We start from the raw sequence: 1,048,263 nt of genomic DNA on the forward strand, positions 1-1,048,263 counted from the left end.
GACAGTGCCTTACGTGCTCTAAAAGGTACCTGCAGGCGGGCGGAAAGAGAATGGCGGAAGTCCTACGAGGCCGTCAAGAAAGCCGCGTATCTTGCTTCCGTTAAGCTCTACCATCGAGCCATCTGTAGAGCTCGCGCGGTGTTCTATTCCTCGGAATTCCGCAACAGCCCGAACCCGTCTAAAACCATCTTTAAAGTCCTTAAAGACCTTTTGGCGAAAAGGATCTCCTCCCCGGAAGCCAGTTCCACCTCCCACTGCGAGGCCCTGGCATCCTTTTTCCTGGAGAAAGTCCAGGTTATCTATCAGGCTTTCCCTAGTATTGGACCATCTCCGGGAGCCCCAGACAGCACTCAAGGCCATACCACCCTGCACTCTCTCCCCCCGCTACTACCTGAGGGGTTCAACAAATTGGCCCAGCAAAACAAGTCCGGCTCTCCTTCGGATCCGTTAAGACCTGCCCTTTTTAGAGACCAGTCTTTTTTGGGACGCTCCACGGTGTGCTCCCTGATTAACCTTTCACTGGCCTCGGGCATGGTTCAAGCCAAATGGAAGCAGGCGGTGGTTTCTCCAATCCCGAAGAAGCCTTCGTTGGACCCACTAAAACCCGAGAACTACCGTCCTATCTCATTGCTCCCCTGACCGGCGAAAGTTGCGGAGGCCCACATTAATCTGGCCCTCTCGGACCACCTTACTCGGGCCAATATCCTGGACCCCACGCAGAACGGCTTCCGTGCTGGCCACAGCACGGAGACAGCCCTTCTCGCCATGGTGGAGCATCTGCGTGTGGTGTTGGATGCGGGTCAGACGGCGGCGCTTGTACTATTAGATCTTAGCGCCGCCTTTGACACTGTCTCACACCGCATTCTTTTGCATCGCCTGGAGGAGATTGGCATCGGTGGGCTTGCTCTGCAGTGGTTCCGCTCCTTTCTCGACAATCGCTCTTTTTGCGTGGCCATCCCACCTCACCAGTCCAAATGCCATCCTCTGGGCATGGGGGTTCCGCAGGGATCCTCGCTGAGTCCCACGTTATTCAATCTATACGTGAGACCGTTGGCTGATGTCGTCAAGCAGTGGGGCATGACTATGGTCTCATATGCCGACGACACTCAGCTAGCGGTCACTATCAGTGGGGATGCTGAGCAGGATGCCCCTAGGTTCCAGAGTGGACTGAGGGCGCTGGCCAGCTGGATGAATGCCAACTGTCTCCAGCTCAACGCAAAAAAGACGGAAATCATGATTGTCGGTAAGAGAGCGGAACTCTGGGGGGACAGGTAGTGGCCTCCGGAACTTGGGCCGTCTCCGACTCTGGTTACGGAATTAAGAAACCTGGGAGTCTGGCTGGGCCCCACCCTCAGCTTTGTCGGCCACACAAAGAGAACTGCGGACTGCTGCTTTGGTGTTCTTCGGGGCTTAAGACCTGTCCTTAAATTCTTTGATGCCCCGACCAGGCAGCTGGTGATTCAGGCGACGGTGATGTCCCGGCTTGACTATGCCAGCTCTCTGCTGGTGGGGGCCAACCAGGCAGAAATTACTCGCCTGCAGCGCGTTCAAAATGCTGCAGCCAGAGCGGTAGTTGGCCTGCCCAGGTTCTGCTCCATCTCTAAAACCCTACGATCCTTGCACTGGCTGCCGGTCAAGATGAGAATTCACTTCAAGGTCTTATGTCTGGCCTTCAAAATCTTGAAAGGTTCTGCTCCCCAGATCCTTACCAACCTCTTGTCTTTGTATGTCCCGACACGCTCTCTTAGATCCTTGGGCCAAGCTCTCGCTGTGGTCCCCCGGTTCAAGCTCAGCCGAGCTGGGGGCCGATCTTTTCGTGTGAGAGCTGCGGCTCTCTGGAACTCCCTTCCGGTAGAGATCCGTATGTTGGAGGACCTCCTGCTGTTCCGTAAGGCCATCAAAACCTTCTTATTTTAAATCTTGCCCCCGCAGCTGTACCCCTTTTCTGTCTTTGCATCTAGCGGTGTTGTGTTCTACCTTGTCGTGCGCCAGGACGCTCCTTTGCTGGAGCATCTGTGTGCATTATAAGTGCCCATAACATAAATAACATAACATAACATAACATAATCCCTCAGGCGGAAAGAGCCGCCCTCGGATTACAGGAGGCTTTCCAAATAGCAGACAGTCTCTCTGAGCCCATCGGAAGCCATTCAGAAATCCACTTTGTATTAATTCCCGACCAACTCCATCCAAATGGGCCGGTCGGAAATTAGTCTATTCAGCCTTATGTGTCAGCCTATGGTGGGCTCTCTGCCACTCCTTGTTACTCCATATAGTATTCACTCTGTGCTTAAGAATTGTTTCAGGGATTGGTTCTTCATCGCTTTTAAGTGAATCTGGATAGTATGTCACCACTGACCTATAGCTTTGTTTGCTTAATGGTGCTTCCAGGGATGGGATCTTTGATATACATATGCAGTTTTTACTGGTGGCAGTGATCTTGGCACTTGTGGTCTAAACAGAGAGCCTGTCTGCTATTTGGAAAGCTTCCTGGAATTCGAAGGGCGGCTCTTTCTGCCCGGGACACCTCCACTGGATGTAGCTACGTGCTTTATAAACTCCAATAATAATAATAATACTAATAATAATAATAAACAGTGCCTTTGATGGAACGATTGTGAACCGCTTATCGGCAGACTTAACGTTTGATGTGTATGTTTCTCCCTTGATTTTTTAGTGTGGTCCATTGGATTTGAAATAGTATCGCATGTTGATGACACTCAAATCATTATTTCTTTATCAAAAAATCTTCTCACAGATCAAATTGGGTTTAGCCAAATTATGTCAGTAATGGCAAGTTAGATGAAGGAAAATTACTGAAACCACCAAAACAGATTCTCATTTGCGGAACACTTTTTTACCTTAGTACTTAGCTTATGAGGCCTATGGAACTTGGCACTTGCCTGGCTCCTGTTGAGTCAAAACCCTGAGGTTCATTCCAGATAATAGCCTATCCTTCACTAAACATGTTACTACCATCTGTAAGGTTTGTTTTGTCATCTTAGGAACCCAAAGGATGATATTCCCTTTTCTATTTTCTGTCACAAAACTGTAGTCCAGGCTGTAGTTATCTCCAGATTGGACCATGGCATCCCTCTGTACTTATGCCTTCTAGATTTTGTACATCAGTGTCTGCAGAAAATATAAAATGCAGATACTCACCTTATTCTGCATCTTCCATCCAGAAGTTCTGAATCCTCTCATCTTAGAGAGTTACACTGGCTGCCGGTCTGACAATGCACCATTTTCAAATCCATGTGTCTTGTGCACAAATCCTTGCATAGTATGGGTTCTATTTCAGGCCATTTTGAACAGGTCGTCACCGAGGCCATGAATGAGCTAGCTCCTCTACAGGCCCGCCGCCGAGCAAGGAAGAGACCATCGGCCCCATGGTTTTCTGACTCCCTTAGGCTCCTCAGGCAGGAAGTGAGGAGAAAGGAGAGGCTCTGGCATTCTAGCTGGGACCTTAAGAATAAAGAAGCCCACAAACTCCTTGTCAGGAAATATAAGGCTGAGATTGTGCAGGCGAAACAAGATTACTTTGTAACCCTGACAACCTCGCTCTCCTCGCCGAAGGAGCTTTTTAAAATTGTCGACTCTCTAGTCGACCTACAAACCCCTGACCCCGTCACACCTTCGCAGGACCTATGTGATAGAATTGCCTCATTTTTCCACACTAAAATTCTGGATATCCATCTAGCTCCTGAGAAACAAAGAACTTGTATTAGTGTGCCTACTGATCGGGTTGAGACGAATACGTTCACCATTGATGTCTCCCCATCGGGAACCCTGGACTCCTTTCCACCCCTAGATCCGCAGGATCCTCAAGTCCTTAAGATCAAATCTGGTTCCCCCCTGGATACTTGCCCTTTGAAAATTATCAAGCAGTGCAGGGAGACCCTCCTGCCACCGCTGCTAGAAATAATGAATCTAGCTATAAGAGACGGTGTCTTCCCTTTGGAATGGAAGAAAGCAGTAGTAAAACCCCTGCTAAAGAAGGCCTCCCTTGATCCGGAAGTCCTAAAAAACTTCCGCCCAATCTCGCTGCTTCCTGCCCCGGCGAAGATGCTTGAGGGACATCTGAACAAGCATCTCGCTGCTTTTGTGGAAAGCTCGGGCTGCCTTGACTCTTCCCAGCACGGATTCAGGAGGGAACACAGCACCGAGTCGGCCCTCACCGTCGTGCTTGACAACATCCGCACGACAGTGGATATGGGCCAGACCACCCTCCTGGTCCTGTTAGACCTAACTGCGGCCTTCGACACCCTCTCCCCCTCAGTTCTTACATCTCGCCTGAGGGATGTGGGGGTGAAGGGCGCAGCTCTAGATCTCCTGGCCTCCTTCCTTATTGGGAGGGAACAAAGAGTCAAGATGGGTGAGTTTCTATCTCCATCCCGACCTGTGCTATGTGGGGTCCCACAAGGGTCGGCTCTTAGTCCGACCCTATTCAACATCTATGTGACCCCACTGGCAAGATTAATAAGAACTTTCGGGATGGAGGTAGTCTCCTATGCGGATGACACCCAAATACTCGTCTCTCTCTCCCATTCAGATGTGCAGACCGCCTCCAAGTTTAGATCCTGTATGGAGGCGGTTGGTCACTGGATGATTCAGAACTCCCTTAAACTGAATGGGGAGAAGACTGAGGTGATGGTGTTTGGTGGGAACGAAAACATCTGGTCATCTAGCTGGTGGCCTGATTCACTTGGAGTGTGCCCTTCCCCCACAACATCCGCAAAAAATCTTGGGGTGATGATAGATCCTGCCCTGGATATGGGCAGACAGGTGTGTAGAACCATCTCCACCTGTTGGGGCCTAATCCATACTCTGCGAAGGATCAGGAAATATCTCTCTGTGCAGTCCAGAAAGCAAATAGCCGTCACACTCATTGGTTCACGTCTGGACTACTGTAATGCGCTGTATGCGGGGCTAAACAAGAGCCTCCTGCAGCGCTTACAGGTAGTCCAGAATGCCACAGCCAGATTTGTTCTGGATGTTCCCAGACGCTCCTTGGCCACGTTGGCCAGAAAAACGTTGCACTGGCTTCCGGTAGAATACCGAGTACGGTTCAAGGTCCTGTGCATGACATACAGAGCCATTGCAAAAAACAGTGACTCTGGAGTGGGTTCTATCATCTCCCACTACACTTCCGGAAGGAATCTGCGTTCCTCCGGGAAATTGCTTCTGTCAGTCCCCCATATTCGAAGAGCCAAATGGGGTGGCAGGGCTTTTTCCACTCTAGCTCCCAAATGGTGGAATGATCTCCCTTTGGACCTTAGGTCCCTGCCTTCCTTACAGACATTTCGCAGTGCCCTAAAAACTCGCCTCTTCTTACAGGCCTATGTGTAAGGATGAATGGTTCAGACTTTTGATTTTATTGTTAGGCGCCTTGATACCTGCGGGTTATTGTTCTGCGCAATATAAATTTCTATCAATCAATCAATCAATCATTTTAAAAAAATCCTCCAATACTGTCTCCAAGTGCTCTCAGGTCTAATACCCTACCCTTAATCACCACACCTCTTTTCAAGAACGAGAGAAATTGTGGCCGCACTTTTTCATATCTAGCAACCAAGCATTTGAATAGCGGCACCCTCCCTACCCCCACCAGTTCACATTAGGTAACTGCCATTGACATACCCATTACAGTTCAGGAAAAAACTTAATACACATTTTTTTCATTAGTTTAGGTTAGGTTGTACTGCTGATTCTTAGTACCAGGTTGCCCTTACAGTTGCACTATACAAAAGCATACAACCTAACACAAACAAGATGTATCCCTCCCTTGGCTGTTTAACAAGGAGTCCAATAGGAGGGTCTTCCATCTCTCCTGGGCAGCCTTCCTGTAATACTGCCTTAGCGGTTAAAATATGTCTCCAGTGGAATGTCACCCTGCCGAACCCCTTGGAATGCTTCTAATAGTATGGTACTCTGTTGCTCCTGGGCGGCATCATACAATATTCCCTTGGTAGTTTGACCGTCGATCCAAAGGGATGGTACTGTTTTTTTCTTGTGAGATGTCACAAAATACTCCCTTTACTGTTTAACACTACCTCCTATACGATGGTCCTCAGTCGCTTCTCGAGGGCATGTCATACAATACTTCCTTTGGCTTACCAGTGCATCTGATTAGATGGTTCTCTGTTGGTCCTGTGGGAGAGGGTGTCAGGTGATACTTCATTACTGGGTTAACAGTGCCTCCAATGGGATGGTACTCTTTTGCTCATAGGGGATGTCATGCAACAATCCATTGTTGGTGTAACAGTACCTCTAATGGGAAGGTGCTCTGTCATTCCAGGGGGATGTCCCTTGGTGGCTTAACAGTGTCCCTAATGAGATCCTTTCTTGTTGCTGCTGGGTGGATGCCCTATGATACTCCTTGGGATGGAGTACTTCATACAGTGCCTCCTTGATGGTTTAACAGTACATGCAATGGTGTGGTACTCAGTGGCTCCTTGAGGGGGAGAGGGTGTCAAATGATACTCCTTTGGTGACTTAACAGTGCATCTGTTGGGATAGTCCAGGACATGCTCCACAGAGTACTCTTTTGGCAGTCTAACAGTGCATCAAATAAGAAGGTATTCTATCGACTCCTTGTAGTACTTCTTTGGCGGTCTAACAGTGCCTCCAACGGGATGGTACTCTCTCATTACCAGATGGAGGTCATAGAATACTCCCTTTGAGGTTAACGGTGCCTCATAAGTGTTGGTACTGTGTTGCTCCTAGGATGCTTTATATAATGCTCCTTTGATGCTTTAACAATGGCCCAATGGTTTGATTCTATGATGCTGAAGGGTGGACTTCATATAACTAGTGGCCCCCGTGATGCAAATTAAAGGCAGTTGCTGCATATGATATTATAGTGCCAGTACGAGACCTGCTGGCTTTGCCAGTGCTTGTTTTCAATCCCATTTTGTATCAGTCTGCACAGCTATTGGCCTAGCATCACCCATAAAGATGATGCATGCGCATGCATGCGTGGCTGATACTATTCACACACACTCCACAACACACCATGCGTCAGCGCAGCCACATTCTACACACTATACTTCCACCATATCATCAAACCACACACATAGACACATAGACTAAACTACATGCTTTCAACCATCCATTGTAACAGCACTCAGGGAACTGGATGCAAATCAAAGAAGTTTGCAACCTCTCAACGGTTAGGTAGCACAAATAAATAATACAATTGGAAAATCCAGTAGGCATTACGATATCCTTGCAAAGAGTAGTTAAGCACTATAGATACATATTAGCCCAACAAAAAACACGCACATCTAATTTTTTCAGGAAGGAGGGTGGTTTATATAGTTCGAAATCGACCAGCAGGTACCAGAGCGCTTTACATGAGCACCAGTTGCACTACAGAGGCACACATTCATTTTTAGACACTGGGAGAGTAAGTGATTTTTCCAGAATCACAGAATGTGTTGAGCCTCCCGCCGAGACTCGAATCCAGTTCTCCAGCTTCAAAGTCGGTCGCTCTATCCATTGCGGTCTGTGAATATAAAAGCACAGAAATTTTTGAGCAATACACAAATGTACGTTTAAAAAATACATCAAGGGGGCGTGGCCAAGATGGCGGGGTGAGCGGACGCTTCCTCCCGCAGCTCCTCCGGCCCGACTGAGCTCGAGCCCTTTTCTTACGCTTATCTCCCCCCGCTGATGCTCAGCGTGTGAGAGGAGAGTAGAGGAGCACCAGGCGCACACATTGATGTCACTTTGGCCCTGATCGCCTCGGGAAAAGTATCTCAAAAACCCGATCGAGATCGAAGAGCGACGGAGAGCCTGGGAGGCGGAGCGAAGTGGAGCGCTGTCCGGACGCCTTGGCTGGGCCTGGTGCTGAAAGCTGACGATCGGGAAGGAGCCGGACCCGTAGCTCGACGGAGCATAAAGGAGCCCTGCGGGCAGGGCCCCGGTGGCACGGAGGACTTTGGTCGTGTGCTTTGGCGCCTGGACTTGTGTCAGCGACGCCCCACGCTGTGTGGGCCCCGGCCCCCATAGGCGAAGCTCTGCGGATTCATTGCTAGGGACGGACCATTTGGCCCTTTTGTGTGACTGCATGAACACTGGCTGTGGTACTTCTCCGATTGCTGTGTTTCTGGGGGACCCCCGGTGGGGTCACCGGACTTGGCCGTTCTGCCCTGCCCCGCCCTGCCGCCATTTTGTCCCCGAGGGATCGGTGTTGTCGGCCTCCACTGCAACCCCTTGCTGCGGGAGTCTGTGCCCGCTGCTGGGCTCCCTCTCTGTGAGGCGTGTTGGTGGGGGACCCCCTACTTTAGCTCTCCGTTGCCGTCTCGGCTGGGCGCCGCGGCTGGCAGTGCCCGGACTGATCCGCCATTTTGTTGCTTGTGGCGCAGCGACTCTGCTTGCCAGGAGATACTCGCATTGGGCGCTTGCCGGCGGCTGGACATCCCCGAGGCGGCTGACCCTGTGCCCACTCATCGCTTGCTACGATTGCGATGACTGGAAGAGGCGGTTCGAGGAAGGGGGACCGCACCCTGCCGGACATGCTTGGCAGGGCTCAACAACTGCGAGACAGAACACAACCGTCGCCGGGGTCTTCCTGGGCCTCGGCGGATGCGAATGGAGGGGAGCCGCCGGTCACAAGGTCCTTTATGGAAGAACTGTTTAGCTCCCTCAAAGAGGACTTCCAAACGCTGAATCGGGAAGTGGCCAGTGAGGTCCGTGAAGTGCGTAGGGAGGTGGAGGGCCTCGGCGAGCGAGTTGAGATGGTGGAAACGGCGGCCCAGCGCCGGGACGAAGAGATAGTCCATCTTCAACAGGACGTTCTCCGCCTCCGGGAGCAGTGTGTTGAGCTCCAAGCCCACTCCGAGGACCTTGAGAACAGGTCAAGGAGGAATAACATTCGTGTGCGTGGTGTGCCGCCCGCGGACGAGGGGACCGACTTGGTGGGCTATCTGCAAGGCCTGTTCCGGGAGATCCTGGGGGAAGCTGCGGACTTCCCTATTCGCATCGATAGGGCACACAGGGTTGGCCGACAGCGCCAGTCATCGGCGCCCCCGCCGGACATTTTGGCTTTCCTGCCCGACTTCCCGCTGAAGGAACGCATCATGACTGAGGCCCGCAGGAAACAGCCCCTGACTTTCCGGGAACGGCCTGTAGCGCTTTATCAGGACCTATCCGCCATCACGCTGCAGAAACGCAAGTCCTTCAGGATTGCCACTGACTTTCTGCGCGAACACGAGACGCCATACTCTTGGGGACATCCCTTCCGCCTGATCTTCCGGTGGAATGGGGTGCTGCATCAGCTGCGCTCCTTGCAGGACATCTGTGGGGTCCTGGGGCTTACGGCGGCGGAGGAGGAAGGAGCTACACCGTCATGGAGGCGCTCAGAGTGACGGAGCCGACGACGGTCGGCGAGGAGACAATCGGCGGCCAGCGCAGGACGCCAGGACTCCCCTACTATCAGGGCGGACATGGCCGATGCTTTGAAGGCGGCTGCTGGGGGCTCGGCCGGCTCCCCCGAGGTGGCCATGACGGCCTAACACTCACTCCGGGGGGAGATACTCTCAGCTTCTTTGATGCTTGGTTCGGGTCGGGGGGGTCGGGGGGGTCGGGAGGGAGGGGATGGAGGTGAGTGGCTGAACGTCCACTTTGCTTTTTTTCTACGGACTTGCCCTTTTTGGGGCTAGACTGAGACAATGGGGTGTTTAAGTTTCCATTTTGCTAGTTGCCATGGTTGTGTTTGGGGTGGTTGTAAGGGTTGTTCTGCTGTTAAGGGGGTCCCGTCTGATGTTGCCCGTGCCCGCGCTGGGTCTGTCTTGGCTTCTCCTGCGCTGCTGCCCCACGCGCCCCTCCCGCTGATCCCTTGCCCTATGCATAGCGTCCCTGATCCCCGAGAAGAATGTCATCTCTAAATGTAGTGACCCTTAATGTTAAGGGCCTGAATAACCCTGTGAAGCGCAGAGCGATCTTATCTTTGCTGGAGGGGACGCAGGCGGACATCTGCCTCCTGCAGGAGACCCACTTATTGTCCCGGGATTGCCATAGGCTGCACTCTGCCAAGTTCCCCACCCAGTTCTTCTCCTCGGCTGCAAACAAGACTGCGGGGGTAGCCATTCTTCTAGCGAGCTCCTTTAGGGGGGAGGTTTTGTATAAGTACGCTGAACAGAAGGGGAGGCTTCTTGCCTATCGCATGCGCTTAGGAGGCACAGCGTTCACGGTTGGCTCCGTTTACAGCCCAAATGACCACCAAGAACGTTTCTTGGACTCCGTGTTGGTGGACGTCGATTCGGTGATGGACAGGTCGGCGCAGCGCTTTCCGCAGACAGGGGAATTGTCCCAGGCTGTGAAGGCCCGGATTGCGGAAATGGACTTGCACGACCTTTGGCGCTCCATGCACCCCTCTGATAAGGACTACTCCTACTTTTCCCACGCACACCGCACCTATGCACGGCTGGACTATCTCCTGGTGAGTGGTCCGATGCACGCTGCCGCTACAGCGGCGGACATTGGGGTCCTGTCCCTGTCTGACCATGCACCAGTCGCTGGCGTTTTCAAGTGGCCGGCGGCCTCTCCCTCTCGGGGGGTCTGGCGCCTTCGAGATACCCTTTTGCACAAAAAGTCTATAGTGAAACGCATTGGGGAGGTCATTCAGGACTATTTGATTCACAATAACAACACCGACACCTCCCAAGCGACACAGTGGGCGGCATTGAAGGCAGTCTTCCGAGGGGAATTTATCTCCATCTCCTCAGCCGAAAATAGGGAGCGACAACAGAAGAGGGACGAGCTGACCGTTCAGGTCCGGGAGCTCGAGCAGGTCCACCGCCGCACGGGGGCTCCAAGGGTGTGGAGACAGTTGAAGGCAGCGAGGAAACTCCTGTCGGCACTGGATCTTGATAGGGCGGAGTATGCCGCTTTGCGCTTGAAGCATGCCTTCTATACAGGGGGGGACAAGTGTGGTAAGCTCCTGGCGCATCGGCTCAGGGTCGCGCAACAGCGTAGCGTCGTGCGGGAAATGGTGGGTGCGGACGGGGTGGCCGTTTCCGGGGACGCAGAGGTGGCGGACTCTTTCCGCAGCTTCTACGAGGCGCTGTATGCTGAGGAGCCCTCCTCGCCGCGAGTCGCCGAAGACTATCTGGAGTCGGTGACCCTTCCGGTGCTGGATCCTGCTCAGGCGGACCATCTAGAGCGGGATATTCATGTGGAGGAGGTGATTTCCGCTATAGCGCGGCTGAAGCATGGTAAGGCCCCGGGCCCAGATGGGTACACGTCTCTGTTTTACAAGACCTTTTGCACGGCTGTAGCCCCTGTTCTTGCTCGGCTATTTAATTCCTTCTCCGAACCGGGAGCCATCCCACCGGATCTCCTGCGCGCGACGGTCTCAGTAATCCCGAAACCTGGGAAAGACCGGACCTTATGTGGTTCGTATCGACCCATCTCGCTTTTGAATGTCGACCTCAAGCTGTATACGGGGATTCTAGTGTCCAGGCTGGGCCAGCATCTCCCCGGACTGGTGGAGGCGGACCAGGCTGGCTTTGTACCCGGCAGACAGACGGTTGACAATACCAAGCGGGTGGCGCATGTTCTGGAGAAGGCCTCGCGGATCCCGGGGGAGCGGATGCTGCTGTCAGTTGATGCGGAGAAGGCCTTCGATAGAGTTCATTGGCCGTACCTCGAACTGGTTCTCAGGAAACTGGGAATCGGCGATAAGTTCCGCACCATGGTATTCAACTGTTATAAGCATCCTTCAGCATCGGTGCGGGTCAATGGGTGTAGCTCCAAGGGCTTTGCCATTAAACGCGGCACGAGGCAGGGCTGCCCCCTCTCGCCGCTTCTGTTTGCCCTCTATATGGAGCCGTTTGCTCAGAGGATTCGTAACAACCCTGACGCTATTGGGGTCAAAATGGGCCAGTATGTCCATATGGTTAGCCTCTATGCGGACGATGTCCTGTTGACCCTGGACGACCCTAGGAGGTTGTTACCTGCATGCATCCAGGAGCTGGACACCTTTGCATGTGTGGCCGGCTTCAAAATGAATATGGGCAAATCGGTGGCGCTGGATGTGTCCCTGGCTGCGGCTACCAGAAGGGACCTTCAGTGACTATTTCCCATGCAGTGATCCTCGTCTACGGTGCCATACCTGGGGATTCTGCTGGCGACCACATTATCAGAGATGGTTGCGGCTAATTACGCCTCCCTTAGCAGGAAGATCAAGGAGGAGCTTGGCCGCTGGAGCAGGGGCCTGCTGTCCTGGCTGGGTCGAATCGCGGCGGTTAAGATGACGGTGTTGCCTCAGATACTGTATCTTTTCCGCGCCCTGCCTCTCCAGCCCCCAGTGGGCTGGATACGACAAACGCAGGCTGACATCTCCCGCTTTGTCTGGCAGGGCCGCAAGCCGCGGATGAAGAGAGTACTCTCCACACTTGCCCCGGAGGCAGGGGGTCTTGGTATCCCCGACCTCCGTAAATACTTTCAGGCGGCGCAGCTGCGGTATCTGGTGGAGTGGAGCAGGTGGGAGTCCGACAAACACTGGCTTTTTCAAGACCAGGCGGTGGCGGGCCGCACCTTGCAGGAGGTTCCATTCTTGCGCCATGCGCATCGCCCTCCCAACCTTTACGCCTCTTTTATTACGCGGGTCCCCCTGAGGGTGTGGGATGCAGTATGCGAGGACCGGGGCCTTACCACCTTCCCTTCGCCGTTCACGCCTATAGTAGGTAACCCGGACTTCTCCCCCGGGATGGAGCCGGGAGCTTTTTCCCATTGGGTGACTGCGGGCTGCAGGGTGCTCTTCCAGATCTACGGGCCGGAGGGCGTGCTTCCTTTTCAGCAACTTCGTCAGGACTTCGGCCTGACAGAGCTGGACAGATTGCGTTACATGCAGGTTCGGCACTGGGCCCTCCAACCCCAGGTGCGCGACACTGCTGCCCGTCAAATTACGCCGTATGAGAGGTGGTTGGTGACCCGGACCTCCGATGCCAAGCTGATTACCGATTTGTACAAGTACCTACAACCCCCGCTGTTTCATTACTATAACCCGGGGAGGGAGCGCTGGCACAGGGAATTGGGCAGGACACTCAGCCACAAGGAATGGGACAAAATTGCATACCGGGCGCGGCACTCTGCTTATCATACGGGCCTCACGGAGACCTTTACTAAGGTGTCCACTTATTGGTACTACACTCCGGAGAGACTGTATGAGATGCATAGACATACTGACAAGGGGTGCTGGCGGGGCTGCGGGCAGGAGGGTACCCTCTCACACATTCTCTGGGATTGTCCCGTGCTGACCGCTTACTGGAAGGAGGTTTTGGACGAGGTGGATAAGCACTTTGAGATAGAGCTACCGCGCTTTCTGGCGTATGTATTACTGGGCCTCCCCAACGACCTAATGTACCCATTGAAGTCCCGCAGGGGTAGGCAGATCGCGATTGCGCTGAGGTCTGCGGTCCAGAATATCCTTATCCACTGGCGCACCACCACTGCCCCCTCCATTACGGGTTGGTTGCATAGGCTCTGGCACGTGTTGGGTATGGAGAAGTTGTCGCTTACGGTGGCGGGGGAGATAGACCAATTTGAAGAGCTGTGGCAACCCTTCCTAGCGCTGCTGTCCACCGAGTTCCGGGAACTCACATGCCCGAGGTACCTTAGACTGCTTAGGCTGACGCCACCGGTGACCCTGGCGGACTAGATTGATTGGGGGGCTGGGTCCTGGGGAGGGGGGTGCGGGCTTTTTGGGGCGGATAGTCCTAGTGCGGAGCCATTGGACGGGGGAGTTGGGGTGTTGTTTTTCTTTCCTTTTTCCTTCTTTAGTGGGGACGGGGGACGGGGGGGGACGGGTTGTGCTCTGTTGGACTGCTACTGGCTTTCATTGCTTAGATATGGAGTGTTGGATATGCGCACGGAGGTTACACTGATTGCATTCTTTTTTGTCTGCTTTTTATTTACTGTGTTTTTCCTCTGGACCAACGAACTGCTCTTCGCCATCGCGTTGAGTTGCATCTTCTTCTTTTACTGCGTTGTATGTAATCCTAACCTCCTATCCCCTTCCCCCATGTCTTTTTGTCTCAATAAAAATGCTTTAAACCTAAAAAATACATCAAGGGGCGTGGCCGGGCAAGATGGGCGAGCGGACGTAGCCTGCTCCGGCTCCCAGTCCGCGCGCTTTTGAGCGGGCGCTACTGGTGGTATTTGCAGTGGAATCATCCCCCAAACTCACTCACCGGCGCAGAGAGATGTGAGGCATTGGCGGCTGCGGTTTTGACGGCTTTTACCGCACAAGTGAGGTAGTTACGAGTTCGGCAGTGTTCCGAGGCTAAGCTGAGGACAAAATGGCGGCACCCGGCGTGCTGCAATCGGCAGCGAACAGAGGTCTCTCCACTGCAGATGCGGCACACTGATGGGCGGCGGAAGGGTCCGACACACTGGGAGTGCTGACGGTGAGCTCCCAGGTGCAGCTGGATGCGCTGTTACCCTTGCAGGCGATGTGCGGAGATATGAGTTCCCATGCCTGACCTCAAAATGGCGGCCGCCGGGACGCCGCGAGGTGCAGAGAGGCCCGGAGATCTACACGCCCAGAACTTGGAGCTGGCCTGGTCCTCCAGTGCAATGACCTGGTCCTAACCAAAACTCTCCTGATCTCCACCTATATATGCGCCACCCACGTAACTGGCACAGCGCTTCTGTTCTATGCTAGCGACGATCACACGATTGGCGAGGTTTTTCAGCTGCTGAATGGAACGGGCCCCTACTCCACAGTACCCTGGGCCCGAGAGATGGCTGGCCCGGTGATATAGCTCCTGCCCCGGAGACGTCGCCACGAACAGCTGCTGATGGTGTTACCTGCTCACTGCGAGGCGCGTTGCCCTTTACGGCAGGTCCTCGACGGAGGCGGAGGAACTATAGGCTACTAACCAGGTGTGAATTTTGGACCTTTTGCCGCCAGAGCTAACAACAAGACTCGGGATAGTGCCGCTGTGGGACGCCTTCAAGCGTTTTTTAGGGGACAATGTGTGGCCCTAACTGCTGCTCTCAACAAGCAACAGAGCAAAGAGAGGGAGCAACTAGAGGATGAGCTGTCTTTACTGGAGAAGGCTCATAAAGCAAATCCTACAAGGCAGACGCAGCGGAACCTGACAGCTGTTAGGGGTAAACTCTGGGCTCTCTACAACAATAGGGCGGAATTTAACCTGCTGAAACTGAGGCATTTATCCTACTCACAGGGCAATAAAGTGGGCAAACATCTGGCCAGGCAACTACGGGACAAAAGAGAACAGGAATATATAGGTGGGATTCGGGACCCCCTCGGGTGCAATTACTCACAAGGATGAAGAGAAGGCCGAGATCTACGGAGCGTTATACAGGGCCCTGTACTCTGGGGACTCTTTGGACCAGGCCCAGTAAGGGAAATATCTGAGGTCCCTGCCTCTGCCCCGGGTATCCGCTGAATGGAACGAAACACTCTCAGCTCCTATCACTAGGGAAGAAGTGGTCTTGGCTATTAAGGCGCTAAAGCCCCACAAAGCCCCGGGGACAGACGGTTATATGGCAATATTCTACAAGACGTTCTCCTCTGAACTTAGTCCACACCTCGTTCGCTTATTTAATCAAATAGCCGAGGAAGGTGAAACCTCTGGTTCTATGGTGGAGGCCTTGATCTCGGTTATACCCAAGTCGGGGAAGGACCCTAGTAGTTGCGCCTCCTACAGACCTATCGCACTCCTCAACCTGGATGCAAAACTGTACTCCTCCATAATTGCGAATAAGCTTAACGACCTGATGCCGGCCCTCATACATCCGGATCAGTCTGAATGCGTCAAGGTGTCCAGACCCACGACAACACTCGAGGTATAGTCCATCTGATCGAGAAGGCCAATAAATTCAAAATTCCGGCGGTGCTAGTGGGGCTCAACGCCGAAAAGGCATTTGATAGGGTACTCTGGCCCTTTCTGTTCCAGACGCTTACTGGGTTCGGCTTCTCCACCAAATTTCTATCCATGATTCGGGTTAACTATGTGTCCCCCAGGTCCAAGGTCGCGGTAAATGGGTGTCATTCCTCTCCTTTTAACCATTCGAGAGGTACTAGGCAGGGGTGCCCCCTTTCGCCCCTGCTCTTTGCCTTAAGCATCGAACCCCTGGAGCTAGCGATTAGAACTAACTCAGACGTCCGGGGTCTCCCTTTTACAGAGAATCGCACAAAATCACCCTCTTCGCAGACGACGTTCTCCTATCCCTCTCCGAACCGGCCCTCTCCCTCCCAGCTGTGCAATTAGAACTGGAGCACTTTGAATCGGTGGCAGGATTTAAAATTAACCTGAGCAAGTCGTATATACTCAATCTCACTCTTCCCCACTCTGACGTTCTTAGGCTTCGCGTGCTCACACCTCTCCCATGGGCAGAGGCCTCTATTCAATATCTGGGGATCCAATTGACGCCTACGCTGGAGAAACTGTACTCGTCCAACTTCCCTCCTCTCCTGACACGGATCCAAGCTGACCTGGCTCGATGAAAGCCTCTGTTCATATCCTGGTTGGGTAGGATTCATGTGATTAAGATGTCCCTTCTCCCTAAGCTGCTGTATCTGTTCCAGGCCCTTCCAATTGAGCTTGATGGGGATTCTTCGCTTTATTTGGCAGGGGGGTCGAGCGTGCTTTTCCTTCTCCATACTGCGCCGTCCGCGGAAGGAGGGAGGGGTAGGTCTCCCAGATGTACAGCTGTACTATAAGGCAGCACAGCTTCGAGTTTTGGTGGAATGAACGCGGCTAGAATCGGAAAAACATTGGTTGCATATGGATCGTAGTGTTTCGGGAAGGACCATCTGGGATCTAATTTGGAGACCCAAATGTGATAGACCTAACAACGTATATATCAGCACACCTACCCGTACGACTTTGAGAGTGTGGGACTCAGTGTACGGGGACGATAGGTGGACAACCTTTCCCTCTCCATTTACTCCTATTCATTTTAACCCTGCTTTTCCCCCAGCGCTACAGGAGCGCTCCTTTGCGGAGTGGAATGAGGGAGGCTGTCTTGCACTAACTCATCTTTTGCACAACTTTGATCCTCTCTCATTTGACAACTGCAAGCAAGATCATGGGGTGGGGGACACAGAGAGATACCATCATACACAACTGCTACATTGGGCACTCACTCCTCGGGTACGGGATGCTGCCACATGCCCCCTTACGAAATTTGAGGCCTACCTTGCCAAAACCTCCTCGATGAAGGGAGTTTTCTCCTTTATATATGGGTTCTTACTCTCCACATCACTTACACCCCGGCCAAGGTACATGTCCATGTGGGAAGGGATCTTACAACAGAACATCACTGATGAGGAATGGGCGCATTTATGGTCGGACATAGCGAAATTTAATCACTCTTTGGAACTTAGAGAGGCACATATGAAGACCATGATGGACTGGTACCTTCACCCGTCTAATCTCCGACAGATCTTCCCTGGTACTTCTGATAGATGCTGGAGCAGTTGTGGGTTACTAGGGGACTTTCAGCATATTTGGTGGGACTGCCCCACTATTCGGCCCTTTTGGGAAGAGATCTTAGCCCATATCAAGGAAATGTTAGGTTACCCTGTTCCCACTTCCATTGCTGCTATACATTTGGGCCTCCGTGACCCTGCTTTGGAACACCAGACTAAAGCAGATAAAAATATTATGTGGCTGTGCATCGGGCGGCCAATATCATTTTGGCAGCAGCATGGAAAAAGAGGGAAGCCCCGTCCAGCTCTATCTGGCACTCCCGCCTATGGAAATTGCTCAGTCTGGAGCGCATGGCCGATATTTTTAGGGATTGACTTTAAGAATTTTGAATTTTGTTGGGGACCCATGGTATCGGTCCTTTCAAAAGGCCTCCCATCCGCAGTCTGCCCTGCGAGTGTTAGACCTCTACACCTTTTCCAGCTCTGTAACCACGAGGTACAAACGGGTAGTCATTTGGACCTAGCCATTGCCGCCACCATGGGGATGGGGGTTAGGGGGGGTTGATTTAGGGTTTCTTCTTTTTCTTGTTCTTTCCTTTGCGACAATGCCTGTAGGTAGGACTATATAGGGAATCGTTCGTCTCTGAATTTTAGGCTGCGCCAGATGCTACTTTTTGCAGGTGTGATGCAGGACATTAAACGTGACAACCAGAGACTGGCCGCCATGCTGTATTCACAATCGCCCCTACTAGTCGACGACTACTATGCAAACCCCGCTTCCATTAGAAAATGTAACCTTTAGAGGGCGTCTCGATTAAGCTAGGGGTCTCTCTTCCTACGTACTTCTGAGCTGTCCTTCTCTATTATTCGTGGCTTGCTATGACTGCTCCCCCCTGCGTGGGATGATGTGCGTGATTGCCGCATATTTTCTTGTTAAACCAATAAACATATCTTTGACAAAAAAAATACATCAAATACATCAATTGTTAGCATATGAGGAAATAATGGGAAAACATAGATATTTGCCATCCAATTGAACAAAAAACAAACGAACGCAGAGATTGCTTAAAAATCTATACACTCTTTTTCAGTTGCATTTTGAACTCTTCAAATATATCCTCGAGATCACAAATAAGTAATTTTTTTGATATATTAGAAAATATGATATTCTAAAATAAGGTAATGTGACCATTTTTAACAGTATTCTCGATTGGCTTCCCCACTGCATTAATGTTTTACAAAAACAACAAAAAGGATGATCATACACAGAAAAGTGAAAAGAAGATATTTTTATTTTTATTTATGACAACTGTATATTTTTCAGATAAAAGGGTTCCTTAGATTGCAAAATTCTCAAAGTAATAAATTTTTTCTAACAAACTGGATTTACTCAGTGATTACAGTTAGAGTTCACAGTTTTATGGTATTTAGTTTTTTACATGTTTCATCTGTAGTTATCCATAATTATTTGTTGTTCTTTCTATCCCTATTCTCCATATGTATTTTGTTTTATGAAACAATAAACCTGAAACTAGCATAGTTTCTCTGTTATTAACCCGATAAAGGGACATGTGTAACTAACTGGATGCTTCATGGTTGCATGGATGCTACGATGTCATATATATTGAATTACTCATATGGCACACACCTTATATGTCATTAGCCTTTTATGCACATGCACAACTACAACCGTTTAAAGCTTCATTAAGAAAACCTGTTCCTTGTTAGGTCTGGTGTTAGCCAAGACCGTTTGATTTTGCTTAAATTCTATGTAACACACTTGCTCATAGGAACTTTCAGTCAGCCCTCTTCACCTGTTCCTCTGTTATTGTTTCATTCACATTTCTCTTTCACCCACTCCAGTATCCACTAAGAGTGACTTCATTCTTCGCTTTCACGAGTAGTACACCAACACACAAATTAGTTCCCTTAAGTTCTAGTGACTACTATAGCAATGTGTGCCTTCTCAGAAAAAAAACGTTTTTGCTTTTAGCCACTTTTTAAATAATGGCTTGGGAGTGGCAGCTATCCCAACACTGCAAAAACCATGGCAAAAAATATACGCGTTGACACATGCAAAAGGCTGGCAGCCAATGCGAGACGTACAGGCTTTGCCAGTGCTTGTTTTTAATCCGTTTGTGTATCAGTCTGCACAGCTATTGAACACAGCATCAAACATCTCTCAACAGCAGATATATTATCCATATTGTTACAAATTTAGAGATAAATGCAGACAGAGAAATGAAGGCTTATGGCTGTATTTATCTGTGAAAATCTGCAAAAACTGAAAACTGAGAGGCTTAATTATTTTTAAACACAATAGTTTTCACAGTAAATGAGAGGTGCATGGTATAGTTATGAAAGAGTTTTCTAATTTCTTACTAGTGTAATTTGACAGTAACATTTGCATATCATTAAGGGATGAAAGGGTGATCAACTCCCCTCCCCCTTACTGGCCCACTTCGGCCCTTTCTTAAGGTTAAGGAGGTTATTGCCTGGGGGTTAAACAATCACAGTAATGCCACTTTATAAGTGTATGCAATGATCTGAACAGTTGGGCTAGCGGCCAAGTGGCTTCAATAGTCTTTGACACTAAAAGGGACACTTCTCAACCTCTCTGCCTCACACTGGACCATTATGTTTCGCACCTGATAAGTGAAGATACACAGGTTAACTGATGACATCACTGATGACATTATCCAGCGATTGATAGTGTTTTCTAAACGTTTATGATTGTTAAACAAATATGCTAAGCTACCACAGAAGTTAAATTAGTATACTTTGTGTAGTTCTAATGAGTGAAAATATTTGTAAACCATATTATGTGAGTGGCTGTATAACTGTATTCATGTGTGAGTGGGTGTCTGAGTGGTTGTATAGGTGTCTGAATGGGTGTGTGAGTGGCTGTAGTGATGAATGTGTCAATAGCTGTATTGGTGAGTGAGTGGATCTGTGAGTGGCTGTATGGGTGACTGAGTGGCTTTGTGAGTGGTTTGTGGATGGTTGAGTGGCTGTGTAAGTGACTATATGGGGGTCACTGGGTGTGCAAGTAAGTGGCTGTTTCAGTGGATGTATGGGAGTGAGTGGGTGTGTGTTAGTGGCTGTATATGAGAGTGAGTGTCTGTGTGATTGGCTGTATGGGTGAGTAAGTGATTGTGTGTGTGTGTGAATGGGTATTTAAGTGGTTTTGTGGGTATGTGAGTGGGTATGTGAGTGGCTGTTTGGGTGAGTAAGTTAATGTGTGAGTGGCTGTATAGGTGAGTGAGTGGGAGTGTGAGTAGCTCTTTGGACTCAATGTAGAGACTCATCCAGGGCAACATGTTTCAACTGTGCTGGATATTAGTTGTGCACAGGTATTAAGCCCATACAGGGCGAAAAAACAGAGTAATGTATTTTTGCTGTGATACATTATACACTCAATAATTGATTTTAGCAGAGACATGAATTTGCACATGTATTGACGCTGATGCTGTATCATTCAAATGAGATATTTATAATTATAATGGGGGCAAGGCGGAACTGGTAGAATGGATACCACGCCAAGATGGCGCTGCTGTTTAATCATTTACGAATCCATTCTTTATGTTTGTAATTATGCTTGCAATACAATAAATAATGTCTGTTTCCGGTGCGCCTGGTGATACTGATGAAGGTGATGGAGCAAGGATTCGCACGAAAAGCGACTTGCTTGTATCATGCACATCGAATAACCCTGACTATATAATCAACCTGTTCGTCTTACTAATTCTTTTCTTTTTCCTTTGACATTTGGTATCCGAATGAAGCTTGCTTATGTGTTTTCTAATCCTAATACGTTTTGCAAATAAAATGGCTGCTGCTACGCTGGAATTTCTACTGCGCATGCGTCTGTCATACCCTCGTGACATGTCATACTCGCAGTTGTGGAGTGAAGTCTGTCGCATCTGCGCACTAGTGTTAATATGGCTGTTCTGTGTTCTCACATGCAAGAGGCTTGCACTGCTGCTTTTGCTAAGCTGTTCGTTCTGCTTAATCCTAATGCTATAGTTTATTATAAAGTAATGGGTAAAGTGTAGAAATTCATCGTATACAGTGTAATCATTTATTTCTGTGTTCTAAAAATGTTTCCTTTTACTTTTCATGTATCGTAATCCTTGGGCCTGGGAGGTGCTTATTACTCTATTTTGAAAGTCCTTCTGCGCATGACAACTTCCAGAGTGAAGTTGAAAACATTTGTCATTGAACAGGAGCCAAGAAAGTCACAGCCAAGATGCGCCTGGGAAGCTGAACCCTAACCCTGCTGGAAGAAGCTGAACTGTACTCAAATTATTACAATGTATTTAATATTAAATTCACCATTGTTAGGTGAAAGGAATATGTCATGAGAACTTAAATTTGATGGTCGTGAACATGAATTTGAAATAGGAGATGGCGAAATCCAGAATACTAGGTGGTGTGATGACCTGTCCTCCTCCTTTGTCCAATCAAAATTGGGGTTGCTTACACTTGCAACATTGGGGGGTGGTACACTGACCTGAATAAACAGTATAATTAGCGTAGGTTTAGCTAGAGAAATTGTCCGACTTATCCGAATAGCTGACCTGTCACTCACCCAACGCACTCAATAGGTGACTAAGAGCAGAGGGACGAGGAGCACTCTGACGGGAGGTTCGAGAACCCAATCGGGGTTTTGAGAAGTGAAAGTGCTGGCGGAGCACTTTGTTGGTGAAAGCTGTAACCCAATCAGGGTTTTGGCAGAATCCTTGCAGAGAGGGAGTAGCGCAGGCGTTGCAACCAAAACTGCGGGTGCTGGTCTTAACCTTTGGTGGTCCGGTAAAGATCCAAATTCTGGGGTTATCCTGTCCTGATTTTCCTGATCTGCACCTGCTCGCCTACTGGCACTGAAGTCTTGGGGTTTCTCCTGTCCTTTCCAACTGACCCGTGGCCAGGGTTGGTCTTCACACTATTCTAGGTAAATATAATCTGTGTGGGTAAATTGTCATTCTAATTTGCGTCCTTTTCTTTACCTTCCCTGAATGGCAAAACTTTGATTGCATATGTTCCTTTTCTTTCCCGTCCCATGGTGAATGACCTATTTAATGTTTGCTGTCTATTAGCGTGTTCCACATTTTCGACCCACATTTTAGTCAATGCTAAATGTTTACATAATAGTATATGTTCCTTTTCTTACCCTCCCTTTCTAGGAGTTAAGCTGAATTTATAGTCTGTCCCAATTCTTACCTTCCCTATAGTTATTCTGCTAAATCTGAATCTCGATTTGCATATTTGTGTTCTCTTTTTCCAAACTGCCAATAATTGCGAAAGTTCTTGGGTCTAGTATGTTCCCTTTCTTTACCCTCCTTTAATCAAGTTGCGAAAGTCTGTTTCTCGAAATAGCATGTTGCCTGTTCTTACCTTCCTTTATTACGAGTTTCATAAATGGTTAGCATAATCTATCTATTGCATAGCTATACACTGTTTCTGATCTTGGTTATTGATAGTTTAATTGCTTTCAATCTATGGCTTATGACTTTTAATGATGATTAGATAAAGAGTATGAACCTACCCTGAGTCTGTGGTTATTATATCAATGCAAATGTTATAGTATTTTTGAGTGCCTTTCTTTATTAAACTCCCTGATTCATCGTGGTCTTAGGTATCTAGTGACAAAGATTGGTAATTTACTGGTATAGGAATTAGTGAAAATTTAAATATACTGGTAGTAGAGCGTGGGTTACCTGAATGAATGTCAAATGTATATGATTTTGAATTATGGGCCCATGTGAGTATTGGTAAAATCCTAGTCGGGTGACCTACGCGCTCTATCAAAGGCAACAGCTGAAACACGTCTGTTCTCTGCAAAAGTTCAATAATAAATCTTACAAACTCAACCCCACGAGTGCTTTTTTTTCATAATTATTGCATACAGGAACACAGAACTAATATTTGAATTGCGGCTACAACCCTGCAAGATGAGCACCTGCCTGCGAAGGTGAATAGGAGCGTGAATATATATATATATATAGATATATATAGATATATCTATATATATATATATATATATATATATATTTATATTTTTAATTTTTTCATTTATTTAGTTATTTAAACAAATCTTACAGAGAGATTATAGTTAGGAAATTGAATAAAAACTTAGGAATTCTCTGAAAAAAAACCCAAAGGTTACAGGGACGTTATAGTTCGGCTTAGGTTTTACTCATACAAAACCAGTGAAATTCAGCTCACGACCCGCAATGCACTGTATTAAGATCTCACATGTTGCATCCATAGCCCCTGGTGCACTGCTGGTTGGAGGATGAAGTCCCTAAACAAACAATAAGTACCAAAGCAAATGTCATTAATCCATATAGTGATGCTAATCAAGGCAAAGACAAATACAGTCTGTAGTATCTCTTCTTGTTTTATGCATGGTGTTCATTTTCCAGTCTTGTTTCAATGCTAAAGCGTCCTTTCCAAGCAGTAAGAAAAAGCACTGTATTGCATTTTTAGCTGTTATATATCAAGAAAACTGGGCCCAGCTACGTCTGGCCTTACGCAAGAAGCCTTGCATATGGGAGAGGTACGTTCTGCATACTAATCTTCACTCCATGAAAATCGTAGTGCAAACAGAGTAAGCAAGCAAACAGTGAGTTGCCACAAAGTACTAGGCTGAGTCCCACCCACAACTTGCACTTAAGCTCAACATGATGGGGATGCCAGTAATCGTTCAATATTTGATGAGGTAAAGTAAATAGACTGCAACACTGCAAGTACATGGGTGGGGTTCTATTGTAGCAATTTATTTCTGGAAAATACTATAAATACTATTGCACTCCCATTTATACAAAGGAGCATGTCTACACCTTCGTTGTTCCTCTTCACCGTCTCTTTTTCTGCAATATTACTACTGTCTTTACTTCATAACAGCTGTATACACTAATTAATTCTCTTGTACGTAGCTTTCTTCATTAAAGTAGTAGATGTACGCGTCCATTCTCCTTTGAACATTTGGCAAAAGTTACCTTTATTAATTAGCCCTCTTAACCATAGACAACACTGTTTCATCCAGTGTTTTCATTCTGTTTAGTATCAAAATAAATAGTTTGTGCTTCAGAATTAACACATTATCAACCACACTCTCAATATATACATTTTTGTTTGAGTGTTTCTCTTCTCATCTTAGTGTCCCTCATTTTTCATACCAAATTCTGTATTACTCCATTTCTAAACATTCTTATTTGTATTTCTTTACATTGTTTCCGCCTCCCTGTCAAATTACTTGTTTTTAATTACAAAAAATTACATTTAATCTGACTTACTCCTGCTCCGTGAAAAATTTGGAGCGGCGAAGTAAGTAGACAGCAGCAGAGTAAGTATATGGGTGAGTTTGTACACTAGTTAATCAAAAGTTCAAGTTTCAATTTGTTTCTGTATTTGTTAATAGGTAAATAAGGTAGGCTGTACTGGTTTGCTAATTGTTTGGTTTATGTTAACAAAATGTACTTGTAAAGTTATACATATCTTCATAATGAATTTAAGTTAAGGGTAATAATCATCCCCATACAGGGAGTCATACATGTACTCATACACCTATACAGTCCTTCAAACACGTACTGACACAAGCACACACTGTTACACACCCACACAAAAACTCATACAGTCACTAACTGTCCTAATTCCACAAGCAAAGATCTACCTACATACAAAATGTTCTCAGAGCCGAGGAAGCTGCAGGCCTGGGCTTCCTGTTATTCAGCCAGATGTGGCCGCCTTCATGTGGTTTGGCGGCCCTGCGCTGCTGCCGTCCTCTGAAACCGATGCATGCCATTCGCGAGCAGATGACTTCTGCGAAGAGGAAAGGGGGGGCTCTTTTCATTGGCCTTCCTGCTCGGCTTTGCATGCTGCCCTCCAGCTGTGAAGCTTTAAAATGACACTAACAGTAAATGCCCGCGTTAAGGGCACACTGTTGTAAGGCATTCCCTTTCTCCCCTTTTCAGCAACAATGCAATTATTGGTGCTCAGTAAAACTCAAAACCTTCACGTCGACTATATAAATCCCCCCCCTCCAAAAAAAAAAGTTGATGCAACTCACTCTTTTCTTACCGACCACGACATAGCATTGCTGCCCCTGTATTAAGTGAGGACAAGGGTGACGCTATCAAACCAGGGCGCAACAGTTATTAACTCTGGATAAAAATGTGTTGCAGGTTGATTGATTACAGGGCTTGAGTGTTGGCCTACATGGCGATCCAGGTGTGACGGACCAACCCACTGACTCCTCATAAAGCCCCAATGGCCTTGCCAAGCCCCTGAGCCAGGAAAAGTCCTGTCTGTGTGTGTCTTCCATGACTTTTTTTTGTTTTAGGTCGAGACTGTCAATGCGCTTGCGCATTGAGCTTGCGAGAGATATTGGGGCTTAACCAGAGCTTAACCATCGGGCGATTTGATGCTGTGCCTGTGAAAAGCAAGCTCAATGCGCAAGCGCATTGACCTAAAAAGCGCGTGCACATCAAAGCCACCAGTATCCGTCCCACAGGCATCCCCAGCGTGCACTGTGCCTCAGGCATTTCTCCTCCCCTAATTTATTCACTGCCCACGGCTTTCACTTTGACGGCCGTCTCTCGCCTCACTCTTATCACACCCCCCCTTCTCTCTAGCAACACTCTTTCCAGCTGACTCGCATGCCTCGCGCTGATCACACCACCTTTCTCTCCAGCACGCTATCACGCATCCCAAGCACTTCATTCTTTAAGTCCCAGTTCTCAGCAAAGTTGCAAGTCTCAATATTTAAAGTTTTATTACAAAAGAAAAATATATATTATTATTACACTTTTGATATTAATTTGTTACCAAAAAACAAACCCATAATATTCACAAAATTAAATTACAAACGTTTAATCTAGTGCCATTATAATTTACAACAACTATTAGGTAAGTATTATTTACTTTTAACATTTATAAGCCATTGTGATTATAAAAAACAAAAAATTAACTACTTTCAAAACGTCAACATAAGTAAAAAAATTATTACATTTACAAAACAAATAGCTCCAACTTTTCTAATGCGAGACCTATTGCATTTCTAATGCTTGTTTTTTTTATTCCATTATTTATGGGTTTTTTTAGGTAAAGCTTCAGCATGCATGTGCTGTCTGCTAGACCTGCTGTAATTACTCTACTGAGGGAAATTCGCCTGCTGATTATCATTGGTTCTCTCCTACGTCGGTCTCCTTTGGCGGCTCCTTATTGGTGAGTGTTCCCGATACCTCCCTTCCAATTTTTCTTTCAGAAGCACAGGCCAACTATCGTTTCATTACACTGTGGGATTACTTCTTTAATTACCTGCTGCTGCTCACTCTTTAATGTCATTGACAGTAAATTGTAGCCTGCAACAGTTTGGATTGCTTCAGTAACAATGCCTTTGCTCACTTGTACCAACATTTAAACTAAGCCATTATGACCTAATATTCAGAAGTTTCCAGTTTGAGTAGGGTAGGTGTGCTTGAGGCAGTTTCGGTGTCCTCATGTCGGCCCGCCTGCCCGAAGTGTAAAGTCTTTTGTTGTTCTTCATATTGACAACCCCCTCAAACCACCGTCTGTGCCATTCTCCACACCTCACGTCCCTCTTCCAGGAAAGCAGGCACCTTTCTTCCCATCCATGCCTCTCCCTCAACTTGGCTCAGTGCCTCTTCCTTGCCCTGGCCATGCGCCCATCTCCCCGGTGCCAGTGTTTGTGGGCTGTTTCTTTTCCTAGAGTTTTATATAGCACAAACTTGACCCAAAGGTATTGGGTATCAGAGCTCTTTACATTAGCACCAGTTGCGTTACAAAAGAACCGATTCATTTTTGTTAGGCACGGGCGAGATTACGTGATTTACCCAGAATCACAGAATGTTGAGCGTCGTTGACAAAAACCGAACCTGGTTCCCCAGATTTGCGGTCGACCACCCTAGCCATTAGGCCACATTCACATCCTTAATAGCTGCTTGCAGATGCTGACCCCCGCAGGCAGTAAAAAGGCTGGTCTGACCAGAGGCTCAAGCAGCTTCGTGTTTCACAACTTCAAGTACATCGAGCCATGCAGTTGCTGTTCACCCTGGCTTGAGACACTTGTGTTGCAGGTACTTGACCATTGAAAGTGCAAGCCTCCTTTACCTTCATCCAAATAACCAATCCTTAGTATTTAGCAGTTAGACTCCAGAGCAGTGTGTACGTGTCAGATGGGGGCAGAATCCAGGAACTGCTGAAGTACTTTTGACACAACCTCCCTTGAAATTTTTGTCCTGGTCAGCTATTATAACTTTCATTTTCCAGCCTTAACCCATCCATATAGGTTTATCCGTACATTTGGTGCAGATATGTTTAATAAGTTACCCCATATGTGGGTGGACATCTTGTGGTTAGAAATAGCATTAGTCGCTATGCAGCGTTCACAGATCATGCCGTACTCTATTAGTCACGATGCTCATATATGACGCAGAACCCACACTGCGCTAACCATAGAGCCTCACACTTCAATTTAGCATTGGATCTCCTCACCTGCTCATCTGATTTTAGTCTCTTAACTCTCTTGCTTATGTTTTACTAGTACTTTTTAATCCAATTGACATGTCCAGATTTACTGCCTTTCAATGTGATTTCAACCCTTATAACCACAACTACCCTGCATGCTGCTAGTTGTCTTGCTGCTAGTAATCTCTAGTCTCAATCTTATCAGTAACCCTACTCTTCCTCACTTTGGACACATTAGCTTCCAACTCACGGACACCCACTGCCACTTACAATCACACCCATACCACTCCCACTCATTTCAATCATTGGTTCCTTTTGTCTTCCGTCCTTTGACAATAGTTCCCTTTATTCCAGTTAACTTGTACAGCCTTGTTTTTTGGTCTGAATATGTCTCCTGCTTGTAATAACTACCCTGTGCGTAGGTACATATTCAGTGGCGTGAAATCATAGCAGTTACAATACACCACTCAGTAACCGAGTTCTGACTACAATACTAGCTAACTACTGCTTCTACCAATGTGCCCTGGCTGCTCTCACCACAGAGCCACCCACACACATTCAAAATCTGCCATCTTAAACCACAGTGACTTGGCTGACATTCCTGTTCTGTAATTTCTATTCGTACTGCTGTGTTCACCACTGCACCAGCACGAAGTAATTTAGCAGTGTTTGTTCAGAAGTGTGTGTGTTTGTTTTATTGTGCAGGTTATTGTTTTTAAACATCTCATTAACTGTTAGTACTTGTTATTCTCATACTTGGAGTCTTTCCTTTTTCTCAGCACTGTAAAAAAATGGAATGCAAATTAAAAGAAAGAGGAAGCAGTGACCCGAATATTGCACCCCAGATATCAACAGAGAACTAAGCATGTCCTGTGTCATGTATGAGTAAATATGTCATGATAAACGCAGGCTTACGTACCCGTTCATCCTTCAGGAGTCATTCAGATGACTACTCTTGAAGAAACAATGGTGCATTTAATTCACAGTGCCTCGAAGATACGAGCTATTGGCAGTGCTTTATATGTGCAGGGTAAATTCCATCTATTATCTTCCTTTCCCATGCCTCCAGGTCCAAGCTACTCTTCCCTTGGTGTGCTGCAGCATCCTCTCTGGAAGGTACTCTTGTCATTGTTTTTGTCATTCTAAGTTCAAAATCTGCTTCTTTGGGAGGTTTCAGGGCACACTGAAAAAGCACCTATCACAGTGAATAATGTCAGACATATTTTGGCAGAGTAGAGAACAGTAGCAGCTCCTGGAGGGAGTGCTGCGGGCGGTGGGGCGGTATGGAGGAGGGGCAGGGTGGGGGGGGGGGGTAGTAACTTCTGGCATACAACCGATTGGAGTTAGGTAAATAAATAAATAAAACAAATGAAATTGTGCGTGCTGCAACGCCAAATACGGAGTATGTTAATCCTGTTATGTACGTCATGTGCAGGGGATTTTACTAAGAATCTCATGCATAATAAATGAGGCTAGTTTCAAGGAAACCAATCAACATATATTCAGCACATAACTGGGTAAAAGGTCAGTGCTAGAACAGTTATGCAGAGCATGGTAGGACAAATGTAGGTAAAAGGTCACTTATCTACTAAGGCCTAGGTTAGGAAACATAACACCCACTCCTCATCTGAAGGTAGACAAGGTCAACTAATGCTAAAATATGCATGCTAAAAAGCATAAAAACATTGACATAAAACCGGTGTCTGAAAACATCTAAAACCATGTTATATGAAAAAAAGATGCTACTAAAATTCAAACAATTCTACAAGTCCACTAAACAACCAATATATGATTAGACTGACTGAGCACATCGAAACCCATGGTGCTCAGTGAGAGCATAAGAAAAATAAAACAAAACGATGTTTTTCATTCCAATTAGGTTTTGTTTTGGAAAAAGGCAGAATTTTTCCCATCACACGGAGAGCCAAATGTTTGTGTCCTGCGTGGGAGAAACAACATCACTATAGCTCGCATTCGCAGATGACGGTCCCTGTAACACCTCTTGTATCAGGTCAATGGAGCAAAGGTGTTCTTCTACGGTTCCCTCAGCAGCTGCTGAGGAATCACTTGACACCTGTGAACCTGTTGTAGAACTGTTGTCCGTTCTGCCAGGAGCAGAAGCATCCTGTGTAGGCTCTAAGAATGCCATCATCATCACGGGAATACCCTGAGGACCTTGATATACATGGGCCTTTAAGGGGTCCAGTAGTACGTCTATGTCTGGTGGCACAACCAATGGAAGGGTCAGACACAAATTCAACATGCATTTGTAACAGAAAAACATGCAGCGGAACACAGGCAAGATGCTGTCAAACCAGACTGGTCTGAATGATAGGAACCAATGCTCGCTTAGATCCCGAAGCTGAGGTGTGCCCACACCAAGCACCATGCGTTCACAACAACGTCGCACCAGCAGTGCTTTTTCCATCTCTTGATGAACTGGGACCTCCATTGCGAAGCAGGAAAATTAAAACCAGGATACCCACTATAAGTAGTAGGACCAGCAGGAGCTCTCCAAAAATGCTTCACAATACGGAGTGTGTGCTGGAATGACTACGAACATTGTCTGAATGATGCTCAGAAGTCCAGAACCTATACTTTTAAATAGGTGCATGATCCCCTTTGTAACAGACATGTTAAAGATATGATAAACTATTGCCCCGAAATGGAGAGGGAAGTTCGTACGAACTAGTGCCCGTATCTCAGATGAAGACATTGCAACCTGGGGATCAAACGTCTCTCTGGCTGAGGTTAAGGCCACATCTTTCTGAAAAAACATGGCTTTAAGTCTGCTCAGAGAATCAAACCGTATAAAGGAAACATTCAATGAAGGACATAGCGTTGCCTTCCGAACTGGGTGGGTTGGTGAAAAAATACTTGCATACCACAAGTAAGCCTGGAACTTACTGTGACCAGCTATGCGATGCCTGGTACCATCCCACAACAACCTTGATTATTCAGCATCAAATAGCTCCCATTCGAGAGCAGCTCGAACACCGGATAAATTACGGCACCTGGGGACTCCTTCAAGTGACAGTACAAGTTAGCAACCAAAGCATCACAGGCCCCGTGAAGTGAAATGTCTTTGCAAACAAAGCACCCAATATAAGCACTCTTACAGTTTGAACCACTGAGAAAAACCTCAGTGTCCCCATTCCTGCATCTCAATCTATACGGGAATTCCCAGTACCCGTGTATGTACAATTCTCCTAGTGCTTCATATCTGCCTACCTGATGGTATTTGAGACCGTATTGAAATTGGAATGCCATGACTGGCAGTGTTGTGTAGTTCCTATAAAACTTATATAGGATCTGCGCGTTTAGACAACATACACTGTAGGATTGGTGTTAGACTGATTCTAGACACCCCCACCGGGTATGTTTGCCTGTGTACCAGCTAGCTCACAGTGCCACTAGAAACTCTTCTTATCAGGGAGAGAATAGTTCTTGGCAACTATCGAACATGATAACCCTGATCCCTCAGGACCGTGGGAACAGTGTACTTCTTTTCGCTCAGGCACTCACTTAGTCTCAGAGAGTTACACAGATTAAACGATACAGACGTTTATCAATAAGAATTTATTGAACAGTTGTTATTCTAATGTAAAATAGGTGCGCTGAAACAATCATGAGACAGTAAAAGATATAAATGCGTGTATGTAGGTGTTAACCCAAGAATCCCTCTAGGATAAACTCAATCCCATTTCCTGAAGTGAGAGACTGTGGGACCCCCATCTTGGTCTCGAGTTGAACTCCCTGCAAGGGATGTTTGGCCACTGCGAGTTGGAGTATCTGCATGCAGGAACCTAAGCGTCTCGCGTCAGTGGGTGTCAGCAAGGAAGTCCTGGTCTCCTCTACTTGTCTCAGCAAGATGTGATGTTTTTATACTCAAAGGTCTCCCCAGGGGTTCTACCTTGCTGTGCCACTTGTCGGACTTAGGATGATGTTGGGAATTAACTTTATACATAGATATTATACAGGAGATGGTAGTCCTGCTGAGTTTCCAAAAATCCTCATGCATAATGTATGAGGCCTTAACCAGGTAAAATCCTGCGTTCTTTGCAAGGTGTCGTATCTAGGTAAAAGGTCAGTCCCTAAGAACCGTTATGTATGTAATGTAGGGAAGAATATAGGTGAAAGGTTAGGATGTTACCTGAGCCAATATTGGGGTACCTATATGCAATATAACTCCCACTCCTCATCCAATTGGACGACATAATTAAATTCTAAAATACTACTAGGCTGTCTAGGCACTGGTACACAAAAAACTACAATAAAAATATTGTTTGTTAAAAAATGTTAAAGAAATTCTAAAAACATGGGAAAAGTGAAAAAAATTGCCACTCAAGCAATAGCTCTAATGTGTCCATATATATAGTTCGAACCACTACAAGCATCAGAAAGCCATGCAGGTCATAAAAAATGTCTATTGTTTTGGAGTTCTAATTTTGACTTTGTTTAAAAAAGGCAGAATTTTTCCCAGCACACAGCGAGGACCATCTTTATGTGTCCTGGCTGGTAGACCCAACATCGCTGTTGCCTGCCTTCTCAGATGATGACTCTTGTAGCACCTCGCAGATCACGTCAATTGAGCACAGATGATCTTCTGTAGTGCCTGTAGCCGATACTGGGGCAGTTTGTGTGCCATCCAAGGCCTGGGCGTCAGTGGAGAAGGTGGTATCGATTCCAACAGGAGCAGAGACTTCCTGTGGAGGCTCTAAGAATGCCGCCATCAACATAGGAATACGCTGGGAACAGTGCAAAACATGGGCCGTTATCGGGTCCAGTAAAGCACCAACTTCCGGTTGCACAACCAATGGTAATGTCAGACAGAGATCAACACGTATTCTTCTCCACAGAACATCAGAGAACATCAGAGAACAAGTAGGATGCAGTCCATCCAGACTGGTCCGAATGACAAGAACCAAGAGGCGCTCAGTTCTTGTAGGCGAGGTGTGCCCAGATGTTGTACCATGCGATCACAGTATTTATGTTCAAGGAGCGCTTTTTCCATCTCCTTGGTCATTGGGACGTCCATTGCGTAGCAGAAAAACTTACAATCAGGAAACCTGCCATTAGAAACAGGATCAGCGGAAGTCCCCCAATAATGCTTCCGAATACGGAGTGTATAAAGTTTGGTATAACTCTGAGGACCGTCTGAAAGGTGCTTAACAGTCCTAAACCTATGGTCTAAAATAGGTGGACTATACCTGTCGTATCAGACATGTTAAAGATATGATTTATCATAAGGGCAGTTCGTACAAATGAGTGCCTGTATCTCAGCCGAGCACCTTGCGATCTGGAGATCAAAAGTCTCCCGGGCAGGGGTTAAGGGCACGGTTTTCAGTAGAAACATTCAACGAAGGCCATATCGGTGCCTCCCAGACTGCGTGTGTTGGTGGAAACAATACTTGCAGCAAGTAACCCTGGAGTTTACAGTGACAATTTATGCAATGCCCGGAAGCATCCCACAACAACCTTGATCGTTCAGCATCAAGTAACTCATTTCATTTTCATTTCAAATCTTTATTTCGGCATTGCGCCATAAAAGAACAGTTTAAACATTACGTTTCATTAAAAATTACATGTCAATAACATAAGCACAATCACTTAAAAAAAAAATAAAGTGGAAAATACATTCTATTTAACTGTGCAACAAAAGTTGAATAATCATGGAGCATGACAATAAAAACATATGAGACGGGAGGACACCTCAATAATTCTGTAAGCAAATTCAATTGTCTAAAGCAGTTAGTGCTACTATAAACAAATCAATTCCATAGATAGGACAATGTGAATGGAGATTAGGAATTAAATTCATAACTGAAGGCCCATTTTTTTCCTACGGTAGCAAATGGCAAGTAAAAATCTACTCACACTAAATATGATCTGTTGTGAAGTATTAGTAGTCAAAATTCTCAGAGCCTGACCACAAAACCTCAAACCTAATAAAAGACATATCGGTTTGATCCATCTTTTCCTCTCATGGGCATAGATAGGACAAAAAAAGAGAATGTGCTGCACATTCTCAATTTGATTATGTTCACAAAGTGAACAAACTTTGTCCAATTCCTCGGCCAATGGGTCACGGTTCCTTGCCCAACATGACAAAGTTGCTTTCAATCGAAGATTTCCATATCTGAACTTTAGAAAAAGTGTCTTGGCAAGTGGAGGCTCTATCTCGTCCATAAAGGACTCATAAAGGGGTTCACCCTTAAAACTTAAAAATTTTGATACTAATGAACCGCTAGTACTGAGGTTTACAGCCATATTTGCTACATAGGACCAAAAAGCTTTTTTCAGGACTACTTTGGGATTTGGTGGAAGCTGCTCAGGATGCTCCCAAAAGTGTTTCAGGCCTATAAAATTTAGCCAAGTCCTAACGTGTGTTAGCCAAAGTATTTTTTTGTTACTATCCAACCCCATGATCTCCATCAGCCCTTCTCTATATACCTGAAGCTCAGGAACGTGCCACAATCTTACCCACAGCATAAGTGGTCTGATAAGAACATGATGGTCAGTTCTTTTAAAGTCGAGGTCCAATTGCAGGGGTACTAATGGGGTCCCTCTCGGAGCCCTAACCAAGCTACGCATAAAGTTGTTATCATGAATGCTAAAAGTCTCCTTGGAGCCTGGCCCCCACAGTTCAGCACCATATAACACTGAAGATTGAACCTTGAATTTAAAAAGTTCCATAACGGGACGTACCGCTTTGCTGGTGCTTAAGCTTTGCTCTCTAAGGATTGGTTTAACGTTCTGGGCAAATAACAATTTGCTTTTTTCCATTTGAGCTTTCCAGGTAAAGTTACAATCAAGCGTCACCCCTAAATATGAAAAGTGAGGCACTGATTCCAACTTTATCCCTTTCAAGGATAGACAACCCTTGTCTGGTTTGGTTGGATTAAGGGCCATGTATTTCGTTTTTTTTACATTTATCTCTAGCCCCTTTTGACAACAATAATCGTTAAAAGTATTCAATAAAATCTGCAAGCCATTTTTAGTTTGGGATATCAGAATAGTATCGTCAGCAAACAATAGAGATGCTACCCTTTCGCCATTCAATTTAGGTGCATCATTTTTACATTTGTCTAAGTAAGAGGGAATATCATTCACGAAGATAGAAAATAACGTGGGGGCCAGAACGCATCCCTGGCGAACTCCACGTTCGATTGGAATTTTCCGTGAAAGTTCGCCGTTTTGTCCCCATCTAATTCTCGCGAAGTTCCCATCATGTAATTTTATAATTTGAGCTACTATATTGTTTGGCATGCCCGCTGCACTCAGCGTCTTCCACAGAAGATCACGTGGCACCAAGTCGAAAGCTGCCCTTAAATCAACAAAGGCAACATACAAGTGGGCCTTCTTTATCATTACGTACTTCCAGTAGAGGCAGCAGAATCTAAAGCACTGATCTATTGTGCTGACTTTAGTTCTGAACCCGGCTTGAAATTTAGTTAAAAATGAATTTTCGTCCAACCAATTACTCACTCGTAATAAAATATGGCGTGAGTAAATTTTCTGAAGGATGTCCATTAAGCTTATTGGACGATAATTACAGGGGTCCTTCCTGTCTCCTTTTTTAAAAATTAAAACAATTTCAGCTCCTTTCCAACTTTCAGGAAATTCTAAACTTTGGGATAGTTTGTTGCATAGGTAGTTGATATATGGTGCCCATATTTTCAAGTCGTGCTTGTAAAGATCCCCAGGGATTTTATCCAAGCCTGGGGCTTTCCCATTTTTTACTTGGCTAATAGCCAACTCTGTTTCCCCCAAGGTAAAGACCAGCGGGTCCACTGGAAGTTCATGACTAACTACAGTAGATGCTGTATGGGGATCATCATATTTCGTATATAAATTGGTAAAGTGGGTTACCCAGGTTTGCTCGTCTAGGAATGTGTCTCTGATCACCCTTCCCACCTTGTTCCCATTTGCTATCAGCTTCCAGAATAATACAGTATCTCGCGATCTTGCAGCTGACAGTAATTCCGCCCACTTTGCTTCCTCCCACGCAATTTTTGAAGTCCTTTGGATAGTTTTGTAGTTGCTTCTAGCTATCTTAACATCCAGTTGCGATTTGGATTTAATAGCGATTAGCATTTCCCTCTTTGACTCTCTACACAGTCTGTCATACCAGGGCTTACTGTGAGACAAATTCTGAGTCTTCTGCTGGGGTTTTTTGGGCATTTTAGTTACCAATAATTTTAATTTTTTGAAAAACTCCAAATGTATGGACTGAAAGGAAGTTCTTGCTTCCTCCTCAGGAGTTAAGCTTAGATATGCAGCAAAGGTACCTGCAAAAAGTGAGTAAATTTCACTCAAAATATCACCATGATCCAAAATAAATGGCCATTTTAGCGATCTCCTGTTGTTACTGATGTGAATATCAATACCATCCCTAACACCCCCCTCAAAGCAGGTAGGAGAGGAGGGGTCGCTAAAAAGTGCAGCGTTTAGTGACAAGTTTAGTGGAAAGTGGTCACTTTCAGCCCTCTCCATTACTTCAAGATCTATGAGATACGACCAAAGAGGGATAGAAACTATTACAAAGTCCAAGATGCTTCTGTATGTATTCCTCCTAAAGGTTGGTTTTTTTGGGGTGTCGGACGGTAACCGGCCATTACAGGCCCTAAGGTGATGCTCTGTACATAATTTGATCAGTTGCAGAGCCAGAATGGAACATTTCACGGATTTGTTACTCCCGAGGAGGGGGATTTTGTTTGCCTGATCTTCCTCCTCAAAAATCTCACTTATGCCCGACACTGGTTCGTAGTCACAATTTAGATCCCCAGCCAAGATGATAAGATCCTCCCCAGGATTCAACCCCCTCAAAAAGTAATCCAGTTTAGAAACAATAAGGGATTCCTTTGATGACGGTGTTGGCCTATTATAAATGTTTATTAGGACTAATTTCTTCCCATTGGAGGTAGTTATTTTTAATGCTAGGATATCTACCGAATTTGTGTCTATCACCTCTATGTCAACCCTGAGATTGATCCTTGCCCAGATCAGAAGACCCCCGGACGGCCTACCACTCTTGGATGGGACTGCTCCAATACCAAAAGTCTTGTAGCCCACCCTGTGAGGAATATCGATTGCCCAGGTCTCCTGGAGTAGACAAAAATCAAAGGATTCCACAAAGGCAGCCCAGTCTTGATCCCTCAATTTGCTGGCAACCCCAGCTACATTCCAACTAACAAGCTTGACCGAAATCCCCATTGCAGAAGACATGATGGTGTTAACCCTTGACATCTCATCACCAGTATATGCTACTTGTTCAGTTCCCGGAGATATTTCCTCAAGAGGTAAGTGTCTTATGGTAGGGATTAGTCCTACCTGTTCTTCAGGAATATTATCATGACATGTAACATTCATACCCAAAGGTCGAAATACAACAGTTGGCAATAGTTTACGCTCTGTTCCAACCCTCATCTCAGTATGGTTCCTTGAGTCCCCTCCCTCGACCCCCCCGCCCAACAACCTTCAATCACAACCATCAAGGCCACTGAAGACGTCAAAACGATTGGACGTCTCAAGAGGCGTGAAAGGTTTCAGATGGTCCATCCTTCTATCCTGAAAACTGTGAAAGTTATGGTGACTAGTTGGGACGGAATGCCATCCCAGGGGGTCTTGAACCGTTGCAGGGCAAGGGGCACCAGGCATGTTTCTCATACCCTGGTAAATCAGGGGGTACTGAGAGCAATAACTGTTCCCAACATTCTGTACAATTGGACAATTAAGTGGCTGAGTTTGAATTGACCCCTGTGAGAGGGGAAAATGAGATGGAACAACCACTGACCTAGGGTAAAAATACGTTAGAGGTCTTGGGATTATAGTACTGTTAGAACTCCCCGTCTGCCAGTTCAATATGTAGTGGACAGCGTTTGGGTCCCTAAAATTAACAACCACTACATCACCCTCGATATCTTTGGTTCTTCCCCCCAACCATTCGAGGCGTCGAACATGAACTATGTCCCCGTTAACATAATTTGCAATAGGCCTATGTGCTCTCAACCAGTGCGTTGTCTTATTTTTTAGTTGAAAAAAACCCTCCCTCTTATTTTGTTCAAGGGCCGGCACACCTGTTAGGACTACCACATAGGGTACTGCCTCTGGTGGAAGTTCAGGCAGTGGAACCCTTTTAGGTTTCCCCCAGGTGCGTCTGGTTTCCCTCGCTTCCCTTGTTAGGTCTGTTAAAGCTAGATTGGTTATATTACCAGAATTTTTAGATGTATTAACGCTGGTCTTGCTAACAACAGACCCCAGCATTGAGTCACCAGTTGCCTCTTGGGATGGCCTAGAATTAACATGGTGGTGAGCAATAGCTGATGCTGGGTTCTCCGAAGATTTTGGTACGGGTAGAGTTGAGGGAGGTGTAAGAACAACATGAGCAGCAATAGGGGGAGGAGGTAGCATAACAGATGACGAAACTTGAGATACACCCTTAGATGCTTGATTATTTGCATAATTAACATCAGCATGGCCTACAAGATCTATTTTAGGCAGTGCAATCTCAATTTTTGACAGCCTACACTCCACCTCCGTTAGCCTCTCCAAGATAGATACAGAATATGATCTAATTAAGTTCTCGATATCCTGAAGGGACACGGGGCACCTGTTCTCAGTATGGACAATGACTGTCTCACTTGGCTCCCTATTGACCTCTTTATCTATAGGGGTATTAGATATGACTGGTGATGCAATAATACAGACCAACCCCTCAGAATCAGATTGAACAACACAGGGATTCTTAACAACAATAGGCAAATTTTTCCCAAAGTCACGGCAGCTCAGTTTGGGTTGCAATGGATCCCTCCTTTTCCGTCGCTTTTTGTTCGGCGGGGGGCCATAGATTTTCCCCGTAGTTGGTAATTTTTTTGCCTTAGCACGGGCTGCATGCTGTTGTAATAAGGCGTCTCCCTTTAGAGATGACAAGCCACTTCCAATGGATGATGACGACAAGTCGATCAAATCAACTCGAGATACGGTTTCAGATGGAAGAGCAACCGTATTTGCCTCCGGGAGCGAGCTGTCTAATGGAGGAGTCGATTTGTTTGTTAATGCCCCAGCAGTATTATCAGAGGGTCCAATCACGGGGGATATTAGTGGTAAAGCTGATCCATTCTTCATGCTTTCCACTGAACGACGACGGTCTGCCCGCCTCTCCGCTAGCACAATCTCCCTGGTGATATCAGGCGATGGTTTGGAAAAATAACTATCCAAAGTCCCATTAACTAACACACCCTGTTTATCCTGCGCATGCAGCTCAACATTAACAGTTGCCATGGCTAGTTTAAGGGGTCGTTTGGTGAGGAGATGACGATGGTTGGAGTTATAGTATAATGAACACAATCAGTACCTGAATGCAAGAGGGTATATCCAGTCCGGTCTCCTCGTGTCTCGGAGGGTCTCAGAGGGTCCGCCCTTAGTCCGGGCTTCGTCCCGGGATTAGTCCCGCACACGCGTTCCGCTCACGCGTCCCCGTGGCAGTTTTTATAGCAAAGGGAGGTGGTGAAAGGGAGGAGTCCCGGGAAGAGGCGGCAGGTGTGCTGGATGTTGGACGCACTGCCTGTCGGACCTCGCAGTCCCGTCTCCCTTTGGCCCGCACTTTCACACGGTACAGCGTCTCTTCACTCTGGCACGTCCCCGGGTTGCAGGCAAGGGCTCCTAAGAAACAACAGCAGCAAGCACTCCTCTGCGAGCGGCTCCCGCGAAGCGGGGGCCGCGAGGAGTAATAAAGGGCGGTGATAGAAGGGAGGAGTCCCGGGAAGAGGCGGCAGGTGTGCTGGATGTTGGACGCACAGCCTGTCGGACCTCGCAGTCCCGTCTCCCTTTGGCCCGCACTTTCACACGGTACAGCGTCTCTTCACTCCGGCACGTCCCCGGGTTGCAGGCAAGGGCTCCTAAGAAACAACAGCAGCAAGCACTCCTCTGCGAGCGGCACCCGCGAAGCGGGGGCCGCGAGGAGTAATAAAGGGCGGTGATAGAAGGGAGGAGTCCCGGGAAGAGGCGGCAGGTGTGCTGGATGTTGGACGCACAGCCTGTCGGACCTCGCAGTCCCGTCTCCCTTTGGCCCGCACTTTCACACGGTACAGCGTCTCTTCACTCCGGCACGTCCCCGGGTTGCAGGCAAGGGCTCCTAAGAAACAACAGCAGCAAGCACTCCCATTTGAAAGTAGCTTGAATACCAGGGTATTCACAGCTGCAGGGGTACCCTTCAAGTGGCAGGATAAGTTTGCTACTGAACCATTGCAGGCACCATGCAGCATAATATCCTGGCATATGAGAGAACCACTTAAAGCGTTTTCACAGTTTGTACCGTTTAGAAATACTTCTAGATCCCCACTCCTGCATCAAAATCTGTACGGTAATTCCCGAGATTCCTTGATGAATTCTCTACCCATTTCTTCATATCTGCCTGCCTGTTGTTGTTCTAAGCAATACAGAAAATGGAAAGGTGTGACCAGTAATTTTATATGGCCGTGGACTCATCCACAGTAAAAGGTAATCTGTCTAATTTTTCAATATGCAGCATTGCATATTTTGCTCCCCTCTGTGCCATTTTCCTCTGTTTTTCTGTAAAACTGTATGCAGAAAACAGCAATGTACTGTTGATCAAACGCCAAGGCACACAACCTGCGTGCAATGATGGCAGCGTCCAGCTCAATAACATAATAGAACGCAATTGTGATTGCCCGTGCTGTAGTATGGACAAATCCTGTTCTAGTACATTAATAGCAGAAGATACAATGTTGCTCAGTGAATAAATCCTGGATGTTAATGTAGCATACCTTTGTCAACTATAGCTAACGCCTTTTCTGAATTGATCCTATCTATTTCTCATAATCTCTCCGCTACTTCTTGTTGGGAGATTTTACAAATTTCAATATAGACAGTTTTAGACCTGGCATCATTGGCGTAGGTCTCCCTTCCCCTGTGACTCTTCCTGTCTTGTATGTTGGCTGGATATAGAAGTTCTGGGAGCCGTGCCACAGCTACTCAGTGCCACAGCGTGATTGCTCCATGTATATAAATGACTGTGTGAATTAGGATAACTCTGACGCTTACATTAGTATAGCCTGTTTTGTTAAGGATTACTTTATAAGCATCCTATCAGGGCCTAGGAACCCGCTAAGAACTACGAGTTTGATATGTTTATGATCAGGCCAGCGAGGGCCACCTTTAAGTGAGGACCGTTTAGGTATTATATGTTGTGAAATTCCTTTCCTGAAAATGCAGTAGTTTCTTGTTTAAAGCTTTACTGTGGGCTGTTGCGAGTATGCGTATTGGCCGTCTGGTTTTGGAGCAGCAGAGCCAGCTGGGTCAGCCCTGGTAGGAGAGAGGGATCGGTATTCCAAGCGTGTGGAGGGGTGACTCTTTGATCCAAGCAGGGTCATGCCTAGCAAGGTGAATGATGGCTCCAACTCCCACTGGGTGTCTGATAGCAGACCCCCCTCACTCTGAAAGGGCAGGATGTCGCCTCATGAACCAAGTGCTCCCCAACCCCACCAATCTGGTTCTGACTGGAGTCAGTGATTTGCAACTTTAGAGAACAAAGACTTTTTAGGTATAAAATGCTGCGCTGGAACTTTGTCCAAGGGTGTTCCTTCTGGAGGTCAAGTCGAGACTCTATCCGAGTGAACAGAGAAAAGGACTTTGCAACTTTAACCCATCTTGCTGAAGAAACTACCTGAGGGCCCGAATCGAGGGACCCTCCTGCCGAAGTCTCAGGGACATTAGACTTCACCCAGTCGGCCGTTGGAATTCCCATGCGTGGAGTTCTGCTTGCAGGTGAGGCCCCCATTGAGTAATCCAGAGCCTCTAGTTCCACTGTAAGGGCCACGGACTAGGCATCTTCTGAAACTTTTGCTGACCCTGTGCAGATCGCTGCAGCTCAGAGAGAACTGCTGCCGTTGAGCACCTTCCTAATTCTGAACCTTTGAATCTTGCCTTGCTGAACCTATGAGGGCTGCTGCAGCTCAGAGAGAACTGCCGCCGTTGAGCGCCCACCTAATTCTGCAGCTTTGAATCTTGCCTTGCTGAACCTGTGCGTGCCGCTGCAACTCAGAGAGAACTGCTGCCGCTGAGCACCCGCCTAATTCTGAACCTTTAAACCTTTCTTTGCTAAACCTGTGCAGGGCGCAGCATTTAAGATGAGAGCTGCCTCGGCTGAGAGCCTGCCTAAATCTGTACCCTCCAACCTTCAGTATGGGCCGCTGCAGCTGAGGGAGAGTTTCCGCCGCTGAGAGCCACAGGAAACTGCACCAAGGTGATTTGTCCTGTGGCCCAAAACAGCCGAGAGAGATCTGTAGCCGCTGAGGGCCCATACCCTTTGCTTCTGTGCACCATTGTAATGTGTCCAGTGGGCCGCCGCAGCCAAGAGAGAGCTGTAGCCGCTGAGTGCCCACATCCTGTGCTACTGTGCACCGTTGTTATTTGTCCCATGGGCCGCCGCAGCCAAGAGAGAGCTGTAGCCGCTGAGTGCCCCCACCCTGTGCTACTGTGAACCATCGTGGTTTGTCGCATGGGCCGCCGCAGCTAGGAGAGAGCTGTAGCTGCTGAGTGCCCATACCCTTCGCTACTGTGCACCATCCTGATTTGTCCAGTGGGTCGCCGCAGCTGAGGGAGAGCTGTAGCCGCTGAGTGCCCACAAACCTCGCTACTGTGCATCCCCGTGAGCTGTCCCGTGGGCCGCCACAGCCAGAGGAGAGCTGTGGCCACTAGGCACCCACCGCCCTTGGTTACTGTGCATCAACGAGCTTTGTTGTGTGGGCCACCACAGCTGAGAGAGAGCCGTAGCCACTGAGCGCCTACACCTTTGACTACTTAGCATCCCCCCTTTTTTGGAATTGTCCTGCGGGCCGCCGCTTGGAGAGAGCTGTAGCTGCTGAGCGCCCGCACCCTTGACAACTTTGCATCCCCCTATGGAATTGTCCCGCGGGCTGCCGCAGCTGAGAAAGAGCTGTAGCTGCTGAGTGCCCGCACCCTTGACAACTTTGCATCCCCCTTTGGAATTGTCCTGTGGGCCACCACAGCTGAGAGAGAGCTGTAACCGCTGAGCGCCCGCACCCTTGACAACTTTGCATCCCCTCAGGAATTGTTCTGTGGGCCGCCGCAGCTAAGAGAGTCCTTGCCTCCCCCAACACGGGTCCGCCTGTCCCCGAGTGCCTGGGTCAATGTGGATGCACGCTACGGACCTCTGCCGCCCTGTATTGTGGTTGCTGGGAGTCCGCCTGTCACCATCTCTGCTTCTTTGAGAAGTTGTGTGCTGTCCCCCGTTTCAATGACAGGTACCTGGTGCACAACGGGTCGAGTAGGCCCCGTCCCTGAACTCAGTCAGTGTTACGCTTTGATGGATATGTTGTTGTCGCTTTGAGTCCCTACGGGTTAAAGTGAATTGTCATTATTGAAGCACTTTAAAAGTTGAGTTAAACTGATATTATTTTTCTATACCTACCCGAGTTGTGTCCTTTTGTGGTGTCATGTGAGGGAGGGTGTGCAGCGGGCCGGAAAAGCAGGCGAGGAGGCCGTATATAGTGTGCTATAGTGGTTGTTTATTTCAGATAGTCACAGAGGTGGGACACAAGAAAAACAAGGAAGACTTCAGGGTACGGGATCCACTCCGGGTCTTCGTTGTAGCTCGCTGTCTTCGGGGGTTCCAACGGCGGCTCCGGTGACGTGGAGGGTCCACGGAGGGCAGGGAGCAAAAGAGAAAACAAGGAACCGTTAGTCCTATCCTAGTCTTAGGATCTCTGCAACGCTCACCGTCACCCGGGACGTGTTGGGGAAGGGACGGAAAAGAGACAGTGAGGGAAGGAAGGTATCGGGAGGAAGGAACACGGGGCGGTAAGAAGAAAGGGTGTTCGGTCGGGACGTGAAGGAAATGGCGGGGCACGCAGTGCGGTGCTATACGACTATAATACAGTGCAGGGGACGTGATTCTAAAGAGAAGGGGAATATTGTACAGGGACTTTACAGGGGACTCCTAGTGAGCAGAGAATAGTAAGGTTAAAGGCACTCACGCGGTCCGCCGTAACTCTCCCGTTGAGTTACGGCCGCTCTACAGCCACCTCCTGTGGACTCCACCACTCTTCGGTCCACACGTCTGCTTCACTCGTCTGCTCTCCGTCTCCAGCTTCTTCTCCTTCACGACCACCAGTCCGAGGTTCCTGCCACAAATCTCCGACGGCTTTCACTTCCTGGTTCTCTTTTTTATCCTGTGCTGTCGCTGCCACAGGGGCGGAGCTTCCGGGGTCCGCGAGATTTGAGTCCGTCAGACCCGGTGTTCTGGTTGGTCCCTGCGGGGAAAAGAAGGGCGTGACTCTCTGGGCTCTTGTTGGCGTTTCGAGTCTGGTCCTTATGGTGGCGTTACGAGGCCGGGGATACAGTCCCGGGGGTAGCGAAGGAGGTAGGTTCGGGGAAGGGCGGTGTTCAGGTTGGGGTTGCCGGGACGTCGTCTCACATGTCATTACTCCATTATTGTATGTGGTCATGAAACGCTTCACAAACTGCCTCTGAGATAGGCCTAATTGCTCGTACTACGTTACCACAGGGTTGAGCAGAGGTTATCAAAAGGGGTGACCCACTTGCCCCGACATAGGAAGAAGGGTGCCTATTTGGACAGTGGCGCCAGCCGGTGCCAACTAGCGACCCCCATTTCTAACAGACAGCATAATAGAAACGTTTTGACATGGCTTTCTGGGAACCAATAAAAAATTCTGTAGGTCCACATCCTCTGTAAGTAAGGGTAAGTGTTGTTTCACCTGTGTTAGTGTTGAGGTTTCTAGCAAATTGAGGCATAACTTCCCAACACTGTATGATGTCACCACCCCTAGATGTTCTCTTTGTACATAGCGTGGGTCTGGCCTATGGATACTGAACCCTTTGGTTGTACCCCTGAATATTTCCTGACATCTATTAGTGTCTGTGGGCCAAACCAACCATCCCTTCTGATTGGGGTCTGATCTATCATATTGTAAAATGTCATCTAGAGTAATCCCTTCTCGGTATGTGATGGTATTGGAATCCGAGGTGTGTTCAAATCCTTATGCTTGGCTATTTCAAGACAGGAAGTCTGTTGCACAGTATCATTTAGAAATATTATCTGCTGAGGATTGAGGCATGCTCTAAATAGCGTTTCTGATCCCTGGACTTGCCAGCCTCTAGAACCCCAGACTGGCTTTAAGTCTATAGTGTCTTTCTGTAAGTCAAAACCCTGTTCAGACAGTTGGGTAATAAAAGAAGCAGAGTAAATTTGTTTGGTGTTGGTCCGCATATTTTTCTGTGCGGATGTCGGTGCAGCCTGATAGTAATATGAGTCAGGTCAGAAATGTTAACCCCTGAAAAATATGAAAATTTCTGTGCAAAAGTTTTTGAACTACTTTTCGGTGGTGTAGGGCAATGTTACCATTGGTGATATGTGAAAACATTCCTGGGGGTACTAGATTTGTGAAGAAAATGATGACCATAATGTTAATAACAATATATTGTGTTAAAATCTGATGTGTCTTCTAACATTTAATTAATGAAATGAAATTAAATGAATTTTTTACTTGTATAGCGCACTTATACCCTGAGGCGTCTTGGCGCTGCACACATACCACTGTGGAACCCTTCCTGGCTTTTCCCTGTGAAATGCCCACTCCTGGGCACCCCCAAGGTGAAGCCAGGCATCCCAGCGCTGTTGTGGCCGTTGTGGAGATTAAGCAAGCTATTGCCCAGAGTTGCAGATTGGGACCCATGATTAGAATAGGCACTGAGGCGAGAATTATAAGGTCCGAGGAAATTGAGCCCAAGACACGCCGAGGCGGGAATTGAACCCTGGTCCCGGGCCAGACCTCTGTATCAGAGTCTGCCGCTCTAACCATTGAGCCACACTTCTAGAAAATGCGGCAGATTGTTCTAAATCAGACAACATATTATATACATGTTTCAAAATCCCAACCATCGGAAAATGTACTGGAGGTAATGATATAATTTTTTAGGAAATTTTAAATCAATGAGGTATTTTTAAAAGTTTGGTCGGACCAAATATATCATAGTCAACCATGTCCCATACTATACCATCAAGTATAGGAACTGCTGTAATGTTCACTGATGACAAGTCTCTTTGTTTACAATGTGACGAAACATGAGGTTTTAAAAATCAAATTCACTTTTGATGCTGCAGAGCTTTGGCGAAGATAAGTTCCATTAATAAGTAAGCAGGAAACAGTTACTAAGCCTATCCAGGAATGAAAGAAATGTATCCCTGTGCGTATTCAAAGTTCTAGCCAAGGTGACATCAGGTAAGTCTTTTTCAGAAAAATGAAGAAGTCTTTTATTTGTTTTTGATGAGATATTGGGGCTGGCGTTGTTTCAGGTTCACTTGGATCCAAGGAAAAGGTATCAAAGTCGATGAAATAACCAGATGCAGTGCAATCTATTTTAGGCAGCTCAGCAGATTGTGTTGAGCTTGTAGATGGCTCTTGTTGAGGCATATTTATGTAGACATCAGTGTTAGGTCAAATTAAAATTTGTTGTTTATTTTGGTTTTGAATATCAGTTTCAAGAGGAACGCGTTCCATGGCATTGTTACATAGTCCATTATTCCGTATAGGTGACTCTTCAAACATGATGAGCCTTTCTGTTTGTACTTCCTGTATGTTAGCGAGAGGAGGGTGTTGGCTACCGAGGAGCCCACTAGGTCTACTATTCAGTATCAGTCACATAGTGTGGTATTATCAGATCAATGGAGACAGATCTTTTCTCCTTCTTTCCGGCAAGAGGTGGCAGAAGTACAATTCTTGTTCCTCCGACTGCCAGGACAGGTACAGGCTTCCTATATGATGTTCCAAATTATTTTTTGTCCTTTATCTTTTCCTCGACCAGATCCCCTACTTTAGGAATCCAGACAGGTCTTGCCGTGACTAACTTGACTTTACCAGTGGTGAACCGTTTTACTTGAACATTGCTCTGTAGGGCTCTGGATTCATTCAGATCCTGTAAAACAGCCAAACGTTTATTGATGTAAAAATGTTTTTCATCCGCCACTGTGCCTTCACAATCGAGATCAGGTACCCACATTCTCGTCCCAAAAAGGACCTCATAAGGAGTGACACCCCCTATAGAACTTCTTGGCATGTTGTTCAATGCAATATGTACCCCATATAAGTGATTGACCAAACTACCACACGTGACTAATACTCCAGCTGTTAATGATGCCGTGAGAGAATTAGCCAAATGTATCCAACTCGGATGTAAGGCTTTAGCATTTGGTACACTTGCCTTTGTAGAAGCCTCTAAGGCTGGTATTGGAGTCACAACAATTATTGGTTTTCCCTGAGCCAGTGTTCTTTCTCTCACTACAGCAGTCTGCACTGAAGTTAGAATATTTTCTGTTGATGCAAAAAGCATCTCAACGTTTGTGTACAAATGTGATTTGTATGCTATGGTTACCATTTTGCCTTCATTATATGTTAGATGGGTGTGATTGATCCGCAACTATATGGATCACTAGATTGCAGACATTTACACATGTCTGTAAGTGTTCTGAAGCTATCATGTCAGCTTGTAGGGAACGAAGGGTGTCTGTGTGCCCGTGTCTATTGCCCAACTGAAAAATCAGGACTTATGAGGTTGTAGAAATGTTTAACCCTTTCTGCGTAATCCAAAATGTATGTTCTGCCAAAGTTCAGGAATCCCAGTATGGATTGTAAATTTTTCAATGATATTGGAGGTTGGAGCAGCGAGCACTTTTCTAAAAAGTTAGATGCCAAGCTTTTTTTTTTCACTTGAGAGCTCATATCCCAAAAATAGGAAATTGAGGTGGGCTATTTTTAATTTTATTAAGTTGAATTTGTAGCCCTCAGAAGCGAAACCCAAAATTATGGTGCTCACCCTGGTCAAGTGTTCCTCCAGGTCATCATCCGTCAGATAAATATCATCTACATAGGAAAATGCCTCTTCATCCATATTCTGGAGTAGCTCAGTTACTCTAGCTGAGAACAACCCCGGGCTGTTCTTATACGCCTGGAGGAGTCGACAAAATTGACGCTGCGACCCTAATGCTGAGAATGCTGTCAAATATCTGCTCTGAGGCACTATATTCTGGCAGAAGAATCCATTTGAGATATCTAGTGTTGTTTTGTATTTTTTCCACACAATGTTGTTCATTAATGTGGCACTATGTGCGTTTTGTACTGAAAATGTTTTTGTGCATGAGTTATCTACTATAATCTAAAACTAGATGATATGAGTTGTCAGGTTTCATTACGGGTAATAAAGGTTTCAATCACCCCCTGGTATTCAAGTTGATCTAAGATCTCCATGACCTGTTTTTTTAGCTTCTTGCTTAATTGGATCCTGCCTCTGTGAAGTTGGAGTAGATTTTAATGGTATCACATGGTGGGTTGAATCTTTGTCCCATCCAACATGGTTGCGATATAGTACCGGAGCAAGGGCTACCACTCACTGTCATGCGTATGTGTGTTTTAAATATGGGGGAACGAGGTTGGAAAAAGATGGCAAAATACCAGTTTCTCCCTTTGGGCAATCTATAACAATAGTAGGCGGCCAATCTCTTTCAGCTAAAAGAATGTTGTAGCCAAAAGTCAGGTTCTCCCAAAAGAAACCTTTAATTTTTCTGGGTTTGTCCCCCTCCATTTGGGCTGTTATTTCATGTAACCTTTGTGGGACACACACTAGTATCAGGTGTTTCCACTGTGGTATGTTCACTCAACTCCGCTGACACCAGAAATTCCATCAGGTTCTGGCGAGCTATTGTTACATCTGCTGCGCTGTCTAGCATCGTCAGAGCCCATTCCCCGCACAGTAGTTGAGTCCTCAAAATTTTGGGCATGTCTAACTTTGAGACCTGCTACTTTCTTCTTTTTGAATTGAGGTTTTGCTTTAGGTTTTTCTTCTTTGTTGGAAGCATAGTCTGAAGGGTGTTGTGCGTCTTTGGACTTTGTACGCTCTTCTTGTCTGTGTTCTGACCATTCTTCCCTGAAAGGCACGAGAGGAACGTGTATCAGTGTCCTGATACCTGCCAGATTTCCTAATGTTTTCCCTATTCCTAAGGTTATGCCTCCTTTTGGAGGGCTCCTGTTGAGGAGACCTACCTCTGGATTGAGGTCTATTGTCTTTATTCTTTTGTTGTTTGTTATTATCCCATTTCTTCTTCGAAGAAACAGGTGCTTGTTTAAAAGTATCCTTCTCGGACCACTCATTGGTTGAGGTTTTATTGCTCAACCCCTCAAACTGTCTCTGCCTAATTCCGGATAAGCAGTTTCAATTATTTTGGGTAATTCATGTTCCTGTTGTAGTGGATAGAAATCCCTTAGGCATTGGTGTATCACCACCGGTGCTGCTTCCCCTTTATTATTTGCTAATACTATAGCTGATCCCTGGGCAAAATAACTAGTAACTTCATCCCTAAGTTCAGAACGGGTTCGGCTCCATACTCGGTCTGTGTTTGTCTTAATACATCTTGTATTACTGCTAATGACGGGATACCATGAGTTCTGGTATATATGACAGCGGAAAATAGTACCCCAAGAGGTACAATCTTCTATCTGGGGTGTTATCCCCATGGGCAAGAAAATTGTTAGCATTCTGTGTTTTTCATGTGGGCTGGTGTTTGGAAATACCGCCTCTAGCTGTGTTATTTTTTGAGCCCCCACAATGGCAGCTGTTCACGTTTACTGGGCATTTTACTCATCACTGTGTGTAATGTTTGTGGTGTAATTTTAGTTGTTGATATATGAGTCGAACCTGTTGGTGTAGCCGTTGTTGGTTAAACTGTTAGTGTCCTCATCACAAACTGTATCATGTTTCGGTAAACTTTTGTTAGTTATTTGTGTTGTGTAAGTAAGTCTCCTGCTGGCATTGTTTCAATGTCAGGATGCGGTGCATAGGCTGTTAATACTGGCCATGTTGCTCCATCTCTTCCGAGCGGACCGAGTCTTACTTTATTTCTTGTATGAGGTAGGGCACCTTTAAACCAGTATAAATGCTCCTGGTAAGTGAGCGGAACTTCAATATCCTCGTATGGACAATATTCGTCCGATATTTCATTTTCTGTGTAGTAATGAATTGTTTTTGACAGTTCATTCGCCAGTGGGAATGTAACCCATAGCTAGAATATTTCTGTTCTAAATTATTTGTGTGCCTCAATCACGAAAGTTACTGGCCCACCCCTAGCTCTTAAACCATATGAAGCTAGTTTTAGGGTGATGACAGTCCTAAAATTTTCTGTAATTAATATTGCATCTGCATCTTCTTCTTCCTGGACTATTATATTCAGTTTGCGCACGGCGTCTCCCTGTTCAGTCATTTTGTTTAGAAAGAAGGGTTCTCCAAGGGAACTGAGATAAGGTGTTTTAGGCACAAATAGGAATAATGTGTTCTTCAAGCTTGATTAACCGGCAGCCAATAAATAGGATTTTGACTACTCAGCTGTGGTGGAGTTTGTACCCCCCCACTCCAGACATCTCTGGGACAATGTGAGAGGAGTTTCTGAGAATAGCACGACTGAAATACTCAGATTTGACTGTTAAATAAGTACCCAACCAACGTTGGCAGTGCCATGTTGTGAGTTCCTATAAAACCGATATAGGATCTGCGCATTTATACAACACACACTGTAGGATTGGTGTTAGACTGATTCTAGACACCCCCACCGGGTATGTTGGCCTGTGTTCCAGCTAGCTCACAGTGCCACTAGAAACTCCTCTTATCAGGGAGAGAATAGTTCTTGGCAACTATCGAACATGTCAACCCTGATCCTTTAGGACCGTGGAAACAGTGTACTACTTTTCGCTCAGTCACTCGTGCTCACATAGTCTTAGAGAGATACACAGAATAAAAGGTATGGAAGTTTTTCAATAACCATTTATCGAACAGTCGTTTTTCTAATGTAACATAGGTGCGCTGAAATAATCATTAGACAGTAAAAGATATAAATGATTAGAAGCACTAAGAAAGTAAAAGGATGGTAGATTTCTACCATTTTTGCATAACCATGAATACAGGGCAAGTATATAAAATACACAACGACAAAATGCGTACTCCTACAATGCTACCCTAACTAGATTAATTAATTGCAGGTTTATATAGCGCTAGGATCGACTCCCGGAGGAGTATCTCTGCGCTTCGACCGCTGCGAAACCCTTCCTGGCTTCCCTGAGAGATGGTCCCTTAATGGGTATCTCCAGGGTGAGACCAGGCATCCCCGGCGGTCTGGGGGGCCGTTAGTGAAGATGAGGCAAGCTAATGCCCAGAGTTGCCGAGTGTGATCGCTGATCAGAGTGGGCACCGAGGCGAGAGAATTATCGAGTCCGCTGACCCTGGTCCAGAAACCTGCCGCGTCGGGAATCGAACCCTGGTCCCGGGCCGTCCTCTGCTCTCGGGTCTGTTGCCTCTAACCAGTGAGCCACACTACTTCTGTGCCTAAGTGTACCTAGCATGTATGTAGGTGTTAAGCCAAGAACCCCTCTAGGATAAAGTCAACTCCATTACTTGAAGTGAGAGACTGTGGGACCCCCTCTTGGTCTTGAGTTGAACACCCCGCAAGGGATGTCAGGCCAATGCGAATTGGAGTATCTGCATGCAGGAAACTCAGCGTCTCGCTTCAGTGTGTGTCGGCAGGGAAGTCCTGATCTCCTCTACTTGTCTCAGTAATATGTGATGTTTTTATACCCAAAGGTCTCCCGGGGTTCTACCTTGCTGTGCCACTTGTCGGACTAAGGATGACGTAGGGAATGAACTTTATACACAGATATTATACAGGAGATGGTAGCCCTGCTGAGTTTCCAAGACCCTCATGCATAATGTATGAGGTCTTTACAAGGGAAAATCCCACATTCTGTGCACAGTGTCGCATCTAGGTAAAAGGTCAGTCCCTAAGAACCGTTATGTATGTAATGTAGGGAAGAATATAGGTGAAAGTTTAGGATGTTACCTGAGACTATATTGGGGTACCTGTATGGAATATAACAGCAGTGTAATATAGCCATGGATTAATCATTCTGTGGAAGGTCTCAGCCATGGTGAAAGGTAAATGTGCAACATGGTGCATTTTGATTTTCTGCTTGCCATAACTATCTGTCTTTTCGTTAGATTGTATACAGAGAACAGAATTGTGCTGTTTATCTAATGCCAGGGCACGTGGCCAGAACTCAATAAATGTAGCGCCCAGCTTAATAATATAATGAACTGCAATTGTGATTGTTTATGTTGTAGAATTAACAAATCCTGTTCTATTATATCTATTGCAGAAGACACAATGTTGCCCATTGAATAAATCCTGGATGATAGTGTGGTCATACCATTGTTGACCACAGCCAAGGTCTTTTCAAGGTCAACCCTATCTATTTCACGTAGTCTCTCAGCAGCCTCCTGTTGAGAGATTTTCCATATGTTGTTGTAAATAGCATACAAGAAGTGCTTTAAGTGCTTTTGGCTTCTGGGAACCTAACAGAAAACCCCTCAGATCCATGTCATCTGAGAGAAGGGATAAGTGTTGTTTCACTAGGGACAGTGTTGAAGTCTTTAGCCATTCTAGGCATAACTTCTCAACACTGTAAGGTGCCACTAATGCAGAGTGTTCTGATTGTACATAGAGCTGATCAGGCCCATGGAGACTACACCCTTTAGTTCTGCCCCTGAATCGTGACTAACACCTATTTGTGTTGATAGGCCAAAGTCAACCATCCTTTCCAATTGGGGTCACATGAATTGTAAGAACCATTGTGTAGCATGGCATCTAATGTTTCCTCACTGTGTTGTGTGTAAATGTGGTAACCCTCAAAGGTTGTAAGCGAGGGAATCTGAGGTGTGTTCAAGTCCTTGAACTTGGCTAGCCCAAGACAGGAAGTCTGTCACACTGTCTCGTTCAGGAAAATCACTTAATGTGGTATGAGGCATGCTCTAAATAAGGCCTCAGTTCCCTGAACTTGCCAATCTTTATTCCCTCAGACAGATTTTGTGTCTTTCCAAAAGTTGCAACCCTGTACAGACAGATGGGCAATAACGGAAGCAGAGTATATCATCTGAGTGTTAGTGAGCATATTTTTCTTTGCAGGTGTAGGTGAAAGCCTATAATAATAACAAGCAGGGTCTGAAGTGTTTAACCCAGATAAATAAGCACATTTTGGGCAAATCTTGTTGAACTACCTTTCAGCGGTGTTGGGCAATATTCCCATTAACGGTAAGTGAAAACATTACGTGGAATACTTGCTTTGAGCAAAAAATGGTGACCATGGTGTTGGTAACAGAATATGTCACCATAAAAGTTCAGTAGGACTATACACATCATAGGAAACTCTGTCCCACACCATTTCTTCAGGAACCTGAACAGCTATAATATTCACTAAAGACAGGTCCCTCTATTCATGGTGTGATGATGCATTCATTTTCATGACCAAGTTTACATGTTGACCTGCAGAGCGTTCATGGCAGGTTATGGCCATACAGGAGCAAGAAAAAGACAGTCACTATACCAATCCAAAGGACTAGGAACAGTAGACCGATTGCAATCCAGAGCTGTAGCCAGGGAAAAACAAAGTAACTCGAGTTTTCTTGGATCCAATTAGAAATCGTCATAATAGATGAAGTAGCCAGACGCAGTCCAATCTATTTTTTGTAGCTCAGCAGGTTTTGTGGAACTGGTAGATGCCTCAGTTCAAGACATATTCACATAGCCGTCGATAATAAGCCGAATTGAGATCTGTGTGTCATTTGTAGTTTGATGTTGTTCAGTTTCAACAGGTACAAATTGCATTCCATTGTTGGTAACTCCCTCACTTCACGGAGTGGAGTCTTAAAAAGTTATTAATCTTTCCATTTGAAATTCCTTTACAGTAGCGAGAGGAGATCGATAGCTACCAGGAGTCCATGCGGCTTACTGTTTAGCATTGGCACCATAATGTGGTTTGATCAGATCAATTAAGATGAATCTCTTGTCTTTGCAGCCGGCAAGGGGCAGAAGAAGTACTGTTCTTGTTCCTTCGACAGCCAGGAGAGGTACAGGTGCTCTGTAAGATGGCCCAAATTCTTTTTTATCCACTATCTTTTCCCTGACCAGGTCCCAAATCTTCGGGACCCAGGCAGGTCTTGCCAGAACAGTTTTCACTTCTCCAGTGGCGGTGCGTTTTACTTGGACGCTGCTTTGTAATGCCCAGAATTCATTGAATTCCTGTAACACAGCCAAATGATCATTAATGTCAAATTGTTTTTCATCTGCCACTGTGCTTCCACAGCTGAGGTCTGGTACCCACATTCTTATCCTGAACAGGACTTTATATGGAGTACAGCCCCCAGGGATTTTCTTGGCATGTTAAGTGCCCTCTGGACCCCATATAGTTGATTGACCCAACTGCCACCAGATCCTAATACCTTAGCAGTTTAGGATTGCTTTAAGTCTCGGTTTTTCTTCTCCATGATAGAATTTCCCTCAGGATGATATGGAGAGGAGTTCCACAATGCTACACTCAAACTTCCCATGGCTTCTTTGTAAGGACGTGAGCTAAATGCAGGGCCACAGTCGGCATGTAATGTGCCAATTGCGTATGTCCCTATGAAGACTCACAAATCCTTTATAACAGGTCGGGCGTCAGCCGAGCGCTGAGGCCAAACCCACAGGAATCTAGAGCATGAATCCACTGCCACCAAGATGTAATTGTAAGCTCCGCCAGATTGTAAGGGTCCGCAGTGGTCCAAATAGACACATACATGCGAGGGGTCTGTCTGATATCAGTAGCTGTGTTAGAGGTGGGCGTTTTACGGTAGAACCTTTCATCTGCTGACAGATGTCTGTTTAGCAAGACCTGGCCACCAATAAAGCTGATTTAGTAGGGAAGGAGTAGCAGTGATACCTGTGTGTGCTGAACCCAGACCCTCGTGTGCAGTTAGAATGAATCCTAATCCGTGATCCATGTTTGGTATTACTCTATCCCCCTCTCTTGGAATTTGAGCATACGGAATGTTTTGTGCATCTAACTTGTAGAAGTACTTGAGTGGAAAACCTTTTGGCAAGCTGAGTTGTCACGCTAGTGTTTACAGCTATTATTTGTCGGTCTATCCTTGTGCTGGAACGAGTGATTACAGCAATGGCAGCAGCTCAATGAATCCCCTTCAATGTGCACAGCAACACTCTGATGACTCAATATGTGAGTTACCTGAGCCTGTGGCAAGCATTCTTTCAGCTTTGCCACCTGTTCCCAAAGCAGCTTGTGCTTTATTGTGCAACCTTTAGAATCTCTAAACCCATTCTGGCCCCAATAGTGAAGATATTCATTGTATGACTGGACATGATAAAATGAATTGCACACAAATTCTCGATCCGTATTTCTTAGTGCCAGTATCAGGGCTTTCAGTTCTGCCAGCTGTGCAGTGCAATCTCCTAGAGACTGTGTCTGTGTATTGGCAGGACGGAACTTGTCTTCCTGCATATGTCCCTTCATAATTGTACATGCTGCGCTGTATTGTTCTTTGCTTCCTATAGCAGGCTGGACAGATCTGCCAGTATAAATTATGTATTCATACTGATTGAGACACAGGATGTCATTCGGGAGAGGATATTCTTGTTCATACTGCAGAAATGCTTGTGTTTTCAATGTAGGATCATATCTGCAATCAACATCTGTTGCAGTAAGGGAATTAGCCCATTGTATCCATTGTGGATGTAGTGCTTTTGAGTTTGGAATGCTTGCTTTTGTAACAGACTCTAAGGTAGGTATTGGAGTCCCGACAATTATGCGTTTCCCCTGTGCTAGTGCTCTTTCTCTCACTCAGCAGTTGGTACTGCTGTCAGTATCTTTGCTGTGGATGCAAATGCATTTCAGTGTTCATGTACAAATGTGATTTGTATGCTTTGGGTACTGTTTCGCCTTCATTATAGGTGAGGTAAGTGTACCCTGACTGACTTGCGACTTCATGGATCATCAAATTAGTGGTATTTACACATGTGTGTAAGTGTTTGGAAGCTATCATGTCAGCTTGTATGGAACAGAGAATTTCTGTGTGTTCCTGTACCCAATGTTGAACCAAAAAATCAAGTTTGACTAGGTTGTAGAAAGGTTTAACCCTTTCAGCATAATCCAAATTGTATGTTCGCCAAAATTTAGGAATCCTAAAATGGACTGTTAATTTTTCACGAGTCTTTGGAGGTTGGAGCAGTGCACATTGGTCTAAAAAAAAAAATTGCTGTCAGCCTTTTCTTGTCACTCGATAGCTCATATCCCAGAAATAGGACATTGAGGTGGGACATTTTTATTTTTTAAAGTTAAAACTTAAATTAGTAGCCCAAATTGGCAAACCCGAGAATTATGTTGTCCCCCCGGTTCAAGTGTTACAATAATTCATAGTCCGTCAGATAAATGTCATCTACGTAGGACAATGCCTCCTGATCTCAATTTTGAAGTAACTCTGTTACTCTTGCTAAGAACAACCCGTGGCTATTCTTATATCCTTGGGGCAGTCTACAGAATTGCCGCTAGGAGCAGAAGGATGAGAATGCTATCAAATATTTGCTTCCAGGCGTTATATTTTGGAAGAAGAAACCATTCGAGATATCTAGCTTTGTTTTGTATTTTTACTGCACAATGTTATTCATGAATGTGCCACTGTGTGTATTTTGTACTGCAAAAGTGTGTGCGCATGTGTTCAAATGCCTGTAGTCTAAAACTAGATGGTATGAAGTGTTGGGTATCATTACGGTAAACAAAGGATTATTCAAAGAAGTACAGTTTTCAATCACACCTTGGGAATCAAGTTGATCTAAGATCTCCCTGACTTGTTTCTTTGCGCCATGTTGTTTTGGGTACTTCCTCTGTGGAGTAGTAGATTTTAATGTGATTTCATAGTGGGGTGACTCAGCATCCCACCCTACATGACTGCCACAAGTTTGAGAGCTAGCGCTAACACCCACTCCTGCGTATATGAATTTTCAAGTGACTCTGGAACGAGGTCGGAGAAAGCTGGTAAAATTACATCTTCCCCCTTAGGGCACTCCATAACAAACTCAGGCTGCCAATCTCTTTCAGCCAAAAGGAAGTCGTATCCATGTCAGGTTTTCCCAAACAAGACCCTCAACTTTCCTGGGTCCCCTCGATTTGGAGCGTGATTTTGTATAAACAATGTGGGACACTTACCCGTGTATCCGGTGTCTTTACCGTGATATGTTCATTCAATGCTGCAGTCACCAGAAATTCCATCAGGTTCTGGCGAGCTATTGTTACTAATGCTGTGCAGTCTAGCATCGAGCCCGTTCCCCGGTCAGAAGCAGAGTCCTCAGTAGCTTGGGCATTTCCTATTTTAAGGCCAGCTACCTTCTTATTTTTAAATTGAGGTTTCGTTTTGAGTTTATCTTCTTGTTTGATAATGTAGTCTGAAGTGCGATGTGTCTCTTTTTTGAGCTTGACTCGCTGTTCTGATCTGTGTTCTGATCGTCCTTCCCTCTCCCAGTGTTTTGATGAACTGTGAAAGGAACGAGAGGAATGTGTATCAATATTCTGATACCTGTCAGGTTTCTTAATCAGGAATATCAGGAAAAATCAGGAATATCATTAATAAGAACTGGAGAATTTTAAATTGTGATGAAAATGTTCCCCCTTTACCACCACCATTGGTAGCCTATAGAAGAAATAGAAATCTTAGGGACATGCTAGTGCATACTAGACAAAACAAAAGCGTCCCTTCAGAAAATCTGCGTTCTATTATTGGCTTACCGGCTGTTCTAGGTAACCACAGATGTGGCTCATGCCACGCATGTGACTCAGCAATTACTTCTGAGACCATCAAATATAACGACAGAGAGATAAAACTACGACATCTGACCAACTGTCGCAGCAGCAACATTGTCTACATTCTCTTCTGCAGTTGTGGCTTGGCCTATGTGGGAGAAACGGGTCGTGAATTTTGCGTCCGTTACAGTGAACACAAGTCTGCCATCAAGACTAAAAAATTGTTAGCACCTTTAGTCCAACATTGTTTGGATAAAAACCACTCTGAGCAGGATATTAAATGGTCGATATTAGAAAAAGTAATCTCTAAAATAGGTCAGCCTAATGAAGTTACTTGCAAAAAACGAGAAACTTTTTGGATATACCATCTTGACAGTGTGAAACATGGACTGAATGAGGAAATTTCCTGGTATGTCACAAAATAAATATATGCAGACCTTATTTTCATCCAGTATCTATGCCTCTGGATTTAGTCCTGAGCTACCATCTCCTGATTACACCTTGCAACTTTGGTGCCTCCTTTTATCTCTCTGTATCTTGTTATTCTGTACCCATAATTATTCTGCTGAACCATGCCAGTATGTATACATAGGGTCTTTACCCTTACGACACTCAATTTATGTTACCCCACTGATTTAGCTGAATTTACCCATGGAATCCTTTGACCCCTGTTACTGATTATTAATTGTTCCTGTCGACTTTGCACATTGTTGGCCCATCTTACGTGATTTATTTTCCCTTCTTTATGTATAGCCTCGCTTTTCAGCCGCAACTGGCGTTATGTATATGCGCTTGGTCACTGAACCGCGCGTGCAATACGTTCCAGTAGAGCTTAGGCTACGGTGATACGTTACGAAATTGATTAACAAATTAGTGTCCACTTTTTGTGTTTTCTCGACTTCGATATGACTACACGCTAGTATATGCGAGTCCATCTTCTATGTTAATTGCGATTCGGCATCCGTCTTCTCGCGATAACATAACGTGTTAGTTCACACTCGAAAGGAGGAGTTATAAACCGGATCTTTGCTGTGGATGCAAATGCATTTCAGTGTTCATGTACAAATGTGATTTGTATGCTTTGGGTACTGTTTCGCCTTCATTATAGGTGAGGTAAGTGTACCCTGACTGACTTGCGACTTCATGGATCATCAAATTAGTGGTATTTACACATGTGTGTAAGTGTTTGGAAGCTATCATGTCAGCTTGTATGGAACAGAGAATTTCTGTGTGTTCCTGTACCCAATGTTGAACCAAAAAATCAAGTTTGACTAGGTTGTAGAAAGGTTTAACCCTTTCAGCATAATCCAAATTGTATGTTCGCCAAAATTTAGGAATCCTAAAATGGACTGTTAATTTTTCACGAGTCTTTGGAGGTTGGAGCAGTGCACATTGGTCTAAAAAAAAATTGCTGTCAGCCTTTTCTTGTCACTCGATAGCTCATATCCCAGAAATAGGACATTGAGGTGGGACATTTTTATTTTTTAAAGTTAAAACTTAAATTAGTAGCCCAAATTGGCAAACCCGAGAATTATGTTGTCTCCCCGGTTCAAGTGTTACAATAATTCATAGTCCGTCAGATAAATGTCATCTACGTAGGACAATGCCTCCTGATCTCAATTTTGAAGTAACTCTGTTACTCTTGCTAAGAACAACCCGTGGCTATTCTTATATCCTTGGGGCAGTCTACAGAATTGCCGCTAGGAGCAGAAGGATGAGAATGCTATCAAATATTTGCTTCCAGGCGTTATATTTTGGAAGAAGAAACCATTCGAGATATCTAGCTTTGTTTTGTATTTTTACTGCACAATGTTATTCATGAATGTGCCACTGTGTGTATTTTGTACTGCAAAAGTGTGTGCGCATGTGTTCAAATGCCTGTAGTCTAAAACTAGATGGTATGAAGTGTTGGGTATCATTACGGTAAACAAAGGATTATTCAAAGAAGTACAGTTTTCAATCACACCTTGGGAATCAAGTTGATCTAAGATCTCCCTGACTTGTTTCTTTGCGCCATGTTGTTTTGGGTACTTCCTCTGTGGAGTAGTAGATTTTAATGTGATTTCATAGTGGGGTGACTCAGCATCCCACCCTACATGACTGCCACAAGTTTGAGAGCTAGCGCTAACACCCACTCCTGCGTATATGAATTTTCAAGTGACTCTGGAACGAGGTCGGAGAAAGCTGGTAAAATTACATCTTCCCCCTTAGGGCACTCCATAACAAACTCAGGCTGCCAATCTCTTTCAGCCAAAAGGAAGTCGTATCCATGTCAGGTTTTCCCAAACAAGACCCTCAACTTTCCTGGGTCCCCTCGATTTGGAGCGTGATTTTGTATAAACAATGTGGGACACTTACCCGTGTATCCGGTGTCTTTACCGTGATATGTTCATTCAATGCTGCAGTCACCAGAAATTCCATCAGGTTCTGGCGAGCTATTGTTACTAATGCTGTGCAGTCTAGCATCGAGCCCGTTCCCCGGTCAGAAGCAGAGTCCTCAGTAGCTTGGGCATTTCCTATTTTAAGGCCAGCTACCTTCTTATTTTTAAATTGAGGTTTCGTTTTGAGTTTATCTTCTTGTTTGATAATGTAGTCTGAAGTGCGATGTGTCTCTTTTTTGAGCTTGACTCGCTGTTCTGATCTGTGTTCTGATCGTCCTTCCCTCTCCCAGTGTTTTGATGAACTGTGAAAGGAACGAGAGGAATGTGTATCAATATTCTGATACCTGTCAGGTTTCTTAATCAGGAATATCAGGAAAAATCAGGAATATCATTAATAAGAACTGGAGAATTTTAAATTGTGATGAAAATGTTCCCCCTTTACCACCACCATTGGTAGCCTATAGAAGAAATAGAAATCTTAGGGACATGCTAGTGCATACTAGACAAAACAAAAGCGTCCCTTCAGAAAATCTGCGTTCTATTATTGGCTTACCGGCTGTTCTAGGTAACCACAGATGTGGCTCATGCCACGCATGTGACTCAGCAATTACTTCTGAGACCATCAAATATAACGACAGAGAGATAAAACTACGACATCTGACCAACTGTCGCAGCAGCAACATTGTCTACATTCTCTTCTGCAGTTGTGGCTTGGCCTATGTGGGAGAAACGGGTCGTGAATTTTGCGTCCGTTACAGTGAACACAAGTCTGCCATCAAGACTAAAAAATTGTTAGCACCTTTAGTCCAACATTGTTTGGATAAAAACCACTCTGAGCAGGATATTAAATGGTCGATATTAGAAAAAGTAATCTCTAAAATAGGTCAGCCTAATGAAGTTACTTGCAAAAAACGAGAAACTTTTTGGATATACCATCTTGACAGTGTGAAACATGGACTGAATGAGGAAATTTCCTGGTATGTCACAAAATAAATATATGCAGACCTTATTTTCATCCAGTATCTATGCCTCTGGATTTAGTCCTGAGCTACCATCTCCTGATTACACCTTGCAACTTTGGTGCCTCCTTTTATCTCTCTGTATCTTGTTATTCTGTACCCATAATTATTCTGCTGAACCATGCCAGTATGTATACATAGGGTCTTTACCCTTACGACACTCAATTTATGTTACCCCACTGATTTAGCTGAATTTACCCATGGAATCCTTTGACCCCTGTTACTGATTATTAATTGTTCCTGTCGACTTTGCACATTGTTGGCCCATCTTACGTGATTTATTTTCCCTTCTTTATGTATAGCCTCGCTTTTCAGCCGCAACTGGCGTTATGTATATGCGCTTGGTCACTGAACCGCGCGTGCAATACGTTCCAGTAGAGCTTAGGCTACGGTGATACGTTACGAAATTGATTAACAAATTAGTGTCCACTTTTTGTGTTTTCTCGACTTCGATATGACTACACGCTAGTATATGCGAGTCCATCTTCTATGTTAATTGCGATTCGGCATCCGTCTTCTCGCGATAACATAACGTGTTAGTTCACACTCGAAAGGAGGAGTTATAAACCGGACCCGAGACGCAGTACACCGCCTATCGCCGATTGCCGAGGAAGATGTAAGCAGACTCCACGAATTTATATGTTCGGGTACGTAGCTATTTGAGACGCTGTTTGCCCATTGCACCGGCTTAATTTCCTGCCGCGATTATCTCATTATAATCATCATGAGATTAGAGGCTCTACGTAACCTTGCATTTACCGCTCTGTCTCTGCGTTTAAACTTTGCCTTGTTCGTCTTGCTACACGTGTGAAACTAGAGACGTTACAGAACTCTGCATTTACCCTTTTGTTCCCGTTTGTACAAACCTCTCAAACTTCCTTATACCTTAGATGGATGCAATATAAAGAACGGTGTCATTTACCTGACTAAAGAAAGAAATATTCTTAATTTTCGTCCGAAGTACGGCGTCATAAACCCGACTAAGGAAAGAAATATTTTCCATTTCCGTCTCAGTAATAAAATGTAAGATCATCCTACTAGTACTCATTCGAACAATCTTATGCGTCATAGTGAAAAACATCTGACAATATGGTATTTGCCTTCCTTTCTTACCCTTTCAGACCGCAGTTGTTGAGACCGTCTTTTATTGACCTGCATTGCACCATTGAGGGCATCATCAACCATTAAAAGGTATATTTTTGAGCACCATGCCATCTAGGAAGTTTGCATCTTGGTTAAAGATCGTGTTGGCAAACTATAGGAAGAAATTAAACATTAGATATGGGTATTTTTTATTTTGTAGTTTATTTGACGTCTTGGAGAACAGAATACCTTCTCTGAACACGCTGGAGTAATTGCACCCTGTCTTGCAACGTAAACTGGTAAGATTAACCATCGAGAGGTAATTTATGCTATGCCCGTTTAGTTGAGGAAAATGGAATAAGGGTCGTTGTATCTTTCATGCAGATGCCCTTTAACAAGTATCCGGTCCTAAAATCTATCAACTGATAGGAACTGAGCACCAAAGAAATATAAATCTGCTTGTCTTTCACCGTAAGTAGAACCATGTCCTGGTTTAAATGACAATGCCCCTCATGTCTTAAACTAGCATAAAGGGAACTCAGTTAAACAACATGGGTAATATTTGTCTTTCGCTCTTATACAACTTGAGTCGTATATCCATATTATTACCCATCTATATCAGAGTAAATGACCCAATTATGATTCATCTATTTCAGAGTAATTGGCTTTAATGCATATACCTTTCGTGCAATCATTGGTCATGTGAGGAACGGTCAAGTAAAATCTAAACAATGTTTTTTTTGTTGTTGTTGTGTTGGTATTTTCTGTTTGCAAATCACTATGAGAAGGGTTGGTGACAGATATATTTTCTTCTTTCTTTTGTAAATATATCTTTTTAGGTCCCCTGATATTTTTGATCCACAAGAGAAATAAGGTCCTGAGGAAGGTGGTTCACCCACCGAAACGCGCGTCGACCGATCATGTGCGGGGGTCTCGAATTTCTTCTGAGACCCTAGTATTTGACAACTTGTGAACCTGTCAATCAATACTTAGTTTCTCCCTTTTTCCCCTTTTGGTAGTGTGGGTTGTTTGTGGTATGCATGTGTGTATGTCAGTGAATCGAGTTGAGTTTTTTATATCAGGTGGTTTTCTTAAAAATTAACTGTGTATTATAACCTTGCATAATTTTCTAATCACTGGTGCGTTAATATTTGTGTTTGTTCTTAAAAGCAAAAAATACTAGTCTGAAAAATGTATTTATGACGAATTATGTCTTTTTTATATAAAAAAATGAAATGAAAAACTGCATTAAATGAAAATAAAAACTATGATAAAGTAAACATTGTTATAATTCTGTCACCTTTCTTAAATAATCCGATGTATACTGTTTAGTGATATCTATGACCATTGAAGGAACAATCTTCTAGAACAGGTTTCTTAATAATATCACGGTTTCTAAGATTATATCTTTTTTCAGAGGGCTCCTGTTGCGGAGACCCACCTCGTGATCATGATGTATTCTGCTTACCATTTTTTGATTGTTTGATTATCCCATTTCTTTTTAGAAGAAACGGTTGCATGATTCGAGCTATCCTTTTCAGAATTACTCGCCACTTGTGGTTTTCCAGGCCTGGCTCCTAAGTTATCCCTACCCAGCGAAGCATAGGTTTCTTTGATAATCTTAGGTAGTTCTCGTTCCTGTTGTTTATTAATGACTTCCCTCCGGCGTTGGCATATAGCCACAGCTGCTGCCTCCCCTTCTACGTTACCGTACATCATTGCTGATACCTGGGCAAAATTGCCCATCAGTTTCATCCCCAAGTCCAGGTCAGGTTCTGTCCCATACTCATTCTGTGTTTTTTTCAATACATCTGGTTAAAACTGCTATTAAGGGGTACAATAAGTTCTGGTCTAAACATCCGCGAAAACTGTACCTCAAGTGGTACAATCCTCTATAGTGGAGGTATCTCCATTGACAAGCAAATTGTTAACATTCTGTGTTTTTTCCTGCGGCCCCAGGTGGGGAAGTACTGCTTCAAGCTGCGCTATTTTCTGTGGTACCCAGAATAGCATTTGCTCTCATGATCTCATGGGCATGCTTCTCATGAACTTGTTCAGCGCTTGTAGGCTGATATTTGTCGTAGTCATTTGAGGTTGACCAGCTTGAGAAATCTGCGCAGGTTGAATTGTAAGTGCTCGCATTAAGAACTGTGTAAGGTTTCTGTATAGTTTTACTACGTCACTGTAAAGTGTACGTAATTTTGCTGCTGGCAATGTATCAATCTCTGGATGTGGTGTGTAAGCAACCAGGCCTGGCCAGGTTGCTCATTCTCTGCTAAGTGGATCGAGTCTCACATTTGTTGTGGTGTGCGGGAGAGCACCTTTAAACCAATTAATATGCTCTTGATATGTTAACAGGACTTTTACGTCCACGTATGGAAAATATTCTTCAGGTGTGTCATCTTCAATGTAAGTCTGAAACAATTTGTGCGTGCATCTGCAGGTGGAAATTTGACCCAAGAATAGAATACCTCTGTCCTGAATGCTTTGTGTGCCTCTATCACGAAGGTACCCACGATTATTCCCGGTGCTGCTAGGGGCTCAATTGTATTACAGTAGTCTGTGCTCTGTATTCCAGCCTGCCCGCCCCGGTCCGACTCGGTAGCCAATACTGTAGAGCGGAGGGCGGGATAGGAAGAGCCAGACACTCCCAGCATGTCGAGCGGTTAGCGCTCTAGATCTTCTGATCACAGGGCTATTTAGGCAGCGAGGAGGCACTGGCTAATTGCGGTAAGGGACGATGGTGGCAGTGTCTCCCGACCCCGCTTGGCGCCAGTAAGCACCCTCAGAGCGGAAGCTCGGCACGAAAATTGTTTTCCTAACTTAACTCATTTCCTATGTCACTTTTTAAAATTGATTACGAATTTTATAATCACGCACTGTATGTTATTTGCGATAAGTTAAAATTGAATATGAATTTTAAAACTTCACTTGCTTTGTGTACCCATGATTATTCCCGGTGCTGCTAGGGGCTCAATTGTATTACAGTAGTCTGTGCTCGTTATTCGAGCCTGCCCACCCCGGTCCGACTCTGTAGCCAATACCGTAGAGCGGAGGGCGGGACAGGAAGAGCCAGATACTCCCAGCAAGTCGAGCGGTTAGCGCTCTAGATCTTCTGATCACAGGGCTGTTTAGCCCCCTCGTCGGGCCAAGCGCGCAGCGGAGCGCCCAAGGACGCACCTAAGACGAGCCAAAGACCAGCCCGTCTGCGCCCGTCCGCGACCGGACGGGGCCTGGGGCAATGGCGCCTAGATCTTACAACTCAGAGGTATGGCCCATTACTCGTGCTATCTATACTCCTCAGGTTCTTCTGGGCTTACGTAATCATTCTCTACGGGTATGTTCAAAAGGGGTAGATACCAGCTTGGAGGGCCCCTTCTCTTGCCGTCATTGCAAGACCCAGTTCCAAACTTTATCAGAGGACAAAAAGGAGACAGACCCTGCGGGTGATCCGCTATATACTGACACCAAGGGCAGTGATCTTGCTGATTGCCACCCCACTCTGACTAAAAGGATGAGTACTAATGTCTTACTTGGGAGTAAGAACCTTTTATGCAACATCCGATCACTATCAAAACATGCAACTGAAGAATGGGAACTAATCTCATCTGAAGAGCCCGACCTATGTTTTCTGACGGAAACATGGCTGAAACCACATTTGGTTCCGGCCATAACCTTAGGAATTCCGATGGGGTATAAAATTGTCAGACTAGACCGCCCTACTAAGACAGGGGGAGGGATTGCAATAGTCCATAAAGAAGAAATAAACATTTCTATCTTGGACAAACTATGCACCCCAGAACTTGAACTGTTCATTTTTAAAACTAATATTGCACCCAAAGGTAGCCAAAAAGGGGCTTTGGTTTATCGCCCTCCTGGGCCTTGTGCCAAGTTCTCCATTACACTAGTAGAAGCATTGGCCCCCCATATAAGCAAAGACAGCGATTTTGTACTTGTGGGAGACTTCAACGTTCATAGCGAATTAAGAGTGCACTGAGGCACAATCCCTTCTGACGGATTTGTCCTTACTAGGCCTAAAACGGTACACAGACAAAATATCGAGTTTTAAATTTCGATATACAATTATATCGAAGTTTAAATATCGATGGGACAAAATATAGAAGGTAAGTAATATCGATAGTCTTAATATCGATATTAGTATGATATCAGTAATATCGAAGTTTTAAATATCGATGTCAATAATATCGAAATAAATAATTTCGATGTTACTAATATCAATTTTTAAATAAATTTAGTGTATATTATATTGTATTTATTATGTTTTATTATTTATTTTTAATGTAATTTAATTACATATTGTCTATTAGTACTGTAGCGGGTTGTGGGTTTATAGGGGAATAGGGTGGGAAGTAATTTAATTATGTTAAATTAATTATTAATTAGTAGGAATTATTAATTAATTGAGAATTAATTTTTAATTAATTTTAATTAATTGATTAATTGATAAATATGTTCTGTAGCGGGTTATGGGTTTATAGGGGAATAGGGTGGGAAGTAATTTAATAATAATTAATTAATATAGGTTTGTAAATATTTTAATTAATAATTAATTGGTAATTAATTTATAATAATTAGTTAATTAATTAATATAATTTTGTACATATTTTTTATTATTAATTAGTTGGTAATTAATTAATATTAATTAGTTAATTACATTAGAGTAATTTTTTTATATATAATTTTTTGTTATTCTTAATTAATTAATTGGGAAAAAATAATATTAATTATTAAATTAAATTAATTACAGCTAATGTGCTAATATATTTACTTTAGTGTTATTGTTAATTAATAATTAATTGGTAATTAAATAATATTAATTAATTTTGGGTAAAGGAGTATTTTTAGGGTTCAGGGTCAGTTTTCAGTTCTTGGGTAAAGGGGTATTTTTAGGGTTCAGGGTCAGTTTTCAGTTTTTGGGTAAAGGGGTATTTTTAGGGTTCAGGGTCAGTTTTCAGTTTTTGGGTAAAGGGGTATTTTTAGGGTTCAGGGTCAGTTTTCAGTTCTTGGGTAAAGGGGTATTTTTAGGGTTCAGGGTCAGTTTTCAGTTTTTGGGTAAAGGGGTATTTTTAGGGTTCAGGGTCAGTTTTGGGTTTTTGGGGTACAGGGATATTTTTAGGGTTCAGGGTCAGTTTTCAGTTCTTGGGTAAAGGGGTATTTTTTGGGTTCAGGGTCAGTTTTCAGTTTTTGGGTAAAGGGGTATTTTTAGGGTTCAGGGTCAGTTTTGGGTTTCTGGGGTACAGGCGTACAGGGTAAAAATAAAATAAATTTACATTAAATCAATTAAATGAAATTAAAAAAAATAAAATTACATTAAATTATTAAGTGTTTTATTTATTTTAAATCTATATGTATTAGTTTTAATATTTTTATTTAATATTTGTAAAATTATATGTATTTTAAAATTATTTTTACATTATTATTAATACATTTAAAAAACGATATTTTTAATTTCGATATTTTTGCACTACGATATTAATTTTTCGATATTTTTGTACTTACCTTTATGAAGATATGACTCCGATATTTTTGTGCCGATATTTTTGTATTTCGATATTCTGTCAGACATTCGCCTAAAACAAGCCAATAGCAGTCCTACACACCAGGCAGGACACACTCTGGATTTAATCCTGTCCAACTCCCCATCAATTAAATGCCTACCCCCAACACAAGTAAAATGGACCGATCATTTCATCGTAGAATTTTACACCCCCCGCATTAGCACTCCTCCCTCAGGCCCAATAACCTTGCCGAGTAAACGTAGGCAATGGCACAAAAAATAACCCAAAATTCCTTTAAAGAGAGGTTTGCAGAGCCTCCCCTTACCCCCACTGAAGACATCGAGGGGGCCCTGACTAAATTTGAAGGAGCGTTGGTGACTGCAGTGAATGATATTGCCCCCCTGAAACTGTTTAAACCACGCCCGGCTCATAAACAAGAAGTCTGGTTTTCTGACCATTTAAGATCCCTAAAAAAAACTGCCAGAAAACTTGAAAAGAAATGGAGATCGTCCCACTTGGCTGATGATAAGAGCCGCTATTGAGAATCCCTCTCCACATACCATAAAGCCAATCGTATGGCTCGCAAATCCCACATTGCGTCCCAACTCGAAGCTGCTGGAAATACTCCTAGTGTATTATATCAAATCCTGCAGTCCTTCGTTAAACCGGTGGCCTGCGAGAGCTCAGAGTTTGCATCTTAGCAACTGTGTGATGATATCTCACTGTTTTTCACCCAAAAAAATAGATAAGATCTATGAAAAAATCATTAGCTCCAACCTGCCCTTTTGTGGAGATAACTCTCATCCACAAAGCAAGGAAGACCCTACTCCCACCACGCACACCCTAGGCATATTCCCCCCTATCTCATTAGAGGAGGTCGTATCTTTAACCTCGCAAATTAAGAGCGGGTATCCAGATGACACTATTCCAGCAAGAATTATGCCTATGCTTGGTACTGAATTAGGTCCTGGGGTTCAGAGGTTGGTAAATCTTTCCCTGGGCACAGGTGAGGTCCACAGAGGGTGGAAAAAGGCTCTGGTCAGACCCATTAGAAAAAAAAACACAATTCCATGGACAGATCTGTCCAATCTTAGACCAATATCCTTGCTACCATTCCTAGGAAAACTCACGGAAAAACATGTATAATCGCCATCTATCCATGTATATTGAACAGGCAGGAGGGCTGGATTATTCTCAATCTGGCTTTAGGCCTAAACATAGCACGGAGTCAACCCTGATGTCAGTCACAGACGACCTACATATGTATCAGGATAGGGGCCATTCAGTCATCCTGGTAGTACTAGACTTGTCGGCGGCGTTCGACACGGTGTCACACAAAATCTTGACAAGTCGACTGGAAAACATCGGTCTAGAGGACAAGGCTTTGACCTGGCCAAGGAGCTTCTTATCCAACCGCACCCAATGTGTCACCATGGGTGCCTATCGCTCGGTGGAGGTAGAGATTTCTAAAGGAGTGCCACAGGGCTCTTGTCTGAGCCCAACCCTCTTTAACATCTATGTGGCACCCCTGGCTGGAATTATGCGAGCATATGGGCTCATCCCTGTGTCATACGCGGATGACACACAGCTACTCTTTCCATTTAAATCTCTCACCACCAAGGTTAAGAACTCCTTTTCTCGGGGCATGAGAGCTGTGGCTCTGTGGATGTCTGGAAAGAGGCTCTCCCGCCTAGGGAGAGGACATCCCTGCGCACAACTATTCAGTGAGACCGACAGGTCTGATACTGTAAACAGGTATTCAAAGAAGTTTGTTCATGTCCGAAATTGTTCACATTTCCAATTTTATTGAGGTTCAATACTGATGTATTAAAGTTATTTTGCATTTCACCATTTGTAATCCATATCAATGGGTAAACAATTCAGGCGTGTTATCTCATCACACAACCCAATGCATTTCGGGCATGGCCCATCATCAGGGGATTACTCTACGAACAAAAAACAGAGAAACCGGCTGTAATTATCTGATCTGTGGATAACCAAAAAAACACAATAGTCTACAGGCAGAATATGCTGTGACTGTTGGTGACCCTAAGGGATGATGTGTTCGACATGCTGTGGTGGTAAAGGAAAATTACACAAGTGGAGTGCTCCGGTGTTCATTAAAAAACATAATATGGAGTCTTAAACAATGTAGGAAAAACGAACGCTGTGAAAATAGAACGCTATGAAAGTAGAAACCATAGTCGCCAAGAGACGTGGTCAGTGCAACGTGAAGGTGAGAGGCACTGTGTAAGCGAAAATATCGGGAAATGTGACCACCCAGTTAGAAGAGTAAAGACGGGTCCCCGGATAGGGTACTTACTTCAGTGATGATTACGCGCGGACTCCGCGGAGTTCCGTGAGTGTAAACAGAGTAAGAACGGAGATAAGACACCAAATAGGCAAACTAAACATAAGCGTAGGACTAAACGACCCAGAACAAGTCAGTGTAAGCGCCATCTTGAAAGGTGCAAATATAGAAAAAGCGAACAACAGTGAAAAATAGGTATCACACAGTCAAGTAAAGTCATCATAAAGATAAACAGATCATAAATAACATAAAAATTCGATGCGATCATTTAGACCCGAGGGGGCCATCGTGGATAGGAAACGGATCCAAAAGTTCTCCCTTTTAAGTAAATTGTTCTTGTTATTCACTGTGATGGGAACTTGTTCCAGTACTTGAAATTTCAGTTGAGCCACTGAATTTCTATTTTCCATGAAGTGTGTAGCCACACTAGATTTCAGATTGCCAATACGGATGTTGCTCTTGTGTTCTAAGATCCTGGTGCGGATCTTCCTCTCCGTATGTCCCACATAACATTTGCCACAAGGGCATTTCAAGGCATATATCACGTTTTTGCTATTGCATGTAGCATTCACCTTCAATTTTATGGGGTTACCTCTCATGGGATGGTTAATCAAGTTGCCCTGGATGCTGTTATTGCAGTTGCTGCAATTATAGCAGGGTTTAAAGCCACTGTAAGAAATTTTGGTCTTAGGGCGACTGTTATCGCTTAGGATCTCCTTCAAATTCTTTCCTCGAGTGAATGCGAAGATGGGAGGTTCTCTGAACAACCCTTTGAAATCAGGTTCCAGTGTCAATATGGACCAGTGTCTACGTATGATCTTTTGAAATTGTGTGGATGCTCTGGAGAACTTAGAGACCACTACCATACGGTCGGAGGGTGTCTTCTGTTTGGGTTGTAGTAGGGAGGCTCTGGTGCATTTTTCACTCCTCTGCATCGCTATGTCCAGTATGGGGGTCGGGTATCCACGTGCTCGTAGACGTTCTAATGTGGTCTTGATCTGGGTTTTACTCTCATCTGCTTTGGATACTATTCTTTTTATCCTTAGTATCTGGGCATATGGTAGGTTGTTCTTGAGTCCCCTGCGGTGGAAACTCTGGTAGTGTAAAGTGGAGTTCCTGTCAGTGGGTTTTCGAAAGATCGTAGTAGACAATTCCCCAGACTCTCTTACGATCTTGACGTCCAAATAGTGGACGCATGTTGTGCTGTAATCCCATGTGAATTGTATTCTTTGAGTAACTTGATTCCAGGTGTTAAGGAAAGTGGTAAGTGTTTCACTGGATCCTGCCCATAGCAGGAAAATGTCATCAATGTATCGGAGGTATAACCGACCATATTCTTGCCATTTGTCTTGGGAGAGGATATGATTTTCTTCAAAGATTCGCATGAAGGTATTGGCGTAGCAAGGAGCAGCCGAATTTCCCATGGCCGTACCGTTAAGCTGTAAAAACCATTTGTCGAAAACAGTGAAGTAGCTATGGTATAGAGTGAATATAGTGAGTTCCATGAGGAATACTTTTAGATCATGATCAATGTCTGATTTGGCCAAGGTTCTTTCAATGGCGTCAATCCCTCCATCATGAGGGATTGATGTGTACAGTGAACTGACATCCACCGTACACATTATGAAGTTGGAGTCTTTCAGTTGATTCATGACTGGTTCCAATTTCAAAAGGAAATCAGTGGTATCTTTGACAAAGGAATCTGATGTAGTAACAAATGGTTGGAGGTATTTGTCCAAGAATTTTCCAACATTTTCGTGAATGCTGTTTCTCGTCGACACGATGGGTCGGAATGGAGGATTGGTTGGGTGTTTATGCAGTTTCGGTAGCATGTATAGTATCGGTGGTTTTGGATTGTTCGGTGTGAGATATCTTTTAGTTCTGTCGTTGATGGTGCCGTTGTCAAAGGCCCTATTAATGATGGTAATCAAGTCGTTGGTATACTCTCTGGTCGGGTCCCCGGAGAGGACGTCATAGGTGTTAGTGTCCCCAACATGAGCTGTGACCTTTTCTTCATAGAAGGTGGTGTCCATGATGACCAGGGCACCTCCTTTATCGGCATTTTGACAAGTGATCTTCGGATTATCAGCTATTTTTTGGAGAATATTCCTCTCTTTGCGAGTAAGATTCCCTCGCATGGCAGGTTGAATGAAAGGAAGTTTCAAAATTTCCTGTCTGACTAGGTTTTCATATGCATCAATGATTTTGTGGCTTTGAGGTGCCAACAACGTACTATGAGGTCGTAGACCTCTAAGCATATCTTCATCCTGGGTGGTAATAGGACAAATGTTTTGGAAGTAGTGTTTCAAGCGTATGCTACGCATCAGTTTGAAGGTACTCACTTCGAGTTCCAGATTGTAGGTACCAGTGGTAGGAACAAACGATTGCCCTTTCTGTAGAACATGAGTTTCTTCCTCAGACAAGGTGGTAGAGGAAATGTTGATAACCAGATTATCATCCGTATTTAACGTCTTCCTTTCGCCTTCTTGCTTTTTGCAGGTGGAGTTTTTTCTGGTTCCTCGGCGGGTTTTTCCCCCCCGGGGTCTTTTTGTTGGTTGGAACCTGGCTCTAAAAAAGGAACCGCAGTATCAGTTGAGGTGCTGGGAGTCTGGGCATCTGTATCTGATATTGTCTTTGTAGGTCTTGCTCTTTGGTCATCTTCAGAGGATGAGGTCTCATTGGCAGAGAACGGGTTGTACGGTTTGTTGGAACGTCGGCGGGCATATACCTCTGCCCAGGTATATACCTCGCCGAGTTTATAGTCGATGGTATCCCTTTTGAACTTTCTCAATTTTCTCTCCTGTGTTTCGCGTGTGTGCTTATCTAATTGTATATTGATGTCCTCCAACATTTTCTTAAGATCTTCTTCGGTCAGGGCATCGTCTAGTTCCTTTCTAACGTTGACTATTTCTTGCGAGAGTTCATCTAGAGTCTTGGCTAATTCCTCCACGATCAATAAAATAAGATCCAAGGAACATTTGTTTAAAATAGAGTACCAGCGTTCCACAAATTTAGTGTTGTTTTTGCATAAGAGTGGTTTTAAAGGGACCCGTAGGCCGCGAGGGATCCGTTGAACACGATGGTACCGGATCAGGGTACTGGCATGAAGCTTTTGGTTTGATTGTTTTTTAAGTAGGTAGAGTAATTGACGGAGATTGCTTTCTACACTGCGGGTGTTGCCTGTAGCAGTGATGTCGTCTTGTATCATGCCATAAATTTTATCAGCATCGTCAGTCGTGTAGGCAAAAGTGCTGGCTTTTTGATCGGTCATACCCGAGACCGATTCGAAATTCATGATGTGAGCGTGCCGAGGTCCGGTGGCAGATAATGACAAAATGTACAAAAGTGGTGGAGCTCGCACAGCTGTGGTGAACCAAATTTAGAAGTTGTAACAAATTTGAGTGTGCAGCGGGGAGAAGACACTGTCTAGCCAGGCAGTGTAAAGTGAGTAACTGGAAAGAGGCTCTCCCGCCTAGGGAGAGGACATCCCTGCGCACAACTATTCAGTGAGACCGACAGGTCTGATACTGTAAACAGGTATTCAAAGAAGTTTGTTCATGTCCGAAATTGTTCACATTTCCAATTTTATTGAGGTTCAATACTGATGTATTAAAGTTATTTTGCATTTCACCATTTGTAATCCATATCAATGGGTAAACAATTCAGGCGTGTTATCTCATCACACAACCCAATGCATTTCGGGCATGGCCCATCATCAGGGGATTACTCTACGAACAAAAAACAGAGAAACCGGCTGTAATTATCTGATCTGTGGATAACCAAAAAAACACAATAGTCTACAGGCAGAATATGCTGTGACTGTTGGTGACCCTAAGGGATGATGTGTTCGACATGCTGTGGTGGTAAAGGAAAATTACACAAGTGGAGTGCTCCGGTGTTCATTAAAAAACATAATATGGAGTCTTAAACAATGTAGGAAAAACGAACGCTGTGAAAATAGAACGCTATGAAAGTAGAAACCATAGTCGCCAAGAGACGTGGTCAGTGCAACGTGAAGGTGCGAGGCACCGTGTAAGCGAAAATATCGGGAAATGTGACCACCCAGTTAGGAGAGTAAAGACGGGTCCCCGGATAGGGTACTTACTTCAGTGATGATTACGCGCGGACTCCGCGGAGTTCCGTGAGTGTAAACAGAGTAAGAACGGAGATAAGACACCAAATAGGCAAACTAAACATAAGCGTAGGACTAAACGACCCAGAACAAGTCAGTGTAAGCGCCATCTTGAAAGGTGCAAATATAGAAAAAGCGAACAACAGTGAAAAATAGGTATCACACAGTCAAGTAAAGGCATCATAAAGATAAACAGATCATAAATAACATAACAATTCGATGCGATCATTTAGACCCGAGGGGGCCATCGTGGATAGGAAACGGATCCAAAAGTTCTCCCTTTTAAGTAAATTGTTCTTGTTATTCACTGTGATGGGAACTTGTTCCAGTACTTGAAATTTCAGTTGAGCCACTGAATGTCTATTTTCCATGAAGTGTGTAGCCACACTAGATTTCAGATTGCCAATACGGATGTTGCTCTTGTGTTCTAAGATCCTGGTGCGGATCTTCCTCTCCGTATGTCCCACATAACATTTGCCACAAGGGCATTTCAAGGCATATATCACGTTTTTGCTATTGCATGTAGCATTCACCTTCAATTTTATGGGGTTACCTCTCATGGGATGGTTAATCAAGTTGCCCTGGATGCTGTTATTGCTGCAATTATAGCAGGGTTTAAAGCCACTGTAAGAAATGTTGGTCTTAGGGCGACTGTTATCGCTCAGGATCTCCTTCAAATTCTTTCCTCGAGTGAATGCGAAGATGGGAGGTTCTCTGAACAACCCTTTGAAATCAGGTTCCAGTGTCAATATGGACCAGTGTCTACGTATGATCTTTTGAAATTGTGTGGATGCTCTGGAGAACTTAGAGACCACTACCATACGGTCGGAGGGTGTCTTCTGTTTGGGTTGTAGTAGGGAGGCTCTGGTGCATTTTTCACTCCTCTGCATCGCTATGTCCAGTATGGGGGTCGGGTATCCACGTGCTCGTAGACGTTCTAATGTGGTCTTGATCTGGGTTTTACTCTCATCTGCTTTGGATACTATTCTTTTTATCCTTAGTATCTGGGCATATGGTAGGTTGTTCTTGAGTCCCCTGCGGTGGAAACTCTGGTAGTGTAAAGTGGAGTTCCTGTCAGTGGGTTTTCGAAAGATCGTAGTAGACCATTCCCCAGACTCTCTTACGATCTTGACGTCCAAATAGTGGACGCACGTTGTGCTGTAATCCCATGTGAATTGTATTCTTTGAGTAACTTGATTCCAGGTGTTGAGGAAAGTGGTAAGTGTTTCACTGGATCCTGCCCATAGCAGGAAAATGTCATCAATGTATCGGAGGTATAACCGACCATATTCTTGCCATTTGTCTTGGGAGAGGATATGATTTTCTTCAAAGATTCGCATGAAGGTATTGGCGTAGCAAGGAGCAGCCGAATTTCCCATGGCCGTACCGTTAAGCTGTAAAAACCATTTGTCGAAAACAGTGAAGTAGCTATGGTATAGAGTGAATATAGTGAGTTCCATGAGGAATACCTTTAGATCATGATCAATGTCTGATTTGGCCAAGGTTCTTTCAATGGCGTCAATCCCTCCATCATGAGGGATTGATGTGTACAGTGAACTGACATCCACCGTACACATTATGAAGTTGGAGTCTTTCAGTTGATTCATGACTGGTTCCAATTTCAAAAGGAAATCAGTGGTATCTTTGACAAAGGAATCTGATGTAGTGACAAATGGTTGGAGGTATTTGTCCAAGAATTTTCCAACATTTTCGTGAATGCTGTTTCTCGTCGACACGATGGGTCGGAATGGAGGATTGGTTGGGTGTTTATGCAGTTTCGGTAGCATGTATAGTATCGGTGGTTTTGGATTGTTCGGTGTGAGATATCTTTTAGTTCTGTCGTTGATGGTGCCGTTGTCAAAGGCCCTATCAATGATGGTAATCAAGTCGTTGGTATACTCTCTGGTCGGGTCCCCGGAGAGGACGTCATAGGTGTTAGTGTCCCCAACATGAGCTGTGAACGTCTACGAGCACGTGGATACCCGACCCCCATACTGGACATAGCGATGCAGAGGAGTGAAAAATGCACCAGAGCCTCCCTACTACAACCCAAACAGAAGACACCCTCCGACCGTATGGTAGTGGTCTCTAAGTTCTCCAGAGCATCCACACAATTTCTAAAGATCATACGTAGACACTGGTCCATATTGACACTGGAACCTGATTTCAAAGGGTTGTTCAGAGAACCTCCCATCTTCGCATTCACTCGAGGAAAGAATTTGAAGGAGATCCTGAGCGATAACAGTCGCCCTAAGACCAACATTTCTTACAGTGGCTTTAAACCCTGCTATAATTGCAGCAACTGCAATAACAGCATCCAGGGCAACTTGATTAACCATCCCATGAGAGGTAACCCCATAAAATTGAAGGTGAATGCTACATGCAATAGCAAAAACGTGATATATGCCTTGAAATGCCCTTGTGGCAAATGTTATGTGGGACATACGGAGAGGAAGATCCGCACCAGGATCTTAGAACACAAGAGCAACATCCGTATTGGCAATCTGAAATCTAGTGTGGCTACACACTTCATGGAAAATAGACATTCAGTGGCTCAACTGAAATTTCAAGTACTGGAACAAGTTCCCATCACAGTGAATAACAAGAACAATTTACTTAAAAGGGAGAACTTTTGGATCCGTTTCCTATCCACGATGGCCCCCTCGGGTCTAAATGATCGCATCGAATTTTTATGTTATTTATGATCTGTTTATCTTTATGATGACTTTACTTGACTGTGTGATACCTATTTTTCACTGTTGTTCGCTTTTTCTATATTTGCACCTTTCAAGATGGCGCTTACACTGACATGTTCTGGGTCGTTTAGTCCTACGCTTATGTTTAGTTTGCCTATTTGGTGTCTTATCTCCGTTCTTACTCTGTTTACACTCACGGAACTCCGCGGAGTCCGCGCGTAATCATCACTGAAGTAAGTACCCTATCCGGGGACCCGTCTTTACTCTCCTAACTGGGTGGTCACATTTCCCGATATTTTCGCTTACACGGTGCCTCTCACCTTCACGTTGCACTGACCACGTCTCTTGGCGACTATGGTTTCTACTTTCATAGCGTTCTATTTTCACAGCGTTCGTTTTTCCTACATTGTTTAAGACTCCATATTATGTTTTTTTTTTTTTTTTTTTTTAAATTTTTGAAAACCTTTATTGGTGCATCCACAGAAATACAAATACGGGCCCACAACCCTGAGGCCGGCCACGAAAACTGATTGAGCACAGGTGCAAGCAATACGAAGGCGCAATAGGACGGCAATATCAGGAAACAATTAGTCATCAGTTACACTGGAGAATACTGGCCATCACGCCTAAGGAGCAATGAAGGTTAATTTTAAAATTTTTAAAGTCTAGAAATCAATGAAGGATAGGTGCAAAGGAGATCCGAGTCCATACTTTAGTTCCACATGAGTAGGCAGCAGGAATAGTAGCAGCAGTTACATGAAACACCCCTTCAGAGTGGCAATACAGTAGAAAAACAAAGCGGACAACAGGAACCACGCTCGTGCCACTCCCAGCGCCGCCCACTCCCAACCATCCTCTATCAAGACCCAGAAAGGAAAACAGTGTGAGAAAGTGCAGAAAGATAGGAAAAAGGCCCATAGAAATCAAAAAGAAAAATAAATCTACCCCCCCACCCTACACCAATGCGGAGGCTACGGCCTACCCCCCCCGACAATGTGCCTGTCGCCCCATAAAGAACCCGAAATGCAGTTCAAGGAAAAGAAGAGAAGAAAGAAAAAGAGGAGAAAGATAATAAGAGAAGCCAGAAGAGAGGAGAAGAGACAGCAAGAAATGCCGAAAGAAGGAAAAAGGAAAACAAAAAGGGAAAAACGTCACTCTTGAATATAGGGAGGGAGAAAAGATCAAGCTAATCTACCCCTCCCAAAAAGAAGGTGGCGAGGAGGAGCCCACCCAGTAGCAGTTCTCCCGGACTCTCAGCCCCCTGCCACCCTAGCGCCCCGTGTAATAAACAAGCAGCGTCATGTAGGAAAGGAGGAGCAATACTGAAGAAACAGACAAGGTAAACCGGAGCAGCCCCAACACAATCTCCGCCCGCCCCTGCAACCAACACCTTAATTAAAGCCTAGCCCTGGCCCGATTTAGGACGTCCCCCCGTGCCCGCCCACCCCGAGAAGCCTGATCCAGCAAGGAGAAGGGGAGAACCCTCCCCCACAAGGTCAAAGAAACAAAATGGCCACTCTCGGCAATAGAGAAGGGTCTCGAGACCAAAGAAAATACGCCAATCCCAAACCAGTGCATTATAAAAGTCCGGCGGCCGGATGTAACCCACAACATCACCCAGAGCGATAAACAGTGAGGCCCCCACAAAAGAAGGACAGGCCGACAGGATAGGCATACTTAACGACATCAGTCCCTGGGGCTCCGTGGGAAGGGTTTCGCTCCGGGCTGGAGAGGGAGACAAAGTATCAACACGCAAGCGAGAACATTGTAGCCCAGTCTCCTGAACATCACGAGGCTGTCGAGAAAGTCCACACATGTCCGGCAACAATGTCACACTGACCGGGATCAGGGGGGGCTGTGTCGCGGAGCAAGGGAGGAGGATGGGCAGAGTATTGTCCGAGCCAGCCAGGCAGCCTTCGATCTTCTCTTCCAACTTTAGCGCGGTCACACGCCATTCGCACCGTAGCTCATCCAACGCCAGAAGAACAGAGGCGAGGGTAATCCGTGTGGGGTCGTCCATTTCCTCCACAGTATCTGCCCCCTCAGACAAGACAGCCTCACTGCGTCGCCGTCGAAGAGAAGCCAGGGCGCCACCCTCCATCACCACAAAGGAGCCCCCACTTTCGAGCAGTTGGCGTCCCCAGACTGTACCTGGGTCGGAGAGCAGGAGCCGCTTCCCCGAGTCAGAATAGGACCACGCATGCAGATTGCAAACAATGGGGGGGGGGCTCCCTGCCGGCCGACACCGGGGAGGCGAGGAAACGAGGGGGCTACGACCACTGAGGCGCCCACGGCGTGCGCTAAACAAGGAGGGGGTGTCTCACCGCTGGTTCCGTGTAAAGCAGGACAGGAGCACCGTCGGCAGGCAGAGCCAGACACAAGAGCGCGCCAACACAAAGGCTGACCCTCCCGTCAGCCAGTCCAGGATAGCAGAGCCTCCGCTGCGTTATCGTCTCCTGCGGCCACAGCAGTCACTGGCGGCGCGTTGCGATGCAGGGCACAGGTCCGGGCCAGGGTCGCCTCCCACACCACTCTCGACGGTTCTCGGTCCGCCGAGCAGGCAGAGACACCGGAGGGGCCCCTCCGGAATCAGAATTCCTCCTTGTGCAATCCGCCGGTGCAAAGGTGCAGGATAGGGTTCAGGATCAGTGTGCGGGAAGCAGGGGCGCCGGGAGCCGGGAGATCAAACGTCCGTCTCCGCGGCCATCTTGGCTCCTCGTATCCATATTATGTTTTTTAATGAACACCGGAGCACTCCACTTGTGTAATTTTCCTTTACCACCACAGCATGTCGAACACATCATCCCTTAGGGTCACCAACAGTCACAGCATATTCTGCCTGTAGACTATTGTGTTTTTTAGGTTATCCACAGATCAGATAATTACAGCCGGTTTCTCTGTTTTTTGTTCGTAGAGTAATCCCCTGATGATGGGCCATGCCCGAAATGCATTGGGTTGTGTGATGAGATAACACGCCTGAATTGTTTACCCATTGATATGGATTACAAATGGTGAAATGCAAAATAACTTTAATACATCAGTATTGAACCTCAATAAAATTGGAAATGTGAACAATTTCGGACATGAACAAACTTCTTTGAATACCTGTTTACAGTATCAGACCTGTCGGTCTCACTGAATAGTTGTGCGCAGGGATGTCCTCTCCCTAGGCGGGAGAGCCTCTTTCCAGTTACTCACTTTACACTGCCTGGCTAGACAGTGTCTTCTCCCCGCTGCACACTCAAATTTGTTACAACTTCTAACTTTGGTTCACCACAGCTGTGCGAGCTCCACCACTTTTGTACATTTTGTCATTATCTGCCACCGGACCTCGGCACGCTCACATCATGAATTTCGAATCGGTCTCGGGTATGACCGATCAAAAAGCCAGCACTTTTGCCTACACGACTGACGATGCTGATAAAATTTATGGCATGATACAAGACGACATCACTGCTACAGGCAACACCCGCAGTGTAGAAAGCAATCTCCGTCAATTACTCTACCTACTTAAAAAACAATCAAACCAAAAGCTTCATGCCAGTACCCTGATCCGGTACCATCGTGTTCAACGGATCCCTCGCGGCCTACGGGTCCCTTTAAAACCACTCTTATGCAAAAACAACACTAAATTTGTGGAACGCTGGTACTCTATTTTAAACAAATGTTCCTTGGATCTTATCCGGTACCATCGTGTTCAACGGATCCCTCGCGGCCTACGGGTCCCTTTAAAACCACTCTTATGCAAAAACAACACTAAATTTGTGGAACGCTGGTACTCTATTTTAAACAAATGTTCCTTGGATCTTATTTTATTGATCGTGGAGGAATTAGCCAAGACTCTAGATGAACTCTCGCAAGAAATAGTCAACGTTAGAAAGGAACTAGACGATGCCCTGACCGAAGAAGATCTTAAGAAAATGTTGGAGGACATCAATATACAATTAGGTAAGCACACACGCGAAACACAGGAGAGAAAATTGAGAAAGTTCAAAAGGGATACCATCGACTATAAACTCGGCGAGGTATATACCTGGGCAGAGGTATATGCCCGCCGACGTTCCAACAAACCGTACAACCCGTTCTCTGCCAATGAGACCTCATCCTCTGAAAATGACCAAAGAGCAAGACCTACAAAGACAATATCAGATACAGATGCCCAGACTCCCAGCACCTCAACTGATACTGCGGTTCCTTTTTTAGAGCCAGGTTCCAACCAACAAAAAGACCCCGGGGGGGAAAAAACCCACCGAGGAACCAGAAAAAACTCCACTTGCAAAAAGCAAGAAGGTGAAAGGAAGACGTTAAATACGGATGATAATCTGGTTATCAACATTTCCTCTACCACCTTGTCTGAGGAAGAAACTCATGTTCTACAGAAAGGGCAATCGTTTGTTCCTACCACTGGTACCAACACTCTGGAACTCGAAGTGAGTACCTTCAAACTGATGCGTAACATACGCTTGAAACACTACTTCCAAAACATTTGTCCTATTACCACCCACGATGAAGATATGCTTAGAGGTCTACGACCTCATAGTACGTTTTTGGCACCTCAAAGCCACAAAATCATTGATGCATATGAAAACCTAGTCAGACAGGAAATTTTGAAACTTCCTTTCATTCAACCTGCCATGCGAGGGAATCTTACTCGCAAAGAGAGGAATATTCTCCAAAAAATAGCTGATAATCCGAAGATCACTTGTCAAAATGCCGATAAAGGAGGTGCCCTGGTCATCATGGACACCACCTTCTATGAAGAAAAGGTCACAGCTCATGTTGGGGACACTAACACCTATGACGTCCTCTCCGGAGACCCGACCAGAGAGTATACCAACGACTTGATTACCATCATTAATAGGGCCTTTGACAACGGCACCATCAACGACAGAACTAAAAGATATCTCACACCGAACAATCCAAAACCACCGATACTATACCTGCTACCGAAACTGCATAAACACCCAACCAATCCTCCATTCCGACCCATTGTGTCGACGAGAAACAGCATTCACGAAAATGTTGGAAAATTCTTGGTCAAATACCTCCAACCATTTGTCACTACATCAGATTCCTTTGTCAAAGATACCACTGATTTCCTTTTGAAATTGGAACCAGTCATGAATCAACTGAAAGACTCCAACTTCATAATGTGTACGGTGGATGTCAGTTCACTGTACACATCAATCCCTCATGATGGAGGGATTGACGCCATTGAAAGAACCTTGGCCAAATCAGACATTGATCATGATCTAAAAGTATTCCTCATGGAACTCACTATATTCACTCTATACCATAGCTACTTCACTGTTTTCGACAAATGGTTTTTACAGCTTAACAGTACGGCCATGGGAAATTCGGCTGCTCCTTGCTACGCCAATACCTTCATGCGAATCTTTGAAGAAAATCATATCCTCTCCCAAGACAAATGGCAAGAATATGGTCGGTTATACCTCCGATACATTGATGACATTTTCCTGCTATGGGCAGGATCCAGTGAAACACCTACCACTTTCCTTAACACCTGGAATCAAGTTACTCAAAGAATACAATTCACATGGGATTACAGCACAACATGCGTCCACTATTTGGACGTCAAGATCGTAAGAGAGTCTGGGGAATGGTCTACTACGATCTTTCGAAAACCCACTGACAGGAACTCCACTTTACACTACCAGAGTTTCCACCGCAGGGGACTCAAGAACAACCTACCATATGCCCAGATACTAAGGATAAAAAGAATAGTATCCAAAGCAGATGAGAGTAAAACCCAGATCAAGACCACATTAGAACGTCTACGAGCACGTGGATACCCGACCCCCATACTGGACATAGCGATGCAGAGGAGTGAAAAATGCACCAGAGCCTCCCTACTACAACCCAAACAGAAGACACCCTCCGACCGTATGGTAGTGGTCTCTAAGTTCTCCAGAGCATCCACACAATTTCAAAAGATCATACGTAGACACTGGTCCATATTGACACTGGAACCTGATTTCAAAGGGTTGTTCAGAGAACCTCCCATCTTCGCATTCACTCGAGGAAAGAATTTGAAGGAGATCCTGAGCGATAACAGACGCCCTAAGACCAAAATTTCTTACAGTGGCTTTAAACCCTGCTATAATTGCAGCAACTGCAATAACAGCATCCAGGGCAACTTGATTAACCATCCCATGAGAGGTAACCCCATAAAATTGAAGGTGAATGCTACATGCAATAGCAAAATCGTGATATATGCCTTGAAATGCCCTTGTGGCAAATGTTATGTGGGACATACGGAGAGGAAGATCCGCACCAGGATCTTAGAACACAAGAGCAACATCCGTATTGGCAATCTGAAATCTAGTGTGGCTACACACTTCATGGAAAATAGACATTCAGTGGCTCAACTGAAATTTCAAGTACTGGAACAAGTTCCCATCACAGTGAATAACAAGAACAATTTACTTAAAAGGGAGAACTTTTGGATCCGTTTCCTATCCACAATGGCCCCCTCGGGTCTAAATGATCGCATCGAATTTTTATGTTATTTATGATCTGTTTATCTTTATGATGACTTTACTTGACTGTGTGATACCTATTTTTCACTGTTGTTCGCTTTTTCTATATTTGCACCTTTCAAGATGGCGCTTACACTGACTTGTTCTGGGTCGTTTAGTCCTACGCTTATGTTTAGTTTGCCTATTTGGTGTCTTATCTCCGTTCTTACTCTGTTTACACTCACGGAACTCCGCGGAGTCCGCGCGTAATCATCACTGAAGTAAGTACCCTATCCGGGGACCCGTCTTTACTCTCCTAACTGGGTGGTCACATTTCCCGATATTTTCGCTTACACGGTGCCTCTCACCTTCACGTTGCACTGACCACGTCTCTTGGCGACTATGGTTTCTACTTTCATAGCGTTCTATTTTCACAGCGTTCGTTTTTCCTACATTGTTTAAGACTCCATATTATGTTTTTTAATGAACACCGGAGCACTCCACTTGTGTAATTTTCCTTTACCACCACAGCATGTCGAACACATCATCCCTTAGGGTCACCAACAGTCACAGCATATTCTGCCTGTAGACTATTGTGTTTTTTTGGTTATCCACAGATCAGATAATTACAGCCGGTTTCTCTGTTTTTTGTTCGTAGAGTAATCCCCTGATGATGGGCCATGCCCGAAATGCATTGGGTTGTGTGATGAGATAACACGCCTGAATTGTTTACCCATTGATATAGATTACAAATGGTGAAATGCAAAATAACTTTAATACATCAGTATTGAACCTCAATAAAATTGGAAATGTGAACAATTTCGGACATGAACAAACTTCTTTGAATACCTGTTTACAGTATCAGACCTGTCGGTCTCACTGAATAGTTGTGCGCAGGGATGTCCTCTCCCTAGGCGGGAGAGCCTCTTTCCAGTTACTCACTTTACACTGCTTGGCTAGACAGTGTCTTCTCCCCGCTGCACACTCAAATTTGTTACAACTTCTAACTTTGGTTCACCACAGCTGTGCGAGCTCCACCACTTTTGTACATTTTGTCATTATCTGCCACCGGACCTCGGCACGCTCACATCATGAATTTCGAATCGGTCTCGGGTATGACCGATCAAAAAGCCAGCACTTTTGCCTACACGACTGACGATGCTGATAAAATTTATGGCATGATACAAGACGACATCACTGCTACAGGCAACACCCGCAGTGTAGAAAGCAATCTCCGTCAATTACTCTACCTACTTAAAAAACAATCAAACCAAAAGCTTCGTGCCAGTACCCTGATCCGGTACCATCGTGTTCAACGGATCCCTCGCGGCCTACGGGTCCCTTTAAAACCACTCTTATGCAAAAACAACACTAAATTTGTGGAACGCTGGTACTCTATTTTAAACAAATGTTCCTTGGATCTTATTTTATTGATCGTGGAGGAATTAGCCAAGACTCTAGATGAACTCTCGCAAGAAATAGTCAACGTTAGAAAGGAACTAGACGATGCCCTGACCGAAGAAGATCTTAAGAAAATGTTGGAGGACATCAATATACAATTAGGTAAGCACACACGCGAAACACAGGAGAGAAAATTGAGAAAGTTCAAAAGGGATACCATCGACTATAAACTCGGCGAGGTATATACCTGGGCAGAGGTATATGCCCGCCGACGTTCCAACAAACCGTACAACCCGTTCTCTGCCAATGAGACCTCATCCTCTGAAGATGACCAAAGAGCAAGACCTACAAAGACAATATCAGATACAGATGCCCAGACTCCCAGCACCTCAACTGATACTGCGGTTCCTTTTTTAGAGCCAGGTTCCAACCAACAAAAAGACCCCGGGGGGGAAAAACCCGCCGAGGAACCAGAAAAAACTCCACTTGCAAAAAGCAAGAAGGTGAAAGGAAGACGTTAAATACGGATGATAATCTGGTTATCAACATTTCCTCTACCACCTTGTCTGAGGAAGAAACTCATGTTCTACAGAAAGGGCAATCGTTTGTTCCTACCACTGGTACCAACACTCTGGAACTCGAAGTGAGTACCTTCAAACTGATGCGTAACATACGCTTGAAACACTACTTCCAAAACATTTGTCCTATTACCACCCAGGATAAAGATATGCTTAGAGGTCTACGACCTCATAGTACGTTTTTGGCACCTCAAAGCCACAAAATCATTGATGCATATGAAAACCTAGTCAGACAGGAAATTTTGAAACTTCCTTTCATTCAACCTGCCATGCGAGGGAATCTTACTCGCAAAGAGAGGAATATTCTCCAAAAAATAGCTGATAATCCGAAGATCACTTGTCAAAATGCCGATAAAGGAGGTGCCCTGGTCATCATGGACACCACCTTCTATGAAGAAAAGGTCACAGCTCATGTTGGGGACACTAACACCTATGACGTCCTCTCCGGGGACCCGACCAGAGAGTATACCAACGACTTGATTACCATCATTAATAGGGCCTTTGACAACGGCACCATCAACGACAGAACTAAAAGATATCTCACACCGAACAATCCAAAACCACCGATACTATACATGCTACCGAAACTGCATAAACACCCAACCAATCCTCCATTCCGACCCATTGTGTCGACGAGAAACAGCATTCACGAAAATGTTGGAAAATTCTTGGACAAATACCTCCAACCATTTGTCACTACATCAGATTCCTTTGTCAAAGATACCACTGATTTCCTTTTGAAATTGGAACCAGTCATGAATCAACTGAAAGACTCCAACTTCAAAATGTGTACGGTGGATGTCAGTTCACTGTACACATCAATCCCTCATGATGGAGGGATTGACGCCATTGAAAGAACCTTGGCCAAATCAGACATTGATCATGATCTAAAAGTATTCCTCATGGAACTCACTATATTCACTCTATACCATAGCTACTTCACTGTTTTCGACAAATGGTTTTTACAGCTTAACAGTACGGCCATGGGAAATTCGGCTGCTCCTTGCTACGCCAATACCTTCATGCGAATCTTTGAAGAAAATCATATCCTCTCCCAAGACAAATGGCAAGAATATGGTCGGTTATACCTCCGATACATTGATGACATTTTCCTGCTATGGGCAGGATCCAGTGAAACACCTACCACTTTCCTTAACACCTGGAATCAAGTTACTCAAAGAATACAATTCACATGGGATTACAGCACAACATGCGTCCACTATTTGGACGTCAAGATCGTAAGAGAGTCTGGGGAATGGTCTACTACGATCTTTCGAAAACCCACTGACAGGAACTCCACTTTACACTACCAGAGTTTCCACCGCAGGGGACTCAAGAACAACCTACCATATGCCCAGATACTAAGGATAAAAAGAATAGTATCCAAAGCAGATGAGAGTAAAACCCAGATCAAGACCACATTAGAACGTCTACGAGCACGTGGATACCCGACCCCCATACTGGACATAGCGATGCAGAGGAGTGAAAAATGCACCAGAGCCTCCCTACTACAACCCAAACAGAAGACACCCTCCGACCGTATGGTAGTGGTCTCTAAGTTCTCCAGAGCATCCACACAATTTCAAAAGATCATACGTAGACACTGGTCCATATTGACACTGGAACCTGATTTCAAAGGGTTGTTCAGAGAACCTCCCATCTTCGCATTCACTCGAGGAAAGAATTTGAAGGAGATCCTGAGCGATAACAGTCGCCCTAAGACCAACATTTCTTACAGTGGCTTTAAACCCTGCTATAATTGCAGCAACTGCAATAACAGCATCCAGGGCAACTTGATTAACCATCCCATGAGAGGTAACCCCATAAAATTGAAGGTGAATGCTACATGCAATAGCAAAATCGTGATATATGCCTTGAAATGCCCTTGTGGCAAATGTTATGTGGGACATACGGAGAGGAAGATCCGCACCAGGATCTTAGAACACAAGAGCAACATCCGTATTGGCAATCTGAAATCTAGTGTGGCTACACACTTCATGGAAAATAGACATTCAGTGGCTCAACTGAAATTTCAAGTACTGGAACAAGTTCCCATCACAGTGAATAACAAGAACAATTTACTTAAAAGGGAGAACTTTTGGATCCGTTTCCTATCCACGATGGCCCCCTCGGGTCTAAATGATCGCATCGAATTTTTATGTTATTTATGATCTGTTTATCTTTATGATGACTTTACTTGACTGTGTGATACCTATTTTTCACTGTTGTTCGCTTTTTCTATATTTGCACCTTTCAAGATGGCGCTTACACTGACTTGTTCTGGGTCGTTTAGTCCTACGCTTATGTTTAGTTTGCCTATTTGGTGTCTTATCTCCGTTCTTACTCTGTTTACACTCACGGAACTCCGCGGAGTCCGCGAGTAATCATCACTGAAGTAAGTACCCTATCCGGGGACCCGTCTTTACTCTCCTAACTGGGTGGTCACATTTCCCGATATTTTCGCTTACACGGTGCCTCTCACCTTCACGTTGCACTGACCACGTCTCTTGGCGACTATGGTTTCTACTTTCATAGCGTTCTATTTTCACAGCGTTCGTTTTTCCTACATTGTTTAAGACTCCATATTATGTTTTTTAATGAACACCGGAGCACTCCACTTGTGTAATTTTCCTTTACCACCACAGCATGTCGAACACATCATCCCTTAGGGTCACCAACAGTCACAGCATATTCTGCCTGTAGACTATTGTGTTTTTTTGGTTATCCACAGATCAGATAATTACAGCCGGTTTCTCTGTTTTTTGTTCGTAGAGTAATCCCCTGATGATGGGCCATGCCCGAAATGCATTGGGTTGTGTGATGAGATAACACGCCTGAATTGTTTACCCATTGATATGGATTACAAATGGTGAAATGCAAAATAACTTTAATACATCAGTATTGAACCTCAATAAAATTGGAAATGTGAACAATTTCGGACATGAACAAACTTCTTTGAATACCTGTTTACAGTATCAGACCTGTCGGTCTCACTGAATAGTTGTGCGCAGGGATGTCCTCTCCCTAGGCGGGAGAGCCTCTTTCCAGTTACTCACTTTACACTGCCTGGCTAGACAGTGTCTTCTCCCCGCTGCACACTCAAATTTGTTACAACTTCTAACTTTGGTTCACCACAGCTGTGCGAGCTCCACCACTTTTGTACGCTCTGTGGATGTCATCAAACTGTCTGCAGTGTAATGTAAGCAAGACCGAAGTTAAGTTGTTCGGGGAGGCAAAGATCCTCTGGACCCCAGATTGGTGGCCACATGATCTGGGACCAGTCCCCGAACCCAAACAGATCGTAAAGAACTTAGGAGTCCGCCTAGATCAGGAGCTCTCACTGAAACATTACAATTACATTGTGGGCTCATGCTTCCACGTAATTAGCCTGTTACGTAAAATCTTCCCCATACTCCCAGACTCCGTCAGGAGAACGTTGGTACAGGCCCTGGTCCTTAGCCGGATTGCTTATTGCAACGGCCTGTTACTATCTGTAAACGAGGGAGTATTAGCCAAACTCCAGGTGATCCAGAATACTGCAGCCCGCCTGGTCTTTAACGCCCCCCGAACTGCGTCCAAACCTCTTTTGGACAAATTGCACTGGTTGTCGGTCCGGCAGAGGATGAAGTTTAAGACATGTTGTCTAATCCACAAAAGTTTAAACGGACTAGGTCCTGCATACCTGAAAAATAAATGTATACCCTACACCCCTGCACGGTCCCTTAGGTCAAGCAATCAATTCCTATTATGTGTGCCCCGCGCAAAGAAGGCCAGGCACGGAGGCAGAGCTCTTTCTGTGGTCGGTCCATCACTATGGAACAAGCTCCCTCTAGCTCTCAGACAGTGCTCAGAACATCTGCTGTTCAGAAAGCAACTCAAAACCTTTCTGTTCCAAAACAAAATTTTCTGTCTGGTATCCCCTCCGACTGTGCTTTGCTGTGTTTCCTTGGGCGCAGCGATACTCCTCCGGAAGCCGATTCAAGTGCGATACAAACCCGCAAATAAATAAATAAATAAACACCACCACCCATTGACAGGAGACAGTATTGCAATAATTTCATAGTAACTGCAAGTCTGCAATTTTCTGTAATGTTACAAGAAACTTTCTGCTTTTCTTCTCCTATACCTGCAGCGCCTTCTCCATTGACAGACATTGTGGTAGGAAATAGTAAGGAAAAAGAGATAAGGTTTTGCACAGTGTGGGCAACTATAATCCTTCAAGCTTGAAAAGCCTAGAGCCAATATATAGGATATACCTATTCAGCTGCGGCAGTTTTCCCTTCCCACTCCAGACATCTCAGGTTAAAAGTGAGCAGTGGTCTCTGAGAAAGCAAAACTGAATTACTCAGATTTGACGTTTAAATAAGAAGCAAACCAACGTTGGCGGCGCCATGTCGTGTAGTTCCAAAAAATACATAAGATCTGCACATTTGTTGGACAACATAGACTGAGGGATTGGTGTCTAGACTGATTCTGGACACCCCCACAAGATTTGTCAGCCTATAGAGCAGCTAGCTCACAGTGCCACTATAAGCCCCCGAACCTTAGCAAGGAGTGAATAGTTTCTGGCAACCACTGAACATGACATCTCTTGACCCTTCAGGGATTGTGAAAACAGTACCGTACTTTTTGCTTAGTCAATCGTGCTCACAACCTCAGAGAGATACACAGAATAAACGTTGGGGACGTTTTCAATAAGCCTTTCTTGAACCAGCGTCATCTTCGTACCAAACATGTTTGCTGCTACAATCAATAGGCAGAAGCTAATGTAAGAGAATACAAGCACCAACAGAATAAATAAAAGGTCGAATTCTACCATGGTGCTAAAACAGTGAATGTATAGTATTGTATTGTATTGTAACTGGGTTTTATATCGCGCCAGCTCACCGACAGGTCTCAAAGCGCTACTAACCAAGTACAGCAACAAGAAACATGATAGGTATATACAAGCGTCTGGGGCAAGTGACCGTCAACTAGGAAATGAATGCGTCTTTGAAGAGTAAGGTCTTCAAGGACTTCCTAAACTGGAGAAGGTTGGACTCTCTGCGAAGTGTCTTCGGTAGCTTATTCCAGGTAGTCGGGCCTGAACTGAAAAGGATCTGCCACCTTTAGTTGCCAGTTTAAAGCGTGGGCAGGATAGCAGAAAGGAACCGGACGATCGCAGGGCGCGCTTGGGTTCGTATATTTCAAGCCTCTCTTTTATATAGGCTGGCGCCTGTCCGTGGATTGCTTTGTGGCAAATACACATACTCTTGAATTCAGCTCTTTGTACTATAGGCAACCAATGAAGCCTATAGAGCAAAGGGGAGGCATGGGTCCGCCTTGGCACTCCAAATATCAGGCGTGCTGCGTCATTCAGAGTAACCTGGAGACGGTTGGATAAGTTTTTTGGGAGGCCAAGGTATAGAGCATTGCCATAGTCGATTCTCAACACTATAGTGGCTGAGACTATGGTTCGGAGCATGTTCCTTGAGAGTATGGGGACGAGCTTACGCAGTTGCCTGATTAGGTTGGTACAAGAACCAACTACAGCAGACACTTGGTTAGCCATCGAGAGTTCCTGGTCAATTTTCATCCCGAGGCTCTTGACGCTAGGGCACGGTTTTGGTGTAGGTCCAAGTTCTTGTGGCCAGAACAAATCATTCCAGGGGGAGGTCGAGGTTGAGACTACGAGAACCTCCGTTTTGTCTGGGTTGATTTTTAATAAATTGAACAACATCCAGTTTACTGTAAAACGTAAGATGTCTTGGGCCATGGACTGAGCCGATGGTGTGTTGTCGATACTCAGCAGCAGCTGAGTATCATCGGCGTAGTTAAAAACTTTACAGTTCATGTTTGCCAGGGACTTTATCAGTGGCTGTAAGTAAAGGTTAAATAGAAGTGGAGAGAGCGCAGAGCCCTGCGGGACCCCACATGTTAAGGCTCCCGTATCGGAGACCTGATCTGCTACCTGGATTCTCTGCGTCCTCCCGGATAAAAAGGCTGTCAGCCATTTGAGGGCTTGCTCTCCTATCCCGAACCCAGCCAGTCTGCCCAGGAGCAGTGCATGGCTGACAGTATCAAACGCCGCTGAAAGATCTAGTAATATCAGGGCGCTTGGCTTTTTACTGTCAGCCATACATCTAAGCTTGTCTAGGACAGACAGCATTACTAGTTCTGTGCTATGGTGGGCACGGAAACCAGCTTGCCGCTCCTGGAGAAGATGGTGAGATTCCAGGAGGGATGAGAGAGATTTTAGCACGTGCTGTTCTAGAACTTTTGACAGAAATGGCAACTGGGAGATAGGCCTATAGTTCTTCAGGCTAGATGGATCTGCCCCAGGCTTTTTTATCAGGGGTCTGACGCGTGCTTCTTTAAAGGAGCTTGGTAATGATCCAGTGACTAGAGAGATGTTTAGGAGGTCTAAGATCTGATCCTCTAGAATCGGCACAGCTAGTCGGAGGATATCGGGTGGGCACGGATCGGCAGGGGAGCCTGACTTGGTGGACGTTACCAGTTGTCTCAGGGTGATAGGGTCGATTTCGGGGAATCTGGTAAAGATGGGGGTTGAGGGATTTAAAGGAGGCAGTTGTTCAGTGCATGATACTGGATTGTTTTTCTTGATATCAGACAAGATGGTTGCTACTTTTTCAAGGAAGTATCCTTGAAAGGTATCACAGTCGATGGATATGACTATCTTTTCCTCCTTCTTACTTAGCTCCTTCAGAATTTGGAAGGTTTCTCTCTGGATGTTTGTGGCGTTGTTTATGCGCGTCTCGTAGTAATCCTTCTTAGTTGACACAATAAGTTTTTTATATATTTGAAACGATGTTCTATATGATTCCCTATCAGTATCCTTTTTGGATTTCCTCCAACATCTTTCGAGGTAGCGAAGCTTTCTTTTTAGTTCACGTAGACTTTGGGTGGGGGCTCCTTTCTCTGCACCCTTTACTTTCTGTACCTTTTCAGGGGCTAACTCATTGATTGATTGCCTAAGGATGGTTGTTATGGCATCATACTTTGAGTCAAGGTCAGTCTCATCTAGGGGGATTGTGGAGTTCTGTATATATTTGGGCAGAGTTTTAGCCAGGGTATCGGCATTCACTTTTTTCCATTGGCGCACTTTTTTGGATTTTAGAGGGAGTTTAGTCTGGGAATTGTTTAGCGGTATGTCGTACAGGATTAGGTGATGATCCGACCAGATACAGGGTGTAATGTTTGTAATGACTGTCTTTGGCATGGAGGACCAGATAAGATCTAAAGTGTGGCCTTTTATGTGGGTTGGGGCTTCCACAAATTGTACTAGTCCAAGAGCGGTCATAGTGGTCTGTAATTTCTGGACTAGCGGATCTTGATCGCTTTTATCCCAGTGAATATTGAAGTCGCCAGTTACCAAGATGTTTTTGTAACGTGTGCATATAAACATGACAGTAATCACGCGTACTCCTATGAAGTGGACCCTACCTAGCTGTACCTAGCATGCATGTGTGTATAAAGCCAAGAATCCCTTAGGAAAGAGCCAACCCAATTACCTGATGGGAGAGAATGAAGGACCTTGTCTTGGTCACGAGTTGGACACCATGTAAAGGATGTCAGACCATTGCATGTTGAAGTTTCAGCGTGCAGGTACCTTCGTGTCTTGTGTCAGCTTGGAAGCATCTCCTCTAGTTACCTAGGGAAGGTGTGGTTCTTTTATACCAAAAAGGTAGCCTCAGGATTCTACCACAATCAATATGTTGTTAGTAAAATTATGTAAATAAGCCTAAATCAATAAATTGTAACTATGCAACGCCCTAGGTTCAAGATAGCAATGACTTTTGTACAGAGTATGTTAATCCCAATATGCACGTCATGTACAGGGGCATAATAAATGAGGCTAATTTCAAGGAAACCAATTGACATTTATTCAGCACATAACTGGGTAAAAGGTCAGTGCTAGAACGGTAAGGCAGAGCAAGGTAGGACAAATGTAGATAACAAGTCACTTTGCTACTTATACCTAGGTTAGGAAACATAACACACTCAGTAAGGAGAGCGCATATCAGCACCATGTTGATATTTGTGCAGCAACTGTTATTACATGTACTGTATCCTGTTGTGTACTTAAGTGTTTATTTCTGACTGGTTTCGACTAAATGCTAGTATTGCCTTCATTCTATGTGAATGGCTTATAAATTGCCTCTACCCAACATTGCTGACTCGAAGGAGTCCGTAGAATGTTCTTTAAGACTTTTGAAAGGCGGTGGCCATCTTCAAGTGCCTAATTTGTCTCCTGTCATCCAAATTAAAGCTAGCTCTCTGTCTGTCACTGCAAAGGACCGAGACCTCATAGTCACACCCACGGATACCTGATCTGCAAGTTTAGGTGGTCTTTACTTCAGCCTTTCCCGACAAGTTTAATAACATATTTCTTAGCTCCCCCCACCCAAGTTCTCAACCTTTAGTGTGCAAAAAACAGCGCCCGTCTGCTCTCTTGGGCCCTCATTTGTTATTTTCATAATACGGTTGACCAAATGCTCTTTCTTTCTCTCGCTGTATCATTGGTGTGTGGAGGTCTCTTACCCTGTTTCCATTAATTTGGGCAAGGATGCGGGTACAGTATAGACAATGGGAAATTTGAGTTTTTATATTTTTTAAAAGAAGCTCTCTCTCTTTAATGTGCCTTGAATTTGTGTGGTTGAGACTCGCTATAGTACATTTCAGAACGGAAGCATTTTCAATATTCTATATAACAAAGCCAGTTATTACTTATTTATCACAACCATTGACTAAGGTAATAGTCCTGACTTGTTGTAGGTTTAATGTTACTTGTATCATATATCTGGATGCAATGACAGAAACAGCAAAATACCAGTCTGGAGGCACACTATGCGAAAAGATTTTTAGCGTATGTGTTTTTAAACCACACTCTTAATTACACCGGCCACGCCCCTTTGAGACCCTCTAGTTTTTTTCATCCCCCTTAAAGCCCTGCTCCAACTCAAGTACTCACTACAGCCCTCACTGAAACACACTCCTACTCCAGAACTCACCGCAACACTCACTAAAACCCTCACTACAACACCCTGCCACTCCCGCACTCACTAAAAACTCACTGAAACACACTCCTCCTCCTGCTCTCACTAAACAACTCACTACAACACACTCACTCCGGCACGCACAACCCTCACTGCAAACGAAAACACAAAGGTAACACACATGATCATTTATAACGACAATAGCTCTAACTCTCATGAATTGTAGCCTATTGGCATAGCCAATGCTTTTTCTGTTTTGAATAATGTCACGTCACCCTATACAACGTCAGCCTGTGCTGGCCGGCAAACCCCTGTGCACAACTTGAGACTCTTTGTCGTCCTGCCTCCTATACACTAGACCCATGAATCCCCAATCACGGATAATCAATGTTCGACCAGACACTTAAAAGATCCATACATTTCCTGGCGGTAACAACACCATTCTGTACTTCGTCAGCTAGCTTTGAAGATAAAGTTCTTTCCTCGCTTAAGTCCTAATTGTTTGTACTGATGACGGCGGACGTAGCCACACGCACGACGTGCATAGGACGGACGTGACGTATTGGTCACATGAATTACATCGTTGCTAAGGGTCTTTTCTCTAATTGGAACATGTCACTTTCGTGCCTCTAATGGAAAAGGGTGACCACTTTACCACAGTACTATCAATCCCTGCAGTGGCTGCTGTCGGGCCAGTGGATCACTGCTCCCCGCCCAAACAGAGCCCTCAGAAGTAGCAGACATGGGCACCGTTCATGCACGGGTAAGTGGGCGCTGCCTTCTGGTGCTACACGCTGTCAGTCCCGCGTGACCTTCCGGGGTTACCAGGTCGCAGCTCTAGAATATGGCCAAAAATCATTGATTGAATTTTATAACGGTAAAGGGGTAGCATCGTCAAGCGGGGCATTGTGCTTAAAGGTATTTCTTGTGAACATTAATGCACATCTTAGTGAATAAGGTGCACTGCCAAGCTTTTCTTTTTATACAAACATTTGCAAACAATGATGAGACTTTGGGTCTTGGGGACGACATTGTAAATTACTTTTAGCGTTTTTCCCTATCGAGGCTTCCTAGTTTCAGCAATGGTTGAACACTTCCCAGAGTATTTCTGACCACACTGATGATAATCACTTAATTTTAACAGCGTATTTGTAAAAAGAAAATAAACTTTTGACACAATATGCTTGTCTTGGATATTTCACACGTGTCTGACCTTCATCTTCTAAGTACCCTTGACAGTAAAGCAAATATAGCAGCAATTCTTATAAGAACTTATAATGACATGACACATTCTTATTCCAAATGAGTAGAATACTATCACAGTATCCGCACCAGCATACCTTCAGCGGGGATGTTTAGGACGTGACAATCCCCCAAATAAATACATTTTTGGCTTGGCAGTTGGGTTTGGGGTCCCTGAATCGTATCTGCTATGTCTGTTGGTTTTTATCATCATTTCGATTTTATTGAGAGCTTTAACTTGTTCATTTGTAGGTCAAAGATCTGCGCGCATGCGCTGTCTGCAAGACCTTTTGCCATCAATAGCACCACATTTTTCCCGCCTCCTACTTACCATTGGCTCACTCCGATGACGCTTTCCTTTGGTTCCTCTCACTTGTTCACTTTGGCCATGCATCTAGGGTGACCAGAATTTTGAAGCCAAAAACCGGGACATTTCCAGGAAATAGAAGAAGGACTACAATTTTACATCACGCGAGCGGACAGAATGACAGCGCTCCTCAGCAGATAATTACAGAACAGGCAGTTTCGAACATACATAAAAAGCAATTTTTTTAAAGCCAGTAGCTTGCCTGTTAGTTTAATTGTTTTCTTATAACGACTGATAACTATCCCTGCTTTGTAAAACATTAAAAAGCACTTCCTGCCCTTTTCAATCGACCCTCTCTAAAAAACAGGGAAAGGAGCCACATTTCCTAAAATCTGCCGGGACAACTGGTAAAAAACTGGGCCTGTCCGGGCAAATCCGGGACGTCTGGTCACCCTACATACGTCATGTCTGTTCAAGGCTCAGGTGCACCGGCCAATCACAGTTTCCTTACACATTCCATCATCAATTGCTGTGCGGGAGAACTCTTTTTACTTTCTACCACCACTCGTTGCCTAACAGGTGAGGAAAAACACATTTTCGTTTTAACCAGCACGGTAGCAGTGAGCCACGTCACAGATTATTCAGTTTGTCAGTGGAAATGCTTGTTTATTTCTGTTGCCAAACTAACCATTTACTACATCAGGGGACAATCCCATCATGTCAGTAGTCTTTCCATTCCACCCACCCTCTCGGAATGTCCCTCCCCCGGAACTCACACAAACACTTTCTGGTTGTTTCCACTTCTTTACACATTTTCTGTCAGCTTGTCTGCTTCTGTCACCGTCTCTGTGATTGCGTTCGCTGTCCACAACTTATTTTCTGTAACTGCCTCGGGCCGTCCCTGCCGCTCATCATTGCTTATTTGTTTGTTTAACAACACAGCCACCCTCAACAATGGTACCAACCGGACGCACCCCCCTCCGGCCCTAGGTACCATGCGTTAGGTTACAGCACGGCGCCCGCATTCCCAATAACATGGGATTACAATTAATAATAGCGCCTGCCGCCCACAGCTCCCTCCTTCCATGCTTTAATTGAAGTGCATTTTTACATTTACAGTGTTTAAGTGGCTGGCGGATGATGCAGTGTAAGTAAAATATACTTTTATTTTTCGTACAAAATGTGATTTAGCTTTAATACGGCGTACTCAGGCTTTTCTTTTGTTGAGCACTCTGCACCTGAACATTGTATTTTAAAATTGAAATCCACGTGACGTGCACACAACAATAGCGCCTGCCGGCCGCAGCCCCCTCCTACTCTCGGGCACAGTGCTTTACACCCTGATTTCACCTTCATATTGGACTGAAAACACTTCATAAAGCACTGCAGGAGTGGGGGGCACGGGGAATGGAATAATATTTAACTTGTTATTAACTACTTTCAGCCCATCGCTGTTTTGATTATTACTTCATTTCCACCTCTGCCCGTTTTTATTAATTGCTTTTTGCCTGACGCTGTTTTTATTAATTACTCACTGCCATCGCGTTATCAGCACCCACCCTCCCCCTCCTTGAGCACAAACAATTGTCGAAACATTACTACAGTCGTCCGACCATGCTTGGCACAGGCCTTCTGGAACTTTACTCCAGGCTTTGCCATCTTCCTCACCGGTCTGCAGTGGCCATCCCATCCCTCCCATTCTGTACAAAGTATTGGCATTTGTAATTGTTATTTTCACAACCAAAAACCTGTCAAACAGCTAAGTTTTATTGTCTTTAGTTTACTTTTATGTTGATTTATTGTGCAAAGTCTTTTTTTCGCACAGACTAGGCATATGGGTCCTCTCATATTGGGCTTAGTCAGGCATAATAAATGACTTTTCTTATCACCTTCCACGCTTGGCGGGACACACGGGCGCCAGCATCAGCACTTAAACATTTTATATTTTGCCACCCGCTTCCAAAACTCCATGTCTGATTTCGAGCACAAACCCCTAAGACCACCGAGAATGGACATGAGACAGCGGAAACCAAAGCTGCAGAGCAGCCGGTGGAAGATGTGGAGATGGAGCTGATGCTCCTCTAGACTGGCACCAGCAAGCTCCATGAAGACACAGGGTTTCTTCTCCTTTAATGAACGAAATGTTAAGTGGACTTTTTATGACATTTTCTTGGGTGCTTGTGAGGGTCCGGGTGGTGAGTTACATTGCTCTAGGTATGGGTTATTTGCTTCGTGTATACTGACTTTTTTAAACTTTGAGCCAATCGTCATTGAATTTCGAAAGGCAACCGTGTAATTGGTGGTGCTCTTTCAGGAAGGCTGACGTGCAGCGTGCACATAGTTGCTATCATGTTGGGGTTGTGGAAAACATTTTTGCAAACAAAAAACCTGCCTCGTCGGAATCTATTTGTTCATTATCTATGTTCTTAGCTTTAAAAAAAACAACCTGAACTAGGAACCCCCAAACAATTGATAAAGTAGATTTAAACACATACTTGTACTGTTTACATTTATTAGGGAAAAATCCACGAATAGGTCTGCATTATTTTACAACATTGTTGAAAATGCCTCCTATTTCTGGTAAAACAGCGTGAACAATGGCATTAGCTTTAAAAAAAAAGATTAACATTGATTGCGATTAAATGCTCCACACATTCTCTTTAATCGCTGGTTTAAATAAGTACAAATTAAAAAGCTTATTCTTTTTGCACTTCATAAACACACGCTTTGTTTTTGCGCAGCATGGTTGACTACTCTATACTGTATTTAGTTTGCACTTTTGGGCTTCTACTACATACCACATCCATACACTCCATAACACATAGGTAAAAGACATTGCCAGTTACAATTCCAATAGCTGGAACTCAAACAAATGCGAGACCAATTGCATTTCTAATGCTTGGTTGAATCAGTGAGAAATATATACTGTGAAGAGTTTACCATAAAAGCAGTAAATCTGCACCTACATAATTACTTCTTGAATGGATGCAAACTTGCTACTTTTTAGAATAAAAAAAAATGGTAGCTGCTCCAGTCGCCTGTTTCAAAGCATACTATTGGCAATCAATCACCCAAAAGGTAATGGGACAAATGCTTGTAAATTGTCTAACCACTGGCAATCGCTTGTTGTAGCATTCCAAACCATACTTTTCAGACAGAGGGCTTGATTTAGGGTTTTGTGGAGGGAGCAAAGGCAAGGAAAGGGGCGGAGGACTTTACATCAACCCACCTGCCTTTACCCCACCTGCAAAATTTAGATATTTGGACCGGCCCCACATATATCTCTATTTATTTACAGGAACATCTGTCATGGCGGTTCCTCTTAGTTTAGGAAAAGTTTGACGGACAGCTGTCAGACTTTTCCTGAATTTCTTATTTTTCAAAAACAATTCCCTAAAGTGGGAGTTTGTTGTTGAAAATTAAAAACGAATGACCCCAATCCAAGGGATTTATTTACCAAGGTGTGGGGGTAATTTTTCTTAATTTTCTTCTTCTTTTTTTTACTCTCCCTCACTACCATGATGTTGGCGGGGATAAAAGACAGTTAAAAAGCCTTCAAACCATCCACTCATTCAATGTAAATATGGCAGACAGTCATATAGAACTTTTTCACCGACAGAGTACATTTTACTCCATCAGCATAAAACGTGCAGTCTGCCCGACTCAAAATCAGAAGGGCGGGCCTTTTGATTGGCAGACAAGACACTCTGTTGCCATTGCAACGGAGTACCCTGTAAGAGAACCCGGTCTGCCAAGCTCTAAATCAACCCCAGAGGCCCACCTAATGCAGATCAGTACTGACTGCTACTCATTGAAACAGTCCCACTGCCACTTTATGTAAAGTACTTGGTCACCCGTATTGCTGGTAAACCAACAAAGTAATTTCTTTGGAAATATTTGTTCTCAAAAGTCGTTTTCTTCTGAGTGCTCAAAGCAGCAGTAGAATGAGGCTACCCCAATAGAATTGTTTGAAAAATGTCTTATCTGTTTCGTTTTACATTGAAAGTCTTCTTGTCGCCCTCCTGTTTCTGTGCATAGGAGTGAAGGCAGCAACCATATAATAATTTTAGAGCCAAGACCTCCTGCTTCTCACCTACAAGCTGTAGCTGTAAGTACTGCAGATTAGTTATGATGCTACCTGACCACCAGAGAAGGTTTGTCTTCACAATACTGTCCACGCTGGATGGAACAGACCTTCCTGGTGGTGTTCCTTTCTTGCTCTCATCAACTAAATGACAGTTTTGCTGAAAACCGTCAATACTACACTGGCTTAGTTAAGCTGTTTACTAGTGTGGTCTGATGTCACTGTTAATACAATTTCCTTTATTTCAGTAGGTCACACCCCCTAAGCCTAATGTTTTAATTCCAACCAAAAATACCAACTATACAAACATTTTACTTCTTTAAAACTGTAAATGACAAATTCTAAATTTACTTTTTACCATAAGAATGTTATCTAAAGGGATATACTGTGCAGAAAATAACATTAATAATCAGGGTATAGAGAATTACGTTTACCACAAAGCCATCTCTGGAGAAGCTCATGTACAACTCTTAAAAAATCATCAAAGCCTCCCTCACTAAATGCACCTCCCCATAAACCTTAAAAACTGCCCAGATCCTCCACCTTCTGAAGAAGCCCACCCTGGATCATGGTGACGTTGCCAGCTATAGTTCCATCATGCACCTATCTTTCATTGGCAAAATCCTTGTTAAAATAGTCAACATTCATCTGTAACCACAAATCCATGACAGCCAATCAGATTTCAGATCTCGGTGTAGCACTGAGACAGCCACCATAATTCTCCCTTCAGCACTGTCGGCTATCCAACCCTCATTATGACTGGGACTCTAAAGTGCTGCGCCATACTTGTTCTTCTCTTTCTTTACCAATTGACTCTAGACTGTCCGGTTAGATAGTACAAGGCCCCAGAAGCTTCCATCTCCTACGGAATGCCCCAGCACTCGAACTCATTCCCCCCCACATGCAATCTATGCACAGTACCCCACAAAATTGTACTCACTGATGGCAGGATCAAAATTCACCTATAAAGCGGCAGAACTCTGTGTTCGACACTCATTCGCATTCTCTGGCTCAATATTCGCAGACTCCAAATACTGCCTATAACTCATTCAATCCTGGGTATTCAGCATCTACCTGAAGCTCACTCCGCTCAAGACTGAATTTGTCTTCTCGGCCAGCAAAAACAAAGATTAAAAGAAAAGTATGCATTTGGAAGGCTGCAACCCCCAACTGACGAGCAAAGCAAAACGAGGTTTCACCCTCGAAGCTAACTTCTTCAAGTAATGCATTGCAGTGACAAACTAAACAGCATGGTATCCGTTTTCCCTACTGAACAAAAATAAACTTTTCCCCCTTAAAACAACGTCAAAACAGTCATTTAAGTGTTCCTACTCTCTCCTTTAGATGGAGGTAATGCCATCTCTCCATACTCCTGAACACCACTCTAGCAACCATGAAATGTGTTTCATGTTTAGCAAATTCCATCAGAGGATTGTAGAAATTCTAACACATCTCCTTAAAGAACCGGAATAACCTACTTACTGGGTCTCGGTGGCGGGGGAACCACCCAAGTCTTCCATACCCATCATACGTAGTAAAAGGAGACACAGGAGCCTTTGTCTGCAGGAGGAACCCAGATTTATTCAAATAGCCCGGGCTATGGAACAGAGTCCTAAGCTCATTAGAAACAAGACAGAGGAGGCTGCTGCTTTACTCCGCAGCTTACAAGCCTTTTATACTTTTTCATTCCAGTCTTTTGGCTGTTAGTCCATTGTTCAATCAGGGCAGTGTTTGCAGTTGATAACCAGATCCAGACGATGTTTGTAGTTGGTGACCTGGTCAAGGCTTGGTACTCAAATCATTGTTCTCTCAGCTTGATCAAAGCACGGTCATTCAGGTCATTGTTCGATCAGTTTGATCAAAGCTCAGTCATTCAAACCATTGTGCAATCACCCTGATCGAGGCCTAGCAGTCAGACCATTGTGCAAATAACCTGATCACGGTGTCAAGGATGTTTACCAGGCAGGGAGCAGGAGATGGAAAACAAATCATTTACACAGGGCGTGAGTGTTTCATGGCTTTCTGTCGATCTGCAAAGAACAGTGGGGTTTGGGTGTGCGACAGTTCCTGGGCAGAAATGCAGGCTGCAAGATAGTTTTTGTCGTGTCAGTTAGAATTTCCTCAGGCATCAGCAGAAACGACCAGATGGATCGTGTGGAAGTGTTTGACACGAAATGGCAATGAAAAAATAATGGAGTCCCGGTACAAATGATGCTGATCAGAAGAACACTTTTCCTCAGACCCTCCTTTTGCCATTGATTGGCAAATACTTTAAGAAATGTCAATGTTCATAAGGCCATTGATTTCTTGTTGGAGCATCATCATCATATTGGTGTTGTGAATGTTAGAGGGTGGAGGCTTGATGGACTGGACACACATTGTACACAGCACTGGCAGGCACTGAAAGCACAAACAGCAGGAGACCAGGACAGTTACTCCCAAGGCAAGGAAGATGAGGACCCTCCACCCCCACTGGGAAAGGAGGCCCCAGATCCAGCCTGTGAGGGACCAGTTGACTTCATCCAGATGAATTTCGGAAGAAAGGCGATGCAGACGTTGGATGGCATCGTACACTGTAGGTGCGTTGTCTGGGAAGTACACGCAGCAGCTGGAGCTGATCAATTCACACACACCACCACGATCAGCAAGGATGACGTCTAGGACCATGCGGTTCTGAAGCGTTAAAAGGCGGTCCGCCTGTAGCTCTGCAGTGATGTTGGAGAGGGCACCAGCTGTTACTGTGATGGTGGCTTCAAGGACCCTGGTCAGTCCTTGTACAGCCCAACTGTTTGCCATGGGGCCCCAGAATGGAAGGAAATCTTTAAAGAAGTCCCAAGTTTCCTGACCTGCTGTATCCTCAGCTGATATGACACCCCTACGTGAGCGACGCAGAGCGCCCTTCATCAACATGTGGTAACCCCCATTAGTAGAATACGTTGGTGGAAGGAGGAAGGCCAGATAGCAGGTACCAGACCAGTTACGGGGGAGCCAAGTGTAGGCGGCAGTGCCACAGATGAAATAGGTGTTGGGGAATGCCACCAGCTTCGGAGAAGATGTAGAGTTTAAAGCTTTTGTGATATCACAAGTACTGGTACCAACTTTCTTAGTCCCTAGTCCATGGATGCAGACAAGGCCTTGCACATTTTTGACATTCACAGTGTCTCGTACATCGGGCAGTATCCTTCTTGTGCGGAATCTGGAAAATGTTCGTCGAGTGGTTGAGTTGAATACTACCATCTCACCGAGTTCATTTGGTGATAGTAACGATGTGGATGAGCTGGTCGGGGGAAAAAAGGAGCATTGGCATGGCCAGATCTGTTCCACCAGAAGTCATCCGGAAATGTTCCAAGGGCAGAATTGGCAGTACCATTGACAGTGTAGGCCTCCTGTATCAAAATCCACCATGCAAGACAAGACCCAGAGATGGAAAAGGGGTAGGGAAAGAATGGGACAGGGTGTATCCTGGAATGCAGCATCATCCACAAACCCAGCAGTTGGAAGTGTTCATGATCAGCTGATGATGATGCAACATTTGGATGAAGGTGTTATTGAATAATTCTGCACGGCGTGGTAATTCGTAGGCTGGTAGCGTGTAATACTGGTGCTCTGCAGGAGTCGGGGTAGGAGTTGGTGAGGTAACAGGATGGTAGATTAGTAACAGCCAACCAAGGATAGACAGGATGAGGGAGACAAACAGCGTCACCACGGTGGCCATGAAGCATTTACTATGTTGGACACTGACATATTGTTTCTGGATTCGGGTTTTTGGACGGCAGCCATTGTGCTAAGCCAGGGACCTCTAGTGGCTGTCTGTGATTGTTAGTTGCTTCACTGGGCGCAGGTGCCAAGAGCCCTATGGCGTACCTTTAATCTGACACACCAGCACTACTCTCAGCTGGGAAGATCACAGCCCTACAGCCTATAGGCACTTGGCGAAGTCAAGGGTAAGCCTTCCCTTTGGGGCGCAAGTTTTATCGGTCGGAAGTAGGGACAGTATGGTCGGAAAACAATTGTTCTTGATGTTGAGCAGAGTTAAGGGAGGGTTCCTTTCAGTACGCTGTCACTCTCTGCTTCCGTAGATGTAAAATGCAGTCTGGCATCGCTGAATGGGACAAATGTCGGGACTGTTTCTGACACAAGTCTGACCTCCTGCTGCTGGGAGTCCTTCCAGCGAGGAAGGCTTAGACAATAGGTTTCCTGCCTTGGGAGGTGCTAGTACCACCCCAGACAGGACTTTGTGTATTGGGGCAGGGAGGGCTGAAAGGATTGAGACACTGCCTGGAGCACACAAGGTGTCCCATGCATAGGCCAGTTCAAACTGGTGCTGGGGCACTAGCCCCAGCTCTGGCGCGAAACTGGACAAAGGGAAAGGGGTGTAACCGTCCCCTTCCCTGGTCCCACCCATAGGAGGGACCTAGCAGGTAATCCAGCCCCTAAGATTGGCATATAGGTAGGAGCTGAGTAACATGACTTCAGATTATCCTGACTGAAACTTTGAAATGAAACTCTGGACCTTCATCACTCTACTTTGGAAGAATCTCCCTTGTGGTCAAGGAGTGACCACCCTGCACAAGCAGGCTCCATCCAGCGATCGACGACTTGCTTTGCCCCCGCCTCCCGCCGGAGCCCAGAGCCTGACAAGAACCGGATTCCCAGACTTCCAACAGCCCGATCCACAGTCCCAACAAAGCTGAGACCCATGGAGGCGACGAGAGACGTGGGACCGGCCATCTTGAAAAGTCTGCGACCTGCTAACTGTGCAGCCCCCGAGGCCTCCTCGAAGCTGTGCATTAGGGATTGAGAAGCCTCAGCCCAGAGCATCATCTGCACCAAAGATCAGCCCCTCACCCTCCACGAGTTCTGCGTGGGGCCCTTTTGCATTTTCCTGCTCGACGCGTCTGCTGGTCACTTGCCCGTTGGCTAGTGGCAATCTTGGCGACAATTCTTTGAAACTACACTGCTGGTCTGGTTGCTCCAGACTGGCCTTTGCTTCCCTCAAAAGAAGCAGCCCCTCGAACCTTGCTGGTCTGAGCAAGAAGCCTACATCGTATCCTGCGTGGGGTGCCTTTGCCAAGGCTTGTTGACTCCAATCCTGAAGCCGACACCGCCGACAACGAGAGCCTTCGTGGGACAGACGACGCCTCCTGGTCCACGTGGCTGCAGAGACAAGCTTCCCATCTGCACCTGATTGCTTCGCGACATCGCCTGGTACCTTCCTGGTTCCATCCTGGTTACTGGCTAGTGACCCAGACTCCGTCCCCTCTGCTTTCAGGTCCTCTACATCTTCGATCCACCCTTGGATCCACCCGGACTCTTCTCTTCTGGTCACCTGCAGCATCTTTTCTCCAAGGCTCCATAGATCTCCACAAAGAAACCCAACACACTTTGGGACCTATGCACCCGCTTCCTGTGGGTTAGGTAACGCGAGTACTGCGGTACTCCTGTAAAGAGTAACTCTCCTAGTGTCCTAGTTTAAAGTGGTTAAGTTCTAGTCCAATCGGAAGACTCCCAAACCTTTAACTTTCTATTTTTACGCACCCATTGACTTCTATGTGTGCACACGTGTGCCTTTAGACTCTGCACACGCATCCCGTGGGCCTCCTGCTCCCTAACCATTGTTAGTCCAGTGTAGCCCCAGCGATTCCCAAGGCCCTACGCCTTACCATTGTTCGTGACGTGGTACTTCTACAATTTTTTTAGTATAGGGTTTAGCGGGCCACCCGACCCTATCCATATTTGTGCAACTTTTGTATGTTATATTAAGTTACTTGTTATGCGCTTGTGCTTCTGTGCTCACAAAGAGTTCAGGGGATTTCTTTAGAAATAAATACATATATATTTTGAATATATATCCTGTGTGGTGTCCTTTCATTTGGTATTAAAGGGAATGCAGATGGTAAAACAGCTGGCTTCACATGCCCTCTTGAGTTTAGCCTAAGACTGCTTTGTCCATGCTACCTCTAGGATAGCTGGTCTATAAGGTTGACCTTACAACCATCACCATAAGGGTTGTTTGGACTGGTGCAAGGTGCTCACTAGAATAGTGAACATCATATACCAGGCCAACTCACGGTAAGCCATTAAAGCAGACATAGCGCCAAAAATCCCCTCTCCCTGAACATTGCCTCTTCTTATTTGTGACCTAAGGTCCATTAATCCGATGGGTATCTGCATAAACGCATTCTCGAATCTTTGCATGACCAGCGTACACATGTATTCAGCCCAGGTGGTCTGTTCCATAATCGTCCACTGGGAAAAGGTGGACCATATGTCTTTAAAGGCATAAAGATTCCTGTTATTTATCCAACATTCTCTCTGTTGTTTCTGTAGGTCATTTTCTCGAAGGGACGAAAAGCTGACTGCAGAGCGCAAGGAGGACAGTCGGGGGGGAATTCAACAATTTATATAAATCCTGCTTAACTGTAGACCACTGGGAAGTTGGAAAAGGGCGGGTAGGGGTAAAGCCGCATGGGTTGGGCGGATGGAGACTTGTTGTCATTCCCGCAGCGAGGACAGGGTTAGCGGGCGTGGTCGGTGTCATAGGAAAATCAGGAGGGTTTGTGTGATAGGGAGAACAGTAGGAGGGGCAGAAGTGGGCGGTGGCGGGGGTACATGCGGGGTGTGAGGCGTCAGGGGCATACATTGGGGCATATGCAGGAGAGCTTTCTAGCATGGTATCAAGCAAGGAATCGCCTTCTTCTCCCCCTTCCATATGGCCCTTTCCTTTCTCCTCACGAGCTGGATAATTTTTTTTTTACCCGGGCCCCATGCTCCCTATCGGCTATTTCTACCGATTTTGTCATTTGATTTTGTAAATTTTCTCTTGCGTGGTCGGCCATTGACATACGTTCCTGTTTTCTTTCTTGAGCCTTCTGCTTTCTAGCTCTCTGTTCTATCTCTTTCCTCAAAAATCGGACAGATTCAAACATAGACGGGCGCTTTTTTCTTTTCATTAATTGTTCCTCTAAGTTGGCGAGAACTTGGGAATTAAAGGAGCCATAAAGTGGCCACTGTAATTCCGCGTTACTTTGTTTCGTATATTTTTCCCAGAATGAGGAAAACATTATGGCAGAAGGGCCATATTTAACATACATCGTATGGCCAGGGGTCCCTTCTGGAGGAAGTAGACAAGCCGCCTCCAGCTAGGAGTCCTGTGTACACATACAACAACATAATTTCCTGAACTTACTACTGACTGGCATGCTTGTAAACAGATAACAGACACCAGCGGGTTTTAAAAACTCACCTCGCTTGCTTGGCTTTTGCAAAAGTCAATAACAGCAGAATCATACAGACTTGGTGGGTGATCAGTCCACCCTTACCTTACAGTGGCAGTTCTCTTCTGCAGACATAGGGCTGTGTCCTGCTCCAGAAATTATTTGCTAGGGGACTCCAGCGAGAACGCGTTCATGTGGCTCAGACCGGGTGGGGAGGAACAGCGGGCGAGTCATTCTGCTTACGGGATTGCAAGAATCCCTCGGGTAGGGCGCCTCCGTCGGAGTCTCTCCGTCTACCTCCTCACATCCACCGAGCCTGACCTTCGTACTCGTGGAGTACCTGTTCGGGTGCCATTTGAAGAACCGGAATAACCCACTTACTGGTTCTTGGAGGCGGGGGAACCGCCCAAGTCTTCCATACCCTTCATAGGTAGTAAAAGGAGACACCGGAACCTTCGTCTGCAGGAGGAACCCAGATTTATTCAAATAGCCCGGGCTATGGAACAGAGTCCCAAGCTCGTTAGAAACAAGAAAGAGGAGGCTTTACTCCACAGCTTACAAGCCTTTTATACTTTTTCATTGCAGTCTGTTGGCTGTTAGTCCATTGTTCAATCAGGGCAGTGTTTGCAGTTGATAACCAGATCCAGACGATGTTTGTAGTTGGTGACCTGGTTAAGGCTTGGTACTAAAATCATTGTTCACTCAGCTTGATCAAAGCACGGTCATTCAGGTCATTGTTCGATCAGCTTTATCAAAGCTCGGTCATTCAAACCATTGTACAATCGCCCTGATCAAGGCCCAGCAGTCAGACCATTGTCCAGATAACCTGATCACGGTGTCAAAGATGTTTACCAGGCAGGGAGCAGGAGATGGAAAACAAATCATTTACACAGGGCGTGAGTATCTCATGGCTTTCTGTCCAACTGCAAAGAACAGGGGGGGTTGGGTGTGCGACAGTTCCTGGGCAGAAATGCAGGCTGCAAGATGGTTTTTGTCGTGTCAGTTAGAATTTCCTCAGGCATCAGCAGAAACGACCAGGTGGGTCGTGTGGAAGTGTTTGACACAAAATGGCAATGAAAAAACAATGGAGTCCCGGTACAAATGATGCCGATCAGAAGAACCCTTTTCCTCATCCCCAACACTAATGAAATGTTATTGGCTCAGCCGTACATCATCAACTGAATTACCTACCAGGCCACCAGAGTGGACACCCAATCATATCTTGCTGCGATGGTATCCACCCGTGGTGTACTACTCTTCATCCAGAGCATGGACATTGCCAGACTGGAGATTAACTTTTAAAAAGCAGAACACCGACATTCTCTGTTTATGCTACCAGGAAGTTGAACTACATACCAATCCCCTTTAAACCCGCCCCAACTTTTCACCACTTCAGGATACAAGTCGAGATCCACCTCTTCCAAGAATATTGCTTCTCAGCACCTTAATCTTAATTACCATCCCCACTCTTCTGAGTATTAGAAGCAACCCTTCTTCACCTTGTCCATTCTTCTTAATCACTCGCCATTGCTCCAGGCTCGGTTTACGTTATCTAAATACATCTACAAACATACGTGCATTCCTGCATACATATATATGCAGTGATGATAGCGCTTTGAGAACATTATCACCTATATTCATCTATGTTTCAAGGGCACTACACTGTATATGCATTCACTGTCTTGAGAGTTAATGTTATAGAAACATTTCTACTGTGCAGATACCATGTGTATAAAGGAAAGGAGGCATAGTTTTTAGGTCAAGCCAGGGCAGTGCATGCACTGCTCTGTGAGGCATGCTGCATTTGAGTATACATTCAAAGCCCTGCCCACTGTCCGACCATATTTGTGATTGGCTTGTGTCATTGTGCTTTGTAAATGCTGGCTACTGATTTGTTAATAGGCTTGCTAGTCCCTCCTTCGTACTGCCTTGTCTTCATTTGTAACCTCCCATGAGGACTGGCACTTTTACTTCTGTTGTTACACAATATGTCTTATTTAGTCTTCAATGTTGTTGAAGCTTGGATATCTGTCCCTCTGTGTGGGTGGCAATAACAACCCACGGATAGAGGATGCCATCCTTCTGGGGAAATGCCCATATTGTGGTTGGTCTCTGGTTGAACCACAGCTAACTTCCTGCAGCATATAACATCCAACCAATAATAATCGATTATGTAAGGAGTAGTCTGTTAGGACAGAGAAGCAGACCAGGGGAGGAATATAAACAATGTTTAAAGGAAAGTATATATAGGCTATGAGGGAAACATTTAATATTGTTTAATTTGTAATTCCCCTCCTTTCCCTAGCCTTAAGTATCACGAGAGGGGGTCCCCCATTTCTTGCTTTAGCAGACCAGGGGACGGTAAGCAATTCCATTCCAGGGGCTGTATGTTAATGCTAGATCCATCCCGAAGCTTGTGGCTGAAATCTGGGACTTGTTAAATGACGCAAAACCGGATATGTGTCTCTTCACTGAGACCTGTTTGCACAATGATGCCATGCCAGCGTTGGCAATGGCATTCCCCGCAGAATACTCTATGGTCCGTTTGGATAGATTGGGAAAGAGGGGCGGAGGTTTACCTATTGCCACACGCCCTCCTTAAGACCTTGGTTACCGTTTCCTCCCCCAATTCAGAGCTGTTGATCTTCAGGGTGGAGCAAGCCCAAACGATTTTATGGGTGAGCCTTAGTTTATCATCCACCAGGCGGAAATAAGACCGGGTTTTGCACAACGCTATTAGAAAGGTTAGCCCGATATACAGTGCAAACGGACAAGTTCCTTCCAACACAAAGTCAGCCTGCTTAGTTGCAGCTCTGGAGTCACTTGATCTTTCTCCAAGAGTTGTTAGTCCTACACATGCCGCTGGTCATGTGTTGGACTCTATCTTTACGAACATCCCGGAATTAGTAGTTTAACCCCCTCAGATATTAGGCTGGAATGACCATTCGGCACTAAGTTTTTCATGGGAGCTCACGAAACCATCTGGCCATCCTCAAGCTCGTAAAGACCTCCGTAGTTCCTGGAGAAAGGTGACATCTTCTACCTTTAGCCGGGTGTACACCACCCCTTCATTTACGAACTGGGAAGATGGTGACACAGCTTTTGTGAGGTTTGAGGCGTCAATAACAGAAGCCCTCGACTCCATTTCACCATTTAAGAGGGTAAAAATTCAGGACAGGGCAGCACCAGCCCCTTGGTACTCAGATACTCTCAAGAGAGAAAAGGCCCTATGCAGGGTCAAGGAAAGAAAATGTAGAAATTCCAAACCTGAGCTAGATGATCGCTTTTTCGAACGTTGCATAGAGCTTACTTAAACAGCTGTAATTCAGCTAGAAGAGCACATCTAGGCTCCTGTATCACGAAAGCGAAGAACTCCTCCAAGGAGCTTTTTAAGATTCTGAAGTAGTTCTCGAATCCGAGGGCCAACAACCTGCTACCGCCTCCCACTCGGGTGTTATGCGATGACCTAGCCGGTCACTTTATTCACAAAATTGACACAATCTATTGCTCCTTTGGGCTTGAGGAGGCAGACCACGAAGAAGCCTCCTCTTTGGAAAATCCTTGCCTGTTTAGCCTAGCATCTTTTCCTGATATCACTGGAGAGCAAGTGGGCTCCTTACTAATTCACATAAAATTTGGATCCCCACTAGTCCCAGTGCAGCATGCCGTTATGTTAGAGCTTACACCGCTCTTAGCAGATGTTCTTGCTGAAGTTTGAAACATCTCATTAGCCATCTACGTTTCCTCTTAAGAAGAAATACACACGAATCAAGCATCTGCTTAAAAAGACGTTAGCTGATCCTACTGACCTACAAAACTATAGGCCGATCTCTCTCCTCCCCTGCTGCTTTAAGATCATGGAGACATTAATCAATCGGCATCTCTCTGGCTATTTGGAACAGAACTACCTACTAGACCCATCTCAGTCTGGTTTCCGTGCTTCTTATAGCACTGAGGCCGCATTGTTGGAAGTCACCGACACCATAAGGATGTCACTAGACAATGGGACCCCAGCAATGTTATTTCTCCTCGATCTGTCGGCAGCCTTTGACACCATCTCCCATCGTATCCTTCTGAACAGGCTTCGAGAGATTGATGTCAGTGGCATGGCTCTTAAATGGATTCAAAGCTACTTGGCTGACAGAACACCGTGCGTCCAGTTGGATTTCCCTGTGTCACAAACCACCCGGGTGGATAAAGGAGTCCCATAAGGATCTATCCTAAGGCCTATCGTGTTTAATGTATATGTAGCCCCTCTGGCTTCCATTATTAAAAGTGGTGGGTTTTAGACCATATTGTATGCAGGTGACATGCAGGTGATAGTCCCTATAGAAGATGACCCTGTAGCGACTACATTAAAATTAAAAAAACTGTATGTCTAAGATAGCTAAATGGATGAGGAAGAATTTCCTTCAGCTTAATTCTAGCAAAACAGAGATACAGCTGTTTGGTAAAGCTGAGGAATTGTGGACCCCAGATTGGTGGCCAACTAGGAGAGGCGCCCTCCCCAAAAGATATGGGCCAAGAATCAAGTCATTAGAATCGATAATCAACTGTCTATGGAGGAACAAGTAAAGATGTTGTCCGGCATCTGCTTTGGAATAATGTGTATGCTTAGAAAGATCTTCCCCTGGATCCCTTTCACAGCAAGAAAAACCCTTATTCAGTCGCTCCTGGTTAGTTGACTGTATTATGGCAACTCTTTGCTGGTTGGAATGTAGAAAGACCTATTATCAAAACTGCAGGTGGTTCAAAACACAGCAACCTACCTTGCCCTCAATAAACCGGCGCGCACCCCTTCTCTACCTCTCCTACGTCAATTACATTGGCTTCCTATCAGGAAAGGAGCTATCTTCAAACTTTTATGTATGGTCTTTAAGTCTCTCCATGGGACTGGTCCTGCGTATATTAAGAAGAAACTCGAACTGTATCAACCCGTGCTTCAGCTGAGATCTAGCAATCGCAATCTGCTTTGCACGCGAAGAATCAGGAATGCCAAAATCGACGGTCGGGCCTTCTCTCATCTAGCCCCCAGTCACTGGAACAGTCTCCCCGATGAGACCCGTGTCTGCGCCAACCTGTCTCGATTTAGAAAATGCTTAAGACCTGGCTGTTTTAAGATCTTACTGCTCATTGGGTATCCTCTTCTTTGGAGCCGAGAGATCCCCCTGGGGATGATTTGTTGCGCTTTACAAATGAGTAGATAAGATAAGATGAGCACTGTTTTCTTTAATGAGTTTCTCCTACTGCAAGCACGACATGCTTTCCTGCAACATTTAGCGCACCATGCATGCTTTCAGTTTCCAAACAACCCACAATGCAGTAGCTTCTCTGAAGGGGAAATAGGTCTCGCATTTACAAGAGTTTGAGCTATTGGCATTGTAAATGACAATGCCTTATATTTATGGGTTAATTATCAAAAGAGATAAATAAAAGACATTGTCATTTACAATGCCATTAACTTAAACTCTTGCAAATGCGAGATCTATTGCTTTGCAAATGCTTGTTGTTCGTATTGGCACCCTTTCTGTAGAATGTTTTCTTCTGTCCTTGGACCTCTCGACTAGTTACCATTTATCCTAAAAAACATAAACAATGTTTGACTTTTTTTCTCGCTATAATTCTTCCATCCTCCAGGGGCTCGATTTTGCGAACATTTTGAAACCAAAGTCAACTTCAAGTGTGTAAAACCATCATTTGCAAGAGTAAGTCCCATTCATGATTCACAGACCAAGTAATGATAGGCTTTTGCCATTGCACAGAGACCATTGTGAAACTGTGTCAGCAAATTTACTACCAGCAGTGTGTTTTTAGGTGCAGTCCTAAGTCAGTCTGCCAGATAAACACACAGGTTTATGTGTATTGATCATAATTTTCAATGAAGTCGTTCAACATGAAGGCGCTCTCAAATCTAGTCTTGACAATGGGAAAGGTAAATGCATTTTCAGAATGAGAATGGGGAGTAAAAGAAAATAGATGAGGGCATAATGAAAGGAGGGTCACTGAGGAAAGGAGGAAAACATTTTCTTTGTGGAGGAAAAAGAAAAAACAACTGCTGGAGCAAATGCCTTTTTTACTGCTTTTCTGCATGCAAAATATGCCCTGTATGTGATAATAGTTAGCATATGAATATTCTGGACAGTCTTTTACAGTCGTACACTTCCTTTTGACTGACTATTCCTAAAGATTCTGGCCTTTACTCCAAATATAGGTGTAGATATTGTGGTCATTGTTTTTTGTGCCTGGGACATTTGTAATTGGAGCCCTCAGTTTTTATTGTAGTAATACTTTAACACCAAGAAACCCTTGGTTATATGTACCAGCTCTATGTAAAGCAGTATGTAACCTTACTCATGAAATTTCCCCAGTCATTACTTGTCATCTGCTATACAAAAGAGTCCATGAACCATCTTGGTCCATGGATCTTGAGTCTGATTCCAATAGAGAAGCCCTGATCTGTGGCCTGGTGTTAATGTCCTTGGCCCATATTATGAAAGGCTTTCTACATTTGCGTTTCATTAGTTGAGTGATGTCACACTTTAAAACAAAATAGAGTGTGATCAGAATCTAATTGTTTAATGGCTGCTCTTAATGTTTACTGCTGTTTTGTAATGGTGAAAAATTCCAGAAAGAAATCCTCTCTCCTCTGTACTTGTGCAGAATGAAACGCTTTTAAGAGCAAGCACAGGGGATTAACTTGAAAGGATGAGGGAGCATAAGAGAGTTTGACCAATTTCTTTGAATTATTACAGAGTCTTGACCCTCTCCCGATGGGTGGGCCTGATTTTGGCTCCGATGATGATTCTGGACTGATTGAGGTGGAGCCTGAACAGAAACAAGAGGTTCTTGAAAACAAAGATGTGAGTACATTTGACTTTCTCTTAGCTATTTTTGATCTCTGGAATAAATTCAATATTTTATTTCTCATTTGGAGATTAGCATAATATGCTAGTTTAGATATGCAAGCACAATTGATACCGAGAGCCGTGTGAAAGTAATACACAAAACCGTTGCCATTGGCCCCTGGGGCATTGGAAATATACGGTAAACAAGGAGATATAAAGATGACATGTCATGGGCGTTTTGACCGGCGTGGAGTGAGGAATTGTGTGTGCTTATGTGCAGGTATAATAAACAGTTGCTAAAGAGAACTGATTCAACAATAATTCTTGGTACTCTAATGTAGTCGTGCGAAGTAGAATTTTCCTTACACTTCTATCATTTATTTGACAGCTAGGTATGTTGCAGTTAACATACATAATTTTAATTTCATCCAAGCGTTATTCTGTCTAGCTTGACAGTACACCTGTCTGCCATAGCTTTAGTCCCTTCAAGTAGTAAACATTGCTCATTGATATTAACTGTGTGGTGTATCATTCCAGGTCCTAGCCAGCCATCCTTTTGAAATGCACGAGAAGCATTGTTTTCAGCATGTTGTACAAATTATTTGGTAATGCAGAAGAAAACTAGAAAAATAACGATTTGCCTCTAAAAGTGTAGTTCTCAACAAGGACAAACACTTAAACCCATACACCACCAGAGTATTGGAAAAAATAATACATAGGTCCCGTGCTGCTCAGTTCTCTCTGGCTAACATTGTAATCATTGTGCCTATAGTCATTCAATTACATACGTTTCAATTAATATAATCAAATGAGCAAATAACTGTACACCGGACCACTCTTTAAAAGTTGCTTTTTATATTTGTATGGCATAATGCTGACAAGCAAAACAGTCAGATTGCAGAGCTCTTAATTGTGGATATATTTATAGATAGGCTTAACATCACTGGTACACTAAAGGTTGTTCATTAAATGCTTATTTGAGTAGGAATCCTCTAATTCTGTCATTTCCAAAGTGACTGGATCAAAGTACAACCTAAGATGTATCGTCAACATGTCAATCCTATATTTAGCCCTACACTTAGTCTGTGGGTATCACCAGCTCCAATGCCCTTAGTCTTAATGACCTGGAGCAAAGTTGGCCCTTATAACCACAACGGATTGTATTCGTATAATAAGAGAATGCGAATAGCCTCTGCCGCATGGGTTGAAGCGACTATTGTCTGATCTGAGTTCTAGTAGTCATCCATCTTTCAAAACACTTGTTCGTAATCCTCACTAATATGTGCGATTGAAAATAAATAGTACTGTATCATTTATACTTATTGCTTCTGCAATATATATTATGATATTATTAAATTGGGGTTCAGCATAGTTACCTACAGCACTTGTGTAAGTCTTCATTCAAAATAGTAAAAACCTGAGTGTAGTCCTACCATATGTGTAGGTGGGAGCTTACTCCAATCCTGGGAGACAGTTTTTTTTAAAGTTCCAGTTAGTTTCTTTAAACATTTTGTATCTGATCTCTCTGTAACATGCTTTTCCAGGGCAATTATAGATGCAAACGTATCAAAACTTTATTTGAAATAATTTCCTCTTCTGTATTAATCAACCACTTTCTAGGAGGAGGTATCACTTTGCATGCAAATAATGTATTCTTTGAATTCCAGAGGATCTGACCACTAGCATCTATCTCTGTAGTATCCCTAATCAGAATCCAGCCAGAGACCCCTTGTGGTGGTAAAATAATCTTTAGATTAAAAAATGAGTGACCACTAATGTATTCTTTGCTACCTGGTCTTCTGACTTCAGTAAAATCGAAGTATAATTAAAAATCATGTAAGTATTTCATGAAGATCCAGGGGGCGCCTACATGAGCTGGTTTAGTTGGAATTATAACTTCATAGTGGGCATTAATTATCAGCCCCTCCAACTCCCTCAATTGTGATAGCAGAGTAAAATCATGCTTTATATTGTTCCTGTAATGCTGCTGGAGGGATCGACCAGGCTTCCTAGAGGTCAGTATCTCTGTACGCATCTAGTTCATGTTAAGAGATAGTGCCATTAAACATTTCTCATCAATAAAAACCATTCTTCAGGCTTCTGTTTGAGTAAAGTTACAATAAAGTCAAAAGTTATTAGCAGATTTGTATTGTCTCAGGCCCAGAAGGGATATAGACATTAAATAATACTCGAGAAAATGTCAGTCTCGAAGAGTATCAATGAAAATTACATTTTACGCCCTATGTCTCTAGGATTAAAAAAAGTTATCATTCCATGAATAGATAATTCACTGATAGTAAAACAACTATACCCCACTTGCATGACCTTTCCTAAAAAGGATAACAATTATCTGAAGAGAATTTGCTGATAACCCAGGTTTCTTGATTGCAAATTATTCCTGTTAGAATTCATTAAAAATTGCAACTTAATGAGAAATTGATAGTAGCCCTCCCAAATTTCACGTTGAGATCACCAAATTATTGTTAAAACAATAGGGAATTGGACTTACATAATTTATCATTACATATACCTGCCAACCCAGACTACGAATTTGCTTCTTCGTGTACCTATCCTGGGGTTCATGCTCTAACTTAGGAAATATTTATAGACTAACTGCAGAGGATCATTACAGAGTGGGCCCCTTTGATTAGCTTGGGGAGGAAAGGGGAGAGGAAGGAATTCACAGCTAGATTCGTAGCAATGTGGAGCATTTGGGATTCATTTTAATATCATTGTATAAATACATCGTTGAAGCATGACTAGTTACAGTATTAATGTCAATTCCACCCCTCAAAAACAAGATAATATCGTTAGGATTATAAAAGAGACCAGCTTGGAACTGTACTCCATTATGGATTTTGGGTTGGAAAATGTCTCCTGTAGTTCATCCAATTTAATATCTGCTGAATTAACCATGCACAGGTAAGGATTCCTAAGGATGTGGCATAATATTCAGTATTCATTTAATGAGTATTTGGCTTTGCTGAAAAGATTGACAAATTCGACTACTGAAAGAAATAGCTTTCTCATCTTTTAGTAGTCCAGTTAACGGCTGATGTAGTTTATAACTGAAAAATGTGCACTCAGATACATGATTACTGGTTAGTAATGGGTCCTTGCGGCTCCTAAATTCTAATGTCAAGAGGCTTAATTTGAATTCAGCTGCATAGTCAATGGCTGATGGTGCTGGATTCTGCTGCTGAAGCGTGTCTCATGAGTGTTGGATGATCTGCAAATCTGATCATTTTGGGTTCTTTTTTTGATAATCTGCACTTATTCTCTTATTTGATTTCCCCCTCCTTGGGTCTTTCATCCTGTTCGGTAGAGGCAATTGACTTTTACTTAGCCTTTTTCCTACAAAGTGCATAACTAGGATGTGTTTCTAATTCGACAGAGGAAGAAAGGCCTTGTGTAATTTTTTCAGATTTTTTTTTTCTTCAAATTAATACAGATGATGCTGTGGATCCTGTTTTTTAGTTGCCAACCCCGTCTTTACTGATGATCTGGCCTGAGCTGCTGAATTTACTGTTCTCTTATCCCGTTTTTGGGCCAAGGCATAAACTATGTTTCTCATTGTCTCATTATGGCAGCCCGCATCAGAGCCCACAGTGAAACAGACAAAATAGATAGCACGTGGTCTGAATTTGAAGAAGTTTTTCTAACAAAGTTAAATATAGAGACTAAGATTATGCTTAGTGCTTATAACACCTCAGAGAGATGAAAATTTCTTGTGGTGGATTTAAAGAAACTTCTTCGGAGAGGTTTTGTGTGAAAGGCAGATTGTCACTGGGGGTACTGTTAAATAGATAAAGCGTTGCTTTGGGACACCCCAGCTTTTACACTTGGACGTGGGTGTTCTGTTTCGATATTTATGAGATTGAATCCCTGCAGCAGTAGGCTATATGATTTTTATGTCTCCATCCACTCATAATTAGCTGAGTGGGTTTAATATATCCTTACCTTCTGTTTTCAGAGTAGCAGCTTGCTCCTGTACTTGATATTTGGGTTCGAGCATCTGTGCTTTCCAAGTTATGTCTTGGCAGCCATTTGGGTTATCTTCATGAACCTCAAGCTTGGAAAAAAGCTGGGATTGATGGTAGCCACACTAGAGCAAGTTCATTCATGTATTGTTTTTCGATGCTTTTGGAAATGGGGTATCGCAGGTCTTTTAGAAACAATAGTTCGGGTGCACAGATTTTTACTGTTCCTCATTGAGTCTTTGCTGATCCTCCTACCCCTGTTTTGTGTTCTAGTGCCTTCTCAGGACTCTTGGGTAAAGAATGTGTAAGGGAGTTACTTCTTCTTACCAATTTTATAAAATGCAGTCTGCAAGTCTCTGGAGAGCTAATGGGTCAGTAAAGAAAGTGAGGGGTCAATGCTACAGTATGAAAGCAAGAAAAGCAGAAGTAAGGTATGGTGGCAAAAGTACATGGATTTTTTAAGCTTTTCCAGCACTGCTATGTGCTCCTCTGACCTGCTCGGGTGCCACTCCCCTGCTGCCGCTGCCCAGCTCCTCCTGACTGCAGCCTTGCTCCCCGCTGCGAGGCTATCAGTTCTATCCCACAGTCCACTAGACCCACGGCATTATTGCATTTATTTCGTGTGCTCCCTGTTACTACTTGTGCCCCTTATTCACAAGTTGCTGCCTTTTTCCCCGCCCTTGCCAATTCCTTCTCGCCGCCATCCTGCCAGCCCCTCCTACCTCCCAGGTCTACTTATGGAGGCTGCTGAGGGGCCATGCCATCAGCGCGCCAGAGGCAAGCACATCTGCACCCTTCCGTGCCTGGACCGTGCCCAACACCAGGAAGCCTGGCTCCCCGCATTCCGCAGATACTCCGCCACAGATCTCCGTGCCCTAGAGCCCGGACACAACAACAATTGCTGCCTGGATTCATCTTACACCACAGAGAGAACTTTCACCTGCGTCCGCTGCCGGTACCTCTACATCCACCCCAGCACCGCCCACCAGCGTAGCCGCCACACCAGCACAGTCAGCCGTGACCTCCCCGGAACAACTCAGCTGCCTCCTGATCAATGCCCGGACCCTTCCTGGCACTGCATCCAAAGTACTTTGGCCTTAATTGACTAATTGATTAATGACTCGCTTTCTCATTTTTTCACAGATACAATTAATGTTGTGGCCAATGACCCTATCAAACTATACTGAAATAGGATAGTAAACAAAATAAACATCCAATCAAGTATCGAAGCTAGAAGGGCACATTGTATTAATGACTATTTTTCGAGTAAAACACCTGTTTTGTACAAAATCTCAGTTTACTATATTTTGCCAGACTCTATAAGCCTGTTTTTCTTTACGTCTAGAGGAATTGGCCGCTGTGTAAATTTTGACTTTAGAAGAAGAGTAATTCTATAAATGTAAAATGTGCTCTTTGATTTTGTGCCCAGTATATGGAATGCCTTTCAACCTGAATGGAAAGCTCTATGTTGGTTCGATGTGTCTGTCATTCCGTTCTTGCGGGTTCTTTCTATCTAGGCAACACACCATCAGCGATTACAAGAGAACCGTCATACCAAAGGGCTAACTGCAGCATTCATTTATTTTGTTTCTCAAAGTGTTTTTATATCCTATCTATTTTTCATTGCTATGGTGGGTGGGATGGGCTGTTTGCTAGAAAGCTACTATTCAAACTGTGCTTCACCTCCATGTTTGTGTTACATTTTGTTAAATTTATATTTTTTTTGTGTTATGTGAAGGTGATAGTTCAGCACGTGCACTTCGATGGCATTGGAAGGACAAAAGATGACTATATAATATATGAAATTGGAGAGGTTTTCAAGGCTAAAAACCTCATTGATGTAAGTATTGCTACTTGTTTTATCATGTACATCTACCTAATGTATTTCTGATGTTTGTATGCTGAGCCTTGTACTGAATAACATGCATGCTGAGATACCACTGTAAATCGCAGTTCCAAGCTGTGCGTTAGCTATACTGTTTGAGATACTGCGTTCTGTAGCTCTACTATACTGTTTCTTAGACAAAGCTTGTAAGCTTGTACTGGTAGTATAGTATGCTGGTTATGTATGCTGGGCTAGTACCAGGGGGGGTGTGAATACATATATATATTCTGAGCACATCATACCACAGAATCCACAATGCTAATTATATCTCACACCCTAAAATGATTTCATGTGACGTTATCAATGATGCCATGTGGAAGGTCATGAGCTGTATATAATGCATGGGTTTTGAATTGCACAGATTACTATAAATGGCAAATTTCAGGGTTCTTTATGTTTTAAATGGTTACCACAGCAACACTTTAACTGACATAGGCAGAAAATTGTAGACTTTTTTTTTTCTGCGTATGTACCACGTTGCACTTTATATATGAATGTAGTTGTGTATCTGAGTGCACATTTTTCAGTTATAAATGCATGCTGCACTTTGTATTAATTGCACATATAACATTTGTTTTTATAATTTGATAGCAAAGCAGTTATACATATGTATTCATATGAATTATATTGTGTGATAGATTTGAGTTAAAGTTCAATGGGATTAATCTGTAAATCTTTGCATTTTACATCACACATCATGAGGCATACCCTTTTCAAAATGATCACAAACTATATTAAAGTCATGCGAGAGAGGAACCTTTAGCTTTCTTCCTGGGAGATTGGGTTGTGTGAGGTGAGCTACAAATTTCTGTAGCAAATATCATTGGCTTCTCATAGCCAGCACAGCTTTAGTAGCTCACTTTGGATCACCACAATTGAGCCAGAGACAAAGAGTGACAGTTTCAAAGAATGGAGCAGCAGGCTTGTTTTACCTGCACCAAAGTTGGGTTTTGATTTTAATAAAGTCTGAAAATATATAGTGTGGATTCTTGAGTGTATCCATCTATGGTGAAAGGAGTTTTTGGAATTCACGAAAAAAATCAAATAAACGTTTAGTCTCATAAGACACATTGTTGCACAGAATACACCGCCCTCATGTTTTACTCTAGTGGTTTATGGGTTACAGTCCTACAGGTTCCTTGTTTCAAGTTGATTATTTGGCTATGAGCCTCTGCTTAGCCAGAAAGTCTAGAGGGATCAATAACTGGGCCCTATTTTGTAGAAAACATAAAAACATGTAATAGCTGTGTTTTATTTCTGGCAAATTGAGGCTAAGGTATGAGGAAAGGCTACTTTAACTTGCTTTAAACAACCTTTATTCAGTGAATACACAAACGTTCACATCAAATGTGTGTGAATATCTTATATATATTCACTGACAAACCATGGGTTTCAGGCACGTTATAGTTAGAAATTAGCATTGAAAAAACCTTAGAAATTCACTGAAAAAACCATAGGTTTCGGGCACGTTATAGTTAGAAATTAGCATTGAAAAAACCTTAGAAATTCACTGAAAAAACCATAGGTTTCAGGCACGTTATAGTTAGTTGGACATTTCACTCGTACAAAACCATAGAAATTCCTCCTTTTAGTTAGTTCTGCTAACTATAAATCGTGCCCGCGCAATGCAGTGCTGATGACGTCACATATTACATCACTCATGACCTGGTCAGTGACATCACGGAGGACATCACTGATGACCTCTCAAAAGACATTACTGATGACATCAGTGATGTCCCTGGCCACTTCTGGCCTTGGGGACCCCATCCCCGGGGCCTGGCCAATTCATTGGGGACCGTGGGCAGGTCCCCAATTCCCCCAGGCCCCCCCCCCTGCAGGAGCCGGCATTGCTTTTCCACATGGGAACCTGCTAAGATGCAGCTCCCCGTGTGGAAAAGCAATCTGCTTTGGTTTCCCGGCTCTCTCTTCCAAAAACCAAGCCAAAGTTTGCTATGACAGGGAGGGAGTCGCACGGCTCCTGCCCTGCCATAGCAAACCGCAGTGTCCCGGGGTTGGGCACCCTGGGACACTGCAAGAGCCGGCCCAGGGGGGTGGCGGTCCCCAGGGCCATCATAGGGCTCTAGGACGGGCCCCCCTCCCAACATTGTTAAAGCCCCGGGGAGGTGGTGGTGCCCCCCCACATTTGCATAGTTAGTGCCCCGGGGAGGTGGCGGTCTCCGCGGCGTGTGGGGGGTTTGAGCCCCACTACCCAGGTATTATTTATTTTTTAAAACAATCCCGGGGGGGGGGGGGGTCAAATGCGGGGAGGCCATGTGCCCCTGAAAATATTTTAGAAAAGCCCCTGGGGTGGCGGTCCCCGGGGTTGGGAGGGGGGGGGGGCGTGAGCCCCGCAAGTATTTTTAAAAAGCCCCAGGATGTAGTGGTCCCCGGGGCTGGGGGCCCCATTTGGGCCCCCATTACAATATAAGCATTGCCCACCTGAGGACTAAAAAATAACGAAGCGCAGGAGCCCGCGCTTTGTTTTTTTTTTTCTTCTTCTTCGTGGCAGGATCCGCGGATCCACCTCGCATATCGCACGTTTCTTTTACAAGATGGCTGCCAACACTTCCTGGTTTGAAGTGTTGACAGCCGATTAGCAGGCAGCTCGTGATCGGCAGGGTGCGCGGATCCACTGCGCCTCTATATATCGATATTTTTATTTTTTTATTTTCTCAGCAACTACTGAATGGATTTACACCATTTAAGAAAAAGAGTTCTTTCTCAGGCAAGGGCTACCTTAATGCGAAATTTGTTGTAATTCCGTTCAGCAGTTTGCGGTTGTAGCACTGATGACATCACTGATGACTCTCAAATTACATCACTGATGACATCCAGTGAATGTGGTTTAGTTTAAAATGTAAATTACCTACTGGCGGTCGCCAGTAGTTACCTACTGTTGGTCGCCAGTAGGTAGTTATAGTTAGGATTGTTTTCTATAGGAAATCCACAACATTCTATTGGGAATAACTTTTGCGCCGGTTGAGGAATCTGCCTGTAATTTTCCTTAAATTTGCCTCGCTTTGCTCCGCTCCTTCCCTGAAAGTTTTGGGAGGGATTCGTCAAGCGGGGGCCGAGATAAAAGGGGGTTCCCAAAACGTGTTTTCCCCATGTTAACTTCCATAGGGCGGTTGGACTCCCTTTTAGCCCGAACGGCTGAATGGATTTCCACAAAACTTGGCAAAATTGTAGGGACTGGTAGCCCGATGTGCCTTTGCTATGTCTCAAGATATGTGCTCCAGTGGATTTTGAGTAATTTAGGTTAAAAAAAATATATATATCTGGGCGGAGCCTAACCACAGATCTGATCTGATTGGCTGTCAGCACTTCATCCAAGAAGTGTTGGCAGCCATCTTGGGACCAATATACATGATAGCACCTCATTAAAAAGCATTGTAGTTAATAGAGGGTTTTAGGACTTTAGTTACATTATAAATCATTTGTTGATGGTACCATACTCATTTTAGGAATTGTGGTGTGTTCTAAGGTGATTTTACCATGTGAAAAAGCTAAACTGAAAGCATATTTTCTGTAAATTCACATTATCTTTCTCAGTCATGTGAGAATGAAGTCTGACATTCTCAGTAAAACATGTACATCCAACAAGGACAGAGACTGTCAGTTGATTCCTCTGTGTTCTACTGCAGCCTCCTAGAGTGTTCTAAAGAACAACTAGAGCGCTAACAATCCTCCTTATTACAAAGGTATAGCACACCTGAAGCCATCGTGATGGGAATAAAGCTGTATATGCAAATAAATGGATGTTCAATAGTTTATTTGCATGTGTGATTATGTTTGTGAGTAACTTTTGGATGACTGTCGGTGTGTAACAAGATGTATAGGTGTTTCACTACATATGATGAGTGAATATATGTATGAGTGACTATATAGAACTGTTGGTGAATGAGTGGATGTGTATATAGATGGATGGTGGTATTACTGAATTGGTTGTTGTAACGGGTATCTCTATTTTTTTGAAAATTTTAGTTTCTATTTTTGAATATGTGTTTCAAGGGTTACATTACACTGAAAGGAGGTCTGTCACTGTCACAAGGATGGTGTCATCAGTGATGTCATGAGTGATGTCACTGACCATGTCATGAGTGATGTAATATGTGATGTCATCAGCAGTGCATTGCAGGCGCGCAAGTTATAGTGAGTCCAACTAACTATAATGTGGGAATTTCAATGGTTTTAGGTCAGTAAAATTTCCAGCTAACTATAATTGGTGTGAAACCTATTGTTTTTTCAGTGAATTTCAAAGCTTTTGTAAATGCTAATTTCTAACTATAACGTCTCTGAAACCTATGTTTTTTTAATAAATGTATTTATACTTAAAAAAAAAAAATACAACGCAGGCAGACAAGAGTACGGACAGAGTATCACTGCAGTTGTACCGGTGAAGCGGGGACAGTAGACCAACATAATTGACCTGAGGGCCGTTAAAACACGGTGAGCGAATGATCCATACAATGGGGCATTATAGATAACATCATGGGAGAGCCCACATAATGCACATAATAGCAGTATTCAATCGTTGGGCAAATTTAGAGGAGGGGTGGATTGAGGGGGGAACGTGTGTCAACCTGTCAAGGGTCTGGGGGGGGCGCAGGCAGTTGCCACAGTGTTAGGCTATGTGTCATCAACTTCAGAAATGGGGTTTGTTAGCAGATATGTTGTGAGGGGTCCCCAGTTGTCACGGGGCCGGTAGGAAAGTGGGAGCAGCTCAGCAAAGGCGTACATTTGGTCCTGCCGGAATACCATATCTCGGATCCATTCCTTAAACTTAGGCGCCCGGCCTCAGCCCCAACGGCATGCAATACGACGTTTGGTGAGGAGGAGGCTGAAGGAGACTAATTTTCTGTGTGTCACTGCTATGGTTGCAGTATAGCCAAGAAGGGCAAAAAGGGGAGTGTGAGGGAGGTCTAGCGATGTCATTTGTTCCAGGGCTTCCAATACCTGGATACAGTACCCCTGCACAACAGCGCAGTCCCATGCCAGAAGGAAGAAGTCAGCCCCTGCAGCCCCACATCGACCGCACCTACCATCATCACGCGACCAAAAGCGACAGAGCTTGGCAGGTGTTTAATATGTACGGTGTAGGTATTTATAGTGGAGTATCCGGAGGCGGCTACTAGAGGTGCTATGTTCCGTTTGCCCGCAGCTCTAAGTCCATTGCTCCTCCGTTATGGTGAGCTGCAATTCTGCGGACCATTTATCCTTTGAGGTGGTTGGGGAAGCAAACTGAGTGGTGTACAAAGAGTGATAGATGGAAGAAACAAGATGAGGTGCTGCATCTTCGGCCAATATAAGGCGAAGTGCAACAACCTTAGGTGGCTCATTGGGGAAGGAAGGAGTGTGTTCTTTGAACCTCTGCCGTAATCGAATGTATAAAAAAAGGCCCACGGGGTAGGAGGGGGGGGGGTAGCGCGGCGAAGAACTACTGCGAGGTTCGGAATTTGCATAGGGGCCCGGGTTCTTGTAACAATAACTTGCCAAGCCCTGGCAGTGGTAGTGATCAGGGTTGGAGTTTCTGCATAGTTAGCATCAGCAGCGAAGATGGCGCCGTCTAATGGGATGGGGTCTGAGAGCCAGTGCTCGGCAGCCACTTGAGGCATGTACCTAGGAGGGGTGGAACCAGAAGTGTGCATAATGAGCCTGTGTGCAAATATAATAAAGCTCAAAATTGGGGATATCGAAACCCCCCTTGGCCGTAGAGGCGAGTGAGGGAGTCCCACTGCACTCTGGGCTGCGTACCTCCCCAAGTCAGGCGAATATGCTCTGTGCGGAGCATTGAAAAAAAGCCCTGCCTGGGTTGTAGGGTACGTTTTTGAAAAGATAAAGGATTTTAGGAAGGATAACAATTTTAATTAAGGATATACGGCCTGCGATGGATAGCGGAAGGGGAGTCCAGCGAGTACCATTGTCCTGTATCCCATCCAGAGTACAGCCATAGTTAAGGCGCATCAATTAATCATGATTTGCGGAAATCCAGATACCAAGATATTTAACCTAGTCAGGGCACTGCTCAATTGGAAAGTTAGGGGCAAATTCCGTAACTGAGGAGGTAAGGGAGAAGAGTTGAGATTTGGATCAATTTATATGGATCCCAGACTGACCCCAAAATCGCACAAACTCACGGAGCAGCGGGTTGAGGTTCATCTGGGGCTCTCTAATGTATAACGTGATATCATCCGCTTACAGAGAAATCCGGATATGTCAGGATGGGCAGCGGAGGGCCTTGTCTTGATGGTATTGCCTGACTTTAGCTGCAAGGAACTCAATTGCTTAAGCAAATAGGAGTGGCGATAGCGGGCATCCCTGATGGGTACCTCAAGATATTGGGATGGGAGACGAGGAGTGACCATTAATAAGGACTATGGCAACGGGCTCAGTATAGAGGAGGCAAACCCAGGATATGAATCCCCGTGGGAAACCCATGATTGTCCCATTCCACCGAGTCGAACGCTTTTGTAGCGTTGAGGAATACCGCAGCAATGGGTATCTTTGGGTCTATCGTGTGCAGAGTGGAGAAAAGAGTGTGCAGATTATGCGAGGTCGCTCGCCCAGAAACAAAGCCAGCCTGGTCCGGGAGCATCAGCTTATCCATCAGAAGGCTAAGGCGGTTAGCTAAAAGGTTTGGAAGGATTTTAGTGTCCGTATTAAGTAAGGATAAGGGTCTATATGAGTCTCAGCAATCTGCCGCTTTGGCAGGCTTAAGAAGGGACAAAATTAGTGCTAGCCTCATGGAGGTGCGCAGGCAGCCATCTTCCAGCGCTTCATTAAAAACGATTTTAAGGATGGGAAGCAGCTGGGCTATGTAAGCTTTATAAAAATCGACAGAAAGGCCATCCGAGCCTGGGGCCTTACCAGGTTGCATTTGCATAATTCCTTTGCCTATCGTCCAACCAGCTCAAAGTGATATCTTGCAGGAAGGGGGCAAAGTCAGGGGGTTCGGTTCTACAAGTGCGGTATAATGTGGCATAGAAGTCAGTGAAGGTGCGCAGAATATCCTGACTGTTTTTGTGCTGTATTCCCTCGGAATCTGTAATCTCAAGGACATAATTGGCGAATCTAGGGCGTTGTATAATTTGCGCCAACTGCCTGCCTGGGCGTTCGCCCTCTCCATATTTGCGCGCAGTGTAGTACTTTCCGCAAAAGCTTGCTCCTGAAGCAGCTGTTTCCTTAAATTCTGTGAGCTTTTCTCTGAATGTAGAGAGCTTTTGACCTGAGTTCGGTCCCCAGAGTTCAACCTCTAACTGTTTGAGTTCATTCTCAAGTTTATGAAGGGTACGGCACAGATCATGCACCACCCCAAAGCTTTTGGCCATGCAGGCCACCCATATTGTGACCTTAAAAGCTTCCCACACTACACCCACCGGAGAAACAGAATCAATATTAGTCTGGAAGAAGGAGGTGATCTCACCTATTTCCGCTCTGAACACTGTATAAAGTAGAGCCTCCGGAGCAAGCCGCCAGAGCAAGCTGCCAGATTCGGGGCGCGGATCGCATATCCGGTGGAGCAATAATTATGAGAACTGGCGCGTGATCTGAATAAGTCCTATCGAGGTGGGTGGCACGCTCAGTCCAGGAAACTGCACCCCGGGAAACTACCCAGTAGTCCAATCTGGCCCATGAGGCATGGAGGGCAGTTTAATGGGTACCCTCTCTATCTCCAGGGAGGGGATGGCGCCAGACATCAGTGAGCCCATGGGCTGTGAGAATTCCCTGTATGGTTGCCTGTGTTTTGGCAACTGAGGCAACTGATAGGCTGCTGCAAGAAGCTAAAATAACCCATGCAGAACTCCAACAATGCCTTTGTATCATAGATTACAAGTCTTGCACCCAAAAGACACCTACAGATGCAGATAAACCAGATGCACTTCTGCCCCATCAAATACAGCCGGATCTCTCATCTACACCCATTCTCTCAATAAATAAGCCTACCCACAGGATTGCCACAATGCACCTAGACATTAACACAGCTTTCTGTGACTTTTACACACTACTAAACGCTGCCCCGTTGCCCCCGGATCTGGCGAAAGTCACGTTTTTTGCAACAAGCAGGACTGCCAAGAGTGCCAGCTGCTGATCAAGAGCCCCTTGCTGCCCCTATTTCAGCAGGCTAGATACGAGAAGAGATCAGAGAACTAGCCTGCAATTAAACGCCGGAGTCTGACGGCATCCCCGTTAAGTTTTACTCCATGTATGTAACGCGATTAGTTCCTCAATTAGAAAAATATGTAATGCCTTGCTTGAGAATGGCTCCTTCCTACGTACTACTTGGAAGGCATTTGTGACCTCACTGCTGAAGCATGGCAAGTCACCCACATATCTTACTTCATCTAGACCCCTGTCTCTGTTAAATACTGAATACCATTTTAAACAAAATACTTGCTTGTAGGCTACTCCCGCTGCTTAAGGGCTATTACCATGGATCAATGTGGCTTCGTAGCCCGATGTTGTATCTCCCTTAATATCTGTAGTTTTTTCCACATATTGGAAGCTGCTCATGAGCATTATCCATTTGCTGGCTGTGTGTCCCTGGATATTTGCCAGGCTTTTGACACACTAGATTGGGATTACATGATAGCACGGTTGACCAAATTCGGCATCCCCTCGGCACATATTAGATGGGTGAAATTATTATATACAACATCTTGTACAAGGCCTTTTATTTCTGATGTGTACCAAATCTCGTAAGGAATACGACAGGGCTGCCCCCTTTCGCTGCTCCTGTTCGTGCTCACCATTGAGCCTATTGCTCAATGAACAAGACAGAAGGCTGTTGACTGGGCCATTCCCATAGGCCGCACAATCCATTCCGTGTCCTTATATGCTGATGACATTATCCTATACCTTTAAAAACCTCCAAGTGAGCCTGGACGGGACAACCCAGCTACTGGCCAAATTAGGGGCATTATCAGGGTTGCAGGTGAATGCACATAAATCACGCTCAGACTCCTTGCTGCCACTTGGGTCCACCTCTGTACATGTGGTTCCACATGCGTTCCAGTATTGGGGATTCAAATCTATTGAGGGACGCAGGACCTGCTCAAGAGCAACCTTGTCTGCAAGATCAACTTGTTTCGCTTCCACATTGCATTCTTGACTACATTACCTCTATCAGTGTCCCGTGCTGGTAAAGATGGTCATGCTGATGCGCCTGCTGTATGATTTTGTTAACCTACCGACAGTGGTGCTGGCCTGAGTGTTCAGGCTGTTTAACACCATGTTAGTGGAGCTCGTGTGGGTAAAGGGTCGCCATAGGATAAACCGTGCAAAGTTACAGTTGCCAATTGGGTCTGGGAGCCCCTGATTTTAAAGCTTACTGCCTGGCCGGGCAACTTGAGTGCTTGTCTTACTGGTTGGCTGGCCAGAGTCTGATGGAGATCAGATATACAGCGGAAAGGATTGGACAGGGGCACTCCACTAGTGTGCGTGGATGCAGTGGTGACGCCGACAGACTCCCTCCTATTGCTCAAAGCCCTGACTTATTGGAAGATGGCAAGGAGGTACACAGGTTTCATGGTTCCATACGCACCAAATATTCCTCTGTGTTGCCTTCACTCGTCCTCGGGTACACTGGCAATGTGCAGGCTTGGCCCTTGGAGGCAGGAGGGGGTAGAGGGGATGAGCTCCTTATTCCAATATGGTGTATTGCTGTACCACTCAGAATTTGTGTAAACACATGGGCTGACTGAAGACCTCTTTCTTACACACACCAGTATTCTTCAGTATATACGATGATACTGAACCCCCAGCGGGAGAGAACCAGAGACGCATACAGCACTTCTGGCATTACACGCTATGGGGCATGGCAGACACCTAGTACGTTTGCTCTACCGTTCTATTCTATCCCATCTCCTGGTATCACTCTTTCTTAAAAGCTAAATGGGAAGACGCTCTATTCTGTAAGCTTTCAGGATTGGGCTACTCTAATAGCGTATCCTGCAAAAATCTCCAGTAACTCGAGATTTAAATTCATCCAATTCCACATAGAGTAAGCCATATGTTTCTGTCAGCCTCTACCACATGGCCTCACTGTCTTACAGCAGACACCAATCTCATGCACATGCTATGGTCCTGCCTATCGCTGTCTGCTTATTGGGCTGAGATCTCCACAGAGTCAACAGATCTGACTGGCATCACACCATGGGATACCCCAGCAGGCTGTTATTAAGGCTATATCCTAGACCAAAGAGTACTCAAGTGACATTTTCTTTATTGATTTTCCCCTTTTGCTGGCAATGCGTCTAACAACCAGACAATAGAAATCCCTGAGAGCTCCACAGCTGATTCTATGGCGGGAGGAGGTTATACTCTGGGAATAGGCAGAGAGTGGAGCAAGACGGCAGGAGGAATATAGAGGGTTGCGCCATCTCACTCGGATGGGAAGGCCTTTTATAAAGATTCAAGCTACAAGGTGAAGCCTCTGAAGAGGAGTAATATGCATGTTGCTCTAGCTATATATACAATAGATATCTTGCCCACACTAACGCCCTTGCTACGTCCTCACACAATATTGGTCTAGATGCGCACAGCACCCCTTTTCAGCACCAATGCCTGGTGCGCTTATCAACCTTTACCTACGGAGTACCAGCTATAACATGGTACTCCTCTATTACTATGCAGACATTGTGGCCACACACCAGCACCTCCACACATGTTTGATTTTGATCTATTGGTTATGGTTTTCCTGAACAGAAGCCTGTTGAATGCATATGTTATGTTTCACATGTGTAGTGACTTTTCTATAATACATTGTCTGTTGTGCAATTGTGATAGGGATGTCAGAGATGTGAATTCCTTAAATGTAGTAAGGTTTGTGTTAAAAAAAGAAAAAAAGGGACGTCTTAATCTCTTCGCACCAAAAAACACAAAAATTAACCTGACCTTGTGTAATGTAACTGGCGCTTTTGTAAAGCACTCCAATACCTTCGAGTCTGTTGAGTTCACGCTCTGTAAAAATACTACCAAAAATATTCTGATCTTGTGTAATGCACCTAGCGCTTACGTCAAGCGCTCCAGCACCTTCGGGTTGCTCAAGTGCACATTATGTGACAAAAAATGTCTCCCAGTCCCTGGGGAGCTGCCTTAAATGTGCTTTGGAATTAGTGCTCTGAAAGGTAGAGTACGACACGAAGAGGCAGCCGGACTGGCATGCTGCGACTGGGGATTGACAAATGTTTCTCCCATTTGTCAGGTAGAGGGAAAATAATGAATAAACTGGTGCGGTGTCTGTATCACTTAATCTCATTGCACCTAAAAATAAAAAATCTAAACTGACCTTGTGTAATGTAACTGTCGCGTTTGTAAAGCGCTTAAATAACTTTAAGTCAGTCAAGTTTGCGCTACATAATGATGCCCCCAAAATTTAATCTGACATTGTGTACTATAACTATCGCCCATGTAAAGTGCTACAACACCTTCGGGTCGCCTGAGTGCACATTATATAAACAAGCGTCAGAGAAATTGTGACGATAGTTGCCCAAGCCTTGCCCTTAAGTGTGCTGCAAGGTTGGACTGCTGAAGGTCCAGTGACCGAGGCTCGCTAAAGCAACTAGTAGGGAAGCAAGAGGGGTTCGGGAAAAACCCTCACACTTTGAAGTTAAAGAGAATTGAAGAAGCAATTTCAAAAATGTAGTCTAAAGCATCTAACATTTCATCTTATTATTTAAAAAATATACATATTTGTATTTTGTTGACCAAACATTGCAGTAATAACGAGTACAGACAGCATGCAGCAAATCTGGCTTCCAACTCCAGTAGATTCTTATCACGGATAACAGCCATAAAAAACCCACTGTCCCCTTCTGCCCCACCCCAGCCCCATCAAGACAGCCATTGACTCGGACCAGTATAATATCAGAAATGAAAACCACATTATAGACAGCATTACACCTGGCCGCAGCTCATTCACATTCTTCCGGATGTGCTCTGGCGGTGGCTCCCACTGTTTTCCAGTGTTTCCAAAGAGTAATATTGCATCCTTTTGCCCCACACCTTATGCAATTTTCGAGGACCGCTCCTACTGGCTGGTGTTGCTTTATCCGCCACCATATACATGTTCATGCCCCAACACCATTCCTGCATAGTTGGGCATTCCCGTGCCCCCAGTATTGGGCTATGTCTCGCTTAGACACAACCAGACCAAAGCCGGAGAACAAGATATGGACTCGTGGCATGTCCATATCATTGGAGATCCGCAGAAGGAGAAATTTAGGATCCAGTGGGATCAATGATTCAAGAATCCTACCGAGTTCTCTGGTTATTGCCAACCAATAATTGTGTATTTGAGGCAGCTTCAGATTGTGTGGAAGAAGGAGCCGTTCTCCCTCTGGTACCTCAGATAGTTTGGGAATTGCGCCCTTCCCATGGCATGCAGTTGATGCCTGTTATAGTATACTCTGTGGGGTATCTTGAATTGGACTGGACGTAGCACGGATTTGATTGCTACCTCCCTTGGATGCATCAAGGCCACCTCCCAATTTATATCCTCGATATCCCCCACCTCTGCCATCCATCTCTCCCGGAGCTTGTGTAAAGTTTCTGGCATGTTGTTGAGGTTTCTGTAAGTAAGGTAAATTGATCCTTTCCCCTGTTCTTCTGGTAGTAGCCTTCCCTCTGACGAGGCGTACTCTGGGATTCCTTCACCCTTCAGCCTGCTATGCATTCCTTATTTGTGCATATTTTAGGATTTGAGTTGTGTTCATTCCGTATACCTGTTAAAGGACTGAGAATGGTTTAACATCACCTCCCTTAATGAGGTCTCCCACCTTAGAAATCCCAATCCTGTCCCAGGCCACAATTTTTTTTTTTTTTTAAATAGTTTTTATTGCAGATACTCAGACATAAGACCAACATTAGCATAGTTATTCAAGTAAGACAGTGTTACATAGTAGATTTCAGATCATGGAACCCCAAGTGTCTCTCCGGTGCATAGCCCAAAGTCAATCTGACAGTATCTTCGAATCATTCTCCGAATCATTCTCCGTGTATCCTCACCGTATCATAGGGGGTATCCACGGTAGTCATCTAAGCATCTGCTTTTTAGTTTGCTACCCCCCCCCCCCCCCACAACAAGCATTTCTGTGAATGAAAAAAACAGCATAACATCCCCCTGTTCAAAACTTAGCTGTACAGTCATGGTAGTGGCATTATACAATTCCCGCAACCCCCACCTCTCCCTCCCGCCCTGGTAAACAAATGGTACAGGTATATTGCATGAAGCATGGTGTGACTGTCTCATCGAGTTTCACTCCGTATGTGCATCTCCGCCACCAGCTCGCCCTTCCTCCTACCCTGGGGCTCAGTCACAAGCCTCCCACCCCCAATCCACCGTCCAGCCCATGGTACTGTCTCCACTTCGACCAGACCCTTTTAAACTTTTTCGGGCCAGGCCACAAATTCTTGTATTTTTATATCTCTGTAAGCCACGTCCTATCTCACAATGGTGTCTTCCTCGTAGGCTTGTTGTGCCAGCCAGTAGTTTTCATGGCTCAATTCCAAGCCGCAAATGTAATCTGGCTGGCCGGGAGGAGGCACCGAGTCTCCTCGACTCCTTAGAGATAGTGTAGGTAGGACTGTGCTAACCCATTGTGCCAGTTTCAGCTTAAAAGTTGAGTGCTCTAGAGGGGCAAACAGCCAATTATTAATATCGATGAGTTGGCCATCCAGTAGTAGGCACTGAGGTCGGGCAGGGCTAATTTGACATTGTATTGGTTGTATTTGAGAGTTTTTAGGGCAATTCTGGCATGATTACCATCCCACAACAGAGTCCTCATATCTCCCCCGATTTTAGTTAAGATCTCTTGGGAGATCAGATAGTTACAGTTTCTGCAGCACATCTAACAGTTTGGGTAGTGAGATCTTTTTGAACAATGCAACTATACCCCTGAGTGAGAGGCAGTCCAAGCCACCTCTCCATTTCAGCTTGGCAGTCTCCTGTCGCTCATCCAATGTTTAGCTCAAAGCAGAGTTCCCACCCCAACTTCATGAATTTACCTAAGTACTTTAATCACCTTGTTGTATGCCTCAAGCGACAGGGGAACGGGGGCACCTCTGTCTCAGTCTGCAGGAGGTAGAGCACAGATTTATCCCAGTTGATCGTATAATTGGAATAACTTCCACAGACCTCGAACAGTTGGAAGATCTTAGGAAAGGACTCGGATGGATCTGTGATATAGAGAAGAATGCCATCCTCATAGAGTGAGATCTTTTTCTCTAGTACGGTGTCTCCCATAATTTTGAAGCTGTGAATCCCTGAATTACTGCGAATTGCACATGCCAGAGGTTCTATGGTGAGAGCGAACAGGAGAGGGACAGAGGGCAGCCCTACCTCTACCAATGGGGAACTCCGAGGACAGCACTCCATTCGCTCTCACTTCCGCCACTGGGGCCTGATATAGTAGTTTGACCCATTTCCTGTAACAGGGATCAAACCCAATCTTGACCAAGGTACGTTCAAGGAAGGGCCAATGCACAACATCAAACGCCTTTTCTGCATCTGGTAACTAAAAGGACATGGGGATCTGACTGTTTTTTTTTTCTCTCATTTTGCCAATTGTGCATCTGTTTAAGGTTGAAGTGTGTCGACCTACCAGGCATAAAGCTGGACTGGTCCCCATGGATCAGAGGCATGATAAACTACAGTAGCCTGGTGTCCAATATTGTTGCCAACATTTTCACCTTGGTGTTGCGTAACGAAATTGGGCAGTATGAGTCACTTCTCTCTTTAGGCCTGCCGTGCCACTACGACTGCACCCCTGTTTCCAGGAACATGTTTAGGAGATGAGGTTCCAATAGCCCTAGGTAGCATTTTAAAATTCTGCAGGGATGCCATTGGGTCCTGGAGTCTTATTAGAGTTGAGCTTTGCCTTGTCAGCTTGGACTTATGCCAATGTAATTTCGACTTTGAGGGAGGAACAATGGTCCTCTGCATCTAATTTGGGAGTGGTTATGTATTAGACCATTTTTGATTTGGGGCAGCTCCTTTGATGCCCGGGCTTTATAGAATTCCTCATAGCAGTGAGCAAAGGTCCTAGCTATGGTTACGTCGGAGTCAGCACATTCTGCCCCTGGTCCAACTATCTGATGCACCCATCTGAACTCCACTTCCCTCTTCCCCAACCATACAAGGAGCTGCCTGGCCTTTTCGCTGGTATTTTAGAGTCTGTGCAATGTAGCTAACATTAGAGTCTTACCACAGTCTTGTGCCAGAGTTCGGTGTTCCTCCCTCAGCAGATCCAGTTTCCTAAGGCTGTTGTGGGGGAGGTGTGTATGGTTCGGTTCCTAGGTTCCCCTCAAAGTCTATCAACTGGAGGAACGACTCACAGCCACGGAGCAACGCATTTCCGACGCAGACGATGTTGCCTCCACTCATACCACTCAGCTAGCCCGCATGGACAATCTTCTCCGGGTCATAGCAGCGAAGAACGAAGATTTGGAAGCCCGCAGCCGACGCAACAACATCCGCGTCACGGGCATTCCGGAATCGACCAACACGGGCAGGATGGAGCTCTACGTCGAGAAGATCCTCAAGGGGTCCATAGGCGAGGATGCTTTCTCTCCACAGTTCATTGTCGAGCGAGCACATCGGTCTTTGGCGCCTGTTCCTAAGCCTGGCCTACCACCCAGGCCAATCATCGCTAAACTGTTAAACTACCGTGATCGCGATGTGGCGCTGAGGGCTGCTCGCACTCAACGATCCCTCCAATATGATGGTGTAACCTTTTCTATCTATCCGGATTTCACCCCAATGGTGCAGGAGGAACGGCGTAAATTTCTCCCTGTGAAGAAGAAGCTACGTGAAGCGCAGCTGGACTATGCATTGCTCTACCCGGCGAAACTACGGATCACGCACCAGGGGAAGCAACGTTTCTTCACAAACCCACAAAAAGCCGAAGACTATTTGAAATCACTCCGTGGGGCCAGGGGAGGCGATCATGCTGCTGCTGCTGATTTAAGGGATGATGATCCTTCTGCTGCAGAGGACGAACACTGATCGTGAGCATGTACCTGTATTGCACCTTTGTCTGTATAGAGCGAGCACGGAGCCTCTACCTCCTGTGGGTTCCGAGATGGCAGTCTCTTCGACAGGACTCGGCGATGCCTGGACACTTCTGTGGTAATGTATGCCAGGATCCGCTTGCCTAGCCCTGGTCTCCACCGAGGGCGGTACAGTTTTGGAGGCCAGTGGCGGGTACAGCAGTTGTGCGCCCTTGATATCGTCATCCCATCGGGTGTACCCCACGTTGACTGTTAAAATGTTAGACTCTGCTGTTGGGGGAGGGGGAGAGGGAGGGGGGAGGGGACAGAGGGTGGGACTGGACGGCTGCAGGCAAGTTGGGGGCGCTGTAGTGGGTGGGGGGGGGGTATTGTTGGGATGGGGGAGGCCTACACACCGAAGATTTTTTTGGACTATGTCACTTCGTGTTGCTCACATAGACTCGACTCATTGGGGAATGGTTGCTCTGCTTTGCTGGAGAAGCAATGTTACATCACACTATGCTAAATGGCGGGTTTAGGGTCTGTGACACAACTTCACTGCATGTCGTGGAATGTCCGTGGGCTCAATAATGCTAGGAAATGTCGTGATGTTATCGCATACCTCACTAGGCATAATGTACATGTTGCCATGCTCCAAGAAACACACCTGTCACCACGAGGGCGGACCACCTTTGCATGTAAATGGGCTACCACCCGCATTTTCTCATCATATTCCACGTACGCCAGGGGGGTGGCCATCCTACTCCGGGGTGCTGTCCCGTTTCACAAATGTGGGGAGCTGTTGGATGGGGGAGGTCGTTACGCTCTACTCTGGGGGAGATTGGGCCATGACACTGTTACGTTTGTAAATTGCTATGCCCCTAATGTGGACACGCCCTCTTTCTTCACCACTCTTTGGGGTAAGATCCTCGACGTGGGCTCCCGCCATGTCATCTGGGGTGGGGACTTCAATCTGGCATTGGTACCCAGCATGGACAGGGCGGACGGGGCTGCCCACTACAAACCTAAGGCGAGGGAGGCTCTCGAGGGCATCATGACGGAGGGGGCCCTGGTGGATATATGGCGGTCCCTACGACCGGTCAGACAGGAGGGAACCCACTTCACCCCGCAGACTGGCACTTGGGCTCGACTGGACTACTTCCTTGTCACCCCCGGTCTCATACCTGGAGTCTCGACAGTCACGCATCTGCCGAGAACATACTCGGACCATAGCCCAGTCCTGATGCATACTAGACTCCCTGGGTGGGATTACCCTAGGCCTCCATGGCGCTTACAACCGGCGGCTTTGTTGGATGCCCTTTTCTGTTCTGAGCTGGGGGAGGAAATCGCGGACTTCTTTCCGAGGAATAAGGGGTCGGTCGACTCAGTAGAGCATATTTGGGAGGCCTTTAAGGTAACTGTCAGGGGATTTTGCATAGCTAAAAGTTTTGGGGTCCTCCGGGACATACAAGCCACTATCCGTCGACTGCACGGGGAACTGCGAGCGTTGGAGAATCGTATGGTCGAAGGGGATGACCCTGCCTTACACGCGGAATTCAGGGTCAAACTGACCAAGTATGAAGAGGAGGCTGACAGGGAGGCAAGATTCAAGGGGAAACACTGGCAGGCTCGGAAATATTGCGAAGGCGACCGCCCGGGTAAAGCTCTAGCGGTCTTGACTCGCGTTCCCCGTGACCGCAACGCCATACTGGAGCTTACTGACAATCAGGGACACACGATCAGGGACCCGGAAGTACTGCTTGCCACTTTCACCTCACATTACCACACTCTATATACCACCACTGCTACAGAGGAGATGCCCTACGCAGACTATCTGAGCGAAGTGGCACTCTGTTGGCTTAGTGACGGCGACAGGGCTTTCCTGGCGGCTCCGTTCGAACTGGACGAAATCCGCGAAGCCATCATGTCCCTCAAAAACGGTAAGGCGCCCGGCCTGGATGGCTTACCGGCTGAATTTTATAAAGCGTATATCGATGTCATGGCACCAGTCCTTCGTGAAGTCTATGAGGAATCCCTCGCGGATGGTATTCTCCCAGGCTCCATGCGTGAAGTAGTCATCACCTCCCTTCTTAAACCCGGTAAAGACCCCTGTTCCTGTGGATCTTACCGCCCCCTTTCCCTCCTAAATTGCGACGTGAAGATATTAGCCAAGGTCCTAGCTACCAGGCTGTCCTTGCTCATGACTAGGATCGTATTGCCAGACCAGTCGGGGTTTGTCCCCGGTCGCTCCACTTCTCATAACCTGCGCACCTTATTCTCGCTTCTCCGCACGGTACATCCTGATATCCCAGTCGCTGCTGTCTTCTTAGATGCTTCCAAAGCCTTCGATTCAGTTGAATGGCCCTACTTGTTTTCGGTGTTATCGGCTATGGGCTTCCCCAAGCTGTTCCTCTCCTGGATACAGCTCCTCTACACACGACCGACGGCGAGAGTTCTCGTCAATGGCCGTCTTTCTCACTCGATAGACATCACGAGGGGCACGCGTCAGGGCTGCCCTCTGTCTCCCCTCCTTTTTGCGATCGCAGTTGAACCTCTTGCTTGTCGGCTCCGTCAACTGCATCGAGAGGGTGCCGTGCAGTGCCTACAGCGCCAGATAGACGTTTCCCTCTACGCGGACGACGTCACCCTTTATGTCAAATATCCTCATCTTCATCTCAATCCTCTATTGAGGGAGTTTGTAGCTTTCGGGGGCATGTCGGGGATCCACATTAATTGGTCCAAATCGCAGCTCCTTCCCCTCACTAGCTCAGTGGTTGATTTCCCCCTCGACTACCCTCTTGAATGGTGTTGTTCGGACATTCGCTACTTAGGCATACAGATTTCGCGGGATCGGGAAGAGACCCTTCGCTCCAATTACGGAGTGGCGATCACGTCCCTCGCTACCACAATCGACCGTTGGATCACGCTGCCCCTCTCCATGGCTGGTAGGGCGTCCCTCATCAAGATGGTTGTGTTGCCCCGTTTCCTGTACCTTTTTCTCAATATCCCGTACTACCCGGGCGCTTTCTTTTTCAAGACCCTGAGATCGGAGCTCTGTCGCTTGTTCTGGGGGGGCAAAGCCCCACGGCTGAAATGGTCCACGCTGATACTACCTTACGAGGCCGGAGGATTCGACGTTCCCGACATGGAGGCTTACTACCTCTGTGCGCAGGCCCACTATGCTTTTCATTGGATGGTTCCCACGCCCTTCATGCCGCAACTCGCAGTGGAGGACTGGATCGTGCACCCTATACCGCTCAATGGCTTACTTCATTGCCCGGAGTCGATGATCCAGACTCCGAACACATCGGTTTCCTGCACCCTGGACGCATGGCGCCGCCTGGCCGGGAGGCTCTCCTGCTCCTTCCCCTACTCTCCCCTTCTCCCTCTGACATTTCATCCCTCGCTCGCTCTCTTGCAGGAGCGCGGCTTCCAGACACTCTGTGGTCGGTTACGTATTGTCACCTGGGGTGACCTCTTTGCTAATAAAGTTTTCAAATCCATTGACATCTTCTTTGCCACTCATGTCCGCTCCCCGCTCGACGTATTCTACTACCTTCGCCTCCGGCAGGGGATGAAAGACATCCTTCCTGATTATCCCCGTGAGCCAGACCTCCTGAGCCCTCTACATTTTTTGCTTGGTTCGCAGGATGGAGCACATTTGGTCTCTGGCCTGTATCGCCGACTTCGGTCGGACATTGACCCTCCTGAGTCGGGTGCTAGAGCGGCCTGGAATGCGGATTTGCATCCCGCTCTTACTGATGAGCAGTGGCAATACTGCTGCGCACTTACTGCCAGGATCTCAGCTAGCAGCAGGCTTAAGATAATACACTACAGGTTCCTCCAACGTCTATACTATACCCCAGTTAAGAAATTCAGGTTCCACCTTGCCGATACCGACAGCTGCGACCGCTGTCGAGCTGATCATGCAGGCTTCCTGCACCTCGCTTGGGAGTGCCCGGCCGTGCGGGCGTACTGGCAGGAGGTGACGGAGGCCCTCACCGAAATGACCAAGATTCCCGTAGCAGCAGACCCCCTTATCACCCTGCTGGGGCACACGCCACACATCCCGAAGTCCAGCAGGAAATTTGTTGACACTGCCTTGCTCATGGCTAAACGGCGTGTGGCATGTCGTTGGGGCCGTGGCAGGGCTCCAAAGTTTAAGGACTGGCTCTCAGATATGACTCACTGTCAGGTCCAACACGTCACTTATTCAGAACTTTTACCGCTTCCAAGCAGGCCCAAAGACATCTGGGAACCACTGGTTTCTTACCTGTCGAGACAGGATGACGACGACACGACCTCGGACTGACGGCTGGGGGTGACCAGAGGTGCTAGATACCTGGGCGACTGGGAGTCCTACGTTCCTAACGCTTACATCTCCTGCATCTTCGTTCACTCATACATCCCCCACCTACTACATGGATTATGCCGATGCGACACCTGGGGTGAATAGCGGATTCTCTACATCCTACTGCACGCCGCATCCCCACCCTTTCCTCACGACTTCCACTCCATTAGGACATGACGCATGACCCCTGCCTTGTTGTTGTATGTGCCCTGCGGAAGCACCTGCCATCACTACAGACTCGTGTTGTAATCTATGCATGATGCCCCATGTGCAACAATATTGACACGTCCTACTGTTTTTCTCTTTATTCAGACATGTGCGAAGCCTCCTTCCTTTTTCCTTTCTTTTTTCTCTTTTCTTTTCTCTGATTAACTGTTCCGGGTTGCTAAGAGTTGGGAAGAAAATGATAAAAAATCTGTTCTACTGCTGTAAATCCTGGGCTGTTCATACCCCTTCTCCCCCTCCCCCCTCCCCTCTACCCTCCCCCATCTTCCTCCTCCTATCTCTCTCGCCTCCCCTCTCCACCCTTTTTCCTTTCCCCCTCTTACCACCTGCCCACCCTCCCCTTCTCTCTTTATCTAGCATGGTTTATTGCCACCGGGCCTCCGGGATGCCGGTATCAAGGCTGTGTCTACCACTACCAATTCTTTTACCTTGCTACTGTGGCTCTGTCGCTGCCAGCCTCCGGGTTGTGGGCATACATAGCAGTGTAATTTTCTAACTATGCAATAAAGCAGTTTTGAACACCAAAAAAAAAAAAAAAAAAAAAAAGGTCTATCAACTGACCTTCGAGCGTTTCCAGGACACCTGCAGCCATCCTCTTCTTCTGGGCTATCAAATTCTGAGCTCTGTTCCGGAGGACCGTTTTATATGCCTCCCTAGCACTATCGTGGATGTGATCAGGTCTCTGAGTCCACCCTCAGCCTGACTGCTACCTCCCATGCATTGAGCTTCCAACCTGTCCCCCTGCCACATCACCTGCCCAGCTTCTCTAACAAAGAGGAGTGATCTGAAAGGCCTCTGGCCAGATCGTCCACCTAGTGTATAGTGCCCACCTCACTGGCGGGTGCAAAGACATAGTCGAAGTTGAAATACACTTTGTAGGCCCCAGAAAAGTAGGAGTATCTTCTGTTTAGGCGGTGCACGTGCCTCCAGAGGTCCGAGAGGCCGAAAGAGGCAGCAAAATGCGCAAGCAGGGTTGTTTGTGCATCTGTACCATGAGTCCCTATACTGTCCTGTTCTATAGCCATAACCTCTTTTAAGTCTCCTCCCACAATGTGCATTGAGGAGTCTGCCTTTAGCAAGATAGCCGCTGACTTCTCCAGTGTGTGGGCCTGTAGTCACGGAAGTGCGAACACAATTAGCAGTCTAACATCTGTACAATTCCAGAAACCCTTCACTCCCACATATCTACTTGATGGGTCTGTCTGATGGGTCTGTCAGATGGTTTGTCATACGAAAGGGTGGGTTTTTTCTAATCAGGATGACCACTCCCCTATACCCTATTGAGTATCCTGCGTTTGCTAATACAATGTATTGGAGCACCCATTGTGGCTCTGGCTCTGGATCTGGGGAGTGTTCAGTTTGAAACAGCCCCCGAGCTGTCTGGTGAGAAAAGTGTGGTGGATGTATCATCAGCCAGTCGTTGGCTGAGGTGTCTGTGTCTTCTCTCCCTGAACTATGCTCCCTGCGAACCCTTTAACCTGAATCTGACCCACCTTACACCCCCTAAAACCACTGCGAGTGTGTTACCCTATATCGTAACAACAAACTACTTATCTGGGGGAATCTGGGAGGTCTGTAGCCCACCACCCCCATCCACCCTTCAAACTCTTAAAAAAGTGTGTTGCAACTTGATCAGCCCACCCATGTAAGTGGTGGTTCTGTACTTGTGTTCAGAAAGGTGTCTGTTCCCACTCGCTGAGTCTTCCATCAAGGGTCAAGGAGAATCATTCTCCTGGGTCGCTGTTCTGATCATCAGCCAAAGGATTATTTAGCCGCTGTCAGTCCGGATGCTGTAACATCTGATGAGGGGATCTTGAGATCATGCTCTAGGTTGGCAATAGCAACCGCCAGTCGGTGGGTGAGGGCTGGGGGAAGTCTCAGATTCTGTCCCCTGGTCATCCCCATATAACCATGTGTGGATTCCGCTCTAGAACAACAGAAGAGGACTGAGCAGCTGCAACAAAACTGAGTTCGAAGAGGCTTCAAGTCTCTTCTGCTGATCTCTGCTGCACCAGGGTGTGCCCTCACTTTTCTTCTGTGAATGGCAAGTTCTCCTTCAGGCCGCTGCCCGTCTTTGGCTTGAGTCCCATCTTCTGTAGCTCAACATTGTCCCAGCTTTTTTCCCTAGTTCCCCGCAGCCTGGGACGTTCGGCCAACCACTCCGATGCCTCACCAGGTGTTTGAAAGAAATACGATTTTCCATGGAATACAACCATCAGAGTGGCTGGGAATAAAAGCCTGTATTGCAAATGGAGACTTTGCAGTATGACCTTGACAGAGTCGAACGTACACCTCTGCTGCTGAACTTCTCTGATGCAATCTGGGCAAACCAGGATCTTGGAATTTTCATGGTGCTCTTCCCCAATCTTGCATACTTCGGAAAGGATCATATCTCTGTCTTGTAAGTTCAGAATGTGCACTATTTTCGACCTTGGAGGGGCTCTTGGCAGCAGTCTGCCCCCCCCCCCCGCCCCCGAGCACAGTGCACCCGTTCGATAATAAAGCATGAGGAGAGTTGACCTGAGGTAAGATATGTAGCAGCCACTCATTTAGGAACTGGCACATTCAGGCCCTTAACTCCCTCTGGAAACCCCACAAATATGAGGTAACGGGCGTGGTTTTCCACATAGTCCAGTTTAAACACCACATCCATGGTAGCGACTTGAGCCTCTGCAAATCTTTGCGAAGGCTCTGGACTGTGTCTTCCAGTTCAGAAATCCTGGTTTCTGCGGATGTAAAGTCTTTCTGCCACATTTCGGAGGTCCTGACGCAGGAGGGATACCTTCAGGCACACCTCACCCACCCTCCCTTCTAAGGCCTCACAGGACAACTGGATAGCGAAGAGGAGGTCCACATTATCAGGCATCGTAGGTGAAGTGTCTTCCAATGGGGGGGCTGCCATCCTCGTGTAGTGGTCTATTCTGCCCTGACGGGGGTGTTTTAGGCTCCTTATCATGGGCCAAACTCTTGTCTCCAGATTTTCTCCACTTATACCTCTTTCAAAGCGTACCTGCTCGTAGTGGGATGAATTTCCAGATCAAGGCTTACAGTGCATCAGGAACAGCCCGGTGGCTTGGCGACTCACTGTGTCCCCGGATCCTCCTCAGGATGGGTGCAATACTTCACTCCAAGTCTTCACCTGGGATGCCACAGGCTGTCTTATTGCCATGCTTGTTTGGGCCTCCTTCTTGAGTCTAGGCCTCCGGCGCGACTCTGCCGGTGAGACAAGCCTTAATGAGAGCACAAGGATTTTGCAGGCATCCCAGGGAGCCTTTTCTTCCACCCCGACCAACCCACCCCACCCAGTGTCCTGTCCGGCGTGAGTCAAGGAGGTCAGCTCACATGGCCACACTCTCTATGCAACCAGTGTCCGAGCCAGGTCACAGTCTTTCAACAGGCGCAGTCTCGATAATCGTTGTAGGCCGCAGCATGTCCCGGGCTATGTCTCACCTCAGTTCCCGTCTGGTGCCGGCGGTGCCAGGTATCACCAACCACCTCCAGTTCCTTCGTTCATCAGGGATGATGTACTGGAAGGCGAGGAAGGGGCCAGGGATATGGAGGCCTAAGTGTTTGCAACTCCAGATGTCCCAGGCTGACCTGCCAGCCCCAGCATGCCCACCTGCTTCCTCCCACTGGCGGAACATGCCTCCATATGGCACCAGAGTTGCAGTGGCATGCTCATGGCATCCACTCAACAGGAGAGGAGAGGGGCGGTCGAGCCATGGATTTGCACTGCCGTCAGTCATTCCTGGGCCAGCGGGTGAGGAGATAGGCAGGTAGCCTCTTAGGTTTAGGCCGCAGCATAGCGCGGCCCGGGCACAGACTCACCCCTGCCTCTGCAGAGCGCCGTCAGCGCTGGGTGTCACAAGTCCGCTCCGGTACTACAGATCACCAAAAGTGGGGTACAAATAAGCAGGAAGGGGACCAGATGTTAGTAGGTCTGGGTGCTCCGGCGCCATCCACCGCCTCCAGCGCGATACCGCCGGAATACCTCGGCCCGCAGGTGAGCTGTCGTCCCTTGTCACTGGAGTCCTCTCACAACTCAGTCCCTGACCTGTCCGGGTGCAGGCAGCAGCTCCACTGACTCCAACCCGTGACTTTGGGGCAAGGAGTCACACCGTCAACAGCTTTCTCTGTATGTCCGGCTGAGCAACGTGTCCTCCATCTCGTGTCTCGCCCCCGGAAGCTAGAGCCTGGCTGCGATCCCCAGGCGCAATGGTAGCTCGCCGGCGCCTCATCAGCCAGTCTGTGACCCGAATTGACAACAACCCCCACAATCAGTAGGTAAAGGGAGGCTCTGAACAATATAGTAACGGCAGTGCTTATTAGGATGATGAAGGATTTAATGTGGTACCCACATGGAGCGCACTAAAGGAGCATCCGACTCCGGTGCCATCTTGGCCACACCCCATTTCATCTCAGTATTTGAACAGTACGAGGAGATTAAGTGATGAGCGACGAAGTTGAACCACTGAAGTTGGGCAAACAATGACATGAGCAGGAATAAAAAAAAATAGTCCCCCAAATAAACACATAAGCATAATGTTAACCGTATTTGGGTGGGAGGGAAACAAACACAACAAGCATTGGCATAGCCAATAGGTCTCGCCTTTGGGGCCTTATAAGTGTTTAGCCAGAGCTATTGACTTTGTCAATGTCTTTGAGCCTGACGGCGATGCTGAGGTGATGCTGAATGATACTCGGGTCTTGCTGAGTAATGATGATGTGGTGGTGTACTAGTGCAAAGGCGTTGCTGAGTGATGCTGTGGTGGTGCTGAGTAATGCTGTGGTGGCTTGGGGTGATGCTGTGGTGGCTTGGGGTGATGCTGTGGTGGCTTGGGGTGATGCTGTGGTGGCTTGGGGTGATGCTGTGGTGGCGCCGAGTGATGCTGTGATGGCGCCGAGTGATGCTGTGATGGCGCCGAGTGATGCTGTGATGGCGCCGAGTGATGCTGTGATGGCGCCGAGTGATGCTGTGGTGGCTCAGAGTGATGCTGTGGTGACGCCAAGTCATGCTGTGTTGGTGTTAAGTGATGCTGTGGTGGTGATGAGCGATGCTGTTGTGGCGCCGAGCGATGCTGTTGTGGCCCTGAGTGATGCTGTGGTGACCCTGAGTGATGCTGTGGTGGCCCTGAGTGATGCTGTGGTGGCGCTGAGTGATGCTGTGGTGGCGCTGAGTGAAGCTGTGGTGGCGCTGAGTGAAGCTGTGGTGGCGCTGAGTGAAGCTGTGGTGGCGCTGAGTGAAGCTGTGGTGGCGCTGAGTGACGCTGTGGTGGCGCTGAGTGACGCTGTGGTGGTGCTGACAATGCCAATGCAAATGACACAATGTTTTTAACTTACGTTTTTTTTGTATGCAGGTGAGTGGATGTATGTTGTTTTAGTGGAATTCAGTGGTTTGAATAGGAATTGTTAGTTGTGAATCAATGTGTTCCTAATTGCGCACAGGGAGGAGCACAGAGCTACAGAAGCGGGGTTATTTCAACCCAAAGCAGGCCTTTTGTAGCTTCTTATGAGTCCATTGCTCCATCTCCTCTAGTACATCAGAACATAACGAAGAACACCAAAAATAAGAGTAAGAACTAATGGCATCTTTGTGAATCCTGCACTAAGTGTTTGAATATATGGTGCATGCACGAGTGTGCACGTATGTTTATATATGGTACACAGCAATTTAATTCACCTGAAGATGCGTACTCAGCAAAAAAAACAATAGTGTCACAGAGTTTAACTAGCTTATATAAAGCGAGGCAGCTTGACAGTTTTCAGGAAGTGGTACGCTTATATCTGACACCACAATCTTAAGTCTACAAGACAAAACCTAAGTTGCACACACCAGCAGCCAAGAATCGAATGCAGACTCTTACTTTAAATGAAATGTCATTTACACATTGCACAGGAGTTCATACCAACTTTGCTAAATCCCCAGTGAGCAGAAGATTTATGACTGAGTGGGAACATTCTAGATTCCACTACCCTTGTGTTGGGTCTGCAAAGTGCATCTGGAAAGGTGCGTCTTTTTGTCTTTACAACTAAACAACGTGTTTCACTGAAGCAGCTGGTGTCACCGGCTGGTGTCTGAAGAAAGCACATGCATGCTGTGCTAACGCTGAAGTGCTGACAATCCCAAACAGATTCACATAGAGTAATTTCTGAGTTATATAGCATCACGTTCACCGGTACCACACTCAACGGTACCAAGAGTGCCTTCGGCCCTAATGCAACAAGGCAGCATGCCACCCCCCACCTTCATCCACATGTTGCATAGTGAGAAATAGCCGTAACTAAGGTGCAGTGGTCCCTCACACCCTGGTGCAACCACACTGCTGTATTAATGAGTTAAACCTCTGACCAAGCTCTTACTGTTCTCAACACATGCGTCTTCTGAAGACAGAACAATCCCACTATTTGTTCCAGGGGCATAGATGCCGGTGTGAATGCAATGACCTCAGTTCAAACCCACCCTGAAAGCCACATTGCCTTTAAATGCTCATGTGCAGATTAAGAATCCAACCACAGCTAAATTGTGTTATGTAGTATAGAACAGGCAGAACCAGCCTAAATTGTTATGTAACATGTTCCTAAGTAGGTTTTAGAAAGAAATGTCAAACTTAATCACACAACCATGTGCCATACATTTACTTAAACACACAACACTGCTACCAAAAGAAAGGACTGTTAATACACCGAAAGCCTTCACAAAAGTCTGCAGTCCGTTTCTTGCTACCAGTGGGCACAAACACACAGATCACTGCACCAAGGAATTAATGGGCACAGAGAAACAGTCACAGGACACTGATCTTGCACTAAGACAGCAAACATGTTTAAACATTGAAAGAAGAATCAAAGTCACCCACAGATCTAACATATACCCCTCACTAATTGCCAAGTCACCTATAATAAATGTCAAAAGGGAAAAAGGCTGGGTAGCCTGTCCCACCCACCCATTTAAATGACTTCCATCATCATCCACTGTGGCAGCAGTAGCTGCAACACTCAAGAATACGTGGCGCTTAAAAACAGCACTTGCTCCGGTTCAAACTTTCAATTAGAGCTGCATGCTTTTTTTTTCCCCTCAAGCCTGGTCGCTCAATATAGAATAAGCGGAGCAGGAGATCATTAGACCGTGTTCTCTTACTAAACAGAACAGTTTCCATTAAGTGGACTCCTGGGAAAGAGTTCTATCCTAAACAATGAAGTGGCTGGCTCTGTCTACTTCGATCAAGATGAACACATGCACACCCAAAGTCCAACGATCGGCCTCGCTCACGCCAAGTGCTGAAAATGTGAAACACTGCCATGGTGAGCAGGGCTGCCTCTGGGGCTACAGGTGGGGAGTGGACTTTTGCAGAGAGGTCACATGGGATGGAGAGCAGCAAAAACACTATACTGCTTATCCGTTGGCAACATAAAATGTGGGCGAGTCGCCAAGCCGGTGAAAAAGGCATGCAGCTGGCATTTTGAAAATAAAGCGCAGATTACCGCGCTGCATTAAAGAACTGTAATGTTTTTACTTTTTATTAAGTTTGGTGAGCTGCAAAGCAAAAGAAAGGCGCACCCCCGACATTGCTAAAGCGTGGGGGCTGGCTACTTTAAAGGAGGACCCTGGAAAGCCATAATGACGATTCCTGTAGTTTTTAATAACAAGCAATGGCCGTGCGGCAATACAAAAAAACAAGCATTGGAAGCATTGCCCGCAAAATTCAATAATAATTTCTTTTAAAAACCGCGAGTTGTGCGTGCGCGTGACAAAAAAAAGTGCTGTGCAAGTCACGCGCGCGCTTGGGCGCGTGATAGTACTCTGGTTGCCGCTTTGGAAGCACTTCCAAAAGCGGCTCACTAAATGTCTTGGCCAGACCAGTGCATGCGCTGGATCAGGCCGAGACCTAAAAAGGAGGAATAAAGAGGAAGGATTAACCCCTAGCAAGTAAGCATTTTCATACGACAATCGAGGGAACGAATAACAAGACTTTGGGTGGGCTGTAACCCCACAGAGTGAATAGAGCATGTCTCCAAGAGACTGCGCATGCACTACCTGGGCTTGACTTAAAAAGGGGAATATCCAACATAGCACCCAACAGTGACCAGAAGACCTAGCGACACCAGTGAGCTGTTGTTGAAGATTAAGTTTTGACTCCCATGTGGGTCTTTAAGTTCCTGACTTTATCCAATTGTCTGGCACGAAGACCCATAGTTGGGGACCAAAAGCAGCTTGCTTCTGGATAAGTAGCAGCTCCGTTTTGGATGGACAAAGCTTAAGAAAGCTTTTTTCCATTCAAAACCATTGCAAGCCTTAGACTTGACCTGTCTGTGATGATTCGTTACTCTATTGTTCCTGTAGATGAAACAAGATGTGTGTGTTGTAAACAGAAATGTAATTGTTTTAATTAAAGTCACATAGCAGGTATTGAAGTGGATGGATACACAGATAATATAAGATCAGAAATATGGCCAACTCCCTTTGTAACACTCTATTGAACTAATTCCTCAGCGGTAATAAAAAGTACCATTTGCATTGGACAAGTACAATTCAATAGGAAGCACATTATCCAAGCTAAGGTCCGACCTGATATTCAACAGTCACACATGTTCTCCATTAGTATATCATGATTCACCATGTCAAATGTGGCAGAAAGATATTGCTGCACCGACACTGCCATTGTCCACAATCATCTGAAGATTGTTGATATCTGTGACCACAACTGCCTCTGTTCGCATCCCTGATATCAAACCAGCTTGCTTTGCATAAATATTATTAAATTCAACAAAGTCTTGTAAGTGAGTCGGAACAGTTTTCTCCAATTATTCAGACAAGGGAAGCGAGAAATCTGCTCTCTGATCACAGTAATGGCACTTTAAGGAGAGTTCAGACAATATCTGATTTCCTCTCTCTAAGCTTTTAACGCATCAGTAAAGCTTGACAGTTCCTTCACTGCTGTAATGTCCTTAGCTTGGTGGGGAGAGCCTGCATTTTTTGTATTAGGCTAGAACCGATGGCAAGGGAAAATTGGGAAATGTCATATTAATTGATGGCTCTGATTCAAGAGAGATACTTTCTGATGAGATATCCTTTCTCATTGTACTTGTTTCTCATTAAAATAATCGGTCAGTTGTATCAACCAGGTCATTAAATGGTGCAACTGAATTCATAGTAACTAATGTGTTGACTAGGCATTCCTTGGTTCCAAAAATGTTCCTAGTCCTTATTTGCAGTAAATATTCACAGCCATAAGGTATTTCTTTTTAGGTATTCTTGCAATATTGTTTCACTTTCTCATCTGCTTGGTATAAATAGCGTTGCCAGATTGCTAGTTTTCTTTCATGCACTCTTCAATTTCTTCCGCTACAGTTTTATTCCGTAACCCAATTAAGTGGACTATGGATTCATAGACTGGGTGAGGTAGCGAGCACTTACTGCTTTTGTGAATATTAGCCAAAATCTCTTGCATTTGGGATTTTTCTAATGAACGTTCTGCAGATACTGTTAATTGTATTTCTTCAATGCAAACATTATTCTGTATTGCCTCATTATTAAAACAAATTGTTATTGCTGTTCATCATTACAGAAGTCATGATTGCTTTGAGCAGTAGAATACATTGCATAAAAACTGAGTTTTTCAGTTATATATTGATCTGGGAGAAAATGGTAAACTCGGTGTCTATTAGATAAACCAAACATTCTCGAAACAATTGTCTGCCTCTGTCTTTTAGGTAATGCGGAAATCTCATGAAGCACGGGAGAAGTTGCTGCGTCTTGGAATTTTTCGAAAAGTTGAGGTTTTAATTGATACAGCTGAAGGTGAAAAGCATTATTTTTTACTGTAGATTACAATTTATTTATTGCACGTTTTCTCTGTTGTGCAGTGTTTGACACTTTTGTGGGATTTAAGGGCTTTGGGCTCTTGGAGACAGATGGTAATCTGTGATTTGGGTGGGAATGGGTTAAATTAACTTCCACTAGTCCATGTGACTGTCCGTTTCTAGGATGAGGGTAGTTGGTGTTTCATAGCATGGGTGTATTTTGCATTGTTTAAATTTAACCTCTGTGTGTGAAATATCATGTGTTATACCTGTGTGCCCGGCCTCAAGGTTAAAAGGGGTTAGGATCTTGTGGTCCTTCACCGCTCTCGTGTCAACCATAATTCTGTTTGTCTCTTTGATGGATTCAGTGCATGGTCTTCCAGATGACAACGTCTTTGTTGTGTGGTGTTTGTTAATCCTGTCTGGGGTATTAGTTTGTGAGCTGCGGTCCTGAAAGGGTCGATGTCATTTTAAGCTCTTGATCATTGTCTCTTTGTAATTGGGAGTTAGGGGCTCATTTTGATTAATACAATTAGATCTTACTATAACTGGTTTTGTGTTTGCTGTTAGATTTGCTTTTGTACTCTACCTTCTTTTTACCTCTGAATTTGCATACCTGCATCTTCAGCTATACCTGCATCTTCAGCCTGGATTCTTGGGTAAAATGACTAAAAAGATGCATAAAGAGGTACTACCTGTTGTTAGTGTGTTTTTTCCCAAACATATGTCAGTCGTTCCGCTTACTATGGTTAGTACAAACTGGGACCAGTAATACTTTTTCTATTTAAAAGAAAGGAATAACATCCCATGTGTATATGTGTGTGTGCTTATATATATATAATATATATAACATATATATAATATATTTGTTTAACATGTGTAAGAAGCTGGTTTGTTGGTTGACTGGGGTGTGAGCACTGTTCAAGCAACAACAATGATCCTTGTTTGGGTGAAGCACAAGCTAGCCCTAAATTAACCTGTGCTCAACCCTCTGGTAGCTATGCACCGAGCAGCCAGGCTTAACTTAGAGGCAATGTGTAAAGTTTTTGTGCTACTCTTCAAACAGTAATAAAGTAAAAAACACCCCACAAAAAGGATCCCACACCAAGTTTAAAAAAAATAGAGTTTTGTTTAATAAATAAAACAAGACCAAAAATCCAATCAGCCAAATCAGAAACACGCAATTTTAAAGATTTCAGTAAAAATAGTGCCAAAAAGCACAAAGCGGCAACTGTGGATATGTCTTCTTACCGGACAGGGACAAGGTCGAAAGTTCAGACTAACTGCTATGGAGCGCTGACTGTCTAAAGGGTCCCAGTTAGGCCTGCTGAGCAAAGTACCTTAAATACTGGTTTGTGGAGCGTAATGAGGATCTGAGTCTCAGCTACTTCACTTCTGAGGTGGGGCGAGGCTACAATGTGAGGTCCTGCTTCGTCGTCAAGGATCTCGTCAGCAAGGGCTTGCGATGCGAAGTTCGGCATCAAGGTTGTTTGTGTACTTGTAGCTTATTAAATGTAATACGGTAACTCCAATGTTGTTCTGTGAGAGAGGTAGCCCTGGTAGTGAAAAAATGAATGTAATTAAGTGTTCTTCACTACCAGCACATATACAACTTAAAAGTACATGTTCTACTTTTTAAATACATTGCACTATATGCTGTCCTTGGACTACCATAGTGATGACTTGTATGTATTAAAAGGGAAGGTTTGGGCCTGTCCAGAAGTTTATTTTGCAATGTCGAAATGGCCGTTAAAAACTGCACGCACAGGCTGCAATGACAGACTTGAGACCTGTTTAAATTGCTACGGAAATGGGTGACACAATCAGTGCTGTAGGCCCCAAGTAGCATTTAATTTATAGTCACTGAGTACATGTAGTATCACTGTAATAGCCTATAGGGGATTAGCTGATGTTACCATTCTTTAAGGCGCGACCACATGCACTTTCATACTGATTGGCAGTGGCCTAAGACAGCAAATTCGAGATCTGCACAAATAAGGCGAGGAAGGCAAAACTTTTGAGGGAAGACAGTCCTAAGGCTGACCGGTCTAACAATATCCAGAATATTAAAAATCAATTAGAAAATAAAATGTGCTTTAAAACATGTAGCTGCCTTACTAACTAAATTCTTCTTCATGTTCCTGTTTTTTAGGTCGAGCTGGTGTAAGCAGTGCGAAGCACTGCGTCCAGCGAAGCATCTTTTGTTACTCACTTCCTGTATATGTGAGACAGGGGATGAGAAAGCGCAGGCGATTTCCCCATGTGAGCGCGCACGTTCACCCACACGCCGTGCACATCTCCTGTCCCACATTACGAGAAAGTGGATAACACACAGACACACACGAGCGCAAAGACGCACACACACACACACACGCCACGCCCCCCCATCCCCACCCCACAAACCGGGTCTGTCAGACTCCTCTCGTCCCGCAGTGGTGGCTGCTGCACGAGTTAGTAGCCCCCTCCATATGCCACATGAGTCTCGCAGCATTCCCTTAACTACGGCGGCAGATCCAGGGACAGCGCATGCGCGAGCAGCCCTCGCGCCCCCACCCCCGTCTCCTCCCCGGCCGGTTGTGGGCACGAGCCGCAGATCCAGGGACAGCGTCTATACTTGTTAGAAGTTTGTTTTGCATTGCACAAGAAGCCGTGTCTCGCGGGTCTTTTTGACCTCAGAGGCGCACAGGGATTGGCCCACAACTTTTTGACCTCAGAGGCGCACAGGGATTGGCCCACAACTCTCGGAGGAAGACCAATAACAAACGAGGCAAGACGACATTGGCAGTTAAAAGCGAGCCCCCAGGCGCACAGGACTGTGCTCGGCCAGGGGGCACGCGAGTGATTTCAGCAAAAGAAGGGGGCTATAAGCACACCCCCAGTCTCCAGCAGAAGAGAAATCGGTAAAACACACGTGAGCACAGGGGCTCACGTGTGTTTTACCGATTTCTCTTCTGCTGGAGACTGGGGGTGTGTTTATAGCCCCCTTCTTTTGCTGAAATCACTCGCGTGCCCCCTGGCCGAGCACAGTCCTGTGCGCCTGGGGGCTCGCTTTTTACTGCCAATGTCGTCTTGCCTCGATTGTTATTGGTCTTCCTCCGAGAGTTGTGGGCCAATCCCTGTGCGCCTCTGAGGTCTATGGGCCAATCCTTAAGCGTGCCCCCTGGCCGCGCACCGTCCGGTGCGCCTGGGGGCTCATGAACTTTTTCGCGGGGCTTGTCCGGCTCGTAGTATGAGCCAAAGGTCTGTCTCTGGGGTCTCTGGAGTCTCCCCAGACCGAGCACCTAGGAGGTGCGCTCGGGGTCTCTCCAGAGAGTGTGGTCTGCAAAGTGCGGGTTCATGCCAATTGCCACCCACCACCCACCTCCCTCTCAGTGTGATTAGGCTCACCTGTTTCCTGCCCGGGGCAGGGGTTCCTAATGGGATTTTCGGTGTTTCCTTCCAAGAGGGACCCCGGGCCGAGCACTCCGCTAGTGCGCCTGGGGTTCCTCAGCCAAAAAAATCCTCGAGTCACGCAGTTATGTGCGGCCTCAGATCAGTCGTGGGGGGGGGGTTTTCCCCACCACTCCTCGAGCTTGTTGCATATGCATCGGCTGTGAGGTACAACAGGAAGGGAGAGGAACCGAGGTACTGGCAGGCAAATACACATGAGAGCGTCTTTTCTGTCTGTTGTGTATGCCCCTCCCACTTCGCCCTTAGTCACGGCGACACCCCCCCCTGCCTCTTCCCACAGGGCTGGCTCTCATTGGACTAATGGTCAAAAACAAAATCACAGAAATACGTCAAACTGCGGTGTTTGGCACATGTTTTGTTCAGCATTCAGAATCCGTGCTGGCAGGTGCGTGGCTGATGGGGGGTTGGAATGGCACTGGCAGAGGAGATGCTCCACAGAAGGCTGGCAGGAGGGGATGCTGCTGTCTGTGTGGAGGGGCAGAGCAGCCCTGGTTTCCCAAATGGCATCTCTGCCTCTGCAGTGCTGCGATGGCTCTGTGCGTGCAGGCAGCGATTGTCTTTGCTCCTCTACTTCACCAATAGAAAATGGAATTACTAGACACATGTACAGGATGCACACACACACACGCTCACGCAGACCCACAACCTCCATCAGATTGCTCTTTAAAAAAAGCGCTTTTCATCCCCTCTCTTGGTTCAGGTTGACCCTCGCGCTGTATCCCTCTTATAAATGTGTATTTTGTATCGAGAGACAATCCCGCAGTATACCTGCACGTGAAATCGATATAAGCTTGCTGCAAAAATAAAAGCATACAGCCTGGAGGATTTTTTTATCCCATCTCCCCAAACAGACGTTTTATTTATTTCAGAGAACAGAGCATTTTTAAGCATTGTCTCCAGTACCAGAGAATGTAAAAGGCCCTGTGTTGTAGTATTTTTTTTTTCGATTTTCCTTTCATGTGCTGATCTTTTTTGATCTCGCATAGGCAGCACACGTCCACCACCTCACACCCCCACACCCCCTCACACCCTCACCCTCACACACCCTCACCCTCACACACCCTCACCCTCACACACCCTCACACACCCCCTCACCCTCACACACCCCCTCACCCTCACACACCCCCTCACCCTCACACTCACCCTCACACACACCCTCACACCCCCTCACCAGCATAGCATAACAAAACCTAGCATAACAAAAACGGCACAGCATAGCAAAACAAAAAAAGCATTGGATAGCAAAACATAGCATAGCATAACAAAACAAAGCATAGGATAGCAAAACAAAACATGGCATAACAGAACACAGCAAAACATAGCATACCATAACAAAACATAGCATAACAAAACAAAGCATAGCATAACATAACAAAGCATAGCAAAACAAAACATAGCATAGTATAACAAAACCTAGCATAGCATAACAAAACACAATGAAACATAGCTGAACAAAACATAGCATAACATAACAAAACATAGCATAACATAACAAAACATAGCATAACATAACAAAACATAGCATATCATAACAAAACATAGCATAACATAACAAAACATAGCATAACATAACAAAACATAGCATAACATAACAAAACATAGCATAACATAACAAAACATAGCATAACATAACAAAACAAAGCATAGCATGGCAAAACATAGCAAACCACAACAAAACATAGCATAGCATAACAAAACACAACAAAGCATAGCATAGTTCACAGCATCACTCGTTCGCCATCACAACATCCCTCATCGCCACCACAGCATCAATCTGTGCAACCATTCAACAACAACTGGTTCAAATATGTTCTCTCAATGTTTCAAGCTTTATTACAAATGTAACAAAAAGATGTTAATATTTCACTTCTGTTCTTGGATTTTCGTCACAATAAAATACACTGAACATAATCTTCACAAATGTTATTTATAAATGTTTAAGCTATTGCCATTATAAATTACAATAACTTTTAGTTAAGTATTAATTCATAAAAAAAATTAAAAGCCATTGTTATTTGCAATATCAATAAATGTAAGTCATGTAAATACAACACATATTGCATTACAAATGCTATAGGTGTCACATTTGCGAAAGTTATAACTTTTGGCATTGTTAATGACAAAGCTATTAATTTCGCTATTTTCAAAAACAAAACATAAATAAAAAAATTGTCATTTACAATACCAATAGCTTAAACTTTCCTATTGCGAGACCTATTGCATTGCAAATGCTTGTTAAATGAGAATGAAATAGTTTCCACATGCATACAGCCACCTACTGTCCCATTAAGGCAGCCAAGAGGGTCCACAGTCCCAGCATATAAAATAGTAACACTTAATTCCTCACCCCTGTTTTATGCATCAACCGTCTAATCTGACCTTGTGACTAAAGGAGCGTACGTACGTGTAACTATTTAACCATAATTTTAGTTGGTTTTCAATACATGTTTTGTGCCACGTTATCAGTCCTTACATTAACTGGCAGAAAATGTTTAATATGATTAGCAGCCCTCTGTGCTGCCTATGTGGGGCTGTTGGGCAAGAGAAAATGACTTCAGTATTGGCTTACCGAATAAAAGAGGAAGCCGAGGCAAGTTTTGTGACCAAAGGTGGGACATCAACTTTCTTCACAGTTTTCCTATGTCTGTATCTGTTCCGTCTTCAGTCTTATGTCTTATTTTCTTCCATCAAATCATTAGTCAGTACCTACCTTCAAATCAATACTTCTTTCTTAGCTGTAGATTAGAATACCAATGCAATTTTCAAACTATACCTACTAAAAAGCATGAGACTGCAAATTAGTCATGCAGGAGTATCTTTGTTATAGGCGAGTTAGGCTGTGCGGTTCAGTTAAGCCTGAATCCCTCCATACACAAGAGAGTTTCCTTTACTTATGCACAACACACAAGGATACTTCTACTGTGCTACCTGAAACTGATGTGCTATAGGATTTAGTGATAAATACATAAGGATGAGGTGCACAGCGTAACGGGTGCTATGATTGCACCGTTTCAGTAGTGTTCCTTTGCTGTTTGCAGGTGTTTACAGTTACCTGCATCCCTTGTACCTTTCAGTATCCCTTGACGGTTGCAGCAGCCCAGCCCAGGTATATATGCATTTCAGCACATGCAGTGCAGAGATCTTTTTTGTGGATTGTACAATACGTGATGCCATAGGTCTTGAAACTACTTTTGGGTTAGTGGTTCCACTCAAAGAAAATGGGGGAAACTTGAAGGCTTGAACTCAAGCATCCGCATTTGTTCCATAAGAGATTAAAAAAAGTGTTGATTTTTCATGATTTAGCAATGGTGCCTATAACATTTGCTGCTGTTATGGGGGACTTGGGAAAGAAGTCCAAGGCCAGTGTCCGCGTTTAGATTGCAGGAATAAACTGATTCTTGCTGAGCATTTGGTCTGTGGATTGATAACCATAGATTGAGAACATTTTCAATCCCTGAATTAGGACTGTCACTTTTAATGGTGTTAGAGCGTTAAGGCTTCCTATGCACTGAGATGTTTTTAAATAATTACTTAGTTTTTTAATAATAATTACTTACTTTTTTAATAATAATTACTTACTTTTTTTCTCTTAAGGAAATGATGCTCTTCCAAATGGCTTGGATGTTACTTTTGAAGTTTCTGAACTGCGAAGGATAACTGGAAGCTACAACACTATGGTTGGCAATAATGAAGGAAGCATGGTATGGGCTTTCAGGAAATTTACTTGTTTTAATCTATTTATTTCATTTTGTCTAGTTCATGAAATGCACAGCCAGGTTATGTAAATGTTGAGCTCTTGGAAATTAATGTTCATTGAACGAAGACATGTACAACCAGCTTTGGCCAGAATAGTCCTATTAAAGCTCCCTCCATGCTTGCATTTAGTTAGAAATATGTGTTTCTTTATCACATATTTTGGACAGTGCCTTTTTCCGTGATCTGTCTAGAGTACAGGTGATTGTAGTGTAAAGCCGCCTCATTGCTTGCAAAGCAATACAGGCACTGGAACTTGCATGTTCGTGAGATGGTATTTGAGGACAGGACCCTGTCAACTAACATCCCTTCACACTCTGGAGATGAACGAAGGGGAATTCTCCTTGTGGGTTTAAAGTTGTATTGTTCAATTTCAGTTTATTAATTATCTTTAGCCCCCCCCCCCCCCCCCCCAACAACCCCCCTCGCCCCCCCGCTTCAAAAAAGGACCTATATATACACCATATCCATTTTTGTCCTGGGCAAACATTAATTTGGAATTTGTGCACTGAGTAGATAATCACTTACTAGACTGCCCTCTGTCACACTTACAAGGACAATTTGGTAAATCAGCAATCTAAATCGATGACTAACATTTTATTTAACACTGGGTGCAAGCCCCAACCTTGAAACACAGCTTGCTGGCACGATTGTCTGGGTGACACATGTATGTAGTATCCGGTAAAAGAATTGAAAGGTGAGCCATATACATCTTCACCACTTTCAGAAACGCTTTGGAGTCTCAGCAGTTCTTGGTTCCATCTTGAGGTGTGCTGATCAAGTGGCATTTCTTTGGCCTCAAATTATTATGAATTTCGGCTGAATATTATATCACCATCCCTAAATCCTAAAGGTTTGTTGTTGTATAGTTTTCAATCTTGCAGTGTTCATTTGTGGAAATGCTGCATTTGGTATATTTTAGCGTCCGTCATATCACAAGGTCAACTAAACAAAAACGAAAATCAATGGGAATGCGTTGCTTTTTATTGTTTGCTTGGGATGAAAGGGTAGAAAATAATTGAATCAGTCACTATGAATGAGGTTTGAGTTGGTCAGCATTCATCATCAGTAAGGCCATTTAATAGGCAACTAGTATTTGGTTTGAGGTAAACATATCAACATACTCAAATCAGGTTATTTGTGGGAAACAGGTTCTTTGCCCTCATAAATGCAAATGTAACACCACAATGTAGTGACATTGTGCAGGAGTTAGGAGTTAAGAGTAACTGTTGTTGGTGATAACTGTGGATGAGGCTAAGACCTCTCATGAGCATGAGCTTGCTAGACCAGCCAGAGCAGTGTTTAGCAAGGGCCCTATGCTGTGTGACATATTTGAGCTAGAATGAAGGATCCAAACAAAGCAGATGAAAATGAAAACTGATCACATTGAGGAAAATAAATGATTGGTTGGCAATAAATGGAAGCTTGAAACGAAATGGATAGCTTATCTTTTGGCTGGTCTTGTATCATATTATGTTAAGTTACACCTTGCTTTTATGGACCCAAATGTTGTCATGAGTAGTTTAAGGAAGCGTAGGGGCCACAACGAAAAATAAATTATCAGGAAAATGCAATTCATGAAAGGAAATTGGGCAAGCATAACTGAAAATCATCTATCATAATTTGTTATCATTTCCTGAAACTAAAATGATCATTGGATTTTCTCAACTCTGTTAATATCATGGTATTGTAAATGAATCTGCAACCTAATAACTAGTGGTTTACGTGAGAACAGTATTGCAGTGTTTTAACTCTGGAAACAGTGTGCCATTTTAGTGGTTTACTTCTGGAATCCAGTGATCCACTCAGTTTTCCCTGTCCAAAATAGCGATGAGGTCAGGGTTTGTTGACATTCCACATTGTAAAGGCATACAGTGGGAGTGTCTCCCGACCCCGCTTGGCGCCAGGTAAACATTTGCAGAGCAGAATACTCTGCTGGCTTTGTAGATCTCTTCTGAAAAACTCTGTCACGCTTTTAAAAATTGATTACGAATTTTTATTTTCACTTCTGTGTTAGAATTGTTTAATAATTTTAATACACTCACCCTCACCCTCTGTGCATTCACGATCATTTTCGGAGCTGCCAGTGGCATTAAGGCTCATTTAGGAAGTCTCTGCTCAGTGTTGCAGCCTGCCCGCCCCGGTCCGACTCGGTATCCAATACCGTTGAGCGGAGGGCGGGCCAGGTAAGAGCCAGAGAGACACGCCCAGGCACTTCCTGAGAGTTGAGTCGAGCGGTTAGCGCTCTAGCCTTTAAGCACAAAGGGCTATTTAGGCTGCGAGGAGGCAAGGCGGATCGCGGTAAAGGCAGACAGTGGCAGTGTCTCCCGACCCCCGCTTGGCGCCAGGTAAACATTTGCAGAGCAGAATACTCTGCTGGCTTTGTGGATCTCTTCTGAAAAACTCACGCTTTTAAAAATTGATTACGAATTTTTAATTTCACTTATGTGTTAGAATTGATTAATAATTTGAATACACTCACCCTCTCCCTCTGTGCATTCACGATCATTTTCGGAGCTGCCAAGGGCATTAAGGCTCATTTAGGAAGTCTCTGCTCAGTGTTGCAGCCTGCCCGCCCTGGTGTGACTCGGAATCCAATACCGTTGAGCGGAGGGCGGGACAGGTAAGAGCCAGAGAGACACGCCCAGGCACTTCCTGAGAGTTGAGTCGAGCGGTTAGCGCTCTAGCCTTTAAGCACAAAGGGCTATTTAGCCACTCGTCAGCAATAGCGCGCAGCGGTTGCGCGCAGGGGGGGTGCCTAAGTACGCGCCGAAGATGAGCCAAAGACCAACCCGTCTGCGTCCGGACGAGGCCAAAGGCCATGGGGGCTATATATGCGAACCTGGATCTGCCCTACACTAGGCGGATAACCTACCCTTCACAGGTACTCCCTAAACTGAGGGATAAACCATTACAGGGATGCATAAGCTGGGAAAACGCTTATGTAGAGGGTCCGTTCTCCTGCTGTCATTGCCACACTCAGTTTAACATCCTTAAAGAGAACATTAGCCATTCTACCTACACAAATCAACACCTGATCACCCCTGTTAACAATGATGGCACTGAGCCTTGTATGATATACAAGAATCTCCTCTGTAATATTAGATCACTATCTAAGCACACAGCAGAGGTATGGGATCTAATCTCTTCCAGAGAACCCTACTTATGCTTTTTAACTGAGACATGGATAAAACCCCACTCGACCCCAGCCATAACTTTAAGTATCCCGATGGGCTACAAGATAATCAGATTAGATCGCCCCATAAAAACAGGTGGAGGGATTGCGATTGTTTATAAACAAGAAATTGGCATCAACATATTAGAAGAACTTAGCACTCCTGATTTAGAATTATTGATCTACAAAATAACACCTTCTCCCAAGGAAAGTCGACTGGGAGCGCTGGTGTACCGCCCTCCTGGACCATGCACTAACTTCTCTAACACACTGATTGAAATACTTGCCCCATTTGTAAATCACGACAGTGAATTTTTATTAGTAGGAGATTTTAATGTGCACAGCGAATTTACTGACTGACCTGTCCCTATTGGGATTAATACAACGAAATAACAGCCAACCCACCAAGCAGGCCACACCTTAGATCTGGTCCTGTCCAATTCCCCTTCGGTCCTCTGCCTGCCCCCTACAGAATTTAAGTGGACAGACCACTTTGTCATTGAATTCCACACCTCCCATTTTAAATCTCCCCCTCCCCCCCACCCCCAGGCCCCATCTCTCTGCCCAACAAACGAAGACAATGGCACAAAATCAACAAAATCTCATTTAAAGAGATGTTTGTGGAATCCTCCATCACTTCCTCTGAGTACGTTGACACCGCCCTCAAGAAATTTGAAAGGGCAACCAGGACAGCCATAGATCACATAGCCCCTGAAAAACTGTTTAAATCCCGACCAGCTTACAAACAAGAAGTTTGGTTCTCTGAAGAGCTGAGAACGCTAAAACAAGCTGCTAGAAAATTGGAAAAAAGATGGAGATCGTCCCACCAGCTTGACGACAAGAAACGTTATTGGAGCTCTCTATCTACTTATCATAAAGCCATCCGTACAGCACGTAAAACGCACATCACATCCCAAATTACTGCTGCAGGAAACTCTCCTAGGGTTCTGTACCAAATCCTACAAACATTCATAAACCTTCTGGCTAGTGAAAGCTCAGAATCATCATCACAACAGTTATGTGATGATATCTCCCAGTTCTTTACCAAGAAAATTGACATAATATACGAGAAAATAACCAACTCCAACAAGGCATATGGTACGATTCCGTCACTTCCTCTAATTGAAAATGTTTACACATACCCTAGACTGTTTCCCCCTCCTTACTATAGAGGAGGTATCATCGCTATCCACACACATCAAGAGTGGAAGCCCAGATAATACAATTCCAGCTAGAATTATGCCCATTCTAACTGAAGAACTATGCCCCGTAATTCAGAGACTCGTGAATATGTCACTAACCACAGGTAACGTCCTCAAGAATTGGAAACGAGCCTTGTTCAGACCAATTTGGAAAAATACTGCCACACCTTGGACCAAACTCACCTATCTTAGGCCCATTTCCCTACTGCCATTCTTAGGGAAATTGATTGAAAAATATGCTAACCATCATCTGTCCAAATACATTGAACTTGCTGGCGACCTGGACTATTCACAATCTGGGTTCAGACCAAAGCATAGTACTGAGTCCACCCTTCTATCTGTCACGGACGATCTGCACATGTACCAGGACAAAGGCTATGCCGTCATCCTGGTACTATTAGACCTGCCGGCAGCGTTCGACACCGTGTCACATACCATCTTAATTAACCGGTTAGCTAACATTGGCATAAAGAACAAAGACCTCGCCTGGCTAAAGAGCGTTTTAACTAATCGAACCCAGAGTGTCACCATGGGTGCCTACCGTTCAGAGGAGGTGGAGATTTCAAAAGGGATGCCACAGGGCTCATGTCTGAGCCCAACCCTTTTTAACATCTACGTGGCACCCCGGCAAGAGTGATGCGCACCTATGGCTTCATTCCAGTGTCATATGCGGATGACACACAGCTCCTCTTCCCTTTCAAAACCCTCTCCACTGAAGTAATCCGCTCCTTTTCATCTGGCATGAAGGCTATAGCACAATGGATGTCCATCAACTGCCTCCAATGCAATGTTAACAAAGCAGAAGTCATGTTATTCGGGGAGGCCAAAATGCTATGGTCCCCAGACTGGTAGCCACAAGACCTAGGAACGGCTCCAGAACCCAAACAGGTTGTTAAAAATCTAGGGATAAAGCTAGACCAAGATTTATCACTGAAGCAACACAGCAACTTTGTTATAAGCTCCTGTTTCCATACCATTAGCCTGTTGCGCAAAGTTTTTTCCCTGCTCCCAGATTCGTTTCGGAAAACTCTGGTACAGGCACTAGTGTTAAGTCGAATCGACTACTGCAATGGCCTACTACTTTCTGCTAACAAGGGTGTGTGGGATAAACTACAAGTTATCCAGAATACAGCGGCCCGCGTAGTCCTAAAAGTTCCCCCTAGAACAGCATCTCAACCTCTTCTGGACCAACTGCACTGGCTCTCAATCCGGCAGAGAACGAAGTTAAAAATATGCTGTCGAATACAGAGATGCCTCAACGGACATGGGCCCGCATACCTGGTAAAGAAATTTACCCCATACATTCCCACCCGCTCTCTCAGATCCAGCGACCAACGTCTTCTGGTGGTACCCCGTGCCAGAAAGGCAAGACATGGCGGTAAAGCTTTATCCATTACGGGTCCCTTACTATGGAACAAACTCCCCTTGTCCCTCAGACAATGCTCAGAGCATTTAAAATTCATAAAACAACTTAAAACCCTGCTGTTTAGTAATCAGATCTAGATCCCACCGCTAACACTCTGTTCTCTCATGTCCTTGGCTCCTAAGCGCAGAGATACTCCTCATGGAGTCGATTCAAGCGCTATACAAACCCGCAAATAAATACATAAATAAATTGTCAGTCTTTGAAAAGCAGTAAAAATTAAATGATGTTGCTTCAGGTAATTAAACATATACAAGATCTCTAATTCTGTTGATTTCTGTTCTGAGGTAAGAGTGTTATGATCTTAACTGAATTATTTTCATTAAGTCTGCATCATATGCAATGTTTACATTATTTTTAGAAAAAACATTGCATTTCATATACATAATTTAAAAGGGGGCTAGCGTTACGCACATTTTCAAATAGTAGGGTGTAAAAAACATTTCCGAAGGACCAGAAAGCATATTTAATCCTTAAAATGATGCACTTTTATGGTTTACATCTTTTTATTGAGTTTATACAGATAGAATAGCAATCTTCTTACCTACAACCACTGGCCTGTGAGGACTAATAAATGAACTAGAACAGGCAGAACAATCAAGGGACATTTCAGAGGGAAGGAGTCTTGAAAAAAAAAAGGGGAGAGGGTGCAGGTCTATAGAGGTAGGGAAGGGGGGTGACATTCATCGGAGAGCATAGCAACCCTCATCAAATGAGGAGGAGGGATATGAGGAGGCGAGGGGCATCCAGTCACATGGGAGGTCAGCCAGCTGAGTCATTGGGGTGTGTCAGGTGAAGGATAAGCAAATAAGTCGAGCAGGTCAATTCTCTGAATTCATCTGAAAGGTATTGTATGCAAGACCCCCATGTCTTATCAAACTGCATTAACATACTAGTCACGACCGCTGTCAGTTTTTCCATACCCATTAGTTCCCACAGTTTGTGCAACCAATCAAGTCTCAGGATTTTGTCTGAACCCCATCGAGAGACCAGGAGTTGCCTGGCGGCTTCAAGTACAAATGTGATGACGATGCATTGGTGAATCTTAGGGGGTATCTCAAGGGTTTTGAAAGGGCCCAGTAGGATATAGCTCAGAAATCGAGGGATATCAGTATCATATATTTCATTTTTCTGCCGCCTGGACCTTTATTATTTCAGGGCAATGCCAAAGGAGGTGCGTAAGATACCAAGTTGACTGCATTGATGCCAGCAGGCCTTGTTGCTTCCCCTCTTACACTGGGCAACCCTGGCTGGTGTATAGTACCAATAATGTGCAATTTTAAGAAGAAATTCTTTGCTGGAGGTGCTGCTCGCAGAGGCACGGTGGAGGATATCACTCCACTCTTTAGTATTAAATTTGTTTATTGAAACATTGGCTCGATCACAAAGCATAACATGCCCATCATATAAAGCATAGACAATGCTAACAAGGTCTCCAGCAAAATAATCAGGGTACATCCTTAGAATGAGCCCACCCGGCCCATAAGTCTCCTTATATACGCAGTACCGTTGCTGGGCCAGGCCCACTATTCAAAGAGTCCAAACAAGAAACAATCACCCCCCCCCCCAACCTCCCCATTCCCGAACCACCCCCCAGCCTACCCCCTCTCTTCCCCCCCGTTCCAGGTCCACGGTCCCACAATATTCATCCATCCAAACATACCAGCACAATTTAGGTGTCAGGCTGCGATAAGCGCAGCAACCGCAAGTATAGTGGGCATGTCACCTCCCTGAATTCAGTCGCCAACAGAGACAAGAAGGGCTGCCATAACTCCGCATACTTAGCTCCCTCCCCCGCCATAACCAGGGACAGTTTTTCCATACCCAAGTCTGACCAGAGACAGCCCAACCAACCCTGAAAAGTAGGGACATGTGAGGTGCGCCACAAAGCCAGTATGTTCTGAATGGCAGAGCCCAATGCTATCGCAATTAGCCGGCCCCTGCGCGCTCTCATAGGGTAAGTGATGGCGTTGGGGAGCCCCAGAAGAACATATGCCTGGAATCTCGGGATGTCCGTTTCAAAGTGCTCTGCTATCTCATCGAGGATCGACTTCCAATAACCCTGAATGTGTGTACAGTCCCACAGGAGATGTGTCAATGTGCCCCTCTCCCCGCAACCCCTCCAGCAGGACGCGTCCCTGGTGTGGTCCATCTCATGTAGCCTCTCAGGCGTATAGTACCAGTACGTCACCAGTTTAGTGAGAGTGTCCGTCAGTCCCATATGATAAGCGGAATGTCGGGCTCGGTAACAGATGTCCTCCCACTCCTTATTGCTCAGACCCCGTCCTAGTTCTCTCTCCCATTCGCGACCTTCCTGCGTTATAGACGTGGGAATACCAATCCAGTAACATGCGGTGCAGGTCCGGTATGAGTCGCTTGTCCGTCGTCCGTGTAATAAGCCAGTATTCATACCGGCTAAGCTTCCAATCCGCCCCTTCCCGGACCTGGGGATTAAGTGCCCAATGAGGCGCCTGTAAATACCGGAGTCTCTCCGTTTCCGGCAATCCATAGTCCCGCCGCAAGCCCTCGAAGGCTGTCACCCCCTTTCCGGAGTATAGGTGAAATAAGGATCTGCAGGGCACCAGCGAGCGAAGGCCCGAACATCCCTACCGGGTCCAAAGTACGGGTTGTCCAACAGTGGCGTGAGCGGGGATGGAAAGGTCGCTAAATCGTGCCGGACGTTAGTCTGATCCCAGACCTCTAGCGGGACTCTCGTTATATAAGAAGCATACAGGTTAGGAGGCTGGTGTTGTCTACGAAGGAAAGGGACTTCCTGTAGCGGGCAGCCCACTACCGCCTGATCTTGGAAAAGCCAGTGCCTTTCCAACTCCCATTTACTCCATTCCACCAGGGTTCGGAGTTGGGTCGCCTGGTAGTAGAGCAACAGGTCAGGCAGCCCCAGACCGCCTTTCTCAGGGGGAGCGTTGCTAACCGGAGCTTCATCCTGGGCCGCCTCCCGTTCCAGATAAACTGCACAAGTTCTGATTGAGTTTGGCGGATCCACCCCTCAGGAGGGCGAAGCGGAATGGCTTGGAATATATACAGAATCTGAGGGAGAAGGGTCATCTTTACCGCGGCCACCTGACCCAGCCAGGATAGCGGGAGATGTCGCCAGCGGCCCAGTTCTGTGCGAAGTGTTTGGCGAAGGTTGGCATAGTTGATGCACACCGTGTCATGCAAGGTTGCTGCCAGCTGTATCCCCAGATACGGGACTGCCTCTCGCGACCAGAGGAAGGGGAAGCGCTCCTCCAAGAAAGCACGAGTCTGCACCTCCAAGGAAAGGTCAAGAGCCACAGATTTTGTCATATTAACTTTGAAGCCCGATGCTGCCGCGAACGTGTCTAAGATCTCTACGCTGGCCGGCAAGGAGTCTACGGGGTTGGCAAGGGAGAGAAGGACGTCGTCAGCATATAAGCTGAGTGTACGAACATACGCCCCAATTTTGATCCCCTTAACTCTCGGGTCCGTCCATAGTGTCTGCGCCAGTGGTTCCATATAGAGCGCGAAGAGGAAAGGGGAAAGCGGGCACCCCTGTCTAGTCCCGCGCTCGATGGTAAAACGAGGCGAAGAGCATCCGTTAACAAGCACCGTCGCCATTGGGAAAGTGTAGCAATTCAGAACCCATGTGCGATATCTGACTCCCAAACCTGCTTTTATCAGCACTTGCTCTAGGTACGGCCAGTGGGCCCAATCGAACGCCTTCTCGGCATCGATCGCCAACATCATGAACTCTCCCGGCAATCTCGTGGCACGTTCGACCCAGTGTAGCGCTCTCTTAGTATTGTCGGCAGTTTGACGCTCGGGAATAAATCCCGCCTGGTCTGGGTCAATCAGTCCTTGCATGAGCGGTGCCAGACGCAAGAAGCAAGGTTGCTGGTATAATGAGTTTAAGGTCCACATTAAGGAGGGATATGGGCCGTTAGGCTCCACACTGTGCACGATCCTTTCCCGACTTGGGGATGACGGAAATAGTGGCGTCCATCAGGTCCCTCAGAATGGCTCCGGGGTCGGAGAACAAATTAAAAAGAGCGATCAGCAACGGGGCTATCTGCGGGCAGAAAGTTTTATAAAAAATGGCGGTAAAACCGTCCGGACCCGGTGCCTTAGCTAATTTGAGGCGCGAGATTGCCGAAATCACTTCCTCGGGTCGGATCTTACTGTCCAGCAGTTCCGACTGGTCTCTCGACAAGGTCGGGAGAGCAACGGACTCTAGGAAGGCCTCACTGTCCGCTGGGTCCAACCAGGCCCCGGCGTATAGGGAGGACATTTTCTGCTGCCGAAATGGTATTAAACTTGCCCGCAGTACTGCCTTAAGAGCCGCCCAACGCGTCGCCAGCGAAGTGTCTGTAGCCTGATTGTGTGCTAGGTAGTCAGTTATGGCCCCTCTGATTTTTCCTACCACGTCCTTCCGATGAAGTAGCGTGTCGCGCAGTCTCCAGCAACGCGTAGTGCGGGTGAGGGGTGGGAAGGAAAACACCACAGAGAGCGGCGCATGGTCTGAGAGTGCCGCTGCCCCTATTTATACCTTTGACGCCAGCGCCGTAGAAGTTAATAGGTAGTCTAGCCGCGCGTATGTCGTGTGGGCGTTAGAATAGTATGTGTAGTCACTGACTCCTGGGTTAAAGCTCCGCCAAAGGTCTACCATCCCCAACTCTTGCAGTCTACATCGCCCTCTCTCCGATAGGGTGCCCGATTGTGAGGAGCGCTGTCCTGACCTATCCAGAAGGTTATCAAAGACCAAGTTGAGGTCCCCCCCAATTAAAATGTGTCTATCAGATGACGCCACTGCCTCGCTGAGCGCTTGGTGAAAAAACTTCTCCTGCCCCTCATTAGGCGCAAAGACCGAGCAGACTGTGAAGGTGAAGGTGTCATCCCCCAGCGAGAACCTGTAAGAAAGCAGCCTCCCTTTGATTTCCGCTCCCTTCTGTAGTACCTTACCCCTGAAATGTTGGGCCACCAATATTGCAACCCCTGCTGTCTTCGTGGGAGCTGAGGAAAAAAATTGTATCGGGAAATGGCGTGATTTCAGCCTTTGACAATCTTTGGGCAAGAGATGCGTTTCCTGGAGAAGGCAGATATCCGCTTTCGAATTCTCCAGGTGCGACAAAACTGCCCTGCGCTTTACTGGATTGTTAGGACCCCACACATTCAGTGTGAGAAGGCGCAGTTCAGTCGCTGGCATATTTAACCACCAACCACCGAGCTCTACCACACCATGCACCTCCATGCCCTCGGAACGCCCCCTCCCCCCTTGAACTGATGGAGCCACCACCAGATGCCCCTGGCTTGAAGAGCCTCAGTTTTTGCAAAGTGATAGCGGACAATTCCTGATACAAGACTGGTGACTACCCCTTATAGGAAAGAAGATGCAGTTGTCGTGCTTTCTGTAAAATCTCTTCCTTAGTGCGAAAATCCTGCACACATGCCAAGATATCCGGAGGGGGAGCCGAGGGAGAGCGCGGCGGGCCCACTCTATGAAAGCGCTCTATACGTATTTCAGTTTCTGGAGAACGGGCCAGTATGGGGTTGAAGAGGCCATTGGTGATGTCCAAGAGGTCTTTGGTGTCGACAGCCATTTTCACTCCCCGGATTCGGACGTTATGGCGCCGGGAGCGATTCTCCAGGTCTTCCATGTGGGCCTGCAGGTCCATGTGCTGATCGTGAAGTCGAACGACCTCCTGGCGCAGCCCCTCTATCTCCAGGTCCCTGGAGTCACTCTTGGTTTCCAGGTCGGCAACTTGCTCCCCAATGCCGTCCATGTCTCTGCGGACCTCCTTGATCTCGTCCGCGAACTCTTTCTTTAAGGTGTGAATATCCTCACGTAAGGCGGTGAAGAGCGACTCCAAGAAGGCTTTAGTAATCAGGTCCTTGCCCTCCACGTGCTCCGTCGCCGATGGAGAAGACCTGGTCGCCATGTCCTTGGCCTGCTGGTTTGCCTGGGCTGACTTGAAGAGGTCCTTAACTGTCTTCTCCTTCCGTACCTTTGCTGCGGACATTGTCGGCCCCCCAACCGGGACAGTTGTACTGCTGAGCAGTCCCGCCGCGTCACGTCAGCCACCCCTTCGGTCTGCAACTCCTCTCCGCAGGTCACACTTAGCCCTCTCCGTAGCCGCTCCGCTGCCACCCCGGCCTCCTAGTCTACCCTAAAGGCCGTCCCTTCCGCTCCTCGCAACCACCGGGCACTCGGGCACTGCTTCTTTTTATTATTACCTCTCAGCCCCAGGCCGCCAAAGAGGCACCGTCCCCGCTCCCAGGAGGGCTATGCAGTCTCCCCAGCACCTCTCGCCGTTCTACCGCTGCTACTGCCTCACTACGCCCAGGAAGGAGCCCGCTGGATCACCCCAGGTGGTGGTAGTTATGTTATGTTATGTTATTTTATTTTATAAAGCGCTCTGTTACCCTGAGGTGTCGTGGCGCTGAGCACTACTAGACTGCAAGCAAAAGTGTCCAAAGCTGATCAGATCAGTGAGTGAGAGAATAACCAGGTTTTCAATTCCTTCCTGAATGGAAGTAATTCCGAAAATAAATTCAGGTGGAATGGTAAGCCGTTCCAGGCCCTGGCAGCACAGTAACTGAAACCTCTTCCGCCCCATCCTACTTGGTTATAGCGAGGAACAGTGAGAAGTTTGGATTGGGCAGAGCGCAGTTGTCTGCTGGGAATGTACTGATTGATGAGGGATTTTAGGAATTCTGAGCCTGCACCTTTGAGGGCTTTAAACACCGTACACATCGCCTTAAAGTGAATGAGTTCCCTCACAGGGAGCCAGTGGAGAATCCTGAGACAAATCTGGGTGCACCCGTGATCAATCGAACCATCGCATTTTGTACGGTCTGGAGTCTGCTCAACTGCCTCCTTTGAATATTTATGTAGAGGCAGTTGCAGTAGTCCAGCCGTGACAAAATAAGTGCGGTGACTACAGCTTTCAGACAATCTTCAGGGAGTAAATATTTAATTTTCCTTATGATTTTGAGCATGTGGAAGCAGGTGGAAACCACCCTGCTAACCTGGTCCTCATAAAGAAGTTTGGAATCTATGATCACTCCCAGGTTTTTCGCCTGAGCGACTGGAACTGGAAGAGATCCCATCAAATCTGGCCACCAGCCATGTGTCCATAAGTTAGTCAGATTACCAAACACAATGACTTCCGTTTTATTAGCATTGAGCTTTAAACAATTGGAATCCATCCATGCAGCTACTGCATGCAAGCAGTCCCTGCATCTGGTTCCGGTCTCAGTCTCAGCCCCCTTCTTAATTGGCAACACTATTTGTGTGTCGTCTGCATACAACGCTAGTTTGAAGCCAAAAGATCTAACAAGGCTGGCCAAAGGTGTAAGGTAGACATTAAAGAGCGTGGGGCTGAGCGAGGAACCCTGAGGGACACCACATGGAAGTGCAAATGATTTTGATTTGGCACCACCCGCATCCACGGTTTGTTCAGTCTCCGGGGTCTGGCCAGAGTGTTTTCATAGAGCGTCCCGGGGGTCTAGCTGGCTATTGGTGGGGGCGCTCACTGCCCCTAGTGTCTAAGCCCTGCTGGGAATCGCTCCAATCCCGCTAGGCTTGCAGCACCTCACTCCTCGTACCTTGCGCGGCCTCGGGCCCACGGAGCCAGGTCAAAATGGTGGCTACCCCTCAAGTTCCCGGGGGTCAGACCCAGCATACAGCCGTCCCCGTAGGCCACCCCCGATCTGCCGCTCCCTGCTCACAGCTGGGTATTGTGTCTTGGCCCCACTGCGAGGTCTGCTCCTGCTCACCCGGACTCAGGGCGCCCACCACTCCGGGTCTCCGATCACCTCTGCGGCTGCTCAAAATGGCGGTCGGACACGGCGCCTCCGTCATTCCACGCTCCGGCGGGGCCTGCCGCTAATCTGGCCGCACTACAGGCCCAGGCAGCCGGCACTGCGTCCGCTGCCTCCTTCACCTCCGGGCGCCGGATGGCGCTGATCTACACGCCGACCCGGCGCTCTCTTCTGGGTGTCAAACGCGACCCAGGCAGCCTCCGCTCTGGTCGCACTCTCCGCGGCAGACTTACCACCTCTCTCCGGCACCACTCACCAGGCGATCCGGCCACACACCGGTTCCCAGGAGGGGGGCACACAGATTCCGGCCTCCCACAGCTGCTATAGCGGGCTTGGGCCTGGGTTGATTATCGCTGCCGGCGGGAGCTCCGGGAAGGTGCGATCGATCTTGCCGCCATGTTGGCCACGCCCCCCACTCCACTCTTTAGAGGTAAATGTACACTAACACTGCATCTCCCATTGTTTCTGTGCAGTCAATTTAAAGGGCTCTTGGTATGTTTTAAAAAATGCGTGGGTATCAGAGAGTAGGTGTTTGTCAGATGAGTGGGTGAGAAGCCATTGCTCAAAGAGAGTAAGAAGGCTAGCAGCATGGGGGCGAACCTAAATGCGGAAAACCCAGTGTTGGATGGCAGTATGCAGTGAATGGAAGACCATACGCAGATTGGAGTTGTGTAATGTCCATGAGCCCATCCATGGCAAAGAAATCCTCACCCTCTTGCTGTTGCCTTCCTGCCAGTGTGTGAATGCGGAGCTGTGCAACTTGGGGGGGGGAAAGGGGAGAGAGAGAATCTGGGTTCTCTATAATAGGCATCTGTGGGGAAATGGGGTAGACCGCTTCTGTTGGATTTGTACCCTGTCCCAAACTCCCATCGTAGCTCGGAGTACTTGTTACACATAGACCCTCTACTGTTGTTTCAGAAGCCATGGCACCGTACAAATATGGATGCTGGTCTATGAAACACCAATGTTTTTCGGCCAATGTTTTTTGGTGCTAGGTCTAGACCATTCCACCATGTAGTGCAGCTGTGCTGCCTGATAATAGCACAGTATGTGTGGAACTCCCAGCCACCCCTCCTACTGAGGCAAATAGATCTTCTTCTTCATCTCCATACAAGCCTGCTTTCCTTCCCAAATGACGTCTTAAAGGACGAATTGTGTGTTTTCAAGTACATATGATGGGGGTTGGAGTGGCAACATCTGCATAACATAAAGGATCTTCAATAATGGTGTGATTTTAATGGCGGCTAGGCACCCTAGTCAGGAGAGGCCATGTCCCTTCCACTTGGGGAGGTCAGAGCGAGCAGTTGCCGTTAGTGCAGCGTAATTGCTGTCAGTAGTACGCCCAGGGGTTGTATGATGGAACAACGAGTTCCATAATCACGACTTCTCTAACAACGAGGTCGCAATTACGACCTAGTCTATCTAAACCACGATTTTTTTTAACACGAATTCCTTTACCATGTTTATTCGTGGTAAATGTACACTAACACTGCACCTCCCATTGTTTCTGTGCAGTCGATTTAAAGGGCTCTTGGTATGTTTTAAGAGATGTGTAGGTATCAGAAAGTAGGCGTTTGTCAGATGAGTGGGTGAGAAGCCATTGCTCAAAGAGAGTGGGATAAAGTTGTAAGCCCAGGTACCCTATTACTTGTGAGACCCTGACAAATGGAAAGCAACTTTTCAAGTAGTGCTCGTTCGGCCCTCAGGATTGTGAGGCTTAGTGCGGAGTCCTTCTGTAAATTTGTGTTAAAGCCAGAGGCGAACCCAAAAGTAGCCAATTCTCGCATCACAGCTGGGAGACAGACGTGCAGATTTGACAGGACCGGTAAAACGTCATCAGTGTATAGCTCTACCTTATGTTCCCTGTCGCCCATAGGTATGCCCTTGATGTCCTAGTTGCCACCTATTCTTTCAGCAAAGGGTTTCATATACAGGGCAATAGTAATGGGAATAAGGAGCAGCCTTGGCGGGTACCTCTGGAGATGTTAAAGGGCTGCAACAGGATCCCATGGACTCTCACCATTGCTCTAGGAAAGGTGAAACTAAATTGGGTCGACTGACGGAACTGTGGGCCTAGGCCAAACCTCTCTAACACCAGGTGCAGATATAGCCAGTGGACCCAGTCAGAGGCCTTCTACGCATCAATAGAAAAAAGGGCTGTAATACGGGAGTGCTGCACCTTATCCAAGATGTAACAAATATGTTTTGTGCTGTCACTGCAGCCCATTTTAGGTAGAAATCCGGCCATGTACAGGGTCCACTAGTCCTTGCAAATAGGGGGCTAGGCAGTGTGCCAAAACAGCAGTAAAGATCTTGGCTTCTACATTGAGTAAGGAAATTGGGCGGTAGGAGGATCACTGCACAGAGTCCTTGCTGGGCTTGGGAAGTACAGTTATGGTTACTAGTTGTATTGTATCTGTCAAGGTACCTGTAGTACTGAAGGAGTTATAAAAACGTGCCAGTATTGGAGATAATGCCCAAAAGTTTTATAGAAGTCTTCAGTGTAGCCATCATGCCCAGGAACTTTACTTGACTGTAGGTGCTGCATGGCCATGAGGACCTCAGTAGGGGAGATGTCTTCATCAAGTGCTTTGAAGACTGTCCGGTTTTACTTTGGCTGTTCATTTGCATTACACACTCTCCTGAGTAGAATTTTCTTACGCTACGACCCGTGGTGTCCGCCTTTAAGAGCGGGCCGTCTCCATTGGGTCAGCGCTCTAGTTGTTTACTGGCCAATCCATGTAAAAACCATGCTGGCGCGAACGCGCAGCGTGCGTAATGCTGAGGCTTGAGTGCTGTTCGAAGGCGGCTACTTGGGCTGCGAGTGTGCTCACTGTTTAAATTATTAAATGTAAAGTGCTGCTAAGAAATTGTTGGTTCTAATTTTTAGCTGTTTTTAACCCTACTTAATGTAAAGTGCTTTTAAGACTGTTTTTACTTGGGCTGTTCAATTGCTTGACACACTCTCCTGAGTAGAATTTTCTTAGGCTAAGACCGTCTATAAGAGCAGGCCCTCCTCCATTGGATAAGCGTTCTAGTTGTTTACTGGCAAATCCCTTTAAAACCACGCTGGCGCTCCAAAGGCAAGCCTGTCTGCGCCAGTCAGAGCCTGAAACGCGGCCAGCGCCAGCTCCAGGACCCCTGGCTGTCCGGGTCCCCTAGTCTATTCAAGAGAGGCACTGATGAAGTTGCGTGGGGAGTGGTGCAAGGACTGCGCTACATTTAGCATGGACAGTGAAGAGGGACCGTTTCTGTGCACCTACTGCCACTATCGAGTGGGCAGGGTTTTTGACAAGAGTACGAGGAGGAAGGGTGAGGAAGCTAGGAGTGTAAAGGGGGGAAACAGGGTGGGTTTCTTGCCACACTACAATATGTCCCCCACTCCCAAGGATCAAGCACCGGTCTGAAGACTGGTGGTTATACCAGCAAACAGTCTTCAGTGCATTCTTCTGAACACACGTTCGGTAGTTAAGCACAAACATAAGTTAGAAATGTTTCTGAACTCATGTAACCTCGACATGGTCTTTCTAACAGAAACCTGGACTGATGAAAGGTCAGTCCCTGACTGGAACGTGGCCCTGCAATTGGGCTATGCACTTTGGAATCAAGACAGACCAGTAACCAGTGGGGATGGCATAGCTATTATTTATAAAGATGACCTGAAGGTACAGGTTGAATAAGTGGCTGATCTCCACGCTGAAGCTATGCAATTTTGTGCTAGGCTAAAGGACTCCATTCTATTTCAGGGTTTGCTGGTCTATAGGCCGCCGGGCCCCAGAGCTGTTTTTCCACCGGCCCTCATGGACTACATGGAGCCTTGTATAGACTTTGAATCTTTCACAATATTAGGTGATTTTAACTACCATCTGGAATTGGGCTCCAACCCTGAGACTGGACTTTTGGACCTCATGGAGGCGTATGGCCTATCTCAGTTAGTGTCTGAATCTACATATCAAGGGGGTCATACTTTAGACGGACTCTTTTCCAACCACCCTGATATTTTATTGGGCCGGGTTGAGGCACTACCGTGGACCATAAGGCAGTATTTTTTTAGGTTAGGGGTAAGGCTACTGTGAGATGCCCCCTATAAAGCAACGAAGACTGCGTTTCGGCGATGGAACAAGATAATAAGTAAAGATTTAGAGGGTGCTCTTAACCACTCCCCTCCAATGCTAGACATTGACAATGAGACTTGAAATGTCTGCACCGCTCTTACTAAACCTCAGTCAAAATGCGCAGATATAAACTACGAGTTGATGATAAATGTGACTGGTGTGGGGTGGATGCGGCTGACTTTCTGCACTTGTCTGGGATCGTAGCACTGTTCAAATCTACTGGTGCCAAGTGATTACAGCATTGGAGCAGATGACTTCCCTGAAGCTCCAACCATCTCACAAGTTGACCCTACTAGGGTACACGGAAAACCCTGTCACGACACATCGGAAATTTGTATCATTTGGTCTCTTGCTGGCTAAAAGGAGAATAGCATGCAGATGGGGTCGAGGTAGCGCACCTGAATTTAAGGAGTGGATAAATTACATGTTGTTCTGGCAGGAACAAACATACACATATGCAGAACTCCTCCCCATCACTTCGCCCCCTCCAGATATCTGGGACCCCCTAAAGGTGTACCTCCTGGAACATCCTGTTGATGCCACAAGCACTACACACGTTACTGTCAGTTGAACAAAATATTTGGCTACTGTCCGTTTCTGCTTGATGTGTATATTTGGCAACAAAATTATGTATTAAGCTTACTCCGATACGTTCCCTTATGACAACTGTGAATTTGTTGCATACAAGCAATGTTAAGATGTGTCTATTGGTGTTTCTGGTGTTCCAGATAATGTGATAAATTTACTTGTCACCTAAATATCATTACTACTGTGTACTATATATGCTATGTTGGATATACGTTTCGGAAAACTTAAATAAAAAAACAATGATATCTGTGTCTGGGGTGGCAAGAACACGGGCTGTAGCATTCCTAATATAGGCTTTTTGGTGATCATTTGGAGCATAGAGGTTAGCCAGTGTAAAAGTGTGACCTTTGAGGTCGATTTGCAGTGAGAGAAGTCTACCAGGTAGATCTATATGGGGTTGTGTCACCCACCCTGGGAAATGTGTAGCTAGAAGAATCGCCACCCCTGTACTCTTTCCCAGCCTCGAAGAAAAGTATTGACAGTGAAATTATCGGGAATGAAGACCTCTCCAGTAAGCCTTAAGAAGGCAAGTTTCTTGGATAAGGTAAACGCCACACTTAGGATAGTAGTGCCAGGCTTTTCGCTGAGGCATTGAGACCCCAAACGTTCAAACTAAGTATACTAATCATAGGTCACCATGTATCGAGGGCCATAAAAATCATGTGGGAGCCTGACAGCAAACATGTATCCCCCAGTGCTTCGTCTGCATGATGGTGCTCAGGATGTATGTGTATTGATATAGGATGCCAGGGGGAGGGAAGAACAGTAAACAAATGAGTTCCCCCACCTGGGAGCATGGTATACAAAAAACCTGAGGGTCCAAATCATTGGGGAGAAACCGTGGCAGACATCCAATTCATTGTATCATGGGGGATCTGCCACCAGAAGGCTACAACAATAGAGATGTTATGTTATATATATATTTGTAGCGTGTACGGCTACTCAACAGAGTGTCCCGGCGTGTGCAGTGGACAAAGGAAACTAAAGCTAAGCAGTAACTAAAAAGGAAGGGTTTTAAATTTTTTCTAAAAGATCGCAGGATCCTGGATACCACGCAATGCCAGTGTCAGTGCGTTCCAGGCTAGGCCAGCTTTCTGACCAAAAGAGCTCCCGCCAAGCCTATGGCGGTTGAACCTAGTGGTCTGCATCAGTAATTGAGAGGGAGAACGCAACTGTCTCCCTGTGTTATAAAAGGCAAATCTCCTCTGTAGATAGGTCGGCCCTGAGCCATAGAGGGCCCTATGGACAATAGTCAGCATTTGAAATTTTATTCGAGACTCCACTGGGAGCCAGTGCCCGGTGTGTAAGTGAGCGCGCACACCTCATCTATTAGACAGACCCAGTAGGAGTCTAGCAGCTGAGTTTTTTATACTAGTTGCAATTTCTTTAGGAGGTAGCCAGGGATACCCACAAAGAGTGCATTAGCATAGTCCAGGTGGGACAGGATCAAGGCACGGACCACCGTTTCTTTGGCTGGTCTAGGAAGAAAAGGGAGAAACTTCCTCAACTCTTTCAAAGTGCCAAAGCAGGTCCTAGCCAGTTGCTTAATCTGTGTAGAAAAGTTCAAGTTTTTGTTGAACCATACACCCAGATTTTTTGCAGCATTTCTCCCTGCGCTGGGCAAGGGGAAGCTAAGTTGGCGGGAAAATAACCATATAAAAGAACCTCAGACTTCCCTTCAGTACACTTGAGCTTCGCCTGGGTATACCAGTGAAAATCAGAGGACAGGCAGTGTTGCGCGGCAAGGACTGAGTCATTATGCCGTCCCCAAGAGACCGGGGTGACGCCTGGGTGTCGTCGGCGTAAGCCATCACCTTAGCCCCTAATGATTCCGCTAGATAAACCAGCGGAGTGACATATATGTTAAAAAGAAGGGGGCTAAGGGATGCCCCTGCTGGACACCGGTGGCCACCTGCTGAGGCGCGGAGACAAATGGAGGAATCCAGACCTGCTGTGATCGGCCTTCCAGAAAAGACACGATCCAACGCAGCACTGACCCGGATATGCCTATCTCCGAGAGACGATCAAGGAGTGGGGCACTGTGTCGAACGCTGCTGAGAGATCTAGCATAACCAGAGCTGCTCTCCTGCCGGCATCCAGACATCCCGTATCGCCTCAGACACCTCTAGCAATGCTGACTCTGTGCTGTACTATGGCCGGAAACCAGATTGTGCCGGGTGCAACAGACCCGAAGCCTCCACATAATTGGTAAGTTGATTTGTAACCCCCTTCTTGCAGACCTTAGCCAAGCTTGGCAAAAGCGAGATAGGGTGGTAGTTACCGGGTAGAGCCTGCTTCCAGGACACCGGGACAGCGGCCTCTCGAAGAGACATGTTGACCATTAAATTGACTCCAGGATTGATGATGTCCGCAGCGGCAGCCAGGACTCTGGGCTCGACCCCAAGCCACTGCAGGCATCAAACAGTAGGAGCCACTGACTGCGGTCGCTTCTTCCCATATGTGTCTGATAAAGTCCCAGAAAGTCAATGTTCGCTTTTGGGATCCGATGCACTATCGCAGTGCTGTAGTTGGCATAGCAATTCTGTTCTTTCTTTTTGGCTTTATTTCTCAGTTGGTTTATGAACCTACTTCTTTGATGGGGGTAGGGGGTGCGGGGTGGACTTTGTCGCATCCCTGCCTGAGGGGATGCAGGGTGTTGCAAGGTCAATTGAGTGCTGCCATATCCAGTATGGAACAAATCTCATCTGAGGTCCAGATACTCTTAGTTTCATTGTCCCAGACAAATTGAGGCTGAAAGTGGTGCCCCCACATGACTTGTCTTCAAAGTCGATGACAATCCTGTCCCGTACAGCAAACATAATGTCTTTCTTCTGTTTGTAGTAGGACAGACAGGTGAGGATATCTTGGTGTTGTCCTGGGAAGCGAGCGGGCTGTTCCGCTCAATGGGTACGGTCAAGTATATTCGTCTGATCTACACGTTCTGGGGCCACATGACGAAACAGGTGAGGAACCAAGTCCTCCGGTTTTCCAGATTCAGCCTGCAATGAGACTCCTCCTATGCAGATGTTTGAGCGCCTGGATCTGTTTTCAACATAGTGGAGCTCCACGTTCTTCTCCCGCAGTTCAGTAAGTTCCTGGTGGTGGCCATACAATTCTTCCTCGCTAGAGTCGGTTGTTTGTTCCAAGGAGTCAACACATTGACCCAGTTCGTTTAAGCTCCGTCTGAGATCCTTCACATCCACCGCTATGTCTTTTATGAGTGCCACGATGTCGTCCCTGAGGGCCCTGAAGAGGGTCTCCAGGAACGCCCTTGTGACCGGTGCGTCTTTACTTTGGGAGCCCGCTGCAGGCGCCTCTGCAGGTGAGGGTGTGGCTGAGAGCGCTTCCCTGGTCATGTTTCTTTGACGGTGTTTGGCAAACATATCTTTAAGAATGGCATCCTTTTTGGTCTGGGTCGTGATTCAACTGCAGCCGTAACAGAGGGAAGGGCTCTGCAAAGTCCATAGCAGGTCTGCTAGATCAGAGTGATTGTTCAAATCCTCCAGTGGGTCTCATCCCCCCACAGAAGGTTTAAGTGACATGGCCCAGCTTTGTATCAGCGGGGCCCAAGGTGAGCACGTCCGTATGTGAGGCCTTCGCCCATTAGAGCAGTCTACCCTGTGTCGTCTGCTTCGGGAGGGGATGAGCGGGATTGTAGCAGTTTGTAGGATCTGATGATCTCCTCGGGATGCGTTAATGTGAAGGCACAAGTCTCCAAGGCACAGGTGCCTGTTGGGATTGTGGGCAATTACTTCCTTCAACAGGGTGAGGTATGCGCAGGGAGGCTGAAGAAACCAGAGTCAATGTGGCCTCAAGTAGTACAGGACAGGCAGCAGGGGGTGCGTGTGGGCAGGGAATAAGAGGCCCCTGCATGCTATAGTGCGTCCCCAGGTGGGCTAGCACAGCTTACCATGACCTTGAATTGGCCAGGCCTCTAGATCTGCTCTTGGGTCTCGTGAAGTGTCAGGTGGAGAAAGTCAGGCTTTACCTTTAGGGGGTAGGGTGCAGGTCACAGCAGTAGCACCCCTGCTCAGTGGGACCACAAAGGCATAGTGGCTTAGGCCGTCAGGGGGGCGCTTCGGGTCGAGCCACATCTGCCACACATCTCTGGCCTCACAAGCCTACCCTCAAAAGTCTGTGGAGTCTTGAAGTGATCCGCTGTTTCCTGCTGTCATGTAGAAGGGAGAGCGATGGAAGGCTGCAGGGGCCGCCCAGCGGCCCTCCCTTTGTCACACCAATCAGTGGCAGACACCGGGCTCAGGTGGGAGCACAACCACCTCACACCGCCCGACACATGACCCAGACTGTGGCCCCAATCCAGCGCTGACGCGGAGCCGACGAGCAGCTAAAGGGCCCCACCACCTGGGTAGCAGCGACCAGGTCTCACCCAGTCCCTTCTTGAGACGGCACACTTCGCAGGGCCGGGTAAGCAAGCACGCACCGGGAGCCAAACAAACACAGCTCGCAGCAGGGTCTCAGTTCAGAACTCCTTAGCAGCCGCCATCTTAGCCACACGGCTGTCCTGTCAGCTCTCCTCTCATCGGGCTCCAGTGCGGGCTCTCTGGGTGAAGCAGGGTTAGGCCCTGTTCTAAACGAGGGGCACCACTTGGCAAGATTGTAGCCACTTTGAGGCCCTGGGGAGACCTGTCAGCAGCCTCCTTACAATGCTCGTGCGACGGAGCTCCAAGGTATAGGTCTCACACTGGCGCCATCTTGGACATGCCTAACAAAGAAGCTCTCCTGTGACCAAGGTTATTTGTACACAAGACTTAATCACAGTAACCAAATGTGAGCGCCTAGGCAAATGGGAGAACCCACTAAGAAAATATTACCAACAACTTAAAAGATATACAATTTTTATTTTCATTTCATTTTGTAAAATAATTTTTCATAACTTATACAAATCCATAAATATTATTGCAGATATCAGATTCCAACATGATTAAATCACAAATCAGCAAAAATGAAAAACACAATACAGATAATCAAATCCTAAAGACCCGGGAAGAGACAACCAAAAGCATCACATCAACTCAATCAAACACACATATCCAGACACGCATTCACATACATAATATATCTGGGGAACACAATTACAGAATGACGAAGTAACTGGGGTGACCAAAGATAGAAACTGCACAATGGCAGGATGTTATAGTGTCCGTGGTCGACGCGTTTCGGTGTCTGCACGCTGGTAAAATGCCACCTTCATCAGGACCTGCCAGATATACAGCCCCAAGACAAGGGGGGCAATAAGTCACTCCACCCGGGAAGAATAAAATAAAACAATCCAACAATGAGTGTAGCTACCTTTCTAGTAGGTACCGATATCAGTCTTTTGAAAATAAATACAGGGTTTAGCAAAGTCGTCCTCCTACTCACTATGAGCATCAGTAACAGCATCTGCGGAGGTTAAACCCTATAGATCCTTCGTAGAGGAACAATTGACAAAATTCAAAAGCTTCAATTCCTTAGTCTTAAACAATTACTTTCTTTGCTTCTTTACGGCGTTCACGACACAGGAACAATCTGTTGAGAAAACAATATCGCATCGCCCAAAGGTGGGCCTCCAAATTTGCAGCCTCTATGATCTTAATCTTCCAAAAATGACTAATTTTCAATATGTAGAAGGCAGCGAACAGTACTGTATTCAAGCTTGCCTTTAAGTCATGATGCAATGTCTCCCAAAATAGCCGCAAACCGCCGTGTTCACAGTCACATCTTGGACATGCCCCATGATGTATTTTTAGAGCACATCTGAACCCTCAAATATATTTTGGGTGTTTCACCGCAAGGTATCCTCCATCATGAACTTTCTTGTACCAGAAAGAAGTCCAAATCAGAATTATTTTGTCCATAATCCTTGTGCTTCCAAGTAAGTTCTTGTGAGAATGACCATGTCCCTTTGTTCTTCAAACACACAAAAGGTGATGGGAGGAATGCTTGTAAATATTCTGAACCACTAGCTATCGCTCTGGTTAACATTTGAACCCAGCTTTCCCACCCATTGTGATTCTAAACATAGAGGCTTAACTTCTACTGACCCTACTCCTCATGGAAGTAGCCCATCCTGAACTGCATGGCAAGATCTCCCGCAGAAGGAAACACAAGCAACCCCAAACTTGTTAATGTCTTGTTATGCCTCATCCCAGATCTATAGCTTGGGTCCTATGTCATAGCAAGGAAGAGACCCACATCTGTGCTTCTATTTAGGGCATTACATAAAACACACAAGGTGATGGGTTAACGTTTGCAAATAGTCATGTGTGTTTCCTGTGGTTCTTCTACCAGTAGTTACCCCAAATGTAATACTGTTCTTGAGTCTATCCCTCCAGTACTGTCTGCTACTGTTTCTTACTCTTTTGTTGTCAATAGGAGCAACTCCAATGGGCCATTGAGATCAGTAGCTTAGAGATTTCGGGCCAGATGTAGGTAATCACAAATTACCTATTCTTAAATACCAAATTTTATCGATTCGGTATTTAAGAATAGGTAAATGGGATGTAGGTAATTTTTCGTTAAAAATTACCGAATCGGTAAGATTCGGTAATTACCGAATCGGTAATTGCCATTCATTCCTATGGGCCTGGTGGCCCATGGGAATGAATGGCAATTACAGAGGCCCATAGGAATGAATGGCAATTACCGAATTGGTAAATACCGATTCGGTAAAAGGGGGAAAACATTGAAGGGTGGCAGGGTGTCACTTTGACACCCTGTTGCACCCCTCAATTGGGTATGGGTGCACATTTGGCACACATACATGCCCTAGGGGCATGTATGTCTGCAACATGGCACCTTTGAAAATGCACTGATTTGCATTTTCAAAGGTATTCCTTATTTACCACCAACTTCTAGTTGGTGGTAAATAATGAATCCTAAAATGGGAAAAACACTCATTTGAGTGCTCCCTACATTGCAAATTCGGTAATTTACCGATTCGGTATTTTAAGGAATCCGTAATTTACCGATTCCTTAAAATACCGAATCAGTAAATTACCGAATTTGCAATTTAGGCCACCTACATCCCAAAAGCCCAATACCGGTCGGTAACGGCCGAAATTCGTTAATTTCGGCCGTTACCGACCGGTATTGGCCACCTACATCTGGCCCTTAGTCTCCTTCAGTTGGATTGCTGTAGAGTAGGAGGTAGGTGAGAGTTCTAAGATCAAGTGGTGCTGGCAGATACACTCCATAGTTAGCACTGCCCTTTTCCTCCGCTGGGCTCCTAGCCAAGATGATCTTGCTGGCTTGGTAGGCTCCTAAAAGTTGTTCTTGTGTGATGCCCAGCTTTCATGAATACCGATTTTAGAAATTGTGCATGATTTATGTTGATAATTAATGTGTATTGGTTTGTCTTTTTAAGGTACTCGGGCTTAAACTTCCAAATCTTTTTGGACGTGCAGAGAAGCTAACTTTCCAGTTCTCCTATGGTACAAAAGAAACCTCCTACGGTCTTTCATTTTTCAAACCACAACCTGGAAACTTTGAAAGAAAGTAAGAAAGAACGCGTTATTGCATTTTCTTTTTTTATTTAGGTACATCAGAGTTTTGGAGGTTAGGCAGCTGTTCTTTATGTTTTTCGTATGTTTTTGTAAATTCTGAAAGTAACAGTTCTAGATATTAAGCCAAAATAATTTCCAAATACTTGTGTTGTATATTTTTCCATTTGAATTACTTTTTTCTTGAAGCTTTCTTGGTTAAATGGCACCTCTTCTGCCATGTGTATTTTTCTGGGATAATGTTGCCTGCCACCACACAATGCATGGATTCAGAGAAGTAGCTAGCTGTAGGACCAGGTTTAAAGGGGTTATGCTTCTGATTACTTGAATGACTTGCATTATGATATGTCGTTGGTGAAGGGGACAATGGAAGATAATCGTAAAGATAGTCGATGGAAAGCTTTTACTAAAGTGACTGAAGACTCCAATGTGGTATGCTATCTATGTTCCTCAGATAGATGACTTTTTTTCCTTGAAATTATTTAGGCTAAGTTTTGTTTTCTGTGTGTATGGTCCCATGGGTGAGAAGACACACAATTGATGGACGGAATGAAAATCAAATCAAAACATTCACCCCAGTCAAAAGATCTTGGTTAAAACCATCATTCTTTTGCTCACCATGTTACCCCAGTTTAGACCTGGCCATATGCAAATCAGTCTTGACCCTGTGCCTCATGGGAACAGTCCAGCCCGAACTGCCAAGCCAGGTCCTCCCTGGACCTGAAACAAGCATCCGAGGACCGGTTTCGGGGTTTCACCCCATATCAGCCAGAATAGCTTGACTCGTGTGGCACAGTGAGCCCGGGACCCATGTCTGGGCATACCCGGCGTACTTAGGGAGAGGAAGCAAAAGACACACAATTGATGGACAGAATGCAGAACAAATCAAGACATTCACCCCCAGTCAAGAGATCTGGGTTAAATCCATCATTATTTTGCTTAACATGCCACCCCAGTTTAGAGCTGGCCATATGCAAATCAGTCTTGACCCTGTGCCTCATGGGAACAGTCCAGCCCGAACTGGCAAGCCATGTCCTCCCTGGACCGGAAACAAGCATCCTAGGACCGGTTTTATGGTTTCACCCCTCATCAGACAGAATAGCTTGACTCCAGTGGCACAGTGAGCCCAGACCTGGGTCCCGGGCTCACTGTGCCAGTGGAGTCGAACTATTCTGGCTGATGAGGGCTGAAAGTACCAAACCGGTTCTAGGATGCTTGTTTCCACTCCAAGGAGGGCTTGGCCTGGCAGTTCTGGCTGGGCTGTTCCCATTGGGATACTGGGGTACCCTTATCAGTCCCTAGAATATGGTACACCACGTACCCAGGGCATAGGTACCCAAGAGGTCTCCCAGGGGCTGCAGTATGCATTATGCCACCCCTGAGAGACAATTCAAACTGACACCACAGGTCTGCTAAGCAGCCTGTGTAAAGTGGGGCATGCACCCCTTACTTAGATATAAATGCACAATATCTATTCTAAATCACTGCACATATAAACCTATCAGTTACCCCTATGGCAGGCCTTATCAATACTGAAGGCAAGGTGTTGGGTTTTATGAGAGAGGGTGCTCATGCATGAGCAGAGCCCCTCTGCAGCCTTCGGAACCTATTTTCCGGGGTTTTTTGTGATGCAGCCAACCTTATATATTTAAGTGCATTATAACCTCGCAGTAAATCATAACTTTAAAACGGCTGCTTAGATACATGTTGTGTTTGGTGTCAAACACCTTGGAATCATACCTCCACATCAGTAACTGGTGTGAGAGGTAAGATTCCTCCCTTGTGGATCCACTACTGTGGGTCACCGGGCTACCCGGTACCAGCTTTCTTGACCTGGGCATCGCAAAATGGATCCCTCCAGCCACAGTCACGCCTGCTGCTGAGCTGAGCTCGAGCAGGGGAGGCTGGACAATAGGTTTCCTGTCACAGGGAGGTGTGACCACCTCCCATACAGGATTTAGTATATTGGGGCTGAGTGGGTGCACTCTGAGAGTGCCTGACCGTCTGCACTGGGGGCGCCTTTGGTGTTCCTGTGCATAGTCCAGTTCAAACCAATTGCAGGAGCCATTTGCTCCTGCTCTGGCACGAAACTGGACAAAGGACATGGGTGCAACCCCCCCTCTGTCCGGACCCTCCCATAGGTGGGTCCCCAAAGTTTGTCCCACCCCTTCCTTGGGTATAAAGTAGGAACCCTGACTACAGGACTTTAGATTTTCCCTGGACTAAACTCTGCAAGCAGAAACCAAGTACTTCGATGATCTACACTACCCTGGATGACTGAAGAATCTCTCTTGGAGTAAAGGAGTTACTCCCCTGCAAGTCAGGCACTTTTAACGCATCTGACCGGTTTGCATCTCCCGAGCTCCTGAGGACTACGAAGATTTCTGCAACACAGGAGGTGGGTTCCTGAGCGTCCCGGAGGTCGATCTGCCCTCTCAGCAATTCTGAGACCAGTATCCCTCGTGGGGACTGGCAACCCGAACTCCTGTGCACCGTGTACTTTTGCAGCAGCATATGCTTTTTGGTGATCCCTGAGGCTGGGCTTTGGGCTACGTGTGATCCCGACCCCGAGCAGTAATTGCACAGAAGATTTCAGCCCTACACTCCACGAGTGTTCCGTGGGCTGGTATTTTGTCATTCAGCTCGAGGTCCCTTTGCGATCCCTGGTCCGTTGGCTTGTGGGTTCCTGTGAAGGTAACTTTGGTTTTTCTTGGGCTTCCCTGGTTGCCCCAGACGTGCCCTGACTCCCCATAGCTTGGAGAGTCTCCTGGACCTTGCTGGTCCACACCGGGACTGGTTTCCTCTGCCCGCGTGGGTTGCATTTGCCAAGGCTTGTTGGTGTTCAATCCGGACACTGACCCCTCAGCACTCAACAGCCTTTGTGGGACAGCTCGCCTCCGGACTTTGGTCATCGTCGACGTCTTCTGGTCCCCGTGGCTGCAGAGGCCAGCATCCCGTCATCTCACCTGAAGCACCCGACATCGGTGGGCATTCGTCAGCCGATCCCCTGGTCACCCTGAAGTGACCCAGACCCTGTCCCCTCTGTTTTCAGGTTCTTCTCACCTCGGATCCAGGCTTGGATTCCACCGGACACTTCATCTTCCCGACAGCAGCACTTCTTTGAGTCACGCCATTGAAAACAACAAAGGTTTCCGGCATCACATGACACCTATGCACCCTGCTCTCCTGGGATAGGTGAAACGGGTACTTCGGTACTCACAAGGGTGCTGGTCTTAGAACCTTCTATGTTTCAAAAGGTTTGCTTGAACCCTTAAACTGTAGTTTTCCAACCGCTACTTTCCCATAGAGCTCGCGTCTGTGTTCTCACACTGCACCCGTAATCCGTGGGTCCCCCGTGTCACTACTTTGGGTGATTCCTTGGTGTCCCAGCTATTCTACATGCTCTAGGCATTGTCTAGTCAAGTCGTGGTTGTTATACCACTTTCTTAGTATATGGTTCGGTCTCCCCCTGGAGCCCACGGTGTATTGTGCTATTTACTGTAGTTCGATTGATTAATAATTGTATGCCTTGTGCTCTAATCTTGTATAGAGCTTAGTAGCGAGTGTTTAGTAATACATACATATATTTTATATATCTCTTGTGTGGTTCTCCTCTAATTTGGTTATTCAGTAGGTTCTATTCTGGTAAAAGAAACAGCTTTACATTCCTTCGAGACTTCGCCTGAAGGCTGCTCGCCACAGCTACCACTAGGATATCTTTCTTTAAAGGTTGTCTTCGACCTAATCATCAATAAGGGTCATTTGGACTTGTGCAAGGGGCCCACTTTAATTAGTGGACAGCATAATACAGGCCAACTTCTCACACAGATAGCCCCACATAACCAGCAAACTTCGAATAGTATCGACACACACTGCGGCTCAGTGGCCCTATCAACATGGTTAAACTCTGCTGCTGCCTACAAATTCATAGAAACTATGGTGTGGGGGACTGTGGGGGGTGGGATTTATAAGGTGGGGATGGTAAGCACTACCCCCTGTATAGTTGAAAGGTGGGATCACGCTACTCTGTTATGCAACTGCATGCAACTGCATCCCTGTTATGTGCTGATTGAAAAAAACGATAACAAGATCTTTAAAAATAAAATTATTCTGGTTCTGATAGTTTGCATTCTGTAACGGTTTTTGCTGGGTACGCTCATATTATTCTATTCTGAATTTATATTGTTTTTAAATTAGTTTTCGAATGGCTTCCAATGTTCAGCTTTTGCTTTTGTGTTGTGTGTATATTATTTGAATATATATCTTATATTCCATGTTACTGGACCCTCTGTATTTTTGTTTATTTGTTCTTGTGCCACAACTGGTAACTACTTGTAAAGTGCTTTGTTAGCCACTGAGTCTAGTCCATTTTATATAAAATAAATATTCTAAATATACTGTGATGCACACCTGCCTTAACATGCAAATGGACAGTTACTCTTTATCACAAATACGTCTTATTAGTAAGTTTATTATTTGTCTTTATAAGAAAAAATAACTGTTTTGATTTTATTTCATATATGATTCTATGTTTTCTTTGCAGCTTTTCTTTAAACCTTTATAAGGTAACGGGGCAGTTTCCTTGGAGCTCACTGCGTGAGACTGACAAAGGAATATCAGCAGAAATTGGGGTGAGAAACTATCTACATTTGTGATTTATAGTCCTTCCCTTCAACACATAATCTGTATTCATTGTTGAGTCTTAGCTCGACCACCAAAGCAGGCACCCTTGAAATGTTAGAAACGCATGAATCTTGCAACATAATGTGTACATATGCAGTGTGTTTATTCAGAGGGATCCAGGGGGTCTTGGATATTTGCCTGATAAGTCATGCTTACCTATTTTCTTTCCAGTTCCCAATTTGGAAGTCTAATCATATACTGAAGTGGGAAGGTGTTTGGCGGGAATTGGGCTGTCTTGCCAGGACTGCATCCTTTGCTATTCGGGAAGAAAGTGGACATTCGTTGAAGTCCTCTTTGGCCGTAAGACATCCATGCCTTTCTTTTATATGAGCTGTGAAATATTCATGTCATACTGTTCCACTGTATTTCAATTATAACATGGAAAGCTTTGCCAAATTCTTACAATCCTGATATTGGGTAATTGGTCCTTGATTGAAAAGTTGAATCTCCGGATTGTATCGATGGAGCAAAATCAGGGAGGTTGATCTGTCTCGCATTCTGGTAGATTCTAACTGTCGCATTACTAAAGCGCTTCACCCAGCAACTAAGACTTTATTTCCCAGAGAGATAATCAAAATGTCTTTTCACCAAGGACAGCAAAAGTTCCTGCACTACTGCTTGCACCCTGACAATGCATGCATGTGTAAAGGTGATAAGGCACCCTGCCTACAAAGATACTATTAAAGGACAAGAACATACAAGCTGACTACTTCCATCAAGATATTATTTAACATGCTCAGACAACTGGTCTACTGGCAATCATCAGCATGTTATTGATGAATTACCCGTTAAACACCTTAAAATGAGTGATTAAAGATGGATCCTCAACCACTGATGGTCTAGTCATTATGACTTTTCTTTACGCTTATTTGTATTGTAGGAATCTATAGAGCGCAGCATACAATCACAATAGGGTCTCTTGGCGCTAAAAAGACTAAGGGCCCGATTACGATGCAGTTAAGAAGCATTCCCAGCTAGGGTCTGATTACGATGCGGTTAGGAAGGCCTCCTAATGGTATTAGCTCCTTCCGAATCAGATCGGGAATGTGCCTTCCCGACCGAGGGCCCGATTACGATGTGGTAAGGAACATAGGCTCCCATTGAAGTCAATGGGAATCCAACCAAAGCCTATCTGGATGCATCATACTCAGTCAGTCGGACTCTCCGGATCCAAGTGGGTCGGAAACCATTTCCAAACAGATTCGGTCGGGAACATTTCCTAACCAGATCGTAATCAGGCCCTAAATTGTTAAAATGTGAAAATGTAAATTGTGAAATTTGAAAAGATTTTGTGCAGAACGTATAGGGAGAAGTAGCAAGTTCCAGTGCCCAGCTGTTGTCACTGAAAAGGCTCTTCCACCAATAATTTTGCAGTGAATCTTCATAACTGATAATAGTTTGTGATTGCCAAAACTTAACAAACGCCTAGAGGTATAACATCGAAATCTAATATGAAAGGGTTGGCCATGTGAAATATAGAGGGCCTTCTAAACAAAACACATTGATTTAGACAAAGGTCTCTCCTTCACAGGAAACCAGTGAGCTGTCTACAGGGCAGCAGTAACCTGATCTTTTGCTTTAAACCCACATAGGATTCTGACCACATGATTCTGGATAAACTGCGATCTATGATATAGAGGGAGTTCCAGATAGACAGAATTACAACAATCTAGTCCGAAAGATACAATGGCATTCAATATTGCAACTTTTCTAATATGAGGAACAGATATAAAATGCACTTTAGCTAGTGCAGTAGAAAAAGAGTAGACCTGAATGCATTAAAACAGTGCTCCCCAAACGTTTTAGAACCATGGCCTAATTTTTAGAACAAGAAACCTTCACATCTCGGGTAGCTTTAATGGACATGAGGTAGTCAATTTTTTAATGTAACTACAGCATGGATTGGTAGCGCACTGTCATTGACAGACATTGCATTTTCTATTGAAATGGCCACTTGGTTTCCAGAGGCATACATTTTTACTGAGGAAACTAAATCGCACACAAGTGATTATGGGTGAAAATCGGTGTTTTAGTGTATATTTATCATTTGTGCATCACCTAGATAAGTGTCTTGATTTGTTTTGATCGTATTAAATCGCATCCCAGCCCCTCAGGCAGGTCTGCACACTCCAGAGAGTGGCAGCGCACCAGGAGGCAGTACTCAGGCCTCCTCTGCCTTGAGCACTGGGCCATGTTTAGAGAGGGAGGAATCCTTGTTTAGCTTGGTCCTTACTAGACTGATGGCAAGCGACTGGGGCCTTGGGTATTGCCGATGGACCCACATCACTAACGGGTGGCCTCAAACGTAAACCACAATAAGGCCTTATGACACTCAGAGGTTACAGCCGTCACATGGGCTGATCAGAAACTTGGCAGTACATAACTTATGCAGTTTCAATCTAACATGGCAAATAACTTGGCAGATTGTGTTGTCTCAGATTTGTGTTTCATGCTTTGATCTGTCGGGAGAGTCTTTGAGACCCTTGGATGCCTGGTTCCTCCTGGAGCTCTCTCCAGCAGGCTGTTTTTCTGGACGCCCATAGCTATTGGGGGATACACTGCACCTCCTCCTATTTAGACAGTCTTCCCTCCTGCAAGGTAAGCAGGCTCCTTTCCTCTCTCAGCTGGAAGGCCGGCTTATAGGTATTTCTCCAGCGTGAGATCCTGACGAGGTGATGTCCCCTCATCTCTGGGAGAGTAGCTGTCAGGCAAACACCAGCACTAGTTACGCAGCACCTGTCTGCATACTCTGAAAATCATGCCCTTCCTTGGCCATAGAGAACTTTAAACTGGAACAAGTGAGGCCCCACATTATTTTTTATAAACAACTAGCAGTCATGGGTCATAAATCTACTGCTGACATAATAGGATGTTTTTGCTTTCAATTGTCCTTTCCAGGCTGTTCTCCTTATGCAGCCTTAGTGTAGAGTGGGCCTCTTACAACAGGGTATTCTCCAACGTGGATCACCAACAATCGACACACAAAGTGAGTGTGAGGTTTCTGCACCTGCCTTTTATTATCTATTCCAAATCAAGGAGAAATCAGGGAAAGACTAATGGACAGGCCTTACTTAAATGTTTCTCTCCTTCACACTAGAGTCTGCAGTTGCACGCCTCACCGCTACCATTCACCAACTGGAAGTATTCAGAAAGTCTACTCCTTGCAGCTCCTTGCTAACTGAAAGGCCTAATAGAACAACAAAAGGAGCCCTGTCGTCTCACCCCTACCTTCAATATCTAGGGCTCCACCTACATGACGGTGAGCAATATGCATTCATTGTCTAGGAACAGAGTCCTCTCTTTCATTTTGTGAAGGGTCTGGCCAAGGACACCCAAAACGGATCAAACTGGCCTTCATTACTCTGGCTCACTGACACACCATGCAGTATATTAGCGCAAAGGACTGGGTGCATAAAAGCAGAGTTTTACGAAAGTAGATGATCTGGTCACATATTTAACTATCAAACCAATAACCATGCCATGCTGTCACCACTGCTCTACATACTACGCTATTGCAGTGGCGTAACACAGGCCCCCGCAACCCCTGCGGTGCAGGGGTACACCTGAGCAGCAGGGGGCCCCCTCAGCACAGTACTCTGGCCTGAGAGTTCCATATTAAATCCGGAGCGGGCCCCTTCATGTACCTTGCAGGGGGGCCCCCTCAACTTTCGTTGCCCCACTGGCTGTAAGGCACCTCTGCACCCTGCCGCCCCATTGCTGGCCGAAGTCAACTGTCGGTGCAGCTTTGGACCTTGCCTCATACCCACCTTAAGTCCAGAAGATAGCTCCTATAAATCACTGTTGAGCGCCTGAAGGCAATACATGTTTTCTTCCTAAGTTAACATTGCCGCAAAGTGCTTCAATTAGGATTTAAAGTATCAAAAATCTGTTGTCTTCAAACCTACTATTTTAAATATTACTTACCTGATCGTGATGATCATGGGGCCTAAAGTTATATAAAGATGTTAGTTTTATAAATTGGTGCGGATCTCCTTGTTGAGTTATGTGCATTATTGATTGACTATTGTGTGAATGTGCAGTTGTCGAACACTCCTTTCTGATGGGCCTAAGGCTGCCCGACTGCACAACCCCCTAAAAGATCACCTTGGGATTGCTAGAGCAAGCTCCTGTCCACTAGTAGGGGAATGCCTAGACTCTTTGCACAGTATACCTCCTTTTGGCATACCATATAAGGAGCCAGTTTCCTACAAGCTTTATGATCATCGTAGATGTTTCTGTTTTTGGGTTTCAAGAAGAAGGGGGTCTAGCCACCTCGGGTCCTTCCACAGGTCACATAAGCCAAGGATAGCTGGTTTAATCCAACCGGTATCCTTTCACATGTTTAGCAGTTGTCTGAGAGAGGCTGTGTGAGGATACAGCTGTGTAGGTACTCCTGGTCCCTCTCTGATCAATTGAGTAAAGTTCCCAGGCTCTGGCCTCTCTACTTCTACAGTAGTTCTTGTTTGGTTTACTGCATTGGTTCTTAACCTGTAGTCCGGTGACACCTGGCAGTCCATGACACCTACTCAGATTGTTCTCGACTGTTTAGAAAGTTAGATACTATTAACAGGTCAATAATGTGTATATAAATAAGGAAGCAAAGTGTAAAAATGAACATTTTAAAACATTCTGTAAATGTGAATGAACTTGAAATTGGAGGCTAAAAATTAAGGTATCCTCAGATTGGTTCGTGGGGCAGGGCAAATACATCCAAACTGCTGCAGACCATTTAGAACTCGACTGGCAAAATCACTCTCAAGCTTCCACACCACACTTGCATCAAACCACACCTGAAAGAGCTCCACTAGCTCCACATACGCAGACTAGCACAATTCAAACTCCTCACCCACACTTTCACAGAACTACATAACGTTGGCCCAGCATACCTCAACAATCAAATCTGCTTTAACAAACCTTTCAGACACTTCTACTCATCCAGACTCCTACTTGCACACATTCCACGCATACAATAAACCAGCTCTGGTGGTCGATCCTTCTCCTACAAGTTTCCTAAAGCATGAAATGACCTTCCCCTACACATTAGAACCTCCTTCTCACTTCTTGAATTATATACGAAGATGCTGACTTGGCTTTTCGAGCTTTCCCACTAGGATATAAGTTTAGCTTGACCTGCTCAGCACCAGGAAACATCCTTGGTGTTAGTGCACTCTACAAATCGGCATAACAGAGTATAGGCTTATCATTGGGTGGCCTGAAGTGAATGAAAAATTTCCTAGTAACCATGACAGAAAATTTCAATTCTATTAAGGACACGGAGGCGAGGATTATGCTCTACTTTCTTTTATTTCCATGCTCAGCAAATTCAACTTCAATAACAAAAAGCTACAAGCTCCACCTCTGCTCAGGTTCATAGAGTATTCACGTCCTCCAATCAGATGGTGTTCCAGGTCCACGAGGATGTGCTGTTGCCAATACCCTTCCTCTTTTGTGACTGCAACCTTCTTGACATCAGAGATCCCTAATCTGTTTTGGACCCATCAGACCCTAGGAGAAGCTAAACAGGAGAGCTAATTGAAACTATTCTTCAAACTGCATAAATCAAACCAGTACACCATTCGTATGAATCAATGACCGTAAACAAGAGTCAAACCAAAAGGGATATACTCAACTCATACGTTGAATAGATAACCAACACCATACAAAACACCTGAAGTGTGGGAGGGAACAGGTCTCTTGAGCTGCGGGCAGGAATAATCCTTGCCTCCGCTTCCTTAATAGAATTGAAACTTTCTGTCATGGTTACTAGGACATTTTTTATTCTATGTCAGGACCGGAGGAGAGGATTGTGCTCGTTCAAAGCCTGTCCACCACCAACGGCGCCATGCTCACGACTGGTTTAAAATAAAATCTTTTAAACATAGAGTCCGAAGACCAGTCTGCTGCATTTAGAATATCTTCTAATCTGGCACCTAATGAAGAAGCCTTAGAGGCCATAGATCCTCGTACCGAGTGACCTCCAAATTGCAAGGTATTTATACCCGCTTCATACATCACCCATCTGATCTAACAAGCTATTGTTGATGGCAACATGGCCTTGAAGGGAAATCAGAGGCTGACACTCCCCTTTCGGCGAGTTTCTTCTGTCATGCTCTCGTACTCCTTGAGGCATCTAAAAACACACAGTTTTGGGGATTTATCAAAAGCTGGATAGGACACAATTCTAGAGTCTGATGTAGTTCTGCGCGATATGTGGAATGTAACTCTTTCCGGGGTAAAAACGCGACCAGTAATGTCGAGGGCCCCGACATCCGATACACGTCTGCAAGACACTGAACATAGCGGCATTGCCAACTTGGCAGAAAGTTCTTTTCGGGAAAGATACCTATTAGCTTGCCAGGATTGGAACAAATGTAGCACCTTATTAACATCCCACAAGGAGGAACACCTGGGTTCTGGGGGAAGAGAAAGACGGATACCGCGCAGCAACTTGCAGACCAGGGGTGTTCCCCCACCGGCGCTCCCAAGATCGGAGTTGTCCTGCAGAGATCGCAGACCTATAGGAATTGACAGTTCGATAGGCCAGGCCATGGGACGCAAAAGAAGCCAAAAAACGTATGACTGTTACCACTTCGCACCCCATGGGATTGTGGTCGTTCTGAACACACCAACGGACCCATCTAGTCCAGGCCGATTTATATTGTTTATTCGTGCTGTCGGTCCAAGCTGCTCCTAGTAACGTATAAGCTACCTCCGATAGGCCAGAGACTCACCAGTGATGCTGGAAATACGCCATGCCACCAAGGGCATCCGACCCTGCTGGACTCGTGGGTGTGGATTGCCCTGAGAATTATTCAGGAGCAAGAGATCCTGGGGTAGAAGGATTGGAGAATCCCAAGAAAGTTCCAGAAGAACTGGAAACCACACTTGAGACCTCCAATACAGGGTGACTAAGACTACCTGCGCTTGCTGCCTCCGGACTGGAGTCGTAAGTCGCATTATCATGGCAAACGGAGGGAAAGCATACTCCGCTTCTTTGGACCAATCCTGAAGGAACGCTTCCGTCGCTGTTGCTAGAGGGTCTGGTTTCCAACGGAAGAAACGTGGAAGCTGATGGTCCAACCTAGATGCAAAGAGGTCCACCGAGAAGGGTCCCCACAGGATGTGAAAACATTGAAAGGTCGGAGGATGTAGCTGTCAAAGGCTCATGTCCGACCAGCTCCTGGAACGGTCCGCTACCACATTGGATTTTCCTGGGAGATGCTCTGCCAGCACAGAGACATTGTGTGACAGGCAAAAGGTCCAGATGACCTTGGCCAGATCCGCCAATGCTTTGGACTTTGTTCCCCCTAAGTGGTTGATGTACCTGACAGCTGACCCGTCCATTTTCAGAAGCAAACTGCAGGAGACTTTTTCCTTCATCCAACACTGAAGGGCGAAGGACCCCACCATCAATTCCAGGCAGTTGATGTGGAGCTGACTTTCGTCTACTGATCACTTTCCTTCTGTAAAGGAGTCCCCGAAGTGGGCACCCCAGCCCGATTTGCTGGCATCTGATTCTATTATGAGGTCCGGCTCACACCCGAAGATGGCCCTTTCATTCCAGGCCTCCATGTGGTTTAACCACCAACTAATTTCCATGCGAACTTCGTCGGTCAGAGGGACCTGATCCGAGTACCTTGCAAAGATGTGAGGCTTTCAGGTGATGCAACGCTCTGTAATGGAGCGGTCCTGGAAAGATCGCCTGAATAGAGGAGCTCAAAAGCACCACCAACCGCACCACCTCTCGGAAAGAGGTCGAATATCTGGCCAACATTTGCCGCAACTCTCTGCGAATCTTGGAAATCTTCCGAAACGGGAGGCTCAAGGTGCAGGACACAGGGCCCACAATGAACCCCAGAGAAGTCATCTGTTTGAAAGGAGTCCGGACCGACTTCTTGGTATTGATTATAAACCCCAAACGTTGGAGCAGGTTCACCATCTCCTGCAACTGATATGAGAGTTTGACGGGGCACTGTTCCAAGAGGAGTATGTCGTCCAGGTTTATGATCAGACGGAAACCTCTGGCGTAAACTGTTTCCACCACCAGTTTGAGAACCTTGGTGAAGCACCATGGGGCCGACAACAGCCCGAAGGGGAGTGAGACAAGCTCGAACACTTGGTACTTCCACATGAACTGTAGGAAGCGGCGATGCGGGGCAAATATAGGCACCACCAAGTACGCATCTTTTAGGTCAAAGCGGACCATCCAGTTGAAGCAGGTCCTGCAACAGATGGATGCCCTCCATCTTGAGGTGTCGATACACCAACCATTGGTTGCAGTCTTTCAGATTGATAACGGGTCGCTGCCCACCGTCTGTCTTGTCGACTAGGAAGATGTTGCTTAGGAAGCCCCCGGTATGAAGGTGCATCGGGAGTACCGCTCCTTTTTGCAGAAGATCTGTCACCTCTTGATCTATGAGGGAAGCCTGATCGTGTGCAAAAACCAATGGTCAAGTACGAATTCCCTGCCTTGGGGAACCGTAGAATTCTATGTGGAACCCCTGGACGGTTTGTAATACCAAGCGTCAGAGTTAATAGCTTTCCAATTGTCTACGAAAGTTGCTAGCCTGCTGCCCACCAGGAGAGGGGTTGAAGGAGAAATTCTCACCTGCGTTAGGCACGTTGTGGCCTCTGCCTTGTTCTCTGAGTCTTGCTGCTTCTTGCCGGTGCCTCTTTGAGGGTCTTGTGTGAAGAAGCAGCCGGCTGAGCACCCTCTGCCATGGCCTGCCCCAACGAAAACCTTAGGGTAGAACACTCATTTTATAGAGGACTGCACTTTGTCAAACGAGGTAAAGGTGGACACAAACTTAGTCAATTCTTTGATAAATGTTTCTCCATAAAGACCACCTTGTTCCACCGCTCCCGCCTCCAACGTGGCGAGATTTCCCAACTTCGGATCGACCTTTATCAAAAAAGAGCGTCTCCTTTCTGTAGAAAGGGCGCAGTTAGCGTTGCCCAAAATAAAATGGCACGCTGAGCCGAGTTGGAGATGCGTTCTGCAGAGAGTGGGGTGTCCAATGCTTTGGCCTCCTCCGCCAGCTCTAGGACTTTGGTGAGGGGACCCACAATATCCAAAAGTTTGTCTTGACACGATCGCCAGTATCGGTCAATTCCTTTTTTTGGGTCCCGGATGCATTTTTGTAGGAAGGTGGCCATCCGTGCATCCACCAAAGCCACTTAGCCTGGTAGGGCAGGAAGATGACATTCAGCCTTAAGACAAGCCCTTACTTCTTTTTCAAGGGGTTTGCAGAAGCGCCCAGCAACAAACGCTGTAACTTTATCGGAGGGAGTCCATTCCGATGAACGGGGGTTGATGAGGTCTTCAGGGACTAACATATCCGAAGGTTCCTCACCCTCCGGGGCGTCAGTGGCTGGTGGCTCTGTGGGGCGCCATGGCCTGGATGGGCCGGCCTTGTCCGCGGACTCTTCTACAGAGTGGTTATCATAATCTTGTAAGGGAGGGATATCAGGAAGCACTGGGGGTGTTAGGATGTGGATTCCCCTGGGACCTGGCCTGAAATGCTTTTTTGAGGCGGTCAACGCACCCCAAATCTACGTGCAACGCGCTCTTGCGATTGGGTGGGGGGTGCTGCGGTTCAAAAGCGGTTGCGTATTGCATGAAGCGCCTTTCAAATGGTCCCATGGCCTCTGAAACAGACTGGTGGATAGAAGCATCCCCTGCATCGCAGAAATCAACGTCCAGGGCAATGACCTGGAGAGATTCTTCTTCCACATACTCCTCCATAGTGGGAGTGAAAATGCTAATTTTATATATGTATGTAATGGCAGCCCCGAACGCTCTAAGCACCAGTAGTAAACTACCTTGCATAGGGTGAAGTTTAACAGGCACTATTTGATACACACACAGAGTGTGAGCTGGGTATAACCCGCAGGGGGGACTCACCCGTGTCTGTTTAATAAAGGGTATCTCCGTGCTGGGCTTGCCCCGTGAATCTCCCAAGGAGCAAAAAAACCTGCTCAACACCAATAAATACAGAAGAACTCTCGCCTACCGGCTTTTATACTGACCGGCGTCACAGGCGTACGGGAGATTAAGACTTTGTAGTACAGTCCTGCTAGAAATGCAGGCGTAATGGTTCCCAGAGCCTGAGGCTGTGTACAACGGGCGGACGGTCGTCCCTCGCTGATCCTGACGCGTCTAGCGCGTCACTAATCAGCGAGACGCGGACACCCGCCCCTGCCAAAAAAGTGCAACACTGCACCGCGTCTCAGAGGGGCCACGTGTGGAGCTAAAGAGCAGCTCCCGCGGCACAAGCCTGAAAGGAAAAACAGTCTAGGAAAACAACTACACACAGCAACAAACTGTGAAGGGGAACAATCCCAATTATCAACAGGCGAATAGGCTCAAATAGAACCACCAACAAAAGTTGACAGAATTTAGCAGCGCACACGCGCATAAGCAGAATAAAGCCAGGAACAACTAACATGATATCAAAACAAGCCGTTTAGATTATATCAAACATAAAGTCTCTCTCCCCAAAGAGTGAGAGAAAAGAGTTTTTATCTTTGCTGACAGCAGGAAAGAAAGAGGAAGGGTATTGGCAACTGCACACCCTCGTGAACCTGGAGCACCATCTGATTGGAGGACGGGGAATACCCTATGGACTGCAACAGAGATCGACTTGTAGTTTTTTTGTTATTGAAGTTGAATTTGCTGAGCATGGAAATAAAAGAAAGTAGAGCATAATCCTTGCTTCCGCTCCTGACATTGAATTCGGAAAAACTTCAACCTTCCCATTACATTTTTTTAAATAGGTTTTGTGAATTAAATAAAATATTTCATTATTTGAGTGTTTGTTGGTGGAATTCTTGTTTCTATATAATTTTGTATTGTTTTGAGGTTTAAATCCATGAAATAGCATATGCCTGGGACCTTGGATTCCAATAATAACACATGGAGGTCCCCAGTTTCCAGTGATGATTCATTGTGGGTTTCCAGATTACAGTAATGACTACTTTTCTATATCTAACAGGTTCAAAATGCAATGTATCAGGAAAATCCTTTATGATAAAGGCTTTCGACCACAGTAAACGTGATTTTAAGGCATGGGGTGTGAGTGAGGAGTGTACCACATCTGAAACTAAAATCCAGTTTGAAGCAGACACTGTACCCACAACAAACCCAGATAAAGACGTCCGGTAGGGCAAAGGCAAAGTGCTTTAGCAACCAGACAGTAGATACATATGAATTGTCCTACCATCGTTTGGCTCTGTTTGAAGGGCCCAAAACCTTTACACGTGCTTCAAATAGGCCTATCATACAGGATACACCAGTGTTGTGTCAACAGGGGGGGGGCATACTCCTCCTCCCACCCTGCATGTTTTATTGAGCTCAGAGGAGTCATCTCTGTCCATTTAGATCAGCCAATTCTGTGCTCCTGTGAGGGTGGGAGAAGCTGGATAGTTAATGTTCTTTAGCATCCAGGAATTTCAAAACCGATAATGAGGTACCTTTATAAAAGTTACTTTTCCTTAAAAATAGTGGTTCAATTATTTTTCTAGCTGGACACATTTCCGAGATACATTATTTGTATTTTAATCGTCACTCTGGTTTTCTACATAGAAAAGCTAGCAGCTAGCCCTGCCAAATCGAAAGTAGCTGTAAGGGCCTTGTGACTATAGGCACACCTGTAAAATGTATTTTCCACTTTTAATCCTAAGCACTCTACCTTGGGTTCTACAAGGCTTACATAAGGGTAACTTACAAATGTGTAAAAGGGAGATTTTTCCTGTAAATTGTTTTTATTTTACCAGACCACACTGTTGGTTTTACACTGCAGCAGTAAGGCTACAGTGGTAGGCATGAAGCAATGTGGATAGCACTATAAATGCTGCAGTCCACATGTGAACTTTAACTTTCTATGCCCTAGAGGTATTTTCTGCAACATGTACTATGACCTTACAAGAAAGTTAAATAAGCTGGTCCTGGATTAGCCAGGTTATACATGTTTTAGGGGAACGTGTACATGCACCGGATACTGGACAATAATACCCCAGTGTGCAGAGTCTAAAATCCAGCTAAAGAAATTGGGGGTTAACCACGCAGAAAGGGGCATTTTCTCACAAATTCAAATTAATTCGTCATAAAATGCGATAGGGACCTTGAGCACACCCTCACGAGCATCAGTGAGAATATGGGTGTATATTCAGCAGAAAGAAAGGTTAAGTACCAGTCGGTTCCTAACCAAAAGGTGCAAATCAGTGTTTTTGTTGTACACTGAGAGGCAGTCCCTTGTTTGGGGTACAAGCAGTGTGTGAATTACTTGCTCCTACTGCCTCTCAATTTTAAGTACCACAGTATTGCAGGAACAATAAGGCTTGCTGTAAACATAGCTTTCAAGACCGAGTGTGGGAGGCTTAACAAACACCATTGACAGAGCTGGTTAAGATGAGAAGGAGGGACTGAATCCGGACGTTCTTGAGACCACACTAACACAGAAGCTGGATCTCCTCCATTTGTGCGTGGCGCACGCTGATACAGTAAAGAAAAGCCAGTAGTGTACAGCAGAAAAGAAGTAGAAGCCTCACCAAGCACGGAGGAGCCAGAGTCTGGACTTTTGTAAGTGACTCGGGTATGGGTCTGTCACTGGGCTAGAGGTCTTGAGCGGTTTCAGTTGGGTACTCTAGCAGGGTTGTATGGACCTGAGAGCAGAAACTGCAGAGACAACAAATCTATTGCCTGCCGGGTTGATGAACCATATCGCCGTTCATAGGCAGTTCAAGAGCAGCAGGAGAGACTGTGGTTTGAGGAAAGTGGCATGAGACAGTCCATTGGGGCTCAGCCTAATCTTCTTGGAAGGTATGGCTCGTATTGAACACATTCAGTGGTAGTGCAAAGAGCCACTTTAAACATATTTTATTGTGTTTTATTTTCAGAACATACCAAAAAAGGGATATAAGGAAACAGTAACTGTGAAATCCACCTCCCAACTTCCCCTCCCTCATACGGTCCAGCGAGTACCCTATATCACAGCGGAGTTGCAGTGTCATAGCCCCCCTGCCCTTAGTCGTTCTGAAGTACTTGAGTGATCTCGCCTTTTAGAGTATTATATCACTATCAACTGTGGTGATGCCCAACCTACTGGAATTGTGAAGTGTGGTCCAGTGGACAGTCACGCAGTCAGATGCGTCACCTGTTCTGACATCCTGAGGTTCCGAGCTTGACTCATGTGACCTACTTAGAGAGCTAGTCGCTGATATTGCTTCATCTGACTGTAGAATTTGCAATAGTTCTTCCCCCATGCTCGCCACCTCCATTGATCTGTCATACTGTAGCATCTCCAAGTAAATTTATGCTTTCATATGTTGCCCATTTGGCTAGATCTGCTGCCCATTTAGCCCCTGTTTGTTGCTTTCCAGTTCAGTGTAATGTGGTGCTTTGACAATATCCGTGCCAGGGCAATGAATTTGGATGTCATTTTATACTTAGCTGAGTGTGGGAACTTGACAAATAAGCAGGATTTTGGGGTTGTATTTATACTGTGGTCATTGACATCACTGATAATGTCCGCTATGCCCGCCCAGTAAGCTTGGAGAGGTGTACAGCTCCAAACCATGTGAAACATTACATTTCAGGCCCCCACTGCCCTGCATCTGGGGCAGCCAGGACACCCCTGTGGAAATAGTTTGTTAATTTTACCAGATATGCTCTGTGTAAATTATAAAAATTAATTAGTTGTTGGTCGATATAGCGCCGTTATAGCTTTGTTTTTACCTGTGGTTGTGCATAGTATGTGACATCTCTGGTTTTTGAGGGGTTCCGCCTCTTCTGCCCTCAGTGGTGCTACAGTTCCTAAAAAGAGGAAGTGATCTGCTTGGATGTCATATTCAGGTTGAATCTCCTCAAACAATCGTGTCCTTCTGCCTACAAAGAGATTGCCTAGTTTGTCCACTCCTAATCTTGACCACTCTGTTAGTCTCCCCTGTACCTTGGCCTTCAGGAGGACCCTCGTGAATTGAAGTAGAAGGACCAGGGAATAAAGCAGGTCTGTTCAGTTTTTTGTAGGCGGTAGGCATCGCAGCCAGCAGTGTTTGTTGTCTCTACCTGATAAGGCATTAAAAATCAAGTGTGCCAAACACTTGAAGGGTGGCATATTCCTTTCTGTGGGGCCTCACTGTGACTTCTAGCATGTACGTATCTTGCAACCCATTGCATTTGTGCTGCCACAAGTCTGGAGCTGCAAATGCCCCATGGTCACCTTTCATTGTAACTTGGTAAGCCCATCCTACGCCTCCCTTTACCCCACATCGAACTGAGCAGTAAGCTATCCAGCTCCCGAAATTTGCTCCTGGTCACTATCACCTGCAGAGTAGAGAAGTACTGCAGGCGTGGCAGGACTATTATTTTTGCAATCACTGCTTGACCTGCTACTGACAATGGAAGTGTATTCCAGAAGGGTATTCCTGCCCCAAAGGTTGGCGATATCCCTGGTCACGTTTTTGCACAGAAAATCTTACTCCTGCCTTTATAATCTGACCCTCAGGTATTTTAAAGATTTAGGTTCCCATGACGTTCCACATAGGTCGATGACTGAAGAGGGCCTTAGTGGGAAGAGGCTGTTTTTTTGCCAGTTAATTCCTCATCCCAAAAGCTGTTAAGCAGTTGTATGGCTTTCTAAGGTTCCATTCTTACATCGTTCAGGAAAAGTAGCATATCATCTGCAATCATCTGCACAGTATCCCTGCATAGTGTAGCCCAGCCTCCCCCTTCATGCCAGTAGTTTAACCGTAAGGGCGGATAATAAAGATGGAGACAGTGGGCAGCCCTGCCATGCTCTACTTTGTAGGACTCTGCTATTATCCCGCCCTTCTTGACTCTTGCACTCGGGTTTGATTACAGCAGATGGGTCCACCCAACAAAAACCTTTCCCAACACATCCTATGCATTACCTCATAGATGTAGTCACGGTGCAGGCTATCAAATGCTTTAGATGTCCACTGACATCACCATTGCATTCTGATTAATCGAGGATGGCTCAAGTACTAACTTCACCACCCTGCTGGTGTTTCATTGCGGTCAAATTGTATAAGTTGTTTCATGTATGGTAGTAGTTGGGAGTCCAGTACCCTTCTCAATATTTTATGGTCCACATGTAGCATTGATAAGGCCTGTGAGCCGTTACATCTTGTGCTGGGTGTCTGGGTTTGAGCAGCGGAATCACTAGTGCCTCCCTAGTGGTCATTGGCAAATCGCATGTTGTTTTAGTAGTGTTATATACTTGTGTCAAGCGTGACATCATTTGGTCAACGCATTTGAGCATACTATTGCACTGCCCCACTTTATCAGATGATTCGTGATTGTATGCACAGTGAAAATGCTTTTTTATTCTTGGAGTTTTACAAATGTACTCCACTAGAGAAGAAACAAGTTGTGTTAAAAGATTGCTCGAAAGCATTGACTTGATTACAAACCGTGGTTAAACCTTGGTTTGAAATCTCGAAGTAGTTTAATTTCTTGGCCACCATAATAGCATCAGCATGTGGAAATGGATATTCCTAAACACAACCAGAAAATATATACAGAATCACATGAACACAAGAATAGGAGCAATACTTGAGCAGCTGAATAAAGACCATCTGTAGGTAGGTAAATGGGCCCCAGGAAGGTTGGTGTGCAGCAGTGTTGTTAATCTCCTCCTTTCCAATGTTGGTGTTTGACATGTGGCACGGGAATAACAAATTTGTTCGTCGCTGAGAGAAAGAAGGGGGCAGACAGGTGGTTTGCTGTATTGTGAATTATACCATGCCTTCCAGCATGAGTGTTTGGTAGTACATCCCACACTAGCAATTTTACATGACAACATAAGAGCATATAACAATCTTTTCAAGTAAGCTCCTTTTTTGATATGGGTTGAAGCAGAAGTACACAAAATAATAATAAAAAACCTTCTGTATCCATAATAGTCCACATTCATGGGCCACATCAGACGTATATATTTGATATCCATGAATACCTTGATAGTTTTGTATAATGCCAAAATACATGCACCTTTGAGAGCAGCAAGCTCGGCTACGTGAGCAGAGCGGACCTGGGGCAAATGCTGGCTGCTGATCACCTTGTACAATGTACATACAGCATATCCAGCAACAAGGTTCCCAACATAATTTTTGAGGAATGATCCATTCACTAAATAAACTTGTTTACTAGTAGGTACATGGGCATCAGACAGATCCTTTCTGTTTTTATTCAAATGTTTGGTAGCAATCATGAGGTTCAGCATCTTGCGCGGTTAGCATCCGAGAAGCTGAGTTAAATGCTGGGCAATGGATTCGAGTATTGTGAGTGGTAAAGAGTAACAATGTCTCCGATTGGGATAGTCATGCAGTAGACAGATGTTGACTTTTTGTGGTAAGCAGTAGGCAGCTACAAAATTAGGACCTGCAACTTTGAGGAAGAATCCAGAACAATAGTTTTAGAAGTTGCTTCAAAAAGGGCTGCTACAGCAACAGACATAAAGCAGGGTGGGAAAGCAGCTGTTACGGGGTTGGGAATAGGAGAATAATATGCAGCAGATTTTTTGGGTCACCATGATCTTGCACCGAGATTCCATTTCATTGTCAATGCAGCCGCAAAAGGTTTGGAATAATCTTGCAAACCTGAAGCAAGGGCAGAGTAGAGACTAATTCTTTCTTCACCTACATGAATGCTCGCTCTGCCTCCTCAATCCATGTAAGGGTTCTGATGTATCTTTCTTAACATAATCCCAAAGGATCGCAAATTCCATTGTGTATAATATCACGCTGTCCCCAAGAAGGTATGCACCTGCCTGTAACTAGACATAGTATTTTACGGATTGCCTCTGTCCAGTCTGAATCCCCAGTGGAGATTTCATGACCAAAATATCGACAATATATGGTAGTCTCTTTTTCAAAGGCTTATGACCTTTCTTAGCCAATTTACTGAGCACATATATTGACTCAACCTTGCATTTATCCTGAGTGACAGAAGCGAGTAACCAACCACCAATCAACTGAACAAAAGTAGACCCTTTAGAAAGGACTTAAGCGCCAAGGTCCTTCTTTTGGGTTTGGGAAAAATGGAAAGGAATCGGTGAAGCCCGGTCTACCATGTTAGCTCATGATAGCTGGCGTCTGCTTAATTGGAATGAATGAGAATGGAGAAGAAAGCAGAGCATAAATCCACAAATATAAACCATTTACCAGAGGCGAAAGTAAATGAATGATAGGATAGGAGCAGGATGACAACAATCTTTCCTACTTGCCCTTTTCATAGGGAGAATTGGGGGTGTTGCACATGCTTACAACAGGCACTAGAACTACTTGTTTAATTAGAGCTGCAATGACATGTCAAATTCAGCTTTGGTGTCCATAAGTATAGAATACTGTGGGATTAGAGGTAATTTCTTCATGGGATTAACCTTAATTTTAACAGGGAGGGACAGCAGAAAGTACACATCCGACATCATTTGCTTGTTCAGACTGTAATAAGGCAGTTAGTTGAGCAATGCATCATGCAACTTTGTTTCATCCATTTTTAGCTTGTTATCCAAATTTTCGGATTTACACACAAGACAATGGTTACATTTTATTTGTTGTCGGCATGTCGAGGGACACTTCTTTAACCATGCAGTACACTGTACAATTTCTTTAACATAACATATCTTCCTAACAGATTGGCAGGTGAAGTTGCACTCAACATGTGTTCAGGGCTGGACATTTACCTGCGATCCAGATATGGGTCTTCCGTTTTCCAAGTAAAGGGCAATTGTTTTTGGAAGCGATGTTGTCACCACACACCGCAATATGTGGTAGGTGATTGCCCTCAAAAAGCTGCCACCTTCTCAGGAAAAAAAAGCCAAAGACCGAAAAAAACACAAAAGCTTAACAGGGTTGGAGAAAACCATCAGGAATCCAGGCGAAGAAGTCACAAAAGCAAAGAGTCTGGATTAGCAAGCTGAGGGAGCGAAGAAACAAGCTAAGGAACACAGCCTTGTTGTGATGCACCCTCCAACCTCACTGAGGCCTTTCATTAGTCAAAGAACAGGAAGAGGAAGTGGCATCAAATATCATGACAGGAAACATAAGGGATTGGAAAAGTCAGAAAGAAAGCAAGGGGGATCAACCATGATAGAAAGCGGAAAAAGAACGAAAACCAGAAGGTGGACTATGTGTGAAGTGACCTCAAAAAAGAGCTGCAAACCGTCATGCAATTTTCGAGTTGAAGATAGGAGCAGCAGCTAGGAGGCCCAGAGCACAAGAGTAGAGGCCCATGTCATAGACTGCCCCAGCCCTTAAATAGGTGCTTCGCATGGTTCTTCTGAGTCCCAGGACCCTGCTAAGTACAGTGCTTCTTGGGCACCCATACGGCAAAGAATCTGCAGACGCAACAGCAAGAAAGCATGTTAGTCAGTTATAGGTTTTATAGTGATAGAAATAAGGTCAATAATGTGATAGGGAACGCCTAGAGAGGCAATGAAGGGAATTCTAAGGTTACAAAAACTGACCTGATGGTACCGATATCAATAAGACAAGACTGTTTACTATTAACTACACATTTCTCTCACAGGCCATTTTAGATTTAAAGCCCGTTTTATTGATTTTTCTATTTGAAAAAATAAACAATACAAAATACCTCGCCTTCATCCAATGGCTGGTGAGGGAAGATGGGTTGAGACAGAAACAAAGGGAAAGAGCAAAGATAATGGAGTTAATAAAGTGATTATACAGTCAGGGTGGGGCTCAGGGTGTAGGGTCTGAAGTGGGCAAGTTGTGGAAACCTATTTGTGGGTCACGATGTTCCTTCTGATACATAGTAATGACTGGTTATGTAATAGAATACTTATAAAGTCAGAGGTGGGTCTCCCTGTGACAAGCGCAGTATGCGGGGCATGTTAGTTCCCTAAATTGTTTTCCTAGGTATCTAATCCAGGGTTTCCACGTCTTCTCAAACTGTGGTAGTTGGTTCTCTGTGACCACTGTAAGCTTTTCCATGCTCAGTAGGTCCCAGAGTTTGTGAAGCCAATCCGTGTGGTGCTGTGGTACCCTGTCAGTTCCCTATCTACTCAGGAGAGTGTGCTTGGCTGCACATAGGGCCAGCATTATCGCACGTCCCTCCCCGATCTGAGAGGTTAAGTTAGGGTGTTGGTAAGAACCAAAATCACATAGCTCGGGAACTTAGGGAGGGTAGTATTCATCATTTAATCCTCTATATCTAATACACCATGCCAGTACGTCTGTAACTGGGGGCAATGCCGCAAGAGGTGTGTTAATGTCCCCGGGTCTCCGCATCTCCTCCAAACAGGTGGGATCGCCCATGCTTCCAGTATGCAGTGCGCTCAGGAGTGTAATACCAGTAGTGCAATAGTGGAAGTTGTGTCCCATTTCCTGCCGCACTGCGTGCTGTAATATTGGCTCGTGTCTGGATATCCGACCATTCCTTTGGGGTGAATGGCCGTTCACATTCTTTCTCCCACCTTAATTGTGCAGATGATTTTGCATGAGTCAGCGTTGTGTTTTAAAAGGTCTATATGTCTGATAGAAGTCTTTTATCAGAATGTGACATGATAAGCCATTTTTCGAACGGCAGTAGAGGTCTGCTTGCATGTGGCCGCAGCGATGGCTGTGTGACCCAATGCCTTATGGTCAAATATTGCCAAAATGCCGAGGGGGGCACGCCACAACCTTCCCGGAGCTGTTGGAATCCCATTATTCCATTGGGGTAAAAAAAATGTGCCCACTCTTACAATTTGCATGCTGCCATGCCATATAAGCTTTGTCTGGGAATGCTAGGGGAAAATCAGGATTTCCCATTATAGGAGTCAGTGACGAAATCCGGGTAGACCGTTTCTTCAAGAGTTGGAGTGTGTCCCAAGTGCCTATTGTGGCGCGGAGCACCAGAGATACATACATCAACCGCCGGCAGTGAGGCCTGGGGAGCCAGGGAATTGTCCATATAAGGATCCCTGCGATTGCCTAATCTATGAAACACCAATGTTTCTCCATTGTGAGCCTATCCCACTCCACCATGTAGCTGCGCTGCGCTGCCTGGTAATAGTGTTTAAGGTGGGGGAGCCCCAGGCCGCCCTCTGTAGTTGACAGATATGTCAGGCATTTGACAATACGGGCCCTCTTGCCTGCCCATACATTCTGCTCTATCAGGTGTTGTATTTGTTGAGAACATGAGGGAGGCCATTTTGATGAAACAGATTCATGGTATTCACACAGATGTTGGCGATTCTCAGGCTTTCCTAATAGTTGGGGTAATAAGGTTGTTTTTTTGAGTAAATTCAGAGAACTCAGATTGTATTGAAAGATTAAACGTTAAATTTGGGCAATCTCATTTCCAGTATCCTAATTGGCTATATTAAAGAGCGAGCCACCCTAAAGTTCTGTCCCCTTCTTTTCTTTTCCTTGGTCTCGTCCCCCTCTTCCTCTCCCAAGGCTACACAGATCTCACCACACTTAAACATCATCACATTACAACATTTTAGAACATATCCTAGTTTCTAGATCTGTGAATGAAATCTAGATCCCTTTGCTTTTCATTGCTAATGTTCTGAAAGTAGCTCTAGTTTTAACTGTAACCAACAAAGATATACAAATGCACTAAAAGCAGGCAAAAAATATTGTTATGGTATCCCTTTATGTGAATAGTTGGTTTGTTTCCTGAATGCTATTCACCATGATGTGCAGGTTGTACATTTGTAATACCCAAACGCTTCGTTAAAGTCAGAAGGCTGTGAGATTTATTTTGATGTACAGATGACATAGAATTTTTGTTATTAAAATATAAGTGGAGAAGTGTGGCTCACTGGTTAGAGGAGGCAGACCTGGAAGCAGAGGTCAGCCCGGGACCAGGGTTCAATTCCCGGCTTAGCGGGGTCTTGAGTCCTAAAATGTCCATGGACTCGACAATTCTCGCTCCGGTGCCTACTCGATTCACGGGTTCACACTCTGCGACTCTGGGCAATAGCTTGCTTAATCTCCACAACGGCCCCTCGCGGCGGGATGCCTGGCTTTCACCTTGCGGATACCCTGCCGGGGTATCTCACAGGGGAATACCAGGACGGGTTCCCTAAGCAAGCGCCTTGATGCCTTCGGGTGATACGTGTGCTATATAAATCGCAATACATACATACATACATACATACATATGTGAATTTGCTCAGGCGACATAACCACAGTTTTCTTTGATGGGTACATAAACTGACCTAATGTCTAAAAAAGGTGATCTAATTTGAGGATCACATTGTTGGTGTATGTTCGTATTACACTTGGTTTGACCTCAACTGCTGTTCTAACTCAGTGCGTAAACTACATGGATGCTTTGTTGTTCACCTAATGTTTTCTAGCACTCTCATTCTGGCACTAGTGACACAATTATCCAGTAATACATGTTCTGTTCCATGTCATAATGCCTTGTTTTTGTCAAAGCCTTATGTTGTTTCATGTCTTTTGTTGCAGCATGCCATGGTCATTGATTCACGTAATTCTTCTATCCTGCCAAAACGAGGAGCATTACTGAAAATTAATCAGGTAATGTAGCATACCATCTTGTGTATTTCCATGACATCATTGCAGCTATTCTTCTTTAGCAATATATGACTAGCTTGACATGTTACTACTTGTATTTACCTAAGTAAGTTAGTTGTCAGTGTAACCATCTTTGCAGAACAACTTAATCTGAAGAAATCTCATGTTCGAAACTAGGTCTCTAGAGGTATGCACCCTGTCCAAGTAGGGACCACAATCCTTGTCAGGATAAGCTAGATACACACTAAAAGATAACCTGTGCTTACCCTCTGGTAGCTTGGCAAATAGCTTTCAGGCTCACCTAAAACGGCAATGTGCAAAGTATTTGTGCAATACACACACATCAACATAATCTAAACACCACGAAAATACTCCACTTAGGTTTAGGAAAATAGGGATTTTTTTAATGAAAAAATCCAGACCTAAACGACAAAAATCCAATAAGTAGAACCGTAGTTATGAATTGTTAAAGAATAAACTAGAAATCAATAGCGCTTAGGAGTTGCTTGAGGTCATGCTGGACTTGGGTAGATCCAAAGTTCAGGCCGGCCGCAATGGAGGGCAGGCCAGCTATAGGAATCACATAGGTCCCACTGATAAAGTTCTCTGGATGAAGTGTCAATATCGAAGACTCGATGGGAGGGGTCGAGGAGGCGCGTTGTCATCAACGATCTTGTGGATGGAGGCGAAGCATCAGTGCTGATCTGTGCTGTCGGTGAAGGCTTTGTCGATGAGCTCCTTTCCAATGGAGCTCTACGTCGTTGCCAAGCTTTGCTGTCTGCCGGCGTTAAGTCATGCAGTCTGTCGAAGCAATAACATTGAACAGTTCCTGTGTCGAACGGCAATGAATCGATTCCGATTGACAGAAAATCATCACTGCGTTGATTTTGATGGTTCTGGACAGCTAAAATCACCTTTCAAGGGCTCAGGACTGGATTGGCACCACTTGGCATGGTAGGACCCACAGATTGTAGAGTCCAGGTGTTGTTGCAGAGTTGCAGGAAGTCTTTGATGGCCCTGACACTTCAGAACAGGGGGCAAGCCCTTGGAGTCACTCTGGGTTAAATTGAGATCGGTCCAGTCTTTCTCCTCAGCAGGGCAGAGATCAGCAGGCAGCAGGGCAGCTCAGCAAAGCAGAAAGAACAGTTCCTTTAGAGCAGCAGTTAGGCAAAGTGGAATTGTTGTAGCACAACAGTCTTTACTGCTGGCAGAGTTCTTCACAGGCCCAGTAGTATACTGTCTTAGTACAAAGTACAGGTACTTATACCCAGTTGTGCCTTTGAAGTGGGATGACTTCAAAGAAGGGTCTTTGAAGTGTATCAAGTAACAACTAGAGAGAAAGGGCATGAGCAGGCACTCCTGTACCCCAGTCAATATATTAACTACAACTAAGGAGTGACTAAGTGCAAACGAATAAAGAATATTTAAACAAAAAATCTTTTTCTTTCCCTCTCCACAGGTTTTTTGTGCCCCTGCAAATCGCAGTGAGCTACCACGGCTACTAACCGTGAATAACACTATATGGTCTAAACTTCAAAAGAATTTTTCACATTTAGAGCCTCACGGGAGGGCGCGCCTTAGCGTGCGTACACCACCGGAGGACATAATTTAGGTCCTGACAAATGCTGAGCGAATTTGCAGTTGTAGCAGCAGAAACATGTTGACCAGTTGTTTGTTTTAAAGAACACAGGTTTCCTAAGACAGGACCTAGCTGTCCGCCCACTTTGTTTTTAACCTAATACAGGTAGGCCGGTATTAAAGATTTTTGTATAGGCAACAACCTTGTATTTTTTAATTTTGCACCCACAGTTACACTCACACCTTAATTTGGGCACTGTTGCACTCACCACATCCCGCTCCGCTGTAAATCAGGCGTTGTAGCACGCTGGGGGGGGCATTCGGCCACCCCAGCGGGGACCCAATGATGAAGCATGTCACCAACTAGTGGTGAGTGAGGGTCTTTTTACAAAAAAGATAAGATTTTCCTTTCCTTCTGGAAATCACACAGGGACATTGGTTCCCCTTAGGAATATTTTTCTTTAAGGGGTTTCTTTGTTCTTGAGGGGGATAGTAAGAGAGATATATATAAAGAAAAAGACACTAAAAAGATTTTTTTTTAAAATATTCTTTATTCGTTTGCACTTAGTCACTCCTTAGTTGTTGTTAATATAGGGTCTTTGAAGTGAACATATGCTCTTTCTTCCCAGCCCTGGCTCGAGACTATCAATAGGTGGTAATATAAACTTTGTGTGGTAAACATGGTACTGCCTAGTCAGGTGTAAACGTCAGCCCCCGCACTCCCCTCTCATTCTGCCCAGGAAGAGCTATCAGAATGCAGATTAATTCAGAGTTCTCTGTTACACATCCCCTTCCTGTGTTTGTGGCAGTCTAGAGGGAATGAACAAAGTGTAGCGGTCACCCAGCCCAGACATGTATTGAAGATAGGCTGAAGGCCCACAGAGCAGTAGGAGCAGAGAAATGCTCACTTTCTAAAAGTGGTATTTCTAAAATAGTAATGTTAAATCCAACTTTACCATTAATGATGATTTATCATTGGCATTCCAAAATATAAAATGTGATGCAGCTACTCTTTTCCAATCGGGAATTAGTCTAAATGTTTGTTTAAAGAATTCACAATACTAGCCAATGAGAGGAGTAGATCTCATAGTAGTGAAAAATTAATTTAGCTGTTTGTTACTACCAGTACATGTCCTACCTTTTAGTTACATAGCACCCTGTCCATAGGGATATCTAAGGCCTACCTTAGGGATGTGTTATGTGTAATAAAAGGGGAGTTTAAGGCTTGGCAATTGGTTTTAAATGCAAGTCGAAGTGGCAGTAAACCACACACACAGGCCTTCCAATGAGACTAGTTTGAAAGGCTACTTGTGTGGGTGGCACAACCAATGCTGCAGACCCACTAGTACCATTTAGATTATAGAGCCTGGATGCAGGGTATACATTCTTCTAGGGACTTAAAAGTAAATTACATATGGCAATCATGTATACACCAATTCCATCATGTTTAGGGGAGAAGCACATGCACATTAGAACTGGTTAGCAGTTCTAAGGCCAACAAAATGAATTCAGCAAAAAGAGGAGGAAGGCAAAAATTCTAGGGTGACCCTTCAGAAGGACAATTTTCCAAAACCTCACACTTGGGTTATGCATACATATCTGGTTGACATTCTTGAGCACTATTGTTTCTGTGACGCAGTTTAGTTCAATGGAATTGTCTTTGCCATAATAGAATAATCACCACTTTATGTTAGCAAGTGAGTTTGGGCAGACGGTAGTTACCATGGTTGTGGCTTCTCACTGTACAGAGTTAGAAACTAAAATTGGCAAAGCTAATATACCTGGCTCATGTCTGCAATTGTGACTACAATAACCATTGATCTTAGGTACACAGTAGCTCTTATTTAAAACAAAATTATTGTGCGGTGTCGAAGGGATAAATATTACATCCCAAAAATTGTTCAAAGGTAAAAGTGCAATCAGTAAAAACAGTGTTAAAGTGCAATCAGTAAAAACAGTTATACATAAAATTGATAGGGTTCAGATTATAAATATACTGCTTTATAAAATCAGATTACATACAAATCGATTTCAATAAAAATCTTATCACTAATATTTCTCAATATATTTATGATGATGATGATGATGATAGCAATTTGTAGCACACGCTGCTACTCCAAGGAATGTCCGGGTGCGAGACAGCATAGGTCAGAAAGTGTGCTACAGAGGAATAAGCCTGCACAAAAAGCCAGGTTTTCAGTTTTTTCTTAAACAATGCGACATCACTCACTGCCCACATCTCCGGAGGAAGCTGATTCCAGGCTGCCAATCACAGATACTTTAAGGACCTTCCTCCCTCTCTTGTGCACTGAATTCTGGGGATCTCTGCCAACAATTTGTTGACGAATCTCAACTGTCTAGAAGGATTGTAGAATACAAATGTGGCTCTGCTGTAAGAGGCCCCTGACTGATATAGGGCATTGTGCACTAGAACACAAGCCTCAAATGTGACTCTCCCTAGTGGGCAGCCGCTGTGGTGCCCATAAGTAAGGCAAAATCTGTGTTCTCAATGGCACATGTAACAGAAGACAGGATGCCACATTTGGATCACATGGAGTCTGTCCAACAGGCAGAAAAAATCATCAAAAATGTGCCAGATAGCATGAAATATGGCTAAACCATTATTATTATTATTATGACATGACATAAATATTTAGACATTCGCACCTGAATCATTTTGGTAACGAATGCTCTGTAGAAGTGCTATTTATCTTGACGTTCAATGCTGAAGAAGAGGTGATTGGTAATAGCAATAAATATGAAATACCATGCAAATTTGGCAACATGATATATCAAACATTGCTCCTGCACAGAGGGATATATCTTATGTAAGGCACTAGGAGTGTAGTACAATATCCATTTTGGGAAAAAAAACTCCTTTTAAAATTGGCTGCCCCAGTACTTGGTGATGCATGGTGGAAATCACCTGCCATTCGCTTGATGTTATATTTGAATCTGTGGCATTTCTGATTTAGTCTAAAAATTTGGGGATTTCAAGGGTGTTCACATTTTGATGCAGCACCTTATAACAATTTCTGACCGCCTCCCACCCAAGAAATTTCTTTATAAAAAAAATAGCTTACCAATCATATAGGCAAAATCATTCACCATGCATGAAAGTTTTATTTTTATTTTTTTGAAGCTACGTATTTGAGCAAAACTAAACCAGAGTGATGGACTTCTTTTATGAAAAATCTGATTGATTTCCGCTCAAGCTTTCCACAATTAATTTGACACCAACTTGATTAAACCCATTTCCGTTCCACCTCCCAATTGAGTTCTTTGATATCTCCCAAGTCCAAGTATAGATACTCTTGTAGGGAGATGGAAAAATGGCAGTCAGCAATCCTACAGATTCTTTAAACAGCTGCTCAAGCCGCAGTGGTATTGCCTGTAGTGACTTGAACCTAGCGTTTCTTTTTGAACGTTTTGCTGATTTTAGAAAGACTGGAAGATCAATTCCTGATTCTTTAGTTCTCTTGTCAAGAAAAAAATTATTATGAAACACCACATCATAATTAATACCCGTTAGGCTATTGAATATAGCGCTTGATAATACAATCTAAAAAAAGACAAATAAAGGAATATACCTCTTTGTCCCGCAGTCTTTCTTTCCGCATGGAATCACAACGTGGTCGTTATCACGACCGTGTTGTGATTCCGCATACCATTTCTCCGCAAGTCAGAACAACGACTTGCGGAGGGGGGGGGCGCTGGATGTTGGAATAGTATAGTTTACTATTCCAACTCCAGTCTGTGCGGACACTAGGGAAGGTGTTGGATTTTAAATCCAACACCTCCCCCCCCCCTCCGCAAGTCGTTGTTCCGACTTGCGGCGTAATGGTATGCGGAATCACAACACAGTCGTGGTAACCGCGTTGTGATTCCATGCGGGAAGAAAAACTTGTCATTAACGTTGTTTACCAAATATAGACCACATTGCTCTTTATTTAATTGTAGTGATTAAAGTTGAATCTGTGAATGTTTATCATTCCATATAAATCAACAAATTAATGCATAATTTTATTGAAATTAGGTATAATTCATCTTAATTTGGACAAACAAATAAAAATTATAGATTTGACATTTTAATAAGAGATACTTGACCATTTAGAGGTAAAGGTAACAAATCGATTGCTTTAGAAAGATACAAACCTTTTAAACCCATGGCTGCTAGGCGTTTTCCCGTCCTGTGCTGCAAATTATTGTTTTTCATTGTTTTATGACGAGCTGGCCTTGTCATCCGCGCACGGCAGGTAAGCGCCATGACGAGCCCAGCTCGTCATTAGCCTCGAAGGGGTTAAAGGGTAGTGATATATTTTAACTGATATAAATCTAAATAAAATTATGGAACAAATATCCCTAGATGACAAATTGGTCATGTAGGAGAGAATTGTTGTCTTAGTTTTTCTGGCACTCACATCAGCATTAGTAAGATCTTGGACTGTGAATGAGGGATTTTATACCCCTATCTCTGTAAACTCATGGATTCTATCAAATTTGTTTTGAATTATCTTCCTCTGCTTTTCAAATAAAAAATGTCACCTGTAAATAATTTTAGTTTAGATACTGCTGCTAATGGTGGATGAATTAAAGCGTCATTGCGTATGATCGACACCAAGGATTTGCAAAAAGATGTAACTATCCTAGATGACATCAGACACTGCTTCCAGTACCTCTATTTATTATTATTGACCATATTGCTTTTGAATTAATACTGATTCTGACTACTGCACCCTTAAACAGATTTGAAGAGTAGGTAAAAACTGTTTGGGAAATTTATATTTCGCAAGTGTCATAAATAAAGCCGTCCAATAACAAGATATAAAGCCATCTCGACAATTTGTGTTTATTGTAATTGACTTGAATGGAAATACCCAGTTTGAACCCTATGAATGATTTTTAGAGCAATGTGCATCATGCAGGACAATAGAATCTTAGTGAAAAGTTTGTAATTGGACTTTAAAAAAACATAACAGCCAGTAGAACTCAGGGTTATTAGGTGACTTATTTTCCCCCAAAGCTAATCACTATGGCTTTCTAAAAGGATGTATAATTTGATTAAAAACTTCTGTTTTCAGGTGCACTCACAGATTCCTCACCTTTAGAAAATCCCCAGTTGTCAGACTAGATCTGGAAAATCTTGGGCAGTATCTCTGCTATGTGGCATCGATTGGCTTAGTGTCACCGTCATCTGCGCTGGATGTGATGTTCCCTGTGCCTAAATAGATATTAGGGTTTCAGTCTGACATCAGTTTCTTTCTTTCTGCACCAACAGTGTGGATCCGGAAAGTACCTCAGTCAATTTTTGACATTTTTTGACTTTTTGTTGACCGTTTTTGAGTAATTTGTTCCCAGTGTGCTAGGACAATATCCCCTAACAAAGGTACAGGTTTGTAATCTTGTGATGAATGTCACAGACTGATGTTTGTGTGTGGTCCACATTTGGTCTCTCTCTGGTGCCTGGGCCACAACTCCAAGGGCTGCTCCGAGTGCTAGTCAATGCATCCGGAGGCGATCTGCGAACGAGCGATGAAGCTCCTGACATAGTGGTAGAAGAAGGCTCAACGTAGCTCCTTGTCCCACTCCAAAGGACGTTCTGCGCCACTGCTTGCGACTTTCCCACTCACGGTTGTCTTCCAATTCCAACACATCTTCCACGAAGTTAAGTAAGACCAAGAAGCACAAGAAGAAGTAGTCTAAGCATTCTTCAACCTCTGCATCCAAATGATGTGCTTTGAAGTACTGTACCTGTGGAGCCAGTGCCGGTCCCATTCTGCACTTACCCAATTTTCCACGGAACAACCCCCCCCCCCCCCCCCCCCCCCCCCCCACTCTGTTTTCAAGCCACACGGAGTTGAGAGGTTCTGCTATGTTACTGCCCCCTCCCATCTCCTCTGAGCGCTGCCGGGACCTCTGGATCTGCCACCGGATCTGGTATGATGCAGTTATAGGTGCCTCCACCCATCCTGACCCTGGTCCTTCTGATGCCACTGGACAACAAGCCTATTGTCATTTCCGACTGCCAAATTGTGCCACCTTGTTGCTTCTCACTCCGATAGTACCGTCCAGGCTGTATTCACCTCTGGACTTGCTACCTTTAGACAGGCCTTCCCACCTTAAGTCGTGGCGGTGAAGAAGAAGGGTATGGACCTTTTTAGGATTACTTCAACCAAGAAGACAACTGGTATGAGGAACTGGGTGATGCTAGTGGACTGGATACCTCTCCTTTACTTTTGCAACTGTGATGCGAAGGCAGTGGAGATCCTTGACCTACAACTGCCTGCCGCAGAGGTCAAGATCAAAGTCTTGCTATTGATGCGGCACCCGGGGCGAGCTCTGCCATACCATTCCTCTCCTTTAATGAGGCCCTCATAGCTGTTCTTTTGGGGACCTGGGCTAAACCTTGCATAGGGCTCCTTTGCACCGCATGATTGCCTGAACTGTTAAGGTCAACCCAAATGCATTTCCTTCCAACCCCAAATTACGCAGAGGGCTTATGTCCTTCCATTTGTGGAAATCCCTCCACCTTTACCAGCATCCACGGAACAGCTTACTGTGGACCATCCCTCCTTGCTTCGGAAGGAAGTGCCGGTTTTGTTGGCCAAAGCAGTGCCAGCACCATAAGTAGGATGTGTTTGTTATTTATGCTACTTTCTGTTGCCGAAAAGGGACTGAGGTCTCTGCCCCACACTAAATATGCGCCCTTGCAACCTCTTCCTGAAAAAAGTGGAATTAAAGATGTTCACCTTGGCTCAGGTTCTGTCTGCCCTGGAGACTGGATGGTAGCGTTGGACTTGCAGTATGCTTATTTTCACATTCCCGTCCTGCAAGCTAACGGGCGTATCCAGTTTTCTGTGCTCCCTTTTGGCCTCACTGGGTGTTCACTAAAGTAATTGTGATGGTTGCAGCACACCTTCGGAGGGCAGGAATCCCAGCGTTCCCTTACCTCAACTAATGGCTGCTGAAGGCAGGCTCTCTCCAGGCAGTGCCCTCCCCCTCCCCACTGATGATCTTGACATTTCAACCTCTGCCCTGGTGAGAATGATTGAGTCGCTCGCATCCTGTTGTGTAAAGCATGCAAAACAGCACATGCGGGCACTGCACTAGGACCTGAAATCCCAGTGGGTGCAGCACCAGGGGAATCTCTCAGATCTGGTCCAAATTTTAAAGGAGACTGCAAAAGATCTGCAGTGGTGACTAATGTACTGCGATTGGACCAGCAGCAGACTCCTCCCCCTTCCACGCCCGGAACTGACCGTGGTGACCAATGCATCGTTTCCGGGTTGGGTCGGCCACCTGGGAGAGGTGAAGATCAATAGACTCTGGCAAAGTCCCAACACCACATCAGTATTCTGGAGCTGACAGGAATTTGCTTGGTTTTGAAAGCCTTCCTCGTATCTATCAAAAGGAGGTTGGTTCAGTTGTTCACAGAAAATACCACTGCCAAGTGGTTTTGAAACAATGAAGGCAGAGTGGGGTCGTGTATCCTGTGCCAGGAGGCCCAGTGCCTCTGGGGCAACAGGACATCTTCCTGGTCATGCAGCACCTAAAAGTATATTTGAACGCCAGGGCATACAAACTCAGACGCCGATACCTTGCAGATCATGAACGTCGTCTACACCCGAAGTGGCGTAAGGTTTCTTCAGAGAATAGGAAGAACGTTGTCGAAGTTTCTTTGCCACCGCTGAGAATGCGCAATGCCACCTCTCCCGCTCATTGGTGTTTTCAGAGCGGCTCTTGCTCTGGGACTCATTCCACTTAGACTGGATTTTGGGACTCCTCTATGCCTTACTGTCATTACACCGCCTGCCCAAAGTTCTCACGAAGATTATGACCAATCAAAGTCAAGCCTTCTAGGGACTCTGGGCTGGGCAAGGCAAGTTTGGTATCCTGAATATGGGCCTCTGTCCTCTGATCAGGCTGCTTTCTTTAGAGTACCTACTGTTACTACAGCATGGCAGGGTCCTGAACCCGAACCTACACACAATTCATATTCGTGCATAGGTCTTAAGTATGATAATTGAATGCCTTTGATCTTCCTCTCGAGATTTGTGATGTCATCTTGGCAGCTAGGCGTCCCTCAACAAAAATTATATATGCCTGCAGTTGGAAAATAATTTGTGACTTGGTGCTCCTCCCATTATGCTGACCCACTTTCGGCCCCCTTGTTGGCAGTGTTACTGTTTGCACTGTCTTTACCTCCTCAAGGCCTTGCCTTTAGGCACTGTAAAAGATTAGCTGTCAGCCATGTCAGATTTCTTGCAGTTGCTAGATCAGCCCTCCCTGTTTAAGTCACCTGTTGTGACCCGTTTTCTTAAGGGCTTGCAACATGTGTTCCCTCCTATCCCTTTCAACCCATTCGAGGCCCTGCATAGCTGTCCGCTCCGACTCCTAGCTCTTAAGACTGCCTTCTTAGTGGTCTTCACATCAGCCAGGAGGGTCCATTAGCTTGTAGCTATTTTATTTAACCCCTCCGTACACCAGCTTCACCTGGACAAAATGGGTCTTTCGACTTGTGCCTCCATCCTTTCGAAGGAGGTGACCTCTTTCCATGTCCTAAAAAACATCAGATTGCCGATTTTTCTTCGTGCCTCCCCCTCCTTCTAAGGTGAGGAGAATCTCCACCGTTTTGGAGACAAAAGGAGCCCTGTCCTTTTACATTGTTCGCACCAAAGACCATAGAGAACCGAAAGGCACTGCAGAAGAGAACCCTCTCTCGATGAATAGTACTTTGCATTAAAAACTGCTGCACACCAGTTATGAAGCATCTGCATGAGGGCTTCCTCCAGGGTCAAGGCCGCTACTACTGCATTAGAACACGGTGTACCTGTCCTGGACATCTGCCGAGTTGCTATGTGGGCGTCCTACCACACATTCACAAAGCACTGCATTGTTTGGACAGTCAGGTCCTTAAAAATTGGCATTTGGCCCGTTCGGTCCTCCAGGATTTCCTGGTTTGAGCCAATTTGCAGACCCACCTGTAGGAAGGTATTGCTTGGGTATCTATTTTAAGTTGAGGAATCTGCAGTTAGAAGTCTCTATCAGAAAACCTTGGTAATACTTTTTCTGGATAAGACTGTATCTAACTGCAGATTTCTCACCTTTCTGCAAACCTGGCTCTTCACTCTAACATCCTGTTAAATTCTGCACATTGGTTGAATAATAATTCTGATCTTCTAGTTCTTTCTTACAAAGCCTCTGTGATGTCTCTATTGTGTGGACCATAAGGTCACGACTCCACTTAGTGTTAATATAGCTGAAGCCGGCTGGAAAGAGTGCTTTTTAACCAGGTACCCAACATTCTTTGTAGACTATTATTGAAAGTAAAGATTCAAGCCTGCACTGAATAATAGAAAGAGCTATGCACATGTTTTGCAGTGTCCAATTCGTTCGTAAAGAAATTACAGAACTTATTGCTGCAATTAAAGAGGTAGGCAAAATTGTTTAAAATCGCGATTGCGATTACAACCTCACATTAGGTTTATTGCTAAAAAGCCCTCGATGTTGTTTCTAGAAAACTGAGGGGCCTCTAAACCAAGAATACATCGGTTGAACAGCCAGCTGAAGTATGGGAGAGTGAAACTACATCACTCAGGTACAATGGCTTACAGACAAGTATTCGTAGTGAGGAAAGATGAATAGAGGGAGATTCTAATACATGTTTTGATGTCACAAAACATTTATTACAGATGAGAAAGAGAAAACCCTGATGAGAGTCCTGTGAATGAGATACCAGTACTCGAAACGCATCGGCACATCCTCAAAAAAATATTGAGGAATTTTAGTAAAATTCCACTTCACAACTAAGGACTAAATTCCCTTTTCAAACTTTATTGATTATTTGTAAAAATTGGACGGATATCAAGTGTAGATACTAAAGGATGGCATAAGACTATTGCCTTTCTTTTGCACACAACTAGTGAGACACGACATAAGTAACTGTTGTTTGTTGGTTTTTTTTTTGATGTTGTTTATTCACAATTGTCAGTCAAAGAGTTTTGTGATGTTTTTTGTAGTGCACGATTTATCACTTGTAAATTTTAAATGTTTTATGAAATATTTTGCTATGTGGTTATGATGAGACAATGTTTTCATTCTCCATGTGCTAATGTATGAAGTTCGAAAACTAAAGATATAAGTAAAAGGTAAAAATAAAAATACCAGGATAAACAAAATTACAAGGTTTTTGTCTACAAAGCAGAAATCACTTACACTTTTCATAAAACTCGAGGAATAGGCTTATCTCCAGTTGCTCTAGAATTTTGAGAATGGCATTTTCTTCCACGGTTTTGAAAGAGTTCCACGAGGCATTGTTTTTGAGGCTTTGCTCCGGTCGACATGATGGTATGACACACCGGGAAGGGGGAGGTTTAGAGTGGGGTGAGAGAGGGTGGTGCGTCAATGCAATCAGCAACTCTGTTCTACTATTTAACATCTTCTCAAGGAAGAAGGAGGCACATTCTTCACAGTTTGGTAGCTGACTGGATCAAGCAGTGGAAGGATATGGTAGGCCAATTGATTGAAGTTTAACAAGCTCAAAGCGTTTTTTGGTCCGTTTCTAGCTTGATCTAGTTGGTTTCTGACGAAATTTGCTTTCGAGGTTTTAATGCTTTTGTAATAGGAGTTCCTCAGTGATCTTAGATGCTTGAGGTGTTCGTGGGAAGGTGAGGATCTCTACTTTCGTTTGCTAGTCTTAGGTTTCGTCTTCCAATCTTAAGGCTTAGGTTGTACCATGGTTTAGAGTCTTTGGTGGATAGTCTTTTTAGCCTACGGTTGCAATTGTGTCTAGAACGTTTTCCATGGAGCTGGTGTAGTGGTTAGTGAGATCTTGGAGATTTGACATGACACCAGGAGGTAGAAGGATGTTATTACGAGGGATGTCAGTTCATTAAGGGTAATGTTATACATGCTCATTTTCCATACTTTGGGTTTCATTAAGTTAGCGGTATTTGTTTTCGCTGATATTGAACTGGGGAATGTGATGCGGTAGTGGTCAGACCAGTCACAGGGGAGGATGCATTCCAGTTGTATGGAGTTGTTCTTTCGCAATGATAATGTCTCTCCCTTGTTATGTGTGAGGCTGTTGCAGAATTGTGTTAGTTGAAGTCAAGAAGAAAGTATTTAAGGCTGTTAACTAACGGGTCCTTTGGGTCATTCTAGTGGAGGTTGAAGTCTCCAAGCAAGATTTGGGTGCCGTGTTGGCTCGCGTTTGTTGCGAAGATATCTATGATTTCTTCTGTGAAAGAAGGGTTATTTCCAGGAGGGTGATAGATTGTGTGTAATTTGCATAGTGGTCTGATGTTGCATGCAATATTCATAAATATCAATGGGGAATGAATCACTTGTATCTATAACCGGGATTTTGGTGTTCTAGCTGTCTCTGCTTAAAAAACCCTCAAACACGTAAACAGGTCGTGAGGCGGTATATCTTGGTTCTCCGCCTTATTTAAAAACGTGACAGCATCATCATAGGGTTTCTTTTGTATGCTTCCTCCACCTGAAGGGAAACCACTGGTTATTACAGTAGTGATCTGTGACAAAAAAGGGTGAGGGTGCTCAATTGAGGTGAATTTAAAAAATCCTCATGCTACTTGAACTGCAACGTTATTCAGTTCGGATCATGGGAAGAAATAAAAGCAGTGTTGTGCGCAGTTAGACATGTTACCAGTCCAGCACACCTATTCGTCCAGATAAATGGTCAACATGTTTCAGCCCCATAGAGTGCCCAGGTGGGTCGGGGGGACTTCTTCAGGACCTAGAGTAAGTAATGGCAGAGCTGAGTGGTATCCCAGTCCCAATGAGTGATTCTGAACTCATATGTTTGAGTCATAGGTCAATAAATACCTAGAGCTGTGTGAAGTAAAAGAAACAAAGAGAGAAAATATGTGATAATTCTAATGATATGTTCAAAAAATTGTTAAAATGCTCTCATGATGATATAAGCTGCATTTCCAATAAACATTTACAAAAAAGATTACAACAAATCTTCGTTACGAATTTGTTCAACTTGAACATGTCATCAGTAATAAGCAAATGAGAAAATGGCAATGCTTCAAACCCAATGCAGGAAAGATTGGTGACCCTGCATGGTTTCGAGTATAACTAGCTGCCCGACGACACCAGCCCTGGTTTTACAGGAGCTCTTCGAGTACTCTACAAGCACTACTCTCCTTAGATAAGAAGAACTTGAGACTGGAAGAAAGTGGGGTGGTTTAGGTCCCACTTCTATTCACATTTTCCAGGCAGAGGGTGGAGATCCACTATCTCTGGATTCAGAATCAGTTTGAGTTGTTTCTCTTCCAGGTGTCCTTCTCGCACTGTTCTCCAAATTCAGCCACTGTGTTAAGTGACCCCTGTCACAGCATGTACCACAAGGGTTTTTTCCAAGTGGGAGCCTCATCAACATAGGTGTAATGAAGAGTGAGTTTTCTGCATTTGGCAGACAGCAGACTTCCTGAAGCAGTAATTATAGAAGAAGTCCTCGCATTTAACAACAGAATCTACGTCTACCATATACCACATGTTGGTGTTTAGGAAGAACTAATCAGTGGTCCCTTGCTAACAAAGTCCACATGCAATTTCTAAATGTAGCCCGGTCTCCATCCTCCCTCCTTCAGTTTCAGGATTGCCACCCTCCAGCCACAGGAATGCAGGTAACACACTTCCACATGGCTGTGGAAGCTATCCTCGCCCTTCATTATGTGCCATCCTACTACCAGGGAAATACAAAATGAATCCCACTGACTTAAATACTGACACTTTCACAAAGAGTCCTACTTCCATGTGTGTGTCATGTTCACTGTATATTAACCCGCACTCAGCGTAATGTTCTGGGTTTCACATAACACCATAACTTTACACAAGAGTGTTCAGTAGGCCACTCTCACTTACGCAGATACAAATATTTGGTCACATTAATGATACACAAAAGATGATACACTGTCAACACCACTTTACGTACAAAGGCCAGGAGAGGGACAGCAGTCCAGTGTCTACTATAAGAGCACACTTGGTGAACCCTCCAGGCCCTAGGTCAGGTCCTGGACCTTGTGTTGAAGGGACAGGGCTAGGTAGAGTACTGCGCGTATGCTAGATTAATGTGATGCCAGATCAAAACTAACAATCAGTGTACCCATTTCACGTATAATTGAGCACTCCGGTACTTGAGTGAACAGGTTTACCATGCAAGGGATATTCCCATCCCAGCAGCTTTTTTTTTAGTTTCTACTCATTGTTGTCTTGTTGGTGCCAATTTGTGATAGATAAGAAACAATTTCCTTCTGGTATTTATTTTCATTAAGTCTACCAGTTACTCCACATCCAGACCAGAGACAAAGTGTGCTCATATCGACCTAAGCATACATAACTCACCAGTTTAGGAGTATTCTCCACAAAAATTGTAACTTGTACTGTTTGCCAACTTTATCAGTTTTAAAACTCTCCTTACCTACAGATTGATCATTTACCTCTCTGATTCTGACACAATCATTTAGAACGCCTGTTTATTCTTCAAGATAGCAATAAGTGCTATTCCCTATCCTAACCTCCATAATTATCTGATTTCAAATGGACTCAACAAATCCTGTAAATCCTGCTCCATGGACTTAATTTTCACTGTGGGAATTGTATGCCTCTTGGTATACAGAATCCAAAAGTGCATGACATTCTTAAGTCTGTCCAGAAAAATGTCCTGGAAAGTGTCACTTCTTAGAGATGGTGCATGAGATCTAGGTTTATTGTCCAAGTGATATTTAGTTCCCTTCTCCAATGTAAATATTCCTAACACCTAACTTTGCATTGTTGGTCCCTGGCAAGAAGATGTAGAACTTTGGCATGCTTTGAATTCTATAGAATAAGTCTTGGTGGAGTGTATTGTTTAACATTAGGTGAGTCCATTTTATAATGAGGAAGCATCCAGGGACATATCTTACCAAGTATTTAATCTTTACCTATGAGGTATCCTACTATAGGCAACTTGGTTCAATGACACAATAGTTACCTTAATTGACAGATGGTGTAGTGGATTTCCTGTTTCATCTGCTTAACATGACAATCTGTTTTCATTTTGTTTTGTAGGAATTAGCTGGTTTCACAGGTGGGGATGTCAGTTTTCTGAAAGAGGACTTCGAGCTCCAGCTGAACAAGCAACTTGTGTGGGATTCAGTAAGTTTTTGTTTTTCTCTTCTTCTATTATATTGGCTATTCAAAGATGTTTTCCTCGTAATCTTGGTTATAACCCAGCAGTATGTTGATTTTTGTACTAATGTTGCAGTCACAAATGTAAATAGTTTGCAGCATTTTATTGGGAAAGAATATAAAAAGAAAGGGATTTACACTGCTACACATTAGGCTAAAGCTCATTATTAACTTATGCCATATTTAACTATACTAACACATAATCTACAAGTAAGCCCCCAATAAGGCTCTTATTCAACAGGGAAACTTGTCAGTAGATATGATAGGAATGGGGATTGCGGAGGAGGGGAAAGTGAAACATCAAGAGTGACAAAACATTAACCTTAGGGCAGCTACACAATCTCTCAACACCATCATACAACCATTCCTCGACAATAACCATCAGCAAGTCCCTTTCCTTCCTGTTTGCCAAGAAGGTTCTCACCACCCGGGGGTCAGTTAAGGCATAGTTTAAAAAAAAAACTATGTACATGTATCTTTGATGGGTACCATAATGGTGCTTTAAAGCCAACCATCAACAGGTCTTAGTTAATTGCACACCTCTGTCCTACTACTTTGGATTTTTGAGCTCAAGACAGTGAACATGATACTGCCTTTTGTTTGATTTACTCCTAGATTTTGATTCGAAGGGCCGGGGGGGGACCGGAGATACGTTGAATTTGGCTCCTCCCTCCTCTTCCGGGAGTTGGGGAGTGGGATGTTCTTTCTCACTCTCTCTATTCTCTTTCCCATTTGGGGGTTCTCTTGGGGCGACAGGCATGCCTATTGGGGGGGGGTGGGCCGTGGCCTTCCGCTGGTATGCAGGGTGGGGGGATGGGTTGTGTTTTATGTTCTCTCTTTGTTTCTATGGCCCTCTTTCTCTTTTTCTTTTCTTCTTCCTCTTCTTCTTCCATGTTTCTTCTTCTCTTTGGGGGTCGGGGTTCAGTGTTCTTCGATTGATTATAGCTATCCTGGTCATTTAGTAGCCTCCACTCTCCTTGTAGTGTTATAATTCGTACTCGACAAAATCATAAAATTAAACCTTTCTCTATCCTCATACAATTGCTCGCTACTCCACAGTATACTCTTTGCTTATAGTTGGCTTTAACAGCGTCCTGTCCGAATTGCTTCCTTTGTGTCCTTTTTTGTATGTCATAGCGGCCGGCCCTGCGGGGTTGTAGGCAGACGCTGTGTACTGTGCATTTCATAAATAAAGGTTTTAAAAAAAAAAAAAAAAAAAAAAAAAAAGACAGTGAACACCAGTACTTTGTAGGCGAGTTCTCAGTTTTTAAAGGCCAGTTCAGTGAATCATCTCACTGCTATGATGTCCCCAACTTTACCTCTATTGTTTCAGCCTCGGATGTCTTCAAATTAGAGACTTGCTTTTGTAAATGGGAACGCCCTGTGGATTTCTAACTTCCTTTATGTCTGAGGCCCCAATATCTCTGCTTGGAGAAACAGGCTCTCAATTTCTCAGGATTTTACACCTGATAGAGATCCAGAAGTCGCAAGCATGTGCCCTCACTGTATTACCTTATTACCCTGTATCATATTCCAGATGAACCATGGCTGAGACAACCTATGTTAAAGTCCTCAAAGATTTTAATGCACTCCTTATTTCACAAGCTTGGCACGTCATATCTAAAACCTGCTGTTCTAAGCTTCCAAACTTTGTCTCATGTTACCCTCCCATCTGTACATCTCTGATTATCCCTCTAATACTGTGACTTTTTGATCAATATCTATTAGAATCCCCATTGTGTCCTTGTATAAGTCCATGATCAGTGCCTCATCTTGCATTCGAGTAGCAGCACAATGGCCCATCATCATGAGAAAGCAGTGTCTGCCGAGCGCGAGGCAAAGAAGTTCTTTGTATCTTTGGCACATCTCTGCACCTTGGGAAGCATATCAATCAGTAAACTATACTCCAATAGCTCTCCAAACAACCACAATTAAATTCACTTTTTTACATTTACAAGGGTAACTCCATCCAGTATTGATACACTGATAACCATTACGTTACAGGGCTGTTTATCAGGGTACCTCCATCGCCAGTCTGCGTTTTCTCAAGCACTGCTCTCTTTTCCTCAGCCTCACCACATTGCTATGCCAGATCTGGATACAAGGGCCTCCATATCCCTGGCCTGGCTCCCCAGGAACTTCTCCAGCGTGTACGGCATCCCCAGTCCTCCGCTCTCTCAGCTCATGCCCCATCATTGGGTACTATCATTATCCTCCCCAGTGTACCACTGTTCCTACATTCACCTTGGACGATGCCTGCAGGTGCCTTCTTGTCAGTGATGGAGGAAGAGAACTATCTTGCCACAGTATATGGGCTTGCTTCTGTTTTGTAGATGGCCTGGAGAATTACCGCTGGTCCTCCTTTGATTTGTTAATTCTGCTCGAAGGACCCTCTGGGTCCCAGAGTGAGAGCCAAACTGAAGTTCCACTTATTGCTATCCCTCCGGGAGCCCAGCAAACGTTGCACCCTACCTCCACCATGTAGATGTTAGCTTATGGAAAGGAGGCTAGCTGTACAGTACACCATTTGTTAATGTGAGTAGTACAGTACAGGAAGGATGTAGTGATTTGTAGTGCGTGCAGGTTTTAAAGCATGTGCTGAGTGTATCTGTACTGTGAGTGGTACAATACATGAAGAGTGTAGTGGGTGCATGTCAAACGCATATGCTGCATGCATGCATGCATGTTTGTTTATGAGCAGTACAGTACATGAAGGGTACAGTGATCTGCAGTCCGTGCACATTAAATGCATGTGCTGGATGTATGCATGCCTATGAGTGGTAGAGGAAGGTTATAGTGCTGTGCAGTGTGTATATGCTGTATGCATGCATTGGCTGTATGTGTTTCTTGTGAATGGTACAATACATGGAGAGCTTTGGGTTCCATTTTGGGAGTCCCAGACCTGCATGGTGAAACATGAAGCCGTAAAGCAATCCCCCAGACAGATTTGCATATTGCTTCATTACTGTAAGCTGGGTGGGGCACACACTGATGAGGGAGCGAGCCAGGCTTTCCCAGTGCACCTCAAAGGGTGCTCTTTCATTCAGTGGGAGATCACAAGGAAGGGACCTGGGCACATCTCAGGAAGGAGATGGGGCTGATAAGAGAATGGGCTAACCTTTTGAAACGCATATCACTATGGCTGGCATCCAGGTGTGAGCTCTGATCCCTCCCCGGGGCAGTGTTGTAGGGCTATCAGCTTTGGAGTCACTCCTGCTGTGACAGACTTCTTTCAAGAAGCGGAAGAGGGTAGAGGAGTGGACACTTCAAAAGATGCAGCCCACCAACATAATCTTCAAAGACCCAGACTCTAAATCACATTTGGTGTCTGGAACTTGACTATAAGAAGGGGAGTTTGAGAGCCTAAATATTGCAGTCTTCCAAGCAGCCAGACAGGCTGTGTGAGATGGGAAGCTCTGCAAGACTGCCTGTGGTCAGGACGGGGTGGGCAAGGCCTACTAGTCTCCTTTGTTGGTGAGGGGACATCGCCCATTGAATCCAAGACCACCTGGCCTGGAGCATTGTTGCCTGCCTGCTTGCCAAGACCAGTGTGGCCTTTGAGGAAGAGGAGACCATCGAAGGGAGCGAGGTCCAGTGGGGAATCCTTCTGAGTTCATTCTTTCTGAGTTTATTCCTGTTGCAAGGTGTGAGGAAACAGCTGCTGTACCAATCTAGTCACAGCCCAAATGCAGGATAAAGTCGATACCCCTGTATCCTAGGAGAGGGACACCGTGAAGTGAACCGTGTTGAATGCTTTGCTGATCGTACCAGAGCCCATGTGCAGCTAAGGATCAGCACATTAGGAGTTAAAGGCCTCAACTCCCACAGTTGGGGCCCGGTAACCCGTACTTGCCCTGTGGCCCTCTGAAACCGTTTCTGATCAAGCCCATGCAGATTTTTTCATTATGCTCATATAATTTGCACAATTTGGTGTTACACTTTACATGAAGTGTCATAAATATCAGCTTAGCAAAATTTCATATAATCTTTTGCTGTAGAGTACTGGGTCGAGCCTAAAATGTCTTATGGGAGGCAGGTAATGAGAGTAGATTTTTTTTTTTTACAGTGCACTAGTCTTATATCTCGAGTGACTTTTGAACATGAGATATGCCTTAGAGCACAGTTTTCAGTCGCGATACTTCAAACTGCATTTTGCATAATTTCCTGGCATTTCATGTAATTTTAAGGGGAGAAACATGATGCAGGTCCGCACACCCTAACATTGCATTCACCACCACCACCTCCCATATCTGCGGATTTTGGTTTTAAAGATTGTAGACGAAGCATCGATTTGAACTTATACTTTTAATGTCAAATTTTAAGAGCAGTAGTGGTGGTTTAGCGACTGCACATCTCAATCCACATAGTAAAGGGGTACAATATTCCAAAAATCTGGGTGTTTATCATGGCCATGCCAAGAGGGATTTTATTATTTTTCTCTTTAAAATTATTAAGCACCTGCCACAAGCTGGAAGATGGAGCAATATTAGGTAACACTGGGCCTGAGAAGTAGGCTTCTAGGTTTACGGGAGGCTTTGTTCTGCTCTTTCATGGTACTTTTATGTACCTAAATGGCCCTCCTATGTTCCAGTTGATCTACTAGCTGTTGGCGTTTTCTGCATTTGGTTTCTGGCTTGTCACTGGCTTGTTACATGGATTTAAGAGTGGCAGTGTATCATGGAACTTTTTTTTTCACAACAAATTTTATTGTTGACAGACACAGCCTTCCCAGGTGATACCGGGGCAGCATTTGTATACATCTCTGCAATGGTAAATATGTCAACATTTATGATACACAATAGTTGCAGTATGGAATATGCTATACAATTAATTAAACACAAAGAAACATTGCCAACTCAAAACATCAGTGTCACAAGGTCCATACACAACTTGTTGTACAGTCTCATCAATCGTAATGTAAAAATATATGTATTATCATTCACAGAAGAAATCCCCAACATTTGGTCATTATGGCAGATCTTCATTATGTATTGTAGAGGCAATTGGTTCAAGATATAGACCCCGATAATCAGCCCACCTCTTCCAAATCTTCACGTGTTTCTGGGGACATCCCCGGGATAGGAAAATCGGTAGCTCGAACCCCATATAAAAGTCAAGGCCCCGTTTCCAGGCCCCAACTGATGGCGGTGACGTGAACCATGGAACTTTGAAAGAATGAAATCTTGACGTTTTCATTTTGGTCATGGTTAAAAGTCAATTGAATCATAAACTGAGTCACACAATGTTTTGAAGACCTCTTCACAGGATTGCTGGTACTCCTCCAGCAAATCATCTAACCTAGGGAGATGTTTCAGTTTTATAGAAGTCCACTGAAACACGTCAGTGTATTTGATTTACCATACCTGTTGTAATATCTTGATATGATGGATGGTGACTCTAGAAGCACATCGTGTATCTTGCATTATGTTGTAAGCAGATTGGTACTACTGTAATAGACAATTGTTTGCTGTCTTATGTGTCTCTCCCTCTTTTTATCTACATATATTTATTTGCATATATATAATTTTCATTGACATTTTTGAAAACGTTTTATTTTGCGCTGATTTGTGAACGTGTTATTGTATAACAATGTTTTAACTAGTGCGATGATGATTTGATTACTAGACTATTATGCATACTGATATTGAAACTATCTGTAACTGTTAGTGGTGTTTGTAAAAGCTTGGAGCTTCTCTATATTGCTGTGGTACTAGTTTGATTGAAGGATTTTTTAAATATATCATTGGCCTATAGAGGATTTTGAATGTGTGCAAAGTATACACGTGGAACACAGTGCTTTCCCAAGGGGAGATTTGATCATATTGTTGATCAATTGTATAGAACCTGTGTTTTAGAGTACGTGGTAACTCTCAATTTGGTCCAGATGGGAAGGATATATTTTTTTACTATGTTAAGAATTTTATATCCTATAAATTCCTTCCATGGTTTACAGTCCTCATAAAGCTGGGTACTAAAATCACAATCTAGCAGTGAGCTATTCACTTCCTTACAGACCATTCTGACTTTCTGCACTTTTAACTTGAAAAGACTTGGGGACTTATTACGAGGACGGCGGTCCAGGGTCCGCCATACTCGAAGTGGCGGTCTGCTCACCGTGTTCAGAGGGTGGCGGTGAGACCGCCACCTCTGTTAGGATCCCGTGGCAGTGGCGGTGTGGAAAGGGGCAGGAGTATGCTGGCAGTTCTGATACTGGCGTCGTCAGTGACGCCACCATAAAAAGGGTGGCGCACATGCATGTAAGGAGGCCCGGACAGGGCCCCTTAGTGAATATGCCCATGGAGGTGTGTACATGTTGTGCCCCCCCCCCATATTTTGCCCCCTATATATGCACCTTTGTTCCTGCACTGTGTGACATGCACAACATGGTGCATGCCACGCCATTCCAGAACGTGCTGTAGGCGCAGTCACGGCGGCGATCTGCTTGTTAGGCTCTCCTATGAGCCTGACAGCCGCTGCTGTGACACTGCCTCCATACCACCTGCCTACCCTGGAATCAACTGGGAATCTGGTGGGTGGGTACACCATAGGATTGGCGGTCTTCCCGTAATGAGGCCCTACATCTATCAAATTGTAAAAGTCCTCTGAGAATCTGACAGTAGCAAATACATTTTCCCTCTCACCATAAGAGTATGTTTTGAACTTTGGTTAAAGTAGATACATGTGAGCCCTTCAGGCCTACTATTGAAGTATTATCGATTGTCATTTTCATTGAACTTCTTGATGATCTAAGAAACTAATTATGGGTAAAAACATTGTCTTTTTTTAAAGCATTGCTGAGAAGGAAAGGCATCAGTTAATCAGGTGCATATTGGAAGATGCCTGCCAGACTCTAATCCCAGCCCTAAGTCACACCTGTACTAGTTTATAATCAATTGTTTTTAATTTTTTTAGGTTCTCTCAGCCTCATTATGGGGTGGGATATTGATGCCTTTTGGGGGCAAGACATCTAGTATTGCTGACAGGTAAGTTGATAAAAAACAATTCCCACAACAGAAATAGTTTTAAGACTATGGTTCCTTTCTATCTAATAGCTTGCAAAAAGTGTTTATTTTAAATAACTAGAATTTGTTCCCCACTTTACTTGTCGATTCTTGGTGTTCTAATTACATGACCAGGATAAAACTGGTAGTTCAAAGATGGCTGTTTTAATTTAATTACAGCATACATTAAATAATGAATTTCAGGCTCGTTAATAGTGAATTAGGTATTGAGGATACAAATGTTTTGCTAATGCTTCACCTTCATATGCCCTATTTGAAGAAAAGATATCACAGCAGATAAAACAGCTCCATACACTAATGCACGCATTGTAGAGGTTTGTGTGTAAGTTTACTGTCACAGGTTTGAATCTCGCAAAGTTCACTCAGCTTTTCATGCTTTCAAAGTGAATAAAATGAGAATTGTTTAGTTGGGTATTAACACTTGTGAGCATTACATTACATTAGGAAAAAGACCCAGCACTACGTCCCGCAGAGGGCCCTGAGATCTTCTTCACAGCTTCTGTTGACTACCCCAAAGTTTTCCCACTCTCGTCTGGTAGGTCGCTCCATTTAAGTCCTGGCCTCCCGGCTATGGAAAGGACATCCATTTTACCTTAGGCAGGTGCAAGATCTTTTGAATTTTAGGAAACAGTTGAAACCCCGGCTTTTCCTGCAATTGCACGGTCGGCCGCCCTCTTACCTGGCAGGAATACTGATGTTTGTCTCGTGGTCTTGTAGCGCCCGGACACTCTGTGGAGCAGCTGTGTGCTTTATAAGTCCCTATTTACATTACATTACATTACTTAAGTACAAATGATAGAGTGCACTGTAGAAGTGTAGTTATTATTGATAGAATTGTGGTTATTATTATTTTATTTATTTATTATTACTGTTAAGAAAGTGTCTCTTTTGGTATGGTTATCCCCCAAAGTTTTGGACTGATGCTGCTGGTTTTTCAAATGTAGCAGTGTACTCAGGCCTGCTAACCAGACCTAAGTGCAAGTGCTCGTACCTTAAGATATGTATGTTTCATTGGCTAATACCCAATTGGCATAACCTTGTAGGCCCCTAGTATATGGTATCAGGGCCTGTACTTTAGAGGGTCACCCCAGGGATTCCATCACTGGGTGTGCAACCCATGATATTACAACCTTAAAACATGGCTCCCAGTCTGCCACTGCAGACTGGAAGAGTAGTTTTAAACTAATAGCTTGACTTTGCTATTTAAAGCAATCACAAAGCCCAGTCTTTCATTTTGTAATGTATATAATTCACCCCTAAGGTAGTTATGTCGAGCCCTAAGGCAGGGTGCTGCATATTAGAAAGTAGAACATGCACTTTTACATGTTCCAACAGTAAAAACCCTCAGTTGTTTTTACTGTGGAAAAGACTAGTAGCCCTATTGGCGAGTGCAGAGTTACAGGCTGACACCTCAGCTTTGCTAACTTCTGACTGGCACTACTAAAGTCTGTTCTGTAAGGTATCACATATCGTTACATTGAACACAACTTGATGCTCAAGTGGAAATAATGTAGCTTGTCGCGGTGTGCAACTTTTACAAAGTTGCCACTTTTTTGGCCCAAAGTCTCTTTCCCCATTGACTGTGGCACATGGGGTCTGTACCTGAGACCGATTTTCGCCCTCCTTGGGAGACATGTAAATAACTCCCAGAAAAGGACACAATAGAAGCCTATGTGGGAGGAGATGTTACCTCTCCCTGGGAGTAACCTACACAGGTGTGGGCCCAAAAGGTCAGCTCCCCCTTGAAGGGCAAATGCCATACACTGGGGAGAGGGGCTGCTCTATTGTTTAGGTATCATCTCACAAAGGATAACCGAATGGTACAAAACCTCATGTGTGTAGAATTCCTTTTAGTATTGTGAAAAAAGCATTTGCTTTTAAAGACGAGAACCCTCACTCACCACGCAAGTGACATGCTTCATCATTGGGTTCCCTCTTGCACACAGTGACCGCAAGGTTAACTGTGTAGGCTACAACTCTCCCGCAGGAGAGGAGCGTGAGGTGTTTTCTACTCCAATGTGATATGTGAGTAAGGGGCAGAGGGCAAAAATTATAACATAAAGTGAATTAAAATCACCTCAACTAGGGAAAATATCTTTAATCAGTATCCCTAATGGATGAAGTTAAAAGCCAGTGTAACAATAGGAATATAGATATAACCTATCTGACTAGGTCAACATGTTTCTGCCAGGTATATAATTTGCAAAAACAACAGTTGATGGACAGAATTTAGAAAAATGTCATACATTCACCCCAATACAGAGATCTGGGCCTAAATCCATCGTTTTTTTGCACTCCACACCACGGCAGATTAGACATGGCCATATGCAAATCAGCCTTGACCCCGTGCCTCATGGGAACAGTCCAGCCCGAACTGCCAAGCCATGTCTTTCCTGGACCGGAATAATAATAATAATAATAAGGGTAGCTTATAAAGCGCTTGGTTACGCAGAAGCGTGTCCCCGCGCTACAACTGAAGAACTCTATGCGAGGTTGGAGACCAGTGATCAGTTATCTGGAGAACAGGTATGTTTTTAGGTTCTTGCGGAAGCTGGATTCGGATGGATCAAGACGGAGATGGAGAGGGAGGGAATTCCAGCTTTTCGCTGCCAGATGACGGAAGGAGCGTCCGCCCATACGGGCCCTTTTGACCCTAGGAACCTGAAGTAGGCCCCCATATGAGGAACGCAGATCGCGTGCAGGTGTATACCTTGTCACTAGGTTCTGGAGTGGGATAGGTGATTTCTTAGCCAGGATGCGGTGACATGTACAGAGGGCTTTGAATTCCACTCTGCTTTTTACTGGCAACCAGTGGAGGGTTTTGAGAGCGGCTTTAGTGTCTGATCGTTTAGGGATTTTTAGGATGAGACGGGCTGCCGCATTCTGTATTACCTGAAGGCGATTCATAGCTTTGCAGGTGGTACCCAGGTAAAGTAGGTTGCCGTAGTCTAGGCGTGATGTCACAAGGGCGTGTACCAGTGTTTTCCGTGCTGACATAGGAAGGAGGTCAAGGACCTTCCTTATGGTTTTTAGGACGCTAAAACAAACACCTGCAACTCGGTCTATTTGGGGTCCAAAAGATAGGTCAGCGTCGAGCCATACGCCAAGGTTTTTGACTCCCTGGCGGGGTATGGGAGCTTCACCCAGGCATGGAGGCCACCACGCCGATGACCAAACAGATGGGTTCCTCCCCACAACGAGCACCTCGGTCTTGTTGCCGTTTAATTTAAGGCAGTTGGTGGCCATCCAGGTTGCAAGTTCTTGCATGCAATCCCTGAAACTGTCCATCGCAAGACCTGGTGCCCGCGATAGGGAGATAGCCAGCTGCGTGTCATCGGCGTATGACACGATGCTCAATCCGTGACTCACGGCAATTGAAGCCACTGGAGAGACATAGAGATTAAACAAGGTTGAGCTCAGGAACGAACCTTGGGGAACGCCCTGTCCCAAACCTATGTCTCGCGAGTAGTGGTCGCCCTGGCGAACCTGGAAGCTTCTCCCTGTCAGGAAGGATTGTAACCATTGGAGTGCAGCTTCGGATATTCCTCCGTTATTCAGACACTGTAGCAAGTTGTCGTGCGCCACAGTGTCGAATGCTGCACTCAGGTCCAATAGGATGAGGGCCATGGTGTGTCCCTCATCCACCCCCTGACGTAGGGTCTCAACTGCTGTTAGCAGTGCGGACTCTGTAGAATGGCGGGGGCGGAATCCGAATTGGGTGTCGTGCAATAGGGCAGCCCTTTCCATGAAGTCCATTAGTTGTATATTGACCGTTTTTTCAGCCACCTTGGCCAGGTAGGGCAGGAGTGAAATTGGGCGGAGGTTGTCAAGTTTCTCAAAACTGATGGTAGGTTTCTTCCTGAGGGGCAGAACGACCGCCTTTTTCCAATCCCTAGGTACTGTCTTGGTGCTAAAAGATACATCGAGTAGATGTCTGATGTATGGTTCTAGTACCCTTAGACTATCCGTCAGGCGTTTGGGTGTGGTTGGGTCTCGAGGAGAGCCCGACTTCACCGACCTACAGATTTTTAGAAGATCTTCCGTAGGAGGGGTAACGAAGTTGGTAAGTCTTGGTTTATCTCCCCACTTCCTTGGGCTTTCAGCAAAGTCTGCCCCGGTTTTGGGCTGCGTAGGGAATGCTGAATAGATATTTGTTATTTTTTCTGAAAAAAAGTCTGCAATTTTGTCACACAGTTCTGGCGAGCAGTCATCAGGGACAATAGCTGAGTTTCCGCTTGAAAGAGTTTTGTAGAGTGAAAACAGCTCTTTCGTCGAGTTACCAGCCTCACTGATCCTAGTCGTAAAGTATGCTGTTTTCGTCTTTCTGATTAGTCCATGGTAGGTTTGTCTCTCGGTTAGATAATTAGTTCTGGTTTCTTCAGAAAAGTCTTGCGCCATTCTCTTTCGGTTCTTTTCAGTACGGTTTTCTGAACTCCTAGTTCAGCGTTGAACCACGGGGCAGTTTTGTTTACGCGTCCCCCAGATTTGGTTTTTAGCAAAGGGGCTGTGCAGTCTAGTGCCTGATTAATGCGTGTGCAGAGGTTAGCATTGGCCGTGTCAGCATCCTCCCCTCCTGGGCTTCCTCCTTTCGTTAATTCTTCACAGAATTTAGACTGAGAGAAAGTAGCCCATTTCCGTTTGAGGTGGTACATGACTGATGGCTGTGGGGGTCTGCTTCCAGGGATTCGTATGGAAAAAGGGACCAAATAGTGGTCCGACAATGGAATGGGAATTGGGGTCATAGCTTCCGCTTCCCCCCAGTTGACAAATATGGGGTCCAGCAGATGACCCAGTTGATGGGTAGGGCCTCTTACAATTTGGGTTAGTTGGAGGGCTTTCAGTGCCTGACCAAAATTCTTACTGACGTTTTCTGAGGGGTTATCAAGATGTAGATTGAGATCCCAGAGTACCAGAAACCTGTCATTGTACAGTGCGGTTTCCATGATTCCTTCAACCAGACTCTCCTCGAACCTGGCTATGGGGCCTGGGGGTCTGTAAATTAGTATCCTAGGTATATAATGTGCAGCATTCATCAGGACCACTGTCATGTCACTCTGCTGTACTTGGTGATAAACAAAATATACTTATATAAACTCTATGCGGACCAGCTTCCATCTGGTCTGGTCTCTGTAAGAACAAAAACATATCTTCAGAAATACAGTAATAATATTATACACACATAACAATGGTGAGTGTTCCCCCAGTGTGCGTGTCAAGTGCCAACACACCAACATTGTGAAAAACGCACCTGTAGAGCTAAAAATCTCGCCTATAAGCAGAACAAATTCTGCCTTTACCTTACATAGGTCCTTTGTCTAAGTGCGGGTACCTACAGGGAAAATAAAATATTTACAAACACCAGAGATAAGTATAACAGCATATGTAAATGTTGTATACAAATGTCTAATGGAATTAAGGCAAAATGACCAATACTATATTTCATCTGTGCCTCTAATCTGATTCCATATATATCACCTACTCTCCTAAATTCGTAATATACTATATGCTTGGTATCCTACTTTATTTATCCTCTAAACAATGTCCACACTATATGTTGCATCTTATTCTTATCCGCTCTAAGTAGTAAAAATATACGAGCGGGACTCAAATTGTATTTCACCCTATATTTGCATAAAAGGACTATAGGCAAAACATATATTGTCAAAAGGTCTCAGATGTCTCTAACCGAAACCACAGTCACGTCCTTTCAGCTATTTGTCGGGCGCCACTCACCTCAGACACCGTCACTGCTACCCCGTATGCAGACAAGGGCCGAAAGGGAGAAACCTTCAACGATAGCCCGTGTCTAAATGCGGAGCTCGCGTATCATGCCCCTATTGTTTAGGTAGACAGGCTAGAACTAGTGGCAGAGAGGGAAAGCCAGTTCTCAAACCGTTTTTTCTGGGGCTTGTAATCCCTTGGTAGCCACACCTTTCAGTTGGGCTAGGAAGCTCTGCATGCGGATAGAGGGGTTCTGCCATGTTGAAGTGGTCAGAATGGAGCCTTCTGGGAGGAAGGATACCTGGTAGACTTTGGCAATGGACTACGACCTACCCTGAAGGCATTTTCTGTACATAAAAAGGACTTCCTGGTACCCAAAACTAATAATTTTAGCCACCATGGTATTCAATATAGTTTTGGGTGGGTACCATCAGTGTCTGGCAAATAGGGTGTATGATTATATTAGTTGTTACATACAGTTCAATAATGTGGTGGTGACTAATGTAATTTATTGGATGTATTTGTAATTGGTGTATTTGAAGTGGAATAGTTTATATAAATAATTATATGTATTTTAATTACGCTTGTCCCCAGTATCTTTAATTCAAATTTCATTTGGTTTAATGTTTTAATATATGTAGTTAATTCATCAAATTTAAATTAATTTTTGTTTATAGCCCAGCCCCCCAAGTAAATGATTTTATTTACTTAGGTTGCTGTAGTAGAACCTGGATGTAGTGGTTGGGCAATGTGGTTGTAGGGCAAAGTAACAGAGGGGCCATGTAATATGCGAGTCAGATGGAATGTTGCTCTGAAGAATAACATTCGCTCTCACTCATACTCCTTCCTTTAAGATTGTGTTAGGGTCAAGTGACTAAAACTGACACTACTGGCAGAGGCACTACAAAGGCTTTGTGGAAAAGATGTTGCTTCAGGATCTGCCTTTGACATTAGAGACAGCACCTACATTACACTCTGCTTGAAAAACATTTTCCATCTTTTGATCGCATCTTTCGGTCTACTCAGTCTGTCTTGAAAAACTAAACTTGCAGACTTGGCTGTATACAAGAAGTCTGTATAGCTGCCACTGTATGTGCTGCTCAGTGTGTCTGAGGCTGAGATGGTTTGTGGCTGAAGGTTTTTCAGGCTGAAACAAGATTGAGAAGATGAAAGTTCTGGGTCACTAAGGATCTGAGTGTGTTGCACCACATTTTACAGTGGCAACAGAATAGTTAAGTGAATCTTAGCATCTCCTTCCCACCCTTCATTGGTAGCACCCATAACACTGACTCGAACCGTAGCAGTACTCCTAACCCAGACTCTGAGTGAAATCTTAGCTATGCAATCTTTTATTGTGTCAGAAGTGTTAGCAGACTATTTTAACCTGCAAAGTAAATTACAATTTTGCAACTCTCCCCCCACCATCCTAGCCCTGGTGGTAATTGACATCGATTGAAACCTTTGCAAACTCCTCAAAAATCAGTGTAAAGTTTTACTTGTGCATCATCTTCAGTCTTACCTGCACGAGCCATAAGCAGCAGCCTAACTCTAACTTTGTGTGAAACTTTGGCAACACCATAGACCTTTGATGTAAACCATTAGTGGCACCACGACACTAGTTGTGAAACTAAGCAACAGTTAAAACCCCAACTGTGTGTGAAATCTTAGTAATAACCACTACCCTATTTGTGAGTAAAAGCATGGCCACGCCCCAAGTTTGAATGGCCTCAGAAGCAGGAGCCATATTCAGATAACAAATCTCATTCTGTAGGGAAATCTAATTATTTATTCTCTGTGTCAAATTTAAGTTGGTCTCCCTTTGCTCTCCTCTAGATTTTACCTTGGAGGACCAACCAGTGTGCGTGGATTCAGCATGTACAGCATAGGACCCCAAAGTGAAGGTCTGCTTTCTTTTCTCATCTTTTCTTAATTCTTTGGAAAATAGTTTGCTGTTTGTTTTCAGAATAACCATGTATTTATTTTATTTACTTAACTATGTTGTATCCTGTGGTTAACAACTTTTTGAAAAAACATGTGCTCTAATTTCATCTTGCCATATCAAGATTACTATTTTTCTTTTTTGCAAAATAGTGCCAGTAAAACATTTGGCTGTGATAACGACTAAATAAATGTTCATTCCAACTCTTAGAGTTGGCAACAGTCCTCACCTTTAAGTATGAATGAAGCTATAGTAGCACACGTTGAAACGGGAAGATAATGGATATGTGATCTTTTTTGGGGATCCTTACTTATTCTGATAGTGAAGTAGCAGAAAGCTTTCCTTTCACTTTTTCATTTTTTATCTTGATTTTCCCAAATAAGATTTGCTTTACTATATGTAAGTTGACTCAAGCAGGCAGGTTTGAAGTCTTGAAATCGTGATAGCAATAATGGCTTTTAGAAGAAAACCGTGAAGGTTGATTAGGATGAAAGCAATGTAATGTGTTTTGTTGCTCCTGAAGTATAGCTTTTACGAGTGACCAAGATTGAAACCATCCTATAATCAGAAGGCATCCAAATAGTATTTCAAGGAGGTCATGCCACCAGAGGTAAAGCTGTCTGGTAAAACGGGCTATGATCTGTCCATTGTCCAATGTAGGTCTGCCATGAGTTCTGTAGTTACCCGCAGTTTTATATAGTTGTTGAACAGAACAGAAACTGTGGGCCCTCAAAAGGAAAGTTGGGTTCTAAAGATCTGAAGGACTCAAATATTTCTAATTGTGTACTAAGAAGAAGGAAGAGAATAGACTCCAAACCACTCCACTGATCCCGATCTGTGTGTCAAAGTCAAAGTCAAAATGTATGTTTATTATGACCGTAGTCTTTAAACAAACAAGCAGTGAGCATAACGCAATAAGGGGGTGTATACAATAAATACCTATACTTATTTTTAAAATGTTATTCTTTAAAAGCAATTCTACATTTCATTTTCAAAAATACAAAGTCCACAACTATAAAATATTAATCACCAGTAAAAATTACAAATACCTTAAAGCATGTTATAAAAGTTAAAAACCTATTTACTTTTCTTACCATTGTCACAATTTCAGTCAGTAAAACTTCATACAGTACTACATTTTTCCCTTGGTTCTCAGTGCACTCTGGGTCACCTTTAAAAATTTCCCTAGGGCAATTACAATATCAATGAAGGGTATTTCTGTTAGGAGGCTGGCTGCGTGGATAAAGATAGCTAAGAGTTCTTATTAATATGCTGGGTGCTGCATATCTGGTAGAAATGGGGGTCTCTTGTTGGCAATGGTTTGCACCTTTGTCCAAGTAGGGACCCTTCTTCCTAGTCAGGGTAAGGGGGATACACTTCTAAAATAACATCTGTCCACCCCCTTGGTAGCTTGGCACGAGCAGACAAGCTTATCTCAGAGGCAGTATAAAGCATTTGTGCACACAGTTATTCAGTGAAAACACTACAAATGTACACCACACCAGTTTAGAAAAATAGGTAATCTTGTTTGGTTTACATAAAGATCAAAAACGATACAAATTCAACATACAGTTATCCAGATGTGACTTTTAAAAGGCCATAGCAAACTATAGATGCTACACTTTCAACTCAAAGTACCTTAGATGTGTCAAAATGATTAACAAAACAACCACAGGGATTGATGGATCGGTTCCTTATGCACCAGGAAGGTGATGTCGGTTTCTTGCTCCAGGAGAGGTCACGCGTGGGTTCCATAGGGCCACGCAGGGGAGGTGATGCGTCCGATACTTACTGAAGAGGAGGTGATGCATTGGTTTCCTACTGTGTGGCGAGGTGATGGTTTGGTATCTTACTGTGGCCCTGGCGTAGTTGTAGACTTGCTGCCCCGGTGTGATGCTTGGGGATTCAGGGATGCGTTGGTTCTCGATGCAACAGTGCTGCCACTGCGTTGATCTTTCCAGCCGCGGCCCCACGATGTGGTGGTTCTGGGAGTCGCACAGCAGGGCTTGTGATGGAATTGGTGCTGTGATCTTGGACTTCGGAGATTGGTGCACAAGATTTGAGGTGCAGCGATTTCTGCAGCTGCAGGCAGGTGCTGTTTCGGTTTCTTCTGCGGCACAGTGGTGTTGCATCGGAAGCGGGTGCATATGCGTCACGCTTCTTTAGTTGCGTCTCTTTTCCCAGCAGCAGGAACAACCCACAGAAGCCCAACACAGGAACAGGCACCTGTGACAGGAGAGAACTTCCAGCAAAGGAGTTCAGGGGAGCTGCTGGTGAAGTCTTTGTGTCCCTGAGACTTAAGAACAGGAGGCACTTTCTAAAAGTGGTATTTTCAAACTCACAATATAAAAATGCATGCTAACTCCATCTTTCTATCTTGTCCCAATGAGAAGTTCTATTTCTAAGTTGTTATGAATAACCTCCCATTCTATCCTTTGGGACAGATAGCCATTCAATAGTGAAACACAAAATACACTGTATTTCACTTTCAGGACATGTCGCACACATCAGTACATGTCCTTCCTTTCACATACACTGCACCCTACCCACAGGGGTACCTTGGGCCTTCCTTAGGGTTTACTTGCATGTAAGTAAACATTAGGGCCTGGCAAGTGGGTGCACTTGCTAGGTCAACATGGCAGTAGAGACTGTGCCCAGACACTGCAGAGGCAGGTCTGAGAACCTTTTTCAAGGCTGCTTGTGTGAGTGGCACAATCAGTGCTACAGGCACACTAGCAGCATTTGATTTTCAGGTCTTGGGCACACACAGTACACTGTACTAGGGACTTAATATCAAATAAGCCAATTATGGAAACACCAATCCATAATAACAATTTACACAGAGAGCATATGTACTTTAGCACTGAATAGCAGTGCTAAAGTCCCCAGAGTCCTTAAACCAACAACAAAAAGTGTAGAAAACAATAGACCAAAAAGCAACAAGTCTGGGGGTAAACCTGCTGGACAAGCCATGTCTAACAATATCTATTATTTATACTATCTACTAGGATCATCTGCAAACATCTCTATTGTCCCAGACTAGCAGAATACTATCCAGCCACAATATTGTCTCAGTCTCTGAAATACACCCCAGTACAGTAACTCAACCGAATTTAGATAACTGTAGCTAGTAATATAAAAGCTAGTTAAACAGCAACCAACAACTTATCCTAAAAAAAATGGAGGTCAAGTTTCAGAGATCCTAGGGATCCATAATGACCTTCCTCAGAAGAAATGCTTAAACACCAGCATTTAAAGTTGTGGTGAAGATGCATTAGAATAGAAATGCATTGAGGGTTTAGAGGATTAACAAAACGAAAGCACTAGAACTCTTCTTCACCAAATGTGATAGTTGCATCACCTGTGCATTAAATAGGTTTGAAGGATGAAAGCGTAATGTAGTTGGGACTCCAGAGACTGGAACATGGAACGTCATGAAGTTTTACAATGAGAGATGTCAGTCATTTCAAGCTCAATATATTTCATTTACATTTTAGGACAGATTCACACATTCAGAGGAGGCGAAGGCAATGTTGGCGGCCATTTCTGCTGAGCATGAGAGGATGTAAATAATTGAAGTTCTCTCCACAGTGGCGATATTTATCCACCAATTTAGCAGCATAAAGGGGTTTGATTACACTGATTAGTTACCTATACTCAGACACTTCCGTGTTGGGTGTTTTCGGTTATCTCCACATTTTTTCTGCCTTATTGTTTAGGGATTTTCTGAGTTTAGATTGCTTGAGGTCCAGATTGCTCCTTTTTTGTCATCAGACTTTCAGAAGGAGGAGCTAATGTTTAATAGTTCACTATTGCAGGTAAAAATCAGCGTTAGAAGGTCAGCACTCTCTAAATAACACTCAGTGAAGGTAGGGTAGCCAAATGTTTTAGATGACTAAGACAAATTTTGTTTTGAGTAGGATGACAAGTCTCAGCAGCCCAAATGCTGAAGGTTACTTGCAATTACCTGGGGCCAGGATCGAGCCTTGGATATTACCACGTTATGCAACAACGTAGGATGCTGAATTTTACTAAGCTGTTGGCAGAAGAGGTTAGGATTGTTACAGTGAATATTAAGATATTTCATCAGGATTTTCAAAGAAAAAATAGGGGTATTGAGCTGATACAGTATTTTAGATGTTCAATGAAAATGTAATTGCGGCCATGTGGGCCATAAATTAACTTTGATTCCTCAGAAAATGAAATAAATGTTAATCTCCAACAAGAGTGTCCCCAATTTGGGGGTCACTCGTGTATGAAGATTTGCTGACTCGTCCAAGTTCACCACCATGTTTCGAAATCTGCCTTTAAGTAATATTGTGAGGTCCTCTTGTTTGAATATAACACAAAGGGCGGAGAAGCAGGTTTGTCGTAAAGAGATTAACAGACGATAGCAATAGATTCATGATTAAAGGCATGCATTTAAGAGCATTCAATTCAGATTGACGTCTAGGTCGATTGGTGTGAAGAGGTGTAAGTAGAGATGTGAATTAACTCCTCAAGGTGAGCGATTTGCCATGTTTTTTAGAGTGCTGTGGAACTGCCTGTTTTGTTGAGAAGGTTATAGTGATAGCAAGTGATAGTCTGAAACTCAGTGCCCTAATGCATCAACTGCAGGCATCTGTGTTTGAGCTCATGGTCACAGATTCAGATCCCAGTGGGGGTGTGCCGTAAAATACTATTAGTGCAATTGAGTTGGGCAGCAAAAGACACAGTGTACATATTTACACACATCAACTAGAAAGTATATTTGCGTATTTATAGAAATAAACTGGACACTCTTATAGAAGAGCCCCATATAAATCAATTTGGTCTTTGTAATAAGATAAATGGGTTCGCCAGCTCCTGAATGAAATAAGGGGCATTAATGGGTTAAAATAACTCTTTTAATCAAGTGTTCTTGGTTCAACAGGGATGTTATTGCATATTCTTGGTGCTTCCCTAGAGTGTCTGAATCCATGTTTTCTGTTCACTGAGTTTGAGGATTTCAAGCACTAACTCTTATTTACTTATTTGGTTTCACTTCCTCCCTAGGGCTAACAGTTTGTATGATAGATAGGTCAGGCAGTTATGGTACACAGCTTTATACTATAAGCATGATGACCTAAAAATGCATCCCCTTTATGCTGCAAGATGGTTCAAAAGTGTTAGAATGGTATGCCATTGATGTTACATTATGGGGTTTTCGTAAAAGTTCCATATGTAAAACGAGTAGGTATGAGGGCTATCCTACATGTGTCTAGAATGCATAAGCACAATGGAAGAGAGACTCTGGCATGGGCACTCTGCAAAGGTCTTTTTAAGGGTATCTTAGACAGAACAATATGTAATGAAAACTTCCAGTTGAAATAATTAGGGTTTTGTGATCAAAGGAAGTCCAACACGAGGGCCCAAATTTATATCATATACAATAATTTGCTAGAAAAAACATGTAAGAAATATATTCTCCTCAAAATATTGGGTGGCTAAGCTCCAAACGATCCTGATTTATTTGGGATTTGTACACAGCGAAGGTTGATGCTTTCCAAGGATAAAGCATCAAGCGAGACCAATGGAGGTCAGACAACACTTCTGACCTGAACTGTTTGTTGTTATTATTTGCATTATATGTTTAAGTAAACTTGCTGCAGTTATAGTGGATTTTAAGGTGGCCCATCAGTTGTGGTTGTTGCTTGACTGCTTTTAATGAATTAAAATAGAGGTTCATTAGGCTGGTGTTTGTGATTGGTGGCTCCTGATTCTACTTTCAGCATTGGCAGTGAAATTTGTGCAATTGGTTTCAGTAGTTGAAGTGTTAATGAATATCTAGGTTTGGGGCAGCGATCAGCCAGTTAGATCTGTTTCTTAGTAAATGCTGCCAAACCCCACCATAGATCTGATCATGTAAACCAGAGGAAAGGCAGGCAGCCTGATAAAGTAGACAATCAGATATTTGAGCTTCATTTCTGTGCGAAGGCTGAAAATTTGATCTTGTGACTAAAAATCTAGACAGAGGAAACTGTTTAGTAAAAACGACTCTCCAGTTCATTTACTTTGAAATTTTATTTTGCAATTTAAATCAACTAAATTTACAGAAAGGGAACGTTTCCCACTGACGTACTGGATTGATATGGAAATACTTATAAGTAGGCACAGACAGCTCGCAGTTTCAGGGCAGGAGCTATCAATAGTACTGGGGGTACCATGGAACAGGTGCTGATGGGTGTGACGGGCCCTTTGGACCCCATGAGGCCGCATTTTATTACCAAACTGTGGTAAGGGGGCGGGGGCATTTATTTTGTTTTCACGTGGGTCCATGGCACCCTTGGTACGCTAATGCACAGTGGGTGTAACGTTTCTTTTGGCACAGTTAACAAAATAATTGATGTGAATATTCAGTAAATCAGTCAGGAGGAGGGTGGGTGCACACTGCCTCACATCCCAGCACTCCGTTTACCCCCATGCATCATATTAAATGCAGTGCATGATAACACTTCAGTTTGAGGCTTTCGTTTTTCATCCTTGTGAGTGCAGCCAGTGCCATGGGCAAGCCCCGGGGTTGGCAGGCCGGAGTTGCGCAAGACCCGGATGACGGTGCCCATGAATAATTGCAACCAGTTGCGGATTCCCCGATACAGCAGCAATTGGACAAGATATTGGAGGCCCTAGCAGACACGAAAGCTACTCTCTACCAAGACATCAGCATAGTGGCGGTAGGGTTGAGTCTTTTGCGAGAGGAGCATAAAAAGCTCTCTGAGAAAGTGAAGGATGTAGAAGTCCACGTTTCTGAGATGTCCCATGCGCAAGAAGTCCTGAACCAGCATGTGGAGACCCTCTCAGCAGGGTGGGTGTTTTGGAATGGAGAGCCGAGATGCGGAGGGGTGCAACCACCAGAACAATGTTCAGGTTTTGGGCATGCCGGAGGGAAACAAGAGCAATGACATGGTGGCATATTTGGAGCAATAGCTGTGTACTGTGGTGGCGCCTGAGGGCCTCTCACCTTTCTAATCTCTTGAGAGGGCCATCAGGGTCCCGGCTAGGCCCCCAGCACCTGGGCACCCACGAGACCGGTGGTGGCCCGCTTGCTTCACTTCCAGGATAAAGACCTACTGTTACAGAAGGTACGCACAGAGGATCCCTACACAGTGGATAACAGTGAGGTTTCCCTTTACGCTAGACTACACCCTGGAAGTGCAAAAGAGGTGGGCCTCCTTCCTGGAGGTTAAAAGGGCCCTGTGGGAGGAAGGTCTAAAATACTCCCTGATGTTCTTGGCTCGCTTGCGGATCATGTTGGAGGGCACCACCCACTTCTGTGGGAGCCCTGGGACTGGATTGAGCCCTATAAGCCCAGGGTCTCCTGGTCCGCAGGCCCTGGAGTCGAATCAAGGAAACCAGCAGAGCTTGGGAAGTGCTCCCGGAGATGCTGCCGGAAGGGAGTCCCCAAGAAACCGACATCATCCCAAACTGAGAGAGAGAGGGAGGGTGGAAGCCCTGCATGCAGTGGCAGCACTGACGCAGGGCAGGAGCCCTGTCCCTGAAGCAGTGGCTCATTCCTCAAAGGTTACAGGAGATGTTGACTCTGGACTTGTCCCGCAGCGATAGTGTGAAGATGCCGGTGGTGACACCTGGCAGGTTCTCAGAACGCCAGGGCGGATTAACTCAGTCGCAAGTGCATGGGGGATCACAAATGGCGTCTTCACTCAGAGGTGTTGCAAGGTCTCTTTCAGCAGTGGGCAGAGCCTTGGTTAGATCTATTTGCTACCGAAGAGAACGCACAATGTCAGCAATTCTGCACGTTGGAATTTCCAGGGTGCCACTCGCTCGGCGATGCTTTTCGCCGCAAGTGGAGTTGCTGTCTTCTATACGCCTTCCCGCCTATACCACTTCTGCCCAGAGTGCTAAAGAAGATCAAGCGCGACCAGGCCCAAGTCATTCTTGTGGCTCTGGATTGGGCACGAAGAGTCTGGTATCCCCAGCTGTTACACATGGTTATAGATCCTCCGATCAGACTGCCTCTTTGGGAGGATCTTCTATCGCAGCAGCAGGGGACGGTCCTCCACCGAACCTGTCCAGCCTCCATCTACTTGCATGGAGATTGAGCTGCAACAGTTGACAGCTTTTGACCTTCCTCCCAAAGTCTGTGATGTCATCTTGACAGCCAGGTGTCTCTTCACTAAGACGATACACGCCTTAAGATGGAACAAATGTGTGGCATGGTGCACAGCAAAGGCTGTGGATCCATGTTATGCCCCTCTTTCTGAGGTTCTCTTGTTCCTCCTTTCTTTGGTCCAGCAGGGCTCTGCTCTGGGCACTCTGAAGGGCTACATTTCAGCCTTTCTTAGGTTTCCTGATCAGCCTTCTTTTTAAAGTCCCCTGTTGTAAATCGCTTCCTTAAGGGCATTACTCCTCATTTTCCTCCCGTTCCCTTCGTAATGCCCCTGTGGGACTTGAACTTAGTTCTAACTTATCTTACGTGTGCTTCCTTTAAGCCTCAACATAACTGTCCTCTCAGACTTTTTTTTTTGTGTTGAAATTTTTTATTAACATTTTATAAATACAATACATATGTAAGTTGAAACAGTAGCTGACATTAGGTATAAGCAGATGTATAAATATATAAATAACCTAAATTCTCGAGACATAAAATATCAACATATCTTCATTGAAGCATAAGTTAATTGATACATGAATGAAAATATGGGTAGTAAATATAAATCTAAAGTCGAGAAAAAACAAAGAATATTTAAGATAAATAAACCTACAAAATTCAAAAGAAAGATTACAATATTAAATAGCTGAGTAATAAAAGCCAATTAGAATGATATATTACTGAGTAGGATTATTAAAATTGTTAAATGACATTTTAGCACATGTTAAGAAGATAAATAGAAGGATTAAATATATCTAAAATAATATTATAGCAGTATGATAAAATATTTTAAGATTTTCCTGCTCCTTAAGAAAATTATGTAGTAACAAGATATACATTGAAACCACCACATTTCCTAACTATATTATTCTTATCTTTATCAACAGAACTGAAAGAGGAAATGAGGTATAAAGATAGTATAATAATACAGGAGCAAAGAAAAGAGAAGAAAAGTTAGCACAAATAAATTAATTTGTTTGAGTATTCAGCATAGGATTGACAATGGCATTTCCAACATCGACATCATTTGTTTGCGAAAGAGGAGCCCATACTTGATTGAAGAGGTCAGTTTGGTCTTTTAAGTTATAAATGACTCTTTCATATGAGGCAGTTTGAATCATGGTTATCAACCAGGACTCTTGAGATGGTGGAGTTGGAGATTTCCATTGTCTTAATATACATATTTTAGCTGTGGCTAATGCAGTATGTAAAAGATGGCATTGTGGCTTAGAAAGATGTTGAGAATTTCGTGAGTCATGCAGAAGAATGGTAGATGGTGTTGAGGGTAATTTTAAAGGTATAGAGTTATGTAAACTTTGACCTATGTAGGACCAAATAATATGAACAATGTTGCAGCCAGAAGTATTACATCTCCAGCAATTAGTATGTGGAAGTAATCCTGCTTTGTGTAATTTAACCGGAGACCAATGCCAGTCATGTTAATTGTAAACAGGCAAAATTTCAATCTAGCCTCTCGAGCTCCTAAATTTTCAAACACATGTTGTACCACCATAACATTCCAAATAGTTATATGATAGACAATGTCATGTTTTGCATTCAATGATTACTGTGTACACTTGATCACAAAAAGCTAAGTATAAGTAAGTTGATCAGGGTTTGTTGTTTGTTCTCCTTGTGGGGCGACATTTGTTTTGTCTCATTATGAAAATCCAATTAAGAAATTTAAAAAATAAGTACTTTTTCCAACGAATCCATCCATTCCTGATCTTTGTAAAGGACTGACAAGCGTGTTTACCATTTGATACAGAGATCTCTTAATAATGGCTGTGAAAATAAGTGTGATTTAAATATTTTATATAAGCCAGATGTGACTCCATTATGTTTCCCCCAAGTATATAAAGAGGATACTATAGGTGAAGTTTGCAGTATCTGTGGGTGTGATCCTAAAATGTTATTAAGGCAGAAGTTGAGTTGTGTATAGTTTGCTGCTTGATGGGATGGGAGACTAAATTCATCTGTCAATTGAGCAAAAGACTTAAAAGCTCCATTATGCAAAAGCTGATCCAAAGTAAAAATACCTGCTGTTTTCCAATAGTGCCAGTATATCGTTTTTCATTTAATACATATTCCTGTGTTGTTTCAAATTGGTGCTTTATCATGAATATGTAAATTAAAACCCAGTATACGGTGTGCCCTCTGCCATGTCTTGCACATTGCAGCCAGTAAAGGGTTGTGGGGGTCAAGGCGACCTGTGTCTGTCTTAATAAAAGGCAGAGATACCCAATTCTGCAAACAAAAGATTTCTTTCTATATGCACCCATTGCGGCGTATTGGAATTTTCTGTTAACATGTGCGTGATTTGAGAGAGTTGTAAAGCTAAAGTATAGTGTTCAATGGATGGAAGACTCAACCCCCCATAAGAATGATGCACTTTTAATTTATTTAGAGCTAAACAAGGTTTTATAGAACCCCAAATAAAGGATTTGATCTTTGAATCTATGAGATGCAGCGTAGATAAAGGGATCTGAAGAAGAAGCATTTCAAGTATACATATAAAACGTGAGAATGTGACCATTTTCACAGCTTAAACTCTACCCCACAAAGATAATCCCAATATCTTCCATTTCTCAAAATCGTGTTGCATCCGAGCGATTAAAGGACCTATGTTGTCTGCAATCATTCCATTTGTTCCTTTATTTACTAAGATACCCAGGTATTTTAAACGTGAATATTGCCAATGAAAGGGAAAACCCTGTATAGCTGCCTTTGTGGTTCCATCTGATATAGGAAGCGCTTCACTCTTATCCCAAGTAATTTTGTATCTGGAGAAAGAGGAGAAATCTGCTATAATTTTAAGCACTGATGGGAGAGATCTGGATAAGACAGTGATGGTGAGTACAGGGATGTGGAATTTAATCAAATATCTACTTGTTAATGGGGCAAGTTGCTTCATAAATCTACTTGTCCTGTAACAAAATCCACTTGTCCCTTTTGTTTTATGTAATGTGGCGACAGATTATGGCAGCAATCTCATTATAAAAGAGCACTGATATAACCTCACTGATTATCACAGGGCTCATATAGTAGGATTTGAATACCAGCAATTATCTTATGTTGCCGTGTTTCTCCAGATCTACAAACTGGGGCTGAAGGTAGTGGTTAGCAATAGTGCCATTTTTGAGTCTATGCAAACCTACTAACCTGGGGGGCGTGGCTAAGCAAGCCACGATGGCGGCTGTGTCTTGCTGAGGCTCCGCGATCGGGCTAGCATCCTGCCCATTACCTGTGATCGCCGGGAGCCTCAGCCTCCACGCATATCACCTGTGCTGACCTGGAGCATCCCCCAAGCGACCTGCAGAAGCAGCAGGCGGACAGCGCGCCCTGGGGAGTCTTCTGCCGATGCCGAGCGCCGCTGTGAAAATGGCGGGCGCAGCCCCGTCTCTCGGACGCGGAACCCGCTGACAGCCGACACCTTCAGCGACGGCCACGGACGACACTGCCAGCTGGCGGCGGTGGGGAATCCCGGAGAAACTGTGGATCCGGCCCTCGAGGGTCCGCCTTGGACGGCGCTCAGTCCCACCTCTACACCCCCGGTGCGCAAGATGGCGGCCGCCTGCACCAAGGCTCCGCAACCCCGGCGCTTCCACTGATCAGGCCGTGACACCGACCGACCCGCCACAGCGGACCACGAGGGACCGGCGGCGGCGCCGACGGAGCGGGGCTGTTCCTCCGGGGACCCGCGACACTCCTCGAGGGCGGTGAGTGCTACTCGCTCCCCCCCCCCACCCCCCCCCCCCCGGAGCCCCGACGCCGATGCCTGGCGGGGGCCCTCCCCACCAATACGAGGCCCTGCAGGGGTGCGCAGCCCACACAACCACCGGACAGAGAGATCCGGAGAACTTTGCGCTGGGAGCTGGGTGGAGAGCCTGAGTGCCTGACCCTAACATGGCGCCCACGGAGGCCTAGGCGCCGGGAACAGCACGGACCTCGCCCCCCCCCTGGGCCGATACTACCTACCCCAGCCGGCCGGTCACTAACTCTGCAATCTACATCGGCGAGGGAGAGGGCGCTCCCACGACCCCCTGGCGCCGGGCGCTGCCGGCCCTGACGAGCCACCTCTGACACCCCCGGCCGGTGGGGAGCCCCACTTGAAGCCCAGGTGGACCTGGGGAGACCCACCAACAGTGGAATACCACTTACCCGGGCGCGCAGCGAGGTGAGGGCTGGACCACCGAACGGAGCCCTCTTTCGCCCCGGAGCCCTTGTTCCCAAGATGGCGGCCGCCACCCCGGAGCCCCGACGCCCCGAGGCTGTGTCCCTACCGGAAACCTGACCGGCCCGCAAGCCCGGACTGTTTGCCACCGCGGACTACAGGAGCGCTCTGGAGACCCCGCCGCTGCCATCGGTGAGTGCTGTCCTGCCAGTTCCCCTCCTGCTCCCTGAGGATCTCCGGTTGGCACCCCGGTGACCCCCTCTTCACATCCACCCACGAGGACAGCCGCAGAGCACGCTGCCTCCCAACCAGAGCACCCAAGTCTGTGCAGACCTGCCACCAGGAACAGCCACGAGTCCCACCTTGGGGACGAGAGCATCCCACTTGCACTGGAGACACTGTCAGCGCCTCCCCCGGCTCACGCCACCCGACCTGGCCCTGCCAGTCAGCGTGAGCACTGGACCCTGCCCGGTGAGGTGCAGAGACCCCCACACGATCGAATCCACCGGCCCGGTAACCGCATACCACCCTTGACGCCCCTGGTGGTGGCCCCCCCAGGGTGAAACGAACCTCGCCTTGGACCCGGAGGAACCAGAGTGGTGACCCACTCACCCGCCGATACCACGTGACATCGACCTACCACCCGCAGGACACAAGACGACCGAGGGGGGAAACCCCCCCGCCCCCCCCCCCCCTTCCTCCCCTCAGCAGCACCCATGGGGAAGCCGAGGAACACCCAGGGGACGGCAGTCCCAGAAACGGCTGTCGAGAAGATGCCCCAGACGAGGGCGTGGGCACAATCCAATGCGTCGCAAGCCGACCCTACGCTATCAACGAAGCTGGACCAGGTGCTGGCGGCAATAGAACTGTCTCGCCTATCGATGGAGGAGAGATTAGGCACCCTGGCAACAGACATTAGCCTGATCCGGGATGAGCACCGTAAACTGGCGGATAGAGTGAAGGAGGGCGAGCGGATCGTGACTGAATTACAACCAACGGTGCAATCGCAGGCAGCAGATGTGCAGGAGATCCTACGCCGCGTGGCGACCCTGGAGGAACGCACAGTGGACTTGGAAGGACGCTCGAGACGCTGCAACATTCGCGTCCTGGGCCTGCCGGAGGGGATAGAAAACTCAGACCCTCTGGCCTACATGGAATCCTGGACTAAATCATTCACCCCGGACTGTGACCGGTCACCTTACTTCTCCATCGAGAGGGCACACAGGGTCCCGGCCCGGGCACCCAAACCTGGTCTTCCCCCGCGGCCTATGCTGGCCAAGTTTCTGCACTTCCGGGACCGAGATGCGGTGCTTCGTGCGGCCCGGACGGCGGGCCCCCTGCAAGTGGAGGACCAACACGTTATGGTGTTCCCAGACTATGCCAGAGAGATCCAACAACGTCGATCCACGTTTCTAGAAGTCAAGAGGCGCCTCCGCGCAAACGAACTTCAATATTCCCTGCTGTTCCCTGCCCGCCTCAAGGTGATCCACAAGGGGACAGCCCTCTTCTTCGACACGGCAGCGGACGCACAGGACTGGACCGAATTTCACTGCCCGCTGCTCCCTAAACCCGGACCCCGGAAGGCACGCAATAATGACTCCGGACGATCCAGGAGACGTGGCGCTAACCATGAGCGATCTGGCCACCCCAAGAGCCAGGGGTCCTCCCCGGCGGGCTCGCCCGATCTCACCCAAATCATGCAGGAACGACGAGACGCCCTGCGGGCGGTCACTGAACTACATTCATCACCCCCTGCCTCGGACTTGGAAGGTCAGCCACACCTATTCACCCCGGAGAAAGATCGAGACAGCGATGGAACCATGTCGGGATTTGGCCCGATCTCCTCCCCCCTTGCTGTGGCACGAGCTCTGGACGCTGCCCTCACCAACCAACCTGTCACTTCCTCGTGAACAATTGAACTGTCACATGACATATCCTTTTCTTGATTGCCTGTGATGACGCGCGACGTCTAGAAGCCTAGACTGACCTGCTAGATAAGTGTAAGCGCCAGCGAGCGATAGATATTTCTCCTACTAGAGCCCGACCCGCGCACAGGCCCAGCGAAGACACATGCTGCCACCCCTGCAAATTACTGTTGACCTTCTCCCCTAGTGGGACACTAGTTTGGATATGCCACCCCCAGTGACGTATCCTCAGTATTGGGACAGTTACCCACCCGAAGTTCTAGTTCTTGTTCACCTCCCCGGTTCCCCCCCCACGTTTAAGGAAGCTTGGCGCGCAGGAGCATACACGACACACACACATAGGCGACACGCGGGAATTGTAGAGGGGCCCCTCCCCCAACCACGTCACCCTAGCAATGGCTGTCCCCCACTCTGACATTAGTATCCTTACACTAAATGTACGGGGTCTGCACACACCCAGCAAGCGCTATTCTGTATACTCCTACATACGGCGCATGTCGGCCAACATAGCGTTCTTACAAGAGACGCACATCAACGTTACTGAACTCATTCGCCTACAAGCCAAATGGCGAGGGACCATTTGCGCCACGCAATATTCAGCGTTCGCACGCGGCGCATTAATCTGGGTGAGGCCTGGCACTCCCTTCCGGGCGCTCCGACGAGTAGTAGATAGGGAGAGCAGATACGCGTTTCTGGAGGGAATTCTTGATGGGCAAGGGGTACTACTAGGCAGCATATACGCCCCCAATACAGATCAGGACCGGTTCTGGGATCACCTTACGGGCGTCCTGGCCCAGTTCACCACTGTCCCTTGGGTGCTGGGAGGCGACTTTAACTGCACACTAGACCCCTCACTGGACCGGTCACACCCTCCCCCCGCGCACTCCCCGGCCCCTCGGCAGGCGGCCTTCTTCAGGGCTTGGACCACACACTGGGCGCTCACTGATGCATGGCGACACCTACACCCACTGGCTCGCATTTACTCCTTCCACTCGATTCCGCACAATCTTCGGGTCCGCCTAGACCGTTTCCTCTGCTCTGCTCCGATCCTCCCTAAGGTTACATCTACAGATTATCTGGGACGGATCCTCTCAGATCATGATGCCCACATACTGCGGCTTACCTGGCGCCCCCCGCATCCACCGGTTCCCACTTGGCGCCTCCCCAGAGACTGCTTAACGGACCCGGTCTTCAGGGACGCGCACAAAACCAGCATAAGCGACTACTTTATGCACAACGAGAACACAGCGTCATCGGTACTAGTGGAGTGGGACGCGTACAAAGTGGTAGCGAGGGGAGAATGCATCAAACAGATAGTGGGGGTCCGCCGCACCTTAGAACGGTCGCTCTTACAGACGGAACAAACTCTAGCTGCTCTCACTAAACGGCCCGATGACTCGGAGGAACATGCCGTGCTCACGGCAGAGGCCAAAACGGAATACCAAACGGCCTGCGCTGACCTCCGTAAGTATAACTTCAGGGCATATGCCTCGCGGGTGCACAAAGACAGAGACAAAACCGGGGCTCTTTTGGCCTGGATGGCGAAGCAAGACACCGAAATCAAGCCGATCACGGACATTCTCAACCCAGAGGGTGTACTGGTGCAATCGCAAGCGGAGATTCTCCTAGCATTCCAACGCCATTATGCACGAGTGTACGAAGCCCCGACATGCTGTACCGCGTTTACCGTAGATCAGTTTCTGGACCCTCTGACGCTGCCCACGGTCTCGGACTCCGATAAGCGCACACTAGACGCCAAGATAATCCCCTCGGACATTACCCAAGCGATACGCGCCATGTCCCGAAATAAAGCACCGGGACTGGACGGCTTCCCACTAGAATACTACGCAACATTCTCTCCCCTGGTAGTTCCCCGTCTATCACGGGTGTTCGGGGCGTCACTCCACTTGGGGAAACTACCCCAGTCACTACGGGAATCCGTGATTGTCACCTTTCTTAAGCCCCACAGAGATCCGCTGCATATGGGGTCATACCGACCTATCACACTCCTGTCGGCTGATTGTAAGATTCTGGGGAAGATCCTAGCTGATCGTTATGCGCAGGTCATACGCCCGCTGGTCCACCCCGACCAATGCGGCTTCGTTCCCGGGAGGAATACCTCCCAGAACCTCCGCCGAGTCTTCCATATCCAAGATCAAGTACGCAACAGATTTCCCCGCGCTGCCTGCCTCATTATGGACCTAGAGAAGGCGTTTGACACCCTCACCTGGCCCTACCTATTTTCGGTCCTGCGGCGTCTTAATCTCGGCCCGACGCTCCTGGCATACACCCGCCTCCTATACACCGACCTCACTACTCGAGTTCGTATCGGGAAACGTATCTCACCGGCATTTGCAGTCCGACGAGGCACAAGACAAGGTTGCCCCCTATCGCCCCTCCTGTTCGCGCTAGCGGTCGAGCCGCTGGCGGTTCGACTGCGTCAGGAGGGGATGGACTGGGGAGTGCCGCTTGCAGACGGGACCCACTGCGTGTCCATGTACGCGGATGATCTCCTCATATATGTCCGAGACATTGAAATGGCCCTAACCCCCATAGGGGCCACGTTGACGGACTTTGCGACTGCCTCGGGTCTACAAGTCAACTGGGACAAGTCTACGGTTTACCCCCTACACCCGGACCTACCCCCCCGAGACATAGACCTTGGACCGCATAGGCTTTCATGGTCCACGGAGGCTCCCCGATACCTCGGCGTTCGCTTATACCATTCTCCGGCAGACATCTTTGAGGGCAATCACCGCAAGGTACTCGAGAGTCTGCGCCCGACGGTCGCCTTCTGGAATAAGCTGCCACTGGCCCCAATAGGACGGATAGCCCTTGCTAAAATGGTGATGCTCCCCCGGCTCCTCTACCATTTCACAAACCTGCCGGTGATACCACCCAGATCCTTCTTCCGCGACGTTGATTCCCTCTTAGGAACTCTCATCTGGGGAGCAGGCCGCCACAGAATCGCCCTGAAAACTCTTCAACTCCCCACAACACAGGGGGGACTCGGAGCTCCATCCTTCGAGGCATATTTCCTCGCAGCACAGCTCCAGTGGCTGTCCTACTGGACGGCGGACCGTTACCCTCAGGAGACGGTTACCCCTACCGGTAGAATCGTGACTCCGGAACTCACCCGCCTGCTCCTCCCGGGCACCAAGCCGCGGCGCACTTACCCCCTCCAGGTCACGATAGCGCGCCGTTGCATGTTACGGATTCACCGGCTGTCTCCCGCTAGACCCCCATACTCCCCGCTGCTGCCACTAATAGGCGGCCCCAAGCAGGATTCCTACTTTGCGGCCCCACTACTCGCCGACTGGTCCCGCTGTGGCATCACAGATCTAGAATCACTCTTCGAGGAGGGCCAGCTGAAACCGCTGGACCGCCTGGTCGCAGAATACGGGCTTCCCCCAGGCCAATTCCTCAGGTACAGGCAACTGCTCGACGGATACCGACCCCATTTCAATCTCCAAAATGGCGAGCCAGACACGCATCCAGTAATACATACTATCCTGCATATGGGGGTGGGTCGCCACCTGGTCACATGGCTATACAAATCCATCTGGGAACTCTCACACACCCCCCTGACGACCCTACGAGCCACTTGGGAGGAGGACATAGGCCGTGCGCTACACGACTCGGAGTGGACTAAAGCTCTTGAGGCCCCTAAGCGCGTTTCTAGAAATGCCCGCTTCAAAAATATTCAATATTATTTATTACACAGGGCATATCTCACCCCAGCGCGATTACAAAAGTACTACCCCTCCACGCCATTCCTGTGCCCCAGATGCTGTTCCCCAGTTGCGAACTTCCGTCACATGCTTTGGGACTGCCCCAATCTCCAACCTTTCTGGCAGGGGGTGCACAACACACTACTGGAACTCACGGGTCTCACTACGCTAGCCACCTGGGAATCCAGTACATTAGGCATCCTCCACATCTCTAAACGTGAGCCGGTGCATAGGCGCTTTGTATCCTTAGCGCTCCTACTAGCCAATAGATGTATAACCATGCGCTGGCAATCCCCAGAGGGTCCCCCCATAGCACACTGGCAGGGGGCGGTTAACAAATGGGCGGCAGCGGAGGAAGACGCTTTAAGGGAAGAAGAAGCCAAAGGCGCGCGCAAGCTTCCCATCTCCATGGAATGGGCCATGCTCCTCCACAGCTTCCGCCAGTCCACACAGGCTGGAGACCCGCCTGACCCTTCCCCTCCCCCCACCCGAGAAGACCGGTAGCCTTCACCTGCAGTGAGCCACCCCAGAATCGGACCCCGAAAAGCCCCCTCTATCCTAGGCGGACCTCTCGCAGGTCCGGCCATCCATGGGTTTCTCCCCCCCCAACCCCCCCCCCTCGACACCCGCCGCCATTATCTCCCGACTTAGACCCTGCTAGCGCCTACATGCTTCCCTCCCACAGTTTCGTTACCCCCCTGTTCACTGGTAACACTGCTGTGTGCACAATACAGATCTGGACCCGGCGCCGTAACGGCATGAAAGTACCCATCTGATCTTATTCATCGCCCCTATGGCGATACCGTCCCGTCACCTTTCAGCCTACGGGAGCCTTTCCGTGATTGTAATGCACTGATTCACCGAAGTCATGTATATGTATACCAGTTTTATATAGCAAGAAAACGTTGCACACATAGCTGTTCGTGGCCGAATGTTGAAGCCACGCCGGCGGTCTGATTATTCTGTACTGAAATACTTTACTGCAACAATAAAAACAAATTTAAATAAAAAAAAATGCAAACCTACTAACCTGTTTTTACCAACTCTTCTCTAATCTTTTCCTACACTGAGAAAGGTTGATAATTCACCCCGGACAATGACAGTCGTAAAACCTGTTCCAAGGTTGGGAAAAAAGTGGTTGGAGAGAAGGTAAACGGGCAAACACGCAGTTGACAAATAGTTTCGAGGAGTACGATTTCTTGGCCTACTCCAATAAATGATTGTGAATTCATGAAAGCGTATTATCTGAGCTTATTGCAAGGACATATACCATGGGCGCACTTTTGAGACTTTATTTAATAATTGGGTGCCTAATTAGGTCTGGCTTTAACCATGACCTTTTGTGTTTATTCAAATTCTGTCTCTCTTTCTCGGTCTATTGGCTGGTTTCACTGTGAGTGACAGCATTCTGCTCTTTCACAAGGAGCATATTGGCACATAAAGTAGTTTTGTTCAGTGCCAGGAAATACTGTGGCAATGTGTGGATTGTGAGACTAAAAACGCTTTTTGCTTTCACCAATGTTTGTTATAATGGTGAGGGCCCAGCAGCTCCCACACCAATAAGGCTTTACAAAAACCATGCCAAAACAAGTCACGCACTGACATAACCAAAAGTCTGACTACCAATTTCATAAGGATTTGCCAATGCTTGTTTATTGTTACGTTTCCTATAATCTTATTGAAACTGGTTACACTTATTTTCCATTTTGAATATTTTTGGGAAATACTAGCTTGCATCAACACAGGTTACTAAATGATGCTGCAAAGAAAAGATGCCTAAACTTTTACAGTACGTTAGCTAACAGTTTTTTTCCTAGTTGCATTTTTTTGTGAACATTTTATTTTGAAAGCAAAGAATCATGAATCTTGCTTTCAAGCTTCTGCTACTATTTGCATCTTATCAGAGAGCATTCTGGGAGCATTATGCATAGACTCATATTGCTAAACTTTGAAAATGTGTGTACACATTTGTACATCAGTACCACTGTCAGTAGTGCTGTCGGAGCTAACAACATTTACTCACAGCGCTCACCCTCATAATAAAGCCTTTCCATTAATGAACCATAAAAGCAAGTCTCAACAGCATTAACACATGGATACAAATATTACCTTAACAGCAGAGCAATACCCCTTCCCTGAACCATAATGTAGTACTGTAAACTGGCAGCCAAAGGATTTGTGCTGTTGGTTGGGCCTACTTGTCCCAAGGACAAAATGCACATTACAACTTGTTGCCCTTGACCCAAAACAGTATGTCCTGGGCGGCGGGCTATTAGAATTCCACATCCCTGTGAGTAGAATGTCGTCATCATAGAGGTAAATCTTCGAGTTATTTACTGGGAGAGGTACTCCTACTATATTTTCTGATTGACCAATTGCTGCTGCTAGAGGTTCTAAAGCTAATAGGAACAGCAGAGGAGAAAAGGGGCAACTCTGCCGAGTTCCTCTACAGATTGGAAATGAATCTGAAATGAAACCGCACTGTTAACTTGAGGTGTAGGATGCTGATATAATAATCTAATTTTATCTATAAATTGAGTTCCCAAACCAAATTTGTCCAAAACTGTGAAGAGATATTGCCATTCTTCTACTCGATGAAAAGCCTTTTTGGCATCAAATGACAAAGCCAAAGCATCTTCCTGGAGAGATCTGGCTGAGTGGAGTGTCTGTGCCAAAGTGCGTAGATGATTCCTCGATGATCGTCCGGTTACAAATCCCACCTGAGTGTGATGAATTAGGTAGGGCAAGACTTTGCGAAGACGGAAGGCTAAGATACTTGCTAACATTTTAATATTGCTGTTGAGGAGTGATGTGGGACGATAACTACTGCAAAGGAGCAGATCTTTTCCTGGTTTAAGAAGGATTGCTATTACTGCTTTGTTTGAAATACATCCTAAAGAAGCTTTGCTATCCGCTTTCTGCAAAGCGGCATGTAAAGTATCAATTATGTTTTTACCTGACCACTGTAAAATTGTGCTGGGAAGCCATCTTCCCCTGGGGCTTTATGGTATGGGAGTTTGGCTATGGCTTGGGATATCTCTTCCTAAGTAATGTGCCCTTCAAGAAGTGTTCTACCCTCTACAGAAAGACAAGGCAGTTCGACCTCTGAAAGAAAAGAGAGCATCTTGTTTTGGTCTAACTGGGTTCCTGGTATGTATAAGGATTGCAGTAAGAAGCAAATTTAATAACGATATCTTGAGGTCGAGTTAATAAATTCCCTTCAGATGATCTTATGGCTGGTATAGCCATGGTAGCCTCCCTTTGTCTCAACTGAGCCGCTAATAGCCTTCCCGCCTTTTTACCTTACTCATAATGTCTCCCCTTCATTTTTTGTAGAGCATATTCCGCTTTGGAGGTAAAGAGGCTGTTTAGCGCCATACGAGCTTGCTCTAATGATTTGCAATGTTGTGAAGTATGTTTTGTAGTATATAATTGTGTAAATGTCTCAATATCATGTTCCAAATCTTTCTGCTGAGTAGCATTTTGTTTAGTGGCCATTGCTGCATCCTTCAAATGTTGACCCCGGTTAGTAGTTTTGGCTGCAGCCCATAAGACTCTACCTGAGTCTACAGAGCCTTGATTAATAGAAAGGTAATTTGGAAGATGTTGCAGTTGCCATTTACCCTTAGGAGTTTTATGGTGTTGTATATGCATCCACCAAGGTTTATTCCCTGGCTTAGCCAATCCTGTTTCTAGGGATAAGAGAGCCAGGGAGTGGTCAGATATTGAGGCTTCTAATATGTGAGACTCTTGCACCAGCTGAACCATTTTTTGAGAAATTAAAAAATAATTAAATTGTGAAAGGGTTCCATGCGTGGGAAATGTAAATGTGTATTCAGAATCAGTTGGATGGGAAAGACGCCAATGATCTATCAGACCATTATCTTCCATAATGTCACTCAAAAGGGCTCTATCTGATGCGTCATTCTTATCAAAAGGACCTGTTCTATCCAAAACGGTGTCTCTCGTCCGTTTCAAATCTCCTCCTATGAGATATTGTGAAGCATTTATCTCTGATAATAAATGGTTCAAATGAAGATGAAATTATTTTTTTCGCTCCTGTCAGAGCTTAGACAGAACCTACACAAAAATGAGTTTCTACAATGCGGAGCTTGATAAACAAATACCTTCCATCTGGATCTTCCCATGTTTTTGATATCGTAAATGGCAAAGATTTACGATTAAGAATTGCAACGCCACATTTACGGATGGGACCTGTGGTTGAAGACTGTCCACTATGTACACTGCTGTGAAACACCTTTCAAACCATTTCTTTGCATAGTTTACCAGATTCTAGTGCATCAAGATGTGTTTCTTGCAGTAGAGCCACATCTACCTTTTTCGATTGTAAATAAGAAAGTACTTTTTTCCTTTTGATATAATGCTTTAGGCCATTAACATTCCATGTTATGACACGTAAAGGACGAGTATTAGCCATGCCTATATGTACATCAGTGTTTTTGTATGGAGTTGATGAGTAATAAACAACTATAGGCGAATGAATGCGTTCAATCAAAAATATGAAAGAAAATAAAGAAAAAGAAACAATTCAGTACTTTTGAAGGCAAGTAAAGGATATCTGAACTTGGCGTGAGCAAATATTATAAGAATATTCCTACAGAAAGGATATGTATTAAAGAAAAGTAAAACGATAAAATTCTGTTACCTCGAACTTTTTTTTTTTTTTTTAAGCATAGAATCAAAGAATGCATAAGTAAGAATTCAAGAAATTAGAACAAATTACTAAGAGTATTCAGCCATAAATATTATATTTCATATGATAACTCATTTGATAATATAGACTTAGAAGCGATTATAAATAGAAATGTTATCTGATATATAAAATTAGCAATACATAAATGAATAAGAATCTTATGTATAGAAGAGTAAAACAGCAAAACATTTAAAACTTTCTACATCAAATAAAACTGATAAGTATGATGTATAGCTGTAAGTAATACACAGTAAAACCTTCCTCTAATAAAAGGTTTTAAATAAAACATAAATGTAAATACATTTATAAGTTCAAATGCTATCTAATATATGATAATAAAAAACATAATGAATGTGGATAGTACTCATCTCTCCAAGTTATACAATCTAATTACCTGCAAAGCATAAGAACTATAGGTTAACTTGGCTTTAAGAAACTTCAAAATATCCGTAAAGACGATATTAATTGAGACCATATCGGTGATAAAAGTAGATATCAGCAATGTCTATTCGTCCTCCGAGGCAGAATTTAAGGGAGATTTAATCAATCAATCAGGAGTTTGTTAAAGCGCGACTACTCACCCGTAAGGGTCTCAAGGCGCTAGGGGTGGGGGGGTCTGGGGGGGTGCAGGGTCCATTCCATCAAGGAGGGGGGTCTGTCGAAGAGCCAGGTTTTGAGGTTTCTTGCGAAGATGGGGAGCGATGTTGTCTGTCTGAGGTGGATCGGAAGGGCGTTCCATGCTTTGGCCGCGAGGAAGGGGTCTTGTGTAAAGGGGGTTACTGTCAGCAAGGCAGATCTTTTTTCCTCATGTGTACAGATTATTTGTTCAATGTCCCTGCCACGATGATGAGCTTCACCAGTGTTGCGATGGCTACTATCTAGCAGCTGTTTAGCATGTTTAGAACTGTGGATAGACTGATCAAGAGGAGTATGCTGTATGTCCATGTCCTTTATTGACATGCTGTCTAGAAAGGGATGTATGACGTTACAACGCATACCATTACAACTACCTACCATTACAACGCGACCATTACAACGCATACCATTACAACGCATAGCGCTTTGAGGTGCTGGATAGTGGTAAGTATAATTTACTATTCTAACTCCAGTCCCCGTGGACCCTAGGGAAGGTGTTGGATAGTAAATTATACTTATTCCCTATCCTAGAGCGCCCCCCAGCGCAATGCGTTGTAATGGTATGCGTTGTAAAAGTCACGTTGTAATGGTAGTGCGGAGTAAAAAATGCGTTGTAACAGGTGTATACCCTAGAAAGGGATGTATGACGTTACAACGCATACCATTACAACTACCTACCATTACAACGCGACCATTGCAGGTCTTCAAGATTATAAAAGTCTTTTGATTCTCCTTTTCTGGTGATACAGAAACGAGCTAGGTCAAATAATCCATATTTGATATCCATCTTCCTTAGTTGTGGTCTCATAGATAAGAATGCTTTTCTTCTTTCATTGGTTTCTCTCGAAGTCAGCTGCCATGCGAATTTCATGACCATCATAAATGCACGAGCCTTGCGTACGCGCCATCATGAAGATCTGTCTTACTTGTTCATGTCTCAAGAAGCAGGCAATTAGAGGTCTTGGACGAGGGTCCGAGTCTCTTCGTGGACGACCAATACGATGAGCACGTTGGATTTCCAGTAATGGCCTTCAACTTTTTGTGGAAAACTGAAAAAAACAAATATTATCTCATTCATTGCGATCTTCTAAGTCAACAAGCTTGCTTCGAAGAAGGAAAAGGTCTTGTTCTCTGCTTTGTATTGAATCAAGTCTGCTTTATACTACTGGAAGTCATGGGTCGCACTCCAACTCCACCCACCAGCGGGTGAACCCCAGGAGCATCACGGTAGATGCAGTTTTATAGCGAGTGCGCTATTTTTGAAAGTTCGTGTGTTCAAGCAAGTTTGCAGCACCAACTCTGGACACCGGTGTTTCGGAATTGTTGTTCCTCGTCAGCAGAGTGTAGGCAGGTCAGGGGTTTGCTGTGCAGGCTGCCAAGTGTTCTCAGGTTGATACCTCTCAAGGCGCATGGGTGCGGGATCCGAGCTCGTCAGCTCTTAGCTCGAGGGAGCCATTTAACTGGAAGTCATGGGTCGCACTCCAACTCCACCCACCAGCGGGTGAACCCCAGGAGCATCACGGTAGATGCAGTTTTATAGCGAGTGCGCTATTTTTGAAAGTTCGTGTGTTCAAGCAAGTTTGCAGCACCAACTCTGGACACCGGTGTTTCGGAATTGTTGTTCCTCGTCAGCAGAGTGTAGGCAGGTCAGGGGTTTGCTGTGCAGGCTGCCAAGTGTTCTCAGGTTGATACCTCTCAAGGCGCATGGGTGCGGGATCCGAGCTCGTCAGCTCTTAGCTCGAGGGAGCCATTTAACTGGAAGTCATGGGTCGCACTCCAACTCCACCCACCAGCGGGTGAACCCCAGGAGCATCACGGTAGATGCAGTTTTATAGCGAGTGCGCTATTTTTGAAAGTTCGTGTGTTCAAGCAAGTTTGCAGCACCAACTCTGGACACCGGTGTTTCGGAATTGTTGTTCCTCGTCAGCAGAGTGTAGGCAGGTCAGGGGTTTGCTGTGCAGGCTGCCAAGTGTTCTCAGGTTGATACCTCTCAAGGCGCATGGGTGCGGGATCCGAGCTCGTCAGCTCTTAGCTCGAGGGAGCCATTTAACTGGAAGTCATGGGTCGCACTCCAACTCCACCCACCAGCGGGTGAACCCCAGGAGCATCACGGTAGATGCAGTTTTATAGCGAGTGCGCTATTTTTGAAAGTTCGTGTGTTCAAGCAAGTTTGCAGCACCAACTCTGGACACCGGTGTTTCGGAATTGTTGTTCCTCGTCAGCAGAGTGTAGGCAGGTCAGGGGTTTGCTGTGCAGGCTGCCAAGTGTTCTCAGGTTGATACCTCTCAAGGCGCATGGGTGCGGGATCCGAGCTCGTCAGCTCTTAGCTCGAGGGAGCCATTTAACTGGAAGTCATGGGTCGCACTCCAACTCCACCCACCAGCGGGTGAACCCCAGGAGCATCACGGTAGATGCAGTTTTATAGCGAGTGCGCTATTTTTGAAAGTTCGTGTGTTCAAGCAAGTTTGCAGCACCAACTCTGGACACCGGTGTTTCGGAATTGTTGTTCCTCGTCAGCAGAGTGTAGGCAGGTCAGGGGTTTGCTGTGCAGGCTGCCAAGTGTTCTCAGGTTGATACCTCTCAAGGCGCATGGGTGCGGGATCCGAGCTCGTCAGCTCTTAGCTCGAGGGAGCCATTTAACTGGAAGTCATGGGTCGCACTCCAACTCCACCCACCAGCGGGTGAACCCCAGGAGCATCACGGTAGATGCAGTTTTATAGCGAGTGCGCTATTTTTGAAAGTTCGTGTGTTCAAGCAAGTTTGCAGCACCAACTCTGGACACCGGTGTTTCGGAATTGTTGTTCCTCGTCAGCAGAGTGTAGGCAGGTCAGGGGTTTGCTGTGCAGGCTGCCAAGTGTTCTCAGGTTGATACCTCTCAAGGCGCATGGGTGCGGGATCCGAGCTCGTCAGCTCTTAGCTCGAGGGAGCCATTTAACTGGAAGTCATGGGTCGCACTCCAACTCCACCCACCAGCGGGTGAACCCCAGGAGCATCACGGTAGATGCAGTTTTATAGCGAGTGCGCTATTTTTGAAAGTTCGTGTGTTCAAGCAAGTTTGCAGCACCAACTCTGGACACCGGTGTTTCGGAATTGTTGTTCCTCGTCAGCAGAGTGTAGGCAGGTCAGGGGTTTGCTGTGCAGGCTGCCAAGTGTTCTCAGGTTGATACCTCTCAAGGCGCATGGGTGCGGGATCCGAGCTCGTCAGCTCTTAGCTCGAGGGAGCCATTTAACTGGAAGTCATGGGTCGCACTCCAACTCCACCCACCAGCGGGTGAACCCCAGGAGCATCACGGTAGATGCAGTTTTATAGCGAGTGCGCTATTTTTGAAAGTTCGTGTGTTCAAGCAAGTTTGCAGCACCAACTCTGGACACCGGTGTTTCGGAATTGTTGTTCCTCGTCAGCAGAGTGTAGGCAGGTCAGGGGTTTGCTGTGCAGGCTGCCAAGTGTTCTCATGTTGATACCTCTCAAGGCGCATGGGTGCGGGATCCGAGCTCGTCAGCTCTTAGCTCGAGGGAGCCATTTAACTGGAAGTCATGGGTCGCACTCCAACTCCACCCACCAGCGGGTGAACCCCAGGAGCATCACGGTAGATGCAGTTTTATAGCGAGTGCGCTATTTTTGAAAGTTCGTGTGTTCAAGCAAGTTTGCAGCACCAACTCTGGACACCGGTGTTTCGGAATTGTTGTTCCTCGTCAGCAGAGTGTAGGCAGGTCAGGGGTTTGCTGTGCAGGCTGCCAAGTGTTCTCAGGTTGATACCTCTCAAGGCGCATGGGTGCGGGATCCGAGCTCGTCAGCTCTTAGCTCGAGGGAGCCATTTAACTGGAAGTCATGGGTCGCACTCCAACTCCACCCACCAGCGGGTGAACCCCAGGAGCATCACGGTAGATGCAGTTTTATAGCGAGTGCGCTATTTTTGAAAGTTCGTGTGTTCAAGCAAGTTTGCAGCACCAACTCTGGACACCGGTGTTTCGGAATTGTTGTTCCTCGTCAGCAGAGTGTAGGCAGGTCAGGGGTTTGCTGTGCAGGCTGCCAAGTGTTCTCAGGTTGATACCTCTCCAGGCGCATGGGTGCGGGATCCGAGCTCGTCAGCTCTTAGCTCGAGCCGACGGGCTCCTGGATGCTGCCCTGCGTGCCGGTTCGGGCATCGAGGCCATTGACTGTTGTTTGGCGGCCTTCTCCTCCACCCCTAAACCATTTTCTCTACTGATGAGGGAAGTTATCCCGAAACCCGAGCCATGTCTCGGGCGATACCCAAAAACCCGGGACATGTATCGGGTCTAGAGATTCATCAGTCCAACAAGTACCAACTTGCACCCACCTGGGTGATCCACTACTGAACTACAAGTACCAGAATCCCGAGGGGCGATCCGGAGGAGGGGCTAGCGGTGTGCGCTCCATTGCGGTGGTTTTTACTAATTGGCTCCCTTGAGCTTTGAGCCGACGGGCTCCTGGATGCTGCCCTGCGTGCCGGTTCGGGCATCGAGGCCATTGACTGTTGTTTGGCGGCCTTCTCCTCCACCCCTAAACCATTTTCTCTACTGATGAGGGAAGTTATCCCGAAACCCGAGCCATGTCTCGGGCGATACCCAAAAACCCGGGACATGTATCGGGTCTAGAGATTCATCAGTCCAACAAGTACCGACTTGCACCCACCTGGGTGATCCACTACTGAACTACAAGTACCAGAATCCCGAGGGGCGATCCGGAGGAGGGGCTAGCGGTGTGCGCTCCATTGCGGTGGTTTTTACTAATTGGCTCCCTTGAGCTTTGAGCCGACGGGCTCCTGGATGCTGCCCTGCGTGCCGGTTCGGGCATCGAGGCCATTGACTGTTGTTTGGCGGCCTTCTCCTCCACCCCTAAACCATTTTCTCTACTGATGAGGGAAGTTATCCCGAAACCCGAGCCATGTCTCGGGCGATACCCAAAAACCCGGGACATGTATCGGGTCTAGAGATTCATCAGTCCAACAAGTACCGACTTGCACCCACCTGGGTGATCCACTACTGAACTACAAGTACCAGAATCCCGAGGGGCGATCCGGAGGAGGGGCTAGCGGTGTGCGCTCCATTGCGGTGGTTTTTACTAATTGGCTCCCTTGAGCTTTGAGCCGACGGGCTCCTGGATGCTGCCCTGCGTGCCGGTTCGGGCATCGAGGCCATTGACTGTTGTTTGGCGGCCTTCTCCTCCACCCCTAAACCATTTTCTCTACTGATGAGGGAAGTTATCCCGAAACCCGAGCCATGTCTCGGGCGATACCCAAAAACCCGGGACATGTATCGGGTCTAGAGATTCATCAGTCCAACAAGTACCGACTTGCACCCACCTGGGTGATCCACTACTGAACTACAAGTACCAGAATCCCGAGGGGCGATCCGGAGGAGGGGCTAGCGGTGTGCGCTCCATTGCGGTGGTTTTTGCTTTATACTACTGTTAATCTTTTTTCCAACCCTTCTCTTTTATTATGAAATTGTACAATACTGCTCTAATTAATTTAATTTCTGCCGTAGGAGAAGAAATGTTAGCGTCCATCTCTGTCAAACGGCAACTGATTGTCGAGATTTCTTGTAAGATGCACTCCATAGTTGCCCCTGATATTTCTGTTGAGGTAACCAGAGATGAATTAGATGATGGTCAAAGTGTACCTATCATAGACATAGTACGCAATTGCTTATGAACCTCCTTCAAGAGAAGTTGCTTGGAGTTTTTGGTCCCGTTCTAGTTTTTAGACATCCGTAAATTGACGTCTTATTCAGCGAACCAAAAAAGCACTTAAAACCAAGTTTACAAAAAATGTGGCGGGAACCAGTCACTTATGAGAGCGGTTGCCTCTCAGATGCAGTTAATTATAGCACTTAATGTTTGATAAAATATGACCTCCTTTAAACCAATACTCTTCTCAGAGTTATATGCAGAATTACCTGAATCAATTATAAGTAATATTGCAGCATTGAGGTTTAATCACAATTATGGTAGTAAATATTTTTAACCAGAACAACAACGGTAATGTAAAAATTATATATTGAATTTACCACACTTTATTTACGAGGTGCTTGAAAAATGAGTGTCGCAGGCCCTGGTTAATAGCAGCGACGAAAGTATCCAGTCATATATGACGTTGTACACAATATTAGGAAAAGACTCTTGAAAATATGGTGCAAGGCTGACTGGATATTCAAGGTATTTGATACTTGTCACGTAAAGTAGCGTAGAAATTTCTCCCTCATATTGTACGTCAAAAAGCTGTTAAAACAATATCAGCATATATGGGTAACAGTTCATAGCTATGAGGAAAGAGTTCTGTTTGTTTACTACATTGTATTCAGGATTATGGAAAGCCCCTTGAAGGTTCAGTGTAAGGCTGCCATAATGTGCAAGTCGTTGGGCACTTGGCGCATGATGCATCGTATATCCAAAGTCAGTAAAAACGGTATCACTATTGAATGTGAAGAAACGTGTAGTCACCTCATATGAAGATCAAAATAACCAAAGTCAGATTAAACTCCTCATAAAATTTCAGTAAAACATTACAAGCGAGCAGTGACTAAATGGCTTCAACTACAGACTTCGTAATGTTGAGATATCATGTATAATAACATCAAATCACTGTGCCAGTCTTACTTGTCACATTCTGAAAAACAGGGGGCTTCCGGAGATACTGAAGGTAGTAAGACACTTGAAAACGCTGGTCTCTGATTCTTTTCTTAACGAGGTTTCCAAATGACAATTGAAGAGATTTTGTGTTAAATTCTTTTATAAGGCATTGATATTTCTTACCAATTTAGTATTACTGGAGCCAAGGATGATTCGGTCTCATTTCCGCCATGCGCGATGCCAATAACCGCTCAGGAAGGCAGCAGATGAGGCGCACTAGCTACCCAAGAGCCAGGGCTTTGCTGCGTCAGGAGGCCCAATATGCACCTGCCGGGGTAGAATGTCTTTCAGTCAGAACAAACCCTAAAAAGGGTCATTCGGTCCCAAAATTCAGCCACAAAGGAGGCGCTGTGATGGGGTCTTCATATCCATCGATTTGGTGGTCCTGGCTCTGCAGTGGAGAGCGCCGCCTCCATCAGGAGTCTGTTCCGAAGCGGAGCTGCACGTTCAGGCGGCCATCTTCCTTCGTGGCCAGACAATGCCCATCCTCTCAGATGCTTAACTTTAAAGACTGCCTTTTTGGTTGCCATCACCTCTGCTCGTAGGATGAGTGAGCTCCAAGCTCTTTCTTCAAAACCTCCTTTTCTGGCTATTCATCCGGACAAGGTTGTCCTTCGTACTCGACTTTCTTTTCTTCCCAAAGTGGTTTCTTCTTTCCACATTGGTCAAACCATCACTTTGTCCACCTTCTTTCTGCCTCCACATCCTTCTAAGGAGGAAGAGAGGCTCCACCGTCTGGATCCAAAACATGTGCTTTCCTTTTATTTTGATCGCACAAAGCAATTCAGGGTGGATGACCAGCTCTTCGTTGGCTACGTGGCCGTCAAAAAAGTTTGGGCCGTGCACAAACGGACTATCTCTAGGTGGATCGTTTTGTGCATAAAAGCTTGCTATTCTTTGGCAAAGAAGGAACCTTCAGTGGCCTGCGGGCCCACTCCACCAGGGCAACGGCAGCTACCACTGCTTTGGGACATGTAGTCCCCCTCAATAACATCTGTCACGCAGCTACCTGGGCATCTCTGCACACGATCACTAAACATTAATGCCTGGACCGCCAAGTCCGGAGAGACAGCATCTTTGACCGTTCTGTTCCCCAAGACTTTCTGGTGTGAACTTAGTTCGCAGACCCACCAATTGGTGTTGCTGGGGTTTCTATTTTACAGGTAAGGAATCTATAACTAATTGTCTCCTTCAAATGAACAAGTTAATTACCTTCGGTAACGATATATCTGTAAGAGACATAGATTAGTTATAGGTTCCTTGCCGAACTGACTTCCAGGGTTGAGGACTTCCTTTCAGGGCCCTAGCTTTGTGCACCAGTGGTCAGTTTCTTGTATGGGTCTGTGCTTCTGGCGTGGAATGTTGTGTAAAAGAACTGACGTCAGCACGCGAGGGCGGCGTCTAAGTAGATACGGCAATATCCTTCCGGCGACCAGACACCAACGACGAACGTGGAGTTGACCAACGTAATCTTTCGATGCGCAGGGGTACTGCTGATGAAAAAATTCTCCAGATCCAGTCTGACGCCTGGGCGTAATTCTACAGGTAAGGAATCTATTACTAATCTAGGTCTCATGCAGATATATTGTTACCAAAGGTAAGTAACTTGTTCTTCCATGTTAGAAATAAAATGATTTTTCCAATATTTGTTGGATCCATCCCTATCATGCGTTGCTTGCCTCCATTTATTGCAATCTTCCTTATTTTGTAAGTATTGTGGTAATGACTCTCCCAACACAAGAAAATTCCCATCATCTAAAATGTCAATCATCTCTCTGCTTAAAATGCACCCGTGTGGCATCATCTGCCCATGTCAACACCCATGTCTTTTTCTACTATATCTATTGTAGTTCTCTTCCAATATATTATTACAATGTTGTCGTATTACAAAAATACAAATTATTTCCTTCTAACTACAGTTTCATTTGTTACAAAGTTAGCTCCCCTACACGAGGTAGCATCTTCACGTTACCTATGTACAAACTTCCCTATGTACATTAGCCAACAGGGGTGTTTCATGTTGTATGTACAGAATTTCGTATTGCCTGTCAGAATAATTTTAACAGTCTTTTTCCCTGTTATGTTAAGTTACGAAGCTTTATAGAGCGCATAGCTGCCCAATGGCTTCCCAGCGCTAGGAGACCAATACAGAGCAGAAGTTAGAGAAGGATTAGTGATGCTGATGGAACAGCTTGGTTTTAATCAATTTTCAGAAGGTGGCTTCTGTTTACAGAAGTCTAAATTTGTGTGGGAGAGAATTCCACAGCTTGGGTGCCAGATGCGCAAAGGATCTACCTCCCCATGTGGCTCTCCAAAGTCTGGCAGTTTTTAGTAGCCGTTCAGAGCAGGATCTGAGGCTTCTGTTTGGGACATGCAGGCTCATCGTGACTATGATTTTACTAGGGCCCCTGTAGGTGCGTAATGAAAGACATCTTATTGTATGGCAGTTGAGAAGATGCAAACCAGTAGGAGTGTGTGCCTACCTATCAGGGCCTCATGGCACAACAGCATGGCATTTTGTATGTGTGGATATATATTTCATTGTTTGGCTGAAAATTACATAACAGACTGAGGCAAGTATCAGAAGCTGGAAGCCTTTAAAAAATGTTCCTCCTTCTTGATTTGAGTGCATTGGGAACACTGTGCTCTGACTGCAATATTCATGTTGCAGTAAAGCTTGGTTGTTTGTCACTAGGGGATTACTAACTTCTACTGAGCTTTTTCATCTCTGATGTAATCATTTCACTGGCATAATATAGCTTATTTGTGAGCATTTATAATTTCACTTCAGGCCTCATCTTTTAAGATTGGTGTATTTTATCTGCTTCCATCCATGCACTGAATCATCCAGTATTCAACCGTACCCTCAGTGATTCACCCGTTTGTGCTCGCACTCCACCATCTGTTGAATCAATATAACTGTTACTTACTCACCCATTCACGCAATCACATCCGCAAACTCCTCAATCATGAAGAAGCATTTCACTTATAAAATACAACTATTGGTTTTTCATTGCATGTTTCTTGCTTTTCCTTTTGGTTTTGTTTCACTTTTCTTTTTTTTCCTTATTTGTTTTTCCATCACTATTCATTTTTCCTCTTAATGTTGTGAAACTCATTTAAAAGACTGCATTTACATAATTGTTATACTATGTATTAATATCTATGTTTTAGAGAATTGATGTGATATGCATTAATATATTGTATGTATGTATTTGTACAAAAAGAGCATTCTACAGTGCTCTTTAGATAAACAAAATAGTTATTGCTAAATAGTTTTAATTGTGTGGGTTATCATTAGTACTATAAGCTATTGACCAACACACACAAATGTAGCCCAAAATGCATTGTCTATGTCAGTGTTCAGTTTCTCTATGGACCAATATTCTGAATATGAAATGTTTTTTTCCTGTTAGGTGATTATCTTGGGGGAGAGGCATACTGGGCTGGCGGTCTGCATCTATATACACCCCTACCTTTTCGACCAGGCCGAGGTGGATTTGGCGATCTTTTCAGGACACACTTCTTTCTTAATGCAGGAAACCTTTGCAACCTGGAATATGGTAAAGTAAAAATATGTAATATCTGGTGTGACAAAACTGCTTTCCGTTTACAATAAGTGAATATACAATTGTGAGCAAAGTTAGTGATCAACCCTCTTCTTCCAAAGATTGTATTTGTTGTTTTTATCATACATTGAATTTTATATAGTGTATTAGACCCTCAATCACCTCCTTCAAGAATCCATTACAGTGGCATACCTGACCACATTAGAAGGTTCTAGGTTATCATTAGCTTGACAACGATTTGATGGTAATGAAAGACATGCAACCCCTCAGGCGTGGGCCCCCAATAGTGACCGACAGCATCGAATGGATTGAGTGTCTTTTTCTAGTTTCCCCCTTAAACCACTTTAGAAAGAAAAGTGCTGGAGTACAGTAGAGTTTACTTCTTCAAATATGTGTACTGTATCACAGAAACTGATAATCAATGTTCGTGCCTGACACTTTAATTGTTCCTCTATGCAAAATCAAAGACCACCCAAAGGAAGGATTCATAGTTTTTCCTGTAATTTCTTTCCTGACAGGGTGGTTTCGGTCATCTCTTACTCTGATGCATTGTAGCGTTTGTGGTTATGTATTAACATGTTTGAGAGTAGTTTTTTTCTTGTCTCAACTAAGGAATGCTACTCATGTTCTTATTAATATTTTAGACTTTTTTCTGCTGACTGCAATTCTTACAAGGTACTTTATTAGTGAAACTAATGTAGAGGGTTAGAGGCTACTGTTCTAATTTTGCTGTTTGCAGTCTAACTATTAGCTGTAGTAGATAAGACTTTGTGTTTGTAAGAACGTTTGAGACAGTGTTAGATATAAATACGACAGTGAACAAAAATCTAGTGAATGAATAAATAGATTTTATTTGTGTGATTTCTTAAAATCATTACAAAAAGGCGTTAGAAACAGGAAACATCAAATTTCAAAATCAATTATGAGTGCAAAAGTTCTTTATAACATTTTATTCACAACGTGCGTGATGTGTTGTTTCTTGTGGCCAAGTTAAAATGAGGCGCATTGGTTCTTGGCCTAGTTTCGTGTGACGAAGTTAAAACAGAGCAGTTAGCTGTTGTCGTTTGGAGATCTTCAATATACTGCCATTGCTTTTTATCCCACATGGCTCATATCTATTCGGTACTGCGTAGGATATATGGGCGCAGAAGAGCCCATAGTGGTTTTCGTTCCTGTTGGTGATGTGCCAATTGTGTAGGAGGAGAGTTCTCTTAATGGCATCGGCCTCGTCTGGCTACTGTTCGCTCCCTTCTGCAGCCATTCTGCCTTTTAGAAGGGAGTGCATGTGTTGTACAAATTTTCCAAAATTGGCCATGTCTTTGACAGTGTCCCGTATGGCTTCATTTTTTGTGCGAGTCCCCTGTTGGAGGAAAATGAGCCTAAGATGGATTCAGCTGGCCTGTCGCAGTGCTGGGCATCATAAGAGTTTGTGTACCAGTAATTCCCTTTTATATTTGCATAGTCTGCACTCTAAGAAGCATCCAAGTGGTTTCCAGGTTGGATACAGTTCTTTTAGGAGAAGCGGGTGCAGCCTTGCAGCGAAGATCGGAGTGAGGGCCCGTCTCCCCACGGCCTGGTTAAAGTGGTGTTTTTGCTGCAGATAATTTTTTTTGCTATTTAATGGATTCATGAAAGTCCTGTGGCTGTAAAGATTCAAGGTCTAGCAAACGAGACAAAAGACGCAGTTGTGTTTTTTGTTTTTGTTTTTACAGTTGTGTAGTCGATAAAGTTTGGGTCCCAGTTCATTGTGGCCAGTTGCAGGGATTCCCCTGCTGCCATAGGTTTTGCACACTAGGGGTTGTTTGAGATGCTAAATATTATGAGAAGCCTTCATGGAATTATCTGGAGCCGAGGTAGCCCGGTAGAAATATTTTGCCAAAGAGGCCAGCCCTTCCAGCTTTTGTTGAGTAAGGTCCAATTCTATGCGGATCAGAGTGCTCCTTGCGCAGGAGGGAAGATGGAATAGTTTCTTGTAAGCTGAGCATTGGATTTTTTCATGGTCCGCGGCTAGCATGCTGGGGATTGCCAGCTGCGCATAGTTGACTGATGGCAGTAGTTTGGCCCGTGACACCCTTCACATTGCCGTCGTTGTAGAATTATCGGGCCAGCATTTAGCTTGCAAAGGGCGTATGTCCCCATCTTCCCTTTCAGCCTCATTTTCTGTATATGGAGCGAGGGTTGGCCTGATTAGCACAGCCAAGTGCCATTTTAGTTGGGCTGAGTGTACCCCGCCGCAATTTTTTGGGTTGGCTGCCAAAGATCACTATTTTAGATTTGCTTGTGTTGGGGACTAACTCGTTGTTGAGATTGTATTTGGTGAGAGCATGAAGTGCTTTTTGAAGGCCTACTTTAGTGTGGTCTAGGAGGATTAGGTTGTCCGTGTATTGTAACAGATGGATTTTTTTTATTTCCAATTCTTGGTGTGGCAAGTTGAGGCTTCACTTAGCGCCAGGCCCAGATCTGCATTGGATAGATTGAGTATTAGTGAAGCCAGCACGCACCTCTGCTTTAGCCCTCAGTCTGAAGCGATTTTCTCAGTGGCAGACCCTGGTTAGTTTGTTCCTTACCCAAGTTCTGGAGAATAACGACCTAATGGCTTGCAGTAACTTTGGCAGATGTTGCACCCCTCCAATTTCAGCCAAAGGATGTTACAGACTACCCCATTGAAAGCTGCTGAGTAGTTGATGAAGCAGGCGAAGACTGCGGGCGAAGAGCGAGAGGCTACTTGTTGGTCAAGATACAAAGGAACAATGATGTTGTCAACTGTCAAGCCCCCTGTGCAGACCTGTCCTGTAGAATAGTAGGAGACCTTCGGTATGTGCCCAGTTCGCTAGTTCCAGCAAGAGGCATATAGGCTGTATAAAAGATCCTCTACATGAGTTTGCCACTACTTCTAGAAACCTGCATTCCTCTAGTCCTTCTTTATCCTATTCAATCTAACCAGTAGACTCACATGTCCACCACTCGAATTAACAACTATGATTGCCCTATACTAACTCACCATTAAGCCACTTTAAGTTCCGGAGTACCTTGCTACTCACCGAAAAGCACTTATTCGCCTTATCAGGGGTAGTAAGTGCTATATAAAGACAATGACAAATACTTTGACAAAATAAACTGATTTTCAACTGCCACAGTTTGTGTTAAGGAGCAGCAGAGCTCTGCCTGTTAGCATTTCCTGTTTCCTACTCGACCTCTGACTGTACCCATGCTTGTGTCCTCAAGAGGAGCATGAGTTCATGAATCTTGGCGGGAACTCCACAATGCTGCCGCCTTGCCATTTATGAGTTTGATTAGCCCCCCTTTAATCTGTTTTTAAAGTGGATATGTAAGGTGTTTACGTTTCCAGACATATTGCTGTCTTTTAAACAGACATATTTTCTTTGGATTGAAAATTAGAAGTAAATCATCTATTTTTCAATCACTGCCCCCTCCTTTACACAAAGTAGGATTCATTTAGCGGATATGTTACAGTTTGACATTTAAACATCAGGAGGCACTAAGATAAGAAAAACTGCCCAGTGCACATCGTGATGAATGTCCATTGTGTTTTGCACTGATTATGACCTAATAATTGGACGTAATAACACAAGCAAATGGTTTATGCATCAGTTATGCCTGTCATATATCCCCGTTGCATACTGTCTTAGAAGGGCAGTTACCACGAGTTCTAATTGTTAGTAACTGAGTGCAATGGAACTAGAACAAGTAAATGTGCTATATTTTTGTGGAGCCGGTGCAAAAATACGTGCAAATGCTATTTTCAGTGGCGTTAGCTATACGTAGCTTAATGACCCTGACGGTCCCTGTGGCCTTGTAAACAAAATTGAACCTGACAATACCTTGAAATTACCCAAGTAAAATATTTTTTGTCAGAATCTGGCAGAGGCTAATGTATTCCAATTGCATGGCGCAAACTATATTCAACTACTTTTATCAAATGCCTGTCCTTTGGCTTTCACATATTGTAGATATGATTGAGCCCTATTTTTTAAATTTGAAAGGAATCTCCCACAGGTGGAAGCAGTGTTCAACTGCATCCATCTACGGAATGTGCATGGGGCCAATGTACACACTCCCAAAGGTCCTCCTTCTGGTAATCTCTGTGTCTTACTCCCAAAGGCCTTTTTACCCCTGCATCAATATCTGTAAGGGCAGTGGTCCAGGGTTAAAGTCATTCCCTCATTTATATGGGGACACCCGTCCATAAAAATACATTTCACCAAAATCGAGATAATACATATTGTTGAAAATTGAATCTTTTTGTGGGTCAGTATATGCTGTTTTGCACATTGTCAGTGGAATTCCCTTCTAATTAAATTAATTGTTCATCCGCTGTGGCTGTGCTCAAGCTTAAACTGACCATAGAAGACACAGGGAATCATTGCAGTTTATTGGGGGGTAGAAGAGCTCTTTCATGGTAGAAGGGGCTGAGAAAACCTCATGCCATCCAGGCCCGAAGTCCGCCATGAGGAAGCAGCATGCAGTTTCTCTAAGGCTCTACCTGATTTTCTGCTGGGCAGTAATGTTGCTCCTGGGTTCTACTTCAGGCTCTGAACCTCTAAAAAATGTTAATATTTTGTGTATTTCTCACCTAATCCTCTGTAAAAGCTATGGCTTTTACGCCAATAGTTGGAAAAATGGTGCTGTGAAATGGGTAGATTCAGCTTCTAATTTATTTTTTGCAAGTTAGTACTCGATGCTCTCCGGTGAAACATTGAGTCGGTGAAATCAAATGCCTGAAGAATGATATGACGATTGTAAATTATGAGCTGAAGCTTTCTAAGAGCCAATGAGTCTCATAAAGGAGCTGCAGCCTCTAGCCACCTAATGAATTTAGTAGTCCGCAGTGAATTAGCGCTTTGTCGTAATCAAGCTTTTTATTTATCTTGCAGACAACATAATACCTTTACCCTTTATTCACATTTTAGGAGCAGGTCCCAAAGCCCATCTTCGTAAGCTCGCTGAATATATTCGTTGGTCTTATGGTGCAGGGATTGTTCTCCGCCTGGGCAATATTGCAAGACTGGAACTAAACTATTGTATCCCAATGGCAGTGCAAAGTGGAGACAGGTGGGTACATTCGTTAACATGTTGTGCTATTTGATTTAAATAATAGGGAAAGCTTTCAAACCTGGTTTATCAAACCTCTTTCATTATGTCTTTAAATTGTACATCTTCTGGTCTACAAATTTTTCTCACAATGAAACCGCATTGCTGTTCTAGAAATAAATTTAAAAAAATAGAAATATCAGTGTTTCTATATGAGTACAGGCTTCTGTGTACATTCCATATGCTTCCATAACAACCAAGTTAATTTACTCACTGTGAGCCTATACTGAATCTCACTAGGATACTCTTGTCTCTGCTTTTAGTAGTTCTGCTGCTGGGATGTTTAGGAAATGTACTGTGATATATTTTTAAGGTATATGAACACAGAGTATTAAAGAAGATTGAGAACATATTAGCTATCTGTCCTTAAAATACCAAGCGGGAAAAAAGGAACACTAAGGATCATATGAGCATGCCCAAATAGTGATCGGGTGTGGAATAAATGTGCGTGGTAGGAACATCAAATTTGCGTTGAGAGAAACCAGGCTCTTGGAGGAGTCTTCACCAGCTTATGTTAGTTCTATGAATGTTGAAGAAATGTACTTTTGTTTCTTGAAACTATTCTGATGGTCAGTCCAATCAAGCCTTAGCAAGTCTCAAGATGTGCCTGACAAAGTTCCAAGTTCTGGGATCGGCTGTGAAGGGGCATCTTTTGATAGATGTAAACATGTGGCTTAGTTCTTCCCATTCTGCAATAGCTTGAAGGAATTCTCTTCAGTGAAGAACCTTTGCAATGATGAAAATCAGTCCTTTTTGGGGTTGTGTAAAGATGCACAGTGGTTTGGTTCACAGTAGTACAAAAAAGCTGCAGAGTCACTGACTAGTTGCCACATTTAGAAGTAGGATAGTCCTTTAAGAGAACATGAATTTTGACTTTAGGTTTCTCTGGTCAGTGCCACAAAAAACAAAGTAATAATAGGGGCATGCCAGAGGTCACATTTTCATACAGCCCTTGGGACGAATGATTCATGCCTCCCTGCTTGCCTGCCTGTCTCTCTATCCATTGACACATGCCTTTTTCCTACGCACTACCGACCCCCCCCCCCAGATCTCGATTGCATCATCACAAACCAAGAAGTTTGGTCACATCAAGCAGATTTATTTTTTTATTTTTTTTAGCTCCAGTTAGTGAAGGTAAACCAACCGGCACTGCGGAGCGGAGAATGCTAGCATTTGTCCCATGAACCCTCTCCACAGCTTATCTGTAAACAGCCCTGCCACAAACAAGTTATAGATGAGTTGGTCTCACCATTTCCCCAAAGTCAACACACAAAAGACGTCTGCACTAGTATTATTATTAGAGGCAATTATTATAGGCCACCATACTATATAAATGTATTCTGTAGTGACTCCGGGATCTGGGGATCACGGTTCGATCCCCGGCACCAGTGGCAGATTAGCACCGCACCATGTGACTCTGGGCAATAGCTTGCTTAATCTTCCCGACGGCCCCAGCGCCTAGAGACCCTTACGGGTGATTGTGCGCTTTACAAATGTGGATTATTATTATGGTAGTCTATAATGCATGAAAAAACAACCAGAACTAGCCATTAGGGTAGTGTTTGCGTACGATGTGTTTAGTATGGGAAACCATTTGGTTTGTTAGGAAGGCCCTCACCCCCAGCCTAGTTGTTGGCATGCTTCATCATCGGGCCCTACTCGAGGCACCGAGTGCGCCTCAGGTGTGCTGCGACGCTATTGTCTCCCGACCCACTGAAACACCTGTCGTCCGGCTAAGGGATCCGTAGGAACTGAGCTCCAAGACCACACTGGACGTGGGAGACCATAAGTCTACACCTACACGTCCTTAGCCTTCGTTTTTATTTTCTGTCTGGGGCCCACCAATAAACTTACTGCTTTGGGACCCCAAGGACAGCATTTTAAACCTCACACAGCACATCAGCACAGCACACTCACGTTCCAAAAACCCGTTCTGCAGTAGCCTGGCGTCGCAGCACACCTGAGGTGCACTCAGTGCCTCGGGTGGGGCCTGATGATGAAGGTTGCCACCAACTAGGCTGGTGGGTGAGGGTCTTCCTAACAAACCAAATGGTTTCCCATACTAAACACATAGTACGCAAACACTACCCTAATAGCTAGTTCTTGTTTACTCTTTTAACCCCAGGGGGAAACGAAATAGCTGTTCTAGTTCCTCTCTCTCTTTTTGATTGCAAGAGGCCTATAATGCACAACAGTGGTAGCAAATGCCACACTTTTTGTGGCAATTAGCAAAACTAAAGATTTTGTACAGCATGAAGGAAATTAACATGATATTAGTTACTATTTCTTCCTCTTACAAAAGTCTAGTACTAACCAATAGTAACGAGAAAGCCAGCATTCTGAGAGGTGGAATGCAGACGTTGCATACAAGATGCCAAAGGAAAGCCACTCTGTTACCACAGCCCAGAGTCTGTTGTAGATCATGCCAGCCAGATATGATTGGAGGTTTTCTTCCTTGGAGAGAAGAAATCCTGTCTTCCTTATGCATTTCATGGCATCTTATAAATATTCTTTTTACATGAGCGAGAGAAGGTGCCCTCACTATACAGGCGTGGTGAGAACAGCAGCGTGAGAATGTGTTGTATCATGTATTCTTATAGGTAAGAGCTGATACAATGCCTAAGAAATACAGAATAATTTTACATTTGGCGTGTATGTAGCAAAGGTACCCTATCTATCAGGAGAGCTTGGTGACAAGAGGCTGAAGGTCATAAGTCATTCGCCATAAGTGGGAGGTCAGACAATATACAATAATATGTAGTCATCAACTGTACAAACCTGACAGCCATTTCAGGGAAGATACAGGGGCTTCCAGGTTGCTGCAGAGGTTGTTCCTGGGACCGGGTCAGAGGATACACATATATTGTCCTTAGCCCTTACACATATTATTTTTATCAAGAGAGCCATTGACAATCAGAAGACAGTTGATGTACTAGTAGCTGGGCAGCTAATTCGTTTTCTTTCAAGCCACAATACAAACTATTTTGGGATTGTCTTGAAATGGATCAACATAAGTGAGGGTATAATGGACTCTTATTTAAAGTATTAAAATGTGTTTTTCAAACTGATAGACAGTTGCAGCGTTCTTGTGCACAGAAGTTATCTGTGGTCAAAATGTGGTTCCTGATTATTAATAAATGTGTAAACAATGAAATCTGACAGGATTTCCTACAGTTGCTCTTTGTTTATCCATAACAGTTAGTCTTTTACCTCAGAGTTAAGAAGGTAGGGCCTGGCTTGAGAATGGGAGCAGTTGCACCCCTAATTATGCCTAATATACCATGTAAAAAATAAAAAGTTATGAATCTGCGGCGTACCTCAAGGATTCTCCCTCAGCCTGACACTGTTCAACATTTACATGGCCCCGCTCGCACACGTCATCCGACAGCACGACCTCAACATAATCTCCTACGCAGACGATACTCAACTGATCCTCTCCCTCACCAAGGACCCCATCACCGCCCAAGCCAAGCTACATGAAGGACTGAAGTCTGTTGCCGACTGGATGAAGATAAGCTGTCTGAAGCTGAACTCGGACAAGACGGAGGTCCTCATCCTCTGCTCCAACCCGGCTGCCTGGGATGACTCCTGGTGGCCAACGGCACTGGGGGCAGCCCCGACCCCCACCAACCATGCACGCAACCTGGGAATCATCCTCGACTCAACGCTCTCAATGACCAAGCAAGTCAACGCCATCTCCTCCTCCTGCTTCAATACCCTCCGCATGCTCCGCAAGATCTACAGATGGATCCCGACAAATACAAGAAAGACAGTCACCCAGGCCCTCGTCACCAGCAGACTCGACTACGGAAACGCCCTCTACGCGGTAGCCCCGACCAAGCTCATCAATCGACTACTACGCATCCAAAACGGCTCGGCACGACTGATCCTCGCTGTACCACGACACGGCCACATCACCCCCACCTGAGAAACCTACACTGGCTCCCCGTCAACAAGAGGATATCCTTCAAGCTCCTCATCCATGCACACAAGGCACTCCACAAGACGGGTCCAGCCTACCTCAATACACGGCTCTTTCTACACCCCCAACCGCCAGCTACGCTCCGCCTCCCTCTCACTCGCCACCGTCCCGCGCGTTCTAAGAACAACCACCGGCGGGAGATTCTTATCCCACCTCGCCGCCCATACATGGAACACCCTCCCAATGAGTCTACGACAGACCCAAGACCTGCTGACCTTCAGGAGGATATTAAGAGACCAGGCTGTTCGATCAGTAGCGCCCCCCGGCGCCTTGAGACCCTCGCGGGTATGTAGTGCGCTTAACAAATGACTGATTGATTGATTGAATGACCATATCCATGACTCCTCCGACTAGGAGAGGTGTGTTCCTCTGGCAGAGGTAACCTGGGTTTAGTAAAGTGGATGCATTTTTAGGAGAAGGGTGAGGCTGGTAAGGACTGGGGTGAGGCATTTGAGAGCAGCAATAGCAGCAATGTTTGGCCTAAAGAGGAGGATGAACTCTGAGGACAAGCAAGATACTACTATCCAACACTCATTCATAAGACATGTTGTGAGCCCAAGCAGACATTCCAAGCCAGTACCACAAAATACAGAAACCTAGCACAGGAAGCTTAGTAGGATGTAGGTGCGCTATAAAAGACTTGAGGCTAGCTTCTGATGAATTATCTTACCCATTCAAACAGGTGTACAATGTGATGAGGGTCACAAACGCAGTGGGTGAGGAAATATGAGATTTGGGACAGGTGGTGATATTACGGGGTGCCTTGGGAACTATGTGTTAACTGTTATAGATTATTGCCAGACTTCTGTGTAATTGTAGGAGAGGGTTTTAACAGCCTAGTGGAGTAGGCAGTATTGGCTAGTTATTGCTTAGCGTAAGCATAATCCAAGGTGATTAATGTATGGTGCTGTTGCTTCCTAAATTCCGGTTAGTACTTTTCGTACCATGTATTAATTATTGAACTCTTCACTCCAAGATACCCTAAGTTGGGTGTATGCCACTCTTTAGAGGTGCTAAAATACAAACACACAGATCCTGGCAGCAGTTTGCTGGTAATGAAGAACTCCTGGACCGACCAGATCAAACAATCTTTATGCCAGACAGAGCCATTAGACTAAATCTGGGCCAGCTGAATAAAGTGGTAGAGTTTTGGCTAACTATTTAGGCAAGTTTATCAAAAGGAGACTAGCTCAAGAGCAGGGGTTAATCTGACATTATTATTATTGTTTTCCTAGCGACTCAGTATGGTTTTGCCGATTGGCAGTGGCACCTGTTGGGTGTCTTTGGAAAGCCCTCACCCACCAACCTAGTTGGTGGCATGCTTCATCATCGGGCCCACCCAGTGACACCTAGCGTGTCCCGGGTGTGCTTCGACGCCTGATTACAGCGGAGCAGGTATGTCACTGTGTGTGCGGTGTGGGGAACACCGGTTCTGCGAAGGAGGCACAACGGGTCCCACGCTGCTGCTGGCCAGAAATCCTGGCCACACCTTGCCACTTCAATAACCTTGGAGCAAAAAACAAGCCTTGAAAGCGTGATCTTGAGAAGGGAAACCCCCCTCTCACAGTTAGATACACTTTAGGGCGTGTAGACACATAGACGACACTACACAACCCCTATTTTAACTCACACATATTTTACAGTCCTGATGAAAGCCAGATTAGTAATAAGGCACTGGCTGAAACATGTTGACACTCTAAGGACGCAGGAGGTCGTAACCCGCCTCTAACGTCCCACAGCCTTATTTTTAACCGCTGACGGAGGCCCTTTTAATAAAGTATCCTCACCTCAGGGACCATCCGCCAAGCCGTTTTAACTTCACATACCTGAACACCCCACACCGCACACACAGTGACATACCTGCTCTGCTGTAATCAGGCGTCGAAGCACACCCGGGACACGCTAGGTGTCACTGGGTGGGCCCGATGATGAAGCATGCCACCAACTAGGTTGGTGGGTGAGGGCTTTCCAAAGACACCCAACAGGTGCCACTGCCAATCGGCAAAACCATACTGAGTCGCTAGGAAAACAATAATAATAATGTCAGATTAACCCCTGCTCTTGAGCTAGTCTCCTTTTGATAAACTTACATATAACCGGGGATCTGGACTAGCTATCTGGTCCTCTCTCTCCCTCTTGATTTTCGTAACTATTTAGGCATTCATTACAATAACTGGATGCAGAAAAATAGACCTTCAAATCCATTTAGTGATTTTTCTGTTTACCATCTTGCAAAAGGATGCCCATCTGGGCTTTGGTCATCATTCTATGAATTGACATCCACCGTACTGGCGAATGGCTTTCTCTCAGAGAAATTTCATATGGGAAGCAAAGTGAATGCCCAATCCTGCCAATACAAGAATGAATGAGAGTTGACCCACTGTGGTTTAAATTGCCTCAGGACGAGGGAACTAAACATTGCTAAGATGTTTGTATTTGCTATTGTTTGGGAACCCTAGGCATTTTTAGGTAGAGTGCCAGACTGGAAACATATTGCAGATAAGCTGGCATAGATCAGTCCGGTGGCGCGGAAAGAGTGGCTATAATGTTACAATGCTCTTTTGAAGGTCGAAAGATAATCCAACAAGATTTACTAGGTTTGGCTTGAAAATACTGTAGAGTTTTGTGAATCACGTAATTATAGTTACTTCTCACAACTTATACACTTACTACAGAACGTTTCCTCTGTGGTCCATACATTTCAGCAGTATAAAGAGGTAGGTATGGGACTACATTCAGAGACAATTAAAGTGTTCCTGATTATCCTGACCCACAAGCGGTTGCCTATTCAAGTTGTGCACCCTCCCACTCCCCTTCCCCGTCGTTATTTGCGAACAAGTTACCTCAAGCCTTTCCACTGTACAATGTGGGTGCAGCATGCAAGCTCGCAACACCAATATTTGTTCTTTGGTGAGGGGTTATAATTATTTCTAACCCTTTTACTACTGCTGAGATGTAACCCAGTGATATGCTAGCAGTGTCTTATGATATTTGATAATGCCATTTTTTGCATATTTGCTTACTTCAGCTTCTTGGAACTGAAAACATCAAAGAAATAAATGTTCCAAAAAATGAAAGAGCGAGGAAAGGAAACTGCTTTGGGAGAGTGCGTCATCAAGGATGACTCTTATCTGGTTCTCTAGGTCCTTATGGGATGGTGGCCTTGGTATATAAAAGCTTATACTTTGGATGGAAACAAATAACTGTATCTGGCTTGATAGAAATAGATTCTAAGTGTTGCACAAGACTGCATGAATACCAAGGGACCCAAGCAGATTCTATACAGCCTGCAGGCCAGGCAACAAGTCCTGTTGAGTGACCCAGGTAGTAATTGTAGCTTGGAAGGAAAGAGGGGATTCACACCAAAGGCTTTGCGCAGCCTGAGGTTGTAAAACGAAAGCAATTTAAAGATGGGAACAAAAGTAGATCTGAGTGAACTGGGGAAGTGTGAGCTTGAAAGCACCCCCAAGAGCTTCCCGATGCATCTTCTTTAAGTTTAGAAATTGGGATGTAGGCTAAATGCACAACTAATGGGCAGCTGTGCCAATGCTGAATCTTATCCTGTTGTCCCACTACCCCTGGCCTACCTGCAATTACATTACTTCTACTTCTTTACAAAGTAATTTCAGGTTACAGATGAGAGGATTTGGAAAACCGAAGGGGTTCGTAGGAAAGAGATGTAAAGCGTCTGAATAAGGATGGCTGGAGACCATTAGCCCTGAATGCTAATTTGGCTTAAATATCACTACAGAATGTATTTTTTAAGGATACACTGTCCAAAATGGGTAGGATTGCAAGCTGCCGACACTGAAAATCATGCAGAAGAGACTTCTTCCACCCAAACGTTTACTGGGAGAAGTAGATAACCTCTGTCCAACTCTGGTCTTCTTCATATTAGGTGGCTTCAAAGAGCTACCGTTCCACTCTCTGATGTCTTTTTAAAGAGCAATATCAACATGTGTATCTAGCCTGTTCCTCTTATGTCATAAATTAGGCTGCAGTTTCTTTTCTAAGTTGTCCCCATGTTTCTTCAGTCTGTCATTAGGCTGCATTCCATGGGCGCCATTTTGCCCACCCATGTACTGTCATGACTATACTTGCCTTTTACCCAATCCAGGCCCTATAAAGGGCATGCTATCCTGAGAGCATGATGCTCAAGTACACTCGCACCCTCCAGTTGTCGTCACTTAGTGATGTGTGTCCCTGCTGCACTGGGCTATGCTAAACGCTATTTTATCATTGTTACAGTGTCCTGTAAAATGTCCCTTTAAGAAACCAGTCATTCCATAAGCACTGCTGGTGACTGACAGATTGCAGAACGATTAGTAAATAACTACGCTGAATATTTCTCTGTGTTATAACGTTTTGATCAAAATATTCTTACGATAAAAAAAGCCCCAAAATGTAATGGTGTGTAAAAGGTCAAGTCAAATTAATAATTTCTCCTCAGAGTAGCTCTTACAAATGCAATTTTTAACCAGCAAAATGCCTTTCTCAAACCCCAGTTTATCTAACATTTAAAATAGAAGGTTAAATGAATGAAAAGCATACAGGAATGTTGTTTTAATGACCCATGCCACGAGGTTTGTAATTAGATATTCGTGTCTTGGCTAAATCTACAAAAAAACTGGCTGAATGTTGGCAGCTTTGTTTGAATGACAGAAAAAGCCCCCATAGAAAAAGTATTGCCAAAGTCAAGAGATCTCACCTTTGAAAAGTGTTGGCCAATATCTTGGCTGAACAGCGTGGCAAAAACAAAATAAAACCCCACCCCCACTCTTACCCCACAAAAGACCAGCCCAAGCGTGATGATTTGTACGGGCACATGTGAAATGCACGGTAGCCACCATTTTCTTTTTGCTTTTAATTTACTGTTCTAAGATGATGGACAGCCTTCCAGAAGTAGTAATTTAAAAAAAATAAAAAGTGGATTAAAGTACATTACTGTGAAAGGAGTAGCTGGTAGTAAATTGCAGCTCTATGACTAGCTGAATAAATTTGAAAATGAAAAAAATAGCAACAGCACGAGGCAAGGCAATAGCAAAAGAGCTGGGTAAAAGGGCAGGAAAAATGTCAGCGATATGTGATGATGTGGGGAAGCAAGGAAGAGTGCAGGGCGGAGATGTGAAGGTAAAGCAGCGAATGGATTTTAAAAAAGTAGTTCCCTGACTGTAAGTAGTGGAAGGATACAACTCATCCATTCAGAAACACTGTAAAATGCCCAGGCTCAAAACACAAGAAGAGTAAAGAAAGCCATTGAGTAAGAAGCAAGCAAATAAGCAAGAATAAAAACCCAGCCAATCATGAGAAATCAGCAGACCCAAACCCCAATCTAAGTATTGGTATTGTACATAATAGATCCTTCAACAAAAATCTATTGGCAAGACCTAAAAACTAAATTAGCCTGTTTGCAGCATGCTGGGAAGAGAGTTTTTAACAGATTGTCGATCTCTATAATAAAAGTTACATATAGAGTATTGTTAAAGCAGGAACCGTCATGAAATGTTTTCTGGTGACTCAGTGGATTAATGCATCCTGTACAGGAATTTGTAACAGTCACAGTTTCCAGTCCCAACTGGCCCACCTAGTCTTTATCCTTTCAAGGTCATTACATTGAGTACCAGTGAGTTGTGTACCAGTCTACATGTTATTCAGTGGCAGGATGCTCCTGAGGTGAATGTGCACTTGACAAATACCCATTATGTTTCCTTGGTATTTAGTGTTTATTTTTTCAGGAAAACCGCATAGGTAGGTAGGTAGGGTGTGTGTGCGTGTGTGTGTGTGTGTGTGTGTGTGTTTGTGTCTGAGTCTGAGAGAGAGAGACTCTATTACACAGTTATTGTTCTGCAATTCCCATATAAAATGCAATCTTTTTAATATTTGCTGCACTTACTAGGTCAATTTTTAAAGATTTACCAGTGCTGGACGTCCTTCCCAACAATAGAATAATTCACAGTCCTTATTTGAAGTCAGAATTTAGTGCAATACATTTTACTCAAATCTTAGAATGTACTATAATGCACTAATTCCGATGTATTTGTTTCACTTTTAACCATTTTAATTCATTGGTTTATTTAATCTCATTTTTGAAAAATTGATGATCCTGCAAGTATGCAAGGTAGTACTAAAGCACTACTCCTTACTACAAATTAGATTTCACAAATCTACAAGTGTGAATCTCCACCATCACCTCTATTTTTTCTGGGGAAATCCTTACACGTGTAGGTTTAATGGTAACTTTGGGAGGGACCCGGGGAGAAACTGTAAAATGGACATGCTTACCACCAAATGGGACAGGCTTAGGTAGAGGTACAGAAGTGTTTAGGAAATGATAGGGTGAGTGGTAGGTTAAAGAGGGACATGAATCTACCCACAAAAGGGGAAGCCTATTTCCATTAATAATGTTATTCAGCAAAAAACAGGCAACATTACATGACATTAGGCTGACAAAACGGCCCCTTTCAAACTACTACGTTCAAAAAGGACCCAAAACTATAGTCTGGCTGTCCGATCGCCCTATTTTGATTTTAGAGGTCAGACCGCCACAGGTCCGCTGCAACTGTGAGGGAGCGGCTGTACGCCAGACGTGTGAGGCAGAAATATGCTGGCGGTTCCGTTGGGGCAACGCCAACCATATTACGAGTTTCCTCATTTCCAGCCTTTTCATGGCAGTCGGCCCGCGATGAAAAGGTTGGCTGTGAGGAAACTAAGGGGGCCTCATGCCATGGGGATGCATGCAGCTGGGGCACATATTGCATGGCAGGCACATGGACTGTAGAGTCCATGCCGTGCAGGAACAGGCTGTGGCACTCACATTGCAGTGTTTTTTTCAAAGGCAGCCCCTCCCCCACACCGCTAAAGTTCTAATCAGGCTCTAGATCATGGGTACTCACAAAATTTCTGTCGGGGCCAAAATTACAGTGTGGTTTATGGCCGAGGGCCGCACCAGTACGATCGGGGTCAGGGTCAGTGGGGGGGCGGGGCTGGAGTACAAAAAAATCAAACCTGTTTCAAAACATTAGACAATGTGACAATGCTATATATTTCAAAAGCAGATGTTACTACAAAGAGCACATTTTGACGATATATTCTTATATATTGACAATAGCAATCTTAAGAGGCATTGCATAGCTCCATACACACTTTTACCCCAATTCCATCAGTGTCTCTCTCTCTGTCAGTCTCTTGCTCAGTCAGTGTCTCTCTGTCAGTCAGTATCTCTCTCTGTCAATCTCTCTCTCTGTCAATCTCTCTCTCTGTCAATCTCTCTCTCTGTCAATCTCTCTCTCTGTCAATCTCTCTCTCTGTCAGTCTCTTTCTCTCTGTCAGTCTCTTTCTCTCTGTCAGTCTCTTTCTGTCAGTCTCTTTCTGTCAGTCTCTCTCTGTCAGTCTCTCTCTGTCAGTCTCTCTCTGTCAGTCTCTCTCTCAGTCAGTCTCTCTCTCAGTCAGTCTCTCTCTGTCAGTCTCTCTCTGTCAGTCTCTCTCTGTCAGTCTCTCTCTCTGTCAGTCTCTCTCTCTGTCAGTCTGTCTCTCTCTCTGTCAGTCTGTCTCTCTCTCTGTCAGTGTGTCTCTCTCTCTCTGTCAGTGTGTCTCTCTCTCTGTCAGTGTGTCTCTCTCTCTGTCAGTCTGTCTCTCTCTCTGTCAGTCTGTCTCTCTCTCTGTCAGTCTGTCTCTCTCTCTGTCAGACTCCCTCTCGGGGCAGACTCCCTCCCTCTCGGGGCAGACTCCCTCCCTCTCGGTCAGACTCCCTCCCTCTCGGGTCAGACTCCCTCCCTCTCGGGTCAGACTCCCTCCCTCTCGGGTCAGACTCCCTCCCTCTCGGGTCAGACTCCCTCCCTCTCGGGTCAGACTCCCTCCCTCTCGGGTCAGACTCCCTCCCTCTCGGGTCAGACTCCCTCCCTCTCGGGTCAGACTCCCTCCCTCTCGGGTCAGACTCCCTCCCTCTCGGGTCAGACTCCCTCCCTCTCGGGTCAGACTCCCTCCCTCTCGGGTCAGACTCCCGCCCTCTCGGGTGAGACTCCCGCCCTCTCGGGTGAGACTCCCGCCCTCTCGGGTGAGACTCCCGCCCTCTCGGGTGAGACTCCCGCCCTCTCGGGTGAGACTCCCGCCCTCTCGGGTCTCCCTCTCGGGTCAGACTCCCTCCCTCTCGGGTCAGACTCCCTCCCTCTCGGGTCAGACTCCCTCCCTCTCGGGTCAGACTCCCTCCCTCTCGGGTCAGACTCCCTCCCTCTCGGGTCAGACTCCCTCCCTCTCGGGTCAGACTCCCTCCCTCTCGGGTCAGACTCCCTCCCTCTCGGGTCAGACTCCCTCCCTCTCGGGTCAGACTCCCTCCCTCTCGGGTGAGACTCCCGCCCTCTCGGGTCAGACTCCCGCCCTCTCGGGTCAGACTCCCGCCCTCTCGGGTCAGACTCCCGCCCTCTCGGGTCAGACTCCCGCCCTCTCGGGTCAGACTCCCGCCCTCTCGGGTCAGACTCCCGCCCTCTCGGGTCAGACTCCCGCCCTCTCGGGTCAGACTCCCGCCCTCTCGGGTCAGACTCCCGCCCTCTCGGGTCAGACTCCCGCCCTCTCGGGTCAGACTCCCGCCCTCTCGGGTCAGACTCCCGCCCTCTCGGGTCAGACTCCCGCCCTCTCGGGTCAGACTCCCGCCCTCTCGGGTCAGACTCCCGCCCTCTCGGGTCAGACTCCCGCCCTCTCGGGTCAGACTCCCGCCCTCTCGGGTCAGACTCCCGCCCTCTCGGGTCAGACTCCCTCCCTCTCGGGTCAGACTCCCTCCCTCTCGGGTCAGACTCCCTCCCTCTCAGGTCAGACTACCTCCCGCTTTAAATAGCAGTATTTCTCTGCTATTAACAGACACGCAACAGAACCTAAAATAGATTTATAGATCGAACTACAGTGATATATACACATAACTGACATGGATTGCCTGGTTACAGGGCTTTTAGTGGGATGAAAAACCTGGTTGTTCTCTCAAAGGGCCATGACCAATAAAATTAAGGGGTTGGCTTAAAAGCATGTAAAGACAAATCTTTGTTTATCATAGTGTGCCATCCTTCTGGTATGTTGCTGTTTGTCATTGGATTCAGATATATGAGATACAACCAGTAACATAATACCTGCAACAAGTTAGGACTATTGGCTTTGCCAATAGTTTTTGGTTGCATAAGATAAATAAGCAACAACGATGGCTTTGTTGTATATAATATAAAACATTGAACATGCTTCCGGTCTGAAATGATGAAACTGTGAAAGAACTTAAATGAGCCTATTTGGAATTACATCAAAGACTTTGAGCTGCTGTTGAGTTGAGATTTATTTAAGGGCGAAAATGGAGACCCAAGACGTTGTTAGTTGAGTAAGATGAATAAGCAAAAACGATGGCTTTGTTGAATATAATATTGAAAATGCTTCAGGTCTGAAATGAGACTGAAAGAATGAAAGAAAACATGTCCATTTGAACTGACAAAGGCTTTCTGAGCAGTAGTGCTGCATCCCAGTGAATATGTATATATAGATATTGTTTTCCACCTTGAAGACAAAAATAGAACCGTCATCATCGCTACCAGTGTTTGCACCTGCTTTGAAGCACTTGGCCCACTAAAAGCCCTGCCTGTTAACTCCGGGAGAACAAACTCGCATAAAAAGTCAATTTAAGCTGATTAACTCACAATTGGTCGCATTCACTTAAATGAATAGATATGCAAAACCACTCGCAATAAATAAGGGTAGATTAAAGGCAGCAACTTGCATGTCCTCTTTTAAAATCCTCACCTGCCGTGACCCAAGCCTATGACCTCACAGTGGCAGATGAGGGCGAGGGCCACATGTGAGCATGCGAGACACTAATTGTCTGCGCATGCCCCTTTGACCTCTTCTCTGCAAATGCGGCCCGAGGAATTACAACAGCAGTAATGGCGCTATGTACCTGACTGCTGTTGTTTTTCATGGGGGCCGCAAGGGAAGGTCTGGGGGGCCGCAATTGGCCCGCGGGCCGTACTATGAGTACCGCCGCTCTAGATGTACCCCATCTAAGAGCTGGAGTAAGTCCAACATCACACATGGCGAACCACTAGTACTACAACACCCTCTCATTAAAAATAATAGAGGTAGGTACTTAGAATAAAAGCCCATGGGAAATAATATTAAATGAAAGTATTTAAATAGCTTAAAATATAAATTAATTTAATGTTTAAAAAGCTATCTAAGAATAAATCATACTTATTATTTTACTTAAAAATTGTTTAATAACCTTTGTTTCAATTACTCCTAATAAATATATTTTTTAGGTTGTTTTTTTTTTTACTTGGATAATTTGGAAAAATAATTGACATCTAATTTAATACACTAAAAATGATACAATTTGATATTGAAATTAGTTAATAGTGTTGCAGAGTTGTTTTAGTTTTGTTCTACATTTAAAATATATCAAATTAAGTAACAATACATTTTAACATGAAAACAATTGACCCTTTTTTTTCAAGGTCAATAAACTTTTTTTTTTTACTTTTCCCTATTCTATTAATTTTATTTTGCATTAAATGTGTAATAAATTTAAACATATTAAATTATATCAACAATATTTTATTCTGAAGATTTATCAAAATATCCATAATTTTTCAAATTAAAATTAAATTAATTTTTAATTAAAAGGGTGTGGAGTATTTATTCATAAAATATGTATTTCCCAATTATGCTTACATTTTTTTAACTTAAAATAATTGTATATATATCTGTATATACATTTATATATGTCAAAATAAGTTTTATTTACTTTATTTCCAATCGAGTTCAATTTTAAATCCTTGCCTCCACTCATTATCTTCTTTGGAAGGGTGTTGCAGTATCCGTGGTTGAACCTTTGAGGTTCTGGACGTACTAATGCTCCTTTTTAGGAGTATTAACATACACTCTTAATTTGGCTACACCCCCTGTTTCAAGGGTGGAGACATGTACATCTACACTCCTAAATGGTGAATAGCCAAAAGCAGTAAAGATACTCAAAAGTGAACTTCCTCAGAGGTATACGTTAAACTTTGTGAATAGCTACATCTGTGTCTATTGTAATAAGTTATATTATTTTCTTAAAGTTATGTTTAGGAATTAACTTCTAGAAGTCCACTGCTGACAGTGGAAATTAATATAACTGTATATTGTAAGTGGAAGTGTTAAACATTGCAGTTTTATTAACGCCTTTTTCTTTGAATACCCTACTTTTGTATTTCCAGAATTTGTGATGGTGTTCAGTTTGGAGCTGGAATAAGGTTCCTGTAACTCTCCTGGAAATGTTTTGCAGAACATTGCGGCTATTCAGCAAATTCACTGCTGCTTTCTCTTGTTCCAAATACTTCAAAATTCAATGAAGATGCCTTTTATGTAATTTCTATTTAAAATATCCACAAAAAGCCAGTATTTGTGAATAAATATGTAATACATTTTACCGTTGTTTGTTTCTTTAATGTGTTTGGGTTATCCTTTTTTACAGTGCAGAAAAGCAAAACGAGGTGGATCCGAACATTCAGTTATGAATTTACTCTTTTGTGTCACATTTAAGAAGAACACAAGATGATAATGGAGAGACTATTGAAATATTTCTGCATAGTTTTTAATATTTGTTTCTCTGTTAAAAGACATTGTGAGAAGCAATTCAGATATTTATTTCTAGGCTTGGGATTTTGCTTTTAAGCTACATTATGTGTCAGTGTGTCACTCTCTCCTCATTACTGTGGACAGTTCATGACTACTCTTCCCATAATTGATCTTTATCCCTGGTCCTCTAGCAAAGCAAGCTATAAAGGCGAATATTAGGATACAATTTCTGTTTTCACTACCTTTTTGACCCAAAAGGAAAAATAATTATTTTTGGGTCTTTGTAAATCCATAGGTAGAATTTGAAAGGTTCATCTAAACACAGGTGAAATTTGAGCCAACTGTTAAATAAAGTCAATTGTATAATATAGAAAAATAACTTGCAACACACGTCATAGAATGCGTACAGCCAGTAGTTCAACCAGGTAATGAAAAGTGGCCCCTTCTAGAACTATAGCCCACTCACTAACACAGTTCACTTGCAACCTGTGCATTACTTGTACATAGTCTTCTTAGCAATAACGCTAATGTCCAACATAGAAGAAAACTCTAAAGTACTGAACATGGGCTCTATACTATGCACTTTCCTTTCACTAAATAAATGTCATAGTATGCTACCATTGCATAATACAATGGCACATTGTCACAGTCTTCAACAAAACCCAAGTATTGTACTATCCTAATGTTAATACTTTCAATATGTTTTAAGTTATAAACCATTTCCAACTTAAGATGTGTGCATTTAACCTTCTCCACATAGTTTATTGCAGACAACAAACTTTATGATCATCTGCCTGACTTTTGATTATGCTTCTTCTTTTAGTTACCTTTTTCCTATCCCCATTTATCATCCACAGGGGAGGATGGGTATGGTTGGCTTCTACTTGGTATCAGTCTGCCCTTCCTTATATCTATGTTCAAAGAAGAGCAGTAGGTTCACACTAGAAATGTCAATTGACAAGTTTTATCTGGATCCAGTTGATAACTTGTAGCCTTTAGAAATGTATGTCAAGGGGTTTTTATTATGAGCTTTACCTTCCTCAAGGTTTCCGGACATCATAAAAGATCGGTTATAAGGCAATAAATCTGAAGTGTCAGCTCTCCTATACAGTGTGCCGTAACAGTGAGGGTTTGAGTTTTTGCCTACATTGAAGGTGTGAGGATGTTTCCCTTACTTCTTAAGGAAGGGGCCAAAATAAAATGGCCTAACTGCTGATTCACACATGCAGAATATGGAAATCCATATCAGAGATTGATCGAGAGAATGCAAAACATGACTAATACCATGCACCACAATATTCTAGGAGAGAATTGGGGAGTGACGCCAAAGGGTCCCGCATTAGGAACTAAATAATGGGACATTAAAATAGTTCCGACACAAATAGGGAGCCAATGCAAATGTTTCAAAATAAGTTTTTCACTACAGTAACATGAAGCAGAAATAAGCAGGAAGGCTAGTCTGGTCCTGAATCACTAGTAAACCTTGAAGGAGAGTTGAGTGCCTACATAGGTCGCACTACAGTAATCCAAGGGTGAGCCTATAAGTTCCAAAACTGTGGAGCTGCGGCTTTCAGTAGTCAAATACAAAAGCATCTAATATTCTTCCAAGCTAAAAAGTGCATACTGAGGCTACCATAACAGCCTGAGTGAGTGTTTGATTGATTCAGATGCTCCGTCCATCCCCACCCCCTTTTGTACCATCATAACAACCTATGCTGACAGTGGAGAGCAGAGTGAATTTTTGTTCTAAGACATTTGATGACAAGAGACAAGATAGGACTAGGGCAATATTCAAAGGGCATGAAAGTCAGTCGTTACTATGATGGGTGCTCCCGCAGACTTTGTCTTGCTGCAATAAAATTTAAATCTATGTTGGCCACCAACTCTCAGGCCTCCAACATCCTATCATACAGAGCTGTGTCACTTTATAACTGTCCATTAAGGCAGAGTAGAAGTTGAGTGCCATTTGCTAGTTGGAAAGTTGGAAGCCATAGGACTGGATTACCTCTGACCTAGGGTGGTGTGGAGTGCAAAAAAAACGATGGATTTAGGCCTAGATCTTAGTACTGGGGTGAATGTAATACATTGTTCTGCATTCTGTCCATCAACTGTGTTTTTTGCAATTTTCACCCCGAGTGGGCTGGGTATGCTCAGAAGGGAGTACCAGGCTCTCCACATCACTGGAGTCAAGCTATCCAGGCTGAAGAAGGCTGATAGCCAGAAACTGGTCCTTTGATGCTTGATTCCGGCCTAGGAAAGACATGGCTTGGTAGTTCGGGCTGGACTGTTCCCATGAGGCACAGGGTCAAGGCTGATTTTCATATAGCCAGTGTCTGACCTAGGGTGGTGTGGAGTGCAAAGAAACGATGGATTTAGGCCCAGATCTTTGTACTGGGGTGAATGTAAGACATTGTTCTGCATTCTGTCCATCAACTGTGTTTTTTGCAATTTTCACCCCGAGTGGGCTGGGTATGCTCAGAAGGGAGTACCAGGCTCGCCACATCACTGGAGTCAAGCTATCCAGGCTGAAGAAGGCTGATAGCCAGAAACTGGTCCTTTGATGCTTGATTCCGGCCTAGGAAAGACATGGCTTGGTAGTTCGGGCTGGACTGTTCCCATGAGGCACACGGTCAAGGCTGATTTTCATATAGGCAGTGTCTGATCTGGGGTGGTGTGGAGTGCAAAAAAACGATGGATTTAGGCCCAGATCTTTGTACTGGGGTGAATGTAAGACATTGTTCTGCATTCTGTCCATCAACTGTGTTTTTTGCAATTTTCACCCCGAGTGGGCTGGGTATGCTCAGACGTGAGTCCCAGGCTCTCCACATCACTGGAGTCAAGCTATCCAGGCTGAAGAAGGCTGATAGCCAGAAACCGGTCCTTGGATGCTTGATTCCGGTCTAGGAAAGACATGGCTTGGTAGTTCGGGCTGGACTGTTCCCATGAGGCACAGGGTCAAGGCTGATTTGCATATAGCCAGTGTCTGACCTAGGGTGGTGTGGAGTGCAAAAAAACGATGGATTTAGGCCCAGATCTTTGTACTGGGGTGAATGTAAGACATTGTTCTGCATTCTGTCCATCAACTGTGTTTTTTACAATGTTCGAGGCATGTGGGCTGCTGAATTCATCTGTGCATAGATCGCCGCCTAGTGTTGGGTCCGGATGATTGCACATTGTTGTCCTGGAAGAGTCTTCGAAGTATCACGAGATAGGTGGCTCCTCCCCTGGACTACAGTGCGCATGGGCATCGACTCCATCCCCAGATTGTTTTTTTCCGCCATTGGGTTCAGATGTGTTTCGGTTCCCTCTGTCGGAATCGATAGTTGTTTAACTTCTTTTACTTGAGACCAAAAGGTCTTTAGGACTCGCGTCGGTATTGTCTATCGTTCGGGTTCGTTTGTTTCATCGACTCCGAGCCAACTCCACCCTTCCGCGTGCTTTTGGCGCGGACGGGCCTACACGACGCTCCAAACTACTTCATCATGGAACGAAGTCCATTTAAGAGGTGCCCGGTGTGTGCCTCGAAATACCCACATATCGATGTGCACCCGGTGTGCAATAAGTGCTTGTCGCCGGACCACGACGAGGCCAAGTGTATGGCCTGATCCAAGTTCCGGTCGAAGAAGACGCTTAACCTCCACCGAGCTGCAAGACTGCAGGCCCAGTGATCGGCACCCCCTCCGACGGACATCTTCGACACAGAGGATGTCGGCGACGACACTATCCAAGATATCACGGAATCTAACCCGGCGTCGGAGGTCGAGGAAGACTACGACGCGGAAGACGAGGATTTCGATGAAGTCGTCGAGGAGGTAGGGGACGACGACGGGGCCATTGCCACCGTAGAGGATAGCTCGGAGGAGGAGCTTCCTCACACTGACTCCGGGCCAGCCAACATTATAAGGCCCAGGCTGAGGGATCGCCTTCGGGCCTTACCCAAAGTCTTGATTCCCGTCCCACGGCTCCGCCTTCCGGCCCGGCCACGGACATTGATACGGCGCCACTCCCGGTACAGAAACCGAAAGTGAAACCATCGGTCTCAACGCCAGACGTCTCGAAACCGAAAGCGCAAGTCGCACTAGTCGGATCGAAGACTTAGGAGGCCTCGGCGCCGAAGAAATCCAAAATGGCCGTCGAGCTCAAGGGACACGCCAAAATGGCAGACCCGAAGACTACAGTGTCGAAGCCGAAGGTGAAAACGGGCGACGCGTCGGCGCCGAAGTTGGTCGACGTACTTGAAAGTCGCATCGATGCCAAGAAGGTCGACGACCATAAAAAGACCACGAAGAAGCGGCAGGACGACCCCAAGTCTATCGCTGACCCGCTTCCACTCGACAAGGCCAAGGGGGCTGCTGCGTCGGCTCCGAAGACTGCGGCCTCGGTCGCCCGGCCAAAATCTGCTTCAGAAGACTCTCGAGTCGGTCCGTCCCTCCGCCTCGCTCACTAGAAAGGTCAACGAGTCCCTTCGGCGTATTAGGGAGGGGACCGCGGCAGTCGAGCCGCAGGACACTGTGCCCAAGCCTCTCCAGAAACCGGCGAAGGGGCCAACGCCGATTCTCTTCACGTTACCGCCAAAAACGGCGCCGAAGGCTTTCGCAGCCAAGCCTGGGGCCGGGGGGCCCTTGAAGTTATCCTTGACGCCGAAGGCATCGTTGGTGGTTCCGAGCCCGCGCCACCAACCACTGGCAGAAGAAGAGCGTCGGGAAGTAATCATCGACACCAACACAGGCAAGCTCTCTCTCTCCTTAAACGGAAGATCACCCCTGAACCAGCTTTGGAGCATTTCCAAATCCCACTGAAAAGAAAGATAAACCCTGCTGGTGCCTCTGCCCCTTTAGAGCCAGCATCACCTCAAGGCCATGAACTTTCACCCACTCATTCTAATGTTGAGGAGGGTGATGGTGACGACGAGGATGAGTATGCCTACCCAGTCTACTCGGACCCAGAGGATGTGACTGAGCCTTGGTCTGCTGGTGGCGACCCTGGGGACTCGCATTCAGGACAGGAGCCTCAGCTCTTTTCAGCAAAAACTTCTCCAACTGAGGACTCTGCAGCTTTCAATGCTCTTATTGAAAGGGCGGCAGCCAACCATGACGTCGATCTCCATGCTGACCCAGTAGACGTCGATTTTCTTTTTGACACCTTTTCAGTCGCTGAAAAAACTGTTAAGACTTTGCCAATGCTAAAAGGGGTGTTGAAACATGCGCCAGAGGTCTTCAAGGAGCCCACCCGAGCAAGAGTCGTCAATCCACGTATTGACAAAAAGTACAAGGCAGCGCCCACTGATCCAACATACATCAAAGGACAGTTGCCTCTGGATTCCTTGGTTGTCTCCAATGCTCGCAAAAGAGCCAACTCACAGACTACGGGTGATGCTCCTCCCCCAGACAAGGAATCTAAAGTATTTGAGGCTTCGGGGAAGCGTGCTGCTGCGCAGGCTGCAAACATATGGCGCATATCCAACACACAGGCGCTGCTTGCGCGTTACGACAGGGCACACTACGACACTCTAGAGACCCTGCTACAACACCTGCCAGAGCAGTATAAGGAAGCAGCTGAGATGCTGATACAGGAGGGGAAGCTTGTCACCAATGCTTCAATTAAGTGCGCTCTGGATGTGGCTGACACCGCCTCAAGAGCGATAAACACTAGCGTTCTACTGCGTAGGCACGCATGGCTCAGAATATCCGGTTTCAAAACAGACATTCAGACTACCATCCTCAACCAAACTGTCAACCCAGACCACCTGTTTGGCCCGGAAGTCGATACCACCCTCGAAAAGATGAAGGACACCGACACTGCTAAGTCTATAGGTGCCTTGCAGTCACAGCAGTTTCGGGGTGGTTCCTTTCGCCGCTCCAATAATAGAGGCACCTCAAGGGGTCAAGCGTCACAGTCAACGCAGTTCTATAAGAGTAACACCCAACCCTCCTATACCAACAAGGGTCGGGTGGATACCGTGGCAACAACGTCAAGGGCAGAGGACGTGGTAATAACAGCTCCAGGTCCTCCACCGCCAACAAACAGTGACGCCTTGTCACTGCCCCCCGACCACGCAACACCGGTCGGGGGGAGACTCCAGCAGTTCCTGCCCGTGTGGAAGTCCATCACCACGGACAGGTGGGTCAGATCTCTTATCCAATATGGTTATTGTCTGGAGCTCACATCCACTCCACCCAACATACCCCCAAAAAGCCGTCCTATGTCCAGCGAGCACTTGCACTTGTTGCAGCAAGAAGTCAACGTCATGCTGCAAAAAGGAGCAATAGAGCTCGTGCCCCTGCAAGAACAAGGTACAGGAGTTTACTCCCTGTACTTTCTGATTCCAAAGAAGGAAGGATCCCTCAGGCCCATCCTAGACCTCAGACCTCTGAACTTTTACATTCTGTCGGAACATTTCCTTATGCTCACGCTGCAGCAGGTTCTCCCACTGCTTCGGCAAGGGGACTTCCTGGCAACTCTGGACCTCAAGGATGCGTACTTTCACATTCCACTGCATCCTTCACACAGAAAGTACCTCAGGTTCACCATTCAAAACCAGCACTACCAGTTCAAGGTTTTGCATTTTGGGGTCACCACAGCGCCGAGGGTCTTCACAAAGTGCCTAGCGACGGTGGCGGCGCATCTGAGACGTCAAAACATCCACGTCTACCCCTATCTGGACGACTGGCTCATTCAAGCGAAGTCGGCCCAGCAGTGCGCCGACCACGTGTCCCACACCATTCACCTTCTGCACGATCTGGGTTTCTCACTGAATTATCCAAAATCACATCTCCAGCCCGCCCACATACGGCAGTATCTGGGTGCGACTATAAACACTCTGGCGGCCACTGCGCAGCCGAATTCAGTGAGAATCAACAGCATTCAGTCGCTGATCCAAAGATTCAGACCTCAACACTCGCTTCCAGCCAGAGTGTTCATGCAGTTGATAGGCATGATGGCCTCCTGCATCTCCATAGTCCCGCACGCGAGACTACATATGCGTCCACTTCAGGAGTGCTTAGCACGTCAGTGGACTCAGGCTCACGGGCAGTTAAAAGACCTAGTGTTGGTGAGCGGTCGGGCGTACAACTCTCTGCATTGGTGGAATCCACGAAACCTTTGCAAGGGCCGTCCGTTTCAAGAGCCTGTGCCGCAGATCATCCTGACAACGGACGCTTCTCTCCAGGGTTGGGGAGCGCATGTACTCCAATACACGGTGCAGGGACTATGGACACTACAGCAAAGGAAGATGCACATCAATGTACTGGAACTGATGGCAATCTTCATGGCCTTAAAGGCATTCAAAGTACATCTGTGCAACAAGGTCGTGTTGATCCGGACGGACAACATGACAGCCATGTACTACATTCAGAAACGGGGGCACACACTCTCCGCAGCTGTCTCATCTGGCTCAGAGCATGTGGAAGTGGGCCATTCAGAGGAACATTTTCCTCATGGCAGAACATCTCCCAGGCAAGGACAATCAAATGGCGGACCTGCTCAGCAGGCACAGCCATCAAATGCACGAGTGGGAGATACATCCATCAGTACTCCAACCGTACTGCCAAAGGTGGGGTCATCCAGAGATCGACCTGTTCGCCACAAGGGAGAACGCAAAATGCCAAAGCTTCGCCGCCAGGTTCCCACACCCGCAATCACAGGGCAATGCGATGTGGATGAACTGGTCAGGCAGATTTGCGTACGCTTTTCCCCCAGCACCCCTGATACCGCTGGTGGCGCGCAAGCTCAGGCAGCACTCAATGACTCTCATCCTAGTTGCTCCAACTTGGGCTCGCCAACCATGGTACACCACGTTTCTGGAGCTCTCCGTGGTACCGCATCAAAGGCTTCGTCTCACACCCAGCCTTCTGACGCAGAGCCATGGCGACATTCAGCACCCAGATCCGCAACAGCTCAACCTGGCGATCTGGCTCCTGAAGTCCTAGAGTTTGGCTACCTCAACCTTCCTCCCAATTGCATGGACATCATTCGGGAGGCTAGGAAGCCCACTACTCGAGCCTGTTATTCGGCGAAATGGAAGCGGTTTGTCATCTATTGCGCAACCCACAACATTGATCCACTAGATGCTTCTATTCAGAACATCATCTGTTACCTGTTCCATCTGTACAAGTGTAATCTGGCATATACTTCCATTCGCATTCACCTGTCTGCGATGGCCGCATACCTCCAAAATAGACAGCACCTTTCGCTTTTCAAGGTGCCTGCCATCAAAGCATTTCTGGAAGGCCTCAAAAGAGTCATTCCGCCACGGACTCCACCAGCTCCTGAATGGAACCTCAATGTGGTTCTTACAAGACTGATGGGTCCTCCCTTTGAGCCACTACATTCCTGCGAGGTTCAATTCTTGACATGGAAAGTGGCTTTCCTTGTAGCAATTACATCGCTACGAAGGGTTAGTGAACTGCAAGCCCTCATAATCCAAGAGCCTTTCTTCCAAGTTCATGCTAATAGGGTAGTGCTCCGCACAAACCCTAAATTTTTACCCAAGGTTGTGTCTCAGTTCCACATCAACCAAACCATTGAGTTGCCGGTTTTCTTTCAGAATCCAGAGTCACTGGCGGAGCGGATGCTCCACACCCTTCATGTTAAACGGGCCCTAATGTATTACATTGATAGGACCAATGATTTTAGGAAAACTAAACAGCTTTTTGTTGCCTTTGCGCCACATCACAAAGGTAACCCTATTTCCAAGGCTGGTATTGCTAGGTGGATCGTGAAATGTATTCAAATCTGCTGTGCAAAGGCAAAGCGCACTCTTAGCATTCCACCAAGAGCCCACTCCACCAGAAAGTTGGGGGCCTCTATGGCTTTCCTTGGAAACATTCCCTTAGAGGACATATGTAGAGCAGCCACATGGTCTACCACACATACATTTACTAAGCATTACTGTGTAGACGTGCACTCCAAACAGCAGGCAGCTGTAGGGCAGGCTGTTCTCAAAACACTTTTCCAAACTGCTGCAGCTGGCACGGGCGGCCGCCGCTAATGGAGGGACTGCTATGTATTCTATGCACAGATATGAATTCAGCAGCCCACATGCCTCGAACTGCAAATGCTACTTACCAGTATGCATCTGTTCTTGGCATGTAGGGCTGCTGACATTCATATCGCCCGCCCTCCTCCCCGGCGCCTGTAGCAGCTGCAGTATTCACATAACATTTCATGGCATGGTCATCTTTCACTGAGTTTCACTCCATCTTGGCCACAATGGCTAAAAACAATCTGGGGATGGAGTCGATGCCCATGCGCACTGTAGTCCAGGGGAGGAGCCACCTATCTCGTGATACTTCGAAGACTCTTCCAGGACAACAATGTGCAATCATCCGGACCCAACACTAGGCAGCGATCTATGCACAGATATGAATGTCAGCAGCCCTACATGCCAAGAACAGATGCATACTGGTAAGTAGCATTTGCATTTCACCCCGAGTGGGCTGGGTATGCTCAGACGTGAGTCCCAGGCTCTCCACATCACTGGAGTCAAGCTATCCAGGTTGAAGAAGGCTGATAGCCAGAAACCGGTCCTTGGATGCTTGATTCCGGTCTAGGAAAGACATGGCTTGGTAGTTCGGGCTGGACTGTTCCCATGAGGCACAGGGTCAAGGCTGATATGCATATAGCCAATGTCTGACCTAGGGTGGTGTGGAGTGCAAAAAAACGATGGATTTAGGCCCAGATCTTTGTACTTGGGTGAATGTAAGACATTGTTCTGCATTCTGTCCATCAACTGTTTTTTTTTGCAATTTTCACCCCAAGTGGGCTGGGTATGCTCAGACGTGAGTCCCAGGCTCTCCACATCACTGGAGTCAAGCTATCCAGGCTGAAGAAGGCTGATAGCCAGAAACCGGTCCTTGGATGCTTGATTCCGGTCTAGGAAAGACATGGCTTGGTAGTTCGGGCTGGACTGTTCCCATGAGGCACAGGGTCAAGGCTGATTTGCAAGTAGCCAGTGTCTGACCTAGGGTGGTGTGGAGTGCAAAAAAACGATGGATTTTATCAGTTATGTTATGATGACAAACACATCTCTGCAACTTTGGGGAGCTCATCTTCAAGACTTGGAGATTCAAGTGCAGCACATTCCGAGGGTGAACAACTCGAGAGCAGATGCTCTCAGCAGATCTCCAAGTGTCTCTCACGAATGGGAGTTACATCAGGGTCACCTTCCCCAGGTCTTTCGTCTATGGGGAACCCCATCGCTAGATCTTTTTGTGACAGTCCGCAACTCAAGATGCAAACACTTCGCAAGGAGATTCCATCAGAAGGGATTGTGGGGCAATGCTCTCCAAATGTGCTGGACGGGAATGTTTGCATATGCCATCATCATCATCATCATCATCATAAATAACTTTATTAGATTCAAAAGAATCATAAAAGTATACAGTTTGAGATACAAATTCACAAATGGTGTTTCATATCCAAAGGTTCAAAAACAGAAACACAAAACACAGTACATCAAAAGGACAATCTCATTAGACATATTATTTGAATAAAATTCTTAAAAACAATCCAATAAGGCTAAGCATAAAAGTTACATTAGGAAACAATTGATAATAATCTTTATTACCCCAGACTTTCTTTTATAGTCAAGATCGAATTTCCCTCAGGAAGAGTTTAATGGCTTCTTTTAAAGATAAGCAAAAAGATATAAAGTGTGCAGTGCTCTAACAAATTACATTACTACATGTACAAGTCGGTTAGCCCCTCACACCAACCCACTTGATTATGCCTGGAGACTGTTCGCATATGCATTTCCCCCATTCCCTCTAATTTAGAACGCGATCCGGAAAATGAAATCAGAGCCATGCCACTTGATTCTCATAGCTCCAGCTTGGCCGAGACAAGCGTGGATCTCCGATCTCCTCAAGCTTTCAGTGGCACCCAGGATTCAGTTCCCGCTCTCTCAGAATCTGATTTCCATGAACAAAGGCCAAATTCTTCATCCAAATTTGAAATCACTCAATTTATCAGCATGGAACCTCATGAACATGAGTTTCAATCTTTTAATATTTCTCAAGAATGCAGAGAGATTCTTTCCAAATCAGGGGCGATCTCTACGAACAAAACCTATACAGCAAAATGGAGGAGGTTTTGTCAATGGTGTGCTTCTCAAAATCTTCATCCTTTTAATATTTCTTCAGAACAAGTCCTGCCTTATCTTTTGCATCTGGCCAAAGCAAAACTCTCTCATGCTTCTATAAAGGTGCATCTGGCAGCTATATCAAGATATAGAAGACATCCTGACCGTCCATCTCTCTGGTCGCAGAGAGTAATAAAAGAATTTCTCAAGGGACTTTTCAGGTCATTTCCTCCAGTCCACCGTCCAACAGTCTCATGGCAGCCTAACGCGGTTCTAGCACAACTCATGAAGTCTCCTTTTGAACAGATACATAAAACAGATGTGCAATTTCTCTCATGGAAAACAGCCTTGCTTTTAGCCCTCACTTCAGCGAGGAGAGTAAGCGAAATTCAGGCTTTCACAATTTCTGAGCCTTTTCTCTAATTTCGTCCTGACAAGGTGGTCTTGAGGACAAATCCTAAATTCATCCCTAAAGTTCCGTCCATATTTCATCTCAACGAACCTGTGGTATTGCCTACATTTTTTAAGGATTCTTCGTCACCTGCGGAGCAATCTCTACACTCCCTAGATGTCAAAAGATGTCTAAAGTTTTACATTGACAGGACGAAGTCGTTCAGAAAAACAAACCAGCTGTTTGTAGCATTTTCTGGTCCAAGAAAAGGGTTGGCACTTTCAAGAGCCAGTATTTCTAGATGGATTTCTTCAGCTATCTCTCTGTGCCATGACAAAGCCGGTAATCCTCTTCGATCCAGAGTACATGCACATTCCACTAGAAAAATGGCAACTTCTACAGCCCTATTTGCCGAAGTTTCTCTGCCACACATCTGCCGAGCAGCAGCGTGGAAGAATGTGCACACTTTTACTAGACACTATTGTCTAGATACAGCACGGCGAAATGATGCAGCAGTGGGACAAGCGGTTCTTCGCCATCTATTTCATTGAGGTATTGACCAAAGTTTTATATTGATATATATATATATATATATATATATATATATATATATATACACATATACACATATATATACATACATATATATATACTTATATCTACCATTATATATCTATGTGTCGATAGTTGCTTTTCTTTCAAGGTTATGCTTTTGCTTTATTGGTATTCTGTTTGTTCAACAGATATGATATGCGTACAATTTTAAAGACTATTCTACAATTCTGTAAATTTATATGTAAAAAAGGAAAAAAAGGAGCAGAGCCCACAGTCTGTGAGGTTCTATCCTGAGCAACGCATCTTCTATAAGTACTGCTCGCTAGTCTGATACAAGCATGTGAATCTATGAAAGATTCAATACCGGAGAAAAAACTAGTTACCTGTACACTATGGTTCTTCAGTATTATCTTTCATAGATTCACATGCGACCCTCCCACCTCCCCGTTACTCAGGTAGACCTCTTATCTCTGTATATATCCTTGGCTCTCACTCGGGGTCGAAAATCTGAGGTATGATGGTTCTACTGGGGAGTGTGATGTCAGGGCTGGCAGCTGATTGGCCGAGTTTTGGTTCACATATGAGGAGGTTTGGCAACCAAATATAATGGTCCCCTATGGGAATTGCTATGCAGTGTTTTACTCTTATGATACTGCTATAGTCATTCTGTTACCGTGAGACTCCCACCATGATGACGGGGAAGATAAAAGCATGTGAATCTATGAAGGGTAATACTGGAGAACCATAGTGTACAGGTAAGTAACTAGTTTTTTCATTATAAGACACTCACTAACACACACAGAAATCTCCTTCCCAGAGATATACACAATGCACCCAATACTTTGCAAAGAAAACAGGTAAGTAGCATGATATACACAGTGGTCACCGAGGGGGGACCAAACCATATACTAAAATAGTGGTATGGGAACCACGACCCAGGTCAAGACTATACCCAGAAGTCGGAGAAGTGCTGAGTACCCAAGGAACCACATGAGGTATGTACCCAGGAACCCCATGGAGGCTGTGTGCAGAGCGGGAACACAATTGCATGCTCAATTCAAGTTAATGGGTCGCGTTTGCAATTTTAAAGAAGGACCCTTCCCAGTGGACCCTGAAGAAACCCTGTTGAAGACAGAAGGTTGGAGAGTCACCCCTCTTGTGGATACCCTAGGAACCAGGATACCTACACCAGGGAAGCCGGGTGCATAGTTGCATCAGAAACCACCCTTAAACTGAATGGAGGGCTTCCAGAAGATGCTGCTGGTCAATAAGGTAAGTGTCCGGTGGAACCCAAAGGTGGATTCAAGTTGAGAAGTACCTGCAAGCAGAGGGGACAGGGTCTTTGCCACTCAGGAGTGACCAGGAGGCACGGAAGACTAATGCCCACTGATGTCGGGTGTCGAAAGAGAGTTGACAGTGACCGTGGAGCTGCAGCTGTGTGGACCAGGCTATGCTGAGGAAGACCAGGAGCCATTCACAAGATGTCCCACGTTGAATGTCGAGAATTGAGGGGTCCGTGTCCGTCGGAAGCACCAACAAGCCTTAGCAACTTCAAACAACGTGGAAAGTGTAAAAGGTGCAGTGTCAGTACCAGCAAGGTCCAGGTGACTTACCACACAGAGCAGGCCCTGAGAAAACAGGGGAGCCAACTGGAGTCCAAGAAGACCCTCAAGAGGACCCATAGGCCAGAGGCAATGGAGTCGCAAGAGGACCTCAAGCAGCTCATCAAAGATGCAGGTCCACTGTGCAAGAGATGCGGTGAGGACGGAGATCTTGATCACAGGAGATGCTTGAGGTGGGGCTATTTGGAGCCCGAAGATCTTTCAGGAAGAAAGCCAACAAGCCTTTGCAACGACAAGTAAACACAGTGCTCAGGGCTTTTTGGTCCTGCTGTTCCAACAAGGGATACTGGCCTCAAACTTAGTATGAAGACAGTACTGGCTTTGAGGGAGTTGTTGAACTGCAACCTGAGTTGCTGAGCCTTTCAGAATCCGTAGGAGCCCAGGAGCAGCAAACCTGTTAGCTTGTTTGCAGTGCTTGAAGATGTAGGGAAGTGACTCCTTCACTTCAAGGGAGATTCCTTCAGGTGTCTTGGATGTTGACAGGTCTTGGAAGGTTCCTGTATGTAGCACAGGCAAGGACATTGCAGCAGACTAGCAGAGCGGCGAGACCAAGAGCAGCAGGAATCTTCCCAGTTGCAGCCTTTGTTCCCAGAGCGAAGTCCAGAGTCCCCATACGGTCGAAAATGAAGTGCTATCTTGATCTGAATCTTGTCCAATGAAGAATCTTGGGACTCACCCACAGGTAAGCCCTTACGTACCCTGAGGAAAGGGTTGAGACGATTCAGGGTTTCTTCTCAGAGAAGGGACTGGACAGTGGGAGAATGTTCCTATATTCTTTGCCCAGTTTCACGCCAGAGCGGTCCCTGAACTGGTTTGAACTGGACTATGCAATGAGGGCACCAAATGTGCCCTGCAGGGAGTCTCTGTGGCGCTGGCAAGCACCCCCACCATGTCCCAATACACTAAACCCTGAATGGGAGGTGGTCACACCAACCTGTGACAGGATATCTTTTTATCTGCCTTCCTCTGCTCGAGCTTTGCTCAGCATTTACAACAAGGGGTGGTGAGGGACAGAGTCTCTGAATTAAGCAGAAAGCTCTCACCCAGTCAAGAGATCAGGGCTAGATCCAACACCGTTTTTTAGCTCACTGCACCATCCCAGTTTCAGAACCTGGCTGTATGCAAATTAGTCTGTTCCTGTCCCAGTGCATGATGGGAACAGGGCAAACCAAACTACAAAAGCCAATTCTTACACTGGGACATGAGTCCCTTTCTCACTGCTCCATCAGGATTCAAGCAAGCCGGGCCGAAGAAGGCTGAAATGCCAGAAACCGGTCCCCGGTAGCTTGTCTCCTTTCTGGTGAAGAATTGGCTTGGTAGTTTAGTCTGCCCTGTTCCCATGATGCACTGGGCCAGGGACAGACTGATTTGCATATAGCCAGGTTCTGAGCTGGGATGGGGCAGTGAGATAAATAAAGGTGATGGATCAAGCCCTGATCTTTGGACTGGGTAAGAGTGGTCTGTTTAACTCAGACACTCTGTTCATCACCACCCCCTTTTTGTAAATCGTTTTTGGCCACTATAGGTGTGGCAGGGTATACTCAGACATGAGTCCCTTTCTCACTGCTCCATCAGGATTCAAGCAAGCCGGGCCGAAGAAGGCTGAAATGCCAGAAACCGGTCCCCGGTAGCTTGTCTCCTTTCTGGTGAAGAATTGGCTTGGTAGTTTAGTCTGCCCTGTTCCCATGATGCACTGGGCCAGGGACAGACTGATTTGCATATAGCCAGGTTCTGAGCTGGGATGGGGCAGTGAGATAAATAACGGTGATGGATCAAGCCCTGATCTTTGGACTGGGTAAGAGTGGTCTGTTTAACTCAGACACTCTGTTCATCACCACCCCCTTTTTGTAAATCGTTTTTGGCCACTATAGGTGTGGCAGGGTATACTCAGACATGAGTCCCTTTCTCACTGCTCCATCAGGATTCAAGCAAGCCGGGCCGAAGAAGGCTGAAATGCCAGAAACCGGTCCCCGGTAGCTTGTCTCCTTTCTGGTGAAGAATTGGCTTGGTAGTTTAGTCTGCCCTGTTCCCATGATGCACTGGGCCAGGGACAGACTGATTTGCATATAGCCAGGTTCTGAGCTGGGATGGGGCAGTGAGATAAATAACGGTGATGGATCAAGCCCTGATCTTTGGACTGGGTAAGAGTGGTCTGTTTAACTCAGACACTCTGTTCATCACCACCCCCTTTTTGTAAATCGAGCTTTGCTCAGCAGCAGGAGGACAGAAACATATCTCTGGTCGGCAGCAGCCCTAGCTTGCTGTCCATTTCTGGAAGACTGGTACTGGGAGCACTGAGGGCCTCCCAGAGCAGCTTTACAGTGCATGGAATCATAACCCCACACTGTTTACAGTGTGGGGTTATGATTCCAACATATTTGATACCAAACATGACAGGGTTCATTACAGACAGTTTTGAGATGTTCATCGCGTAAAGACACATGGCTCCTCTATATGTTATATGACTGATTCACTTATAACCCAGGAGAATGTACTCCGAAGGTTGTAGGGGTGTCCTGCTCATGCAGTGGCACCCTCACACGTAGAACTCAGCACATTGCCTTCAGGATTGAAAGGCCTGCCTTAGGGTTGACTTATATGTTTTAACGGTAGTGACCTCGGATATAGGGAAACCTATAACTGTCATAAGTGGTGCTAGCACCAGCTTACACAGGCTGCAGTTGCAGCCCTGTAGTTACAGTTGGAGTAGTCTCCCATGGCTGGCATAATACATGCTTCAGCACATTGGGGATCCCCAGTGTAACTATGTCCTAGGTACCTCAGTACCATATACTAGGGACGTATACGGGTACACCAGTAGCCAATCTGGGATGTACCTAAGTACTCATCATAACCAATTTAGGGGAGAAAGCACAGAGACTAGGGTCCTGATTAGCAGGATCCCAGTCAGACTAGTCAGAAACAGAATAACACCAGCCAAAAAGTGGGGACAACCATGACAGCAGATCCTATTTTCCTACGAGGGCCGATTACGATGCGGTCCGTAAAGGTTCCAACTGACTGTCAGAGCCTTCCAGTTCGCATTATTGTGTTTTTATCTAGGAACCGGAATCAATATTGCTATTTTATGCCCTTGTACGGCTATAATCAATAATATCCCTATAATGGCATAAGAATCAGATCCATATTTCAGTAAATCGCCCTTGCAGTCCAAGGCACGGCAAAAGCCACTTCATTAGATTACTAGAAAGCACAATGAGTTCTTTCAACACACCAAACCTCCAGCAACCTGGGAAATCCCCACTTGCTTTGTTTTGATTTGTAATAGAACTCCTGCGAGCACTGTAAGAACGGCCAGTTCTTAGTGACATCTTTATTGACGTCGTATGTCCAAACCTTACGTCAAACTCGGCACCTTTCAGGTATAAATATACCAACGTTGCCTTAAGCAAACACACGGTGGTGGTTTTGGAGCAGAGCGCTAATCTACTTGCCGAGAGCCCAGCTGATGCGAGAGCCCACGGACGCTGCCCCTCCTCTTTGACGCGCTGAGAAAGACGCTGTCTTTTCTCCTGCCGAGAAAATCCAGCTCCGGCGTTTCCAGCCTACCCTTGCGGGTGACTTGGATATCGAGTCCTGAGAGAGAGATACCAGACTTCCTACATTCTATTCCCAAGGTACAGTGCTGACTAAACACTTAGAGAGAATTCTTGTATCAGATTATTGGCAAAACCTACTTAACTTAAACTTACTTACTTACTCCTTTCCACGTATTAGGCTTAGGTCAGGTAGGCGTATTTTAGAAGCACCAGTTGAGCATGTTAGCCTATGTATATTTGTATGTATATATTTTATCCATTTTAAAGTGTCTTATGGCTAAGAAACCATATCAATGCTTTTACAGTATTATTTTATAATACTCCTTTTACTGTATGTACTTTACTTTATATTAAGTATTGCAATTGTGGCAATTCATTTCTCTTGCATGAGAAGGAAGACTGCTCAATAAATATTACCTTTTATTGAAAACGCCCGTCTCTCTCTTCTCTGCACTCTGGTGAAACTAAGAACGCACATCTGACTGAGTGAAATAGCTGTCTATTGTTTTCACACGACTCTAGAGAGTTACTCTTGTTCTGAGGGAGCAAAGTTGTCATGTTTATGCGGTTGTCGGAAGCTGAATCCCTTCTTGTCTGAGACAGGGAAGCTGATCCCTTCCTATTCATTCAAGAAAGTTTCCAGTGACCTCTGAGCTAGCTGGCACAAACCTTAATTAAGTCTAACATAGTCAGTAGAGACCTAGAAGACCTCAGTCCTACGTCTACACTGCTGTTTATGTTATTCCAATACGCAGAGCCTATAGGGAAAATAGGAACTACACTACAGCATCATAATCGGCCATTCCGTTTACTTTCTGACCACCGCATTATAATGCTGGTGGTCGGAAAGTAAACGGTTCTGGCTGGCTTCCGATGGGCACATGGAGCCCATCGGCCGGTCGGAGTCAGCTCGTAATCCCAAAGGGGCAGGCCTTTACACTCTTGGGATCACAATGCACCTTTTCCACATAATTCCATGCCGGCCTGTTTGACATGGAAACCATTTCGGAAAGCGTGTTTGGGGGACCCCAAAATGGCCCCCTTGTGCGTGCGGCCTCCAGTTGGGGGCCGAAGGGGCACTTGTTCCCTGCACCTTGTGGTTGGCACCTTGAGGTGCCTGCCACGGGGTGCAGGGATGAACAACATCTCCCATTTCTCAATGGGAGCTTGTGTTGCGTGCTCACATTAAGAAATGGGAGTATGCGACCAAACAGTGTTCGGTCGCATTGTAATTAGCCGGTCGGGACCGCAGACTGGAGGTCAGTTGGTCCTAGGAGTGAGACCATGTCGGGCGGATGTAAGTCCACCGGACATCATAATCAGGCTCTAATTCTTTAGTGTTAAGTATCAAGGTGCAATTGTTGGCTCTGTTTGGCATACCAGACATATGAAGGTTGACCTGATGGTTCCTGAGTCTCTGATCCCTCTCTGTAAGTCTTGGATCTTGAATTTTGTAGCCTTAATCACTTTCCTGGTTCCAGATCGGGTAATGCTTGAATCAGTTTCTGTCACTTTTTTGGTAAATTCTCTAAAGTTCTAGAATTTTTCTGACATTTCAGCTTTCCTAAAGAGAGTATTAGTTTTGTGTTTTGTGCTTATTGTGTAGCGTTCCAAGATTCTACATTATGAGTTCCACGCTCACTCCTGGTCTGCTCTCTTTGTGACAGGGGAACCCAGAATTGTAGGTTCTGCTCTAGTACTCTTCAGCTTTTGATTCTGTTCCTTTTCCCTTCTTCCACCATTATGGAGTATTTATCGCGTTCATCTTGCGAATTACTGTTTCATTGATGAATATCACGTTGAAGGCGCAGGCTTCAAATGCTGAAGCAAGCTTTGATGCTGCATAAAGGTCATTGTTGCAAACCGTGTTTTATGAGATGCATGTAAAGAGTGCTGCAACAAAGATGGGCTTGTTCATGTGGTGGCCTCAGGGGCTCACACTTGCTGCAGTGGATCAGCATGCAATGCAATGCTTCAGGTGCTGGATCAATTTTTTCATTAGGCAGTGCCATATCAGGAGTCCAAACGGTTAATGCACCTTTGCTGGATAATGTTATTATTGCTATGTCCAGGGTGCATCTGATTTCCAGAGAATCACTTCCAACTCCGTCTTGGGTGCCATCTCGTCGGGAATATGCCCCTCGATAGCAATAAAATGCAGAATTACCTGGGTTTCTTGTTTTGTACGTGATGATAACCCCCAGGATCAATGAAGGTTCCATTTCTCACATCCTAACATTAGCCAGCTCAACAGCACTTTTTTTTTGGATGTTAAATGTGATTGATTTATGCCATGTCTCCTGAAATAGGGGGATGGACTTTACAATCCTTATACAAATTAAAACGTTTAAAGTGGTGTTTTAATAGCGCATATATAGAAGAGACATTCATGTTTAATGTGCTATATTTTACCAGCGCTGAATTAGCCGGTAAGACTTTATAGAATAGATAAATTGGATTATTGGCTAACAAAATCCAGCACAATTCAAGAGTTATGTTTGATTCAGGACCTTCTTCCTGCAGTCTGGCAGCAGGGCACTGCAGTTTGGGTGTCATAGACACCAGACTATGCTGGAACAGAGCAGTGATGTACTGTTCTGGTTCAAGGGATATAAAGTTTCATTTTAACAACTGTGAAGGCCATTTCAGTCTCTGTTTCCAGAGGCTTCATGATCAGCCGATTGGTTTGGGCCAGACTTGAGCTACCATTTGGCTTGATAGTGTCGGGCAGGGGGGTGAATAGTACTCGGCAAGTCATGAAGGGGCAGAGAAGTGAGAAACCCCAAGTTAGGTCAGGATGCGGATCTGACACACCACGGCCAAGATATTCTTGAATTAAGACATTCTAAGTGCTCATTATTTAAGTTTGTGCGGGAGAACCTCAAGGGCCAAATTGAAGTTTTAGCCTCTGTTTCCAGGCTAAGTGCCAAATCCTCTTCCAGATATGGTCCTAATTAGACACTCTGTGCATCACATTGAAGAATCTAATGGTGGCAGAGCCATTAATTTAATTGCTTTTCCAGTCAGTGCCTCTTTTGATGGCAGATCCTAGAGAAATGTGGGGGTCACAACTCCTTATCCTCTCCTGGTTGAATGATACAGAGGATCAGGATTTTATAGGATGTGGGATTGTGGATCAAAGTCTTGTATAATATGATCCAATCATCATTACGTGGGTTGGGCTCAATGCTGGCCCTTGAACAGACAAGCCCGTAACATTTTTTCTTTCGTCTACTTTGGTAGACAAGTTGACCTTTGTTCTGCAAGAATGAATTGTGTGGGCTTACTTTGAAGTATTAGGAAAGCTGCATTGAGCATCCGTAACGAACAAGAAAAGTCAGAATTTAGGATTGAAAACCCAACTGATGATACTGAGTTTATCTTTCGACCCTGCATGATAGATGTCAGAAGGGTAAACAATGTCATAGCCTCCTTGACCACCCCTTTGGGAGAACGCCTTCGTTTCTAGACTGGAATATTTTCAATTTACAACTCTGCACCACGTCAGGGCAATGTGGATACCACCTTTACTGATGCTGTTCACCATCACTTGAAGGACATTCCTGATATCAAAGCAGCCCTGTCATTTAGGATGTGTAAGGAGTTCGATTAGGATGTGGATGATTCTTGTCAAACCTTTCTGTGCAATCTAAGTACTTTTCTCACCAATGTTGACACAGCCAGCACAGCCTGGCTTTAGGGCTCCATTAAGGGTACATGTTTAGTCATTACCTTCCATTGTAGGTGCAGGACAAGATCTCCTCTTTTGTTTAGCAGTACGGAGCCGTTTGTAGCCTCCATAAATGGCACAATCGACAAGTGGAAGTTCAGGGCTGTTCTGGTCCTTCCAGGGTAACAAGTAGAAAGCATGGAAGGAGACAGTAGAGATCTGCCCCCTGAGGAAGCAGCACTCTGGAGAGTCCTCATTCACCACTGATCAAAAGAAGCAGGAATCCCTCTCCCTGCTGTGTCATTGTTCAGCAGTTGAAGAGAGAGTCTTGTCGCACATGGGACACCCAAGTCACTCCACTAGCTATAATCTGGGTGTGGATGGTCGTTGAATCAGACTCCCGCTTCTATTCACCTCCAATTCTACACTTGGTTGTACAAGAGCTGTTGGGCAAGATTCATAAGTATGGGGCTTTGAACTACAAATCCTGTCCCATCCTCCGCAAAAAACAAAGGGTTCCATTCCCATTTATTCAAATTGAATATTTACCACGCTCTTCTTGACCTCCTGCACTTTAATTCTTTACTCTAGCAAAAACAAGTAATTGAAGATGATGTTTCTGGTTTGATCCTGTTGAAATTGGATTGGCCCAGTGACGTGGATTTTGAGGGTGCTTACTTACACATCGTATAACGACACCCCTTATTGGAGGTACTCGAGGTTACCATCCTGTTTCTCCCTTTGCTCCACCCGAACTGTCTTGATTTATTCAATGTAGTCTCAGATTTTTGTGGGATTTAAGAAGATTTTGAAAACAGTGTTTAAGTCCTAGCAGCACCGTCCATAGATTTGTTAGCCTTACAATATCCTGCATCTGAATCAGACTTGATATCGTCCTTATCATGGTACTGAAACAGCCAATTTTGCGGTTGTAGAAGAGACTAAAAGGTTGCTTGATCGAGGAGGTTTGGCAGTGATTATTTTCCTCGATCTCAGCTCCGCTTTTGATTTGAAAAGACTACAGAGTGCTGAGATTTCTAGGACCACTATGGCCTGACTCAAGTAATTTCTGGACGAAAGAGTGGTAAGTAATTTAATTATAATAAATTAATAATTAGTTTTTAAATAATATTATTTATTTAATTGGTAATTAATCATGTTAATTGTGCAGTTTTTTTTTAATTTAAATTTTAGGTGCAGATTGTGGGGTTTATAGGGGTACAGGATGGAAAGTAATTTTATTTTAATTAATATTCAGTTAATATTTTTTTATTGATAATCATGTTAATTGTGTAAATTTGTAATTTTAGGTGCAGGTTGTGTGGTTTATAGGGGTATAAGGTGGGAAGTAATTTGATTATAAGTAATTAATATTTAGTTTTTAATTAATAATTATTTAATTGATAATTTTGTTAATTGTGCAATTATTTTGTTTTCACTCACATTTTAGGTGTGGGTAGTGGGTTTTGTAGGATTATAGGGTGGGAAGTAATTTAAGTTTAATTATGTTATTAATTTTGTACTTGATATAAACTATTACATTGATATTATGTACGGTGTGTAAATAATATTTTCTTAAGTTGAATTCCAGGAGTGTGTTGTGTGTTTTGTGGGGGTATATTGTGGGAAGTAAATTAATTAAAATTCAGTAATAACGCATTGTTAATTGATGATAATTAGTTTATTGATAACTATTTATGTTAATAATGTAAATACATTTTTTTTTAATGTTAACTTTTAAGTGTGGGTTGTGAGTTTTGTAAGGGGATATCGGGTAGGAAGTAACTATAATAAAATTATTTAATACATTTTCTTCGTTAATAAATAATTTTTAAATAAATGTATTTAATGAAAAATATTTTTGTCTTTTAATCATAATAGTATGTTTAGTAATTCATTATATGTATTTAATATTGTAATATGTATTTATTTAATTTAATTTCTAATATAAAATATATTTCACAGTTCCAAAGATAGTAACGATGCACACTCAGAAGGGAATATAACAATCACCAAGGTTTATTCCTTAATACCGTTACGCGTTTCAACACTTACGAGTGTCTTGATCACACGAATGTTACAGTATACCAAGGACGTGCTTAAATAAATAATAAACATAGAAGAGGCACACAGTTCCAGCCTTCATCTGATGTCACAACTGTCCACCATCTTGGAACAGTAAGAGTTTATCTAAACACTTGAAACAATAAATCAAAAGTGATTCCCTCCAGCTTCCTAATGTCGGAAACCAGTTCTGAATACATCGCATTCAGCCAGATTGCAAATGTTCATTATCCCACACACAACTGTACATATGATATTAAATATACAATCATTTGCATTAAGGGACATTGCATAAATTATTTTCAAAGTTGAAAAATACCATGCAAGTGCAGCGTGTTACAAAGGTGCTGGTAATATGCAAAAAATATAACAGGAAACCGGCTGTAAGATAACGGACCGGGAGGGGAGCATTGAAAAGAGGGTCATGGAGAAAAAACTTGCAGAGAGCCTTGCTGCAGACATCTCGTGTTGGCGGACTAGTGCCTACTCCATGCAACCTTCTTGTGTCTTAATTTAAGGCGGACTAGTGCCAGTTAAATAACTCCCTGTTAGACATAAGATGTAGTGAAAAAATGAAAGTCCATAGTGGCTATATACGGAAGCCTCTATTACTAACCCACCAAATATAAACACAGATACTACAAAAATATCAACTAATAATAAAAAAAGTGCTCATCTCTAAATAGAGAGTCTCCTATCTTTAAAGAAGTGCAGTGTCAATACTGATGAAGAAAAGGGTAGGGAACCCATGTGGTTTCTGAAAAGTGAAGGTGAAGGGTCCCTTCCTTTTTTTTTTATAACATATTTATATTGGCATATTATAGTTTTACCATGACAATACATAATATAAGACATATATTCAAGTGACATACTTCATCTGTTCTAGTCAATTATACTGTTAATGATATGTGAAGCTGATTAGCAGGCATCGTGTCAACAGTGGTATTTGAAGCAGTGTGAATGCCGTATAGAACAGGGGTGTGAGAACTGGGGATAGGTGCATGGAAATACTAAGTATAGGTATCGGATGCTGGTCTGGGTGTTGTGAGTCTCACCAACCAGCACAGCAGTGTACTGTTGCTACGTGGGGATGGGTACTGTTGAACTGATATTGGAGCCAGATCGCCTAGCGTGATAAGGTGCGGGGTGCAGTTGGCAGCATTACGAACGCGCCAACGGTGAGAGTCTAATGTTTGAAGTTGTGACTTGCGTTAGTGGTTGGGGGTCTGTTGGCCTGGGCGTGCCGGTATCCGGCTCTTCGCTGTGTGATGATTGCTTGAAGTGGTGTAGCAGTAGGGCCCACTCCATGGAGATGGGGTGTTTACGTATCCCTTTGACCTCTTCCTTGCGCAATGCCTCCTCCTCTGCGGCCGCCCATTTGTGTACAGCTCCCATCCATGCCGCAAGCGGGGGGCCAGTGGGGGATCGCCAATGCATGGCTATGCTCCTTTTATCTAATAAAACAGGCAGTGAGATGAAGCGTATGTGCACTTTAAGATGTTTCGCGTTCTGGAAATGCCTAGCGCACTAGCCTCCCAAGTGTTTAAGAGTGTGAGCCCTGTGAAGTCTTTCAGAGTGTCATGAATATTTTGCCAAAAGGGCCGAATTGTAGGGCAACTCTAGAACATATGTTGAAAGTCTGATTCCGGGGAGCGGCATCTGGGGCATAGGAACTGCGTGTCAAGGTAGAATTTTTGCAAGCGCGTCGGTGTTAGATACGCTCTGTGGAGTACATAAAATTGTATCTTTTTAAAGCGGGCATTGCTGGACACCTTTTTCGGGAATTCAAGGGCTCTGACCCATTCCTTTTCATGCAGTGGACGCCCAATTTCATCCTCCCAGGTGGTGCGTAAAGTCGTTAAGGGCGTGTTTGCAAGTTCTCAAAGTGCTTTATAAAGCCACGTAACTAAGTGTCGCCCTACGCCCATGAGGAAGACGGCATGTATGACCGGATGTGTGTTCGGTTCCCCAGCTAGGAGATTGTGATGTGGGCGGAAGCACTCGAGGAGTTGGCGATACTGTAAGAACTGGCCCCAGGGGAGACCATATTCGTCCATAAGATGTTGGAATGATTTAATCTGCCCGTCTTCGAATAAGGACTCCATATCGGTAATCCCGCATTCCGTCCATGATGTTAGCATGTTAGCCGTATATTAGGTTTCGTGTCTAGGCCAGCCGACAAGTGGGAGCATTGGAGAGTATGGGGATGTCCCTGGCGACATGCGATGCTCTCGTAGCATACATTGGCATGCCACTGCTACTTGTAGGGGGTAGGCACGCCGTGGCTTGGTACCTGGTAGGAGAAAGCGTGTGAGTTCTGGGGCAGAGATACGACCTGTCATGGTGTGCGTCTTGTTGGTGTGTCTGCCTGCCGTCCAATAAGTTAACCATTGAAGTTGTGCAGCTAGGAAATAGGACTCAAACGAAGGGGCGCCTAGTCCTCCCTGGGTTGTAGGTAACTGCAGTGTCTTCAGTGCTATTCTATGCCTGCCCGACCCCCAGATTAATGTGCTAAGAAGTGAGTTTAGGTCACGGAAGAAGGTTCTGGGTGGAATCACTGGTAAGTTCGTGAAGTGGTATAACAACCGGGGGAGCATTATCATTTTAGCTAAAGCCACTCAACCAATCGGGGCCAACGGGAGTCTGCTCCAGAATCCGTTTGCGGATCTGATGCCAGCGAGTGCCTTACAGCGATTGCCCTCAAAGATATCAGCCGGGGAGTGGTATAGGCGGATCCCAAGGTTTCGGGGAGCTTCCGCACTCCAGGACACCCTCTAAGTGCCCATCCATATGTCGCGAGGGGGCAGATTCGGATGGAAGGGGTATACCGTGGATTTGTCCATTTTACCTGGAGCCCAGAGGCTTCCGCAAATTCTTTGAGTGTCGCTTAAATAGGTGTCAGGTCGTCTGTAATGTCCCGTACGTATATTAAAAGATTGACGGCGTACATGGAGACGCTATGTACGGTGTCCGCAAAAGGGATGCCCCAGTGTGTGCCCTCTTGTCGTAGTCGTATGGCTAGTGGTTCGACCGCGAGGGCGAAAAGGAGGGGCGAGAGGGGACAGCCTTGCCTTGTGCCCTTCTGTACCGTGAATCCCGTAGAAATGCGTCTCCCTATTCGGACACGTGTGGTGAGTTTGGCATATAGAAGTCGTGTATATGCTAAGAGGATGGGGCCGACATTTGTTCGTTGTAGGATGGAGAATAAATACTGCCAAGTGAGGGTATCGAAGGCCTTCTCAAGGTCTAGGATGAGACAGGCTGATCGGGGGTATGTGTCACTCACCTGATCCTGAACATGAAAAATGCTACGTATATTCTGGGACGTGTTTCTACCGGGGACGAACCCGCATTGATCCGGATGGATCAGGGGGCATATCATTTGTGTGTATCTGTCCGCCAATACCTTCCCGAGGATTTTACAGTCGGTGGAGAGGAGTGCGATGGGATGATAAGATGCCATAAGTTGCGGGTCTCGATGCAGTTTCAGGAAGGTAACAATTACAGATTCCCTAACGGATTTTGGTAGCTCCCCTTGTTCGAGCGCAGTCACAAACATCTGTACTAATCGAGGGACTAACAGGGGGGAAAAAGTTGTGTAATATTCCAGTGGGAGACCGTCTAGTCCTGGTGCCTTGTTACGAGCCAGTTGCAAAAACCACAGTTGATGGACAGAATGCAGAACAATGTCATACATTCACCCCAGTACAGAGATCTGGGCCTAAATCCATCCATCGAGGCACAGGGTCAGACTGATTTGCATATGGCCATGTCTGAACTGGGGTGGTGTGGAGTGCAAAAAAACGATGGAATTAGGCCCAGATCTCTGTATTGGGGTGAATGTATGACATTGTTCTGCATGCTGTCCATCAACTGTGTTTTTTCCATTTGTCACCCCGAGTGGGATGGGTATGCTGAGACGTGAGTCCCATGCACTCCACACCACTTGATTCAAGCAAGCCGGGCTGAAGACGACTGGAATGCCAGAAACCGGTCCTCGGAAGCTTGTTTCCGGTCCAGGGAAGGCATGGCTTCGCAGTTCGGGCTGGACTGTTCCCATGAGGCACAGGGTCAGACTGATTTGCATATGGCCATGTCTGAACTGGGGTGGTGTGGAGTGCAAATAAACGATGGATTTAGGCCCAGATCTCTGTACTGGGGTGAATGTATGACATTGTTCTGCATTCTGTCCATCAACTGTGGTTTTTTGCATTTGTTACAAGCCAGGGCATGCAAAGCCTGGGTGATGTCAGTGGATGTTATCGGTTTGCCTAGTGTCAACCTATCTGTCTTTGTGACTGTGGGGAGCGTTAGGGGATCTAGGAGATGATCAATTATGGCCTGTGCGGTTGGGGTCGGGTTGCTATATACCTCCTCATAATATTGTTGGAACGCCAGGAGGATCTCATTTTGGGATCGCACCAAAGTGCCCCGAGGGTCAATGATTTCAGTTATAGGCTTCATGTCTGTGTCCTGCTTGGCCAGCCATGCTAGCAGCGTTTTATCTCTCTCTTTGTGCATCCGGGTGGGATATGCTCTGAAATTATACCGGCGGAGACCAGCACAGGCCGCCTGATATTCTGTTTTGGCCTTGGCCGTGAGTACTACCCTTTCCTCGGACCAATCGTCTTGTTTAGTGGCTGTGGCAAGGTGCTGTTCAGCTTTAGTGAGTGCCTACTCTAACGTCCGTCTGATCCCTGTTATTTGCTTGATACACTCTCCCCGGGCCACTACTTTAAATGTGTCCTATTCCACTAATACCAATGAAGTCGTGCCTGCGTTGTGGGTAAAGAAGTCTTGGATGCTTTGCCCTTGGGCATGTTTAAAGACCTGATCTGTTAGACAGTCTCTGGGTAGGCGCCAGGTGGGGACTGGGGGTTGCGGGGGTCTCCAGCTTAACCGCAGTATATGATCATCATGGTCCGATACGATCCTACCCCTATAATCTTTGTATAAAATTTTGGGGAGAATCGCCGCGGAGCAGAGAAATCTGTCCAGACGAACCCGTAGGTTATGTGGGATGGAGTGAAATGAATATAGTCGGGTTTGTGGGTGGTTCAGTCGCCATGCATCTGTCAGTGCCCATTGTATGACCCAGGACCGAAATCTCTCAGTTTGCTTGTGGGCGGTTGAGTCTAAGGGTGGGGGGTGGGATCGGTCAGGGTCAGGTCCAGCGTACAATTGTAATCTCCACCTAGAATCCATGGGATGGCAGTGAATTGTGCTAGGATCCCCGTGAGACGGTCCCAGAATTTGTCCTGCTCTACGTTGGGGGCATAAATGCTACCTAAGTGAACTGCTTGGCCATCTAGGATCCCTTCTAGTGGGGCGTATCTGCCATCCTTGTCCACCACCCGTCTAAGTTCCTGGAATGGAGTCCCCGGCCTAACCCAGATCAGGGCACCACGTGCATACGCCGAATAAGTCGTGGCACAGATTGTGCCACGCCATTTAGTCTGTAGTTTGCCTGCTTCAGTGCCGGTGAGGTGCGACGCATAGCGCTTCCTCTGTGTGTGAAGGCCCCTGACATTGAGCGTGAGGATACTAATGTACATATGTTGTGCTGCCATTGCCATGTATCAAGGCCCACGAGGGGGATATATATCTATCGGGACCTCTGAGCCAGTAACCCTCAGCTTGGGGAGACGCCCATGTGACCATAATGTTGCTCTCTGATGTGTGCCAGGTACCCTGACTTATACCATGCCATGAGGGGAGTGGGACGGAACTGAACCAGGGCGTTAACTTGTGTAACTGGGGTCAGGAAACAGTCCCAATACCAATGACCCATCGTTGGAAACGATACGTCCAAACTAAATCCCCACGAGGGGGAAGGTGTGACAAGATACTATGGGGGTGGCAGTGTGTGTGCGCGAGGCAGCGCGCTGATCGGGCTTTTGTAGGATCAGTGGATGTTGCGCTAGAGCCATCATAATATGGCTGTGTTACATATGTAGTGCAAGGGAGTCCAGTTCGTGTTGGTGCCCATGATGATGTTCGTGAGATGCTCTCATGCCAAGGAGGTGCTCATTTGTCCATCTAGGATAGCATCAGCCGTCTGTGGGGTAACCCGGGGGGGCGTGATGGAATCCCTGCCAGACAATGTTCCATCGCTGTCGTTTTATCCCTCCGAAGGTAAATATGTGTGGCGGTCGATCTATGTCCTACGTTAGGGGGGATGTCTGCAGGTCAATCACTGCCTGTAGTGCCTCCCGGCGTTCCTTCACAATTTGTGTCAAGTCTGGAGAATCCTGGGAGAAGGACCCGGTCACTCTAGTGGTCCCGCCGCGGGGGTGCCTCAGGCCGCGTCTTCTGGATCGCGGTGATTTGGGGCTGGGGTTGCGTATGGTCTCAGCTCTGGATTGTAGTGGGCAGTGCTGAACCACCCAATCATGTGCTTCTTCGGTGGTGGCAAAGAAGATGGCGGAGCCCTTGTGTAGAACCTTGAGGCGAGCCGGGTAGAGCAGGGAATATTGGATATTGTTCGCTCGTATCCGCCTTTTCACATCCAATTAGGAGGACCTTTGTTGTTGTACTGCACGTGTGTAGTCTGGAAAAATATTATTTGCTTGTTTTCTACGTGCAAGGAGCTAGCCAGTCGTGGCCGCCCGCAACGCTGCGTCTCTGTCGTGGAAGTGCAGAAACTTTGCTAGTAGACCCCGGCGGCGGTTTGTGGGCTGGGACCCTTTGGGCGCGCTCAAGGGAGAAATTGCGGTCTGGTTCGTGGTAAACTATTTCACCCACGTCTCCATGTAATCCAGGGGGTTCGAGCCTTCAATTCCCTCTGGCAGACCCAGCACGCGGATGTTACAGCGTCTCGACCGCCCTTCCAAATAATCTGCACGTTATTCCATGACAGTTAGGTGGTGGAGGACATCCTGTAGTGTTTTTTGGTGTGTCTTGACAACGGGTTGTAGGTTGGCTAGCGTCTTCTCCCCGTCTTTCACTTTGTCTGCTAGCTTACGATGGTCGTCGCGGATTAGGCTGATATCGGTCGCCAGGGTGCCCAGCCGCTCCTCCATAGATAGCCTGGAGAGTACAATGGCTGCCAGCACTTGGTCCAGTTTGGCTGAAACTGTTGGGTCCGTCTGTGACGCATTAGCGTGTGTCCATGCCCGTGTATTTGGCATGTCTCTGGCACTGAGGTTTGCTGCATCGTCCTCGGTTTCCCCATGGTAATGATCACGGAGCCGCTTCAAAGTGCCGAGCTCAGCAAGGAGTGCGTCGTTGAGTAGGCCCCTCTCTGGACAATTGGATCGCGGGGCGAGTCGGTTCTCACCGGTCAGTCCTGTGTGCACCCAGTCAGAAGCGTGGGATGTCAGCGCTCTGGCCGAGGTATGTCCGTTGCCGTGCTCCGCCCTGCCAAAGTACCGTGCATCAAACAGGGAAGTAAATAGTGTGGAAATTGTGGGCAGTTCAGGGGGCCGGACCTTGTGGCCCTAGGATTGAATTGGACCCAGGTGGCCCTAAGATTGAATTGGACCCAGTCTGATGTAGGTATAGGTTAAGGGATTGCGCCTCCACGTTATGGTCAGGCGAGTTCCCTCCTCTATTAGTCCGGAATCACAGCGGCGGTGACCTGCCGGAGGCACCCAACCAAAGGAACTCTCCAGGGAAGGGTGGAAGAACGCTGCTTACCTCTGTTTAAAACAGCCAGTACCTCGTCGGATGTAGAGATAGCTAAGAAACCTGTGACTTTTTTAGACGAGTTCAGGGTGCTGAGGTCACGACGAGAAAAAGAGCAAACTCGATCAACATCAGCAACCCCGCAGAGGGCCATAGGGCGAGACCGAGGACGGGGAAGAACAAGAGGCAGGGGCGATCTAAAAAGAGACGTCTCAAATTCAGACAAAGAAGAAACAAACAAAAAGCCAGTGGGAACCAGACGTGGGGCTACAGAAAAGCCAAGTAACCAGGGATAGCGAAATGGTAAATAGAACGATTAACAACTTGTCGTCAAGATCCTTATCAGAAACTGAAAAAAAACTCTCTGTTTGGGACTAACGTTTTGTCCAACTGAACTTTTTAATTATTCCAACACTAGAGTGGTTATTTTCAAGTTTATTTGTAAGCTGAAGCTTAAAAAATGGCACACTTTGTACAAGAATAGACCCCGGATAGTGTGACATCAATAGAGGGGAGAGTAATGTACCAGGACTCACTGTGGGCGATATGGATATATTACAGACCGTGTACGATTTAGGTAACATGCAACCAATGTATGGTGGGTAAGTATTTACAAGACCAGGATGAGATCAATACTGAAAGTGCAGCATGTACCCCTTGCAAACCGAAATCCATTTTCTGTCCAGTTCTGCCCCATGACGCAATTGATACTTTTCACGAGGTAGTTACGAAGGAACTTACTAGACATAAACACAGAATGGCTAGGTGTAACAACATGAGTTTAAATTTGTCTAGATCACAAAGGGATTTCATGATCTCTCTAGCAGAAGAGAAGCATGTTATCATAAGACAGTCAGACAAAGGAGGGAATATTGTCTTGTGGGGAAGAGAAATGTACATTGAGGAATTACATAAACAACTTGATGATGGTGATTTTTACAAGAGGAGCAACACCACTGAGTACAATCAGAGTATAACAAATACATGGGAAAAGCTTGCTTACTGGCAGGAGGCAGGCTTACTTACGTGGCAGGAGTTTTGCTTCCTTAGGAAGGTTATCCCAAATTACCTATACTATACCTGCTACCTAAGGTACACAAAAACCCTACAAAACCTCCTGGTAGACCCATTACATCATCTCTGGGAAGCAATAATGAAAATATATCGAATACATTGACCATTTCTTGAGAGAATATGTAACCTTATTACCGTCTCATATAAAAGATACCATGGATATCCTCAACAAAATAGAAGGGACAGTATGGGAGGATGGGCTCTCTCTCATTACCATGGATGTGAGCTCATTGTATACCATCAATGACCATGACCAAGGCATGGAGGCTTGCTTCCACTTCCTTAAGGAAAGGGACATAGGTTACTTGGAGCACCCGCACATGCTTGTAGAGATGATGAGGATATGTCTTACTAACAACATCTTCATGTTTGATGGAGATCTCTACAAGCAGGCGCGTGGTACAGCGATGGGTTTGCTTTGCGCCGAGCTTCGCAAATCTTTTTCTTGGCAAATGGGAGGAGGAGATTCACAGGGATGACGAACTAAGGTTGGACTTTGAGTTGGTGAAAGTATAGATCAGGTATATTGATGACCTTTTCATTATATGGAAAGGTTCTGAATTGGAAGCAAAAAACTTTATTGAGAAACTTAACAACAACACGTACAATGTTAAATTAACATCTAGAATGAGTACATAAAGTATTGAATTTCTTGACACCTTGGTCTCAGTACAAGAAGGGAGACTAGTGACTAGCCTTAATAGTACGGAAACTGCAGGGAACAGTCTCCTTCATGCCCTCAGTGCCCACCCAGAGACACTCCAATGGAGCATACCTTATGGAGGGTTACTGAGTGCAAAAAGAAACTGCAGCACAGAGGAACTGTATGACCAGGAACAGGAGAGGATGTTGACTAGATTTAGAGAAAGGGGATACCCGGAGTGGGTACTGACTAAAGCAGTCAACAAGGTGAAGGAAATAACCAGAGCAAGTACCCTAGAAGACAAGCAACATGCACCAGATTCAGAGATTATAACTAGAGTTATCACAACATTTAATCATGATTCCAAAAAAATACAGAAGGTGCTAGCAGATGATTGGAAAATACTTAAAGCAGACAACATTATAGGTCGCAGTATCAGCTTTAGACCCCTCGTTACATATCGTAGAGGGAGAAGTCTCGGGGATATTCTGTTTAGAGGGGACATTCCAGAAACCTCAGGTGCTAATGTTCACAACTTGAAAGGGTTTTATCCATGTGGCCACTGTAGAGCATGTAAATCTACCCACATGGTTAAAGAGCTAGTGATACCAGGCTCAAGCAAAAATAAAACCATAAGAAGGTTTCTGACATGAAGTACTAACTTTCCTATATATGTCTTGGAATGTCCTTGCAAGCTGCACTAAGTGGGGAGCACTGTATGTAAAGTTAAGAAACGGGTTCAGGAACATCTGCGACCCATTACAAACATTGACCTACACTATCCCATTGCCCACCACGTCCAACAGAAACATCAGTCCAATAACTCCCTTCTCAGGTATTATGCAATCGAACAGGTGAATCTGGGAAAGAGAGGAGGCAATGGGGAACTAGCATTGAGAAAAAAGGAATCCAAATGGATCATGGAGCTGGAGACTATATTCCAGGGCGGACAGAACTTGGATGAGGAATTAGCTACCCATCTTCATGAGAATTAATCTCAGGCTTCTTTATCTTTATAGTTACAAACTGTATGTAGAAGATGTTATGTATTTAATGTTTAGTGGATCTTTTTAAATACACTGTTTTTAATTTGTCTTTTTTGTCTGATTGTCTTTGCAGGAGGAAAGGAAGGGACCCGTCCCCTTCACTTTTCAGAAACCACATGGGTTCCCTATACTTTTCTTCATCAGGATTGACACTGCACTTCTTTAAAGATGATAGACTCTCTATGTAGAGATGAGCACTTTTTTATTATTAGTTGATATTTTTGTAGTATCTGTGTTTATATTTGGTGGTTTAGTAATAGAGGCTTCCGTATATAGCCACTATGGACTTTCATTTCTTCACTACATCTTATGTCTAACAGGGAGTTATTTAACTGGCACTAGTCCACCGTAAATTAAGACACAATAAGGTCGCATGGAGTAGGCACTAGTCCGCCAACACGAGATGCCTGCAGAAAGGCTCTCTGCAAGTTTTTTCTCCATGACCCTCTTTCCACTGCTCCCCTCCCACTCCGTTACCTTACAGCCGGTTTCCTGTTATATTTTTTGCATATTACCAGCACCTTTGTAACACACTGCACTTGCATGGTATTTTTCAACTTTGAAAATAATTTATGCAATGTCCCTTAATGCAAATGATTGTATATTTAATATCATATGTACAGTTGTGTGTGGGATAATGAACATTTGCAATCTGGCTGAATGCGATGTATTCAGAACTGGTTTCCGACATTAGGAAGCTGGAGGGAATCACTTTTGATTTATTGTTTCAAGTGTTTAGATAAACTCTTACTGTTCCAAGATGGTGGACAGTTGTGACATCAGATGAAGGCTGGAACTGTGTGCCTCTTCTATGTTTATTATTTATTTAAGCACGTCCTTGGTATACTGTAACATTCGTGTGATCAAGACACTCGTAAGTGTTGAAACGTGTAATGGTATTAAGGAATAAACCTTGGTGATTGTTATATTCCCTTCTGAATGTGCATCATTACTATCTTTGGAACTGTGAAATTACGAACCGGCTTGGGGCTCCTGCCGGCTGATGCACCACCGGGCGATGGGATTGTTCCCAGAAGGACCCATACTGGATTTATATATAAAATATATTAGTATTGTTTTTGCATATTTATATTTTTAGTTGTTTACTATGTTTTTGCAATTATTGTATTGTGTGGAAGATAATTTGTTTGTTTCTAATGTTGCACTGACTGGAGTGGAAATGGTAAATTTCACCCCTCCACAATCCAGCACTTTCCCTACTGGTGCACTGATTGGAGAAGGAATAGTAAATTTGACTTCTCTGCAATCCAACACATTCCCTAGTGTTGCACTGACTGGAGTGGGAATAGTAAAGTTGACTTCTGTGTGATAAAACAGTTTTCCTACTGTTGCTTTGCGTGAAGTGGGAGTAGTACATTTTATACATCTTTAGTAGAACACTTTGACCCTGATTACAATGTTGGGTGGACTTGCGTCCGCACAACAACATTGCGAAGTGGGAACCGACCAACCTCAGGTCTGCGGTTCCGATCTGTGTATGGTTGGATGCAACCATACACTGTGTGGTTAGAAAAATACATTTTTCTATGTGAGCTTGTGCGTTGGGCGGAAAACGCACGCAGCGTAAGCTCCCATAGAAAAATGGATGTTTCCAAACATCCCTGTACAGTGTGGCAGGTAACATCCCTGTCATACAGTGCAGGGATGTTTAAGGGAGAACCATAGGTGCCCGCCAGGGCCAAATGCAGATGGCCAGAAGGAAAGGAGGCCCTGATAGAGGGGGCCCCCAAGTCGGTTTCTGACAGCCAATACATGTCGTAGAGGCTCACATGGATTGGCTGTTAAAAACCAACACCGTGATCCCTGTGGCCCACAAGCTCCTTGAGCTCGTTGGAACCGCAGAGTATTCCACGGCTGGTTTAAACTGCGACTGCCATCATCATAATACGGCGGTTGCACTTTAAACTTACAATGTCGGTCGGAAAGTGGTCGGAGGCTTTCCAACTGACATTGTAATTAGGCTCTTTGTATACTTTTGTATAAACTGTAGTGAAAATAGTATATGTCGGTGGTACTCCTAGGACGGCCCGCGGACCGCCAGCAGCCGGGCAGGCCTTCCTTGGCGGCCCGCGGACCTTGAAGGTAATGTACCCATAGACTGCCAGCTTTTCATGAGTTCATCACAAAATTAGGGCGGTCCACTTTTGAAACCGTCAAGCCTTCTCAAGACTGGATGTTTTCAAAATTGTGACAGAAGAGTGGAGTGAGAGAGTGGAGAGGTAAAGAGGTAGAGTGGTAGAGAGAGGGGTAGAGTGGTAGAGAGAGAGAGAGGTAGAGAGAGAGAGAGGTTGAGAGAGAGAGACTGTGAGAGAGAGACTGTGAGAGAGAGTGACACTGTGTGAGAGAGTGACACAGAGAGATACTGTGAGAGAGACAGTGTGTGTGAGAGAGAGACTGTGAGAGAGAGCGAGAGAGAGAATAAGAGAGAGACTGAAAAAGAGACTGTGAGAGAGAGAGAGAGACTGTGAGAGAGAGAGAGAGAGACTGACAGAGAGATAGAGACTGAGTATGTGAGAGAGAAACTGTGAGAGAGACTATGAGAGAGAGACTGTGAGAGAGAAACTGTGTGAGAGAGACGGGGAGATTGAGAGAGACTGCCAGAGAGACTGCCAGAGACTGAGAGAGAGAGACTGTGAGAGAGACTGAGAGAGAGAGACTGAGAGAGAGAGACTGTGAGAGACAGACCGAGAGACCAAGAGAGACTGAGGGTGAGACTGTGTGAGAGAGAGACTATGAGAGAGAGGGAGAGACTGAGAGAGAGGGAGAATATGAGAGAGTCTATGAGAGAGACTGAGAGAGATAGAGAATGTGAGAAAGAGAGAGACTGTGAGAGAGAGACTTAGAGAGAGACTGTGAGAGATAGCCTGAGAGAGAGACTGTGAGAGAGAGTGAGAGAGACGGTGAGAGTGGGAGAGACAGAAAGAGAGAATGAGAGAGAGAGAGAGGGAGAGAGACTGACGTCAGTACTTTGTGAAGTTAGTACTTTGTACCAGAGGTAGGAAACAATAAAAGATTACTGTAGGGGAGAAGCAAGGGAAAGAGCATAAGCTAGAAAAGGGCAAAGCTAAAAAAAAAGAGAAATATAGGGGAAAGAGAAGGACATGCACTTCCCTCGAGTGGTAAACACAAATGGTAAAGAAATAAAAGAAAATTTGTTCTCTGATATCAGCATTTCAAGGAAACAACTAGTTCAACCAAGGTAAAGCCACATTCCTCTAGGAGTGGGACCAGCACAAGAATAGAGAGAAAAGACATAAAATGAGGATCTGGCAATGGAATGGACAAAACGTCTTGCAATCATGAGCAGGGGCTTAATCAAAGCCCAATCTATGTAATATTGTATGCAAAGCTGTGAAAGACTTCTGAAGCCGTATATAGCGAGCCCACAAAAATGATCAGAATAGTCAGCTAAACTGATAGTGCCTATGGTTAGTAGATCATGGGTGTCTGATGGCAGTGTCGTAGCGTGGATATAAAGGTGTCCGCCTTGAAGGGTGCAATGCCACCGCAACTGCAGCCAACAAAAGTCACCTGTCATTTTGCTCATTTCTAAAAACCTTAAAGCTCAAAATACTTCAATGCATGGTAACAATGATTTGTTATGTATTTAAAGCTATTCTTATATTATAGCATATCACAGATGAAGATACATTAAGTAACAGTAATATTTGACATACAGCATTACTATTGACAAAAGGAAACCCTTACACATATCGGGGAGAAATAATGAAGTAAACAGTGAAAGAGGGATGATCTTCATCACCATGGCAGTTTGTAATATTTGTATTGCTTAAGCCCGGCTAGATCGCTATCCCCCGTCCTTCCAGCAATGACGTTTCTTAGAGTCTGCACTATAGGAGCATAAAGGGAGGAGGGCCTGGCGGAAGGGGAAGAAAATCTGGGGGGCCCTCTCAGACTGGCCTCAGTAGTCATGGAGTTTGCTCCAGGAATAAAAAGTAAACTCTTGGATTCCTCTTGACTTTCTTCAGTTTTTGGTCCTTGCCTTTCCGCCATTCCGTTAGCAAGGCATTGCAGGCTATTGCGGGATTAAGGGTGGGCCCAAAGTAACCCTGTGATGGAATTGGGGTCAAAGTGTGTTTGAAGCTATGCAATGCCTCTTAAGATTGTTATTGTCTGCTAATAAAAATGTATTATCAAAATGTACTCTTTGTAGTTCCGTCTGAATTTGAAATACAGCATTGTTGCACTGTCTAATAATGTTTTGAAACTGATTTGATTTTTTTAGTCTTGCCCCGCCCCATGACCAAGCCCCCACTGACCCCACCCCTACCAGTGCGGCCCTCGGCCACAAACCACACTGTAATTTTTGCTCCCGACAAAAAGTTTGTGAGTACCCATGGTATATGTATTCAATGTAAAATTATATAATATTTATAATTATTAATGTTTTTAATGTTTAAACTATTTGTATAAAAGTGTAAGACATTTATGTTGGTTACTTTTTCATTTTATATAATGGTTTGTTTCTTTAAATATTTTATGTTGGTATTTGTGTATATATATTTATTTTTTATAGTATTACATTATTGAAAAAATTCTGAAATTATATTATAGATTAAAAATGTTGATTTAATAATAGTTTTAAATTAGATATGTGTAAATATATATATATACATATGTTTCTTTAACTTTTTTTCAAAAAAGTTCATTTGTTATACGTGTTGGAATATAAAGTAAATCTATTTTATTTTTATTAAATTTACAATTTAATATATTTAGTATTTAAATGTATTATATATTTTAAAAACTATATTTAATACAACAATATTTTTGTACTTACCATTATAAGAATAGGATGACGATATTTTTGACATCAATACTTTGTTCACAATATTTTGGAATGGAAATATTTTCATAGGTGATACTTTGTCAGTAAACCCTCAAATAAATGGAGACAAACCGAGCTTATGGTCCTGGGTTGGCCAATTTGCTTGGGCCTCCATCCTGCCTCAAAATTTGTTATAAGGAGTTTGGGAATGTGGTTAGAAGATTCACTTAAATTTGACTCCCAAGTAGTAAAGCTTGCTGCTCTCTGTTTTGGTATGTTGATGATGCTTAGCAAAATTGTCCCTCTTCTCCTCCGCACCTCTTCCAAGAGCCTGGTAGTCCAGCCTTGCTTGGATTAACGCAACTCACTATATTTGGGAGCATCCAAAGTCACAATAAAGAAAATGCATGTAGGTCGAAACTCCAATGCCAGGATACTGCACAGTATTCCCAGACAGCTCCCTGTCGCAGAGAGAATTACATTCAAATTACTCTGCATGCTCATGGGCCCCCCCTAGAGAAAAGGCGCCTGATCTTCTGTGCACTGATGTCCTCCTACACTCCCGGGATATCTGTGTTCCTCCAATGCCCATCTTGCGATAGTACTTGTCATCATGAAGGCAACATACGGACGATGCTGCTTTGTAAAATATGCTGCTAAATTATGGAACAGCCCTCCACTCTCAATCCTCCTTGTTCAATTAAAAAGGAATTTCCTTCTCGGAAACATTAAAAATTTGGCTTTTTCGGATCTGGTCCCTTTCGTTCTCCGTAACGATTCTGTGCTGCAATTCAGTGCTGAGATGCCTACAGGTAGCTACGTGCTTTACAAGTGCTACATAGAATAGAATAGGAAGGCTAGCATTATCCCTCCAGCCTTGTCCTGTATTTACATGAAAAAAATTAAAAAGTTAAGGAACAGGGCCAACTAATATCTTTTAAACTTTTTTGCACAAGTGCCATTGAGGACAATGCAAGATGGTGGGTTATAGATGGAGGAAACAAGGAGGATAGAGCGGGAAGAGGAAGTTAAACAAGGACGACTAGGCAATGGGGAAGACAGAATGCAAAGTTGTTAAGGAGCAGGAGCATTCAAGTTCTAATGCTGCTCTGAAACCAGTTCAGTGTTCCTTAAAGTGCTGTCAGAAGTGACACTAAAGAGTAGTGCATAATAATCGCCTCCATGGCTGTAACAAAGTTGATATTATCCTGGCACTAAACTCTGGAAAATCTCTTCCGAACTCCAACTCAACCAAGAAAGACAAGGAACATGTACAGTAATCCTTGAGACAAGAGCTCAGTGCCAAAATGCCCTGCTATTAATAGGTAGAGCTTTCCTCTGGCAACCTAGCATCTTGAAGAACCCTGTTCAGAGTCTCGCTGTCATACGTTTTCACCATCAGGATACATACCCCCATTTTCTGCCTAATGAGTTAGTTTATATTTATTACAAAAAGGGGAACACAAGATTTGTGGGGCATGTAGATTTCTGGAAATCCTGGATGTAAATATGACCAGCCTTGTGGCCAAACCATTTTACTATCATGTTCTCATTAGTTTCCTATTATCAAATCCACATTGTTTATTCATCACTCTGAATCAAGTTCTAGCTTTTCATACCCCTGCTTCTTTTTCCCGCTCGACCTAACATTCCTTTTTACTTATCCATTGTCTCATATTAAACATTTATAGACATGGGCCCTAATTACGAGTGTAGGTGCTAATTAGCGCACCTGATAAATAATGATACCACAAGGAACATTATTTATCGGGTGTGGTAAATAGCACCTATTACGAGCTTATGGGGAATGACGTGGATTTTGGTGTTTAGAGCACCAAAATCTGCATTATACGGTAAAGACTGCGTGATTTCACCCTATTAAATTTTGGCAGGTTTGACCGCCAAAATATCACAAACCTTGAGATATTTGACGCATTCGATAATTATCAGGTATGTTAAATACCTTTTAACTTGAAATTCCAACCCGTGTGTTAACATGAGTTTATGCACGGGTCAGAATACATCAACCACATCATAATCAGGCCCTTTGTGTTCCTTTTCCTAGTACCAATCTACATAAGGTCCAATATTCCAAAAGCACACATTCCAACAAAATACATCTCCAAATCCAAACAACAATGCAACTTTGGAGGGCTAACACTGCAGCTGGTCCTATTTGTTTTATTCTTGTGTCCCTGTCCAACAGCATTTATCCATGTTTCACTCTCCCGTTGGTCTTTCCCTGACTTATTCAAACATGCATGTATCCTGCTTGTTCCTGAAAATGTTAAACGTGATCCACCCTAACCTGCAAACATTCAGGCTATTTTTCTCCTTCCCTATTTTTCTAAATCAGTGAAAAATCTTGTTGGCAAACATCTCTCTTCCAGATCTAAATTCTCTTCTCTCTTCACACATTAATCTGGTCCTCTGACCATCACTTCACACTATATGCTATCTTTTAGTTACACTCTCATATCTACTTCTTACTTTAAGTGCTCCTCTCGATGTCCTCTCAACTTATCAACTGTGTTCATTGTGTGTTGATTACATTATTCTTCTCTCAATGCTGTCTTTTTTTGCTGTCTCTGTGTTAGTATTATTCTGTTTTTCCTCTAACATCTAGAACCATACCTTCTCTGATCTTGGGCTGGGTCTTCCTCTAGAGAATTTTGCAAGGATCTGCTCTTGAACCACTCCTTTGGTTAATCGAATGCGTTTAAGCCATTTACAGAACAATTTAGTCATCTGAAATCATTTACATTATAGAACAGCTTAACCGGCTATACTCAGGCAGGTATTTAAGCTTCATTAGGAAATATTTTTTTTTACTCCCCTACCTGTCTGTCTGCACAGCTTATGGCGTAGCAGGCATGATTGACATTAATGAGAATTGTATTGAAAAAAAGCTCTTTTCTGTATATTTCCATATTTAAAAATACATACAGACATATAAATACATTTCTTTCTGTCTGTATTTATCTGTGAAAATGAGTAAATATTGAATACTAGGTGCCTTAATTATAATGTCATGCAGGGAGGTTTTTTTTTAAATAAATCTTTTTATTATTTTAAAAACAAGGAAAAAGGAATAGACATATCCGGTGCCATACATTCATACATAATAATAGGGTGCACAGGTACAATGACAGGATAGACGTGAAGCAACAGAAGAATCGCTGAAACGTCTGCGCTAGTGAGAACGAAGCAGGATTTGTGGCATTACAATCGACAAACAATTTAAGCGCAGGCTCTCAGAGCCCGCCCACCCATTAAATCAGAATAGTAGAAAAAGCATGGCAACCAGACACTGGAATTTAAACAAAATCAGGATATTTTGCTAATATTACTAATAAGGGAGAGACAAAAGAGAAGATTGAAGAAAAGAAAACCATATGAACGAGAACAGAAAGAAAACAATAAACCCATCCCCCCACCCTGCACCCCTGCATATGGCTATCGCCTAACCCCAACTAGCAGTGTGCCTGTCGCTCCGACTAACTAGGTTCTAAAAATAGAAAAGAGAAAACATGGGGGAGGGTATTTCCGTATGGGCTCCCGGTCCCCTTCCCCCCGCCAGAGACAAGCATCCCCTATGATGAAAATACAATTTTATCTGTGATCACAGAAAAAGTAAATTAGGGGGAGCCGTGATTCACTGCCCAGCCTCTCGTGAGACCAACAGTTACGAATCCCACATCTATTAAGGCCATAGTACCAACCCCGGTCAATCGATCTCAGCCTTGGCCCTTCCGAACCATCATGCAAACCCCTCCCGGTAAGACCACTACTTCTACAGGAGAATCAAAGTGCAAAAAGAATTTGAAAAAAGTCAGTCCTAAACAAATCAAAGTCAGTAATTCCTCAAGAACTCCATCAGCACAGAAACGCTCCCTCATGGATGGATAGTCGCAATGTTGTTTTCTCCATAATCGTTCGGTCACCAAAGAGAGAAAGGATGAGACAGAAGTCCAAGAACAATCACCAACAGGAGTCTCCGGGAAGGGAACGCCAATCAATTCTCCCAAAGTCAGCAATGATGGTAAGTGTAGTAATACGTTCGAAACACCGGGTTCATGATTCTCCAGAGTACCAACCGAGGGCTTCAGAGTCTCTTGTCGCAAGGGGTCCTCGTCCAGAATCAAAATGGTTGTCATGTAAATCGTAGCTGGCAGCAGTTCCGGCAGTGGAGCAGGGTCCGGTTCCACACGCTCCTTCTCAGATAAGCACGTAATCCTTTTGTGAATCAGGGCATCCATATGTGAATGAAATGCCCCGATGGCTGCCAATACTGTCTTCAGCGACGGCTCGCGCTCCATCCGGTCCATTTCCCCTCGCTCAGTACCGATCATATTCACCCCCCCAGAGAGCCCGGTTTCTCCCGGGGAACAGATAGGAGGGGAACGGACGGCGTCGGAGGGTGACTGATCGGTTTCTGCGGCAGCAAACTGCACTCCGCTGCCGCGAGCGAAGACCCCGACTCACCGAACCCCGGCAGCGGCAAACCGGGTCTGCGGGACAGGGACCTCCACCCACAGCCACTGTCGTGCCACATCACTCCTCCCTCGATGTTAGTCAATCAAAATGATAGCCGTCAAAATCGGGCAAAAAGACCTCCACTGCGGTAGACCGGACCTTGCTTGATTCTCACGGCCGATGTTGTTCAACTGCAACCCAGCTGGGTCAAAACTTGAGGCCCGGGCTCTCCTGCTGGACTAGGCCGCAAACTTCAACTCGACACAACTCTGTCAACCAAGCTGATTAAGTTTTCGGGGTTGCACCATCGGAGTGTGAATTGGTTCATCTAAACGGAGGTCGGGCGTAAAAACAGGATTATCGACAGGATCATCTGGCAGGATACGGAGGTCGGCGGAGCGGGGAGCCTAAGCAGCCATCTTGTTTGCTAGCGTAGCTCCTCCCCCGCAGGGAGGTTTTTAAAACATAAGGAATTTGAATCATTTCTGTCGGATCCTTAATCTGATAAGGAACTCTTTCCCAAACAACGCTGTTCAGAACAAGCAATGCAGTGATATTCACAGCATGATGATCCTGTTGTGCTCTGTGAGAAGATAAATGTGGTTGCACTTCTTGAATGACAGGAAACTGCACTATTTTTATCAGGAATGTAGTTCCCATGTACCAAAAGCAAATTTCCAATCAATATTAGAATGGATAGAACTCCAGTAGCAATTCTATGTATGACCATGGTGGAAAAAAAAGCATCAGTCATGGAGCCAATAGCAAGCAAGAAGCCATCTGTAGGACTGATAACTGGAGGAGGATAACTATTTATCTTCGATTAAACCCTGAATCGGAATCAATTTCATGTAACATAATTTCTTGCATTGGTATCATTTCAATTGGTTTGCGTTCTGTTGGTGGTTAATAATAAACCCCAGTTGTAGAGGTTGTAATTGTTGATATTTCAGCATCGGGTTTGATGGTTGGAACTGGTACTTGATGTAAAGCTGGAGACACAGCAATCTCATCAATCCCTGGAAAGGGGTTGAAGATGTCAATGTGGCTGGACTCTTTTTTGGTGTAGTTACTCCACAGTAAGAAATGGATGTGTTGATCTACTCCAAAGCGTCTTGTTGTTGATGGGTGTCTGCTGAACAGAATGCTTTTTAATGTGATTGATCAACACCCTGCTGTTCCTTTTTGCATCAGGAAGTGGCGGCAAATTACTGTCTGCATGCCTTCTACCCGAGAACTTGAACAGGTGGTCTGTATAATGGTTCTAAGACTTGTCCGTCAGCAAACTGTTCCTGAACCAGCTCTCTCACTGTGGGGAGCCACCCTCCAGCAGCTTTAGAAACTTTATCTTCGTTGGTGGGCACAACCAAAATTTGTTGCGCTGGATATTTTAGCTTTAGTTTCTTGAAGAGTCTGCAACATTTAAGCGGAAGACAGTGGTTTCAACTCTGCCACCTTTCCAAGGACATCATGATTAGAACATACATTGGTACTCCAAAGAGTAGGGTGTATGGGGTGTTGTCACCTAAGACGCCTCTAGCTAAATTATTTTTGTGATCTCTATGAAAGCTATAAGGCGAGGTAAATTGTATATTCAATATTCTAGCGGTCAAGGCCTGTTTAAGCATGCTGTTATCCTGTTCTACTAAAGGTGAGAACATAACGGTCATAGTCCCTGAGCAGATGTAGCATCCATAAACAACTTTGCAATTAATGCAGGACCATTGTCTGAATGAATTGCTGCTATTGCGGGGTAGGCACTGCAAGTCTTTTATGACTGATTGAGCATGAATCGACCTCAACCAATATGCATTTATATTGATTGACACTCTGGAGTGTTTTGATATGGTCGAGGGAAATTACCCCAAATGGTTTCTTGGGAGATAGTTAGGGAAGTCAGTGCTGATCTAACAATTGCTAAATGTTTTAGTTATTACCAAATTTTTCATTGCTCAACATATTTTTTATTAGATTTGATAAATATGTCCACCAGCATTGTTGCTGTAGCATTGATAAATTAGCACTGATGCCAGTGTGATCCAAAGCCATCCCATCATAAACTGCCCTAACTAAATTTAACCTAACTCACTCATTAGGAATAGGTCTATCCTTACCCCAGGTAAAAGAATTTATAGGAACATTATTTTTAGTGAGAGTGTAAGATAATTTGGAGGGGAGGCTTTTGTCCTTTCAGTGTTGCCTGTGTTGTCACTATAATGACTGCGCTGATCTTAGTTTGAGATCGAGTTACAGTAGGCATCCTAAAGATTTGCACCACTATCTTTGCAGCCAAATCTCCTGCACAGTTCCCTTTAGCATAGATTCCTTCAATGGTATGGCCAATGATGTGCCATGGACCAAGAGGTTATTTTGCTGCAGAATATCTACTTTCCCAAAAGTTGTTTAGTCATATTGATTTCTTCTTTGAATCTCTGAATCTGTTTAAGCTCCAATACAGTAAGTCCACATTATAGGCTTGTTCACAGAATGCTGAATGACACAAAAAGTGTGGAAACTGATGCAATAACCTTCTGAAGGACAACTAGTAGAGCATGTATTTCTGCTAGCTGAGTTGTAGTCACGCAAAACCTTAATGTGTGTACGCAATGCTTTGAAATCACCACCTTCAAACACACCCTGCACTGCAGCAAAATCTGCAGAATACTTCTGCTCAGTGCCACAGCGGAATGTTCAGAGCCAACCATATAGAAAGTATGGAGAAAATATTTAGGGAGTGTAGAATATTTTGTGTGTATGGCAAAAATTCCTGAGGTGTAGAGCATGTGTATTAGGAATACTGGATTTTGTTGTTTCTTCCTATGTAGATATGAGAGAAACTAGTGGAGTATTTAAAGCTACAATGGGTGCACACTCATTTAAATATCTTGCAGCCAAAACGTGGAACACACTACCGACGGACTTAAGAACAGATCCTTGTGAATCTAGATTTCGAAAACATGTGAAGACATGGTTATTTTCAACAGCATACCAGAGTCCATAATAGGGAGCAGGGGCTGCTAAATGAGAATTGTTCTTCGCTTCCTTTCAGAGTGTCTGCGTTTAGCGGGGGACACACCTGTGGTATAAACATGTGCTCTATAAATGGATAAATAAATAAATAATTTGTTTTCCCTGTATAGGAGAATGACTGACTGTACTGTATTAAAAATGTTCTCAATATCAGTAATTTGTTCCCCAGCCCAGAAATACAAGTGTGAGCTGTATACTATGGAAGTTGTCTGTCTCTCATTATAAACTATGTATATGAAGCCTGAAGTGCTGGGAACAACCCTAATTACTAGGTTTGACTTGTTGTCCCGTCTCTGTATAAATTAGGGCCCGATTACCATGTTGGTCATTGGAAAGTCTCCGACCAACAGTCTGATTCTCCTAGACTGTGTTAGGACCCATCCTCCCGACTCGGTCGGAAACATTTCTGACCAACCTATTACGATGCTTGCGGTCTGAAGGGGAACCGTTCGGTCATTCCGAATTGGTTCCGACCGGCATTCAGAGAATCTGAGTAGGTCTGAGCCGATTCGTACAGCTCATTGGACAGAGTTTCCTACCGACCGATTATCATGTCGGATTCCAACAGCCTTTCCAACTCGGTCTGTCCGACACAAAAAGGTTGTCGGAAACTGACTTTGGGGGCCCCTTGCTCGCCTCACTTCATCCTGAGTCTTCGGGTTTGGGGTCGAGGTGGTGCCCAAGGTGTGGAAATCCCAAATAATCCCTGTTAGCAAAGCTGAAACCATCTTGTTTGTGGCATCCATTTTGTCAGCTATGTAATTCTTCCATACTCTGCTGCTTGTCTTTTTCCCTGCCTGTGCTGTCTATTTTAGTTAACTTCCTGACTCAGCCAATAGCAATATGCATGCTAAAGAGTTTGTAGTTGCCAGAACACCTGGTCTCGGACTTAATTGTCTATCTCTTAGTGCTGCCAGAAGCACTCCTTCTCCCACTCCCACTTTGCTGACTAAGTGATTTCCACATTTGCCCATGTTTATCTGCAGTTATTCCTGTGTAGGCCTGTACCTTCTATTTGTAACTACATGCTTACCAGTGTAGAAAAACTAGTATAGAAGACCCATGGTCTGTGCATTCAAGTCACTACCGCCTGGAACACTTGAGGGTGTTGTATGGATGTGGTCTCACTCATGAGGGAATAAACTTGTTATTTTGAATTTCAGCTCCAGTGTCAATCTCTATTTTTTGGTCTAAGGACCCGTAGACAGAGATAAGGGTGTCCTATGCACCGGTGTGAGTCCCATGCACTCCACACCACTGGATTCAAGCAAGCCGGGTTGAAGACGGCTGGAATGCCAGAAACCGGTCCCCGGAAGCTTGTTTCCGATTCAGGGAAGGCATGGCTTGGCAGTTCGGGCTGGACTGTTCCCATGAGGCACAGGGTCAGACTGATTTGCATATGGCCATGTCTGAACTGGGGTGGGCTGGAGTGCAAAAAAACGATGGATTTAGGCCCAGATCTCTGTACTGGGGTGAATGTATGACATTGTTCTGCATTCTGTCCATCAACTGTGGTTTTTGCATTTGTCACCCCGAGTGGGATGGGTATGCTCGAACGTGAGTCCCATGCACTCCACACCACTGGATTCAAGCAAGCCGGGCTAAAGACGGCTGGAATGCCAGAAACCAGTCCTCGGAAGCTTGTTTCCGGTCCAGGGAAGGCATGGCTTGGCATTTCGGGCTGGACTGTTCCCATGAGGCACAGGGTCAGACTGATTTGCATATTGCCATGTCTGAACTGGGGTGGTGTGGTGTGCAAAACAAACGATGGATTAAGGCCCAGATCTCTGTACTGGGGTGAATGTATGACATTGTTCTGCATTCTGTACATCAACTGTGGTTTTTGCATTTGTCACCCCGAGTGGGATGGGTATGCTCAGACGTGAGTCCCATGCACTCCACACCACTGGATTCAAGCAAGCCGGGCTGAAGACGGCTGGAATGCCAGAAACCGGTCCTCAGAAGCTTGTTTCCGGTCCAGGGAAGGCATGGCTTGGCAGTTCGGGCTGGACTGTTCCCATGAGGCACAGGGTCAGACTGATTTGCATATGGCCATGTCTGAACTGGGGTGGTGTGGAGTGCAAAAAAACGGTGGATTTAGGCCCAGATCTCTGTACTGGGGTGAATGTATGACATTGTTCTGCATTCTGTCTATCAACTGTGGTTTTTGCTAATTGCCTGTACAGCAAGATGCAACTTTTGTGACGGAGCGGAAACAAATGCTCTCCGAGCAGTCAACTGTAAAACATACTATTAAGTTGCCTATAAATGGCTACTATCTGGTTCAGTAGGGTCTTCTGCAGCTGTGAAGTTTACTATATCAGGCTATGGTGTATACCAAGCCAGTACAGGCCAGGTAGCCCCTTCATTGCTCAAAAGACACAGCCTAACATTCTGACCTACATGGGGTAGTTGATCACCAATCCATGCTTAATGTTCTTGATATCTTAATATGTCTTCTAAGTTGTGATAGAGTTCATATTTAGCTAGGAACTGCAGCAGCTCGACATGTGAACTTTTCTGTGTTGGGCTCTACGTCATCAAAATTCACCAATGAGTAAAATATTTCAAAAGGGTGTGCATCATGTGTATTTACAATGTGTTTGGTAAACCCTTAGCCAAGAGGTGTTGTATAACTGGTTTTCTAACATTTACCCTGACGGAATAGAAAATACCATTAATAAACAGATTCAGGACATGAAACTCAAAACAGAAATCAAAATGAACAATAACTTTTTATAAATCAAGGGCCTGACAAACCTGCAGTAGGAAAGAAGCACCTATCTGAACCGAATGAAATAACCAATATTACAACAGATGTCTCACTATACAAAATAGTTGGCATTTTGAGTGTGTCATCCATAATTACTCAAAGATCTAGAAGATCGAGCCATGGGTTGCGTGCCATTGATACATTTCTGGATTTCTTTCTAGAACATAGGTCAGAAATTGTGTTTTCTAGACCTTCTGGCAGCAAGGACTTTGTCAATGTGCATGTGAGACAGAAAACTGAATGGACTTCAACCACCAGTCAACTACTTGAGCATTACTTGAATGAAATGTTTTTTTATCCTGTGAGATTTCACAGGGATACATGGTGAATCCAAAATCCACATTAGTCAATGAAATGTACACTCGAGAACACTAGAAAACCAGGTATATATTTTCAAGATTTATTTAAATTCAAAATTCTATACAAGTGCACATAATATGGATAGTAAATATAAAAACAACTAAAATAGTGGCAACGATACTTATCAGGAGGGTGAATATAAAACACTGTAACATCATGATGATGTATCATCATCTTTATATCATTGTTGCCAACCTCACCTTCTTCTTGGCTAACAAAGCTAACTTTAGCACAAAAAGTGGCCTACTTCAAGTTTCAGAACTGGCTCACACCTGCATATATTTCTGAACAATAGAACCAATGTTTAAGAGTGTCAGTTAACACTCTAGTAGTTGTGGGGTGGAGCTGTGGGAGGGAACCAGACAGGGAGGGGTCAAGAAAGGAAATGGGCAGTGTAGAGTAGGGACAGGGAAGATACAGAAGTACGAATAAAGAGCTGAAGTAGACCACGAAGTCCGAGTCCTATTTATGACTAGGGATCTGACAACTGGCGACGAGGGTGGGATGTGAGCGCATGGTCTGAACGCGCCATCCCCAAGAGCAGCTTTATTTACTGTCCCGCCACGTGTGTGATATTGCCGACGCGGTGAGCGTGGTGGCCGGGTCGCCCCCTCCGCTGAATTGACCGCGCCAAGAATTTGCCTAATCTGCTGCCCTGAAAACCGTCCACTCGCTGTGGAGAGCGGTGCCTGCAGGCACGAATACACGCCGAGGTCCGGGTGTCCACCCCAGCCTCATGCGCCAAGACGAGCAATTGATGCCTGATGACGGGAGCCCACCCCGGTCTTACCTGCCTCAGGAGTTGGCGTAGGACGCCGAGAGCCCACCTCGAGCCATCGCACCACGTTGCTGCAACTGCCTGCCGAGTGAGTGACTGTCTGTAGACACCGAGGCCTGGGGAGTGAGAGTTTGGGCCAAATCTCGTGAGAAACGAGATTTCGACGACGGCGGCCATTTTGAGGTCAGACACCGGCTCCCATTCCCCTGTCAAAGATAGAGAGTGGACATTTTGGAGTCAGGCTGCAGTGGTTTTGCAAACAAACCCTGGCAAATGTATATATCAATTTCGTGGTTGACCAGTCCATACCACCTGCTATCCCTCTGGAAGCCATTCCGGATACCACCATGCAAGACGCCATCCTACAACAGGTGAAGCATCACCTACTAACAAACATGTGGCGATACTCAGACGAGTGTGAAACCAGAGATCCGAGTGAGAGGCAAGAACTGAGTGCATTCAAACATGTCAAAGATGAATTGTCCGTCACGGAAGATGGCCTTGTACTCCGAGATCAGAGAATAGTTATTCCTTTGCAACTTCGCCAAGGCGTAATCAACTTGGCCCATGAAGGACATCGCGGAGTGGTAGCGACTAAGAGAACACTCAGAGAGAGGGTGTGGTTTCCGCTTTTGGATCAGATGGTAGAACTGACCCTCAAAGACTGCCCTCAGTGTCAGTTGGTGAGCCATGGTGAACCACCCGCTCCCTTTCAGATGTCCACACTACCTAATGGCGTCTGGCAAGATGTTGCCCTAGATTTCTTCGGTCCTCTCCAATCCGGAAAATACATCCTAGTTGTCATGGATGAGTATTCAAGATTCCCCATTGCACAGTTCGTCTCGTCCACAAAAGCTGCCACTACCATCGCTGTTCTGGATGAAACATTCGCTGCCTGGGGCATACCCAAGAAAATCAGAAGAGATAATGGACCACCTTTCAACGGTCAGGAATTTAGGGAGTTTGCCAAGCACCTTAACTTCAAACATCACAAGATTACCCCCTGTGACCGCAGGTCAATGGCATGGTTGAACGATTTATGGCCACTCTGAAGAAAACACTCCAGTAAGCAGCACTTGACAAGAAGGATCCCAAAGTTGCCTTGAACAAAGTTCTGCGAGCATACCGCACAACTCCACACGCGACCACGGGCAAGTGCCCGGCCACTTTAATGTTGACGATTGTTAGAACTGGGATTTCTGGTTGGCTAAGGCTGACGCCAAAACCAGGCAGAAACCACTATTCTAGTCAGGGCAAGGGAGTCACACGCCAAGATAACCCCTACTCACCCCCTTGGTAGCTTGCAGACGAGCAGACAGGCTTATCCCGGAGGCAATTTGTAAAGCATTTGCGCACGCACACAACAGCATCAACATCCTAGGCACACCACAAAAGGAACTCCACACAAGGTTATATAACAATAACTTTTGTATTGTCAAAACACATCAGATAGTAATCACACAATATACATTGTGCCAACTGGCACAGGCAATATTCACACAGGATTATTTACAGGACAGGGCCACATGGGCCACTGTCAGAATCAACACTTAGCAGAAATAGCACTTCTAGACATAAAATAAGTGTAGCACAAAATAACAATTATAGACCACAACCAGTAACCGCTGGTAACAGGTAGGCACACACTATGCAATACTAATAACCATAGGCCTAGATCACGCATGGACACATAACCTCTCTAGTATAAACTATACTAGGCAAAACACAACCACCTAAGAAAATACATTTAGGGGTATAGGTCAGAAGTAATACACATGATGCATAGAAACATTCAGAGGTGTAGGTAAGACACATAATGCATAAAAACACATTCAGAGGCGTCACAGGCATAATGGCATAGCACATTACGCATATCTCACATTTGGGTCTAACCAGTAAAAATACAGTAGGCTAACTACTCACTAGTCTAAACACATTAGACTCTGCCTCCTAGGAATAAATCATATTTAGGGGTGTAACTCACAGAGTGAAAACATCTCACTAGCATAAACCTACATAGGTAAAATAACCTCATAATCATATTGCGCAAACATCACCTTAGGCAATTACTATCATAAACACAGTAAAATCACATTACGCAATAATCACACACCAGCCCCCTGGCCAACGGGCCATCTCAAGAAAGGGGCTCAAATGCCCTGTGTCCAGAATGTCAGGGCGCCCTGCCAAAGCAGCGCCAGTCAGGGGTGCGCCACCGGCGCAAACCTAAGCGTTGCAGCTGCCCACTACTTGCTGGGCAGCTGGGACAAATCAACAGGGCCTAAACGTTGCAGCTGGCACTAAGTGTTGTGCAGCTGTAGCAGGCCTGGCACCACTGTGCCATCTCTGTCCCTCCCAGGGACTCTCTCCATTGCGCCTAAACGGTGCAGCTGCCCACTAATTGCTGGGCAGCTGGGACTCAGCAAACTGGGGCTCTGAAAACAACATCTCAATCGGTGGAGCAGCCCGCTGACATACGGGGCCGCTCTAACTCAGTGCTGTGCACCGGCACCACCAAACTCCATCTGCTCCCTCGGGTTGCGTAAATAGAAATGCCCCCAATTGTAGGAGCGGCCCACTCAACACCTGGGCCGCTCTTGGCTTGGTGCTCTCACTGGCACCGCATCCGTCGCTACCTCCCGCCTTGCGCCATACTCACCGGCTCTGGCGGGGGAGGCTCTCTATCGGTAGAGGCGGCACTCGTCCCTCGCAGCAGCACGCGGGGCTCCTCTGAGGAAATATAAATTTTATCGTCAAGTTATGTTCCCTAACGTGTACCTCACCGTCTCCATACATGTAACTTCCCTCCTGTGCCAGCTATGAAGACGCAAATACATTTGCGTCCAACGTTAACATGTCCTCTTTCAGACCCGCCATGAACGGGTTGAATATTCAGTTTCTAAATATGCTATGCCAACGTCTTTTTGTGGTATACTTTACACGTTTTCCAGCCCAGGCGAAGTAGGCCCTGAATTCTGCCATCAAGCCTTTTTCTGCCTTCTGACTCTGAGATGCCTCAGCCTGGGCCGGCCTCTGTACCCGTGACCTCTGCCTTACTCCCTGCGCGGCTCACCGCGCTTAGCTCAGCCTGCTGCCTGCCAAGACTGAATTCAACCTTCGAATTATCTGTTCCGCTCCTCGAAAATGCATTCCTACCTACTAGTTTAAGTAAACATCCCCCCCAGCTGCAGAGCAAAAGGCCCGGCCTCACTGTCTCCGTGCAAGTAATTCATAGCCTCTGTTACCATGTTACCATGGAAGGCCCATGCCCCCACGCTTCTCATACAGACACTTAGACGCTTATACACGCACAGTCAGTATAGAATAGCTTCTGCCCCAGAGACCTTTTCCATCCAGATAACTTAGTTCCTAAACATCAGATACCAGATATGATAGAAGCACAAGTTGATCTGACATGCCAGACTTCTGTCTCTTTCCGTCAGTGTAAATGTCAAGTCCCCTGCACCCTCCAGTTTCACGTCAATCACACGTCATGCAGCTGCGCGCGCATCCAGGCCTCAGATTTCTGCTGACATTGCAAGATTCTGCTTTTTGTTGCCACCCCTTTATGACACCTACCTGTGACGTTTCTAGCACACACCTCTATGTTCACGCCTAGTTCACGCCTTCTAATTACGTATCATTATCACGTGTGTGTTTTATCTTGTTTCTCTCAGCTGTTACGCCTACTGTATTGGTTTCTATAATCCGTTTTAAGTATATAAGCTATGTATTGTCAATAAAATATGGCTCTATCCCTTCCTACACCCCAGTGGTGGTAGGAACATGGTATCCGGTCAGAGCATTCCTTTTTAAGGAATAAAACCCCTAAGAACTCTAACACCACGGACTCTGCGTCTTTCTTTCCGATTGAGTTATTATTGATTAAGTACTTACCTGCATAGAAATTAAGACGGTAAATCAAATATTTACCACATTATTTTGGCGCCCGAATAGGGACCCCTCCCCCACCCCACGCGCCGGTTGGTGCGTTGCAAGCTCTGTCCCCTGCCTTCAGTTAGACGGAAACTACGCGTACCGGCAGGATTTCCTGTATCTCCCTCTGGCCCACGGAGGTGACGAAGACTGCAATCAGCACCCAGACGAGGCGGTGAGGAGTGCGGAGGATCCCGACCAGAGCCTAGCCGAAAGAAGCAAGGTCCGAGGTGTCAAGAGGCCCACCAGTTTCCGAAGTATCCACGTGTCGAGTTGAGTCGAGTCCGGTCCAGTCCAGTCGAGTTTTCCGAGGCCTTCTGTTTCCGTGCTTCCCGGTGAGTACCATTGCTGGGACGTATCTAGACGGGTGCATTATTATGTATCCGGTAAAGACGGGTTTGGGTACACAAATTCGGTCTGCACTGTTTTAGACAGTGTATCTGTACTGTTTAGCAGTATATCCGATTATTCAAGTTCCTGCACTGTTCTCAGCAGTGTATCTGTGCTGTTTAGCAGTACATCCAGTATAGGGGGTAGTCATATATGTTTCTAAATGTTTTTTTCATGTGATTAATGTCTTGGTATGAGTGACTGTTTTTAATGTGCATTATTGTGTTCTTGTGTAACTAGTTGTGTCTAGGTTAAGCAGCAAGGATTGAGCATTCAGTACCAAGTAAACAAGATGCCGTTTTTCAATAAATTAAAGCAGATAGGAACTAGGAAAGGGATACTAGAGGAAGAAATTCCTATCCCCCCTAGGGACACGCCTGGAAATTTCATGTATCATAAGCATGGCATAGATGCCATATTGTATCTAGATTTATGGGCCGATTATACTAAGCATCTAGACGAGAGACACAGATGGCCCGTTACCGGAACATGGGATGCCGAGTGCATCATGAAGGTAGAAGAAGCACTATGGAAAAAGAAAGCCAGACAATCGCAGAAAGACGCCATAGAATTTTGGCGTAAAGAATCGCATAAACGTGCTGAAAAAGCACTCCGTAGAGAAGACAGACATAGAGAAGAGTCAGATAAAACCCGAGAAAACGAATTAGTTACTGAAGGGATTCGAGTAAAATCAGAACAAGTAGACCGCGCACGAAACATCCTCGTAAATGGCATGTATCTTGTGGCCGAGGGTTCGCCTGAAGCCATTTCAAAAATGCCGAAAAATCTGCCGCCACCATTAGTTCCAACTAAAGTAACTCACAGGACCACTAAAGACATATTTCTGAATTCCTATCTAGAGGATGTAGCTCCCGCTTACACCAATCCACCTGCCCGCGTCCCGCCTACTGATGGTGACGGAGGTGGCAACCCGCCTCCAGACCATATCCCGCCATTACCGCAACAAGGTTCCCCCGTCCGACAGACTGTTCCTCCACCTCCACCACTTCCCACACCTAAAATTAATATACCAAATCCGTTTGCGCCTGATCCTACTAAAAGACAAGTTCAAGTACAGATACAGACTCCACAGAGAGATAATGCTCAAGCCTCAGCCTCAGGAGGTGCGACCGGGGGTTATCAGACCCCGCCAGCAACACACAGATTACACCTTAGGGACATGCAGAAGCACTTTTCACTCCAATCACCCCGTCTCGACCTACTCAAAGAACCGCTTCAAGTTTGCAGATACGATCCAGTACCCGGTAAAGACGATAGGATGTTTATAGCATCACTACACTTACGACAAGCTACAGATTACCTAATGTTTTTCTCAGGAATGAAAGAGCACCTAGATAGAATATATCATTTTGTCCAGACTGGGGAAGACCCTGAAAGTATTAAGGATGCCATGGCACATCAGAAAGTTGACACTCAAGCATATATACTACGTTTTTTTATAAACTGCTTAATAAGAGAACGAGACAGGCCTGAGACAGAACAGGATGAAATGGAAGCCCTAAACAAGTGGGATCAGAATATATCCGAAGGAAGACATGATAAAGGGGGTTGCATAGCTAGTATGTACAGGAAAATAAGAAAAGCAGTAATAGAAATACACGAAAAAGAGAAAGAAAAAGCTTCCTCTGAGGAGGAGGAAGAACCTGAAGAACCAGAAAAGACTACAGATACGATAGCGTATGTAGGTAAGGGAACTTATCTTAGGAAAGGCATTCGTCCAGAAAGCAAGAGAGTCTTCCTCTCTGGCATAACAAAACCGAATTCTCCTGAACATCAGTTCCAAGAAACTGATAAAATGCTTCGAGAACGAATGGGGTACCATGTACTCAATTCTATAGATGAACAAGAACTAGCCCGGTCAGCAGTACTATGGGCTGACAATCCAGATATATATACAATGATGATACAGTAGCACAGACATTTCTGAACCTTTCCCCAGACGAGCAGAAATTAGCAGGTGTATACATGATTCAGCACCTCCTCACGTTATACAGAAATCAACATTCTGATCCAGGCCCCTTACACGATACATTAGAAGCACTACTCATGGATAGATGGAGAGGCCTAAGTACCAAGTTAATTCAAATAATTCTAGAACAACGGCACAGATATAACACTTTCTTAAGTTCACAATATGTTCCCGCTCCGCCCCCAGAAAGAAAAATGTATCATATGGAGCGTCTGCATGGCATTGAAAGTCAGAACCCATTACGAGAAGTACACCCAGTCATGGGTACCGATAATACCCTGAAACGTGTGTATGTACACACACCTCTGACCAAGTTAGAACTATTAGAAATGAAAAAACTTGTACCCTGTCACGATAAAGACCCTGCAGGTTTCCACAGAGAACTTAAAGATATGTTACTGATGGGAGATTACACATATGCAGATATCATGAAAATGTTAAAGGTATTGCTGCCCACCGGCATCTACGAGAAACTGAAGGAAAGAGAATGGGAGGTGGGAGAGAAAAAGATTGTATGGGCAGAAATAGAAGATGAGGAGAAACTTCGTACCCCAGGGCTAGGCCTTGGGGAGAAAACTAAAGCATTACCAGGTTTAATAGTACAGGTCCTGCCAAGATTACTGACAACTAGAAAGGAAGACTGGGACGCAATCTCGGCCTGTAAACAGAAACACGATGAAGATACTAGTGACTTCTATTCAAGATTCGAGAAATGTTTCATTATTAATAGTGGCCTTAAACCAAGTAGCGAGTCGTACCCGCATCTTTTTGTATCAAAATTAGTCGAGAATTCCCTGCCATTAGTTAAGAACCGCGTATACAAAGTTGAAAGTACTTGGCAAGCAAATACGCCATCCCAGATGTTACAGATGTTACAATACCATCAGAACAGAATTAGAGAAGAACAGGATCATGAACAGAAACGCATGAAAGACACGAAAATGAAAATGTTAGTGGCCCAGTCGGTTCCAGCCGACGGCCAGAGAAAGGGTACGACCCAGACAGGTCACGCCGCAGCTCCCGTTAAAGGGACATGCAACTATTGCAAGCAGCCAGGTCACAACATACATGAATGCCCAGTCCTGAAACATAATATAGCAACAGGTAAAACTAAAGAAAGACCGCATCCGCCTAGACAAGACCAGGGTCAGCAACAGACTTCACAGAATATACAGCCCGTGCAGAATACACAGCCTATGCATGTTTCACCACATGCAGCACAGACAGTAGCGGTACCACAGAGACAGTCACAGCCACAGCCCATTGCCGCGACTCAGCAAGTCTCGCAACAGATGTACCAGTATGCCCAATCTGATTACCCCGATTATCCACGATACACATGAAACAGCCTAGAGAGGGAGGGTGGCTTGCCTCTTATTGAGATTCCTGTAGATCAAGAGGGTCCTTATGTACACAGTCAAGTATTGGGAAAAGACAGAAAGTTTTTATTTGACACAGGGGCAAGTCGCACAACAATCAGCCATGATGAAGTCCCAGGGGCACCCCTCTCAGGCTCACAGAATGTTTCCCTTGGTTTTTCAGGACAGCCTATTGTAAATGAAGTATCGAAACCCGTCCCCCTGGCTGTGGGTCCATTATCACGTGTTACAGACCTGTTACTCACGAAATCATGTCCAGAAAACTTGTTAGGAATAAAGACATTGAAGGCTCTAGGAGCTGTGATATGTTGTTCTCCGGAAGGAGTCAGACTTTTCTTGAGAGACTTTAAGGGTCATTATGTGTTACGAGAGTTTGATGTCAGATTGAAAAATGTACTGGATCACTTGTGGGCACAAGGCCCAACTGACGTAGGTTGTATGCACATTACACCATACCGTGTTACACTCAAACCAGGTGTTGTTCTACCCAGAATCAGACAATACAAGTTACCACCCGATGCTGTAGTGGCTTTACTGGAAATCATTGAAGAGCTCATTGCCCAAGGAGTGGTCGTAGAGACCGACTCCAATATCTGTAATTCCCCCATCATTCCGATTCTTAAACGTACTGATCCCCATGCACCGCCAGTATATCGGCTGGTGATTGATTTACGAGAACTGAATAAATGCATTGTACCACAGTATCCTGTGGTTCCCGACATCTCATCCCTATTGACTGCCATTGATTCAGAAGCAACGTTCTTTACTGTAATTGACCTCAAGAACGCCTTCTTCAGTGTACCTATTGACCCCGAGAGCCAATATCTCTTCGGATTCAGTTTAAATGGACGAAGTTTCAAATTTTCACGCGCACCTCAAGGATTCACAGAAAGCCCCAGCATCTATAGTCAAGCACTGAAAAGACAACTTGATTGTATCATAATGCCAGTTAACACTGCTTTACTGCAATACGTCGATGATCTGCTGATCACCGCACGAAGTGAACCCGAATGTGAGCAAGCATCACTGACAGTTTTACATTTTCTGGCCGACAAGGGACACAAGGTGTCTCCTTCGAAGCTACAATTCTGTGTTCAGCAAGTTGTGTACTTGGGTCACTTGCTGTCCAAAGTGGGGAGACAGCTCACTCCCGATCGCATTCAGTTAATTGTAAATATGCCACAACCCCAGACACAAAATGAAGTGCGGGCCTTTATAGGCCTCACCTCGTACTGCAGACAATGGATTCCCCAATATGCATTTCTAGCTAAACCACTCATTCAGTTAACAACACAGGAGGCAGCGACTTCGACTGTCCTTCCTTGGACTCAGGAACATACACAGGCTTTTGAAGAATTAAAGAAAGCTTTATGTCAAGCACCAGTTCTAGCGACACCATGTTACAGCAAACCTTTTACACTTTTTGTTACCGAACGTGATGGTACAGCATTGTCTGTCCTCACTCAAGACCAAGCAGGTTCACATAAGCCTTGCGCTTATTTTTCAAGTACATTGGATTCAGTAGCCCAGGCACTCCCTGCGTGTTTGAAGTCAGTTGCAGCGACAGCCTTAGCAATCAGACAGAGCGATTCAATTGTTTTAGGACATCCATTAACATTACAAGTTCCACATTCTGTAGAGGTTCTTTTAAACAGGACCCAGACTTAGCACTTGACTATAGCACGACTGACAGGTTATGAATTGACGCTATTCCAGCCACACATAGAAATCAGACGCTGTAGCATTCTAAACCCCGCAACATTGTTACCTACAATTATGACAGATCCAGCCCCGCATGATTGTATAGAGATCATTAATGCAGTAACAAAGCCTCGACGAGACTTAACAGATGTCCCACTGACAAATCCAGACCTGACACTTTACGTCGACGGTTCATGCATGAGAACAAGTACAGGAGAATTAGTGGCCGCGTATGCAGTGACCACTGAAACTGAAGTTAAAGAAACACATCGTATTGACACACTGTCTGCTCAAGCGGCGGAGCTCATCGCTCTGACCCGAGCTTGTATACTAGCCAAGAACAGAAATGTTAACATATACACTGATTCCCGTTATGCGTTCGGAGTTGTACACGACTTCGGAATGTTATGGCAAGAACGAGGTTTCTTGACCTCTCATGGTGCCAAGATCCAACACGGTCCCCTCATTCAAGCACTGTTAGAAGCAATACATCTGCCCTCAGGCATATCCGTCATGAAGTGTAAAGCACATACTAAAGTTACAGATTCTGTTTCCCAGGGTAACGACCTGGCAGACCAGACAGCAAAACATACAGCATTGACTTACACCCAGACTACTGATGTGACAAAGACAATAGTACCAACACAGTGTATGACAGTTAGAGATCCCACCCTAGATGTAATCGATATCCAGACGCATGCCACTTCAGATGAAATAAAGAAATGGACTGAACTAGGAGGGATTCAGACAGATCAAGGATGGGTCACGAAGGGAAAATCTACATGGTTTCTCCCTGACTCAATGGTTCAAATCATGATAAATACAGCACATAGTCCGGCACATCTAGGAGAGAAAGCTATGTTAGACAGTTTACAGAATCTCTGGTATAACAAACACTTACGAGCAGCAGCAAAACAGAAAGTGCGTACTTGCATGATCTGTTGTCAGTTCAATCCAGGTAAAAGCGTTTCTGTAGAGCAAGGTGGATTCCATCCTCCCGATCACCCTTTTGAAGTCCTCCAGATGGATTATATCCAGATGGACCGTTGTCGAGGATTCAAATATGTCCTCGTAGTTGTTTGTGCACTTTCCCGTTGGACCGAAGCATATCCAGTTTCAGATTACACTGCCCCGACCACTGCCAGGCAGCTGGTTCGAGAATTCTTCCCACGGTACGGCTTGCCTCGTGTTGTGTACTCAGATAACGGACAGACGTTCTCATCCGAACTCATGAAACATGTTTCCCTTCTGCTAGGATATCAGTGGAGATTCCATTGTGTCCGACATCCCGAAGCCGCTGGCCTTGTAGAAAGGCATAACCAGACACTGAAGACCCGCCTTGCCAAAGTTTGTAAAGAGAAAGGGGTCGACTGGATAGTCGCCCTGCCAGTTGCATTATTCTACATGAGAATGGTTGCCCATTCGAGATCAGGACTATCCCCGTACGAAGTGGTCTTTGGCAGACCACCGAATATGTGGGGGACGCCCATGCCTAAGAAAATTACTGATGTCGATTGTAATATGCTGACAGATTACCTTGCCTCCTTGATGTCTGCACTCCAATCATGTCGTTCACAGGTTGCTGCAGCCTTTCCTGACAACACTGATGTAAAGCCACACGATGTCCGCCCTGGGGATACCGTCCTAATTAGGAACTTCGACAGGAAAAGTCCGCTGGAGCCCCGCTGGAAAGAGCCGAAGACCGTCCTTCTTACCACGAGGACCGCGATCAAGGTGGAAGGCAGAAAGGGGTGGATCCACACGAGTCATATTAAAAAGTGTAACGAACTGAAACCAGAAACAGACTCGTCCACCCCCTCCAAAGACTGCATTGAACCTAGTGACTCTAAAGTTCCCGAACGAGAGAAAACTCCCCAAGAGGAGTACAGAACGAAACTTCGATCTAGCAAGTCAGACAGTTTAATTGTTTAAGTCCTCCCCTAGGTGAATCGGTTAAATAGTTTCTGACATGTATCCCCTAGATCGAGATAGAGAGAGAGAGAGACAATTCAAGAAACGTGCATATTGCAAATCACTCTGCAGTCACTGTATAGTGACATTATTGATTATGTTTTTTCTAAGTCTTCTGATTATTGTAGCGAGTATATTGCTTCCTATATATTACCCTATCTTCAAGCGTGAACAATCTGCTTACAATGTTTCTGCTGAACATTCTTTTAGTACATTACCGCCTCACGAACTGTCTTACAGACTTGCGCTGCGCAACAACACATTCATCAGTATATTACATCACTCCCATCAGACTAGCAATGCTACAAACTGTTGGATATGTGGCCGACTCTCTCCCTATCAGAAATACAAGGGAGTTCTGCCTCTCTTTCCGTACCCGTTCACTCACAATGGCTCCTGTGGTGCATGGAGTAGATTGATCAATTCTTTAGATTCTGATATTGCTGTTACCATCGAGGGGGGCTGGATTTGGGGAAACCTGAATTCAGTTCTGTTCGACGCCTGTTACCCTGACAGAAATGGACAATCCGTTAGAATAGGAACTGATCTAGAAAACGAAGTATATGGATTAGGTAATTACACAGTTAACCTTATGATTCTTACTATTCAGTCCGAAGCTGCACCCATTCTCCCGCTATGTCAGTATTACCAGTCACTGGTCATTTTTGTGTTAGAAAGAAGGGTTCAGTACACTTAGGTCATAGTAAATGTACTACTGTGGTCGAATTCACTGATGAGGGTAGGTCCTCATTTCGAGCTACACGTCATTCCTACTTTGTTTGTGGCCATACCGCATACATACGCTTACCTCCAGATTGGGATGGTACCTGTTACATTGCCTTCCTTCTGCCCCCTGTTTTCCTGGCTCCTCCTGATTATCATAGAAATATAAATCTAGCAAAGAATAGATTCCGAAGAGACCTCCCGATTGTCGACTATACTGAAACGGCATGGGAGCAATACACAGATTTCAATAAAGGATTCTTTTTCTTCACAGGTCCCGTCCAAAACAGTAAATTAATACGTAGATTAACTAGAACACTTGAAGCAGTAGTACATGAAACTGCCTCCGCCCTAGGTAACTTAACAGAGGAGCAGTCTGCTATGCGGATTGTTGTCCTTCAAAATCGTCTTGTTATTGACGTCATCTTGGCAGACCGAGGTGGAGCTTGTAAGGTCATCGGGTCAAGTTGCTGTGTTTTCATTCCAGAAAACGCGCCAACTGTATACAAAGCTATTACACGTCTTCATAAGATTGCAAGTTTGATACATCAGAATCCAGGCACCTGGACTTGGTCCGGTTGGTTCTGGACAACGTTGACCGCTTGGGGATGGAAGATCCTATCCTTCCTAGGCATTGCCCTTGTCATAGTATTCAGTTGCTGCCTGTGCCTACAGTGTGGGCCAGCGATTTGTGGACTGTGCGCCACATCGTGCATTGAACATTCCAGTTTTCTCTCAAACCGCCAAAGGAAGAAAGACGAGCAAATGATGTTACAAGAACAGACTGATCGATTCATGAGGATCGATATATCATGAAGGGTCCGTAGGGAACAAGGAGGGAATGAGGAAATATAAATTTTATGGTCAAGTTATGTTCCCTAACGTGTACCCCACCGTCTCCATGTACCAGCTTAAAGTACATGTAACTTCCCTCCTGTGCCAGCTATGAAGACGCAAATACATTTGCGTCCAACGTTAACATGTCCTCTTTCAGACCCGCCATGAACGGGTTGAATATTCAGTTTCTAAATATGCTATGCCAACGTCTTTTTGTGGTATACTTTACACGTTTTCCAGCCCAGGCGAAGTAGGCCCTGAATTCTGCCATCAAGCCTTTTTCTGCCTTCTGACTCTGAGATGCCTCAGCCTGGGCCGGCCTCTGTACCCGTGACCTCTGCCTTACTCCCTGCGCGGCTCACCGCGCTTAGCTCAGCCTGCTGCCTGCCAAGACTGAATTCAACCTTCGAATTATCTGTTCCGCTCCTCGAAAATGCATTCCTACCTACTAGTTTAAGTAAACATCCCCCCCAGCTGCAGAGCAAAAGGCCCGGCCTCACTGTCTCCGTGCAAGTAATTCATAGCCTCTGTTACCATGTTACCATGGAAGGCCCATGCCCCCACGCTTCTCATACAGACACTTAGACGCTTATACACGCACAGTCAGTATAGAATAGCTTCTGCCCCAGAGACCTTTTCCGTCCAGATAACTTAGTTCCTAAACATCAGATACCAGATATGATAGAAGCACAAGTTGATCTGACATGCCAGACTTCTGTCTCTTTCCGTCAGTGTAAATGTCAAGTCCCCTGCACCCTCCAGTTTCACGTCAATCACACGTCATGCAGCTGCGCGCGCATCCAGGCCTCAGATTTCTGCTGACATTGCAAGATTCTGCTTTTTGTTGCCACCCCTTTATGACACCTACCTGTGACGTTTCTAGCACACACCTCTATGTTCACGCCTAGTTCACGCCTTCTAATTACGTATCATTACCACGTGTGTGTTTTATCTTGTTTCTCTCAGCTGTTACGCCTACTGTATTGGTTTCTATAATCCGTTTTAAGTATATAAGCTATGTATTGTCAATAAAATATGGCTCTATCCCTTCCTACACCCCAGTGGTGGTAGGAACATGGTATCCGGTCAGACCATTCCTTTTTAAGGAATAAAACCCCTAAGAACTCTAACACCACGGACTCTGCGTCTTTCTTTCCGATTGAGTTATTATTGATTAAGTACTTACCTGCATAGAAATTAAGACGGTAAATCAAATATTTACCACACCTCCTCGCTCATGGGAGCCCCGCCCGACAGTGCCCACGTTCACCCGGTCCCCATCTCGGGACCGGGGCTTAGAGCCGAGCCCTCGAGGCTCGGGCGGCTTCTCTCCCGGTCTCCCTGAGCGCTGGGCCAATCACAGCGTGGCCCCTCAGTCGCACCTCCTACAGCGGGCCAACACAGCGCGGCCCCTCAAACGAGCCTCCTGTAGCGGCCCAATCACTGCGCGGCCCCTCAAACGAGCCTCCTGCAGCGGTCGAATCACTGCGCGGCCCCTTCGGTCTCGTTAGCGGACCCCGGGGCTGATGGCGGTGAGTTCTCTGGCATAACGAGGGGTGGGCACCCTCGATATATAAACAATAAAGGCCATAATGCAGGGTGGGCTCCTGCCCAAGCGATGGCAGCGCTTCCAAGCGCTAAAGTAAATAGAGCGCTGGTGCACTAGAAACAAATGAAGCGCTCCCAGGCGCTAGAGCGATATAAAGCGCTCCCAGGCACTTGGAATACAAATAAAGCACTCCTAAGCGCTAAAGACAGAATAAAGCGCTTCCTGCCCAAAATAAGGCGCTGGGGGGCTGCTCAAGGTCCTGGCATCATTAACAGCTAGCAAAAAGAAGTCCCAGCAGTCCTGGAAGAATAAAGATGGAGTAACACAGCTCCCCATAAGGAAAATCCTTCAGCATCCAGGGTTAGGACATCCAGGGGCTGGGCAGGGCCCAGGGAGGCAAGCCTTCCCCTGGGCCCAAGCAGCAGCACGCCCCTGGCAGGATTCAAGTTAAGAACAAGAACATTTTCTAAGGGGACACAGCCCCTTTTTATACAGTAAAAACCTTTGTCTTTAGGGGCAGGGTGGGGGGGAAAACCAGTCGCAGCTGGTTCTGGAGCACTCTTGATGTGCTCAGCCACCTTTTCTATTCACTAGGCAGGCTAGGGTCATTAGATGCACCACAGGGGGTGGAGCCAGCATTGCGGAGGGAAAACCCAGCCCTATTCAGGCCCCAAGTGCACCCCTCCCTCACACCAGCATGCTAATCTCTCCACCGGGCAGACCCATCCAGACTCTTGGAGCCAGGCTCACCAGCCAGCTCCAGCCAATCACGTGCCAGCACACTCACTACACACGCACACCCATGTTTAGAAGTGGCACTTCCACACTAGACACATTCATGCCACATACATTATTGCGCAGCATTCAATCTCACGAGTTCGCACATACCAAACTCGACCCTGCACTCCCCACACATCAGGAACTACCAGGGTCACACATATTCCCCATGCATTCCTATGGGAGGGCAGGTCACTCTCACCACACACACAGAGAGCTCACGCACTTTACACTGTACCACAGTGAAAAAGTGCGCAGAGGCCTAAAATCACCAACACCAGGTCACAGAAACAGGCTAGGAAAAAGCAAAACGTTTTGGGGTGAACCTGCCAAAAAGGGCCAGGTCCAACAGAGATCCATACGAACCAATCCGGACGAGGCCCTGCAGGCTGACAAGCATGGACGAGACCAGGCTGACATTGTTGTCGCAAATCGAAAGGGCAAAGAGAAAATGAAATCATACGCGGATGCACGGAGGAGAGCCAGAACCCCGTCTATTCATGAAGGAGACTGGGTGTTAGTCAAACAGGAACAACAGAGGAAAACGGACTGCCGATTTCGAGCTGAGCCGTTGGTGGTCACACAGCAAAAAGGGACTATGATAACTGCGGAGTCTGAAAATAAGAGTCACAAGGAATGTATCACACTTTCAAAAATTCTCTGCTGCAGTCAAAGGTGCCCTTGCTGATTCCACAAGAGCTGTGGATGGTGAAAGTGCGGTAGCTAGTAGCACTGTGCTAAGGCCTGAGCGTCACGCTGAGTCTGACAATGAGAACTCAGAAGTACATTTGAGACCCCGACGAACCATTCGGAGACCTGTGCGGCTAATCAAAGAGCTATGACATGTTCATACTATCATTGAAATAGTGAGTCACTGACAACTCAATTGACGTTCGTTTTGTTTAAGAAGAGGGGAGATGTAAGAGTGTCAGTTAACACTCTAGAAGTTGAGGGGTGGAGCTATGGGAGGGAACCGGACAGGGAGGGGTCAAGAAAGGAAATGGGCAGTGTAGAGTAGGGACAGGGAAGATACAGAAGTACGAATAAAGAGCTGAAGTAGACCACGAAGTCAGAGTCTTATTTATGACGGGATCTGACACAATGCTCAGCAAATCATCTACATCTGGTGTGCTCGTCTGCATCTGCAAGCAGGCAGAGAAGCTCGCAGAGTAAAGGCTAGATGTCCCTTTGCCGTTGCCTCCAGCAAAGGAAGTTGATTACATCTCTGTATGGCCATCAGTCCTGAATCTCTGTTAGGAAGTCCCTTTCGATCTCCTTACACTCTGTTCTTAGTTTACATTGTATCTGAACATTGTTGAGCATTTTCAGAATAAGTAATTAGCAGTAAAACCCTGGCAAACTTTCACTTACTTACATTCTGTATTTACAAACAATAAACGTGAAATAAAGATATCAGCTTCTATTAAATATTTTTCATTATTTAAAAGCAATCACTGAAAAAGAAAATAAAATTCACACAAAAAAATGAATATACTCTAGCATACTTAATAATCATATTGCAATGAATAAAGACATGAATAAATGTGTTGAATTTGAAACCATTCTGCAGTGTGAAACAGGGAAGAGCGTGGCTCTATGAGGCAAATTACCTGGTTTCAGTGATACAGTAGGAGCTTTAAAGATTACAGTCGGAATGCTGAACATTGTCAAACATTCACCCCAGCCACAAATCAGGGTAAAATCCTTCATTTTTTTAGAAATTCAAACAGCAGAACACAGCACAATCAATGGTTCCAACTGACTACCATTAGTCAGTAATAGATTTATTTCCAAAAGCTGAACAGTAGGTATAACACAATCTTGATCCTAGGTAGATCATTTTTCAAATTGTTGACACGTAGATGAAGCAAATAAACAGCTGACACGTGTTTCGTCATTATACGACTTTCTAAAGGCTCAACACCAAATCCATAAGTAAGATATCAACTAAACCACCCTTATCATATTCTGCGTAATAATTCAAAGATGCTAGTCCATTCCAATCAAAGTCCAAAGGCCATCCTTAGCAATCCAAAACAGCCTGGTTCCGCGCTCACATTAAAAAAGTACGTGGACTAAACGTCATGGCTATTATCAAGCCTAAAAATGGTCCTTTGGGGAACATAAATGTTATAGGATTGTGGGGATCGAGCCTCTGAATTGTCAAAAACAGTTTAGTCAAGTGGGTTAGCCTGAACCTTTTTATCACATTATCCTCATTGTAGACAGCAAGACACTTGTTCATTACTTCTATGAATATGCATAAATCTGTGTGGACCACTGTGCTACTGGTATAAATGCTAGCTATAAGCAGCATCAGCTCCACTATCATCATGTGTTGATTCATCTTCTTATGTCTTATAAACAGTCCAAGTAAACATACTATTGCTTGTTAGGCTAAGCCTACTAGACAGTGCATGTGCTGTCTTTCTGTCTTTTGCAAGACATATTTTGGGCTTACCAAGAACATACAGGGGCTAGGGTCCCACTTATAGCTTACCATTGGTTGGGTTTCTTGTACTCTCATTTGCATGCTTCCTATTTGATGGCTTGTCTTGTCCATCTTGAGCATCTCCCATCACTGCGGTTTAAATACCAAGGAAACCCCTATCTGCCAAAATGGACCCAGGGTAGGTATGTATTAAAATAACATTTAAATGTGATACCTTCTTATGTGTCTCAAAGGGAATCCAAAGTTACTTGTTTATCGGACCAAAATTAATTAGATAGAAGACAAAACACAGAATTGTTATAGTTTATATCTTGTAATGTGTTGACTTCAATCAAGTGTAAGATGCCCCACCCCTGGAGTATTGACAATTTACTGGTGTCCTTCCATTGCTCACATTTAGGGACCTACTTTAGTCTTAAGCACTAAACAAGAGTGCAGGTGTGTTCCAGGTGTCTCCCTAGTGTGCTACTCTAGCCCCTATTATGCATCATGTTGTGATCACTGACCCATGTACTTCTCCCTGCCTGCTTCATGAAGATCTTTCTGACCCGTTGCTACTCTTCATTACGTCCACTCTCCTTCTCTCACGCCCAGAACTAGCGATATTAGAGGTCGGTGTGAGTTTTAATGCACTGTTCCTCTCTCTCTTTTCTCCACCCCCCAATGGTCGGATGATGATGGCAGAAAGAACGTGTGATTTAAGCCACGCCTGTTTCCCACTACCCTTATCCGAGTGGACTCATTGTATATATAAGGTATGCTAGACTCATTTTTTCTAGTTAGCTTATGTAAGTGGATACTGATATGAGACTTTTCTCCCCCGGTCAGATTTGGGGTTGCGATTCATTGGCCTTCATATGTGTTTACTCCAGGTATCATTTCCTGTACTGGGCTTAGAAAGCGATTCCTGCCCCACCCACGTGTGGGTGGTTGCGTGTACTAGCCGCCGATATCGGTCCGAGGATTTGCCAGGGCCCGGAAGAATAGGTATATATTCTGTCCTTCGGGTTATAGTAATTGGTTTATAGACACTTGAATTCACTGTGGGAGATAAGGTGTAAATACTTTTGGTGTCCCTTGTTCTTCGTTACACGTGTGTATTGCTCACTCATAGAGGTGTGGTTGAGGGCCTGTCTGATAGCACGGTGTATGATTTATTTCACTTTAAGTATGTTTGATTTTTAAGTTGATCGCTGTTGGGCAGTTATCTTCTGCTTTCTTTTCTTTTCTTTCTTTTTCTTTGATGGATTCACCAGTAGACTCTGCATTTCCACGTGTGGGGGAGACTATGTCACTTTTGCAGCTGGTATGTTACTTTATTATATGTGCGCTTGTTTTGCAAGTAAGAAGGTAATATATATATATATATTTGTTATTATCAGAGTACCCATGTCCTGATGAAGCCTATATCATCTGGCTGAAACGCGACCGCGACTGCGTCAACACCTTTTGCTTCGAATGGAGGCCCCTGTCACAATTTAAGAAAAATGTGATTTTTGTCTGATGTGCACCAATACAAATATATTCTGGGTTGATGTTCTAACCCCCTGGTGCTTTGCTTTTGGGACTACCACTTTGTTGTGCACTCCATTGTAAATTAATAGGAGGCACTTACTTGAATTGGTGTATATATATTCTTATATATTTCTTGTGTTTAGGGTACAGATAAGCATTTGTTGATATTGTAAATGTTGTGTATATTTGTATATGATGTATATGTGATGTTTTGTATATAGACTGTTGGTTGTCGTGCCTCCCTTGATGTCCGCTCATATGTGTGTTGATGAATTAACATATATATTTTTTTAATGTTTGTTAGAACCGGCTATCTCTAGTTGGCAGAGGTATGCACTTCTGACAAATAGGGACACTCCTTTTCTAGTCAGGGCAAGGGGATCACACCCTTTGATAACCCCCGCTCACCCCCTCGGTAGCTTGGCAGAGCAGAACAGGCTTATCTCAGAGGCTGTGCGTTAAGCAATTATGACCACATACAGTAACACAGTGCACACGCTACAAATGGACACGACACCGTAGTATTATAAAAATAAGTATTTTTATATAAGGCTTAGCACAAGACCAAATCACGGCAAAACTGTACACAATCGGAATAAATACGTTCGGGAAGGAAAAAGGATAGTTCAAAGGTAGTTTCTTCTTTAGCACAAAAGTCTTTTAGTATCAAGCAAATCTTCTTCTTGGAAACACAGTTCTTAGCAACAGGGTAACTCACACGGGAGCTACACAACATCGAGGCAAAGATAATCCACAGGTGTGGCGTCGACCGCGAGGAGCGCTACGTCGGGCCTGGAGTCACACGGACCCCCCACAACACAGTACCTTTGGAAAATGAAGCACACGATGATCGGCGGCGTCGGGCAATCCGGCGTCGCGTCTTCGGTGTCGATCAGGCCTCAGCAGGCGTCGTCGATGATGCGGTTGCACAGAGTGAGCAGCGCTCACGGCGTCGAAGGGCACACGGTTGATGCGATCAGCAGCGGGGCAGACACGAGGTCCTCTGGAGTTAGAGCCGTACTCCCACTCACTGGCGTTGCTGCTGGCGTCGGTCGGGCCCAGCGTCCGGTCGTCGTGATGGCTGGTCCTTTCAGAGGTGCTGGATTCACACTTCCAGCAAATAGCACTTTTAGCAGGTGAAGTCCTTTAGCCCTGTGACTTCAGCAGGAGACTGGCACTCTTCCAGTCCTTGGAGATTTTCTTAGCAAGCGTGAGAGTACACACACAGTTCCTCTCTCCTGGTTCCTTGGCAAAAATAAAGAAGCACTGCAGGATTCCCCCCAACAACAGCACACTGGCAGAAGGGGTAGGCAGTCCTTTAGATCAGCAGGCCTCTTGTCCTTGGTTACAGGGTTCCTTGTCAGAAGTGATCTGATTTCCTAGTTCAGGGGTCCTTCTCTTATACCCCTTTTCGTCTTTGATCCCTTTGTCTATGCCGGGGGTTTCCCAACATCCTGGGTCTGCGGTGGGTGGAGCTAGGCAGTAGCACCTGGCCTATTCATTGAGCCGGGCCGGGTCCTCAGACGCCCCGCAGGAGGTGGAGCCAGCATTGATACTGGCAGGAGCAGAGCTATCGCCCTCCTGGCAGGAGGTGGGGCTAGGATCGTCCATGGCAGGCACAGAGCCATCAGTCGCTTGGCAGGAGGTGGAGCCAGCATTGTATCAGGCAAGGCAGGCTATCAACAACTACTCTCCCCCTACTCTCAACGTAAATGTCCCACTCATCCCACACTGACTCATCCAGACCTCTTGGAGCCACCCAGCTCCTGTCACACACACGCAAGACCAGCAGAGACCAGATATGGTTAGACAAGAAAATAGACACTTTCTAAAAGTACTATTTTCGAACCCAGAGTCCAAAAACCATCCACACCACCGGATGCGTAATTAAACCCCGAGTTCAGGGATACCAAACTCGACATTGCACCGTACTCTCCGAGCCAGCTAGGATCATAGCATTAATAATCCCGGCGGCCCATTCTAAGCAATGGAGAGCAGGCTACCTCGCAATAGTGAAGCACGAAGATGGCGGCACTTCACTATCAGGACATGCCAACTTGGTCAGGCGGGTCCTACCTTACACTTACAATGCACCCTGCCCACGGGCCTACCATAGGGGTGACTAACATGAAGTTAAGGGAAGGTTGGAGGGGCTGGCAAGTAGGTGTACCTGCGCAGCCGGCGTGACAGTACAAGACTGCACGTGGGTCTCGCAAGGACCGACCCGTAGACATTCTTTTACGAGGCCGCTCCTGTGGGTGGCACAACACGTGCTGCAAGCCCACGAGCGGCATTTGTATTTACAAGCCCCGGCACTCCTGGTGCACTAGACTAGGGACTGACAGTAAACCAAATAAGCCAAACATGGATACAATAGATACATCAATTTAACATAGGGAGCACTTGCGCTATGGCACTGATCAGCAGTGACATGGCGCCCAAAGCATATACCAGCAAAACATCGTAAAACAGTAGAGGCAAACAGAAAAAATGGAGGGGAGACTCAAGCCAATGATGTCAGGTCTAACACGTGTCCCCTCCAGCTGAAATGTGGGGAGAACTACCCTTAACCTAGGGAGTCCTCATCACTAAGGCGGAAAAATCTGGACAGACCATCAGCATTGGCGTGATCTGTACCAGGGCGGTGTTCCACCGTAAAGTCCATCCCCTGTAGAGAAATGGACCACCTCAACAGTTTCGGATTCTCACCCCTCATCTGCATCAACCATCTGAGGGGCCTGTGGTCTGTCTGAACCCGGAAGTGAGTCCCAAACAGGTAGGGTCTTAGCTTCTTCAGCGCCCAGACCACAGCAAATGCTTCTCTCTCTATCGCACTCGTTTCCCTGGGAAGTAACCTCCTACTGATGAAGGCTACAGGCAAGTCTCGGCCCTCTTCATTCACCTGAGCTAGAACAGCCCCCACGCCATGCTCTGAAGCGTCCGTCTGAACAATGAATTCTTTCGAAAAGTCGGGTGCTTGGAGTATAGGTGCCGTGCACATTGCAGTTTTCAGGGTGTCAAAGGCCGTTTGACAGGCATCAGTCCAGATCACGTTTCGTGGCTGCTTCCTGGAAGTCAGCGACGTCAAGGGGTGCACAATGTTGCCGTAATCCTTGACAAACCTCCTGTAATAACCCGTGAGTCCTAAGAAGGCTCTCACCTGCGTTTGGGTTTTGGGCGGTGCCCAAGCCAGGATGGTATCAATCTTGGGTTGCAGGGGGGCCACCTTACCGCTCCCTACTTGGTGCCCCAAGTACACCACAGAACCCTGCCCAATCTAGCACTTACTGGCTTTGATTGTGAGGCCTGCTCCGCGCAGGGCCAACAACACTTCCTGGAGGTGGCGCAAGTGTTCCTCCCAGCTGGCGCTGAACACTGCGATGTCGTCCAGGTAGGCGGCACTGAATTCCTCCAGTCCAGCCAAGACCTGGTTGACCAACCTCTGGAAGGTGGCAGGGGCATTCTTCATCCCAAAGGGCATTACCCGGAACTGGTATAGCCCATCTGGTGTGGAGAATGCTGACCTCTCCTTTGCCCCATCAGTCAAGGCGATCTGCCAGTACCCAGACGTTAAATCAAACGTACTAAGGTACCGGGCAGCCCCCAACCGATCGATGAGCTCATCAGCTCTGGGGATGGGGTGCGCGTCAGTCTTCGTGACTGAATTGAGCCCTCGGTAGTCCACGCAGAACCGGAGTTCCGGTGAAGCACCAGGCGCTGCAGCCTTCGGGACCAAGACCACTGGGCTGGCCCAAGGACTGCTAGAGGACTCAATCACCCCTAACGCGAACATTTTGGAGACCTCCTCCTTAATGTACGCTCGGACCTTGTCAGTCACCCTGTAAGCCTTGTGCTTCACAGGAGGGCTGTCTCTGGTGTCAACGTCATGGACACACCAATGCGTGACACCCGGAACCAAGGAAAACAGATCCGGGAATTGCCCCAACAGTTAGTGACAATCCTGTTTCTGCTCCAGGGTCAGTGTGTCAGAGAGGACCACACCATCCACCGACCCGTCTTGCTCTTTAGCACACAGGAGGTCAGGAAGAGGCTCACTCTCCTCCTCCATTCCATCATCTGTAGCTAGGAGCATGCCCACTTCGGACCTTTCTAAGTGGGGCTTCAAACGGTTGACATGCAGGACCCGCAAGGGGTTCCTGGGAGATTTCAAGTCCACCAAGTAGGTGACATCGCTCTTCTTCTCCACAACCTTAAACGGTCCAGTCCACCTGTCCTTGAGCGCACACGGTTCCACAGGGGACATGACCCACACTTCCTGACCAGGCTGAAGCTCTACCAGAGTGGCATTCCGGTCGTACCATCGCTTCATCTCCTCCTGGCTGGCCTCCAGATTTGCCTGAGCAAGTTCTCTGAAGCGCCGAGTCTGGTTCCGAAAGGCCAGCATGTGTCTGTATACATCCTGGGGAGGTTTCCTGGGAGATTGCTCCCAGCCTTCCTTGACCAGACTCAGAGGTCCTCTTACCGGGTGACCGTATAAGAGCTCAAAGGGGCTGAACCCTAGAGACTTCTGCGGCACCTCACGGTAAGCAAACAACAGGCATGGCAAGAGGACGTCCCATTTCCGCCTCATTTCATTGTTTCTTCAAGACCCATAATCATGCCTTTCAGGGTCCGGTTGAATCTCTCAACCAGCCCATTTCCTTGAGGGTGGTAAGGAGTGGTGAACTTGTAGGTTACCCCACACTCCTTCCACAGAGACTTCATATAGTTCGAAATGAAGTTGGTGCCTCGGTCGGACACCACCTCTCTGGGGAACCCCATCCGGGAGAAAACACCCATCAGTGCTCGTCCCACCACGGGGGCCGTCACTGTACGGAGAGGGATGGCCTCCGGGTACCTCGTGGCATGGTCCACCAAGACCAGGATGAACCTGTTGCCCAGGGCTGTCTTGGGGTCCAGGGGCCCAACAATGTCAATACCCACCCGGTCAAAGGGGGTGCTGACCACTGGAAAAGGTTGGAGGGGAGCCTTCTGCTTCCTTCCGCTTTTCCCACTTGCCTGGCAAGTGCGACAAGTCTTGCAATGGATGTCTACATCCCTACGCATCTGAGGCCAATAAAAATGGGTGACAAGCCTGTCATAGGTCTTGTCCTGCCCCAGATGTCCAGCTAACGGTATGTCATGAGCCAAACCCAGTAGGAAGGCTCTGAAGCGCTGGGGTACCACCAGCACACGGGCTGACCCAGGCTCAGCAGCCTTAGGCTCGCTATACAGGAGGTCGTTCTCCCAGTACACAAAATGTGACCCTGACTGATCACCTGAGGATTGGGCTGAGGCCTGCTGCCTCATGCCCACAAGAGAAGGGCACACCTTCTGTTCCGCACAGAATTCCTCCCTGGAGGGACCACCATCCTGCTGCCAGTGGGTCAGCTCGGGCAGATCTCCCAGTTCGGCAATTTGTTCCCCTGTGGGCTCCAGGGCATCCCCCTCAGGGTCTACCTCCTCCTGGACCACGGGAACTACGGGGGACGGTTTCCCGCGCCTCCTGCCTCTTCTCTTCACAGCTGGGTCCTGGGCCGTACTTTCAGGCTCCGGGACCCCATCAACACCCTTACTCGCTGTCATGGATCGAGTGGTTGCACACACCCACTCTGGCACACCCAACATTTTCAAGTGCGCCTCTCTCTCCACCTTAGCCCAAGGGGAGTCTTCTAAATCATTGCCCAGGAGACAATCGACAGGCATGGCGGGCCTCACAGCAACCTGAAGAGTACCTGAAACTCCCCCCCATTCAAAGGAAACCTGAGCCACCTCACACTCTTTCTGGGAGTTATCGGCAGCTATCACGGGGTAGAATGCGTGGGGAACCACCTGCTCTCTGGACACCAAGTGACACTTGACAGCTGTCACACTCGCTCCGGTGTCTCTGAGAGCTTCCACTCTATGGCCATTAATTGTCACCCACTGCCTATATTTACTAGTGTTACTAGGCAGAGGGGGTGGAGGGACCATTTGCATGTCTCCTAGCGAGACCAGGGACATCTCTGCGGGACCCCTCCCACCATGGACAACCATCTCCTCCCCTCCCAAGGCTACACTCGCCAACTGATGGGGGGGTGCACTCGACGGTGCATTCGATTTCTTCATGGGACACTGGGGATCGTAATACCGGTGTCCCACCTGCCCACAAGTGTAGCAGGTTAGGGGGCCCCTACGAACAGGTTTACCCGTCGGGGCCCCTGGCTTCTTCTCAGGGGGAGGCTGGGAACCTTTCTCTTGGTTCCCTTGGGGATTACTTTGGGGCCCTTTCTGGGACTCCTTCTGTTTACCCTTGTCCCCCCCACTCTTCTGCTGGGGACCCTGCCCACCTTTGGCTGAGTCTCCCACTGGACCCTTGTGGACCCTGGTACTGACCCAGCGGTCCGCCTCCTCAGCAAGTTTTCTAGGGTTAGATATCTTGCTATCAATCAGGTGCTGGCGCAGCTCTGGAAAACAGTTATTAGACAAGTGCTCCCAAGCAAACAAATCATAAAGAGCTTCATAACTTTCCACTTTGCTGCCCTTTACCCAACCATCCATGGCTCTGCAAAAATAAGACACATATTCAACCCACGTCGTACCAGGCAATTTCTTACATTCTCTAAAAGCTTGTCTGTACTGCTCGGGGGTTAAGCCATATCGCAACATTAAAGCAGCTTTCATATGAGTATACGACATCCTATCCGCAACAGGCATGTCTAACAGGGTATCTCTTCCCTCATTCACAAAGCGACCCCACAACCCCGCTCCCCAATTCTTCTCAGGGACCTGGTGGGCTAACAATGCTAACTCATACGCTTTAAACCATTGACCAATATCTTCATTCTTATTGTAATCCTTGATCACATCTTTCGGGAAGTAAAACTTACTTTCTGCAGGCTCGGATGGAATGCTGCCACCAGAGGGATTCAACTCTAACTTTTTAGCTTGGATATCCAGCTCCCTCAACCTGGCTTCACGCTCCAAAGCTAACTTCTCTCGTTCAAACTCCAACTTTTTGATCTCTAAATCAGCTTCCCTTCTACCTCTTGCATTTTCTAACTCCAACTGCCCATTTATTTTTAGCCTTGCCATCTCCATGTTGTAAGCTCGCTCTTTCGCCCTTTCTTCTCTTTCTTCAGGGGAAAGACCTTTGGAGGAAACACTGCTTCCGGGAGAGGGCACAGGTCCATTCACTGGCACCTCCTCATCCCCTTCCTCTGTGGGTACCACCACCACATCAGAGGGATTTCTGGACTCCCACCAGGCCTCCAATGCTTTATAAAAATCATCTTTTCTCGAGAGGCCGGCGGTAGGAACTTCAAACTGGACGCAAAAGTGTTTCAGCTCATCTTTCTTGTATCTCTTTAGCTTACTCCTCTCGAACTCCTCCACAACAACGATAGCAGGGGCAGTGACTCCGTTGTCACTCATGGTTAAAACTGGCAGTGTTCAGAAAATCAAGTTTCAGAAAAGCGGAGAACAAAAATAGGATCCTTCCGAATCAGATTGTGACTGCGCTATGGTCTGCTTTCACTATGTAGCGCACACTAATCACTGTACATGGGTCATAAATGCAAAGTCCAAATCCTCACCGCTGACCCACCAATGTTAGAACCGGCTATCTCCAGTTGGCAGAGGTATGCACTTCTGACAAATAGGGACACTCCTTTTCTAGTCAGGGCAAGGGGATCACACCCTTTGATAACCCCCGCTCACCCCCTCGGTAGCTTGGCAGAGCAGAACAGGCTTATCTCAGAGGCTGTGCGTTAAGCAATTATGACCACATACAGTAACACAGTGCACACGCTACAAATGGACACGACACCGTAGTATTATAAAAATAAGTATTTTTATATAAGGCTTAGCACAAGACCAAATCACGGCAAAACTGTACACAATCGGAATAAATACGTTCGGGAAGGAAAAAGGATAGTTCAACGGTAGTTTCTTCTTTAGCACAAAAGTCTTTTAGTATCAAGCAAATCTTCTTGGAAACACAGTTCTTAGCAACAGGGTAACTCACACGGGAGCTACACAACGTCGAGGCAAAGATAATCCACAGGTGTGGCGTCGACCGCGAGGAGCGCTACGTCGGGCCTGGAGTCACACGGACCCCCCACAACACAGTACCTTTGGAAAATGAAGCACACGATGATCGGCGGCGTCGGGCAATCCGGCGTCGCGTCTTCGGTGTCGATCAGGCCTCAGCAGGCGTCGTCGATGATGCGGTTGCACAGAGTGAGCAGCGCTCACGGCGTCGAAGGGCACACGGTTGATGCGATCAGCAGCGGGGCAGACACGAGGTCCTCTGGAGTTAGAGCCGTACTCCCACTCACTGGCGTTGCTGCTGGCGTCGGTCGGGCCCAGCGTCCGGTCGTCGTGATGGCTGGTCCTTTCAGAGGTGCTGGATTCACACTTCCAGCAAATAGCACTTTTAGCAGGTGAAGTCCTTTAGCCCTGTGACTTCAGCAGGAGACTGGCACTCTTCCAGTCCTTGGAGATTTTCTTAGCAAGCGTGAGAGTACACACACAGTTCCTCTCTCCTGGTTCCTTGGCAAAAATAAAGAAGCACTGCAGGATTCCCCCCAACAACAGCACACTGGCAGAAGGGGTAGGCAGTCCTTTAGATCAGCAGGCCTCTTGTCCTTGGTTACAGGGTTCCTTGTCAGAAGTGATCTGATTTCCTAGTTCAGGGGTCCTTCTCTTATACCCCTTTTCGTCTTTGATCCCTTTGTCTATGCCGGGGGTTTCCCAACATCCTGGGTCTGCGGTGGGTGGAGCTAGGCAGTAGCACCTGGCCTATTCATTGAGCCGGGCCGGGTCCTCAGACGCCCCGCAGGAGGTGGAGCCAGCATTGATACTGGCAGGAGCAGAGCTATCGCCCTCCTGGCAGGAGGTGGGGCTAGGATCGTCCATGGCAGGCACAGAGCCATCAGTCGCTTGGCAGGAGGTGGAGCCAGCATTGTATCAGGCAAGGCAGGCTATCAACAACTACTCTCCCCCTACTCTCAACGTAAATGTCCCACTCATCCCACACTGACTCATCCAGACCTCTTAGAGCCACCCAGCTCCTGTCACACACACGCAAGACCAGCAGAGACCAGATATGGTTAGACAAGAAAATAGACACTTTCTAAAAGTACTATTTTCGAACCCAGAGTCCAAAAACCATCCACACCACCGGATGCGTAATTAAACCCCGGGTTCAGGGATACCAAACTCGACATTGCACCGTACTCTCCGAGCCAGCTAGGATCATAGCATTAATAATCCCGGCGGCCCATTCTAAGCAATGGAGAGCAGGCTACCTCGCAATAGTGAAGCACGAAGATGGCGGCACTTCACTATCAGGACATGCCAACTTGGTCAGGCGTGTCCTACCTTACACTTACAATGCACCCTGCCCATGGGCCTACCATAGGGGTGACTAACATGAAGTTAAGGGAAGGTTGGAGGGGCTGGCAAGTAGGTGTACCTGCGCAGCCGGCGTGACAGTACAAGACTGCACGTGGGTCTCGCAATGACCCACCCGTAGACATTCTTTTACGAGGCCGCTCCTGTGGGTGGCACAACACGTTCTGCAAGCCCACGAGCGGCATTTGTATTTACAAGCCCCGGCACTCCTAGTGCACTAGACTAGGGACTGACAGTAAACCAAATAAGCCAAACATGGATACAATAGATACATCAATTTAACATAGGGAGCACTTGCGCTATGGCACTGATCAGCAGTGACACGGCGCCCAAAGCATATACCAGCAAAACATCGTAAAACAGTAGAGGCAAACAGAAAAAATGGAGGGGAGACTCAAGCCAATGATGTCAGGTCTAACAATGTTTAATTTGTGATTCACAAGATAATTAATTGTTTCCTGTTTGAAAATTAAAATTGGATTGATCCCTTGGGTACCCTTTGTTGCTACTTTCTCATCCTTGGATGTCTCCTGCTCAGGTACGGGAGGGTTAAGTGGGCAGAACCCCTAACCATTTTTTGCCAGTCGCTACTCTTCATTATGTCCACTCTCCTTCTCTCACGCCCATTGCTTCTCCTCTCCCCCTCCCCCTATATTTCCTGTGTACCTTGCTCACCTCACTCCACATTACTTTCTTGGCTGTTGCTTCGCCTACCCACCCTCACCCCATCCCTCCCGCATTGCACCTTCCCGCTCAGCCCTCTCCATGGGTTGCTTCCCTCCCTTATTCTGGACCTCCGTGTTGCTCGTGGTGCTAGATTAAATAAAAAATACTTGCTAGTGTCATTTGGAAGGCAAGCTGTACAAAATGACATGACTGCAGTCTCGTAGACCATTTTTTTATAAGTGTAATTCCTTTAGCCATGCTGTACAGCACTAGGGATGCTGTACATCATGGCTAAAAGCCATTGGCAACGCCAATAGGTCCCAAAGGCTGGACCTATTGACTTCTCATCCTCAGTTAGCTTTCATACAATCAATCAGTAAATTTGTAGAGTGCTTCTTGTAACCCATGAAGGTATCCAGGCGCTGGTATACCGTGTGTGGTACTCCTCTATTAAGTACAATGTTTAAAACATACTTTTATTTCAGGTCACCTGCAGAAGAAATTCGTGGTTATCATGAACAATAATGTAAATTGTGGAAAGTCCAATGCATAGATTTTTCTGTTTCAGCGTGACTAGAGGTTCCAGCAGAAGAGACTGCTTATCTGCTCTCGTGCGCTGCTCTGTGAGGGCGCGTGCGAGCCGAGCACCCGACTATCTGCAGATGACAAGGGCGCGCGCATCACATGCTGTCAGTGTGATTCGATTCATGTGCTGAATGAAGCCTTGCCCGCTGTTCTCTTCCGCCTCAGATGATTACATCGGTAACCACGGAAGAAAACTGACGTTTTGAGGCGTGTTGCCATTCATTTTTTGAGATAAAAAACACGAAGTCAGTTTTGCTTGAAGTGTTTTCATGCGGTAATGTGAATGTAAATTTCCCTCAAACATCCAGAGAAAGTAACGAAGGGTCTACTCTAAACTTAGAAAGTTGCCACTTATTCCAATAATAAACCTTCTGCAAAGTGCGCTGTGTTATGGCCACAAGAGAGAGGACGGAAGAGCCACAGCCAATGAGCATTTCTCCCCTGCTGAAAAAAATCAGACATAAAGTTATAACCAGAGTTATACGTCTGTACTCACAGGAGCCTAGACAAGCAAACAGAGGACTATTGTACACCACCCCCAGCATATGATCTGGGTTGGGAGCCCGAGATACAGTAGTAACTCAGCAGAAATCTGCGTCGCTCTCGAAACAATGGGTAACCTAAGGGCTTTAAGTGGGATGAAAAAACTGGGGGGTGTCTCAAAGGGGCGTGGCCAGTGTAATTAGGGGCGTCGCTTTATAACACGCAAAAAATCTGTGTTTAGCATAGTGTGCGCCTGACTTTTATTTTGCTGTTTCCGTCATTGCATCCAAATATGTGATACAAGTAACATCATACTTACAACAAGTACTATTGGCTTTGTCAATGGTTATTAGTTGCAGAAGATAAAATAAGCTGCAACTATGGCTTGTTACATATAACATTGAAAAAGCTTCCAATAAAAGCCCTGGTGACCCTACTACAATGTTGCTGCTCTTTCTGAAAGAGAAGGGAAATCCATAAAGAAAATTACGCTTTAAAGAATTTTCCTTCCCCCACAACGCTCACCTGGCATGACGTCATGCCGTAACTTCTCAGCTAGTGAGAAGTGAGGGCAGCCACATTAATGTGCCTGCTGTCTTGAAACGGGTCTCTACCGGGCTGCTTTGCACCCTGGCACTTTTTTCCGGACTGCAGTGACAGCAAACAGTCACTGCAGTCCGGAAAAAAAACGGACCACCTGTGCCAGGGCTCAAAACAGAGCCCGATAGAGACCCGTTTCGAGGCCCCATTAGAAAACTGCTGGTGCTCCGACCCCTTGAGACCCGGCCCATTTAAAGCCCTGGGTAACCTGTACCGATTTCAGTGGCATCCCCCGTTCACCCCCTTTGACTTCAGTTGGCGTCTCCCACACAACAGCGGTGCGCCCCCTCGGACTTCAATGCCAAGCACCCTCCAGGAAGCAAGCATAGCCCTCGCAGCCAAGGCCAATAGGATGAAACTCCTGGGTCACCCTTTTCACGATGGTACAAGTTCTTGTTCACTGCGCTGATAGAAACTTAATGTAGGTGTTTGTTCCCCTGAAACGGACTTGACAAGGTAAACTGCTGAACCAGACAGCTGCCAGGCAGAATTAAATACCCTTGCCACGCATGAGTAAAATATCCTTATGCTGCTATTTGCATTATTTGGCCTTTGCCTTATGAGGGCAGGGCGGCTCGGTTTTGTCAGCTGGGCAGAAGGCGTCTGCCTGCAACGCTATGTGACTGCACTCAATGCCTGGACCAATTCCCTGAGCAGCTATTGTGCATCTGAAGCAACTCAGGCAGGCAGACACCATGAAGCCCAGCGAAGTGATTACCCATCAATGTGTGCTGAGCCGGGCATTAATTCTGGTCAGTGGGTGGGGCTAATAAAGCTGGTTATCATGTGAAGCTATTAGTGCACACTGACTACCTGGGGTTACTGAAGCACATACTACAAGGGGCCGCTGAGACATATACCGCCTCTGGCAGGCCCGCCTCCACACACACTGTATGAGAATTTGGTGCATACCTTGCCCCTGATGCACGCTACTATCTGGAGGCACTGATACAACACTGTCAAGGAAATGTGATGCTAATGGCTGTCTGGGAGTAATAGGCACATGCTAGTCCTTCTCTCTCTCTATCAAATCTATCTAGATCAGGGGAACCACTTCCCTTCAGGTCACCATGGACGGTTTCCAAATCAGGACTTTTGTTGGGCAGTAGAATGTACTCTGGTGCTTCCACCGACTGATTAGACTGACATATCTGAAAGAAGGAGACGTGTCAGTAAATTCCGGAAGTGAGGTGGTCATATATCTAAGAGGAAGCCTTACAGACAGTGTATAAGTGACCAGTACAAGTGAACATAGGTAACATGTGCACCAGTGTACACTAGTGCACCTGCTTAACGAAACCTCTCTTTAAAACCTCTCTTTACTAATGCCAGGGTTTGGGAGGGCCAGGCATGGGCAGACACACATATTGCTTGTTTTGCACAAGGTATGTTCAGTGCTTCAAATGGGCAGGTGTATCAGGTACTCAGTACCCACACTTCTTTAATTTGGAAGTGAAAATATTGCCACTTCTCAGCACTGCTCTAATGCGTTTAATGAGTACCGGCACTTCTCAGCACCAAACAGGTCCTCTAGGCCCAGGAGAACCTGCACTTCTATATTTACGTTCAGTCACTGAGTGTGTTTGTTTGTTTGCATCCTCGCAGTTACATCCTAGGGTTGCACTGTTGGTCGAGCTCAGTTGAACCAACACAACTGTAAACAGTGATTTGTGGTTTAAAAAGCATAGCTTTGGACTCCAAAGCTGGGTCCCTGTGACTGTCATACTGGTCGTCTGTTAACCCTTTTTGTAAGAGACGGTTTTTATAGGATCAGGATTCTGGCCGAAGCAGCATTTTGTACAGTTCCTCACAGCCATCATGGAGACGCAGAGAAAAGATAAGGGATAGGAAAGACCGGTGGGGGTACCCGTGGGCTCCGGATCTGATGGATTGTATCAGGCCCCAGGGACCGCCAAGTAAGGGTTTTCAGCTGCGCGCGGGGCCGCGGCCTGCCCCCTGGATCCCGTTTCCTGCGCCGCGCGCTCGCCGCGTTCATTGGCGGCTGATAGCGCAGCCTGCGGCTCACCACATCCCCTTCCTGTGGCGGTGGGCGCGAGCCGGCCAGCCGGGGCCTCGGTCACTCTCCTCCCCTCACCCTGACCGCAGCCAGGGGCGCACCGGGCCAGGAGCCACCGCCGAGGCAGCGAGGGTGAATACACGCCGGGAAGATGTCCGTGCGCACCCCCACCGCGGGCCATGCCCTCAAGACAAAGAAGGACGAGTCCTCCTTCCTGGGCAAACTGGGCGGGACCCTGGCGAGGAAGAAGAAGGCGAAGGAGGGTGAGTAACAGCTGAGTGGAGACCGCGCGCTGCCTGCATCAATCTCAGCGGGCGCCGCCGCCCCTGCTGTGTCTCCATCCCACTGCCTACACATTGATCCTACTATCTGTGCAATATATGTTACTACCACATTTTAATGAAAATCATATCCTGGAGGAGTTTCAAAATTCACTTTTTTGTTTTTGATTGAACGGTTCATTTTTGCAGGGCTGAACACGTGCCTTTTCTGTTCGTCTTTATTTTGTCCAGGGATAAAGTGACGGAAACGTCTTGCTTCTAGTGTTTGTGTGCCGAACAATAATAATTCGGGTCTGCACAACGAAGTGCATTGTCATTAAAAACCTACAGTGCAATAATTACTGATTGGGCGTTTATTCCTTTGCCACTAATATGATTGTCAAATGTTGATCCTTTACCAAACGTTCCAAACTAGACACGTTAAATTGAAGATACCATATAGGGCTGTTTCTTGATTATTAATCTCTAATATTGTTAATGAATTATTAAAATATTTTACTATTATCAATATTATTACATACATGCGCTCTATTTCCCAACTATCCGCTTGAGTTCACATTTGGTCAGGTTTATTGGTAGTTAATTTTTGTGCAGTACATTACTTTTCATGACATTTGAGTTTGCTGGCTTCATCTATAGTACGCGTGCAACCCAATCAGACGAGGAGTCCCAACCAAACTTTTTTATGTTTTTGTTTCAGAATATGCTATTGCACATTAGAAGTATTGCATTTCACATTTTTGTTTTTCAACATACTCGTGATTCTGTGATTACAAGCAAGGGTTCTATAGTTCAAAGATATCTCACGAAAATCTGATTCTGATACAGAGGGACATATCATGCGTATTAATTGGTTTTAAGAGCGGGAGTTTCATCCTAAACGGCTTTTATTGCATCTCAACGCCGAATCCATTAAATTTTACATCAGGAGTGGAAGCTCGTGATTTATGGGCCTCCAGTTATTTGTTTTTCCACTGTACTCATGGGTTTTCTTACATGCAATGCTGCATTTCTGTTAGTGGCCCATAAATCAGTGCTGCTTGGGAGGTTTTCTCCAGTCTCTTTGGAAGTGGGTGTTGTTAACACGACAAACAATTGCATACCGTTGATGAGCGCCTGGCTGGCTCGATGCCAGGCGGGGGTATTCAGGAAATGCAGTAGTCGCTATATTTGGATTGTAGCGTCATGCCAAGAACTTTGAGTTGTTTTTGGAGTTTATATGTGAACTGAATTAGAAAGCTGTTTATGTACCCAAACAAACCAGGCTTTAGTGAAAAGTACTCAACAGGTCTTATTTAGATAGAACTTCTCTTTTACTCTGCACAGAAACAGTGCCATGCTTCTGGTTTACCCGATAGTGTTTCGATTATTTCATGTGGCACAAATAAAGGACTACAGCTCCCAGAAGTCATTTATTTTTTATAAAAGGAAACGCTCAACTAGATCACTGCATCCTTGTTGACAGGGAGTGATTAATGTGTCCAGGGATAAAGTGACCGAGTCGTCTTGCTTCTTTGTTGTGCTACGAACAATAATAATTAGGGCCTTCTTATTTTAGGGGTTCATCCTTCTGACTCGGCACATGTCTGTGAGGGGGCTCTTCCCTCTGACACATCTGCTATGTGTTCCGCTCTCAGACCGGTCACATCTCCAAATGGAGTGATCTGCCCCTCCCACCTTTGTTATTGGTTGCTTCCTTTTGACAACCGCAATTCCATCTGTAAGGGTATTATCTTCCACCGAGTCTGACTCAACAAAACCTGCATGCTAAGGAGAGTTATAAGCGACATGTTTACGACCTCTCTGAATGGGCACTCGTGAAATATTGTAATACTACAGCGTCTTCTGAGCAAGTGTGGCCTCTTATCCAGAACATATTATAAAAAAAAAAATACCACCAAGCTGACTATTTTATAGTGCGGTATTCTAAAGATAATTGCAAAAAAGCTTAAAGTTCATATAATCTGATCTCACGAATTTGTGTCTTGTACATCAGTGTGGTCCCTCAGTTTTGTCAGATGTTATAACCTCAAATGTCAGATTTTGATATTAAATGGCTATTTTTAATTTTAAGCAGAATTATTTGGTTCGCTACAACTCTTCATGCTCCGATTGGACAACAGGACAATCTGGCAGTGAACGGTCTGTGTGTGAGCCCGTTTTGTGAACGTCTTTATACAGGGGCGACTTTAGCGCTGGTGACCTCCTCATCTGATTACATCTCTGCCAGACGGCGAAAGTGTCCCTCCTCTCTCCATAGCCCTTCTCTCACATATATTTAATTTTTTTTAAAGCCCTGGTTAAGGCTACACTACTTTATGGCGAGTGAAAACTGCTACTAGACAGAAGTCTGATCTGAACATTAATCCCCAGTTATTTTAACATTTTTTATTGCTGCCTGAAGTTCAAGTTCAAGTTCGAGCATTTATATAGCGCGCTACTCACCCAGGGGGTCTCAAGGCGCTTGGGGAATGGGTGCAGAGAACGGCCCGGGACCAGGGTTTGATTCCCGACGCGGCAGGGTCTTGGACCAGGATCAGCGGACTGATAATTCTCGCATCGGTGCCTACTCCGACCAGGGAGCACACTCGGCAACTCTGGGCATTAGCTTGCCTCATCTCCACAACGGCCCCACACAAACGCCGGGGATGCCTGGTTTCACCTTGGAGACCCCCAGGAGGGACTATCTCACAGGGAAAGCCAGGACGGGTTCCCCAGCGGTCTATAGCGCTACGAGGCCTCCGGGTAGCAGTGCGCTTTACAAGACACAACAATTTACAATTCATTATTTGTCGAATAGCCAGGTTTTTAGTTCTTTTCTGAAGGAGATGTGGTTTTGAGTAAGGCGGAGGTGAGTGGGAAGTGAGTTCCAGGTCTTGGCAGCAAGGAAGGAGAAGGATCTGCCACCCATGGTGGATTTTCGGATGCGCCGGACTGCGGCGAGGGCTTGATTGGACGATCTTAGTTGGCGGGTGGGTTTGTAGAAGGACAGGCGTGTGTTGAGGCATTCGGGTCCTTGATTGTAGAGGGCCTTGTGTGCGTGGGTGAGAAGGCGGAATGTAATTCTTTTGTTGACGGGAAGCCAGTGGAGGTCTTTTAGGTGTCTGGTGATGTGATCTTGGCGAGGGATGTCTAATATGAGTCTCGCTGATGCGTTTTGGATGCGTTGGAGTTTTTTCTGTCATTTTGCTGTGATTCCAGCGTAAAGTGTGTTACCATAATCCAGTCGACTCGTGACCAGTGCGTGGGTGACAGTCTTTCTTGTCTTGAGGGGGATCCAGCGGAAGATCTTTTTGAGAATGCGGAGTGCGTTGAAGCAGGAGGATGAGACTGCGTTGACTTGTCTGGACATCGAGAGAGAGGAGTCTAGGATGAAGCCAAGGTTACGAGCATGGTCTGTGGGTGTGGGTGCTGTGCCCAGAGCGGAAGGCCACCAAGAGTCGTCCCAAGCAGCGGGGGAAGATCCTAGGATGAGCACCTCCGTTTTGTCTGAGTTGAGTTTTAGACGGCTATGTTTCATCCATTCGGCTACTTCTTTCATGCCTTCGTGAAGGTTGGTTTTGGCGGTGTTAGGGTCTTTGGTGAGGGAAAGGATTAACTGGGTGTCGTTGGCGTAAGAGATGATGTTAAGGTTGTGTTGACGCGCGATGGAGGCAAGTGGACTCATGTAAACATTGAAGAGGGTGGGACTGAGTGAAGATCCTTGTGGTACGCCACAGATGACTTCGGTGGCCTCTGAGTTGAATGGGGAAGTCGGACTCTTTGAGTTCTTCCAGCGAGGAATGAGGTGATCCAGTCCAAGGCTTTTCCATGTATGCCGATGTTGCTGAGGCGTTGTATGAGGGTGCTGTGGCAGACTGTGTCGAAAGCGGCGGAGAGGTCAAGTAGAATGAGGGCCACTGTTTCTCCGTTGTCTAGTAGTGTTCGGATGTCGTCACTCGCTGCAATGAGGGCGGTTTCGGTGCTGTGTTTGGCTCGAAACCCGGATTGAGATGGATCGAGGGAGTTGTTGGATTCAAGGAAGGCGGCGAGCTGGCTGTTGACGGCTTTCTCAATGACTTTGGCCGGGAATGGGAGGAGGGATATGGGTCGGTAGTTTTTAAGATCAGAGGGGTCTGCTGTGGGTTTCTTCAGAAGGGCGCTGAGTTCGGCGTGTTTCCAGCTTTCTGGAAAGGTGGAAGAGTTGAACGAGCAGTTGATGACATCACGGAGATGAGGTGCGATGATGGAGTCTGCTTTGTTGAAGATGTGGTGAGGGCAGGGGTCGGTTGGCGAGCCAGAGTGGATTGAGTTAATTAGGCGGGTGGTGTCTTCAGTGGTGATTGGGTTCCAAGCGCTAAGGTGGTTAGATGGTGGAGTAGGATCTGAGGGGGGTGGGGAGGGTTGGTCGCTGGGAGTATTCTCGAAGCTGTTGTGGATGTCGGCAATTTAGTTGTAGAAGAAGGAGGATAACGCATCACAGAGGTCTTGGGAGGGAGTGATGTCGTTAGATGCTGCTGTGGGGTTGGTGAATTCTTTGACGATGTTTAAAAGTTCCTTGCTGTTGTGAGTGTTGTTGTCGAGACGATCCTTGAATGCTGATTTCTTGGCGGATCGAATCAGTTGGTGGTGTTTGCGGGTGGCTGCCTTGAGGGTGGCCATGTTGTCGGTGGTTGGGTTTTTTCTCCATGTTTCTCCAGGGTGCGGCATATCTTCTTGGATGTTTTAAGGTCATCATTAAACCAGGGAGCCTTTTTGCTGGCTGATTTGATCTGGTGCTTTTTCAGGGGTGCTAATTCGTCAGCACTGTGGGTGATCCATTGTTTGAGGTTGGTGGCAGCTTGGTTTGGGTCCGATGAGAGGGCGGGTGGGTTTTGGTTGAGCGATGTGAGGAGTTGGTCGGTGGTGATCTTGTTCCAGTTTCTCCGAGGAATAGGTTAAGGGCGGCTGTGGGTCGGGATGGTTTTGTAGCTGAAGTGAACACAGCTGTGGTCCGTCCAGTGGAGAGCTGTGGTGCGATCGAAGGAGATGTGCTTGCTGGAGGTGAAGATAGAGTCGAGCGTGTGTCCGGTTTCATGGGTGGGGGTGTCGACAAGTTGTTTGAGTCCAAGATTGTCCAGGTTGTCCAGCAGGGTGGTGGTGTTGCTGTCTTGTTTGTTTTCAAGGTGGTAGTTGAGGTCTCCTAAAAGAATGTAGTTCTCGGAGGCGAGGGCATGTGGGCTGACTAAGTCTGTGATGTCATCGCTGAATTGAGTGCGGGTACCTGGAGGTCTGTAGATGAGGGTGCCTCTAAGTGTGGTCCTAGGGTCGGTGTGGATCTGAAAGTGGAGATGTTCCGCTGTTGCGAGATTATCGTCGGAGCTGGTCGTGATTTTGATGGTGTTCCTGTGGATGATGGCGATGCCTCCTGTTTGATTTGTGCGGTCTTTTCGGATGATCTTGTAAGCGTCAGGTATGGCTATTGCGATGTCGGGTGCTGATGATGTGTTCATCCACGTTTCTGTAAGAAAGGCGATGTCCGGTGACGCAGTGTCGAGTAGGTCCCAGATTTCAGTTGCGTGTCTGTGGACCGAGTGGGTGTTAAGCAGGATGCACTTCAGGCGGTTAGAGTCAGAGCTGTGTATGGAGGAAGTGGATTTGGTGAGGGTCCTGAAGCAGTTGAACTTGCAGGAAAGGCAGGCGAATGGGCCGTGGATACGTCCTGGGGTGGCATCGCAGCATTGTGGTGTGCGTCCGGGGTTGAGGGCGAGGAGAGTTGCAGCATCATATGTGATTTTGGAGGGTTGGGAGCGGCGGGGTCCAGGGGGACAGGCGCTGGGTGCGGTCCAGGCGCGGACGGGCGCAGACGGGCTTACCTTCGGCGCGCATGGGGCGCGACCGCTGCGTGGGAAAGCATCTGTCATATATGGATGGTGGAGGGGGCGGGGGCACCGGCAACTCTGCGGCATGTGTTTTTAAATCTTAAGTAATTGCTAATACAGCTCCCATCTCCCCCGGATCCCCCCCACCCCAGTTAGTGCTCCCATCCAAGTCGGCGCCAAGTGTGTTCGCACCAGTCGCACTGCCTCTCTCTCCCTTTGTTATTTTCATGCAAAATAAATTCCATAGTCAAGAAATCAGGATTATTATAAATCCCAATGAGCAGCAAATATCTTAAAAGGAGCGAACAAAATCCCTAGGTAATAAATGTTCCCGAAAGTCTTTTAAATAGCCAGTGCCCTTGGTAGAACAGGAAAGTCATCTAATGCTGGCTCACTCCCAGAATTAATGGATCCTCATACACAAATTCCACATATGAAATTGGCAAAACCACAGTTTCACCATGGTGTAATCCACTGTACAATTTCCTTTTAACAAATCAGAGAAATCCACATAATAACGCTACATGTTAACACTATCCCATTTTCTGCGAAAATATCGAGTGCTTCAGTGTAAGAAAGTGCTGTTTTTGTATGGTCACCCCAACACTTTTTCCTCCACTGCTGATGGTTTTGACTCTGAAAGTGCACTGTAGCCTGTTAACCAAGCTCCAGCTCTAATGCTCTCTCCTTAAAATAAGATGAATGTGAATTGGTGAATCCCAATTGGCATGGATTTTAACCATCTTATAAGTCCCTGTAAGTGGTACCAGTTGTACCTAGAGCATTGGAGTTAAAGGGGTCACTAGGGCCTGTAGCACGGACTGGGCCACCCTGAGTGAGTCTAGCAACGAGATGACAGCAGGCCTGCTACAGCAGACTGCAGGAGCAGTGCAAACTGCTCAAACTCGACTGTACCCTCACCATGTGTGACAAAGTCCATGCACTATTTTTAATATATGTCGGTCACCCCTAAGGTAGGCCTCCTGAGCCCAGGAGGCAGGGTTAATTATATTAAAGGTGTGCACATACAAGTGCAAGCTTATATGACACTATAGTAACCTCAGTGTTCAGGGGCCATAGGATACCATGGACTAGCAGCCGGGAACCCCCAGGTTGGCAGCTCCATTATAGTACCACTAAAAAAGTGTCGTGTTTGTTATCAAACAACTTGTCTCATCAAATCCAACCTTTTTTAAAGACAGATTTAATGTGACATGCACCCAGGTGGTTACCTTAGAGGTTGCCCACCTTGTTGCCCCAGCGTTTACTGTTCTGTGGCTGACAGCCTGAAGCTGCTGCTGCCAAGACAGGAATATGACCCCCTGCCAAAAGGCATGAACTCTCTCAGGAGGCAGAAACAAAGGCCTTCCTGGGCCGGAAGTGCCGCCTCCCTCCATGGCAGGATGGCTATTGGAAATGGCGCAACAAGGCAGTGAGCTTCAAAGCCTTAACTGCCTCTGATATGCATCCAGGGTTCCTCCCAGGGGAGGAAAACGCCGACCCACTGCCCCAGGCACATTGGCAACCAGGGTAGTCGGGCAAAATTAGGTGGTCAGGAGGCGTACACTCCCAGAAGGCTAGCAGCACCCGTAAGGTAGCCAATGGACCAGGTTGCCCACCAGCACCCACCCCAACACATCTAAACCAGAACCTCTGATCTACTTGCTACAAAGGGCAAAGAAGACGAGATTCTGCGACTTCAGAACTTGCACAAATCAAAAGCACTATACCCTTCACCTGTGGCAAATGCACTGCAACTCCTCAACTGCGACTCGTCCTGGACACAGAGAGTGGTTCCAAAGCAAAGATGAACTCCTCTGCAAGCCACAGGCAGCTCCAGAAGTCCCTTGGAATAGAGGCACTTGTCCCCTACAGCCCACAAGTAAAACATGCACCCAAACCAAAGAATCAGTGTCCCTCGGAACTGCAGAGGGATCACCCAAAAATAAATGGCATTGTGGGAAACTTAGTCCTGACCTCCAGCAAGTTTCAGGCAGCTACTGTTTTCCCCCAGACTCCAAGACATCAAAAGAATCCAAGGCTGGGTTTGTTGGTGGCCAGCCACAAACCACAAACTTTACTCAACACTGTGCCTCAAGGGAACTCTGCAACACCTTCAACTCAATGCCCCAGTGGCCCCGTTGTCTAACTTTTGCACCCCATTTCCTCACCAGTGCAGTTCACACAGCAAAACCAGCACTCGCGGCTCCAGCATTCAGCACCACTCTGCACCCAAGCTCTATGAGCCACGTAAAATTCAACTGACTGCCTGAGCCTAGTCCTAGCACCTGCATCCCCTCACCGACCAGTAGTTTCCACCGGACTCGAATTGCAAGTGACCAAGTGTCACTAGTTTTTTTTTTTCCATTGACAACGTTATCGTTTAAAAGAGTTAAATGCATTGATTTTATTTTTCTTTTAAAAATCCAGAACTCCAGTTATACTCTCCAGATTATCTTCATATTGGTGCCTACATTTATATAAAAATCTGCTTATTGTTGTCGGATATCTTTTGAGTTGTCAATTACTTACCGTCCAAGGTGGTACTCTGGAATGCTTAACACATGTTCCTCTAGTAAAGCCTGACTGCCCCATGCCACACTACCACGCTTGAGTTATGGATTTAATCCCTATTAACTAATATAGCCAATTTATGAAAATGTGATGCAATTTCCTCTGGTTGTAGACATGATCCTTGTTCCATCTACAATTCCATTTATATTTTCCTTTTCATTAACCTATTTTCACCTTTACCTTTCTATTTACATCTACTAAGCACTAATCATGCACTCAAATGTCGGCAAAACAAACACAAATTGCACAAGACTTTATAATTATTATAGGGGATAGTAGTGCCTGAAAATAGTTTCTCCCTAAATTACCTAGTCATTTGCCCAACTTACGAAAACTCTTCCTTAACTAACTAAACCATGGACCTGCAGTTTCCCATAAGCCATATTCTTCAAAACATTTAACCATGTGAAAGATTAGTTATCAAAGATTCAATATATCTTCTGTTAGTTGGTTTACACACACCTTAGTTTTTATCACCTTACAGACTGCACACACTTTCACTAAGTATATTGAACGCTAAACAAAACTTTGCATAACCCTAGCTTTATTAGCTATAACTTCTATATCTACTTGCTTTAACAATCCTACTGTATCTATTACAGACCTATCTACAGCTTTAGACAGATGTCTAATTTTCACATCATTCTTTGTTACACCTATAGAAGGAATTATAGCACCTAATATAGGTAAAACTATGGCTTCCTACTCTGGCCAAACTATGTTCATTGTCAAACCATGTTCATTATCCAATTCATTCATAAAATAAACTCTAGGAAACACTAAAGCTAAATAGCATGAACCAACCCTATTTCTTGGCAAATTGAAAATAAGCAGTCTTCCCACACACAAAAATAAATTCCCCTCAAAATAGGTTCCCCACCTTGCAAATAGTTACCACTGATTGATGAGTTCTATTACACACACTTTCTCCTAAAAATTCGAACTTACCTCCCTTTGAAGAACTACACTTTATCATACACAACTCATCTCCTCTCCTTTCCATCCTCAATCTATGATGCAAATGTAGGAAATTGGGTTACTGGCTGAGGGGGGTGAAGCCCTAATCAAGCAGCGATAGCAATTTTTGTCAGGGTGAAACACAAGCAAACCTTCAAATTAACATGTGCTTATCCTTCTAGTAGCTTGTCACACAAGCAGTCAGGCTTTACTTGGATGCAATGTGTACTGTATTTATCCAGCACTTCATAAAGTGGAAATATCGCACCCAGAAAAATGCCACACCAATTTAGAAAAATAGAGTAAAATGTAATAAATGATTTAAGACCAAAAGAGCAAAAATCCAATCATTAGAACCTGAGCTATCCCTTTTAAAAGATCTAAGTGAAAATAGTGTCTAAAAGCAGAAAGCGCCAACTTCGGTAATTTGGTCACACTGTACCGGGACAAGGTCACAAGTCCAGCCTGCCGCAATGGAGCGCGGGCTGAATACAGGGACCCAGTTAGGCCTGCTGGACAAAGTTCTTTAACTCCTGGTTGCAGAGTGCCAGATCCCGCACTGAGAATACATAAGGCAGCGGCACTTCTAATGAACTGAGGGCGTAGATGCCAGGTTCTGTGTTGTACAGCCAGTCTTCCAATGAAGCAGTCAATGGCGCTTGTGATGTGAGGTCCTGCATGTTCGTCGAGGATGCCTTTGCTGGAGGCTTGCGATGAGAAGTCTTATGTAGGAGATGCGTTGCACAGAGGTGGTTCCAAGCAGCTATGATTCAAGGTTCTCCCACTGGGATTTTATATATTTATTTTGGGTGTTTTATAAAGCACGAACATGACCCGAGGGTATCTGAGCACTGTATAAATGGTTGAAAAACATACATGATAACTTAAGGAACTAGACACCTTAACAAACATTAATCAAAACCTGAAGACTCAAGTAGGATATGGTATGTTGTAATTGAGATATTGTTAAATGTCTGTCCTTCATTTATGAAGGCCTGTGCTAGATTCTCCAAGATAGTTTCCTGAGTCTACTCTGAGGTCGATCCTTTCCAGGTACCTGGGGAAACACTGTTTTGGTGGCATTCTACTGGAAAGGATGTGCTTCTGCCCTGTATTGAAATGAATGTCATTGTGACGTCCACTGTGCCCAGGGGCACAAGCTCACTAAGACTTTATGAAAGGAATCTATTCATTAGGATCTCTTTCACCTCTTGTTAAAAAATGTGGGTCGATTGGGTTGGCCGAATCTTGGTTGGTAGGCAGTTCCAGATCCTTGTAGGCGATTCTGAAAAATAGAGTGTATACTTTATTTTCTGAGGGGGTTCTAGCCTGAGTGAGTTTGCGCTTCTGAGGGAGCGGCTGCCTCCTGAAATTTGAAATTTTTCTTCCAGGTACCTGGGTTTGTTAAAATGTAAGGCTTTATGTCTGAGGCAACCAATTTTTAGTGGAGTTCTGGCCTCAAGAGGTAGCCAGTTTGAGAGTCCTAAGACATGGTGTGTTAGTTAGTAATGGTATTTCTGGTTGGCTAGGGCATGCACCTAAGCCAGGCAGAAACCACCACTCTAATCAGGGCACGAGAGTTACACGTTGAAGATAACCCCTGCTCACCCCCTTTGTAGCTTGGCACGAGCAGTCAGGCTTATCCCGGAGGCACACTATAAAAGAGACTGCACACAAGGTTATATATAAAAAAGCCTTTGTATTATCCAAAACACATTAGAATCATAACCACACATATACAATGTGCCAACCGGCACTAGGTAGTATTCACAGGGGATTATATACACATGAGAGGGATAATCGGGCCACTGTCAGAACCTTTAGGAAGCACTAGTAGTAATTGCAAAACACAACCAGTCACTACTGGTACCATACTATACTTAGCATCATCACCTGCAACATAAACACATTATGTCTGCATCACATTAGGCATAAGACACATTATGCATAACCATCATCAGCATAAACACATTATGCCATAGGCATCACAAGCATAAACACATTATACAATAGTGTTGGTGCACAAATCACATTTAACAACAATCAGATTAGGCATAAACACATTACGCAATCCTTGCACCCTACCCATGTCACCAAAATGACCCCAGGCCATTTTTTTTCTTCTTTCTACTGGCTCCATTATGTTTGAAATTGTTTGGTTGCAGTGCTCTGTTAATTTGAGAACATTCTGGGTTACAGTTGGAGGAGTGAGGTTTTCTTTTTGCACAGTGCAGTCAGTGAATCCCTATCCATGTTTTTGATTTCTCTAACCCAGAATTTGTTTGGTATCTTGCCCTTTTGGTGCTATGCAAACAAATGATGGACGGAATGCTGTATAAATCATACATTCATCCACAGTCAAGAGATCTGGGTTAAATCCATCGTTCTTTTGCTCACAATGCCACCCCAGCTTAGATCCAGCCATATGCAAATCAGTCTTGACCCTGTGCGTCATGGGAACAGTCCAGACTGAACTGCCAAGCCCGGTCCTCCCTAGACCGGAAACAAGCATCCTGGGACCGGTTTCTGGGTATTACCCTTAATCAGCCAGGCTAGCTTGAATCCAGTGGCACAGTGAGCAAGGGACCCACATCTGGGCATACCCATCTCAATTAGGGTGAAAAGTGCTACGGATTCTGTCCATCAATTGTTCTTTTTGCATTTGTCACCCCATGTGGGACGGGTATGCCCAGATATGGGTTCCGTGCTTTCTATGCCACTGGAGTCAAGCTATCCTGGCTGATGAGGGCTGAAAGCCCGAAACCGGTCCTAGGATGCTTGTTTCCAGTCCAGGGAGGACCTGGCCTGGCAGTTCAGGCTGGATTGTTCCATTGGGCGCAGGATCAAGACTGATTTGCATATGGCTGGGTCCAAACTGGAATGGCATGGTGAGCAAAAAAACGATGGATTCAGGCCCAGATCTCTGTACTGAGGTAAATGTATGACATTGTTCTGCATTCTGTCCATCAATTGTTCTTTTTGCATCTTGCCCTTTTGGTTCTTTAACAGTGCATATTTAGGTGGAATAAGATTGGGTGGTGGTAAGACCAGTCTTTGGGTGTTATTGATATGATTGACTGTGCTCCTTCTCTGGATATGATTAGGTTGAGCGTTGATTCTTTGTTATGAGTTGGGCTTGTGTTTGATTGGGTCAGGTTATGGTCAGAGAGGAATAGTTTTAGAGTAGAGAGCTGCGTATCGTTCTTGTAGTTCCAGTGAAGATTGAAATCTCTGAGAAAAAGTGTGTTAGGGTGTAGCATGGAGTATTGTAATAGTTTCCATTATATTTTCCATGAACATTTGGTTGAATGAATGAAGGATTGAGCACATTTATAGAGTGCACAGTTACTCCGCAAAAGTGTCACAGCGCTAATAGTCTCCATCTATCTTGTCAAAAATACCCCTAGCTGCGGAATAACCGGATTTTAAGCAGTTTAAGACAGCAAGGTCAGTTACAGATCTGAGGGTCGCCGGGAGCAGGTTCCAAGCCTGGGCCCCCAAGAACCTAAAGGAACTACCTCCAGACCGTGCTCAGCTTATTCTAGGAACGGAGGCCAGGCCCAAAGAGGATGACCTCCCAGTTCTGGCAGGCATGTACTGCTTACTCTCTGAGATAGCTAGCGTCCCTACCACGAAGAGCTTTGAAAACAACACCATACCCTTAAATCAAATCCTCTTTTTCACAGGTAGCCAGTGTAATGGTTTCAGGTGCGGGGAAATATGCGCCCTGGGCTTAAGCATATGTACCATTCTTGCAGCTTCATTTTGGACCACCTGCAAGCGGTTGAATCCTACTGTTGTGGGTGTATTAGTCCCAGGCACTCACATGGAATACACCACTAAGTATCTATTGCCTTAATTAAGGCGGTGCTCTCGGGAAGGGGAGACACACCCTGCTTCCCTCGATTACCAATCAAAAGATTGGAACAAAACAATTCACCAAATTCAAGGCACACACCAATACAATCAAAACTGTAATTTGTAAGTATTGTTTTAGACACAAAATAATGTTGGTATTCTTGTTCTTCTGTATGTTCTTTTATTTATTTTTAGCCATACGTCAACCAGTTTTGCTGCAGTGGGAATATTACCCTTACGACTTCCTCAGAGCTGCTGAAATCGAGTTGATTTGAAAAGCCGTTGAGAAGACACTGAGGGAGGCCTAGGTACAACACATTAGCATAGTCCAGTCTGGAAGTAACCAATACCTTGACCACGGTTTTCCTCCTGGATGGTGGTAAATGAGGTGTATTTTGGCTAGTGACTTCTTTGCTGTGGAGATTTCTGCACAGCAAAGGATGTGAGACTCTCTACTGAGAAAGTCTTGACTCTTAGGGAATTCTAACGAACAATGAAAATTGTTCCTATCTCTAGTGTAGGAAAGTTTTCATTCTATTAAGGGCACGGAGGCGAGGATTATGCTTCAACTCTGTTCGCTTTATTAAACAGCAGCCTTTTTTTAAAACACATTTTCATTTAAACTTCATCTTAAAGCAAAGAACTAACAGTCCTAATAGTCCTGGGGAATGAAAGAGGAAAAAAAACAGCCAATGAGCATCCAACAGTAGTTGGAACCACATATCTGTTATAGTCCTCTCTCCGCTTTGATTCCCCCTCTTTCTTCGTACGAGTCATGCCACAGTCACTTTTGGTTTTGTCTGATTTAGAGCCATCCGAACCTGAGATCAAAGAGACTTATCAGGGAAATTAATTGTCCTAACATCTCAAACAGACCACAACTTGCAGGATAACTTCATTATGACTTTGCCAGATTAGACAGACCAAAAATCCTTTTAAAAGTATTACACACCACTTAGGGTTGGTCTTTCATTCGTAGAGAAAAATAACTTCTCGCCGGGTGGGATAATCCTCACCTCCGTGTCCTTAATAGAAATGAAATTTCCTACACAAGAATTAGGAACAATTTTCATTCTATGTCTGGGACGAAGGTGAGGATTATGCTGGTTCAAAGGTTGCTAACCACCACATGAGCGATATCCAGCACCGGCTTGAAGTAAAATCTCTTAAAAGTGAAGTCCGCCGACCAATCAGCGGCATTCATAATATCCTCCAACCTTGCCCCCAGGGAGAAAGCCTTAGATACCATTGCTCCCCTGGTAGAATGATTAAACAACAGGGGGTGGTGATGGACAGAGTTTCTGAATTAAGCAGAATACTCTCACCCAGTCAAGAGATCAGGGCTTAATCCAACACCGTTTTTTAGCTCACTGCACCATCCCAGCTCCGAACCCGGCTATATGCAAATTAGTCTGTCCCTGGCCCAGTGTATCATAGGAACAGGGCAAACCAAACTACCAAGCCAATTCTTTCACTGGGAAGGAAACAAGCTACCGGGGACCGGTTTCTGGCATTTCAGCCGTCTTCGGCCCGGCTTGCTTGAATCCTGATGGTGCAATGAGCTAGGGACTCACTTCTGAGTATACCCTTCCACGCTTATGGTGGACAAAATAATTAAACAACAGGGGGTGGTGATGGACAGAGTTTCTGAATTAAGCAGAATACTCTCACCCAGTCAAGAGATCAGGGCTTAATCCAACACCGTTTTTTAGCTCACTGCACCATCCCAGCTCAGAACCTGGCTATATGCAAATTAGTCTGTCCCTGGCCCAGTGTATCATGTGAACAGGGCAAACCAAACTACCAAGCCAATTCTTTCACTGGGAAGGAAACAAGCTACCGGGGACCGGTTTCTGGCATTTCAGCCGTCTTCGGCCCGGCTTGCTTGAATCCTGATGGTGCAATGAGCTAGGGACTCACGTCTGAGTATACCCTTCCACACTTATGGTGGACAAAATAATTAAACAACAGGGGGTGGTGATGGACAGAGTTTCTGAATTAAGCAGAATACGGTTTCGAGGTGTTACCTCGGAACCGGTCCGGTCCTCGGATGCTTGATTCCGTTCTGGGAAGGACATGGCTTTTGTAGTTCAGACTGTCCCATGGGACACTGGGTCAGAGCTGATTTGCATATCACCATTATCTAACCCAGGGTGGTGTGGAGTGCAAAAAAACGATGGAATTGGGCCCAGATCTTTGGACTGGGGTGAATGTGTGACATTGATCCACATTCTGTCCATCACCTGTTTTGTTTGCAATTGCCGCCATAAGTGCGCTGGGGATGCCCAGACGTGGGTCCCAGGCTCTCCACACCACTGGAGTCAAGCTAGCCGGGCTGATGAGGTGTTACCTCGAAACCGGTCCGGTCCTCGGATGCTTGATTCCGTTCTGGGAAGGACATGGCTTTTGTAGTTCAGACTGGACTGTTCCCATGGGACACAGGGTCAGAGCTGATTTGCATATCGCCATTGTCTAACCCAGGGTGGTGTGGAGTGCAAAAAAACGATGGATTTGGGCCCAGATCTTTGGACTGGGGTGAATGTGTGACATTGATCCACATTCAGTCCATCACCTGTTTTGTTTGCAATTGCCGCAATAAGTGCGCCGGGGTGCCCAGACGTGGGTCCCAGGCACTCCACACCACTGGAGTCAAGCTAGCCGGGCTGATGAGAGGTGTTACCTCGAAACCGGTCCGGTCCTGGGATGCTTGATTCCGTTCTGGGAAGGACATGGCTTTTGTAGTTCAGACTGGACTGTTCCCATGGGACACAGGGTCAGAGCTGATTTGCATATCGCCATTGTCTAACCCAGGGTGGTGTGGAGTGCAAAAAAACGATGAATTGGAGCCCAGATCTTTGGACTGGGGTGAATGTGTGACATTGATCCACATTCTGTCCATCACCTGTTTTGTTTGCAATTGCCGCCATAAGTGCGCTGGGGATGCCCAGACGTGGGTCCCAGGCACTCCACACCACTGGAGTCAAGCTAGCCGGGCTGATGAGAGGTGTTACCTCGAAACCGGTCCGGTCCTCGGATGCTTGATTCCGTTCTGGGAAGGACATGGCTTTTGTAGTTCAGACTTGACTGTTCCCATGGGACACAGGGTCAGAGCTGATTTGCATATCGCCATTGTCTAACCCAGGGTGGTGTGGAGTGCAAAAAAACGATGGAATTGGGCCCAGATCTTTGGACTGGGGTGAATGTGTGACATTGATCCACATTCTGTCCATCCCCTGTTTTGTTTGCAATTGCCGCCATAAGTGCGCTGGGGATGCCCAGACGTGGGTCCCAGGCACTCCACACCACTGGAGTCAAGCTAGCCGGGCTGATGAGAGGTGTTACCTCGAAACCGGTCCGGTCCTCGGATGCTTGATTCCGTTCTGGGAAGGACATGGCTTTTGTAGTTCAGACTGGACTGTTCCCATGGGACACAGGGTCAGAGCTGATTTGCATATCGCCATTGTCTAACCCAGGGTGGTGTGGAGTGCAAAAAAACGATGGAATTGGGCCCAGATCTTTGGACTGGGTGAATGTGTGACATTGATCCACATTCTGTCCATCACCTGTTTTGTTTGCCCCTGGTATTATGGGCTCCGAACATTGTCAGGTCAATGCCTGCCTACTGCATGACCCTTCTAACCTATTTTGCAATCGTGGTGAGGAAACTGTGTTTTTATAAATGCAATGAGTAATTGTCTTTCGCCCGGGGGGTTGAGGGCGGAACTCCTCAGCTCGTATTTTTTAAAACACTGGACTACGCAGAACTTTGGCGAGTCAGGGAAGGCTGGGTATTCTACAGCCCTCATATTAGAGTTTGTTCTTCTAGACACTGTGAAAGACAACCCAGAGGGGGAAAATATTCTGCCCATTATATCCAGGCTTCTGCAAGAGATTAAACACAGCAGCATTGCCAATTTGGCAGACAGTTCTTTGCGCAACAGGAATCTGTTTGGGACGTTAACAGGGTTCTCAACCTGTGTCTCTTGGCCATCAAAGCGCTGAATATCTTAGCGATGGCAGTAATGACAGCCTAATTCCACGAAGGAGCCTATATATAAGGACGTGCTCTCCCACTGGAACCCCGTCAACTGGGCTGTGTCCGGCGGATATTGCAGAATGGAAGGTGTTTATGGATCGATAGGCCAAGCCATCTGTTGCCAATTCCGCCAAGAAATTCACTATCTGTACTACCTCAGCGACCAAGGGATCAAAACCCCATCTCAAACACCAACGTGACCGTCGGGTCAGAACTGATCTGTACCTTTTGACCGTACTGTCCTCCCAAGCTTTGTCCAGGAGTTCTCCTAAGCCTGGTGCAAAAGTCCTGAGACCGACCATCGTCCCCCTGTAATCGCCCAAGCCATCAGAGTTAGGGCGCCCTCTAGGACAAACTGGAGGGGATCCATGTCCGGATTGAGAAGCAGGTGAGGAAGTCGGGGAGTTGGATTGGTGAATCCCACGAAAGTTCCAGTAGAATCAGAAACCACACTTGAGATCACCAAATCTGGGTGATCAAACCCACTTCTGCTCATTGGCGTCTGATCTGTACCGAGACTCGGGTGATCATTGCGAAGGGAGAAAGGTATCCGTTGTGGCCGCCAGCGGATCCAGTCTCCAGGTGAAGAACTGGGGAAGCTGGTGGTCCAAGCGTGACGCAAACAGATCCTCTAAGAATGGACCCCATCTGCTCTGTATGAAGTACATAGAACAAAATTGTGTATTGCGGGTCTTATGCGATTCAGATTATGATGACAATATCGTAATAAGCAGGTGCTGGAAAGTGGATTATTAATAGAGGTAAGTATGCATCTACCAATGAAAATAATACCAATAACACGAAATAGGGCTCAGAATAAGTCTTAGAAAATTATTCCCTTGGTCTAACCTTGGTAGCTTGGCTGTGCGCAGGCAGGCTTAATTTCAAAGACTGGTATACAAAGCATTTAAAAACACCAATTCAGTAAATAATTAAGACCGAATACACAATAAAAATCTAACACCAATTTATAAAAATAGTAATGAGATTTATCTTTAAATTGACACCAAAACGAAAAAAATCCAATGTAGGCAACCGGAGATATGATTTAAAAAAAGATTTAGCATTATATAGCACATAGAAACTTATAGCGCCTATTGGGACATCTGGTCGCTCTAGATTGGGACAAAGTCAAAGTTTCAGGCTGACCAAGATGGAGCCCTGCGCAGCTACCCCTTGTGGTAGGTTTCAGTTAAAGTTTTTACCTTCTGACTTAAAAACTTTCCTGGAGCTTTTCTACCCGGGGTCTTTCTTAGCTCTCAGCCAGTCCAGATTTGGTGCCGGTTTGACGGCTTGCCTTGTGACGAGCTCCCGGCTAAACTTATGGAAGTCAGACCTCCGGTTCTTTCCAGCTGGACAAACCAGAGATCCAGGCCGGCTCGCGTTTGAAGGTGGGCAGCTTGACACTTGTGGTTGGTCCCAGCTTGTTTCTGTATTCTGACTTAGAAACTTTTAAGGAATTTTTCTGTTGATGGTCCAGGTGAGCTCTGTTAACCTGTAGCTTTCAGGTGGTCCACTGTTTAGTCCTTTTGAAGCAGGTTTGATCAACAGGGCTGTAGTTCCAGATTGTGCAGAAGGCACAGTCAGTCAGAGTTCAGGGTCTGGTTGGTGTAAATCAAACTTCCAGCATGGACCCTTCTTCTACCCGGGGTCTTTTTTAGCTCTTCTGTAGTTTCAAGCAGTAGATCTGAGAGGCACTGCCGCTCTCAGATACTTAATCCGTGTTCTCTGGGGTCACACAGGAGTGCACTACTGTCCAATGAGGTGCAAAACGACACCTCAGAGCATGACTATTTCCTTCAAAGTGTGGCATATTGGTCTCGCAGAAAGCACTATTTCGCCAAAATTCAATATGGCTGAACTCCCAGCAGAGGCAAGAGCTGTCTCAACCAACCTCCAGGATGGCTCATCTCCATATTCTCCCTCCCCCTGGTATATGCACATTACTTCCTTAAGACTGCCATCTGGCTGAGTTCAAAGAGTAGTGGTGTAAATGGAACTGGTTTCTTCTACCTGTCTCCTCCTTCTATTGAAGATTATTGTTACAACCCCTCCCACTGGCATTAATATGTAACAGAACTTTCTCCTCCCAGAATGGCTCCTTCATTTTGGGGCCACTTATCACCTCACCAAAGCAGCCTCACTAATCCATTTAACTCTGAGAAATCAGGACAGAGCACTGGAAGGCTGAATGTCATCTTAAAAAGTCTTATAACTTCTTGTCTGTACATTTTAGGATACATTTAACAATAGGATATTGTTGGATTTAGCAATGCCATTCTAGTAAGTCCTTGAATGACTCTTTTATGATTCTCCTGGCCGGAATTAATTGTTAATAACTTATTGCCATGATAACCTATGTGGCTGGGGATCTGCCATGGGGAAAATGAACTGGGCAATTTCTCTCACACCTCAGCTTATAAAACATATTTTATAAGGACCTTACCTATATCTACAGAACCCCTCAAATCTGGAACACCTAGGGGAGACTTTGGATATGTAAAAATATTGCAGATCCTCACTCCAGTGCTCCTTGCACAAAAGTCGATTTTTGGGAAGCACTTTGGTACAAAGTGGGAAGTGAAATGTGCAATTTTACTAAACCAAAGGCATATAAAACCTATTTTATAATGGTCCTCCCTATAAATACCTGACCCCCCCTCACCCCCACCACTGAGACACCTAGGGGAGACCCTGGGGGTACATAATATGCCAAAACACTGTAGTTTGTTTATTTCTAAGTGCCCCAAACACCAGTTTGGGCACAATTTAAATGTTAAAAGCAGTCCTGCAACACAGGTGCTTTTAAACTGACCTCGGGCTTCAGCAGTGCACACATACAAGTGGAGATAGGGCTGCTGGCCTCTAAACTGCCCTTCCCTATTATATACTAGGAACAAACTAGTTTTGATCCTCCTGCCCTTTTATGCACTAGGGCCTTATTAGGGAGGTCATGCAGATCATAGGGGTACCAGAACCCATAGTGTACCCTAGTGTATGTAGGTGTTTTCATTGTATTATAAGTCGAGGAAGACTTGCTAGCCTGGGCGCATTTGGCTCCAGTGTTTTAACAATTATTTACTGAGCCCCGAGTGTCTCCAACAAAGGGGGACACATTTGTCCTGAGGGCCAGTGAGAGTCCATGCTGCAGTTTCACTTTCACAGCTGCCCAGAAAGTAGTGGGCAGCTGCACCATTTAGGGACTTCTTTATTTCAGGGGACATATCTTTTTACTCCAGGAGTGAGACACACTCTATTGCCCATCCCAAACTTGGCCTACACAGCTGCGCAGCACTTAGTGCCAGCTGCAACGTTTAGGCCCTTCATTGAAGATACCCAGCTGCCCAGCTAGTAGTGGGCAGCTGCCACGTATAGGTTTGCGCCAAGTGCGCCTCCCGTGACTGTAGCTGCATTGGCAGCGCGCCCTGACTTTTTGGACAGAGGGCATTTGAGCCCCTAATAGATGGCCAGTTGGCCCAAGGGACTATTAGGTTTGTAGGGCGCAAGGATCTATTGTACTTTTTATAGGCGCTAGGAAATGTAATGTTTGTAGTGTGATTTATGCACCTCGATTTATGCTTATAGATGTGCTTTTATGCTTACTAGGTTTTACCTACTGTCTTATGTTTTCTACTGTGGTCTATGTTTGATTTATTCCCTACTGCAGGTTATGTTACTACGTTTAAGTCTATTTCCTAATGCAAGTAATGTTTAGGAGTTGTGGTCTACTAGATTTAGGCTTATGAGGTTGGTGCAGAATAGAGTACTTGCCTTATGTGCTACTGTGCCTGTTCTTTGATGTAATTATGCACACGAGGAGCTTGTATGCTCGATGGGGCTGCAGAACGGGAGGGCTCCCTAAATTATTGCAGAATGACTCTGAAGACGCCACGTCAGACCTGCCACTCACCCGCTCTGAAGACATGCGGACACTGGCCCTGTCCTCCTGCCGCTTCACGGCATAAATTACCCCCCCTATGCTTTGGGAATTTTGGGGACCGACTGAACTTAACACCAAGGTCTCAACCCCCCTGCATGACCTCAAGTTGGCAGCCTCAGTCGGTCTCTCCACGATGCTCTAACGCTCCCGGACAGTAGAACTGGTCAGCGTCCTGAGCTTAACCACATCCCTCTCCTGACCTTGATCCTGCTCTCCCTCCTGGACATGTACTCTGAACCTTCCCTCGACCGTAGAGACCCTGCTATTTGTCTGATGTCCGGTGGAGCTACCTGTTAGCTGAAGAGGAGATGGGTTGTGGATTCCCCCTCGGCCGTCACCTCCCCAGCCGAATTCTGGGCAGACTTTCCTTCGTCTCTTTGTAGTTTCCCCCTCCTACCCTTTCACCCCACTCCCTTCCCTCTCTACGCTCCCTTCTTCTCGCCCTCTTCCCCTTTTAATTGTTTTTCTGTTAGACCTAGACATTTGACCGATGCCCAGTGGACCTACATGATAGCTGAAGAGGAGATGGACTGAGGATTCCCCCTCGGCCGTCACCTACCCAGCCGGACCTTGGACAAACTTTCTTCTCTCTCCGCTGTATCTATGCACTACCCCTTTTGCCCTCAACCCCTTTCCATTTCTCACCCCATTTTCCTTTTCTTCTATGCTCCTAAAAAGTTTTTTCTGGTATCGTTTGTAACTATTTTCCCCTTGTCTCTACGTCCTGTCTTCCTCCTACCCCTTTACCCTATCCCCTTACCCTATCCCCTTACCCATCCTGCTCCATTCACCTTGTTCCCCTATGTTCTTTAAATGCTTTTGTTGATACTTATGTAATTTTTAACTGATGTAATTAGTACCCTTTCTCCCTTTGTCTACCTCCCTAGCTCCTAGGTCCTCCTAGGTATTCTGCGGACAAGAAAGGAAAAGGTCAAGAACCTTGTTAATGTCCACGAGGCAGAATACCTGGGCTCATGGGGAACTGACCACCTCACACCTCATCAACTTTCTGACCAAGGGATGCTCCCCCACTGGAAAGTCTTCAATGGATAAATGGCCTTCCGAACAGGCAGAATAAAAGGTGCTGGCTGACCTGTAGTCCATCCCTTCAGAAAGCAAGGATGACTAGAAATTCAAAACATGAAAAATTCCTGAATCCTTGGGATTGGCAACCTTTTGCAAACAGGAACGCAACCAACACTACTCCTGTAATCCTGCACACCATGAGGCATAACTGCCCTTCACAACCATGCAATGGGAATTCCTGCCTCCGGGGCAGGCTGAATGGAAAATCCCCAAAAAGTTTTACACATTTCGCCTGTGTACCTGAGCAACCAACCGCATCAGTATTACAACCTGGGGAAACACATACCCTGTCTCCACACTCCAGTCTTGCAGGAACGCATCTGTTGCTGCTGATTGCATTCCAGCTGAAGGACCAAGCTAGGTGACCATCTAGACGAGAAGCTAACATGTGCACTAAAAAAGGCCACTGCATCCTCTGGACTGCATGGAACGAATCTGCAATGCACTGAGATCCTGAAGGTGCCTGAAATGGCAAATAGCCACCTTGTTGGATCTCTCTGGAAGGTACTCTGCTGTCACCAACATTTCTCAGTCCAGGCAATACTGCCTTTGCCAGATCCCCCAACGACTTGGATCAGGGGCCTCTCAAGCGGTTGATGTACCTCAACACTACGATGTTGTCCATTTTCAATAGAACCGAACATTTGACCCTGTCCTTCCTCCAACAGCGAATATCAAAGGTTCTGGCTAACTGCCCATGCAGTTTATGTCCAGAGACTGTTCGCCTGAAGACCACCTTCCTCCTGAACATAGACCCCCACAGTTGGCAGCAAAATCTGACTGGCGTCGGACTCGATAATCATGTCGGGACTGGAATCAAAGATGGCCCTCTCCTTTTAGACCTCCATGTGATCCAACCACCATATTATCACCTCTTTGACCACACCTGTGAGTGGAGGCAGAGCCATGCAAGAAACTCTAGTGCAGGTGCTGCGTCTTCAGCCTTTGCAGTGCCCTGTAGTGAAGTGTACCGGGGAAAATGGCGTGGATGGACGAGGCCAACAGACCCACCAGCCTGGCCAATTGCCTAAGGGTTGTGTGTGAGCAGGCCAGAATTTTGTATAGCTCGCGAAAAAATCTTGCCCTCTTCTTGGAGGGCAGACTCTGTGTAGATTCCAGAGAATCAATCACAAACCATAGGAAGGTCATCGTCTGAGGTGGGAGAAATAACTTCTTTTCGTTGATCACAAACCCTAGTCTTTCCAGCAAGTCCATCTCCATCTGAAGATGATACCCAGCGCCTGAGGACACTGGCCCAACAGAAAAATGTAGTCCAAATAGATGATCAAGCACATGTCTCTGCTGTGGAGGTATTCCATCACCGATTTGAGAAACTTGTGAATCACCATGGGGTGTAAGATAGACCAAAGGGAAAAGTGTGAAACTGAAATCCCAATTACTGCAATGGAACTGCAGAAACCTGCGATGAGGAGGGAAAACCGGGACTGCAAGATAGAAAACATTGTGGTCCAAATGAACTAAACAGTGCCCTTGCCCCAAAAGGTCGCTAAGGAGATGGATGCCCTCCATCTTCAAGTGTTGGTAAAGCAGCCACTCATCGAAGTCCTTGAGATTGATCACCGGCCAGTGACCACCATCTCTCTTCTGCACTGGTAACAGATTGCATAAAATAAAACATTTGAATGCATGACTGATTGCATAATCGCACCCTTCATTAGAAGTTCGGCGATATCTTGATTGATCTTGATCAAGGTGCCTCAGCTTGGGAAAAAATCAAAGGAAGTGGCCTGCCCTACTGGACAGGGTACCCACAAACTCCAGACGAAAGCCCTGCACAGTCTGAAGGCATCGACGTTTCCTCCCGCCAATTGTCCAGGAACAGCCGCCCTCCAACTCTTATTTGGGAAGAAAGGAGAGTCCCTAACTTGAGGAGATCCTTGGGAGTGGCGTTGACCGCCTCCTCTGCCTCCACAGGCTTGTTAAAAGCTACAAGAGGGCTAGCAGCCCCCACCCCTCCCGAATCATGCCTGGTCTTGGTACTGATTTTGACAGGAGCATTTGCCTCTCTGGAAAGAATTTGTGGTGCAGCAGCCAAACGAGCACCTCATACCACACCTGCAAAAACCTTGAAAATCTTTTTATGGAAGCCGTTGCCTTGTCCAGGGAACATTTGCATAATTTTTCTTAACTCCTTAATAACGGATCCCCTTGGGCAGGAGGACCCACATCTGAGGCAGCTAGATGCTCTAACTTTGGGTCCACTGTGATAAATGGGGACCTTCTCTGCTGACAGAGCGCAATCGGCATTCCCTAGGAGGATAACAGCCTGTTGGGCCAAGCCGAAAAAGATCTCTGGCAATATGAGGGACCTCAATTGCTTTGCTTCTTTGGCCATGTCAAGGATTTTGGTGATGTGTCCTGTCACGTCCAGGAGCAGCCTACGCCCTTCTTAGGGTCCCTAATATATGTAATGTAATGTAAGTGGTTCTTATATAGCGCATAGTGCTAAGGCATTTTTGTCCAGGGGCTTTTTCCGCAAACGACTTGCAACGTTGAAAACGTTTGGTGAAGCAAGTCATCTGGGTCCAACCTTTCCGCTACCAGGTTATCTTGCGGAACTGGTGCTGAGCGGGATCCCTCAGCCTCATCTGTAGAAAGGTACCATGGTCTTGAGGGGCCCGAATCGCTGGTTGAGTCGTGCTGAGTCGTCCCCCAACTGGGAAAGGAGATTGAGGGGTCAGATCAAAGGGGTCAGAATCGGGCAACTTTGGCTGTGATTGGAGGAAGGTTTTTTTGAGATGCTAAAAAACGTCCTTATTAACACCCTGTTCCATAGGGCGAATGACTGCCTGACAGGGGGCCACTGGGTGCTGAGGCATCATTAGGGAACCTTCTTTGTGCGCTTTTGTCGGTCTTTCTATTTTCTCCGCTAGGGGTGCCAGCGTCAAATGCACTGCGTACTGTATGGAGGCGTCCACCACGGTGGCCACTGCCATTGTCCCAAATTGTAAAATGACAGCGACTCTGTGGAGAGATTCTGACCCCCGCGGTGTGATGCTGTCTATGAAAATAACATGGCAGCCAATGGGACACGTAATCATGGCCACCACTTGCGGATTTGAAACTCGCAGTAGGTGTGCTCAGCCACGGTGGCCACTGCCATTGGCCCCAATTGTCAAATGCCAGCGACGCAGTGGAGAGATTCGCACCCCCACGGTCTGACACGCCTATGAGAATAACTTGGCAGCCAATAAGACATGTTATTGCGGCCACCACCTATGGATTTGAAACTTGCGGTAGGTGTGCTCAGTCACGGTGGCCACTGCCATTGGCCCCAAATGGAAAAATGCAACTGGCGCAGACCAATGGCAATGCCGGTCTAGCACTGACACCACCCTTGTGACCTATTTAGAGATGGCATTTAGGTGTACTTGTCACTTGCCTACAGACACTGCTGCTTGCCATACCTCACCATCATCTGCTGCTGTTTGTCGCCTCTGAAATCACTCATGGCCAGTACTGAGAAGGTAAGGGCCTGTCCCCTCACCCCAGAGGAGCTGGATCTCGTGGGGGACGAGGTCCTTGGCCAGTATGGGAGGGTATATGGTGCACCAGAGGTATGGTAAGTGAATATGTACAGAATTTGGAGTAATGTGAATGCTTAGCTTTTTTAACGGTACACTAGTATGTGCCTCCGAGTGCAAGCCAATGTAGATGCCTTGATTGTTGGAGCACTACATGGCCCATACATGACATTCCATATATTGCCCTTGGGTCAGTATTCATAATCCAGAGACATGAAAGAGACTGATTTCTCCTTAAAATATGCAGCCTTACAGTCCTCCCATGCTAGGATTTGATTTGGCGCAAGGGAACCTAGCAAATTAGGGAGAGTGACAGACTTTGACAACTGGGACCAACATCCTCTTCAGTTCTTAGGGATAGACTGCTTGGGCTGGTCCCTGCGGTGCCAAATAGCCTAGTGGCGGTGACAGGAGAAGGATTGAAAGCCCATCTGAACTATGGGCCCCAACACAAGGACATTGTGGTCTCAAATGGCACATGGGGGAATGGCAGGCTGCACAGGACCTGCTGTCAAAGTCTGGGGCCCAAGGGGTTGAATTTTACAGCTCCCTCCCCTTCCTCCCAGCGGGTATGGCGGTCTCTGCACCGTTAAGCTCCCCCCCGCACAGGCTAATTAGTACAGACCCATAAACGCGGGCGTTGAAGCTTCCAACCTGCTGGGGCACTCCTTGTCGGCCAAGGCTCTGCGATGCATTAGGTAGCTTCCTTGCAATTGTCTAACGAAGCGTGCAAATGCACCCGGAGCCGGAGGAGCATCTTGCTACCTGCAAGTGCCCTCTAGCAGCCGCAAGTCCGCACCGGTGCCACAAGGTCCTGTAATCGAGTAGACACGCCGCGTGAGGAGCACTGAAAGGTGCTCCTGCAGCCACCTGTGAACAAAAGCCAAGCACAATAGACACAATCACCACTACTATGTGAGCGCACAGTAAATGCCACTATAACTGTCAAACAAACATTCCAATAACATTCAGAATAATGCGGAAAGTTGAGACACTTAACTGCAGGCTGCTAGAGCAGCGAAGAATGAAGGGGCATGAACAGTGTTGATTGACTATATTACGAGGACTGTTCACTGATTGGTTGATATTTTGTTCTGCTTTCCCTTGAGGATCTGGGAAAGGTAGATTTGTTCTTTAGTAAGGCTGCTGGTAAAATAAAGTGAAGAAAGAAGAACATAATCCGAGCCAAAGTCTTGACATAGAATTGTGTAGCCTTGGGAAAATGGAACACTTGAAATGACCATTCTCATGTGCTATGGAGACATGGGCACACAGGACGCAAGGATAAGATGACTTGCACAGTGACATCGAGTGACAACAAGGACTTGCACAAGATAATAGGGCAGATCAGCCTCAAGTGCAAAAGCTAGGGAAACAAGAAGTTAGTCACATAAAGATAGAGCAACATTGGGTCCATTAGATTCAAAGCAAAAAGCAATACACCATAGTCAAGAATCAGAAGGGTCTAAATAGTAGTATGAAGACTTTGACAGACACCCACAAAAGGTATTATGAAAGGCACACATTTGCTTGCTGGATTTAGTTGTTTTAGGACTCTTGAAGAACAGTTTGGGGAGGGTCTAAGACCTCAGAACATCCTGTAAAACTCTCTGCAGTGATCACTCAAATTTTCTCATAGAGGTTAAGTTGGATGGTTCCAAGTCCTGCAAACCATCATTACACAGCATGCCAGTGAAACCCTTAATCTACAAAACATACCAGACCTTTAGGCAAACGAGGATAAGAATAGATTTCCTAACTCTCCTAGCCTTCATTGAGGCCCTCCTAGTAAGCCCATAATCTCAGTCCTCAAGAACCAAAAGTTTAAAAAGTCAGAGGAATTTGTGAACTCTGAACGTAAAATAGAGCAAAATTGCAGTTTGGAATATAACCATCTTCTGTTTAATTTTACATAATCAAACACAAGGAGATGGGTGTGAGTGTCTGAAAAGTTTCTGCGCCCCTCCATCATCTCCTTGCGTTTGCTCTGTTCACCCTAAGTTGGCAGGGTATGCCCAGACGTGGGTCCCTTGCTCTCTTTGCCCCTGGATTCAAGTCAGCCTGGCTGATGAGGGTTGTTACCCCAAAACCGTTCCCAGGATGCTTGTTTCAGGTCCAGGGAAGACCTGGCTTGGTAGTTCGGGCTGGACTGTTCCCATGAAGAACCGGGTCAAGACTGATTTACATATAGCTGGGTCTAAACTGTGATGGCGAAGTGAGCAAAATAACGATGATGGATTCAACCCAGGTCTGTGACTGGGGGTGAGTGTCTGAAAAGTTTCTGCGCTCTGTCCAACATCTCCTTGTGTTTGCTTAGTTTTACATAAGAATATTGTGGAAAAATGGGTTGTGGGGTCGGGGTGGGGTGGGGTTGGAGTGAGCCCTTCTCAAGGGGTGAACCACGAAAGTCACTAAATTAACCTTTGCGTAATCCTCTGGTAGCTTGGTACAACAACAGTCCTGCTTAACTTAGAGGCAATGTGTAAAGTATTTATGCAGCACACAAACAGTAACAAAGTAAAAAACATAATGCACAAAAAATCCCAAACCAATTTAACAAAAATAGAGTAAAATGGAATAAATAAAATGACAAAAATGTAATCCATAGAACCAGAGATCTGCAATGTTAAATATTTATGGCAAGTACAGCGTCTAAAAGCGGAAAGCATCACTTGTGGTTATCTGATTGTGCAAGACCAAGTGAAGGTTACAAGTTCAGGCCGACAGCACGGGAGCTTGGGTGGACATATAGGGGCCAGGTTAAGGGACCAGGTTAATCTCGCAAAAAAACCATACCTTGTAAAGGTCTCAAGAAGCACAGAGAGCATCGCAGGTTGGTGTATTGGACGCTCATCGCTGTAGTACAAACCTCTAGTCTGGAGCCTCAGAGGGTCATTGCTGGAGATTAACGTTCTTGTTCATCGCAGGCTGTTGATGGTGTAGTATGAAGTACAGATCCTGTGTTGCCGGTGGTCGATGTGGACGAAGAGTCTGGTACACATTGGTGGGCAGTGCGGTTGGCAAGATCTTGGCATGAACCTTCGCAGTTGCAAACAGCCCAAAATTTCAAGATTCTTCATTTTTGAGTCAGAGGAATGCACTCTGATGCTAGCCAAGGTTCCAGGACCTTGGAAGCACCTCTTGGATCAGAGGCCCACTCTTAGCAGAGGCCAGCAGTTCCAGCCAGCAGATCAGCTGGGCAGATGCAGGAAGGCCTGTGGAGCCTGTTATGTCCCTGTACCTCAGAACAGGAGGCAAGTCAGCTGTTCATTGGAGTTACTCAGCCTGGGATGAAAGGAGCAGGTCAGTCTTCCTTCTCAGTAAGCAGGACAGGCCTCCGGCAGCAGTGAGTCCTTCTTCTGTAGGATCCACAGGTCCAGGAGTCTACTGAAGAGTGGGTCTTTGGGTCCTCTTTTTTGGAACAAAATGTATTTTTTTAATACCTGGTGCCGACTACAATTTAGGAGAAGCTACTGTGGTTTTTCCCCCCTACAGATATGTATGGACTTTTCTGCCTCCCTGCCATAGGCCCAGTCTGCCTGTGGGCACAATAGGCTAGGTTGAAGTTCTTTGTGTGTGAGCTGGGCTAGTGACTTTGAAGTGCAAGTGTGGTGGGTGACACCCCCCTAGTCCCCCCTTCCCCATTAGAATTGCCCAATCTGTAGTGATGCCATCTGGGAGAAATGCACAAAGGTCACTAATCATGTGACCCAGGGACAGGCTTCAGGCACCAAATTGTGTGGACAAATTTTTTTCTCCTAAATATGGCACTTTTAGAATTGCGACTTAATATCCAACTTTACCATTAAAGAGGATTTTAAATTGCAATTCCTCAGACCCCAACAGGACATTCTTACTTGCTCTCAAACAAAAGTTATCACTTATTAAATGTAATAATGTAACCCAATCAGAGGTAGGCTTTGCAATAGCAAAAAGAAAAACGAGGGGTTTTCCCTACCAGGGCATGTGAAACTTAAACATACATGTCCAACCTTTTAACCCCTTCCGTGCTTCGAACGTCCAACGGTCGTCGCGCGCGCTACCTCGCTGGTGCTGCTCACGACCGTTGGACGTCCGAATCCCGTTAGCGCGCTCGAACGTCTGCACTGGGGCGGAATGTTCGACGCGCTAAAGGGGTTAAATACAATGCACCCTGCCCTGAGGGCTGTTTAGAGCCTAACTTGGGGGTGAAGTTATGTGCTAAAATGGAAAGTGTATGCCTTGTAAAAAGTTTATTTTGCTCAGTCGAAATGGAGGTTTAAAAATGCACACACAGGATGCAATGGCAGGCCTGTGACATGTTCAAAAGACTATTTTAGTGATTGCCACAATCAGTGCTGCAGGCCCACTAGTCTTATTTAATTTACAGGCCCTGGGTACAAGTAGTACCACTTTACTAGGCACTTACAAGTTGGGGAATACCACCCTAAGGCTGACTTGTCTAATGCTGTAATTCAGTGTTTTGTGCCTACCTTTACCACTGTTTGTCAAGAAGAGTGTTCAGACCCCTGTTCCTACAAATCTGTGCCAGCTTATGGCCAACTATAACTTAAGCCACCGCCCCACCTGAGGTGGTCCAGGTTTCTGTAGTTGATGGGTACAAAGTGTTTAATATGAGGAAAATTATGACTGTGTGGTTTTGTTGTGGTTGTTTTTTTAGCACACCCATCCTTATTCTGGAAAATAAATGACAAGGTAAATCATGACAATTTTCAAAAATGTTTGATTTAGCCCCAGCACCATGGATCATCATTGTCCTTCTGTAGGTCATTTATGCATTTGAGAGGCGTAAATGTGACCAGGTAAAATGTGCGTGTTACAACTGAGGAATATTTGTGGCTTTCCTATAAATGTGGCCACCAACTACAGATAAGGGGCAAAAAATGATCTATAACAGAGACATCACTTATCTGAGACTAGGTGGGGATCCATAAGAAATGCCTCCATTTGTACTCGTGTGAAACCGCTAAAATGACGTGCCCAGCAGGATTGTTCCCATAAGCATTCTATGCTATTTATTTTGGTAATCAACTAAATGTTGGTACCTTGGGTAATGACTGGGCAATGAGTGATAACTATCAGGAAAGTTAAGCCAGGCAAAGAGTATAACTGCCATAAAAAATCTATACCATCAGAAGTATTGTGCCAATAAGATATGCCATGACAACTGCTCTGCTTTAGAATAGGTAGTAAGAATGAGTAAGAACCACTTCAGAATGAATGTGCATTTTAGCTTTCAGAATAGGCCTGTTATGTAAGTGGATTTCGCTGAAATGGCGTGGTTCTGCTAACCTCCCTCTGCCCTCTCTTTTAGCTGTGGATGTTTGTGGCTAGAGTCATATCAGCAGTCCTGCATCAGCGCTTGAAGCCAGATAAAGTCACTGGTGGCTGGGTCTTGGCTGGGTCTTCTTGTCACTTATAAATGAAAGTAAATGTGTTAGTGGATTACTCTTTTTTTTTTTTTTTTTTTTTTTTTTCGTTGAACCTTTATTTGTAGTACAAGCAGTTACAAGTATGGGCCTACAACCATCCCGGCCGGCCGCTAAACAGAGCGAGAGTACAGCAAGCAATATGTGAAGTTATAGCAGTTCGAAATCCGGGGTCATAAATACCAGAACATATCTTGTTAACAGATTCAACAAATTGAAATCAGGATTGAAGAGGTTTATTTTTAAATAAGGAACTAAAGAGGGGTTGTCGCACAGTCGTACCCAGTCCTACAATACTGCGCTCGAATCAGGATATCTACAAACTGTGCTGGTACGAAGGAAATAATGGGGGGGGGGTAAGATGCACAAAACAGGAGAAATGCAGACACAACCCCAGTGTGTAGCGAGTCGAACTCCCGCCCCTCAACACCAAACATATTGCAGAGAGCATGAATGACGACGGCCCTAAAATGAGAAGAAAGACTAAAGGGCCATAGAAACAAATACCGATCAAACACCCATCCCCCAACCCCCCACCCTGCACACCCGCAGAAGGCCATGGCCTACCCCCCCAGCAGCGTGCCTGTCGCCCTAATAGAGACCCGAAATATAGAAAAAGAAAGAAAGAGAAAAGGAAGATAAGCGGAGGAGGGCCCTCAGTCGTGTCGCCCGGCCCCGCCCTTCACCCCTACACCTCAGAAAATCACAAAAATGAAGTAATACAGTAATGAGGAATAACCACTCCCGAGCACATCAATGATGAAATATCAGTCGAACATACCCACTGCACCGTCTGTCAACAATAAAGCCAATAGACTGTGAACCACGTCATCCCTGACCCTGTCTGGCAGTGGTACCGCCAGAAGTTCACTCGTCAATCAATTTAAAGAACAGTCATGAGGGTCCAAACAATATTGGCGGGTCCGGCCGGAGCGCAGCCATAGGAAAATATAACAATCCAAATCCGTCTAAATATCGATAGCAGAGATCAGGCAATATCGACGTTGACCCTGGGAACTTCCCAGAACTCACACACAGTAGCACCATCCAGGAGAGGAGAGTCATACAGTCCGGCAAGCGCCACGACATAGCTAGGACAGTCCAAAAGGGAGAACAGCGTTTTATCCCCAGCTGCCAGTTGAACATGTGCCCCAGAGGGACATCCATACGAGCAATCATGTCGGCCCGCGCAGTCACGGGAGCCCGGTCTTTCAGCAGCTCCTGGTGCCTCGGCGGAGCTGGGACTTCCTCCATGGACACAGCTGCAAGTTCATCGGCAGTCCCTTGGAACCGGACCGTAGCTGCCAAAGACGATGAGACCGCAATGGCGTCCATTCTTCTACCCAGATCCCAGGCATGACAAATCAGGGTCTTGTGCAAGATTGTTAGGGCAGCCAACACGTCCCTGGATGTGAGCTCCTGCGCAGGTTTCAAGCATCCCGGCCCCATCCTTGCGACAGCCGTCCGACGTGGACGAGGACCATAGAGGAGGGCACCAGCCGCCATCTTGTTCAAGTCGGCCCGTCCCTCTTCACCTCATTCTGGGACCGGGCCCTAATGTGGGGCGCAGCGGGATGCATCTCCGGGGCTCAAAGCTGTGAGGCGGGCCCCCGAAAGGAGAGTCACCAAAAGGCTAAAATCCCTGCCGAACCCCGGGAGTCGCCCGCCTATATCGGGGGCAATCCTTGATTATGCCCAGGCAAAATTTTTTGGGGAGGGGGCAGGAGTCATGCGCCCCCTCCGATCCTGCGCCACCACACTGCCCCTCAAGGGTCACCGCCAAGTGGACCGGGTCTTCACCGCCATCAGCGGCCCTTCATGTCAACGGCACCCACCGGCTGGCCCCTCACCGCCATCAACGGCCATCGTTGCTGCAGTCGCGGCCGGATGCACGTCCAGGTCAACGCCCCAGTCTCATCACTGCGTAGGCCGCGGAGTAGTCGGGGACAGTTCCCAGGGTCCGCCGCAAACAGGAGCTTCGGGAGCAAACTGTAGGTGCTCGTTTTCCTTCTCCTATTAAAGTACGCCTTCGTAGCTCAGGATAAAATCCAGGATATTCGTGTGGGGCGAAAGGGCTTGCGGAGCCGAGCGACTATGCGGCCATTTCGAATGCCTGCTTGGCTCCTCCCTCAGTGGATTACTCTTAGTGTGGCTAAAAGGCTTGTACTGTCATTGGCCCTCTTGCAAGTTTTTTCAACTACTTTTCCAGTCTGCCCTACTTTAATGATTGAGATGTTATTTTATGTGAATTTACACTCCATTGTCTGTCATCTGACTAGTTAAGAGGTAAGTTGAAATAAAGAGGGGTGGGATGATGATAATGTAAACAAGATGACATACCTACGAGCTGAGTGTTGTCTTTAGCCCAAATTGTGCTTACATATTAAGAATGCTGATCATACACTCCCCTGCATTATTGGCAACGCACTTACTGGTATATTTTCTTGGACACGTGACTGCAACTTTTGCAGTTGGCTTTACAAGTACTGCTGCTGTTCAAATAAACACTTCTGTCTGTCTTCAGTATTATGAGTTTTAAAGATTTTTAAATGTAGGGTTTACAACCTGGAGGAGAGTACCTGTGGGAGGGTGTTTCATAACTTGGGGCCTGATGCAGCAGGTGCAAACACTATTCACCCAATCAGGTTTTTAGAATACTTTTCTGGTGCTTTCTCTGCACATTGAACTGTATTGTAGGAGTTCACAAACCGTTGATGGATACTCCATCAAATTGTGGCGGACATCTAATCTGGCATAATATAAGTGATATTAGTCAGCTGCACTGTACATACGTAGCTAGGAGATCCTCTGCGTTTTGACGAGTACCCTGTCCGCCAAACTATAAAAAAGGTAGCAAGTCTTGCTGGAAATGCTTTTTAGGGAATTTAGGATAGTCTGCACAAGAATGTTTACTACATTTATCAAATGTATATGTGCTTACGCTGTATTAGTAAGGGGTCCAAAAGATGCTCTCGGATAACACCTCAACCACCCTGACCCCCCCCCCCCCCCCCCCCACCTCAGTTCACTACAGTGGTGGAAGGAGTCGGAGTTTTAACAAATAGCTGGAATTTTGGCAGTCCCATCGCTGGCCAGGGGCCACATATACCCTGCGAAGGGCTTCTGGCAAGCACAGTGCACTCGCTAAATGTGCAATAATGACAAGTCCTCCTGATTCCAACCAGCCTGCAATGGAGTGACTGGTTAGAAGAGCATGCCATTAGTGTTGTATATGTGAGGTCCTAAGCAGTGCATGGTGAGGGCGTGAGTTATAGTTTCTTGAAATACCTAGTACTGTTAAATGTCAGTGGTTTTCTGAGTTTAAAACATTGTTTTAACGTACCCTTTCACCTAACTTTAACGTCCCTTTAATCCTAGTTTTTTTGTAGTGAATTTCTAAATTAAAAAAAGTAATATTATGGTGCCATATGTAAGGCCCCCCCCCAATTGCACGCCCTTGGCTGTTTTCCGAAACCCACTACAGACACAGGACCCACCTCCTATTTGTTTTGTTTTTTTATTACTTTTTCTGATCCCGCTGGAGTCTCTCGGGTGGCGGGGGAGGCTCCCATGGGACCATAAACACCCCCTCAATTTTTTTTAAAATCTGACCTTGACCCCCCCCAGGTTCCTTTTCAACTGTATATGTAGGTGTGTGTGAATGTGTGTGTGAATGTGTGTGTGTATATGTATATATGAAATTCTCCTCAGCGAATCCGATTTCTTTATTATTGAAGTTGCTTGATTGTGAGACTCTTGCAGGCCTCTTAAGAAGGCAACCATCCAGATACACAAAGTTTTTTAACCTTAATATCTCCAAAACCAAGATCTAGCTTTCTGCCAAATTTAGTGTGAAGCCTTTCTCACAGTATTGCTGGATTAAGGAAAACATGTTTGGGACCCATATTTTTCTTAGCCACCTTATGGACGGATCTCCCTGAAACTTTCCAGGAAGGAACGGAGGTAGGTGAACTACATGTTTGGAAAATTTGTGAACATTTGTCATAAAACTCAAAATCTATTTGTACATTTGTCATAAAACCCAAAATCTATTTGTTATGGAAACCATGTCTTCCTATTACAACACAGTGGTGACTGCCACCGTGCAATGTATATGTAGGTGTTTTAAAACTCTAGCTTTAAATATAACATGCATTCCTTATGTGCAATTTGCACACTGCAATATCAGCACTAGAGTGTAATAGAACCCCTTCAAATTAAGCTGGCTGTGGGCAACAAACCAACACACTGTTGTGGTGTGGTATGTTTATTTTTAAGATGGAACGTTTATGTTTGATATATTTGGCCTGTAGGGCAGAACTGCATTACTTGTGTTATTAATACTAAATCACTTCCCTCTAGCAGTGACTTCAGCTGTGTGGTATGAAATTCGATCCCATGCTTCAGACAAAGCAACATTTGGAAATATTAAGCAACAGTGGCTGCTAAGCAACTAATCATGAGATAGTGGCTATGCTTTCCCTCGCTAAAAATAAATGACTGCGTCACTTCTTATCGAGGAACATGACAGGGCCTTCTCTTCACTGGCACAACAAAGGAATGAAAAATATGTATGTTCAGGAGCCCAAAGTTTTTATTCGGAGCCAGCCTCTGGTGCATTTTTTGGGAAGCTGTGTAATGAACCTGTTACGAGGTGAAATCGAGCTGCCCAAGTGGGAACAGGGATACTAACTGGTCTCTAAAAAGTGCAAAACACAAGTATTCAGAACCTCAAGGAAGCTAACAGGGTTACTGAAAACAATGTACTGCACAGGCATAATTGCAAAAGCGAGATCTAGTTTGGAGCCAATTAGCAAGATCTATGTTCCTGGTAGAAATAAAATTGCCTGAACCATGGGCTCCACTTGTATCCATCCATTAGTTGCTTAGTAAGTCTCAAACTAGAAACGTCTTGGCGATCACGATGCAATACTACTAGCATCTATCTTCCTCATTTCCATCTAGTTTGCACTGTTGTTTGAACACATGATGATTCAGGGAGGGAGGACATGATCTGCTTGATAGGTACTTATGTGGTGGCGACTACCATTGCACACAGACCAAAACTGCCTAACATTCGTGGTGGGAATGCTTTTTTTGTGGTCTCTCTAGAGAAAGCGTCAGCTGCCTGTCACAGAGTTCTGCATACAATACTACTCCGAGTGGCCTGTGGGTCAGCCCTTTGCTCATGATTAAATAGTTTCTTGTCCATCTCAGTTCTCTGATGTTCATTGGATGGCTTTCCTCCGTATGCTTGTGTCCACTCCACCCCTGAAGCACTTCTTTCTTTACCATCTTGTTTGATTAGCTGGGTTGCATGCTTCCACTGCTGTTGTCCTTAAAGACTTTTTTCGCCTTTCACTTCTCATTTAGTGCTCCCTGCTTTCAACTATTTGACCCCCTTGTGGTCTTGCCCTTAATCTCCAACATCCTCTCATCTGACTTTCCTCCAAGCGTCCTGCTCCTACCATTCACAATTATTTTTCCTTTTTTGAGAATGTGTGAGTGTGCTTTCCATTTTTCCTCGCCCCACAGTCATTTTTTTTTTGTTGACATTTGTTTTATTGTTGCATTAAAGTATACAAGTACAGTGTAAATGATCTACTGACGTGGCCTCAACATTCAGCCACGAACAGCCAAGCGCGCAACGTTTTCTTGTTTTTATACAACTGGTGCAAAATTACAATTTCCATGGGTAATCAGTGTAAATCGTACACACTTGTGCGCAGGTCGGGAAGCAGCGAGTCTGCACTCCTAATGGGGCAATGGGTAACTGCAGGTATGTAGGGTCCCGCCTCGAAAGCGTAGAATCGAGGTCTGTACTGTTCACACAGTGGAGGCACCTAAGAACAAGGGGGACAAAACTGTGGGAGAGAAGCGTGTGGGCGCTAGCAGGGTCCAAGCAGGGGGATACTGGCGACGGGCGTCGGGGGGGGGGGGGATTTTCACGGAGCCAGTCGGTCTACGCTCCGAGGGAGGGGGGAGGGGAAGGAGTGGGGCCGGGGGGTGAACACCCCACGTATATGCGGGCATCGAGGTGGGTGACATGTAATATGAGAGTTTGATCAAGAAGTAGGAGGTACCGGGGGACGGTCCCAGGAGGGTAGATACCATGTAGAGGCTACTGGTTCTCAGGGGTGGGAGGGGGGGGGGAGGAGTAGGTGGTTCTTCTACATGTGTGGACTGCCGGAAGCTGTGGAGGAGCATGGCCCATTCCATGGATATGGGAATTTTACGCGCACCCCTGGCTTCTTCCTCTCTAAGGGCATCTTCCTCTGCCGCCGCCCATTTACCAACCGCGCCCTTCCATGCCGCTACAGAGGGACCCTCCGGGGAACGCCAGCGCATGGTTATACATCGGTTGGCCAACAGGAGTGCTAGGGACACGAAGCGCCTGTGTACCGGGTCTCGCTTAGGACCATGAAAGATGCCTAGTGCGCTGGACTCCCAGGTGGCTAGGGTAGTGAGGCCCGTTAATCCCGTCAGAGTGTCGTGCACCGCCCGCCAAAAGGGGTGAAGGTTGGGGCAACTCCAGAACATGTGTCGGAAATCTGCCACAGGGGAGCAGCATCTGGGGCAGAGAAATGGTGTGGAGGGATAGAACTTCTGCAATCGCGCTGGGGTGAGGTATGCCCTGTGTAGGATATAGTATTGGATGTTCTTGAAGCGGGCGTTTCTAGAGACGCGTTTTGGGGCTTCAAGTGCTTTAGTCCATTCAGAGTCGTGCAGTGCGCGGCCTATGTCCTCCTCCCAAGTAGCCCGCAGAGTCGTAAGAGGAGCGAGTGAGAGTTCCCGGATGGATTTATATAACCAGGTGATTAAATGGCGTCCCACCCCCATATGTAGGATTGTATGTATTACTGGATGCGTGTCTGGCTCGCCAATGCAGAGATTAAAGTGGGGCCGGTATCCATCGAGGAGCTGTCTATATCTAAGGAATTGGCCTGGGGAGAGTCCGTATTCAGCGATCAGGCGGTCAAGCGATTTTAGCTGGCCTTCCTCGAAGAGCGATTCCAGATCCGTGATGCCACAGAGGGACCACTCAGCGAACAGCGGAGCGGTGAAGTAGGAGTCCTGCCTAGGGCTGCCTATCAGTGGTAGCAGCGGGGAGTATGGAGGTCTACCGGGGGACAACCGGTGGATCCGCATCATGCACCGGCGCGCTATCGCCACTTGAAGGGGGTATGTGCGCCGTGGCTTGGTGCCCGGGAGGAGAAGACGAGTGAGTTCTGGGGTTGTGATTCTGCCGGTCGGAGTGACCGTCTCCTGAGGGTAGCGATCCGCCGTCCAGTAAGATAGCCATTGGAGCTGTGCCACGAGGAAGTATGCCTCGAAGGATGGAGCTCCGAGCCCTCCCTGTGTTGTGGGGAGTTGGAGGGTTTTCAAGGCAACCCTGTGACGACCCTCGCCCCAGATAAAGGTCCCTAGGAGGGAGTCGACATCGCGGAAGAAGGACCTGGGTGGTATAACCGGCAAGTTTGTGAAATGGTAAAGGAGTCGGGGGAGCATCACCATTTTAGCCAGGGCTATCCGTCCTATCGGGGCCAACGGGAGTTTATTCCAGAAGGCGACCGTAGGGCGCAGACTGGCAAGTACTACGCGGTGGTTGCCCTCAAACATGGCTGCTGGAGAATGGTACAAGCGGACCCCGAGGTACCGGGGAGCCTCCGCGGACCACGAGAGCGTGTGTGGACCGAGCTCGACCTCTCGGGGGGGGTAGGCTCGGGTGTAGAGGGTAGACTGTGGACTTGTCCCAGTTCACTCGGAGACCCGAGGCATCTGCAAAGTCCGCCAGCGTCGCCCCTATGGGGGCCAGGTCCATTTCGATGTCTCGGACATATATGAGGAGATCATCCGCGTACATGGACACGCAATGTGTGTCATCCGCGAGAGGAATACCCCATTCCGCACCCTCCAGGCGCAGCCGAACCGCCAGCGGTTCGACCGCCAGCGCGAATAAGAGAGGCGACAGGGGGCACCCCTGCCTTGTGCCCCGCCAAACTCCGAATGCCGGTGATATGCGTTTCCCGATACGAACCCGAGAGGTGAGATCGGTGTACAGGAGGCGCGTGTACGCCATGAGTGTCGGGCCGATATTGAGTCGGCGCAGGACAGAAAAGAGATAGGGCCAGGTGAGGGTGTCGAACGCCTTCTCCAGGTCCATGATGAGACAGGCGGCGCGAGGAAATCGGTCACGCACCTGATCCTGAACATGAAAAACGCGGCGGAGATTCTGGGAGGTGTTCCTTCCCGGCACAAAGCCGCATTGGTCGGGGTGGACCAAGGGGCGAATGATCTGCGCATATCGATCCGCAAGGATTCTCCCCAGGAGTTTACAGTCGGCCGACAGGAGCGTGATGGGGCGATACAACCCCATGTGAAGTGGATCTCTGTGGGGTTTGGGGAAGGTGACGATCACGGATTCTCGCATTGACTGGGGTAGCCTACCAAGATGAAGAGATGCCCCGAACACCCGTGAGAGGCGGGGGACCAACAGGGGGGAAAAGGACGAGTAGTATTCTAGTGGGAAGCCGTCCAACCCCGGCGCTTTATTGCGGGACATGGCCCGTATCGCCTGGGTGATGTCGGACGGGACAATCTTGGCATCGAGGGAGCGCTTGTCGATGTCCGATATTGTGGGTAAAGTCAGGGGGTCCAGAAAATTGTCTACGGAGGACTGGGAGGGCTGGGTTGGGGCCTCGTACACCTGTGCATAATGACGTTGGAACGCCAGAAGGATCTCGGCCTGTGAGCGCACCAGCACACCGTCCGGGTTGATAATATCCGTGATGGGCTTGATTTCGGTGTCCTGTCTTGCCATCCAGGCTAGCAGCGCCCCTGCTTTGTCCCTGTCCTTATGCACTCTGGAGGCGTAAGCCCTAAAATTGTACTTCCGGAGGTCAGCGCAGGCGGCCTGGTATTCCGTCTTAGCCTCGGCCGTGAGTACAGCGTGTTCCTCCGAGTCGTCAGGTCGCTTAGTGAGTGCGGCCAGAGCCTGCTCCGAGGTTAGGAGTGTCCGCTCCAAGGTGCGGCGTACCCCCACCACCTGTTTGATGCATTCTCCCCTGGCCACCACCTTAAACGCGTCCCACTCCACTAGTACCGACGACGCCGTGTTTGCATTATGTGTGAAGTAGTCCTGTATGCTGGTTTTGTGTGTGTCTCTGAAGACTGGGTCGGTCAGGCAATCCTTAGGGAGGCGCCAGGTGGGGACCGGTGGGTGGGGGGGGCGCCAGGTTAGGCGTATAATGTGAGCGTCATGGTCCGAGAGGATCTGGCCTAGGTATTCTGTAGACGTGATCTTAGGGAGAATTGGTGTAGAACAGAGGAAGCGGTCTAGGCGGACCCGGAGGTTGTGTGGGATCGAGTGGAAGGAGTATATGCGAGCCAGTGGGTGTAGGTGTCGCCATGCGTCAGTGAGCGCCCAGTGTGTGACCCATGTCCTAAAGAGTTCTGCCTGCCGGGGGGCCGGGGAATGTGCGGGAGGGGGATGGGAGCGGTCTAGGGCGGGGTCCAGCGTGCAGTTAAAGTCGCCTCCTAGTACCCATGGGACCGAAGTGAATTGGGCCAGGACGCCCGTGAGGTGGTCCCAGAATTTATCCTGGTCCACGTTAGGGGCGTAAATGCTGCCAAGGAGTATTCCCTGCCCGTCCAGAATTCCCTCTAGTAGCGCATATCTGCCTTCTTTGTCCACCACCCGTCGAAGCACCCGGAAGGGGGTGCCCGGCCTGACCCAGATTAACGCGCCGCGTGCAAACGCCGAATATTGTGTGGCACAGAAGGTCCCTCGCCATTTAGACTGTAGGCGGGTGAGTTCAGTAGCGTTTATATGTGTCTCTTGTAGTAGTGCGATATTGGCTGACATGCGTCTAATGTAGGCGTAAACAGAGTAACGTTTGCTGGGTGTGTGTAGGCCCCGCACGTTCAATGTGAGGACGTTAACGTCTGAGCGTGGGACTGCCATTCTTGGGGTGTCGCGGTAAGGGTGAGGGCCCCCCTAGAATACCGGAAAGTCGCCAGCATGTCTGTGTCATGTGTGTTCCTGCGCGCCAAGCTTCCACAATCATAGGGGAGGGACTAAGGGGAAGAACAACAGATAAAACCTTGGGTGGGCAACAGTCCCAATACTGAGGATATATCACCGGAAGTGGCATATCCAAACTAGTGTCCCACTAGGGGAGAAATACAACAGGCAAATGCGGGGGTGGCAGCATGTGTCGCTGCTGGGCCTGTGCGCGGGTCGGGCTCTTGTAGGAGAAGAGTCTATCGCTCGGTAGCGCATACAATAATCAGACAAAGCAGTCTAGGCTCCTAGACGTCGCGCAATACAGCGGGCAACCATTGGAAGGATACGGCAATCAATAGTTCAATGTTCATGACGAGGTGTTAGGTTGGCTGGCCAGGGTAGCGTCCAGTGCAGGTGCCGCCAGGAGGGGGGAAGAGATTGGGCCAAATCCTGACATCGTTCCATCGCTGTCTCGGTCTTTCTCTGGAGTGAACAGGTGTGGTTGACCTTCCAGGTCCGATGCTGGGGGGTGACATGTGCAGTTCGGTCACCGCTCGTAGGGCGTCCCGTCGTTCTTGCATGATTTGCGCGAGGTCGGGTGACCCCGTGGGGGAGGACCCCTGGCTTTTGGGGCGGCCAGATCGGGCACGGCTCACGCCCCGTCGTCTAGATCTCCTGGAGTCGTTGTTGCGGGTCTTCTGGGGTCCGGGCTTAGGAAGCAGTGGGCAGTGGAATTCAGTCCAATCTTGTGCTTCCGCCGCCGTGGTGAAGAAAAGGGCTTTCCCGTTGTGTAGCACTTTAAGGCGGGCTGGGAACAGCAGGGAGTACTGTAGATCGTTGGCACGAAGGCGCCGTTTGATTTCCAGAAAGGTGGATCGCCGCTGCTGGACCTCCCGGGCGTAGTCTGGGAACACCATAACATGTTGATCCTCCACCTGCAGGGGACCCGCTGTCCGGGCCGCATGGAGCACCGCATCTCGGTCACGGAAGTGCAAGAATTTAGCCAGCATGGGTCGTGGGGGGAGGCCGGGTTTGGGTGCCCGGGCAGGGACTCTGTGGGCCCTTTCGATGGAGAAGTACGGTGATCGCTCGCTCTCTGGGGTGAACGATCTAGTCCAGGATTCCATATAGGTCAGAGGATCCGAATTTTCAATCCCTTCCGGCAGGCCCAGAAGGCGGATATTACATCTTCTCGAGCGTCCTTCCAAGTCCACCGTGCGTTCTTCCAGGGCTTCCACGCGGCGTAGGACCTCTCTCATGTCTTCCTCTTGCATCTTCACCACGGGTTGCAACTTGGTCACAGCTCGTTCTCCTTCCTTCACCCTGTCCGCCAGTTTACGATGATCATCGCGGATCAAACCAATGTCCGTCGTCAGGGCGCCCAATCTTTCTTCCATGGAAAGGCGAGACATTTCGATCGCCGCCAACACCTGGTCCAGTTTCGCCGTTAGCGTAGGGTCTGTTTGCGACGCATTGGCTTGCGTCCACACCCTCGTGTGCGGCATATTTTCGATGGCCGTTTCAGGGACAGCCGTCATCTGCGAGGCTTTTGTCTTCCCCATAGGTGCCGGTAAGTGGGCCACCGGGCCGCCGCGCACTCTGGGCACAGCAGGCCGACGCAGCTGGGCCACGGGCAAGTTCAATGGCAGCCGGTCACTCCTGTCTCCCCAGGCTCCGGGACGGCCCCTCCTCGTCTCAGGGAGCGTCTTCTGGTTCAGGGCGTCAGAGGCGGTCCGAGGCCATCGGGGCCGGTGGTTCCGGTGTCAAGAAGGCCCCGTGGGCCCCCCTGGTGTGTGGCACAGTGTCAGTGGCGGCCGGGAGGGCCAGAGGTCAGGTGGTGGGAGTTCAAAGGGGCTCCGGAGTAATGGGCGGCCGCTGGTAGTGTCTCGAGTTTGGGAGGGGCCACCCCTGCTCCCGTGGTGAGGCTCGCGCTACTCCTGGAGTCTAGGACTCTGTGGGCGCCATCTTAGGGTCAGGCACCCAGATCCGGCGATCGGCGCGGGGTAGTGGAGGCGCTCTGGGTCCTCTGGTCAGCCAGCGGCGTGTGCCCCGTCGCCTCACGGAGCCCCCGAGGTTGTAGGGGGGTGGCCACAGGCGCCGAGAACTCTGAGGGAGGGGGGGGAGGGACGGGCACTCACCGCCCTCGCTCGTGCGTTGTCGGCCACTGGATGGCACACCACCATGTCTACAGCGCGTCCGTCGACCTTCCGCGCCTGGTGGGTCGGCCGATGCCGGGGGGCGATCAGGCTCTCGGTGAGGCCACAGTGCCGATGTAGTGGAGCCCCGGTGCGGCGGCCGCCATCTTGCGCGCCGGGATGTTGGATCGCGGGAAGGCGCCGTCCGGCGCGCACTCCGGGGGGGCCGGTCTCGTTGTTACTCTGGGGCCCCTCGCAGGCGCCCGTCAGCTCTGTCTCTTGGGGCCTCTGATCACTGGGTCAGCTCCCGGCGGCGTGAGTGCCCGCCGGACAGGGTCGCGCCCGCCATCTTGGACCGAGGCGCTCGGCTCCGGGTTTGCAAAAGTCGGTCCGTGCTGTTCGTCCGCCGCCGCCGGAGGTCGTCCAAGCGGCGCCCCAGTGCACGGGGGGTCCTAGGTGCCTTTTCAGTGGGCTGAGGTTCCCGGCGATCTCGGGTACTGGGCTGGATGCTAGCCCGATCGCGGAGCCTCAGCAGGACACAGCCGCCATCGTGGCTTGCTAAGCCACGCCCCCCCTCGCCCCACAGTCATGTTGGTTTTCCCCATCTCCGCCACTGAGCAGGCTCGGTTGCTACGTTGCGCAATGGGGTATGGTGGCACACTTGAAAATATAATCTTTTTTTGTTTCTATTTTCAAGATTTTTCAGATGGCTGATCCCTGCTCTTGCCTTTTGCCACTGTTGATAAAATTGAAAAAACATCTGGCTTTTGCTAGGCCAATAGAGATGACCAACAAGCGTTGGCAAATCGAGATCTGTGGCTTTGCCATTTATTGCTTTTAAAGTTGAACCATTTTTTTGTCAATTTGAGCATGATTTCTCTCTTACATGTGCGAGCCCACTATGGATGCCATGCCCCCCGTCTGTTCCACTTCATCTAATTAGTTCTGCAAAATGACAAAGTTTGACTACATCATTTATTATGAGTGTGATTTTCGTTTTCTAAACTCTTATGTTGCAATTTTCTGCCTCTTGATAATTCATAGTAGTCATCGCCTTTTAAAATGAAGCAGTACTGTGCCCTTCACAACCATTTATATAGGGATGTGCTGCTGCCCCAATTTAGCCGGAAAAAAGTTAGTTGTAAAAAGCTAGAATTAATAATAATAATGGGGCTGGAACACCTTTCTCCTTTGCACCCCTAGACACCTTAACCTTGTCTAACAAGTCAAGTTAATGTCCCATCTATTACCGTTTAACCATGTGGCTGAACACACTAGAACCGGCACCATCGCACTCGGGTGAAAGCAGGCACCTAGCTGTTGTTATGGCTGATCTATATCTTGTATCACAAATCAAGTCTCTCATTGAGGCTTTTACACGAGGAAGTAGCTTTTGTCAATTTTCCCAAAATTTGGTTTTGAAAAAACATTCAAGCTGCCATCGCCATAGTACTCGCCTGCATCGACCAGGCCAACAAGACTTCCTTGAAGAGACCTTATTAACGTTCACAAAATTGTGGAAATTATAGACAACAGCTTTAAGACTACTACTTAACCTCAGAAGGCAGATTTGGTGGTGAACTGGTGGAAGCTTTTTCCACCCAGCTGGACAAGCTTTGGAACCTTTACCCTTTATGAATAAGAATAGACCATCACCTGGAGTTATGGTGAGCACTAAAAACCTGGATCTTCAAAGCAAGTTTACATGACTATTTCTATTCTCATACTGTCTAGCACATCATGCTTATACACTCCAAAAATCTTTGAAGCAGGTCTTTTGTCCTTCATAACCTTCATCCAATATATCTCATCTCTGACATTCGCCATCCAGCATTATTCCAGCCATTCCCTATGAACGTACGCCCAGGATTCCTGTGCAAATCAAAGTCCTTCTCTACCATGACAGGGTATCCAGCATTGTGCTAATACTGCAATCACACAAGTGGGTGATCACTGTATAGACTGTCAGTCACATGAAGCCTTTTGTGGTTTTCCTAATAAACTACTTCAGATAAAACAGTTGTTGTTTAGAGATCTAGTCGTATATACTTTGCTTGTGTTTTTACGGCAGTAGTCCCTATGGTGCTCATCCCATTAAGCGTCATGCTTTGTATGGGATCTATAAGGACAATTTTTCAGCTTTTTAATAATTGGCATCAGGAAAATGCAGTGATTCTCAGTGGCTTTCTTTTAATTCTGTAAACTCCTGAATCCTAGGATACTGCGTCTGGTCCTGTGGCGTACAAAGTGCAAGCATCATGAGATTCTTCAACAAGCCGTTTAGTTCAGCGGTTCCTAATCATATAATTTCTATGAACCCTCACTAAATAGTTATGGAACTGCTGTTTCCCGGCTCAGGCACTTGCCAGCATTTGAACCTCAAAAGACTAAGATACTGAAACGAGTATACATCTAACAAATACAGAAATTAAGAAGTATTTTATTCACACATACAAAAATATACGAAAATCAAATTTTTTATTTTGATGAGAAGGTTGGAGCGTTTCAAACTATGTTTTACTTTCTAAAAGATGATGCAATATGCTGGACTCTACCATTTCATTTTGTCTTGTTTGATCCTTTTCATTCGCATAGAACAGTGCTTCGGTTTTTAAATTTGACCTTTTTATGTGTATATCCTTTATTTTTTTTAACTAATATTTGGTTTCCCTAAGCAGGTGTCGTGGACCCCGAGTTAACTGCTGATCTAGTTGTTTTGCTTTTGCTTGGAAGCGCAGTTTTGCAGAGAAAATCTACTATAACAATGACACCATTAGGATTATAACACGCTACTGATGAGCAAATTCAATTTTTTGTTTTGTTTGTGCAAACCTAGCCCAAGGGCTTTAGAGCGCTTTACAAAGATCAAGCCATTTGTATTTCTTTTCGGTCACAGGCAGGCTGAACGAATTTACCAGAGTCGTAGGATGTTGAACTGAGACCAGGATTTTAACCTGGTTCCCATGTTCCAAGGTCTGCAGAGATACCCAATAGCCCACATTTCCTCCCCAGGAGGGGATGTGGTCTATTGGCATAAATCATAGTGCTGAGGTGCAGTTCTGCTTCCTTCTCTGTACATTGAAGTAAGTCATTTCCTCCGCTAGAATTCCTGGTCTGAAGTTCTTATTTGCCAAATTCAAAACTTTAAGTATGTGAGATTTAATTTACTGCCTGTGCCCGATTTCATTAATCTCGATTCAAGCAGATACACTTACATATGGTGCCTCAGAGAACGAGTTCTGGCTGAAGTTCCTTTAAAAACAAATTGGGATGCTAATTCAGAATTCTTCTGCTTAAATAGTAGAGGGCTTTAACTGTTATGGGCCCGAGTCACAGGCAGAGGGCTTTTATCAACCCGAGTACCCCAGGCCAGAAGGGATATAATACTTTCGGAACACTCCATCCACAAAAGGTAGGATGTTATAAAATAAATCAGGAGAAACAAAAAGACAAATATTGGAATGTTGGAGTAGGTGATCTATGCCAACTGTTATTGGCCATGAGACACTTTATTTCCTGAAGTGAAACTTGCAAAATTCCAATCTTCAAGTATTCCTAAGTGTATGCTCCACCAGTTGGTCATGAAATTTGCCTCCTTTTAATAACTTGCCGAATATACCTCACACGTTTTCAGGGCTGCTATTTTGAAGATTATGATATGGTAGCCAATAGTTTATTTAGATAAATGAGAATAGACGTCACAACCAATTTCAATTAAAGCTTCATTTGGACCTAGGAAGACTGTTTGCTTAGTGCAAAAAAAAATCTAAAAAAGTTGATTTTTAGTATATTTAATTGTTTTCCTTTTTGCCCCAAAGCATGTCTCTGTTTAGAAAAATAAATATCGCCCTAGAAATAAATAATTTTAGGAGTTAGAATTGGTACAGCGCTGTACTGTACGATAAAGCTTCTTGGAGCTTCAGTGCCCGTCTCCTGTCTAGTTTTCACGTGAGTCAAGTAGTCTAACAAATACACTGTGAGCAATAAGTATCTAACTGCTCACCTCCATAGAAACCATGAGCTTTTTATAATTTTACTGGGGGTTATCACCTTACCATAGTTTTACTATATTTACCACCATTTAGCCCAGCCAGCTGTCATTGAAGCCCGACCTTTGTCTTATTGAATATTAGTGTCCTTGATATACACTAAATAGGAGTGCCATTTACCCCACGTTCCCGGAAAACGCCTGTCCTCTCGGAATGAGAATCCTAAATGAGAGTTAGGAGGACTAAAAAGGAGGAAAGCCAAACAAGACTTTGCATTAGTCTAAGTGAGACTTTAACTGGACAGAGGGTCACAGGCTATCTCTAATCTACAGGTAGATAAAATAACTAATGCCCCACTGCTACAGGTTCTTCCATTATCTAGATGTGTTGTGCCTGGTGAAGGCTGAGGAACAGTCTATAAAGTCGTCATAAAAATTTAAGGTGCAGCACGTTTTGTACTGCTCGGCCACCACAACTGGGACAACAGCATTGTCCACTCTATTCAAGGTTATTTCTTCCGAATATCTCAGATACATAGATATGGTGAAAAGGTGATGTGGTACTGTGCACACCCATTTCAATACCCTTTCCCTATTAACTTGTGGGATGCTGTGTATTTGATAGGAGCTGTACCTGCAAAGGTCCAGTAGTGTATCCTCAGTGGGACTATGCCACCTGGCTGCCGTTGAGAGATAAAATACTGTTATATTCAGGGTTCAGTGGCCCCCTCAATCCTTTGGACCATGGTGCCACTGCACCTCTGGCACCAATGGAAGCAACACCAGTGCCAAGTTCGTGTAGGCTGTCTGTTATGTCGATGTGATGGAATAGAGGAAACCTTACCAGAGTTACCACTGTCACTAGGTCCGAAGCTCCTGATATGCACCAGCAGGGATGCACTTGTAGAAAAAAGAAACAAAGTTTAGTGGAAAAATAAAACCGATCCAGAGAAAAGGACATAAACTAAGAGGAAGGACTAAAACGAGGCAAAGTAGGAAAGAGAGTTGATACAGGAAGAATAAAGACTTGTTCATGCTTATCACGTTGAGAAGAGTAGATGGATAGGATGCAATGCTGCAAAGCAACAAAGAACCCAGGATGAAGGCCCTCCATCCTCAGAGATTCCATTTTACAATAAAAGAACAAAAATACCAGCCTTCGTAGAATCTTTCCAGGCCAGAAAGCTGAAACAACACCAAGGGGACAGTGGAACAGCGAGACGAGGATGCGCTAGGAACCAGTGTTGGAGAACCAGATATTGTGATAAGCCACAACCCTGATAGAAGAAGAGCCACAGAGCTTTTGTGAGCACTGGTGGTCACCTACCACCCTTCTGTAAAATCCATGCAACCTGACCTCCCACCGCGCCCAAGCAAGGTCTGTGGCAGGTGAAGCAGCATACTGGGGAGTGGAGGTGGGGGTGGGGGCTGTAAGAATGCTGGAGCTTCATAACCACTATTTTTTAAATGCTTTTCTTTCCTCTCCTTTACTTAAGTTTGAGGAAATGCTTGTTTAATCTCTTTGTGCAAGATCAAAGTCCTTAAAAAGTGATGAGCAGGTTGAGTGAGATTCTAAAAGAAATAAGGAGATTGTAAATGAGAGGAAAAAACAACAGCAAATCTAAGGTCAGAGTTAAATAACTCACCAAGATTGAATTGTAAAACTGTAGAACCATCGGAAAAGAAGAAAGAAAGAGACAAAGAGAAACAAACTCTATTTTTTCGGTCGCACAGGTCATTTTAGGAAGAAGAGAGTCGAAGCACTAAACAGTTTTTCTATGGGAACAAAAGGAACAGAGACTCGCAATGATTAGTTCACGATCAACCTATGGAGGGCAGAAATGACATGGTTTTATGAAAGTATCCACCTTTTGTTTGAGACTTAATAAAGTGTGACAAAGAAGTAAGTAAAAGTTAAAATAAACATCTTATTGTAACTTGTCTGTCCGTGAGCCCGGTTGAATAATGTGAGTTCCCATTTCGTCAATTAATCAATCATTCATTTGTAAAGTGCAGCACTGTCACCTTGGGGGTTTCTGGCCGCTGTTTCTCCTTCGAAGAGCCAGGTCTTGAGTCTCTTTCTGAAGTCTGCCAGCGAGAGGGCTGTACAGAGCTGGAGGGGAAGGTTATTCCATGTCTTGGCAGCGGTGTAGGAAAAGGAACGCCCATCGCTGCAGCTCTGATGGATGCTGGAAGTGTGTGCAAGGGCAAGTGAAGAGGAGCTAAGGTGTCTGAAGGGCTATTGCTAGTTCAATCCATGGATGATGTAGGCAAGGCCCCAGTTGCAGAGTGCTTTGTAGGCGTGCATGAGGATATTGAAAGCATCTCTCTTTCTTTGTAGAAGTTTGTTCTAAGTGATGTTATTTACACTTCCAATAACATTTGCTAGTCATGTGTTTCATTAACTTGTGTTGGAGATGGTTGATGAGTTTTTTTTTAATATCCCCCCCCCCTTTCATTTGTGTTACATGCCATCTCTGCGTTGTATTAGGTCATTCTGTTTCTAATCCTGTGAATAGAAAGGTCCTGTCTCTTTTAAGGTCTCGCCTAGGCAGTGCTTGCGCTGTCTCTTCAAGACATGCGGTATTCAGGATATATGAATAAAGCTACGCCTTCTTCCCGCCCATCTTTTAATTGGCTCCTGTCCCGTCCTTTGTAAATGGTGGCTTTTCTTTGGTTATTAGGCCTTGTAGTCCCTCCTTAGTAACTCACTGTCTCTTTTTGTAACCTCACACAAGGACAACCCCTATTACATGTGTTGTTACACCCTAAGTTTTAATTACAACCTCAAGGCACTATTTTCTTAAAGGCCTTTAGACAGGACACTCACTTGGTCCCAAACAAGGTTAGCAGTGATTAATTTACTCGCTAGCACATTTCACATTTATATTTGACCTTCTATAAATTTCCCTTCATCAGCTCCACATAGAGTACATCCTTATCTGAAATAATATAATAATTATTTTGTAACATTTCATAGCTACTAATTATATATATTGATGTACTGTGTTACTGTCTTCCATTCAATGCATTATGGGTAGGGTGGATTTACCATATCTTCAAAGTTTATGATGCTCATTAGGGACATCTAGGCACAGCTCGCGGTTCTGCTCCTACACTTCTCACGTTTATATTAGACCTTCAATAAATTTCCCTTCATCAGCTCCACATAGAGTACAACCTAAAACGAAATTAATATAATCATTTTTTAGTCCATTTAGAGCTTTTAATTGTGTATATATGTACACAGCTAGTTGAATGTACTCGTGGTACTGTCTTGCATGCAATGCATTAGGGGAGTATCACGTTAGCAAAAGTTTGATGCTCACTAGGGACCTCTACTGCTTCTACACAGCTATGTTAGACCTACTATAAATTTCTCTTCATCGGCTCCACACAGAGTACAACCTAACCCGGAATTATTATAATAATTCTTTGGTCACATTTCAAAGCTACTAATTGTTTATATTGAATGTACTGTGGTACTGTCTTCCATGCAATGCATTATGGGTTGAGTGCATTTACCATATCTTCAAAGTTTATCATGCTGTCTAGGGACATCTAGGCTCAGCTTGCGGTACTGAACCTACACATCTCCCATTTATATTAGACCTTCTAAAAAATTTCCCTTCAAAGCTCCGCATAGAGTACAACCTAACCCGGAATTAATATAATTGTTTTGTCACATTTCAAAGCTATTAATTGTATATATGGACATAGCTATTTGAATGTACTTGTGGTACTGCTTGCATGCAATGCATTATGGGAGTACCATATGTGACCAAAAGTTTGTGATGATCACTAGGGACCTCTAGGGGCAGCTTGCATTACTGGCAGTGCTGGTGCTTTGCTTTCTTTGGGCCCTCTAGGAGCAGCTTGCGGTACTGGCTGTGTTGGTGCCTTGCTCACTAGGGACCTCTTTGAGCAGCTTGCGGTACTGCACCTACCCCATCTCACATTTATATTAGACCTTCTATAAATTTCCCTTCACTAGCTCCACATAGAGTACAACCTAACCTAATCCGCAATTAATATAATTCTTTTGTCACAATTCAAAGCTACTAATTGTATATATGGACATAGCTATTTGAATGTACTCGTGGTACTGTCTTGAATGCAATGCATTACGGGTAGGGTGGATCTGGAGCTACCATATCTTCAAAGTTTATGATGATCACTAGTGACCACTAGGAGCAGCTTGCGGTGCTGCACCTACACAAGCAGTGCTGGTGTCTTGCTCACTAGGGACCTCTAGGAACAGCTTGTGGTACTGCACCTAGACATGCAGTGCTGGTGCCTTGCTCACTAGGGAGCTCTAGGAGCAGCTTGCATTACTGTGCAGAGCCCTACAATGCTGGTTCCTGGCTCACTATGCAATTATTTGCCATGCACTAGGTCTCGCATTACTGAAAGTATGAGCTATTGGAGTTGCATTTTATGCTACACCAATACCTCAAACTATCAGTAATGTGATGCCTATTGCATTGCAAATGCTTGTTTGTTTGCCTTGATATCATTAACGTCTGTATTACGTATTGTTATCAATTCTTAAAAATATTTATATTTTTATGCTACTTTTTTCCAGAATTGGGAAAGCTAATAAGGCTAATGTTGGTGCCTGTAAAAAACATTTGTAAATGCCTGTGCTTACATACGTTTGCACTTTAAGTTCAGAACTATTGGCTTTGCCAGTATTTTGTTTCTTCTTCCTAGTCTATGCTACATTAGTATCACTACCAGTAGTATTCAGTGATGGCTGTTAATACCAAGTACAGCGTAGGGGCCACATACATTTGCAAATGAGAAGATCCATTTATAATGTGGGAAAAACAGGTTCTGGTGTGATTGGGTCTAAACGCAATTGTGTTCCTGCTTATCATTTTGATGACTGCTATTAACAGAGATCCAAAAGCAGATGTCTGAAATAGGTTTTTGGGGGTACCTTTTTGAGAACTCTTGTATACTAAATTCCTGTCCTTCGTAATCCATGGATTTTAACATACAATGATTTTTTAATCCGTGATATCCTCCATCTCAGCTAATTTTGCTATGCCTTGAGTTGTTGATGGTGTGTCGAATTTGTGAATTCAGATTCGTTATACACTCTTGCAACAGTTAGATTTTTGGGGGGCGCCTTCAGGGATACATTATGCGCAGTGTTGCAGCGAGCATAATTCCACCACGACCTACCCACACACCGTGGCATGCCCGCCATTATTGGCCACTGTAACTTTTCTTTAGTTCATAGCCAGATGCCCCAGTAGTACTCTCATTCATTTATAAAATATGTTGCCACACCACTTAAGGGCGCGATTGCCAGGCCACATGGCTTGTATCCTTTCAGACATGCAATGGGACTTGTTTCTACAGAGAGAGAAAAAAAGGATTACAATTTAGATTTAGCAGGATCAGTTCGGGTTGTAGATTATAGCCTTTGTAGTGAGAAATTGAAAAAGTTCCAATCTCTGTCCATACAGGTAGGGTGGATCAAAATGTAGGATTATTTTTGGTCTTGACTTAGCTGGAGTATTAACTCTTGCATTACGATTGTGGCTCATTAACATTTGCACAGTGATAACATTTGTTGCATGTCCAATTGTGGCTCATGCATATAAATTTCAATGCATGAGGGGCTCTAGCCTCAACAATTGTAAGTCGCTTCTAAAAAGACTGCTTGCCTGTATTGCATTAAAGGATTGGGAACATGGTGTTTCGCAGTGTCCCTGGGTCCATACTCTTGGCACACTGGTGAAATAAATAAGGACTAATGCACTTGGTGCTCCTTGTCTTTAAAACTGATGCGCCACACGAGTGTCGGCCTTCAAATACTGGGAACATTGTATTAAGAGAAGAAGTGGAGAAGTGTGGCTCAATGGTTAGAGCAGGCAGACCCTGAAGCAGAGGTCAGACCCGGGACCAGGGTTCAATTCCCGACGCAGCAGGGTCTTGAGCTCAAATGTCCATGGACTCGATAATTCTCGCTTCGGTGCCTGACCTAATCATGGGTTCACACTCTACAACTCTGGGCATTAAGCTTGCTTAATCTCCACAACGGCCCCCCGCGGCGGGATGCCTGGCTTTCACCTTGGGGATGCCCTTTAGGGGTTATCTCACAGGGAAAAACCAGGACGGGTTCCCAAGGAAAGCGCGGAGATACCCCTTTGGGGGTCGATTCTGGCGCTATATAAGAATATTATAATAATAATAATAATAAGAGACTCCATGCCGGAAAGTAGTTTCTTTTCTGTTTATTACATTCACCAATACATAGCGCAGCCACTACTGGACAGCCCACCAACCAACTGATCACTGGTTGTCCAGGTACCCCAAAGTTTAGCGTGGCTGTCCCCAAGACTCTATTATGGTACATAAGAGTTAAAGGAGCAGAGACCAGTTACAACACATCCCCCATCTCCAACCATTAACTAACTAGCAAACTGTAATGAAAATTGAAAAAGTTTAAGCAACCAAAAAGAGAGGAATAGAACAGAAAGATAACCACAAAACTATATGGCGTTTGGAGTCCTTGGTTAAATGTCTAAAGAAAAAAATAAAACCATACCTATGTAAAAATGCACTACAGAAACATTTCAACTGTACACCATAAGGGATATAACTTACAAATGTACAATGTTAAGATGATTTTCCACCAATGCGCCCTCGCGCTTTTAGAAGGGCTCACCACGGCACTCTCCAGCCCTCCAGCTTGTATTATCGGCACCCGATGAACTTCCCAGCCTTTGTCCAAACAATTGATCAGTCCGACGCGTTTCGGGGCCAGAACGCCCCTTCCTCATGGACACTGGTACAAAGGCACATATCTCTCACTCTTGGATTCAAAAACACATTTATTTGAAACTACCGCCCTCAGTGGGTGTGGCTTGCAAGGTGAGGTCGCCAGGATACCTGGTAACTGTAGTCCTGTAGGCGAATTTTAAGTTCATTCCCTTTAGTAGGTTATATGCCTCTGTACAAAATTAAAGTCACATTGAAAACCTTTAGTAGGAAGTGGAGAGCCCTTCTAAAAGCGCGAGGGCGCATTGGTGGAAAATGTCTTGCACGGTCGGCTCGGGCCGTGGGAAGGAGCTCCGCTTCACTAGGCGGTGTTTGCAGCGCGTGTGAGGACTGAGGCAGGCGAACCTTCTCCTGTCTATCAGCGCGACACTCCATCACAAATTGCAACTTCTCAGCCCGCCTCCACTTCCTACTAAAGGTTTTCAATGTGACTTTAATTTTGTAGAGAGGCATATAACCTACTAAAGGGAATGAACTTAAAATTCGCCTACAGGACTACAGTTACCAGGTATCCTGGCGACCTCACCTTGCAAGCCACACCCACTGAGGGCGGTAGTTTCAAATAAATGTGTTTTTGAATCCAAGAGTGAGAGATATGTGCCTTTGTACCAGTGTCCATGAGGAAGGGGCGTTCTGGCCCCGAAACGCGTCGGACTGATCAATTGTTTGGACAAAGGCTGGGAAGTTCCTCGGGTGCCGATAATACAAGCTGGAGGGCTGGAGAGTGCCGTGGTGAGCCCTTCTAAAAGCGTGAGGGCGCATTGGTGGAAAATGTTAAGATGATATACATCATTTTACAAGTCAACATATAGTCTTAAGTTGGTTTAACTGTAATGAAATAATGGAACACTGACCACCACCTGGGCAAAAAGTGGACTTCAAACTTGAAAGCATAATCTTAGAGGTAAGAGAAGGTGAGGCAAACGCCACAACCTTCTCCGCGCCTTCAGCCTTTTGGGAAATGACGACACCCAACCTCTTAATGCAGGCATCGATGTTAAGCACCATTTTCTTAGTCACATCGAAATACCCTAGTGTTGACTTCAGAGTTATTTCATTCTTCACTTTAGCAACAGCCTCCTTACACTCTAGGGCCACACAAACTCCACTCCTTTCTTGAGCAATAACCTCAACTCTCAATGTTGTAAATTAACTTTAAATAATATTCTAACAGGGCGAAGAACCTAGTCTTTGTCTCTTGGTGTAGGAGTTAGTGATGTAGCATTTGCCAACTCGAAATTGGGGCTAATACCATTCCCTGAAATGGTATGTCCTAGGTAGGAGACTGATCCTGCACTCTTTTGATCCGGACAGTACCTTCTTCAGTAGAATGTTGTGACTTGATCTGTCTTTACGATATACCAAGAGCTTGTCCTGAAAATACATGACTAAGTTGATCCCTGACCAAATCTCCTTCACAAACCTTTGGAAGCAGGCAGCACCTGAGGCCAACCCAAATGGCATTCTCAGAAATCTAAATGCTCCCAGGGGTGTAACAAAGGAAGTAAATGTCTTGGAGTTCTCTTGCAGCAACACCTGATGGTAGGTGGCTGAAAGGTCAATTACGCTAAACATGTTTGCCCTGCCCAGCATTGCTAATGCTTCATGTCTGCTTGGTAAAAATTGGCGATCAACCAAATACATTGGTTGAGTTCTCAGAGATCCGCACACATCCTTATTTTGTTTTCATTGTCCTTGGTGGTTAAAAGTATGGAGGCTAGCCACTCCAAGGACTCTATTTCTTCAGTTACACCTATGTGTAGCATTCTATCTGGCTCATCTTGCACAGGTTTAAACATGATGTTAGGCCGTTTTCTCAACTTCTGCACCACAGGCTTGGCATTTGATTTCAGGATAATTTTATGTTTGAACCCTTTGAACAAAGCTAAGTTGTCTTTAAATACTTCTTGACATTCTTCAACTATGTCAGCTTTGACGCTGATGTGTAAATAATAAAAGAAATAGATTTGGTAAATTGTAGTTTAGAGTTGATCCTAAGGTCTCTCTAGTGCAGCCACCCTGGGAAGTTGTCCCCACATTTGACCGCATACATTTTCTCAATGGTTTCTCTACCCTTGAAATTTATGGTCATAATGGTATATCCAAACAAATCAGTCTTTTGCTCCCCCCAATTAATGTCAGCTGGGAGTAAGGTAATTGCTTCTTTGCCAAAAATGTAATTTGTATTTTTGTCACCTATCTGGGCGAATGGCGACACCAAATCAGCTTAAACAGACGCAAACTTACCTCCAATTACAACATTGCATTTGAGTATGATGACTATGCTATCACCATCTACAGTATCCTCCACTTGTTTAACTGGACAATCTGGAGTTGTCACTTGTAATAGTGCATGTTGTTTTAAATCAGGGCTTGTAATAACACAGTTCACTTTGGCATTCTTACAAACAAGTGTGAAATGTCCCCTTTTTCCACAGTTTCAGCAATTGGCATTCCAGGCATAACAAGTAGGATTGTTTGACGTGGTGGAATTATTACACTCCTTTGCCATTTCTGGATTCCATTTGGGTTTTTCGGTCACTGCCCCAGGATACGTATCAAAATAGTTACATTCACGCTCTACTTCTCCCCTCCTATCGCTATCAGGCAAGCGTCAGATAAGCGTTACCATTTTTTTACAAGGCAATAAAGGTTCAACTCGGTCTGACAAGAGTTGTGAAGGTTGAGACATGCTAGTTCCTATAAGTGAAACTCAAATTGACTTAATAAACTAATACAACAAATTAAAACAACCAATTGCGATTCTCCTATTAACATGACCAGAGAATATGGATTTCATTAAAGACACAGAGGCTAACATTATGCATTATCTTTTTAATGCAGTCACAAGCAGCCGCACTACATCATAAAGAAAATAGTTCTAGCATAGAGTGAACAGTTGGTATGAAAGGCATGAGCACCAAACAGACTGCCTCTTTTAAATGAGTAGAAGCAAAAAAAGTTCCGAAAGTGTAAGATCCCACTTGTTCTTGAGAGCGTAGAATCCAAGAGTCCAGAGGGGAAAAACTAAGTGAGGAGGAATCAAGGATGATGAGAATAATCCATTAAGCGGAATTGTCTGAAAATAAGAAGGAAGATGTTAGCAGAGCATAAACACGAGCAAATAAAGCAGTATATTAAAATGAACAGGACGAGACAATCGTCAGCAAAATGCATACAACAATAAATTGAGCAATAATTAGTCCATCCACGGGAGGGACGCGTGGGATAATGTTAGCCTCCCTGTCTTTAATGAAATCCAGATTCTTTGGTCATGTTAATAGGAGAATCGCAATTTTATTACAAGACCGGAGGCTACATTATGCATGTTGGTAGCCATGAAGGACAACATCAGACATATGCTCGATTGGTTTACAATAATGACAAACAAGTGTGGATGCATTGGACCAGTCAGCCGCTTTGAGGAGATCATCCAAATTACCACCAGACCAGAAGGATTTACTGGCCATAGCACCTCTAAGAGAGTGGGCTTGGAATTTAGATAAGTCAACGCCAACAAGGTTCATTGCCGACTTGATCCTCCTGGCTATGGAAGTAGAAGTAACTGGTTTAAAGGGTTTAACAAAAGAAATAACGAGTTGATTAGCACCCTGAGGGCGAAGGTCTTTCATTCTAGAGTCATACTGTTTCATAGAGTCTCCAACACAGAGCCTTTTGCACAAATCAAAACGAGGGTAAAAAATAGTCTGACATAGTTTTGGTTCTTCTAAGGATTTCAAATTCAATGCCAAACCTATCATATGATCTATTAGAAATATCAAGACATTTGATATCAGAAACTCTACAACATGAAATTAAAGATAAGAGAGTTGCAAGTTTAATGGAAAGACATTTTCTATTAAGTAAAGCGTGATCGGGCCAAGATGAAAAAAGGTCTAAGATAGCCTTAACATCCCACAAGGATTGGTATTTAGGTCTAGGAGGTCTCTTCAGTCTAACACTTTTCAAAACTCTACAAACTATAAAGTTTTTACCTACCATCCTATTATTGATAAGGGAGTGCCCAACAGAGATTGCTGACCTATAACAATTAATAGATCTATAGGAAAGGCCCTTCTCGAATTGTTCAACAAGAAAATTAACTATATGAATGATAGGAGCCTCCACGGAATCCAAGTTCCTCTCGATGCACCAACAAAATAATTTTCTCCAAATGTTATTGTACCTATAGTGTGTTCCTGGTGCCCAGGATTCTCCGAGGAGAGTGACAGCTGATGAGGAAAGGCCAGACAATTTGTTAGATTGCCTGACACTTTCCAGGCAAGAAGGTTCAAATTCCCTGAAAGAATTAGATGGTGATCTTTTCCGTCTGCGTTTGTGACCAGAATTTTGGCCGCTGGAATTAGGAAAGGGATGTCGCATGCTAATTCCAGGGTGGTCCGGAACCATGCCTGAGAAGGCCAAAAGGGAGTCATCAGGATCAAGGCGCATTGGTCTTGTCTCACCTTCTGCAGAACTCTTTGAATCATGGCAAAGGGAGGGAGCGCGTAACCCTGAAGGTCTGACCAGCACTGGAGAAATGCGTTCACCGTAAGAGCGCCCGGGACCGGCATCCAGCTGAAGTATTTCGGTAACTGTAAAGTTAGTCTGCTCGCAAACAAGTCCACATCCAGAGGAACCCAAATGCGATTTAGAGCGTTGAAAATGTTCACGTTGAGTTTCAAAATGCTGAAGTCTGAGAGGAATCTAGAGTTCCAATCTGCGGAAATATTCGATTTTCCAGGGAGATATTCTGCCTTCAGAGAGATCTTGTGCTCTAAGCTAAACATCCAGAGTCTCTTGGCTAAGTCGGAGTGGTCTGCTGATTTGGTCCCGCCTAGGCAGTTGATATAGGAGACTGCAGAGATGTTGTCGATCACGAGGATGATAGATCTGCCCTGAAGCGAGTGTTTGTAGCTCATTAGGGCGTATAGGCCTGCCGTAAGTTATAAAAAATGCATATGATGGGAGGTCTCCGCAAGAGACCATACACCACCAGTGTTTTGGTTGACCGCAACCATGAAGGCTCGCGCCTGATTCCAGAACTAATTCCGGAGTTGAGTCGAAGATAGCTTTGCCATTCCAGGCTTCAAAATTCTCCAGCCACCAAGACAGTTCCGACCTGGCTTCCTGTTCTAAAGTTACAAAATCTCCGTACCATAGACCAGACCTGAGAGCTGTCTCTTTTATTCTCTGAAGAGCTTGGTAGTTCAGAGGTCCCGGAAAGATAGCTTGAATGGAAGATGAAAGAAGGCCCAGAGTCTGGCTAACTCCTGCAGGGATAGAGAGTCTTGTTTTAGAACAGACCTGATCTCTTTGCAAATTTTTGCAATTTTCTTGGTGGGAAGAAGGCAGCATCTTGACGTGTCTACAGTAAAACCGAGGAACTCCAAGGATCTGGAGGGGGTAAGGATAGATTTTTCCCAGTTCATAATGAAGCCAATAATTATTATTATTATATTTATTTTTGTAGAGCGCAACAGCTACCCTAAGGTTTCCCGGCGCTAAAGTGAAACTGAAACAAGTAATAAGGAAAGATAGTGAGTTAATGAAAATCGAGTTATTGGTTGAACAACCATGTTTTCAGATTCTTACGGAATTGCAAATAGCATTCATTTGTGCGAAGATGAATTGGAAGGGAGTTCCACAATGTGGGGGGCCAGATAGGAGAAGGAGCGACCTCCCTGTCTGACTCGATTTATCCTAGGTACCTGGAACTTATGTCGGGTCGAGGAACGTAGGGTTCTAGGGGGGGTGTATTGCTGGACCAGAGAGCTCAAATAGGCAGGAGCCTTACCAGCCTTGATTCTATGCATAAAGCATAGAGCTTTAAATTTTGCTCGTTGTTCAATACGGAGCCAATGGAGACTCCGGAGACAAGATGACGTAGGGGATCTTTTTGGTAACATACATATCAGTCTCGCAGCTTCATTTTGTACTGTTTGCAGTTTCTTTGTAACATCCTTGCATGCTCCCAGGTATAATATATTGCCGTAGTCCAGCCTAGATGTAATTAGGGCTTGGACTACGGTTTTTAGTGTGTTTTGTGGGAGCATCCACCTGATTTTCTTAAGCCACTTGAGTATGGTAAAACACGTGGCGGCCACTCTAACAGCTTGTTGTTTCATGGACAGGTTTTCATCAAAAATTATGCCCAGATTGCGAGCGGATTTAGAAGGGGTGGGTGTGGGTCCCATCTTGGATGGCCAATGTTGTGGGCCCCACAAGGAGGTTTGTTTTCCAAACAGCAGTAGTTCCGTTTTTCCTCCGTTGAGTTTTAACTTATTCTCAAACATCAAGTTGGCAATGTTGTTAAGGCCAGAGTGGAGGGAGGACGGGTTGGAATTGGCATTTGCCGAGAGTGAATAAACAATCTGGGTGTCGTCAGCATAAGAGTAGATCGACAACCCAGATTGTTCGGCTAAGCAGGCAAGGGGACTGACATATAGATTGAATAGTAAGGGGCTGAGTATTGAGCCCTGGGGAACTCCATAAGGTTGGTGGTGGGGTTTGGAGGAGGATGTAGCAGAGAAGACTTGAAAAGTTCTCTCCGAGAGAAAACTTTTAAGCCATGCCAGGGCCGGTCCCGTGATGCCATAGGTCTGCAAGGTGTTGAGGAGAATGGTGTGGGAGACCGTGTCAAACGCGGCACTAAGGTCGAGTAATATAAGTGCCACGGTCTCCCCATCATCAACTTGCCGGCGTATGGTTTCAGAGACCCCGAGTAGGGTAGATTCAGTTGAAAAACCTGCCCTAAAACCAGATTGGGATGTGTGAAGGAGGTGATTTGAATCTGTGAAATGGGTGAGTTGGGAAACAATATGTTTCTCAAGGATTTTGGAAAATAAAGGTAACAGCGAGATTGGGCGGAAGTTGGAAGGGTCGTTTGGATCAGCATTGGCTTTTTTAAGAAGAGGTGAGACCATAGCATGTTTCCATGCTTTAGGGACTTCAGCCTATCTCAAGGAAGTGTTAAGAAGTTCTAAGATGAGTGTAAGGGAATGAGTGTCGAGTGAACGGAGGATTTGAGGGGGGAAAGGGTCGAGGGGTGAACCTGATTTAATAGTTGTTATAATTTCTTGTAGTGAAAGTAGGGTAAGGGGGACCCAATTTACTAGGTGCTGGGGGTGAACATCTAGAGAAGAGTGTGGCTCTTCAGATTTGGACAGGCTTACCGTGGGGTTTAAAACTGATGGAGAATTGGTTGGAATTTTGAATTCCTCATAGATTTTATCAATTTTATTCCTAAAGAATTCCGCCAGAGCGTTACACTGTGCAGTGTTCAGGGATGGAGCTTTGGGTTGGCAGGATGACCCGGAAAGTTCCTGAACTATTTTAAAAAGTGCTTTAGGCCGATTTTGAGAGTTTTCAATTTTTGTTTTAGTAAATTCAGCTCTAGCTGATGCACAGTTGGCATGATATTTCAAAAGGGCTGCTTTGTATAATGATTTTTGTGCAGGATCATAGTGGACGCACCATCTGCGCTCTAGATTTTTACAGGCCGTTTTTTCCAGTCTAAGTGCATCTGTAAACCAGGGAGCTGGGGAATTAAATGGAATTTGTTTTTTATTTTTCTGTGGAAGGCATATGTTGATGGCCGAACTAAGCCAGTTTTGGATAGCTGTAGCGTCTCCTATGTTTGTTATATTGTTGAATGGTCTGGTATCATTTAAATGAGTATTTAGTTTAGTAGTATCCAACTTTTTCCAGTTCCTTGTTACCCTGGGACCAGATGGAGCTTTACAAGAAAGGGTTTGTTGTGGTATTGCTATTATAAATTCCACTAGATAGTGGTCAGACCAGGGAATAGGTTTCGATGGTTTACAGACGATATTGTCTTGATTGAAAAAGATTGGATCAAGGAGATTGCCTGCCTTGTGGGTTGGGCCTTCATTATGAAGGGTGAGACTTAGGGCAGATAGATCTGATATGAAATTGGTGCTGGTGTGATTAGAGGTGTCATTTAAATGAATGTTTAGGTCACCGACTATCAAAAAATGTGTTGCCTCTAATATAAATGGTGCAATAAGTTCAGGAAGAGTGGTGGCCCAGGCGCTGGCAGTGCCAGGGGCACGGTATATTAAAGCACCAGAAAGTGTGAATTTTGGAGATAGCCTGAGCTTAGAGTCCAGATTCACAATTAGGGATGTCAAGATCTGTCCATTGACATGTATAGGAGTTTTGGAAAATAATGGCGATGCCGCCTCCCTCTTTATGTGCTCTGTTTTTGCTAATATAACTATAGTTAGCTGGTAGTGCAGTTGCTATGTCTGGACCAGAGCTATTAGTCAGCCAGGTCTCAGTAAGGAAAAGTGCAGTGGGCCAAGAAAGCCAAGACTTTCTGTAAGGTCAATGGCAGTATTGAGATCTTTTAGGATCTGTGAATGGAGTTGGGACATTATGAGAATGTCGTCCAGATATATAATAAAGCAAATACCCCTTTCCCTCAAAAGAGAGATGATAGTTCTCATAATCTTGGTGAAACACCAAGGGGCAGAGGAAAGACCGAATGGAAGAGCCTGAAATTGGAAAAGATGATTGTTCCAAATGAACTGAAGGAAAGGTTGGTGTTCCTTGGCCATAGGGATGGTAAAGTAAGCGCCTTTTAGGTCTAGCTTGGCCAACGAGTCTCCTTCTAGAAGGAGGTCCCTCAGGAGGTGAATGCCCTCCATTTTGAAGTGGCTGTAGACTAGATACTTGTTTACGTCTCGAAGGATTATGACAGGTCTCCAACCCTTTTCCTTATTTTGAACAAGACAAAGAGTGCTCACAAACCTCTTTAGAGACCACAGGACTTCTAAAATTGTACCCTTTTGAAGCATGGAAGAGATCTCCTCTTCCACAATTTTTTGCTGGTCCTCTGAAAGAATCAGAGGTTTGGGGGTATACGTTTGAGAAGGGATATAGAGAAAATCTATTCTGAAACTTCGAACGGTCTCCAAAACCCAGGGGTCTTGAGTTAAAGATTTCCATACGTGGTAAAAGTATTGACGTCTGCCCTCTACCTTTGGAGGTGAAGAAGGAGGAGGAAGAGGAAGACTTACTTTGAAAGTTGGTGTTGTTGGGTGCTCCACAAGATCTGTAACCTCTATTCAGTGAGCCTCTCCCTCTTTGAGGATAGAATTGAGGGTTGGAAGAGTAGAACCCTCTTCTTGTGCCTCTGAATGTTGAGAAGGGCCTTAGGGTACTACGGCCGGAAGAACTGCCCCTTCTTCCAGCCCGACCAAAAAGATTGGGATTAAAAACACGTCTCATATTGGCTTGGGCCTTGTCAAGGGCGGTTAAGGTGGAGACATATTTCCCAATTGATTTAATCATGTCTTCACCCAAGAGGAGGCCTCTGGGATTTTGAGAGGGCTCTTTTTCAGCCATGTCACCCAATTTGGGATTGATCTTGGTGAGGATGGCTCTCCTCCTCTCGATGTTAAGGATAATTGCGCACTTATATAGCGCACGACTACCCGTAGGCATCTCAGCGCTTGTACGAATACCGCCGAGGAACCCTTCCTGGCCTTTCCCTGTGAGGAGCCCACTCCTGGGCACCCCCAATGTGAAGTCGGGCATCCTCAGCGTTGTTGGGGCCGTTGTAGAGATTAAGCAAGCTATTGCCCAGAGGTGCAGAATGGGGCTCATGATCAGAATAGGCACCGAGGCGAGAATCATCAGGTCCGAGGAAATTGAGCCCGAGACCCGCTGAGGCGGGTATTGAACCCTGGTCCCGGCCAGACTACTGCATCCGGGTCTACCGCTCTAACCATTGAGCCACACTTCTCTACTAAGTCTCTAAGGACAAAGGCCCTTTGGCTCCAACCTCTAATGAGGTTGATTTTTAGAGGGGTGTCGGAGATATGACATTCTTTAGCCATATCTAAAATCCTGCTGAGGGGTCCCAGGATGTCCAGGAGGCGATCCTGGCATCACTTAAGGGATCTCTCTAGACCTTTTCTTGGGTCTCTGCCCAGTTTAAAAAGAAATTTAATTAAGTCTGGGTCAAGGTTGGGGGTCTGACAGACCTTAGCTTGTATTGAAGGTCTAGGGCACTCGGATCTAAGGGTGCTCCGAGTCTCTCTTTCGAGTAAATTCCTGACCATCTTTTAATGAATTGGGCAACGTGGTCTTGAGGAAACCCTTTTGAGCTATTGGGGTGGGAGATGTTGAGTGGGGAGAATATTTCCTCGCCCACAGGGTTGAGGATAGCGTTCTTAGAGGAGGAGGGGGAGTCAACGTCAGGATATTTTCCTCCTCTTTAGAATCAGTCTCTGGAAATGTAAATGTAAATGTAAATGTGTGTGTCTTGTAAAGTGCACTGCTACCCGGAGGCGTCCTGGCGCTATAAACCGCTGGGGAACCCGTCCTGGCTTTCCCTGTGAGATGTTCCTTCCTGGGTATCTCCAAGGTGAAACCAGGCATCCCCGGCGTTGATTGGGGGCAGTTGTGGAGATAAGGCAAGCTAATGCCCAGAGTTTCCGAGTGTGATCCCTGGTTAGAGTAGGCGGCGAGAATTATCGAGTCCGCTGACCCTCGTTTACGACCCTGCCGGGAATCGAACACTGGTCCTGGGCCGTCCTCTGCTTCCGGGTCTCCCGCCTCTAACCAGTGAGCCACACCACTCCACTTTGCAACGTTCTGAGCACAATGTAGTTTGTGCCGCAAGGGACACCCATCAAAACTTGTGTGCGAGGGACAGCCATCAAAGTTGTGCCGCGAGGGACACCAGTAATATTCAAGGTGCGAGGACCTCCCAGAATGTCTGAGGTGCTAAGACCACCCAAGTCGTGTGAGGTGCTAGGACCTCCCATAGTGCTTCTATTAAGAGGCTCAGAATGTTTCGATTTTTTTAGCCCTCTTGCCTAGGGTAACATGAGGATCACGAGAAGGGGGGTCACTAGGAAGCTCGCAGTGATCAAAGGCAAGGAGTCTCTTTGAGGAAATCACTTCTTTAAGAGTGTCGTGAAACCTGAGCGAGTACGTATAGTAAATGCATTTAAAATAAGTCAAAAAACGCGAGGGGTGGCCGCGGAAACAAAACCACAAAGTCCAGGGAAGGGGAAGGGGAAGGCGTGTTCAGCGAACGCGCGAAGCTGTGGAGATAGGAGTACGGGCCCGCCCGAGGCAGGAGAACACTTCGGTGAGGTAGGGGAGGGGAAGGGCGGGCATGAGCTTGATGACCATAAATTGGAAATCCAGGGGGGGGGAAGGATTGGAAGAAACCAGAGTTCCAGAACGCAAATATAAGCTGTATGTGAGTTGTAAGTTTAAGGTGAAATAGTATAACGGAGATAAGCTGTAATATCTGGTAATACAGTCTAATAGCATATAGAGTAAGATTAGAATATTTCAAAATCGGAGATAAAAAGCAATAGATACAATATAATTAATGAAAATGTAAGGAACTTATCTGCTTGAGAGCCGCATAAGAGGCAGCCTGTTTGGTGCTCATGTCTTTCATACCATCTGTTCACTCTATTCTAGAACTATTTTCTTTATGATGTAGTGTGGCTGCTTGTGACTGCATTAAAAAGAGAATGCATAATGTTAGCCTCCGGTCTTGTAATGAAATCAATACAAGGCAAAATAAGAAGTTAAAATAATAATTGTTCCCTGTTTCCTTATCTTCAATAGCACACTGGGAACACTGAACCAAAACATTGGGAGCAGTGAATAGGACAAGTGCTACCCCAACTTCAAAAACAAGCAGTGTGCCAGGTCGTCAGGAGAACCAATTTCTAAATTTCAATATTCCAAATCTCCGTAAACTCAAGAATGCAATAAACAAATTAATTTGTAAACTTCGGCACACTGGTCAAGATCCCATCTTACAATGGGAGTTATTGCAATTAAAAGCAAAAAAGAAATCTGGCAGGCAAAAAGGGAAAAGGATGATAACCTGTGGGCAAGGCTATTGCACGATTCTAAGACTAACAACAGCGCAAGATTTTGGCGAACAATAAATTGCTTAGCCATCCAGAAGGTGCAAAGAGTAAATTCCCACCTGTCAGAAGAAGCCTGGGCCTCGCATCTGCACCAGCACTTTAATGCTCCACGGAGGCTGACCTCCAGAAATATGCTGGAGGCATCCTATCCACATAAAAATCCTCCAACTGGAAGCGATTCTCTTTCATTTACATCTACACAGATCAAGAACAGAATAGCCAAGGGTAAGAGGGATGGCGCTCCGGGCCCCCACGGGATTCCACCAATTCTATTCAAAATGGACCTGGAATACTGGGCTTCGACTCTATTACTGCTGTATGGCCAAATAGCAGGACTCCTGGCGCCGTTCAATCAGATCTCTAATATATAAGAAAGGGGACAAGAATTTAGCAAAGAGTTATAGGCTAATGGCCCTAATTGACATTGAGGCGAAATATTACGCTGGCCTTCTCCTGGACGACCTCACTGCCTGGGCCGAAGATCAATCAATTATTCCAATCAACCAAACAGGCTTCTGCAAGGGTATGGGGACAACTACTAACATTCTTGCATTATCCCTATTGATTGATAAGGCTAGGTCAGCAAAACCTCCTCTATTCATGTGCTTCATTAACATTTCGTCAGCTTTCGACAGGATCAATAGAAATAAACTCTGGCACAAACTTAAGGAAATGAAAATACCATCTGCTCTCCTAAACCAGTTAATACTCCTTCATACAAATACGTGGGTCCAAGTAAAGTTAGGGGACGGAAAGTACTTGTCCAGGAAAATTCCAACACCCATGGGGCTTAAACAGGGGTGCCTACTGGCACCAACGCTCTTCAACTTATTTATGTCTGACCTTTAGTCAGAACTGGATATTTGCAATTCTCATCCGCCTTAGCTGGGTGGGCTTTCACTTTCCAACCTCTTGTACGCAGACGATTTTGTACTGGTCAGCCAGGCCCCCATCGGTCTCCAACGCTTATTAGACACAACTAGTCGTTATTCAATATCTAACGGATTATCCATTAACCATGACAAAACGAAGGTTATGAGGATACATCTAAAGAAGGAAACCTCAAAATACTGCTGGCATATGGCAGACACCCCAATCAAAGTAGTTGACCGATATAAGTATCTAGGTGTGATCATGGATATTAAGGGGACTTTCAATTTACAAAAAGAAGCAATCAAAGAAGAGGCAACTCGATCGTGGTTGCCATGAAATCGATCAAACAGAAAACGGTCGGCCCTAGCTTTATCCCATTGCTACAAGTCTGGCAAGCAAAACTCATCCCAGCAATCTCTTATGGGAGTGAGTTTCTGAAGGGAAGCGATGTACTGACTTTGGACAGAACTGTCTCAAGAGCTGCCAGAATAATATTCAATTTACCAAAGTACGTCTCGCCAGCCCAGCCCAGCCCAGATAAGGCTAGAATTTGGCATGCAAAGTCAAGAAATAGCCCGCAGAGGAGCCTATGTAATGACTCGGTATAGGATAAAAAAAAAATCAGAAGCAGGCACACTGAACTCACACTTATGGAGGGAAATACATCTGAAGAGGAAGTGTGCAGCAAGGACTTATTTGACAGCATCAATAGATCGTCTGGGACTCGAGGAACTCTGGGCCGCATCAGGGTCATATCATTGTTTTAAACAAATTGCTAATAAAACAGTGAAAAGCTATCACTACTAAAAGACAAGGCGACACTCACAGAAAGAGCCCACAGATGGTTTGTGGTACACAGCTATGATTAATCCTCTCCACAACCATACTTAGGCACGGGCTTTAATAGAAAGAAAAATATCTTCATTTTCGGTCTTTTACCATCTTTACCGCACCTTCCTCCGTGGCAGCGACTCCAGGGTCAGACATTATGCCGCCTATGTGAGGATGCTAATGAAAGTGTATTACACCTACTATGTATATGCAGAAGTTTACAGGCCGAACGGCGACAGCTACTAAAGCCACTCTTTGAAGTAAGCGGATAAGAACCTGCAGACAAGCTGTGAAGGCATGTTTCGAAGGTGGAGATGTTCAACTAGCGTGTCGCTTTGTTCAATTCATGGAAGCAGCAGGGACAAAAGCACTAGCGAGAAGAGACCAGACTGCTTAATCTTGGCATCACTTGGCCCGTCGTAACTAACAGTAAATACTCTCTCATTGCTGTTCACAACTAACAACGGATCAGTCCTTCTCTCTGTGAGAACTGAGCCTCGCTTTTCTTACCTTATGGCCTGTGTAAACATTTACTGACAACTGCTTTGTGCATGATAATATATTTTACGAATGTTTTTATATGTTTTAAAGGGTTTTAGAAAATTAATTTAGCTGCTATTACGTTTTTCATATGGAAATTGTAAAGGTTTTAATCAACCAAACAATAAAAATATTACTTACTTACTTATCTTCATTTCCTGATCCTCTTCATAGGAGGAAATTATAATTGGCTGCACTATACTTTAAAATTGTCCCAACATGAATTATTGCTGATAGGCAAACACGGTGTGCACCTTTCCCCAAATGTTCTGCAATTTGTTTGCTTTACACCACTATACGAGCGTGTGATTTCTCTCCTTCAACGCACCACTGTTTGGGCTTGTTGGTGCATGGTTGCTTTAATGAGGAGAATTGCCTATAATGGAAATTACTTTGTTTCTGGCGCTCCATAGCTACATAGGCGGCTGCGTTGCATAACAATGCTGGTCACATGAGGGCATTTTGCCGTAATGGTAATTACTTCCTGTTTCTGGCTCTCTGTACGCGTCTTGCTATATACGTGGCTGCATTGTATAAAAATACAGGCCACATTCCACAAATGCAGTCGCTGAGTATGTAATGCCATTGTTCACGTGAGGCGTGCAGTTGCTCCGCATGGCTGCGCACGCCTGGTATTCGCTCTGGCAGAAGGAATTCACCCTCATGATTGGGACTCCGCAACAGCAGTGCATGTCTCCTTAACGCGGCCAGGAGGCCAGGGTCGGCTACAATAGGAATGCTCACTCCTGGGCTCTGGCACTTTGAAACGGTCTGCATATGGAGTAAGGGCAATAAAAATGAAATTGACGACGGAAAACAAAAAAAATAAAAAGGAAATAAAATAAACTCCATCCTAGTCCTGTTGAGTACTTGTAAAATTCACTCACCACCAGTTGTGCTTTTGTTCAAAGTCGCAGATGAAGGCCAAAATCCAAACAATCTCTCAGTTCCCAACACAAATCTGAATACTGCTGAGGTTGCACGATGGGTTCATTGGTGGATGCGCCAACTCGTCACCAACGTTAAGAGACTCCATGCATGAAAGTCGTGTCTGTTCTGTTTATTATACCCACCAATATATTGCACTGTGTTGGGTCTTGAGTGTTGCCATTCACTCTTTCCTTAGTTACACCTTCCTTACTGCTCACCCAGGATGAGTCCTGGAGTGCTTGGTGATGTAGTGGATTGCTGAATGCTTGGCGAAGTCATGGAATTCCTGGGTAACTGGTGAGCTGCAGAGTGTCAGTTGGAGCGTGCAGGCTGAGCAGCAAGGAGGCTGCTCCTGGTGGATCTATCTTCCATAATATACTTACCTGAAACTTACCATCTTGACAGCCTGTAACCATAAGTCTTAATAAACCATATTCTAATCTACTCTATGGCTACATGGACTTCTTTTACCATTAAAAACGTGGAGATGATTAGAAGAAAGAACCTACGTGTGGAAAGATAGCTGGTATCTTAACCTGTTGAAGAAACTGGAACTAAGGAACCTAAAGCTTGAAGGAAAAGGAATGCCCTGGTTAACCCCACCAGTGTCCCTCATCAACATGGACACCCTGCAGTCTGGGGTGTTTGACCTTGTTGACATCAACAAACTCTATGAAGTTATATCAATAAACCTACTTGCCTGTGTTCCCTGATGTGCTGGAAGATATTTTAACAAGTGGTGGAAGCACTTGGAGTTGCTGTAAATGTACACTGAGCCCTCTTACTGAGTCAGCAAGAGCAACCAGTAGCATTCACGTTTAAGGAACTGGGTAGTGTTTCTTTGTCATTACCTCACAGCCTGGGAGTTTGTTCTGCCTCTTGCTTACTACATAGAAATTGGATAAGGCATCTGCGACATTTATTTTTGTTGCATTCATGTGATTCAACGGCCTCGAATTTGGAGTGAACTTTCATTATTTTTTTTATTCGGTCTATCAGTTGCAGAGAGAGATCTCTGTGATACAATGTGGTCATCCACAAGTCTGGGCCACAGTGAGACGTTGCGGCGTCTGTGCTTTCCGAGATCTACAGAGCGGTCTACCTACAAAACCTTCTATGTAATTTTAAGCGGTTTTTAGGTCTCGCCTGGTGATGCAGCGCGAAAGCGCTGTCACCAGCGAGATCTATTGTCGCTGACTTGCCTCTCAAGGGAGACTGGAGATGGGCACGCGCTGGCCGGACTGGAAATGTGAACGCTCGCGTTACTATGCACAGTCATGCGATGTGCCCATCTCCTGTCCCCCTTCCATCCTCGCTTCAACCCCACTCACCAGGGGACTCTACGCTGCTCCGTGGCTGCCTTTTCATGTCTTTCGCTGGACTTCCCTCTGCGGGGTGGGCTCCTTCATGCCGTTCACAGCACGTGGGACTCCCTCACCTCACGGGAGCCCCGGACACTTCTTGCGGGGCTCTCCATGCCCCACCCATGTCAAGGTCAGCTCGGGATGGCGCACTTTCACTTCCTATGGTGTGCTTTCGCTTTTCCTGTTCTGGATGCTGCGCTTGAACTTTTATTTATCCGGAGCACTGCAGCCGGCCGGCTGGTCATCCGTGGAACTTGCGGGGGATGAAACCGAGCCCGCTCATTTTAAGAAAGAAACTAAAGAGTGCGTAAAAGAGGCGCGGCGCACTGGACTTTCCAGAGGGGGTCATCGGCTGTGCGTAACAGGAGAGAAGGGGCGCAAGACTTCTTGACGTACCCCGGAGTGTGATTCCCGGGGCACTGACCATGCTCCACACTGAGGTGCGCTGTAGGGTCTGTGCACATTGCACTTGCCTCTTCCTGTGCTGTACTGTGGGGTCTGTGCAGACTGCACTGGCCACTCCCTAAGCTGAGGAGTGGTCTGTGTATACTGCACTGGCCTAATCCGCTCAGTACGATGTGCACGGTGGTAGTGTCCGGTATCATATAGCGGAGCCTTCTATGTGCTGTGTGCCTCCCCTTCGCTGCCCACAGCTTATGGTGCCTTATCACTGTGTATCACACATGATACAAACTTGACTTCCCCCGCCTCCTCTGTGCACAGCCTTGGATGCGCCGTGAGCTGTGATGTCTCGCAGCCCATTAATCACATACAATCTCCTGTGTGCACGGTCTGGCAGTGCTATACACACGGTTCAACCGGCTGCATGGTGTACGGCAGTCTAGGTCTCTCTAGGACTGGACTGTCGTGCTGTGCGCCCTTATTGCACACACCTTGGACTCTGGCAGCTGGTTCCTCTGCAGTGAGCCGTTGTATCCTGCACAAAGTACTCAGCTGTGGACCCAGGTCGCTGGCTGCAGTGTTTGGGCGCTGGGCGCTGTGTGTGCTGGGGTCACTTATCGACTGGAAAGTTTACTCAGCGTGGTCTGTGGCTTAACATGCTGCAGAGTTTAACGGGGGTGTGCTGTTGTTTCTCTTCGACTACTTGGTGCACTTAATGTGCGGCGTGCACTCGGTGCGTGGCGTGCACACTCAGCCGTGCACCGCGTGCTCTCGGGTTTAACAGGGTGCAGAATTTAGGGGCCGAAGCGCGCGCTGCTGGGGATTCCAGATGTCTGGATAAAGAGGGGGTGACCCGCCAAATAGACAGTTGCAGGTGCGCTGCTGCTGAAGCCGACAGATATCTCCTTGACGGGCAATCGCACAGGGAACATGCTGTGCGGACTGAAAAAAGACGTGCCGCCCGACTTTTGTTGAGTGAACCCATATTTACAATTTTCAACCAGAAAGAAACATGTTTTTTTTTAATAAAGCACGCTGTTTCCTCTAACTTGTCTGGTAAAATCTACTGTCCACACTAAAATTTCTCTTTCACCCCCTCCCCCCTCTTTTTAGATTTGTTGTGTCTTTACTCTTTCTTGTGCGCTCTATTGCTCCTCTTGGCGCTGTAAAGAAACAATAACACTGCTAATATTTCGAGTACAGGCTGACAGTCAGCGCTCAAAACTTCTTTTTAAAGCTACGGTTCTTCAGGTGGGAGTTTCCTAACATTCCAAAGCTGCGGTGACAGCACAGAAAACAACCTGCCACCCGGTATGCAAATTAGGACAGTGCACTGGCATCGCTGCCAACTGACCATAGGTGGACTGCTGAACAACGTTATTATTGTACTTTACTACACAACCCAGCGAGGGGAGGGTTATTCCTTGCTTCCACAAGGGCCCATGGCACCCTTCGCACGCCACACTATGTAAGCAAACAAGCATTTGTTGGGTGGACACCAGGGCTTTAAGTGGAATGAAACACCTGGGCCAATAGGTTTGGCATTTACAAGAGTTTGAGCTATTGGCATTTTAAATGACAATGCTTTTTATTTATGTGTTAATTATCAAAACAGATAAATAAAAAGCATTGTCAGTTACAATGCCAATAGCTTAAACTCTCGCAAATGCGAGACCTATTGCATTGCAAATGCTTGTTTTTTAAAGTCCGCGCTAGTGTTTTGAGTCCCAGCCAATGACTCACTGTTTGTTCATGGTTCGAGTGTGTAACTACGAGCTCAGGAGAGCACGAGCTGTAGCATCGGTCTGCGCTTGAAGGATTCTTGCTGATAAGGCTCCCCGGGCTACAGAAGATGTGTCCCGTCACACAAGAGTACTTTAACTGATGAGTGACTTTAAGCACGCGCAGCTCAAACGTCACAGCCATCCATCTTGTGACATGTGGCTGAAGTCTTCAACGCTGACCTGACCTGAGCGGAGCATGGGGGGTATTTTGTCGCACAGCGTTGAAGGAGATCTCGACAGAGCATTTGGAAATGTTATTGGATTTCCCTGTTCAGTTTTTCTGTCAGCTGTGTGGGGCTACCGGTGAGATCATGTCATTTCAGACATTCCAGTCTTGGTGGAAGTTGAAGCTGGTGTGCATTACAAGGAAAGTTTGAAAATAATTATCATTGTTTGCTGCAGTTCAAGTATGTATGTATTGAGGGTGAAGTGGATTTTTGTGCTTTTCTTGTCATATGATATAATATTATCTCCTGTTGCCGGGGATTTTAGAGGAATGTTAGCTGAATGTTAGCTGAAGGATTGCTCACCAGTGGGAATTAAGAATGTTTTTGTGACTGTAAATACTTGCCATCCCTAGTTTGCTGATGATTTTCCATTACGTTCTGTTGCCATGTTTGTTTTATGCTATATGCCGTTTGTGTGTATGTTTATTGGGGCAAGTCGATTATTTCGTTTGTGGATGTTTTTTTTTCTTTTTTATAAAGGGCACAATCACCCGCAAGGGTCTCTAGGCACTGGGGGCCGTCGGAAAGATTAAGCAAGCTATTGCCCAGAGTCACATGGTGCTGGGCTAATCTGCCGCTGGTGCCGGGGATCGAACTGTGACCCCCAGATTCCGGAGTCAGTCGCCCTAGCCACGAAAATATTAGGCAATGGGAGAGGTGATAATTTTGGGGTCCCCCTAACCTAGGGGAGTACCAAGCAGATGCCTTGAACACAAAGGGCATAAATAAAATTAGGACCACCCCAAGCACAGTTATTGGCAAAAAAACGATTCCAACCAAAGGCCCTGCAAAGCATTCTTGGACGAGATTAGCAGTGGGCAGTGAATATTATAGTATCCAATACCAAAATAATTCTTCAAAGAGCTGCAGTTCAACTAGTCGTTACTAAATGTCCCTCACGAGTCAAATGCAAAGCATTGAAATTATTCTTACATCAAGCTGCAGTTCCACTAGTCGTTACTAGATGTCCCTCACGAGTCAAATGCAAAACCATTGAAACCCTTTCAACAAGAATTTGCATTTGACTCGTGAGGGACATCTAGTAACCACCAGTTGAACTGCAGCTCTTTGTAGAATTATTTTGATATTGGATACTATATAATACTTACTGCCCACTGCTAATCTCATCCCATAATGCTTTGCAGGGCCTTTGGTTGGGAGTGTTTTTTTGCCAATAACTGTGCTTGGGGTGGTTCTAAGAGGATGGGACCACCACCGAATCATTCAATAAGATGTGCTTTTTGTTTTCAAGGCATCTGCTTGATACTCTCCCTAGGTTAGGGAGGATCCCAAAATCATCACCTCTCTCACTGCTTGCTAATGTTTCAGTTTCACTTTTGTGAACATGCTATATGCTCTTTAGCATATAAAGATAGGGAGACCTAATTTATCATAACTGTCACTGTGCAGGATGCTATTTGCAATTACTTCACAGTGTGGACAAGTTCACTGTGCCATCAGCTATGCTACGCAGTACTACATATAGTTCACAGTATACTACGTGAAGCTACGTGTAGTGCTGCTACGCAAACTACGCCCAGGGTTAGTCTTAATAAACCATATTTTATAATCTACTCTATGGCTACATGGACTTCTTTCACCCTTACAACACACAGCCACTACTCGACAAGCCACCAACCAACTGACCACTGGTTGTCCAGGGCACCCCAGAGTTCCATGTGATGCCCCCAAGGTTCTATATGGTACATAAGAGTTAAAGGGGCAGAGACATGTTACAACACATTGGTAACCTGTAAGTAGTGGCCTGCAGCCCTTCTTCACCACCCCCTCACAACTCCATCCCTCAAAATGCCATCCTCTGCAAATGTATTACAAGCAGGGTATGGAGTAGTCTGGTGAAAACTTTGCAGCAGTAGAGTGAAAAGTAATTGAAATATATGCACTTAACTAACTGTAACCATCAAACTGGCTCTTTAAGAACTCCCAAGCTAAGTCTGGCTGGTGCATAGATACAAAATCAGTATTGGTAGCTGGCTCTTAAGATTGACAGTCATTTTCCATGCTGGGGAGAGTAGCTGAGAGACCCCACGCACCTGCATCTGATAGCTATGTATAGACCCATCATATGTAATCTTCAATCCACAAACAGGAGCAAGGGATGCTAACAGCAAGGGGAATTCATGTGTATCATAGCCAAAACGTCATCATGTGCAGCAGTGATATTGTGTGCGATTGGTCCTTTAACCACTTACCATACCATGGGTTCTGGGGTCTGAGTCCAGTTATTTTTTGTGTATGCAGAGGTAAATAGAAATGGAATTTGTCAGTGTTAAATTCTTCAATCTGTCGGGCCCAATCTTCATGGGTGTACCAGATATCATCATTGACTTATACAATGCTGAACTGGGGAACTAAATGCAGCCCAGGCAAAAAAAATAAAAATACGCTCATACAAGCCCTGCTCCCAATGTAGCCCTGTGTTTTTTTGTTCATTCTTTCTGCTCTCCTTATCTTTCTCTCCTCATTCTCTCTTCTCCTTCCCATTTCTCCTTTTTCTCTTGGTCATTCTCTCCTCTTTTTCTTCCTCTTCCTTCTCCTCTTCGCTCTCCTCTCGCTGGCTCATTCTCTCATATTCTCCCTCCTCTTTCTCCTGCTTATTCTCTCCTCCCTTCTTATCATGTCTCCCAAAGCCTTCCTTTCTATGTTGCAATTAATATGGGGGAGGTGGGAAGAAGTGGCCCTGGCCTTTTCAAAATCTGCCTATTTGAATTAAAGACCTGCCATGCCTTGGTCTCATAATTGTTTCTTTCCCTCATCATATTTTTACTTGCCTAGTTTTGAAGACTTGTTGTGGACAGTACCTACAGTTTGTTTGTGTTTTCAAGGCGTCTTTGTGTACTTCTCTTTCCCCTTGTGCTGCTGCCTATCTCTTTGTGCTCCTACACACGCCTTGCCTCTTTTGCCCGCTCCTGTGCTGCTCCATTTTGCATCCTGCCCCCCATTTACCCTTGTGCTGTTTCCTAGCCCTTCTGCCATGCCAGTGTTGCTTCTGAATCTCCCACCCTCCCCTTGTTGCTTCCTGACCCTGTCTTCCCTGTGTTGCTTCTGTTCTACCCATATTCCCTTGTGTGGCTTCCAATCCCCTCCTGTTGCTTCTTTGCTGTTGCTTTTGCTCCCCCTGCCCACTTGAAAAAATATTTTTTAATTGTGCATTTTGTTTTTAGTTACTAATCTAAATTGACCAGCCAATCTGTGGGCATGGGCAGTAGAGACTGCAAAAACCTGGAAGATAGCCGAACCTTCTCTCCCACCATAAGGTTTGGGACTGGTCTTCTTAATCTATCAGTTCTAGACTTTATAGCAGTGTTAGAATTTGTAGAGACTCTCTACAAATTCTGCAGTATGCGGAATAAGGGGAGTGGAGAACTCCGAAGATGGAAAGTAACGAGGATGTAAACCCTGGATTCAATATGATAGAGAAACCTTGATAGAAGAGTGATCAGAGTTGGTATATGGGAACTCTGCTAAAGTTAAGAGTTGTGCGCAATTGTTTTTGAGTAGCAAGGAGAAGTCTGGTGAAACACCTCTGATACTGTTAAAGACTTTGGTTGAACCACTGTCTGTGCTTCAGATTGCAAAAGCTAGCCTGAGGGCAGAGGCTGAGGTATACCCAGGGTAGAACACATTGACTGCCAGAACCCAGAAATATACTGACAGCTCCTCTATGAGATTATAGTGCCCTGTGACGGTAGAATGTACCCACCAGAAGTTTCCTTGCCATCATGCTGGCAGATAGAGGCATCTGAAATTAAGAAAAGTGATCTATTTTAGAAGAGGGCTAATGTGACCATGATCAGTTTCCTGCCAAAGGGGGTACGCCCACAGTAAAGGCTGTTGTAATTAATTGTGTGCCATGGATGAGGAGGGACGGGAAAGTCTGGAGAAAGGCAAAACACATATTGTGGACTTCTTTTGATTATGCTCAAAAAGGACCGAATTTAACACAAAGATCTGCATTCCAGTGAACAGTAGGCCACGAGAAGGAACGTAGGACTAGTTTTTAATGTTGACCCCACAATTACCTGCTACTGCAGTGTTGATGAATTTTCAGAACCTCAGTTTGAAAGAACCTATTATGGCTCAGGAAGGGATGGGCAAAATACAGATTCTGGCAGTAGGCCACGCATACCTGACTCTGCAGAGCATCAAGGTCTTTTAGATAGATCTTAGCGTGAGCATATCATATGGTGTAAAAAGGACTTTTTAAGACAACAACTTTGCCAGGAAGCAAAAGGACATGTCCCCAAATCCTCAATCAAAATATCCTGTCTAGACAAGGCATCAAAGAGAATTTGCTGTGTACCAGGAATGTGAGTAACCGACCTCACATTGACAAAAGAAAGAGGCCAGCGAGCTTGTCCGCTATTTATACATTGCATGTTCTGCAGAAAGTGGAGGCTTTGATGATCCGTCTGAACCTTTAAATGTTTGACTGCTCCCATTTAAAGATGTTTCCACTCCTTGCAAGCATTCTTGAGGGCTAAGAGCTTGAACTTCAGAACCATTACTCACATGAATTCAGGACGTGGGAAATTCAAGGTTCTTTATTTGCTCCATTTTTTAAAAATCATTGCAAATCATCCCGAGATAACCAATGCGCATAACAAATTAGGAAGATAAAAATGAAGCTTACCATAAAATGTCTTAAATATGAAAATTTAAGAACAAGGACACTTTGATCAAATAAAAGAATAACAGCTAAACCAGTCAATACTAATTAATCCTCCAGATACTCTTTTGTACCTAAATAGAATAAATACTTAAAGGAGTCTGATAAGATGACGTGCGGACCCACCATACATCCTTAGCTTTGAATTTCATGTGTAAAAGTCAATCAAACACTTGAAACATGTCAATTGAGCCCATATGTATCTAGACAAACTACTTTGTCAGCTTAATGTCCAGTCGTACTGATTCATATGCAGTATCTTCATTTAAAGGGCACATGCTACTAAACCTCCACCCTCATTAGACCGGACCATAATAAATGCTAAGGGCGGCTGTCATCTGAAGCAAATGCGCAGCCCTACAGGGCAAAAGCAGAAGCCTTAAAAAAATTAATTAAAAAAAAAAAAAACTAGTGCTATTTAGCCACTGCATTTGGCATTGATAGTACAGCCTTCATGTATTTTATGAATCTTCCGTCAAATTGACCAGAATGACTCCCCTATTAAACGTTCCACCACTGCATCTCTAGAGGTTCTTCTATTTAGCTGCCTAAAAATTGGAGACCGGCAGTAGCATCTTGGAACCTTACATGTGGTGCATCTAAAATGATGTGCTGGAGAGTTTCCGGTGCTGCTCCATGGCCCCGGCATAGCTTTTCTTGAATGCCTGTCAGCTAACAATATTTCTTCGCTTTGAGAGGCATCAGCTCCAAACTGAAATGAACTAAACAGGTTTGGATGGAGGGAATGATATTTTTATCAGATGCCCATGCCTGGAGTTCCTTGTTCAAGATTTTCACAAAGCATTTGCCCTCCACATTGAGTAGAGTGATTAACCCCTTCCGTGCGGCCGCGATTTTCCCCGTGTGCGGCCGCCGGCAGAACACGGGCGGGCCATGACGAACCCCAGCCGTCATCAGCACACGAGCACCGTAGTGCATGACGGCTGGGGTTCGTCACCAGCATGGAAGGGGTTAAGCGAAAGTTCTCTGGCTCTGGAGTTCTCTGGAGGGATTAAGCGAAGGTTCTTTATGTTTTGCCTGCACAGCCCTTGAGGTGTGCTTGTGAAATCTATTGCATTTAGTATATCTTAACAGGGTGCTCTTATCAGCTCCTGGGTCGAAATAATGTGTCCATCCACTTTTGTGTGGAACTTTTTTTTTGCATTTGAAGAAATATTCTCATGGCACCTGTAATGTTGGTGGGTGTGCCCAATAACCACACTAGGCTGGTTGAGGAGTTTAAGAGGGTATTTATTAATTACATCAGGCTTAGAGAGCGCCGGGCGTGTATCTGCTCCGGTCGCTCTTGCTAAATCGTGCATGCGCAGTGTACACAAAATGGAGGTCATGCGCGCTACGTGGTGACGTAGCGAGCATCAGCTAGATCGCAACACTACATATCTCCTCTTTTTACAATAAAGAAAAACTTTTAGTCTTGGTCTGTAGGGAGTCATCCTGTGCCTCCCAGTTCATAGTCTCTGTACCGGGAGGGTCTCACCACAACTCTGCCCGCCCGGGTGCGCCTCACCGGGGTGGATGGTTCTCCCCGCCAGCTGCTCTCCGCAGGGCTCCCCACTCTATCCTCCAGGGCGCCAGTTCTTTCTCTTCCTGGTCTCACGCTCTCCTCTCCTGGCAGTTCTTCCCTTACCGGGTCCTCATCGCCTTCACTCCTTTCAAAGTTCTCATTAGATCTTGAGATCTCTCCCTCCTCTGGAGGAGATTTTTCTGCTTCCCTTGCCTCCTTCTCTTGTCGTGTTTCTTCAGTTTCTTCATTGGTCCATCGTAGTATTTTACTGCACTTGGACATGCGATCCTGGGACCACACATTCCCATCGCTGAGCAATGCGGCTCTATCATATACTTCTTTTACTTGCAGGGGTGAGGAGTATTTGCTGTCTCCTTTCCTTTTCAGTACTGACAATTTAACTCTCACCCACTCCCCTTTCTCCAATGCGGTTTCTTTAGTGTTTCTCCTGCGATTATACTGTTCAGTATAAATTCTTTGGGCATTCTCCAGGTTGTGTTTTACTACTGCCGGGGACCACTTACTGGTTATAGTCTTCTCCTTCCATACTATGTTGTCTTTGGTGAAAGGTTGTCTTTCTCTTAGGATCATGAAAGGGCTGTACCCGGTGCTTGTAGGGGTGATTCGATAGGACCATAACATGCTTTGGATTTCTTTTGGATTTCTTTTTCCCAATCCTTTCCCTGGCAATGGCGGCTTGGATGGTACCCATTATTGAATCTTTCTACTTGGCCGTTGCAGGCAGGGTGATAGATGGAAGTATGCTTGGTCTTGATGCCGTTCCTCTCAGCAAACTTGACTCACTTGTCTGAGGTGAATTGGGGGCCATTGTCACTGAGAATGGATCTGGGAATACCTTCCTGTAAGAAGGTGGATGTGAGGAATTTAAGCACTGTGTCGGTGTCCATTTCTTCTTGGATAGGTACCTCCGGCCGTTTCGAGTATCTATCCACTAAAACACATAAGTATTTGGGAACGCCTTGATGGTCCAATACTGGTCCTAGGATGTCCACAGACACCTCTTCCCACGGGTTGCTGGGATGATCGAACTTCCCCAGCTCCAGCCTCAGGGGTTTCAGGGTTTTGTCTGCTTTTTGGCATTGGTCACATTCTCTCACATGCCTTTCCACTTGGAGTTACACTCCTGGCAACCAATACATCTGTTTCGTCCTCAGTTTAGTCTTCACGATCCCCAGATATCCTTCATGCAGCAACACCAGCAGATGTGGTATCAGTTCCTTTGGTGGGACTACTCGGTCTCCTCTGTACACAAATACACCCTCATCTCCCAACGACAATTATTCTATAACCTCATAAAACTTCTTGAGTTCCGTCTTCAGCTGTCTCTTTTTGGGTCACCCTTGCACTATGTTCATCTTGACTTCTGCTATGTCTTGGTCAGCTTCATAGGCGTCCTTCCACTCTTGTCGGCTTATTACTCGCTGGGTCTTCTGTTAGGGCTACCATCTCTTTGCTCTCTTCACTTTCTCTCGGCGCTTCCTCCATAGCCGACGCCCTGCTGAGATAATCGGCTATCCTGTTCTTGTTCCCTGGTATGTGTTCTACATCATAACGGCAGTCTAGTAACTTCAAAGTCATTTTTGCTATCCTTGGCGTGGCACTCGCATGGCCACTGGACGTCAATACTTTCACCAAAGGTTCATGGTCTGTTCTGAGTCTGAATCTTGTCCCCCATAGGAATTGACGGAATTTGCTCATGGCCCACAACGCGGCCAACATCTTTCTCAATTACACTGAACTTTTGCTCAGTGGCAGATATTGAGCGGGATGCGAAGCTGAGGCTTTCCAGTGTCCCATCTCCTTTTTCTTGCACAAGGACTGCTCCCAGTCACTTCTCGCTGGCGTCGGTCATCAACACTGAGCGTCTCTGGGGGTCGTACCCTTGCAGGGGGACCGCTTGGCTGATGTCCTTCTTCAAGATGTCGAATTCTTTTTGTGCTTCATCCGTCCATGCGAAGGTAGTTTTGTTCCTTATGAGCTGCCTCAGGTGGTATGTCTTGGTGGCAAAGTGCTGCACAAACTTACTGTAATACTCCGCCATTCCTATAAAAGATCTTATTTCTTCTTTATTGGAGGGAGCAAGAGCATCACAGATGGCTTTCACATTCGCACGTTTGGGGGTTATACCATGTTCTCCTATCTCGTGCCCCAAGTAGGTGACTGAGGTCATCCCAAACCTACATTTTTCCCACTCTGCTGTCCGCCCGTTTTCCTCCAAGATCCGCAGAACTACACTCAGCTTCTTGTTGTGATCTTCCAGCTCCTTTCCCATCACAAGGATGTCATCTTGGAAGTATTGTATTCCATCTGTGTCTTGGAACAGGCGATGCATTCGTTTCTGGAAAACAGCTGCCGTAGAGGCGAGGCCAAACGGCATGTGACGGAACTGGTAACATCCGAAGGGGTGTTATGAATGACGTCCGATTCTGGCTCGCTGGATGTAGCACTACCTGATGGTATGCTGAAGATAGATCAATGGTGGAAAACCATCTTACTCCCTTTGTTCTTGCCAGCATTTCCTCTATGCGTGGTTCCGGGAATTTCTCTACGATGATGCATTTATTTAATTCTCGGAGGTCCACGCACAAGCGCACTTTGCCGTTCGGTTTCATCGCAACCACCAGTGGCGCAAGCCATTCCGACCTGTCGATTGGCTCGTTAATTCAATTTTTCTCCAGTTTCAGTAATTCTTGCTGCACCATCTCTCTCACCGCCAGGGGTATGTTCCTCACTTTATGCGATACCGGGACGGCGTTCTCTTTAAGCACTATTTTGTGAGTGAATTTTTCCAGTTTCCCGACTTTCGCTCCAAAAACCTTCGGGTACTTCTTCTTCATCTTCTCAGTGTCTGGCCCTTTTTCCGGGGCGGTCATTAGCACCTGTATGTCCCCTCCTGGGTCCAATTGTATCCCTAGATCTCCATGGTCCATCCAGCCTAGGACCGATGGTCCTTTCTCCGTCACATATAGTTTGCACTGGGCACTGCGTCCTTTGAATTTGAATGTTAGGGCACGGAACCCTACCATCGGGATGGGTTCTCTGGTGTATGTGACCGGTCTGATGTCGGGTGGTTCCAACCACGGGCCTAGACGGGGGCTGAATTTCTCTTTCCACACTGACCTTTGGACTATGGTGTAGGGTGATCCGGAGTCCACTACGATGGTGATTTCCACTCCTCCTATCCTCATTTCACACTGGGGTTTTCGGGAACGTTTCCAGTCGATGCCCAGCACCTGGCCTACGCACAACACGTTGTCCTCTTCATCTTGGTCTTCTCCCTCCAGTTGGTCCTGCGCGACGTACTTCACTGTGGTCTACTCTATTTTTTGGCGCACATGTTCTCCTAGTGGCCTACTATGCCGCAATAGATGCATTTCACTCTAAATGCAGGGCACCTTTTGTCGTGTGCCGCATGGGTCTGGCTTCCGCACCCGTAGCACACGGGTTTGCTTTCTTTGTTCGGTCGTTTCATCTGTCCTGGTTTCCCTGTCCATTTGTTTGGACCTCTGTTCTCCCACTGGGTTGTTTTGCTTCTTCCTGAAGGTTCAGCGACGTCTACCTTGTTTATCATGGGTCTCGTCGTAGGTTCCCTTTTGCCCGCTTCCGCACATCGCTTCAACATCTCAGCTTTCTTTACCATGGCTATCACCTCTTTAAGCGTGGCCTCGCCGTTCACCCACAGTTTGTCTTGCACCTCTTTGTTGGTAGTATGCATCACAATCTGGTCTTTTATGAACTCGTCATGCAGCACTCCAAACTTGCATGTAATCGCCAACTTCCTCAAAGCCGCGACATATTAATCTACCGATTCTCCCACCTCTTGCTTTCTCTGATGAAAGGTATATCGGTCTATCGACGTGCACACTGCAGGGCGGAAGTGATTGTTCAGTTTTTCTATGGCGTGCCTGAATAAGTCATCAACTGCGTTCGGTCGAGGTGTAGGCACCAAGTTCTTAAACACACTCTCATCCCTTCCGGGCCTAAGTTGTGTAAGAGCAGTCTTCTTTTCCTGGCGCTGGGGAACGCTTCGCCATTCTCGTCCTCTAAGGCTTCCAGATAATTCATGAAGTACTCTCTCCAGTCCTCCCACTTCATTTGCGGCTCTCCTGGTCTGGGCAGGAATGGGATCGGCGTCGTGAGGGAGGACGCTGGCGCACTCATCTCTGCGCGCCTTTCTGGCTCTTCACCTTGGTTTCTTGGACTACCCAGTGCTGTTGCTCCTTCCTCTAGGTCCTGGTTCCTTTGGGGACCTTCTGCGCCCCCTTCACCGCTTCTCACCGGCTCCGCCAGGGCCTTCGTGGGCACGTGGTGGGTTCTTGCTCCCTTTCAGAGTGGTCTTCTCGCTCTTCGGGCAGCTGATCACAGCCAACCCTACTTCTGCTTCCCTGCTGGTCACTCCCTTCTCAGGTGCGGAGGTTCCCGTGCACCCACGCCAGGGCTCTTCTCTGCTGCGCTCTCCAGCCCTCTTCCACGCGTCCAGCGTTCGTGTGAGTCCCTCTGTGGCGTCTGCTCGGCCTAACGTTCTCCTTACTGCACTTTCTCCAGCCTGTTGGGTCTTCATTCCTTCCTGCGTGAGGGTTGTGCACCTCTGTAGGGCCATCCCACCCTCGTCGCCACTGTAATGTTGGTGGGTGTGCCCAATAACCACTGTAATGTTGTTTTTTGCATGGATTGTTCCCATGGGGCACTGGTTTGTATATGGCTGGGTTCAAACTGGAATGGCATGGTGAGCAAAAAAAACGATGGATTTAGGCCCAGATCTCTGTACTGGGGTGAATGTATGACATTGTTCTGCATTCTGTCCATCACCTGTTGTTTTTTGCATTTGTCACCCCGAATGAGACGGGTATGCTCAGACTTGAGTCCCGTGCTCTCCATGCCACTGGAATCAAGCTATCCAGGCTGATGAGGGCTGAAAGCCCGAAACCGGTCCTTGGATGCTTGTTTCCAGTCCAGGGAGGACCTGGCTTGGCAGTTCGGGCTGGACTGTTCCCATGGGGCACAGGGTCAAGACTGATTTGCATATGGCTGGGTTCAAACTGGAATGACATGGTGAGCAAAAAAACGATGGATTTAGGCCCAGATCTCTGTACTGGGGTGATTGTATGACATTGTTCTGCATTCTGTCCATCACCTGTTGTTTTTGTGCAATAACCACACTAGGCTGGTTGAGGAGTTTAAGAGGGTATTTATTAATTACATCGGGCGCACAGAGCGCCGGGCGTGTATCTGCTCCAGTCGCTGAACTCGCTCTGAATCGTGCTAAATCGCGCATGCGCATTGTACACAAAATGGCGGTCACGCGCGCTACGTGGTGACTACAGCACCCGGCATGGAATTCTTATTTCATCACACATTACCCCCACCCTAAACCCCTCCCTCCAGCCTTTGATGACTTAGTCTCCCTTGGATTCAAGGCACGTATGTAATTTTTTTGCTCCCAGTGTTAGCAGTGTTCTGACGGCTCATTTGATCGGAGTAAATTTGAAGAGCTTTGTTATTCTACAGTGATCGCCGCATAATCACCTTGTCCACAAGATGGCAGTACATACAAGTGAATGGATATATCAGCGCATACTAACCACATTTTCACTTTTTTGTTTGCTCTTGGCAGACCCTCATTCAAAATGAAACTAAATTCCGCCTAGTGAGAGGACTGATGAAGCAAAACGAGATCAACACTCTAGTCTAATCGGAACAAAACGAGAAACTGACTTTTTTTTTGGATAACACAGGACAGTTTGTCTTAATGCATTTGTTAACAGAACGAATATCAATTGCCATGCAAAGGAGAACACGGCCACTCCTGCTTACTTTTGAATCTCTGCGGTTCAAAAATGATTTGCAGTCAGCGTTAGATGAGCCTACCATTCACCCTCCAGGACAGGAAACTCTCACTTCAGGAAGGCCCTTGTGCATGCGGGAGAGGGCTGGCGTCGGTGACCAATAATGGTCACCGACCAAAAATGACCGGGCGCTTCTTTAGCGAGTCGCTTACTTGAGGTCGCAGTGCGGCTGCTAGGTGGTGCTCTAATCACCTCCCCACTTCACGGGTTACAACCGCTCTCCTTTTGCCACGGGCCGCGTCACACCCTGCAGCTGCAGGGCTAGCACGGGTGAGGCTGCTTTCTCCGGCATGGGTGAGGTGCCACAAACTATAAGAACTCGGTATGGCAGCTACGCTTACGAGTGCACTACAACTTCACTACACACAACGCAGGGCCCTAGGAGATGTCGGCGCAGGGACGGCAACAACCCACAGCTGAGGCCTCTGTAACGTACGGCTCCTGCTTGCACACATGCAGCACAGCTTCCCTGGTGGGACGAGGGAAGAGGGCGCCCGAGGCCAGCAAGCAGGCAGCTGAAGCCGCAGCTCGGGAGGCATCGCCGTTCCCCTGAGGAAAGCAAAGTTTGTCGAGAGCCCGCGGATTCCCGAGTCTGAACTGGGCTCGCCAATACTAACCTCGGCACAGAAACTGGACGACGGCGATGATGCCTACTGCCCTGGTAAGCATGCAGGCTGCTGCAGTGACTGTTGTAGGAGAGGCCCCGTGAGGCGTTCGCAGTGGGCACGAGTCCTCTTTGCCTCGTTCTGTCACGCTCTGACGGGAACATGCGGTGTACTTCTCTGTTGCTGGACCAGAGTGATCGGCGCCGGGAGTCTGTATGTGTTGCCGGCGCTAGTCCCGGGGACTCGCCTAGACGTTGGTGCCGGGCGGGTGGGGGAGGCCGATATGGGTCGCCCCGCTCCATACCTGTGGGAGCCAGCGGCTCGAAACTAGGATGGATCTGCTAGGGATCGCCTCTTGAACACTCGACCCAGCAATTTAGAGGCACCGGAGATTGGGCGCGGGCCGCAGCAGCTCCGTAGGTGGCACTCGGCTTCAGCTTAAGCGGCGGCCGCCATCTTGGGCCGGTGGGCTCCGGCCGTCGGGACCTGTTCACGGCGATATCGGCTGGTCAGGAGGTGCCAGAGGTCAGCCGGGGGCCGTAGAAGTCTACTACTAGTAGGGATAAAATTCAGCCCTAGTTGTTATGCTGGCCACTCGTTGATTCCTATTGCCTGAAAGAAGCCCATATCCACTCATGAATGCCTGACCTTAAGATGGCGGAATTAGAGACTGCTCTCTACATTGCCATTATCAGTGCTCCTCGCCCGAGCTTTTGCCCTTGGAGCAGCTAATTGCACCCCTAATGTCATTTGCAGGGGCCCTTGGCACATTTTAATCACTGTCTCTGTCTGATCTTTCATGGACACGAGCTTGCCCTTCAACACGGTGGAGAGCTGGGAGCAGACCCGGGAGCAGGTTGAGCGCCTCGATGCCACGCACAGCGCGCACATGCACACCTATTTACTGAGCTGTATTAAGTGATTTCACAGCCTGTCTTCCAGATTACTTATTCCCTATTACTGAGCTGTATTAAGTGAGCTCACAGCCTGTCTTCCAGATGTGTCATCTTCACGGCCAGTGCTTCCTGCAGCAACCGGACAGCCCTGCGGGCATCTGCGAGAATTGCATTGTTCCATCATAATCGCCATCCGCTTAACTCTTCAACTGTGTGGTGTTTATTTCTAACACTGCACCGTTTAGGCCATCAATTAGATGTACAGCAAGTAATGCCAGCTGCATTGATTAGACCTTTTCACAGTGCACATCTAGTAGTGCCTGCTGCACCTATTAAGCAACTTTCTCCATGGGGACAGTTCAAATTGAGTCATGACTCCTTGCTGCATCAGAGGTGGGCTGAAGATGACAAGGTTGCTGTGCATTTTCTAGACATTGCTAATCAATTTGTGATCCACCATATGCTTAAGGTCATGTAGTAGTCTGTTGCGAACTTGGGCATATATGGCGGCTGGTACCGAATATGGTTCTATTAGCAGGCTGGTACTAAGTTCAGTGTTCTCCAATGGTCACTTGGTGGTCATTTTTATTCTGTTCTACTTTGTCTGTTTTTGCTCTGTGATGGGTCCCTACGATTTGCAAATATTTCCCTTGTAATTTTTATCTAGTGCTAGGTGGCACCTCATAATCCTAGATGAAGGGCCCAACAAATTCCCACCTCACTTCCCTGACGGCACATTAACTCTGTTATCTCGCCATAAACATTTGGATTATGCGCCCCCTTTTTGCCCTTTTATTTCTCCTCACCTTCGCTTTCCCAATAACACCCCTCTCATCCCTCCCCCGCCCTTCCTCGCCTCATCCTCCCAACATGGCCACCTCTCGAGTTAAGTCTGGAGCCAATTGCTACAAAATCATTTATACTCCCGACCAGGCTAAAGCTACAATAAAACGACTGAAGCATAACACTATTGAACGTTTCCCGGACTCCCTTTTTGTTGATCAATTTTACAATAGTTGTCTTGGGAGGCTCAAAAACGATTTCATTTTCTTCACTCACGACACCCCCTCTTGGTCCAACAGTTTTTACAATTCCCTCAACGTCACCTCCTCCTCCTCTATCCCTTATGGGAAACAACTAAAAATTTCCCCTTCTGAGTGCTTCAATGGCTACCTCACTATCTCACTCTATAACAACGGTACTGTCATGATACAAGGCAAAGACACCTGCCTCTCGCTCTTTGACCACCTCTTCCCCTCCTTACTCCCCTCCTCTGCAACCGGGTCTCCCCCTGTCTCTCCTTCCAGCTCCACCCATTACTCCCTTTCTCCTCCGCCGACCCCACCCCACTCCAATTGGCTGCACTCTCGGGAAGCACAGGTCGGCCCTCTTCCCTCCCCGCCCCAACTTACCTCATCTCCTATTCCTCCCCCTCACAGTATGTCCCCTCCCACATTACTTCAGCCTTACCACTAGCTAATACGCTCCTCATCCCATCTGCACTATCACGAAACTCCAATCTCTTCTCCTCCCCCATACTTCTCCCTATCACCCCCCTTCTTAGTCCACCTCTCCTCCAACCCTCTCCCCCAATTAACTTTCCCTATGCTCCCCTTATCCCTCCTTCCATCCCTCCTCTCCACCCCTTCATCCCCTCGCCATTCATCCCGTTTTCGCCACATTCCCACTGCATCTCTCTCCTCCCTCCTACTCCTCCAGTACTGCTGCACTACCCCCTCTCCCCTCCTAGTAACCCCTTCCATCTCCCTCCCTCAGGCCCAGCAGGACCACTTCCCTTCCTCAACTTCCCTTTCTCTCATCCCCCCTCACTCTGCCAGATGACCGCTCGCTCACTGCCACCTCTCCTAACTGACAGGACCTCCACAACCACTGCACCTCGTTTCCTCCCAAACCTCCTACATTCCCATGACGCCACTCAGGCCTCCCCCCTCCTACCTCCCTACCGCCGTGTTCCGCACCTTTCTCCCTCTAAACTTGTCCTTAACTCCTCTCCCTCTTGCAACACCAACAATGACAACTCTCCCCTAACGCCCAATTCACTTACTCCACCTGTGAACCCCACACCCCAACTTACCTCCTGTCCCCCCACCTCTCCCTGCCTTCCACCACCAATTCCACCCCCCCTTGTCTCAATCGAGCCACCCAACCACCCGTGCTCTGCCTCATTCTCACTGGAAAATACGCTAGGCTCTCTGATCACCTCCATCTCCCAGCTTACAGCTGCCATTTCACTTTTATGCTCTAAGATCTCCACCCATCCATGCACCTCTACTCCCTCCCAACTTCACATGAGATGCACCTCGCCCCTACACCCCAATACAGCCAAGCTCAACCTCTCGTCTGCAAACATCGTTAACTCACACAAGCCCTTGAACGCTTGAACAGACATACCCTAACAACCCCACTATCTACAATATTCCGACCATCTTATCCAACACTGCATTGAACCAACCCACTCTAAGGGCGCAATCCTGGACCTTGTTATTTCTAAAGCAGGCATGCTTTCTACCACTACCCCAATCCATGTAGATTGGTCTGACCACCACCTCATCCCTGTCAGAACAAAGCATCCACCTAAACCTTCCCGAGCACCCCCACATAAGTACAATATCCCGATCACCCTTCAGAGCCCAAGTGCCCCCATCACCAAAACAGTCTTGACAGAGCTGCACTGTATGCGTCACAACTGCAGATCTGCAGTAAAACACAAACTTGAAATCTCCGATACCATCACCCTTCACAAACTTGACATGCTCTTCCTCACAGAGACCTGGTTCAAAGATACCTCTCACTCTATGTTTGATCTCCTATTACCCACAGGTTATTCCATATTTAGGAATGACAGAACGGAAAACACGGCGGGAGGTGTTGCAGTCATCTTTAGAAACGCCCTCCAACTTAAGGCTTCTCCAATCAGTTCCTCCCTCACCTTTGAATGCCTTTCTCTTGAGCTTCAATTGAAACACCGTTCACCGCTCAGATTCCATATCATTTACCGCCCGCCTCGTAGTGGCCCCTCGTTTATAGAAGATCTCACTGACTTCATCAGCGACCAATACACACAAAGTGACAATCAGACCTTCATGGGTGACTTCAATCTCCACTGGGGCGTACCGCAAGACTCCTCTGCGAACTCTCTGGCCACCTTCCTCTCTACAAACGATCTTATCCAACACTGCATTGAACCAACCCACTCTAAGGGCGCAACCCTGGACCTTGTTATTTCTAAAGCAGGCATGCTTTCTACCACTACCCCAATCCATGTAGATTGGTCTGACCACCACCTCATCCCATTCTCTCTTCAACTCACACACTCTATAACTCTTGGCCAACCCAAGAGGGCCATCTCCTGGTTCCGGGATGCCAAAAATATTGATGTCGGTCCCCTCTGTGAATCAGCTTTGCTATCACTTCCAAGGCTAGACCCGAACATAGCTGTTGATGCCTCACAGTTCTTGCAGCTGAAATTAATAACGTCGCTCCACTCAAAAGCAAAAGGATAAGGCCCACTCCCTCAGCACCTTGGTTCAACAAATCCCTTTATGAGGAAAGGAAGCAGCTAAGATTCCTGGAGAAGCAATGGAGGCAAGTGCCCTCCACAGACCATTTAGCCATGCTTCGCACAGCAAGATCCAAGTACCACAAGCATATCTTCCTTGAGAAAGCGGCGCACTTCAAAACCCTCCTTGACTCCGCCAAAAATAGACCCAAAAAACTGTTCAATCTCATCAAGACTCCGAGCTGCTCTCCCCCATCCTCCGAGGTGGAGGATTCTACTAAGAGAGCAGCGGATTTCGCTATTTTCTTCGATGAAAAAGTGAAACCACTTGTGGATCAGGTCGCTCATCCTACACCTCCAGAGGAGCGCAAATCCTTAGCCATTTGGCAGAGCTTTGACCCCATATCTGAAGATGCCCTTCTCAAGTGCATACGCGAAACAAAGCCCTGCAACCATTCTCTTGACCCTATCCCCAGTGCCATTGCCTTTGACTTCTATACCCATTCCCTTTCCTATTGGACCACTCTGATCAACCTCTCCCTCTGGCAAGGCTCCCTTCCTGTCTCCTTCAAAACTGGCAGGTCACCCCTCTGCTTAAAAAGCCCACTGCTGATGCCAAGGAACTCAACAACTTCCGCCCCATCACTAACCTTCCCTTTCTTGCGAAGATCACAGAAAGATGTGTAGCAAAACAACTCTCTTGTCATATCAAGGACAATGATCTTCTTGATAATTGTCAGTCCGGCTTCATCCAAAACTGCAGCACTGAAACAGCCCTACTGCAAGTGGTTGATGACGCGCTGAGGATACTCGATTCGGGGGGGTCCTCTCTTCTAATCCTCCTTGACCTTTCTGCAGCCTTTGACACTGTCAATCACAACACCCTCCTCAATATCCTTCAACAGAGAATGGGCATGGAGGGCACTGTGCTTAAATGGTTTGCATCCTTCCTCTCTGACAGATCGCAAATGATCAAAATAGCGAACAGTCTTTCTTCTCCTGTGGCGGTAGGTCAGGGTGTTCCTCAAGGCTCTATACTTGCACCCACATTGTTCAATCTCTACTTAAAACCACTGGGAAACCTCCTAAACAAATCCGGGATTCACTATCATCTCTATGCAGACGACACTCAACTCTACCTCAAGGTTGCCTCCGCTCATGATCTCTCCATCCTAAGCTCTACTCTGGACTCCATCCAAAACTGGATGTCAACTCATCAACTGATTCTGAAACCCTCCAAAACTGAATTCCTCCTCTTCTCCTCCTCACTCTCTCCTCCCCCGGTTCAATCATGGATGGATCAGATGAATCTACTAAACAATAAACCCATCATTGTCGACAGCGCAAAATCCCTTGGTGTCATTCTAGACAAAAAACTCAATCTAACTCCTCACATCAATTCTATTGCAAAATCTGCTCGTTACCAACTGTGCCTTCTTTGGGGAATCCGACGCTTCTTCCCGGAGCAGGACCTTATAACCCTGGTGCAATCGCTGGTCCTCTCCAGACTAGACTACTGCAATTCTCTTCTTACTGGCCTCCCCAAATCCCACCTGTCCCCACTTAAGTCTGTTTTCCATTCAGCAGCTCGCTTCATTTATGGGGCCAAAAGAAGCGATCACATCACACTGATGTTATCCACCCTCCGCTGGCTTCCCTTCGAGGCTAGAGCTACAAGACAACTTGTATCACCCACAAAGCCTTGCACTCCTCCTCTCCTCGCTACCTGGCGAATAAACTGAAACTCTCTGGAGGCTCTAGACCTTCACGTAATGCGGAGAATCTACTGCTTGAACCTCCCACTTTCAAGAAGGAGAGAACAATGGCCCAATCCTTTTCAGGCAACGCAGTGAGAATCTGGAACTCCTTTCCGCCTCAGCTCCGGACCACCGCCAGTTCTCCTCCTCCAGAGACACCTCCAAAAGTAATTCACGTCCTCTTGTTATTTGGAGGAAGACTTCACACTACTGATAAATTCTACTTTCCATGACCATGGAAGTGCCTTCCCAGTGTATTCCTGGGGTTGGAGTGTCTGCCTTTTTCTAGTATTTTCCATGTACTTGTGTTTGGTGCCCTTTTGTAACATACACACACCACTTTGCCCTTGTAACACATGGTCTGCTACCTCTCACATGTTTTTACCTTTGACACATGCACAAGTGCCACCTTTGCCTACGTAACGCTTGTTCTAGTGCCTGAGTTATTATATACTTATTGCAGTATTATACCTCAAATTATACTTTGTTTTCTCTTGTAACTGCACACTTGACACTTTTTCCTCTTGTGCACTTTTTACTACCTCATGTATTTTTGGTTGCTCACAATTTTTACTACCTCATGTATAATGTTTGCTCACAATTGTCACTATTACCTTTACTAGTACAACAAGGAGAAGGGGTGAATGAGGGTAATTTGCGCTGAGAGGAAGAATAGTAATATAACACAATATCTGGTAAGCTCAAAGGATTAAATTCCGGTCACCCCACCAGAATCAAACAATGCGGTTTAGAAAAGCCACAACTGTAAAGCTATAAAGATAAACAGAAAATCCTGAGCTAAAAGAGTTCGTCAATATCCAAAAGAAGGACAAATGTTGAGTTCCAGATTTCAAATTTTCTCATTATTCTTCATTTATTGTCATTTTCAATCTAATCTTCATCAGTAGATAGAAAAGCAACCTCTGCCAACACGTGTTTCGTCTCGGTCGTAGAGACCCAAGACTTCGTCGGGGCTGTAAATATTACAATAGATGTAATCATCATTTCATTCCAATTGAGTTAAATCACATCAAAACAATGTAAAACGAGGGGGGCGTGGCTAGCAGCCGATGATGGCGGCAGCAACCTAGAGAGGCTCCCGTAGCAAGGCGGCTTCCCGCAACAATCCGCATGCCAATCCGCGCACTACTCAGTCCGAAGAGGGTGTACTGGGTGCGGTGACCGAGCGGCACCGGCGCAGAAAATTTGGGAGTGCCTGGACCCCGATTTCGGGGCGAAACTTCATCTCCGTCCCTTGGGCGAGACGGGCCTGGTGACACGAGGCGAGCATCGGTGTCAAGTGAATCCTGAGGCCGGGCGGAAGTTCATCCTCCCCGGCGCAACCATCCGGAAGTAGCCGACGACGCCATCGCCCGACACCTTTGGCTGGCGATCCTTCCCCGCCGGCTGCTCTACCCCTCCCGTGGACTACACAGTGACGCTGGGCATCTGTGCCCCTTGGCTGCGCTCGACGCGGACCGGAGGTCCTGCACGGCACCAGACGCCATTTTGCTGAACTGGCCGAGACCGCCAAAGCTCCGCGGCGGCCGGCGACACTTGCATGGTACCAGCGGACGTTGGCATCCCACCAGTGCTGAACCCCCCCCTGCATTCCCTTTTTCCCCCCCGTGGACAGCGACGGACCTCCGGCCCGTTCCAGCTTGGACTTTGTCTCACTGGACAGCAATGGCGGGGAAGGGACAGCGACAGAACGCTGCTCAAGCGAAACTCGGGAAATATGCCTATGAGGGCCAGTCGGCCACACAATCTGAGCAGCGCAAATCATTGGGGAAGGGTTCTGACAATGACGGTGCAAAAAAGGCCACGCTGGACGACGTGCTACGGACACTGGAGCAGGTGCAGGCCACGGTGGGCTCGACCGCGGCGGAGGTTACCCTGATCAGAGCCGACCTCCAGAAAATGAGCGAAAGGGTGAAGCAGGTGGAAGTAGTGACCAAATCTTTGATAGAAGACGTTTCGGACCTGCAGGTGGCAATGGAGAGGCTGCAGGCGGACAATAAACTTTTGAAAAGTAAGCTGGACGACCAGGAAGGGCGATCCAGACGCAACAACGTCCGTATTTTGGGGGTCCCGGAGTCTGAAACAAAGGGGGCCATGGACCTATATGTTGAAGACCTTATAAAGACCAAACTAGCCCCGAAGGGACTATCAAACTTCTTCACAGTAGAACGGGCCCATCGGGTCCCGGGCGGGACGCCCACCCCGGGTGCAACTCCGCGCCCCATCCTGGCGAGACTCTTCAACTTTCGAGACCGCGATGCAGTCCTCCAGGCCGCTAGGGTGGCGCCGCCCATTCAAATCCAGAATTCAAGGATTTCATTTTTCCCTGACTACACGGCGGAGGTCACCCGCAAGAGGAGGACTTTCCTCGAAGTTAAAAAGTCGCTTCGCGACCAAGAACTGCCGTACTCCATGCTGTTTCCGGCCCGGCTACGAGTGGTAGCGGATAAGAAGGTCTGGTTTTTCGATTCAGCAGAGAATGCCAGGGAATGGCTGGATGGCTGGCGCACAGTGGATCGCACCTCTAACCGTCGACGCAACAGATCGGGGGGGACGAGCCGGCGGGGCTCCCGCTCCCCATCCAGGACCAGCGAGAACGGATCACCACCACAAGACCAATTGGGAGCGGCTGGCGGCAAATGAAGATACCACAAGGGACTATCGAGTTACTCCTGAACTCTACTCCCACTGATTCTCTACTGAGCCGTTAATGGACACTGGCCCGGACGCCCGAGGGCTGCAAAGGGACCGCCTGCTTTGGGGGACACTCTCCCCCGACGTGCAAGTACTCTGTTTCAGCTATGGGTTAAGCGCTCTGCTAAGTTGGGGTGGCGGGCAGTTTTGAGTCCGTTTGGCAGGGAGGCAGGGTGGGGGGTGTTGGGGGGGGGACTTGTTTGGTTTTGCGGGAAATTCGTGCTATCGTATGAACAATGTAGAATGTACTGTGCTGTTTACTGGAAAGATGTTGGGAGGGTGGGCCATGTGCTGCGGGTTCAGGCCCCTGAGTTTCGATGGTGGTGGGTGAGCGGCGTAACGTGATGCAGGCGGGTGAGACGCGATTGGGCGGCTCCTCCCTCAAGCTTCTGGCATGGAACGTGCGTGGATTGGGTGATAAAGTGAAGCGAGGCCTTGTTCTGTCCGAGGTCAAGCGACATAAACCTGACCTCGTACTCCTTCAAGAGACCCATCTAATGGGTTCTGCCACCAAGGCCCTGGACAGGCGGGGGTACTCAATGTTGGCCCACTCCGAATTCTCCACTGGGTCCCGGGGCACAGGTATCCTGCTTAGAAAATCCTCAACTTTTATCACCATTTGCACAAAAACCGACTCACAGGGCTGTTTTGCGGCAGTGAGTGGTCAATGGGAGGGGCGCCCCCTGACAATAGTATCAGTGTACATCCCGCCGTCCTTACACTCTGTGATGCTGCCTGCCCTGGGCGATTTCCTACTGTCCCTCCCCGAGGGTGACACCTTGTTGGGCGGGGACTTTAATTCCCCTGCCGACCCACTACTCGACAGGTTCCCCGCACCCGCTCTCCCCGGGGGTCCCTCCAGATTCCAAAGGTTCCTTGAGGCGTTGGGGCTGGTAGACATGTGGCGGCACGTCCACCCTACATTACGACAGTACACCTTCCATTCCACCGTCCACAATAGCATGTCCCGCATTGACCACTTTCTGGCGCTCGGGGATGGTTTGCAGCGCGTAGAAGAGGTGCTCATTCACCCAAGGGGCATTTCGGATCATTCCCCACTGACCCTCACCATTACCTCACAAACACGCTTACGCCACCGTGTCTTCCCGATGCATGCCTCATATCTTAAGGTGCCGAAGGTCCGGAAAGCACTGCAGACCGCCACAACACATTATTTTATGGAGAACGAGCCTACCGCAGCCTCGGCTGAGGTGCTATGGGAGGCCTATAAGACGGTCCTGAGGGGGCAAGCCATTAGCTCCATAACCTCGTATAGGCGAGAACAGGCGGCGGACCTCTCGGCGCTCGAGATACGACTGCGCGACGCAACCGCAGCCCATGAAACGGGCCCCACTGACGACACACTGCATGCGCTCACGCTGGCCCAGCGTCTCTATACAGACCATGCTCGACACATTGCCCAAGGTCACATCACTGACACACAAAACCGAGTGTATGATCTGGGGGACAAAGCAGGGAAAATGCTGGCCTGGCTAGACAAAAGAGGCGGGAGTGCCAAGGGGATCCAACAGGTCAGGGATGTCCTGGGGAACATTCACACGGACCCAGCTCGGATAGTAGAAGAGCTGGCTGCCCACTTCGAGAAAGTCTACACCCCAGAGCGGGACGTCACGGCCATTGCGGCCCAAAGCGAACTGTATGATCTGCCCATCCCGGCGCTGTTGCCCGAGGCGGCGGCTGAGCTTGAGACGCCTTTCACTGCCGACGAACTGCGGATCGCCATTGGGGCCCTGCATACGGGCAAGGCGCTCGGACCAAACGGCATTCCAATTGAATGGTTCCAAGACCGCACTGCTGTTATTAGCCCATACCTGCTTCGAATGTATGAGGAGTGCCGTACGGCGGGGGTACTCCCGTTAGACCAACGAACGGCCACGATAGTGGCTATCCCTAAGCCTGGCAAACCTCCGGAGGACTGCTCCTCATACCGCCCTATATCCTTACTCAACGCAGAAAGTAAAATCCTGGCGAAACTGCTGGCAAATCGTCACCTGCCCCACCTCTCTGATCTAATTCACCCAGACCAGTCCGGGTTCATGCCCCACAGGAACACCTCACTCAATTTACGACGGGTGCATGGGGTGTTGGCCAAAACGGATGAACTCGACGAACCAGCGGCCATCTTGGCCCTAGATGCCAAGATGGCCTTTGACATGGTTGAATGGGCCTATCTATTCGAGGTTCTCCAGTACATGGGTTTCGGCCCTGTTTTCATATCCTGGATTAAACTGCTGTACACTAAGCCGGTATCGCATGTGGTGGCGAATGGCCACATTTCGCGCTCCTTTCCGCTCAAACGCAGCACTCGGCAGGGCTGCCCTCTTTCCCCCCTACTATTTGCGCTGTCGCTAGAGCCCTTGGCGATCCGCATTAGGACCACCCCCTTGCTCAAGGGGATTCCATGGAGGGAGGGCTGGGAGGACCGCATTTCGCTCTACGCGGATGATATGCTTGTATACCTGACGGATCCTGACCATGGCATCCCGGCTCTTTTAAGTATCTGCAATGCCCATGGGGAGGTGTCGGGCTACACAATTAATTGGACTAAATCTGAACTATACACCCTGGCGGGCGGCCCACCCACGGTTGGCTCTGACTGCCCCTTGCGGTTGGCCGGCACGTCCTTTAAATATCTTGGTGTTCATGTTACGAGTGACCCGACGGAATTTGAAAAGTTGAACTTGGAGCCGCCGCTGGACCGCCTCAGGCGAGATGCGAGCTTCTGGGCAGGATTACCGCTAACGATGCTGGGAAAAGCAGCCCTCTTTAAGATGAAATCCCTGCCCCGCTTTCTGTATATTCTGGACAACACCCCCTTTGCAGTGCCCCCCAGGTACTTCAAAAGGGTGGCGGCAGTGGTCACTAGTCTACTATGGCACAATCGCCCGGCACGGATAGCTCACGCCAAGCTCTGTAAAGGTTGGTACGAGGGTGGCATAGCACTCCCTAACCTTCAACTTTATTATTGGGCGGCTCAGCTTAGACCGATTAATCAATGGCTGCATGCATCACAATCGGACCCTGCATTCCAGGCGGATCGGGCCCAGCTAGGGGCAGGTACCCTGCTGGCCCCGCTCTATGACAAGCGTAAACTCAGGTTGTTGAGGGGGCCCACTAAGATCACAGTTTCCGTCTGGCACGCAGCCACCGCTGCGCTAGGCTGGAAAGATACTATCACTAAGCTCACCCCGCTTTGGGATTCATGTGCTCTGGGCAACCTTCGGACCAGCAAGGGGTTCTCCCGCTGGGATGACATAGGCATCTCAACAGTGGGAGACATGTGGGACCATGGGGCTGTCATCACGTTCGACCGCCTGAAGGAACTCTACGAAATGGGACCGCATGAAACCTATCGGTATGTTCAAGTGCGTCATGCTCTGCTGGCGGTTATTCCGGTGGGGTCAACTCTCCCAGAGTCGTCCCCGCTAGAGGATCGCCTCCTGACTGACTATATGGTGGAGAAGGCCACCTCCCTTACCTACCGGAAACTCCTGAATAATTCCCCAGACCCGCTGGTGCCTCTTAAGGGAAAATGGGAGCAGGACGTGGGGGAGATGGATGAACACGAATGGAACGAGGCACTGGCATCCCCTAAGGAGGCGGGCATATCCTCTAGAATGAGACTCATCCAACTCAAGGTTCTGCACAGGACATACTACACCAGGACATTGCTTCATCACATACAGCGAGCCCCTGACCCCTTCTGCTTGCGCGGCTGCGGGGAGGAGGGCACACTATTCCATACACTCTGGGACTGCTCCCTCATACAAACATATTGGTGTCAGGTCATGCGCACCGTCTCACAAGTCCTAGAGGTCTCCGTGCTACCTGAACCACGTCGCTGTCTTCTTAATGTGTGGGAACCAACTGACCTGTCCCGACATGGTCGCCCATGGGTGACGATTGGTATGATGATGGCGAAGAGGGACATCGCGCAGCGCTGGGGGGTGGCAGATCTCCCGAAGGCCTCCCAATGGTGTGTGAATATGGATAGGACCATGGTCACGGAGCGGGCGGTGTATTTATCCAGGGGGTGCCCGGCCAAGTGGAACAAAGTTTGGTCCCCGTGGAATGTTTACCGGGGTGAGATTTGTGAGCCTCTCCCTGAAGGGGACACACTGGAGTCGGATGAGGATGAGTGAATGAGAGGGGAGGGCATGATGGTGGGAGGAGGGGCTGCACTGGGTGGGGGCGATATAACGGAAGGGGGCAAATGCTACGGTATTTACCAAAATGTGAAAAGCGCAATTTGAATGGACTCAGAGGCACATTTCCACCTGAATGGCATTCAGTTTCCTGTGACGATGGCAACGTGATTTCCCGAAGTTTGAATGTTTTTCTTTTTTAGGTATTAAACAAAAAACGAAAACCTCATAATTTGGCAAGGACCATTCGCAACTCCTTCTTCACAAATTCCTTTTGATGCTTTATCCTCAAGTCCTCACGACAGCATGTACTGTGTTATTGCATATTTATTGCTTATACGCTATGTTAGCGGTCGGCCCGGTTGGGTTGTAGGCGACGTGCTGTGTACTAATCGGTGAAGACTCAATAAAGGTTTTCAAAAAAAAAACAATGTAAAACAAAGTGGCGACCCATTCACCGTTGGAATTTAAAATTAAGTCTGGTGGTGAGCCTCAGGAGAGGAGGGATTCTGCAAATTGAAAGTTCCAAACCACCACATTTAATATAACAGTTAGCAAAAAGACTGCGACAATATTCACTAGTTTGTCAGAATGAACTTTGCAAATTATTAAATCACTAACTTTTCAAATTTAGTTAAAAACCAAGAGTCAGTGAAATAAGATAAGATGAAATGAAGAGAAGTGGCAGAAAGCCAAAAGAGAGAAAGGTGCCATAGTCAATAGGGTGCACTCATGTGCACTGAAGGTATACGAATCTACCTAGGACACGAGCTAAATAGTGTGAAAATGTGGAAATAAATAGCCAGCAAAAACACCCAAGTCTAAGTGATAACACCTCAAAGGATAGTTGTGCGCCAGAAATAGAATAGTCTAATCGTCCAATGAATCAAAAAAGATCGCTCACCATAAATATCAAAAAGAGAGAGTCGCGTAGAAATAATGAAAGGCAAGTTCTTTTTCCGTATTCAGCATCAACTAGTACTGTGAAAGAAGAGGGGTGGGAGGGGAAGGGATGTTAAGACGGTCACTCATTAGAAATACGTGAATAACCCCCATATAACATTAAAGTCTGGAGATGTCACCGTAGCTAAACATAATAGTAAACCAACAATGAGATACCCCAGTATTCGTGACAAGAGAAGGTGTCTCACACTCACTTCGTTCCAAATGATCCAAGTTCATATGTATATATCTTAATCAGAAAACGTGAATCCTTATTATCAGAAGATCGTGTCCAAATTAATATGCTGAAAAAGTAACCGGTATACTCCTGTCCTAAAACCAAACCGAAACACAAGAAATAAGTATTCATTGTCAATAATAAAACAAAATTTAATTTTATAAGATACTCTCAGTTAGTAATAAACTAATCAGGTCAGGATATGCATCTAGGCCTCTTTATTAGAAGTCCGACAAAAGCGGAATCTCCATAATGGGTCCTTATTGCAATAGATACAGATTGGGCGTCATGAAAGTTAAGGTATCCTAGTCAGTGATATCATGTTAGAAGCGAGGACCATTGACCCCAATCTATACATCTTTACTAATAAAACGGTACAGTCAAAAGATCGAAAACATCGTTGTCATTTAAAATTAAACACCGCATATCTCCAGGTGTTAAGCCATATAAAAAAGGGAATTGCACACGTAATTCCGACAGAAACACAAGAGTTTGAGAGCGTACCTCTCGTGTATTTTTGGTTGCTCACAATTTTTACTACCTCATGTATTTTTCTGCTCACAATTGTCACTATTACCTTATGAAACGTAACGTATGCTTTTGTAATCTGTTCTTTTGTAATGTTTCTCATTATGTTTCATTTCTGTTCCTTTTGTGAAGCGCTCTGACACCTTCGGCTAAAGTCTGCGCTATATAAAAATGCATAAATAAATAAATAAATAAATAAATAAATACTTTCAGAGAGGCTAAGTGACCCCTTTAACCTGTGCAGTTTTTAAACTAACACGATGTGACGTTCTGGGGTTCTTAGCATGGATGTTTCTTTTCTATCTTCCAATTCTAGATTTGCTTTTCCCTCACAAAATCTAGACCATGAAATAGAACAGAAGCTAAACGCAATACATTCTACTTTAAAGCAGCATAGACTGTTATTTACTTTTAATCCGTTATATTTAATTTACAACAATATCAGCAATTCCTATTTGTCACAGGTTCCAAACAAAGAATAATAATTAGGAACTTGCATAAAACAGTGCTGACTGGGTATCTCCATCCTTCTGACCTTCCTTCACCTCTGGAGTAGTCACTTTGCAGCAAGGTCTTCCTGTGCCCAGGGGCCCAGCTTAGTCGGTCAGAGTCATAGGGGGTGGGGGCAAGTGAAATTTCACATTTCACAACTAAACAAGTGGAAAAAAAACAACAAAGGCGCAGCCGATCCGATTCTGAGCCCCAGACCCAACTATCAAGTCAAAAATGCATTTATTTGGGGGAAGGGTGTCACACCCCAATCGCCCCCCTTCAGCTATACCTCTGCCTGTGCCTAATCACACCCCTCCCCTTTTTAAAAAGTGTGATGCGTTATATGATACTTAATAGCAGTGCGGACACGTCCTCCAATTTAAGACTTCATTTGCCTAATGAGGGGGACAATATTTAGATCCCAAGCTCTTCCCGAAACGTCTGTCACCCACACCCCCAGGTAATCAAAGTGGACTCCGGCTACCTTTAGTGGGAGACAAGCAAAGTTCCTCTCTTTGCAGGACACAATGGGCTACATTCACAAAGGTAAATTTGGTTGTGAACATAAGTTTACAACCAAAATTCTTACTTATGCCTGTCAGGAATATACAAAGAGATTCATGGCAGTTCTTATCACAGCATTGTTACACAAATATACGTATTCACCCACTGTGTATTCCCTACTTTGCATTTTCTCTCTAATCTACTCTTTCCGTCACTGCTGCAGTTATTCAGTGCTTCCATCATCCACTCGCTTACGATTACACTAGCTTTCTGCTACCCACATGCACTTTTATACAGTCACTTATCCATTCATTCTACTACATATTTTCTGCTGCTCTCACTTACTCCTGCTCACTACTTCATGCAATAGCTGATTGAGATGCTCACTTTAAGCTGCACTCATTCACTTTCATACACCCACATATTCATCCTTGTACTTGCTCATTCACTTCTGCTCTCATTCATTCACACACTCACTTCACCACATCTATTAATTGCTGTATGCATTCTCTACACTTGCACCCTACACCCTTCATTCCCTGCCACTATCATTCACCCTTTGCACTCCTGCATTCCCTGCTGCCCTCATTAATGCCTGCACACTCCTTAATACCTGCATGTATTCACTCATGCAGACTAGCACATTCGTCCTTGTACTAACTCCGTGTTACATTCACTTCTGCATGGCTCTTGGGGACACTTAATCTCTTGTCACCCTGGGTGCAGGCCCCCACACTTTTCCAATTCCTGCCTGCCCTACAAAAGCTTCTTCCATTTCATGAAACCAAAAGTTGCTTCCTGTCCCCACCATGCCCCCTCCTAGGCAGAAGGTTACATTACTTTACAACCGCCAAACAGACCCAGGGAGGAGCACCCATCTGCACCAAGGCTTGGACTTTCCTCCTCACTGCTCCATTTTCAAGCTTTTCTTTCTTGCACCTGCTTTCTCTCCCTCCTCCTTGTCACCCTTCATGTACTCTGTTCTTTTCTCGTTAATTCCCCTTTACTTTTTTCCTCATTCTGTCCTTTCTCCCGCTTTCTTTCCTTAATTACTCCTTCAGTCATATCTCGAATTTCCTTCCTTCGCTTACAATATTTTCTCACGATTTTCTTCTTTCAGTTGCCATTTTGTCCTTTTCCCGCTTATTTCTACATTTTACTACTAAACAGGTCACAAATGCAGTTATCTTGCAGTCACTAAGGGCATGATTTGAATCGTGCCACAGGTACAGTGTCACCGGGCCAAAATACTAAACACATAGTATGGCCATTACATCAATTGATTACATTTCCCTCTTTCCTTTTTGAACATTTTGCTGTTACTTACCCACACGATACCACTAGTAAAAACACAATATATTGCCTTTTTGCACATAAAGTCATAATACTTAAACAGACTTTCTGTAATTTGGACCGGGAGCGCCTGCCACAGCAACTTGAAGCATGGGACCTTCACTATCTCCTCTGTAATCAACTCGAGAACTCGGGGGGAATTACCTGTATTGCCTGTGTTACCCTTTTGGAAAGAAGAGTCGACCTAAAGCATGGTGATATTAGATGTCCTTCCCAATGCCAAGATGTTGGTCAAGTTGGTGGGTGCGTTCCCAGTCAAGTTTGTGAACCATTCTTCAGATTTTTGGGGATCTTTAGTTCTGATGTCTTCGAACACAGCAGACCATTACTCATCTTTTGCAAGGTGGTTCTCTTTGTAACAGGCACAACAATATCGGCTTCGCGCATCCCTCAGTTCCTCCTTCAGAGCCAAATTTCTTTTGTCCTTGGACACCACCCTTATGCTCTTGTTTAAATGCTTTTTTATTAGCATGAGCTTGTGATTTTTTTCTAAAGCTCAAGCAAGGAGGGCGATGGTGCTCCCGCTGCCTTGAATCAGGGTAGGCTAAAGCTTTTATAAGTCCACTGGTGAAGCCAGTTAAAGTTTTATTGAAGCCTGGACTAGCTTTCACCGGGGAGGACAGGAGGGCTTTCAGTTTCATTAATTTAACATTGTTGATCTTCTTGTCCCAGTGGAGCCGTCTATTGGGTTCAATATCATCCTGGTGGCTATTCGAGACTTTATTTGCAGAGGAACAACCGCCAAAGGGAAAGAGCTTTTCAAGATCACTGATTAGGGTATGTTCAGTTTTGAAATTGTGAAACAGCTGAAAATGCTGGCCTGAGACCCACAAGTAGTCGAGCATGGCTAGCCTCTGGTGTGATGTAGGTGTATAGACGGCATCTTGGGTGCCTGTGTTTTTGTCATCCAATGCTCGAAGGCCAAAGTTGTTCACCATCAATGTAGGCCTTTGGCAGTCCTTTGAACCTTTATCAGGTACTTTTAGTGATATCTGGGGAATTCCTCTTAGTTGATTTCTTTGTGTCAAGCCCGTCTTCATCGTCTAAGGAGGTGAGCAAATTAGCACGGAAATCTCCTGCTAGTAGCCAAGTGGATTTTATATTGGCCAGAAACCCGCAATGTAGAGCATCTGTTAGACACGCTATTGCAGCTCTTTTATTCCTTGGATTTGGATATATATATATATATATATAACACCTAGGATCTTAAAGGGCTATACCTGCTAATCCAATCCTCAGTAAATGTAAAAATCTTTATAATTATGAGTTCTCCATTAGATTCTGACATGATGTTTACTAATAGCCCCTGTTGATTATGCATATAGATGGATACACCACCCAGAGGGCGACCACCTTTTTCAGACTGAAGTGCTGAGGATCGATACTCTGTGTAATCGGGCCAGGGATTTGGGATCATTTGCCAAGTTTCTTGTAGGCATACTATATTAAAAGATTGCATATGTAAATACTCAAATCAGGATGCCAGGTGAATATACCCCATGATTTTCCAAGAACACCTAGTTAGCAGAATGGTTTCCTTGCTTGGGCTCCCATCAGGATTGATGATGTATGGCGTCGGATAACCAGGCCCAGTTGTTGCGTGAAGTGTGTGGAAGAAAACATTCCCTTCTGCCTGACACAAGGTCTTTGCTCATAGTGATATTGTTTTGAGGGCTTAGGAGGGTGCTATCAAAGTGACCAATAGTCCCTTGCAAGATTGAGGATCTTGGTGCGGCTGTTCTAGCAGCATATCCACTGCCTTTTGGCTTTTTGTCTATAGCAACAATCGATGGATATTTAACCCCGGCTGGATATACAATTCTTATGTCCCATTCTTCCAGCTTGTTTTTTTCTGATACAATTGCAGGAATTGTTCTTTTTGTGTAGCAATTTTCTCTTCACCAGTTAGGCCAGGCATGAAAGCTATAGAGTCTATGTCCTTGAAGGATGTGGTGGAGATAAAAATGAGGATGCTCCAGGTTGTTGTTCTTCTGGAGCTGAAGTAGAACTGCACCAACAGCAACATTTGAAGCACCCTGAATCCAGCGACCAGATCTACACCAGTACCCATGCCGGGAAGCAGTCAAATATTTTGACGTTGCAACTTCAAACATCACACAGCAAGAAAGATAATAGACTGGGAAAACTGAAAACTAATTCAGATATGATGGAATGATTGGACAGTCTTGCATCATGTGATTTGGCTTGCACAATAGACACAAGCCTCCATTGTGTCTCCAGTCTTTCTGCGCTCGAGAATTGGCCTCTATGGATCCAAGGTGAAGGATCAGTAGGATTAGTAGTTGACTTAGTCTGCCTAAAAGCTCCTGGAAGAAGAGTAGAAGTGAACCTCTGGTTTCCCCTTATTTCTGTTCTCCTTTCTTTTTTAAATCTGTATTCAATCAGGAGAACTTTATGTATGAGTTTAATAAACAAGGAAGTTCTGAGAACTCTTGCTAACTCCTCCTTCAACTCCTCTTTTAACCCACTTTGGAATAACGGCATCCGAGGGCTTTCTATGCAGGTGGTTTCAGCAGCAAGCTAGAGAAATTGTGTACAAGGACAGTATATATGAATATCCATGGGATATCTGACAGAGAGCGTTCTTTGAGGATGTTTTACCGTCGGGCCTCTCCAATCTCTTCTGGAAGTTTAAGAAGTTGGCATAATTATTCACACAGGGTTCTTTGGTGACAGTTAAGGGAGTTGCCCAAGCTAGAGAAGCACCGTTCAAGGAACCAATGGGATACCCCACTTTGCATCTATCAGAGGAGAATTGGCCATGTTGAAAGTCAAAATAAACCCCAAGGCATCCAAAAACTAATTACATTTCAAAGGATCTTCAGAATACTTTAACATTTTAATGACTGATGCCACTAAGATTTCAAGACCAGAAACGGATTGCTTGGCTGAGGGCTGCATTTTCCGTTCTTAACTGGTTGAATTCTAAGGTTTGTAGTGGGAGAACAGCTGCCAGGTCTACACTCGAGCCCAGCTTGATTTCCCTTCGGAGGGGTGGTAGAAGAGTAACATGAGCCCTAGTGCAAGCAAAGATATAGCCTTTTCTCGTCACCGGTTGTGTAATAAAATACTGTTGGGGTTCAGAAGTGTAGAGATGAGATTCTTATCAAGTATCACTGGTGTAGGGACACCCTTCTGGTCTACAGGTTCAATAAATGAGGATCGACACTGGAGTGGAAATAAACACAAATGTATTATATCCCATGAGATGGCTCGGTCATACAGACACTACAAGTGTCTGATGGGGAACGAAGTATAACAGCTTGTGGTCTGACTTTTATACAATCTAGGCACGATACGAGTTCACCAGAAAACCCCTTAGTCATGGTTACATCACACTTTTACATGACCCTCTTATGACATTTTTGCATAACACTTACACAACCCCCTTCCACAACGCCTACTGTACAATCCTGATAAACCCCTACCCACGTCACTTTCATAGATAAGCAAGGGAGATTACAGGTGTTGGTGGACTAAAAGTTTAAACATCTGTCCACGTAGGCCCTTTGGCAGGGCAGCTTGCTCTGACACGCAAACGTTATCAGTGTGACCAGCTTTCAGTGAACACACAATTTCTAACTTAGAAAGTCCCGGTAGAAACTCAAAATGGGGCTGGTGGGCAAAATGGCTGGTAACAGAGGCCAAGTTAACAGAATACATTTTTTTTTTACCGTTTAACAGTCCTTCCTTTTAGTCTCTGCTAAATAAATTTTTCCCAATTAAGAGTATATTTCAAATATATATTTAAAATCGTTTCAATTACCGAATGCATGGAGTAAAAACCTAAATCAACATTATACTGCAACATTCAAAGTTGCTCTCACTACATTGTTCAAACTTTGCGTATCTATTTTCATAAATTCATCTATTTGAAGCAAAATAAACAGAGGGAAGGAGGAAAGATACATAACATATCCCTGACCATTCTGGAAGTAGATAGAAATAAACCTTATTCCCACAAATAAAATATGTATTATGGGATGCTAGAAAACTACTAAGAGCCGGACCTGTTATAGTCAATACAGTGTCACAATCACTATTACCTACAAAAAAGGGACCAAAACGTTTTACACCTAGGGAAGCATGTGTGTCTGTTACTGTTATAATGGGGAATCCTTTCTCTAATTTAGTCCTTGCAAAGACATATCTCGTGACAGAGGTACCTCTAGCATATTCCTCCATTTCCCATTCTGTTACTTTGCTTGCGTATCTCCTTCATCATTTGGATAACATACTTTATTCAGTTTCCTATTAAGACCCCCTACATCAGCACTGGAAACGCCCCTAATTGTTGACGCCCACAAAAGTGCAAACCAAGCACAACAAGAACCATTGTGGGAGAATGGGAGCGGGATAAGAAGTTTTCCCCCTGCGACCTGGTGTGCTGTCAACTATCCGCAAACCCAACAATTAGAAATGTTAGTAATGCTTTGGGTGTAATGTAACATTCAAATAAATGAATTATTCTTGTAGAAGAGTCTATGTTTTTCATCTAACAGTGACAGTGTAAAATGGTAATGTTCAGATGGTGTTGGGGTTGGAGATACAAACATGTGCACAGGATATGTTACATGTAAAAACCAAACTATGACACAAATTCCTATAACACTAATTGAACTTTCTGCTAAATAAATAGCCATCCATTTTAGTTTCTTCTTTCTTGATGTGAGGTGTTGAATATCCTGGTGTTCTTCTTCCATATTTAGCAACCAAAAATAAACAATGTTTTTACTTGTGTTGTCTCTTAAAAAACACTGCAAAAAATGTTCTTTTTCAAAAGAGTCTATAATTTGTGTCCAATGCATATATCAGTCAATGGGAGTTTTCAAAGAAAAAGCAAATATTTAAATCAAACACTTGTTCACCTCAACAAAGTTCAAACTAAAAAGGCAAAAATTGTTGAAGGCTTGTAGTTCAATGATGGCAATGAAATCAATATAACAGGTACTCGAGAAAAATCGTTCACTAATTCGTCCCCTATAGCTTCAAGGACCGTTGGATATACTGCCTCTTTCAAAGGATGCAATTCGGGTCCCCTATAAAATCCTGTCGGAGAAAAGTCAGGGAACTGAAGCTCTGGGCCAAGACAAACAAGTGCAATCTTGCTTCTAACCGGGTTCCTGGGCCAAAAAGTGGAAAGTTCTGTCTCTACTTCCAGTCCTGGGAAAAGTAAATTAATAAGCACTTGGATAGTGTCAGGGGTTCTCTGCACAAAAACCCCTCAAATTCTCCATTAAAAAACTGTATGCCGGATGTTTTTTACCACAAATCAAGTCGTAGTTAAAAAATTCGGGTTCTTCCACGGATTCAGGATATCCACGCCACAAACCGTACCAAACCTATTATGGCCACCTTTGCAGAACAGAGTCTCCTGCCAAGTAGGCCCTGACTCGCCGCACCATCTTTCAAAGTATTCGCTAAGTGGATGACATGAGGTCTCAGATTGTACCTCTCTCTTCCAGCTGTCGTTTGATCAGTAAAAAGCAATTCTTCAGGTGTAGTAAAATAATGATCCGTCTTTTCTTTATTGCTGAGAATATTGTGTGCAATTCCTGTGTTGCCAGGTTCTGTAATTTGAGTCAAATCGGCTGTCACTTTTTTACGGTGCGAGCCATGGACCCAATTCCTTCTGTGCACAACTCGGACTGCTGTTCGTGTCGCCAAAAGGACCTGTTCCAGCCTCTTCCAGCGAACCTCCTAGTTCTTCGAGCGCTGACATTCTTTGTTAGGACCCAGTCACCGGGTTGTAAAGTATGCCCAGGACCTTCAGAATTGTCAGGAAGTGAGTCTCGCACCTGTTGATGAATCAAAGAGAGATTGTCGGTAAATTCCTTCATGTAATCTAACAAAATAGGGTACTCAAGTTCTCTCATTGTCTTAGGCCGTGGGGTACCCCAAACATTCATTGACCTCCCAAATACCACTTCATATGGCGTAAGGCCAGAACTTGCTATGTGCCACTGCTCGTGTGGACATAAGGGCTAATGGCAAAGCATCAGGCCATTTAAGCCCTGTCTAGGCCTGCACCTTAGCTAGTTTAAGTTTCAAAGTCTCATTATAGTGTTCCACCAAACCAGCAGATTGTGGGTGATTAGCAGCAAGACATTTCTGACGTATACCCAAACTTTCAGAAATTAGTTTATAATGTGCAATAAAATGAGGTCCATTATCACTCCATAAAATTCGACAGATTCCGAACTGGGGCAAATACTCCTTCAAAAGGATGTTGGCTGTAGTAAGTGCAGTATTATCTTTCATTGGATATGCCTCCACCCACTTACTACAGGCACATATAAGGTTATTGCACCTTTCCAGTTCTATAAAATCCATATGCAGGACTTTAAATGGCGCACTGGCGGAGAGAACCCTCCGTTTGGGGTTGCCACTCCCTTCCAGGGATTGTGCTGCAAACATATAATACAGTGTTTAACAAGATGTTCAGCTGTTTTCCTTATATCTGAATGCTCCCATACTTGCTTTAACGGTGTGGCTATACTCTTTGCACTAACATGTGCTAGACCATGCACCATTGTGACAAACTGTAGTACATAGGAACTGGGCAATTTCCACCTGTCCCCGTCTGGCCCTCTTCTCCAAAAATTTACACTATCCAATATTCCTGTCTTTTCCCATTGTTCTTTTTCCTCTTTTCTTGCCATTTGTTGAAGCTCCCTGATGTCGTTATTGACAGGATACATTTTTTTCTGCAGAGTAGTACATTACGTACATTTTCTCTTGTTGTCTACATGCGGTTTCTTTTGCGGTACTGTCTGCAAAAGCATTGCCTCTTCCCACATCATCTACCACTTTCTGGTGTGCACTACACCTGCTTTGGTAGCGTTAATGCAGTTAATACATTCTGAAATCATTTTTCAAGTTGGATCCTTGTTCCGTGTGAAGTCCGAAACCCCCTTTCCTGCCACAAGCGTCCAAAGTTATGTGCAACTCCAAAGGCGTACTGGCTAGCTGTATAAATATTTACAGAAAGTCCTTGATTAAGCTCACAAGTTTATTTATTTATTTATTTATTTATGGGCTTATATAGCGCTATGAATAAACTCCCAAGGGAGTATCTCCGCGCTGTGACTGCCGGTGCAAAACTGAAAAAGGGAGCGCATAGTTAAAAGTGCTGTAAACAAGGAACACTTTAAAATGAACCAAACAGAAACGTTTTTAAATGTTTTCTAAATTGACAGTGGTCATTACATTGTCTTAATGACAACGGAAGTGAGTTCCACAATTTGGGACCCACAACAGATAATGCTCTTCCACCCAACCTGGTTTTCGTGATCTTGGGAACATTTAGTAGCAATTGGTCACTAGATCTAAGGGCACGGATGGGAACATAAGGAATAAATTTGTTCGCCAAATACTCAGGTCCCAATTGGTTGAGGCCCTTGTGTATAGTACAACATGTTTTAAACTTCACTCGTTGACGTATTGGCAACCAGTGAAGCTCATGAAGTAACGGTCTGGAGGGAGATCTAGGGGGTGCATTTAACACCAGCCTAGCTGCCGTGTTTTGCACCACCTGCAAACGGTCCAAAACCTCCTCGTTTGCACCTACCAGAAGGCCGTTACAATAGTCAAGCCGACTAATGATCAGAGCCTGGACCAGAGTTTTCCTATGAGAATCAGGGAGGAAAGGAAAGATTTTACGAAGGAGGCCAATCACATGAAAGCATGCTCCTACAGTGATGTTAACATTTTGCTTCATGGTTAGCTCTGGTTCAAGTCTGACACCCAGGTTCTTGACCATAGTTTTTGGCACAGGGACCGGCCCCAATTCAGAGGGCCACCATTCAGGGGACCATTGAATCCTGGCTTGACCAAAGAGCATCACCTCTGTCTTTCCAACATTGCATTGTAAAAAGTTGGATGACATCCACCTTGCAACTGCCTTCATCCCATCGGAAAAAGATTGTAAAATATCCGAGGTGAGAGTCTTAAAAGGGAAGAGCAGTTGCAAGTTCTCAAGAGTGCAATAATTTCAGCGGCCTGTACGGACTTAAAGGGGATTCGAGCCATCTCCACAATTGTGTGCAGCATAGTGATAGCCTAAGCTGCAGTTGTAGTGCCATCAGGCAGCTTGAAGCAGGTTCCTTCTACATATAACTCACCCTGGGCATCAGACAAAGGAGTATCAGTCAGGTACACTCGACCTATAGTCTGTTCTTCAGTGGTGAAAATACAATTGTGTATATCAGTAGACTGTTCAGAAGGTAAGGGCCACAAAGTGACTGGATTTAAAGTCCAACATCGTTTAAGAGTTATCTATGGTGCTAACAAAGTGAGTTTGTACCCAGGTAAGATGAGCACTCGTTAAATGTTGTGTCTTTGTTTGATTCAATAATACATCAACTGAATGTGGAACAAAAACCGTCAGTTTGTGGTCCAGTACAAGTCCTGCTGATTGTCTGATCGAAATGGCAGTTGCTGCCACAGCTTTCAGACAACCAGGGAGTGCCCTGGCCACAGGGTCCAGAACTGCAGAGAAGTATGCACATGGGCGTTTTGTCCCGGTGTGGCTGTGTTAGGACAGACAATGCGCAACCTTTTCGTTCATGTGCATAAAGAGAAAATGGTTTTGTGTAATCAGGTGTTCCCAATACAGTTACAGAGCGTGACACTGCTCGGAGTTGCTGATCTGCATCTTGACAATCAAAAGAGCAGGGCAAAGGAAATGGGGTAGCATTTGTTGTAAGGGCAAGGAGCAGTTTAAAAATAAGTGAAAAATTCGGGATCCAATGACAACAATAGAATGCCATGCCAATCAATGCCCTAACGTGCTTTTGTGTCTGAGGAATAGGTGTGTGTATGATAGCCTGAATTCTGTCTTTGGTCCGCGTTCTCCCTTCCTTCGACAAGAGGTGACCTAAATAGGTAACCTCTGGTTGACAAAACTGCAATTTGTTTCTCGATACTTTGTGTAGAGGCTACCTCGCTCTTATTGACTCCCTTTGCAACATTGGGACACACAGTTCAGTGGTGTCGGCTGCTATCAGCAGATCATTCACATATTGTAACAATGAAGTACCTGGGGGTAACTGCAAGTTTTCAAGTTGACGTTTAAGGGCGTGACTATAAATGCTCGGACTCTCTGTATACCCCTGAGGAGCACAACAAAATTGGAATAATCGCCCTTTAATTGAGATACCAAACAAATACCTACTAGAGGGTGCAATGGTAATGGAAAATAACGCATTTTTAAGAACTAATACTGAAACAACAGAAGCCATGGCTGGAGTCATTGTCAACAAAGTAGTAATATCTGGAACTACGGTAAACTGTGGCACAATTATTTTATTGACTTCACGCAAATCAATTACGAAGTGATAAACGTTCTCTTTATCTTCAGAAATGGAACGCTTTAAAACCGGTATGATAGGGCTTTTACAAGCATTGCGATCAGTTTCTTCCACTACTCCTTTTACAATAAGATCTTCAATAATCTGAACTAAGGCACTTTCACCTTCCTGAGATATTTTATACTGATGTATGCGGGGCAAGTCGGCATTCTGTTTAACCTGAATATGCATCGGTTCAATAGACAATAAGCCTATATCAGGATCACTCTCTGCCCACACAGAAGGCGGGACAGTGGATAATGCATGTGCGATGTCATCAATAACATACTGCCTATTACGTATCGGCTTACCAAACGTAACATATACACCATCCAGTGAACAATAGATGCATGCATGGAAATGTTTGAGTAAGTTGAGACCTAGCAGATCATGAGGACAATTTGGTGCAAGAAGGAACGGTGACTGGACAGTAAATGGTCCAATAGTAAGATCCAGGGGTTTTGACACGGGACTAAGAATAGGCTTCCCAGCAAAGAAACTGTTGTGAGGTCCCCAATATTTCAGCAGTAACGTAGGGGCCTGTCTGATCTATAGGTATGGAAACCAATCCCTCCCCCCGTTCTAAGCTGTCCTAGTTAAAGTGCATACCCGTAACATCGGATGCACTGAAATCATCTGCATAATAGGCTTTCGTTGGGACAGAAATTGTCAAAATAATTCTGACTATTACTAGGACCGGGGTGCTGTTGAGGTACCGTTTGCACTCTCCGTCCAGTACCTCAAACTTGTTCGTGAAGCAATAGGCATTCAGATCACCAATGTCAATCCTGTTTACAGTATGCACATTGATTCCGTCACAGTTGACCAAATGCCCGAGAGTCTTAAATGTTCCTCCTTGGGAGGTCAGCTCTAAATACTCCACGACCTCTACCTCTCTGTGGCCAATAAACCTGGTTCAATAACAATTTAGTTTTCAATTCTTTATTTATACCCTCTTATTTTCTCCTTCTTTTGATTTATTTGATTCTCATAATACTGGGCCATATCCAAAATCTTTGGCGGGGCAGAGGAGGCCCACGTACTTTCTGCTACTTTTAATTTCTGTGAAATTTCAGATGACAAGTTAGCTACACATTTCTCTACAAATAAATGTTGACCTGTATCAGAAGTTGTGTCTTGACCACTATAATCCTGAAATGTCATTTTAAACCTTGCAAAAAAGTCAGGGACCGACTCCTCATTCTTTTGTTGCAGGCTACCAATTTCGCTCATGATATTTTCTTTGGTGGGTTATCTCTTTCAAATAAGTAATGATGTGACCCGGTAAATCTAATATAAGTTGTGGTGGTTTCTGCCCCGCTTTCCTATCAATATCTGCTGCTTGTAATTGCGCCCAAGTACCACCAAAGGCCACATGATCCTGTTTGCAGACCAAATGCCAAGGTCGTGGGCATTATTAATCTGAAAAGCATGTCGATATCAACACAAGAAGTTATGGCAGCATTCAATTGATCACAAAGTGCACTCTGGTTTTTCCTAGGGTCAGGCAAAGACGTTTTAAGGGCCAATACGTCTGATCATTTCCAAGGGGAATAAATCCATTTGAACCGGATCCCAGCCGCATTAACACCCTGACCATCACCTACTGCTGCTTGAAACCAGGGGGTCGCTTCGCGCATAAGAAAAGCTTTAGTCGAGGCCGACATGAGCTTCTTAAGTTTTCTTTTCTGAGTAAATATATCTTCTACCGCTACTTTCAGAGTAGCAGCGGTCCATGCTCCTTGATTTGTCCTTTTACATATCCTAATTAATTCTCGAGGAGCTTTCTCATTCATATTAGTCCTCCAGTCCTCTATTAGTGCATTAGCCATTTCCCCTACAACATACTTATTGACATAGTCATTAGTGGTAATTGTGTCAGTTGTAAAAACCTTGTCCAATCGGATATCGTCATCCCGGACCCATTCACAAGCCCTAACCAGTTATACCACTTTGTCCTCTTTTGTAAGGATAGATATATGACGTCGTTTAGGAGTTGGGGGTGTACGAACTACAGTCTTTCTATCAAATACAGGGGTAACAGCAGAGGCAGTAGGTAACGGAGGATACATTTGAACTACTGGAGGTAACTGGGGAGGCGCAGTCGGGACGGGATTTGGCGCATAAGGAGGCAGGGCTGGTCTACAAAGCATTTCTTCTCATTCTGAATCCTCCACTTCTAAACCCTTAAGTCCAGTTTCTTCTTTAGTCACATATGCTTTCTGCAATTGAAGTTTACATCGTCTCTCATCCCTCTTTTCACTTCTTTCTTGCATTTTTAATTGGAGCTCTTTAATCTTCTGCACGATAGTCTGCTCTTCAGCATTCTTCCTATCTTTTGCTTCTTTAATTTTTTTCTGTTTAACATATTTTTTTCCATAATCCTAAAGCATCAAACATACTCTGCCTACTTTTCTTTTTAAAAAGTTGTTCCTCTATATATTGCAATTTATTTGAACCAAAGTTACCATGAAGTACCACTGTAAACTAGCATCTTCCTTTGTATATTTGTTCCACAATGCACTAAACCGTATGGAAGAAATACAATTTTTAATGTACATTTCATAATTCTGAGTGCTTTCTGAAGGTGTTGGCTGTCTTTCCTCTAAAACATATTTCCTGCTGCAGCAACACTATAATGCACGAAGTGTGCTCAAAACAGGCATGTTTACCAAATACTCTTAACAATAGCATTAAGAGACTCTTATACCAAAACCAAAAGAGGAGAAAAGATTCTCACATCACCTGTCATAGGCATTTGCAAATGACTTTTCCAAACAAAAACCCCAAAAGACAACCAATTCAATCCTACCTGATCGCAGTACTCCGACTCCCACCTGCCGATCCTCAGATCAATATATCACCTCCAAAATGCCAACCGAAGAGCCCCATTTGAGAAACACAGCCGCCACAAAGGTCAGGTCGATAAACTGTAAATCACCTTGGCTGCAAGAGCAAGTCTCAATCTGCGGGGCGCACCTTCAGTGTTTCTGTCCTGTTGAAACAACCTCCTTCCGGTCCAGTTGGGCCTCCAAATGGGCTCCACGTTGGTCGCCAATTGTAGAAATTAGATTCTTATTAATCTCACTGGTGCAGGGACACCCTTCTTGTCTACGGGTTCAATAAATGAGGATCGACACTGGAGTGGAAATAAACACAAATGTATTATATCTGATGAGATGGCTACGTCATACAGACACTAAAAGTACCTGGGAGGGAACAAACGACAACAGCTTGTGGTCTGCCTTTTATACAATCTAGGCACCATAGGAGCTCATCAGAAAACCCCTTAGTCATGGTTACATCACACTTTACATAACCCTCTTATGAATCTTTTGCAGAACACTTACACAAACCCATTACACAATGCCTACATGCTGCACTGTACAATCCTGATAAACCCCTACCCACGCCACTTTTATAGATAAGTAAGGGAGGTTACAGGTGTTGGTGGGCTAACAATTTAAACATCTATGCACGTAGGCCCTTTGGCAGGGCAGCTTGCTCTGACACGCAAAAGTTATCAGTGTGACCAGCTTACAGTGTACACGCAATTTCTAACTTAGAAAGTCCTTGTAGAAACTCAAAATGGGGCTAATGGGCAAAATGGTTGGTAGCAGAGGCTAAGTTATCAGAATACAATTTTTTTTTACCGTTTAACAGTGGGTCTCTCAAGAGTGGGGCTTGGTGCCACAGCAGTATTCAAAGCTACATCTATAGAAAGAGACCAAGTACTCATCTTTGGCACAAACTAAGTGGTCTTCTGTGTGCATGCCTAGGGAATAGTGTTTCCCGCCAGGTCATGCTCACAACTTCTCGTTGGTTGATAGATCTAGAGCACGCAGTATTCGATACACGTGCTTCTTTATACAGCTGGATTCCCTTAGTAGCAATCTTCTTTAAAGCGGGCCTTCTCCGTACACTTTCCAGTAATGTGGCATGTTAGCTTGTGTAAATCTTCACGAGCAAGCGCGATATGTTAATTATTATGAAGCCGCTATCTTCCGGCTTTCAGTAGCATTACGCATGCGCGTGGGACTAGTGACCTACATTGTGCGCGCTTGCCCCTCCTATGGCTCATGTCTCAATTAGAGGTCGCTATTTAAAGGCTGTAAGCCTACAGAACCAGTTCCTCCCCTTCCGCTCGGCCGAACATCGGGGACACCGACGGATAGGTGAGCCTCTTGACAGCATTTTTCTGTTTTTCTCCCTAAGGTCTTCTCGAGGGGTCATGTCAAGTAACAACCTAGAGTGTTCTTGTCCAGTTCTGAGGGGTTAGTAATATTAGTAGTCTAGAGTGCCCATTTTATGTATCAAGGAAACTGATGATTCATGTTCATTATACCCAAGGTACTATTTGAATATTGTATGAGGCATGTTCTCTAAGTGTTCTATGTGGACTTAGCTGTAGGAGAGTATGTAACTGTGGCGGATGGGTCTTCAGCACACGTGGGTTGGGTTATATGTGTAGAACAATTTGTTTGGGTACACTAGATCTATGTGTTGACTGTGTCCCTTTTTCTACACTATAGAGCGGGCCTCATACTCCCGAGCGGTTGCCGGGTGAGGTGAGGTCTTCACCCACAAAAAGCTGGGTGAGTATCACTGTGAGGAAATGCCTCAATGTGATTAAGCTAATATGCTTCTTTTATAATGCAGAATATAAATTGTTCATGCAGGTGTTTTTTCTATGCGGTTTCTGTGTATTCATGCGGCTGTATGTGTGCAACCTTCTGTACTTGATAGTAATTTCTCGTTTCTTAATAGAAAGAAGACGTACGTCTCTCCCTCCAGTGGACATACAATCCCTTAAGTTCCTGGTAGATATGTATATTTTTGAGATTTTTCACTTCACATACTTTGTAGTTGCAGTAGCTATTCCATGACTAAGGGTCCTGAAGAAAGCCGGGGAAGTCCCCCACTAGGCTGAAACATGTCGACCGTTCTGCAAAGCGCCAAAGAGTAGTCTTACTACTCGGCGTGTTTTTAACTCTTGACACTCAGACTTCTATTCAAACTCTCTGTTGAATCTGTGTAGTCATTTTTTACTCATCACAACCACTTGAGCACTGCACCTTATTTACATTACTCCACGATGAGTCACATCGCTAGAGTATTGACATTCTGTCCCGAACCGGCACTATATGGCCGGATGTGGTGATGAATAACCAGAAAACCCCCACATGACGTAAACTCCGACATAAAGGTTGGGCTGATGGGTCTGGTTCTAGCGTATGTTTCTCAATCGTTTTTTGCACACATCTATCCAACTGTTTTGCAGTGATTAGCATAGTCACACACCATTCCCAGACCTGATCTGCTCTTCTTTGTGTTTTACAAACTGAGACCCACCTTCCCCTGCTTGTGTAGAGAAACATGAAGAAAATAATATCGGTAGAGCCACAAATGCAAATATTGGTTGCTATCTACCGACTCTCCCCAAACTACACTATCCTGCGCAAATGTGTAATTGTGTAAAGGCTCAACGAATGGGAAGGGATCTGTCACCCCATTTCCCTTAAAATATTTGTGTGATGTTCCTATGCTTGTGATGGGGGAGGAGTTGCTTGCTTTTTTTTTCTAGTTCGATTTTTATATTTAATTTTTTCTGCTTTATGTGGCACAAACTCGTCCTAAAGCTATTGGAGTGCTTTACCCGAGCACCAGTTAGATTATGAAAGGTCACATACATTTTTTTAGGCACAGGGGGATTAAGTTATTTGCTCACAATCAGAGGAAGTTGTGCCAACACAAATACTTGGCAGCCCTAGCTGTAAGACCAATGTTTGATTTTGTGATCCCACAAGGAATGTGAGGCTTCTGTGTCTTCGCTATCCTGTTGAAATGTTTGATTGTGTTGTAATTCAACTCTGTATGCTACTTAAAAGATAGACTTGGTTTCCTGCTGCATTTGTTACCCCTCAGAGTGTAAGCTCCTCATTCTGTAAACCACCATCATATAAACTTTTGCTATTAGAAGCCCAGCTAGGTCTTTGTTGCAGGGATTCTGCACGTACACAGAACTATGCGCAGGAATGCGGGACCTTGGTGTATAGGGGCTAAGCCTTCCAACCGCCTCAGTACCCACAATCCCAGGACCAACTGGTTATAGTGTCTCACTCGCTCTCCTAAACAATCACAAAAATGCAAATGATTAGACAGCCCAGAACACCACACTCACCACTCTCTCAGGAATCGTGGTAAGAACCTTTCGCTCACTCACTCGTATTTGTCCACAGTAAGAATTGACAAAGACACTGTTATAGTTTAAAATGTTTATTTTAACTTTCGTGCTCTATAACGCAGTATAAGAGCCACTACCAGCACCAAAACGCAAAAAACCTAAAACAGTTGACATTGTAGCAAGTCCGTATATTATAAAGGGAGAGGTCATCTTATATAGACAGTGGATAAAGGACTATAAGGCCTAACCAACCTCTCCTTGGTAAGAAGATGTATTCTTATATAATAGAAGATATATGGGCTTTTTCATCAGACCCCAAACCTTAGTGCCTAGATGGTATATCTACATCATAGGAACTGCATGGCTTTTCTCCCTGGAAAGGTCCCTCTCCAAGTGTGTCTTAAAGCAACATGCATCCCCATAATATCAAAGAATACATTTCCCAGCAGCTGCAGCTGTGTTAGTATGTTTTAACTAGTTGCTAGGGACTGACCAGAACTGAATAACAAGGGGCATTGTTTATCAACCTTGTTCACGGTGTTCAGACTAAACTCCAGGAATGGACCAGGAACACACAAAGCAGACGGTTCTCATGTGAAAGGCATATTTATTTATTTTTATTTATTTATAAAGTTGTATATAGCGCGAACATGACCCACAGGGGTATCAGAGCTCTTTACAATATGCAGTTGTTGAACATTAGATGGTTGAGGTAGTATACATAGATTCGATATTCGTCATTTGTTACAAAATAGGTAGATAGGAATATATGGGTGGCGTAGGAGACTAGTAATTATTAAGGAATGATCCACGAGAAAATCAGAGCACATTACAATCATCGTATTGTTACATAGTAGGTGGTTGAGGTAGCATACAAACATTCAATATTCGTCATTCAGTACAAATGAGGTAGACAGTAGTATAAGGGTAGCATGGGAGACTGGTAGTCAACATGTAACATGGAGTTAAAGTCTTAGGATGTGAATTTGTTTATTAGGAGCAGCTTTACTTCTTTTTTAAGGAGGTAAAGGAAGTGATACTATGAACCACTGGAGGTATGGAGTTCCGAGTCTTGCAAAATAAAGTCATGTAGTAACGTGCGCAAAAGCAGCATCATGGCAGCAGAGCTCATGCTAACTTAGCGATGTCGACAATGACCCTATCAGCCGTATGGCAACTCCGTGACGCTTTGAAGACTCCCCCTTATCCAATCAGGTGTATGAGTGTTTGGTTTACACTACCTCACCAGCCCTACATATTTTGGGGTGTGAGGCTGGTTATGAGGGAGCAACCCCATATCAAGAATAAGGCTTTCAATCAATCCTGATATTCTTTGTTAACATCGCTTTGCACTTTGGGATTTTTATATTCCATAATTATAGTGTTAAAAGTTGAAACCCTGGGCCTGATAACGCAGTGCGCTGTATTGGATTGTGTTGCAACATTTATATAGCGCTAACTGCCCCCTATCTGAGGTAGTGAAGGGCTTGCCTACATTGGTAGCATGCTTTACCATGTGGGGGGGGGGGGTGTGGTTGTAAGTGTATTGTCTTTTTTGATCCTATGCAGGAATGGTTTCCATGTCCTGTGTGATGACCATTGAATTGCAGGATGCAGCATATAGCAGTGTGATGAATGAAGTGTGAGAGTTACGCATGCAGTTTATGGTTTTCAGTAAGCTACCACCTTTGAACTGCTCTGCAGGTCCCTTTATGGTATTTCTTCTGATCAGAGTTACTTAAGTAGTTACTGCACTGGGGTGTCCATTCTGACATTTTGTTTAATGTTTATGGTCCTGAGCAATCACATTTTGGATTGAGAAATGGCAGCGAGATCTACTGGGATGGACTTCGGTAATATCCCATATCTGACTGTCATTGTGAGATTTTCAAAAAGTGGTCATTTTATGTACCTGGTTGGGGCTTGCAATGATTAACCAAATTAAAGTCCTCTGTTGGTCAGTGGCACGTGGCAGATCTCTACAGTTATTTCAAGCCTGTTCAGTTGGCGATTGGTGGTCAATTGCTGTTCACTGGTACAATGCTGGGTGATGGACATGACCTGTTGCAGTTTTGTCTTATGTGAGTGTAGCTACAAAGCCAGAATAGACTGAAGGAAATTGAACATAGCATGGATCTACTTGGCTGATTGAGAGCTTTGTTGGGGCCTGACTGTCCTCCTTTGGATACTTGAGGCATGTGTCCTTTGGTTATGGACAGTCTTGGTGCACTTGAGTGAATAGGGTTCTGGTCCTTGGTGGACCTTTAAAGGGCTTTAGTGTTGGGGTTCTGGATTGTTGCATATCCAGTTTTTAAATGGAAACCGACTGAGGTGCTATGCTGGCGACAGGATGCCTAAAAAAAGAATTCATCCATACCATGTGCAGGATACCTAGGGTATAGCCTGCACAGGATTACCAAATGGTTATAGTTTTAGCTGCTGCATTGAAGCTGATGAGCGAAAATGAAAGTACTTGAGCCTCCAGCATGAAGTTTCCTAGCCAGAATCTGGGATTCTTATGTAGAGGATAGGACAGGTTTACTTCTGGAAAGATGTAGCAGTGCCTTTGGAGGGTAGGTTGAAAAGCCCCCACAAAGATACTTCTATTGTTTGCTGTCTGCTGGTGACACTAAAAAATGACCCAAATATGACACACAAGTGATGGCTCTGTTGTGCGAGGCTTGAGCATCTAGGTTTTGTGTGTCCTGAACTGTTCTCTGATGTGTGACACCTGATATTATATTTCTCCTGAGAGGTAGCTGTGCTGTTTAAAGTCAGTGCCTGTACTGTGTCGCCTCATAGCAGTAATCATTTGAAAATGTTACGGGAGTACCATGTGGCATTCATAAAGTTTGATAGTAACACTATGCCTTATTTTTCAGGACCTCTACCCTTTTAAAAATCCAAGGTGTTGGAAAATTGACGTAGGTCAATAGTTGTGTCTGGTGGCTCGGTGGACTAATGCGTCCTCTGTAGGGGCCTGTGTTCGACCTCATGCTCGTTTAAATCCCAGTGGGTCCACACGGCCTTACATCCTTTTGAGGTCAGTGAAATGATTAGCATTGAGTTTGGTAACAAACTTATGTTATTCAGTACCAAGATACACGTCTGTGTGAACGTGCACTTTACAAATACACATTGTTACTTTTTGTATAAACTACAACAGCCTATCAGGGACTGTATTACACAAAGTGCCGGGGGAATGCAAATGGCATTTGCACCTGCATTGTGTGCATCCAAGGGCTTTTTGATATTACAGAAGGGGCCACAGCTGTTTGTGCGGACGCTTCTGTAATACTGAGAGCTCTGATGCATGTGTAGTGCCAGCAATATATTGAGAGGGCATTCCCTCATTTGCATTCGGGCATGGCTTCATGCAAATGAGGAAATCTCTTTGCCTCTTCGCCGTCAAATTTTGGTTGTGGGTGCAAAGGCAAAGAAGCTATCGGGAGGTTCAGTGACAGTGTGCCAGAAAAAGTAGTAAAGTGCCAGTGTGCCCTCTGAGGGCAGCTTTCTGGAGGTGAGAAAGGGTCCCATAGACACCCCGCTGTCCCACAGACTCCCCAAAGCAAGTTGGTGCAGTCTGACAGCACCTGCCTGCAAGGGGAACTATGTCCCCTCACTAGAGTGCAGGCCGGGGGCCACCTTACCGGTGAAACTGGAGCGGCTGATTTAAGCTGCTGCTCTGTATTTCAGCTGAATACGCTGCCCCAGGTGTGTCGCTGCCCTAACAGGAGCGCACTCGTAATCAGGCCCACTGTTCATGTTTGCACTCAACGCACCTGTTTATAAGTGCGCCGTGGTTCAAACATGAACAGGGTGCCATCTGCATAATACATCCCCCGATGTTTCAGGGCTGTTCGTAGATCGTCTTATTGCATACGATTGGGATAATTCCAGATATGAGGATAGAACTGCTTTGTTCTACTCTTGAAACAGTCACTCCAAGTGTAAGCACACCCAAGCCATCGAAGTGCAAAACAAACTGAAAGCTTTGTAGCTGTTCTTCAACATGTGTGCTTACACTATACAATGCCAAACCTGTTTGGCTTTGTCAGTACTTTTGTCTGCGCATAACCACTAAATGAGAAACGTTTAACTATGTGGAGCATAATATTTAACAATAAAACAAACTGTGATGTTTTTCAAGATCGACTGCTAAGTATTTTGTGGTCAGCAGATGGCAGCAGAGGATAGCTCTAAAAATGTAAGGCCTCAGACTTTTAGATACGCTTGAGTGTCCTGCTACAGTTTCTGTGTTTATGATAAATGTTTGCACCCTTTACAAAACATTTAAGATGTGCACACTGTTTGTGAGTAAGTATATCAGACCAAAGAAAGACATTGCATTCCAACTGACGGAAAGAAGCTTTCTTTATAAAAGAAAATACTTAGAATCGTGATTATTGTAGCTATGATTTATTCACTGGGTGGGCCTGGTCCAAAACATTTTCCCTTTAGTTTAGGAAGGGAAAGCCCCAAAGTCACCCCCCCCCCCCCCACCCCCACCCCTGCCCGGTTCCCTCCATCCCTCTCCCCCACCCAAGTTCCCCTTGATTTCCTCTCATGCTGAGTAGATTTAGATGCGTAGTCCTCTAGACAATGATTGTTCGTCCTGGGGGTAGAAGATGATTTCTCGAACGCGGTGAGATGGAGGTAGGGGAAGGGGAAAGGTGGTCGCCAGGTGGGCTAAAGGCAAGTGTCGGGTTGGTGTCACAGTTAGGCTCGGGCACTCCACCAATAAGTGGTGATGTTCCAGAACATTTCATTTTTGTGTAGTTTGATACAGTGTGGACTTGGCCTCTGGCAGTAAAAGGGGGAGAACAACAGAGACTAATGTATGCTCCCCTCTACCATGAGGGGAGAGGGATACCAATAACCGGAGGAGCTCCCACTGTGGCCCTATCCAGCCTCCCCACCCCCACTCTAACTTTTCAATCCTCCCTACCCTAGTCCCCTGCAAAGCCAGTGCTAATAGCTTCCCTTCTGCAGCTCTTTGAGGCCTCTGTCGCACCTGGAGTGAGCCAGGGGGCAGAGACACCTCATGCTGTGACCGAAGGAGCAGCCCAGGACTTTAAGTGGGCCGGTGAGCACTGGCAGTTCTAACAAGCATTGGTAATGCATCGGTTTCGCCTATGTGATGAATAATAAATAAGCAGTTTTCCTCGATCACCATCTGGGACGAAGGAAAGAGTTCCCTGACAAGTATCTTGTGAGTGGAGAGGATGTGGGCAGCGGCCAGAGCTGCTGACTCTAGAGCTGGGTATCCCAGTTTGAGTCCTGGCTGCGCAACAGCTTGTGATTCTGGGAAAATCACTCAATCTCTGCCATTGATAAATTGCATATAAATCTGCTGCAAGATGTAAAATAAGAAAGAGGCAAAACTTGATGAAAAAATAGTTCCACTAAAGTGGATGTTAACATTGTTTCGGCTATAATTTTTAAAATGTCTCCTCACTATGCTATTGTAACAATTATGTGACTTATTGTTCTCTACATTTTGCCATAAGTGTAAAACCTCCATAATTTGCCTATATATTCCCTTGTTTGTTTTCCCTTGAGTGTGTTAGTTGGGCACCGGCTGGTGTCCCACTTGAATCACACTGAATTTTCTATGTACTCTACTCATTGAGAATTAAACTGTCCGGCTGGACACTTGATATAGAACTATTTAGTCTATACTTATTCTGGATTCATTGTCTCTTGTCTAGGGACCGCTGTCTTTATTGATAAGTGTAAACCGTACAACTGTCACTGAACATGGTGGTTTTGTAATAAAAACAAGGATTTAAAAAAAATTAAAAACAGTATTTCGACTACGGGAAACTAATAAGAGAAGCGGACCAGGAACAAGCATTGGTAAATGCAGCAAAATATGCTATTGCCTTTAGAAATGGAGGAAAACTAATGGACAAGCACAGGAAGCAATGAAAAGTTGGAAAGAGAATAGGTAGGATGTAAACCCGTTTTATGTTTATATTAAAAACAACGTATTTCCCAAGCACAGCGCAGGCAAAACCTAAAAATGAACCAGCACCGCAAAATGGTCAACAAAGTGCACCACCAAGTCCTTGCTAGCTATTGCAACTATCACATTGCAAAGTGGCTGTGTCCAAAACCTCCATGTGGTGCTGCTATTCATAAGAGCACCTGCTGCTGCCTTCTCACTCAGGCCCCAAAACAAACACAAAAGCAGCCAACATACTGATCTGGTTAACATTTCTGTCTCCCAGCACCCATGCACCAGACACCACCTTTACTCTAGATTCCTATGGCTAAAAAACACACTGTAAACCAGATGAGGTAGGAAAGATCTCTGAAAACAAGAGTCTTCATCCACCTCATCCACCATTAAAATTTCAAACGAGTCCCAGTCCTTTTTTTGCTTTTTAGAATCTGGTGACTGACCACTAGGCACATCAGATGTACAGTTGTGGTGATGAAAAGAGACACTAGGCATAAAAGTGACCTGAGTGCAGCCTTCTTCAGCCCTCACTTCATGTCCAACTTTGAAACTTTTTCCTCCCTCGGTACAGCAGTGGGATCAGGCTGAGAAACAGAATTAAGAGAGGGAGAGCCCTCGACCTTCAGAATCTGTTCCCAATCCCCCCTGCACCTTACAATGCAAGATGTGCCTGATTGTCCATGCCCTGCCCACTGCCCTACAGGACTGTTACTCTCCACTCCATATCCACTGTTCCTTGCGCTTGTGGTTGGAGGTACTTCTGCTCATATTTTACATGCCTGTGTGAACAAGGGAATGTTTTTTCATCAACTGTTCACTTTGCAACTGATGTCCAGTTCTTGTTTTATTAGTGCAACGTGTGCAATTGAAGACTGAACTACTGATGCGTAGTTTGCGTCTGTACTGAGCGAGGGAAACCATTCATGGCTGCTACTTGGACTATATGGGCTCCAAATGTGTGAGAAGCTTGCAAAGCTGGCACGGTACATGCCAAATATATCTGCAAGGGAGGCATGCATTGCAATAGTGGTGAGGGGATGCTTACATTGCTGCAGATGATTTTTGTTGGGTGTGATTATTTTTATTTTGTCAACTCTTTGTATTGGCATTTTTTATTTTCAACATTTCATTGAGTGCACCATTTACATCAAGATAATTCTTCCACTGTGTCTAGTCACCAGTGTGCTGGCAGTGCGATGAGCCATTAAGGCGCTACTACAGTTACACCTATATGGCATGTGACTAAGTCTTGGGCGACCAGACATGTCCGCAGCATACAAGTCATTGCATCCCATTTCTGCGTAGAGACAACTCTTACATGCGTAATTCAGTTGCAATCAAAACATTTGCAAGAAAACAATAACATCAAAATACGGCATTGTCACCAGGATTCAGTACAAAACACCCCATCATTCACATCCCGGAGGCCCGCCTCCCCCTCCCCTTTTAAAAAAATTGTTTGTCCCCTTTCTCTGTTTTACCGACTCTCTCCACCCCCTATCATGTGTGTGTATCTCCATTCCTATTACACCCTCGCCACAATCCCATGTTGGGCACCAGCCTGTGTGTCAGTGGTGTCGTTCGCCGCGCACCCCTCCCCTCTACTATTCACCATGTCTACTGAGTCCCCCTCCGCCGTGTCAGCCCCTGCCGCCTGCAGGGCGTTGAGCATGCCCTCCCAGCACTCCGTCATGGGCTCCCTGCGGAGCCCCACTGTTTCCTCTCTCCTAATGGCAGTCCACTCTGCTCAGGCCCACGACAGGAGGGACACAGTCCATGCCTGCACACTGGGCGAGTCACTTGCCTTCCATCTCCTTGTGAGGAGCCGCACCGCTGTTACCATCTCCAGATCCAGAAAGCGGGACAACGCCTTGTCTTTAGGCGACCGCTTGAAGTGATGCAAGAGAAATTCAGGCCAGTTACAAGGGATTGTGCGGCCAGTGCATTGTGTGAGCAGGGCACTGGTGTCTCTCCAGTAGGTGCCAAGCCCTGGGCAGTGCCACAGAAAGTGAAGGAGATCCGCATCCAGCTCGCCACACCGGGCGCAAGACGCATCCGCCCTTTGAAAGTATTTATTTATTAAGCCAGGGGTGAGAGAGGCCCTGTGAACTATATAAACTTGGATTTGTCAAAGCGCATGTTTCTGGGGATGCGCACCGGGCTTTTAAGTATCTTCCCCCCATTCTTTGTCCGCCAACGTGCACCCCATATCGCGCTCCCACTTTCCGCGGAGAGGGGTCAGATCCAGCTCCGTTTGTATCCGTAGGGATTGGCAAACCATTTAATTAGATGCCTGCCCATGACATGCAGGTATTGCATCGTCAAGTGCTGCGCTGGCTCTTCTGCAATTTCGCCCCATCCAGCCGCCATTCGGGCCGTGAGGGATCTGTGCATGAGGAACCCCCCGGGAGGGAGCCCAACCTCTGCGACCAGCATCTCGAAGGGGGTCAGGGCTCCTTCCTGGTATAAGTCGCCTAACGTCTGAACATCCGCTTCCTGCCACTGCTCTAGCATGTGGCATGTGAGGACACCCTCGCCACGCGTATGGGAGCACTTTAATTTGTGAGGTACAGTGCCCTGCAGAAGCATTTGTACGCCACCCCTAGCAGCAGCGGGGTGGGGCGTGCCCTGGCCGCTAACGGGTGAAATAGTGCGGTGATCCTCCCCAGGGTGTAGGGCAGCTCGCTCATGGCAGTGTCTTCTCTCCCCCTGTCCGCTAACCAGCGATCAATCCATTGGAGCTGCGCTGCCAGATAGTAGTGCTCAAAGCAGAGGGCGGCTGGGCCACTTTTGTCTGTAGGTAGGAACAGTTTCCCGAGGGCCAAGCGGTGTCTGGATGACCCCAGATAAAGTCGCGCAGGATCCTGTTAAGTTTGGAGAAGAAAGATGCAGGCACGAACAGAGGCAGATTAGCAAAATAGTATAGAAGGTGAGGGAGCATCACCATTTTGCCCAGGGCCACTCTGCCTGTGGGCGTCAGGGGGAGCGTGGACCAGAAGCCTATCTGTGCCTTGAGCGCCGTCACCGCACTTTTGTATTTGTATTTGTATTTGTTTTTGTATCGCACATAGCTCACCCGTTGGGTCTCATAGCGCTGACAGATGGATAAAACAGAACCGATAGGTATGGAAGGTGGTTGACTAAGGTTTGAAGAGCAGAGTTTTTAAGTTCTTACGGAAGATAGTCAAATTGGGTTCTGCTCTCAGATCTAGGGGAAGTGAATTCCAGATGGAAGGACCAATTTTTGAAAAGCATCTATCACCGTTCCTCACTGTGCGGACTCTAGGCGTCTTTAACAGTAGCTGGTTGGAGGAGCGAAGATTTCTCGTTGGGCTGTATCGGTGCAGTTTATCTGATATATGCTGGTCCTTGTCCGTTTAAAGATTTGTGGACTAGGCAGCAGACCTTGAACTTTATGCGTCTGTTAACTGGTAACCAGTGTAGTTGATTCAAACAGGGGGCAGACGGGGTTCTTGGTGGAAGGTCCAGTGCGAGCCTAGCCGCGCTGTTCTGAATGGTCTGTTGTTTGGCTATGTTAGAGGCATTTATATCAGCAAACAATGCATTGCCGTATTCCAGCCGGCTAGTTATTAAACCTTGGATTAGTGGTCTTCTGCTGGTTAAAGGAAGCCATTTGAATATTTTTCTAAGGCTTCTCATTAGGCCTATACAGGTGTGTACCACTTTATTAATGCGTGGTTGCATCGTGAGTTGGTCATCCATTGTGATTCCTAGGTTTTGGACTGTACCTTTATGGGGGGGGCATTGACCAAGTTCAATGGGCCACCAGTCCTGTTCCCATAATTGGTGTGCCTTTCCGAACAGCATTATTTCGGACTTTTCTGCATTAAGCATTAGAAAGTTCTCAGTCATCCATTTTTTTGATGGCCACCATGCAGGACCGAAATCTGATTTTGGTGTCGCCTGGGTCGGGGCCCATGGTGACCAGGATCTGTGTATCGTCAGCGTATGAGACAGTTTGGAAGCCATGATCCCTGATTATCTTGGCTAGGGGGGGGACATATAAACGTTGAATAACGTTGGGCTCAGGATTGAGCCCTGGGGGACGCCGATGTTGTTATCTGTAGTACCGGACAGGAAAGGACCAGTTTTTACTCTGGATTTCCTGTCTGCCAGGTAGCTTTGTAGCCAGCCCAGCGCCTTGCCCCCGACACCAACCCCCACCAGCCGCTCTATTAGTACTGTGTGGGAGATGGTGTCGAAAGCTGCAGAGAGATCCAACAGAATCAGGATTGCTGATTTCTTCGAATCAATGGCAAGGCACTACCTAGGTTCCCGCCCATCAGGTCTGCTGGCTGGCGGTAGATCTGCATCCCCGGTATTTAAACGTGCGCGCTCGCCACTGGACTCTCGTGCCCTGGAGGCTATACTCCGGATCGGCAACCTTGCCTTAAAGGCATAGAGGCATGACTTGCCTGCATTGACTCAGAGACCAGAGAGACCGGCAAAGCGACTCAGTAGTGGTGCCAGCTGCTCCGACATGTGGTCTACATCTCTGACAAAGACCAATAGGTCATCAGCGTATAAAGATACTTGATGAACGCCGTCACATAGTGGGATTCCATCCGCCAGGAGTTGTCTCATGGCCGCAGCAAAGGGTTCCATGGCTAGCGCGAAGAGCAGCGGTGACAGAGGACACCCCTGCCGGGTGCCCCTGCCCACCACCACTTCTTCCGAGATGTACGGCCCCAGTCGGACTCGGACCACAGGGATCCTATTCAGAAGTCCCACCATCTGCAGGAAGTTCCCTTCCAGTTCGTACGCCTCCAATACCGCCAGTAGATAGCCCCACTCAAGGCAATCAAAGGCTCTTTCTAAGTCCAGCACCAGGCACCACGCTCTGGGCCAGACCCCTGCTGCCTCTGTAGCTACTCTGAAATATCTCCTGAGGTTCAGAGATGTGGACCTTGCAGGTACGAAACTATTTTGTCAGGATGGTCTAAATGCGGAACCATCGGCGCCAGACGCTATGCAAGTATTTTGGCAAGTATCTTATAGTCGGTGTTAAGCATCGCCAACGGGCGATACGAGCTCAGGGACACAGGGTCTCTGTCGGGCTTAGGTAGGGTCACCAAGAACGCTTCTCGTAGAGAGGACGGAAGATGGCCCTCATCTATTGATGTCCTATACATCTGAAGAAGCTGAGGTGCTAGGATGTTCCTATTCGCTTTGTAGTATTCGGCCGGCAGGCCGTCAGGCCCCGGTGTTTTTCCCATCACCAACGCCTGGACTGCATCTCCCACCTCCTCTAACGTGAGCGGGGCATCCAGCTCTGCCCTCTGGGCTTCTGTGACAGTAGGCAGCGCAACAGACTCCAGAAATTCGGTCACCGCATATCCCAGACCAGTGTCCTGACCAGTGCCTCGAGCTCTAGACAGGTCCTGATAATGATCGGTGAGCGCCTGGTGAATTTCGCGCTGCGTATACACCACTGTCCCGTCCCCCAAGTGGATGGCACCAATCAGGACATTGCGCTCTGTGGCCTCTATCAGCCAGGCCAGCAAACGGCCAGCTCTATCCACCTTTGTGTGCGTCTTGGCCCTATGCGCTGCATAGTTGTGGCACCGCTCAAGTAGGACCGCATGCTCACCACGTAGCTCCCCAAGCCTAAGCGCATGCCTACCCGTTCCTTCCCCTTCTCGCTCGTACTGCAGAAGCTCGGACTCTATGCGGGTCAGGGTCGCGGACACCTGTGCGCAGATGTTCCATTTGGTCCCTATACAGTGCCCCTGGATGGTCGCCTTGTGGGCATCCCATTCCTCCATAGGATCGCTCGCTGAATCCTCATTCTCCTCAAAGTAGGATAGAATGGCAGTACCCAATGATGACCTAAACTCTGCATCCTCCAGCGCAGCTGGCTGAAGCCGCCAAGTGGGCACCGGAGGTCTGTCCGCCGCCCAGCTAATCTGGAACCACAGGGGTTTGTGATCTGAGTGCGTCCTACCTAGGTAATCCGACTTAGTCAAAAGCGGAAGCAGGGACTGGGAGCTTACTATTCTGTCCAGGCGGACATGGAGACCGTGCACCGCCGAGTAGTATGAGTATATTTTGTCAGTAGGGTGCTGCGCACGCCAAAGGTCGAGGATGTCCCAGTGCGCTAACCAGTCTCTGAGAGCTTGCGCCGCCGAGGTCGCTGCTACTGCACGTAGGAACGGAAAAGAGCGGTCTAACTGCGTGTTCAGCACCATATTGTAGTCACCGCCTAACAGCCAGGGGAGGCCCGCATACTGCTGAAGGATGTGGTTTAAGGACGCCAGGAAGGCAGGTTGCTCCATATTGGGGGCATAAATAGAACCCAATAGTATCTCCTGTCCATTGAGCCTCCCCCTCGCAAAGGAGTACCTTCCCTCCGGATCTACCTGTGAGTCAGTGCATGCAAAGGGAACACCTGCCCTCACCCATATCAGAGTGCCTTGCGCGTACGCTGAATAGGTCGTGCCGTGAAGCTGCCCCCTCCATCGCCTGCGAAGCCTCTCCAATTCCACTCGGGACATGTGCGTCTCCTGAAGAAGCGCGATCCCCACCTGGTGACGCTGCATGTATGCGAAAACAGAGTACCAACGCGACGGGGTGTGCATGCCGCGGATGTTCCAGGTCATGATGTTCGTGCACGCCATGGGTAGTGCTGTGGTGTAACCGCCCGGGGAGTCATGGGGCGTGTCTTGTGGGGCCAAGGGGCAGGCTCTCGGGCGGGGATTTCTAAGTGCCGCTTCTGAAACATGTAAACCAGATCTAACATTGTAACTTTATGGGCGTACTCCCAACGGGGAATGCGTCCGGACTAGGCAACGTGACTACTGCCTAACACCATCACTGCTGCAGCAATTCCCCTCCTGTTCTGAGAACCTTTGATTACCATTGTTCATGATGAGCTCAGCTCGTCATGAGCACACGACCAGTGTACTGCATGACGAGCTGAGCTCGTCATGAGCATCGAAGGGGTTTAAGTATCGTGACCGCAATGTACGTGCGTGTGGGGGAACGCGCAGTCAGTGATGTTATCAGGTTACTCCCTCATCTAGGGCCCTTAGCGCTACTGAGGTGTGGTTGGTATGTCACAGACAGTGGAGCGTACCGGGCTGGTGCGAGCCACCCATGTATACCACCCCGCACATTGGTGATTAAACTTGTGTCCCAGAGGAAGGCGCAGCTGTGTACCTGCGCTGCGCTAGCAGCTTCTAGTTCTAGGTTTGCGCAGGTGCGTGGCTCCAGGGCCAGCAGTGTGGTCTACCAGTGTGTTTACATCGGTCATATGAAGGATACAATGGGCCTTGCACTAAACACAGGCCATACAGCAGTCTATCCCAGGTCCGCCATCAGTCACATTATGTAGTCCGCTATATAATGTGGTCACCACAGGCAATATAGTGTCCTCCGATATTACAGTGGATGGTGAGGACAATCCGCTAGCTCCGGTTCCGCTCTGTGGTCTATGGTCTGGGCTTCCGTGCCCTGTCACCGCTCCCAGTCTTGCGACCGCCTCCAGCGCCTCCTGTTGCTCCTGCCGCATCTTCTCCGGGCTGGGCGCCATCTGCCCCAGGCCTGCTCCTAGTCTAGCCCCTCTCTTCCTCCTCCTCCTCCTGGAGCGCTTCTCTTGCCATCCGCCGTCTTCCGGACCCATCGGTCGTGTCCCCTTCCACTGCCCGGTCTCCTCTAGCCAGTCCCAGACTTCCGATGGGGCCTCAAAGAAGCGAGTGCCATCCTTGGACACCACGCGCAGACGAGAGGGGAACAGCAATGAATAGGGCAGTTCTAGGTCCCGTAGCTGTTTCTTCACTGCCATATAGGAGCCACGCCTCTTTTGTATTGCTGCTGTGTAGTCCGGGAAAAGCATCATGTGACTGTTGCCCACCTGTAGGTTACTCATCTTCCGAGTTTCTCTGAGCACCGTATCTCGGTCTCTGTAGTTGCGGAGCTTGAAGAGAAACGGGCGGGCCTAGCTCCCGGCCTCTGGGCTTGCGCCGGCACCCTGTGCGCCCTTTCCACCACGAATTGCGGGGACAGTACTCCAACCGGTAAAATTATTCGCAGCCAGGTCTCTGGGTATCTTTCAGGTTCTGTCCCTTCTTCTCCTTCTGGCAGGTCTACTACTCGGACATTGTTGCGCCGAGAGCGTCCTTCTGCGTCCTCAGCGCTGTCTTCTAGCGCATGGACTCTATCGATCAATTCTTGTAGGGCTGAGGAATGGCTGCGCACCACAGGCTGCAGTTCCTGGACCGCTTGGCGCTGCTTCGTGACTGACTCAGACTATTTGCGGTGGTCTGCATGTAACAGCATGAAGTCAGATGTGACTTTATCGATCCGCCCCTCTAAAGACGACTTGGTTTGCTCCAGGGTCGTCCCGATGCGTTCCACCGCCGCTAGAACAGTGTCCATTTTGGCCGCTAGAGTAGCCGCGGGTTCCGTGGCCATCCGCCTCTGCTCTTGCGGGAGGTCGGGCCGCTCGCGTCTTGTTGCCTCAACTGCGTTTTGTCTCGAAGTCTGCCCATTACAATTTGCTGCGCCGTGGGCATCAACATGACTGGCTGCGGGCCTCCGAGCGGTGCCAGGGGGTGAGGAGGGGCTCTTGTACCTATCGGACGACCTATGGACACTGCGAGCCAGCTAGAAGGACACCTACTGTGTTGAGATGGGCTCCTAGAGGCCGCCTAGGCATCCAAGGACAGTTCACCGTACAGCCCTACTCCCAGGCTCCTTTATGAGCCCTCTCCCGCCAGGGCGTTTAGGCAGCAACCATCCCCAAAGTGCTTCCTGGATAGTTCGGTTGTTAGCTATTACTGCAGGGGGGGGTCTGACTTGCTCAACCAGGTAGGGCCAGCAGATGTTGGCAGCAACCCTCTCTCAATTGTTCCTTGGCCTGCCTTATTCCTAGTGGCGGCTGTGCGGAGAGCAGTCTGTACTCTAGCAGGCAGGGATGTGCATTGGCAAAAGGTAAATGGGCCACAGTAGGCCTCCACTGGCGGATCTACGCTGGGGCAATCAGGAACTGCACTCCGCACAGGCTGGCTCCAGACCCTCAACACGCGTCCCTTTTCAGGTGGGTGCGGGGCGCAAACAGCAATGTCCTCCCAGATGCACCACCACGTCAGCCGCATCAGGAGGGTCAGGTGTTTCGGCCTAGGGACAGGGGCCTCTCATTACATGGGCGCCTTAAATGGCGTCCAAGTCAAAATTGCGTCCCAACAGCACAGTCTGAGGTCAGCCACACTACCTCTACCTTCCTCCTCCGCCCAGCCGTGTCTCTCAGCCTCTTCCACGTCTCCCAGTGCCCCGCAGCCAGGAAATATCCAGCGCGTTGAATCTCGGGCGCTCACCAGGGCCGAGCCTCCGTCCTGCTGCCTGCCTTCGGGGCTCCGCAACACACTGCAGGGGCTCCGCAATCTTCCGCTGCCGTCCAAACCACACAGAAATCTTCTGTTCCCCACTCGCGGCAGAGGTGTGTGCTTCTCCCCTCCGGTGCCAGCGTTCGGGAACCGCCAGCGGCAGAGTCCGCACTTCCGCGCTCACCCTCGCCTGCCGCGGTGCTGGCTAATGGCGGCGCACCTCCCGGCTCCGAGAGAGCCCGCCGCAGGGCCTCTCTTCCCGACCTTCCGGGGCTTTGCTTAGTGTCTGGCCGCTCACTCTGGGGCCGCCTCTGCTCACGCCCGGTGCACCCAGCAGCGCCAGTCAGGTTCCCTCCATGGTCTTCACGAGAGCAGAGCCGGAGGCCCTCCCGCGCGCCTTCGCAGCTCCTGTCAGCTCCTCCTGCTCGGCGGCCTGTTCCCCTCCGCTCCGGCCTCGCTTCCCAGCTTTGGGCACACCGGCAAGCTCCTCAGATGGTCTTGGCGCTGCTCCGCCCGGTATGGGAAAACTTAGATCACACTTTCAGGAGAATTGCAAGAGAAGTTAGGGCCTTGGAGACGGAGCTCTAGAGAGTTGCGTCCGCCATGTTGCATGGCTGGCCACGCCCCAGTTGGGTGTGAATATTAAGTACTGCTGCTAGGGCTGTGCTTATTTTGTGGGTGTGTGCAAGCAAAATACGTAAGTAGAAAAGCAGTGCAAGAAGCAGTTGGTGCAGGAAACGAGCATCCGCTGGCACTGGCTAGGAGCTATATCTTCTGTGCGCTACTCGAGTGGAGAACATTTTTTTAATGCAAAAAAGCCAAAGGGATTAAAATGACTAATCCTTATCTGATTTCTCTAAGCTCAGTTGACTGCCTGATAGAAGAAAAAAAATCCCTTTGCTGCTCTCCGGACCCTCCTGAGCCATGGAACATAACCTAAGAGCAGAAAATGGCACACATTTCAGGTTTTCCTCGTCTGACTGCAGGTTACCAGCCACTGCCTGGGGCTCAGCTAAGTGTGATGGATCTGAGGTAAGAGGATCCTCCTCACCTGCGTCTCCCCTCCCCAGCTGGGGATCCGGGTTTGAGTCCCGGATGAGCGATTCTGGGCAAATCACTCAGGGTGAGCTATATAAATCTGCGTCAAAATTAAAAAACGTCAAGAGGCAAAACTTCATGAAAAAATAGTACCACCACAGGGGATGTTAACAATATTTTGGCTACGGGAAACTGATAAGAGACGCAGACAAGGAACAAGTATTGGTAAATGCGGGAAAATATGCTACAACCAATAGAAATGGAGGAAAACTAAGTGGCAAGCACAGGAACCAATGAAAAGCCAGGAAAAAGCCCCTTTTAAGTTTATATTCAAAACAATAGTTTTCCCACGCACAGCGCAAGCGCCGTGCATGCAAAACCTAAAAAGCAGGTGCTAAGAGTAGTCTCCATTCGAGTGTCCATTTTTGCCCTCATCCTCGGGGTAAAAAAAAAACAAAATCCTAACTCGCCAGTAGTACTACCCTTCGCGGCCTTTGATGTAAATTTGAGGAAATTCCTTCTAGTTCTTTCACAGTCCCATCATTTTAGAACTGAAGCATTTTCAATATGCTATACAATGAAGCCATAGTTTTTGCTTATTTATCGTACACAACTAGCAACTATTGATCAAGGCAATAGTTCTGACTTGTCGTAGGTGTAATGTTAGTGGTTGCTTGATATATCTGGGGGCAATGATAGTGGTTGCTTTATATATCTGGGTGCAATGATAGAAGCAGCAAAATACCAGTTGGGCGGCGCTCTATGCTAAGCACACATTTTCAGCTTGGTTTTATGCTCGTGCATACACTCTTAGAACCAAGTAACCTTTGCTTTGCTCTGGCTCATTGCATCCTATTAATTTGCTGGCACGCCCACCTCAATTTTCAACTCTGGCTCAGTTCCTGGGGCAGTTAGTCAGTTGATAAACTGACCTGTAAAAGGCGAGGATGGATACATGGCGCCCTGCCTACATGCACTGATTTGGCTACAGCATCATCAAGACTTCTCGTAGTGGAGACCAAGAAGATTGCATGCAGTAGAAAAAATATTTAATATAATTGATTGCAGCGTAGAGACTGCAGGCCGTTGTTTTGTACGTGACCATAGTCATGAGTTCTAAAGCAGACCAAGGAGGAACGGGCAGGCACATAGCTTCAGGGTGGTGTTTGGGGTGTGACATTTACCAAAGTGTTTTCTTGGCTTGGTTGTTTGATCGGGGGATGGGGCTGATTCAAGTCTGTTATGTCTGTTGGTTTTTCCGGTCATTCTCATTTCACTAAGAACTTTTTAAGGTGTTCATTTTTTTGGGAGTGGAAACTTAAATGTATATATTGTGACTGGTTTACCAAATATTAGTAAATCTACACCCTTATAAGTACTCCTTGAATGGGTGCAAATTTCCTACTTCTTTTTGGAATTCACAAACATTTGCAGTAGTGGGCCTGGAAAAGCGGTGCCCCTCTCAGGTTTCCAGACATACTGATGGCAATCAAACACCCAAAAGGTGATGGGATGAGTGCTTACAAATAGTCTAACCAGTGGCAATCACCCGGAGTATCATTTCAACTCATTGCTTTTCCACCCACTGTGCCACTCAAGACAGAGGCCCACCTAATGTAAATCAGTACTAATCCTGTTCCTCATGGAAACAGTTGATTTCAAACCTTGGTCATCTCAACCCTCAACCCTACAGCCTATTCTGTTTTTAGATGGTAAATTTGAGATTCATATCCTGTCATGTGGTCACATTTTAGGCCCAGGTAGAAACACCACCATTTTACTTGCTCAGGTTTTAAGTTCCCTTCTTTTCTTAAAGACAATAACAGTTTAGACACATTTGCTTGTTTGCCTGTGCAGGATAATATTCTTTGAACTAGCTTTCCTTGCATTTCCACTTTGTAGGCATACTATCAAATACCTTTAACATTCTGTACAAGGGCCAATTTCACAGTGCAAAATGTTGTTGTTTGTTATTGTCCATTTGGTGACAGAGCTATCGCAATAGAATCAACAATAGCGGCCAGACTAGGACTTCGGCATGGAAACCTGGGTGATGTTTATTATATAGACATCACTTGCTTGTTTAAGTAGAAGAGCATTTTGCTGGCACTAAGAGGTCGGCCCATGCCAGAATCCCAGCTCCGCTGATTCCGGTTTACCTCTTGCGAGCGATGATGCCCAGCTCTCCACCACGATGGGCACCCTGATGACACCCACAGGTAACTGGGGAGTTAGATCACCCTACAGGGTTTTGGCAGATTCACCCACCCTTGGCACACTATGATTGGTATTGCTAGTTAGGTGCACAATATATTACAGTACTTGTATGAAAGCACATATTCTCTGCAACAGGAAAATGTTTGAACTGTTTTATCTTCCTCACCATTCTTGTAATACTAATCACGTTATTCTGTTTCCTTCAATTGATTATTGCAACGCACATATTTCACTCAAGAATCATAATGCTTCAATAAATATTGACATGTCATGTTGTGTTTTTCTTGTTTATCTTTTTGGGTATACTTGAAAGATTCTAGATATGTTACCAGAATTTCCTTGGGGATACAGGGTTGTCATGCTCTGAGGTTGCACAATCCATGTGTTACCTTGTTAGGGTTGAGGTACAGATGGTGCACTGTAAGCTAGCAGGACTGGCCAATATATCCTGATGTTGTGCGTGGAATCCGTGTCGCACAGTTCTGAACTTTGTTGTCCAACAAATGCACTGTTTTTACTGAGAAAGTATAAGCCATACAACATGGTGCCACCAACATTCTATCTTGTGGTCTTATTTAATGGAACACCCGATTCGTTTTTTTTTGTTTTCCCACAGACCCCTACTTGTCAACTTACTGGAGACATCCGTAGTGTTATGGAAAAATCCTCCTCAGTGGAGTAGGAAACCCCTATGTATTGGCTGTAAGTTGTTAAAGCCATAACCTCTCAAAGGATCACCCCATAGAGGTACCACTGAGTAGGGACCCCTATATATTGGCGGTAGGTTGTTCAAGCCTGAACCTGTCAAAGGATCACCCTATAAAAGTACCACTGAATAGGGCACCCCTATGTATTGGCTGTAGGTTGTTCAAGCCTGAACCGCTCAACGGATAACCACATAGAGGTACCCTCTCTGAATTCCACATATTCATATGGCTGGTGACGGCTCAGTAATTAACAGAATGGCCAACTGCAGATACGCAGTTACCCATATTCTGCCACAACGTTGACCCCCTCCCCACCACCCCCCTGCAGATGGAGATTGTACTTTCGTAGAAAGGTATTCTATTCATGGGTTCTATTACCACCACTAGATGCAATACAATACTTGTTCATGCTAACACTGTAGCTGCTACGACCATGTAACATACGAAGCACTAGAAATAACATTAACATACCAAGAGCACCAAAATGAGTTTGAAGGCACCTAACCACACATAACAAACCATGTTAGACTAGGTCCTCTCAGCAATGACGGAGCAACATTACCAGTCTTTTGCTGATTACACACCTTAATGAGACATTGCAAATCTGACAGCAGCATAGCGATGTACACTGATCTAGTCATAATATACAAATGTTTGACGCAATTTGTCATGAGAACAATGGCAATAAAAACTGCAAGGGCTGCTCAAGCTGCACATCCAGAATTGGCTAAACCTGGAATTAGTCCACTGACCATCAATGCAGTCATGGGTAAAGTTTCCATCAGACAGAGGAAATTCTGTGCTGTTTGAAGCAGTGTTTCCCCATTCGGGACCCCAAGAAAATATATAATTCTCACAATATGCTTGCCAATGGGGATGGATCCCCCAGTAAAAGACTACACCAATTGGGGTACGGTCTTTTCTCAGGGTTGTGGAATTTAATAAAATATCTACTTGTTAATGGGGCAGGTTGGTACATAAATGTACTTGTCCTGTAGCAAAATCCACTTGTCCCTTTTGTGCCCTGTAATGCAGCGACAAACCATGGCAGCAATCTCTTTATATCAGAGCTCTGAAATAGCCTATGTGATTATGCCAGGGCTCCTTCCATAGTAGGGTTTGAATACTAGCAATACCCTTATGTTGCCATGTTTTCGCAGATCTACATACTGGGGCTGAAGGTAATAGTACGCAACAGTTCCAGGGGTGGAATGCCCTTTTGAGTCTGTGCAAACCTACTAACTTGCATGTTATAAGGGTTTTCACCAACTCTTCTGTAATATTTTCCCATATTGAGAAAGGTTGGAAATTTACCCCTGACAATGGCAGACATAAAACTTCTTCCTGGGTTGGGAAAAAAGTGGTTGAAAGGAAAGTGAACTTGCAAACACTAAGATTTTTGCATGAGCAGATTTGCTCATGCTAAAATGCAGTTAAAAATATTTTCTAGGAGTACTGTTTCTTGGCCTACGTCCGTAAAGTCTTGTGAATTCACAAAAGTTGTATATCTGCACTTAATTCAAGGACATGGGTGCACTTTTGAAACTTTATTTAATAATTGGGCCCCTTATTAGGTCTGGCGTTAACCAAGACCTGTTGTGCTTATTAAAATTGTCTTTCACTGTCTATCGGCTAGCTGCTCTGTGAGTGACAGCATTCTGTTCTTTCACAAGGAGCTTATCAACGCACAGTCGTTTTGTTTAATACCAGGAACTACTGTGGCAATATGTGCTTTTTGAGAGCAAAGCAAGTTTTAGTTTTGCCAATGTTTTTTATAATGGTGAGGGCCCAGCAGCTCCCGCAGCAATAAGGTTTTACTAAATCCATGGCAAAACAAATTTAGTATTTACTAAACCAAAAAGAGGGAACAATTTCAGACCTATTGTCTTTACCAATTCTTGTTTATTTTTGTTTCCCATACTCTTATTAAAACTGGTTACACTGATTTTCCATTATGAATATTTATTGGGAAATAATAGCATATATCAACACATCATGCTGCAAAGAAATGGTACCTAAAATGTTACATTAGTTTAGCAAAATGTTTTTGCATTTTTTTGTGCACATTTTATTTTGAAAGCAAAGAATCATCCAACTTGCTTGTAGTTTCTGCAAATATTTGCATCTAATCATGGAGCATTTTGAGAGCATTGTACATAGCCTCATATTGCTAAACATTGAAAACGTGTGTACTCATTTTTATACTTGAACCATTGCCAGTAGTGCAGTCTGAGCTTACACCAGTTATTTAGAGCGCTCACCCTAATAATAAAGGCTTTACATTAATGAACCATAAATACAAGTTTGAACAGCATGGGCAAAAAGATTACCTTAACTGCAGGCAATGCCTTTCCCTGGTCCATAATGTGGTACTGTAAACTGGCAGCCAAAGGGTTTGTGTTGTAGGGGGTTGGGCCTACTTGTCCCAAGGACAAAATACACATGAAAACTACTTGCGCTAGACCCCAAACAATATGTCCCAGGTGTCGGGCTATAGGAATTCCACATCCCTGTTTTCTGCTGTATATACCAGAACACATGGTAAACCCTTATTAGCTGTTTTGCCCGGAGTGCTTAAAGCAATCCAAAATGGGTACCGGGCATCCTCTGCCCTGGCGTTAGGGATGAAACTGACGGGCAACTTTGCAGCAGTATCTGCCATAATGTTAAGTAACATTAAAGGGGAAGCAGCAGCGTTGACTATACACCAACAACTCATGAGACCAGAAACCCGAATTGCTTTAAACTATTGAGGGAAACATATGCATCCATAGGTAGAGGTAATTAGGCAGCCAGACTTAATCAACCACAAATTAAGGGTAATTCTGAAAAAGATAACTCAAAGCAGGCATCAGACTCTTGTATTAAAAAGAATTGGATAGTAAGAAAAATAAAGAAAAGACTAAAACTCACTGTGTATGTTCGCAACAGGAGTCCACTGAAAAATGCTATAATTTGTGTAACAGTGTTCATATATAAACATCTGAAAAGTATCAAGATACTGAGACACGTTCCCCTTGTTCCTTTTGGGATTCATCTGAAAAATGCTCAGATAGAGGGGGACAATCAGAGTGCAGATCAGAAGAGTATGTGAAACCAAAGAAGGACTCCCAATGCTCTTCTTACTTTATAAAACAGGAAGAACAAACCTAAACAGTCCAAGCCTCAATTCAAAAAGAAGATGGCTGGCAATAAAGTCAACCATGCCACGGATATTTACGACACTGCTTCTGAACGGCGAGTGGGTTATGACCATGCTGGACAGTGTGGCAGAAGTCACAATAGTTCAACGGAATCTACTGGAGTTTCTGGAGGCAGTAACAAAGAGTGCCCATATCTAGGTGGAAACACTGGATAGGAACTGAGTCTCCCACATCAATTATATGAATTGCAACTCCAAATGGAGGGGATCATGGATTGGATGCAGAGACCAGATTCCTCCTAGCCATAGGTTTTGCCTTCTGAATTAGTCTGTGAAATGGAAGTCAAAACTTCTAAGCAGGACAAGGTAGCAGACTGCGAACGTGAATGGCTCTATGAGGTCAGACTTCTTCGGACGAAGTCCCAGTAAAACTGTTGACTTTTGGCGGGAAAGTTCAGAGTGGGAGAATTTAAAAATTCATGCCCCAGGATGGTCCTTCGCTGGCCGGAAACTATTGGTGCCTTTATGTGGTGAATATTTTTACGTTTGCACTTAGTAACTTTTATGGAGCTTGGATTTCTTCAGCGGGGTAAGGCTGTAAGCCAGTGCTTAATTTGTGCTGGTCGTTTCTGGAGCTCGGCACAAGCACTTAATTGTCAGCACCTGCTCTAGTGACAGCCCACCACATGATGGTGCTGCCTTTTTTTATTTTGAGATGAGCACAACAACCCTGTTTCGTAAGTCAATATGTTGGAAATTAATCATACTAGCCTCACACTACTATTTTTATAGCTGTGTGTGACCTGAAAGAGTCTGAATGGTCACACTTGTAGGAGTGTGCTGGTTAAGTGTTATGTTGGTATTGCCATTTGCCGCGCTGATAGGGTATGGCATGCTGCAGTAGCCTTCCTAGAAGGGTCCTGGTACTTCACTTTTTTACAAATTAAGCACTGCTGTAAGCAGTACCCAAACAGGGCTCCACGAGGCAAATTACATTATCAGAGCCATCCTGCTCAAATGGATTTGCCACTGTAGAAAAGAGCCAAGCAGGAGCAACCTGAATCTTTTGACTAGCAGCAATGCTCCTTTATCGTATTGACTTGACAGGTTTGCTACTGTCTTCTGTCTGTTCTCCAGGCAAAACCACTTGAAAAAGTTTTGAAGGTTTTGGGATTAGGCAGGAGGAGTACACTTTGACATCAGCCAAGGGTTTCAGGGAGGAACAGCGCTTAGGGGTCAGGACTCTCCTCAATAGAAGCTAGCAGCAGGGTCCAGGGCAGGTCCAATTGGAACTTCCATTTAAATTGCAGGCCTTGGAAACACATTGTATCATATACTAGGGACTTCTAGATAAGCTAAATACACCAATTAGGAATATGCCATTCAACCATGTTTAAAGATGAAAGACCAACTCTTACTACTGGTTAGCAGGGGTAAAGTACTCAAAGTTCGAAAACCAACAAAAAATATAGGGTCCAGTAAAAGTTTAAAAATATGGGGTGACCACACAGAAAAGATTTCCTAGAGTGTTTGTTTAACACAAAACTAGCTAGGAAGCAACAAAGGACTGTATATTGAATGGGGGCTATAAGATGATCTACAAGAACATATACATCAAGTGAGATTTTATCAACACAGTAAGGCAGTGTGAAATCCTCAGAAGTGCACCAAGGAGCAAACTGATGCAAAATCCAAGCAGTTTATTTGGGTAAACCAAACAGGCAGCTGTAAATTTCTCAGTCTTCACTCCTTCGCCTGCCGACTCTGGCCCATCCCAACAAACTGTAGACTCTTTGAGCTTGTGAGCACCAAAGGTTCAACACCACAAAGAGTGAAGTGGCAGTAGAAGGATTTGAGACACAACACATCCCTACTTCAACAACATCATCAAATAAACTATGGGAACCTAAACACAAATAATATGATATAAGAACAGTATGAAGTAAATGTAATGCACTTCAGCTTAACTCGCAATACACATTATAATAAACATTCATATAAGAATAAAAAAATTATCCTTTTATATCGTTAAGATTTCATTCGAAATAAAATAAAGAAAGAAAACTCGCTCTATAACATAATCTTTGAACCTGACTGGTACGGCACACTCTCTTTTGCAATGAAAAGCATCCTCATCTACACCGTTATCCATCATACCTTCGATGGAACTATTCTCAACTCTGCGATAAAAGGCAATCATTTTTGATGCTGGCCTATTTAAACTCTTCACAGCCAGTGCACAATTCCACCACTGACCATTTACCAGTCTTGCGGTCCAACCAATTTGACTGATCTCTTCAATAGTGTAATGTATACTGTACTCAATGACTTATTTCATCATTTAGGATTTGGGTAATCTCAAACAAACCCAGTCTCCTTTTTGAAAATTAGAGTGTTTCTCAAGTTTAATCACACCATGTTTAACTTGTTTCTCTGCTGACTGAGCTTAATGGTATTGCACGCATTGTCAATCAAATCATTATGAGCATTATTGCCCATTGAACTTACTTTCCCTACTCTTCTTAACCAAGTAGGTCACAAAAAAAATGATAAACTCTTCCCCTCAAACCTTGCAATGGAGCTTACCAGTAACACTGTGGGGAGTGTTGCGATAAGACCACAGCATGGCACAAATGGCATGGCCTACATCTCATTTGATACCAACTGCAAGACTTCACACAAGACAAAGAAGGGATGAGCAGTTGGTTATCAGGGAGCATCCAGTGGTTGAAACAAGCAAAATACAGAAGCAGTTACAGTGGTGGAATAATGCATACATTTTGAAGGGAAAATTGTTCAAGACTCAGAAGCCACCATTAATACAAATGCTTCACAGGTAGATGGGGAGGACAACTTTTCAACTTGAAAATTAGTGGACAATAGTCAGAACAGGTGGCTTGCAAGCACATAAATCTACAAGAATTTAAAAACAATCTTTTTAGCACGAAAAGCTTTTGAGAGTCCGATTCAAGAAGAAATAGTTCAGATACAAGCAGACAACACAACAACGTTGTAACTCCACAAATAAGCAGGGACAATGTCTTATCCTCAATCAAATTTAGGGCATGAGATTTGGTATTTCTAATTTCCAGTCCTGTTCCAGGGCTAGAAAAGCCTAAGAATGGACATCCGGGGTGCTTTCATGAACAGTCAAAGGAGAATGCTCCTTTGATAAATTAATGCAGGGTGTTTGCTTAAGCTTTTTGCATCCATCCTCTGATTCCAATAGTAAGCAACAAATTCAAGATATCCAACATGAAACTAATTTTAATGACACCCATGTGGGCCTAAGAAATATGGTTTTCGCAGCTAATACAACTAGCCCAGCACAATGTTATAATAATAGCAGTGGTGGAAGATAGACATTTGTATGGAAAAGAAAAAGATGTACCATCCAGACCCTCAAGTCTACAACTGTCAGCATAGCTCCTGAATTCTTAGAATTTAAACACTTAAGTCTACCCCAGAAGTGTGTGGAAATCATTCTTGAAGCTAGCAAACAAATCAAAAATGTTATGAAGCAATATATTGTAGATGCCTAAATTGGTGTATCAAAGTTAGGCTAATTTACACACACACACACACACACACACACACACATATATATTCACACAAAAATTCACCCTTGTGGGACAGGTCGCTTCAGCGTAATCTAGCACATTTATTATTGGCAGCAGCTCAGAAAAGCAAAAGCGTGGGTAAGTTCATTGAAAGATGATCAGCATGGCCAGACGCGTTTCTGGAAACCTTGTTCCCTTCATCAATGGCAGCCGAGTCGCATGAAACACCTTCTTGCTGCACTTGCACTAATAAGTTCCTGGGAGTGCCCAGTGGGCGGAGCCTTTTTCCGGCATTCTGGTCCCCGTAGTGCAAATGAAATAGTAACTCCAGTGAGCACAATGCTGGTGAAATGCAATAAAAGTCAATGTTACCCCAGTGGGTTGATGAATTACCCGCTACCTTCTGCTGACTCGTTTGCAAGCTGCCGCCATGCTCGTTGACCCTGATGAAATGATGCCGCCTCGTAAGCTGCATCTCAGGCCCGCTCTGGCGGTGGACCACTCCCGCGACCGAGCACAGCCGCTCAAATGTTCACACAAAAATTCACCCTTGTGGGAGAGGTCGCTTCAGCGTAATCTAGCACATTTATTATTGGCAGCAGCTCAGAAAAGCAAAAGCGTGGGTAAGTTCATTGAAAGATGATCAGCATGCCCAGACGCGTTTCTGGAACCTTTGTTCCCTTCATCAATGGCAGCCGAGTCGCATGAAACACCTTCTTGCTGCACTTGCACTAATAAGTTCCTGGGAGTGCCCAGTGGGCGGAGCCTTTTTCCGGCATTCTGGTCCCCGTAGTGCAAATGAAATAGTAACTCCAGTGAGCACAATGCTGGTGAAATGCAATAAAAGTCAATGTTACCCCAGTGGGTTGATGAATTACCCGCTACCTTCTGCTGACTCGTTTGCAAGCTGCCGCCATGCTCGTTGACCCTGATGTAACGATGCCGCCTCGTAAGCTGCATCTCAGGCCCGCTCTGGCGGTGGACCACTCCCGCGACCGAGCACAGCCGCTCAAATGTTCACACAAAAATTCACCCTTGTGGGAGAGGTCGCTTCAGCGTAATCTAGCACATTTATTATTGGCAGCAGCTCAGAAAAGCAAAAGCGTGGGTAAGTTCATTGAAAGATGATCAGCATGGCCAGACGCGTTTCTGGAACCCTTGTTCCCTTCATCAATGGCAGCCGAGTCGTATGAAACCCCTTCTTGCTGCACTTGCACTAATAAGTTCCTGGGAGTGCCCAGTGGGCGGAGCATGGCGGCAGCTTGCAAACGAGTCAGCAGAAGGTAGCGGGTAATTCATCAGTATGGTAACATACAAAACAACGCGACATCAAGATGTGATATTTTAGATACAGCATGAGGATAAAATTACAGCTAGTTACACTTGAAGTATAGCTATTTCTTTGAAACAATACCATTTGCACAATCAATTTTTAGCATAATATTTATTTATGAATGTAATACAATTATGAATTGACCCTCTTTTTATACATGGTCTTTTATAAAAATTTTAACATATTTATATGTTATTTATTTGTTGCAATTGAGTCACATATTGAGATACTATATGAATGTGTGTATATATATAGATTTGCACTAGTTGTAGTGTATCCGATATAATGCTGCTAGTTCTAAATTGGCACAAACTAAAAACGCATTTATGCAGTTATAGATGTTTGTTGTAAATAGAACCAAATTGAAAGTTTTACTTCATCGTGCAATATGAAATATGCTGTCAACAATTTAAGGACATCCTTAGAGAGCTACCAATTGTTTTGTTTCTAACACCTTACACGAGTAGTGAATTTTCTATGTCTATTGTTAGAACACGTGGTGGTATCACGAAAGAAAGAAAAAAAAATAAATAAATAAATAAATAATTGAGTGTGTGCTCTACTTAAAGTGACCACAACTGCATTTCCGTTATGTGATCAAGGGCAGTCCCTGCCCGAAACGCGTCATGCCTGCTAAACTGCTAAAAATGGATAATAAAAGCTCGTTTTAACACTCAGGAAGTCGTGTGGTGGTCCTTACCTTCTGTGGTCTCGACTGGCAAACAGATATTGCTTTGTATCTAAATGCGGAAGTTTCTGGTTGCTTTCGCCCTTACGGACCCCGCCTTGACTGTTGGAAGCCGCCTTCAACCCGACAATCTTGCTGCTCCGGAAGGAAACCTACAGGCTGGCTGAACCCCTTGTGAGCTGTGATAGAACGAAAACCGGGAATCGAGGACGCCGGCGCTTGAGTCGGAGGACCCGCGGCGGCTTGACCTCTTCTCCGGTGAGTAATCTGAAAAGCATACGCAAGACGGGGCTACGACTAAATGTAATTTAGCGAGCATTTCCATTTTACACGCCTAGTTGCACTTAAACGTGCAGGCCGTTAATCATTGCAGTTAAAACCAACTGAAGGAAACAGGCACAATGTGGAGTCACGCAGTACGGGAGAGAGAGCAGGAAGCTGATGCGCTCTTCGACAATGTGGCTAAAAATAAAAGCAAAAATATCAACAAGAACGCTCAAAAAGACAATACTGAAGACGTTAACAAAGACGCCAATCTGATGTTAAAGAATTTGGAGAAAAAAATGCGAGCAGAGCTAACAAAATGGTGGGAAAGCAAGTCCCTGACAAAATACGTGGAAGTCAATCGGGTCCCTCGGGGACTGCGCATACTATTAGCTCCCAGCTTCGAGCACCCTAATCCACTACTCGAGTGGGGGGAAAGTAATTTACAGCAATCCATGAATCTTATAAGGATTTTAATTAAGTATGCTGACATAGATCGTTTAGCCCTCGCTAAGGAAATTGAGGAAATGGAACAGGATCTAAGTAAAATGGAAAACCAGGACTGGATTTCTAAAAAAATGAATGAAATTAAAGAGCGTTTGAAAAAACATGAATAAAAAATAAAAAATAGAAAAGTACACAAATTCGCCAGAGACCTGGAGGATTATGAAAGAGGCCAGATCTACACTTTTGCAAAGAAGTATGAAAATATCCGTAAAATGAAGGGTATAACGACAACCAAACCAAATATCTTGGAGGCTAAACAGGCTACAGTGGCCGGAGACTCACCTGAATTAGACTCAATATCTCTCACAAGCGAGTCCAGTTTAAGCTCAGCGGGCTCAAGTTCCAGCAGTATGGAACCCGTGGATACTATTCCTGGTTTGGGTGAGGAAGTTGATTTTTTAGTACAGGACCGGTTGAAAACCCTGAGACCAAGGAAGGAGAGAAAGCAAGCCGACGAAGGCGGAACACCATTAGAAAAACCGCCCGGAGAAAACGCAAAAGACAAGCCAAAAAAGAGGCAAAACTACTGGCGGAAAAAGAAACAATAAATGACAACACTGTAGTTAACCTCAGCACCATGACTCTCACAAAAGCTGAGGAACAATTGCTTTCTTTGGGTTTAAATTTTTGTCCTAATACTAATTTTGATTATGCTTCAACACGTGTAGACTTATTTTTATTCATCCGAAAATTAAAACTCAAAAAGTTTCATGCCCTAAAAAATCTGGGGGAGGACAAACAAAACAAGCAGGAAGCCTCGAATTCCTCTGGCTTGCAGGTCGGAGAAATACCAGCATTATGGGCATTACATAGCTTGAACAATGAGGATGAGTTGAATTCCCAAGCACCGACACAAGCAAGATTAAGAGAATTGAATCTATCACAAAAGGGTGCGGGGGAAAGCCCTTTCAAGCCTAAGTCCACCTTCATCCCACTGATGCCGAGAGACTCAATCGATGTCTTCCATGACCGCGTCGTGGAGGAAATAAAAGAATTAAACTGTTCCGTTAACCGCAATAGAAACTTCACTCCAAATCAGCGACAAGTTTCTTTAAACAAGCTAATTGATAAGCTAGCCAAGGATGCTTCTATTATCGTCAAAAAATCTGATAAAGGGGGCAATGTGGTCCTGTGGCCCAAGCAGCAATATGACTCAGAAGCCAATAGACAGTTAAACAACGATGAATGTTATGAGTCAACTACCTGGAGCAAATACAATAAAGCGAAGGACAATCGTAAAAAAGAATTATCTAAATGGAAATCTGAAGGTTTATTATCAAATGATGAGCACAAGTTTTTGTTCAAGACTCACCCAAGGTTACCCTTCCTTTATTTGTTACCGAAAATCCATAAGAACACTACTCCAGTCCCTGGACGCCCTATAATTTCGGCGATAGGGAGTATGACTGAAAATGTGGGCTCATACATTGACTTCTATTTACAGGACTTAATCAAAACCATGCTCTCTTACATAAAAGACACTGGTGATTTTTTACGGCACCTAAGTAACATAACTTGGTCAAAGGAATGGTCAAAGGAATGGATTTTACTAACTCTAGATATAGAGTCTCTCTATACTAGCATACGTCACGAATGTGGTTTACGTGGTGTTGAACATTTCCTAAATACACGTCCTGCTGAATATGCTATGCATAATAAGATGTTATTATCCCTCATCTCATGGTGCTTAAACAATAATTACTTTTCATTTGAAAAGAATATGTATAGACAGAAGCAAGGGGTAGCCATGGGGGCCTGCTTTTCTCCAAGCTACGCGTGTTTGCATGTGGGGTTTTGGGAAAAGCAGGTCCTCATGAAGGAACACAAGGCTATATTGGAAAACAATGTTATTTCATGGCTTCGTTTTATAGACGATGTTTTTGTTATTTGGAAGGGCAGTATGCAAAGTGCACAAGAGTTTGTTGAACTATTGAACGTGAATGATTTCAACTTACATTTTACTTCTAAAATGAGTGTCACTATGCTAGAATTTTTGGATGTCCAGGTACAAATAACTGATGAGACTTTGACTACCACAGCATATAGAAAACCATCAGCTGGAAATGCAATATTACATGCATCTAGTGCTCATCCACGTCATTTAATAGCTAGCATACCCTACGGGGAACTGTTACGTCTCAAACGGATTTGCAGTACAACAGAGCAATTTAATGTCTGCAGTCAATCATGTTTGGAACGTATGCGACAGAGAGGGTATAGCGAAGATATACTTGAAAGAGCCATGACTAAAACTAAGGAGAGACCTAGAGCGGCCTTGTTACCATGCACTAATGAGTCAGACACCAATACAGCAGAGGAAAATAGTTCTCCAAGACTTATCACCACCTATTGTAGACAGGAACGCAGAATACGCCACATCTTGAACAAAAATTGGCCCATAGTTCTTACGGACCCAATTTTGAAAACTACGTTACCTGAACGTCCAAATGTGACATTCAAAAAATCAAAGAACGTAGCCAATCTCCTATCCAGAGATTCCTGCTGGGTCCACTAGCATTCAAACTTGGATGCCCACAAGTAACGGCTTTCGTAAATGTGCAACTTGTAGGGCTTGTAACTTTGGAGCCAACACTGCCACATATAGCACCCCATTTAAAACCAAAGAACTACCAATCAGGGGTAAATATGACTGCCGCACTGAGTACGCTATATACGTTCTCACCTGTACATGCGGCTTACGCTATGTAGGCAGTACAAAAAATCCAGTGTACATGCGTATCCTGCAGCACATTCGTGCAATCATCAATAGTGACCCGGCTTACCCGGTCGCCAGACATTTTAAAATAAGTCACAAAAAAGATGTAAATTGTCTGACTTATTTTGTCATTGATCAGGCACCGGCATTGAAGCGAGGTGGGGACAGGGATAAAGCTTTAAGGCAGTTAGAGACCAGATACATCCTGAATCTCAACAGTAAGCATCCAAATGGCCTTAACGACAGGGAGGACATGCACACCTTCCTGTAAAACTGGAACGAATGCTACCTATCCTGTATTCCATCTCGGTATTTTGTCATATGTGGTACCTGGGTCCATTCCATCACCAATGAAGGTAATTTATCAGAATGTATGATTTAATATCTATTTAAGAAGTATCCACTATGCAACCATTATAAACCCTGCAATGTTATCTCTCTCCATCATTATCACTTTTTTTAAAATCTTTACATTTTTTGGTTGCACTTAAATCACTCAGCACAGTTACATTTGGGATTTATGCTTTCACTACACCTGGGTGTCCAACCTCTCTATAATCAGCATAGCACTAGCACTTTAATTAAAGTATGGTAACATACAAAACAACGCGACATCAAGATGTGATATTTTAGATACAGCAGGAGGATAAAATTACAGCTAGTTACACTAGAAGTATAGCTATTTCTTTGAAACATTGCCATTTGCACAATCAATTTTTAGCATAATATTTATTTATGAATGTAATACAATTATGAATTGACCCTCTTTTTATACATGGTCTTTTATAAAAATTTTAACATATTTATATGTTATTTATTTGTTGCAATTGAGTCACATATTGAGATACTATATGAATGTGTGTATATATATAGATTTGCACTAGTTGTAGTGTATCCGATATAATGCTGCTAGTTCTAAATTGGCACAAACTAAAAACGCATTTATGCAGTTATAGAGGTTTGTTGTAAATAGAACCAAATTGAAAGTTTTACTTCATCGTGCAATATGAAATATGCTGTCAACAATTTAAGGACATCCTTAGAGAGCTACCAATTGTTTTGTTTCTAACACCTTACACGAGTAGTGAATTTTCTATGTCTATTGTTAGAACACGTGGTGGTATCACGAAAGAAAGAAAAAAAAATAAAAAAAAAATAAATAAATAATTGAGTGTGTGCTCTACTTAAAGTGACCACAACTGCATTTCCGTTATGTGATCAAGGGCAGTCCCTGCCCGAAACGCGTCATGCCTGCTAAACTGCTAAAAATGGATGATAAAAGCTCGTTTTAACACTCAGGAAGTCGTGTGGTGGTCCTTACCTTCTGTGGTCTCGACTGGCAAACAGATATTGCTTTGTATATATATATATATATATATGTTCATTTGCCAACCATTATGGCATACATGAGAGAAAAAATCCTATTCTTGTAATAAAACATTATTATTAATTATTATTGATCGACCAATAGCATGTTCATAACCAACATTAAAATCTCAACTACACACATTATCACATGATACATTTAAGAACTTTTCTTAAAACCATTATGTAAAAATTAAATTAGCTGTCAATTAGACATAAAAAAGTTGCAGTTTTACAATTCTAAAAAATAGAGATACGGATATACAGAAACATACATTAAAAATGATCTAACCCCAGCACTTGTTACAATATAACTTTAGATCTCTGCCACATAATAGGTATCTAGTTATTACAAAGACAAGTCACTTTGTTGTCTCTGACCAGAATATGCTTAAACCTTCAGAGGAGCGTGAGAAGGAAAGCAGTCTGCTTTGAATGATCCATGTTTTCCTTATGCTTCCATACGCAGGGCACAAGAAAATAAAGTGCTCAATGGTCTCTTGCGCAGTATGACAGAATGGGCACAGGGGAGATATAATAGCATTTGCCAAACTGTTTTTCCATGCATTTAATGGAAGAGTCCCTAACCTGAACAGTATATAAAGGGTTCGTGCTTGGGGTGGTTCAATTTCATCCACTTAAATGTCTAAGTTAAAACCGCATTTAACAATTAAAAATTGGAGGGTTAAAGTGCCACGTGCTACAGTACCATTACAGGAAGAGTTTCTCTTCTTTAGAAAGGGGGTCATTTGTTTTGTAATATAATTTGGGGCCTCCACATCACATCCAGGCCCAGCCTATACAACCACTTCCTGACCCTATTAAACCAGGGCAATTGGTCTTTCTGACTTAGGAGAGTTAATAATTCCACCACTGCTTCTTTTACGGGGATCTCTGTGTTATTAGTCCAAATTCTAACCCAAAAATATCTGTGCTTTGAGAACAGCAAAATGTGAAATGGATTTGATCCCTAAATCGAGGCGTAGTGGCAATATTGGTGTATTGCTTGGGAGATTGAGGATTGCCCTTAAAGATGTATTTTCCGATACCTCTAACTGTATTGTATTCTCCAGACCCCACATTTCAGCCCCATAAAGGGCTGCACCTAGACCTTTGGCCCTGTGTATTTCAGGTGTGGGTGAAAGTGGGCGAAAGGTTGAGCATCTTACCCTCTTTGCTATTGTGCAGTCCACATGTTGTAATGCCAACTTGCTCTTGTGGATTTGGGGAGTCCATGCTAAGTTATCACTAATTCTGACTCCCAGGTAATCGAAAACCATAACCTGCTCTTGATGTTGGGTACCCAACATCAGTTTCCCCTTGGTGGACTTATAAGGATTAAAAACCATATATTTTGTTTTACAGCAATTAATCTTAAGGCCCGATCTTTGCAAGCTTCTGCAAAATTGTTTAAAATGCTCTGGATACCCATCGGGGTATTAGAGATGAGCAATGTGTCATCTGCGAATAGCAAGGAGGGCAAAGGGCTACCTACTAATCTGGGATGATCACCCCCACTGACATATACAAGGTAAAAAGGGTTGGGGCGAGCACACAACCCTGGTGTACACCTTTAGAATTGCTATACTATTGGAAAGACTGCCACCTGACTTCCACCTGGCTTTGGCATAATTATCATGGTGTAAACGAACCAGTAAGTCACTTAGGAGTTCTAGTTTCCTGAGTGTGGCCCAAAGCTTGTTACGATCAATGGAATCAAAGGCTGTTCTAAGGTCCACGAATAAACGTATAGGTGGCCCTTCTAGATTTCCACTTTCTTTCAAATAATCAGCAAAAATCTAGACACTTGATCTAGGGTACTTGTTGATGACCTAAAGCCTGCTTGCAGGTGGAAAATCATGTTATTCTCCTCCATCCAATGTTGAAGACGCAGCAGAATTTCTTTACAAAAACTTTTTCCGACATCTATAAGACTTATCGGTCTATAATTTGAGGGATCCCCTTTCTCTTCTTTTTTAAAAATGGGGATTATTTTGGCTCCTTTCCAGGTTGGGGATATCCCCACCACGTTGGATAGCATTAAAGACCTTTTGGAACAGTGGGCCCCAAATATTAGGCTCTGCTTTGTACAAATCTCCTGGAAGTTTATCTAAGCCAGGGGCGTTCCCAGTCTGGAGTTGGTAGATTGCTACTATAATATTCCTGTGTTCACATTAAGATGTCTTTCCCCCTGCAGTTCCCTTCTCAGGTTTAGGGACCAGTTTAGGGACCAATCCAGTGTAAAGCTTTTTAAAGTATTCTTCCCAAACCTGTGGTTGTAAATAATTGTCATCTTCACTGACCTGCTTAGTCAAGCCCTTAGAAAGTAGGTGCCAAAACAGTTGACTATCCTTCTGTCTAGAGGCCTCCGCCAATATACGCCAGTTATCAGCCTCCCAGCTTTTTTTAGCCCCAACCTGGGCCCTATTGTACATCATTTTCTATTCTTAATATCATCTCAAACTCTCTGCTTAACTGCCACTGTTAAATTAACGTTTGCTAATCTGCGGTCCTCATTGTACCACAGGGCAGTATTTCGTTTGGACGTATTAAAATTAGATAATTTACTAAAATATTGTTTAATGTTATTGGACAATTTCTGAAAGCTGGCTGAGATGGGATCATCCTCTATTTGTTCTAGATCACCAAAGACCGTAAGAGTCTGCTCCACTTCTTCATAAATCTTTGGGAGTGTTTTCCCGTTTGCTATAACATTGACCATTTAATTCTTCTGTTATTATTCGTAGTTCCAATCGGGATTGTTGTTTGATGAGTTTGATTATCAAAAATAAGAAGGCCAGTTAACCCCAAAAAGAGGGTATTGTGATCACTGTCATCGCGGTTTTGTGCCGTGATATCCTTAAAATATGGCCACAAATCAAGGCCCACCATGATGTAGTCTATCCTACTTTTAATGCTCCCCCTCTTGAATGTAAACTTGGCTTCCTCATCAGAGGGTGTCCGACCATTACAGGCTTGCACCCCGTGAGCTAAAGTAAGTGACAATACCTGATTGCTAACTTTAGTAACTCTTTTAATAGGAACAGTATGTAGCTTATTGACACCCCTAGCTTGCTCTTCTTCCTGCACTAGCTCTTGCACATAATCTTCTGGCTCATAGGTCGTATTGTAATCGCCAGCGAGGATAAGATAGAACCCTCCATTACAGTTCTCTAGGGAATTGACTAGCGTTGTTAGTTTCCGAGTGATTGTGATGGCTGCTGAACCTGTTATAAATGTTAAACAATCTAATATGGACATTCCTTTTGGACCATATCAAGTCAATGCCAAGAATCTCCTGGGAATATACCCCAAGTAGTTTAATTTCACAGTCCAATGTTGTCCTAGCCCATATTATAAACCTTACACCTGGCCTCAATTCTAAATGTGGTGAACCCCACCCTATGTACCCGCTCTGTCGCCCAGGTTTTCTGAAACAGGCATATATGATTACTGTCAACCATCCTACCCAATTCAGGGTCACTTAACTTAGATTTTATTCCAGCAATATTCCAGGAAACCATCTGTAGTACTTGTTCAGCACACACTCTTCCCTGTTGCCTGCAACTCAGTGTAGAATTTGCATATAATGGTGTCTGGACTATTTCATGGGAGGTTAATTGGGTAGGAAAGGTGTTCACTGTCTCATTGCAAAAGATATCAGTACTTGTTATTCCCTCTATTTGGATGTTTGTGGCTATATCCTATACCAATATTCCATTCCCTTGATTTAGTCAGGGCTATCTAAGTCAGTAAGGGCTTCATATCTAAGGGAAAATGGACTTTCCTGCGTAGTAGATTCTGGGTAAGGTGGACATTCAGTGGGGGAAATAACCCAGTTGGCTTAAGATGCCTATAGAAGAAGCTGAGTTGCACGAACTCGAGCCCTTGTCCTGGGCCACACCCAGGTAGTTTCTTCCTACTTTGGAGCTACTCCTCTGTATTACATTTTTTTTTTTAGAGGGAACAAAAGATAATATCCTTCACATTCAACAGCAGTTCCTCAGTGGAACTTAAACATAGTGCTAACAGCAATAATGGGACCATTCTATGAACTAATCCATAAGAAAGACTTCAGTTTCTAACATTAATGTAAGTAAATTACAGGTACTGCCTATTTACAGTAGCTGTGACAACACATTCCTAAGGTGGTGGTACTTTTTCCGATGAACCAATCTCTTAATCTTCCAGCATGTTTTCAAACACTCAATTGCGCTGAAAGGGCCCTATAAATGTTAGATGGAAGAAGATATATTAGGTACTGCTTGGGGTGGGGGGGAGGGAATCTAATATTTTGGGGAAACTAAACCGTTTTTCCTGGCACATGTAGGTATGCCTTTGACAAAAGGGACAATTGCTACATGTATTGTACAAAGAAAATGGTTGCTTATATATTGGCAAATAAAACATTAGGGAACAGGGCAATAGCACATTACAATGCCAATAGCTTTAACTTGCTTAACTGCGAGACCTATGGCATTGCAAATGATTGTTAAAGGAGACATGTCCGTAACACGGAGGGACTAAGAAAAAGACACGGGGAAGTATCACTACACCCCTTACCCTCCTGCCAACTATAAACAACAGATGCCCAGGATGTCTTGGTTATCACATTTTCTGAATAATTTACTTAATGCAACTATTGTTTGCAGAACATATATGAAAACGCTCCAGTTTCACGCAAAAATATTGGTTTATTTAAATCTTTTCATACTGCTTTATGTCTTTTTCCACTTTCGGAAATTATTTAGGCAATTTTGCTTGACTCTTTAAGATGTTTCTTAAAACCCGAGCACTTAAACTATTTTAAAAAAACGAAAAAAAACAGGTGGATCGAACTCTATTTTTTTCAATCAGAATTCAAGTGGTTTCGCATCCAGTAGGAATAAGTAACCAAGACCAATTTGCTCTGTGATAATTGTAATCTTAGGTTTTGAATAACAAAGTAAAACTACATGCACCGGATTGTCCTGAAACACCAATTGTTGTCTTCACAGCCCACATGGAACACGTCGAGAGCTGCCCTTCTCCTGGTCTTCTTTGATTCTATCCGCTTAAGAGAGTTGAAGCCCGTCCATTCCTCACCACAATTAGATAAATTCCTACCTAAGGATATCCCTGAGCTCCAAGGAGCAGTACATTAAAATAACTTTTTACCTTTTCCGACAGGTGGCGGTTCCCGAAATCAGGCTCACAGTGGGAAAGATCGACTCAGTGACCCCTTGTGATTGAGCCGTTCAAGGGTCACTGGGTGCCCAAGACTGGCTCTATCTACCCATGGTTGCACCGGCACATTGCCTCCCCGGGTAACTGAGCAGCAGCTAGGTCTGCGCGCAGCACCCCGGCAGCTGGTGGATGTGAAGCGCCTCATTTGTATCCCGGCACCTCCTCGCCCAGCCCCGTTCACAGGAGGCACTCCGAGGAAGCAGCAGCGCTTCAAGCATGCAACGTCTCGCAGGACATCTAAAGCTATGCACTCCTTACCTGCGCTCAGAAGCGACTATCCCGGGTCTGCATCAAAATGCTGTGGAGCCTGGCCGTCCTGCGAGAGCTTGTCCGAAAGAGCCGGGCGTTGCGCCCTGCACAGGATTAGAAAACCACTAGGCTGTGTGCATCAAGCAAAGAGGACGGTACCACTTCTGGGTAGCTTTTTTTCCCCCAAAAAATCCTGTATGTAAAAGGGAAAAAGCGCAGCCACGAAAGTGAAAGTGGCACTACTTGCTCCCGCAGGCAAAATTTGGTGAAATGGGAGGAATGCAGCTGCCCCTGCTCGCTCATGACCGCAAAACGCTGTGGGAGTGACCAGTAAATAAAGAGGTAGGACATGCATCCGCCTTTGGCCAATTGCGTGCTTTCATTTTTTGAAAGCCACACTCAAAGGCCAATAGAATGTGTGGAAGTTAAAAAACCACACGGACAAGTTTGGAGAAAGTCTGGAGTGAGTCCAAGAGGCCCCCGCCTAGAGCTGCGCTTGCGCGCTGCGCTAGGCTCGACCTAAAAAGTGACACTAGTGTTTTAAGCAAAATAATTTTTATAGGACGTATGTGCAGTAAGCGCATGCTCATCAACACCCACTTCCACCACATAATAAATAGTTATTTAGTCACAAAAAGCAGTGCTGTTAAGGCGAAATGTACTTAAGCAGCTATTTGGAAATATAATTGCTTCAATCCCTCTACCGTAGGGGAAGAATCCACTACAAGTTATTTGAAAGGCATGTGAATATAGAAAAGGATTCAGCCTGCACAAAAAAAAGTTACCTGTAACAATTGAATTGAAATTTGATAATCTTCTCGATTCACTTGTGACCTTCTCAACTTTCTAATGAAAGAAGAGCAAAAAGATGAAATAAAGAACAGAGAACATTTAGGTGCATTGTGGTATTATGCCTGACATCATACGGAGTCCTATAGCCGCGTCTTGGTCGATCCTCTCTCCAAAAACCTTTCCTTTTGAACACATATGGACCTAACCACTAGATGACAGAATAATGCACAAGCTGCAAAAAAGTTGCTATAGCCAAGTAAACCTTTTTTTCTGACTTCATTTGGATTGGATGTATGGATTCCATGGAGACAGAATCATCTTCACTTCTACGATCTGCTACCCAGCCCTAATCCACGAAATGTATTAACTCTAAAAACGGGCTTTTAGAGCTTCTTTTTCATCCACCTGGCCAATCATCTGCACTGAATAATCTAAGCTATTGGTTGGTGTAACTGACCAACCGTTTCATATTTGTCTAGTTTTTCCCTCCATCCCACAGCCAGTAGTATTAGGTGAGCGAGAAATACTCAACTTGGTTAAGCCAGGATGTGCTTGACAAAGTCTCAAGCCAGTGGCTGAAGGAGGATGGTCGAAGAAAGCCAATGTGTGAAAGGGGTGGACTTAAAGTCTATCCTAAATATATTGTCAGTAATACATCTGTTTGACAGGTGTGCTGTCACAGCACAGATCAAAAAAGTAAATTAATGGGTGAGTGGTTAGATATGTAACTAGGTAAACAAGCTGCTATATCTCTCTATTGGAGTGAATGTAAATAATGGTAAATCTTGAAATCGACCCACTACATACCAAGTAGACAGAGCTAAGTTGCCAGACTCTTTTTCTCTACTGTCTCATGTTGGTTACTATGCATTACTGATACAGTTATCTGAGTAATGCTTGATTAGATTAGCAAGTTTCTTTATCGCATCATATGATTAAAATGTGCTACTCAAGTCACTGAAACTCTTCCTTAACTTTTGTTAACCCCTTTAAAAGAGACCGTCAAAATTTGACCTCTGTCTACACCCTAAAGCCCACGTGAATGGGACATGAACCCCCGAGTTCGAGGACATAGTTACGAGACGCTGTCTTGTACCTTGCGAGGTTATTTTACTCCAAGCCAGGGGTCCTTGCCTCACTGAGAAGAGATGCACTGCCCAATGTACATGATTCTTTCAATAGCCATGGTCTGCGGTCCTCTCCTTGTTTCACTTGGAAGAATGTTGTCGCCCAAGGAGCTGGAGTTTGGATGAAACCTGCACCAGGATTCGAAGGACACACAATGTGCATAGTTTATGTAAACTAGGGAAGCGTTCCACATTGTTGATCACTGTAGTGCCAATAGCTTTAGTTAGTTTGTAAATGTGTTCATTTCACACTTACAACCTTTGTCTCTAAATGCAGTGCTAATCTTATTATGATTATTTGGTATTTAATCAGGGCTTTATGTGTGCCGGGTCTCACCGGGTCTGAGCACCAGCAGTTTTTTTTAAGGGGGCCTCGAAACGGGTCTCTATCGGGCTCTGTTTTGTGCCGTGGCACAGGCGGTCAGTTTTTTTCCGGACTGCAGTGGCAGCGGGCACATCATGTGCGCGTGCTCACACTGTCTCACTAGTGGAGAAGTTACGGCATGACGTCATGCCAGGTGAGCGCCGTAGGAGAAGAGAAATCCTTTAAAGAGAGTCATTTTCTCTCGGGAGTTCCCTTCTCTTTTTGAGACTCAGTAGCAGCAACATCGTTGTGGTGTCAGCAGGGCTTTAAGTGGAAGCTTTTTTAAATATTATATACAACAAGCCATAGTTGCTGCTTATTTATCTTATGCAACTAACAACCATTGACAAAGTCCATCGTCCTTCCATGTTGTAGGTATGATGTTACTTGTTGTATTATATATTTCTGGATGCAATGACAGAAACAGCAAAATACAAGTTGGGTGGCACACTATGCTAAGCACAGATTTTTACCATATGTGTTTTTAAGCCACGCCCTTAATTACATTGGCCACGTCCCTTTGAGAACCCCCCCCACACAGTTTCTTCATCCTCTTAAAGCCCTGAATTTAGTATTTTATTTCTTTCATGCTGTGGAGCATTTGGTTACCCTGCTGTATTTTAACATTTTTATAGTGCTTTATCTCCTATTGTGGAGTGCCGAAACTCATTCTCTGATTGACTGGGTCGGACGTGGTTGGAAGTACGTTGTATTTGTGGTGGGCCAGGCTATTTGCGAAGCATTTTGGTGTACTATAGCCCATTTTGGGGATGAGTGGAGGAGAGAAAGAAAGGACCTGACCAGGAGAGAAAAAAATTGTCGTCAAGCTGCAAAGAACTGGGGAGGAGCCTTGTATACAGTGATCTTCTCAAAATGCTTGTATCCCACCAGTGGGGGAGACAGTGTGTGGTCGGTAGTTGGTCTGAGGTATGTGGCTGGCAGGCAGGTGGGGGAGACCGGCGGGGTAAAAATGGAGTACCAGTCTATAGAAGTTGTAGGAGACGGGAAGAAACCTGGAAAGGAGAGAGATGGGGGGGGGAAAGCAGGTATTGAATATAGGTAAGATGCAAATATTTATGCTGCGCTGTTATTGGAACTCCCATCGCATCACGAATGGGCCTTGGAGAGGAAGGAAGGAATACAAGGGATTAATTCCTGGCTCCGTTTCTTGTACCTAATTTGGAAGAATGAAAGGCAGCAGACCACGCATAACCTCTGAGCTGTGATCTCATGGCCTTGGTGGTCTCTGCTGCAGGAGACAACCCACTGACCTGTCCCACTGATGGAGAGACCGAAGGAAGTTCCCCTGCCTCCACTTCCCCACAGTTGCCTTTGTCCTAATAATTTTGCAGGTTTTTTAATTGAAATTGAGTGGCATAGTGTGTACCTCTGCTTTGAAGGCCATGCAGATCAAACAAGAGCAATATTGAAATATTACTATTTTTTTACATGAATTTCTTTTTCCTATAGATAAGGGATGGCCACATATATTATGCACACCCTCTTGTTGGATATATTTGGACGGCTGTGGTTTGTGGTGCACTAGCCGCCTCATTCTTCAGGAACCCGCCTGTTTGTTGCACGTTATCATCACTGTCCACGCTGTTAAACTCATCTTCTTAAATTGCAAGTCACTGCCTCCATCCGAATAGGCTGGATTACTGGAGAATCAGACTTTGAGGTGTTTATTCCTCCTTTTTATTCCATACTGCTGGGTCAGCGAATCTTCATTTGCCACATCAGTGAGTTTCTTCTGCTTTTCACTTATTCAGAAGAATACATGTAACTGATTGAATGTAAAATTTCTTAATAACTTCTAAAATAAAGCAAGTCTGGCTAGAGTGGGTGTGTATATGAAACTATGGTAATGAATGCCTCTTACCGATTTAATTTTGTGAGTGGGCAAATTGTTATTTGATGTGTAACTCATCTAATGATTGTATTTCAAAATAAATTCTTATCCGCAGTAACGGTTCGTTAACATTGCAGTGCTTCCTGTAAGTTTGAATATTTTTTGGGTGATTTATAATATTAAAGGAGTTGAATATATTTGTATTCCGGTTGAAACAGGGTAATTTAATTCTTGTACTCTGATGCTTTCTGTTGTTGTGTTGGTGTAGGATGGACATATATACCTCAGAGTAGCAGAGTAATAGTCATGCTGAAAAAATACTTCTGAATGCACTGCTAAAATCTGTTTTACTAAGGTGAAACAAGTTCATTAAATGCATTTTTGAATTCTGAATATTTTTACGGGTTTGCGGTCTTAAAGTTAAGGGATGCAGTTCACCCTAGTTACTTCCTTTCTTTAACTGTAATTTACCTTTAAAGAAATGCTGCTGTTTATTTAACTTTTTAAAAATATTTGTGCTAAGTTGAGTAAAAAGCAGCCCAGTGCTGCTGTTGGCGCATGTAAAGGTCAGGAGGCCCTCCTGGGCCGCCGGGCCGTACTTTGAGTATCATTGGTCTGGATAGAAAGACCTCCTTCTGCATGGATGTGTGGAGACGAGACACAGAAGAACTAGAAGTAAGGTTCAGATGTATCCAGGGAGAGCAGGAATTACCGATTTTGGCTCCTACAGACCGCATCATGAAATAATACTCGCACACTATTGAAAGATTCTGCCCCAGTAGGTTTTGACACAGAATAAAGAAGATTGATTTGAATGCTCCCAAGGAGCATTTGATTTCATACTTTTGAAGTACAAGAAAGTAACACATAAAGATTTAAAAACAAATCCGTTCTCACAGCAGTGTTAATAGAAATCTGCAAATATTGGAAGATTGGAAATCTGCTACCCCACCCCCCCCTCCCTCCCCAGAGGAGAACAGAAATACAGTGATCCTTGGAGGAAAAAAAGCACTCCCACACAGTCCCTTGCTGAAAAACCATTCTAAGTATTTTCTTTAGATACCATCTTGTTAGTTAAATTCTTTATTGCTTGATTAATAAAAATCATTGCAATTAAAACAACTTTGCAATCACTCAATAAAAAAAACAGTTACACAGATATTAACATTTTACAAATACATTCATTTTTATATCATAAAACCAGTCCAGTTCACCATACATTTTACATGCAAGGAAAAACAATTTATAAAATCTATCAAACATGGGCCAAATCATGCAATAAATAGTAATTCTATTTTAAAAACATAGTATAAAATGCATCAATAATTACTTTAGCAGGAAATTGCACATATTGCATATTAAAGTGCCAACGTACAACAAGTAGTAACAATTATAAAGTGCATCCTTAATTACCATAACAGAGTACCTTCAGTTATTACAATTATAATTATTATCCTAACAGCCTGAACACTAAATACTACAACATACCAAACTGTGCCAGAGCCTCTTAAGTTCAAGGGATATAAATTATAATAAATTTCAAACATTTTTCGGCTACATGTAAAATTTGTAAAAATGTACATAATGGGATCGACTTGCTGGATAGCAACCTAATAAGTGCCTGGCGGATTGATATAACCCTGATACCATCTTGTTGATAGAGGCATCTACTGATGGATCGGTTTTTGATATGTAGTGTGGCACACATGGATTTTCTCTGTGGGCAGTCTTCTTCTGCAGGGATATCCACCACTCCCTTCTAGCAGCAGGGCGAGCAAACTGAAGCACTCAGAGCAAGCAGCTCCTTACACATTTTGCAGGTTATGTCTAATCACCTGTGGCAGACTGATTGTCTTTGAAACAAGCTCTGGATATTGAAAGTTGCCCTGGTACTCTGTGCAGTACAACCTCTTCCGTCAACGAGAAATGTGCAACTTCGTGGGGAAGGTTCAATCCTGTTGCGAGCAGGGAATGTTAATTCCACCTCTATGGTCCTGGAACCAGTCCAAAACTATCGCCTCTCTTATTATGCCTGTTCTTCAGAGCAGATGCTGTCTTTATTTCAAGCGTTTCCCTCAGCAGGTAGTGAGTGTCTGTAACTTGAGCACACAAAATGATCACAATCATGAGGGAAGACTTGCACCTAAAAGCCATTAGCCTTTGGGAGTAGCACCCCTGGGAGAACTAACAAATGTAGGAAATTAGGTTACGGTATGGGGGTAGAGGGGGCGGACCCTACTCAAGCAGCAACCACAATTCTTCTCCGGATGAAACACAAGCAAACCCTAAATTAACCTGTGATTAACCTTATTGTAGCTTGGCACGAAACAACCAGGCTTAATTTAGTGGCACTGTTTATGCAGCACTTGAAATGGTAATAAAGTGAAAACAAAACAACGTAAATTCCACATGTATCTAGTAAAATAGAGTAAAAAGTAATAAGTTATTTGACACCAAAATGACAAAAATCAAATTAGTAGAACTGGAGAGATGAAATCTTAAAGATTTAGGTAAAAATAGTGTCTTAAAGCCCAAAGCGGGTCATCCCTGTATGTTAGGACAGGTAGAAAATCGCAGTCGATACCCCCTCTACCCTTGCCAATCCACTTTCTACCTATGGTTGGTTGCCACCGATCCTGTATTTAGAATAACAGCAAAATTGTGCATATCACTTGTAAATATTTCATCTTAGTTTATTGCTGATTGCATCTTAATTAAAGCCTTCCTCTCTCCTTCCATTTGTCTGGCCCCATCTGGTACATTGACATTCACCGCTGTTAGCGTTCTAGCACTTTGTCACTGTCCCTGGTGAGACAGTGATGGTTTACGCTTCAAAGCATATGCCTACTCTCAGGTTCCACCGAGGGGAGGCCATACTTGAAGTGCGGTACTTGGCCTGCACTATACACACCACAAAAACACCTGCGAGTAATATTACTGCTGTTCTTCCCAGGCTGCGACGCATTCACCAGACTGTTCTCTATTCAGTATTCCTACACTGTGAGGGTGAGTTGTAAATCTCCATACCTCAATTGATTATTTGCAGTTTGATTGACTTCTAGTAACCTATTCTACCATTCCTGCTCAGGTACTCAATACCCTCACAGTGAGTAGGTACCATTCAATTACAGGGCTCCTATCATACCTATTCACCCGCGTGGACCATAATGAACTTCACTACTTGGCACGAATAATCCATGCTTAGTTTAGAATTGTACATCTTTTTTTTTTTTTTTTAATTCTTTATTTTGACAAGCAAGTCTGAAAATGCAGTATAATTCTTAACGATACAAAAGAAGAAATTATTTTTTCATTCGATACAGGGACAGATCGTTGTTTAGCAGATAAAAGAGAAACAAATCACTAACAAATCATAAACCACATTTCTTGTCCAGATCTGTAATGTCATATAAAGCAAGAAAAACAACAAAAATCCTTTATGAATTGCAAAAAATTAACCCAAATCTTTTCGAATTTAGCAACAGCTTTTAAGCTTCTACCCTTAGCAAGAGCCTTTTCCATAGTATGTATTTCATGTAACAGATTCCACCACTCAATCATATGAGGAGGGTTCTGCGAGATCCAAGCCCTAGCTACAACCAGTCTCGCACAGGACAACGCTATACTTAGCCAACTTATATTATTAACACCCATAGGGTGTAAAAATAGTAATACCAGAGGTGCAGTGATTGAAGTATTAATCAATTGCTTTTGGGGTAAGACATTTTTGATTTCTTGCCAGTATTTAGTAAGCATGGGGCATGAATAGATCATATGTGTGAGGTCTGCTGCCACCTGATCACATTTAGGGCATTTTGTACGATCACTGCTTAAATTATTTTTTGTGACCATTTAGATATTTTTAATGGAGTATGATATATTTGGCTAACCGTCCTATATAGGTGTAGTTTCAAGCTAGAGGAATGGACTCGTTTATTAATATTAACAAAAGCAATTGAGACATTCTGTGGTGTCACTTTAATTCCTAAGTCAACAGTCCATTTTGACGCCAATCTTGGGCAGTCATCCGATTTTGTTTTGGCTAAGACATTTATAACCCATACTAATTAGAGACTTCTTTTTCGTAGAGTATAAACAGCTCCAGATGTCTGAGCTGATTATTTTTTCCAACTTCATTTTCCGTATCAAATAATCCTTGATTTGAAGATATTTGTATATCATTACTTCGGGCAGGTTATATAAAATTTGTAAAGTTGCAAACTGTAAGAAGCCCTCTGAACCATATAGATCTCCTATCGTCTTAATTCCATAATTAGCCCAGTCCCTCCCAGTCTTATCACTAAAGATATCGGGAAGCCCTGGATTGTCCCAAAGTGGTAACTCAGTATGAAAAAAGGAAGTGTCACAATAAGTCAAAATCAAGTTCCAAATACGTACAGCATCTCTTGCGGTCTTAAATTTTACACGCTTAATATAGTTAGGATCCTGCAATCTTTCTAAAAACTGATTTTAGTAAGTGCCAAGCATGAACTGATAGAAAAAGAAATATTAATTTTTAGCGAACAGACTCCGAAGCCGGCCTAAAAATGATGCAAAAAAAAAAAAACTTTAAAGTCCGGAAAATCAAGACCCCCTCTTTCAAGTGGTAATTTTAGTATGGACATGGATCTTCTGGCCTTTTTATAACTCCAAATGAAACTGCTAAAAATTCCATCTAATTTTTTAGGTTTAAAGTATTTTATTAGAAAGGTACAGCTGCATTTTAAAATAAACATACAAATATGCGATGGTTACGGCGAGAGGCATTCCAGGATTAAAGTTCTAATGTCCCAGCCCTGAGGCTGCTTTGATATCCTGCGTCTCGCATAGGGACGTACACAAGGAAAGAAAAGAAAGAGCATTGCCCTATAGGCCTGTACCCCTCATTAAGTAAACAACACCCCCCAACAAACTTCCCCCCCTCCCACTGCCCTCCCTGTCCAGTGCCGCATACCATGGAAGTAAACTGTCATCCTTCATCCCACCAACCCCTTTCTCGCTTGTGGGGCCGTGCTCCCTCCCTCCTCAATGTAACAATGCCTCATAATTGGGGCGTAAGCCTCAGCAGTCTCAGGTACCTTGGGCATGTAATTTCCGTGAATTCCGAGGCTAGCAGCGAGTGAAAGGGTTGCCACAGCTCCTCAAAACAAGTCACATCCCCCGCTAATGTGAGGGATAGTTTTTCCATCCCCAGAACATGCCACAACCTGTGTAGCCAACCAGTGCGTGAAGGAATAGTAGGTGTGCACCAGTGTATCAGTATGTTCTGCACCGCCGAACCCAGCATAATGGCAATCTGCCTCCCCCTCTTAGATTTTAGTGGATACACCAAGTCATTTGGGAGACCCAGCAAGGTATAAGCTGGAAAGCGGGGCAGCTCAATCTCGAAGCATGTATCAATCTCATCTATCACCGTTGTCCAGTAGGCTTGCAATACGGGGCAGTCCCAGAGGATGTGGGTTAGTGTACCAATCTGCCCACACTCTCGCCAGCACCTGTCGCTAAGGAGTCTGTTCATTTCGTGTAGCTTTTCCGGGGTGTGATACCAGTAGGTGGAGATTTTGGTAAAAGTTTCTGTGAGGCCTACGTGATAGGCTGAGTGTCGTGCCCTGTACGAAATACGGTCCCATTCTTTAGGGCTAAGTGTTCTCCCCAGTTCTCTATTCCAGCGCTCTCGACCGGGAATGTAGAAGTGGGAAGACGGGAGCTGGAGCATCCTGTACAGGTCAGTTATAAGTTTGGCGTCCGAGGCGCGGGTGATTAGCCACCGTTCATACGGTAGGAGCTGCCTGTCCGCAGATTCTCTCACGCTCGGCTGTAAAGCCCAGTGTCTCACCTGCCAATATCTCATGCGGTCTGTTTCAGCCATCTGGTAATTATCTTTAAAGCTTTGGAAGGGGATAACTCCATCTGTTGTGTACATGTGGAAAAGTGCTCTACAGCCCCTGTCCCTCCAGTGTGAGAAGGCTCCCTGCTCCATCCCCGGTGTGAAGTCGGGATTATCTACAATCGGTGTGAAAGGCGAGGGGAATGTGGTGAGGTCGAATGCGCGACATGTAGCGTCCCATACTCTCAGCAGGACCCGTGTGATGTAAGAAGCATAGAGATTCGGGGGGCGGTGAGATCGGCGAAGAAAGGGAATTTCCTGCAACGGGCGCCCGGCTACTGCCTGATCCTGGAAGAGCCAATGTTTATCGGACTCCCACCTACTCCATTCCACCAAATATCGCAATTGGGATGCCTGGAAGTATTTGCGGAGGTCGGGGATTCCCAGTCCCCCTGATTCTGGCGCCAAAGTCGTGAGGGCGCGGCGCATTCGGGGTTTGCGGCCCTGCCACACGAAGCGGGACACGTCAGTTTGCATCTGTTGAATCCAGCCCTTGGGGGGTTGTAAAGGCAGCGCTCGGAATAAGTACAGAATTTGGGGTAAAACTGTCATTTTGATCGCTGCTACCCTGCCAAGCCAGGAAATTGTCCCTTTGTTCCATCTCCCAAGTTCGTCTCTCACCTTCTTGCCTACCGCCTCATAGTTAATGGAAACCATGGCCTGCAACGTCGGGGCTAACGCAATCCCCAGGTATTGTACCTGATCTTTCGACCATCTTAGGGGAAAGAGCTTCTGTAGGTCGGTCCTCGTTGTCGAGGCCAGGGAAAGGTCCAGAGCCGTGGATTTCTCCACATTCATCCGGAAGCCGGCCACACTCTCAAAAGCCTTAAGTTCTGCCATGCATGCGGGTAAAGCCTGCCCTGGGTCCTCCAACGCGAAAATGACATCGTCCGCGTAAAGGCTTATTGCATGGGTGAAACCCCCCATCCGCACCCCAGTCACGGCTATATTCTGCCGCACTCGTTGAGCGAAGGGCTCCATGTAGAGCGCGAAGAGGAGGGGGGAGAGGGGCATCCTTGTCTTGTTCCGCGTTCGATATCGAACCGTCGGGAGCCACAGCCATTCACTCGCACGGTGGCAGAGGGGGACTTATAGCAATTAAAGACCATGGTTTGGAACTTCTCCCCCATTCCCAACCTCGCCATAACTCGTTCGAGGTAAGGCCAATGCACCCGGTCGAACGCTTTTTCGGCGTCAACCGAGAGCAGCATCCGTTCCCCTGGAATACGCTAGGCTTTTTCCAGGACGTGAACTATCCGTTTAGTGTTGTCCACTGTCTGCCTTCCAGGCACGAAGCCGGCTTGATCCGGTTCAATCAGGCCGGGGAGATGCTGCGCCAATCTCGCCGCTAGAATCCCTGTGTAGAGTTTCAGATCTAAATTTAGTAAGGAGATCGGTCTATACGAGCCGCATTGCTTCCTGTCTTTCCCTGGTTTGGGAATGACGGACACCGTCGCCTGTAGAAGATCTGGAGGGATAGCCCCAGGATCAGAGAGAGTTAAACAGCTTGGTCAAGATAGGGGCTAGTGTCGCGCTGAACGTTCTATAGAAAAGGGCAGTGTAACCGTCCGGGCCTGGGGCCTTTCCTATTTTAAGCCGAGAAATCGCTATTATCACCTCCTCAGTCCTAATCTCAATCCCTAGGTAATCTGCTTGCTCTTGAGTCAGGGAGGATAAAGCCACTGAATCAAGGTAAACATCCGAGTCTTCCATTCTAGCGGCTTCCGCTCTATATAGGTCGGCATAAAAGCGACGGAAGGCCTCAGCAATTTCAGCGTCACCCGTGATCTCTTGTCTGGCATCCCCTGCCAACTCCTTCACCTGGCGACTCTGATGGGCTACTCTCAGTTTGGCCGCCAACAGGCGGCCACAACGGTCCCCTCCCGTGTAATATGCGTGTTTCAGGCGCAGTGCTGCATATTCAGCCCTGTCCAGGTCTAGCGAGGACAAGAGTTTCCTAGTTGCCTTCAACTGCTTCCAGACTCTCGGAACTCCAGTGCGACGGTGTACGTTCTCCAGTTCCCTGACTTTCTGAGGGAGTTCGTCCCTCTTAAGTTTCCTATCTTGATTGTCCGCGGCCGAGATCGCAATGAATTCTCCCCTTAGTACCGCCTTAAGAGCCCCCCATTGAGTCGACAGGGAAGTATCAGTGTTAGAATTGTGCAGCTGAAAGTCCCTGATCGAGTCCGTAATGCTCTGCACCACTGCTTTCCTGTGCAGAAGGGTGTCTCGGAGCCTCCAAACTCCTCTCCGGGCAGAGCCCGGCTGGAGAAGGAAGGTCCCCGAGACCGGTGCATGGTCCGAAAGAGAAATGACACCCATTTCCGAGGCGGTAGCCAGGCCACGGACCGGTCCGGAGACCAGTAGATGATCAAGTCTGGCGTATGTCTTATGTGCGTGTGAGTAATATGAAAAGTCCCTGTCGGTCGGGTGAAGTTCGCGCCAGAGATCGTGCAGATCGAAATCAACTAACTGCGCCTTAACTGCTTGCGAGAGTTCCCCGGTTTGCGGATTTCGCTGCGCCGACCTATCTATTGAGGAGTCAAAGACCAAATTAATGTCCCCTCCCAGTATTATGTGCTTGTCCGGCGAAGCCGTAACATCCTCCAGTGCTTTGCGTAAAAATCTATCTTGCTGTTCGTTCGGGCTGTAAACTGTGCCTACAGTGAATACCAGGGCTCCCATTTTAAGTCTGTAGGCGAGAAGTCTACCTTTTTGTTCTACAAATTTGTGCAGCACCTCCCCCCTAAATGATTTGGATAAAAGAATAGCCACCCCAGCCGTTTTGGTCGTATTAGAGGAAAAGAACTGTGTGGGGAAATGGCGGGATCTCATCCTGTGACAATCACTAGCTAACAGGTGGGTCTCCTGGAGCAGACAAATGTCCGCCTGAGAGTTTTCCAATAAGGACAGGATAGCCCTTCTCTTTGTGGGATTGTTCAGTCCCTTAACATTCAGGGTTATTATCTTCAACTCTGCCATGGGTGGTCCGGTCTACTCTGTCTATGCGTGCGAACCAGAGTGCGTAATAACAGGATGACTGCCAAGCAAACGTGTGTGTCTATACGAACACTCACAGATATCATAGAAGCACTGGACAGGGCAACCCCCAACTACCCCCCCCTCAACTATTCCCAACCCCAACATCCGACACAACCTCCCCCCCCATTCCTCCCAACTCACACCACAACTTCCCCAACCTACCCCTCTCTTCCTTCATCTTCCACCCCAGGGTCACACCCCACCCTCACCTCCCCAAATTACCCAAAACTTCTTGAAATAGTCCCAGACAGGCCCAAACGGACCAGTCCGTGGAATGTTACCTTGGTGGACGTCCTGCCACACGTGGTCAAACCTTGGCCCCCCCCCCATCCTCATTCCAAGCCAGCAATGGAGAAATTGCTACGATGAACTCCCCCCGGAGCACAGTTAAGCGGTCAGTGCAACCTCCTCTGGGCCTTCAAGCGCCGTAGACGCTGTCCGAACAGCGGCTTCTTGTCCTGCTCTGATTGTTGGAGACCCCGGCCTCCGCGACACCTCCGCCGTCCGTCTCCTTCGCGTAGCTCGTTGCCAACCGCCGTCAGCTGTGCGCCGCCGTCTAGGCGTGTGGGATTCTTCCTCCTCCGCGGTGATGCCCAAGATTTCGCAGGTGTCCTGAAGGTTACGCAAATGGTGTGTCTCACCCTGCCATTTAAAGATAATACGAAAGGGGTGTCCCCATGAATAGGGTATCTCGTGCTGTTTGAGGAAGTCCGTCACAATCTTAAAGGATTTGCGCTTCTGAAGCGTGAGTGCGGACAGGTCCTGGTATAGCGCTACTGGGTGATCCCGGAAAGTGAGAGAGCGTGCTTTTCGGGCCTCTGCCATGATCTTTTCCTTCAATGGGAAGTCTGGGAGGAACGCTAAGATGTCTGGAGGGGGGCCATTAGTCCTTCTAACGGGACCCACCCTGTGTGCTCTGTCGATTCTAATGGGGAAGTCTTCCCCTTCTCCCAGGACCATGCGGAAGAGTTCTTGCAAGTACTGAACTATGTCCGGGTTTTCCTCTGAAGATGGCACACCCCGGACCCTAATGTTGTTCCTTCGTGACCTATTCTCCAAATCTTCATTGTGCAATTGGAGGTCTAAGTGCTGTTCCCGAAGAGTCAGCACCTCCTGCTGCAGAAGAGTGAGCTCTTCATCTTGTCTGTGCGCGGAGTTCTCCACAGTGTCCACTCTCTCACCTAGACCTTCCACTTCCCTACGGACTTCCCGCACCTCACCCGCCACTTCCTGCTTCAGGGCCTGGAAATCTTCTCTCAACGTGCCAAAGAGAGATTCCAAGAAGGATCTGGTGACCGGAGGCTCCGCCGCTGCACCAGACTGCGAGCTCCCAGCTGCTCCAGGCGAAGAAGAGTTCTTGTCCCCCTTGGTCTGCTGTCTGTTGAGCATCTCCGGAAGTGTGCGATCGCCACGATCGTTGCATTTACCCCCTCTCTGACCGGCCATGATGCAGGCTCCCCCACCAGTCAGTGCCTTTCTTCACGCCGACTCCCGGGCCCCAAGGAGTCTGCCTCCAGGCGAGGGCGGGCGTTGGTTTGTGTCGACCCCAAAGACCACCACTGGCCCAGGTCAGTAGCCGCACCCCAGGCCGGAGCGGGGGAGGTTGCTCTCGTTGTCCCCACGGAGTTCCGGGAGTAGCTTCGCTGGGGCGGATACTGGTGTAGAGGTCCCAGCGCCAGCAGTGACGGCCAGCCGACACCGTGTGTTCCTGGATGCACCACACCGGTCAGGTGTCCCGCAGTGCTCTGAGCCTTCCCCCTCCACAGCCCCCAGTCGTGCCTGTATGCCCGTCTGGGTCAGGCGCCAGTCGCGGCGTCCATCGGTGAGGGCTGCCGCCCAGAACCTCGTCGCCACCCCGCTAGGCAGTCCTGGGTGCCCGTGCAGGGTGTGGCTCCCCCAGGGGTGCGCCCGCTGCTCCCCCACCGGTATCGTACCTCAGAGCGTGCAGCAGGAGTATTGTGGGCCTCACGGGCGTTCCGTCTACCACGCAGGTTGGTGCCAAAGATTCAGGGGCGACACAGGCTCGGGGGGTGCCCGTGTCCTGTCGGCTTCAGTCCACACCAGTTAGAGCAGCTTCTTCGCTGAACGCCGCACCCGGCCTCCCATGTAGCCCAGTAAGGCCTCTAAGCCGGGCACACGCGTAGCTCCTCCCCCGGCCCAGCCAGTACCTCGGGGTGCGGAGACCTCTAGGACCCGGTCGGCGAGGCCGCCGCCTCAGGCACTCCGCCGGCTTAGCTGTCGGGGGTTCTCGCTGGACAGCGGGGGTCGTTCGCCCCAGGCAGCGCACTCACTGTGCAGTCGGTAAACTTGCAGCGGGTTCGGGTGAGGATCCTCCGTATCGGCTCGCCGCCATCTTGGAGCGCAGGGGAGGTAGCGGACTCGTCCCGGACACCGCACTGCTCCACTCCACCACGCTCGGTTGTGCTGTCTGCCGCTGCCGGATAGCCCCGCACACTCCGGTAGGTCAACTCCTCGCCTCCCAGCCGTCCGGAGCCACACCGTCTCGTCGGGGCTAGGGCGCTGCGTCAGCCCTGGCCTGCGCTGGACCAGAACTCGGCGCCCGGGACTCGGTGAGTTTTCTCTCTGCTGGGCGCCGGCGGCAGCGGTCAAGCGGTCATCTTCTCCCAGTCAGCTGAGCCGGTCAGGTCAGCGTGGCTCCGGGGGGGAGATTCAGCCTAGGTCAGGGCATGGGGCCTCGGATGGGGTCGGGAGCTCCGGTAGACCCGTCCTTCTACCTCGCCATCTTGGCCACGCCCCCCCCCCATCTAATTTTTTAAAGAATAAGTTGTTAACTCGCAGCGGAATAGAACGAAAAAAATATAAAAATTTAGGCAAGATGTTCATTTTAATCAGATTAATTCGGCCAAGTAGATTAAGTGGAATTTTGTGCCATTTTTTAAGCAATGTGGTCACCTCCTTTAGTAAGGGGTCATAGTTTAACATATTTATTTCATTGATCTTAGAAGATATTTTTACCCCCAGATAAACTGCAGATTTGCAAAGTCCTGGGACTGCATAGTTAGCTTGATAATTCATAATAATTTGTGTTTTATTAAGGTTTAATTTGTAACCTGAAATAGCTCCAAAGTTTTTAGCTGCTTCCGTAATTCCGATTAATGCATCCGCCACATTAGTAGTATAAATAGCTAGATCGTCCGCGTATGCAGTTATTTTAAGGATTTTATGTTCATGTTGCATCGTGTGATCTTATCTTGGGTTTGCAAGGCGTTAATAAAGGGCTCCATAGAGAGAGCAAAAAGCAGGGGTGAAAGCGGACACCCCTGCCGAGTCCACTTAAGATTGCAAATGTTGATGAAAGTGACCCAGCATAACTAATTTTAGCATTAGGATCTCTGTATAAAGCCTGTATGCTTCTGAGAAACCGCACTTTAATGCCCAACTGCTTCAGAACCCTCCACAAGTAATCCCACCCCACTCGGTCGAACGCCTTTTCTGCGTCTAGTAGTATCATACCGAGTGGGGTGAGATTAGTTGCTGTCACATCAAATGCCGTAATGGCCATATTAACATGGGTAGTAGTATCCCTTCCTACTACAAAGCCATGTTGTTGATCATTTACTAAATATGGCATAAGGGGTGCCAATCGTATTGATAACAGCTTTGAGTAAGCCTTAGCGTCGGCATTTATTAAAGATATAGGTCTGTAAGACCCGCATTCTCTAGGTGTTTTTATTTTTTTCAAAAAGAATGATTTTAGCGGTTTTCCAAGAGTCCGGGGCCTTGCCTGTGACACTAATTGAATTAACTACTAAACAAAAAAGAGATAAAATTTCATCTGCACAAATTTTGTATAGTTCAATTGGAAGTGTATCTTCACCTGCCGCTTTGTTAGATGGAAGAGAAAACACTGCTAAGCGTAGTTCTTCTAAAGTATAGTTCTCTTCCAATTTATCCATGTTTTCCTGATCTAAGTACTGTTTTACTGGTAATTTATCATTTATGTAAGATTGAATCTGATCTTCTGTATTCCTGCTCTCTGGAGTGTATAAATTATCATAATAAGAGGCAAATTGTTCCATAATTTGTATAGGCTGTGAATATAAAATATCGTTAGGGCCCTTTATAGATTTAATTAAAGTCGATGCCCGATCGTCAGCAACTTTGTAAGCCAAAAACTTCCCTACTCTATCTCCACATTCATATTGAGAAAGTTTATATTTAAGTATCTTACAACTATTTTTTTCCCTAAGTGAGCTTTTTATAATTGAACGCAAAGTCATAAGTTTGTTTTCCAATTGAGCAATATCTAATCTACTCAGCATCTCGGCTCTGAGATTATCAGCTAGTTGATTCTCAATCTGTAAAATATTTGCTGTTGCTGCCTTAGTCTCTTTCCTTCGTAATGCATTTTGTTTGAATACATATTGTTGTGCTAGCCCCCTAATAGAGGCCTTGCAAGCATCCCAGACTGATAAAACAGTGGCAGTATTAATATTGTTTGTAATAAATTCCTTTATATGTTCCTTAAGAGCTGCTACAAAAACTATATCCAATAGTAAATATCTTGGAAACGTAAAGGGGCGTATTTCTTTTGGCCTTTGGGCTAAACAAAATGTAAAGATAATAGGATTGTTGTGATCAGAAGATATTTTTGGAATAATCTCCGTATGTCCTGAATCCATTAGTGCATCTGAAGCCCAAGCCAGGTCTATTCGAGAGCAAAGTTTATGGGGGGGGGATGAATAATAAGTATACCCTGGTATGCCTGGATAAAGGCTGCACCATATATCTTTCACGTTGTGTATCTTTGCTAGTTCCAGGATTGCAGCTCTTGTTTTACGCATGCGTGGAAATATCCCTCTCTTCGTCACATCTTGTTCGTAGTTTAATACACAATTAAAGTCCCCCATCAAAATAAGTTCGCCCTCCCAGGATAATAATTCTACATTCAACCAATCAAATATGCGTGGTTCATCTCTATTTGACCCATAAATGGCACAGACGACGTAATTACAGTTTTCTATCCGCATTTGCACTATTGCCCATCGACCCCCATTGTCTGCAGCAGTTCTAATCACTTCTCCCCGCATTTGTTTCTTCTTCAATATTGCAACTCCCCGTATTGGGGCATTTAAAGTAGTGCAATTGGGTCAGAAGTTTTTTGTCCTAAAACAAATGTGTTTCTGTTAACATAACCAGCTGTGCATCATACATTTTCAGTTCCTCGTAGACTAGGCTTCTTTTAGTCTTATTATTCAAGCCTGACACATTCCAAGCTAAACAACTACAGTACTTCATTTCGGATGTGAATAAAGTCATAGATCTCTATCCCTTTCTTAACGTTCCTATTAATTTCGCATCTTATAACGGCCAAATTATTCTCACTTAGACTTGTCATGTCATTTTTTAATTTCCCCCTCCATACCCCTCTCCCACTCTCTCCCCCCCCACTACTCTCTCCCCCCCGTACCATAGGGAAATCCCCCCCCCTTACGCACCTGCTGCCGTTGGGTGGGCAGCCTCTTGTGGGTGCAGCTATCCGTAAACCCCTCACCTTCACCTTTAAGTGTATCAATCTAGACCCCCCCAAGTGCAATATCAGTTTGTCATCACCTTATCAAACATTATTGAGATTCAAAGAATATCAACATCTAGTCCCTTTAAGTCTTATACATTAGTAATTTTTGCTAAAACCATCTCCTCTTCTTTAACCTGGTTTAGTAAATACGTATGACCATCTTTGATGACTTTTAAGCAGGCCGGTTCCTGAAGAAAGGCCTGTGCTCCTGCTGCTTTGAAAGAATCAATTAATTGACGTAGGTTCCATCGTCTCTCCATAGTAATCTTACAAAGATCTGACCTAACAAAAAAAGTTACATCTTCTTTGACAATTGGGGAATTAGGTCTTGCTTTCAGAGAAACCGCCTGCCTCAGTAAAAAATTTCCAAAAAAAATCATGAATGATGTAATATGTAACATCATCATCAGTGGATTGCGGGTGCGCGAAATATAGTTAGTACAACTAACTATAAAGGAGCAATTTCAATGGTTTTTTAAATGCTAATTCCTAACTATATATGACCTGAAACCTATGTTTTTTTTTTTTGTGAATTTGCAAAGTTTTTTAAATGCTAATACCTAACTATGTAAGGCTTGAAACCTATAGTTTTTTCAGTGAATATATATATTTAATGTAATATATATATAATTTTTATTTTCAAGTTTTTTTTTTATGATTGCATGGTCCGCGCACCGTGAACGCTCTGAGCTCTTACCCCGACAAATTTTTTAAGTTCAGAAAAACATAATATCTACGTTTTTAACGTAGATTTTAAAGGTAGACCATATCTGCTTTAATGTAGAAAATGGTTTTTTTAAACTTTTAACAGTATATTACTTTTTGAAGTAGTAACAAATCTCGCGAGGGTACGTAAGAGCTCCGTCCGCGCACCGTAAAAGCTTCGAGCTCTCACCCCCGAAAGTTTTATAAACTTTAAATCGTTATATCTACGTATTCATTTCACAATGTAAAGGTACACATTATCTGGGATAGTAAAGAACATGTTAATTTAAACTTTTAAAGACCATATATAACTTTATTTAAGCAATTCTAAATCTCGCGAGGGTGCGTACTACGTAAACGCATCGTAAGATGACGTGAGCTCTCCGTAAATAGAGCGTAAACGCAACGTAAGCTTACGTAGGCGCTCCGTAAACGCAACGTAAGCGCTGCGTAAGCTTACGTCCAACCATGTGACCTCAAAAGAAAAGATTTAATTGGTTTATTATACATCCTACTCCAATTGTTGAAAGACCCCTCCCATGGTCATCATTCTTCTTTGGCTTTCGAGGAAGAAACACCTTTTTTCATCAGCACTTTGCTCCTGAAAAATCTATTGAAATGTCTGAACAGCAGGAACCAGAGCATTCAGAACATGAGGAACCTGAGCATTTAGAACATGAGGAACCGGAGTTTGTTCCTGAAACCCCTAGATCACCAAAAGTGTCCATAGTTTGGAAATATTTTAAATTTCCAGAAGGACAGAAAAAGGTAAATGTGCCTTTTGTCACATGCAAAATCTGTGACACAGTACTTTCCAGAGGGGATCCAGAGAAGAAGTACAGCTTTGGAACTTTTATCATGGAACGCCATGTCAAGAATATACACCCAAACAATTGGAGTAAAGCTGTAATGAAAAGATCATCAGAGGAGCAGAGCTCTCCTGCCAGCACTTCTTCTCAACCAACAGCACCACCAATGCAAGCATCAATGGTTGCAAATATCCAACCAGAACTTAAGAATGTGATGATGAAATGCATTCGTTGCCAGAAACTAATAGCCTTTGGACAAGAGTCCATTCAAGTTGTCCTGCAAAAAAACAGGAAGCACAGGTGCACCCCATAATTTTTTTCTTTGTATTTCATAGTTTGTTCCGGTTGAACAATTATCTGCCTTAAAGTTTTTTTTTTTTTACTTCGTTTTTCAAGCAAAACAAACAAAAGAAAACCAGTTCTTTTTAGAACTACCTCTACTGGTTAAAGAAAGAACTACATTTCTATGTTTGTATGTAAAAGTTTGACATAGTGAATGTCAAAGTGCAAAACTATAAGGATGTGGTACAGCATAAACCTATAAGGTGTTTAACTATAGTATACTGTACTACTTCCAAAGCACTGAAATGTAACATATGTATATAAATATGTTACAACTCAATGGGCCAGATGTACGTAATCTCGATTTACCTACTCATAAATACCGAAGGCCCGGTGTAGGTAATCCCAGATTACCACTTTTTAAATACAGAATCATACCGATTCGGTATTTATGAACTGGCAATGGGGATGTAGGTATTTTTACTGAATTAATTACCGATTCGGTAAAATTCGGTAATTACCAAATCTGTATTTGCCATTGATTCCTATGAGTCTTGAAGCCCATAGGAATCAATGGCAAATACCGATTCGGTAATTACTGAATCGGTAAATATCGAATCCTGCCAGGGGGAACAGGGTATCACTTTGACACCCTGTTGCACCCCTGTTTTTGGCTTGTGTGCAATGTGACACACATACATGCCCTTAGGGCATGTATGTGTGCCACATGGCACAGGTGTACATGCACTGAAGTGCATGTACACAGGAATTCCTTATTTACCACCCAATTGTAATGGGTGGTAAATAACAAATTCTTAGACGCCTTTAGCACTGTCAACAGTGCTACCTACATTAGAATAAACATATTTGATATTTTTACTGAGTCTGTATTTACCGATTCAGTAATTTTACCGATTCTGTAAATACAGAATCGGTAAAAATACCAAATCATACCACTTCAATATTTAAGAATAGGTAAATGGGATGTATGTAATTTGTCTTTTGAAATTACCGAATCTGTATAATTCAGTCATTTTACCGAATCGGTATTTACCGATTCGGTAATTGCCATTGATTCCTATGGGCCTTGAGGCCGTATAGTATTCGGTGGTAACTAACGAATATTTAAGGGCCTGTGGCACTGTTTACAAAACAAAGAAGTGTAAACAAAAGTGAACACAAAAGGGAAGAGGTGTGAGAAACAGAGAGAAGGAAGTGCATTGGAGGAAGTGGAGTGCCAGTAAATGAAGGTTTACTAACAGGTAAGAAATGGATAACAGAGAGAAGGAAGGAGAATAAGATCAAACCTAACAAAATAAAAAAAGAGGGAAACTGACTGAGGTAAAGAGGAGGAGTGGTAGAAAGAGAGAGCAAAGAACATTAACTGTAAGGGAGAGACATGTAGAGAGAGAGAGAGGGAGCAAGGGACTGATAAAGAGTGAGGTAGTTATTCTGTCACAATAAGAGAGTGATAACAAACTTATTTTTGATTCTCATACTAACCTTATAAATAATGAAAACTTAGACACTGATGCGAAAAAAGTTTTTTATTTCTTATACTTACCTTCTAAGATATAAAAAAACTTAAAGAAATTATTTTTAAGTATAATATCTGTAAAACACAAGAAACAAATAATGATGCAGAGGTCTAGCCCGGGACCAGGGTTCAATTCCCCGCCTCGGCGGGTCTTGGGCTCAAAATTCCACGGACCGGATAATTCTCGCCTCGGTGCCTATTCTAATCATAGAGTCCCACTCTGCAACTCTGGGCAATAGCTTGCTTAATCTCCACAACGGCCCCCACAACGCTAAGGATCCTGGCCTCCACCCTGGGGGTGCCCAGGAGTGGACGCCTCACAGGGAAAGCCAGGACGGGTTCCACAGCGGTATTCGTACAAGCGCCTTGAGACCCTTGCGGGTGAGTAGTGCGCTATACAAGTATCAATTTACATTTACATTTTACATTTAAGGAAGGAGATTAAGAGTCAAGAAAGATAGATGGCACATGCAGAGAGACACATGCCACAGGTAGAGAGTAAGATGGTGCAGGCAGAGAGTGAGATACAACAAGTAGAGGATGAGAAGTGCAAGCAGAGGGTAAGATGACACGCGCACATGCATATATTGTGCAAACAGAGGGTAAGATGGCACACACACAGAGAAACATGGAACAGGCAAAGGAAGACCTATCACAGTCAAAAGAGAGATGGCGAATGAGCGTGAGACAAGGGGAGTGAGGACACAGAGGGAGTGAAGAAAAGAGTGAGAGAAGTGGACTGAGTGAAGGAGCAAAGAAAGACAAGTGATGGAGTGTGGGTGAGTTAAAGAGTGAGTGTAAGGGAAAGGCAGTGAGACAGTGAAGAGACAGAGGAAGTAAGGCTAACGGAGAGACAGTGAAGAAAGAGAAGTGAGGATGTCGGAGTTCAAAGGGAGTGACAGAAGGAGTAAGTGAAGTGGAGTAAGGTGAGTGAGGGAAGGTTAATGAGTAAGGGAGCAAAAGAAGGAAAGAGGTGAAGGGGAGTAAATGAGATGAACTGAGAAAAGGTAAATGAGGGAAACAAGAAAGGAGAAGGGGAGTGAAAAATAGGAATAAAGGGTACTGAGGGAAGCAGCCTAACGAAACAAGGGTGACGTGAGTGAGAGAAGGACAGTGAAGTTGAAGAAAAACAAATGATAGAGGGTGGATAAAGACGAGTGAGCGTGAGACAATGGGAGTGAGTGATTGACTACACACAGGGAGTGAAGGAAGGAGTAATAGAAGGAGACTCAGTGAGGGATCAAAGAACAGAAAATGAGGTAGAATAGGTGAGGGAAAAGAAGTGACAGAATGAGGTGATGGAGAGAGTCACGCTAAGAGACAGGGAGGGATGGAAGGATAGACAAAAAGAAAAATTAAGTTTTTTGGGTCAGTCGTACTTACCTTAAAAATGAAATCTGTGGAAACGAAAAAACAAATCAGTTATAATACATTATTCACAATACACGAGACACAGCAGGAGAAAAAGGAAATAGGAGTTACGGAAGGGAAAGGAGGGAGAGGGAAGGGGGAATTAGTGCAGGTGCGTTAACAACAGTGAGTCTAAGAGAGAGTGATGGAAGAGTACAGAGAAAGTAAGAGGACACAGGGAGTTTTGTAAAGGTGTGTTTGAAGTGCAGTTAGGTGAGTGACAGAAGGGGAATTAGTGAGTAAGCACAGGAATGAAAGAGGTGAAGGGGAGTGAAACAGAGGGACTGACAACATGAGTGGGTGAGAAGACTAAGAAGAAGGGGAGTGAAGTATAGGGAATGAGGATAAGTGAGGGAAGCACAATAAAGGGACAGGGGTGATGTAGGGTAAAAGAATGACAGTAAGTTTGACGAAACAGAGGTGATATAGGATGAATAAAAGCAAATGAGCATGAGACAAGAAGCGTAAAAGAGTGAGGAAATAGAGGGAGTGAAGGAAAGAGTGAGAGAAGGGGACTGAGTGAAGGAGCAAAAAAAAAGTCAGTGACAAAATGTGGATGAGTTAAAGGGAGTGAACATAAGAGAAAGGGAGTGAGAAACTGAAGGGATGAAAGCAGTGAAGTTAAGAAGGATAGAGAGAAACAGAAATAAAAAAGTAATGACAATTTATTTTTTATTAGTCGAACTTACCTTATAAATGTAATATCTGTGGAAGAGTAAACAAATCAGTTCTAATATATATATTTCACAATACAAAATGAAAATTAACTTGTACAACATGTTATATGGTTTATTTTTGCTGTTCTCAGAATATATTGATTTTCACTAAAAATAGTGAGTTCAATACTATTCATCATATCACAGCGGGCAAAAAAAACCACAATCAAAATGATTGTGTTTAAAAAACCCATAAAACTTAGATAAAACATATCTTAAATGTTTTCTTCCAAACAGCAATTTCTAAGATACAGTATCTCAATATTATACTCTCAAACTAAAGTGATATAGAAATATATATTAACCACATTTGCCCGAAATACATATTCTTCATTTATATACCTTTCCACATGGCCAAATGGTATACAGAAAGTCCTCTTTTTGGAAATTACTTAATAGTAGTTTTAAACTTCCATTTACCCAACTTTCTGAATGAAAAGTCCAACATCTATTTCATCATCTAATTATATTTGCACCTCTGACTTACTCTTGATTAACATTTCCTATAATACTGATATCACTCGCTATGTGATACACTTACACTACCTCTATGACAACTACCAGTTTCCTGATTAACATTTCCTATAATACTGATATCACTCACTATGTGATACACTTACACTACCTCTATGACAACTACCAGTTTACTAATTATCTTGATCACTTTCACTCACAAACTAATTTTGAACAACACATTTTTATTAACTGCTCCAATCTTCATTGTCCAATTACTTTCACTAAAATTTCGGTTCTATAAACACTAGGTAAGAATTTGTTAAGTTGGGGAAACATGGCGGCGGCCGGCTGAGCCGCGGCAGTACTCCGCCCACGGACCCCTGCAGTTACTCTGATCAGAGGGTAGAAACTATTGTAGGCTTGATCGCTTATGTCGTCACTTTAAACCGCAGAGAGCTGCATTGTAATTTGGATCTGCAAAAGTAGCTTTTCAAGTGGACAAGCATTTCCCTCGGTAGCGGCGTTTCTACGCCATACCGCCACACCTCCGCCTCTCATGTGCCTGGGGGAGGAGGCAAACTTGGAGCCCGCAGCAGCAGTGTGCACGGCGGCGGCGGCGTCCACGGAGGCAGCAGCCTTACAATTTACGAACTCATCTGGCAAGCGAGAGACGGAACCGCAGCGTTCCGAGACAGTAAGTCAGCCAGCACTCGTGCCCCTGCATTCCTTAGCGAGTGGCTGGATCTGGTCGCTGGCCGCCCTGGAGCTCCGGAGAGGACGCCGCACACAAGGTATTTTACTGGGTCATTATGGTGCGGCGCTAGCTTCAAAGGCACAGGTTAAGACACAGCTAGAGCAGCTCGAGGAGGGAGAGATACTGGAGAAACGGCCCCTAGCTCGGCAGAGATGTCAGCGCAGACATCAGAGCACGAAGCAAGCCGGTGACAATAGCAGTGATAGCACGGAAAGGAGTAGTGGGGAAGAGTCTGCCACTTCGAGTCCTGTGGGCATACCAATGTGTACCGAGGAGATTTTCCAGGAGGGCAGTGGAAAAGGGAAAGTGAGAGGGAAACGCACAGTTGTCAGCAAGAAAGAAACTAATAAGGCATTCTTCCACAAAACTGAACCTAAAAATAAAAATAAGTTTCCCTCCTTTGGCGTGGATGCATCAATAAATCACAGCGTTTTGAGTGGTGTAGCTTCTGTTGATATCGGGAAAGAGGGCCTGAATACAGAAGGCATAATTCCTCTCTCTACTTCTGAGTCTAATATCGCTGCTGCTGTAATTGCTGAGGGCACGGAGAAAATAAAGTTGTCGACCTATTTAACTGGTCAGGTAAAGGCAAAACGCTCCTATACGCCTAAGTCTGCAAAAAATACATCAAAGAATTCCGCTACCACTTCAAAAAAAATAACTCCTTCATTGCGCTCATACTTTAAAGTGGTTCCTCAAGTGGTGCTCTTGGCAAGTAATTCTTGCTCTCCCTTATTAAACCAGGAGGTAGGGGATACAATACCGGAGCTACAGATGGCCGCTAAACATGTGGAAGAGCATTCTATAGGCGAAATGGCAGGAACAAATGTCCCTACGCCTGATCCCTTTGTGAGAACCGTTGATGGTTTGAATGAAACCAGTACTTCCGCCACTGACAAATCCATAGATGACATGACCATTGTGAATAATGACAACATTGATAAACGTAAGAAAGATATGGACTATCATTTGGATCAATCACTCTCCTCTAAGCCAGGAGGATCAGGTCAATCGAACCCTGCAGATCACCAAACGGTTATCAATTTGGAGCAATCAGTGCCCTCGTTGGTACTGTTTACACCACTGGCGCCCCCATTTCCTCTAGCGCCACCGAGTGTAGCATCCGGCCTTAGCCTACAGTCAGTTCTCCAGGAAACAGGCTCAATATCTCCTATTGATAGCAGGGGAGATCACAGTTTACCCGGTGAAACCAGTCAGGTCCTGAACTCAGATCTGGTTTCCACACTGCAGGCCTCTTTCCAGGCTATGTTTGCGACCCTGGCCATAGACATTAAAAAGGGGTTTGAGACTTCTGCATCAAATCAAGCCGATCTTCTTCAATGCTATTGTCAGTCATTGGACAGCAAACTTGGTGCTCTCACGACTAGGACAGAAACTCTTGAAGATTCCGTCACAGAAGTTAATATTAACTTAAGTGCCACAGAACCTTAGACAAGAGAATCAGAGCTTGTCCGAAAGGCTGGAGACGTTGGAAAATCATGCTCGCAGGAATAATCTTCGAGTTTTGAATATACCAGAGGAGAAAGAGGGCTCGGACATCAAGCAATTTATTGTTTCTCTCTTGAAAGAGGCGCTACGGCTAGATATGTCAGAACAAGAAATAGCTACGGATATTCAGCGCATTCATAGAGAGCCATTTCGGAGAAACTCTCAGAGAACAAAGCCTAGGAAAATTCTGGTTAATTTTCTCACATACTCCCTAAAAGAAACTATTTTGAATATCGCATTGAAACAGAAAGTGGTAAACGCCAAGGGGTTCAATTTCCAGATCAGATCTGACCTCTCGAGAGTCACGCTTGATAGACAATGGGAGCTTGGAAAAAGGTTGGAAGCTTTCAGGAGTCAAGGGGCAGTTGCTCAATTAGTTTTTCCAGCGGCATTAAGAGTTATGAACAAGAACACTATGCATAACATAAGATCAGTACAGGCTGCTGATGATTTTCTGCTGAGTATGGGCAGGGGGTCAGAGTCTGCTAAGTAGTATTGGGTCCCTTTCCCTTTATCTGTTTTTTCTTTAGGTTGCCTCACTGCCTTCTAGTTCTTGATAAATTCACAACTAGCTCTAATATTTTTTTTGTTAGCCTAGGTTAAAAAATTGTTAGAAGGCTGGTATTTTGCATTTAAATAACTGGTGGTGGGCAGGTGTTTCAATAAAAAAAAAAAACATATATATATATATATATATATATTCTCTCCCACAGGTTGCCCTTGTAGAAATGCCTCACACAAGGGGGTTTCAGCACAAATGCTGCAGGTAGCAGCACAACAGCCTGTCACACATCCATCCTTTCAGGCCATACGCGTTTCGGGCGTCCTTTCGCCCTTGATCACTGGCAGCCCAATGAAAGACTGAGGCTTGTCTCTTGCCACGTGTTTTATTTTAAAATAACAAGTCACGCCCAAGTGAAGCTGGAGCATGCTGGTAGATGCAGTTCTTATTTGACTTGTACACGTGCCAACTTCCCCCAGTGGGTGCCTTTAGTCTTCCATTGTTCAAAATGTCAATCCCCAAGTGGGCGGAAAGAAGTGCAACATTGCCGCTGTGATGCCAATATTTTCCGGCAGCTCAGGCCCCCCCTCGTTCCATTCACGGCTCCGTTGTTTGAGCACAGCAGATCCGCCTTGTTCAGCGGCGGGGCATTTCTGCGACTGAGCCAGCCGCATAATAGTCTCTCCCACAGGTTGCCCTTGTAGAAATGCCTCACACGAGGGGGTTTCAGCACAAATGCTGCAGGTAGCAGCACAACAGCCTGTCACACATCCATCCTTTCAGGCCATACGCGTTTCGGGCGTCCTTTCGCCCTTGATCACTGGCAGCCCAATGAAAGACTGAGGCTTGTCTCTTGCCACGTGTTTTATTTTAAAATAACAAGTCACGCCCAAGTGAAGCTGGAGCATGCTGGTAGATGCAGTTCTTATTTGACTTGTACACGTGCCAACTTCCCCAGTGGGTGCCTTTTAGTCTTCCATTGTTCAAAATGTCAATCCCCAAGTGGGCGGAAAGAAGTGCAACATTGCCGCTGTGATGCCAATATTTGCCGGCAGCTCAGGCCCTCCTCGTTCCATTCACGGCTCCGTTGTTTGAGCACAGCAGATCCGCCTTGTTCAGCGGCGGGGCATTTCCGCGACTGAGCCAGCCGCATAATAGTCTCTCCCACAGGTTGCCCTTGTAGAAATGCCTCACACGAGGGGGTTTCAGCACAAATGCTGCAGGTAGCAGCACAACAGCCTGTCACACATCCATCCTTTCAGGCCATACGCGTTTCAAGCGTCCTTTCGCCCTTGATCACTGGCAGCCCAATGAAAGACTGAGGCTTGTCTCTTGCCACGTTGGAGCATGCTGGTAGATGCAGTTCTTATTTGACTTGTACACGTGCCAACTTCCCCCAGTGGGTGCCTTTAGTCTTCCATTGTTCAAAATGTCAATCCCCAAGTGGGCGGAAAGAAGTGCAACATTGCCGCTGTGATGCCAATATTTGCCGGCAGCTCAGGCCCCCCCTCGTTCCATTCACGGCTCCGTTGTTTGAGCACAGCAGATCCGCCTTGTTCAGCGGCGGGGCATTTCCGCGACTGAGCCAGCCGCATAATAGTCTCTCCCACAGGTTGCCCTTGTAGAAATGCCTCACACGAGGGGGTTTCAGCACAAATGCTGCAGGTAGCAGCACAACAGCCTGTCACACATCCATCCTTTCAGGCCATACGGGTTTCGGGCGTCCTTTCGCCCTTGATCACTGGCAGCCCAATGAAAGACTGAGGCCTGTCTCTTGCCACGTGTTTTATTTTAAAATAACAAGTCACGCCCAAGTGAAGCTGGAGCATGCTGGTAGATGCAGTTCTTATTTGACTTGTACACGTGCCAACTTCCCCCAGTGGGTGCCTTTAGTCTTCCATTGTTCAAAATGTCAATCCCCAAGTGGGCGGAAAGAAGTGCAACATTGCCGCTGTGATGCCAATATTTGCCGGCAGCTCAGGCCCCCCCTCGTTCCATTCACGGCTCCGTTGTTTGAGCACAGCAGATCCGCCTTGTTCAGCGGCGGGGCATTTCCGCGACTGAGCCAGCCGCATAATAGTCTCTCCCACAGGTTGCCCTTGTAGAAATGCCTCACACGAGGGGGTTTCAGCACAAATGCTGCAGGTAGCAGCACAACAGCCTGTCACACATCCATCCTTTCAGGCCATAAGCGTTTCGGGCGTCCTTTCGCCCTTGATCACTGGCAGCCCAATGAAAGACTGAGGCTTGTCTCTTGCCACGTGTTGGGGATTGACATTTTGAACAATGGAAGACTAAAGGCATCCACTGGGGGAAGTTGGCACGTGTACAAGTCAAATAAGAACTGCATCTACCAGCATGCTCCAGCTTCACTTGGGCGTGACTTGTTATTTTAAAATAAAACACGTGGCAAGAGACAAGCCTCAGTCTTTCATTGGGCTGCCAGTGATCAAGGGTGAAAGGACGCCCGAAACGCGTATGGCCTGAAAGGATGGATGTGTGACAGGCTGTTGTGCTGCTACCTGCAGCATTTGTGCTGAAACCCCCTCGTGTGAGGCATTTCTACAAGGGCAACCTGTGGGAGAGAATATAAAAATATATATATATATATATATATATATATATATATATATATATATATATATATATATATATATATATATATATATATATATATATATATATATATATATATATATATATAAATATATATATATATATATATATATATATATATATATAGGAAAAAGAAAGGGAAAAAAATATATATAAAAAAAAAGTATACATATATAAAATAACAAGGAATATATATATATTTTTCCTGTTTAATCCTGTTAAGCTAGGTGATATATATTCGCTTGTGGGCTTTAGTTTAGGAAATCATATTATCTTTTTAATCTCATTTAGGTCTTTTGTCTTCCCTGCCCTTGTTTTTTTTTCTGTGTTCTATCCCCTCCCATAATCGGTTGATGGTTGATACTGGCAGGGGTCCACAGCGGAGTGCTATCTTTCTGGGTTTCCAGATAGATTGTGTAGGGGGTTTCACGTGGGTGGGGGGCATGGGGTGGGTGGGGGGTCAGGGGTGCGGGGGGGGGGGGGGAAGCAAAAAAAAAGTCCTCTTAAACGTCCTTTACAGCACTTTCTAGAAAAAAATGACAGGAGTCGATCATTCTATAGTTTACTCTTTGGAGTTTGGCAGTATTGGTCTTTGAGCTTTTTAATATTTGTTTGCTGTAATACATAATCTACGCATTCTGTCCTGGAACACTAATGGCCTTCGCACTTCACAGAGAAGAAATAATATTATGCAATATCTACGAGATTCGGCTGCACAGGTATTAGTGCTCCAGGAGACACATCTTGCAGAAACGGAAATGCAAAACCTCTTGAGTAAGAATAGATGGATAGATTTTGGAGTTATAATAACTCAAACCTCGCATATTAGGGGGGTGGCCATTCTTTTCAAAAAATCAATCAAGGCTAGGCTAGTTGCTAAACAGGTAGACCCGTATAGTCGATGGGCAATAGCTTCTGTTATTATTTCGGGTTCACCCTTTACCATAGTAGGTTACTACGGTCCAAACCAAGACGACCCATCAGTTTTGGTATCTCTCTTCTCACAACTATATGCATTTTCAGAGCCTGTTATTCTAGCAGGCGACTTTAATATAGTTCTAGATCCATTACTAGATAAGTCATCCACTAACAGGGCTATATCTTTATCTAAGACAAGGACGTTTTTACTAAATAATATGGAAACATTGAACTATATCGATATATGGAGGACTCTACATGGGTCCCAAAAGGGGGTCACTTTTAAAAATTATAAATTTCATCACCAGTCTCGGATAGACTTCATTCTGATTAATCACACTTTAGTTAAATACGTAAAATCAGTTGCCCATTTACCTTTCCATCTCTCAGACCATACAGCCATCTTGCTTGAGCTTGAGGTTCCATCCAGGCCCTCGTTAAAATACTGGTCGTTTGATAGATCAATACTTTCTACTCCAGACATCTCAGAGGCATTAAATCAGGAAGTTAAACTCTTTTGGGAGTTTAACCAGGGGTCTGCGCCACCCGGAATAACATGGGACGCATTTAAAGCAACTCTAAGGGGCTATCTAACCAATACATCAGCATACAAAAATAAGACCTATAGGGAAGCAGTAGCCTCTCTTGAAATGGAGATAGCAAAACTTCAAGAAGAGATTATCACGAATTCAGTATTAACAGGGTCCCTACCAGTTGGGATGTAAGATAAATTAACAGTCCTAAAGGGAGATCTTTCCTCAGTCTTGAGTGCACAAGTTTTAGAGAGATGGGAGGCTAGTAGACTGGCCCACTTCGAATATGGGGAAGGTGCCGGTAAGCTCCTTGCCTGGAAGTCAAAGACTGATAGGGCCCGAAATAATATCAGTGCCATCAGCAAAGATGGTGTGCTATACTCTACAGATGAGGGAATCAGTGGCGTTTTTAGAAGTTTGTTTAGTGAGATATATCAAGAAGATAGTGACGTACAACCTATTCAAGCAAGGGACTGGTTATCCAGGATCGCTTTACCGGTTCTGGACCCTGAACAAATGGAAATTTTAGACGGCCCTATTACATCTGATGAAGTTAGCCTTGCCATCTCGAAAAGTAAAAAAGGCAAAGCAGCAGGACCAGATGGGTTACCATCGGAAATATACAAAGTAATTTGTCCATCTATTCTTCCCTACTTAACAAATCTGTTTAATAATATCTTATTAGAAGGTGCCCTACCTCCTGCTTCCTGGGATAGGGCCTCTATAACCCTGATTTTAAAGCCTGGCAAACCTGCATCCAATTGCGGGTCATATAGACCAATTTCAATTCTTAGTACGGATTATAAAATCTTTGCAGCCGTACTTGCGAATAGATTGGGTGGTGTAACAAATAACATCTTGCATATGGATCAGAAAGGTTTTGTAAAAGAGAGGCAACTGCACGAACTGACGTATGACCTCATTGGTGCAATAGATATGTCCACTTCAGCATCACTTCCTTTAGCAGTTTTCACTCTTGATGCCACAAAAGCCTTTGACAGGGTAAACTGGGTGTATTTAGAAGAAGTGTTAAAAAAGTTCAATCTGGGAGACCATTTTAGACGAGCAGTAAAACTACTATATAAAAACCCTTCTGCTTCATTATTGGTTAACGGGGAGCTTACGGAGCCATTCGATATTACACGAGGAACCCGTCTAGGGTGTCCCCTCTCACCACTTTTATTTGATTTATACATCGAGCCTTTTGCTCAAGTGATTCGGGAAAATACCAATATAAAAACCTTTATTTTTGAAGGTTGGGAGCGGAAAGTCGCACTATACGCGGACGATGTCCTTATCTTTTCATCTGAGTTAAGTTCAGCTTTCCCTACGGTCATATCTATTGCAGAAGAGTTTGGGGCAATATCCGGTTATGAAGTCAATGCATCCAAAACCGATATTATGGCTTGGAATCAACCTGCACCGGTTGTAGGAGTACAGCCAAGTGCCACCCTTGGGTATCTTGGGTTAAATATCTATACAGATATTAATAAGATCGCCCCCTTAAATTTTGCCCGTGTGGCTAAGGAAGTTCGAAGATTGTTGAGATCATGGTCAGCTCTCCCTATTTCCCTGATAGGTAGATCTAATTTGGTCAAAATGACCATTTTACCCAAGATTATGTTTTTGTTTAACACTATCCCTCTTTTTTTTGATCCATCTTTGACTGCCAAACTCCAAACGGAATTAAATAGATTCATTTGGAACAGCCGTACGCCCAGGTTATCCTGGAAGAAGATTAGACGGCGTCGAGAAAAAGGAGGCCTCGCAGCACCAGACCTCCAGATATACGGCTGGGCTTTCCAATTTTCCCATATTAGGATGCTTTTAAAGACACCTAATAACGTAGGGAGCGGAAAATTATTCGTAGCACTTCTGAAAGGGGAAAAAATTGGGCCAACAAACTTCTTGTTAAAATTTTTGGACCCCAAGTACTTTAAGAAGGTCAAGTTAAAGGTGTTGAGGGACTTAGCCAGAACATGGACAAATCTAAGACGCACACTCAATTTGGATTACTATCTAAGTCAGGCCCCGCTATGGGACTCGCCAGGTGCTCCATCTTGGCTTTTGGATAGTTTAGCCCTCCCAGTTAGAGAGGCTGGGATCTCAGCTTGGGGGGACCTGTTTGTTGATGGAGTATTACTTCCTTGGGAGACCTTGAGCTCAATAATAGGAATTCGGTTTTCACGATTTAAATACCTTCAAATTCAGAGTTAGTCCCAAGCTTACAGTCTAGGAAGGGGTAGGCATAAATTAGGTGCTGATAACAATCTTGTATCCTATCTGATGGACAAACCTCCTTTTAAAAAAGAGATAACATTCTGGTATAATCTTATACTAGACGAGATTGATGGCGAATTCCTGCTTCCCCACTCCCTTTGGGAAACATATATACCCAACACTGATGTAGAGGGCTTGTGGCTCAAATCATTTAAGACTCTGGGGGAGACGGTAAAACCATCTTGGCTTCGTCGAAACCATTTGTTCACCCTACATAGAGCGTACTATTCTCCACTACGTTTATCAAAGTTCACCAATAATGCTCAGGTCTCATGCCCTAGATGTGGTTTAGCAGCAGCCTCAGATACACATATGTTCTTTGAGTGTATGTATTGTATGTATTGGCATTTATATAGTGCACTACTTACCCGTAGGGTCCCAAGGCGCTTCGACCGCTGCGAAACCCTTCCTGGCTTCCCTGAGAGATGGTCTCTTAATGGGTATCTCCAGGGTGAGACCAGGCATCCCCGGCGGTCTGGTGGGGCCGTTAGTGAAGATGAGGCAAGCTAATGCCCAGAGTTGCCGAGTGTGATCGCTGATCAGAGTGGGCACCGAGGCGAGAGAATTATCGAGTCCGCTGACCCTGGTCCAGAAACCTGACGCGCCGGGAATCGAACCCTGGTCCCGGGCCGTCCTTTGCTCTCGGGTCTGCCGCCTCTAACCAGTGAGCCACACATCTTTTTGGAATGAAATCTGTGCTTCCCTCTCACTAGCAATTGATCTACAAGTCAGTCCTTGCCCCACGTTAGTTTTCTTTGGTATTATACCCGAGATTGAAGGTATAAGTAAAAAACTGGTCTTTTATAGTTGTTTATAAGCTAGAAGAGAAATTTGTAAACGCTGGAAAGACAAGACACCTCCTCTCTATACAGAGTGGCGAGCAGCGATGCTACAGATGTCCAAACTAGATATGGCTAGAGTAGGCAATCAACACAAAAGGAGATTTTGGCTACTTTTGAACTGGTAACTATAGGCCAGAACATTATGGTTCCCTCCCAAGTCCTATGATTGTGCTGCTTGGATGGATCATTTGTTCTTTTGATCCTTTTTTGCTTTACATACCCTATATATGTGACTCTGGCTATGAAATGGGTTGTATATAGCAGTTTACCAACCCTGTTGGTACTATTAGATGAGGATAAAGTTGGGATGCTGGCATTGTGGGATACGTTATCAGGTACCATCTAAATCCCCCCCAGTATACCTGGGCCAGTGCCTCAGTCATCTTCTATATTTCCTCGTCACTACATGGTTACCAAGGGCGAATATGAGGACACCAAAAAAAAAAAGAAAAAAAAAAAAGAATTTGTTAAGTCAAAAGGCAAACGTTGTTTGAAAATCAATTGAGTATCATTACACACTTATGTAAAAACATATATTATCAACATTTACCCGAGAAACTCATTTTTCACTGATATACTTTCCCACATGGCCAAATAGTACGTAAAAATTCCTTGGTTTGGAAAATACTTAATAATACTCTTGACCTTCCATTTCCCAACCTTCCGCATGAAAAGCTCCAACGTCTTTCGTAACACCTAACAATATTTATATCTCCACCCAAGGATGTGTATCATGTCCATAAAACCTTAAACAACCAGTAAACTATCAGAATCTGAACATCATATAGTATCCTGATGACTAACTTTTATTAATTGCTCCAATCTTTCTAGGCCAATTACTTTTCCTAAAATTTAGGTTGTAAAAACACTAGGTAAGAATTTTTTAAGTCAAAAGGCAAACGTTTTTTGAAAGTCAAAACAGTATTGTTACAATAAGTCCAGCCTTTTTGATATTTTAAATAAGCTGTATAATGTCCAGATATTGTTGAAGGACCATCATGGAAAATAATTGCTACTGTTACAAAGGTTCTTCCTGAAATTGATAATTGAGAAGCCACAACATTTTTAATTAAAGTTGTTAATTTAGTTCCATCAGGTCTACATCGTTGGAACATTAAAATTACGTACTGTCCATAACTTTCTATAAATAATGTTGATAGCATTGCAGAGTTACATTGGGTACAAACCATGTTTTGATCAGCTGCTCTAACTAGATTATTTAAAGACACTGCTTTGCAGTCTGGTAAAGTCAAATATATAAATCTTTCAGTATCTACTGTTGTACTACTTGAAAAGGAACAATTATCGCAGACATGTTGCCATTTATAAGAAAGGCCAAAAAGATTTTCAACATCTATACCTTCCTCTTGCAATACAACAAGCATGTACATTAGAAATTTCTGACAATCTTGCTGAATATCTTGAGAAAATTGAGTTATACCAGAACATATGTCTAAATCATTTCGAATATCAGAAACACATTCTATATTTGTTCTATCACTGCTACATTTCTCAAACACAGTATTCAACAAACAACAAACACTTTGATCCCGATTTTCAACAATCTGTTCTTGCAAACTTTGGAGACACAAAACATTAACCACTACATTAGCATAGCAGTTGACACCTGAACTGTTCTCAAACTGAAATCCAACAATATCTTCAACAGAATCCTCTTTGTTTCTGCTTACAATTACTGGTTCATCTACATTTTTTTTTTTGCTACAGCCTTGCTACAATATTTCTCACTTCTTCTTTTTTGGCCTACCACATGCTTTTCAAATAGAGGATATTGAGGTAAATTTGGAGCATACTCTCTTCTTAACCTATTATATTCCTTTACACAATTTAGATCTGCACTAATCTTTGTCTCATCAAAATCAATACAGTACAATCCAGATAAAGTTCTGACTCGAGATAAAGCAACATATGCCATATCCTCCTTGAAGACAGAACTTCCAATATTCATCAAAGCACTATCCACACTTAAACCTTGAGATTTATGAATAGTTACTGAATATGACAAATAAACAGGAAACTGTTTTCGGCGGACATATAAATCTTTCACAAGCAAAAATCGAACAGAACGACGACTAAACTGTTGTACTTCTTTAATTCCATCAAATTTAATTTTCAAAAATTCAATTCCATCTCTATTTCGGTAATTCACAAAATCAACAACATGACCCATTGCTCCATTTACTAAACCTCTTTCCACATTTAAATTCCGTCGTAAAATTATACGACAATTTAAACATACATATAGAGTCTTTTCAAAACCAGCAGTTTTAGAAATTATCTTCTCTAAAGAATCCAACTTTGAGTTCAACTTTTCTGACAAAAGAATAGTAACTCCTTCGTGCTCTATTTTATCAATAGCTTCCAGTTTCACAATCTCTTGATTTTCTAACTCTAGCATTTTGTTGTTGAATACTGAACATTCTCAAAGAGTTGGCATCAAGCATATTACAGTTTTTTTTCAGCAATTTTCTGATGAATAATTTCTGGGAGACTATTTTCCTTTGGAAACAAATTTGAAATTAATCGTGACTGTAAAGCTTTTTTGCCATGTTCAGTTACTTTTTCAATTCTTACATCTTGTAGAATATTTTTATAATCTTCATCCTTTGCCTGTCGTATGTTTTGAAGCAGTTCTGAATATTTAAAATATAACCAGATATTCACATTTCCAATGCTTCTTAGGCACTTTCTTGTATCTTCATGCGTAAGCATCTTAAACACTGGTTGTCCTTTCACTGGAGTTAGCTGCAGTAGATCTCCAAAGACGATGAGTTGTCCTCCAAACAACACATCATACTCTGTTTTAAGAATTTGTTGCATTCTTAAATGCACAAAAGCAAGCATCACATTTGAAACCATGCTTACCTCATCAATGATAAGATGTTTCATTTTCTTCAGGACTCTACCAACTTCACAACAAGCTTCTACAGATAGTTTGTGGTATTGTAATTTATTATCATGCTCTACTGGCAGCATCAATAAACGATGTAAAGTAATCCCTTTAATGTTGTGTGCTGCCAACCCAGTTGGAGCAGTAACAACACAAGACAGTGATGACTCTGTTCTTTTCTGCAGATAAGTTGCAATTGATTTATTCAGAAAACTTTTCCCAGTTCCGTCTTCTCCACTCACATACAGTCGGACAGGCTCAAATGACACTCTTTTTTACCATGACATAAACCATGCTCAATCTGTTCTGTGACTTCATCATATATTTTTTTCTGCTCCACGTTTAGTTGATTTTCCAAATCTTCTAAATTAACTACATCCTCCTGAGCTTGTTGCATGTCTCTTTCCACCTCTTCCATGGCAGTGGCAGCTTCATTTTGGATAATTGGTCCTCCTAGTGGATCCTGACTCAACGAAACAGAACTTTGACTGTCTTGAGAACTGTCTCTAGCAATCTCTGCTGCAATGGTAGCTTCTTGCTGTATTTCAACATTTGCAGATAATTTGAAAAAACAGGACATTCTATGGAATCCTTGGTTGCATTGAAAGAATCTTCAAAACTGAGAAAATCTCCGAGTAGTTCCTTTTCTGAACGCCATGGCTTAAAGAGTTGCAAAAGAGCTAAATAGTAAAATTCCCTTTTATCAGGAGATTCGCAACTCAATTTACGATGATTCATCAAATGTCCTTTTCTTTGTTTCACCAGACATCCTTCACAGGGCCTCGATTCAATCCTGTGTCCTTCTCAAGATGGACAACGTATCGGTGGTCCGCTACATAAACCATCTTGGCGGCACGAGGTCGAAAGCCCTCTCCGACCTAGAGGCGCACCTTTGGCAGTATTGCCGGGACCATCAGATCTCTCTCACAGCGGAGTATCTTCCTGGACAGGACAATCAGGTGATCCTTTCAACACAGGGGGGAGAAAGAGGATAGGATTGCCTACTTTTTAATGAAATACGCAGACCTAGCCAGGATGCAGGTTTGTGGCAGTGTTTATGGTAGCTGCGTCCCCAGCAAGGCTTTAAGGCAGTCTCGGCTGCCGTGGAGGAGAACGGCGTCCTAGTGTGTATTTTGAGGACTCCTCCTCAAGCTATGGGGAGGGGCCGGTCCCACCTCCCCTGCTTATGCCCGACAAGAATACAGAGTGGGGTGGGGAGGACTCTTAATGCAAAATGGAAGGGGGAAGAAAAAGAGCTTGAAGGAACACGCCGGGGTGTGCAAAACAAAAAGAATTTGGCACTGCGTCATACTCAGGTGAAACATCACGCATAATATGAAAGTCAGCAGAGAGTTGAAAAGTGACCCCATTGCAGGAAAGCATGTTGTGCCTCCAATAGGAGAAAGCTGTTTAATAAAATAGTGCTCACAGACTGTAAATAAAACATACCAAGTAACACAGTAAAAGGGCCAGTCCTCATAGGAGGTTACAGAAGGAGAAAAGACAATACTAAGGAGAGACTACTAAGCCTACTGACAAATCAAAAGCAACTATTTGGAAAGGACAGTAACAGGAACCAATTTAAAAGGATGGGAGGAAAGCTGGCTGAGCTTCTAGTCCATATCTGAATTCAGCATGGCTTGAAGAGACAGCACAAGCGCTGCCTAGGCGAGACTTAAAAAAAAGTGCGAGACCATAAGTGGGACCATAATTCAAAATTATGAGTGTGGCGAGCCTGCATTGCTCCTGACATTCTGGTACCATTCTTGACCACAGAAAGTCACACATTTCCCAATCTCCCAACCTCAGAATGTCCCATAGGATTTACCTCTTCATTTAACATATTTGAGTTGTATCTACTTTGTTTGAAACCATTCGCCCGCATTTCAGATTAGCTTGATTGCCCTTCCTGGCCATAACAATCCCAGAAAAAAACCATTTGAATATGTGATGGGAGATTGACCCATTTCCCATTCCTGACCAGTCCAACCTGTGTGTCTAGTGGTTGCAACATGCCCTGTGGGTCCCTCCGGCTACCAAACTCTTGAGTGCAATGGGCCTGTTGCAAGATATGGGTCCCTGAAGTCGAGTACCTACAAGTGAAATTGCTTTGGCTGTCCGATCTACAAGGTGCACAGTTCCCCGCAGTGATCAAAGAATACATGAAGCCCTAATTAGTTCCAATAGATGTGATATGGCCCAGGGCATTAGAACGCCAACCAATCTGATGCCCAAAGCAGCCCAGTTACCCAGACACAAATATTTTTGCATTTCGGACATTACAAACTTTATGGACATACTATATCCAACGTATGCGATGCTGCTCTGTTCCTGGAGAGTGTGCTTTGACTGGCAAAGCGAAAAGAACACTGTAAGCTAAGAAATCACGAATGCAGGAGAGACTCCAAAACATTTTTGTGTTAAGAGAACATTGGACCAGATTTGATTGAAAACTATGGCACAGCGGATAAATGCTTTACACATGTTCCGAGGTCATATCTACCATTGTCAAACAACGGCCCTACTTCACCATCCTGCAGCGAAAGACCGATTGATTTTAGAAGTAATATCTTCAACTCTAAATTAGGCTTATTGTTTTTCATTGTATCATCCTGCACCAGAGTTCCTAAACCACTTACAGGACCAGATGTATCAAAGGATTTTTACCCATTTGTGTCTATGGGTAAATGCTTTAGTACATATGGCCACGGTTCCTAAAATATACCCGGAGTCTCCTATTTACCAAAACTGGAGAGTCCAGTAACTAAAACGGAATACCTTGGTTAACTAATTGTGGTGCAACATTACTTGTTGCCTTTGAGCCCCGTACAGCAGTGCTGGTAAAACATACTGCAGAGTAACCATCAATTGTCTCATGATGCAATGAACAGCCAACACACTTATTACTGTTAATGAAGGACTCGAGAGAGGGACACCCTACAATGGCTGTTGGCAACAAATTCCGATCGTGGGAAGGAGTAGTCCCTACCACTCCAAAATAAGTACTGGTCACATTCACCCTCAAATCAGATAAGCTGGATGCTACCATGCAAACAGCCCACATAGAACGTAAATTAAATCAGGTTTTTTTTCCAATTAGAACTTGCACAGTGAAGCCCATATCTATGGTCACTGACATAGATCTGCAAATTCAAGGACTAGACAAGCAAATGGGCGATAACATCAACTATTTTTAAAAAAATTACAAAAAATAACTCCGTTCATCTTCCGATCAAAACTGGTTACAGGTAAACTGACCTTCTGTAAAAGGAGCACAAATTGGATTGTGAACTTGTAGGCACACTAATAACTGCTGATACAATGCATCTTTATGCATTTAACCCTGTTTTCTCCTCCCCACAAACCAATATAGTAATCTTAGGTGTACACCACCAACTGACAGGAATATTCATCTTCTGCCCCAGCTACATTAAACCAAAACAGGTATTGACAGTGATATAAATCCAGTTAGACTGTTGCAACATAATGCAAGCAGGATGTGCATTTAGGCACCAAGCCAAACATCCCTCAAACAATTCTGGTGTTTAACATGTGCAGGTAGACCCTGAAGGAGGTGGAGTAGCCACAGGAAATAACAATAATGCAAGCATGCAATCTCAGAGTATAGCAACAATCTATTCATTATCCCATTCTTTTCAGAATCCTGGTGTGGAAAACGACCATTGATCAATGGTGAAATGAATATACTTCACTTAGGGGAGAAGGATTTAGGGGCTAATTTCGACTTTGATAGTGCTGCACCGGCTCTCCGCTGATGCAGCATCTCCAAAGCAGAGCAAGGACTGCCGCCTTAGTACGAGTTGAACTTGTGGAAGGTTGACGTTGCTTTGCCTTTCCCATGGAAAACAGGCACTGCAATGGGAGTGGTAAAAAACATTCCAGCACGGCATGGACATTATCGTCCATGCCGTGCTAGAACTTTGGGGGAATACAGACAGTGGGCCATATGATGTGCCCCCCTGAATGTATCCCCATGGTGGGGGTGGGCATGGAGGCCCTGTAGGGCCCACTTTCTTTCTCCACTGCCAGCCTTTTGATAGTGGGGCTCCCGCCATGAAATGGCTGGAGGTGCAGGATCTCATAATATGCTTAGAGGGACTGGTGCAGTCCCACTGAGTATTTTAAAATGTGGCGCAGATCTGCCAGTTCCCTGGTGCAGACAGTGATCTACCGCCGGTACAATGACGAGAGTCGTAATACGGAAGATAATGGACTGCCACTGCTAAATCTCCATCTATGATATACTACCACTATCCAGGCATCCCGACAAAGGAGATTACCTACTAAACATTGAAGAAACATAGTAATTAGGAGAAACACATAATGGGCCAGCAGCAACACATAGCTCTGAACTTTCATCCATACCACTATCTTGGACTAAAAGTACTTTTGTACTCCTTACTCAAAGGTAACTTCTTTTTCCAGGTTGGATCGGAAAAGAAGAACTACCGAAAATAGCAATCCCGTATCCTACTAACCATTCCAGGTGAGTGCTGTCCACCGTAACGCAGAAGATAGCAGGCAAATCGGGACACAAGGAGCATTAACAATGATCCACGGTCTGTGACTGACAAAAAGTTTTGCCAGACAGTCAGGAAGGCTTCACCCTTCCATTTCTTGAAAAAAATATTAAATGGTAAGTGGTTACATTAGGGCAAGATTTAACGAAATGCAAAAATCTACAGGTGACCACTTCAGCAATTATCTAGGGAAGCCAAGGGGAGCATCCAGTGGGACGCCAATGGGCTAGGACTCCTTACTCAATGATCTGGCCCAAAACAAACACCCCCCCACCCCACACACACAACTGAAATACCAACACAGACTGCCAGCCCGAATAAAGCAGACATTTAAAATCGCATGCTGAAAACTCCATATTTAATTATAACAAAAAAAGGCTTTGCACATTCAGTTACTACCATCTAAGAATAAATATATGTTCAAGAACAAGCCTTGTCAAACCCACCAAACACCAAGAAACTATGTATAATAATAGAACAAACCAGAGGAACTCTTCTATGGAACACCTCGATAAGAGATTTCCCATCCCCATATTCGAAAGAAATACGATGTGATGCCCTTTTAAGTCTCCACCATCATTCCCGCACATCATTTGTTATGCCCTGTAGCCCAATGAACATTGCTACGCATAACTAGAATAAGGAATAAGGGGAAACCGTCACAAAGCATGCATGGCGCAATCCAACATTCTAGAAGAGGAAAGTAGGAGATTTTAACAAAATAATCAAGAGATTGTATTTCCCCCACTCACTTCTATTGAAACAAATGCAATTTCAGACAGGAAACAGTGAATATTATGCAATTTTTGGCTTCAAACATCGGGAGTCTCCCTTGTGGGTCGGGTCTATTGACATGCACTTTTGTTTATAGATAGGAGATAGAGCTGACGTAACAATGAAGAATAAAACGGGATACACGTTTCCTTGACATTGTCTTTGGGAGGTTGCCGGTTATTTTCCCTTGTGCTTAACATTCCCTTCAAGACAATAGTGCTCGTGCCGCTGTTGATACTATGAGGCACACTTAACGAAAGCCATGTGTAAACGGATAATGATGGGATCCTTCCGCTCCCTGCCCAGCGTGTGGCACAATAATGAATTCCCTGGTATCTCAGGATAACAAAAATCTTTTCACCCTCCGTTTTAGGCACTGGCGTCTTTCGCCCACAAAGCACAAAGGCAATGCCTGCTGAGCCCTCCTTTGCAAACTACAGCTCACAGAGCTCCGCTCGCTTCAGTAAAATCACACAACCCTTTTCTATTGCCCCCAAGACTCACCTGCTTTCGGTGCCCACTCGAATACTCAGCCCCAGTTTCCTCTTTCAAATGAGACCCGGCCTTGACAGCAAGGCACTTGCCGGGAAACCGAGTTCTGGTCGTTTGGGGTCATTTGATCGACGAAGAGGCAACCCAAGCCCAAATACTACAACTCCCGACACTCTACGCCTCCGACACGCCCCGTGGGGCACCTGTGTTGAGCTTCCCGCACACGCTACGTTTAGTCACACCCTGACTGAGGCTTTCGCAAAGGCTGATGGGATATGGCGTTTAATTTTATCATTTTATTCCAGGCAGTATAAGGAGACAGAAAGCTTACAAACTACGACTCCATTATGGCTTCTAGAGGAGATACGTAAGCACCCTCTGTACAGGCTTAGGACTAGCGGTTGCTAAGAAATTTTAACGCCTTGGTTGAACAAGTGAAGCGGCCTGCTGCTGCAGCCATTGCAACACACCGACATTAGCAGAGAACGGGACTCGTAAATAAAATAGTCAGCGAGCACCCTTCCAATCCCTAGTTACGCTGCTGCTCTCCTCTATAGCTAAAGAAAACACAGCCTCGATCACAGTTTCCGACGGGGAGAGGGAAACTGAAAGCGCGTGATGCACGCGCTGTCAGCCTCTGGGGACAGGACGCGCGCGACCCAATCCCAAGGCGCACATCGGAATCCGACTCTGCCATGCTTCTCAATGATGCGCGTGGCAATCTCTTGTCTCCACTCGTTGTCGGCTGAGCTGACAGCTTTAGACTCGCGGCGAGAGCGCGCGCTTTCGCCAGGGCGAGACCTAAAAAGGATCGCTTCTTGATAGGCAGCTAGTGTAGTTGTCTCAACAAAGGAGCGGAGGGAGACCTTGGGGGCAGTTTAGAATCACCCTAGCGGTATTTTGAATTACCTGCCATTTAGCAAGCAATACCTCTCCTACTTCCGCCAACATAGCATTACCATAATCTAGGGACTCCTCACCATGGCCTGCACCAAGGTTCTCCGGTGGTCGGTCGGTCGACAAATAGGGGTGAATTCTACGTAGGAGGCGTAGAATGTATTAGCAGGAGCTGGACGTAGTGCCACCTGATCCTTCATAGATAAGGTGGGATCCAGTTTAATTCCAAGATTTTTTTACCGCTTGGGTCGGGGTAGGTGCGGTACCCAGCTTATCTGGCCACCAATCAGGAGTCCAGATCATCGAAGCTTTGCCCATAAGCATAACTTCAGTTTTACTTGGGGTTTAATTGAAGGCAGTTCTCTGTCATCCAATTTGCTACTGCATAAATCTGAAAAACGCATTGGGGACATAAATAAACCATTTAATCAAAATACAAAGATGGATTTGTTTTGTGAAAATAAACACCGAAAACAAATACACACATATACATTCTCTCAAAGGAAAATGATATATGTGCACCAGCAAATTGCCAACACGCGACACACAGCCTTGCACAAAAAAATCAAAGGAGAAGAATCTACATGTAACACATTCCGAGCCCAATAACTAAGAAGTGAGAAGACTAGGCTTTTGTCAGGAGCCATAGCTCTCTGAGCCTCTGTTTTAATAAGTGATTGAAAAGGGTATTTAAGAAAGTAGCATAGATTATTTGTTCATGCTCTATGAGAATAACTTTGTATTGTTATTGTTTATAGATAACACAACTAGGGCTGTATTTTCACCTGTGTTTAAGACCGCAAATCTAGTACAGAAACTCCTGAAAACGAAAATACAAGAGCCCTCATAGAAGCCCCAAGAGAGAGACTACCCCAGAGATAATAGCCGATAAGTGAGGTGGAAGGAGGGCACAGTAGTCTAAAGAGATCCGAAACTAAGGTAGAAAGGAAGATCAGAGAACTTCTGAAAAGACAGTCTCATTGTCTTCATTTGTGTCTTCTAACGTACGACAGCACCATGAGCCACTGGCAGTCTTGGTTTGAGAACAAACCTCTTTCCTTAACCTTGACCTGTGTTTCTATGTCTGGGTATAGGTAAGTCACAAAAGAGTGAGTCAAACATGCGGAGGTTGGGTCATATCGTCTTTGCAAGGATAACTACACAGGCAGTACAGGGCTTGTGCCTGTGACTTTTGGGTCCAGACATATATACAGCTAACACATAAGGCCACAACAACCAAATAAATTATAAAAACAAAATCCATTGGAATTAACAAAATACAACAATAAAAAAAATGTGTAGCCTCTCCCCCATGCCAGCATTTTAAGCATACCAGTGAACAATTAAAAACATGGTGCAAGAGCAATTGTACAGAGGAGGAACAATTGCACACCAAACATAAAACCAGCCAATCTCAAGATAGCTATCAAGAGCAAAGCTATCAAATGGAAAAGAACATAGATGGTAAAGTATGCAATACAACACTGCCTAAAAAGGACTGCAAAAGCTATTCGTAGCAAGGCCACAAAAAGTTGTTCCTCGAATTGAGCAGTGGAAGAATACTAGTCATCCAATCAAAAGGATGGTAAAGAAACTATGCTCCACAGGAGGAACAACCACGAGAAGAGGAAGGAAAGACCTCAAATAATCAAGAGAGCTGGGCAATGGCTAGGTTTTTAGCATGGGCCACAAGAGGTCTTGGACAGCAGCCCACTAAAAGCTGTGTGCTACAGCTAAAAGAGAGGCGCCAAATGTACACACCCAACTGCGTCATGAAAGCCAAAAATTATTTTGAAAATATTTAATAAGAGCAGAAGAGAACTTCACCTTCTCTTTAGATACCTAAATAGGTCATCATTTTATAATGACGTTTATATACAAATGTATCCATTGGAAATGTATTTATATTTAGAATTTACAGGCCTAATCGTGTTTTGTGTGCGGTGAGATGGCAGATGCACTGCGGCGCTGCCTTAGGCTTCGCAGACATTGGCGCTGTGCGAGCAGATGACTTTAATGCCAGGTGCTAAGAGATGTCCTGTAATATAGCCTGAATACGTCGTCCCCTTAGCACTCTCTTTATTGCGGCTTGCTTTCCCACCTCCCACCCTCATGACAGAAATAACCCGGGGAGAGAGGCTGGTCGTGGAAGCCCCTGTGAGCTGGCAGCTGTCTTGGGCGGTCGCGCTGCTTTCAGGAATACCGCACAGACCTGACTCTCGGAGCGGAAATACCCAAGAGAGATCCTTGCAACATGTCAGGGCTGCTTTGTAGGAAGAAGAGGAAGGAAGGCGTAGGTATGAAACGACCCGCTGAAGCGTGGAATACGTGCATATAGGAGTTGACGTCCTTGCGTCCGCGGCAGCCGCGCGCTCCGGTTCCATCTTCCTCATAACGAGGGCAGTGGGCTCCGGTCCCATGGCCACATGCGGCTCCCTTTTATTGGGAGGGCGGGGAGGGAGGCGCGCAGGCAGCTGAGTTAACAAGTTGTGTGCACACTTGAGTGTTTTGTGCTGCTTGGTTTAGAGATTTAAACACGGAAGCAATAGATTTCTGGGGCATGAATTGCTTACATTTGTATTATTCGTGTGCAGCTTTGTGGGCTTAGTTTAAATATATTTTCGCAGAAAGGAGTTGACACTGGGCTTCTGCCTATATTTTGTTTTATTTTTTTTAAACCAGTCAAAATCCACGCTTATGACGGAATTAAGTGTTAAACTTCTAAGATGAGCAATGTTTTTTTAGTTTTGCATTTAACACGTGGTCTTGCTTATAAAATAAGTCGAGCGTTACTTATAAATTTGGTAAATGGGGACTAATAAGAGCTACTAAGTCTATGTAAGTCTAAGCCGCCTGTAAAGCTGCGACAATCCCAGCTTCATTTGAGTATCATCGGGAATAGACATTTGTCCATCCTGAAATGCAGTTATAATTCGAATGCATAATGGTAACGTATTCATACATTTGCTCTGAATTATTTATCTTGTCGGGCCAATAGGAATTTATTTCTCACACATTTTAGGATGTATAATACACTTTCCCACACTGGAAACGAATTGAGTAGGTGTGTAAACGTTTCCAGGGTGGAAAACGAGTCAAATGTCTGTGTACACTGACTGAAATGCGTGCGTGTTCACTCCGCTTTACAGTTTGGTCTCACATGTTGTATTGTTTTGTGTGAGTGCCTCTGTTTACAAGTGCAAGATCAATTTTTGGGAATGACACGTTTGACTTACACTTTTGATTGATATACTTTGCATATCTAAGCGTTGTTCGGGTGCTTAAACAGCTTTGTGGATCGAGTCGGCAATATTTATCCTTAATGCGCCATTTGAACTGTGCCACTGCTGCATTAAGGCGATTCATGCGAGCTGCGCAAAGGGCCACTATCCCTTAAGAGCATCAAATATTGGCTCATTTAATTGATAGTTGGCTTCAAAAAGTACTTTGCCTAGGGATCTAGTATCCGTCCTGGGCGGTGAACTCCACTCGCGGAGTTTGCGTACTCCGCCTTACACGGAGCTCGCGGAGATTCGGAAAGATTTTTTCCTCGCTCTAAAACAAAGATGCTGAGCGAGGGAAATCCACCTCCCGGCGAGATTTTTCAATGTTCTCGATCATCAAGTTAACGAGCACGAATAAGGAAAATCAGCCTCCCAGCAAGATTTCTGAAACTGCGGGCGGTTGAATTTCTAATTGTGAGTGGTTGCATATGCTCGTGACCGCTCTCGTTGAGAAACCACCCATTTGTGTTGAGAAAGCTGCCGCTCGATTAAAAAAATCTACTTGAGCGTCAATAAGGAAGCAGCGCTTCCTTGCTGTGCATGGTGCAGTCCGCGATGATTGCCCAGAACTGAAAATCACCCGAATGGCATTTATCCAACGCACTCCGCCCCTTGCGGAGCTCCCCGTAGCGCATGGAATTCCGCTCAGCCTTAGTCGTGGTCCTGATACCCAGATTTGTATAATCCTTTGTTTGAAAGCCCTACGGATGTATTGCACTGTGTTAGGGCTAGCTGTTTCACTGTAAAGTCACCCCCGTTGTAGATTCTATGAAGTTTTAGCTTGCAACCAACCACTCATGTCTGCTTTTCTGCACTTCCAAATGCTGGTGTCAGTACATGATTGTAATACATCTTAACCAATTACAGCCTTCCTTGTGCACCGTTTCACACATAGTCTACGATGCTGTGTCTGAATTTATTTACTGTGCACTCATCACCTAGTTAGTAGTATAGGCCTTTAAGATTTTCTAATTTTTTTTTCCTTCATCGGGTGTTTTTTTAAGTGATCTTTCTTTAATACCCATGCTAGTGATGTACAAATGTGTGTTGTTTCTTGATTTTTGCTTAATTTCATGTTTGCTATTGGTTTACACTTATGGGAGAACCTACTTCATGTTTGCCTCCGTCTGCTGTCATGTGTCACTACCCCTCATGCATTTATGGGCTCTCTGTTGTCAGATGTTCTGGTAGAACCTCCATTGTATTATCAATATTTGTGTCCTGACCCAGTGAACCATTAGGATGTGAGGCTTCTGTTACGTTAATGTGGCGGTTTAAAAGATTCTATACAATTGCAATCATGGTGGCACCTTGTTACTATAACTTCACCATCGCTCATACCTGGATAGGTTTTATCAGAGTAGAAAAGAATTTAGCACACATCTAAAGGTATAGTGATAGTCAATAGTCTTCATCTTGAAGAAGGTTGAATGAGACTGGACAGCATCTCTTTCCTGCATTGTTGGGAGTTCCATGGTCTCAGGGCTTAAACAGAGGGCTCAGTCAGTCCAACACTTTTTCCGGAGTAGTATGGCAATTTAGTGCTGGTTGGCAACAGTTTGAGCATGTGCAACTCCACCACAACTTTGTGTTTTCCTTGTCACCATTGGTTGTTAGTATGCCTTTAAGAGACATTTGATACATTAGTCATGGTCATCCTTTTTGACATGTGATTTGCTAAGCTTCTAAAGAACTGTACTCTGTCAATGCTAACATAACCTTTGATCTTTTGAAGTACCATACCATCTAACCGCATACATTCAACAGCATTCAATGTATTAGCAAATGGGTCACGTCAATCTGCCATTGACTCAAAAACAAAGATATGCGTCTATATTAATCGATCTACCTCATATATGGTCCTGTCACGCCATTGCAACATTCTGAATAGATCACCCAATTCTGTGACTGTATCAAAGAATATGCCTATATTTTTGACACACACCACAGAATGTAATAATTGATTTTAGCCAGCGTTTTTTTTGTACTAAATATCACTGCTCGTGGAGTCTCAGAAAGATTGCACAAAATGTTTACAAAGTTCTTCATCGGTAGTCCAAACAGCTCTCCCAGATCTTTAACTTGAAGACACCTCAATGTAAGTCTAGTATTTCCCAGTTGGCTTTAGTCCCACTAATACCTCTAAAGCACATTCCCCAAGCTTTCTGATTTTTGGCTGATGCTTGATAAATTGTGTATAGATTATCAAAAAATAACTTTTAGTTTATTAAAATTAGTGACTTCTCTACAACCATCACCCATTGCAAGCTCTAATTTGCAGTTAGCTCAGTGCCATACATGCAACTGTGAATATTTTAGTTTAAGAAGTGTTGCCACATCAGATTTATTTATTTATTTATAAAGTTTTATATAGTGCAAACTTGATCCCGAAGGGTATCGGAGCGCTTTACAATTTGAGGGAGAGGAGGGAAAAACAGCAAGACTAAAATGTGGAATCTTCCTACCCATAATGTCTGAAGCTCCATCTGTTACGTGCTGAATCAAATGCATTTTTAAATATTGGTCTGTAAAACCGCCTGTCTGTAAGCAGGTCTGAAAGTTATCTAAGAATATTTAAAAGGCTGTTTTTTTTTTTTGCAAGAAAAAGCAAATCCGCGTTGACCTCATTGTAGCAGCAATAGGGTTGATTGTGCCAGCATAACTGTGATCAGTGTGTAAGGAACTGCCCATATCTGGCCCATTCATTTTTTGAACACCTATATCCAAAGGCATATTAGAAAAAGGGTGTTCGTGTTTTGTTGTTTTATATATGTTCTGAATACACAGCAAGTCTTTTCCTGCAATTTGAAGCAGTTCTGTATATATATATACAGCAGGTCTATTCATGTTCTTCTATTACATTTTTACATTGTACCATGGAATGGTTTTACAATCCTGCTGTTGTAATAATCAGGGATTTCAAATGACAAGAGCTATTATTATTACAAAATATTTTCTGCACATTGCTGTGCTACTTTTCTTTTGAAGGAACACACGGGATGACAAAGCAACCCAACCATTCCATTAAAAAAACTGGACCTGCTTCTGTTTTAAGATTTTTTTTCACCTTCCTGCAAACTTTACTGCCAGGCTTGCCATTGGCAACTAAGAGCTGTAGCTACTCATTACATTTACTTTTGAATTGTTCCCAAGACCAGAAGTCTGGGTGATCAATCTGATCCAACACATTCGTAGGGAAGAGTACATGGCTGTCTTTGCTGCCACAGTCATGAACACAACATTTTATCTTCAAAATTGTTTTCTCCACTTCATGGGTACCATCAGGGGCGGCTAGTGACATTTGAAAGTGGTGGGGCGTAAACTAATTTGCATATTGCACCGCAGCGAGCGAGCGCAGCAAGCGAGCCGGAACCACCTTGCATCCATCCATACATCATTCATGCATCCACCCGCCCATCCACCCACCCACCCATCCTGCATCCATACATCATTCATTCATGCATCCACCCATCCATCCATCCATCCATCCACCCATCCATCATCCATCCATTCATGCATCCACCCATCCGTCCATCCATCCATCCTGCATCCATCATTCATTCATGCATCCACCCACCCATCCTGCATCCATCATTCATTCATGCATTCACCCATCCATCCATCCACCCATCCATCCTGCATCCATCATTCATGCATCCACCCATCCACCCACCCATCCTGCATCCATCCTGCATCCCCACCCATCCTGCATCCATCATTCAATCATGCATTCACCCATCCATCCACCCTGCATCCATCCTGCATCCATCCTTCATTCATGCATCCACCCATCCACCCCATGCATCCATCCTGCATCCCCACCCACCCATCCATCCTGCATCCATCATTCATTCATGCATTCACCCATCCATCCATCCTGCATCCATCATTCATTCATGCATCCATCCACCCATCCATCCTGCATCCATCATTCATGCACCCACCCATCCATCCACCCATCCATCCTGCATCCATCATTCATTCATGCACCCATCCATCCACCCACCCATCCATCCATCATTCATTCATGCATCCACCCATCCATCCATCGATCCATCCTGCATCCATCATTCATAAAGGGGTGGGGATCGTGGGGAATAAACATTGCATGTAACACTGACAAACACAAATGTTGCAGAAGGGCAGCAAAACGAGTGTAAATGAGGGCAGCAAAATGAGTCTAATTGACGGCAGAAGGGCAGCAGAACGAGTTGCAGAAGGGCAGCAAAACGAGTGTAAATGAGGGCAGAAGGGCAGAAAAACGAGTTGCAGAAGGGCAGCAAAACGAGTGTAAATGAGGGCAGAAGGGCAGCAAAACGAGTGTAAATGAGGGCAGAAGGGCAGCAAAACGAGTCTAAATAAGGGCAGCAAAACGAGTCATTCGCAGTTAGACGGCCGACAAAGCTACACTCATTTGTAGCAGCGCGCCAAAAACCGCCATTCCAAGTGCGTGCATAACGACGTTTCTTCCTATAGTGTTTCTTTAATGAGTTAATCAGGTATTTACTTTTCTATCACCACATTTCATAAGCAAACCTGTGCTGCCTAACTGGCGATTGCTACTGCGGCATAATTTAATAAATACAAATCACTCGGCATCTATATTTCTCAAGGTCGGATTTCACTTTCCGTGTACACTACACTACTACAGTGAACCCGTTTAGTAAACAATGTTCCTTCATAGCACTCTGATCATACCTGAGCTGGTGTGAACGCCGGGTCTCCCTGGCCGAGCGGTTCCTTCGGGACTTGACTGTCACAGTGTCGGCCTCTCAAGTATTCCTTCCTGGGTCCGGTCAGGTCAGGTCTGAGGTCAAGTCTTCCATCAAACGAAACCCCATAAACAAACAGAGGCCGCAGTACGAGGGAGGGAGAGAGCTCTGGCCCCCACAGACAGGGGGTTATGTACCCGTGCTAGTTCTTGACCAGCCAATGCTGGCGCTGTATGGTGATCCCCCAGCCAGGATTGGCTGGGGGGGGCACCATAACTGCTCGCCCAGTCGCCCTGTACAACCCCGGGGGCTGCCGCCCGCCCCCATGTCCTCTCTCTAAAGGGAAAATCAGGGGGGAAACAATCTGCGCATGCACGGGCATGTTTGTGCCCAAAAGTCGACATGCGCAGCTTTAGCAGGCCCATCAGGCCCCCACCCCCCTTGCGCACTCCGGGAAAGTCGGGTGTCTCCCGGATTCCCGGCTGGCAGGTAGCGCGATTTAAAAAAAAAAATTTGTATGTGGTTTAGTGGCGACGCGGTGGGTCCATGGGGCTTAGTGGGGCTACGCCCCAATGGACGCACCGCGCCTGGGTACCATGCCACGTTAACTTGTTTGACTTGCCGAGCTTGATTTGTGGTTGCCATTAGGCGAACGATCTGAAGCCTGTAGTCTTGTGTGCTATTTCCATGGCTGTTAGTTAGCGGTTGCAACTGTGATTCCTAGCTTTGCTTTTTTAGGGTTGACCCTACGAGTGCACGCGCTAGCGCATGTCTCTTGCTTGCAAGACATTCTTGTATACAGACTAGGGGTTGGAACTCACCCTTGCTTACCATTTGTTGTCTTCACCCATCTCTTCTTTACCAGCCATGCAATTGGCCAGTGCATGCAACACTTAATTTCAAGGTATTTTTGTGGAGCAGGGACCAAGCACTGACTGATTAAAGTTAATTCCTGCTCGTCCGCTGCTCCTGTTGTGATTGAGGTCCCACTTCTTTCACCCTCCTATGCTCCCTGCTCCCTCATAGCGATTACACTAATGTTTCTTGTTTCTCACAGGGTGTCTGATGTCTGACAGCCAGCACCTAGATAAATCTGATTACACGTCAGTGATGTGAAATAGGGTTGAGATGTGACAAACGCTTCTTTCACTAATTCAAATTCTGTAGCCATTTTACAATACACTGATTCCTGCCTAAAATATGTATTAGCTTTCATTCTACTGGAATAGTTTAAAAATATATAGTTTGAATAAAAAGAATAGATAATCTGTAATGTTACTCTTTTATGTAGAAATATCATAAACCATAACTTATTCGAAATTTGAAAAAGTAGTGCTTTTTCGTAAATCTAGCTTTAATGAATTTGCATTAACATTATTTGACGTGTTTTTCAATTTTGAATATCTGCTTCCAGCTGGAATGGATTTCCCAGACGGTTGCTGCCTATTAGATACTGGCTGTGATGGTCTTTCTTTTATGTCAGTGTTCTTATGTTTAAATTAGGATAGACGTTTCCCGCCTGTTTCATTCAATCCTTTCAGTGCTCTGCCAGGGTCTATGTGTCTCTGGTTTACGACAAGCTCCGAGTGTGAGGGAAAACGCTGTAGGAACAATAGAGGACATTTGCTAGCTCAGGTGTGTACATTGGCGTTTTCAATGGAGTTGTGTTGGGTGGATAACTGGCAAGACTAAAACAAGCATTGGCAAAGCCAAATAGTCTCGCCTATGCGAGCCTCTAATAGCTTTGTCAGTATTTTATTATAGGCATTTTGAACAGCTGCACGTCTAGAAGTAGAAAATAAAAACGCTATGATGCAACAGTGTCATACCGCTATTTCTTTCAATACTTTCAGGCATATTGCACAACAGATGCGCTGTGCAACATGTGTAATCAAACACTGACACAGACAATAGATCTGGCATAAGCGAGACCTATTGGCTTTGCCAATACTTGTTAAACCCCTATCATTGTCCTTGCAGCCTCCTGTGAAATCATGGAACAAAAGAGAAAGTTCCCAATTTGATGCTTTCTGTTAACATGCAAGCTTTATTTCAAGAACTGGGAGAGGCCCTTCAGAGAGTTGGACGAACCTCATTGTACGCAGGTTTCATGCTACGGAAGCTTGCAGTTACATGGAAAAGGCAACTGCTAGCCCTATACATGTTTTAAAAATCATACAGAAAAGCAGAGGGATTGAAATGAAGACTTTATTTTTCCAAGTATTGGCTGTACCTTTTAATTATCTGCCAAATACTTTGTCAGAGAATACATTTCTAAAAAAATAAATAATAAAGAAGCAATATAAATAGTGTTTTTGGGTCTGAAATATGGCGCTTTAGTGCATGCTGCCCAGTACTAAAAATCCATTGTGCAGTGTCAACATCATACCATCCTGTGCATGGGGAATTACAGTATGCCCGTTATAAAACTTGCAGTGTCTTGGGACTTTGAAGTATGTTTTACTGTTTCTAAAATAAGGTCAGCCCCTCCGAGCGAGGGTCACTTGAGACATAATGTAGTATGCGGGACATCATCAACACCTCCTTCGACACCGCTACCTTCCCGGAGAGCTGGAAGCACGCCGAACTCAGCGCTCTACTCAAGAAGCCATCGGCTGACCCCACCGACCTCAAGAACTACCGCCCCATCTCGCTGCTCCCGTTTCCTGCAAAAGTCATTGAGAAGACCGTCAACAAGCAGCTGGCTGCCTTCCTCGAGACGAACGGATCCCTCGACCCCTCGCAGTCTGGCTTCCGGGCCAACCACAGCACCGAGACCGCCCTGATCGCAGTCACCGATGACATCCGAGCGCTGCTCGACAACGGAGAAACAGCAGCCCTCATCCTCCTCGACCTCTCCGCGGCCTTCGACACTATTTGCCATCGTACCCTTGTACAACGCCTCAGCAACGTCGGAGTCCAGGATAAGGCACTGGAGTGGATCATCTCCTTCCTCGCCGGAAGAACACAGAGTCCGCCTCCCCCCGTTCAGATCTGAGGCCACCAAAGTCATCTGCGGCGTCCCTCAAGGCTCCTCGCTCAGTCCAACCCTCTTCAACTTCTACATGATCCCCCTCGCAGACATCGCACGCCAGCACAACCTCAACATCATCTCCTACGCCGACGACACCCAGCTGATCCTCTCCCTTACCAACGACCCAGCCACCGCCAGAGCCAACCTTCACGAAGGGATGAAAGAGGTAGCCGAATGGATGAAGAACAGCCGCCTGAAACTGAACTCGGACAAGACAGAAGTCCTCATCCTGGGATCCTCACTCTCCGCCTGGGACGACTCCTGGTGGCCCCCCGCCCTAGGCAGCGCACCCAAACCAACAGACCACGCACACAACCTAGGCTTCATCCTGGACTCCTCCCTCTCCATGACCAGACAAGTCAACGCCGTCTCCTCGTCGCGCTTCAATATCCTGCGCATGCTACGTAAGATCTTCCAGGGGATCCCCACCGAGACCAGGAAGACGGTGACCCAGGCCCTCGTCACCAGCTGTCTGGACTACGGCAACACCCTCTACGCCGGAACCACCGCCAAACTCCAGAAGAGACTCCAGCGGATCCAGAACGCCTCAGCACGACTCATCCTGGACATCCCCCGTCGCAGCCACATCTCCGGACACCTGAGAGATCTGCACTGGCTCCCGGTCAACAAGAGAATCACCTTCCGTCTCCTCACCCACGCACACAAAGCCCTACACAGCCAAGGCCCAGGATACCTCAACAGCCGCCTCAACTTCTACGCTCCCAAACGCCAGCTTCGTTCGACCAGCCACGCCCTCGCCGACGTCCCACGCATCCGCAGAGCCACCACAGGGGGATGGTCCTTCTCCTACCTCGCCGCCAAGACATGGAACTCCCTCCCCACCCACCTCCGCCGGACCCAGGACCACCTCGCCTTTAGGAAGCAACTCAAGACCTGGTTGTTCGAGCAGTAGCGGATCCCCCCCCTCCCCCCAGCGCCTTGAGACCCTCTGGGTAAGTAGTGCGCTATATAAATACGATGATTGATTGATTGATTATGTACTTGGAAATGTAATTGTACAATTATTTTAAATGAGTAACATTGCTTGTGTGCACTGGCCATTGCACTGTGTATTTCTTTTCAAAATGGTGTTTTAAGGCATACAGTAATTGATATCATAAGCATATAAAAGTGTACATTAATCACCATAATCTTTGTCTTTGTAACATTCATGCATTTTAACCAGGCGTTATGTTATGTTTAAGGTGGTCCATGATACCTTTCTTAACTGGACAAAATGACATATATTTGATCATTAAAGCAGTACAACCACAGTTTTAGGCCCAACATTACGCCCCAAGCATTTTGGCTTAAGATGAATTCTTCCATTTTACAATGTTTATAACCGAGCAAGATGTACAACTCTTAACATGTCTGTTTAAAAAAAGGCCTCTTTCAGTAATTGCCTTAGATTTAACTTGGAGGCACAGGACTGTATCAAGACTTTTTTAGATTGGCACAACAATAACAAACCACATCACATCAGACAATAAGGTGCATATATGACCTGCTTGGAGTGTTGCATTGTGCAACAATGTAACATGTACCAAGGCATTTCATTGTAGTATATAAGATAGGGCATTGTATTTTGCAATTTAAAAAAAAATCTGGGCAATATGTCTGGTTCTGCTGTCTTTTGCACCATAGAAATACCACATACCTACATAAAAACATATGTACATGTCAAGTACTTGGTGTGTTGGAATATGCAATTCTGTTACTGGCTAGTGTGCCATGATCTGTTGGTCAGCTTTATTAAGTATCACTCTGACCCTAAATTAAAATAAATTGTGTGTAAAACGATTGCCCTATCTCCCCACTAAGGGTAACCTGAGCGAGTATGTCATGAGAATGGGAGAGTGCACTACCTTTACAGTTGGCCATAATTAGCTGCATGTTAGAATATCATTGACAATAATATAATCAGACCTAACTATTGTGTTCCTGAATATTGTTTACAAAAATATCTCATTAGGTGTACATTTTGGGGTTGATTCCGATTCGGGAAACAAATCCGTACGACTATCTGTATTCGTAGCCATTTCCGTCCGAATCCGTCCGAATCGCGTAGTACGATCCGTTGCGAGAAAATACGCCCGAATCATTGCGAACTGTACGAAAATGAAGGATAAATCCGTACAACATTGACCCTCACAGTGAACCGTACGATTCGTAAAAATGCCGTATGACCTGCCAAGTACGATTCCGACTGGGGAATGAGTACGTGATTCGTAAGGTAAACGTTGCGTATGAGCAATTCGTACGGAGGGCAACACTATCACATATGCACCGTACCCCTAAAATCAAAGGGTGTACGTACTGGTTGTACGCACCGTACACCTACGACCTTGGGGTGTACAAACCGTACCCCTACGGTCCGTACACCTACGATCATGGGGTGTACGCATGGGGACATACGCACCGTACCCCTGAAATACAGGGGTGTACACACCGTACCACAATGCACAGTACCCCTACGATTATGGGGTGTACGCACCATACCCGGGGGGTCCGTCTCGTACGCATTTCGAGGCGAAATCTGCTTTTACGTACGTTTTAAGCTACCGTAGAAAAAGTCGTACGGAGTGTTGTCGATACGATTCGTACTTGCTGGGTCGGAAAAAGCAGCTTCGATCCGTATGGACATCGCGTACTGCACGTTCCGAATGAGATTCGTATGGATTAGTGAGTTGTACGGTCTTTGGTACGATTCGTACGGAGAACTGCTTTGGGTACACATCGTATTACATCGTGGGTACGGTTCTGCATACGATTCATATGGGGAAAAAAGCTCTGTACGGCTATTCGGAGGGTATTTTACCGAATTGGAATCGGCCCCTATGTGTTATTAACTCCAACAGTGTGGTATTTCAGTAAATGCTATTTACAACACAATATCTTTGCCAAAATAAGTTTAATCTGATATTCTGGTACCGTACAGCTAGACTGCATTAAAATGCAGTGGTCCTGGACACATTGTTCACATGTCAACGGTCATCTGATGTCATTGGGGCCAAGGTCGTTTATTGGCTCTACCTGTGATAATAAAGCGCATTTGAAGTCACTTCTGCTACCATTGGTTAAATGCATACATCTGAAAACAAATACTATACAAAAACTAGCAATTTACTTTAAATGCTGGCTGTGGATAAATTTAGCGATGTTCAACAACACACTTGAACCTTTTTAATGCCGCAATTTGCACTTTATTGGGTATTCGCTGTTAGATCATGATAATACAGGTATGGATAAAAGGGTGCAAGCCTAGACTTTGACATTAAGCTGATAAACATTAATTTTAAATGTAGTTAAGCAGTGGGAAAATGGTGAAATGAAATGCTTCACCGTTTGCATTAAAAGGCTTATATCAAATTTGAGGAAAGACGAGCCTCAGAATGTGTCCTATGACTCTTTACCTCTTTAGAACGTATTTCTTTAAAAACCCTTTTTTATGATTATCACATAAACACACATCAGATTGCCATGTTAATTACACATTGCATCAATACAAAAAGAAATCAGTTTTGCTTTGAGAATATTTGTGTACTTGTGCCTATCTCAGTGGAAGAAGTTTAACCCACTCCCTAGACACTATCCATGCTGGCCGTTGTGAATCAGAGGTAGAACCAATGTCCAGTAGTTATTACCTGAAAGGACTCCAAATATCTCGGGGTCTCGAAGCTACGGGCTGAGTTGTAGCGGACAACTCACAATTCATGTTACAATAAATTATCTCTTTAGAACTTGATGTAGCATTGAAGAAAATCAGACTACATTGCTTGTAATTTGGACTGGAGCAACCACTGTGGCAGACAAGAGGGTAGCTGGGAATTTTGGAAGCTCACCTATTTTCAGAGATCTTGTGGTAATGATGCTCTGTGGCCTATGCAGTGAGCCTGTTTAGACTCTTATCTATCAGTGAACCTGATCCTCCCTGGTTTATAACAGCAAGATCTGACATACCCTCTGTTAAAGAAGGGAATTTTAATAATGGCAAATATGAATTCGCTAGACAATACTGATCATTCTGCACTGCTATATGCAGAAACTGGAACTCCATAAATGTAAATTATTCTGTAAGCATGTAGTTACATTCAGGGTCACAGACAAAACGTCATAGCATCAACAAATGCTGGTTTAAAGACCACTATTCTAACCATTGAGCTTATAAGGCAGGCCCTGCACATTCTAATAAAGCAGGAACTATTTGAATGCAGCGGCGGCTTCCCCCACATACCGAGAGCCAGCTGAGGAAAACAGAAACAAAATTATAATAAAAAGCATTTATCATTTTATTTTTCTTTCCCCGCTAGAGCCAGCCAAGTCAGGTGGGGACGTAATGAAAGCAGGGGAGGAGTAGTGTACACTGTAAGTGAACATGACGGTATGACCGGCCAAACCAATATGCGCACTTAGGTTTCTCCAACCCAGCTGTATGCACAGCTGGGTTGGAGAAACTGCACAGACTCCCCGGCACTGTCTGACCGTCAACCAAACTGCTCAGACAAATCCTGGCGCTGCTTTCATGCTATAGAGGGCAGCACCAGGATTGGGTGGGGAGCCTGTGCGGGTGTCCCACGCACTGTTAGGACACCATCAGGAGAGAAGAGGAACAGCATGGCGGCCGGCAGCGTCAGCGGCAGAACAGGTACGTTTTCTTAATTTATGACAATTTACCTACTTGCCTGTCCCGTCCCCCTGTGTCCCCCCACTTAAGTTTTGGGTCAGTCGCCACTATCTTGTTCAGCGGCTACAGGTTGTGCAGAACTCTGCGGCTCGCGCCATCTTCGGCCTCCATAGGCGAGCGAGAGAATCCGGGTTGGTGCAGTCGCTTCATTGGCTGCCCATCCGGAAGCAGATTATGTTTAAAGCGTTGACCCTGGCTCACAAAGTGCTTTTTGGCTCTGGAGCAAGGTACTTACAGCGCAGGCTCGTCTTTTATCGCCCGGTTCGATCTCTGCGGTCGGAATCTCTGTTTTTGGCCGTGGTCCCCCGAGTGAGGAAGGCCCGTACCGTGGGTCGCTCCTTTAGTTTAAGGGCCCCTCAGTTGTGGAACACCTTGCCTCTGGCTTTGCCGCGCATACCCAATCTGCTCCTGTTTAGGAAGAGTCTCAAGACCTGGCTTTTTAACCTTTAGGATGTCTTTTTTCCCCGGTTTGTCTCTGTTTTTATGGTGTTATGTTTTTCACACTGAGCTGCCTAAATAAAGCGCCGGGACACTCTTATTGAGTAGCCGTGCGCTATAGAAATAAAATTTAACATAACATAACATTTGAATGGCCGTATAAACCCTATAGATATCGTAGCGCAGTACACATTTTACAGCAGCTGTGTTAACCAGACATGGATGTTAGCTCCTGGCAGAAAGCTTTTTACTTAGAACGAATGGTAGTTTACTCCACATAGTGTAATAGTTGCATATAATTAGCTCTTAGTGCCTCACTATTTGTGTTTTCTGTGTTGGGGAGTGCTATCAATTACATCATTGTTATCCCTTGTTTGATGCACAGTTAAAGTCCTACGATTGTATTTTTGACATTTCCTGATTATCCTATTGTGCTGCATTATTAATTTTACACAACACAAACAACTCCAACTCACCTGGCGGAGTGCTGAGTCTATGTGTGATGATAACATTTGAGAAATCACCACCCAATGTGCAGTACACTTTATCAGTAGGTGTAAATGTATGCACAACTGATGGAATGCAGATGTACCAATCATTCTGGGAAACAATGAACCCTCAACACGGATTCATCTGCGGTGATGGGGAGGCAGGACAATTCTTGTGAGCTACTAGAAAGATAATAAACGCCGCTTGACGTGTCACACCTGTAGCAACTTTGATAAGTTGTCTAGTACCGCAGTAACTGTAAAAGTTGTACTATGCATGGTTTTAAATGGGATGAAAAAGGTGGGAGTTGTTAAAAAGTGTAACTAGGAATGTAAAACTTTTTTTATGAGACATGATATTCAACTAAAGGCTTGGCTTAGTACATGCCGATTAGAATCATGCTTCACGCAGCATACCACATGGCCAGTGTTCTGAGGTGCCTCTGAGTTTTCTTTCATTGCATCTAGACATAGCACACAAAAATGCACACAAAGAACTAAAACAAGCCAGACCTGTTGGGTTTGCGGATGCTTGTTAGCAGTATCACATGTTAATAACTGCAATGATATTGTAGTGAGAATGCTTTAACTATTAGGCTTTGAATTGAATGGGTGGTGGTCCTCAGGGTATCTTTTGGTTCTGTTCTCCCCCTCGTACTACTGCAATCTCCCCCCTCATCTTTCGGGAATCCCTCTTATGCATCTCCCTCCTCGTCACCACTTTCTTTTCACTTTGAACTTCTGCATGTACACCTCTTTCGTTTGGTGCTGTCCAGAATTCACCACTATCTACCCCTTCATCACAATTTAAAATGTGTAAATGGAAAGTACAATTGCCACGTATGGGACAATTGCTCTGGGTGCTGTGCAGGGAAGTAAAAGACTGGATGAGCATATAGTCTGAACTTGTTTGTCTCACTAACAGGCACCCACACTGCCTTCAGCTTCATTCTTCTCCAGAGCGCTCAATCAGATGCAAAGATTTCACGAATCATTGTGCTCATATTGTGAGTACTCCTGCTTGGAGCCAGGCCCAGCTGCACGTGCTGTGAGAAGCATCACTATACATAAAGGCTGGGTGCCTGAAAACGCGCTTAAAAATAAACCAAACCAGTTATACAACTTCAGTTAAATAGCGCAGTAGGGGCAGCAGAAAGTTATGCATCATTTGACATTTGCACGTGGTAATCCCAACAATTCTGATTATTTCATCTGCCTTAATGAACATTGGAACGAAATTTCACCTATAAGCACTTATTCAGGACACACAAACTCTTCTTAGTTAGTGCCCCAAAGACAGCTGGCATGTCAGAAAATTCCATCCTTCCAACATCCTAGAATTTTCTGAACTAATCCTGGAATTGGCCAGAATTTTACATACTGGTATGACTGTCCCCAGACCTGTTCACAGTTCTTAAAATCCAACAGTGGAATTCAATTTAATGATAGAGCAAGTTTAGGTGCAGAATTAGAGCGTATACACGTCTCTCACAAGTTTGGCCGCGAAAAGCAGAAACGCCAATATATTGCAGTCCACCATACTTTGTTTATAGATCCATCCCCAGCTAGGTTTTTCAAATATCCCATATCTAGATGTGTGCGTCTGTTAAGCTAATACATCTTGCGATTCTACTTCCCTCAAGTGCTGCGATTATTTTTTTTGTTTGGACTTTCTTGGAAGGATAGGTCATCTTTTCTCGCACCAGTTGATAGAATGCACCTCCTGTAACCTTTCCACAGACCACATTGCTGCTATCGAGAAGTAAACACCTAACGCCTAATAATACCACCCAACAGCGGTACAAGAGCAGTTAAGATATCCCTTTGATGAATAGCCAAATCAAATATCATGATTTGCATATTACTACATCTTAAATTCAGAATGCGAATTTGCTGATGCCTTAGAAAAGCAATCATTTCATTTTGAAAACATTCTTGCACAAATGCAAAAACAAAACAATGGTTCACTTGCCCCTCCCCCGCAATGCCGAATGCACTTTAACAAAGATTTTTTTTTTCTTTTTTCTCTGCGTTTCGTAATGGTTCATCTTCAACATGACAAAACAAAGCAAAACATAAAGCTGCAGCATGGCATTACAGTATTAAACAGTGCACATGATAAGGATCTCCACAGCGGTCCACCAATCTATCCAAGGTTGGTATCATCGCAGCCCATCACATACATAAGCTTAGGGTATGCCAAGCACTCCTGCCTCCACCGTTCATTTACCATCAGCATTATATCTCATAAAAGTCCCCAGTGCACTACTCACAAGTCCATCAAGAATTTGTTCCTACCCCCTCTGCCTCTTAGCCAGCTGGAGAGCCACCGACGTGAAGCACCATCCCTTTTGTGTATCCTAACGGTGCTATTTTTGATGTCAGCTCGATATTGACTGCAATAATGTCTCATATGTAGAGAGCCACCCGGCCTCTCACCTACATTGTTGCACACACACACATGCACGCCCTCGCCCTCGGGACGGGTCCGCCCGAGGTATATATTAAAAGTGCGGAAGACCGCTCGGGGTCTTTCCGGCATACCCTACTACTCTGTGTGTGTGTCTCTTCCTTTGGTCAGCGCTGCGCGCGAGGCCCTGACCTCGCCCACCACACTGGCGACGAGGCCGGTTCCACTCCCACGCGTGTCTGGCCGCCCTGGCGGAGCTGTCCGCTCCTCACCTGTCGTCTGCTGCCGGCCGCCCCTGCTCAGCTGTTTCCTGGGCCGCGGAGCTCGTCCGCCGGCCTGCTGTACCTGCTCGAAGTCGGCTCCCCGCCCACGCGCCTCCCTGGTCGGAGCGCGTTCAGCTGGCGGGAGCCGCCTGGTGAGTGCCTCGCCCCGCAGCCTTTGCCCGGCCCCCGCGCTGTGCCTGCTGCCGTCCGCGGGTTTGCCCCGCTCTGCATCCAGCGCGAGTGCGCTTCCATTGCGTGCTGCCCCGGAGGGGGAGGGGTGAACAGGGGAGACGCCGCACGTCAGCCCCGAGGCACGATCACGTGGTGCCTCCAACGCGTGCCTGGCCCTCTGCGGCATCCTGCCATGTCCTGCGCGCCTGGGCTCTCATGAATGGAAATTAAATAACAAAAAATAAGGGAAAAGGCGAATTAAACAACATCACGGCGGACCATTGCACGTCAGCACACAGGGACCAACAGTGCCATCAAGCATTGGCAAGTGCAACTGGTCTATCATAGCTCACCGTCCCAACTCCGTTCCATGCTACACGGCCCGCGCAGGTGGGGCGTGATCCAAGGGAAGGGTCTACAGCATGAGCGACGCCGCCACAGGGGGTGCGCCCACGTGGACGGCCGCACATACCACTACGCCACGCCCACCTCCACGGCGCGGAGCAGACACTCGCATAGTCAGCCATGCCCACACCGGAGTGGCCCGCTTCCGCCATTCAGCGAGACTGCGGACCCAGCAACTGCGGCGCCGCGATGGAAGGCGTGGCTGGGGCGGTTGAACCTCTACTTCAGAGGCACCAGAGAGACAGATAACGCAGTGAAAAGATCACTTCTGATCCTGTATGGAGGCCCAGAAATCTATGACCTCTTCGAGTCTCTCCCGAACACCGGCGAGGACGATGACTACGATGCGGCCGTGACCGCGCTGAATACCCACTTTGACCCCCAGGTCAACACAGACTATGAGAAGTTCAAGTTTAAGCAGGCATGGCAAACTGAGGCCGAATCAGTGGACATGTATTATGCGAGGCTGCGCCGGCTGGCAAGCAGCTGCCCGTTTACAGAACCACGTGAAGAAATCAGGGACCAGATCATAGTAGGTTGCAAATCTAACCTTCTACGGAAGCTAATCCTCAGACAACCGGGCATCACGTTGGATGCCATTCTCGTCCTTGCCCGCTCCCATGAACTGTCGAATTCCAGAGCAGACGAAATGGAGCTGGCGCTCCGGTCCCCTATGGCCCCGCAAGCCGCGCCCAAAATGGCGCCCATTAAAGAAGAAACTGTTGACGCGATACAGAGGAGACCGGCGGGAGGTAGAGCTAGACAGTGGCAGACCCGGGACGCTCAGTGTGCCTACTGTGGGGGAGACCATGCAGCGACCGCTGTGTGCAACGCGAAAGGAAAAACGTGCTCGAAGTGCGGCAGGCTCAACCATTTTGCCGCGGTATGCCAAGGAGGACGATACAGGCCCAACGCCCAAAGGGCGCGAGGCGGACATGGATCTCGGTCGATAACATCCAGAGTGAGACAGCTGTCGCTGGAACAAGAACACCCGCCGCCCGACACGCAGGCCCAAGAACGGAAGCCGTACTATGAGGACGAAGAAGATGATGAAGTGTATGTAGTATCCTATGTCAGCAGGATATCCACCCGGAAGAGACCACCACCCATGTGCACGATCTCTGTGGAAGGATCTGAGATCAGAGCGCTGATTGACACCGGAGCCTCCGTGAATGTCATGGACTCGGACCAGTATGAACAGATGTCGCCTAAACCCACACTAGCCCCGACGAACGCTCGGATATACACGTATGGAGGCACCAAACCCATGCCACTACGCGGTGTCATCAGCACCACTATTCGTAATGGAGAGTACACAACGGAGGCCCGATTCCATGTAACTGAAGGAAAAAAAGGGACGCTACTCAGCTGCAACACAGCGGAAGACCTCGGGCTGGTCTTCTTCGCCAACCAAGTCCACCAATCACACGCTAATACCATACTAGGAGACTTCCCTGCGCTTTTCAGCGGCCTCGGAAAGCTCAAAGACAAGAAAATCAAACTACACATAGACACCACCATCCGTCCCGTTGCCTTGCATCATAGAAGAGTGCCGTTTAACCTCCGCGCTCAGGTCGAAGAGGAGCTGAAGAAGCTCGAAGACCTCGATGTCATCGAGAAGGTATCGGGACCGACTCCGTGGGTGTCTCCACTGGTGGTTGCCCCGAAGCCCAAGCAGCCTGGTGCCATAAGGCTGTGCGTCGACATGAGGCTGCCAAACACTGCCGTGAAAAGGGAGCGCCACATCACGCCCACTATGGACGACATCGTCGCCGACCTCAACGGGGCGAAGTGGTTCTCCAAACTGGATCTCAACGCGGGTTACCACCAGTTGGAACTTGATCAGACCAGCCGATACATCACGACTTTCTCCACACATGTCGGACTCCGGAGATACAAGAGGTTAAGTTTTGGAGTGTCATCGGCGGCCGAAGTATTTCAGAATGCGATAAGGGAAGTTCTGTCCGGGCTGAGTGGGGTCATCAACTTGAGCGACGACATTCTGATCTACTCAAACACGCTGGAGGAACACCATGCACATCTGAGGGCCGCCTTACAGAGGTTACAGGAACATGGACTAACCCTACACAAGGAAAAGTGTTCGTTCTACCAAGAAACAGTGGACTTCTTCGGCTACCGGTTCACGCGCGAAGGGCTCCGAGTTGACCCAAAGAAGGCGGAAGCTATCCGGAATGCCAGCACGCCCAGAAACCCCACCGAGGTGAGAAGCTTCCTCGGGATGGCCACGTACTGTGGCCGATTTATACCTAACTTAGCCGACCTGGCCGAGCCACTCCGCGCACTCACTAGACAGGACCATGAGTGGGAATGGACTGGCGCAGCAAACCAAGCCTTCCAGGAAATCAAAGCGAGCCTTCTGGACAAGGCCACGATGGCTTACTTCCAGCCACGCAGGAGGACCGAACTGGTCGTGGACGCCAGACCCGTAGGCCTCGGCGCCGTTCTACTGCAGGAATATGGCCAGAACGACTGGAAACCTGTCGCCTATGCGAGCAAGGCTCTCACGGACACTGAAACGCGATATGCTCAAATTGAGCGAGAGGCGCTAGCCATCAAGTGGGCCTGCCAACATTTCCATTTGTATCTCTGTGGCCAACCTTTCACCATCGTGACCGATCACAAGCCACTCCTGCCCCTGTTCGCCGGGTCCTCCAGGCTTGCTCCGCCGCAGATTGAACGATGGGCCGTACAGCTACAATGATACAATTTCACCCTAGTTTTCCGGCCCGGCGCCAGCAACCCAGCGGACTATCTGTCCAGGCATCCGGACGTCACCAGAAAAGCAATCCCACTGGCGGATAGCCTGCTGGTGGAAGAGTTCGTCCACATGGTGTCTGTGGCTGCCTGCCCGGAGACCCTCACCCTGCAGGAGATGGGAAGAGCCACCGCTGAAGATGAGACTCTGATCCGCGTCAAGACTGCCCTGGACACGGGAAGCTGGACGAGGTTTCTGGAAGGAGCTCAATGACTTCGTCCGGAGATTAGCCATGCCCGACAACAGCTCTGGCAAATCCGCCATGAATTGAGCGTCGGGGATGAAGGTGTTATACTGAGAGGGCATCTCATTGTGGTGCCAGCAAGCCTCCAACAACAGGCCCTCGTGATCGCCCACACGGGCCACCAAGGAACTGCCAAAACAAAGGCCAGACTACGCAGCAAAGTATGGTTCCCAGCCATGGATCGCATGGTGGACGAGATGGTGCGCTCGTGCCATGCCTGCACCATCACGGGGTCAGACCCGGCCCCAGCCCCAGTCATCACTGAAGAAGCGGCGACAGCACCCTGGACCCAGCTGAGCATAGACTTCGGGAGTTTCCCGGACGGCCGACACACGCTGGTCGTCGTGGACTCATTTTCAAAATTCCCCGTCGTGGAGCTGCTCTCCTCCACAGCATTTGGACCGGTCAAGAAAGCGTTGGACCACGTATTCGCCGCTATGGGACTTCCGGAGGAGGTGAAGTCGGACAACGGACCCCCTTTTCAAGGGCGAGAGTTCCAAACATACCTGGAGAGCCTAGGGATAAAACACCGCAAGATCACACCGCTGTGGCCGCAAGCAAACGGCGAAGTGGAGAGGCTCATGCGGACTCTCAACAGGGCGCTCCGCATCGCCGTCAACGATGGCAGAGATCCGGAAGCTGCGTTGGATCAATTTCTGAGCGCATACCGACAGACCCCGCATAGCACCACTCACTGCGCACCGGCGCATGTCCTGTTCAAAAGAGCTCCAAGAGGCAACATCCCTGCGTCCTCTACATGGACCCCGGAAGAGAGAGATGGTGATGCCATCCAGGCAAGGAGAACAGTCACGAACCAGAAAGCAAGCGAAAAAAGGCATGCCAGAAACCCAGGGTTGCAAGAAGGAGACCTGGTTGTGGTACAAGATCGGCACCCTGGGTGGAAATTTAGAACCCCGTTCGAACCGGAGAGATGAGTCGTGGAGAAGATCCAAGGAACAATGGTGACGGCCCGCCTCGGCCACCAGACTGTCACAAGGAATGTGTCTTGTTTCAAACGAATAGGAGTGCCGGCTGGCACCCCCCAGGAAGCCGACGAAGCCATCGATGTCGGCACAGGTGGTCCGGATGATGGAAGAACAGGGGCCCAAAACTCCGTGCCCCTCCCGAGCCGTGACCAGCCAGGAGAAGACAGGCGTCACCTTGGTGTGCCCCGCAGTGACGCAACTAGGGGGACTTCTCCTTCCCGAGATGAAACAACAACCCCGGCCGGGGCTGTTGAGTCTCCTGCCCGGACCAACCACAGATACCACCTGCGGCCCAATCCTGGGCCAAGCCAAAGACTCCGAGACTTTATATGCACTTCCCCTTACCCACAGTGTGGGGAACGTTTATTTGTGAACTAAATTGAAGGAGGGATGTAGAGAGCCACCCGGCCTCTCACCTACATTGATGCACACACACACATGCACGCCCTCGCCCTCGGGACGGGTCCGCCCCGAGGTATATATTAAAAGCGCGGAAGACCGCTCGGGGTCTTTCCGGCATACCCTACTACTCTGTGTGTGTGTGTCTCTTCCTTTGGTCAGCGCTGCGCGCGAGGCCCTGACCTCGCCCACCACATCATAGTGACTTGTCCACCTCGTCTCAGTATGTGGCCATCCTCCTGCGTCTCCACACAAGGTGCAGGAAAACCGCCTATGCCTCCCCACACCTAACACAGTGAGCGGTTTCTCTTAACTAGTGGAGAAACAGCTTGGGGGCGGGGGGGATGTGGTAAGTTCTGTGAATGTACTTGAAGTGGATGAGGTGCAATCTCCTATTGAGGGACAGTTCTATCTGGCCATAACCATTCGCCCATCCTATATCTCGGATGGCAACACCCAAATCAGTGTACCACTGGGCTCTAGTGCGGAGTTTGGAAATTTTGGGTCTCTGCGTGCCTAGAGTAGTAGAGTTGATCATCATATGCTTGACTTTCAGATATCCAGGACCATAGACAGTTTGGTGGACACAGGGATTCCTGGGGAAAGGGTGGGTGGTACTTCCTACACACTGCGCGGAGGGGGTAGTATGTAAAAATGTCCAGTGGGGAAGGTGTGGCTCCCTCCACTTCAGTCGGGCAGTCCAGGAATTTACCCCCTCGAAAGAGGTTGCTGAGCATGGTTATTAACTATTGTGCCATCCGTGGAAGTGCTTTATTACATGTGAACAATATTGCAGGGAATTGGGTTATCGATTGGTTGGGCAAATAGATGATTGGGGAGTTTAGTCGTTTCCAAATCTTCATCCGGGCTAGTTGTGTATTGGGCACTGTGTCAATCTCCACTTGTCTGCATTTCGGGGTTTGAACCAGTAGTGTCCCAAGATGTGTAGGATGCACACATGTATCACTATATGCATCATATATTGGGGGTATGCAAGAAATATGCAAAATGAGCATTGAGGGAAAGCCTTTTGGCCAGTACCTTGTCTTACATTTTATCATCAATGTATATTTATGATAGCGGCTGATCAGAGTTTGAGTCACACCCCTTCCCCAGGTGCCCTACACGCTATTGTTGCTTTAACCTCCTCTAGGGTGAGGGGCTTCTCTAAAATAAAATATGTGCATGGACACTCGATCCAAGCCAGAGTCACCCGATCATAGTATTGATTATATTCATCTCTTTTTCGATGCTCGTAAGGTGTACAGGGCGGAGTAGTTATCAACCATCTCTGATAATGTCATTTGCATCGAAAATCATGGTGCCGTAGACCCTGTAGTTGGTTAATAGCCTGAATGTGTCTATTGGGTCATATTGCACATGGGTGTGACTTGTTTACATTTGTGTGTGAGGTTATGACTCACTTCTGTGCAATATGACCTAAGACTCCAATAACGTACTCACTAAATCAGACATGCAGCGTCGGGCCTGACCACATATCACTGGATAGACTGAGGCTAGGCATCATGCTTTGTGTAACAATGTAGCACTCAAAATAGCATTATGGCCAGGCATTGTCCTTATTTGTAAAGCCAGAGACAGGAGGAGGCAATTCCTGTGAGCAGATTTCAGAATGGGTAACCAGAAAAACTGGACTATAGTCTTATCTTCTCCAATACACTTGCTCAACGTATGTGATCCTGGGGAAACAACTTCATGTCCTTTTACCTCACTGTCCTGAACAACAGAATTTGGCAACACAAACAAACAAGTCCGCTCGGAGGTGGCCTAGTATAAAAAGCCTAATTCATATGTTTAATATTGCTCTATAGATATATCATTGTGGACTACTTATAAAGTAAAAAATGTAACGCACTGGAGAAAAATCGCCCAGGCATTCTTTTTAAGACGTTCTAAATATATATACTTCTAAACTCTGCATTTGAATAAATATGAGTCAGTGTTGTTCACGAATATTGAGTATTATATTGAAACACAGGTGTCCAAATATACAAATTTTAAGCAGCCTTACGCAATATATTGTATGATTTTGCGTTATGGTTTCTCAATGTTTCCGCACGTAGTTTCAAATTCATCACCAAGATAGAGTCCTGGCTTGATTCTTTGTGCTTGCTGACTTTTGAAGTGAAAGTGGAATCAGGGATTCATAGATCTCAAATAGGTCTGTGCTAGCCCCGATAATTTATCCAAATGCAGTTTGGCATGCTCGGATTTTTATGCTAATATTTATAAAGAAAAGTACCACTACAAGTTTTAGAATCCAAAGATGTGTTAGATAAAAATCTAAAACTGGCCAAAGGTGTCCTACATGACTTGGGGTTTCTTGGCAGCTGTGGGGGTTTGTTTGGTTTTGCATTCAAAATAATAAGTCACAGTTTTGGCTAGACTACTTTGTAAAATGTAAATTGTAAAAAAAACGTTTTTTTGTGAACCCCTGCCACAGCTGTCTGGTTTGCTAAAGACATTTGGGTACATTAAGAAAGTTGACCTACAAATGCATTCCATCCTTTGATTGCCATTGGCTCTGTTATTCACACTTTCTGGCTTTCTATTTGCTGGATTTATTGCTTTAGGCTCTCCAGGTTCAGTTTGTCGCTCCCATTGCCTAAACCGTGTTTTCTGTATTCTTCCACAAACTCGCTTTCTGTAAACAGGCCTTTCAATTATGTTCTTATCTTGTCACATTTGCTTTGCATTCAAAGACTAAGGTCAAATGTCAAGCGCTGTCTTCTGAGGGTTCTTGTTTAGTTCTCCTTCTCTGATTACAAAGTGAGCGGATTTAGGTGACAATCTTGCTGGATACTGGGAGTGGGAAAGGGGATTTTTCTAGCACATGATAACATTTAAATGAACTGTGTAAGTATTTTGGAATATACCATAATTAGGAACACAAATGAAGCACATTTGTCATTTATGAAGTTAAACAAATACTTTTAATATGATCAAAACAAATCATTACACTAAGTGATGCAATTTCCACACTTTTTTGTTTGTGCAATGTCTAGTTTTATTACTGAAGCTGTATGTCTGGGCAAATGTAATGGTCATTTCAATTGAAAATGTGTTGTCTGTAATAGCAGTGTGCTACCATAACATGCATTCTCTGCTCTGCACCACTGCACTCTACCCAGCACCACTCCACTCCAGTGCACTCTGCTCCGCACCACTCCACTTTACACCACTGCACTCTGCACTACTCCAATCTACGTCCCAGCACTGTATGCCACTTAACACTACGCCTCTCTACTTTACTCTGTACCACACTACGCCAATGCACTCTTCGCCACTGCAGTCAACACCATTCCAGTCTAGGCCAGACCAATCTACTCTGCACAACTCCACTCTATGCCACTCTGCAACACTGCACTCTATGCCACTGCACTCTATGCCAATACACACTACTCCAATGCACTTTACTCTGTAACACTCAACTCCATGCCTGTGCGCTGTACACCAATCCACTGTATGTCACTCTAATTTACTCTGCCCCACTGCACTCTGCCTCTGCACAGCTTTACTGTCATTACACTCTATGCCACTCTACACAACCTCACTCCACCCTACAGCACTCTACGCCACTTCACTCTACTTTAAAACAGTCAACTCCATACCCCTGTACTCTACACCACTCTACACCAGTCTACAGCAGTCTACTCCACTCTGGGCCACTCTACATCACTCCAATATATGCCACTGTGCCCTGCGTCACGCAACTCTTAAACATTTTTCTCTAAGCCAATGCAATCGACACAGCTGCACTACATGCCTCTGCACTCTGCTCTAAATCACTGGGCTCTAGGCCGCTGCTCTCTACTCCACTGCACTCTACCCATTGCACTCTGACACTCTGCTCTGCAACACCTTACTCTCTGCCACTGAACTCTATGCTACTCTACTCTGCACTACTCTACTGAACTCTGTGCCACTGCTCTCTACGGCGCTTTAGTCTACACCACTGCCCTCTGCATCACTCAAATTTATGCCACTCCACTCTTCCCCACTCTAATCTTTGAAGCTGCATTGTACGCCACTGAATTCAATGCAACTAGTCTCTATGCCACTATACTCTGCAATGTACTCTACACCAGTCTACTCTACTCTATGCCACTTCAAGCGACTCCCCTCTATTCCACTCTAATACACAGCACTTTCTGCCATTCCACAATACTCTACTCCAGTCTTCAATATTCCTCTATACCCCACTACCTTCTATGCCATTAACTTTCAGCCATCCTGAACAGCAGCCATGCTGGTGAACAACATGGCTAAAACACATTGGCAAAGCCAAAAGCTCTTATATAGATGAGACCTATTGGCCTTGCCAATGCTTGTTTTCTAGGAGGCAATCAACATTGATTTCACAAGTGGGGGTTGGGGTGTGGAGGTGAGAGCATATAAGATATTGCATTTTCAAATGTAGATTTCTGAAATGTAATGGGTTTCTGTAGAGATCTCGCTTGAACCCTTTTCAAGAGTGGCATTTTACGAATTGCCTAGCACAATAATAAGCCTCCAGAAGTAGCTGAACAAATGGAGAAACCTAATAATTGGTCCCATAAAGCTTTGACCATAGTCCAATATCAATCAATCAATCAATCACGGCATTTGTAAAGCGCGCTACTCGGCGCTGGGGGAGAGGGGTAAGTTACTGCTCGAACAGCCAGGTCTTGAGCTGCTTCCTGAAGGAGAGATGGTCTTGGGTTCGCCGTAGATGGGTGGGGAGGGAGGTCCAAGTCTTGGCTGCCAGGTAGGAGAAGGATCTTCCTCCGGCGGTGGCTCTGCGGATGCGTGGCGAGGGCGTGGCTGGTCGATCGTAGCTGGCGGGTGGGAGTGTAGAAGGTCAGGCGGTCGTTGAGGTACTTGGGGCCCAGGTCGGGAGAGCCTTGTGTGCATGGGTGAGGAGTCTGAACGTGATTCTCTTGCTGACGGGGAGCCAGTGCAGGTCTCTCAGGTGTCCGGTGATGTGGCTGTGTCGGGGGATGTCCAGGATGAGTCGCGCGGAGGCGTTCTGGATGCGTTGGGAGTCTTTTTTGAAGTTTGGCTGTGGTTCCGGCGTAGAGGGTGTTCCTGTAGTCCAGTCGGCTGGTGACGAGTGCCTGGGTGACGGTCTTCCTGGTTTCAGTGGGGATCCATCTGAAGATCTTGCGGAGCATGATGAAGCATGAGGATGAGACGGCGTTGACTTGTCTGGTCATCGACAGGGAGGAGTCCAGGATGAAGCCTACGTTGCGTGCGTGGTCTGTTGGTTTGGGAGCGGTGCCCAGGGTCGGGGGCCACCAGGAGTCGTCCCAGGCGGAGGGTAATGATCCCAGGATGAGGACTTCCGTCTTGTCTGAGTTCAGTTTAAGGCGGCTGTTCTTCATCCAGTCGGCGACGTCTTTCATCCCTTCGTGTAGGTTGGCTCTGGCGGTGGTGGGGTCGTTGGTGAGGGAGAGGATCAGCTGGGTGTCGTCAGCGTAGGAGATGATGCAGTGGTAGGTCTGCAGGAATACAAGATTCCTGCAGACCTACCACTGCTGTGAAAACTTCCACAGCAGTAGAGGCTGAATGTTTAAAGAGAGAACTCTGTGTAGATGTTTGACGTGTTTTTAAATGTGAACCTTTAGCACTTTTGTGACTGGCACCTTGCTTTGAAAAGGAGCAGCACAGGGCGCTACAGCTGCACCACAAGACCATTAGATGGCTTCAAGACACTGAGCCCAGTGGCGTAGTTGACTTGTAAAGCTTGTAACTCCGTGCCTGTAGGTGGACTGTCAGTCAGTCAGTATAGCTTTATTCGATTTTGGTTTAAAAATCATAAAAGCGTACAGTTAAAATCAGTTATAGATAAAAACATACATACAATAACACATAATATCTGCAAGTTAAAAACTTTTGCCCAACCTGTGGGGATAAATATCTTAATTATAGCGTACTTTTCACAGGCTAAGATTAAATCAAAGAGCAATTAATAGGGGTTCCAATACTTAGGACTATGAAACAATGATTCCTGTCGGGTATAAGTGGGAAAGCTACGGCCGCTCAATACAAGGAGTCCTCTGCCCATTAACATGTTGCACCCTACCTTTAGACTAGATGCGGGGATGCACAGCATTCTAGGGTAAAAATCATGCAAATCCTAGACGGAGATTGGGCCGTTTCCCACTTGGGGTGCACAGGTACGCAGGTACGGGACAATGTGTCTCTGCCTAAATCTAACGAGTACTAGGTCACCAGCTATATCTTTTGGGAGGGAACCCAGCCAACCCACCCTTCTAACACTCATTATTGTACCCTCGAGGTGGACTGTATTACTGAACCCACCGTGTACATTGCAGACTGATTTAAATTGACCTCTATTACCAGCAACTAATGCAGCTAATCAATACTTCAACATGTGGTCTTCAAGTCAACCGGCACAAGGCATGGACCTCTGCATTTTGACCTGCTGTAGCCCGTGCAGGAGGGCCTAGACCAACTCCACATATGACTTTAACACAGTTCAGTCTGTACAGCACGAGTAATTCTGTTGCCTAAACTCTTTACGGTGCTCTGCTGATGTTAATACAAGTTGACCCACACGTTACAGAGGTTCTCTTCTGTTACTGTACACAAGGACCCAAACTCAAAGACCAATTATAAATGGAAATAATGAAATGATACAAACGTTGCACTATAAGCGTACAATAAAGCATGCCTGCATTAAAAAGACCACAACCTTCGGACTAACCCAGTTATTAAATTGACCTGGCTTTGGAAACAATATATGGAGAGAAATTCAAGAAATAACTCAGTAGATAATAACAAATCATATACAATTCTTCATTCACACACTTCTCCATATAGAAACAGTAACCTACTTGAGTGAGTGGGCCTATCATCCACAACAGGAAGGACCCCAAAATGCAACTTGGTGACAGCAAGATTTAGCCTTGTATTTGCAATCTTTCTGGGGATGCTGGTAGCGGCGTGTTTGGGCCCAAGATTGCCCAGTACCCACAGAAGCTTACCAGCCCCAGACTTCCAGGGTGGTGTGACTTGGCGTGGATCCCAGCTATTTTTCTTACTCGGAATGTCTTGCACAACTCAACGTTTGGTTAAAATACGTTTTTCTTCACATTTCTGAGGGGGAAAGTTGAAGTGAATCTGTAGGAATTAACAAAAGTCTTACCACTCCGCAAACTCACCCTTTCCCTGATATAAAAAAGGTCCCAAATTGTTTGTGGGGCTTGTCATTCTGGACACGAGGCAGTCAACACTTTGACCTTATGAAATCAATGTAGTATCAATGTGAACTTCGCATGGTTATTGTTTTGGTTCATTCATATCACTTGTATTGGGACAACACACACTTGGTTTTCTCAAGAGGCCTAGTTTCGTAGCCACTCTGCATGGCAAGTGAATGGAAGTTGGTATTATTTGGGCAATTAAGTCATGGGCTGGCAAATGGAAGTAAACTCACATTCTGTCTTCCCATTTTGGGCATACATTCTGTCTGGTGCCTGCGAGTGTCACTGAATGACAAAAAGGCTTGGCATCCCATTATTTTTCTTACTTTTTTTGCTTGGTTTTGTGGTGAAATTTCTGCTCCCCTGGGGAGGGCAGATTAGTGGTTAATTCCTCAATCTGCCCCTGATCGGGGAAGATGAGCTGATGTTTTAAAGGGATTGTCCCTATCCACTACATATTATATTTATCTTTCATGATTACGTTTTGTACTGATGATCTCATAGGTTTCCTGATGTTCTGACTGGGCAGGTTGGGGGTTTACTTCCTATCGGCCCACTCCAGGGAGGGCAGAGAACCCATCAGACTGCCAGGAAAAATAATGAGAAACTGAATGGGAAGCAGCGCTTGCCCTTCCTGCTACTGGTCTACACCCTACACTCCAAGGCAATCTTTGTGTCTTCTTAATGGGTGGGTGGGAGGTTTGGGGGGGGGGGGTCATAGGGCCCAACTTCAGTCTTCGTCTCATGTGGCAGAAAGACCACTAGACAGCAGGAATTGGTGTCTAAAAGAATAATGGGGTGGGGTATATACTTATTTGGGCATTTGTTTTGTACATCCTTGTAGCAGATTGTCTTTCTGTCACCAGGGGTGGCAGAATGGTGTGGGAGAAGTGGAAGGGCTGACCCTGACATTATGAGCTGAAGCAAAGATGAGTCTGCCCCACCCAGTTTTTTTTTTTTTAAACCTAAAAAAAACCCATCCCATTACTGGGTCGAAATTACACAATGGGTGCTGTGTCTCGATTTCTTTTTTGGCACATCCTTAATTAGGTGTGTCGTTGCAGAGTGGAACAGTACGACCATCTTTTTTTAAGTGGTTTTCAGCACAAATGCAAAATCGGACTGTTTGCACCTCTGCTGATGAGAGCACATTAGAAGAAGACAGGACGGTTGGTTGAAACCATGGTTCCACTTATCGCACTTAGTGGAGGCGGCCTGTCCTCTCTTTGAAGAAAGAGACTACCCTCTGGTCGTTCCTTTTTATCAATGCAGGTGGTTTCTAAAGGCCATTTAGTTCCAGGTCCGACAGTTGACTGTACCTTGCAGTCATCTTTGAGACTATATCTAAACATTTACCATAAACTGCTGTGACTTTTAGCATTAGCTATTTACTAGCAGAACTTTGGTGTAATCTAACCATGAATGGACAGGTTCTATTCACCTTGAGTTAATTTTGTAGTGTGTGTTATACATGTAATGCATTGCAGATAAAATACCATCAAATGTATGTTTAAACATCTTTGTCAAGTCACGTAGCAATTGAGCATGCAGAAGCAAATAATCACATGTAAAAAGTAAGTTATAGCAAAGTCAGTTGGTCTCACCTTCCCAGTGCTTGTTCGCCACAGATCTTGGCTTCGCAGTTGTTTGTAGAACTGTGGTGGACAGCCATCTTGGATTGTTACTTACAGGATAGCAGTCGCACTGAATTTTAATGCAACTCAATTGCCATTTTTGAAGTACACAAAATAACATTCCAAGATGGCTGCCCTCTGTTAGGGGCAGAAGTTAGTTACTCTGTCATAGAGAAGTAGTCCCCGGCTGTTTTATGGCTTTTGAGTAAGTTCAAGAGAATTAGTTGGGGTAACACATTTAAAGTACATATACACCACAAGCCGCTCAAATTAGTTGTGAAGATGTTTTTGGAAGTGGTGTCCACCAGAATTAGATGTTGGGTTATCAACCTTCTGTAACTCGGATTTAATGTTTATTATATACCTGGAATTCAGAACAGGACTGCTGGGTGTTTGCCTAGGTTGGTAAATGATTCTGTAGTTGAGGGAGAAACTGTGGAAATGAGAAGAAATAACGATTGGTCAACAGGGATGTATGTGCTGTAAGGGAGCGTAGTTTAAGGGAAGGAGTGAAGAGAAGGCTTACTTGAGGGTTGGGACCCTAAAGGAATGGATTGCGGGTAAAATAACTTTTTGGATGGTTAGAGTGGAGTTGGCTGAGGTAGATAGTTGTTTAATTAGAGGTGCCAAGTTGATTATCAATATCTCTCGTGAAATATTGGATGTGGAGATCGAGCATGAGGGGCATTTTGAGATCTCTGAAATGGAAGAAAGACTAAGGTAATACTTCCATTGACCTACTAAAGTATACAAAAAAGTGATGGATCGAATGCTTGAATTGATTACAGCCATTAGTAGTCACTTGGGCCGCACCCCAGTCCATTGTTGTTTTGCACACCATGCCACCTCAGTTTGGACCCAGCTATATACTGATCAGTCTCTACTCTGCTCAAACCCAGCCTGAGCTGCAAGGCCAGGGCCTTCCTAAACTGCAACAGAAGTCACCCAGGACCGGTTTTGACCTAGTTAGGGCTCTTGATCCAGGTATAACTTAGTTCCAGTATCGGTGTGCATGGGATATCCATCCCACTTAGGGCAACACACTAAACTGTGCAACAAAGTGATGGCTGGAAGGCTTGCTTTAATATCAGCCACTAGTAATCACTCTGGCCGCATCCCAGTCCAACCTTATTGTAATGGATGCACAATTAGAGAGGCTAGTTAGTGATAGAGAATGATGTGGTCACGAAGATAACATTTTCCTGGCTAGAAAACCATGCAGTACCAACAGTTTCCTGGGGGATCATGGATGGACATAGCAGTGGATATTAATAGTCTTTCCTTTGGTAAAGTCACCTTTAATATGTTTTGGTTCTAGTAGATTAAGACTCAAGATGGCCAGAGATTGTTTGTGTCTGGTATCTGCACCAGGAGTAGTGTAAACAAATTGGCTAATGGTCAACATAAATCAGGGAAGAAAAGTAAAAAAGACACCAAACCAATAATTAAAAAAGTATGAAATTTCATTTAATTAATCCACCAAAAATCCATGTTTAAAAACAATTAATAAAATACAAAAATAATACACAGTAAATTTGTTAAAAACAACTAACTAATGCAGTATTCAATATATCCCATACAAATTTTTTTGTAACATAACATCTATTTTGTGGCAAACAGGTAGTATTGTTCGACGCGCGTTTCGGCGTTGTTTAGAACGCCTTCTTCAGGAACCACAATGTTATCTGAAAGATATATTAATGCAAATAGAAAAACAGGAATCAAATTATTGTACATAGATATACAAAAGTTTTTTTCTACACAAATACAAATTTCTCAATTAATTAAGGTGTCTAGATTACTATAGCTCCCTGCTTGTACAGCAGAATATTACTGTACAAGGAACAAACTAACAAACTATTTTTTGAGCAGCAAAAAATTCCATCAAGAAGAGAACAGAAATAAAGGCAAGGTAAAAGTATGAAAAGCTAGATAGCTCTCAGAGATGTCACAAAAGTGCAATACATGGGCTCTGTAGATATATGTATAGATAACCCATGAGGCTAGGGGTTCCTTTAAGATGTTTAGACTATTGGTAGTAATTCCTCATATCAATCCTAAAGTTCACTTACCAACAAAATCGGGAGTAGTAAATGCAGTGGATATAGCCCATATCGATCAAAGTCTTGAGGAAACAGTATAAGTTTCTATTAAGAACATATAATGGTGAGAAAATATATTAGAATAAAATAACTGATATGGGTATCAACAAGTGAACAAAGGAGCGGTTTATAGTCACAGTGTCAAGGTGTATTTAACTGATATGTGGGGGTATCAGCCAATACTCTGTATTATACTGCAATGATCTTAATCAAACGCATGCATGTGCTGTCTGAAATGAGCGAGCCTGGCTGTCTAAGCTTCACAGTAATATGATATAGAGGAACAGATGAGAAAAAGCTTCACCTAGTATTTCATGTTTTATAATTCTATGTTCTGGAGGAGCACCATAATGGTAACTGAAAATATCTGTCTTAATATCGATTCCAATATAACTACAACAATGTGAAGGAAGGTAGATCAAAGAGCTTACCAGGACGGTCAGAAAATGAATTTTGTGATGTGGATGGCTTCTTACGCAACTAGCCTGGATAGATGATATGTCTATCTAGCATGTAATGCCTCCATTTTCAGTTTCTAGGAATAGATGAACAATACTGCAGTATTATTAATGGCACGGTATTAAGTAACAAAGACCTAAACATTTGGATGGATATACATAATGCACCTTATAGTCATTCCTAAGTAACATATTCGATGTTGTTAATAAAGACTCCTGAATAAAGAGCAAGGCAGATCATGTCTTGGGAATTCGCCAATTGATATCCCAAAATAGTGTCCTCTAATCTATTTTATAAAGTTATTTATTCTACCAAGTAGATAAAGATCCTATACGCAAAGCTTACCGGAAAAAACTGCTAGCTGTATTTTCGTAGCGAGAGTAATAAGGCCGGTAAATTAGGTGTTCGTAGATAAAATGGTATATCCGTCAGACTGTGAAACAAACACACAAAGAGAAGACGCCTTAATAGATACGATGTAACCATGTAGAAAGCTAGCCAGTTCTGAGTGAGTGGCAATCAGAGCGTTGTCTTACCGAGATTAAAAATGCAGGCTTCCTTCAGGGCGGTTCGTAATTCTCTCACTAAAAGAGGAATGCCGATTTCGATATGTCAGAGGTGCCGTTAGAAATCGGAATAGGAAGGGTAATTCCTGTTTTCTCTATGTGAGACAAAAGAATTATTTTAAATGAAAGTAAAGGAACCTCGGCACTAAAAGTGAACAGAATGAGTGAAGCAGCGAGCTTCTTACCTTAACGGTATTGATATATCCGTTAACTGCAACCTGCGGGACCCGTGCTGAAAAAGACTGCTGGCGTCCCGCAGCCGTTGTGTAAAATGGATAACTCGATGTGTGCGTTGGCGGGTGTATTTGAATACACCTGTGTGCGGTGAAATGGTGACGTTGGTGGAGGAAGGTGACGCCCCATTAAAGGTGTATTATTCTAAATGTTGGAAAAAACACACACCCATGAATACCACGTGGGTGTGGGGGAGTTTTATTTGGGCTGTCCCACGGGTGCGGCAAAGTGTGAATATTGTACCAACCGAGTATGTGGACGTGATACAAGAAGCTAGAAAAACTAACGGGCATACGGGGCAAGGAATGAGAAAACCGGACGGCAGGTGATGGAAGTCCGATTGTGCCGGGTTGCACTCCAATAACCCCGCCGGGTGATAAATGTTGCCCCACCCTCTTGAGGGCAAATTAGATAACAGGGCAAACAGCAAATAACATTAAAATTAATGATAATACTAATAATAATAGGAAGGGGGGGGGGCCTGAAGGTGCACAGCCGTCTATGCCGTGTTACACTACAGTAACCCCACCTAGTGGTGAATGAAGTCACACCTTCACGAGGGCATAGTAGGGGTCCAAACCCAATAATGTTCAAACTATTTTGATGCTGGACAAATTTGACGAGACAGCCGGGATAGAAGACGTGCCTTGTTAGATTACTCGAATCAAATATGTACAAAGGAAATTATAATTGTGTGGTCACAAGGACCAAAGGGATGATAGATGTAACATGACACCCAGGGGGTAAGGAATATTGCCTAATCTACATAAAATTAAAAGTAAACCCACAGTCAATAGATTACTATTGCTCATGTTGGTGTCAACAATTGGAATACTTGTGTGGGGGTTGGATAACCTAACATGTGATTCGACGTTGGCTACTTAGGGTCTACGGTAGTTTATTAAATCTTGATTTCACATGGATCCGACCTATTATGTATGTAGCTTTCAAAGCGAAAAGATCTCTAGTTTCTATGGTAACGACGTAAGTTGGCATGGGAGGTAAGTTACAGAGTTTCAACGACTGGAATGTTAAAATTATTGCAGAGCATTTTCCCAGGGTATTTCGCTATTAAGTCCTCTCTTGTAAGTGTCCAGAACAAAAATCCAAAACACTTCTCTTTTTTTACGGATGGCGCAACCTCCATTGTTGTCCGCGGTTTAAATTTTTTCCAGGACTCGCCAATTGAGGTCTTCTGGCTTATGACTGTTGTCAATGTAATGTTTGACCAAAGGGGCATTAGTTTTCTTTGTTTTTATAGCCGATCTGTGTTCGGTAAGTCGGGTTTGGATCGATCTACAGGTTTCGCCAACATAACCGAGGCCGCAGGGGCAGCTAATGAAGTAGACCACGTTGGTCGTTTTACAATTCCATAGATCCATGGCTTTTGTTGTGTAGCCATTGTGGGTCAATGTTTCCCCAACCAAGATTGTAGCACATGATTTACAAGAAGAGCACGGGACAGTGCCTCGAATAGGTAGGTTGGTCAGCAATGATCTTTGGGAGCAGGTGGTATTGATGCCATTGAACTTCGAGTGAATAATTTTATCTTTTAAATTTCTGTTCCTTTTGTAGGCATACAATGGTTTCGGCAGAGTTGATTCACAGGTGGGGTTACAGTTTAGGATATGCCAGTTGGCATTAATAATTTGTCTGACTCGGTCGTTCAAAGTCGAATGGGTGGTTATACATACTAGTTGGGCGTTTGTTGAACGTTCTTTGGGGTTCAACAAAGCATCTCGATCAAAGAAACGGGCACGTTTGTACGAGTTTCTTATGAGCCTGTGTGGATATCCACGTTCTAAGAATTTCTTGCGCATTATTGCTGCCTTCTTGCCGTAGTCCGTTAGGTTCGAACAATTTCTGCGCACTCTCAAGAATTGAGAGAACGGAATGCTCTCACGTTGACATTTAGGATGAAAACTACTAAAATGTAGTAGTGTATTTCGGGCCGTAGGTTTAACAAAGAGGTCAACTTCTAATTTTCTATTGTTGACTCTGATTAATAGGTCCAAGAATTCCACTTGATTTTCATCAAATTGAGCGGTAAACTTGAGGTTGCTATCAGTTAGGTTGATCCATTCTAAAAACTCCAAAAGGGAGTCTTTCCCATTGGTCCAGATAAAAAAGATGTCGTCTATGTATCTGGACCAATGGGAAATGGATTCGAAGAAAGGAGCTATCTCGTTGTCTATAAACTGCTCTTCGAAACGGGACATGTAAATATTAGCTACTGACGGAGCCACAGATGCCCCCATACTGACTCCCCTCTGTTGGCGGTATAAATCTTCACCAAATTGGAAAACATTTTCCGTGAGAACAATGAAAAGACAATCAATCAAGAATTTTTTAGGGCACGTAATATGGTGTTTGTCAATGAACCAATCTGTGGCTCTGATGGCCTCGTCTAGAGGGATGTTGCTATATAAGGATTCGATGTCAAGAGTGACTAATATATCTCTACCTGGCATGATATCAAGATCTTCCACTATGTTAATCATATGGCTAGTGTCTTTCACATATGATTTGATGTTAGGGATAAAGGGTCTAAGGAAATGGTCCACAAACTTGGAGAGGGGTTCAGTTGGAGTGCCTATAGTGGACACTATGGGTCTATACGGGGGATCCTCCGAGTTCTTGTGTATTTTGGGGAGACCGTAAATACAGGCTGTTTTATTTTTGTGATGGTTCAAGAAGTCAAAATCTTTTTGGTTGATATCCCCATTGGACAAGGCTTCATTGGTTAGAGTACTAATTTTCTTTTTTATATTGGTGATGGGGTTAAGATTAATCTTTGCATAAGTAGTGCTATCATTCAACATCTTATTCATGTTGCGCTCATAATCAGTGGAGTTCAAGACAACAATTCCTCCACCTTTGTCTGCTCCTTTAATAGTTAATTGCTTGTTGTCAGAGAGCTTCTTCAGTGCCAGGGATTCATTTTTACTCAAATTGTAAGGTGGTTTAGGAATAAATTTGAGTGATCTTTCAAGTTTTTTCATAACGACCAATTCAAATGTGGCCACCTCTGGCCCTAGTTGGTCCAGCCCAGGGGTAAAGGAAGAAGGGAGCGCAATCTCATTCTGTTTTTGTTTAGTTATGTCATAGGTGTTATCTTCTTTATCCTGAAAATATTTTCTCAATCTAATTTTTCTGAAAAAAGAGATAACATCTCTATAAAGCTCGAAGATGTTGACAAATGTGTGTGGTACGAATGAGAGGCCTTTAGATAGAAGAGCTTCACTAGATTTATGTAATTCGCTGGAGGACAAATTGAAAATGGGAATTATGTTCCCTGTCCCCAGTATTGCCTGTTTCGTGTCTCCCTTATGAACTGGGGTTCCTGTTGTTGATGTTGTTGCTGTTGGTGCTGCTGATGTTGGGCTTGATGTCTGAGTTGGTTCATCTGGAAATTCCCTCTGGATTGCCCCTGATTTTGGAATCTCACTCTCGGGCGTCCCCGTTGAGGCCCACGGTTCGATAAAAAAGGCCGCCTTTGAGGTCTGGAATTCGTGTACGAATTAAAACCTCCATCTGATTCATAGTAGGTTCCTGATGAACCTTCACCTTCAGAATCTGATGAGTCGGTAAAGTTATTAACTCTCTGTTGGGTATTCCTAGATTCGTCTGTGTAGTGGTTTTGTTGATAGAAATCCTTGTTTAAAAAGGGATAGGCTACTTCTTCTGTATAAAATCTTTTATCTTTGTTAAGTTTGTCTGTCTTGCGTTTATTTAAGTAGTTACTAAAAGATTCTAGTTCTCTATTATACTCTTCTATTTTCTTAATGGCTTCGTCTGTACCAGCTAGTTGTTTTAATTGTTCCTCTATATCATATTACTGTGAAGCTTAGACAGCCAGGCTCGCTCATTTCAGACAGCACATGCATGCCTTTGATTAAGATCATTGCAGTATAATACAGAGTATTGGCTGATACCCCCACATATCAGTTAAATACACCTTGACACTGTGACTATAAACCGCTCCTTTGTTCACTTGTTGATACCCATATCAGTTATTTTATTCTAATATATTTTCTCACCATTATATGTTCTTAATAGAAACTTATACTGTTTCCTCAAGACTTTGATCGATATGGGCTATATCCACTGCATTTACTACTCCCGATTTTGTTGGTAAGTGAACTTTAGGATTGATATGAGGAATTACTACCAATAGTCTAAACATCTTAAAGGAACCCCTAGCCTCATGGGTTATCTATACATATATCTACAGAGCCCATGTATTGCACTTTTGTGACATCTCTGAGAGCTATCTAGCTTTTCATACTTTTACCTTGCCTTTATTTCTGTTCTCTTCTTGATGGAATTTTTTGCTGCTCAAAAAATAGTTTGTTAGTTTGTTCCTTGTACAGTAATATTCTGCTGTACAAGCAGGGAGCTATAGTAATCTAGACACCTTAATTAATTGAGAAATTTGTATTTGTGTAGAAAAAAACTTTTGTATATCTATGTACAATAATTTGATTCCTGTTTTTCTATTTGCATTAATATATCTTTCAGATAACATTGTGGTTCCTGAAGAAGGCGTTCTAAACAACGCCGAAACGCGCGTCGAACAATACTACCTGTTTGCCACAAAATAGATGTTATGTTACAAAAAAATTTGTATGGGATATATTGAATACTGCATTAGTTAGTTGTTTTTAACAAATTTACTGTGTATTATTTTTGTATTTTATTAATTGTTTTTAAACATGGATTTTTGGTGGATTAATTAAATGAAATGTCATACTTTTTTAATTATTGGTTTGGTGTCTTTTTTACTTTTCTTCCCTGATTTATGTTGACCATTAGCCAATTTGTTTACACTGTTTATTTCCCTGTACTGTGAATTAAGTTTCTGAACAGGGGGTCCTTGTTATTTACATTATCTGCACCAGGAGTGTCATCAAGGTTATAGAAGAAGCATTTCTGAGAGGGCTATCTATGTCCGTTCTTACTGATAATGGAGTACTGTTTTGTTCACAGGAAATGCAAGTATTTTTGGAGAGCAATGGGATAAAACACCACTTTTGTGCTCTTTTTAATGGTATGCTGAAGAGCACAACACTAGGCCTTTGGAAATAAAGGCTGGGGAATTGGTGAAAGTTACATCCCCACTGGAAATGGCACTTGTCAAATTTTACCAGGTCTGTGAAAGTAGTACAAAAGTTCCACATGCAGTCAAAACCCAGGATGGGAGGGTTTGGAATCTAAGAAGAGTTTCAAAATGTGCTGGACTGTGTGTGGACATTACGGATGTTGATGTACCCAATGGTTCATGTTTGAAAAGCGAGAAGAAGGGTGTTGGAGGGGATACCAGTTATAATAGGTGTGATACTAGTCATAGTAACTCTGGTATTGAGGCACGAAGAGAAAGAAGTCACCGTTCTTGGCCTCTGAGATTTCTTAAAGATTGTTACGAAAGAGTTGATATAATTTATCAAGTATTCATAGCAGTGTCTGTTATCCTATTTTGTTCATTCTTTGCTTAGTTATGAGTTTTGTATTATTAGGTTTCCGTTTATTTAGTTCAGTAAAAAAGGAATCTGTGTGGTATCTCTCCCATGCTTCTTAACATTCTACATTCTAGAACCATCGGAGTGATGGTTCCATGAGAGGACATGGAAAGATGAATCTTTGTTTGTAGATATTTTAAATAGAAGCCTGTTGCTCATGCTGTGGCTGGTGTGTCTTTAATAAACACTACTTATTCTTCTTGACCTGCATGTACAATTCATTCGAGTGCACTTTTCACTGTTGGCCTTTTTTATAAAGCATGAAGTATTTATGCTGCACCCTGAAACAGTTGCAGCCTGGTTGAGGCATGCAATATGTTAGGTTTCAAGATGTAACCTGGTTCTAAAATAGACAACAGAAAACGAGTTTTGCACTGAAATAAAATTGTATTTTCTGTTGAAATTTCAGGCTTCTATTACATCCAGTTTCTTTGTTGTGCTAATTTTTGTCCCTTTGTGACCTGTGCAACTTGTAACAATTTCTAAGAAACCTTCAATGTTGAATGTTTTTTTCTTCACAGTGAGTGATCTACAGGAAGAAGGCAAGAATGCCATCAACTCTCCCATGTCTCCATCTCCCATTGACCTCCATCCTGAAGACACCTTACTCGGTAAAGTATCTACTTGGTAGATCCCTAAAATGGGTATATGGCTGCAGTTTATTAAAGTACTTTGATGCTCTCTTATTTCCACTATGTAGCATTCCTGTTTTCATTTGTGATGGACTTGGCTCACTCTAGAAGCAATACTAGACAATGACAAAGCGCTTGTCTGAGTAAAGTATTAAAAACTTCCATATAATCTAATGCCCAATATTTTACGTCACAAACTCTGCTTTATATCTAAATGGTACCTGAGCAACACAACATTCAAATGAAGGTACAAATAAGTGTTTGTGTTCTTTGGTTGTGATTCCTTATTTCTTTATTCTTCCATCGTCACAGTAAGTTATAATTCAGTTCTGGAGTTCTCTGAATAAACTTCAAACACAATTCGTAGCCAAAACATGTTTCGTCATCAGTACATGAGCCAAACTGCCTTCATCAGGGCTCTCAATCATAAAAAAAAAAGGGCTCAATATGTCGTCCACACTCAAGTCTATCTCAATGTCAGATCAGCAGAGTATATGGTAGAGTTCCAAGCTTCTATGCTGTGATAATAATATCCTTATTCCGAATTTTCCATACGCTCAGTGCTTGGATTGTCCGTGTCAGCCGGCATGTATGTGCTCTGCTTTAGCTCTGTTTCTAAAATTAACGGATTTGAATTGTTCCAACAGATGGGCCCACTCCATTGAAATGGGCTTTTACACAGCCCTCTGTATTCCTCCTGTTGAAGTGCTTCTCTTTCTGCCATGGCCCAACATATTACTTCGTCCCCCCAAGCTCCCTTTCTTGGTGCTGAGTGGGATTTCCAACGCTGCGTGAACAGTCTTTTAGTCAGTATTAGGGAAGGATCAGTGAAGCGGCGCAGCACTGCAGCTTTCCGTGGTAGAGGGGATAGCCCCAAGAGACACACATCTGTAGCAGACCATGAGGGTCTTTCGGATAGCTGCAACAACTCTTCCTGCCAATACCCCTGCAGGGAAGGACAGGACCATAGCTTGTGGCTCAATTCAGCCTCAGGCAGGTGGCAGTGGGGGCAGTCTGAGGAGGCCGATGGATACATTGCATGGACCCTATATGGTGTCAACTATTCCCTATGTAACAATGAAAACAACATTGTTTGTTTGCTATTTCCACTAGTGTGTATGTGATCACAAGCAAGTAGATGTCTCATCACATACACCCATATTGACATGCAAGCTTGCATGCATTATTGGGACCAATTGTTATAGACGCCTTTTCGGGTGTACTGCACCTTGGTTTTAAATGCGTGCCCCTTGCTTCTCTTGTCACAGGCTCCCAGAGTGCACTGCAGCTAATCCTGGCACTGCTTTAATGCTGCTAACAGCATCAGGATTAGCCTGAGCACCAATGCAGCTGGCGTTGGAGAGAGCTTCACTGTGCCTGATATGGCCAGCTAAACCCACATACGCAGTGGAGGCAGTGCCCAACACTCCCCTTCCAGCCTGTCTTCACCCTGTACCTTCAACCAAGCCTCGGTCCTGATAGAAAAATAAAACTATAATAAACAAGAGTTTATCATACTATTTTCAGTGTAAATCTTTGGTACCTCTGCTTTGGTAGCCTAATGTGTGAATTTCTGTACTCAACACTTGTAATCCTAATCATTTAAATATGCGTTAAATGTAAAATTCTACATTTATGATTTTCACACCACAAATGTAATGACTAGGCAATTGAAAGCATGTTACTCGTAGGCTACTTCTTATAGGGATGTGTATCTATCCCTTCAGATTTATTCAACATATAGGTGATTATAGCTGGGTACTTGTGCAGTGACTCAATGCTGCTTACATATATTTTGGTCCATTAGGCACAGTTGGCATGATGTAAGGTTGATGCCATGCACTAATGTCTTAATGAAGTTTATTTTATTATCATTTATTTATTTATTAAGGAGTTTTATATAGCGCTATCCTGACCCGAGGGTATTGGACTTTCCGAACCTATTTGTAGAATATTGATTTATTGCATTAATCTTGCTCAAAATACTGTTGTGAAGCGCTCCAAGTGTGCTGAGCAGCATTGAGGTAGTATGTGAGTCCTGAGATAACCTCATAGAGTGCACGTTGTCTTGGGGTTGAACCACTTAGGTGGGGGTGAGGAGCAGTTAGGGATCAAATAGGGAGGAGGTAAGTATTAGAGCTACAATATCTGGGAGAGACGACGAGCAGGGCTTTGTGTTTAGATGGTGGCTATCCATTCGGGAGGGAGCGGTTGAGGAAAAGGACTTTTTGGTGTTTTTTTTTAATTTTGGGAAGGATGAGAGAGTCCTGATAATGACTGGGATGGCATTCCAGATTTTGGGCGCGTTTCCGGCGAAGGACCGTGCAGCAGTTTTTTGTTGCGTGTTTTTTCATAGGGATGAGTAGTAGGGTGCTGGAGCTCCTGAGGTTCCTTGTCTGACAAACCCTCTTGAGTTCAGCAGCCAAGTACTCCGGTTTTTCAGGGCTTTGTGTGTGAGGCAGGCAGTTCTGAAACTGGTACGCAATTCGACTGGGAGCCATTTTATTTCTCTGAGTGCTGGTGAAATGTGGTCATATTTCCTGATTCCAGTGATCATTCTAGCTGCTGCGATGAGAGTAGGTTTGAGGGGAGCTACGTGAAATTTTGTTATACCGTGAGGGTGGCATTCTCTTAGTCGAGTCTGGATAGCACCAGTGATTGGGTGGCTTGTTTGAGGTCGTTGCTTGGCATGAATGGTTTTATTTTGTTAAGTAGCTTCAGGTTGACGAAGGCACTCTTTGCGGAGTTCTTGATGTGTTTGGCCATGTCGAGTTTTGAGTCTGGGGTGATTCCTAATGATTTAAGGGAGTGGGTCAGAGTGTGATTGCAGTTAAGAGCATCGAAAGCTTTTAGCCATTTTGAAATATGAGCGTTCTCTTTTTAGTTGGAGATGAGAATTTCGGTTTTATCTTGGTTGAGTTTTAAGTGGTTAAGGGATAGCCAATGTTGGATTTCTTTTAGAGTGTCGTTTAGTTTGTGAATGCCATCTATGTAGGAGGTTTCTAGATAGATCTGGGTGTCATCTGCATGGAGGTGGAAAGGGATGTTAGCATTTTTGAGTAGGGTGGCGAGGGGTTCCATGTATATGTTGAACAGTTGAGGTGAGCGCACTGAACCTTGGGGGATGCCCTTGTTGACTGGGTATTGGTCGGAGGTAAAGTTTTTTATTTTTATCCTTTGTGAGCGGCTGTGTAAGAAGGAGGAGAACCAGCATAGAACCACCTCATCAGCACCTACCCTATCTTGCAAATCCTTGATGAGAAGTATTGATGAGTGGTAAATTTACCTGTTACAGTTGGGTGTGTGCTGCATTTGGCCACAGATTTCATTAATGGGCTAAGGAGAGCTACAGAACTTATATGAAACAAGCATTGGCTAAGCCAATAGGTCTGGCCAGCACTTTGGCTTTGTCAGTGCTGGTTTAGAGATTTGTTTTATTCAGGCATTCTAGTTGGAACAACTACCTGGCCCTTGTCAATATGAAAAAAAAACAAAATGCAAAAATATTTTTGGTGTCTCAAAGTACACCTGGCTTCAGTAGTTCATGGCACTGAAGGGAGCTACTTTGTTTGCTTTGCAAGCGGATGTGCTTTTTGTGAAATATCAGAATGTTGTAACTTACGGTTAAGTTAGCCAGTGGTTGTCAGGGATGCACTCACTGACCCATGCTGTAGTGCAAGGGTCTCCAAACCGGTCCTGGAGGGCCGGATCCATGCCAGATTTTTGGGATATCCCCATTGAGATACATGAGTAATTTTAAAAATCTGGCAAGGATCTGGCCCTCCAGGACCGGTTTGGAGACCCCTGCTGTAGTGGGTAGGAGAAAAATCAGTTGTGGCCAGTCCAGGTAAGTGCAGTGGAGCGAGCGGGGGTAGGGGTGGGTGAAAGTGGCAAACGACGGGCTAGGAAATGTAAAAATAAATAAATAAAACCACTTACCTTGCGCTCGTCGAATTGCTGTGGTTTTAGTTATTTATTTTACATTTCCTATCCAGTCATTTCACTTTAACCACCCACACCACCCCCGCCACGCCCCACACCACCACCTTACCATGCTTACCAGCACAGGCCGCCACTTAAAGTCCCACTAAGTAAGTATATTGTATATATATGTTTATTAGAATAGACCGGCTAATGTCCGAACTGAGAATTTAGCGATGGCATAGTGCTCTGTATCTCACACCTGACAGTGTAAAAGCATTACTAAAACCCGCATTGGCAAAGACATTAATCAGCCATTGACAGTACTTTTTTGAATTTGCCAGAGCTTGATTTGTTTCATGGTTCTTTTGTGTAAAACTATTGTTGGAGAGCTGTCTGGACATTCTCTGTGAAAAAAGCATGACTGAAAGCAAAAACATTTTTAGGTCTCATAAAGCACTCCTTTCCTTTGTAGCCTCTCGCATAAAATTGAACTACTTTGCGTTCCTTATGAAAAAGCCGAATGCTTCATTTCACACTGAAACTAACCAGTGCTTTAAATGGACTGGCCAACTGCCCGCTTTTGTAGGGTAGAAAGAAAAATGTGAATGTCACCACAACAGGCAAACTATGAAGAGGGCTATCTGAAAGTCCCTATAAGTAAGTAGATCATGCATTTAATTTTAGAAAAATCAAAGGTCTTGGCTAACGTCAAACCTAAACACAGAACTTGTGGCTGCCAAAACAGTTGATATCACCTTTTTTCTGTTTGAAACCATATTCTTAGCTCTTTGACCCACTTTTACTCATGTTAAGGGGGTTTAGTTGTATTTCTGAATTTTGATGCGTCCTGTCTGTCTCAGATTCCTCTATCTTTGTAAAGACGCAAGGATTGAAATGTCAACTTCCTTACTTTTTGACTGTCGAAAAGTTATTATTTCTGGTCTTGTTCTTTTTCTTATATAGGACTCAATTCTTTGGAGACTGTATTTTTCCTGTGTGCATCTTTTTGGAGGCAAGCAATTAAAAAATAAATAAATAAAGCCTTTTGCGTTGAGCAAATGCAAAACTTCAGACAATTGTCTCGCTATGGCTCGTTTTGTATTCAACTTCTTGGATTATAAAAAATGGTAAAATGCAAGCAGAACACCCTTCAGCATACTTTTTCCTTTTTGCACACAATGGGGATTGCACAGAATAAGGAAGGCTTATATGGTTTGCCGTAGGCTGACAATCATGTAGTTATGTCAATGGCAATATCCCCATTAGAGACACTTGTTAGTTACCCCTGCCTATTAAGTACAACGAAGATCCTGCAGTATGGCACCCAAAACATACTTCCCTGCTGGGTAATTTGCTTTCAAGAGTTCTGCCAAAGCTGCAGAAACTACATTAACACTAATTCAGTTATCGGTGGTAATTACATTAACCAGTCCCAACATAGTAATCGGAAAAGCAAATTTGCTCAAGAATAGTATTCCCCATACTTTTTTTTTGTAATTGAATAGACTGTGTTTAGGTATGTTATGGTTTTATATTGTCCTGAGCGAGATACAGAGCACTGCACCATCACTCCACTTTCTTGTTGTATGTGATTTATGTATGAAAGTTTTTTTTTTATAATCCTGATTGGTTTATATTTGTTATTTTCACAAATCTCTCTGGGACACCCTTGGATCTCATTTGAGTCACACCCATGGATCTCATCTGAGTCAAAATACTGACCAAGACCAAGTTCAGCCCTTTGGCGCTTCCTATAGAACCCTATTCTTTTAATACACTTTTGATCCAAATCCAGTTTTTCGCCAAATCCACTCAACCCCCCCCCCCCCCCCCCCCAACCCCCCCTGATTTGTTTCTTCTTTTAGGGGACCTGGTGTATACAGTGACACTGAGTGCCGCAACAAGTGTGCCCTTTCACTAAACTGTTTTGCAAAATGTATTTCAGCTAATTGGTTGATATAACTTTCTGATAAGTCAATTGTAAGTTGTTTTAACTGCGGAACTGAAGTCTGCGGTGTAGGTGTCTCTCTTGGAAAAGTTGGACTAAAGGGTCCATAGCTAATATGAATAATAACGGGGAGAGCGGGCAACCCTGCCTAGTGCCGCATGATAGCACTAAGGGTTCAGATAGGGTGCCGTTTAAGCGAAGTCTGGCAGTGGGCCCAGTGTATAACAGCACCACGGTAGAGACAAAACATTCCGGCATTCCCATACGTCTCATAATTGATAAAAAGAAGGGCCATTCCAGAGAGTCAAACGCCTTCTCAGCGGCCGCTGGTATGTCAGGGTTGCATCTGTGCAGTACGGCAAACAGGGTGCAAAGGTTAAGTGAGGTGGACCTGTGTGGGACAGAGCCTAATTGCGCCAGGGCAATGATGAATTCCATCAACAATGACAATCTTATGGCAATGACTTAAGCCAAGATTTTATAGTCTGCATTTAAAAGCGATAACGGCCGGTAGGAGCCACAGAGAGCAGGGTCTTTCCCGGGCTTTGGAAGCAGAATATTCACTGCTTCTCTAAACGTAGGTGGGAGCGTGCCCATCTCAAGGGATTCTGCATAAACCTCAATTAATCTAGGGACCAAGATATCCTTATACTCCTTATAAAAATCGGCTGCAAAGCTGTCCAGTCCCGGAGCTGAGGAGTCGCGCAATGAGTCAATGGCTTCAATAATGCGATCAGGTGTAATAGGGACAGCAAGGAAGTCCTGCATGTATCTTTCAAGGTAGACCATTGCTATTTCAGATAGATATTCCTCCTGCTCTTGTAGGCCGCCACCGATCCGAGAGGTGTACAGTGTTTTATAATAGCTTAGAAATTGGTCACGAATGTTAGTGGAGGTGTTTAGCAAGGTGTTTTGCGGGCCAGTAATTGTGGTGATATGCGCATGGTCGCGTGGGGGGCATAAGGTATGCGCCAAAAACCTCCCGGGCCGCTCACCCTCACCATACTGCCGTGCAGAGTATTGCCTAGTGAGGAAAAGCATTTCTCGTTCTGCCGCTTCTCTAAACTCAAGAAACAGCGACAGGCGTTTTGCCACTTTCGCATCAGAGGACGATGTATTCAATTCACGATCCAACGCGGCAATCTCACCCTCCACCCGGTCCAGAGTCAAGCGCAGGTCCCGCAACAACCCGGCACGCTTGGAGATACTCACCCCTAGTGGAGAAGTGTGGCTCAGGGGTTAGAGGCGGCAGACCCGGAAGCTGAGATCGGCCCTGGACCAAGGTTCAATCCCCCGCCTCGGCGGGTCTTGGGCTCAAAAATTCCACGGACTCGATAATTCTCGCTCCGGTGCCTTCTTGACTCACGGGTTCACACTCTGCGACTCTGGGCAATAGCTTGCTTAATCTCCACAACGGCCCCTCGCGGCGGGATGCCTGGCTTTCACCTTGTGGATACCCTGCCGGGGTTATCTCACAGGGGAATACCAGGACGGGTTCCCTAAGCAAGCGCTTAGATACCGACCTCGGTTAGTGATTTGCGCTATATAAATACATGTACATTTACATTTACATTTACATATAGGCCTTGAACCCCTCCCAAAGAACAGACCAGGAATCCACCGACCCAGTATTGAGCTCAAAATAATCCTCAATTGCACTACTCAACTCCTCGCGAAAAACTTGGTCCAACAGCGCTCTCCCGGGAAAGCGCCATTGTTGCTCATAGCCGGCTGGTCTAAAATGCGCAGCCGGAGAACAATAGGAGAGTGGTCGGACAGGGTGCGGGGAAGAGTGATTACATCGTCCAGCCATCCAGCCACACCTGGAGAAACCAACCAATAGTCCATTCTGGTCCATGTACCATGATACCCCGAATAATGTGTGAAATCTGGACGAGGGGAGTGTAGGCGTCATTTGACAGCGATTAAGGAAAAGTGTGTACATATGTCTCTAAGGGATTGCCGGGAACGGGGCTTGGAATCAGGGGAAAGAGAGGTGCTATCCTTGGACGGTTCCAAAAGCAGATTAAAATCCCCACCCAAAATTAAAAGCCCGAGGTCAAACAATAAAAGTTTGATCTGGAGGTCATCAAAGGATGGGGAGTCACTATTTGGCCCGTAAACTTCCATCAGTGACCCCGAAACTATTAATATCCGCCCCTCAGGATCCACAATGGTTTTATGTAACGCAAATGAGATAAGTTTATTTATTAAAATTGCCACCCATCTTGCGTTTCGGCTAAAGTTAGAAAAGTATCTATGAGATCCCCAATTCAACACCACAGGGGTGTGATCCTTACCAGCAAGATGCGTTTCTTGCAGAAACACTATGTCTGTGTTATGCCTGGAAATGTAATTCAAAATCTGCATGCGTTTTCTTATATTATTTAAACACCTGACATTCCATGACATTACAGAAAGCCCGGAGGGTCCGGGTCGCAGTCCTAGGTTAACCTTAAAGAGTGTGTACTCATGTTCGTTGCAGGAGATATAAATGTGTTTCGCTGCCCACCAGTGCCACCATGCATACTAACGCAAAAAACATTAGAGCTGAACATATAAACCAACCCCTACCCCCAACCAGCCTCTAAGAACCCCACCAGAGGCAATCCCAATCCAGTAAAACAGAACATTTTTATAATAAGTCAAGGATACCAATTGAAAGTCCAACAGCAGCGGAAAGCTGCAGGAACACAATGAGAAAACACATAGAGGTATACAGCTTAGGGCGTGGCAACGCCACGCTGTCCTGGCAGTTAAAGGATGCATAGGTAAATATTGTAGGAGCTGATTATGCAAAACAGATAAAACTTGACAAATGCACCATCAATAATCAAAACTAAGGCACGAAAAAGGCAAGGTCGGGGAGGGCGGGGGGGAAAGGCCCGCAGCCCCGGGGGGGAACAGATGTGCGGGGTGGCGCCAGCAGCTCACCGGGGCCCGCACTCACCTCACCCAGCTCCGCTCAGCCCACGTCGAGAGACAGCCCGCGATCCGCAGTGCGGCTACGTGCCGTGCCGAGTTCTCAAGCATCCGGGGGCTCTGGGTCTTCTAAGTCGAGCTCAGACGGTTTGGCATAGCGTACTGGAGTGGATGGTGCGCTCATGCAGTTATCTCAGGGCTCCTGCAAGGGCAAAAACGGAGTTTGTTGTGCCCGGTCGGCGGAGCTTCAGACAGAAACGGCCATCTTGGTCGCATCCGTGGCCACGCCCTCAGACTATAAAGAGATCTCTTGTAACAAAGGATCCAAAGAGGACAAGTGATTGGACATGAAAAAAGAACATCATCAGCATAAGCCGATAACGTGATCTCTAGGGAGTTGTGTTTAAACTGGTAGCTAAGTGTATTGCAGAGAATATGTTTAAGTAAGGGTTCTAGACAAAGAACAAAAATTATAGAGGAAAGGGGGCGACCTTGCCTTGTAGTTCTATGTAAAGTAAAATAAGGGGAGAAATTACTGTTAGACCTGGCACCGTTGGCTTGGGTCTCCCCTGCATTTTTGCCTTTGTCTCCTGTGTTTTGCTGTGTGTTGGACTATGTTTTGCTGGTCTAGTTGCTTTGGGCACTTTGCCACTGTTGTTTAGTGCCAAAGTGCGAGTGCTCCCTTTTTAAATTGTGGTTATGGATTAGTGATTCCATGATTGGCTTATTTGATTTACTAGTCAGACCCTAGTGGAGTGCGCTGTGTGCCCAGTGCCTGTAAATAAAGTGCTGCTTGTGGGCTGCAGCACTAATTGTGCCATTCACAGAAGCAGCTTGTAAAAGGTGACTCTGGCCTGCCATTGCAGATCTTGGGTGCAGTCTAGTGCTGTCATGTCAACTTGGCAAGTATACCCACTTGCCAGCCCTAACCTTCCCCTTTCTTACAGTCAGTCACCCCTAGGGTAGGACCAGGGTACCCCTGTGGGCAGGGTGCAGTGTATGTGAAAGGTAGGACATTCCCTGGTGTGTGTGGCATGTCCTGATAGTGAATTACTGCCAATTTAGTTTTTCATTAATGCAAGGCTACCGGTTCCCATAGGACAGAATGGAGAGTTTGTTTATAACATCTTATAAACATAACTGGCCCTGGGAACAAGGTAATACATTAAAGTTTAGTATGCCTGAACTCAGAATGTTAAGATGCATCTTTTGGTGAGGGTGATTTTTACATTCTCTTTTTGAAAATACCACTTTTAGAAAGTAGGTATTTTCTTGCCTAACCATCCAGTGTACCTCTGCTAGGTTTGCGTATTGCATGTCTGGCTTTTGGATGATAGGGGCTGGAGAGGCGTAGTGGGCTGCATTTAGAGCAGGGGGAGGAGATTTCCTTTAACCTGCATGGGCCTGGTCTGCCTTCAACAGTGCTGTCTCCACCTCCTGCCAGAAAGCTTTGGAAAGGAAAAAGGAGTGAGCCATGGAGTGACACGAGAGCTATACAAAGGGTCTTCAATTGAATTTCCTCTTTAATTAGAGGCCCGTGTAGAGCAGTGAAGGCAGGAATTAGGTAGACTTGCCTGTAAGCAGAATATCAGTTTTATAGTTTATTGTTCAATTCCATTTGCACATATAATTATATAGTTCATATTTATTTCTTCTGTCCATTCATGTTCTATTCTATTGTGTATGGGGCAGGAGAATGGCCCAAGATTAGAGAGAGAGCTTTGTAATGATGTAATGTTGGTGGAAGCTCAATTGCAGACCGTTAGGGACCCTGCAGCGGATTGGAAAGGCGTTGAATGCATATTGATGGACCCCATTACATTTCTACTACAAAACTTCAATAAATATATAATACTTGAAAACCAGAGACATTTAAAGGGATTTGTTTATAACAATCAGCTAGGCAGCATATTTCTTGGTCTATTGGAGTCCCAGATGACATACTCTTGAAACCAGTGTAGAGGGCTTTGCTTTAGAACAGTCGGTCCATTTGAGAGCGGAACCATCCAAAATTATTGTTTGAATTGCCTCTGCTCCAGCCTTTGTAGGTCCGGACCTTCCGCGGGGACACGATGTATGGTGTAACATGGCGCTCTAGATGACAATTTATTATTATTATTATTATTCTATCAGTACATATAGTGAGAACTTGGGTGGTTGTAAGGAGCAGCTGCAGGAGGGAAGGGCTTGTTGCAGTTGTCATAGAATAATAAGTGCACTATTAGTGGTTGTAGTATTGGGAGGAGTGAAGAATGGCGCTTGATGGAAATAAATACCTTTCAGGGCTCATACAAGTGCTGTCCATCGAAGACTCCAGATTATCCATCAGAGAATACAGACATTTATGTACTGTATGGCTTCTATTTCTTTCCCACCTAAGCTGTTGCTCAGTGATGATCCTTGGGGTCTAAAACTGATTTATGACCTATAGAAGAAGCAAATCCCTGGGGTAAGACAATAGAATTCTATGCACTATGTAAACCGATCCTCTCAAGAATGAGTCTGCTCAGCGGATTTTGCAATGGTGGACTTCCAGAGAGGACAGGCACAGACACGGCAAACTCCCTTTTTCATAACTGCCCATATGAATGTGGCTACTTCATTTTGAACCTCAGAGTTCTCAGTAGCTCTTGTTATGGCTTATGCACGATCAACTGATCTTAATGACACAGAAGTTGCACCAATTATGCTCGGCTTACCACCCATTTTGGTAAATGTTTTCTCTTTAGATTTTTGCCAGTGTTGTCTGTTACAAAAATCAGGCCATTATGCAGTGAAAAATAAAAGAATATTATAATTTAATTAAAGATGTAAATAGGTTATGTATAGGCTGGGTAAATTGGAGCATATAACTTAATCTAGAGAGGATGAGCTCAGCAGAACTTGACATCCGTTTGTAACTTCTGCTCATTGCTTCTTTTAGCATCCATCTTTGAGCGGCATAAGTAGAACGAGTACTTGGATAAAAGGCTTGGAAGCAACAGCTTAGGGTTTGCAATTTGGCTCTTTAGAAATAAAATTTCTCTTTCCTCCTTTACGTGTGGTCTATGAAACATAGGAGGATTGGCGATTTAGCCTGAGGTAGCTGAATGGATCCATGGGAGTGGAGTCGCAGGTGGTACTGGGGTGCTGAACAGTCTAGGCCCTTGTTGGGAGGTTGTGATCACATTGAGTTCACATGCGATATTTCGGTCATGGTGCACCCCAGTACGCTACTACTCTGCATGGAGCCTGCAGCTTCAGCTTCTACAAGGCATAGAGGCCAATTCATTTGGTATTCCAGCAAGAGCTACTCAAAAGTAATTTGCAAAAGCGCTGCCGAATGAGAACCCGAAGGACAACCATGGTTACATTTGTTGCCCTCCCCATTTTTGTGGAACAATACAAGCTGCCCCCTATCATATGGAGTTTTTTCTGATTATCGTTTCCTATTATTTGACCCCATTTTGATGTGCTGCTAATTGATCATTACAGATTATAGAGTTTTTGAATGTTAGAGCTTTGTTTGCACACTGTTTCACATATTTATTTTATTCAATTGTAGTTTGCACCGTTACCTGTGAATTTATCACTTTGCTCCATAGTGCTCTGTGGTGATCATACCCAAGAAAAGTTAAAAACTATTTAAGGCAGAGTACCTACAAAGCAGAGAAGGCTTTGGCACAGAAAGGCAAAATCATGTAGGTACATTGCCAATCCTGGTTCAACTAAGAAGAATAATGGTCCTAATCTCAGTGCCCCAGTGTCAACCGTTTCAGCCTATGAGCCAATGTAAGGCCATTATGGACTGGAGTGACCAGAACACACAACAATATTCACCTTTGTGGTAGAAAGCTCTTTTAGGAAACTTGCAGTAGAGCGGACAAATTTGGAAGACCTTTAAGCCACAATGAATTGTTTTTACTTCTTCCATAGTGTGATCATCACCAAGCACTTTTAATTGATAAATGATTGTAAAAAACGTAATCCTTTTTTTCTGCTGTGGATACATACCTCTGCTTCTACTTTTCATACAGGCATACATTCAAAATTAAGTGTATTAAGATAAGTTGGTGGTCCACAATGTATATCTAATCAGTAACAAATGACTTTAATGAATCATAGCAAACTACTGGTGACTGAAAAACATATATATTTATATGCCCGTCTCTTTCCGGTACGGGCATATAGGTTGTCCTTGTTGACTGTTATGGTTGAGCTACAATGTTTTCACAAGTCTTTTTTCTGGAAAATGTTGTCTTGACCTACTAAGCTGCCAGGTTTGCATTTGGTTTCATTTGTCCTACGTGTCCACAGGTTTACTGGGCTCCAATGTTTCGATGCTTTCTTATTACACTTTGCATCATTTTTTGTTTTTTCTCCACTCTACATTTTCATTGTGGTACTTTGCATGGTGAATTGGGCATCTTTTTATTTTTACGTTTACAAAATGAGCTTCATCTCTAAATTCTCAAGCAGAAAGCTGTAGGTAATTTCAGTTTGGAGCATTTATTTTTTAGGTCGAACCTGGGCAGCACATGCTCCACTCTGCGAGGCATGCTGTATTCGTGTATGGACTTGAAGCCCTGCTCATCCTTCGTAAATTCTGGCTTCTCATTTGTTATTAGGCTTATTAGTCCCTCCTTAGTACTGCCTTGTCTTCATTTGTAACCACCCATGGGGACTGGCCCTAGTACTTCTGTTGATACACAGTGTGTCTTAATTAATCAGTAAGCACTATTTTCTTTAATGAGTGTCTCCTACTGCAGGCAGGACATGCTTTGCTGCAACATTCAATGCGACATATGCGCCTACACTTTCTTAGCAGCCCTGGACAATGGCGGCTGCTTCTTAGAAATTAAATAGGTCTCACATTTACAAGAGTTTCAGCTATTGGCATTGTAAATGAAATGTGGCTAACAGTCTGAAAAGTCGGGATGCACTCCTTCTTTATATATTTTTTCTATGCTTGTAAATGAAATGCCTTTTATGTATGTGTTAATTAACAAAACAGATAAATAATAGGCATTGTCATTTACAATGCCAATAGCTCAAACTCAAGGAAATTCGAGACCTATTGCATTGCAAATGCTTGTTTTTATTTAGGTCTGGCATTAGTCAAAACATTTTTTTTATTTAGAAATATATATATATAAACCTATGTATATACAGGGGCTTTGTCAGCCCTCTTCGTCCATTGGTCTGTCAATCACATGTTGCTACCTCCTGCTACTGCATACAGCATGGATGAAGAAGTTAGCTGGCCATAACCATTGACTCCTCTCATTGTGAGTGATGGCATTTTGCCTGTGCACAAAGTGCATGTGTGCTTAAAAACCGTCCCTTTTCAATACTAAGCACTTCTGGGTGGAAGTGCCCTTTTTAACTAATAGCTGAATGTTCCCCTTTGATAGTCATTTATTTGTTTTTACGAGGCTTCGGAAGCTCACCAGGCCACGAAACTTGTTTGACTAATGTCAAAGCACCCATGGTTACACTATTCTTGCAAGTTCACCCTTGCCTGATGGTGTTTTAAACACTTTCCTCTTGTCTAGTTTAACTTATTATTTAAATGTGCCTAGAATCTGCATCTCCCTGTCTGCTTTTCATCGAGCTGTTCGTTCATTTCACAAAACCGGGACAGCAAGGCTCCTCACACAGGCTCCTCTCTGGTGTCCGTGAAGGCTGGAAAGCCGAGGTTGTCGTGCGTTTACTTATTGAGGGCTGCAGGGCTATCCCCGACCTGAAAGAGTGTTGCTCCTACCACTGTAAATCATGACTCTAATTCATTACGAGACTGCTGGAAATCCAGTCATTCTGTACAATATTTGAGCTGTGCAATAGTTTGTTTTAACCCACAGGGCCCGTTTTATGTAATGAACAGAGCCAAATATGCGTTGTAGGTTGTTCTTTAGTTCTACTAAAAAACTTCACTAGAAATGGAAGTCTGGGAAGGAAGCTAAACACAACTCCAATATTTCTTTAATTTCACTTTGGAACGGGGTTTGAGATTTATATTCATTAGAGAGCTGAGCCATTTATATCTTGAAAATCGCTACATGGTGGCCACCAACAACCCAGTTTGCCCCAGGGAAAGCTCTAAAATTGAAATTTCACACAGCAGTACAGCTACTATGTGCAGTAGTTGCTGATACCTCCCTCCCCAGCGTCATTAGGAAGACCTCCCTCCTTCATCTAAATAAAGGGTGTCCATACTCATTTCCCCCTGTCTGCGTTCTCTGCCTTCCTTTGCACTCCACTAGTCATAAATGTTAATTTCGCTTACCTTTCATCTAGTTCACTTTCTCCCTGCCCTTGTTTTCACCTTTGTAAAACTCCTCTTACCACTCCGTTCTGTATTTCAGCTCTTTAATCATTCCTTCTCTTTTGTATCCCTTCCTCTTTATTCCTTTCCCTTCTGTATCCATTTCTTTCCCAACTTGTGTTTACTCCCTAATTTTGCACCACCCATCTTGCTCTATTATTGTTCCCCATTCTTTTCTTTCGTTAAGTCTCCTTTACCCTTTTTTCTACTCCTTTTTTTTTTTAAATTTATTTTATTATAAATCACTTCTCCTGTCCCGAGACGTGGTGTATGTATGCAGAGTTTTATGAGTACGTATGAGACCTACAAGATGTAATGTCTATAGAGTAGAAAAGCAGAGAATCGCCAGATGAAAGTTCGCATTAGCAATTGCTCTTGCTTACTATTATTGCATGGTCCCAGAGAAATATGCTGCCAGAATGAAAACGGATGCCAGGAAGCTGCATTGGACAAGCGGTATCAACTGATGAAACAACGGAGCGCATCGCGACTGGAGGTCTATCGCTCATTTCCTCTCCTGCCCGCTGTAAACAAATGCGGTACAAAAGGGGGTGGTAATGGACGGAGCATCTGAACCAATCAAACACTCACACCCAGTCAAAAGATCTGGGTTTAATCCATCACCGTTATTTAGCCCACTCTGCCACCCCAGTTCAGACATGGCTATATGCAAATCAGTCTGACCCTGTGCCTCATGGGAACAGTCCAGCCCGAACTGCCAAGCCATTCCTTCCCTGGACCGGAAACAAGCTTCCGAGGACCGGTTTCTGGCATTCCAGCCGTCTTCAGCCCGGCTTGCTTGAATCCAGTTGCAAAGTGAGCAAGGGACTCACGTCTGAGCATACCCTGCCACACTTATGGCGGCCAAAAGCGGTACAAAAGGGTGTGGTAATGAACAGAGCATCTGAACCAATCAAACACTGACACCCAGTCAAAAGATCTGGGTTCAATCCATCACCGTTGTTGTAACTTGTCCCATGGTTGCACCCACCCCTCCATCTCCCCCTTCGCTTCCCCTACCCTTGGTACGGCCCGTGCTGTCACCTGAAGGCAGCGATAGAATGTTGGTGTGAGACAAAGCCGTCAAGCTGGGAGCACCTGTGTTTATGGAACTCAATAAACGTGCTGGAACTTATCTATGTGTAGTGCGTCTTTACTACACTTTTTGTGACATTGGACAAGGAGCTGAGCCAGGGTCAGCGTGGTGCATCTCCCCTGGAGTGGTTTGGTGCTTGGACGGAGGAAAAAGATTTAGCTGTTGACTTACCCTCACTGCGGTCCAAATCCCTGCTGTATCTACAGAAGTTTGAAGGGAGAGCAGCTCATCGCAGTGACCTTCTTCGGGACGCAGCAATCAGCGTTATGGCCGCTTGGTGGAAGGTGAGCTGGTGCTGTGTGGGGGAGAAGACCAGAGGTGCCTGGCGACTGGTGGTGAGCTGTTCTGGAGTTTCTTCTCATCGGTATCTCCTGAGGCGGGCTCCGCGCTTGAGTTTGCAGCAGGTTTCGGGGAGCCTGTTTGGATGCTGATGAGGAGCGAGGGAGCGTTTGTGAGAAGTGCCTGGTGAACGCGACGCGGCGTTGGTTGTCTGGTGACATTGCTTCGTCCTTGTCGTCGAGCGTGACCTGGGTGAAGAAACTGCTTTGTTCCATTCTTCGTTTCGGCGGCTGGGTGTGCACGGCGTGTGAGGCATCGGACTCGCGTGAGGAAGTCAACGAAGTCGGATTGTTTCTGACTAAGCGTCAACACTCTCCACAGGAAGTTCCCGCCCAGAGCAAATGACTTAGGGAAATCTAAGGAAAAAGAAAGAGGACTCGAGTAGTCTCTCCAGCCTTAGTTTATATTAATGAAATGTTTTGTTGAAAAGTGATTAAAAAGTGTTAATTTCACCTTACTGTTGGGGAAAAGTACAAGTACATGTATACCACATTTCTCAGGAAGAGAAAAATTAAGTAAGGAAAGTTTAAAATAGCTTATAATTCGCCCTGCCATTTGGGAAGCATTAAGGGATAGTTACCAGAGCAATCTAGAGGGAATCCTAGTTTATGGCCATGGCAGGGGCAGGAATGAGCCAGCCTCCACCCTTTTTAAATGAACTTGGTGAGCCGGATATTCCATGGAAAAGATGGGAAGGTATATTCAAGTCCTACCTCATAGCAATTGGGGGGGTAATTACAACAACGTGAGAAAGCAACATATTTTACTGCATAATTTGGGCATTCATAGAAGGAAAGTGTTTGAGGACATAACTGGCAGGCAGGTAGATGATGAACAAGAAGAGGTAGAATGGACCAATGTTTGAGTATACGTTAATGAAATTGGAGGAACATTTTTAAATTAAACTGAATGTGGTACTTGAGAGGCACAAATTTTACAAAAGGGCGCAGAACAAAGATGAAAAGGTCACTAACTACGTGGCTGTCCTGAGGGGTCTATCTGCCACGTGTGAATTTGGGGCTTTGACTGACTCAATGATAAGAGACCAGATTGTTAGGTGCACTAATGACCCTAGGATACAGGAGGAACTCCTTACAAGGAATCCGGACCTAGAGGAGGCTCGGAGTATAGCTAAAGGTTTAGAGCACACTGCGTTGTGCATGAAGGAGATGAAAATACATGATGGGGCAACAAGAAAGAAAAATGTGAGCAAAGGGGCACAAGAAGGGGAGATTGTTTGTAAAGTGGGGGAGAAGGCAAGGAGCAGTCAGCGCAGCAATCCTCAAGGGTTATTATGTTACAAATGTGGTAGTCCTAATCACCTAGCAAACAACTGGAAGTGTCCTGCAAGGGATGTGTTATGTAGGAAATGCAACAAAAGGGGGCATTTTTCAAAAGAATGTAAGAATTTCAATCCTAAAGTACATATGGTGGAAAATGTTGAAATTGAGGATGGGGGAGAGAAAACCTTTATATTTCAGGTGGGAGATGGTGAAGGAAATTAATGTAATGAATATCCCAAATGTGAAATTACCTTGGATGGAGAGAGAGTTGAAGTTTTTGCGGATTCTTGCTCCCCTTATACGCTAATAGACAAATGTGTGTTTGAAGAAAAGTTTGCAAAACATGGGGGGGAACTAGAGAAGGAGCGAATACCATTAGAGGGTATGGCTAAAATGAGGATAACCTTTAAGGATAGGCATACAGTGGGGAAAGTGTATGTCACCACGAGGGGTTCTAACCTCCTGGGGTGGAAGCATCAGAAGGAACTAGGGATTAAGCTAGATCCCAACAATAGAGAGAAAGTACTTTTAGTGGAACCACCCAGTATTGCTGAAAACCTGACCCAGGATTTTAAGGAGGTATTTAATGAAAAGCTTGGTGTGTTAAAGAACTATATGCACAAAATTACGCTTAAGGAAGGAGCAGTACCGGTAGTACATAAAACGCGCTCCGTTCCTCTGCGTATGACGGAGCCATTGAAAAATGAGTTAGACAAACTGGTCAGCCAAGGGGTTATCAAGGAGATAGAGACATCAGCATGGTTGGCTCCGATTGTTATCATGACCAAGGATGGAGGAAAGAACATTAGGCTGTGTGTAGACCTGAGAGACCTGAATGCAAACATTCAGATAGACCGATACCCCCTCCCGAGAATCGGAGAGATGTTGAGCACTATACAAGGGGCAAAATTCTTTAGCGTGTTGGACTTGTCCTCGGCGTACTATCAGATAGAGCTACATCCGGAGTCACAGTCTCTAACAGCATTCACTACTCCTTTTGGAAACTTCAAATTTCTACGGATGCCTTTTGGGTTGGCGTCTGCGGTTGCGGCCTTCCAACATGTGATGCAGCACATTCTCAAAGACTGCAGAAAAACAATGTGCTTCCAGGATGACATCTTGATTTATGGCTCAAATGAAGAGTAACACAGTGAGAACATAAAAGGAGTGCTAAGGAGATTGAAGGAGGTAGGGTTCACCATCAGAGTGAGCAAGTGCAAGTTGGGGGTGAGCTCAGTGGATTACTTGGGCCACACAATTTCAGAAGAGGGTATCAAACCTAAATGTGACCTGGTCAACGCCGTTAGAGATGCTCCAACGCCAACAAGCAGAGAGGAGGTGGTGCCATTTCTTGGTCTGGCGGAGTACATGGCGAAATTCATTAAAGATTTTGCCACCAGATCCTATTCTTTGAGGGAATTGGTAAAGAAAGACAGCATTTTCAACTGGGGAGAAAAACAAGAGACGGCGTTCAGAGATATAAAGAATGCAATCATACAGGCACCCTTCATAGGAAAATTTGATCCTGAAAGAGACATAATAATTACTACAGATGCAAGTAACCGTGGAATAGGCGCAACCTTATCTCAACGAGGGGGAGAAGCAGTTAAAGGTGGTGGCTTTCGCTTCCAGAACCCTCACCTCTCCGGAAGCAAACTGTTCCACGGTGGATAAAGGAGGCTCTAGCTGTCTATTGGGCTATCAAACATTTCAAGTTCTGCGTATGGGGAGTACAATTCGAGGTGCATACGGACCACAAGCCGCTGGTGCCTTTGTTCACCAAGAAAAACATGGAGGAAATGACCCCGCGCATAGCAAAGTGGGTGTTGGGCCTGCAAGGATATAATTTCAGAGCAATATACATACCGGGTCAACAAAACAGAGTGGCGGATTTTCTTTCAAGGTCTCCCATCCGCTGTGATGCTGAGGAAGAAAAGGTGGAGGACACCATTTTGGAAATAAGTGTAGCAGCAGTGGAAAAAGAAGAATGGGAAAAGCAAATGGAAAAGGATGATACATTGAAGAAGGTAAAGGAGTACATTGTGTCTGGGTGGCCCTAGAAGTGCAAGGAGCGGAGTACTGAAATTCAACCGTATTTGAATGTAAAAGATGACCTTTCAGTGGACGCGAATTTCATCATGAAGTCAGGGAAACTTGTTCCACCAGAGGGAATGAGGCATCAAGTGATCACCTTGGCCCATGAAGGTCATTTGGGCAGAAGCCTATGCAAGTCAAGGTTAAGACCAGACTACTGGTTCCCAGAGATGGATCGAGAGATGGAGGATAAGGTACGAGATTGTTACGCATGTAGCATAAGCGACAAATCAAAAGTATCTAAGCATTCTCCTTTGATTCCAGTGGAAGTACCTATGGCACCTTTGAAAAAACTGGGCTTCGACATTACGGGACTCATTCATGGAAGGGGCTCACAGGATTGGTACCTATTGGTAATGATTGACTATTACTCAAACTGGATAACTCACAAGGTGGTTGTTAATATCAACACAAAGTCATTGATACGATTCCTCAGAGAAGTGTTCACTAAAGAGGGTATTCCCTCAACGTTGATTACGGACAATGTGGTCCAACTGATCTCGGAAGAAATAAAAGAGTTTCTAAAAGACTGCTCGATAACTCATATCTGCACTCCGTTGTATTGTCCTAAGGCGAACGGCAAAGTGGACAGGGCAAACCGCTTGCTGAAGGAATGTATCAATCTTGCCAGCAAGTCGGGGAAAAACGTGGAGGACGCCATAATGGAAACTCTGTGGGCCTATCATACCACCCCCAACTCCATTACTGGACACACACCTTTCGAGCTGATGAGAGGAAGAAAGGCTGGATCAAAGCTGTCCCCGCAGTGGATGGGGAAAGGGGGTCATCTGGAGGTGGATCAGGAGGAAATGAGAAAGAGAATTGAAGACAAGCAAAGCAAATACAAAGATTGGTACGACAAAGTGGGGTGCAAAGGAGAAGAACCTCAAAGAAGGACAGATGGTGTACATCAAAAAGCCGGACAGAATGGGGAAAAGAGAGGACAGATTCTACGCCCCAGGGAAAATAAAGAAAGTCAAGAGCAATGTGGTAGTCATGGAGGATGGAAAAATGTGGAGTCAAGACCAAGTTAAATGCAACTGAATTTGCCGATTTTGCACATTCACACTTCTGTACCTTTCAGCTCCCGCCTCGGTCCCCGCAGCTGTGTGCTGTTTGAGTGGAGGGCGTGGAGACCGGGCACTAGAACGCGCAGGGCGTTTCTGGCTGTACATGGGGCGGAGCTGATCTGCAGCTCCGCTCTCTACTTATCCCATGTGTCAACGCACGTGCAGCGGGCAAGTGCAGCGGGCGCGCCAATGGCGCGCCGAAGGCGCGCTTAAGGCAAGCCCGTCTGCGCCCGTCCGCGCCTGTCTCGCGCCCAGCGCCAGTCACTATGCCCTAAATGACCTGACAGAACATCGTAGTTGGTCCAGAGAAAGCCTTTTAGACTTACGTCCTTCAATAGCGGGTAACCACACAAGGTACAACCCTACTTCAGCCCAGCTATGTTATTCCTGTCCAAATTGTCAATTCTCCTTGCATGCCCTTTCACCTTATGCATGCAGGGACACCAGAGAGAAACACCTCCGCACTCCCCTGCGTGATTTAAAGGCCTGCCTCATCAACTGCCGGTCCCTGCCTAAACACGCTAGCGATATCTGGCTCTCTCTTACATCAAATGCCTGGGACTTGATGTTCCTCATGGAAACTTGGATAAAAGATGCCTCCAACCCCGATATTGCTCTTGCAGTCCCCCCTGATTATCAATTCGCTGGGCTTAATAGACCTGGGTCAAAAACAGGGGGGGGGAATAGCCATCATTCTCAGATCCCATTGGAAAATCTCTACAAGAAAACTGGATAACCTGGGACCCATTGAAGCCATGTACTTCAGTATTTCCGAGGCCGCTCTCCTCATTGGTGCAGGGGTACTAATATACAATCCGCACTTTACTGTCCTGGGGGATTTTAATCTACACGTAGATAACAGTAACTGTGCAAAGGCGTCCTCCTTGGTAGAAACTATGGAGGGCATCAACCTTCTGCAGAAAGTTGTGGGCCCTACACATACGGCCGGTCACACGCTAGACCTTATCTTTACGAATGCACCTGGCCTCTCCACCCTTGCCCCCCTCCCGGTGACATGGTCTGACCATTTTATAATTCCTTTTAATTTTAAACTCCGATCTACCCTGATCCCAGTCTGTAGAACAGAGAGGACAGGAAGAAAGTGGTTCAAAGTAACGTTGGAAGAGATTGAGCCAGCATTAGCCAAACTCAAATGGCAACCCTCCATGAATGTAAATGAGGGCGTCACCAACCTAAATCAATATCTCACTACGGCCATTGAGAACATTGCCCCCCTCACTGTCCTCTCCTCAGCCAGAACCAAACCCTCTGCACCCTGGTTCTCCCAGCTGCTGCGGGAAGAAAAAAGTAAATGCAAAAGGCTAGAACGCCTTTGGCGCCGCAACTATGATCCAGCTGCTAAAACTACCTATAGAGGGGCATTAAAATTTTTTCACAAACTCAAAAAAAGTATCATGAGGGAATATTTTGCCAGTAAAATTAAATCCGCAGATAACTCAGCCAAGGTACTCTTTCAAGTTGTGAAAGACTTTACCAACCCCGCTGCCCTCTTGCACAAGACAGAGCCCTGCCAGGAACTCTGCGATAAACTATCGAATTTTTTCTATGAGAAAATTCATCTCATCTATGCCTCTTTTAATGCAGGCAATAGTCCGGACACAGGGAGTATTCCCCCCTTCAATCCCATGCCTAAGGACTCAAGGCTAAATGCATTTAAACCCATCACCCTTGACACAGCACTGATGAAACTTCAATCTTGTAAATCAGGTTCACCTTTAGATCCCATGCCTGCTCAAGTTTTCTCCACAGTTGCTCCTGCGATTGTACAACCCCTTCTATCGATATGGAACTCCTCTCTTTCATCTGGTCAATTCCCGGAAAACTGGAAGCAGGCCGTTCTCATTCCTCTCTTAAAAAAACCTGAGGCAGACCCTGCTGTCCTCAGTAACTATCGCCCGATATCATTCCTTCCAAAACCAGCCAAAATTCTGGAAAAAATAGTCCAAGAACAACTCTCTGACTATTTTGAAAGCAATGATCTTCTACATGACTCGCAATCCGGCTTTAGGACCGGTTATAGTACGGAGACAGCACTTATGGAGGTGGCGGAGACCGTGCGGGAGACTGTGGACCGGGGAGAGGTAGCCATGCTTGTACTCCTCGACTTGTCCGCAGCCTTCGACACAGTCTCCCATGCCATATTCCTGAACAGACTCCTACAGATGGGGATCGGTGGAACTCCACTAGCTTGGATAACCTCCTTCCTAACTGACCGCACACAACAGGTTTGGTGTCAACCATTCTGGTCTAAAGACAAGAAACCGCTTGGCTGTGGGGTGCCCCAGGGTTCAGCCCTTTTTAATGTGTACGTTGCACCCCTAGCAAAGGTGATTGAGTCCACTGGGGTGAGAGTGATATCCTACGCTGACAACACGCAGCTTGTTTTTTCCTTCAGAGATCACTCTCCCTCGGGTTTTGAAAACTTTAGAACTTGCCTTTCCAATATTGTAGCCTGGATGACCTTAAACACATTAAAACTTAATACGGACAAGACGGAGGTATTGTTTTTAATCAATCGATCCCCTTGTCACCCGCCACCTGGTGGCCTGCGGAACTCAACCCACCACCTTCTCCGGTAAAGGTGGCACGCAATCTTGGAGTCCAATTCGACAACGAATTATCCTTTAAAGCCCAGATCCAGAAAGTAACCTCGGCATGCTTTGGGAAACTCCACATGCTAAAAAAAATCTCCCCCTTTCTCCCCACGGAATCACTGAAGACAGTGACGCACGCTTTAATCACCTCGCACTTGGACTATGCGAACAGCCTATACGTGGGACTCCCCGCCTATCTTCTTCATAGGCTGCAGATCGTGCAGAACGCCGCAGCCAGGCTGATCTGCAAAGTTCACTATCGACACTCCATTTCACCCCATTTGAGGAAACTGCACTTGCTCCCGATCACGGCTCGCGTCAAATTCAAGGCCTTGGTCCTAGCTTTCAGAGCCCTCAATGGAAAAGGCCCCAAATACCTCAGACACAGACTAAAACCAGTCCAATCCTGTCTTAATCTCAGGTCTAACCTTCTTCCCCTTTTACTCACCCCCAGATTCCGCCTTGTTAGAAAGGGCGGCAGAGCCTTTACAGCGGTAGTATCAAAACTATGGAACTCCCTTCCTGTTAGCCTCCGTCTCATTGACATCGAATCTCAATTCAGGGGCAAACTTAAGACTCTCCTGTTCTCAGGCTGTTAAATCTCTTCTCCCCCTGGATCCGCATTCCTCAGCGCCGGGACACCCCCGTTGGGGGTAGCTGTGCGCTTAATAAATGTCAATAATAATAATAATAATAAGTAGTCCCTGTTACCATTAAGAGAGATCAGAGGGGTGATGGGAGAGAAGGGAAAGTCACAGGAAGAAAACCAACCCGTCCTGGCACAGGCAGTATAGCATGAGGTAAAGACTTCAGCTGGCACCCAGATAGGGGGCACATGGGAACTTTGTTCAGGTTAACCTAGGCTTAGACCTAGGATGGAGTCTTCTGCGCAATACTCAATGTTATGGTGTTTGTATCTTTCATTTTTGTTCTTTTCACCCTATGCTTCGCTCACCCGTTTTACCCTGTCTCTCTCTATCTCTCTCTCTCTCTCTCTCTCTCTCTCTACCTTACCCTCTTTATCGCACTCTCTCTTTCTCTCTCTCTCTTCCTTTCCTCTCTGTGTCTCACTTCCTCTCCTTCTTGCCCATTCCATCCCTCCTGTTGTTTACCCCGTTCGCTCAACCCGTTGTGGTCCCCATAGGGAGGATGATGTGTTGTAACTTGTCCCATGGTTGCACCCACCCCTCCATCTCCCCCTTCGCTTCCCCTACCCTTGGTACGGCCCGTGCTGTCACCTGAAGGCCGCGATAGAATGTTGGTGTGAGACAAAGCCGTCAAGCTGGGAGCACCTGTGTTTATGGAACTCAATAAACGTGTTGGAACTTATCTATGTGTAGTGCGTCTTTACTACAACCGTTCTTTAGCCCACGCTGCCACCCCAGTTCAGACATGGCCATATGCAAATCAGTCTGACCCTGTGCCTCATGGGAACAGTCCAGCCCGAACTGCCAAGCCATGCCTTCCCTGGACCGGAAACAAGCTTCCGAGGACCGGTTTCTGGCATTCCAGCCGTCTTCAGCCCGGCTAGCTTGAATCCAGTGGCAAAGTGAGCAAGGGACTCATGTCTGAGCATACCCTGCCACACTTATGGCGGCTAAAAGTGGGTGGTATTGGACGGAGCGTCTGAACCAATCAAACACTCACACCCAGTCAAAAGATCTGGGTTTAATCCATCACCGTTCTTTAGCCCACTCTGCCACGCCAGTTCAGACATGGCTATATGCAAATCAATCTGACCCTGTGCCTTATGGGAACAGTCCAGCCCGAACAGCCAAGCCATGCCTTCCCTGGACCGGAAACAAGCTTCCGAGGACCGGTTCCTGGCATTCCAGCCGTCTTCAGCTCGGCTTGCTTGAATCCAGTGGCAAAGTGAGCAAGGGACTCGCGTCTGAGCATACCCTGCCACACTTATGGCGGCCAAAAGCGGTACAAAAGGGGGTGGTAATGGATGGAGCATCTGAACCAATGAAACACTCACACCCAGTAAAAAGATCTGGGTTTAATCCATTACCGTTCTTTAGCCCACTCTGGCACCCCAGTTCAGACATGACTATATGCAAATCAGTCTGACCCTGTGCCTCATGGGAACAGTCCAGCCGGAACTGCCAAGCCATGCCTTCCCTGGACCAGAAACAAGCTTCCGAGGACCGGTTTCTGGCATTCCAGCCGTCTTCAGCCCGGCTTGCTTGAATCCAGTGGCAAAGTGAGCAAGGAACTCACGTCTGAGCATACCCTGCCACACTTATGGCGGCCAAAAGCGGTGTTCACCACCCCTTTTTGTACCGCTGGAAACAAATAGCACTGAATTTGTTCTTAGGAATATTGTTTTTAGCCAAATAAATCTATGTACTAATGCTGATTGGAGCCATCCCTTTTATGAGTCCAGAATATTGTCACTGATGATGGGGTTGCTTAGTTTTTCAAAAATAATGGCCAGTACAAATAGTGGCGATGACCCCGTTTTGTACCGCTTTTGGCCGCCATAAGTGTGGCAGGGTATGCTCAGACGTGAGTCCCTTGCTCACTTTGCCACTGGATTTAAGCAAGCCGGGCTGAAGACGGCTGGAATGCCAGAAACCGGTCCTTGGAAGCTTGTTTCCGGTCCAGGGAAGGCATGGCTTGGCAGTTCGGGCTGGACTGTTCCCATGAGGCACAGGGTCAGACTGATTTGCATATAGCCATGTCTGAACTGGGGTGGCAGAGTGGGCTAAAGAACGGTGATGGATTAAACCCAGATCTTTTGACTGGGTGTGTTTGATTGATTCAGATGCTTCGTCCATCACCACCCCTTTTGTACCGCTTTTGGCCGCCATAAGTGTGGCAGGGTATGCTCAGACGTGAGTCCCTTTACTCACTTTGCCACTGGATTCAAGCAAGCCGGGCTGAAGACGGCTGGAATGCCAGAAACCGGTCCTCGGAAGCTTGTTTCCGGTCCAGGGAAGACATGGCTTGGCAGTTCGGGCTGGACTGTTCCCATGAGGCACAGGGTCAGACTGATTTGCATAAAGCCATGTCTGAACTTGGGTGGCAGAGTGGGCTAAAGAACGGTGATGGATTAAACCCAGATCTTTTGACTGGGTGTGAGTATTTGATTGATTCAGATGCTCCGTCCATCACTACCCCCTTTTGTACCGCTGGAAACAAATAGCACTGAATTTGATCATTGGAAGATTGTTTTTAGCCAAATAAATCTATGTACTAATGCTGATTGGAGCCATCCCTTTTATGAGTCCAGAATATTGTCACTGATGATGGGGTTGCTTAGTTTTTCCAAAATAATGGCCAGTACAAATAGCCTGCATTCATATTGAAGAGTGTTGTGTTTATAAAAAATATATTTTTGGTTATTTTTGGTTATAAATATACACCACTCAACAGAAGTACTGTCAATTTCAACAATCTACATTAGTCATACCTCATTTTTATCACTGAATGATATAAAGGTTTACTACAGTGAGAGAGACCAAAGATATGTCATGATGGACACCCCTCACCCCCTTTCTACGGGTATTGTGGTTTTATTGCAGAAGTGCCTTATTCAGGGATTGATGGGAAATTGTACTCTTAACAACTCCTTATTTGTACAGGATTAAAAACTCTGAACCAAATGCTTCAGCAAGTCAAAGATCCGTAGTACAACACACCCTACAACATTCATTGTTCACATCATATCCTACTATGGGGATGGAAAGGGGGAGGCAAATTATCATGCTTCTATCTCAAGTGACCCATTACAGTCCAATACCAGTAAAGGACACTGCCAGGAAAGGCTTTTTTGGTTGGGGTGACCCTCAGTTGAGCAAAACCACATCTTGTGTAAGAATGTGTCATTTGTTGTAATGGATACTCACACTAGCCTTTGTCAGTAAGTGACTAAGCATTCCCTCTGGCTGTCTTTATAAATAGGGTGTTTTACATCATTAAGGAAGTCTGTGTTTGTCTATCATGGCTCTAAAGGGTCTTCCTTCTTTTACATGCACAGAGGAGAATGAGGAACGCACCATGATTGATCCTAACTCCAAGGAGAGCGCGAAGTTTAAAGAACTCGTCAAGGTAAGGGCAAAGAGGAGACTTGAGTTCTGTGCTACTGGGAAACATGGGAAGATTCACTAGGTAGGGGAGCATTCTCTGCTTTGGTGGAAAAATCTGTGTAAAATCATCACATTTATAAGGGTTGCAGATTTAAAAACCTGCTTAATTTTCTCAGCCTTTCATTCTCTTACATTAAAAAATTTAAATGCTGTTTAATTTGTTAAGCAGCTGCTCCAGTAGACTAATGAAGAAGTAAAGCTCGGCAAGTATTCCGTATAGAGTAGTGTTTTGAAATCACTACGTAAGTGATGGTTTCTGAAAAAATTCTTAAGTAGGTGTCCATTTATGCTTTTCTGAAGGTTTTGTACTGTACCTTTAGTTAAGGTTTTGAGATGTGCCTTCTGTAAGGTTTTGGGGTGTGCCGTCCCATTCCTGAAGGTTTTGAAGACCTCCAGAAGAGCTTGGATGCGCTCTCCAGAAGGCCTTTTTTTATACCCTCTAGAAGCATTTGGCCTGTGCCCTGTTGGAGCTCTCTGGCAATGCCCTTCTGGAAGTCTTCGGGCTGTGTACTTTGTAAAGGTCTCTGGCATCGCCCTCAGGGACGTTTCTGGCTGGACAGAACGCCTTCAAAATAAGCCCTTAATGTGCATTTGTTACATTGCTTAGTAGCTGGAAGTATAGTTTCTTCATTTTTTTTCTAAGAAACCATGACAAATAATGCACTAAAAATAGAAGTCTAATCTTAAGAGTTTTTAATTTCCCTAATTTCAACAAAATAACTTTTGGTACCAGATGATTGTCCTTGCATGTGTTCAACTGATATCGTCTAATATTTTCACTAGATGAATTCGTTATCTACAGATTATCTTCAAAAAATAATCTGCTTCCATGTGTGGTTGTTTTGACCTTAAACGAGGTCTCCATGGTGGTTCTAGACAAATGGAGCTGTCTAGTGGATGGGAATTCTTTCAGGTAGAGTGAGGCTTGGTTAGTTGCTTGGACAACTTGGAGGCATCCAATATGCTCTCTTAGAAAATTGAATGTAGGGCATTGCCATGAATTATGGGATATAATTGCTCTGATGTACACATTTTTCTCCATGCATGAAGGAAGCTAATACCGCAGCAAACTCTAAGCTAGTGAGTGTTGCATCCATTTAACTTTACTGGCAGACTTTCTGTACAGACTTCATTTGCACTGTGATTCATGTTTAGGTTCACCCCATTTGAGGAAGCTAGTTGCCCACTAAGGTTGGGGTCATCTGCTCTTTATTTAAACACTGATGGGCTTCCCCTCGCATGACTGAAGGTGACTGGAGCCTTTCTTCAGTGAGGGATTTTCCTCGGGCATAGTGACCTATAAGGTCAGTGCATAATTCAGTGCTTCCATTCCTGCAGGGTACAAGTTTGATATTAGCCTACAGTGTAAATAAATTCTTGAATATTGTATGGCTGTTTTTTTTAAGCAAATGTACAATAAAATATCCATCCCAATAGATGTCGGTTGGCCAATATTCTTGATCTATATCAATGTAAAATAGTTGCAATTGTTTTTATACATGTTTATCCTAGTTTAAAAACCTTTATTACTTCTGAAGAAAAACCTCTCTACTTTGTTATAAAATCATGTAAATGATGTCCCTTATCATTTGAGGTACAATTTACGAGCTTGCAACCACACTACAAGCATTTTATGCTTTGGGAAATCTTCCTCAATCATAAAAAAGCTCTGGTACACCTGTCTCGTACCCACATATGGAACACCTTAACTATATATGTACATTTGGTAATGTAATCACTGAATGTTTTCTTGCCACTTCCACTTCTCCCCTTTGATGTCGTCATAACCTTGTCAGGTGAAGAAAACCAATATCTGAGTTAATGTTGTCAGTTGTCATTACCCATCTTTACTAAGCAGACATCCGAGACCTTGCCCTGGAATGGGTAAGGCTTTGCCACTGTTTACCCCTACACTGTGATCCTTACTATGTAGTCTCCAGGCATTTATTTACCCCACATTTTTCATTTATAATTATATGTTAACCCGTTTGCCTACTTTATTCAGCCTTATCAGTTCGTATGTTTTAAGGACGCTGGCAAAATTCAGCTTCTGCTGAAAGTAGTGAAAACTCAGTTTTTATAATTGACAACATCCAAGCCGTATATGTCTGGATATGCCACTAGTGATTAAATGTGATAAGACTGGAATCCTGTTTCTGTCCAGTGAAGATAACCCTAGGGTCTTACAACGTTTGCCCTGCCTCGTTGTTCGTCGATCAGTTCCAGTAGGTAACCTGAAGTGATAAAAATTACATATGAGTTCATACTAATCCCTCCATGTTAATGTAGTGGCTCAACTCTGCTTTAACCAGCTTCACATCCTGAAAAGAATTCTAAACCTTTCTACATTCCTGCTAGGATGACAACTTCACTCCAGGCCATTATGGACACTGTCCCCAGTCCCTCAACTTTTCACCTACAAATCATTATTTTCAGGAGCGGTAGTCTAATTACCTCAGTAGAATCAAAACACCACAACCCCCAGAATGCATTAGGCTATCACACAAGCATCCAGCCTAGAAACAGCGTCTGTAATCACCTGGAGGTGTTCACCCCAATTCCTGCATGGTGTAGCCATATTTAATGCAATTGCACCCTCACATCTTGATTGCAGCACTGCAATTCACCAATTCAATTTTACCTTACTTAACCCAAAGCACCAAATCACAAATTCTCATTAATGCAGAATACCGCTGTCAGGAAGGACCCTCTTGAAATTAAATCCATCAGTCCTGTTTCATCTTTCTACATTGGACCCTGGTGCAAGAAGGTATTGGAGCACACACTTTTTGCAGTGCTCTTTATAGAGCTAGATTTTGGAAAATCTTCTAAAACTCCCACTGTGAAAATCACCAGAAGTCAGCAGCCTCACTCAAGCTACAAATCTCTTGTGCAAACCGAGCCAATCTGGGTGTCAGAGCATTTTTAGTGCAACAGTCTATGCTGTAGATTTAGCTTCTGGTGGAGACACTCCAGCAACTGGCTTTATTGAAATTCAGGAGGGTAGAGAAAAGTTGACTGCATTCTCTTTAGTTGATTACTTACAACATGCACAGTGAAAGAAATATGGGACCCCAGCAAACTAAAATTGTGTGGGGAATACCCTTATAGAAGGTACACTCCATATCAACATATTTCCAGGCTGGCATTGCATGTGCCATTCCAGCATCACTTGCGTAATCTCTCCACCCCTTTTAAATGGTCAGGCATCTCCAACAAGTAGCTCGTGAGCTACTGGTAGCTCTCCAGCTACCTGTAGTAGCTCTTCTGTGAGCAGCCAAGCGTACTAGATTAGAAGGTTTTGCTTGGTTGCATTGAGATATGTATTCCAAAATTGAAAAGTGTGTACTATAGACGAAAATGTGTATTTTTAGAACTCATAACTTGATGTTTGGAAAAAATAGTTGAATTCTCAAAATATATTTCATATATTTAATGCTGATATTTGAGTGACAAATTATGAGGCACGGTGGATACTAATTACTAATATTAAAACCTTGGTTCTAGGGGCATTGCAGCTATGGCTGTCATGTATCAGCAGTACAAACTGATTAAGCCTTTTTCGCATTACTAATGACATCCCTGCTTACTGCACTGAGATGATCACTGCCTATATTCTTGCATGGGATAGCCACTAATGTAATTTTGTCATATGTGATCACTATTGCCAAGCTAAAATATTAGAAGCTCGGCATGATTGTCATCGAACCTAAGTGGCTATTATTACAGAATATGTTGGAGATCCCTTGTGCATTCACTCCGACAAGGACCTGAATGTCCACATACTACTTTTGGATCAGCTTCCTCTGCAGAGTCTCAAGCTTTAGTCCAGCATTTTCGGTTCTGTGTACTATAGCTAATTGTAGCTACTATTCAGATTTAGGATCTGGTAAATGAGAATCAGTTCCTCTCTCACATGGTTGGTCAGCTCTCCAATAAGCCATCAACTACACATGTATTTAGAATAACCCATCCCAAAAGTATACAAAACCACAACAAATCATTAGTAGAAACATTCAGAAGCAGATATATGTATTTACAAACGTAGTTAATAATCAGTGAATAAATTAGCCTTTGTTCTTAGAGTACATAGACATTTTGTCCTAAAATTATAAAAGAGTTTATTTCCAAAACTAAAATTATATACATGGCTTTGTACAAATAGTCCAGCACAAGCCATTCAGAAACAATCATTATCCGATTTGTTAATGAGTCAAAGCTATTAGTGCTATATGCTGAGATACCCGGCTCAAAGTGACAATTTTTCTAGTTGTGTAGTATTCATAACAGTATGTCAGATAATGTCATCTCCTTCCAAGAGAAGAATATGGTGTAAAAACTACCCAGGAAAAATAATGCTTCCATGCGGCATCTGATCAGTTTTTACACTCCTTTCCAAGCCTCCCAACTGGCAGATGGGGTGGGCGAGTAACATAGCGTAGCGATCTGTATTAGTGCGTGATGTTCTCCTTAATTTATTGTTTTGGTTGCTCAGTTTCGTATTACCTGAAAAAAAATTGCATGAACAAAAAAATGCACATCAAGCACATTTTGCACGAAGTCTGTAATTTTAAAATCCAGCACAAACACCTTCAATGCCTAATTTTAAAGCTATCGGAGACTGTGGTTGCAGAATAACAGTCTTAGTCTGAAGAAAATACAGATTTGATAAGGCATACCAAAGTTTTTCTCTAAAATATTGTCTCCAGGCTTGGAGTACTGATTACTTGACGGATGTTTTCATGTTCTCAGGTTCTTATCGACTGGATCAATGAGGTGCTGGTGGAAGAACGGATAATAGTCAAGAACCTGGAAGAAGACCTGTATGATGGGCAGGTGCTGCAGAAGCTCTTGGGTGAGCTGAACGTAGAGATGCTGGGATAAAATGATTTAAAGGAACTTCATGATCTGTTGCTTGTTTGTCGGTTACTCGAACCATTTCTTACATACAATCCTATGGATTTTTTGCTTTTTAATTGTGCTTTTGTGAGTTTCATGAAATTTCTGACAAATTTTAAGAAATTACCTGGCAAACCTGTAAATGTTGATAGGGATTTACAACTGCTCGCAGGAATTTGTCTTTATTGTAAATTTTGTAATTATGAGTCAGCTGTCATTTTAAAAACATTATAATAGAGCACTTACAGAGGACAACCCTTTCACAAAATGGATCAGTGTTGTAAACATGATCAAATGTAATCTGATAGAGACATCTAGCCGCGGATTCCTTAATGTTGAATATCCCCCAGGCGCCAGTCTGGATCCGGAGATTTTTCAGCAGTACCTCTGCGCGCCTGACGTCATCAATGGATATGACGTCAGTGGAGTCGTGTAAGTCCCTCCCTGTGCGCTGACATCAGTTTTCTTCTTTTCCATGCTAAAACGCGGATCCAGGAGAAGGGGTCCATCAGGCCTGTTTTTTGGTTTTTTTTGGCCTCTCTGATGCCTTTCGCATTGGGAACAGTGTGTCGATGCCTTTGAGCTTTAAATCGTGAGTCCTGTACGTGGCAGATGTCGGCGATGGATCCGCACGCAATTTGTATGTGGTGCTTGGGTGAGCACCACGACTCCGAGGAGTGCAACGCCTGTTGGAAGCCGAAGTCCCTGCAGGAATGTAAGATGAAACTGTTGTCTGCCCGGATGTTCCGTTAGGAGTCTAGGTGTCGTCGTACTCCCTCTTCAGCTGGGGCTCCGGTTCGGGGTAGGTCGCAGAGGCGTTCCCGAAGTCATTGTTCGCCTTCGTCAGGTAAGGACAAGAGGAAGTCACGCAGGCTATCTGCCTCACCTAGTGGTGATGTCAGTGGCCATTGTTCCTGGTCTCAACCGGACACTGTCCCTCAGCAGCCGATCCACCATTTCCTGGGATTGCGGATTAGGACCCAGATGGAATCCTATTCTGGGCTTTGCAGGCCATCTTTGGGCCAACTCCTCTTTGGCATGCCTTCGGGCCCCACAGAGATGGTAGGGACTCAGATTGGGAGTTAACTGTCGGGTTCGTCCTCGGCGCCAACCCAGTGCCCTGACTCCGGCTCCTGAGTCACGGCGACGTTGGGAGTCTGACCGGTGGAGCTTCCTGTTCAAACGTCAAGCCACAGTCCACCTCTAGCATCAGGGGACAGTCTGGTGGGGCTCCTTGGAATGACATCTGCTGCGGTCACAACAGGGGACTTGTTTCCGAGTCCTACACCGCAGTCTGATCAGAGTGGATGTCGGGTCGACACCATCCGGACGGCAATCAATAAAGCCTCCCATCGCAGTGGATGTCGAGTTGACGCTGTCCCGACTACAATCGATGGAGTCTCCTCCAAAACTCGTCGGCGTCAATGTGGCACCTTCTCAACACCATTTGAAGCCGGGAAGGTCCTATAATGCTCCTTTTCAAGTGAAAGATGAGGCCCCTGGGGGTTCACCCTCCCCCACCCCCAGCGTTGCTGAAGCAGTCTTCGAAACATGTTGAAGTGGAGAAAATTGCAGGACCTTCAGCGTCCTCAGACTGAAGGGCCTTTGGTTTTTGGTGGACACGTTAGCCCCTAATTATGATTTGCTGTCGCCTCCTAGAATGGCGACGGAGGCTAGTTCTGCGTTTGCAGTGGTTGTTCACACAGCTGCTAACGTTTCACATTTACAGCCTCGTTCTATCCCTCTGTGCTCCGATCCCTTGTTGGATTTGCTCCACCAGGGCAACGCAGATGTGGAGCCCTTGCTGCCCCTTGGTGAGTCATTGTACGACATCCTTCTAGGGACCTGGGCGAGGCCCTCCTCCGGGGACCCGGTGGAACGGGCTATCGCACATCATCATCGCCCGGCTCCAGATGACCAAGTCTGTCTGTCCCTACACCCTAGGGCTCCAGGGCTAGTTGTCCAGACAGCCTCTGCTTTGCAGCCCTTCCCCTCTCCTCCGCTACTTCCACTCACTAGGGAATCTCGTTGGTTGGAGACATGTGGTCAGCAAATTATTTGCGTCCACGAGCTTGGCCCTCTGGTCCTTTAACTAGTCTTGCGACTTTGCACAGGCTACTGTCGCCCACTGGGACTCGGTTGAGTCTTTAGTCCCCACCCTTCAGGATGGCCCTCGGGCTGACTGGATCTGATACTCCAGGAGGGTTGTGAGTTGGCGAAATTTCCAATTCGATAAGCCATGAAGACCAATGAATCTCTGGGGTGGGCCATGGCCAGGTCAGGTCAGTTGCTCTGTGTCGCCATGCTTGGCTGCGTGATGAGTTTTCCTAAAAATGTTTGGGAGCGTCTTCTGGACTTGTCCTTTGAAGGGGCTCATCTTTTTGACAGTCATGTGGAGTCAGCGGTTCAATGTCTGGTTTTCAGTGAATGGCATTCTTTCTAGCCCCTTGTTGCGGACTTCTTATTTTGTTTTGCATTGGACTACTGCAACCACTTTTCTCTGGTATCAGTATCTGGGTTCAAGCTGTTAATTCCCAGATGGACTATACAGCTATGCAGCAGTTTCTGTCATTATTTTCAATTCCTCTGTTAAAGAGCTAGGCTCAAAGCATTCCCTTGCATTTTATAGGGATGTAACATAACTTACGTGGGGTATTCGTTTTTTATTGTATAGCCATCCTTACTTGCCATGGGGGATGTCTTCCTGGGTGGTGTGAGTTTCATGCTTTTCGAAATGTTCTTCGGGGGTAGTGCAGGTCCTTACTGAGGATCAGGTGAGGTCTTCTTAGAATTGGTATTTATCTGTAGTTCATGCTGATAGCGATATGTTTTTCTCTTACTCGCGCTTTTAAATGTTCTTACTTTACAATTGGTCCCTAGTTCCCTCCTGCTTCTGCCGATGCAGACCTCTCCAGAATATTATTGGGTTTGCACCATGTTAGGCTCGTTCCAGCGTGTTCACGTATGCCCTCGGTTTTGTCTTGGCTGTCTTTTCAAGCGTTTGGCTGTGTTTCCGCCATTTTGCCTAGGTTGGCCGTCTTCTTCGTAAGCCGATGTCTGTCTCTTTTGAGCGTATTGTTCTGTTCCACTTCAGAGATAGTTTCTTTTCCATATCCGTTTTGGCACTGTATGTTGCCACATGCTGGGCATGTTCGTAGGCACTGGGTACCTGCAAGGTCAACTTGTGCCACAGCGTTGGCTGTATTTGATTCTGGTGGTATAGCCTACTTTTTATCCTTTGGTGCTAGTAAGTGCTTCTGTCCTTGGTCTTCCTTCAGGTCTTCGAACTTTCTGGTTTCTTCCTTGTCGACAGTTGATGCACATATTCTTGGGCCTCACTTTTGATATGCACTTCCCAAGCAGGGGCTAAGGTCGCTCTGCTCTTTGCTTCTTGCTTCTTAGCTGCTCTTTGTCCTCATACATCTTTGGATATGTGTGTAAATAAATAAATATATGTATATATATATATGTATGTATGTGTGTGTGTGTGTGTGCATCCAAGGATTCTCCTGTACGAAGAAACGTACAACGACACACGAGGAGTTGCTGTGCTTCAAAGTTTTAATTGGCAGCAAAAAACAAACAACGCGTTTCACCTCACGGCTTGCTCACGTTTGTTGTGAATTCAAAACAACAGTCCTTTTACAGTGTCAATGAACAGTCATGGACATAGGACTTCCTATAGTACACCCCCAAGTGAGATAAGTGCAGCGGACATATTGGAAAGGGAATTTAGACATTCAGATAGAAATCATAATAATCATAATGTGGCAGCAATTTACAACCATATGTCGCATTCTAATGATATAAATGCCAAAAATATATTTCCAGATGTCAAATAAGTTAGCTAAGATCTTTTTTATCATCCATTGTTCTAATAATATTTTAGACATTTTCTCTGAGAAGACACAGCGTGTTTGTCACGACGCCACATTATCTATATTCAGGTTATGTTACATAGAGCCAACTCATTATAAATACATTTTAACCATCTCTCTACAGTCCTGCCCGAGTGGGCGTAGACTTAATGTATAATATGCGGCTTGATAGCATTCTCAAGATCCCAAATGCATCCAAATTCTGCAGTGAGTCAGTTTCGTTCCTCTTAGATCAAGCCCAAGTGGGCGTAGAAACATTTTCAAGATCCAATATATATACAAATTCATAATAGCATATATGCATAAACTGGTGCTATTTGATGAAGGGTAAGGCACCGTAAGGTCGCTCCCAAATTGACCCAAAGTAATTTCATCCAAAGTAGGCTCATATGCTCTAAAGAGTCCTTTACATCGTGTGTCACATGATTAGGTCTTCAATGATCTCAATTTATATTGTTCATATCATGGTTGATAAGTGTCTCTTGTGCCAGATGAACTCATTGGTTAACAGAATTTCTTGTTTTTGTGTTTTACCTTTCCACTGTCCCAAAGTGCAAAATCAAGTCTGTGAATTAAAAACAAAAGTTTACAGTTTTAAAAAAGACGACTATAAAGTACGACATCGACTCAATTCAAGAATCATTCATATACCCATGCACGCTCTGGCACCCTGGTTTCTTTTCTATTGTGACGGTTGGTCATGCTTTTCTCCTCTCCCTCCTCCCCTTTATCCATTTGTTTGGGGCCTACTTGACCCTGATACAGTCAATTATTCCTCTTTAGTGCGTGTGGTTGCACATTCTCTGTTGCAGAAATGTGTCACTTGCCATAACGTCCTGTTGCTATGTCTTGTTATTGCCTTCCATGACATTCATGTGGTGGCCGAATACTTGTCGTTTCCCATAAGATTCTTGTGCTGTTTGCTTTATATGAGGGTATAGTTCTTTGTTTAGGCGTAACTGTTTCTATGAGGCGAGTACTCTGCTTTCGCCCTTCAGTCACTTACCTTATGTCGTGTTTTTCTCTATAATGCAGAGTGAGGTTTCTCTTCATTTTATTATTTCTTATCATTGTCGTCTTAAAAGATGTTTAACCCTTTTTGACACACTTTTCCCACACATTCAGTTTTCATGTTGGCTCCGCGTTTTGGCGCGTAACAGTTTCCCAGTAAAAAACAGACGTCAGCGCGCCGGGAGGGAATTCTATGGCTCCAATGACGTCATATCCATGAACAACGTCAGAGTGGTGCCATGTGACGCCGTCTCCCGGCATGCGGAGATACTGCTGAAAAATTACCGGATTCAGACTGGCGCCTGGGGGATATTCTACTTTAAGGAACCTGCGGCTAGGCTGTGTCTCTACCAGATACATAGTTACCGAAGGTAAGTAACTTGTTAATCTTGTATAATAAAAAAAAATGTAAATGCAATTAAAAATAAATCCAAAAAACTAAATGGAAAGTAAGCGGAAGAACCATGAATGAAAGACATGGAATCAGAATGATCTGCTTTTCTTGGTAGGAAAACCCATAGATGTGGAGCAACTGCAGAGAAATGCCAGTTGTGAGTTTGGCTCTACTAAATCTGGAGATCCCCTTGATCAGTGTTCTGAGTAACCGGGGAACGTCATATTGTAGAATTTACTAGCCAAACCGATTAGGAAAGAAAATGCCTTTAAAGTAATGGAATAAATCATGAACTGAAAATGAAGAGCTAATAAATGGAAAAACAATAAAATCGGTGTGCCAAACTGGTGAACAAAAACCACCAACCAGCAAGCAAGCAAGCGGAAGCAGGCAGGCCACAGAGGATAATCTTTCTTGGCTATGCCCGTGCCTCGGAGAGCCACACAAAGTGCACCTGGCAGCAAAAAAAGGCCTGGCCCTAAATGAGATAGACAAAGTGATAATGTTATGCTAGCGTGGTGATGAGCTAGTGGAAGGGCATATGGGCATGTTTATGAACACTTGCACTCGTGTTCTCGATAGAGTGCTGCGAGTTCTTCTGGGAACTCTAAAGGACACTAAATTCCTTAAATTTCAGAGGCGATGCACAGTAAGTGGATCTCAAAATCCCATCAGCTATGCCAAAGAAAACCTCTTGTGCACCTACACTGACACAGAAAGCCCAGCTCTCATGCCATTTCCTATTGGCACCAGCATGAGCACTTGCAAAATGATCCTTTAGAAATGGAGTAGCTTGCACGATGACAACCTGGCCAATTCAAGCTATGTTCTAAGAAGCAACGCACTCTGAAAAAACATGATCCGTGTTATCATGGTAATGCCAAACACTGCCCAGCCCCACTAAGGTAGTGCTGACGAGGCAGACAGGAACGCGCCTCGTTGATTCATCAGCGGGTGGGTATAGTAAAGGCGTTGTACATGCAGGCCACGCGCTTCAAGTGTTCATGCCTTGCAGTAGTGCACTGGCGTTGGGGGCAGGCCTTCAAGGAACCAGAACTGCCAGTGCCACCATGACATGACCGCGTGCAGCGTTGCACATTCCTAGCAAGGAAGAAGTTCCAAGAGCTGCTGAATTGAAATGAGCAGTGTGGGTGCAGTGAGTTTTCTGATGTTTTAGATGTAGTCGCGCGTGTTTCCGTTTTTAACGAATTAAATGTCTTAACATTTGTTCTAACTAAGGAGTATCATTAACTGCACCTTCTTTGCAGCGGCAGCAAGGCAAATTAACGTGTTTACCTCGGGTGTTTTAATTCCAACATGGACTGCAGATGATAAAACTTGCTGTAGGCAGAACTGAGTTGTTTTTTAGGGCTCCCAAGCTCTGGCAGTAAGTCCCTTCTGCAGAAAAATACATATTGTGCTATCCCTGGTACGTCTGCTCCAGAATGTATCTGGATCCTCCAGATTCCATGAAATACTGGACATGCGGTTATGCAGTTATGCATTTTTTGTTTTTGTTGGACGCCCATGTCGGAGCTGAAATGTGCTTTCACAATGTAATTTTAAATTGGATTTAATTAGCGCTTACTACCCCTGACAAGGCGTATTGCACAAAGTGTGCTTTAAGACATTCCGCCATGCCGTGTGCTTGACCTGTATTGTACACAAGAATTTTATTTACACGAAAATCTGGCCAGATTAGGTTGTATTAGTCTGAGATTTTTCAGCAATTAGTTCAGCGCACTAGGATAAAAATAATGGTGCGATAAATGGGATGGGGGGGGGGGGGGGGAGATGGGAGGACTGGTGATCCATATGGTAATTCAGGCTTGCAGACACCTGGGCCCGCGCAAAGTATGAGTCACTGAAGAAAGTGCACACACAGCAGTGTGAAAGTGTAGACAAAAAAGCTTCACACTGACCTAGGTGAGGCAGAAGAAAGGAGTACACATGGCAGTGCCAGGGGTACAGGCACATCATATGGACCACAAACTGACATTGGCTAAATTCTCTACGGGAACTTAGTTGCAGGCAACATTCTGAAATCATGGAATTGGGCTCTTGGCTGAGGAAGGCAAGTGCTGTACATACATGGCAGACAGTATAAATCTTTCTATTGAGGTATGGTTGCAGCACGATTATTTTTCCAGTTCTGGGTGTATAGTCTTCACCGCATCAAGGGAGACAGCCAAGAATTTGTGTCTGGGTCTAGTCTTCCCTTACACAGATGCGCATAAGTAAAAGATGAACAGTGGATAAGCAAAATGGGTTGGGGGCTATTCAGTTCAGTGGCAGTTGCCCGCCAACGTACTGACCACTCTGAATCAAAGTTAGCGCCGAGCATTCAGGGGGCCAATCATGACCAGTGGTTTTTTCCTTCTGGTGTCTCCCTGTTCCTTGGCAACTAGCCACGGAGGAGCCACGGAGGAGCTGGAACTCCCTAAATGTGTATTTAAAGCCAGAGTCCCTTTGGCAAATCCGATACTTTTGCTGGTAGCGTCTCACTGGAGCAGAACAGCACACATGCTGTGTGGTGCGGACAGGTATCCCAGCTCTTAGTGTAAAGCGTGCAGTCTTGGTCATGCTTTTAGAGTGGTCGTTTTAAAGTGTTCCACTTGCCTTGCGTCAGGCTGACCTGCTGGATTTTGCTTTGTCCATTTCCAGTGAGCACAATTGGATTCTTACTTCTTCATTCCGAGGATTCGAATTGACAACCAAATCTACACTTCTTTTTATGATTAATCCTATATTTAGAGATGAGTCCGAGAACCAGGCTGGGGGGGGGCTTGCATAGAGAGCTGGGAGACTGAAGAACTGTCCAAATAAACCCTTAGGAGCACCCTACAGCACATGGGCTACACACTACCCGTCCCCTCATGTATTCAATCAGCCCTGCTCCTAATAGGTGAGTCTAGTTGTGACATTACACAGACCAACCATGAGGAGCTACAAGTCAGACCCCTCGCTGGCGCCCAGATCAAAAGACAATTCCCCCAGTCCTAAAGTCACCTGTCACCAATCAGTTGTAATGTCTTGGGCAGGTCACGATTGCCACTTTAGGTTGATCTGTCATCGAGCAGTCTAACACTCCGTTGTAGAGTTACATAACAAAACCATGTACTAATTGTGAAGACTTAGCGAATCGGACAGCTGAGCGGCGCATCCCCGAGCAGATCTTTCGCAGATGCTACGTGGATTGGACCCGTTGCAAAAAACTTTTATCACCACCACCTCCCTCATCTAGGGACCGACGCATCGCCTTTGGAACCGCCTCTATGCAACGCTTTTCCTGGCACAAGCTCCTCGCTTCCTTCATTGATGGCAGCCCTAACGATGACACTCTGCATCACAGCTTCACAGTTATTGGATCCAACGCATTGCCCAGGCGCTGGACTTTGAATCGCACACCTTGTTGAGAAGATTCTTGATGTTGACACATCATGACCTCTCACCACAGCTTCTCCACATCTCGTAACTGAAGCTCCTTTGACTTGGATTCATGCAGTGCTCAGCAACTAGGATTTAAAGTACTCTGTTCAGCTTGCCTAACTGGGTCCCTGTGGCCGGCCTGCACTTCATCGTGATTGGCCTGAACTGTGTCCCGGTCTGACGTGACCATATATCCCCCAAAAGCACTTTGTGCTTTTTGGAGCTATTTTTTACTATACACGTTAAAAATCAATATCTCCAGTTCTACTGATTGGATTTTTGTCGTTTTGGTCTTGTTTTATTTATTAAAATCAGAGCTATTTGTCTAACCTGGTGTGGAATCTTTGTGTGATGTTTTCACAGTTTAATTGTTTGAAGTATTGCACAGAATCTTTACACACTGCCTCTAAGTTAAGCCTGACTGCTCTCTTCCAAGCTACTATAGGCTGAGCACAGGTTGCTGCCTCTTAAACTGACTAGGATTGTGGCTGCCACTTGACCAGGGCTCATACCCCAGTAAACCAGTAACCTTCATTCTAACAGTTGGCAGATTACTTAAGCCAGACACCCCACAGGCCTCTCCCCTCCCACCCTCCCAGTTTGAAGACCTCGACCCTAGTGTATGTTACCATCTATACTTGTTACCTGCAAATTAAATGTTAGTAGTGGGCTGCAGCACTCGTTGTGCCACCCGCTAAAGTAGCACTGTAGACACTTTTACAGGCCTGCCATTGCACCCTGGGTGTGCAGTTTTAAGCTGCCATTTCAACCTGGAAAAAAAATCCTTTGCCAGGCTTAAACCTTCCCTTTTAATAATAACCCTTAGGTAATCCCTAAATGCTCATACAGAAGGATGCATGGTATTTTAAAGTAGGACATGCATATTTAACGGTGTACGTGTCCTGGCTGTCAAAAATCTCCAAGTCATTTTTTTACTGTAGCAAGGCTGGCTCTCCCATAGGTTAACAGCTGTTTGCACTGTTCAATCAAGTAATCAATCTCTAGATTTGTAGAGTGCTTCTTGTCACCCGTGTGTGTATCCAGGCTCTGGCAGGATCCAGTTGAATAGCCTCTTACCTTTAATAAGTGCTAAATTCCATTTGGGTGTAGCTAGAAAAATGGTTCAAGGACTCACTTTAATAGTAATTTAAAATCCAACTTAATGGTCAAGTCTGATTTTATATTACTATTTTTTAAATTGCCCTTTAAGAAAGTTGGCATTTTCATGCTGAACGCTAAACCGCTTTCCTGCCAGTGTCCAGCTGGACAAAGGGCCCTGGAAAGGGTAAGGGGACTCCACTACTGCCCGCACTACTTGACAGCACAGGGCCTGGATGGCTGTGCCCATTCCCCTGAGTTTCAAAGGGTACCTAACTTAACTCTGGCAGATGTAGTCCACTCCGAGGCCTGCCCCCCATTTGTCTCAAGGTCTAGCTGGCACCCAATGAATTGGAGACAGTACCTTTTGCCAGTAAAGCATTACATAACGCTTCCAATCGGTGTCTAATTGTTTAAACAGGTGAACCAGGCAAGGGTCTGTAAGGGTGCCAGATTTTAATTTGAAGTAAAAGGATTGCAGAAAGAGAGGGTCTCTAGGTCATTGAAAATGAGAATTGTTCTCAAGCCAGCATGGACCCATGCAATTTCATGTTCCTGCATATTTTGAATGTTCTCTGTAAAATAATTGTTTATTACACATATAGTGTAAATAAGTAACATGATACTTAGCTCTGGAGTCATCGGATAACTAATTATCTTTAAAAAAACAGCTTTCTGGGATTCTAAGACACAGTAATCTTTTCAAAATAGAATTTTATTTAGTTAATCTCATGTCTCTCCCCTAACGTTCTGTCTTAAATTAGTTTTAGCTTGGTAGAGTACCAAGGATCAGTAATTTGGTAAGTATTTTAGTCTTAGCAGGGGCAAAATCATTGAATGCTTAGGTTATCCAATTATTTACCGTAGATTGATGTTCTACTGTTTCACATTGATTTGAACTGAATGAGTGTTTTATATTAGAGCTTGTTGGAAAGGGGTCGGAATTATATTTTCCAATTTGGAGACAGTAGTTATTTTCCTTAACTTAGTCCGTTTTCTATTAATTTTACTTATAATGGCATCATCGCACCAATGAAACGGTGAATTACTTTGAAAAATATGGATCTGCTCCAATTTCCATGGTAAATTCCTGGTTATTGTGTTCCCGAAAACACCTGTGGTAATTCCACAAACGGTAAACATAGAAAATGACTGCATTCCTTATAGAAGGGATTTGGCCAGAAACTCTGGTTTCTGCCCGAATGGGTGTTGCACAAAATGTAGAAATAGGAACTTTAAAAATATTAGATTTGTGTATGTTAGGGTGTTTAGTGCAGGTCTTTGAAGACTAGATCCATGCCAGATTTTCCAGATATCCACATACGACACATTGGAACAGATGTATATATTCAGTGTTTAGCCAGAAAATCTTCATAGCTCTACCTGTCCCTGCCTTGCATTTCACACCCCTTGTGTATGTGAAAATGAACGGCGACAACTCCCTGTAGTTCACAGTGACTTGTATTGCAAAGCATTGGTTGCTGAATAGCATGGTTTTATATTATCAGTGGAAGGGGGAGCAAACAAAATCTCGAGCCAGATATCTGGCTCTGCACAGCTCATAGTACTCTTGGACCCTCGAGCCTAAAATGAGCCTGGCTTTTATGTGGCGTATGCCTGCCACCCACTGTTTAACTTAACCCCTTCGCTGCGGCGGCTATTCCGCCGCAGCGCTAAAGGGGCAGGGCGGCCGCGCGGCGGCCGCATGCTGGTGACGGAGCCGCTCCGTCACCAGCCGCGGTTGAGCTATGCTGGTGACGGAGCGGTTCCGTCATGACCCATCCCGCTCATTAGAACGCCCGCGCAGGCGTGAAATCAGCGCCGCGCAGGCGCGGCGGCTGGGCCATGACGGAACCGCTCCGTCATCAGCACAGCTCAACTGTAGCTGATGACGGAGCGGTTCCGTCATCAGCAGGGGAGGGGTTAAAGCTACAAGAATTAAGGACAACACAGAGACCTCTAGTTAAAAAAGAGGCAAAAACATGCCATCTTGTGGCTGTATTGCATATTCTGAAACCAGAAAACTTAGGATCAGTCCAGGCCGCTCTGCTTGAACAAATTGTGTGATCCTATGCAACTATTTTATTTCACTGAGCCTCCTTTTATTTCACCATTACTCACCAGAGCTCCTTTGAATAGGTGGTATGTGAGCTGTAGAAAGATCTCCTGGGTCTGATTTAATAGACTTTAATGTTGCTCCATGCATAATATATAGAATTCTAGATGAATAACAATGAATTGAGGTATATTTTTCACCAAGAGGTTCCAAGTGACCTCTGATCGACAATAATAGCAAAACTAGAGTTTTCTGTGATTTCACTCCGAACCCTAAGGTGAAAAAAAGACCCTGTAATTCACTTTTGACCGTTTTATCTTTCATCGTTTCTTTTGTTATTGTATATGTATGTGTGTATATATATATATATATCTCCTCCTGACCCATCCCCACCACACTCTGTGCCTTCCCTTCCTTGTATTCCAGAAAATGCGCTCCCTGGTTTTTACCACTACTCTGACAGGCTTTGAGAGGGTCCAGCCTGATCAGACTGGAATTCCTTCATGATGTGGTAGCAGTGGTATGATAGCTTTTGTTAAGAACTGTTGGTTCGTCATAGCAGTGAGCTCCTGCTTCTGAATCCAGTTATTCATGCTAGTTACTTTCTACCAGAGCCAATTGTCGCAAGAATCTAGGCCACGTGGGATACACATGGCAACTGACTTGTTTCTTAATTTAATAGTGGTATTAATATTGCAGAGCGGACATGAATTTTTGAGTTTTATTAAATGCCTCTCAATACTTCTATAAAGTGATATAATATGTTGTACTAAGGTGAAACGCTTCTGTATGTTAAAGAAATACTTTTTTTATTTTTACAAAGATTTCATCATATTGAAACATGATCTCTGTAGCTAGAGTTACATGACAAATATTTTGAGGGCTCCGCTCGTGCACGGGCTCTCTAGAGCCACGCTAGACTCTTCGCCTGCTCTCCCTGTTACTTTGTTGGTTAGCCCACTTCTGTTTGTGTGATGTGCAGGGGACTGGCTGACCTTCTTTACAATGTGTTTCCCTTAATACAGAGAAGCTTGGAAGCCGCAAGCTGAATGTAGCAGAAGTCACCCAGTCTGAAATCGGCCAGAAACAGAAACTGCAGACTGTGCTGGAAGCTGTACATGACCTGCTCCGACCCCATGGCTGGACTATCAAGTGGAGCGTGGACTGTGAGTGCCCCCCTATACATTTGAACACATCCATGCATGAGTATACACCGTGATTCTGAATTCCCAGGTGAAGCACATGCATGCATATGATTGGGCTGTGCACTGAGTGCCACAACATGCATGCATGTCAGCTTATTCACACATTTTCAGGAGGAAATTTGTAAGTAGGGGGGGTTTAAACAGATGTCCTAAAGTGTACTGAGCGAAGTGGGGTAATCGTATAGGAAAACAAGCTGACAAGCATTTGCAATGCAATCAGTCTCGCCTTTGGGACCTTATATGTATTTAGCTATGCAGCACAATAGCCTGGGTGCTGAAACATCTACTGTTCTTTAACATTGAGGGAAAACAAGCACCAAACTGCATGACACACCAGGTATGGGAACACATGGAGAGAAATATTGCCTTTCAGCTGGAAATGGTATAGTCCAAAGCTCTGCTTCTAATATAAAATCAGGGCATTCGGTGGTCATATCACTAAAAATACAGGATTTGAAAGAAAAATTGTCTACGGGTGCTCATGGAAGACAATTTCTATGGGCTGGAATCCAGAGAATGCTAAAGTGATTCTAGTATTTTACTGACCTCTGCTGGTCGTTTTCTATCAAAGTTAAATAGAGGCAGTTGCCAGATTTTTTTTTTAAAGGAATTCCCTCAGCAGAAAGCAATTCTGGTATCTTACTGACCTCTACTGGTCGTTTTCTATCAAGACAATTAAATAGAGGCAGATGAACAAGCAGAAAGCAATTCTGGTATTTTACTGACCTCTACTGGTCGCTTTCTATCAAGATAGTTAAATAGAGGCAGTTGAACCGAGAAAAAAGTACCTAAGTAGAAGCAGATAAGTCCTAGCGCTGATCTCCAGAGCCCACAAAGTAGATACACATATAAGTTTATACTAAAGTATGTACAAGAGGTCTCGAATGCTCGACCAAAAAATAGAGGTAGTTGCTATGAATTGAAGTTTATACATTTGAAATGATGGGAGAACAAGACAAATGGGATAGCAGTAGCACAGCTTGGATGAAATGAATGCATTCAGTATTTGGAGTTTCTGAGGTAAAGTAAATAGAGAAGGTGTTTCTCAAAATGCAGTTTGTTAAAACAGAATTCCCCACTGCTGAGCTTTCATTTGACCTGGTTAACTGGCTGCCGATATTGATGCCCAGATTTTTAAATATGGGAACAGGTGAAGGTCCCAATACATCTGGTCCAAAACTAAAATCCCAGGAAGCTGCCTGGATAATAGCACATAAAATCCCTGTCTTATCCCTATTTAATTTAAGACGGTTAGTGCTCATCCAGAGATCTACCTGGTTTAGACGGTCCTGTAGCTTGTTACCAGTGTGTTATTCATCCCCAGAAGTCTGCATGATAATCTGAGTAACATCTGCATATAAAAACATATCGACTCCAAAGATAAAATCAATGGAGCAAGGGGGTTCATATACAAATTACATAGCAAGGGTGATAGCACAAGTTGTTGAGGTTCCCCTGCTGCACGTTCTATTCTTGTAGAGGTATGTGGTGGGGGAAGAATCCTATTGTGGTAATTTGTTAAGAAGTCGGGGAACTGATCAGGAACGAGATCCTTTAGGCTCAGTTCACGGAGCATTAAAAGCAGAATTAGGTCATTTGCCGTGCCAGACACTGCTGATAGATCAAGTAAGATCAAAACAACGGAGGTGTTGCAATCAGCACAGCATTGTAAATAGCCCAGTGCAGATAGCATGGTTAATTCCATGATATAGCCTGAATGAAAGCCCATCTGAGAGGGATTTAAATGATTGTTTCTCTCTACAAAACTCATATAATAAAAACCTGTCTTCCCAAACACATTCATAATGTATGGTAGCTGACGCACAGCATGATAGTTAGATAGATTTTCTGGATCTAGAGTTTTTCCAGAATCAGACGCACATAAGCTTGTTTCAGCAATTCAGGAACCGCCCGATAATGAAGACTTCACTATTGCCCAGGACCAGTCTGGATCACTGTTAGAAATGGGGTTTCTGGTTGGCGAGGGTGTACACCTAGGCCAGGCAGAAACCCACCACTAAGGGAGTTACACACACAAGATAACCTCTGCTCATCCCCTTGGTAGCTTGGCAGAGCAGTCAAGCTTATTCCAGAGGCAATGTGTAAAGCGTTTGCGCAACACACGGACACACCAGTGACACACTAGGTACACCACAAAAGAGATTATACAAAAGGTTATATAAAAATAACACTGTATTATACATAAGACACATTTACATAAATCACTTTGCCAACTAGGTAGTAATCATAGTCATAACATAGATCATAAATCACGTTTCCATAAAGCAATGGTCATAAACCATTCATTGCCAGAAGGTAAATACCCAGAACTTGCCCATGTCATAAAAACTGTGAAAACATTAGGCATCACATCATCACAGTTAGCGCACTGAAGTAAATATTCATACCCTGTACGGGTCATAAATCACGTTTGTGTAATAAAAATGTAAATTGATACTTGTATAGCGCACTACTCACCCGCAAGGGTCTCAAGGCGCTTGTACGAATACCGCTGTGGAACCCATCCTGGCTTTCCCTGTGAGGCGTCTACTCCTGGGCACCCCAAAGGTGGAGGCCAGGCATCCTTAGCGTTGTGAGTGAACACAAAATGTACCCAAACACCAGGGCACAAATGCAGCCGTTAGGTGGGACAACAACACGTAGGTCCTACCTCGCGATTGCCAGTAGAGGCCGTCCTGACCCATAGGAGACAGGAGCACCTGTGTGCCTACTACGGGTCGTTCGGTAGTTCCAAGAGCAAAATGAAAAGGTGCAGCCTGTTTCTTCTAGGCGACCAAGGGGGGCTCTGTTGAGGCTTCGCTCCGTGGCGCAACACTCCTGCAATTGCCCTCCCACGTAGATGTCTGGACAGGGGGGTCACACACGCACTGCCCCTGCCGGCGGGGAGACCTCACTGGGTCACCCGCAGGCAAAATTAGCCGTTGAGGCTGATAGAGCGCGCAGGTCACTCTACTATAATTTTATCATACTCACCTGGGCCCATAAATCAAAAACTTGACAACTTAACCAGGTAACCTTCGCTCTACTACCAGTCTATTTTATATACTAGGTCCTCTACCATTGACTTACCAATCCTTGTCGCTGGTACCTGTAAACCTATTGGATCAGGGATGTAGCATAATAGGAAAATAACATTTGCACTCCTATAATTACCACAGACTCTGTAAAGTTTTAAACTCTTTATCTAAATTTGTTAAATGGTCATGATCCAAAGATTAAACACCAAAAGACTCTCAATAATGAAAATCAGAACCAGAATGTAACTATGTAAAAGATGTATTAAACTGATTTTGATCATTTAGCAATAAGGGAAGGTAAGAAAAAGGAACATGCTATATAATCAAAACGATTTGAGCATTTATCAAAGGGAGGGTAAGAAAAAGGTGCATATATATACGTATATGTAATCAAAGCGTCACGTTCATGAGGGTAAAGAGAAGGAAACAAAAATACGATGACAAACCCACACAGATTTATATTTACCTAGAATGGTGTGAAGACCAACCTTGGCCACGGGTCAGTTGAAGGACAGAAAAACCCCAAACGTTGTAGTTGCCAGTAGGCCAGCAGTTGCAGATCAGAATCAGGACAGGGAAAACCAGATTTGGATCAGGACAGGACCACCAAAGGTTAAGACCAGCACCCGCAGTTCAGTTGCAACGCCTACGCTACTCCCTCTCTGCAGCTAACAGTCAGAACCCCGATTGGGTTATCAATTTCACCGACAAAGTGCTTCGCCAGCACCTCAGCTTCCCGGACCCCAATTGGGTCAGCGAATCTTCTGACGGAGTGCTTCATAGCACCTCTACTCTCGATCACCTATTGTGTGCGTGGGTCAGTGACAGGTCAGCTATTCAGACAAATTAACTAACTAAACCTACCCTAGTTATTCTATTTTCCAGGTCCGTGTACCACCCCCCAATGTTGCCAGTGTAAGAATCCCAAATTTTGATTGGACAAAAGAGGAGGAGAGGTCATCACACCATAGCAAAAGAAACTTTCTGCACCTCATATTTAAATTAACGTTCCCGCCCATCATTTTATTTTTCTCATGACCTCTTTATTCCACCCGACAATTGATGTTCTATTAGTAAATACATTGTAATAACTTTGTACATTAGAGATTCCTCTGACCGAGGTATAGGGTCAGTTTCCCACGATTTTCACAGTTCATTCTGATGTTGGCAGAGGTTCAATGCCATAGCTTGTAGACTTGGGTGAATTTCAGCACTTGCGCAGTGTAGGTGTTCAATATGGAGTCACAGCACATCCCAGGCCCAAAGATTACCATACATGAAAAGTAGAAAAGAAACAATTTTAGATCACAGAATAAATGATTGTACTGTATACCACTTATTTCTACTCTATTCCCATTACTTTATTTTTAACTATTGCGTTATGGTGAAGCAGTATGAACAGCTTAGCAAAAGCAGCAGTGCAAACTTCATGAATGCGGCTACACAAAGAAGCCATTTTAATTCTAGTGCGTAGAAGAGAAAGCTTCCCCCCAAGCGAAAGATACGTCATGTCACGTGATTATGACAGACGCATGCGTAATAGAAAATCCCGCGTAGCAGCAGCCATTTTAGTGCAAGCAAGTTATCGTTAGTAAAACACATATGCAAGCTTCATCTAGATACCCAATGTTTATGTAAAATGCAATATTAATAGAACAAACATGTTGATTGATTTATTAACATTATGTTGAGAGGACTGAATACAAGCAAGTCGCGTTAAATGCAAATCCTTGCTTCATCAGGGCTGTCTGCGAGACCACGGCGCAGCCGGTGCAAGGCCCGACCCCAGTGAGCAGGACGTTCACTGGTCCTGAGCCCTCGCTGGGCTCAGGTTTCACCTTCCTGCTTGCCGGCCTCACTTTCTGCCGGCAGCCCAACTTTCCCTGCCCTGCTCACAGCGGCACGTCAGCGAGGCTCGTCCGGTTCTTCGGCGGTTCTGGCTTGCGCCAGATGATGCACTGCTCCTGCAAGCTCCATTCTGGTGCGTATACCGGCGGCTCCATTTGGGCGCTCAGCATCCTTTCTAACAGTGCGCTGACCGGCCTTGTCAGACTCTGGGGGTTGCTCTGATAACTTTAGGGCTGGGCTAGCTACCCTTGCAGCTACCTTGTTGCTATAGCAACTGGCTGGGGGGCGCGTACAGGCTCCAGGCTTTTACTGTGGCGGCCCAGCAAGTCTCCAGGGGTGCACACACTCACCATTTGCCAACTGGGAGGAGGGGAGCACTTCCTCAACAAGCTCTCCCCTTCTGCTTCTCCACACACGAGGGGCCCTTCCACAGCGTTCTCCAAGCGATGGACTGATAAAGCGCTCCTCACTCGCTTTTTCTTTGGTTTAAACAGAAAGGTATAAGGACAGTCCAGTCCTTTTCCTGTTCCAACAGGGGTTAGCAATTGCAGGCCGTTTCACCCCACACATAACAGGGCGATACTCCTCACAAAGCTCTGCTGCTTTCCTTCCAGGCAGGTTTCCTTTGAGATCCAGCAAGGAACTTTCCTCACTCTTTTATATTCCTGAGACCCAACCCACCCCTCTCTCAGAAAAGGAAAGCGCTCCTCACACAGTCCTTCCGCTCTTTTTGGCAGGGTCCTCTTGTTCCTTGAAGTAATCTAAAGTCCTGGTGTTTTAGGGTCAATACAGCATTGTGAAAAATGAGACACTGCCTATTCAGGTGCAAGCGAAACTCCTCCCACCACTCTAAATGTAGACTAGGTATATTATTCTCTGTGATGAGTTACACAGTCAAGGGCGGGCACACCTCAACCCCCTCTGGTGACTGTCTGTAGTGAATGCACATCCCAGCTCCTGTCACTCAAACACCAAACGCAAAATACACAAACTGCCAGAGGGACACAGAATGATAAAGCAAGAAAATACCCATTTTCTAAAAGTGGCATTTTCAAACACAGAATTTAAAAACCACCTTCACAAAAAGATGCGTTTATAAATTCTAAGTTCAGAGAGCCTAAACTCCATTTTCCCATCTTGTCCATATTGCAAGTTACACATGTAAAAAGGTTACAGTCCAATGACAAGCCTATAGGACAGATAGCCTTTCAGCAGTAAAAAACGAAATACACAGTATTTCACTATCCGGACATGTGAAACACACCAGCACATGTCCTACCTTTCACATACCCTACACCCTGCTCACGGGGCTACCTTGGGCCTTCCTTAGGGGTGACATATGTAATAAAAGGAAAGCATTAGGCCTGGCAAGAGGATGCACTTGCCAGGACAACATGGCAGTTACAATCTGCGTGCGCAGGCCCTACAGTAATAGGTCTGAGACACATTTACAGGGATACTCGTGCGTGGCACAACCAGTGCAGCAAGCCCACTAGTAGCATCTGCTGTACAGGCCCTGGCACACAATGTGCACTTTACTAGGGACTTACCAGTAAATAAAATATGCCAATCATGGATAACCAATCAAGACATAATTTATACAGAGAGCATATGCACTTTAGCACTGATCAGCAGTGGTAAAGTGCCCAGAATCCAATAGCCAACGGGTCAGGAACATAGGAGGCAAAAGGCTAAAAGTTTGGGGGTGACCCTGCAGAAAGGGCCAATTCAAACAATCACACAAGGGTCAGATTCTTATGTAAGGAGGTAGGGGGATCAGCTGGGGACCCACTAGCCTTGTTGTTTGAAACCAGCTCTCTAAACTTTGAAATGCTCACAACTGAAAAAATAAGTTTGAATATCCCTAGGACGGGGACGTGGCCAACCGCCAACCAAGATGGCCGCACACTGAGCTAGCTCTGCTTTAGCCAGTGTATTAATCCCCAACAATCCAACCCTATCCTTTTAGTGCCAATGGCAGAGACATCAGCAAAAGCCCGCTTACACTCTTTGGACCAGATTGGTGGTGTTCCGGTCGTTTGAGACCCCTTATGAGGAAGAGAGAGCCGCCCTTGAAGCTGAAACTGCACATTGAAGGGAACATGGTCTGTGCCGCCTCGGCCCGGAAAGGGAAAGGGGCTGCAGCCGCGGAGTATTGAGCGAGGCGGCCCACCACAGACAGTGATGAAAGAGAAGCGGTACCCGGAGCAATCTTGCGCCTGTCTGGCAAAGAGAGTCGCCGGTATTGGTGATTGGCTTGCGGGCCGGGAGCTAATTGCAGGTGGGGCCTGGCAATGAATGTGGTCTCCTTCGGGGCATCTCGTGTGTACTTCCTACCCCCGCTGACTTCTGCTTCTGTGGGCTGGTACCTGAGAGGCGCAACTGGCATGGTAAGCAGCACATGTTCCCATCTGGGATGGCGGGCGCAAATCGCCAGGCGGGAGCTGAACAGCTACTGAAGGTGGCGGCGTGTCTCCTGGGGCTGGATCTGGCCGCACACCTGTCTGGCAACTGAGAGTGTCCTGTGGCGAGGGCCTACAGAGACTTCCCGGAGGCCCAGCAGAACACACACTTGTGTCTCCTGGGGAGCTGTGCCCCGAGGTGAGAGTTGCATGGGTCCCACAGGCTGTCAGTGAATATACAGGCCCCAATGGGTGGGTGTGGGTGGAAGCTGGCCCACCCATGGCTGGAGCAGAAACAAGTGGCCCCCGCTGTGAGTTTGTTGAATAGTTTGTGTGGCTGCTGTGGCCCAGGGCTCTAGTGGTAAAGTGAGCATGACGCAGTTTATCACCTGGATTTGTTGTTGGTGGGACCCGCACGAATCACGGAGCCACAGACATTGTGGTGACTGGTGAAAAATAGGCAGTGGACCTCCAGAGTGGTGCCAAGCTAACATGCCTGCAATGGTCAAAAATCTTGGGGCCAAGGTAATGCGGTCCAGTAAATTAGATAAATACACAGTTCTCATGGCCGCCCAGAGTAAAGCCTCTCAGCATACAAAGGAGGGAGCAGATTACCCCCTCACCACCCAATGTGATGAAGAGCCCACACTAAGAGAAATGATGGTGGCAATACTAGACCTGAGAGGGACTTTGGAGCCTAAATTTGATACAGTTACAATCACTGTAAATACACTGAGAGTGGATGTCATGAAAATGGCCGACAAGGTGAAAACGGAGGAGTCCCAGATAATCAGCCTCCAATCCACGGCAAAGCTCTTAGAGGAACAGGTCCAAACCATCACCAAAAATAGCGCTATTTTTGCTGCTAAGGTAGCTGATCAGGAAATCAGGTCTCGTCGGAACAATATCAGAGTGATGGGGTTCCTGGAAGGCACCGAGGGACCCAGTGAAGACCTGTTTCTCGAAGACTTGATCCTTACCACGCTACACCAGAGAAGACTGTCGAACGGGCGCATAGAGAATTGGGCCCGCGGCCGGGTGTCCAACTGCGCACAATAATTGGTAGGATATTTAACTACAGTGATAGGGATACAATCCTTTAGGAAGCGTGATCACACAGTGATCTCTGTATCGACAACGCGATGATTAGATTGTTCACAGATTTTACCTTGGAGGTACAGAGTCAATGACGAAGCTTCAAAGCAGTAAGACTTGTGCGACTAAAACATCAACTATATGATGTCGTACTCAGCCAAGCTCCGTGTCATTGATGAAGGCAAGATGTGGCACTTCACTTCTGAAGAAGCCTGGAACTGGGTTAAGGGTTGGCGACCTGCACATCAGAAAGGGAGCAGGACTAAAGGGACTTGTGTCCTGAGGCTGGGGACAGTACTGGAACAACATGACTCCCCTGAGGAGCGCCAATCACCAAATCACTTGGTGAACACCTGAGCATAGCTCATATGGGCATTTGTCTGCTGAAACACACTCTGTGATTTAAACATATTCATTGATTGCTTGATGCCTACTTCATGTTTGGGTCTGTTGTGGGTTGAGTTGGGTTGAGTTGATAAACTCTGCAGTGCCCTTGCTGGATTGATCTCAAGAACTGGCACTGCCCTAGAGATGCCTAACAAGGTTACCTGTAGAGGGATTACTAAACATTCCTACTGACTCCTATTAGTTTCAGTTTGACGTGGGCTTCCTTCTCTGATTTATCGGTTATGTTACGGGCGACGTGCACTCTGCAAGTTGGGGGCTGGAGGGCTGGGCATGTTTTGGCTGACGAGGCAGGGTAGCAGGGAGGGGTAAGTTAAGAGATATATTATGTTATGTTTTTTTTGTTCGGATTTTATTGCTCTTTATGACGCATCACAGAAGGCAGGTATTGATGGGTAGAATGTGTGACAGACGAGGGAAATGTGATGTCCTGAACAGTGGCGAGGGGTTCATGTTAGGGCAGGCACTAGGTTTTAATCCATCTACTTTCCAATGCCACAGCACCCTTATGAAGGATCTGAATATATGGACGTGGAATGTTAATGGCCTGGGCCATAAGAGTAAGTGGACCCTGGTTCTTCAGTATTTAAGACGGCTCCTCCGTTATGGTGGAGAGCATCGCCCTCCCTGCTAAAAATCCACCAGAGGCAAACCACGAAGACAAAATGATAATAAAACATTTGCTGGCTGAAACTGCAAGCCAAGGGAATGGCATGGCCAACTACACTGACACTGCAGTTGCAGCACCAGGGAGTAGGGGAGAGTGATGGGCACAACAAAGTGCTCCCTCTGAAGCCGGACAAAGCGGCATGCACACTTTGCCTTTCTCCACTGAGCTGTGTTGTACAGCTGGGTGGAGAAATACACACAGTTCCGAATCTGTCTGAACACCGAATGGAGGCACTCAGACCATTTCAAGCACTGCTACATTCTGAGAATAGCATTTCCAGCATGCAAGCAGCACTGGGATTAGGAGCTGGGAGAATGCATAATGTGCAGCCAGCTCCTGACAAAGACCCGAGGATCGGGAGCAAGGCGGCAGCCGTCAGAGCAGATAAGTCCAATTTGCATTATTTATAATTATTTTTGTTGTTTGTGTTCCCTGCCCACCATTTCCAAATAAGAGTAGCTGGTACTGTCCAGACGCAATTTTGCTCAAGGAGACCTTAGAGGCACATGCTATAAGGCACTAGATAGATTTGGTTACACTAGCACTCTCGGGCTATACCACAGACTCACGTAGAGTGGGTATACTGCTCAAAATGTCTGTTCCCCTCATAGTACATCGAACATGAAATGACCCACAAGGTAAATATGTGGCAGTCACGAAGACGTGGGATGATTAACCTATTTTCCCACTATATCCTACCGCGCCTTCACGTGGACACCCTCCCTGACATTTAATGGTCTAATTCTGACCCTACTGATTGGAACGTTGGTACTGGGGGGAGATGTTAACAAGGTTATAAATCCCTTCCTTGACCGGATAAGTGGGGTGGAGAGGGGGCTTGTTGTCCTCTTTCATGGAAGCAATGGGACTCCCAGACAGGCAGCATAATCCCTCTTGTCAGTACACTTACTTTTCGCCCGTACACACCACTTTTTCCCGACTGGACTATCTCTTTACATACACCCTGACTGGAGGCCTGTTTCGGGAATTGACCTGCTATGCAAGGGGGTATCTCTGACCATTCCCCCGTTGGGGTACACTTGCAGGTCTCTTTAGAGGCTGCCCCACTGTTCCCCAGAATTGACACCTGGTATCACCAAAATAAAGGGATGTTGCAAAGAGTCAATACAGAAATAGCGGAGACACTTTTTGTGGCCTACTACGTACTATTATATCCCCCCCCCCCCTTCCTGGGACCAGGGGTGACTTAGATCTCATCCATACTAATATAATAAAGAGAGAGCCCAAACCTTTGAGGCGGGTAATCTCAGGAACCACAGCACCAATCACAACACCCAATACAGCGTTGGAAAGGGCAGTTGCAGCAGAAGGACATAGGCTATGCAGACGCCCACCATATACATTTAAAAGGTAATAGAACCGTGCCAGCAAAGTAGTCCCTTGTGGGCGTGTCTGCATTGTGCTGTGGGCGTGACAAACGCTGGGGGCGTGTGGTACGTTCCGCCCTTCATTCCATGTCTCATATCGTGTGCTGATCCCACCCTGCTCCCTTTAAATACCACTGCACCCCATAGTCATAACCCACCCTTACTCCTTAAAATACCCCAACACCCTTAAACACTAACCCATCTTAACGCTATAAATTTACCCTGTACCCCAAAACCCACACCTAGCCCTGAACCCTATAAATACCCCTGTTCCTCAAAGACCCAAACCTACTTCTGAACCCTAAAAATACCCCTGTACCCCAAAACCCAAACCTACCACTGAACCCTAAAAATACCCCTATACCCCATAACTCAAAACTATATCTGAACCCTTAAAATACCCAAACACCCCAAAACATATACCTCAGTACCCCAAAACATTTACCCCTATACCCATACTTACCTTATCCAAACATAAAAAAACATGCTTTTACCATTCATGCATTTACAACGAATTTCGTTGTAAATGTATGCGTGGTAAAAGCATATAAAATGTAATGCCATGTGTTATAATGGCATTGCGGAGTCATGGTACTTTCGTAATGAAAGTATGCGGAGTGATCGTATGCGGAAAGAAAGTTGTGGAATAATGGGTGTTTACCCTCCCCCGGTAAGTACATTGGTGGCACGGCGGCCCACATCTCCAGCAACATACTCATATTTTTTCATCACCCATTTGAAAAATGCACAGGTCTCTCTCATTGATGGCCAGCACCGACATGCACTTTTAGACACACCTCCCGTCACAAGTTCTAGAATTGCGAACTTTAGAGCTGGGGAGCTACGTTCGAATCTCGGCATCAACTCAACATCCTGTGATTTCAGGCAAATCGCTTTGTCTCCCCGTGCCTACCACAAATGAATGTGTTCTTCTGTAATGTAAATTGTGCTCATGCCATGTTGTCGAGTTTGCGCTATATAATATTGCAAGGAAAAATAAAGTAGGGAAACTAGAGTTCACACACTACTGAACGCACACTCTTAACTGCATCAGCAGTGCACTGTGAATGGGAGCATTTCACAGGCCTGTCACAGATAAGAAATGCTATCTAAACGAAATCCTACAAAACAATATACTACTGGCCGGCAGCAATTCATACCCGGACAACGTCGGGACGGGCTGCTAGTCACATTATATACCTGCAAGATATTGATCTACAAGTACTTCCGCATGAAGATAGTAGGGGTTGGAGGCTGACCTGACTGAAGAGGAGGTGACGGCAGCCATTCGGGGACTACAGTCAGGAAAGGTGGTGGACCCCAATGACCTACCAGTGGAGCTGTAAAAAAAATTGTGCAGCTGGGGTGGCTAAACCACTGTTTGACGTTCTGTAAGGCCCAAGAGGAGGGATGTTCACAGGGAGACCAGCGGATTGCTATTGTTCTCTATAATGCGGACAAACCACCATCACAGCGTGGCTCCTACAGACAAATTTCACTCTTCCATTTAGAGGCAAAGGTGCTTGTCAAGGCGCTGGCAAATAGACTGCGAGAAGTGATTACAACTCTAATACACCCAGATGTTATGTTATGTTATAGGTATTTATTGTGCGCGCAGCTGCTCCAGCAAAGGAGCGTCCTGGCGCCCTAACAAGGTAGAACATAGCACAACTCAAAACCAAATCAGATAGGGACAGCTAAAAGGAGAGACTAAAACAGAAAGGTTTTAATGGCTTTCCGAAAATGCATAAGATCCTCCAACAGACGAATTTCCACCGGGAGGGAGTTCCAGATTGCTGCGGCTTTTACACAAAAGGATCGGCCGCCGGCACGACAAAGGCTGAACCGAGGGTCCACGGCAAGAGCCTGGCCCAAGGAACGAAGAGAGTGTGTCGGAACATAAAAGGACAGAAAATTGGACAGAATCTGAGGACCTATGCCCTTCAGAATTTTAAAAGTCAAACAAAGGACCTTAAAATGAATTCTCTTCCTCACTGGTAGCCAATGCAGGGAGCGAAGAACGTTGGAAACAGGACAGAATCTGGACAGGCTGACTATCGCTCTGGCTGCGGCATTTTGTACCCGCTGTAGGCGGGTAATTTCTGCCTGGTTAGCCCCCACCAGGAGGGAGCTGGCATAATCCAGGCGAGAAATAACCGTAGCCTGAATCACCAGCTGCCTAGTTGGGGCATCAAAAAATTTAAGAACAGGTCTTAAACCCCAAAGAACGCCGAAACAGCAGGCTGCAGTTTTCTTAGTATGGCCAACGAAGGTGAGGCCAGCGTCCAGCCAGACTCCCAGGTTTCTTAGTTCCGAGACCGGAGTCGGAGCTGGTCCCAGTTCTGAGGGCCACCACCTGTCACCCCAAAGCTCCACTCTCTTACTGACAATCATAATCTCTGTCTTAGTGGCATTAAGCTGGAGACAGTTCGCCGTCAACCAGTTGGCCACCGCCTTCAGTCCATTCTGAAACCTGGGGGCGTCTTGTTCCGCATCCCCACTGAGAGTAACCGCCAGCTGAGTGTCATCGGCATACAAGACCAAAGTCAGGCCCCACTGCCTAGCGACCTCAGCCAGCGGTCTCACGTACAGGTTGAAAAACGTGGGGCTCAGCGAGGATCCCTGCGGAACCCCCATGGCCAGAGGCTGGAATTTGGACTGAAAGGTGGGATGGCCACACAGAAAAAACGATTGTCGAGGAAGGAGCGAAACCACTGTAAAGCCTGTCCCCCAACACCAATCTCCTCTAGCCGGTGCAGCAGAATGCTGTGGGAAACAGTGTCAAAGGCGGCGCTGAGGTCTAATAATACCAGCGCCGCCGTCTGACCAGCATCCAGCACCGCACGTAGGTGCTCTACCATGGCAAGAAGGGCTGTTTCCGTGCTGTGCCCAGCACGAAAGCCATTCTGCGTGGGGTCTAAGGCATTGGCCCGGGCAAGATGTTCTGACCAGGTCAGGTTAACATGAGCCTCCGCAATCTTCGCCGGCCAGGGTAGTAATGAAATAGGGCGATAGCTTTCAGGTTTCGAGGGGTCCAACGAAGGCTTCTTAATGATTGGAGAAACCACCGCCTGCTTCCATTTAGTTGGAACCACACCTGAGGCCAGTGAAAGATTAATTAGGGAACATACTGCAGAGCGCCCCAGAAAGGACTGGTCTCTAAAAAGAGCGGGTCTTACTGGATCCGACGGAGAGCCAGATTAATTGGGTTTCATGCCCCATCACAGTACCTGCTAGACCTGGCATCTTTGGCATGGTTTCCCCTGTCTTTTTTCCTCTGCCTCCTGTATTTTTGAAGCTGTGCTGGATTTCGTTTTTGCTGGTTTAGATGCTTTGGGAACTTTACCACTTCTAATCAGTGTTAAAGTGCAAGTGCTCCCTGTGTAAATTGTTATTGTGATTGGTTATCCCTGATTGGCATATTTGTATCACCAAGAAGACCCTAGTAAAGTGCAGTGAGTGTGCCAGGGCTGGTGATACAAATGCTACTAGTGGGCCTGCAGCACTGATTGTGCCACCCACATGAGTAGCCCTAAAATGGTGTCTCAGGCCTGCCACCGCAGTGCCTGTGTGCAGTCTGCCATGTCCTCTTGGTCAGTGTCCACACTGACCAAACCTAACCCTTCCCTTTCTGTACACATTGGTCACCCTTATGGAAGGCCTAAGGTACCCCCTTGAGCAGGGTGCAGTGTATGTGAAAGGTAGAGCATGTACTAGTGCAGGTGACATGCTCTGGTAGTGAATGACAGCCATTTTCATTTTTCACTATTGTAAGGCTACCTTGCCCATAGGCTATCATGGGGAATGCTGGCTACAGTGGCTACCAGCATATCTTCCCATAGGAGCAAGGTAGGACATAAAAGTCTGGTATCCCTGAACTCAGAATTTAATAACACATCTTTTAGGAAAGGTGGTTTTTAAATCCTGTTTTTGAGAACAGCGCTTTAAGAAAGTTGCTGTTCTCTTGTCTGACCTTTCTGTGTGCCTTGGCCTGTTTGTAAATTGACTGTCTGGTTTGAGAGTGACCAGGGCTGGGGAGCCCCCAGGAGGCTGGCTGAGTCAGCCCAAGGCTGAATGACTGCATCTGCATCTTGAGTGGTGAGACAGGATAGCACCTGGGCATTAATTGGGCTGTGCCTGCCTTCCACAATGCTGGCTCCACCTCCTGCTGGGCGGCTGACGACCCTGCCCCTCTCTCTGAAAGGAAAGGAGAAGCCAGGAAAAGCAAAGTGCTCAAGGAACACCCAGAACTGGTTCAGGCCGGGCTCAGAGCCCTCCTGCACAAAGGGAACAAAGACTTTTAGGGCTATAAGTACAGGACCCCTGACTACAGAAGATTAGATCATCCTGGAATCAAGAAGGAATCTCTGCCAAGGAGAAAACTGAAACTGAAGAAGGAAGACTGTCCTGCTGTTGCTGTGCTGGACTGACCTGCTGTTGCTTTGCTGCTAAGGAGAGGGGACGGACTTTGCTGGGTGCTGTGTCCCCTTGCTTGAAGGAATCGCCAAGGGCCTGAGAAGAGCTGGCTCCCTGTTAAGTCACGGGAACAAAAGGACTACACCCCCAGCTTCCCTGAACTCTGCTGAGAGAGTTCTGTCCTTCCTAGAGTGCTTGGGCCAGTTGTGGTGCCTCTGGAAGTTGTACCTGTGTTGGGAAGCTGGAAACCAAGATTTTAGATACTTTCTGCAAGTTTTATAGCATCGCTCGCTTGCGGAGCGCATTAACATCAGTGCGAGGAAATTCCCGCCGCTACGAAGACCGAGATCGTCGCAGCGCCTGTTGCCGCTGCCAGTCGTTCCATGCTTCGTTTGCGGGATGCACCAGTCTGGTGCGGGAAGATTACCAACCTTAAAAACTCTTTTGAAACCATATTCTTGAACTGTGTATGTTGGATTCTTGTCGTTTTGGTCTTGTGTAGTTTAGATTAAATACCTTTATTTTTCTAAACTGTTGTGGAGTCAGTTTGTGGAGTTTTCACTGTGTTACTGTGAGTGTTGGTACAAATACTTTGCACATTGCCTTCAATAAGCCTGACTGCTCGTGCCAAGCTACCAAGGGCTTGAGCAGGGGCTATCTGTAGAGTGTTTCCTCCTTACCCTGACTTGAAGCAAGGGTCCCTATTTGGACAGTGGTACCTACCTCTGCCAACTAAGACCCCCAGTTCTAACAGTACCGATCTGAATCTTATGCGCCTCTATGGGGGTGTTGAGCCAAACCGAGCCACCCTTTTGGGAACGGGCCACCTGGCTGGCTCTAGATGCTAGGATGGCCTTTGACAGCATCTCCTGGGACAATATTTTTGTGGTGCTGACACAAATGAGTTTCAGTTCCAGTTTCTGCAGGTGGGTTAAGTTACTATATCAAGCCCCCGTGGCACGAGTAAAAGTCAATACGGTAGAGTCCTGGGTTTTCCTCCTCCACAAAGAGATGCATTAGGGCTGCCCCGTGTGGCCAATGATTTTTGCATTGGCTCTTAAACTGTTGGCGGTGTGGGTGGGTCAGGACCCACTAATAAGAGGGTTGTTGATGGTTGAAAGCTGGGAAGAACAAATATTGCTTTATGCAGATGATAGCCTCTGTTGTGACACAGCCGTACTGATCCATCAGCAGATTGTTACAAATATTTGATGAGTTCGGCCACTATTTGGGCTTTTGTGTAAACTTGTCCAAGTCAGTGGTCTTTCCACTGGTGGAGGGAATGTCTCCACTTCCATCAGATTGTGAGGCTCCGGTTATGCAGGATGTGTTTAAAAATGTGGGCATTAATATCTCCTGTGATCCGCAATAATTAATACGCCTCAATATGCACCCCCAATTGGAGACAATATGGGGTGACATGACCCACTTTTGGGTCTTCTCGGACCAACAGGAACCCGATTATCGAGCTGATTGTAATGCACCAAGGAAGAGCCAATACAGTTCTCTATCAGCGTCACGGTGAGTGGAATCTGCCTACCCACACACAGTTGGTAGTCCGGGCCTGGAGGGAAGTGACACAATACTTGGGATGGTGCTGTAAACTGACAAACCGGACCTGTAATGGCACTGAGACTCGTTAAGAGGTGGGAGGCCTAAAGGGCTTCACCAGGTCGTAGCTGATTGGGATAGAATACCTTGAAGATGTATGTAAGGGAGCAATTATGATTAACAGTTTGCATCCGCGTTATGTCTGCAGAACAATGCTTCAAGAATTAGTCTGGAATGCTGATGCCACAAACTTTTTTCCCACTTTATCAACATTGTATGTAATGGTGGGAGTGCTGTCTAGGTTCAAGCGTTGGGATGCCATTGGCCTATCTATATTAGAAGATATGCAGGACGCAAATGGGGTAGTCCCTTTCTCTTATCTGCGGTGTGAATATCAAATGTCGGAATCCCAGTGGCTGAAATACGGTCAGTTGCACCATGTGCTCAGGGAGTATGTATCCTGAGAAAAAGAAACGCAAGAGGATTCCCCTTTAGAGTACAGACTTTTGGACGGGCGGGTGAATAAGAAATTGATATCCCTAACATATGGTATAGTGAGGAGAAATACACAGGCCCCCTTACTGAAGTTGCAGGGTAAGTGGGAGCTAGATCTGGGGGCGTTAGACAAGTATAATTGGCAGGAGCCATTGGAGTTCCTGGGGATGGTGGCTATAAAAGCGAGTTTTAGGTTGAGCTGCTTAAGATCCGACTCACGCTCCCTGCTCTGCGGGAAGGGAGATGCGAACTGTCTGAAGGGATGAGGACTAGAGGGAACTTTTGAACATACATTGTGGAGCTACCAACATATTCTGACATTTTGGGATGTGGTAGGGAACTCCATTAGAGGGGGAAACAGGGGCTCCGCTTGGATTTGCAGCCTAAATTGGTGTTTTTGGGCATGTTGGGCCTGACAGATATACACATTATCAAAAACTGTTGGTGAGCCTGTGTTGTATGGTGGCGAAGTGGAATATTGCATAGAAATGGGGCTCTGGGTTTCTCCCTATGCATCACGATTGAGCATTGGGTAAGAAATTTTGTAAGGTTATGGAAAAGGAGGTTTACAATGAGAGACTGTTTGAGGAAATTTGTGAAAATATGGGGAGGTTGGACACAGTGGTGAGTTGAAGAGAGGGAACGTGGAGGCCACTGCTTCATTTCGGGGAGGGCGGAAATCAGGACATATGGGTCAGACAATTTAAGTACGGGATCCCGGACTCTGGAATGGGATATGTGAAGGAGGGCACAGTTGTTACTGGTAAGAATGTTATATTAATCAGGATTGGGTCTGACCATGGGGAACAGGTTGTAGGTGGGTGTTATATTTGTATTGTTTACTGTATTTGTTGCAATGAAAATATTAAAATAAAATATATATTAAAAACATTGTATGTAGTGAACTTGCTGACATATTTACCTTACATGTAAAATAGATTTTATAAAAGTGAACTTGATTAAAACATGCAATGTGTTCGATATGGACTGTGTCTTTGAACTCCACTGGCTGTACTTTTTTCCTCATCTATTTCTAATTTTAACTACAGATGTGTTTTAAATACTCCAAAACATGTAATACTTCTGTCTCTCTCCTTGCCTGTTTAGAATCTAGACTTGTCCTGGACTTGAAGGGTGCTATTCTTACTCCCATCTTAAAGCCTAAGCTACACAACTCACCTTTCTAATTTTAGACCTATTTGTAATCTGCCCTTCTTGGCTAAAATAGTGGATAATAAGTGAGATCCTAAATCCAGGCTTACATTGAGGTAACAAAGTCCAAGCTGGATTCTTTGCCTTTTCGTAGCACTGAGTCTGTTAGCAGAGTTATGAACGTTGATCTAGGTTGATGGTGGTAATATTGTAGACCTTATTTATTTTAAAGATTTTGATACCATAAACCTCATGATTGTGGCCCGTTGACCTTCTGAATATGGTCTAGAAGAGACTGTACTTTCATGGTTTGAATCCTTTTCTCTGGAACAATGCAGAGAGTTGGGTTTTGCACCTATAATGCAGCATAGAGCCCACATGCCTGTATTCTTTGATACCATTGTGCCACATCTTGTTTCACAACTATGCCGATGACTCACAGCTAAGTATTACATCCTCTGCTTCAGCTCTAGAAGAGCTCAAAGCATTTTGTTGTTACTTTCTGGCAAACAAAAGATATATATGCTAATCCCCTACAATTGATTCCCATTAAGTTGAAAATTATGATGGTTGGTTATCCTCTACTATCTGGTTTTCCAAAATGCTGCTGTGCTTGCCCTTTGTGGTCTTATCGGCATGGCCACGTCACTCATGCTTGGAAAAGCCTGTATAAGATAAGTTTGAGACTGGATTCACTATGTCTCAATGCCTTCCTCACATAAGGCTTCTGAAGATATCAGCCGCTTCAAACTCTGGGGCCTTTCAGTGAATCCTTATTTCATTTTACAAAGTTCATATGACTTAAATAGGTTGGCCAGTGTCTACAGTAGGTGCAACACAATTATCAACCATTCTCTCCTCTTCATCTGAGGAACCCTTAAAACCAGGACCGCAGGCTTTATATGTATAACTTCCAAGCAGTCTATTCTTGCTGCTTTCCACCTTGATCTGCTAGTATTTCTCTCGACAACTTTCTTGAAATCCTTTCAGTGCCTGGGATGATCCATCTATTCCTCGATGCTCCCATTATATCACCACTAGGAATTGGTGACTTCATACATTTGAATCCTTTTCTGGAGCCTTTCACTTGCTTGAAGACTTCTCCTGCAAGCCCTTCTGTATGGGTATATGTCAGGATTCAGTCAAATTTAAATCTACCAGATATCCATAAGGCCTACTAGTCCAGGCAGTGAATAAAGAATGTGAGGTTGTTCCTGTTCATTTTATATAGATAACCAATAATGAACATCTGTAAAATGTATCCTCAAAAGTATTCTCCACTGCATGTCAGAAATCACATCTTTTGATTTTAAAGCACAAAGTACAGTCATATGTATTCTCCTAGACAGAGAGGAGTCTAAGGAGAAATAATTCTATGGCTTTTTTCACAGTGTAAGAATGTCACCCTGTGTACTATTTCAAGGTGACTTCTGCCTTAGGAGCAATCCTGAACCAGGCATAAAGATACTTGTAAGCCTCAGTCAGAGCCAAGGTATAGGTTCAAAGCCAAGAATTCAGCCTCAGCTGACTCTGGTTCTGACGCGCTCAAAGGGACACTACACACCGGCTTTGGCACTGAAAGGCTTCAAAGGCACACTTGGAGCAGAGATCGAAGTTGAGAATAATTTTGACACCAAACCCTGACCTATGAGGATTATATATTCAAATAACTGGCAGAGGAGCTTGATGCACAAAGAAAACTCCTCTTTATTCATCCGGATACTGACAGAAGTTCAACAAAGCCTCTAGAAATAAACAGTGGTCACTACGCTTCCTCCCATGCCAGGGGAAAGGAAGCTTACTTACGAGGAAGAACTAGAGTACATCGCTCCTTGATACCCAGGACACAAGAAGAGCAAGGAGTAGATAACACGTCCTAACCTTGTACCTTCACCTACCATGCCAAAACAGGCACCACAAGCTGCACCTTTGCCACCTCCTTTATCACAGCTGCATATGCCACCATGGCCAGTCTCACAACTGCCTCCTTTGCCTCCCCCACAGTCTTCAGAGGGATCTTTTAAGCCCTTCTCAAAAACAGGTTGCCCATATTGGGAGGGGGGCCCAGATGACCAACCCACAGGGACAGGAGATTATCCATGGGAGAACTACAGTGTTGATCCTCCAAAGGATCAGGACATTGAGCCTTACCCAGTAAAACCTTCTCTCCCAGGAGACACAACAGCATATCATGCTGTAATTCAGAAAGCAGTTCAACATCATGATATTGCAATCCACATTGTGGAAGAGAAAGATCATTTCCATATGGAAAACATAACCGTATTCAGTGTTTACCTATGTTAAAGGGTATGATGAAGTCATTCCATGACAACTTAAAAGATCCAGTTAGGGCTAGGGTAGTCATGCACCGCATAGAAAAAAAATACCAAGATTTGCCAGAAGACCCGAATTACATCAGGGCACAGCTTTCAGCAGACTGTCTGGTAATACATGTGGCCAGGGAAAGGGCATCTTTACAAACCACTGGGGGTAACCCACACCCAGATAAAGAATGTAAGTGCATAGACTCAGACAGACTAGTTGCTGTAGGTGCATCAACCCTCTGGCACATAGCGAGTGGCATTGCTGTCAGAATATGACAAATGCATCGTCCTACAGCAAACATGGTGAAGAATATGTGGTTGAAGGGAAAGTAATCTCTAATGCAAACATCCACTTTATACTACAGGCTTAAGACATGGCCTCACGGGGAAAAAATCACATGCAGATCGCTCCATAGACCTAGTTGGCTCCGGGTTTCAGGCTTCAAACCAAGGTGCGACAGCACTTTTTCAATTTTTTGCTCAATGTAAAACATCTGTTGGTCCCTTAAGACAAAGTGTTAGAATTTGTTTTAAAGGACACAGAAATGTCCAGGTCCATGGGGGTGCTACAAACCACCATCTCCAGGGACCCTTTCATAGGCCATAATTAAGATGCTCCCCAAAATCAGGCCAAACCTCACATGGATCAGGCCTTTCACAATCTCCATAACACCAGGGCTTACTCAAGGGGAGGGTGCATGGGAAATAACAGTAGAGGCAGGGGCAAAGGTGGATCCCCAAAAGGAACTCCAGCATCCATGCATTGACTCAAGGATGTTAGACCTGGTCCCTTTGACTGGTTTATCCCCAAACCTTTTTGCCTTCTATTTTCTGGCGCTGTTTTTGTTTTTGTTGGCTATAGGATTCTGGGCACTTTACTAAGCTAATCAGTGCTAAAGTGCATATGCTCTCTGTATAAATTGTGCCATGATTGGCTATCCATGATTGTCATATTTGATTTACTGGTAAGTCCCTAGTAAAATGCACAGTGTTTGCCAGGGCCTGTAAATCAAATGCTACTAGTGGACCTGCAGCACTGTTTGTGCCACCCACATGAGTAACCCTCTAAATGTATCTCAGACCTACCACTGTGGTGCCTGCGTGCACAGTTGCGTACGACCATGTTGTCCTGACAAGTGCGCCCACTTGCCAGGCCCAAACATACCCTTTCCTTTAATAAAAGGCACCCCTAAGGTAGGCCTAAGGTACCCCCATGGGCAGGGTGCAGTGTCTTTAAAAGGTAGGACATGTATTCGTATGTGTGACATGTCCTGATAGTGAAATACAGTTTAATTCGTATTTCACAATCAAAAGGCCATCTGTCCTATAGGCTTATCATTGGAGTTGCACTGTAACATTTATACATGTGTAACTTGCAATAGGGACAAGAGAGGACATTTAGGACTCTCTGAACTCAGAATTTATTAACAAACCTTTTGGTGATGGTGGTTTGTAATTCCTGTGTTTGAAAATGCTACTTTTAGAAGGTAGGCATTTTCTTACTTTACCAATCTGTGTGCCTCTGGCTGTTTATGTATTCAGCGTCTGGTATGTGAGTGACAGAAGCTGAGATGTGCATTCACTCTAGACAGTTACTGGGAGGGGTTTGGGGGTTGAGCTGTGCTCTGCCTTGCCTGGGTGACTCATTGCAGGCCTGAATAGACCTTGTCTGCATTTGAGCTTTTTAAGTTTAAAGTTTATTGAAATAAAGAATATACCATACAGAAAAAGAAATATCATAAGAGAGAAATCATAATAAAAACATAATAATGTACAGTATCGAACCGAGTAACAATCCATGTCCAAGAAATTGTGGGGAGAGAGAAAGAGGGAAAGAAAGGGGGGGCGGAAGAAACGTAAGGAGGAATAAAGGGAAAAGTACAACCTGAATCATAGTTCTAATATATCAACAAAAATATCGTCAAGTATGGTACAAAACATAAACTTCGATATAGTCTATGAAAAAGGAGAAAGCAGTAATATCATAAAGTATGAAATCATGGAGGTTTCCTAACTTCATCTGTAAAATTGACTAATTTAGAGGAAGCTGAAGCGAAGTCTGTTAAATAAGAAGATAGAGGTAACCATAAAAGATCTCTTTTAATGCATACATATATAGGGGTAACATTATGGGTATCTAATCTATGATGAAAACCGACAGAGTTCCACCAAGCTCTAAAAGTAACCTTCTCTGCATGTTTCCAATTAGAAGTAATTAAGTGTAAGGCTATTGCTAATAACAAATCAAGTAAAGAGGGACTGGGAGTAGGATATGACCAGGAGGGTGATAAGGAGCATAAAAAGATATAGGAGATGGAGAAAGGAATTTGGGTATTAAAAATCTTGTTAATTTGGGACGAAACTAAAAAACTAAAAACAGGAAAGGAAGGGACAATCAAAAAGCATATGTTTTAGATCAGCGGCGGTACTTTTACAAGACCAACAGCATGAGGAGAGGTCTGCAGAAAATGAGGTAAATGTTATAGGAGTAAAGAGAAAGCGTTTGTAAATAAAAAATAAAGTTTGGGATGTGTTTGCTGCTCTTGACGTTTTGTGAATTTTTAACCATAATTTATTCCAAAATGGTATGGACCAATATTCTGCAAGATCTTTTTCCCAGGCAAATTCAGATTTTCCCTTGAATCTATCCGCGGAGAAAAATAAATTTTTATAAAGAGAAGAGGCTGATGTGGTAATAGATAGTAAAGGAAAGAGATTGGAACATCTGGTAAAGATATTAGGAGTAGGTGGAAAGGAGAGAAGGTATTGTGAGAGAGAAGGAAGGAGTAAGTCATATTGACATTTACATGAAGAGGGTAAAGAAAAGTTTTGTCGAAGGTCTGAGAAAGAGAGAGGAAGAGAATTAGAAACCAGTTGTGAAATCCAGAGTAAAGCTCTGAGTCTCCACGATTTCCAGTATATAGTACGACCTTTGATACGCAATAAATGATTATGCCAAATGGGTTGTTGATCTAAAGAGGTAAGAGCAGGATAGGAGCCCGGAAGAAGAGGTTTTAACATTTTACCTGTATGTGAAAGCACTTGGGGACGAAAGGAAGAAATATTGTTGGCAAAAGCAAGAGATTCATCAAAATTAAAAGGAGCTATAAAGTATTTCTCAATATTCGACCAAAGAGGAGGATGTACACATTGGTCAGGAGAGAGCCAACGAGAAGATTGCCTCAAAGAGAAAGCATAATGATAAGATTTAAAATCAGGAAATTTGATTCCACCAGAAAGTTTATCGGCTTTAAGAGAATAAGGAGCAATTCCAGGAGGTTTGCTTTTCCAAAGGAATTTTAGTATAGAATCAATTTTTTTTTAGAAACTAGGAATGTGGGCTGGAATCATAAATAAAAGATAGAGAATAAGCGGTGAGACCATCAACTTAATAGAGTCTAGGCGACCCCACCAGGAGAGAAAAAGCGGATGCCATTGGTCTATAGATAAAGACAAAGTTTTAGAGAGATTATCAAAATTATTTTTCAGAGTTTCTGGAATAGTGGGAGAGAACCATAAACCTAAGTACTTAATTTTAGAGGTTTTCCAGGAGAAGCCAGTAGAGACAAAATCTGGTTTCAGACAAAGAGTATTTAAAGGGAGAAACTCACATTTATCTGAATTAAGTTGATAACCGGATAACTGAGAAAATGTATCAACGTGGGATAGGAAAGCTGGAAGAGAAGTAGAAGGATTGGAGCAATATAGAAGGATGTCGTCTGCGTAAACCAATAATTTAACATGGGTAGATTTAAGTTTAAAACCAGAAATTCTGTCATCTAACCTAATTTTTGTTAAGAAAGGTTCTAGGTCAATGATAAATAAGAGAGGAGATAGGGGGCAACCCTGACGAACACCTCTGAAAGGAGAGAAATAGTCAGAGGATTTCCCATTAACGAAGATAGAAGCTTTAGGATCTGAGTATAATAAAGAAATGAAAGAGATTAATTGAGCAGGAAAGACAATCCATTTAAGAGCTCGAAACATAAAATCCCAACCATTTCTATCAAACGCTTTTTCAGCATCTAATGCTATGGCACCAATGGGATAATTAAGGGAAGGGGCTTTACTCAAAATATTAAAGAAAACTCTAGAGTTATCTGAAGATAAACGACCTTTAACAAATCCAGATTGCTCCGGGTGGATAATATTGGGTAGATAGGGTCAATACGATAATCTAGATTACCTAAGGAGATCGGTCGGTAATTTTTACAGAAAGAGGGATCTTTATTTTCTTTGGGAATCAAACAAATTACAGCTTGTTGAAAAGAACCTGAGGAAGATCCAGACTGTACAAAAAATGTATAGAGTAATAAAAGGTGGGTGAGTATCAAGGAAGTGAAATGAGCATAGAATTCAATAGTAAATCCATCCGGGCCAGGAGCTTAACCCCTTTTCAATTTGGAAACAGCAGTTTGAATTTCAGATAAGGTGATTTCCGAGTCCAATGAGGTAAGGTCTGCGTCATGAGTAGGAGGAGATTGAATTGAATGGAAAAAAGAGGAAAGTGCAGCAGAGAAAGGTTGTTGTTCCGGCGTATATAAGTTCTTATAAAAAGAGACAAATTCATTGAGAATATCATTATCCTTGAACAACAAATCACCAGCATTATTACGGATGGATCTTAGTCCCTTCTTGACGAATCTTTAAATAATTTGCAAGAAGTTTACCCATTTTATTCTGACCTCCATAGTAACTAGCACTACTTCGTAAAAGATAAGAGGAAGCGGCTTCCGTAGAAGACTTATTAAAAGAGATTTTTGCCGCAATAAGATTTTTTAAGGAAGTTTCAGAATTAGAACGATAATACGAATATTCAAGGTGTTTAATTTGAGCTAACAACTGAGTATTTTTGGCCTCAATAAGTTTCTTCTTCCGCGAAACAAAATTTATAATGACTCCTCTAGCCGATGCTTTAAAAGAGTCCCATATCATTACCGGAGAGGAGTCCGGAGTAGAATTGATGGAAAAGAATTCAGATGCAAAAGAGGTGAATTGGCCTGTGGAATTAGGATCTGACAATAAGGAGTTATTGAAACGCCATCTTCCAGCATGAGGGGAAAAAGGTAAAAGATCAAAATCAACAGAAACTGGGGCATGGTCTGATATTAAAATAGAACCAATCTCAGCATGGGAGACAAGTTGGGACCGAGGCTTACTGAGGAAAAGATAATCTATTCTAGATTGAGAATTGTAAGGAGGAGAATAGAAAGTATATTCCTGTAAATCTGGATTACAAAGCCTTCAAATGTCAGTTAAAGCTTTGCGTCATATGGCCGAGGTGAATTGTGAATACATCTTGGTGTTGGAGAATAGGGTCGAGGACCTGATTACAGTCACCACCAAAAATAACATAATCATCATAAAATGACAAGTTTATCAGAAATTTGAGTCCAAAACGTATTAACAACAGCAACTGGTTCATAAACATTAAACAAAACTAAGGGTATGTGATCAATAAGTAATTTAACAATCACCCAGCGACCGTAAAGGTAATTTTGCTGATGAGTTATTGAAAGCTGGTGTTTTTTATGACATAGTATAGATAAGCCATTCTTCTTTCCTAAAGCAGGGGAAGAAAAAACATGTCTAACCCAGTTCCTTTTCAATGTAATTGCTTCAGCATCCGATAAGTGAGTTTCTTGAATAAAGGCAATATCCACATTTAATCTAGCTAAGTGAGTTAACACACGTTGTCTTTTCATGTGATTATTAACTCCTTTAACATTCCAAGTTAAAACTCTAAATGAAAACTATGTAGAAAGAAAATGCACATTTGTTACAAAAAGCATCAGTATAATAACTGTCAAACAGAACACTAAAAGTAATCATTAGAAAACAAGCAAGAGAAAAATTCAAGATTCTTTCGGTAAAGAAAATGTAAACTATCAGAAAAACAGTTAAACATAAACTATCAAATATATTGTTATTAGTTAATATGGAAGCAATATAGTTATACAAAACCATAGTATTTAGGGGGAAGAAAATATAGAAGAAAAAAAGATTCAGGATGAAAAGGAAAGACAGGAGATGAATAAGAGAAGTAATGATAAAAGTATCAGTGCAGAGTGTGAAAATAAGGAAAAAGCAAAAGGGGGAAGTGAAGGACAAGAAAAAGAGCAGTTGAAAAAGAGAGAAACAAAAATTAAAGATGCAAATCAATATGAACAGATAACGATAAAAGAAAACATCCAAGGGACATACCACAAGAAAACAGTGAAGCTGGGGATGGTGGAGCCACACAAGGAAAAGAAGCACACCAAACCGGAGAGACCACAGGGACATGAGCAGGGAGAACGACCTCCAAGTCAACATGAAGAATATATAGGTCAAGGGGTCGCAAAATCATATCTAGAAAAAGACAAAAGAAATAGAGTTAACAATTCAAATGGAAAACACAGCAAAGGTGGAAAACATTAAATACAAAGTACAAAATTCAATGTACAAAACAGGAATGGAATGTAAAACTAAATACAAAATACAGTATCCAGAGAACATAATACGAAATGCAAAATATACAAGGAGCAAAATACAGAAGGATAGAAATACAAAAGAGGACATCATAAAGAAGCAACCTTTCAACATAGAAGTAACATTTCAAAACAGAGAAAGGCATTATGCATCATTCATGAACGAGGGATTTCCATTGAGACATTTGAACAGGAATCAAGAAATTGCTGTAGCAAACTGGATCTTCATAATTTGTCGTCTTATTGTTATAAGTCACTTTAAAGAGACAAGGGTGAAATAAACCATAGCGAGCGTTCAAGGAACGTAGAACAGGTCTCATATCCAGAAATTGTTTGCGACGATCCGCAGTACTTTTGGCGTAATCCTGTGCAAAGAAGAGATTGGAACCATTCCAAATGACCTTCCCTTTCTGTTTGGCAGCCTGAAGAACCTTGAGTAGATCAGTATACTCCAGAAAGTACAGAATAACACCTCTGGGTTTTACTATAGAAGAAGAAACAGAGACACGAGATGGCGGACCCAGGTGATGAGCACGTTGGATGTTTAGAACTGGACAGTTTGGGAGACCAAGAAGCTGAGGTTAAAATGATTGATAAAAAGTTATGGGATTTGACCCTTCAAGGCCCTCCGCAAGTCCATAAATACGTAGTTTGTTACGTCTATTGCGGTTTTCAAAATTTTCTACTTGGTGCTTGAGACTTTGAATCTCTCTGTGGAGGTAAGGAACTTGGTCGGTAAGAGATTGAACAGAGGTGATGGTTTTCTCAAGATGGTCAACCTTACACTCCGTATGTGTCCAGTTGTCTTCAAGACTTTGGAGACGTGTGTTTGTGTCTGCCATGTAAGGGTTAAGAGAGCGGATTTCCTCCATATTGGGTTTAAGTGAGCGGATTTCTTCTATTAAAAGTTCCAAGGAAATTGAGGAAGTATTTGTAGGAGATGGAGGGTTCGTCTTAATTTCTTTTCCCTGGAGTAGAAGCAGATTAATTAGTTAATTTAGAGGTATTTTTAGCGCTGGAGCGAAATGTATGAGGAGAAGAGCTCTTTATGGAAGTAGAGTTAGTAGCTGCATCCTCTAAATTGTCTTACAAGACACTGAAGGGATTAACATTCTCCAAAAGCATTGCTGAAGCAGTAGTAGTAAGGCTTTATTTCGATATAAAAACATATCTTAAAAGCACCAACATTAACATTTTACAATTAAAACACAGTAAAAACACAGCTTGGGGCTCTAAAATTTCACTGAATTACAACAAGCTTTCCCGATTTACTCTAAAAGACAAATTTAGACAAATTTACATATTGCGAAAAATTAATAAATCCCAAGAACAGTTATACATTAAAAGCTTTAGAATAAGAATTAAACATTTTCAGCCTTTTTACTCTGATCGTCCAAGCCCAGCTTAAGTATTTGGCCAGGCCAGTGACACACAAGAGACTAGAGTCCGATGAAAGGATTCGTAGTGCTACAACATAGTCTCTAGTACCCAGTGCTTTGCACAACTGTTTGAGCCAGTAACCCCTTGGAACTCTGTAGGCCGGACAAGCAAACAAAAAGTGCGCCATAGACTCTGTTCCTAGTGTGCAACAAGGGCAAGCAGATGACGTTTGAAATTGGGTTTTCCAGCGTGCAGTAAATTCCCTTATGGGTAGGGTACCGATCCTGATTTTAAAATACAGTCCCCTATCTAGGGGTTTATGGATGATATCTAAATATGGCTCTGTAGACGTAACGTCCTCTATCATTAGGAACCTATTAGTTACCCTTCCCATCTTAGGATCACAATTGCGCTTCCTTGAAACCCAATTCCAAAAAAGGTTCTTTATTACTGATTTTGGTGGAGCTGATCTGATCTCCCATGATTCGCTAAGACCTAGGTCAAATAGTAGGGACTTAACGTCTTGGAGCCAATTAGATTTTTGCCAGCCCATAGTAGACATCACCTCTGCCAAGTCTTCTGCATATTTGGCCAGCTCTGGGACCCGCCACAGCCGCGCCCACAATAGAAGTGGGCGAAGTTTTGCCAGGTCACTAATGGCAAGGCACCCAAGATCCAGCAACAGTGGCACCTGGGCGTGCTCTGTGGGAGTGCCAATAATTCCCTTAGGAATCTGTTTTCAGATTTGGCCAGGTGCTCTGTATTGCTGGAGCCTCAGAGTTCAGCTCCATAAAGGGCCTCGCTTATTCCCCTGGCCCTGTATATGTCAATTACTGGACCAATAGGTCTGATAGATGTAGAGCGCTGTTCCTTTAACAAGGCCCCCGTGACCCTCTTGTGGCCCAATAGCATCTTCTGCACGTGATGGTTCCACTTCATGGGGGGCGTGGCTTGGACGCCGATCGGGATGGCGGCGTGAGCTCGTAACTCCGCGCGGAATCCCGCTATTTCTCCTGTTTTTGGGACCCTAGGCGACCCGGCGACGACGCTACTGCCCTCTGAAGTGTAAGGGGACAGCTGGGCGTAATCGGAGAGTTGCTGGGGGACTGCTGGCCCCGAGGAGATCGAGAGAAGAGGCGGCCGAGGTGTAGCCCAGGGTGTGAAGAAAATGGCGGCGAGGTGGTCGGACGGTCCCGAACTTCAGCTCTGAGTCCGGATGTCGCCAAGTAGCAAGGGACCCTGCACCCGGCTGCCCGACACACTGAGATTGCGATGTCCTGAGACCAGGGGACGCTGACCCGTTTCACCCAGAAGATCGGGGGCCCTCGTTGGCCACCGCCCTAAGACTCATCCTTCCCCCCACAGGCCAAAGGGGGGTGACGGGACGGAGCCCGTCCGCCTGGCCATTGATCCTGAGAACGTCGGCGGGGACATAGCACTGCCCGGTACCCGGTGGCCGGCACGGACCCACGGGCGTACTCGCAGCACGGGTGACCGAACTTGTGACGCAGCGCCCTGACATGGCGGCGATCGGAGGGCCGATGCCCGGGAGCCGCGAGGGGGACTCGGCGACATCGACTCAGCTGAGTGAGAGTCCCTCCCCGGAGCTTGATCAGGAACAGCGGCTGAACCGGCGTTTGGATGCCATCCTTGAGGCGATCACCTCCACTAAGGAGGCATTGCACAATGACATTGCCCAAGTTGCCACGGGCCTGGGGCTGCTACGCGCGGATCACGCGAAGCTGGCGGATCGGGTCAAGGATCATGACCAACTGTTGCTGGACCTGAAGCCATCGGTGGTGACCGCTGAGCACAGGATCACGGACATTTTGGCCCGACTGGACACACTGGAGCGGAGGGCGGAGGATGCCGAAGGCCGCAATAGGCGGAACAACGTGCGGGTCGTAGGCCTGCCGGAACGGATTGAGGGGGAGGATGCGGTGGCCTACATGGAGAACTGGTTTCGCACTGTGGTGGCGTCGGAGGGGCTTACTCCATTCTTCACTCTGGAGCGAGCTCACCGGGTGCCCGCTCGCCCGCCGGGGCTTGGCCGCCCCCCTCGACCGATGGTGGTGCGGCTCCTCCACTACAAGGACCGAGATCTCCTCATCCAGCGGGCCAGGATGTCGGGCCCTTATGAGGTGGAGAACAGCAAGGTAACGATCTTCCCGGACTATACGCAGGCGGTCCAGAAGGACAGGGCATCGTTCCTTGCTGTGAAGAAGGAGCTCAGGGAGGAAGGCATCCAGTACTCCTTGCTCTACCCGGCCAAGCTGCGGATTATTATGGATGGCACCACGCACTTTTTCCAGACTCCGGACGAAGTTTGGCAATGGCTTGAGTCGTATAGAGCGGGGACTGACAGATCGCACCAAAGTCGGCGAGACCAACCCAAGCAGCCCCGGGTGCGGCAGTCACAACGCATCAGATCCCGCAACAGGCGCCAGCGGGAGAAGCGGGAGGCTCAAATGGCGGCGGAGAAGAGGGATGCACTCGCAGCGACGGCGGCCATCACAGGGTCGCAACAGAACAGTGAGCGGGCCGAAACGGACTCGGGAGGGGAAGGCAGCAGAACAGGAGAGGAACTTTCGGAGGCAGAGAGCCAGAAGGGGCCGATAGTGACCCCACAGACTTCGGATGTTGTTTTCTGCGGCTGAGATAGAACTGGGACTAGATCGGGACTTCATGGTAGGGTGATATCCTGGTGCTGGGGGGCGGGTTGCCGGGAAGGGGAGCTGTGTGTTTTGGAGGGGATGAAGTGCTGGATGCGGGCTCCGCTAGCTGGGGTCGGCGGCGACTCACCCCCCTTAGGCCCTTAAGGTCGACTGTGGTGGAGACCACAGGATAAGTGTGTGTGAAGTTGGATCAAGGTTTGGATGGGGGCGGCCATTGGGTTCGTGTGCTCTGTCCTGGGGAGTGGGGGTTGGGGAATGTTTCAGTTTTGGGACTGTTTGGGGGGGGCAACTGCTTTGGGGGGGCCATGGACCGTTGTTATTTGATTCGGACTATACGGAGTTGGAATGGGGACATTACCTAACTTGAAATGCCTAACGTGGAATGTCCGGGGGCTGCGGACTATGGTGAAACGTCACAAAGTGCATGCATACCTGGTACGCAGGGGGGTTCAGATTGCTATGCTCCAGGAGACCCATCTCATTAAAAAAGAGTGCGCTGCCTTGCAGAAAAGATGGCGGGGCCAGGTCTTTGGCACCACTTACTCAGCGTATGCCAGGGGGGTCTTGATCTGGGTGAGGGCGGGGATACCCTTTCAAGTGCTGAATCAAGTAGTAGATCCGGATGGCAGGTTTGTAGCGGTGGAGGGGAGGTTATATGGACGGGATGTGGTTTTCTGTTGTGTTTATGCGCCGAACACTGACCAAGGCCGATACTTTGATAGCCTCTCGGGGTCCTTGGCCTCTTTCCTGGCGGGTCCGATAGTGCTAGGGGGGGACTTCAACTCAATCACGGATGTTGCTCTGGATAGGTCCCATCCCCCCCTAGTAGACTCACCCGTGCGCAGGCTGGCCGCGCACAGGAAGGACTGGCAGGAACGATGGGGGTTGCTGGATGTCTGGAGGGAGAGGCACAGGGGAACCAGGGACTATTCCTTCTATTCCGCTCTCCATGATCTACATGTCAGGATCGATTCGGTGCTTTGCGGGGGATCCCTAGCCCCATTGATTACCCATGCGGAGTACCTGGCTAGGACTATATCCGATCATAACCCCCTATTGGTGCATATTCAGTGGCAGAGGGAGCGCTCAGTGATACCAACATGGCGGCTTCGGCCGGAGACGCTCGAGGATTCCGTGTTTGACGATGCGGTCCGGCAAGGCATTGATAGTTATTTCGGTGTGAATGAAGGCACGGCTTCGAGTAGATCTACTGAGTGGGATGCAATGAAAGTGGTGGTGAGAGGGGTGTGTTTGGGCAGGTTCTCGAATGCTCGTACGACTGTGCTGAATGACCTAATGAAAGCGGAGGAAACTTTGAGGGACTTGGAGCGCCGCAGGCCGGCTAGGCCAGGTTTACAGGCCCAGTTGTTGGAGGCGAAGGAAGTGGTAGCCGCGGAGACGGAACGTTTGAGATGCTATGACTATAGGCAGTACATTATCAGGGCACACGCAGAAAGGGACAAGGTGGGTACCCTCTTGGCCAGACTAGCTAACCCGGAACTTAGGGGCTGTCCGATTCTCAGCATTAATAATGCGCAGGGAGAGATGGTGTACTCCCAGGCAGCTGCATTGGACCGCTTCAGGGGATATTATGAGGAACTGTACCGGAGTCAGCTGGGTGTGGGGGTTCAGGACATCGCAGAGTACCTTGGGGAGAGGCCGCTTCCGGTCCTGGACGAGGAAGACGCGAGGGAACTGGGTGGCCCGATCACGCTTACGGAAATTCGGGTGGCCATCAAACATATGGCCCGTAACAAGACGCCCGGGGTGGACGGACTGCCAATCGAGTTCTATCAACACTATGTGGACATCCTGGCGCCCAGGCTGCTGGTGGTGTACACGGAAGCCTTCGAGAAGGGGGCATTGCCTGGGTCCATGAGGGAGGCCTTGATAGTACCGCTCCTCAAGCCTGGCCGGGATGCCGCGGACGTGAGGTCTTATCGCCCGCTATCCATGCTGACGGTGGACTATAAGATCCTGAGCCGCATCCTAGCCACCAGACTGGCCCCGCATATGACGGGCCTGGTGCACAGGGACCAGGCCGGGTTTATACCCACGAGGAGCACGGCGATGAATATCCGCCGCCTGGTGGGAATAATGGACGCCATCTTGGATGAGGAGGGAGTGCCGGCGGTTCTGTCCGTGGACATCGAGAAGGCCTTCGACAGCTTGGAATGGCCTTTCCTGGATGGAGTGCTGGAGAGGTTTGGCATGGGCGACGGGTTTCGAAGGTGGACGAGGGTCTTATATACCTCGGCGACGGCGAGAGTACGATTGGGCGGCCTGGTGTCTGCGGCGTACCCGGTGAGCAGGGGAACACGACAGGGATGCTCTCTCTCCCCTCTGTTGTTTGCTCTGGCGATGGAACCCTTGGCGGTCCATGCGAGGTCAGGCGACCGATACGCGGGGATTGTGAGTAATGGGCTATGGCATTATATATCGCTCTATGCGGATGACTTGCTCCTGTACCTAGCTGACACCTCGGGGGCATTGGTTGGAGCGATAGATCTGTTGACTGAGTTCGGCCGGCTGTCGGGCCTTAAGGTCAATTGGGCGAAGACTTGCGTGTTTCCGCTGAGTGCGGGATCGCCAACCCCTAGCAGCGATTTGGGTGTGGTATGGGAACCCTCTTGCATCACCTACTTGGGTGTCCGCATTTACCACTCGGCTGCGGACCTTTTGGAGGGTAACATTGGCCGCTGTGTCCGGGCGCTGCGGGGCAACTTGTCTTTCTGGTCGACCCTCCCGCTGACAGTCCTGGGCAGGATAGCACTGTTGAAAATGGTGGCGCTCCCCCGCTTCCTCTATTATTTCCGTACGCTGCCTACCTGGATTCCCCAGGCGGTGTTTAGGGAACTGCGGTCGATGATAACTGGCTTTCTATGGGGGCATGGCCGCCGCAGAATAGCCCTGAGCACGCTACTTCGCCCCAAGTTGGAAGGGGGCATGGCCGTGCCCGACCTGGAGCTGTATTATCTAGCGGCGCAGTTGCAGGTCCTTACGCAGAACGTAGCCAGGGTGTTCCGGGGACCGGAGGGAGATCGGGATCGGGGAATACAGCGCCACGTGCTGTCCTACTTCATCATGCAGCAGCGGCTCGAGTTACGGGCCCTCACCATGGAAGAGCGGACGCTCCGGCTGTGCTGGCAGAGGAGCCTTCGGAGAGCGAGGGCATCGCGGCCTTATGCCCCGGAGATCCCGCTCGGGATGTTGACGGCGCTGCCGCACGGAGGGGATTGGTCCCCGTTGTTGGATTGGGAGGAGGCAGGGTTGCAGGTGGTGGGCGACTTGTACATAGATGGGGCTTTGGCACCGTTCGAGGTGCTCCGGGACCAGTTCGGACTGCCTGAGGGGGGCTTCCTCCTACATGCGGCAGTTGTGGCTGCCGTACAAAAGCACTGGAAGGAGGGGCTCTTGGAACCCGCGACGACTATGGCGTGCCAATATGTGGTAATGGCGGCTGGCACATTCAAAGCTGTGACGTGCCTCCATAATAGGATGCTGAACGAAGGGCTGGAACCACTCCACGGGCTCAAAGCTAAATGGGAGGCGAGCGTTGGCCGGCCCATACCGGATACGGCATGGGGCCATATCCTGCGACGCACGTGGAAGGGCACCAGGAACGCGCGCTTTCAGCAGGTTCACTTCTATGTGCTCCATAGGGCCTATTTAACTCCTGAGAAACTACAGCGGTACTTTCGGGTGCCGGATGCCTGTTGCCCCAGGTGTTCGTCCCTAGGGGCAGACATGGACCACTTGTTTTGGGGGTGTCCACAACTGGGGACCTATTGGGCGGAGGTAGGGGAACTCCTGAATGAAGTGACTGACAGGGAGGTAGAATTCGACATGGCGGCGTGCCTATTGCTCTGGTTCCCGCATACTAAGCACACCAAGGTGACAAGTAAATTTATAGACCTGGGTCTGATATTGGCACAGAGGGAAATATCGTGGCACTGGAAGTCCAGGGGAGGTCCCTCACTGCGTAGGTGGAAGAATGAGTTGCTGCGGTGGTCTGACTGCGAGAGTGTGCTCCGGATGAAGCAAGCAGTACAGTTGGGGAATGAGAAGGCACTGGATGCAGCGCGTGCATGGGAGTTAGTGGTACAGGCTTTGCGTGATTCTTTGGTTGAGGATGAGGAAGGTGAGAACTAAGCCGCTGGACACCGCGGGGCGAACACAGAAGTATGGTACTAAGCACTGTAGTGGACCCATCCAATTCGATAGGGCGAAGCACACACCTTAGCAGTTGCCAGGGGAGGGGGGGCCTTGGGGGGGTTGGTTGCAGGGGGTTTGGGGAGGGCCGGAAGCCATTAGAAGGTTGCTTGTTAGGGCCTTGGACCTATTGGGACGGTGGGCACTGAGTGGGGGGTAGGCCGGCTGGGTGGAACGGCCAGGTGCGAAGGCCCATATAGCCTAGGGCAGGCCCGGCTCGAGCGATTTCATAGATTACCACGGAGATGGCTGACGGGTATGTTGTTGTGGGTGGGGGGGTAAAAGCAGATACACAATACGACCTTCCGCCAGGGTCCCAATGGGACGTACACTGTGAAGTGTTCCTTTTGAGCGATGTAATATGCCGCCCGGCCTCCGGGATGCGGGCTGAATGGCTGTGTACGACTGTGACCTATCATTGGACGGGGGGAGCCCACAAGTGTACTGGCTGCTTAATTGTATCCTGTGGTTTATAACTCTGCAATAAAAATATAATTTAAAAAAAAATGGTTCCACTTCATGGAATCCGAAAGTCGGATGTCGAGATAATCGAATTCTATGACCCTCTCAAGAGGCTCCAAATTTAGGACAGGGGGCTTGCCCAGCTTTCTCGGCGGGTTCAATACCAGATATTTAGTCTTGCTGGTGTTTATCACAAGCCCCCTCGATGCGAAAAGGATCTGGAAACTATCAAGGAGATTCTGGAGCCCAACTGGGGATTTAGAAAGAAGAAGAGTATCGTCGGCGAACAGGAGAGTTGGAATACGCTCGCCCGCCAGGGATGGTGCGTCAGACTGGATCTTCATTAAATGCTCCACCACTCCGTTCACATAAAGTGAAAACAGAGTGGGGGCTAGGACGCATCCCTGGCGGACGCCCCTGTCCACCGGGATTCTTCTGGTCTTTTGCCCCTGTGTACCCCACCTTACTTGGGCAAAGTTCCCATCATGGAGTCGCACCAGCAAAGACAGGATATATGCTGGAATTCTCATCTCAGCTAGCACTCCCCAAAGTCGGGCACGAGGCACCAAGTCAAAGGCCGTCTTGAGGTCTATAAATGCCAGGTAGAGGCTTCCCTTCCCCACAAGAACCGTTTTCCAATAGATAAGTAAGAGCCTAAAGGCCTGCTCGATCGTTCCTGTTCCAGATCTAAAGCCCGCCTGGTAGTCCGAGAGAATCCTGTTTTCCTCAGCCCATAACAAGATTCTCATAAGGATCACCTTCCCAATCACCTTCTGCGTGGTGTCAATAAGGCTGATTGGGCGGTAATTCGCGGGGTCGCCCTATCTTCTTTTTTGAAGATAGGGACGACCTCTGCCCCCTTCCAGGACTCGGGGATGGGACCCCCATTATTGATGGAATTAAGAAGGGTAGAAATGATCTTTGCCCATTTACGTGGATCAGAGCGGAGGAGGTCACCAGGGATGCCATCCGGCCCAGAAGCCTTCTGCGGGACAATTGCTCGAATTGCGTCCTCCACCTCCCTGTCCGTAAAATGGGTTCCATCCTCGTCCCTTAGAGATGGCAGGCAATGTGTGGGGGGGTTAGAGCAGGGTATCCATTCTGGGAGCAAGAGTACAGTTTGGAGCAGTGGTCAAACCAGGTTTCACCCACTATATTGCAGGTTATGGTCTCACTGGAGAATCTATTCTTTGATCTAATAAGATTCCAGAAGCGAGCTGAATCTCTCCCCAGACTAGCCTCCTTAAGCGAGCTCCAGTACTCATTTTCCCAATTTCTTTTGGCCTCAATAACAGCCTGTTTATATTCCTAGCGTGCTAGCTGGATGGATCTTTGGGACCTGCATTTCACAGCTTTTATCAGTGATGTTGCTGAAGCATTAGGTTGCTGAGAGGCATTGAGATTATGGCGTGACATTGTCATCGTGGGAGTGAAGAGTGTAGATGTAAGATAAGATGCTCAATATCAAATAATTCCAAAGATACAAACTGGGGAAAGAGCAAGCTTGATGAAGAGAGTACAAACATGTAGGTGAAAAACTCACTGAAAAACAGACGTTGCTGCTGAAGAGAAATGTGGCAATTTGGCAATATCCTAGTGTAAACTCCTTAAGCAGAAAAAAATGCTTGTGATGTTGAAGCCCACATAGAGAAAAAAGTCATCACAAAATGGTGGCGGAAAGTAATGTAGTTTGGAAAATTGAAAGGCATTCCATTGGAAAAGAAAAAAGCATAATGCCAAACGGTACTGGAGCAGAGTAATTCGAAAAATAGCAGAGATTCAGAGGTATGCGTCACATTGCAAGACCTGTGAGCAATGAGGAAGAGGCAGCGCTTACCGGAGCTTAGGGGGAAAGAAAATGGCGGTCGCGGAACACACGCAGTCAGTCAGCGCCGAGTAAGCTTCAAAAAGTAGGTTGTTCTTCCCAAGCGGCGGAGAGTGAATCAAAAGATGCAGCAGACGTTCCACGCACAGAAGTAGTAGAAAACGGGACCATGTAGACGTTGGGAGCACTTGGAAAACTCCCGTCCCGTTTACGTCCCAGCGGAGCTCCTCAGAAAGGCGACCATTTCCTGCGGCACCTAAACCACGCCCCCCGACCTGGTCTGCATTTGGAGTTGTTACTACACCTGAATAGGCTGTGTCTCCTTTTGCACAATGCTATCTCCGCCCCTTGTGGTCATGCTGCACCAGTGAGGGCAGAACTAGTTTGGACTGAGTTCAGAGACCGTTGCCACAAAGAGAAGACATTTTTGGGTATAAGTAGTACACCTAAAACCCCAATACTTTATAATACTTCCAGTAACAAAAGGACCTAGCTGTAAGGAGGAGCTCTGCCCCTTTGCTGTGTGCGGTTGGTCTGCAATTACTTCTTCTGTCTGTGGTGGACGAAAAAGAATGACTCCTTTTGCCCTGCTGTGGTATCCTACTTGTGAAGAATCCAGGGCTTGTGAGTGCTGGCTCCCGTACTCCCTCTGAGGACCAAGTGGGGGAAACCTTGGACTCCTCTGTGCCCCCTCCCCCAACAAAATCACAAAGGAGAGCTGGCGCTGGGAGTCAGGAGGACCAGCTTTTGGATGATTGCACCACGTTAGAGGTGAGGAAGGTTGCCCCAAATGCCCCTGATAAAGCTGGCCGTAGGGGATAAAACAAGCCCAAGATCGTCCAAATCGGCCGAATGGGGCCTAAGTTATGCCCTTTTAAAGTTTGGCAACCTTTGACCTTTCCTCGCTGGGAGCACATGGAGCTCCGCTGCCGCTCGATCGGATTCCCCCGGAGTGGGCCAGGGCCGGGAGGAGTGCTGCTGCGGTAACATTTTACATTGAGGGAGGGGTGTGCATGTGTCCATCCTCACTGTGCCTCCACCTCGCCCTGGGACCCCATCCCATGGGTGGACTCATCTTAAAGAGTGCTGGGACCCCATCCCTGGGCCCCGTGTGCTTCCTGAGGATTGCGCTTCCCTGAGTGTAAGGACAGGGAAGGCCGCTGCCTCCTCCGTGCGGTCGGATCTCCCTGCCCCTTCTGGGGGAGCAGCAGGCTACCGTGGTGGGCTGCGGTGTGTCCGCCCGAGCGGGCAGACTACCATACAAGTTGCCGGCTCCTGCAACAGCACACGTGGGTACTGCTGGGTCAGGGAGCTGGCGAAGGCAGCCGGGGTGGGCTCCCGGAGCTGCCCTCCTTCAAGAGACCTTGTTTGAGGTGCCTGGTGGGACAGGCACCTCCTGCAAACACCTAGAAACAGGATAAACCCAGCCAACCCTTGCAGTGGCTCTCCCCGGCTCACTGGGAGATCCAGAACTATGATTTTCACTGCACTAAGGAATCTCACCCTATAATGCTTTCCGGTACCTTTTGTTTGGATCATATTCTTGCCCATAACTTTGCTAGGGGGGATGGGACCCCCACTGAATCATTCAGAATGATATGCTCTTTGTGTCCAAGTCATCTGCCTAGTCCTCGTCCTAGGTTAGCGGGGACCCCAAAATCATCTCCCCCCTCATTGTTTGTTGCATTTCCAAGCTCACTTATGTTTGGGCTATTTGCTTTCCAGCATGTAAATGAAGATTTGCTGTACCAAAAGTTTTGGGAGGTTTTCAAATGAGTAATGGTTGTTACTAGAAAGGTGTACTGATATTGGGGTACAGGTCAATTAAAAGTTATATTGACGATGACTGAGTGGTAAAGCAAAGAATAAGAATTATTGGTTTATGTGATGTCATAACAAGTGTCTAGTGCAGTGGGGGCTGATGTGTTATGTTCCTTCTTATTGGCAAGTCCCTAGTGGCACAGTGTTTTATGTGATTGGTCCCATGTGGTTTACATGCATCTTTACGATATGTGCCTTCTGGCACAGTGATTTATGTTGTGTGGTCTAAAAGTGTTTTACATGCTATACATTGATTTATGGTCTATTATGTTTTGATGTGTATATATAATACAAAGGCTATTTTGTATAACCCTGTGTCTCTTTTTAGTGTGCTAGTGTCACTAGTGCATTTGTGTGTGTTGCGCAAACGCTTTACATAGAAGCCGGACTGCTTTGCCAAGCTACCAAGGGGGTGAGCAGGGGTTATCTGGGGTGTATAACTCCCTTCCCTTGACTAGAGTGGTGGGTTCTCCCTGGCTTGGATGTATGCCCTAGCCAACTAGAAACCCCATTTCTAACACCCATCCACCCAGCATATCACCTACAGTTTGTGACAAATGGTCAACACTACCCATACACAGTACTTCCCTTCTAGGATCACAATAGCCCCCAGAGTCTTTACAAAATGTCTTGCTATCATGGGAAAAGCTTACCTCAACAAACAGAGGGTCATGGCATTTCAGAAGCTGTTATCTCTTTTTCAGCGACTCACCCAGTGCCAGTAGGGATGATAGCATCATTCATAGCAAATATGCCGCACTCCAGATTACACATGCACCCTCTCCAAGAATGCCTTGCCACTGAATGGTTGCAAATAGAAAGTTCACTTGAAGATAGTGTTGATAAAGGCTGGTACTCTGTGCTCGGTGGAACACCATCAACTAGACAGGCCTTTTTTGGACCCTCTTCCAAATTTTTAGTTTTTATTATGCATATGCAAATTTTGAGTTTACAAATAGGGGATTCTTTTTTAATAATGCGTAGAAATATGAAATGTATTAATTTTTTCAAAGTCAGTGTTTGGTAAAGCACATGTTTTTATGTTTTTCAAGCTATCCACGGAAAGCACTTGGTTGCCATCCTCCATCTACTAGTAGCCTTGGCTGTGCACTTCCGGGCTCCCATCAGGCTACCTGAGCACGCCACAGTGCAGGTGGTTGTTGTAAAGGTAAGTTAGATATTTTGTTATTTTTAAGTTATGTTTAATTTTACATATTTAAGATTTTTTTATGTTTTGCTGCTCCTAAGTACCTCCATTAGTTAATAAAAACTTTAATTTTTTTTTTACATTTACCTGAATTTACGAAATTTCACTCATGACCTTTGTATGGAGAATCAATACTTGTTGAATTGTGGAAATTTGATGCAGGTAACTAGAATACTTATTGATAAGTATTTCCAAATTACCATGACTTCAGAAAATGTTTCCCCGGTAAACAGAAGAAATTTGCAGGACTACAAAGGGCCAATGGTAGATAAACCTTTGACAGGTTGCCACTGATTTAGGCCGGCATCATAGGTCCCAAATGGGATCTTTGATGCATCATCCCAAAAAAGAAGATAAGTGCATGTGGAGCTGTGCAGATAGAAGAGCGCTTTTTTCTGTTGGTTTGCACCCATCACCCTACTGCAACCATAATATGGAACACAGGCCCTGGCGTAGCTAGGGGAGAATGGGGGGGGGGGGGCGGTCCGCCCCAGGCGGCACAATTTTGGAGGTGGCGGGCACATGTGTGGTGGTTGTTGCTGAGCAGCCAGTGCTCAAACGTGTGTTTGAAAATGCAACCAAATCCTGCACCACCTAGCGTGGCGCCGGTGCGCCGCACGCCGTACTGTTTATGTGGTTCCCACGGCCGTAAATCTTGTAGCGCGCAAAAGTGCTACCAATGACGGCCCTGGGGATCTTTGTTTGGCCAGCCTACGCGCTACTACAGTGATGCCTCGAGTCGACTCGAGAGTCACTGCTTTCACTTTCGTTCAGTTGGGCAGCAGCTGAACTCGGACATGGCTCACTGCATCACATGCGCCTGATGACCCAGCATGTCCCACCACCATGATGGCCCGTGCAACTGAGCCTGCCAGCTAGAGCGAGCCTGATGTGGGCAGCCGGATACTACAGGGGGAGAGAGGCGAGCAAGGTGGTCGGCATCCTGTGAAATGGAGCTGCTCTCGAGATGGCCACAGCTACAATTTCCTTTCAAGTAAGTGTGTGCTTCGCTGCCCTGGAAGTTAAAGGGGGGCATCAAATAATAGTCTTTGCTGGCAATAATGCATAGCTGCCAAGGTTTCAGATTACTTTTGTTTGACATTTTAATATTTCCGTCTAATTATGAGTGACATTCAACCACTAAGTGTGACATTATCTCATGAGGTACAAATCAAGCAAAGAGGACAAGGGAAACATATCAATATCAGAATTAACACCCATTTGAGCAATAGGAGCTCTAATAATATCTTACAACTGCTGCACAGCACCAGAATTCAATGCCAAAAAATTCAGCCCACATAGAGAACCTGTCACACCTACACTTCAGGTTGTGTACTAGAAGACAGTGTGCATATGTGATTTTACTGCAGGAAAGGTTTATGGTAATATAAGAAAAATTAAGAGTACAACCCAGTGCAGCAAACCCAACACCCAGAAAAAAGCCCAAAACTGTCACTTCTGGGGTTTCATTGGAAGCGGGCATGAAACTCGTTTATAAAATTATAAACACTACAGTGCCCTACTTACTGGCTATGCCTTATACTTAGACTTTCCTGTCTCTCAGCCTGAGGCTTAATGCATTTCTAGTGCTTTGCAGCATTTTTACGATTTTCTTGTTGCGCTACTTTAATTTAATATATTTCCCTCTTCATTGCTGGATTTTGCTCGGTAGAAAGTGTCACTCCTAGTCCTTGAAATGTCACTCATTATTACACTCAAATTCTGAAAATGTCACACATAGCAATCTGAAACCTTGGCAGATATGACACTGACTGCCTAAATAAGGTAAGTGAATATGAATTACATTTGAATTCTTATTCCTCTGTTCTATACAGCAGCAGTAGGAACTTAACCTAAGGGTGGCTCTCAGTTTAAGGTATCACTGGATATGGGTGACACTGACAGTTGGAAGGATCTCTAGTTTTGACCTGGGGGCCACAGGTGGGTCGGTGGTGGTGCTTTTCAAAGGAGTCTTTTTGGAATGCATGGGGTGGATGAGAAAACATGAAACTGCCTGCACTGTGGGGAAAAATATGTAAATTGTATTTTTTTACGCTATGGACTTTCATACAGCTCCACCATGTGGGGACTAACCTGATTAGTCAGTATGCAAGTAACATCACAGTCTGTGCCATCACAGCCTGTGATGTCACAATGCATGACCTCACACGTGGCATCACAGTGACATCACATATCATGAGTGCATTTGAGCGCATTATGAGATTTAACAAATTATATTTCGCTTTAAGGTTGTGCTAAAAGAAAAGTGGCGCAATCCTGATGCCTCAACTAATTTTACACATTTTCTAAAACCCTGCCTCAAAGAAATTGGCAGAAAGGAGAAGCATGTTGGTAGATCTTTTATGCTTAATTGTTTGCAAAGGCTGCGTTTTCTAATATTTTTAGGGGGGAAAGATATCTGCTGCAGAGGTGCCCAGTATATATCAGGGAATAATAATTGGTGAGATAACCCAGGTGGTTAAAGTATTTCTTGGAGAGATTTCTGTTTTGTGTAATCCCAGATCTGAGTCAAAGTAGTATAGAAGGTTAATGTGCTTGCAAAGTGTAGTATCCCATGTTATCCTATCTTAGTGCACCATTCCTTCTCAGAATTGTTATTGTACATTCTTGGCTTAACATTCTAATCTGTACTAGCTGGTCAGTTACTACTGGTGTTATGCTGGAGGTGGTTGTTAAGCTGTCTTCTCAGAATAAACTACTTCCAACTTTCTTCTGCTTCCTTGGACTAATTACTACATAAATTTGGCGACGAACGGGATTCACTACCCTGCTTCTACCCTACTTCAAGAGAAGAATCTCCACCTTTAAAGACATTTGGAAAATTCTGAAAAATTGACAGCGTTCGCCTCTACAGCTAAAAGTTTCCAGGTATTTTTTTTTATATATGTTCAAGTGTGTAAGATTGCACCAGCGGCTGTTTTCCATGTTAAGTGCCTTGATTGCACCAGCGGGAGTTTTATTATAATTTTTCTCTGCACCGCTATCTTCAAATGCGTCTTATTTAAAGACCTTCATTGTTTATTTTAACCATTGAGCGCGTTTGGTGGAGTGCGCTTCATTTACTATTCCTTCGCGCCACTTCGATCTGGGTATTTTTAAAACATTTGACTTTCTTGTTGAAGCGGACTCGCTAACCTTTCCCCAGCGCGCGCCACTCATGCTGTTGTTACTACACAGCATCTTTCAAAAAATACAAAGATAAACTCACCAACGCGCGCCTGCACTGTCCCGTGTCCTCTCCGAACGAAGGAAGGAATACTTCACACGTCATTCCGACGTCACCACGCATCACGCTACAACGTGTGCGTTCCAGCGGCCATTTTATTTGTAATCAACTCCTCGTTTCCATGACTACAGAACCACGATCTTGTTTTCAAAGCATTTCTCCATGATTACTTCACCATTTTTGCTCGTTCTCACTGCGTTCAACCTCCGCTCTTCGCAAGGACCACACTATTAACAGTTATTTATCTTTTCTCATTTTTTTTAAAAAAAAAAAGAAGAACAAAGCTTGAAGACTTCGCTGTGGATATTTTTTTTTTCTTCTCTCTCATTCTTCACTACAAGACAACGGTGACTACTTTTTTTGTTTTGGCATATTTCTACTAACCTTATCTTGTCTTTTACCTTAATTTAAGTACCTTATAACTTAGTATGTCTAATAACATTATCTCCCCTGCTCACTTTTTACCTACTGCTGGAGATCCAAAGGTAGAATGGGATCTTTGGTATCCCACTTTCCTTGCTTATGTCGATGTTATTGAAGAAGATGGTTGTTCCCCAAAAAGGAAGCTAGCACTATTAAAAAACTGTTTAGGCGGTGCAGGACTTAAAGAATTGGAAAACTTACCTCCCATTGAAAATGTTGGTTCTGGTGATGTAAATGTATTTGATTTAGTCATAAAACAGCTTAGCACTAGATTTGGAAGAAGGATCAACATTGTTATGGAGAGATTCAAATTTTACTCTCGAATACAAAAGGATGATGAGTCCATAGAAAATTACGTAGCTGCTTTACGCACTTTAGCTGGATCCTGTGCTTTTGAAACTATAAATTTTGACCAGGTTCTTAGAGATCAAATTATGATGCGCACTAAAAGTAAAAAAATTCAAGAACGTCTCTGGATGGGGACGGATTCCTCTCTCAGTGCTGTTTTGAACATTGCAAAGGGCATCGAACAGTCTGAACTATTTGTAAACGAAATTAGAAACCAGGATGTTAAAAGTAAAGTAGTCATTCCTGAAGTTTCTCTGGTCAAAAATGTCAACAATTTTAAGAAAACTACCGTCCCTTTCAGAAAAGATTTTGCAGGAAGGGAGAATAGACCTCCTATTAGGAAAAGTCAAATTATTTGTTATAGATGTGGGGCAAATGACCACGTAGGCAATTATAGAGGTTGTCCTGCGTGGAACAAAATTTGTGTCAAGTGTAAAAAATCCGGGCACTTCAGTAAAATGTGTAGGTCTCCTCAAAAAGTTAACTTTTTGCCCTATGAAGATTGTGAAGAGGTCGAACAACCTTCTGAAATTAACACTTTGTTATGTGTAAGTGACACAAAATGTGAAGGGTTTCCCTCTGATATCATCAATATCAATGGTAAGGATATTTCTATGCTAATAGATTCCTGTGCTTGGTACACTCTAATTGGCAAAAATGTTTTTGATCGCCACTGGCCTTCTACTAAATTACTACCACCTGACGTAAATCCAGGTGGGTATACGGGCAAGAAGATTGACATGGAAGGTTACATGTGGGCAGACATCAAATTTAAAGACCGGTCCATAAAAGGGAAAGTTTATGTTTCATCTAAGGGTGCGTCATTGTTATGTTGGCCTCACCAACATGACCTTGGTATTAAGCTTGATCCAAATGCTTCACCCCCTGTCTATGTTGTTCCTCCTGAAAATGACTTCATCCTTCAGTTGAAGCAAAAATTTTCATCTATTTTTTCGGACAGTTTGGGAACCTTCACAAATTTTAAACACCGCATAATACTCAAAGATTCAGCTATTCCCATCAGACACAGAGTAAGGAACGTCCCCTTAGCCTACCGTGAAAAATTAAAGGGTATTTTAGCAGATTTAGTTGACAAAAAGATCATTGAACCAGTAGAATCATCCCCGTGGGTTTCGCCAGTAGTTTTGTCGCTCAAAAGTAACGGCGAACTCCGTTTATGTGTTGACCTTCGGAGTTTAAATAAGGAAATTTGGATTGATAGACACCCCTTACCCCATATCCATGAACTCATTTCCACTTTATCAGGAGCTACTGTGTTCTCAACTCTAGATCTAACCAGTGCATACCACCAAGTGTTGCTCCATGAAGAGTCAAAGTTTTTGACGACATTTATTACGCCAGAAGGCATGTTCCAGTATTGCAGGATGCCCTTCGGCCTAGCCAGTGCGGCTTCGGTCTTCCAAAGACTAATGAAGACTGTTCTTGAGGGTTGTTTTGGGGCTATCGCCTTCCAAGACGATATCCTTATCTACGGGAAAAGTTATGAAGAACATGATATTAACTTAGAAAATGTTTTAAAATGTGTACAAGAGAAAGGTCTAACTTTAAAATTATCTAAATGCAAGTTTAGGCAAAACAAGGTCGAGTACCTGGGTCACGAAATATCCTCAGAAGGCATTAAGCCTAAATTCAATCATATACAGAGTATTTTAAAGGCACCAGCACCGTTGAATAAAGAACAACTTGTGTCTTTCCTGGGCTTAACTGAATTCTACAGTAAGTTTGTCCAGGGTTATGCATCAAAGGTACATCCATTAAGATCTTTGCTAAAGAAAGATATAAAGTTTGTTTGGAGTCACGAACAACAACTAGCTTTCGATTTGATGAAACAGGAAGTAGCAAATGCCCCGTTTCTCAAACCATTCACCTTGGGTAATGAATGCATAGTTTGTGTGGACGCAAGCAATGTGGGCTTGGGTGCCGTCCTAATCCAGAAAGACAAAGGGGATGAATGTGTAGTCTCATATGCTTCTAGGACACTACGTGGCGCTGAATATAACTATTCTACTATAGAAAAGGAACTCTTAGCATGCACCTGGGCCTGTGAACACTTTAGGCAATTTATTTGGGGAACCAGATTCCGTTTAAGAACTGATCATAAGCCCTTGATAAATATGTTGGCAGCTGGTGGCGGTAGAACGTTAACTGCACGTCTAGCCCGTCTTGCAGCAAAACTACAAGAATTTCAGTGCATTGTAGAGTATATTCCTGGTCGTCTTAACGTGCACGCTGATTGCATGTCCAGGTTACCATTAGTTAATGCCATTTGGTGTGAACAGTGTGATTCTGATGTTGTGTTCAACATCGATGATGTTAACGAATGTGCCACTGTTTGCTCTGCTGATAGCATATCTGAGACTGTTTGGAGAGAAGCCATGACCAAGGACACGTGTTTGTCAAGTGTAGTGGATCATTTACAACATGGTTGGCCTCAAGAAAGGTATCTTTCCGGTGACATCCTCTCATTTTTTAAAATTCAGGACGAACTTATGTTTGACCAAGGTTTTCTAATCAGAGGTGACAAAATTATTCCTCCCCTTACTTTGAGAGAAAGAATTGTTTCGATGGCACATGAAGGCCACATGGGCATGTCCAGCACCAAGAGGCGCATCCGTGAATTCTACTGGTGGCCCGGGGTTGACAGGATGGTGGATAAGTGGGTTAGTTCCTGCTCCCCGTGTGCTAAAAGCGACAAGACTGTCAAACCTTTGTCTACGGGTGTTTCTCCTATTGAATTTGTAGCTTGTCCTTGGAAAAAATTAGGCATTGACATTATTGGTCCCTTATCTTTGTCTCCCAACAAGGAGGTCTTTGCTTTAGTGCTCATCGACTATTTTTCTAAGTGGCCTGAACTTAAAGTTGTGGATAAGGTTGGTTCCACACAGGTTATTCCCATGTGAATCTTCTTTTGATTGTAATGAAGTCAAAGACAGGGTTTTGAAATATCAAGAGAAGATGAAAAACAGTTTTTTATCATTAAATAGACAAAGTACTAAAATCAAAGTTGGCGATTTTGTACGAGTCAAGTTGGGTAGGTCTGTTGGGAACAGATGGAACAAATGGTCTGATCCTTGTAGGGTGACTGAAATTTTCTCTAAAGCTATTCGTGTTGAAGGGGGGAAGGTATGGAATTTCAGGAGAGTGTCTCTATGCAAGAACCCCAGCTTGGAAGATAACAGCCTGTGTCCTCCTATCTCTGTACCTAGTCATCCCACAGTTGAAGATGACACCTCTTATTCTGCCATGGTTGACACCTTTGCACCGGAAAGTCCGGTTCCCAGTGTTCCTGCATATGTTTCGCTTCCTCAATCCTCCCCGTCCTCTGATGATTGTGTTGTCAATAATTCCAATGCTCTGGAAAGTGTTCCTGATTCCTTAAGTGCTTCTCTCAAACACAGTGTTGTTCCTTCCACAGCGCAAAGGAAAAGTTCTCGCGTCAAGCAATTACCTGTAAAGCTACATGATTACTTATGTTGAATTTCTTTGCTTTGTTGAATTCTTTTTTTTTGTGTTTTTTTTATTTTTTTTAGGGGGGAAGGTGTGTAGTATCCCATGTTATCCTATCTTAGTGCACCATTCCTTCTCAGAATTGTTATTGTACATTCTTGGCTTAACATTCTAATCTGTACTAGCTGGTCAGTTACTACTGGTGTTATGCTGGAGGTGGTTGTTAAGCTGTCTTCTCAGAATAAACTACTTCCAACTTTCTTCTGCTTCCTTGGACTAATTACTACACAAAGCACATCATGTAATATTCAAGTGGTAGAATGTTTTTTTTATGCAGCAAGGTAAGTGGGTTACTGCTTTGAACACGGATCCTTTCGTTACTTGCAGCTCATAAATAGTAAGCCTTTCAATATAGCACATTGAGCTATGTAGGATATGTGAATGCTACACCTTTTAACCCTCACTGACTCATGCAATATATCTTGTACACTGATTTACACACGTGCATGAAAATAGTGCTATTTAAATTGTGTTTAAATACTGGGACAGACCAACACATATGACATTCTTACAGTTCATGCACTTACATAAAGGGACAAAATAAAGTGAAAAGCATGCCGCTCTTAAGTACCTGTGAAGAGGTAACAAGCTGTGTGCTTTTGTTTCCCTCTGTTGCAATTACATAGTGTGAGATTCCAGGCTACTCCATCAAAAGGAGGCCTAATGGCCCCTTAACTTGGCCTTTATCTTTGGCCCAGCTGGAGGTGAAGATAAAAAAGCCCCCTCGCTTCCTGCAGGTTGCTGATGGGAATGAAAAGCAGACAATGTGCAGGTGCTGCTGAACGTGTCCAGGAGTCTGAAAATGACACTGGGACAGGTTCAGCATATTTCTCTGTGGCCCAACTTCTTGGCAGGGTGGACGGCGTTCACACTGTGAAAATAGTGGGTGGACCCACGCAGCACCTCCGCTCCGACCTTTGCTTTCACCTGCAGTGGAGTAGAGAGTGGCGTTGTAACTTGAACCCTGCCAATCCACCCCAGCTGCTCGCTGTCTTTTTTCCCAAGCCCCCCGGCCATGGGCGGCAATCTGAGGGATAGCTCCGGGTGCCAGAAGCTCTAGCTACGCCCCTGAACACAGGGGATGAGTGTGGGGGATTTGGGGGTGATAGTTACAAGTGGCTAGACCCTTGTGCACACATACATTGTTTATAAAGCTGTATGGTACAATGGCACCTCAAAGACAGCAGCACCACTGGATATCTGGCTCATTCACGGCAGGAACACAGAGCCAGCAGGGGAGACTGGTACGTTTGTGATTGAATCTATCCATGATGCTTATGGCCTCGAAAGCCCATGTTGAGGTCTTTTCATGCAGTCTTAACCGCATCGCTGCGGTGGCTTTTCCCACTGTGTGCGGCAAAATTCAAAGAGCTGTGTTACATGACGAGCTCAGCTCGTCATCAGCACACGACCACCGTGGCTGATGATGATCTGAGCTCGTCATCCGCAGCGAAGAGGTTAAGGTCAATCAGTGGTTATTGGGCAATGTCACTAGCGGGCAGTGTTGATTGCCATTAGGGTCAGAATACTGCCGCTATTACTAATTCACTCCAAATAAATAACCAAGCTACTTACTCCCTGTGGGTATTTGACTCCCTGGGGTAGTGAAGTCTAGCAGTCAAGGATTACTGTAAGACATGGTAGGTGTGGGAAGCGCTGCTTCAACTTGACACTGTAAATAAAAAAGAATAAACTCACTATACAGTCTATGCTATAGCATCAAAGAAGAATAGGAATTTAACCAGTACATAATAGGAACAGGTAAAAAAATTAGAAGAATAGAAAACCACCAGTGCTTACACCCTGTAGAGCTAAGAATTAACACCAAATGTATTCATAGTATAGACGTGCAAAGTGTTGCATTTTCAGTTGACGATTCCTGTTGCCAATGTTATCCAATGAGTGAGCCTTTGTGAGCTCTTGACAATTTCTGGTCTCCTCCATTTTACTACAGTGATTGTATAGTACAGTTCAGGTAATGAAACTGAAGCAACAGACAACGTACTGCAATGTAGCTAGCTTGCCGTTATTTTTCTGGGCCCTGGATACAAACTGGACTACTGAATGGGCAAAACAAGCAGATGCTATGTTTTCAGGTCGTAAATGGTTTAAAAAGAAACAAAAAAACATTCGCTCTGAAACTCCCCACTTAATCAAGGAGGTAGAAGCAAAAGCAAATTCCAATAGTTTCGGTCTTCATTTCCAGGTGGCTACAAAGGCTCCAGTAGTTGGTGTGGTAGGGCACAGTTCCATTGAGAGCACTTAAGGACCCAACTTGTCTCACAGGTTTCCACAAAAAGTCAGATGTAATAGTTTGAACACAACTGTGGAGGTCTGTGTCTCTGAAAAGGCTAGTCATGGTTAGGTTTCCCTCTTGAAGTGGGCAGCACTGGGTCCCCTAGCAGTACCAGTCTCAAATGGGAATTGAACCTTGAGTTTCAGATCCAATTCTGGGTTCAGACCACAGAAACTTTATAAGTGGCATCTGGCGAGAGGGTGCAAATTGTTTCAGATTCACAACAACTCGTGTCGCCGCTGCAGTCCACGCATCGAACCGAGAACTTCTCGCATCCCCGGAGAAGCGTGCGCATCTGGAAGATCTTCACGTCTTTATTTCTTTGCACCTGAACTTTGCCGCATTTCCCTCGCTGCGACATTGCTTGTCGTGTTAGCCAACGCTTCGTAAGGTACATTGACGCAAAGTGTCGCATCTAAGAACTGAACTGAACTAAGCTAGAACTACCATCTTAAAGTAACAGTATTGTGTATTTTTGTCGTTTATGGTCTTGTGGTAAATCTTTATAAAGTATACTTATTTTTTATATACAACCTTGTGTGGTGTCCCTCTGTAGTGTTGTCACTGGGTTACTGTATATGGTCACAATTGCTTTACACACTGCCTCTGAGATAAGCCTGTTTGCTCGTGCCAAGCTACCAAGGGGGTGAGCAGGGGTTAATTAGTAGTGGAATCCCCTTATCCTGACTAGAGCCAAGGGCCACTATTTGTCACAAGGACCTACCTGTGCCAACTAGAGACCCCCAAATCTAACACAGCACAAGAAAGGAAAAATTAAAATGATAATAACTGAATGTTATTATCATTTTATTTTGTCCTCCTGCTGTGGCAATGCGTTAGGGGATGGGCGGAGCTACAGGGGAGGAGTGGTCGAACACTGCTGTGCACAATGACTGTTTGGTCGGCCCTCTCAGGCTGCCCAAAACAGTCATGAGCACTTGCCCTCTTTTCCATGCAGGCTTTATTACAGCCTGAATGGAGAACTTGCCCACCCCTAAAGCTCCTTGCTGAGCGCTGTGTTAGGGCGCTCGGACCAATCTCAGCGCTGCATTGTAGCATTGTGATTGGCTTAGGGGTGGAAGCCCGGCTGCCTGCTTTCTGTTCCGACCTGAAGAGCAGACGCGGGACACGGCGGTGGCAAGGTAAGTGTTATTACTTTTTATTTTATTCAATGCACCCTCACCCACCCACGAGTCGTGCTGGCTGCCTCTGAGCAAACTTTCCAACTTGGGACAGGGAATCTGGTGGACCGTAACCCACAAACCATTGTTCCGTGATGAAGAAGGGGTGTTCTGGGCAATGATCAGTCCTGTGAGACTTACATAATTATTTGTTAGCGAGTACTAAAACTCCTTTCACCGCTGATAGACTTGAAAGAAATACACACTATATAATTTTAAAACTTTATTAATCAACTTTCTAATCGAGTATAAACAATTAGAATAAATACAACGATAAAAAACAAACACAATGGCAGCAATGCAAGCTACTAATAATCAAAATATTCAAAAGAATTTCAAAATTCCACTGGATGCAGGAACTAGTCTTTGTAAACCAGCCCCTACCTTCGAGCCCCTGACTAAGCTGTTTTAGCACCAAAACTGCACATCTGAGTTTCTTTAAATGGCCTCCAGCCCACATACTTTAGCTTAAACAACAGCTGCTTGTTCTGTAGTTTGAAAAGGTCGATTTCTGTCTCTGTTTTAGATGTGACATTGCCGAGCGAGCTGATAAGACTGTGCTTGCTCCAGGGAGGCAATGGCCTTTGCTAGGGATGTCTGCAGCTCAGGTAAACCGATCGCCCAGGAAGGAAAACTGAAGATTCTATCTGCCTAATGCTTTTTTTGCACTAGGCTTGAATACACTTCATTTTGGACTATTTTAGAAAAGTGCAGGCCTTGTGAGCAATTATGCAAGAATTAGCAAATTGATCTTGTCGCACTTTCACTAAATTAAATTACACATTATAATCCCATTGATATATATTTGAATTATTGATGCAATGCCAAACTATAATAAAGTAAATTATTACATGTGCAATCAATACTGTATGCAGCACCAAATATAAAATACAGTTAAATAATGGAATATGCCAATATATGAAATGCAATGCGGTACGTAAACAGAAAATGCAAAGATTGAGTTGCATCTCTCTGACATCTCATCTTTAACTGACATGGAACACTTCTTCTTTTATCATTACCTAATGATCTGAGGATTGATAGAAAGTACCCAATGCCCCAAAGTAAGAGAGCCGTAAAAGTGAAGGAGAGAAGGTTATCTTACTTTTTTTAAACAAATTTTATTCGTCAAATGACACACATAGACCAGGCTCTGTAACCCAGAGACATCTGCACAATAAGTTTAAAACATTGTGACTTTGACTTTTAAATAATGAGATCAAGGAGAAATAAAGGGCATTACAAATTAAATAAAACCACATGAACACCCCTCCCAACAACCCCCTCCCTCCCGTTGCACTAATCGCTTCCCAGGAACAACCTAGATAACCTAATTTTTGACCTTGCAGGAGCACACAATGTTTTTTTCTGGATAAAACATAAGCTTGAGTCAATAAATATCTGCAAGGTTGCCTTTTTCAAGAGAGGGGCCCATTAAATCATCCGGTACAAAGCACCGGAGGTTTCCTTTTTTTTCTCTTCCTTGGGGGAGATGCGGAAGGCTTTCGGCGTCCCTCCCCGCCCCATTCTCGCTCAACTGTGACATCCGCGCTGCGAGGCACTCTGATGTCACAGTTTTCCCCACTGGAGCCAAGGACAGCCGCAGGTAAGGCCGCGCTGGTCTCCGGTGGAGAAAACAGGCTGGAAACGGCCTACCTGGCTTTAAAGGAGGCCTTGTTTGTAAGGGGTGGTGGGTGGAAGTTTGTGGCTCCCTGTAGATTCCACAACTTTCCATCACAGAAATGGGAGGAAATGTGTTTTATTTCGACAAAGTTTGAATTTTGCAAGGGATTCTGGGTAGCAGAACCTGGTGAGAGCCACACAAGTCACCCCAGCCTGGCTTTCCATGGGTGACTTGTTTTAAAAAATGTACATGTTTGTTAGGTTTCCCTAGGTTCCGGCTGTGCTAAGGTCTCAAATTGACAGTGAGGCACATTGCAAAAAAAGGGTCAGTTTTCTGTGAAAAAATGTGATATGTCCACATTGCATTTTGGGCCATCTCCTGTTATGGGCCTACCCACACAAGTGAGGGAGCATTTTTATCAGGAGATTTGGGAGAATACGGGGTGGACAGAAATTTGCGGCTCCCTCCAGATTCCAGAACTTTCCATCAAATGTGAAGGTATGTTTTGATTTCGCAAAGTGTGAGGTATGCAAGGGATCCTGGGTAACATAACCTGGTGAGAACCATGCAAGTCATCCCATCCTGGATTCCCCTGGGTGTCTAGGTTTTAAGCACATACAGGTTTCCTAGGTTTCCCAAGGTGACGGATGCACTAGGGCCCAAAATCCACAGCTAGGCACATTGCAAAAGTAAGAAGTCAGTGCCTAGTGGGCATTCTGCTGCCCTGGAGGTGGAAGGCGGGGGCAGAGCGAGGGCTATTGCCAAGTGGGGCAGAAAGACTGTGGCCATTTTGTGGGGGGGCATTGCCATGCCCATTCTGGGCAGCCCCCACCCCTACATATGAAAAAAACCACATAATTTCTTGTGCCTAGTGGGTTTACTGCCCCCCCCCCCCCCGGAGGGGTAGATATGGGGCTAATGCCCATCTGGAAATGTGTGGGGGGTGGGGGCATTGGTGTGCACATTCTGGCAGCCCCCACCCCTACCTATAATAAAAAACGTAATCCCCGCTGCCTAGTGGGCTTTCTACTCCCGGGGGGCAGATGAAAAGCTATTGCCCCTATCTGCCCTGGGAAGATGCAGAGAGACTATCTCAATTTTTTTATGGGCGGGTGGGGGCATTAGCATGCTCATTCTGGGCAGCCCACACACCTACGTATTAAAAAAAAAAAGCATAATCCCTGGTGCCTAGTGGGCTCTCTGCCCCCCCCCCCCCGGAGACAGATCAGGGGATTTAGCCCACATCAGCCCAATTTGGGCAGCCCCCACCTCAATAAACATAAACAAATGGATCCCTGGGGCCTATTTTGCTTTCTGCCCCCCCGGGAGGCAGATTGGGGGTTAATGAAAAAGAGTCTCTCTATCTCTAGATATATTTCACAGCTGTAAACTACCATTTGGTTGGACGTGACTACAGGAGGGAGCATCATATACTGTTGAGATACTCCAAGGATTAAATTGCGCTATGCGGGGGTGAAAGTCCAGGTCAGCCACTTTTTCTCCACAAGCAAGATCCAGGTGCAAAGGCGAGAAGAGGCAGTCACCGCCCACTTGAGAAGTACAAACGCTGCGTTACTGCCTTACCGGAGACTCGGAGTGCCGAGTTTGGAGATACTCACCAGTGCCTGCCAGATTACTTCAGCCAATCGCAGTGAGGCAATCTGGTTTAATGGTGGACATTTGCGAGTAGTCACGATTTTGAGGCATTTGAAAAAGTTTAACTACGAAAGGCGTCATCCCCTGAAAGCTGATTAAAGCGTGCTGGACCTGCGTGCTGGACCTGCTGTACCTGTGTGGCTTGTTCTTCTTTTTTTGTGAAGGGAACTTGGTTTGGATGTGTGTGTGTGTATATATGTATATATGTATATATGTATATATATATATATATATATATATATATATAATCTCTCTATCTCTCAATAGTCTCATTTTCTTTGTGTTGTGTGTGTGTGTGTGTATGTATATATATATCTCTCAATCTCTCTCTCTCTCTTTGAGTAGATTTTTTTTTTAGGTGTGGTTTCCCTGGGGACTGATTACAGCCCCCCGCGATGAGTTGGTAATTGGTATTCTAGGCAGTGATATTTTTAATGTACTTATGAAGATTCCTGTGGTCGTCTAGAATGAATGAAGGAGATTTGAATATTTTGGTGTTTGGAGAGGTGAGCTGTGCAGTAGCTGTAATTCCAGAAAGAATACTATCACTAGGGAAAAACTTGCTCAACAGAGTTGGGTGCACTCAGTAAATTGGTGGTGTAATATGTCGGAGTCCTTCATTTTCATGAGGTCTCCTAAGAGCAGCTACTAGTATGAGACCTTGGAGAGTTCTTACAATAGAGAAGTGGCAGTGGTAAAAAAAATAACCACATACCTCAATTTGGGCAAATTGTTTTTTTAGGTTGGATTTAAATTGCTTGAATGCCATGTTTTCAAACCCCATGTGCTCTCTTAAGTTGGGCAAAAGATGTGTTCGCCACTGTCGAAGACTGCTGGTAAATCAAAGAAAATCAACAGGCATAAGTCACCAGTATCAATGACTCGCAAGCCGTCATTATTGATTGCAGAGCAGCTTCTGTAATGCACTAGACCTTGCAGCTGGATTGTGGATTCTCTTGACAGAGTGATCATTGGCAAAAAGATCTTGAGGGCTGTCGCAAGAAAGGGGAGCCACGAAATAGGGCACACGCTGTTATGGTCTACTGATACCCAGCGTGCAACTGTTTTGCTTTGTTAAGGGTAAGTATTTCGATTACTCTAAACCAGTCTAGAAACGTGTGATGTTTAGGTAATAGGTTCATTAGATTAGATCATTGTATAGCTAGGTCTAGACTCAGGTCTTTGGCTTAGGTGGCCTAAATGGGATATATGGAATTCCAAGGTGAGTTAGGAGATAATGGTTATACTTTTGATCTGTGCTATCTGAAAAGAGGAATGATTTTCTTCACAGAAGGTGAGCAATTGTTGGGCATTAGCTTGAGCAAGGATTCTTTGGTTTTTAGCGTGGGCTAATTTCACAATTATTCTTGACTTCGTCTTGGCTGAACCACTCTGGGAATTAATGTGGGTTAATTTTAGCTTCAAACCCTTTTTTTATAGACTTTTCTAGCAAAGTGAATATTATTTTGATTTGAAGTTCGGGGATTTTGTCAACAAGTGAGTTCCAGTGCTGGAAGACATAAAAGATTTCTTTTTTTCTCCACTAAATTCCTATGCGTACCAAAGGAACAATTTCTTAGTATTTCCCCTTTTAAAGGAGCAAAATGGTTTAGGATTCCGGCATGGTATTTTTATAATTGCTCCTTTTATCACTAGCACCAAGATTGTCTTAAGGATTTCTACTTTAAGACTAATCTTGGGGCACATGGTCCAATGGAAGAGATGTTCTTTTCCATCTCTCCACGTCCCCATCAGTGCACAAATATACAAGAATATAAGCGGCAGTGACAGAAGTGGGGGAAAGAGAATGAGGTAGGAGAAAACTGAGACACTGGCCTCCACAGACTGCAGCATCACTTCTGATCACTGCAGGCTTGAGGTGTCGGTGGAACTCTGCAAGCAAGGTAAAGCAACACCTCATGTTGCTTATCAGTGGAACACTAAACACAACTTACAGTAGTGAAATCAAATACTTTAGTATTAGGTCCTGTACACTTAATTCTCTATGCTTTGCTCTAACAAACCCTGAAAGCTAAACCTAATAGTACATGTATATCTTGCTCTTTCTATAGAGATCCATAGTTATTAAAATATTTATCTCAAGCTGTCACCATACACGCTCCTATGGAAGTTTAAAATAGTTTCTACTTGAGTGCTGTAAACTGAAAACAGAGAACATAGTTAATATGCTGCGATTCCTCAATTTAGCAATAAATGTGCATAAAGAATTTCCCATACATTATACACTTGTACCAATATTATATATATATATATATAATATATACACAATTATATATTCAATTTATACCAGTTGTACATGTATACAAAATGCCTTTTAAATGGTCTTGTTGTCACAAGAACTTTAGCAGAACATATGAACCACAGTCTTTAGTATTCTAACAAATGTACAAAATAGTTCAAAGTTTGCTTCCTAATCGCACACCACTTCAGGATAGTTCTCGAACAGCCAAAATGTCCATAAGCCAATTCTTGGAGATTTAAATGCATTGAAGCTTAAACCTAGTTCGCTGATTGCACTGCACATTCTCCACACGAGTGCAGCTCAAGTCCAGTCAGCACCCACACACTGCATTGACCACAAGCCGTTCCTTTGCTGAAAGGCCATCAGGATAGACTATCTTCTGGTACTTCTTCCTTATATATGAACCCAAAATGGAATTAAGCAGCCGCCACCCTGACGGTGGGGCACCAGGCTTATCTGGATGTCTTGCAACAGTCATTTAGTATTAGGGTGGGAACTCTGTTCCCATGACCACCTTCAAGACCAAAACTCATCCAATCTATTAAATATGGCAATTTCCTTCATACACTTATGGAACCAAAAATCTATGTACCACATACTCCTCATCTAAATTATTCTTGACTCACAAAGGATATGAAGCAAGATATGTTGAACACTGGATAGGTTTTCATAAACTGTGACAACTGACAGACACTTGATTCACAATGTGTTCTATTACAAATGGTCCAACACGTATAGGTTGTAATTTAGAGCGTGTTTTCAAATGTTCTTCGTAAATAACCACATTTACTCCCATACAACATACTGAGGTACAGGGTATCCCTTCTAATCAGGATAAAAATTGTGTCTTTATTATTTTTTCAAGGTCCCTTGTGCATATATCTGGATATAAATTAACTCCTATAAACGTTCTTGCAGGGAGAGTGCAAAGGTAGACACATACTGATCAAGTCGGAATATGAAGAGGATGGCCAGGCAGACAAAAGATACAAAAGAAAGGTGACAACCCAATAGGTGAATGCTCCTCAGTGTATGTTCACTCTGCCAACCACAAGGCCTTGCTCCAATTATCCTCTTGTGCCCAAGCTTTAGATCCTATATACTGTTGAACTCGTTGATGTAGTATTTCAGTCAATCCATCTGTCTGATAACTGGTGGGCAGACGTACCTCGGTATCTAAGGCAAGGCAGATCAAAACTTTTAAGTGAACTGAGATCCTTTCCTATGTTGGCAATAAATAGCTATGGAACACCATATAAATGAACAACCTGTTGTGAAAATACTTCGGCTGCTTCTTTAAATATAGGTATACCAGGCAAAGATACAAAATGACCCATCATGGTAAAATGATCGGTAGGTAAAAGACTTGTCTTATATCCTTGACTCTTCAGCAGCTGTACAATAAAAGCAATTGATCCTGCATGCCAAAGCCTAAGTGAAACAGGCAAAGGTCTTAACAACCCTATTGGCTTACTATGCAAACTCTTGACTTGGGCACACATTGAGCATGTTTGTATTTTAGTTTACATGTAGACTTGGACACCAAAAATATCTTCTTACATCTGCCGAAGTTTTACCAATACCAGGATACCCAGCCGCTTGTGAGTCATAAAGCCAACCCATAGTCTAATCTAATGCTAAGTTCAGAACCTTTACATAATAGAATATACCATCTTTCTCATATCTATTTTTTAGGATTGACTATGAACATACTTGAAAAAATGTTTTATCAACCTTAATTAATGCAACACACGTCCCTGTTGAGTACAAAATCAACAGTTGATTTTCATTCACTTAATTTTCTTCTCTAAATGGTCTGGTCTTGATAAGGCATCTGCCGCCCCCTCCTTAAGACCTGGTCTAGAATTGATCACAAAACAATATATAGCCTGAGGAAAAGAAAATCCATCTGAGATACTTTTCTTATCCAAACAAAATCCTAGAAAGAGAGGTGGTAGAACAGCCTCAAAACGGTTTCTCAAAACTACTCTTTTTTGGAGCTTCAGTCTGCCATCAGCAGGAGCCAAAGCAACAGTGTGAAAAGTACAGCACAGCTTTTTGTCATTGAAAACAGCTTGGCATGCCATTTTTACGCCCCTTGATGTAATAGTGGCATAATATCTAGTTGACCAAATTATGCTTCTGAATAGGTTGCAAGAGTAGGAAGGGGTAACAGGTGTGGAGTAGTGAATGGCATCCTTTCTTCTCAACCAAAGTCAACAAGTGGAAATTAAGTCCCAAGTATAACTGATATAAATAGGAGGTTTCAAGATCGTCATGGCAATCCACACGGCACCCTCTATTTGTGCCTTGTGACATAGATCATAAACCAGCATTCGGTAAACATACAAATGTTTGCTGATGACACATTTTACCAGAGAGATGTATGGTTAGGTGAAAAATTCCAAATATGTTGCTTCCGTATACCAGAGGGTGCAAGAAAGCTTCCTTTACCAGGATGGATTCAAGGCTAATATCCTTTTGGTAGGTGGAGCAAACCCTAAGATAACCTTGTTCTACTGCCCTCTAATGTAGTAACATTCCCAGTCACTGGCAAAATGACAAATGTCTATTCTGTTGCCTGTAATTAACAGTATAACACACTTCATTTAGATATATAAAAACATATCTTTAAAAAATTCTTCCAGCACATTAATACAATCTTACAGCAAAAAGAAGAAAATAAAAACAGAATAAAATGTGGCCTTCTTAACAGAGCTTACTGCAGCGTGTCAATTTAGAGATTAACACTCCCGGACAATGCAGATGGAGTTAAGTTCATATTATTCTGCACTGTGGTCCAATTTTTCTAAGAGACTATAACACCTTGGCTGCTGTGGTCATTTTTCCCCTGTGCTGGAAAACTCTTGTTTCCATATGTTCATGACGAGCTCAGCTCGTCATCAGCACACGACCACCGTGGCTGATAACGAGCTGAGCTCGTCATCAGCATCGAAGGGGTTAAACATGCTGAACGAATTTGGCCAATTTTATATTTAAAAGAGTGTTCTCTGAGGACAGAGCAGCAATAATGGCGTGTCTGCAAGTCCGAACTCCCAGCCTGTTCCATTCAGGCCTGAGTAGGCGTCTGCGTTGGAGAATAAAGAAAGGGCATATACAAAGCATGTGCAAAAAAGTTTCGTTTGCTGACCCGCACCCTCTGCACGTTTGATCAACCCTTTTTTGACGCCATAAAATGAGATTTTGAAGGAAGCGCCAGTCTCCCAGTCTTAGGGCGATCAGGCATCGCTTTAGATGATAGGCGAATGTTATTGAAAGATAATTTGCCGGGGATAGTCGTTTATAGGAGTTGGCTACTGCCCAAGCATGGCTACGTTTCACAAGGAGAGCTTTGTCCATGTTCAGGGATTTCAGTCTTACAACTTTTTTAATTGTGTTTTTGAAGGCAGTCTGGCTTGGGTTAAGGGCCCAGAGATCCGCAGCAGACGTTTGTTGGATGTAGTCATTTAGGAGGCGGCCGAATGTTCCCCCCGGATTGCTCACACTGACTTCGTTCCAGACCAGGAGTTCCAGGGTACCAGCTTCTGCCTGTCTTAGTTTGTGGTTCAGGTTAAGATATGAGCCAACATTAGAGGATTCATAGTTCGTTAAGCCCAACTCTAGTCTGACCTGTGCTGGCGAGGAGGAACTCGGCAGGTGAAGAAATTTCTTATAGAGTTTAGTTGTCAGTTTATTTAAGGAATTGTTCATTTTTCCCTTAAAGATCTCTATGCCATAGGAAAGTGTGGGCCCGATCTTTGCTCTAAGTACTTCTAGTAAGGGCAAAACCGTGGGGCCTGAGAGTCTCCTCGATAGCTTAGCCAAGGATACCATTAACGCTGTGGCCTTGGCTGCAATCACAGTGCTCTGTTTGGTGAAACTGCCCCTAGAGTCCAAATGGACCCTGTTAGACCCGTCTGCTTCTGAGAGTCCCCTCACCACTATGATTTCTTTTGTTCCCCTGTACCTCCCAAAATTTGTCGCTTTTCTTTGTCTACCAGGACCTTTTGTGTGCTGTTTCATGGGGCTAGATGTTCCTTGACGCCCAGTTGTTCACAAGGTTTTTGGCACCTATTTACAAGACACCTAGTGAAACCTGTGACATTATAGACTGGGATTGGCAACCTGAATGAATGACCTCAAAATGGTGGCCATCCATTTCCCTCATGTGAGTGACTCCCTTTGGAGCCTCCATGAACCTTGACCTTTCAAGGTTTTGGCGCCCTTTTATTTGGCGCACATTCCTGACAGGAATTACCTTATTTCCCTCAGGTACACAAAATGGCTGCTCTAGAACCCCAGTATGGTGGCTGTTAGGGTCCCAAATACCCCAGAAGTGCCATGTCATTGGCCTAATCCAAAGAAGTTTCTAGAACCTACTGGCACGAGCCAGCACCTCAGGGCACTGGCTATATAAGGTCCAGTCCCTGGCGGCCATTTTAGATGACCAAAAGACTAGATAGGATAATGATGTTCCAGATCTAGGTGAGGAAGGAGATTCCAGACTTAACACCAGATTGACACCTGCCCTGTTGACCCCTGAGGCAGCTGGTAGCGCGGGCAGTAGAGCAAGCAAGAGTCACTGGCGTGGATCCTGACTGGCGTTCCAGTCAGCTGTGTGTGCGGTGACCTCGCGCCTACAGCGCCTGCCCAGCGAGTGCCTCATCACCCCCAAAAGACTGTGGCCGTTTTTCGTGTGCCTAGCCGCCCCCCCCCCCCCCCCGGTGGTGAATTACGACTGACTTGGGTCGCGAGGCGAGAGCAAGTTCGCCGCGACCGCGAGCGTCTTCTGTGCCCCTTGTGTGACAGGCGCCTCCAGCGAGGAGCTCGGACGTCTCCGAGCTCCACCGGCGTAGAGTGCTTCCTGCGCAGACTGAGGTGAGGTGGTGTGCCGGGGCGGGGAAAAGCCGGCCTTCGTTGGGCGGGACTACTGTCTCTGCCACTCCCCAGTGGATCGGCGGCTGTAGCTGTGGGCGGGAACCATCCCTGTTTGAGGAAGTCGGAGGGAGGTCCGTGGAGCCCCTGAGAACCCGTCGCTGGCGAGAGAAGTGCTGAACCTGACTGAATCGCTTTTCGATTGCAGCCGATGTGAGGTGGGCCCGTTTCTTCAGGTGGGAAGCGCTGTTATAAAGGAACTGTGAACCGGCATTTATTTGACTGAGCGCAAAGATTGTGTGACCTCTTCGGCGGCCACGTTCGGCAGTCTAAAGACTTGGAACTGGTGCCGCCTGAGTGCTAGCGGTGACAGAAACCCCTAGGCGCGCTTAGACCCCCACCGGCAAACAGAGAACTCAACCCGGTGGCAGCCGAGTGTAAATGAAGTGTTCACTGTCTTTCCTTGCCTTTTAGATATACGTGCATAACCCCCGTGTGATTCTTAAAGAGTCCCAGCACTCCCTGTTGTGCCCAGAGAAGCCTGTGTACATTAATGGTGAAAACGTCATAAACTGTAAGAGTAATCTTTCCAACCTGAAATGTAATTGCAAATGTAGTGTTCCTGAAGTATTTAATTGGTGGCAGCGATACCAGAATGAACCTGTAGATGTTCTTGTAACTGAACCAGTATTTATTCTGCTATACAGAAAATGATATTTATGCTATTTATTGAAGATATTTATTCTCGATATTTATTCTATTTATTGACAATATTTATTCCTGATATTCATTCCATTTATTGATGAACTGTATTCCTAAGCTTATTTATTGAATCTATTGAATCTATTCCAGAATCGAAACCCAGCAAATTGTGACAAAAAGAAATGTAAATGTGCTTTCCTAATTGATCCCCATTCACAACAGAGAATTTTTACATAAAGGAATCGTATTTTTCTACAACAGTGGTGTGGTGTCCTTCTTTTTGGTGGTTGTACAAGGAGATATTATTGGGTCAGAGCCGGCTTAACACGACAGCCTTCACTTGCTTTGACACTTGAGCCAAGCTACCCCCTTTGTGCTGGGCGTGCCCATCGCAGGTCCAACAGACCCCTAAGTATTTGTACGATTGGCCGATTGAGATGCTTTCTTTGTTTATTGTCCAGCCTCCACCGCTGTAGCATTTTTTGCCAAACGGAACAACCATAGTTTTTTTCATGTTAATTTCTAACTGGTTGTTGACTGTGTATTGCATTAAGGCATCCAGGAGTCTCTGTAGTCCCCCTCTCTGGTGAGACTGAACAGTGCCAAATCATCGGCATATAAGAGATTGCATGATGCCGTGCCTCCTACTTTTGGTGGATGGCTAATTACTTTCTCCAGAGAGCTTGATAGGTCCGCAATGAATAGATTGAAGAGAAGGGGAGCCAGCACGCATCCCTGTTTGACACCACAAAAGGTCCAGATTTTCCGGGAGAGATGCGTGCCAGACCCTAGCTTCGCTCGAACCCACGTGTTGGAATACAGCAGGATGATGGGATTCAGGAGGTATACACCTGTTACAACGCATTTGTTACAACGCACTACCGTTACAACGCGACTTTTACAACGCATACCATTACAACGCATTGCGCTGGGGGGCGCTCTAGGATAGGGAATAAGTATAATTTACTATCCAACACCTTCCCTAGGGTCCACGGGGACTGGAGTTAGAATAGTAAATTATACTTACCACTATCCAGCACCTCAAAGCGCTATGCGTTGTAATGGTATGCGTTGTAATGGTCGCGTTGTAACGGTAGGTAGTTGTAACAGTATGCGGAGTAACATGGTACATCCGATTCAGGATATTATCTGGGATTCCCCACTGCTTCAGTTTTTGCCACAGAGCAGCCCTAGGCACCCTGTCAAATGCTGCTTTGAAGTCGACAAATCAGCAAAAAATCGATCTGGAATTTGTAAGGGCTTTGTCAATGATGGTGGAGATTGCCAATAAGTTTGTCATTGTTCCTGATTTGGCAACGAACCATGTCTGATTTAAAGGAATCAGATTTTTGTCCTTTGCCCATTGTCTGAGATCCTCCAAAATGAGGCCTGCAAAGTGCTTTGCCTCTATATCCAACAAGGCAATTAATCTGTAGTTGTTCGGGTTGCCTCGTGCTCCGGCTTTATAGATGGGATGGATAATAGCACCTCTCCAAGAATCCGGAATGGTTTGGTAGCTCAGGGTGTAGTTGAAGAGATTTGATAGCACCTTGGACCAGAAGGGGACATCGGACTTGAATAGCCTCTGCGGCCTGTAATTAATAATTTGGAAGACTTTTCCACTAGTTCACAGTACAACAACACAGGCTGTAGCCCTTGGATTTACTTTTATTAACCATTGTCATCTATTGTTTTCTCCATTTTGTTTCATTGATGGAAATCAGGACTACACCCACCTGTATACATTGGACTGGACAATAAAAACCAAGGACTGAAGCACTATGTAATTGTTAATATGCAGTTCTCTGATGACTATAATTAGTAAACACAAGGAGATGATGGACGGAACATTGAAACTTTCCAGGCACTCACCCCCAGTCATAGATCTGGGTTGAATCCATCATCGTTCTTTAGCTCACTTCTCCACCCCAGTTCAGACCCAGCTATAAGCAAATCAGTCTTGACCCTGTGCCTCATGGGAACAGTCGAGGCCGAACTGTCAAGCCAGGTCTTCCCTGGACCGAAAACAAGCCTCTTGGGACCGGTTTCGGGGTAACACCCCTCATCAGCCAGGCTAGCTTGAATCTAGTGGCAATGTGAGCAAAGGATCCATGTCTGGCCATACCCTACCAACTTAGGACAAATAAAGCAAACACAAGGAGATGATGCACAGAGTGCTGAAACTTTTCAGACACTCACCCCCAGTCACTGTAATTAGCACCCACTTGTCAGCATTTATATGAAGTATTGCTCCTAAAGATAAAAAAACCTCATGTAGGACACAATATCTTCTATAATAGTAAAGATCAATGAAGATAGATGTCCTGAGGTAACTCACCCTGCTGTCCTAATGGGAGGTCGTGGCATGGTCTTGTGTTCCCGGTAATGAGTTTGAGGACAGCTCAATGACCAAGCCAGTTTCCAACTTCTTTTCACGATCAGCCGGCCCTCATTTCTGTGGTCAAGTCATTCTACAGGGACGCTCCTTGAATACTCTCTTTTCTCTTGAATCCGTGCTCAGCCAGCCTGAATTCATCTGATCAGTGCCTTCAGCAAAGCATGTATTTAAGTGCTGCAGTTCTTTCCCACACATTGAGGAGCACTTTGAGTGTCCTGTAGAAAAAGTTCTCCAGAAGAGTCAGAAGGTGCAAACATGCTCCGATATTCCTCTAGCACTAGCATTGTGCTGGCATGACTGTTATTAACTTTATTCAAGGGCTAGTCTGACCAATTCCATTTTCGGAGGGGGGTTTTAACAACGAGTCAATGCTTAGACCAATATGCAACCTGAAACGGTGCTAATTTATTGGGACTGGGCCATCCGAAGGTCCTTACAAGTTTATCATTGACTATAAATTTCTGTAGAAACCCACAGCCTGTACTGCAGTAGACACTGTGAACAAGATTCTCAACTGCTCCAAGAACTAGTAGATCGTTTTCAGGTATGGTGTGTTTAGTCACGTTTCATGACATTGAGGAAGATTGCCGTTGCAAGGCTCCTAATTATTTCTGCCATGACAGTAAGCTTTTCAGGAACCCTCTAGTTCATCGTTTTATAAAGGTGCAAATGCATAATCACAAGTGCTCTCATCGTCTTCACTTGCAGGATGCAATGGGGTGGCCATCTTGAAGGTAAAGAAAGTAATGTTTTCATTGCTATCTACGTTTTTAACATCGCGAATAGTGCATTGCCAATGCTGATCCCGTCTCTCTCTCTCTCTCCGTACTGGCAAGGGAGACCGATTGGCTTTTGTCTTGTTTTATTATTGAAAAAGCCCACCCATATCAAGTATCCAAGTTTTTTTTCTCTCCTTATACTTACTCCATACTATAATTCAAGATTTACCTGTACCCCATATTGATTTCCTATACTCTGGCCGATTTGTTTTTAAAACAATGTTTTATCCGGTTTGTTGCCCATTCTCTTCCCCAACATTAGGATTTTTGTTACCGGTTCAGTCATCGTGATTGTAAATAGAACTCTAACATTGTTTAAATCTGCTTACTGATTAAGGGCCGCTAGATGGCAGCACAGGATATGTGAATTCTTTGATGTTATTACAAATCTACAGCCAGTGAAAAAGAACGTTCGATGTTGTGTTGATTTATTGGCAATTTTATATAGCGCGGATATGGCCCGAAGGCATCAGAGCGCTAAACAAGCAGGATACAAAGGTTACAGCGGGTTACAATAATAATAATTCAACTGGGGCGTTTACATCCGTGGTTGTGTGCCAAAGTTGGCACAAGTAACAGTTACAGCAAATGGGCTGGAGAAACACACAGTTAAAGCATCCATGCAGATGGTGGGTTATAAGGAAGGCAGGTCAGATCAGTGCTTTAGTCCAATCCAGGATAAATGAACCAAGATGTCTGTCAAAAAGGAGGAGCGTTATGCCCTTTTTGAAGGTGACTAGGATGGTGGTTTGATGGAGGGAGGGAGGCAGAGTTTCAGATTCTCATGGCACTTCTAGAGAACAAAGCTGGCTCATGTATCGTACTCGGCTGTTGGAGGGGGGTTCCAGTAGCGGTGATTGAGCATTTCTGGAAGCTCTATTTGCGCCAGAGATTGTCAGTTTCTTGGGGGAGGAGGAGAGCAGCACTCTGTGGGTAATGCAAGCTATTTTGAATGAAGCCTGAGCTTCAATGGGGAGCCAGTGTACAGTTATAGCAGGGCAGGGGAAATGATGTCAAATTTCTTGAGACCTAAAACAAAGCGTGTTGCTGCATGTAGTGTTGCTCTCAGTGGGCCTAGATGAAGCATGGAATGCCTTATATAAGGACATTTCATAGTCTCGTCTAAAGAGAGAGTGAAGGGCACCACTATTTCGAGGTCTTATTCTTGAATCAATTGTTTGATGCCCAAAAGCTGCCTACGTTGGTGTCGTGCAATGTGATCTGGAACTCTGGCAGTGGTGGGGCAGCCATCCATCCAGGGCAGGATGTTTGGCCATCCATTCTTGGACTGGCGTTTTTGCTTTCAGAGGTGAGATGAGAAGAAATTCTGTTTTAGTTGGGTTACATTTTAAATGATCATTGGACATCCAGTTTTAAATCTTTAACAGTGTTTTTGAAAGGAGGGCAATGTGTTTCAGGGATGTGATTTTCTTTTTACATTTATTTAAGTTTCTTGCATACTTGCACTCATTGACATCAAAACGACTTATAGAGATCAGCAACCTGTGCAGATTTGCAGGTGAAGTTGGATGTCGTCAGCATAGAGGTAGAAGAGAATCCAAGTGTTTCTAAGAATCACACATAGAGGTTCTAGGTAGAGGTTAAAGAGGGTTGGGGAGAGGATTGATCCTTGAGGGACGTCATGGTGAGCGCTGACGGGTCTTGATAGCCAGATGCCCAATTTCACAGTTTGGGAACAGTTGGATAGGTATGAGGGAAACCAGTTAAGTATGGTGCCTCCACAGTCCATGCAAAGTTGAAGAGTACGAAGGCGATCCAGATGGTTGACCATGTTGAATGCAGTTCGCAGTTACCACACACCATATGCCTCCTCTCCTCAGATAAGGAGGCGTGATCCAAAAGAGATGCGCGCAGACAGCATGTTCCCAATGCAGTCACACCGACCCGAAGACTACACTCAGAGGCACCCTCCTCTACCGACCTCCAGGACCCCGTGCAAAATTCAGTGACGACATCACTGACTTTATCACCCCACACGCCCTCCCCTCCAAGGAATACATTCTATTGGGAGACCTCAACTTTCACCTGGAAAAGAGCAACGACCGCAACGCCACCACCCTCCTGGACAATCTCGCCAACCTCGGACTCAAACAACTCGTCACTACCCCCACCCACATCGCAGGTCACACACTCGACCCAATCTTCACCTCCAGCAAACATGTCTCCTTAATTCACACCACAGCTCTCCACTGGACGGACCACAGCTGCGTTCACTTCATCTACAATAAGACCACAACCCACAATCATCCTCAACCTACTCTGCGAAGAAACCGGAACAAAATCACCATCGACCAGATCTCCTCATCGCTTCTTCAAAACCCCCCCGGCCACTCCTCAAACCCCGACCAAGCAGCCACTAACCTCACCCAATGGTTGTCCAACAGCGCCGACATCCTAGCACCATTGAAAAAACGTCAAATCAAACTAGGCAGCAAAAACGCCTCGTGGTTCAACGATGACCTTAAGAAATCTAAGAAACTCTGTCGCTCCCTCGAGAAGGCCTGGAAAAAAGACCCAAACACCAGCACCAGGGACGCCTTCAAAAACGCCACTCGCATACATACCAACTAATCCGGTCTGCCAAGAAAGCCGCATTCAAAAACCGACTCGACAACAACGCCCACAACAGCAAGGAATTATTCAACATCGTCAAAGAATGTACCAACCCCTTAGCCAACTCCAACGACATCACCCCCTCTCAAGCCCTCTGCGACTCCCTAGCTTCATTCTTCCACAACAAAATCGCAGACATCCACAACAGCTTCGACAACCGACCCGGACACCAACCCACCCAACCTTCTGCAGGACCTTCACCCCCCTTAAACATCCTTAATGACTGGAACCCAATCTCCACTGAGGACACCATCCGCCTGATGAACTCCATCCACTCAGGATCCCCCACAGACCCATGCCCTCACCACATCTTCAACAAGGCAGACTCCATCATAGCACCACACCTCTGAGACGTCATCAACTGCTCCTTCAACTCCGCCATATTCCCAGAACGTTGGAAACACGCAGAACTCAGCGCCCTTCTGAAAAAACCCACAGCTGACCCCACCGAACTCAAAAACTACCGCCCCATCTCGCTCCTTCCATTCCCGGCCAAAGTCATCGAGAAAGCTGTCAACAACCAGCTCGCCGCCTTCCTCGAAACCAACAAATCCCTCGACTCCTCACAGTCCGGCTTCCGAGCCAAACACAGCACTGAAACCGCCCTCATCGCAGCAACAGACGACATCCGAACTCTACTGGACAATGGAGACACAGTCGCCCTCATCCTCCTAGACCTCTCCGCAGCCTTCGACACAGTCTGTCACAGCACCCTGTTACAACGCCTCAGAAACATCGGAATCCAAGGAAAAGCACTGGAATGGATCACCTCGTTCCTTACCGGAAGAACCCAGAGAGTCCGCCTCCCACCATTCAAGTCAGAGGCCACTGAAGTCATCTGCGGCGTACCACAGGGATCCTCACTCAGCCCCACCCTCTTCAACGTATACATGAGCCCCCTTGCGGCCATCGCACGCCAACACAACCTCAACATCATATCCTACGCTGATGACACTCAACTGATCCTATCACTTACCAGAGACCCTAACACTGCCAAAACCAACCTACATGAAGGAATGAAAGAAGTAACCGAGTGGATGAAGCATAGCCGTCTGAAACTGAACTCAGACAAAACAGAAGTCCTTATCTTAGGCACCTCCCGCTCCGCCTGGGATGACTCTTGGTGGCCAGAGGCCCTTGGAAAAGCACCCATCCCGACGGACCACGCGCGGAACCTGGGCATCATCCCGGACTCCACACTATCCATGAACAGACAAGCCAACGCCGTTTCATCATCTTGCTTCAACATTCTTCGCATGCTCAAAAAAACATTTCGCTGGATCCCCACCGCAACTAGAAAAACGGTCACTCACGCATTAGTCACGAGCCGCCTGGACTACGGAAACACCCTATACGCCGGTACCACCGCAAAACTCCAGAAAAAACTCCAACGCATCCAGAACGCTTCAGCCAGACTCATACTAGACATCCTGCGTAAAGACCACATCTCTGGTCACCTGAAAAACCTCCACTGGCTCCCCATCAATAAGAGAATTACTTTCCGCCTCCTAACTCACGCACACAAAGCACTTTACGAACTCGGACCCGAATGCCTCAACACACGACTTTCCTTCTACACCCCCTCCCGCCAGCTACGATCCCTCAACCAAGCCCTTGCTACTGTACCTCGCATCAACAAAACCACCATGGGCGGTAGATCCTTCTCCTACCTGGCAGCTAAAACCTGGAACTCACTTCCCACTCACCTTCGCCTCACTCAGAACCACCTAGCATTCAGAAAGCAACTTAAAAGGATATTCGACAAGTAATTCCCCACCCTTCTTCAAGCGCCTTGAGACCCTCTGGGTATGTAGCGCGCTATATAAATCATTTGACTTGACTTGACTTGACTTCCTTCAGATGTGGCCATCCTCTTCCATCCCCAGTTATCCTAGGTCCCCTCGATGACTCCTACTAATTTCCCCTTGACTCCCAACACACATTCGCCGCCTTATTCACAAAAACCTTTGCTTAAAATTAAACAGCAGCACCTTTTACCTCCACTGCTACCTAGCTTTGTGGAACATTAAAAAAATCCATCCACAGCATCCCTGATTCCCACCATTTATATGAGCAAATTTGGGTACTAGAACTGCGTCCTATTCAGCCTTCTTCGGCCCTTCGGTTATTCTCTTGTCTACCCCATTATCCACACCCTGCCATTGCTGGTTTGTTCCTGAGGTGCCCTCGCCCAAAGCCGGTTTGTGATGCATTCAATACAATGGAAGGATACAAGGATACAAAGGAAGATCCAGTGTAACCGGGGACCTGGGGTAAGGAAGTAAAACTAAACCGCGGTTCCTGTACAAACACTAATTATAGAGCCATTTACTGTCATTACGCACTTAATGCTTTTAAAAAACTTTAACCACTTTGGAAATAAAGTCGAGTTGTACCATCAAACAAAATGGCCATTTCCACAATGACTTTTCCATGCCGTTTCACCCTCGTCTGAAGCTCTCCCGCTACTATAAATATTTAGATTGTTGCCTGATCTATGGTCTGATTGGGTGTTGAGTGGGATCTAACCCTGCACAAGTTCTTTCCTTCTTTCGTACCTACATAGCTTTGAAGTTCTTGTCCTGAACTACCCCGCCTGTGTGCATTCCCAAGACTATCATCCCCTCAGAGACCTATGCCGGATTCTCCTCTGGAAGAGACCATAAAGAATTGGTCCTTTCAGCCCATATTGACAGCTGCTTCTCCACTCTCTCATGGCTCCTCATCTGCAGTTCTTCAACCAAAGCCCATCGCAGCCTATCCTTTCCCCATACCTGGTTTGAGAGGCCATGTGGGGAGGCCGTGCATCACTATACTGCGCTCCGAGAGCAGTAACGCCAAAGTAGCACACCCTGGTTGGATGTTTTTCTTCTCGTTTTGGGGTAGGACATTATTCCCAACAGGCAGGGTTTGAACACTTTTTTATTTTTATTTTTGTTAATGGTTCGCAGTATTGTCACTTCTTCTCCCCAGTAGATGGTCGCTATTCGATAGGGTCACATGCGTAAACGTGGCCTCTTGTCTTCCACATCTCCGGCAGGAGATGTCTTGTCTCAGGGCTGACCTGCCCAGCAACTGCGGGGGTCACATAGGCTCACTTAATTTTTCTGGAGATACCATGGGCCGGATTTCAGATATTTCATGAAGGAATCATTATTTCTAATAAGTAGAATATGCTTGCCTCAGATATTTTTTTGTTGTGAATTAAAATTACACTAAAGTGGCAAATCGGCAAAAAGTGATAGTGTGGATAAATTGTGCTCCGTGCTTAGAGTAATTAACACGAGACCATAGAGAATCAAAAGACGGGAGAAAAGTACAGAACCCCAACAAAAACTGAATCTACTTTTGTATCATGAGTTTTGCAAACTACAAAGCAGGCGTTGAGCTAATCAAATTTGGTTCATATGGGACAAAGTCGATGGGTTTTCAACCCATATGCTTGTCACCATCAGGTTTTCGACCCATATGCAAGTCATCATTAAGACTGAAATTTTGTGGGAAGGCCGAGAACCAGAAGAAAAAAGTTTAGTACCCAGGACAGGGCACACTTACTCAGAGAAAGGGTAGTTGGCCCTGATTCGCGTAGGAAAAAATGAAACGAAAGAGCCAAAAACACTTGTGTAAATGTAAGGCAAGCTTAGAGGAAGTTACTTACAGTTGGGTGTACTTAGAGAAGACATAGAAAAATGTGCTAGGACTGAAGAGATGCAAGATGGTATGAGAAAACTAAGTGAAAACAGTGTCCACTGGCCAGGTTCTTTGCGAGGGCGGTCTTCCTTAAAAACAATATACAGCATTCAAGCCAGTTCAGAGCTTGGCAAAGTTTGATAGACTTGAAGCTCATTCTGAGAACCCATAACTACATAAAAAAAATGGCTGCAACCCCATTCACTTCTAGACATTGCACCAAATTTATAGACTTTGCTGTTGACCAAAAGCTAGCACACCGCCACACAGTCCAAACTTAGGAAAAGCACATCCTTCCACCTGCTTGATATCAGAATAGTGAATCCCACTCTACTCCCCTCCTCCAACTTCACAGCAATTGTAGAGTCCCAGGTTCTCTCGCTTCATGATTGAGGCAACACTAAGCCAGCGGCCTTAGTTAGTCTGCTCTAGTTCCTCTAACTGTAATGCTTCAAGAATCAGTATGACTTTTCTAAGGTGCAAAGAAATGTGATCCAATCGCTCTCATTAGGTTCCTCTAGCTACCACTTAAAGCCAGAATCAACTTAAAAACATTCATGCCATTGAAAGGATTAGATCAGTGATTGAAATGCATGAGCACTTTGTAGTTGAATTAACTGTGCTCACACGTTTCAGTCTTGGATCTTATAAAATCAATGCCATTGCTTGATAATTGCTTCCCTCTAACACATTCTGACTTTCATCATTAAAATGACATTATCTTTTTTCTTCAGCTGGAGCATTTACTATATTGATGCAATGTTCCTGTGTCCTTCTGCTTCTCTATTTGCAAAGCTCCATTCACTTGGAAGGCAGAGTAACACGCCGGTGTGAAACAAGAATGGGCTAAATATAAGAAAGTGCCTTAGGAAAGCAAGTTACTACTCAAACAAGAGATCTCACCTGGGAATAGCTGTGGGGCAGAGTACAGTGCTGGAAGTGGTAGTTCAGTTTAAAGGAATCTTGGACATGGACTCTGAAGAAAAGAGGTCAGCAGGCTGGAATGGATAAGTGCGGTGGATGTAATGGGCATGTGTGACTGGACAAGTTACAGAAGCAAAAATAGTAGTAAGTAAGGGTTTTATAGTGGTTTTAGGGTTCAGAGCTGGGTAAGGGTATGGGGTAGGAAGGGGTAAATGTAGACTGGTAGAGGAGACTAAGAAGAGATGGGATTGGAGTGGAACTAGTACCAAAACAACTATCGTTTTGATGAGTAAAGGGTGTTTCGGTGGTCCCTAAAAAACAAAAATATATAATGCAAAAATGGAAGCAGGGAACTCTTGTTAGTTCACAAAGTTAGGTGTAGAGTATCTCCTTTATATGGGAGACCCTACCCTACCACACCCAGACACTCTGCCAGACAAACAGACATTTGAGGTGAGCAGATTCAAAGTTTTTAAGCACAGGATTCGCAAAGTGCCATTCATATGGAACTAGAAAGGCTGGGCTTCGCATTGGTGGTTCCCCGTGAGTGGTTGATGTTATGTTGCGAAGAGGTGGGCTGGCAGTGCTTTGCATAGATTATTGGTGGGAGGGGTGAAGTCTCAGTGCGTACAGGCCCGTTCGCAGTCGCAAAATGCTCAATTGCTTGATTTCAGCTTGCTGAGCCACACTAAGGGTCCAGTACCTGAGGGGCACAATTGGGGGACCATGACATTGCTGCAGCTGGATCCAAGGGCTGGTGGGTAGCCTTTTATTTCCCTGAGGATCCGATCAGGAGGCAGGCAGACTAACCCTTGGAATCACTCTGGTGTTCTGGGTCCAAGATGAAGTTGCAAATCCAGTTTTTCCACACCAGGCAAGAGACAAGCACGCCAGCACAGCTGGCCAGTAGTTCCTTTCGAGCAACAGTTCAGCAGAATGGCAGCCCTTTCAGCAGCATAGCAGTCCTTCCTGGCAGAGTATCCACAGTTCCAGAAGTGTTCTGAAGACTTGGTTTCTGAGGTCCAGTGTTTATATACAGTTGTGCCACTTAATAATAATAATAGGGAAGTTTGTAAAAATAATAATAGGGAAGTTTGTAAAGCGCCTGGTTACGCACACCGGCGTGTCCCCGCGCTGTGGTTAGTAGAAACAGTAGGCCCCGAATTATCCTCATCTGAGCCCCGAATATTGCACAAACAGATGGGTCTTGAGCTTTCCCCTGAACCTTGCCTCTGATGGTTCCAGGCGGAGCTCCAGCGGGAGTTTGTTACAGCTCTTTGCTGCAAGGAACCGGAAGGACCTGCCCCCAAAACGGGCTTTTTAAATTTTCAGGATCTTTAACAGGCCAGTGCCTGTCCATCTCCGTGACCGAGCCGGTCTGTACCGAGTAATAAGACTCTGTAGAGGCCCTGGTGCTTTGCCTCCCATGATACGGTGGCACATGCACAGGGCCTTAAACTCAATTCTTTTCCTGATCGGGAGCCAGTGCAGTGCCTGCAGAGCGGCCTTCGAGGCAGATCTTCTAGGGAGCCTCTGGACCAACCGGGCTGCGGCATTCTGTAGCACCTGCAGACGGTCTAGGCTCCTAACCGTAGCACCCAAATACAGGAGGTTGCCATAGTCCATTCGTCAGGTGACCAGGGCGTGCACCAGCGTCCGTCTAGCATCCGTCGGGAGAAGGGCCAATACCTTCCGCAGAGCTTTGAGGATCTCGAAGCACACCCCCACCACCCGACTAATCTGTGGCGCAAATGTTAAGTCCGAGTCGAACCATACGCCCAGATTCTTAGCTTGTTTGCAAGGCGCGGGGACTGGTTCCAAGCAGGAGGGCCACCATGCCGAGGACAACACAGACGGGCACCCCCCCTCCCCCACCACGAGCACCTCTGTATTGCTACCATTGAGCTTCAGGCAGTTGGTAGACATCCAAGAGGCAAGCTCCTGCATGCACGCTCTGAAGTTGGGTGCAGCCAGACCAGGTGAACGCGACGGGGAGATGACCAGCTGCGTGTCATCGGCGTAGGACACAATACGCATGCTGTAGCCCTCAACTATAGCATCTACAGGAGAGACATAAAGATTAAATAGAGTCGGGCTCAAGGCCGAACCCTGCGGAATGCCCTGATCCAGGTTGATCACTCTAGAATAGTGATTGCCCTGCCTAACCTGGAATCCCCGATTAGTCAGGAAAGACTGAATCCATTTCAACGCTGCCCCAGAGATCCCACCCTTATTCAGACACTGTAGCAAGGTGAAATGTGCTACAGTGTCGAAGGCTGCACTCAGGTCTAGGAGGATAAGGGCCATGGTCTGACCCTCATCCGCCCCCTATCTGATGGTCTCGACAGCCATTAATAGTGCGGAATCCGTAGAGTGGCGGGGTCTGAACCCAAATTGGTCGAATGGAGCAGATTACCTTCCTCCACATAGGTCATAAGTTAGGAATTCACAACCTTCTCTGCCACTTTGGCCAAATAGGGTAGCAGCGAGATAGGGCGGAGGTTCTCGATTTTTCATAGCTAATATTGGGTTTTTTCTGGAGGGGTAGCACTACCGCCTGCTTCCACCCTTCATGCACCGTATGTGTCCTAAAAGATACCTCTATCAGATGTCTAATAAAGGGCTCCAAGATCTCAAGGCTATCTGTAAGCGGTTTCGGTGAAGCCGGATCCCTCGGGGATCCCGACTTTATCGAGCCGCAAATCTGTCTTAGTGCCTCGGAGGGTGGGGGTTGTAAAGTTCTCCAGTATGTCCAGTCCCCCACCCTCCCGCTCCACCTCCACAAACTCAGATCCCATTTTTATTTCTCCTGAATAGGAGGAGTAGATCGTGGCCACTTTCTCCGAAAAGAATCCCGCAATGTGATTGCAGGATTCCACTGAGCTTTCCATGGGCATGGTAGAAGGTTTGGCCGCGGAAATTTCCCTGTAGATCTTAAACCGTTCTTTCGTGGAATTTTCCGTCTCCCCAGTTCTCCCTGCGTAATAAGCTGCCTTTGTCCTTCTAATAAGTCCATGGTAGGCCCTTCGCTTAACTATATATTCCAGTTTTGCCTGGTTCAGAAAGGCCACCCTCCACTGCCTCTCAAGATGTTTACATTCGGTCTTTGTGCAAGGTAGATCGTCATTGTACCATAGAGCCGATTTCTGTGACCGCCTACTCTGATTGTTCAGACATAGCGGGGCTGTACTATCCAGGGCATTGAAGATGCATCTGTCCAAATTCCTATACGCGGATTCTATATCCATACCACCTGGCCTCCCTCCTTTAGCCAGTGCAGCATTGAACTTGGCCTGGGAGAATTTGGCCCAGTTGCGACTGGGGTAATTTAATAGAGGCTGTTCCTGAACTCTAACTTCAGGAATTCTCACCACAAAGGGCACGAGGAAGAGGTCCGACCAGGTGATGTGGATAGGAGAGTTTACTTCCACTTCCCCCCAATTGGCGAAAATGGTCCTGCTGATGGGTGGGGACCCTAGCTTGTAGGTTAAGCTGAAGCGACTTCAATTCCTGACAGAAGCCTGCCACCCCTCTGTCAAGTGAGTTCTCAAAATGTATGTTAAGATCTCCTAATACCAAAAATGTGTCCCTTCGAAGGGCACCCTCCATAATATGAGACATCTGAGAGACCTGCATTGGCTCCCCGTCAACAAAAGAATCACCTTCCGCCTCCTCACCCACGCACACAAAGCCCTACACGATCAAGGCCCTAGCTACCTCAACAACCGCATCAACTTCTACGCTCCCAAACGACATCTCCGATCAGCCAGCCACGCCCTCGCCGCCGTCCCCCGCATCCGAAGAACGACAACAGGAGGAAGGTCCTTCTCCTACCTGGCCGCCAAGACCTGGAACTCCCTACCGACCGACCTGCGCCTGACCCAAGACCACCTCTCCTTCAGGAAGAAGCTCAAGACCTGGCTATTCGAGCAGTAGCAGCACTCCCCCCCCCCCCACCCCCCTAGCGCCTTGAGACCCTCCGGGTAAGTAGTGCGCTATATAAATGCCTGTGATTGATTGACTGATTGAATACCTTCCACCAGACTGTCAATAAATCGGGTGTAGAGGCCTGGAGGTCTATAGACCAGGAGTCCATTTACCGTAGTGCAAGGATTTATCCTAATGGTAAGGGCGCCCTTCTCACTGTCCGCTACAGTTAGCTGTTCCAATTGACAGCATAGCGGCTGCTTGAAAACAATTGCAATTCCCCCCCCCCCTCTACCCGAGGCCCGGTCCAGCCTGACCACCAAGTACCCCACACTTAAGTGGGTAGTGGCATCTACTGGCATGCCTTTGAAGTGCACAGATGTCCTGTCTTCCTGCCCCTGGCTCCAGACTAACTACAGGAGATATGCAGCCCTTTGTGTGGGGACAGGATGCTTATGAAACACTGCTAAAAATACCAGACATTCAGTGGGAGGAGCTACGATACCAACCAAGATGGCCGCATAGTCTCCCGGCTCCGCTGACCTCCGTCCTACGCTCTACTATCCTGTTACTTATCCTGCTTACCCGCACCGGATCTGTGTGTGTGATCCGACCTGCATTCCAGGGGTGCAATCCCGGAGTTTTTCCGCCGTTGTGGAACGGAGCTACGTCGAGTGTTGCATTGAGGCCTAATCCAGCAGGGAAGCCGCGGTCTCGAGTGCTGGCTCTGCCGGGTCCGAGTTAAATAACAACGGACTGCTGAATGTGGTTGGGTCCGGTCTCTGGAGCACTCAGACTTTTTTGATTGTTTCGCTACCATCAGCTGCCTGGTGCCCTACAGTAGGTGAGGTGACGAGTGATGCACGGTGCTGTGTGGGGGGTCCCTGACCGGGGGCTCGGCATTCACATCGCCGGTTACCCCGGGTCGGTGCCTCGCTGCGTACTACTGCTTGCTAACCGTCAGTCCCTCATGGCTTACTCCTGCTCCGCCTAATATTGCCCCAGAGAAGGCGCCTCTCCGTGGGGACCACCATGTTGGAGGATGAAAGACATCTAGCGGAGCAGGCTTGAACTGGCCCGTCTCTACGAACGGTGCTGGAGGCACTTATGGCACTTAAGGGGACTATTGAAGTCCAGACTTGCAGTTTGCGGTCGGCGATGGATGGACTCACAAGCCTGAGACCGGAACCTGTCTCGACACCCGCGACCCGGCAGCCAGCCCGCTTTTCAATAGACGTTTCGGGGACGTATCTTGACCCGGCGCTGGAAGCAGAGTTTGCCCCTATTGTATTGGATCTACCTGAATGTACTGTGCCTGGCCACCCAACGTTTAATGTGAACGCTCTGGCGCTTTTCTTAACCCCCGATTGTGTATCCCTCTGAACATTTACATGCCGTCCCCATTTTGGAACTTTCCACTTTCTATCTTTTGCTGTTTTGGACCGTATCGACTCCCCTCCCCTGTCGGTCCTTCAAGATGGCGGATGGGGTAAAGCTTGGCTTCGAAGGCAGGGAGGGGCAACATTGGTACCAGCCATCTGCATCGGGACCTGCCGTTCTTTTCTCATCCGTGTACTCCTGTTTTGTAGACTTTTGCAGTACTTTGTGGAAAGGGCTTTCTTTAATTGACGACTTCAGTGAATTTGATCGACGGGGCCAGGTTTGAGATTTTTATCTGGGTCTCTCATTGTGGTACTGTGTTTAACGGGATTGTTTTATTGACCTAACGGAGTCCGGGGCGGGGCTGGCTCTGACGGAGGAAGGAGACCGGGAGTCCGTAGAAATATGCCCTCCTCCGCTTTCCCTCATCGAGTGGGATTCTTTGCCTTTTCTTCTCTTTCCCTTTCTTCTATATTTCGGGTTCTGGTTACTGGGCGACAGGCACGCTGCGAGGGGGGTGGCCGTAGTCATCAGCAGGGGTGCAGGGTGGGGGGGTGGGGGGATGGGTGTTCGTTATTATTTTTGTTCTATGGCATCTTTTTCCTTCTCTTCCCTTGTCTTTCCCCCTTTTTTTCCTTTTCCGGGTTAGTGTAGTGGGTTCGGCTTTCTCACATCCTTGTTTCTACATCTGTGCCTTGCCCTTCCTTGTGGTTTTGGTGCTATGGGGCGGACGATAATGATGGCGTAGACGAACAATAATGTGCTAGCTTATCCTGGGGCCGTATGTCTTAACGCCGTTGACTTACATTATAGTGAGATTATTTTGAAAACGTTATTTTGCTCGCCCCCCCCTTTGTGATCCGAGACACTGTACGATACCTGATCCTTTCTACTTATTATTGTAAAATGAAAACCTCCTATCCTGTTTTCGAATTGAACTGCTTTGGCAACTGATGCGCTTTGTGGTCGGGGTTTCTATGCTCCCCAGGGAGGCGGGTTCGAAGTTGGATAATAATAACATACTGAAACGCTAGCGGCCAGCCCTGGGGGTTGTAGGCCCTTGTCTGTAATTAATTGCAAATGTTAAATAAAGGTTTTCACAAAAAAAAATACCAGACATTTGTGGTGAGCTGGTTCAGAGTGTCAGTGGTGGTGTAGGATGGTCCATATAAAGGAGCTGTATTTGTTCAGCGCTCTAAGCCTGAAAGGGTTGTGTCTTGACTTCTTCTTGGTGCTCCCTTCTGCCTGGACAAAGCTATACCTTTCTCATGAGCTATAATAAGAGTGAAAATTGTATCAGGGATGTCCTTCTATTAATTTCAGATTTGCTTGGTCGGTATGTTACTAATCCAAAGCTGTAATACTGTGCCTGGAGTGGTAGATGGCTTTTTTCATTTTTCAACTTATCAAGGGTTACCACTGTGCTAACCCATTTTGTGGAGTACTCCCCAAACGTTTTGGCCTTCACCCTCCAGTTTTCTGAACCTGTTTTTGGTTGGCTTCTAGGAGTCTGCACACTTTAGCACTGCCAACCAGTAAAATTGGCTTCCACCCAATAAGCACATTTAATGTACTTGTAAGCCCCTAGCAAAGTGGTACTACATGTACCCAGGGCCTGTAAATCAAATGCTACTAGTGGACCTGCAGCACCAATTGTGCCACCCTCTTCAGTAGCCTTTTGAAGATGTTTCAGGCATGCCAATATAGCTTGTGTGTGCAATTTTTAATTGCCATTTCGACCTGGCAAAATTAACCTTTTGAGATCATCAAAAAAGAGAGAGTTCCTGTGCACACCCTTGTAATCCATATTGTTTGTCCGTCAATGTATAAGCCACTGCTGCACATGCAGCCCGAGTGCGTGTTCCACCCTATTTCACACATATACATAAACCTTAGAACAATTGGAACGTGTTTACGATCCTGTCGCAGGCGCACAGCTTCAAATTAATTGTTAATGTTAGTTTTCAAATATTCCTTTGCTTAATAAAACATAGTACTCCGAGGTTTTCCGTGTTACTTCATTTATTCTTCAGTATTTACATTGCACGTGTGAAAAATAAGTCTTTAAACAGCTTCTTGTGCCTCAGATATGCTAATCCAAGCTTTTTTTCTGGGCATCAATTTACAAAAGACAAACTTCTTCTTCGAAAGTGAATCATCTGTTACCCAATGCATTTCAAGCTTATACAAGCTCTTCTTCAGGGGTTTCACTATAAATGGAGAAACATATATCAGTGAATTGCTTCACTCAAACCTTACGAATATACACAATGTACTTTAAAAAAACATATCACATCATTTTTACTTTGTCTGTTGCACCTAATCAAAAACAGCGTTTTCCCTCTACAATCGTAACTTCCAAGTTACCTGAACAGTGTCCTAAGAATCCCTTGATTTTAATCTATCATTTGGCTACCCGAGCTCAGTAGTGTCGATATTCAAACTACCTGGTATATCAACCCACCCGCTTTTTATCATAAAAGACCCCAAACTTCCACAGTTATTCTTCTTTTAACATACCTCAATCAACGTTTAATGTGAACGCTCTGACGCTTTTCTTCACTGCGGTTGTTTGCCTTGTTATTCCCGCTCAGTTTTTTAAACATCGAAGAATAACCCCTCCTTTTTCTAGAAACCAATCATGCACCTCCAACCATTAGCATCCCCGCCTCCTGACTACCCATTCCATAATGCACTGTTTTCAGTCTTCTTCAATAGCATAACTAACCCAGTCCCTTATTACTTGAACACATTTAGCAATTCAATGCGGTTTACTATACTGAACATTTACACGATTGCACCGCCCTCCCTCCCGATGGTTTTTTACGCTGTTACAAGCTGTTCTTGGTGCTTAATTTATAACGATTCATGTGAAGCATGGATACACTTATTCGCAGTACTTCTTGTATAAAGTCAACAATTCAAATCAAGGGATTCTTAGGACACTGTTCAGGTAACTTGGAAGTTACGATTGTAGAGGAAAAACGCTGTTTTTGATTAGGTGCAACAGACGACAAAGTAAAAATGAGGTGATATGTTTTTTTAAAGTACATTGTGTATATTCGTAAGGTTTTAGTGAAGTAATTCACTGATATAGGTTTCTCCATTTATTTTGAAACCCCTGAAGAAGAGCTAGTATAAGCAGAACAGATGATTCACTTTCGAAAAAGAAGTTTGTCTTTTGTAAATTCATGCCCAGAAAAAAAGCTTGGATTAGCATATCTGAGGCACAAGAAGCTGTTCAAAGACTTATTTTTCACACGTGTGATGTAAAAACTGAAGAATAAATGAAGTAACACGGAAAACCTCGGAGTACTATGTTTTATTAAGCAAAGGAATATTTGAAAACTAACATTAACAATTAATTTCAAGCTGTGCGCCCGTGACAGGATCGTAAACACTTTCCAATTGTTCTAAAATTAACCTTTTGCCAGACCCAAACCTTCCTTTTAATACATTGGTCACCCGTAACGAAGGCCCAGAACAGTCCAAAGGGCAGTGCAGTGTATCTGAAAAAAAAAATAAACATGTACTTTTAAGTTTTACATGTCCTGGTAGTGAAAATGTATATTTATTTTTCACTATTTCACGGTCACGGATCTGCAAGGCGGGCAATCGGACATTGGCCGATGGCCTCTGGCTGAGGCCAGTTGGTGGGACTATTTTTGGCCTACTAAGGCCTCCATCCCTGGTGCACAGTGTGAAAGGCTGTTAATGCCATAACAAATATGACCCCATGCATGTGAAGTCAGTCCAGGGGGCTAATGTTGGCGTCAGAATGACAATGGGGTGCATCGCTCCGACTGTCACATCATGAGGTGTGCCTGCCCTCAGGCTCCCTCCAGATGTGACCGAGTCTGCAAAAAGCATACTGATGGGAAGCCACTGGCCCCTTCTTTTCAGGGGATTGCAGCAGGGGAGTGGAGCATGGGAATATGGGTGTTGGTGAGAAGCAGTGAGGGAGTTCTTCAGTTCACTTTCGTCCTCCTCCACTCCATGCGAGCAGCAGAGATAAATCAGTCTCTGCTCTTCTCCTTTGCCTGCCAGATAATAATGCCTGCAGTCAACAGGGACAGGTTGTGGCCTTAGTTGACCTAAAAACTGGGAAACCAGGTTCAAGTCCCAGCATCAGTTTGACATCCTGTGATCTTGGGCAAATCATATTATGACCATCTGTGATGTTATCTGGTGCTCACATAAAGCGCTCTAATTCCTCATGGCCTAGTTCATGCCAGAGAAAACTGTATGTAAGGAAAGTGACACCATTTTTTTTTTGTTTTTGCATTTACACAATCATTCCAGAACACACACGTGATGCTAGATGCAAGTTAAAAAAAAAGACCCACAGATGCAGCTTTCACCAGTCTCTGAAAATTGGAGGGCTTCTCTTAAGGACTGCAAAAAATAAAATGATTGTCATAGCTCTGTGCCATATGCTATTTCTCAGTATACATGAATCAAAACATCCACGGCAAACATATGGATAAAAAAAATAATTACAAATGAGTTCCTAGTATTTTTGATAATTCTGTGCTGTTAAAGTATATATATTTTCACTGGAATCTTAATTTTCGTATTTAAGTACTGTCCATATGAGCTTCAAAATACTTTATTACCGCAAATGTTAGTCATCATTTAGTTCCATTTTTCTAAGTACATTGCGAAAGGTTGCGATCTGCAAATGTGGGTGACTTTTTATTTGCTAACTGGGCTGAATTGTTTCCAAACCAACCCTGCTACTGCAAGGCCTACTTCTCCCATGAGATAACTTTGGAGCTGCCTTATTACATTTAATAAGCTATAACTTCCAATTGGGAGCTGTTAGATAAGTCAAGCATATAGTATATGTTGTGGGCAAAATATTAGATATCTTCTGTTGTGGTTTGGCTCCAGAGGAGACAACAAACATTCTTGGTTAAGGTTTAAGTACTTATTGAGGTAATAATCAAAATGTTTAAGATTGTTATTCATTGACCTCCTGCTACTGCTCCTGAGGGTCTTCCATGTCAAGGACTTGCTTTGTTGATGTGAAATGTTGCTAGGTCTGTTAGCAAAGGAAGATTATTAGCCAAGAAAGTCCAGTGTTAGAACTGGTGGATTTTTCCTAATTCCAGTAGTATCTATTGCCTTAAGGAATTCTGCTCAGCGGTAAGTTATTCGCAGACAACATTTTAAATAAATTGTGCAAGAAGAAACAATAGTGCGGTAAGTGAAAGCTCTAGTCTCTCTACATTGTTGAGTATTGGAGCGTAGATTGAAATAGGATCTTATTTCTTTAATGTAGATTTTATTCATGCCATTTTTCGGTCTCGCCTGAGCCAGCGCATGCGCTGCATGCGATACATTTAGTAGTGGGTTTTAAAAAGTCCTACCAAATGCTTTTTGCTGGCATGGAGCTTGCAGTTACGCACACATGCACGAGCGGAGGCGACATTGCGCGCGCACCATTCGCATCCTTTTTTTTTGTCTTTTAGCGCGCGTGCACACAACGCCTGCTTCTCCCCACCACATATCGCGTCTCGCAGCCGCTCGCGTGCGGCCAATGGTTGTTGGATTTATGAACGTGCCGTGTTTTTACATCATCTTGTCTTCTCCTTGTTGTCTCCACTGAAGACTGTCCCCCTAAGTGTCCACCTACTTAACAGGAACGGTAACAGACTTATTCTTAATTTTCTCGCGGCTGCTCGCGAGCCCTCGGCCAATGCTTGTTATTTTGACCAATTCTACCATTGCAACATTCACCTATTTCAAGAGCCCCTACAACATACCCAGTCCGGGAACCACTACCAACCAAACTCCAGAGCACCGCGACCTACTCCCATTGCGCTTACCAACCAGCACAGAGTACCAACACTCAGCAATTTACCAGAAATCTTCCCTCACAAAACTTACAGCGGACTCCATAGACACAACTCCCAGCTCCTTCCCCACCCTTCCGACACTTATGATATATCCTGTGGGCACCTTCCCAATGTGAAACGCCTCCCGCACTAAAAGTGGGGCAGGACGCAAACCATGTAGAAATGTCATCAGCGCTGTCCCTTTTCCAGCCTTAACCTTGCCAGCTACATAATATTCTTCCTTTTCCGGTTCGAAGCAGAGTAGAGTACAAAAGAGGACCTCTCTACGTCAAATGCTAGAAGAACTTCCTGAACATAAGAGTGCTGATAGGTGTGAAGCGTGGACGAGCGCAGGCCAGGAGCAGAAGTTATTAGAATGCTGTATTTTTCTTTTGTCACTCGACCCCACAAGTTCCTTCTAGGGAAGAAACAACGTTATTGCAGCTGCATTCTCAATGTTTCTTTTTTCTCAAAAGATGACTGGGAACCCGTGGTGGATGTGGAATGGCTACGGTTCTCCATGTGCTCCACAGCAGTGTTCCCAAACCATTTAGCACCGCAAACCCCTTTTTAGAATGACAAACTTTCACGACCCACCCAAGTTTAATTGCCAAGAGGTGGCGATTTTTAATGTAACTAAAGCTTTGCATGGGAGCGCACTGTCCTTTTCAGACAGCTAATTTTCTATTGAAATGGCCACTAAATTCGCTCAGACATACTGTTTTACTGATAAAACTATTCTGCACACAAGGGATCATGTGTGGAATCGTGTTTAAGTGAATATTCACATTTGTGCATCTCCAAGTGAAGTGTCTTGATTGGTTTTGCTCCTACTCAAATCTTTGGTTCCATCACACTTAAGAATAACAAAAAATGTGTTTCATTTTTGCTTTCCTACCTGCTCAATGTGTACAGTTTATTTAATTTTTTGCACTTCCATGTAGCGCAAACTCAACCCAAAGGTACTGTAGTGCTTTACAAGAGCCCCAGATGCATTACACAAAGATACATTCATTTTTTGATAGGGATGGGGAGAGTAGTGATTTACCCAGAGTCACAGGATGTTGAGTGTTCGCCAGTCTCGAACCTGGTTCCCCATTACCAAAGTCGGCAGCTCCGGCTGTTATGACACATCCTCATTTCATTTACAGCTATTTACATTTTGTTGTGTGTTACAAAACATTGCATCCTACAGCCTTACTGTTGACACTCTGTACCCCAACAAGATTGCCACATAATTCACTGTACTTATCTCTCTCGAACTGCAAAGTGAGAGAAGTTTGTAAACACCAATAACGTGTTAAACAAGCATTGGCTTAGCCAATAGGTCTCGCCTTTGGGACCTTATAAGTGCTTAGCCATGCAATGGTTGATATTGTTGCACCAAGGATATTGTGCTGCATAACTAAATACTTCTAAGGTCCCAAAAGCGAGACCTATTGGCTATGCCAATGCTTGTTTGTGTTTATCACTGAACACAATAGCTACGTACAGAAGAGTTGGAACCCGTTTTGCCATAAGTATTTGGAACGATTCGATGAAAGCACTACCTCCATTAATATTTGCAAATATTGTAAATTGACCAAAATATCACTTGCGGAATTCAAATATTTTTGGAGAAGCACTTTAATTTCTTCTGGTTCATCTGTTGCAGTCAAGGACCTATTTTTGGACAAAGCAGTAGTGAATCAAGAGCTAGACTGTATCTCACGAGGGTGTACGTATCAGAACCAATCCTCTTTTTGTTCAGAAGTTACTGCTTAGAAAACCTCACCCCATTGGTATATGTATTTTATTTATGTACCTCTAAATATACACAATCATAGCAAGAACACTGCGTTTTGCTTAAAATGTTTTAGCTTCTTCTCAATAAATGCAAACTGAGTCACAAACAGCTGCCTGCCGGTCGTGTGTGTTTTTCTGTAAAGTTTTTCTTACGTTTACCTATGTGCATGGATTGTTATTTTGAAAGCATATTTTATTGCATTTTTTGCTGTGAATCATACCTATAGGTGCTTCCTTGTTTTTTTTTTTTATTCTAATCAGCCAGGTAAACCACTATTTACAAGGCTCGCCTTAGGTTTATAATATTTTGTCAGCCATAGCAAAACATAGCATGGATTATTGCTCAAAGAGCAGAAGTACATATATTCGGAAAAGCAATTATTTTGTCATGAAGCATCAGCTTGTCGGTTTTTCAAAAAGCATATGCATCTTTCATGTTGAATAAATTATTGCATTTCTCCTACACAAATCTTGCATTATTAAGGAAAATCGCCTTTCAAGATTAGTGAATAAACTCGGTTCCCCCAGGCAAAAGCTCGACAAGTTTAAGAAAAGTCACTATTTGGCTTGAAACACCAATTTAATTTTAGTTAATATGCTTAAGTGCACCACACCTTGACTGCCATGTTTATCAAGTACACACGTGTAGTATTGCCAAACATAGCCACGTTTTGCTTCCATGCCCGCATGCCTTTTTATTACAACCACATGCTAGGGATGGCTGGCATTATTTAACGAGCAGTGAAAAGCACACCATGGTTTTGACCACCTTTGTACCAAGACCACCATCCTCCTGGGAGAGGTTCCATAATGACAAGGATGTCTGCAGTATCCTAAGGGTTTCATCATTCCTCTAACAGCCACCCTTATGCAATGACCACCATCATGTTAAGCATGTAATAAGGATCCCCACAATATGCCAAGATTAGCACTATTATTTAAAGACCACCATCATGATAGAGATGGGCGCTGTAATGCAAAAATATGCAAAGAAATCGCATTATTATGTCGGGGCAACAGTTAGATAGGACGGTGCTGTATAATAGCTGGGAGGCCCTCCATTGTGCCAGTGGTGGGTCTCATCTTGCTAAAGGCGGCCCGTCAATGATCGAGTGGGTGCACTATAGGCCACACGTAGAGACCCAGGATCTCGGTGGTCAGTTGGTCACCAGCGAGGGAGATAGCCTGGTCAGAGGGGCACACACCTGTCTTCCTCTCACACACACAGATACATACACATGCACACACACTCACCGTAGCTGCATGTCCCAATTTCTTCCCTCAGAAACCAGTGCCACTTTCTTGTTTCCTTTACTCTTCGCAATGCTCGCCCCATCTGTGCCTGCACTATGGTTCTCGGCTCTGACAATTGTGGATGCAGGCCTCCTTACGCACACAACCCACCTGCATGACTGCTAGCACGAGACCTGGCTTCTTAACCACTCTGAGGGTCTGGGAATGTGTAGAGCTGCCTCCAGCAGAAGGTTGGACTGTGCTACTCCAGTCACTCAAAAAAACTGCATAAACTTTGGATGTGCTTTGCCCAAATAACATTTGGTGCAAGCCTGATGTAGGGCCAATGAATGCAATATCTATTAAGGTTCTAGAGGAGTAGTACTAACAACTGACACATTTGCAAAATTGTAAGACGGATCGGATGCAAGTGTTCATGGTTTCCAGAATAGGAGAGGTTCAAGTCTTCCATGTAATTATTCAAACCATCTGGGCTTTCAGTATTTACTCAAGTGCATTCCATTACATCATTTGTAGCTTATCCGCGCCAGGAAGCACAAACTAACCATATACAAATAAGGGTTAGCCACATTCAAAAGTTGCCTAGGTAAGTCTAAATGAAGTGGACTGGCCTAGTGCAGCTAGGAGTACGGCCAAGCATTTAAATCTGCATTTTACTGTAGTCCATATATAAATGAGGTTGCATGCGTCGTTGTTTAGAAGAAATGTGGTCCAGCTATTCAGGTTGTATTGCCTTTTGTAGAGCAGCATCAATAGTCCTGTGCATATGTGTGGCACTAGTCTTTAATGTCAGAAAAGAGCTAAAAATCAATGGGATGGAATGTCCCTCTTAGAACAGTTGTCGAAGTCAAACATTTGAATGGTCGTTTTTTGATATTGGTTAAGATTAAATGTCTCATTGTAACTGTAGTGCGTGGGATAGGTCGTGGTTGTTGCTAACATCTTCTTTTTTTACTTACTCATTTAACCTTTTTTTTTTATCTGCGTAGAAACGAGAAGGTTTGCTTCAGACCGCCCACGTGACGGAGGAACTCACGACCACAACAGAGTAAGACGGAAATGAAACCCTTAACTAACTCAGCGGGCAAAATTTGACCAGATACGTCTTCTGCTCTCTGGGGAAAGATGTGTGAAAACATGTTATAGATTCCTCTTAATAGAGGAAGTGGAGAAACTCTTCTTCCCACGCAGCTTTTCCCTAGAGATGAGCGCCAAGGCTTGTTTTCTCAAGAAGGAAGTAATGTGAAGAGATCGCCTTGGCATCTGTATTAACTTTTTGGCAGCTCCATTTAAATGGGCTGGTTTGGGGACTTGTGTAGAGAGCGTGTAAAAGCAGAAATACAAAGCGCCTGCTGTGTTCCTCGTTTTAACAACGTGATATGCATTTAAATGGAGTCGAAAATGTCCCTACTATTCTAATTTTGCACTGCTTCCCAACATCAGTTCCAGGCCCCATCCGTCCATTTGTCTCATGAACATTTCGGTTTTATTTTTCTTCATCCTGACGTTTCAGTGTAGCAGCAGCTCGGGACTCTTTTTGTTTTTCTTTTTCCCGTCTCTCCAGGGGGCTGATGAACATTGCCTTCTTTGGTGTGATTTACATGGCAGCCGCATAATACATGTCCATGCCCCTACTGTAGAGTCCAGAGCCGCATTTGTTCATGTATATTTGTCATGTCTAAGATTAGGGTGTTTAGCGTAATTGGTGCATATATTTTCTCATAACGTTTTGTTTTTATTTCAGCAAACCTTTCTTATCTTATTGCGTTCTTTAGTGCGTCACTGTCCTCCAGCTGATTAACAGTTTACCCCTTAATTGGAAACTTTTCTTCCTTCGATGTCGGTTCACTAAAATGCTTGTTTACTTGAAGATGCATACACGACCTTTGACCCTCATGGTGAACCTTTTCGTCTCATCCTTATCCCGGCGAACTGCGTAGTGCGGTGCGAAGGAGGTCGCTCCCCTCGTTGCTCCCAGCCCTAGCCTGGTATCGTAGCGCTGCTCGCACTGCTTCTGCTGCACTCGCTTTGAGATAAGCGGCTCTGCCACAGCCTAATTGGAGACTGTGCATTGCTTGTTGATCAATTGGACATTGCTGCCTCTGCATTCGATTTATTTGCCCCGCTGTGCCGCTAGACTGCTCATTGGTTATTTAATAATTTTCACATTGCTGCCTGTGCCTGCTTGCAAAATCGTGCCTGATTGCGCCGATCTCACTGGTGTTTTGACCGCCATTCCTTGACCTGTGCCCCAAGCTCGTCCCGGTTGCCTTTTGGCTTGCAGGCATTTTGTTGTTGTTGTTGTGACCCCCAGCCCGGCTCTCCGCCCCGCTCCCCGCCTCCCAGCTGATCCTCCCTCGCCCCTCCCACTATCCACATATGACAGATGCCTTTCCGCACAGCGTTCACGCGCAGCGATCGCGCCCCATGTGCGCCGAAGGTGCGCCAAAGGTAAGCCCGTCTACGCCTGTCCGCGCCTGGACCGCGCCCAGCGCCAGACCCCCTGGTCCTCGCAAAACCCACTCCACCCGCACTACGTATGATGCCGCTACCCTCCTTTCCCTTAACCCCGGCTGCAAACCACAATGCTGCACGGCTACCCCAGGACACACTCATGGACCCTTCGCATGCCACTCCTGCAAATTCGCCAGCGTCAGGAACCAAACCAAACCCACGAACCCCAAACACAGCTCTCACTCTAACCACCTGAAGTGCATCTTGCTGAACACCCGATCGGTCCATAGACACACCACTGAACTCTGGGACCTACTCGACACCACAGTGCCGGACGTCGCCTTCCTTACAGAAACCTGGATGAACGTCTCATCAGCGCCCGACATCGCCATAGCCATCCCAGACGCTTACAAGATCATCCGAAAAGACCGCACCAACCAAACAGGAGGAGGCATCGCCATCGTCCATAAGAACACCATCAGAATCACGACCAGCTTCGACGATATCCTTGCAACCGCCGAACACCTCCACTTCCAGATCCACACCAACCCCAGGACCACACTTAGAGGCACCCTCATCTGCAGACCACCAGGAACCCGTAAACAATTCAGCGAAGACATCACTGACTTCATCAGCCCACATGCCCTCGCCTCCAAGAACTACATTCTACTGGGAGACCTCAACTTCCACCTGGAAAAGAAAAACGACAGCAACACCACCACCCTTCTGGACAACCAGGCCAATCTCGGACTCAAACAACTTGTTGACACCCCCACCCATGTAGCCAGACATACGCTCGACCCAATCTTCACCTCCAGCAAACACATCTCCTTCGATCACACCACAGCTCTCCATTGGACGGACCATAGTTGTGTTCACTTCAGCTACAAAACTACCTCGACCCACAACCCCCCACAACCTATTCCGCGAAGAAACTTGTACAAAATCACCACCGACCAACTCCTCACATCACTCAACCAAAACCCTCCCGCCCTCTCATCGGAACCAAACCAAGCTGCCACCAAACTCAAACAATGGATCACCCACAGCGTTGAAGAATTAGCACCCTTGAAAAACCAACAAACCAAACAGGGTAGCAAAAAGGCCCCCTGGTTCAACGATGACCTTAAGAAATCCAAGAAACTATGCCGTACTCTCGAAAACATGGAGAAAAAACCCAACCACTGACAACCTGACCACCTTCAAGACAGCCACCCGCAAACACCACCAATTGATCCGATCCACCAAGAAATCAGCATTCAAGGATCGACTCGACAACAACGCCCATAACAGCAAGGAACTATTCAACATCGTCAAAGAATTTACCAACCCCACCGCAGCCTCAAACGACATTACTCCCTCCCAAGACCTTTGCGATTCGTTATCCTCCTTCTACAACAAAATCGCCGACATACATAACAGCTTTGAGAACATTTCCAAAGAACAGTCCACTCCACCCACCTCCGAACCTAAACCACCATGTAACAACCTTAGCGCCTGGAACCCAATCACCACTGAAGACACCATCTGCCTAATGAACTCCATCCATTCAGGTTCGCCAACCGACCCCTGTCCCCACCACATCTTCAACAAAGCAGACTCCATCATCGCACCCCATCTCAGTGAATTCATCAACTGCTCCTTCAACTCCGCAACCTTCCCAGAAAGCTGGAAACACGCCGAACTCAGCGCCCTCCTGAAGAAACCCACAGCAGACCCCTCTGAACTTAAGAACTACCGCCCCATCTCTCTCCTCCCATTCCCTGCCAAAGTCATTGAGAAAGCCGTCAATAGCCAGCTCGCTGCCTTCCTTGAATCCAACAACTCCCTCGACACCTCACAGTCCAGCTTTCGTGCCAAACACAGCACGGAAACCGCCCTCATTGCAGTGACAGACGACATCCGAACACTACTGGACAACGGAGAAACAGTTGCCCTCATCCTACTCGACCTCTCCGCCGCCTTCGGCACAGTCTGTCATAGCACCCTCATACAACGACTCAGCAACATCGGCATACAAGGAAAAGCCTTGGACTGGATCATCTCGTTCCTCGCCGGGAGAACCCCGAGAGTCCGACTTCCCCCATTCAAATCAGAGGCCACCGAAGTCATCTGCGGAGTACCACAAGGATCATCACTCAGTCCCACCCTCTTCAACGTTTACATGAGTCCACTCGCATCCATCGCGCGACAACACAACCTTAACATCATCTCTTACGCTGACGACACCCAGCTGATCCTTACCCTAACACCGCCAAAACCAATCTTCACGAAGGCATGAAAGAAGTAGCCGAATGGATGAAAAAACAGCCGCCTAAAACTTAACTCAGACAAAACGGAAGTCCTCATCCTAGGATCATCCCCCTCTGCCTGGGACGACTCATGGTGGCCATCGGCCCTGGGCACAGCACCCATACCCACAGACCACGCACGAAACCTAGGCTTCATCCTAGACTCCTCCCTCTCGATGACCAGACAAGACAACACCGTCTCATCCTCTTGCTTCAACGTACTTCGTATGCTCAAAAAAATCTTCAGTTGGATCCCCTCCGAAACAAGAAAGACTGTCACCCACGCACTGGTCACTAGCCGACTGGACTATGGAAACACCCTTTACGCCGGAATCACAGCCAAATTACAGAAAAAACTCCAACGCATCCAAAACGCATCAGCCAGACTCATATTGGACATCCCTCGCCAAGATCATATTACCGGTCACCTGAAAGACCTCCACTGGCTTCCCGTCAACAAGAGAATAACGTTCCATCTCCTCACCCACGCACACAAGGCCCTCTACAAACTAGGACCCGAATGCCTCAACACACGACTCCTTCTACACACCCACCCGCCAACTAAGATCCTCCAATCAAGCCCTCGCCGCAGTTCCGCGCATCCACAGATCCACCATGGGAGGAAGATCCTTCTCCTACTTTGCGGCCAAGACCTGGAATTCTCTCCCCTCTCACCTCTGCCTTACACAGAACCACATTTCCTTCAGAAAGGAACTTAAAACCTGGCTATTCGACAAATAATGCACCCCCTCCCCCAAGCGCCTTGAGACCCTCTGGGTGAGTAGTGCGCTATACAAATTACTGAACTTGAACTACTGTACAGTGCTGGATGCTTGTCCGCACTGTGCAATCATTGCAAACTGCATCTTGCACAGTGCAAGCAGTCGTTTGCTGCAGCACGAGTAGATTTGTACTCAAGCGGCAGCTTTCTCAATGCGGACTGGGAGTTTCTCATCGCGAGCGGTTGCGAGCATACGTGACCACTCGCAATGAGAAACCTGACCTCCCTGCGTTGAGAATCTCGCCGGGAGGTTTATTATCCACGGAGGAAAAAGTCTCGCCGGGATGTTGATTTTGCTCGCTCGCAGTCGTCAACTTACGTTGAGGACCGCAGCAAGCAAAAAATGCCTGCTACGCTACACGTTTTTGCACTGTGCTACGTGCAATTCACATAGTGCGTAGTAGCGCAAACTACGCACACTCCACGAGCATAGCATAGTACTACGCCCAGGGTTAGCAGATTCTACTCCTGGCTGTCCTTAAATGACGTGCTTCCTTTCTCCAGCCGTGACAGTAGTGCCTACATCTATTCTTTGTCAGGCATGGACGGCTGTTTGTACTGTTCAGAGTAGGTACCGTACTGTACAGAAAAAGTAAGGCCTTTCTGCTTGGCTGTATTTGTAACAATCCCCAACCACAGGCTTTGTTAATGTGGCTTTGTTTCTTGTCATCTGTGCTTTTGAGATGTATTGTGACATCATTCTTAGGATGACCCCTTTGCGTAGACCACGGGTCAACACTGCAGCCATTCTACAACCACTGACCCTGCAAAACCCAAGATGCCAGATTCATGCCCATGAAACAGAGATGTGTTATCCTGCGGTGAGAAGGCTTTGGACACATTTTATCTTTCAAAGCACAATAGTGATCATTTACATTAAAAGTGCTTCTGGTATTGCAGAATAGTTTCAGCTGATTAGCTAACACACATGAAAGGAACTACTTAGCAGAAACACAAGCCATCTCACCACTTGTGGCCACCTCCACCTTGAGACTGTTAGGCCTACAATGGACCATATCCACAACACTGAAAAATGGATTTCGATTAAAAAAAATTACATATGCCACACAATTCCCACCCACCCATTTTTAGGTTTCGCCTGGGGCCGGAGCTTCTAGCTCTGCCCAGGAGAAATCTTATGTCCCTACAGTGTACTGCTTAGTCCCGCCTCTGCTTCCATTGGCTAGCTCCATAAATGGAGGCTAGCCATTGGAACAGAGATCTGTCCGTCATGGCCGGACCAGATTCGTGGGCGTTCCTGGAATTTTTTCCCTCTCCACCCTTTTCGCCTCGTCATCGCGGCCGTGGGCGGGGTTTATTTTTTTTTGTCGTCCGTTTGTTTTCTTCCCATTCCGCGGCCTACCGCCGCCGGAAGAAGTTCAGGTGAGTGCCCTTCCCGCCCCCCTCCCGCTGACCATGCGCCGTTCCCGCCTCCCCCCTCCCGCTGTCCATGAGCCGTTCCCGCCCCCTCCTCCCGCCGTCCGTTCCCGCCCCCCTCCCGCTGTCCGTTTGCCCGTAGGTGCTTGTTCTCCTCTTCCCCCCAGTGTATCCCGTCTCTCCTCCAAGCTTCTAGTCCTAGGGGCAAGGCTGATTTCCATTTCAAGGGGTCTCCGGTGCATATAGCAGTGTTGTGCGCGCATGTGTGATGGCACTCTTCACACTACAGCCGGCTCTGATTGTGCCATCTACATACGTGTGTGTTTGATAATTTTTGACCTTGATATTTTGACAGATTCCACTCAACTGTTAAAGTAATAGCGTTTTACCATTTCCTGAGCTGGCATCTTCGAGATAGCATAAGAATAATTTTGAAAGGTGTTCTATCTTTTTTGCGTATGGAGGTTTGTGAAAAGCGAGGCGGATTTAAAAATATCAAGATGTGTAGGCAGGCTTTCTTGTTCGCTCGTCGTGTTGTGGGCGGAGAAGCCTAGGAATGTGCTCCGATAAGGGCGAAGTCCTCTCACAGGCATTCCTTAAATACCAGGGCTGTGACGCAGCGCCGGCCCTTGCATTTGATGCTGGTTAAGGTGGACCACGGAGGCGGTCAGGTGGTGTAATGGCGTGCGCTGCCCCCTCACCCAGCACCCCTGCTCTGATCAGTGCTAGTTACTGAACTCCTTAGCTCTTGTTTTGTCTCAAAGGCGCGAATTGACCTAGTGTTGCCTGCCTGTATGTACGGCTAACCCTCCCTCTGGGCACATCCAATCTTGCAAAGGCCAGTGCCTTACACGGGATGATAAGGGTGGTTGGCCGGGCTGGCCCCAAAATCTTCTTTGGCTCGAGAAGGCTTTACTCTTGGCCTTCGCCAACGTAATTAATACATGTGAAATAACATCCTGTGTTTGGCAAATTCATTAACGAGGACCCACAGGGCAAATCATTATTTAAATCAATAGGCTATTTCATTTAACAGTTTATTTAGAGCCTTTATCCGGGGGCAAAAGCAATAGAAAACAATTTGAAAAGGTAAGTTTAAAAGTAAGTAGCAATACATTGGTTATTCAGTTGAAATAAAATGTTTTAAGGCCTGTAAATGTCACTAACCGACTTCTGTGCCACTTCATTGTAGCAAGTGACCTAAAGAGTTTTTTTTTTTGGGATTCAGCTGGTGAATGACTATCAGTCATTCACCAGCTGAATCAAAAAAAAAAAAACTTATGGACCCTAAATTCCTGTGTCCATTATTTGCCTTTACCTGGCATGGTCCTCTCAGAGCACTGAGCACTAAGCCTCTTGCATCCGCTGTTATTATTTCTGGTATATCGCACGCAAATTCCGGGTCCATCAGATATTTCCTACCAAATTCACCCGGGTTTTGGTTTCTTCTCTCATATCACTCCCAAGTGCTTATTTCATTTATCATTGTCCAGTGCCATGCTTTTGGCCAATGTGACTTTTTCTAAGGCCTGATTAGTGCATCAGACTTCAAAGGAAGCCGCTCCCCGCCCCCCCATCAGACTTCAAAGGTATGCGCTCCCCCCCTCTGCCACAGCAATGCCGAGAGCTTTTTTTTTTGCATCCATTTCACGGGGTAGCTGTATTTTGTTCGGCGTTCTCTGCACCGTTCTCGTTTTTTATTTTCTGGACGAAAGTGAAAGCCTACCGTGCTTGTTTACAGTAGCCTTGTTTTATGTTTCCAATGCGTCGTTTTGTTGTTTATTTAATTAATGTGCCTGGGCGCCGCGCTGCCTATCACGGCGCCCGGTTTTATAATTTTTATGTTCACGTAACCTCAGACTCTCCGCGCACCTTTACATCTCCCCGGAAACCACAGGACACACTCTGCTCTTTTGCAAGACCCCTCTCCGGACTGCAATATAGCAAATGTCTCTTAACCATTGCGACTTTTTTGATTTTTTTTTTTTTTTTTTTTTTTTTTTTTTTTTTACTTGAAGGAAGATAATCGTTTTCACAGCCTTCAAATTCGGACCACCGTTAGTAAAGTGTTAATAGGAGGGCTCGAATGCACCTCTAAATTTATTTCATAATGATATAGCCTTCCCTTCACCGAGTCACACCTACAGCAGTGAAAAGTTTATCTGTCACCTTATGCTGGCCTACCAAACTGTGCAGGAATGCGCACGCGTCCACACAACTCCTCCACAACAACCAAATAATTCAGAATAAATCCGGATTTCATGTTAGTTAAACAACTGTCAGCTCTCGGATGGGTGACAGTCGATTAAATCGGCTTTCTTCATTTAGATATGCAGGCTTACAAGAATATTTAAAGAATGTGAATTTAGCACTAAGCTTTTACTAAAAAAAAAAGTGGACGGCTACTCTCTCCACATAGCTGTTTTTGGTGTATTCTCTATTAGAAGCTTAAACAAAACCCACAATCGGAATGAGGCCTTCTGATTTTTAAGTCAAATGAAACATTCCTTTGTATTCATGTGGGCGAGATTCTTTCTTTTGACAAACCTTTCTGTCCTGTTCCATAGGGGTTCATGGTGATAATTAGCTAGAACTCCTGCTCTTCAGGCAATGTCAACGAAGATAGCGTAATGTGTTAGCACTGACACTACAAAGCACAAGCATTCCCTCAACAAACAAACTCTGATCCAAAGAGCTGGTTTAAAACTTTTACAGGGATACACTCCCGGTGGGAATGACCTTTCAAGACTGCCAACAAGGTTGGACTGGCCTGTAGGGCAATAACGCAGTGACCAAAATGAATGAATGAATGAAATATCATTTATAATGCGCAGCTATGCCCAGTGGGCGTCAAGGCGCCTAAATCAAATAACAGGCTGTTAGAAGACAGAAACAGAGCCTACTGGTATGCATTAATAAAAAGCCACGTTTTCAGTGACTTCCTAAAGAGGTCAAGGGAAGGCAGTAGCTTGATTTCCAGGGGGAGTGAATTCCAAATCTGAGGTGCCAGTATAGAGAAAGCTTTGCTCCCCCATCTAGCCTTCTTGGCTCTGGGAGTTACCAGTTGATTAAGCTCACTGGAACGTAGACATCTGCTCGGAACGTATCTAATGAGTAGCGATCCAAGGGCATCAGCCGAGCCTGCAGATAAAGCCTTGTATGTTAGGCAGAGGAGTTTAAACGTAATCCTTGAGGGAATGGGGAGCCAATGGAGGTTCTTCCTCGCCAAGGTCATAGATGCCAACCAAGGCAGAGCGAGAGCAAACCGCGCTGCCGCGTTTTGTATGACCTGCAGACGCTGAAGCAGGCCCTTGTTGGCCCCGGCGTACAGTGAGTTGCAGTAATCAAGCCTTGAGCCAACAAGGGCGATCACCACCTGTTTCCGTGCCTGAGGGGACAGATAGTGAACGATCCTTTTCAGGGTCCTGATGACGCCCCAACAGGTAGCCACCGTTCTGTTGACCTGAAGCTCCATGGAGAGCTGGGTGTCAAAGATGACGCCAAGGTTCCTGGCAGATTGTGTAGGTATAGGGCAGCTACCTAAAGAAGGAGGCCACCAATCACCTGACCACATGCCCTGGTCTTTGCCAAAGACCAGGACCTCTGTCTTATCCCCGTTCAACTTTAGGGAGTTGGAGATCATCCACTCTGCAACAAGTTGCATGCAGGCCCTAAAGTTCGATGCGGTTTCATTCACAGAGTGGGTCAGGGATACCATAATCTGCGTGTCGTCGGCATACGACACTACCTCCATCCCCTGAGATCTTACTAGTCTTGCAAGGGGGGCCACGTAGATGTTAAACAGGGTCGGACTCAATGCCGACCCCTGTGGCACCCCACATTGCAAGGACTTAGCAGGGGAGAGGTACTCACCTAGCATGACACGTTGCTCTCGTTGGTGTAAAAAGGAGCTCAGGAGACTGAGTGCCGGTCCTTCTATCCCTGCCTCCCTTAACCTAGATGTTAAAGTAAGGGGAGACAGGGTGTCGAATGCTGCTGAAAGATCTAGCAACACCAGCACGGTGGTTTGACCCAAATCCACTTTTCTGCGGATGTTATCCATGACTTTCGTCAAGGCAGACTCAGTGCTATGCAGCTTTCTAAAGCCATGTTGGGACCCGTCCAAGAAACCAGAGGAATCAAGGAAGTTTGAAAGATGAAGGTTCAAATGGGTCTCCAACATCTTAGCAGGGGCCGGCAGCAGAGAGATGGGTCTAAAATTCTTCAGTACTCCAGGGTCTAAGGTGGTCTTTTTCAGCAGCGGCTTTACAATGGCTTTCTTCCAAAGTGACGGAAAAATGCCCTGTTCCAAGGCTCCATTCATTACTTCCAGCATCGGAGGAAGAATGATCTCTCTGCAGTTATTAAGTTGTTTCAGAGGGACTGGATCAAGTGGGGAAGACTATTTTGTTTTGTCCAACAGGCTGTTAAGATCCTCCAAAGAAAGAGCAGGGAAATGTTCAAAGGACTGAGGGGAATCTTTATTCCACGCTTCCAGTCGTTTAATTCGAGAGAAATCCTCAGAACTAAGGGAATTCCTCTGCGACTTTAGAGCTATGTAAATATCATCTATCTTTTTGTAAAAGAAGTCTGATATATCATTACATAGCTCCTGGGAAGCAACTACAGGGTCAGGTACCTGGAGAGAGCACAGTGAATCCACTATTTTAAAGAGCTCTTTAGAGGATGTTAAAGAACAGGTTAGGTTAGAAAAATAGTCCTGTTTTTCCTTAATGACTCTATTTTTGTACTCTCGTAATAGGCTCTTATAGCCTTCTCGATCTTTGGGCTGGTTTCATAGGTCCGCACATTTTCTGTTATTTCTGTCTGTGAATGTGTTCTATGGTCTGTTGGGCCAGTTTTTAGTGGTGATTTCCCTGATGTTAAAACAAACATTTCCTGCTACAGACCTGCAGTCTTTCATACCTTGTTAATCACTTATACACCCACCTCCTTCTTTAACTCCCTGTTTTCTTCTCCTGTACTGATCTGCTGCTCTCTTCCACTGCGTCCTTCTTTAACTCCCTGTTCTCTTCTGCTGTGCTGATCTGCTGCTCTCTTCCACCCGCTTCCTTCCGTAACTCCCTGTTCTCTTCTCCCGTGCTAATCTTCTGCTCTCTTCTTCCCACCACCTCCTTTAACTCCCTGTTCTGTTCTCCCGTGCTGATCTGCTGCTCTCTTCCACCTCGCCTCCTTCTCTAACTCCCTGTTCTATTCCCTTCTCCTGTGCAGATCTGCTGCTAACTCCCTGTTCTCTTCTCCCATGCTGATCTGCTGTTCTCTTCCATCCTCCTCCTTCTCTAACTTCCTGTTCTCTTCACCTGTGCTGATCTGCTGCTCTATTCCACCGCCTCCTTCTTTAACTCTGTTCTCTTCTCCTGTGCTGATCAATCTGCTGCTCTCTTTACCCCACCTTCTTTAACTCACTGTTCTCTTCTCTTCTCCTGTGCTGATCTGCTGCTCTCTTCCACCGCCTCCTTCTCTAACTCCCTGTTTTCTTCTCCTGTGCTGATCTGTTGTTCTCTTCTACCCACCTCTTTCTCTAACTCCATGTTCTCTTCTCCTGTACTGATCTGCTGCTCTCTTCCACTGCGTCCTTCTTTAACTCCCTGTTCTCTTCGTCTGTGCTGGTCTGCTGCTCTCTTCCACATACATCCTTTTCTAACCGCACACACACATACATACAACCATGCACACACAACCACACCAAGCGCCCAATCTCGCGCCCACGTCTATCTCCCTCGCTCGTCTATCTATCACCCCCACTCGTCTATCTATCGCCCCACCACAGCATCACTCAGGGGCACCACAACATCACTGAACACCACAGCATCAATCTGTGCAACCATTCAACAACTGGTTCAAATATGTTCTCTCAATGTTTCAAGCTTTATTACAAATGTCACGAAAAAGATGTTAATATTTCACTTCTGTTCTTGGATTTCCATCACAATAAAATACAATGAACATAATCTTCACAATAGGTATTTACAAAAGTTTAAGCTATTGCCATTACAAACTACATTAACTTTTATTTAAGTATTAATTATTTAAAAAAATTAAAAGCCATTATTTGTAATATCAATACATCTAAGTCACGTAAATACAAAACATGTTGCATTACAAATACTATAGGTGTCACGTTTACAAAAGTTAAAACTATTGGCATTGTAAATGACAAAGCTATTCATTTCGCTATTTTCAAAACCAACACATAAATAAACAAGCATTTACAATGCAACGGTTTCGCCTTTGGAAAAGTTAGAGCTATTGGCAATGTAAATGACAATGCCATTTATTTATCTGTTTTCAAAACCAACACATAAATACAAATTTTGTCATTAACAATGCCAATAGCTCAAACTTTTCCAAAGGCGAAACCGTTGCATTGTAAATGCTGGTTCAATATTGGATACACTTCAGCAGTTAGCGACTAACAATATCCAACAAAGAATGAAACAACGGCTGACTAAGGTTCAGCACTTGAATTCCACCTGTTCCTTATATATACTGTTGGGTGCAACCACTCCCAGCATCCACCGTCGAGGGATGCCAATATTGCCACAAAGTTCGTAGATCATGAAGGTGCACACTGGTGGAAATCAATTGAAACAAAATCAGTATCGTCCATAAATCTTCTTTTTATTTGAACTTGTTTTAAAAGGACTGATACACAGCCAACCCATTTCATTCAAGAGAACTTAGGGCTTTACATATATAGTGAGAATATATTGACAGAACGCAACAAATAAAGTTTCATGGAGATATGATGTAAAAATCATAACCATTTGAAATATTCCAATATACTGGTAATCATAAATATTCTGAAATATGTATGAAAAAAATTGATATTTTCAGGTACAATCACAGGTACAATCACTGGGGTCACAAAGTTCACTCCCCTGTGTACTAAGGCAAATATGGTATATTTCTTATAGAGATTCCTCAAAATAAAACTAGTACACGTAGCAGCATGATAACTGGATTTATTCATCGCATCCTGTCAATATATACTCACTATATATGTAAAGCCCTGACGAAGTTCTCTTGAACAAAACAAGTTGGCTGTGTGTCAGTCCTTTTAAAACAAGTTCAAATAAAAAGATTTATGGACGATACTGATTTTGTTTCAATTGACTTCCACCAGAGCGCACCTTCATTATCTATGAACTTAGCGACTAACAATATCGACTATTTGAAGCCTAACAGAAAAGGTCCTCTGTTGAACTTTACTTTATCGCAAGAACCAGATTATAAATCAGCCAAAATATAGCAAGGGTTGAACAGTGATGTTCTCCAAGTGTCAGCAGGAGGCTACTAGCTGCTGAGTGTGGCCTATGGTGGCTCCTTAATTCATGAGTCTTGACCCTAGCATTCCACCTCCACTAAAAATAAAACAAATAAAAAGTTGTCAGACACGAAGGAACGATGCCACGTTAGTGGCTATGAACCTCCAGTGGTCTATCCTTGCTGGGTAGCTATATTTTAAATGAAAAAAGTAAATATTTTAACCTACAGATGCCCTGTTGCACATGCATAAAATACGTTTGGTTACGTTGATCTCACATACACCCAAAAACACGTTAGCATGTGTCTTGTAAATGTTTCTGCTTCTTTTAGAAGCTCAAGGGCGCCAATCTCTGTGCATGTTTTATTTTTTTAATAGTGATGGGGAAACTGGAATGGGCCTTTTCAGAGGTGTTTAAGGCCACTAAAAGTTTGAAGGTGGTTTTCGGCATCTAGTGACGGCATGGGATGTTAAGGCTGTTCATTGGTAGTTAACTGTGAATTGGCAGTTGATTTGATGATTATCCGGAGAACGGATTCTCAACCTCACTGACTGTCTTCCTTAGAACTTAACTTTTTTGCGTAATTTTGCTGGATGGTGGGAAGGCGTTTTCACAATCCTTATTTAAGCTGTATCATGAAACGTATGTTTTACTTTCACAGACGTGCATTAATTAAACTTTTGTTTTTATTTTGCAGGATGATGATGGGAAGGTTTGGTAAGCATGCCTTTTCTCTTTTAGTAGAGCGTCTGTCTGTGTATTTCTTTTATTACCTTGTCCACCTGTGTTTGATTTTAGTCACTTTGGTTCATGATGTATACCCCAACCTCATGTCGGCCTTCTGCTTCAGTGGGTAGGCCTGAGGGGGTGGTCAGGAGTTTGTACAGCATATTGAACAACTTTATTTTGTAAGACCTAATTTAAGCTTCTTATAATACATCGAGGGCCTCCCTGCCATCACTGTATAAAACAGGTTTGCAATATTTTTTTTATCACAGCCTACTTGTGACATCACTAAGAAAATGAAGTAGGTGCTCAGTTGTAATAACCTGCTGAGTTGTGCCTGCAGGCAGACAGCATGAAAGGACAGTAAGGCAGACACTGGAGTTTAAACAATGAAAACGAGTAATAGCTTTTCAGATTTTACTCCCGAAATAAAGTCATGAATATAATAGAGCCATGTATGAGACTAAAGCTCATTGCACAAACACCGGAATCATGCATACTACTATACAAGAGCTATCACTGTTTTTCAAAAGGACTTGCATTGAACTGCATATGCCTTTGCTTCAAGTTGACTGTATGTTAATGATGTTTACTTTGGCACATCCACATATGTTGTACTTTGAAAAAATCTGTATTGGCATTTAAAAAAGAAAAAAAGACAAGGGAGGAAACCAGCATAAGCAGTTGGTTACAATCCTTTGTTTCGCTATCAGTGCGGTAATGACGCGACAGGCTGCCCTCCTGTCCTCATCCCAGCTTCAAAGGGTTTTTCGGCTACCGCAGGCTTGCGCCCCAAATTAGTACTGGATGTATATGGTCCATGTCACCCTACAGAAACCATGGAGAGCAGAATCACCATACTCGAGGCATCCCAACGCAGTGGGTTTAGTTCGGAGAAGCTGATGATGGAATGTTGGACAACATTCACCGATCATGACTGTAAATGTTTTGAAAATAACAAATATGGGGATGCTAACATGGAGATATCCGCACTTTCAAGCAACATGTTTTCCCCTTGCATGTGGAAACATAACATTTATTTTTTATATAAAGCAGTTACAAGTGTGTGAGATGAGATTAAGTCATATAGATATTTCCCTCTTAAACCTATTTATTATAAAGTTTTGTATAGCGCGAACAAGACCCGTGGGTATCAGAGCGCTTAACATAGAAGGCATATGAGAAAGACATATATGACTTTTGGAAGTTGAGACACTCTCAATCCAACTCTTTTGCTGAGGTATGTTACTCTTGCTACCGAACTCTGTGTATGTGAGGAGTATTGTTACAATTTCGCTTTGGTCATTCTCTCACTTTTCCTAATTTTATACTCTGCTATATATGAAGGCCATTTTACCTTTAGAAGATTCTTCCCATATTGATTTTTGTTACATGGACTCTGGATGTCTTGCATAGATTGTCTTTTTTGTATTTATCAATAAGACACTTGTACCTAGATGCATCAAGGAATTTTGCATTCGCAAACGGTGCAAATCACAAAATTCGGCCGTTTGCGAATGCAAATCCCGTTTTTGGGATGCATGAAGCATTTTGCCTTTTTCGCAATTTAAGAAATTGCGATTGCATTTAAGAAATCGCAATTTTGCGATTTCTTAAATGCAATGCATGATTAATTTAGATTTGCAAATTCGCAATTTGGAAGGGGTAAATTAGCATGAAGTTGAACTTCATGCTAATTTACAGAAAACTTTCAAACATGCACTAGTTGCATATTTGAAAGTTTTAATTTACACACACACATGTCCTTGGGTCATGTGTGTGTGTAAATTGCACTTACAGTTCAATTTCAGGGGTGCAGGGAGGGGTTCTTTGAACCCCCCCGTGCACCCTTGAAATTGCATTCAAATTTTGCGAATCGCAAATTGAAATTCGCAAAATGTGAATGACTTCCCATTGATTCCTATGGGCCTTTTGGCCCATAGGAATCAATGGGAAGGGTTTTCCTTAATTGCGATTCGCAAATTGTGAATCGCAATTAAGGAAAATTACCGAATTGCAAAATAATTTGCGATTTTTTGATGCATAGATTTTTGCGATTTCTTAATTGCGATTCCTTAATTTTCGCAATTAAGAAATCGCAAAATGTTACAATGATGCATCTAGGGGTTTATCATTCTTAAGTCGAAAGAGTGCTGTTACATTCGGTAAAAGCAAAACCGGTATTTAGAAACAAAAATATGAGGGCAAGCCTATAAAACAAGATGATATTTTAATAAACTTAAATTCTGGGTCGAGGAAGCTCATGACAGCAGAACCTATTTGTATAAGCCAAAGTATTAAACAATAACATGGAAAACATGTGGACTCCAACAAGCAAAAGCAAGTAGCTTTGTTGTAGAAAACAAGAAGAAAATCTACACCCTGTTAACTTTCTCTGGCCACGTACCTAGCCGTCCATGGGTGGGTAACGGGAAAGATCGAAAGAATGCTCAGATTGGAGACCAGGGCTGGACTGGCCATAGCGGGCACCGGGCGTTTCCCTGGTAGGCAACTAGGGAGGGGGCCGGTATTTGGCCCCTGGGGGGCCATTTTTGTAACCGGGGGTCGGCAATATCGGCCCCCTGTAACAAAATCAGCCAAAACCGGCCCTCGCAAACTGCTCGGCTGCACCTCTCCTCACCCCAGGTGGGGCCGGCTGAGCAGTTTGCCAGGGTCGGTTTCTATTCCCAGTCCGGCCCTGTTGGAGACTTTAGAGAAAAGCCACTTTTAACAAGGCAATTAGTTTCTGGTGGTCATCACTGGTAATCTCTGGAATACCACAGCCCTTCCATAATAGTTTGTCTATCTTCACCATGAGGCTAGTGCTCTCTCTTCCGTGCCCAAATAAACACAACATAAAAGTCTACTTTTCCAGACTCCACCTCCCAGGATGACTATTCACCTGACCTTGTCTCCCTCAGCATGCTGATTCTTCCACAGAGTATACCTGCTCTTAATAACACCTGATGTTAAACCGCTCCCCTGTAATTGTGGATGGGTACATATTATATACATTAACAAATAAATCCGTAGATATCTTGCCCTTTAAGATTTACGGTCGTTTCAAATTGAGCAGCCTGTTGTACTTACACCATAGTATTGTATTGTATTGTAATTGCATTTATATAGCGCTTACTACCCCTGACAAGGCGTCAAAGTGCTTTTTCAGCGAGTAGCACGCTACTCCGTGACTCATAGAGGATTAGTGTTGAATTAGTATTGTGAAACATGCAAGTACATTTAAGTGGTGGATAGGTTAGTCAGTTATTTGGATTTGGAATGATAGCAGAAGGATAGAGGAGGACAAAGGTTTGTATTTATATAGCGCTTGTTGACGCTCGCTATTCAGGAAGCCTACAAAGGATTAGTGGTGAATTAATATGGTGAAATATGAAGTAATTTCAGTGGTGGATATTAGTCTGTTACTTGGAGTGAGAAGGATAGCAGGGGGATAAAAGGGGAAGAAAGATTTGCATTCATATAGCACTTGTTACCCCTGATGGGTGTGGAAACACTTTTCTGGCGAGTAACACGCCACTCCGGAACCCATAAAGGATTACTGTTGACAATTAGTATAGTAAAAAAAAAAAATATGAAGTAATTTGAGTAGTGGATATGTTATTCAGTTATTTGGGTAGTATATTAGTATAGTTTAAGGAGGTGTTAGGTGTAATTACAGCAGGGAGAGTGTGTCTGAATGGGATGTAGTTATGTATGATGTTGATTGGTGTTGTGTTAGTGATGAGCGTATTGGTTAGTGGTATAGGATAGAGTTGTGTACTGTTTGTAGGTGATGGTGGATATGTGTGATAGTTGGGATAGTAGGGTGTGTAGATGTGGTTTGGTTGGGTTTGTAAGGCAGGCTAGTACATTAATCTGTTCATAGTGGTGTGCATGGTGTACATTTGGTGTGAGTGTGTTGCTCTGTTTGTGGATGTGGATGGTGTGGGCTGGGTATTGCTAAATGGGGTATTGCCAAATGAGAAAAAGGGCAGCATTTCTGGCCCTAGTCCCGACCAGTCTCGAACAGGCTCAAACAGGCAACTGCCCGTGTCCTCTCTGCCCTTAGCCTCGACGCCCGAGCTGAGACGCCCTAAGCTTGGCCTTTTTTATATCCCTAGTAATCAGTTGACCCCTTCAGCCAATGGGAACCCTAGCCCTAACACTATCCAATCACAAAACTCGCCCTAAAATCTAGGAACCAATAGGAGACCAGATCTTACAGCCAATCTTAGCCCTAGTCCAAGCATCCAATCAGTTCAAAAACCCTGATCTCTGGATCCAAAAAAGGACCTAGCCCTACCAGTAGTCCCAAAACAAGTCCATGTAATCAAGGGCACAGGTAGCCCTAGTCCCTACTTCCAATAGAAAGCCAAACCATACTCTAAGTCCCACACCTAGTCCAGCAACCAATCACACCAGACGCCCTAATCTTTACTTCCAATTAAAGCTCTAACCCTGGCCCTAGTCCCACCCTACTTCCAACAATCAATAACATAGGAAGCCCTAGTCCCTACTTCCAATAGAAATCCTAACAATAGCCCTAGTCCCAACCCTACAATGATTGAATCACAAACCAATCAGAACCCTCAAATACCCAACCACTGAGGACATTAACCCTAATCCAATAGAAACACCAGATACAACCACCAATCAGTGTAGACATTTACCAACCACTAGCAGACCATATAAGGTCCCAGCGACCTCAGACAAGGTTTGCTGGCCAGGGAGTTGGAAGCTGCTTCTCCTGTTCAGAATCTCCTAGGAGACAGTCAGGCTCAATCCACACTTTGGACTTCAACAGGTAAAGGGCCTCACTAACTTGAAATCTAACAATACTGTGTGAATACAACTTTACTCCCCCTGCTGGCCAGGAAACGAAGTGCACAGGCCCTAGTAAAACACAGTTTAAACAGCTCACAGAAGCCCCCTCTGATGTAGAAAAATCCCTGTATCTGGGGGGGGGGGTGGGAGGTGGGCCGGGGGGGCTGGTTTCACTGGCTTTGAACACAAAATGGTGGCTGGGAGTGCACCGTTTTAACATACCGGTCTTAGCACAGAGCAAAGGAGAAATTTGGAGGGAAAACCGAATTGTCACCAAGGAATGAAGGGACAAACTACAGAGGTTGGACTGCAAATCTCACAATTCAACACACTAAATGGAGGCAATCATGGGCAGGGAAAACCACAAATTTAAAACACAACACAGGTGCAATTACAGGCAGGCTAAAACTACAATTATTAACTGTAACAACCACAGGCATGGACAGTAAACACAGAGTGAAAATTGGGGTAAAATGTAGTTTGTTTGCTGAATGTTTGAAATTTTGCAGTTGAATGTTTGCAGAGCTGTAGCAGCTTGCAACTGGGTGGTGATCACCTTCCAGTTATGCATTCTAGAAATCCAATACCCCTGACCTAGAAAAAAAGAGTCCCTTGCTTCCTAGCGGAATTAGATTGGGGGGCTATTTCCTCCAACTGCCCATAAAACGGGCATAAAGACGGTCCAATTAGTTTTGGGGATCGTGTGGGGACTGGAATGCCCATTTTGGGCAGCCCCAATCTCTCCATATAAAGAAAATGATCCCATGTGCCTAGTGGGGTTTATGCCCCCCTCAGGGAGGCAGATAAGGGACTATTGCTCCCATCTACCCGGGGGGGGGGGGGGGCAGATAAACTGTGGCAGTTTATTTAGGGGGGTGAGGGCATTGGCATGCACATTTTGGGCAGTCCCACCCCTAAATGTACATAAATAAATTCACTGGTGCCCAATGTGCTTTTGCAGAAAGACTGTTTCCAAATACATTTGTCTGGGGGCATGGTCTTGCACATTGTGAGCAGCCCCCACTTTTATTTAAAAAAATCCCTGGTATCTAGTGGACTTTCTGCCCCTTCCCCTAAAAAGACTGTGGAGATTGTTTGGGAGCTGGGGGCATTGCAATGCCCATTTTGAGCAGCCCCCACCCATATATACAGAAATTAAATTGATCCTTGGTGCCTAGTGTGCTTTCTTCCTCCCCCTAGGGGGAGGCAGAACGACTGACTGTATGCAAAAACGTTGGGGGGAGGGGGGGGATCAAAACCCCTTGCCCAAGGGGCTACCTGCCCCTCCCTGGTGCATAGTGGGTGGATCTTTGGTTGGTGATGGCGCTACTGCGGCAATCCCCAAGTAGGGATCCACTAAGGTGTGGTACCGTTGGAAAGGGGAGATTCTCCCCTTTCTAACAATACCTCTCCCATGTGTTTCGGTGCTCGGGGAGCTGAGATAGCCCCACAAGCACTAAAACAGTGACACAGGCTCATTTCAGTCTCCGTTTCAATGGAATGTCAGCTCGCCATATGCGTGATTGTCATTACAAATCACTGACAAAATATCCACTACAACAATATTGAGGTTCAAAAATATCGTGACAAAAATATCGAAGTCAAGAATATCGACATCCTATCTACATCATGGTAAGTACAAAAATATTGATAAAAAAATATTGATGTCAAAAATATTGTTGTAAAAAATATTGTTTTTTAAAATGTTTAAAAAAATGTAAAATGAAGTAAATAATACATAGAATTTAAATAAACATAGTTAAAAATATTAAAAAAGTAAAAAAAATATGATTAACACATATAATGGTAAAATAAATAAAACATATACATATAAAATATAATATATACTTAATAATATTCATAAATAATTATTTTAATAACTTATAAATTGTTAAACATTTTATAAATTATAAATATATATATTCACATACAAAATATATAAATAAAATATATATAACAAATTAAAAAACTACAATATTTTTAATGTTTTTAAAATAAATAATACACAACTTTAACTAAAACAAAACATAAAAATATTAGATAGCAGAGGAAAAATAAATTACTATTCCCACTTCAAAGAGCGCAACAGTAGGAAAAGTGTTGGATAGCATAGGGGTAAAAATTGCTATTCCAACAGCAGACAGTGCAACAGTATGGAAAGTGTTGGATAGCGCAGGGGTAAAAATTACTATTCCCACTTCAGAGAGTGCAACAGTAGGGAAAGTGTTGGCTAGCGAAAGAGTTAAAATTACTATTCCCACTTCAGAGAGTGCAACAGTAGAGAAAGTGTTGGCTAGCGTAGGGGTTAAAATTGCTATTCCAACAGCAGACAGTGCAACAGTATGGAAAGTGTTGGATAGCGCAGGGGTAAAAATTACTCTTCCCACTCTAGATCGTGCAACAGTAGGGAAAGTGTTGGATAGCGTAGGGATTAAAAATAACATATTTGTCAATTTAAATAATGTCTTTAATTAAATAATGATTTATTAATACATTAACAATAGATTAATTATAAATACCAATAAAATAAAATTATTACTTTAATAACATTACTTTACTTCCCACCCTATTCCCCAATAAACACACAACCCACTATGCAGAAAATGTAACACAATTATTATGATTATCAATCAATCAATTAATGAAAATTAACTACCAATTAATAATTAATTAATACCAATAAATATGAATGAATAATTACTTAATTATAATAAAGTACTTCCCACCCTATTCCCCTATAAACACACAGCCCACTCCTAAACAAAATGAACACAATTAATAGTTATCAATTCATTATTAAAAATTATCAATTAATAATTCATAAACAATACATTGATTATCAATACAAAAAAATAAAAAAATATTTATTATAATTAATTTACTTCCCACCCTATTCCCCTAAAAACCACAACCCGCTCCAATAACAAATGAATACAATTATTATAACCAATTAATAAAAATTAATTACAATTAATAATTATTTAACAATAAATGATCAAAACCAATAACTAAAAGTTAATAATTACCTAATTACAAATACATTACTTCCCACCTATTCCCCTATAAACCCACAACCCGCTACGGAACTAAAATGCACAATTTAATTAAAAATAATTAATAATTTCTAAAAATTATGAATTAATTTACTATAATTAAATTACTACCACCCTATTCTCCTATAAACCCACGACCCCCTACGGTACTAAAATGCACAATTTAATCAAAAAGAAATTACTAACTTCTAAACAAATTATACATATATTTAAAAAAATACAAAACATAACAAACATGTGGAACACAAACATGTAAGACACATACTAAAATACATAACACTAACTTAAACATCAATATTATTATACAATCAAAGTTAAAATGCACCGTGCTTGCATGAGCAACAATTACTGCTTTGTGTCCTTCTTAGCCTACAAGCGGGTTAATGCATTTTAATTGTGCAAATATTTTCTTAAAAATTCGTTAAAATGTAAGTTCTCCATTGTAATGGGGATTATGCGTCTGTTTTTGCTTAGCATGGCACAAAGTCCCATTAGAAGTTCTATAGTTTAAGAGTCAGTGGGGGAAGTGGAGTCATTGCCTAAATAAGATGGTTCTTAGGAGATACTAAGGGACCTTTTTGTAAATGGGCAGCGACACTCATCCTTATGGGTCAGAGGTGGTGGGTGGTATTTTGTGCCCTGATTGCTGTTGTGATGGAGCTGCTGCCCTAGATAGTATTCCAATGGCCTTGATATTGAAGTTCTTAGTGTGCCCTCTGCTGGGCCTGTTGCTTCATTTGTGGTTGAGTTGTCAGTGTGGTAGTCCCTTGATTAAAAACATCTTTAGACTTTGCGCTACAGAGGCATAGATTGATTCTGTTCCTGATTGGTGCTGACCCTGGATTCTGATTGAAGTGTAGGGTGTCTACAAGGGATTTTGTTTTTTTATACACTTAGTATATGTGGTTCAAAACAATTGCTTGTAAGGTTTGCGAGTGAATTGAACCTAGCTGTATCCCTAGGATAACTGAAATATTTCAATGTTGTTCAGGATCATACATTCAATGAGGTAGCAACAAGGAAGACCGAAACGTCGACCGCTATCATCATCTCCTCAGCCCTTGTGCATTGGAAGAAACCATTTTTTCATTTATGAACTGTTTTTCCTCATTAATTTACGGAGCTGATGTTTTGTTATGAATTGACCTGTGAAATCATATGTACAGCCTTTTCATGACTTTTATGCCCTGATTAATTTCTATATATCCCCATGATATTTTCAAAATACAACTTTTTGGAATATAATTTACTTGTTGTGTGCTTTTTAAATTTAAATCTACATTCTCCTCTTTTGCTACCTCATTGCATGTATGATCCCGAACAACATTGAAATATTTCAGTTATCCTAGGGATACAGCTAGGTTCAATTCACTCGCGAACTTTACAAGCAATTGTTTTGAACCACATATACTAAGTGTATAAAAAAGCAAAATCTCTTGTAGACACCCTATACTTCAATCACGTTTCTTGCCCAAGCCTACAAGGGTTTATTGGGTCTCCCCAACAGACCCTGGATTCTGTCACCTGTTGCTGCCTATCAAGTGCGATTCTGATTTGATGAATACATTTTTCTTCTCTGGCAAGTGTTTGTTTCTGAGAGGCACCAATCTGAAGCTTCCATGCAGAACCTCATGCCCTTGAACCTTAGGATAGGGTGTAACAATCGGTTGGGATCACTGGCCAATTTGGGGCAACAACATAGGCGATGTAATCAGTATTCTTTTTGGTAGTTGAATAGACGGCAGGAGACTGCATTGTCTTTTCGGGCCCATGTTGGATTGAAGTCTAAAATCTTGAGGGCGATAAGCCGCATGAACAAGATTTTCCTTCTGACTTGAGCTGAGAGTGCGTCTCGCAAATTAAGTTGGGCTTTCCCCGGGATGTACAAACTGTCCAGTGCCATTGTGTGGGGGTTGTGGCGGAGTGAGGCTCGATCAAATTCGACGAGATGGAGCGGACATGCTGCTTCACTGCATTAGCCGAGGCGGAATGTGGTATCTTGTGTAAAGACATGCTTTCTGCTTCTACTTGCAGGGTTCCTATTGCTTGGCCCAACTTGATGTACCAAGGGGATTCCGCTTCCCTGAAGATTGTTTTCAAGTAATGTTTAACGGGGTTGTCGGGCTTTAAGCACCCCGATGTAAATTTAAGAGGTCCCCCTGTAGTGCCAGGTCCAGTCTATTGAGCCTCAATACCAGACTTAGCCTGGTATTCCTTGCTTGTCTGGGCACCTGCAGCACTAACTTATATGCTTTTGTCTGGGCTGCGATAATAAGCTTCGATAGAGCTCCTTGGTAGGCTAGATAGCCATATTTAATTGCTAGAATTAGTTTTGCCTTGAGTACTGTCACCAAAGGCTCTGCTGTAGGACTTGATAGGTGCTGACTAAGGAGTCTAAGTGAGACAATTATTCTATTGATTTTTATGTTTAGCTCTTTTGTGTGTTTGACTGCTGTTGCCCTCTCTCTTAGCCAAACCCCCAGGTAATTGCAAAATAGTACTGTCCTTATTCGGTGGTCGCCTAATATCCTGGTAGCTTACTTTTTATGAGGGTATTTGCCAAATACTATTATCTTTGTCTTGTTCTCATTTACTAGCAGGCTGCTTTCCTTATTATACCTTCTAGGCTCTTTGGAACTCTCTGGAGCCCTACCCCAGTGTGGTCCATGACCACTGTATCATCTGCATACTGGAGGGTTGCGAGGCTCACCATACCCAGTCTCAGAGGCACTAAACTGGAGTCTTTCAGAGCTTACCCCAGGTCTTCCGTGTACAGGTTGAATAGTAATGGGGCCAGGACCGGGCCTGCTTGAGCCCGAAATTGGTTTCAACTCTCAATGTTACAGTTGTGTGGCTTAATTTGACCTGAAACCATTTTCCTTCATAGAGGGCTAATCACTTTAAAAGTATCGCAGGGATCCCCCAGGATTCAAGTTTTGCCCAAAGTCTTCCTCCATTGACTCTCTAAGTCCATAGTATAGTCTATAAAATAGCCAAACAGGGGCAGGCTCTTCTCCTTAACCACCTGCTTGGAGAGGTAAGACAGTTCCAATATGTTATCCATTGTGGAACTATTTGCCCTGAAGCCTGTCCGATGGGGCGGGAGGATTCTGTTGTTATCCACTCAATCCTCTAGATGCCTCAGTAATAATCCTGCGTAGACCTTGGCTTCAATATGGAGCAGGACTATGAACCGGTAATTGGCAGGGTTCGAGTAGTCTCCTCTCTTGTGTGTTGGGAACAAGACTGCGCCTTTCCAGGATTGCGCTAATATTGCTGTAGAATCGGTGTGATTGTACAGTGGAGTGAGGATTGGTACGAAGGTTTGGGCAGACTTGAATACTTGGGCAGGATTGCTGTTTGTCCCCAGAGTCCCATTGTTTCTTATTACACTGATGAACCTGGTGATCCCCTAGCAGTCAGTTTGGGTGATCACTGTGACTGCATCCTGCATGCTCTTCGGCTGGAGTTCAGTATTTTGGACTGCAGCCTGAATGCTCGTAGTGGAAATAAGGGCCCGCCTCGTGTGGTTCACTCGTATACAGTACCTTCACATACTGTTCCCACACGTTGCCTGTAACACTGTTTTCTTCGGTCAGGCTTCGGGAGCTCAGGCTGTTGCTGTATCTTCATAGCTTGGAGTTGTCCTTTTCTTTAATTAATGAGAACACTTTGAGCCAGTTCTTTTCCATACACTGTCTTTTCAACTTCCAAATTTTCTTCCTGTATGTTGTTCGCAGGGCCGTTATGGAAGTCGCCTGTAACGTGGGATCGCCTTTTATTTTTTGCCTTGATTGCCTTCTTAAGAGCGTATTTACATTGTTTTGGTATGTCGGTACTCGTGGCTCCTGAGGCGTGTGTTTTAAATTAAGGCTCTTTTTTGTTTGGTGGGCATTTGCCAAGTTCTTTAGTAAGTCTAATATCAACGTTTTCCAGTAGCTTGTGATTTTCGTTGTCGACCTTATTTGACGGTCCTCTTCCCTCGCGGCTATATTCTCCAGCTGTCTGTCTCTGAGGTTGACTGTCCATTTTAAACTTTGAGGGCTTTTCGTTCTTCGCCCATGGTTCCACCAATTATTTCCTGGACTTCCGCTGGTTCCAAGGCCAGGTTCAAGGTGGCCTATGCTCACTTTCCTCTCTATCATCCACTGCAAAGTCACTAAGCTTGTGGGTCTGCCTCTCATTGATTAGGATGTAGTCTATAGTAGATATGTTCCTAAAGGTTGGCTTAGGGGACCATGAGGGGCAGCTGATTTTTTTAAAATTCCAAAAGTGGATTGTAACTTAAAGCTTTTGCAGAGAGAGATCAGCGGCCCACCTTTTTGCCAGTACTGGTTGCGTCTGGAACGTGGTCAAGTCCTCTCATATTAAAGTCTCCGGCGATAATTACGTTATGGTGTTCAAATTTAATGCGTGCTTCTTCCAAAATGCTGGTGAAGGTCTCCATAGCAAATTGCGATTGAGAGCTGTGAGCACCCAGAAAAGCTCCAAAGCTGTAAAATAAAATGGTAATAAAGTTTATTTATTACCATTTTATTTTTTGCCAACCCAGCCTGAACCGAGTGGAAGGACAGTTCAGGCCATTGCTGCTGAGTGGCAGTAGCAAGCTGTGCACTTAAGTGTAAAGTGCTCATGTAATATTTGTTGGCTCTCTTGCGACGGCCAGCCAGACATGTGCATTTTAAACCTCTCTAACCCAGCTTTCTAACACAGCTGAGTTAGAGAAAGCACAAGCCTCCAGTGTTCTGAAGAGCTCCCTCAAATCCTGGCACGTCTCTCAGGCTGGTGAACCGCATGAGAGCAGTGCCAGGATTGGTCAGGGGAGTTGCGTGGATCCTGTGTTTGAGCCACAAGGAGAGAAGACTGGAACACCTAAGCGAGGAGGATGTCATGCACCAAGTTAGGAAGGGAAGTGCCTATTTATTTTGTCTATATTATAACCACCAATTTCCCTGCCTTACCACTCTCCGTACATGCCAGCCGCCACTGAATACAAAAGGAAATGTACATGGAAGAGTCGGAGTTCAAATTTGGGCACCAGCAACAGAGGTCAATCTGTGTAAGGCTCAAAACAGCATGGAGGCTGTAAAGACAGGCTCAATGGAAGTCCCTTCCCTTCCAGACATTAATGCTAGCACTGGCGGTACGAGGAAATAGCATAACCAGGTTTTAGCATAAAGCTGATGGCTTATATGGTGAGCAAAATCAATGTACGCTTTAACCAATCCTCTCAGCTGGCACGCTTGCACATTCGTTAAAGGGGTTACTAAAGTGTCGTACAGGCAGCTTCTAGTGTGTGTCTGTCATTCCTCCAAATACTTCTGCATGATCTGAGAAGCTGGCATAGGGAGTTCTACAACTTGGCTAACATCTTTGTGAGACCTTCAGATCACAGGTTTGAATCCCATACAGAACAAACTTTGCACTTGAACTTTCTGAGGTCAATAAATCGAGTACCATTACAATGATGAGTGGTGGCATCTGAAATGACAAAGCCTGTGGAAGCAAGCGTTTTATAAAAACAATTATACAAAGATGGATTATTGTTTCTCTGTTTGAATGTATAATTTTATTAACCATTTTCAATGTAGATTTACAATGGGCATTAGACTCTTCTCCATTGGCGCTGTCCGTGCTGGCGTCAGGATTCCTCCTCCTGATTTTGCAGTGCACAAGGTCAGCCTGACAGACACTCATGGCAGAGTCAGCCAGACACCTTGGAAGCTGAGCTAAGATTTTCTGGCCTGAAGATCTCACAGCCCTGTGGGCATTGACCTAATCGGCTAAAAAAAAACTCTGGGGACCCACTCTGTAATGAGGGTGAGTGTCACTGATAGTCAGACCTAGGCATTTAAGGGTTCAGCCCTGAAAAGCCCAGGTCAAGTCTATCAGCGAGACCTCATCATTCCTAGTTCATAACGGAGTGTGGTGGCATCAGCAGGTCTCACTGATCCCACCCCCACCCTGTGACGAGTTAGGAAAGGTCCTCAGCTCGTCAAGGTAGCCAATAATTGGGGGCAGAAGGAACCTTCCTTTTCTGCTGCCTGCCCAAAGCCTCCAGCTCCATCTCTGGCGATCGTACATCTCAGTCCCACCACCATCTGGTCCCCACCTATTTGCTCCATTGAATATTTGGGTGCTTGTCTCTGTTTGAATTTGCGTGCTTGTGCTGTACTTGTGAATGTGTGAGTGTAAATTTGTATGCGTTTGTGAATAGGTGGGTGTGAGTGTGCATGTGTGCTTGTGGATGGGTGAAAGTGAGTGTAATCTGTGGTACCCTTCAGCTTTTGTCCCCGGAAGCTTGTTTCCTTCCCAGTATAAGAATTGGCTTGGTAGTTTGGTTTGCCCTGTTCCCATCATGCACTGGGACAGGAACAGACTGATTTGCATGTAGCCAGGTTCTGAGCTGGGATGGTGCAGTGAGATAAAAAACGGTGATGGATCAAGCCCTGATCTCTTAACTGGGTGCGAGTGTTCTGCATCATTCAGAAACTCTGTCCATCACCACCCCCTTTTCAAAAATCCCTTCAGTTTTTAAGCCAGTGCTGTCCTCACTGAAACCAGTCATGGTTCGAAGTCTGATACATTGACTACAATGCAGAACAGATTCTTATAACATTTACTACCTCTAATATCTGTCAATAGTACACCAGTAAGGGAGTTGTGGTCAAAATTCCACTTGCAGATAAAGCTATCCTGTAGGTGGAAGGGTAAATTGTAGTGATTCAATAACAGAGTGGCGATATTGAATTAAAAGGGAAATTAACAAGATGATGTAGGTCAGGACTTTTGCAGGCAAAACACATTACAGTTTTACATCGAATTAGTTTTACTCTTGCTTCGTCGTTTGTATAACCTTTGAAAATCATTTTTATTTCAGGCATCAAATGTATTAGTCTATAGATAAAATCTTAAGGATATTAGATTTTTCTTTTCAGTTCTTGAAATTTTACCCTTTTCAAATGGCCTTTAAGTATTCAGTTTCCTTGTCTTTTAACAGAGAAGATGCTAGCCCCCCCCCCTTACAACGCTGCTATCCTCCCCCTTTCTGATGGATCTTCCCATGTCTGTCTGGATGCACCGTTGGCTTCCCAGGGCACCCCATTAAACTTTGCCCTTGGGGCAGGCATGCCAGCTACCCACATTGATGTGCTGGTTGGGTGACCGGATAGTCATACTCACTGTAGGTAGTTTGGTGAAGTTTGCAGTTCAGTCCACACCGAGATGGATTATCAGTACAGTGGTATGGTCCAGTTTGCTTTCCACAGAGGCAGGTACTGAGTTGCTGCTCATGCCTTGCAGATTCTGCAGATCATGAAATACTGCTCTGGTAAAGACCCAGACAAATGGTGGACCTCACCCAGAAGACACAAGTACGTTAATAGGACTGAGCTGCATGCCCTCCTTTGGCCCCGATGTCATATTCCCCTCCTGCCATAACCATTCTCTCGCGGGTAGGTTAGGCAGTGACTACTTAATATGAGCTTGTAGGACATAGCTCTGGGCAGTCTGACACCTTTTGGGAGTGACTGTCCTGCGTGGCAGCCATTCTGGAGACTGTGGCGCCCGTGGAACCCTATAGAAAGCACCTTAAGAGCACTTTTATTTGAGCACGAGAGAAAAATGCGTTCATGGTTTGCTACTCTGTGGACCTGGTGCTTTCTCTCATAGTACCAGCCTAAAACTTGAAGAGTTCCTGTGAAGGGCAGACCACCCTAAGATCACGACTGCATTAACTCCAACTGAAAAAGTACACAGGGTAATAGTTCACTCATTGTATGCTGTTGTGCGTGCTCTCCTTCAACCCAGCCAGTCTCAAACTGCAAGAACTTTCCAATTTTCTTTCTTTTGTGCCATGGATGGCCAAACTAGTTGCCCATTGCTAAGGAAGCAGAACACGAGCTCTTATGGGAGGGAAGATCTTTGGTCCTCAGACTCCAGAACTGGCAAACTATATAGTTTTCCTTTAGTGTTATTTAGAAGATTACTGCATTTCAGACTGTGTTGCCTTTTGCCTTTCTCTGTGTGGAACCCAGCCTACCCGCCATAGTGGAGGAGCGCCGCTGATGATGACACCACCCCCAAATCCAGCTAAAAGTATCTTGACTTCCAAACATGAGACCAGTGATCATCGTCTGACTGGAAAGTGGCCCCGCACGCTTGTTGTCTTGCCTGAGGTCGCCACTGGTGGTGCAAAAGTGCTTCAATAGCTGAAGTGTGCGAGAGAAGCAGTTCCCCTTCTGTTTAGGCATGTTGGGAACTTAAAAGTGTTTGAAACCTCGTGGGGTGGGTTTGGGCTATTACATTTTGAAGTCTTAAAATGAAATGGGTTCGTTTTAATATTTAATAGTTTTCTAAATGGCCACTGTAGCGGAATCTTTGAATGAGCAAATGGGAACATTATTCTCATGCACACCGGCAGATGGTGGCTTTTAAAAGTGGTGAGGCATAAAGGTCACCTTTGACTGTCACCAAGTGAGCAAAGTTAGTGACCCGACGAGAGTTTCAGGCTAAAGGACACTGTCTCCACATTCAGCAGGCAGGGCATGTATGAACATCGGCTTTACATTAACATTGCTTTACATTAACATTACTTTACATTATCCCAAAACATGATTATGAAGAGGTAAGAAGGCAAATTGTGATCACTATATTAAACAAGTTAAGTAAGTGGTGAATAGGATTTTGTCATAATGTACCCAGTTATTAGTGCATACAACCCAAGACTGAAATGAAAAAAAGGCTTTTCTGGTCTCTAAATTGAAATGAACACTTTATCTCATCTCGTTTCCTTCGACCATGGGCACTTTTTTTTTTTTATCTTTCTTGGTACCAAGCATCTCAGGTAAAGAGAGAATTCTTGAAACCAGGCCAGCTATAAACATTTTGTTGTTGGTGTTGCATATACTTTTTTCTTACTTTTAGTCACTTGCTCCACAACGTGCCCAATTATAATTCAGATTGCATGCCGATAGATTAATTTTCCATGCATAAAGTAATTGGTGAAAAAATGTGCACATGGGCAAGTTTCACACAGTGTTTGTGTTATTTCTTAAACGGCAGTCCAACTCAGCTGGTGTTGAACTATTTCTAGCGAGCACACTCATCTCACCTTTCGGCTATTCAATCAGACAAAATAACACCACTGTGGTATCTTGCCTTCTTCTCAACTCTGTCCTTTCTTTGTGTCCTGTACTTTGCTGCTCAGCCTGTCGCTGATGTCATGAAATGTTGCCTCTGTGTATGTTCAAGTGTATCTGTCAATTTATCTATGTAGGCTGAGCAGCAGGGTTGCTGCTCCCGGTGGGGTTTACTATGCTGTACTTGATAACCTGGATTAATGTGCTGTTTATCCTACTTCAACTCCTGTAACTTCTTCCTAAGAATAAACCTAGAACTTGGATACAGCTACAACAGTCATCATATTTTTATGGAATTTCACACAGACGATGATCTGGAAAAGGACCCATTTGAGGAAAAAGGACTTCACTGAACTTAAGGAATCCATCTTTGCAACTAAAGACTAAAAGAGAAATGTTTAAAAATGACTTTCTTCCTTCTAGGCAGAGTGGACTTAGAACAGAGAAGGCTGAAATACGCATGTCAGGCTTGTCTAGGGTGACCAACCGTCCGTAAATTTCACGGACCGTCCGTAATTTGGACCTCATGTCCGTTGTCCGTGAGGATATCTTTTACGGACGCCTTTTGTCCATAATTTAGGGTATTGCAAGGTATTCCCTGCATGAAGCCTCAGCACCCTAATGGGGCCACTTCGCAATCTTCGTGGGAGCACAAGAGAAGCCCCACCTGCCCATTGTCATTCTGTCTGAGGGTGATGATTGCCACATACAGAATGACAATGGACCAGTTTGAAGTGTTACTTCATGCAGGGGCCTCCTCCTGACCCCATCTAGGGGAGGGAATTCTGTCAGATGGAAGGAGTAAGACTGGACTTAGTTGTATCGCTCCATTTTGAGTCACGAGTGTAGAAGTACAAGATTTAGTGAGTACTTTATCGGATATTGGTCTTGCCTAAGTCACAGGGTGTCACTTGCAAATATGCAGTCATTAGTGGTTTTCATGCACCGGTTAAGCTGGTCTTTTCTGGAAGTTTTATTTTATTATATAAAGGTGGGTTTCACGGCCACTGTTTTGTTTTCTTTCATGAGGATTCATTTTGGGCTGGAGAGGTTAGTAGGTCACCGACTTTTGGTTGGATGTAGCATGTTACAGGTTGCATGCAGTATGTAAGAATTCCATTGCACTAAGGATAATGTTCACAGAGTTGGTAGGTGAACCTGTTTCTTTAGTTTAGTTAAGGTCGTGCTGATGATGCTAATGGGTTCCTTGCTCTAATCTTGTATTTTTGATTCCCCATATTGAAGGGAATGTTCTCGAAATAAGGGGAGAGGATGTGGTCTCACGGCTAGGATGCCGACTTTGGCCTGGAAACCTGGGTTCGAGCCTGAGGGTCGCGTCCACATCCTGTGATTCTGGGCAAATTACTTAATCTCCTCGTGCCTGAATGTGTCCTTGTGGAACATAATCGATGCTCATGTAAAGCGCTCCAATACCTTTGGGTCGAGTTTACGCTATATAAATCTGCTTTTAAAAAAAATGCACAAACACGCCAATGCTGCTACAGAATCCGGTTCATGAAAATGAGCTGGTGAAACAAGTTAAAAAGGAAGGATGGGTTGATGGAAGGAAGGATGGCTAAGTGAAAGGGTCAATGGAGAGAGAAAGGGAGGGTGGATGGATGGATGACTGACTAGGTTAAATGGGTGGATGGACGAGTGACTAGGTTGATGGATGAGTAAGTGAAAGGATGGCTGTATGGGTGAAAGGGTAAATGGTTGGATGGATGAGTGGATGGATGGGTGGAAGAGTGGGTGGATGAGTGGATGGATGGATAGGGTGAAAGGATGGATGGATGAAAGAAAGTGTGGATCGAGGGATGAATGAGTGAAATGATGAATAGAAGGATACATGATGGATAGGTTTGCAAATGGATGAATATGTTTGGATATAGATGGGTTTACTTGTATATTATTGTGCGACCTCCTCTGATGTGTCTGTAAAACGTACCTTTTGTCTCTAAGTTTTGTCCTGAATTTTGACCTCCTGTCCCGAATTTTTGTCCTGAATTTGTACACTCACTGCCGTGAATTGGCACCCGCGCCAGTTGATCACCCTAGCCTTGTCGAGTCCAGAGACCGGCCAGTCTGTCATACGCACTTTTAGTAGAACGCTCTGCATGGCAACAACCACGCCCCCATCGTGATGGGATTTCCAAGCAAGTAATTGCAGCCCAACCCTGCCTCAGTATGAGGCCCCCTTAAACATGAGTTTTTAAATGCACCAAACAATAAGAATTTACAGTTCATTATATTATATATTTCTTTCCAGGTGGGTTGTGGATGAACGCCCTTCTGCTTTCGAAGAGGAACCTCTGCTGCTCATGTACTTTCCAGGAAATGATTGTGCACTCCCATTAGCGCGAGACAAAGGTTAGAGAGGGTGGAACCTCTTAGTAGAAACAGGAAGCAAATATCATTGAGTAATAATCAAAAGTCCCCTCGAAAGAAGAGTGAGCTTGTTATCTCTGATTCCAGAGAGGGAGACAGGGAAAGGGAGAGAGGGAGAGAGAGAGAGAAAATTCTCCCACCAAATCACGTACGGGTCTTTCGAAACCTAAAAGCAAAAGATATTTTAATTTCCTAAAGTGTCCCAATGTGTATGAAATAAAAAAATGTATGCGTTAACGTTCCTCCTACAAAAAAAACGACCTCATAACAATTCTAAAATGCCATTGTCCAGTCGCTCACTTTTATACTCAGATGGGTGTGCTGAAATATTGTGCTCGAACAGGTCTTATAAAAACGTCTGTCCCGTTTCCTCTAACTTGTTTTCATTTTGATTGAATTTCAGACCTCAGCAGTACAAATCTCTTTCAGTACTGGCCTAAAAATGCAATGTGCTGCTCATGCAGTTTACTTTGTTTACTAGGCCTTAGGTCTGAATCCGTACAGAAAAGCCGTAAAACGTACACTATTTTACTGGCATCTATCTTCCCCGGCGTGTGGGATTAATTCCGTCTTTTCAGCATTGTTCCATCCTCCGGTAACTCTATAACTGGGAAAATGACCCGCCTAAATCTAAAGGAGAGGCGGGATTCCAGGCTTCTAGGCTCTTGATGCAGCCGGCCTCTTTTTGATACATTATTTACAGATGACGTCTTCACAGTACTGGCTGGAGAGAACGCATCCAGCCGAGTTTGCACATTCTTTTCTCTGTTTCCTCAGCCTGTGGTCCTACCGGTTGCTCAGGGATTGTTTTTGGAAAGGGCCGCGGTTTCTGTGATTTCGTAGGAGCCCTTAATTTGCATACTGTATTCTGGCCATACGTCCTAAGGACAGAAGGCAGAGGTCCATCCGTTAACTCTCCATTGGGTTGTGTTATGGAGAGACCAACTTCTTCCAAAAGTACTTTACCAGCGTTTTAACTGCGAGCAACTGTTTTCTGTCTATATTCCTGTATCCTGGAATTGTCATCTGGTTATTTTATTTTACCCTAGGGTCTTCTCGAACTTCAAAAATCCTTCATGGTTGCTTTGGCTTTTCGAAAAGTTGTACGGTGTGCTTTTTCCGGCCTTGGGCATGAATTACCCCCACACCGAGTTGAATGTAATCCTGGGAATTTGGATGCTTTATTGCCTAGATAGCATAGCATCCTTCACATTTCCGGCCACAGCCATATTATTTGTTATTTTACATTGTTATCCATCGAATTAGCATTCTTTTGTATTCAGTATGTGTGGAATGTACTGTGGGTTCAAAATTCAGTGCTTGCTGGGTAGTAAACTGAAACAAAGATTGTCTCCATAGGTATTTACAACTACCATTATGTATAGATTTGCAAAATAATGCATAATATTGAGCTTTGTGTGCGTAATACAGGAAGTATGCTTCATCTAGGAAAAAACAGACTGGACAATGATTTATTAGGTGTTTTGTTGCATGTCTGAGGGATGGGATACTAACCCGCACCAACTCCCCTTTGTAAGCCTTGAACTACTCTACCTTATTATACTAATTTCATTGAATGTATTCCCTATGAAAGTGCTTAATCTCCAGCATGAGCATTACCCAGAATTGAAATGCATAGCCATGTTTTTCATGGATGTGTACATCCAACTTGCTCATGGAGATAATTGATCTCTTGGAACATTACAGCTTTTTCACCGTACGTGGTTACTTTATATGAACTGTGACCCTGAGACAGGCGTGCAACACCCATTGGACTTACCGGTCTTCATAACACCCCCCCCACCCCCCCCCCCCCGTCGTGTGTGGCAGCCCGGATGAGACCGATCCCGGGCACACACAGAGCCGCACCCGAACGTTTTACAGGTCTTTAAAACACCATTTGAATGTTAATTAGGCCTTGCAGTTGTTTCACCCCTTCTAAGAGCCCCTGCAGCTCCACTCTGCCTACCGATTAAAGGTTCAGCCACCCCCCCGAAATTTTTTCTTAGCTCCTGACCCCCCCTCCCCCCCCCCCCCCCGAAATTTGGCACTAGTTGCGTGCGCCTCTGCCCTGAGACCAGCCCTGTTTCAAGTAAGGGATGTGTCCAACCTGTTGTTCAACATCAGATTCAGTTTGAAAGCCCAGGTTCATACATTATTATCTCCAAAGGGTCTGCTGATGTTGTGTTTTTTTATCTGCCAAGTTCACATTGTGATTCAGCTGCCCTCCTCCTCCTAACTTTTTTATGGCCACCATGGAGGTAGCGTGCTCCTAATTTCTGACATCTGTCATAAAGTTAGACTAATTTGGTCCCAACCCTTCCAATGCTGCTTTCGATTCTTGATAGCACTCCAGTATAGGACTGCTGTGGCTGGTTGCAAAGCCTCCTGGTACATCGCTCTCTATTTGATTGCTAAGAGTGAAAATGTCCTCACAGTCCCTTTGTCCTGCAGTGTGTACACCATTTCTCCAATGTTCGAGCTGGTGGCTCTGCATGGTTGCTTCCTTCGCCATGCACATCAGTCTGCTACCTTTTCTCTCTGCATCATACTGGAATGCTTGCCTGCCTTGGGTATCTGAACGCTGGAGCTTGGCATGCCGTGATGCTTCAGCTTGTTTTCAAGCAAGCAGCATAGGCATGATCACCCATGTAGTTTAGAGGGACAGTATTGCTCCCTATGGTCCTAGTCTGCAGCAAGTAGCGTCTCTGGTCACCTGTTTTTCCTGCCAGCATGCTAGTTACCTATGGGCTGCTGGGTAGTGATATCCTCAGTCACCACTCGATTTTCAGATCCTCTCATCTGGTCCTGCCTTGAGTAGTGGGCAGCGTCCTCTACTTCACTTCCGGGCATTTCCAGGGTAATTCCCTAGGTGGTCTGATCGTCCGCTCCACGACACAAGCTCTCGATGTCATTCGGCCTGGGGCGACCTACCCATCTTGATACCCATTGTCCCACATCCTCACCTCTGGTTAGCTGAGATGTGATAGTAATGACAACTTTACTGTGAGACATGGTGGAACAATAAAAATCATTTTTGATTACATTAGATTTCGGTATTGTGGCCTCTTCAACAACAGTTACTAGTCCAGAATAATAAAAGAATCTAGCTCATATGATTGCCTTTTTCCACAAAATGCTACTTCCCAGTACCTTTTCTTCGTACTTAAAACTAACAAGCTAAGCTACCTGCAGGCCCTCAGATTTCAAACGCCCTTTTCTCTGGAGTGGTAGGAAAGTGACAAGAGCATTCAAGCAAGATATTTTACAATTTGACATTTATTTGAGGTTGTACATCTTATCTCAACCTTCAAAATTGCTCATGGCTTGAGTTGTTTCACATCAGTGCTGCTGCCTCTTCACTCCTGCCCTCCCTTTAATTCCTCCGCAGGCCTGAGCCTAGGTGGCAAGCATGCTTTGCTGTTTAGAGGGTTCCAGAGATCATTCTGCTGGTTGAGGCAAAGTTGAGGTTTATGAATTAGGCTTCAGAGGTATTTTCATTTATTCTGAAGTAATTGTAAGTGTAAAATAATAACAATGAAATTAAAAACAACATGCACTGTTTCAGGTACTACCTGTGGTATTAATAGGTTAAATCTGTTATGGTTACTGTTAGACATGGGGGTCTCTAGTTGGCAATGGTTTGCACCTTTGTCCAAATAGAGACACTTCTTCCTTATCAGGGTAAGGGGGATACACTCCTAAAATAACCCCTGCTCACCCCCTTGGTAGCTTGGCATGAGCATGGCACGAGCAAACAGGCTTATCTCAGAGGCAGTGTGTAGTGCATTTGTGCACACATACAGCAGTAGGGTGAAAACACTACAAATGGACACCACACCAGTTTAGAAAAATAAGTAATCTTTATCAAGACCAAAAAGACAAAAATCCACAATACAGTAATCAAAATGACTTTTATTAGGGAGAAACTGTTATGTTCATAGCACATTATAGATGCAACACTTTCAACACAAAGAACGGTGGATGCTTCAAAATCAAAGCAAGAACAGCTGCAGGAAAGGTGATGGGTCGGTTCCTCACGTGCAGGGAAAGTAATGCGTTGGTTCATTACTCCAGGAGAGATGATGTGTTGGTTCCTTACTGCCAACCAGGGGAGGTGATGCGTTGGTTCCTTACTGCCATGCAGGGGTGGTGATGCATCGCTTCCCTACTGCGCTGGGAGATGCAGCGGCTTTCTTAATGCGCAGGGATGTGATGTGTCTGTTCTTTACTGCGGTCCTGGTGTCCTTGTTGATTTGGCGCTCTGGTACGATATGTGAGGATCAGGGATGCATTGGTTCTTGATGCTGCAATGGCGCTGCATTGGTTTCTTCAGCCACGGTCCAACGATGCATTGGTTCTTGCAGCTGCACAGCAGTGCCTGTGTCAGAATTGGTGCGGTGATCTCAGACTACGTTGATCAGTGCTCTAGATGCTGCATGTAGCGATTTCTCCAGCCATGGGCAAGTGATCCGTTAGTTCCTCAGCACTACGATGATGATGCGTGGAATTTTTTTCTGCACTGTGTCCGAAACAGGTGCAGACGTGTCGCTCTTCTCTTAGTTGCATTGCTTTTCCTGCTCCCAACAGCAGGAACAACCTACAGAGGCCCAGAACAGCAGCAGGTACCTCTTGGCAGGTCAGAACTTTTAGCAAGGAAGTTCAGGCACGCTTAACTTCAAGCCCTTGGAGCTCTTCAGCAAGCTGGGGACACATCACATAGCAAAGTCCTTGTCCTTTCCTTGGCAGAAACTGCCACTGCAGGTCAACACCAGACCGCACACAGCAAAGGGACCGTACTTCTCCTTCATTTTCTTCAGCTCTTCTTCTTGGCAAAGGTTCCTCTTGACTTCCAGAAAGGATCTAAAAGCCTGGGGTCTGGGCCCCACTTTTTATAGCACAAATGTCTTTGTTCTCTGGAGACAGAGAAGCTCTTTGTATCAGCACAACAACTTTGAATTTCCCAAGGGAGGAAACTAGAGGCTACGGGGTGTTACGGATGAGCTTGCCTCCAAACCTATAATGCACACACAAAAGAAGATACCCTGAATGATTAGTCATTAACAAAATGCGACCATGTCCTTACAAAGCACTAGGTCAGTAAAGTGCTAGGCAACTCAAAAAAGTGTAAAGGACTGTCCTCACATCACCAGAGTGGGCATACACCTGTAGACAGGGAGGCACTTCTAAGAAGCTAAGTGTGGGTCCGTGAATAAGTGATTTTAAAATATACTGTAGTGACCCAAACAAGTTTATTTGCTGGGTACTACTATTACCCCATCACCACCTCTGTTGTCCAACGACAGAGGTGGTGATGAGGTAATAGTTCCTCCAATCTCCACACTTCAGCTTTTAAAATCACTTATTCACGGGCCCCCACTTAGCTTATTAGAAGTGCCTCCTTGTCTCCAGGTGTAGTCCCGCTCTCTAGTAAACGTGTGTTTTAGAGAGCGAGGACTGCCGAGGATGAAGAATGACACCTTGTGGTGAGTGAGGACAGTCCTTTACATTTTCTAAGATGCCTAGCACTTTACTGACTTAGTGCGTTGTAAGGTAATGGTTCCATATTGTTAATGACTAATCATTCAGTGTAACTTCTTTTGTGTGTGCAGAGAAGCTCTTTGCCCAGCCAAAACCAGTTCCTTCCTCTCTAGTGCAGCTTTCTGACAGGAGGTGGAGACCGCATTGTCCAACACACACCAGGCCCCTACTCTGAATGCAGCCCAGGTCTACTCAACCAATCCCTGACTCACCCTGGAAAGGCAGGCCAAACCTCAGCCAACCCACCCCCAAGTGGCTGTCTTAACAGACTGCACATCCCCAGCCCCTGTCACTCCAAAGTCAGTCAATACGCAAACCTAGTAGAGGCACACAGGTTGGCAAAGCAATAAAGTACCTACTTTCTGAAAGTAGTATTTTCATTTTTTTTTTTTAAATGTGTATTGGGACATCAAAACACAAAATAGATAAGGAAAATACAACAAATACAATATAAGAAATGCTGTGTCTGATGCCCAACTTTTATGCTTTTACCACCCCAACCCGGTGGATCCAGCCTTCTGGAAAAAATAAACAAATCTGAACTACATGGTTGTATGCCATAAAATGAGGGAAAAAAACACCATCATACCACTCGGACTGTATGCTAATCCTTGCTTAGCCAATTAGTTGGGGACATCCGCAATTTTTCGCCTTTTTCCCTTGCCCGCCTCCCTCTTCTACTATACACGGAGATCTCCCAATTGTACTTAGATAATAGTTTGGTAAACCAAACATGTGCTGAAGGGGGATCTGGATCAAGCCATGCCGTAGCCACACACAAACGAAATGCAGCCATTGCGATAAACACCATTTTCCTGTCTGCTTCCACCATAACTTGATTAGAGATCCCCAACATTATAGACTGGGGAGTCAGTGAAACTAAATAGCCCAAAATAGATTCTAATTATCGTTCAATTTTGAGCAACACTTGAGAAAGACCCGGGCAGGTGGCAAACATATGTGTGCTATCCGCACCCAACAGCCCACACCGTGAACAATGTATCCCCGAAGTGCCCCCCATTGATGGATATGTGCTGGGGTTACGTAAAGATTACACCAGGTCTTAAAACATTGCACCTGCAAATTAGCTAAGATACAAACTGTTTGACTGAGCAGCAAGGAGTCATCGCACTCCCCCTGTCCGACTTGTAAGCTTGTTTGCCATCTTTCAAAGTTCCTGGCAAGATCATCTCCCATACTCTAACTCCCCCTGGAAAGGTAGTCCAAACCTTAGCCACCCCACCACCAGTGGCTGTCTTAACAGACTGCACATCCCCAGCCCCTGTCACTCCAAAGTCAGTCAATACACAAACCTAGCAGAGGCACACAGGATGGCAAAGCAAGAAAGTACCTACTTTCTGAAAGTAGTATTTTCAAACACAGAATCTAAAAATCATCCTCACTAAAATACCCAAGGGGAAGTTATATTTATACGATGTTATACATGAACTCCCATTCTATCGTATGGAACAAATAACCTTTCAATAGTGAAAAATAAAATTGCCAGTATTTCACTATCGGGAAATGCCATACACATCAAAACATTCACTACCTTTCACATACACTGCACCTGCCCACAGGGGTACCTTGGGCCTACCTGAGGGGTGAATCACATGTAAGAAAAGGTAAGGTTAGGTCCTGGCAAGTGGCTGCTTGGGTGGGTGGCTCAAACAGTGCTGCAAGCCCACTAGCAGCATTTGGTTTACAGGCCCTCGGCACACACAGTTCCCTGCACTAGGGACTTAACAGTAAACCAAATAAGCCAATTATGGAAAACACACACCCATTACAACAATTTACAGAGGGAGCACTTGCACTTTGGCACTGAACAGCAGTGGCAAAGTGCCCAAAGCATCTAGACCAGCAAAAATGAAGTCCAACACACAGTAAAAACACAGGAGGCAAAGGCAAAGAACCCACGCCAAAGATGCCAGGTCTAACAGCTACTGTAAAAACAAGCTTTTACAGTGTTAGCTGCCAGCACTACTTAAATAGGTCCAGCAGGCAATGTGTGGGAGGCTGCCCCACTTTCAAGAGGTTTTAGAGTGGTGGTGAAATGCCTTCTCTAGTAGAGGTGAATACCCAGTGCACTGCACCTCCACATGAGCATGTTCTGTCCACGATGCAGCGGTTTTTATTATGACAGACTGCTGTTTTCATTACTGCACTTTGTTGATCTAGACTCCTTAACACATAAAAAATTTGCTTCATTCTTCCCATTTCAGTTCTGATTGGCAGTGTTTAAAGACATAATCGATTCCAGGCAAACAGAAGGACAACAATGACTGATCACCGTAGACGAACTTATTTACATAGCGCCATCTGCCAAGGACTACTGAATCTCTGTTGTTTATCTTCCGTTCGACGTTTTGTTGAGAACAACTTTGGGATGCAGGAAGCACCTGACGCCCCGACACAGCCTGGCTCTGTCACCGAGAATAGGATGAGCTGTTTGTTTTCTTTTCATTTATTTAAACTTCGTCTTCCAGGTGCAGTACTCTGCGTCTGCCAGAACTGGCATATACAGGGCATGCGAGCCAGCTGATTCTCTTAAACACTGGCCAGCATCCATGGTTTATCGCACCTTGTTGAGCCTTCTCAACACCAAATAACAAATATTTAAAAGAAAGACTTTGTGAATTGGCATTTTCTTGTACTCAAAGAAGCAGTAATCACAGTGTGGCAAAGTGACTTGTGCTCAGTCTTGAAATTCCGTGAAAAAGTACAGTGAAGTTCCCGCCCAAGTACATCACCACCGCCAAATCACATCATGCCACTGCCAAGCCTAGGAAGGAGATATTTAAACAAGTACTGCAACTTCCAGCCACTGCTGTCTATACACTGCTGCAATGTATTTAATATTAAAATGATGTGAGGAACGTGAAAACAAAACACACACTGAAAAATTAAGGCAGATAAATGCATGGCTGGCAATTTTGCAATGTGGTTTCTATTTAAGAAAATCCATTTTAAAGTAGCTACTGAAGCCAATGCATTTATTGTGACAACTGAGCATGGAGAGGCGCGTCAAAACAATACATTTAAAGGTAAACTAGTGACAAACAAATGTGTGCAAAGCACACAAAGGGAATTTGTAGCTCTTGGAGCTTCATAATTATTTGAAAACATTGCCACTGAGATGAGAAGCAGGACAGGATGTGGGACAAGGAGCATCAGCGTGGGAGGCAGATAAAAAAGAAGAGTGAGAACAAGGAAACATGAAGTCCTTTTGAGAGCTGAATCCAAAATAAAAATACATTCATCATAGCCCCCTAAGTACGCAGAGGACCCTAAGTATGCAGAGGAAGAAAACAAAACTTCAAATTAAAACATTGCAATGTAAATGCTCATGGGAGGGTCAAACGAGAATGGAGAGATAAGCCACTGAATCAGGAGCAGGCAAGTGAGATTGCCAAGCCATGCAGTTAGGAGCAAGGGGCTGACTCAGTCCCCTCTAAAAATATTTTCTGTATGGGGAAAAATAGACCTGCCAACAGATCTTGGGCTTAATGTCCGCGGACTCGATAATTCTCTGACCTCGGCGCCTACTCTAATCATGTGTCTCACGCGGCAACCTGGGGCAATAGCTTGCTTAATCTCCACAACGGCCCCTACAACGCTGGGATGCCTGGCTTCACCTTGGGGGTGCCCAGGAGGGGCATCTCACAGGGAGAGCCAGGAAGGGTTCCACAGCGTTATACAGCGCCGGGACGCCCCTTTGCTGGGGCAGCTGTGCGCTTTACAAGTATACTACATTTACATTTACATACCTAGAGGTGTCTCTAGCTGAGAACAAATCAAACTTACAAAAGGACACAGAAGTGAAAACAACAAACAGAAAGAAAGCAACTAACCAGAAGAGTCTGGAAGGTAAAATCTTGAACATAATGAGAGTTTTTCACTCTCTTACTTCACCTTACAGTACTTCAGTGTGTAAAATGTTTCTAGCAAACAAAATCTTGTAGACATTTGACCGACTTCTTCACTCTCTTGCTTCTCCTTACAGCACAGTACAAATAGACTTTGAGACATCCGAGGGAGAATTTGTAAGACACTTTAGTTTCACATCCACCACCGTGTTTAGATTACAAATCTGGTTCTCCCAGCATTGCGAAACTATTTAATTACATTTAGAGGTGTTGAAAACTTAGTTGTTGACCATTTGCCTGGCATTTTTGACTTTCACCATACCACCAACCACAACTCGTGTTGGACTGAGTGCCTCATATCAAAACATCTCTTTATATCACCAATCTTCTCTTGTTCCTTCTCCCTTCAATCCCTGTCAGGGGCAACTGACATAAAAAGGAAACATACCCATCCGGGTGGGGGGGGTTTGTTTGGTGGGCACTAGAGAACTCCTTCTCCTGCCCATGAACAGTTCGAAAGGAAGTTTCCGAGTGCCTGAATGTTATGTTGTATTTTCTTTATAGTACAGTGTATCGCTTTAAGGCTCATGTTAGAGCGAGCCTCTAGAATGCTTGTTACATCATTTATGTTCTGACTGTATTAGTAGTTGAAGCCTGGCTATATCTCTGTTCGGTTGTGCTTCCTGGCACCACCTGTTCTTCACTCTTTTACTTGAATAAAAGATTATAGAAGGAATCATTGCCTCCTTCTCTACTTTACACTGAATGAGGTGTTATTTGATACATTTCCACTCTAAACATAAATCCCTCCCATGCACCTTAGTCATGTTTACGGATTACTTCAGAACCTGAATAAATCTCTCCGTCATACCATTGGTCTCAGAAGGATAATATTTTTAGTACTGGATCTCCCTCGAGGACAGAAACTCCTTTGATTTTGAAAAAAATAGCGGCACTCTATTATCCGTAACAATAGTCATAAAACCCTTCCCACTAAACACATCTTCCAAAAATGCTTTCACCTTATGTGCTTCCACATCACCAGACATGCATACGCCAGGCAACCTGGAGACCATGTCCATCACAACAAACAAATAAAACTGTCCTGAACAACTGGTACGTGGAACCAAAATGCCCAGCGCCACCTTCTCCTACTGTCTCTCCAGGAGTTTCCTTAACAGCATAGGTTGGGAAACCGCCTTTACACCATGACTCGAACCATACTGTGCCTTCCCTACCAGACTCCCCCACTCGTGCCATTCCTTTTTTATTGGCTATTTGGGGTAGTTTGCAGTTAGGCCCCCATAACTATCAGCCTACATAAGCTATCCATGCCAAATATGCGTCCTTTTCTTCCAACATTCTGAGGATTCTAAAGGTACACAGGGTTTGTGGATTTCCTTTGAGAGGACCGAGAAATTGGGCACAATACAGCTATACTTGTTTTTTTGGGGGAAAAAGGTGCTGCAGAAGACAGCGTTATTTCTACCCCCTGCAAACCATATCAATGAAGGGTTTATAGTGCTATAATTCCCATCTTCCCACCTTTCAGGAACAGACAGTTTTTTGTCATAAAACCAGAAATTTCCACACATTTTGACATTTTATTGGGACATAGACTTTTCCCCCCCTATTTTTTGTTTTTTTGACCTCCTTCCACTTAGTGGTAGTAATGGTTGTGAAACCAATATTGGATCCTGTAAAGCTATACCTTTCTGAAAAGAAGAAAACATTCTGAATTCAGCAAGAGGTCATTTGTGGAAATCCTTCAATGTTTTTCTTTAGAAAGTAACATTTGAAATAAAAAATAAACATTGAAATTGAGTTGAAAAAACCCCCCAGCCATTTGTGCCTACATCTTCACCTGTAACTTCTAACTATGCTAGATTTTCGTAAGCAATATACCGTTACGGCCACAGTACCCTTCTGGTTGTGGGGATGTATCGGGCTTGTTGGTTTACAAAGAACCCGAGGTACCCAGAGCCAATAACTGAGCTGCACCTTTCAATGGTCTTTCATTGTATATCGGGAATACAGCATTTAATTTAATAAAAAATGAAGAGTGAAAAATAGGTATCAAGGAAATCTATGTATTTCCAAAATGGGAAAAAGATATGGGGTTTAGAAGCAGTGGTAATTTGCACATCTCTGTGTACGTGGGTAACCATACTAGCTATGAATTAGGGGCATTATTCAAAATGTCTTCTTTTTTACACACGGTCTTACATTTGGAAGCCAGAAATGCATAGAAGGACAACTGGTAATAACACTTGTTCTACTAACCTGTGTTCCCCCAAGTCTCCCAATAAAAACAGTACCTCTCTTGTGTGTAGGCCTGGTTCCTGCTACAGAACACAAGCCAAAATGCAACATGGACACACACATATTTCTACTGAAAACAGTCTTTTTTTGCAAGGTGCCTCAGTGCGGATTTTGAGCCCAAGCTCAGCTGGCACCTAAAGAAAACTAGCAAACCTGTACATTTTTGGAAAACTAGACACCCAGGAGAATCCAGGATGGGGTGACTTGTGTGGCTCTCACTAGGTACTGTTACCCAGAATCCTTAGCAAACCTAAACATTTGCCAACTCCCCTCCCATTTTCCTCCCATTTCTGTGATTGAAGTTATGGAATCTGCGTGTAGCCACAAACTTCCTCCAACCCAGCATTTCCCCAAGTCTTCTGATAAATATGGTACCTCACTTGTGTGGGTAGGCCTAGTGCCCGTGACCTGAAACAGCCCAAAAAGCAACGCTGACACATCTGATTCTTCCACAGAAAACCGGCTTTTTTTTTTTTTTTGCAATGTGCCTAGCTGTAGATTGTGGGCCCTAGCTCAGCCGGCAACTAGCGAAACCTAGCAAACCTGTACATTTTTTAAAACTAGACACCCAGGTTAATCCAGGATGGGATGATTTGTGTGGCTCTCATCAGGTTCTGTTACCCATAATCCCTTGCAAACCTCCTACATTGTTTTAAAAAAACCTCTTTTCCTCACATTTATGTGATGGAAAGTTTTGGAATCTGTGGGGAGCCAACAATTCCACCCATGCAGCTTTCCCCCCCGTCTCCTGATAAAAATGGCACCTCACTTGTATGGGTATGCTCAGTGCCCGCAACAGGAAATGGCCTAAAACTTCCTGTGTTGACTTGAAAGGTATCGATCACAAAATGACCTGGTCTTGCGAGGAAGTCACCTGCATTTTTGGTCCTGGGCTTGGCGGCCATGCAGGGAAACCTACCAAACCTAGACATTTCTGAAAACTAGACACCCAGGGAGTCCAAGAATATGTGACTTGTGTGCTTCCCCTAATGGATTCTTACCCAGAATCCACTGCAATCCTCAAATTTAGCTAAAAGAAAATCAGTTTCCTCAAATTTGTGTGTGGGAAAGTTGTGGAATCACTGGGCCAGTACAGATGTTCTACCCCCCAGCGTTCCCCCTGGTCTTCTGATTAAAATGGTACCTCACTTGTGTGGGTAGGCCTAGTGCCCTCGACAGTAAATGGCCCAAAATGTACTGGGATTGGTAGCTATGAAGGTAAACCTACTAAACCTTAATGTTTCTGAAAACTGGACACCAAAAATACAAGGCCTATCTGCCCCCAATGGGGACAGAAACAGCCACAACATTCCCAAGGGGCCACTCCCCAAACATTTAGCACCATAAACAATCAAATCCCTGGTGGTCTTGCAGCTTCAACCCCTGTTGGGGGCAGATGGGCCTAAAAATATAAGGCTGATCTGCTCTCAAGCGGGCCAGAAATGGCCACAACATTCATCCCATAAAGGGGAGCAACCCTTGCCCAAGGTACCATTCCCCAAAACATTTAGCTCCATAAGCAATAAAATCCCTGGTGGTCTAGTTGCTTCTGCCCCTCTTGTGGGCAGATGGGCCTAAAAATATAAGGTTGATAAATGGCCAAAGCATTTATCTCCAAAAGGGGAGCGATCCTTGCCCAAGGTATCGCTCCCCGGAATTATTAAAAAATTAATCTCTGGCTTCTAGTCACCCCATGGAATCAACGCTTGCCCAAGAGGTTGTTCCCAAAATACGTAAAAATAAAGTCCCTGGCGCCTAATGGGTTTTGGCCTCTCTGACGGGCTGATCGGATGAAAAAATGTCAGAATCAGTCCCAAGGGGGGCCGAAACATGGAAAAAAGGAAATCACCCCCATGGGAACGACCCTTGCCCAAGGGGTCACTCCCAAAATCTGTCAAAATAAATTCCCTGGCGGCTAGTGGGTTTCAGCCCTCCGGGGTGGCTGATCGGCCTAAAACACGGCCTAATCAGTCTCTGGGTGGGGGCCAAAACAAGGATGCACATGCCCCCAGGGGAGCAACCCTTGCCTAAGGGGTCGCTCCCCCAACAACACAAAAAAAACATTCCTATTGGTCCGTTGGATGGATTCCTGCTCCACAATCGCGGCTCTCACCCACAATCCTGGAGCAGGAATCTATTCAAAACAGGCACATGGGGAAAGGAAAAACTCTTTCCTTTCCCCTAGTGTCTGTTTACCCAATGAAATCCCCGATAGAAGGACGTACCTGTTTCATGTTCTCTCTTAACGCGCTGGAAACAAATGAGTTCCAGCATGTCCCCTGCAGCCTATGATTACATTGGTGCGCCATGAGTGTGCCAACGCCAATCCAATTGCAGAGGGAGGGGTTGGCAGCGAAGCGCTTCCACTGCCATCCCCAGTGGGGCACCTAGGGGGGCAACCCATGAGGGGGGAGCGACAGCACTTCCTCCGTGGCCAGTTCCAAGACATAATTATGTCTTTAGCACTGCAGCACAGTTGCCGAGGATGTAATCATTACGCCCTCGGCACACAAGGGGTTAAAAGCGTGATCCAAATCACAACTGCGTCTTTACAATGCATTCCTTTACCACACAAGTTGTTACAACAACTTGCTTTAAGGAAAGCGTTGTTGGACATCCAACACTTTCTCTACTGTTGCACAGATTGGATTCGAAAAAGTAAATTATACTCTAGCGCTCTCCCTAAGGCAAGCCGTTGTGATGACTTGCATGGTAACAGAATGCTTTGTAAAGATGCATTCGTTGTTTGGACTGCTTTAAGACAGACGTGATTAACACCTGCGTGGTTCTGACATACAACCCCATAGGTTGCACCCTAGTTTCACAGATTTTGTCACTGGGGAAACACTCCACACACATTTGTACTTCTCTCACCACTTGAATATCCAAACCAGGCCACCAATAAATTAATCTGAGCCTCTTTTGTTTTATTGATTCCCAGATGACCCTGGTGTGCCAAATAATCACAAATTTACTGACACTCTGGGGAGGAATCGATTTTGTAACTCTCTAAACCAGACCTTGTTGAACCAACCATTCATTCCTTACCTCCCAAAACTTCTCACATTGAGAACCAATCTTACCTTTGATCTTCCATCCATCAATAATGAAATTGGACATTTCTTTCAAAGCTGCATCTTTCGTCACCCAAGTTCTCATTCATCTTCACCAGCTATTTCATACACACTGAAATCATCCAAGTCCCACACCTCCTCACTGATGTTATTTACAGACCAGGAACCTGAACTCACCAGACTTGAGAGACAATCTGCAACACAATTATGAGCATCTAGGTTATACTTCACTACAAAGTTAAACTATTGCAAAGACCTGAACCATTTACAAATTTTGCTTGAGATTATGTCAATCCCTTTTTTTAAATCAAATACATCTTTAAGAGGTTATAATCCATCTTCCCCTCCGAACTGCTTCCCCTCATGATGGTTTTGAGTTTCTTATTGGCCCAATGGATACTGATGGCCTCCCACTAAATTACTTAATGCCTAGTTTCAGGGTCTTTCAGACTATGTGAAACAACCAGTTATTTCATCATTGCTGTCTCCTTTTTTAAAAACTGCTTCTTATCCCTTAGAGCTGGCATCCATGATGAGATAGAATATCCGTTTGGGATTAAAACTCTGTCAAGCCGGGGAATTGGAAAGAGACCTCATTACAACCAGAAATTCCAAACCACAGTCCTCAGTCCATATAAAGGGGCATCTCTTTTCAGAAGCCATCTAATGCAAAATGTGCGAGCAACAAAATGCTGGACAAATTTATTGTAATACTTAGCCATCCCAAGAAACGTTATCAACTTATCTTTGTTTTCAGGAACAGCAAGGACTGAATAGTTCTCACCAACCCATCTTTTGGGCTTATGCCATTCCCAGTTGACACCTTGTCTGCTTGAGATGTTTGTCTGCTGTGCTGGATCATAATAGAAATGGGTGTGTTCGTCATGAGCACACGAGCAGTGTGCCACATGACGAGCTGAGCTCGTCATGAGCACAAAAGGGGTTAAATGATGACCTAAGTAAGTAATATGTTTAGAAAAAAATCTGCATTTGGATTCCTTGACAGTGAGACCTCACAATCTAAATTTGGTAAGTACCTCCCGCAACCTACTTTCATGTTCCTCTAGAGAGGCTCCTTATATCAACACATCATCCTGATATATTTTAGTACCAGGTACATCAGGCAAACCATTTTCCACAGCTCTCTGGAAGAAGAAGGCCTCAGAAATTAGCCCAAAAAGCAGTCTAGGGAAACTAAAAACACCAAAAGCGGTGATGAACAAAGAAAGATTCTTTGACTGTTCATTTGGCATGATCTTATGGTACACAAAGCTGAGATCTAATGTGGAAAACCCATGCGCCACTAAGCTGGTACAACATTTCAGATATAATAGGAAAGAGATTCCTATCAACCACTACAGACTTGTTCAAGGCTCTCAAATCGATACACAATCTTACATCACCAGAGGATTTATGTGCCAAGACAACAGGGTCAACCCGGTAGGCAGCTTCCACCTCTTCAATGATCCCTTCCTCTTTCAACTTTCCTACCTCTGACCATATGGACTGTCTTGCAGTAATAAGGACCCCACACAACTTGTTCAACAGGGCAAACACCATCTTTTAAAATTATACTATGAGTGCACCCAGTTAGTCGTCCTAACATGTCATTAAAAACTTTACGAAAATCTTTAAGTTTGCTATCAGCAGAATCTTTTACATCTTGATCACTAACTGACCTAACCGGATACACCACCTTTAAAATTATAGGAGGCACACTGTTGGGATCAAGCATCAAGTTCATGTCTTTCTGGTGTAACCAACTGATGAAAGTATCCCCTCTGCAAGAGACATATACATTCCCTACAGTTACTCTCTCCTTGTACTCTAACTGTCCCAGAAAATACCTTGCTAACTTGATTGACCTCCATAAACAAAAGGTTTGATATGAGGTTTAACAACTTGAATTTGTTCACTAGCAAATGTTCAAAGAAGGCTTTAGGAATAAGAGATTTTTGCCCCAGAATCAAACCGCATATTCATTTCATACCCGGTGGCCTTCACCACATTGTAACTCAACTTCTGTATCATCTACCTCAACATACATCTCCTTATCACCACCCTTTTTGTTGTATGATTTGCAACATTTCCCATAGTGGCCCATATGCCACAGATCTTACAAGTAACACTCCATGCTGGGCAGTTCTTGTCACTCAACATGTGACCAGATGCATCACAACGAAAACATTTCCCCACAAATTTGTTTTTCGTGGAAACAGAAGGCACCTTCTTGTTACGTACAACACTTTGCACCTTCTCTTAAAGATAACTCAAATTGCCATTGTCCCCTGTATAACATCAACATATGCTAGGGAATGCACAATCTTTTTAGCCATGCTTAGCACCTCATCAAGGGAGGGATCGTCCTTTTGGCAAATTTCCTCTGACTTTCTCATGCTGCACCCCAACATGAATTGTTCCCTAATGTGTTCCTCTAAGGTATTCCCAAACTTGCAAGTTGATGCTAACTGGAGATCTGTTACATAGTTCTCCATCGTTTCAGCCCCCCGTCAGGGTTCCCTGGTCAGATCACTGCTTAGTTCCATGATCTGTTTTATACAGTTCTAGAGAACATATAGGGAAGAAACTCACACTTCCTAAACGCAGGAACTGGAAAAAATTCAGTGATAAATCTTTTGAGCTAGCTCTGAAGCTCAATGCCCCTCCCTTAAGCGATTCCTTTAGCAAGGCTTGGAAATCCTATGAAGAATGGATGACCAGGGCACTTGACAAATTTGCTCCATGGACGAATAAGGCTCCTGTGAGGCACACTAAAACTGTTCCCTGGTTCAATGAGGAGTTGATGGCAGCCAAGTCTGCCTGCAAAAAATAAGAACGCTAATGACGTAAAGGTTATGATCTTAATCATAAACAGCAATACAATGACAGAGGGTCAGACAGCGGCATTGATAATATTAGACCTGAGTGCGGCCTTTGACACCGTGTCGCACACCACACTGCTGACTCGTCTTACGGAAATCGGAGTGGGAGGAACGGCTCTGAAATGGCTCTGCTCCTTCTTAATGGACAGAAGTTTCCAAGTGCACTGCCCCCCGTACAAATCTACACCTCGGTGGTTAAGGCAGGGGGTGCCGCAGGGCTCAAGCCTGAGCCCCACGCTATTTTATCTGTACATGGAGCCCCTGGCATGGATTGTGGAATCTTATGGGGTGGAGATCGTGTCATACGCCGATGACACACAATTGGTGATCACCCTCTCCCAAGATCAGACTGAGGCGGCTGCCAACTTCTCCTCCTGTCTTTCGACATTAGCTGGATGGATGGATGAATGACAACTGCCTGCGTCTTAACCCCTTCGATGCTCATGACGAGCACAGCTCGTCATGAGGTACACCTCTCGTACACTCATGATGAGCTGAGCTCGTCATGAACAATGGGAATAACTCGGGACCAGCACAGGAGAGGAATACCATCAGCATTGATGGTGTTAATGGGAATAAAACTGAGGTACTAGTGATCGGATGAGCTCCATCTATCAGGTCGCCAGTGTGGTGGCCTCCTGAGCTCGGACCTACACCTACTCCCTCAACCCATGTGAAGAACTTAGGTGTCCTATTGGACACCAATCTTTCTTATGAGCAGCACATTGGTAGATTGGCAGGCAAATGTTATGGCATTCTGAAGACCATACGTAAAGTTCTTGATCTTCTCCCTATCAAAACAAGGAAAACGCTGGTGCACGCCCTATTCACTCCTCACTTGGACTATGGGAATTCCCTGCTCATTGGACTGAACGTGAAAAGGGTGCAACAACTTCAGTGTGTCCAAAATGCAGCGGCACGACTTGTCCTGAACATACCGAGAAGGACATCAGGGAGGCGAGCCTTGGCAACTCTCCATTGGCTCCCCATACATGAGCGTATCCTGTTTAAGGTTCTGTGCATTGCCCACCGTATAGCACAAGGAAAAGGTCCTGCCTATCTCCAAAAGCTTCTGGCAATTCATCGCCCTAAGCGTAACTTGAGATCGCTTGGAAGTATGCAGTTTCGGGTACCTCGCATCTATAAAGCACGTACGGGAGGGCGCTCCTTCAGATACTTAGCATGTAAACGTTGGAATGAAATCCCTGTTGAACTTCGTATGGAGCCGTCTGAAGCAAGGTTCCGCTTGATCCTTAAAACGCACCTCTTTCCGAAGGACTAACCCTGTAGTGGTGTCTCCACTTCCTCCTTTCTTTTGTTGCTGATCAGTGGTAAACTACTTGCTCCTGGCTGGACTGCATCCATAGCGCAGGGACACACTGATATAGTGTAACCAGGCGCTTTAGAAATGTTTTTATTATTATTATTATTATTATTATTGTGGTCTTTGTATCCTTTTACTAAAATGGTAATGCTCCAGAATTGTGCTAAAGTTAGGAACGTGTTTGTCCAATGTTTTTATACAAACCTCAAACTCGTTTAGACCATCAACTCCTTCGTCATTGTGGTTTGAATTTGATCTTATTCTTCTTAGCCTTCTGGCCCCAAACATTGAAGAAGCATCAATGTTTTTCTCTCCAAACTAAAGGTGCTGCCACACACCTTGGTATAATTCTCAAACTCCTTTTCCCACTTAGCCCAGTTGATGACGGAATCACCAGGCAAGACATGGATAAAGAAGGTGCTGTAACATTCTGCATTTTAAGTTTGAAGTGACACATAAAAGAAACCCTAAACACAAACGTATGCAAGCAAAATATAAAATATAGGAAAAATATGGCTCCATATTTACTAGGGCACTATACTAGGTACCAGAAACCATTCACTGTAAAATCAATACCCACCAAAACCTGGCTTGACACCCGAGTAGCCCACCAGAACGCAGTCAAATAAAGTAAACTCAAAGTAGATTAATGTACTTTGCAAAAGATGGTTTCAAAAGGAAATAAAGTAAGTTAAACCTCCAGGCAGTGTGAATGAACGGTGGCATGTACCAAGAGTTCTACTGCCAAACAGTAATTCCATGACGAACGGACCTTCCTCACTGGGGAAATCCCGAATACAAAGTGTGCCTTACTAACGACACACTCACGTCACCCAATGCTCAAACAGATGACCGGAACGGATTGCTGGCTGCAACGCAGGAGATGGTGAAGGACTCGCTGCTTGAGACAGATGGGAGCGTGTCTTTCAAAGCTGTACAGGATGCACAGAACAGATAAAATGACTCGTGCCCACCTCTTGTGTCAGCAGATGAAGGCCGGGCAGGACGCGAGAGCCGAGCAGAGGTCCACGTGGGTCGACGGCCGTCGAAGATGTTGGTCATTACCCTTTATACAGTAACCAAAAGTTAATATTTTCGGACGCAGTGGGGAAAGAAATGGTTGAGTAAGATTTCACCCACAGGAGTCACGTTGTAATAATACACAATTGCAAGTAGTTTAGGAAAAAGTCACGAAGTCCAATAGGAAGTACAATACTGAAGGAGTGGAAGGTCGTCCCGAAAACGAAGATACATATCTTCAAAACTCGGGTCGTCAAAGTGCAATGCCCAAAAATAGTACAGGCATAACCGGGTGCACACAGAGATACTCTGCATAAAAGGAAGCAGGATGCTCTTAAGTGTTAGGGCGTTGATGAACAGGTTAGACTTCAACCATCGTTGCCAGTGTGAAGAAGAGCTGTTACTAAATGTATCTGTTTTCTCAGTATTTATTGTCCTGAAGATCACTGTACATCCTTCAACTGTCCTTAACATTCCAACAGCCCCCCAAGAAAGTTCCAACATTCCTTAGGCACCTCAACTACCCCCCACCCCCTTTGACAAAAGCAGAGCATATTACTAGTTAAAGGCCTATTACTCTTTTCCTAGTATTGGCCAAAATTATGGAGCAACACTTCGCAAAATTATTAGCTACCCCATTGGAGGCCTCATTGTCATGGTTGATTGCAGGCAGGCTTTTGGACAGGGCGCAGTAATGAGGCAGTACTACTTGCCATCTGTGAGAAAATTGATTATTATTTGGAGTGTATGGTAGTCCACGACAAATAATGATGCCATTATTGTGGTTATTCCCAGTAAAGGTTTCAGTAATTTAAACCGGAGCTCAACCCCTGGTAGCTATGGCACAGAGCAGACCGGCTTAACTTAAGAAAATGTGCATAGTATTTAGAAGTAACAAAACAGTTAAAATGTTGAAAACACAACAAAATAGAAATCCTATTCCAGTTTGTAAGAATAGAAAATCATTAAGGGAATAAAATGACACAAAAATGACAAAAGTTGAATCAGGAATGACATAGATAGAATTTTTAAAATTTGAAATAAAACAACACCAAAAAGCCTTACTCGCCATCCTTGAGCATCTGGTTGCCGACCGCAATGGAGCACGAGTCTGATACAGAAACCAGGTACGTCCCGGATGGAATTTTACCTTCTGATCTAGTCACCAAAATAGAAGTCCACAATCATCAGTGGGGCTAGCCAGGAGACTATGGCCAGATAGCAGTCAGACGAGGTCCAGGTGAAGCCATTGACTCCTGGCTGTAAAGCGCAGAGCGGGAGAAATTCAAAGTGCGCACCCAAGGAAGTTCCCTCTCTGACTGGATACATTTGATGCCTTTGCCTGGTGACAATTTCTATATTCGAACGTAGTCACTTTTTTGGAGCGTGGATTCCTCCAGTGGGACAATACTGCAAGTTGTAGCCAAAATTGGCACCACAAACCAGAAAACCTTTGTTGCTACATTCAGATAGAATAGATTTGCTCCTGCAGAAATGCTTTGAGTGGGAGCTACTAGAATCTTTGTCCCAGTGCCCAAAGGTGCCTCGTTAATGACTGGCACTAACTTGTAAGTTGGGGTGGTACCTGGCCCCTCCCTAACCAATAGCTAACAAGTCCCCCGAGGTCACTCTACCAACTTTTATAGCGATTCTTCTGTGCCTACTGCTAGCAATCCCACAGTGCCCTCTCTGCCTAAATCCAAGACGGTCAGACCCTTCTCCCCTTGTTCAGAACCTGTGTTCTCATCCCAGAGGTGTGGCCACTTCATACCAAATCTGGGGGCAGCTTCTGTCCCACTGGATTGGTGCCTGCCTGACAGGGGGGACAAAGAAGGTTGCTGCTCAGGTGTCAGCTAACATTTGCCTGTGGCTGGTTAGGCCTCTTTGAAGTTAGTTAAGTTCCAGGGCACACATAAATGATCATTCTGCCAGAGGAGCAAAACATCTCTCCATTCACAAGATCTTTGTTCTTCTCTGGGAACAGCTTTTATACTTCATCAAGGGTGCTATTCAGCCTTCAGGTGTCAGTTGAATCACATGCAAATGGGCCTCTAGGGGATGTAGACGGGGAAAAGGTAACTTTCAAAAAGTACTTTTTCAAAAATATTTATTACAAGTCTGACTTCTCCGGAAAATTGGCCTTGTAATACATTTTTCAAACCGTCCATGGATTAACTTTTGTATTTGTTTCCTAGTTGAAGAAAACAATATTACATTTAACATTGTATTCTAATGCTTTCTTATGTAATGACCAATTTTGCTACGGTGAAAATAGCAATGGATCCTTTAGCTGTTAACAACATGTTCAATATTAAATATTTATGTGTCTCCTTTTAAATAACTTGCTCCCTGCCTTATCGGCAGTAACATCTACTTAGGGGTGAATTACTAAGCCTGTCAAAAGGGATAATTTTGACAGGTCGAATTTGCAGTTTTAACACTGTGCAGCCAGGCCACAATGGTAGTCCTACAGTCATGCTTGCACTGTCACTGTAGTGTGTGGCACAATGGGTGCTGTAGCCCAATAGTGACATTTAATATACATACCCTGGTTGCAATTTGTACCATATACTAGGTAAGATAAGTTAAATATGCCAGCTAGAGGTATAGTCAATTTCAACATGTTATAGGGGTCCGAGCACATGCACTAGGGCTGGTTAGCAGAGTTTCAGTGCACAAAGTAAAAAAAAAACAGCACCATCTGTCAAAGAAAATAGGAGTGCTCATGCAACAAGAGGCATTCTCTTACACCACCCTTGATAATCTTATGATCACAAGTGGTCAAACCAGACAGCTAGTCTTGTGCTCCTAGACGTGTCGGCACCATGGGCCACAATATTCTCTTGGACCATCTGGAAAACATTGGTGTGAGAGGCTGGCCTGGTATATGATGTACACTTATGCAAACGGACACCCTGCACCAGTGCAGACAACCCTTATCGTGATTTAGGATGTCATAGACAACCATAGAAAGCTTTCTAAGTGGTAGCTGTGGAGAGCAGCCTTCAGGCTTAGTCCAGAAGGAGTGTAAAGCAACTTGTTTTACCAGAATGCAATCTAATAGGTACAGATTAAATTAAAAAGAACCACACAAGGTATTTATAAAAATATGTATTTATTATATAATACTCACTAAAACGTTTAGATATCTCCTACCCGGAGATATGAATAATGCACCTCACACTTGAAAACAAGCACCTTGCCTTTAGGATTGCAAAGGACTGCTTTAGGGGTGACTTATAGGTTTTAAAGGTTTTTCCCCTCTGAGCTGCCATAACATAGTTAATCCTGCACTCTGAACTAGTACTTGTTATACCCAGCAAGATTGTCCCTTTTTTCGCATTAAAAAATTTCAAGTACAAAATAAAAGCAAAGAAAAGTAAACACCAAAGTACATGTTAAATAATATTGACTTAGCAATGCTTATTTTTCCTTTGACACTGGGTACCTTTGCTGATTCGGCGCAGTAATTATTCGTCCAGACTGTGCTTCTGCTTGCCTCCACATACCTTTTGAGTAGTGCGTTGTCATGTTGTTTCCGTAGTGACCTTGTCTTTTTTTTGTATTCACAGGAGAAATATATATGCTAGCGTGTCTGGTTCCCTGCTCTAGAGTCCGCGTTAGAAATGAACTTTGCTAAATAGAATTTGAACAGTTAATTCCTTCATTTTTCCATGGTATTTGAACCAATGGCCATTCTATATTGTCTGGTGTTTCAGCTCAAGCAAATGACTGCAGAGTGTTACTCTGGTACACATGTTCCAGAAAGTTTTCATTATTTGTGTAACATTTCTCTGTTGGCTTGTTGGGGAAGGGAGGGTGAAGTTGGGTACATAGTGTGATACTGTATGTGTGAGATGGTTTGTATGAAGAGGAACCATAGGGCCAGGTGATTGCCTTGTGTGGGATTGGGTGTTGCAGCCTTTGTTGTACTGTTTATGGTCTGGAGAGAGCTACATTGAATGATCCATGCACATATTTGACTGCTTAGGCTTTCGCGGTTAGTCAGCAGTTCTGGAGTAGTGTCCCAAGTAAGTGTCTGGTGGTCTAAGCATATTGCTGTCTTTGTACATTTGCCTCTTACAGGATGTCAAGGTCTAAAAGCCAAGGTGTACTTCTGGAGGTGAGCAGGTTTGCAACTCTGGTACATCATGACACTAGTCAATATAAGATTAGGTGCTTTGTGTGCACACAAGAGAAACAGGAAATGTAATATTGGACAAATCACAATAACGTAGAAGGCCTTAACAGTGCCATCTGGGAGCAAGATGTAAGGTCGCCAATCCTCAATACACTTATACTGCTTACACAGTAAGGCAGTATCAGGGCCACTGGAAATGTACGATTTCTTCGGCTGTGGCCTTTTTCACATAGTTACGATTGGCTACATTTGCTACATAATCCATTGTCTGCTGCATAATCTCCGTATTTAAACAAAATCTACTAAGTGTTCTGTAAAGAAACCCAATAACCCAGCTAAGAGACTTATTCTAAATAAGAACCCATAAAGAGTCCATTTGGAAAGGAACGGTATATAAGGGATGAACTTGCCATGAAGAGATGTTCTCGGGAACTCAGCTGAGTTTCCCACAATTGGAGAAGCAACTGTTTTAGAATAGCGATCTGTGCCATAGCATTGATCACAAATTAATAAAGGCAATCAGCTCTCTAATATCCAATAGGAATCAACTCTCCATAAAAAAGAGTCTCAGGCAGAGGAGAAATCCAGGGGCAGGACCACCAGACGGGTAAAGGTAAACTAGAGGAGTGTCGGCTAACTGGCTAGAAACACTCATTATTATAGCTATTTAATGCATGGAACTGTTTCCGAAGATGTCTTCACTCAATGTCTAATCAGAACAACTTGTAAGGTGGTGTTGTCTGTCATACAACACATTTTCTTCCGATTCCCACAGTCTGCGCTCCAGTCCAGGAGACAAAGCTAGTCAGCAAATATGAAAACATATATCAAGTTAATTCAAAGCAATATTATGCCACCATGTATTCTTCACAGTTTCAGTAAGTCCATTATTCTTGTTGACGATGATCTAACATGGGGTGAGATAAGCTAAATGAACATAATATTAGAGTCATCACATTTCTAGAATGACATCAATGTTGCACAGAATACTTCACTATGAGCAAAGGTCGAAAAACAACAGCTTCCGGGCTTGTCACTGCACAGGCTAAAGTATTGATGCTTGGTGCTTTTGAAAACATGTAATTATAAATTGAGCATTTCTAATAACATCTTCTATTGGTATATTTGTCATGATGCAATATTTAGATGTTATTTAATTGTTATACATTTTTGTAAGTTATTTCTAGAGCAATGTTTCCTTTGCATTTAAACATGTTCTAAATTACTATTCTAACTTAGTAAAATAAGTAGATTTTTCTAAATATGCAGTCATTTCTCCAACTCCTAAATACCCCCAAGTTTGTTAGTTTCTGCTATACAGGCAGGGCTGCACTGGCTACTGGTTCTAAAAAAAATCTAACTTAAAACTCTGTTTGGCCAACTTGTGCGGTATACAATAAAAGTCTCCCTCTAATCCAGCGGCTACTATACCACTATAAACCTAAAAGACTACTTTGCTCCTCTGATTAGAGTTTTTATACTGTACCAACGATCAAGAAAGCAAGAGGTGAAGGCCTTTCGTTGCTTATCTGGCACCAAAGCTCTGGAACTGGCTATCCCCAGCACTAAGATCGATTAGAGAAGATTCCAAATTCAGGAAATCACTCAAAACATGCCTTTCTCCTTTTGTCTTAACCACTATGTGACGGACTTGATCTTCGGCACTGGGATGCCCGTCGGGTTGTCATGCACTTTACAAATCCATAGCATAGGTGCAACATGGTCGTAGTCCCACAGGGGTCCTCCCTCAGCCCTGCACTCTTCAACATCTACGTAGCTCCGCTCGCCCCTATCGTCAGAACCTACATACTCAACATTGTGTCATACGCTGACAGCACCCAACTCATCCTCTCCCTATCCAACTAACCCAACACCACCAGATACCACTTTCGCGAAGGCATGGAAGCCGTTGCCAAATGGATGAAAAACAGCTGCCTATAACTAAACACCGATTTACAAAAGGGGGTGGTGATGAACAGAGTGTCTGAATTGAGCAGACCACTCTTACCCAGTCCAAAGATCAGGGCTTGATCCATCACCGTTATTTATCTCACTGCCCCATCCCAGCTCAGAACCTGGCTATATGCAAATCAGTCTGTCCCTGGCCCAGTGCATCATGGGAACAGGGCAGACTAAACTACCAAGCCAATTCTTTACCAGAAAGGAGACAAGCTACCGGGGACCGGTTTCTGGCATTTCAGCCTCTTCGGCCCGGCTTGCTTGAATCCTGATGGAGCAGTGAGAAAGGGACTCATGTCTGAGTATACCCTGCCACACCTATAGTGGCCAAAATCGATTTACAAAAGGGGGTGGTGATGAACAGAGTGTCTGAATTGAGCAGACCACTCTTACCCAGTCCAAAGATCAGGGCTTGATCCATCACCGTTATTTATCTCACTGCCCCATCCCAGCTCAGAACCTGGCTATATGCAAATCAGTCTGTCCCTGGCCCAGTGCATCATGGGAACAGGGCAGACTAAACTACCAAGCCAATTCTTTACCAGAAAGGAGACAAGCTACCGGGGACCGGTTTCTGGCATTTCAGCCTCTTCGGCCCGGCTTGCTTGAATCCTGATGGAGCAGTGAGAAAGGGACTCATGTCTGAGTATACCCTGCCACACCTATAGTGGCCAAAATCGATTTACAAAAGGGGGTGGTGATGAACAGAGTGTCTGAATTGAGCAGACCACTCTTACCCAGTCCAAAGATCAGGGCTTGATCCATCACCGTTATTTATCTCACTGCCCCATCCCAGCTCAGAACCTGGCTATATGCAAATCAGTCTGTCCCTGGCCCAGTGCATCATGGGAACAGGGCAGACTAAACTACCAAGCCAATTCTTTACCAGAAAGGAGACAAGCTACCGGGGACCGGTTTCTGGCATTTCAGCCTCTTCGGCCCGGCTTGCTTGAATCCTGATGGAGCAGTGAGAAAGGGACTCATGTCTGAGTATACCCTGCCACACCTATAGTGGCCAAAATCGATTTACAAAAGGGGGTGGTGATGAACAGAGTGTCTGAATTGAGCAGACCACTCTTACCCAGTCCAAAGATCAGGGCTTGATCCATCACCGTTATTTATCTCACTGCCCCATCCCAGCTCAGAACCTGGCTATATGCAAATCAGTCTGTCCCTGGCCCAGTGCATCATGGGAACAGGGCAGACTAAACTACCAAGCCAATTCTTTACCAGAAAGGAGACAAGCTACCGGGGACCGGTTTCTGGCATTTCAGCCTCTTCGGCCCGGCTTGCTTGAATCCTGATGGAGCAGTGAGAAAGGGACTCATGTCTGAGTATACCCTGCCACACCTATAGTGGCCAAAATCGATTTACAAAAGGGGGTGGTGATGAACAGAGTGTCTGAATTGAGCAGACCACTCTTACCCAGTCCAAAGATCAGGGCTTGATCCATCACCGTTATTTATCTCACTGCCCCATCCCAGCTCAGAACCTGGCTATATGCAAATCAGTCTGTCCCTGGCCCAGTGCATCATGGGAACAGGGCAGACTAAACTACCAAGCCAATTCTTTACCAGAAAGGAGACAAGCTACCGGGGACCGGTTTCTGGCATTTCAGCCTCTTCGGCCCGGCTTGCTTGAATCCTGATGGAGCAGTGAGAAAGGGACTCATGTCTGAGTATACCCTGCCACACCTATAGTGGCCAAAATCGATTTACAAAAGGGGGTGGTGATGAACAGAGTGTCTGAATTGAGCAGACCACTCTTACCCAGTCCAAAGATCAGGGCTTGATCCATCACCGTTATTTATCTCACTGCCCCATCCCAGCTCAGAACCTGGCTATATGCAAATCAGTCTGTCCCTGGCCCAGTGCATCATGGGAACAGGGCAGACTAAACTACCAAGCCAATTCTTTACCAGAAAGGAGACAAGCTACCGGGGACCGGTTTCTGGCATTTCAGCCTCTTCGGCCCGGCTTGCTTGAATCCTGATGGAGCAGTGAGAAAGGGACTCATGTCTGAGTATACCCTGCCACACCTATAGTGGCCAAAATCGATTTACAAAAGGGGGTGGTGATGAACAGAGTGTCTGAATTGAGCAGACCACTCTTACCCAGTCCAAAGATCAGGGCTTGATCCATCACCGTTATTTATCTCACTGCCCCATCCCAGCTCAGAACCTGGCTATATGCAAATCAGTCTGTCCCTGGCCCAGTGCATCATGGGAACAGGGCAGACTAAACTACCAAGCCAATTCTTTACCAGAAAGGAGACAAGCTACCGGGGACCGGTTTCTGGCATTTCAGCCTCTTCGGCCCGGCTTGCTTGAATCCTGATGGAGCAGTGAGAAAGGGACTCATGTCTGAGTATACCCTGCCACACCTATAGTGGCCAAAATCGATTTACAAAAGGGGGTGGTGATGAACAGAGTGTCTGAATTGAGCAGACCACTCTTACCCAGTCCAAAGATCAGGGCTTGATCCATCACCGTTATTTATCTCACTGCCCCATCCCAGCTCAGAACCTGGCTATATGCAAATCAGTCTGTCCCTGGCCCAGTGCATCATGGGAACAGGGCAGACTAAACTACCAAGCCAATTCTTTACCAGAAAGGAGACAAGCTACCGGGGACCGGTTTCTGGCATTTCAGCCTCTTCGGCCCGGCTTGCTTGAATCCTGATGGAGCAGTGAGAAAGGGACTCATGTCTGAGTATACCCTGCCACACCTATAGTGGCCAAAATCGATTTACAAAAGGGGGTGGTGATGAACAGAGTGTCTGAATTGAGCAGACCACTCTTACCCAGTCCAAAGATCAGGGCTTGATCCATCACCGTTATTTATCTCACTGCCCCATCCCAGCTCAGAACCTGGCTATATGCAAATCAGTCTGTCCCTGGCCCAGTGCATCATGGGAACAGGGCAGACTAAACTACCAAGCCAATTCTTTACCAGAAAGGAGACAAGCTACCGGGGACCGGTTTCTGGCATTTCAGCCTCTTCGGCCCGGCTTGCTTGAATCCTGATGGAGCAGTGAGAAAGGGACTCATGTCTGAGTATACCCTGCCACACCTATAGTGGCCAAAATCGATTTACAAAAGGGGGTGGTGATGAACAGAGTGTCTGAATTGAGCAGACCACTCTTACCCAGTCCAAAGATCAGGGCTTGATCCATCACCGTTATTTATCTCACTGCCCCATCCCAGCTCAGAACCTGGCTATATGCAAATCAGTCTGTCCCTGGCCCAGTGCATCATGGGAACAGGGCAGACTAAACTACCAAGCCAATTCTTTACCAGAAAGGAGACAAGCTACCGGGGACCGGTTTCTGGCATTTCAGCCTCTTCGGCCCGGCTTGCTTGAATCCTGATGGAGCAGTGAGAAAGGGACTCATGTCTGAGTATACCCTGCCACACCTATAGTGGCCAAAATCGATTTACAAAAGGGGGTGGTGATGAACAGAGTGTCTGAATTGAGCAGACCACTCTTACCCAGTCCAAAGATCAGGGCTTGATCCATCACCGTTATTTATCTCACTGCCCCATCCCAGCTCAGAACCTGGCTATATGCAAATCAGTCTGTCCCTGGCCCAGTGCATCATGGGAACAGGGCAGACTAAACTACCAAGCCAATTCTTTACCAGAAAGGAGACAAGCTACCGGGGACCGGTTTCTGGCATTTCAGCCTCTTCGGCCCGGCTTGCTTGAATCCTGATGGAGCAGTGAGAAAGGGACTCATGTCTGAGTATACCCTGCCACACCTATAGTGGCCAAAATCGATTTACAAAAGGGGGTGGTGATGAACAGAGTGTCTGAATTGAGCAGACCACTCTTACCCAGTCCAAAGATCAGGGCTTGATCCATCACCGTTATTTATCTCACTGCCCCATCCCAGCTCAGAACCTGGCTATATGCAAATCAGTCTGTCCCTGGCCCAGTGCATCATGGGAACAGGGCAGACTAAACTACCAAGCCAATTCTTTACCAGAAAGGAGACAAGCTACCGGGGACCGGTTTCTGGCATTTCAGCCTCTTCGGCCCGGCTTGCTTGAATCCTGATGGAGCAGTGAGAAAGGGACTCATGTCTGAGTATACCCTGCCACACCTATAGTGGCCAAAATCGATTTACAAAAGGGGGTGGTGATGAACAGAGTGTCTGAATTGAGCAGACCACTCTTACCCAGTCCAAAGATCAGGGCTTGATCCATCACCGTTATTTATCTCACTGCCCCATCCCAGCTCAGAACCTGGCTATATGCAAATCAGTCTGTCCCTGGCCCAGTGCATCATGGGAACAGGGCAGACTAAACTACCAAGCCAATTCTTTACCAGAAAGGAGACAAGCTACCGGGGACCGGTTTCTGGCATTTCAGCCTCTTCGGCCCGGCTTGCTTGAATCCTGATGGAGCAGTGAGAAAGGGACTCATGTCTGAGTATACCCTGCCACACCTATAGTGGCCAAAATCGATTTACATCAGGATTCAAGCAAACCGGGCCGAAGACGGCTGTAATGCCAGAAACCGGTCCCCGGGAGCTTGTTTCCTTCCCAGTGTAAGAATTGGCTTCTGTAGTTTGGTTTGTCCTGTTCCCATCATGCACTGGGACAGGAACAGACTAATTTGCATACAGCCAGGTTCTGAAACTGGGATGGTGCAGTGAGCTAAAAAACGGTGTTGGATCTAGCCCTGATCTTTTGACTGGGTGAGAGCTTTCTGCTTAATTCAGAGACTCTGTCCCTCACCACCCCTTTTTGTAAATATTTTTGTCCACCCTAAGCGTGGAAGGGTATTCTCAGATGTGAGACCCTTGCTCATTGCACCATCAGGATTCAAGCAAACCGGGCCGAAGACGGCTGTAATGCCAGAAACCGGTCCCCGGGAGCTTGTTTCCTTCCCAGTGTAAGAATTGGCTTCTGTAGTTTGGTTTGTCCTGTTCCCATCATGCACTGGGACAGGAACAGACTAATTTGCATACAGCCAGGTTCTGAAACTGGGATGGTGCAGTGAGCTAAAAAACGGTGTTGGATCTAGCCCTGATCTTTTGACTGGGTGAGAGCTTTCTGCTTAATTCAGAGACTCTGTCCCTCACCACCCCTTTTTGTAAATATAACTAAACACCAACAAGACCGAAGTACTCCTCATGGGCCCAAACCTCGGCGCATGGAACGACACCTGATGGCCCCTCGCCCTTCGGAAACCCACTCACCCCGACGGACCACGCACGCAACCTGGGAATCATCCTGGACTACGAGCTCAAAATGGACCACCAGATCAACTCAGTGTCGTCCTCCTGCTTCCACATCCTCCACCTTCTATGTAAGACCTTCAAATGGATCCCCCTTGAACATAGAAAAACTGTCACTCACACCCTGGTCACCAGCAGACTCGACTATGGCAACACACTCTACACCGGAATAAACAAAAACCTCACACGCAAACTACAGAACATCCAGAACGCTGCCGCAAGACTGGTCCTCAGCCTGCCTAAACCCTGCCACATCTCCCAGCAACTGCGCACACTCCACTGGCTCCCCATCGAGTCAAGAATCACCTTCAAGACGCTCACCCATGCACACAAGGCCCTCCATGACACTGGACCAGCATACCTGAACAGCCGGCTCAAATTCCACGCACCCCAAAGGACCCTATGCTCAGCCCAGCTCTCCTACACTGCAGTCGCGTGCACCAGAAAAAACAGATCGGGAGGCCGCTCCTTCTCCTTCAAGGCCAAAGCCTGGAACGCCTTCCGCTCCATCTCAGATAGACAACACTTCCCATCTTCGCAAGGCACCTCAAAACCTGGCTCTTCAACAGAACCCCTTCCTGATAGACCGGAAGCTGCACCCCCCACCGCCTTGAGACCCCTACGGGTGAGTAGCGCACTTAATAAACGCCTGATTGATTGGCTAAACACTTATAAGGTCCCAACGGCGAGACCTGGCTATGCCAATGCTTGTTTATATTGCAACTGAGGCCTGTGGTGGAGGAGAGTAATCCTGAGATGAATTATGAACAACCATAATATCAGACTCCCCAGCTTTATCCATGTCCAGTTGATAATGCCGAAGCTAAAAAACCTGGCTTTATTAAAAAAGAAGGGCACAGATTTATTGATGGTCTTGTCTATTTTAGGTTTCCCATTCAGACAAAATGAATATGAGCAACTAGTGATAGGCCAACAGAAACGTGGCACAAAGAAAGGCACTATGCTCGATTCATAGTGCTTTCTACAAGAAACAATCCAAAACTCTCTCCGCTTCTGACGGTGTATGCAACCTCCAGATCCCTTCGATTTGTTGCTCGTCTCACGTTGCATGAAAGAATAGAGCATAGGATGAGCCTTCTGGCTGCCATACTCGAAGTTTTGGAATGAACTCCCCATTTAATTGTACCAAACATCTAACTTCACTTCGCTTCACAAACGTTAATGACTTTGGTCTTGTGTTAACCTTTGGATCTGATCTTTCCCTTTCTAAAATGCAGCGAAGGGCTGTGCATGATTAAGGACAAGCATAACTTCAATGAGTAATGGGAGAGGAAGCTAGGTTTTGGTTGGTTAATAAATTGTGATGTAGTGCTTTTTAAAAAGGTGAGTCTTGAACTCTTTCCTAAAATGAAGCAGTATTGTAGGGTCCTGTGGATAAGGGGGCATTGTTCCAGAACCAAAGTGCATTGATGGAACACTTGCACTTCTTAGTCTGCAGTCTGGTGGATCTTGACACACCAATAGCTGGTACACCATCGGAGATGGTGAGCTTGTTTGCAAGATAAGCGGGGGTGCTGGTCATGATACCTTTGTAAATGATGCTTCTGGTCTACTTTTCCAACACCACTTCCATAAATAACAACCAAATGAAGTATCAGATAAGATCCACATTAAAATGTTCAGCTGCAAATCTTTTAACTCTTTCAAACCCCATCCATTTTTACTTCATTTATGTGCATGGTGTCACTGGCACAGTTATGCCTCTATATTACTGCGGCTTACGCAGTTGCTTTTTTTTTCTTTTTAGCGAATCGTTTACTAACATATGTAAGGCACTCTCTCTCCCTGTTAAGTCTGGTTAAACTATATAAATCTGTAATAAAGAACATTGCTTAGGTTAATAGACCATGATGGCAAGCAAGACTGGTGCACAGGTTTATTATGATCACAACTTATTGACTGAGCGCATGCTGCAAATTTTAAGGTAGTATCCAGTTTTCCATAATATGCCTGCCCTCCCCAGTACTTTAAGTGGGTCTCAGATGCATGTTCCACATAGATTTCTGTAAAAGCTTGTTAAATTTGGTAGCAACTGGGCAACAACTGTGATTTGTTTTACTGCTAGAACGTGCCGAGTCTGTTTATTATACATGGTCCAGGGCAAGGGTTTTGTATAAAGTGCAAAATATATATAGTGCTTTTTACATACGTAATATATTCAACAAATAGTTAGACTTTATTGATCAATTTAAGGTAACATTTGTAGTTCACGTGTATGTTGTAATCTCTTACTGCATCTTGAAACAAACTCTTGAAATGTTTGGCTCGACCTTAGGCTGACAGGGAGGAAAGGGGCACCGCCATGTTGTGAATCCTGTGGCTGCCCCAAATAGGGAGAATAAAGTGTTGCATTTTTCTGTGCACGGGTCTATATGTTGTTGCCTGCTAATCGGTGAAAAGAGGATGATATGAGTGAAAGTTTCAAACGCAGTTTGTCAAGTGGTTAACACCACTGACTCTTTCCTGTGGGCTGGATGGTTGTGTGTCATTACTTTGATCACCAGTACTACTACGCACCTGTACTTCCCTGTTAACCACCTCTACTGCTGTTACTTCGACCCCCATCTTTAACATTTAAATAACCAGTAATTCAACCCCATCACTTTGGTCCCTTTAACTAGTAGTAGGGGATCAAAGTGGTTTACTGTGCAGGGGGACAGTCCCATCTTCCCTAACTACGTACCCTGGTGGGACCTCTGTCCCAGGGTCTACTGCTTGCTACATCTGACACTACTGCTGAGCTACATCACCCTGAAGGTGCCGCGCTGACCCTGGTGGGACTCCAAGTCCCAGGGTGCACAGCGCTGACACCAACTGCCCACAGCTGCAGGGGGAGGAGCCATCACACGAACAAAAGCGCCCCAGCCTTCCCGCGGCACGGGACGCGCCCGGGCAAAGCCCGGGCCAAGGGCGGGCCCATCCTTGCCCATCAGTGACTGTCAGAGGCTGGGCTGGGCCACATCTCTAACGTCGCGGTTGGACCCTGTGAGTTTATCTCCGTATATATGTGGGACTGTTACTGGAACTGTCTTGTGTATTTAAGGAGATATAGCATTGGTATTATTAGTATTGAATCAAGTCTCAGGCTGGAACTTGTGTTATTAAGAAAATATTGTATTTTAACTGTTTTGGCTGGATTAAGTCAGGGTGAGACACCAAGTAAATATGGCCAGAAGGAAAACAACTAAGGCACAAATCGAAAAATCCTGCACTAAGATGGATTAATTTCTTGTTAAAGCAGTTAGTGCCCTAAGTGAGGAGATAGACCGTACAGAAAGACGGTTATCTTTAGGGTCTGGCCACATAGAGCGAGAACTGAACAATGAATCCGGAATGACCTGTAGTGGGGTTAGATTAGGGATATAACCTCTGAGCATTATATAACGGTTGAAGACTAATGTCATTAGTTCTGATATGGAAAACTCCTGTATTTCCGTCACCCCGACAATGTCCATTCCAGACACACCCCATCACCTAAAGGGAAGAGCGGTTGTAGGAAGAAATTAACAGTTCAGGGTAACACTAAGGTAAAGGCAAAGAAAGGGAAAGCAGAGGCGACTAAGAGGGCCATAGATATGAGAAATAATAGGAAGGTATTGGCAGGTCTCCCCAAACCTATTTTAACTTTAGAGGATATCTCATTAAAGATGATAGAATTGCTTAGACCACTCCATGATAGATTGGATAATCTAACTAAAGAGGTCCATAAAATGAGGGTTTCGCTTGATACAATTGATAATAGATTACATCATGTCCAACCAAAGGCTGTCCAATTAGTTGACTGCCCTAAATTAGCTTCTCCTTCTAAAGGCAATGACAATACCTCCAAGTTACCAAGATGTGTAGCTTATCTAGGGAACTTACCCTGAGTTAAACATATGGATTCAAGATAAGCAATGTGAACCCCCAACTCAGTCTGAAAGGGAAATCCCAATTGACCCAACCCAGTCAGAAAGGGTAATCCCTATTGACCCAAATCAGGGCAGTGTACGACGGGACAGGTTACCTAGTATGGGGTCCATGAACAAGGTTAACAAAGGTATAAGCCCACATCATGAGGGAAGGGCTCCAAGATTTATACACTTACCCCCAGAACGTGATGCGTATGTCGCTGTCCTGGTAAATGTGCCTAAATTACGACCAGGACAGGTGGAAAACCACAATATGCTTAAAAATAAGAAAATGTATTGGCTGACGAAAAATTGTGGCTTCCCCATGGTCGGGGCAAATCAGATTTTGCTAACTGAGAGAGTAGAATGGATTGGTCCCTTAGTAAAACCATTTGAGGGGGGCTGTATAATTATAAATTTCCGTTCACCAAAATGGGCACGTAATTCGCTAAATAATGCCCCATTGCCATCTAGGAGAGATTATAATATTACTCTTTTGCCTTTGGATTATTTTTATAGACACCCTATGATGGCCCGTAAATGATGCAGCCCCTAGTCCCATTACTAGACTACCTCAATTCCCTGTGCTGCCTGTGCCTCCCCCCTACTTCAGTATTCCAGTTTTTAATCGATTCCAGCCCCTGAGTCATATGGATGCGATGGATTGACGTAGGGGTGCAGATAGACCGGGACAGGAGAGTCAGGAAACGGGGGTTAGCAAAGGGATGGTGGATATGTTGGAGGTGGCTTCATCCCCACCTCAGCCATCGGATGGGACCTCTATTTTGTCAGTATATTCATGTCTGGATAGTCAATTTGCAGGGCTATCTACCATCAGCCTAGGGTTAGTTTCTAACAACCCAAAAACGGAGCCATCCGTTGACCATAAGGCTATAGAAGCAAGTAACATAAGGAAAGGGGTATACCATTACTACATGGAATATAGCTGGTTTTAAGAAGAAACAGGGTACCCAAGCTTGGATGGACTTCATTGCTTCCAAGCATGATTTTATATGTTTTCAAGAGACTTGGTATATAGAACCTATCTATGTGGAGGGATTTACATCCTATTTTCTCCCTGCTGTAGCATCAACAACTGGTAGAGTTAAGGGAGGCCTGCTAATTCTGGTTTCCAATAAATTGACTGCATTCAAAATGAATAAGTGTGTTACAGTTGGTGCTCATAGTCAGATTATGTGGCTTCGTTTTAAAGAAGGCAGCGATATGATTTTGGTCAATTTTTATAACAATGTATTTGTCAACAACCGGGATTCTGTTATCCATCCATTGGAAAAAGAACTTGATAATATGTTGGAACATATTGGGAAAACAGTTATTATTGTCTGGGTGGGCGATTTTAATATACAGCTATGCCCTCTAGCTAAGACTAATGTGTGTGGGTTTAGGAAGGGAAGTAATAATGAACATGATGAAGATTTTTTACACTTCCCACACTGTGATTATGGCATGGCACTGAATATGTTAATATTCAAATTTGATTTGGACCTGCTCCCTTGTCTTACAGATAGGCAAAACGTTAATCGTCCCACTTTTACAGGCAGAAATACGGCTACTAATATTGACCATATTTTGATATCTTGTAATAATGATAATTTGCAATTAACCCCCTGGATAACGGAACAGGCTGTCAGTGACCATAATAGTATATCCTTGGCCCTATATTATTGGGATTGTGATTTTATAGCAGAGGAGAGATACGCCACCAACATTGTTCCATATAGACCTAATGGAATGCGTATAAGGTGGGCTGGCATTGAACCAGTGAAGTTCCATAGAGAAGTTATTATTTTGGGAGCGGCTGAAATTAACTATTGCCTTAGAGAAGACATTAGCTCAAAGTTGTTAATGTCTAACTATTTAAAGATAAATAGTATAGTAGAGGGCCTGTTAACCAAACTTTTTAAAGGGGATAATTATCGAAATGTGGGCTGGTTTGGTCAAACTTGTTCTAATGCTTTACATAGCCTGAAAAAACCCTGGATATGAACCCCAGAGACTCAGCTGATATTAAGAGACTTCGTTTAGACTATAAATTGGCTTTAAAAGCTAGGAAAACTGAGCTCCAAACTGACGCATGGGAAAAGTTATGCTTTGCCTCTGACTTGAAGAACAGTAAACTGTTCTGGGAGACCATTAATTCCCCCTTTTTGAAGGAGGATCATATCCCGGATTTGATTTCCCATGTTAACAGTAACGCCTGGGTTGAAAATGTTTCTACTATTTTTAACCCACCAGATAGGGATGTTTTATGTACTACATTTTTATCAGATACTGTGTGCCAGGCTCTCCCTATGTCAATAAGTATTGAGGAGGTCTGTGACGCTTTAGCTAGCAGTAAGGCAAACAAAGCACCGGGCCCAGATGCGGTCCCGGTAGATCTGTATAAATGTGAAATGGATCTGTGGTCCCCGATATTGGCCAGAGTTTTTAACGTTGCTGCTGAGAAGGATTTCCCAAAATCCTGGAGCGAATCCCTTATAATTCCAATCTTTAAGAAAGGTTTAAAAACTGAAGCCTGTAATTATCGCCCAATATCCTTGCTGGATTTTTCAGTCAAGGTTATGAGTAGGGTGTTTATTAAAGAGATTGGAAACCTGGGTGAATGACAATAAGATTCTGTCCCCGATCCAATATGGGTTTAGAAAGGGCCTAGGAACCCTTGAAAAATGTGTCAATCTTGATTTATTGTTGGGAAAATATACCCTGGCCAAAGGAGGAACTCTGTATCTCCGCTTTGCTGGCCTCAGCAGTGCTTTTGATCTGGTCGACCACTCCATATTGTGGCCAATACTGCTAGAACTTGGAGCTCCCAAGGAAATTATTCACTTTTTAGCAAGACTATTTGCGATACTCTCTAGCAAAGTATGTTATGGATATAAGGGAGAATGTACACCATCCTTTATGGTCAGAAGGGGAATCCGCCAGGGATGCGTCCTGGCGCCTTTATTATTTTCTTTATTTATTAATCATGTGGATGCAGCCTTGAGATTGATACCTGCGGATGCCCCAATCGTCGAGGGAAGTGCTATACCCATTCTACTATATGCAGACGATGCTGTATTAATTTTCCGTACACCCATTGGATTGCAGCGTCTGAATTTTGAGTTTGTTTTATTTATCGAAAATAGGAAACTTTTAATTAAAAAGACAAAGACATTTGTTATGGCTTGTGGCATGAAGCCTAAAGCCAATAGCTCCTTTTATATAAAAAAAACTAAAAAATTCAAGTGGTAAAATCTTTCTGTTACTTAGGCATTACTTTTGCAGACAAGGGGAGATGGGTGTGTGAACAGGAAAATATACGCTCTAAGATAACTAGGAACACCAATGGGATTTTTAGATTTGCAACAAAACTGGGTAACCGCCGTATCGCGGACATAATAACTATTTATAATGCAATATGTTACCTCTGTACTTTATGGTGCAGGGTTTGTGGCCATAGCCATTTTGATTTATTACAACAGGATGAAAATACTTTTCTTAAACGTCTTTTATGTGTTCCACAATCAGCTTCAACGGAACTCATACACCGTGAAGTGGGTATTAATTACATTACAGATCTCGCTGCCTTCGACCGCTCCTCCTTTGGAGATCTATTTGGGCGCTAAGAACGAGACCATTTTACCCAATCTATAATTAAAGACTGTATGAGATCAGATAATTGTCTTAAAATCCCTTGTTTAAATTACATCCATCATTGGTATGGCCTCCTTTTTAAAAATGATACCCAGACTGAATTAGATTATGCACCTTTATCTGCCAAATCGGAGATAAAAACCTCTTTCCTTAAATATAAAATAAAGACCCATTTTAAAGCCATTGGTGACCAGTCAACTTTTGTGTTCTATCAGCAAATGAGTCTTAATGATGTCAAGTCAAGTCAAGTCAATGAATTTATATAGCGCGCTACATACCCAGAGGGTCTCAAGGCGCTTGAAGAGGGGTGGGGAATTACTGGTCGAATATCCACGTTTTAAGTTGCTTTCTGAATGCTAGGTGGTTCTGAGTGAGGCGAAGGTGAATGGGAAGTGAGTTCCATGTTTTAGCAGCCAGGTAGGAGAAGGATCTTCCTCCCATGGTGGTTTTGTTAACTATTGTTTCTAAACCATCTCATCGCTTTGTTTTGACCCGACTTCGGCTGGGTATTGCCCGTCATCTTGTGGCATTCCGAGTCATGAAAAAGCGTTTTTCGGCCGTCTGCCCTTGTGACAATATATCACGACAAAGTTACTGCCATTTTTTATTATTTTGCAAATGTTATCTTTTTATAAGGAAATTTTACTTAAAACCTATCTTTTTAAAGTATAATGTAAGATCAACAACAACTGCAATGAATTTGTTTCTCTTCGGACAACCCAGGATTATGTTTTTATGTAGCATCTTATTTACTACATTCTATTGCTATCGGGAAATCTATTGTAGTCTGACACCTGAGAGGGTATAGCTAACTGCTCCTAAACCACTGATCACTAATGTGGACAATGCTATGGCACCACTTATGTAAATGCCCAGATGCACTTTATTTTTTAATATTTAGTTTAAGTACTGTCTAAACAATGGAAAACCGGAAATCTGATTTGCACAATGCACTTTCTCCCATTGTTTTTAACAAAATTATGAATATATGATTCTGTTTGTTGTATATGTTGTTTGTTTTGTATCTTATTATGTTTTATTGCTTTTTTGAAGATTATATGTACTGCTTATATGGTTGTATATTACACCTGAATAAAAGTGTATGAACTGAACTAACTAGTAGTAGCAGTAGTAATTCTTTTTGTTTCAATTAATTAAAATGTATACAAAAATATCATGGCACATAAAATATCAGTTAAAAAAAAGAACCCTTAGATATTTTTGGCAATGTCTTGTGTATCATAAAATATATAGCAATCGATGTAACTCACAATCAATAAAATTCCAATCATATATGCAGTGTATCTCTTCGACCCAACTCCGTTTGGGCCTGAAGAGTGCCCATGAAATTAGTCCTGCTCCAGTTGGCAATGGGGACTCTAGCTCTGAAACCCAAACCTGTTCTTTCAGACCGGACCTGTGCTTGTGGATCTTTCTGACGGATGTATGACGGAACAACACATTCTATTGCAACACGTGTATTACAACGTGACTGTCATTACCACGAATAACCTTTATCATGCTTGCCTTTACAACAAATTTTGTTGTAAAAACATGAATATTAAATGCATATGCGTGCTAAAGGTTTTCCATGACCCCAGCACAAAGCCCAAAGCCCTAAAACAGGCCCCTGGCTCAACCCCCCCTCCCTACCGACACCCAGCGGGGAGCACAAAGTCAGTAAGGGCTTAACGGGCTGCTGACAAGAGGCACAGGGACTTCAAAGGATGAAACTGTCCAGAGTGTCTGACAAGATAAAGTATCCAACAGGGCTTAAAAACGTGTCCTCTTTTTGTGACACTTTTGAGCATGGGCACAGATTCGCAAAGTGCTTTGACTGTGCTTTTGTATCTTACAACCTGCTTGCGAAGGGCACTAAGGTGCAAAGTGCTACTTGTGAAACATGAACACTACTTTACATTCAATTTTATGGACAAAGTCTCAAGTTCAGTTATGATTTTGCTGCGTGGTATGCCCTTCAGGTTTGCACCAGGTGCTAAAGTGCAAGGTGCCGATTGACCTTCAGAATATCAATTTGCTGAGACCACTGATCACGAAGTGACAATTGTAGAAGCGTAGACCGTACTCTTGGGTCCTACTAGCAGCCAGCATGGGGCATGAGGCCACTAAAGTGGTTTGTGCAAAATCATGGTCAATACTTTACGTTCAGTAGCATGGATCAAGTCCTGGGTTTAATTATGATAATGCGGCATAGTAAGCGCCAAAGGTTTTCTGATTGTGCTTCTAATGTCAGTTTGCGGAGACACCTATTTTTAGGTTTCGGCTACCATCCCACTGCGTAAGCAGTGGGTGGGCGGCGCCGAAATCTTTTGTTAGTAGTATGGGGGCCTGAACACGCCCCTCTTCTCCATTGGCTGGCCTCGTAAATGCTGGCCAGCCATTGGAGGAGAGGAGCGTCACTGAGTTCAGGGCCCGCCTTGACGCGATTCAGGGGCGTTTCTGGGTCTTTTTTTAAGTCCCGCCCTCTCCTCTTCCCATTGGCTGGAATTTTACCTTCCAGCCAATGGGAAGGGGAGAGGGCGAAAAACACGCCCCCGAATCGCAAATTGACCTTGTTAAATTATGTAAACCTAGAATTACTTAGAAAAAGACGCAGGGCAGAAATGGGCGAAACGGTGGAACTCATACTCTGTGTGGCTTCAGCCTTATCAGCCAATTTAGTGTAATAAAATATCATCCAGCGATATAGAGATAAACCAGTGCACAGAAACCATTCTTTGATACTCTGCACCGGGTTAAAACCCAGAATCGTGCAGCAGAAATATTCATGTTAGCATTGGAATTTTTGCCAATGCACGCAATAACACCACACCCATCAGCACTGAAAGCCATCTTTAAATTACAGATTTCAATCGCTTGCGATGCTTTGCTCTGAGCTACATTAAAATAGCCCGATTCCAAGATGGTCTCGGTGCTTGCTAGACACTTCTGGATTCGTTACATGGCGACCATGCAGCCGCACGGGCTCAATGATCGCATGGAATTTTCTTGTTATCTGTGAATTATCTTGTCTGTTCTCGTGTGTCACACTGCATATGCCTGTCATTCCCTTGATTATTGTGTGTTTTTTCCTTGTTTACACTTGCACGTCTCTCCCGTTGTTTTGTTTGTGTTTTATTTTTCTTCTATATTTGTTTTCTGTCATGGTGCACTTTGGAATATGACGTGGGACTCGTTCCTGCTACTCATGTGTTGAATGTTGTTTCACCAGTTCAAGATGGCGCTTACACTTAGGTGAACTGTAGTCCATCCTTTATGTCTACACGTTTTCTCATATACTGACATCGTCCCGGCGCGTTCGCTTCGTGATCCGGCTTGTTGAATGTTGTTCGCGTTTTCAGCGCACACTGTGAGTACCTCTGGTTGGGGACCTATTCATTGTTACTAGCTTACTGACGGTCTTTTTGCCCGCGCGTGATAAAGTCTGGCTGCATCTTTTTCTAGCACTCTGGTTAGCGGGTTCTTTTGCATTCTTTGGCACATTCGCGTCGCATTATTAGTCACCGCTCTGTATTTGCACGGTGATTCACCGGGTTTATCCTACTGTCGTCACGAGGGTAGTTCTAGCCTTCTATTTATGGATTTTACTTGGCTTTCCGTTCTCAACATGATCAGTTTGTCATTCATTTTTTCTATTGCCTTCTATTACACGCACCGTGGGAAACCTGGTTGTCCTATTGAGCACACTTTTTGTTTCTATTTGTTTGCACCTTATACTCTTTATGGTAGCTTGTGTAGGTTGTTGATGATACTTGAACTCGATTTGATTATGGCATTTCTTTTGTTTGTAGAGCGATCCCCTGAGGAAGGGCTTTGTTTTAGCCCGAAATGCATTGGGATTGATAATTTTCGGACTGTTATTCTGTTGATGATAAACTTCACTTCCATTTGGATCACGATGTCTTATATATGGAACTCGATGTATATGTACTAAATCATGATGAACCAGTAAATCATTTGGATTGAACATTTACGAAGTTTGCTTTAAATCATTAGACCTGTGTGTCTTTTCAACGCTGTGCACTGGGGGGTCTACCTCTCATCGGGGGTAGCCTTGTATTAGACACTAAAAGAGGACAGCTCAGTGACAGTTTATTATAGTTTGTCTTTTATTTATCTTAGATCGTCGGCCTTTGCAGTTGGCCCCAGACAGTAGACTTGTACGTGCGTGAGAGTCTCGCGTGCCGGTACCTCGCTGCAATCAGGTCTGCTCGTAGGCCAATCAGAGATTGCAGTCTGCTTGTACACCGGCATTCCGCCCAAGCAACCAGCGAGGAAACCTAACGTTCGGACTGCCGTGCACACCGCGCAGAAAACCAGCTGTGGGTCCAGTCACCCTCCGTCTCTTCCACCCGACTGACAGTGCAGCGTCGCCGGGAGACCCTAACTCACCATGGCCGACAGCGAGAAACTAGACAACCAGCGCCTCAAGAATTTCAAGAACAAAGGCCGCGATTTGGAGGTACGCAGCCGTAGTCATATTGTGCGGAAGGCAGCAGACTCGCTCTGGGTCAGCGTCCCGTTCCGGACTTGCTTCCCTTGTTCTGGGACTTGAGCGAGTGGTGTGCGACCCGGAAGAGGCCTAGATAGGCCCCCCGGCCTATTGGCGGGGGAATGCTACTGGTGTTGGAAGCGGTAATGGGGAGGTGGCTTTGTCTGGATAGTGGGGAGTTCTAGAGCAACGCCACCGTAAACATATATTTGAATTCTGTGTTCTGGTCGTTGGATAGTATCCTTGGACAAGTTAATGAGGAGTAGAGTCATAGGTGAGGTGGCTTTCATAAGTGATGGGCACGTTTGGTTATGCAGGGGAAACCACCGACTGGAGGGATGTTTCTGACTTGAATAAAGCTTGACATAAGTGGTATACATCCGCATGGGGAGGTTATCCGGGTTTCTGCTTGTGTCAGTATAGGTGGGGGTGATGCTTGACACTGGATTGCATGGGTGGTACTGTCAATTCTCCCGCCCTCTGCTGGTTGTCGTTGCTGACTATGGTGGGCCCGCGTCCCCTTTCTGTATTTTACCAAGTGCGTGAGCTTGATTAGTCCCTCCGTTTGCGGCTCTGCTGCTCAGGCTCCGGCTTTGTCCGGTCACGTGACTTTGCCGGGCAGATCCTCGTTCAAAAACAAACTTCACCACCATCGGTTTTTAACCTGGTCCGGCGGGAGCTGGGGGAACACACATTTATTTATAATTTTTTTTAAATGAACGAGAACAAACAACTATGGGATAAACGGGATGGTTGTTGGATGTCATTATTTTGCTGCAGATCTTCGTATTTAGCAGTGCAGACTTGATAGTCCGACACGCTTATCTAATAATGTTCCATTGAAGTTCTGCTGGCGGATAATTGACCACCAACTGACTTGCCACATACTGACGTGATGAATACAATGGCCCAAATGAGAGATTAATGTGGGCATTGTCTCTAAGAATACCAAATGCGGGTCTGGGCCACTTTTTTTTTCTCTAACAGCGGGGTACCCATAGTTTGTCTGAGTCTTCAGTCGAAGTTTGTATTTTTCCCTATGATTATAATTAGCTTAATGTTTCTCTAAAAATGCTGTATTTTGGGTCCTTGACCTAGATACAGCTGCTAGTTGTAGAAGCAGCCTCTCAAAGATTTGTTTAATAAATTATGTAAAGGCTGCCATTTGATCTAACCAGGTCCCTGCATTGTGAAAAGGCTTGGGTACAGTAGCGGTCGGCAGTAGGTGTTTCTATAGGGCGGTGACGTGGGCAGGAGGAGGGGCAGGGTGGGGGGAAATAATGTATGGATTACGGAGTTTTACAGGTAAGTAAACATTTAAATACATAAAACGAATTTCGTTGCGCACACTGCATCACCAAATGTGATGCAGTGCGCGCAACTAAATTAGTTTTATGTATTTAAATGTTTACTTACCTGTAAAACTCCGTAATCCATACATTATTTCCCCCCACCCTGCCCCTCCTCCTGCCCACGTCACCGCCCTATAGAAACACCTACTGCCGACCGCTACTGCTTGGGTAGGGGGGTGATAATTAGTAAGGACAGGTTTCGGTCTGGGCCACGTTGACCCAAAAGCGTTGTTTAACTTTTCAGAAGGCAGCTGTATCAGTTAATTGAAAATCTTTAACTACTCGGTTAGAGTTGACCTATACAATGTAGAACATAGTTGGAAATTCTCCAGGGCTGAAAGTAACTAGCAATTTTACTATATACAATTAAAACTTTTAGCCTTCCCGACCCCCCTCCCGCTGTCTCAGGCCGTTGCGAGATTCGAACCGGGACCCGGCTCCCGAGACGGCAGCTCTGGTCGCTGCGCCACACCCAGTGCCCGATCGTAATCGGTGCAAGCGCCATTACAGGGTTTGGAAAAGCCACTGCGCATATAATGCAGTATTTGCGGGTACCGTTTTGTTTATTTTTGTGTGTGGGGGGTTACAAATTCTATCTCCTTTAAATCGACTGATATTTTTAATATGCACTATGTCTTTACGTTTTTTTACAGATATCGTGATATTAATGCTTTGCACTTGCCGGAATGAGTGCTCAGTGGAAAGGTTTTTTCAAACACTCAACTTCCTTTTTATCTGAAGGTTTGGCTTTTAGCAGAAATGCCAATATGACACTAAGTTATAGATATTTTCTATCGGCTGTGCAACGCCTTTCTTCAACCCTTAGAAGGATGAACGGCAGCATCGGCCCTGCTGGGCCACGATTCTGTGCTCTGAGGATTGCACAATGACCTCCGAAGCGCGCTCTCAACCCACCGAGCCTCTGCAAGGGAGCACTCTTGCTAGAAATTCGGGTCACATCGTCTTTATGTTGCTACCACTGGTTCTCCGGGGATTATACATGAGTTTGTGAAGTGCAATGAAAAGTAAACGATAATTAGTTACTTGATGGACTCAGAAGTAATGTTTCATTCACAGGCAGGGTGGAAAAATAAGATTAAATGACATTTAGTGTAATTTAAAAAAGTGTGCAGAGTGAGTGTGCAGAGTGAGTGTGCGCACACTAGTGGGAGTGCGCACACTAGTGGGAGTGCAGAGTGGATAGAGAGTGCAGAGTGACTGCAGAGAATAATGGCAATGTAAATGACAATGCCATTTATTTATCTGTTTTCAAAACCAACACATAAATACAAATTTTGTAATTTACAATGCCAATAAGTCTAACTTTTCCAAAGGCGAAACCATTGCATTGTAAATGCTTGTTAGTTTTGTATTAGCTAGGCTGTTGGAGTTTCAGTGTCTAAGCAGTTTAGCAGCTTTTGAGATAAATCGATGAATTTGGCGAATCTTGCCAGCTCCGTGGGCTTTCCAGATTAAAAAGACGCTGTTTTGCCTCTCTTCATGAACGTGCACCGTATTTTAAAAAGAGTTGCTTTAGTACAGTGCGGTTTGCATTTAAGGGGTCCGACATATGCAGATCAGATGGACCAGGGATTCCTTGTATAAGTGACATAGTCTGCATGCATCAATATTTGCAAGTGACTTCCAGCTGCAATTTACATCTTTGATTGGAAGCACCAAGATTCTTGTGGAGAAGATCTGCTTGACAGGCTTTCTTAATGTGCAGTTTAAGTATGCTGACAGTGCTTTTCTCTTTTCGAGTTCAGTATGACCTGGATTTTACTAATAGATCTATTTATCTTTAACCACTAGAAGGAAAATCATCCACTTTAAACAGACGGGTTCACATCGACATTAACTATAATAGCATTACATATTTTATTCATAAATTTACATTTAAAAATAGTCCTAATGTACATTAGATTTGTAAGTATATTAGTAATAATTACACTGTATTAACTATACTTCAGATTAAAAAGGATCGTTGTACCTTTCCTCATACGTAACAAATAGTTAATCATGATTTTATCTTAAACCAAAAGGAAACCTAATCCATGTTTAATGTCATTGGTAGTTTGTTTTAATTACACAAATTGTAACATATGAAATATATGCAAATAAATTAATTATATTAATTACATTTAATTCAATTAAGGGAAATTGGCATACATCAAAACTTGTGATTGGAATTTATCAATTTTGGAATCTAAGGATTGGGTGATGTTGGTGTGAGTAATACGCTTCTCTTGTATTAAAACTTCAAACCAGAAACCTATATGAATTGCTTTGGTACTTACCTCAGGGCAGTGTGATCGTTGAAGGGACTGCAGTGTTTTTCTCTAATTTGGAATGAATAGGTCTGGCTATAGACAGAAATAGCGGTTTGGAAGGACTTATTGTCAGCATTGTATACACAACCATCTAGAAATACAGAAAGGGCCTTTATGCGCTGCTTTGTTTGGGTGAACCCCAGTTAGCCATTATCTCTATCTGCTGTCCGCTGTGTTTTAGGAGCAGCCCATGGCATTGAAAGGGCCGAGCACATAAGTTCTGGACCTGTTCTAGAATCACAATCCGATGGTTCTTTTTAGCAGCATGTTAGCGTTGTTAATGCCAATCAATTCAACAGAAATTTCTCTGAAGACATAGTAACCACAGACAACTACGTAAGGATAGTTAATTTATTATAAAGTCAAAAATAACTGGACATAGAGACTCCTCAAAATGAGCGTGTAGAAATACATTGGAATCAGCATAAAGCGAAATCTGTGAATGAAGTTGAGTCAATGAAACATGCACAAAACAATTAACTCACGAAATAGGATGCAGAGGATCAGAAAGCATCAGTCCAAGTTTCCCTGCACCGAGGGTCAATGAATATAAAGTATCAATCTATCCCTACACTAGCGCAAAAGTGACATCCCTACTTAAGCATCCTCCGGGAAAGAAATAAAAGGTGTCAGCATGTGGAGTCTTCCTAAGAAGTCTCTCCATCATTGTTGGGTCGACTAGCATGAAGCTATTGAGATAGAGATCAGTATGAGATGCGCTCTCTAAAGGCCGAGAAGAAGTGGCCTCCTTTCCTACTTGCAATGTTCAATATTACAGGTATCTTCCCAAGAGTCCTTGCGGGTCACGCCATCCGCTCCGGCATGATCTGACTCTGACCATGATCTCGTAGGCACTTTACCCACGGATGGGGTGGATGGTACCTCCACCCCATCCGTGGTATCAATGCTAGTCCCAGTGCTTAACTTGCAGTAGAATGAGTTCCTTTGCCCAAATCTCTGCTCAGAGACCCGCAGCCGGGTGCTTTTAAACTTTGGCGCCTTGAATACTAAGGCTACTGGTCTTGAAGCGACCTCCTTGGCTCTTCCATCCACTATCAGACACCCCCTCACCTGTATCTCAAATGTGCAAACTCCTGGATTCATCCTCCATAACGTTTTTCCCATCTTTTTCTTCCTACTTCTTTCCCTATTGGTTGCTTTTTCCCTTCTATTGCACTTGATCAATTTCTGATGACGAAGAGATAAGTTCCTGTCCTAAAAAATTAGTGCCTGCTTGGCCGCACCAACTCAAATTAAGTGCTGGTTAGTCCTTCATCTATACCTACTCCCCTTCATACACAGTATTGTTTTAGAAAAATTTTACATCTGGAAGAAACATATGAAAGGTCTGCCATTTTAGCGGTTGTGGTCGTGTGGGAGCTCTGACGATTACACAACACGTTCATTCAGCTCATCCCGCTACGACTTTCACATGCCATAGTCTTTTACGTATTCAATATTCTGGTCAAATCATGTTGTGTTCTATAAGGCAGAGCCCTCTGCATGTTGGTGCGTTCCTTGCTGGGATTTAGAATGAGGAAAATTATTTGAAAATGAATACCTTCAGAAGGTGTGGCTGTTGCTATGTCGCTTATAATTCCAAAGTCCAAGTAGACCTGAAGCGCTACTTGGTCCAGTTTACATGTCATGACGACCTGGAAGTTATTCTGCATTTCTGATGATTATATTGGTTGAGATGGCTGAACGGACTAATCAATATGTGCCTATTTTATCAAAACATTCCCAGAGAACAAAACTGGGTCCATGGGCACCGACATGCTTGTCAACTGATCACATATAAAAGGTATTAACGAAGTGTAGACCAAGGTAGCACGGGTGTACGGTAATCTGCTGTTTTAAAACATCTACTCAGCGGCTTGGAATTCTCTTGCCGTATGGAAACATTGCAGAGCTCTGAAGAACAGTACTTTCAAATTCTGGGTTAAGCGAGGATGCTTCCAAACTTGGTACTTGTGACTTCAATAGATCTTTTATACCCGAAGATATCGGAGGAAATTATACTACCAGAAGTAAATAATGCCTCCAAAATTGATGCAAATTGACCTAAGTAAATGAAAAATCTCTCCTTATATGATTCTGTGATGCTCACGTTAGAAAATCCTTTAAACAAACTGTTTTTAGGTAATGTATGCTTTCACTCTTCCCAGAAGTGTATTTCCTTCTCACCTTATGATGCTGGCTGTTTGGTGCGTCATTCCACCTCTTATGGGATGCTTGCTTTGCACCTCATAAAAAGACGCTTTTACATTTCAAAAAGTACACTGAAGGATAACACCTAAAATTTATCGCAGAAATACATTATATGCAGAAAACAATCATCTTTTGGCTTTTGTTTCTCCGTGTAGCAGGCTTTTTTTTTTGTTTGTTTTGTTTGTTCTTGGGCAGCAGATTATTTTTCATAACTAAAGGCACATTGTTACATCTGTTTTGTGTAGAGCGGACAGGGGTGCAGAAGGCTTGTACAATATACCTGAGCATTTGCTACAGCAAACTAGAGTTCCTCTTCAGTACCACATTTATAACTTCATTTGAGAATGTTGGCATTTCCGCATGTTTCAGAATAACCGCTCTTACGGTTTCAGAATAGCGACATACATACCATTGCCTTGTGGTTGCAAACCATGGGTTCTCCATCTTTTTAATTATGTCATGCCCCTGCAGTTTCATAGTTGTGGTCTGTCCTCAATATCAGTTTAATAACAGATATGCCAGTTTCAAATAGGTACCAGGCCCACTACTTTGTGAATCCTAGCATGGCCCACAATTTGATGATCGCCCGATGCGTTTTTCAGATCTTGAAGCATTGTGCAGTAATGGAATGGCAGCGCCCTTGAGCATGTGGGGAAGTGGGTAAAGGAGCAACCTGCTGCCAGTGACTTACTGCAAAGGTCAGCTTTATGTAGGCAGTCCACCGAGACCTGCTTTTTTGACAATTCAAGATTTACAGTCTGGTCCATAAACAAGAGGGCCTTCAATTTTATTTTTCCCTGATCCAGAATGTACAACATCGATTTGTTTTAGCCAGATTTTTTACCTCTTATCGTGGGTTATCCAGCTAATTGTTAAACTTTAGTGGGCTTGGGTTCCTGTCCCTGTGATGGCGTGTATCCCCAGACTAATTTGCTTGTCTTGTTTTTTTGCACCTTCTGTGATATGCCCAGAAGAACTTTTATGTTGCTCCTTTTTAAGGTTTTTAAATTTAGATAGTGCAGACCTGCCTTGTTTCTGCAACAGTTACGCTCTCCTTTGATATGCTGTGTATTGGCCTTCTTTTTAAGGCAAATTAAAAAAATAGGAAATGTGCAATATTTCAAGAGCGCCCTGTTTGAGGTATTTTATAATGGGCTCTGACTTTACGATATGTGGGCCTATTTTGTAAGTTATTGTCTTAATCTGGCCCCCAAATGATGCTCGGAGTCGGGAGCTGGGTTGTATGCTTCTTTATTCTCCTTCATTCGTAACCCTAACTACTTCCTGTTTCCCCGGTCCCCCCCTATCCTGTTCCGCATACAGGGTCAGGCAGACGACACTACACCTCCCCCTTTATACAATAATGCTTACTGTCTCTCAGAGTTCTTCAATGAGTCAAGTGGGTCGCTTGACTACTCTCTTTGGACTACAGCTTTGTGTCTGATCTGGAGTATGCCTATCTTGTGCGTCCTCTAGCCTCACTGGCATGGGACGCGCTCCATCGCTGACTTCCCGATGGTTTGATGACTCCGCGCTGGACCCGCTGTCTTGAGAACGAACGTGGGCCGACGAGTGGTATCTCTTGAAATGAGAGATGTTACGGGTTATCCTTTTTCCTTCTGATTGGGCGGTGATCATAGTCCCCTTTTGGCTAGAGACTCACATCGGGTGGGCAAGGTATCGGCTGTCTGCTTTGGTCTTGCGATCTTGTCTTACAAGCACCCAGTCTCCTGCATGAATGTCTCTCTGTCGCGCGTGCCGGCGCCGATCAGCGTAATCTTTCATTTTGGCTTTCTTTGCACGGTCTCGTTTTACCAGGGTGTCATGATCGGTGGTCACGAGTCGGGTTGCAGGACGGTGTTTGATGTCGGCAATCTCGTGCGGGGAACTCGCCCTAGCATCAGGGTGGCGGGGCATTGATTCGTGGTGCTGTGTGGCGTGGTCCTGTACGCTCGCAGCACTTTGTTTAGTGCCTGATGAATGTCAAGGGGAGCGAGTTCCGCTTGCTGAACTGTCTTTTTAAGCATTCCCATAAATCGCTCAACCATGCCGTTGGCTTGGGGCCATAGGGGAGTGATTTTCCGATGGTTGAAATTGATGTCATTCGCAAATTCAGCGAACTCGTGACTGTTGAACGGTGGTCCGTTGTCTCTTTACTCCTACAGGTATTCCCCAGGCTGCGAAAGCCTCATCAATGACGGAAATAACAGCTGATGCTTTCGTGGAGGACACTTGCTGCGCTATAGGGAAGCGGGAGTATTCATCCATGATGACAAGGATGTATTTGCCTGATTTCAGTGGCCCGAAGAAGTCGATGGCCACCTGCTGCCACACCCCGTTGGGTAATTCAGACATCTGTATAGGAGCCCGTGGTTCCTCCCGACTTAACGAGCTGACATGAGGCACAGTCTTTGAGTGTGGTTTCCACCATGTGGTCGAGGGACAGGAACCATACACGTTCTCGAAGTGCTTTCTTGGTGGCCACGACTCCTCGTGCCCTTCATGAGTGAGATTGATAATCCCTTGACGAAGTCGTTGGGGAATGACTATCCTCCCTCGTCGTAACAGTAGACCGTCCGTGCTGACAGAGAGTTCTGCCTGAACATGCTTGAATGCCACCAGTTCCTGGGCGTCCACGGGCGCATCGTGGCAGCTGGTGTCAAGGTGTCTCCAGGAGTTAGCACGTATGTGACCCATGATGACCTGGATGGTAGGATCTTCGGCTGATGCTGTTTGAATGGCTTCTAGGGGCACAGCTGGAGGGCGTGCACTGTCGATGATGAAATGAATGTACTCCTCCGCCACCGAGCCTCGTTCACGCGAGTAAGATTGTGGGTGCCTTCAGATGTAGTCTGCTGGGTTTTCGGCCTTCCCAGGCTTATGAATGATAGTGTAGATGTAGTCTTGTAGTCGGAGGTCCCATCTCTCTATCCATAGTGGTATCTTTGCTTGCGAGTTGCCAAAAATAGTGATGAGCGCTTGGTGGTCCGTTATGAGCGTGAAGTGCTTGCCGTATACGAACAGGTGGAAATGTTCACACGCCCAGACAACCGCAAGGCTTTCTTTCTCTGGCTGAGAGTACGCCTTCTCTGTGTCTGTAAGACTACGGCTGGCATAGGTGACCACGTGACGTTGATCTGCGTCGCTGTCATACTGAGCCAGGATGGCACCTAGCCCCACGGGGCTGGCGTCCACTGTGATCTCGGTTTTCCGTTTGGTGTCAAAATAGGCAAGGTTGATGGCGGTGCTCACAGCGTCCTTGATTGTGTTGAAAGCATGTTCGCATGCGGGTGACCACAGAAATTGTTGACCTTGACGAGTGAGTTCCCGGAGTGGATAACTGATGGTAGCATAGTCTTTAATGTAGCGGGCACAATAACTTGTCATTCCCAGAAAAGAGCGGAGGTCACTGACGTCTTGTGGTTGTGGGGTGCCTGCGAGGGCAGACACTTTTTCGGGATCTGGTTTCATGCCATCTTTGGAGAAAATGTGCCTGTAGAATTTGAGCGGGAAACTTGTGGAATTCACACTTGTCTGGATTGAGTGTGAGGTTGGCATTCAGTAGGGCAGGGCACACACGGTCTAGGGCCTTGTCGTGCTCCACCTGGTTCTCTCCAAACACTAGGATATCGTCGCTGTAGTTAAAGGCATTTGGGATGCCCTGGATGACTCTCCGAATGGCCTCTTGAAAGATCTCTGCTGCGGAGGAGATTCCAAAGATGAGGCGTTTATATCGGACCACGGATGCGTGGTGAAGGTGGTAATATACCGGGATTGTTCTTGGAGTTCCAATTGGTGGTATCCCTTATTGAGGTCCAGCTTTGAGAACACGGTGGCCCCGTTAAGGCAGGTGATCACATCATTGATATGAGGGCCAGGATGTCTCTTCTCTCATTGGCAGTGTTCAGGGTGCGCATGTCCACACAGTGGCGCACTTTGTTGGTTTGGCCTTTCTTAGGTACGACTACCACTGGAGACACCCATGGGGTGGGCCCTGTAGATCTTTCAATGATGTCCGTCCATAGTAAGTCTTGGAGTTCCTCGTCTACTGCCTGTAGATGAAATGGTACCTTCCTATGGTGTTGTGATACTGGGGGTACCCGCTCATTAATGTGCAGTTTGAATTCAATTTGGTTGAGTTTCCCGAGACCCTTGAATAAGTTTGGGAATTTGTTGACAATGTCTGGGGAATCATCCACAGTGTATAATAGTTCGACAAGTTTGAGGCGTTCCGCCGTCGGCAAACTGAGGAGGCAATCCGCTGCCTCTGGACCTTCAATTACATGAACATAGGCTTGGATCTGTCGGTTTTTGTTAGTTAGAGACGTGTGGAACCGTCCGAGGCAGGGTAGAGGTTTCCTGGACATCCACGTGTCTTCTCGAACAGCGGCTGGTTCTAACTTTGGCTGAGGCTTCATACTGTTATATTCTATGGCACAGATGAAGTTTAAAGATGCTCCCGAGTCTAGTACAAATTTGGCCGGGGGGCTTCCTATTCGAATGTTCAGTCGTGGATATTTTTTCAACCTGTCGGGTCGGATACCATGAGAACATACTCGTCACTGTCTTGTGACACAGGCGTGGGAGAAGACGATTCTCGAGACGTTGACCTCTGAGATCTCTGTGAAATAGTTGAGCGAGTGCTTGACCTCGACGAGCTGGAGGAGCGACTTTCCCTCCCTTTGACTGCTCTGGCGTGGTGTCGGGTTTCTGAGCTTGACTTGGCTGTCCTTGTTTCTGACCGGCACATTTGGCAGGATACTTCGAAGTGATTTTCTCTCCCACAGCGGTGGCATCGTTGTCCTAAGGCGGGACATTGTCCCGAGTGTGTTTAGTCTTGATCGCATCTGTAACATTTTGAGGCGGGCCTCCTCGTGTGATAGCTTCGGGCTCCACGGTGTGATGAGGTCGCTCAGGTCTTCTGCATCGGCCAGTCCGACTTGCGGCGGTCTGAATGACGTTTCGGGTTCACGTGTGATTGCATCCGAAAGGCTTGCTCCTTCTTCTCGGACTTGCTAGCTTCCATTCTCTTAGCATGGTCTTCGGCCTGATCATTGATATGCGTCACTTCTTCGATCTCTTCAAGTGTGTAATGTTTCTTCAACAATCTGCGACTCAGCGATTCTGATTGGCATCCCTCGATGATGTGCAGTTGTAGAGCGTCTTCGGTGTTGAACGTGTCGAATCCGCAATACCGTGCTAGGTGCGGAATGCGAGAAATGAAGTCGCACATTGGTTCGTCTTTTTCTTGGGAGGCGAGGTTAAACGTGTACCGTTCGTAGTCCAGGTTCCGTTTGTGTAAGAACTTCCAATCTAGGGCTCCTTTCACTTCTTCATACGAAAGGGTCGTGGCCGCAGGTAGTTCTTTGATGATCTGCGCAATGTCCTTTCCTATTAGGTTCCGCAGTGCTATGAGCTTCTGCTTGGGGTCTCGCACCTGGGACCCAATCATAAGATCCTCAAAGTCCTCTGCCCAGGTCTTCCACTTCGGCCCCATGCTGTTTCCGGACGTGAGTTCTATGAGCTCTGGCGGGCGTAAACATGATACCCCCATCATCTTCTGGTGTGGTTGCGGGACTTGCTGGGTGGATACTGTGGCCTCTGTGCGCGAGGTATCGGGTTCACCAGGCATCTTGAGTGCCTTTCTGGGTTCACTTGACCTTGGGGCGCCTTATCTCTGCAAGTTTCCGCGTTTTGTGAAGTTTGTGGCACTTGCCTGACCTCAAGATGGCCGCTGTGTAAGAGCCAATGTAATCCTATGGCCAGCGCCAGACTTTATAATGGCCGCTGATGGGGACACAGGGCTTCACTTGCACACAGACTGCTCCAACCTCTGGCAGCTATTTGGCAGGAGTAGTCACTTGCTCAGACTTACCCTCATTGCACTCTGCTACTCTTGACTGTTGGCTCTTCTGTGGCGCCCTTTTATCGCGATTGAAATAGCGCCATTTTTGCGCCTTTTCGCGCTTTGGGCCGATTCCTGGCATGGGCAGCTACAAGCTGCGGTCACAGTGGGGGGCAAGCGGTGGATCGGTGGACCCCACCCTCGTCGCCAGTGTCTTAATCTGGCCCCCAAATGATGCTCGGAGTCGGGAGCTGGGTTGTATGCTTCTTTATTCTCCTTCATTCGTAACCCTAACTACTTCCTGTTTCCCCGGTCCCTCCCTATCCTGTTCCGCCTGCCCTGTCTGCATGCATGGTCAGGCAGACGACACTACAGTTATGTCTTTAATTTTTTTATATATATGTATAGATATATTCATAACTTTATAACATTGTGAGTTATTTCAATGTGCAAGCTGTTGGGTTGAATTTAATGGATTATTTTTTCTATGAGGAGCCATATGATGTATTATGTATGTTTTGTGCTTTTATGCTATACAAATGTAGTGAATAAAGATCTTTGACTGACTGACAATTCAAGGCAGGTTATGTTTCCCTCCGCCCATTTGAGTCCAAAAAACCAACTGCACTCCATGCAAAAAATAGGGGTGAAATAATCAGTTCTGGTTCTGCCCCCAAAACCCTGTAATAAATGGCCAACATATCCTCAGTGGTCCATGGGGTAAAACAGTTGTAACATAGAATTTGCATAGAGGGCTCTAGGTCTGCCTCTTCAAGGCATTGCTTTGTTTGAGTGTACCCCCTTACTCTATTTGCCTCCTGCTTTGTTGTCTAATTTTCCCATCTTGCCATTCACTATATCCTGTGATTTCAAAGGGGAGTTGTAAATGCATCCTTCAGATGCAATGTTTCCACCTGCTTGGGCACATGTGCCAAGGCATGGCAGAAATATGGTGCTACTGGCTCACACCCATATCTGGACAAAAAAAGCACTTAGCTGACTCTGCTTATATACATATCATACAACTCCTCTACAGATTCTGTATACTATCATGAACAGAGAGTACATTTTATATTAAACACACATAACTTACCATTTCAGGTAACCCTGAGGAATTCAAATTGTGAATTTTTAGACCAAGAACCAATGGTCGCCTAATGACGAGACAGTAGTGACCTTGCAAGTGGAAGAATCTGCTCAAAGCATATAATTTGCCAGCACCATATTGCATCAGCCACGGCAGGTCCATTGGGACTGAGGGGGCCACACGGCCTCACCTTTTGCCCCACAAGAGCAGTGACTGTCAAGCTGAGCAAAGGTCATCCTGACAAACACTCGTCATCTAGACATGTGCTAAATATGCAGGCTCCACGCTGCCTGAGCTGAACTTTGCTGAGCTGAGCTTGTGACTGCTAGGCATGGGCAGAGTTCTGCTACACGGAACTCCGCATAGTGACTTTAAACTCTGCAGCACTATGTGGAGTTCCACAAGCGGTGGAGTGCATTACTCCACGCCGTTGGTGCTGATTTTTAGTGCCGGTGTTTCTCCCGCGCTATAAAATCTGCGAGAACGGCACCATGTGCAGCGCAAGAGGGCACAATTTCTTTCTGCTGCTCAAGTAGATATTCAGCATATCCTATGGGCGAAATGACCCAAAAACCCATACAGCAGCTTAAGTGTTGCACTAATTCCTCCCTAAAGTTCTCCAATATGGGGGAATTTCTTTATTCACAAGCATCACAAAAGAAAGTTGTGACCTTGTGCAGATTTGTACAGTTCATATGGTGAAAATGTTGGCTGTTCGTGAATCTGCAGTTTACGGATAGATTGTACTTTCTTGACCAAATCCAAAATCCCATCAGTTATCTAAAAGTAAGTGTATCAATCTAGTTCTTGGCTGTAACAGGCCTCGCGCTCAAATGGGAGATGAGAATGGACTGACGTGATTGCTTCATATGCAGTTGTATGCTGACAGCAAACATAACCAGTGGAATATGTGTCTATACATTATCTCCAATATATTAAATTGATGTATGAAGGAAGGATAATGATAGAGCATAGTGGCAGAAGGGATTAGGTCGGCCATGAATCTTCTCTGCATAAATGCAAAAATGAGCTTGCGTGTCTGAGTCTGGTACACAGCTTGGATATGTATTGGGAGCATTATACGTTTAACTTTATCACGTCAGAGAGCTCCTCGGAGTGTACATTACTCAGGCTGATAGTATTTTATGGTTAGCAAATGTAGCAATCAAATTGGAATAGTTTTTGAATTCTTTGATAGGTTGAATTCATATTGCAGTACAATTAGATATTAATACAAAGTGTACTTGGTGTCTTGGTTTCATACATTATTAAGGAGTTTGCAGCCTTTGCCCATGTTTGAAATTTCCTTTAGTCTGTCTGTTAGGTCTTGGGGGTGGTGTGTTTATTTTATTTTTGACAAATGTGATAAGCATATATTTCTGATATTATATATTTCCAGGTGGCTATTCGAATTTGCAAATTGCTTGATCTCCCACTCTCCCAGTGTCGACATGATCTTTTTCTAGTTTTCTCTTAAAATGTGTTTTGTTTTCATGGTTTTCCACTTTCATGTTTGCTGTGGGGACTGCTGTACATTTACTACCATTACATTTCTTAAAATATATTTGATGGTCCGCAGCGATATAGTAGGGTTGCACAAAGCTGGCTGCCAAGTCTTTCCTACAGTATTGGATGTGGTTTCTAACTCTAATAGTCTGTCCTCCAATGCTATCCTATTTAGTTTAAAACTTACCATTTTTGTTACTCTACAATTATTTGGTATTTATACTGCATTTACTGACCGGCAACATCCAGATTGAACCTTATTTCTCCGCAATGGCAATCGGTTCATAGGCATGACATCACCAATAAATGTGTTGCAGATAATTTCGTTAATTCTGTGATAAATGCTCTATAGGCAATCTATCTTTCGATGCTGGGATATTGTCATTCCAACTCACAAAACCGAGATCAGAAACCATGACTTAAGTAATAAGACCTTTTTCCAAAACTGAAGTGCTTCAGTGCCAAAGGCAGAATTGACATGCTTTTTTCTTATTTTTCTTCTAGAACGTGATGCTTTTGACACCCTTTTTGATCATGCACCGGATAAGCTCAGCGTTGTTAAAAAGGTAGTGTATATATGTTTGGAGTTTCCTTTAAAATGTGTTTGAGTCTAATTCAATATTATCCGTCGTAGAAACACTAGTTAACAATGGATTAGAAGTCCACACACCATTACCTCTCCTATCACTCTTCGACTACTTGCTTGTCTTTGACACTGTACAGTGCTCCACTAACCTTTTGCTAAGTTCGCCCTGTAGAAAAATTAGATACATACTTAGATAGACGCAGATAGACTTCATGCATGTTCATTAACACAAAATGTATGCCTATGCACGATACACAATATCATTTTTAATTGAAAAATGACAAAATATAACATTTTAATAGATGTTTTTTTAAAGACAACATTCTCACTTTTTATATTATTAGAATTAAATTATGCTTCACTAAGTAACTTGATTGGAAAGCCTGTTTTCATTTTAATAGGAGAATATAGTACATTTTTCTCCTCATTTAGAAGCATGTCTTCAGACATTAGGGGGGTATTCCCCCCAAACTTTTTCCTTCCTCCCCCGCTTTTTCTGATCTCGTTTTTGCTGGTATTGGGACTCTGCACATTTTACCACTGCTAACAAGTGCTAACGTTCTTGTGGTCTCTCCTGTAAACATGGTAATATTGTCTTATTGTCATTTGTCATATTTAATTTACATACAAGTCCCTGAAAAAGTGGCACTGCCTGTCCCCGGTGCCTGTAAATTAAATGCTACTAGTGGGTCTTCAGCACTGATCTCTCCAACCACCTAAGTAGCCCTTTAACATGTCACAGGACTGCACTGCAGAGTTTTTGTGCGCAATTTTAAACTCCCATGTCGACCATGCAAAATGCAGATTTTGCCAGGCCCAACTTACTTTTTATAACATATAAGTCATCCTCAGTGAAGGCCATGGACAGCCCAGAGGGCAGGGTGGGATGTATTGAAAATGTTGGACATGTACTTTTAAACTTTACATGTCCACCACTATTTGGTTGTTCACATCCAATGACTTTTTGAGCAGCACAAGGCTGCCATTGGAAGTCCCTCTTTGTTAAGGAACTAAATGTGTTCAGCAAATCTCTCCCAGCACCAAGAAGTTTAAAACATCTAAGCCTAGAAAAAGTCACTGTGTGATGAAACGTATGTCAGCTGTCAGCAATGTATAAAAAACTGTAGAAAATTGATTTATAGAAAAAGAATATATTAAGATAGTCAAACAACTTTTTTTTTCTACAGTAAAGAAAACCCTTTTGTCTAATACAAGTCCTTATTGTTTTGACCTAATTTGTCTCTTGAACATTGTGTATGGAGTGCTGTTGTATTGTTTTCAGTTATATTGACATATTGGGTCTTTGGTCCAATGTGAACTCATTCCTTTAGTAGTAGAGTGTGGGATTAACTTCAAAGCACCATTTCACAAATAATTTATTATATACATTCAATGTTTACTATATGCCCACTATAGCACCTTGCACCGCAATCTCTGATGAGGATCCACACAACAGTGCGCTAACCAGGATTGACGTACTTTTGTTCAGCAAGCCTAACTTGGTCCCTGTAGCCAGCCCATGCGCCATCACAATAGCCTGAATTTATGACTTTGTTCCGGTTCAGCACGACCAGACACTGTTGGCACTTTATGCCTCTTACCACTTTTTTCTTTAAATACTTTACATTTCAATAGCTTTAGTTCTACTAATTGGATTTTTGTCATTCTGTCTAGTTTTATTTATTACATTAAGCTCTATCTTTCCTGTTGTGGACTCCGAATCCTTTACACATCGCCTCTAAATTAAGCCTGACTGCTCTGTGCCAAGCTACCAGGAGGTTGAGCACAGGTTAATTTGGGGTTTGCTTGTGGCTTAACCTGACCAGGATTATGGTTGTTGCTTGACCAGGGTTCACACTCCAGACAACTAACAACCTAAATTCTTGCATGCACTTTAACATTAAAGCTAAGTGCTGAACAGGTCACAGAGTCCTTCTAACACATTGGTGAAGCACCGTAATCCTTGGGTCTGTGCTTCCCAGTTCCTGAGAACCCTCATAATATGTAGTTTAAGTATTTTCATTTTACGCTTGAAAATCAGCAAAAAAATAAGCTTGTATGTACTATGCCATCAGCCTTCAAATATTATTTGTTAGTCGAGGTTCCATATGTATGAGCTGAATATACAGTAGTGAGACATCAGAGTCTTCTCCTGGGGCAGTGGTCTTCGCACTTTCTAATGCATCACCCCGATCATGTAATCAATATATCACCAGGCTCCACAGAAGGAAAACCTATTTTGTCACAATTTTACAAAACTGACAGAATTAAGCCTATTTCACAGTTTAAATACTGAAGTTATGTTCGACTACCCTTTCCAAAAATGCACCCATGCCTGATTGCTAACGTGCCATGAGCAGGCTGGCCAACCTACCGTGTAAAAGTATACATGGGGTGATTATTTACCAGAAAACTGGGGGGGAGGGGCGGGTGGCATGAGTGAAAAAAAATACTACTGAGGGCCTTTACAGAGTCGCTCGCTTCCTCTCTATTTCCTTAAGAATTTTCAAAGAGTAAAAGAAGAACAAAGAGGAGGTGGAATGGTAGCTTAACAGATCAGGAACCTGTAAATGTAATGGAGGTACTTGGAGATGCATAGAAATTATCTTAACTGGTCTTCTTACCACCTCTGCCAGTTGTTAGTTTTGCTGAATGTATGTGCCAGTTCAACCCATTGTCGAGATCAAACGTGTCTGTGAATTGTGTTCACACCCGCCAAAAAACTAATCATGTATTTGTTAAATTTGTGATATGGTACACCCTTGAACTGTATTAACCCCAAGTCACGATATTAAATAAAAAGAGAAAAGGTACTTGCCTTCTCCTCAGATCCCACCTGTTTCGTGCATCACGTGCCATTGAATGGTCCTGTGTGCTCACCAGGACAGGGCAGGTGGGGTGACCGTTCAACTTGTGTTCGTCCAGGCTGGAGCAGAGCACGCCCGCCCTAGATATAATAGGAAGAGATTGATTTTGGGCTTGGCATTTGGGCTTGGCGCTCACCTGTATTTGTTGTACACCACTTGGTAAAAATTTTCTGACGACCCTCTTTAGTGAACAGTAAAGTGAAAGAGACATGGGGAGAAGACAAGATTTTAGAGAAAATAAAGGAAGGTGTCCTAATTCAGATAAAGTAGATAACAATAGAGAGGACATAACGGGTGTACTAGTCCTTGGGTGAATTTGCCATGAAATGTAAAAGAGTTACATTCCTGGCTTTGCCTCCCCTGGCTGGAGACTGATGTCACTTTTCTGGGGGCCTCATGTGCTGGAGCCCATGAGGTAGTGAAGAGGAAAACTTTAGTATATACTATGTACTCAGTTGCAGCGGAGAAAAACATCCCAAATCACAGTTCAAGGCTCTTTCCTGTCTGTTTTCAACCGATTTTTTTGAGCGACATTACAGCAAAAGCCTTTTTGTCCCTGTTAGATCTGGGGGTCTCTAGTTGGCAATGGTTATCACCTTTGTCCAAATAGGGACCCTTACTTCTAAGTCAGGATAAGGGGATTACACTCCTTAATAACCCCTGCTCACCCCCTTGGTAGTTTGGCACGAGCAGACAGGCTTATCTCCGAGTGGTCCGCAACCTATAAATTGAGGTATACAGATCTGATCAGAAATTAAATTATTATTCCCAAAACAGTAGCACCTTTAATAAGTCTGCTAAACATACAGCAAAGACCAAATCTTTGGGAAAAAGAACCTAACACCATGGTTTTTGAAAAATATATATTCTTATTTTATTTTTATCTATTCAAATTTTTGGTATATTTTTTCTCAATAAAAACAAGCGGGTTGCCCCACGACAGGAAAGTGCAGTGGTAAAGGTGTGATTCAAAAGGGGTGAGCAAGTGAAAACAGAAAGGAAATTGCACAGTAATAGAAAAAAGAATTGAATATAATTCAAACAATCAATACTGCATGTACATAATTCAACAAAATTGCAGCAATGAGTACCTAACCAGCAGATGTAAATTCATAAAGTCATGAAACACAACACTGTAGTCTTCATGTGTCAATGTTCATAGTTTTGCACAGTCTACAATGTTGGAAATACACTGGTCTAGGGTGTATGTGTAGAAAATGTCGACGTTTCGACTCGACTTATTCCCAAACGGTGATTTAGACCTGGGGATGGCGAGTCTTCATCAGGACAAGAGGCAAAATTACGAGGCAACCAGGGATTAATGAATAACCCTACAACAGAAGGAGGAGAATTTACGAATTATTGACCGTGGTGTAAAAGTACAACCTGACCCAAAATTGGGAGGGGTATGACAGTACCTCTTACCCTTAGTAGTAAAGGAACCGTTGATTCTGGTGATCCAAAAGAATTCACCGCGTCTCACACAGAATTCCTTGAGAGACAGCACGAAAGGGTAAGTAGAGTCTATCACAAAGCTCCGTGGTGATTATTCCCACCTCACCTGGTTGGTGATTCAAGAGCAATATCTGAGTCCATGTGGAGTCATTATTCAGTTATATGGACATTAATTAAAAACAGCGTCTTGGTTCAATATATATGGAGCACACTGACGCTGTTTTTAATTAATTATAGGTATGAACTATATGCCCACATAAGAAGATTACGTATACTACATGGACCAAGTTATATATCTTTAAGGTAAATAGATGCCTGTGGTTCACGAGTTATTTTGAGACAATCTATAATGGACGTACTGATGTTGTTTTAATTAATTTTAGGCATCTCCTACCATGTCCATATAACTGAATAATGACTCCACATGGACTCAGATATTGCTCTTGAATCACCAACCAGGTGAGGTGGGAATAATCACCACAGAGCTTTGTGATAGACTCTACTTACCCTTTCGTGCTGTCTCTCAAGGAATTCTGTGTGAGACGCGGTGAATTCTTTTGGATCACCAGAATCAACGGTTCCTTTACTACTAAGGGTAAGAGGTACTGTCATACCCCTCCCAATTTTGGGTCAGGTTGTACTTTTACACCACGGTCAATAATTCGTAAATTCTCCTCCTTCTGTTGTAGGGTTATTCATTAATCCCTGGTTGCCTCGTAATTTTGCCTCTTGTCCTGATGAAGACTCGCCATCCCCAGGTCTAAATCACCGTTTGGGAATAAGTCGAGTCGAAACGTCGACATTTTCTACACATACACCCTAGACCAGTGTATTTCCAACATTGTAGACTGTGCAAAACTATGAACATTGACACATGAAGACTACAGTGTTGTGTTTCATGACTTTATGAATTTACATCTGCTGGTTAGGTACTCATTGCTGCAATTTTGTTGAATTATGTACATGCAGTATTGATTGTTTGAATTATATTCAATTCTTTTTTCTATTACTGTGCAATTTCCTTTCTGTTTTCACTTGCTCACACCTTTTGAATCACACCTTTACCACTGCACTTTCCTGTCGTGGGGCAACCCGCTTGTTTTTATTGAGAAAAAATATACCAAAAATTTGAATAGATAAAAATAAAATAAGAATATATATTTTTCAAAAACCGTGGTGTTAGGTTCTTTTTCCCAAAGATTTGGTCTTTGCTGTATGTTTAGCAGACTTATTAAAGGTGCTACTGTTTTGGGAATAATAATTTAATTTCTGATCAGATCTGTATACCTCAATTTATAGGTTGCGGACCATTGTTTGTTCATACTGTTAAGTTACCCAGGTCCATACCTTTAGGGTTACCCCATTCTTGTAATGGTTAGGCTTATCTCCGAGGCAGTGTGTTAAGCATTTGTGAATATACACAGTAATACAGTGATAACACTACAGATGGACACAACACAGGTTTTATAAAAATAAGTATTCTTTATATAAACTTAGCACAAGACGAGAAACAACAAAAATCCACAATACTACACTTAAGATTGATTAAAAGATGATTAAAGTTGCTTAGTTCAAGCTGATAATAAATGCGGCAAGGTTTTCAACAAAGTACCTGGATGCGTGAAGCAAAGTAAACAAAAGGCTTGCAAAAGCGGAGATGCGTTGGTTCCGTGATCCGGGGAAGATGATGCGTCGGGCCTCAATGCTTGCGCAGAGTAGGGGATGCGTCGTGCTTCTTACCGGTGCGGAGGTTATGCGTAGATTCTCGGCCTGCGGGCCCGTTCCGGTGCGCAAGATGGCGCCTTGATGCGATGCAACGATCCAGTTGCGATGCAAGAAGATGGCGCCCTTGATGCGGCGATGGGATGACGCCCTGGCAGCCTTGTGACGACTCTGTACTTTGGAGCCGCAACAGGCCCTGCGGAGCACTTCTCTGGTGATATGATGACGACTCTCTCGATGCGTCGCGCTTCTCTGGTGATGCGACAGCAGACAACTTTGATGAACACGCGCTTCCAGGGAGATGCGACGAAGGCTCGCTTCACCGGCAATGTGATGATTTCAGCTGCGGTGACGACACGCTTCTTCGCGATGCATCGTGCTTCCAGCGGCACGCAAGTGACTGGAGTCAGAATTCCCAGCAAGGAAATTCAGGAGGGAGCTCTGGGGGAAGTCTTTTGGCCCTGAGACTTCAGCAGGAGGCAAGCACAGTTCAAGCCCTTGGAGAATATTCTGTAGATGAATGAAAGTCCTTAAAAGTTCCTTCTCCTTTCCCTTGGCAATGAAGCAACCACTGCAGGCCAAACCAGCAAACAGCACACTGGCAGAGGGGCAGTCCAAACTCCTGCAGCTTCCTTAGTTCTTCTCCTTGGCAGAAAGGTTTCTTGTTCCAGAAGTGATCTAAAGTCTGTGGGACTGGGTCCCAATACTTATACCCCAAATCTTTTGTTCTCTGAAGGCAGAGAGGCATCTGCCGAATTCAAACCAGTTCCTGAGCACTTTGTTCACAGGACTCTTCTATTCCTTTCACTGTGCATGGCAGAAACATCAGACGCCCCACAGGAGGTGGAGCCAGCACAGGGGAGGGAAGATCAGCTCTGGAGCACTCTGTTGACATGATTCCCCTTTTCCTTTCACAGTGCAGGGCGGAGACATCAGACAAGCCACAGGAGGTGGAGCCAGCATTGTGGAGGGAAGGCCTAGCCCTATTCAGGTCCCAGGTGCACACCTCCCTCCTATCTAGCTGCTGATCTCTCTATTCACCACTGGGCTGCCCCAGCCTGTCTCCTGGAATTTCCGCAGCCCTGTCACACACAAAACCAGACAAGGAATACACAAGTCAGCAGAGGCGGGCTCAAATGTTTAGGCAAGCAAATACCTACTTTCTAAAAGGGGTATTTGCAAACACAGGATAATAAAATAAACTTTACTAAAAGATGTATTTTATTATTCTGAGTTCAGGCATTCTAAATTCGAATTTCTACCATGTTCCCAGAGTCAGTTAGGATTGTAGGAATGTAACAATCTTAACTGCCCATTCTGGCCTATGAGAACAGGTAGCCTTCAATAGTGAAAAATGAAAATGGCTGTAATTCATTATTAGGACATGCTACAAACATCAGAGCATGTCCTACCGTATACCTACAATGCACCTTGCCCTTGGGCCTACCATAGGGGTGTCTAATATGAAGCAAAGGGAAGGTTTAGGGACTGGCAAGGGGTGCCCTTGGCCAAGTCAACATGGTAATCACAGACTACCCATAGGCTTTGCAATGGCAGGCCTGAGACACAGTTTACAAGCTGCTTCTGTGGGTGGCACAACCAGTGCTGCAAGCCCACCAGCAGCATCTGACCTACAAGCCCTGGGCACACATGGTGCACTGTACTAGGGGCTGACAGTAGCTCAAATAGGCAATCATGGAATCCAATCAGTAAATCAATTTAACATAGTGAACACTTGCACTGTGGCACTGATTAGCAGTGGCACAGGGCTCAAAACATACAACCAGCAAAAGCATAACAAAACAGAAGAGGCAATCCGTCAAAAATGGAAGGGAGTCTCATGCCAATGATGTCAGGTCTAACACATGTCCCCTCCAGCTGAAATGTGGGTTCTCTTCACTAAGGCAGAAAAATCTGGACAGACCATCAGCGTTGGCGTGTTCTGTACCAGGGCGGTGTTCCACAGTAAAGTCCATACCCTTTAGGGAGATGGACCACCTCAACAACTTTGGGTTCTCACCTCTCATCTGCATCAGCCATCTGAGGGGCCTGTGGTCGGTGTGAACCCGGAAGTGAGTCTCAAACAAGTATGGTCTCAACTTCTTCAGTGCCCAGACCACAGCAAATGCCTCACGCTCAATTGCACTTTACCTCTGTTCCCGTGGAAGTAACCTCCTACTGATGAAGGCTACAGGTTGGTCAAAGCCATCTTCAGTAATCTGTGATAGAACAGCCCCCACACCATGCTCTGAAGCGTCTGTCTGTACAATGAATTATTTTGAGAAGTTGGGTACCTGAAGTACGGGTGCTGTGCACATGGCAGTCTTCATTGCATCAAAAGCTTTCTGACAGGTGTCAGTCCAGTTAACTTTCTTGGTTTGCTTCCTAGAAGTCAGCTCAGTCAAAGGTGCAACAATGTTGCCATACCCCTTGACAAACCTCCTGTAGTACCCCGTGAGTCCTAAAAAGGCTCTCACCTGTGTCTGAGTCTTTGGGGGTTCCCATGCCAGGATGGGATCAGTCTTGGGTTGTAGGGGTGCCTCCTAGCCGCTCCCTACCTGGTGACCCAAGTACACAACGGAGCCCTGCCCGATCTGACACTTACTTGCCTTGATCATGAAGCCTGCCTCGCGCAGTGCCATCATTACTTCCCAGAGGTGCTGCAAGTGTTCCTCCCAACTGGCGCTGAACACGGCAATGTCATCTAGGTAGGCAGCACTGAAATCCTCCAGTCCAGCCAACACCTGGTTGACCAGCCTCTGAAAGGTGGCAGGGGCGTTCTTCATCCCAAAGAGTATAACCCGGAAATGGTAGGGCCTATCTGGTGTGGAGAATGCTGACCTCTCCTTAGCCCCATCAGTCAAGGCGATCTGCCAGTACCCAGACGTCAAATCAAACGTGCTGAGGTACCGTGCAGCCCCTAACTGATCAATGAGCTCATCAGCTCTGCGGATGGGGTGTGCATCAGTCATGGTGACTGGATTGAGCCCTCTGTAGTCCACACAGAACTGGAGTTCAGGTGTGGCACCCCGCGCGGCAGCCTTTGGGACCAAGGCCACTGGGCTGGCCCAAGGACTGTTGAAGGACTCAATGACCCCTAAAGCAAACTTCTTGGAGATTTCCTCCTTAATGTAAGCCCTAACCAGGTCAGTTACTCTGTAAGCCTTGTGCTTTACAGGAGGACTGTCACCAGTGTCCACATCATGGACGCACCATTCTGTGACACCAGGAACCAAGGAAAATAGATCAGAGAATTGCCCCAACAGTTGGCGACAATATTGCTGCTGATCAGGGGTCAGTGTGGCAGAGAGGCTGACACCATCCACTGACCCAACTTGCTCTGTTGCAGACAGGAGGTCAGGAAGAGGCTCGGTCTCCTCCTCCATTCCACCATCTGTCTCTAGGAGCATGCCCACTTCGGACCTTTCTAAGTTGGGCTTCAGGCGGTTAACATGAAGGACCCTCAAAGAGTGCATTGGAGACCGCAAGTTCACCAGATAGGTGACATCACTCTTGCGCTCCACCACCTCATATGGATCAGTCCACCTGTCTTGGAGCGCACAGGGCTCCAGAGGGGCCATGACCCAAACTTTCTGTCCAGGCTGAAGCACAATCAGAGTGGCATTCTGATTGTACCACTGCTTCATCTCTTCCTGGCTGGCTTCCAGATTCACCTGAGCAAGATCCCTGAAACGCCTGTTCTGGTTTCTGAAGTCCAGCATGTAGCTATATACATCCTAGGGAGGTTTCCTGGGAGATTGCTCCCAGCCTTCCTTTACCAAACTCAAAGGTCCTCTTACCGGGTGACCATACAAATGCTCAAAGGGGCTGAACCCTAGAGACTTTTGTGGCACCTCTCGGTAGGCAAACAGAAGGCATGGCAACAGGACATCCCACTTATGCCTCATTGGTTCTTCAAGACCCATGATCATGCCCTTAAGGGTCCTGTTAAATCTTTCAACCAGCCCATTACCTTGTGGGTGGTAAGGAGTGGTGAACTTGTAGGTAACACCACACTCCTTCCACAGAGACTTCATATAATTAGAAATGAAGTTTGTACCTCGGTCAGACACAACCTCTCTGGGGAACCCCACACGGGAGAAGATACCCATCAGTGCCCGTCCCACTGCGGGGGCCGTCACTGTCCTGAGTGTAATGGCTTCCGGGTACCGGGTTGCATGGTTCACCAAGACCAGGATAAACCTGTTGCCCATGGCTGTCTTGGGGTCCAGTGGCCCCACAATGTCAATGCCCACCCGTTCAAAGGGGGTACTGACTACAGGGAAAGGTTGGAGAGGGGCCTTGTGCCTCCTTCCACTTTTCCCACTTGCCTGGCAAGTTTGACAAGTCCTACAATGAGTATCTGAACCCTTTCGCATCTAGGGCCAATAAAAGTGGGAGACAAGCCTTTCAAAGGTCTTGTTCTACCCCAGATAAAGGAACATCATGAGCCAAACCCTGTAGGAAGGCTCTGAAGCACTGGGGTACCACCAGCACACGGGCTGACCCAGGCTCAGCAACCTTAGGCTCGCTATACAGTAGACCATTCTCCCAGTAGATCCAATGTGATCCAGACTAATCACCTGCTGCCTGGATTGTGGCCTGTTGCCTCAAACCCAGAAGAGAAGGGCACTTCTGCTGCTCTTCACAAAATTCCTCCCTGGAGGGACCCCCCTCTTGCTGCCAATGGGTCAGCTCAGGTAGGTTCCCCAGTTCAGAAACGTGCTCACCAGTGGGTTCCAGGGCATCCCCCTCAAGGTCTGCCTCCTCCTGGACCATGGGAACAATGGGGGCTGGTTTCCCGCACCCCTTACCTCTTCTCTTTAAGGCAGGTCCATGGGCCATATTTTCAGGCTCCAGTGTCTCTTGAACACCCTTAGCTGCCATAGACCGCGTGGTCACACCTGCTCACTCAGGCAGACCCAACATCTCCAAATGCGCCTTCCTCTCCACCTTAGCCCACGGGGAGCTTTCTAAATCATTGCCTAACAGACAATCAACAGGCATGGATGGCCTCACAGCTACTTGAAGAGTACCAGAAACCCCCCAACTCAAAGGGAACTTGAGCCACCTTGCAATGGTTCTCTGTGTTGTCAGCGGCAACAACTGGGAAGAATGCATGAGGGACTACCTGCTCTTCAGAGACCAAGTGACACTTGACAGCTGTCACACTAGCTCCTGTTTCTCTGAGAGCCTCCACTCTATGGCCATTGATTGTCACCCACTGCCTGTATTTTTTTAGTGTTATCAGGCAGCTGAGTTTTAGGGCCCATCTCAAAATCTCCTAATGAGACAGGGGACATTTCTGCGGGCCCCATTGACCTTGGGCACCCATCTCCTACCCATCCAGGGCTACACTGGCCATCTGACGGGGTGGTGCATGGGTGGCACATACTGTCCTTTCTGAGGACACTGGGGATCATACCAACGGTGTCCCACCTGCTTACACTGAAAGCAGGTAACAGGCCCCCCATGAACAGGTTTACCTGTTGGGGGTCCTGATTTCTTTTCAGGGGGAGGCTGGGAACCCTTACCTTGGTTCCCTTGGGAATTACTTTGGGGACCTTTTTGGAACTCCCTCTGTTTATCCTTGTCCCCCCCACTCTTCTGCTGGGAACCCTGCCCACCTTTAGCGGAGTCTCCCACAAGACCCTTGTGGACCCTGGTACTGACCCACCGGTCTACCTCCTCAGCAAGTTTTCTAGGGTTAGTCAACTTGCTATCAACAAGGTGCTGGCTTAGCTCTGGAAAACAATTATCAGATAAGTGCTCCCTGGCAATCAAATCATAGAGAGCTAGAAAATTATCAACATTGCTACCCCTCATCCAACCATCTATAGCTCTACAAAAGAAAGACACATATTCTACCCAAGTGGTTCCCTCCAGTTTCTTACAATTCCTGAACCTCGGTCTATAGATTTCTGGAGTTAACCCATACCTTCTCATCAGTGCTTCCTTCATGTGGTTATAAGACATCCTATGCTCCCTGGGCAGGTCTAACAAAGTATCCCTACCTTCAGTGACAAAACGGCCCCACAACTCCGCTCCCCAATCCTTCTCAGGGATCCGGTGGGCCAACATTGCTATCTCATAGGCTGCAAACCACTGACCAATATCTTCACCTTTGTGAAAATCTTTGACATCCTTGGGAATATGTACCCTGCCTTCTGAAGGCACAGATGGTGCGCTGCCACCAGAGGAACTGATCTCTAAGCCCTTGGCCTTGATCTCTAACTCCCTTAACATTCTCTCATGCTCCATTCTCATTCTCTCTCTTTCCAAAGACAACCTGTTATTCTCTGTTTCCCTCTGACCCTCCATCTTAAGCTTAGCCAACTCCAGCTTCAGTGCTCTATTTCTCTCCCTGTCTTCCAGCTGTCTGGGGGACAGGTCTTTGGAAGAGATGCTGCTACCAGGTGGGGACGGCACACCTCCCCTGGCTGAAAATTCTGGCCCATCAATTTGCCCATCTGCATCCCCCACAACAAGATCAGGGACATTTCTGGCTTCTACCCTGGCCCACAGCACCTTTTGGTAGTCTTCCTTTTTAGAAATGACTGGTGTAGCAACTTTGTTTCCTGCATAGATACTTGAGCTGTTTCACAGTGTAGGTTTCCAACCTCTCTTCCTCAAAATCAAGATCCATAGATGCAAAAGATGCTGGTTTACTCATGGTAGTAAGATTTTGGAGTCTTTAGAAAAATAACAGTTCCAAGGAAAAAGGATTCTATCTAAAAAAAGTATGTGGTCGCGTTTGGTCTGCACTCACTAGTAGTGTACACCAATCACTGATAATGAAACACAAATGCAAAGTCCAAATCCTCACAGCTGACAACCAATATTAGATCTGGGTGTCTCTAGTTGGCAATGGTTATCACCTTTGCTCAAATAGGGATCCTTACTTTTAAGTCAGGATAAGGGGATTACACTCCTTAATAACCCCTGCTCACCCCCTTGGTAGCTTGGCACGAGCAGGCAGGCTTATCTCAGAGGCAGTGTGTTAAGCATTTGTGAATATGCACAGTAATATAGTGATAACACTACAGATGGACACAACACAGGTTTTATAAAAATAAGTATTCTTTACATAGACTTAGCACAAGACCAGAAAGAACACAAATCCACAATACTACACTTAAGATTGATTAAAAGATGATTCAAGTTGCTTAGTTCAAGTTGATGATAAATGCAGCAAAATTCTCAACAAAGTACCTGGATGCGTGAAGCAAAGTAAAAAAAGGCTTGAAAAAGGGGAGATGCGTTAGTTCCGTGATCCGGGGAAGATGATGCTTCGGGCCTCAATGCTTACGCAGAGTAGGGGATGCGTTGTGCTTCTTACCGGTGCGGAGGTGATGCGTAGATTCTCGGCCTGCGGGCCCGTTTCGGTGCGCCAGATGGCGCCTTGATGCGTTGCAACGATCCAGTTGCGATGCGAGAAGATGGCGCCCTTGATGCGGCGATGCGTTGACGATGCGATGACACCCTGGCAGCCTTGCGATGACTCTGTACTTTGGAGCCGCAACAGGCCCTGCGAAGCGCTTCTCTAGTGATACGATGACGACTCTCTCGATGCGTCGCGCTTCTCCGGCGATGCGACAGCAGACAGCTTTGATAAACACGCGCTTCCAGGGAGATGCGACAAAGGCTCGCTTCAACAGCGATGCGACGATTTCAGCTGCGGCGGCGACATGCTTCTTCTCGATGCGTTGCGCTGCCAGCTCCCAGCGGCACGCAAGTGGCTGGAGTCAGAATTCCCGGCAAGGAAATTCAGGAGGGAGTTGGGGGTGAAGTCTTTTGGCCCTGAGACTTCAGCAGGAGGCAAGCACAGTTCAAGCCCTTGGAGAATATTCCGTAGATGAATGAAAGTCCTTAAAAGTTCCTTCTCCTTTCCCTTGGCAATGAAGCAACCACTGCAGCTAACCCAGCAAACAGCACTCTGGCAGAGGGGCAGTCCAAACTCCTGCAGCTTCCTTGGTTCTTCTCCTTGGCAGAAAGGTTTCTTGTTCCAGAAGTGATCTAAAGTCTGTGGGACTGGGTCCCAATACTTATACCCCAACATCCTTTGTTCTCTCTGCCTAGTTCAACCAGTTCCTGATCACTTTGTTTACATGACTCTTCTCTTCCTTTCACTGTGCAGGGCAGAAACATCAGACGCCCCACAGGAGGTGGAGCCAGCACAGGGGAGGGAAGATACAGCTCTGGAGCACTCTGTTGACATGATTCCTTTCAGAGTGCAGGGCAGAGACATCAGACAAGCCGCAGGAGGTGGAGCCAGCATTGTGGAGGGAAGGCCTAGCCCTATTCAGGTCCCATGTGCATACCTCCCCACAATCTAGGTGCTGATCTCTCTATTCACCACTGGGCTGACCCAGCCTGTCTCCTGGAATTTCCCCAGCCCTGTCACACACAAAACCAGACCAGGAATACTCAAGTCAGCAGAGGCGGGCTAAAATGGTTAGGCAATCAAATACCTACATTCTAAAAGTGGTATTTGCAAACACAGGATATTAAAGTAAACTTTACTAAAAGATGTATTTTATTATTCTGAGTTCAGGTATATTAAATTAGAATTTCTTCCATGTTCCCTGAGTCAGTTAGGATTGTAGGAATGTAACAATCTTAACTGCCCATTCTGGCCTATGAGAACAGGTAGCCTTCAATAGTGAAAAACGAAAATGGCTGTAATTCACTATTAGGACATACTACACACATCCTAGCATGTCCTACCTTATACCTCAATGCACCCTGTCCTTGAGCCTACCATAGGGGTGTCTAATATGAAGCAAAGGGATGGTTTAGGGACTGGCGAGGGGGTGCCCTTGGCCAAGTCGACATGGTAGTCACAGACTACCCACAGGCCATGCTTTGGCAGGCCTGAGACACAGTTTAGAAGCTGCTTCTGTAGTTGCACAACCAGTGCTGCAAGCCCACCAGCAGCATCTGACCTACAAGCCCTGGGCACACATGGTGCACTGTACTAGGGGCTGACAGTAGCTCAAATAGCCAATCCTGGAATTCAGTCAATATATCAATTTGACATAGGGAGCACTTGCACTGTGGCACTGAATGGGTGACACAGGGCCCAAAACATACAACCAGCAAAAGCATAACTAAACAGAGGAGGCAATCCGTCAAAAATGGAAAGGAGACTCACGCCAATGATGTCTGGTCTAACAGTCCCCAAAGACAACTCGTCACTCGTGGAGAAGTGTGGCTCAATGGTTAGAGCAGCAGACCCTGATGCAGAGGTCTAGCCCGGGACCAGGGTTCAATTCCCCGCCTCGGCGGGTCTTGGGCTCAAAATTCCACAGACCTGATAATTCTCGCCTCGGTGCCTATTCCAATCATAGAGTACCACTCTGCAACTCTGGGCAATAGCTTGCTTAATCTCCACAACGGCCCCCACAACGCTAAGGATGCCTGGCCTTCACCCTGGGGGTGCCCAGGAGTGGACGCCTCACAGGGAAAGCCAGGACTGGTTCCACAGCGGTATTCGTACAAGCGCCTTGAGACCCTTGCGGGTGAGTTGTGCGCTATACAAGTAGCAATTTACATAGGTAAAGGAGGTAACCAGCATCCATGGAGGCATGGAAGAACTTGGAGGGGTCAGTAAGCCATAATCCCTTACTCCTAACCCACCTGTGCAGCACCGCAATGGGAGGAAGCAACGCACACTATCTTCCATTGTTCAGGAAGTAATGAAAGGCAAATGGCAATTGTATGAAATAGATAAACTCGGTTATTGGCAGAAACCACCATCGCATCTTCCAGTAAACCGCATATAAGTGGATCCGCTTGGCAGGAGACTACGCTCTTTAAAAGAACCAAGTCGAGGAAAAGGTCTCCAATCATTGGTCGAACAGGGATCTCTATTGCACTGTTGCCTAGTAATACACAGTGGTGTAATTCGGGGCTTAACTGAAGCAAGGGCAGCATTTTGAAGCTTTACTCTTTTATCAACATCTTTACGTGGTGTAGAGGAGACTGGACGTGTATGAAAACATTCAGTGTTTAAAATTCCATCTACCCTGTAAAAATACCCTATTTGTTTCACTCTTGGCCTGTTGCATCGAAACCAAGCTCAACACTGTAAGCTCTGTGTAAAATAACCCTTCCTCTGTATTTTTAATGTTCCCCTCCTATTGTTGTGCTGGTTCGTCCTAAGGCATGGCACCAGAATGGCAACGAATATGTGTAAAATAACTAGGTCCTGCAAAGGTAACCGGAGAATCTCAGAAGGCCTGCCCGGGTACTGATAAACTGTGTTAGGAGACTGAAGTGACTTACAGAAACACAGAGTCTTCTAGTTGAAGTCAGTGACCGAGTTTTATTGGCTGCAAGCAAGTAACATGCGTCCTAGAAGTACGACAACACAGGCCGTAAGTTCTCAGGAGACTGTTCGTTTTTACAGAACCAGCCTTCTCCTTATATACATAAATAACAGCTGCAGGCAAGAATTCTTGAGTTTATGATATGGCTATATACATATTTCTACAATAATACAAAGAGCGAAGTCATGCTGGTCAGCACATATTTTAGATGTCCAGTTTGTGATGGATTACCCCGCCAGATCCAGAACTCCCATCAGATATCGATGAAACACAAATAAGGTCGGGCACCCTCCCATCATAAAACGGGTCATAAATGAGTCGTGGACAGGTGTATGTGTATGGGAAACAGGGTCTGTATGTAGTGAATGGTTTATGACATGTTGTGCCTTGATGATATCTTGCTCGGCCACTGGGCGAGGAGCTGCCCAAACAGGCTTGGCTGGAGGCAGTGGGGACAGCTTCGGCCAGGTCATGGGGAAGTCTGCTACGGCGGACGTGTCCTTTCAGATCAAACTCGGTCTTAATCAATTGACTATATGAGGGCAAGTCATAAGATGGATGCCGTTTACAAAATGGAGTCTGAGGGTTCGGGACGGAAACTACGATTTAAAGTGTTAGCATCACTCAATCGTGACGCAAATGCATAGGGATAATGTCCTAATCATTACCGGTCTGTAGATACCAAATTCGTCATGGTACGACGACATTTTGTGACACGAGTGTTGGACCTCGATATCTGTAAAACAGCGGGGTCCGGATTTGCAGTACCACAGACCCTCCTTTTGCCCTCATATTAGGCAATAACTCACGCTAATCTGAGTCCAAATCTGTATTGATGAATTCATGGAGATGCTGCTGTAGCATCATTCTGTTGCTCAATTCGTCCCTTGACACAGGCTTCCTTACACATGAAGTGGCGCAGAGGCCACATATTGCAGGAGCGCACTGCACAAACAGGCAGAACATAAACAGAACGGCTAACATCATCCCAATGAAGATCAGAGTTTTCCATCCCCAGGCAGAGATCAGTTCCCAGAACCATCCTAGCAGAGACCAGTCTCCTTTCTCCGTGTGAAGGGAGTCAGAGATTTTGTGTAATTTGGAGATGGCCTGGTATACCGTCGGAGCATTATCGGGGATGAAAATGCAGCAACTAGATTGGATCACTCTACATACACCACCTCGGTCTGCAAGTATGACATCTAGGGCAACCCTGTTCTGAAGGGTCATAAGTCGATCCGACTGAAGCTCAGCTGTCAGGTTGCTAAGGGCACCGGCCGTTTCAGTCACGGTGGATTCAACTATTCTCGTCAATTGTCGAATGTTCCTGCTGTTCACCATGGGCCCCCAAAATGGCAGAAAACCCTTTGCGAAGTCTCCGAACTCCTGACCCGCAGTGTCGTCTTGACTCACGACACCCCTAACTGTCCTTGTCCGATGGTAATCTGCCCCGGCCGTGTAGGTGGGTGGCAGCAGAAACGAGATAAAGCATGTGCCCGAGAAGTCAGGGGGCAACCATGTGTAGGCTTTGTCATGGCAGATGAAATAGGTGCCTTTAGCCGCCAAGAATGGTGGGGAAGTTCGGGAGGCAAACACATACGTCTCCGTGCATATGCTCTTCCCTAACTGCGCTTTGGGATCCCTGCCAATACCTTGCAGACATAAGTGACCTCGGTGGGGCACTATCCAGACTGGGGAGGATTTCTTTGATTTCTGGCTCTCACTTAAGTAAATCCCATACTTGGTGATGTTCCATCTGCTGTATAGGTTAAACTCATCTTTGGGAGTTGCTCTAACCGTGTCAATATCTCTACTCATATTTCGGATCCCTGCCACTAGTTCCTTATTGTTTGAGTTTTCCCCTCGAACGTATGGTTCAAGGGAAAACAGGAACATGGTCTGGAAAGCCCATAGATAACCAAAATAACTAAATGGCAGGACGAAGTAAGGGATGCCCTTATCTGTAGTGTGAGACATGAGTCCGCATATCCAACAATTCAATGTGTTCATTATAGACTGGTGCTGGTGTAGGAGCTGGATAAAGGAGTTATTTACGAATTCTAGTCTTCTGGCAGACTCGTGTTCAGGTAGAGGGTGAAAGGAGTGTGTGCGAACAGTAGGAGGAGGTGCGAGTTGTGTGTTGTGTATGAATGGAACTCGAAAAATGGACAGAGCATAGCCAGTTAAAAACATTATTATACTACACAACATTGAGATGCTTAACACTAGAGTTCGTCTTCTTGCCATTACAGTACATACTTTCTTTTCAAAGGTCATGTGTCTAGCAGGTCTCTCAACCCCTGGAAACTCCATCCTCTGGTTGCTGCCCGCGGTGGGAGGTTGCTTCTGCCAAGATGTGCGCTCTGTCCAGTCCGGGGTGATTCCCTCAGACTGACCAGAACCGTTGACCTAGGCGTCCCCGGCTGCACTCCTCAGACTTCAACCGCGGCCCTAGCAGCAGAACCGGATGGCGGTTCGAAAATCAAAAATGAGCTAGTTCCCTGGGCGAGAGAGCTGTGAAATCAAAAATAGTTCATGGGGAAAAAGGGGGAAAATCGCACAAATTCGATTATGTCAGTTCCTTGGTCTTGACCTCAGATGATATCATTCTTTCCCAGGCACGGTGTGATCTTCAAACAATGTTTCAGGTTCTGTGGTGCCCAATTGCATTGACGGTGGCACAGATCCTTGCAAAATGCAATCGCTCTCTTTGTCGGTACCAGTTCCTTTTAATCGTGCGTCGCTGAAGGGGACAAAACGAGGTGTAAACTCAGTTTCGGAGTCAGCGACTCCTTGCCGGACCCATCGGTCATATGGAAGGGGAAGCGGGACCCTTTTGCAATGGGCGCCGTGCACCCAGTGTTTCTTCCCGAGGACACGTACTGCAGAGCCGGTGGACAGTAAAACCTGGAAAGGTCCGGTCCAGCGAGGCTCCTCGTTCTTTGCTCGTCTGAAATTCCGAATCAGGATCCACGAGCCGGGTTCGATGGCGTGGCCTGGATCGTCAGACGCCGGTGGAGAGGAGCTGTGGACCTGTTGATGTAAAGCATGCAGTTTAGTTGTCAGTTCGTGCAAATAGTCAAACAGTGCAGGGTACTCTATTTCACTGAGCCTTCTGGGTCTCGGTACTCCCCATATATTTGCTGGGCGCCCGAACACGATCTCGTGTGGGCTAAGTCCTAATCTGGAATGGACAATCATCCTGGTAGACAGGAGTGCTAAAGGCAGGGCGTCTGGCCACTTGAGACCTGTGGTGGCTTGGATCTTGGCCAGTTTCAATTTTAACGTGCCATTATAGCACTCTACCAATCCTGCCGATTGGGGATGATTTGCGGCATGGAACTTCTGGCGGATGCCTAGACACTCACACACTCTCTTCATCACTCGTCCCACGAATTCACTTCCGTTATCACTCCAGACACTTCTAGGCATGCCAAATCTAGGGAAGAATTCCTTGACAAGGGCTTTGGCAGTTGACAATGCAGTGTTGTCCTTAAGGGGGTACGCTTCTACCCACCTGGAGAAGGCGCAAACGACACCAAGGACATATTTCAGGTTATTGCACCTCTCCATGTGGATGAAATCGAGTTGCAAGACCTCGAACGGATACGTTGGAGGTGCAAAATGACCAGCTGGGGTTGGGGTTCCCCTACCGGGATTGTGCTTCAAACACACCATACAATTTCTGACCAGATTCTCTGCACATTTTGGGATACCACTATTCTGCCATACTGGGGCCAACAGCTTACATATTCCTTTCACACTGATGTGTGCCATTCCATGGGCCATCGTTACCACTGCGAGCACATAAGCATCAGGTAACAACCATCGCTGATGTTCTGACAGTTCGACCCAACAACCATTCACGTCTAACCTACCCTTGCTTTCTCTCCATTCATTCACCTCTTTCTCGGTAGCATCAGCTTGTATAGACTTCACGCTTTCGATGGTGTCCTCGCACATATCCACATCCGGGGTCCATCTAGCAGGACCTACAACATACATCCGACTCATTGTGTTCCTTGCGGTCTCTTTCGCGACTTCATCGGCAAATGCATTCCCTCGGCCAACATCATCTCGGATCTTCCTATGCGCGCTGCACTTCACAATCGCAACCTGTAGGGGCAAGGTCAGTGACTCGAGAAGGTCGTGTACTAGCTGTCCGTGTTGAATTCTCGCACCGTGTGATGTCAGGAACCCACGTTCACGCCACAATCTTCCAAAACTATGGGCTACGCCAAAGGCGTACTGACTATCAGTATACACATTCACTCGTTTTCCTTTCGCCAACACACACGCTCTTGTGAGTGCGACTAACTCTGCTGCTTGTGCAGAATTCTGGGGGATGCGAGCTGTCTCTACAATCATGTGTAATGTTGTCACGGCATATGCTGCAGTCGTATCACCGTTTGGCAACTTGAAACATGAACCATCAACCCATACATTATCATTACATTCAGGGAGGGGAGTGTCTTTCAAGTCTACTCTCCCTTTTGTCTCTTCCTCTGTCCTAAAGCAGCAATCATGTTTTTCAACCTCATCTGTCTCTGCTGGAATGGGTAATAACGTAGCAGGGTTGAGTGTATCACACCTCTTTATGTGAATGTGACTTGCTAACAGTGTCAGTTCATAGCTGGACAGTTGAGCGCTAGTTAGATGTTGTGTTTTCGTCCTGTTTAGTAGGATATCTACTGCATGTGGGACCATAACAATCAGGGTATTATTCATGACTAACCCAGCAGACTGTCGAATACAGACAGCCGCTGCAGCAGTGGCCCTCAAGCAACTTGATAATGCCTTAGCTACAGGATCTAGAGTCGCGGAGAAATATGCACATGGGCGTTGTTTGTCCCCAAAGCGTTGCGTCAAGACTGATAATGCGCAACCTTCTTTCTCATGGACATATAATGTAAAAGGCTTGCTGTAGTCGGGGTTACCCAACACAGGAGCCGAACATAATGCCTCACGCAACTCATGGAAACTCGTCTGACAATCTTCAGACCAAGGCAAAGGATTGGGTTGTGTCTTTACGCATTAATGCCAGCAAAGGTTTGGCCAACAGTGAGAAGTTCGGTATCCATTGTCTACAGTACGATGTAATGCCCAAGAAGGCACGCACTTCTCTTTGTGTCCTTGGGACATTTAGTTCTGCAATTGCCTGTATTCTTTCAGGGTCAGTCTCCTTCCCTCCTTCGATAAGATGTGACCTAAGTAGGTTACTTCTTGTCGGCAAAATTGCAGTTAGGAAAGCGAGACTTTGTGTTTCATGTCGCATAAACGATGCAACAATGACAATGTGGCTTGCTTGCAAATCTCTTCAGTATCTGCGGTGATCAGTAAATCGTCTACATATTGAATCAGAGTCACGCCACTAGGTAGAACAATCGTATCTAGTTGTGTTTTCAGAGCCTGACTGAATATTGATGGACTCTCACAGTAGCCCTGAGGAGCGCGTCTGAAGCGGAAGCTTCGTCCTCCTAAATTGAAGCCAAAGATATCTCTGCTCTCCTCAGCAATCGGGATGCTGAAGAAGGCATTCTTCAGGTCAATCACTGAAAACCAATTGGCTGAGGCTGGGACCATTGTCAATAAGGCAGTAATGTCGGGGATGACTGGAAACTGCGGTACCACGATCTTATTCACTTCCCTTAGATCGATCACAAATCGGTACACAGGGGGCTGTGAAGGATCGGTACGCTTTAAGACAGGCAAAACAGGACTGTTGCAAATGTTGCCTGTAGTCTCTTTGATGACATCTTTCGCAATTAGATCGTGGACTATCTCTAGCAAACCCTTTTCACATTCTTTTGACATTCTATATTGGGGAATACGTGGCAACCTGACATTAGCTTTCAATGTTATGACATACGGTGCTATCTCTAAACGACCTACATCATTAGAACCATTTGCCCAAAGTACATCTGGAAGAGATGACAACTAGGTCGGAATTCTTTCTTTTGACACATACATCGGGGAAATCACTTTCTTACCAAGGGTGAGTTGTACTCCCGAAGGAGAACAGTACAAAGTCGCATATAATCTCTTCAGCAAATCCAAACCTAACAAATTTTCGCCACAACCTGTTGTAAGAATGAGGGGTGCTTCTAATTCGCATGGGCCAACAGAAAGGGGCATGGGACTGGAGATCGGGTTTCTAACAGGGGCGCCAGAAAAACTTACTGAAACATTAATTTCGCCGGACAAAGGTGCGCCAGGAAGTTTTGAGTGCATAATAGAACTTTTTGTAGCACCAGTATCCAGCAGAAATGTCTCCGACACTCCGGATGTAATTACCTCGACATAAGGTCCATTCTGATCTACTGGAACTGAAACAACTCCCTCTCTTTGTCCATGGCTGTCCTAGCAATTATTACCCTCATTCTCGTTTTCTGCGTAATAGTCATCTGCATAGTACTGAGCTGACCTGGACGATGCATTATTCTGTTGGTCAAAGCTATTCATAGAATTCTGAGGCGGAAAAGGAATGGTGTTCTGGGGGAAATTTCCACGGCCCCTACCTCTAGGAGCCTGTTGAACACCTCTACCTCTAGCGCCGGAGACACTGTTTAAACGTTGTGCAAGAGCTTGGCAACTACTTTTGAAATGACCCTCTTCTTTGCAATATGCACATTGATTCGGGCCATACGGAGAACGCTGGTGGGAAAACTCGTTTCCTTGCGCGTTTCTCGAATACTGCTGTGGCTGCTGATAATTGGGCTGACTAGGAGTGCGGGCGGATAAGCTTGCTGGAGGAGAACTTTAGTTTTTAGTTCTTTAGTCTTCTTGTCTGACTTATCTAGCTCGTCTTTGCGTCTATTTTCATAGTACTGGGCTGTGGCTAAAATCTGCGCTGACGTGGAAACAGCCCAAGCACTCTCTGAATCTTTCAATTTATTGCACAATTCAGGAAGCAGATTATGTACAAATTTGTCTACAAACAATCTTTGGCCACCCTCGGTAGCCATGTCCTGACCACTATGATCAGTGAAAGTTTCCTCAAATCTCGTGAAAAAGTCAGACGCATTCTCATCTTTCTTTTGCTTGCACGCAGATAGCTTGTCCCAATTTACACGTAATTCAGGCATTAACGTTTTCATGTACGCGATGATCCTACCGGGAAGATCTGCTATTAAAGGCTCAGGTTTAGAACCACCTACTTGTCTAGCATCTGTAGCAGTAATATTAGCCCATGAGTCACCTAGTTCTTGATCATGATCTACATGGCGAATTTTACTCCATAAAGGATGCGGAACAACATTCCCAAACAACATGTCTATATCTGCTAAATTCATTATACATGAGCTGGCAGTCTGTGATAATTCCTTGTAATATCCTGCTGGGTTTTTACGGGGATCGGGTAGTGTCTGTTTGAGTGCTAAAACTTCGGATCTTTTCCAGGGGACATGTACCCATACACGCTGGAAATGCGGTGGAACAGGTGGTTGTGCATTCGCATCACCTTCCCTCCATACCGGAGGAACCTCTCTCATGGGGTACTGTCGCGCCTTTTTCCTACCCGACATATCATCCTCATTAAACGATCTAGAGCTGTTTCCCTTACTCCTATAAGATAACAATAGATCCATTGCTTTCTCAACATCTGCACCTATAATCATACCTTCATAGAATTTGAATCGCATGCGGGCTAGTTCCTGCATTCTGCGTTTTGGGTCATTGTCTTGTAAATCTTCCCAGAGGTACACACACATTTCTTCAAATACATATCTTTGAGTGGATGAATCCCACTGACGGAAGACTTCCATGACAGACTGAACATCATATCCTACAGTATCAGTAACCCATTTGCGTGCTAACTCATTCAGTACTTCTCTTTCCTCGTAGTCGGGTAGTTGACTACGCAACTGTCTACGTTCTGGTTTAGGGGTCGTTTTAGCGACCCAAAGAAGGGCGAGAATAGACCAGTGACAGTACTTGCCACTCTCTGTCTGACAGAAGGAGAAGCTTGCGGCGAGGCAGATGCACCAGAAAAGACGGGCTGATGTAAAGAGGAAGTCGAAGCGACAGCAGAGGAAGTTGAGGCAGTAGCAGACGTAGTATCGTAGTGAATAGTGGGAGCAGTAGGCGAAGTTGTAGAAGTAGATGGAGTATGTAGCAAAGGCGGCGGCCCTTGAGAAGGCTGGGCCGGAGAAGTAGGAACCAGCTGAAGAGGAGCTGGTGCTTGTGCAAGAGCTGCTTTTCGTGTGCCAGGGCGCGGTATAACAATACGCCTCGGGGGTCCAACAATACTCGATGTATATGGGGGTGGTGAGTTCAATAAATGGGACATTAATGGATCTTTCTCGGATGTTCCCTTTGAGTCTTGTCCCTCATGTGGTAACATCGGGTAGCATTTATCTATTGCTAGTTTCTTGCTTCTGAGCATTTGTTCACTTTCCTGTTCGTCCTCATTATCCCTGTATGCGATGGCAGCTTGTACCATCGACATGCCTCTTTTATTTTTCTTTGCTAATTTTATTTCTTTCTGTTTGGCTTCTTTGCGCCATAAGCGAAAAGAGTCAAACATCGCCGGCCGGGCTTTCTTCTTGAGCAATTTGACCTCGAGGTTATCTAATATTTCTGAGTCAAAACTACCATATTGGGGCCATTTTAAAACACCATCCTTGCGGGTGTATTTTATCCATACCTCATTATATGTGATAGGACCTACTCCGTGCTTTATATATAACTCATATGTTGGAGTTCCAATCGGAGGAACCGGACACGAATCCTCTAATCGGGAGTCCTTACTACAACCAAGACAAAACAAGTTTCCAAGTCTGCTGAGACCAGGCATCTTCGCTCACTAGTCTAGCTTCAAACTTCAAGGGATTATCTAATTATGATATTGTCTTGAATACACGAATCCCTCGGTTTTGGTGCTTGCAAGAACCAATACAAACCGTATCTCTGGGATACCAAAACTAAGAACCAAACTAAGAACTGGGAGACGCTCCACTTATACTTAACTGAATATTGAAGATCGGTGACGTCACTAGAAGACTCTTCTATCGTTTCGCTCTACCAAGGATCACTGGGTCCAAAACAGGGCGATAGTCAGGGCAGCAGTCCTTCGTAGCCGTCAGGACGCGGGGAACCTCGCAGCAAAGACCTTCGGAACCACGTCGACATGCAGGGGTCGCTGAAGTGGCTGGCCGTCCTCCGGAATTTTCACACGAAGCTCCTCACGAACATCTGGCTTGGACCGTCACCGCTTGATACCGCCCCGAGTTGGGCGCCAACTGAGGTGCCGGGTTTTTAGAGACCCGGTGGTGCCAGGGGACCACACCCGAAGACCTCTGAGTTCTCCCTGTTCTGGACTTACAGAAACACAGAGTCTTCTAGTTGAAGTCAGTGATCGAATTTTATTGGCTGCAACCAAGTAACATGCGTCCTAGAAGTACAACAACACGGGCCGTAAGTTCTCAGGAGACTGTACGTTTTTACAGAACCAGCCTTCTCCTTATATACATAAATAACAGCTGCAGGCAAGAATTCTTGAGTTTATGATATGGCTATATACATATTTCTACAATAATACAAAGAGCGAAGTCATGCTGGTCAGCACATATTTTAGATGTCCAGTTTGTGATGGATTACCTCGCCAGATCCAGAACTCCCATCAGATATCGATGAAACACAAATAAGGTCGGGCACCCTCCCATCATAAAACGGGTCATAAATGAGAGTCGTGGACAGGTGTATGTGTATGGGAAACAGGGTCTGTATGTAGTGAATGGTTTATGACATGTTGTGCCTTGATGATATCTTGCTCGGCCACTGGGCGAGGAGCTGCCCAAACAGGCTTGGCTGGAGGCAGTGGGGTTAGCTTCGGCCAGGTCATGGGGAAGTCAGCTACGGCGGACGTGTCCTTTCAGATCAAACTCGGTCTTAATCAATTGACTATATGAGGGCAAGTCATAAGATGGATGCCGTTTACAAAATGGAGTCTGAGGGTTCGGGACGGAAACTACGATTTAAAGGTGTTAGCATCACTCAATCGTGACGCAAATGCATAGGGATAATGTCCTAATCATTACCGGTCCGTAGATACCAAATTCGTCATGGTACGACAACATTTTGTGACACGAGTGTTGGACCTCGATATCTGTAAAACAGCGGGGTCCGGATTTGCAGTACCACAACAGCGGTATTCGTACAAGCGCCTTGAGACCCTTGCGGGTGAGTAGTGCGCTATACAAGTATCAATTTACATAGGTAAAGGAGGTAACCAGCATCCATGGAGGCATGGAAGAACTTGGAGGGGTCAGTAAGCCATAACCCTTTACTCCTAACCCACCTGTGCAGCACCGCAATGGGAGGAAGCAACGCACACTATCTTCCATTGTTCAGGAAGTAATGAAAGGCAAATGGCAATTGTATGAAATAGATAAACTCGGTTATTGGCAGAAACCACCATCGCATCTTCCAGTAAACCGCATATAAGTGGATCCGCTTGGCAGGAGACTACGCTCTTTAAAAGAACCAAGTCGAGGAAAAGGTCTCCAATCATTGGTCGAACAGGGATCTCTATTGCACTGTTGCCTAGTAATACACAGTGGTGTAATTCGGGGCTTAACTGAAGCAAGGGCAGCATTTTGAAGCTTTACTCTTTTATCAACATCTTTACGTGGTGTAGAGGAGACTGGACGTGTATGAAAACATTCAGTGTTTAAAATTCCATCTACCCTGTAAAAATACCCTATTTGTTTCACTCTTGGCCTGTTGCATCGAAACCAAGCTCAACACTGTAAGCTCTGTGTAAAATAACCCTTCCTCTGTATTTTTAATGTTCCCCTCCTATTGTTGGGCTGGTTCGTCCTAAGGCATGGCACCAGAATGGCAACGAATATGTGTAAAATAACTAGGTCCTGCAAAGGTAACCGGAGAATCTCAGAAGGCCTGCCCGGGTACTGATAAACTGTGTTAGGAGACTGAAGTGAGTTATTCCTATAGTTTAAAATGTACCTGTTTGTGATTTAAAAGGCTCCTGCAGGCTACTTCCTCTTTAAGCTGTCCAATTGATCTTAAATTATTATTATTGCGCAAAATTAATTTCTTCTGCCTGGTGGCAGCAATTCATATGATTTTATTTTTTTACTGCTTAAAAGTAGTTTTGTCAGAGTTTAGATCTTGATTATGACATTTCGATATGGACATGGGAGAAATTTAAGTGTCCATGTTTTTCCCTAGTCCATTCATTTTTTCATATAATTACTTCCCTTGAGCTGGGGAAGAAAACCAATTATCTGTGCAAACGGGCCTTATGAGAGCTTGGCCACTGATGCTAGTTTAAATTCATGGCTGGAGAAAGGTCAGGAGAACAGGAGTCGGCAAAGTTGTTACCCACAGGGACCACTCAAACACCATTCTCTCTCTCTACCATCCTCCCTACCAGCTGCCAGGCTTCATCCGCACATATATGGATCCTAGTAACTCATCTAAAATCCTAAGATTATAAAAGTTACCTCTGACTTCTATGATTTCCCATCTGATCTTAAGGACCGACTCAACCGGTTCATGCATGAAACTGGGAGCCTCTGTATAAGGCCATCGTTTTGCGATGGAAAGTTTCCTAAAATTAGCCAATTTTGGGATTTGCTAATATCTCAAATGAACCATTGACACAGGAGGACACCTTGCGTAAAGGATAAAGCAAGGTACTGGCTGGGCACTGTTACGAGCAGAAACTTCTGAGAGAGACATTTTCTGCTCGAAGAAGTCTCCCGCTGGCAAAAATGTGCAAAATCTTTTACTGTGAAATTTCATGAAGGTTTTATGGTTTTCCTTCATTGTAAAATATGCTAATTTAGTAAACTTCGAGCCCGAAGTAGTGTTTTAAATAAAAACATAACGGGGGTCTTGCCTGAAGGAAGGTCTCCTAATGGTAGATGACAACACAGCAAGTCCTTTGCATCCTGCTTCAATCCCTCCTCGACTCCAGTTCTCAGCTGACACAAAACATTCTGCTGGGACATCGCAGACACAGATCTGTGTACCTGGTGTCATATGATCAACTCGCTGATTATTGAAGATGGGGGAAAGGGAAGAGAGATCCCTTTGTTTGGTAGCCCACTGTTAATCCGGAAAAAATGTGGCTTCTGGGAATCGTCCATAGACAAATAGGTTCTATTCCCAACGGGATCCAGTACCATTGCTCCTAGTATTCCTATTGATCCCTTAATATTGCTCTTGGTCTATATTTCGAATATGTAATGTTGAATATAAACAGAAAAAGGATTTCCTAAATAAAGGACACCCCCCCCTCACCCACACTAGGTGGAATGCCTTTATAATAGGGGTACTCCTTCATTAGCGCCTTATTAGGACCCATACAATATTAACAAGCATTTGCAATGCAATAAGTCTCGCAATAATTAAGTTTGAGCTATTGGCATTGCTAAATATTGCAACACCAATTGCAACAAAAGTCTATAAATTGTAGGCCAAAAAAATGTGTATTTATTTTTGTAGCAATGGTGGCATGCTGCGCTTTAGATGAATGTGTTTAAAAGTAAAGTACGCCATACTGCGATTGCTACAATAGTCAATTGTGGATGTGTTAATAATTGATGCGTGCACTGATGGCTGGTGGTGTGTGTGCCTGTAGAAATTGTGCACTGATGGCTGGTGGTGTATGTGCCTGGTGGAAGTGTGCACTGCCGGCTGGTGGTGTGTGCCTGGTGGATGTGTGCACTGATGGCAGATGGTGTGTGTGCCTGGTGAAAGTGTGCACTGACGGCGGGTTGTGTGTGCCTGGTGGAAGCATGCACTGATGGCTGGTGGTGTTTGTGCCCGGTGGAAGCGTTCACTGACGTCTGGGGGTGTGTGTGTGCGCGTGGAGATCTATCCCCTTAATTTGCGTCATTTGCTGTTTTTATCTGGAATAAAAGCGGATTTCACTATAAAGGGGGGCACATTAAGTGATTCTAAAATAACATATGCTTCACTTACTGCAGCTATATAATTGAGACACAGAACTGCAAAACTGGAAACAAAAATCGGGCAGCCAATTAGAAGACGTGTGAGAAATGTGACTTCAAATATACACACACCTTACTTGGCTTCAAATAATTCGAAATTTCAACAGGATTCATAGCAGGTGGTCCTAAATGGTCAGAATGCTCTGTTCAACTCAATGTCAATGTGTTTCTGCAAGATATGGCAAACTTCGGGGCCCCTCATCAGATTGTGCTGGGGGCATCATTTTGCAGTATGACACTGCTTCATTAGTAAGGTCCCTTTACAAAAGTCTTTCTGGGAGATGGGTGCGTGAGTTAGGTCATTCACTGTTAAATCAGTTTAAACTATTGGCGTGGTACATCACGCTGAATGACTAAATATGCTGAATTTTGTGTAGGCTGGATGGGTGTCAAATTATCTTAAGTACAGAATTACAAAATTGTGCACACAAGTGTTTGTGGAGATTTCGGTGCTGCAGTGGCGTGTGGGCAGACGGTGGGGGAGGTGCGGGAGCAAACATCGAGGGCTGTCATATGGAGCCGGATGCTGTGCCTGAATTTAGTACTGGGAGGGGGATGGGGTTCGTCCCAGTGCTGAGTGGTCCTGTGACTCACGTCTAAGCATGCCACTCTTAAGGAGGGTGACCTGGATTACATTAAAAACAAGATTGTCATCAGTTATCAATGCTGCATTACGTATGGTCGCCAACAATAACATGAAATAGGCGTTGTCACTTCCGAATGTTTTTGCATGGTTAATACATAATATCCATAGGTACAATGCTCATCTCACAAAGGTTATTGAACACATCATTTATCAGTCAAATATCCGTTCTAAAAAATATTTTAGAAACAACTTTTTTTCTCTAAACATTTGCTTTTGAGTTTTGAAAATACACATTTTTATCTATAAAAAACACACTTTCGATCTTGGACTAGATATAGGATTTCAAGCAATCTATCAGTTTTAATTTGGTAGGCTGGGCTGCACATAGGAGAGCTACGTAACCGGAGATAGCTACCAGTAGCTCACAAGCTACTCATTGGAGAAGCTTGTTGTAGAGAGCAGGGATTGAAATTGAGCTGTGTAAATTAACGTCTGATTGTGCTTGGAAAACAAATTCCCATTGCGATTACAAAGAGCAGCCACTGACGTCTACAGTAAGATGATCAAAATAAAATATTACTGGACTATTATTGAGCATTTGCCTAGTATAACAGACTAATTAGCCCCTTCAACAATAACTGGGATTTTGAAAGTATCCCTGTTCAACAAATGTGTATGTGTGTCCGCAAACGGACAACGTTGGGCGGGAGGTCACAGGAACAAGGAAGGGCGGCCACAGGGAAGCAAATCGGACATTGGAGGGCAAAAGGAAGCAAACTGCACAAGAGAGGGGGCCCAGGGAAGCAATCGGACAAGGGAAGGGAGGACACAGAAAGCACACGAACACCAGAGGTGCGTGGGGAAGCAAGCACGGCAACGGAAGGCAGGCGGCCGGGCAGGCAGGAAGCAAGAACAGCAACTCAAGGAAGAAAGGGGAGACGCACGAGAAAGTAGAATTCAAAGTACGCAAGGAAAATAGCTGGAAAACATGCACTATCACCAAAAAGTAAACAAGCATTTACAATGCAATGGTTTTGCCTTTGTTAAAGTTAGAGCTATTGGCATTGCTCTTGACATTATTTTTATTTAGTTTTTTTTTAACATAAATAAATGGCATTGTCATTTACAATAGCAGGGCAGGGCACAGGGAAGGGGGGGCGAGGAGAGACGAAGGAGAGCTGCGGGCTCAGGGAAGGGGGGGCGAGGAGAGACGAAGGAGAGCTGCGGGCTCAGGGAAGGGGGGCGAGGAGAAACGAAGGAGAGCTGCGGGCTCTTGTTGTAATGCTTGCATGGATGAGTTGGTGGATGCATGGATGGGTGCATGCATGGATGGGTGTATGGATAGATGCATGGATGGGTGGATGGATAGATGCATATACACAGCCACTCCCTCAACAATTTATGCAATCCACCAACCCATCCAACCAACAACCCATCCATGCATCCACCCATACATCCATGCATCATGCATGCATCCATCCATCATGCATCCATCCACCCACTGCGTCCCACTCCGACCCCTCTAAATATAACTAATTTTTTCTGTATATAGAAATGACTGTATTCACTAGTATATGCAGTAGACCTTTCTACTCTAACATTCCTATGTGACTCTTGCAGTACATCTATTCATATTCCTTCTATATGTATATAGAAATATAACGAGAATCAACAGTCTCTTCTTTGTGTGACTACATCTAGTACATTTCAATTGTTTTCCTGTTTGTATCTTTTACTTAACGCATGTAAATCCAAGTCCTTAGGTTTGGCAACTGGTTCTTATGTAAAGCGCTCTGACACCTTCGGGTAATGTTCGCGCTACATAAAATCACATTAAATAAAACTTTAGCCCACAAATCCAACCATCCATTTGTGCCTAGGCTCACATTTTACGGCCTCGAAGCACACAGAGAAGGGACAGTTTACTAAGTCGAGGCTTTGTAGGGTGCATGGCAGGGGACAGTTTTAGGCGCCAAGGGAGGGTAGGGAGCAGAGTCAGAGTACTTCACAGAGGTACGGGGCAGTTTTTTATGGTTCAGGGCAGGGGGCTGCGGTACTTTTTGGAGCATGGCCTTATTTTAAAGGGCTCAGTTCAGGTGGAGGAACGGCACAAAACCTCAGGCAGACAGAGGGCAGAAGGACACAAAAACGAGGGGAAACAATTATAACGGAGGGCAGATTGGCACAAAAAAACAGGCAGACAGAGGGAAGAAGGACACAAAAACGAGGGGGGGATGATTCTAACGGAGGGCAGAACGGCACAATTCACGAGGCAGACAGAGGGCAGAAGGACACAAAAACGAGGGGGGATGATTGTAACAGAGGGCAGAACGGCACAAAACACCAGGCAGACAGAGGGAAGAAGGACACAAAAAAGAGGGGGGGGGGTGATTCTAACGGAGGGCAGAACGGCACAAAAAACCAGGCAGACAGAGGGAAGAAGGACACAAAAACGAGGGGGGGATGATTGTAACGGAGGGCAGATTGGCAGAAAACACGAGGCAGACAGAGGGCAGAAGGACACAAAAACGAGGGGGGGGGTGATTGTAACGGAGGGAAACACTGCTAAATATCTACAGAGCAGATGTTCAAATCAGATGACCGGCTTATAGGATCTTGACAGACTCAAAAACAATGTGTACGTTTTCAGCTGACATGAACATGTCTGCTGCTGCCGCAATAGCTCACCAGGTTGCTTGCTAACCAGAAGACCAAAAATCATCGATTTCATGGTGATGCCTGCTTGGGATACGAGGCTATTTTAAAATGCCCATTATTTACAAAATGACCAAAAAGAGGATCATTATATTCAAGAAGGCTTTTGTTTTTGTTCTATTTTAAGGTGTTTAACTGATTTGCTACAATACTATATATTATTTTAGGCAGGAGACCGGGAAATAATTTTTCCAGGTGCATACCAACATTTTTGCCGCAGTCTACATCTGCAGTCCCAGAATGCTCTAGCGAAATAATCCTCATCATAGCAACGGGAGGGGGTTTTGAAGAAGGGCGGGGGAATTAAACCGTTCCTTGAGCAAAACTGCATCCATTTTGGGCTAAAACAATGGTGTCCACAATACTGAGCTAGAATTGGAAAATCGTGCTTCTAAAATGTAGAGAGATGAATTAGTTGTTTAAAAAGGACCTGCAAGAAGAGTAAATCAAGCCAGCTGACAGGTTTGAACCCTCAGGCTCATGCGTATCCGCATGAGAACCCGAGACCAAGTGAAAAAAATGCATTAGCCACGCGCTTAAATGCAATACATGCACGGTGCACATGGTGCACATTGTGTGAAACTCTAAGACCGAGACCAAGCGAAAAAAATGCATTAGCCACGCGCTTAAATGCAATACATGCACGGTGCACATTTTGTGAAACTCTAGGACAATGGGCCCGGACAAAGCATTCACACCAGCTAATCTCCCTGATCCCGTTGTTCAGGTCTTAACAGGTACTTGTAGGTCTTAAAAAAGGCAAGGTTTCGTTCCATTGTGCAGTTCTCTGGTCTTGGTGCGATTCGCAGCGCTCTCGTACGTCCCGTACGGCTTCAACGGAGGTGCCCTACTAAAGCTCACGCTTCTCGCGTGAGCCGGCGTACGACGCGAACACTGTGGAAGGCAGGTGTGAAGCGTACCAGCAACCGTATCAGAAGCGCACTGTTCTCAGCGCGCGGTTGCAGCGTATGCCTCTTACTGGCTGGTAAGGTGCGCACAGTCTCGCTGGCCAGAGCAAAGGGGGCGAGGCGTACCTGGTGACGCGTCCGGCTGGCTTTAGATGCAGGAGGGGTGTGGCTGTGTCCCAGGCGCTCGGATGCAGAATATGAAGCGCCCAGTTCTCCTCATCCCAACGTACAGTTCTTAGTGCACTCGCTTCAGCTTCTTACCAATAAGGACTACGATGCACACAGTGTCCAACACACTAGGAGTCGTACTAGCCTCAGGGACACAGCAAAACGTTGCGCACCTGTTCAAAGCGCGGCCCGAGGAGGAAGGCGGGTGCCTTCAATGCCGGACCAGATTCGGGGGCATTCCCGAGACTGACGTAGCCTAAAGCCAAAAATTCTCGGGAACGCCCCCGAATCTGGTCCGAGATTGACGGACAGAGCCTTCTCCCAATGGCTAGCCTCCATTTATGGAGCTAGCCAATGGGAGAGTGGGGACGGTCCAGTCCCCACACACAGAAATCATTAAGTTTTTCCTAGCGCATGCGTACTTCGTACGCATTGGCTAGGCAAAACCTAAAGTACCTGAAAAGGGAGGAGTGAAAGGACACGAGTAATGACTTCATGCTCTGCGCAGAAAGAAACACTAGAATAAGAAGGGAAGCACATAGAAGATGGGGAATTAGAAGCAAATAAATTACAGTGACGGCAAAACCAACCAAATGGCAAGCACTGTAAACTGAACGGTCCATAAATAATCCGATTTACGAGATGAAACTGGTAAACTCAAGGTCACAGCTTTCGACATTGCTCTTTTGCGAGTAGGTTTTAAAAAAATACATTTTAAAGAAGCGCCATACTTGGCAAATGATAAGGAAAGCAAAAAAAGTGGTATTCAATATTTTGTCTTTACTGAAATTACATGTTGCCTTCGCAGCAACTCGGTTTTGAGATTAACTTATAATAAATAGCCCAAATTACGGGCACCAATTGCCACAACTGCAGGGCCAATATGAAAGGCCAAGACAAAATAATGCAGTGATAATCCGCAGGATATATGGCAGAACAGCAATTCCCGTAATAGGGGCAGTACGGGCAGGCAAACAGGAACGGGACGTCAATGCAGTCCACGTTCGGTATTTTCACTGCAATGTTTGTCCTGAAGATGAACCTTGAATAAGTATAAGGTTCGAAACGTCGTCAACCTTGTCACGCTATATGCATACGAATTATTCTAATGGTCGCAAGCAATAGTGTGCTAAATGTATTGTCTGACTGTGAATTGTGATACACAGACCTTGTGAATTGCCTGTAAATTCCTGTTTGTCCCTTTTTAAGTGTGTTAGTTGGGCATCGGCTGGGTGTCCTGCTTGTATCACACTAATTCATTCTTACAACTATTTATCAGAAATTAAATACTGTCCGGCTGGACATTGAGTATAGTTGCTATTTAGTCTATTTATTTCGCAAAATACTCTATTGTCTAGGGACCACTGTCCTGTGTAAAAAACGTAATTCCCTAAGGTCCCTAGCATACTGCTTCCTTGGGTTCCCTTGTGTATTAGAACGTTCTTGGGAAAATCAAGCATAAACTGAAACGAAAGCAATGCATATATATAGAAGAGTGCTCTTGGGCATGCATTTTGTCCCATTCACCAAAACAACTTACATCCTACTTTTGTCTTCAACACAAACTGCAAATGTGGCACATGGGGATTCCTGGTGCCCACCTGTTTCCCTTAACTCTTACTCTTCTGGAGACCTTGGAATAGAAGTGCTGGGTGAAAGCTATTAAATCAGATAGTATTACACAATGCTAAAATAAAACTTTTCACACAATCTCGCTATCACCGATTGTTCTATCAACACAAATAATTAGGGTCATTTCTACTCACTTTTCTGTCTACTATATACATTTTCATATATGCCGCTAAGTTAAGGTGTACAGAAACAATACCACCAGGACATTAAGAACTTAAGTACTCATACCACACAAATGTTTTCTAATTGGGTTTGATTAACAAAGCACATCCTAAACTGTTGTACCTTCTTATATTGAGAGTGTGTAGCAGTGTAGGTAGAGGTTTTGCATTGTATGTCCCTCCAATATTGGATAACATCTTACCCGACCATGTTACTTTGAAGTCCTATAACTCATCTAAATATTAAGATATAAATAATTGCTATGAGGCGAATACTCAATATATGTCTTAATTTAGAGTTTGGCGACTAAGCCCGTGTAATAAAGTTTGGCGAAACTAAACAAAAGTGTCAGCTGTGGCTGTAATCCGGTTGCCATCACCACACCATTTAAAGTGGTGACATTGCTGTGTAACCAGAGTGCATGGCTGGTTAAATACAAAACAACCTTCATCACAATAACATGTTAGCCAGGGAGCCATTTCACATACCTTATTGATTGAGGTCTCCCAAGTAGGACCAGCAGGCATCCCGCTTACCTCCACTTCCCATATAGAATTCAGAGGGAATACAGGTGTTAATGGCAGTGTAAAGGTACAGTTCAGTGGGGCAAGTCAGTGGGCAGTGTCCGAAGAAGAGGTGTCTTCGGGGAGCCAGTGGCCAAATTCTTGAAAAATAATAATTTGTTCAGACTTACCCCCAGATGCATCAAGAACCCATTTTGCTATTCCTTAATAGCGAAAAATAACGATTCGCTATTAAGGAATAGCAAAATGCAAGGCATGAAGAAATCAATAAAAAAATTGCGATTTCTTAAAATTTCTTAATTGCGACTCGCAAATTGCGACTCGCAATTAAGGAATACCTCCCTATTCATTCCTACGGGCCTAGAGGCCCATTTGAATGAATTGGAAGACATTCTTAATTTGCGAATCTCAAATTGAGAATGCGATTTCTTGGGTGCAGGGGTGTCCAAAGGACACCCTGATGCACCCCTGAAATTGATTCGATGCACATATGTTGCGCACACACATGCCCTTAGGGCATGTGTGTGCGCAACATGAAACTTTGAAAAATGCACTTTAGTGCATTTTTCAAAGTTTTTGCAAATTACCACGAAGTTCAACTTCATGGTAATTTTCGAGCCCTATTAGCGAAATCATTATTTTTATACTTTAACCCCTTCCATGCTCATGACGAGCTCAGCTCGTCATGACCACACCCGTTTCTATTGACCTTCAGCACAGCAGGGTGATATCTCAAGCAGCCAAGATGTTAATGCATTGCATTTAAGGAATCTCAATTTGAGATTCCTTAAATGCAAGTAATCTCAATTTTGCGATTTCTTAATTTGCGATTTTTGCTTTTGGGATGATGCACACCAAATGCAAAAAAACTGGTCGCAGCGGGGCAGATTCTGAGAATCTGCCCCTTTGCAAGCGGATTTCAGCTTGATGCATCTGGGCCTTACTTAGTCTCTTTTTTGTTATTTTGAGTTCTCCAGCAGGATAAAGCTGCAGGCTGTAGCACATGAGGGCTCCTCGAGGCCAAATATGCCTTCTGCAAGGAGATTTGGGCACCTTTAGCTACACTTCCAATGGTCCAGGATGGGATGGGCAGCATTTTGAGGGCCTGGACTTACTCAGGCTGAGATGGCTGGGGCCTTTACTGCCTCTGAGGCTCTGATCAGGAGGCCAGCCAACAAACCCTTTGAGCCACTTTGATAGTCCTGGGTTCAAAGAGAAGTGCAGGGCACCAGTACTGGGTGTTCAAAACAGGTTTCAGGCTGCAACAAAGCAGTCTTCTGATGTACAGAGCAAGCCACAGCAGCAGACATCTGATAGTCCTTCCACAGGTCCAGGCCCTTAAACCGAAGGGTGGGTCTGATGGTCTATTTTCATACCTGGTGTCTCTTTTGAAGTGGAAGTTCATGGAATTTCCTGCCTCCGTGCCGTGGTCCCAGTCTGTCTGCAGGCACAATAGGCTAGTGTGAAGTTTTGCATAAGGGCACAACACAGTATATTAAATTACAAGGGGGAACGTACCTAGCTCAGCCCTCGAATCCTGCTTGAGATGTCTCATAAATGCACACTTAATCCCTCTATTGTGTGGGCATCTGGGAGGAATATACAAAAGCCAACTACACCTAGTCACATGGCCAAAGAAGAGGCTGCAGGCACCAAATGGTTTGGATAAGAAAATGGCAACTTTTTTAAACGTGCCATTTTCAGAATTGTGACTTAAAATCCACTTTTACTATTACAGAGGATTTTAAGTTGCAGTAAATCAGAGACCAAACCTGACTTTCCTACCTGCTCCCAATTAAAGGTTGTACCTTATTATATGTAATAAGGTAACCTAACTTTATTCTACTGAAGAGGTAGACCTCACAGTAGAGAAAAATGAGTTTTTCATTACCAGGACATGTAAAACTTAAAAGGACATCTCCAACTTTTTAGTTCCAGGGCACCTCACCTTATTAGTGACTTATCTATACTACTATTATAAAGAGAGAACTTGCACCTTTTGGCCAGGTAAACTCGGGAACCACAGCGCCAATCTACACACCCGATACATCTATGAAAATGTCAGGGTGTGTAGATGGGCATAGGCTATATAATAAAAAAAAAGTAAATAAAAAAAATTCAGTTTGAAAACAAAGTAGTCCCCTGAAAGTAGTGCGGCCGGGACCTAGCGCTGGCCGCGACGTGCGTGATGACCGCGACGCGACGTGCATGATGACGATGAAGGAGGAGAGGCGGTGCAGTGACGAGCGGCTGTGCAGTGAGGAGCGGCGGCACAGGTAAGGAAAGGGAAAGTTTTAGAGCTTTTCCTAAACTCTCAGTGCGAGACTGTGTGATGCAGGGGGAGGCAAGAAGGACCTTCGCAGTGCTATCAGCTGGAAGAGGCAGCAGTAAAGGAAAATTTCGGAGCGGGAGTGAGTCGGGCGGGAGGGGGGCTTTCTGGTCCGTGTCGGTGCATGGGCTGGAAGAGGCAGCAGTAAAGGAAAATGTCGGAGCAGGAGTGAGTCGGGGCGGGAGGGGGGCGGGAGGGAGTCGGGCGGGAGGAGGGTCTGGTCCGTGTCCGTGCATGGGCGGGGGCCTGGGCGGGCGGTTGGCCCTGAAGCCTCATTGCCCCCAGGCAATGCTGGGGCGGGCTGCTAGTATGTAATAAAAAGGGAGTGTTAGGCTTTGAAAAGGGATTATTGTGCCAAGTTGTACTGGCAGTTTAAAGCTGACAGCAGGTTGCAATAGTAGGCCTGGGACATATTTTAAGAGACTACATAAGGGGATAACATAATAAGTACTGTAGTACCACCAGTAGCATTTACTTTACCAGTTCTGTGTATATGGTATAACACTTTACGAGAGACCTAAAAAGACACTAAAAATGCCAATTGGGTGCATGCTAATGTTATCATGCTAAAGTGCGCTTTAGGACTAGTTAGCAGTGGCACAGAATCCTAAGGCCGTCATAACAAATTAAGCAAAAATAGATGTGTAGAAGGAAAATATTTGGAGGGAAGACCACTCTAAGGCTGACAGGTCCAAGAAGCATAAAGTGCCAATGATAAGTCAATTAGTTAGTGGGTGGGAAGGACTTCTTGGCATGCGCTAACCAACGGCGCAATAGTTATTTGGGCCAATCTTAGCCACTTTGGGTGTTTTTACAATGGCGAATGTCTTCAGTCTCAGAAATTGAGATTTGACGGCTGTGTGTGGAGGAGGGGAGTGAGTATACTATAGTAATGTATACTAATGTCTTCCTACATCGAATACTGCAGTCTGGTCTGGGGTAGTCACTGTACCCACAATAAACACAAAGACAGAAGTTTGGTAGAACAAAAATTTGGTTTTCAGCAACCTGACCGTGGCTACACAATAATTGTTTTGCCATCCTGTTTCCCTTCCTCCCATTGTGCCCCCAGTGTTGTATGCAAACTCAGCAGACCGGTCAAGCAGGATTTGACACTTCTCTCAAAAGGGATGCCCCACCCTGCATTTTCTGTTCGGGTCAGAGGAGACATCTCTGCCATTCAAATCGGCCTATTATTTACTCCTGGGAGGCACATTGCACCTTACTACCAGCATTACTAACTGGCAGAAGAGGGAGAGCAGATAGAAATGTATCCTCTAGGACTTTCAAGCAGGAAAAATGCTAGTTTATAAATGTTATTTTTGTCATACTATTTAAAAATATAACGTGCTTATAACTATTAAAAATAATTGTTTTTCTAAAATAGTTGTTTTACTAGCATGTCTATTTTTGGAGATGCAGTAGTAGCATTTTAATCTGTACTCTGGTTTTCTACTTAGGACAGCTAGGCCTGCCATAGTGAAAAGGGTTTGGATGCTAATCACTGTAAAGACATGTTAACATAACATTTCTGTATGCCCTGCTTTTAAATACTATGCATTATGCTTTGTGGACAACAAGGTGTTTTAATATTTTAATATACAGTCAGGCTACATTGGTAGGCCTGAACCCATGCTTTACACTGTCACTGTAGTGAATGGGTGCTGCAGTCAACTAGTGACATTTAACTTTCTTGTCCTGCGACATTTTGTGCCATTCACTAGAGACTTAAAGGTAAGTTAAATATGCCAATTGAACCATGTTCAAAGGAGGAGCACCGGCACTTGCTAATGGCTAGTAGGGGTAAAGTGCACAGAGTTCTAAAACCTGCAAAAATACAGGGTACAGCAAAAGTTGAAAAATCCAGGTTGACCATGAATTAAAAGGGGGTTTTCTACAGACAGGCTTCACGCTTGTCCTTTTCACATTAATGAAGTTCCTGAACCCTCCCAAACCGAGTGAGAGTAAATAACGTATATAACACCCGGGTCTTCCTGCCATAAAGCAGTCATTACATCGCAGCATCCTTTACATTGCATGTCATTACAATGCAGCCATTACATTGCATGTCACTACAACGAATGTCACTACAACGAATGTCATTACAATGCATGTCACTACAACGCAGGCATTACACCGCATGTCACTACAACGCAGGCATTACATCGCAAGTCATTACAACGCATACCATTACAACGCATAGCATCCTTACACTATCCGACACTTACCCTACTGTTGCACTCACTGGAGTTAGAATAGTAATTTTTATCCCTACACTATCCAACGGTTACCCTACTGTTGCACCCCCTGGAGTTAGAATAGTCATTTTTGCCCCTATACTATCCAACACTTACCTTAAATGCAATGTAATGGTATGCGTTGTAAAGGTATAATGCAATGTAATGTAATGCGTTGTAAAGGTAGTTTCTGAAAATGTGATGTAATGGCATACTATGTAAAAGAATGCGTTGGAAAGGATGTTGCGATGTAAAAACTGTGGTGTAAAGGCATGCATTGTAAATGTATGTGTTGTAACGTCATACATTTGTTTTCACTTCTTATCAAGGGGAAAGCAGTGAGAGGGTGGGTAACTACAGACTGAAATTAGCATATGGCAGCATCAGTTGCAGGCAAACCTTTTAGAAAGTATTTTTCCTGTATCCAACTCCACAATTGAATTTGATTTTTATTAAATACTAAACAATGGTTGAATTGCCGAGCAAAGTTATCAAAAGTTCTTTTTGTTAACTGTACTAGAATTTCCACATGGAAACTGCTACATAATTATACAGTGAAAATAGATTTGGTGGGCTAGTCACTGTAGGAGTATTTGCTATAATGTCTGATTTTGCATTTAAGATATTGATTTCATGTATTTTAACTGTTCAAGGAATAGTTCTTTGAAATTTTTAATTGTTATGCTTTTTTATTGTTCAATGTATGAATTTTTATTAAAAGTAGATTGTTAACGAATCCTCTTTTTCTGTGGAAATTATTACTAAACTTCACCCCATAGTACAGTGAACTATAGTGTCCTGCTATTTAAAATGTTCAAGTGTATCTGTAATGGTATTGATATACGAGTCCAACTAGCGTTTTCCAGGGATTTCCTTCTGACTTGTTGTCATTGTGCCCTGTTTCCTGGTGAAAGTGGGTACCCTCTCTCTTGAAATCAACAAATAGATGTGGGACATCCTCAGAGACCAGACGGCTGCCTAATCTCACCAATTGTCCAATGGTTCCAGTGGATGGCGATGTTACCCATCAATATTTTAGCATTGTGGCAAATAGGAGCAGAGTTGGAAGACTAAAAGGATGAACGACTGATCAACCAATTATTTCAAAACATGGAATATAGTACAAATTACATGATTGTCTGCCATCAGGAGATAGACTTGTAAATAGGGAGGAGGCCTATGTCATAGGCCAGTAGGTTCCATTTGAAGCGTAACACCTATTAGAGGTGATGTAGAGTGAGGCAGGAAAGTTAGACTTGGCCACCAAATTAAGCCATTCTATGCCTTTGTGATGAAAGCAGTGAGATTGTCCTCAACCAAGCCTGCAAGACATCTAGTCACAAATATGCCAAGGTATTTCAGGCCTCTAGGGATTAACTCCTGTCATTTCTGAGATATGTGCATATGTGGCGCTAATGGTGGACGAAGACCTGCTTAGTGCCTCCCCTTTCCCTCAATCGACATTATTGCCTGAGTACCCTGCAAACAACGTTATCTGTGCCATCAGAACTTGGAGGGGCATGGTGGTGGATGTAGCGATCAACCATATATCAGAAGGATTTTTACCAGCCCAGTGGAAACCATGTTTGAGGTCGGCAGGGACTCTAGAGCTTGATGAAAAAGGAGGGGAGACTGGGGCCATTCCCAGTTTGATCTTGACAAAAATCTACCCCAATTAATATATGCCATAGGAGAATCCTATAGCCACCGCACTTTAGAAATGAAACTATCCTCCAGGGGAAACATCCCAAGTATACAGACGAGGTAACCCCACTTGACATGGTCAGATGCCTTTTTGGCTAGGACGTACTCAAACAGGGTTCCAGAAACCAAGTGCAAATGAGCCTGTAGTCGTAGATGGTTCTGAAAGGATGGGCCCTGGCCAAAACCCGTCTGCCATTTATGCACTACGGAAGGAACGACCATCCCAAGTCTGATGGCCAAGATTTTTGCCAAGATATTCAGGTCTTTATTGATCAGGACGATGGGGCAGAAGGCCCTACAATTAAGGGGATCTTCCCCTTTTCATTTTAAGGGAAACAATAACATTATTCGAAATAAAGCATGTGGAGTCAATCTCCTTTGCTTCCTTGACTGTGGCATGCAGCATAGGAGTGAGCAAAGTTTTGCTTATTATATAACACTTTTCACGAGGTCCTCTTCAGCTGGATGTTTGCAAGTTGGGAGATCGTTAAGATTTACATTATTTCCACTATGGAAATTACTGTCCAGTAGCACCCCAAAACCAGGGCATTTATAGGGCAAGTTCATGCCCTCAAAAATAACTCCTCAGCCTGGGTGTCATCTGGTACTGCTAAGCGACATAGCCCCTCCTATGAGGGGGCATGTGGCCCAGCAATATCTAGTGGGTGCTCCATATTCCTGGGATGACGCTATGCTTCCCTTGGCTGCAAGTGGTATGCCAGTAGCTGTCCCGATTCCCCCAAACTCATAATGGCACTGGGGAATTTTTATCAGTGTGTTCTTGACCATAGCGGTATATAGCCTCCAATCAGTGCTGAAGGACAACAGAAGTGTTCATACTCTAATCAATGGTAAGGATTTGGACTGAAGTTTCAAGTCTAGGCAGGGGATATTCAGGAATGTGGTTGTCTGATTCAGGGCTGCAAAGATATTCCAGCCCCAGATTATTCACTGCAGCATAACAACCATCAGCTCAACCTCGGAAACGAAATGTTATTATTGTGCTCCAAATTAGTGCCTATCCCGTTGTTCTGACGTTTGCCAGATCCACCGCAAGTCATGCTAGTCATCAGATGTTTCTTAACTCTTTGGTGCTGTGGTAAAGGTCTTAGGTGCCTTGTGTGTCCCTGGGCTCAGTCTTGGGTTACGAGGCCGGTCTCCATCTGTGGTGGTTCTTAAGTCATCCAGACCAACAGGATCAAAATATCCAGAAGTTCTGCCATCATTTGTGATAAGCATTACCTCTGGGTCCATGAGGCCAGATAGGAGTTTTTTTCTCATTCGATATCATGGCACAAGAGGAATCATCTTCCTTAGATCTGTATGTTGTCTCTGAAGACATGCAATAATGAGCTGTGGCATGATATCGAGAGTATATGGACTGGGTCTGATGCGGTGTGCTCTCTCGAATGCAAGGAGTTCCAAAGATTTAAATTCTACAAAGTGGGGAATGAAATTCTGAAGGGAGCCGATCATTTCATCCTGTCCTAATTTTGCAGACCCCATACAGCCATATGTTATAACAGTGTGAATGAACTTCCAGAGCTGTCAGTTTGAGCCTCAGATGCCAGAGTTTTAGACCCAGTCTGGACCTCTGTTAAGTCTATTCTCCATGTTTCCAGAGTCTATGCTCTGATAATCAAGACAGTGAGGCTAGGGTCTTGACAGAGAGCCGTTCTTCTTCACATGAGATATCAGTCACAGTGGCTAATGGCAGAAGCTTCCTTGGGGATTACCTGTATAGCTTTCTTGGGCATCTTGGCAGAACCCTGCTGAGTGTACTATCTAAACCCAGAGATGTCCTGTGAGGAAGAGCTGACAGACTGGTTTGATAGTAGACCTAGGCCTCCAGCAGACTCCAGGTCACCCAGGTATAGGTGTCTGTAGCAGTCAAAATATGCATTAGTACAGTCAGCTCTGGGCATTTCTACAATATGGAATTAACCCATAGTGGTGATGCTCAGTTTCATGTCCATGAGAAGTAGTGGGAAAATGGATATTCCAGGGGTGTCTGCCAATCCATGGGCATCAGAAAGACACAGATCAATGAGACCTGGTCAGAGCAGCGATACCTCAAAAGGAAAAGTGGGAAGCTCAGAGTAGAAAGGGATATACATTCATGAAAGAAGGCTGGAATGGTCCATTCCAGTGGCAAATCCCAATCCGGGCGCCTGCAGCATCATGGACCACGCAGTAAATTCTGCAAATACAAAGTGTGAGGGATGTTGCAAAGTGATCAGGTAATGCAACTCGTGCAATCTAGGGTTGACAGCTGGTGTGTGTAGTAAAGATCGCTGCATCAGATATACTCTGGGTGTCACCCAGTGTGATAATCTTTTTGGAGCCCTTTCCGCCGTGACCTCTTCCTCACATTCCCTCACTACACCCAGCAAAAAATACCCCTTCTCTCTCCATAGCCCCTCTCTCGCATACATTTCATTTGTTTCAAAGCGCTGGTAAAGGATGGCTTTACGAATCCACTCCGCTATCCACATAAAATACAGCTCTGTCCTTTGCAGCAGGCATATTAACACACTGTGCTACTTTAAGGTGAACCGTAACTGCCGCTTGACAAAACTCCGAACTATCTCCAGCGGGAACATTCATCACAAGAGTTATCTTTGACCTTTTTATTGCTGCCTGAAAGCTGAGCATGCAAATTCCTCTGCAGCAGGTGCTTTTAAATTGTAAGGTCCTGCTAAATACAGCGCCCCCTCCTTGAGGTCAATGCCCCAATGCAGGTCAGCGCCCAGTGTGGCTACACAACTCACACCGCCCTAAAGCTGTCCCTGGAAAGGCTAAAGTATTCACACTCAACTTTTCCTGCTTGGGGAACTAAGAATGCTTTTAAGTACTATCTTGAATAAAGGGATACCTCCTTCCAAGTCAAACTTGTTGCCGATATTCCTGAAACTGTTAGGTTACTCCAAGAAGAGAACAGTTCTTGGTGAAGACACCAACTCTTTAATAGGTTACAAAAGCTTTCTTTCTTGCTGTTCTCATTATTTCATCTGATCAAAGACTAGCTCTAGAGATTTTCCACCACCGCTCATTAGTCCTTGGTTACCTGCAGACCCCCTTAGAAGCTCACCTCTGCCTTGTGGTGGTGGTGGTCTAGAAGAAGCTGCAAGCCTGGGGTAGCTCCTTAAAGAAGCCTGACCAGCTGCTCTTTGCTGCGTGTCACAACTCAAGCCTGGAGAAACGGCATAGCCCTTCTCAAGCCTTGTTTAGGTATGGGTCGTTGACCCCTCCTCCCCCCCTCCCCCATCATCTCCAAAGCCTAAATTTGTAAGCAACAGCAGTCCATAGGATTGGTGCCTTGGAGACCCTGTAAGCAAGTCTGTACTGAGTAGCCGGCCCTAGTGTAGAGTAGAATAAGTAATATGAATTGAATTGGAATGTTGTCAATGACACGCTTATATTTTATCTTCTGAAATACTTTACTGCATTCCTCAGTTTTCATGTATGTGAAGAAGTTGAATTGTTCTTGTTCGAATATTCTTGGGTAAAAACAATTGACTCCAAACGCAATTACTCCTAAAATTCAGCATCAAACAGACTCGCACGCACCTAATGTGTCATACAGGCAGGCACACACTGAAAGCGTTCTAGACATTCATCAATATTCTGCAGAAGTTGACATCAAATGGTTTGAGCTCTGCAGGTGGTGAACAAGGATGGGTGGTCTGCGTTCGAGATAATTTGTTTCCCCCCTGACTTACATCTTTTTTTGTCTCTTCTCAGTCTCTCATAACCTTTGTCAACAAACATCTGAACAAGCTGAATTTGGAGGTGACCGAACTAGAAACACAGGTACAAAGTTTACGACATGTAACAAATCACCAACTGCATTATAATAGAATGACACGTATAAACTCGAAACTGTTCTGCTGCATTGAGGGTCTATAATAAAGTACTGCTGGGCATTAACGTGCAATAAAATATTTAAAGACTCAACTTAATGGTCCCGTTAATTTGGAAGATATTATCAGCTGGGTTTGTAGACTTTAATGAGGGAGACCTTAAATGATGCATGTATACATCTTTTCACTTCATTGTGTTTTTATGAGGTTTTTTCATAGTAGCAAGCTTCTTCTGTCTTCGGCCTTTTTGCTTGGCCAATTATGTACCTCAATAAAATATTTTATAGACCTAACTTGATGTTCCAGTAAATTGGAAGATATTACCAGCTGGGTTTGTAGACATTAATGAGGGAGACCTTCAGAATAATGCATTTATTGCTTTTTCCACGTCATTGTTTTTTTAATGGGATTTCTGCATGGTGGCAAGCTTCTACCGTCTTTAGCGTTTTTGCTTGGCCAATGATGTCATTCCTGATATTCTCTCTGGGCTTCAATTGTATTGATGAACACAATTTAGGTTTATAAGAATTTGAAGAGTTAGCTGATGGAGGGGGAGAACCCACCTCAAATAATAAACCCCTACGTCTTTAAATAATCTTGTGCTGAACCCTTTGGTAGCCTGGCACAAAGCAATCGGCCTTAACTTGGAGGCAATGTGTGGAGTATTTCTGCAATACTCCAACAGTAATAAAGTGAAAATACAGCACAAGAAAAATCCCTAACCAGTTTAGAAAAAAGACAATATTTTAATAAATAAAAATACATCAAAAGCACAAAAATCCAGATATGAAAAATGAGATATGAAAAATGGCTCCAAAAAGCACAAAGCGCCAACTGGGGTTATTTATCCGAACTAGACGGGGTCAAAGTCAAAAGTTAAGGTCGACTGCCATAAGGCACGGGGTCTCGGCTACAGGATCCAGGTTTGTCCCAGTGAAACGTTTACTTAAAAACTGTTATGGAAAAATAGTGGTCGTCGACGAGTCATAGACAGGAAAAGCTGGATCCGGAGCAGGGTTCGATAATGGTGGATTGCTGACGAGTGGGTTCCTGTTGCGGTCATTGAAATTATGAAAGCCCCAAGCAGACAAATCCAAAATCTATGCCTAGGTAGACCTAGATGTTGACAGATTGCAGCTTGGATCAGTACTGATGAATCTTTCTCTGTTCAGACATAGGAACTTAGAAACCTTTCTAGAAATCATATCTCCTTCAGCGGGGCAAACCAGCAAGCTGAAGTCGACCAGTGATTCAATGACTGCGGAGTCCTAGCTTTTGCAGTGTGGACAAATGGAGAACACTCTAACACCAGCCAAGGGTCCAAGACCTGAGAGCCACCATTGGACCGAAGGACTCCAACAGAAGCCAGCAGCAGGGTCCAAGGCGTGTCCAGTTGGAGGGAAAGGTCCTCTGGAAGCTTGTTGTGACCCTTTAGCTCAACAGGAGGTCAGCTAACTGGCCTTGGCCTCACTTCTGGGATCCTGGTTTCAAGGCAAGCTCGTCCAGACTTTCATCCGTTTTTTCAGACAGCAGTAAAGTCCTTCTTTTGGTCCTCCACAGGTTCAGGAGTCTTCTGAGGAAGGTACAGGGGATGCTACATTTATGGCCAGTGCCAGGCTGTGGGTGGGGTAACTACTGGCAACTCCTTCTAAGTTGGTGGAAGTTCCCAGGAATGGCCATACCCATCTTTTCAGTACTTTCTTGATATTTCTGCTCAAGTGGCAATGGAGGACATCTGGTCCCAACAAGAAGTGACAGCTAACTAGCAAGACAGAAGGAATGCAGGCCTAGATGTAAACTATACCTTGCCAGTGACAGGGTATGTATCTCTTGAAGCTCAGGAAAGGGCTAGGCACAGCCTCAAGTCATCCTGCTCAAGGAAGGAAACACCTCTCTAAACCCAAGACGTTTGTCCACTGCCTGGGAGCAATCCTCATCTCACCACAGGGGAGTATTCAGCATTCCGGTGACACTAGCAGAAGGCCCTTTTTGGCTTAGGCAAACAATGACAACTTTTTTAAAGTATCATTTACAGAATAGTAATAGAAAATCAGACTGGACAATTAATTTTGATTTTAAATTGCTATTAAAATGAGTACTGGAAATATTTTGCTAGCTACTTCTAAACTGAAGTTAGCAATTATTAATAAAAATAATAGTGTAACCAAGGGTTAGCCAGCCTTGCCACAGTGAAAAATGACTTTAGAGGTTTTTCACTGCCTGTACATGTAAAACAGTAAATATAAATGCCCTACTTTTTAAATACTACAAACCTAAGAAGGAGTAAGAAGTCTTTATTGGGGAAGACCCTCAGCTTCCCAAACTATTACCTAGAACCTACTCAAAGGAGGGTACACTCAATTCTCCGAAATCTTGCCTCATGCACGGGGGTATGTATGACTGCTCAAATATCCCAAATGAGTTAGCGGATGGCACCCAGGTATATTAGTGGCCACACCACATTTCTTGGACATATTTGAGTCCTCACCCACGGGTAACACTTCTGGCTGGCTTCATCGTTGAAACACTCCCAACTCACCTAGTGTCAGTGGGTGGGTTCTACGCTTTGTAAGCGAAGCTCTTAAAAGGGAGATTGCAGAAGATCATGTGAGTGTATTAAAATTGCCTATTAGATCCTATTGTAGAGTTTTAATGATTAAGGTCTAGGGCAATATTAAAAGCAGTGAGATGTTGAGGATTTAATGGTCCTTGACATCAGAAGATCAACATGTTTCAGCCGTATATGGGTTAAAGGACTTTCTTCAGGACCTAGATAAATTCCTGCGTGATATAGCTGAAATTCCCAAACTACTTTAATACATTTCGTTATTTTTTTAATAAGCATGTAGGCAACATACAGACCATACTAATAAGGCCTTTTCCTGGAATGGCCATGGATGGCTTATCTACTCATAAGGCACCATATGGTTTTGTAGGGAAGGATGGTCCCTGTAGTCACACATTCGTCAAGGAAGCGTGTCCATATCATGACCTGATTCTGACCCTGCATCACTTAGTCATTCATGGATGCTGGGACAGGCGCAGGTCACAATATTATAACAATTAAAAAGGAAGGTTTAGGCCTGGCAAAAGGCATATTTTGCCAGATTGAAATGGCACTTTTAAACTGCACACAGAGGCTGCCAGAGCATTTCTGGAGACATGATTAACAGTGATACTTTAGTAGGTGGCACAATGAGCGCTACAGCCCACTTTACTGCCCCGTTCTACATGCAGTACTATATACTAAAGATAAGTAAATTAAATGTGCCAATTAGCTGTATGGCAATTTTACCAGGTTTAAAAGGGAGGCCACAAGCACTTTACTACTGGTTAGCAACAAAGTGCTGGTTAGCAGGCGAAGAACATTTTCAACAAGGTTCGCACTCGCCCACTAAACTGAAAGACAGTTTGCTTGCTCTAGACCACAATACTTATCCGATCCATCCTCAGACCATTAATCAAAAATCAGTATTTTGACCCAGGTCAAACACAACTTTTAAAACATGCCTGCAATCTATTGAGCTAGTATTTTGGTGCTACCTAGATTGTGTTTTACTTTGGCATTGTTTGGTTCAGTATTGGGCAACCCTTATCCAGCAGCTTCAGGCTCTATTACTGGGATACTTTGCATTACTTATATTGAACGGTAAGCTAAATTTTAGGCATCCACAGCCCTGATTCTGAGGCTTCCTTGAGTCAGTGTGTTCATCATATTCTGTATGGGATTGTGCTCTTATTAGTTTTCAAATATTCCAATGGATGTTTACTTAGACCATCCTGGATTTCTTTTTGAGTACCAACTAAGTGCATTTTACTTGTATTGCTGTTTCTAGTTGTGATAGTGTTCCACATGTGATCTATTCATGTACTTATGAGGTAACCTAGAAGGTTTGATGAATGTGTTTATGATAGTTCTTCATTAACACATATTCAATACCTGTTAGGAAGATTGGACACTGTAAAGACTTCTAAATTTCCTTCTTGATTACCTGAGGAAAGGCTTACTTCTCCCAAAATACATGGTGCCACAGAACAGTTAGTTATACACTCCTTACCTTCGAATTACCCCCAGGGGTAATTTGAAGGTAAGGAAAATGGTGTTGATCCGGAAAGTTTTTAGTTAGCAGTACCCATGTGCATTGGAAGGTGGCATCGGTCGACTCATTGTCCATCATCTGTGTCGTGGTTGCCGGGATGATGTCGCGGAAGCTACATAGATGCCGCCCTCACGCTCTGACGTCAGTTCTTTTTTTCCGCGCCTGCAAGGGCAGATCCAGAGAGTGTGGTACCTCCTGTTCCTTTTTGACTGACTTTATTTTGACTTTTGTCGACTTCTTGGTGCACGAGGGATGCCCGACTTCAAGGCATGTAGTTCCTGTAACCGACTGATGTTGGTGACTGATCCACACCGTGTGTGCCTCTACTGCCTGAAGTGCGACCATGACCCCAAGTCGTGCTCCGACTACCGTACCATGTCCCCGAAGTCTTTGCAAGAAAGGTCCCAAAAGCTCCTTAAAGCCCGGCTGTCCGTTCTGCATCGCTCAAGGTCCCGGTCGCGTTGGAGGTAGAGGGACCGATTACTGAGTCGTCATCAATGCTCTTCTAAGTCTTCGCACTCGGGTCAGTTAAGTTGAAGCACAAAAAGAAGTCGAAGAAGTATTAGCGCTTTTCGACTTCTCCTCGTCCATTGGTCGACGCGACAAAGGGTGTGGGTGGTGCCCCTCCCACGCCTCCGTGTGCAGAGCCTTCAGGGTCGACTCTGGCCTTCCCAGGACCAGGAGTGACCCCTGCCCAGCTAGGTCAATTTTACGGAGCAATGCACGCCATCTTTGGGCAGCCTGACTCCACCGACGCGCCTTCGGGCCCCGCAGACTCTGCTCCGCAGGGCCTTCTTGGATCCAGGCCTGGATCCAGATCGGCACTGGTCGACCTCGTTACACCTCCACCTGCGCCGATTCCACTGGCACCACGTCTGTAGCTGACACCGGCTAGGCCCTCAGCCGGCATCAACCCCGGCTTCCGCCCCGATGTGGACACGGAGCCGGACTGGCGTCAACCGACGACAAATCCGGCGTTGATGGGTACTTTTGTCCCTGTGTTCCACCCTGGCCATTTTCAGCCAGGTTTGCAGCCAGAGGAGGTTGAGGAAGACTGGGGGGGTCTGGTGACCCTTTAACAGACCAGTTAGATTATGATCCGGACTGGAGAGAGGAGTGGGGGGATGCACGTGGTCTGGATACCTCCCCAGACCTAGGCATGTTGTCTCCTCTTACCATGGCTACGGAGGAGGGAGAGTCGTACGCAGTGGTGTTGCGTACGGCGGCCGAGGCTCTCCATCTTGAGCTACCTACGGTGGCAGTCAGGACTAACCTCCTGACAGAGGTGCTTTAACTGACAGCGAGCTCTTTGGAGCCCCTGCTGCCATTCAATGAAGCCCTAATAGACATCTTTTTGGGCACCTGGTCCAGGCCCAAAACAGGGGCTCCTGTGGATAGGATGATTGCCCGACGCCACCCCCGACGACTCCACTTTCCTCTCCCAACTCCCCACCCCTGAGAGGTTGGTGGTCCAAGCCCCCACTTCAAAGACGCCTTCCCTAACGCTCCAACTTATAGGAAATCCAAAAAGCTGGACCAACCTGGGAAGAAGGTGTTCTCTTCCTCCAGCTTGGGACTGCGGTCAGTAAACACTGCATGTCTGTTGGGCTGTTATTCTCACTGTGGCGCAAGTGCTTCCTCAGTGCCCGGAGGAGGCCCGGGCCGTGTTCTCCCGTGCAGTTGCAGAGGTGAGAGAAGTTTACTATCCGCTGTGGACTGGACAACACCCACTCACTGGGTAGGACAATTTCAACATCGGTAGCCCTTCGACGCTATGCCTTGCTGAGGTCGACTGGCTTTTCTGGGGATGTCCAGAACACTCTGATGAACATGCCTTTTGATGGCCGTTGCCTGTTGGTGACAAAGCAGACAGTGCGCTAGAGTGCTTAAACGACTTTCGGGCTATGGCCAAGTCCTTGGGCCTCTCCACTACATGCCCTGCATTGTCTGATTTTTGCTCCTTTCGTGGCTATGGAAGGGGTGTCCCACCATGTTTCTTTCAGGGCCACAGGCCGGCACAAGCTGTTCAGTCCCAGCGTGTGGGAACCAGCTACGTGATTCTGGGGGCCAGCGGGCGGGACAGTCCACCACCGCCCCTCTGCAGCAGCCTCCAAACCCTCCTAGTCCGACCTTTCAGGCCCATCACATGCTAGTGGGTGGCAGAGTTCACCATCCTCTCCCCACTGGCTTACCATCACGTTGGACAGGTGTGTTTTACAGATAGTCCAAAGGGGCTAATCCACCCCCTTCCAGACTACCCCCCCAGCCATGCCACATCAGTACAATCGAATGTCGGAGGATCATCTGGCCCTTCTCCAACAGGAAGTTATGGCTCTCTTGGCCAAGGGCGCCATCGAACGAGCTCCGGCCCCGGAAGTAAGTCGTGGTTGCTATTCCCACTACTTTCTGGTGTCCAAGAAGGACAAGGGCTTGCGTCCTATCTTGGATCTCTGGAACGTCAACCGCTACTTCCGGAAGGAGAAGTTCAAGATGTTGACCCTGGCTCAGGTCCTGTCTGCCTTCAATCTTGGAGACTGGATGGTAGCATTGGACTTGCAGGATGCTTATTTTCACATTCCCCTGTCCTGCCGGCCCACCAGCGTTACCTGTGGTTCACGGAAGGCCACAAGCACTTTCAGTATAAAGTGCCCCCCTTTAGCCTTACCAGCGCCCCTCGGGGGTTCACGAAAGTGATGGCGGTGGTCGCAGATCAGGGGTTCCAGTCTTACCCTATCCCGACGACTGGTTGTTGAAGGCACGCTGGCCACAGGCAGTCGTCTTCCACCTCCAGACTACGGCCAACCTCCTGCATTCACTTGGGTTTTCCATCAATGTGCCGAAGTCATACCGTACTCCCTCTCAGAATCTCCACTTCATCGGAGCAGTTCTGAACACAACACAGTTTCTGGTCTATCCTCCCGAGCTGCGAGTCCGGGATAATCGAGCTATGATTCTGATCTTTCAGCCTCTATCCTGGGTTTCGGTCAGGATGATACTCTGGCTACTGGGTCTGATGGCCTCCTGCATCCCGCTGGTGGATCATGCCAGATGGCATATGCGGGCTCTACAGTGGGACCAGAAGTTCCAGTGAGCACAGCATCATAGGAACCTGTCCGATTGCGTCCAGATCTCGGAGGGCACTGCACACCAACAGCTCAGGAACAAGAATTGGGCCGATGGCAGATCCCTCTCCTTTCCTCAGCCAGAGTTCAAAGTGGTGACCGATTCATCACGTCTGGGATGGGGCAGCCAAATGGGGAGGTAGAGATCAGAGGCCTCTGGTCTCCGACGAAGTCCGGGCTCCATATCGACCTTCTGGAGCTTTGGCCGATTCGTCTTGCACTCAAGGCATTCCTCCCCCTTGTCCAGGGAAGAGTAGTGCAGGTGTTCACGGACAACACCACTGCCATGTGGTACTGCAACAATTAGGGCAGGGTGTGGTCGTGGACCCTATGTCAAGAGGCTCTCCGTCTCTGGACATGGCAGGAACATCAGGGCATTTCCCTGGTGGTGCAACACCTGGCAGGTTCTCTGAACACCAGGGCGGACAAACTCCGCCGCAGGTGCATGATGGATCAGGAATGGCGTCCTCACTCGAAGGTGGTGCAAGGTCTCTTTCAACAGTGGGAAGAGCCTTGGTTAGATCTATACGCCACCGAAGAGAACGCGTAATGTCAGCAATTCTGCACATAGGAATTTCCAAGCAGAGCTGGTTGAGAAAGAGCGGAGCAAATCCAGTTGAAAACTAGAGTGAAAATCTGGGCACATGGTTATTGTTGCCTTTCTAACTTATGACACTAAAAATTTGGAACCCAGGTGCAGAGTGACTGATCTAGGCATGGTGCTTAGAAGGTGGAATGCTGTTCTCTGCATTTACGTGTTTACACTGGGCCATTCTGGTCTAGATCGCATTGAGATATTTAGCCTAACCTGGACCAGGACTGTTTGTTCAGTGTTGTACAACAATGCCACATTTTCTACCTTAAGTAATGAAGGTATTTCCTGATAATTCGCATTGGTCTCGTTACTACTCACCTTAGTCCCATGGCCCTCTGCCAGATGGAGTTCACAGATGGCACTATTTCATGGTGAAAAGAGTACTGTTCGTCATGACTGAGGAAGATTGTGATTCTCAGGTTCTTGTGTGCTATTAAGTGTCATAGGAATGTTGTTCGTAATACCCTCAGATGTAGATGTTTAACTTTTTCCCACAATTACTTTGTTCACACACAACCTACCATACATAAGTAGATTGTAGGGCCCCAGATTCTTGCTGAGCTGTAGGAAGCCACAATGTTGATCGCTGTTTAGTCTTCTTTAGATATATGTGCATGAGCTGCCACACCTAGTCCCTTTAAAGCTCTACAGTTAACTCTATCTTGGTTTATAAGTTTGGGATGTACATATCTGGTACTTTAAAAAGGCATCTAAAGCCTAACTTACAAGCAAATGGAGAATCATCCTTTTAGTACCTTCCAATAGTTAAGAATGAGTAACCATGGTCTGTTATATGTAGGATTGAGTGGTGTTCTCTCTATGCAAAGATGAATTAGAGCACCTGGTCCAGCTATAAATCAATAGAAATGAGAGTTCTGATCATTGTATATATGATAATTGTTTTTGTTTTGTTGATTGTTTTTGTACAGCACAGACAATGTCCAAGGGAGGGGTTGAAACAAATGTATTTTCAAGGCGTTCCTTGCATTTAACAGATCCGCATGGTAGTAAGTGCAGCAGGGGTATGGTTTTGTGAAGGGCATGCAGATGGTAATGGCAGTGATCACTTTTAAACTGGGGTTAAGTTTGCCCCCATTTTCACCTGCAGGTTACAGACTTTGAATAGAGAGTTGCAGACAGCTCAATGAAGTAGTAAATTCAATGGGAGTGTACTGGGATTGTTGCAGCTTAGCAGCAGGATCTCAGTCAGAAGTGTTTAGTCAAAGTCACTTTTGATCCATCCAACTGTGGGTTTTTGTAAGGCAGTACTTGTGGTACCCCCAATGATTTATTTATTTGAGAGTTATAAGTGCATAACATAACACATAACATAACATGTGTATTTGTAAAGCGCACGTTCACCCAGAGGTCTCTTGGCGCTGAATAAAAGATGTTCATTGTTACCCAACTCAATGGTACTCATTTTATCGACCTCAGATGGATGAAAGGCTGAGTGGACCCGCCGGGATTTGAACCTGTGACCATGAGCTCGAACACAGGCCCCTGCAATGGATGCATCAGTCCATTGAGCCACCAGACCCGGCTTTTGCAGTTTCTAGGCTGGAACATGTGTCCCGGTGCTGAATCCTGAGATGCGCAGGAGCAGACTTTTCAGAAGAAGCTGCTACGATTCAATAGAACTCCATATTCAAATGGCTGCGAAAGATGAAATGATTTTCATCAGTTTGTCTCCGGGAGCATCGAAGAGCATGTCATGCCTTTACGGTAGAAACAGTCAGATCGGCTGCCAGCTCTGCTCCTGCGAAAGCAGTGTGTGTGGCTAGGTCTCGCTGAGTGGCGGAGTGATGTTCTCTGCTAGGTTTGTAGCGTGTATGAAATCATGGACACTTCTCGCAAAAGCATGATGGGCATGCAAAGGAATTTGAAGTGAACTAGTTTCATCCCTGGGTGCCAATAAAGATTGGCTAGAAATGAGGAAATAGGAATTTCCATTGAGGCTGAGGATTCTTTCTGCTGGGTTTTGGGTGAATTGAACATTTGGAAAGAGGTAATGGGGTACAGTGAGTTGCAGTAGTCTGTTCTGGAAATGATACAGGTCTGGATGGTGGTCCGGAGAAGGCCGAAAGTAAAAGTAGAATTGTGCTCTGTGTTTTGATGAGAAGAAAACAAATCGATGTCAACTTGTTTACTTGTTCTTCAAATTGCAAATAACTACACACACACCTGTTGATGATTATATGATTATGGCAAACATATGGCTGATAGGTAAAATAGCCGTTTTTGGTACAAGGTTGTTGGATCTCTGTATAGCCAGAAACACTTCAAAAATTCTTAACCTGTACACCACTGTCAGACAAAGTATGAGTGAATCCAGGCAAAAGGCACTATACAAATTCCTCGAGAACAATTCACTCCCTATTGTGTTTATATGGATTCTACACAGTGAAAAAGTATGTCGGTGGCAAAAATTATAACCCAACTTTATTTAAAGTGCAATACTGTTCACGTGCTGTTTTGAATAGAAGGACTGGAGGCTTCTCTAATCTAATAAAAGGAACCCAAAAGATTCAGGCTTGTGCAAGAAGATTGTTGGGATACATGCAAAGGATTGTTGATATGTAGATGCCTGATTCTGCCTAAAATTATACACACTCACTTCGAAAACTCCCTTTCTTTTCTCCATAAGGGCTTCCTAGGTCTAATTTAAATTAAAAATGTGATCCCCGGCAAGTATTAATAGTACATTTCTGTGCCTAGCCCTGTGGTGTTGTAGACGCATGTTCTCATTGTAAATCCATGTATGTATATGTACATTCTTTCATGCACTTGCACATACTGTAATGGTCTCAAAAGTGCATGCCTATGCAAGAGACACGCAGCACTTATGTCAGACGATCTGTCCAACTTCCCTCTGGTCCAAGCTCCTTATTATTGCGGGTTTCTAACGCTCTAGAATCGACTCCTGAAGGAGTATCTCTGCACTATAGACCGCTGGGGAACCCGTCCTGGCTTTCCCTGTGAGATGGTCCCTACTGGGTATCTCCAAGGTGAAACCAGGCATCCCCGTCGTATGTGGGGGGCCGTTGTCGAGATGAGGCAAGCTAATGCCCAGAGTTGCTGAGTGTGATCCCTAGTTAGAGTAGGTACCGAGGCAAGAATCATCGAGTCCGCTGACCCTGGTCCAAGACCCTGCCGCGTTGGGAATTGAACCCTGGTCCCGGCCGTCCTCTGCTCCCGGGTCTGCCGCCACTAACCAGTGAGCCACACCACTCCACTCATGGAGTGGTGGCATGCTTGGTATAAGAGCTTCCTGTTGCTGCTTCTGCTAGACCCTCTAGGTCCTGCCACAACCAATTCCTTCCTGTAAGAGACTGTGTGAGGGCAATGGGCACAGATCATGGGTTACACAACTGCCGCTCCTTCAGTCACTGGTTTCTAGTTGTGGGATGCCTTTGAAAGTTTCCAGTATGGGAGACAGAGCATTGATATTTTTTATAGAGTAGGGTTTGAGGGCTTCTGAGGGCTCAGCATCTTGTTATTGATTCTGTACTACGCCTGTGTGCTGATTTTTGAAGACCATTTTGCAATGGCATGTTTGCTAATGCACCCTTTGGGATGACTTCATGGGGACCTATAGTATTTCCCCCTTTTGTTGGTCTTCATTGGGACCTCTAGTGATGACTTGAGCTACCACACTCTTTTGCCTGATTTCAGAGGTACAACTATCACGACTTGTTGCACTGCACCCTTGTGCGACGGCATCACAAGAGGAAAATTGTTATAGAGTCAAATGCAGTTTTTTGTTGCATTTGCCCATGGAATGCGGCAGTAATATGGAGCTGGTGGGCAAATGCTGGTATGTTCTGAGGATTAGTGAGTGATGGTGGTTGTTAGTGCGTGTTGAAATTTTCACCGAGCTGATGGTGGGAATCTGAACCTGTGCTGCGATTGAGTGATGTTTCAAATGCAGTGATGCTAGCAAGTTGTCTAAGTAAAGCTATAAATCTAGTCTCATACTCGAGATTAATTAGTGCAACTCTGAACACATATTCGAGGTGAATGAGTGATGGTAGAAATTTCAAAACTCATTAATGATTACCGACTAACGGACCACATGTGAGCATGCATTTAGGATAAGTGAATAATGTGGAAAAATCAAATTGTGCTCGTTCTTGGGATGTAATGGGCATTTAGTGCGATGGTGCTCACTCCTGCTTAATGCAGGCACTGAAATAATGTAAGTAAATATTTATATGTATGTGGGTGCTCTTGATACAGCAGTGTCCAGCCCTGTTGCAAGGCTTGCTCTGGCTATTGGTATTTAAAAAAATAACATATTGCTATTTCTGGTTTCAGCCTTTTAGATTGCTGTAACTTACCTCCATCCATGTGCGCTCTTATTCATTTACTCTTCGTTCACTCAGTGTTTCATCCCATCATCTATCAATATACTCCTAGTCAACCTTTCATGCATCTGTGGCCTTAGCCGCACTACACCTGCCTGTGCACCAATTCATTAATCTTTCATCCAAACCAATGGCTTGTTACACATTCACAGTCACACTCGTCCATCAATTAAGAACCACGTTCACTTAAAAATCATTTTGGCATATTGGCTTGGCTGAAGATAGTTTTTAAAGCCACTCTCTCACACCTTGCAATGCATGAGGTCACACAATCTGACACGGGAAATGATAGGCTAAGGCAGCATTTACAGGTACGTTCCATTTATTTTTCAGAACATTTCAAAACTGAATCAAAGCAAGGAATTCACAAATTGGTCAAAATTACATCAACTAAAAATTTAAGTTGAGCCCTATTTAATTGTATGCAAAAGCAAAAAAGTCTGATTAAACTTAAAAAAAAACACGAGGCAATGCTGCTTCAAAAAGGTGTAGGGTAAAGAATTTGTGCTACAATATACGTGGTTGTTTGTGTATTTTAATTCCCTTTGGGTAATTAAGCTAAGGTGTGAAGAAATAAAACTGCCTGTTAAACAATTTATAGTTACGTTTCGATATTTTGAGGGTGAATTGTACTGAAAAGTTTGCAATATTTAACAGACATTGTTAATAATCGATTTACATTGTGTCACTGTAAATGTTTACACGTTGTCTTTTTACTCTCTTCTGATCCTTTTGTTCTCCTTTCCTTTTAGTTTGCGGATGGTGTGTACTTAGTTTTACTCATGGGACTACTTGAGGACTACTTTGTTCCTCTGTACAACTTTTACTTGACACCTGAAAACTTTGAACAGAAGGTGCGTGACAATTCGCAATGTATACCTTTGTGGTGTGAAAATGTTTCAACATGAGTCGATTGACTCTGTCTCCCACCTGGCAGATTCGCTTTTTTGAAACTGCAACCTGATTACTTGTAATTGTTGTCTCATTTGCCTGCGCTAAAAGACAGTGGGATAAATGTATCTAGAAGTGCAAAGTGTCTCCATCATAAATGCTGGCTGAAACATGTCGACGTAGCAGGAGGGGTTTAGCTATAGCTGCAGGTACTGGAACGCCTTGTCTCTGTTGTTGTGTTGGCTGTCTTCTGGAGCCTTGATAATCCACCATCTTTCAAAAAATTCACCAACGGTTCACGTGATCTTGGAGAGAATCTTTTTTAGACTCATTTGAGCATCGTGTCCTCTTGGTAAAGTTAGCAGTTTATCAACGCTTGCATTTTGCATGATTTACATGTGTAAAACAAGTGTGATCTGTGTATGTGTAGTGTATACAACTTCGCCAGAACATGCATTTAATTGCTGTACATACCCAGGAGGGTATAAAATGTGCACAGAAAGTCTAGTGCAAACCAGGTCAACTCCCACACAATTGTAATTTAGAGGGTATTTATACATTTTTGCAACGAATTTTCCATGCTGAAGTTCTTACCTTATTCCCACATAAATGCCCAAGATGAAAGACCCTCAAAGTGTAGGAACATGTACCAAGGGGGGAGATTTCAATAGTTGTGAACAGTTACAGTAAAAAGATTTGCATTGAAGGGCAATACAAGCTGAAGATCACATGTTCATTTGGGCATACAAACATGATTATGATGTGTTGCACCCGAGCACCTATAAATCTACGATTTAGTAAAGAAGATGCAAACTACAAAAATCCTACGTTTTACTCGGGTTTCTTTCATTTGTGACGCACCAGCACTATATGTGTGCCCTGGGGGTTCTTTCCCTGAAGAGGAGCAGATCTACACACCTGCTTAATACCAGACTTCCTCTGACTGCAGATATAAATTGGGACCGGTTACATTATTCTATTTTTATGCCGAGAAGGGTTTTATAATCAGAATAGAAGTGCTTCTTCTCTGGTCATTTCCTCTTCTGAAGTAAGAAGCCCAATTTAAATTGGCAATTGAAATATACAATTTCATAACTCACTTCTGTCATTAATTATCAGGAGCTTACGTAAAGAAAAATTATGACCTTTAATTGTAAATACAGAATGTTATTTAAGTATCCTATTCTGTCATATTACATAGTTAATGTTTATTTCTTCCAACAAATAACATTTGTTTTGAACATATTTTGATGCTTTTTCATATAATTAGCAATATTTTATGGTCTCTTCTCAGGTCCACAATGTATCTTTTGCATTTGAGCTCATGCAGGACGGTGGGCTTAAGAAACCGAAGGCACGCCCTGAAGGTAGGATGTTCATCATTGTGCTTGAATAAGGATGTATGGCTGAGTTAGACCTGGAGCTACAAAGTTTACAAAGGGAAGCCATTTAAAATGTTTTTATTGCCCTCCCTAAGCTTGGATTTCTCTAAAGAAAACTAATGTAGCTCTGGGTTTTAGTCCTATTTTTATTTCTCATGTAATGCTGGGCACAGTGTAGTACTTATGTTCTCCATAACTGGTGTTAACACTGTCGACAACTTTCCACAAACTCAAATGTAGCCTGTCTGAGATTATTGTAAGGGTTACACAGATAATCGCAGTATTAAAACAAGCAATTGCGTCACTGTAAACACAGTCTCCTATTGGTGTTCAAGAGTAGCGGCAGCATTATAACATTACTGAGTGAGATAAGCTACAAGCCTCAGCCAAACAGTAGCACTTGGTTTCAGGACTACTGGTGACGTGGGACACGAGCAAATCACAGGGACAGCTCTAAGGGTGTTAACAATTAAGCAGCGATGTCTCAAGAATACCGTTTTGGCATGTGTGAACATTGTGTAGTTGCCCCAAATAAAGGTTACAGCTAAATACTTCGTTTTTGTGAGGAACAAGTTTCACATTTTCAATGCAATTTTTTTTTTAATAACAGTTTATCAGATTTGCCATCCACTTTTTAGGCAAACACTGTGTCATGCACTACTGGCATCTTAGCAAAATTCCCCGTTGTATTCTGCTAAATCCAGCTTGTGATAATTTCAGTAGCCGAAGTGTTCAGCATCAGGTGTTGCCACAGATGCTAGTATTTCGGTGCATTCTGGGAAACCTGATTACCCTTAGCCAGCAGGAAGTAGTGCATTACATTACGGGTGCTTGAAATGTCGCTCCTACGTCATCAGGTCACTACCACTTCAAAGCTCGTCGGGTGCATTCCACGGTTTGTCAGACTAATTACCCCCAGGAGGAGCTTCAACTGTGCAGGGGGGAGGGAGAACGCTGCTGGCGTCAGATAAATATCTCAACATTTTAGTAAGTGCAGTACATTATAATTTCGGTAACTGATATGCAAGCAGTGTCACCTAGTCCGTCTCCACACACCCACTAACCGCATTGTTAAAGCCCATCCTGGTGTGATTAGCCGACGAGATTAAAAACAAGCATGTGCAATGCAATAGGTTTCCCATTTGCGAGAGTTAGAGCTATTGGCAATGTAAATGACAATGTCTTTTACCTATATGTTACATAGTCTGTTACATATGTAGGTAACATATTTTGTGGAAAACCTGTGCCTAGAAGCAATGTCTTGTGTGACTCAGCACACTATGCCGGAAATAAGTGCTATGACACGACTAGTGCTGGCGGCGTTATATTGCTTTTTCGTGTGGAGAGCCACAGGGCTAACAACTAAGATGGGAGGATAAGCAACAAGGGGGGTTAGGGGGTCAAATATTGAAAGGTGGCTGGTGGGTGGGCAGGTGCAAGTGTTGGAAATGGCCCTTTTTGCAGGGTTATCCCAAAACTTTTTGCTTCTTCCTCCTCTGTTTTTTCTGGCTTGTGGTTGTTGGCTAACGGACTCTTGGACCTTTACCACTGCTGATCAGTGCTAAAGTGCATATGCTCTCTGTATAAATTGTTATTGTGATTGGTTGTCCATGATTGGCATATTTGTCTTACCAGTAGGTCCCTAGCAAAGTGCACTGAGTGTCAGCGCTGGTAACTCAAATGATACTAGTGGGCTTGCAAAACTGATTGTGCCACCCACATATGTAGCCCTGAAAAGATGTCTTATGCCTGCCACTGCAGTGCCTGCGCGCAGTTTAACTGCCATGTTGATCTGGTCAGTGTACCCACCTGCCGAGCCTTCCCCTTCCCTTTTCTTACACATAGGACACCCCTATGGTAGGCCCAAGATACCCCCCTGGGCAGGGTGCAGTGTATATAAGAGGTAGGACATGTACTAGTGTGTGTAACATGTTGTGATAGTGAAATACTGCCAATTTCGTTTTTCACTATAGAAAGGCTATCTTGCCCATAGGCCAGGATGGGGAATGCTGTGTAACCTGTTTACCTGCATATCTTCCCATAGGAGTGAGGTGAGAAATTAGTCTGGTATCCCTGAACTCCGAATTTAATAACACATCTTTAAGGAAGGATGGTTTTCTGTGTCTGAAAATAGGGCTGTGCCTGCCTTCCACAATGCTGGCTCCACCTCCTGCGGTATGTCTGAAGGCTCTGGTCCACATTCTCAAAGGAAGAAGTTGTGCACTGGCAGAGTGCACCCTGAACTGGTTTAGACTTAGTCCAGGACCCCTTACACCTAGAGAACAAAGACTTTTGGGGTATAAAAATGAGAGCTAAAACCCCTGAACTTTAGATCATCCTGGAATTCAAGAGGAACCTTTGCCAAGGAGAAGAGCTGGAGAAACTGAAGAGAAGGACTGCCCTTGCTCTGTGTTCTGGGGCTAACCTGCAGTTGCTATTCTGGCAAGGAAAGGAGAAGGACTGTGTGCTGTGTCCCCTGCTTCAAGAAGATCTCCAAGGGCTTGAGGAGAGCTGGCCTCCTGTTTTGAAGTTCCAGGAACAAAAGGACTTCACCCCCAGCTCCCCCTGAACTCTGCTGTGTGAGTTCTGACCTGCCTACAGTGCTTGACCCAGTTGTGGGGCCTCTGGAGGTTGTTGCTGCTGTTTTGGGAGCTGAAAGGAGAAGAAGCGTGAAAAGAACTGCAAAACCTTGTGCATCGCTCTTCTTGCAGCACATTTCACCAGCGCATCTCAACAGTGCGAGAAGATTTCCATCACATCGCCGTGCCGCTGCGAAGATCGTCGCAGCGCCTGTTGCTGCTGCAAGAATCGATGCATTGAGGGATCGTGGCTGAAGAGGGCCGATGCTGTGCTGCGCAATGCTGCTGTATCGATCGCTGTTGTATCCCGAAGATCCATTCATAGTACCTGTGTGAGACGCTTTCCCGACGCATCACCTGCGCACCGGAACCGGCATGAAGACTCGACGCATCGCTCCCCATACAGACCGGACTCGACACACCCCATCTGCTGCGTGCAGCAGGGCTGTCGCATCGCCTCCGGCGCTGCCGCTGTTTGGCTTGGGCACTTTTGTTACATCTCCAGGTACTTTAGTGCAAAGTCACGCACCATAGATTTCTATGGTACAAGATCTTGAAACCTTTCTAAAGTCATATTTTTAAATTGTGTATGTTGGACTTTTGTCGTTTTGGTCTTGTGTAGTTTAGATAAAGATACTTGGTTTTTATAAACAAGTGTGGTGTCCATTTGTGGTGTTTTCACTGTGTTACTGTGAGTGTTGGAACACAAACTTTACACATTACCTTTGGGATTATCCTGTCTGCTCGTGCCAAGCTACCAACGGGGTGAGCAGGGGTTATCTAAAGTGTGTATCCACCTTACCCTGACTAGAAGCAAGGCTCCCTATTTGGTCAAAGGTACCTACTTCTGCCAATTAGAGACCACCAGTTCTAACTTTAACAGCAAGCAATGAGCAAGAGGACAAAGAAGCAATGAATATAAAAAGAAAACAACAAGCATTGTGAAGAAAGCAAGTTAATGAGAAATCCACATCAGGCAATCGAGTTATGAAAAGAAGCAATGGGAGAGCAACAGAAACCGGGAGGGGGACACATGGACATGAAAGGGAGATGATACACAGGAAAAGGCAAAGACCACATGAAAAGAGGCATACATATGAAAGGGGAGACGAGGAGAGAGATTGATAGTAGAAGGCAGAGGCATAATTTAGACTTGGGACAAGAAGAGCAGTGCCTTACAAAGAGGCTAACAAAATGGCAAATCAGTGTGATAGCTAACTACTTAACTTGCTGCCAAGTATAATACGGCCGTCTTTAACCCTCCCTAGCCAGAGTTGATGAACCTACATTGCTACACTGGATGTGAACACGGTGGCTTCTCGCCTTTTATTCCAGCTCAGTGGATACCGTGCCAAGTTAGCTACAAGTTTTGCTCTATAGACATTGCCCTTTAAGGTCTGGAGTCCATCGGCCAATAAGGCGCATGGGTGTGCAAACGTCCTTTCACTGTGTTCTGAGTTTACTACAAGGTGGCCATTATTTAAAGTGGCACAAAGCAGAATTACCTATACCGCAATCTTACAAAACATAATGATTTTAGATTGATATAATGGAATAAATGTGGTCCTGTGCTACATTATTTGCAACAAATCATGCAGTCCTCAATGAGGTCCATTTACAATGTCCTTAATAGCGTCCCATACCATGTGAGTCCAGTATGTGATTCCCCCACAGCATTGACTGGTGGCAGTACGACAGACTCACTCACACCTATAGCAATAGGCTTACCAAGGTGCACCAAACCTATTAATGGTAGGATTACCTGCCGAGAGAGGTCGCCAAGTGATACCCCAGGATTTAAAGCAGGAGGGAGGAGGAAGCTGCCAGAGGAGAGGGAGCGAGCTGGAGGGAAGGGAGAGGCGAGAGCAGTGGCAGAAAAGAGCAGAGAATGCACAGTGGCCGTGAATTGGATGCTGCGTTGTGTAACAGCTCTTCTGAAAAACAAAACCCCGAAACTGGTCCCAGGATGCTTGTTTCAGTCCAGGATACACGTTTGGTGAGAGACGCCACTTTCCAAATTAAGGTGGAAGAATACTGAATCTATGCCAGAAGAACACAGCTGCAAAGAAATGATGCTGGCCCAAATTTATATGAGGATACAATTCATCTGGTAGAAGAGGAACCTTTCATACAAGGTGAATTCAAAACGTTCTAAGTTGACCGTGTCTGGAAACACGAACACAAGTGGGGAGTCATTGAAATAGATGTACAAAGACTCCAGGACAGAAGATGGACCTTTAAAAGAACCCCATCAAAAGCTATAAGGATTACACCGTTGTCTAAAGCCCTGATGATAATCCCCCAATGCAGAAGGGGATTGGAAACGCGTCGGCACGTCTTTAATCGTCTGCGAGGGACCAGCATTGAATGGGACTCTAGTGAGGGTGTCATAACTGAAACATACCCCGAGAGCGAACTTTTATAAAAAATAATTTTTCCCCGCAGCATGCCTGTCATAGTGCCACATAGAATTTGAATTTTGGCAGGCAATTGTTGAAATTTTGGACTGGTGTAATTGATGCAAATACAACAGTGTTTTGTCGTTGTTTTTGATTATAATATGTTTTTGTGAAATGTTTTTCATACAATTTTGATTCGCACAATATACTGAATGAAATGTGTATTCCTCCTATGCATCAAGAGTAATGAACAGTTGTTTAAAATGAAGTTGAATCTATACAAATATGAAAGTAAAGTACAATGATTTTTGCGTTGTATTTCGAATCTGCAGTATTAATTAGCAGTACTGAAATTGGTGGCCTGGTACCCCTTGTTTGAAAAAATGTATTAGACGTCCTGCCAGGCTCCCAGAATGGACGAAACCCCTTTGGTTTAAACATGCAATAGGAGAAAGCCATTTTAAAAAATTGCGCTCACAGACTGTAAATACAACATACTGAGTAACAGCACACGTAAGAGGGTCAGTCCTCGTGGGAGGTTACAATAGGAGAAAAGGAGGTACTAAGGTGGGACTACTAAGTCTATTAGCGAGTCAATAGCAACCATTTTGAAAGAACAGTAACAAGCCAATTGAGAAGATGGGAGTAAAATGGGCGGAGCTTCAAGTCTATACCTGAATACAACATGTCTCGTAGAGATGGCGCAAGCGCTGCCTAGGGGAGACCGAAAAAAACAGGGGAAGGCTGAAATGTTTCACGTGTAAGGAATCTTTGGGAGGTGGTGTACTTCATCAAAGAAATGTTTACAATGGCTGATGTCTATATTTTCTGATGATAACGGGCTTGCCCTTTTGAAACATTGGCGCTACATTTAGATTACATTTTAAAGGCACATTTTGCCAGGTGCATTTTCACAGATTTATAAGAAGTGTCTGAGAACACTTAAAAATCCTCTTTTCCACTGCCACGCACTGACTTAAATACCTCTTTGCATCTCCTAGCGTGGACCCACCATAATTTGAAAGAAGCATACTGGGTATTTAAATCACATTAGATATTTCAATATTAAGTCATTTGCCCCGAATCACACGTTTTTAAGTGAGTGCTAGAGCTGGGGTTAGGGCTTCAGATTTTACTGTAATGTAAAAGAAAAACTGTAATGACCGGACTTCTTATGGTCAGCAGAACGTGTTTATATACAAGAGGAATTGTGAGTAGCTTCACTGACTTTTTGTCTTGGATACCATCTTTAATCGCATTTGCAAATATATTGCAAGGGTTACAGAGGCTCTAATGAAAGCAGAGAGAATGGGCTTGTATTTGCACATACTGGATTGTAAGACAGTTCCACTTGGGGTACAGTGGACTCCTCACTTCCAAGCATTTTATAACCATGACCCAATTTTTAGAACAACAAACTTTTGAAATCCTCCAAGCTTTGACATACATGCGGTGGTGCAAGTTTTTAATGTAATAATAGACATGCTTTTAAAATGTTGTGAATTCCCAAAATAACATGCTCTTTCATATTCTTTTCATACCGCTCTATTAGGAAATATTTGTAAATGCTACAACCTTGACCATACCCTTCAATAGGTCTGTGGCCAAGATATTGATCTATCCATAAGAGTTGCAGAATGTGAACTGCACTCGAGCAGGAACACTTTTCAGAGTGGGGTGCTAGCCTGTGGAGCAGGAACACTTTTCGGATTGGGGTGCTAGCCTGTGGCATCTGATCACTAAAATCACAAAGTTGTTGATACCATTGATTTGAGAAATTCCTTCTGCAGCAGAGTATGGGGGTCAGACCTCCTTTCCATGTTTTGTTTTAAAACGGGCCCCAGTGGTGCATTTTGGGGTCCCTCCCTCTCTTATAGATATATATTGTAGTTTTATGCCGGTTATACAATGCACTACATGAGCACCAAATTCTATTACATATTGTCAGATTCATTTTTATTTTAAGCATACAAGATTGAGATTTGCACAGAGCCTACGCTGGGACATCAACCTGGTTCCCCAGATAGAAAATCAGGAGCTCTGGCATTTAGGCCACATCCATATTTCTCACTGTGTGTAAAAGTCATACACAAGTTGGAGGATTGTGTATGATTACATATAGTGAGGGGAGCATATACTCTGCTGAAATGGCTTTAAGTAAAACAAAAATCGGCAGCAAAAAATACTGGAAGGTTCACTTGGAGTCTTGCTGTCATCAATGTTGTATCACAGAAGTAATCGGAATTGTGGAAAATCTCAGTTTCGCACAAGGTCTAGCAAATGTATTTAGCAGGAGAGTGGTAATGGTGTAGTATGTTGCTGGTGGTGCATTTTTGAGCACCCTATCACTAATATATTACCAAAGCAGCATGCAGTAACGCACTGTCATTTACAGACATAACAATTTCTATTGAAATGGCCACTATATTTGCACAGTCAGACCGTTTTACTGATAAAACTAAATAGCAGACAATTCTAATGTGTGGAGATACGGTTTCAGTGAATATTTACCATTTGTGCATCACCAAGTAAAAGTGTTTTGATCCTTGTTTCCATCACACTTCAGAATCACAAAAAAGTACTTTATTTTGCTTTCCTTACTGCTGATATATTCTGAAATGGGCACAGTTCCTTTGCAGGTTTTTAATTTCTTTGTTATCCTACTGCCTTTCCTTTCACACTGTGTACCCCAGCAAGAAGTTACATAATTCACTTTAACCCCTTCGCCGCTGGGCTAATTCCACTGCGGCGCGGGGGCAGGGTGCCATTCGCGCTCCACCGCAGTACTCATGACGAGCCCAGCTCATAATGAGGCACAGTGGATCTGTGCTCATGACTCTGCCCACTTAATGGAACACCCCACACAGGAGGGGAATTAGCCCCGCTTGGGCGTTCCACGGCCATTATGACGAGCTCAGCTCGTCATGAACACATCTCCACTGTGCGTCATGACAAGTTGAGCTCGTCTTGAGCCTTGAAGAGGTTAAAAACTCCTCTCGATTTGCAGTCGGAAAGAGAAAAGTAAACACCAATCCCCATGAATAAACAGCAATTTGTCAGAAGGCATAGCTTGACTTTTCACCCCTGTCTTTGTAACACAGCAATGTGACCAGATAAATACAAAATGGAACTGCATTTTTATTTGTCACTCTTTCGTGACCCACCAGAAATGGCTGGCCCTGTGTTCAGTTACTCCTGACTGCTAACCTGTCTGGCTGTGTACCTGCTCTGCTATTACATTAAATCCACTTTCTACCTAATTGATGTGTGGTTCATCAATTCAACACCCCACAGTTTGCGAAACGGAGCGAGAAACAAGGGCAGCTGAAACTGTGCCTGTCCTGCACCTCCTAGTGAGGTGCCCTTTTGGGATTTACTTCTAATTTGCAAAGGACAGGAACCTACACTTTCACCTGTGCCTACTTGTGTGGTCGGTAATGGAGGACCGGCTATTCTGCACTCTGTGTGGCTTTTACTGCTCAGTTGATGAATACAAGGAAAATAGCTGACAAGCCTCGACGCCGGTGAGCATGCGTCTTGTTTTGCATTGTTTGGTGTAGGCCGACATCAGCTACGTGAGGAGCATGTCGCTAGATACTGACTCTCTGCGTATGTTATTGTAAATACCGCCTGGAAACGCTCTCCTGAAAGATTAATGACTATGCTCTTCTGCTCTGATGGCTTGTGTGGGAAGCAGAGAAGGCAGCAGTCTCCGAAACTGCCAAACTAAAGCGACAGAGCAGCAGAGCGCGTTTTGGGCTGAAGATGTGCGCCTGGGAGGGATCTGAAGGAGCGGCAAATGTGCTGCTCCCTCGCTGGAAATGATTTCTGTCGAGTGCTGTGCCAGACCTGAGTGCTCTTGTCTCCGTGGACCTCTGTAAACTCCAGCACGCTAATTGGCCAGGGTTCAGAGGAAGACAAACTCCCTTCAGTACAGGGTAAAGCGAGCACAGGGGATGCTAAAATATTCTGCTTAATGTGTAATGCTATAAATATTAGATGTGAACCCGTAATTATTGAATAAAGGGCCATAATCTAAACCCATATCTTCAAGCAGCAGATGTGCACCGCATGGAGCTGGCAGAGTGAAAAATCTGTAGCTCCCATCCAGGCCACATTAAGTACCCTCTTGACCCTGTCAGTCCACGAAGGGCTAGTATTTGTACCTCATCAAGCTATCTCTTGCTCTTATCCCACAACCTGATACCACCCTATTCACCTCCTGTATCTACCTAGCTCGATTATACCTATACGCAGGGCTTTAAGTGGGATGAAAAAACTGCGGGTCTCTCAAAGGGGCGCAACCAATATAATTAAGGGCGTGGCTTAAAACACTTCTGCTAAAAATCTGTGCTCAGCATAATGTTCCACCCGACTGGTATTTTGCGGCTTCTGTTATTGCCTCCACATATGTAATACAACAAGTAACATTACACGTACAACAAGCCAGGAGTATTGCCTTTGTCAAAGTTTGTTAGTTGCATAAGATTACTATACTGCATGCTTACATAAAAATATGGCTTTGTTGTATATAATATTGAAACTGCTTTAGTTCTTGTGCAAATCGGTTGTGGGGTAATGTCTAGAGCTGCCAATTTTGGAGCTGAGGAAGCAGGGTTTGAGTCTCTGCATTGGCTCAACCATCCTGCGTTTCTGGGCAAATCACTTAATCGTTCATGCCTACCAAGTCGGACTGGATTGTTCCCATGAGGAACAGGGTCAAGACTGATTTGCATATGGCTGGGCCTAAACTGGGGTGGCATGGTGAGCAAAAGAACGATGGATTTAACCCAGTTCCTTTGACTGGGGGATGAATGTTTGATTTGCTCTGCATTCCATCAATTATCTATGTGTCTTTTGCTTTCTCACCCTAAGTGTGCCAGATGCTTGTTTCTGGTCCAGGGAGGACCTGGCTTGGCAGTTTGGACGAGACTGTTCCCACGAGGAACAGGGTCAAGACTGATTTGCATATGGCTGGATTTAACCTGGAATGGCATTGGGAGAAAAAAAACTATGGCTTTTGGCGCAGATCTCTGTACTGGGGTGAATGTATGGCATTGTTCAGCATTCTGTCCATCAATTGTTCTTTTTGCTGAGCATGCAAAGGCACCAAATCACCTATAAGCTCTGGTCCCTTCCACGTTGTTTCTATGCAACACTGCTGGCTACGGTTGGGTTGGATACAGGGCTGGCCTCAAACCATGCCCTGTTACCAATCCCCTGCTGTGCACAGCCAAAGGCCATGTGCAGTACGGGGCTGGCTACCTGTGGGTGGTTTGTGTTCCGGCCCTGCATATAACCCTGCTGCGCACGGCCGGGAGTTAGCTTTACGTGAGGTAATAAAATATCACATTTGAAAAAAACTAGACAGTCACTGATTAGTGTTCTAGTTAGTTATAATAAAAAGATGTCTTTTGTTTAAATGAAACCATGGAAATTTACTGAAAAAAAGGTGAAAGTAACGTTATAGTTAGGTGAATGTCAGTGACAACAATAACGTTTTGAACTAAAAAAAAACAGAACTTCACAGAGCTAACTAGAACGTGTCCCCCTGCCATGCACTGCTTATGACCGCCTATATTACATCACTCAGCATGTTCTATGACGTTATTGAGGACCTCACTGATGACATTATTCAAGCTTTTTAATATACATTACTCTATAAACAAGTATGGCATTTGAGGCCTGAAAGTAAGTACAAAATAGCTTAGAATAATGACGAATAATTAAACCCATTACAGATACAACTCCCTTAGTTGTAGCAAGCATGTGTTAAGAGCAATATTGACCTTCTACCATACATGGTAGCCCAGTTGACATTAACAATCAACCACAGATATATGGCGAACCCTCATTACACACTGTGTTCAATATTTGTACAACTGTTCAGAGAAAGCCAAGTTTCTCCTCGTCTGTTTCAAACTAAATGCCCTTCTCTTGTCAGCGTTTATCTGAATTGGGTAGTCACCAAACCTACACTGCGGAATGAAGTGGATATGAGTAGCACCATGGCTTTGAGTGGTAAAGATGTACTTGATATTAATGGAATGTTTTTGCCCTGTCTAAACACAAATTGCAACAATACAGTGTGGGATTAGTTTAGTAACAAATTGTTGTATCCCCTTGGATGCTGCAGAACTTCTTCCATTTCACGCTTGGCACCATCTATTCAGAATATTTCTTTTCAACTGTATGTACCGAAACGATCTTTTTTGTCAATTTATAAGAACATTGTCTCTAGGGTGCAGTTTTGTTAGTTCTGTTGATTTACCTTTTATTTCTTCCAATGCGATGATACACACAACCCTGCCTTTAATGTTAATCTCCAATTAAAATGCTCACGATTTCCAAAATAGTGGTGGGCGCCAGGAACCCACCTTGAAGGACTGCGTATGCAGTCTAGCAGATTTTATGATAAAGGCATTGTGTTGCCTTTCACCCCTCGCCCCCTTAGAGAAATGGTAGTTCATTTATGCTACTTTCCTCAAAATGCTCCCTCTTATTTTTATTGCCTCTCTCTGTTAAGGTTTGCACCTCTTGCCAATAGTCCCCTCACAAAGCAATCTAACATGCATCTGTATCCCTCCCCTCCTTCATGGCTCCCTCAGCCTACCTTAAGCTGACAAATATCTGCACACCGTGCTTCTCGTGTATATTGTCCTCATGACCCCTGAACTCGAGGCTAAACACTATAGAAATAATTGTCTTCTCGTACACCTTTTCTGATAACTCCTACCATGCCCACAGCCGCTTCCTTTCTTCTTCACTATGTCAGCAATGCCCTTCACTCCAGTCCCTTCAAGGCCCATCATCCAGTTGATCAGATTGCCTTGAAACCAGTTCATTTGCAGCTTCTAACATTAATTGTACCCCCAAACTACAGCATTATCAATAGCAGCCGCCTTTTCCCCCTTGGGTTAGTGCATAGCTTACCTTTTACCTCCCTCATGGCTGACTTACAAGTCTTTGACTATCAGTCCAAATTCGCAAAGGGCATTGCATCCTGAAAGGCAAGCATCATGTCATTTGTGGCATATGAATATTTACAATCTAGTTTTCGTCTCTGTTAAAATGCAAATGAATGAACATCGCTTGCCTGGAAGTTTGTGAGTCTGGTGCGTTTCTTAGATGATATCTGCTGTGGATCAGGGGAGCTTGACTGTAAGAGACGATCAGACTGCTGGGCCTGGACACTGCAGCGCAATGTCTTTACTGTAGTGTCTCTCTGGGGACTTTGCATTGCCAAGACTGCTAAAACCAAGTTTACTTTGTAGAGGATGTAAGTAGATTTCATGCATGAATTATTATGAGATTCTGTGCAGCTGAGGGAATTGTGCCTTCGTATTCTTTAATAAGTGATGTGCCGCGATCAGACGAATACCTATACTGTTAAGCGGCGACAAAAGGATGCAAGGGTCTAAAAAATCTTCCTTTCTCTTCTTTCACAGATGTTGTCAACCTGGATCTGAAGTCTACCCTGAGGGTTTTGTACAACCTGTTCACAAAATACAAGAACGTCGAGTGATGCTGGAAGCAGCTACAAGCAGTCCCAGGCCCCAGACTGAAATATTCATGAGTTCTGTTGTAACCTCGGTGCCTTACACTGGATCCGTGCTGCTGGGTTGCCTTACTCCGGACTGTCGTCTTCCAGAGAAGAGGCAGCATATCCGACTGATGGGGCCTTTCTAAGGGCCCCTCGGGTATGCCCTTTCTGTGAGAGAGCCCAGCCGTGTTTTCCTAGCTTCTAGTTATAATATACCTTTTAATACAACAAAACCGAGATTGCTAGTCCCAGGCGTGTTATTTGTCTATTTGGGCTAAACTGTTTCTGGTCAGATATGCATATAAACACACAGGGCAGTATAAGCTCCTGGTATCAGTCGACCTTTCTTATTTTCTCTCTTCTGGATCCTGATCAAACACTTTGAAATACTGAGTTTTTGGGCCCCATAAAAGACTTTAAATATGTCATTGTTTGTTTCAAATGCTTGTATGTATGCCTGTAGGACAATGTACTATTGGACTTTTTTGCACGTTACATAAAATATTCTTTATTTAAAAATGTCCTCAAACAATGGCTGTTTTGTCTGGTCTTTGCGACTAATCATGTATTTATTAGGATTTGACATCAATTTCTTAATATGACAATATAAATCATCTTTGTGTTTGCAGATCTGGGAAATCATCCTGAGCCTTTTGGAGCTGGTTATCTTTTCATTAGCATAAGACCTGTTATTTGATAGTGGTGAAATAATGTGTTTCCTTTTGGTCTCTTTCAAGCTTTTCACTTCTTCACCCATGTCTGCTCTCTGCGTCTATCAGTCACTCTTCCTCTCGTCTCTATTTCCTCTTCCTTGGGCTTTCCCCTCTCTCCTTCTGTAACCTCCCCATCTTCTTCCTATACACTTCTATTTCAATTCATCTCCACTGTATCTCTCCCTGCCTATTGTCATTCTCTATTTGAAATAGCCCTGTAATACTCAGTGTGTTGCGAATTTTGGCGAATTATTCGATTGTACTGCCATCAAGCATTGCAAAACGCCCCAATCCTTGGTCTGTCCCTTGCATTTAATAAAATCCTTAAAAGCAACATATACTATTTTACACATGTACATAAACATGCGTTTATCAGTGTTAAACCTAAGGTTACTATTAAATGTAATAATCGGTTAATGTAACGCAGCTACTTTGTTGGATGACAGAAAGAAGGCCTTTCTGACAATAGTAATCCTCTGAACCTCTTATATACATTGCAATGACTTTGTACTGCATTTCATCACACGTCTGTAGTCCAGCAGTCTTTATCGCTGACTAGGAATGGAGATGACATTGATGTACAGTCTTGAATCTACTAGGAATCCCAACTTTTCTGAGTTGCTGTGATACGACAGGGCCATTTATGCCAGTAATAACATGTCACTAATGCCTACATTGGTGCCAAAATTCCTCTTGAATGGATTCTTTCCAACTCTGCCCTCATCCCAATTTACAAGAACCCATCAGCTTTTGCTGATGGGCATGTGGACTGGGTTTATAAGTTAAAAGGATATAAAACACAGTGCACATCACATTTCCAAGTCTTTTCTTTACCTGGACATACTTCACATGTGTGCTTCCTCTCCCGTTGAGTAAGAACTACAATATGTACCGGGGCCTCTTTTTCTACACCTTCCAAACTATTTGGGGATTTCTTCCCTGTGGTTCTTTTCTTACTGCGCAGGTATTTTCCCCGACAAACAAGTTTCCTGGAATGATGGACATGTGGTAGTTTGCAGCCAGCACCTTTGATAGTGTCCCATCTGAATAGGCAAGGGACAGCTATTGCAATCCAATTTGTGAGTTCACCATCATGTTTAGAGCTGTGACCTACAGTACCGCTGATAAACTCCCACTCTGTCCGTGGAGCCAGACTTCCTCACCAGTGCAATTTAGATCCATGGCAAAGATTGGCTGCATTCAAGAATCTTTTTCCAATTATTCTCCTTGTCAATAGGCATAACTTTAAAAGACTGCAGTGTTCACCATGAAGAGTCTTGATGCTGGAGTCCTTGGAGGGTGTTTTCTTATTTGACTTGGGGAACTTCACGCAGTGTTTTCCCATGGTCATCCACAGAGAAACACAGAAAGATCTTGAAGCAGAACTGTAAAAGTCAGCTCTAGTCTTAGCCTTGAAACTCTTCAAAAAAGCATGTTTATAAACCTTTCACCAAAGCAGGAAGGGATCCTCCCAATCTCTCTTTGGTTGATTACGAATTCAAAATACTTGTATGCTGTGTAAGTCCTATCCTCTCGTTTAGAAGTGTTGGGAGTAAGGAGAAAATCTGCAGGAACACGTATTAAGGCTAAGGGTTGTTACATGTTTTGGATTAATCATGAGTTGTTTGCTGATGCTAACCTGTCTCTGCTGTTCACATAGGTTGTACAGGTAATACAGCGAATACCTGTAAGGGCCTGGTGCTATAGACCCTGTCCTGGTGCGCATTTCTTGTTATTGGTATCGCATTACTACAAAACAACGGAAGAACATTCCTGTGAACCTCAGTGAGTAAAGTGCATTTTAAGGAACCCTACAGATAGGTTATAGAGGAGAGAGATTGCAGTCACTATGTGAGGTGTGATTGATGTCCCACACTACCTAAACAGAAAGACTCATGCAAGTAAACGGTTTTATTACTAAAGCTCAGATTTGGGATCTTGGGCCAAGCATGAGGGCCCTCAGAGTAATGTACGAGATGTTGTGCATAACCATCAACTAAGCAACAATTTTGGTGAAATAATGTCCGATTAACTCTTTTCACTCATGTCTTACTTATTGCATTAGACCCCATTGAGCATAGGAAGTATAATTAACCTCATTAATTCACCTTGACTAGAAAATAGATGAAGTTATCCATTTCAAAAGCTAAGGTAATTAAAATCTGGTGCGCAACAGAAGTGACTGTTGTCAAATGGAGGAAGAGTGTGTGTACTTACTGGGGCTGTGGCTGCTTTCCTTAAAGATGTGGTGCGAAATATGAGACATAGGGAGGTTGTTCCATGATTTAGTCACTTGGTAGCAAAAGAGGTGACCTCCACTGTGCCTTTGGTTCATTCATAGAACCTGAGGCAAAAATGTTACTGCAGATATTAGTGTTCTTTCAGGACTTTAATGCTTCCACTGGCAGACTGCAACCAAGATACCAAATGAATAAAATGCTTTGTGCACCAAATATGTTTTGAATGAATGTAAATCTCTGATTGAAAGAGAGCCAGTGCAGAGTCTGACCTGTCTCTGAAATGTGATCATGTTTCTTAAGATTGAAGACCAGTGTAAGAACATAATTTTTAATCCACTGGCGCATGGAGGGTTGATTTATGGCAGACCTAGGTAGAGGGGATTGCAGTAGTCTAGTTAGGACATTATGCAGCAATATAGTACTGGTGTCCCTGCGCCTTCATGTAGATGATTAGACTTCAGTGGCTTTAGCAAGCCAAAGCAGGTACTTGTTACAGTTTAAATGTGGTGGTTGGAGGCCAGCCTGTCATCCACGGTAATCCCCAGAGATTTCACCTTCTCCTGGGGGCTGTGAGGCTTGTACATTGAGACAGGTCACAAGCAGTTATCCCATTGGAGCCCATAAGCAGTTATTACATTGTTACTACAGAGGCCAAGGGTATAAGTTTTAAGACATTTTAGCCACCCTCTGCCGAACTGTCCCCAAGCAGGCATTCAACTTCTGTTCTGCAAAGAGTGCAAGAGATTCCACTCCGATAAGGATCTGCGGGTCATCCCAATCAGAGATTGTGTAACAGTTGAATGAGTGAATAATACCTGTACGGGTCTTATATACAGATTGAAGGTTATTATGGACGATGGCAAAGATCCCAGATACAAACTACAAGTTATCATCCTTCTAGGAGATCCAAAAGTATCTAGTATTAAAGCAGAGTAGTGATCGGTGAGGGGTCACCTATACCAGTGCCACACCATATCCTTTACACTCGCCTCGGTAAGCGAAGTCATTGGCATACAGTGATTTATTGTGTTGAATGCAGCAGAGAGATCTTACAAGATCTCCACCTACTGTATTCATCCAAGAAGTATTAGGGCTCTTCCTGTACCCCCTTTGGGTCAAAACCCCATCTACTACTCATCCAAAATATTACCCTCTTCTAGAAATCTAGAGGGTTGTTTCACAGACAACTTCTCCAGGATTTTTTAAAAGCTCTGGTAACTATATTATTGGTTGCTCATTTATTTGCATGAGCTACATTCGGGGTCGCTTTTTTTCAGACTTTGAAACTATACCCTGTTGCAGACTCCAAGTACTGAATACAGCATCAGAGATGGGTTAAATAAACCTTCAATTTCCCCTACCAATGCTTCTTTGGAAGGTTCACTTTAGTCACTCTCCTCATGAATCAGTTGTACCCTTTGATCGAAGTACTCTGCCAGCTGGTTGCAGAATGTTTGAATGATGAGCATGTTGCCCTCAAGGCAAAGGAGTTTTAGAAAATGTTCAAAATACAGTAGATAATTGGTGAGAAGAGGTTTTGTTTTTCCAGAATTTGCTTGCACTGGTGGTGTCTTTCTGCTGTTAAAAGGGATTATATCTTAAGGAGTTCAATGCTGTTTAAAACACAGTGGGAATGGACATGTTAGTATCCTATTAGATAATCTAGCTCAATTTCAAATGTGTCATAAATCAGTGTTCTCATTTACATGCTAGCGAGTGAAGCCTTGTAGTAGTCGGCTGTCAATATCCAAAGCCAATTACCGGTATAATCATATCTATAATGTAAACGGTGTATAGCAGTGCAAGTTATCCTTGAGCAGGAACATTGTGTCGACCTCATTAGGTTGGCACTTGTTAATTTACATGCATTTATTTTTACAAATGTAACTGCGAAATTATGTTCTCTGTTGTAGTGAACTGCAAATTTGAATTCCATTGCAATGGTCAGAATGTCTCTATCCTAATAGGGCAGATTTAAAGTTTCAATGGAAGCAAATATTTTTTTACCTTTCTCCTTAAGAGCTGACACATATTAGTAGTAGAATCAATCGCCATGATTATCAGAAGATGGGTCACAATGTAAAATAATTTTGAGTTAATCTTTTAGCTACATACGTCAGTCACAAGGATTCATTTTATGGGCAAACACAGCAAATGTTACAACAGGCTTTTGAGAGGGTCAGTTTTGAGTGGGAAGGGTATGTGAACCACCCTCCAGCCTCTTTAAAGTAGTTTCAGTGACACTGGAGCAGGTAAGTGTATGATGCCACAATCCTTCTAGTATCTGGTGCATGGATAAATAATCCTTTCATGAGTGCCAATGTGGTTTAAAAAAACTACATTGTATCTGGGTTCTTCCTATCTCTTCCTATCTCTGCACACGTCCTACTTGTACTAAGGTTACTCACTTAGTGAATAATGTTTCTACTGTGTGACACCTGTCTGCAGTGAGACGCAGATCATTTACTGTGGAGGCGGTGAAAAGACTTTGTTTATTGATAAGCAGAGTATCTCTCTCCGTAAATTGATTGTGCACAAGTGGCGTCATTGCAGTGAACTCCTGCTTTATTCTGGCTTTCAAATTTGGGAACTTCATCTCCTTCAACTAGGACGTGGAGGAAGTGGTGATTGGTGTTTGAGATGTTTCCTAACTGAGATAATGCTCCATGTCCTGTAAGGGGTCGCCAGAGTGTCTGTGGAATAAAGTAGGATGCAGGTGTCTCATGGAGAAACCTGGCAGTGATGACCAATGCGCTATTGTGTGCTACCTAATGTTTGAATAAATTATGCTGTCTCAAAAGGGATCGTGGGAAGATTTAAACATATACTCCAGTGAGCTTTTAAACCATAAGAACACAGGTGAAATGGTGATGTGAGGGTCAGAACTCATGATGGTTGTCGAGTTTCATGGTGATGATCTAGAGATTGGGCCATTAATTTTACTGCGGAGAGTCCCATTGGGCTAGAATTGCCAAAGTATTTTAAGTTGCTTTATAACTGATCACCTGAGGTAGCTGGTACTCTGCACTTTTTTATTTTTAACATGCAACCAGTTGTAAATAAATTAATTCCAGATCTGTAAAGCGCAACTTATCACCCCTAAGAATATCCAGGTCCTGGGTGCTGTCGGGAAGATTAAATGATGCTGAGCTGAGCTGCCGCTGGGGATCGAATAGTGAGCCCCGCGCTCTGGAGTCAGCTGCTCTGACCGCTGCACCACACCTCTCCCACTATATTTAATTTTTGTAGTTCTGCTGTCTTCTGTATGTTAATAAAGCAAATACTCTTTTACTTTATGCAGATTTTAAGTTTTGTGAATACATAAATATTCTCTGTTTAATGCTTTGTGAAAACTGATTCAGTGAAACCATTGCCTCAGCAGCTGATCTTCAGTGCTTACCAGTTACTCATGTGGATCTGTTAATACTTCGATTTTTGTAGCTTGTTAAATCAGGTAGGTGGTTAATGTGCAGGCGAATAGCTTCCCTTGGATCCTACAAAGGCCACGATATATGCATAACTCCACTTATAGTAGTATAGGTTTTTTGTATATGATTAAAATTGTGTTCCAACTATTGCTGATACAAATGTTCATTCACATTATATACACGTACACCCAACACCAATTTAAAAGTGATGCATTAGGACACAACTCATAAATAAAACTCACTAAAGCTAAAATGTCTCAATTCCTCACAACATGATGAAGTTAGTGTTGCATTTTTTATAGTAACTAAATTATAATTCTAAGAGCAGGTAGCACTCTCAGGGGCCTGTGACATGCATCGTGACAGCGACTAGGTTAAAACCTGCAGCTGATGCACTATATACTAATGTTTGTAGTCTCTGTCCAAAATGTTGTTCGGTGGCTCATTTCAGTCCAATTAGACTAGTTGAGATGTGCAACCACTGTAAAAACACATAAGATATTGGAAAAGTATAATGTTAACACATAGCCATGTCTCGTTTTTATTACATCCCATAATGGGGGAACACACGTTCGCTAATTTAGACCCGGGCTACTCTTTTTCTGTTATTTGTCATTGTTTAACCTTCACTTTTGATGTTCATGCCTCTGTTGATGGAAGGTAATTTTGGCATATGAAAGACTTCTAAATCGGTTAGGCTTTTTGTACAGTTCCGGCAAAAAGTGTTTATTTGTGGTGATATGGGAACTATTTTGTAGAACTATTTTTACTCTCTAAAATTCCATGCCAGTGCAGTGCATTTGCTATCTTGCTGTACTACCTATATGAAGCGTTGGTGGCGCCTGTGCGTCCTCTGACATTCAGCCTAGCTATGCAAATTTTTAATTAAAACGGACTTTTTATATGCTCTTGGCTACTGCTCAGTGAAAAAGTATTAATAATAGGTTTCACTGCCCTTAAGACATTATTATACCTCTGATCGACAGCTTTTGACTGGCTATTGACAATGTCGTGCAGAGGAGAAGGCCTTAGGATTACAGTTCTCAGATTTCAGCGTTTGTAATATTTCATCCCATTGTGTGCAAGAAAGCAATTAAAATTTGTCGAATGTATATAATGTATTTTGACTAATACTATGGATTTGCCTTTTGAAACTGTTCAATGCGTTTTGAAATATGGCTGTGCTGTGTGTTCACAGGCATTCGCATGCAAAAAGGAAATACATAAAACTAGAATGTTTTGTGCATACTCAATATACTTTTAAATACAATGCAGTTAAGTGTTCTAGAAACTACCAGGTATGTTTGACGTGTTGAATTCCGAAAATAATGCATGGTTTTTACCAACTTTGTTAATATTTATTCTAATAAATTACTGATGACTTCTATATCGATGTTCGGTTTCTTTAATTCAAGACCTTCACTGCGTTTACATGCGACTACGCCAGACTTTGTAAAAAAACAAAAAACTTTAACGTCCTTTGAGGGGCTTTCCTCTAAAATGCCATGATTTTTTAATAACTTTTGATTTCAGGACAAGATGATGGAACTCGTGCTAATTAACATTTAGCAGTGTTACACGTGTTTATACCGCCACTCATTTGACGCCAGTGCTGTTTGGATGCAATAATGCCCTATTTATCTGCTAACAACTCCAGACGCTTTCAAGGCAAATGGCCCCTTTGATTGCCAGTGAGGTAGTAAAATTGCAGCAGTTATCAGGGTTCAATGGGCCCTTCAGGCTCCGGGCCCTGTAGTCTAGTTCCTATATTGGAATATAGTGTAGTGGTGTGGCTCAATGGTTAGAGGCGGCAGACCTGGTAGCAGAGAACGGCCCGGGACCAGGGTTCAATTCCCGATGCGGCAGGGTCGTTGACCAGGGTCAGCGGACTCGATAATTCTCGCCTCGGTGCCTACTCTAACCAGGGATCATTCTCTGCAACTCTGGGCATTAGCTTGCCTCATCTCTACAATGGCCCCCCACAGCCCCCCATATTCGCCGGGGAGGCCTGGTTTCACCTTGGAGATACCCAGTAGGGACCATCTCACAGGGATAGCCAGGACGGGTTCCCCAGCGGTCTACAGCGCCACGACGCCTCAGGGCAGCAGTGCGCTTTACAAGACACATACATTTACATTTATATTCCCAATAGACTCTGCGCATTGGAATAATACATCCTATAGATTTAGACGTAGGACTGAGGTCGACTAGGTCTCTATCGAATATATTAAACTTAATAGTGAATGCCAGCTAGCTCAGAGGACACTAGAAACTTTCTCGAATTCACAAGAAGGGATTAGTTTCTGACAACCGCATAAACATGACAACTTTGCTTCCCAAGAATAGGAAAAGTATCTCTAGAGTCGCGGAAACAATAGATAAGTATTTCACTCAGTCACTCATGCATGCTTCGTTTTTACAGAGGTGCAGAGAAATAGAGAGACTGGCGTTTTCAATAAAAGGTTTTATTGAACAGTCTTCTTTCTCATGCAACTAAAGTAAACTGCTACAATCGTAATACAGACTGCAAAGTATAATGCGTACATCGAGAACAATATTATAAAATAATACTGTAAGAGCATTGTATGGTTTCTAAACCATATATAAATACATACATAAATAACAAGGGCTAAAAGTATTCAACTGGTGCTTCTAAAATACGCCTACCCCAATGTACCTAACCTAAGCCTAGTACGCGGGAAGGAGTAAGTGTGGTGTAACATAGGTTTAGTTTTCTTTGCCAAGAATCTATCCAAGGTTTCTCTAGGTTCTAATCAACTCCATACCTTAGTTTAGAATGAAGGAGGTCTGGTTTCTCAGTCTCGGAACTCAATTTCCCAACACCCCGCAAGGCGAGCTTGGAAACACTGGAGCTGGATTCTCGCCGAGAGAAATGTAGCCTCTCGATCAGTGCGTCAGCTGGAGGGTCGACTTCCTTCAGCACTTGCTGTAGCGAGCTGCATCGGACAAGTAGATAGTCGAACTGCTCCGAACCACTGTGTCTTGCGAGAGCAAGTGAAGGCATATTTAAACCTTGAAGGTGTCTAGTTTGATGTAAAGTCGGGCATAATAACGTCAGGAAAGAACCCCAAGGGAATAGCAGTTCTTTGTAAAGTACATGAGTTCTTGGACAAACCAATACTCAAGCAAGGGAAGGTCCCTAACTGCTTAAGCCGATTTTCTAAGAAATCGTTGTGACTTTTTGATACGGGTGGAAGTAGCCATGCCTGTATTTGGTCTGCATGGGCTACGTCTAAATAAGGGAATGATTTCTATGCCTATATTAGGGCAGTGTGAATTGTATCTATATAAGGGCATGAATCAGGAAAATTCACTCTGATCCTAAAACGCCATACAACACCCACTCCACTTTATTATGTACGACATTACTAAGTTCTAAAACACATAAAACATATCTAAAATATGATGTGCTAAAAAAAAACACCCAAATATATAAAGAATGCATTCAAAATGGTTGTACACGAAAAGAGTATTTGTGCTATATGCATTTAAAAACAATGTTTCATTCAAAGCATATAGATGACATTTAAAAACGCTATCCGAATAAATCATGAAAATACATTTATGAAATGGCTCTTAAATACAGAAGAAAATGTCGAGACCATTCCATGACAGACTAAATAAAAAAAATGTTGTTGTAGACAAGGTCAAATATTGTCTCTTGGAAGTATTCAACGAATTCTTGTTCTCTAGGAATAGTTCTACTTTAAGCAGATTACTTTATGCCCCCAAAAAAATTTCAATTTTGAAAAAAAGTCAAATCATAGAAAAATAGAGTTCCAAAGTTAGAAGTTTGTTTTTGAAAAGGGAAGGTCGAATTCAGAGAACACTGTGTGCTAACTTCAAAAGTCAGTGTTGTTGTTTGGAGAAAACATCAAATCCTCTAAGTTGGTAAAGAATTTGTCTACTTCTGTAGGTGAAAGTTGGACTACTTTGTTAAGCAGATCAATCGCACATAGAAGAGCAGCATCGCCGTCATCGTCAGCCGCATTAGCAATGTTCAAAGCAGATGATACCTGTGTGCCTGTTGCTCCACGTATCTCACAGTCTGCAGTTTGTGTCTGTGAGATCTCAACGAATGCCGTCATCAGGATTGGTAGCCGCTGGGGACAACACAGTGCATGAGCTGTTACTGCTTCAAGCAAAGTATCAACTTCCGTTGGCAGGACTGATGGGAGTGTCAGACAGATGTCTAGCACGCATTCTTCTCCTTATAGCGGACATCGTAGAACAGGTAAGATGCAATCTTGCCAGATTGGTCGGAATGATAGAAACCACGTGGTATTTAGATCTCTTAAACGAGCCAAACCCAGAATTTGTATCATGCGCTCACAACACTTCATTGAAAGGAGAGTGTTCTCTAAGGTAATCTGGGTGTCGTTGGTGACTGGACTTGCCATATCGGAGCAGAAGAAACAAAAGTAGTATTCCTGCTGCGAGTCCCAAAATGAGAGGCAGGCCGCCAAACACAGAGTGCACAGAGTTTGGAAATATGCAGAGGACTGCTTCAAACGGTGCTAACAGTCCCCAAAAAACTGTCTTAAATACATGTACAATACCACTGGTATCAGACATGTTTAAGATACGTCCTAACATTTCTATGAAATGTAAAGGGCTGTTTGTTGATAAAAGGGCATGTATATCTGCAGAAGACCTTGCAACTTGTAGTTCATACCTCTCTTTGAACGAGGTCAGTGACACAGTTTTTTGTAAAAGAATGGCTTTCATTCTGCTTAAAGTATGAATTCGTATAGAAGAGATGTTCAGTGAAGGCCATAACGGCGACTCCCCGTCTGTCTTAGTTTTAGGAAACAATACTTGCATACAGCAAGTGACCCTGGCTGACACAGTTACTAGATAAGCTATTCCTGGCAACATCCCACAACAGCTGTGATCATTCAACATAATATAGCTTCCATTAGAAAGGTGCCTAAAAATTGGATCTATCACTGCAGCTGGAGAACCTTGCAGGTGGCAGGCTAAGTTGGTCGAGGAACCATTGAAGGCACGTGTAAATTATTACCCTGACATAGAAGTGTACCGCTTAGTGTGCTTTTGCAATTTGTACCACTAAAAAATACTTCTTTTCCCCCACTCCAACATCTGTGTGTATATGATAATTCCTAAGTTGACTTGATGTATTCTTTACCCAACCTTTCATATATGCCAGCTGATATATGTTTCAAACAGTATTGAAAATGGAAAATTGTGACAGGCAGAGTGATTGTCCCGTGTATTAGCCATTCTGTTGCAGGTTTTTCTGAAACAGTTAATGGTAATCTTTCCAGTTTTTCAATGCTCAGCACTGTATAGTCTGCCACTCTCTGTGCCAAAGTGATTTGTTTATCTGTAAGGTTAAATTCAGAAAACAATGACGTGGTGTTGATTTGACGCCATGGCACATAGCCAGAATTGAGGTTTTGTAACGTCCAGCCCAAAAGCATTATAGAACGCAACTGTGACTGACCATGCTGTAACAAGACCAAGTCCTGTTCCATTATGTCAATGGCGGAAGATACTATGCTGTCCAAAGAATATATTCTGGATGACAGAGTCTGTAACCCATTGTCAACTACTGAGAGAGATTTCTCTAAATTAATACGATTAATTTCTCATATTCGTTCTGCAGTCTCTGCTTGCGTTGTTTTCCATGATTCATTATACATGGCATAGATACCAGCGTATATAAAACGTTTATGACTCGGTTTGGCAGGTCCTTGTAAGAAGTCCCTTAAATCAAAGCCATCTTTATGTAAAGATAAGTGTTGTTTTATTTCCTTCAGTGTAGATTTTTGTAGCTACTCAAGGCACGGTTTTCCCACACAGTATGATGTTACTATCCCTGGATGTTGTCTATGTACATATCTTGGATCTGGCCTAGTGAATGTGAACCCTTGTGTTTTATTCAGGAATCTATCTTGACAGTTGTTTGTGTCTGTGGGCCAGATTAACCATTTTCTCCGAACAGGATCTGGTCTGTTGTTAAGCGAAATAGTTTTTAAGTCAACCACCCCCTCTGAAGTGTTACTTCTTTCAGGTGTGGGTATAGGTGTAGGTGTAGGTACTGAGGGTTTGTTTAAATCTTTTATCTTAGCTAATCCAAGACAAGAAGTCTGATGAACAGTGTCATTTAAAAACATTATCTGTTCTGGGATAATGCAGGCTCTAAATAAAGCTTCTATTCCCTGCACCTACCAGTCTTTTGTGCTCCAGACAGTTTTTGTCTCAATGTTGTCTCTCCAAAAGTCAAAACCTAATGTGGACAGCTGGGCATAAAAGGCTGCAGAATAAATTTGCTTAGTATTGGTCAACATACTTTTTGTTCCTGTCTTATTAACATTTCTAAAGTCAAATGTTTCTGGATTTGAGACATTAAAACCTGAGAAGTATGGAAATTTTTCATAGAATGTTTTTAAGCTACCCTTCGGTGGCGTTGGACAATGTTCCCATTGATTAAAAGTATAAACATTTCTAGGGTTTGCAGATTTATGCAAGAAATGATGACCATAGTGATTATAACAGTATATTTGTTCATAATCTGATGAACCTTCTAAGTATTCATTACTTGTAAATTCTGCAGACATTTCTAAGTCTGACATCATATTATTAACAGTCTCAAAGTCCCAATCATCAGAAAATGTGCTGGGTGAAACAAAATCACTCAAGGAAACCTTGAATTGGTGTGGAATCTTCAACAGCTCCCCCGGACCAAGAATGTCATATTCAGTTCTGTCCCAAGCTATACAAACTGGTATAGGAATTGCTGTGATGTTTACTGCTGACGAGTCTTTGTTCACAATGAGATGATTTGTGTGGTTTGAGGAGTAAGTTGATGATCTTTCTTACTATGTCTTTTGTACTATATTTTCCATTGATCAGCATTCCCAAGGTACATACCAGAGTCAACCAAAGTAGAAGGAAAAGCACATCTAAGATAATCCATAATTGAACCCATGGTGAAACCATATATATTTTTTCCAGTTGTTGCAAGAGATCTGTTATCTGTTTTTTGAAAGTCTTTTCAGCTGCCGGCGTTTCAGGTTCACTTGGATCCTCAGAAAATGTATCAAAGTAAATGAAGTAACCAGAAGCAGTTCTGTCAATTGTAGGGATTGATTCCGGATTTGATGAAATCGCTGGAATCACTGGATCACTTGTCATATTAATATACTCGGATGCTATATCATTGTAGACAGGTGTTTCTTGAGTCTCAAGAGGCACAAGTTCCATGGCTTTGTTACATAGTCGTTTGTTCTGTGCTGCAGAGTCTTCAAATGTTCTCGGCCTACTACTTATGATCGGCCACATGATGTGGTTTTTACCAGGTCGATGAATACAAACCTGTTCTCCTTTCTTCCAGCAAGGCGCGTCAACAGTACTGTACTGTTCTTGATCCGTGAATTGCTAAAACAGGTAATGGTTGTTTGTATGAAGGCCCAAATTCCTTCTTGTCTGCGATCTTTTCTCTGACTAGATCCCCAATCTTTGGAATCCAGGCAGGCCTTGCTAGGATGGGTGGTTTTTCTTCAGTGGTCATTGGCTTCAGGAATACGTTGCTTTGACTTTTTCTTTCTTCATTTAACTCCTGCAAAACAGCCAAACGGACTTTGATATCAAAAGGTTTTTGTTCTACCACTGAAGTGTGACAATCAAGGCCCTGGACAATCATTCTAGTTTGAAAAAAGGATTTCATATGGAGTGATTCCCCTTAGAGAACTTCTTGGCAGATTATTGAGACTATGTTGGACACTTATTAGATGTTTGACCCACCCGTCACCCGATCCTAGTACCCTAGCTGTTATAGATTGCTTTATGTCCCGGTTTTTTCTCCCCACAACCCAATTTCCCTCAGGATGGAATGGACTAGAACACCGCAATGCAACACCCAGATTGGCCATGGCCTCCTTGTAAGCTTTTGAGGTAAACACAGGACCCTGGTCAGAATGTAGCGTGCCGACTGCGTATGTGCAGATAAAGACTCGCAAATCTTTTATAACAGTTCGGATGTCAGACAAGGGGTGGGGCCACATCCAAATGAATCTCTAGCATAAATCCATTGCGACCATGATATATTTATAATTACCATCCCTCTGTAAGGGACCGCAGTGGTCCAGGTAAACGCAAGCTAATTGTTTATCTGAAATTAACAGGGGCGTCTGCGCCGGGCGCTTCACTGTAGAGACTTTCATCTTTTGGCAGATTTCACATTCCAATACATAGTTTCTGGTCTGTTTCCTCATGCGCGCCCAGCAGTATCGCTGCTTTAATAATGATACTATAGCAGAAATACCTGCATGTGCAGAGGTGAGCCCTTCATGTGCTGCTAAGATTAGTCCAAATCTGTTCCATGTTTGGAAATACTGTATCCCCCACTCCAGGGATTCGAGCAAACTGAACATTATTTGCATCAGTTATATACGAGTATTTGAGTGGAAAGCCTTTTGGTAATGTTTTACCACTGTCTTTGCTTGAAGCATTGAAAGCTTGCATTATTTTGCTGTCTATTTTCATTTTTGAACGAGTGATTGCAGCTATGGAAGCTGTTTGCACAGCTGCCTTCGCTGCTTCATCAGCCAATGAATTCCCTGCAACGTGAACGCCTTCATGTTGATGACTTCGTGTATGGATCACGTGAGCTTTTTGTAGTTCTTTTCGTAACTGAACTACTTATTTCCAAAGCAATTTATGCTTGATTGTGCCACCTTTTGCATCTTTGAAACTGTTTTCAATCCAGTTCTGCAAGTATTCGTTATAAGATTGAGCGCAATAATATGAATCGCACACTATAAGTGTGGGGAATTTGAGATCTGTATTTTCAAGCGCCATCTTGAAAGCCTGTAGTTCAGCTCGCTGAGCTGTACAATCTCCAAAAGATTGTGATTTTGTGACCATAGGTCGGAATTTACCATCGGGCCAGCAACCTTTAATGATCGCACATACAGCACTATAAGCTCGTTTACCCCAATTGCAGGTTGTGCTGATCGGTCTGTATAAATTATACATCCGTACTGTTCTAGAGGCAGAATCTCAATAGGCAGAGGACATTCTTGTTCGTATTGTAGAAATTCTTGTGTTTTCAAATAGGGGTCAAAAACGTATTCAACGTCTGTGGCAGCAAGAGAATTAACCCATTATATCCATCTTGGATGTAAAGCCTTTGCATTCGGAATGCTCGCTTTTGTTACTGCTTCTAAAGCAGGTACAGGAGTAGCGACCATTATGCGTTTACCCTGTGCGTGTCAGGTTGTGCTCCGCAGAATTCGGTTGATGCAAGTAAGGGTCCACCTCCAGACGTTACCAACACCCTGATATTATAAATACAGGGTGTTCGAACCATCAGGCGAGGGAAAGGAAAGGGAAGGAACAGCAGGGAGGGAGACCTGAAACAACAAAAGACTAAAATATAACCAGTGCATAAGAAAAATAGCTACTCATTAGATCTCACTAAACTCACATGTACATGTAAAACAACTGGACTAGTATCCGATATGTTCTACTCCCAAGACCTTTTGTATGTCTCTACAAGCAATCTGAAATATCCAAAGAAGGATTGAGAAATTCTCCAACACTATAACAGTTATACCCAGTCACCACTCTTGCAACCCACAAACATACCATAGACTCTAAACATGCTTTTTGTCATAGATAGATGAAAGAGTCACTGATGAATAGGCCTTTCCCTTTCTAGTTGGCTCATGAAAATATATAGCAGGATTGTATATTCATCCTAAAGTAAAGAGTCAAGCCAATAAAAGGTTTGTTTGTTCAAAATGGAGGATTTCCAAAATAACGTAAATGAAAGAAAGGTTGGAAAGGATAATTGGTTCAAGACACCAATGTAACCAGCCCTTTGTAATTCAGTTTACTAGAATACTGTAATGCATGGCAGCAACCACTGCGTCCAGCTTCTTATATGTACAAGAAAACCAAAGTCTAGGGCAACGCATGGCATCCTACCACCGCGCTCCCTTCAATGTTGCTAGAACCTCCTTCAGTAATTTTAACCCGGTAACGCGTGGCTGTGACCGCCACTGCGTTCCATTTAAAGCCAGAACAGAGGAATCACAAAATACGGCAACGCGTAGCTGCGACCGCCACCGCGTTCCGTTACACATCCAAACAAAATAATCCTTGTGATCAGACAGCAGCACATAGCTCCTAGCGACAACTGCGCTCTGCCTAACCAAAATCAGGGAAGCAAGTGTTCTTTATCAGGAAAGGCACAGCAGTAAAAACCGGCGGCGCGTGGCAACTTACCAAAGCGCTCAGCTTCTGGTCTTCTCCTACCGCTTCTCTCCAACGTCGGTCGGCGCTTAACCCCAGAACCAGGAAGCAGGCTCAGGGAAGCACTCGATGTCCAAAACGAAGTTGCAGCATTCAGTCAATGCCGACCCAGAACCGGGAAACAAAATTATGCGCATCCTCCGATGCGCTGTCCACGCCCAAGTACTTCCTTTCCCACAGCATCATGGGAAATGTAGTTCAACTGTATTCAGGCGGGCGCTGCTAGGTCAGTCCTTACAATAGGCCCTCCCTCCTAGCGCCTCCTAGGGCCAGGCTTCGAGGGGAACCTACGATGAAAGGAGCGCACAGCAGCATGGTTATGCACATTCTGACATCATCAGATGGATCCGCCTCTACCACAAAAGGGAACTCTGGTTTGGGATGAGCCAGCACCGGAGCGGATGTGAAAGCCTGCTTGAGATACTCAAAGGCTGCCTCCGCATCACTAGACCATTGGAAAGGAACACCTTTTCTGAGTAGACGTGTCAAAGGGACTGTTACCTGGGAGAATCTGAGAATGAATCTGCGATAATAATTCGCAAAACCCAGAAAACACTGGACGTCTTTCACATTTCTAGGAGTGGGCCATGTCTGTACCGCCTGTACCTTTCTCTCAGACATGTGCAAACCTTCCGGGCAGAGCATAACTCCCAAAAATTCTACTTCAGTCACCCCAAACTCGCATTTACTTAATTTACAGTATAGACTGTGATCTCGCACTTCTGTAAAACATTCCTCACTTGGCTTGTGTGTTTCTCTACTTCCTCGGAATAGATCAAAATGTCGTCTATGTAGACCACCAAACATAAGTCCACATAGTCCTTCAAGACATCGTTTAAAAAATACTGAAATGCCGCCGGGGCGTTACAAAGGCCGAACAGCATGACAGTATATTCACAAAGCCCATATCGTGTCTTTAAGGCTGTTTTACACTCGTCCCCAACACGTACTCTGACCAAGTGATATGGACCCCTCAAATAAAGTCTGGTGTAAATCCTGGCATTTCTCACTTGATTGAGTAACACAGATATAAGGGGCAAAGGATACCTGTTAGGTATAGTGTGTTTGTTTAGCATGCGATAATCCACACACGCCCTTATGTCTCCATTCGCTTTAGCGATAAAAAATAAAGGAGAAGCGTCTGGTGAACGGGAAGGTCTTATGAATCCTATCTTTACATATTGATCCAAATACTTCTTTAAATGTTTTTGTCTCTGGTACCGACAGAGCATATACCCTACACGATGGAATGGTAGCTCCCTCAACTAGATCTATTCTGCAGTTATACTCTCTGTGGGGAGGCAACCGCTCGGCCTGGGTTTCGCTAAAAACATCTCTATAGGAGTGGTATTCACTGGGCAGAACTACCTCTTTTTCCACTGCCGTAGCCACTATGTAAGGAATCATTAATGGGGCGGTGTTATTGGGTTCGTGGGGGAGGAAATGGTTTTGGCATTCCTCAGACAAGAACTGCAGTCTTGGTTTTCCAATCAATGGAAGGGTTGTGGTGGCTCAACAATGACATTCTCAAAATAACTTCGTATTTGGGGGCTTCAATGATGTTTAGAGTCAGTTCCTCTCTATGTTTACCATGGTCAACCGGAACAGTTAATACCACCACTTCAGTTTGTTCTGTAATAAGCCCAGACTTCAAAGGTTTGCCATCAACTGCTACTACCTCCTCAGGAGTTTCCTTAGCCACCTGATTTAAGGCAAGACTTGTTCCCAACCCACTGTCAATAAAGTTACCTTTAGCCCCCGAGTCTATCATTACCAATAGCTGATGATAACCATGATTACTCTCTAGGCTCATGGGAAGTACTATGTGTGATTCTGTATCACTGAGGGCCATAATGGTCAAAGAAGGGATTTTCCAAGTTTTCTCCTTGGTTGACTGATCCCCACAATCTTCAACAGGATTAACCGTTGACAAAGCTATTCTTTTGTTTCTGGACCAACCCCCCATGGTCTTTGGTTTGGCGGGCATTCCCTCACATAATGACCTTTTTTGCCACAGAGCATGCGGAGTCCTTGCACTCTGCGACTCTCTCTTTCCTCTTTAGATAAAGGGGCTCGATCAGCACCTATATGCATAGGTTCACTACCTGTCTCAGGGGACAACATGGGCTTGCGAGGAGTCGTATCTGACCTGTAAAAACCTCTATCCCACTTTCGTCTTTCACCACTTCTCTCTGATAACCTCCCATCTAGTCTTAAAGTTAGATTTATCATGTCGGCACAAGTTACCGGTTGTTGGTCTATTTGGGCTATGATGTCCGTTAACCCTTCCCTTAAACCCTGATAAAACAAGGACATACGCTTCTCTTCAGGCCAAGCAGTTTCGGCCACCAACCTATTAAAGGTAGTTAAATATGTTACAAGATCATTTCTACCCTGTTTGAGTTCGAGTAACTCCTTATCTGCGCTGAACGTAGTGGCTCTTCGATCAAAAACTCTCTCAAATTCTGTTCTAAAGGCAGCCCAATCTGACAACACCGCATCGTTGTTCCTTACTAGAGGTATGGCCCAATTAGCTGCATCCCCTACTAGATACGATATGGCAAATGCTACCCTGGGATGATTTTTAGGGAAGGAAGCAGGCTTGCATGAAAAATGTAACATTATTTGCATCAGAAATACTTGAGTCTTGGAAGGATCCCCTGAATATCTTTCTGGACTAGCCAAAGGGATTGGGGGCGGAACAGTAAACTGTATTTGAGGGTTTACTGTAGCAACATCAAATGGATTCCTAGTCAGTTTGTCTACTTTCTCTCTTAGAGCGGCGGTCTCTGCTTTTTAGGAGGCTAACTCTTGTTGTACCAAGACTAAAGCTTGGAGGTCATCCTCCATGGAAGCCATTACCGCAATCAACCGAATTGGGCGGAGCAATATTCTTGAGCGCGTAATTCTGGCAGGTTGTGCTCCGCAGAATTCGGTTGATGCAAGTAAGGGTCCACCTCCAGACGTTACCAACACCCTGATATTCTATATACAGGGTGTTCGAACCATCAGGCGAGGGAAAGGAAAGGGAAGGAACAGCAGGGAGGGAGACCTGAAACAACAAAAGACAAAAATATAACCAGTGTATAAGAAAAATGGCTACTCATTAGATCTCACTAAACTCACATGTACCTGTAAAACAATTGGACTAGTATCCGATATGATCTACTCCCAAGACCTTTTGTATGACTCTACAAGCAATCTGAAATACACAAAAGAATGATTGAGAAATTCTCCAACACTATAACAGTTATACCCAGCCACCACTCTTGCAACCCACAAACATACCATAGACTCTAAACATGCTTTTTGTCATAGATAGATGTAAGGGTCACTGATGAATAGGCCTTTCCCTTTCTAGTTGGCTCATGAAAATATATAGCAGGTGTTAGAACTGGCTATTCCTGGTTGGCTAAGGCTGACGCCAAAGCTAGGCAGAAACCACCATTCTAGTCAGGGCAAGGGAGTCACACGCCAAGATAACCCCTGCTCACCCCCTGGTAGCTTGGCACGAGCATTAAGGCTAAACTCGGAGGCAATGTGTAAAGCATTTGCGCCAGCACACAACAGCAACAACATACTAGGCACACCACAATAGGAACTCCACACAAGGTTATTATAAAATAACTTTTGTATTGTAAAAACACATCAGATAGAAGTCACACATGTACATTGTGCCAACTGGCACGGGCAATATTCACAAGGGATTACTTACAGGACAGGGCCACATGGGCCACTGTCAGAATCAACACTTTTAGAAATTAGAATAATAAAGAACAAAAATCATAGTAACACAAATTAGCAACTATGGCACACAACCAGTAACCACTGGTAACAGGAACCAGGACCTCACTAGGACCACCTGTACTAAAAGAACAACCACCTAAGAATAAAATACATTTAGGGTTATAAACAAGAACACATTACACATGATGCATGAAACACATTCAGAAGAGTAGTAAAGGGAAAACACAGGATGCCTAAAAGCATTCACAGGTGTAAGACAAGGGAAACACATGATGCATAAACCTACACATTCAGCAGTGTTCAGAACAAAGCATATGATGGAATAAAATACATTCAGAGGTGCAGCGCAAGAAGACACATGATGCCTAAAACATTCAGAGGTGCAGCGCAGGGAAAAGGAAGACAAATGATGCCTAAAAACATTCAGAGGTACCAGAACAATACAATAGCGCAAAAACCACATGATGCCTAAAAACATTCAGAGGTGCAGGAATAACACATGATGCAAGAAAACACATTCAGAGGTGCAATAACCGTTCAATTGCATAAAACTTACATAAGCCACCACCTGTGGCAGTCCCTAGGCCAACTGGCCTTGTTGGGGCTAGGACGCCCTGTGTCCAAATGTCAGGGCGCGCTGCCAAGCAGCGCTAGTCAGGGATGCGCCACTGGCGCAAAACCTAAACGGTGCAGGTGCCCACTACTTGCTGGGCACCTGGGGACATCCCAGGACCTAAACGGTGCAGCTGCCCACTAATTGCTGGTCAGCTGAGAGTCCAAACTGCGACAGGGTCCTCACTGACCCTTAGGCGCAAACTGCGCCCACTGCTGGAGCCACACAGGCTCTGAAAACATATGCCCCAAACGTTGGAGCTCTCAGGCTCTGGCCACAAATCACTGGCCCTTCTCTAAACAAGGGTGTCCAACGTTGGAGCCACGGGGCTCTAAACAAAGCATGCCCCCAGAGCCTCTCTCAGGCTCACAAATCAACAATGTGGGCAGGGAGCCTCTCAGGGCTCAACACAACTCTTGCCCCCTTGTTGGAGCCTCGCTGGGCTCAAAAAACACGAAGATGCCGCCTTGAGTCTTGCAAGCTCGTAAATACAAATGCGGGCATTGGAGCATGACTCCGTTGAAACGTTGGGGCGGCCCACTGCCAGCTGGGGCCGCCCTACCTCCACTCTTCTCCAGATGCCGCTCTCCGGCACCAACAGCAGCCACACGGAGCCCCCCCCAGCCCTTCTGACTCACCGGGCTGTCTCCGGAGCGGGGCTCCTCCAGGCGGCGGCTGCTGCTCTGCTGGGCGGCGGCTCTCCTTCGCCGGCACTTCCTTCTCTTCCCGGGGCTCCCTCAGCACACGGGCGCCCCAGCAGCAGGCCACGCTTCTTCTCCCTTCTCTCTCGGGGCTCCCTCTGCACACGGGAGCCCCGCACCAGCCAGCACTTCTCCTCCGCTCCACGCGTCCCCGGCCGGGGGCGGGACTTCCGGCCGGCCGCGCCATGATTGGCCAGCCGGCCAACCACTTCCGGGTCGCCGCGGGCAGCGCGGCGGCCCTTTCCTCGGCATTTGCAGGCAGGCGGACAGAATCCGAGGGGTGGGCTCCCTCGTGAATAAAAGCACAAGCGGGCATAAGCGGCGCGGGCAGCCGCGACATTAGAAGTAAAGCGCTCCTTAGCGCTAAAGGGCAAGAACACACGCCCTCAAGCCCAGGAGTACAAATAAAGCGCTATCAGCGCTAAGAATCAAACTACAACGCTCCCAGGGCTATAAGGACATCCAAAGTCTTTCAGGAGATGCAGCAAAGTCCTGGGGGGATAAGAAGAAGGTCCAAAGGATCCCAGGGCAAGTCCATCAAGTGTCCAGGGGCTGGGCAGGGCCCAGGCATTCCCCTAGGCACAAGCAGCAGCATGCCCCAGGCAAGATTCAAGTCCAAAAACAAGAACAAATTGGAAAGGGACACAGCCCCTTCTTATACAGAGAAAAGTCTTTGAAGTCTTTGTGCAGGCAGTGTGAGAACCAGCTAGAACTGGTTTTAGGGAACTCTCTTCAGTGTCAGGGACAGAGGTGACAGTCGCCCAGCAGGAGGGGGAGCCAGCATTGTTGTAGAAAAGTAGACATATTGATGTACATAAGCAACGTTCATTTCCCTTTTCCACTCCTCTTCCTGCGCATATCCTGAATACCGTAAAGCATTTAACTACATCCTACTGCCAGCAAAGGCCTGTACCCGTGTATACATGACAGCCATTTTAGGCACCCTGGCCCTTTTTGCCCGCCTGAGATTAGAATCACCGGCTCCCCTTCTGCATGTACACGACCCTGCCCTGCAAGGCAGCCCCTTTTTGCTCGACCCACGCAAACCCCCCGTTCCCTCTTGAAGAGGCATCCTTCGCCCTAGCAGGCATAGCCCTCCCCCAGCTGCTCCTGACTGCCCCCGCTCTCATGTACGGGTCATAAGATCTCTCTCTCACTGCGCGACCCCGGCCCTGCACGCACCCTGACCCCCTCTTTCTCCTCACATGAACAAGTCATAAACCCTCTTCTTACGCAAAGCCCTGTCCTTGAGGGTCACGGCCGCGCCTGACCAGCACCTCCTTCCCTTCCATGAATGCCCCTCTGTTGACAAGCCTTCCCTCCGCACTCAATTGTCCACGCGGCATTAATACCACTCCTTTGATGACCCTTTCCCCCCCCGAGTCCAGCTGACCACACATGTCTGAGGCCATCGCCTGAGCCAGGAGATACCATTTACTGCCCTTATTGTATGAAGTCACTCCTCTTCAAAGGATCCTCTATTGGTCTTAGCCACCCCACCCCTTGGGCTATGATCAGGCGTACACATCCTGCAAAACACTCAGTTGCGTGATTGCCCTCCCCTCTTATCAGCAGGTCAAGGGTCCCCATTGTGAATGTATATGGGTAGGATCACCACGAGGATTATAGGGATGTCTTTCCTTTTGCGTCACACCGTCCTGATTGTGTTATCCTGTGTTCTGTAAAGTATAAAAAGCCAGAGTCTCAGCTCACTTGTTAGAGCACCTCCCGAAAGACACTGTGTTTCGTGTCCGAAATGACTGGCTCTCCTCATGAGTAATAAACTCTGTTCTTGATTCCTGCTCCCAGCGCCCGTCTCTTTATTTGGTAATTATACAGAATGGGAACTAAGAGGCGGTTTGCGCCAGCAGCCTGGGCATCGATAGGAATATGGTTTCATTTTCCACAATTGGCGTCCCAACGCGGGGTCCATCAGTGACATAGGGTTCGGTAAGAGAGATCCAGACGAAGAAGTGAACGTCTAAATGATCGGGGCATGCCTGCCTTGAGAGGGCCCTCGCCCGGCGGCCGATCGACAGAACTTCACCAATTCTGAACGGACCTCTCTTCAGTGACCTATTGTCCTGACTGGAACCCCACAGGAATGCTACATGGAGTAAGAGAACGATCGGGCGCTGGAGGAGGAAGTCGAAGAACTATCCGTATGGTCCGGTCCGGGTAAGATTAAGTAGGGTGTTTTTACGCCTGATTGGTAGGGTGGCTCTGTCCACCTGATTGATTGATTGTTTGTATTGAAAACCGGTATTTGTATACTGGCATTGTTGGTATTGGTTCATTTAGCTTTGAGGGCTACTTGACATATTGGTTCTCTTTTGAGAACGAGACATTCTCTGTTTGCAAACAGCGGCGAATAGGAACGTCGTCCCTCTTTGCAGATAGAGAAGGGTAGGTAATGTAGACTTTTGTCCCCGGTATTAATCCGTCATGCCTACCTTTCTCCCCACTGAATTGTTTGAAGTCGATTGATAACCGATTGTTGTTCTTTAAGAATTGTTGAAGTCGGTTGATAGTCGATGGTTGTTCTTTGAGATCTTCCCTGTCTACAAACTGAGACGAGTAGAAATATTCTGTCTTCCTTTTTGGATAGCGAAGGGCAGGTAATGCAGACTTTTGTCCCCGTTGTAATCCGTCATGCCTGTTTTTCTCCCCACTGATTGATTGAAAACCTGGACATTGTTGTTCCAGGCATTGTTTCGTTTGAGGTATTTTCCGCCTGCAAACAACGTGGAATAGAGATATTCTATCTAGTCTTTGCAAGTAGAAAAGGGTAGGTTATGCCCCTTTGTGAATTCGTCAGTCCTACCCACTCCCCACTGGTTGGTTATTGTGGGGTAGCTCGCATGGTCCGCCCAGGAGACTACTCTTATGGAGGACATATGCTCTCTACTCATGGGCCATTTAGTAGAAATAGACCGACTGGTCCGTCCAGGAGGCTACCCTGGTAAATGGAAGTACATCGCTCGGTCCGTCCAGGATGATACCCTAATGAAGGAATATATGTTCCCCTTTTGATCGATAATCTCGTTCCACCCCGGACCATTTATTGGAGGGGACTCGCCTGGTCCGTCCAGACGTACCCCCCCCCTAGTGAAAAGGACACATAAAAATATGAAGTGATCACCGTTCCCTACTAACAGAAAGCTTTAGCTCGAAACACGCTAAGGAAGAGAAAGAAAAAAATAAAAGGAAATCAGGCTAAGTCAGTAACCCCCTGATGAGCTTTTGACTTCACCAAAAATAAGAAACATTAGAAACAGTTCGTAATAAGAAATGTAAAATGGCGAAAAGATTTGATAGCAGAACATAGCCGCGAGGTAACTAGGCTTCACTGCCTGTTCCTGCTCGCAACATGTCAGCCTCATTGCCCGCCCCGCCCAAATAACGGTCAAATGAAATAGAAACAACTCAATAGGTACCTACCCCCATTCCGGAAACTCCCGAAGTGCAACAGGTCCGCAGTTACGCCCATCCGGAAGGCGAGGCCTCGAGGCACGAGGGGCCCGCCTGACCACGGTCGGGAGGAGATGATGTTGGGCAGGCGGTCCAAAGAATGGCAGAGTCCTCTCCTTCTCTCCTCTTCCGCTGCCCTGCAGGCCATGGGGGGGGGGGGCTGTCTTGCCTCAGCCACCGACCACCCCCCCCCTTTCTGTCTCTCCCCTGGTCCGACCCACGAAGAAGGCAGAAGCCGAAGGCGAGAATGGCGGCGAATCAAGTAGTCCCGCCACATTTCAAATTCGCCGCATGCCATCGCCTGCTTGTCAAAGGCCGAAGCCAAGGCGAAAACGGCGGCAAATCAAGTAGTCCTGCCAGATGCCAAATTCACCGCATGCCGCCGCCTGCATAGGTACAGGCAGTCCTGCCACATTTCAAGCTCCCCGGAGAGTTGGAGGTAGTCCCGCCACATGTCAGAAAAGTGAGGGGGGGGGGGCTGTCTTGCCTCAGCCGCCGACCACCCCCCCCCCATCATCAATGGCTGGCATGGCCGATATCGAAGACGACGGAGCCGAGGAACGGCGCGGGGTCGCTGGAAGGGGGAGGCGGCGCGAACGACCCTCCCCCACCTCCCTCCAGGTGGAAGCTTCCAGCGACACCCCACTGCTCTTACTTAAAGAGGGTCAACATCATAAAGCGGTCTTCTGCCCAGGACGGGCACACGTTCCATGCCTTCTCCCCTCAACCTTGAAGATTCTATAAGAGCCGGGGGGCCCCCGACCCCCTGCATGGGTACCCCCGCCCCCTTCACTGGGAACCACGACATCGGTGCAACTCCTGCCGGCACCAGCCTCGGGTTGGAAATGGCTAAAATGAAGCCACGGCACGGACTTGTTCAGTTCCGGAGGAACGCCAGGATGACCCGGTAGGAAAATTGTTGCCGCCCTTCCCACTCTTTGACTCATGGTCCATATTTGCTAAATTGTTAACTATATAGCACAAAACTTTTTGAACTACCAACGGAAAGTTCTGGGCCAACAACGCGAGACTAGAGACTTTTTGACTGTGCTGGAACTCGCCTGACCCCACCCAAAATGGCGCTGACACAAAATGAGACTTTTTGAATGAACTTTATTGTACCATGACCATGCAACTTTTTTACCCCGAGATATATATATAACGTTTTGGATAATGAAAGTAGATATGAAGGATATTGAGCATGTGCTTGGACGATGAATTGACTTAGGGTGGGTACTGAATTATGAGTTGGAAAATGAATTGGTGTAATTTAGATAAAGAATGAGTATTGGATAATGAATTATGAATTGATTAAAACTGAATTCTTGACATGCATCATGCCTGCTCTGAAGGAAAATGTTAACACGATTTTGTTGCACTGCTGCACTTTATGCAATGAACTGCCACCGATATCGTTTATTAAAAGTATTTTTGAAGAAGAAAGCATGGTCGTTGCAGTTGCATTAATGAGTTTTGTAATGCCTTACTACTGCGAGCGAAGAGTAAGTATGATGAAGGATGTAGATCAAAAGGGATCAGATATTTGGCAGCTACCTTATGTGCCACAAGCAACAGGAAAAGTGTTTCAGATACCCTTAAAAATGACACCACAGAAAATGCCTTCTGACCGTCACCCTTGCACCCGATAAAGACGGTTACGACCAAGTAGCTCATGTAGATACTCAGATCGTCAATGATTATCTATATGACACCACTGGTCCCTCTGGGCTGAAATGCCGAGATGGCAAGGGAATGCAGTACGAGGAGATCGGGCGAGTATATGGTAGGTAAAAAGATTTTCGAACTACTGCATGATGATGTGCTTTGAATGCTGCCCCCCACCCCTTCTTCCTCCCTTCTGCAGGTCACGTCAGAACGTCGACTGAAGTATGGAAGAGCGACGGTCGGACCACCGACGAAAAAGGGGAAAGGAGAAATATGTGTTTAGTCGTTATAACAGATAAACTTTTTAAAGACGTAGGCTTAACATGACTGTTCCTCCTTAGGACATAGCGACTGAGAGGATGGACTGACATAGAAACTGGACAAGTACTGAATGACGAATAAAAATTGACTAGAAATGACGTATTAAATAATGTAACTGGACGTTCGACTAGGTAGGGAAAGGACAAAGAAAAATTATACAGGTAAGGGTTGCCACGGCACCACCCGTCTAGGAAGTTAGAAATATTGCTGATGTTCAAAATGCACTACCCCCTTTCTCACACTCTTATAGATATAGCCAAGCTGTCCGACTGTTCTCCCGATCAATACTTGCCGTTGCCTCAGCCTGGAGAACTTCCCACCACAGGAGGGAACAGAAAAATGGCTTAAGATCCAACCATGGGTAACTAGCACGACCAGGTTAATTACTGATCGACCAGCCGAGGTGTGAGTATTGGTAATTGGGAACGCTCGCAGGCGTGACAAGCGAGAAGGGAAAGGGGGGAAGGGTAGAAAGAGCTAAGCACGTAGATAAATAGGATAGTAAAGATACGTAGGATATATATGTATAAATAGATCTTGTAAACTAACAATTGTTTCCTGTCTTGTCGTGAATGTCTTGTATACGTATAATATATGCGCTGTCTTCCCTGTCTGAGTTTGTGTGTATGTAATGTACGAATTTATGTCTCCCCTCTGTCTGTATCTACAGGTCGCCTGACCTTTGCCGTTCTGTGTTGTGAGCGCACTAAATGACCTATTTTTCGTACACGTCTCTCTCCACTCCCTTTTATCCCTCTCTCTCTCTCTCTCCACTCCCTTTTTTATCTCTCTCTCTCTCTCCTTACATGTCATACGTGTACCGAATGGCTCGTTTAGATTGCGGACGACTCTCACTCTCTATGAGAGTCTCCCTATTTTTCCTCCCTCTTTTTAGTAAAATTGTGCCCCACCGGCACCAGTCTGATTTGATACACGTTTGAACGCGAAGGTGTTCAGCGAAATTGACCGAAACTAAAATGACTGTATCTCGCCATGTTACTGCCTCTCCTTTCCGTAAAATGAATGAACTTGAATTGGCTGAGAAGGAAAGGACAGGTAAGACGACTAAAGTCCCCCAAATCAGGCCATTTATAGGGGAACTGTATGTCAATGGCATCCTATGTCTGATTCTTCAGAGACGAACGCCAACGTCTAGACTGACATCCAATACCCAGATTGCCCCACCCCTTTGCACCCAAGCGCAAGCGCCCGAAGCATCCCCGCCCCATTTTTGATAGAACCACTCCTGTTGTCCCAGGTATAAACATAATGACCGTGGGTAGCTGCTGACCCTTGAGGAAATCTTGTTTTGCCCGACTCTCGACGATAGCACCCCCGCCCTGTCTGAAAATGTTAGCCAGTTCTGAAGGGAAATGCTGCGCTAATGTTGAAAATGATGTAATGCACAGTTGATGGAAATATTATCTTGTCCTCACTCGAATCATAAATGGGCCGATGAATATACCTGCCATAAACTCAGTAGGAATGCTGACACATGCACTGCTTGATAATAGACCTCTGACTGTGACCGATGACCATAAGAACTCAAATGCGGAAAATTGAGGGAGGAATTCATATGCGTAGATATCTTCTTCTGCCATTTCTCTAAAACATTGTCTTGTACCTATTCAAAGATTCACGATCGCCGAAGGAGATGGGTCAGATGTGACGTACAGCCCGACTGCAGATCCTGGGACACGTGTGACCTCGACCAAAAAGGTGGAGCCGCAGAGCAACAGGATACGGGACGAGACCGCAATCTCAACGTGGAATATGAAAAACGATGGGCCGCCCTGAAGCCCTCCGTCTGCTAACCCACGTGTGCCTGGAATCTCTGTCCCCCATCCTTGAGCCCGGTTGATGGGCCTGCCTGCTTGTTATCCTTTGCTCCCTTGGTCTCTTTTGTGTGTCCCAAGAACTCTGACCCAACTCCGCTCACTCTCTCCCCTATCAACTATTTGAACAACACTCACCCTCTTCTCCACGTGACTTTTTGCCAAAAGAACGAACTGCATTCCACTGGGAATAGGGTGCTGCCATAGAACTGTGGGTGCCGAGCATAAGGCGCCGCCAACCGGATTGTTTAGGGAACAGGACTGTGGTCTAACAGCAGAGGACTGACCGCACCCTGCAACGCGAAAAGGATAGAACAGAGCTGGACCTATAGCTCCACCGCCGGTGCTCAACAGCGCCAACGAAAGTACTCGGACTAGAGCCTACCAGTGATGGCTCACTGACAAAAAGACACTGGGACGAAGAGATATTGTATATTGAACTGAATTCCGCTCTCAACTACCTGGTCAAAACTGTTCATTGGTCACATTTTTTAATCAGAAACATTTATGCCATGTAGTGCTTTGAAATGGTAGGAACTCGACAAATGCAATCTCCTATGTGCCGTATTCTGCCAAACACATCAACTGTCCATGATTATATACCATATGCTAATATTGACAATGCTAATTCTGCGACCGTCCCTGTTTATATGTACCATCATCAATCACGAAAATGAACTTTTGCTATGTAAAAAGGGGCGACTGTAGAAAAGTAGACATATTGATGTACATAAGCAACGTTCATTTCCCTTTTCCACTCCTCTTCCTGCGCATATCCTGAATACCGTAAAGCATTTAACTACATCCTACTGCCAGCAAAGGCCTGTACCCGTGTATACATGACAGCCATTTTAGGCACCCTGGCCCTTTTTGCCCGCCTGAGATTAGAATCACCGGCTCCCCTTCTGCATGTACACGACCCTGCCCTGCAAGGCAGCCCCTTTTTGCTCGACCCACGCAAACCCCCCGTTCCCTCTTGAAGAGGCATCCTTCGCCCTAGCAGGCATAGCCCTCCCCCAGCTGCTCCTGACTGCCCCCGCTCTCATGTACGGGTCATAAGATCTCTCTCTCTCACTGCGCGACCCCGGCCCTGCACGCACCCTGACCCCCTCTTTCTCCTCACATGAACAAGTCATAAACCCTCTTCTTACGCAAAGCCCTGTCCTTGAGGGTCACGGCCGCGCCTGACCAGCACCTCCTTCCCTTCCATGAATGCCCCTCTGTTGACAAGCCTTCCCTCCGCACTCAATTGTCCACGCGGCATTAATACCACTCCTTTGATGACCCTTTCCCCCCCCCCGAGTCCAGCTGACCACACATGTCCGAGGCCATCGCCTGAGCCAGGAGATACCATTTACTGCCCTTATTGTATGAAGTCACTCCTCTTCAAAGGATCCTCTATTGGTCTTAGCCACCCCACCCCTTGGGCTATGATCAGGCGTACACATCCTGCAAAACACTCAGTTGCGTGATTGCCCTCCCCTCTTATCAGCAGGTCAAGGGTCCCCATTGTGAATGTATATGGGTAGGATCACCACGAGGATTATAGGGATGTCTTTCCTTTTGCGTCACACCGTCCTGATTGTGTTATCCTGTGTTCTGTAAAGTATAAAAAGCCAGAGTCTCAGCTCACTTGTTAGAGCACCTCCCGAAAGACACTGTGTTTCGTGTCCGAAATGACTGGCTCTCCTCATGAGTAATAAACTCTGTTCTTGATTCCTGCTCCCAGCGCCCGTCTCTTTATTTGGTAATTATACAGAATGGGAACTAAGAGGCGGTTTGCGCCAGCAGCCTGGGCATCGATAGGAATATGGTTTCATTTTCCACATTGTGGTCAGGCAGGCACAGCCCTAGTCACTCCCAGGTGCCATCTCCTCCCACTTCCCTAGCAGCCGATGCAGCCTTTCATCCATGGGCTGACTCCGACAACCTCCTGGGGCTCCCCAGCCCCTGCCATCCTCAAACCAGACAGTCAATCCACAAGCAGGCCCAGGCACTCCTGGACCAAGCTCACCAGCCAATCACACGCCAGACACAAATTACACACATATGCCAACTTCTAAAAGTGGCATTTCTACACTAGACACAGTCATGCCGCATATATCATTTCGCAGCATTCAATCTCACGAGTTCTTACATATCAAACTCGACCCTGCACTCCCCACACATCAGGAACTACCTTGGTCATACATATTCCCCATTCATTTCTATGGGAGGGCAGGTCACTCAACACACATACACAGAGAGCTCAAGCACTTTACACTGTACCACAGTGAAAAAGTGCGCAGAGGCCTAAAATCACCAACACCAGGTCACAAAAACAGGCTAGGAAAAAGCAAAAAGTCTCGGGGTGAACCTGCCTAAAGGGCCGGGTCCAACACAACCCCCTTCCAGCCAAAATGCAGGGTAGACCAATCACTCCACTGATGGGCTTCCTTGCTTTGGGCGACAAAACACGGATACGGTCCCGCACGGCAGGGACACCTTCCGGTTTTTCGCCACTCTGAACCCACCTGGTTACCTCCAAATCAGAAATCTCTTCTCCTACCAGATCAGGACCTCACTCCCTCACTGGTCTACCACCTGGAAACTATTTCACTTCTGAGGTACAAAGCACACAGCACAGTTCCTCTTTAAGCAGGTGGGGGGACACAGCACACAGCAAAGTCCCCTTTCCTCTACCTTAGTGGAAACAACAAACTGCAGGTGAGCCCCAGATCACACAGCAAGGGCAGCCCCCTCAGTCTCTTCAGCTGATCCACTTTGGTAGAGATTCCTCTTGACCTGGAAGCTTCCTAATCTCCCAACCTAGGATCTAAACCCTCAGGTTGCACCGGGGTCAGAAGTACACCGTCCCTCTGCACCCCCTTCCAGAGTTCTGCACCTTCCCACCTTGGAGCGGTACCGCTAGAAGCCAAAAACCAGTCAGGACACTGAGTACAGATGCCCTTCCCTCCAGGTCAGGCTGAACCTGAACCTGGCCTCCCCGTTCTCGGGGGAACAACCTCCAGAGGCCCCAAAAAATGGTCAAGCACTCTAGACGGTCAAATGCTCAGCGAGCCAGAACTTCTGCACCCTCCACTTAGGAGCGGTACTGCCCAACACTAGGACCGCCGGAGTTCTGGTTACAGACACTCCCCGTCCTCTAGACACAGGAAGATCCTCCTCAAATGACCTGTATGTACAGCCTAGGCCCCTGACCTGGCGCTCCCTCAGGGAACCCTCCAGGCCCTGAGATAGGGTTTCGGGCCAACTGGGACACGCCGTCCCATACTCACTCCGCCTCCACCGAGACAGGGCGTGAGCCCCTACACCCCTACCATCCTACTGGGACCTAGCTGGGTTACACATGAACCTCTTCCCCTTCACAGGATGATCATATACACAAGCCACTCCTTTTAGAATCACACCCTAATGCCTCTGCAAGACATCTAGCACACCGCCAGACATCCACCTTCTTGTCCAGTGCCTCTGCAGGATCTCCTACACACCACCAGAGGTACACCTCACGTGCAAGCTCCTTAAAAAAAGAAAAATCACACCAACTCCTCCAGTTCAAGACACCACTCATCCACACACTCCCCCTCCAGACTGGTGAGACAGTTCCTCACTGCCTCTGACTCACAACCTGTACCCCTCTTACTGAGCACCTGGCACCATACTCTGGGAACAGGGAATGGGACTTCACACGCACTGGACACATTTAAGCTGCCACCACTGGATCCTACCATACTGTGGAATCCAGACACACACACTACACTCAGGCGATAACCACCCTCCTGAGCTAGTCATTTCTCCTCCACACTCCCTCTCTTGCATCTACCCACACAGGAACAGGAACAGGAATTGGGCATTGGACCCAGCAAGGGATTCCTAATCTATTTGAACCTCCCCCTCTCTACTGGCGTCCCGCCCTGTCAATTTCTCTCATCTGCCACTAAACATAAAGTGCAGTAACACATTTGAAAATGACACTCTTGAGGAAAAACAAAAATCAAAGACAATAATCTCAAACATGTGACTATCTATAAACTGCAGAGTTTTGTAATGTAGCCAGCTGTCGCTGTGGCACTGCGCAAACACAAGTCCTAATCCACACCGCTGACCAACAATGTTAGAACTGGCTATTCCTATTTGGCTAAGGCTGATGCCAAAGCTAGGCAGAAACCGCCATTCTAGTCAGGGCAAGGGAGTCACACGCCAAGATAACCCCTGCTCTCCCCCTGGTAGCTTGGCACGAGCATTAAGGCTAAACTCTGAGGCAATGTGTAAAGCATTTGCGCCAGCACACAACAGCAACAACATACTAGGCACACCACAAAAGGAACTCCACACCAGGTTATTATAAAATAACTTTTGTACTGTAAAAACACATCAGATAGAAGTCACACATGTACATTGTGCCAACTGGCACGGGCAATATTCACAAGGGATTACTTACAGGACAGGGCCACATGGGCCACTGTCAGAATCAACACTTTTAGAAATTAGAATAATAAAGAATAAAAATCATAGTAGCACAAATTAGCAACTATGGCACACAACCAGTAACCACTGGTAACAGGAACCAGGACCTCACTAGGACCACCTGTACTAAAAGAACAACCCCCTAAGAATAAAATACATTTAGGGGTCTAAACAAGAACACATTACCCATGATGCGTGAAACACATTCAGAGGAGTAGTAAAGGAAAAACACATGATGCCTAAAAACATTCAGAGGTGTAAGACAAGGGAAACACATGATGCATAAACCTACACATTCTGCGGTGTTCAGAACAAAGCACATGATGCAATAAAATACATTCAGAGGTGCAGCTCAAGAAGACACATGATGCCTAAAACATTCAGAGGGGCAGCGCAGAGAAAAGGAAGACACATGATGCCTAAAAACATTCAGAGGTGCCAGAACAATACAATAGCGCAAAAATCACATGATGCCTAAAAACATTCAGAGGTGCAGGAATAACACATGATGCAAGAAAACACATTCAGAGGTGCAATAACCATACAATTGCGCATAACTTACATAAGCCACCACCTGTGGCAGTCCCTAGGCCAACTGGCCTTGTTGGGGCTAAGACGCCCTGTGTCCAAATGTCAGGGTGCCCTGCCAAGCAGCGCCAGTCAGGGATGCGCCACTGGCGCAAAACCTAAACGGTGCAGGTGCCCACTACTTGCTGGGCACCTGGGGACATCCCAAGACCTAAACGGTGCAGCTGCCCACTAATTGCTGGGCAGCTGAGAGTCCAAACTGCGACAGGGTCCTCACTGACCCTTAGGAGCAAACTGCGCCCACTGCTGGAGCCACAAAGGCTCTGAAAACATATGCCCCAAACGTTGGAGGTCTCAGGCTCTGGCCACAAACTCACTGGCCCTTCTCTAAACAAGGGTGTCCAACGTTGGAGCCACGGGGCTCTAAACAAAGCATGCTCCCAGAGCCTCTCTCAGGCTCACAAATCAACAATGTGGGCAGGGAGCCTCTCAGGGCTCAACACAACTCTTGCCCCGTCGTTGGAGCCTCGCTGGGCTCAAAAAACACGAAGATGCCGCCTTGAGCCTTGCAGGTTCGTAAATACAAATGCGGGCATTGGAGCCTCAGACTCCATTGAAACGTTGGGGCGGCCCACTGCCAGCTGGGGCCGCCTTACCTCCACTCTCGCCCAGATGCCATTCTCCCGCACCAACAGCAGCCGCACGGAGCCCCCCCCCCAGCCCTTCTGACTCACCAGGCTGTCTCCGGCGCGGGGCTCCTCCAGGCGGTGGCTGCTCTGCTGGGCGGCGGCTCTCCTTCGCCGGCGCTTCCTTCTCTTCCCGGGGCTCCCTCAGCACACGGGAGCCCCAGCAGCAGGCCACGCTTCTTCTCCCTTCTCTCTCAGGGCTCCCTCCGCACATGGGAGCCCCGCACCAGCCAGCACTTCTCCTCCCCTCCACGCGTCCCTGGCCGGGGGCGGGACTTCCGGCCGGCCGTGCCTGGATTGGCCGGCCGGCCAACCACTTCCAGGTTGCCCCGGCCGTTTCCTCGGCATTTGCAGGCGGGCGGACAGAAACCGAGGGCTGGGCTCCTTCGCAAATAAAAGCACAAGCGGGCATAAGCGGCGCGGGCAGCCGCGACATTAGAAGTAAAGCGCTCCTTAGCGCTAAAGGGCAAATACACGCGCCCTCAAGCCCAGGAGTGCAAATAAAGTGCTATCAGCGCTAAGAATCAAACTACAGCACCCCCAGCGCTATAAGGACATCCAAAAGCCAGCAAAGTCTTTCAGGAAATGCAGCAAAGTCCTGGGGGGATAAGAAGAAGGTCCAAAGGATCCCAGGGCAAGTCCATCAAGTGTCCAGGGGCTGGGCAGGGCCCAGGGATTCCCCTGGGCCCAAGCAGCAGCACGCCCCTGGCAAGATTCAAGTCCAAAAACAAGAACAAATTGGAAGGGGACACAGCCCCTTCTTATACAGAGAATAGTCTTTGAAGTCTTTGTGCAGGCAGTGTGAGAGCCAGCTAGAACTGGTTTTAGGGAACTCTCTTCAGTGTCAGGGACAGAGGTGACAGTCGCCCAGCGGGAGGTGGAGCCAGCATTGTGGTCAGGCAGGCACAGCCCTAGTCACTCCCAGGTGCCATCTCCTCCCACTTCCCTGGCAGCAGATGCAGCCTTTCATCCACGGGCTGACTCAGACAACCTCCTGGGGCTCCCCAGCCCCTGCCATCCTCAAACCAGACAGTCAATCCACAAGCAGGCCCAGGCACTCCTGGACCAAGCTCACCAGCCAATCACACGCCAGACACAAATTGCACAAATATGCCAACTTCTAAAAGTGGCACTTCTACACTAGACACAGTCATGCCGCATATATCATTTCGCAGCATTCAATCTCACAAGTTCGTACATATCAAACTCGACCCTGAACTACCCACACATCAGGAACTACCATGGGCATACATATTCCCCATTCATTCCTATGGGAGGGCAGGTCACATACACAGAGAGCTCAAGCACTTTACACTGTACCACAGTGAAAAAGTTCGCAGAGGCCTAAAATCACCAACACCAGGTCACAAAAACAGACTAGGAAAAAGCAAAAAGTCTCGGGGTGAACCTGCCTAAAGGGCCGGGTCCAACAGCAGGATTGTATAGTCATCCTAAATTAAAGAGTCAAGCCAATAAAAGGTTTGTTTGTTCAAAATGGAGGATTCCCAAAATAACGTAAATGAAAGCAAGGTTGGAAAGGATAATTGGTTCAAGACACCAATGTAACCAGCCCTTTCCAGTGTAATTCAGTTTACTAGAATACTGTAACGCGTGGCAGCAACCACTGCGTCCAGCTTCTTATATGTACAAGAAAACCAAAGTCTAGGGCAACGCTTGGCATCCTACCACCGCGCTCCCTTCAAAGTTGCTAGAACCTCCTTCAGTAATTTTAACCCGGTAACGCGTGGCTGCGTCTGCCACTGCGTTCCGTTTAAAGCCAAAAAGCTAGAACAGAAGAATCACATAAGACGGCAACGCGTAGCTGCGACCGCCACCGTGTTCCGTTAAACATCCAAACAAAATAATCTTTGTGATCAGACAGCAGCACGTAGCTCCTAGCCACTACTGCGCTCTGCCTACCCAAATCAGGGAGCAAGTGTTCTTTATCAGGAAAGGCACAGCGGTAAAAAATGGCGGCGCGTGGCGACTTACCACAGCGCTCCGCTTCTGATCTTCTCCTACCACTTCTCTCCAACGTCGGTCGTGGCTTAACCCCAGAACCAGGCTCAGAGAAGCACTCGATGTCCAAAACGAAGTTGCCGGCATTCAGTCAATGCCGACCCGGAACCAGGAAACAACAAAATTACGCACATCCTCCGATGCGCTGTCCACGCCTAAGTTTAAACATTGATTGAATGACTTTATTCGATATATTGCATATCATAAAAGTACATACATTCCGAACATAAAATCGTTTTTAAAATAGTATATCCAATTCACAAATATAAAAGACAATAAAAGTTCTATGTACAATTTTAAAAAACTGATAACAGGAATTAAAGTGCAAAGCAATAGTGTACATATGGACTTTCTAATCAGGCAAGTTCTCGGCTTTGTTTGTATTTATCGACATAGTACGTGTGAGCCAGGCACTTGATAGATACTTTGCAACCCCACATACAATGAACAGAGCTGTTGTGTCTGATGAGAGGATGCGTAGGGTGACCCTATAGTCATTAACTCCCAGCTCCCTGCATATTGGTTTTAACCATCTTGATCTAGCTCTTTGGTATGCTTTACAGGCAAACAGGAAATTAGGTAAGGATTCAGTCAAACATGAGCAGCTTGGGCAGGTAGAATGTGGAACTTGCGTTCCTTTCCAGCCCTCCGTGAACTTGTTGAGAGGGAGTGTCCCATTCCTCATTTTCAGAAAAAGTGATCTGTCTTTTGGAACTTGGATGAAGTCTAATAATGGTTCAAGCTTCCTAGTGGGCTTATGCTCCAGAAATTGGGGAGTTGGGTAACTCCCTCCCTCCCGACCTGCGCCTGACCCAAGACCACCTCTCCTTCAGGAGGAAGCTGAAGACCTGGCTGTTCGAGCAGTAGCGGCACCCCCTCCCCCCCCCCCCCCCAGCGCCTTGAGACCCTACGGGTATGTAGCGCGCTCTATAAGTGTCACTGATTGATTGATTGATTGATTGATAGTTAGTGCTCCCCACTTTGTGCTCTTCAGTTCTTCAGCATGAACCCACTCCCAATAGATTTTCTTAACAGCTTGCTTGGGAGGTGGGGAGATCCAAAATATAGCCAATCCCAGATTCATAACCAGCTGCCTCAGTTTGTTAAGCCACTGTATCTTATTTGCACTATTCAGGATGATCAGTTCATCCAACATCAAGGCATAATTTGCCAGTTCTCGTGTCCTTCTCAGGCGCACCCAGAACAGCAAAGGGCGGAGGCAAACTATATCTGAAATCGAGCGTTTGCCCATGTCATGAAAGAGGGGCTTCAGTGGAGTCGAGGTAGGGAGGGAAACTAAGTCCCGCAGAAACTTATTCTCGGCTCTAACCAAATCAACTGTGTTCTCGCAGCCCCATAATTCAGAGCCGTAAACGGCAGACAATAACGCCTTCCCTTCGTAAACAGCCAGAGCCGGGGCTGTAGGCCTGCTGACGAACATTCGCTGGTTCCTCAGAATTACTCCAGATACTCTTTTAAGGTTTAGGAGCATTTTGGCGACATGAGACCCATTTCATTCTTTTAATAATCCTGACTCCCAGGTAGTCAAATGCCTCCACCACCTCTAGCGGCGACCCACTGAGAGTGATGTAAATTCTCTTTGCTTTTTTTAATGGGGGCAGTAGCATCAGCTTTGTTTTAGTGGTATTGATGGTCAGTCCACGTTTGTCGCAAAACATACTAAACCTGTCCAACAATTTCTGGAGTCCCGAGGGAGTTTTGGATATCAGGAGGGTGTCGTCTGCGAAGAGGAGGGTGGGTGTTTTCTCCCCCGCCAGGACCGGGGCATCGGCAGTGTCCTCCCTCAAATGGTCTACCACCCCATTAATAAAGAGGGAGAACAATGTCGGGGCCATCACACAGCCCTGACGCACCCCCCTGTTCACAGGTGCCCTTCTCTGTTAGTTGCCCCAGACTCCCCCATCTGATTCTGGCGTAATTGTCCTGATGAAGTTTAACAATAAACTCCAGGAGGTATTGTGGGAACCCCATGTCCAACAGCACCTTCCACAGTTTATCACCGGGCACCAGATCAAAAGCGCTCTTCAGGTCTATGAAGGCCAGATATAAATTCCCCTTCATGATGGTCACAGATTTCCAGTATATAGCGCAGAACCTGAAGACCTGGTCCATCGTTCCCACATTTTGTCGGAAGCCCGCCTGAAAGTGAGTCAGTATATTCCCTTCTTCAAGCCAAGTTCCTATTCTATTGACGATGACCCTGCCAACTACTTTCTGAATAGCATTGATTAAACTAATCGGTCTGTAGTAGGCAGGGTCCTCCCTATCGCCTTTCTTGTAGATAGTTACTACTTCAGTGCCCTTCCATGAATCTGGGATGGAATGTCCACGAAGAATTAAGTTCATTAGTATGGCAATGAAGTCAGTCCATAACTTAGGGTCATATATAAATGAATCACCCGGTAACCCGTCCGGACCTGCTGCTTTGGACGGGGTTATACTCATAATGGCATCATGAACTTCCCAGGTTGCAAAGGGTTCTACAGGTACATGCCTGTCTATAGTTAAATCATTTGGTGCCCCCAAAATTTGGCCTGTTTCATCCTCGTTCAAAAAAGACAGAGCCACCCAATAATCCCGTGAGGACTGGGTATGTTCAATAACAAATAAACGTTTGTTCTCAAAGGAATAATTTATACATTTCTTTCAATTAATTGATATTGTCATCCTCATCACAATATAATTTTGAGAAATGGGAATGCCATTGCTGCTCGGTTATATAGTTAGGGAGGGGTACTACTCCTCTTCTATCAAGTTTATTTATCAGATTCCAAAACAGGGTAGAGTTCTTCGAGCAGGCAGCGATCTTAAGTTGTTGCCAATGCTCTTCCTCCCAATCCTTCTTTGCCCTTTTGATGCAATTATTGTATTCCTTTCTGGCTACCCTAACTGCTAACGCATCCTTACTCCTAATGGATTTCGATATAGCCTTTCTCCTTTTCCTGCATTCAGCCGTATACCATGGGGTACCCGTTTTAGGATTATTCTTCATAGGCCCTCTAGTGTCCCCAATAATAAAAAATAATCAATTTTCTCTATTAGACTCTGTAGGTGTCCGTGAATTTAGAACTTTGTTAAGTGACCTGGACAGAATTTAAAGGTAAAAGTTCTCTAGTCTCTGCTTCAACTAGTTCTTTGATACTGATTAGTTTATCTTCTTGGCACATCACCCTATTCCATTTTAATCTATGATTACAATTAGATGGAACTACCTCTTTATTGTCTTGCAGACAATAAAGGACCATTTGGTGTGTCCCTCCCGCTCCTCCATCTTATTTTCATACAGAGCGGATCGTGGTCACTATCCTGCGACTGTCTAACTTCCATATCCTGTAATCTGCCCCAAGATCGAGTGTCAAGTAGAATGTAATCGATTCGGGACGGGCAACTAAGTCTATTATAAGTCATCGCACCATTTAGGTCTGAAATGGTCCTGCCATTCAAAGCGCGTAGATTATGTTCTAATGTTAGCACATTTAGTTGGATTGCTCTAGGTGTCCATTTCCTAATTGGCGCCACATCCTAGGTAATCTTCTTCGTTTAGGGGTTTGTATGTGCAATTAAAATCCCCCCTACAATAACACTAGACGAGGGGGGGATTCCCGCTAGTGCCACCTCGAGTAATGCTATAGTAGGTGAAATCTGGCCTCCCGGGGTACCTCTAGCATACACATTAAACAGCTCCATAGAGCTTCCAGTATTGGGGCCCTTAACGGAAATATGTAATATGTCATCAGTAGATAAATTATGCACATTGAGTGCCCAATTCAGGGCCACACTAATCCATAAATGAAGTCCTCCCGATGGGCGGCCTCTCCCTGTGCTGGTTGCTGGGATAAAATGGGTGTAATACCCACTTTTATACAGGGGGATCATACTCCAAGTTTCCTGGAACATGCAGATCTCATACATATCAATAAATTCGTTCCATTCTGGATTTTCCATTTTTTTTTGGAGACCCGCTATGTTCCATGAAAGCAACTTGATCACATTAGTATTTGCGACCATCCGTCTAGTGGATGCTTCGGGAGCTGTTGTCTCTACTACTTTTCTTAGAGGGCGTCGAACTTTACTAGAGTCATTAGTCCTTTCTCCCCAGTCAGGGGCCGGAAGATCTTCCGGTGGATCCCCACCGAGACCAGGAAGACCGTCACCCAGGCCCTCGTCACCAGCCGACTGGACTACGGCAACGCCCTCTACGCCGGTACCACCGCCAAGCTCCAGAAGAGACTCCAGCGGATCCAGAACGCCTCAGCCAGACTCATCCTCGACATCCCACGAATCCAGCCACATCACCGGACATCTGAGAGACCTTCACTGGCTCCCCGTCAACAAAAGAATCACCTTCCGCCTCCTCACCCACGCACACAAAGCCCTACACGACCAAGGCCCGAGCTACCTCAACAGCCGGATCAACTTCTACGCTCCCAAACGCCACCTCCGATCAGCCAACCACGCCCTCGCCGCCGTCCCCCGCATCCGAAGAGCGACTACAGGAGGAAGGTCCTTCTCCTACCTGGCCGCCAAGACCTGGAACTCCCTCCCGACCGACCTGCGCCTGACCCAAGACCACCTCTCCTTCAGGAGGAAGCTGAAGACCTGGCTGTTCGAGCAGTAGTGGCACACCCCCCTCCCCCCAGCGCCTTGAGACCCTACGGGTATGTAGCGCGCTCTATAAGTGTCACTGATTGATTGATTGACTTCGGCATTATGCACCGTCACCTCCACATCTATCTGACTTATGGTGGAATTAATCTGGTGCTTGGGCATACGCATATTGTTTATTTGTGCTGCATTATTCAAAAGGTTATCCTTTGCTAGTCAGTCTATTTTATTGAGATCTGAATCATCCCTAGGCCTAGCTTTGGACCATAACGGAGCGTGTCTACTTTGTATTTTGGAGTTCCTGGGGGGGCATGTTCTGTACTCTAGGGCTATTAAGTTCTCCGCAATTGCTGCCCTATCAAACTGTATTTCAAGCAGTCTGTTAGTAAACTAAACAGGGACAGTCTTTTTTACATTAATCATGTCTTCCCTGATAACCGATCTGCACCCTCTCACATGGCGCAGCCAGTGAATGGTTTTATTGTGGATTGATTCGCTGCTCTCATGGGCATTGGCAACACCAAGCTTAGTGACCCCAGTCATATAGACAGTGGCATTTGGGGAACTGAATGGTTTATTAATCCTTTTGTTACTCCAAATTTCCCCAGCATTTACCTCTTTAATTGCCTCTACCGAGTCACTAAAATGTTTTTTACCCCCATGTGAATCCTTACACTTTAACGATGGTCCCAGCGGTTTTGCTACCTCAGCGTAGGAACTAGTTATATTCTGCCTGGCAGGCGTACTAACTAGAGAAGTTTGCACTGAAATCTTGGATAGTGGCCTTCCTACTGTTTTAGGAGCATTCGATGGTACTGCTCGTGTATTAGGGGCTTTTACTAGTTTGGGCACTATTACTGTTTGAGGGCTCTTCATCACATGTAATTCCCCCTGCTTCATTGATTCCATCATTAGTTTTTTAATAAAAGCTATGTCCCCTTCCAAGCTTTCCATTTTCTTCATGATTGTCCTATTAAAATTCAAACATCTGAAGTCAGCAAGCAAGATGGCTGCTTAGACTCCCGGCTCCGTCGACCCTCGTAACCCGCCGCGATATCCTGCATGTTATCCTGACTCAACACCTAGCCTCTGTGTGCATGAACTGTCCCGCACTCAGATGGTGAAATCCGGAAACTTTTATCATCTTGTTTGACGGAGTTACATCGAGTGTAAGTTTGCGGCCTACTCCAGCGGTGAAGCCGGGGCCTGGAGTACTTTCACAGCCGGGCTGTAGTGCAACAACATCGGCCAGGAGACTCAGGCTGCGCCCGGTCGACCAGAGTGGAGGCTTTGTTTCAGCCCGGATTTGGTGGCGATCGTCTTCATTGCTCAGTATTGACGGAGAAGTGAGTCTGCGTGCTGCTGGCTGCGGGTGGGTCCCCGGTTTGCTCCCGCCGGGGTTCGGTGGTTCGGGGTTACTGGCCTGCGGACTTAACTGGGTTGACCGTGGTTGTGAACAAAGACTGGTCACCCTTCGCAATTGCACGTTCGAGATCGTGTCTATCCGCCCGTGGGTGCCGGAATCACCCGGGGAGGTGATAGTGATTGATACTGAACACGATATTATGGATCGAACGGTGCATGAACCATCGCTGCGGCTAATACTGGCAGAACTTTGGGCGTTCCGCTCACATGTGGATACTTTTCTGAGCAGGTTGGATTCGCGCCTATGTGAAATTCTCCTGGTGGAACTGGGCCCGGCCTTATTGTTGAACCGGGATTCTACAGCCATTCAAAACACGGCCATTTTGACTCCGTGCGAGGACCCCGTGAAGAAACGAGCAATGGAATCATCGGATGGTGCCCTGGTAGACTGTGTTCCCGAGGATGGCATGGTATTACTGAACTTTTCACTATTGCTGGCTTTGGAGATATCGTCAGGCGTTCCCCTTCCTGGGACTTTTGTCTGTGACTTTTCATCTCTTTTGTGGTCATCTTCTCCTTTCCTGGCAACGCTACGACTCCTGTTCGCCTGTTCGAACTCAGCGCTCTAATCAAGAAACCCACAGCGGACCCCACCGAACTCAAGAATTACCGCCCCATCTCGCTCCTCCCGTTTCCAGCCAAAGTCATCGAGAAGACCGTCAACAAGCAGATGGCCGCCTTCCTCGAGACGAATGGATCCCTCGACCCCTCACAGTCCGGCTTCCGAGCCAATCACAGCACCGAGACCGCCCTCATCGCCGCCACCGATGACATCCGAGCCCTGATGGACAACGGAGAAACAGCGGCCCTCATCCTCCTAGACCTCTCCGCGGCATTCGACACGGTCTGCCACCGCACCCTAGTACAGCGCCTCAGCAACGTCGGAATCCAGGACAAGGCGCTGGAATGGATCATCTCCTTCCTCGACAGAAGAACACAGAGAGTCCGCCTTCCACCGTACAAGTCAGAGGCCTCCGAAGTCATCTGCGGCGTCCCTCAAGGATCCTCTCTGAGCCCCACCCTCTTCAACGTCTACATGAGCCCCCTCGCGGCCATCGCACGCCAACACAACCTCAGCATAATCTCCTACGCCGACGACACCCAGCTGATCCTCTCCCTGACCAACGACCCAGCCGCCACCAGAGCCAACCTGCACGAAGGGATGAAAGAGGTAGCCGAGTGGATGACGACCAGCCGCCTGAAACTGAACTCTGACAAGACGGAGGTTCTCATCCTGGGCTCTTCACCCTCCGCCTGGGACGACTCCTGGTGGCCTCCCGCCCTGGGCACCGCACCCAAACCAACAGACCATGCAAGCAACCTGGGCTTCATCCTGGACTCCTCCCTCTCCATGACCGGGCAAGTCAACAACGTCTCCTCGGCGTGCTTCAACATCCTACGCATGCTACGGAAGATCTTCTGGTGGATCCCCACCGAGACCAGGAAGACCGTCACCCAGGCCCTCATCACTAGCCGACTGGACTACGGCAACGCCCTCTACGCCGGTACCACCGCCAAGCTCCAGAAGAGACTCCAGCGGATCCAGAACGCCTCTGCCAGACTCATCCTCGACATCCCACGAACCAGCCACTTCTCCGGACATCTGAGAGACCTTCACTGGCTCCCCGTCAACAAAAGAATCCCCTTCCGCCTCCTCACCCACGCACACAAAGCCCTACACGACCAAGGCCCGAGCTACCTCAACAGCGGAATCAACTTCTACGCTCCCAAACGCCACCTCCGATCAGCCAACCACGCCCTCGCCGCCGTCCCCCGCATCCGAAGAGCGACTACAGGAGGAAGGTCCTTCTCCTACCTGGCCGCCAAGACCTGGAACTCCCTCCCGACCGACCTGCGCCTGACCCAAGACCACCTCTCCTTCAGGAAGAAGCTGAAGACCTGGCTGTTCGAGCAGTAGCGGCACCCCCCCTCCCCCAGCGCCTTGAGACCCTACGGGTATGTAGTGCGCTCTATAAATGTCATTGATTGATTGATTGATTCAAAACACATTGGGACTATCCATCTCGGAGGGAGAGTTCGTCTGCATCTACGGTTCTTGAGGACTCACTGCCTGCTTGTAGCCATGGGCTGATTTTTGGTGACTCTTCTCTTCTTTATTGCTTCTTTGTGTGCCTCTGGGTCTCGCTGGAAGGGGTTCGTGTTTTTGTTCGTAAGGGCCAAGGTTAGGATCGGCTGGATCGGGATGGGTTGGCATGGCTTTTACAAGTGTTAGACCTGCAATTGTTTGCTCCACGAGGCTGGGCGGTAACTCACAGTACCTTCTAATTTCTCTACATTGCTGTCATATGGTTATATTTTGCTAACAGGGGGTGGCTGTTTCAGGCGGGGGGTCTAAAGGGGCATGGATAGGCCCTCCTTCACTTTTCTTTTTCCTACCTTTAGGGTTTTAGTTGTTAGGGGCGACAGGCACGCTGCTAGTCGGGTTAGGCTGTAGACATTTGCAGGGGTGCAGGGTGGGGGGGTTGCCTTTTTTATTTTCTATGGCCTTTCTTCTTTCTTTTTCTCTTTGTAGGGTCAGTATAACTACGAATCATTTGGATTCTTATCGTATGCTTTCACCTTCATGATATCTTGATTTGTGGGTGGGCAGGCCTTGAGTATTGGTGCAACATGGAAATGCATATTGTATGTTCTTTTGTATCGACTTAGATGCTCTGGCGCCAACTTTTCATCATAATGGTCATTACATGTATATCCTATTTTTACCCTGCCCCCGCTTCTTCTGTTTGATTGTATGGCACCTGATCCTCTTATATAATATAAAATGAAACCTCTGTGCTATCCTGAACTTTGATTATGCATTCTAATACAAGCTTTACTTTGAATCGCTGCCGGACCCTTGGGTTGTCGGCTGATGAGTTGTGTCATATTGTGAGATTAACGACTTTTGATTTGTCTAGCGGCCGGCCCCCGTGGTTGTAGGCCCATGCTTGTATTTTTATTGAATGCTAAAATAAAGGTTTTCAAATAAATAAATAAATATATAAATTCAAACATCTGGGGCATTCACCTGTACCATTCAATACCTCCCCAACCCCCCCAGGTCCTTGTGATAGTACCTCGCTTAATTCCCTGGATTCCCCTTCCAACACAGAAAATCGATTAGAACAAGTATTACCCTTTTCACATGGTCTCTCCTGCACGGACCGGTCTACATTTTCTATTGATTTGGCCGGAAGATCAATCTTACTACTTAAGTTACCCCCCCCGCCCCACCCCACCTTGGAATCTCTATAACATTTGCCTCAATGAGATTAACAGGGGTAGAATGCATTTCATCGGCAGGATGTGTATTCTTTGACTTCTTAGAAAAAATTGCAGGGATCACTTTGCTCCTTTTCGGTGTCAGGCCATCGAACAGGGGATAGGGATTTCCCACCTCTTTTATAGATGGGGCCCCCAATAAAATATCTTAAAAATCCTCAACAATAGATTCAATACTTGTTAAAACACAATTAGTTGCGGCATTTGGGACTTTTTTGCCTTCTTCCCTTTTTTTGTAGTAGCAGAAGCCACACCACCCTCCATTGCCTTTCTCTTGCCCATTACTTTCCACGGACCCTCCTAACTCGCTTAGAATATTGTCGACTGGTCTGATGTGTCCCACAGTCAATATCAAGCGGCAACTGCCCCACCCGAGTTTGCACAGTACCTTGGTTGTGAAGGTGATCCTGTACTTCACACGTTAGAGGGGTGGCCCTGCCCTGCTTTGTCCTGCCTAGGACGGCCGCAGACGGCCACGCCCTTGTCCCGGGCTTCTCCGGGCGCTGCCCGCGCGCGTCCCACGATGTGGGAGGCGTTTAAAGTTCTTAAAGCGCCTCCGGGCGCGTTGGAAGCTTCACAATAGTGCGCCGCCCCCGGGGCAGCTGGGAAGTGTAGTTCGATGGTCAGAACTACGGCCTTTGCCCTCAAGGCGTGTGCTGGATCGCGGTGGAGAAAGGAGCTGGTGCCGTTGCCCTCAAGGTGTGCGGTATAGTCTGATGAAAGGCCCCCAGGAGCGCTTGGCGCTGAGAGTATTTAAAGCGCCTCCGGGCGCGTTGGGAGCGTCACGATAGTGCGCCGCACCCGGGGCAGCTGGGAAGTGTAGTTCGATGGTCGGAACTACGGCCGTTGCCCTCACGGCGTGTGCTGGATGGCGGTGGAGAAAGGAGCTGGTGCCCTTGCCCTCACGGCGTGCGGTACAGTCTGATGAAAGGCCCCCCCCCAAGTACTTCCTTTACCACAGCATCATGGGAAATATAGTTCAACTGTATTCAGGCAGGCGCGGCTAGGTCAGTCCTCACAGTGCGAAGGCTCTCTCTTTTGCTACTGCAGTTTGAACCTGTAAGAAATGGGATTTCTGGTTGGCGGAGGCTTGCGCCAAAGCCAGGCAGAAACCACCACTCTAGTTAGGGCAAGGGAGTTACACTCGAAAGATAACCCCTGCTCAGCCCCTTGGCAACGTGACACGAGCAGTAAGGCTTATCCCGGAGGCAATGTGTAAAGCGTTTGCGCACGCACCCACCAGCAACAACATCCCAGGCCCCCAACAAAAGGAACACCACACAAGGTTACATCAAAAATAGCCTTTGTATTCACAACACACATCCGATAATAATCACACATATACATTGTGCCAACTGGCACAGGCAATATTTACAAGGGATATTTTACATAGGACAGGGCCACGTGGGCCACTGTCAGAATTTAGCACTTAGTGAACTTGGTAAAGAAATAGTAAAATACTATATATGCACATAGAACATAGCCAGTAATTACTGGCAGACACTATAATCAGCGTCAACCTGGAAGATAAATCACATTATCCCACAAGTCTAAATACCTTACACCCTAACCACCTAAGTAAACATTACACTAGGGGCGTAAATCACACAGGGAAGTATAATCTCCCGAAGATAAACCCAAACAGGTAAAACTACTCCTATGCATGAACCATATCTAGTGGTATATAAACAGGGTGCGAAAAACATACTATACTCAATACATTTCTTAGCACCCAAAAGCATTAGCACATAAAATCACAATTGCACATAAATCACATTAGAGTCTGCGCTTTATAAATGTAACAATCCCCCCTGGCCAACTGGCCATCTCAAATAAGGGGGGGCTAAAACGCCCTATGTCCTAGAGTCAGGGCTGCTGCCTGAGCAGCGAAGGTCAAGGCTGCGCCACTGCGCCTAAACCTAAACATTGCAGCTGCCCACTACTTGCTGGGCAGCTGAGAACAAGAACTGCTAGGCCTAAACTCTGCAGCTGGCACTAAGTGCTGCGCCGCTGGGGAAGGTCAAAGTAGGGGCGAAGGAGTGCGTACCACTCCTGAGTTCAAAGACAGGTCCCCTAGAAAGAAAAACCTAAACGGTGCAACTGCCCATACTTGCTGGGCAGCTGGGAAATCAAAACTACGACATGGGCCCTCACTGGCCCTTTAGAACAAGACTGTGCCCAAATGTTGGAGCCATGGGGCTCTGAAAATAGCAGGTGTCCCCTAAAGAACTGCGGGGGATAGGACAACATGGGCCCTGGCACAACTGTGCCCTCTGGGCCCTGCTGGGGGCTCTTTAAAGTAACATTGCCCCTGCTGGAGCCATCTGGCTCAGAAGACAAATATGGCCCCAAAGGTTGGAGCGGCCCGCTGCCATCCGGGGTCGCTCTAAAGGCACCAGCTGGCTCGATAAATAATGGGGCCCAGTTGTGGGAGAAGGAAATAGGCCCATTAAAACGTTGGGGCGGCCCACTGCCATCCGGGGCTGCCCGATATGCAACTGAGCCACTGTGCCTGTGCCTCGAAGGCACCATGATGCCCACCCGGAGCTTCCCCCCCTCCACACTCACCGGGCTGTTCTCTGGCTCATTTGTGCGGCAGTAGGTCGACTCTGGCGCTCGCGGTGGAGGCAGGCACCAGCAATGTGTCTCGAGCCCCCTCTGCTGTTCACTGCTGCTGGCTGGCGCCCGCGGGGATTTCCCTCCGCAATGGGAGCCCCGCTCGGGCAGGAGCCAGCATCCTCTCTCGGGTGGCACTTTCTCTTCACCCGGGCCCCCTCCTGGGACCCGGGGCTTTTCCTCATCAGGCGCCACTGCGGGGCTCTCTCCTTCACTTGGGAGCCCCGCCTCGACACTATGCGGCGTCACTTCCCCTTCCGTCTGGCTGCCCTGCCCACAACCAGGCGGGCCGTGGACGGCACTCTAACTCGGGGGACAATGAAGGGTAGGCTCCCTCCGGTTCAGCAATCAACGCGGGTTGGGCACCCGCTAAAATGAACAAATAGGCGGCCATAATCGGGGTGGGCACCCAAAATATAAATAATTAAAGAAGCGGGTGGCACCCGCAATAAGCCCACAAAGAGGAGGGGTCTTCCCTCGATAAGGGCTGCAGCGTCCAGCTGCTCAACCCCCAGGCTCTCCCTTTCCTAGGGAAGTTAGATAAAAAGCGGGCCTAGTCCCAAAATAAGTCACAGAAAGGATGCTGAAGGTCCTGGCAAGGGCAAAAGCAGAAATCCTGGGCATCAGTAGGGGCAATGTAGGGCCCAGGGGCCAGCACACAGGGCACTCCAGCAAGGAGTCCATGGCGGTCCCTCCTGGGCCCCACTAGCAGCAAGCCCCCTCCTGTTAGGATCCAAGCAAGAACTCCAGGTATCCAGGGGCCAGCACACAGGGCCCTCCAGCGGGGAGGCAGCCCCCATGGCGGTCCCTACTGGGCCCCACCAGTAGCACGCCCCTGGTAGATTCACGTAGCAAAAACAAGAACATTTTACATGAGGTCTCAGCCTCTTTTTATACACAAGTTTTTTTTGTCTCCAAAGGTGCAGGCAAGGGGTGACTTTGTTTTGCTCAGCCCCTCTCCCTATTCACAGGACAGGCTAGGGACATCAGATGCACCACAGGGGGCAGAGCCAGCATTGTGGAGGGAAGGCCCAGCCCTATTTAGGTCCCAGGTGCACTCCTCCCACCCATCAACTTGCAGATCTCTCCATTCACCACCGGGGCAGACCCATCCTGACTCCTGGAGCCAGGCACACCAGCCAGCTCCAGTCAATCACAAGCCAGATAGTCAATTCACATTTACTGCACAGACATGCCAACTTCTAGAAGTGGCACTTCCACACTAGACACAATAAATCCACGCACATCATCTCGCAGCATTTAATCACACGAGTCCGCACATACCAAACTCGACCCTGCACTCCCCACACATCAGGAACTACCATAACCACACATATCCCCCATGCATTCCTATGGGAGAGCAGGCCAATCTCACCACACACACTCAGAGAGCACACGCACTTTACACTGCGCCACAGTGCTAAAGTGCGCAAAGACCAGAAATCACTATAATTATGTAATATTAAAAGGCAAAAAGTTCGGAGGTGAACCTGCCAAAGGGCCAAGTCCAACAGAACCGCTGTCAGAGTTTTTCTGTAGAAGTGAATTTCATTTCTGCTTGTGTGTACGTGTGATTTATAAGCAATTGGTACTTTTTCCCCTTCATTAAAGGTTAAGTACGTGAATCTGCATCTTCCTGGAATGATTCGGGTTACTAAATTTCGTATATTTACGCATTTGTAAATGTGTGGTTGCTAACATGTCTGTTTGCACTGTACCCAAAATTTCGATGTGTTTTTGAGTCCAATTTGTTTGAAATCCTGTTTGATTAATTCGTAGAGAGGTTTAACCCTTTCTGCATAATTCAGCATGTAAGTTCTTCCGAAATTTAGGAAACCTAGAATTGACTAAGTTTTTTTGCGTTTTTGGAGGTTGGAGCTGCGCACATTTCTTTAGAAAGTTTGCTGCCAGGCTTTTGCCTTCACTTGATAATTGATAACCTAGAAGCAGGACATTGAGGTGTGCAATTCTTGATTTTTTAAAATTGAATTTGTACCCTTCAGAGGCGAAGCCAAGTATTATGGTGTTCACCCTGTTCAAGTGCCTTTCCAAGTCATCGTCTGTTAAGTAGATGTCATCGACATATGATAACGCTTCATCATCCTACGTTTTTAGTAACTCTGTTACTCTGGCTGAAAATAACCCTGGACTATTCTTGAATCCCTGGGGAAGACGACAGAACTGACGCTATGTCCCCATAATTGAGAAAGCGGTCGAATACCTGCTTTCTGGTGCAATATTTTGACAGAAGAAACCGTTAGAAATATCTAATGTGGATTTATATTTTTTGTGCACAATGTTATTCATTAGTGATGCTATGTGTGCATTTTGTACTGCAAAAGTTTTGCAACAAGAGTTTAAATGTCTGTAATCCAAAACTTGACGATATGTATTGTCTGATTTGGAGACAGGAAACAAAGGGTTGTTCATTGACGAGGTGCATGTTTTAATCACCCCTTGGTATCCAAGTTGATCTAATATCTCCCTGACCTGTTTTTTAGCTTCTTGCTTGAGTTGAGTTTTTAACTGGATTTTATGTTGAGGAGAATCCTCATCCCATCCTACTTGATTTTTATATAATGCAGGAGCCTAGGCTACATCCCATTTCCTGGCATAGGTATATTTTGTATGACTTGGAATATGATTTGAGAATGCTGGCATAATGATATCCTCGCCATGTGGGCACTCCCTGACAAAATTAGGTGGCCAGTCTTTTTCAGCTAGAAGAATGTCATAACCCTTAGAGAGCTTCTCCCAAAAGAGTGCTCTTATCTTCCTACTTATGTCCCCCTCCATTCGGAGTGTTACTTCATATAACTTATGGTGTACACTAACCCTGGTATCAGCAGTTTCAACTTGGATGTACTCATTCAAGTCCACTGTCTCCAGATGATCCTTCAAGATCTTGCGAGCTACAGTTACTTCTGCTGTCTGTCCAGCATTGTCTGGGCCCACTCCCCGTTCTTGAGTTGTGCCCTCAAGATCCTCGCATGTCTGATTTTTAGACCTGCTACCTTCTTTTTGGTGATTCGGGTTTTCTTATTTTTTGGAACGTGTTGATCGTCTTTGGACTTCACACGTTCTTCTTTGTGTTCTGTCCGTTCTCCTCTTTCCGATTTCTGTGAGGAAGTCTGAAAGGTATGAGAGGAACGTGTATCAGTATCTTGATATCTATCAGGTTTTTTCAAATTATCCCTGTTCCTGAGGTTATACCTCTTTTCAGAGGGCTCCTTTTGAGGAGACCTTCCTCTGGATTGAGAACGCTTCTCTGTAGAAGTTTGTTTAGTATTATCCCTCTTCTTTTTGGGAATAGTGAGAGTGTTTTTAATAAAAACCTTTTTAGGACTCTCTGTTAGTTGGGGCTTAACTTGTTTCCCACCCAAACTATCTCTACCTAGTTCTTCATAGGATTTTTCAATTATTCTGGCCAGTTCATATGGTTGCTCAGTTACATCTGGTGGAGAAGTGTGGCTCAGGGGTTAGAGGCCGCAGACCCGGAAGCTGAGATCGGCCCTGGACCAGGGTTCAATTCCCCGCCTCGGCGGGTCTTGGGCTAAAAAATTCCACGGACTCGATAATTCTCGCTCCGGTGCCTTCTCGACTCATGGGTTCACACTCTGCGACTCTGGGCAATAGCTTGCTTAATCTCCACAACGGCCCCTCGCGGCGGGATGCCTGGCTTTCACCTTGTGGACACCCTGCCGGGGTTATCTCACAGGGGAATACCAGGACGGGTTCCCTAAGCAAGCGCTTAGATACCAACCTCGGTCAGTGATTTGCGCTATATAAATACATGTACATTTACATCAAATTCTCTTAATTTTTGGCGGATCGCCACAGATGCTGCCTCACCTTTAATATTAGCTAATATTATAGCTGAGACCTGTTTGAAATCTCTCAGTAGTTTCATACCCAGATTTAAAGCAGGCTCTGCCCCGTATTCATTTTGAATCTGTTTCAGGGCATCTGGTATTACCGCCATAGATGGAACACCATGTGTTTTTATGTAGATTGCAGCAAAGACTGTACCCCAAGTGTCACAGTCCTCCAGGTGTGGTGCGAACCCCATTGGTAAACAGATTGTTAGAATCCTGTGTTTCTCATGAGGGGTAGTATCGGGAAATACTGCTTCTATTTGAGTAATTTTTTTAGCTATCCAGAATGGAATTTGTTCCCTTTTTGCAAGCAATTTACCAATGACTGATTGTATAGTCTGTAGTGTGATTTTATTTGTGCTCCCCTGGTACGGGATTTGTTGTGGAATCCTTATAGGAGGTTGGACTGTTAGAGTCCACATGACATATTGAACCAATTGTCTATGGATTTTGATTAGTTGTTTCAGTTGAACTAATTTATTTATTATTTTTTTTTTTTAATTTTTGAAAACCTTTATTGTGCAATATCAGAAAAACAAATACGGGCCCACAACCATCCGGCCGGCCTCGACATCATTTGAAGCACTTTTGCAAGCAATGCAGCAACTCAGTAGCACCTCAATACAAAATGACAATCAATCAGGGTTACACTGGATATCACCGTACTACCGAGAAACAGGAGAAATGAAGGTTAATTGTAAAAAATTTTAAGGTATTTTTAAAATATAGAAACCAAGAAAGAGCAGAGTCCATACAATCCACCTACGACATGAGTGGGCAACGTTATCAGATGAAAACCAACAAACAAAGAAAAAACCCCTAATCAGAATAGCGGCATAAGGAAATATACGACAGGATCATCAATCAACCATTATGTTTCATGCCGGTCGCTACCCACCTCGTATCGAACTAACCTACGGACCCAAAGACAGAAATAAGAAGAGAAAAGAATTTAAGAAAGGAGAAAAAATAAGGCCCATAGGAACTGAAACGGACAAAGTAAAATCCCCCCCCTACCCGCCACCCTACACGCATGCAGAGGCTACGGCCTACCCCCCCCCCCCCTTTAGCAGTGTGCCTGTCGCCCAAAAAGGAACCCGAAATACAGAAACAGAAGAAAAGGAAGAAAAGAAAAAGAAACCGTATAAAACCGGAGGAGGGCCAAATCCAAGTACTCCCGGTCTCCCCAGCCATGCATTTAAGCTCCACCCCAAAAGCAAGAGTTAACAATAGAAGGCTTCAGTTACAGCATTGAATGGGGAGAGTCATCACATATCACAGCCGTATGTGTCGTAGAAACGTTCCAAACAGAGTCTCCGCCGGCCAATCAGGCACGAGTCGTGAAGAGAAATCACTCAGCCCTGGCCTGTTCGTAGAAGTCCCCCTGAACATGGCCCCCGAGGAGAGCCCGACCCAAACAGAACAAAGGAACAAAATGGCCACACTCGGCAGAGAAGAGGCGCGTGAAAACAAAATGGACGTCGCCAATCATCAATAGATCCATAGTCCCAAAAGATGAGCGCCTCCAGGTTCGCCTGATGATATGCATTCCACTGTAGGGAGAGCAAGGCTTGCGAGGCGGAGGCAACAAAGGGGGCCAGTAGTTGCAATAACGGCGTTTGAGACAATAGTAGCGACACCATGGGCAGCACTCGGGAGCCCTCCCGCCATTCAGATCGTAAATCAGCAAGAGCGGCAAGAACAGCGCCATAGGTTAGCACAGGCTGCAGTTCCAACGGCTCTTCATCACGAGATGGCTCCGTGACTGGGAGCCATCTCAGTCCAGCACACAGCTCAAAACTAAGCAGGGTGACACAGTCTTGAGGCGAGATAACACTCGCCTTCCCAGTCACAGAGCCAGCCTCCATTGCCAGCTCGTCGGGGGAATCACGATAAAGTGGGGGCGAAGTCGGCACTGAAAGGCTGCAGTCCAAGCTGCTGATATTAACATGACACAGTACTAGTGAGCGACCCTCGGCGATAGCCATCCCTTCTTCGGCTCAAGGCGGGGGCAAATTCGGGGGTGATCCGCAAATGCCGGGCAAGCTCCAAAATGGGGTCGGCACAGCGCACCTCCAGCGTTCCACAAAGGAGAAATAGTCACAGTGAGCTCCCACCTCGCAGATGTGAACTGTTCGCATAAGGGTCTTGTCTGCTTGCCCGTGTGGCAGGCAGTGTGTCACAAAGTGCCAGTTCCGCCCCGGCTCGACAGACCGATGTTGTTCCAGCAGCATCAAGCGGCATATGATAACACAGGTCCCGGCTCCAGAGCTATGGAGGCCGCCAGACAACCTCGTCAATATCTCCAGCTACCAGGCAGGCAGGGACCTCGGAGGAACGTGAGCAGCGACAGCGCGCTTTCACCGTCGTCCCGCTGCAGCGCAGTCACAGGATGGGGGTCAGGATGTCGGTGCGGGAATCAAAGGCTTGCGGAGCCGGGAGACTGCGCGTCTGTACCGATCGCCATCTTGGCTCCTCCCCTGAACTAATTTATTTATTGTATTTCTAAAGCGCACTATCACCTAACAGGCATCTTGGCGCTAGTAACTCAGCTTGACAACCTCTGTGGGACCTTACTGTAGCCAACCCCTAAGTCTTGGGAAATAGCCATGTTTTTAAATTCCTTCTAAATGGAAGGATGTCACTGATTTGTCTCAGCTCGAAAGGTAAGGAGTTCCAAAGCCTTGCAGCAGTAACCCCAAAGGATCTACCCCCTGCTCTAACTTTTTTGAATCGGGGAATTTTTATCAGTTTTACCCCAGATGAACGCAAAGTTCGGGCAGGAACATACCACTCAAATTTCCGTTGGAGAGGTAGGACCCATTCCATGCAGGACCTTAAATACTAGGCAGAGTGACATGAACTTGATTCTCTCTTTCACAGGGAGCCAGTGCAACTCCGCCATGGGCCAAAGAAGCGGAGGACCGTCTCGACCAGCCTAGCACCAGCTTGGCTGCGGTTGACTGCAACCTCTGCATCCTGTCCAATAGAAACTTTGGAGATTCAAGAAGCGGGGCATTACAGTAGTCAACTCGGCTAAGTATGGTACTCCGTGCTATCAGTGAACGCGCCAAAGGGGGGAGCAACAGAAAATTCTTCTATAAAAAACGAATGATGGCCAGATAGCAACCCACCACTTTCGTCACATGCGCCTCCAAGGTAAGATTACAATCAAATGTCACACCCAGGTTGTGAACTGTCTTGACAGGCTGGCCAAAATTAGGGGAATCTGAGGGCCAAAAGTTACTAGGCAACACGGAGGGGATCCTTCCCATGGCACAGTAAAGCACCTCCATTTTACAAACATTAAATTGTAGCGAGTTTTCCCTCAGCCACAATGTCGTGTCCCACAGGCAACTGTGAAACCCCTCTAAAGAAGTTGACTAATAGCTCAGCACCCGTCATTTCTTCAATATCAGGACGTGGTGTATAGCTGGCTAGTACCAACCATGTTGCTCATGGTCTACCTAGTGGACCGAGCATGGTAATGTGATTTTGATGTTGTAGGGTGCCTTTAAACCAGAGCGCATGCTCTTGATATGTTAGTGGAATATCAACATCCTCGAAAGGAGTGTATTCAGTTGGATGTTCCTTTACTTTGTAGAAGTGAAACACATGTGATGCTGCATTTGCTTCAGGGAAGAAAATCCATGAATAGAATACCTCTGTATGCCGATATTCATGTTCCTCTATGACAACAATTACCCTACCAACTCTTTGTGATAGGCCATTTCTTATGAGCTTTTTAGTGATGGTTTTCCTTAAGTTTTCCGGGATGAATATAGCATCCAGGTCGTCTTGTTGGAAACCTGTAATGTCTAAGCCTGGTTGGGTTGCAGTTGCTGCAGCTCCACCGGTTGCGTTATTGCCTCTTGTAGCACTACCGTTCTCGGTTTCGCTATCTGACATTTTGTTGACTGAAAGTTTGCAGAGCAAGTTTCAAGGAAACCAAGATAAGGTGCACAATATTTTGGAACACTGTATCCTTCAACGTTAAACAAACCAAAGACGAATACATAGGATTTTCGTCCTACTCAGGTATGGCGGATATTTTATCCTTTTACCCACTCCAGACGTCTATTGGGGTATATTACGGGAAAAAGAGTCTCTGTGAAAAGCACGACTGAGTTACTCTAGTATCTAGCGCTAAATTAGTGCCTTACCAAATGTTGGGCGCCATGTAGTGTAGTTCCTATATTCCCAATCGGCTCTGCGCTTTGGAATAATATATCCTATAGATTTAGACGTAGGACTGAGGTCGACTAGGTCTCTATCGAATATATTAAACTTAATAGTGAATGCCAGCTAGCTCAGAGGTCACTAGAAACTTTCTCAAATTCACAAGAAGAGATTAGTTTCTGGCAACCGCATAAACATGACAACTTTGTTTCCCAAGAATAAGAAAAGTATCTCAAGAGTCGCGGAAAGAATAAATTAGTATTTCACTCAGTCACTCGTGCATGCTTCGTTTCTACAGAGGTGCAGAGAAATAGAGAGACAGGCGTTTTCAATAAAAGGTTTTATTGAACAGTCTTCTTTCTCATGCAAGTAAAGTGAACTGCTACAATCGTAATGCAGACTGCAAAGTATAATGCATACAGCGAGAACAATATTATAAAATAATATTGTAAGAGCATTGTATGGTTTCTAAACCATATATAAATACATACATAAATAACAAGGGCTAAAAGTACTCAACTGGTGCTTCTAAAATACGCCTACCCCAATGTACCTAACCTAAGCCTAGAACGTGGGCAGGAGTAAGTGTGGTGTAGCATAGCTTTAGTTTTCTTTGCCAAGAATCTTTCCAAGGTTTCTCTAGGTTCTAATCAGCTCCATGCCTTAGTTTAGAATGAAGGAGGTCTGGTATCTCAGTCTCGGGACTCAATTTCCCAACACCCCGCAAGGGAAGCTTGGAAACACTAGAGCTGGATTCTCACCGAGAGAAATGCATCCTCTCGATCAGTGCGTCAGCTGGAGGGTCAACTTCCTTCGGCACTTGCTGTAGCGAACTGCTTCGGGCAAGTATATAGTCGAACTGCTCCGAACCACTGTGTCTTGTTAGAGCAAGTGAAGGCATATTTATAGCTTGAAGGTGTCTAGTTTGACGTAAAGTCGGGCATAATAACGTCAGGAAAGAGCCCCAAGGGTATAGTAGTTCTTTGTAAAGTACATGAGTTCTTGGACAAATCAATATTCAAGCAAGGGAAGGTCCCTGACTGCTTAAGCCAATTTTCCAAGAAATCGTTGTCGTTTTGATATGGGTGGAAGTAGCCATGCCTGTATTTGGTCTGCATGGGCTGTGTCTAAATAAGGAAATGTTTTTTTTTGCCTATATTAGGGCAGTGTGAATTGTACCTCTATAAGGGCATGAATCGGGAAAATTCACTTGGATCCTAAAACGCCATACAACAGCCCCGGTGTCTGACCTGTGGGTAGAGTCACCTTGCCTTTCTGTCAATGGTCCTGATTGTTGGATCAAGGCAGTACTACAATGTTCAGAAACACTTAGTGGAAGAGAACTTAGGACATGAGGATGGAAGTACAGCCTCCGTGTAATACAGGTGGCTAGTAGTAAACCGATCATCACTACTTTGTCTTCTCCCGTTTCTCTTTCTTTACAGAATCTGGGTGTACCAAGCAGCAGCAAGTCTTTGATCGACGCCCCTTAACAGTCAACCATTGGTCATGCACTACTGAGGATGCTGCTGGGAGTACTGATTCCAAAACTCTGCTTAGGAATGTCTGACTGTTCAATTTGCAATTAAAGGCCACACAGGACTTTCTGCATAGGTTCACGTTTATTATCATGAAACCACTTATCTGTCAGAGGATAAGGTCTCTAACAGATGACAAAATACTCTAAGTCCGAAACAAATGTATTGAATTCAGCACAGTAACAGGCATTTAGTCATCCAGCCTCCGAAAGTGATGACTGACTTGCACTCAGAGGTCCGGGAGTGGAGACCAAACATTGGTGGTTAGCTAACCTACTAGTGACACGTCCCACAGACCAAGGCCAAGTACATCTCTTCAAACGATGTGATCCATCTAACTCCCACAGTCTTACATTTATCTTTTCTTCCTATCCCTGGCAGAGCTAACAGACAACATTTAGCCTTCTCAAATAGAAAATCTTGATTATCAGCTCCTGAATGTTCAAAACATGAATGACATCAACAGAGTGACCAAGTAATCGTCTTGTCATGTCATCAACACACAAAATCAATGCTAAATGCTAGAGAATACCACAGTACGGGAAGAAAGGGAATATGGAGCTGACGCAGCCTCATAGTCCGATGAGGGTTCTCTAGCTGGTAACATGGGTAGTGCATAACTAGCAGAAGATGGAAGAAAAGCCAGATGTTTGCATATCACTCAGTTACGCTCCACTGATCTTGACATGATGACAGGAGCAAGACCACTGACTCATTGTCAGTGAAATGGCTCTCCCTCCCTCGCAGCTCCACCATTAAGTGATGCCTTCCCCCGAGCCTCTGCACGTTTGAGTGTTGGTGTTCGAGGCCCTCCTCCATACGCAGGTTTTACCTGCGCCTCATCCCTGGTGGTCCAGTGCACCTATGTCTTCTTTCTCTCTCTCCGCTTTTTCTCTCCTTTTTCACTCGCTTTTTTCCTCGTTTCTATCTCCCCCTTTCACTCTCCTTCTGTGTCTTTCCTCCTTTTTCACTCGTTTTTTCCCTCATTTCAAGCTCCCCGTGTCACTCTCCTTCTGTCTTTCCTCCGTTTTTCACTAGTTTTTCACCCTCATCTCAATCTCCCCGTTTCACTCTCCTTTGTGTCTTTCCTCCACTCTGCGTGCACTTTTGCTGCCTTATTGGCACTTTCCCCTCTCTTTTTGACCTTTTCCTTTGCCTTTTTCCACCTGTTTTTTTCCCCACCGCTGCTGCCCTCACGGCCCCTCCGCCCCAGTCCAATCCAGCTCCCCTCCCCTCTCCCACCTCCCAGCTGTCCAGCCCTCCCTGACCCCTACTTAATGGCGGCCGCACGCAGCGGGCACGCTAAAGGCAAACCCGTCTGCAACCCGACCAGCCCCAGACACCCTGGATATCTGCACTGCCAACTCTACGACCCAACGGTACTCCACGCACTCAACCCAGGCCACAACAACAACTGCAAGATAGCATCACCGGCCGACACCCACGGACCCTTCAGATGTCACTGCTGCCGGCACACCGGCAGCACTGCCAAGACCGCGGACCCAGCGCAACCCGCCCTCAAGAACACAACCCAAACGAAGACCCTGCAAGGCATTGATGGAGCGAGGTACAGAAGATTTTTGTGTGTACCCCATTCAGATCAATCACCCACCATAACAAAGTAAAATATATTAAATTTGATAGCTATGTATTAACTAAAAACACACACATTGCATGTGGGAAATGCTTTGCACTAACAGGTTTGATTAACATATTAATTAATAATGTAAAACACGTTTAATCTATTTTGTGCATTTAAGTGGTGTAATAATGTATGTCTATGTTGTAATGTACATTGCACATTGCATGATGCTTTTCTGCTTCATTTTTAATGTCTAGTAGTGTGGTGCTTTTCTGCTAGGTAACAGTTTTAAAGATAAATATTAGCACTGGTGGGTGGGGGGACAGAAAACACTTATATTCTGTGTATTTACATTTTCTTTTTGTGTTTCTCGTAGTTTTGGCTGGTTGCCAGTTCCAAAATGAGAGAAACTCATGCATGCTCTGTGCTTCACTGAAAACTTTGCAACTACAGCTGACTATGTTCGAGGTCATTTGGTATGAATTCTGGTGAGTGGCTGAAAGCCAAAATGATAAACACGAGAACAGCTGAATGTCTGCCAAAGAGAAAAGTCAAATGCCTCCCAAAAAATGACCACGTGGAAACAGCTGAATCACTGCCAATAAACATTTAAATGCCTGATGATGAACGGGGACAGCCGAATTTGTATCTATCAGTTTGTCAAACAAAGTTATTCGCAGACATCCTGGAAGGTGAGAAATGCATGGACAGTCAAAATTGTTGTCTGTCAACTTATAAATCAGGAAGCTATTCATAGACATTCTGAAAGTTAAAAAATACATTGTCAATGAACGGACATCCTGAGAGCTAGGAACTGCAATGTCCTGACTAATCGGAGAAAGGGAAACGGCAAGAGTTGAAACATTTGAGGGAAAGATCCAGCAAATACAGTATAAATATCGGACCAAAATTGGGGTTTAGAGTCAGAAAAGCTGAACGCAGAGATGCTGATTGTGCTGCAGCTGTTTGCAGAGATGCTGGGAGCCTGAAACTATGCCAGAATGCTCACTGATAACCCCTCTAGGTTAGAGATTGTTGCGGGACACTAGCCTGGGTAAGAGATTGCGCTGAGGAGGCCAGGGTTAGTTAAGTAAGTTTGGGTTTTAGTGCTGGGTAGAAAGGTTTTAGTGTCAATCTTTAGAATTAAATGCATGTTTTAACTATGGTTCTCTGATCTTTTTCATGAAGAATTTCTCTTTCAGTTACATGACCAAGGATTGATTGATCTTTTTATTTAGAGAATAATGGAATTAATGTAAATCTGAATTTTCTCTTCATGACTTTATTAACAGTGTCTTGATTTATTTCCTGAATAAATGGCAATGCTCAGTGAGAATTAACAATGACAGAATAAATGATAATTTTCTTTTATGCAAATGAATGATATAAAATCTTTTAAATGATTTCAGGTGTTTGTGATTCTTTCAGAGTCAATTAATTATGCACATCAATGTATTGGTGTAGTGAGGTTAAGCTGGTCTTGACAATCACTATCAACTTGCTCAACTAATTGGTCCATCGACCTAATTGGCGGGGTACATTGATACATAGATTAGTTAGTAGAATTATTGATGAAAACAAATGTTGGTGTTAAAATCTGTGCTTAAAGGTATCCTGTTATAGGAGAGAATTCACCCAACCCACATTTTTTTATATATATTTGCAAGGGTCTGGGGTAAAAGTGTGTGTGACTAGGGGTGTTGTACTTTGGTGTTATGGGCCCCACCGGAGTGACCTGGACCCTGGGTTGGTGATATTTCTGGGTAAGCGCTGCATCAGCATCCTTCTCAACGTCCCTCCACAAACACGCCACTGAAATCTGAGACCTCCTCAACAGCACCACCTTGGACGTATCGTTCTTCACTGAAACCTGGACCAACACCACCTCAGGACCGTACATTGCCATTCCCAGAGGATACAAGATCTCCAGGAAGGACCGCCCCACCAATCCAGGAGGAGGAATTGCCATCATCCACAAATCCACCCTCCGCCTGAGCATACTCCCTGATGAGTCCACAGACCTGATGGAATACCTTCACTTCAAGATACTGGCCAGCCCCACCTCCACCCTCCGAGGAACCCTCATCTACCAACCCCCTGGACCCCGCAGACTTTTCACCAACTTCATCATGGACATCATCTCCCCACATGCCATCACATCCACCAACTACACCCTACTGGGAGACCTCAACTTCCACCTTGACAACCAACTGGACCGCAGCACCACATCCTCCACAACATTGGACTCCGCCAAATCATGACCCAACCGCTGCACTCAGCAGGACACACCCTCGGCCCCCTCTTCACAACAGGACACTCCATCACTTTCAGCCACACCACCCAAGGACTGACTATCGATGCATCCACTTCACCTTCAGAACACCCACAGACACCAGCAGCTGCTCCCACGAAGAAATTGGACCAGAATCATCGGCGACCAGCTAACCTCATCACGCAGCAACTCCACCCCAACTATCGCGGAAAACGACGACCCCAACACCACAGCCCGAACCCTGCACAGATTAATCTCCAACAGCGCCAACACCATAGCCCCCCTCAAGAAAAACACCACCACCCATGGCAAGAAAGCTAGATGGTTTACCACCTAACTTCGAGAGTCCAGATTCACTTCCCGCCGCCTCAAAAAGGCCTGGAGGAACACCAAATCCACAGAAGCCCACAACAACTTCAGAGCCGCCACCAACGCCCACCACCAACTCATCAGAAAAAGGAGGAAAAAAGCAATTAAAGGCAGAATCTCCACTCATGCACACAACAGCAAAGAACTCTAACATCATCAAGGAGTTTGCCCAACCCACCAGTGAGTCCACCGACATCCCTCCCTCACAGGACCTCTGGGACAAACTCAGCACCTTTTTCCAACACAAAATCAAGAGCATATATGACAACCAACACACTGAACCCTCACCAACCCCCCTGACACCATGAAGCCAGCCATCTACAACTGGGCAGCCCTCACCACCGAAGACACACTTAAGACAATGAAGTCAATCCACTCTGGCATCCCCACGGACCCCTGCCCCACCACATTTTCAACAGAGCCGCTGACACCATTGCACCCATGCTCTGCCACTCCATCAACCGCTTCCTGGCAACCGCTTCATTCCCCGACGACTGGAAACACGCCGAGATCAACCCCCTCCTGAAGAAACCCTTGGCGGACCCCACCGACCTCAAAAACTACAGACCCATCTCCCTGCTCCTGTTCCCAGCGAAAGTCATTGAGAACTCCATCAACAGCCAACTTGCCACATTCATCGAAGATCACAACATCCTTGACTCCTCCCAATTCGGCTTTAGAAAAAACCACAGTACAGAAACTGCCCTCCTCGCCGCGACAGACAACATCCGCACCCTACTGGACAAAGGAGAAACAGCAGCCATCATCCTCCTCGACCTCTCAGTGACGTTCAACACAGTCTCCCACCGCACTCTAATATGCAGACTCCACGACGCAGGGATCCAAGACAAGGCCCTTGTGTGGATCCGCTCCTTCCTCTCTGGCAGAACACAGCAGGTCAGACTCCTCCTTTCCTCTCGGACCTCACACCAACCAACTGCGGAGTCCCCCAGGGATCCTCCTTCAGCCCTACGCTCTTCAACAATTACATGGCTCCGCTCGCCCCCATAGTCAGAATCTACGGACTCCACATTGTGTCAAACGCAGACGACACCCAACTCAGCCTCTCCCTATCCAACAAAACCAACACTGCTATATACAACTTTCGAGAAGGCATGGAAGTCGTTGCCAAATGAATGAAAAACAGCTGCCTACAACTATACCCCAACAAAATGTAAGTACTCCTCATGGGCCCAAACCTTGGAACGACAGCAGGTTGCCCCCCCCCCGGCCTCGGAAGCCTGCCCACCGACGCGGACCACGCATGCAACCTGGGAATCATCTTGGACTCAGAGCTCAAAATGGACCACCAGATCAACTCTGTCTCGTCCTCCTGCTTCCACACCCTCTGCCTCCCACGTAAGACATTCAAATGGAACCCCCTCGAACACAGAAAGACCATCACTCATGCCCTGGTCACCAGCAGACTCGACTACAGCAACGCACTCTATGCTGGAATAAACCAAAACCTCATCAGCAAGCTACAAAACATCCAAAACGCCGCTTAAAGACTGGTCCTCAACCTGCAAGACACTGCCACATCTCCCAGCACCTGCGCACACTCCACTGGCTCCCCATTGAAGCTAGAGTTACATTCAAGATGCTCACCTATGCTCATAAGGCCCTCCACAACACCAGACCAGCATACCTGAACAGCTGACACAAATTCCCCGCACCTCAAAGGGCCCTACGATCAGCCCAGCTCTCCTACGCCACATTCCCCCGCACCAGAAAGACCAGATCGGGCAGCTGCTCCTTCTCCAACCTTGCCGCCAGAGCCTGGAACGACCTTCCACTCCATCTCAGACAGACAACATCCATCCATATCTTTGCAAGAAACCTCAAACCCTGGCTCTTCGACAGACCCCCTCGTTGATGGACTGGAACCTGCGAACCCCCCACCGCCCCCAGCGCCTTGGGACCCTTCTGGGTGAGTAGTTGGGCTTAACAAACACCTTGATTGATTAATTGAATAGAGCAGAGCCTGTGTGGAAGTGGGAGGCAAAAAGCATGCTTCATAGTATGTGCTGTGAATTGATGTGTGGCAAAGGTTTCGAACATAGCTTGGTTGAAGTTCTAGTTTACTACTTTAAAAACCCCAGCACACGGAGTAAGGGAACAACCATTGCCTAGAGCTTTCTTCCTGATCTCTCTCCCCACATTGCATTCCCTTGTCATCGCCTGCCACACACAGAATGCAATGACAGAGGACACCACACATTTCCTCTCTTTAAGAATAATAATATTCGATCATTTAGATACAACAATGCTGTGTATAGGAATCTAAAATACTGCAATACAATGTTATAGCAATTCCTACATATAAAACATTTGTCCGCATTATAACAGTAAAATATTAAGAAAATTACAGAATAAAGCTGTCACAGATATGGTATGCAGCATTGCCTTATACCTAGTAGCATTTCTACCACACAACATAATCTTTACATCTCCTGAGATATTGTGGAATTCGTCCAGTCCTAGTATTCTTTCATTAGCCTCAGATATACTCTCATTCCTACGCATCACTTTCTCTTCTACATCCATCAACCAATGTTGGTTATCCCTTCTTGACTCATCTTCACTGTCTCCATTTTCATTTTCCCCATTTGCATTCCTTCCACATGAAGCTAGTTTGCCTAAATGTCTAACTTTCCCATTATTATGTTTTGCAGGAGTATTAAAAAAAATCAATTACTTTAAAGGGTCTTATGATCTTACTGAACCTTTTTTCCATCGTCCTCCGGCATTTCACTTTAATGTAATCGCCAGTAAACATTTTACTTCTTTAACCTCCTGTTTACTGTCGTACTCTTTGTTGTAAATATTCTTTGCTTTATTAATTTATTAATGTTCTCTCAGAGCTATTCCAATGACTTATTCTGGTCTTCCTTCCTTCATCCAAGCCTGATTATCTTTGGTTACAGGATATCGCTCTCACCAAATTTTAAAAGGTGAAAATCCTTTCACTGTGGGTGTGGTGTGGTAAGCCCAAATTAATGAATTTATTTCGAACTTCCAATTTCTACAATTTTTTATTGCCATCTGTATGCTGACCCTCAACTCTCTATTAAAGCATTCCATTGCGCCATTTGCTGTCGGATCATATTAATGGAGTCTACAAATTAAAACGAAAAATGTATTAATATAGTGTTAAATGTACGGTAAAGTTTGCAAAATTTAGTGTTACACTGACACGCATTTGAAATGTAGTAACTCATAGTAGGCAATCATTGTTAGTCATGTAGGCCATAGACAAACCTTGACACAAGTTTTTGATCGTTAGAAAGAAGCTCGATATTGCTGAAATGTGTACATGATTTAGTAGCTAGACCTTAGAGTGATGTGCTTAAAGATGTTGTCATAAATGTGGAATAGTCTCATTTAACAAAATGTAAACTTATTCAACCTTCATGAACGTCCTCTTTTTCTTAGGTTACATATAATATTTGAATAAGAAAGGGTCTGCATTTTAAAGAATGTCTGTTGCTTTGTGTAAAAAAATGCATTTCCTAACTGTGATATGTCTTTCATTTAGTAGCTCATTGATCTCACAGTGAAATAACTATAGATATAGGTCAATGGATGGGAACTGTACCTGAAGTTTCCAAAATCTAACCACGCAAAACTGTCTGCAGCTAACCATATGATAAAAGGTTTAATCTGCATGCATTTCCGTGGGAAAGAAGGAGCTGAACCTGCTAATCGAAGAACTGTCTTCCAACTGTTCCGTGAAGAAACTAAGCAACCTGCTACAATATTTTCAATATGTTTACTTAACTTTATTTTTGTGGGTTTTCCTAGGTAGAAGTAGCACCTTTTTTTAAAGGATTCTCGAGGCCACAGACACTACTGTTTCCCTCTTTGCCCTACTTTGCTTTTGATTCAACAGCTTGCTACTGCAAATATATGCTGATTTAATTGGATTCATAAAGACTCGGCTGAGTCTTGTGAACTGCTCTTTGAGTAGTTATGCTACTTCAATTTGACTTTGAAGCTTTAAGCTCCTTTGATTTCCCTCTTTTCCATCTGGTTTCAGATGGGTTCTTGAAACCAGACGCTCTGATCTTCATGCATAGAATAGAGAACCTATTCCTTTATGGAACACGCTTATTTGATTTTTTTTTGTTGAATTTATCTAACTATTATTTTTTGATATTTCTGTAATAATATTGATTGATGGACTAACTAAAAAAAAAGGTGAAAAATAAATCAACATCTTTGCTAACCTCTTAATGAGAAATAAAGCTTTTAAAATGACAATACAACTCACGTCATTGACTGAACTTAAACTGTTATTTGAGATGTCAAGCTTTCTCCTTGATTCCTAAAAAATATTTAAAAGGACCCTCACTGAGAAGAAGAAGAATTTAGAGCAGGAGAAAGGGCTTAAACTAAAAGAGATCAAAGATAAATACAATTATGGACCAGTCTGTGCTGTCAATATAATGAAGTATGTCTCATGTGATGTTACTCATAAACAAAAAAAAATCTGGAAATCTTTGGAAATAAATTGAGGCCTGTTATCAATCAGCAAGGTTATTTGTATATCTTCTAGTCAAGAAATGTTACTACGGTAGTCGAATCAACTCTCTCCCCCACTTTTATTTCAGGCCATTTAGAAAACCAAAGCAAGTATACATTTCACAAATCCCACAATGATACTGCATAGGCCCCAAGATATCTATGCTTACAGCCTCACAAGAGCTATTACGACAAAGCAATGGAGATAAAGGTCAGGCGACGGTTAGTAAACTTTTATATTCATCCAGCACTCACGCACTAAACTTTCAATTTCCTTGTCCAAGCCTGGCCTCCAATAATGCAATTTAATTTTCCTTTTATGTTTGACAATGTCCCTCATGAAATATTTTCCACACCTTCATCCTTAGACTTGAAGGCGGCACCATTCTCATTCGTCATAGTATAAATCACTCCTTCTCCCAAGATAATTAATCAAATATCTCTCGAAAGGCTCTTGTGACCTTATCTAAATTATTCTTCTAAGGACAACAATTAAGCAAAAAGTCCTAAACTCATTTCAAACTGTATTCACATCATAATCATTCATCCATTGTTCATTGGTGGTGACATCAGTTTTATTTTATTCAATGTCAGGTCCCCCATTGTTCGGTTCCTTCTGACTTCCAGGTCTGGCCTTTGCCCATCTCGCTTGGCTTCGAGAACGGCCGCCTTAGTTTGCAGCCTTCGCCCACAGAGGAGCTACTTTCTCCACCGCAGGCCCTATGGAGGTGGGTGCGGGCTTAGCTCATGCGGTGTCCACGTCTATGGGCAATCTGCGCATGGGTGAGCCGATTGCTCACTTTCCGGCGGACCATCTCTTCCAGGGCTCTGGTGGGAGGGAAATCTTGCTTCCCTTTGAGGGTTTGCTCCCTTCTTCCCTGACGGGGGCTTAGAAGCGTCCCACCTCGGGGGATCCGGTGCCTCAACATCTTCTTCACCGGCACCTTCAGTTGCCACTTGATCCGGCTTGTCTTTCCCTCCACCCCTCTGCCGCCAGTCCTCTTTTGCAGACTGCTTTTCCCTCTCTGCCACCACTGTTGACTCCGCCGTCCTGGGAGGCCCGTTGGCTGGACTCTTAACACCGTGTGTGTTCTGGCTAGGGCCTCCTCCTGTTTGTGGGACTCGGCTGAGTCTCTGGGATCCGCAGCTTTCCAGGAGACTATTCAGGTGGACTTACGGCATCATGCATTGGATAGCCGGGAGCTAGCGGCGTTTATTCTCCGCTCCGCTCTGGACATTTTGGAGGTGCTGGGCCGGGCCATGACTTCCTCAGTCGATTTCCTTTGCCATGCTTGGTCCCTTGTGAGATCCTCTGTCCTTCCAAAACTGGTGGGGCCCTTTCACAGACCCTCCTTCCCCATGGGTATTGGTAGGGTATCTATTCTATGTAAAGGAATTTGCGGCTTGTAGTCTCTATCAGATGTACGAGTTGCTTACCTTCGGTAACAATGTATCTGGTAGAGACGATTCTAGCCGCAGATTCCTTCACCGCCCGCCCTTCCTCCCCGTTCTGCGAGGACCCTTGGGTTGGTCTTCGGTGTTCGCCTCCCGGTGAGGGGCTATGTCTCTTATGAGTGTCTCCTGGCTCTTGACGGTTGGTTCCCTCCTGTTGCTGTTCATTCCTCCTCTTTGGTTCTTCTGAGGATGGGTTACGGTGTTCCTGTACACCGCTGCTCCAGGTTGGGGCGGCTGGCCTTCCGATCTCTGCCTCCCCTCACTTCCCTCCCTCTTGCTCACTTCCCTCCCTCTTGCTGCTGGGGGTCTCGGCCCCTCTGCTAATCTCTGAGTTGGGGTCGGCTGGTCATGCCTTGCCCTTTTTCCTTGGAGGGTGGTGCGCTCTATGCCGGGGTGGCTTGGAGGTTGGTTGTTCCTGTCTGTTTTGTGACTGACTCCCTTCATTGCTTTTGCATAGGGGGTTTAGGCCTGCTTTGTGTGCCATGACCCTTTACGCATGTTCTTTGTATATGGGGGATGGGAGGGGTGGTTGTCTATGTACTAGCAGGGTGGTTGGTCAGGTCTCTGCTCTGTTCTTCTGTCCCTGTCTTTGGACACTGCAGTGTTGCACTGTGTGGTGTCTTCCTCTTTTCTACTCTTTCGCACACTGTTCCCATGCCCCCACAATTTTTGTCTGGTGTCTCGGTGTTGTGGTGCGGAAAGATTCTCAGAAGAAAACTGACGTAGGCGCACCAGGAAGGGCTTATGTGAGCTCGCTGTCATCACATACGTGGACGACTCCTGGGCAGTGTCACGTGATGCCGCCCCTCCCCTGGCGTGCAGGGATGCTCAAGCAAAAAAGTTTCCGGATCCACTCTCACGCCTGGGGATAATTCTATGTGAAGGAATCTGCAGCTAGAATCGTCTCTACAAGATACAGTTACCAAAGGTAATTAACTCGTACATATGTAGGAAACCTTGTAATTCGCCAACACGCCCTGAAAAACACTCTCCGTTATGCTATGCTATATGGACTTGCAAAGTGTGTATCTACCCGAAGGATTCCCAACACTGATGAGTCATAGCCTGCACGCAAATGAGCTAGTGGGGGTAGAGAATGCAAAGTGCAGGGATATAAAAACGATTAGTGCAGCACTAAACTCACCCTCCTCTATTTGTTGTGCAAAGAAATCTTTAATGTCTAACAAAACTTGTTCCTGATAGTTGGCATCTCATATAATACCCAGTTTTCTCTGGTCCTGCCACTCTAAAACTGATGGTCCCTTCTCTGAAACATACAGGTTTCCTACAGCCTCTCTTCCCTAAAATTCAAATTTAACAACTCTGTTCGGGCCATCTGTATCAGTTCTCTTGTAAAGCTTTCAGGATGAATATATGTAGGAATTAATTCATCACCTAATGTCACTGCAAATTTCTCATTCCAAAACCATCAATTCACAAATGTGTACGAAACCCAGAATCTGTTACAATGTCTACTGTGATATCATCCCAGGAAATAGAGAATACGTGTTTAGACCTGGTACATCTATCCTGCACTAAAACATTTGTTTCAACGAACAAAATGCATTTTATCTCCTCATTATGATCATTATCTGAAGACAAATTTTGTTCTGTGAGAAATTTTACAGTAGCATCAGAATAGTTTTCTTTTTTGACAAACTTTAGCAAAGTGTCCTAATATGCCACAAAATTAACATTTTTGTTTCCATTCAGGACAGCTCTTATCTTTTGCAAAGTGTTCCCTGCTGCCACATCTGTGGCATGCTGAGATACCCATTCAGGGGTGATTCATGTGCATTATAAATTAGATTAGCACAAGATACCATAACATTCGTTACAGTCGTCTTACCCCAATCTCTCTCCAGATATTCATTTTTATCATTATTCGTTTTTTGTTCTTCCATTTTCTTCATATAGGAAGACCCTACCTTGCATACTCTCTTTTTCCCCCAGTGATATTTATAGCCGCTTTGGCACATCTTTTTGATAGTTTAGCTTTATTAGTTATAGCTTCCTTTAGATTTAAATAACTATAGGCCCACAGTCAGTCTTGAACTTTTGCACCATTCGTGTGCATGGCAAAATGATCTCTTATTAATTCATCATTGCGATTGCCAAATCTGCATGAAATTGCCAGCTTTTTAAATATGGCTGCATAATTCTCAATCGATTCTTTTGCACCCTGCTTACTTTGGAAAAAACGTATCCAGTTGATAGTGGTGCAAATTAACTGTGTGAAGTGATTGTTTAGATCCTTAATGGCTTTTTTTAAAATACATCACCTCCTGAAGGTGCACACGTTTTTTTTTTTACCACCAACTGCTCATATAGTCTCATCCCATCAAGGTATGTAGTAGTATTCTTTTCCTTCTACTGGATGGTAATTCTTCCCTTAGAGCATCCTCTATAATAGCAATGTAATTTAGAGAGTACAATTTCCACTGCCGTCACTTCATAACAGGTTCCTCCAGTGCAGACAAAAATGACTGTGGAGGTGTCAAAGTAAATGACACTGCACACACAGATGATTCAGAAAAGGGGGGTGGTGATGAACAGAATGTCTGAATTAAGCAGACCACTCTTACCCAGTCCAAAGATCAGGGCTTAATCCATCACCGTTTTTTAGCTCACTGCACCATCCCAGCTCAGAACTTGGCTATATGCAAATTAGTCTGACCCTGGCCCAGTGCATCATGGGAACAGGGCAGACCAAACTACCAAGCCAATTCTTATACTGGGAAGGAAACAAGCTACCGGGGACCGGTTTCTGGCATTTCAGCCGTCTTCGGCCCGGCTTGCTTGAATCCTGATGGTGCAATGAGCTAGGGACTCACATCTGAGTATACCCTTCCACGCTTATGGTGGACAAAAATGATTCAGAAAAGGGGGGTGGTGATGAACAGAATGTCTGAATTAAGCAGACCACTCTTACCCAGTCCAAAGATCAGGGCTTAATCCATCACCGTTTTTTAGCTCACTGCACCATCCCAGCTCAGAACTTGGCTATATGCAAATTAGTCTGACCCTGGCCCAGTGCATCATGGGAACAGGGCAGACCAAACTACCAAGCCAATTCTTATACTGGGAAGGAAACAAGCTACCGGGGACCGGTTTCTGGCATTTCAGCCGTCTTCGGCCCGGCTTGCTTGAATCCTGATGGTGCAATGAGCTAGGGACTCACATCTGAGTATACCCTTCCACGCTTATGGTGGACAAAAATGATTCAGAAAAGGGGGGTGGTGATGAACAGAATGTCTGAATTAAGCAGACCACTCTTACCCAGTCCAAAGATCAGGGCTTAATCCATCACCGTTTTTTAGCTCACTGCACCATCCCAGCTCAGAACTTGGCTATATGCAAATTAGTCTGACCCTGGCCCAGTGCATCATGGGAACAGGGCAGACCAAACTACCAAGCCAATTCTTATACTGGGAAGGAAACAAGCTACCGGGGACCGGTTTCTGGCATTTCAGCCGTCTTCGGCCCGGCTTGCTTGAATCCTGATGGTGCAATGAGCTAGGGACTCACATCTGAGTATACCCTTCCACGCTTATGGTGGACAAAAATGATTCAGAAAAGGGGGGTGGTGATGAACAGAATGTCTGAATTAAGCAGACCACTCTTACCCAGTCCAAAGATCAGGGCTTAATCCATCACCGTTTTTTAGCTCACTGCACCATCCCAGCTCAGAACTTGGCTATATGCAAATTAGTCTGACCCTGGCCCAGTGCATCATGGGAACAGGGCAGACCAAACTACCAAGCCAATTCTTATACTGGGAAGGAAACAAGCTACCGGGGACCGGTTTCTGGCATTTCAGCCGTCTTCGGCCCGGCTTGCTTGAATCCTGATGGTGCAATGACAGGGCACGTTTACAACTTTTCGGCGGAGCTATGGTGCGACGGTGCAAACCGCCGTAGCACCGCTCTTCAGAAGTTTGTCGCCGCCCGTCAGATTACCACTTTACAGTAGCCTGGCAGGCGGGTGGCATGGCCTTCCCATGGCGGTGTCTCTTTTAAAGGCTCCAGTTCCTTTGGAAAAGTCACCGCAATGAGACCGCAAGGTTCCTGCACAGCATGGACTCGAAAGTCTATGCCGTGCAGGAACCTATGTGCATGCACACACAGAGAGACACATGTCATGCTCCCCTGTGTGCATCCACAAGCAGTTGAGGAACAGGGGGGCTCTTTAGGGCCTCGTGTTGTTTTCTCTCCTCCAAGGTTTACATGGAGGAAGAACCTCCATGTAAACCCTAGAGGAGAGGAAACTTGTTATATGTTTGGCAGGACCACAGCGGTCCCGCACAGCACATTGTGACATTTAACTGCTGTGCCAACACCAGGGAACAGCAGGTCCCTAGTGGAGCCGGCGGTCCCAGGGTGATCTGACTGACCAACTCCTAACGAGGCGGGTGGACCTCTGTTGTGGCAGTGGCTGGATCCTCCACTGCCGCGCTACCTACTGTCTGGCAGTTCTTGGACCGCCAGACTTGCACTCCAGCCCATAGCGTCTTCTAACTTTGCCAATAAATTTGTAAATACTTTGTGCAATCACATGCCCCTGAGTCACAACCAGAATACACTGTACAAGTGTAACAGAGGATAATACTATTATGTTCATTTCAGTTCATAAACTTTATTCGATTGTTCATATAAAACATCATAAAAGTATACAAAATAAAACATGGCACATATGAATTATCACAGGATAGGGAAGTACAGGACGTAGCAGAACTCAATCAATAAAACATGGACTAGCAGCAAAAAGATTAGGACAGACATAATATTAAAAAACCATACTTTTCCTAGCCGAAATTGATTTTAAAATAAAGGTTGCAATGAAAAAGCATATATCTGGAGTGGCAAGTGCAAATAGGAATCGCATAGCATTACTAGTTGAAGACACAGAATATTTCTTAAACAGTGGTTTGAGGTATAGAATACGCAAAGGTTTGTACAGAGGGCATATTAACATAAAGTGCAATGTGCTTTGCTTAGTGATTCCGTCACATGGACAGGGGTGGCAGAATAAATTTTCATCCTCGGGAAGGCCACCAGGTTATGCACAATACCTAATCTCAGCCTTGTAAGGACATATTGATGGGGCTGTCTGGTGATAACTTTTAGGTACATAGGGAAAACAAATCCTTCTTCCTTGTTAGAAAAATAGAAAGCATGGGTTGAGTAATCTCTGGTTTGTTCTCTACGCTTATTGTATTTATGCCTCAAAAAGACACCTTTAACCTCCTGTTTTGGTAAGGCAATGGCACACATTGGGTCGTCATGTACGTCCAAATCATAGAGTTCCTTAAAGGATGAAACGACATACTGTAACCACGGGATCTGGTAGGCGTTATCCAGGCTTAAGCAGTCTTTAATTATTTCTCTGGTAAAGCTAGTTTCATCCTTTGACCAAATAGATCTCCATGCCATTAAGGGTCTAGGTTCGATTAGATCGGATATATAGTCCAACCCTAGTTCTTTATGGGTCAGTTCAATGGATGCCGAAGAAGGGAGGCAAAGGAGTCTTTTAAGAAATAAATTCTCCAGTATTTGCAAGTCCCTTTGGGTCCAATGTCCCCAGACTCCTGAACCGTATAGTGCAATAGATGCACACCTGTGTCGGTAAACATTCAACATATCCGGTGCACGCCGGATTCCCAATTTAGCAGCAAAACGATATACACTTAAGGAAGCCTTACCCATTCTAGCTTTGACATTGTGTTGCTCTGGGGTCCAAGAGCCGCCATTATTGAAAGTAATACCCAAATAGCAAAAGTTATTCACAACCTCAATGCGGTTTTCCTTGAAGTAGAATGATTTAAGTTGGTTTACCTTTTTACCGCATGCCATGATGAAAGTTTTGGAATTATTAATTTTTAGTTTCTTCCCCTGTATAAAATCATAAAAGCAATTCATAAGTTTCTGGAGGCCTATGGGGGTTCTTGAGAGTAAAACTGTGTTGTCTGCGTAAAGCAGCACCGGGATAGGTTGTCCTTCGACTTGCGGGGCATCAGCTTGCACATTTTTCAGTTCTTGTTCAATGGATTTTATGAAAAGGGAAAAAATCAGCGGGGCCAGGACACAACCCTGTCTAATACCAGATTTAACCCTGATCTTCCTTGTGCATTCCCCCTCAGGACCAAAGCGAATCTAGACAGATAAATTAATGTAGAGTCGGGCCAGAAAATGAATAATCGCAGCCGGAGCACCCATTTCGAGTAGGGTTGACCACAACAGAGTATGGTCAACCAGATCGAAGGCACTAGAGAGGTCCGCAAAACAAAGAAATAATGAACCTTGTTTAGCTTTAGTGTATTTTCCTATTAGGAGATCTAAATTAATACATTGCTCGATAGTGCTGAGGCCCTTCCTGAATCCGTATTGGGAGACAGCAAGGATGTTATTGCTTTCGGCCCATTCCTCCAAACGTAGCAATAAGACCCTACTCATGATTTTCAATGAGGAATCCAGAAGGGAGATAGGGCGGTAGTTCTTGGCCTCTCCTCTATCTCCCTTCTTGTAGATTGGTATGATTACAGATTCACTCCAAGTTGAGGGGGTAGTATCGTTGACGGCAGCGTTGAATACTTAAGTCAGTAGGGGGCTCCACAAGGCCAGATTGGTTTTATAAAGATCAATCGGTACCCCATCTGGGCCTGGGGCTTTCCCCCCTTTACTTTTACTGATTGCCATGTCGACTTCTTGGAGAGTAATCCCCATCGGCTGATTGGGTATGGTAGGATTATTACGGGAGCTATCCTGGACCTCCCCGTTTGGATAAAAAAATCCCGGTAAAATGTAAAACCCAGCTGTCCTCGCTAACTTGTGCAGTAAGGATTGGGAATTCCTCCTTCTGGAGGAATGGGCTATTAACAGTACTCCAGAACAGTTTGCTATCCCGTAGGGCTGCTGCCTTGGTCAGGTCCTCCCAGGCTTGTTCTCTTAGTTCCTGTTTCCTACGCTTCAACTCAAGATTATATTTAGCCCTCAGATGTTTAACAGCATCCCTGTCTCTCGGGTGGTTAGATAGTGCCTTCTTAAGATCTTGCAGCGCGGACGTACACACTCTATCAAACCAATCTGACGTGGCCCGCTTAGTTATGCCCTTGGTAATGGTAAGGGATTTTTTAATTATAATACCAAGTTCCTCAAAATCGCCTATAATGCAACTTGGGGTGGCATCAACTTCAAGGCATCGAGATATCACTTTGGAGCCAGCTCCCACAATTTTTCGTAGTAATTTATCAGATTTAACTCCGCACCATTTGATCCGGATACTGTTTTGCCTACATGGTGTAATCTCATCTACAGTCCTACCGGCAAATTGGTTTTTAGGACCCCATATGAGTATTGACATAGTTAAGGCATTGTGGTCACTAATACCAAAATCCACGATAATGGAGACCATACAGAGGGGAACGATCTGTGTCGATATCAACAGGTAGTCAATGACAGATGCAGTGTTCCTCCCTGTAAAGGTTGGGGCAGTATTACCATCTTTATCCAGGGCGGGTTGGTGGATGACCAGGTCGTGCTTTAACAGGAAGGTATTAAGGGAATCACCATAAGGGGTATGGGAAAAATTAGCCCGGTTCTCCCCGTTGTCCCCATCATACCCGCATGCATTAGTATAAGAGTACGGACAGGATCTGATATTAAAGTCCCACCCCCCCCCAGATAATATCAAATGGTTTGTGAGTATCATTACAGATTTTATTTATAGCTGACTCAAGTTCGTCTACAACAAGAGTGCTTGTGTGGTCAAATGTGTTGTTATAATGATTGATCAGCAGGATGTTCCGGCCCCCTCTATTTTCTAACTTAAGTATTTGAGAGTGTGAACCAACAGTGGAGTAAGATCTTACACATACTGGAAAATGCACAGACAATAAAATCAACAGGCAGCCTTTTGCCCTACCCATGGCGGATTCTTGTGCTGGGCAGTTATAGGAGACGAAGCCATCATAGTGAATATCAATAGTAGACCAGGTCTCCTGTAGGCAGAGGATATCAAACCCTGAGATAGATTCCCTCCAGCCCAGGGCTGACATCTTCTGTCGCCATCCGGCAATATTCCAGCTCGCCATTAAACACCCTGGGGGACTAGGTGTCAATACCGGTTCTGTGTACACAGGGTTAGGAGAGGGGACTGTTCTAGCCCCCCGCCTCAGACAGACCCAAGGTGTAAGGAGGAGGATGGATGTCCACCGTCTCAGCATACAAAGAAGGTACCAAAGGCAACATTTCTGGTGTTAAGGGAGTTAACAAACATTCATCTGGGCACATAACATTGCCCGCGACTTCCCCATCCACTATATCATTAACCATCTCAGGTGGTACCAAGGGCAACATTTCTCGTGTTAAGGGAGTTAACAAACATTCAGCTGGACACATAACATTGCCCGCGACTTCCCCATCCACTATATCATTAACCAGCTCAGGTGGAGAGGGCTTTAAGGTACGTTTTGCCAGTAGTCAATCAACTCCCTCTAGGCCCTCCAGGCAGCTATACCGGTTACAGTCAAAAAAAGGATTGTGCTGGGGGGTGTACTGGGGTGGCATAGCTGGTCTTGTTTCATAATATCTTTGTCTACCCCTCCGTTCAACCCTAGTCCAATCATGCCTCCCTTTGTAATGGGTTACATTGTTGGGTGGAAAGAAGAAGGACACTGGAAGGGTCTGGATGGTCGAGTCAAAAGACCTATTAAATCCCGCACAAATATGGGATACCGTTCGGGGGTCTCTGAAGCTGACTGTAATGCAATCCCCATTAATGGACTTGGGCGTCTTACCTATCCATGGTACCCTCCTTACCATAATGATTTCATTGTAGAGTTGGGCCGGAAGGGGTCTGTTCCAATTAAGCCACTTAACGACTTTACCTTTCAGGGAGCTAAAGGTTTCGGTTTCCCCTGTTTCCAGGGGGGGAGCTCCAGCTAAAACTACCGTATACCGGTTTGCCTCCGGGCGGAGATCGGGCCAACGTGGTCTTAGGGCTCTAAATTCTTTGATTGGAGACCCTTGTATCCCATCAGCCGTTGGTCCGGAGGGATGAGACATACAATACAAGGTTGGTGACCAGGAAGTAGGTGTAAGGGTGCATTATTGCCCTGACTGGGAGGTTGGTGACCAGGAAGTTGATGTGAGGGTGCATTATTGCCCTGACTGGGAGGTTGGTGGACCATTTGGGGGCCTGGTGCGATGCAGGTGGGGTGTTGGGTCACACTTGCTGGTTGTGTAACTGGGATGGGGGGAACAATTTATAGGGTACTTGGGCTAATGGGTTTGGTAGAGTTAGCTAGGATGCAGGCAGTGGCTTTCTCGATATTAGACAATCTGAGATCCAACCTTTCCAATTTGGCCTCTAAGGGGAATAGGATTGATTTTAAATAGGGCGGCCCAACTTTGGATAGAGACCTCTCTACTAGAGGGAACTGTTGGCAAGGTGGTATGAGGAGGGGTGGGGTCGTGATATAACTTGGCTGTTTTTGAGGTCCTTCCAGCTTTTTTATCTTTCTTGTTATACGATCTTTTCCGTTTCGCAGTAGCCCCTTCCCTGACCCCCTGAGACATAGAATTAATAGAGGTCTCTTCATGAACAGAAACAATGGAAACATTATTAGTATCAAGAACTTGGTTGATTTCGGGTAAAATTTCGTTCACCAAAATGTCAAGGTCCGCTGAGGGCAGATTATCTGCATCAGGGAGGGGGGGTTGGATAGCCACCACGGGGGTAGCATTATCAACATGTCTTTCTGGTGTTTTAGCATCAGCCAATGTCCCCAGGGATGATCTTTCATAGACATCAATTCTTTGGACAGGCGTTTCTCAAGAATGTTAATTTCTTTATCAATGATGGTATTCGCCCTAACGAGAAATGTTTCAATACCTCCAGTTGCAGATCCTCCGGCAATCGAGGTCTTACTCCGTGTTTACCGACCAGCCATGGATGCCCGGTGGCACGTGCAGACTGTTTAGAAATAAGGTTAGGGGGGTGGCCCGGTCCGGTCACTACTGGTCACGAATGGGCACAAACGGGCCCGCCCTTGGCCCGGGCTTTGCCTGGCGCACACCCGCGCGCGTGGGTGGGTGTGGCTAAATAGGATTCCGAGATGAGAAGAAGCGGGAAGAGGAGCCAGGTGCGGCTGGTGACTCGGCGCTAAGCAGCCTGGCCCTCGCAGTCCCGTTTACACCAGTAGTTCTCTGCCCCTCGAAGAATGCCCCGGAGTCAAGAGACAAACAGCTTCACACGATCCAAAGCCTCGAGCGGCTCCCGCGGAGCGGGGGCCGCGAGGCGCTAAGTAGTAGAGAGAGGCGGGCGGGAAGAGGAGCCAGGTGCGGCTGGTGACTCGCCGCTAAGCAGCCTGGCCCTCGCAGTCCCGTTTACACCAGTAGTTCTCTGCCCCTCGAAGAATGCCCCGGAGTCAGGAGACAAACTGCTTCACACGATCCAAAGCCTCGAGCAGCAGTTATTTTCAGCGCTCCTTCCTCACTGGCAGTTTAGCTGCTGATTAGGCTTCTGCAGTGCTTAATTTGTGCCAGTGCTTTCTGGTGCTTAGCACTGGCACTTACTGATCAGGGCCGGGTCTACCACACGTCTGCAACGGTGAAAGTCATATTGCATTGTCATTGTGGTGTAGACAGTATATAAAAATTCCCTCACTCACTGACTGGGTGCAAGCAGTGTGGTGTTCGTCTCCAGAGTCCAGATGAAGAGTGCTGTGGCTGTGAGACAATGAGAGCCAATAAAAAATATTTACATCACATATATGACTCATTGCTGGGTCCAGGGTCCAGACCGTCCGACTTCAACCATAATTTATTTATTCCATTATGAATGACCTTATGATCCACATTCAACTGGTTGGTGACGCGCATTGCGGATGGCCTTAGTTAGGCGGCAATGGCCTTAGTTAGGCTGCGGCCCTTACATGTCTGTGGGTAGGACTCTGATTGGCTGGGTTTGGTTCTGCAGGGGTAGGGCTGTACGGCTGGCAGCATGCGTAGATTTTTAAAAAATGCAGCACCCTGCCACGAGTCATCATCGGTTCACGTCGAGTGCAGGCAGCAGCAGGCCCATAGTCCCTAAGGCAGGCAGGCAGGCTGGCCAGTGCCCCACCACCCACCATCACACCTAACCGTAAGTATAGCAAAACCAACTCTGCCTTTTTTTTTCTCTAGCGTGGTCATGGTGGGTGGCGTGACATGGCGGTCACCGTGGTAGCTCCAGCTCCCCCCACATGAAGAATTGAAAATTATGCACAGCGTTCCGGCCTGTGCAGTAGAGCAGGCCGGGACCTTTGCCGCTGACAAGCATGGAAGAGTAAAGTGTGTGTGCGCAACCCAGACAAAGCATTTCAATAAACTAACTTAGGGTGGTTGGGAGAGGGCGTGGCCTGTGTCAGCACAGGGTTAAATTGCCCCGGTGCGGTGAACCACAGCCTAGTAGGGCGAGGGTTTAATGCCCAAAACTGAAAAAGAGAAGAGCTTGTAGATCAGTTATCACGATAGGGCCGGGGTTAAGTTAAAGGCACTGCCCGGCCCCTGCCCTTCTTCCAGCCTTCTCATGGCCCAGGCAGTGGCATTGCACTTGCACAATGCGCCCTGCGCTGGAGGCATAATTGCTCAGGGCAGGCCTTGGACTCGCACTCCGTGATTCACTTTACCATTCACTTCATAGGCATGAAGTGAATTCTCTGTGAGAAGTGAACCATGGAGGGACGAGTCAAATATCGATTTTACTGAGTGGTCTACCTCGCTGTTCATTAGGTGCAATAGCCCCCTCCCATTCCCCTTTGCAGAACAACACCTACATAGAAAAGTACCTCTTACAGGAAAGGAGCAACTCATAGCAAAAGCCGGCGAAGAAAAGAAGGGCTGAGAGACAGTATGTCAAAGGTCAGATGAGTCTGACTTATGACTGATTCTGCCCAACCCACTGATCTGATACCTGCCAAACTTATCTCCCCTTTGAGCGAAATATTAGGACTCCCCATTCAGAAACTGCTCAATCTTTCCTTTGCTGAGGGACAACTTCCACAATCATGGAAGAAGGCGGTAGTGAACCTTATACGCAAAAACTCCACCTTGCCCTGGTCAGAACTCTCCAACCTTCGCCCGATTTCTCTCCTTCCTTTCATCAGCAAACTGGCAGAGAAACACGTTAATACCATCCTCTCCAGCTTTATCGAGGCGACAGGGGGCCTGGACCAATCTCAATCTGGGTTCAGGCCCAACCACAGCACTGAATCAGCCCTCCTCTCTGTGACAGATAAGATCAAAATGTCACAGGACAGAGGTGGATCTATGATTCTAGTGCTGTTGGACCTGTCCGCAGCCTTTGATACCGTGTCCCATAACATCCTTCTCAGCCGTTTGCAGGGAGTAGGAATTCGAGGCTCAGCACTATCATGGTTGGAGAGTTTTCTTTCCGGGAGATCACAATCTATCAGCCTGGGCCCCTTTCGTTCCATCTCAAGGGTGCTCACGAAGGGGGTGCCACAGGGCTCATGCCTTAGCCCAACATTGTTTAATGTGTATGTGGCCCCCCTTGCTGAGATTGTGCGGAAATATGGGTTCATACCGGTTTCCTACGCAGATGACACCCAGCTCCTCTACCCTTTCAACTCCCTTGGCCCCAAAGTCAAGGAGAACTTTGCTGAGGGTATGAGGGCAGTGTCACATTGGATGGCTGTGAACTGCCTCCAATGTAACGTGACAAAAACAGAGGTCATGCTCTTTGGCAAGGCGCGTCTCCTTTGGTCCCCAGACTGGTGGCCAATAGATCTGGGCCAAGTACCTACATCCAAACCTCATGTAAAAAAATCTAGGGGTGAAGTTAGACCAAAAGCTGACCATGAAGGAACACACCAACTACATCGCAGGGTTGTGTTTCCACACCATCTGCCTACTTAGACGTGTCTTCCCGTATCTCCCTGCCATCTATAGGAAGACACTCGTACAGGCCCTGGTGACCAGTCGTCTGGACTACTGTAATGGCCTGCTGACATTAGCAAACGCAGATGCTGTAGGTCGTTTGCAGGTAGTCCAGAACACAGCAGCAAGACTGGTCATGAGTGCACCAGCCAGGACTCCCTCTAAACCCCTGCTGAAGGAACTGCACTGGCTTTCCATACGGCAGCGTATCAACTTTAAGATATGCTGCACGGTTCACAAATGTCTCTACGGAGCAAGCCCTAAATATCTGTCTCAATCCCTTGAGCTGTATCAGCCCAGCAGGTCTCTCCGCTCTAGCAACCAAGCCCTTCTAAAGCCCCCTGCAACTAAGAAATACAGACAAGGAGATCGTGCTTTCTCCGCGGTTGGACCTGCTTTATGGAACAAACTTCCCACTGAAGTAAGAATGACTACCAACCACCTGTCTTTTAGAAAGACACTAAAGACCCTTCTTTATCAAGAAGCATTTCTGTCTAGTTAACTTCTATGATGCACTACCTTTCATTCTATAGCTGGCAAAGCGCGGAGATACCCTTACGGGATTGATTCCTGCGCTATAGAAGAAACTAAAATAAAAAATAAAATAAAACCCTACCAGCCTTTCAAAGAATCTACTTGTTTGGATTTATCTGAATTTCTGTATGTCCGTCAGAACACAGCCTTTAGGCTTTGCTGGGTATCGCAGTGGGCGTGGATGGTCTGTGTGACGCATGAGCTCCCCATGGAGATGTTTGGCGCCACCTGTAAAAGGGTTTGGGGGGGGGATCTAGGAATGACCACCCTGTACATGACGCAGGGCGTCCTGCAGAAATGGAGCACACGGAGCTCCCGACCCAGCTGCTGGGCACTGGGAAAGCTCTAAAGTCATGAAATCTCGGTGGGAAAGGCATGTATGGGTGTCCTCTCTGCCTGTCTATGTTGTTGTTTAAACCCTGCCGAATATCCTAGTCTCAATTCTGCATTATGTCATCGATAGTTTTGTTGTGAATAGAAAATTAGATCTGCTCTGAGCACTCTACCTGCATAGCTGCCTGTCTCATTTACTTATTTCAGGGTTAATGATTGTAAAAATGTGAGCAGGAAGTTGCACGCACTAAAGTGTTTTGCTGCTACCTGTTGATGTCGGATTTCACAGCTTTCATGAGGCAGAGGTACTCAGTGCCAAATTTGAGTTGGCGTTTTCCAGTGATCAGCACGAGCACGTAATCATCACCACCAGTGCTTTTCATAAGCACTAGCTAAGGACACATTTATTTATGGGGAGATTAAGTGATTTGCCCAGAATCACTGGATGTTGAGCCCACCCAGGACTTGAACCTGGTTCCTCAGCTCTGAAGGCATCTCTGCCTATTAAGCCACACCCTCTCCCCACTTTCATGGGTAGTCGTTGGATCTGTTTTCGGGGACGCTGACAGGAGAAATGGGCTGGTGCCACCTGCCTTTTGACGAGAGCCCTTATTATTTTTACAAATTAACCACTGGGCTTCTAAAATACAATTGTCACTCCAGTGAAGTATGTGCTTGCCAGTGACTACAGCCAAGATGATGCAGCGCTGCCCACGCTGCTGTTCGTTAGTGTGTTACTGCCAGTAAGAGTCAATAATGCACGTTTACCAAGGCTGTGTGTGAACTATATGGCAATGGAAACTGCTCTTGCTAGATACAGTGTGCGAGTGTTAACCCCTTCGATGCTGGTGACGGAACCATTCCGTCATCAGTCACGGTTGAGCTGTGCTGATAACGGAATGGTTCCGTCACAACCACACCCTTTATCATTGGGGCCCAGCACAGGAGGAAAATATCATCCGCAGCGATGAGGTTAAGTAAAGCTCAAGGCGTGTGCATTTAAACGTACTTTATTCTTCGTATAAATGACACACCGGTACGCAAGGCAGCGCTCCGGTCACCAGCTCACAACATGGACAGACCAACTCTCATCATAACTGTCAACTCTGCTCAACTGTCCGGCTCAACTGTCATAGGACAAGCCATCTGACGTAACATATGCAAATAAGGTAAGTCGCGCGGCAGGGACGGGGGTATGCAGGGGTGTGGGGTGTGGGGTTGTGCGGGCCGGAATAACAGGCGTGGAGGCCGAATGTAGTGTGCTATGGTTAGCAAGGATTTTATTCGTTACAGAGGAAATCAAATCCTTGGGCACGGTGTCCGGGTACGCTGCTTGCTGGTCCTGTTCCGGGTCCTCGAGGGGGGGGGGGTCCGAAGAGGGGAACACAGGTAGGTCTTCCTCCGCCGGGCTGGGGATCTCCTTCCTGCTGACGGGCGTCGGGGCGTCCCTCGGAGGTAAGTGAGAAAGACACAGGGCAATTAGTTCCAAAGCACACGGAACTTAGATAACTGTCACCGGCACCAGGAGTGTAGGGAGGGAAATAGACGGTGAGGGAGGACGATAGAGTTGGGTAAGACGGGAAAGGAAAGGGAGGTTTCGGAATAGAGTGGTTGTCGTGAAGGGAGGGGTGGGTGGTAGTTATTCTACAGTGTAGGGGTGACTATATTACACAGTGCGGGTGCGCGTGATATCTGTACACGATTTACACTATATACACTTATTACACAAGGTGGGGGAAACACGGAGAATGATAACAGATTACTCACGTGCCCCGCCGTAACTCTCATCCGAGTTACGGCCGCTTTCCAGCCACCTCCTGAGGATGCCACCAATCCTCGCACCACAATTCTTCCTCTTCTCCGCTCTCTCCTCGCATCCGCTCTCCTACAACCTCCTCCGCTGGTCCTTCGCGTCTCGCCAACTCCTGCCACGAGTCCACCGCTGGGAACCAATCCACCTCTGTGTTGCCGGTCTTTATACGATCCCCTCGGGTCGCTGAGGAAAGGCTTCCGGGGTCAGGCAGGGTTACTTCCGGTCCTTTAGTGGCTGTTGCACTTCCGGGGTCAATACAGGTCGTTTCCGGTCCGCTGGGCGCCGGCGATGCTGTTGGTACCTGCAGGGAGACAGAGAGAGGTGTAGCCGGTTTGGGCGGCAGGTTAGTGTTGTCGCCCCTATGGGCGTTCGTCCGGGGTCGCTGCGACCTGGAGGTAAGCTCTGCCCCTTCACAAGGGGACAATGCGCGATAGGAAAGACTATCAACGTAACACATCTCCTTCCCTAGAAAGAAGGGAAAAAAAAACATGAACTGTAGTAAAACACAAAGTCCTTGTACTTCATGAACCTGAGCACCAAGCGTTCATGTCAACCGTGCGATTGGTTTCTTCCTCGTTGTAATCATTCGTGTTAAGTCCCACATCGGCCCTCTCATCGTTCTCTATTCCAGATTCACTGGTGTTGTCCCTGTCGACAGGGTCCATACCATCCGGAATGGCTTCCACCAAGTCCTGATCTTCGTCCAACGTGGGCGATTTAATTCCACAAAAAAGGTCGGCAGAGTCCTCAGATCCCCTGAACTCGTGCTTCTCCATAGACTCTATTTGCATCCATTTCGCTCCCAAATCCACTTCTGGGTGTGGACGCTGTAGGTGTTTTTGTGTCCCTTCACTCCCGTTCTCTGACTCCTCATAGTACAACCATTCATAGTAGTCCTTCATGTTGTTGTGCACGAGACTTCTCTTACTCGCACATTCTTCTTCACGCTGGTCTGTGTCTCTCTAGATAATAGTCTTCCTTAGGATACTTCTCGGAACTGGTTACCATCCTATCATCAACATCTGTCCTCTTGTTGCACACAGTATCAGGACCACCGGTGATGTTACTGTCCATAGGATCCATTCCATCCGTAAAAACTTCCTCTAGGACCTTTCCTTCCTTCAACATGGACAATTGAATTGTACAGAAAGAGTCGGCATAGTCCTCTTTGCCGCTGTACGCGTATTCTCTCCTGGACCAATTGTGCATTTCGCTCATTTCAAAATCAACCTTAGGGTGTAGACGTTGTAAGTGTTCTAGTGTCTCTTCACCCTCATTCTCTGACTCCTCAAAATACAGCCAGTCATAGTAATCCACTTTGTTGTTGCACTCTAGTTCATCCAGACACAAGTCCTCTTCTTTCCCCTTGAGTTGTGCTGGTATACATTGTCCTTTTTCAACCAGTACACTCTTCCACTTTTACTCCTTTACCTGTCCTGATCTCGCATTCTTTGCTATCGTGTTTATCATAATTTTTTTCCTTTTAAGTACCTGGTTTTATTTTGTTGTTTTCCATAGTTGCTTCACCTGTTCTTCCAGCTCGACTTGCCGTTTTTTTCCATCCGTCATTGTCCTTGGCCTGTGATGTCCTCTCGCACAACAACACAGAATGGTTATATTGTTTTCTTTCGTTTGAACCAACCAACTCACTTGTTGAGAACTGTTGGGATTTAGTGTTATTCCTAATTTACTCTGCTCTTTCCATCCCAGTACCGAAAGGCCTTTTTTAGAAATGTATACCTTACTCCATGTACTTCTCCCTTGGAAACTCAAATCCATCTCTCTGCATCCAACCAGGTCAATGATTTCACCTGTGTAGGTTTTAAGGGTTAAATTTGCTTCCATTAACTCTTCTGCTAGTTTTCTTGCCAATTTACTTTTCCACACATTCTTGTTCACAATTGTGCAATATGACCCAGAATCAGCGACCATGTCAATGTCCACCCCACTCATGGTGATGACACACTCAGATTTTTTTACATACTCTTCTTCCTTGTCATTGGTATCTCCTTCTGTTATGATGAGCACACATAGGTTGTATTCTGACTCGTCCGAAGATTCTGATTCTTCTTCCTCACTCACTTCAACATAACTCATTTTCCCCTTAACTCTTCTGTAGGACACCTTCTGAGAATGACCAATCAGTCCACATTGGGTACATTTACTGTTCCATGCTGGACATTCCCAATTATCTGCCAAGTGTTTTTTGCTCCCACATCTGAAACATTTCAGATCTTTGTATTTTCTAGTTTCACTTTTTGTATCATTATCTTCCTCCTTTACATTTTACCTTATTAAGTGCTTCTTCCTTCTTCCGCTTACTTTAGCTACTATTCCTGTTTCCTCCTTTTTATTCTTGTCCTCTTTTATGACTGCTTTTGCACAACGACCCGTTAATTCTTTTTTCTTTACTATTTCAATTACTTCCTTGAGTGGTTTCTCTCCTTTAGCCCATAATGCGTCCTGTATGTCGGGATTAGCCGCACACATTACAATTTGGTCTCTTATCAAGTTATCATGCATGTTCTCGAATTTGCATGTCAGAGCCAAATTTTTTAAAGCGGAGACATAGTTTTCTATACCTTCTTCCTTCCCTTGTTTACGCCTATAAAATGTAGATCTGTTAACTGCTACACACACAGTTGGCTTGTAATAATTGTCCAAGTCTTCCATGGCATTATTGAACACATCTCCTTCATTTACGCCACGTGTTTTTTTTGTAATGTTGTTGTACACCTTCAGGCCACCTGCCCCTAAACAATGTAACAGTATCTTTTTCTTTTCCTCAGGTGGTAAAGCTTCTTCTGGTTTGTCAAAAGTCGTTACATAATTATTGAAGAACTCTCTCCATTCTTCCCATTTTGTTTCCGGTTCCCCTTTACCTTTTAAGAATGATTGTGGGGTGGTAGATTGTATAAGTTGCCTGTTGCCATTTTGAAATAGTTGGGATCTTTCCTTAATTTATCCTAATACAGTCCTTCTTTTTTTTCCCCAATAAATTTCTTGTTTCAAGTATTCTTACATTTATTTTCTCCACACGCGTGCTGTTATTTCTTTTTTATTTATAAAGAACTGCGCGGTGCTGTTAATGCTTCAACCCAGTTTCACCTCACGCTATTATTTCCCTCACGTAACTGGCTCGGTGACTTCCTCACTCAATATGGCCACCAGACGTCAGTTACGTCATCAGGTTTACTCCGGATGCACGCTGGAGATCTGAGGCGAGTTTTTCCTCACACGCTTGACGCGTCTTCTCAAATCAATTTCACTCACGGTTACAGGGTATTAACTGTGTTCCCCCACCGATCACTCTACCTCACCCAGCATTCGCGGCTCACCTCATTTTCAATTTCCCAGATGCCGACTCTTTAGCTTCAGGTCTTCCTCAGTTTTTATTTGTTTCCTTCGAACACCCAAAGTTCAATCATTAATCTTAAAGATCCGGTGACAGCGCTTATTCTCTGCTCATAAATTGTTCGTGTATGTCCATACCCTTCTCCCGATGCCTCGAGCTGCCTTCCTCTTCAGTTTCACTTAATTTTCCATTCGTGGATTCTTCGGTGTGTCGTTCCATCCTCGTTGCCAAAATTGTTAAGTAAAGCTCAAGGCGTGTGCATTTAAACGTACTTTATTCTTCGTATAAATAACACACCGGTACGCAAGGCAGCGCTCCGGTCACCAGCTCACAACATGGACAGACCAACTCTCATCATCACTGTCAACTCGGCTCAACTGTCCGGCTCAACTGTCCTAGGACAAGCCATCTGATGTAACATATGCAAATAAGGTAAGTCGCGCGGCAGGGACGGGGGTATGCAGGGGACAATGTGCGATAGGAAAGACTATCAACGTAACAGCGAGCCCTTAGTAATTTAATTCTACCTGCGTAACAGTTTACCGCTGCTCGAGGCGAAGCCTTCCAGTTAATTAATGCTGAATTTTATGTTCTCACACACATACCAATTCACTTTTCCAGGGTTTTCTATTTTTATTTTTTATCCGTTGCTTGTTTAGTGTCTCAATGCCGGTATTTTCCGATTCATCTGACATCTTACATCGTAGCGTGGGCTTGCTGGTGTCTTTTCCTCATCGCCAATCGGTGGTAAAGGACTTCAAACACAGCTTGGTTGACGTTCAAGTTAATTACCAGAAAAACTGCAGTGCACAGAGCACGAGCACAACCATTGTCTCCGGCTTACTTCCCGATCTCTCTCCCCACATTGCATTCCCTTGTCATTACATTCTGTCACATACAGAATTTGATGACATAGGACACCACGGGATGTCTCTGTGTCTAGGAGGAACAAAAAATGTGAACGCAGAAGTCTATCTGGGCAACCCAATGCACTACAGGAGTTGTCGCAAAATTGTGTTTCAACAATATTTACAAATGAATTTAAACATAAGTATTCATTCTTATACAAGATTATCAAAAGTAAACTATGTAATCATGAAGCTTCAGAAGAAACGTAGCACTCAAATGTCCAAATGGCGAAGGTTTCCAAGTGAAATTTATTCACTATCTTCAATGGAGATTTTCACAAAATCAAGATGAGAAATGCTTCAATTCAGCATACATAGGGCCCGATGTAGGTAATTCCTATTTACCTACTCTTAAATACCGAATCATACTGATTCGGTATTTAAGAGTAGGTAAATAGGAAGGGGGCAGATGTAGGTAATTCTTATTTTAGAATTACCGAATCTGTAAGATTCGGTATTTACCGATTCGGTAAATACCGAATCGGTATTTCCTATTGATTCCTATGGGCCTTGAAGCCCATAGGAATCAATGGGAAATACCGATTCGGTATTTACCGAATCGGTAAATACCGAAACCTGCAAGGGTGAACGGGGTGTCACTTTGACACCCTGTAGCACCCCAATTCGTCTTGTGTGCCATGTGGCACACATACATGCCCTAAAGGCATGTCTGTGTGTCACATGGCACAGGTGTACATGCACAGATGTGTATGTACATCTGAATTCGGTATTTTACCACCCAATAGGATTGGGTGGTAAAATAAGAATTCCTAAGGAACTGTGGCACTGCAAACTGTTGCGAAAAGTGAGACACTGGGAAATCCCGATGTCTAAATGGTAACGTTTTGCACACTTTCACTTGAACCACCTGGTTCTCCTCAGGTATACTTGTAAACCATAATAATAATGATGATCCATACAGTATTCCTTGTTTCAAAGATCTCTGTTTATTACTTCTTTTTAATTCATCTGTATCCTTTAGTTTCCAGGACAATTTAAATTAACATCTCCCATTTACCTAATGCATTTCGGATCTATGGTGACCCTTCTTCGGGGGTCTCTATTGGAAAAATCAAGAAAAAGTTGCAATCAGCCCTTTAACCTATGTGCATGAGTACATATATTTAAACCCACTCTGTTCTCAAGTGCAAACAAACATCTATAAATCGTGGCATGTCCTTTTATAACAATCATTTTCACTACTCACAAAAAAGGTACATTTTTATATTAGCGCTGAAAATATGCCAAACACCAAGACCATGTTAAACGTTCAAAATAAAACACCCTGAAAGCGCAATAGACCTGGTTTAACCACAAACTAGTTCTAAACAAAAAAGAGTTTAGCCTGACAAACATCTTGCTCCTCTCTCGCGCTGTACTTACTGAGAAATGAAAACGTCCCTCGTATTGCGTAATGTCGGCCAATCCGCTACTACCTGACAATCTGTGGAACGCTATTTAAAGCTCCACGCTCTTTGATTGGCTCAACTAGCGATCACGTGATCGCAACACCGGACTGCATTACAGTCCTTATTTTGTACTTAAAGATATGCTGAGAATGCAAAACTATAAAAATTATCTCTTTAAGCAGAGTCTATGCTGACAAACAAGAGTTAACCCATAGTCGGAATTAATTAATTAATTAATTAATTCCGAGTCATATTCACTCGATGTTTTTAACAGTACGATATTATTCAACATTTAATATTTACTACTTTGCAAGGCTGTCTCATGTAGAATAAGAGTCTGATAACGTATACTAATGATTAATAATAAGTAGTAATGCAAATAAAAGCAACATGGTGTCGGCCATTTTAGGTAGGGGAGTTCTCGCTGTGAGTGTCATGCAGGAAAATAAAGTTGACTTTCCACAGTCTATTTACAAAAAGCAGGATAATTCTATCCTGTCATTCAGTCCATTTGGTTGTAAGCTGCCCATTTTCTTTATCCAGAAGTATTCTGATCTTAGTCTTGATTTGTGTGAGTCTTTCTCAGGGTGATGTTTGATGACTTCCAGTATTGTAAACCGTAGTTGTGCTACATTATGTCCTGCTTCTAACCAGTGTGTTGCCAATGTGGATTTCAAATTTTTCAGGCGAATGTTACTCTTGTGCTCTGTTATTCTTACTTTTATTTTTCTCTCAGTCTGACCTATATACAGTTTTCCACATGGACACTTGATTCCATAGATAACATTCTTAGTGTCACAGGTTCCTGAGTGTAACAAGGTCACCTTCTTGCCTGTCATTGGGTGTGTAAACATTTGTCCTGTCATCACATTGTTGCAATGAATGCAATTTTCGCATCTCTGCATTCCTTTATGGTTAGTTTCTTCTGGATTGTTCTTCTTTTTTAGCAGTTCCTTCAAATGTTTGGATCTGTTGTAGGCAAACGTTATCCTATCAGCAAAAAGTGGTTCTAAGTCCGGTTCTCTTGCTATAAGTACCCAATGTTTTTTCATGATGTTAACTATTTTTGCTGATTGTAAAGAATGTTTTAGGACACATACTGTTTTTTTAGTTTCTCCTCTTTCTTTCGTGACTAGTAGAGACTCTCTCTGCATATTCAAGACTTTGATTTTGGATTCTTCCAATAAGGGTGTAGGATAGCCTCTTAGTTTGTATTTTTGGATCTGTTTGTCGATGGTGGAGAGCAAATCTTGTGGATCAGATGTGATCCTTTTTTGGCGAATAAATTGAGATGTAGGAAGATGTTTCTTTAAGGAAAAATGATGGAAGCTTTCGTAGTGTAGACCACTGTTTCTATCTGTTTCTTTTGTGTGCACACTGGTTCTCAGTTTGTTTTGTTCAAGATGAATTTTGACATCTAGGAAAGCCAATTCTTTCTGGTCCATTTGGTAAGTGAATTTGATCCGGTCGTGAACACTATTCAATCTCTGGATGTTGTTGGTTAGTGCTTCTTTTTCACCCTTCCATATAAGAAAGATGTCGTCGATGTATCTTTTAAATACCATAAGTCCAGTTGTCCAATTTGTGTCTTGGATTATATGGTCATGCTCAAATTTAGCCATAAAGGTGTTTGCGTAGGACGGTGCCCCCGCAAAACCCATAGAGGTCCCACTGCATTGTTCATAGAAGTCGCCTTCCCAATTAAAGTAACTATGTAGTAGAGCAAACTGTAATGTTCGAGCATTAGCGTTTTCTCTCCTCCACGCACTTCATTATTGAGTAAACACCATTCCATGGCTTCGATTCCCTCCCTGTGTGGGATTGAGGTGTACAGAGCTGTCACATCTATGGAACATAACCATATCTCTTCATCATTTGGGATATTTATTGTGGATAGCATGTTAAGAAATGCGGTGGTGTCCTTTATATGTGTGCTCCATTTTTGAACTAGAGGCTGTAGGAACCAGTCTAGGTATTGACCCAGTGGTTCTGATAATGATCCACAAGCTGAAACTATTGGTCTGAAAGGAGGTCTTTTGGGATCCTTGTGTATCTTCGGGAGCATATAAAATTGAGGTCTCCTGGGGTGTTTAATCTGTAGAAATTGGTATGTTTTCACAGTGATCCATTTCATCTCCAAGGCTTTATCTAGAATTGTTTTGAGTGTCATTCCAAAAATCTCAGTCGGGTCTTGTTCCAACTTATGGTAAATATTTTCATCTTGCAGATGAGCTTGTACACTCTCTCTGTAGTAGGTAGTGTTCATCACTACTATCGCTCCCCCTTTGTCCGCCTTCATTATGGTGATGTCATTGGCGTCTCTCAAAGTTTGTAAAACTTGCCATTCTTTTCTTGAGAAGTTACTAGTAGTACCTCCAGAATAATTGATTTTTTGAATTTCCGATGTTATAATCCGTTCATATGCATCAATGGTTTTGTGTGAGGTGGGGGCACAAAATGTGCTTTTAGGTTTGAATTCCTTTAACTCCATGTCTGGTCTTTCATTCGGTGGTAGATTGTTGAAGAAGTTTTTTAATCTTAGATTCCTTAGGAATTTGTAAATTGATATTTCCGTTTCTTGGGCATTCGATTTGTATCTTGGAACAAACGTGAGACCTTTGTTCAATACTTTTGTTTGAACTTCCGTAAGTTGTTTATCTGATATATTGATGACTAAGTCGGTTTCGGGTTTTTTGATCTCAGTTCTCTCTCTGCTACTGTTTCTTTTGTCTTTTCTTTTTCCTTTTCCCCTCCTTGTTTTGGGGGCTCTGTTATACTTGTTGAAGGGGCATTGTTTGCTGCCGGGCTGATGTCTAAAAAAGGAACTTTGTTTTGTTGATCCTTACGCCTATCTTTAGATATAGGTCTCCTGTTTTGTGCTGTGTCCGAATCAGATACCACACTTTCTTGTGATGAACTGACGTTAGTTTGCGGTTGTTGCCACTTCCTCTGATTATAAACCTCTGCCCAACTGTATACTTCTTCCAGTTTATAATCTATTGTATCTCTTCGATATTTTTTAACCTTCCTCTCCTCGATCTCTTTCGCATATCTTTCAAGCTTTTTGTTGACTTCTTCTAGTGTAGCATCAAGTTCTTCAAATTGGTTCAATTCAGTTTTTACTTTAGCTAGTTCCTCTTCAAGTGTTCTGAGTTCTTTTGCCAGCTCTTCCACTATCAGCAAAATGAGGTCCAAACTGCATTTATTTAAAATTTGATACCATTTTATTAGGAAAGCCTTATTGTTCCTGCATAACATAGGTTTAAGCGCTATTCTTAAACCCCTAGGGATTCGTTGGTTCCTGTGGTAGTGTATTAAAGTTGTCGCGTGCAATCTTTGATTTATCTCGCGTTTGCTTACATTTTCAAGTTGTTTTATCAATTGCATCACCGTGCTCGGTTGTGGGCTGAAGGCTTTAGTCTCCTTGATCAAACTATAAATTCCTTCTGCTTCTTCTGCAGTGTATACTAAGGTTTCAGCCTTATTGGTTGTGATTTGCGCTATCTCTTCTAAATTCATCTTTTCGGTGCTTGGATGGAGGGTAGACTAAGGTTTATGAATTAATCGTGATAGGGTCCGTCCAGCACTCTTGTTTTTTTGTTTGTCTTCTTTTCGGTTTAATCTTTTCGTTGTGGTGCACCATTACCTAGTGTTTTAGTCTAAAAACACTTCTTGAATATGTTGCGAAAAGTGAGACACTGGGAAATCCCGATGTCTAAATGGTAACGTTTTTCACACTTTCACTTGAACCACCTGGTTCTCCTCAGGTATACTTGTAAACCATAATAATAATGATGATCCATACAGTATTCCTTGTTTCAAAGATCTCTGTTTATTACTTCTTTTTAATTCATCTGTATCCTTTAGTTTCCAGGACAATTTAAATTAACATCTCCCATTTACCCAATGCATTTCGGGTCTATGGTGACCCTTCTTCGGGGGTCTCTATTGGAAAAATCAAGAAAAAGTTGCAATCAGCCCTTTAACCTATGTGCATGAGTACATATATTTAAACCCACTCTGTTCTCAAGTGCAAACAAACATCTATAAATCGTGGCATGTCCTTTTATAACAATCATTTTCACTACTCACAAAAAATTGGAAGAATCCAAAATCAAAGTCTTGAATATGCAGAGAGAGTCTCTACTAGTCACGAAAGAAAGAGGAGAAACTAAAAAAAACAGTATGTGTCCTAAAACATTCTTTACAATCAGCAAAAATAGTTAACATCATGAAAAAACATTGGGTACTTATAGCAAGAGAACCGGACTTAGAACCACTTTTTGCTGATAGGATAACGTTTGCCTACAACAGATCCAAAAATTTGAAGGAACTGCTAAAAAAGAACAAACCAGAAGAAACTAACCATAAAGGAATGCAGAGGTGCGAAAATTGCATTCATTGCAACAATGTGATGACAGGACAAATGTTTACACACCCAATGACAGGCAAGAAGGTGACCTTGTTACACTCAGGAACCTGTGACACTAACAATGTTATCTATGGAATCAAGTGTCCATGTGGAAAACTGTATATAGGTCAGACTGAGAGAAAAATAAAAGTAAGAATAACAGAGCACAAGAGTAACATTCGCCTGAAAAATTTGAAATCCACATTGGCAACACACTGGTTAGAAGCAGGACATAATGTAGCACAACTACGGTTTACAATACTGGAAGTCATCAAACATCACCCTGAGAAAGACTCACACAAATCAAGACTAAGATCAGAATACTCCTGGATAAAGAAAATGGGCAGCTTACAACCAAATGGACTGAATGACAGGATAGAATTATCCTGCTTTTTGTAAATAGACTGTGGCAAGCCAACTTTATTTTCCTGCATGACACTCACAGCGAGAACTCCCCTACCTAAAATGGCCGACACCATGTTGCTTTTATTTGCATTACTACTTATTATTAATCATTAGTATACGTTATCAGACTCTTATTCTACATGAGACAGCCTTGCAAAGTAGTAAATATTAAATGTTGAATAATATCGTACTGTTAAAAACATCGAGTGAATATGACTCGGAATTAATTAATTAATTAATTAATTCCGACTATGGTTTAACTCTTGTTTGTCAGCATAGACTCTGCTTAAAGAGATAATTTTTATAGTTTTGCATTCTCAGCATATCTTTAAGTACAAAATAAGGACTGTAATGCAGTCCGGTGTTGCGGTCACGTGATCGCTAGTTGAGCCAATCAAAGAGCGTGGAGCTTTAAATAGCGTTCCACAGATTGTCAGGTAGTAGCGGATTGGCCGACATTACGCAATACGAGGGACGTTTTCATTTCTCAGTAAGTACAGCGCGAGAGAGGAGCAAGATGTTTGTCAGGCTAAACTCTTTTTTGTTTAGAACTAGTTTGTGGTTAAACCAGGTCTATTGCGCTTTCAGGGTGTTTTATTTTGAACGTTTAACATGGTCTTGGTGTTTGGCATATTTTCAGCGCTAATATAAAAATGTACCTTTTTTGTGAGTAGTGAAAATGATTGTTATAAAAGGACATGCCACGATTTATAGATGTTTGTTTGCACTTGAGAACAGAGTGGGTTTAAATACATGTACTCATGCACATAGGTTAAAGGGCTGATTGCAACTTTTTCTTGATTTTTCCAATAGAGACCCCCGAAGAAGGGTCACCATAGACCCGAAATGCATTGGGTAAATGGGAGATGTTAATTTAAATTGTCCTGGAAACTAAAGGATACAGATGAATTAAAAAGAAGTAATAAACAGAGATCTTTGAAACAAGGAATACTGTATGGATCATCATTATTATTATGGTTTACAAGTATACCTGAGGAGAACCAGGTGGTTCAAGTGAAAGTGTGCAAAACGTTACCATTTAGACATCGGGATTTCCCAGTGTCTCACTTTTCGCAACATATTCAAGAAGTGTTTTTAGACTAAAACACTAGGTAATGGTGCACCACAACGAAAAGATTAAACCGAAAAGAAGACAAACAAAAAAACAAGAGTGCTGGACGGACCCTATCACGATTCATTCATAAACCTTAGTCTACCCTCCATCCAAGCACCGAAAAGATGAATTTAGAAGAGATAGCGCAAATCACAACCAATAAGGCTGAAACCTTAGTATACACTGCAGAAGAAGCAGAAGGAATTTATAGTTTGATCAAGGAGACTAAAGCCTTCAGCCCACAACCGAGCACGGTGATGCAATTGATAAAACAACTTGAAAATGTAAGCAAACGCGAGATAAATCAAAGATTGCACGCGACAACTTTAATACACTACCACAGGAACCAACGAATCCCTAGGGGTTTAAGAATAGCGCTTAAACCTATGTTATGCAGGAACAATAAGGCTTTCCTAATAAAATGGTATCAAATTTTAAATAAATGCAGTTTGGACCTCATTTTGCTGATAGTGGAAGAGCTGGCAAAAGAACTCAGAACACTTGAAGAGGAACTAGCTAAAGTAAAAACTGAATTGAACCAATTTGAAGAACTTGATGCTACACTAGAAGAAGTCAACAAAAAGCTTGAAAGATATGCGAAAGAGATCGAGGAGAGGAAGGTTAAAAAATATCGAAGAGATACAATAGATTATAAACTGGAAGAAGTATACAGTTGGGCAGAGGTTTATAATCAGAGGAAGTGGCAACAACCGCAAACTAACGTCAGTTCATCACAAGAAAGTGTGGTATCTGATTCGGACACAGCACAAAACAGGAGACCTATATCTAAAGATAGGCGTAAGGATCAACAAAACAAAGTTCCTTTTTTAGACATCAGCCCGGCAGCAAACAATGCCCCTTCAACAAGTATAACAGAGCCCCCAAAACAAGGAGCGGAAAAGGAAAAAGAAAAGACAAAAGAAACAGTAGCAGAGAGAGAACTGAGATCAAAAAACCCGAAACCGACTTAGTCATCAATATATCAGATAAACAACTTACGGAAGTTCAAACAAAAGTATTGAACAAAGGTCTCACGTTTGTTCCAAGATACAAATCGAATGCCCAAGAAACGGAAATATCAATTTACAAATTCCTAAGGAATCTAAGATTAAAAAACTTCTTCAACAATCTACCACCGAATGAAAGACCAGACATGGAGTTAAAGGAATTCAAACCTAAAAGCACATTTTGTGCCCCCACCTCACACAAAACCATTGATGCATATGAACGGATTATAACATCGGAAATTCAAAAGATCAATTATTCTGGAGGTACTACTAGTAACTTCTCAAGAAAAGAATGGCAAGTTTTACAAACTTTGAGAGACGCCAATGACATCACCATAATGAAGGCGGACAAAGGGGGAGCGATAGTAGTGATGAACACTACCTACTACAGAGAGAGTGTACAAGCTCATCTGCAAGATGAAAATATTTACCATAAGTTGGAACAAGACCCGACTGAGATTTTTGGAATGACACTCAAAACAATTCTAGATAAAGCCTTGGAGATGAAATGGATCACTGTGAAAACATACCAATTTCTACAGATTAAACACCCCAGGAGACCTCAATTTTATATGCTCCCGAAGATACACAAGGATCCCAAAAGACCTCCTTTCAGACCAATAGTTTCAGCTTGTGGATCATTATCAGAACCACTGGGTCAATACCTAGACTGGTTCCTACAGCCTCTAGTTCAAAAATGGAGCACACATATAAAGGACACCACCGCATTTCTTAACATGCTATCCACAATAAATATCCCAAATGATGAAGAGATATGGTTATGTTCCATAGATGTGACAGCTCTGTACACCTCAATCCCACACAGGGAGGGAATCGAAGCCATGGAATGGTGTTTACTCAATAATGAAGTGCGTGGAGGAGAGAAAACGCTAATGCTCGAACTATTACAGTTTGCTCTACTACATAGTTACTTTAATTGGGAAGGCGACTTCTATGAACAATGCAGTGGGACCTCTATGGGTTTTGCGGGGGCACCGTCCTACGCAAACACCTTTATGGCTAAATTTGAGCATGACCATATAATCCAAGACACAAATTGGACAACTGGACTTATGGTATTTAAAAGATACATCGACGACATCTTTCTTATATGGAAGGGTGAAAAAGAAGCACTAACCAACAACATCCAGAGATTGAATAGTGTTCACGACCGGATCAAATTCACTTACCAAATGGACCAGAAAGAATTGGCTTTCCTAGATGTCAAAATTCATCTTGAACAAAACAAACTGAGAACCAGTGTGCACACAAAAGAAACAGATAGAAACAGTGGTCTACACTACGAAAGCTTCCATCATTTTTCCTTAAAGAAACATCTTCCTACATCTCAATTTATTCGCCAAAAAAGGATCACATCTGATCCACAAGATTTGCTCTCCACCATCGACAAACAGATCCAAAAATACAAACTAAGAGGCTATCCTACACCCTCATTGGAAGAATCCAAAATCAAAGTCTTGAATATGCAGAGAGAGTCTCTACTAGTCACGAAAGAAAGAGGAGAAACTAAAAAAACAGTATGTGTCCTAAAACATTCTTTACAATCAGCAAAAATAGTTAACATCATGAAAAAACATTGGGTACTTATAGCAAGAGAACCGGACTTAGAACCACTTTTTGCTGATAGGATAACGTTTGCCTACAACAGATCCAAAAATTTGAAGGAACTGCTAAAAAAGAAGAACAAACCAGAAGAAACTAACCATAAAGGAATGCAGAGATGCGAAAATTGCATTCATTGCAACAATGTGATGACAGGACAAATGTTTACACACCCAATGACAGGCAAGAAGGTGACCTTGTTACACTCAGGAACCTGTGACACTAAGAATGTTATCTATGGAATCAAGTGTCCATGTGGAAAACTGTATATAGGTCAGACTGAGAGAAAAATAAAAGTAAGAATAACAGAGCACAAGAGTAACATTCGCCTGAAAAATTTGAAATCCACATTGGCAACACACTGGTTAGAAGCAGGACATAATGTAGCACAACTACGGTTTACAATACTGGAAGTCATCAAACATCACCCTGAGAAAGACTCACACAAATCAAGACTAAGATCAGAATACTTCTGGATAAAGAAAATGGGCAGCTTACAACCAAATGGACTGAATGACAGGATAGAATTATCCTGCTTTTTGTAAATAGACTGTGGAAAGCCAACTTTATTTTCCTGCATGACACTCACAGCGAGAACTCCCCTACCTAAAATGGCCGACACCATGTTGCTTTTATTTGCATTACTACTTATTATTAATCATTAGTATACGTTATCAGACTCTTATTCTACATGAGACAGCCTTGCAAAGTAGTAAATATTAAATGTTGAATAATATTGTACTGTTAAAAACATCGAGTGAATATGACTCGGAATTAATTAATTAATTAATTAATTCCGACTATGGTTTAACTCTTGTTTGTCAGCATAGACTCTGCTTAAAGAGATAATTTTTATAGTTTTGCATTCTCAGCATATCTTTAAGTACAAAATAAGGACTGTAATGCAGTCCGGTGTTGCGATCACGTGATCGCTAGTTGAGCCAATCAAAGAGCGTGGAGCTTTAAATAGCGTTCCACAGATTGTCAGGTAGTAGCGGATTGGCCGACATTACGCAATACGAGGGACGTTTTCATTTCTCAGTAAGTACAGCGCGAGAGAGGAGCAAGATGTTTGTCAGGCTAAACTCTTTTTTGTTTAGAACTAGTTTGTGGTTAAACCAGGTCTATTGCGCTTTCAGGGTGTTTTATTTTGAACGTTTAACATGGTCTTGGTGTTTGGCATATTTTCAGCGCTAATATAAAAATGTACCTTTTTTGTGAGTAGTGAAAATGATTGTTATAAAAGGACATGCCACGATTTATAGATGTTTGTTTGCACTTGAGAACAGAGTGGGTTTAAATATATGTACTCATGCACATAGGTTAAAGGGCTGATTGCAACTTTTTCTTGATTTTTCCAATAGAGACCCCCGAAGAAGGGTCACCATAGACCCGAAATGCATTGGGTAAATGGGAGATGTTAATTTAAATTGTCCTGGAAACTAAAGGATACAGATGAATTAAAAAGAAGTAATAAACAGAGATCTTTGAAACAAGGAATACTGTATGGATCATCATTATTATTATGGTTTACAAGTATACCTGAGGAGAACCAGGTGGTTCAAGTGAAAGTGTGCAAAACGTTACCATTTAGACATCGGGATTTCCCAGTGTCTCACTTTTCGCAACATATTCAAGAAGTGTTTTTAGACTAAAACACTAGGTAATGGTGCACCACAACGAAAAGATTAAACCGAAAAGAAGACAAACAAAAAAACAAGAGTGCTGGACGGACCCTATCACGATGCACTGCAAACTGTGCCACCTACATCTGGAATTACCGATTCGGTAAATATACTGAGTCGGTATTTTACCGAATCTGTAAATTTACCGAATCGGTAAATTTACAGATTCGGTAAAATTCGGGCCCCCTACATCTCAAAAACCAATTACCGGTCGGTAACGGCCGAAATCGGTGGTAAAGGACTTCAAACACAGCAGTGATATAAGATGGGGACCGAACAGCACACACACTAAAAAATGCTGAGGGGAACATACAACCCAAAAAAAAAAATTAGCTAAAAATTAGCTTACCAAAGACGCTGTCGGTCAGAGAGTACCAAGAGGGAACTCGAAAGCCAGCAGCAGTCGAAGACAGGGCGTTGTTCATGTTTAAAAAAGGCGCTAGTGACAATAAACGTAGGACTACGTGAAAACTGCTAGTGTCGGCCATCTTTGAATGTCAAACATGTAAAAAAACGAGAAAACAAGGAAACTCAAACAGTTGACTGGACTAAAACCGATAGACAATAAAGCAAAAAAAACAGGATGATGAAAAGTGAAAACAGTGAAGAGAAAAATATATCAGTGCACCAAGTGAACTTGAAGAAAATGACATAAAAAAATCAAAGTGAAACTGTACCACCACCATAATGGACGAGTAGTAAACATACACAATATCAGCAGGCATTATGTCACAATGCGGGGGGAGGGGACAAGTAAGCAGTAGAGCAAACCGTGCATGATGAGATTATTGGACATCATAACAAAGACATATTGTGAATATGATGGTATTAATCACACAAACAGAATGATTCCCTTGGGTCGTGTACAGGAAAAGCTTGGATTTAGCTATAACCACAATCAAATATAATCACACTAATTAAAAAGATTAGTCAAAAATGAAGTTACATAACAATTTATTGAAACAATAAAAAGACAATTTACAATTACACTGGAAAAAATGTTAAAAAACAATTAAAATACTATATAATTTTTGTGACCAGCACAAAAATGAAGGACAGACAAAACTCAATTGTAAAACATACAAATTAGAAATTACAAAGCGTACATTCACAATTAAAATTTCAACGTCCCCTGGTTTTATAACCTTACAATCTTATATACACCGGGGGGGGAAAAAAGATGAATTGTACAGAAAATTGCGTCGACGCGTTTCGGTGGTTTGCGTATTATTATGTGCCACCTTTATCAAGACTATTGATTTGTTGTCTGTCGTGTTACTGGATCCTTATGGTTGTCCTACAATAGATATACATACAGTTAATTGACTGAATTGAGAGAACACTATGCTTTACAGTAATTCACAGGTACAATGTCTAGCCTGTTAATAAACGGTATTACTAAATGACTGCTCTTTATACGTGAGTTATATATTCTATTACTGCACAATTTTCTCTACATACAAACTCACAGGAACACAGGGTCCCTCGGTCGTTGGAGCTTAATCTGGTTATGGTATTTGAGACTTCTCTAATAAAAACCTAAATTTCGACACAATGATGGACACTGTAGGCCTAGTAGGCGTAGCTAGGTGAGGGCAGATACTAACGTGGCATACTCTCCCTAAGTCAGAAAAAGGATTGTGCTTATCGGATGCTAGGCATATGGCTCTCTTTACGCTCTTGCTAGTTGTAGAGTATTAGTCTATGCAAGATAGAAGGAGGCATTGACTTCACATCTGTATGTGCATGTATCGGCTGTATCTCTGCTACTAAAGTTCAAAGACACTCAAAAAAGCTTTGTGGGAGGTAAATACACTTAAAATTGTGTTTCCCTACTCAAGTTCTGCTTTTACCTGTTTGGTCAGGTGGGATTCCTTGTTATGTAGGAGATTAAAATTCTTTCAGGATGTGAGGAGATATTCTTATTGGGCGGTAACTATCTGGAGAGAGAAGCATATAAAACCGCTAGAATAAGTAGGAGGTGGAAAAGGTCCTATGTCCTAAATATTAATTTAAGCTTATTGCTTGACATACCTGAAGGTTACTAATGATTCTCCTATCCGATAAGGATTAGAAAACTTTTCAAAGTCTGTAAATCTTCAGACACTTCTATGTCACTACTCTTTAGTTGTTCTTGACTTGTAGCGGGGATGAATATCAAGATCAATGGCGGTTGGCTTCAATGACCAGAACGAGTCTCTCTTGGGGGAAAAAAATGAAAGAGAAGGGAGTACTTTTAGACCTCAATTATATGAGACGGAGTAAATGGTTGTGGAAATGCGCCTGGATTACAAGTTTACCAATAGCGTCATCTTACCTATAATGGTCAAAAAGAGATCTCGCAGTAGAAGGAATAATAGAGGCGCGGTGAGCTGCCTTTACTTTTCTGAGCGTTGGGGTAGTTTCTTAAAAAATGGTATTATCGTATCCCCTAGAGGAGAAGAGTAGAACAATAGTTCAATTTTGGTTCGTTAGATAGTGTGGCCTCTTTAAAAGTTCCCTCCCGGGCTGGGTCTTACCTGCTCTAGCAAAAGCGTCTGTTCGTATCGGGTCTTCGTTTTCAAATGAAAGATTCTTAGTGTATCGCGGGCTTTGTTTAAATACACCCCTTTGTGCTGTGATTGGATAAAGCTGAAGTATTAAATGGTCCAATCATAGGTGAGTGCTGTTGAAGCTGCCTATTTGCATGTTTGGGCTTACTAAGCGCTCTATTCTATTGGCTGTTAGGTGGTTAAGGGGTGTGTTTCTTTGAAAGTTTAATACAGTTCCCAAAAAGGTCCTCAAGGCGGTGAGAAATGTTCGCGCTCGCTTTAAGCTTACTAGGCGCTCTATTCTATTGGCTGTTAAGTGGTTAAAGGGTGTGCTTCTTTAAAAGCTTAATACAGTTCCCACTAAGGTCCTCAAGGCGGTGGGAAATGTTCGAGCTCGCTAAAAGCTTGCTGAGCGCTATATATAATTGACTGATACGCGGTAGGAAGGCATGTGAACTCGAATGCTTTATTGAGTTCTCACTGCGGTCTTTTAAATGGCGAATTATTCTTTAGCTATATTTGTGCGCTCATAAGCGGTATAAACACACTTGAGTACTTGGTACCTGGGCTTGTGTTTCTGTAAACAGGTTAAACATGGGAATAAAACACTTTTTAGTCTGCTCGAGGGATGGGGGCTATACTGAAAAAAAATTCGTATTAAAGTTGTATATTATTGTTGATCCTATGTTATGAGGCTAAAGAACAGGAAAGAATTTAGCCTTGGCTAATCGCTAAATGGATATGTTTGTAGTTGTTAAATCGGACATGAAAAAATGTCGCAAGATATGGGTATAGGACTCACTAAATTCCTGCTGATAATAAAGAATTCCTGGGATATAAGAAAGACCAAAGGTTGGAGACTAGGCAGGGATTGGTGGATTGTTGAGCATAAGGCTCACATGTATTATAAGGCTTGTTCCCTCGTCTCAGGGAGTGGGACTGTGTGGCTGTTGTTGGCGGATCCCAGTTTCAGGATTAACAATAGTTGGGGGTTTATTCAGTATTCATCACAGACATTTGGCCCAATCCTCTCTAGTATTAAGGCCCTTGTCTATTGTGTTAAGGTAGCAGAAGTACCATTGCTCTCTTCTTTTCCTAAGTCTGTCTCCATCTCCAGCCTGGCCTGCCTGTACGTGAGCAATTTCGAGGAGAAACACATATATAATGAGATGGCCCCCTTCTTTGAGAACATCTCTTGCTGGCACCGCTATATAGATGAGATCATCTTCATCTGGAGCGGTGCCAGTGAGACCCTCTCTAACTTTCTATAGAATAAAGCGCCTAGTAATCTTAAAGCGAGCGCGAACATTTCTCACCGCCTTGAGGACCTTTTTGGGAACTGTATTAAACTTTCAAAGAAACACACCCCTTAACCACCTAACAGCCAATAGAATAGAGCGCTTAGTAAGCCCAAACATGCAAATAGGCAGCTTCAACAGCACTCACCTATGATTGGACCATTTAATACTTCAGCTTTATCCAATCACAGCACAAAGGGGTGTATTTAAACAAAGCCCGCGATACAGTAAGAATCTTTCATTTGAAAACGAAGACCCGATACGAACAGACGCCTTTGCTAGAGCAGGTAAGACCCAGCCCGGGAGGGAACTTTTAAAGAGGCCACACTATCTAACGAACCAAAATTGAACTATTGTTCTACTCTTCTCCTCTAGGGGATACGATAATACCATTTTTTAAGAAACTACCCCAACGCTCAGAAAAGTAAAGGCAGCTCACCGCGCCTCTATTATTCCTTCTACTGCGAGATCTCTTTTTGACCATTATAGGTAAGATGACGCTATTGGTAAACTTGTAATCCAGGCGCATTTCCACAACCATTTACTCCGTCTCATATAATTGAGGTCTAAAAGTACTCCCTTCTCTTTCATTTTTTTCCCCCAAGAGAGACTCGTTCTGGTCATTGAAGCCAACCGCCATTGATCTTGATATTCATCCCCGCTACAAGTCAAGAACAACTAAAGAGTAGTGACATAGAAGTGTCTGAAGATTTACAGACTTTGAAAAGTTTTCTAATCCTTATCGGATAGGAGAATCATTAGTAACCTTCAGGTATGTCAAGCAATAAGCTTAAATTAATATTTAGGACATAGAACCTTTTCCACCTCCTACTTATTCTAGCGGTTTTATATGCTTCTCTCTCCAGATAGTTACCGCCCAATAAGAATATCTCCTCACATCCTGAAAGAATTTTAATCTCCTACATAACAAGGAATCCCACCTGACCAAACAGGTAAAAGCAGAACTTGAGTAGGGAAACACAATTTTAAGTGTATTTACCTCCCACAAAGCTTTTTTGAGTGTCTTTGAACTTTAGTAGCAGAGATACAGCCGATACATGCACATACAGATGTGAAGTCAATGCCTCCTTCTATCTTGCATAGACTAATACTCTACAACTAGCAAGAGCGTAAAGAGAGCCATATGCCTAGCATCCGATAAGCACAATCCTTTTTCTGACTTAGGGAGAGTATGCCACGTTAGTATCTGCCCTCACCTAGCTACGCCTACTAGGCTAACAGTGTCCATCATTGTGTCGAAATTTAGGTTTTTATTAGAGAAGTCTCAAATACCATAACCAGATTAAGCTCCAACGACCGAGGGACCCTGTGTTCCTGTGAGTTTGTATGTAGAGAAAATTGTGAAGTAATAGAATATATAACTCACGTATAAAGAGCAGTCATTTAGTAATACCGTTTATTAACAGGCTAGACATTGTACCTGTGAATTACTGTAAAGCATAGTGTTCTCTCAATTCAGTCAATTAACTGTATGTATATCTATTGTAGGACAACCATAAGGATCCAGTAACACGACAGACAACAAATCAATAGTCTTGATAAAGGTGGCACATAATAATACGCAAACCACCGAAACGCGTTGATGCAATTTTCTGTACGATCCATCTTTTTTTTCCCCCCGGTGTATATAAGATTGTAAGGTTATAAAACCAGGGGACGTTGAAATTTTAATTGTGAATGTACGCTTTGTAATTTCTAATTTGTATGTTTTACAATTGAGTTTTGTCTGTCCTTCATTTTTGTGCTGGTCACAAAATTATATAGTATTTTAATTGTTTTTTAACATTTTTTCCAGTGTAATTGTAAATTGTCTTTTTATTGTTTCAATAAATTGTTATGTAACTTCATTTTTGACTAATCTTTTTAATTAGTGTGATTATATTTGATTGTGGTTATAGCTAAATCCAAGCTTTTCCTGTACACGACCCAAGGGAATCATTCTGTTTGATTTAGGTTTAACACCACAATTCCCTTGTTTACTTCAAGGGGTTCCTCTCTCTTTTCATAATTAATCACACAGCCTGGAGAAAAAACAGTTCAATGTATAACATAATGTAATAAGAAGGCTGAAAAACATGTGGTGAAACCAATGACAGAAGGCTGCAATCAATACATCCCAGTATGTTACATAATAGGTCAGAGGTCAAAATCATTAAAGAAAACAGGACAGTTCGAATTTATCAATAAGCCCATATGGAGACAAAGTTTGCATGAACCAAATCCAATATGCTTCACGTTGTGACAAACATTTAGACATGTCCCTATCTGGTTGTGGTTGTAGCAGCTCAAGAACTCCGAATCTAAGTTATGCTATGCTGTGTCTGGAATTACTCCAATGTTGAGCAATAGGTGAACTGGCAGTATTCGTTCTAATACAACTTTTGTGCTCAGTAATACGTGTCCGGAGGACCCTCTCAGTTTTGCCTACGTAGCATAAATCACATGGACATTTGATAAAGTAAATGACAGACTGGCTGTTACAACTCGCATTGTGGAGCAAGTTTATTTTTTAGTGTGTGTGCTGTTCGGTCCCCATCTTATATCACTGTTTTTTCAGGGAGACTTCAAATCTTCCATAGTTTGTCCAGTGCTCTGCCGAATATCAGCGGCCATCAATTGAGATTGCTGGTGAGTTTAGAAGTTTTGATGCTGGTAGTTTTATGCAATCATCATTGCATCATTTTAGTTAGCATTTCCTTTTTTCGATTTTCATAGGAGTTTGGTTCCTTTGCCTGTGACTGAGTCCTCTCATCGTTGAGCTGCTAGTAAGATTAGTTTATTACAGTCACTCACTATTTAATATTCGCACTCCTACGTTATGGTATTTCTGATTTTCCCCATTTGCTTTGCAGATTGATTGGCCATTTTTTGATTAATAAACCAGCCCCTCTTGCAGGCCCTTGGTGCTCTTTGTTTTAGGTAGGCTCAGCCTTTGTGTCAGCGGTTTTTCCTTTTTCCTTTTTCTTTGGTGTGCTTTATGGTGGTTGGCTCTTATTTTGATGCTGGTTTCTTTCGCCTTATACTTTTTCTTTGCACTTGTCTTTTCGAGTCCACACGTGTGTAGTTTGCACGCGCGTTTACATGTCATGCGTTCATTTTACTTGGGAGTTTGGTTGGCACTGTCACAATTCGGTCAGTTCTTTCCTCTACGAATTTTGAGCCCATGTACTGTGAATATATATCATTTTTTAATACCGTTTGTTCTTTAATGTTGACAGATACCCCTGATGAAGGGCTATCCTGTAATGCCTCAAATTTATTGGGATTTTTAAAGACTTAGTATGCTGAATTGAAGCATTTCTCATCTTGATTTTGTGAAAATCTCCATTGAAGATAGTGAATAAACTTCACTTGGAAACCTTCGCCATTTGGACATTTGAGTGCTATTTTTCTTCTGAGGCTTCATGATTACATGGTTTACTTTTGATAATCATTTATAAGAATGAATACATATGTTTAAATTCCTTTGTAAATATTGTTGAAACGCAATTTTGCAACAAATCCTGTAGTGCATTGGGTTTCCCAGATAGACATCTGGGTTCACATTTCTTTTTACTCTTGCAGTTGGCTTGCAGGGCCTCTTACCTGTTGCACACACTTTTGTGAATTATATGATAAAAATATTACCTTGAGATCATTGTATTTATTTTTGTTTCTTGAGTGCATTACGGCTGCTATTGATCTCTGTGTCTAAGAGGGGCATCCTTGCCATCTGGGGAGGTCTACCGGGCATAATGGTGGCTACCTGTCGTTTACTGGAGATCCTTCTACAAGGTGCCATTTTTGGCATATCATATGATACTCTTGACATTACATTATGATGGACAGCCTTGAAATCCGGGTTCCCTCCCAAGCCCATGGTACTGATGACATGATGCAGAACCAGTATTTTGTGAGTAGTCCTGGCATTATTAAAACCATACCGGATTAGGTTTATCCTAAATTATCCGAGCCTTACAAGTGGTTATTTCTCCCATAATTGCCATCCATGACCTATAGTGGACATACTTTGCATGAAAGACGAAGCCAATTCCAATTCTTTGAATGATAAGATAGTGAAAAAAATAGCTGCACCAAGTAAGATGCGTGGTGAGGTGCTGCATCTATTGGCCCAGCTGAAAAAGTCAATAGACTTCTAAGCTTTCTTTGCAACTTATCTTTCCAATCCTATTAAGCTATATGTTCAAATGATCATTATAAATTATGAACATTAAGAATACATTTTAGCTTTAGTCCCATTCAGAGCTTTTTTTAAAAAAAACATAATCACGTTGGCCCGCTGCATTATCTTGACCTTATGCAAATGTCCTATTACATTTTCTTCTGCTGTCTCAAATATTTACATCCACAATTAAAATAATGTGGATAAACCAGCAGCATGTTGAAGAAGCATTCCTTTGCCACATTCCAAGGCTTGGATGCTCTACTTTCTGTGTTTGACATTGGCCACCTTCCTTTCTTTTGACAATAACCCATGCAAACCGCCCTCTACTTAAAGGTTTCATCTATAATAGGATTTTAATCTTATTGAATAAGGTTGTCAGGACAGGTGGTTTCATCACTTGATCATGCAAATCCCTACAGAATTTTAAGCTATTATCAATTAAAATCTGATGTTTAACCACGCCATTTGAGGGTTTTAAGTATGCATTCCAGGTGAAAGGCTTATACCTGCACTGATTTGACTTCAATGAAGTCACAGTTGGTTCTGTATTGATTCACTTTTCTTTATAGCAGACTTTAGATTAATTCTTGGTATACCTTTACTCCCTTTTGACCACGAAGGTTACATGTAGATAATGTGTTGATTCTATGGTGAATTATCCGTGATCTTACTGAATGGCTGCTGATTCGCTTCCAGGAATTATATCTAATACACTCATCACCATGTTTGGTTATGCTACCTGAGTGATTTGCTGGAGTCTTCTAGAATTCCCTTTCTATGTGTTCTGTATAATGTGTGGGTGGTTGTGTACAGCCAAGGGTTGGTAGTCCTATTAACCTGGCACACTGTTGTTTCATTCATACAACCTAGAAGACCACATTATTACCTTCATCCTAGCAAAAGCTTTCTGTAGAGGACACTGTATTTGCTTAGTCCATGAGCTAGAAAAAAACATGTACAGACACAACTACACAACTTCCCTTTAGTTGTCAGCCAATAGACCACATTTTTATTCTTCCTGGAAATTTACATAGCTTTCTGTTTTTCTGTTCTGACTGTTGCTTACTGATTTCTTAGCTATTACATGGAATTCTAGTGCTTGGCATTACTTTTCTGGTCTCTGGTCCTTTTTAGGTCCCGCTAGACAGCACAGGAGCTGTCTCGATGATGCAGGTTTTAAATCTGTGGGCTTCAACCCACTGTTAGGCTTCCCATCTGCTTCTTCCATTGTCTCTCTCATATCCTTTGTCCTTTTTTGTCCATGGCGTGCATGTATCATACCTCTTCTTGTGGGTAGCTCTCCCCCGGAGCATGGGCCAAGTACTTGTGTCCATTCACTGCTCTTTTTTTAGGAGCTACTTTTTTCTTTCTGTTTGAGAAATTTACACATGTGCTTGTGTTTTTACTGACTGTTGCTTACTGGTTTCATAGCTATTGCATGGAATTCTAGTGCTTGGCATTACTTTTCTTGTCTCTGGTCCTTTTTTTTATTGTGGCTTTTTATATATTCTGATACAGTTCACATCTGTTATATAGCAGAATGGTTTCAAATATCAAAAAGAAACAAATACATCACATTCACCCCCCATTGCTATGTCTTGTAAATATAGGGCAGTTTCCATACAATCACAATTATCAGACATCTTATTTAGTAACTCTAGTAGTTATTTACGGTATCACAGTAGAGGTAGGAGAAGACGAAACATCTGTGCGTCAATATGATAGTAAAGGCTCCCAGATATCATTCGGAAGGGAGGTCACTGGCAGTTCTTCCACACATAATACTAAGTTCTCCCTGCAGTATATCAGATTCCTGATCCACAGTTCGGGCGTAGGACTCCTTCTGCTGTTCCACATCATTGCCACCGGTCGCTAAGCGATAAGTAGCGCTACGTTTGCCAGTCTGCACCTTGCTCCTTTCAAAAAAGGTATTAGACCCAGCAAACACACCTGCGGTGAGCAGGGAACCTCTACTCCAAGGATTTTAGATCGCTTAGTGATCACCGTAGCCCAGTACTCCTGCACGCGCCCACAGCCCCAGGAATCGGCCCCCAATGCTACACAACGTTTACAGGTGTCTGTGTCGCGCAGTCCAAGCCTAAAAAGTCTGTTTGGCGTGTGATACACCTGATGAAGAAATGTAAGGTGTATAATGCACAAATTCCCATTGGAAGTGAGGGCACCAGTCAGGCTACAGCAGCCCACCCAGTCATCTTGTGATATCAGAGGGTTCAGATATGCATTCCTTTTCTCCAGACTTTTGTCAGCAGGGAGGGCCCTATCTTCTCTAACAGTGCGGTATAATTTAGTTACGAGTTTATGCCGAGTGAGACTAGTAAGTAAGGTGTGCAGGCAAGGGATTCTGGAGTTTCCATTGGGGACGTCGGAAAGTGGGTGTGTGCTGCTTTCTTGAGTCTGTGTATTGTCAATGTGTATAGGAGAGTTTGATATTGAATATAGGCTGTGTCATCGGGTGTCAAGAACGTGCCATTAGGATATAGGTCTTGCATTTTAGTAATGCCTGCCTGGGAAAGTAGGCGCACAGCCCCCCTCTCATGCATCACTGATAGGTTCTGGTGATAGGCAATAGGCGGTAGCGGCGTGTACAAGGGTAGCTTCCCAGCCTGCCTGCCCAGCTATGATTGGTGTGTTAATAGTGTTGAAGGTCGTGCGGGGTGATCCAGCGCTGCTCCAAACCAAACCTCCAAACCATCACTATATATCCTAGGAGCTATCACACTTTACTCGTCGGTGGGGCCCATAACAACGCGAGTCATTCATTCACACAAATCACCCTGCTCCCAAGATCAGTGAAAACCAGAGGAAGAGACACTGGATTTAGCGGAGTGTCTTACTTTATCTATTTTAAGCTACATTTTATACACTATATGCAGTTTATTAGATCTTATCATGGTTTTACTTTTAAGAAACATTAAAACACCCCACTATTTGGTCAATAGATCAGCTAGTAAAAGGTAACTAATGGACAACAAGACCAGCTTAATTCTCCAATAATTCATTTTTATTTAAAAATGTAATCTCCTAGCATGCCCTTATTTTTATTAAACGTTAATTTAAAAACTCCTTAAATATTTTAAATTCACCTAAAGAAAAAGAAGATTCAATTCAAACAGTTTACATTTATTAGCAGAATAGTTCAGAAAATAAGTCAAAGATCTATTACCAAGAGATATCGGCAATGGAAATCAGAGTTAGCGTAGATGGGTTCCCAAAACCGGCCTCTCCATTCTTTCTTGATGTTCACCTCCCATCCGGACGCCGTTCCCATCAAAAGTCAAAGTTAAGAAAATTTCAAAGTCTTTGCACCATGGAAAATCAATAAGCCTGACAGCATGTCGAGGTGCGGAAAATAAATTCAAAAGCACGCCCCTTCTTTCCTCCAAACGACCTCTTTTATACCCGTTTCCCCTAACTATCTATCAAAAATTTGAAACTTTTAGGGTCCACGCTCAACTCTCATTGGTCCATTCAAGGGGTGGATGAGGATCACTTCATCGCCTCATTTTCCAAATTTCCACCAAGTCATCGTTATGATCATAAGAAAGTTCAGATTGTTTATTATTACATTTTTTTCACTCGTGTCCTTTAGCTTGCCACTTCACCACATTTTCTCAGGCTCATGACTCAGACATCTCAATCTTGGCACCATTCTGCTCTTCAGGCCACGCTGACCTTGACCCACGCTGCACAGGCACAGACTGCTTGCACATCTCTCGAGCATTTCCGCGCATGCGTAGAAACCCATTGTTATAGTCTTGCAAACACTCCATTTTTATTTAGGCCACATGGGCCATAACGGGAACTATTATAGAAACAAACACAAATAAACGTTAGATTTCGAAGTATATCCCTTCTGATTGCCTCCCTCCATTTTAAGATAACCCTGTTAGTTATTACCTAGCATTAAAGCTACATATATGCATTGTTTTCTTATCATTCTCTATCATTTCTGCCACAATTATACATTTAGGAAGCTTATATGCATAGTTTTTTCATTCGATTATAGCATTTCAGCACTATATTATTAGTAAAACGACTTCACATAATTAATGGATTTAGTTTGCAACACAAGCATATTAGTATCTCACGTGTATTTGTGTGTGTGCTTTCTATTCTACGTTGGTTAATTTTAAAACCACACGATTAATACATATTACAGTTATGGAAAGTCAACTCCACGAGGAGTATGCAAAAAAATTTGTTTGCACCTTCGCTCCATCAACTCCCCCCTTTTGTGATTTATCACCAAGTAACACCCAAAAATCTTCAGAAAAAGTTTCAAAACATGTTCCAGGAATGTGGATCGCAGTGTCGCGCAGGTCCGCCGGGCGCCACACTGCACCGCAGACAGGCCTCTGCTCACATGGTGAGGAGGCCCGATGCCCCAGGGCTCTGTCAGCTGGTGGTGGAACCCGCCCACCAGCAACCAATGGTAAGTCTCACACTGGCCTGTTTGTCGGCCGCAACGCCAGAGGACGCCGCCCAGCCCTCTGCCCAAGCCTGGGGCACACAGGCGCACAGGCGGAGTCCCGGAGTCAGCCCGGCTCCCGCAGTCACCCCCAGGGCCGGACTGAGAACCAAAACCGGCGCTGGCAAAGTGCTTTGCCGGCCCCATGGGGGGGCAACCAAGCTCTTTGTCGGGCCGGTTTTTCGGCTGATTTTGTTACAGGGCCGCTGCAAAAACGGCCCTGTAACAAGAACCGCCCCCTGGGCCCAAAACCGGCCCCCACCCTTGCGGCGCACCGGGGGATTGCACGGTGCCCGCAACGGCCGGTCCGGGCCTGGTCACCCCACTGAATGACTGGAGAACCGTCACCAGCCCCCGAGGCCCCACCGCACTGCCCGCAAAAACCCCCAGACTCGAGGAGCCAGTCACACACCCCCAGCACTCGCAGACCGCTACAGTAGATGCCGGAGTCAAGCGTGTACCAAGCTGCCACGCTGCCAGGAGCCGGCCCGGGATCTCACATCGCAGGATCGTCGCTGCAGCGGATTCAGGCCCTCTGTGCCCAATCCGATCCGTCCGCAGAGCTCGCGGACTGCGTGCCGAGTAGTTATAGCAGGATGCTGGTCAGGATGATAAAGATAACTGACGGATTTACAGCACGACCGGCGGAGCAGCTCTAAAGAGTGGCCATGTCGCTGTGCGCCCTCTAGCGCCCCTGGTCTCTGGTCCTATTTAGGTCCCGGCTAGACAGCACAGGAGCTGTCTCGAAGATGCATGTTGTTTTAAATCTGTGGTCTTCAGCCCACAGTTAGGCTACCTATTGTCTTCCTCCTTTGTCGCTCTAATATCTTTTGTCCTTGTATGATGCATACTCGCCATTGACAAACCTCTTGTGTTTAGCCCTCCCCTGGAGCATGGTCCAAGTACTTGTGTCCATTCACTGCTCTTTTTTTTAGGAGCTACTTTTTTCTTTCTTTTTGAGCATTTCACACATGTGCTTGTGTTTTTAAAAGCTCTGTCCCACTCAATGCAGAGCTCTCTCCCTGCAGCTTTCAGAGAGTCTGCCTGTGGCACCCTCCCTGCCCATCCTTCTCCCATTCCCTTTTCCTCTCCCAGAAGCTTGTTATTTTCCGCATTTCAATCTGATTTCATTTAGCACTCTGCTTTAAAAAAAACACACAGCTGCATGAACTATTTTATGTACATACATTAAATAACTAAATCTATGCTGAGCTGAGTAAAGGTTTCTATTTTAGGAGAACATAATGAGAAGGCAATTATTGCTACAGAGAGATACTTTGGTATTTTGGGGAGGATGACCCGACCTCCCTGCCCCTCCGCCATCCATCCCCCAAGGCTGCTCTGGCTTCCAGGGCACAGTTCCAGCGCTGCTGTAGCTTGACTAGGCAGTGTCTGGCATCTTATCTCAACCTCACCCGAGTATTTCACAGGTCTTTAAAAGACCATTTAAATGCCTTTATAAACTGGTTAACGAGGCATTGTTTTTTTTATTGTTTTTATTCCCACTGGTTCTAGTACCCGAGGGGCTGCACTCTACCTATTCCTTACATTTGTATTTTACTGTAACAGCCACAGTGGGAGAAAGCATTACGTGAAAAGGCATAGCATGTCTAGGGTTGCCACTTTTCCAAGACTAAAGTACCGGCCATTTGTTGTTGTTCATAGAGTCTGCAAAGAACTGGCCGTGAAACTAAATACTGTTGTTAACATAATCGTATGTATTCATTTATAACATGATTTTTCTGTTATTGTTTACTTAAATTATTAATCATGGATATTTAAAGTAGCTCTAGAACACATTTAAAACTGCTTTTTAGTTATATTTGCTGTAGAAGTATGCACTGATAAAGGATTAAATACTGGCTTTGTGATTTCGCTTATTTTTGTACCAGCCTGGATATTAAAATACTGGTGGTGCCAGTAGAAATCTGATCTGAACAGTAGCTCATTCACAATCCGTTAAGTTTTTTTCCATTTTCAGAAAATTATTTATTTCCTCCACAATGGTGATTGATGCCGTCAATAGCATGCTGAGTCACTCCAAGTGTCTGGGAATACATCCTGCATTAAGACTACTCACTCTTCATTCTCACCACTCACCCTGCACTTACAGCAATCACACTGCTCTCACACGGCTTACCATGCACTCACACTGTTACCCTGCACTCACACGTTCATCCTCCTCCTACCCTGTGCTTCCATGAGCACACTTTTCACCCTGCACTCACACCACTCACCCTGCAGTCACACAAGCATACTGCTCACCCTGCACTCAAGTGACACTTCACTCGCCTATAACTCTCAAGGCTCACCATGCAAGCTCACTCAAACAAGCGCATCGCTCACCAAGCATTAAATTCCCCCCATTCTGCACTTTCATTCACACAAAACGTATATGGTCACATCACTCACCCTGCAGTCACTCCTCTTACCCTACTCTCACACTAGCATTTTATCCACTGTGCACTCACATAGGCACTTCTATCACTCACCCAGATCAACCTTCTTTCACATGGGCACAGCACCCTGCTCTCCCACCATGCAAACAGGCAAATCACTACCCTGCACTCCCTCCTCTTGCCCTGCACTCACATGGACACATGTCTCAGCCTGCCCTGTTCACCCTGCCCGCATACAGGCACAATACTCTGCCGGAACTCACCGGTATTCATCACTCACCCTGCATTAACTCTTCATTATGCACCAGTCACTCTCACGGCTCCCCCTTCACTATCATTGCTCTCCCTGCACTCACACACACAGGCTCTCCTCTCACCCGACACTCACATGGGCCCTCCTTCCTTGTTGCATTTGTGCAGCTCCTGCTACACTCACTTCCGCACATTTTTCCCCTAAACTTGCACCACTCATGCTGCAGTCACTCACACCATTCACCATCACCCAGCATTTATATGAGCACACCTCTTTTGATGCACATACAAAAATTAAGCACCCCTGAACATACACATAGTTCTACAAAGGCACACACAGAACACTTGCTCTTTCCATAGTCCTAGATGCCTACTTAATTCCATCTGCAAAAACGGGGCTAGTGCAAGAGAGGAGAGTGGACTGAGGATGCTGAATGGCACTCGAGGAAGGACTAGGCTGAGGCTTTGGGGTATGATGTTGGTCTGAGAATTGTGTGATACCTTTAGCCAGTCCTGTCTTTCCATTCACCACAATGCTTTGTTCGGGACATGCAGGTTTTTCTTTTTACATTGTACGTTAGGTCTGAACAATCCAAATGCTTGCAATTGAGAGAGCACAAATCCGAGTTAGAAATTGTAGGGGTGCACCATATTCACGAGTAGTCAGTACCCACATATATAGAGGACTTTCTAATCGTGCTCAAATGTAATGTAGGATTGAGAACTAATGTAGATGGTATTAGAGTTACACTAAGGGCTACAGTAATGTGCTTCAAGAATCAGTAATGCTGTTTTAACATAGAGATGCTGTTTGCTGTGGAGTGTTTCACTAATAAGAGTGTGTTTAATAATTCACCATTGTGCCTTTAGCTTTGCTTATTAAACTCGCAGTTGTAACATTAAATATGATTAAATGGCTTAAGTAGAGAATTGTATTTTGCATTAAAAAGTGATGTTAAAGAACGTAAATGTATGTTAGCATGTTAGTGCACATAACGTGCAGAGGCCCATTTCATGGAAATCGTGTGGGCCTGATTTGAAATACCTTTCAGCATTAAATCGTAGAAATGTTTTGGAGAAAGCTGCTTCAGCTAAAGTCAATTGCAACATTTGGAATTTGTGAGCCGATTCACATGTGTTCCTTTGCAGGTGCAGGACCAAGTAGATATTGGAGTAGAAGGGCCCATTGTGTATGAGAGTTAGGATACTAGGCTCAGACGTGTAGGAGTAACCTAGGAATTCAAGGAAGCAACTTGAAGCGAAGAAGAGCCTGGGACCCAAGGACGTTTCAACGGACAGAGGGGGTGAGGTGCCATAATGGAAAATTCTGGAAACTAACACCTTCGAGAGGGGCGTACCTGAAGGCGTGTCGTTCGCATTGTGGGGTTTTGTATTAGGGACAGCACCCCGAGGGGGAGACAGAGCAGATGGGCTGAGGAGTCGACGAGAGCGGTTGGTCAGGCAGAGATTTTAGCTATGACTGAGTAGTCTGAAGATTGAGTTCGAAGGAAAGTGAGTGAACTCTTTAAGAGTCACCACTGCTGACACCTTTCTTAGGAATGGGACATTGTTGAGTAGGGATGTAGGGATGTAGGGATGAACTACAATACATTCTCCCCAATTTGGGGAACATTCTACTTGTGGAACTGTTATTTACCAACCACAGACTACCTGACAATACCTCCTGCCTATTGGTATCTGCTAGGCACGGTTGACATAGATACACCCAAAAGTCTAGAAAGCAATATCCTTATGCTCCAGAGCTGCATATTTGGGCCATAAATGGAAGTGATGAGCTCCCCAAGGGAGTCGCCATCCTTGTGTGGTCTGCCGCTGACATTACACAAGGATGGCGACTCCCTTGGAATTACAACTCTGGGCATTTAATGACATTCATAGGGTTACATCAAGAGTCAATAATATCCCCCAGCCACAATTTAACACACACTGCATTGAGTCACATTAATAAAGCCATATGGCTCCCTTTAGCAAGGAACCTGAAATGGACCTCACATTAGAGATGCTGCAGGCATGGGGAAGAGCACGACATATGGTTACACACCTTTGCAAGTCTCTCCATATCACACATGCTGTCAAGCTGTCTGGTCCTAGTTCTACCAGGGAACATCATTTAGGAACAGATATAACCAATATGGAATGGATGAATACGCTCACGTATGTGGAGAAGGCCTCTAGGAATGCCCGACTAAATTCCTCCAGTTTAATTATTTTCTTTGCACATATTTAACCCTTGAAACACTACATGGGCTAGCCCCAGCAGTCCTCGATGCATGCCTCAGATATGCATGTTCTGAGGTTGCAATTGCCCATATGGTGTGGCCAAGCAAGACAACTGGCAGCTGCTGTGCAAAAATCACAGATCTAGCGCCGGGAAACCTCCGGGTAGCTGCGCGCTTTATAAATGTAATTATAATAATAATAATAATACTCACACATATGTGTCAGGTAGATGACAGGATCCTAAGACCTCCTAAGACCCAAGATGCTACGGCCTTATGCAATGTCTCAAATGGGATAAAATGAAGTGAAAATGTATTGAATTAGTGCTGATGATTGCTAAATGTACACAAGTCTAAAGTATTGAAAAAATGCCCATATTATGAACATTTTTGCAGAACATGTTTCTCCCTTTTAAATTTCTCCCATTTACAAAAAATCATTGTATGTGTACGTCTAAAAATTTACCAAACTGCCCAAGTAATGGGAAATTAAATCCATCTACAATGTACTTTATTCTTTTTTTGTAAATTTTATTCTGATATTAGAAAACGTTTTATTTGACAGCTGTTCTTAGCAGAGAGATGTTTATTTTATGAGTAGGCTTTAACTTCTTGTATAACCTTGAGACAGCTGGCATGTGCTGTGCTATCATTAAAGGAAAATCCTTTGATATATGACAGCATGGTATATGAACAAGACTAAGAAAGTCTCCATGTGAATCTTATTATTATTTTTAGTAACTTGATAGAGTCTTGAGGTATTTGCACATTCATATCCTCCTAAATTATGTGTTTAAACATTTTAAAGTGCATCTATTTATAAGTTTTATCTTACTGAGAAATATAGTGTGTATCATCACTACGAATAACACCCTGTGTTTCTAAATAGGGTTTATGGTTGGTGTCGTTTCTTAACCCCTTCCATGCTCATGACGAGCTCAGCTCGTCATGCAGTACACTGGTCGTGTGCTTATGACGAGCTGAGCTCGTCATGAACAATGGGAATTCATTAAGCTCAGCACAGGAGGGGAATTCCATCAGCAGCCAAGGTGTTAATAGTTCCATTTATGGTAGTGTATATGTTTTTAATATTTATACATTATCATAAACGTGAATGTATTTACATTTTTCTGTGTCTTTTTAACAATAGTCTGTTTTGGATTGTAATAATCTGAGCTAAGATTTATTTGATTTATTGTATGTGTGTGTTATACATGCAACTGTTCCACATATAGTGAAATGTATGTCCTGTGCTGCAAGTACCTATGAAATAGGCTCTCAGTCGCCCATATATATATATATCCCATCCATACACACATATGTTTATACATTACGAAAGACCATACTCCCTGGACCACGTGGGAGCTCTGTCTTAGTGCCTTTAGCCAAAGTGTTTTGTTCAAACCATAGTATCTGGCTCTACGGACATTAGGCTTAAAGTCAATGAAGCTGGGCATGGTGGTGTCTGATAACAATGAGTGAGATGCTTTGAGAGCTCACAATGATTTACCCATCAGAAGGAACTCTCACTACAGAACATTTTGGAGACCCCTGCTTTAAACTTCCCATTAAAATTTCGATGTTTGCATATTTTTTGTGAGCTAAATAAAATATGTCATAATTGTGTTTTTGTTTGATATATACTTATATTTTGTATTGTTTTTAAGTTCAAGTTGCAGAAATCGCTTTGGCAGGGGTTACGGACTTCAAGTAGTCAGTTGGTGGGGATCCACACAAGTCAAGAGGTCGGGTCTAGATTGTTCACAACAAAACCTAATTTCTTGATATTGTTTTGATGTGGCCATATTTTAAGATTTCAGGTTGACCATCCAATTCCTCAAGAGGGTGTTCGCCAGTCCTATGTCCACCATAATCTACAGAGAACAAAATTACCCACACATATGCTTGCTGGTGATGCAACAAAAAAGTTAGGTTGTTTACTTTACCAAAGAATATTTGCGTATCTGTTTTACATACAGTCCTATTAATATTATGGTGCTGGCTATCTACTTAAGGAGCATGAAAACCTTCTTCTACTTGTGCCTTCAACATCAGAGAGCAAGGCACCTTCTTATTTTTCCTTTGGTTTTTACTCTATCTATCTTGATACTCTGGAAGCGTCAGTTTTGCAATTCAGACAGTAGGCCTTGTTTGAATTACTAGTCTTGTATTCCTGAAGATAAGACCTCTCACACCACAGGAATTTCTAGGTGTATCTTGAAAGATGCCAATTTTGACTATGGCTTTGTATTCAGTGCTCAATTTTCTTACAACAAATTATTCCATCTGCATAACTGATGAACCTTGGATAGGCACTGCAGACACATAATCTCTCCTGTTTCCAGGCCGACCGCTTTAGTTAGAGCCGATTTTATGAGGTGTCACTCCTGGTCTGTAGCAGGGGATCTCTGTGTATAGTCATAACTTAGTCATTAGTCCCGCCCATGTACGTGGACCCCGGAGCAATCAAAAATAATCTCTTAAAATGTCTACTTTGCAGTCCTGCATAGACACTTAAGAGAAAATCAAGACAAATAATGCAGCCTAACACGTCCAAGGCTACAAAAGGCCACCACTTCATCTAAACAGTGAAAAGGATAGTCAACAATGTCAGATTTTACACATTTTACCTAGTTCCCTTCAAAGAGAAAACTCCCTTTCACCCAAATCCTTGAAATGATAGAGATGAAGAGTTGGACAGACAAGCCCCCATAGGCTGCCATTATGTGTCTGGAAAAGGGATACCGTGCCTTTAAGGAACTCTCCAGTGACCCTCGGTATTCCAGGATACACAGCCAAAGTCCTTTTACTTTCAGTTCTTTTTTCTGGCTCCTGCTAGCAGGACCCTGGAGCATTGAGCTCTCCCTTTTTTGGGTATTTCTTCAATTGCTGTCACTTTTTAAGTGTTTTGAGTGTTTCACTTGACGCCTGGGGTCTTCCTCTTCCCTTTGCTGTGTTTTTTAGCCAGTTTTTCCCACTCTTTCTGTCGAATATGCCAGCTTTATTTGACAAGTGCCCTGATTGTGCCAGGAAGAAGGCTAAATCTGACCCCCACAGAGTATGTATACTCGATCTCCCTTCCTCCGATGTCTCTGAAATCTGTGAGATTTGGCAATCCTTCTCCAGGAGGACCCTGCGTGAGAGGGAGAAGATTCGTCTCCAAGGCCTGGAGTAGAGGAGACATCAGGAAGCAGGTCGGTCTGGGCATGGAGGGACTCAGTCATCGTCCTCTGCCCGTGCTTCGGCCTGTGGGGGGCTCCCCAGTCAAGAAAAGACCCAGAAGAGGCACCGGTCCCGGTCGACGTCGATGGCTTCGACGTCGGCGTCGAGAGGCATGACCACTATCTGTTCCCAGTCGACCCAGGGCTCTGGGTCGAAGCGTCGTCTACGTTCGATGTCGAGTGGAAGGACGTCGAGACCTCGGACGAGGTTGACGTCTAGGACTTCACCGGCGTCGACATATCGACGTCAAGATGAGTCCAGGAGGCACCGGCGCTCGCCGTCGTGGTGATACCGCCGTCGAGGTCGACTCGACGGCGAGGAAAGACAAGTCGACTTCAAAGAGAAGAGAGTCGACATCGAGGAGTTCATCGAAGTCTAGACGAGCGACATCGAGAAGCAGAAAGGCGAAGAGACCAACGTCGAGAAAGGAAAAGTCGACGTCGAGGAGGCGTTCAAATGGCCAGGACGGTTTCCTCTGCCTCAGTAGACAGCCTGTCTTCTGCATCGACGAGTCCCCAGTCGCTGTGTAAATGTAAATGTGTGTATACTTGTAAAGCGCACTATCACCTAGAAGGTATCTTGGAGCTGTATACCGCTGTGGAACCCTTCCTGGCTTTCCCTGTGAGATGCCCCTTACTGGGCACCTCCAAGGTGAGGCCAGGCATCCTAGTGCTTTCGGGGCCGTTGTGGAGATTAAGCAAGCTATTGCCCAGAGTTGCAGAGTGGGACCCATGATAAGAGTAGGCACCTAGGCGACAATTATCAAGTCCGTGGACATTGAGCCCAAGACCCTGCCGCGTTGGGAATTGAACCCTGGTCCCGGGCCAAACCTCTGCCTCAGGGTCTGCCGCTCTAATCGGTGAGCCACACTTCTCCACGCCGGCGCTTGGCTGAAAAGAGGTCTGCCTCCAGGGTATCCTCTTCAAGACCTGCGCAGAAGAAGAGGAGAGTGGTTAGGTCTTCGGTATCCGAATATTCTCTGAATTATTCGCCCTCTAGGCCCAGGACGCCTACGACTGCACCAGTGGCTCCGCCATTGCCTTCGAGGAAGCCTCCTCAGCTACCTCCTTTGCCTCCTTCTCCGACTTCTTCACCTCCGCCTCTTCCTCTGCTTCCACAACTGCCTCCTCCATCTCTGCTGCACCTTCCGTCACCGCCTATGAGGCCTCCACAGCCTAGGACTCCGGTTCTGCCTCGGCAGCTCCCGCCTCCTGTACGGGCAGTGGATCGCCCGAGGCCTTGGAGGTCTATATCACGGTCCAGAAGGAGACCTCAATCGCGGAGTGACCGTCGGTCTTCGACACGGTCCCGTCATCGTTACCGGAGGGATAGGTCACGGTCCCGTCATACGGACTCTTCTAGTGGCCGGAGATATTCTCTCACCTTATCGGATTCCCCCCATTTGAGGGTGTCACCGGTGGATGACATTGTTACATTTCAGGAGGTGCTATTGAGAGGGGCAGCGAAGTTGGGGATCACTTTAACGGTACCCACACCTTCTAAATCGGTAATATTTGAAACCTTACACAAGCGGCATTTGTCTCGCCCCTTGTTGCCCTTGGTGCCAGGACTGGAGGAACCGGCTATGGAGCTTTTTCTGACTCCGGCCTCAGTGAAGTCACCGGCTGCAGAAGAAGTACAGGCCCCTGGATTCCGATCCGGCGTTCCTGAGATCAGATCCAGTACCGGATTCTGTTAGTGTAACTGCGGCCAAGAAGCAACATGCTACTGCCCTGTCTTCTACGGTGCTGCCGGATAAGGAAAGTCGTCAGATGGACTCAGCTGAACGGAAAGTCTGCGGGACGGCGGCAACCTCCATGAAAGCAGTGAGTGCCTAGGCGCTCTTGGGTCAATATGACCGCTCCTTGTGGGAGTCCCTGCAGCAATTCCTGGAGCTACTACCGAGGGATAGGAGAGAAGACTTCCAGGAAATTTTGAAGGAGGGCATGATGGACTCCAATCAGGTCATCAGCTCTGCGGCGGACGCCTCTATCTTGAGGGTTCATGGTTACTGCCACTGCATCAATTTACGACGACATGCCTGGTTGCGCCTTACATCTCTCAAACGTGAGGCGCAACAGAGAGTCGCTAATTTACCATTCTCTGGATCGACTCTCTTTGGGTCACATGCGGACGAGGAGATGGCCCACATGAAGGCAGAGGTAGAGACACTTAAAGCTGATGGTTTGGAGAAACCAAAAGAGCAGAAGAAGTCCTTCCACAGGTTTCAGAGGCGGTATGGTTCTCAAAGAGGAGGGCAGGGTTGTCAAGCTGGTCAACAGCAACAACAGCAGCAGTACCAGCACCAGCGGCAACCATTCCAGAAGTGTCAGAGGGGCAGAGGCAGACAGCAGTCCTCCTCGGTCAACAAGGGCTTAGCCGGGTCTAAGCCCTGAGGTGCTACTTCCCCCTCTTCCATTACCTGCTCCAACCATTCCAGAAGAGTCAGAGGGGCAGAGAGGGACAGCAGTCCTCGGCGAACAAGAGCCTGGCTGGGACTAAGCCCTGAGGTCCTACTTCCCCCTCTTCAGTTACCTTCTCTGGTGGGGGGAAGCATACAGAATTACTTTGCAGAGTGGAGAAAAATTACTCAGGACAAGTGGGTGCTGAATATTGTTTTCAATGGATACAGTCTTCGTTTCGTCAGCCCTCCTTCAGCGATTCCACCTGTTTGCTCGCAGTTCCAACTGCTTGAGCTCCAAGCGGAGGCCAATACCCTGTTAAGAAAAAGGGCAATAGAAGACGTTCCTTTGTCTCAAAGTGTAAAGGGTCTTTACTCCCGGTTCTTTCTGGTGCACAAGAAGGACAAGAATGAGTTCAGGCCCATTCTGGAATTGCAACAAGCAAACAAATGGATTCGCATGGAGAAGTTTTGCGTGCTGTCCCTGCACCAGATTTATCCTCAGCTGCAAATAGGAGACTGGCTTTGCGCAATAGATCTGCAAGATGCATACTTCCATGTGTCCATTGCACAAAAACATCAGAAGTTCCTGTGATTTCTGGTCCGCACAAATCACTATCAGTATACCGTACTACCATTTGGACTGAAGTCTGCGCCCAGGTCTTTTTCAAAGTGCATGGCAGTGGTGCCGACTCACCTTAGAAAGAATAAGGTGTTTGTCTACCGGTACCTGGATGACTGGTTGATCAAAGCCTCCACCTTCCAGGAAGCGCAATTGCACTTCAACAGGACGGCTGTTCTGTTGAGCCAGCTGGGGTTGCACATAAACATGTCCAAGTCTGTTCCGACTCCTGTCCAGTGCATACAGTACTTGGGAGTCTCCATCGATACTCTTTCCGCAAGCGTGTCTCCTTCGGAGGAGCGATGCTTATCGATGGTTCGGAAGGCTCAGGCTCTCATGGCGGTTTCATCTACGACAGTGAGGACGGTGTCTTCTCTACTGGGGTCGATGGCCTCTTGCATCTTCCTCACGCCACACGCACGCCTCCACATGAGGTCACTGCAGGAATGTCTGGAGGATCAGTGGGACCAGAAGCGGGGGAGCTGGGACGACAGGATCCGGCTGTCCCTTCATGCTCAACAGTCCCTGAAATGGTGGTGCTCAGCAGATAATCTCCTCAAAGGGGTTCCATTCCACAAGGACATTCCCATTCAGACTATCATCAGGGATGCTTCTCTCCAAGGCCGGGGAGCAGGGGGGCTCGAGATCGCGCACACTGTCACAAGAAGCGTAGGCGATCTGGCACTGGCTGCTAGCCAGGGGACTGACAATAACGGCTACCCATCTGCCAGGTGTGCAGAATGCTCAGGCGGATGCACTCAGCAGGCTGGTGCAGGAAAACCACGAGTGGGTTCTGAATGACGAAGTGCTAGGAGACCTCTTTAACAGGTGGGGCACTCCAGACGTAGATCTGTTCGCCACCGCCGAAAACAGAAAATGCTGAGACTTCGCCTCCAGGTATTAACAACCGGGGACTCTGGGGAATGCGCTATGGATCAGCTGGTCGAACAGCTTTCTGTATGCTTTTCCACCCATTCCCCTGATTCCGGCGGTGCTCATCAAGCTGTCTCGGTCCAGAGCACGGATGATGCTCATTGCTCCGGAGTCGCCCCAACAGTGGTGGTTCACGGACCTGCTCCACCGGTCTCTCCAACCTCACCTGCGGCTGCCGTGTCGGCCGGACCTTCTCACGAAGTTCGGGGGCAGATGGTGCACCCCAACGTCTCATCATTGAGTTTGGCTGCATGGCTCCTGAGATAGTGCAATATGGACACCTGAATCTGCCTGAGGATTGCATGAATATTCTCAAGGAGGCTAAGCGGCCTTCCACTAGGACGTCCTATGCCTACAAGTGGAAGAGGTTCTGCATCTGGTGCACTTCCAAGAACTATGATCCGACGACCTGCAAGGAAACGTTGTCCTTCCATATCTCTTGCATTTGGCTCAGTCTGGCCTTAATTTCCAATCTATTAAGGTTCACCTCGCAGCGTTAACTGCGTACAGGAAATGACCTTCACAGACTTCCTTCTTCCAGATCCCTGTGATTAAGGATTTTTGGGAAGGACTGAAGAAAGTGTTCCCTCCTATTCGGAGCCCTTCGCCTTCCTGGGAGTTGAATGTGGTGCTGTCCAGATTGATGATGGAACCTTTTGAACCCATTCATAAGGCTTCACTGCAGCACTTGTCGTAGAAGGCGGCTTTCCTCGTGGCCATTACATCGGCCCGCAGGGTGAGTGAGATTCAGGCATTGTGTTGTCAAGAACCTTATACTGTATTTCATGCTGCTAAGGTTGTAATGCGTACTCACCCTAAGTTCCTTCCTAAGGTGATTTCTGATTTCCATATGAATCAGACTATAACTTTGCCTATGTTTTTCCAAAATCCTTCCACTCCAGCGGAAAGGTCTTGAGAGAGTGCAAAACCGAGTTAGAAATTGTAGGGGTGCACCATATTCACGAGTAGTCAGCACCCACATATTTAGAGGACTTTCTAATCGTGTTCAAATGTAATGTAGGATTGAGAACTAATGTAGATGGTATTAGAGTTACACTAACGGCTAATGTAATGTGCTTCAAGAATCAGTAATGCTGTTTTAACATAGAGATGCTGTTTGCTTTAGAGTGTTTCACTAATAAGAGTGTGTTTAATAATTCACCATTGTGCCTTTAGCCTTGCTTATTAAACTGGCAGTTGTAACGTTAAATATGATTAAATGGCGTAGGTAGAGAATTGTATTTTGCATTAAAGATTGATGTTAAAGAACGTAAATGTATTGCTTATGTTAACATGTTAGTGCACATAACGTGCAGAGGCCCATTTCATGGAAATCGTGTAGGCCTGATTTGAAATGCCTTTCAGCATTAAATCGTAGAAATGTTTTTGGAGAAAGCTGCTTCAGCTAAAGTCAATTGCAACATTTGGAATTTGTCAGCCGATTCACATGCGTTCCTTTGCAGGTGCAGGACCAAGTAGATAGTGGAGTAGAAGGGCCCATTGTGTATGAGAGTTAGGATGCTAGGCTCAGATGTGGAGGAGTAACCTAGGAATTCAAGGAAGCAACTTGAAGCGAAGAGGAGCCTGGGATCCAAGGACGTTTCAACGGACAGAGGAGGAGAGGTGCCATAATGGAAAATTCTGGAAACTAACACCTTCGAGAGGGGCGTACCTGAAGGCGTGTCGTTCGCATTGCGGGGTTTTGTATTAGGGACAGCACCCCGGGGGAGAGTCAGAGCAGATGGGCTGAGGAGTCAGCGAGAGCGGTCGGTCAGGCAGAGATTTTAGCTATGACTGAGTAGTCTGAAGATTGAGTTAGAAGGAAAGTGAGTGAACTCTTTAAGAGTCACCACTGCTGACACCTTTCTTAGGAATGGGACATTGTTGAGTAGGGATGTCACTTAGGGTAGTGTAGGGACAGACTAACTTGGATTTTATTCCTTTTACAAATGCTTACTAAAACTCAGGTTGTATCAATTCTTGTTAGCCTGATGATTCTTGAATTAATTCTGGTATTGTTTCTGAGTCGTATAAGATTCTTCCGTAGGATTATGTTTGTATTAGTGCCTGTTTATCTTTTGAACCTTTTGCTGAGATGCTTATACATCCAGTTGTTTTTGGCTTTGTAATAAATCTTTGAACTTAGTTCCTAGTCAGTGGTTCTTTGGGGGTAAAAGAGGAAGTGTATGGTATTGACCAACCATTGTTTAACTAGATTTCCTAATTCACTCTGTCAGGTAAAAAGGTCTAGTCGACCTGTGTCCGGGATTCTGGAGAATAGTAGATAGACTCTAGAAGTAAAATCCCGCCCCTTTCAGTCTTTACATTCCCTGGATGTCAGAAGGGTGTTAAAGTTCTACTTGGATAAGACCAATTACATTCGTAGGTCAGACCAACTGTTTGTCAATTATGGGTCGGTCAGGACTGGTCTTGCCACCTCTAAACAGTCCATCTCGAGGTGGATTGTGTCCTGTATCCAGTTGTTATCAAAATGCTAACAAGACCTTAGGGGGTAAGCCTAAGGCTCATTCTACCAGAGGCAAAGCAGCTACAACAGCTTTGCTTCGTAATGTTCCCATTGCAGAAATCTGCAGGGCTGCCACTTGGAAGTCGGTTCACACCTTTTCTAAGCATTACTGTCTGGACTCTGACGCCAGAGCAGATGCTCAGGTTGGGCAGGCTTCATTGAGAAATCTATTTGCACATTAGAGGTGTTGTCTGTTTTTTCTCCACCGCCGGGTTGGTTGTTTGGGATGGGCTTGCCATTCTATTCACTAGATTATGACTATACACAGAGATCCCCCGCCACAGAAGGAGTCATTTCTTTTCTGTAACTCCAGTTCTGTAGTAGGGGTATCTCTGTTATAGTCATAAGCGCCCGCCCTCCTCCCCGGTGGAGAAAGTGGTACTGTAATGTATGCTACAGGCCTTGCTTTATACACCTTCAAAAAGAACTGAAAGTAAATGGACTTTGGCTCTGCATCCTGGGATACGGAGGGTCTCTGGAGAGTTCCTTAAAGGCACGGTATCCCTTTTCCAGACACATATTGGCAGCCTACGGGGGCTTGTCTGTCCAACTCTTCATCTCTATCATTTCAAGGATTTTGGTGAAGGGGAGTTTTCTCTTTGAAGGAAACTTGGTAAAATGTGTAAACTCTGACATTGTTGGCTATCCTTTTCACTGTTTAGATGAAGTGGTGGCCTTTTGTAGCCTTGGAAGTGTTAGGCTGCATTATTTGTCTTGATTTTCTCTTAAGTGTCTATGCAGGACTGCAAAGAAGACATCTTAAGAGATTATTTTTGATTGCGCCGGGGTCCACGCACATGGGCGGGACTATTCACTAGATTATGACTATAACAAAGATACCCCTACTACAGAACTGGAGTTACAGAAAAGAAACTACTCCTTCTGTGCTTTCTACCTCTGTTGCCTCTATCAGTGGCCTTCTCCAGATGTCTGAAAATCGGACTGTAGGTGCTCAGTAAGTAACTGAGAGACATTTGGTACTGTTGCAAACGGAGAGCCCATTTTTCCGTTTGTGAAGGTGGGTGAAGTATGATGTAAATGAAAGTCCACATCACACTGTGCCGCCATGCTAGTCCCTGTATGCCATTTTTCCAGTGTCCCTGTATGTGTCCCTGGTTTATGGCATTGAACTGTAGGGCTCCAGAACTTGGGGACCATAAAACTAGAAATTGGAGGTTTCCGGGACAACTTGTGTTGTGCCCTGGGATGGGGGCTCTCCAATGGTCTCCTCACCCCAGAGACTTTGAGCCCCTTTGTGTTTGTTGTTTTTTAGTGCTTGAAACCAAAAGATATGCTTCGTTTTTAAATATTGCTTAAAACATCATAACACGTATGCACTGTTAATGCTTTGCATACCCCATTGATGTGCCTCATAGGCTTACCTTTAGCTGTAGAAGAATATTCATTTATTTATAACAATGGTGTAGTGTTTAATAGGTGAAGAGGCACCACACAAGCTGAAGGGTTCTCCTGTTTAATGCAGCAAGCGAAGCTCCAATCACATCCTAGAAAGGCAGTCCTCCACAACAGTACTGAACCCACAACATTGTCAGTGAAGCACATACCACAAGGACAACTAGACTGCAAACCCCAGATACCACACATGGCAATTGCAAGATAAAGGATAGCTTCTGCCCACAGAGGATTACATGGGTGATCCTATACCTCAGTTTCTCCTTTGTGTCCTGGGCTGTCTAAATGGAATACATGGGTTCCCCAAC

General features: G+C 45.2%; 2 protein-coding genes across 4 annotated transcripts; both read left to right on the plus strand.

The window, feature by feature from the left end:
* The first annotated feature begins 94,777 nt into the window (after window positions 1-94,777).
* Window positions 94,778-293,855, plus strand: SAMM50 (SAMM50 sorting and assembly machinery component). The gene is made up of 15 exons (XM_086952726.1): window positions 94,778-94,979; window positions 113,819-113,926; window positions 119,630-119,731; window positions 150,048-150,135; window positions 157,182-157,288; window positions 183,010-183,140; window positions 187,689-187,776; window positions 188,000-188,128; window positions 209,273-209,344; window positions 224,999-225,085; window positions 232,031-232,101; window positions 239,695-239,762; window positions 273,177-273,323; window positions 278,261-278,402; window positions 293,646-293,855. The coding sequence occupies exons 1-15, from the start codon at window positions 94,959-94,961 to the stop codon at window positions 293,689-293,691; spliced, it is 1,407 nt and encodes a 468-aa protein (XP_086808852.1). The 5' UTR covers window positions 94,778-94,958; the 3' UTR covers window positions 293,692-293,855.
* Window positions 293,856-376,502: 82,647 nt separating this feature from the next.
* PARVB (parvin beta) lies at window positions 376,503-919,954 on the plus strand. 3 transcript variants are annotated; one of them, XM_086952727.1, is made up of 13 exons: window positions 376,503-376,794; window positions 620,208-620,297; window positions 647,899-647,969; window positions 652,760-652,862; window positions 665,798-665,938; window positions 706,659-706,774; window positions 754,557-754,615; window positions 768,457-768,476; window positions 846,180-846,241; window positions 892,326-892,394; window positions 905,381-905,482; window positions 906,814-906,886; window positions 919,328-919,954. In XM_086952727.1, exons 1-13 carry the CDS (start codon window positions 376,683-376,685, stop codon window positions 919,402-919,404), a joined length of 1,095 nt encoding a protein of 364 aa, XP_086808853.1. In that variant the 5' UTR covers window positions 376,503-376,682; the 3' UTR covers window positions 919,405-919,954. The 3 variants fall into 3 exon arrangements, with proteins under 3 accessions (XP_086808853.1, XP_086808855.1, XP_086808854.1); XM_086952729.1 differs by lacking the exon at window positions 376,503-376,794 and adding an exon at window positions 537,467-537,584; XM_086952728.1 differs by lacking the exon at window positions 376,503-376,794 and adding an exon at window positions 579,791-579,943.
* Window positions 919,955-1,048,263: the final 128,309 nt, after the last annotated feature.

This window comes from Lissotriton vulgaris, chromosome 1_2 (genome assembly GCF_964263255.1).
Source record: "Lissotriton vulgaris chromosome 1_2, aLisVul1.2, whole genome shotgun sequence".
Lineage (NCBI taxonomy): Eukaryota > Metazoa > Chordata > Amphibia > Caudata > Salamandridae > Lissotriton > Lissotriton vulgaris.

What these genes read in the sequence shown, in the direction of transcription:
- SAMM50 (XM_086952726.1), top strand. Translation starts at nt 94,959, where the DNA reads ATGGGCACCGTTCATGCACGG. An exon ending in TGGGCACCGTTCATGCACGG is followed by an intron (nt 94,980 to 113,818) that starts GTAAGTGGGCGC and finishes GAATTATTACAG; the next exon opens with AGTCTTGACCCTCTCCCGAT. An exon ending in CATAGGACCCCAAAGTGAAG is followed by an intron (nt 239,763 to 273,176) that starts GTCTGCTTTCTT and finishes TTTTCCTGTTAG; the next exon opens with GTGATTATCTTGGGGGAGAG.
- PARVB (XM_086952727.1), top strand. Translation starts at nt 376,683, where the DNA reads ATGTCCGTGCGCACCCCCACCGCGGGCCATGCCCTCAAGACAAAGAAG. An exon ending in GATGATGATGGGAAGGTTTG is followed by an intron (nt 768,477 to 846,179) that starts GTAAGCATGCCT and finishes TTTTTCTTCTAG; the next exon opens with AACGTGATGCTTTTGACACC. An exon ending in AGCTCAGCGTTGTTAAAAAG is followed by an intron (nt 846,242 to 892,325) that starts GTAGTGTATATA and finishes GTCTCTTCTCAG; the next exon opens with TCTCTCATAACCTTTGTCAA.